We start from the raw sequence: 1,064,099 nt of genomic DNA, 5'->3' as shown, positions 1-1,064,099 counted from the left end.
CACAGATATCCCTTGAGTACACATGGTCCAGCACATGCTTGTGAGCTCCTCAGCACAGTTTTTCTAAAACATCCCTGATGCTCTTCTGTGGCCTCTTCTCCATCTTTGTAGGCTTCAGTCCAAAATTAAAACAGAAATCCTGTTATTACCTTCTGCTTTCTTGCCTTAAGGCTAGAATTTACACACAGTGTGTTGTAGTTTGGGATTATTATGTAAATTCTCTCCCCTGCCACTAACTGCCCATGCCAGCAATTAACAAATGAAGTAGTTAACTACTGATCACTTGGATGGGGGCAGGTTTGTCTCTTTTGTTTTTCTGGGGACATCTTTCTTAGCTCGGTGGAAGGCAGGAGCGGTGGCTGCCGAGGAGAGAAGTGGCTCTGCTGGCACTGCTGGGGCTTCTGGCTGATCTGCTGCTTTTCTCCTCACCGTGGCTGTTTCTCCCGGTTCCTGCATCTGGGATCCCGGCCTCTGTTCCAGCCTGACCACCGTCTGCACTGACCACCGCCTGCACCATCACACCCTGCCCGCCCTGGCTGGGGCAGTGACCCAGGAGAGAGAGAGGTTTGCAGCTGCTTTTGCAGGACACGTGGTGGTTCCCCACTTTCAGCTTTCTTTTTCCTTCATCTGGGACAAGAGACACAGAGTTCATCTGAGAGCTAACCACTCGTCTGTCTCGCTGGAGAGGGACTGGGAATTACTGGGAACTCACTCCGCAGCCAGCCGGAGTGTGACATTTGACACTGCTTAAGTATAACTTTTCTCCTGGAGGAAAACCTGCTGGGTTTTGTTGTTGTTTGTTTTTTTTTCTTTCTCTTGTGGTGTTGGGGAAGCGGTTTGCACTAGTCTGTTTATATATAGCAGTTAAGAACAGTTATCCTTCTTCTATTAAAATTCCTTTTTTTTCTTAAATTTGATAAAGAGTGGCGTGATTATTGTGGAGACGGCCCCGTTCCCCGCTTGTGGGTAAACATTTTGGGTTTTTTTTCCCCTCCAACCAAGACACAGTGAGACAGTATAGATAAAAGCCTTGGTACTTTTGGAATCACATTAGGATACGCCTGCTTGTGCAACAACATGTAAAACACACCTGCATTATACCCTTCAGTGGAAATTTTGCTGATTATCTCCTCTGCAAATACAGCAAATACTGCAAATGTAAGATGCCCAGGCTCTCAGTGATGAGGATGTAGAAACTCTCACTGTGTGTGCAAAGAGGAACATATCAGAATTTCAAGATTCTTTACAATGTCATGGGCACCAGTAGAAACTGTTATTTTCTTAGCATTATCTTGATAATGAATAACATATACTGTCCTGGTTTTGAATTACACTGTTTCTCAAACCCACATTCTGTTATTCCACAGGCAGAGTCAGAAAAAATATTTAGTTAAGTTTATAAAGTTCTGGTGCAGATGTTTTTTTCTGTCCCAAAGAGAAGAGCCTAACATAATTAGGTTTCTTATTCTTTCTCTTGTATGCAGCATAATACGTTATAGTTGATTGTCCTAGTTCAGTAGCCAGGACAGGTTTATCACTGTGTGGGTGTGACCAAAGCTGTGTATTCTACATCCTCTGTATCATTTGTCATGAACTGTTAACAATGGTCCATTTGCAGTAGCTGCCCAGGGCACACCTAACTCCCTCAGGATATCAGCTGGCTGTCAAAGAAGCCTGTGAGACAGGAGCTGGGATAACTTCCCTCCAGGGAATCGTTAGTACCTTCACACCCAGCCTGAGGGGTCATGTCTGCTAATGGGCCATCAACAATTCAAAAAATACCCCATGACTCACAGAGTTAGATTGCCCATTGTGGAACTCACTACCCTGGGGGAGGTAGTGGGCGTTCCCACCGGAACCTGAGGGTATATAATCTTGGGGTTTGGAGACCTCTGGGACCACTCGTTGGATCCAGAGGAGGACTAGAACCTCAACAGGACTGTGTCCACCACTCTCAATCAGACTGTCACCATCATCTGCACCAACAGGTTTATTCCCTTTCTTTTACTTTGGCCTCAGGGGAACTGCAGGGGGCTCAGCACAGGGGCCAGTGAACATCATTCTCTTTGTGCCCCAAGGGAGAGCTGGGTTATTTTTCTGGGGTTTGTGTGTTAAAACCAATTTCTCTTTGTGTCATTGAATTTATTCTAATCTTTTTATTAAATTGTAACTCTGATTTATGATCTCTCTTGAGCTGGGTTCATTTCTCCTGCCAGTTTAAACCACTACAGTGATACTTCCTATAAAGCCACAATGAAAAAAAAAATCAACATTAGTATTTTCCTGATAAATGCAAGCTGAAAAGCAAAAATTTGTTTACTCAAAGTCCTTCAAGGTCAGAGCCAGGCAAGGGGTTAGAGACCCAGATCTCACAACTAGTTAGGCCATTGAATAAGCCACAGTGATAAACAAAAAGTAGTGAATCCTTCCAATATGAAATAATTATAAGGCAAAATTTGTGCCTGGAAGTGATAACATTCCTGAAATAGGGAAGAGATGGTTGCGTGGACTTATGTGGTTCTTCTTTCTGCCACTGTAAAAAGGGCCAGTGTCTGGAACAGAGCAGGAGAAGACCATACTAAACTGAACAAAGACATCCTAGAACAGAACTTTGGAGTGTTAAAACTTACATTACAAAGAGATAGTCTATTAATGTCCTTGAAATCTTTCACCCTCTTGTGGGCTACTGAAAACCCACTGAAATTGTGGTTTTAATTTGTTTCAGTGATATCCTACAAGGCTTCATCTGTTTGAGGAAATAATCTCTGCTTCACTTTGCTTCATCTTGTCATGACCAACACTGGGCACCCCAGTATGTGCAATACTAGCTCCTTGCCAGTTTGGTGGTTCAGCTCCACACTTAGAAGTAAGATATGCTGTTACCACAGTGGCATAAAACATACATATATCAGCTGCTTAGATCAACCTGGTCACCAGCAACTGTGATGCATACACTCAGATATTAAATTTGTACACTAGTACATGTCAGGGCCTCCCATTACACTTTCTTTTGTAACTGCTGTTTTTCTGCCTCCTCTTGTTCGGTAGTGGTTCAACATGATACAGAGCTGCTTTTTGGCTGTGTTCAGCATGATAGGTAAATAAAGCTTTTAAAATCAAACAGAGAAAGTTACTCTTGCTGCTTTCTAATTTATAAGGAAAGGCTTGAATGAACTTAACTTCTTACCTTCTGCTTTGCTTTGATTTCTGCCACAAGGATGCCTGTTTTGCCATGATAATGGATCGGAAAGCATAAACACTCTGGGATTCCTGTGGCTGGATGCTGGATAGGAAATTATAAATACTTCTTGTGAACTGAATCCTTTCATGTTTCTAGTCCTGCTTATGGCATCTTGCAATCCACCTTGAAGTGACCAACACACTGAGGAACAGCACAAGTGAAATTGTAGGAATCAGGAGCATCAGATGGATTTTCTTAGTGGCTCTCATTTGGAGCTTTTGCAGTGGAGTACAAGCGTTTCACCAGATGAGAGTGCACTAGCATTTTTAGCAGATTCCCCCCCACACCCCACCACTGCCTCTGCCACCCTGCTCTGTGATAACTGAATTTGGCTTTGGAGCTAAATTGAGCTTAGATCAACTAAATATGCTATACAATGCTCATCATCAGTTTAAATTTTTATTAAAAGTACTCCTTCTGATTGCTGGATACCACGAGGATAGGCAATGGAAATGCCAGGCTGCTATAGCCATGCTTCATTGGCAGCCAGCAGTTGCAGAGTGTTCCATTTTTTTAGACATGCAGTCTAGGTATAAAGAGTCACATCTGCCATCTTTCCTGAGCAATGGCATCCTCACTGTCACCTGCACATACCGTGAAATTACTGCCACTCTCAGGCCACTATAACAGATTTTGAATGTTTCTAGAACCCTTTTGGAAGTCAGAGAGATGGTGAAAAGTGTTTAAGCTGATTGCTTCTTGTACATAATCAGACATATGCATGCAGACATTGCACAAAATTCTAATATATTGCTGCTCTTTTCCTACTATCAGCAAATACATGTGGACTTTGGCAAAATCAGGAACTGTCTGATTTAGGTTTATCTCCTCACTTTTCGAGATCACTCCATTTTGGAGTCTGCATGCAGAGGTCTTCTGACAGCTTTCATACTTCTTAGCAATTGTTTTTTTATGTTCGTTAAAATAGCAGATGCTGATACAAAGCAAAAATGCCCCAACTAACTCTTTCTCTCCTGCTTTTCTGGCCAAAACTTTATGAAGAACCTGAGCTGAAACAAACACTGAAAATTCATCTAATCTTTCTGTCCTCTTGAAAAATATTCCAAACTGACCACATACCCTTGTAATGGCATGATTCCAGTAGGCACACTGTTCGTACAGGACCTAAAGTCACAGCATACTAAGAACTAGAAACAGCTTTTAAAAATTCTCCAAATTCCAGCTCTGCTCTCTGTTAGAAGAGGACAAAGAAAAGAGATTTTGTCTTATCTTGAAATTATTTTTACTGTTCCTTTGGAGATAGGCACTGAACCAAATGATAATCCTCTACTTGATAACCACCACAAATGTTACTGTTTAGACTCCAGTCCTTGTGAATGAATCAGAAACACAGTGTCCCAAGCATTGTTCCAGCCAGGAGGAGGTATCAGGGATGTATCCTGTGTTCTTACAAAGCCCTTTTTTCCTCCTGTGAACAGGAGGAAGCAATTACAACATTATCTGCTCATCACCATAAACACTCCTGTGCTGTCCAGGTATATTTTATGCACATGTTTCTCAGAGTTATGCTGCAATACTGGTTCAGGCTATGAGCTAAGTTTTTATTACCCTGTGGGGTTTTTTCTGCCCTTTCCTTCTTTGCTTTTCTTTCCCTCTTTCAAAACAACAGCAGTATTTATTCATAAAGAATTCAAATCAATTCAAATCACTGAGTGATCCTATCTGACCTTTTTGAGTGGTACTCTGTGCCTGTTCTTACAGTGGATGCTGACATACAGGAGACAACTTGCTTTTTGTAGAACATAGTGTTTAATCTCTGGATCTGTACACCTCTATTTCTGTGAAAATTCAAGCCACTTGCCACTTTATACCCAGGCTTCTCGGCTCTCCTGCTGTGATCATATGATGGATGGGATGCTATGATGAGGTGATACAATGTCAGTCTCCACAACTGCCCTAAGACTTTGGGGTGGGTTGCAGGGGGCCTTTTCCGTGAGGACCCTTGTGAGCAAAAGGACCCTCCAGAACTGACTGCAAAATCTCATCAACTCCAGCACCACCCAGGCTGAATGCAGCATGACAAAACATTGTTAAGTGTTGTCCTGCACTGCTTGTGTCTGCTATACATGCATGGTGCTGAGAACAGAAAGCAGGTGAATCTCCTACAGTATCAAAGAGACTGCTAACACTTGTTGGTGTGAGGGGGCATCTCTGTGTACACTAGGTGTTTTCAAACTATGAGTATATGTAATTTCTGCTGTAGAAAGCTCATACTCTTAAGTGACAGCTGAAAGGTGGCATCATGGGATACAAAGCCCAGGTTATGTGGGTCATGTCTTGGCCATGGCAGAGTAGCAATCCTGCAGTAAAATGGGTTATATTTCATCTTTCTCTTCCTCTTCTCTCCCTATAAATTTTAGCCTGCATAGCTCAGACAAGCACAGATCTGCCAATGTATTAGCAATTAAAAAAAGAAATGAGAAAATCAGTACAGGCTAACCTGGAAGGAAGGCACTGCTCTTACTGCTAATGCACAGAACTGCTGTGTGTGCTAGGTGTCTCTGGTTCTGCAGTAGGCACCTATCCTAAATCATTTGCTGTAACAGCTTTAGATGTTGTTAGTGATGCATGAGTAATGATTTTGACTTGCCCCTTCCTAGTCATCCTTCATATTCCCCTTCTTTCTGCAATGACAGAGGAGAAAAGTTCAGCTCCTGGAGAGATCTAGCTATGCCTGGGACACTGCTAATGACAAGCAGATCTCATTCAGCTTTTTGGGGCTTGTCTAGACCGCCTTTCTAGCACTAAACTAGATCTTGCCTAAAACAAATATTCTCATATATTTTCCCTCTGAATATTAGAAGCCAAGCAGTTTTCTATTCTCACAAGTTTTAAATCTTTCAGTTAAAGAATGATCATTTAAAAATGTGTTATTAAAAACAGACGTTTCTGGTTTTCACTTGTCCACGTAAAATACTCTACAGTCTCTACTTTCATTGTGGTCTTCAGCTGAACTCAGGATCTTTACAGGCTAGACTTGAAGTAAATTAGCAAAATCACTGGTGATATCACTCAACTGGTAGCAGTGTGCTGGAAAAGTGCTCAGGAACCCTCCACACTGACCATGCACTTGGACTGTTAGCATTATACACTTGGGAAGCACAGGGCACACATACATAGCAAGCAGCTGTACCTGAGTCACTCAGGGTGCTCAAGATGGCTTGGCTAAAGTCACAGATGACATCTCTTCATTTACATAAAATCCCTGGTAACAACCCATAAGGCTCAGTTTCAACAAACTCGCAGATGAGGAAGAGAGGCCTTGCTTCAACCTTCCTTAACAAAGTCCTGTGTCCTGTTCACCACAGTGAGGAAAATGCTTTCAAACCTGTAACAAACAGCATGCTCAATTTCCCCAGTTAGGAACCAACAGCTCCCTTGATTTCCAAGAAGCAGGCGTAGGTCCTTTTGTCCTTCAGCCTGTATTCCCAGAAACAGCCATCAATGGCCAGCACTTCATTACAGAGGGACCACAGAAATTTATCATAATATGGCTGGCTTTAGGGGATGAAATCTTCCCAGCCTGTGAAGGCAAATGTGTGTAGCTTTCTGACTGGAGGCATGTCTCCAAAAGGTGTAAATACACCAAAACGCCCAAGTTCTGAGCAGAGGAGCTATTTTTAGAACACTGGGATTATACAGAGTCCGAATCTGGTACAAAGTGTCCAGTGTCAGAGAACATCACTTCAGTTAACAAAAAATTTCTCTCCAATTAACATCAACATGAAGATGACCATTTAGCCCCTTCCCTGACATAACACTTGTGCTCAATGTCTATGTGGTGCTATGTATTGAATTACCAAACAGCTTCTTTTGCATGTTTAATGAGAATGTGAAAAATTAGCGATATTGCCCAGAGAGGAGGTGACACCTGCTTACCTGCGCACTAGAGGGTTGGGGTTGAGGGTGTGTGTCACACCGTCATCTAGCGGCCGGTGTCCACCTTTCCTGTTGGGCGACAGCAGAGCTGCAGCAGCAGAGTACAGCAACGCTTTTAATTCTCCAAGGCTAAAATCTTAGGTAGGCTTGTATCTCAGAGCTTTTTCAGGGACAGTGATGGGTGATGCATCTCGTGGAGTGGAGTTCTAACCCCAAGGAGTTTTCGTATGACTGCTGAGGTAGGAATCTAGGGACCCCATGGTGGAGTCCATAGCTAAATTTGGTGAATCTCTTACTAGCTCTTCATGGAAAGTACTTACAGAAACCTAAATAAGTGCGTGCACCCTTGGATTTGGTTGACTTGTCACCCATCATTTCCACAGCACTGTATGAATTGGCTGCTGGCACCTGGCAGAAGGGTTTTGCATGGTGAGAGTGATTACAAACCTACCTGCTTCCCTGCTGGAGAATGGCTCTACAGGAGTCCAGCTGAATGGCATGTTCCTAATCTGCACCAGCACAACCAGACAGCAACTGATAGAAGTGCTTTGTGATAGCTGAGGTGGTTTCATACTGAACAGCTTACGAAGGACTTGCACACTGTTTTGTCAAACAAATTGAAAAGGCAGTGAGGTGGAAGTCAATTATAGCTAGACAGATGGAGCTAGACCAAGGCAAAAACATCAGCCTCTGATGAATGCAGGCAATAGGATATGATTTCATGTAGTTTATATTCAATAATATATTTAATATGCTCCATCATCCACCAACTGTTTCAGTTACCAATAGATTTATTTTAGGCATAGCTCTTCAGTAATAAAATGGTACACTGCACACTACGGTAACAAGAGTTTACTTGTACAGAAGAACCCATTAGGACAAATCACTGTGTTGTTTACCCTGATCAAAGGTAGTCAGTATCAATGCCTACAGGTTAAAGTCATCTAAAAGTCCTACACCAAGACCCTACTCTCTACAACTCAAGTATTTGTCAAGCCCCTTCTTCCACAAGAAAGAATTTTTTTCTCAGACACATTAAAATGAAAGGTTTGGTAGCTGCACTTGCAACCTGGCTGGGTAGCCATCGTTTTTCCAGCTCTCACAGCTCAGTATTTCTGTGTATGACTGACACCACAGAATGGAGGTGCCTTTGCAAGAGAATTTGAGAGCTTCCTTGCAATCCAAATGACAATAAACATTTGAAAGAAAAAAAATGGAACATTTCTACTAAAACCTAACTTTATTTTTTGTTTTGTTGCTGGTGTTTGTTTTTAAGCTGAACTCCAGTCTCCAGCATGTTTTTTCTTAGGATTTGCATGACTTGTTTGGTTACACATTTTTATTATGTGACACATGTTTTTTCCTTTAAGAGTATGTTCTACATAAGACACTGTATATTTTTCTGTTATCTGATTATTTCTTCATTGGTAAACCTGGACCAGGCATTATCTTTGCAAGTACCACCATGCTGCCTAACAAGTATGAAAACCTACTAACTTTGTCAGTAGACAGCTCTTTACTAATTACTTCTGGACATCATTTGCCGGAATAAGACCATAAGTTAACCACACTCCACTTGTTAGAGGACTCCCACTGTTCTTGCCATGGACAACTGTAGGGCTAAATCCAAGGGTTTTTCCTCAGACCACAAGTGACTAAGAGTTCCCATCCCAAAATACACTGTCCCAGTGGACACTGTTCATCAGTCTTACCTTGGGAATTCTTGCTGAAATTCATTCTAGTATCTATAAAAAATACTCTGCTTTATTCCCAGAGTCCTCTGAATTTTGATTGTGAATGATACAGGAACACCATACGCAGAGGAATAACTGTTCCCTCTTCATTGAGGATGTTTATTTTAAGGATTGCGTTTGACTGCTGTACCTCTGAGCTTTCTTGACTGGTAGTGGCAAACATGTTACTTTGTCCTGAAGACCTTGAACATTCAGTCATTCAGTACTCTGTGTATTTAGTACAGTTTCAATTAGGAACAACTCCTATGGGTAGAAACATACGCGTTTTTTTCTATGCTGTAGTTTCAGATGTGTTAAATGAACTTCAAACATGCTAATCACAAAAAAAAAAGGCATGCAGAGAATGCACAGAATTAATGTATTTTAAGTGTTAAAAAAATAATCTCCACTACTGTTTAATTACCACAGCAGCTTTTAATGATTAGTATCATAAAGACTGATTATGTTATGGAATAAATACAAGCTTTTGTTTGTTCTCCTTATGATATTTTCCAGTGAAATGTTTCGTATCAGACAAACACTCTATAAAAACACAGTTTACAATAGCCATTGACTGAAAACAGAGGAGATGCAGTTTTCTGGTGCAGGCATACACATTATTTGCAGTTCTGTACTGCAGGTGCCTTCTGTCTTTCATAAAGGGGAGGAAAAGTACTCCTTGGCTAAATAATGCATGGAAAAGATAGGAAAAGGAGAAACAAGGTTAAGACATCTAACAGAAATAGATCCCAAATAAAGCCATTCTTTCCCTTCCTGTTCAGAGAAGATACATTAACATAACCAGTTCACCTCTTGACTCATGACTTCAGTTTGATCTGGTTACAAATGGTGAATAAAAAATTAAAAGATCAGATTTTCAGTGGTCTGAAGAGAATTCCAAGAAAAAAACTAAGCAGATCATCTAGGATCCTCAAAGGATTTTTTCTGACTGTGCAGATAAGAATCCAAGGCTCCACTGAGTAGTTAAGTGTACTGGAAGTTTCTGGGTTAAGATTACTCCAGTGCAAAAGACACCTCAATGCGACAGAATTCAGTATCTGCAAAAGGGGGTCTTTTATCCCTATTAGCATCTGAGAACTATGCAAAAATAAGCCCCAAAAGAAATACACTAAAAAAATTGAGACATACACTTTATCTATTTTTATTATAAAATTACACTTGATGTTAGTTGTATGTAATAGTACACGCTGACAATTGCTGCACAGCTGCTGCCATATAGCGCAACAACTGCAGTACCTGCTTGCACTAACCAGGTTACTTTATATCCACTACAGCTGAGTTAACTGCAGTCAGTACTGCATGTGATGAGACAGTGTTAGGAACCACAAGTGGGTAAGCCAGGACTTCAGATTTAGTGCTTCACAGAACCACAGAATTTACGTTGGAGAAAACCTCTAGTATCAAGTCCAGCCTTTCACTGAGTACTGCCAAAATAGTAGGTATAGTTTTATGTATTTTTGGTTAAGAACTAAAACCTTTACTTGATACATTTCAATAATTAAGTCTTAATACAACCCAGACCAGAAAATTCCCCCCCAAACTTGACAATTTTATGGAATAGGTCCTAAAGGAGCTGACTTGGAAAGACGCCCTCCTTGATCTGCTTCTTGTCAAGAGTCGATCTTGTGGTGGCCTCTTGGTCACAGCAACCACAAAATGATCAGTTTAAAATCTCTGTTGATAGGAAGAAAAGTGCCAGAAAAACCTCAGCTCTGGACATGCAGAGAGCAAAACTCAGGCTGCTCAGGGAATTAGTAAGATTCTGTTGGCAAATGTTTTTGCGGATGCTGGGGTCCATCAGTGCCGGTCACTTTTCAAACATCACCTCCTAAGGGCACAGGAGCAGGGAATTCCCAAATGTTGGAAGTCAAGCAGGGCTCTTCTCTTGGAAATAATGCAAAGAAGGAAGGTGTATGCCCAGTGGAAAAAAGGTCAACTGACATGGGAACCATTCAGAGATGCTGCTTACTGGTGGAGCGAGAAAATTCATGCAGCTCAACTGGAGTTGAAGGTGGCCAGAAATGTGGGGGGACAATAAAAGGAGTTTTTTCAAACACGTTAATGGCAATAGGCAGTATAGAAATATCATTGGCCCATTACTGATTGAGGATGGTCACCTCACAAAGAGGGACAGAGACAAGGCAGAGGTGTTTAATGTTTTCTTTGCCTCTGTCTTCAACATGGATGATGGAGCAAGGGGGTCTCAGTGCCCTGCACTGGAGGACCATCACTGTGAGAATGAATGATCAACTGCCAGTTAACCCTGAAACTGTGCAGGATCTGCTGCTCTAGCTGAATCCCTGCAAGTCTGTGAGGCTTGATGGGATTTGTCCAAAAAACCTTGAAGAGCTGGCTGACGCCATCGCTGGCCAAGGGAGTGAATTTTCCTGCTCTGCTCTTCTCTGGGGCGGCCTCACCTTGAACATTGTGTGCAGTTTGGGCACCATGACAGAAGAAAGATATTAAGCTACTGAAGAGTGCCAAAAGGAGGTCAACAAAGACAGTGAAGGGCCCTGGAGGAGAAGCCATACAAGAAATGGCTGAAGTCATTTGGTCAGTTCAGCCTGGAGGAGACTGAGGGGAGACCTCATTGCACTTACAACTTCGTTGTGAGGGGAAGTGGAGGGGCAGACACTGATCTCTTCCCTATGGTGACCAGTGACAGGACTCAAGGGAATGGCCTGAAGTTGTGTCAGGGGAGGTTTAGGTTGAATACTAGAAAAAGGTTCTTTATCCACAGGGTGGCTGGTCACTGCAACAGGCTCCCCAGGGAAGTGGTCACAGGACGAAGCCTGAAAGCGTCCAGTAAGTGTTTAAATACTTTCAGGGATATGGTGTGACTCCTGGGGATAGTACTGTGCAGGGCTAAGGGCTGGACTTCATAATCCTTGTGGGTCCCTTCCAATTCAGCATATTCTGTGATTGTTGACTGCACCTAGAGCTCTCACCAGAAGCAGCAGCGACCCAGGACTATACAGCACTCTGCTCTCCTCTTTCATTGCAATACCTCCCACCAGAGGAACACTATAGTGGATTTTAAACTAGCTGATGACTCTACTTAATATTGCTTTAGAATGGCTTAAGAGCTTAACACTGTTTTCTTCATATTCAGTTACTGCTGTTTATCCATCAATGTGCTGCTCTGTTCAGTGCCTGAACTGTGCTTGCTCTTAAGGGACTTTCCTATGTATCTCCAGTATTCCTTTCGAATCGTGTCTTTTTCTTTAGCCAGAACTTCACACAACTACAAAAGAAAAATAGAGATATTTGAGTGTCATGCTTATGGAATCCTTAATTATCTTTATAAAACACACTCAATCTATGTTTCAGAGAGTATTAGAAACACCTTTCTCAGCAAGAATATTTGTTTTATTCACTGGTTTTGCAACTATCCAACAACATTAAATAGATTACAACTCCAATTAGTAGTCAACCAGTCACACTGCAGAAAAATCCCTCCAGTTTCATTTCAGTTTAAACAGATTTCTAGTGATTCCTCTTCATGCCTACCACTCATCATCCACCCCAGACTATTCAGCATGCAGTATACCACCGTATACTTCCTGAGAACCTTGACTGTCTTTTAGTGATCCAGCAGGCTGTAAACCACTTCATTCCAAACACTGGAGCATCATCCTGCCCTTGAATCTTCAGTACTCACAGTGGACTGACAGGAGCAATTTTGTTTCTGTTTTTTCTCGGCAGACTGTCCTAAAAGGGTTCTCCACGCAAGTCAGTAACCATCTCTCACGGTAAGTTAAGAGTCGGTGCTATACAGATATTCTGTATGTTGGGGTTTTTTTTTATTTTGGTTTGGTTAAGCAGGGAGGTACAGCAGAATTCAATTCTACTCACAGGACAGGCTGTGTAAACTTTACATGGTATGAATACTGTCTAAAAATATTCTAGTAAATTTCATTTCATTATACAGATGATATTGGCTTACTCAGTGAAATGGACTAGAGAAATTACAGGAGCTTGAATGTCTAAAGAGAGGAAGAAGTCAAATTCAGAGAAATAATATAAAGGGGACATGAATCATAAGGAAGGCACAACTGCACTTATAATCTGGTCCTGGAACACAATGGAAGAAAAATTTTCGGAAAGAATGATGCTGGAACACAAAAACACAAGGCAAAACTGCAGCTCTAATTACATCAAGCTCTAGTCTGTCTCACAGTGAATGGAAAGTGTGGTAAAAACTACATTACAAACTGCACCAAGGAATACCCAAATCTGAAGCACTGGGAGACACACAACACTGCTAGAAGTAATTTATTGTCTTTAGAAAATGGTGCCTGACATTTTTTACTGATGTCCCGAGGGACTGCTGTCTAAAAGCTAATTGTGCCAGCTTTCTTGGAAAAAGCTAAGAAGAACAAAAGGACCTTGAATTGTTTGATACAGATATTCTGAGAAAAAGTCACTAACCTATAGAGAAGAGAGTGAGTTCATGCTACAAAGTTAACTGTGGAAACTCTTCGATTGTTCAAACGTCTTCCGTGTGCAGGCAGTATTAGAAACCTTCCTTTACTACCAGCTGAAGAAAACTTACAGTGGTTTTGTAACTGGTGAGTTATTATTTGTATTTAAATTCATGAGACCCTTGTGATTGTCTGGCTTTTGTGTTCAACTCTTCATAGACCACTTGAGATTAACAAGTAGCCCATTCTATTTATGAAAATCAACCCCATTTTGTCAGGCTATAAAACCAGAGAGCAATTGAAGGCATCCTTGAGAAGCAAAACCAAGATGTCAAAACATACCTCCAATGCCTTGTTCAGTGTTTCTTCCTTGTTATCACACTGGTTTTCAAGCATATCTTCATATATGTCCACAAGAAAGGCAATCAGATAGGGTGAACTGTGACTGGGCTGTAAACTCAACAGTTCCTCTAACAGATTTGGATACTTAGAAAGACCACGATCCTGCAGAATCCTAGAACAGAGGTTAATAGGCTTAACATACAATGGTAGGAAATCTGGTGTAAATAACCGCATTTTTGTTACGACGCCTTTGAGATCAGTTTTGAAATCAGGTTGCAAATACAAGGCAGAAAGTAAGCACCATGAAGCACTAGTACAACTTAATGTTGTAGTAAGCTAGTATAGTTCATGCTCAGTTCAAACATGAGAAATACCTGCAGTCCTCCCACCAGAACTACAGGGTCAGAAGCTTAGTGGAAAGTTACAGAAAAATTAGGTTAATTTAATAGCATCTTGTGACAGTATTTGCCCGCTTGTTTAAGCACACTGCACTAGAATGAACAGCAACAAGTTCTTTTCAATTAAGAAGTAGGTATGAAACACCTATACAGATATTCTCTTTGCCTCACAGAGAAATGTATCTCACCCTTTTAAATAGTTCCAAGCACTCTCATTATGTGGCACTGCTTTGATCATCTCAAGAGTGTACCTGCAAGAAAAGGTAAGCAGTCATGAATGCAACCAATAACAATACAGTTAAGACATTACCTGAATGTGCTCAGAGCCTTCCAAATACATCTATCTAGTCTATACTTCAGTCTTGTTGAAGATCATCTCACCTGGCTCATAGATCAAATTTGGCTCACAATATAATCACCAGAAGTCTTGGAGAAGCAGACACTGTAAAAACTGCTTTAAAATCTGAAGTGTTCAATTTGCTGGACTTTATACAATAATTACCTGGTTCTCAAAATTATTAGCATAATACAAAGAAATATAAACGTAATACTCTCTCTTCTCCTCAACAAATAACTTGTGTCTTGCTCAGAAACAGCAAGGGGCTAAAAATGTCTGGAGTAACTGAAGACCAGGGTGAGCCTTGTTACTATGACTGTGGTATGTTCTGTACCTATTTGCAGAACTTTTTTTATGAGGCTGCACTCAAGCAAACCCATAGAAAGGCACAGCTTGAGCTTCCAGCTCACACAGTCTTCTGCAGCAGTTCTTTGAAAGTATCAGTGAGGCAACTGCTCTTAAAGTAAAACAGAAGACACTTCCCATACAGTTATAAAGCCACATTTCACCTTCTCAAAACAGACTTTATCTTCGGCCCTCTCCCAGCATAACCAGGCTTTCCAATGATTTTCAGAGACTGCATATACTTATAAAAGATTCTGTCAGGAGCACTCAAAAACCCCCACCTACAATCCTCTTTTTTAACATTCCTAAGTCACTATGACAAAGGCTGCATTTATCAAGCAACAAGCAACCCAATTACAGTTCTATAATGACATTTGAGACCTTTGACAGTTTGGTTCTTAAAAGGGTATCCATTTCTCTTGAACAGATCAAGGAAGGATGTCCAATCTAACCTCTGGGGAGAAGTAATATCCAACTCTAAGTCAGGGAAATAGTTCAGATCCATTAATCTGCAGGAAATTTATTGTATTGGGTTTCTGTGGCCAGGTAGTGGGGGACTGACAGGGGTGACTTCTCTTAGTAGATGCTAGAACTTCCTCTATTACCTGGTGGAGCCACTGCCAGCCAGCTACAGGACAGGCTTCCTGTCTCTGGCCAAGGCCAAGACAATTATGAATGATAGTAACACCTTAGTGATAACATGTTTAAGAAGGGAAAGAAAGTTATTGCACAACTGAAAATTGCAGCAAAGGAAGAGCGGAGTGAGAACATGTGAACAACAATGTAGACACCAAGGTCAGCAGAGAAGGAGGCAGAGCGAGGTTTTCCTGGTGCCAGAACTGAGATTCCCCTGCAGTCCGTGGTGAATACCATGGTGGAGCAGCGGTCTCCCTGCACCCATGGAGGACCACTTGCAACCCATGGAGGAGCCCATAACAGAGCAGGTGGATGCCTGAAGGAGGCTGTGATCCCATGGGATGCCAATGATGGAGCAGGGTCCTGCTGGGGACCTGCAGCCCACTAAGAAAGGAGCCCATGCTGGAACGCCAGCTCATTTGTGAAGGACTGCACTCCATGGAGAAGTGACCCATGTGACAGAAGTTTTCTGAAGAACTGTCCCTGGTGGGATGGACTCACTCCAGAATGGTTCATGAAGGACTGTCTCCCATGGAGGGACCCCGCAGGAAGCAGGTGAAGGATTTCTCTCCCTGACAGTGGCAGAAACAACCACAACCCTCATTCCCCATCTCTCTGCACTGCTGGGGGGTAGAACTTGGAAGGAAGGAGGGGTGGGGGGAAGGTGTTTTTAAGATTATGTTACTTCTGAATCTTTTGCTCTGATCCTGTCAGTAATGAATTTAATTAACATCCCCACTTTGAGTCCATTTTGCCCATGATGGTGATCAGTAAGTGATCTCTCCCAGCTCTTATCTCAACTCATGAATCCTTCGTTTTATTTTCTCTCTTCCGTCTGGTTTGAGAGGGGAGGGAGAGAGCAGCTTTAGTGGGTACCTGGCATTTAGCTAGGGTGAACCCACTATAGTTATAAACAGCAAGAGAAGTAGAAAGACAACCATGAAAGGTGGTGAGGGCTGAGATCCTCTACAAACAATGTAGTAATGGATCTATTCAGAAATTCAGTCTTTCTTCTGAAGAATAACACCAAAAAATTACAGTACATTATTTTAATTGCTCCTTCACTATAGACAAGTATCTTCTTGTAACTATCAACCCTGATCAGCAGCCTGAGATATGAAAACTATATAAAGAACCTTCTCTTATCACCATCAGTAGTAAAATACAAGTCTAGAAGCCCCCTTTGTCTTCAGTTAGAAACATAACACTTAGAAACAGTGAGCTCATTTTGCTCAAAACTGGCCAATTCACAGAGTTCACAGAGGTAATTGTCTTTGTGGCAACCACATACCCCTGAAAGCTCCATTCTTTTTTCAGCTGCATCAAATTCCTCACAAAAGGCAACCCCTCTTCCTACAATCTATATTCACTTTACATTTAAATCATTGTGGCCACTGTACTACTGAAACAGTAATTTAATACAGCTCAAAGAGTGCTTCTCTTTCCAAGCTTTCTCGGGATAGGATACTAATGAATGTCACAGCTTCCGTGGTTCCAGTGTCACAGATTTTCTGCAGGTTTTCCCACTATTGGTAGTTGATCGCCAAAAGTTTTGTTTGCACAATAAGGAGTAGGTCAGGAAAACAAGATTTATGAGAATAGCTTGCCCAGGGTAAGTAGCACTTGCTTCAGTCTAACACTTGTTCTGCTGTCCATGACAGTGAGCCCCAAAAGTGTATCAAAACAGGAAACCCAAGCCTATGGGAACCGTCAAAGTATCCCTTTGCTCAATGTAATGGAGAATGCTTAATGTGAGCCTGAATAGCATTACTAACCGGACTTCTCTGTCTAGGACTGCTGGATCATCATAGCCAGTGGTGTTGAAAATGACAAAGTGACGCTGGTTCCAAACAGAGTTGTTTCTCACATCTTCTCTCAAAAGCTGGTCTACATAGTCCAGTTCATTTTCCCATAATTTGAACTCCTATGGAAAGGGAAGGAATAAAGAGCATCACAATCAAAAGGTTTTATTTCTTTTAAATGCATGCTCCTTGCTTCTAAGTTGTTTGAACATCAGACACAGATTTACCTTGAACGAATCAACAAAAAGTTCGAAGGAAAATAAGTAAGGGTGCAGGAGGAACATGCTATACTATTTTGTGGCATTAAACAGTGTTAGCTCATTATTAAATGCACACACTACAGCAAGCTAACAACATTGCAACTTTTTGAACTCACTTCCTAGAAGGTACGTTTATAGCTAACCTTTACCACACATTAAAAACGCAGTTGTTTTTCCCCCTTCAGCCTTAAGAAACAAAGTGCCTAATGCAATTCAGATTGTATTTAAGAACCAAACCTCTACAACCTGAGCACATTATTTAAAGAATCAAGAGTTCTGCGGATATACAATACCTGAATAACCCATTGTCTGTGTTGCCACGCATGGTAATTTTTGGCATCTTGATTAAGAATGTCAGCTATGAACTCAAGCTCTTGGGACGGATCCTGCAGCCACTCCACCAACACCCGTCTGTGATGCCTAACCAACAAGAGGAATGAAGTCTGAAAATTTGTTGTGAATGTGTGGTCTGTGTAAAAAGCAGCATATAGCTATTGTACTACTTAGGAAAAAAAACATTAGTTCAATATTTCAAATTGAACATACCAAAATATTTCACTTGGCTCTGAAAGATGTATGATGCCTACTTATATGACAGTAAGTTCTAACTACATCTACACGTTGGCCAAACACCTCATGTTAGACAAGTAACATATACCTGAAGTAATATATTTCCACTTTTAACAGTCATGGCCAAAGTCTTCAGCAGAATAAAACTTCCTAGTACTACATAACTTCCCTGGTAATAGCAACGCTGCTGTTTTACCTATTTGCGTTCACTTGGAAAAAGCCCAACAACAGGCAGGCAAACTCCAAGACACAATAAAAGAAAAAGTATTAATTTCTACTTGTCCCTTTGTTTGCCTTTTCATAAGTCTTTTTTATCTTTCAGACTTATTTTGACAGTTTAAAAACTGAAATTAACAAGAAAACAAGGCCTGTTTAGCATGTTATGATCATATGTCTAGGACAAATAGCTGAAGAGAACTTTGACATAATGCAACTCTATTTAACTACTATGCTATTGCCACTGCAGCAGCTGCAGAATGCAAGTCTTAACAACCTTTAGCATCAACAGTCACAATTCAGGGACAATTTACAAACCAAAAGAAGTGAAAAGAATGCATGATTTTACCAGACTTGGTAGTTCTTTGGCTGATCTTCAATGATAGCTGTAATATACTTAAGTTCCTCATGGAGATTTTTTCGCAAAGACTGCAGGAGGACTCTCCGGAAATGCCTGTATAAAAGTCAAGCATTTCAACACTGCAACAAGATTTCCCTAAAATTCACAGAGAAGAATATAGAACCACCTTTGTTCACAGTTCTTCTAATAGATATTGAGTTAAAAATAGTGCAAAAACCTAAAAATAGTGCAAAGACCTAAACCACATATCTAGTTCTGTTAAAGGGTATTCAGTTATCAAACAGTGGGGAACTGGAGCATGATTGGTTACAACAATACGTTATCTAAGACTGTAGCAATCCTGTTTCAAATTAACGTGTCTGTCCACACTATGGCCTTTTTGTCACAGAAACTACGACTTCTATGCTTAAAATAATGTAAACTTACTGATTTTGTGGAAGTTAGTGGAACAAAGATGCATGAGAGGCACTCATAAACATTTGTGAGTTAAAAGGCCCTACTCTGAATATCAGAAATCCACTTCAGCATTTTGCCAAGGCCACATTATCAGATAAGTGATATAATTTTAAGCAGCAAAGTCCTTTCTGTGGGTAACCTTGACCTTGACTGATAATATCCTCAAAGCCAAATGAATGAAAACCACTGAATTAAAATGAGACACGGAAAATACTGAACAAAGGCTTTCTTCAGAAGCTCACTGGAAATCTACATACTCCTCTGTGTAAACTCAAGCAGTCGTGCCCTGATTGAACCATATGAAATACTAGAGACATAAGAGGTAGGCAATCTAACGACCTCAGAAATCATCCCAAGATTATTACATACCATACTGTGTAGTTTGCAGCATTTAACTCAATGGCATCTGCTGTCAGCTTGAAGGCTCTTTCGCTTCTCTCATCCCGCTGCAGAACAGCCCGGAAGTAATCATAGACATCTCGAACTAAACAGATAACAGCATCTTATCCAAGGCTATGAAACAATGCCTGATCAGGGGATAAGGTTAATAATCCTTTAAAGTTGCTTCCTATTTTGTGTACTTTAAATACACTTCTTTAAAACAGTAACTACATATTGCTCTGACAGCACTTTTGACTGAAACCTCTGCATGATATTGGCACACTGAAAACTGCAAAAGTAAGTTAGAAATACACCATCTAAATAATATAAAAAAACCTGTAGAAGTTCCATGCTGCCTACTCACACTATTTTCCTGAATGCAAGAGCTTCATGTCTCACTTCCACCTGAGGGCTGGAAATGCCTCATGTTGTGAACCACACTGTCTGCTGAATTACCTCTTAAGCTATAAGATTTTAAAGAAGAATCTTGGCTATTAACCAGTCTGACATGAAGACTCAACTTTACACATGCTGAGTGAAAACATCACACACAACCACCACAACACAAATTTAGAAAATGTTATCCAAAACATTAAGTCTTGCTTTAACAACTCTGAGGGCAGAAGTTTTCAGTGCAAAACATATTTAAGACTTACATTTTTCACTGTAGATGATTTGAACAACAGGATTTGGCCCATCATTTTGTGGGACAGGTTCAATATCTGCCCATTCCTTCCTGTCCCTGTAATTACATGTTTTTGTCTTTTCAATGCTTCGAAAAAGCACAAAATGCTACTTAAACCATGACACACACAGCCCTATGTCCAGCAATACATTACACCCTTGTACCCAACAGTCACTATTATTGTCACTACATTGTTGTCTACAACACAGACCAGCATATGAATAGGTAAAGGTGTCCCCAACATAAGGACATGGAACTGTTGGAGGAAGTCCAGAGGATGGCCACGAAGTTGGTTAAGAGGAGTGGGCTGTTAATCCTGGAGAAGAGAAGGTTGTGTGTAGACCTCATAGTATCTGAAGGGAGCCTACACAGAAGCTAGAGAGGGACTTTTTCAAGAACTGTAGCGATAGGACAAAAAGTAATGGGTACAAACTGACAGAGGGGAAGTTTAGGTTAGATATTAGGAAGAAATTGTTTGAAGGTGGTGAGACAGGAACAGGTTGCCCGGGGAGGTTGTGGCTGCCCCAACCCTGTCAGTGTTCAAGGCCAGGTTAGACAAGGCTGTGAGCAACCTGGTCTACGGGGAGGTGTCTCTGTGCCTGCCTCCAGCTCCCCCTGCTCCGGCCCCAGCTCCGTCACCCCACGTCCCCCACCCCGTGTCCGCAGAGTCCGTCCCGGCCTCGGGGGACCGAGCCGCACCTGTAAAGCACGTAGCCGGAGTCCTGCCCGTCCTCCTCCTCCTCCGGCAGCTGCCCGAAGCCGCCCTCCGGCTCGCCGCCGCCGCCAGCCTCCACGTTGCCCTCCGGCTGCAGCTCCACCGCAGCAGTGCCGTCGGCCGCCATCGCTGCACCGCCTCCTCCGGGCCCGGCAGCGCCACAGAGGCGGCGACAGAGCGGCCCCAGCTCCACAGCGCCCCCGCGCGGCGCGGAGGCCGCGCCGCCACCGGCCGCGCCTCGACAGGGAAGGGAAACGCTGGCGGTGCTTCCACACGAGCGAGGGAAAACAAATGGCGTTCTTTTAGGTTCAAACTTTCTGACAGCGCAAGGCAGTGGAATGTGGTCTCTAGAAACGGTGTAACTTAGACTGAGTTTTGAAACAGCCCGTTCTAACCAGTGGGTGAAATTGTGGAAGGCACCAGATCCAGCAGGAAGCGGTGAAGTTGGGCCCGGAGAGGAGCAGGCTCGGGGGGATCTATCTTAACGCTCTCTACAGCTGCCCCAAAGGAGGCTGTAGCCAGGTGGGGTTTGATCTCTTCTCCCAGGCAACCAGCGACAGGAGAAGAGGACATAGTCTTGAGCTGAACCAGAGGAGGTTTCACTTGGGCATTAGGAAGAATTTCTTCATAAAAAGGGTGATTACACATTGGAATGGGCTGCCCGGGGAGGTGGTGGAGTCACTGTCCATGGAGGCGCTTAAGGAAAGACTGAGTGCCATGGTCTGATTAACACAGTGGTGGTTCAGTCATAGGTTGGAATCGCTGATATTCGAGGTATTTTCCAGCCTCATTGATTCTGTGATCCTCTGAGGTGATGGTGGTCAGGAGGACAAAGCAGCTGAACTGAAGACAGTTGTTAGGAGAAACAGCTGCCTCAGTGTTACGGGTTTGTAATCTGGGGCATGCTGAAGTGCTTTAGCATGGAGAGGATTAAAGGCAGGCAGAGCATGTTCAGTAGGAAGGGCTGGATCTGTACTGTATATTCAGGGAGGTGGGAAATAATTCTATGTGTGGTGGAAATGGTTAAAGCCCTTAATTCTGAGGTGCTCAAGTTGAAAGGGCTGTTGTGTGTCATTATGGAAAGAATGATTCCACAACAACAATGAGAGAGTATAAATGCATGGCTGCAAATTGGAACACGAGATCCAGGATAAGGAAGAATCCGGTCTGCAGGTGGTTCTTCTGTCACTGAGCAGCTTTATTTCATTTGGTTTGTCACTTGTACTCTGTGTATTATAAACAGATCAGAGGAAATATGTACATATGGATGGGAGAAGCCTCAAAGACAGTAAATCCTGTTTTGTAAGAGACAGAGCAGAAAGAAAAGCTGCTGTTCCTGACCTATGGAGAAAAAAGTTGCATTGTGAGTTTTTTACATACCAACAGCTCTCCATGGACAGAAGGCACTTGAGACACAGCTCTTTAAGAAATCTGTTTTATTAGCTCTGCTGTTTGAGCAATAATTGGGTTTTTTTTAGTCAGGTTTCCTCCAGAATGAATACGTAATGACCTGCCCCTGCTAGTGTTTCTGCTGGTATCACCTTTGCTAGCTGTTTAACATGGATTAGACAGGCCAGATCCTGCAATAGGAGTTTATTTCCTCAGAGTGGCATAGCAGGACAAGAAAAAAGTGTGCTTCTCTAATGCCAGCCATGGGATGAGCTGGTCCAAGAATACCTTGCTCATGGTATGGGGCAGACAACAAATAGAATAGTTATGCTACTGCCCTCAGCACTAGCTTCTGTATTTTCAGTCTGAATCGGTGGGTTGTTGGGTCTATGGACTGCTTCTAAAGGCTTGAGGAACAATATCTGAGAAAGACAAGCCTGTTGAGGAAGCTGAAATATGTTACAAACAAGTCGTGTCCTCATGACAGAAGCTTAGCAGTCTGCCAACTAAGGAAATGTGAAAGCCAGGAGTACAACTGTGTTTAAAATTACAGATCAGATCAAACCCCAGTGGGTTCACACCAAATATTTCCATAAACTGTACCGGGCTTCTGATCCATTTCCAGCCACTCAATTAAATTTACTGAACTACACATTCATTGTGCCATCAAGTCTCATCAGTTCCTTGCACCTCTGGGCACTCTGAAAGCCTTAGTCACAGGCCTGCAAAAGGAAGATCCTGCTTTTGCATGGATCTGCTTTACAAAACTGGAGATTCTTGCTGCATGCCTCATGTCTTAGAGTCAGTGGAAACTTTAATGTTACAGGTCAAATGTCTGTAATCATACTTTCAAGATAGTGTTAAAGCCCCACCTGAAAGCTGCTACTTAAAAATATGACTCCAGCAGCTAGAACCTTTGTGAGGAAAACACAAATAGGACAAGAGCTGTGATGAACCATTAAACAGGACAAGTGAATCTGCATGTCCCAGCACTGCAGTGTCTGTTGCTAGTTCTCATCTTAGGAGCAGCCAGGTAGTTCACAGAAAAACCAAAGTTCTGTGGTGCAGTATATGCAGCAAGAGGTGAGTGCTGCTCCAAAGGGGCTGACAAGAATAACTGGTGGAAAGGGGACACAGCCAGCATGGCATGGACCTCTGACACTGCTGCAGAGGGCTGGATTCAGGTTTTCTGCCTATGAGCCTCTCAGGAAAGCTGTAGGCATTATCCTAAGGAAATGAGCTGTGTACATAACATTTGCAAATTTTATCAGCCATGCATTTCGGTTCAGACACATCAGGTGTCCCATCTGCCTCCTCTGGAATTCATCCTCCATCCACTCCCTCAGGTAATCACCCCCTTGCACCCTCCCAGGCCTGCCACATCTGGGTTAAAAACAGCAGACACCTCAATTTCAAGTGTTTATGTGTAAATACAAGTACCTATGAACAAGTGTATAGGTATCAAGTATTTCTGTGTTAATACAAATGTGAAGGTATGAGACAGATGAATTACAAAACAATATGTGTGGTTCCTATGTCTGTATCAGGTGTGTAAATGCGGGCTCTGCCCTGAGTTAGCAGAACCAACCTTTCAGAAGAAACATCTTCAACAGCCAAAGGGGCATAAAGTGGCTGCCAGCCTCAGGAAGGCCCGAGCGGGCAGACAGGACCGTTCCATGGTCGGTACCCATGGCCCCGCGGGGACGCCTTGGCAAGACTGGAAGCAAGGCATGGTCTCAAGCTGCGGGATGGCTGCCGCAGCGGCGCGCCAAAGGGACAGGGATTCGTTCCCTCGGCGAACACGGGCCGGCTCTCCTGGCTCTTCGGGGCTTCCCAGCTGCCATGACGCATTTCTTTTTCTGACAGTCCGCTGGCTTCAGGCAGCCCGCCTGAAGTCTCCGTCAGGATAGCATCGGCATTGTTGTAAAGATAATAAAACCACCAAGAGCGCGATTATGCCAACAGCTATGGGAATGACAGAGGCGGATTTATTTTGGGGATTATATGTGGTCTTACAGTGCGGGGTTTGCAGAAGAGCAGCAGGGCGGAGGGAAGTGCTGGCGCTCTTATGTCGATGAGCTCTGCGCGTTCCCTGCCCAACGCCCCAGGGACCCCGCGGAGCGCTGACCCTTCCCCGCCTCGCGGCGGAGGGAGGGAGGGAGGGAGAGAAGGAGCCGCACCGCCCCGGCGCCGCCCCCACGCCGCGTCCCACAGGGTGCCAAACGGAAAGTTAAATAAAACCAACCAAAAACACCCTAAACGCCCTCAGATCCAAACGGAGGGGGTCAGCGGCGGGAGCGACTTTTTCGGGGTGAGTACAGCGGCGGGCGCCCGGGCGGAGGATGCCCAACCCGCGGGCGGGGAGCGAGGCCGGCGCTGCGGGGTGGGCAGAGCCTCGGGAAGGGAAGCGGCAGCTTTTCGGGGAGCAGGCAAAACCCTGGCTGGGATGCTGAGCCCGGTGAATTGCGGCAAGACAGGGCTGAAAGAAGAGGCTGCAGGGAGAACTACTTGGCAGGAAGTTTGGAAGGAAAAATGCTGCAAGGTCATCCTTGTTCAGTGGAGTTGGGACAGGATGAAGCCTTGCCTGGCCCACTGCAAGTACACACACCGCACCGCTGGGCAGAAGTCGTGCTTGTTGGGCACCGCACTTACAAGAATGAAACCGTGGCTCAGTGCGATAGCCTGCGTCAAAAAGCTCAGCACACCCATGTTGTGGGGCAGTTCCCCCTCTAGAACAGTACCTAAAAATGTGATGATTACTACTGTTTTACCAGGGCAGGGAGTAGGGAGGCATTCAGTGAGTCACAGAATCTTTTGCCATGCACAGGGTAAGATGTGGTGTTAAAGATACTGTTCAGCTCCAGGTGCCCACACAGAAGTGGGCAGAATTCAGCCCCTTTTTGGATGTACTGCAGGAGGCACAGAAGGTGCCTTGTAGAAGATCCTGCCTGATTTGAGAAGGACTTAAGTGGAAGCCGTGCACTTTTCCACCCACACAGACTTTCAAAAGCAAGGCCTTTGCAGAGCATAACTTGCACAGCAGGGTTCCATGTGATGTTTTTCTAAAGAGGCCTTTCTGATGTTTGAGGGGAAGGGATGAACTCATGTGGCAGGCAGTGAAGCAGAAACAGTGTAAGTTTTTTGCTTTATCTGCCAGCACCAGAGTGATACTTCTACAGTAGGCAGTAGGCAGTGAGAGAAATGAACCTGACTTGAGATTACAAGTCAGAGTTACACTTTAATAAAAAGATTACAATAAATACAATGATACAAAGAAAAATTGGTTTTGACCCACAAAACCCAGATGTATAACCCAGCACCCTGGGGCACGAACAGAATGGCGTTCATTAGCCCCTGGGCTGACCACCATATAGTCACAAAGTAAAAGGAAAACCTATTGATGAGGATAATGGTTGCAGTCCTGTTGAGTTTCTGGTCTTCCTCTGGATCCCACGAGTGGCACCCCAAGTCCCCAAACGTGAAGATTATATACATTCACGTTCAGGTGGGAATGCCCAGCACTTCCCCCCGGGGGTGGGGAGTTCCACAATGGGTGTTTTAACTCTATGAGTCGTGGGATATTTTTGGAAGCTTTGGTGGTTTAGGTCGTTTCAACTGCCTGTTGTGCCAGTCCCTAATGGCCCATGAGCAGAGATGACCCTTCAAGCTGTGTGAAGGTGCTGATGCCTCCTTGGAGGGCAGTTATCACAGCTGAGTCACTGGTGTGAAACATTCTCCTGGAGAAACATTCCTCATGGAGTTCTGTAACACCCAGTTTGTAGCCTGAAGTGTCAGGTGTGCTCTGGGCAGCTGCTGCAGATTATCCATTATTAACAGTTCATAAGAAGTGTCATAGAGGCTGTAGAATACAGTTTTGCATACACAGTGATAAACTGGTCCTGGCCCTTGTAACTAGGACAGTGATTAGGATTAGAATGGGGGAAAAGTAGACCGGAAAGCCAGCATAAATTATAAAAGGCATAGCTCTGAAAGAGAGGAATTTAAAAATAAAACATTTTTTTCTGTGTGTTTCTGCTTTCTGAGCTTTCAGAATACTCACATTTTCAAAATTTACTTCTCTGTATTGAGTGACACAGTTCTTTCTTTCTTCTTTCTTTCTTTCTTTCTTTCTTTCTTTCTTTCTTTCTTTCTTTCTTTCTTTCTTTCTTTCTTTCTTTCTTTCTTTCTTTCTTTCTTTCTTTCTTTCTTTCTTTCTTTCTTTCTTTCTTTCTTTTTCTTTTCTTTCTTCTTTCTTTTCTTTCTTTTTCTTTCTTTTTCTTTCTCCCTTCCCTTCCCTTCCCTTTCCTTTCCCTTTTCCTTTCCTTTCCCTTTTCCCTTCCTTTCCCTTTCCCTTTCCCTTTCCCTTTCCCTTTCCCTTTCCCTTTCCCTTTCCCTTTCCCTTCTCCTTCCCCTTCCCCTTCCCCTTCCCCTTCCCCTTCCCCTTCCCCTTCCCCTTCCCCTTCCCCTTCCCCTTCCCTTTTTTTCTCTTTCTTTTGTAAATTGAAGCTAGAGTTTGCAACTTCTGTTGCCAGGAGTCAGGATTTTCACATAATAAAAAACAGCATGCAGCAAAACAGTAGGGCTCTGTGAAAGCTAAAAATAGCATTGGGGAAGGGAAAAGAGTTATTTGAGGAGAGGCAGACCAGCACCAATGTAGATTAGTGGGAAAGGGGAACTTGTAAAATGAAGGTGTTTTTAGGTGTGGTGAGATTTTTTGTGTATACACTGTGTCATTATTTTCTCTCTGCATTGGATGTAAAGCATTTTGCACAAGCATTTTATGTGCACATGAAGGGAAATCCCAGAAGACTGCAATGTAGTAAGTCCCAAGGCCAGGTAGTTGTGTGCCTTCTCCGAGTACCATTTTCAGGGCTTGCCCAGTGAAGGAAAGTCTTCCATTGCTCCCCTGTTCGTGAATCTGCTGAAAAGTGGCAGAGTTTGACATTTGGAAACTCAGGAAAATAGCTGCCTTCCCCACATAGGACTGAGCTGGGGTCATCAGCATTTCTCTACGCTGATTGCAAGGATGAGAAAATGTGTGACCCTGCTAAGAGAAGATCTCTAGGATGACCACAAGGAGAGTAGATGCAGGCTATGTGAGCAAGAGTGTTGTTTTGTGCAGACCGCTTCCTGGGTACCTGGCTAAAATGTGGCTCTGGCACCTACAGAAAGCTATGGGTGGACATCAAACTAACCACTGAGCTTGAGGAGCAGTCTTTGTTGATGCTCTGCTCTTTTCCAGCAACAGTCACCATGAAGAGCAGTAAGGATGAAGTCGGAAAGCCCAGCAGCAAAAGCTAAAGACTTCAGACAAGCTGACCTTCCCAATGCCAAGCTGTAACTGCTCTGGCTGACCTGGTAGTGCAGGATGAGGAGGAAGATACTGTGGGCATCTTGCTTCTGTTTTGCAGCTGCCTTTTTCCTTGTGGTGACGCTTCAGGTACAGGGGCAAAGGGTCGGGCTATGTATGAGATTGCTGTCAAAGCAGGACACAATTCTGTCAGATGAGGGAGAACACTGAAAGGAACAGACTTTTTCTGTCTATGCTTTAACATAAATGTTTACAGAAACTGCCAGTAACATTGGCCTGGTGGAAATAGCTGACTCCAGAAGTGGCATCACAGAGAGAACATCTTTATTGTATAGCTCCTTGGCTCCTGGAAGAGTTTCTCAGGAGTGTTGTGACATACCATGTTGTGTTGCATTGCCTCCATCCAGCACTGCCTCCATGTGTTTGAATTCATTAGGCAAGGAGGCAGTGCTAGCTCCACAGACACATGAAAACTTTGTGGGATTTTTTAGCAACTAATTTCCAGAAGAAACCTAACTACTGAATGGCAGTTCTGTGCATTTTCCAGCGAGAAAGCAGAAGTTGTGTTATTAAATCATATGTGATGTGGCCATATCTCACTATAGAAATTTATTTCCTTCCTCTTCCTTATAAATTCAAATTAAAGCTTTTGCTGTTCTAACATAAGATCACCTGAATGGTGACTGCAGTCAATGAAATGCATCTAATTTGATTGACAGAAACTTCACATACAGACTTAGTACTTGATGCTTAAATTCTGATATGTCAAGCAGATGTCCTGGCTAATGACAGTCACAGGTTGTGATATGTGTTTATTTCTCTGAAGGTTATCACCGAACTGGGCAACTCAGAGAACAAGGTGTCAGTAATCTCCAGTTTACACAGCATCTCATTCAAGCCTGGGAAGAAAAACGCCTTTCAGTTTAAGAACCAGGACCCTCATAGCAGCTTCAAGACAGGATCTGATGTAAGCCACTATCCTGTTCTGCTCTGGTGGTCTCCCCTGACTGGAGAGACAGGAAGACTCCGTCAGTGTGGAGAGCATGTTTGTTTCTTTACTATCAACAAGACCTACCAGCATGATCAGATGACAAGAGCATTTCTGTTCTATGGTAAGAATCTGTTTCTTTTTAAAAGTAGCTTTCTTTCCTGCTTAGTTATTTTCCTTTGGAGATTAAACATCCTAGATGGCAATTGGAGAATAGGAAATTTACACAGCTCATTGGGCTAAACTTTGCCTGGTGCTGAATACCATTCAAAGATGTGTGTTCTCTGTAAAAGTACTCTGAAAAGTGACTGCATGTCTGTGGGATGACTGATGCCTTGTCTCATGCTGCTTTCCAGTCACATGCACTCCCTGTTCATGGGAGAAAAGACAATTTCATGTAGTTGCCAAGGCATTTAAAGACAGTCTGAGATCAAGCCAGCTTTTTCTAGTCTTCTGGCTTGTCACCCCTAGAAGAGGTTCTGCAAGGCCTTTTTTGCACTTCTGCAAGCCTTTTGTCTAAAAATAATGCCCTTGCTCCTAACCGTGCAACTTCCCTGCCCCATATGCCAAGAGATTGCTAGCAGACTGTAAATGAAAAGTAGTGAAAGAAACCTATTGATTCTGCACAGGGAGCAGCAGCTAGTGCAGCCTTCTGAGCTGGTCTGGCTCTGCCAGAAACTTGCCACTACATATACTATAAAGTTAATATATAAAACACAAAAGACACATCTTTTAAAAGTAGATCTTAATTCATTAATTATTTTCCCCCATACAGTTGGTTTTGAAAGAAAAAATGAATTTTATGTGAAAAAATAAATTCAATTTTTTTTTCTCTGACTGGTAGGTTCAAATCTTTTGTCTGGAAACAAAACAAAATAAAGCAGGGTCTTGAATTACATTCACTCAATCAGAATCCAGGTGAACCGGAAATATAGAAGAGAAGGGCCTTTAGCTTGATTGTTAACAGTGAGCCAAAAACTTCTCAGCACTAATCTTTCAGATCTCCAAGTAGGTCAGCTTTGTCAATTGTTAATAATAGTGGTCAAGCATGCAAGCAAAGGAATAATGGCAAAGGAATGAGAAGCTGACCCAATTAAAGACAAGGAAAGCTGGATTGCATCAAAAGAAAACTGTGAAGTCTAGTGATTTTGGTCTCTGGTAGTAATTTTGTTTGTCTATTTCAGTATTAGAAGGACTATTACTCATTTTTAGCAGGCTTGTGGACACAGTTTACTTTCATATTTTTAAAGGACTATTTATACTGGACAAAAGACTCTTCCTGTTGAGTTTTTTTTTCTTTTTCTAGTGTTGCTGGCTGTGAACTGTGTAAAGAAAAGTGTCAAAATATTCAAAATTGTAACTTATTTTTGAACCAGGTAAATGATCTCACAATGCTAAAATCCAGAGAAAAGAAAAGAGACTGTCTTTTTCTCTCTCCTCTCTCTCTCTCCCAGCCTCCCCTCCAGCCCCTTGATGTACTGAGCTGTGACCCTGCAAAAAGGCATGTTTTCCTGTTACAAAATTTCCCTCTAAACAGCCTGCTGAGTGAAAGCTTGAATATCTGAATGTCCACGCTAAGGCTGGGTCAGAGCACAGTTTCCCCTTTCAAAGACAATGCTTTAATTTTGTTCAATAAGCTAGTCAAGAGAAGAATGATCCAAAGATTAGGGAAAGTACTAATAAAAATTATGGAATTTAGATGTTTTCTAGAATAACTGCTTTGCTAGAAACACCAACTTTTTCTACAGCTTGATTTACTGTCCTGGCCCGGGAAGCCCGTAGGTGTTGTCAATGACTTTGCCAAATGCCACCACCTCCTGTTTGTACATGGGATGTGGTGTCCACTTGTTAGACTTTGTCTCTGCTTTTGTCAGGGATTCCTAACTCCACCTTTTCAGTGTCACATAGTTCACAGAGTGTAGTGTTTGGCATGAGCTGCCAATGTGACTGAGTCAGCATGAGCTGCATCTGTCAGAGCCTCAGGGGTGCTGCTCTTAAGGGAGGAGGATGTCCATTTGTCCTGTGCTGGAGACTTGAATTGTTGAACTGTGACTCCTGAATGAAAGATGTCTCCTAAAATGCAAAACTTCTAACAGCATGTATCTTTCTCCTCTGCACTTTGACACTTACCTAAGACTTCCAAATTAATAGTTTGGAAGTTGAAATTGCTCATAGTTCTAGTCTTGTTGTGCTTTTATTTATCCTCTCAAATTTCCTTTATCTTATGGGGAGGGAACATGCTGATGTTATCTTCCCTTTAATAATTTTTGTCTTGCTAGACTGAGATGGATGAAGTGTTGTATTAGACTCAGCCATTCTGGTGTGCTTTGATCTGAACTGTTGTCAGTTCTGGGCCATCACTTCAAGAAAGACATCAAGGTGCTGTAACATGTCCAGAGAAGGGTGACATTGCTGGGGAGGGGTCTAGAGAACTAAGTCCTATGAGAAGTGGCTGAGGGAAGCTGGGGTTGATAAATCTGCAGAAAAAGAATCTCAGGGAGACCTTAATGCTTTCCTACAGCTATCTGAAAGGAGGTTGTAGCCAAATGGGGGCTGACATCTCCCAAGCAGGGAAACGTGACAAGATGAAAGGACACAGCCTGAAGCTGCTGCACCAGGGTAGGTTCAGGAGCAATTTCCTCATGAACAGGGTTGTTAAACACGGGAATGGACTGCCTAGTGAGGTGGTAGAGTCACCGTTCCTGGAGGTGTTCACAAAACAGCTGGACGTGGCACTTAGTGCCGTGGTCTAGTCAGCAAGATGATGATCAGTCAACGGTTGGACTCAATGTTCTTAGAGGTCTTTTCCGACCTAAATGATTCTGTGATTTTATAGTGCATTTGTGTTTAAGTTTCTCCTTTGCCTAACTTAACTATCTCCTAGTTTAGTAAATTTTGCATTTGCCTTTTTGTCTTTCTCTCATTCTTGCCTGTGTTTCTCCCCCACCTTCTCTGCAGTACTACTTTAAAGAGGGAGCACTCTTGCAAGAGACTGAGCTGAAGTGCTATGGTGTCAATCCATAGCATTTCACTATTGTCAGTATGCACTGTTGCTTCTCTTCTTGGCATCAGTTAAAACAAAGTCTTTTCAAAACCAGATAGACTTTATAGACTTTGCTGTAAGAATTTGCTTCACTTTCAGTTTTTGTCACCTTTTTGTATCACTATAACACGTGAAAAAAAGAAGCAAATAGCATCTTTCTTTGAGTGGTACACCCTTCACCCTTTTAGTGCTGAAGGCTTGGGACCAGTCTTGGTGGAAAATGGAAGGTCATAATCTTAGTGGTCTTAAAAAATCCCACTTGATGCTCTTGAAGGATCTTGCTCTATAGGAGATTTTTATGGTACTGGAAGCTAACTTCTATCTTCACTGCAGTAGTGAAGTCTTATACTGGCTTTATAAGGTTCCCCTTGGAGTCATCTTAGCAGGCTCATGCAGCTGCAAAGACCACTGGGCAATTTTCTATCTTCTTTGTGTTCTGTTTTTTACATCAATATGCTGTGTAAGACTTTTGCTAGCACCCTCTTATTTGCCATCGGTGGTTTGAGGTCAAGGGTAGGATGGGAATGAAAAGTTACAAGTGTGACTGAGTCGGTGTTATGACACCTGCCTCTGAGGCAGGGCAACTGATGTTCTGTTTATAAATCCCTTGGGGTGACCCAGCTTCTTACGACTGCACAGATGTGTCTTATGGTAAAGGGGTAAGTTGGTATCAAGAAAGCCACCTCCATAGAATCTGCTTCTTGGTAGCCATTTCCCTTACTTGGTTTGAAAACAGCTTGTTTAAGACATTATGTGCCCAATTGTTCTAGATGCACTCAACCATGGAGTTTGCTAAACAAAGGTTAGTTTGCCACAGGTTGAAGAGCAGCTTATCCAAAGACAGGGATCTGTGGTGTTTTCTAAGACAGCTGCTCAGTGTTTCAGATTTTGGACCTTTCTTGGTTGACAGTGCGAGTTAAAAGTTTTTTATATTCAATGCTTTTACTTAAGTGGATGTTATAGTTTCAAAATCTTTCATGGATTTTTTTTTCTCTCCCTTACAAAACAGAGGTTTGGGAGCTGAAAGCCCAGACTACAGCTAACAAATGGGTGGCTGATAGCTTTGCATTCCAACTTAATGGCTGGAGAGGATTAGGGGAAGGTGGAGGGGGGAGGGGGAGAGAGGTTTTTGTCCCTTTTTTTGCCTCACTTCTCTCCTCTGGCTGCTGTGCCTGCCAGTCACCATTTGCTGGGCTGGTGGAAGCACTTAGAGGGAGCTCCATTGGCTCAGCCCCACTCTGTGCTGTTTCTTCAGGGAGAAATAGAGCAGTCGCTGCTACCTGGATTTGCTACAGACTCCTTAAGGGCTGATGTCCTCTGCAGAGCATCTGCTAACTCCGTACCCCTGCAGGGCTTTCAGACAAAGGATGAGGAGAGGATCTTTATACTGCCCATGGGAAACATTTCAGCTTGTCCCTTGTGACTGCCATTGCCGCATGAATTTTTTTTGGAACCAGCACCTGTCCTTGGTGCCATCTTGGCCTCGCTGGAGTCCGTGAGGGACTGTCGTGGCCACTGCCTCCCATGGCCTGGCGTTGCCTCTGCTGTCTGCAGATATAACTGCACCAAAGGGGCAGAGAGAGGACTTGATGTGTTTGAAAGTTTTTGGTCATGGTGTTGCTGTTTTTTCTGTTCTGGGTTTTTTGGTTATATATAAGTATGTATATATTTGTAGTAAAGAACCGTTACCCTTTTCTATACGTTTTCTGATTAAAGTCTCTTCAGAGGTTGTGGTGGTTGTTGGGAAGAGGCTTGCTTCATAGCACAGATAGACATCTTAGTTTTCTTTTAAACTGAGACAGTGGAAAACATGCAGTTCTAAGACAACGAGGAAGCACCTTGGCAGAGATTAAGCAACTTTGCATTTAATCAGCAGTAAGGCTAGTCATACAAGTGTAGTGCAGTGGCACTGAAGGGAGACCAAGAGCCAGATTCATGAGCTGGTATTTTCAACTCATTTTTGCACAGACCAGCCTTTGAGAAAAATCTTCTAGGTTTGTCCTAAAGCATCTACTACAGTTTTCCTAAGTTGTTCTGTGATTGTCTGTTCTTAGAGTTTAGACATGGTTCTTCTACTTTTGGCATTAGTGTGAGGAGATGTCTTCTGCCAGAAGCTACTGTTTTATGTATCTGGAAGGCAGCTGTGATACATCACCTCTTAATTTTCTCTTTGGTAAGTTAACAGCTTGCCTTGCGAAATCTCCAGTGTAGTAAAATGTCTTTCCAAAACTTTAAGTCATTCCTGCACTTTTTCTCCTTAACCCTGTCCAATATTTTAACATCCTTTTTGTTCTTTTGTTACTAGAACCAGATTGAGCCCTGCAGTAACCAGTTCCCTCACATGACAGAGGAAATACCATCTGTTCTCCTATTTAGAGATCCAGGGGATTATTAAGCACCTTACTAGTTGCATTTCAGTGCATTAAAATAAAAAATTCCTAGTGATCCTCTGAAATGAGAGTCCTTTAAACTGACATGAAAGGAAAACATTTCTGGTATTACCTACTGATCCCCCTCTTCTAGATTCTCCTGTGAAATTCAGTTATATCTGTCATTACACACTTGTGTCTTTGTATGACTTGCACTCTTCAAAATAACTGCCTTTTAGTGTCAGAAATGTGATGGTTGTAGGGCTGGTACTAAATTAAAACTAGATTACTGTGTCATTGTAGTATCACATGACAGTTAAGAAAGAGCAGGATGAACACTGTTTTTTTTTCTAGGTACTGACTTCAGTATAGACAGCTTACCCCTCCCTCGTAAAGAGTATCATGATTGGGCCCTTTTCCATGAAGAGTCACCAAAAAACAACTATAAACTCTTCCATGAAGCAACCATCACCCTATTCAACCACACTGCAACTTTTAGCCGCCATTCTCACTTACCCCTGACAACTCAGTACCTTGAGGATGTAGAGGTCCTGAAGTCATTGAGGTTCATGATCCCACTGCAGATGAAAAACAGCCTGAGGAAAAGACTTGCACCACTTGTATATGTGCAGTCTGACTGCAACCCCCCTTCTGACCGGGACAGCTATGTGCGTGAGCTGATGTGCCACATTGAAGTAGACTCATATGGGGAATGTCTGCATAATAGAGACCTTCCTCAACATCTCAGAAATCCAGCTGCCATGGATGATGGGAGCTTTCTAAAAATACTGGCACAGTACAAGTTCATTCTTGCTTTTGAAAATGCTATTTGTGAGGATTACATCACTGAAAAACTCTGGCGGCCACTGAAGCTGGGAGTAGTACCAGTGTACTTTGGGTCTCCCAGCATTGTGGACTGGCTTCCTAGTAACAAGAGTGCAATCTTGGTGTCCAGTTTTTCACATCCTCAGGAGCTGGCCCAATATATCAAAATACTGGATAGAAATGATGAAGAGTATGAGTCCTACCTACAGTGGAAACTGAAAGGAGACATTTCCAACCCAAGACTGCTTGCGGCAATGAAGGAACGCAAGTGGGGATTGCGAGATATCACCCAGGACAACTACATTGACACCTTTGAGTGCATGGTGTGTAACAGAGTGTGGGAAAACATCAGACGGAAAGAAAAGGTATGTGTGAATTTGTCCTTGTGTTTCAGAGAGGCCTTAAAGTTGCAGTGGGGTCAGATTTGTCCCATGAAGTTTAGCCACCAGATTTCTGTCCAGCCAATAGCCACGGGTATTCCAGTGCCATTGTTTTGTGCATCCTCACATGTTGGCAGAAGGTGTGGGTGCACAACCAGCGTATGTGCTTCCTCATTGTGCTTGAGCTCATGCACCTTGACCATTGAGCTGGTGGTCATTTCAGCCAAAGGCTTGAATTGTTCATGGAAGAGTTTTTTTCAGGCCACAGAAAGTAGTCTAAGTTGCTGTCCTTTAGATGACCTGGAACATCTGGAAACAGATTTCCCAGAAGCATCATGTAGGTCTCTGTCTTTGGAGGTGTTTTAAGGCTTAACTCAGTTCTACCCTAGGCAATTAGATATGATTACACCTGTTTGAAAGACAGGACTGGACTAGAGATTCCTGTCTTAAGATCTGTGTTAAGCACTCTATAGCTGTGGGGTTCTGAATATGTGTGGGTACATTAAAACCTGTAATGACAACATGCCATTGTCTGTGGCCACATTTGGTGACTAAACACTGAAACATCAATGTGTAAGGAAGGTTGTGTGTTCGTGAGAGGAATTGGACCTGTTCCTCTTAGTTTAATCCTTTTGAAATAACACTGATAAGAGACCAGATAGCAATGTCTGTCTTATCAGGTAGCCCAGCATTGAGAGCCCAGTAGTCTTAGAAGGGTGCCAGCCACAACACCAGAAAGCCATTTCAAAGACACCAAGAGCTGTTCAGTTGTGTGAGGCTATTTGCTGTGGGGGATTTGGTTGGTGTAACAGAGCATTACTTGAAATTCAGCTGAAGCTGAAAATTCTCACCATATGTGTTTCTGAGTTGGTGGATACTCATTTTAATTGCCACATTGCTTGAAGGTTTTCAGTTTTATGTACAAAGAGTCAATAGCAATTTTTTAAACTCTCTACAAGCTCAGTTATCAGCATGAATCAAAAAAGCCCCTTTTTTGTTCAGTAATTGAACTGGTCAATGGCTTTGGTATCCTACAGCCATTAAGGCTGTATTTTAGCTGATCACAATCTTAAGCAATACACTATGTGGTCAGCCAGTAGAAGGGAGATGAAGAAAATATTTGAAGTTACTAAGGTGAGCTGAAGTGATGGGCAATCCAAACTGGTAAGCATTACATTTAACCAGACTTGGCTGTTTGAATCTGGTGCAAATCTGGTCAAATGTCCTCTCTCTCAGATAGGACTACAACAATGGAAAAATATAGAATAGGTCAGGCATAGGTATTCATTCCTTCCCTGTGCTTTTGTGATGCCCTAGTCAATAATATTATGAAAAACAGTTTGTTCTCCTGGTCAGATTCATGGCTTGTTTTTGATCCTCAAAAAATAGATGTATCTTTAAATGTGTGCATATATGAGATTAAAACAATATATAATGATGAGAAGATAACTCCTTGCCTTAGAATTTCAGTTTGGATGTGCTGATGCTGTTCATTTGCAGTCAGACCTTATCTGAGATTCAGGCTCTTGGCAGCATGACTGATCTTGTCTCAGACACTTTGAGGAGTGCTTCCCCTCTGACATCCAAAGGGATGTGGGTATAGCCTGTAGATGGAAGGGTAGTGTAACTGATAGGCTTGGGTAGTTTACTGGTGGCATAGCACCTTTCTTCTATGTTTGCATGAGTCTTGAATAACCCCCCTTATTTGTCTCCGTTGCCAGGGATGGCTGCCCCAGAAGTGGGAGGCTCAAGTAAACCATCTGAGCTGCCCCAAACCAGAAGCATTCTGGTTCTCATTCTCAAACCCTGGCTGGACGTCTCTCCAAAAGCTGTGGATACCAAGCTTCGAGCAATCCAAGAAAGAAGCCTGGGCACTGAGGCATCTGTTGGAAAGGAACAGGAATTTTACAGCTCAAGAATTTTGGATGCTTGTATTCAAAGAATAAACATGACGACCTATAAAACAGAGTTTGTTCCTCAGAGGAGTCTGTGGACTTTTAAGTGACCTTATCATTTAGGATTAGTAGCCATAACAAGTAGACCTGTAAAACTGAATTTGGTATGTTCAGTGCTCAAGGGTCACTAAGAAATGCTAAACAATAAAATTACATTGCCAGGTAATATATGTACATATATATGTGTATATATATATATATATAATGTAAATGATATTAATTGCCATTAGTTCACATGTTTGAACACTAAGACCCCAGTTGTCAGGGTTCTCAGAGACCAGTTTTAGGCAGACAGCTGATTACCATGAAGCATGTGGACCTCCCTCCATCTTTTGATACATACAAGCATGGCCTCAGGACCCTTTTTTCCCCGGTCTAGGACCTTCCTTAGCTTCATTGATAGCCACAAGCTGGAGAGCAGTTCACACTGTTGCACTGGTACAGCTTCTGTGCTGCTTTGAAGGTAGAGTGAAAACTTGGGACTGTGTCCCTGGCTAGTTGTTTATTATCAATTTTCCTGGCATCAGCAGGATTAGCAGGGACTTGGCAAGCTTTGTGTCCTAACACAAAGTGCCAATGTAAAGTGCAGTAATGCTTGGCATGAGGAAGCACCATCTGTTAGTAGCCAGGGACAGATTGAATGAGGAATGTGCTGGCTCAGATTTACCCACCATCTTTAGCTAAAAATAAGCAGAGCACATGAATATCCCTACTCCCCAGAAACAGCCCTGGCCTCAGTTTGATTACCTTCTTGCCTTTCTGATGATGTGTTTGTATTCTGATGGTAGGATTTGTATCATGTGTAAACGTGGAATTAAATGACTGAAAGGGCAGGGATAAAACTGTGAGTCCATTAGTGGTGAAAGGTCTGCAGCAGACCCAAGGAAAAGTAGGCAAGCAGCCTTCCTTTTTTAACATAGAAAATCTCAAATTACTTTATCTGACAAAGAATAAAACTTAGTGATCTTGGTCATGATTTTCCAAAGGACACACCTTTGCCTGATATGCAGACTTGCAGTTTTCATCCCAAGTGCTTTCAGCCTCAGTCTGTGGAGGAGTCAACTTCCATGGGAACTGTGAACTGGCACTAACAGGATGGAGGAATTCAGATGAGGGACAGTCAGTCATACACATGGTTACATGTGATGACACAGACAAAAGTAACTACTAATACAGAGTTCTTCACATTACTGTAAAGGCAGATTTTCACCTGTCTGATAATTTCCATGCAATTGTTCCTTGTAGCAGGCTATTTTAAAATTTTTGTCAAACATCTGGCTCTTTAATGAAGGCGTAGCCACATAGTGACAATGGGGAAGGATATGAATAGCATTTATATCAAGAAATTCAGCTGCAAAATTTGCTTACCTTGGAAAAGTTTTCTCACCAGAAATTTCCTCAGTGAATAGCTGGTGGATTTTTTATTGCTTTTAAATCAGCATCAGAGTATTGGTCATTAGTATCAGTCATGGTTTCTGTGAGAATGTACTTAGTTTTGGCTAAGCAAAATAGTCCTACTGAAATTTCTCACCATTAGTGTTTTGCCAATGTGACACACAACATCTGTGTCTTAAACTCCTTCCCAAGTGGTCTGCAGTGCAAATGATATCTAGGCTCCACAGATGGAGCCCTTCAGGAAAGTGACATTAACACCAGACTTAGAGGCTTCCCTTAATAAACCCGAAAACTGGACATAAACCTGAAAACATTTGCATAGGGAACTGTTGAATCCCCACCACTTGCCAGAGTATTCAAAACATGAAGAAGTAACTATTTTTTCTCTGTGTGTGATGTTCTGACATCTCTCTTGCCAAAAATCTCAAGCCATGTTGTTTAAAGACTTCAGGAGCCGCACAACTGAAGATTTTTTCTTTGTTTCCATGTTGGAATCTGTCAGATCTTAAGCTTCATGAGCAGTCTGGTAGATAGATACTATCCAAAGATATGGGGCATATTTATCTCAGTTTTTAGTGCATTATTATCCTTCATTTCAATTTGGTGGAGTGTGAGGGAAAGAAGAACTGAAGCAACTGTTTTGCATCCCACATTCTGAAATTTTAAGTGGTCAGCAGTAGGTATTTCAGAAGGGTAACCTGTTCATCCACTGCTATACACAGTAGAAAAATTAGTCTCCAGAGCAGTTGCTGTGGTTTAATTGTCACTCCTCTCATAGTGCATTCTTTTTACAGGAAAAACTCTTGGTTCCTGCAAGCTAATTCAGAGCAACTTCAGTTTGGCCTCTTTGTCTTAATCACCCTCTTGAATCTGGCTGGAATTTATGCGGCTAATTAAATGTAAGAAAGACTGACCATTGTGACTTCTAAGTTGATCTCTTTTCTCCCTCTACTGCTCTGAGAAGGAATAAACACAAGCAGGTGACCAGTTGTGTTTGTTTGGGTGGGGTTTTTTTTTGTTTTGTTTTGGTTGTTTTTAACTTAGAAATACAATAGCAAAACAGTTGAGAAAAACTGCATAATTCCAACAACAGGAGGTGATTCTGGATGAATGAGTACATGCTTCTCAACCTCTTATGCCGTGGCCACAAGCTGTTGTGATATCCCCTGTGGCATATAAGAAACAAAGACAGTTCCTACTGGCTTTATATTTGTTCCACTGAACCCATACCCATCAGCCACCCCAGGAGTCACAAATGTTAGTGACCTCTGAGCCTACAGTGATATTTGCATTTGAAATATAAAACCTCAAGACCAGACTGCACCTTCCGAAGATGCCTGACTTCAACTTGGAGGTGTCTCTGGGAATCTGCAACATCTCCCTGATGGGATTGGGAAAGCCTGGGGAAAGAGGTGATCCTAGAGATCAGCCCTGGACATGGTGTTCTTCCTTCTCCCTGAGGAAAATTAAGATGGGGGCACAGACAAATGGGAATAGAGATTACTTTTATCCTTCCTGCTACACTCTTCTCTCTGTGTCTGGCCTCTGCCTTCTACCAGCTTCCTCTGATGTACCTTTACCTCCTGACCTCCATGACATCTGGTTGTGTGGGGAAACAAAAGAAAAGGTGATTTTTTTTTTCACTGCAAACATTTGCTCACATTTCTCCACTTCATTTTCACTGCATCAGAGAGCCAAGTCTCCAACTTGTCCTTCCTAGGTTATGGCTACCTGTAGTTGAGGCAAGCTCTGTCTTGGTGTAGTGATAACTGGGATCATGCTGCAGGGAAACAGCTTATGTGAGTGTGAGAAGGAGTTGGGACAAGCCTCACCTTCAGCCTTACACCGCACCCCTGCCCTAAATGTCCTGCCTGCATGGTCTCCACTCCCAGTGGATTTTTTGTGCCACAGCTTGAGGCTGTACCAGAAGCTCTTGCTGGTGGGAAAAGTTCCCTGAGAACACCTGGTCTTGCCATTGCAAGGCTTCCTCCAAGTACCTAAGAGTTGCTTCACCTCTTGGCAATGTTGTCCACAGCAGATGCCCCTATGCCTGGTGTTGGTCCATGCCCTGACAGTTACCCATGAGCCCTGAACAGTATCTGACCAGTGTTCTGTCTCATGACAGAGTGCTGTGCAGTTGGGCCGTCCTTTGCCTCCCATGCTTTGCCTTCTTGCCTTCCTGCAGCACTCCAGTCATGGGGACTCTCCTGCCATATTCCTTTGATCCCAAGTGTTCACAGAATTGAGCTTTAAAATTTCTTTCCTCCTCTGAGCTCTGGCCACTTGACCTGCTTTTCCCAGACTAGTTAATTTTTGCATATGTTTGCTTTATGAGGGCCTGGTGGTGTGGGTGTTAGGACAGCAGATCATATGAGATTGTTGTGCTGAGAATACATTAAAGGAACAATGGAGTATTTGCCCCAGAAAATGAAAAGCAAGCCAATGACTGAAGAAGTGATTAAAGAAACGTAAGAAGGACTTTAACTGTGTTCATTTCAATGCAAGAAAAACCTTGATCCTATGCTGTGGGTGCACAACTGTGCATTGTGAACTTTAGAGGTCAAATCCCAGCTTTCCTCCCTCATCCAGCATTTACTGGGAAACAAAGCCAAACTCTTGCATGTGCCAGTCTTTAAAGAGCAGTGGTAGCAATGCACATTTGCAGAGCACGTGATGCTCTGTTTTGTCAGCAGGGCAGCATTAGACTGACGTGAAACACAAGGAGGGTGTCTGTGTGCAGGTGTAGAAATGCATGTCGCTGCTGCATATGCATGAGGTGGGGAGGTGTCATATAACCGGCATTGTAGAGCAATGTACTGCACAGCTCTGTGGAGACTGTCAAAAAACCTGACTAGGGTTAAAGTCAGGCTTGCTCTGAGTAATTAATGGAAAGAGGGAGATCATCTGAACTACCCTTCAGAATGCACTTTCTGCAGCAGCACGAAGGATGGAGGGCAAGGTAGCATGTGGTGGTATAGATATGTGCTGCTGTGTTCTGCTGTTTTTAAGGCATTGCTACTGAAGCCTCATGTGCAGACCTTGTTTTTAGTTAAGTCGTCTAAGCTTAGCGTTAATGAATTAATTATTAAAAACCTACAGCCATTTGCTGATATCTTAACTCTTTGGCCTTGGAAGAAGATAGACTGTATGGAGATTATTTTGCATCTGATCAATCAAATGTCTTGAAATCAATCTTGTTTAATATATGTACATATATTCTGCAGGGAAAAACTGACTTGAAGGTTGCTAAGGTTATGAAGTAAAGCAGAATGAACGCTTGTGTAACTGGTCTCTTTAAACCCAGGATTTTTCCCCTGAAACATTATGGGAAGTTGGGGTATAATGAAGTTCATGAAGCCCAGTCCATTTTGCTTTCCCAGTCACATCCCAAAACCACACACACACACACACACACAAGTTGATTACCTTCTCCTCCTACTGCTCTCATTTGCTGTGCATCCTGTTCCTGGAGTGAGGTGAGAATCTGGGAAAATCACTACTAAAAGAGATAGCCAGGAGCTGTATCCTTCTGCCCAGATGTAGGGTAAACACCAGGCATCTCTAACTTGTGGAGCCTTTTATTTGCCGGTCTGTTAGTCATATACACAGAAGCCATGTGCAAGAGGCTGCATGTTGCTTTCCAGTGGTTTCCAACAGAGAGCAACTTTCCAGGGCTCTGGGTCTCCTGGGCAGGTCTGTGGACCTGTGGCTCCGTGGCCTGGAAGGAGTGAGTGAGGCAGTAGGTGCACATGGTGCACACAGTGGGTTTAGGGCAGCCTAAGCAAAGCCATTTCTGTTCAATGGACTTCATTGCAAGCTCCACAACTGTTTGGCAGCTTTGTCAGTCTCCTTTTCAATGCTATATGTTGTCAGCAGAGAAGCCAGCTCCTTCTGGCTCACCAGCATGTGTCTTCTGGGTGTCTTCTGTGGTATCCTCAGGCCTCCAGTGGACCCTGGTTGCTACTGTCCTCAGAGCAGGGCTGGATCTGAGGCAGCTTAAGGTGCAGCAGTTGCAACCTGGAGTGATAGTGCATCAGTAATAATCCAAGGTCATGAAGCTTAGAAGGTAATTGTAGGCTTTTTTCCTTTTGTTGGCAACCTTTCTGAATGTTTTGATGTGCACATTTTGCAGTTCTGGATATTTCTTTAGCATGGGTAGGCCTCAGAAGACCTTTTTTCTTTATATGGATGAGGAAATAAATGCTCTTGTGCTATACTCCATTTCCAAACTGTACAGTAAAAACTGATGAAACCAGGAACTTTGGCAGTCATTGGCTCGCTATAGATCTACTATCCCCAGAATCATGTGTGCCTTTTGTAACTGTGCCACAAAACTCTGGTTTTGCGTAAATTAAGCTATCCATGGAATGTCAATTATTAATGCACTAAAATGTGCTGCTAACAGATGTTTGCATTTGAAGCTATTACTCTCTGTTCCTAATGGATGCATTTGGTTATTTACCATTTTCTCAGAGTCAGCAAAAACATATTCTTTCTCTCCATGCCGTGTATTTTGTACAAAGACCACAGAAACCCAAGATGATTCATTCCAGGGATGGGAGCAGTACACAAAAAACCTGGTCATAATGGAAGTAGATTCAAACTCTGATCAAAAAAGGCCCCTTCTTTGCCCAAAAAGACTTAATCTGAGAGCCAATGAAAACCCCTTCTCCTGTCTGAGAGATCGGAATTGAACTGTCTTGGTCTAATGACTAGAGTCAAAGTCCACAGTCAAAATGTGACCAAGAATCCAGGCAGTAGGCAGCATCCACAGGAACATCTTGAGTGTCATTACTGGTTATGGGTCACTCAGAGGGTAGAGTGACAGAGGGATTACAGTTTTACAGAATCACAGAATCAATTAGGTTGGACTCTGAGCTCATCACGTCTAACCTAAGACTGAACACCATCACGTCAACACTAAGTGCCATGTCCAGTTCTTCCTTTAACACTTCCAGGGATGATGACTCTACTACCTCCTTGGGTAGTTCATTCCAATGTTCACCTTTTCCATGACGAAGTACCTCCTAATGTCTGACCTAAACCTCCTCTGCTGTAGCTTGAGACTATATTCTCAAACCTTAGTTTGGTTCAACAGCCTTGCTCCAGCTTCAAATGAATCTCTGCCACAGAGAAGCTGGTTCTAGACCCTTTGGATGTTGAGGCACAGGGAGTACTTGAGGTGTGCAAGGCAGCGTTGCTGGGACCATTGTCCCTGAGGGAGGGCTCCTCCCCATGCTCAGTAGTGCTTCTTGTTTGCTGGACTCTACTCTTTCAAAGTAGGAAGCAAAGGCTTGAAATACCACCTGGGAGAGCAGGGGCAGGGCCAAAGGAAAGGGAGTCTCTGCCTCCTTGCTGGGAAACATTTTAATTGACAGCCCCCTCTCCTGGCCCCTCCTCAGACTTCTGCAGAAAGCCAACCTGTCCAACTGGGTGCTGCTTCTGGTGGATAGGTGTAAGGCCCCAGGTCTGGCTTACAAGCTTGTTGAAGGTGTTTTACTTTAAAAAGATATCCAAAAGTCAGTTTGCCAGATCTGTTAAAAGGCCCTTTGGTTATTTTAATACCTTGAGAGAGTGCACGGGAGAAGATGCTGCATATCACCTCTCAGGAGGTCAAATAACCCACTTTTACTGGCAAATTTTAGAAAATAAGGGAACTTGGCAAAAGTTTAAAGGGCGACATTCAAGCAAAATGAAGCTTTTCACAAAACAGTGACTTAGCACATGCTAACCTGTACAATTTAACAAAATACAAACCACAAATTGACCTTTAAGTTACCCAAATATCAAGGAAGGAGATTAGGAGAAGAAAAAGAAATAAAGAAAGAGAGAGAAAAAGAAAGGATTATAACTATCACCCCAGATCCAGCATGGATCCAGCCATCATGAGTCCAGGAAATGACAGAGGCATGACCATTCAGTGGCTTCATGGTACTGGTTTTATCTGCTCTGGCTTCCTGTGCTTCCCCCACCCCAGGTAGGGCATCCAGTATGTCAGGCACTCTGGGGATGGGTTAGGGGCTCTGGGGTGTGGTGTGAAGCAGTGCTCCCCGTGTGCCAGTGATTGACAGCTGCTCCAGGGCTGTCTGAGAAGTCTCCAAGAGGCTTGAGTATGGGACAGGGCACTACCCCACCTTTGTGAAATTCAAGCTGTTCCTTCCCTACCACATACATACTTGAGTTGGTCTGAGCCAATAATTAATATAGTAAATCCAGTGTTTCACAATAGGATACGTCATTATATACATGGCATAGACCTAATTTTGAAGTGTGAAGGAAACAAACAGATACAAGGACTGTTGAACAAAAACTCTGCTATTTGAGGCCTGCTTAGCTCACAGACAATGGAAGATGATGCCCACAAAATTTGCTGTTATAACTGGGGTTTTAAGAATCCTTTTCTAGGAAAAGGATTGGTGCTTCCCTGCTTCTGTAAGAAGAACTCTCAAAACTCACCAGGCATGGGAAATGGCTGCTACTCCATCCCTTCTCAGAGTCAGAGTCTGTATGCACTGTCTCAACCTCTGTATATAGGGATGTTAATTTGTTCACACAAATACCAAACTCACTTTTAGTACTGTGACCCAGGTTGTGCCAGCTGTGGTAGCATTACTAAACAAAACTTATTAAAGCTTCATCCAGCTGCAAATTTGTCTAATAACCTGAGAACTGAAAACCAAGCATGAAGGAAATGTGAGTCATTAGATCCTCTTCATTCTGCTAAGGCATTGCAAAGGGGCTAATACTAAGTGTAATGTAACGTAGTCCTACTCAGAAGTTGCTGCACATCATCAGAATAGTATCGATGTAAATCCAGGGTAAGTGCTTAATGTTTGAAACACCAAATCACAGTGTGGGAGCTGGTGAGACCACCAGGACACAGAAAACTGTAGATAATGCAAATGCTCTGTATCATCATGGGAGAATGGTGGTGAGTGTAGAGCCAACCAATTTCTTTTGGCAGGGTTACAGGAGAGTATCTATGCCCCCATGCTGCAGCTGTTCCACCATTCCCTTTCCCACCTGTCCAAAAGGCATGCTGCTACCTGACATTAGGGCTCTGTTCTAGAGCAAAAAATTAGTTTGTTGGACTGGAAAGCAGTTCAAGTTCTAAGGGGAGATACCCAAATCTTTTCCTACAGGAGCAGCAGCAATGATTTGGGTGATATGGAAAGCTGCAAGGCTATAGAAATGTTTCTACTTATGAAGATGCAGATACAGCTCCACTGAAGCCATCCTAAAGTGTTTGTGTGACTCCTTGCCTATTAGGTTTTCTTAGCTGTATTTTGCCTTTGGAGTCCAATTCAGTATCAGTCAAGAGCAGCCAGACGTGGTACTGTACCTGTTCTGTACCTTTTTACAAGCTGCTATGTAAATGTACTCATACCTGTACTCAGGGAAAAAGCCATCAGAGAGATATTTCTCATTTCTGTGGAGAGGGTCACCTTCCTGATGGCTTTTTCTCTGTCCATAGCTAAATGTACTGCTAAGATATCTGAGGAAATTATTCCTGTCAGTATTTTTTCCAGGCTCTTTGCAGGCTCAGGCAGTTGTCCTGATGGGGTATCCCATGCTAGGGACATCTTTAGAAAAGAAGCTAATTCAACACCTGAAATGGAAAGATCTGAATACTCTGCCATTTTGAAAGTCCAGTTTTGAAAAAATGGCTTCATTTATAAGGTGTTCGAACATTAGACTTCACCTGCAGATGTGTCTCCTGGCATGTGACAGACCTGCTGTCCCTTGAGGAAGTCCTGAGATTGCCCCTGACATGGCCTGGATGGCAACTGTATGTGGTGCATGAAGGGTGTCTAGGGTGGATGGTTGGAGAGAAATGGACTCTCTCCTTTGATCTGCAGCAAGTACCAGGACCGACTGTGGGTACCCAAAATATCGTTCTGTGCATCAGCATCCAATGCCCCAGACAGCAGTGGAACTGTCTGTGAAGTTGTCCTGGATACCCGTTGGTAGATGGGTCAACATAACCTTGAGAGATGTCGGGACTGACTCAGCCCTGCGGATGCATTTCACGGTCAATACATCCTGTGTCAATTAGCCTGAGTTCACATCCATCCGCCAACCGCATCCTCAGAACCAGTATCAATATTTAACAACACCCTTCCCCCCTCCCCCTCTTCCTCCTCCCTCCCCGGCTACCCGAGCAACAGAAAACATTCCGGCAAAACTCCTCCGGTGAGCCCACGCACTCGTGCTGCTGGCGGAGGGGGGCAGGCAGCGGGAGTGCTTTCGCCCCGGGTGTAGGTGACGCGTGAGGCCACCAGGTGCCACTGCAGGACAGACACTGCTCTCCCTCTGCAGCGCAGACATCGCTGTCCCTCTGCAGGGCACCGCCGTCCCCCCGCAGAGCACCACTGCAGGGCAGCCACCGCTGTCCTATCGTGCTACATGTCCCGCGGTTTTTCCTCTTTGTGCTGTCAGCCACTTCGATAGGTCACACCTTTCTCGAAAAGGGGGAATCTCCCGCAAAGCAGCATATTAGCTCTGCATCTTATTCACCGGTGAAGAGAAAGGAACTAGCCCTCACTTGGGTGGTATCTGAGGTGAGAACTTGCACAGGAAAATAGAGATAGATGGTTCTTCGTATATGAAGCATCTTCTGACATCATCCTGCCCTGTCAGGCCAGGGAATCCTTTATGCTTCCTTGCATTAAACACAAGTGTTCTCTAGTGTGCTTTGAAGGAGGTGCTCAAAGCTCTGTTTATTTACCTGTGACATGTAGTCATGGGAATGAAGTGCCCAAGTACTTGTGAGGATGAAAAGAATTAAGTGGTCAGACTTCCAGAACAAGCAAACCCTGGTGAATGTGAGCACAAGAGGGTGACTTTCAGTATGCTGCATTTATGGACTGCTCTCTCTCCAGGATCCTCTTTGTTCAGCAAAGGCAGAAACTGCTGTTGTATTAGATTCAAGAAAGCATGAATTGTTGGCACATTAACCATTTCATGGTTTATTTACAAATTCACACCAAGCTGTGTGTTATTTAAATATTATTATAGAAAACGAATGTGAAGAATGTTACCATTCTGCAATACTACTCCTCTAGTTGACCACAGTCATGACAGGACTTGTATGGCATGTGCGCTTGGCACAGCATAGCCAGACTTAACACCAATCTTTAGACTGGGTTCAGAAGACAGTTTTCCTTTCAGAATAGATACGTGGCGAGGTGGTGATGCTCTCTCTGCTCTGTACAATGACATGTGATCTGCTTTTGTGATCACCTGATGCTACTGTGTTTCTTGGACCCAGGGCATTGGTCTGTGACTGTACAACTAGTCCACATGACCCTTAGGCTGTGCCTGGAAGCTTTCTGAGGCACATGGAGGTTATGTGGCATAGGCAATTGTGCTGGTTTAAAGGTGAACCAGCAGGGGAAATGCACTCACCACAAGAGAGATTATAAGTCAGACCTAAAATTTAATAATAATATTACAATAACGACACTGACACACAAGGGAAATTGCTTTCAACTCATAAAACCCCAGCAGTATAACCCAGTGTCCTGGGGCACAAACCCAAGGGGGTTTGTTTGCCCTTGTGCTGAGACCCCTGTGGTTCCCCCAAGTCCAGAGGAAAAGGAAAAGAAAAACCTGTTGGTGCAGGCGAGGGCTGTGGTCTGGGCGAGAGCGGTGATCTCCTCCTGTCAAGGTCCTGCTGCTGCTCTGGATCCGACGAGAGGTTCCCGAGGTCTTCTTACCCACCACTTATGTACCCTCAGGGAGCACTCAGTCCCTCCCCCTGGGCGGGGACTCACACAATGGGTGATTAACTCTGGGAGCCAGGGGGTGTTGAGCTGTTGATGGCCCATTAGCAGCTCCGCCCCCCTCAGGCTGGGTGTGAAGTGATAATGGCTCCCTGGGCAGCTGCTGCTAATGGCCCATTGACCTTGGGGAATGAATAGAGGGGGTAGAATACACAGCTTTGATCACCCCCACACAGGGTTAGCTGGTCCCTCCTGCTGAACTAGGACAGCAATCTTACTATCCTGTCTGTGATACACACCTACTCTGCACTGCATAACACAAGAGGGGACTGAGTTCAACAGCACTTGTGGCACCAAAATCCTGTGAATGTGGCTCTCCCTTCACCATTCTAAAAAGCATTATGCTCTAAGAGATAACAACTAATGGAAATACTGACTTTCAGTCCTCTTCAGGTTCTTTGGGATGTCAGTACAGTAAGCTAACTGTAAAATGACAATGTTGGTGACAGCAAGAAAACACAATAAAGAAAATGAAAATGTTATATCCATGCAACACTATTAACGCACCCCATTGTGAGAGGCTGTATTTACAAACATCTAGGCTTACTCCTCAGCAGCAGTTACCTGCAGTTTATTGATCATTTAATAATACTACATCAGTAGTTTTACATTAGTCATACTGTAATACTAAATTAATATATCAGTATATAATATTGCGGTTTATTGGCAAAAAAAGAGGTGAGTAAGTGCTGTTTTGCAAGTATTTAATATTGTGTGCCTTTTCTTCCCTTTTATAGGAAGAACCCACAGGTCATTGTAAATGTTTTTCTTACATTCAGATTGGTATTCCACCTAGGATCAAACAAATGTGGCTGACCCTTGTTCAACACTTCTGAAGTTTAATTTGCAGTTAAAGTAATTCCTACAGCAGCAGATGGGATTGTGCAGTTAAATAAAGATCTGGCCCACCTTCTCTGATCTCCACAGGGCAGGACAGTTCTATTTCTGCATGGTGCCCTGGTTGGTGACAAACCCCCGAGTTTTGTTTTTCCAATTCAGTCACCAAGTGGCAATCACCCTTCTGCTTCACCAATGTGTGTCTGCCTCCACGCATGTGACAAAGAACCCTGCTATGCACCAGCATTTCCTCGTATGTTTTTTCTTACTTGTTACCTGAAAGCAGTAAAACCCCAGAATACTGGACCCTCATGAAATAAAGGAAAATATCAGACCCTGCATGACAAAACACAACTAACAAAGACAATTAGAGGTTGCTAAGGAAACAGCATTTTAGTAAAAAAATGCTCATCCTCATTTGATTGCTGACAGACATATATAAAATAATTCAAAAGAATGACCAAAAATGACTGAAACACACTTTACAGTGTTTATGAGCAGCTTCTCAGAAGGGCAATGTATACAAATAAACCAGGGTTGGGGTGGGGAAGGGCTTTCTGAAATGGCCTTTCAAGGCCCAGGGCAATATTTCACTAAGATAAACATTCCTGTAGGTTTGGCAGCCTGACTAAGGACATTGGCAGCACGTGGGCATGGGAGTGCCTCTGCTGCCACTCCCACTTCCATGAAGACGCAGGTTTTGTTGCTGCCATACAGCTGGACCTGGGTCCCCAGATGGGTGGATTGTGTTGTGTTGTATGCTGACTCTCTGTGCCCAGGCATTGTGGTGCCCAAAATCTGGCAGAGAGACTTGAGATGAGCTTGACTGCTGAAGTGGCTGTTGGAGAAACCAAGTCTGCCTTCTCCCCAATGCACAAGGAACCAACAGAGCACCTGCTCAAGCAAGGAAAGTGTGTGCAAAGCAGTGATGACATGAGCTGAAAGGCAGTTGTTTCCTGCTACACCAAGGACCAGCTGGGTAACACTGGAAAGAAGGAGGCTGCACAGGGAATCTTCTGCCGCAAGTCTTATGGTTGGTTTGCACAGGTGTGTTAGGTATCCTTTGGTCTGTATATCATGAAACAGCAACTTGTGAAGCAAAACTGAGGGGGAGGGAGACTTCACACAGACACAAAACCTAAGAGAAAACTAGATGACCTTCATTTGCATTTTCTTAATACATATCTTTACCACATACTCTGGGCAATCTCTATTCTACATGCCATGATTTTAGCTGCAGATCGCATTTCTTATGACAAAGAAGTTCAGCATTTGTGACAGTAACAGAATGAATAGAAGGAAATGGGAAAAAAGGGGGTTGGGGAAGCAGGATTAAACTTTCCACCCTCCTCCACTTCTTCCAGAGGACCTGTGTTGACTAATAGCTGAGCCTTTCTGACTGGGAATTTAGATATATCATTTTAACAGAGAGAGTCCTGATAAGAAGGGAATTTAATTTATCATGATGATTTCAAAGATGATGTTTAATCATTATTTGAATCAAAAAGCAGGGAGCTTCAATTTAACATACTGCTTACATTTTGCTGTGCGTGGGCCTTCAGGTTTTTTTCCTAAAAGAAAGTCTGATTCTCATTTATGGATATAATCCAGCATATCTTTTGACTGAGCTAGGTATACACTCAGGACCGACAGCTATTCCTTACTTGTTTACAAGATTTAACATGTTTATTCAGATTAATAATTTTTACTTTCTTTATGATTGTGGAGACTGATGAAGACCCATTTGCTTTTCCTAGTTAATGGTTCTCGTGATCTTGATTAAACAGCTTCTGAAAGAGGACTGGGATTTGGTAAGCCCCCTCAACAGCATTTCAGCTGGGGCTTTGTATGTGTGATGAAAAAGTACCTAATTAATTCTTTTTCTTTCATATTTAAATAGAAGTACCACAGGCATAGTGCAAAAGAGAAGGTTTATCAAAACGTCCAAAATTTAAAACTAAGTCATTTATTAAACAGAAGTAATATCCCTAGCCAGTGCCTTGGAATTTAGCTCCTGATCATAATGACCTTCAAGACTTTAACAGTAATAAATCTTATTTTACACCTTGTTTATATTCATACATTAGAAGAGGAAAATTAAACTTTTCTGCCCTTCTTTTTACCTTTCAGTTCTCAGTTCTGAACAGCCAAAAAAATGATACCGAATTAGGAAAATATTCTCTCTGCACTTTTGGAAGTGATTGCTCCCTCTAAACTGACTTCATTTTTTCAAAACACCCTCTGCCTCAGGCCATAGGTAAGGATTTCCACTGGTTTGGGATTCCCTTTTATCTTCAGAAGTCAGCTCTAGTTTTTTAAACTAGACTCACATAATTTGACTTAAAGAGAAATGACTTATGTTTCAGGTACATAAATGGAAAAAAGCTAAGTAGTCAATTTATTTTCTACCTTCTGTAAAAAGAAGGGAAGACTGGTGTTTCCTGTGACTGAGCTCTGCCAGAGAGGCAGATATGTTTTTCTTTTGAGTCCTTGTAAGACCTGAGTGATAAGCAGATGCTTCCCTCGTGGCCTGAGCTAGTGATAGTGGCATGTAGCATGGGAGGTGGCTCAGCCAGGAGAAGCCATTTGTGCCAACACCACCCTTAACATCTCTGGAGAAATTTCAGGTGAAGCAATCCCAATAAATGGCAAAGCTAAAGAATATGTTCCATGTCATCAAAATCCTGTGACCATGTGCACTAGACTTGTAAGAATTGGTATAGGGCAGGTGATTTCCAGGGAAGATGTAGCAGCAGCATGGTGAGGACAGTGTCAGTATTCCTGAGAAACCTTGGCATACATTATGCTGCCCATAGGTAGTATGCTTTCCTATGTTTTTCTGACAAAGATCACACCTTTCTGGCCCAAACCTTAATGCAATAAGAAGTGGTAATGACTGCCTACCATGACCTATTTCTGGGCTGATGGACAGGGAGTTCATAATCCAGCTCAGTACTGTCACAAGATGTGAGGCAATGTCCCCAATTCTGAGTAAAAAGATGATGGGAGAACAGCATCTTTTGTTTAAGTGCAAATTTTGAGGACATCCAGTTGGAGAGGTAGCCTGACCTCCCCTATGGTCTTTTCTTCTCCTAGGTGGAGAGAACACACCCTGCGTTTTGAAAATTGCAATGAGTTATTTTCTTATAAGTTATTTTCATAACTTATTTTTAATGAGTTATGAGGATGAGAAAAAGAATTTCTCCACTTCCTTTAGCAGAAATATGTAGTTTAACTTCAGATGACGGTCATGTGTAGAGCACATAGGAAGTTTTCCGCAGGGCTTCACTGCAGCAGCAATGACTGCTTTTAAATTTTAGTGGTCAAATTAAAATAATGTCTGATTAAAACACAAAAAGTGTTTATCTGATGCTCAGTGACCTAACTTGTCCCCTTTAAAAGTGTGGATTATCAAACATGAGTTTATTGAAGAGAAAAAAGAGAAAGATAGTACAGAGAATCATAGAATCATAGAATGGCCTGGGTTGGAAGGGACCATAAAGGTCATCTAGTGCCAACCCCTTTGCCATGGGCAGGGACACCTTCCCATAGATCAGGTTGTTCAGAGCCCTATCCAACCTGGCCTGGAACTCTTCCAGGGACAGGGCATCAACAATTTCTACGGACAATCTGTTCCAGTGCCTTACCACCCTCATAGTAAAGAATATCATCCTAATATTTAATCTAAATCTACTCTCTTTCAGTTTGAAGCTGTTCCCCATTGTTCTGTCACTACCTGCTCTTGTAAAATGTCTCTTTCCATCTTTTTTGTAGGCTTCCTTCAGGTACTGGATAGCTACAATTAGGTCATTCCAAAGTCTTCTCTTCTCCAGGCTCAATAAACCCAGTTCTCTTAGCCTTTCATCAGAGGAGAGAAGCTAAATCATTCTAATCGTCTATGTGGCCTCCTCTGGACTCACTCCAACAGGTCAATGTCCTTCCTGTGCCAAGGACCCCAGAGCTGGACCCCAGAGTGTTCCAGGTGGGGTCTCACCAGAGCAGAGTAGAGGGGCTGAATCCCCTCCATTGCCCTGCTGGTCACACAGCTTTTGATGCAGGCCAGGATACAATTGGCTTTCTGGGCTGTGAGTGCACATTGCTGGGTCATGTCCAGCCTCTCATCCACCAGCACCCCCAAGTCCTTCTTGGCAGGTCTGCTCTTGATCTCTTCAACCCCCAGCCTGTGCTGATACCGGGGTTTGTCCCAACTGAGGTGCAGCATTTTGCCCTTTGTTTGTTAAACCACATGAGATTTCCATGGGCCCACTTCTTGAACTTGTCCAGGTCCCTCTGAATGACATCTCATCCTTCCTACATGCACTCAGTCCCCATCTGAGGCTGCTCTCAATCCTGTAGTCTATGTCTAATGAAGATGTTAAATAACACTAGTCCCAGCATGGACTCTGAGAGACCCCTGAGGGACACAACTTGTCACCAATGTCTGCCAGGACTCCGATAGCCATTGACCACTACCCTCTGGGTGCAATTGTCCAATCAATTTCTTATTCACCAAACAGTCCACCCATCAAATCCATCTCTCTGCAATTTAGAGAGAAGGATGTTGTGGGGAACTTTGTCAAAAGCTTTACAGAAGTCCAGATAAATGAAATCTGTAACCTTTCCCTTGTCTGCTGATGGACTCACACCATCACAGAAGGTCCCTAGGTTGGTCTTGCCATTGGTGAAGCCATGTTGGATGTCTTAAATCACCTCCCTGTCCTCCATGTGCCTTAGCACAGCTTCTAGAAGGATCTGTTCCATGATATTCCCAGACACAGAGGTGAGGCTGACAGGTGGATAGATCCCAGGATCCTCCTTTCTACCCTTTTTAAAGATGGATACAATGTTTCCCTGTTTTCAGTCACCTGGGACTTCACCTGATTACCATGACTTTCCTAATATCATGGAGAGTGGCTTGGCAAGTACGTAAGCCAATTCTCTCAGGACTCTGGGATGTATCTCACTGGGTCCCACAGACTTATGTACATTCAGGTTCCTCAGGTGGTTATGAACCTGATCTTAGAGTGGGAAGCACTTTAGTTCCCCCGTTCACCTCTTGCAATACACCCACTTGTCTCAGTTTGAGGGGAAAAACCAAAATGTTTTACCCACAAGCAGGGGAGGGGCCTCCTCCTCAATAATCACACCACTCTTTATCAAATTTAAGAAAAGGAATTTTAATACAAGAAGGATAACTGCTATATATATATATATATATATGTAAACAGACTAGTGCAACCCACTTCCCCAACACCATAAGAGGAAAAAAAAAAAAAAACAACAACAACAAAACCCAGCAGGTTTTCCTCCGGGAGAAAAGGTTATACTTAAGTGTCCTTGTCACAGCCCACTGGCTGCAGAGTGAGTTTCAGTCCCTCTCCAGCGAAACAGACGAGCAGTGGGCTTTCAGATGGACTCAGTCTCTTTCCCCTGTGTTCCCCGTCCAAGAAGCAGACAGGTACGAGCAACCAGCAGCAAATCCAAGGCAGGCAGCAGCACGGCAGGAAAAAGTAATCCGAAGTAGGCAGCGGCAAGACAGCCAGGGAAAACCCCAGCAGTAACCAGCAGGGCAGCCTGCCTCCTTGGAGCCCCCACTCCCCCGTTCCGCCGAGCCAAGACTGAGGAGAATATCCAAAAAAAAACCAAAAGAGACAAACCTGCCCCCACCCCAGCGATCACAGTTAACTGCTTCTTTTGTCAACCGCTGGCCTGGGCAGTTAAGTGGCAGGGGAGAGAATTTACATAATAATCCCAAACTACAACATTATCCACCCCTAAATTCTCTTCCATGCCGATACTCTACATTAAACTTAAATTTTCTTTCAAATAATTAAGTGTTTACAAATACAGTAATATGAGTCGTTTACCCAGAGATAAGTTCCCCTTGAGGTACACATCGTGTCTCTCCATCTTCCTGCATCACCCACCAGGTGGAACCAGATCCTTGAGCAAAGACAACCCCATGAATGGGTTTGCCTTTGCCTGAGGCAGGGTTGATCCAGACTGTTTTCCCTAGCATACCTCTCAGGTGTATTACAGGGACTTTGTCTCCATCTACAGTGTGAAGGTGTTCTGATTGGGCAGGGCCGGCTCGATTGACAGAGCCTCTAGTGTTGACTAGCCATGTAGCCTTTGCTAAGTGTTGATCCCAGTGTTTGAAAGTCCCTCCACCCAATGCCTTCAAAGTGGTTTTCAACAGTCCATTACACCGCTCAACTTTCCCGGCAGCTGGTGCATGGTAGGGGATATGATACACCCACTCAATGCCATGTTCTCTCGCCCAGATAGCAACTAAGCTGTTTTTGAAATGAGTTCCATTATCTGACTCAATTCGTTCTGGGGTGCCATGTCGCCACAGCACTTGTTTTTCCAGGCCTAGGATGGTGTTCCGAGCAGTGGCGTGAGGCACTGGGTGTGTCTCCAGCCACCCTGTGGTTGCTTCCACCATGGTGAGCACATAGCGCTTGCCTTGGCGGGTCTGTGGCAGTGTGATGTAGTCAACCTGCCAGGCCTCCCCGTACTTATACTTATCCCAGCGTCCACCATACCACAGGGGCTTCACTCTCTTAGCCTGCTTAATGGCAGCACATGTCTCACAGTCGTGGATAACCTGAGAGATAATGTCCATGGTTAAATCCACCCCTCGGTCTCGTGCCCATTTATAAGTGGCATCTCTGCCCTGATGGCCCGAGGCATCATGGGCCCATCGAGCCAAGAACAGCTCTCCCTTGTGCTGCCAGTCCAGATCTGTCTGTGATACTTTCACTTGCGCAGCTCGGTCTGCCTGTTGGTTGTTGAGATGTTCCTCATTGGCCCGATTTTTGGGCACGTGTGCGTCTACGTGGCGGACTCTCACAATCAGCTTCTCTACTCGGGTGGCAATATCTTGCCATATATCGGCAGCCCAGATGGGTTTCCCTCTGCGTTTCCAATTGGTTTTCTTCCATTGGTCTAACCATCCCCAGAGAGCATTGGCCACCATCCATGAGTCGGTGTAGAGGTAAAGCTTTGGCCATTTCTCTCGTTCAGCAATGTCCAGGGCCAACTGCACGGCTTTAAGCTCTGCAAACTGACTCGACCCACCTTCTCCTTCAGTAGCTTCTGCAACTTGTCGTGTGGGACTCCATACAGCTGCTTTCCATTTGCGATTAGTCCCTACAATGCGACAGGAGCCATCGGTGAAGAGGGCGTAGCGTATTTCCTCTTTTGGCAATTGATTGTATGGTGGAGCTTCTTCCGCACGTGTCACCTGCTCTTCCTCTTCATCTGCTAGACCAAAATTTTCACCTTCAGGCCAGTTTGTGATGATTTCCAGGATCCCAGGGCGATTTGATTTTCCTATACGGGCGCGCTGCGTAATCAGGGCAATCCACTTGCTCCAGGTAGCATCAGTGGCGTGATGTGTAGAGGCAGCCTGTCCTGACAACATCCACTTCAGCACTGGTAGTCGAGGTGCCAGAAACAGCTGTGCTTCTGTGCCAATCACCTCTGAGGCGGCTTGGACTCCTTCATAGGCGGCTAGGATCTCTTTCTCTGTGGGGGTATAGTTGGCTTCAGATCCTCTGTAGCCTCGGCTCCAGAATCCAAGTGGTCGGCCTCGAGTCTCACCAGGCACCTTCTGCCAAAGGCTCCAAGACAGGCCATTATTCCCGGCGGCGGAGTAGAGCATGTTCTGTATGTCTGGTCCTGTCCTGACTGGTCCAAGGGCTACAGCCTGAGCAATCTCATGCTTGATCTGGTCAAAGGCTTGTTGCTGCTCAGGGCCCCAGTGGAAATCATTCTTCTTACGGGTTACCAAGTAGAGAGGGCTTACGATCTGACTGTATGCTGGGATATGCATCCTCCAGAACCCTATGGCACCCAGGAAGGCTTGTGTTTCCTTTTTGCTGGTAGGTGGAGACATTGCTGTGATCTTATTGATGACTTCTGTTGGAATCTGACGGCGTCCATCCTGCCACTTCACTCCCAGGAACTGGATCTCTTGGGCTGGTCCCTTAACCTTACTCCGTTTGATGGCAAAGCCAGCTCCCAAAAGGATCTGGATGATTTTCTCTCCTTTCTGAAAAACCTCTTCTGCTGTGTCCCCCCACACAATGATGTCATCAATGTATTGCAGGTGTTCTGGAGCCTCACCCTTCTCCAGTGCAGTCTGGATCAGTCCATGACAGATGGTGGGACTGTGTTTCCACCCCTGGGGTAGTCGGTTCCAGGTGTACTGCACGCCCCTCCAGGTGAAAGCAAACTGTGGCCTGCACTCTGGTGCCAGAGGAATGGAGAAGAACGCATTAGCAATGTCAATAGTGGCATACCACTTTGCTGCCCTGGACTCCAGTTCATACTGGAGCTCCAGCATGTCCGGCACAGCGGCACTCAGCGGTGGGGTAACTTCATTCAAGCCACAATAGTCCACAGTCAATCTCCATTCTCCATCAGACTTATGCACAGGCCAGATGGGGCTGTTGAAGGGTGAGTGGGTTTTGCTGACCACCCCTTGGCTCTCCAGTTCACGGATCATCTTATGGATGGGGATCACAGCATCACGGTTCGTTCGGTATTGCCGACGGTGCACTGTCGTGGTGGCAATTGGCACTTGCTGTTCCTCAACTTTCAACAGTCCAACAGCAGAAGGACTTTCTGAGAGACCTGGCAATGAGTTCAATTGTTCAATCCCTTCTGTCTGTACAGTGGCTATTCCAAAAGCCCATCTATGCCCCTTTGGGTCCTTAAAATATCCATTCCTGAGGTAGTCAATGCCCAGGATACATGGGGCGGCTGGACCAGTCACAATGGGGTGTTTCTGCCAATCTCTCCCTGTCAAGCTCACTTCAGCTTCTAGCACAGTCAACTCTTGAGATCCCCCTGTCACCCCAGAAATAGAAATAGTTTCTGAGCCCACATGTCCTGATGGCATTAATGTGCATTGAGCGCCAGTATCAACCAAAGCCTTATACTTTTGTGGGTCTGATGTACCAGGCCATCGAATCCACACAGTCCAATAGACACGGTTGTCCCGTGCCTCTACCTGGCTAGAGGCAGGGCCCCTCTAACACTGATCCTGGTCATAGCGGTCAGAACCTTTTCTCGATGAGTACACCTGGGAGGTGCCCTCCTGTGGGTCAGATTCTTGCCCGTGGGAAACTGGGACTGCACTTACTCTCACTGACCTTCTTCCATTCTCCTTCAGTTCTTGTACTCGGGCTGCAAGGGCACGGGTGGGTTTCCCATCCCACCGTCCCATGTCTTCTCCATGTTTGGCCAGGAAGTACCACATCTCAGTTCGTGAGGTCTGTCCACTTCCTCTGACTGGGGGGCGTCTGGCTCTGACTTCAGAGGTTCTCATTCGCACTGGTGCCACTTGGAGACTTTCCCTAATTTCCTCTCTGATCGCTTTTACCTCTGCAGGCAGCGTCTTGAGACTCTCAACCAATGTCTCTACAGCAGAAATACGGGCCTGCATTGGGCTGTGGATCATGCTTTCATATATCCGGAGCTTATTTGCTACTGCGCCCACTGTTTCATGGTTCTCTTCCCTATACATGGATGCCAGGAAATCGGTGTATTCAGCTGGCCCCGAGCGTGAAAGGTCCCACCACATATGTGGTGTGCATCTGACCTTGTCAGGGTCATTATTGGCTTGCCCACCTCTTCCAAAAAGCACGTCCATCATTGCCATCTCCCTCAGACGTAAAATTCCTTCTTCCATCGTCTTCCAAGTCTTCCTAATATGATGTTCCTGCAGGATTTCTCTATAAACAAACTTCTCTCTTACACTCGTTAGAAGTCGTGCCCAGAGTGAAAGGGGCTTTGATTCCCTCACGAACACCTGTTCAATAGCCACGTCCTGGGCCAGAGCCCCCAAAAACCTGGCTTCAGCACCATCCAGTTGTAAGGTTTCACCCATAAGGTCCCAAACTCGGATCAACCAAGTCAGGATGGGCTCACCCGGGTGTCGAGCAATGTCTTTCCGCAAACTACGGAGATTATCAAATGACAATGACTCAGTGATGATCTCAGGCTCTGGGTCTGCTTGCTGTGGAGGTGCAGCAGCCCCCTCATCGTCTGCTGGATGGTCTAATTTGGTCTTATATTTCCTTTTCTGAATAGGGGCAACTTCCATAGGCTTGGCCTGTCCTCCTGGTTTAGCCTCATCCTTTTCTCCCTTCACTGTGGCATCAGGGGTTTTATTCTCTCGCTTTTCCCCCTTCACTGGGCTAGGTTTCTGAATGCATTCTGGAAAAACCCTGGCCCTACCTTCAAACATTCTGTAAGCTGCAGGGATACAACCCTGCAGAAAAACCATAAAGAGCAAGATATCTCTGGCATCCAGGGAGAATTTAAACATCTCAAAAGCTGTTGTAGCAGACTTGAATGGGGAATGGACAAAGGGTTGGGAGAAGAGATTCCCCTTTGTTCCTTCCCAAGGGTCCGTACTATTATCACTGAATCCCCAGAGGTAGCAGCTTAGGTTGCGGCAGGAAAACAGCCTGGAGAGCACCACCCACATGACATCCAAAGGCATCGAATTCATGGCACCATAAATCCAGAGTAAGAACTCAATAATAATTGCGGCTATTTGAGTTTTGCTCATTGATTTGTTGATAAGACTTAAACCTGCCGCTCCTTTTGGCATGAATTTGTACCAACAAAAAGCCAATATATTATACAGGATGGTCCTGATGAACCCTAAGCTCAAGACCCACATGGTGCCACAAAATAGCAGTTATCCTTCTTTGTTTACAAGCCCCACACGTTGGGCGCCAAGAAATGTCTCAGTTTGAGGGGAAAAACCAAAATGTTTTACCCACAAGCAGGGGAGGGGCCTCCTCCTCAATAATCACACCACTCTTTATCAAATTTAAGAAAAGGAATTTTAATACAAGAAGGATAACTGCTATATATATATATATATATGTAAACAGACTAGTGCAACCCACTTCCCCAACACCATAAGAGGAAAAAAAAAAAAAAACAACAACAACAAAACCCAGCAGGTTTTCCTCCGGGAGAAAAGGTTATACTTAAGTGTCCTTGTCACAGCCCGCTGGCTGCAGAGTGAGTTTCAGTCCCTCTCCAGCGAAACAGACGAGCAGTGGGCTTTCAGATGGACTCAGTCTCTTTCCCCTGTGTTCCCCGTCCAAGAAGCAGACAGGTACGAGCAACCAGCAGCAAATCCAAGGCAGGTAGCAGCACGGCAGGAAAAAGTAATCCGAAGTTGGCAGCGGCAAGACAGCCAGGGAAAACCCCAGCAGTAACCAGCAGGGCAGCCTGCCTCCTTGGAGCCCCCACTCCCCCGTTCCGCCGAGCCAAGACTGAGGAGAATATCCAAAAAAAAACCAAAAGAGACAAACCTGCCCCCACCCCAGCGATCACAGTTAACTGCTTCTTTTGTCAACCGCTGGCCTGGGCAGTTAAGTGGCAGGGGAGAGAATTTACATAATAATCCCAAACTACAACACCACTCAAGAGGTGTGGGAAGAGAGGTTGCCACTGATGAGTGAGGCAAAGAATTTGTTGAGTACCTCAGTCTTCTCCTCATCCCTTGTTACCAGTTTTCCACATTGTTTTTCAGGGAGGGTACACCTTCTTTGACCTTCTTTTCCTGGTTAATGTACTGGTAGAGTCCCTTCTTTTTACTCTTTTCATTCCTTGTCAGGTTCAGTTCCAGCTTTACCTTGTGTTTCCTCATCCCACTTGTACACAACCAAACTTAATTTCTATACTCTTCCCACATTAGCTGTCCTTTGTCTCCATTGTCTATGAATTTCCTTCTTTCCCTTTGGTTTAATCAGTTGTTCCCTACTCACGCATAGTGGTCTCGTATCTTCCTTGCATCTCCTTGCACTCTATGGAAAGCGTCCTTAAAGACCTGCCAGGTCTGTTCTGCTCCCTTGTTCATGAGGGCAGTCTCCCAGGGTATCCCATTGGCTATATCCTTGAAGAGCTGAAATTTTGCCTTCCTAAAGTTCAGGGGTCTAACTTACTCCTTACTTGACCCGTATTACTCAGGACTACAAACTCCACCAGTGTATGGTAAGTGCAGCTCAGGATACCTTCAATCTTGACGTCCCTAATTAGCTCTCTTATGTTAGTGACCAACAGATCCAGTAACACATTCTGTCTGGTAGGTCTGTCTATTACTTAGCTCAGAAAGTTATTCTCCATGCATTCCAAGAGTCTTCTGGACTGCCTACAACTTGCCATGGTACTTTTTCAGCGGATGTTGGTGTGATTGAAGTCCCTCAGCAGGAGAAGCCTGTAAGTGTGGTGCCTCCTGTAGCTGGAGCAAGAAAGTTTCCTCTATAGGCTCTCCTTGATCAGGCAGCCTGTAGTGATACCAGCCATGAGGTTCCTCTGTTGCTTACATCTCTGATTCTTATCCACCACCTTTCAACCTGTTTGTGGCTGTTCTTTATAGACAACTCTTCACACTCTAATCTACCTCTTCAAGTAGAGGGCTGTCGGAGGAGACCAGACTGATGAGGAATTCACCAAATGGCAGATATATTACAAACGCTGGGTGGACGAAGATGAGGAGGCCCGGGACCCCGGGGAGCGCATGCAGTGGCTGGATCGGGACCGTGGGGGCTTTCGGAGAGAATTTTCCCCATTTTTAATAAATGAAATAAGGGTGATAGGGAGCAGGGTCTGCTCGGAGGGCTACCTACCCAGGGTAAAGGTAGGCTGAGGGTCAGTCCTTTGGTCCCACGTCGAAACAACAAGGGATTGCCAGCCGATAGCTGAAGAAATGCTGAGGTGCTCTGCCCGATCGCTTCCTCCGAGGTCCACTGATGACTGAGGGACTCACCCGTCCCGCAGCTTATGCTGCTTCGGCGTAGTGGATACCAGCCCCACGTTGGGCGCCAATTATCAGATGATTAAAAATAGCCCACCGATACGGTGGAGAGGTTTCCGCTTCCAGGAGCCAGGCTAGGAAAGCGACAAGCAGGGCTCCCTAGGATCAGGCCCCTTAGAAGCGAGGGTCGGCTCCTCCCGCCCCCGGCCCGGTGACCGTCCCAAACGGAACAAGCCTGCACTTGCCAGGAGTCCACGAGGAAAAGCCAAGTTTATTGCCGCGCGCTAGCTTTTGAGGAGAGCATGAGAATTCCCCGGATGTAGGCAGGGAAGAGGGGCGGAGATGGGGCGGAGTAACACAGTTCATTGGGTACATGCGAACTAAGGGAAGGAGGGAGGGGAGGAGCGGCAAAAGGACCAATGGGAGAATGAGATGGGCGGGGAAATTCTACCGTAGGGCTTCAGGCACTTCGAGGCAGGGACAGCCCCCGCCCGGGCTCCAGCAGCGCCTCGTGGGCGGCCCCGCCGGCAACTGCCCCCATGGCCGGGTCGGGCCAGGACAGGGGGCTGCGACCCGGAGAGTTTTGTGGGAAGAGGAAACCCGGACAAGGAACTACCAAGGGAAAAACAACCAGGGTAGACACATTGGGGTGTATAACATTCAAGCTGGGGAAGCATCAATATAGGGTGTGAACATTAGAGTCCTTATTAATCTCTTGCAGAGTTTCCATATTCGGGGAGCCAGGTTCCTGGACTTCGGCGTCCTCGTCTATCCATCTCTTGTAGTATTTTTGCCACTGTATAAACCCTGGGTCTCCTCCAACAGAGGGCAATGACTTCGACTTTCCTTCCTTCCTTCCATGTTTCTTCTGAACAGCCTGTAGCCATTGATAGTCACACTCCAGTCTTGGGATTCATCCCACAAAATTTCAGTGATGGAAACAAGGTCATAACTTTTTAGTAGCACAGTGCCTTCCAGCTCCTGCTGTTTTTGCCCATGCTGCATACATTGGTGTAAAGGCACCTCAGCAGGACTATCAGAGCAGCACTCCTTAATTCCTTTGAGATATTTCTCTGGTGTTTCCCTGTTGGCTTCTGTTACCTCAGGAATGCCTGGCTCATCTCTGGAAGACTGCAAATGTGCTCCAGCATGACTAGCAAATTTTGGAGTTACTGGCAGAGTGTTCTCACTAGCACCATGTCCTTCTAACCTTTGCATCTCCTGCCACAGCTTGTCAGGGACAAATGACCCCTGAAAGTTGCTAAGCAAAGGCTCTCTTCCTTCACTGAGAAAGATGAGTCCTATCCAATGCCAGCACACCCAGTGCTGCATAGGCACATGATTGTCAAAACCCTCAAGATTTTGTCAGTGACACCAGCTATGAAACCATGTATTAATAGACTCAATGTTGCTGCCTTCAACTGTAAGTGTGGAGAAGAGTTTACTTTTTGTCCCAGATTCCCTTACTAAGTGTCCCAAGACCCTGAAAGTCCTTTCCAATAGCCCTTGGACTGTGTGTTGCTGCTACATTGAAGATCAGCTAAGAAGTTTCCTGCTGATGTCCTTAACTCAGGCCCCAGAGAGGCAGTGGACCTTCCCTATGGGCCCAGTTAGCATATTGGGTCCTCTGTTTCCCTTAGAAGCAAATTGCCTATGGCTATAACCCATCTTTTCTTCCTCTTGGAAGTGGTTGTAATATGGAGGTGTTGACTTTTCTGATTGTGGTGACAGCTCTAGTGTAACCAGACCATCATCCTTTTCATCTTTTGGCTGGTCTTGCACATACAAAGCCTCATACCTTTAGTGCAGAGGCACCTGGGGAAGTGAGGTGGGTGAAGAATGATTTTACTTATCACCCTGAACATGAACTCCATTCTTTTGTTACAACTGCTACCTTCTTGATTCCCTTGATATTGAATTATTTCTGGTGGCTGCTCCTGTCTCATGGAGGCCAGAGCTTGGTTCTCTCAGTCTGTTGCCCTTTCTGGTTCTCTAATACCCCTTAACCCTTCTACTTCATCCCACGGTTCTGCTACCAGACTGAGCAGGTCACATCTGATGCAACTGCTCTCTCTGTTATGATCCAGTGAAAGGTTTAGGCATTCCCTACAGCCTGAAGCCTGGACAGCTGTGGGTTTTTTTGGAAGTGCTGTCTGGGTCACTACAACCTTTTTGGTGAGTGTAGGTGACTTGGCTCCCTGATGAATGGACACCACACCTGAGCTCCTCCCAAAAGAGCAATCACACTAGCTGAGCTCTGGAGACAGTAGAGTAACCACACTCTGCTGCATGCCCTACCTTCACAAACTGCTACAACCTGGATGCTGTAGAGACCAATCATTGCTTTTCTAGTGTGTATGGATATATATTTTGAGCATGACCAATAAACTACCAGATGGCTTCTTTGTCATCAGTAGCATCTTAGAACTTGCTTACTGTCTTCTTGGGCAAGTAAATGATACTTCTTGTTCTAGCTGATTTGCACTTGTCTAGTTGGTCATGTTAGGGCCTCCAACTGTCCTCTACCTCTCTGATGACTTCTAGCTTGTAGCTCTGTAACTCCACAGTCAGTGCTGGAACAGTTTGTGTCTCCTACAAGACTATGTGGAACCACATGCAGCCTTCCTGCATGCAATATACTCTGCAGCTGCTTATCAGGAAAACCTGGTTTCAATTTAGCAAAAGAAAAGAACCAAATAAGCTTTCCATCAACAAACCAGGAAAAACTAAAACAGAGCAGAAATAAAGTAAAAGCAATACAGCTGTATATTATATTAAGCACAAAGTTCTCTACTCCTTTCCTGAGCCAGTACCTTCACAAGGTGCAAAGATAAAGCAGATCAGTGTCATCAGCAGACAAGAACTACTGAGGCAGTTGCCTTGCTCTCCTAGGGGTACACTTTTCCCCTGTTTTTCCAAGATCTCCCCTTCTTCTGTTCATGCAAACTCTCCTGTGTCCCCATGTCACTACCCTGCTGAAGGAGTTTGTTCTCCATAACCCCTGGGGCTCCTTAGCTATACTGTGCAGCATGCACAGCTTAGCCAGCTTTCTGGAGATGCAGTTTCCTTCTGTAGGTTATTGTGAGAGTGTAAGGAAGAACTCACAAAAATAATTACAAGTGACAGGCTTGGTATTTAGGTGTGTTCTTTTTAAAACTACCTCCTTTCAAACCTGGTATGTTGCCACCCACTAATTCCGGTGGGTCTAGAGGAACCACGTGACACCTCCCTCAGAGGGCAAACAACAACAAGCCCAACAATCTCACCTGGAAGAAGCTTTGGACTTTACCTTATAAGTACATGTCTCTTACCTTAGCCAATGGAGTCAGATGTGCTATGCCCAGGGCGGGGTTATCTAAGGTTATAAATGTTGTCTAATTTGAATAAAGTTGGGATTTGCCTGAACACCACTTTGGTGTGTTGCGATCTCCTTTGGACCCTTCCGCAATACTGGTATTTTTCAAGAGCCTTGATGACCCTGCCAGCGTCATGTGTTCTTTAAAACAGAAACTGAGCTAAGTCTTGCTCCACTATCTGAGCCCATTCAGATCACGTCTGTTCTCCTAAGCTTCGCTAGCAATCCCGTTAAAATGGTCCATGATGTTAAAGAGCTGTGGAGCTAAAGAGTCCAGAAGCCATTCTTCTGGGAGCATTCACACAGTGCAAGAGAAGCCTGAAGTAGCTTTCCAGCTACTATCACAAATATTTCAGACACCATGGCTTAGAACATGCTCAAGAAATCCAGGAAAACTGCTTGATGGTGCAGAACACTGAGTAGAAAGAGTATCTGTGAGGCTGGACTTTCGTTATCAGGGACAAATCAAGAATTATCAGGAGGTTTCTGGGTATCTGAGCCATCACTAAGTCCCATTCATTATAAGACAGACCCTTCAGCAGCACTGCAGTGGACCTTGCCTGTGAATTGGTGTTTCCCTAAGCTACTTCTGCCTTGGGAGATGAACTTTATTGTTTCAGTGCTGAAACTAGAGACTGGAAGCTGTGATCTGTCTGGTAGCACTATCTGAAATTCCTCTTGTGTGAGGCTGAGAAGCCAGGGAAGAAATTCAAACCCTGGAATTGTGAATGTTGTAGGGGACGGTGTAACTAATAGGAGGTACGGAATTGGGAAGACCTTCTGCAGAAAAGGAACCCTTGGAGAAAATATTGGATTCCACTCTTCATAGTGGAACTTGTCTGCTGGCACTGGAAAGAGAAAAAGTTCTAGAGGAGTGTGTCAGCTCTGAGCTGGGAAAAAGCACCTTGTTCAGACTGGCATGGCCTACAAGGTATGTAATACTCAATATGTCTACGAAAGGGTCCATAGAAAAATAGAGAGCATAGTGGTACTCAAAAGTTGGTCACCTGCAATTCCAGATACTTGGTATGTGTTAGGAGACAGAGCAAGGGCAAAATTTGCAAGTGCCAGTCTGTAACAGTACCAGGAGTCTGAAAATCTGACAAATGTCTAGCTCCATGGTTAATCAGATATGAACAAGTTCCTGTGACCAGATGGTAGTCACTGGAGGGCTGAGTGGGAGCACAGGTGTGAACCTGCAGATCTGCTGCCTGAGGTGCATAAACTGTCATTGCAAACAGCAAGGGTGTCAGGTGGCTGCTGGAACTACCAAAAAAGGGATGACTTGCATTCCTGAGTGTATGACATAAGCATACAGTCAAAACAAAAATCTCAGAGCACAGGGGTAAACAGAGTATATTGAGAAATACCCAGTATGGTTTTGCAAAGCTGCATACTGCCCCATTTACCTGATAGGACTTAATGGAATATCCTCCAGAGACTAGTGCTGGCACCAGTTTTATTCAGCATGTCCATCAAAATGCTGGAAAATCTTGCCCTTCGGAAAATTTAATTCACCTGCATTTTGAGCAGAGTGTGCCTGTCTTGTCCCTCCTATCTACAAGAAAGACATGCTAGAGACAGAGAATGGAAGGAAAGAGCAATTTAAATGACTGTGGAGGTGAAGTTGCTTTCAAGAACAGTAAAAGCTGGGGGAACTTTTAGCCTGGGACTAAACTGAAGGGTATGAGACAGACACATACAAAAGCAGCCAAGAGGAGCATGAGTTTAAAGTAGAAGCACAGCTCACAGAATCCTGCAATACTGGATCCAAGGAGATGGTTTAAAACAGAAACAGGAGAGAAAGAAACTGCTTCTATACTGAGGGGAAAGGAATTTTTGGAACTTTCTGGAATAGGAGGTTGTGACAGCAGACTGTCACACAAAGAGTTGGAGAAACTCACGTAAGGAAATCGGCTTATATCTTGTACTCAAGCAGCATTTCCTACTCCCACAGCTGTAGACTGTCCAGAGGACTACTATGCAGCATCACAAGAGTATTTCTGATGCTTCTTTATCTATGTCTGTTTGCTCCAGATCCTGTATTTCCTCCAACATGCTCTTCCTTCCTTTAGGAGGCTCCCTTTAGGAGCCACATGATGAACAGTGCGAGATGGGATGGAGAAAGATTATATGGGACATCTGTATTGGAAAAGATCCTGTCTGGTACTTAGAGGAATGAGGTCTCTGCCATCTGCCTCCGTAGCTTTACCATCCCCAGCTCAGCAGTGGATACGGCAGGAACGGATATGTGATGTGAGCATCTCAAAGCACGTGCACCATGCAGAGGTGCAGCACCAAACCAAGGCCTGCAGGGCAGGGTGAGCAATAATCAGCTGGCTGATCCCACTCAGCCCATGAGACAAGGCAGGTCCATTTCACTCTACAACCTTCCCTGACTAAATTGCTTTCATTATAGGACTAAGAGCTGACCCCAGCAGAGGGTTAAGTTATTAAAATTAAAAAAGTAAGGGAGAATGAAACAAAACAGTGGAGGAAAGAAAACACTGATCTCAAATGTTTGAGATGTAAGCCATATAAATTCAGCATCAGCTTGCTTTGGTCCTCAAACCAAGTCATCTCTAATGCTATTTGCAGATATAGATTGCTGTCTTTTTCATTACTGTTATCAAATAATGCATTTGTGGTGCAGCTTCAGAGCCCTCTTTGCCCTGGTAAGTGGATTATACATCCTGGTGCCAGGATTACTTGAGTTATACTTCCAATACTAAAAATAAAAAAGAAATAATAAAATATCTTCATGGCTTTTAGATTTTTTCTTTTCCTTGTTCAAAGATCTAATTAAGATATTTATATCCCAACAGACAGAAGAGACCTAACCCCTGTTTTATTAGCAAAATGTAACAAAATGCAAAGCATTTGCAATTGCTGCCATTGTCAGCTAAACTTCTGGGAAATGGTGTCACTGTTTCTTCTTGCTGCTCAAAGCTGAGCCAAGCTGCACAAGAGGAACAAACCCTCAGCAAGTTAGCTGGCTGCCACATGTCACTGCAGCATTTGGCATCCCCTCATCAGCATCAAGTATGAGGAATCGCTTCCTCTCTCTGAGACTGCTACAGTGAAAATAAAGAGGTCCTTTGTCCCTCTCCCTGTTGCATGTTCAACCACATCTCACCCACGCTTCCAGCCACAGGTGGCACATTTTATGCCTGTGTTTGGCAGGCCCACCTGGCTGGGAATTACGCTGCTCAGATCAGGAAGCAATGTAAACTTTTTTGCTTGGTATGAGATGACTTTAGTAAATATGACCATGGCACTTTAAAGAAATGTTTCTCTCCCTGTGGGGTTCATCTCACCCTTGCCCAGAAGAGAGAAGACATCAGCAGAGGTCTGAGTGCTCTTGAGTCTGTTAGGAACTGTAGCTGTTTCTGAGTCCCTGTTCACAATTCAGTCTGTCACTTTATTTACCTTCTTACTATTTGCCTGCTTAAACCCTCAAGACTGGGAAAGAAGCTGCATAATTCTAAATTTATCTAGTTACACAGAAAGCACATTGTCTATAGCCTCATGTACAATCACAAGCACAAGCCGCTACAGAAACCTCTGAGTCCACTCTGTCAGCATCTGTTCAGCCAACAGAGGTAATATTCAGCTAGTAGGATTATAGGATTTAATTGCTACCCATCTGAAGTTCTGTGAACCTGATGGTCTTATGCTCTAGTTTGCTCTGTTTCTCTTCACCTGTCTATGATTCTGTCCAGCTTTCAGACTGTGCCATTACACATGTGAGATCCACCTCAAATCCTGATTTCTATCATGACCTGTAGCCTCTCTAACCTCATCACACTCTCCTCATTTCACAAGGATGGCATGTGCCTAAGCGTATAGTGGCACATTCACTGAAACCTTGGTTAAAAGGTTACTAAACATCATTGGAACAAGGACAAAAATGTCCCCTGAGTTCAAAAGGGGCATATAAAAATAACACTGAAAGACAAAAACAAGCTCTGCAATGTGCTCATCCAATAAGTGTAGTATTGACCTCAAGATGTAAAATAAAAGGTGGAAACATGAGCTATTTTTTATATATATAAATATATATTTAACATTATAAAAAGTAAAGGAAATAAAATGATTGATAGCTGCTGAGTCAGGTCTTTAGCACCCAGCATGTCAGATTCATACTAAAGAGAGAGTAAGTGAGAAGGCAGGCAGTTCTGTAGGTGCTGCAGAGACCTCAAAAGCAATAAGTGGCCTGATTGACCACCCAAATTTACAGCTACCACAAAGAGTCTTCATGCCAGAAACCACAGAGCACAGAAATGTTCTTCACATCAACAAGCCTGGCTTTCTGCTGGAGTGTGTCACCTCAAGTTTTCTACTTTTTAACACATTGATCAGGTGGCCAGGATGAATGTGGAAACATAAAATCAAATGCAACACATTAAAAGCAAGCAAAAATAGCAACAGGCACAAATATGCAGCCTGGAAAGGCATTGGGGTCTAGCTGAGGGGAAATATGAGACGAGATTGCCTTTGATTTTAAGAGCTTAGAACTCTGGGTTTTTTGAGAGTAAGAATGACATGGTTGTCTGGCTATGTCAGCTAGAAAGGCTTTTTGTGAAGAGAGATCATCATAGAAAAATCACGGATTCAGCGACCTAATCCACATCAGTTAGAAAGACAGTTATCAACTTATCTTCACTTAGGCCAGGAGTTTAGCACATGCAGGAAGAAGACAAGTTCAATCTCCCATGCTTGTGCATCTCAGCTATACGATGACTGGTAGGGCTCAGGGTCTGCGAGACTGCTGACTTCCCAAAAGAAAATGCTGCATGCAGCAAGCAGTTGAAGGTCAAAGCTTAGGTCAGCCCTAAGCTCATGTTTCTCCAGGCACAGGGTGAATATAAAGTGCTGCTTCTGCAAGCAGGCAATGGCTGAGATGAAGAACTGATTGGCTTGGGAAGAACCTGGACACAATTTCAACATTTTTCAGAGGTTTCTGCTTCTCTTTGGCAGAGTTATATAATACAGCAGATGCCTTCTGCTTGAAAAGACTGAATTTTCATGAACTCACATAGCTGACAACAGCCAACCCCCTAGGTTAGCCTGCAGCATTCACACAGCAGAACATGACAGCCTGCTCCTGCAGGTTTCTTCTTGGCCTCAAACCACTGACCATTGTAATGGTAACTGTTGGGGCTTGTTAGCATCACTGCCTGAGCTTGCCCTTTTCCTTTTCATTGACTGCAGCTTCTCTCTTGGATAACCGTCTCCCAGCTTTGCTTTAATTCTTGTTTGTAAAGACCCAAGGAGAGCCCTTAGCTCCCTTTAGGGAGAGAAGATGGGTTTAATCAGTACTGGTGGCCATGGGTTGCTTAATGTGAAAAGCCGGAAAAAGGGAATGTGTGAATATGAATGTGCATGAAAGTGGAAGCTTACAATGTTGGACTCTCAAGTGATGCAGTTAGCTCACTGTGTTTTTGCAAGAAGGCTAATTTTCTCCCTTTTGCTCTTTTTCCCCTGAGTAATTAAAAATCCACTGCTAATTACTGTGTCAGTAGCTGATATGTCTGTTAGTTCTTATTAAAGCGTATTTGCTGGGATGCCAAGGCAAATGAGCACAGCCCTACCAAAGTCATCCGAATGTCTCTGAATTACAACAACTGAGAATCATTTTTACTAGTTGCAATAAATAGCAACCCTGACAACCTGGTTTGGATCCAAAGTGCAGTGCAAAATTTTATGCAACTTGTTGGAAGGAAATTATTCTGCAGGCTCCAGGCACTCCTCCAGAACACAAAAATTAATGAGCAGCACTTAAGTTTATCAGAATTTGAAAGAAAAATGTCCTCCAGCTGCCCCCAGTACTGCCTCTTTGTTGTATTAATCTTCAGAGACTGGTGCAGATTTCAACTATGAAGACAAAATTTAGATGAGAAAAATATATTCAGAGGTTTTCCAGAAAAAACCCCATGAGCTTTCAGGGCAAGGGCAAGAGGACACTGAAAATATATATTTATCTATACAATTCTGTGAAGTGTAATATACATATCCATCTATCTATCTATCCATAGATAGAGGTATTATATATTATATATTATATGTATTAATCTGCAATGTATCTTTTCATTACAAATATGTGGGATGAATGTTCACAATAGAGTCAAGGTAGCCCTTTCTGAAGCACATGTGGTGATAATGGGAAATCCTCAAGCCAGAAGAATTCTTTGGGGCTGATGTTTTCACAAGTCAAAAAATTTGCAATATATACAGAGCAGAAGAATGTCCATTGTAATAGCTACTGCACAGTGGTGGGAGGGAGAGGCATATGGAGAGAACTTGTCTCACGTTCAAGTGTTCTGTAGTCAAGCTCCCTCCTATTAGGGTAGGTGGGTAATTAAGATTACTACTCATTTAATCCAGAAACTTGAGTACAGAGTGTTAAAATCAGTTGTTAAGAGATGCCATGAACTCTTCAAGGAACGTGCAGAGCTCCCAAGGAGTCATAAATGTTTTTCTTATGCTACACCCTGTAATCAGGATGAGTGCTTTTTTTCTTAAGGAAAGTGATGACTGGGGAAAGGAGGACCTTGCATAGTAAGAAGGAGGGACACTGGGTGTGGTATAGCATTTTCTGCTCACTTTCTCACTGGTTAGCACACTCTCTTCTACTTCTTACATCACTCATTATTTAAATCCTATTTAGGCAGATAGAAGGAGTAAGGTTGCTTCAGATGGCTCTGAAGCATTTTAATTCATGATGTTAGTTGTATGAAGAATGGCTGAGGCAGTTGGGGTTGTTTAGCCTACAGAAAAAGAGAGACATCACTCTGTACAACCACTTGAAAGGAGGTAGGGGTCAGCCTCTTCTCCCAGGCAACCAGCAACATGACAAGAGGAAACAGGCTCAAGCAGCACTAGGGTAGGTTCATGCCGGACATCAGAAGCATCACTGTATTTCTTCACTGAAAGGGGGTTTAAGCATTGGAATGGGCTGCCCAGGGAGGTAGTTGAATCTACATCCCTGGAACTGTTCAAGAAACAACTAGATGTGGCACTTAATGCTATGGTTTAGTTGACATTATGGTGTTCAGTCAACGGTTGAACTTGATATTTATGAAGGTCCTTTTCAAAATTAATGGTTCTACTCTGGGAAAATATGCTACTTGAGCAGGGCAAGTCACATGTTCAGACGTCTCCACACAAAGAGGTGATCTGAACACAGCTTCTTGTGTGATGTGCTAATAACTGAGAACTACCTTTACTGGTATGGGATTGTACACATCCAGAGTCAAGAAAATCTGCTGCAAGATGAGACAGCCTTGGACATACCTAGATACATGTAGACATGTATGACTGTACCCCTTGAAGCCCAAATGTTGCAAGGAGGAGACTCAGGCATTTGACTACATCCAGGACTTTAGCTGCCACTGTTCTGTGGTTTTGACTACCTGGTGCTAGAAGCTGGAGTAGCAAGAGAGGAGGAAGGACATTGCTGAAAACACACCCTGAATCTTCAGAGTTAACACCAGCAGGTCAACTTTTCACCAAAGGCAGCTGTGTGAGTATATGTCAGTATGATAAGCTTGATATACAGCAAGATTTTCAAAAGTGTGTTTATGATTTTCCATGAAATCTTAGGTTTGATCTTGGGATAGTCAACACTGATTGAGAACAAAAAATCTATCTGCACTAACAAAATGCTGAAAGAAAGGCAAGCTAGGGAAACTAGGCTTAATGCAACTTGAATTTCAATGGGCTTAATGTAATAGAGTACTGGGCTTGTATTGTTTGTGAGAGGGATCATTCTTTCTTTGGATTTGTTGCTCTTAGAATATATCTAAACCAATTACTCTCCTTGCATCGACCCCCCTGCTTTTAAACTTGGCAGAAACTCACAATAGCTCAAATTTCTAGCTGTTGGTTCAAGAAAAGGGCACCTTTGCATTCTGCTGTTTTTTGTCTCCTGCTCCACAAACTGCAAGAGGCAGCACCTTCTGTGGTAGAAGGAAAACTCTTGCATGAGAACACCAAATTTAAGATAGAAAACAAACAATAGCTAAGATTCTGGAGAAGCAGCAGAGACAAGGAAGGAACAGGGAAGTGGCGGTCTTGAAAACACACATGAATCTAACAGGAAAACTTCATTTGATAGGTGATCTCTGTAATGGATGAGTGGCTTCTCCCAGTGTGCTGCCTCAGATGTTCACAGTTTACTTCACACCATGCAGTTTCACAAGCAGGCAGAGGTAAATTTTCAAAAGATATAAGCAGGTCACAGCTAACCTAAGTTAGGATATTTCACCTCTTTCTAGTGGCTGTAGATATCCAAGTTGACTCTTCTCAAGTACCCAAGAACAACCCCAGATTTAATCCTTTATACTCCTGAAAATCCATGGCTGTCAGGCTGATTCATAACTGGACTGCTCCTAGTGCTGTCCTCTCTTAATTTTCACCCATCCAATTCAGGTACCCCCACTATGTCCCTGTGAATCTACAAGCCAGACACAGTCTCTGGGTACATGCTGAACAGGTTGAAAAGCCATGTAAGACCAAGTTGCTGGAGAAAGATAATGGCGCAAATATGAAAGGCAGAGACATGCCTACAGAACAACCTGAAATAGGGCCGGGTTATGCAAAACTCTGTCTTGTCTGTGTACAAATTGCTTTACACATTCTGGATGCTCTTACAATTGTTGTTTTTTCATTAGAATACTTTTCCCTTTAATTAAGCAAGTCTTGAAACTGCAGTGCAAGCAAAACAGAATGCCATCAATTTATGCAAGTCCTTGCCCTCTTTAGACCTGTGCTTACCAATACAGCTGCTGGTCTGGTTAGTCTCTTTGACAGCCATCAGGAAAATGACCTTTTCTATGCTTGTGGAGGACACTGTAACCTGTTCCATGAGCCACTGTTTTGCATGCATCTATACCAATGCTCCTCCCATTTCCTTTCTGGAAAGAGGAATAAGTGTTACCATTCTCTGCCTTTCATCTTGAGACAAAAAAATGGCAGACATTTTGCTGGATGAGTTTCAAAAGTAGAATTGCAGGTTGATTAATAAGAATTTTATAGGAAGCTCTTAGCCAAATGCCTATGCTACCTTTTATCTTCCAGTTCTACTGCAAGCTGGCAAATTTCCACAAGGTGCTGGATTAAAAACAGTATTTGAGGCAGATAGAAAAGGGGTTTATTTAATTTCTTACCCCTTGTATGACTCAGCTACTCTCTGTAGCTGTGTGCTTTGTGTGTTTCCATGTCTGTGGAACTGCTTTTTTGCAGTGGAATTGTGGTGGGTTGGTCATCACTGGATGCCAAGTACCCACCAAAGTTGCTCTGTCAGGAGCTCTATCCCCCTCCACTGGACAAGGGAGAGAATATAGAGAAACACTCATGGATCAAGATAGGGACAGGGAGAAAACATTGATCAATTACTGTTCAATGGGCAGAACAGACTCATGGAAATTAAGTTAATATAGTACCAATCAAATCAGAGTAGGGTAATGAGAAATAAAACCAAATCTTAAAACAGCTTCTCCCTACCCCTCTCTTCTTCCTGGGCTTAACTTTACTCACAAAATTCTCTACCTCACACCACACCTCTCCAGCCATGCAGGAGGACAGGGAATAGGGGCTGTGGTTCACCACACTTTGTTTCTGCTGCTCCTTCCTCCCCAGAGGGAGGACTCCTCACACTATTCTCATGCTCCAATGTGAGTCTCCGACAAAGTCACAAGGTCTGCCAGCAAACTTGATCCAGTATAAACTTCCCAGGGGGTCACAGTCTCCTTTGGGCACATCCATCTGCTCCAGCATTGGGATCTCCACAGGTTGTAGGTAAATCTCTGTTCCACTGTGGACTCCCATTGGCTGCAGGAGGACAGCCTGCCTCACCCTGGTCTTCACTGCAGGCTGCAGGGGAATCCCAGGTCCAGTGCCTGGAACACCTCCCCCCACTCCTTATCCACTGGCCTTTGTGTCTGCAAAGCGGTTTCTACCACATAATCACTCCTCTCTTCATCTGCAGTTGCTGTTGCCCAGTATATCCCCTCTTCTGCTTAAATACACTACCCCAGAGGTACTACCACTATTGCTGTTGGGCTCAACCTTGGTCGATGGTGGGTTTGTCTTGGAACTGACTGGCTCTGCTCTCTGGGGCACAGAGGAAGCTTTCATCTTCTCACAGAAGCCACCTCTGTAGTTCCCTCACTAGCCAAACCTTACCATGCAAACCCAACAAAATGGTACAGCTTTATCTGCTGAATAAGTGCCTTTCTGGACATCAAAGAAGTCTCAAAAGCAAAGTCTAACAAGGCTGTAGTGCCTCTATGTTGAGTTCATGCTTCCTAGGTATTTTGAGGGATGTAAATGTATCTTGCAAAAAAAGGTATCTTGAGCATTCCTAAGAGAGAGACTTTTAAAATATCCCACAACAATGTCAAGTTAACTGCCCTTTTGTGATACTGTGTGGCCTATTTTCATTCTTTTACAACTGCTACTGATTCTGGGGGTGCTGAGGTTCTCTTACCTGCAGCACAGCTATGACCTGATCTCACAGAGGCTTTCTAAGTCAAGATTCTGCTTCTGCAACCTGCCACATATGGAGGGTGTCTCCAATTTTCAGCTGACATAAACATTCAATGCAGTGTTCTTAGGACTGGTTTGCTGGTAAATGAACTATCATGAACAAGGGTACATCAAGAGGCCACCAAGACCTTCCCTGTGCAAAGTACCCAATTAGCTGTTCAACAGTGCAAAAGGACTGCCTGAGCATGTATCCCAGGCAAAAATAACCCTATTGAATTATTCTGAGTATTCCCATATAAACTCAGAGCGGTTTATACAAACAGAAGCAACAACTGCCTCCATCCCTAAGTGCTCTGTGGTATTAGGCACATTACTGGGAGGAAAGCTGGAGCACTGGATAGCAAGTAACGAGAGTAGGAGCCATAGATCTGAGGTAAAATCCTTATGATCTTTGCAAGTCAAGGGAACTTTGGCCTTCTTGGGGCATCGCAAAGGACTTCTTAGCACAGGACACTGAAGAAAAATGGTCCAATTTAAGCAAAAGGTGTACATTTCCCTTGCAGTAGTTGAACTGCCAAAAGGACAGTGAGGGCATTCTCTTTCAGAGCTGAAAGGGTCATAATTATGCTGAGTTTATTTGACTCAGGACATGAATTGTCTTAAATGAATTAATGGCCAATTAAACTAAATTGAGTTCAGAGGGCTTTAGAGGAATTTAACAAATCCCTTTTCAAAGTTATTTTGAATTAATTTCCTCAAATGTTGCTCTGCCAACAAAGAAGAAATGTTTCCCTGCAAAGGGACATTAATTTGTCTGATATTATGAGATTAACATAAAGAGGAAGAGTGATTTGTGGTTCACTCCCTGTGCATCAACCATTCTCATGATGGCCTAAGTATACTAATTTAATGTAATCTGGTCTGGAGGAAGTGTTGATGTAGAGTGGACCATCAAGGGTAGCTGTTCCAGAACAAATACTGGTATAAGAAAATGCTGAGTACTGCAGAAAATCCAGTCCAAACTGCCAGTCCCAATTTAATTCCTTAATGCATTGAATGGGAGTCCTTTTTTACCTCTGCAACTCAATAGCATGGAAAACTGATAATTTCTTCTTCTGCCCACACTATTACCTACTCTTTTTTTATTCTTTTTAAATTATTTTAAAGTGCTCAGACTTGAAAGAGATAATGGGAAAAAAAAGTAAGGCAGTGATTTAAATTCCAAAGCAGTATTAGGAATGTATTTCAGGCTATGATATAAGTAATTTAAAAAAAAATCTATAAATACATCAGCCTGATACTGGCAAAAGCCAGATTTAGTTCTATTACTAGTAATCTTTGGAGTGATTTTGCTTTTTCTTTCCACTCCTGCACTCCCATCCCTTGTGACAGAAAATTTCACGTTCCTTTTAATGCAATTACAGCTGCAAATACCACCATGTGTGTAATTTTAGTAACACTAATTCTTTAAATTAAGAATAGTAAACCAAACAAACGGAATGAAAAATTGCACAGCCAGATATGCCCGTGAAGGTGAAGAGAGAGAGAGATGGATACATTCTGCTTGCTGAGGAGCAGAGGGACATTTTCAGACCAACTTCTTAAGAAAACAAAGGGTATGGAGTAAGAGTGTGTGTGCCCCAGCAGTCCAAATATATTTTGAATACGTTGATCAATTATAACCCATTTTGACAGAGGAGGAGACATCTTGGTGATAATTGCATTCCCCAGTCCTACGAGGGGGATGGAGAAGTCTCTGCTCACTCTCCTGCTGAAGAGAGTGCATATGTAAGGTGTAACTGAACCCACACAGAAGACACTGGAAAATGTGCTTTGTTCTTTCCATTGCTTAAGGAATGGCTTGGTTTTCCAGGAAAAGGCAACCAGATGCCCCCACTTGTGTCCAGGTTGTGGCAGGACAAGAAGCACAGTCTTTTAGAGGGGATTTCCAGTCAGTCTCCACTTCTCCACCATGGAGGATATCAGCTCTTTTCCTGGCACAAGCTTGTTCCACTTCTTACTTCTTCCACCCTGGCAAAAATGAGGTTGGCCAAGGAACCAAGGTGCTTGGCATCTGCAGAAAATTTGCATTTTACTATCCCCAGGTAAAAAACTATTCCTTGCCCTTAGAACTTCAAAACATAATGTTGTGGTGGCAACAGGTTTGAGTGTGAAGGGATGCTGTGAGGAGCTGACAGGGACGTGGAAGATAGATGAGCATTTAGCAATGAATATCCCATGGCAAGGAGGTCTGCAGCTTCTCCACTAGCAGCTACATCACTCAGTTGGCTGCAGACACCAATTCATCCCTCCAGGCCCCCAACTATGCCCAGAGCAAGCTGCTGAGCATACTGCATGCTCTGTGCAAAACTCCAGAAACTGAAGGGTATGAGCAACACTAATTTGCATAGAAATGTTTCATTTTGGAGCTTTTTTGCCCCTTTTTGGCTTTTGTGCAGCTGATAGATTATTTAGTAAACAACTTGCTCTCTTAAGAAAACTGCTTTCACTGCATGTGTCCACTCAGATGCTCTGGTGACATTCAAGAACAAAGTCAATTTAGAGAGGGAGAAATACCAGAATAGGCTCTTAGTAAGTCTAGGAATATTCACAGTGCAGGCCTTGCATTGAGATCAGGACATTGCACAATGAATAAATTGTGGCTGACATTTGATCAGTGACTCATTTTTCAAGTATTTGGAGAGGAAGTATTGATCCCAGTGTGCTGGAAACCCCAAAAGCTTTGATAAAAAAATGCTGATTTTAATGTAGCCTTTTGGAGAGTGGGGTGGGGGAGGAATTAAAGAAAAAGCCACAGTATCTTTTTGTTATTGATACTAGTTGATTCTTGACATTCATTCTAGACTATCATCCCAAGTTTGCAAATATTTTCCTCTTTTCTTCTCATTTTTTTCCCTATAGCAAAGCAAAATTGTCAGATTGCAGAATTGTTCTCTATTTTTTGTTTGACAGTGACATTGCTTGAAATTTACTTGTATGTAAATAGATTTGGAGCAGATGACTGAGGCTGCCCCTGAAGTTAAGTATCATTTAAGTACAGAAGAATAATAATGGAGTGTGAAACCATAGAGATTATAATAAATCATCTTACTATAAAATAGATAGTATATTATTGAAATAAAAAGGCAGCTTTGGATCCAAAGCTGATGCTTTTATTTAGGTTGTTCTTGGTCAGATGGGTGATGATCTGGATGCACTCTAATGTTGATAAATCAAGCACAGGACTGATTCTTGTAATGATAAGCCATGTTTTGACTCATGGTAAGGTCAAGTTTTTCTCTCTGCCTCCTCCCATGAGAATTAAAAGCAATCAAGTCCTTCAGGGAGATAATGTAGTGCTCCCTACTTTAGATTTTTTGGGAGGCCTTTTTTTTTTCTCCTCTGAGCACCCTGTCACCTCTATTCTGGAGAAGAAAGCTCATCTCCTCACCTTCTCACTACATGGGAACTCAGATGAAGTTCACCCATTTTCTGCCTCTCTTTTGAAAACTGGAGCAGGAGAAGGGATTTGGGCTGGATGTTGCTGACATGGATGTCCAGGTACACATGATGTGTTCCATGGAGCCATGGTATGGCTGATCAGGTATTTAGTCTCCAGTGGCATGTAGTTCTGGTCTGTGAGCTTCTTCCACTGCCCAATCTCTCATCTTCACCTTTCAGTGGAAAGTCCTTGTGTTCTGGGACAGGGTGAGTGAGTTGTCCCTGCAACTCTCTTTTTTTGTCTACAACAGACACATCCTTTGTGTTCATCTCATGCCACAGAGAGGGGCTTTGAACAGATGGCCCTTCATACCCAACCTCTGATGCTATCCTGCTGTATTTCTCAGTTTAGAGAGAAGTCTTGAAGTCAGAAAGGTCATCAGAAAACCTTGTAGCTTTGGGAAGCAAAGTAGCAATGAAGGTAAATCATATGTAGATGAAGCTAGTCCAGAATTCATGGAGGTGAGTAGAACAAGTGACATGTTTTTGCTTCCTTTAGACAGGGACTCCAAAACTTTGTGTACCACAGGAGACCTCTGTTCACTCACTGAATTTGATATGACTGCTGTCTGTATTATGCCACCAGTTAGTTCCCTTGAGAGAGCCTTACAGAACAGATATTCAGCATGCACCATCCAGGACAAATCACCCATCTCTTATTAAAGTATTGTTTCAAAATGCTCTGTTTTGTGAAGCTCTGAGAGCTGAAACTGTGGTGATTTCACTGTTTCACAGGTGAACTTCAGAAGTCACCAGGTGAATCCCTCAAAACAGGCTCTAAACCAACAAGGAGTCTTCTGGGATATATGGTGCTGCACTACTTGCAGGTGGTTTTTCTGACCAACAAGGTTTGCCTACTTGCCATTTTTGTACTTGCAATTATTTTAAAACCATCTCTTAGCTGGCAGATTTTTTTCATCGTTTGGCAAGGAAGGGAAATCTTGGCATTTTAGGAGAGCTGAGGGATGTGAATAGGTTGGAATTACAGAACAGTGTTGTCTGCCAAAGAGCAGTACCGCCTTTAATCATTTGAGAAGTACTGTGTGCTTTATTGGAGAAATTAATATAAGAAATTAAATGTCTCTCTCCTTGTAAAAAAATAGAGAAAGGAGAATGTTTAATTTAAAAAGTGGGGCTTAAGTGCTCACATCTAATCTGGAAATAGCTTTGAGGTGAATAAAATACAGGGTTGAGATCAAAGGTCTGTGATGAGACAGCAGTTTGCTCCTGTTCAGAGTATTAACTTGCATTTCCTTCAGCATGCACTGTAGCAAGTCAGGCTGCCAGGGGCAGGCTGAGAATAGCCAAGCTTACAGGAACTGAGTAACCAGCAGTCTGACAGCTCTGCACACAGAGGCAGCTTTACACTGCTACAGTGAATGACTGCACCATGCCCTCTAAATACAGGCTTGTGGCTATGAAGAATACTGCAGGAAGGGGATAGGGACGTTTGAGTGCTTGGCATCAGCTTTGCTTAGGGACTGGCAGAATTTAAGTCTTCTTACCTCAGGCATTGCTTCCTTTCTACCTTCCTCTTTCAGTACAGTACATCAACTAGACTGCTTTTTTCTTGATTAGCTTTTGCTCAAAAAATGAGCTGAAATAAGCCAACAGAAAATGACTCCACCTAGTTGTCACTGTATGCACAGATGTCACTGGGACACTATAGCAAGTGTGGGTGGCAGAGCAATAACTCAATATGAGATCCAGCCTTGTCCTTTCTCCCCTCTGCCAATCTGAACAGTGGAGAAGTCAGATAACAGCCACTGTGTCAGTTATTTTGCCAGCTGCAGGGTGGTTTCAGTAGACTAGGCTGTGCCAAAGCGAGGGCAGAGAACAAAGACACCACAGTGTGCAGGAGGCATGGGTTGTGTGAGTGCAGGATCCCAAGTCCCCATCTCCAGAATGTGTAGGAAGATCATGCAGGGATATCCTGCTGTGTAGGGAGGTCTGGCTTTTTGCCTGGCAATCATCTCTTCTTTCAGGGAGATGGTCACACACCAGGACAGAAATGCTGAGGTTTGAACTCCTGCAGCCCCATGGAAAGGAAATGCTTTTGCATGTGGGCACTGAATTTTCACAGCTGACATCATTAGTATAAAGACTTTGTCTGACAGTGCGGTACCCAGTCTCCTTCCAGTGGCACAAAAGCTGGCATTTTAATGCACAACCATTTTTCTTTGCATTGTCTTCAGTGCTAATCAGACTGGGGAACACCATACAGCAAGTTTAGAGTATGCTGGGACATGAAAATATCCGTGTCTCTGAAAGTGAGAAACAGGGAGGAAACAAGGAATTAATCTAAAGTAGAGTAATCTGAAAACATCAGGACAAGAATAAATAAAAAAGATGACCTGCCCAAAGAAATCCTCTCTTCAGTTCACAATTCTGAAGGAGAAACCACTCACTTGGTCAAGACTCCACTGAAATCATTCAGTGGAAAACACACTCTCTATCCTCTTGCATGCTCTTGCTAATTTTTTCTCTCTCCTTTTTTTTTGTAACTCAGTCAAAGGTTGTGATGTTCAGAAGAGCATATTCCATGCTAACCAACCAGTCTTCAGAGCTAACGGAATCCATCACAGCTTTGGAAGAATGTGATCCATACACTATTTTTCTCCCAAGAAAGCAGAATTGTGTTTTCCCTCCTATTTAATTTTGCCAAACGTGACTTTATTTTGCTTGGCTGGTATTCCAGTGGAGAGAGCCATAGTGACCTTTCTGATCCAAAGGATGGATAAACACAAGAAGTTTAATGTGAAGCAGTGTGCAATGTGAGAGGGGTGGTATTAACTTGACAGTAAAGGTGCCTTGCTTTTCTCTCTGCTTTTCCACTTACCTGCTGCACTAGCTCAGGGAACCACTTTGCCTCTATGTCCTTTACTGTCTTGTCCACTTAGTTCATTTATCTCTCTAGGAAAGGTTTAGGTCTGTCTGCCACATTGAGACTCCAGTTCCAACAGTGCAATGCATAGGCAGGTGCTGCACGATGAACCTCACCAAGGCAGGGAGCTCTCTCTGTTCACATCAAAAAGCAAAATAGAAATCAGTCTGAGCACTTTCTCCAGAGAGCCTGTACAGTGGAGGAAAGAGAAGCAACTCCAATATGGTCCACTTGCCTTGGCTTCTTTTGGGTGAACTGCAAGCTGGAGATGTCCTACCAGGCAGACAAGCATTAGATGTCTTGTCTGGACTGGACATAAGGATACAGATGTTTCAAGTGAGACACAGGGATTCCAGCCTCACAAAAAACCCTGGTTCTGGGGGCAGAGAAAGGGAGAGAACAAGTAGACATGTAGTGATGAAACTGACAAAATGTACCTCTAACTAGAGAGAAACATTAATTCAGTAAATTAAATGATTGTTTTTAGTGTTGTGTTATTTCCTCCTGATAGTACAAATTTATGATGTAACAGAACTTTGTCCTGGCTGTTAATAAAGTGTAAGCAAATTCTTTAAACCCTTTTAAAGTCTTAGCCTCAGTAAAGGGAGGAAATAGTGAGCATCAGAATGGACTCCTCTGTGTATGGGCTGCATTTCTGGGAAGCCTAATGTGATAAATGAGTTTGTTGAATAAAGTTGAATTGTTACCTGCAGAGTACTAAGATATTATATTGATGAAATTGTAGGTGAGGAAATCTAGAGTAAGCACAGGACACAATAATGTTATATGATATTATTCTGTTCTAGCTTTCTTGTTTGATTTAAATTTAAGAAAAAGAAATTTTAGCTATGTGGAAGAATCAAGAGAATCCTGAATCAGTTCACCAATCTCTAACATTGGATTTGCTTACACAAGTTTATCACAATGGAAAAACTTTGCAGTAATTTCTTGATATCCCTGTATCACTGGAAACAGGCCACCCTATCCCACTAGATGCATGGCTTCACTGTGAATTAGTGCTTGCCCATGTGATTCAGTAGTGATATCTTCCTTGTCTTCCACATTACTCACCGTAATGGGCATTGCAGAGTTATTTCAGAGAATAAAATTTGCTTCTGAAATTTCATTTAGTTTCCACTGAGGCTGTTTCATGTTTACCAATCCTCATCCTGATCTGCCAATGTAAATGTTTAAAAAGCAGTAATGTCAGGTACAGCTAATCATTCTACATCTTCTGTTCAGTCGGAGTATGGAGGGGAGTGAAAGATAGCTTGCTGCAAATGCCGAAGTCACATCCTACCTCAGTGAGGGAGCACTGTGAGACACATTGTTCTGCCAGTGTAGGTAATTTGATAAACTTTGATACATAAATGATTTGAAAGCATTCAAAAAAAGATGATTCTAAGAAGCTTTCCCATTTTTCTCACAGTCAGAAATAACATGTTCTTTTTTTTTTTTTTTGAGACTGCCAACACAGTTCTGTTCAGTAAGCACATATCTATCATGAGACTGTGAAATCTCTGTCTGAATCTGGCTCAAACAAGATGTAAATGCTGGTGGAAAAGTCTAAATGTGCAGAAAAACACCTAGAAAAGAGGTGCAGCTGGTGCACGACTGTCCCAGCACTTGCTCTGAGTAACAGCAATACACAGAATTGCTCTGATATCTGCTCAGAGGGCATAATAAGGATCAGGGCTATTGAGTGTTTCCTATCCTCAGTGCATTTCTGATCCTCTGGTCAACCTCCAAGATCCTCCTCAAAATGTGTCTCAGTACTAGAAAGGCACATTAAATCCTGCTAGCTGAGATGATGAAATTTCTGACATTTCCCTGTCTTGCCATCCGTCAGAGTATGTATTCTTTCCCTTCAGGGGAGTGATGTCCAACACTGTGTCTGCATTTCTGTGCTCCATCCTCCTTTGGGATGCTCCTCCACAGCTCACAAATGTGAGTAGACTCTGTAGCCCTCACTGTGGGCTGATGTAGGCATAGCTGTGCAAAAAGCACACAGCACAGATTGGTAGAAAACTCTCCCACGCAGCAGCTAAGCACAGGCACACCAAGCCAATAGTACAGTATCCTTGCATCAGCAAAAGAACCAGTAAGCACTTGCCAGACTTGATTCATCTGGACCTCTCTGTGGTCCAATTCTGTTTAACAAGGCAATAGAAGCATAGAAATATTCCTGCCTGGTACTTTTTCTGTCTTTGTTAGGAATACCATGGAGCCAACACAGAAATAATTCACTTTGTTGCATGTGAGAAAAGTCCCCATGTGAATTACCAACTATCCAATGTGTATTTTGTTGGTTTCATTTGAGATTCTCTGCAACTTTTGGTTTTTTCCCAGTGTTGGGTGCATGCAGAGCAGCATTTAACTGCTTTTTTATTTCTCCCACCATTACATTGGAAATAAAACCAGTTCTGCATCCTTTCAGATACAGGGTCTTGGATGTAAAATGTGTAAACATAGTTCAGATCAGTAAAAGCCGCCTACAACTCTAGCTAAGAATCACTTAGACTTTCCAAGGTGCTATGTTGAAGCTAAATTAGCACAAGCTTGAGTCCAAGTAGTTTGCTTTATCTAGCATTATGAAATACATCCATTAACTTGAAAAAGTTAAAATACTGTGTCTAAATCCTAGACTATATGTGGTCTTAGCCTCATGATGCTCAGAAAGGGCTTGATCCCAGCTGGTGGACGTGGACAGAACAATAACAATATCCAGCTCTATGATAGCTGGGCAGTATATACATTCCCTTTGTTGTAGACACACTGCCAAGCAGCAGGCCAGCCCTACAGACAAATTAAGTGCAGCTACATTGACAGCATGATACTTGAAGATAGACCTAATAATACTTAAAAATTTATTTAGAGAAGTCTTGCTGTATGTTCAGAGAAATATCCTCTTATGCTATGTTCATAAGCCATTTTGGCCATTTTTCTTTACACATGGTCCTATCCTGTCTGCAAACTGATCCAAAGTGGGGCCAAGGATAATTGGAATGTTATAGACTTGCAGGATCAGGATCCATCAATTCTGCTTGTAACAGAACAGTAGAGGTAAAACATAATGGAGAGTTGGGATAACTAGGTCCAAGGTTGTTTCTAATCTCTGGCTGTCACTTTCCTGTTGTTGGTTTGTATCACCATGTATTAGAAAGTTGTACACGTCCTTCTGCCAGATGCACAATGATGTTCCAAAATCTGGTCCCACCAGTGAAAGAGTTGATCCCAGTATAAAATGGTGTTCCAAGAACACAATTTAAAAATAAAAGAAGAAAGATTTAACTGGTATCACATTCAGTAATAGATTGTTTGGGATATTCTAGAATTTTCTGTCTCCTTCTGACACATTTCTAATCTTACTGTTTTTCACAATTTTGTCTCTCTTTCCTGCCTGTTGGAGATTAGCATGTGTTAATAGCTGCTGATAATCTGAATCTTGGCTTTGAAGACTGCTGATTACAAGACTGAGGAAACATATTTTCCCATATCTTTTGGAAATCACAGATTTATAATTTGAAGTATGATCAGTGCAGACTCTAAAGCAGGAGGCAGTGCTAAGAAAACCTGAAGATTTATTATGTCCAAGTTCCTGTCTCTCTCTTGACTTTATGCTTTGAATCTTCCTGCAAAGGGGGAGGAAAAAAAAGGCTTCTCCCCTTCATTTTAGTTTTGTTAGATAATTTTGGAGGCTTTTTTGGTCACAATGGATATAAAGAACTGAAGAAGGGAAGTGCCTTGTGACTGACATAACTACTGTCTGCAAGGAGAGAAGAAACTGGTTGGGAGGCAGAAAGAAAAGTTTATGGCACTTGCAAAAAATAGTAGAAGTCTTGTTTAAAACAGAAAAATGTTGACCTAAACCTGGTCTTCTTGCATGTGCTTGAGCAAGGGGAAACCAACTAGAGGGATGGCATCTCAACAGCCTAAGTGTGTTGGCACTTATTTCCTTGCCTGCTCCATGTCTGTCTAAGCTAGACAAGTCCTTTATTACCTTAACGATTTTTTCACTTCATGCTTGCGTCAGAGACATTAAAAGTTTTGTGATTTGTATGCAGCAATTTCTGTCAAAGAAGGTCTTGGTTATTACATTGCAGTTCCAGTCCTGCTACACGCTCCCCTAAATAGAGTGTCAACAAGTAGATATCCCATCTAATTCCACCTGAGATTTATGTATCTGGCCATGCAATGGGATGGCAATATGATTTGAAAAGAATACATGCATATGGATATGCCTATCACATATACATGCTTGACCGCAGCCCCAGACAAACTCCAGACAGGAGACCACTTAAGTAAAGGCATCTATGTGCACATTGATCCTTTTTCTTTCCATCATTTCCGGTGTACTCAAGCTGTTAGAAAGTGCTTCCTTTGGCATCTCTGACAATCTCCAGCTTTTAGCAGTAGGTGTGCTCAGTGATCACCAACAGGAGTATGCTGGACAATGACAAAGTGCAATATGAAGACCAGTTTCTCAGAAGGTGTCTGTTATGGTTAAGTGTTGCCTCTGTAAGGAGTAAGAGCTCAGGCATTTTGAAGAACTCTTTCCCTTATTAGAAGATCACATAGGGACCAAATCTCTATGTGTCTTCCTTGCTCAAGCTCCTCAAACAAGTTCTGTCCTTTTACTAAGTTCCAAAATGAAGTGCAAGACAATGGAATTTATTAATGTGAGAGAGTGGTATCCTGGTTTAGCTAATGTGCAGCATACTTTTTGAGAGGTAGAAGTACAAGCCTGTTACTGGCGAGTTTTAAAAACCTGACAGTACAGCTTATGATCCCAGTACATAAAACATGGCTTTGGTGGTGCAGATCATACTATAGAAAAAAAGGAAGAACTTGCCTGACCGATGATGTGAAGCACCACATAGCATTGCACAGCATTGCACAGTACATTTTATGGAGGGTAGAGAGAACACTCTAGTCATCATCATGTGGTTATGGTTACAATATCAGTCCACCTTTTGTACAGGAGGAACTTGCAGTTAGGGCAGTGTAAGGTGTTTCAAAAAGGGTGAATAGTTTCTGGGTTTTTACAGATAAAGAAACTGAGAAAGAGTGAACCAAATTGGCCAAAGCCAATCAGATGTTTAGTGACAGGGTTGCAACCAGATATTGGGCTGACTAGTGGGTCAGCATCAAGTTAATCAGATATTTATAAAGCTGTAATATTTACTAATCCAAATGAGTCCACACTAGAGGGTGCTGCACTGCTTTTCTAAATTAATTTCCTTTATTTTGTTTATTTAAGCTCATGCTGAACTGAAGTAAAACTTCTTTGTGCTTGACAATCAGAGTCTAAAGAGCAGGGACTGTTCTTGGGTAACTCAATGTGGGCATACACTTTTGGTTTGAAGAACTACAATCATAAGGAGGAAAAGAAGATCCTTTTTACATCAATGCATTTGCAAGTGCATGTTTCCAGGAAATACTGTACATATACATAACTATACATATAAATAAGCTTTTTTATTCATAAAAACTATTAAAAAAGAATAAGAAAAAATTTAAACGGATATAGTAGAACAGAACTTGTGTTTGTTAAAACAATTTCAGTCAAAATATTGACAGTAAAATTTTACAGTAGAATATATAGATATGATAGATTGTTTTACTAAACTCAATTTTACCAGAAAATGTCTAACTTTCAAATATCTTTTAAAAATACACATATAGATTAAAAAAACCCACAAACCAAATAACTATTTCTGTAGCAAATTTAAGAAACTTAATTAAATTAACAAAACCCTCTCAATCTGAAAATTATGTGGGATGAGTTTATGTAGCTCAGGGACTGTGAACACAGAGTAGGTATTACATCAGGATGAGAGACATTTCTAATCAGTCCAGTCCTAATTATTTTCTCTAATAAATTCAGAGAAGCATATTGGCAATAATTTAAGATTACAGCATCCATGGAATTCTATGAAAGGTGTGTCCTTAGCAAGAAACAGGCATGCACATGTATGCACACATATACATATGTACACATGCGGAGAAAATAAACATTAGCACATCTCAGCTACATTGTTTGGAATGATTTTTTTTGGCCTGAAGATGGGAAATAAATTTTGCTGTTGGGAACATAAGAGCCCAGAATACCTATTATAAAAGGAGTTTAAGGCTGGTTTTCTCGATGGGCAACTCAACAGATCCTAAATCAAACACCAGTGAGAGAATCCATACCATGTGAAATTGAAATGAACATAAATTATGCTGCTTTTCCCCCAAAGATCATTTCTGTAGTATGATTACTTTATATTAGCTTTAGCCAAATTAATGCTTCTCTCATATTTTTAGATATCAGACTGCAGACACTCATGACAATTAAGAACTTTTCTTCATGCAGACCTGAGAAATGTACAATTTGTAGCTCTTTTCATCAAACTGTGTCTTTTTTTCCTGTTCTTAGGTCCCTAAGGTATGCAGGCATAGTCTCTGAAAACTTATGTTTAGGATTATGATTTGCATAATAACTTTTATGAAGATTGTGGGAATACTGGATTACTCTGATCATAAATCTTTGAGATGAAGAGAAAGGCTGTCAATAATTCAATTAAGCTTCTACTGGTCACTTTTCAATGTATTGCCCTGTAGCCACTGTTGCAATCCCTTTTAAAATGTCTATATAGCAGTGGAACCTGTTATATGTGAACCTGAAAAGGCAACAGGGCTGGAAAAGAATAGTATGTATTGATTAATGCTGAAAACGTATCTCCCAATTTCCCTCAGAAAGGTAACTTCTGGAATTGGAGAGAAGAGACTTGCAAATTAAAAACCTCTCTCTACAGCAGCCAACCAGTGCTACACTTGACTGCACTCTTTGGAACTTTCCAGTGATTATCCCCATTTTCAATGTTGAGTTCCCACTTCTCTGCAACTTCAAACTCACATGGCACCTTTGGTTTCCTTGTTACCTGACTCTGTGAGGAGTCCCACTCTCCCTGGCACATGTTTCATGGCACACTTTGCTACTGCAAAAACTCTGCCCTCACATGTCTGCTGCTTATGCTGCTTTATAGCTGTCATAAAAACAATAGGTTTCGTGTTTGGATGGAAGTAGTAAGCAAACTTATAAAAGTCAGAGGTTACAGTCTTATCAGAAACCCTGGTTCGGTTCTTCTGAAATTCAAGAGAGGCTGTTTTGACAAGGGAGATAATTCCAGGTGCATGAACAAGGTGTTGTCTGCTTTTGTCCCCCGACTTTTCCATGTGTCTGATATGGCTCCAGGTGGCTGCTCAGTGGACCACAGCAACCCCCTACCTTGCTGAATTCTCATTCAGCAGCAGTCACTTCAGAAAACATATTCTGAATATTTTTTCTGCTGGTACTCTGCACATGCCATGGCTCAGAGTGCAGGGCTGATAAGGGCTCCGGCAGAGCTGAGTTAATCAGCCTGAAGAAGGAAGGTGAGGAGGGTGCTCTCCCTGTAAGGAGGAGCTGGACAAAGCAGATCACAGTGATCTGTTTCTGAGCCCTGCCCTGTAAGCACCATCAGGTTTGGGACAACAGAGCATATGAGGTCAGGGCTCTGAGGCTCACCTACCCTTTTAGTGTCTTTGCACAGAGGAGATACGTCATCCTGCAGAGTAAAGATAAAACCAAACAGGGACAAAACCTAGTGTATCCTTCACTTCCAGCATCATAAAATGCATTGGATGCCCATTTATCATTGTGCCCCCTGCATCCCTGCTCATGGGATGTAAATTTCACTGAAATCAGAAGATATTGCCAAGCCATTGTTCAAAATCCAGGCACACAAACTGTCAGTTATTACTTACATTTAATAGATTGCCATTGACCAAAGAAGATAATACTGGAATTTCGTTTCATTGTAGGACAGCAGAGCAACTCTGTGCATCATCATCTGAATGATGCTCACATCCTGGGAGAATTGCTTCATGTCAGGAGAGTGAGGGGCAATGCATTTGTTGCTGTTTTTCTCACTAATGGCACTTGCACAGGGAAGCCTGAGGGCTAGGCTGGCCTGAGATCCAGCCTGCTAGCAGTGCAATCAACTGGTATCTGTCAGTGAATCAGTGAGAAAATGGCTGTGTATTTCCACTCTTGTGAAGTGGAGTGCGGAATTAAGAGCCACAGATTTGGTTGCTTTCAATAAGCATATAAACCCTTATTGAAAAAGTATTTTGGGACATGAGAAGGCCAAGCAGAGAGTGTAAAGCCCCAGGGATAAACTTTCTCTTTCACTCTGAAGATCCTTTAATCGTCTTTAAATCAGCTGCAGTTATTTTGAAGGTATCTAGTAACTTTTGTCTTCAGATCAGCAGGAAATGCATCCTGAAGTTGAGGAAACATTCATGTTCTTCTTCGGCTCTTAACTCAGCAGTTTTTCATGCTACTCTGATCTTGCACTATGCTGGACACAGAAGTAGGGGTCTTCTCATTTTTGGCCTCAAGTAACTTCTGTTTTCAGACAAGATGCTTTAAATGGATATTCAGGTCATCCCACCTTTACTCTGCCCATGAGAGATGCTTTTCCTGTATTTCTTACCACGTTATTTGTAGGTAGTGAAGAATCAGCATGTAATCTGCAAGAAGAGAGTCCACTTATGTTTTCTTCCTGTCCTAGTTCAGCAGGAGGGACCAGCTAACCCTGTGTGGGGGTGATCAAAGCTGTGTATTCTACCCCCTCTATTCATTCCCCAAGGTCAATGGGCCATTAGCAGCAGCTGCCCAGGGAGCCATTATCACTTCACACCCAGCCTGAGGGGGGCGGAGCTGCTAATGGGCCATCAACAGCTCAACACCCCCTGGCTCCCAGAGTTAATCACCCATTGTGTGAGTCCCCGCCCAGGGGGAGGGACTGAGAGCTCCCTGAGGGTACATAAGGGGTGGGTAAGAAGACCTCGGGAACCTCTCGTTGGATCCAGAGCAGCAGCAGGACCTTGACAGGAGGAGATCACCGCTCTCGCCCAGACCACAGCCCTCGCCTGCACCAACAGGTTTTTCTTTTCCTTTTGCTCTGGACTTGGGGGAACCACAGGGGTCTCAGCACAAGGGCAAACAAACCCCCTTGGGTTTGTGCCCCAGGACACTGGGTTATACTGCTGGGGTTTTGTGAGTTGAAAGCAATCTCCCTTGTGTGTCAGTGTTGTTATTGTAATATTATTATTAAATTTTAGCTCTGACTTATAATCTCTCTCTCGTGGTGAGTTCATTCCCCTGCTGGTTCACCTTTAAACCAGCACACTTCCACAGAGGAGTAATAGTATCACTTGTGGTCCAGGGGGTGCATGATGCTGGGAGAGGTATCATTTGTTATTATCACTTCCAAGAAAGATCTCCTAAACCTGCATGTTTAAGCAGGCATAAAATACACACTTCCTCTCCCACATTGACTTATGATTCAGTGTGATACCCCTCTTCTCTAAGGCTTGTTTGTAGAGCCAAACCATCCAACAGAGCAGCTAGCTGGTGACATAAGGCCTTTAACCCAATCACCAGCAATGTCTAGTGATTCTCATATTTCAAAACCTGGTGGATCATCTGGGTGGGTTGTTTTTTTTGCACATGGCACTATTTGTATTTTCTTGTGCAAAAACCTAGTAAACTGTATATATATATATGTATATATATACACATATATATGTATAGTCTAAATTGCACATGTTGCCAAGAGAACATAAGAGGTAAAAGTTGAATACTTGGGAGTTAGGTAATGCCAAAACCACTTGAACTCCCTTGTGTATGCACATTATGAGACAGTCTCAACTTACAGGATCATATTACTCCTGTTTCCACAGGTCAACCAATACTAGGTGCTATAAGCTAGAGGAAAGCTTGATTCTATGTCTTCCCTACTACCATGACAGAACTTAGTGCGTAAAATGCAAAAAAAGCAAACTAAGGAACAGGGTAGTTTGTAATATGTGTAAACAGGAAAGTTTTCTGTTCAAGATACAACACCTTCAAGGTGTGCAGCAGTGATTGGCTTAAGTGTCCTGATAGCAGGTTGCTTCTGCCTTTATTCTATTCCTATGTGATCTGGCCTACCCTTGGGATTTTATGTGGAAAATTATAATTACGACATCCGAAAAGATTCACCAGCATGGGAGAAATAGAAGGGAAATGGAAAGAGTTGTTGGAAAAAACCCCTCTGTTTTGCTTTTTGCTGCACACTGGTGTCCAGAGGTGTGGGAAATAGAAAGAATTGTATAAGACTAAATTGTAGAGTTATGTGACAGGTCAGCAGTTCTACTACAGTTATCCTCCACACTGGTGTGGAGTATCAAACTCTATGCGTTCAGGCACTTTGCAAGTTTTTTATTGTTTATTCCAGAGAGCTCAGTAAACCTAATATCCCCAGGCATAGTGGTCTGCTTCATAGTAACACTTTTTTTGTTGTAGAAAGAAAAAAAAAATAAGAAAAAGGGAATTTAAACATGAAGAAAATTAAAGGGAGAAAAAAGACTGTAAACACAATCTGAAAGTATCTTCACTTTGCCAAAACTTCATTCATAACACTAAGAACATGTTTATTTGTATTGAATTAACTTCAAAGCAACACTGAGGACTGAGTAAAAATGGGTGTCAACTAGAAAAAATGGCATGGGAATAGACTAGATGAAAAATGCCCTTAAGGTCAGCTTTAGGACATCTGTTGTTTGTAACATGTGTCTACATATAAATATAACATTACTTGGAAGAGGGTGTTGAAAACCTAGGCAATATCCAGCTCTAGTTTCCGTTTGCTCACTCTGGAGTAATTCCACAGACTTTACTGGAAAAGGTCCAGATTTACCTTAGTTAAAAAATGGAAAGTACATTCGGACAGGAGAAATCTGAGTTTACAGATGATGCAGAGGATGAACAAATAGCAAGGAAAAGTATAACCAGATTCCAAGGGATTTGGATTATTTTGAGAATTGAAGCTGGCAGATGGCAAATGCAGTTCATTGTCAAAATGATAAAATAATGAGGCCAAATTCAGGAAGACTATCTAGGGAATAACTACTACTCTCACAGAACATCATAACTAGAAAAGAAATTTGGGAAAAAAGATTGAAGCTCTCAGCCTGTTACTCAGTTACAGTAAATAGAAAGACTTGTGAGGTATGTAGTTAACTGCTGTAGTAGAGGATGAGAATATTAAAGAAGGTGCATAATAGTCATAGTATCTAAAGCACTTTCTGGGAAATGGTTTCTGCTTCTGATTATCAGTGTAATGCAAAGCTAACCTGTTGTTTTCTTTGCCTCTGAGAAGGCTTAGCACTGGTCTGGGCAATGCAAATTAGGAGAAGGAACTTCTTGGTGTGGCTTTGTCTCCATAGTTTCTTTCGGTATGGCTGCTGGCTCCCACTTACCAGTTGGAGATGTAGAAAAACTCAGTGGCACGCAGACATTATACACCCCTCCGGGAGAAATTTCAAACCCTGAATTCTCCTCACATAAGAGTGTGTTAGGCTACTAGAGATGTCAGCATTTCAGGAAATCTATTTGTTTTGTCTAGGACCTGTATGCTGGTCCAGTCTTGTGATTAATTTTGAATAATCAGTGTGAACACGGAAATTTTCAAGAGGAGACATTTTATCTCTATCCCCATATTCATGCTTTGTGCTGCAACCTTTCTCAGTCCCAGACTGAGAGGAATCAGGAGAAACCTTGTCTGGTGTCTAGGAGGGTGCACCCCTCTGATATGCAAGAACTAGTAATGACTGACACAGCAAAGGCTGAGGTACTCAAATGAGTTCTTTCCCTCAGTCTTCATTGGCAGCCAAGTTCTCCATTTTCTCTCAAGTCCCTGATCCTCTCCATAGGTGTGGGGGAAGTGAAGTTCCTTCCACTATAAGAAAGATCACTTGATGAAGATGAATAGCCTCAAGTCTGTGAGACCTGATGATGTGCATACCAGTCTCCTGAGGGAACTGGCTGATGTTGTTGCCAAGCCAGTCTCCATCATGTTTGAAAAGTCATGGTGGCCAGACAAAGTCCCTGGTGACTGGAAAAAGGGAAATGTTGCTCCCAGTTTTAAAAAGAGGAAAAAGGAAGACCTGGGGAACCACAGACTGGTGAGTCTCATCTCTGTCCCTGGGAAGATCCCAGAGCAGACCCTTCTTGAAAATGTGCTAAGGCACAGGAAAGGCAAGGAGGTGATCCAAGACAGCCATCATGGCTTTACTAAGGGCAAATTGTGTCTGATGAATGCAGTAGCCTTCTATGATGGAGTGATGGGAATGGTCAACAAGAGAAGACTGACAGATGCCATTGATCTAGACTTTTGTAAGGCCTTTGATATGGTCCCACGTCACATCCTTACGTCCAGACTGGAGACACACAGATTTGATGCATGGCCTGTTCAGTGGATAAGAAACTGGAAGAAAGAATGCAGTCAGGGAGTTGTGGTCAATGGCTTTATATCCAGATGGAAGCTGGTGATAAGTGGTGTCCCTCAGGGCTCTGTCTCAGGACTGGTGCTATTCAATGTCTTCATCAATGACAGAGACAGTGGGATTGAGTGCACCCTCAGCAAGTTTGCAGACAACATAAAACTGAGCAATGTACTTGACACAACTGATGGAAAGGGATGCTATCCAGAGGGAACCAGTTATACTTGAGAAGTGGGCCCAAAAGAACTTCATGAGGTTCAACAAGTCCAAGAGCCAGGTGCTGCATCTGGGTCAGGGCAATCCCAGACATGAGCACAGACTGAGAGAAATCACTGAGAGCAGCCTTGAGGAGAAGGGCTTGAGAGTTCTTGTGGATGAAAGGCTAGAAATGAGTAAACAGTGCATACTAGCAGGCCAGAAAGCCAGCCATATTCTGGCTGCATCAAAAGAGGAGTGGCCAGCAGGTCGAGAAAGTTGATTTTCCCCCTCTACTTTGCCCTCATGAGACCCCACCTGAAGTGTTACATCCAGCACAAGGAAGATGTGGACCTGCTACAGCAAGTCCAGAGGAGGCCACAAATATGACCATAGAGCTGGAGTACCTCTCCTATGGAGACAGTCTGAGAGAACCAGATTGTTCAGCCAGAAGAAAAGAAGGCTTCAAGGAAACCTCATTGCAACTTTCCAGTACCTTAAGGGGGTTTATAAAAAGGAAGAAGAAAGACTGTAAGAGCATGTAGTGATAGGACAAGGCACAACGGTTTTAAACTGAAAAAGTGGACGTTTAGATTAGATGTTAGGAAGAAATTCTTTGCTGATATGTTATTGAGGCCCTGGAACAGGTTCTACAGAGCATCACTGGAATTGTTCAAGCTGAGGTTGGTTAGGGCCCTGAGCAACCTGATCTAGTGAAATGTGTCACTGCCCATGGCAAAGGAGCTGAAATCAGATAATCTAGATGGCCCTTCCAATGCAGGACATTCTAATTCTCTGGTGAGGAAGAGTGTTTTTCAGGATTCAGATTCCTTACAAAGGGCACATATTGCACCTTCCCTGTCCATAAAAAGTACATTCACATTCATTAACTTACTTTACAGAAGCCTATAAAATTTAGAGATGAAAGTGACATAACAGCAAAAAGAGTAGGTGGGGAAAAGTGCATTAGATAGCAGTGCACACAGCAAAACTTGCTGTGGATCAGCTGGTGTGTGCCAGCCCTAACATTTTACAGAGAGGCCTCTTTGCTCTCACAGCACTGACACCTTCCTCCTCTGGCAAAAATAATTCCCACCAAACCTTTACAAAAAATCACAACAGACATTCAACATTCAGAAACTGAAAAAGGATTTGCAAATTACTTTGTAAGAAAAAAACAACAACTAAGAACAACACCAAAATAAGTTTTTAACCATAAAAAAGTAGGAATTTTGGAGACCAGAGACATTCAGCAATTTTATTGAAGGATGCTCCTGTTGCAACTATTTCTGTGTGAAAATACCTGGATCCTATGTTGTGTACCAGTCTAAACCCAAAAGGTTTTCTGTAATTTTCATCACAGAAGTCCATGATCAAGCAGTTTAACAGTCAGCATTTCACAGATTTAAAGGTCAGCAGGGACCATTAGCTCATTTAGGATGACAACCGGTAAAGGACACAGGCTGTAGGGCTTCATCCTTTTACCCCTGCATCAGTCTAAAGTGTTTATATGCCTGTGGCACATCTCACTTTGAAGAAATGGTTTCCCCTAATCAGTCACTTTCACCATTGAAAGCGTGTGGTTTCCTAGCCGTTTGGATGCAGAAATGCAGCAGTTCACAGCTGGTCATGCCATCTCTGAAAGTGCAGCATAATTTGCCAGTCACACAACTCTGAGATCTACAGAGTAGCAAGTGCTGAGTGAACAGGGAACAGTGATGAAAGGAAGGTGACTGTGTTTTTCATGATGACACTGGGATGAGGCTGGCTTGCGCACATAGCTGTATCTCTAGGAAGAAAAACAACACCTGAGTAGTGAAATACAAGTGGTAGTTTAGTATTCTCAGATTTCAAAAAGTCCAGTTTCTTTGTCTATGACAGATAAAAATTACCTATCAGACAGCAAACAGGTTTCTGAATGAAGGATGCAGTAGTCTGTCAAATATTTCTTTTATCTACAAAGATTTCTTCCAATATTTCCACATTTAAGGTGTTGATCAAGCTGCTCCATCACTGTCCTTCACAGCCAGACAGGGGAGAGAGAATAAGATGGAAAATCACTTGTAGGTTAAGATAAGACAGTACACTAAAGAAAAATTGAATTTTTATGCATTCACAAGTGAAGAGTAAAATGACAGGGTTTATCCTCTACTTCCCATTAGTTAGTGATGTCCATCCACTTCCTTGGAGCAGGGCTTCAGCATGTGTAGTGGTTGCTCAGAAGTCAAATGTAAATTATTAATGCCTCCCCTTCCTCCTCCTTTCTTTAGCTTTTATGTTTGAGCTGACATCATATGGTATGGAATATCCTTTTGGTTACTTTGGGTCTGCTGGCCTACTTGTGTCCCCTTCCAGGATCTTGCCCTTGATTTGGGGTGGGTGAAGGATGCTGCTCCACCCCTTATTCCATACCATTTGCACCATATTTACTCAGATTCCACAAAATTTATATATCTCCTGACTATCCCACACCCTTTCACAGATATGTATTACTTTCCTATTATCATGGGTTTCTTCCAGCCCTCCAGCTTGTGGGCTCTGCTCCATCAGCATGAGCACTCAGAACAGCAGAAGCAGCACAATCGGTTGTTGGGCACTGATACCAGCCTGACTCAGGTCATCATCACAGTTTCCTTGCTCCTCAAAAAATTCATTCTTTGTTAGCCTGCTACTTTACTTCCTGCATTGTACAACTTACACTGCAGATGATTTATCCTCAAGGTTAGATCTCTTTGAGGCATGTACTGGGTCTCCCCATCCTTCTGCATTATCCATGAAGTATACTCTGGTTCCTGAGCAAAGCCAATCCTGTGAATGGGTTTGCATTTTCCCATGGGAGAAAAAACCCCACTCTGACTTCTCCAGCCACTTCCCCATGTGTAGTATGGGGACCTTATCTACTCCCACAGTATGCAGGAGTTTTGTTTGAGCAGGACCAGGGCAGGTGGTGGATCCACTAGTGTTGACCAGCCAAGAGGCTTTGGCTAAATTTGCATTCCAATGCTGCCATGTCTCATGACCGAATGCTTTTAACACAGTCTTCAACAGTCTATCACACCTCTCAATCTTTCCAGAAGCTTATGGGTGATCAGGGATGTGATGCATCCACTCAATACCATGTTTCTTTGCCCAAGACCTTAGAAGGTTATTTTGAAAGTGAGTTCCCTTACCTGATTCAATTTTCTCTGGGGTCCCATGTCACCACAGAATGTGTCTCTCAAGGCCTAAGATGGTGTTTTGAGCAGTGGCCTGGTTTACAGGCTGTGTTTCCTTGCCTCCACCATGGTGGGTTACATAGCTCTTGCCTTGGTGTGCTTGTGACAGTGGTCCAATGTAGTCAATTGACCAGGCCTTACCATACTGGAAACCTGGCTACTGCCCTCTACTCCAAGGAGATTTTACTCACATGGCTCACTTGATTGTCATACACATTTCACATTTGTGAATAAACTGTGTGACGTTTTATATGCTCAGGTACACGCCTTGATCATGAGCCCATTTATATGCCACATTTCTTCCTAGATGTTCTGATGTTTCACAGGCCCATCGGGCTATAAATAGTTCACCCTTCCACTCCCAGTCTAAGTCTACCTGAGGTGTCCCAATCTTGGCAGCCTTATCCACCTGCTCATTGTTCTGATGTTCTACAGTGATGTGACTTTTGAGCATGTGAGCACTGTATGACAGACCTTGAGAGTCACGTTTCCTTTCTGTGCAGTGATGTCCTACTTGAATGCAGAAGCCCAGATGGATTTACCTCTGCATGGCCAATTGGTCTTCTTCCATTGCTGTAGCCACCCTCACAGGGCATTAGCCATTATCCAGGAGTCAGTATAGAGACACAGTACCAGCCACTTTTCTCATTCAGCAATTTCTAGGTCTAGTTGGATGTCTTTTATTTCTGCAAATTGGCTTCACTCATTTTCTACATTAAAAAAGACGAAATTGTCTGCTAAGAGGGACAGGACCTTTCCTGGAGTTACAAAGAAAGAAAATTCCTCGCTCCAAGTAGTAGTAGTTGTTGTTGTTGTTGTTGCTGTTGTTGCTGTTGTTGTTGTTGTGGTGATGACGATGATGATGATTGATGATGATGATGATGATGATGAAATTAAGAGGCTTCAGGCACAAAATGTAGAAAAAGGAAATAACAATTCCTTATATACAGACGGAAAAAACGACAACACTGTAACCAAAACTTTCAAACAAATCCAGTCCCTCTTTGCCCCTTGGTGCAGTTCTGGTTGCAACCAGCAGCGGCTGCAGGGACTCACTCCAGCCAGCAGGGGGTGCTGTTGGCCTCCGGCAATGCAAAGGCACAGCTGAGGCAACGGCGCCGCTTCTGGAGCTTGGGTGGGAATGGGGGACATAAGGACGGGCTGCGACCCTTTCCATAGGCAGCACAAGGACCCTCTCACCGTCTTTTGTCCAAAGGCTTTGGGGGGTTAGAAACTCCTCTGCAGATGGCGCTGGTCCCAACGAGTCTGGAGCAAATCCAGGTGGAGTTGGCTGCCTTCAGAGGAAAACAGCACAAGATATGCGTGTGGAGTTTCGGGGTGAGCCAGGATCCCTCCCAGTCCTACTATGAGCCCAGCAAAGTGATGGGTGGGCACCCAAGCAGATGAAATACAAGGGCATGGGGCACTGGCAAAAAGTGAGCATGGAGAAACCTCTCTCTGACCACTTCTTAAGCCAGGGAAAAAAGTGAAATCCAAAAGAAAGAAACAACCTTCCCCCACTAAATTCTTCTTCCCACTACTTCCTCCCGCCTTCCACCGCCCCAGTCCTCTCCCCAGCTATTACTTTGGAATGGAAAGCTATTAGCTACTCCTCTGTTTAGGCTTTAGACATCTGGCTTCAGCAGGTAGTGAGAGAGCTGAGCTCCAACACGCCACCTTGTTGTGGTTACCAGTCCCCAAACCACTGTGTTGGTAAGGCACAAAAAATTCCATGAAAGATTTTGAAACTATAACACTCACTCTCTCCTTCAGCAGCCTCAATGACCCATCACGTGGAACTCCACATAGCAGCTTTCCACTTCCAGTGGTTTCCTACCACATGGCAAGACCCATCAGTAAATAGAGTATAGCCTCTTTCATCTTCTGATAACTTGTTATATGGTAGTGATTCTTGGGCATCACCTTCTCAGGCAATGCTCCAAAATCTCTGCCTTCTGGCCATCTGGAATATTCCATCATTCCTGGGCAATTGCGTATTCCCAGCCATGCTCTTTTTGTAATCAAATTACCCACTTACTCTATGTAGCACTGGTTGTGTGATGTGTCGAGAGGATGTTCCCTTTGATCATCCAGTGCAGTACAGGCAATCACAGTGCCAAAGGGGTCATGCTTCTGTCCCAGTGTGTTCTGAGGTGGCTTGAACACCCTTATAGGCTGATATCTCCTTTTCAGTTGGAGTGTAGTGGGCTTTGGATCCTTGATAACCTCATCTCCAAAATCCTAATGGTTGACCTTGGGTTTTTCCTGATGTTTTGCCAGAGGCTCCAGTTAAGACCATGCTCTTCTTCTGCAGAGTAGAGGACATTTTGCATGGTTGGTCCTGTCCTCACAGGCTGCAGGAGCTATTTCCTGTTTGATCTGCTTAAAAGCCTCTTGTTGCTCAAGGCCCCACTCAATTTTTTTTTTCTGGGTCACTTGATAGAGGGGGCTCACAAGCTGACTATAACCTGGAATGTGCATTCTCCAGAATCTCGCAAGGCCTAGAAAAGCCTGTGTTTCCTTCTTGTTAGCAGGTGGAGATATAATAGCTCTTTTGTTCACTACATCTGTGGGCACATCATGGTGCCCATGAACTGGATCTCCCATACAAGTCTTGTTACCTTGTTTTGTTTTATTGCAAAACTAGCTTTCAGAAGAATTTTGTTATTTTATTCCTTTTCTCAAAAACTTATTCTGTTATCTTGCCCTACACAATGATATCATCAATATATTGCAGGTGTTCTGGAGCTTCCTCCCATTTTGGTGCAGTCTGGATCACTGCATGGCAGATGGTCAGGCTGTGTTTCCATCCCGGGGGTAGTTGATTCCAAGTGTACTGGACACTCCTACAAGCGAAGGTAAACTGTAGACTGCACTGTGTTGCCAGAGGGATTGAGAAAATGCATTAGCAAAATCAATTGTGACACCACTTGTCTGCTTTTGATTCAAGTTCCAACATGTCTGGCACAGCAGTACTCAGAGGCACCATGACTTCAAACCATGTGCTGGTTTAAAGGTAAACTGTCAGGAGACATGAACTCAACACAATAGAGATTGCAAGTAAGAGTTACAATTTAATAAAAAGATTACAATAAATGCAATGATAAAAAGAGAAATTTGTTTTAACCCACAAAACCCAGAAGTATAGCCCAGCACCCCAGGGCACACACAGAATGGTGTTTTTTGACCGCTGTACTGTGACACCCTCGCTGTGGTTCCCCTGAGTCCGAAGTAAAAGGAAGGGAAAAACCTGTTGGTGCAGATGATGGTTGCAGTCTGGTCAAGAGTGGTGGTTGCAGTTGTGTCAAGGTTCCGGTCCTCCTCTGGATCTGAGAAGTAGTCTCAGAAGTCCCCATACTCCAAGATTATATATCTCAGGTTCATGTGGGAATGCCCAGTACCTCCCCCAGGGTAGGGAGTTCCACAATGGGTGATCTAACTCTGTGAGTTGTGGGATATTTTTGGAACCATTGATGGCCCATTAGCAGACATGACCCTTCAGGCTGGGCGTGGATGTGCTAACCCCTTCCTGGAGGGGAATTATCACAGCTCGTATCTCACAGGCTTCTTTAACACCCAGCTGATATTGTGAGGGGTCAGGTGTGCCCTGGGCAGCTGCTGCAAATGGTCCATTGTTAACAGTTCATAAGAAATTATGTAGAGGGTGTAGAACACACAGCTTTAGTCACACTCACACAGCAGTAAGCTAGTCCCAGCAGCTGACCTAGGGCAGACCATGATAGTCCACTGTCAGCCTCCACTTACCATTAGACTTTTGCACTGGCCATATGGGGCTGTTAAAGTGTAAGCAGGTACTGCTGATCCATTCTTGAATCTCCAGTTGATGAATTAGGCTATCGTGGGAATTATGAAGTCTTGGTTGATGTGATATTGGCCTCTAGTATACAGCAGCAATTGCAATTGGCACTTGTTGGTCTTCAATTTGCAGCAATCCTATGATGAAAGGATCTTCTGAGAGGATAGGCAGGGAAAGTAAATGTTTGATCTTCTCTGTATTTACAGTAGCTACAGCAAAAGCCCATTGATACAATGAATTCCGTGAACTACTCCCCTTCTGAGACAGTTGATGCTAAGGATAAAAGGGGCTCTGGGCCAATCACAGTGGGGTGCTTTTCCCATTTGTCCCATGTTAAACTTACTTCAGCCTCTAATACAGACAACTCCTGGCATCCTGCTGTCACTCTAGAGATCCATATGGGTTCTGCACTCCTGTGTCTTGATGGCATCTATGTGCACTGTGTGCACTAGAGTCTGCCAAAGCTCTACACCTCTCTGGACTTGGTGTGCCAGGCCATCAAATCCACACAGTCCAGTATGTCCGGTCAACCCTTTTCTCCTCTTGGCCAAGGGCCAGGACTTTCTATTTCATGTTCCTGGTCAGAGTATTCACTTTCTGACCTTTGTGATGCCAGATCAGAAGTCCCCTCACAAGGATCAAAGCAGGTAATTTCAGTCTTTCTATGTCTGGGAGATTGCTGATTGCTTTCTTTTGTCTCTGTGGCATCCCACTTCCTCATGTCTTTCCCCTGGTCATACAGAGGGAACCAGAGCTCACCACATGGCCTGCACTTGGGGCTTCCTTTCCCTCTGACTGGGGCAGGAGAGGACAGATCTCTTGGGCTGCCTCTGAGATGTGAGGTTCTGGCCTGTGAGGATGTGGAAGTACCCAGAATTTCTTCTAAGTTTTGACGCCAGTAGGACTCCATCTATACCTTTGAGGGTAATACAATGCTGCCAAGCTGTTGAAATATGATGCTGGGATGCTTTGAACCACCTTTCTCCACAGGGCCATTAAGCAAGAGATACCTTCTGGATCTTTTGGGATGTTATCACTTATTTTACTATAAATGATTTCCAGGACTGCTAATTCTCTCAAGTACTGCATACCTTCATCTGCAGGGATTCATGTTCCTGGGGTGTTCACAAGGTCTTCCCTTAAATGGATATCGTGCCCTCATACTTGAGAGGAGCCATCTCCAGAGACTGTAAATTGCTGTTTCTTTTTTAATTCCTCTTTCAATTTCCTGATCTCTTGCAAGGCACACCAGATGATGGGCTTCATGACCATTCCATTTCTGACTATCAGCCCCATTATCCCAACATCAAAGCAGCCAGATAGGAATCCTCTCACCTGGCTGGTGACTGTAATCTTTTTTGCAAGTGTTGAAGTATTGGTGAGGTCGGGGACTGGATAACTGCAGTTTCCTCTTTGATTTGTCTCAGTTCTTTCAGTTTCTTTGTTGAAGAACCAGCTTCTTGATCTGTTCCCTCCCCTCCTGATTGTACTTATTTTTCTTCTACTCCTTCCTCCCTTAATAATTCATGATATGGACCTGTAGCTCACCTTATCCATTTTTTTTCCTTTTAAACTAATGGGGCAATGACTGTAGTTGCTGTGGTTTAAGTCCCTATCTCAGCTATAGTGTCCTCCAATGCAGTTTGGGTCCTTGCCTCCACTACAGGTCTCCAAGACTAGTGAACTATGGCTTGATAGGCACAGGCCAGGCCCTAGTACAGGGTGAGAAGTTGCTAGTTTTCAGTGGTGTGGGCAAGGCACCCTTTCAGCAGGTAATGTGTCAGTTTGCCTGGGGTTCAGGTGTGAAGTCCCAGGTAGCAGGCGGTGTCAACTGCCCTAAGAACCTGCCCAAATCCTTCCACAAAGCCTGTCACCCAGGAACTGGGCACCTCGGGGCATATTTCGATATATCGTCACCTAAAGTTTGCTTTCTCTTACACCAGGATGACACGAAATTCCACGAATCCCATAATATGCTGTCAGTATGAGTTAGTAACACTAATAGTATTAAACAGTTTACATAAGGATGAGCAAAGACATAGTATACTTCATTATGAAGCCATTCACACCAATCTTGGCCAGGGAGGGGAGGGTTGATTCCTCTACTGTCCCTGTATCAGAGCCATTGTTTATATTAGTATGTTCCCAAACTCAGCAAAATAAAGAGATAAGCAGTGCAGCTGGCAAACTGTGTTCTGCATAGAAGCTTGCTACTCAATAACTACTATTACAATAGCATGAAATATACATATATGTATATATATAACTGCCTTCATCAAGCCTCACACAGGGTGCCAGAAACTGTGGTGTGTTGACCTTGGTGTGATACTAGGTGCCCACCTATCCCCTCTATCACTCCCCTCCTGAGCTGGACAAAGGAGAGAGAATAAGATGGAAAACATCTCATAGGTTGAGACATGGCAGTTAAGCAAAAGTGAAAGTTTGTGTGTGCACAAGTCAAGAGAAAAACAAGGTTTATTCTCTACTTCCCATTAGCAAGTGATGTCCATCCACACCCTAGGAAGCAGGGCTTCAGCACGTGTAGTAGTTACCCTGAATGCCCAACCTTTCACCTCCTCTTGTTAGCTTTTGTGTCTGCGTTGATATCATATGGTATGGAATATCAGTCTGGTTACTTTAGGTCAGCTGGCTGACTTGTGTCCCCTCCCAGGATGTTGCCCTCGATTTGGCAGGGGTTGGGGAGAATGCTGCGCCAGCACTGCTTAGTAGTAGTCAAAACACTGGTGTGTTGTCAACACCTTTTTAGCTACTAATGCAAAGCCCAGCACTATGAGGACTGCTATGAGGAAATTAACTCCATCTCAGCCAGGCTGAATACAGGTATAGTTGTACTATTCAATTTAAACAACTGTTGACAATCTGAAAACTAAGGAATAGACATATGTTTAGAAAATTTTTTGAGACAGAGATGGTTAAAATTTGTTTCAAATTTTGTTCTGTTTCTGTTTACAATGTAGTTAAGAATAAAATTTTAAGAAAACTACTCTATAATGATAAGTTTTTATGAGTGGTTAATCCTTTCTAAAAGTGGTGCTTTTATTTCCTGTAGCCAAATAATAGAAGAATTTAGGAATAGTTCTATATATATATAAGTTCTGTTTTACTTTTATTTAAATACAAACTTTTGTACAAAGACGTTGTGATTCCTCAGGTAATGTTTACAGCAAAAAAATCCTGCACCTAAAAGAAGCAATTTGCAGAAATCAGGAATATGTCAGAAGTTCTATCTGGACTGCAGGAATAGGACTGAGTGGATTAGACATTCATAGACAGCTCTAGAAAAACTGTGATTGGTCCAGGGATCACCTTAAGGAAGAATCATGCAAAGTATATACACAGATTACAGGTTTGTGTGCATGTCTCCATCCCTACCTACAAAGTGTCTGTGGCATATCTGAGCATAACTAATCATCCTCAGTAAAACTATCTTGTCTTCAACATACCACTCTGCTGCCAAGGACTTTCTATTACAAGAATTTTGCCCTTCCTGGTCTGGCAGACTTTAGTTCTAAAGCACTCTGTGGATAAGACAGCTCTGGCAATTGCATTCTAGTGCTACTCAGGAAATGTGCTGGACTCTATACCAGCTCTATTGGCAGGTTTAGAAAAAAAAATGCAGAAAAAAAGGTGAAATGGATGAGTACTCAGCAAAGAGTTTCAAGGAAGGCTGTCACCCAGAGGAAAGGTTCAGGATGTTTCAGTGGACTTGATTAGGAGTTGAGAAATAAGTGGTGGTGTAAAGGTGTGACAAAACAACATTAAAAAGCTGGAGACACAGTTGTGTCCAAACTGGAAATCCCAACTCCTCTCTGCCCCACGCACCTAGAGAGCAACAGTCCTGAAGCAGCAGCCTCACCATTCAGCAGAGCTGTGCATTCATAAGGGTCATGAGGATGTAAGGAAAACCTTGCACATGCTATTCCATGAGCACCAAAATAGACTTTTACTTGCTGAAAAACCTGCATTGCCCAGAAAACACTGGCACCTTCCTCCAGCAATGTTCTGGAACAGCCCGTTTCCAAGACTTCCAATGTTTTCCCTCAGTCATTATCCAGAGGCTGGAGGTCTTCTGTGAGCTGGATGAGCACACATCATTCATACCTTCTAGACTTCAGTACTATGTGTAGCTCTTGATGTCATTCAACACATACATCCTCTCTGCATTTTCCTCTTGGAAGGCAAGTCTGACCCTGTTAAGCTCTGCTGTCCCAAGCCAGCCTTGTTGCTTATATCAGAGCAGCAAATCTACCAAGGAGTCCAATTAATTGAATTGCATCTGTGGCCAGTTTCAATTGAGTTAAATTCTTATAAGAATAATAGGAGATGCTGCTGGCCACAGAGATTAATTGGTTTCCAGGAAACAGCCTGCAACTGGGAAACCAATATGTTCAGTGCTGAGTGCCAAATTGCCAACACAATCCTCCTGCTTCATCCTGCAGGCAGCTAGTGATCGGCCTCTGGTGAGTGCAGCCGGCCTGAAAAGCTCTGGGAGGAGCTGCTGTGAGCTCCCCTACGTTGCCAGATTTCCAGTAATATGTCAGAGCAGTTGACCCCTGGATGACTCAGCCACATCTCATAAGGGAAATGCCTGGCAAGAAGATCATGCTGGAGGGAAGGTTTTAACAGCTGGAAGAAGCAGCACTGCCATTGTGGCAGAAGAGGAAAGTAAGACAATATAGTCTAGCCTACTTGGAGACCAGCATGCAAAGGTCAGGAGATGATGGATATCCCTGTTGATGGCAGACTGAGATTTTTGTAAGTCAAGGCCATCACAAGAGCCACAGGGATCATGCTCTGGATATGCTACTCCATGAGATGAGAATAGTTGTATCTTTACACACGTTTTCTTACAAAACCTGGTTAGACTGTGATTTCAGAAATAATTGATCAGGTAAGAGATCAAATAAGATCTGCTTTGTTGCTGTTCCAGGGTCTGAAACAAGACATCAAAATACCTTGTCTAATGAGAGTGTGTGTGTGCTGCTTTACACAGGTGGAACAGCAACAAAAGGGATGAAACATGTCAGGGACTCCAACTCCTTAACGTCTTCTCCAGGGTGAGACGTGTTCTATCAGAGATAAACAGCCAGATTACTGCTGTTACAGACTGGCTGTTCATGGACCACTCCCTGCCGCTATGGAGCCCATTTACCCATGGCTTCATGTTCCACAGCTAAAACATAACCCTCCTGTTGAAGTTTTCTGCACCACTCATTTGACACAGTATCTCCAACACTTTACTGTCTCTTAAAGAGATATCCCCTATCATCAGCTGTCTCTGTGGCCCTTTCGTTTCCTTGAACATTTGGTTTGCAAAACCAGCTTGAGACCCAAGCAAAGACCAGAACAATGGTTATGCCAGTTGTGAGCCATGGAATACACTCAGCAAACGCATCAGCTTTTCATTACATGTGCATATCTCTTTCCAAATCATATTTCAGTCCTCTGGGCCTTGTTTTATGCCCTCTGGACACATCTTGGCTTGCTGACGTACTCATGCAGCGAACACAGATCCTAGCCCAAAAGTCACTAGTTCTATATTCACAAAGAAAGAAACTGAAAGTCCCAAACTCTTTGAAAGGGTGAGTATCATGTCAATGTCAGTAGTAGTATTTTCAAAAAATAAGCCATGGTGGTTTAGACACCTGTGATATCTCTTACTTACACATGCCTTGCCTTTAATGGCTCTCTTAAATTCCTCTGTCCTAGTTTAGAAGACAACTAAGATATGGACCAGAAAAGAATGTTTCCCCCCCAAAATCACCACAGCTTTGAAATTTGTGAGTTTTAATCAGAAAAATGTATGTGAATGATGGATAACAGTTCTTAACTACAAATGTATATAACCAAAACTGGGACAAAACAAACAACTATCCTGTACCCCCAAAATAAAAAAGAAAAGAACAAAATCCTTTGAATGAAACTGAATTTTTTTTTCTCTGTTCCCTTTTGGTGCAATTATATTTACGGATAACAGAGATCGCTGCCGTGCCTTGGCTGACAGCGAAGTGACCCACAGTTTCTTTGGTAAGACAAAGATGAAAGGTAGGCTGTGTATCGCTCCTCCGAATGACTCACGTGGAGAGATGGAGGCCACAGAAGAGTATGGGGCGGAACCCTCTGGCAGGCAATGGAGAGTCTTCTCTTTTGTCCTCCAGTCAGCGACGAGAGACTAGGGACAGAGGCTGGCGGTGGTGGTGCTCACACCTCTCCAGACAGGAAGCTGGCTCAGGAAAAGGGATCTGTAGCAAGGAGCGGAGCTGAGCTGGGGTCGTGGGTGGCCAAAACCAGGGCAACTCAGCTCCCTCCAAACACCTTCATGAGTCTAGCAAATGGTGGGATTTTCACTCGCTGTAGCTGGCTTAAGAAAAAACTGATGTTCCCCTGCCCTCCAAGAAACCTCCCCCTCTCTGCTCAGGCAATCAAGTTGGAATTCAAAGCAGTTGGCTACTCCTTTTGTTATCTAGTGGCATGGGGGTTGGGCATTAGCTCTCGAATTCTGTGGTGGCAGGGAGAGAGAATTTCTTTAATATCCGAAACTGCAACATCCTCAAATGGGAGGAAATTCTCCTTCCTGAAATGTATGTCACTTAGACAGGGGAACTGATAGAGGATCATGCAAGAGCAGCAAGCATAACAAAACCTCTGCTGAATGTTTGGATTTCAGTGATACAGGAAAATATCTTATGATCTGTCTGGAGCTAGTTAGAGGTTTTCTAATGTCTCTGAGTGAAAAACTGGGAGCCCTTAACAGTGGTGCAGATGTGCTTCACGCCAGGGTCTTCCACCCTCTCATATGGCACAAGACCTGTCCATTCCTCTGGTCAGAGTCATGATTTGGTAGCCACCAGACAGTTCATATCTGAGTTTTGGGAGTGAAGTTTTAGTCTGATTGAAACTCAGACCAAAGAAAAAGTAACTAGGAATACAGAAAATAAAAAGCTAGTTCCTCAATACTGGCCATTTACTTCTTCATAAATTAATGATAAAGAGTTCCAAAAGACTTATACCCTTGTTTAATAATATAATAAAATAATTGCAGTGAGATTAATGGGACTGTTCACAAGATGCTGCTTAAAAATTGCATGTATACCTTTGAAGGATCAGTATCATGAACTGTATGATCACCAGAGATGCAACACACATATGCTGCAAACTTGTGGATTTGTCTTCCTTATCTCAGACAGACAAATCTATCTGTCATTGTTTGTTTAGGCAGGGAAACCTTATATTTCCATGTGCTGAAATCTTACATTTCTGTGTGCAGTATAAAAGGCTGTCTTCCTACTCTTGATGTTATCTAAGATTTCCCCTTTGACTCCATGCATCTGAAAAGTTTGTAGTTTAATTCCAAATGTTATTTCTGTCTATCACTCTTCTGGGATTACACATTTCTATTTACCTTTCCCTTCAGTCATAATTTATAGAGTGGGTGGCCCATAAAGGCTGTTTATCTCTTTAGTGTTTGGAGGCTTTACTTTCTATTTGAGATTGCTATTTGCTTCAATAGTTGAAAGAGAGAAACCATTGTCCCTTTGCAATCATTTCATCCTCCAGTGTCACACCAGAAATGTACACTGCTCAGCACAAGCAGCAATAAACTGGTACTCATGAGCCTTACATTTCCCAAAGATTTATTTATGTGTCTCATGTTTGTTGGCTTTCTTTTTTTGTAATCACAGAACGGCCTGAGTTGGAAGGGACTTTAAATGTCACCTAGTGTCAGCTTCCCCTGACATGGGCAGGGACACCACCCACTAGACCTGGTTGCTCAAAGCCTTGTCCAACGTGGCCTTGAACACCAACAGGGTCGAGGCATCCACAGCTTCTACAGGCAACTTGCTCCAGTATCTCACCAGCCTCACAGTTAAGAACTTCTTCCTAATATCTAACCTCGATTTCCTCTCTTTCAGTTTGTACCCATTATTCCTTGTCCTCTCACTACAGTTCCAGACAAAGGGTTCCTCTCCAGCTTCAGTGTAGGCACCCTTCAGATACTGGATGGTGGCTTTGAGTTCTCCATTCAACCTTCTTCAGGCTGAACAGTCCCAACTTTCTCAACCTGTCCTCATAGGAGAGGTGCTTCAGTCCTCTCATTAACTTCATGACCTTCCTCTGGACTTGCTCCAAAAGTTCCATGTCCTTCTGTCGAGGGCACCAGAACTGTATGCAGCCCAAATGTGTCTAACAAGAGCAGAGTAGAGGGGAGAATTCCCTCCCTCGACCTGCTGGCCATGCCCCTATTGATGCAGCCCAGGATTCCACTGTTGTTCTGAGCTGTGAGTGCATATTGTTGGCTCATGTTGAGTTTTTCATCAACCATCTCCACAGGGCTGCTCTCAATCACTTCTCTGCCCACCCTGTAGGTGTGGCTGGCATTACTGGGACTCAGGTGTTGGATCTTGGACTTCACTTTGTTGAACTTCATGAGGTTTCCATTGGCCCACCTATCAAGTATGTCAAGGTCCCTCTGGATGGCATCCCTTCCCTCCACTGTGTGACTGCACCACACAGCTTGGTGTCATCAGCAATCTTGTTGAGGGTGCCCTCAGTCCCACTGTCCATGTCACCAATGCAGATGTTGAACAGCAGTACAGACCCTTGAGGGGCACGATTCACCACAGTTCTTTAAGTGCAGCCAACCTACCTGTTCTTTATTGACCAAGTGGTCCATTCATCAAATCCGTGTCTCTCCAATTTGGAGACAAGGATATCATGAGAGACAGTGTGAAATACTTTTCTGAGTCCAGGTAGATGATGCCAGTGGCTCTGCCCCTGTCCAGCAGTGCTGCAGCCCCATCATAGAAGGTAATGAAATTTGTCAGGTATGATTTGCCCTTTATAAAGTTGCATTGACTGTTACCAATCACCTCTTTGTTTACCATGTGTCTTAGCACAGTTTCCAGGAGAATCTGCTCCATGGTCTTGCCTAGTGCATAGATAAGACTGACTGGTCTGTTCTTCCCTGAGTCTCCTGCTTTCTCCTTTTTAAGAATAGATGTTATATTTCACCTTTTCAGGTCACTGGGATCTCAACTGACTGCCACGATTTTTCAAAAATGATGAACAGTGGCTTAGCAACTTTGCTCACCATCTCCCACAGGACCTACAGATGAATCTCATCAGGTCCCATGGACTTGTGCACATTCAGATTCCTTAGATGACCTTAAGCCTGATGCTTTCCTACAGTGTGCTTCGGGTCTTTATTCTCCCAGTCCCTGCATTTGCTTTTCCTGACTTCTGTGGTGTGGCTGGAGCACTTGCCATTGAAGACTGAGGCACAGAAGTCATTGAGAACCTCAGCCTTCTCTTTATCCAGGTGTCTCAGTTTAAAAAAAAACTAAGATGTCTATCTGGACGTGGAAGGGGGCCTCTTCCCAAAAATCACAACTTTTGAAATTAAGAGACTTTAATCAGAAAATGTATAGAAAAGGATAACAGTTCTTTACTACAAATATATATGTATGTAACCAAAACCAGAACAGAACAAACAACAACACTGTAACCAAATTTTCAAACAAATCAATTCCTATCTTTGTCCCTTCAGTGCAGAGCTGGAGGCGATGCCATGCTTTGAGAGGCAGAGGCTGCGGTGACTTACTCCTGGGCACCAGCGAGGGAAAGACAGTGAGTAGGGAGAGGTGCTGGCTCTGAAACTCAGGTGGGAATGTTTGGCACATGGACAGGATGAAACCTTGCCCATGGGCCCCTCTCCTACAATCGTTTGTCCAGAAAAACCTTGCAGGGGGAGGGGGGTGAAGGGGCAGCAACTCCTCTGAAGATGGTGTTGGCCCCTTGAGGAGTCTGCAGTGAATCCAGGCAGCAGTGAGTGTTCCCTCCAAAGAATGGCGCAGGGTGCAGGCAGTTGGGGGTAAGCCAGTGTTTCCACCAGGCCAGCAAACGGCGGCTGGCACCCATGAGGACCAAGGAAAGAAGTGTGGCCAGCCCCAGGGACATTCTCTCTACCTCCCCTCATCACCTCTCCCATCCATCAAGTTGGAATGGAAAGCTATCAGCCATCCCTTTCTTAGGTGGCTCTGGGAGAACGTAGTGGGGGGTTGGGCTCCAGCAAGGTATCTTGTCCCTGCTCTTCAACTCTCAAACTGCTGTGTTGGTAATGGAGAGAAAAAATTCCATGAAAGATTTTGAAATTGTAACACCAGGGTAACCACGTCTACTGTTTCTAGAGAGGGTACACATCATCCGTAGTTTTTCTTTTATTTGCAACATACCTATAGACACACTTTCTGTTATCCGTAATATCCCTGGCCAGACTTAGTTCTAAGTGGGCTTTGGCTTCCCTAACCTCATTCCCAGCTTCCCATACAGTTTCCATGTATTCCTTCCAGAACACCTGTCCTTGTTTCCACTTTCTTAAAGCTTCATTTTTTGCTCTGAGTTTGCTCAGCAGCTCCTTATCCATCCATGGAGTGGAGGCCTCCTGGCACTTTTACCCATTTTCATTCTTATGGAGTTGCATCACTCCTGAGGTAGAGAAGGTGATTCTTGAATACCAGCCAGCATTCTTGTGCCTCTCTGCCCTTCAGAGCTCTGCCCCACAGAATTCTACTGAGCAGGTCCTTGAAGAGGCCAAAGTCTGCACTCCTGAAATCTAGGGCAATAAACTTGCTGTGTGCCTTCCTCACTGCCTTGAGGATCTCAGATTCAACCATCTTGTGGTCACTGAAGTCAACACTACCTTGAAGCACTACATTCCCTGTCAGGTCATCTCTGTTGGGGGCACAGGGTCCAGCATGACACCTCTCATTTTTGGCTCACCAGTTGTTTGCTTTGATGCCTAAAATGGAAGAAAACAACTTTCCAGAAGATATTAGTATAGATAAAATAGAGAGCAGGACTTTAATTAAAGTGCTTTCAGGTATACTTTATACATAAGTGCAAGATACAGTATAAGGCTCCTTTAAATTTATAACATGAATTAATTATCATATCTAATGGATCCCTCATGTCTGTTCCTTTTCATGGCTCCCTGGAATTGAGTCAGAGGTCTCCAGACTCCTTCCTTCTTCACCATCATCATCTTCACATGACGTGCCTTCTTTGGACCTTCTCCAAGGTTTCTAGGTTCTTTATTTCTTTGACTACAATGATATGTTATTATGTTCTTCTAGGTGATGCCTGTGAAAGTCTGTGAAAAAAGACTCCAAGCCAATTTTAGTAGGAGAGTGAACAGTGGCTTTAATGAGCACCCGGGCTCACCCAGCAATACATCAACATGTGTGCCCAAACTCTAATTTCCATGGTTTTTAGTATACTGTCCATCCAATCATTACTTTATTCATCTCTCAGTGCAGCCCTGTCCCGCCCCAATCCCAAATCCTCTGATTTAAGGCTGGGAGAGGCTTCTGGACCCCGTGTTCCTCATCTTCCTCTTCCTCGGCACTTGTAAGACTTCTCGAGCTCTTCCAATATTCTGACTCTGCCCCTGCGTATATCTCCTGTGGCAGGCCTTCTGATATTCTTCAGCTTTTTACCTTGAAAGCAAGACTAAATAACTTAAAGAATTTGAGCTATTGATATGTGGTAGAGGTTACATTGAACTTAAGCTGCTAGAAATATTAACTCACTAAATTTGCCTTTGCTACAGCTACAGTATTCCTATAATCTATGAAATGTAAAAAACAAAAAACCAAAAACTCCTTTGGCATCAAGGTACATATCCCAAACAAGATGCACTTGTTATTTTTCCAGGAAAATAACATTAAACAAAGCTTGAAGAATTTCGAGAATTTGATACAAAGCATGAGAAAGGGGTTTAGTCACTGTTAATAACTGTTATTTTAAAGTGTTGGAAACTATACAGCTATATTAAAAATCTATATACTACAAATCTTAAGGATCCTAAGGCGTCAGTATAATGAAGTTGTCATTGACACACTCGAGGGTGATTGCTTGTACCCTGCTGTGTTGTCCTGCCAAAGATATCGGGGTGGTTGAAATTCCCCAGGAGGACCAGGGCTCGTGAGTGTGAGGCTGCTCCTGACTGCCTATAGAGGCCTCATCCACACCTAACTCCTGATCAGATGGCCTGTAGCAGACCCCCATTATAACATCCCCTGTCCCTGCCCTCCCTTTAATCTTGACATATAAAGTCTCAGCTGGTTCCTCATCCTTTCCCAGGCAGAGTTCCTTATACCCCAGATGGTCATTGACATAGAGGGCTATACCCCCTCCTTATCTCTCCTGCCTGTCTTTCCTAAAAACCTTCCATTCCAATGCTCCAGTGCCAGGAGCCATTCCACCATGTGAGGTGACCTCATCACTGTCTATAACTACCTGAAGGGAAGTTCTAGCCAGGTGGGGGTTGGTCTCTTCTCCCAGGCACTCAGCAATAGGACAAGGGGGCACGGGCTTAAGCTCTGCCACAGACATTTAAGTTAGATATCAGAAAAAATTCTTTACAGAGAGAGTAATCAGGCATTGGAATAGCCTGCCCAGAGAAGTGGTGGATTCACCATCCCTGGAGGTTTTTAAATGCAGATTGGACGTGGCACTGAGTGCCATGATCTAGTAAATGGACTGGAGTTGGACCAAGGGTTGGACTTGATGATCTCGGAGGTCTTTTCCAACACTATCAGTTCTATGATTCTATGGTTCTATGATGATTCTATGATTCTATGTCTCCATGATGCCAGTGATATCATGCTCTCACAGGCACAAATGTCTCTAATTTCTCATTTGTTCCCCATACTATGTATGTTTGTGTATAGGTATCTGAGCTGGGCCCTGAATAAAGCTGACTTGCTGGCTGGAGTATCTAGAATGCTTTCACACTGTTCTGGGTATCCGTTAGAGGTAGTGGCATCTGTTTGGGAGGATTGTGATGGATGCCCCCTCCCTCAATTAATTTAAAGTATTCTTCACCAAGTCCCTGATGAAAGATACTTTTTCCCTTTTTTGTCGGATGGACACCATCAGCCCCCAGTAAGCCAAAGCAAGTTCCACGGTCTGAATAACCAAAACCCTGACTATGACATCATCTTTCTACTTAGAATTAGAAGTAGAACTGTTGACCTGCCAGATTTGGCTGGCCATTTTGAGCCCCTCTCCTTTGACCTGGAGGATTGTTGAAAAAACTACATGAGCTCCAGAAGCCTTTACCAACTCTCCAAGGACTATGTATTTCCTCCTAATGCTTCTCAGACTGCTTCTGGCTCTTATCACAGGTGCCCACCTGGCATATACCCACTTTAATAGTGAATAATAATCACTGGGTTTAATTAGGCTTGGGAGATTCTCAGTAACGTCCCTGATCCAAGCTTCCAGTAGGCAACAAATCTCCTTCAAAAGTGGGTCAGGTATAGTATCACAAGATTGGTTATGTTTCCTTGTATTTCTTCCCAACAGCAAATTGGGTAACAGAAAGCTGTGTTAATACCACAGTGCTTCATAATGCTCTGAATTTGCAGAACAGAATTGCCTATGTTATTTCACTAATGTAACATTAAAAGTGCTCCAGAGATACAAAAGCATGGCCAGTCTAATCCAGAGGCTGTCTAGAGCAGTGGCTGGCAACCAAATGTTTTACAGTAAGCAATAAAACTTGTGTAATGTTCCTTTCCTTGCAAGACATTTCAGCACAGGGAACTCCTGTCCCAAGCCCAGCTGCAGATCAATATATTCCCCAAACAACAGGCTAAGTACCCTACAGAAATGTTATCCTAAGCAGTGTAATTACAAATGCAGATTGTCTCCTTTTAAGACATCTAATCAATTTTTGGAAGTCTTACTGACAAATCTGCTTCTCTGCATGGCAGCCCAAATTTAATTAGGCTTTATGTAAGGGGATTTCTCCATCAGCCTATGGTTGCCTGCCTTTTGATTCCACCACCTGCCCTCCTCTCCCAGGGTGCACAGGTAAAATACCCATGGGTGCATGACTTGCTTTTTCTCTTGGACAATGAGCATCCAGGGTTTAATCCTGAAGATGCACACTCAGCGCCTGTTCCCCACAGGACTTGCATCCTGGCAATCTGAAACACCCAATTCAAACTCTTCTTTGTGCCTTTCAATAATTCCAGCAGAAAAGTGATTGTTCAGGGATTTCACACCTTCTTCCCCCAGAGCCAATTGTTCCTGGGCATCTGTTGGTCATTGAGGTTCTTTCCCTGAATTTCCCCCTGAGAAAAGTAGATCTGAAACAGACCCTTGACAGAAACAGAAGAGACACACCACAGGTCTCAAGGAGATGTTTCTTGTTGGAAGGAAGGTCACACAGTGGGACAGGTGGGGAATGTGGCTGAAGTGGGCTGCCGATGTGGGAAAGTTGGGTGACAGGCTGTGTTTGAAGAGCAGGCTGTTCAGAATCTGGAGCTTTTCAAAGACGGGCATCTTGAAAATATGTGAAGTTTTTTGCTAAGCCTTGCTTTTGTCCTTTCCCTGCTAAGTTGTCCCCTGCACATTCCCCTTTAAAATTAATTTTTAAAATATAGTAAAAATAATTTATCAAAATGCAGCATCTCAGCAAAGGATCCAATTCTTTACCTCAGTGTTGCCATTTTCCCCATCATAATGCCATTCCAGTGTACCAAATTCATCATGCAGAAGCTCCTGCTTGGCAGAAATAGAACACTTAAATAATTTTCTTCAAAACTTGCGTGTTCCTGTGGAATGGTTCGGTGTCATCAAAAGGGCATTCTGTGTAAGACACGTGTTCAGTCAGAAGATTTTCAAACACCTCTAATCAGTCATTCAATGAGTAGTTTCCAAATGAACCCAAGAGACTTAAAGACTCAAGGCCCAGTGCAAGGTTGAGGAGGTTCTTTGTCCAAAATCACTTGGCATTGGTTTGTGTTGTCCTGTATCTTCCACTTAACACCAAAATGTTACAACAGATAAGAAAACGTAATCAAGAAATTGAGGGCAAGTGTCTGAAATATCATCAAGGATCAAAGCTTCTCCATCTGAAGCAGAGCTGGCTGCTGTATCAGATTTGGCCACATGCCCACAAGTGCAAAAAGGAAGAAAACTCAGGAAAGAACAGAGAATTAAAGAGAGATCATGTGTATTGGTAGTTATACTGCTTGGGAAAGTCCCACTGAGGGACTCAGTGAGAATTCAGTAACTCCCACACTGAGCTCTTCTAGTGGCCAGGAAACTTTTCATAAAAGGTGTTGGAATGATAAAGCCACACCCAACTCTCAAGACTCTGCCACAGCACTGTAATGTTGAGCAATCCTCTTCTAAACCAACATGCTCAGTGCAAGGAGCCCAGAAGCCACTGAGCTGAATGAACAAAGAACCCACCATGCATGCCTGAGACCATGTTTCTGCGGAAGTTCATAACATTTCTTTTTATAATGCTTTATTCCTGTACTCTTGCTGTATTTCTTTTTCCATTTTCTTATCTTGAAGATTATGCTGTACATAATCGAAAACTAAATGTATTCAAAACCACATAGATAATTACATATAAGAGCTTTGACTGCTTTAATCAACATATGGAATTTAAATATATACTGCTATTCCCCTGTGGATTAGTAGCACTTTTAAACCTGCCTTGAAATCAATATTTTGCATCAGTGACTAAAGAAAATTAGCAGTGGACTGGGACTGAAATTGAAACCTGCAGCTATCTGCATCATATCTGCACAGCTCCATCCCTCTAGGAGACTGTGCCATCTGGTATGTTGTGATCAGTACACTTTTCAGGAGATCAAATCAGATTGAGGAGCTTTAGGGGCTAAGTGTTCTTCAGACTTTTACTAATATTGGGAATAGATCTTACATTTCAGCAATTACTGCAAACTACAAGTACTAAACCTTCATGCAGGCCCTTTCCAACATCAGAACTTCTCAGAAAATCAGAAATGCCTGCGCACCATGTTTCTGAGTTTGCCTTTCAAAAATGAAGTTTTACCACTGAAAGTATTTCATCCGTGGTAGCTGCTAGTGTCAAATGAAAGTAGTACTTGAAATAAATTTCCCTAATGTGACCTTTCTGCAGGACAGAGGCACAGAGCACAGGACCCAGAAGCATTTTAATTCTCAGTCAGTGAGATGCTGTGCACATCCTTGTTGCCCCGCATCTTCATTTGATCGACTGCAAATCATGTGTAGCTCTAAGCTTACTTCACTCTGCAGGAAGATGCATGGTTTTCAATGAAACAACAATCTGCCACTCCAGCAATTACTCTATTTGCTAATAGTTTCCATCCTCTTTTGTCTTCACAGCTCCTGAATCTAGAAGACTTTTTTTCAATTTTCTCCTTCTAGTATCTTAACTTCCACCTCTTGGTTTGTTATTTGCGAATCTCTCTTTTTAAGTCTTTTGAATTTACAAATTCCTGAGCATATTCCTAGGCAAAAGCAGATTCCACACCAGAAAATTTTGAACTTCAGATTGTGATAAGTTCTCCTGGATGGTCCCTTGTCAGTGCATCAGTAACCACAGGATGAAAATCACTGCTTTAGATTTTCTCTCTCTAGATAAAACAAGGTCCTTGAAGCCTGTTACTTCAAGGCAACGTTTTCAGATCTTGAACCACTTACATATCTGTTTTCTGAGTCCCCCACTTTCCCATTTTATCCTTTTACCTCCTCCATCATCTTCTCCATACCAGTGACCTCAGGATGAACACAGTGGGGTAGGGATGGTGTCACCACAGCTAGAACCCCTGTACAGGAGGGGAGGACTGGGTTAACATTTTTAGCTGCAGCCTCTCATTTAAAATGCACAATAAGTAACCCTAACAGAGGCACTGATTTCCATAACTGTCCTTCCCTTCATCACAGATTGCTTCTTATTTTAACTATTAGCTAAAAATGAAGGTATACATATTGGGCTGCACACAACTTAGTAATCTGGAATTCCCTGAGGACCCCTTCCTTAATCATTCATTATTCTATGTATTCCCATTTCTTCAGAAAATTTTATCAGCAATGATTTTCCTATTTTCTTCCGAATATAGATTAAAATATTGAACAGCCCTTGGACTGAAATCCATCCTTCAGGGATACAACTAAAATAATCTGTATTCACACACTGGTCCACTTGAACAATTACCTTTTGAGATCTACTTTTTGGTCCATTTTTAATCCATTTAACAGGCCTTATTGATTTCTAGGCCATGCTTATTTTAAGGAAGAGGTACTTTAGAACACAATGGAAAGCTTATTCATTTGGGAAAGTGCATTCATTCTGGTCCTGGCAACCTGGGGAATTGATGTCGATTTTGGTCTTTACAACATAGCATTTATTTGTGGGTTTTCCCCCTACCACAGTTGTTTTCAGTCCAAAGAAACAGAAGTATGAAAAATACCACCGTTATTTCAGAGATGTTATGCTTTCTGCTCTTCTTCACCGCTCTTCTACACAGCGACTTGCCTTCTTTGTGGTAATAGTTATTGTTTACCACTAGGGAGCAGCGTTTTATGCCTGGAATCCCAGGTTACTGCCGGGAGAGTCCCAGGGCTACTCCCAAAACTTTATTTTAAAAAAGGTGGAAGGAGGAAAACGTGGTTTTCTCCAGCTTAATGCTTTTGAGATCAGGAAGTCCTCCCTCACTGACAGAATCTTTATGAACACCATGTATGAAACAGCAGGCCAGTGGACAATAAATTGTTTGTCTTTAGCTGGACCTAACTCTGGAGATCCTGTTCATGCAGGCAGAATTTGCCTGGTTGTTCTGTGAAAAAGTCCTTTTCAGATACATGGCAACTGAAACTGAACATTTCAAGTGTGAGGATCCAGGAAAGGCTTTCATTCAAAAATGCAGCTGAACAGTCCTGGAAAAATATGATCTGGAGAAACACTACTATTAAGACTCCAGGCATGCAGAATTCATATGTATAGGTTTTTGCAGTATGAGTAAGCAAAACAAGCCCCAGCACTTTGTGTAACAAAGATCCTGTCCTGACTCCCACAGAAAAATCACCCCATATGAAAACCAAGTAACCTGTCTAAAGTGAGGAATAAATTAAGGCAAATGACCCAAACAATAGTAGCAAGGGAATTTCAGTCTTCTCTCCAGGAAAGCCTACAAGCACAGGAGAACAGCAGATGAATCTGCTCGTGGCATCCCTGTCAATGCTTGCTAGGCAGATGGATCACTGCCCAGCAGCTTCTATGCACAGACCACTCATCCCAGAGATTGCTCTGGAAAATCTCAGTGAGAAAGAGGCATTTATCATGATATCTGTTGGTCAGGGCAGGGCAGTCAAACTCAGCTTTAGCAGTGCAGTGCAGCTGAGAAAAGGATAAATCAAACAGCCAGCTAACCAGAAAAGGTGACAAATGAGCCTCATAATGGGCACATATATAGTGGTATATATATTGGTATATTGGATAACGGGTATCTCAACAGAGAGGAAGATGAAGGCTATCACAGTGCCTGCATATAAATAGTGTGTGTGTACAAGTATCTGGTTGGGATTTTGGAGACCACACGGGAGACTTGGTTGGCAGAGGATGCAAAGGTAGTAAATACCTCAATGTGTCTAGACGTGCTTTCAGGCACTGCTAAAGAGGTGATAGTGATGGACAATCAGTAATGGCTGAAAAAGAGCCTTTATGCAGAATTTACGGCTTTAGACAGTATCATCCTTGGAAATCCTTCCTAAAGCATGTTCACGACCAGAGATGAAGAAAAACAAAGTCTTAATGTACAGCTGTGTAGATGAGGTAGGGAATGTGTGAGGGGAAAACATTCAGTTTCATCAAGAGCATGCAGGGGACTGACTTCTGTGGTGGAAGGGCTTCAGCTAATCCCACATGGAAGTGGGCTGCAGCTAAAACTGTGAAATAGCAAATCAGAAAACATAAAAGTACAAAAAGTAATGAAGTACAGCAAAGATACTGTTTGGAAAGTAAGAGTGAAGTGAGAGAAACTGCATCCTGAAAAAAATGAGTGAGTAGAAGCTCATTAAAAGAAAGGAAAGGAGCAGTTTGAAGTGATATCTTTTAAGCAGAACACAGGTAATAGGAAATCAAATCCCAATATATAGGCATACACATACACACACATGTGTAAATATATATATATATATATGCATACATATACACATATATTTCTTGGCAATTATTGGTCATCTTGGAAATAATGTGTGGGAACCAACAGCATAGTTTTAAATAAACTGGTTTTTGAATAAACTGTCTGTAGCAGAAACTTGGTGAAAGAGTGATAATTAATAGAGCACTGAAATGACACAGCAGGTGACTACTTGGCCCCAAGTGATGTGCAAGACATAATTCAAAAGAGAAAGCCTGATAGGATTAAACAGCAGGGTAATAAATGCTGCCAGGATGAGGAAACCTTTTCCAAATGAGACCAAGTGAGGACAACAGGAATTCTGGTTAGCCAGAGATATGAACAGGCAGATCAAAACCTTAGAGAAGTGACTTGCCAAGGGCGTATATTTTTATGCCATTCATCAGAAGAAGGATGTTCTCCACAGGTTGTGTAAAAGGTGTAGATGGTTGCAGAAGTCAAGGTGAAAAGATAAAGCCATAGCAGAAAACTAAACACATTCTTCATGTCTGTATTCACTGGTAAGGAACTCTCTGAGGTTCACAGTTCACTTTCTTTTGGGATATGTTGGCGGATCTGGGTCTGAAAAAGCCTATAGAATAACTTTTTTAAACAAAGAGTGAAAAAGTCCCCATGAACAATGACATTCATCCAAAACTTCAAAAGAAGCCCAAGTATGAAATTCTCACATAATTTACTGTGGTGTGAGAGCTGTCATCTAGAACAACCCCAGCACAGGAACAGTGGGTGGCCAATAAAGTACGTTTTAAAAAAAGCTATGAAGAGGGTGTTCTGGAAGTGCAGGGTAGACATTCTGATGTGCATGCTGAGCAATATAAGATAGAATTTATGGATGCAACAAATGTGATCAAGTCACGATTCACTAATCTATGAGAGTCATCTAGGGGAGCCACTGAATGTGTTTGTGAGGAATATTCAGGTTTTTTAGCAAAAAAGTATAGCATAGATGAAGAATAGGTTAAAATAGATGAATTGGTAAGTGACTAAAAAGTAGGAATTTACAAGAAAAAGGTTGCAAATTAAGAGAATCTATTCAGAATTGCATGTTGCACAGCCTGTTTACAAATGATGGGTAGAAGGAGTAGTTGCCTAATGAGGCAATCAACTTTGGCAAGCATAAAAAGTTGGGGCAGTAAAAAAAGTGGTTCTGAGAAGGGCTGTCAAAAAATCTCAGGGTGCAAAATAATAAGAAAGGTTGTAGATGAAACTCTGCTATTTAATACAAAGCAGTCCCAATGTGGCAACAGCAGCATCAATGCTGCATACAAAGCGGTAAATTATGAATTCTACAGTTGCACTAAAAAAGAGATTGTTGTAGTACTGTGACTTGGTCTGTAGAAACATTCATTCAGTAAACAGTAAAAATACAAAAAGCAACTAATGTTAAAAGTTAGTGGATGGGAAGACAACAGAACAGGATATATTATATTACTATGTTAATCCATCCATGTCTAGGATATTCATGTCTTGAATACCAGCTCCAATTCATTCATCACAGAAGAATCTTGTGCAGGCACAGGAGCACCATGGGAATTATTGTTGTGGAGAGGCTGCAACAGGTACAATGACTACATATATGCAGCACACTTTTCCTGAAAAGAGGTGGCTGAGGAGGAATACTCTAGAGCTCATGCTAACCATGAAGTGTGATGTCCAAACCTTAGGGAAGATGGATTTGTATGGTTGAAGCATTGGAAATGGGTCTCATGAGAAGGAAATGCACTTGGGATTTGAGCTGCCAGAACTCAATTTGAATTTGAACTTTGTTATTGCAGAAGTTTAAGTTATTTGTCTCTATGGAGAATGGAGGTAAGGGCAAAGAGAGATGAGTGAAAGAGGTTCCTAAGGAACATGTCTCCAGCTGCTGAGGATACACTATTCCCTGAAAGCCAATATGCACACACTTGTTTCTTCGGAGACACTCTTGTAAGACTGACATATTCTTCAGCAGTTTTCTTATAAATCTTTCCTTCCTTCTAAATAAGCACTAGACTAACATATAAAGACCCTGAACAGAGTGTGCTTAACTGGCAGATCTCATATTCATTATCATCTGAGCAGCAGCCTTTGGAAATGGCCTCCCACTGTGCCAGGTGCTGTACAAACATCGAAGAGAAGGGCAGTCTTGCATTGCTCTATGGTAACTTTTCCTTGCTGTGGGCACTAAGGAGGCCAAGGTGCTAATAATGAGAGACATTAAGGATGTGTGCTGTATGCAGTGAAGGAAGCCATTTATAATATCAAAATCAAAGGGCCTCATTTCTTGAAGTTAAGGAAATGTTTAACAACAAAAGATGCTAAGGCAGCCCACAAATATTTTTTTTTATATCTCTCTTCTCCCACCTCAATTCTTCATTTTTGAATGATCCAGGACAACTGAATGATCTTTTCACATCAGGGTGGTCCTCATCCACACCACCTTGACTCCTCCACAGAACCTGCCTTCCACATTGTCCATTTAAGTTTCATGATGTTTTGTCTATGCTCTCAGTCTCCTGGATTGCCAGGTATCCTAGCTGAAGTACACTACTGAGCAGTGCCTGAAATTCATGACTTCACATCATTACTTCTCAGTTTTCAGTCTTAACACTCCTCAGTTTCACACTTCTTTAACCAGATTTATTTACCTCTGCACTTCTTTCCCATCATTAAAGCATCATGCCTATTACATGAATCAATTCAATTTTGAAAGTAGAAGCTGCATTTCTATCTGTGATTTACCTTTTGAACAATCCATAATGTGAAACGGGAAAACCCCTCCTTCTCATGGTGTGAGCAAAACCCAAAAGTGCAAAGGTCAGGACAGAAAGAAGTTGCAGAAAAGTAGGGAATTCCCCAAAATTTTTAAGTTCTAGAATGAACCCCTTAAACATAAACCCCATCAACTTGCTTAAAACAGCTTTTTGGTAGCACAGGCTGGAGCTAATGATGTTTGTGGTTTCATTGCTGGACATGGAAAAGTCTATTACGAAGATGTTCCTGAGCTTCATACAAACCTGCAAGATTGTCAATGTTAGGCTTCAGCTGGTCTATATTTATAACTGATGCCAATTTTCAGCAGATGGGTCATGGAATTACAGTATTATTTTAGTATACTATCATTTATACAAACACACACACACACACACACACATACATATATATATTCAGTATAATATAATTTTAGAATAATAATACCACTGTAGTCCTTAATAATGAAAGGAGTTCAGGAAGACTAAACATACTTTAGGAAGGAAATCTTAAAGGAACAGGAGCAGGCTGTCCCTGTGTGCTGAAAGATGAGCATTCAGGGAAGATCATCCTCGCTGAATAGGGAACTTTTACAGGAACTCTGGAAAAAAAGGAGGGTTTATGACATTTGGAAGAAAGAGCAGGCATTATGGGAGGAGTCCAAGAATGTAATTAGGTCACTGTCCTAGTTCAGCAGGAGGGACCAGCTAACCCTGTGTGGGGGTGATCAAAGCTGTGTATTCTACCCCCTCTATTCATTCCCCAAGGTCAATGGGCCATTAGCAGCAGCTGCCCAGGGAGCCATTATCACCTTCACACCCAGCCTGAGGGGGGCGGAGCTGCTAATGGGCCATCAACAGTTCAACACCCCCTGGCTCCCAGAGTCAATCACCCATTGTGTGAGTCCCCGCCCAGGGGAAGGGACTGAATGCTCCCTGAGGGTACATAAGTGGTGGGTAAGAAGACCTCGGGAACTTCTCGTCAGATCCAGAGCAGCAGCAGGACCTTGACAGGAGGAGATCACCGCTCTCGCCCAGACCACAGCCCTCGCCTGTACCAACAGGTTTTTCTTTTCCTTTTACTCTGGACTTGGGGGAACCACAGGGGTCTCAGCACAAGGGCAAACAAACCCCCTTGGGTTTGTGCCCCAGGACACTGGGTTATACTGCTGGGGTTTTGTGAGTTGAAAGCAATTTCCCTTGTGTGTCAGTGTTGTTATTGTAATATTATTATTAAATTTTAGGTCTGACTTATAATCTCTCTAGTGGTGAGTTCATTTCCCCTGCTGGTTCACCTTTAAACCAGCACATCTTTTGGCGCCCAACGTGGGGCCACGAGAGAGAAGTCAGAATTACAATTTCATTTTGTGTATTTGGATACAGAAACTCCCTGACCACCATGTTGCTTGATGTATTCATGTGGATGGTGTATCTGGGCCTGTTCATATTTCGACACATGGGGAACCATGTGCCTATTTTGATGCTCTCTTTAATACCAGGGAGAAGGATCAAAATTGCTTTATTAATATACTATGTTTATGTTGTCATAACATCAGAAGCAATGAATTTCATTGTGAATGTATATTCAGTCTGGTGTGCCTGTCCTGGTTTGGGTTGTTACCTCTGGGGTCTCATTAAAAATAGCACCCAGACTGTGGGGAAAACAGGCAGAGATGGTTACTTCCACCTTTTCACCTCTGCTACAACAATCATTGAAAATATTGAGCTTCCTTTTGATGTTAGGGACAGCATAATCTTACTGTTAGTGCTGTTAGTGTTGCTTTGTCTCCTCTGTACTGTATACACCATGTTTAGGGTCAGAACTGGGCCTTCTAAGGAGACTTGCTGGAGGCCTGCCCTGGGAGCGGATGATATTGAGTGGCATGGGAAGTGGGAAGATATGCGCCCGTATTTGGAGACCTTCTCTCCTCAAATGATCTGGAAATTCACCCCAGAACAACTGCAGGACCCTGCCAAAATGCAAAGCTATGTGAAAGGAAGATGCTGTGGTAGTCTCAGAGATGTGCAGCTCACAGCAACCTGCTGGGCCCTGGCCACTGCCTACCGCACACTGCTTGGTGTAGTACAACATCATCAGGAGGAGGAGAAAAGGAGCAAATCCACAGGCACCATGTCCACCCAAACCACGGCTGAGCCAGAGAGGAACAGAGATACATCAACCAGCACCATGTCCACCCAAACCATGGCTGAGTCAGAGAGGAGAAGAGATACATCAGCCAGCACCATGCCCACACAAACCACAGCTGAGTGTTGTCGCCAGGCCCTAGGGAGGACTGCAGCCACCAATGTGATGTAAAGCAAATCCCAAGTTTATTCAAAAACACAGGTTTATATGACCTCAAGTGACCCCGCCCCAGGTGCGGTGGTCTGACTCCAATTGGTTGAGGCTGGAAACATGTCCTTTTAAGGGGAAAACGAAACTTGTAAGGTGGTCACTCCAGACCCACCTGAATCGGGCTGCAACATCTCCCCCTTTTGTTTCAAAGAACAAAGCAAAAATGCAAACAACAGAATACACATCATGCATATTGCAACTTGAACAGAAAGGCTGAAAATTTTGAAAATTGAGAAATAACATTTTGAAAATCTTAAATTTTGCTAATTCAAGACTTAACAGGGTATTTGCAGGTTACACATCCCTACCTCCCCCTCTCTTTTCAAAATAGACTTTTGGAAGGAGGTACAGTAACCTTTGTAAACTCACACAAACCAATACATGACTAAGACATGTATGTTTGGAATTTGCAAACTTACAACTAGTGCAAAACAAGAAACTTTTCTTTCACGCGTGAAATTGTGGTCCTTCCTGTGCAGTCGTCACCACACAGACCACTGTAAACAAACTACAAATTTTATTAAATTCTGTGCATAGTGTCCAAGAGTGCAGAGTGACTTAGCAAAGAAGCAAGTTCAGTCCAGCTGAACTAAATCTCCTTATGTTCAAGGTCCATTCTCAGAACTTCTGTGTGGCCATCACAGAGGTTTGAGAATGAAGCTTTGATTTTTAGTCACCTTATAGACTCCTGGTAAAGCAGTAAACAAGTGTGAATTCACAGAGGAAATTCACAAAGGCTAAACATAACTAACACTGGAAGAGAGTAAGTACTGATGATCTTACGCTCTCTAGAAAATGTTCAGCAGCTTAGGGGGGCAGGTATCCTTACCCCTGCAGCCTGCTGGGCAACTTGGCAGTGCAATAAGCTCAAAACTGCACTTTAACTGAAAGTTAACAGAATTTTAAAATACAGGCTAAACAACATGCTCTTGAACTAGACTGTTCTTGTTTGATTGGACAGTTAACGACTAGTCTTAGGCTACTGCTGCTTGTGGTTGCCATATGGGGAAGGCAGTGTGGCTCCAGTTTCCATGAGCTATTTGACTGGCTGCGCCCCATGGCTTGCAGCCCCTCTGGTTTTTTGGAGGTCCAGCTCCCCACCCCATGTTTGTTAGAGGAGTACCATCCTTTTTATATTTAGAATGACAATCCTGGGCTTTGTGACCAAGTCTGTGACAACGGTTACATTCTCCAGTGAACCTTTGAGTTCTGCTATATTTTGGTTGTGCTGGACAAGATTTTGTTCTTAAATTCCAGGGTCTTTTCCCCCTTTTTTGGGTGGATTGTTTGCTAAGAACTGTGGCTAGAGCAGAAGCATGTAGCTTTGCTTTTTCCTCCTCTTCTACCCAGGGCAATCTGGCACAGGCTTCAATTAACTGTACCAAAGTAGCTGTAGCTGGTAGAGAGGCTATGAGCTGTTTGCATTGAGGATTGGCATTATTAATTACCAGATCTTTCAATAAGGCTGGTTTAATGTCAGGGGTAATATTTGGAGCAGCTTCCAAAGCTTCTGTTACTTTATCTACAAATTCCATGAATGTCTGTCCAGGTTTCTGCAGTATTTGCATGTAAGGTAGAGAAGGTTTTCCCTTCTTAGGCAGATTAGAGAATGCGGTCAAAGCAGCATTCTTTGACTGTTGCAAAATATGAAAATGTAATGCAGCTTGTGTTCGTGGGTCTTCATAAGCTCCTGATCCCATTAGCTGGTCTAAAGATGCTAATCTTAAGGGATGTCCAGTTTCTAAGTGTATATTTTTTGCTTGTTCCTCCGTTAACTGCTCTTTCCATTTCTGTAGAAATATCATATAAGCAGTAGGAGGTAGAATAAACTCCATTAAAGCCTTAGTGTCTGCTGGGATTAGGTTATTGTATTTTATGAAGGCTGTGATTTGGTTTTTTACCAAGGCATTGTCATAGCCGTATTGAACGACTACACTGTGTATTTTTTGTGCAATTTTCCAATCAAGTGGCTCCCATTTTAAGCCTTGTGTAGTGTTAATCACAGGCGCAGAAACCAGGGGTTGCAGGGAAGGTGAGGGTGTACCTACTTCTGCAGCTATGGATACTAACTCTTTGTACCTTTGCTGGGTATTAAATATGAGGTCGCGAGGTGGCTTTGTGACTCCATCTGCAGAATCTGGTTCCTGGGTATCAGAAAGCTTTGAAATTAAGTTAGCAGCATCCCGATTCCCAGCTCCCCCCAGCATGACCCAAACAGAGGCTTCTTTGTCTGTTGCTCTCCATTCTGGGATACAGCCGGTGGGTGTGGCTGTCGGTGATGGAGGCTGCATGTACCAAGTTGCCGGCGCAGGAGGTTCCAGTGCCGGTGCTGGGAGCTGCGGGCAGCGCGCGGCTATCGGGGAGAGGGTCCCCGCTGGTGCTGCAGCGCTTGGGTCTTGCGCGACCGGCGCTGTGGGAACTCGCTCTCGGGGCACTTGCTCTGTGGATGGCACGCAGTGAAGGGAACGCTCAGGGGGAGCTCCGGTGGCTCCGCTCCACTGGGGAGGAGTCTCTCCCCTCTCCATGACGTAGTCAATCCACGCAGGAGGTGGTGGTGGCGCGGGAACTGATTCGCCTCCGGAGTGGGCGAATTCGGAGCCAACCCCGGCCCCTGCAGGCTGCGGGGGACCCGCGCCTGGCGCATGCGCTGTAATTGGCAGGCAGTAGGGAGGGGGGTTGGGTGGTCCTGGCGCCTCGTGGTAAGGGCGCGCCGTTCCTTTGTTTGATTTCGCGGGCTTTGCCATCACGTGGTCTCTCTGTTTTCCTGGCCACGCGGTTATGCCGGGCGGCTGTAGCCCTGCTGGAATGTCTGCCTGAACAGTCTCCTGCCGCAACGGAGCGACTCCGGCGTACCCGCGGGGCGGCGGGGAGCACGGCGGCGGGGCGACCCCAGCCCCGAGGTACCCGCAGGGCATTGGCGGCGGCGGCGGTGGAGCCGGCGCCGAAGGTGGATGGACAGGGGAAGAGAAACTCCAAGGGGTTTGTCTTCCCCTCCATATGTCTCTCTCGGCTGAGGGCATTCCCCATCGCGCCTTCTCGGAGTTAGGATTTAAATAAAACTCACTCACGGTTTGGTTTTCTGCGGCGTGTCTCGTGGGGTTCCAAGGTTGCTGCTGAGGTCCGGCCGCTTCTACAGCGGCAGCCGGTGGTCTCATTCGCTGTGAGTTGTAAGGCGGTGCAAAGACGACTTCTTGGCTTTTTGCCGTGACGAACGGTGTGGAAAAGCTTTGATTCCATGGTTGCTGTGGTCTTGCCGGGTTTTCCGGAGCGGAAGCGGGCGGTGCCGCGTGTGGGTACCGCGGCGGCGTTTCTGCGGGCGGCGGTGCCCACAGCGGTGCAGAAGGATGTTCAGGGGAAAAACTGCTCTGCAGAAACTGACTTTTTTCCTTTCTCTCCGGTAGATCGAGGTTTTTACGGGCTCATTCTACCTCTAACAGCATTTTCCTTATAGCTGCATATGACGAAATGAGCGGCAAAAATTCTTCGGGTGCAGTTTGCACTAAATTCCACAAATCTGCCCCAATATTGTCCCATAATTTTATGGAAAGCGTGGAATTGGCATCTGTTAGGTGCCCTCGACTGAAGCACCAATCCAAAAATTCCTGTAATGCTTGTCTTTCAATGTTTGTTTTTGTAACACGAGCTAGTTTCTCAAATTTATCAAGCAATAAGTTCGTTTTAGTCGAGTTGGAATTTCCCATGTTTCTTTAACTCACCGGTTCGAAGGTCGTGGTTCCTTCAGTCCACGTTCTTCCAGCAGCTCTCAGGGCTACTACACAAAACTCCCAAGTTTACCGGAGACAGAAGCTCTCAGGGGCTTCTCCACAAAGCACCCAAAAAAACTGGGGCATAGTAGCTCTCAGGGGCCACTTCTTAAGGCTCTAGGCAGGCCTGCAGGTGGGTTTCATGTTCTGAGACATGTTGGGGTCCACCATTTGTTGTCGCCAGGCCCTAGGGAGGACTGCAGCCACCAATGTGATGTAAAGCAAATCCCAAGTTTATTCAAAAACACAGGTTTATATGACCTCAAGTGACCCCGCCCCAGGTGCGGTGGTCTGACTCCAATTGGTTGAGGCTGGAAACATGTCCTTTTAAGGGGAAAACGAAACTTGTAAGGTGGTCACTCCAGACCCACCTGAATCGGGCTGCAACAGCTGAGCCAGAGAGAAAGGGAAACAAATCAACCAGCACCATGTCCACACAAACCATGGAGGAGCCAGAAGGACAACAGAAACCGATAGCAGTTGCCCCTGTCCAGAAAAGAAAATCAAAGACCAAATCAGTTCGTATAGTGAATGACGAGGAAGAGTCAGGACCTTCATCTCAAGCAGAAGAAATGGAGCCAGAAATAATCACCCGGTCCCTATCCCTGGGAGAGCTGCGTGAGCTCCGGAGAGAGTTCACACGACAGGCAAATGAGTCCATCTTGACCTGGCTACTTCGAATCTGGGATGCTGCAGCCAATGACACAATTCTAGATGGGAGTGAGGCAAGGCAGCTGGGATCCCTTTCTCGAGATGTTGTCATTGATCAGGGCATTGGAAAGAGACAGGAAACTCTCAGCCTCTGGCGGCGACTGTTGTCAAGCGTGAGGGAGAGATATCTTTGTAAGGAGGACCTCCATGTACAGCAAGGACAGTGGAACACGATGGAACAAGGTATCTGGTGCTTAAGGGAATTAGCCGTACTGGAGATAATCTTTTCAGAGGATGAGAGATTCCCTAAAAGTCCAGATGGTGTCCAGTGCACATCCCAGATGTGGTTAAAATTTGCACGACTTGGGCCAGAAATGTATTCTCGCTACCTTGCAACATTGCAGTGGAGAGAGGGAGAAGACAAGGGGGGTGCACTGGTCAGCAAACTCAGGATTTATGAAGACACTGCTACTGCTCCATTACGAGCCCGCGTCTCAGCTGTGGAAACAAAACTGGCTGAACTGGAAGAGAAGATTAAGGAAGGACTCTTCCATATCTCTCCAGAACAAACGAGAGTCTCTGCCATCAGAAGCAGGCGTCTTCCAGCTAAGGAGAAAGGGTACACTCCACGCGGCAATCTGTGGTTCGCTTTGATCACACAGCGAACCCGGATAGGGAATCCTAATCGCCCTGGGATTTTGGAAATCATCACCAACTGGCTGGAAGGTGAGAGTTTCGGATTGTCCTCTGAAGAAGAAGAGGAGCAGGTGACACGAGCTGAGGAGGCCCCACCATATAACCAGCTACCAGAAGAGGAGAAGTGATATGCTCTCTTCACAGATGGCTCCTGCCGCATTGTAGGGACAAGCCGGAAATGGAAAGCAGCTGTATGGAGTCCTACACGTCGAGTTGCAGAAGCGACTGAAGGACAAGGTGGATCAAGTCAGGTTGCAGAGCTGAAAGCTGTTCAGCTGGCTTTGGATATCGCTGAACGAGAGAAGTGGCCAAGACTCTACCTTTACACTGACTCGTGGATGGTGGCCAATGCTTTGTGGGGATGGCTGGAGAAAGGCTGGCTGGGCAGCGCAAAGGGAAACCCATCTGGGCGGCTGAGATGTGGCAGGACATCGCTGCCCGGGTAGAGAAGCTGAGTGTGAAGGTCCGTCACGTAGATGCTCATGTACCCAAGAGCCGGGCTAATGAGGAGCATTGTAACAACGAGCAGGTGGATCGAGCTGCCAGGATTGAAGTCTCTCAGGTAGATCTGGATTGGCAGCATAAAGGTGAATTGTTTCTAGCCCGATGGGCCCATGATGCCTCTGGTCATCAGGGCAGAGATGCGACATACAGATGGGCTCGTGACCGAGCCGTGGATCTAACCATGGACAGTGTCTCACAGGTTATCCATGACTGTGACACATGTGCTGCCATCAAGCAGGCCAAGCGGGTGAAGCCTCTATGGTATGGTGGACGGTGGTCGAAATACAGGTATGGGGAAGCCTGGCAAGTTGACTACATCACACTTCCCCAAACACGCCAAGGCAAGCACTATGTGCTGACCATGGTAGAGGCAACCACTGGATGGCTGGAGACATACCTCGTATCTCACGCCACTGCCCGGAATACCATCCTGGGCCTTGAGAAACAAGTCCTGTGGAGACACGGCACCCCAGAGAGAATAGAGTCTGACAACGGCACCCACTTCAAGAACAGCCTCATAGACACCTGGGCCAGAGAGCACGGCATTGAGTGGGTGTATCATATCCCCTACCATGCTCCAGCTGCCGGGAAAGTTGAGCGATGTAATGGACTGCTGAAAACCCACCTTGAAGGCGTTGGGTGGGGGAACTTTCAAACACTGGGAGCTGCATTTGGCAAAGGCCACCTGGTTGGTCAACACCTGGGGCTCCATCAATCGAGCTGGCCCTGCCCAATCAGAACTCTTGAATACTGTAGATGGAGATAAAGTCCCTGTGGTCCATATGAGAGGTATGTTAGGAAAGACTGTTGGGTTAGTCCCACCTCAAACAAAGGCAAACCCATCCGAGGGATTGTTTTTGCTCAAGGACCGGGTTGCACTTGGTGGGTAATGCAGAAAGATGGAGAAACACGTTGTGTACCACAAGGGGACCTAATTTTGAGCGAGAAGAGTTTGTAATGTTTCATTGTATATATGTGTATATGTATGTATGTATAGGTAAAAAGGGGATTAATTTGGGAATGACTAGATGGAGTAGAATAAGGGGTGGATAATGTCCTAGTTCAGCAGGAGGGACCAGCTAACCCTGTGTGGGGGTGATCAAAGCTGTGTATTCTACCCCCTCTATTCATTCCCCAAGGTCAATGGGCCATTAGCAGCAGCTGCCCAGGGAGCCATTATCACTTCACACCCAGCCTGAGGGGGGCGGAGCTGCTAATGGGCCATCAACAGTTCAACACCCCCTGGCTCCCAGAGTTAATCACCCATTGTGTGAGTCCCCGCCCAGGGGGAGGGACTGGGTGCTCCCTGAGGGTACATAAGTGGTGGGTAAGAAGACCTCGGAAACTTCTCGTTGGATCCAGAGCAGCAGGACCTTGACAGGAGGAGATCACCGCTCTCGCCCAGACCACAGCCCTCGCCTGCACCAACAGGTTTTTCTTTTCCTTTTCCTCTGGACTTGGGGGAACCACAGGGGTCTCAGCACAAGGGCAAACAAACCCCCTTGGGTTTGTGCCCCAGGACACTGGGTTATACTGTTGGGGTTTTGTGAGTTGAAAGCAATTTCCCTTGTGTGTCAGTGATGTTATTGTAATATTATTATTAAATTTTAGCTCTGACTTATAATCTCTCTTGTGGTGAGTTCATTTCCCCTGCTGGTTCACCTCTAAACCAGCACAGTCACATAGAGAGAAAATTATAAAGGCAAAGGCTCAGCTAGAATTCAATCTGGTCACAGTTGTGAAAGATAAATCCCCCCCCCCCCTGTTTTTTATAATACATCATCAACAAAAGGAGGGCCAAGGAAGATCTCCATCCTTTATTAGATGTAGGGAGGAGAATATTATCACTAAGGATGAAGAAAAAGCTAAGGCACTTAATGCCTTTTTACCTCAGTCTTTAATAGTAAGACTGGTTATCCTCAGGCAACCGGCCCTCTGAGCTGGTAGACATGGTCTCTGAGGGGCCAGACATACTGATAACAAAAGTTCTTAGAGCATGATCATAACTGCTAGGACTCAGGATAAAAATGGCCAGAAAAATCCTCATTTGGAGCCTTGGTCTGGTGTTTTCTGAGTACTTACAATCAGAAAGTAGAATAGTGACTAAAGCCTAAGTTGGAATCAATACTGTTTCCCAAATGCCTTCTATTCATAAACAGACTCCAGTAAAGAAGGTATCAGAGGAAACTTGGAGAGATAAGAGATATTTTCCCTGTACTCCAGTTGTTTTCATCAGACTACATAAAACTAACCATGCAATGTAGGTGTTTTTCTCTCAGTTTGGTTCCCTTCTGGGCTGTGACCCCTGCAAGTGCAGGACATCATCTTCCCTGCCTTGGAGGCCAAAATCATAGCTCTTCTTTTGGAACTACAACTCTCAATATCTTCAGTCTCCTCACAGACATATTTTTATGGACAGCACCCCATCCAGCCTGTGATCCCCCTTGCCATAGAGTAGCGAGGAGTCTAGGAGACAAAGGCCTCCATGGAAGAAGAGGTAAAGCACAAGTCCATGGACAAGTATGTGACATTTTGAAGAGGAGGAAAGAGAAGGAAGACAGGGGACTGAGGCAGTTTTCTTGCCATGTCTGTCTCAACTAGTAGACATGTAGGATAGGCCAGAGTTCAATCTGCAGTGAAACCTGTGTTCTCATAAATGACTTTCAGACAGTTTATTTAGCATAAACCACTAAATTCATCAAGTCTGGATCTCCACCTTTTCAGACAGACTGGTGGGAAAGGAAAACCAAAGAGAAAAGGTACTGAATGACTGAAAGAAACATAGAAAACAAATTCACCAAGTAAGAAATTTGATATTTATATGAGTTTGTCTGCATCACCTGAATGAGGAGGTTTAATTCTTCCAAGCGTAATCTGGAAGTGCAATCATAGCATAACATTTCAAGAGTTGAAAACTCTGTAGTTTCTTTATAGAAAACTCTTTTCATTTAGAGTATGACCACACACTGTAAATGAGTTGAATGAGAGACAGTTCACAAACCAGTCTCAGAATGGAGTTTGGAAAGAAAAATTAGGATGAGAAATCCTTTGTATTTGAATGAAGTGGAGTTAACTACCAACTAGCAAAAAGTGTTCCTCATAAATAAGAATGTTATTACCTTCTCTGAGAGCTTAGATTTTACATGCACCTCTAGTTTTAGGAGGGATATGCCTGGTAGACAATTATTTCATTAAATACTCAACAACAACAACAACAAAAGCCAGCCACTGGCCATCATGCCTATCAGTTAACATCCTGAGTATAATAAACATAATTGAGAGGTCCAACCAGGAGATGGAGGAAAATCCAATATCCAGTCATTGCAGTGCCTGCTTCGGAGGACATCCAAAGGGCAGACCAAAGTTCTGTGTCCTGAGTGTAGATGACAATTAGTGCTGCAGTGGCCCATTCTTTAGTTTGATCTGAAGGTGTCCATGTCACTAAACATACCCTAGGAAAGGAGTAGGGCAGCCTTTGACTCTTCATATCAGATTGGAGAGCCTTTAAGGTTACCTCGATTTTCCCTCACATTTACATCCAATAGATCATTAAGCAGAGACCTAGCCCAGATATGCCTTGTCCATTTTTGGCCCATGAAACACTGACTGCAGAAATGGATATTTTCTGGAAGGGTGTTATGTACAGGCTAAGATCATGCCTGAGACAGGCCGTCTGATAAAACAAAATGCCAGCAAGCATTCTTTTACTCAAATCTGGATAGTGGATTAATGTTCAAAGACATCCTCAGCAAGCCCTTTGACATACTTAGAAGCAAACTTGAAAACATGAACTTGTTGGAATACCTGTCCAAATGGCACCAAGCCTGCTGACAGTTTCAGTCTGATTCATGTCACTAGGCTGCTAAGTAAGCCATATCAAGCCAATACAGATTTATGTAAGGCCAAAACTGTGGGCCAGTGGATGTTCTGCCAGTACTGTGGCATCCATTTAACTGCTGCAGACAGGGAAAACTGTTAAAATACTTGCATAAGACTTCATACAAATGAAGACAGGATGAAGAACTTGGTTAATCCCATGCTTAACCCTTTCAAAGCTGCTTGCGTATCCTAACCCTTTCAAAATCAGACTTACACATGAAGACTTCATACACACACTGCATGAAGTGCCTCCTGTGCCTCACTGGACCATATATCTCTGACAATTCCAGGAGACTTTTTCTTTTACTCCAGCTGGCAGGACTTGCTGCCATTAAGTGGCAGACATGACACTGGAGATTTTAATTTTCAATCAACTTTTGGAATTCAGCACCAAGAATAATTTCTCTGTTTTTTTGCACACAGCCCAGCACAGCAGATTGCACCTCTGCAGAAAGACCAGTGCTGTTGGCCAAGATATATATACACAAATACAGGTGAACCTTTGAAGGTCCAGTTGTGCCAAGCCATAAAGGCAATTTAGATAGCAAACTTGAAGGCAACGCTCTGGGGAATGCCTGTACCTGGACTTGTCGTTGTGCAAGGTCGTATTCAGCATGGTAACAGCCTGTTAGCAGCAGGGACTGCTGAGGAAAGGGGCTATCTACAGCTCAGCTTATGCTGCTTATAACCCATCTCACCTGCACTTTGAGAGAACCAGGGTGGTTACTACTATTGTGGCAGTAGCAAAGACCAGGATCAAGAAAGATCTTCCAAATGCTTAAACTCTTGTAGCTCATTCACTAATTCACCTGTCAGAGCCCTAAAGTATGTTTTTTTAAAAGCTTCCTCAGAGAAAATGGCTTATCCTGGGCTAATTTTCATTGACTTGTTTAGCTATGCAAACCACAGCATTCAGTTAAATCACTAAAAGTTTTTTACACCAGGGCTTGCACAAAGGGTCCATTTTAGTTAAATTACCACAATGGCTGTACATAGAAATGGTCCAAGAACTAAATAAGAAAAGTGTCCCAAATACCTAATTCAAGGTGACACCTCCACTACTGACCAAGAGAGTTGCAGAAGTTGCAGATGTGTTCCTCATCTTATGACTATAAAGGCAGTGGAAACAGCTGAATTTCTGAATTTGTTTGCTCAGAGTAGTAATGAACTAGAGGAAAAGGCAATTTGTCCACTTGTTTTTCTCATTTTAGAGCAGTGAATTAAGGGGGGGGGGGGGGGGGGCATTTCATTCCTCTCAGAAAATTTACCAAACTAGCAGAAATACTAATGAAGACAATTTTCTTGTAACTACAGCTAACTCTCCGAAGAAGTTTTTACAGAAATTCACTATATACTATTCCCCACTTTGTCCTATACAGTGTTTCACTCCTCCAACTGGTCCTTAACTGATAGCTGGACAAGTGACATAAGTTAATGAGGTAGCCCACAGGTCACTTGGTGAACTTAAACTGCAGTCCCTTTTACAGTGGATCTCCTATCTAAGTTTTAGTCTCCACAAAACGTGGAAATTTAATCCTCTGAGATACTGGTGAATACCTTCAATGACTTTATAGAACAGTGTGATTGATGGCAAGCAAACTGAGTATTTATATATACTGATTTCTGGTGAAAATCAGACTAGAATTTTTTATTGACAAGGCAGTTCTTTCTTGAAAGATTCATTTTCTGATATTTAGGGATTTTGACAAGTGAAAATGTTTAAGAAAAGAGAAGAAATAAGCAACAGTAAATTTCTGTGCCCTCAACGGGCTTATGTCCATCAAATGCTGTAAGTATGGATGGTGAATGCAGAAGTTTCTGACTAAGGGTTTCTATTTTTATTCTCATCCATACTACTTTATGGTTGGAACAAATTGATTTTCCAACCCACTCTGCAAATAACCTCTTTTGCCTGCTGTCATCTTCATTTGCCCTCCAAACTACAGAAATAGCTAGATGTCTGCAGTGTTCCCAACAGCAAGAATGCATTAGTTCTTAGTACTTGTTATTGTAAAGGAGAGCTGATTAGAAAGATCTCTGCTCCAGGTGACATTTGTTATTGTCAGCTTGTTCTAGATGCAAAGCATTGGAAGAAGGACAGTCACCTAGTTCCTGATGAGAATAGGCTCCTGGAAGCTGTTGGAGGCCAGTCAGGATGTCATTCTTCATGCCACATTCTTGCCACATCTGACCTCGTACTTTAGGAAAGCTGATACTGAAGGTCAGACTGATATACTAGAAAACCATGGAAAACAGCAGACAATGGAGTTCCTTTCCAGAGGAAATGATTTTCTTCACTCCTAGCTGAGTTCCTTAGAGGACTCCAAGGCTTTAACAAGCAGGAAGCCCCATAGCAAACCTTTTACTTTGCAAGTAGATACATACCACACAGTCTTGCAATAACTGTGCTGTTAGAGCAGGACAGGGAGGCCTGCCTGCCTAAGGCACCGAGTTATTGCTCTGCTCCTTTCTTCCTGAGAAAGCCTGTGCCTACCCAGGTATACTGTTAATAGTATCTCACCTTGGGACTGAAATCTACTCCTGAAAAAACATGTCATTTCAGATAGCAAATACCAATGTGGTTTTTTTTGGAAGACCCTATACGGCTGAGGTGTTGTTTTCTCTTTAAAGGAAGAGATGGCAAATGTATTTTACACCTTAATTTCAGGATTGTCATTAAGAGAGACAAGCAATAAACAGGATCTGAAAAGAATGCTCCTTTTTCTCACCCCAGTGGGCACTCTGCCCACTAAAGGAGCACTGCCAGCTAGTTTATGCTCCAGACTTTACCTAGCACTGTGGAACAGGTCAGGGCTTTTCTTTGACGTAAGAAAATCAATCATCCCATGGTGCAACACGCGTGAACCTGCACAGCTTCAGACAGGAGGGTCTGGAGAGGAGGATGGGGCATAAAGAAGGCAAAAGTGGGGATTGTATCCTTTAAAGGAAAGGCAGCTGGCAGTATGGCTCTCTCATTACATAATCTCCACCAGATGCTTTAATAAGTTTTCCTGGGACCGTGACTACCCAAGCAGTAACTAATGGGGGCATTTGTCCACCACACAAATTCTTAACATTTCAAGGTTTTAAAACACATTAGGATCCCTTTCAGTTCCTTCCCATCCCCATTACAACTAGCTGAATCAACACAGGAGGGGACAGTGGCTTCTGGATGCAAAGAAGACATGATAAAAAACTTGTGCAGACAGCAGCATGTGTAGAAGATAGTAGTGGTCTGAAAAGGTCAAAGCCTTTTCTGGTTGTCCCTGAGTTTCTACTGGCATGTTCAGTCTCCAGTTTAGAAGAGGAGTGTGCATACCATGAGAAAAGTTCCCCATGACTGTCCTGGCAGACATCAGACACAGAAGCCATCAGGAACAACATATCTGTGGATGCTGCTTTTATTTCAAAGACATCTGAAGTACACATAACATTGATTTCCACTGTTCTGACTAGGGTCCTACCTCTATCACACTTGGCTGTTCAGAGGGCTCCTAGGGCACTGGCTATGAAGCATGGTTTCTTATGGCTACTGAAATGGCAACATAACTCCTCTACAGTTTCTAGGGCCAGTCCTGTATAGCATGCCCAGCAACAAGTGAGTTCATATGACCTGAAAATCAGGATGAAATACCTCATCAATTTGAAATCCATTTTTTTGGGATGCTTGTCTGGATTTATATATATATATAAACCAAACAAAAACCCCTCCTCAACAACACAAAAAGCTCCAGTTGTTTTTTTAAATCATTGACCTCAGGCAAACCAGTGGATAAATTATATTTTTTCCTATGTCAACTGTTTGTTATCAGAGGAAATGTCCTCAGAGTCAGGACTTGCTGTTTTTTGTGTTTTATCTGTGCACAAAAAATTCCATTAGGTGAAAAATAATGCCAAAGCTCTAAGATCTGCATTCCTGGGTAATGACTGTTTGGAGGGCATTGTCTTTGAATCAGGAGCAAACACAAGCTGATAAAACAGTTGTTGGATTATTTAGTCATGCCATCTTTTGCTGGATAGCTAATACACACATACAAATCACTAGAGGCAAAAATATTTCCTAAGTGGAACACTGAGGATTCCTAAAGGATAAAGCAATGGTCTCAGGCAAGTAAGCAACCGTACTGGTGATTAAGCTGTTCCTGACACACATAACAGCCTGAGCAAGATTGCTTTCTGCCCCCTTAGAGTGAAAAACTTTGTTTGTATATGGCAATGTTATGCAGCAATGCACACAGCAAAAGAAAACATCACCCTATTCCGTCTTCCTCATTGCTATGCACCGTGCAATTTAGTAACAGCTAGATGAAACCTGAAAGTCATCTCTCATCTCTGTCTGAAAAAAGAGGGAGCAGAGCAAGTTGAGGCAGAACAGCTTTTTGCTCTGCTCAGGGACTAAGGGTTCAATAGCATTGTCAAGACTCCTAAGAGACTGTAATTTCATTATGGAGGCACTTCACTGCTTTCCCCACTCAGACACCATAGCTTGCCATATTTCTTCAACTGGAAACTCACCTATAGCACACTGGTGACCAGAGATGGACTTACTTATTTCTTCCCACTTCTCCCTCCTGTATCCTGTTATTTTCAGGACATGAGAGAATACACAGACTTAAGTACCAAATCTACTACTATCCTGGTAGCAGGACTCTGTCAAGACCCTCACACAGCACTGCTGTTTATAATAGTCACTAAGGTTTTGTTTTCTTTAACTTCAGGTTCATAGGCTTATAAAAATCAGTTATCTAACCTGACAGGTTGCAGAATATGGCTTATGCACATGACTCGCTTGCCTAAATAGCAAGAACTGCTAGATTTGTTCAAACCTATGTGTTTGGCCACTACGGTTTTTGGAGAAAGCTCACAAGTGCATACAAGGTCCAGGGCTGTCTAATAGTTGTTTAAATGCTACAGCAGCCCAACTGTCGTGATGATCCCAGGCCTAATGGTGTTCAGGTTACATGACTATACCTACATAGTCTAGATCCAATTTTGAGACCACAAGCAGGCTGTTAAATCGTGCTAGCCACTAAAGAGTTAACTAAAGGTTGTGTATAGACAACAGCAGCACTTCACACTTCTCACTCCAAGATTAGACCAAACCCAATCCTCTTCATCAGTCTGCCTTACTAAGGTACATGAAGTAACAGCAACAAAAAACTGCCCTTTGCTCTCCTTTACAAAGAAACTATGCTTTTACAGACTACCTTCTCAGAGATGCCAGTGCTAGACCTGATTTATATAAGGGAAGACAGAAAACCACAGGTTGCAGCAACATTTTAGTTTGCAATATTCATTAACTGACCCCTTTTTCCTGAAGATCCCAGTTTTTTGAACAATGGCTCAAGTGCTATCAGCTGGCTGAGAATAAATCTGCATGATGGAGTGTCTGCCCAGCTCTGAGGAAACAACTGAGGAATATGCCTCTGACTCTCCTCTGTCTTCAGATCAGATGCAGAAACTTTTCAAAGCAATGCATAGAGAGATTTTAGTGCCTGAAGAAAGAGGACAAGCCTACATCTGTCTAAGTCTTACATAAGTGAGCTGCAGAGGACTAGAGCAGACCAGGAAGAGGTAAGATGTATTTGGTACCCCAGCATAAACAGTTGTTCAGCTCCTAAAACAGAGTGCTCCAGCCTTTGTGCAAGAAACCACAGTCCTGTACAGAGCAGTCACAGACACATGACAGTAATGGACCAGCTGGGATGACGGAGAGAGCGGCTCAGATCCTTACACTGATGGGTCCATATAAGGTAAGTGGTAGGAACTGTAGCCTTTCTTTCTCAAAGTGAAAAGTAGTACTTCAGCACTATCTTACTGACTACCCTAATCCTGCACTTTTTCTTGATGGAGCTGGTGGCTGCAGGGTACTGTAGGTGCTACAGCTTTTCTAAGGTGAAAGGCTTTTGCAAACAGACTGGCTGCAAATTGGAACTTGCAACTCTGCAACTTGTCTTCAACTTGCAGCTCAGTACTTTTTCACCCAAGATGCTGGGGTTGTGTTTTGCAGAACCTCTGCTGGAGTGTTCTCCTTTTGTTGTGTTGCTGCTGTTCTCATGGTCTTGCAACTTTGACTCTGCTGGTGTTGCTGTGATGGGCTCCCACAGGAAGCAACTGCCACCAATCTGAGAATTTTGCATGCTTTACCCTTCTCCCTGCCTTGTCTTTTTTTTTTTTTATATTTGGGAGCATGTAATACGTATACACAAAGCTTAACCACCAGACAGTGTGCAGCAGTCATGTCTGAGCAAGGCGTGTATTAGTATGTACAGCTTTTGATAAGCAGGGAGAACCAGGAAGAAGTTTTTTGTTCTTAGAGAAAAACTTTATGATTGCTATGGGGAAGAATTATGAGGGATCATCTGTTGCCCTGGAGATAAAACCAGGAAGAGGACACTTGTCTGGGAAACCTCCATTACTTCTCTCTAAATTTGCTGCTAACTAAGGTTTTTTTCCCTATTCCTTTCTCTTTGTCTTGTTCAAATATTATTTTCCCCCAAAAGTAACATCCGCAGTAACAGATAATGCATGTCAAAAGCTCCAGACCCTTCTAATAAATAGTTGTGCCTCTGTCTCAATATGCTTTGTGCAGAATGTTCCATGCTGTATAAATGACAAAGCCAGAAAAATTATTGTCCTTTGGTAAAGCCTTCTCCAGAAGCCCCCGCACTCATCGTTGAACATGGGTATGAGTTCAGTTTCACCTCTTGAAGTCCTTTGTGCTGCCTGCAGGGGAGCAGGTGTCATCTGTGGGTAGCTGGGGATCCCTGTGAGAGCTTCTGGGGTTCCCACTTTGTGAATAGTCATGCTGGAAACCTCAGTGCCTAGATCAGTGAGATATGTGTGCCTGAATGTCCTTAGGAAATCGTATGTGGTAAGCAACTGCAGCTGAGCATGTTAGGTCCCTGGACCAGCTGAAGGAGTACTGGCCAAGCAGTCTGATGGCCAGGAGTTCTGAGCAGCATTCTCCTGCCCACTATAGGGTGGTAGCTGACATGGGTTGCTATGGTAGAAACGGTAACACAAACCAGTTGTGAATGCTTTTAAACCATGGCCTGGTAAATCTGCTAGAAAATCACTGATCAGCCTGTTGGATAGGAGCACCACTTAAGTCCCCTGTAAGGAAGGCTTGTGTTTGGGAATGTGAGTGTCTAGCTGGAAAGAATGAGAGTTGCTGGGCAGGAGCTACTTTGACTGATTGAATGAATACAACTGTTTTGCTGAGCTCTGTTCCAAGTGTTACTGTGATTGTGATTTGGTTGTTTGTGTTTTGTCATAGGCATTTTTCATGGATTAGGAATTTGATTCCAACAGTCATTAAACCCATGCTCTGTCTCCAGAGCACTCCATCACTCTTCTGACCCATTGGCTTGCTGAGCCTACAGGGTTAAGGTATTTGAAGAGACATGATTTTGGAAAAAGTAGGCAGCTCATTATTCAGTGGGTAGGAACCATGTAGGCTTCATAGCTCTCAGACAAACACAGCAAACCGATGACATCAGACCCAAGATAAAGAGACAAAAAGGACTCACATCTGCTAAGAAATGCTGAGGAGCAGCTTCTGACACTCTCTGAGTCTTCTCACTGCCTTACCTGTGCATGTGTGACCCTGGAGAATACACTGGCAGTATTTTCGTAAGGAGGTACTCTTGAGAGGAGGGAGTAGGGTGATCTCAACTGCTACTACAGTGTTAATGCTTTGGAAATCCCGGGAACCAGCATTGTCTAAAGGATTAGTACATTAATGAACAGACTCTCTAAACACCTCTGAGCTTCCAGAAGTTCAACTTTAGTGGTCTTACCCCAGAGGATGAGGTTGCCTGGCCAGACTACAGCCAGTTAGGGTTATTTGAACTTTATGATGTTCATTTAGGTAGCATAATGATTTCGAAAACAGAAGTTTCCCCCATCAAAGCACTACAGCATAGGATATGTCAGTATGATCCAGTGTGTATCTGCACTTTGTTACTGAGGCCAGGCTGGATTTCCAAGGATCCAGAAAAGCACCGGATTAACTTTGGGAGTCATTATAAATGCACTGCCACTGGAACATGCAGCTGGGCTTCAGGAAGTCCTAAACTTCAATGCAATGTGTACAACTGTAGCTTTCCTAACTGCACAAATCTTGCCTCTTTCTTCCACACCACAGCTCTCCCTGGCATCACTGTGGCCCATTCTGGGAGGGCCTTTTATCACCCAGAAAATTGCCCAAGCAGCAGTGTGACAATGAGGCCATCTCATGGTTACTGCTGGGTGACCACATATCTCCTGGAGTGGGTGGTGGATGAAGCATGGCTCAGGGCCAGGGCATCCTGAAACCTGCCACTGAGCATCCCTTGCCAGCTCCCCAGGACAAGCAGTAGCTGAGCTGTTATCACCCTGTGCTTCCCTGGCTGTCATGAAGCAATGTTGAACTCACTCTCAGGAAGAAAACTATGTAATCATAGGTCAGACACCACCTGGTTTTGGGTCTTAGAGAAGTTGCCCCTGTTCTGAGCATGAAAGGTAGCATTACCAGTGTTTCTGCAGGGCTCAGGATAGGCCCCTGCTTGTTGCCTGCCTGAGGAAGTCTTGCAGCCCTCCCCAGCAACGGTTCCCATCTTCCTCCTACTCTCTTATTCTTTCATTGGTGGCTGTTTGTGCCAGATCATGCCAAGATCATAATAGCCAGGTAGATCATTCTTTGTTTCATTTTTCCTGGCCTCTTTTCTGCCCCCTCCCCAAACTAGATGGTTTGCAGCAAGCAATGTGTAGAGTGACACTCAGAGGTCGGGCAGCAGGCAAAGCCCATCCCAGCTTTCTGGCTGTTAACAGGGGGATCATGGGCAGAAGGGCTGCCTCATGCTGCTGTCTAGTTTCTATGCTGTCGTGTCCTGCCCTTGTTCCAGGTGCCATCTCTGCCCCTATCCATCCACAGGCAACAGTGCCCAGGAAAACTGTGACTGGTCTAGGGGTAAAGCAGCCTTTCATTTCTCCTCAATCAACTCCATAGTCTTTGCCTCTCCGCCTTTTTTCTCTGCCTTCCTCTCTCTCTCTCCTGCTTTCCTCCAGCTCATCCGTCTGGGATGCCCTTCCTGTGCATGTAGCTCTGGAGTAGGCTGGAGGAGCCCACGGGGAGAGGTAAGGAGCCTGCCAGCTCCTCCAGGTGCCACCCCTCTGTCACACTGTTAGGATCTGCCAGAAGAACAGCTGGTACGCTCAGCTGTACAAAGCAGCCTGAAACAGCACAGAGTCTGTCATCTTGTGCCTGAGGGTGAATGCAAGAAGAGTGAAGAGGAGGGAATACCTCTCCCCACTGTGCACCTCCTAAAAAGAAACACATTCTGTTATGCCAGAGCACCAGCCATGTTATTGCTTAATTTGCCTTTCAAGTCTTTTGCAAGGCTTACATCATAGCCTTTCAACTCAGCCCCATATGTTATCAGCTGCTGAAAGGACTAATCTGAAAAATATCTGACAGGGTAACTGTATGAGCTGCTGAACCGTTTAAACAGATACACTGTGCTTCTATTAACACTCTTAGACATCCATAAAAATGCTAGTCACAAAAGTATTTTGATACTTTTCTACCCATGAAACCAAAGATTCTGCCCATTTTTTTGAGAGACCTCATCCTAAAACAAGGAATTAAATATAGGTTTATTGAAGAATAGGAACAGACAAAAATTACCTCTGCAACTCAAATTTGTCTCCTTCGCCTACCTGATCATGTACTCCATCTGATACTCTGGGCTGTAGAAAATTGATTGAAACCTTGCATGCATGTGCAAGTCCTGCATTCACAGCTAATCTCAAAGGTAGGGCAAAACTGTCTCAAGTTTGCGAGCCTGTCAGACTCCATTCCCACCAAGTCTGGCATCATGGTGAATATTGGCATCTTTCATGTTTCTTTGCCCTTCTGGTTTGTCAGCATCACAAGAGACTTTTTGGTCTTTATATCTGGGTTCATGTCTTCTATCTGGTCAGTACACCTGCATTTTAATTAATTTACTTCCATTTTCCATTCCATAGCCCCATTTGGGTGCTGCCACCAGGCACACTTGTTGCATTTCTCTCCCAGGCACCAGCTCAGGTTATTACTGTGGTTAATCCAAAGCTTGAATTTAGCCCTCTGAGGTTAAAAGGAACTCCTCTACTGGAATACCTGCATAAAATATGGCAGCCTGGGAGCTGGATGACGTAGTATATTCACCTGTAAACTGGTGGCCTAGTCCTGGAAGGGAAGATCAGTGCAGCTGCCTATAGTTAGCCTGGTTTGAATAGACCCAGTTCTGTTCAAGGCTGGAAGGGAATATTCTCATCCACTTGAAATGCCTTATGCTGAAGTCCCCCAGTCAGAGACCAAGTATGGGCAGATGCAAGACAGAACAGAGCATGTTGGATAAGGCAAATCCATCTCTCCTTATTGCAGGTACATGAGGGATGTCTAACAAGTAATTGCATATTTGAAGAAGATAATTGAATCCAACCCTTCCCTCACAGAGGACATGCCTTTGCTGAAGCTGAATCAGTGTCCTTAAAACAATTTTTTCTTACCTGCTATAGAACAGCCTAGGAAAGTTGATGTGACTGAACATACTAGCAGCTACTTTCACAGTTTCACTGCCTCCTTTCAGCATGTCCTTTTTTTATGACAATTTGCAACATGCAGACCTTTGGTGACAGTCTCAGCATTAGTGGGTTGGGCACTAAATCAGTTGCCCAGCTCCTATGTGTGCTGTCTGCATTTATGCAGTTGGGACAGCGATGCTTGAAGAATACACACAAGAAAATATTTATTAAAGCTGGTAACAAAGTTAAACACTGGAGATGTCACATATTTTTTTCTACAGATCTCATTAATTTCCTAATTAATCATCTGACACTGTTCAGACTGAATACCTCCCTGCGTATGACAGAATCAAGGGACTACAGGGACTTAGTTGCAACTGAGACTATACCCTGGTTTCCCCTTTATTTTATCCATAACTTCTGAAAACCCTTTCCTATTGCATTCATTTAGCCTTCAGCACTCTTAATTTGAAATTGACTTTGCCTGCCCCCTACCAGAGCATTTTCAATACACAAATAACACTGGATAGGACAGTTCAGCATCAGTGAGATCAGAAATCTGATCAAATTTCTGGCCTAGTCTTGTTGCCTACAGCAATATGGTCTACACATCCAGAAAATGATTTTCCAAGGGGTTGCACTTCAATGCACAGTTTGACTAAAAAAACCATCAACTTCTTGACTTTTACCTTGCCTAGGCTATTTCCCACTTCCACAAATGTCCCTTATTTCTCTTCCAATTGCATGGAAACCAGAATGTAACTCAGCTTCATCAACTACAAAATAAGCCAGACAATACATTTCAATGTTCTTAAGGCCTTTATATTTTCTTTTTCTAAGTACAGCTTCAAGTGAAAACCTCTTAAAATTGCAGGTATATCTTTAAGAGATGTTTTTAATCAAAAAGTTATAGCAGCTAGGGAACAAGGGATGTTCAGCTCCATTTGCAAACAAATGTAGGGAGGCAATGAGAGTGTCAATGCTGAAGGGTAGTCTACCCCAGCATGTGACCATATGTGGGTCAAGTAATCAATGGGGATAGGAGTTTTTAGTAATTATAGCTACAACAACTAGTATCAGGTATAAATGCTGCTGGGCTGCTTCTTGTGAGAAGGAGAACTGGTTCAGTAACTGGGAGGACACAGCTTGTTAACTGTGAAAACAACAGAGATGGCCAAGGGGAAAGGAACAACACTGAAGAACCTGTCTACCTGGGTCTATCTTCATCTTTCACAGTGACTGTCCTTCATTTAACTTTCACAGTACTTGACTCTGAAGCAGAGAGGTCCTGTTCAGGTGGACCATGCCTTTCCTTGTAGCATAAAAGGACTTCTTTGGCAGTATACATCAACTTGTTTCCCACCCATGAACAGCTGCAGACAGATGATGGTCTGTGAGAGCACAGCTGAGCCTCAGGGCTCAAGCATGGCCCATCCTACAGGTTGTGGCAACTTAAGAAATAACAAAACTGTCAATGTCAATGTGCAGCCTGGTATTACTGTTAATCCTTGAAAGAAGTCCACAGCACATCTCAGAGAAACCCAGTTTACCAGCTCCCATGGTCCTGCAGAGTAGCAAGAAAATGTTACCTGATCTGCAACTAATGCCTCTGGCAGAAACAAATTTCTCAGTCCTCCACAAGCAAAAAGCTTCATCTGCTGGATGAAGCATGGCAAGACCAGAACAATATTTTTATGGGAAAGTGACCTGGCTGCAGCCATCCTGGAGTTAAGCTGTAATCTTGGAGTAAAAGAATTAGAAAGGCAAAAGACAAAAAGGCAAAACTTTGTCCCCATCTGAGTGTAAAAAACAGTGTCTTGTTAACTAGCAGCATGTGTTTTTTTTCTCTCCGGTGAGGGTAGACTCAGACACAGGGTAACCAGGACAAACATCAGACGGGATTAGGCTCAGCATTTATGTGATATTTTGGAAGATGGATGTGTTTCTACTCAGAAAGTAGAGAAGTCAGAGTAGAAAGGATGAAAGAATGCTCTATTGAGAATAATTCAGACATCCCACAGAGCTGCTGATTGGCACAATGCCTGGGAATTGCTAGTGGATGGCCATATAAATATGCTCCAGTCAATGAGTTAAGTCACTCTTCCTCCATTCTTAGAGGAAATGAGGGAAGACTTCAGTTTCTGGAAGCATACTACTGTTAATTGCAGAAATCCAGTGTAATTTTGTTTCTGCTGTGGAGGGTCTCAGTGCCAGGACGGAAGCAGACCTCTCCCTGACATGCAGCAGACTCCTTTGCTGACTCAATGGCACTTTTTCTTTCACATTTATATTCCTCCAGTCCTGATTGCACAGGGACAACTTCTGTTGTGCTGTTTCTAGCTACTGTGCATGATTGTTTGCAATGGAGAAGAAAAGTGCTGCTTCTTCAACAACCTGCTCTCTTAAGAAGCACTGGGTTTCTTTCTCATCTTAGGACTTGCCCTTGATGACCAGGCAAATGTTCTTGTTAACATGGGAGACACCAGAGATGACTGCTGTGCACAGCCTCTCTAGACTACAATTATCCTTGTGTGAACTAAACAAAGTGCTGTTTCTGACCCTGTTATTGCATTCTGGCTGCAGCATATAGGTGCTAGGTGAATGGGAACCACATATGGGTTCAAAACAGAGCTGCAAGTCCCAGATAATCAGTTCAAAGGCCTGTGGTGCTGTCCCTTACAGGTGGGACATTCCTAAGTGTTATAGATATCCTGAATTGTCACTCCCTCTCATCAGCAAGAAATTTGTCACTCCTTTCCAGTTATGCTTTCTGAACAATTCCTGTCTTTCTTTCCTAAAGGTCCTAAATACTACTGGTCAGCTTCTTACCCTATTCCATATGGAGACAGCCAAACAGATTTACCAGGCAGTCCATGGAAAATGGGAGTTTCAGAGAGGTGATCTTCTTCTCTGTCTTTGAATCTGGTCATGGCCTATTTCACATGCACCCTAGAAGTCATCTGAGAACCAGCCATCTTGAACAAGACCAAACCGTATTACTGAGCATTCCAAATAGCTTTGTTGTGTTTCAGCTGCCAACAGAGATGTTTTCCTCTCCCTTTCCATTAATGGCACCAGGGACCTATTTTTAATCCCAGGCATCGAATTAGTGACTACTATTAGCAAAGCAGTTATTCATGAGCTGCCAAACCTTTGCAGTTTCATGAATGAAGGCAGGAGCACTCAACTTTCCAGAGGGTTCAGAGTGCTCATATGCGCAACAAAACTGTGATGGTATTGAGGCTAATCAGCGCATGAAAATCAAGACTGCAGTCCTAGGTTTTCTCCTCCAGGGCAAGTCATTACTCTTCAAAGATCAAGAAACGCAGCAAAGTTTTTCCTCTGTGCATTTAACCCAATTCTCTTAATTTCTATGTTAACAGTGAACAACCTGTTTTTCTTTAGGGAGGCACAAGAACATTAATGATTTGTAAGTAGGATTCTTTCCCCCCAGCTGCTTGAGAGCTTTTGCACTTCCCCAAGCCTCTTCTCCTAAACATGTCCTCAGGCATTCCGCCTGTTTAATGCAAGAGTGGGAAAGGCTGCTCCAGGAAGACACGATTCAGCATACACAAATGGGTAGTTTTGTACTCAGATATGTTGGGAAAAGGGATGGTGAGTCATTCACTAGTCTGAGTACAAGAGTGAGAGTTAGGGCCACCATTTTAGCCATGGAGATAGTTAATCAATTCCTGGAAATATAATCTGTTAAACAGAAGCCCGGCTAAGTAGCCATGTGGCCAGTGCATGCTTGACTCTCTGCTGTCACTGCTATTTTGCTACCAGCAGCAAAGGGGATAGCTTGTCCCCCTGGAGGGATTCCAGCCTGCAGAGTCTTGGGGGCTCTCATGGAGAGATTAGACATTTTAGAGTTACTAAACAGTCCTCCAGGAGAGTGTATGTTTGGATGAGTGCAGTTAGTTTAGGTAAAATAAACAACTTGCATGGGCAGCTGATAATATCCAGCAAGTCCTTGCCACATAGTACATTGTTTATCTGCAGGGGGATGGGACAGCTAGTTACAGACCCGTAATAACTGAACACTCATGTCACTGCTTGTATGTACACAGATGGCTGATATTTTGTCCCAATGTCAACCACATAGCAATAGCACCACTTTAACCAGCCACCCTTCTCTTCTGAAGAATTTTTAATGCACTTACTGCCAGTAGCAAACTGAGGTTCCATGTTGGTAGTGGGTGAGAGCATCTGCTGTTGAGTGCTGTCTGTATCCCCAGGCTTTGAAGGATGCTAGCTCAGTTTGCAGGCTGCAAGTTTCCATTGCATTTCATCTCCTCAGCTCTCACCCACTACACCTCCAAGAAATCAGGGAAAACATTTGCTCTTTGGTGCAAGAGATTGTTCAGCTTCTAAGTCACCGGATGCCTCTGTTCTGAAGTAATCGCACAACCATAGCTGTCATAGCAGAGTATTGACAGAGTGTTTGGTTTCAGGCCAACATACAGGAAGTCAAGCTGTGCATTTGCTTCCTGCCCGGGGCCGGAAGGAGCACTGATCATACACTGAGTGTCCTAACTCACTTTGGAAAGAAAGCCCTGGCCAGGTATCTTCAAGTCAAGAGGTTTCCCTGCCAGAGTGGGAGAACTTAACACCCCTAAAAGCAAGTTGCAGCCAAGAATGGCTGACCTTTGGAATCTTCACAGATACCGAGGGCATAATGCACTCAGATAGTTGCTTTTTTACAGCAATTCTCTGAAATACTTTTAGAACTGCCAGTGCAGCCATGTGCTCTGTGACAGTCCTTAACTGCAAGGGGTTTTAGCCTCTGCTCTCAAGTTCAGCATCACCAAATTCCACAGGCAGCATGGCACATTTCCCATCACCTCAGCTGAGATGAAAAAATACTTGGCTCAGTGTTTGTGACAAAGCTAAATACGGGCTCTTTGGCAAAGCTGTTTATCTTTTACTCCTGAAAGAGAATCTCAAAAGTTCTTCTAATATCCTTAAATCTCAAAGATGTGGTGCTTGCATGTGGGAAGGAGGTTGGAAACAGAGAAACTCAGCTCTTTTAGACCTTCAACCAAAAATCTTTGTAAAGAACAGCCTGGAAGACATTTATGATGTGATCCTGGTGAAATACCAAAGAAGGAGCAGCAAACATGGTGTTCTCCTGTGGCTGAGGAGCTAGTGTAGTCACCTCAAACTTAGAGCTATTCTGCTGCTCAGACAGTACAGCTCTAGTCAATCAAATGATATAAGACAGTAACTGAAGTTTACCAAAAATACCATGGTTGCCACATCTGAAGTCCTAGAATTGTAATTTTTACTAATTATGAGAAGCACAGAAACAGTCAGATAAGCTTTGTAATGTATTGGGCAGTCAAACAAAAACTGGGGGTACAATCACTGTGAATGTAATCCTATTACCTGGACTTCATGTTACCTGAACTTCTAATCTGTTACCTGGACTTTGGTAATCAGAGTTTGTGACAGGCCATGTAACTTCTATTTGAAGGAAGGTGGCACTTGGAAAGGAAATAGGGAGAATAGCAAGTAAAGTATATTTGTTCCTTTCTGTTATTTCATTTATATGATCCACAATGTGTAAGTACCATGACAACTGAAAGATTGATTATAAAATAGAAACAAGATAACTGTAGTCTGTCAGTTGTTATCTGGAGTTTTATTACTTTGATCTTTATTTCATAATCATTATCCATCAGATAAATACTGCATGTTTTAGTTGGATATGGTAAGATGGTGTGTGCAGATGCTAAGTTGACAGAACTACAGGGCATTTTTTAATGATTAAAATGGTTAATGTATTACTCCAATGGCATAATTTTGTTTTCTGGGCTTTGACTAGGGGATGATTTTAAGACTGAATGCTTAATTGCATGTTCCTGGATTTATACTGTGGCATTCATCTAAGTGGGTTTTATTTCCTAATTTCTGGATTACTGCTTTCTCTGCCCTGGTAGTTCCCATTGCTTTTTCTAGGAATGGTGCTGTAGGTGCAGGTATCTGAGTCTTCTCAAGTACACTGACCAAATTACTGCCTATTTCTTTGGAGGATCTGACTCACCTCACCCTTAGCTTTGGGGCCTTTAGGGTGAGAAAGGGGAGCACAAGACAGGAACCTCCCAAGAACCAGAACTTGGGACAAGAATTGCTCTTTGGAGATTGTCTCTCTTTGCCACATATAGATGGCCCAGAACTCACAACTTGGGTTTCTTTAGTGACTCTTTTTCTGTTTGGGATTGAATCCATTGTGTCTATGGTTACTTCAATTAAATGAGAGGCAATGGCCACTCTCCACCCTAGTTTGAGTCCCCTCACTCTTCCACCTTGCCAGTTCTTTCTCAGCTGTGGCCCTGTGAAGGCTCCTCTGCAATCTGTGATCCAGCCTGTACAGCTGGGGAAGAAAGAGGCATTTCCTTTCCATCTCTTCACAGCTGTACAGGACAAATACTACCCTGAATTTTTCTTCTATAAACTGCAATAGGTGTTCCCTCTTGGATGCACACAGTTTTGCAGCTGCTGAATGGCCTTGTGGCATTTCTACTTTCCTGTCACTAAGCATGCACTGAACATCAGGAAATCATTACAGAAAATTGATAGACTGTATGAGTGTGTATACACATAGAGAATGCATAACCCAACTGATACAGTAATGTGCAGGGTAAGTTAAAATACCTCCCACACAATATCTGGCTTCTGAAGCCCAGCTCCAAATTGGCCATTACCAGAGTAATGACTTAATCAGTTGTTAGCGATCACCCTACCAACCAACAAGCATACAGTCTTGGAGACTCCCTTGATACTTCCTCTGTTGCTGTCATCAAAAGAGCTGGCCTTATTTCAGGTGTTTTCTATACACTGCTGGCAGAGATCCTCTCTCTTGAGTTCCTGAGGCATCACTTCCAGTGAAGGGAACTCTCTTACTTTCCTTAAGGGAAAGAAACTAAGTGGAAACTTAGAGGCTGCCATTTACGTTAGAAATCCAGCTTCCAACTAAAGTTGGTGCTGGATTTAATATCTTAGAGAGTAAAGGTCTAGCTTTCAAGGAAATTCATTGTGTTCACACTGATGGTTTTGTCTCAAGTTCTGACAGTCCTTGCAATGCTTAGAAAGTGCAGTGCTCTAAATACCCTCTGGTTGAGAGTACCATACTGCCCCAGCCTCAGTGACATGACACCCTTCCTAGATGTGCATGAGCCTGATCTTGTTCCACCTCTTCCTTCCTGGGAGATGTAGAACTTTCCTTTAGTCCTTGTCTTGATGGGTGGAAATGGGGGCATGAGGAACATAAAAATGATTCGTGACATTTGTCCTGGCACACTTAATTGGGAGACAAGGGGAATAGTTTTGCAATCAGTAGAACTTTTCTAATGAGGGCTACTCTGAAATGACTCTAGCAAAAGGACACATCATGTAGAAAAAGCTCTCCAGGATCAGAAATCCCCAAGGCTTTGTGTCTTTTTTTTAAAGGTAAAATTAGATTTAGCCCTGAAGGGTTCCCAGTGGCATTGTTAAGGGTCTGTTGTCAGTAAAGAAGAGTTCTAGGCTCATAACCTGAGCACAGTCCATGTTCCTTTGCTTGGGCTACACAGGTTAATCATCAGGGACTAGCTACAACACCTGAAGACATTTGATATAGTTTTCTTCCCACCAGTTGTAACTGAGACCGAGGAATGCATTATCCAAATGATGTGCTCATAACTGGGTGGAGTTGGCATGCTAAGAGCATACCCAGCTGTGGGCTGAAGGAATCAGAAGGGTTTGCTTGATTTTGCTGGTACTGTCTGCTTCCAAACCTTGTGGAGAAGGGCAGGGCCAGAACCTTGGCGGAGAAAACCCACAGGATAAAGACAGTCTTTATGCAGTTGTAACACACAGAGATGTGTTCTCTAAAGCTCTCTGGTCTGTATCAAATGTGACATCAGGTCCTTAGTCCTGTTGATTCTGAGTGGTTCTTATGGTACTTAATTGCTTCAGAAGTCCTCTACCTCCACTCCAATGCATAAAAGGCCAGTGGAGATGCCTGAGAAGAAGACTGCTTTCTCAGAGCAGTCCATTTCAACAGCCTGCAATGAAAATAAAAAGATCATCCTTCCCTCAAGAGTAGCACTGAGCCATGGAATGCTGCTTTGTGCTTGCTCTGGGTGACAAGGCCCTACCCAGCTATGACATTCAGATGAGGCATATAGCCTAACCATCCAGACTCATGGCTACAAGATGACTCTATATGAAACAGAAAAACATGGAAGTTAGTCGTCTAAGGGAAACTGACGTTGTCCTGAGATGTGACTGGTCCACGAGGTCTTTACTCTCACTGTTGGGAACTAGGGAGGAACAGTGACAGAAATCCTTGTCTATCTGTCCCTCAGTCCCTCCCTCAGTCCTTCCTTCAGTCCCTCCCTCCCCTGGTCCCTCCTTTGCTGTCTCAATCCTCTGTGTCCCTCTCTCCTCCCCCTCCCTCCCTCTGTTCTTCTCTGTGTCCCTCCTTCTCTGCCTCCCTCCCTCCCTCCCTCCCTCCCTCCTTCTGCCTCCCTCTCTTCTTCCCCTGCCTTTCTTCCCTCAGTTCCTCCATTCCATTCCATTCCATTCCATTCCATTCCATTCCATTCCATTCCATTCCATTCCTCCCTTCTTCTATCCTTCTACTTGTCCATCCATTCTTAGTTTGGCTTCTCATTCAGTAACAAAAGTAGGCGAAAGGAATCTGATCTACGCTTTCAGCAGTCCTGGGAACAAATGAATGTGAAACATATCCAAGATGTCTTTAGTGCATTCCTCCCTGCTCTGCTCACTCCTAGCTTTCCTTGTCTTGTTTAATACTTCTTAGCAGAAAATGACTACATACTTGCATCATGTAAGCACAGCCAGATCAGGTATCTGCTCTCCTTTCCAAGTGTGGCGATAATTGGAGAATGGCAAGGGCAAGGCAAGTATACATGATATTTCCACCTTATACAACCTCCACATGTTTCCAGTTCTGTTATTTTCCACATCTCATGTAATTTCCATGGATTTAGTAATTGTCATTGGATTAATGCCTAGAGATCTGGCCCCCATCATGAACCCATGGAAAGTTTCATGATCTATAATCTCTTACAGCAAGTAGTTCTCAAAGTTGCCTACACCTTACATGAAGAGTCACATCTTTCCGAATATGATGGTGCCCAGTAGTTTTGATTGATAACTCCATTCATTTATTTGGAATTAGTACTAAACATCCAGTCCTTTCCTACCTTCTACAAGATAATTATCTTTCCACAGACCTTTGTGGTATCTTTCCCTGCCTGTCCTTTCTTCCAGACTAATCAGATCCAGCCTACCCAGTGCTCCCCAGACCTCACCAGCTCCAGGTTATTTGTTCACCTGGTATGCCCTTCAAACCTTTCCTTATTTTATTTTGTCTATTGTGAGACAAGAAGACCAGGACCGCTCATTGTACTTGAGACTGACACAAATCATGAATTTGTATGGTGGCACGGTGATGCTGTCTAATAATTCCTAGTATCTAATTTGCTTTGTTGACTGTTGCTGAACACTAAGGCATCATTTTTGTAGAGCAGGCTCCCACAGTCCCAAGATTGTTTTTTCTGCTTCCCACACCCCACCACACCCCAACTCCATCCAACTTAAGTAGTAATGGTCAGGGCAGAGATAATAATTCTAACTTCAGAAACTAAAAATATTGTACTAAGGAACAAGAGTGTCTGTCAGAAACTTCCACAGCAATGAGTCAGAAATCTCAAGAAATGCTGTCCCCACAACAACAGAAGAAGACCTTTACAACAACGTTCAGATACAGAAAGATGGTAGCTAGTGACCTGACACAGTCTGCTGAGCAGCTGGGCCAGGACTACACATAACAATTTAATCCAGCACCTCTTTTACTGAAAATGAATAACAAAACCTTAATAAATCAACAATTACTTATTGCTGTATTTGGGGTAATAAATTCTTTAGTTTATCAGTAGCTTGTGGCTTCCATAGCATGTTCTTTGAACAGTTTGCCTTTCAGTTACATCCCCTTTCTCTCCTGAACAATAAATTAGCATTATATTTTTAAAGGAAAAGAGGGGAAAAAGAGGATATATTACAATTTTTTCAAAGCAAAAGGAAAAATGCAACATATTTTTGACAGATATCTTAAAATAATATGAGAATAGCTTTCTCTGTGTGTTAGATGACTATGCATAAATAATAAAGGACGTTATGTTATTTACAGTGTTACACAATAAACTAAAAGTATCTCATTTAACATATAATCCATAAAGACAGTAAATAATGAAAACATCCATGTATGTACAAGATGTATTTACAACAGAAGAGAGAATTACAAATGATGGTAATTGGCCATGTTCTTTGTCTGCCCTTCTCTGCAGCATTTCATAGGTGCTTTTTTTGCTTCTTACTAGAAGTAAGTCCCAGCTGATGGTAAGTAGCCACACTGCAGGGCCAAGAAGTGCTCAACAGGCTGAGAAGTGTGTCTTTTGAGAATACAAGTTTGCTATCCTGGATGCTCAGGAAACCACTTGCAACGTGTGTGGGAGAAGCAGGGAGATGCAGCATTGTTGTTTTGGAGGATTGGAAAGAAGGATCTTTCCTGTTTCCCTGATAAAGGCAGTGACTGATCCCTTAAAACCTGGTGTCTCAAGTGACGAAGAGAATAACTGGGCCAAGAGGAGGAAGTAGGCTTTTCACTGTTACATGAGAACCTCTATGGAGCTATAATGATTTAGACCTCTCTGAACAGGCAGGCCATACCCAGGTTGTGCACAACATATTCCAGCTATACAGCGCTTAAAGAAGCCTTTTATCCTGGAATAATTCCTGCATATAAACACATACACAGGGAAAACTCATGATCCAAATTAAATGACATGGCAATAAACCAAGACAATCTCAACAACTCTGCCACCAACTGGGATATATCTCCCCTCTTCAAAGAATGTTTCCTTTTGCCATGACTTGCAGCCTAAAAGCTAGCAAGGATTACACACTGACAGGTCAAAGGTGTTGGTATTGCCTAGATCAGAGGTCTGGTACTGAAGCAAATATCGCCAATATTGGAGCTGGCCGCTCCTGTAGGCACTTGCTGGCTCTGCTGCATGCTGCTGCAGCCTCCAGCCCCTTTGCCAGCAGAAGATGGCTGCAGCCTGTCAGAAGCACCTGTGGCCAGGCAGACTTGCTAACTTCTGGGTGTGGACTTGACTGATATGAAACACCCGTTACAGTGTATAAACACAGTTGAGAGGTGGGGGGCTGTGCCCTTCTCCCAGTTCTGTGAGTGCCAAGCCAGGGCAATTCTAGTAACCTGCTGCAGCATGAATTGTGCTGTAAAGCTGAGTTCTCCACAAAGACCTAAGGGCTTAGGCAGCCATATCCCCAATTGTATTGTCTTGTTCTTAGGTCCATGTGAAGTCTCCAGCCTAATTTCACGCTTGCCCTGTAACACACTGTGCATGTCCCAGGAAGGGGAGGAAGAGTGGGAACTGCACACCACTTTGACTTTGAGGCATTGCAACAGAAGAGGTTTGACATTTTTCCCTAGACCTGCACCAAATAAATCTCACAGGCACAGCACCCAAACATGGAATTGCTCCTTCATTTTGTATTGGCTCTCTATAGTAATAGTGTTAGTAGTCAAATAATCTACTCCACTTCAAGGCATGTTCCCTTTCCATCCTCATTAATCCTTCTGGGCTATTACAGACACTTCAGTGAGAGCTGGCCTTGTGGGTGATGTAACTGGAGGAGTTTACAAAAGACCCATGTTATAATCTCTATTCTGCCACTAAGCTGGGCAGTTTTGGGGGAAATCTCTTGTTTCTCTGCCATCTTTTTTCTGTCTCATCTGTCCTGTAAGGTCTTTGCAGTAACAGAGGCTTTCCTGAAAGGATAGATCTTCCAGCGCCTCTGGAAACTCAACAGTTCAAATCCTTTGGAAATTCATGGCCTTCATAAGGAAAGCCCACTTGGCCCTCTGAATTACTGAGTTGCAGAGTTATTGGCAAGTGGATGTTCTGCTGCATGGGGTTGCAGATAAACAGACATGACTAAAGGGATGAAAATGAGAGTATGCTGTCTAGAATTTGTAGAGAGAGCTTTTGTTTAAGTCTGCAAAGGCAAAGTGTATTCAAGTACATGCCAGCTAGGGAAAAAAGGCAAAGGGAACCTAAGTCCAGACAATATGTGTTTGCCATCTTCCATAGACTTCTCAAATAAGCAGGGCCATTTCAGCCATCACATAGCCCAAAGCTGTGCTAGTTTCATGGCCTACCAACATCCTACAACTTTGTTATATTCTTCTTCACATACTATGGGGATTTTTTTGTTCTTTTTCTGCTGAATCCAGTATTCACCCATGTTCTTACTAATGTGATATGGTTATGTATATAGTGAGCTACTCACTGATTTTTGTCATCCTAGCAAAGAGCTGCTTTTACTATACTTTCCTTTCAGATCTCCAATCAATAAGACACCTTGTTCATCAAAACTCTTAAGCACATGCTTAACTTTATGCATGTGCTGGATGTGTAAGTGGGAGTCTAGCACATGCTGAAGGTAACTTCTGCTGGGATTAGCATAAGCATATGCTTGAACAATTTACTGATTCGGGACTTTAATTCCTCAGGTTTTCATCTCACAAACTTTCTTTGACATATTTCTCTCATTTAACTGGGACCAGAATGTGACTCCAAGGATGAGAGCAGTTTGGCTGAAATTCTTGCTCTCTTGACATGGCTCTTATTTAGAGCTCAGTAATACCTGTAAAACATATGTTCTCATTTTCAGAATCCCCAGAGTCTAGGAAAAACATTTGTTTTCAACATCAATCCTGAGTCAATGCTGTGCCAAATGAACACACAACAAAAAAATCATGAGAATAGAAGAGGCAGAGTGGCCCTGACTAAACTGATAGGAATTCAGTGCGAAAGAGGTCATTTGCTTCTGTCTGTCTGGATGCAACTGCTGCAGCACTGACAGCATCCTTATTCATTACTAGCCAAAGACTTCAAGACTGTCACTGACTATATAAACACTGATATGAAATAGTCACACATGGGTTACTATAGCTGTGACCCACATAGTGTGCTTGCATTCCTAAGTAGGCTTTGCATCAGCCTTGCCTCTCTCTGCACAAGTAATGGAGTCAATAAAAGTGAGTAGAAATAAACTCCATACATCTGCTATGTCCTTCCTATGTGCCTATACTTTTTAACCATTCAGCAGATCAAGTTCTTCCCTGACAGGCATTTCTGTATCTAAGAGTAAGCCTTACTCCAACAGCAACTCAACCAAGGTATTGCTAGAAGCTTGTCAGGGGTTTTTCTGAGGAGAAGAAAGGGAAGAAAAATTCAGGGAGAACAAAAGAATAATTCATATATTAGAAAGCAACATTAAAAAATAGAGGTGAAAACTGATTGCACTTTTATTAGTGGCATTTGTTTTCCAGCTAGATCTCTTCCTTGCATGGTTACAGATATCTGCTATTATATTTGCCTCATTAACATAAACTAATATAACTTTTTTTTTAATTGAGTATTGGGTTCAAAGCCTCAGGTAACTTAAACCCATTTCCTAAGGGATAACTAGAACAATTAATATCTGGAAAATAACGAAATGGCAGCTCCTAGTGATTACAAGCTGACCTTTGATTAATAATATATTTGGTTTAAAATCACAATATTACTTTCTTTCTATAAGTAACATTATTTAATGCAGGTTGTTGCTTTTTTTAATGTTTTTTGTTATCCTGCTGTAATTTATAGTAGCATGCTGTTGGATCTACTATTATCCCAGTGCTCAAAGAAGCAAACCTTTTGGCTGGCAGAGAGCAGACAAAACTCATCTCATATGCAGAAAGCAAATAAAAGTTATCATAGAAGAAATTTTTTTGTTTTGTTTTGTTTTGTTTTTTTTTAATATTTTTATATTTTAATTTTTTTTTATTTTTTTTTCAGTGTATGTGTGTATGTGTGTTTTTGTGGTGCGGTAGGGTGGGAGTGCCATTACAGGGCTTTCTGATCTGGGGATTCTACAGCAAGCAACCAGAGGGGCTTCTGCAATTCTTGCAAATCATATATCCAGTCCTTATAATGCAGTGCACAAAAAAGCTAGGACAAGTGAGGGCTAAAAGGTTTCGCAAAATACTATGGGACAGCCATCATTGTAACTGTACAAAACTTGCTCTCAACTTAACATAACATAAAGGCACCATTGATATCTTTCCCCATTTTTGAAATACTGTAAAAAATTGCTACATATGGCACATAACACATTTGTACATACCTATATTTAATTTATAAAAGTTTTTTTCCTCTCCTGTTTTCTATCAGCAGAATTGCTAAAATAAAATAAATTGTTTAATTTAAAGGTGGAATACTTCATTATATAAAATAAAGTTTTACATGTGAATCTATGTGTTTTATGCTTTATACAGCAATAGGGTCTTGGTTAGCTATCGCACTGGACAACCTTGCTTGCAAGTCTTCTGGTGGGGAGAAGCGGTTTGCTGAGTTAGTCCTGCTTTCAGCCAGCCGGAAGGCAGTGGCCGGCTCCAGACTGGTCGCCCCGGGGTTCGGTATGCTCAGGAATGGTGTATCCTCGCCTATTCTTTCATCTTCGGTTTCGGTCTCAGAGCTGCTGCTCTCAGAGCTCGTGTCAGAGTCCACTTCCACCCTGCTGGAAATGTGGCCATTGGGCTTTGTTCTTTTGACCCTTCGGCTGTTGGTGAGTTTCTTTGGAGGCTCCTGTGCTGGTTCGTACTCCTGCGTTGTCTCGTACTCCTCGTCCTCCACTATCCGCAGAGGACTTGGTGGCAGGCTGTTGCTCTCATGGGTGGCATTGTGGTGAAAGGAGTTGAATTGATGAAGGTGGTCATACTTCTCATGTAACTGCAGTGGGGTCACTAGGAGCAGTGGTCGCTCCTCTTCTATGAAGGGACTCACTGCCACTGAAGGGATGGAGACGGTCAGGCTGGAAGCCGGTGGTGACATTGTGGAGGGGCAGGACTTGGGAGAAGTCGGAGTGTGAAAATCGACGGGTGACATGCGAGCTGGTGTGGTCATAGCTGAGACATACCTGAAGGAAAGAGATGGAGAAAGGTTGCAAGCACAGGAGCAGTGGTGACCTGTGAACACAGCAGCTCATGTAGACTGGGAAAGAAGCAGCAGGGGTCTCTTAAGATGCTCAGCTCCTCACACAGGGCTACCAGAGAAACTTTCCTATTGCTATTAATCCTATAAACTTCTGGAACTCTGGGCAAAAACATTTGAGAGCAGGAGAAGCGCAGCAAAGATACCAGATCTGCTTGCCTCAGAAGAGCCATGGAGAGGCTCTAAATTATTTGCAAGCATAACTTTCTGCAATGAATCCAGGAATGGGATTCAGAGACAGAAGGGCTGTGAGAAACAAAATGTATTTGCAAGTATTTTCTCAAAAGGAAAAATGCTGCTGCACTTCTGGAAGGATTTGACCAGAACCTGGGGTGCATGTGAACAGACAGGAGGAGGGAAAGGAAGGAAACTGAAGGGCAGTGCTCTTGGGGCTTCATCCTCTTCTGGTAACCAGACTGTCTCAGGCTAAGAAGGAAAGTAATGTTTGGATAAAATGTAGAGACATATTTTGCTAATTTAAATCAATGGGGGCAGTCAGAGAAGTACTTGCAGCACCATCTCAGCAGCTCTGTGCTGCTCCATTCCTTGTGTGTTAATTACCTTGGCTGGTAAGTCTGTCTGCAAAGAAACTTCGAGTATCATTTGTCCTCATATGGAACAAATGTTGAAAGACAGGATTGGCCAGCCTAGTGCTCATGATATCTTTGCAAAATGTGACCCTTTCCTGTGGAAAGGGTAGTGGTCAAAAGTGATTTTTGAAAATGAAGCTCAGGTGCCACTTCAGAGTCTGTCCCAAAGAAAGAGAAAAAAAAATGGGAAACTGTCAACTGGTTTGAGTCAGTAGAGGTGCTGTGGGGTCATGTGTATTATTCATGCCAGGTGAGGATCTGCCTTAAAACCTCTTGATTGAAGGAAAAGTACCCAGCATGACACTTTGCATAGTTTGGTTTTCCTTACATTCTTATACTAAATTCACCTGCTTGAATTCTATCTGTCCAAAGTTAAAATCTTTCTAAACTCCATCTCTAACACAGACCCATTGAGGAAAGTTATGTGTTTATGATTGATGTAGTTAGTTTTTAATCAGTGATTTATTTATTTGAGCTTAAATTTCCAAAATAAATCTGAATCCAGCTTTCTTGTCCAAACTATGACTCAGTTGCACATATGACACTTGATTAAAATACAGTTACTGGAAGAAAGAGAAACTGGGACAGATTCTGAACAGATGTGTATTAGAGTAAATTGATTTCACTAAAGACATATTGATTTTCATCCACTGAGGAACTTAAGAAAGAAAAACAAAACTGGAATTATGCGTGGGAATTAATCAGGTTGGTTGAGTAAAGGGCAATTAATAGGTTTGTGTGTTGGATGAATTGTCATTCTTTCTTCTTCCACGAGTGAGCTTTTAATCCCTTTCACATTTTTAAATAGGCATTGGCTGAAAAACTGAAGCCTTTCTATTTCACCATCGGGTACAGTGTTATATATACACATCTTCATGTCATACTAGATTTCAGCTAAACTGGTTCTATTACTGCATTAAGTTAGTTAAATGTGTTCAGCATACTGTGCAGGCTTCCAGCACTGTCAAGTTACTCATACTGAAGTGTTGTGCATTCAGACATTTCTGGTGTATTCCCCCACTGCATAACAGGGCAGTGCTAATTAGCTGCTGTCTGTGATTTGAGGCACAGGACCTGAAGTCATGCAGGTCTATCCCACCCTAAAAAGAAGGTTAAAAGTTGATTGATATATCCAGCTTCATGGACAGCTATGCTAGCTCAGTGAAAAGGGATCAGAGTATATCCATGGCCACCCAACAACCATTAACCAGTTATATGCTGCCAAATTCATCTTATAGTACAGTCTTTTGTGCTGAGATGTGTTTTTTGATCTTCTCTCCTGTAAGACAGCTAAGGACATCCAAGGTGTAACTGCTTGGCTCCTCTACATGTGTGAACAAGGTGGCAGAACATGGGATCCAACAAGTGGATGGGGTAATGCAAAAGAACTCCTTATATATTCTGTTTAATTTCAAAATTGTGAAGTATCTGGTGGAGGAGCACAGCCTTGATCTACCAATTCACAGCAGATCAACATCTGATGGCTTCAAGAAGTAATTTGTCAGCTCTTACATTCCTTTATGTTTCAGAGTAATTTTCAGTTGCAAATAACTTCCATTCTCTCCATTATATACACACACATACAGATAATCCATCCTAAGAACAATTGGCCATGTATTTCCGAATTTCCTGCTTGCTAAAAATAGATGAGTCCTGCAATTAATGCCCAGGGAATGATCATCTCCTGCATTCCAAATTAGCGATCACTGCAGGTACGCACTAGGCTGTTGTTCCTGGGGAATTATCACAGGAATGATGCTTCTTTTTACCTGTAGCACAACCTTCCAGAGACACAATAACTGATGAAATGCTTTCTTTCTTCTCAGCAGAACAAAAAGGGATATGCTTCTCCCTGCCCTCACCCTCTCCAAAATTCAATCTACACAGTTCCTTTAAGAATGATGCTCTGGGTGTCCCAGGCAATGCAGGCAGACAGTATGAAAGATCTTCACTTCTCACATACAGATGCCCAAATATACTAAGCTGTGCATGTGGCCATGCATCCTGTACTGTTCCCAGGCAGGAGACAATGTGGTATTTACTGCTACATGTCTTGATCCAGCAAAGCACTTAAGCACATGCTGAGCTCTACCCGTGTGAGTAATCTCGCTGATTTCATTGGGGCTACTTGCATGATTAAAAGTTAATCTTGTCAAAGTGCTCTGCTGGACTGGGGCCATGTCTGTTTATGTCATGTGAGCCATGTATCTTGAAATTAAATTCCATGGTAAATAACAGATAACTTATAAGGAGAGACCTAGTTTACTATACTTAGTGGTACTACACTCAGAGTCCTTATTCAGTTGGCCCTTTTCCTACTGCTAAGCAGTTGTTTGTGTGGCAGAGGGAGTACCACTGAAGTGGCTTTTGCTGTATTTGCTTATTCATTTTTCTGGAAACCACAGTTTGTCTCCTGAAAAACTCAATCTCCATGGATAATGCCTGGCTGCATTTTTGACATCATGGACACCCCGTAAGATCAAATCCCTTGTGATTTCAAAGTACTCAGAGAACTGGTCTGGTAACCCTTTGTTTCCCTTTTCTTCTGCCTATTTCTGGGAGCAAAACTCTAAATGTCTGTCTTTTGCTGTGCTGGGGCCATGCCATGCTCTTAAGGTAAAGTGCTATTCCAAAACTTAAAAGAATTTTTTCAGTAAAAGTTTTCTTGCTACTGATGTACTACAGAGCAGACCTTAGGAAGTGATGAACCAACCTTTTCAGAGAAAAAATTACTTTGTTGGAAAACTCGTGGCCAGATTTATTTCTAAGCACTCCTTATTTAATAATGACCTGGTTCCTTCTAGTTTGCACTTTGTGTTCTGTGCTTTTATTTAATAAAAGGTCATGGGGAATTTTTAAAAAAGATAAAGCGTTAGGAGCTTGAATCCTCCAGAAAACAGGTGGTGGGATAATTTCTAATACTGCTTAGATGTCCTTAATGCCTTCCTTCTGTGGATCAATACATTGCCTTCTCCCTACAAAATCCCTCAGTTTTCTCACTTGCATCTTCTAACAAACTGATAATCAGGCAAAGATCTATTCTACCTTTATGGTGAAAATGTCTGACTAATTACTCCAATGGAGCTATTCCAAGTGTGAACTGCTGGCTAATAAGAATAGATCCATCAGAGGCAAGAAGAGAAGAAATGCTTTTAGTAGACTTTATTACCAAGCCCTCATTTTTATGAATTAGAAGATGTATGCCCTACTTGAACGGCTGCACTGTTGCGTTTCCTCCTGTGCTCCCAAGTTTTGAAACCATCTGGGAACACCAGGCCTTGATAGCTGAAAGCAATAAGGTGGTGTGTCCTACCTTTCACTGTGAGGAGAGTCTCGGTAGGAATCAGGAGTCTCTCTTGCATGCCGGAGGAAGCCGTTGCCTTCCCGTGGCCCACCGATGCCGTTGAGACGGCCCCGGGGTCCTGCTGGGCTGGTGTGCCTGCTGTTCTCCATAGAGAAGCTGATTAGCACCGAGTGGCTTTCAGAGAGGATACTTTCAGTGTGGCCATTACTCCAGCTGATGAGCAGCAAGAAGGAAAAGAGAAAAGGGGAGCATAACGGTGGACTTTGGTGGCAAAAAAGCCTTCAGGGATAGGAAGGGCTCTATTGCCACTTGGTATGTACAACCTTAGGGTTGGTAAGTGGGGCTTGTGAATTGTATGGATCCACATGCACCAAGATGATTTTGCATGTATGGATAAAAGGAGAGGGAAGGATGGCTTCCAGTAACCAGAGCTGTCATTGATTTAGCAATTTCACATACTAAAATTCACAGTGACAGTACTGGAATGCCATTCAGACAATAGAGCTCTTAGCAATTCCATGGAAAGATAATTAGTTAGGTGGTATGACATCAAATATTGTTAGTCTTAAAATGAAAACACTATGAAGGCAGGACAGATTTTCCCCAGTTTGTTGTTTAACAAATCTTTTTGGTTTTGTAACAGCAACAGATCAGTTATTACAGGTGCCATTTGCCTTCCCCCTCCTCCAATACCTGTGGCTAGGTGTCTGGGTGACTGTCACGGAGTGGTGTGTTGTTGAGGTGTAGTGGCTTGTAGAAAATGAGGTCTCTGTTTCTCGCTCGATGACATGCTCACTGGAGATTACATTTTTCGAAACGTACTGCTGAAAAAACCCATACAAACCTCAGGTTTATAAACTGTAATTCACACCACATTTGTAGATGTAATTTCCAATCCCTCCTCCCCAGATTGCAGTCTTTTGTATGTGCCAAAGCACAAATTTTGTCACGTAAATACATGCAGAAACCATACTGACACACTTGAGCATATTCATGTACACCTCTGCATACCTACCCCATCTAGACTCAAAGTAGGAGGGGATGCATGAGGAAAGTAGCAAAGATCTGCATTCCAATCAAGCTATAAACAACATATGTATTTAACAAAGGAATCCTCACAGACAGAGACCTGGAAAGGCAACCCCTCCACCATCAAATACACCAAAAATACTATTCTCTGATGGAGAAGATGGCAGTAATTAGCAGTAGCAATTGTTTCTAGGTGAAGAAAGCCAGGAGAAATCAGTCACCGGCCTGCAGCAGGCAGATGTTTAAAAGCTGTGGGGTGAGCTTTCCTGTGGCACTGGCAGCCTAGTTTGAAATGTGGGCAGTGAAACCTACATTCACCAGCTGGACATTATCCGGTGGTGGGTTAGGGTGGTGCGGCCCATTGGCCAAGTTCATCACATTGTTCCTTTCTGAGCGCAGGCTCTGCCGAAGGCGGTCATGCAACTTTTTCCTCTGCTTCCTGTGCAAGAAACATGTAAACAATTTTAATAGACAAAAGAAAAGCAGCTGCACTTTTCAGCATACGTGGATGATAATAATATAACATCACTTTTTTTTTGCCAGAATTTTCCCCAATGCTGCAAGTGCTCAGGGTAACCCTGAAGATCACAGGTCTAACTGCAGCTGGAGCTGTGGGGACCTGCAGAGGGGGAAGGATATTTAGGATCCCTTCCAGGAGTCAGCAGGCCACAGGGGAACAGGAAAAAGTGTGAGGAAAAGGGAAGCCATTTCTAAGCAATGCTCTGTCTCAGGAGAAGCTCTTTTCTGCACTCAGAAGGAAAGGGGGAATGATTTTAACCCAGTCACCTTGACACCCTCAAAACAACCCAGGCAAGGTTTCTGACAGCCCACTGGGTTACACCACTCTTCACAGGGAGCCGAGGTGGCTGTGCCTCAGGCCTTGCTTGCAGACACTGAAATACAATCTTTGTGACATGGCAATTACATGGTTTTTTTGGTAGGATTCATTCCCTACCTCAACAGTGCACTTCAAATACATAAATGTGCTAAGACGTGAAGGGTGCAGAGGAAGCTTCAGAAATCCAAAGTGAGTAATATGAGTTATGCCTGAGCCTGCAGACTGCCTGGCAACTTTGGAAGGTTTCATTTCAGCAACATGTGATTCACTCTGGAACCTAATGATTACCAGCTGGATGTCATGGCTGCTACTGCATTCAGTAGAACCATTCATGTACTAACAACATGGTCTCTGGCTGACATTGATGCTTCTACTGTGTCCTGTCCTCAGCTGCTCTTTCCCCACTTGCTAATAAAACATAAGTCATACAGGGAGTTCCTGAGGGAGCTGGGGTTGTTTAGCCTGAAGAAAAGGAGGCTCAGAGGAGAACCTACCACTCTCGACAAGTACCTGAGAGGAGGTTGTAGCCAGGTGGTGATGTGTCTCTTCTCCCAGGCAACTAGCAACAGGACAAAAGGAAATGGCCTTAAGCTGCACAAGGCGAGGTTCAGGCTGGACATTAGGAGGAATTTCTTCATGGAAAGGGTTGCTGAATATTGGAATGGACTGCCTAGGGAGGTGGTGGAGTCATCATTCTCAGAGGTGTTTAAGAAATAACTGGACATGGCACTCAGTCTTCTTGACAATGTGATTGCCCAAAGGTTGAACTCAATGACCTCAGAGGTCTTTTCCAAGTTAAATGATTCTGTGATTCTGTAATCTGTCCGACTCTCCTCAGAAGAACTTTCAGGAGACCACTCCAAATTTTCAGCAACAAAACTTACAGCATAGTAAAACCTGGCACTGTAAACACTATGCAGAACACACTAAATAAAACACCAAAATAAATAAGCAGAAAAATAGCTACTCAATTTCAGATTGAAATTTAATTTAACAATATTCCCCAGTTTTGTCTGATTATGTTGGAGAACTTTCACCATGCTGCCACAGAATCACAGAAAGGAAGGGAGGATGCAGGCTCCAACACACTGTGGAGTGTGGACTTTGGCTTTGGCAAAGCTAAAATGCATACAATTCCCTAAGCTGTATGCAAAAGTGCAGACAGTGTTGGCAGGGTAGGACAGTGTAAGATATAATAATTTTCAATCCTGTTTTTAACTCAAAGGGACTAGTCTAAGCTTTACAAAAAGGAGGGACAAGGGAAAACAATAAATATGTTGAAGCTTGAAGCCAGGAAAGCTTAAAGGCAATGAAAACATTAATTGACACAAGCATTTTACATATTTTCTTTGTGTGTATGTGCCTGGATAATGGAAAATGCTTAATTTATATTGCGCCATATGAATGGCATAAGCAGAGATGGCTGTTTTGGAAATGATCCTGTCTCAGAAGTATACAGGGGACTTTCTGCTTTGAGGGTAACTAGGCACCATCTTAGGACATGTAAGTGGTTAAGGTGGATGGAGAGTGCGGTGCCATGAACACATCTGAGCAGCTGCCCAAAGACCTGACTGGGCTGAAAAGCAGCTTTATGGCAAGGGTTTAACTTGTTTTCACAACTCCCCTTCAGGAGAACCTGGAGACCTTGGGAGCTGAGGAAAACCTGAATTCCTCATTGTGGTAGAAAAAGTGGGTTTGAGTTTGAGTTCATATGCTATAGGAATGAGATCCTGGCACATATAGCCTGGGAATCTGTCCCTAGGAAACTACATTACTCCCCACCTTCAGTGAACAATGTATTTGCACTTATGTGCTCCCATCTGTGCCATTTGTCCTCTAGGAAAAAGGCACTAACTAAAAAAAAGAAATTATTCCACAAAACTGAGAGGAAAGAATAAGGTGAAAGTTAGTGTGTACTACTGTTTCAGTTTTCCCCACCGACCACTGGCACTAGGTTATGGGTGGGAGCAGTTGTGCGTGTGTGTGGCTGGACTCTCACTGAGGGGTACAAATGATCTCTCTCCTCCCCTCTTTTAGCACATGCATTATTGTTGGGGCTTTCAACAAAAAACAACAACCCAACTGCCAATCAGATCCTGAAACAGCAAATCAGTTTTATACAAATGTGGCATATTTATGGTAAGGGTTTTCTGTAATTTGGTGGGAAGATTTATAAGAGCAGCCAGAAGTTCTGGCAGCAAAAATTCTGCTGATGTTCCATGTAATTTATGATCCAGGCTGCCTCATGCATGCATAAGAGTCACCCCCAATAATTTAGAGACACACATAATGAATTTAAGTGCCTACTTTTGCACTGAGAGCACTTTTGTGTTCAGTTTTTTGCCCTTGGATGTATAGTAACTTTTAGCACCATTAATCTAGTCTCAAGTACAAACAAACTAGGCTGATAGGTAAAATTTACTACTGGGGAGCAACATGACTCCTGTGTTGGAGTTTGTTCCTCTTCAGCTGGGGAAACTGACAGGAATGGGTAGTAGTCAAAAGAAAGAAAGAAAAAAAAGACTGAGAAACCTTTCAGATACCTGCCTTACTTTTGCATTCTTGATGGACATGGAGATCTGTACTCATCTGGCTTGGATGAGAGTACCCTGGCTACAAGTTTGTCTCTTCAGCTCAGCTCTGGAGAAACCCAGATACAACCTTATGCTTACAGGAGTAGAAGCTACAGTCATCTGGGAAGGCCCTGACCAACAAACACAGATATAAAATAGAAAAGTTTACTTGGTTTTGCAGTAGGCCACCACACACATGATGCCAACTACTAGGAGAGCAATGCAAATGCCAGTTATGGTCAGCACCCGTTTCTGGTACAATTCCTCAGCTTCTAGAAAGGGACAAAAACAGAGAAAGTCACAACATGGAGGATGGCTAGGCAAGGAGCACACCATCAACAGCTGGCATGCTACAAACCACTCCACAGATTCACACAGCCACCACACTTCAGGCAGACTCATTATTAACTGCAAGAAAAACAGGACCACACCACAAACTCTTAACACAATAGTGAGGATGAGTACAATTACAGTAAAAAGTCAGTTTTGGTTGTTTTTTTGTTTTGTTTTTGTTTTGGTTGTTGTTTAAGTAAATAAGAATAATATCTAAGAAACAACTTCACAATTGATAAACACTCAGAAATTGCTGGAAATAAAAATTCAATATGCTAAGGTAGTAACATGAATTTGCAAATGTTTTGAAAGTTTTACACTGCAAAGACAGCTGGAATAAAAGCTAATTCTACAGGTCTTAAGAGAAATTTATTTTGTTACTATCTTTTTTGGATTGTTTTCATATCCAATGTCCCTCTGCTCCCATGTCAATTTATATCTCAGCTGTCTTTACAGGAGAAATGTCAAAATAGTCTACATTTGAGACATGAGCTTGGCTTGTAATTATATCATCAATGGAAATGGAGACAGGTTTTGAGCTCTGATCATAAAATTCAAACTTGTTCTCCAGAGCTCTCCTAAAACACAGTAATATCAATATCCAGAAGTGCCTTGTATGAGAGAAATGCCAAGTTTCTTCTTGCATTTCTTTGTGACCAACAAAGAAACTCTCTATCTAGGGTGGCAGCTTGCTCAGTGATGACAGCTTGTTAGTGATCTCATTCTTTGGAGATATTTCACTATTGCAAAGGTGTTAGTAGCACTGATAATATTTGGGTTGGAGCTACTCATGCTTTCCTTGCTCATGCTTGGCAGAAAGCACTGTGGAGTGCTCTGCTGGGGAAACATTATGCAAGGAGTGCTGAAACAGAGGCGCATTCTGTGTTGATGGTCTACAGATGAGGATGTGTGTTTCTGCTTTTAGGACAAAAATGGATGTTTAGCTTTACTCAGGTCTTATTTTTGATTAAGCTGACAGTCTGATATTGATCTGCAACATTGATCTTAGTCGGAATATCAGCAGGTGATTAAAAATAAGTGAATAAGTTACAGCTGCACAGCTTTGCACTACCTTCCTGCTGGAAGGGACTGGCATGAACATGTACCATCTGTGGGGTAATTCATCAGAAGGTACAGAGGTGCTCAGTGTTCCCTCACATATGCTACATGTCTCTGTACGAATGATGTGATGCTACAAATGCCACACCAGTTCAGGGAAAAATACTCCTTACTGAAGAAGGAGCAGTCTTCCCTCCAATGTGTTTCCTGAGCTTGACTATTTTAGTTTTAAGGTAGGAAAGTAGCAAATACTCCATTCAACAAACCAAAAAGCAAAAAGGAGTCTTAATTTCTCTGATACAATGCACGCCACTATGGAACAAATTTGTTCTACAAGCCAAACCCATTGTAAACCAAAACACCACTAAACAGGTAATGAGCACTGTCAGACAAAATTAAAGCACTAATTATTAACAAGGAGAGAAATGGGGGCAGAAAAAGTGAGTTTGGTAAAACTAGGATGCTGCAAAATGTATTAAAGAAAAAAAAGAACTCCAAGAACAGAAAATCAAAAAAGGGAAGGAAGGAAGGAAGAAAGGGCTGAAACTCCAACCAAACCAGGACAGAGTAAAAGAGGAAGGTGAAATAAAGGGAAAGACAAGATTAAAGGGTTGAAAAATCAGCTGCAGGCCTGGCACAACATGCTTGGTATTGGAATAAACAGAGAGAAGAAATGCTTAGGGACAAAAAAAAGTTTGAAGCAGAGTGTGAAGGGATTTTTCATACAGCATAACTCCTCGCCTAGGCTAGTTAGTGGCACTTCATCCCCTTTCCATTTTTGCTCCTTCTAAAAGCGCTTATTAGTTAGCCATGAAAATGGTGTATTACAAGGATGTCACAGAAAACAGGAGAATTGTGCTAAGCACTTTAGGGGATAATTTGAAATGCTTTGAATTATTCTTTTTTTTTAACTATCACGCCATCAGCTGTTAGCTTCTGAAAGCAAAATGAATAATGACATATCAACCTGTTTTTCTTGGAGGGTAAGGGAGAGGAGGAAGAAGATTAATCAACACTGGAAGCTCTGCTTGGTTGTTTATTCTTAGGAAAAAATTGCACTGACTCCAGGAGGTTTGCTCTAGTCTGAGGCTGTTGCAAATGAATTTGGAAGCTTGCTGATGATGGCCTGGCTGAGGTTCCCAGTGGGCTGAGGCTTTTTGCTTGTGTGTTGAACACTTCCGGCCATTCACCCACTGCAGGGGATGGGGGATGCAGTGGGGGAGGAGGGCTATGGATGCAGCCCTGAGCAATGCTCCTTGCACCAGCACATCTGCTGGGACTAAAGAGCTTCAGTGGCATGGAAAATTAAATCCCTGGGTCTACTTTCAATGCCTTAGTTCCCTCCTGTGTCCTTCAAAACGAGGCTCTGTGGACAATCCAGCTTCACACGGTGTGTGAATAGTGGTGCTGCCATTCTATCCCTCATTTCTTGGGGAGAATGTCTGCCTGGGAAGACACATGCTTGGCTTGCCATGCCCAGCAAACCAGCAAGCTCTCATGTAAACCTGGCTGTATTCCTGGCTGGCAGGGCACAGCAGGGGCCATCTTGGGGATGTCCTGGTATCCTGCAGTGGCCCATGTGTGTGACAGGGGATGCTGGCGGCTGGGAGGGGACAGGGATTCTGGTCATGACCCTGTAGAAAGCACGGTGCCTTGAAGACAAGCCTTGGACTCTCTGTTTCAGGCCAGAATAATTTTGTGAAGCAGGGGCTGGACTCCTGTGGGCCACTTGATGCTATACCACATCTTCCCCAAAACTGCCTTCTCTATCTGACCAGTGTTAACCTTTATGGAGCCATTTAATGATGCCTGGCTAAGTAACATGGCTGATCAAACTACCTTGAAATAAATTAATAGCACCCTTGCAGGGAAGTTTGTAAAGAATTGTATGTGCAGTGAGGGTTTAAAAAAGGTTTTAACCTGCTAAGTATTAAAAATAATTTCAATACATTTTTTCCCATTCAGAATGCTAAGGAAAATCGAATCAACTTAAGACTTGACTGTCAAGATATTAAATCTCTCTATGTGCAGCCTTTCAAACATGCACATTATGCAGTTAATTTCACATCACTCTAATTTATACATAATTGGTTATCTATATGGTCTTAGATTTGCTCTGTTGTCAAGTTTGTCTTCTTACAGGTCTCTGGGGATTTTAAAAATAATTTAATTCCAAGAGGTGGTTGTGTTGATGATGTTTCTTAGGTAAAACAAAATTTTCAAGTTAGTTTCTTAAAAGATTTTAATTTAACTACTCATATGTTAATGTAGCCATATATCTTCTACTACAATCTAATACTTATGAGTGAGAATTATTATTGTTACCTTGTGAATAAAAAGAAGCTGGGTTGTGAGTGTTTTTTTTTAATTTGGACTTGCAGTGAGTTTTCCACAGTATACAGCTTAAGCTAATGACATTTTGTGGGGCCATTGTTAATAAGAACACGAACTAAAATCATATGAAAAGCATCATCTGTTTCTGCTCATTTACTGACAACTATAGGACATTTCAAATTTCAAGTTAGTCTCTCCAAGAGATGAATTATTTGTACCCCTAAATATGAATACCTAATCAGATAATCTGTTCATGAAGAGGACTTAAAAGATCTATTTCTATTATATGTAAAGCTGAAGTGTAAAAGTAGTATCAACTGCCAGTGTTCTTACTTGGTGAAATGTGAGCATAGTATTAGAAATACTGAATATATTTGCTGACTTGAGGATCTGGAATCTAGCTGTAAACCTCTACTTAAGTTCCTAAATAACTTTCAGCCCACTTCTAATTTATAGACATGGAAAGGAATGTATATATGCATACCATTTACACATATGTATAGGCAACTGATTTACACACCAAGATGTGAGTTTAGACATAAAACCTTCCTTGGAAACCAGCGCTCAAAATGGCAATTTGCAGAATTTTAAGTGGCCATAACAGCTTATCTTTTTAATATACTAGTTAGTAATTTTGCTTAATGCTTACAATGTTTCCAAAACCTGGCAAGCCTAGAAAAACTCAGCAAAGCAAATGTCAAAACTATACAGCAGAAAAAGGAATGTACACTACACTATGATTATTTCAGTAACTCCCAGAATTCCTTAGGTCTGTAACGTCCTATCATTCTTACCATTTTAGTGAACTGATCTCTACTAACACTTTGACAAGGGTTGTTGTTATAGCTGTATGATCCCTTCTGAAGCATAAAGAAATTGGTTAGGAACTGAAAAGGGAAGGTGGAGAAAAAAAAATAAAAAGGGGTTTATCTCTCAGGGTCTAGAATCTGCAGGCTTAAAGGAATGATTGGTCCATACCCATAAATTCAATCCCAAGATGCTCTGCCAATGCAGAAAGTTGTCAAAAAAAGAAAGAAAAAGGAAAAAAGTTTCAGAAAAGAGCAACACATTGTACTCAAAAATAAATCACATATGAGAATTATGGCTATTCTGTGCCTGCACATGAAACAGGACAAAGGGGTGCCTGGTTACAGGGGCAGTGCTCAAGTGTGCCTTTCTAAGTGACCAGGTCTGCATCATGTCTTATACACAAGAACATGTATGTATGGGGGATCTGAGAAGCCACAGAAACCATTAACCCTTAAAGATGTTGCAGACTTGAATGGGGCTATGGCCTGAGCATGCCATGTGCAATGGCTGATTGGTTTCAGATGGGACCATGATAGCAAAGGGATTACAATACGTGGCATTCCCCTGCAAATGGGTGGTGCATCACTCCCCCTTCTGGCCCTGATTCTGTCATCAGAATGCATATCCTTGCTCTTGTAGGCTGGGACCTGGAAGTGGCTGGCACTGTTTGCTCAGCATTGGGAGTCCTCTGCTTTGCATGTTGACTGCAGCAGAGGCCTGACTTCTAGAAAATGAGAAACTAAACCATTTTCCCCTGTCTTTGGGCTGTGCTGCCTTGACAAAACAACTTGTTGGCCAGCTAGATGGACCCTGGAGTGCAGGGCATGATGTCCTTTACGCAGATCACATGCCTAAATAGGTACTTCAGGCCTCAGCAGCTGGGCGTAAGGAGGAACACAGGTTTTCCTCCCAGCAAGTACCTCTTCCCATGCAGCCAACACCATAGCCATGGTAACTCTTGCCTTTTTTGTTCTTGTGTGCTCTGAAATTTAAATCCAATCCTAATTTTCTCACCAAATTGATTTTTAATGTAGTTTGCACACAATGGAAATGCAAATGCTATGTTGCCAATCAGTAACATTTTAAGGGTTAAGTAAGCTGGAATCCATCAAGGTCTCTTCCTAAAGAACCAGTATTATATGACTACCTGAACTCTGCTAACAATATATAATAGTTACATAGAAAACTGGTTAAATCTTCAATAAAATGAATGACATGCCCATGCATATATATTGCTGTAATTATGCTTGCTTATAGGTACCACACCTAGTTTGAAGGTAATTTAATTTTAGGGGAAGTCATTCATATCATGCAGCTTCTATTTCAAATAATCCAGTAAGAAATTGGTACTTAAAATGGGAATATATTCTGTCTGAAAGACCTAACAAGAAAACATGCTGAGAAACCATGCATTGTTTATTCAAACCTAGATGTTATGCAGCTCTTATCTATCTGTGGTACTCCTAGACCTGATCAAAAGAAGGCAGAATATCCCAATGCTTCTCATTTTAGAAACAGATTATTATTTTTGATATTTTGCTATTTAACCTAAGATTGTCGCACAGTGTTTGCATGCAGTGTGGTTTCTACGGAACATTTGTCGAGGTGCTCTAAGAATAGATTAAATGAATTCCTTTTAACAACTTAGTTTTTATTCTGCATGTGACTGAGGGGGAACACGATCATACTGGAGGAAAAACCAGGAAGCTATTTTTTTCCCCAAAGTGATTTAAAATTAATACTGCTGGGGTACAGGGTCTACAGAACAAGAGGGTGGTGCCTGGAAATGTGAAACAAATCCTCCAGAACTGCATGCTCTGCTCAAGAGTGGTGTGCCCCAGCCACTATGCCCCCAAGACTTTGTGGTGGCTACTCTAGGTTTAGATGGCTGGGTAGCCTGGAGATATGGTGATGCTCAGTGAGGGGTGACGACTGCCTCAGGTTTTTGTAGAAATCTCGCACCTGACAAAGGAAGAACACATCTGGATCAACTGCAACAGCAGAGAGGTCCAGGGAGACCCATTTCAACTCTGAAGCAGCAAAGTGTCTTGTTTCTTAAGTTGTTGTTAAATTTTCTTATTAAATGTGCTCTGTGGGTAATGAGAAATTTAATAAGAAACTCTTTGTCAAGTAATTTGAACTGAAAACAAGCTAAAATCCCCTAAGCTATCAGAGAACAGAACACCTACACGTCAGCAGAGTCTGTTTGAGGGATCAGGATATGGTCTCTTTATGTTGTTTAAGATCCATTTTGGATTAAAAATCTTGGTTCATTTCAATGGTATTCAGGCTGCAAAACAAGTTTCGAACTTTGGATGTTAAGTCCTATGTCTCCTGTAAGTGCTATCCTACAACTGGTTTGAGTCTTAGAAGCATGAAAATTTCGTCCTTTCCTAAATGAAATGTTCTGTAATACCAATTTTAGCATTTAATGAACATTAACTGAATAGTTTATAGTGAAAAACTATCTCTTTTAACCTTCAGCAGAAGATGTACAATGCATTTTTCAAATCTGTATCATTTAGGGGTCTTGATCTCAGAACATAAAGCAGATAATTTAGGGTGTGCAAGGCTTTATAAAATGAAAATTTCAGGTAAGATTGTCTAGTACCCTTATGCAATGTGAAGACTTGAGAAATATATAGAAACTGAGAAATACTGAGGTAGTAGAATAACTAAAAACATACTTTTGAAGATCTGTATTTTATATGAAAAGACTGAAAAATCAAGGCCACCACAGAGTAAGTGCAGTTTTGGTCATTCTAGAATATCACAGTTTTTCTCAACTCTTGCCCCCTTTAATGCCTCAGCCAGGTGCATCTTGACCATATGAGATAGGGGCTGTCATCCAAAGAGAAATTTCCCTCTTCCTCTCTTGGTACCATCCCCCTTGCTTACCAAGGATGGCAGAGCTGAAATGGACACAGTTTAAACGGGTGCCCCATGCTGCAGGAAGGTATGGACCATGTTCAATTCATGCCCAAGAAGGGCCACAGCATACCCCAAAAGTTGCTCTAAATTCACAACACATACATAAATCTTAACTAGTGAAGCTAGCTTGTCCATTGCCTCTTTGGGTGGGGCCCTTGATCTGTCTGGGGCATTTGAGAGCACAAATGGTTTATCTGTGATTATTCTCTACAGATGCTTCTTCAACCTTCTATTAATTCACAGCTCAGTCACTGTTTCTTATCCCGTGGAGCATTTTGCATAGTGTGGCTCTAAGAGTTCTCATGCATAATGACATAAAAATTAACCAAAGTCTTTAGTGTTATATAATTATTTTTCCTCCATTTGCCTTGATTCCATGACTTCAAATGAGTGAATACATGAATATTCAGATACAGGTAATATATCTGTATGGAACAGATGTATTTTTGCAACACTTATTGACTGCCTTCTGCTATCTTTAAGGACCAGTGGTGGACCATAGGTCCCAAAAAGGCAGGGTAGCACACCTGCTAGCAGCTGTGACTGCTGTGCTCAGGGCAAGGACATTACAGGATCTGACAGCCAGGCTGCAGAGACAAGCAAAACACTAGCATAGTTGGTTCTTTAGTTTCCCATGGACTACAAAGGCAGTAAGCACCAGCTGAAGGGGGAAAACGTGTATCTGCAGTGCTAGAGATAACTGTGGCAGTGCAAATCTAACAGTCATCACCTCTCAGCAACCACAGGTTGCCCTACAGTTTGGTATGTTTGCAAATCTGGAATCCAATGGACAGTAAGTATTTTCCAGTAGTCTCCCTCACATCCATTCCCAGTAATGCTCACACTTCCACTGACAGAAAAGAGAGGCATTTTTATGGAAGAATTTTTCTTAAAATGGAGATCTACCTAATTTCCTGTGACCCTTTTCAACATACTTCTAGTGCATTATGATTACTAAATTGTCTGGGGCTAACCAAACCACTGTGAAGGTAAGTCAGCTAGCCTTGCACTCTGTTGGGACAAGGATTTCAAGAATGCTCAGTGGCAGCCTTGTTCTGAACCTTGCAAAAGACCCTCAGCAAAGTTAGTAACTTCAGAATTCTCAAATACCAATGCTAGGACAGATTTCTGAACCTAACTTTTCCTCAACAGTCAAATTCAAATATTTAACAGCTCATCAGTAGGCACACTTGGCTTGGAACCCCACTGACTCTTTCTTTCCAAATGAAGAAAGACCCTTCTGAAAGCAAGTAAAATTAGATAGCATTGTATAGTTCACACATACAATTTTGTTTCCTACTGGCACTAATGCTGTTTAGCATCCCAATTTTCTCTGTACTTTGCAAAAGCTCCATCTACAGAGCTAAGTTAATCATCCAAAACACTTGGTGCAAAATAGGAGCCTGGTCTTACACCCCAGATGCAACATTTGCCTAAAGAGAACTCTTGTTCTGGGTCCACTTTTAAATAGTATGTTCAGATTGGCTCTGGGTGTAATAATAAAAAGTCATATAAATGCTTCCTCATTAATTTTTTTTTGTTACATATAAATGTACCCTCAATGGACCCTTTTCAAAGTGTCATTTCAACATCTTTAGTAGCATAAGAAACCAGATGTTGTGGTGTAGATGCAGGGTGGGCAGAAGTGCCAGAGTTTCACAGCCATTGACTGGGCTCTCAGAGTAGCCTAAGGTAGGTAGTTGTGTGCTTTCCTGACAGTGCATTTCAGGGAGAGGAAAGGCTGCACCAATTTAAGTACTTGTAACTGAGCATAACTCTTGCAGCAATGCAAGGGCACCTATACCTTTTCTATGGAGGCAACCTGACAAAATCTCAACCTGGTGTCTTTAAAAATCCCAACTTAAAAACCAGTGAAGGGAAACTCACGTAACTTTTTCCCCCCACTCCTAGGTAGGAAAATTAATATAATCAACATACAATTGTTCAAAAATTTTCAGGGTATATTCAGCAGCAAACAACGGATCCCATATGTTTTTTACACCACCTCCTTACAAATTATTCTTCTAAGATCAGAAAACATTAACTGCACTTTTCACCACAATACACAGGAAAGACCACTTAAATATAACGTTTGGTAAGCAAATACTGTAACAGCATAAAATTTTCAAATCCATAGTTACCAGACGCGTTTTAAAAATAACTCACAGTAATAAAGCTTTTAAATCAGAGCATAAAATACACACTTGAGTGCTGGGAGATCTGGTCTCCAGTCATCACTCTTGGGATTTACTCGGGCAGTTTTCATGATGGGTAGTATAAATTATGTATGGATGTTTTTCATCCATCACTATACAAGAAAACCTGTGCATCTCTTCAGGCTCCAAAATGTCCAGCACATGCTTATAGCTTTTTGTCCTATATACTAATGGAAATTAAATTAAGCTAGCCTATAGTCTTTTTGTGCTGGCAAGTAATCCATCAAAAAAATAATTCCAATAATACTGCTCTTAGATCACAGTACATTCTTATGACAGTGACAATTAATTGTCAATAGTACACATGCATTAAAATGTAAGATCTAAGTAATTTTCTTATATGTTATCTTCAACTTTGCTATAGCCAGTTGGAGAAAATAAATATTAAGTGTACCTTCTGTTTGCTCCTTGACAAATAATAAAAATTAACCCATTCCTTCATGGGAAAACTGATGGGATGTCACTGCAGTGATGATTTTACCAGAGGTCTGACAAAAAGTCTTCTCTCTGGTTGTGTGTGTTTGGTATTTTTATTTTGTCAATTAATCCAAAATATTTGATCTCTTTCACCTGTTACCCACAATACACCCAAAATATGTCAGATGCCATTATTTTAGCCATGTCTCCCCCTTTTCCTTTCAGTGCTCTTTCAACTGAAACTTGGACAATGAGGAGGAAGAACATTTTGATCCTGTTTGGTATTTGCTTATTGGAAACCATGTAAGTACCCCAACTACCTTTAATCTCTAGTTCCAAATGCAAATCTTGCATACAAGCAGAAGATTGGCTATCTGTCCCTTTGTTGGGGGAGTGTTGCCCTGTATCATGATTGTCTTTGTGGCAAATAAAATGAGGTACTTTCAGATACAATTTTTGTATTTTTTTCTGCTTGATGTCAGTGGGGAGTCCATATCACACATTCAGTGTTAATTTCACAACGTTCATAAGTCTTGCTTTTCCTCATACCCTCAATGCCAAACAATCTAGGAGAGCATTGCAATTGCTTTTTGTTATCATTTTCATGCAACAAGCAGAGACAATCAATTAGGCCTTAGGCAACAAATCTAGTTAGAGATTAAAAAAAAAATGGAGGAAAGATGCAGCGACAAGAAAGCAGCACCGACTGAGCATGCTTGTATTGCGGCACAGACAGAAAAGTAGTGGACGTACTGTAGAAGCTGGCCATTACGTAGTTTTGGCAGCGATCACCAGTAAATTCATTTGGGCACCTGAGAGGAAAAACAAACAAAAAAATGGTAGAGAAAAAAACAGAGAAAAGAGTAGAAGTGAATATATGCTAAGAAAGAAGATCCTTCAGTGTGAACTGATATGACTTGGTGAGTTCACTTTCAGAAACTGAATCTCGGTTTAAGCTTGTCAAAATGACTCAAGACGTGGAGAGCAACTCATTTGCTCTGTGGAAATGTAAAGAAATCCCACCCTGAAAAACCAGCCAAAACCAAACCAATCCAGATCAAAGTGTGTTTCAAGATGTGAGACAGAAATTCACCATTCCAGAGTCCCAAATTGATTTTAGGATGCACTTTCCATAAGGCAGCAAGGACACAAGATCTGTACATCACTCATCTCCATGAGTTTGTTCTTTTAGGGTTGCACTTTGCAGCAATCTCCCAAACAAGAAAACTGCCAGTGTGTGCAAAACAAATGCATCTGTGGATGAATGGAAAGATCAAAGATCACATAAATGAGAAACATTTTGGAGGTCAATAATGCCATGGTGTACAGATTGTACTTTAGAGAATGAGGTCATAAATTAGTGAGTAAAGAGGCCGGTTCCAGCTGAACTGTGAAAACACCAAGTACTATTGTTTTTGTTGCTGTAGTTGGGGAAGAAAGCAAAATTCAGATTATTTTAACATACTTTCTTGGTTTTGGATTTTCATGGGCAGAGTTTCAGTACATCTTGCTCCAGTGAATCCAGGTTGGCACCTAAAGGGCAAAAATGTGATAAGCAATAGTACACCAAAACCACTGCACTAACAGACTTACATCTGCTGGTCTATGGAGTGGGAGTGCATTAAGTGACATCCTGGTTAGGTGTTAGTGAAAAATGACCAGAAAAGAGGCAATAAAGTGTAATTTTCCCAGAAGATAACACTTTTCAGAATTTACAGCAAAAATCCATCAGAGAAAAAAAAATCAAGGAAGTCTCTTTGCTTGTCTGTTTTGAAAAAGAAGGAAGAATCATGGCTAGCAAAAATGTGTACCAGTCCACTGTTTATTCCATCTCATGAAGGGACCATATTGAGTTCTTTTCTCAGACTTGCAATGTACTGTTGCTTTCACCAGTCACATAAAATCTATGAGAATACTATGATTTCCCTATTTCTGTAATGGTATATTGTGTTTTCCAGTAAATTGCTTTGAGGAGTAATTAATACAGCAATCACAGAAAAGCCAAAAATATTGCAAAAAGTGAGAATACAAACTCAAACCCAAAGGGAATTATATTCAACATGGCTGACACATGAAAAAAAAAGTCTGTCCAGTCACTAAGGACAATGAGAGGTCAGAAGTGTTCTCGAAATTTGAAGCCCCATAGCTGTCTGTCCTTTCAGTTCTGTGGAAAACTTCAATGCAGATTTCCCCTTGACCACAGTGAAGGAATTTCTTTTGTGTACTTTGCCTGCCTTTTTTGTTGTTGACTGTCATTTCTTTCTTCACCTTTATTCTTCATTCTGGGGCAGAGTTCAGGATCCCAAAATATCACCATAGTGATGCAGGCTCCTGTGCTACAGAGTTAAGTATGAATGACTGTCCACCACACTAAATATCTATAGATTTCAATTTTCTTTCTTTCTCTCTCCTTCCACTCTCCAATCTTACTCAGCATGTAACCTGATATCTACTTTCTTGAACACATCTCACTTGTGTTGCCTGTCCTTGTGATGTTCTCCATGAGCTTGCCATGGTGCAGGCATGTCTCCCTCTTTTTCTCCTGCTGCCAATATGATGCTAGTGACTTCTTCAAACTTCTTCATCATTTACTGGCCAGGGGCTGAGGAACCTTCTTATTTGCAAATGCACATTGCTCAGAACAATCCTTTGTCTCTTCTACCCACCAGAGAATCATGTGTGTTAAAAGCTGACCCAATTTTTAAATTCTACTCTTCCCCAATTGCCTCTAGCTCTAAGAGACAAGGATGTTGCTCTTGCACAAGTAGGACTTCCAGAAAACCCCTCTGGCAGAGAACCAGTGTCAGGCATTAAACATCAGCATTTTGTTCAAATAAACCGTGCCAGAAGGATTTTTGTATAATAAAAGGTACATTTTGAGGATCTGCAGATGATTCTTTGGAGGTTATTATTTTGCTTATTAAGGAAGGGAGCCAAGGTCACATCTTCTGATAAGTAACCAATGTGGCGAGATCTCAGTTTCCACAGATATACTCAGCTGAGAAAAATGCAACAAAGGTAACTCTGTCATGAAAAGGTGATACTGCTGGGCATGACAGAAGACTTCTTGCATCTTTGATAGTAGGCAAAATGCATTTCACAGAAAGCATTTTCATCTGTGCTGCTGAATGAGAGTAAAAATATTTTGCACTGTTGTGATCTTGTTAAATAACTGTCCTTGGAAAGCTGACATTCGCGCATACATGGCTTCCAATTTGCAGAGGCCTGTACATCTTGCTTGTCAGGCTCAACACTACACAATCCCAAGGCATATGCTGCTGATTAAAAGCCTCAGGCTTTGCTTGTCACTGGTCATTGGTGGTTGCTTCCTCTATCTGAGCTAGATTTCAGATGTTGGTGCAGCTGCAGAGGTGATGAAAACAACTTGAACACTGGTGTAGACAAAGCTGAAATCACTTCCAGATCAACCCGGGTCAGCCCTGTTGAGATGGTGCTGAAAACAGTTCAGGTATGTTTATAATCGCTCTGAAACCACTGTCAGCAAATGGGCTGCAGCACCTGCCCCTAAGAATGGGCCCAGGAAGGGTCAGCTGAGAGGAAAGCTGGGATGAGCCTGTCCTGTTATGATGATGTGTGAATGCTAAAGGCATTTTATTGCTCAGATGTGCAGTGTAGCACTTGTTTCCAGTGCTGTTTCCTGTAGACTGCGCTTTTATAAACAGCTTGCGATGCTGTCCTTTACAAAACACCTTGTCCTACTCAAGGTTTTCAGACATTGTTTCTTGTTGCATCTTTCTTTTCTGGATCATTATCCATGTACCATTTTTTTTAGGACACTAGCAAAAGTTGAAGTCACACCTTGGTGCAAAACATAGATGTTTGTGCTGTGAAAATTTATAATTTTATTAAGTGGGTAAAACCATGAGACCAAACCACATATTATAGAAGAATTGGTTTTTTTGCTCTACACAAAGTAATTGCAGAGAGCAGCATTTGCATGCATTTAGCAGACACTTCTGAGGACACTGAATGCATATCACTATTTTTCAGCACGAGAGGAACAGCTGAGTTGATCAGGAACTCACATTTTCATTTCATTTCCTGCCTATAAACAAATGCATTGTGGGAGAATACTCTCCCTCCCCTCTCCATGGGAACTACTTTCATATTTAGTAGTCATTTTCATTGCTGAAGTCAGAACTAGTATTTCTATCCCACCTCTTAAAAGAATACCTCTGGAACTTCTGCTTGCATCATGGAAACAAATTTTATCTTTTCATTGATTAAATAACCTTCTGCCCATTTCTATTCCACAAAGACCTTTACACGAAGACAGATACAGAAAATGGCTGTATCTTTAAAAAGTATATGATTTACTCTTTTCTGTTAAGAAATGCAGTAGCATACTTCTGTTAGAGAGAAACATTATTTTCATCCAGTGAAATTCAGACATAAATTAATTTCTTAAGTAACAACAAAAGCACTAGAAAAGATGATGTCTGCGAGTAAGAAGTCAATTAGTCAAACTAGCAAGGCCTTCATGGTTTGATACTTGAACACTTAAAAAGTGTAACTTATTATATTAATATAGATATTTCTTGAAATAAGGATGAAATGCTAGGAATTTTGGTCTTAATTTTGTGTTTATTGGAAAAGCTATCCGGTCTTATTGTTTTAAGTGAACTTGGTGACACATTTCCAACTGCATAGAAATGACTTAGGAATCTCAGTCTCACAGGAAGCCAGTAACATTCAGGCTTCCGAGGTCTATGATGTTTTCAGAAAGTGACTCATGTCTATGAAGCTTCTGAAAATTTTATATACTAGTTTATTTAAGCAGTGTCAAAGCTTCCTATTTCATCTGTCATATTTTGAGACTGTTTAATTCAGTCTGGGGTGACAATTAAAATACATTTGGGGAACATACATGCTACTACAAGTGTAGCTGTACTTAGCATTACTAAGACTTCACACTTTTCTTGACTATTTCACAGGGTTAGCTCTTGAAAGCAGGAAATTTTCTCTGAGTTCACACCAGTACCCCTGTGGGCAAAATCTGATCCTGTCTGGATATGTATTTTATAAAACAGTTTTTTTTCTTAATATGAAGCTAGATTTTAACAGAGCATAAATTTAGGATGTCCTTTTCTTTTTTTTTTTTTTAAACTACAATAGGGGATTTACAAAACCAGATATCTCACTTGGAAAATTCAATGGTTGTTTTGAATCTGAGTCATGTTTTTTTGGTTATGGTTTTTTAGTTAGGGATAAAACCAATTTAGAATGATATGGCTCATGCTTTAAAAATTTTGTTTTTGCTCTCAACAGATGGACCATATGGAAAAATGTGAACTTGCTACTGAGGCAGAAGTATGAAAAGCAAGTACCATATTTCAAGCATTCTGTTTCCACAAGCATGTTCTGGGAGTAGATTTATTTTCTCAGAACAATGAAGGCAATGTGTAATGGCTATACACTTATTTTAATTAACACTTGAATATTAGAATTAAAAGTAGACATCTGTATTTTCAATGAAATAAGAAGAAAATGGTATTTTGTCTTTTCAGTTTCCCAATACGTGCACTTTTAAGTACTCACACTTTTATTTCTTATGTAGCTGCATTGCACCCTGTTTTACTACATAACATAGAATTTTGGTTTGGGCTAGTAGAGGGCATAGAAAATGACTCTGCAAAATAGCAGTGGCCCTGACATCTCAGGATAACAATCCTTTTCCACTGTCTTACTGTATATGAGATTCACCCTCTCTAACTTTAAAGCTCTGATGTTTTTTCCAAGTAGGTCTTGGACCACCCAGGGAGAGGAACATCTGCCAAATCTGGTAATCACCTTTTCTTTCAAATCCAGCCCCAGAAATGAAGAGTGTTTCTTGCCTATACAGGGAAAAAGTACCCACCTCATTCAAATGTCCTTGAGACATTTTATTAAAAAAAATTAGCCAGCCTATATCATCGTCAAAGAACACACACAGATCTCTAAATTAAAAAAATATAAAAAAGTTTCCATACCAGTGAAAATGGGATACCTCTGAAACTGCCTAGACATTTTTAATGATTGGCAAGTGTGCCAGATGCTCAGCTCTGCTGCCCTGGAGTTTTCTGAACCATATTTGGATAGGTAGTTGAAATATGCAGGTAGGCTCCTGTACACACTCTACAGAGTCACAGCAAACTGCTCATCCTGTACTGGTGGCTTATAATGATCATGTAAATCTAACACAAATCACTCTCAGAAAATAATCTAACCCACCAGAGCATGGTTTTCCGTATTCACTTTAGCTAAAAATGATTTTAAAATGAATGAAACATACACATTCAGAGCAATCTGAAAAACCAAAGCAAAACAAAGCCCTTGAAGTGTAGGTAACATCTTTCTACTAAAAAACCCAAACCTCCAAAACCCCCAAAAACCTTACAGGTAAAACAGAACATTGTGTGGTTTGGTGGTTTTTTTGATGACTTCTTTTCATTTGTTTGTTTTACCTTTTTTTTAAAACATTAACAACAGAAACAAGCAGTCAACATCTTCCTGTCTCAATGAAAACATTGTAGGCCTTCACCTAACTCACCCACTAGAGTTATCTTTCCAATTAGTGTTCTTTCACTTTTAGTCCTATGAGACCGAATAATTATGCAGGTACAGCTAATGACAGTCTTTATCAACCACCATTTCTTGTCTGTCAGAAAAACAGCAATATCCTCACAAAAGTGCACCCTTTACACTCAGCCCTCTTAGGTACCAAGGATGTTTCCCAGGGTTTAAATGAGGAGTTCCCTCTAAAGCTGGAGCGAAGCAGTCCTCATGACTAGTTCATCTCCAGGGATAAATGCTTCATGATGCATTCCAAGGCAGGAGATAAACTCCAGTGCTGTAGCTCTTCCTGGATGTTCTCCAACACAAGGGACTATTGCAATAGTCCAAAGTAGCATAAGCCAGGACCTGAGAAAGGTGCACAAGCAACCCCTGAAACTAAACTCTTAGGACTTCCTGAATCAAGATCTTCACACAAAATAGTAATGACCACCAATTAACATGACATTCATTGCTTTTTATGCAATTAAACACAAGAACCAGTTGTGAATCTGACCTCTTCAGAAAATGTTCAGTTACTAAATCAGACAATAAAAATAAGTTTCTCCTGTACACAGGGAAATTATCCAATGCAGTTATCCACACACCTATTTTTCTTTGACAAATGCAGTGTATTTACTTTACATTATCTGTGTCATTAATGTAAGGCTAAAATTGTGTTATTTCATGCCACGTAAACATCATTGGAGGTTGTTGTGCCGTTATCATGTGGGAAGATTTCCTGGTTAGCCTCTCCTATGCCTCATATATAGAACACAAAGGTCATCTTGCTACTGCATTTTCACATACATGTGGTTAAAAATGAAGATATGCAAGATCAGAAGAAGAAATTGCTCAGGTGCTCCTTTAAGGAAAAACCATTTGTGAGAACTGATGGCTCCAACAAAAGAGGTAAATAGGATTTCTTACCTGCACAGGTATCTTGGGGGGTTTGGGAGATCTTTAACCATGTAACACTCTCCTCCATTTACACAGAAAGCTTTCTGCTTTACATCACATTTTGTGAGATGACTTGTCCCAGTTGTAGATGTGGAAGTGGCTGGAAAAGACAAGAGCGAAAATATGGATCAAAGGCTGTTTTTCTTCCTGATGGGTAAGTATACTTATATGTGAGGGAAGAAGTAAGGCTAGGGAGGATCTTGCCCAGTCCTCTGAGCTCTCTATCTGCTGCTACCACAAACATTAATTACTTGACCCTGTATTTTGTTGATTGACACAGGGAGTAGAGTTTAAATACATACTTCAGAGACACACAATCTGACACTCAGCCTGAGAGGAAGTGAAGGTTTCTCCAGCCCTGTCCATGAAGTGACTTTAAGTTTCTACAACACTCACGTGTATTTCATTAAAAAGGTGTAATTTATATGCAGTAACTTAAATTGCCTTAGTTGCATTTGAGTGATTTTGGGCTGTGACAGTCATTACAAATTGCTGATGCAGTGTCCAATAAAAGCAGGCCCTGGATGAAACTTCCTGGCACTGCCCTCAAGGAGGTATTTTTCAGGAAGCTTAAACTGAGGCCCTGTGCAGATTCAAGCTCTCAGTCCAACTACCTCCTTCTTCCCAGGGGAGAGAATAAAAGGCTGAGTGCTGAATTTCTCTTCCCTAGCTCATAAATGAGAGCTGTGGCTACGATGAACTGTGAAGGAGGAAGACTACAGGGAGGTTGGAGGTTTTGAGTCTTCCTATGCATATACAATTGTGACCACAGTGTCCACAGGAATCCTTGATCTGAAGGCCAGCCTAGCATCTCCTGCAGGTGGGCTCATGATCTTGAAGTAGTAACAGTTTTGGGCCACCAATGCCTCTAAATAACATCAGGTATCTAAAATGCTATCATTGTTTCTTAGCTTCCTCTCTGCTGCATTTAGGGCATACCTGGAGAAGGCAGTAGCAGGTTTAGTTAGCAATCTTCAGGGAGGCTGCCAGTAGGATGAGAAATCACAGCCTTAGGATTTGCCCGTGCAACCTCTGTCCCTGACCAAAGGGAGCAGTACTGTACAAGGGCTCAAAATGCTCCCGCTGCGTCATAGCTAACTACTACTGTATAGAAAATTTACCTGAGGCTGCCCTAAGTGATGGGGAGTCCATAGGGAGTCCATACTATGTCCCCACTAACTCATACTGCTCTGTGCCTGCAAATCATCTCAGTGAGCTGTGCAGTGACCACTTCCCCAGGGAGCCTGTTCCAGTACCCAACAACTCTCCAGGTAAAGCACCCTTTATCTTCCCTGACACAACTTAAGGCCACTTTTGCTTCTGAAAGACAGGTTTTACCCTCAGGTGAAACAATGTTATTATCTAGTGAGTGATTCCACTGGAGTTACTAGAAAGATACAAGCACCTACACAAAAGTTTTCTGGTATTTGCAGCCTTTTCTAACACAAAAGGCCCCAAGAGGCATGTTTACAGTAGGGTGTGGGACATTCTACCATTTCCTGCACACATTGCATCTGAAGAAAACATGACTTTAACAGATTGGCTATCAACAAATACCCCTTACACATTTTGAGCTGTAGGATGATGGAGCCCCTGTCACATTTGATTTTTATGCATTTCCCATTTTATTTCCAGGTACTTTTTTAGCACTCAGTACCTGGGAAAATGGACCACGTTGGCTGGCACCATTTTCTGAGCAGCTTTACCTATCGTGTTTCAATGAGACATAAGACAGTGACTGGGATGTTTAAGTCCTCTCTTTTCCTCCATCACAATTGCATCTGCCTGTACCGCTAATGTCTCCCATATCTCTTCCTTCCTTTGCAATTAATTACCAGTGTGTCAGCTTCTTTCTCTTTCTGCCACACTGCCTTGCTTTCATGGGGTAGTCTCCTCTAACAGGCCAGGAAAAAAACTCCTGTGACCTCTTCCAAAACTCAAACTCTCACTTGCACCCACCCATTGTGTCACATCTCCCCAGATCCTGATCCTGACTGGGGCCTCTTAGTGCTAATGAAATGCAAACATGGAGTACTTATTCCTCTTAATAACACATTCCTTTCTCCTGCCCTCTCAAAGCATGATTTATAACCTCTCAGACAAGGATAAATTTATGTCTTGTCTAGGGGCAGGAAAAGGGGTCATGTTTTAAGAGTAGTCTGACACTCTTTCAGCTAGCACCAGTTCAAACAGGACTGTGCACCCAGTGTTGACAAAAGGCTGGCCAACAGACTGCCATCTGCTCAGCAGTGAAGGGTCCTCTATGCTTGATGTCAGAAGGTTGACAACCACCCTTGAAATGAATCTTAGGATAGGGAGACTTGTCTTGTAGAAGAGCCTTTCCTTCTCCACTGGCTTGAAAGGAGCCTGGATTATTAGCCCAAAGGAGATGCCTCACATGACAGGCTATGTCATACCAAGACAGAGAGTGTGACAAATGTGCATAAGCAAATTCCATTCATATAGTAATTCATACTTTGAAACTTTTGTGAGTCTCAACAGGTAAACTCAATATTAAGCTTATTCCTGCTCACAGCCTGTCCACTGTTGCATTCTTTTACATTGTTAAAAAGTAAAATGGCACACTTCAACCTGTGAGATAGGCACTCTGAAGATCAGTATTTCAGATGATTTTCAGACTCAGAATGATGGAACCTTAATTTGGAAGGGGGAAAAAGGCAATATTGTTTGCAACATTTCTGGAAAAAAACCTAAAACAAACCACCATTTTGCTATCCTGCTGGCTAATGGAATGTTTTAAATTGAATAATGAAGGCAGATATAATAATAAGTGGGCTTGTAGCTGTTTCCATAATCATGCTTACTGCCTTTTCTGCCCTTTTTTTTTTTTTTAAGCTGCAGCTCAATCAAAAAGCACAACACTGTTGAGTTTCAAAGTAACAGTTATTTCCCAGTTGATGTGAGATTTGGACAGCATCAAGTGCTCTGAAAGGATTACTAGAAATGGGAATAATCTGAAGCTCTCAGAGAAATATACAAGGGCTTTACACATATTTGTGAAGAGTGTCTCTACCCATGTTTTTTGGCATCACTTATTCAAATCTGTTGTATAAATCTTGCAAAAGAATTTTCTCTGCATTACTGATCTGCTGGCACCACGGTCCCAGTCTGCCTGATATTTGTGATGGGGTGAAGGGAGGGAGAAGGTCTCCAGTGAGTTAATTCTGACATTAATTTTTCTTTGCAAAGTATGCATAACTTTTATGGCATACAGCCAGTATTCAGTGTATGCACTGTAAGTCTACTCTGCCAATTAAATACAAGAATCATTAACTATGGTTTTGGATTTCACTTAACACCATATAATGGAAGAAATGTGGTGTTTGGGAGCAGGTGTTCATCAGAGTCCATTTAATACAGTCCATAACTAGCCCCAAAATACTGCCTTTCCATGTATATCTAGCAGATATAGGCTTCGAGGATGCATGTGGGAATAACCAACAGTGGTGAGGTAAAGCACAGCTGTAGACCATGTATCTGTGTGTTGTTACTTCTTTGCCTACTCAAAATTCGTACCTCCTTTCTTTTCTGTAATGTTTTCTTCAGCTATATAAACGCAAATAGAAAAGCTGATGTGTTCTAGAGCCTTATACCAAACACTGAAAGGACTAAATTACATGCATTACATGCAAATTACAATTTTAAAATATCATGCATGAGATAAACATCTGAAAACACTGCACACTCTGCCTTCCTCTCTCTCTTGCCTGAATGCAGAAAAAACACATTTAAAAAAGCAACTGCAGGCCGTGTGAACAAAGTCCCTATTAATACAAATATTGACATGACACTGAAATCAATAAGTTCTGCTCCCATCTACAGGAATTGCCTAGAGACAATAACACGAAAAATAAGAGAAACTATTGCATCTTTCAAAATCTGCTCTCTAAAAAGTGAATTACTGCTTAAGAGTACCTTAGAATTATATGATATCAAGCAGACACAATTTCATGCAATTCATGTCAAGCAGACATAACTTCATGTAATTCTGTCCTTACCTGGAAAATCTCTGACCTTTTTTTGTCTTGAAATAGAAAAATACATTCTTTTTCTCTCTCTTACTTTCCAAAAAACCCTCTGATGTTCAGTGGCTACAGCACCAAGATTCCCAGACCCTGCACAGGTGAAACAGTCCACTGAGAGGTGCCCTAAGGGATCTCTGACTCAAGTCAGACTGAGAGGGAAAGGCTTTGCAACCTAAACAGAATAGTATCTATGCCTCTTTGAACTGAATTTCTGCAAAGCTGGTATAAAATCAAAGGACACCCTCAAAGTCATGCAAGATGGCTAGTGAGATGCTTTTGACTTACTGGAGACAAAGTGGCAGATGCAGTACAAACGTTTGCCATTCTCACTGGAATGCCACTTACTGGAGGTAAATACACCACCTTATGGAACTGCAGGTGGACACCTTTGCAGTCTCCTTTTGCGAATCTGCAGCTCATGGCAATAGAATACTCATAATGGAGTGAAGGAGGGACAGAGGGAGTGATGGAGGTGGGGAGAGAGTGCACACAAGTGAGCTTTGGGGGGGACAAAGTGTATGCCCTCAGATGAAAGCCAGCTGTACTAACTCACATTCCCTCACTAGAAGTTCAGTCATTTATTTGAAAGCACAATCCAACTCCTTCTTGACTTGCTGATGTCCAGTTTAGAGATGTACAGCCCTGATCTGCAGAGTAGATTGATTCCCTGTGTAACCTTGACTGTAACACTTATTTCCCCTGTATCTCCATTAAACGATCTACATTTTTTTCCCACTGAGTACTGATCCTCTTCAACTCACTGTGACTTCCCTGATGAGCCCAATTTGCAATGAATTTGCAATCCAGCAAACCTTGTCATTTCTGTACTGCACTGAACGAGGAAAGCTGCTGGTGCCAGCATAACTGTGGGCACCAAAAGCTATATGGGTACCTTCAAGGAGAACAGAAGCCAAAACCTAAGAGTAATCAAAAACTAAACCCTTTCTGAACAGACACAAATTTCCTTTTTACTAGGTGTGTAGAAAGATGTGTTTCATGTCCTTCATATGTAATTTTTCCAAGCCTGAAACTGTATTTGTTCATGTAGCTCTGAATATACCAAAGGTTTAAGGAGACTACTAACAGCAACAAATAGACACCAGAGGAAAAGGAAAAAAAAAAAAGCAAACCCAGAAGCAAATCAGTCAAATCTCTGTAGAGACCTGTACAGTCTATTTCTTGGGGCGGCTCAGATTTTTTCACATTGCTTTTGTGATGCAATACCCTAAACTGGATGTTCAGTCTAGTTATAGTATTTTTCAGCCTCCAACTTTGCAAATAACATGCAGTGTAACAGATTCCTGGGAACTCCAGAGGAGATAATTTAAGGATGTGTTTAGTCAGCAGCTGGAATTAAGTGCTTACAAGTTAGTGGAATTATTCTCTGGCCCTAAGACAGTGCTTTCTCACTTTGGCACTAATTTATAAGGATCAGAGCCAGCAAGAAGGAAACAGGTCTGCAAGATAGAGACTTCAGAAAAGACAGAAAGCACATAAACTCTTGCTAAACCAAGGCAGCATGTCACTCTTTTCCCTATGACATGGACTAAGCGATGGTTTCCACTCACAAATCCAACCTTAGAAAAGCAAAGAAAAAAAAAAGAAAAACAAAGCACAGACGCTCCAGCTTGCTGCACCACCCCATCGCTTCCTCCCTGATAGGCCAACAGACTGACCCAGTTGGCAGGCACGCGACTGTGAGAACTGCACAGCATCTGGCTCACCACAGAGGGTCAAGAGGTGACACATGCTAAACACGGCTGATCAAGAAGAATTTTTGTTTGCTTCATCTCACTTTGAGATGCAGAAAGGATGGGCATAGACATACACAGTTCACAGGCTGTTAGTGAGGAAATGCTATTACTGCTTGCAAAAGAGTTTTCAGAAAAAGGGTGGAAAACATGGGCTGTGGAAGAATTCAAGTGAATGGAAAGACTTGTTTGGAACTGGGCTTTGAGACAAGGCATACTTTTTCCCTGCCATGAAAGACATCAGCTTTCACTTGAGGTTTGTGTGGTAAGTATCAGTAAAAGGTCTGCAAGAGACTTTAAAGGCAGTCCCCACCTGGTGAAGGGAGATGTGAAAGGCAAAACTCAAGAGAATGACAGACCGAGGGTCCCAAAAGGAAAAAAAAAATGTGTGGTGGGGAGGAACAGAAGAAAAAGAGAAGAAAGAAGGTGGAGAGGAAACATGCATAGATTGAACCAGTGCAGGAAAATCAAATCTAAGCTCAGGAATGCTAAACTGACAGCCAGACAAGGAAGTGCTTTTACTAGTGAGGGACTCTGAAACAACCTTGAAAATACCAGGAATGGGTGTGAAGGTCTGAAAACTGAGACCTTAGATTAAAGCAGACAGCAGATAAGGAGCTGAATGCGACTATCACCATATAGTGAACATCATTCAGCGTGGAGTCCTTTGCTGTACTGGAGAACATCCTAACATGTGGAAAAACCTAGGTGGCCAAATAAATTGTAGGAAAGAACTCCTGCTTCACCTTGCTTTAGAGGCAAAAACCTGCTCTTTTCCATGGCACTGTGCCGGAAGGTGAGAGATATAATCCATTGGACAGGAAATTTGTAATGGGCGGAGCTTATGCAAAACAACCCATAGTACATTTGTTAAGACGACTTCCAGCATGGGCACCCTTACTCCTCCACAGAGCTCTGAAAGGTCCCTTCAGGCTGCTGACCACCAGTGCAGATGAAGAGGAGACTTAAAGAGGAGGGGGAGCTTCACAAATCAAGAGCTGCCCTACACAGTCCAGTTCTTCCACTGCTAGTCCCACTCCTGAGAGACCTATTGCAAACAGAAAATAGCTGTTGAACAGGTGGGAAGCCATCTTCTGCATGCCAAGGCATAGATACCAACCTCAGGAGAACTGACTGAACCAAAACACTGGGCAGATCTGGTTTTTTCACTGGTGTCATGACCCTGCCAAAACAGTGAGGAAGGCCCTATTGCAACCATCTACAATTGCATTACAGCCCAGAGAGGTGACTGATGGGACCTGTATGGAAACCTCAATGCTGGCAGGAGGACTGGACTTGAGACAGTGAAGCAAAGAACATGGGCTCTTTTCTCAAGTTGCAAATGTCCTGATTCTGCAAGGCAGTGTGGAGAGCACACAACCATAGTCGATGGTTTTAACTCAAGAAGACTTTTCACTTAAAAAGCAGAGGAAAAGAAACTTGACAGAACTGAAAGGATGAACACACAAAGACTATGAAGATTATGAAGACAGACTGTTGTCCTTCAAGAAATGGTCCAGAGAGAATCCTTACACTATCCTAAGGCCCTGCCAGCTACTCAAATCCAACTGCAGATATGGCATGGCATTAAGCTCCCTGAGGAGTGAGGCAGCAAATATAGCTGCTTTCCCTGCCACAGGACGCAAAATCTGGGTATTTTTCTCTTCTCCAGTCCTTTCTGTGAGGGTTAACTATTTAGTTCACCATTGCTGTAACCCACATTCAATTACTAAATAATACTAAAAAATTTGGGTCTTACCTGCAGAAAGACTCAGCTCAGGTAGAAGAGCTGTCTTACTGCACCTGAAAGTTACTGTGGGAGAGGATTGCATTACAGATTCCACCTGGTACCATCAAGTTTGCCCTGATGGCTATGTAGTGATACTGACATAACTATTGCCTTATCCCAGTGAGTATTGAAATAGATTAACTCCATAACATAGTCAGTCAAAATCTCTTCTTGTTCCTCTTTCCTCGATGGATTTTAATTATTAATTCCAAATATCCAATTATACTTCTGCAGATAAGTGCAGAATCTCTTTACTTCTTTAGTTCTATCTACTCACAGAGATACAGGGATTAAAGACAGCTTCCTTTCTAATGCACTGAAGCCAGAATTTATTTGTCAGTTTAGCTGGATATTTGTATTCCATCAGAGTTTTCCAAGGGCTTGGATTTCTTACCTTATTTTTTTAATTTTATTTAATTTTTTTAATTTCTTGTACAATTCAAAATGAATTTTGAAATATAACTGATAGAAAAGAAGACATTTATTCTCTTGCTGTCAATACTTATTCCATAACTTGAAATGCACCAGTACCCTTGGAAAAAAGTATGAGAAACTGTTAGACTGACCTATTGAGTCTCTTATGCAGGCTCTGTTAGAGGATGCAGTCTCCAGTCCTGTTTTGAAGTTATTCACTGAGATGATGGGTAAAATCCTCTCTGAGTGGGTGCACAGGGAAATTTCTACTCTGCTATACATGCAGCCATGGGACCCATCGTTTCTGAAAAAACACAGTTACCACTTTCCTGCTCGGAATTTCTCTCTCCAGGAGGGTTGTGTTGAGAAACATTTTTAGGTGCTTTGGACTCTGTAAGCAGGGTCCTTTCATAGGAAACTGTCAAAGCACTTAGAATTCCTATCAAAGGAAGGGCTTTCTGTAGCAGGGGAGCCTTTTCTCTTTTTCCTCCCTAATTTCCTGCCTGAAGGCATGATATTGTCACTGTTCATAGTGCTGCTAAAAATGTGTGGGTATGAAGTGGCACTTAGGGAAAACATACTCGTGACAGTAAAAAGACAAACAGGAATGGCCTAGAAAACATGACTAATGGGGCAAGGCAGAAAGATTTCAGGTTACTTAGCCTGAAAGAATTTTTTTGCCAACCGTGGGCTGTAGTCCTGGTGGGACTGACTCCAACAGGCTTCAAAGGATTGCATGATGCGTCAGGAGCAGTCATACTAGCAGGCATCAGCTCAGTGTGTTCTCAGTGAACCTCTCCTGGACCTCTGTGAACTGCTGCACACAGCAGTTGTGAGTGCAGAGAAACAAGTTCTTACTCTCAAAGCCAGTCCTGTGAGACTGCTCTCCCTCCCCTGCCCTCAATAGTGAACATTCTTCTGCCATTTGCATTGAAAGATGTGCTGTAGTTCACATTGAGCTCACTGAAAAAGCTTTGTGGCCAAACTGTGGGTTACTGCAAAGGTAATGCTGCCCTGCTATCTTCTATCAACTCGGTTTTGAAAGAATTAATGGTAGAACATTTTTTTACAGTAGGAAGGACTACTTTCTGTCTATCAATGACACTGTCTGTTCTGACACCTTATTTTCACCTGCTAGCCTTATTTTATTCAGCTGTTATTTCTCCAGCTATGTTATATTTTAATGTGCTGATACAGTAACTGCCATTTATAAAGTACTTCTCAAGAAACATCAGAGAGGAGTATGCAATAAATATGTCACTGTGTCAGGAAGTTTTTAAATGTTTATAAAATTGTTGAAGGTCTTTTTCACTTTGAAAGAAATAAGTTAAAACAAGCATAAGGCTATTTTTCTTGTTGCTAAAAAAACTCTAATAAAAACTATGTAGAAAAATAAAATATGTTCCTGTAGAGAATAAATGGCACATTTCCTCCAGCAGTTAATTTCTACAACCTGGTTATAAATCTGTCAAAAATCAGATTTATACTGAAATGCTAACAGATTCCAGGCAATTGTTGTGTTAATGGAATCACTTTCGTGCCCATGTATTCATGCAGATTCAGACCTGGAAAAGAGATGGATCCTCAGCAATAAGAAAATGATTCAACAGCCTGATCAGAATGTCTCTTCACAAGATGCAGTCTCAGAGTGAAGAACATACAGTCCACAAGAACATTGTACTTTCTGAAGACAGCAAAGATTTTTGTCCAGTTAAGGGAGGAGATGCGGCAACAGTGCATGCAGCCACATCACAAAAAAAAGGACCCTGTCTACACACGGGTAGCTGCCTTTCCAGCATGAACCAATTCGCAAAGGCATTGTTATCCTTGGTCCTCACTAGTCAGCTTTAAAAGAGACTCTTTGGTAGTATGGAGCTTGTCTTGTACAAGGAAAGGCTGAGAAAACTGGGTTTGCTCAGCCTGGAAAAGAGACGGTTTCGGGGTGAGCTAATTATGGCCAGCCAGTACCTGAAGGGAGCATAAAAGAAAGCTGGAGAGGGACTAGGAGGACAAGGGGGAATGGATTCAAACTAAAAGGGAATAGGTTTGGATTATATATTAGGAGGAAGTTCTTTGCTGTGAGGGTGGTGAGGCACTGGAACATGTTTTGCCGAGAGAAGTTGTGGATGCCCCATCCTCTCTTGGTGTCAAAGGCCAGCTTGGATGGAGCTCTGAGCAACTTTGTCTACTGAAAGTTGTTTCTGCCCACGGCAGGGGGGATAGAAAAAGATGATCTTCAGGGTCCCTTCCAACCCAAAATATTTTATGATTCTATGATTTCTTATTTCTGTTACTGTAAACAGACCTGGCATGTTGGGTACCAAGATGCAGAACACAAGTCAGAAATGCAAAGAGTTCAAAGGCTGTGTAAAAGGGCAAGAAACAGAGGTATGGAAATTTGGGGACACAAGAAAACAGTAAGAAACTCTTGATGGTGGCAGCCAGTATTTTTTGTATCTTTTTCCACAAAAGAAGATATTCCAAGGAAAATTAAGAGGCACGGCTTACACAGAGTGGATGTTTGAGAATGGATTTACTGAAAGCAACACACAATTGCTGTCTGGGAGCGGGAACATACAGAGTGAGAGGGAGGGAAGAGGGATAAGCTGTAAGGGTGCTGGTGTGCAATGAAATGAGGAATCCACTGAAGGAATGCAGAAGAAAAGCACTGGTGACACTGGGAAAGCTACTGGAAAAGCCTGATGGGGTGGAGGTCTTAGGTATGTGGGTAAGAGAAGAAAGTGGTGTCATGCACAAGGAACCCTGAAGACACAGAGGGCCAAGCTGGGCATACTCTGAGCCTACAACTTTTCAACCTCTTCATTTCAAAGCACTAGACAGGTTGAATAGACCACTTTTCTCCTGTAGACTGGACCTAATCTTTCAGGTTCCTTGTAGAAAACTGTTAGTGCATGTCGTACCCTACCAATGACCTTCCAAGCACTCCATTTGCTCCTAACTTTTGGAGTTCTTCTGTATCAAAATTAAAGCACATTTTCATTACTTAACCTTTAAAAGTGTTTGTTTCTCCTCTTCTTTCACTCTGCAAACTGAATTGTTATGGTTTCTCAACTGCCACATCCCTTCTATGGTACCTGTGCTAAGGGGAACCTTGAGTGTCAAATGTGCCGTGTCCTCTTGTAGGTGATTGAGGGAACTGCCATCTGCCACTGCACAGGAGATTTCCCTCATCATATGGCTTGTCTGATAGCATTGCTTCATGGATTTCAGCTAGGAATTTAATAAAGCCCAAAAGATAACCAAAGGCTGGAAGAGAGTAAAACACCCAAGCCCAGCAAAGCTAGGTGTTGTTTACATAAAAAACCAGAATATTCTTCTCATATTACAATTATTGGGCAGATGTATCAATCTTTTCCATGTTTGCTCTAAGGTTAGGAACAGACAGACTCCTGAAAGTCTTCAGGACAAGACAGAAATTTCTCACGAAGTAGTGAAAGGGGAAGCTAGCAAGTGTTCAGGGCCTACGTCTTAGGTGATGGCTTGACAGAAGCAGCAGTGGAGCTCTCCTGAGGATGTAGAAATGTAGGCTTAGCATCTATTTACTTAAAAATACTGTCTTCTAGTATGAGCTAAAACAAGATCAATAGTCTGAGCTGTTTGAAAGCCTTGAGTCAAATCTTCAAAAACATGAGCTTAGTTTAGAACAGCAGGATATAAAAAAATAACTCACTTACTGGTTCTTTTTTGTTTTGTTTTGTTTATAAGCCTTTGAGCTTATCTTGTATTGTTAGACTTTCCTTTTTTTCCTTTCAAATGAAAGCTTAAATGTAGCTTGAAAAAAGGGATTCTGTTTTCCTTGTGTTCTGGTGACACTGCAATAGCAATTTACCATAGCCTGAAAAACAACACAATCTACTGCAAAATGCCTTTAAAAATTGCTTTCTAATGATCCTTGGCTTCTGTACCCAACACTTTTGCAGATTGAACTGTGAGGAGCACATTACCAGCCTGTGATAAAGGCTTTAGTAATGACCAATTTTTTAGACTCTTAGAAATGTTGAGGGGAGGTTGAGACTTTTCACAGGACAAAAGTAGTAACTCATTTGATTTTCTCCAGGGTTGAGAGGTGTGTGGGGGAAAGGACCTGGATGCCAGCCTGGTGTGCGTGGCAGCTTTATGGCTGTGCCCAGACAGCACTGCGTCTCTGTTCTGCCAGAGCCAATGCTGCATCTAAGAGCTGTGAGGGCTGCTTCCAGGGAGTGGTGCATCTTCTCTCTCTATGTCAGCCCTCTCCTACAGCTTTCCTTACCAACTTGCAACTCCAGAAACTCACCAAGCTTCCTGGCACAAAGACTCAGGTAAATATCAAGTACGGACATCAAGCCTAAACCAAGCCTGTCATTCAAAAGATGCATTTCCTTACTGGAAAATACTTCAAGGTCACTGAAGATAAGTCAAAATTTGAGTATCTCAGGGCAAAACAGAATGATTTTTCTTTCTTCAGGGTATTTTGTTACAGCCAAGCAAAGCTGACTTTATGTTTTTTTTTTTTTCAATTTTCCTGTTGTATCAGAGGCCTATGTCAGCTGCCTGCCTTACATAACCTTGGTAAGAAGGACACAGTGCTGTGGCAGACACTGTTGTCTTCCTCCCTTCAATCAACATTGCTTCATTCCACCAAAACCATGCATTTTTTTACAAGATCATGGAAGCAATGACTGTCTTTTGTTGGTTATATGGCAGTGGTGGGCCAAATTCAAGTGCTTGTGCAATCTTTTACTCTCACAGTGCTGTAGATATGACCTCTGTATGCCATTAATTGCCATGGCCTTTATGAAACTCACTGAGTAGGATGAAATTGCCTTTTACTGTGGAAGAAGCGTCTGCTTTGAAACAAAAGGGCAAACAGGCCAGGAGAATTTATCTGCCAGAGTCACTTATGACTTGAATGAACTGAGAAACTGATGCCACTGAGACAGAGACAGGGAAAAAGAGAGTGAGGGGGGGAGAGAGGGAGAGAGAGAGAGAGTGAGAGCAGGAGAGAGAGAGAGAGAGAGAGAGAGAGAGAGCGCTTCTCTCTGACATTTTTGCATGATTTCTCTGCTTTTATTTACATGCACCAATGAAGAGGGGTCTTTAGAGCAGTTTTTTTAATGCTTCTAAAGCTAAGAGCAGCTACTTAAATGAAATAGTTTGAGACAGCGATGACATATAAAGTGCATGAATTTGAGCATCTAGATGAAAATTTTCCTTTTTAGCAAGGGATGAAAACAAAGACTGGATTAAAACATTGACATGTGAGGAAAGTCTAAATCAGTGGATGATAGATCTGATTGAAGAGTTGACTATCGGAAAAATGAATTCCCAGACAATAAAATTAAACTGAGAATAATGTGAAATGAATTTGCTTAACTGTTTTTTTTTTTTTTTTCTGTTTTTGTCCTGTTAGTTTTGTGCGATCTTGCAGGAATTTACTGTGGAATATGATCTTCCCTTCATTACTTATGCTAATAAAAGGAAATGTGGGCATCAAAGAGATACCCAGTAGAGATGAGTATAGAAAAAAATAAATGAAAAAGAACTTTGTTTTTGCAAAGCTAGTAACAAGTTCAAGAAGCCTGATGAACAGAATAAACAATTTTGTGCTTCCAAAAGCATAAGGAACAATTTTTAGTTTCTAAATTTTATTTCTAACCAGTAATCAAAGCAAAAGAAAAACATCAAGAAATCAGGACAGCATTCAAGTACATGGAGACAGCAGGAAGAATGTCCAGTATTTTTAGAGGGATTTGAAAGTAAACAAATTGGAAAAAGAGGTGGATCTAAATTTATTTCTCTAGTTCCTTGGAAATGAATGGGAAGACTAACGGTCATAGTTCTCACGGCAAGGAAACAATTAATTTTATTTATGAATTTATGCTAAATTATGATCAACTAAACTACATGAGAATTAGTAAAAAAATAAAAAAGCTTTGAACTGAATAATTATAAAAAGCTTTTTGGCATATTGTCAACACATGCAGCTTTTGTCTGGTGTGTATCCTGTGCATGTCTATCACAGTATATGCTGTTTATGTCATGGACATCATTACTTACGTCCGAAAAGTAACACCAATCTTTCAAGAAATTCTACCCAAAATGCCTTTTTTAAAACTCATTCTAGTGCTCAGAAGTCAGGATAGCTACAATGTGGTTTTCTAAAATAAAAGATACAAGTGCTATACTATAACATACTGCTGTTTTTGTTTGGTCCAGCATGAGAAACTGGGCTCATCTACCTTGAAGCTGCCTTGAATTAGGAACACCAAAAATGGAAGTACCTAAAAAATTAGCAGTCTCTTCCTAAAATCTGAGTTTAAATGAAACAGTATGAACTCCTCGTGGAGTTAAGAGTCTTCATCTTGTAACTGAGACCAGTGTTTGCCCCAAGGTCAATAGCAGACACATTTTACAAATGAGTGAGAATAGGATGTCATTCATTACCTCCCATTTCCCATACATATTCTGTGTGATCTGGTGGAATGCATACCATTGCAAAAAGAAATGGAAGAGGTTATCACTTCGAGATAAAATGAGAAAAAGCAAGTTTCAGGTTTTTCATCTTTGATCTCACTGTAGTCTGAAATCTGCTAAAAAGACTGTTTTCAGAAGGTGAAAAATAATTACGGCTGCCTAAAATGATACTTCTGACTCCATGCAGAGCTGAAGTCCAAGTCTGGCTTTCACTGTTGCAGCAGTGGACCTATAGAGCACAGAATTTACCCTTTCTGTTTTCAGATTCTTGCACCCTCTACTCAACAGTTTATTCTAGGTTGTGTCAGACAAGCAATCCAGTCTGCCTCTTTGTTTCTTGTCACAATTTTCCCTCCAGTCATCCCCACAGCCCTCCTCTTCACCAGCTGAAGCCATTCCTCTTTCTTCCGCCTACCCTCCTACATGCTCCTAAAGCACTGGCCCTACAAGATATGAGGACAGAAGGAATGTCTGTGAGCTTCAACAGCACCATACCTTGACAAACACTGCCCTGCCCACCCACAGGTCAGTGAGGTGTGCAGCAGCCAGTGAAGAAGTGCTAGTATGGAAAAGGTGCAACATCCCTACTATCAACTTGAACTCTTTCATTACCTGTGGACACAAGTTTGTCAGGTAGGCATGAGAAATGAGTAATTAGCTCGAGGAAGAGAGGCTGGGAACTGGTTCTTGTGAAGTAGCAGGCTCAACACAGTAACCAGACCCATCAGTAATTGCATCCCCTGCCTGTTCTGGTGTGCCTGGCTCCTCTCCTAGACTGACTGCTCTCTGGAGAGAGGTCTGGTTATATCTTGATATAGAACATGTCCTTGGCATTAAATAAAGAGTCACAAAGAAAAGCCTTGGTTCAGCTACTTAGTCTGAAAAAAAAAGGCATTTTAGAGCTTATTGCTTTGGATTTGAAATTGGAGATTCAGATATTTTGTAGGTTTCTTTTCCTTAGCACTTACCTAGGCCTTTCTGGATTTTTTAGTAGCAAGTGACAGGCACATTATGAGAGGAAATTACCAAGCAATAGAGGGCAAGAGAAGTGAGGCAATTATCTGAGCTAATTCCAGCAATGAGGTAAGAAAGCTGAAGAAAGAGCCCCCCCTTTCTTAGTCTGTTAAATAACAGAACTAATTAAACTTCAGACTTCAACTTTGTGTGAAACCTAGCACAGACAGTCTGCTTAAAGCACTACTTTAAAGGCAATATGCACATACACCATTCCCAAAAGGTATGCAAAGAATATTTACTGGAAGACGATGGGCCCGGATCTCAATCTCGCAGGCTCTCAAATGCCTTGAAAAGCCCTGTCTATAATCAGACTTTGGTGAGAAGATCTGGAGAAGCTCACGCCACCCACACCTGCTGTATTCAATGTCAACCTACAGTCAGAAGAGCTGTGGAAGCATCCTCTGACCAGTGTGGTAACATCAGCCCTGCTCATCAAGGACAGAAACTTTCCAGATATGCCAATCCTTCCTGTCCCTCCTGCAAAAACCTATCCAGCTCAATGCCACGTTTTGTGCTCTGCTCCAGCAATGCACCAGCTATCCTGGAGCTGTACTGTCTGATCGAATCATGAGCTAGTTCAGCCTGTGCTTTCACACATTGCAACCTACACATTGCAGCCTAGTAATAGTCCTTCTGTCCCTCCCAGATTATCATAAATATAATCCTTTGAGGAGATCATATTTTGCAAGATTCTATCTAACATACTATAAAAGTAGCATTTAGAGCAAACAAGCATGGACGCCGATCATGTTTTTCAGCCATGATCATTTTAAAATGACCTCAGAGAAGGGGGGATTTCAAAGATTAAGATCAAGAAAATCAAGGGAAATCTTGTAGTTGGTGGCATATGTTCTGTCAATGCTCTGTTGCAAGAGGGAGAGAGTCCAAGGTAAATTGAACACTTCAAGAGATTATTTGCTCATAGAATTATAGAAAAGATACTTATGTAAAAAAAAAAAAAGGAAGGAATAAATATATCCACAATTATGGTTTTTTACTTTCTAAGCAGCGTGTTCATTCACTAATCTTACAGAAATTATGTAAAACAGATTTCAGTATTGCTAAGTATTTCTGTTCTGAAGGGTCAGCAAACCCTGAAAAGGAAAAGAAAGGAGTGCTTATGGATCCCAGGACTCACAAGTCTTCAGATCCTTTGTGTATGAGTGCTATTTTTGTCCCTTGGAGAGCTTAAACAAAAATGTTTGGTTTCCTGCCTACTAAATATAATGTTTGCAAAACTTTTCTTAAATTGAAAGATTGCATTTCCAGGTGGATGTTTAACCACATGAAATCACATATCACATTTAATTCCCAATTCACTGCTCATGAGTCTGGATCAGCTCCCTCATTCCTTAGAATCAGTACACTACCACAAAAAAAAAAAAGTTTTGGCAAGCTTTCATAGAGTGTATTCCAGAATTCACCTTTGCCCTTGATTCTGTCTGTACTTAAATACTTCTTTAATTAACAATTAACTAATGATCTCATACAGTACATTTTTTCATACTGCTGACTATGAACAGCTCTCACTGAAATCAAAGGCACTGGCAGGTGTTTATTACTTCTGTTTAACTTATCTTCTCTGTTTTTTTCAGACATTCATGCACAACAGAGATCTCTCATAGTAGTAGGAGTAGATAGCAGCTTTCATTGAAAGACCAATGACTTATGAGATGGATGGCTTATTTCCAAAGGCTTGCGGGCCCTTGGCATTAAATACTGCTTTTGGATATCCAAGCTGATCAATGAAGTGGGACAACTGAGCATTTGAGTACCCTACTGGACTAACTGAGACTAACTCATCAGTCCTTTATGAAAATCAAGCTGCATTAAAAGTTGCAGTAAGAAGCACCTTAACAGCCCTTTTATTTTTCTCTTGTTCTTCTGATTTATATGTAGTTTCAAGCTCACTGTGTTGACACTGAAGGTTCAGGGAGTTAAAGAGACAAGGGACTATTTGCAGCATCAGTACATTCAGTCTCTCTAAAACTTTGGAAAAATGAACCTTTCCTACAGTTCCTATGAGGATCCAAAGGCTTAGGCTGTGATTGCTATCAAGACTTCTTCTTCCAACACATAACAAGCCCAGCAAAAGTGCTCCTTGTTAACTGCATGCAACTATTTCAGATTACATGAAATCCGGGCTTGATCTCCTTTATCACACGTAACTCTGGGCTGTGTGCTCTCATTGAAGGTGCTGCAGTCTCATGGGAAGGATGAAATTTTCCTGCCATATATGACAAATGTGGTACTGGTAAAACCAGACGAAAAAGTGGCTGGGAAGAGGCAACCTCCTTTCTCTTTGGAAGCAGCAGAAGCAGATGAAACCATCCCTTTCTTCCACTCACCTTCTTATTTTCATATGACTCTGTGGAGGAACTCTCAAAGAGCTGAATAAATGAGTATGTGGATGTGATGGAAAGGAAATTCAAAGAGAGCAAAATCTATTCTTTCACACACAAACAACAGCCATCGATGAATCCAGGCCCTGCTGGGAGGGATCAGACTTAAAAAATAGCTCTGTAGCCTTCCTCCTCCTCCTCCTCCTCCTCCTCCTCCTCCTCGTCCTCCTCCTCCTCCTCCTCCTTCTTCCCCTTACTGACCTGTTCTTCCAGCCCTGCTAGACCTCTCAGCCTGACTGACCAAGGCCACAGAAGAAGAAGACACATGTGACAGGTACACTCACTGCCCATGGGTATCTGCATAATTCACTAAGGTCTCTCATCAGGAGAAAGATTTAAAGGACAGCCAGTTTCTGTATGCACCTTTGTGTGAGGATGGTGCCACAGAAACACCTGTGTGTCTGCACCTTATACTGCTTCTTCAAAAATGGGTCAACAGGCAGAGCAGAAACAGACGGCTCATGCAGACAGGGCCATATACAGGGAAGGACTAGTAGCACTCTGGTGTGCTCTCCATATACCCTTTAAATCAAATGCTGAGAATGTCTCCACCAGCTACAAGGAGTGCTGAAACCAACTGGCTTCGTCACTAGCATGATTCTGTCCTTTCACCTCTAAACCAGGAAAATAACTTTTCAGGCTCCCTCTAAAGGGTTATTAAGAGAAGAAATCATCTTATTTCAGAGTCTTCAGTCTGACCCTGACTGAACATGTACAAAACAGTTTACAGAGAGAGAGACGGTTAACACCAGCTAGGCCAGTAGACCAGTGCCCAGCACTTCAGGCTTCTCTAAGAACCCTAGTCCTGTGGTGGAGAAATATAGGCAAAAATCACCACATTCCAAAACCTTGAAGGTTCAATTGTCTTTTGTTCCTGAGATCACAACAAACCTAGTTCAGTGGCAGGTAACCATCAGCTCATGGACAGTCAGACATCACTTTCATGTTGCCAAGCAAGAGGAAGACCTCAGCATGGTCAGCATCACACCAGCTCACAGGGAACCCAATCACTGCCAGAGAATACACAGAGCAAACTGTTGGCTTGTGGTATCACTCCCAAAACACTGAAGCCAAATAGTTGTGCAAGGTCTTATTTTTTTTATCTTCCAAGGCTCTGAACATCAAAAATCTAGGAAAGTTGAAAGACTGGTGTGAAGGTCAGGGTGGATGAAGAAAGGAATGGCTTTCCTTGCCTTCATGTGGGACCTGTGCTGCGGGCAGTGTGTCACACACTGGCACCATATTTGTATAAGTGTCCTTGTTCTTCTGGTTGCTGAAGGTAGAAACGATCTCCTTTAGCATACATAAGGGTTTGTGCAATGACTGATTTGGTTTTGGCTTTGTTTGTTGCCTCGTTTTTTTCCCCCTAGAGTACAGATGTATCATTAAAGGAAAAAAATCCCTGAAGGGATAATGAATTACAATGAGATAGAGAAAGCAAACCATAAATCACATATGTACATTGGGATTCATCTTGCAGGGTTTGTAAGATCCCAACAAGAAGTAAAATATTACTGATTTCATTGTGAGATTCATTCTATTTTTATTAGTATTGAGGAAAGTAAAAAATGCAACTGATTTTGCTTTGCAGCTGTGGTTTGTAAGTGAAAAGATGTTTCAGCTTCTGTGCTTTTGCCTATGCTTCTGTCTAACTGTTTTTCACTATCATTAGCCTGTTTACTTCAGAAAATTTGATCTGATTAGTGAGAAGATTTTCTGTATCATGTTCAATTTGTCCTTCATTGTCTCTCCACTTTACTTTTGGTGATCATACTTTCTCTGAGTAAGCAAAATATACAGGAACTTTTCTCCACCCTGCTCACAAAATATTTTAAAAACACAAGCAAGAAGAGCATGATATTGAAAGAAAAGCCTCGTTACAGCATCCAAAAATGGGTTGTTTGATATTGGGCTACAGATGGTCTTAGGCTGCTAGTGCAGAGAAACAGTGAGCATTTTTAATTCAAATCCACCTGTAAAGAATTAGGTTTCCAGTTTAAACATGTTGTGTGTTTTTCTTCTTCTTTATTTTTTTGTAAAGGAGAGCAAAAGTCTAGCTACATCTGTTCATAGACTGGATCAGAACCTGTTGCTGGGAATAAATCTGTTTATTTTTACCAGTCTGGGGCCAAGATGTAATATCTTAAAGAGAATTGTGTTTCCTGCAGAGAAGGTCTATGAAAAGAGAGTGGAGTAACCAAAACCAAACTCCTAAGCTGCTCTCTGGAAGCCACGGGATGTTCATCAGCTGTGATACAATTCCCACAGCCTGCAGAGAGTTACCAGATCAGCCCATGCACTAACCACAGTCCCTCTGCTCACCCGTAGTCGTGTTGTCCCTGCTCCTTTACTTGGGGTATGCACTTGCAAGGTGGTGGGCTGGAATCAGAGGAAGGCAAGTCTATGAGGCTCAAGCATCACCTGGCAGAAAAAGATGGACCCAGGAGAAAGGCTTGTAGAGAGGACTGGTGCTATATCTGCTGTTGTTACTCACCTCTGAAGCATCCCTCTCCTGTTCAGTGAGTTGTCCTGCAACTTTCAGAAGACTTCCTTTGTGGCAGTATGACAAACATGGCACCAAGTGAAACTAGAACATCCTCCTGCCTCTGTGCTTTGGGACTGAAGGTGAGGTCTGCACTACAGTGGTGCATTCCTGTCTGCCTGGAAGCAGGTGGCTGACTGCCATTGGAAAGCTGCCATTTTTGTCTTGTGATGCTGTCGAGTGGCCTGAAGGACCCAACAGAGCTTGGTTTCTGATAACCAGATAGATTAGACAGAAACTTCATCCGTTCCTTAGTTAAAGCGTTTCCTTCTGCTGGCCGCTCTCAGCTACACTACTTTCTCAACTCAGCTAGTGCAATCTCTCTCTTTGCCTATCCACCACCTTATCCTGATACTTGGCCAGATACTGCCATTTGTACCATTATCACACAAACACTTTCAAGAAGAAAAATGAGGGTCTCTGACAATTTCCACTTAGCAGTTCCAGGGCTTTTCTGAGAATCCCATGCTCAAAAATCTAATCCAAAAAAACATTGTTCTGGTTTCAGTCTATGATTTTCTGTGTCAAGAAGCTCCACATTTTAACTACATTAATATAAAGTAACATTGACTTTGATCAGCATTTTAGTCCATCAAGCAACACAACTGAGCATGTCCTTCCTTTTGTACCAGAGGACAAAGAGAGCAGAACCTCCTGCCTATCCTCCTAAGGTCAATTTTAAAATCACCCAGCCTTCCCATTATGCCTCCCAAATACCTCAGCTCCAACCTCCTCACACAGGAAAAGTCCTGAAAGTTATTCCAAGCTCTCTGATATTCCTCTAAATCTTTGCTGATTCCCTTTCTACTCTGCTTTTCCTATCTGTGAAACAAAGGGGGAGACAGCACTCCAGAGTACTGGAGTACATCACCATTTTGTACGAAGGCATCACAACATTTTCCCTATAGTTTTCCTATTCCAATTCGTATTTTCCTAACACCTACTTGGGGTTTTGAGAGCAGTAGTACATGCATAAGAGTTCTTCTTATCAGTTTAAACCCCCCAAAATTACTGAACTACAGCTGTGCTGAGGAAGCAGAATAAAACTCAATTTCAGAAGTATCTGTAACACAACCTAAAGTCAGCAGATGGATAAAAGATAAGAGGTGATATGATCAACAGAGGGTCAGTAGCAGAGACTTTGTTATCCTCGGCAAAGACCAAGACTGTGGCTGAGCAACCTAGTTCTGGATTTCCCTTCGGGAATTGGATAGTTGGGCTAATTACACCTATGTCCTTTGTCATCTCAAGCAATCTAACAAAGTGGGAAGTGAACCATCACAAAGGACAGGTCTTTCCTAAAGTCAGAATCACAGAATCATTTAGGTTGAAAAGACCTTGTAGTGGTTTTAGCTAGGCCTCAAATTGGCAGGTTCAGAGAATCTATGTGGATTGAGAGACAGCTATCACCTGACTGGGTAACCAGGAAGTATTTCATACCAGATGACGCAAACTTAAGATATGTGTGCAGCAGTGGGGGGTGTTAGGTCAGTTCCACTATGGTTGGAGTGCAGAGAAGACTGCTACAGTTGTTCTGCTCTGTTGGGCCCTCCTCCTGCTGCAGCTGCTTGCATTTTGTTTGCATTCAGGGAAGTAGAAACATTTTTGTTGTTACTCTTTCTGTTTTTTTGCTAGGAGTCTTTCAGAGTGCTTATGAACCTAGAGTAATGGGCTTTGTATTAACTGGGGAGTGGGAAGTTATTTCTTGTTTTACATAACTTGTGTAAGTGTGTGTTATATTGTAGTTTTGTCTTAATTTTCTCTTTTCTGTATAAATACATGTAGTTAGTTTCAGCATACACCTGGTCTGAGGGTTTTTTTTCCTCTTCCTCTTCTTTTTCCCTTGGCTGGTTGGGGGGAGGAGGAACCCTTTTCACTCTGTCCTGGACAGTTGGCATTTTGCCAGCTCAAACCAGGACAGACCTTCATGATCATTGAGTCCAGCCTTTGACTGATCACCACACTGTCAACTAAACCACAGCACTAAGAGCCACTTGCTGTTGTTCCTTGAACACCTCCAGGAATGGTGACTTCACCACCTCCCTGGGCAGTCCATCCCAATGCTTAACCCTTTCTACAAAGCAATTTCTTCTGATGTCCAGCCTGAGTCTCCCCTGATGCAGCTTGAGCCTCTGACCTCTTGTACTGTCCCTGTTTGTCTGGGAGGAGAGACCAACTCCCACCTGGCTACAATCTCTTTTCAGGTAGTTGTACAGAGTCATGAGCCGCCTTTTCTCCAGGCTGGACAAACCCAGCTCCCTCAGCTGCTCCCCACAAGACTTGTGCTCCAGACCCTTCACCAGCTCCTCTGCTCCTCTCTGGACACCCTCCAGCACCTCAATGTCTTTCTTACAGTGAAGTGCCCAGAACTAGACACAGGAATGAAGGTGTGGCCTCACTAGTGCTGAGTACAGGGGGACAATCCCTGCCCTGGTCCTGCTGACCACACTATTGCTGATACAGACCAGGATACCATTGGCTTTCTTGGCCACCTGAGCACACTGCTGGATCATGTTCAGCTGGTGGTTGACTACCACCCCCAGCATTTTCTGCTGGGCAGCTTTTCAGCTACTCTTCCATCAGCCTGTAGTGCTGCATGGAGTTGTTGTGGCTGATGTGCTGGACCTGATACTTGGCCTTGTTGAACCTCATACCACTGGTGTTGGCCCACTAGTCCATTAGTCCAGCCTCTCCCTATCACTCTGCAGAGTGTTATTACTCTACACAGGAACCGTTCCCTAACTCTCCACTAGGAACAATAGATGACAACTGTGTTGACATGCTGTTCCTTCATGGAGGCTGCAGCTAAATGAGATTTTTCTAGAAGGTTCTGGGAGAAGCCTAGTCTTGGCAAAATCCTTGCTGTATTAGCAGAACTGACATACCTCCTGTCCTGCACAGAAGGTCCCATTGAGAGTACTTCAAAGATCAAAAAGCTGCATCAGAAATAGAAAAGGGTTTTGACTGTCTCCAGTGTTACAGTGGAAGAGGATGGTGCAGCCTCTCAGACTCACACTGATGTTCAGATATGTGTAGTTAGGTCTGGCTGAACTCAACAGATTGCATCAACATATGAGAGTAGGTATAACTTTCCTGCTTTTGACTTGGGATAGGCTAAGTTCTGTTTTTTGCTCCCAGAATCTGAAGTGAAAAAACTTGTTCTGCTTTCCCAAAACTTCAGTTTTGTTTCTATTTTAACTCTGAATCTGTATTTAACTAAATAAAAATGGTTTTGCCAGACAATGTCTGGCTGAGGGCCCAGTCTCCCAGTATCCCTTCTCAGTCAGTGGCCAGCATCAGATGCTTCCAGAGGAAGGTGTGAGATACTCTGTTAATGCTCAGCTATGGAAGAAGCAGACCACAGGGAAAATTTCTTCTCAAACCCTGTTAGCTAGAGCTTGGCTTCTGTCCTGATGCCCAAATACTTATACTGCATCCAAAATCCTGTGTTTAAGTATTAACTGTTATCAATATGGCTAACATTGCTTTTCACGTTATGCCTAATCCTATTTTGAATAGGTCTGCAGCCTTTGGCTTCAGCTGTATTCTTTGGCAATGAATTCCATAAGCTAATTGTGTACTGTGTGAAAAAGTATTTCCTTCTATTAGTTTTCACTGTTTTGTCTGAATAAAAATTAATTTTCTATTTTATCTCTCTCTCCCCTTTTCCTGCTTCCTCACAAATTGATATCCAGCCTAGAGCTGGAGCAGAAGGGAGAGATGTGTACTGTTGATCTAAGTTGTGCCTATGATTCAAAGACAGGCGAAGGGTTGGAACACATCACCCAGCCAGTCCCCCACATCTAGCCAACCCTAAGCAGTCTGCACTGTGAAACACCAGCACCTCAAAAGCAGAGCTTCTGTAAATAGCTCTGAAGACTCATAGATGACTCTAGAATAATTATTTTGGTTTTTACTTGATTTTAACAAGTTCTAATTTTTGGTGGTTTAGTTCAGACATTGATTGATTGATGGATTGATTGATTGATGTCATATGCTCACTGCTTTGCTACAGATCAATGCTTTTTAGGGCCAGGATTGGCAAATGCAAGGGTAAAATTTGCTATCACTTGCCAGCCGGCATTCCTTTTAATTCACTAGACACACTTCCCCAGAAAAAAGACAGAAGGCAGTGCCAGTGACACATGTTGTTGGAGATTTTCCAGCAAGGAAAATTTCCTTAAATTAAAACCTGAATTTTCTGAGAAACAAAGCAGAAAATTCTGCAGGAGTAACTTAGGATGTCTTCTTGCAATGTCCTTCACATCACTTAATATATGGCAAGTAAAAATTACTTTTCAACACTGCCTGTCACCATGAACATTCTCTGCCGGAGGTGCAAAACTGCTGGTTTACCAGTGGCCATCACTCACATCATCTCAGGCTGAAAAGGCTCAGCTGGCCTGCATTGAGCTGTAAAGATCTACGACCCAGAGACATGAGTGCATTTACTCAAGAATGCATCTTTCATGGATGACTCTCCAGCAACACAAGACTACTTATGCTCTTTGTAGCATCTTTTGATTAAAAAAATCCAACCCTGTACTGCATTACACTTAAAATCTACTCTGGTCACTGTTCTGATAATTAGATGTCTGCTACAGCCTGTACTTCACAGGGGTTGTCTTCGTTGTCTTCTAGAAAAAACCAGATTTCAGTCCTGCAGACACATTAATCACTAGCCAAGCAAGCAGTTTAACTAATCAAAATCTGGGTCTTGCAAACGATAAAATTTAATAAATCAATTTTGGTGCCATTGTGGGCATACCAGGCCACTCCATCATTGTCTTCTACGGAACTGAAGGAAGTGAAACTGCTCCATTTTCAGAAACTACTTACTTAAAGGCAGAGTAGAAGAGGTATGACAGTTTTAGTGATGGATAGCCACTAGTCGGGGAATTTGAAGAAGCCAGCTGAACAGAAAGTGGGGGTGATTGCTGGGTCAAGTATTCTACCTCATGAATGTGTTCTCGGGAGATCTGTGCTAACACTTAAGCCAAGGTACAGGTGAGGTATGGTGCTGACCTCAAGTACCTCAGTACCTCAACAAACCACAGTATCTCAACAAACCGGATGTTCACCAGTGACACCATAAACACCTCAGTGAAAGGCTGAATGGAAACAGGAAACACATGGTAACCAGGAGCTTGCCACACTGAACTTCTGCTTTGCAGTTGTTCTGCATACTTGGACATTGCCTTGTATCAAAGAACCATTGCCTCACAACCCTTTGTCTTAACTGGTCTCAAAATAAATTGGTCTCACAATAAAGTGGTTGCTCAGGATGTCTGGAGTCATGGTGCCATGACAACAGGTGTGAGAGCATGAACAGATTATGACCTCACTGCAAGACTGGGAGAAATAAGGGCAGATATTTATCCAGTAGTGAGGTGTCCATCCATGGACACCTCATCCCCAGTTCTCAGCTGATGAGCATTCACAAACTGTGTAAGACTACAAAAGAGCTTTTGAAATCTGTGATTGCCAGATATCAACAGCTCTGTGCTGTTTGTTCCCAAAGACATCCCTTCTGCATGGGCCTATCAGCCCTGGTATGAGCCTGTTAACTGCTGCTTGCACTGAGACTCTAGTGGTAGGCAAATTGGGCAGGCTTTGTAACCTTCTGCACTGCAAAGCCCTGATAATCTTTTCTCCATCACTTGCAGGCTCATAGTGATGCCTCACAGCATTGCAGCCAGCTCCTGATCACACAGGGCTGCTGCTCCCTGACCAGTGCAGGAGGGCAGAGCTGCTCTGCCAGGGCACCTGTACATTTGCAGGTTTATAAGCTCTGTAAGACCAACAGAATTGAGTTTTCCAGGGCAGCGGTGGAAGAGTTAACATCTTACAGCTCCACAGATGTTGTGAGTAACAATAAAGGCCCTTTCCTACTGACAGCTATACACAGGGAGCTTCCAGATCTAGTGCCTGAAGCTTCGCACTGCTGGGGATTGACACAGAAAGGAAGATGCAGGATACAAAGACAGCCTGTGGTGGACCTCACAAGCTGGGTGAGCCCTGCAGAAGGCCCCCAGAAGCTGCCTAAGAGCAGTTACAGAGATGCTAGCAAACGGTGCACTTAGCTTTTCATGACCCTTACATGTCACACTGTTTTTGTAATTTTCAATGCAACTTAACACAACAGCCACAATGCAACTAATGAATCAAACAACCCAAACCAGACGGAATGTAATTAATGCTGTTACGCACAGCCCAATAGGAGTCATTCTTTTATGGCAGGTAAAAAGAGTAACAAAGAAAATTAGCCAACTAATGACCAAAAACCACTTACACACACCCATGCACACACACACACGCTGAGGTGCATGCAGTCACACTCACTCTTGGATGCAAAAGGCTAACCAATAGAATCCAATGCCAGACATACTGTATGCTCATTAAAATACTGGCCAAACTGCTTTATGATTACTATCCCAGGACTTTAAATGATGGCTGAGTTTGAGATGAGCCTTTCAGAACAAAAGCTACTGATGAATAGACGAGGGAAGTGGAGATTAAGAGAGCAAAAGGGATTTAGACATAAAGGAAAGACTTTTTTCCTAGAGCAGCCAGAATTAGTTTGACAAGTAATCACTGTTTCTATAAGCCAATGTTCACTCTTTCTGTCTATTGGGGCATTATCTTAGATGATCAAGAAATTATGGAAATGAATGGGAGAAGCATAGCAGCAAAAGCTACTTAACATGTCACAGCCACTCATAGCAAATCAAAGGGGAAAATAGAAATGCGAGCTGTGCTAAATCCTCTCAATGCAATTGGAAGGATCACTGCTCATGTCAGCTCTTATCCTTGACTGTTTGGGGGTTTTTTGCCATTGTTAATTTTTAATTTGCTCTCCATTTGCAGTTTAAGACTGCAGCAAGTGAATGAGCTAGTCTGTATCTTCCAGCTAAATGTAAAACAGATCATTCATAAAGTGAAAGAAAAAATTGTAAGGAGATGAATAACCTTAAAAAAAATCATGCCTCAGGGTAATGTGCTCTTCAGTCATAATCCCAGATAGTTATTTTTCCAGAAGCTGAGTAACATCCTGCAAACTCCTCAACAGAGCATACGATGCTGACTCATTCTGGGAGGCAGATCACCTTTATTTTCCCTTAACGGTGAATTTGTCAGATGTGCCAAAAGTGAAGTAAAAGCTTCTACTCAGGGATCCTGCAGATAGTAGGTATACACTTTCCCTCTGAAGTCCCCTTCTCCTCTCTTCACCCACCTCTTTTTGGGAGAACAAGGTTACCATGGTAAGCATAATATCTATAACTTTCTAGCAGAAACACAGTAAATCAAACCAATCTGCTGTTGACATCTGTCCTCCCATTAATTTGCTGTTGTCTCCTTTTCATGGGACTTGTGATCCACAGAGGCAGAGGTTTTTTAGATACCTTGATCTCAGCAGCAACAACTTAGCATCCCACATGGATGCAAACTGGGTACCACTAGAAAAAAATGGCTACATGAAAAGGCTGATTGAATCTGACAAGCCTCAAGGGAGCTGGCAGCAATCCAGAGGGCTGATAAATCCCTGCTCAGGGCAGACCTTCAGGCCTACCACAAGTGACCAAGTGATAATGCAGACTGGGTTGGCAGTTTTGTACCCTGTGTAACATCCCACTCAACTCAGACTACTTGCAAAACTAATACTCAGAAAAGCACAAAACAGAGAGAGACATGAGTTAATGCTCACACTGAGGTCTGAGAAGGAGCAGTTTGTACATGACTAAACAAAATGCAACATGCTGATTACTACCAGCTGTCAACATACTTTGCCTCTCCCAGAAGTTAACAAGGCTGTTTTACCTTTCTGATAAATGCACCAACAATGTAAATGAAACATAATGCTGCATAGTACTGTCCCTGCAGCCACATGACCCCCTATCTAAAGAGCCACCTGTATGTGTGACTGCATGAGCTCATCCATTAGGTACTCATATGCTTTTCATTTGTACAGTGAAATCTCCCTTGCAAAATTTTTCCTAATCTGTCTCTCTGAAGAAAATATTTATTTTCAGTAAAATTTTTCAAACAATGTTCTACCTACAGCACAAGGCAGGGAAAATTTCCATTTGAATAGTCTGTCAAAGTTGCAAACGAGCGGTAACATGGACTTATCATGACAAATGCCATAGAAATTTAGCTATAAGACACTGGATATTAAAATTTCAATATTTAAAAGAAAGTAATTTATTTGTTATGCAAGATTTCTAGGCAGCTGTGTTCTATTTCTGCTCAAGACTGGATTGCCTTCTTTACGCTTAACACAGTGTAAGAGTGGCAATGATATCATTCATTGCTGCAGAGGAAATAAAAAGCTCTAAGCTTAGACCTTGGCAGGAAAAAACAGTTTTGCACTTAATTTCTAAACAAGTGTTTATATTAAAAATTTGTTGTACTTGAATACTAGTCAGGGTCTGACAGGAGGCTGGCAAACTTTCCTCAGACACCCACTTTCTGGACAAATGAAAAGTCAAGACAGAGCAGAGGGACTGAAAGGTGCTCTCAGTCCCATAATCAGATTACAACCAAACCTCTCTCCGACACCCTTGCTTCCTCTCCACCACCTGTGCCTGTGCATGCTAAAAGGTAAATTTCTCTGCAGCAGTGGCTCCTCAATTTTTTCACTATGTCCACGTAGCAGTTTCTTAAAAGATGCCAAATTGCTGTGCACTTGACTTCTCCTGATCAGCCTTCTCCTCTGACCCTCAGGACCACTGGTGGTGCTCCCAAATACTCCCTTCTTTGGAAAATTTTGGCCAGAAACCCTATTTGTAACAGGCAAGGCCTGTGATGGAGCAGAAGGTCACAGCTGCAATATGCAGAAGGACCACGTCAAGGTGTCTGTGCCTGGCCACAAGCTGTCTGAGATCTGAAACTAAAGCATCACCTCATGGGTATGTGGCTGTGGCTGTGTTTCTTCCCACCTGAGACAGCGACAGTACTTAGCTTATGTAGAAAATGCTTATGTAATATGTAAAAGATATCTCTGGAGGCAATCTTGGAATCTCAACACGCAGAAATAATTTGTGTGACTGCAGCATAGCTAAAGCAAATAAAAAGCAGCAGGAAACCCTGATTTCTTATTTAGGGTTGTATTTTTTTCCTGGTAAATGACATAATTAAGGAAGACCCACAATATAATTAATCCTGCATCTAAAGAGTGACAGAAGTGAAACAAGGGCACATCTCACTGTGATCACAATTCAGCTTTATTCTATGCTCTAACACCATTAGGTAATGTGATGAAAGCTCATTTGCTCACCAGCAAGGGAGTGCATAGAGACAAGGGCAGACAAGGGGTCCTCAAATCCTGCCCTGCCTAGCCCCTTCCTGGCTTGCCATAGGAGCCATCTGCCACACACTGCAGGATGAAACCTAACATTGTGATCCAACTGGAAATGTTTTCTGGTACAGCTTTCAAACAGAGGGATACTATTGCCTGTGGGCATCTGGGACCCCTCATGGGATGTAAGGGAAGTACATTTTGGCATCTTACAAGTGTTGTGCTGAGATGTTTAGGGAAGGAAGCAAAGGCAGGGAGAGGGATCTGAGAGGTTTGAGGGAGAATAAGAGTGGAGAAACTGGGAGAGATACAAGGACAAGAAGAGGCTGTTCATTTGTAAATAGGCTGCACATATTGTGCTTCTGTGCCTGTGCCTTGCACCTGATCAGTGTAGTCTGTTCAGTCTTCTCACCAAACTCCATTTCTAACTCTTTTAATGGGTGAGTGGTGTGCATGTGTCTGCACGTCACGTGTGTATGTACACGTGTCTGCGTGCACACCTGTGGTGAGTGTGTGACCAGCTTAGCTTCTGCCTGGACTTGGGGCATGAACCTGATGCAGCCTCATCTCACTTGACCTACCCCACTGGTGAAGGGCCCACTTCCTAGCAAATAAAATATATTGTCTTCAGGAGTTTGAGACATAATAAGCATAGGGCAGAACTGTCCTAATTAATTACAGAACACATGCTGCTTTGTATAACACACACACACACACACACAAATTATTCTGCTTCCAGTCCCACACAGCTCATGCATATCATGACTATTTCTCACTGTAGGTGCAGATAAATGCAAAGACATCTCCTTGAGCTAAGGTGCTTAAGGCAAAAAGTTGAACATACTCATCCCTTTTTCAACATACAAAAAGTTTTCCAATAAAAAATGGAAACAATGTCTGTTTGAGAAAGGGAGTCTTTTGAACAATTTGGAGAATCAAAAGACCTTGTCACATAGAGAAATATTTTTAAAACTAGGTGGTTTGGTGGAAAACACACCATCATCATTTTAGAAATAGAATGTTCAGTTTTTCTAATCTATTGTAAGGCTGACTGTGCAGATGTTTTTAGTAATACCAGGTCTCTCAGTGCATACAAGATGCTATCCCTCTTTTTAAACTATTTTTTTGGCTGCAAAATGCTTTTTTTGGAACACATCAAGGACACAAAGCACATGTGTTTCAGACTGCAGTGTTATAACTTGAGGATGCTGACTGCAACTTAAACTTTAGTGAAATAAAGTAAGTTTTCCTTTGGAGAAGATCAGCTGGCAAATAGCCTGTGATCATGATGGCTGACCATGCCTCAGGTTAGGTTGCAGTGAAGAAAAGAACCTTTGCAACACAGGGGGTTAACAGTCATTTTTAGGGGTCCAAAATTTAAGGAAACATTGCATCAAACAGGTCACTCGGCACAGCATCTTATTACAGAAAATCCAGAGTAATGCCCTAGGTGGCTAAACCTCAAGTTACCTCTAGCAAATTCTTCACATTCTGCCCTCTAACCTGTCTTGACTTCCCAGTGTTCCTCTAGAGCTCTGACATATGGCTTTGTTGGAAGCTGAGGGTGTCTTGATGACAGGCTGTCCAGCATAGCTGGGCCCTCGCCCACAGCCTCCATGTGCAAAGACTACTCACTCCTGCTGTGGGCTAACCTCTGGAGAAACAGAACAAGGAAGGACTGATGTGAGTAGCAAGTCCATGGAAGGGAAATCCCACTGCAGCATTGGAGCTGTACCCTTTACCTTCCCACTCCACATTGCAATGCACACAGGTGACTTGACAAATCCCTGCAGGGTTACTGAGACTATCTTACATCCTTAGGTTGGAGATTACCTTGGAGATATCCTACAGCTGAAGAAGGAGAAGTTCTGCCCATCTGTCTACCCTTCAATGTCAGACAAACCAAGATACCTGTCAGACCTCCACTAGCCACTTTCCTGACTAGAGAAGGGTTTCTGTTCTTCTCCTTTCCTCCCATTTTTAATGACTCATAATCATTTGGCCTTTGCTAAGTATGTTCCAGGTATAGACAGGGTCTCTCCTTCAATAGGCTTTGTGATACTTCAGATCCTTTTTGCTTCCTGGCTGCCTACAAACAATCAGTGACTGCTGGAAAGGATGTCCTCCACCTCTGTTTTTTGTCTCACAAGATTTTCTGCTCTAACATTCTTGCCATGAACACAGACTACCATCACACGCAGCAGCATCAATTAGTCTCTCTGTGCCTTCACATGGTGATGGACACCTACACTGTTTCACCAGGCTGTTCAGCAAAGGATAAAATATTGAATCTGCTTTTCCTCTACACCGATCTACTTTCAATTAAACTTGCCTTTGCCTAAACATGAGGTATACAGCGTCTCGCAAAGAGCATTAGTAACTAAAGTGTGTCTGTGGTTCATCACTGTTCCTGGCTCTATGCATTCCTTCTCTGTTCTTTATGGTTTGTCCTGTTATTGAGGTTATCTGTCTCATACAAACAGAGTACTATACACATTAACTTCACAGAGGCTTTCAGACTGGGTCACAAAACAGCAGACATACACCCTGGTCTGTTTTTTTACATTGTGTGGTGGCCACTGCTAAGATCTACATGTAGACCTTGGGGCACACATCTTCCTCATCTGAAGATATGTGCTCATCTTCCCGGTCTATTTGTTATTCTGTACTTTGGACATGTCTGGAAGAGTACTCAGTTGACTGCTTGTAATCGTGTCTTCCAGTTGGTGGAAAGCTTTGACCCTTTCATTAGCATCTTAAAACAGAAGAGGATTTTTTTTTTGGTAACCTATTAGATGGATGTAAAATTTTTTTTGCTGATCCATTTTAACCATGTTCTGCTAAATATAGTGGCTATTTGCAATGCTTTTGCTGAGCACAGGAAATTTCTACTTATGACAACTGAACATTTAGTTATATTTTTTGCAGTAATATAAACTGGTGGATTGAATTGGAAAAAGGTGAGATTCTGAGCCTAGCAGTGGGTCTTCAGGCCTCTACGGGTTAAACAAATTCATCTAATTCCCCAGTGTTCTTATATTGCATAAATACAGCTTTCTGCTGGTGTCCTGGAGGCTTAACTTCACACAGGTCAATGTGGCTCCCTACATGTGTGGTGGATATGGCTTGATATGTGCATATACTGTATATGTTAGTGAGCATCTTTTAGTGAGATTGACTGAGCTGACTAATACGACACGAACTTAGCTGTGGCCCAAAGATATGGCAGCTGGGTTAGTAATTACAGGTGTTGTCCTTGAACACAATAACGTGTAAGTGTCTAAGGTTGTTAAACTTGTGGTATCTCCTGCCTTCAAACATTGTGTAGATTACTTTCCATCTGTCCTAATTTCTTCATGCTGCAAACAAGCCAAGAGTACTTTTGAAGGCCTTACTGTTCCACCACATATATCACTGCTTGTAAGCCCAGCAATTCTGTTGACAGTCCTCAGCAAACTGGGACCACTCAGCCTGAGGTTTGCCACCCTCTCTCATATGCACCTTGTTTCCCACAGCCCTCAGACAACTCAGATCATACTATTTATTTAGAGGCATTTATTGTCAGCATCAGCCTACTGCCTGCAATATGGATGATAATGAACAGCTTCTAAGATGCCTGTAGGTTAAGAAAGGTCTCAGTTCAGTAATGTTAACAGCTTTGCTCCATTCTTTGAGCTCTTTGCATGCAGTCTTTCTTCCTTCTCTCCATTGCTGCCAAGGATCACAGCAGTTGGTAGAAACAAGATACCCTGGGAAACCATGTCATATTTTCACTTTCTGGCCTGTTTCTGTGTGCTGGAATGGGAAGAACTACAACTGCAGTGAATTTAGACACTGCCCTGGGTGACTTTTGTGCTGGTCTCACAGCCTAGAAATCCACCCTGGTGCAGTCAGGATAGAGGAGCAAACAGCTTTCCCAGTGAGTCCAGCATAATGAGTTCTAAAATCCAGCTGAGGGTCCCAGAGCTGGATTCCATCCAGGCTCAGCAATTCAATTGTACATCACTGGCATTTCTCACTGGCTGACATGGGCAATGAGTATCTACTGGGTCATCCCAGCTTTTTCAATATGGTTCCTCACTTTCCTGTGTAGTGCCTGCCATAGTATTCCTCTATGTTTTACACAGCTTGTGTTGGCTTGAAAATACAAACAGGTACAGTGCTTAGGAAAATACCTAAATGTCCTTAGCTATCCAATACCTAAATGTCCAGTGTTTCAATTGTAAAGTAACTGAAGTCATATTCTCCAGTTTTTGTAGTCTGACCTCTTCTCATTTCCTGATGCTTTCCCTAAACAATTCCACACAGAAACAGCTCTCAGTCCCTCTGGAATCCCTGCAGAAAGCTTCATGTATTTGCCTGCTGGGGCCTGCACAGCAAGGCCATGCTCATAAAGGAGGTGTCAGAGAAATTCATTGAATGACAAACAATGCAAGCAAATAAGAACAAAATCAAAGACAGTATGTGGACCTTCACTCCAGCCTGGGCTGCCTCTTACCCATCCTGCAGTGCCTGCAGTCCCCTACCGATGTGATTTTTTTCCTGGGAAGCTGCTCAGAAAGCCCTGAGCAAAAGGTCTGCTAGCTTTGCCTGGTCATGCTATCAAAAGTAGCTGCCCATACTGAGCACACTCTACTTGTAATGCTTCTCTTAGGAAGATGCTCATGATGTCTGCTGACAATAACAGAAGGGTCTTCTTTAAATACCACTTACATTGTCAGAAGAGAGAAGTTCGCATACACTTCAGAAGTGAACTGCTCGCCCTTGCCTGTGTGGGGATAGGCCACAGGACTGGAGACAGAAGAGGGCAGAACTCTCAGGGAGGCACTGCCTCTGGGCATGGGGAAGAAGTACATCCAGGGAGACTACAGGGAACAGGCAGTGCTGGCTCTGCTGAGAGACACACAAGGCCTAGGAACAGCCTGGCTCTTGGCTTCAATTACTGAGCAGCAAAAGTGCACTTCAGAGACCACTTATCACTGCAATAAATCTTGCTTCTCACTGAGCACATGTTGAAGATGAGACATCTGACAGTGACAAGGGCTCCTGTAGGCAGGAGTTTGGTAGCACAAGCAGACAGCAGTTTCTATCGAGCTACACACTACTGCTAGTAATGTGACAGAAGCAATACTCTGTGACTAAAGCTGCTGTTTACAAGTACTTTCTTGGGGACTGGTGTGGGCAGTGAGAAGAAGGAGATTTAGACGAAGAAATCTCTTTTTAAACAAAGAACACCCTTTTAAAACAAAGAACTGAAAAAAAACCCCTTAAATCCACAGCCTCACAACTTCTGTACAACATGTCATATGTTGTCCCCCTGCAGTTCTCCCCTGAATGTCCCTCCCAGCTTCCGCAGAAAGCTGCTGGCAGGGTGAGCCTTTCCTTTACTGTGAGGGGGCAGGTCCTGCCATGCTGCCATTTTTAATGCCGCAGTTGCTGCAGAAAGCATGAGATGTCAGTCCTTCTCACACCATATCCACGTCCGGCTTCTGCAATCAGCAGTGAGTCAGCAGCAGATGCTTGCAGGCTTGCGAGTCTCAGCTTCATCAGCTGTAAATCCCTGCAGCTCCACTGGCTACAATAGCGCTTCAGAGCAACACTGGCTGGAAATCTTCCCGTGTAAATCTCTGGGGATGAGATGCCTGAGCAGCTCTGCCTCAAAAGGGCCCTGCACTAGGGTCTCATCTACCAAGTTACTGAGTTCATTTCCACTCCACATTAAGGGGTTAGGTGGAAGTGGAAGCCAGGGCCATTTATTTAGACTGAGTATACAGAGCTGCTTCATCCCTAGTCTAAAGAAAAGTCCAAATGAATGTAAACGAGAGTGAGGAGATTGTGTGCCTGTGTGTAGGGACGTGGCAGGGCTACAGGGTGCTTCTGTCTTTCTGGGAAGAAAATGGGCATTTGTAAAGCCTCCACATACCTAGTTTGGAGACAGACTGAATATCCATTATGCACACACTAGCAAGAGCCTATTTTTAGCCTCTAGGCAATGATAGGGTATCTGTCAATGCAGTGTTCAAAACTCATCCCATGCCTCTCATTTTTTTTTACCCTCTCTTCATGTCTTCACCATCCCTCCTCCAAACTTCTCCCTTCTGATGCAAACTGGGAGACAATTCATGAAGTTGTAATGAGAGTCCATCTCCACAAAGACCATGAATCATCCAAGGCGTTTTTACCTCCTTTCTTCATGACTTTTCACAACAAACACATCAACAGACAATTCTACGATCACATAACACCAAAGCTTTATGACTCTTTCTTTCCCCTTTCCCTTCCCCTCCCTTTTCCTTTTCCTCTTTCCTCCCCTTGCTTGCATTGCTGGCCTGTAAATTGAGATAGGCAGGGTTTGAAACATAACCTTAAAATAACAGTCCTCTGCAATCATACTTAGCAATCAAAATCTGAAACACTAACATTACTTTATTACAGTAATGATTTTGAAAGTGCATATGCCTCATGGTATCGCTAGTCAAAATGAGATAATGGAACAAGAGGGGTTAACAAGAGCGACAGACCCTGGCTGCATTGCTACAGCCAGGGATGACAGAAGCAGTACACAATCTGCTAAGTGAAGGGGCTCTGCTAAGGGCCTTAGCAGCACAGCCCCCAAAGTGTTGACATACAGCCATAGGCACATTCAATTTTTATTCTGCTGTGTTTTATGGCATGTCATATCCAAAGACATACATCAAATGTCAGAGGCACCAAAAAACAATGATAAGATCAGCAAACGAATTAAAAAAAAAGGATAGTGTGTAATTTGCAAACAAAATCATGTAAACTCAAGCATTCCAAACAACTGCAGAAAACAGGATTCTAACATGGCTACTGCCAGAAATGCTCAGCTAGCAGAGCTACTATTAACAGCCTTATACATAGCCTCTAAATAAGAACTGATTTTTTGTAATAAACTCTCTGAAATTAGTATCTCAAAGAATTCCCCTCACTTCAGAATTCCCTAACTTCCCCTCATAATTAGGGTGGAGTCAGCAGGCCTACTTCTAACACAACTCCATTATAACAAAGGTATTTGGCCACTGATCTTTATAGTTACTCCAAGAGAGTGCTGTACTCTAAAAGCATAACTCAACTGTGACTCCAGAAGACTGGCAGTAAAGAAAAATCAGGCCCAGTGATTTCCTCATCTGCTCCAGCTCTGTCTTCAAAATATACACTGCAGCACCATCGCTGTGACTTAGGAATAGGCAGATACCAGCAGGCAAAAGTTGTTCTTGCTATACTGATGGAGAACTGAAAATATGCAACAGCTGGGAGTCTCTCCAGTCATTTATCTCTGAATTTCAATGAATGTCTGAACACTAAATTATATTCTTCCAAAGCTAATTTACAACCTCTTTTTGTCTCTGCTCTGGCAACTTGTGGGCAGGGTAGTAGTTTTCCAAGGCTAACTCGCACATTGTGTTACCTAAAAAAGCTGGAAATAATCATCCTACTCTTGGCTTGCATGAAACATGCAAGAGCTATGATGATGGAACAGTCTTTCAGGGCGCACATGCAGTAATCCTCTGAACTCACTGATCAGAGGTACTTATTGGCTCAAAGGGAATGGAAAATGAGAGTTTTAAAACAGTTGCTGTAGCTTATCAGCAGAAGAAAGGTTACATCCCAAAACATTCAAATGAGATTGCTGCTTCTCACTGCCTGAGAACACAGCTTCTCTACTTCTGCTGCACAGTGAGGGAGCAGAAACTGGTGTGCTAACTGAGAAATGTCTTATATATCACAGCCTGGAGATGCTAGTGACTAAAAGTATGCTGGCTGTGGTGCTGGTGTACCGCCTGCCTATTTGCCTGCTGTTGTAGGCTGTGCGGAAACAGAGATTTTCTCTCATCTTATTTTACAGATTTCACAATTGGAGTTGTGTGCACCCAGAGGGCACCACCTGCCGCCCCGCACCACTCACCCCCTCCCCCTTCAGACAGCTGTCTTTGGCAATATTCATGTGGCATTCCTCATGTCTGGGGTGGGTATTTCTGCAATGGATCAGTTTTCATCCAAAAACCCAACACCATAAAACCAAAGATAACCCTAATAGCAGTACTGTAGAAGCAGCAGATTTGTACTCAGGACGAGGACATGAGACAGCTGATGGAGTGTTACAAAGGCTATTTCACTCATGACTAAGCTGTTTTTGACTCCGCAAATCTTTTAATATTCATGCAACGTTTCTTACTTCATATTGCACAGTAAATCACTATTTTTCAAAACACAAGAATTACAAGAAAATCTGAGTTTGTCTGTGTAGCATTATATTTGTTTGTTTGCTTATTTAATGAGACTTTTGCTGTTTGCATCTCCTCCTTGATTTCTAGGAAATCTAGCCAGCTGTGATGAAGAATACTAATACCTTCCTAAAACACGTGCTTTTCAGCAAAGGCTTTGAGGCTGTCCATGACAGATCCATTGGGCCACTGGGATCAGAAACAGCCCCTGGCAGAGCAGCCTAAAGCCTTGCATCATATAAAGAGGAAAAAACCAATGTACAATCATTTGTATGCTGGTACCCAGACTGGTTTCAGAACAGAGCTGGGTGATGCTCCTTCTATTGGTGATACTCATCATCAGCTTGACACCTAGGGGTAGCATCTTGAGAAACTCAGAAAAGAGGAAACTAATAGCTCAGTACTAGGTTAAAACAATGAAACAGCACCTGACTCCTTCTAAGTGACTGCAGTTCAATTAGTTCACTCATATACTGTTGCCCTACCCTTGTAACAGAAAGAAGCACACTGCAGAACTGTCCAAAATCAGTTCTTGCCAGACTACATGCTAGAGGCAGAGCTGGCAGCTTATTCCTAAAATGCTCTCTTTTACTGCATTGGTTTTGATCCAGGGTATTGCCCATGTATTCACATCACCTCCTGAGATCACAGAAACACATCCTTGCTTGTGGGTCCTGTTTCCATACACTGCCAGGACACATTACACATAATGCATAATTTGCATAAAACCACAAGCCTTGAGATAAGGCACAAAAGATGAAAAATATGTATCTATATTGCTTTTCTTGAATGAGATGGCCACAAATGAAGCTTAAAAACTAAAGAAATAAAAAACTCATGGAGAACAAGAGAACTGGGCGATCCCATCCGTTCAAGTGTGGGGTCAGGCAGATGCTCTGGGAAGGTCTGAACATGAGGAGAGAGTGTCAGATCTCTGCTGCTGCCACAGCTACAAAGAAAGCTTTCCTTCTTTCTGCTACACTTCCCTTTTTCAGAGTACAAGCTGTCAAGAATTACAGTACTTGTTATTCCTTCTCAAATCCTGTTCCTGCTTTACATACCACTTTTCTTGTATCTGCAGCTATCCTTATTTCTCTCTGTAAATCTCTGGAGCACCTGTGACTTCCACCCTGGCTTGGAAAGTTACGCTGTGTTTCCCATGTGTTTACTGCTCAGATTTTTTCATCCTTCACTCACTTCCTCGAACTGTGTGTAGAGCTTGCCCCACCTGAGCTTCAGTTTTGGCCTGAAGGCCCTTTGTCAGGAAGGAGGACCAGCCTCAGCATCAGGGAAAGCAAGACACCAACAAGGCACAGGCCTCACGGAGAGGGAAATGCAACTGTGCGCATCCTGCTGGTTGTCAATGTCATCTGCTCAGCTGAAAAATTCCAAAGGGTGCAGATTAGTATGCATGAGAGGCTGAGATGGGGTACTTTTTGTAGGGGAAGGTCTTTCAGGGAACACTGACTTGTTGCAAACAGAGCATTTCTATAGAAATATCTAAATCTCTACAAAGCTTTCAGCTGGCCTTTGGACAGCAGCCTTTGGAACAAGGGAAGGCTGATGTACAGAGCCAGCGTGTAAAAGACCTGAAGTGGAATGAATCTGCATCCCATGTACTGAAATGGATTGTGTTCACTTTCGGGCTAGTAGTGCTCAATGCAGGGAAGAACTAAGAAAGACCAGGTTCCCACAGGGTGATCAACTGAAACACCTCAGCCAGAGTCCTAAGCAACTCCACAGCACATCAGCATCTTATGGCTTATATAAAGTAATAGTTTTCCTTGAAGAGCCTAAGTGCTAACACTCTCCTTACTTCTTTTTAACAAAGAGAAAACCAGTACTCCTCCACCTACTTCCACTGCCTTCACCACATCAGATCTTGTTAACCTGGCAGAACCTCAACAGTACGTGTAGGGGATTGGAATGCCTGTGCTGAATGACTGAACCTGTAAAGTGAAACCTGAAACATTGACAACTTCCTGGCACCAAAAGGACACAGCACACTTTCCCACCATGATTTTGCCAGACTGAGGTTCAAGTTACCTTTCTGTGGATACTGCTGTGCACAGTAATTAATGCAGATGTTGGTCCTATTCATGAGAAGCTGGTGTGACCCTCACTTGCAAGTCCAGAAATACACCTCAGATTCTTAGCAGGAGCAGTCACCATGAAGAGCTCAGGCCTTCCTAAAGCCATGCTGACAAGAGAACGTGGAAGCAATCTTGTGTGAAGGCTTGGTTATACATTTGGGAATTTCCAGCTCCTGGGTATCTGAAACTATTTTACTGTTACCTGTAAAATGACAAAGCTGTGATGGAGGTCTTCCTGATGAAACCACACCAGGAGAGCAGCTTCACCAATCACATGTACATGGTCAATGTGAGCTGACGGAAAGGGTCCCTTTGCCTCTTCCAGCCACTGTGGTCCAGCACTGTATAGACTCTGACTGAAAGAGGCAGTCCCCACAGCGAACACAGAAGGTAAGACATGCTGCCTTCCAAAAGGGGCAGCTAATTACAGGAACTGCAAGGTTTTCTGCTTTCTATTTTTTTTTAACATAATATCTAACTTTCAGGTGAGACCACATAATTTCAAGGCATACTTGTGCTACAAAACATTCAAACTCATCAGGAAATCTCCTAGGACTCTCTTTCTTACATTTTCATATAGTAAACAAATACTGTGACGGCAAGAGAAAAAAATCAACGAGTGCAGCTGAATTAGGAAAGATTTATTCCTGACATAATAAATTGTCTTTAATGATATTGCAACAATGAACACTAATGAGAATGTCTTGTTTCTTGTACCCTCACCATGAAATAAGTAACTATGTCCTGAAAATTATCAAGCACTAAAAAGTTCTCAAATATTTGTGTGAATGACAGGCATTTCATGACAGAACATTGTCCAGAGAAGAGTTATTCTGCAATATGTTTACAGAAAACTTTGCCAACAAACTGTAAAAACTTTTTAATTTAGTGCTCATCATTAATTGTCAATGTTTATAAAAAAGTCTTGAGCAGCATGGTCATGGCACTTTATGCTTTCCTACATCTTTAAGCACTTCATTAAAATAACTAGAATAACTAATGAATGCAAAGCAATCTATAGCAGCTGTTGCTGTGCAGATCTAGTGGCAACTGCAGAAGTGAGCAGCTTTTCCAGAACCTGTTTTTTATTATTTTTTATTTTTCTGGTGGGGGGTTGTGGAGTGGGGATGGATTTTCAGCTAGCTATGTGTTTCCATGTTCAGACTGCTCCTGGTGAAGACTAGGGCAGAACCTCATCCTGGACAACCCTTTTATGTCTAACATGACAAATAACAACTCCCATCATAAACCTGAGAAAGAAGGCAGACATCAAGTTTTGCTAAATCAGTCTGAGCTATCTATTTTCCCCCATCCAGGTCCTATTCCCACTATAATATCGGATTCTTGATACAGGTGCAAGAGAGGTTTACAAGAACCAATATGGCAAGGGATTTATTTCCAGGTAACCAAATAGTATCTTTGTGCTTTTTCAAAAGCTTTTTGCATTTCTCTCTCCCATTATCACTGCTAGTTTATTCTCATAATCAATACATTTATGGAATGAGGGCACTGTGGTAGCAGCTTTCTAAAAAATACAGAAAACCCCCATTGGTTTTCTGTGGCATCTCATGAAGGGCAATGTTCACTGAGGCTCCTTCATTTCAATTGCAAATCTGAAATGTGGCAAATTTTTAGAATGGGTGTGAGATTGCACATTTAAATGTGGTCTAGGGTAAGGCTGCTATAAAACTGGTACTGTTATCCTCCCAACACATTCACTGAATTTGTGTTGGCATGGTGGAGGAGGGTGAAAGACTCCTTTTTGTCCCAGATTCCACTATCACATTTATAATTACAGGATTTCCAGGCCGGCAATACCAGTGGTCTCTTGTCCCTTGCATCAGAGATTCCTTGCTGACTCCTTTGTCACAGGATACAAGCACTGTTTTCTGGCACTGTGCTGTTTTCTACCAGTCAACTTCGCAGCCACCCCTGAAGAAGTGGCATGGATGGAGGAAGTGGTTATATCCAATTAAGGTTTTGTGCTATGCCGGAAGGAGACTTGAGGTTTATTCCTGGCTCTATTATATGCTTCCACTACACTGTTAGTGATCACGGACATTCTCAGATATGGCCACTAATCTTGTTTCACTCATTTTTCTAACAGCTGGGGCCTAATCTTTCCAAAACTTTGTGCCTTCTGACATGCTGTAGACAAGGATTGAACTGGTATGAGGAGTCTCAATGTTCCAGCCCTGGAAGAGTAAGGGAGAAGCTCTATAAGATGGTAGCACATTTGCAAGTGGTTACACCTGGTCCAGTTTCTCTGGGGAGGGGCAGGAATACCTGCAGAGTTATAGAAGAAGTTATACATAGGGGTTAAGTCAGTGGGATGATTCTCTTTTGGCAGAAATTCACAACTGAGGTTCTCTGACTCAGCCATCTGAACATTTGGCCATGGCCATCCAGTAGCTCAGCCAAAGAACCGATTTTGCGAATCACATGTAAACAAGTCAGTGACACAAACTGTTTTATGTGACTCACACTCTCTGAAAAGGCATTCTGTAAACAATTTATATGGCTAAAAACTATTATGATTTGCCAATTACAGCATGCTATGCAACAGGGCACAAGTGTTTCACATTTCTGTCATTTGTCACACGTTGCTATGGCCTGTGTCACACACTGACAAAACTCTAAAGGTTGAGAAGTTTGGTTATGGTCTTGAGAGAATGAGTGCATAGCAGGCAGACTATTCATGAGAAAAGATTTTGAAGAACAGGAGAAGGATGCTGGTTAGAGGGAACAAACAAACAGAATGAGTCAACTACAAACACATAGGTAGGAATTAATGATTCTACAAAAGGACACCTTAAGCATTATGGATCACAAACGGTGGGAAACAACAAGCCTGAGAAAAGGTACATCCCATGGCTGCATCAGTAAGCTTCTCTGCAAGACTCCAGTCTGCTCTTTGAAGAAAGAGGACCAAACAGGGAGAGTCCAAAGGACAGCAGTATTCACCTCAAACATGGGCATGTATATATGAAGGCATGAACATAAAGGAGTCAGTAACTTCACTATCAGAAATGCTTAAATAATACTGTAGGCATTTAAACTGTAGGCATAGTGGAGTAGCAATGTAATGCTACTGCTGACACAGAGCACTGCCCGCCAAAATCTGACTTTGCAGGGATATAGAGTTTCCCCACCAATGTCAGACACATGCTGTTTGGATTTACCCTTTCAGAGTTCAAATTCTAATGCAGTTCAGTGTACAGGAGAGGTGAGTTCCACAGCAGGCCATCTCTTGTAATTTTCAAGGAAGGTTTTTCAGACAGAAAATCTGCTTCTTTTGGTAGAAGGATATTAATTAAATGAATCTTGAGTCAATTGCTGTCTGCAACCTTTAAACTCTTAGGTTAAAGACCACTAGCATCAGACAACAGATCAGAAGTTTAGTTTTTAGAGTGGGCTTATAATGAAGGTGTAAGTTTTAAGCAAAAATTACCAATCTGTTTGGGTCAGTTGATAAACCATTTGGTTGGCTCAGATCTACTTTTCATACTCAGCAGAGGGAGAGTTGTTATAGTTTGTGGATATGACTTTCTGTTCAACCCAGGGCACGCAACTCTTGAGATGGTAGAGAAATTAATGAGAAGCAAAAATTATCCTGATGCTGTATTTGGCAAAACATGCTGTGTATGGACCATAGTGTGCTTGTGTGCATGTACTCATGCAAATAAGCATGTGAAATTTTGCATGGGGCTGAGCACCTTAGTGTAATTTGAAGGATGTCGGCTGTTTATTACTAGGGATACAGTAGTCACCTCCTGTGGGAAAAGACTATTAGTGTAGTAATTCCAGAAAGTTTAAAAAATCACCCTATGTGTTTCTGAAACATTCTAGAGGATTTTAGACATTTTTAACATCATGCAGGTCTTTCATCAGTAACATCTATGGGCCTGTTTACATTTTATTCAGACAAACTGGAGACTTTCTAAAACAAGTCAACCAGAAATTTGCCTTGAAGGGCTTGACATGAAACAAAATGAATTAAAGTATATCTAACTGTAACTCAGGAAAAAAACATTCTTGTAAAATCCAGATTCCGGAACAGTCTGACAGTTGAAGCCTATGTTCTCAATAAAAGGTTATACACAGTGCTCAAAGGTCATGAAATTGGCGTGGAAATGAAAATCTCACTTAAAATGACACACTAGATTCTGGTCTCTTGTTTTTTGAACTTTAGCTGCCCAGATTTTCAAACTATTGTTTGCAATCATCACAATTAGAAATCATGTAAAAATAACACTGTAGAAGAAAAAAGTACAGATGCTAATGTATTATCACAACAGAGTAGGCTGATAGTTGTTCAAGAAAATGCTGAGTACTAAGAGCTTTGTCTCTGTATCTGAATGGATTTTATAAGCCACGCTTCACTGCTTATCTTTTAAGTGCTATACTGGTGGAATATGTCACTTGGTTACAAACGACATCTAAGTTAATTTTTCTGTCAACTGTTCTGAGGTGCTTTTTATTACAAAACAGGTATTTCTAAAGAATAGTTATCTTAATTAACGTTTGCAGATCTGCAGCCAAGAGTCATTAGTAATGTTGACAAGAGCTGACCAAATCACAGCTAAAATCCAAGTGACAGCTGACACCATATACACTGGTTGATTTCACAAAAGCAGGAGCTTTTATTGACAGTCTAGGTAAATAATGGCAGAACAGATGCTGTGGGGAAAATGTGCTACTACTGCTACAAGAGCCGTGGTCCTTATCACTTCCCTTTTGCAAGCAGAAAGCTAGTGGAAAGCTATTCTAAATTTCATTTTTGCTTGCTATTTTTTCTGAACAGGGAAAGATTTACTGGGGGAAGCAGTAGACCTAAGGCTACAGCTGCAGAATTTGTTTTTCATGGGGCAGTCCAATCTTTCTGTAATGCATGGGCACACCTTCAGTGGGATTTCAATACCTAAATAATGTGGTTGACACCTAAGGAGATTTGCTAAAAGGGTCTAATTCTACCCCTGGAGTAAACTGCATCCATTCCTCTTTGCCTGCCTCCATCTTGTACAGTTTGTAGGAGGAAAAAGAGAGAAGAGAGTGAGCACACTGGTTATCTGTCAGCCACAATTCCTTCTGCATAGGGTAAATTCTACAACCTCATCCACTACCAGTGGGCCCCACCAATGTGCCAGAGAAGGACCATTCATCAACAATAGCTGAGCATTTTTCTTCCACCACATTGAATGTCAGACTTGCTGCCATTCCGCTGGTGCCTTTCACCACTCTTTGGGAGAAAAGGGGCTGTGGTTTGCCTCGGTGTTGGGTGTGAATTGTCCAAGGGGAGGGGTTTTCACACATAGTATAGAGAGGTTAATTTGCTATAGTCCTCTGCAAGAGTTGCTGGGGGTCTGGTGTGTGAGTAATATGTAAACTTGCATAATCAAAGAAGGAGATAGCAATAGTCCTGACCATTTCCAGGTGTGTGTTATGTGACACACAAAGCCTGTGCCGTGTGAGATTTTGCTCCTGTCCACTCATGCGAAGTCTGCCCTGATGTGTTCCTTATCCAGGGCAGGAGGGGCAGGTTTTGAGCTTGGAGATGTGTCTGGTGGTGGAGAGGGAGGCTGGACGGAGAGATACAGTGGTCTTGGCACGGAACAGTTCTCACATTACAGAGCATCAGCTAAGGGCAGCCACATAAAATTAACAAACAGCTGCAACTTTGTTTTTGCAGAGATTTTGAGTACAATTACAGACCGAACTAGCAGGCACTTCAGACTAAGCCAAGCTGTTGCATCTATGGGACAGCCTTCTGCTCTCCCTTCTCAGATGCCCATAAGGAGTAGTCACAAACTTTGCCCTTAGCTGGGCAGCACAAGAGTCATCCACCTTGCTTGGGAAGTGGTTTATTATTGGCCAGGCATCGGGGTTGACACACACAGCATCTGCTGGGGCTCAAACCTGCAGCCTTCTGCCCTGCTGCTCTGAATTCCTCCAACTTTTGGTCCAAAGCAAAACCAAGCCTTGCCACATCCATTATGCCAAAAGGGTGAACGTGAAGAGGTGCTGTCATGCTAGCCCTGAGAAAACAGACCTTTGTTGCCCATGTTGCACAGGACAGTGTGCCTCTCAAAACACTACAATTGTGCTTGTGGAGAGAGCTAATTAGTTCTGCCCCCATTTGGATCACAGTCAGCCCCTGTGGCAGGATGTATGCCTTTTGTGGTACCTAAGTATCTTAGAGTTTGGATGAGTCCTGCCCCAGGCAACAACTGCACAGTGTAATGATCCAGGCCCTGGCGTGACTTCAGAATCCTTCCCTGTTTCCATATGTTCCTGAACTTGAAGAACTCTGTTAGCACCAGGAAGACCCTGCACTGTAGGAATGACAAAGCAGGAGCTATGCAGACAAATGTATTTTATGAGAAGCAATTACGGAGCTGGGCATATCTGTGTGAGAGGAACTGAGTAAAATATTACTAGGAAAGGTCTGGTATAACTGTCATCCCTAAAACTGGCAACACACTGGGAAAGGGAGTGGGAGGCTATACAAGAATCCTCATTTACTAGAGAGCTCTCTATCTGTTTCTGGAGATTTATGAACCTCATAGCTTGTTCACTATTAATGTCTTATACTCCCGAGAATCCCTTGTAGGTCAGAATAAATTATGGCCTCCCCCGCCATGGCAAGAACAGATTTTTGTATCATTCTCCAAAAGGATCTGACTGCACCACAGAAGATGAAACAGCATGGTGTTTCTTTTGAAGCAAAAGTAAAACTAGTTATGCTCTGTGTCTGAGGTACTTTTTTTCAGCAAAAGAAAGATGAACAATAGATAGTCCCCTGGAAATACTGTTTAGCAGCTCTTAGTTGGAATAAGGCAAAGCTAATATGCTAGGAGCTTTCAAGACTATTGTATTTAATCTCTGTAACAATATAGTAATTTTAGCCTAGTGAGAAACCATTGCAACTCTCCCCCCTATAAAGACCTTGAATCTCTAAGTGAAAGGAGGTCTTAGCCATGTCCCAAGGCAATACATAAAGAGCCTTTAGCTTCTTCCCTGTCCTTCTCTAGAAGTGTCAGATAACCAGGACATGATAGAAGGCATTTCGATTAGGAAACAATATACCACTGAAATGTTTCAGGATGTAAGGGACCTATTTAAAAAAAAAAAGTACCTTGGAAATAGAGATGATGGTAGTTGAGAGGCAGACAGTTAATCACAAATATCAGTGACAGCAATAGGACAATAAGTCTTGTTTCCAGCAGATGTTTTTGGTTTTCAGTTGTCAAATCTCTAAGGAAGGGTGAGAAGACAAGGGCATAGCATATAAGGCCACCACCCACAATATCTTGAATCCATGTTTCTCAATTATCTTCCAGATACTAAGATTTAATACCTGTAAAAGCCCACACCAGCCGTAGAGATCTTCCTAACAAAGTAAATCAAAACAGATGTTTGGATGTTCCAGCATGTTTGATAAAAGCTTAGGAGTCAGGCCTAAAATTACAGCTTCATTAATCAGGCTCCAACTCACGCACTGCACTGTGCTGTAGGAGTAGCTATGAAAAAAATAGGTATGTTTCCTCCTAATCGTTTTGACTCTTGGGAGACACACACAAAGTCATTTGACTTGACACAAACAGCCTACAGTGTGTTTCCTTTCTGCCCAGCCTGAATGCAAAATGGATGTATCATGTGGGCAGAGCATTACTTTGGTTGCTGGTAGTCTGTGAGCCAAATAGTTCTTTACTGTTTGGTGTCTAAGAGGTGTGCAGCATTTTGTCTCATGTCTTGTGGCCTGCAGCACTCCACAAACTATGTGACCATGCCCAGTAACAGAAGACACTGAGAGGTCACAGCACTACTGTTTCTCTGCCTTACAGTTGACTACTACTCTTGTATTTACCAAAAAGGGTGTAGGATGGATATAGGTTGTGACCTGAGAAGGTGCAAAGGCCAGGAAAACATGTAAAGGAAGTAGTAGATCCTGACCCAGAAAATCTTAACTACGTTGGCATAATCAAACTCCAAAGAAGGATTAGGACCTCCTCACAGCCTGAAGTTCTGAAAACAACCAACCAAGTATACAGCCCTGTACTGGTACCCTAGCACCACTCTTCACATAAGGGGCAGCATGCCATTTGCTGTTCAGGCATCTGCAGGTTACTGTTTGAATCCACTGTGTACCCCTAGAAATGCCTGCTTTGGAAGATGAATTAACAGAAAGGGCTGTCACAAATTATGTTGTCTAGCACATGGGGACTGGAGTCATGGAAGCATGTGAGGCTCTGTGCAGCACTCCTTATGGACCAGCAGGACTCTCCCTCCTGGGGCACCCCCTCAAACCACACATTCACTCCGGCTCTGTGCAAATCTCCATTCTGTGCGTAGCCCTGTGCGAGCTACAGCATTTCTAAGTGGGAGCTTATATTGTTCATACAGTAATCTTTGTAAGCTGAACTTGAAACGGCTCTTGGAGATAAGACAGCTGAAAAAGACACTTGTCCATTCACTTGTACATCCATCCCCAGGAAGCCAAGCGCCACAGCCTCACCTAGGGAGTATGCTGGTAAGGTCAGTTTCCTCTCTGCTCAGTGTACCACTGGAGAAGAGCATCACAAAGCAAGGACAAAGCAGCACTTGATCTCCTAGCTCTAAAGGTATGTCAAAATCCCTTAACTTCTCCACGTCTCCACTGCCACTGCTGGAGCAGAGGCCTGCTGCCCTTTGGTTATCATGTGTTGTACCAAAAATATTATGATCCCTCCATTGCACTGTATAGGACCACAGAGAGGGTTTTGCACTCACAGCAGGCTTCACATGCTCTGTTCTGCTTCCAGTTATTTCCCTGCAGTTTCAAACTACATGCTTTCCAGAAGACTTTTTTCATTTTGAAGTGGGATTTAAACTGTAGTCATGATGTCCCTTCCTAATTGTGCCGCAGCAAAATAATTTGGACCGTGGCTGAAAACGTATGTGAGTCTTCCCAACATAGTACCATAGCACCATAGGAGAGCTGAGCTCAGATGTAAAGATGATATAGCATCCTGGGGTATCCCATCAACTGGTCACATGCTGAGTTTGGTATAGGAGATATCACATGCAAACCTTCATTTGACATCTCTCCTCAAATACAAGTCTGGCAGTGACCCAATCCCATGCATTTGTGCTCTGTACCACACTGTCTATCTGTAGCAAACTCTATGTTAACATAGGCATTTTCCACTCTGAAGCAATGGTATTAACCTATTTTGAAGCTGATTTCATGCAGGACAGAGGGAATAAAGCACATTTAATGTAATCAATCTTGCATTTTTAGCTGAGACAGTGCTTAGGTTGCATTTTACTAACAGCAGCATCTACGCAGAACCAGTATGTATCCCTGCTGCAGAGAAAAGCAAACTGGCAGGAGAAGAAAGGATTGTTCCTGGCATCATTTCCCCACCTACACAGCAGAAGGCAGAGCTGTTTCAAGCCAAGCAATTATCCTCAATTTATTATAGTAATGACAATAGTGAAGGGCAAGGCTAAAAAATCTTTCTGGACACGGCTGACAAGCAAGGATGGGGTTTCTGCCAAAGGGATTGTGCTCAAGGCTATGAGTGCCCGATAAGTGTTCGGAGTGCTTACATCCCTTCTTCTCCTGCCCAAAGGGTCTGCCTTTTTGCCAGCGGAGCTGAAGCTATCCTTGTGCTATACCTGTCAGATGCCTGCAATGACCCTAAGCAGCGTAGTGGGGACTGACTGGTCTTGCTTCTGGCCACAGGGCTGGCATTCTGACACCGTCACAGTGATGGAGCAGCAAACCCTTCACAGATTTTCTTCCTCCTCACAGCTGTGTTTCTCTATCTGGCAGACTGTGGGCTCCTTCTCTTCCAAACTAGGGATAGTGACGTGGTGACTGCTATACATTGGACAGTGAAAAAAAAGACATTGGGCAGAGAGTGCTCAATCCGAGATAAACTGATTTTGCATATTTATGTACAAAAATTGAAACTAGCCAAGACTGGAAAGAAGCAATCAGTCTCTGTTAAAAACAAACAAACAAACAAACAAACCGAAACCAGAAACCAGAAACAAACACAAAGAAAGAGGTCCTGCAGCTGGTTGAGGTTCAGTCAAAGGATGAAAAACCAGTCTACAACACTCAGGGCTCTCAGCTCTGGGAAATGGGGTTGCCAGACCTTGGTTAACATATCAATTGTCAAAGTGAAACATAGCACTTTTTCTTGCCTTTTTTTTTTTCTAGGGAAAAGCTAAGGAAGACATTAGCCAACAGTTTATTACATTCAATGAAAATGACAGAAAAAGTCTGATTTGAAGTGTCAGAATCTAATTTTGTTTACATTTCTTTCATCCATTTTTAAAGATAAATGCCAGAAAGGAATGTCCTTTACACAGTGAAGACATATCATCTTCCTATGTATTTAAACAATACTGCATTTCACAAATTGGAAAAAGAAACAGTAAAAACACGTTTCAAAGAGAAGGATTCTGGAATGATTTTTGCTTTGTTGTGTCTTTATGCATATATGTCTGTAAGTATATATCTATACTTAATACCTTTTATTTGTCAATTTTCTACCCTTTCTTCCTGGATTTTCATGAGTACATGCTACCACTTAAAGGGAGGACAGCTGCTTTTGAGGTTGTGTGACTTCAGTCTTGGTGCTGCCAGAGGTTTCCTCTGTGATACAGGCTAAAGCACAGAGGTATCTATCTGTAAGAGGGGCTATTGACACTTAAGAGACTGTGAATTCACTCAAGCAAGGCAAAATATTTGTAAACTGTTGCTTATAATGTTATTATTGACTTATGCTATGTAAAATGGAACTGGTGAGTATGTTTCTTTAGTTATCAACCAGGCTTATAATGGATATGCATGCAGGCTGCTGTCAAAATATGGATGGTGTTAAGTGGACTATCACTCCACTATGGTTCTCCCCATTTCATACCATGCAAACTGGGGTCCTAGATGGTCCTGCACTACACTTTGCTGATGTCAGCAGTGATATTGCAAAGCTCATAGCACCAAGTAATCACAGGCTATGGCAATGCAGGCTAACAGTGAGAACAAAGTCATCGTTACATCTGCAGCAATGCCATTCTCTATCTGCAGGTCTAGATATTCCTACATATGCCGCCCTTACATTTTCAAAAGAGAAGGTGATGTGTTCCCCTCTCCCTACCCCCGCCCCTCCCCGTCCCCCCTTCCACTTTTCTATAGTCCAGATTAGGTGTACCTCTCTACATCTTGAAACCTGAACAGCCTCTGAGCATTTCAGTACTGTTCAGCATGCCGTCCACATTTCAATCACATTTGCCATTTTCACATCAGACTGAAGCCCATTAGCTGCTAAACTGGCTACTTCCTGGTGCTCAGCTGAAGGAAGCACTTTGTTGGAAGTATAATCAATCTTACCACAAAACTCTGGCTTGTACTCTCTCAGGTGATTAAACAGTCACATGGGAGAAAAATGACACAATTCAAGGCTTACTCTCAACCAAGCTAGGACATGAAAAATGGAAAGTGTCACTACATTACTTAGACTCCCTTACATCACCACTCCCAAAAAGGAACCATGAAGTGCAGCCCCTCTGAGATGGACTTATGCATAATTCAAAACATGAGCTGCCTTAAGGAGCACAACTCTATCCAAATCTGCTGAGAATTAGAAGCAGCACAGGCTTGAAGGTTTCTCAAACAATGAAAAGGGCAGATCACTAATAGTGCAAGAAAATGAAGTACAGGAAAGACTGAGGTTGAGGTCACACATGGGAAGTCACAATTTGACAACTTTAAAAGCTCTGTTAACAAGTGAACATCCTCAGAAGCTTCTCATAGTTTTACAAGTATCACTACATTCATTGTCCTGCTACATAGCCTTCTTATGCTTTACGAATATTCAACCTATGAGCTCTCCACAAAACTGTAATATAATGCTTTTTAAATAACAGGAATTTAAAGCAGATTAAATGTTAGATTTCAAGGCAGCATTCCAAGATTTCAAATTATCATCCCAACATTTGTTCTATTTTTACATTCAAACACAGAGAGGTTGAGCTGGAACTGAAAAAGTAGAGACTATTTCAAATCCTGAATTCGCCACAAGGTAAAACAAAGGCCAATGTAACTTAACTGTCCATTAATTTTCAGTGAAGGCTAAAGTCAGTGTGCAGGCAGAGTTGTTTCAAGTAATTGTTAACATGAATTGACGCAAAGTCACTGGAGGGAGGGATTTGTATTTGCTAAATCTTTTCTCTTGATGAGATTGGGATATGAATCACTCACCTTGGGGCAGCAAGTTACTGTGGTACAATTGGTAACATTCCTGGTTGGTACACACATTTTTCTCCTGCGGTTCATGGAGGCTAGTTAACCCCCAAAGGAAAAATTCCAGCAGTTTAACAAGTTTATCCTTAAAAGAACTGTGGTTAATTTCTAGCTTGAACAATCTGTTTTCACTCAGTCTTGCATGACGCAGATACCTTTGAAAAATTTGAAGACTCCAAATTTTATCTTATGTGACCTGTCATTACACAAAAGTACTGATCAAATTTTTTTTCTGATCTTTCTCTATTGATTGACATTTTAAAATCTTCTTTTGAAGGAGCAGTATTTACACAACTTGAACAACACTTGTAAATAGTGCTTTTTTAAAAACTGTGCCTGAGTTTCTGGTAAGTCATCATTTTGGATTAATTATCAGAAAAAACCACTATCATTACGTCATCATGACCTGTAAAACAGAGTAACTTTTGAAAATTAAGATATAAAGTAAATCTAAGTTAACATCAGACAGTACTGCTGGTATACCCTTTTGCTAAAAATCAATGTGTATTAGCATCCTGAAAGCATCAGTAACAGCCCTAATAAGACATTACAGATAACCTGCAAAAGCAAAAGCAAAACATAACCATATATTGTAACTTGTGAAACCTGCTAGACATACTAGAGATAGTAAGTTTAGATACCGAATTCTTCTTTGAATGCTGGCATATTGACAAGCTGTCTGGATCTCAGTCCTGTTCAGGAAATGTCAGAATCTTTTTTCTGTCTTCTTTGTCTTCAGCCCCCTCCCCTGCCAGCTCTGCCCAGCTAAGTGGCTTCAGGGACCCTAATTTACAGTTCATAAATCTGCTTCCTGTGCTTGTAGCAGTTACCTGAATAGACTTACAGAACATATCTTTTTAATCCTTCCTCCAAATTTGGAAAAGGAAAAACTGCACACATTAAACGATCAATTATCAAAAGTTAGGAAAATTACAGGGTTGCTTGAAAAGATACTTATATGAGAGGCCTCCATTAATCTCTACAGCATGGTAAATACAAATTCGCGGAGCCAGCAAACAACAGAAAGGTTGCTAGCCATGTTCTTAAACATCCACATGTTCAAATCCTTTTTTTGATGCCTTTTCGGGCCAGATGCCATTTTATAAAACAAAAGGAGAATTTTAAAGGTATCTTTCTGTTGACTGACTTTGAAGACAAAACTGGGTCCTAATGGATTCATTGGCTTTCTCATCCTTTCTTTGGCTTTTTCAGCCTTTCTTTGATTACAAAGAGAATACATACATAGTTGCATGTCCCCAAAATTATGGAGCTGAAGAAATTCTCAAAAATTGTTACTAATAATGTTCAAAATCTATTACCACTATAACTAAAAATCTCTAAAAAGTAGAGCGGCTGACTAACCTCCATGAGGCAACTGCTGGAGTGCACTAAAGGGTTTTGAACCAAGTGATGGGAAGGAATTCAGTAACAGAGACTTTGCGCAGTCTGCTGCACAGGCAGAGCAGAGTGACTGTAGCCCTTGGGTGGCTAGAGAAGGCCGGGTGTAAGGGACACTTTTTTGGATCTCTGTGAGAAAGAAAGGAGCCCATACTTGGCATGGATGGATGTCGAGAGGATCTGCCCTTCAGAGGATCCATTAGAAATGCAAAATGGATAGAGTGGAAGATTGCATTCCTAATCCAGATCCTTATCGGGGGGAGGAGCTGCTTTGGGATCTGCTGCACGTCCCAGACAGACTGCAAGAATCTGTGGCATTGGGGAACAGATTCTTGCTACTTTCTTCCGGTCAATAATGTATCAGTCCTTCCCTGCTCTCCTGTGTGTGAAAGGTATAATGACTTCTACCCAGCTTCCTGGCCTTTTCCCAGATACTTAATAACGGTAAGCGCTCAAGCCTCTCTAAGCTGCTGTACCAATACAGCATGAAGCCTTTTGTCCTTCTTCCTATCCTGTGCTCTGTAATTCCTGAAATCATACCAATAGGCTCACTAGTTGGTTCCCTGACCAGCTCAGACAAGGTACATAAATGACCGTTCCTCCATTCCCCTGTGGTTCTCCCTCTCACCCTGATGCCCTTCATTTCCCTTGCTAAGGCGGTATTACTGTCACACTGCTAAATGTCCTGCTGAGCACACACAGAGACCAAGAAAAGCTATTTTGAAAATACAACGTCTTGAAAATCCCAGCTATTTTGAAATTAGTAGCGATTGTGACTTTCTTGATATGATCATGGCCCATTATTCTCATGTCCTGCCATGATAAAAGATGCTAAAGCACAATGCAATGGAATTCGTTACATAATTGAAATGTCTTTAAACTGGGTAGACAAGAGTTATGCAGACACTAAAATCCTTCCATCTCACTAATCCTTGCACTGGGGCTGTTTCCACTTTTGGATGGAAAAAACAGATGTAGGAGGAGTTGAGACAATAAACTGAATGAAGAGCAAAGTGATACAGTGGTCCTTGGGCCAACTAATTGGGAAATGCCAGCAGGGCACAGAGGGAGGAATCTTCAAAAGCAACAGCAGAAGTCAAGCAAATAGGGGAACTCTGCACAGTTAAAACCATTGAGTCCACCTTCTGTTTACCCAAGAAGTCTTGCTGAAGGCATACTTCAGAGTCGGACAGAATCAGATGGAGAATGAGGGAGCTAAAACTCCTTTAAAAAAACTCACAGTGTTGCCAAGGCTGGGCATGATTTTTCTTGTCTTTTGGACTGACCCTTACAATTGTTTTTCCACCACAGCAAGAAGCAGTATGCAACTTCAAGAGTCAAAGAAGCAGGTTAGTATGGGTCCTTGCATGTGTAATCATAGGTCTTCTGCTCTGAATGAACATTATAACTGATTTACTGCTTAAAATATTGAACAGTCACTGGTTCACACATGCTACAGTAGCCATATGCTACTTCATGCATCTTAAGTACTTCTGAACAGTGACCAAGACACTGAACAGATTTTTTTGTCATTCGCTAAAATTTTAGACTAATCCATGTATAAGTACTGTATCAAAATTACAGCTCTATTTATCTGAAAAATAATAAAGCATGAAGAGCATGAAATAATTCAAAGACTGAAAACAATTTCCTCCATGGGGAGAATTGTGGAGCTCAGCCTGCCTGTCCTGTCAAAAAGGCTTATCCAAAGCTGAGCTGATTACAGTGTATATGAACGTCTGTGAGTGGAAAACACACGGCATGAAAGAGCTTTTTAACCTAGGAAAGAAAGGTGTAAATGAACAAATGGCCAGAATACAAACATATTTTCAAAGTTAAAGTTGGTGGGGTTTTTTTAAAAGAGATGCTAGAATAAGGGATAAGGAAGACAACATCCTGCTCTCAGGCTTAACACCACAACTAGCTGGGGTCTGGAACAAACCTTAGTCAGGATGATATTGTGTCATGTAGGTCATGGACCAGTGCATTCTAGCTCTCTGCTGGGTCTGACTGGGCTACAGACCTGAGAACCTTTATGACAGTGAAAATTAAGGCCATTTCATGCAAACTGAAAATTAATTATTCAGGTTAATTTAGTGTAGGGAAAATCCGATGTTTCTCTTCTTGAGATGCTGTTCTAGCTGCTTTACACTGGCTTCCATTTACCCTCTTAGCAAATTCAAGTAACTTTTATGAACTCAGAGACTTTTTTTTTTTGCCTAAGAGAAAAGCTTTGAATGAGCTTGACATTCTTTTTTTTTTACTTTGATCTGTCTAGTCACATGAATTAATTAATGGTTAAAAACTGTAAAATTCAAATATCTTTCCACAGAAATACTGAACTATGTCATAAATCATGCTTAAGATCACAGATTCATATACTCATCCCAGTGCTATGTGACTACCAATCCAATATAGATTTCCTTTAATCTCAAAACTGAGGTGATATTCATTGCCAAAATAAAAAGCTGTCTCAGTTCTGAGAATGCACTGCCAGCAAGTTCCAGGATAAAGCAGAGATTTAAAAAAGTGAGGAAGAGGGTAGTGAAAGCATATGTGAAAAAGCTTAATCAATTCTTGTGAGAAGATATACACTGAAATAAGGCTTTTGTAACAAAACGATACAGGAGCAAAGGTAATAGATGAATGCTACAATACCACCAATCTTGTCCAGAGCTGAGTGGACCTTGCCTCTACCTTAGCTTAGAGAAGCCTTAAGTAATGGCCAGCCATGTTTTACTGGATTTGTTCCTGCCCTTTTCCTCAGCTAAAACTTTTTATTTTGTCTCAGTGACTAAGACTCTACTGAGGAAGGGGGTGGGGATGACAGATTGAATGAGACAGGTCAGGGTGTAAATAAGCAGACTTTACCCTGCCCCAAAACAATGCATCTCCCCCTTGCAGGTCTCAGTGGTTATGCTCAGGCTCTTGAGTTTAATATGTACCTCCTACTGAGTATGGTTCTTCACATAATGTTCTAAAGTGAGAGATCAAGATGTCATTCACAGTGCTCACTCTCCAGGAAACTGGGCCCTCTGCAGTAAAAATAGTTAAGATAGCCAGTGTGCCTAATATAAAACAGTCTAAAAAAGGCAGTGCCTGCTACTGCCTGTGGTCTGCCTGGGGAGAAAGAGGGCAAAAGGCTTTAGCAGAAGATGCTCCAAAACCATCTATCCATCTCTGAAGTTACACACCATGACTCAGTCCTTCCTTGATTTCATGTGGCTTGAACATGCTCTAAAGCATAGACTCCTGTCTTTGTTTAACTTAGTATCTTGTAACAAAAAAGACAACTATGAGTCAAAACAGATCTGAATTCCTCAAAGAAAATTATTCTCTTCCCTCAGTGAGAAAAAGTCCTTTCTTCTAACTAGGTAAATCAGACATTTTCCTTTCAGAATTCTTTTATCACCTGCCATGGCATCTTTTAGGGCTGTCTGCCCGTTCCTGAGAGACAGCGCAGTCTCTGCCCAGGTACTGTCTGCAGCAGATTGGCATCACACATGCTCTCTCTGAACCAGCTGCCTCATTGCATTGCTATTGATTCTGAGTTGAATTTCTGCAGCAAATCTATTGCATTTCCATTAGCAAGATTGTAAATGATGAAACTGCTTGTTTGCATCATTCCAGCTCTGCACCACAATTAACCTGCTACTTAGCTTCTAGCAAGCCAGATTCTGCTTTCTCATTTGATGCAGAGAAAGACTTCTCTGTAACCAAAAGTTAGGCACAGAGAATCTGAGTGCATTTATTTGCAGTGCCTTAACAGCAAATAAAACAGTACAATAAATACAAAAATACAGCAGATACAGAACGAGCATAATTTCAGTCCCCTGCAGTTGAAATCCAAACCCTGAGATTTGTAACAATATCAATTATTAATCAGTTTTGCTTAGAAACCTATGGAGCAGTACACTCTCGCACGTAATTTTTAATAAAGAAATAATGGCCATATACTGCATATACCTGTTGTAGTTTCTACACTCACATAGGCATCTATATATAAATGAGGAGGGTGAATGCAGAAGCTCCATGTAGCATAAATACTTGACATTCGCAGCGAAGTTTACAAACGAAAAAGAACTTTTAAAAAATAAATACAAGTGTAAACTACTGTTTTGTACTGACAAATTCAGACTAAGAAAAAATACTTCAGAAATACTGCTTTTTCTCCACCATGTTCTGTGCATGAGGCCTGGTGCATGAAGGGAAATCCACAGCCATTGGGTAAATTTGAAAACCATGAGTTTGGGATGCTTGTCTAAGAGAAAGAAACACAGGACACATCAGTACACTTTTTTGCATGTTAAACAGAAAAACTGTTCCCAATAGTGAATGTTAAAACGAGGGATAGTATAGACATAAAAAGAACTAAAACAAGACATTTGTCTGAACAAACTGTGATTGCTGAAGACATTTTAAAGACAATGTGAACCAAGCGGACTGGGGAGAGGAAGTGTCAGTTATCACTTTAGAAAGCTTAATGGACCTGAACTCCCTAAAAATTGCTGCATCTTATGTATGTCACCAAATCAGTCCCTACAAGTGTTCCTGTCACAAGAACATACATCTGTAAGCCACCATGACCTTTGGAATAACACAGAAATAGAGACTGGTGGGCTCAGTACAGTGGCACATGCTTTATTGCTGCGTGTTAATGGAGGCCCACTCGTGTCTCCTGGGCCTACTGAGATCAGCACCTCTTTACTACACTTCAGAGTTAGGCTCAGAACTTGTTTGGTATCTTAACTGTGATTAATTGTGACTTTCCTGTGACAAACGTTGTTAATCCACAGGACACATCAAAGAAAAGTCACACCTTCAAAATGAGTCCTCATATTGAATAGTAGCTATTTAATGTAGAAACTGAATTGCAAAGGTAGTCTACCTGTAGACTCATCAGAGAAACAGGGTTATTCCTGCTGCAGTCTCTCTGGTAATCTCCCTGGGAAGGTCTCTCCCTTTATGCTGGATACAAAGCTGAAGGCTAACTTGCTTCCCATTGCTGGTGCTTAAGTCAGGTGTCTGAAGCAGATCAACATCAATATTGTATCAGAAATGCAGCAACATCTGCTTTAAGGTTCTCTCCCCCCGAATCTTCAAACTTTGGGGAAAAAAAAACATCTGTCCTGTGGTCCTGCCCTGCACATAACAGTGAGCATACAAAAAGCTGGCATATAGCCTGTGCAATATCGTCTTCTCTTCCCTCCTGTGACTACAGCCCCTGGCAGCTCTCTGAGGCATCCCTGAGGTTTCTAGGCATGAACTCTATGGTGTTGTGATGGGTCAGAATTACTGTTTCAAGAAAAAGAACAAACATTGCATGAAGCTGCCATGAACAAACTCTGTTCATAAACTGAAGCACCTATAAGTGGAGGAGGACGCTCCCTGTAGTCTGCCATCAAGCTATAATACAGACCTTCTCAAATCACTTTGTATAGGAGAAAGGACATCAAATGCAGAGCTGAGAAAGAACAAGGGGAAGTGAAAGACAGAGAAAAATTGCAAAGAATATTTACAGTATGACACAAAAAATATAGGTACAGGATAGTTTTCATTCGATTTTTCTATCTCTAGCTCCAAGAAGATGTAAGAAACTCAGCCACTGTGCCTGGATAACTTTGGAGGGGAGCTGATACCATTTCTTAGGTAAACAACCACTACCAGGCCTCAGAGGCATCCTTTTAGGAGGATGAGGAAGCAGCACTGTTTGTTGATGCTGACTGAGCATATCTGAAGTGGCAGCAGAATCGGAAATGTGAGAAGGGAGCTGTCCCAGTCAGGGGCGGTTGACAGCAATGCAAACCCCTTTCTCCACATGGCCACATTTTTTAGGTGAGGGCCAGCACAACTGAGAGAGGAAGGAGCTTTGTCTGCCTTCCAAGAGGCTTGCACATGTCCAGTGCTGCACTGATGCACCCACCTCTGCATGTTATAACCAGCACAGGACACAGAGGCAGGGAGATGGAGACATGCTTGTTGATCATCTGCCAGCCACCAGCATGGCATAATGTGTGCAGCTGGCCATCAGCACATGGTACCTGAGGTGTCCAGGGAAGGCAAAAATGAAAAGGATCCAGGGGCAGTGTGGATGTGCTGCTAGGGACATGCACTCTCTGGACCCTGCTCTGCTTTTGCTCTGCTCACAGGAAAACCAATTCCAGCAAAGTCATGCTGTGGTGTCTATCTCCTGCTCTGTCTCTTGTGTGCCCCACGCTGCTTCACCAAGTCACAAGAGTTGTGGTCCCAAAGCCAAGGGCTGCTTGGCTACCTCTGTCTTGGGGCAGAGCCAACACGCAGGAGCACTATGCAACTTCAGTAGAACTGTCACCACTGAAAGGTAAGCCCCACATCGAACTTGCAGGTGTTTTGGGAGGAAATATGCTTAAATGGAGTGAAAAAGAACTGGGAAGACCTTGAAAGAAGGGAGTGGTTGGTTCGCAGGAGTATAAAAATAGTTATTGCAGAACTACAGATCTGAGTTTATTACCAGCCTGGATAAAAAGTGGAATTGTATTTAAACCTGATAATGGAGGAAGAAGCAAAATTTAGCTCCTAAACTGAGTTAGCACTATTAAAATCTGCATGTCTTCTCAGAGGAAGGGAGATTGTAGGTTAGTGTGTATTATTATTTTCTGCTTGCAATAAAATCTTCTCTTGTGCAATTATGCTAAGATTGACAAGCTTCCTAAGTATGGGAATGCTTTGGAGCATTCAGTTTTTCTGTTTCAGCAAAGGAAAAACGAAATTAAAATACAAAATGTAAACCAAATGGAAAGGAACATTTCTGTTCTGATAAAGAGCAAAGTATAATAACAGGAGTGAGACCAGTCTTGAACCTAGTATGCCAGACACAATTACAAGGATTGTCTCCCTTCTGCTTTCTCTTACAGGCTCCAGGAGAAAGAAGAACCAATTAGCTCTCTGCAGACTATGACCTTGAAGGATACAGCTTTAAGGGGAATATGCTGAGTAAGACAGAAAAGAGAAGAGAAAAGGATTTGGAAAGTCATGGAAGGGCTAGATTCAGAAACAGTACATCAACAACAAATATGAAATGTGTCAGTTCTTTTTTATTTCTGCACTGGAAAAAATTCCAGAGCATAAGGGACTTTCTGGGAACAAGTTACCTCACTCTGCCTGAAAAGGGAAAAAGGACATTGAGAAGAAAAATAAGGGACGATCCAATTTGCAGATGCTACTTTACAAGCCATGTCACTGAGAATTTTATAGCTGTCAAGGCATTAAAAAAAAGTTAGCACTGATGTAATCTGTCAACCTCTCCAACAAATCTTACTCTACATAAAACACAATGATGTGTTTGAAATGCAGCTGTTTCAAAAACCCCAAGACAGAGCTATTAGAGCTGTCCAAAAAGTTCTTTTTATGCCCTTGGAATTCTTAGGCAGACCTTCTGCAGTGTATTTTTCCAGCTATATTTTCTTATTTTTCTTTGCAGAGAATTACAGCTGCTTACCACAGTCAGAATGATGTGCCGCAGTTAGACCAAATTCTGTCTACAAAACCTTCTCCCTCATAGCAACCGAAACTTGACTTGCTGCCAGGTCTCCCTCTCCTTTCAGTCTGTAGCTATCTGGAAGACTATGATGCCTTAAAACACTTTTCTGTTTAGAAAATTAAGGCACTAATGAATTAAACAAAAAACTTGGAAAAAAACCCTCCAAAAAACCAAAACAAACAAGAAAACCCCCCAAAATCTAAAAAAACACCCCTCAACTCAATCATCTAACTTCTGGACAACTATTTATTTATTGCCCAGATGTGAGAAGATCTGAATGCAGAAAATGGCTTTTTGTCAGTGACTGCTCCAAAGAATCTCTTCACCCCCCACCTCCTCCTTCCTTTACTTCAGAGAATAAGTTAGCATCGCCACTGATAAATATTTCCCTCACATATGGACATTCAAGAGAAATTCTTGAGGCAATTTGCAACCTTATAAAGTAAAAATTGCTGTCATATATTTAATATCACAATATTTTCACTACCAGAAAGAATTATACATCAATAATATTAAACAACACAAAACACTTTGAACGGTTCTATATAATTGCTAAAGTTGTTAATTCAAGTAATATCACAGACAAAGCCCCCTGTCATTTAACAGTACAGGAGCATTTCCCTATTAGAACTGTTTCCATCAGAAAAAATTACTATTAATCCAAAGGATGGTCATCACCATGACCTAAGCAAAAAGGAGCAGGGTTTCTGCAGGAATATTTAGGACCTTCTTTCAGTGATTCTAGAACTGCTGTTCAAGACTGACTCTCAGCTGAAAGGGCCATTTCTGAAATCACTGTAATTAGGCTCTTTTTCACTGGGAACGCGGTTGGCCCAAAATGTTACATCTAATCCAAATGTCAAATGCTAGGGCCAGCGTTAGTGGGGCTAAACTCAGTAGTGACCTTCTGCTGACTTCAGGGCTCCAGGGTGAGGTCCCGTATGTAACATCTCCAAGGTGGTCAACTTGCAGCATTACAGGGAGGGCATGAGGGAAAATAAATGACATGGGCATCTGCAAGGAAATTTGTGACAAATACAATTATTCACTCTGATTGCTGCAGCTTTTCAAAGGAAACCTCAGCTCTGTGCTCTCAGCACAACGTTATGCTGCCTTCTCTTTTACTAGAGTTGCACAATTGTACACAACTCAGGAATTCCTGGCTTTTGGTGGGTTAAAATTATGAATGTCAAACAACACTTCAGCAATGCAGCATTTTGATGCTTTATGATCACTACTGAGAAAGTAATACAAGTACCCTGGATGTTTTTGTTTTTATGATGAGCAAAGACTAATTCAGAAATTGACTCCTCCTGCATCAGCAAGAATGCTTTCCTGAAATGCCCTAGAAAAGGCAATGAACAGTATATGAGAAACATTATCAACAAGAGTCAACTCCTAGAGATGGGGAAAGACACAGATAAATGTGTGCTTTGCTCTTAAGAGAAAGGTAAAGATCATAAGCTAGATGCTGAATTAATAATTCCCAGTTTCTAATTGCTTCAAATACGCTGTCAATTTTTCTCACTATTCTGAGTGTTTCAGGAGGATGACAGGGATATTTTCCAGCAACAGATTTCAGGAAGGATGTACCAGATGTGCTCTGTGGGCAAGGCAAATAAAATGAACATATATGGAAGATCCAGTACAGGACACAAATCAAATTTATAAGAAAAACAGAACATGTGGAATAGCTATCAGATAAACAGTAAATTGCGTATTTCCCTATAAGTGGATGCAGAAAAAAGGGTGGTGCTAGCCCTTTACAAAGGTCCCAGACAAAGCCCTCTTTACTCTGCACACTTCAGAACTAAGTTCTAGATGCTCTCCTCAGTAGGTAACCCATGCTATACCTGTCTTAGCACACTTAAGCTTTGCGTGCCAATCACGTGTCCTCCTTTTGGACAGTCACAGAACAGTGTAGTGCCCCTTTATTTTTTTTTCTTGTTTATTTTTGGTGGAAGGGGGGAAAAAACCAAAGAAACACACTGCTTTTACTTACAAAGTTTTGGAGTGGTTTGGAGATTGGTTTCTGTTGCTTGTGCCTGAGATGCTGTGGTAGGCTCCAGGGCAGGTGGTGACAGCGAAGGTGTGGCAGAGGACAGCAACCCAACATCTACGATGCGGTTATACAGAGAAGGCTGGAGGAATGGCTTGGAGGGCACAAGTGGGCTGTCACTTTGCACTGTCACTTCAGCCTTGTTCTTGGGGCTAGGTACGAGGAATGGTGAGGCATACACCTCCGAAGGCACCCAGGCAGACAGAGCTGTAGGATCCACAGCACTCTTTGGGTCTTGTCCTATCCTCCCAGGGTCAAGGTGAGTAGGAGAGTCATATTCAAAAATCTTGTCCACAAAGACCCACTTGAGGCCAGCAATGCAGAGGCAAAGGCTAAGCAGGCAAGCCAGGATAGGGGCGATGCAGATCTTTTCAGAGTTGAGGCAGCCCTTCAGTCGCTCTGCCTCCAGGCACACACAGCAGGTTGTGGCAAGGCCTGCTATCCCCTGGACTCTCCTGTCCTCTCTTTGGGTCCCTGGCATGTTCTCCTCATGCGGGAGCCCGTTAAGGGATGCATCAGGGCTCAGCTGGGCTGAGGGGCTGGGGAAAGTGTCGGCAGCTACTTCAGACATGTTTAAGCATCAGCTCTCAAACCGCTCACCTCCAAAAGGCCTTAACTCTATCACAGTCCATTACTGTGAGACACAGATAAAAAGAGATAGTAGTAATAGTCACAGTGCTCTGCAAAAATCAGAGTGGGAGTTAATAAAAGGTCCAAGCTCAGCAACGTCATCCAAACTGGGAGAGGAGTAATGCACAGGAAAAATTAATTCCCCCGGTCCCCCTGCCCCCAAGCCCTCTGTCTCTGCTTCTTTGAAGTGAGAATGGCTTTGCAATTACTGACTTCCTGTTTGCTAGCCACTTTTACAATTCCTTAAATGCCTTCGAGCAATTTCAGATCTTCTGAAGGAGGGAAGAAACATTCCCCCAAAAGCAAGCACAACAAAACAAAACGGGGAAGGAGGGTGACAAGAAAAAGAAAACCATGAACACTGAACAAACCAACCAGATTAAGTGAACCAGTAGCCCAGAGCAAAAGGCAAGACTCTCACCTTGAGCATCTGAGGCTGGTATCTGCTTAGACGAAGAAAACAATTGTCATGCGGTAGAAGGAGCAAAAGCAAAATCTGCAACAACAGCGGCAGCGGCAGAAGTGACAGTAGCAGCAGCAGCATCCTGTCGTGTTACAGCGGCGGCTGAAAGAGGCTGAATCATTACAGAGCAGCAGGTGCTCGCTGTCTGAGCATCACTGCAAACAATATCATTACATAGAGGTTTGAAAGGAAGAGCGATGCCAAGACGGTGGTAACTCCCTTTCTCTCCCCTCCCTCTTTGTCCTTCTTAAGCGCTCATTCACTTTCCTCCATTCCCCCACGCCCCGCTCCCCCAGCCCCCTCGCAGCCTGTTTCCCTGCCGTACAGATTCGCTTCTGCCTCCCCTACCCCACCCCCCGCCCTCTGCAGGGCTGCTCTGAGGGAAATCGGTACACCCAGCAGCGCAGAATTGTCAGTGACTTCCTATTTTATCCAATTAGAAGGAATAAAGGCCATCAAATCAAAGGGAGGGAGCGGGCAGGAGTTGCGCACCCACCCTTTCCCTCTCTCCAGGCAAAGCGTGGCTAAAGGCGGCGGCGGCCATCGACGGCAAAGTCCTCCGGCAACGACCGGGTGTCGGTGGGAGCTCTTTGGGCTGAACTGGGCTCGCTCAGTCTGATATTCGATCTCTCCCAGGGGGAAGACCTCTTTCCATAAGCAATTTCTCCCTGCCTGACACCTAGAGACAGCTTTTCTTTCCAAGCTCATGAATAAGTTTTATTCTTTAGGAATAGGGCTGGGATGCATCTTAGGTCAAGCAGAGGGAATAAAATACTCCAAACTATTCCCACTGCCTCTGACAAATTTGCATTTAAGTTACTACAAAGATGTTTGCATAATTATTTTTTAAAATTCCATTTTTCAACCTCCTCTCCAAAGCCCTCTCCAGAAGCAAAAAACCAAAGACTTATCACAATTCAGCTCCTGAATGTACTTTTTGAGAGCCTGCATGTTCCTAGCATATACCATCACTCCACTTTCAATTAAATTAAAACAAAAAAAAAAAGAAAAAAGGAAAAGTCAAGGAATATTATTTAAGGCTTACACTATATTCTTAAATTTGGCTGTCATTTCTCACCTCTACCAATACTTCACATGAGCATTTCCACCAGTACAGTAATATACTGGCACATCTGCAGTCCAGTTAACATAACGAAATTAAGATTAGAATCAGATCTACTCCCAGCCTCTTTTGTCCTCCACAGAAAGTACACCTGTGAAAGACAAGGGGCTTTTAACACAATTTCCAGTTCCTTGGACTTAGTGAAAGCATTTGCATTGAAGATTTGCTGACATGAATCTCCCTTTCTCCTTAATATAAATGGCTGCAGATGAGCTAGGAAACAAAGAATCCAGTGCTACAAATTGCTCTGAACTCATTTTTGCTGGTATCTTAGTCAGGCATCTGAAAGGTAAATTCCATTGTAGTTGCATGGTTTTGGTAGTGTTAAAAGAGGAATCTGGCTCTACCCATGTTCTCTGTCTGCTTCCAGCTCTTACCATTCCAGCCACTCCTTCCATGGGAACATTAGTAACATTCACCAGGAAAAGGTTTATCAAAATCTCAGTGAATCCCACAGTGTTTGCACAGTCTGCCATGTCAAGGACTAACTGATGGATGTCTGATCTCAAAGCTTTCCTGTGAGGCTGTAGTAGACAACTGAAGTAATCACAGTACTACTACCATCAAGTGCCTGGAGCATCTACCTTAAAGCACAGTCGGTGATAATACTCTCTGGAAGAATGTTAAAGATAAATCATCATACAATCTAGCCTACATTACCACTAAAGTGTCTGGTCCTTAGGTTAATGATGTGATCCGTAACCTCAGACAGAACAAACAGCTTGCATTGCATATTTACATACATGTCTTCTCCTATTACAAAGCACATGTTCTCCTTAGCTGGTAATACCTTGCATGAGCGCAGCCTCTATCGAGCATCTCAAAACCTATTTCAAACAGCAGTAACAACCCAGCCACTGTAGAAAGTGTTAACATCACCACAGCATTACTGTGACAGCTGTGGTGGTCTGTGGGTATGAGTAAGCAAGGTTGCTAGAGAAAGGATGCATCTTTTATCAGACTAACTGACAAATCTGGGAAAACCAGACATACATGCACATACACAAGCTGCTCCTCAGGTGTGAAGCTACAGCATCACTCTTCAAAGTGGAGCGCAAGCTGAGAACCAGCCCGCAATATTGTCTTTGTTGCACAGATGAGATACTACAGGATCTGAGTCCTTGGCAGAAATTTTTTGAAATGTCTTTCTTTCTTTATCCATGTCTAATTTTTCAACATTCCTGTTTTCAGTAAGACAGTTTTCCCTGCTGACACACGTCTCAGAGTTTGTCCAATCCACTGCCTTGTTCACATCCTTCCTGCACTGGTCTTCCTGTCAAACTACTTGTGTTAAACCTTCTGTAATCTTTGCTACTCTCAATCCTATTCACATTTAACTGCTCTTCTTTAAACTAGGTTTCTGCTTTGCTTACGTCTTTCTGATTCTGTGCTGAACAGAAACGCACGTGGAGATCTTGCACCTTTCTTACAAGGGTTGTCACGAAGTTAAACTGACCATATACAATACTGCGGAGCTGCAGAGGAATGGGGACACATTCAGGAGTTCCTCTGCATGTGAGTGTATCGCCTCACTTCTCACCGTGCTGCCAGAGGGGCCATCAACTTGCACGGACCGGCAAAGGGCTCTGCCAAAAGGCTCCTGCCCCAGCCTGTCTGGCTAAAACAGCCTGGACAGCATCTCTCCCTGCCTTTTTCACACCCTCTTCCAACAGCAGGGCCCAACCTGCCCGCCCCAGCTCCTCCCGGCAGGCAGGCAGGCAGGCAGGCAAGCACACCAGCAGGCACACCCCCGCCGGCTCCGCGGCCGCAGTGTGTCCGTGGTCTCTGGCTGCCGGCCAGGCTGCAGTGCCCTCCTCCGCTGCGGGTCCCTTCCCCCGCCGCACTTCCAGACCTGGCGCGCAGGCTGCCTGCCTCAGCATCATGCAGCTATCAGCATCTCTGACCAGACCTCCTCCTCCCCTCGTCCCCCTCCCCAGGGAAGCCTGCAGAGCTGATTCAGCCCCCCACGAGCTCCAGGCGCTTGCAGCGAGAAGAGTGGAGCGGCAGCTGGCACCTGCCCCCGCCTTCGGAGATGCCCAGCGGCTGCCGTTATTCCCTGGCCAAGAAGGCAGAAGGGCAGTGCTGAATCATCGGCCAGGCAGCTTTCCTGGCCCCATTCCACAGGTGACCAAAGTCAGGGCCAGGACGCAGGCTGCGTGCAATGCTGCAGTTCGATATCGCACGGGCTGGTTCCTCTCGGGACCTTTGGGCCAAAATGCAGCCCCGTGCTCTTTTTACTGCGTCGGGGTGGGTAAGGTAGCGCCACCTTCCGTCACAGCTCTCGAGACTGCAGTAAAGACTGGTTGATGATGGTCTCTCACTTTTGCTGACTTTGGGGTCCTTTCTGCTCCTCTTATCCCCAAAGCAGAAATACTTTATCCCGGAGCTCCAGTTTTGAGCTTTTTACATTTCTGTGGTGATATGCTAGCACTGGCATGCTGTGCTTAAACACGGGTTCTGGCCCCAGCTGGAGGAGATCAGTGCCCGGGAAAGTCAGCAATTTGTTCTTTGGAAGGGAGACCCCGGAAGAAAATGAGGAAGCATGACCTTGGAGGTAACCGAGGTTTACTGGGGTAGCCCATTGATGGTAAATACAGGAGGATGAGGAAGGAAATTACTTGCCTGTTCATAATTAGGTTAGCTCCTTTAGCAAAGATTTATTTCTGATTACCATGTGGCTTGGGCCTCTTAGGCTTAGAGGAAAAAGCAGTTTGAGTCTGTGCTAATGAAGCTAATCTATGACTAGATTTGGACTCCTGCCATATGTAAATGACAGGTTGAAACTCAGAGCCTTAGAAAACTGTAATTTTATTTAGTGGAGTGTTTTTATAAAGAAACAAGTAATTTTTTGAAGTTTCATTCCCAAAAGACTCAAGGAGATACACAAAACCAAAGGGCAGCATTAACCTTCATGATGTGATAAGGAACATATTCTATCTGTTTACCAATTTTAAGGGTGCTGAAAGGAGGCTGACTTCATATTACCAAACTGCAGAGGAGCATTCTCCCTGCTCAGCCACAAATATGTGAATAGGTATGTGACCATGACTGACATCATCCTGCAAACTAGAGCAGCAAGTACCATTTAACTCCACTGACCCTTCAGTCATACCATAATCAGACCTAAACCTGCTGAAAGTTTTGGAAAGCAGACTCAGTGAATCATTCAAAAGGAAGCCATTGGATTTCAAATATTTATCTGCTTTAAATAAAGTCTCAGTAGTCCACAAGACTATTCCCTAAGAATTAACTACTTTCTTGCAACTACTGGGACATTAGGAAATTAAAATATGTCTTCACAGGCTCCCATGGCTCTGCTGTATCACAGCTTAAGAAAGGATGTTTAGAGGACCATACGTCAGTACAGGACAAGTGATCTCTATACCTGCCCAGACCACTGTTTTCCTTTAAGAACATGCCAGTTCTCCAGAAAGGAGCAAGCAGCAGTATGAAGCATCAACCATTCCATCATGTGTTTGATTGCACCCCCTTTTCTACCACACATTGAGAAATTAAAAGCATTGTAACCAGGAATCTAATAAGAAAAAAGTGCATGTTCTTTAAAAAGAGATTGATGAGGAAGATAAAAGGATCTCGTTTTATTGATTGCACTTTCTTCAAATTAAATAAATGCATTATTTAAAGATGGAAGAGTGACCCAAAGCAAATGATCAGGCCCAATGAGTGATATCACTGCCAGCAGTCATAGTGTGGGAAGAATGGGCTATCACACATGGTTCAAAATGATTCATTTATTCATTCTTCCAGTGTTTCACCAACCTCCCTTCCATAATGCATCTCCCTTGGACTGATGCCAGCACTCACTGAGTCCTTCCAAAAGCCCTTACTAGGAACCTCATATCTCAGCTCAAATGGCACAAGGAGAAAACTTCATTTTGCTTCTATACTAGTCCTGTCACCAGAACTCTAAATGTTAAAATGGGACAGGCTGTCACCCGCACATACACATTGTATTTTTCACCTGATGGAAAGCAAACATGATATTTGTAATAGTGCTGTTTGTATGCCTCTGCCCGTTCCCATCACCTTTTTATTTTTTTAAATCCTCTGATCATTTGCAGTCATATGTGAGTGAGAACATGAAAATGAAGCCCATAAAAACCCATAAGTGCAGCAAAAATATGGACCTTTAAGCACATATTCAGTCATAGACATGAGGGTAAATATGTCACTGTCAACAGAATCATTAGTGTGCTTAATTAATTTGGTATAAAACTGCTGTGGGAAGAGCCCTTACCCTCAGAGAGCACAGGAGACAGATATGAAGAAGCTGTAATTTAACCCTCTGTATCCTCAAGCCAAACCAACTAGATTGGAATGCTGATGTATCAGAAAAAGGTCCTTACGCTACTGTATTTCTTCAAAATGTCTTATACTCAGTATAAAAACTGCAATGCTTGTGAAAACAGCTGGAAGAGTTCATACTGCCTCTGTGGCAGTATTTTCTGTATTGACATCACATGTGCACATTTACACCAAGCATTGACACCAGGAACATGCATTCTATAAGTCCAATAATTATGGTTTGCAGTAATGGTGATACAAAAAAAACACCAACACAACTACAATGGCTGTTTTAAGAGATGTATATACTTAACGTTGCTACAGCCAGTAACTGAAACTGAAAACTGCCATAAAATGGTCTGTTATTTTAGGCAAACTCAAAGGTATTCTGAGTCTTTTCATCTTCATGTGAAACGTGAGACACTGAGTTTCTTTGTGTTCAAAAGCAGAGCTAGTGGCACTACATGAGACACAGAAATAGGACATCAAACCACGAATGTCAGGCTTTTTCTTTAATGGCACTGATTCACTCCCCTGCCTCTGCTCAAGAGATTGGCCTTGCCACTGTTCAGACTAATGATAATTAGCTCTACTATGTAGTAAAGGAACATTTAAGAGATGCAAAGACATGTAATGTGGTCATCTAGGCTCTTCTGCCTATGGGCAGAAGCAGATGGACAAAAGTGCATGTCCAATTTTCAGGGTTTTTTTCAGGGGTTTTGGTTGGTTGGTTTTGGTTTGGTTTTTTTTGTGTGTGTATGTTTTTGGGGTTTGTGTGGGGTTTTTTGGCAGGCTCTGGGGTTTTTTGTTGTTGGTTTTTTTTAGTGCGGTTTTTCGTTTGTCTGGGTTTTTGTTTGTTTGTTGGGTTTTTTTGTGTGGTTTGGGGGTTTTGTTTTTCGTTTGCCTGGGGACTTGGTTTTTTTTCCAGATCTGGCATCCCCTTCACTTTGTCACTGGAGTCTCCAGCAAACCTGCTGGGGTGGTTGCAATTATTTATTTTCATAGTGTGGCACTGAGCTGGGGCAGTACTATAATCCTAGGACTCAGGATTGACCACTAACTCCCACTCACCTTGGTGTGCAAATGTATCTGCATGCCTGCGTTGGAATCACTTTACTGAGAAGGAAGAAATTGCCCATTCATGGGACAGTGGCAATACTGCTGCATTGCACAGGCTCAAGCTGTGTAGGATTTTGTGCTGAGGGAGTCAGTGGATATTGATAATTTGAGTAACTGTCCTGAACACCTTAAATCAAGAGATTATCGCTCCCTCACTGACACCTGGTTAATAAAATACTTTAATGTACCTGGAGTTAAACAAGTGGTGAAATGCCTTCCTGTTTAGAGATGGGTGACATCATGTATCTAAGTACCTTTTTGAAACATAGCCTAATTCAGGAACTGAGAAGGCATTTTGAAGCATAATGCTGTGGTTTCATGATAAACAGTTTGGGCAGCAATATTATCCTTTTCCCTGTCTCTCCTCTGTCATCTGCACTTAATGTAGTAACACTATTCATGTGGCCAGGCTCTCAACTGGATCAGAGAACTGACATTTGATTTTAAAACAATTTATTTTATCTTTTTAACAGATAAGCTTACTAATTCCCAGCATGGCCCCATAAATATCTATAGACTGGAAGAAAGTGGATAGGACTGTGCTCCAGAGGCCCAGAGTTCCTTGACCTTGTTTTCTCACCAAAGACTTTGCATAATAAAACCATGATTCAAAGCCCTTCCTGAATCTGGGCTCAGATCAGGCAGAGCCTCTTAGAAGATCTCAAAAAGATACTTATTACTCTGAAAAATCTTTCCTTACTGCGCCTTTCATTTTTTGTGTAGACAGGAAATATTTTTGTACCTGTACACATTCCCAAGTGCTACTGTTTAAAACTTAAGGCATTATAGTTTATTTCACTTTAAAGGGTCATTTTCAGTATTCTAACAACAAATGGAGTTTTTCACAGAGTAACTCTTTAGTATATGCATATTCAATAGTTTTGCTATGAGAAAACCAGAAAGGAGACAAAGATGTGGAGCCAGCTTACAGCATAGAAGAATTTTTGTATCATTAAATAAATGGGTATTAATGATAGGACACTGATATAATCGTGACTCAGACTTTTTAATTATATCTTACAGCACAGTACATTCAGAATCTGCAAACTTCAAAATTTTGCTTGCACAAAATGTTAAGCTTTCACCTCAAGACCTGGTTTGCTTAGCAGTTTTCTATAAATACCTCCAAAAAATTAAGCTAATGCACCTTATCCTAAATGGAGATATTCGTTCAATTACACTAGTTGGTTTGGCTCTGGTCATGTCTATACGTAGCCTCATTATGCTTAAATTAGCAGAATTGAGATGTTCACTGTTTGAAACAGAGAGGCAACACAATATTTTCAAGTGCAAAAATTCAACATTAACAAAAGCAACAGCTCTCGTCATGCCTCAGAATCCTTCCACCATCGAGGACATTTAATATTTAATGTTTAATATTCTTTCTTAGTGCATTCAGAAAGCCATAGATGGCATGAATCACTCCTTTGGCATTGGCTGGGAAACTTTGTCAATTTCCAGCAAATAATTAAGAAGAATTCAAATAAGTATGGCGAAGGAGATTTTACATTTAGTAATGAGGTTTCAGTAGTCTTTTATTACAGTATACTTTTATTACATAGCCACATTTTTAATTCAAACCTTAGCCTGTCACACCTTTCTTACCCCTGCACCCAGGCTCTTTTTTGTGCTATATGTGGGCTAGCACAAAAACAAAACTCTCACCTTCTAGAAATATAAATTTGAATTAAGGTAGTTAACTCTTCTCATACATACAACTTCAGTGTTTGTGCATCAGGCTGGATCTCATCAAGAGCAAGAGAGGAAAATAGAAAAGAGCAAACTCTGAAACCTTAAAGAAATTAATCTTCTGTATTCTCATTTCATTGGTGCAGTTCAAATCTACAGAGCAGACTCTGTGCTGCTCCCAAGCAGACCCTTAAACCAGGGTAAAATAAGTTCATTACTACTTGTTTGCATTTAACTCATGGGGATAAAACAGCACAGGGTGATATGGGCCACTGCTACTGAATGATGTAAGTCCTGTAATGCAGCTTTGGAAACATCCCCTTCTGCAAGACATTGAAAAACCTTGAAATGCAGTATCAGAAGCAGTGACAGAACTGACACACACATATCAGAATGTGTTTATAATTATAATTTCATTTGAAGGATTCATTATTCCTGAAGCATTGCCTGCATTCAAAGTGCAGGTCATATCCACTGGGGGTATATTATGCCTGTCTGTGTTTCACCACAGAGACTGTGGAGTGGCAGCAGGACTACAAAAAGGGGATGGAAAGGACAGCCTTTTTCCTTCTTTTTGAGGGTGTCTAAGGAATAAATCCACTTACTTTGAAAGACTATTTGAGAAGGTGGGCGAGTCAGACAGAGCTGAGGTCACCATGTAGTGTCTGTTCTCAGCCAAGCTCATTCAAATTATCATCCAAAGAAGCTGAGTGAAATAGAGCTGCCCTCATGTACGCCCCTGTAGATATGCTATGCCTGTGGTGAAAATGATGGCTATGAAGGTGGGGAAGGGGAAAGAGCACATACAGGCTACAAGAAAAAGAAGGCATTTTGTGTTTCTGGCTTGTACATGCATAGATGAGATGAATAGTGTCCCTAAATCCCTTTCTGATCAGGGGTACAGTTTGAATACAGACCCTATAAAATGTTACCATTCCTTCAGACATTTGCTTATCCAAAGATAGGATCAGGTGCGTAAGATTTCAGCCTGCTCAGCCACACCAGTAGTGAAGATCTAATACCTGCTTTCATTTGAGGAATGCCTTGCTCACATCCTGCATATTACTTAACTGCTGCTTAACTCCAATTAAATTCAAAGTTGACAAAGGGCAACAGAACATCTCAGTGTTTCTAATTTTACACTAAACACTGTGTCCTTCCTTCTGGGTTTTCAACAAAGGAACAGTGTTTTAACAACTTAGCACATGGTAGAGGAGAAAACAAGTGACCCAAATAGATTCCATTCTAAAGGCATAAGGTCCACAGGCCAAAGCCCAAGCTCCCAGAGATGGACCAGGCTAACACACACATTCATGAGCCTAATGCTTCTGCTTATTCCAGAAGCCTTCAACTCAGCTAGGAAAAGGCAGGGTGTCTTGAATTTTGAACTCCTTTTGCTCTGAAGAATGGAGACCTTGCTCCAGCCTCACTGATCAATTTGAAATAACTCTGTGGAGGCGTTGTTAATAACACTTGAAAAATATGTGAAATTTGGTATATTGCATTCTTTTCCTTTGTCAGGCATCACTTTGTAGTTTCATCAGGAAAGCAGCCCTGTGCAGCTGCACAGAACGTTCTCTTTGAGACTGCCTTGAAGGACACAATATGACACAAAATTTAACCAAGTGAACTGAAAAAAATTACAGCATTTTGGCCTCTGTTGCTGAGTATGTGCTAGTAACACTACACAGTGCAGGTGTGAGAAGACAATACACTTCTTTTGCTAAACTAGCCTGCTTAAGAAGTGACTATTATCCCAACAGTGACTATTAGGGTTAGACATGGGCTAATTAAAAACCTATGCAGCTGGGATCTAGTTAGCAGTAATAATTAGTTGTATCTGTTTCCACCAACTTCCATCCCTCATCTCCATCTTCTTTCCTCCTCTTAAAAAAAAATCTCTGTGCATGTATGTAATTAGAGGAAACACAATGCTTTATTAATGTATTAATCTGACCGCAGCAGACATAAAGTTCAGGTTTACTGCTTACCAGTATAAAGGAAAGTTGTAGCTACTGGCAACAGCCAGCATGCTGGTGCATTAGGTAATGAGAGAGTTTCCAAGAGTGCCAACTGAAGTAGTTAAATAATACCAATTATCTGGAAAAGGCACAGAAGCTTTAAGGAATGATGGGTTCAAATCTATCACTGAGACAGACAACTATGGACAACCTGTAAGAATTATTCCAGGAACAATCAACTTGTGACAATAAGGTTGTGCATTTTCTTTGATCCACAAATGTGATTATGTTCAAAAGCAATTACACAAGTTGGAAGTCTCCAGAGAACAGGCAGATGGGAAATAGATACAGATACAGTACGATGAGACAAAGCGCCCCATATAAAGATCTTTACCAAGCCCTTTTCCTATCAAAACAACAGTGTTCACAGTGAACAGGAAAAAGGGCACACATGTCCTGTGATTTCGAGGAATATCAGACAGGTCAGGCCAGAAGAGCTCATTTCCTGGCACACCGAACAATTATCTATGATTACTGACATGTATCTGTCAAGCTTGTATACGTACATTACTACTTAAGAAACACCTTTCAGATTTAATTTTTAGTTACTTTGGACAATATATTATACTGCACAGAAATATGGATACAGAGCCAGAACTCCTGAAAAGTTAGAACAGCAGAAAAATATAGTGTGACTTGAATAAGTAAAAAAGTTACAGATTAGATATATGGATTAAAGTCACAGAAATTAATTCAGATGTGCTCCCCCGGCAGGATGCCTTTGCGCAGTCTCAACTCAAGTCACAATTTCTTTTTTCCTCTTCACAAGGGGTTCCTTTGTTTTGTATGAAATTTGTTAGTGCTCAATAAAGTGCCTAAATGTAAAAATTGGAAAAAGCAGCAAGGAGCTGTCCTAAAGCTGAAGAGTCAGAAGCTTCTCCCACAGACTGATGATGTATCTCACAGATTTCAGGGATCTACCAAAGAACCTCTGTAAGTACATTCCCTTCCTAAAATGTCAGAGAAAAGGACTCTAGTCTGCACTCAGAACCAAAGAGCTAGCATAAAATTTGGCACTTGCAATACTAAATCTTTATTACTCCAGATCACTTGCAAGTTACTGAAAAAGTGCAGCAAGAGGGTCATCACAACACCTACCATTTCGGTTGTGGTCCCTTATTTCAACCTGCTGTCCATCAGAGCCTCTATAGTAGCCTCTTGCCAACAAGGAGCTAGTGTTTGTTCTTCCCACAAGTTGGGCACAATTAGGACTAGGGTAAAAACCCCTGCAGTCTTACCTTTGTAGATGACTTTGTATGGTTTGAATGGCAATAGTTAACTACAACCTTTTCAGTTACCCAAAGCCATTGACTATTTCTGTACTGAAGACAGGCTTTTTAATACTGCTGTGGGGAACTGTACTCAGGTGAAATGGAGAAGTCCTATGGTAATTATTTTGGCTAATCCTATTAGGAAAGAAAGGCTTTCAATTGCTAAAGCAACAACAACAACAACAAAACTTTCAGAAAAGGAGCCCATCACGCCCCCTTTCAGTCCAGGATAACCTGATTATTATTGTAGATAAGAAAAGTTGTCTTAACTGAAATAAAAAATGTTTAACATTTTAAGAAGTTTATTTAAAATTTTTAAAATGCATTTGAAAGGCCTAAAAATTCAAAAGACACCACTCCGCTTCCCTGCATGTATTTTATTTGCACTTTACTAGTCCACGGCTCTACTTGTATACTTTCCAAGTAGGAGACTTTTACAGAATGGCCTCACTTTATAAGGATTTTGCCTATGCTCAAAATTTATGCTACAAGAAAGGACAATTTATGTTTCCAAAATTTGCTGTTATTTTAATGCCGTGGTAGCATGACAGTGGTGGAGTTAACTCTTTCGTGTGCTCATCAGAAATTCAACTAGAGTGTTTAAAATGACAGTAACTTGATTTATTGAGCAATAAGAGAAATTATTCCTCTATGGCTACCAGCCAAACAGGCAATCTTTTAATAAGGCATGTGATGTCATGTCATTTCCTTTATGGGGAAGGGAAAAAAAATAGAAGCCAGCTTAAAAAAAAAAAATGTACCCAGGCACTTAAAATGGGCCTAATTTGATATACAGGCACACCCTACCCTGAAGGCCTTGGGCATCTCAGTTCCCTTCTCACACCTGGATCTGTGCATGTCTGAAAATGCTCCTCCATTCCTTACCCTAGAGGGTGCTGGATGAACCAGGATGACTCCTCAGATCCATTGAATGTATGTGTATGGCCAAACTTCGCGAACAAAGATTTGGGAAGGTCTGTCCCCACGTGGGTGTGCCCTTCCAGCCTGCGCAGTGGACTGTTTAGGTGAGGCTCAGCGTGCGCAGAACTGGCCCCACCGTTTAAGTCCTGAGGTTCATCTGCCATGGCCGAGCAAGCTTGGACAGTGCCAGTGAAGTCCTCAGGACTAGAACCTACAGCACCTGGCATTTCCCAGGAGGTCTCCCATCCAAGTACTAATCTGGGGCTGACCCTGCTTAGCTTCCAAGATCTGATGGGATCGGATGTCAGGAAGGCATTTAACTGCCCATTACCATGACAGATTTAACCCAAGGTGTTAATAGCAGCTTTTGGGTATATTTTAAAATAAACTAACATGGCTACTTCTTTTCTACCCACTGGAAGTTTCTTTCTCTCCTGAAAGGACACTTTCGATTTGTAAAAAATCATGATGAATTTTCTACATCAGAGTGATGAATGTCATTGATGCTTTTTTTGAAGACTTTGCAGAGAGAGCATAGATAGGGTGTACACGATAGCTTCACAGAAGAAGAGAAGGTGCATTTAGTTGATGGACGTTTAATGCTTTTTTGTTTGGCTGGGTTTTTTTTTTTAGGGTTTTTTCCCTATAACTTGGAGGAAGTGCTGAGGATCTAGGAAACAGAACTGGAGACAACTTCCCATGCTCCATCTTAGTAATCTACAGCATGCTGTCTATCTGTCTTCCTACTCAGCTAATCATCATGGAACAACCTTTGGTAACTGTTTGGACTAATCCTTGTAGGAAATTATTTTAGTTTTGAGGCATCTAAAATCTTCCTGAGCATTCACTGGGGTGTCTGCACATGCATTTCAGACTTCATGTGTCGCTCCCTTAGGAGCCAAGTGTGGGTCTGAGATTCCCAGCCTGTAATGCACTAATCCTAAGGCACATGCTTAGGGTTGCTCAGGAAATCTTTATTCTGATCAGTGTCTTGCTAACATCCTATTGCTAGACTACCTGTCTTTTTTGAGCACAAGAATATATCTTTGAGACTGTTGTCCTTGTGATAAATTTCTGCATTTGCAGATGTACATCCCTCAAGTAACAGTTAGCAAAATCTAAGCAGGACTGCGTATCTGTTAAAGACTGTGCAAAAGAGAAAGTCGGTGTTTGATGCCTTACCAGGGGCAATGAGTTGTGTTTACCCTGAGCAGATGTTTTGTGGGTCCTCTCTCCATTTATTTATCAAATGTCCAAGTAACTGCAAGACTTCTTTACAGCCTCCCACATAAACAAAACATGGCAAATATTTTCATGAGTGAAGAGAAATATGTTCTTAAGTGATGAGGGAGTGTGAGAATATCTGTTAAAAACTATGGACATCTCAGAAATACATTACTGCTGTAAGTAATTAATGCATGAGTTATAAAAAAATCAAGTGACTAACTTTGAGCCTGTCTTCTTTTGTACAGCTTTCTAGCCGAGATCAAAAACATTGTTTAGTGAACCGATCCCCTTCCCCTTCCCCTCAAGCATTCCGATTTAAACATCTACATTTTCTCATAGTAACATTATGTATCATGTCTGAAATTGACATGATCATGGAAATTCCCAAAGGAAGCTGGAGCGGGGCTCATGTTACTCTTGCTGCACAGGAAATGCAACGGTTCTGACTCATCCTTCCTCTATAATGAAGAGTCAGATTCATTGCCTTGCTGTGCTGAGGAGGAAATTGCTGCATAATCTCCTTTCACAGTTAGACAATCCCCTCTTTCCAAAGCATGCTAAGCATGCAAATTCTCCAGACATATTTGATGAATTTCTAATCATAGTGGGTGAAACGACAGGGCAAGGGTGAATGTCAGTGACAGAAGCCTTGTGCTGACTCCATGATGAAGGCATTGTTTCCCTTGTATGTTCACCCACATATTAACTGTGGGTGATATGTATCAATTGATATGCTCTGGGACAAATAAACCATGATCAGGTCAAATTGTGGCCAGTCTTAAGATCAGTTAAAATCTTGAAAAGATTGACACACTGATCCTTCTCAGAACTTCACATGGACTGCAAAATGAGACCCCCGGTGTCTCCCAATTTACGATCTTTCATCACCAGCATAGTGACAGGAGTGCCTTCAGCCAGTCAAGATTTCCCCCTCCATCTCTTAAGCAAAGAGAAGGACCTCTGTGGATGTGAAGAGCAGGCCAAGTTATGCCTTTACAGCCTGTCAGGTGATTTTATATCCCTCTGTGATTACATTTTCCTGTATGGGGAATAGAAACATTTCCTTTTTCCATGTGGAAACAGAAAAAAAAATCTGCTATCAAGAAGCACCTATTTGCTTAGGTCTCATTCAGGTCAAATTCTTAAGGAAATTTTGAGAAAAAAATTAATAGTTTCTCTTGGGTTGAGCTGGCAAAATGCCAACTGCTCAACACAGAGTGTTCAAGCATCCCTCCCTCCGCCGAGAAAAGGGAGAAAGGAAAAACAACCTTCAAAACAGGTTAAACTTAAACTAACTATATATATTTATACAGAAAAGAGAAAATTAAAAGAAACTACAATATAACACACGCAAGTTAGATATAACAAAAAATAACTCTCTGCTCCCCACTGAACACAAATTTCACCATTCCAACTACAAATCACTCAGAACTCAATTCCCCAGAGCTAGACCCAAGCAGAAAGATTAAGAACAAACATTTTACTTTCTTAAGATAACATGGTGGTAAGCCACTGCCCTGGGCCTGGCCTCCCGTCCCTCCTGGGACAGCATGATGAGGCCTTCTGGGATTACAGCTTGAAGGAATTGACCAAGCCACTGTCACACTGACTCCTACACTTCGAAATGATGTCGGAATATGATATGGAAGACTATTGGCCAGTAGTCAGCTGTCAGCTAGCCCAGCCCAGCTCAAGTCACCTGATAAGTGTCAGGCCTAGTATGAAATCTAAAGCCTAAATTTAGGCCTACCTAGCTAAACTTGTAACATAGTTGCATGGAAAATAGGAACATGCATCCCTATCCTGCACTACCAAAGCCAAATGCTTCTTATGCAAGGGCTAGTAAGCCTCATGCTTTAGCATATATATCAATAATTAATCAGAAGAGAGCATGGATGACATTTCTAGGTATTACAACAAGTACATGGTTTTCCATGAGGACTGGCTTTGCACCTTCCTCTCCCTTTTTTATCTTGCCTACAGTCAGTGGACAGAAATCAGTAAAGCACTGACATATAAACTGGAGACATGGATTTGATAAATGTATCACACAGTGGATAGGGGATTGGCTGGATGGTCACACTCAAAGAGTTGCAGTCAATGGCTCAATGTTCAAGTAGGGACCAATGACAAGTTGTGTCCCTCAGGAGTTGGTACTGCAACCAGTGCTTTTTAACATCTTTGTTTGTGACATGGATACTGGTATCGAGTGCACCTCCAGCAAGTTTGCTGACAACACCAAGCTGTGTGGTGTGGTTGCTACAATGGATGGAAGGACAAGCTTGAGAGGTGGGCCTATGTGAATGAAGTTCAGCAAGGCCAAGTGCAAGTTCCTGCACCTAGGCTGGGGCAGTTCCAAGGACAACTACAGGCTGGGAGAAGAATAGATAGAGACTAGTCCTGAGGAGAAGGAGTTGGGGGTGCTTATGGAGAAAAAGCTCAATATGCATTCTTGCAGCCTAGAAAGCCAGATGCATCCTGGACTCTATCAGAAGAGGTATGACCAGCAGCAAAATGGAGGTGATTCTCTTCCTCTACTCCTCTCTACTAAGACCCCAACTCCACCTCTAGGGCCCCAACACAAGAAAGACATAGACCTGTTGGAGTAAGACCAAAGAACTGACACTAAGTTGATCACAGGACTGGAGCACCAATCCTCAGAAGAGAGGCTGAGAGAGTTGGAGCAATTCAGCCTGGAGAAGACTCCAAGGAGACCTTACAGCAGCTTTCCAGTATATAAAGTGGGTCTACAAGAAGATTGAGGAGGGATTTCTTACAAGGGTATTTTTTAGGGTAGGGTGAGTTATGGAGGTCAGAAGAGGACAAGAGAGGTTCAGGCAGCAGCAGCAGGACAAAGAACTAGGAACTTTAGTTACAGCTTCAGTTTTATCTACCCTTGTATACAGCGTGTCATCACATAATTGGCACTGTTCAAGATCAATTTCCTCATCAATTACCTCAGACATTAGAGGATCCAGAGACCCGCTGTTACCCCTACAGGTATGCTGTGACAATACAAGGGGGTATGGCCTTAAAGTGAAAAAGGAAAGGTTTAGATTAGCTATTAGGAAGAAATTCTTTACTATGAAGTTGGTGAGGCACTGTTACAGGTTGTCCAGAAAGCCCCATCTCTGGAAGTACTCAGATGGATAGGCTGGATGGGGTTCTGAGCAACCTGATCTAGTGGAAAGTGGCCCTGCCCATGGAAGGTGGTTGTAACTAGATGATCTTTAAGGTCCCTTCCAATCCAAACCATTATATTATTCTGTATTCTGGCGATCTCTATTCACACATCAGTCACACTGTGCCTCACCTAAAAAATCCACTGCACAGGCTTGAAGGGCACACCCCCACGTGGGGAGAGCCCTTCCCAAATCTTCGTTTGCAAAGTTTGGCCATACAACACATGAGTGACACTATTCAAGGTGTCTGAAATGGCAAGTGGTTTGTTGCTGTAATTGTTTCTAGTTGATGTAGATAAAGGATGAGGAGAATCTGTAGACCCAGAAAAGTTTACACTCAGTGGCTAGTAGCTTAAGGTTTAATCATCTGTCATCCCAGACTACCCTGGGTCTGTAAGGTAGGAGAAGCCCCCTTCCAAAGTGATGAGGCACTGGTGGCCTCACGCTGAGGAACCTAATCCAAGGCATAACAGGGTGGTTGGTGGTGGTTGCTTATGGAAGAGTGAGAGGGAGGTGTATCCAACAACCAAAGAAGATTACAGAAGAGACAAGATTCCTCATAAATCTAACTAGAGAAAAACAGGCATCAAAAAGGTTGAGTTCTGTCTCATGGTCACACCTTAGGAGGAAACTCATTTAGAAGAAGCATCACCTTTGTGTTGTGTCTTTCTCCCACAGGTCCCTGCAGCACCAATTGCTGACTGCTGCCTGAAACAGGACACAAGGCTTGGTGGGTACTGGGGATTATCAGCCTGCCTGCTGATACATGTCTCTGTGCTGCTTCCCCATCGTCTGTGAGCACGGGCTGGCAGCAGAAATTCTGCCCTGTAACAAACCTGCTTTCCAGAACAGGTCGGCTACCTTTTCTTTCAGTGACCAGGTAGATGAGGTACAGCAGCATGACCGCTTAACATGTGGTCAGCTTGACTGGCTTATAGCTGGGACTTCTGTTCAAGATATTTCAGTTTTGACAGTTGGTACTGTGTTCAGAGGCTGTGCTCAAAGTTATTTGGAATGATTGTTTTCTGCAGAGCTACTGAAGACCAAGACATGATCATGACTAGGATTCAGGAAAAAGTAGTTCTCAGGGATCAGAAAAGTGGAGCTCTTTAAAAACTCACTGGACCCTTACTAGTGTTTCTTATAAATGCTGTAATGTACTTTGTCATGGTGACAATTTCATGTGATAATAAAAGAGGAGATGCTAAGAATATGGCAGTGTTTAAGAAGTGATATGTGAGATCTGATAGAGAGAGAGGCTAAGCAGAAGTGCCAGATCATACACACATGCATTCCTCTCCTTTCTGCTTAGACTAGCCTTTCCTGCACTCCACCATCCCTTCAATACTAAAATATAGCAGATGAACTCTAAAGCAACAGTTCTAAACAAGTAATAACCAATTCTCTGCTTGCCTCCCATGTCAGTTAGCTGATGCCCACTTCTTCTAAAACAGCTTTTTTAAGAATTCTTTTTTTCCCCTTAAGGAATTATCAAAATTTTCAGCAGTCATGTGACAGGTCACCACTATAGCTAATGTGTTTTCCTAGAGCTACCTGTGCCACATCTTGTTCTCAAAATTTTGTAATAGTCAAAATATTTGGCTTTTAAATTTTTTTTTTCCATCCAGAGAAAATTATTCATCCAGTACTTCATATGTGATGCTTTTGGGTTGTTGTGAATGGCAATCTGATATTTTACAGGATAATAAAAGCTATTCCTCAGGATGGAACATCATCCAGAGAAACAGATTCTTAGCAAATTAAAAGGAAAGAGTCCCTCCTCTGTACACAGCCTTCCTTACTGACCATCTGCTAGTAGTGCCCATATGTTTATGAAATTCATTTGCACATTTAAATTGAAAAGCTCCATTTGCTCAGGCTGCCTATAACTGTGCCTTCTTGCTGGGGTGACTATTTGGTCTCTGATGCATGCATATTATCCAGGGAACATAAAATTGCAAATGAAATCCACATCCAATTATCTAGAGTTTTAGTGCATATTTTCTACGCATAACTCAAGCAGTAAGTACAACAATGTATAAGCTCTCCAGCTGTCCATTTGACTGGAAGAATTAGTAAGGTGCTGGCATTTAACTCTTGGCCTCAAAAGTGTAATTCACTCATGTTGTTGCCAACATGAGAGGTCACTTATACATGTGATGCAGGATACCAACGTGGATAAGACACCAAGAATCCTGTGCATCTAACAGCAACATGTAGCTGGACAGGTTAAGGTAAACAGTCCCTAAGCCATGCCTAATTTCCTCTCCCTTAACTCCAGGAAGGCATGTCACCAATGCACAGCCAGTGTGCTGGCTGAACACACATGAAGAGGATTTCAGACTTGATATTACCTCCCGTGAATCTTGGGATTGATCTGCTGGTCTGAGTGATCACAGCCACATTGGTACGACTACTAGTCCACCAAAAAAGATATGAAATCTGTGTTCACAGCATTTCTTCCTTGGACCCATCTTAATCTCCTCCCTCCAAAGTGACAAATATTTAAAGGAGTTACCAGCATCTACTCTGCAGATGCAGCTTGCCTATGAGCCAGGAACAGCATCTGAATTAGAGCTCATTACATCAGAGAACTGAAGCACCCCTCATCAAGACAGATCGACATGCATTTTTGAATGAGTAGTATTACTGCTCAAGGTATTTCTTCATCCTTCCTGCAAAATTAGTGTTTAAGATTCTTCTGGCCTCTCACAGTATGAGGCAACTGTTATCCTACTGTCATCAAGTACTAGTTGCCACTGTGTTGGCTAATGGGTTTTGTGTAGATCATTAAAATATTCAAGAACTATGCATAGCCTGCAGCTTGTTTTAAGACAAATATTTCCCCAATGGGAAATGGAAGGAAAAAGCCATTCCAGGGAAATAATAAAAGTCATACTAATAGTATAGAAAGTGTAGCACATGATTAGACTCCAGACCTATGTCATTGTGTGTTCTGTGGAATCACTCCATGTTAGTATTGCTTTAAATAACACAAAGTATTAAGGAATTAAAAAAAAAATCAAAGCTAGTTTTGGACTTTTTTTAGAATGGAAAAAAGTGGGGGGTGAGAAGAGGAAGGTGGAGAGGGTGGCAGCATTTAATTAGGTGAAAGCACCAGACATTTAAACCTACTGTTGTCTCAGAACAATAACTAAACTATTGAACTAATGCCCCACAGCATTGGAGACAAGTGCTCGAAAGCTTACAACAGAACTTTAGCTACAACTGAAAGATCATTCTCTCTATATATATATAAAACCACAGACATTTAAAACAAATAAATCACATGTGGGTAGCTCACTTGTAATTTGAGAAGACTAGAGAAAACTTTCTGACATTGGCAAAGTGACAGCAGTAGATCTAATGAGTAGCTTTCTACAGTGTGTGTAGCTGTGGCTTTCACAACTAGATATCTGCATGCAAAATAGATGTTATTGAAAAAAATACCCTTGTATTCCTTCCCCAGAGCATGGCTTACCCTTTTCTTTTATAAACCAACCATTGCAGTAATACTTCTCATCACTTGCTAACATTTTTGAAAGCTCATCTAAACACCTCACAGACACATAACTGTGTTATGAAGAATTATGTTTTGGATCATTGTGGATTTCCACAAAGATATCAGTAGTAAAGTTCAGATTCCACTTTACAAACTTCAGAAAAATAATTACTGTATTAAATTCTGAAGGGCTTTTACCACCCATGTATAAATGATAAACTTTTAGATAAGCTCAGTGGTACATGGCATTTGTAAAAGCTTCAGGCTGCAAAGCTGTGTCCAGTCAGATCCTTCCTCACTCAACATCAATTCTGAACATTAATAGCTCTGCAGCAAGGACCTTTTCTGTGCTGAATAAATGAAACAGAAACAAATGGACAAACAAATGAGCCAGATAGTCAAGGCTGGGAAAACAGTTGTCTCCTCTGTTGTCTTGGTCTGAGGTGTAATAGGTGTTATCTCTCTGTTCAAGAGCATTGGCTGTGGTTGCTAAACCTGGGAGGGCTGGGCTGTAGTGTCAGCTGCTCTTTGCCCTGCAAGTACACTGACATGAGGAAGGCTGGGGTGGGATAGGCAGCCTGACTGCTCAGATGTTCCAACATTGCTCAGTAAAGGGAACAGATCATGGTCTCAGTCCAAGGACAACTGTGGCTAGGCTCCATCTACATCACATACCATTTCACTGTGGCTCTGCCGTTCATTAGAAATCATTTACATGTGTCTTTTTCCCGTTCTCAGTGTGTAAATTGTGGAAAGGCTGTGTCTTAGGCCACCCAAGTGGTATTTTTATGGCATTCATATGGTTTAAGATTAAATCCCTCTGGTATAGTTAAAGGCACATGGGAGCGTTTGGAGGTTGCAATGTCTGCAGGTATGATATGGGAGAATTGCTTAGAGTGAAGGAAGCTGGGATTGTAATACCTATATTGCTTCCTGGTAAAGGTAAAGTACACTTAATCCTTCATACTGTACTTAGGTATTTTGAAAATCAGTAGTTGGCATGACCCAAAATTACACAAAAAAGCATATAACGATGAAATGGACAAGCACTGCTCTAGCACTCCACCTCACTCCTCTAGCCTCACTCTACTTAGCACCCAAGGTCCTTTATGACCATCCATCATAAATTAGAAATGCTGCACACTATTTGAGCGTGCAACAGAATTGATGCAGTTTGAAAACTGGGAGACTGTGAAAAGTTTCCTCCCTTGTAAAAAGCAGATTCCTGTGGAAGGGAAAATTTGGAATTACTTTCCCCAAGGATCTCAGACAGCTGGATACTGAGATTAAAATAAACTAATAAAGCCTATTAGCTCTGTATATCCATAACAAAGTTGAAATGACTAGCATGAAAAGTGGACAGGCAGGAAAAGAAAACGTGAAGAAACACAAGAGCCTTTATATACATATATAGTCACTGAAAGAAAATACTGATATCCATCAGACATGATTCATAAATGACAATTGCTCTAGAGCATAGCTATCTTTTAAAAAAACACGGAGTGAGTGTTTTGTGGTACTTGCCATGCAGTTCCATGCTAAGACAGATGCAGCACAAAGTGACTGATTAGCTGGCTACTGCTAAATATTCAGGATGATGCAAACCTGGAGGGAAGATCACATTGTAAAAGTCTGCTCTTTAATTGCTGCAGTGACTACAGTGATTCCTTCTCCTAGCTGTACAGAGGGAGAATGTGAAGAATAGCAGAAACCATTAAGAACTGGCGGGAACATTTTGATAATGAAAGTCACAGGAGATACCACTTTCCCATTTTGCATACAATTAGAAGAGGTTACCAAAAGGCAATTTAGAAGAGATGTAGATATGAAAGATAGGATAATAATTTCTTCCTGAGGGTTTACCTTGGCTCTCACTGCACTATTACAATACCGCTAGAATAGGAGCGTGAAAGAGAAGTATTATTTTTAATTTACCTGATAGGAACTGCTATAGTCTAAATTGAGTCTAAGCTATAGAGTGTCACTGTGTTTGTGGAGAACCTAATAGGGGAACACAGTGATGGCTTTTCAAAGCCACGCATCTGTGAAAATATCACACTTGTGTGTACAGTGGTCTGCCTACAGCTTTTGAAATATTGCTTCTGTGATGCAATTAACATATTTTTAGAAAGTAAATAGTAATTTATCAGGTGTTATTCTCACAAAAAAAAGGGGAAACATTCAAAGCCATACACTTTGCAAGTTACTCTGAAAATAATTGTACTTTTCTGTTCATTTTTATCTACTGCTGTGTTACCTCTGCTTTCATATTCTAGAAACGGATCCAGTTGAATCCTGAGGCACTTTCAGTTATTAAAGTGGTACAGACTACCTGGATTTCTGCTCAAGAATCAAAAGTACCTAGCAGACTAGGTAAATAATTCAGAGGGGTATCTTCCCTTCCTCTATTGCTCTCTAAGGAACTTTGTTCCCTCTTCCTAGACAACAGCAACTGCATTTAGGATTGACCAGAACTGCCCAAATTGGAAGCTCAGTATGAAAACAAAGCACTAAATCCAGACTCTTGACTCCTTCAAATTTCATTAATTTTGTGTTTCTGCTTTGGCAGAGACCTGCACTGCCAGACCACAAACTTGAAACAACCTTTTATGGATCAGGGCCCTGCTATGCCACAGGGTGTCTCAGTTTACAGCCCATGCAGCCTACGATCTCCTCTGGGAGAATGTGAACTAGAAAGCCCAGAACACTCCATCTAAGAAAGCTCACTGTGTGTTCCTCTGTGTCAAAGGGAGTCCAGCAAGCCTTCAGGCATGATGTGGTAATGTTATTCTGTATCCATGTACACATTCGTACATACTCTGAGCTCTTTGGCTCCTTCATGCTTTCGTACGAAGCACTGACATTCTTGATTTCAGCATGCATAATGACATTAAATAGATGCATGCTTCTGTCAAGGTCACATATTCTACTTTGTTCACAGACCTCTGCCCAGCTGGTGTGACTGCCTGTTGTGTACTTTTACTCAATAAGAACTACCTTCATGACTCGGAAGAGAGAGATTTTGAGAAGGCTGATCCATTACCACAAAGTATGGTCATAATTTCTGCCCAAAAAGGGTATAGCCAGGAAGGAACAGGAGTCCTTGAGCACCTGTTTCTGTCACAGTGACAGTACCAGGACCTTGCTCCCCTGGAAGACAGAGTGACCAAACCACCAAGGTCAAAACAAGCTTACATCCTTCAGTATAGCACAGGCTATGGTGGCAAATCAGAAAGATGCTAATTTTGGTCTCACGTGGACAGATAGTACATGTCACTTCAGCATTGTATCAAGAAGAAGTCATAAAGGCACAAACTAATGCTCTTTTAGGAAAAAAATTGCCATGATTTGATCCTCTGGGAAGAACGCCAAATAAAGCAGGCCTTACCAGCAACCCCCTGAAGAGAAATTCCCATATGACTTGCAAGATCTCAGAAACAGAGGTCCGACATACCCAGGGCTCCTGAGGAAAGCTAGGGATGGCTCTGAAACCCAGATGAGTCAGCAATTAACATTGTGGCGTTATTGCAAGAGGATCCCCCACTCCAACAGTGAGGACACTCTCAGTTTTTAAAAACCCTATTTTCCTGAAAGATGGGAAGAATTTCTGTTAGATCTTTGGATAAAAGGAGATAATCAATAACATTTTAAAGGCAACAAGAGGTGAGCTTGTGAAATTCCTTTAGAAATATTAAAAACAACAGAAACATGAAGTAGATTTTGTGACTTGTATTCCATCAGAGCAGACTGCTGTGTTTGATAATCCTTTTATAGTGTAATCCCTGACTTCAGGAAAGCACATCTTGAAATAAACAGATCCAAACCATTACCCTCACACTTACATGCATATACTTTATAAACCTATACATGTATGTATATTAGACACAAAACACTATTGCCTCATCACATACAAATGCTGAGGAAAGTGTTAGCCTTATAGATTTATTCTTATATGCACAAATATACAGATAGCTAAAGCCATTGTCCTTTAAACCCTTCCACTCTGGCAGCTGTATTTAAGCTATATAAATTTTTGTACTTACTCCTTTGTGACTGTTACATCAGCTTCTTCCAATTTTAGTACTGCTTATACCCATCATTGCCTTTCACCTCTCTGACCTCCTTGAAGGAAAAAAAAAAACCGAGAAGAAACTCCAGCACAAAAGAGAATTGACTCTATTCTAGTCATGTTGTCTCAGAAGTTTGATGTACAAATTTCTCAGTGGAATGGCCTAACCCAGCTGAGGTTCTCAGTAACAACCCAAGCTCTCTCCTTCAGAGAAAGACTGGAGGACCAAGAAGGCAACTACATAAAACCCTGTGAGATTAAGTGGATTGGAAGCAAACATTTAATGTCATACCAGCTTTACACTGGGGAATCTAAGATTGAAAGCTGTGTCTCTGGGAAATGTTACCTATCCACATGAATTTGCCCTATCTGTGACATTTAACTATAGGAAATAGGATTTGCCATGCCAGATTAAATCATAAGGGTTCTGAAATTACCACTTCATTGTCCACTGCCATTAGTGTCCACCATGGAGAATGAAACTGGAACCTACTGCAACTCTGGTAGGTTATAACAAGGGATTGCTGCCCTTTCAGTAGCATTTCACTGACTAGGAGATTTAAACTCATTTCACATTAAACAAGAAGTGATTATCTGATCCTGCCCTTACTCACTCACTATGCCCTTAGAACAAAGTGTTTTCTAAAGAGAGGATTATTCAGAAAAATAAACCCACTGAAATAATAAAGAAAAACATATGAGCTAGTAAAGTGTTTTCCTTTGTCCCAGTGTACCACCAAGGCATCTGGTATATGGCTTTCCTGGGGAGGCAGCCCTTCAGTCTGTGGAAGGGATGAGTTCAATGCTGATAGTTGAAGATGTCAGACTAACTTGTTACATGAGCATGTGTTGGTACTCCTGCTGCACTAGTGTAACTGCAACCTGAGTAATTGCCTTCATCATTTGAATTCCTTCAGCTTTATCACCTGGTTACAGTATTCTCCTTCTCCCATCCTGCCCCAGGTGACTCTACCCAGGTAATATAAAAAAATTCTGCTCTTTCACTCCAAAATAGCTGCATTTCAGAAATTGCTGAGCTGCTAACCAGTGCATTTTGATTTTATGACAAAGTAACAAAGCCTGTTTGAAATACAAGAAGTTGAACACATGTTCAATGGTTAGGCAGTATCTCCTAATTTTTTCTGATCCTTACATTCTGTGGCAGAACTGTCTATCATACTATCATCTTTGCCTCTCAAATGCAGAGGGAATATTAGGAATGAATACCTGTCAAATCAGAATAGAGCTAAACAAAACAGAATAAACTGTATTAATGCAGGAAATCCATATATTCCACTATATTGCAAGATCATCAAGTCACATTGCATCTTAAGGGAACTGCAATTCACTTGGATCTTAGAAAACAGGAAAGACTTTCCACCTGTCTTTTCTTGCATCCACAAGTTTTGGCCACACACCAAAGACAAATGCACTCCTGTCGGCAGGTAGGCACCAGTGCATGAGAAGCATAACAAAAAAGGAATAAAGAAATACAACCACAACTCAAAAAATCAGATAGCAGGATAACTCAAGTAGTCTAAGGCCTTGTTACAAGTTAAGATTACCCTTTAAAAACAACTTGAAATACCAACAAAATCAGAAGGTCTTTTGAGGTTTGGATAAGTATCCTGACGGCAGAAGAAAAAGTCACATAAAAAATACATAATTGGGGGTCCAAGCTCTCTGTATTCTAGAAGCACTGCTTCAGGTTTGCATGATTCTGAAAACAGTGGTTTTTAAAGGTACACTTCTGTCAGTTACAAATAAATACAGGGGAGGAGAATTGGGTTCACTTTTGGCGATAGAGGAAGGCAGAATCTAGGAGAAACTTGCTTGTTAAGATTTTAGGACACATATGATTTACTAGCCCCCACAAACATTTTAGGCAGCAGCCCATAGTGGGAAGCATAAACAAGCATGAGGGTAATGCTGCAAAGTGCACCTAAGCAAATGATTCTATTCATGATGAAGAGTTTGACACATACTCCCACAGGCTCTGTCTTTAGGCAACTTCTTCATTTCCTACTGCTAAAAGTGCTCAGCTTTTGATGCAGTTTAGCCCTCAGGTTTCCAAACTGTTGTCCATAGATTCACTAAGCTATGGTGTAGAATCGTTCTCAGCCTCTACATCAGCACTATGCTGTTGATGGTTCCCTCACAACAGGAACTGTGGTTATTGTAGGCAGCCTGTATCCCACCACTTCCTTTCTCCAGTCTTGCTAGGGGCAGCATTAGCAATCAGTGCCACAAAGTCTTACACTATGAAACAGGACACAAAAGCGTGATTGTCCTTCCTTCTCCCCTGGATTGCTAACCCCTCAACTAGGTCACTAGTCCTTTATGTTAACTTGGAATGCATCACAGACTTTCCTTTCTCTTTTATATAAGAATGGATGTCCACACTCTCGAAATGGACTGGACTTTGAGGAGTGTAGGTATATATGCACATAAAAGGGTAGGGACCTTCAGTTTTGGGATGTCAGTTGTGGAGTGTCTTACAAAGATGGGATTTTTAAAAAACTTTTATATCTCTGAAAAGTTGTCTGTCACTTGAACTCCTAAAAAAACAAAGCATGACACATGCCTGTTCTGTTGGGAAAGCCCTTGGAGAGAGAGCCTAGTGAATCACTCTGCTGTTCTCAGGTCCTTCCCAGTGTCTGGCCAACAGTGACAGTGCTGGCATGTTCTTTAAACATCTGCTATTATCTGAGAAGTGGAAGAAAACAGTTTATTTTTTCTCTTGTGGCTGTTACAAGATTGACAGTGACAAGTGTGAAATGGACATGTCCCTCTGAAAATCAGAAAAAAAAAAGGTTTAAGGTACTTTAGAATAAGTACACAGACTCACTGCTCTGTAGTATGGGTAGACATTCATATCTCTTAGCAATAAACAGTGGCTCCCTCCTGGTTTTCCTACTTAGAATAGGCAGTAATATCCAATATTGCCCTCTCACCTATATTACTTATTTTAATGACCTGAATAGTATTAATTCCACTATACATCAGTGCTGCTGAGAACAGAGGGAAATTACTGTTTGAAACTGCTCCAGGAATTCTTCCTGCCTATCCTGCTATTAGGCATCAAAGGGAAAAAATGCCAAAACGTAGCTCTTCTCACCTTGCCGGCAGAAAGTTTTTTAAATAAGATATCAGATTTCTATAATTCAATACACAGTTAAAACTAACCAAACTAATAGCTGAGAGGAAAACCAACAAAAATCCAGGGATACAGCTTTGACCATTCCTCCTGGTGCTGCTGCAGTAGCTATAAGATGTGAGTTAAGAGCAATCATGTATAGTTTGCTATAAAGCACACACCATATTCTATAGCATCACTGGAACTGTCAGAGTATTTTGAACCACTGGTCTGTCTCACCTGCCATCCTATTCCTAGTAGCTGGCAATACTTAATGTGTTACGCAAAGATTAATACCTTACCTCTCACAACCCTGCTGACTTTGTGTGAAGTGACCTTCCCAACTGCTCAAAACCACCTGGGTAGATGGTGTATTTGATTATAGTAAAGAGCTGAAAGGCCCTTCCTGATGGTTCTCAGGAGTGAAAGTGTATAGGATTACGACTGTAATACATGACTCCCTGGGAAGCATCACTACAGAAGAAGAAAGGAGATACTTTCCTCTCTGGTACCCCGTCTCAGCTGAGGGAAGACACACAAAAAGATGTCCTCACCTTCCTTATCTCCTTCCTTAGGGAAGAGGGGCACAGGAGAAAGAGGTCAAGGTACTCCAACACCCACCAGCTGGCATGCAGATGAAGGGAAATGCACTGCAGCTGAGAATGGCTGGGCCTGAGGGTGTTCCAGCTACCCCAGAGCCAGGGGATGAGGAGGCAGATGAGACAGTTTGAAGCCACATATTGTCTGGGGGAGGACAGGTAGGAAACACTGGTGGTTCTCTTTCTTTGCTCTGCCCAAATGTGCACTTTGACCTTTCTGAAGGAAGGTGTTTAGATCTCAGTACACAAGAATATGTCTCTGAGATTTCTAATATAACAAATAACAACTGCCCCTGTAATGCAGGAATCTCAGTCAGTCACTCCTGATCTCTTAATGCAGGCTTAGATAGAAGCACATTTTTTCTTCTGAGTTAGAAAGTGAGAAATGTACTTGAAAGTGTTGCCAGCCATAATTTAAACAACTTGCATATACTTACAGGAGGAAGTGTTTGTTCCTTCTGTTGAAGTTTGTATCCTAAGCATTGGTTCTGCAACACACAGAAGTAACAATGAAGTTGTAAGAATAAAACCACAGCTCCAGTGTTCTCCTAGAGGAGCTCAAACATCTTCCCCAGTGAAACATTTTTTTTCACTCTTTTCCCTCAGTAGTCAGAGACCCAATAAAAGCAGATTAAAAAAATGAGATAGCTTGAGAAAGCAAAGAACTTCAAAGTTGGTTCAGCATGTCCTAGGCACACTGTGAATAATCAATTACAGCAAAAATGCTCCTTAGTCCTTGGAGGGAAGGCCAGGAGAAAACTGGCAAAGAGAGACTAAAATACTCAGCTGTTTGTGACAGCATCAGAGGGAAGTGGAAAGCAGTAGCTCTTGAAGCTCCACATGCTGACCCAGAGAGCATTAGCTTCTTATCTTCTTCCCACATAACTTCAAATGAATAGTCAGGCATTCAGGTCTATCACAACTACTGTTAAAGATTTCCGTGGCTTGAAAGAGAGGAAGGTCCATGAGTGTTACCACCTCTGCAGAGAGCAACAGATGGAATGAGAGCAGCACACATTTCAGACCAAAATAGGAGACAGCATCAGCTCCAAAGTCATTACAAAGAAAAGACACATTCTCAAGATGGTTAATAAAGCTGTAGAACAGTTGAAGGACCCAGACCTCAATACAAATCACACAAAGGAAGCACTCAGAAAAGTTCATAGAAGAAACAGGTAGCCTGAAGCGAGATCTGAATCTCCTGAACTGTAGGAACCTGAACCACACAGCAAATCAGTGTCATTCACCTGGGTGGCTTCATGGGCTTTCTCTGCCCAGCAAATCATTCTTTATTCTTGAATAAAAAATTCAGAAGTAGGCTTGAGAAGTACCATGAGCTGTAAGGAAGAGTTTGAAGAGAGAGCATTTTGCCGAAGGTGACAGTGTAACATGCCAGCATGGAGAGGGCTGAAGGAAGTACAGGTGGCTAACAGATAGCCTGTGGATAGTAGGGAGCAGGTCAGGCATACTGCATGCTTTGTAGTGAAACATTTCATATGTTATGTCATGCAGAGAAGATGAATCTGTTGCCCTAATAAAGTCTGGGTTTAGGCAGAGTAAAATCACTCTTAGAAACTAAGACTGCAGCAATACTTCAGGAGACCTGTATCCTGGCAATTTAAATACCGCATTTCACAACACACTGTTTTCAATTAAAGAAACAACAAACTAATAACTGATTTTCATTTGCAAGTGAAAAAAAACAGCAGTGTCCAAAACCCCAGACAATATTGGTCAGCAGGAAACTCATCTAGTGGTGTAGAGAAAGCTGACATGGTCTGGACCTAGGGCTCGGATAAAAGAGTGGGAAAAACAGGACCTCGCTGGATGTGGGACTAAGCAGGTTTCTGCTCCAGCCACATACTAAAGACCTACTCAGAGGCCCATGAGAAGACCTCAACAGGCAGCCACTGAATATGCTGCTTTCTCCTCTCCCTCAGGACAACAGTGTGATGTGTCACTTGGCATGAAATCTGCCAGTGCAACAATTCATCAGGAATGCAGCCAGACTTTTGAACATCACAGCTTCCTCCTCTCCAGTGGTACAATAGCAGTAAAGAGGGGGACAGTACTGTAACAGCAGGTACTGGAAGGGAAAGAGGCAAAGAGACCACTCAAGAATAAGAACTTTAGTTCATGGGAAAGAAGGCAGCAAAGTGCAGGGACTGCATTCTTGCTGCACAAGGGAGAAGGCAAGGCAAACCCAGTGGAGTCAACGACCAGCATGTCAGCTTTTTTGAACAAAAATGGTTCCCATGGTTACAGGATACTTGCTATTAGCTATGTAGTCTCATACATACCCAGTGAAGCACCAGTGACAGGGCCCACTGAGAACATGAAAGAATATGGGCACATCCAATGTCTCTTCTGTCAGGCAGCAGTGCCAAGTTTTCAGAAGTAGGTCGCCACACACAGATGCATCAAAGGAAAAGCTGCAGGCATGCTAAATGCAAAATCTGGCAATCACACTGTTTTCCTTGATCTAGCCTACAAACACTGTCATTTTACACTCAAATTTGTCTCTGCCAGACATAGCTTTCCCAATAAAGCTAGCGGGACCCCAGCCTCTTTGCCAAGGAGGGTGTGTGCACTTTGTAAATCCTCGTGTTGCTTGGCTTACACACATCTATGTATAGTTCCCCTCAGACAAAGTCACCAGTAGAGACAACTGCTTGTATTGTGGCCATATATAAGCTAACTCTAACAATTAAAATAAAGAAAGTAGTTTCTCACTGGGATCAGTTCTGAGAGTAATTCTGGAGGTATGCAATACATAACTGCAGGCAGGATGCAGAAAATAAATTCCACTAGCCTGAAAGGAAACCATCTGGAGAAGGTTCCTAGTATGCCAAGGCAGCTTCAAAAGTAATTAAACTGCTGTCCTTGTGTTACCTGTCCACATACCCAGACCCTGCAGAGCTGTCAGGAATTGTATGCAGGGCCCTGAGCAGCCTAGGCAACTTGGCTTTCTTGAGGACACATCAATACATCTGCACACTCTGCAAGTTCACATACAGCTGTTATGATTTAGGAGAGTAGGAGCAGCAACTGCTTTTAAAACACAGACCTTAACAGCACAAATACTTTTTCATCACTTGAGTTGCAGCAGCCTGACAATTGTAGGCCAAGTTATCTTCCTCAATACAGCCCCAGGATATTAAAAAGTGTGATTTAGTCTTCATTGCTTTCTCAGTCCCTGAAGTAGCTCAAGTATGCAAGGTGATAAGCAGACACTGAGCTGCTGGATGTAGGTGAATTGTTCTCTACCAAGAAGGAGCAGTTTTAGAGCTGTAGAAGCAGTTTCAAGAAGAAATGAAGAGAAAGAGATAAAAAGACTCTATTAATTCAACTTACGTGAAGAAGTTTTTGTCCCTTCTGTTGATACGGGTATCTTGCTGGTGCTCTCTGGAAAAGACAAGAGGCAACAAGAAGTTATAATGTGGTGTCAGATGATCCTCTAACAGCATTCCGCTTCAAGGGCGAGCAAGGTAAGGAATTGAAAAGGTTTTCAAAGTATCAAGCTTAAATTCTGTTTCAGTGGGCAGAGGCTTCAATCAACTTGCAAGTTTCCTTTGGGGAAAAAAAAAAACAACAAAAAATGATGATGCCTGCCAGTAGAACTGAAGAAAAAAAGCCTGTTTCTTCTGAAGGAATCCAGTTGTTCAATCTCTCATTTTTCCCTGGGAATAACTGATCCGTGACAATAGGAGAAACCATGTAGATAGCTCTGTTTCTGAAAGATGTAAGTGCGAGTATTCAGGCCTTATGCCTCTAGGCAGTTAAATTTTGCAAAGACCTTCCTCTTCATATCACTTGAACTGCTGGTATGTCATCCAATAATGTCACTTGCCACTTCAGCAAAATCTTCTAAGTCATACATGCAAACCCCAACTCCCTAGAGTGCTAGTAGCTCTGCAATGGAAATCAAACTGTTGCTTTGCTGAAGAGGTGAGAAAAGTTGCTCTTTCATACTGGTTCTGTGTATTTCTCCATACACTCTTGCTAGTTACATACTGGCATAGACTTCCTAAACACACTTGTTGAACAGGCTGATGGCTAGGAGGGATGATATTGCCATGCTTAGATCCTTGCTAATGCAAAAAGCAGGTGGGAGAAAGCAGAATGTAGAAAACATTTGTTTAGGCTTCACAGATTTGTACAGAGATCTTGTTCCAATTACACCATTGATTTGCGTGTGCTCCGCTGTCCCCAAAAGCCACAACTGTATGCAATTTCTTAGGTGTGAACAAGACACTCTTCAGTTGTATCCATCAATAATCTTGACTTCTCCAAGTTCTCAAAACAAATTTTAGACTTTTATTGGTGCAGTTCAGTGCAGCTGCACAAGTTTCAACTCTACAGCTGAAAACAATATTCAATCATGATACTTTTGCTGCTGACTTCTACTAAGGTATGGAGATGGCAGCCTGCAGTCCTGTCTTCATCATCATCCCCATGAGAAGCAGCTACCTCAGAGGTTACATCCAGTCTGTCCTCTGGCATTTCTAGAAACATGTAGTCTTGATGAAGTGCTGTTTCCTGAAACTGGGTATGTTCGTGCTGAGGTTTTCTTATGTAAAATTATTGAAGGATGGATGAGAGATCCTTGTTTGAGGATGCTTTAAAGGACAGGTTCCTGCAGTCTCTCAGTCCCATTTCCTTAGTTCTGTGGCCAGCAGTGTTTCCTGCTCTGTCCCCTGACATTACAAGAGCTCCTTCAACTCCCACAGGACTCCCAACAATCCCACCACATTGCTGGCCTTGATATCTTGATCCATTCTTTAAGATAGCTTAGTTTGGGATGCTCAGATAAGACAACTCAGTGCCTGGGCAGCAAGCTCTGCTGTATAGTTCTGGGGGAGGCAGAAGGTCCTTCTTCTCAGAAAAGACCTTTCCTCTAGGGATAACCAAATATTTAACAGCCCTACAGCTCTGTTTTGAACAGTTCTGTGCATGCCCTCACAGTCCTTTTTCCCCCCACCCCAGTTAGTTTATCAAAGGCCTAATACAAAAAGCTTTCTTGAGCAAACTGAAGGGATTTGTTTGATCTTGTAGGTTTTAGTTTTAATTCAGGCCTTGAGGGTGGTGGTTCTGAGAACTCTGCAAGGGACAACAGCTTGGGCTCTAAGGGGGATTCAAACACCAGGAACACCACTGGTAGAGTGCAAATAAGCTTTTTGTCATCCTGTGAGGTACTCTGACAATGACACAAGTTTTAAGCCTTTTGCATTGGTTGTGCTATTTAGGTGACACCATCTGAATTATACAAAGATTGACAGAAGCTGGGACACACTTTGAGGAAAGGGGAGCATTTGAGACCTTTGTTACTTGGTCTACAGATGTATAGTTTGGACTACATATGTAGAAGGTTAGTAAGACACTAGTCTGAGGGCTCAGATGCATGCAGGCACATGTGGTGAAAGACATAGGGTCTTTGAATAAACTAACTTAACTAACTAAACTATCTTTTTTTCTTAAAACTACCGTACTTTTTACCTTTTTTCTCCAAGAAACACTGACCTGAATCAGATTAAAAAAAAACACTATCCTCAATCAAAATATGTCCAATTGCAAGGAAAGGTTCAAGGGTCATCTTAGGGAATTGCTCTACCAAACTGAGTGATGGCCACATTTCTTTCTGTATGAAAGGACCAATTTAGTGACCTTGGTCCAGGAATGCTGATTTGCACCAGTTGAGAATCTGACACCTTATATCCAGTTCTAAACAAACTATGGCCCCAGGTCACCTGTAACTATGCTTTAATCAAGTCTTGGACAGAAGATGGCTCTTTTCTTGCATTTGAAATATTTCATAGTTGATCACAGGCTCTGTGGGTAGTAGATATTGAATGTTGTTTTTATTTACTTATTTCTCAGCCATCTTTTTGAAGCTAAGATACTAACTATCTTCAGAAGAGGAAAAAAAATAAAATTTAATGAATGCTGATGTCAGATTCTTATTAATTACTGTACAATTCAAACTCAGAGCTGTTACTACTACTGCAAGTCCTATGGATGCAACCAGAAGCTTGCACAGGCCACTGATGACTGAAGCCTTCACCAAGGCTGACTTTTGCTGATAGTTGAGATACACAAATAGATCACCTGAGTACTTCTTGTACTCACCAATTCAGGTAAAATCATCTCAGCCACCTCCACTGATGAGTAAAACTACATCAACTCACTTTGCACAGACATGGAAGAATAGCATTCACACAAAACTCTGCACACAACCCAGAAGTTTCTAACTTTTTAAATATTTCTGCATGAACCTTGAGACATGTGCAGAAAACTTCCTCAGAGAGGCAAAAGAATCAGGTCAACAGGTTTTAATGGAAAAGACACTACATTCAGCTAAAGCATGCTCAACACTTTAGAAAAAAAGATCACTTTGGTAGTTGTTTGTCCCAGTTCAGCAGGTGGGACCAGTTTATCACTGTGTGGAGGTGGTCAAAGCTATGTATTCTACTCCCTCTATTCATTTCCCAAGAACAATGGACCATTTGCAGCAGCTACCCAGGGCACCTCTGACCCCTCAGGTTGTGAGCTGGCTGTGAAAGACACCTGTGAGATAAGAGCTGTGATAACTCCCCGTCCAGGGAGTCATTAGCACCTTGACACCCAGCCTGAGGGGTCATGTCTGCTAATGGGTCATCAACGATTCCAAAATACCCCATGACTCACAGAGTTAAATCACCCATTGTGTGACTCCTCGCCCTGGGGGAGGGACTGGGTACTCTCACCTGGACTGGGTGTACATATCTTGGAGGAAGAAGGCCTCAGGGGTCACTTGTCAGATCCAGAGGAGGACCAGAACCTCAACAGGACGAGACCACCACTTTCAACCAGACTGTGACCACCACTCTCCACCAGACTGCAACTGTCAGCTGCACCAACAGGTTTTCCACTTTGGACTTTTACTTTGGACTTGGACGAACCACATAAGGTTCAGCACAGAAGCTAGCAAACCCCTTTGTGCTTGTGCCCCAGGGTGTTGGGTTAAACTTCTGGGATTTTGTGGGTTAAACCCAATTTTCCCTTTCTGCCATTGCATTTATTGTAATATTGTTATTAAATTGTAACACTCTGACTTATAATATCTTTCCTGTTGCGTTCATTTCTCCTGCTGGTTTACCTTTAAACCAGCACATTGCTAAAATAAGGGAGTTTGTGAGCAAGGTTTAAAACATAAAATTGAAAGCTTTGGCTGTGGTGTGAAGTATTCTGTTAGTGTTATTTATTAAGCATAGTAAGGTCTTATGCTCATGAGAAAGTCCATGAAAAATTCACCACAAGAATTTCACCTAAAATAAATTAGAATGCAAAAAAAAAAAGAAAAAAAGAAAAGAAAAAAAGGCAGTTACTATTGCATTAGGAAACCTGTGCACTATGTATACAGTACAAGGAGAACTTCATGCTTCTATTCTGACTTCAATTACAACCTTTCTTAGGGGAGCATATGTTATTATGAGTGAATGAAAATAAGAAGGCAGCTCATATCCTGTGGGCAGTTATACTTATTATAAATTTAAAAGAGAACAGAATAGCTCCCATTGTTTTCTATTAATACTAGTAAAATTTGTGTTTATTGAGCTATTTTTATATTTGTTACATTTTTTAACCCATACATATGGCTCTATAGACAAGGCTTTATGTTTCTTTCAGTAAAACTGTGAAAATTTAGAAATCTATGAAGGTTAATACAGTTTGTGCGTCGGGGGGAGGGGTGTGTTTATGCATAGCAAAAGCTTGGGTAAGAGCAAATTTGGCAGTTTTAAATAACAGCAATCTTTATAATAGCAGTAACAGCAAGGACAGGAATTATTATTGCATTGACTATTACAGTTTTAGACAGAAAAATTTACCATTTCTGGGAATAAGATCAGTGAAAATTAAGGTCTTTGCTCACTTAAAACAACAAAGACATTTTTACAACTGTTTTATTGAGAAATACTATTTTTTCTATGTTTGAGGTAGGCAATTGAAATCAGGAACTTTCAGAGATGTGACCTTAGTTGTAAGCATGTGGCTTTTCCTATTCTTGGGGAAAACCCCCAATACATTTGCCTTGTTCTTATATGTTTTTTGCTAATACCAATTGATATTTGATGTTAGAGACAAGGCACCATGTTAGATACACCTTTGGTCTGGCCCTAGAGTTCTTTTTTGTGGCATACACCAGCAAAGTATACTTCAACTAAAATAAAGTTTGACAAATTCTAGGGAATTTAAACCTGGTTTTTTATACTGAAAAGTGCAAATCTTTTAGTGGAAATAAAAATGACCCCATTTCCAGAAATGTCATCACCTCATCTACCCTCAGTTTTAAAGTACCCAGCATTAAAGGAAAAAAGGATCTAGTTTGCAGATAACAGGGCACACATAATAAACATGACCAGGTCAGGACACTAAATTAAAGATCATAATTTAAGTTATGGTTCACAGAGCAGACCAGTATAGACCCCTCTGATGCATTTTTCTTCACCTCACTGTCACCCTGTCTTCTGGTGGTGGAAGAAAGTAACCTCTTTTCCTATCTTGAGAGATTCAGCCCCCTCAGGCATTCCCATTGTAGTTTTCTAGGGACTCCTGGGCTGCACTGGACCTCAAGAGCTTCTCCAAAAGCCCATTAACAGGTAGTAACAAGTAAGGGTTAAATAGCTAGGGTTTGTTTGTTGTACTGTTTCTTCCTTTAATTTTAATCTCTGTTTCATGAATAGTGTAGGACCTCCCAGATGTACAAGAGCTGAGTAATGACTGCCCTTCAGTGCTCATTACAGGGTTTGGATCTCAAATCGGTCATTATGCTAGCAAGGGGAAGAGGTCAGGGAATGCGGGGGAAGGAGGGGTGAGGAGGTCATCCGTGCAGGGGGTCTATCCCTGTTTGCAAAGCAGATGTTGCCCTTTGAGGTCTTAGGGATCTATTGCTCTTAAATCACCAGATGTTGCCCATGCTGTTCCTCAAATCCAGGTGGAAAATTCCATCATTAGCAGGAAAATTATGAACAATTTCACTGGTAATTTATAAGCAACAGTAAGCACAGGGGGCTCCGAAGTATGTGTAGCAAACAAATATGCACGACTGATTTATTCCACTAGTGAATGTTGCCATGCCTGAGTCTAGATTATCAAATATCACTGAGATGTTCCAGTTCAGATATCATCAAGTTTCCAGTTCAGATCTTTACAGACAAGAGTCAGCTGCCTTGTTTAGAGTGGATTCAAATTTGCCCTGCATTCAGAGGAGTTGCATGCATGTCTGTGTTTTAAACAACTTACATTTTGTAACATGATTAGACAGATTCTAACATATATGTTAAAAATGCACATAACAAGGCTTGTCCACAAACATTTTCAATTAAGACCAAGCTCCTGTCTCCCTGCAGTAGTAGTGTTTTGTGGTCATTCAGCATAGCCCAAAAGGAAGTTGAAATATCCATGCCATGAAGCACAGGAATGAGGTCTCACAGGCGCTTCCCAGCCATTCCTTGTCTGAGATAGTAATAGAGGATGGTCAAGCATTTTTTTGCATTTATCTGTATCACTGTCTAGGCACAGCCCCTACAGCTGAGTTTTGGAAACTCCAGTATCTTGGAAACAGTGTAGGAGCTTTCTATGTAAGCAGCTTATGAACAATAAAATTTTGTATTCATGGAAACCAAGAGCATCTACAAAGCTACAGAGAAACACCTACCCATTTTTCCTCTCAATAACATTCCAGTAAATAACACTTGATCTTTTATATCAGTCTCCTGACATCTGCTCATGATATAATACCATACAGCTAGTATGAAATCTTAGCACTTGAGATTCTTTAGTTGATGAAACAGAGTAGCAAATACACGAAGTGAATACACAGTCAGGCAATTGCTGTGTGATTACAAAACAGCAGATAGACAAAGACAAATTCCACTGGAAAGGATCTACATTTCTTTTTCTGTTTATTTAAATGTCTCTCTCCCATTTCAGAGCAGAACATGAAACAGAAAAGCATACCTGGTAAATTTACATTGCTACAACATCTTCAAACCCATCTAAGATATGCACGGAACTTCAGCTTTGTTTGCTAATGAGGGCATGTTTGTTTGGTACTTCAGAACCAGCTGGACACTGGAGTTTGAATTATTTGAGCTGAATTAGTCAAAGTCACCCTTTAAAAATCAGATTTCAGCTGAACTGCTTCCTCCAATGCCTCTCCAAAGGAGAAACAGTACTGCTATTACATTTGTGTAGAATGGAACACTCACAACATTTTATCAGAATCAATTGGAACTTCCTGTAAATGAAATGCCCCAGCAAAAACAGCAATTTAAAATAGTTGCAAATCTTGTTGGTAAGTCTGAGTGCTGTCTCCCTTGTGAGATGCTATGATCCTCAAGAAATAATTTTGAATTACAATACCTGAATCAAAGTACTTGAATTACGTTCATGCCTTTGAATAATATGACTTCAGTTACATTCATGCCTTTGTATTTATTTAGAAATCAAAAGAAAAACCTATCAGCATATGTGAAAGTAAAAGCAGTGACAATCAGAACCATATGATTATTACCTAAGAGGAGAGTGCTGGTTTAGCAGTTCAGACTAGGACATGTTTTATGTCGCAAATTAAGACATGAACCTCTCTGTCATGGTTAGATGAAAAATTGCTTTAATGGCTGCCATGCAGGGATATTTATACCCTCGCTGGCTCCTGGTCTCATTAGCATATATCTTATGTCCCTTCCCCACCAATCAATCCCAGGTCTGTCCAATGAGCATGCACAGTTAACAGCTTCTTCCAAGGTAGTTCTGTTTCCACCTGTGTGGCATGGTTGCGGTGTGACAAAAAGCTCTGTTCTTGGTTCTCCATCCCGACTCCGTACACACATGACATACAACAATCTAACCTGTTCCCCACAGTTTTAGGTTTAATAAAAGCTTCCCCACATACCTGTAATGCTCTCACTGTATATTATGAGAAATAGAATAATATTTCCTTCCCTTCATCTTCTTCTTATCTTAACTATTTAAACTGTGTTTTATATTTGGTGTTACACAGAAAATGCTGGTCTGTCCTGAGACATCTGTAGGAGACATCCTATTTGTCTGCATAAGGAAAATCAAGCATCTCAACTACATAGCAGACAAATCAGGCCCGATTACTTTTCTTAGGACATCTAATAGATTTCAGTTCTACTTCCACTTCACTTGCAAAGCTTTCCCCTTCTCCAAACCCTTTTGTCCCTGCTGGCAATTTTCATTCATGGCCTTTCTGAATGTGACAGTAAAATAAAGAGCTAAGCCTTACCATTGGTGTCTGTGATGATAACACTGGCTTTAGTACTGTCATTTCCTAGCTTGCTGCTCACTCTGCATACATATTCCCCAGCATCTGCCAGTGTGGCTCTGTAAATGTGAAGCTCAGAGTATTTCCTGTGGAATCAGAAAAAAACATATATAAACATCCTGTACTGGAGTAACAGTCACTGCATCAACAAATGCATTCCCCCCACCCACCCACTCTCAAGAGAGTGTCTTGTCTTCCATTCTTGCTGACACATCCACACTATGCAGGTTCGAAAGCAGGAAGGAGAATAAAAATGCATCTCTCTCAAAAGCTTCTGTAAACCAGGCATATTCATGAACTCAAATAAATGTTTGTTTATGCTTTCCTGTACAAGAGAAGTCTTTGCTCTTAAAGGAACACTGAAAAACAACTGTCCAACAACTATCCTCTCTCAGACAAATTATTGGCTATCCAGATGCCACTGAGATGGGTGTAATACTAAAGCAGATTATCCTTTCCTACATGTTCATATTACTAGCAGCAGAGTTCTGGGTAAGTATGGTAATTCCTATTATCTGACTAAATAATCATGAGATTAGGACACACCACACTCTAACAGTCTCTGAAACTCCAGTAGTAAACTACTCTCCAGTGCTAACAATAATCATGCGCGGGAGCACAATTTGCATGAAGCCACATTTTGTTCCTGGCTCAGAGACATAATTTAATCAGTTTCCAAGGCTTTAAGATTAGATTTTAAAATGCAGAACTCCTGTCTACCCATTAATTTTGTAGGAATATGTTCTGGTGTTATTTAAGGGGTCCCCAATTCATAAGATGGCAATAATCTCATTATCTAAACTGCAGAGAATTAATAGGTTGGGAAAAATGAACACATTATTACTGTTTAAAAGAAGCACTTTGAGGAATTTTCTGCCTGTAGTAAAGCCTCCTCATTTATCTACAGAATAGTCACTCAGAGTGCATAAGCATTGGCTTCCCTAAATTGGCTTATCCTGACTTGAAGGACTGATGCTCAGGAGGCATGGGTTGTTCACTCTAAAACCTTGTAGTCACCATCATGTCTAACGATGACTGCTGAGCTAGACTATGTTTGGGGAGTTGCTTTGCTGAGCACGGCCGTGTCTTCTAACTCTCCATGCAGAAATCACAATGGTTTTAACCCTTCTGGAAATCACTGAGCAGTGCTTGGTTCAGACTACAAACACATCTGTTGTAGCAGTGGGAGTTTTTGGAGAAACCAAAATATTCAATGTCCCTTTTCAACCCAACCTTGTAAGACACCCCTCCCTCCAGCAGAGGAAACTATCCCATCTGCTACCAAACACTTCTTTATTGGCAGCTCAAGCTTCCCTGTGTCAATATGAAGTTTCTACTGCTGAGGAGTCAGCAGAGTGGCCCTTCTTGAATGAAAGCAGTGTGCTAGGTGAACACAAGAGTTTCCCCTCGTGTCATGAAAGGACTGCTTTCATGAAGCCACTGGGCCTGCAAGAAGGAGGAGCAGCCAAGGAAGGATTAGCAATTTACTCGGGTTTATTACAGACAGACAGATCACAGAATGCAGTCCCAACCCACATTATCTGACTGCTTGAATTCATTTTGCTTCCAGTCTCCATCTGTCATCCAGAATTGCCTGTCTGCAGGCAAATATTCAGGCTAAGCTCGGATAAAGTTCAAGGTACAGGACATTTGCATATGAAGTTTTCTGATGCACTACAACAGGTAGATGAAGTGGCAAACACAGTGCCTCTGGCAGAAAAAAAGACCCCAACTCTGATAAAGGAGTCTGTCTTCATGTAATGAATACCACCTGACTCTGTACAGCACATAACCCAAACCAACAATGTACAGGTCTCACCTGTGTTTGAAATCAGAGAAGGAAAATGAAATGCTATCAGTGCAAGGGGACAGGAATGGTAACATTAACTAGCAGGTGAAAAGCCCTCATCTGGTGCCTGATTTTTTCTCTGTCTCCACTGTCACAAAGCAATAGCTGAGAGCTTGGACACACCAATCAATCATGGCATGATTATCATGAACCAGCAGCAGAAACTCACTGACTCCATGCTCTTACTCTGACAAATTTGAGGTGAAAAGTACTTTAAATGCCTCTCATTAAAATTTAAAATCACTCAGTTTCCCTTGACTTTTTAGTATAATGAGAATGAGCACAGCCATTTAGTGTGATTCACCTGCTGTACTGTAGTAGAAGCATAAAATCACAGAATCGTGGTTAGTTAAAGATCATATAGTTCCAACCTTCCTGCCATGCACAGAGATACCTTCTACTTGACTGATTTACTTAGAGAGCTCCATCCAACCTGGTCTTGAACACCTTCAAGCATGGGGCATCCACAACCTTTCCAGGCAACATGTGGCAGTGCCTCACCACACTCACTGTAAAAAACTTCTTCCTAATATCTAATTTAAACATTTCCTGCTACAGTTTAAGGCCATCCCCCCTTGTCCCGTTACTACACACCCTTGTAAAACGTCCCTCTCCAGCCTTGTTGTAAATCCCCTTTACCCACTGGAAGGCTGCTGTAAGGTCTCCCTGGAGTCTTCTTATCTCCAGGCTGAACAGCTCCAACCTTCTCAGTCTGCCTACATAGGATTGGTGCTCCAGCCCTGTGATCAACTTAGTGGCCTCCTCTGGACTCCAGAGCTGGATGCAGCACTTCAGGTAGAGTGATTCCCCAAGTTCATTTGACATGCAAAGCAGCCTTCAGAAGACTAAGCTCTCAGGAAGCCTGCACTGCCACAGGGTCTAGTTCTAAACTCTGAAAACACCAGGAAAACAGTAAGCATCTGCTCCAGTTTGGCAAATCCTTTGATCCAGCAGTATTCACATTGGCCATTGCACCCAATAAACACCAAGCTACCATATTATCTATTCCTTGCCTATTCCAGGTGCCAAGCTAAGGTCTTCACTTTCAGTTTCTGAGATAGACACTTCATCATTCTGCCAGTTATTTGCAGTTTGTTAAAAACCCTAAAGCTATTTATCTTTAGCTCTGGCTGTTTATCCAGATCTTGGAAACATTTATTCTGCTCCCAACGCTAAACAGGTTTTATTCTGCCATCACACAATGCAAAAAGTGATTTCTTGCAAAATACAACATTACTAAAAACTCAGTGGCCATTGGGCACTACTTACAAACTTTGTGACGTTTTTTAAATATGTAGAAAATGTTGTTCTCAAGTGTTTGGATTGAAGGTGTCCATAAGGTTGCGGTACTCTGCATGCTACTGGTTTTCAGAAATGTAGCCATTTGAACTTTAAAACAAACATTAATCCCAGACAGCTCAACAACTACTGTAACCTTTCTAGCTGATGTTTCAAACACTTGGTAATAGTAAAAAAATCATGCTAGAATAGTTGATGTAACAATACAGCAGCATATAAATATGACAAACATTTACCAATGTGATATCGTGAAAAAACCCACAGAATGTTAGTGAGGAAAAAATCCTTCATCACTGATACTCCTTTAATTTGCAATGGGATCTTTTTAACATGGCTTTCTTTACTGAAATATGCATGTTTTCTTAGGCATTCATTTGCACTGCATTTCCCCCCACTTTTCTTTGCCCTTTGCAACACATGTCTGTTCCACTATTTATCAAAATAAAATCTATGTCCTCTTAAACTGTTTATATCTATTTGGTCCTGGATGGTACACATAAAAAGCAAAAGAAGAAATGGCAAAACCCTGATGAGTCCCCAAACGAAAATCTCAAAGTAGGAAGGCAAGAAAAATCCTTCTCCGACACCCCTTGTCTTTCCCCTTCTGTAGTCTACATCTAGTGCCTTTCACATCTCTAACTGAAAGTGCTCCTCCATTCCAGATTGATATTTCTAAAACAGAAAATAGGAGAGAGAAATTCCAGCACTGAGTGATATATATCCTTCTGACTGAGGTAGCACACAGAAGTGTGAAACACAGGTTAAAACCTGTGCTTTGTCCACTTTATGGTGGGTGAATAGGACTTGGGATTTTCATTTTCCATAAAAAGGCACAATTTCAATCCTTTTAAGAACCTTTTGGCACATAAAAGTGAAAAATATTCTCACGCATTCCAGATGCATCAATATCAAATTATTAGCTATTACCTAGTTTCCCTTCTGACAGCTCCTCAAAGGTTCTTGGGGGAAAAAAAAAAGACAAAGAAGTGAGCTGGCAGAAGGTGCTTACTGATTTAATGCTGAACTCACAAAGTCCATCCCATGAAGGTGAAGTTCTGGCCCCAGTGAGTTTGGTCAATCAGCACCATCCAAATTATAAGAGGAGAACATGCTATTTGCCCCTCACAGGCAGCACTATGTTGCTGGGGAAGCTGAGGGCCAGGCTCTGATCTGAACATTTTCTTTACAGAACAGACTGAAAATACAACTCTGACGGAGACATATGGCTCTGCAAATGAGTCCAGACAATTTGCCAGGCTATCTGCCACCTGGAACAGCTCCATCTCACAAATCCTGGAAGGAGATATCACAGGTTCCTTTTGACATCTGTGCGACCATGGCACAGTGACTGTGGCAATGCTGCTCTGCGCCTCTCCATGCGTCACCTTGTGTCTCAGGCTAGGGTACAAGAAACTGTAAGGGAGGACAGAATATTTGGATTTAAACATGAATAACTCTAAAAAGTCAAATATCAGTTTAATTATGGTTTCTGTTTTGCCTAATGAGTTGAGCCCTGACAAAAACCATGGGGTCATAGGACACCCTGGAAGAAAAGACCTCTTATAGAACCCACCCTAAATCCTCTGTATCTTGCCCAGGGCAGCAGATAGCAGCCCTGCCTGCTGAGAGAGAAGTGAGAGTTATTGAGCTGTATTCAAACAGATTTTCATAGCTTCTTTTGATGGACAAGTGGCCACAATTCAAACTTTTTAACCTAAACAACTAGGCAGAGACCAAACAGCAAAAGCCTTCTCCCATCTCAGTGCATAGTTTCTCCCCTGCAGAAACCAGGCACCAGTCCATCAGTTACATGTAGGTTACACCTTCCACCAGACAGGAGGGTGAGATTTACATGCTTTCAAGAAAAAAACATTGTGTCCATTTTCTGAAATTTTCTTTTTTTCTGTAACTCACAGTTTTTAGCTTTTTGTTACTGCAATTAACAACTTCAATGTTTATGTTCTGGTGCATAGCACTCCTTGGACGTCCCAGTCCCACTTGAGATATATTACTTTGTACTTACTTTTGTTTTTTTTGGATCTTGATATTTTCCGGTTTGTTTTTTTTGGTTATTTCTTTTCCATTCTTTAACCATTTGAATCTGAGTGCAGGGTACTCTGAAGTGGTTTCACACCTTAGCACTAGCTTCTGACCCACAGCAGCCTCTTGGTTTTTCATTTCCTTCAATTTGGGAGGCACCACTAAAAAATAAAAAAAAAAACATGCTGGTGATTAGGCCATCCTCAGAAGGGAAAATACTGCTAGCTCAAGCTGAGCTAGGCAAGGCATACAGAGCAAAACCCCAACCACACTAGCAATGCTTCCATACAAACTGCTGAAAAATAAGGATCATTTGTATGTTACATGTATAATCCATGACAGCCTAGTTTGGACATTTGGAGATCTCCTACATCAGTCTTACACATGCAAACCATATGCAGACAGTGAGAACTGAAGAGCTGCTTCTGGACACAGTTCAAGGCACTAACACACTTTCTTGATTGTGTGTACCTAGACACAAGACAGTACACTGTGGCAGGTCCCTCTGGTAGAAATAGAAAGGAAGGATGTCTTGTTCCTTACTAATTTCAACTGCTATGAGTAAAGGACTAATCAAAGGCTCCAGGTGCAACTGATGTGACAGGGTGTTAAAAGCATAAATACATGCTCAACAGCTTCCCTCATTTGAGGGAAAGGCTTTTGCTTCAGGCAGACATTATAACCCACATTATACACCTACCTCAAACCTCAGCTTGGCCATATCCTTTTCCTCAGGCAAGAGACAACGGGTGTGTAAGTCCATCAAGCAAATCAATATCAATTAAGGGCATTTTGGACCCAGAAGGGGACACTGCACTGAAAAGGCTCAGCCAGCACACTGGAGGGCTCCAGCTGAAGCATCTAAATTTCTACTGTGTTGTAGCAATAACATTTCTTGTGTGTGCAAACCTCAAACCATTTCAGGTTTTCCAAGTTAAAGACCTCTAATATTCCATACTAATACTGATCTTTGAGTACAGGCTTCACAAGAAGATACAGTCCCTCTGTGAGATGCTACACTCCATATGACACCATAGGTTGGCTGTAAGTGAGCCACTAGTGTGCTCCAGTACTGAGTTAAAACACCTTGTTTAGCCTTACTTCCCTCCAGGCATAAGATGACACCTTTACCACACAACCAGGGAGGACTAATATGGTCGGCTGATGGCTGATAGCCTGTAAGTCCATCATTGCTCAACTGTGCCTGGTCTCAGCCTCCAGGGAGTCAGTCTGCAGTACCTCCAGCTGCAGAGCATATTGTTTCTTGAACAGCTGCAATATTGCCCAAGGAAATGAATTGCCAGCATGGCCAAATAATTCTCCATAGCATATAGACTAGGAGCACCCACAAGGACATCAACAGGTCTCCAACATGGTCCTCTACAAGCAAATGGTCTAACAAATTGGACCATGCTTGATTAGGTTTTAATAGTTTTTCCTTGTCTGTTTTAATTATTATATGAATGAGACAAAAAACAAGCAGCACAATTTCATGACCATAATTATGAGAAGCTTAAATAAAGAACTGATATGTACATGATTGGTAAGAGGTTGAACATTAAAGGCAGAAGTATGGCCTGTCCCACATATGAGGCAGCCTTCTGGATCCCAGCAAAGTCCAGGGAAACCCTGGAAGCTGAGCCCAGAGCAGAGCAGCGTAAACAGCTGTGCCTGGAAAAATGTGGTCCTCAGCAAGTGACTAAATGAAGTGATCCCCGACATGACACCAGCAGAAGACAGGACAGGGACTGAGCAGCCTTCCATAATTAAAAACCTCCTAATTTAGAGGAAGGGGATAACTTTTTCCATGCACCTCTGGTGGTGTGGATAACAAGTCCCTGGCAGAAAGTCTTAGGCTAGACATCATTAAAATGTCTGAGAGGAAAATGTCTCTGGGAATGGCATCCATGGAAGTTGTACACACTGGGTAGGCACATGTGTCACTGTAGCACTGGAATGAATCAGGTGAAGGCCCAGCATTTCATGAGCAGAAAAAATATCCCCCAGAATGTCTTCTCATATGTTGGTTTCCATTTCCCCCCACTCCACAGGATAATTTTGGAAATTTCAGTGTGTTCCCAAATTCCTGTGAAAACAACTTTTTCTTCTGGAAAAACAAGTGCCCACATATATTCTGAAACCAGTATGTTTAAATAAATATACTTTTATGAGTGTATTTGTATATGTAAACACATTTATATAAGAACATGTGTAAATATTGCATGAATATAAATAACTTTTCTACTTTTTAAAAAATATTAATATTTAAAATTTCCAAGAAAAATAATTAGAATTAATTAACAGACTTACTACTGAGGCTTGTGCTGATAGTTTCATTCTGTCATTAAAGAGTTAAGGGTATAGCCTTTTGTCACAATGTAAGAAAAGGAGCTAAAGAGGTGTGAAAAAAAAGGCAATATTCTCTAATTTAACATATTTCACTTATTATACCCCTAGTCCATATCTTGCATAAATTAAAAGAAGAACCACAGCTGCAAGGAGGAAAATTTTTGTGCTTAAGACTTCAACTAGTTATTGATTTTTCTTTCAGCATAGCAATGTAAAACTGAGAATAAAAGTTCCTTTTGTTCCTGAAAAAAGTGCCTTTTTGTTCCTGAAATTTATTTTAATTCAGTATTATCTGCTCAAAATGACTTGCAGATTTTCTCCTCCATCAGAACTGTCAATGAAAGAGAAAAGTGTTAAATTAATATGCTCAACTCTTGCCATAATTCAGGAGTTACCAGGAAACATGAAAGAGGATTTAATCAATGGCAGTGACCCTCACTAATTCACAGTAACTTGCTGCCCAAGCATGCAGGCTCTCCAGGGAAAGCATTAAAAGCTGTTCACAGACATGACAGAAAAGAGATTGTTTCTTTGTTTTGGTTTTTTTTTTCTTTCTTTCTTCTTTTCATTTACACTATGTTTGTTTCCTTTCAGCTGCAGTTTTGCAAAAATTAATCAGACCTGCCAGGCATATGAGAAAGTTTGTGCTGATGAAACTACAGCATTGTGCACTTGGATCAAGATCAGCTACAGCTTCCACTGTTTCAAGAGGTAGCTGACTTTCATAGAATCATAGAATCATAGAATCGATTGGGTTGGAAAAGACCTCCAAGATCATCGAGTCCAACCCTTGGTCCAACTCTAGTCCATTTACTAGATCATGGCACCCAGCGCCACATCCAATCTGTGTTTAAAAATCTCTAGGGATGGTGAATCCACCGCCTCTCTGGGCAGCCCATTCCAATGCCTGATTACTCTCTCTGGAAAGAATTTTTTTCTGATATCCAACTTAAATTTCCCCTGGCAGAGCTTAAGCCTGTGCCCCCTTGTCCTATTGCTGAGTGCCTGGAAGAAGAGACCAACCCCCACCTGGCTAGAACTTCCCTTCAGGTAGTTCTAGACAGTGATGAGGTCACCTCTAAGCCTCCTCTTCTCCAGGCTAAACAACCCCAGCTCCCTCAGCCTCTCCCCATAGGGCTTGTGCTCCAGTCCCTTCACCAGCCTTGTTGCTCTTCTCTGGACCCGCTCCAGCATCTCAATATCCTTTCTGAACTGAGGGACCCACAACTGAACACAGTACTCAAGGTGTGGCCTCACCAATGCAGAGTACAGGGGAAGGATCACTGCCCTGGTCCTGCTGGCCACGCTATTTTTGATACAGGACAGGATCCCATTGGCCTTCTTGGCCACCTGGGCACACTGTTGACTCATGTTGAGCTTCCTGTCAATTAGTACCCCCAGCTCCCTTTCTGCCTGGCTGCTCTCCAGCCACTCTGTGCCCAGCATGTAGCGCTGCAGGGGGTTGTTGTGGCCAAAGTGCAGGACCCGGCACTTGGCCTTGTTGAACTTCATCCCATTGGAATCAGCCCATCTCTCAAGTCTATCCAGATCCCTCTGCAGAGCTGTCCTGCCTTCCAGCAGGTCGACACTCCCTCCCAACTTGGTGTCATCAGCAAATTTGCTGATGATGGACTCAATCCCCTCATCTAAATCATCAATAAAGATGTTAAACAGGACTGGACCCAATACAGACCCCTGGGGAACACCACTGGTGACTGGCCGCCAGCTGGATGCAGCTCCGTTCACCAGCACTCTCTGGGCCCGACCCTCCAGCCAGCTCTTAATCCAGGAGAGGGTACACTTGTTCATCACAGTCTGTGCCAATACTGCGGTGCTGGTAAGACAGCGGGATGTCTGTGGGGTAAAAATGCTTTTAGAGGAGGCAAAACCACCTATAATGATAACTAGACATTGCTCCTCCTGACAACTCCCTCTCCTTGCCTCTCTATCCCTTTCCTCTTTGTCCTCACAGCATCTCCTGCCAGCTTGGCTCCTTTCCACTTCTTGCTGTGCCCGTCATGCAGGACTGCTCCTGCCACCAGCAAGGCTTCTGCTCATCACAGTGTGTAAGGCTGGCCATGGCAGGTGGGAACAAGGGAGAAAAGCAAGGAAAACACTTTCTGTATCTTCAGCCCATTGATGGAGGTTGAGGTACCATCTGGGACAGGATGACTTGATCAAAATGAAAATGGAAGGGAGCCTCAGAGCACTTCCCATGGGTCACTTTTTGGGCAGTGCCGTTGTGCGCAGCTCTGGTATGGCAGCAGCAGAATCCCTGCACATCCATCCATCACAGAATGACACAGGCCAGTTATAGCAAAGAAAACAGACAAATCCTGAAGAAAAACAGCATTAACCTAAGTGTGGAAGCACCCTGAAAGAGGCGCTGCTTGAATGAAAGGTCTGGCGGGATCCACTTTATCTGTATTCTTAGTGCCAAAACGTGGGAGGGCCACACATTTAAAAGCCAATTAGACACACAGAAGGGCACCCAGGCTTTCCGCATTCCCCACTCAGGATGTCTCTCTGTGACCCACAGACATCCTCTGCTTTGACAGACTTTCTAAGAAAGCAACAAAGGCGATAACAGTAAGAGAACACAAAGCAGCAGTGCACTTGTGTCAGCAAGAGCCCCACACAGTTGGAAAAGTTTAACAGGCAAAAGCAAGCAAGGTGTTAGATCTTTCCTTATTAGGATGGTTTGAATAGCTGTCATTTTGCTAGCAAATTTTAAGAAATGTGTGTCTGCTGGCCTGTGTAATATCATTGCAGATAAGGAACATGCATTTCTATATTTTCTCTAGAAGAGACTTACTGATAATGTGTGACTGTAGATAACTTTACCCTGGATTTGTGAGCTCGGCAAAGCACAGCAATCTCTTCACTCTCAGGGTTTGATTGTATAGTTAATCTGCATGGAAGCTCAACATATTGAACAAATTAAACTGGAAACCTGCAAAATATTATCACACAACTACACTCTCTCAAATGAAGTTCTATGAGTGGTTGTTTTTATCTCCCTGTATTTTCTTTTTCAAAGAAGGCACAAAGCCTTTTGAGAGTCAGCACAGGAATGTATTAGGCATGCTTGGCAGTAGGCACATGTGCAGAGTTTGGTGTGTAAAATTGTGACCAACAGCTTGGTGAGTGGTAATAGAAGCCACAAGAATAACACCCACTGCCTTGGCCTCAGACTTGTTGGGGGTTTTGTTTTGTTTGTTTGTTTGTTGCATAATGCTCAAGGCAGGGCAGTAATGCAAGACAAATTATATTATTTCCAAAAGCCTTCTCCCTTTGCACATGAGATTGTAATTAAAGTTAGGTTTATCATCAGCAGACCAGAGTTTCTAAAGCTGTTGGTATAAAAACTATAAGCTATACTAGAAAATGTATACTACTCCTGCTTAGACAGCAAGACTTACCCCCAAAGTTGCCAAAACCATAACCCAAGAAATAAACAAAACCCACCATGATAAACAACAACAACAAAAACCACCCAAAATGCGATTACTTCTGTTGGTTTTAATCCTCCTAGTATTTTTTAAGGCAGCATTGGAATTCAGAACACTTCAAAATCTGTCTATTTCCTGCAAGCATGGTGAGTCTCTGCAGATTACCCACATGATAAAACACTGCAGGTAATTATAGGAGATAACACCAAACAAGTAGTTTTCCAAAGTACCAGAGTAACTGAACACTAGCTGAAGGATTGGGAAAGCAAACAAATAATTTAGCTATGTAATTTTCTGAACTCTTTTGAAAATGCTGCCAAATACATTTCAGCTTCTGAGTCTTGATGTTTGAATACATGCGTCTGTGTAGGAGAGCAAAATGAAAAATGCAAACCTGACTTTTGTCTTGAGTACTACACATAAACCCAAGATCCACAGAAATTACTCATCCTAGTGATGGTAGAAGGAAATTTTTACAGAAATTTTAGGTGTTGCCAAGGCCAAAAGAAAGGTGAATGCCAAAACATGACTAGCAACATGGTCAGGAGCCAATAAAAAGAGCAGGACAGAGATATATAGCACTACAGCCATGTTCTTCTAACACAGGGGCAACATGGAACAAGCAAATGCTTCTATAAATCAGACTAACTACTTCCAAAACCCCATCACAAAGCCAACTGCTACTCTGATTACCCTTACTGGGAACTGCTTTTCTAAATGCAGTGAGCTTGACAGCTTCAGGTATGATCATGCTGAAGTCTCACCAACAAACCGATAGATATCTACCTAGAATATTTATTTATTTGAAGTGAGATGCTTTCAAGTGCATTGTCATGCCAGAGTTCATGGGTATTTACCTCTAGACATGACACTGCTGTCTGAGCCTGCATTAATCTTTTTTCTGTTCTCACTATCAGAAGCCCAGTAAACCCCTCCAATGAGGAGTATCATGGGCCAACTCATAACATAACCTTGGGAAGGCAGGATTTTCAACAGGACACTGAAAATGGGCATATAGAAGTACTGTGCAAATGGAGTAGACCTCAATACTACCCCCTCCTCCACTCTACAAGCAAAAACCATCTCCAGTGGAGCCAGCAAAAATATGGTAGTGACAAAACAGCATGTCTAGAAGTATCATTTCCACAAGGGAAAGTCTGAGAACACCCATTTATTCAGAGTAACGTGACAATGGCAGGCTTCCTACAGACACTCAAGATACCAGTTTCTGAGCTTAGGTCTCCTCAGAGACAGGGAATTGCATTCAAAGATAGCAAAATTTAGGTTTTGCAAGAGAAGCTGGGTGTGAGCAAGTGTCTAACCTGCAGATAACAATTTAGAGGTCAACACTTATTTACTGATGATTTTGTCTGCAGAAACACACTGCCTGATAGGATTAAATACTGCTTCAGCTGACTCCAACTGGCTGTATCCCTGATAAGCTTTGATAATCACTGTCAGTACAAAAACCCGATCATACAGACTGAAAGTGTGGGGATGGTGTAAAGTAATTATTATTGATATTCAATGAATGATTCAGAGACATCTGCTCACAAAGTCAGTGTAAGAATCTGCAGGTCTGTGTTTTACATATCTAAGTGAATAAAGGTGGAGTCCAGAATCTTTACTGAAGCACTAAAATTAAAGTAATCCAATGAGCAGAAATGGGGCACAGGATAAATCCCACAGACCTCAAGGGGACTTGGAAGCATTCAGTAACGTTTTTTTAAATTATTTTTACATGAAGCCACTCTTGATTTAGGAGCTGAATTTCAGGATTGAAGACTAAAAATGTTTATCTCAAGTTGTGTGCCTTGAAATGAGATCTAAAGAGGAAATGCAGCTTGCTGTATCATGCATATGTCTCTTTCTTTTATTTCCTCTCCAAGGTAGAAATGTTAAGCACTAATCTCTACTTTTGCTTGAAGAAAAGCCATTCAGTAAGTCACCAAACAGATTGTAGCGTAGCTGATAGAACCACCTAAAAGCAAAGACTGCAATTGCACTGTTAACTTAGCTGGATCTCAGACTATGTTTTATGACTGGAGTTGTAAGGCTCACCAGATCCCTGGGCTGAGAAGCATGCAAAACTTAAACTTTGGGTCTCAGCTATGGTACATGTGTAGTCACATTGGTGTGCCCTAAGATCACCTTGAGAAGAAAAAGACCCAAACAAATGGTAGAAATTCAGAGGTTATTTCTCTGTATTACTGATGAAAATCCAGTTCTCAAGCAACTCCCTTTTTTCTCGTTTTGGTAGAATTAATTTTTTTTTAACAGCTTCCTTTGAGCTTTAACCTTTCAATCCATGGGCTCAAAAGTGCTGTGGCCATCTCCTTCTCTCCCTCTCACATTTCATATTCTCTGGCACACTTTTGTATTACCACCATCAGAAAAAAGAGATTTTTTTTTGTTAAATCCTGTAAAATTTTCAAATCCTATGCACTATCTTCTATTTTGTAACTCGTGTTTCCATCTCTGGTCTCAGTTCCTTCTCTACCCTCTCAGTGTTTCTCTGCCATGCTCTTTCCCTTCACACTGTTCCAGCAAAGCTGGGATGCTCACATGCAAAAGACATGAATCATTGTTTTCCACTGATCTCAGTCACAGAGGCCCATTTTTGCTCCTGGCTTATACTGTTTTCTTAGCATTTGCTGATTCTGCAGTAGTTCCACTTCACAGATGAAGTATACCATGTCTCAGACAATAAATTGCCCGATGGAGATCTATCCATGGCAGGCTTTCATACTCCTCAAAACTTCCTCTTCCTCCTGAGGTTGTAGAAGCCCTAAGAGAAACAATAACAATACATCCAGCAACATTGCAGCACACTTCTAGGTGCCTGGTCAGAGATTCTCTCAATTAAGTATAGCACATTGTTCCTACTCCCAGTGAAAGTTCAATCATATATGTATAGAAGCAACAGTCGGTCACATTAATGCATCATGCAGAATTTAAATAACATCAGACAACATTATAGTCACAGGACTCACAGAAACTTCCCCAATATAAAGATAATTCTCTATGTCAAACAGGAAAACCAGAAGGACCTGATGCTCACACGGATTTATTATTAAGAAATTATATATGACAGGTGGCATTCAGTGGAAATGGTGGTCAGAAAGCAATTCCCAGACTGTGGAATGAAGAATACCTTAACAGGTCACCACCAATAACCTCCTCCTGCATGTGTTCACAGAGAGACAGTCACTACTACTGCCAATAAGGATACATGAGTAATCTGAGTTTGAGGACATTACCCCTGGAAAGAATAATAGTACACAGGAAAACCCAAAATGAAATTCATGAAAACAACTGCCTCCTCAAAGACCCAAACAATCTCCCTCTCACACAGTTCACACAGATGCCACCCCTTTTAGCAAATTAAGATGAAAAAATTTCTGGACATTCCAGGGCACTACTGGAAGTTTAGGAGGTTCATTTGTCCACTAATGTTCCTCCCTGCAAAGAGCCACTCACTTGTCTTGAAATATTAAGGTAGGAAGGTAAGAAAACCTAAGCCAAAGCCTGGCTGCTGGCTTGTTTGACATTAACAGAAAGGAAATCAAAACACAGGAATGAATTTGGAAAAATCAAGATTAATTGGAGCATCAGAATGAAGAAGTTGCTGTTGCATTATAGGCTGCATAAAATAGTTCTAGCAATGTGAAGAATTTTGAAACTTTCATGATATTGATTTGCTAATGCACAAGTCAAACTTAACACTGGGTATGGTTCCTCATTCTCCACTTTCCTTCCTCTCTTCTCATTTAAATTCTTTGTGGTCAGCTCTCCTAGCAATACTCCCTTTCTATGAATTGTGTGGGTGTCCAGCACAGGCTGTGGAAAGATGTAGGCCTACAAAAACATCTGTGTACTTGAAGACTGCATGAACAAAACCCATGGAAGGCAAGGACAGTTCTTGCACTGCAACCTCAAAAGTTTTCTTAGAAATTTTCTTCTGGTGCTGATCACAGACAGAGCGGAGCATGTGCCAGACTCATCCCAGCTATATAGCACCTGAAAATGCAATTTTCCCCTCCCCTGCCTGCCCTTATCTCCACCAGGTAGAAAATGTTGCAGGTATTGAAGGTGCCTCCATTTCTAAGTCCATCTGAAAGATAAAGATGATTGTTTTTGTTCCTGCATGCTAAGGGAACAGTCACATGATGTGACAAGGTCAGACACACCCACAGAAAAAGGATGTGCTGTTCCATAGGGACATAGCATAACTAGTCCAGGTCACCTCAGTTGATGGAAGTGGCTGTCACTTGGAATGGTCTATTAGAAATTATTATTTTTTTTTTACCAGAAGGTGAGCAAACATTACAGCCAATAAGAGAAACCTTTTGACTCCTTTCAGAACTGAGGATCTGGATGCACCTAGGCATTGCATAAAAACCATGAGCTCAAATCCAGCTCAGCAAAAACCTAAACATGGCTTTTAACATTATGGACCTGCACAGTACATGGAGAGGATCTCATCGCTTACACTTCAGTATAATTTACTTGAAACATACATGAACTCCACACTTCTACTATGCAGCTTTGGCAATACAGCTTGAAGAAAGATATAATTAGAGTTATTGGCTAAATTATTACAGAAGACTAGGCATCCTTTTAAAGGTCAACCTCCAAAAAATTCATAACCACATGATCAATAAAGCATGCAGAAACAGGCTATGGTCCAGCAATCACTTGAGGACAGACAGGACAATTTATGCAACTCGGAAATGGTTTCTTGACCCTAGGCAAAAGTTAAAAAATTATTTAGGGAAAATTAAGTGGCTTTTAAAAATGTATATTCTAAATCAACAGTAAGTGCTGGAATTGCATACCAGGAAATGTGTGTGAATGGTAAGTCGTGGTTCATAAAGGAGAGGAATCATCACACAAATACAGAAAAAAATGTGAAACAGATCTCCAGGACATCAAGTCCAGTCTGGAGCTTCTGGTCCACAACAATTTAGTCCATGCTGCTGGGTCAAACTTTTGTCAAAATCTCTCAATGGCCTTAAAATCTATGACTATGTGAAAAAGACTAAACACGTATCAAGCAGTTAATAATTACTTAACACTCTAACCCTTGTGATTGTGTCCACCAGTAGCTACTGTCAGAGAGGAATTACAGCTTCTAGTGTAGAACATTCCTTATGTAGAAGCCACAAGTGAACCTTGTAAAGCAGCTCAAAGATATGAAGAGCAGTAAGCGACATACATAATTTACTGAGCCTTATTCCCCATTCTGGACTTTGTATTAGCAGAACAAAGACTATATGGTAAATTTTAGTTAAAAATAAGCTGGAGAATATATTCCACATAAATTCTGAACAGACTGCCAGCAAAAACAATAAAGACATGGTAAAACAACTAAAACTCCCTTCCCCCACTTCTTTTAAACTTTTTTTTTTTTGTGTCACAGTTTTGGATAAAATCACAGTCTGAAAACTCATTATATCAATTTTCTAGTACCTAAGGCTTTATTTGCTATACAATAAAAAACTGAAGGTCCAGCACAGGACTAAGGTAAAATTCAGGCCCTGCAAAAATAAAATCCTTTGTCATTGATTTGTTACAGCTAGACTTTCACCCCAGAAGATGGAGAAATGTGTTACTATTTTTGTGAGGGTAAAAAGCAGAAACCTTATCTATATCCAAATTTGCAGATATCTAATTAAAAAATAAATCAATTTTATGAAACCAATGCATAACTCCAGTGTGAACACATTTAAACTGTTTTAAAGCTGATTTATGTTTAAACTCACATTAAAATCAATTCTTTAACAAATTAAGTTGAATCAATAAACTTCTGGATTAAATTAGCCCTAACAAGTCTTTCTGGAGAAAATGCTCTGTCTGCTTCAATTGCACTGACTTAAGAAACCTGATTTTAATGACAGTGATTTTGTCTGTTAACACTCATACATGTTAATTTGCATTCATCAATCAGGGTAGAAAGACATCAGTGTGATGATAACAAAGTTTGGCACAAAAGGACTAGTCAGACCAATGTTCCATCCTTTTCACTCTAAAGGATAACACCCTTGTGTGCAACAGATTCATTTTGCAACTACTGAGCTGGAGATTATTGCATATCATCTGAGGTTTATCTGTTCCAAATAATTCCTATTAAAAGATTCAGTTTATTGTTATTCCTACAACAGGAAACTTTTCCTTTGCTTTTACTTTCTATCCAAGACACCGACTTCAGTTGTGAATCACCTACCCTGTATACACATAGCATCCAGCACAAAATACACCTTTTTGCTGCTGAGAAGTTACTGAAAAGCACTACCAGAACAACTGTAAGCCAATCTGCAAAAAAATGCTGTTTTCAACACAGAGTCCCACTGGACCTCAAACCAGCTCTGTTCAGGTTTGGACAGCTAAGCTACAAGGAATGCAGCAATCTACACAGTCCTCACTATGCCAACAGAATAAAAAGTCTCACATGAGAGTACTCTGAGACAGGTCCCCAGGAAAAAGTCCAGGTTGGGAAAAGCAAGAAACTTCCCAGTCACTGGTGCAAGTGTCATGCTGCAACAGTCAAGTGTATTTCTTATCTATTTCTTGCAGAATCAGAAATAAAATAAAGTCTCTAGCCTTATCACATGTGGCCACTGTGCCTCTCTGAAGCTATCTGAATTAAGGAACTGCAAAATCTGTACTGCTCCTTGTCAAGAGTGAGATGATTGAAGAATAAAACCAGAATCAAATCTCCTTTAGAGACCATCTAAGTCACTGTGGGACTAACACCATCTAAGCACAGAGTTCAGATGAATGCTTATACAGTGCCACATTTTTCTGCCTTGAACCTTGTCTTAAAAAAAAAAAAAGAAAAAAAGAATAAAAGAACTCCCAATAATTAAAAAAAAAGGGAAAAAAAAAGAAAAAAAAACACAAACCAGTCTTTCATAAACCAAATAAAACCACATTATCCTAAAAAGATGGTATCATGTCAAGCTCCAATCTGGATTTTCATTGAAAATAGCATGTAACAGGCAGAATGCTTAACTTTCTTCCCAACTGTGCTGAACTCTAGGGGGTTGCCAGTCATCTTTTTTGTCCAGATTTTCTAGAAGACATGAGAAAGAAACTCCTATTACACAAATAAATCAGAGATAAAAGCATGATCCTAAAAACGTTTGGGAGAAGAGGGGTTTACAATGGAAACTGTTACACAATCCCAGCAGCAGACCTGGCAGGTGTATTAAGTTCCTCTAAGACTCAGTCCTGCAAGACTACAGAGAACAGGGCTGTCTCACAAGAAGCCCAGTGGCAGGCAGGATTCAATCCCTAGTGATGTGTAAAATCTGAGTCTGCTGTCTACCTAAAATAATGTATCCCTACAATTTGGTTTTCCTACTATTTCTTTTTTTACCTTGGCTATTCTCTACTGGATTGTTCCACTGCTCATGAAGCAACATGTGTATCTCTGATTAGACATGCCAATTTATTATCTTTTTTAATGAGCTGGATGATGGTTTGAAGTCCATTGAGCAAACCAGCACTGTCTCTTGGGTCTCACAACACTTTCTTCTGTTTGGGTGTCACAACCACCAAAATATTGCTGTATTAATTACAGTCTGGGATTCTACCTATACACTGGAGAGAAAATATACCTCCAGGGAGATGCAGCAATACATGGGCTGAAAAGCCCTATGAGAAACAGACAATGAAAATATATACCAAATCTCTTTCTGATGGACTGGAACCTGGTTCGACACAAGTCCAAGCATTTCTTTCTGCAAAATTTTTCCTACATTGCAAAACTACAGAATAATGAAAGCTATGACAATGAAAGCCATAAAAGACTGAGGGAGGAAGCCAAGAAAGAATCACAATAGCATCAGAAAGAAATGTTCAGAACAAAGAACATAAAAGATGATTTCACTGCATATCATGAAATTTAATATCCTGAGTCCCCCTTCTGGCTGCAAAGGGAATTTTGTGTAGGAAGCAACCGAGCAGGACACCATTATTACTTAAGAGAAATGGAAACAATCAATACAGCAAAACACTCTGTAGATGACAAGCATTCTGCTTGTGGACTATTAGCTCCTTCTGAATTGCTCTCTGGATACTGAAAGATGTCATAAAACCCAACATGGCTGAAAAACATAATAAAATATCCCAACAGTATCATTATACTGAATGTCTACTGTATTCTGCCATTTTAATCACTGCTTCTTGAAAGAATTTATGGCATACTTTGGACTTTGCAAGACATGATTTCCAGGTCTGATCTTTTTGCATACCTTCTATCCCATTATCTTCATGAATTTGCAGTAATATATAAACAGATCAAGGATTAAGGCAAAGCATTATCAAAACTGTTTTCTTCAAGCCTCCAGAACAATCAGACTTTTTGTGATGGAGGAAGTGAGCACATAGTGTGTGTTCAGAGATTCTCAACAAGAGCTCCAGCATCAAATTGGGACTGCATAGAGTAGGGTCTAAATCTAGCAAATCACCACCAGAAGAATCATCACTGCTGGCACTGCGTGGCACCTCCATCTGTAACCTTCACAGACCTGTCTAGGGTTGACTGAATACACTCCAGGTTTCCATAAAAAGAAAAGCAAATAGCACCAGGGCCAGGTGCCCTCTTTCTTGCAGTATCTTCATCCCAAAAAAGATGTAAGATTCTCACTGGTTGCTAACTCTTAGTTGTAATTTTTACTTGCTAACTCTTGTTTGTAATTAAGCATAGCCTTTATCCTCAATTATCAGTTTTCCAAGCTCTGAGGATATGCTATCTCTGCCCTCCATTTATTTAGACAGTTGAATAACTGAATACATCAATAAACACTCTATAAATTCTAACATTTTCGATTTTATGCTGGAAAAGAATATATTATCTGATGTATTAGTTACCTTACGGATTATTCTGCATAGGGATAGATTAAGATCAAAATACAGAAAAAGACAAGGATTTGCATAAGCTGAATATGTTAGACATACAGAAGAGGAGAAAAGCAGAAATTCTATTAAAACATGTTTTGAATTCACAATTAATAGACCCACTAAACAAATAAGGACTAAGAGCAACTTTATAAGTCACACTTGACTATAGTAATTATTTCCTCCAAAAGAGCAGACACCTCAGTTTAAGGCACAGATAGGGAGAGAAAAACACATGTTTTTCCTAACTTAACTCTTATTCAGTAGCTTCACCATGAAAAAATTTCATCATCACATTGAAATAAATGAAACATGAAAAATGCTCTTTTCAATCAGCAAAGCACGTAAGTATAGCATTCCAAAAATATCTCAGACAAGTGACATTTCTACGCATTTAACCTTCCATGTAAGGAAGTTAGTTCATATCATGGGATGTGAATTTACAGAACTTTTGTTATTTTACACTCAGTCATCTCAGGCACTGAATTCATACTGACTGATGTGGCTTAGTGCAGGTGAAACTGAAGTATCATGTTAGAAACCACTAATACAAATAGTCCTTCACTCCCGATAATGAGTCCAAGTGAATCAGCAAGAGGTACAGAGCGTTATTCCCATCATGCAGGCAGTCTGCCTAACAGAATGCTTGTAGTGCATCTCTTCTTATGAGGTGTGATGTGAGATACTGTAAAACTGGATGGCTAGGCAGGGAGTTGTCCATCAGGGTTAAAATTCAAGAAAATCACTCTAAGACAGGCACATGGGATGTCAGAGGACAGTAAAGCTCAGGAAGAAAAGTCACAGTAGATGTGTAGAAGTCACAGTAGATGTATGATGGGACAGTTGCACCGGGAGTGCTTGAAGTAGAAACAAAGAATAATGGAGAGAAACTCAACAAAAACTCAAAATCAGCATAGTTTCCTTCCCAAGCCCCAACCTTCATTTCTATCCACACCCAAACCCCATATCAAGACATGACAAGTGCTTTGTAATGTAACTACTCAACTCCCCAAGGGTGGTCCTGTGTTGTAAAGGAGAGCACTCTGGACTCTGAATCCCAAGGTCCTGAGTTCAAGTCTCAGTGGGGACTGCCCCTTGGGCAGTACAATGCCTCCCTGCCATCCCATCCCATCAGATCTTGGGCAGGGTCAGTCCCAGTTAGTACTGGGTGCTGTAGACAGTACCGAGGACTTCACTGTCACTGTCCAAGCTTGCTTGGCCGTGGCAGATGGACCTCAGGACTTAAACGGTGGGGCCAGTTCTGCGCACTCTGTGCCTGACCTAAAAAATCCACTGTGCAGGTTGGAAGGGCACACCCACATGGGGAGAGCCCTTCCCAAACCTTTGTTTGTGAAGTATGGCCATACATACATACTCAACTCTGCAACGTGTGCCAGCCTCCTAGACAAAAAGGGGCTCTCACCAGAGGTGAACTGGTGCATCTGTGTGAGGACTCAATTTTTGGCCACTTTCCTTGTAAACTGTTACTTGACCTTCAGGAATGTTTTTGCACAACCAATCTTAAAGCACTCCTCTTCCACTCCTGACACAAAGAGCTAGTCTGTACACCCCATGGTGAGGGGTCCAGACAATTCCCTTTCCTTTGTACCTTAAGAGCCCACATGATGTGTTAGCATGGCACAGTGCAGACTGACACAAAGGGAAGCAAGTGTAGGCAGGGGACATGTGTGAGGAATTAATCAGGATTCACTGAAGGTGTACATTTTTCTTGGGTTAGTTAAATCCAATAAAACACTAAAACGAATGTGCCCCTTCCAAATTTGGGTGGCTTTGGTGCAATACACTCAGAATACTCCTTCTCTGAACAGGAGTCTTTGCTCCAGGCCTTCCCACAGTGGAACTCGTTCACTTTAAATGTTTATATTTTGAGTGCCTTGCCTGGACTGTCTGTAGGACTGCTCACCTGAAGAGTCTGTGCAAAGCAATCATTTCTCTCTAAATTCACAGTTTCAATGACTAGTTTACTCTTATAGATCAGTCATTGTTTTGACATAAAATCCTGATCAACTAAATCCCACCACTCGCTTAAACACTTTTCAAAGTTCTGCTATGGCTCATGACATACCACAAGCGTTCTGCCTCCCAACTCTAAAATAATTAGTCTGGGGAAATTAGCCAGTGTTTTCTGCACACCTGCAGCTGGCTGTGCTTCCCTGCCTGACAGCAGTGCCTCTCCCACACCAACGCAGATCAACTGTGAGCATGGCTCTCAGGGCTGCTATGCCCAGGATGCAGCCTCCCAAAAACCTGTCAGGGGGCATGGTGCTATTTCTCATGAAGCTGAATGGAACCACTGGTTTGGCAAAGAAGCTGCTCACAAGGGTCTCTGCTTAGAAGATTTATATTTTAAACAGGAACAGCCAGTATCAAGGGGGAAGAGATACATTACCAGCAAATCATTTCCAAGCAGCTAATAACAATTTTCCTACCCACCAGATCCTATGATGCATTTTCAGGTTTAAACATTACATATACATTGTAAATAGTGGAAACATCTGGGGTTTATTATAACACCACTTTGCTAGCCTTGGGCATTGTACTACTCCCACAGGCCACGGTTCACCCTTGACCTGCCAAACACGATTACAGTACTCAGGCAACTTCCCCTGTTCTGCAGCTGCTTGCCTTCCCCTCCCCTCCGTCAGGTCTCACTACTGCTGTCATTACCGCTACCATCCTAGAACAGCTAGGCAAAAACTCGGGTTGCCGTGGTCACTGCCTGGAAACAGTGTGTCTGAACAGGCGAAGAAAAGATGGTAAGAATGGCCAGTGAAGTCACTTTGCATGTTAAACCCAGGGGAAGTGGGGATGCCCAATGCCATCTGTATCAGCAACCTTCTTCCTCCCCCTGCAAGGCCACCTTCCTTCTCTGTTGCACTCATGCCACCTTTGTTGCAAGTCTGTCACATCTGTTTCCCCCCTTTTTCAACCTCTAGCCTCCCACTGAGCCAAAAGTGACCCCGTGTCTCTTCCCTACTCCTCCTGCAACCTTATCTCCCAAACACATCTTGCTTCCCAGGCTCTCTGCTCTCACCTTCCCCCCTCCTTTTTTTTTTGCTCTCCACCAAGGATCTCTCTTCATTCACTCATTTCCCACTGCTTGATGTCCAGCCCCACAAATCCCAGTCCTGTCCCCTACCTGCTTTTACACTGGCTCTCCCCTCCTTTTCAACATCGCCTCAAGCTGACTTCTCCCTGTCTTTACTTAACATCTCATGTGTAACACCACAGCAGCACAGCAGGCTGCATCTTTTGTTTCCCCTGATGGGGGCTAGAGGCTTAGCCTGGGCTCATCAGCGTGGGGAAGGCATTTTAGGGCTGTTGGAACAAAGCAGACTGCAAAACTTCAGCTGAACTAACACAAAGTGTGAATGTAAAGTGCTTCTGTTACACCATGTTAGGGATACACCTTCAGAAATAATGTGATCTTAATTCTGTCTGGTCTACAGATAGGTTAAAAATTTGTAAAAATTTGTAAAAAAAAAAAAAAGAAAAAGAAAAAGGCAAATAGGGTTCCAATGGCTTAATATAGGCACTTTAAAAGCTCACTTGGATTACCTTTCCAGGTGTCCCTGCATAAGCAGACCACTGACCACAGACTGTTTCTTTCCAAGCATGCATAAGCATTGCCTTTTTTGCCTCCAGCTGATTCTTCCTGCAGGGGACTAGTAATAAACAGTGCTGTTTAGAAACACAGCAGGAAGAAAATACAACCCGTGTTTCCAGCAGCTCTTTCTGATGAGGAGCAGACCCAGCAGCCTCCCAGCCAGACATGACCAATTGCCACTCCGCTTACAGGAGTGTAACACCTTTCTTATGAACCTTCTGTTACAAGAAACCTCCCTGAGAGGTAACAATTATTTCAGCAACAGAGCATACATTTGCAGAGTGCTACCAAAGCTTCTCTGCCACCTCTCCTTGATTAAAGCTTACTGACTGATGCTATATCCACCCCAGCCCTGAAAAGTCAAGCACTGATTACAGCACTGAGACATTACCCCTATTCTCTCCCTTTTCAGCAAAGTAAAGGTAAATTTATGAAAACAAATATCTGAAATGTATTGCCTTTTTAAAGTTTCACTACTCAGTAGCCTGGCAAACCCTCTTAGTAAAAAGGATATGTAGCATTGTCTTCTTATTTTTTTATGTCTTAATTTGTTAAATACAATCTACTGATCAATTTAAACATCATCCTAGAATTATGCTATGGTCAAACAAACGCACATTTAGAGAATAAATGGAATTGATTCTCTTCTGGAGTAAAAGGCCTTAGTAAATGAAATATTTAAATACTCCAATCTTTCTCTGAAGAGGCACCTGGTAATTCACTTTTTGGATCAAATTGCAACTCCAAAAAAAATTGATGACCTCATGTGGTCTTTTCACCCTCACATTCCAACATAGAAACGTTATATAGAGCATGCTCCAGGCCAGAGCTGAGTTCGAATGTGGATGGTATTTCTGGAAAAAGAGATGTAGCAGGCACAGGACAGAAGGAGAGCAGTGAAAACATAAGAAATTGGTAGCTGTTTAAGGAAGGATGTCCTGAACTGCTGAAACCTTCATTCCTGGTCAAGTGCATATTCTCCACTCCTGCATGAAAAATCCCTCACACCCAACATTTTCCCTTGTCAAACATGACCACACACCCATTCTTCGCTCCATCCTAGAGCATGTTTCAGCACACACGAAAATTACCATACTGATCAGACAAAGAGCTGGACTAGCCTAGTATTCCATCTCCAGGTGCAGTTGTTTATGGGTGACAGGGAAAAGAAAAGAGAAAAAAACTAACCAGAAATAATTGCATGTGATACCCTTGGCCACAGCAATGCCCTACAGGTCAGCCAGCTGCAGTGGAAGGATGTACGAACGGGTTAGGTGAGATACTCAAGAGCCTTTGTGGTATGAAGCACATTTAGAAGCTGCCTCTTGCTCCTCTGATGGGGCTTGCAGGTGGGCAGGGAGCTCAACAGGCTCTTGGAGGGCCCTGGATCTGGTGAGGTGGGTCTTTCCATTGCAACAGAGAGGACAACCTTCAGGCAGTCTTAGTGGACCCACATGTACCCTGTTGATGGGCAGGAGAAAGACGTACTCTCACTGGGAAAGTAATCGTGTTTTATGCTTTTTATCTTATCTACTCCCTGGTTTAGAGCCAGTAGTCACCATGGTTTTGTAAATGTAAACAGCCTCAAAACTAATTTCAGTTCTAAATACCTCAAGTTGCTCCTTATCCCTTAACTTCAAAGAGATTTATTATTCTTATTTGTGCCTGGGTTTTTTGGCATTGATCTGAAATGGACTGGATTTTGCCGTGAAATTGATAGTAAGAAACATCATGAAATGTGCCATGAAACAAGGGAATCCCAAGGCCACTTGGTAGTTCTCTAATCTGTCGAGGGAGTTGTTAACAGTTTTTTTCTTTCAAGATTTTAAAAAGAAAAAAAATCAAAGTGAACTCACTATTCTGGACATTTCTACAGTTCTCTGCTGAGCCATGGTGCAGAGATCTCCCCTTTTCCATGATGACCTTGTTTCCCTACACTGTCAAGAGAATATGCATTTGTTCCCTCTATAACATTAATGCATAATTAAAAGGTTATTTGTGAAAATGCTCTGCTTTCTCATAGCAGCTTTCACCTCTATCCATTAAGGACAGCAGTGCTTTCCAAATTTGTGCTATCCACCTGTTGGCATATTTCTCAAAAGTGCTCTCCAAGCAGGTCTCTCCAGGAACTCCAGTGTTTTTATGGGACCACAAGTTTAAAATGGCTTAGAAAAGAAGGCTTTTCTTTTCTTTACACTTCCTTAGTGGAGAAATTCTCTGATGTCACATAACTCTAGGAGGTATTAAACATGTAAAATTAACTCCTCTCTGTCTGCAGTTATGGTGGACTGGAATGTACATGTGTGCACAAGTCAACATATATGTTTGCACTAATATTGCTCTAGCGTGACTCCAGGGGAAAAAAAAAGAGTTTGCTCTTTGCAAAAGCTAAGTACTTGAGAACAGAATGAGAAACTTTGCTGATATAAAGAGGATATGATGAAAAAGATGCCAAAATACCTCCAAACATGATTTTACACATCAGCTGTAAGCCATTAACTTCAACTGCAAACATTACATATTTAATTATCTTTCTCTGCCTGTCATCTCTAGATCAGCAGACATGATACAGCACATCATACCACTTTCTTCCACACACAGTTTTTGCAGGACAGAAGTGGATTTGTTAAGTCTCAGTTTAAATAATCTGCAGTGCCATTAACTGCATTTTTACTTTGCCCTTTTGGGACTTGCCAAAGAATACCTGCTTAGAGTTTAAAATACTTGGTTATCCATGTAGGGTGAGAGAAGGGGAAACCTAGCCCTAGGCATAGTATCTTCTCTTTGCACACAGCCCCAGCTGTTCCATTTTCCAGAGTGCTTAGGCAAGCACTCAGGTTTAAGTCTGTAAATACTCCCATGATATTCAAGGAGTTTCGATGCACTCCTTACAGGTCAACTTGATTGAAAGTAGGCTGGAAGATGATTTTCCTTTCAGGGTCTAATTGTAGACATAACAGAGTGATTCCCAGACATGGTGAGCCCAGAACTGCCTGTAATGGATGAGAGGAATTGGATGGAAGTCACTGATAGTGATTTTGTGCCAAATGCCCAGAGGAAGAAAAGTTTTCATCACAGACTTGAGGGGGTAAAAAGGCATGAGCAAGACAGAGACAGGATGCCATCTGTAGCAAAATCACCTCTGCAGTTGAGAGGGGACCTTAGCTCATAGGTAAAACAGTGGACATAATCCCTCCTACCCATTATATGTCTTCCAGCCATTTCATCTCATTGTCATACCATTTCCCTCTTGCTAATGCCATGGAAGATCTCCAGGAAAACTGACTGTGGCAGCAAGTACTCAGCAGAACTTATCACTGGAGACAAGTCTCACCTGTTGCCCATCAAAAGGGAATGAGACATCAAGGACTTAAACTACAGCTGCTGGACTGAAGGGAACTATATAGACCTAGCAGCTCACATTAGATTTGATGGCACTTACATTCAAAGTCAACTAGACAGAAGGTCATGGAAGCCTAGAGAGAACATGAGAAGCATTTAGAAATCCACCCAGGGACTAAGCCATCCTCAGCCATCTTTGGTGCCCTGGAAATCTCTCTTCAGCATCTCCCCGGAAGAGGAAGCAATGTTATTGGCAGCAGCTGTGCAATTTATTCCATACAACAAAATACCTACATAAAGGTGCTGCTCTTTGAACAGCTCTTAGAAATTATATCCCCTCCCTTGCTCTTTTTTTTGGACAGCAGAGAAGATGGCATCCCCTTAACACCAAGCACTACCTTCATCCTGCTGTTAGGTACAACTCACACTACAGCCAAAGAACTGGTTCCCCTCAGTCAACCTGCCTGGAAACTGGGGATGGCCTGATTACTGCCATCAGCTTCTAACAGTCAGGTGTGAGCTGGAGAAGGGATGAAGCAAGAACACTGGCTGCTGAGACATTTATGGAACTGAAGAGAGCCTCACAACACACTTGGTAGCTAGGATGAGTAAGGTAATTTCGAGGTAAGATAGTTCCTGCAAAGAGGCTCTTCACTCATGTTGTCTTCACTGTAAGAGTGAGTTCAGAATGGGAGGAGAGACATCCTCACTCACAGATGGGAGAAATAATCAAGGCATAGAAATGCCAAATAAACTAGGAATGGTCCTGAGTTAAAAGGATGTTACCTATTTTACATCCTTCACTCTGAACCTATTTCAAGATCACCTCTCCTCCTCTTTCAGATTGTTGCTCTGAAATAGTTTCCCAATTTCTGACCTTGCTGGCACTTCATATATCCAGGAAACCCCATGCTCAACACCAATTTCACACTGGTCGACAATTGGTTTCTTTTTTCCATAGCTCATCTTATCATCCCAGATCTACACTTATCCTTTTGTGTATATTCAATACAATTTTAAATGCCATGAACAACATGTTTAAGTAAAAATCTCATTTAAATCAAAATGTAACAACATAAAAAGATGAGACCAGGACTCTCGGAATCTACAACATTAAGTTCGGCAATCATTTGCTCAGAACACTGGTCAGACTAGAAGCCTGTAACACAAAAAAAATCCACACCCAGTAAATTTATGCATTCATCCTATAGCTTTTTGAACTATAGCGTATCTTTAAAAAATTATAGTAATCCTTGTGTCAGATGCTGTGAGTGACAGAAGTGTTCCACACATCCAAGCAAGTTCTTTTTTTGCATAACTACCTTCACTTTTAAAAGCAATGCCACAAGAGCACTGCGTTCATTCTCTAGAGCTTGACACGGAATACACTCTTTACAGTGCACTTTATACCTCTGCATTTCCAGTCCACCCTTTCCAAGAATAGGTCCAATTAGCAGCTTCCATATTTTCGGGTTTGTTTTTCAAAAGCTTAACTAACAACTTCTTCAACAACTTCTCTTGAGATGATCAAAACACTACTGTAAAGCTGGTATGGGTTACTGCAGAAGTGCAGTAGAGGGCACAAACAATAAGGAGGCACTGGCTTCCCTAGGACAACAGTTTTTACAGGTTATATTGTTCCCACTGGATAGGGGAAGCTCTTCATGGGAAGTTCCTCTTCTGTTCTTGTAATGGGACATGCTGCCCTTGAAAGCAGCCTGCTTGAAAATTTTTTTAATACAGCCTTCTCTATTAGAGTCTCTCAGATCCTACCAGTGACTCCCTAAATATGCAGGTCTGGCACAGGGACACAATTGACATCTTCTTTCATGCCCTTCATCCTTATATCCTTCCTGTTGAAACAGTTCATGCCATAGAGCTGGCTGCATAGTACCAATGGGAAAGCAATGCACAACTTAGCTAAAACCATGCCCCATTTCTCTGTTCCCCTGAAGAAGACAGACATATCAAGAAAACACACTGCTCTCCAGGAAATCCATTTTCACGAAGGGAAAGGGATCTTTGTGCACACCGAGAGAAAAAAACAAAGGGGTTAGTAACAGGTTTGTGATACCTACATGTTATTCTTATCTCTAGAATCACCACATGTCAGAAAACAGAGTAGTTTGAAGAAAGAGGTTACACTGAGAGTCAAGAGACTTTGGATTCTGTCCTGGGATCAGACTGTGATCTGTTGCGACCTTGGACACACAAAGACTGTACGCTCCTAGGCAATAAGAGCTTGCTGTCAGACAGCTTGTTCCACAGAGGGCAGTTTGTAGGAAATAGATTTCAGCTAGAACTCAAGGACTGTGATGATACAAACAATATTAGTTTATTTGGCACAATTCAAGACTACATGCAAAAACATATTCACACAATAACATAACCCGTTTCATTTACTGGCATCCCTTCCAAATATAATGCAATAATGTGGAGCAGTTTTCAGTGCTGTTTCAAATACAGGTGTAATAAATTGACAGAATAACCCCTTTTCCTCTTTTTTAAGACCAGTGGATTGTCCCAAAAAAACCCCTGAAGAGTTTGTCACTGTGGAAGCCAACAATCCCACTAAAACATCACATCTGCACGCGCACACACACAAACACGCACACACACACAAACACGCGCACACACACAAACACGCACACACACAAACACGCACACACAAAATCTCCCAATATTGGATTTAAAATTTAACTCTTCTGGCAGTAATGGCAGTGGTAGCAACCTCTATCACCTCTGCAATGGATGTTACTAGGGACTCTGCTTAGTAATCTCAAGTATGTATTCATGTTTCTGTAACTGTCTTCAAAGGGATTAACCAAGCTATTAGTGCAGGAGAAAAGCACTGAGCAAGGCTCAGCCTGCCTGCCAAGCCCAAACTGCCTGACCTGGATTCCCCCTGCTTAAGAGGTGGAAGGACCATCAGCTCATAAAACATAAGAAAGAGATGCACAGAGAGAATGAGGAAAGGCTCCCAAGTGAACTGTCACAAATGGATTAACATGTCCCTCTTCCTCCATGACCCGCAAAGCCTGTGGACTTGGTTGTCAGACCTAGGAGTCAAATGGCCCATAGTGAACAAACCACATAACATGGTCAATTTCTTCCCCAATCTAATGCTCCCACAGAAAATTATACAATCAGAAATACAAAACCAGACACTAACAGTAATCTGTGCACAAATAAAAAAACAGCAGTTACTCCAGGCAGGAGGTTATATTAAAGATCTCTATCAGTCCCTTATGAAATATCTCACTTTACTTTCTATTGTTTTTTTTTCTTTTTCTCCATTAACAGAAACAGAGCAGATGGGATGGACAGGGAGGAGAGGAAAAAAAGAAGGAAAAGGATGGAGGGACAAAAGGAAAGAAAGAAAGATGAAGAAGGGAGGGAGAAAGAAAAGGATGGAGGAAGAAAAGGAGAAAAAGGCATAAAAGGAGGACAGCAGGACATATAGCTGGAAAGAAGGGAGTAAAGAAGGAAGGAACAAAATGAACGAAAGGAGAAATAAAAGGAAGGGGGGGGGGGGGATGTGGGAGGAAAAGAAGAAAATAGAGAATAAAGGAAAAGAGGAGAAAAGCTCACTTACGAACATCCCTGTGACCTCACACTGGATGATTTCACACTCTCATGAGATCAGAGCAGAATGTTTCCCAGGACTTAAGGCTACCAGTTTACCTACACATCTGCTGACCTTCAACACAACAGCTCTAACAACCCCAATTTGACTGTCAGTAGACTGCCTTTCAAGTTGGCATCCTCACATCAACTTCTGATACTGGTGAAGCTCCCACGTGCCCAAAGGACTGAAAAATATCCTCACAGGCCTCACACACGGCTCAACACAAAGCCCCGCAACTCCGGGGTAGGGGGCAGCTGGCACTCCACGGCTCCATTTGGGGCCCGACGAGGGAAAGGGGAGCGGGCTGTCCGTCCACCGCGCTCCCGTACCTGCCGCGGGCAGAGCGCGCTCCCGCCGCACCCCCTCGCGGCCGCCGCCGTCAGTGGCACCCGCAACCCTCCTGAAGCCCTTCTTCCCTTTCCTTCAGGTCACCAACAGGTATTTTCCCCATTCACTATTGGTTCGATTGCTCGCAAATATTTTAAAGCTGAAATCCCACAGACGCCTCCGTGAGAGGCGCACGCAGGCACCGTAAACCGCCTCTTCTCTCCGTTGTGCCGCCCCTGCATCCCCTGCACCGATACGATCACTCTGCCGACGTAAGACTGTTACCGTAGGTTTTCTAAGGCTGGAACAAGATCCCCTCCTCCCCGCCGCACCCAGGACTCCGTGTACTTTAGGGGGCAACCGAGGGTTAACTGAAACACCTCAAGTACATTCAAGCAGCTCTTTGCACAAACGAGCATGACTCATACAAAATACTGACACTTGGTTTGTTTTCTTGTATCATAACGGAACACGATAAACTATCAGTACTGTTAAATGCACCATTCACTCTTGTTACTTTTGGAATGTTAGAAAAACACTGATTTGGAAGGAATTCATAGCATTTCCAGATCCTGACACCCTGTGACACAATTGTTCTTCACTGTTTTGCTTTTGGATATAACTACCTGCCTCAAAGGACTATCGGATTCTTATAGATAGGTTGGGAGCAGGGTATAGGGGACGGCAGATACTTGGAAGAATGTTTTCCATACCTCTGCACTTAGCTTGCCTTACGTTAAGAATAACAAATGGCTACTGAAGTGCCTAAAGTAGAATGTGTTGTCAAAGATGCTCAGTGGCTTCTCTTGCGATTTTTGTGGCTAGACATTCACAAACTGAGCACCCAAAAAGTTTTTGTGAAAACTCAGTGACTTTAATTCAGTAGAGGAGATAAAAAGTGAGCTGTCCCAAATAGTGGGGGCTGAAATATCTGCATACAGTCTTTGTTTTTCTCACTTACGAATGCTCTTTCAAACTGTCTCACTCAACATTTTTTCCCCTTATCAGTTACTCTCTTTTCAGAAATCCAAGTTTTTCTATAGATTAATGTTTCAAAATCCTTGCACAGTTTATCAGATCTTGGCATTTCTATACCAGAGGCAAAAATTTTGTTCAGTCTTCCCCAGTTATCAATATTTGTACAAAGTTCAGTACAGTTTCTGGATTTATTTCACAGGGGGAATGTCCTCCTCTACAATGCAGTATTTACTGGACAATTGTACTGGTACGTCCTCACAATTCTGTTTGCATTCCCATGGCTGCAGTCAAGTAGTACTTGTAGTGTTAAGTCAAAAAAGTTTGAATGGTGACTAATCTCTTTTATTCAATAAAACATTAACATACCTGCATGCTTTTTAAAGGATTCACTCTTAAAACTGCTTTGAAGATTGTGTGGAACATTTGGAGCATTTAGGCATTGCACACCAATAGCGAGGCTTTTCTCCTCAAAGAATGTACAGGTATACCACCAGGACATAAACTGCCTGGAAAAACAGGCAGTTGTCACACCTTCTAAGTGATAGTTTTCCTGTAGAAGTGGACAGATTTTACCAGAAATCACAGCTTTCATTCTATCTTCAAGGCTTTTGTCTTGAAATCATGCTAAAATATTGATTTATCTTCTGGTATCTCTTTATGAATATTGAGTATCAATTTAAACTTAGCAAGCATCAGACTGAGCTCTAATCCTCTCAGCGAAGTCCTGACCTGCAACTTTGTCTATAACATGATCAAAACAATTTCTTCCTTGGACAACCAAGTGTGCTACCAGGACACGGTCAACGGTTCTGCTCAGTCACACTCATCTCATCTGAACTTTGTGCTGTTTATTCTGTCAAGTAGTCTCAAAGCTCTGGCATTTTACCCAATTCTAAATTAAAACTCTCACCTAGGAGATAATAATTTTCTATCTCAATGACCACAGCCTCTCTTCTCTGGGATCTCGAAGAGCAGTTGTGTTCAGAACAGTGCTGCTGAGGTTACCTCACTGAAATGATGTCCAAGATCCACCTTTGACATTCTTCCCTTTTGCCTCACCACCTGTGCCTCTGCACTAGATTCTTGCAGAGCCTTGCCCTTCTTAGCACTGCTACTGAACGAGAGAGGGGCTGATACAACCCAAGGCCAGAGTTCACTGCTCTGACAGCGCTAGTCAGTCTTTGCACACATCAAGGTGTTTATCTCAGGAACACCTGACATCTTCTCACACTTTGTTCTTTAAAGCCCAGCAACCTCTACCTTGTCTTCTTGCGAAGCAGAACCACCTGAAAACTCAGAAAATCCTGAGATGTCTGGAAGCACTTGACAAAGAGGCTGGGCAGCTGATGTGTTGGTACACCATCTTATTTTATTTACAAAAGGTGGTTTTCACAGAGGGTTTATTCATTCTCCCACTTTGGTAGCCCCACCTCAGGCACTGGGCCCAGTCTCAGACTTCCTGCTCCTAACAGCATTCTAAGTCAGGAGCAGTACCTCTTTGAGGGGAAGGTCTGGAGAACTTGACTCCGAACCTCAGCTTTTCTGTTTTAGGTTTCTCTGCCCAGTCTGGATGTATTTTCTATGTGCTGACAATGCCCTAGAAAGCCCTGCTGTCAGATTTGTTGAGCCTGCCTGCATACTCAGTTGGCATATCAGTTTGATGATATAACTTGGAGAAAAACTTTAGGTTTCTGTCCAGTCATAATACCCTCTCTTCAGTTTTTCGTGCCAGAGTGCCCTGCTGAAGCAAGGTACAATCGCTTTAGACTTAACACAAGCCAGACAGACTCAGTTTGTTCAAGACCACTTATAATAAGGGTGGTAAATGTTCTACATAATTTTAACAACAAAGGAACCATAGTAAGAAGGACCTCCCTAAACTTTTGTAATAGAGCCCAGACTTCACCTGCCAGTGGAACACATGAAGATTTCTTTCTGTATTACCACTGTGCAGGTGAGCAGAGAAGGCCAAGCCCACTCCATCTTTTTTTCCAGTAACTAACTTCTTCAATACCAATTCTGGAGTTCCTAGGTAAGTTATGACAGAATATAGTAAAGAAACTTTTTCTAACACACTTTTTTCCCTCAGATAGTAAAGCTGATTCTCAACCTGTTGACAAGTTACCAATAAGACAATGACTTCAGACCCAGGATTGAAATGGTATGATGTACTTTTGCAGCCAGAAGAAAACTAAGTTGAGAGAAGCTATAATCAGGAAAAACAGCAGTAAGCAAAAAACTGAACAATGCTACCAATTTCTGTGTTAGTGCCAGATCTTAAAACGGAAGATTCTCTGCAAGCCACTGCTTTTTGTAAGGAAGACCACAAGTAGATGCAAACTACTCACAGAGAAGAATACAGCATAGAAGACTACAAATCCTGACATAATTCAACTAAAGAAAGCAGGTAACTAAAAAGCAAAACCATTTCATGACGTCTCAGACTGCACATCCTGTACACACCAACTGATCATTAGGTATAACTGCAACACTGTAATAGTGAAAAGGAGAAATTGTGGTCCCATCGAAGTCAGAAGGTCTTCATATTGTCCCTAGTAAGTACTGTTAAAAAACATGAGTAGACTAGTAATTAATTCAACTTCTAATATGATTGAAGAGAGAGAAGAAAAGTCCATGGCATGAAATGCAAAACTGCTCTCATCCTACATTTTACATTAATGATTCTTTCTGCTCTTCTCTTCTAAAAATCAGCTCCTGTTATAAATGACCCTCAAACTAGAAAGTATCCTTAAGTAACAGATAAGATAAAGTCTATGTTACATTGCCAGTGTGAAGTTATCTGATTGTGAATCAAGTGTACAGTGATGTGTTACTCTGCATTTCATTCTTCCATTAGACAGACTACATGGGTTAGCTACACGCATGTGAACTATCCTGCCACATACACTCATCTTGGAAGGAATGGGATTTTAATTACATAAGATAGAAGAATGCTCAGTTCTTGCCCACACAGGAAACTTTTGACTAGCAATGTCAGGTATGGATGAAGGCGGTACTCTTTCAAACCTACGAAAACATACCAGTGCTTTGCAGAACTGAGGTAAGCACTTGCCAGAGAAGTGGATTATTTCTGTTTCAAACACCGATATATTTTGGCTTAGTAAGGATTTAGCCTTCTGGAGCTTCAGCAAAGCATTAGGAGCTGGTGTGATCTGAATCATGCCTTGATGAACCTCAATCTACACTTGCCACCTTTCAGTTTTCAGATAAAACATTCACCATGGTAGACATGATCAGACCACCAGAAGTGGGAATTAATACACTTGGATATCTAAACTTTATGTGATATTTACCCATGTGGTCCTCCTAACTGTTATTCTACCTTCCCTCATCAGAGAAAGAAGACCATCTTTTCCCAAATCCCTGCCTAGTTCAGAGTTGAATTAACTGGATTACTCAAAAAATATGCCTTCTGTTTCACAACTCCTTTCACTTCTCCCTCAGCAGCCTGCTCCACTGGAAAAAGAAAACTGTCTGCAGAGCAGAAAAAAGAAAGCTCTCCTTTGAGAATGGGATGGGTTGGGATGCTGCAGGACTCTGAGTTGCACAATGGGAATATGCATGTCTCCTTGACAGACCTTTCCTGTCACAAACTATCTAACTTCCCACTGTCTTCCTATTTTCTATCAACCACAAAACCAAACAAAAACAACCCTGAACACTTCAAACAGCCCAGCTGTCACACATAAGTTTGACAGAGGTTTTAATGTTCCAAGAGGCGGTTAGTTTTAGCAGGAGATGCTTACAATGCTTGGATGGTGTAACAGCAAGCAACATTACAAAAACCTGGTGAAAGGAAAGGAAGGTCAAGTAGAGTGTTTGTCTATAGTTTGTTGTAACAAGGGAAACCTCTCTGCTCTACCTGAAACTTGTTTACACCCACTGCTGAACAGAAGCTCGGTGAACTGTTTCACCCAACAACAGCAAGAAGAGATGAATTGTGCAGTGCTAGTTTGTAAAGATTATTAGCTCAAAGGGATACCTGCTGCTAGTGGATCACAGATTGTACTCCCTGAGGGCTGATGACTGACGTCTAGAGTAGCATAATCTTGGACATGATGCACTAAGCAAAACTAATGTAAGCATATTTAGGAAGTTGTACCCTACTGGCATTTCTGTTAATTTGGCTGTTTGGACAAGTATAAGATCCAAAGAAAAAAAAAAAACAACCCACAAACCAAAAAGCAAACCAGGCAAATGACTGCTTTTCATACACTTTTTAAAAAACATTTTCCCCCTAACAACAAAGAATTCAAAGCAATTGGTGAACCAAACAGAAACTGCAGCTATGCACTGCTGTTGCAAAAAGCTAAGTGTATCTGTAGACGTCATTAGGCTCTCTCATAAAGTAGGTGGCATAACACAAGCACTCTAGGAAAAGCATCATGAGCTCATATGTCTTTGTACAGCACCAGAAGTCTTGATCTTGACTGAGGCACCTAGCTGATAGAAATAAGTAACTATGATGAGTGGGACAGCATGCTCAGCTGCAACCCTTCCTTTGGGTCAATCCACGGAGTCCTCCCCTGGACATCTACAGAAGACGAGCATATTACCGGCATGAATCCTTGCACTTAATACTGGGGAGGCATAAGAGAACCAACACGTGCTGCTACGTGAGCAAAACGTCCTCTCTGATCATCCCTGAGTAAATAGCTGCAAGTTTAGACAAAATACCCCACGTGAAAGTTTGCCATCTGTTCAACTAAGCTAAGTGATTTCTGGCGAAAGAAAGAGACAGAAAATGTGCTTTGTAATAGGAGAGAGAGACTCACGCCTTCCAAAAAGTGGAGGAGGGGGGAAAGAAGAAAGCAACAGCTGACCGAGAGCCTCTCAGGGTTTCGGGGCCCGTGGGAGAGGAGGGCAACAGACCGAACGGCGGTCGGACAGCCGAGGGTCTCCAGGCAGCGCCGCCGCCTCTTCCACTCCGCGGGGCCGGGAGCTGGGCGAGCAGACACCTCGGGGCGTGGAGGCTCCGCCGGGCCCGGCAGACGGCGGCTGGCGCCGGGAATGTGCCCGTTAAGTGCGATCCCGCGGAGGGTCCGCGCGGGACGGCTAGCGCACCTGCCGATGGGCTTACCTGTGGCGGACCCGGGCGCCTCGCCCTCCTCCGGCGGAGCGGGCTTCTTGCCGGGCCCTTTGCCTTTCCTCCCCTTCCTGCCATTGCTGGCTTTTTTCTTTTCGGCCATCCCTTCTCCGGTCGGCACTGCGCTCCCCGTTGCCTCCGCCATCCTCGCAGTCGCCCACTCCGCCGCCACCGCCGCCGCAGTCGGCTCCCGGAGCGCCCGAGGCTCCAGCATCGCTCTTGCCTGCCGCCTGAGACTTGGGGCCGCGAGTTCCTTGGAAGTTTTTGGAAACTCCTCTCCGGGCCTCTTTTTTTTTTCCTTCACCCCCACCCCTCCCCCCCCTCCCTCCTTCTCCACTCCCCTCTTTTTTTTCCTTTTTTTTCCCCTTTCCTTTCTTTCCTAATAATAATAATAAACTCCAGCCCACATACACACCCCCTTGACACACGCCTTACTAACGCCCGCCCCAGGCACCACTCGCTTGCTCTCGGGAGGAGCCTGCACGGCCCCAAACTGCGGGGCGGCCCCGGCCCCGGCCCCGGGGAGGGAGCAGGCACCGCGGCCCCAGCGGGGGCAGGGCGGGGCGAGGGCCCAGCAGCGCAGGACGGGGCGGTGTTGCAGCCTGGTGCCGCCCCGCCGCTTGGCAGAGTCCGGGGCGCAGGAGAGTGCGCTGGGGGACAGCGTGTGGGAGCGCTGCGGAGCGAGGCTCCTCCCGCGGGCCACGGGTAGCCCGAGGAGGGGTCGGAGAAAACGAGAGGCATGTGCGGTGCTCCTCAGGGTGCTTGCGTGCTGCCACTTCGGCACCTGCTTAAAGTTGCGGCTTCTGCCTAACCTGCGAGGTTACCGGCAGCGCCGCTCCCCTAGGCGGTGGGGGATGCTCAAGGGAAGGGGGATTTGCAAGACTAACGTGCGCTCCCGGACCTGATGCTTTGCAAGTGGGTCCTGCCCACGGGGAGGTTGCACTCAGTGTGAGTCCATTTCTACTTTTGTATCTTCTGATCCCAGAACCACCAGTTCTCACAACCGAGAGTCGGTCAGGTAAAGCTTTGCTGCAGTTCGTACATGAAACTGCATTCAATACAGCCATACCCGAGACAGCTGTAAAGTAATTGGTAGCAGTGTAAGTGCACCAAACTGAACACCACCATCATCTGGGAAACCTCAGGGATCTGTACATAATTGCTCCCCCAGCCTGAGCCATATTCCCTGCTGATGCGGGTGACTATTACCTGAAGGAGTTGTACTTAACACCATTAAGTGGGAAACACAATGGAAATCTCACAATGGAAGGTTTTCCCTAAATACCTGGAAAGGTCAGGCAACATGAAAAAACAGATGGGATGAGAACCCAAAACTAGGATTGCTACTTTGCAATTCTTAGTGATTCCTCCTTCTCTTGAGGAGACTATTATGCATGTCCCATAGACTGAAAAGAAAACCCCAACCATATACACATCACCATGCGCAAAAGGTGCTATACAGTGGTATTTTATTTTTCTTGGATTGAAAACATTCAAAAAATCTTCCCAAATCATGCCCAATAAAGACGAAACACTCCAAACCCAACATATACTCATCTTCTTCGATGAAAGTTTTGTGGCTCAGGTTTTTTTCAAGATACTCTGGGAGCAAGAAGCTTTTGAGGAAGCAGTGGGTAAATAGCATTTTGAGTTCTCAGCAGTTGGACTTTGAAACAAACAGAAAAAACCTCCAAAGTTGACTAAGTCCTATCTCTGTGGTAAAAGAAGAGCAGTGACCTACCTCAGCTGCAAAACATTAAGAAAAAAATTATGCTTTCTAAGTGGCCTGGTGACACAACGTTAGTGAACAAATAAAATCAAGGTGGGGGGAGAGCAAGGAAGGAAGGAAAGGCTTGGGTACAATTCTTAACATGAAAAGTTACAGATGCGTTTGAGTCACATTTTGGATTTCTTGACAGACAGCATTACGACATCCTTTCTCAAATGTGCTGAACCGAAATTGAGGGAATAAGCCCCAGGCAGGGCAGGGAGAAAAACCAAGCTTCAAGGAAGAATAGCTGGAGATGGGGAAGATAATACTGGCAGCAATAACTCGGTTTTTCCTTAAGAGGTCACTACTCAGCAGCAAGGGAACCTGCTCCAGCAAGATGTAAGGGGCTTGGTTGGCTAACGAAGTGAACTTTTAAATGATCTCAGTATGACCTCGTTTTCTGTACTCTGCAAGATCTATATAATCAGAGTAAATATTACCTTCAGGCTGTGTTCATCAGTATTAAGCCATCATTCCAGGGAGTTATAAGCACTGAGGCACCATGAGCAGGACACAGGATGGACTCCCACAAAAGAATCTTTCTTTTTGAGGGTGTGATACTATGAGAAGACCCCAGCAGCCTGAAAACACATTCAAAATGATAGCCAAAGAATGATATTCCAGACTTCTACACCTTGTCTGTTAGAAATGGAAAATTTCTTGAAAAAACTTACCCCAAATCTGCTCTGGAAATAAGACTATTATTCTGAGAAGAAAGGTTATAATTCATTTTAGACAATGTATCATAGATCCATAGCAGAAGATTGTGATTTACTCCTATATGCACCAATGCCAAAGCAGGTATTGCTTGTAGCACCTAACACTGCCTCTCCTCCTTTGCTGTCAACAGCTGCTAGACATGTCAACATAGTGGATAGCACCTGATTTAACATCATATTAAACAGCCATTGTACCTCCTCAGTTGCAGAATTGTAGAGAGCTGGCTTGTCAGAGATCTGTCAGAAAATGCTCAATGTGAAATAATCTTCTGAGCTGATAGTTCCTGCAGTCAAAGGACCCCAGAAAATAGAGTAATGCAATTGTTTTTGTAAATGTAATTTAATGATTTCAGTGGAGTGGGAGCCACAGCTCATACTTGTTGGACAATCTCACAAAAATTACACAGTTACTTGGGGAAAAGCAGTCAAACTGTCACAAACCTCAGTTCACCATAAGACAGGTAAAGGGCTACTGTCTGCTTGTCACCCACACACAGTCAGAGACTGCGTGTGAAGCTTTGACTCCTTCATCTCTTTGCTCTCTCCATCTGTGTCAACTTCTTCAGTAAAAAAATTAAGCTCTGGCTATGCCCACTCTCTCATCTCATTGTTGGTAGTATGGCTATTCTGGACTTCTGCACTTTGTGAAATTATTTACATCGCGTGCAGTGAATGCAGAATGCTGCTAAGTATAATTTTTCACTCATATATACATCTCTGCAAAATGTAATGCAGGGCAAAAAGAGACAGATCAGTAAACAAAAATTTTTAAAAAGTGCTCCAGAGTAACATAGTTGAATAAAATTTTAGCAATCTGATTTTCATTTACTTCTAAGCTAATTTTAAAAAAATATTTGGCCATAGTAAAGGGGCTTAATTACAAATACTTTGAAATTCCAATGCCTTACCAAGAGAACAAGAAAATAGTTTAAGACTCTTCTCTTTTTTGACTTGCAGAAAGTGTACTCATTTAATGAAATTGGTTCCTGAATTAAAAATTAACTTCATTACTTAACCCTATTCTCAGTCTTCTCTTAAACTGAAGACTGCCATTTCCTCTTTTTCTTCATTTTGTGCTCCTTTGAAACCCACGAAGGTGAGTGGGAAGACTGTCTGCATAAACAAGAAAACTGCCTGTTCCCCCTCCATTGGTGGTAAGAATTAGATGGTAAAGATGTATTGTAATCATAACTGTGAATAAAACATGTTATTATCTTAAGTTGGACTTGAAATTTTGTCAGCAGCTAAGCACCAGGTCTTTCACATCACCTCGGCTGAGTCAGGACAACAGTACCTTTAGTTCTACTGACATTTTGAAGATGCAAATCTTGATTACACAGAAGTATCCTAACAGTGGTTTAAAGGTCAAGCCAACATCTTTGGCAACATCAGCAATAGTGACAGGTGATGACGTAACATTAACGTCTCTTTTCAGGAAATGGCACATTTCAGAGTTGTTTGTGCAAGTGTCTGTATATATGTTGCTACAAAACAAGACCTGATAGCCTTCAGTTTACCATCAGTTTTTACAGACTCAATTTTTAAAACTTCAGGAAACTTTGACAACAAGAAAAATGGTTGCTTTAATGTTGAGTGTTTCAGAACTGTTTGGATCATCCAGTCACAACTATAAATATATGTAAATATGCATACAATGATAGCCCCATTAATTAATGTACATGTCATTGATAGTGTTTGCTGTGGGCTGAATGAAAAAATATATTTTTACAGTTAATGAGCATCTTCCTCAGAAACACATCCAGCCAAAAGTTCTGACAGACTACTACACTCCTAAAAACATCAGTAGTTATAACCAAGGACATGGCCTCTGAAAACAAGAAAAAAAAGGCATGAAAGGTGAAAATCTATTAATAGGAATAATTTGGCAGTCCCTGTTTGAATCCAAACTATTCCAGCACTGGCAGTGAGAATTCCTTGAAGACTGACAGCTGTCTCACTTCATCAGTGTGACTCCACTGACAAGTGTCCAGTCCAGATGTTGTGGTCTCATGGAAATAAATCCAAATTAATTTTTAAAGTGCATATTAAAATTTCATTCAATTTCTGGGTGGATATTCTAATTCAGGACTAAAAAATTATCAAATTAAGTTCAGACCCATTTTTTGGTTAGGTAATGAAGTCTAATTACATTAAAAGCACCTTTGATTAAAAATGCTGAAAGAGAGCTTTAATGAAGTTTAACAAATTTGCATTAAACATATAGCTGTTTTGGATCCAGATTGATTTTTCTCTCTGTCAGCAAGAGTTTAATGGCCAAGTGTGATAATCCCCATTGTCCTGAAGCACACACAAGAGATCAACAGGTTTTCCAAGTTAGACCAGCATATTCTGTGCATAAATCCATGGTTTATTTGTACCCCATTACAACAGCTTCCTTTTGCACAAACATTCTGGAGTGTGCTCTGCATACACTGCCATCCAAGGTGCTTACAACCTTCTCTATGAGATTATCACAGTGGTATACAATCTCCAAGATACATCATCTTCAAAACACCCCTGTGGCTATGTGACAAAACTACTAGCCTCTTTTCTTACAGAAAGGTCGAAGGAGTTAGAACTGAGAGGGGATTTAGGCCAAACAGCTCTCAGCTGTGGAGCTCCAAACTCTTCATGATCTGATCATCAAAGCAATGTCCTGAATTAGGCACACAGTCTCCACATTCATCACCTGAGGAGTGTTCAATGCATGATAGGAATCACAACTGCCATGTCTGTTAAGCAGGAAACTAGCAAAGTGTTAACAATAAAACAAGTTTTCTCATTGAAGCTTAGGAGGCTTTCAACTTCATGCTGCAATGAGAAACATTCACAGCCCCAAAGTGAAACTAAAATACCAGAAGAAAAGGAAATACTATTTGAAAAGGGTTGTAAACAAGGGACTGCCTTGCTCCCATCTGTGCTTACAGTCCAGTGGTGGAAAATGTCCTCTCCCCAAGAGGGAGAAACCTGAGCTCAGTTCCTTCATCTGTGTGAAGAGATGCAAGTGCACATCTGTCATCTCTCACGCTCTTAGGCAGGTTTGTCAAAAATTTTGGACTGGTGAAAACCTAGGAGAGCAGGAACCACTTTTTCACGTAAGCACTCTGATGAGCACTATGCTGTTTGCCTCGGTCCCAGTATGTGATTGGACAACTGTGACTAGACCAACTGAGGATATTCTGTGTTGTCTAAACATATCAACAGGTCTAGCCCCATGAACCGTATATGCAGATATACATTTTTTCTGTGGATTTCAACTAAATGTCCTGCTGTTAAATGCAGAAATTATTTTGATCCATTCTGTCATTAATATGCAAAATGAAGGATGAGATTTCCCCTATGTACAGACCTCCTGACACACACATATTCACAGCTAATTTAGAACTGCCCTGATTCAGCTGGAGCTTCTGCTGCCCATGAAAATCAGTTAGGTAAGCACCAGTAAGCAAAAAAATATGCATGTGGGGAGAGTAGACTCTCTATGTCGATTCTGTCTCCTCCATAACTCTTCTTATTTAAATCCCAACCAAAAAATGAATAAACAGTGTTAGGGAAGATGTACAGTTGCTCCAGCTTTGCTTTAAGGTCTTTCATTGAGAAAGAAAATTAAGATGTGTCTAACCAAAGCCTGAACCAGTGGTAAGATTCCCTACTGTGTCTTATCTGTGTAAAAAATATATATTGATAGCTAGCAAGTCTTGACTGCTTAGCTTAGGTTGTAAAACTATGTGTTGTTAATTACAGTGTCCATCTTCAAAGCTGTGGTTTAGCAGGCATCATATTAAGCACACAAGTATTTCTATGACAGCTTCTTTGCTTAAAGTCAGGCACAGACTTAGCTACCTTTCACAAACAGGTTTCAGGAAAGATTGTTCTTTCAGAAAATTTTCATGCCTTTTCCTTTCTAAGTGGAATTTTGAGTATATTGTGTCTGATATGCCATTCCTTCTATTAAAGTTTCTCAGCTGCAAACTTCACTAAGAATTTTCTGTGAGTAATATGTTGTTTTCCCTGAGTTTCAGAAAGTTGCATGCATTTCCCATCACATCCAAGCAAAAGATAATTTTGGTAGGCATGCCTCGAAAAAGAGAAATATGGTGTGCAGGGGTATCATTTCATGCTGTGAAATAAGGATTGAAGTGAAAGGTTAAATAGGAAACTAGTCAAGTGGTAAATTAAAGCCCAGGGAAATCCAGTTATTTCAAGCCTCAAAAAATAATGTTTTGAAATTGTTTTTAACACAGTGCACTGGTGGGTAGGGTGGAGGCAGGGTATTACCTGCAGACAGGCAGGACAAAAACTGTGTATTTGTCTATTTTCAACTCTGCCTTCCATTGCAAGGAGGAAAATGTACCCCAAATACACCTGGGTGCTCTGTAGCTATCCTAAGAACATAGTACCTGGCTGACATACAGGAGCTGGGAGCATACATCCAGAAAATGGTTCTCTATGTGTAGTTCTTGGAATCTCCTTTAGGAGCCTGCTCCTGGCCAGTATTACAAAATGGATATTAAGCTTGACCTGGTATGACCAGTCCAGTATTCTTTAGCTTTGCATTCATTTAAACAAGTATCTAATATTTCATGTCACCATGAGATTTCATTATATTTTTAAAAGCAAATGTTGAGTTTAGTGACATATAAGTGAGTCCTGGTTTAGAGTTTATAGGAACTTTTTCCTTCTTTCAAGAGTAATTCCTTTCCAGTTTTTCCATGAATGTAGAGACAAGGTGTGAATTCCTGATTCCCTACCATTCTATCAGTTAGGGTGACCAGACCCCCATGATCACTGTCTTCCACTTCCTTATTTTGGGGCATCAAAATCAACGAGTTATACACCTAACAAAAGTTTGCCAAGAGAAAGTTAAAACTACATTTTAAAGAGATCTTAATTTGGGGATGTTTTTCCATGGTTTTGCAAAATCATGACTAAATGTATTATGGGTTGAATACTGGTGGTGGGAAAATTCAATTTAACATAAAATGATGAAGGGCTAAATATAACTTTACTTGGCAAAAGGTGGGGTAAGGAAGATGGTGAACATAACGTAAAACTTGAAGAAAAATCCAGAGGTCAGATCCCTGGGGTTGGAAAATTAATATGACTCCTCTGAAGTCTATGGAAATAGTGATTTGACCCTAGCCCATAATGACTACTTCCAGATGGTCCTTAGTTCAAAATATATAGATACACAAAATAGCTTTGCTGTTTGCTGACTAATTCCTCTCTTTCTAAAGAAAGTCTGAAAATGAAGTCAGGCTGTAGAGCCTCAGCAGTGTAAGTCTTCTAAGGCCGTCAGACTGCTGTGATTTCCGCTGTGGATAGAGATTTTGTGGAATATTCTTTAGACAAAACTAATTCTAGATCTTCAGGTCATACACACATATGCACTGTGGGGCCACACAGAGCCCAGCAAACACAATATTTTAACATGCTAGAAGACCTAAATACATGTATATTTAAAGTTCTTTTGGATCACTGAAAAAATCCTATAAGATATACTGCCAAGTTTCGGTGCTTAAAAACACAACTGGGATCTGGGTACTTCCTTTTGAGGCAAAGTTTTTTAAAAACCTGCATTAATCCTACCCCTATGAAAACAATGCAGAACTCAGTTGTTAGGAAATAAAATGTGTGGTGCCTGTGCCACTAAATTCTTTCAAGTGATTTTAATTGACTCATAAAACCTTCAAAACAGAGCCAAGACAGGAATCCTATTACCCTAAATGTACTAGTCCTAATAGCTTGTGGGAGCACCTCAATGAGCAGAGAAAGAAAGTATTTTAATGGCAATTCCTCCTGCAAGTTTACTCATGAGTTACAATTGACAATGAATGTGCTATTCCACAAGCTCAGACCTTGCCTGTTCATGATTAACCCACAGAAAGACTGTGAATATGTTGGTAATAAAGGAGCATATGAAAGTGGTATTTGTTAATTTGATTGCTCTGCATAGATCTATAAGAGCCCATTATGCAAATCCATATAATCCCGTAGTTTGCTCCTGAACTATTCACCACAGCTGCTACAGAGCATTTGGCAGGGTCACCATCTCAACTATATGATTGGTAACCAAAATCACAAAGTTTATTTTTAGAGATGGAAAGGTAACACTTGTAACCAAAACCAGGGTCTGAGCCTAGTAATGGAACAGAGAGCGGCCACTGTTTCATTTCCACTCGATACTGATCTCTATTCTCTATCAAGGGGTATTAAGTATTATGTAAGGTTTCATTTTGCAGGTAGATGATGCTCAGCCTCCTATTAACATTTGTTAAGTCTGCTATTTTAATTGTGTGGTATTGACAGAGAAGAAGACTCTACAGCAAAAGCAAAGAGAATACAATTGACCAAATCCTGGTGATTTGATAAGAATTTGTCAGTGAAAGCTGTTGCCATGAAATATTGTGGGGTGCACCAGTAACTGATGTGTTCAATCTGAGTAGCTGTAGGACGGCGCTAATGGTAACAACACTTTGAACAAAGAAAACTAAGAGAAGACATTTGTGTCAAGTTTCTTCACAAGGGATTAGTTGCCCAGGCACACTGTAAAAAACCCCAAGAAACAACAAACGCAAACCCAAAAACCAACTCTGAAGGTCTTTATGACACTAAGCAAGTGTCCATACACAGAAAAAGTGATGGAAAGTTGAAATTTTACCTGAATTTCCTGAGAAACCTCCAGAACAACTCCTCAAAACCATAACATGTGATGATCAAAGAGAGAGAAAAGTAAACAGCAACACAAAAATTCATGCAAATATCAGGTGATTACAGCACAGCTTTTTTTGTCACATTCTAGAAATATGAGCAAGATATGAAATATGAGACAAAGTTATAGAACAAAAAAATAAAATTGAGAGGAAAGGAACAAAAGCCCCAGCACTTCTGTACTATGGCAGAGTCCTGAAACTCTAAGCTGTATAGTGCACTCCGTTTCTCTGGCTGCAGGATGAGCAACACTCAGCACATCACAGTGCCTTGCAGGTTTCCCCGTGTGCTCCTTTCAACTTCTGGAGGCAGAACTGGAGTGCTTTAGAGTTAATGGCAGGAAAAAAATCAACTTTAGCCCGTACTTCTGGAACACCTTCTGAAAAACCTTACTAGAGCCTCTCTATACAGACAGTTGCCATTTAACAAAGTGCAAAGTAATGGATAAAGAAATCTATTGTGTGCAGGGGTTGAATTGCAGTCTCCAATAGCAGATGGTCCAGCAGGTGCATGACTTGTCTACAGCAACAGGATGCAAAAGATATTACAGGATCTGATGAAGTGTTTGATGGTCAGGGACACCTCAAGAAAATAAGTCACGTTGATATAGATCCAAGTGTTCTGGGAAAAGTAAGTGAGAGACAGTCCTCAGTAAAGCGCTGAGAGGGAGAGGATAAGCTGAACTAGTTTGGAGGGAATAATTAGCTAGCAAGAGTTTCTGTCATAAAAATGTTAAGGATCAGCAAAACAATCAAATGCAGATGCTGTTCCCTGTGAACAACTGGAGAAGGTAAGCTGAGTTTTGAAATACAGTCTTTATGAACTTACTGTAGTATTTCAGTGAAGCTTTGTCAGGCTGACATGATGAAGAGAAAGAAATCCTGTGCTGTTACTTCCCTTGGACCTGAAAAATGAGTGCCCTAGCACCCAGGTTGACCCTACACTCTGCATCCCAAGTTGCCTGAGGATCTGAATGGGGTGGAGGCAATAAGCAAACTGACCAAGGATAGAAGTGTCAACATTCAGCTGCTTTTGGTGACTGAAATGTTTGGGAAGTAGGGTTCAGTCTCCTGTGGCTCCAGTGTAGCTCTATAAAAATGCAAAATTTGCTCAAGAGAGGGAGAGTTTGCCCACTCCCATGTGTTTATGATTTTTCATTCATTTAGGTTATGAGTTTAGCTAGGACCAAATTTAGGCTTTAGTTTTCAGAGTAGGCCTTAGATTATCACCTGACTTGAGCTGGGTCAGGCCAGCTGACAGCTGACTCTACTGGCCAATGGTATTCCATACCATATTCTGACATCACCTCAAGTATAAAAGTGGGTGTAGAAGGTGCCTGGTCAGTTCCTTCATGGCTGTGGTCCTGGTAGGAAACACTGTGGCGTCCCAGGAGGGATGGGAGGACTAAGCCCAGCGCCAGCTTACCACCATGTTATTTTAGGGAAGTAAAATGTTTATTATTAGTTATCTCTCTGCTTGGCTTTGTTTCTGGGGAGGTTAGGCTCTTTTGGGAAGTGTCTTTTTGGGGTGCCTTATGGATCCAGAGTGATGGGATCTGTTTTTGATGGGAGGTAGAGGATTGTTGTTATATCTAACTTGTGCAGGTGTATGTTATACTGTAGTTTACTTTTAATTTTCTCTTTTCTGTATAAATATATAAACCTGGTTTTAAGTTTTCCAGGGTTTTTTTCCCTTTTCTCAGTGGGGCAAAGGGAACTCTTACTCTGTGTTTGGGTAGTTGGCATTTTGCCAGCTCAACCAAACACAATTTTTTTCAAATGATGTTTTCAAAACCTTTAATTATTGGAATTTTTTTCTGAAGACCATGGTGAAACATCTCTTTTGCCCCATTTGCCCTCTTTCTTTAAGAGCCTAAATATTCTTGCACCAAAATTCCCTCTTGCATGTCCATTTCTTCCAGTTTGTCAGTATGCACCCTTGACCTTAAGACACCTGTTTGATCTTCTTCATTCTGCAGAAACCCCCATTTCTCTTTCAGGGAGGAAATATTGCTGATCCAACCTCTCAACCTCAGTCAAAGCTGCACCTACTCACCCAGCAGAATATTTGACCCATACTTCAGACATTGCGTGTAATGTTTGCAGTTTGTGGTTACATTTAAAGCAGTTTATCTTTGTTCTTACTAATCAAAAATGTGAAGAATTTACAGACAAGTTTAAACAAAAAAGTAGGATCTGAGTCAGCGTCTTCAGTCACTGGTGGTTTTACATGGCTGAGGGAGGTTATCCTGCTTCTCTACTTAGCCCTGTTGAGGCCACATCTGGTGTGCTGTATTCTGGGCTCTTCAGGACAAGAGAGATACAAAGCTCCAGGAGGAACTCTAGCAGAGGACTACAAAGATAATGAAGTGCTGGGATCACCTCACTTGTGAGGTAAGGCTGAGAGAGCTTGGCCTGTTCACTTGGGAGAAGAGAATACTGAGAGGTGATCCTATCAATGCATACAATTAGCTGAAGGAAGGGCTTCAAAGGTGACAGAGCAAGGCTCTTCTCAGCAATATGATAAGAGACAACGGGCAGAAACTGATGCACAGGAAGTTTCATCTGAACATGAGGGAGAACTTTATTGTGCGGGTGACCAAGCTCTGGAACGGGTTAGCCAGAGAGTTTGTAGAGTCTTGCTCCCCCCAGATATTTGAGAACCATCTGGATGAAATCCTGTGCAGTGTGCTCTAGGAAGCCCATGCTTGAGCAGGGAGGTTGGACCAGGCAACCCACTGTGGTCCCTTCCAATCCAAACCATTCTGGAATTCTGTGAAAGTGAAATGCAAGTTTCTACACCTGGGTCCTGGCAATCCCAGACATACCTACAGTTTGGCTGGAGAAGTGAGGGAGAGCAGCCCTGTGGAGAAGGACTTGAGGGTGATGGTAATGAAAAACTCAACATGAACCATCAATGTGCACACGCAGACCAGAAAGCAGCAAAAGGAGTGTGAACAGCAGGTTGAAGGAGGTGAGTCTCCCCCTCTACTCTGCTGTTGTGAGACCCCATCTGGACTGCATACAATTCTTGTGTCCCCAACATCAGAAGAACATGAAACTATTGGAGCAAGTCCAGAGGAGGGCCACAAAGTTGGTAAGAGGACTGAACCACCTCTCCAATGAAGACAGGCTGAGAAAGCTGGGTATGTTCAGCCTGGAGAAGAGAAGGTTGTGTGGAGACCTCATAGCAACCTTCCAGTACCTGAAGGGGATCTACAGAAAAGCTTGAGAACTGTAGAAACTGTAGGAATGTAGTGATAGCCAAGGAGTAATGGGTACAAACTGAAATAGGGGAACTTTAGGGTAGGTATTAGAGAGAAATTCTTTACTGTGAGGGTAGTGGGACAGTGGAACAGGTTGTCCAGGGAGGTTGTAGACACCCCAACCCTCGTACAGTTCAAGGCCAGGTTGGATAAGGCCTTGGGCAACCTGATCTAGGGGGAGATGTCCTTGCCTCTGGCAGGGGGATTGGGACTAGAAGATCTTTAAGGTCCATTCCAACCTTCTATGATTCTCTGAAATGTCATCAGTTCTTGAAGACTGTCAGCACGACTATTCCTCTGATTTAACTGGAATAATTCTCAGCTTTTAGGGAATCCTTATAATTACTTCCTATTGAACAGAGGTGGAAATTCAAGCATGACGCAATGGATCAATTTTTTCAGGGAAGCACATGAAAACTATGGCAGAACCAAGGAGATGCAATATCTTCAAAATGTTGTTCCAGCAATCCACAGAGTGCCATTTTACCTGAGATCTTTTTCCAGGGTACAAAATGTTACCTTTTTGCTCCTTTCAGGCTGCACTGCTGGTGAAGTCAGGTTGTCTCCATCTGAGATGGGATGCAGGGCACATGAGACCTACTTTGACCTTTTTGCCAGCCTGTGCAGACAGGCTGCCCCACCAAGTTGCCTTACCCATAACACACCACCAGTTACAGCCTCTTTGAGGAAGGCTGACCACATCAATTTAACCCCAAAAGGTCTTATGTATTGCTCATAGAGGTTAGTGAGAGACTATTATTACAGTCATTGCATCAGACACGGAAAAAAGTCATTGATAGGAAGAAAAAAAAAAAGCTAAAGCAGAGCTCTTATACTTTTCTGGACAAACTATATCCCACTCTCAGAAATGCTGCTCTCATATCACCTGGAACAGGCGAAAGAGTGAAATCAGGTTTTGTTCATTTTCATGGACCATGGCTCAAGACAGAACTGATTCAACCCCACTGATAATAAACTTCCTGTAGTGCCCAGAGGGCCAGATTCTGCCTTGGGATGGTGCCGAGTGATCCCAAGCATAAGAGTAACTCCAATTCACAGCTTATGCTGTAGCCATTTTACTGTCTCTGAAACAGTGTCTATGGAGTTTGGCCCCACCATAATGAAGGATATGGATGACCGTGTGCACAGCAGGGATGTCTCACTCCCGCTTTCCTGTTCTTCATGTGCTCTCTCTCATCCACAGCTCTTCAATACCTTGCAACTTTCTTGGAGATGGGCATATTGAGGTAAGTTACTCCAAAGCTGAAGTTTAGTTGTTTGGAATAAACACAAGGCCTAAAGCAGTCAGTAGGGCTGCAGAAAGAAAGGAATACATAGATGCTATAAAACTCAGTCCAACAAAAAAGCAATATTGGAGCTTACTCCTTGTTGTACTATCACTGTGTCATTGACAAAAAGGGGCAAAATTTGAAGTGTGTTAGGCAAGATTGAAAGACCCTAAGAGCAAAACTCAAATACCTCAATAGAGCATTCCTGGAAGCCAGGTTAGCTTAGCTTAGAGGCAGAACACTGGAGTGGACGTAAAGGAATTGAAATATTATGGATGAAAAAGTTTTCCTGATCTTTACCAGTGCATGGATTCCACGGTTTTTATCAGTGCATGGATTTCAGTGGATTATTCTCATTCAGGATAAGATCCTGAGTTTCAATAGATAGCTCCACACACAGTAGGGTTGATGCTCCACCAAAACAGCAGACTCATGCTAGGAACTTTTCGGAAAGAAAAGTAGAATAAAAATGGAAAGCATCTCTCTGCCAAACATATTTTATAGCCACAGTAAAAAATAACAACCCTGTGCAGTTCTTGTCCCTGCATCTGCTATGAGCAAAGTACAGAGAAGAACAGGACAGATGGCTGAAGGCATACAGTCTGGGGAACATGATGGAGTCCCATGTACTCCATATAATTGGAACAGAGAGGGAATTATTAAGGAATCACTGAAGTCTGGAACACCACTAAAGCCAGAAAATGGTAGTTTTAAACACAAGCCCTGTTATTTTCAAACACGAAAAGGAATACTTTTTCACCAACCATTGTGGAACTACATATCACAGGACATTGTGGATGGTAAAGGTTTGCATGGATTTTAACACCAGTCTGATAAACTTACTGACAAAAGTGGTTCAGGGCCTATTAAATCTAAACTCACTGCCTATGAGAGTCAAGTTCTTAGAAGCTGGGAAATCTTTCCCAAAAATCCCTCTCCGTGTCCCTCTCATTTCTGCACAGTCTTCTCTTGGCTAGTCTCAGGGTTAGGACAGTGAACTACATGGTCTTCTGGTCTCATCTAAGTTAAGACAAGCCATCCTTGTTTTTGCTGTGATTCAGCTTGTCTCCTTCCCTCCCCGTTCCCCCCCGCTCCCCTCCCCCCATTAGTTTATAAGCTCTACAGGGCAGACAGATTCTATAGGAAATAGGGGACTTGGGGTGAGTAAAGGATAAAGCAGAGGGGCTCCAGGATGCCTATGGCTTGGTGAGATTGGAGCACTGTCCTTCAAGGAGGATCTGTTTCACCCTGAATCACATATGGGTTTGGGGCATGTGACAGTATCCTGTCAGTGCCTGGTGGAAAGTGGAGTGACAAGAGGCATGAGCTGAAGCTAGAGAGGTTCAGGCTGGAGATAAAGACAGACTTCTTCCCCCTAGTGACAGCCAGGCAATGCAACAGGAATCCAGTAGAGGCTAAACTTTCTCCATCTTTGGAGGTTTTCAAGATCCAATTTAAAAAGTCCTTATAAAACCCTGAGTAAAGTTCCTTAGACTTTCTGTTTCTGTTGAGACCTCTTGGCCTAAAGATAAAGTAAATGCTAATGAAATGCCATCAGTACAGTGTGTAATTTCCCTTTGCTTCTGAAATGTATGTATGCAGGTCTTGGCATTTATATTCATGTGAAAACAGATATTAGCTTCAACTTCCTCCATAACAATGATTACCATTAGAACACTCAATTCCTGTCCTAAGAAAGTACATTAACTCTGGGAAAAGCAGAGAACAGGTTTTCAGCTGATGTGAGTACAGTGTTGCTGAACCTAACAGGTTGTGCTGAGCTGTAACTGCTCAAAGTGTACCCATACACACTTTGAATGTCTCTCCCTCATCTTTGCCTCCGCCTTATACCACCGTGGATGGGTGGCCGGGAAGGCCACACTGTTGCAGTATATCAGTAGGCTGGTAGCAAGAGATGATGGGGAAGGAAGCAGCTTTGCTGATGCACAAAGTTGTGCTTGTGCTCCCATCATGAGGGAAAGATGCACAGTTTTCACAGTCTCACTCCTGCCAGCAGAGAGACTAGCCCAACATCTCACACCAGCACACGGTGGAGGAGGAGGGGGAGGAAGAGGAGGGTGCTGCTGCTTCCTCTTGCTGAGCTGACAAGGCCTTTCCCTTTGGAGAGTGCTGCTGGGTGGGCAGCAGGGCGCAGGCATGGGTCTATCAGCAGCTGTGCTATGGGATCCTAAATGTCTCATTAAAGATTGACAGTGGGGCATTGATGCAGCTGCACAGCTTCCCTTTCCTAGGGCACCTTCTTCCCACAGAAACACGCTTTTTAAAGAGGAATGGCTCTTGTCTGAGATTTGCTAACTCCAAATATCATCCTGCTTTGTATTGGAAAGACCAAGAGTAATGGGCTGGATTGCTGCTTCTATTTCCTCAGGTGTAGTATAATGCCAAATTTTTCTGTTACATAGTTATAGCAAAAGTCCTAGCAGCAAGTGAGGTGTTAAACTGGCGTTGGTCTCCTCTATGGGCCTAAAAAGTACTTGTACATACTTTAGACCTTATCAGTGTCACTCTACTTTGCTATCCATACAAAAAACAAAGCATCACCAAGCACCTGTTTTGTTTTTCCTCTTTTCCCAAAATGAAGTGAGGACACAGGCAATGCAGTGAAGGAGTGTTTAATTTGTGTTCTCTACTTACAGCAGAAAGGGGTCAACATCCTGGCTGGCTGTGTTAAGAGCAGAAGCTGGAGCCTGCCCTCCAGCAACATAGTTTTAATGGTGAACAAGGTAAATTCCTCTCAGGAAGAAGCTCCCAGCTGTAACACATCACTGCCACCCAGTAAAGCAGTGTCTGCAGCATGATGTCTTAGGGACCTTTTTTCTCTGTCTGACTTTGTGATGTTTTTTCTCCCTTCTTCCTTTCCAAAGTCCCACTTCAAAATGCAGGTATTGACTAGTGGGCACTGTAAGATAGTAGGAGACATTATTCCTCATTGCCAGCAGAGACTGAAACCAAGCAGGATGTGTTTTCACAGAGGGACCTGTGAACACATGCGCTGGCTGCTCATGGCACGCACTCATCAGAGAGGAATTTCCATGCATTTTTTGGTTTTCCACCTGTGTCCAGCCTCTGAGCTGCAACACACGTGGGTTGAGTCATCCCGTTTATGTCAGTGGGACTAGTGACTGTGGCACTACTCATCAGGAGAAGTGGTTCTCCAGGCAGGCCACAAATACTGGATCATGCTTAAATTTGTGTATGCCTGCTCCAAGCATAATTTAAGCACCTTCAAATGATGCCTATAACAACCACAAGCTTTTGAAAAGTCAGAGAAATGCAGGATTGACTTGGTGTTGCAAGGAGAAAGCATAGACCAGACAGATGAAGAATATTTTGCAAAGAAGGACCAAAAAACCAAACAAACACAAACCAGGAAAGTAAAAAATGTGCAATACATGGGTGCTTTTTTGATCTGTTTTGGTCTATTACCACCAGTGACAACATTGCAACTTTTTTTGCACAATGGACTACTTCAAAAAGTATAGAAAATTGTGGTAGGTCGCTTCATGCCCTGTGTACTTCACCTGCCATATGTGTAAAATAGTTACAGAATGGGAAATGCACTACTAATTTGATTCTACTGAAGAACAGGAAACCAGGGAAAAGAAGTGGTTTGAGCTCCCTGATTTAAACAACAAGGCTCTCAGACTGAGGCTGCATACCATCAATTCTGTTCTTTTGAATCATCTGGATTACAGCTTTTATGGAATGACATGTGAAGAAACTTATAATATATTAGACTAAATTTGACTATATTCTTTATCTTTCTAGTATATTGTATGTTCAGCTTGTTCCTGCTTTGTAGTCCTACTAACTATCTTCCCTGTGCATAGTGACAGCAGTATGTGGACACTGTTCACGCATCACAAAAATATGCAAGTCATATAAAGGTGTTTCAAGTTTCAGCAGGGTTGACTTAGCTGTCCTTGCCAAAGAGGAGGGAGTCTCTTCACTTTGGCTCGGTCAAACCTCTTCCAACCCTGGTATTACTCCATAGGCAATACATGTCCTGAATGATTTCTTGGAAGTGCCAACATTTCCTGGTGGAACTCCTTTCACCTCAAACAAGCTCACACCCTTCCTGCACAGCACATTGCGGGACACATGCTGGGGCCAGTTGGTGCCTTGCAGCAATGTCTCAGCAGGCACAGGAGTTACCTGGATCACACGACTTTCCAAGAGACTCCTGGGCCAGATAGTTTTAAAAACCACATTGTGAAGAGCAAAGAGTGTCTCCCTTACGTTGTGAACAGCTTTTTCTATTGCCTCCATCCAAGATGCTTTGTGGTGTATGTGTACCTAAGGAGTACTCTTCTGGACCAGCTGGATGACAATACTGAAAAGCAAGGTCCAGGTCTCTTCTGGGAAACAGAAGAGAGGTGTGACAGCTGTATACATACTGATTTTCAGAACAAAAATGAAATATTTGATGATCAATTCTGCTTTATGATCACCTAGTTAGACACAACTTTGAAGCCTTTGTTTTTAATTTACCCCAGAGAGAGAGCTTTCCTTTAATTTACTTATTTTTGTGGCATCCAGCTGATACTTGTTCAGGGTGGAAAATCACTGTTTAGATCTACTTTGAAGAAACATAAATTCTTGTCCTTAAGAGAATACCCTCTCAGTTACTTTGAGATGCCCTAGGGATCAGACTTTTTTCTTTTGTGTGTTCATTCTGTAACTCAAGTCCAGTAGAAATCAGGCACTGATAGTGAGGGCATTACCCTGTTTGTTTCCACAGCCAGGGAGGAGATAGAAAGGGCAGGCTTCCTGCTCTCTGTCCCAGCAGAGCCATCCCTGCATGCTACCACCACCCCACCACCACCACCACCACCCTACCCCCCAAAAGGCAAAGGAATTTGCAGTGAGTTAAAGGCACAACTGGCACAGCTTACCTGCCCACAAACCCCTGGCTTAGTATTGAAGAAAACAAAAGTTTTTTAAGGTTAGGATCAAAAGCATCTCTGCTTCACCAGTTCTCAATGACTCTGTGGTTTCATATAGCCTCTTGGCAGCTGCAGTCATCTAAAATGGCTCTGGGCTGTTCTGGCTTGTGTGCACAGAATAAGGGACAACAAACATTTTCTGAAACTCAGGGCAAATATTTGGTCCAATATTCTTCACAAGCATGAAAAATAACTGGACTTCTTTTTCTTCTCTCAAATATTTGATGCTATTTTGAAAACTATCTGGTTAAACCAAACTAGTCACTTCCAAATTACCTGACAAACCTCTATGTATGAATTCATACAATTTCATGCACATTTTCTGTGATTATTTACAGGCATAGCTGAAAATCCCCTGACGTGAGTGAAGGATGGCACTTAGAATTTCACTCAAGATGTCATTTTGGAGTCTTGCTTTTGGATCTGACCAATGGAAGTAGTATTTTAATATCTTGAAGTTAATGAATTTATAACTAGTGAAATCACCCCTTCTGCACCATAAGACAAAATACTGCCTCCATAGCTTCAGAAGCCTTTGAGCCTTGAAAAAAACACATCTCTGCTTGAAATGTGACTGACTAAAATCCACATTAAAACCTAGACTAACATTTCGTTGAAAGAAGTAGAGGGGGGAAATAAAAGCAAGGGCGTGCCACATCCAATTTTTTTAAGCTCTGGATGCTATAGAGAACATAATCCATTAATTGTCTTTTACACAATTTCCCTGCCTTGCATTAAATCATCTTCACCTCACTTCTGCTTAACCTTTTATCTCAAAAATCAACATTTCTGTTTATTTCAAGGCATGAAAAACTTGCCTAGTGCTTTAAGCAACATCCACCAAGCTAAGTCAATTTTTGATAGTCTCTTACCAGTGACTTTTGATTTCCTCCCACCAGTAATTAGGATCAGATTTCTAAAGATGTCCTAGGATTCTTACACAAGGATTAAGCTGTGGTATTTTTTGTAAGGAAAACATTAGCAAATTCCTGAGGTGTATATCTCTATAGGTGAATACTGGATCCAAACTAAGAAACGTAAAAGTCAAGAGTTGTACTGGATGAAGAAGTCACCTGGGAAAAAAAGTGTGATTTCTAAATGTACCATGAAGGCTGCAGTCTAGGAAGCTAAATAGACAGGTTATGTGCATGGAGATACTTCCTTTTGACTATAATCTTCAAGTTTCTTCAGTGCAATTTTTAAATGTAAGCTGGAGTAAAAATAATAGTAACAACAACAGCAATAACAATACTAATACTAGTTCACATCACAAACAGAAGCTGTCATGTTAGAAATTAGTCCTGAGCACTAGACAGACAAATTGGTAGGATTGTGTTGTAACTGTGATGACTTAGGGGTAGAAGTGTGTCAATGTTAGAAGCGAGAGTTACTGTCCTTAGTTGGTACAGCTGGAAAAAACTGATCAACTGGAAAAGAAATTATGTGCTAGAAGTTTACTGTATTTTTTCATATATGAGGTACTCTGATTAAAGATTTGATTTTTCCATACCAACCCTATGTCAATTAAATAGTCTTAAAATTGCCTTCTAGCTTGATCTTGAACTTTTTCTTAGATCGCTATGGGACCTGTTATCTAGACTCTATGTCTCATGACTGCACACCCTAAGTTTAAGTCACTGATTCATGAAGGTCACAGAGATGCCTTTAAAGCAGACCAGTTTTGTTATCTGAATAAGACCTGTTGGAAGAGCAAACAGCTACAGCAGTCACATTTTCCCTTGATCTGAATGATTGCTGGATATATTCATACAACAGATGGCCAAGATAAGACTTGAAGAACTGAATTAAAATAGCAAGTGCAGCTTTATCATTAATTGAAAACTCATGGAAGGTAGAAGCCCGTGTCGGTCACAGTGACTTCTCGGTTTGGTGGCTGTTCAGGGGCAGCATCACTTATTTATTTTCCTTTGCAACACAAAAATTCCACACCGAGAGTGTGATGGATCTGCACAGAGGAATGATGACACTGAAATGAGCTTTCCTTTCCCTGTGGACTGAACCTCACTTGGGTAATAACATGTGCAGAGCATAATCTGTCCACAGAATTTTCAATGACAGAGACATATCCTCTGCCCTGTCCCCACCAGACAGTGAGTGAAAATGCAAGAGAGGGGGCTGCCTACCAATAATTGTGTATTTGACTCTTCTCAGCTGTAATGGGCAGAACTGTTGGGTGAAACAATCACAAATGTGTCCTTACTCAGCTGTTCTGTCAGTGCTCATCAAGAAAACTGGATTTTCTCCATATTTCAATCACAGTAATCTTGCCAATATTATTCAGACTGCTGTCCATGACTACAGTTTACAGATCTTTCCTATGAATTCCTGTCTTTCCTTAGACCCATGATGAACTGAATTGCTTCTATGCAACTCTGTTTCTCAATATATTGGAAAATCTGACAGCGTCTAATAACAGCCATTTCTGGATTGAATTGTTGTAAATAATTTCTAGGGATAAAAAAAAAAAATAGAAGATTTCAAGAATAATCACTGTTCAGTGATAGCAAATCTAAGTATTTACGCCAAGACTTAAAATACATAGTAAAAATATTTAATGAACACAAACCCAAATATTTTGTTTCAATAAAGGCATTTAACAACTCATTTTTTTACTGTCTTGCTTAGGCTTTTGTAAATAATATCAGTTTAAAATAATAGAAGTCAAAACTGTGTTTTATTTTATTAAACATTTTAGGAATTTTGCTTTTTTTTTCTCAGTTCAGGATTAAATTAATTTTGCTTGCATCACATTATTTTCTATTTGAATCAAAAGATGTATAGTTTTTGTTACATGATAAGGAAATGCTATGTTCCTCAGTTTTGCTAAGGACCACTGCATGAAGTTTTAGTATCCTCTAATTGAAAAACAGATACACATTTCTTTAGTTACATGATGAGTTAAAAGTGATAAAATGCATAGAAATTTGTGTGGCAACAGTTATATGTTTTTTATGAGTAGTGGTCAAATTTGTGAGAAGCAAGTCTTTTACTGATAGTGCACTTGGCTTTTAAAACCCCTACAACAGTTCAACTAGCTGAGTAATGAAGCGAGTGGAGTTAGACTAAGAGGTTTCCAGCCTGGATTTCAAAGTGTGTCAATAACGTGTACGGGGAGCCTAAAGGAGCCAGTGAGGTGTTGAGAGGCTTGGAATAGAGAGATGGCCTTAGAGAAAGAAAGATGGCTTTAGAGAAAGACCTGAGCTGCAACTGGGCAGGGTGGATGTGACTGGAAGGAGTCTGAAGTAAGGGAGAGGGAAGAAGACAAATGAATGAGGCTTGAAGACAGGTGAGGAGGTTTCAGGCAATTCTGTGTAATGCTGCAGGTGTCTTTGTTTCTTGCCTCCTCAGTACCATGCATCTTATCAGCTGATGGAATGGTTTTGTAGGATGCTCTCTTTCCCGTCACAGCTGGATATCCTGGCCCTTCCTGGATTCCTGGTGTCTGAGGATGCTGGGGACAAGGTGAGGCAGAAGGAGGTCTGAGTGGAGGTCTCCTACTAAGAGAGGGATGGACAAGGGAAGAAGTTATGCTCAATGTCTCTCACACCCCTCCTCAGCTTCCAGTGCCACCTGCAAGGTCATGTATGTGCAGGTCTTTGCATGCAAGATATGGAGATCACCTTCTTGCAGAGTATGTGCTGCTCAAACTGATATGTTTACCTTTCCCCTAAAGAAAGGAAAGGGAAAAGAGATGGCCTCAGTGGGGCCATCTTCTACAACTAGCTGTCAGGGAACCTAGGTTGCTCCCTGCTTTTCTCTGCTTATAGGCAGTCTCACAAAGAAGTTTCTGTGTTTAGGCCTTGATACTTGTGGTGGTGCATAGGTACAAATGATGCTGTTGAGCTAAGTGGATATATTAAAAGACACACATACGCATAACCCCTCCGAACCAACAAATAGTCTGCCAAGTGCATGACAAGCAATGGATATATAAACAAATTTTATCTGACTTACAGATGATGTTCAGAAAAAAAAGTGAAGTGGAGAAGTATCAGTTTCTTCTATCTAGCTTTATGTTAGTATGAGACATCTAGTAACTTTTCTGAGACTACATCCTTACAGTAGTTCCATCAGAAAGAACTGCTTCAGAGAGAGTTGAAGAGCTCTTTTAACTTTGATGACCATGCTGATCTGGTTGAGGTTGGAAGTGATGGAAACACAGTTCAGAAATGTGCTTTTACTTTTACTGATACAGATTTCTTTTTAAGATGGCAGTTGTTGATGGATGGAGGCTGTTAGTTTAACAAATGTGACCTAAGAAGAACAGATTGATAAGCTCCTTAACTGCTGAAAGTGCACTAAGGACAGTTTTCCCATGTTGGTTCTTCCATTTATGAAATCTGTTAGAGCTGTCACAAAGATTAAGTAAGCAGTACACATGGGCCAGGTCATCCTAATGCTTACTTTATTTGTGTTACCTTTTTTCTCTGCTCATGAAACTGTTGATATCCATCTGCTATGTCTTGTCTTCCAGGCTGCAGGTTTCAGTACTGATATGGAGCGTTTTGTTCCTCACAAACTGCAACATTAGGATCATTAGTACATCTTAAAGTCAATGAAACTGATGGTTGCTTTTCTGCAACACTCTCCTGCACACATTCTAGGTTTCGTGTGCAGGAAACAACCTATTACAGGTTTCAATAGGCTTTGAAAATTGCTGTACTACAGTTGTGTAAATAATACAGGTAAAATAATCAAGTTGAGGAAGTTGAATTGGAAAAATTAAGATATTTGAAAGCAATTAGCCAGCCAACTAATCTGTCATTATAGTAGAAGCCTCCAACATTTCTTGTAACTCTTGCATATATTCAATTTGAAAATGCACTCTGCACTACCATGCACAGGTAAAAATAGCAGCTGAAGGAGTGAGACAATCACATACACACCTCACTAGTTTTTCTTACTGTGAAGCTTACTTTTGCTCCTCCTGGATTTCTTGTCCCCTAAAACAAAGATTATGTTGATTGCAAGCAGCAGCGCTGGAGGCTATGGAAACATGTAGCCACACTATCTGCTTTCTCTTCCACATATCTTGCTCTGTTAAGTCTGTCTCTTAGGAAGGTAAGATCTTTGTTGCAGAAACATGTCGAGGGAACTTGAAAGTGAATTCATTCATGCTAAAGCAAGTGGGAGAGGGAGTCATAGATGCTATTGTGCCCAAAACTGAAGAAAGCTCTTCTAGAACTGAAGATCAGCATGTTCAGACAAGCAGCACGGGGGTGATACTTCACTCCAACAAGGGTCTCTCTGTATCAGCAGATGCAAGTGAGGTAGTTTCAGCATGTGGGCGTCAAATGAAACCTAAAGTATACGGTAGACTTAGTGACTCTCCATTTGTTATCTTTACAGACCTGTGTTTGCAAACAGTTTGGATAATTCTGTGACCTAAAAGAGAAGCCAGCTGTTTCCAGGCTTCACTTTCAATCACTTCTTCCTACTACCTAAAAACAGGAAGAGGAAAAGAGTACAGTAAAAAAAAAAACCAAAACCAACAAACAACAAAACCCCAAAACCCTGTTTCCAGTCATCAGAAGCTCCAACTAAAACTGTTTTGCTTGATAAAAGCAGTGTTCTCGTTCCCTGGAGATCAGCAAGCAAATAGCTACTGCCCAGCAGGAGGTCTGTGTGCTACAGAAGAGATTTATGGTGTCATGTTCCAAAGATTTAAAGGGTTTTCCCTTCTCACCTCTTCTCCAGAGCATGCCCCACCAGGAATATGAGGCAAAGCCCCTACTGATCTATCTAAATGGGGGAACTGCCACCAGACATGATGGGCAAAACGGCTGTAGCAGTCCAACATCCATATAGGTACAAATGGTTATAAACTTGAATATGTCATTATAAAACTCTGCAAGTAGTACTGGTTTTCTTTTTCTACTCAAGATCTCAAAAGTCATTACAGTTTGTTCTCCCCATGTGGATCTGAGATGGGTAAAGCCATGTCTACCATACAATGACTCCTGACCTGAAGAACAGGTCAAATAATTAAGAAGTGCTGCACATAAAATGTTGAGCTGTTGGACTCTTGTGGGCCTGATACCACCACAGGGCATTCAAAATAAGAGAAAAGAGCCAACAGGCTGAATTTTGAAACAGTATCTAAAAGGGTTCCTTCAGTTTGAACAGAAAATATTCTGTTTCATATCTATCTCCTGAGGAAAGCTGCACTTCAGTGGATAGACCTCACAGCTTTCGTTTGCCATTGCGATGGGATGGAAGCTTCTTGCTGTATGAATCTGAACTCAAACTAGGAATGTGTTTGAGCTATTCAGTGAGGAAACATGCTTGGAAAAGCACAGGACAGAAACAAGGTCTGTTGTGGGACTTGATCTGTGCTACCTGGATTTCCACTGAACCTGTTTATGAATGCTAAATCTCCTTCAGCCAAAAAGAAATGTAGCTCAGGATGATTTATAATCCTTTGGCTATGCTGCTATTGTGAGGACAATAATGTACTCTCATGGCAACCATTTATCCTGCTAAGACACCCTTTCACATCACCCTGGCAGCATATTATAGCTTTATATTGGTTGCATATTATATTTACACTCACTTAGCACTCATGCAATAATACAGAGAGAATTACAGAAATTAGAACCTGTGTGTTCTGCATACTGAGGAATGTAATATTCGTCATAAATTCCTACTGCAGTTCAATGGTAACCACCCAGAAAGCTGTTTTGCTTTGGGATGCACTTTTTAGAAGCATCCAAGGGTTCCAGTGACTTTAGCCACATTTTTTAAAGTGATTGTGACATAAATGAGAATATGATCACACTGTCCTTAAAAGGTTACTGTGTATCTTTCCACCATTCAGCAGTGTTTCATAGGTGTGTCTTGCTCTTCTGTAGGTGTCAAATGTCATGCTATCACTGTACTCAGCCTCTGACTGTGTTCAGGCATGGAGGACCACCTGAGCTTTGAAAGCCAGTCTCTGTCTGACCCTTGGACCTCCATTTCCAATCTGGATGTCTCTCTGTATGGACAATAAGTCTTGGGATCAGCTAACCAAAAACCATCTAAAACTCATGCAGGAAAATTTGTGAGTACATGTTGATTTATAAATATGGTATTTCAAGACTTTCAGCACTTGGAAAAGATGGTAACTGATTTTCCAAGCTTCACAGAAGGTAGGCAGCAGTCTTGTCCTCTCAAATAGTGCAGGTTGTGGAGTCACCATCCCTGCAGGTGTTACAGGGCTGCCTGGATCTGGTGCTGGGTGATGTGGTTTAGTGGTTTAAGGGTTGCAGTGGTACTGCTGGCTTGATGGTTGAACGGGATGATCTTAAAGGTCTTGTCCAACTTTGATGATTCTATGATTCTAAGCCACAGGAACACGAAGACTTGTGGATGCTATGCCTGCCTGCCAAAATGAGAGCACAACTTGATTCAAGTCATCTATCCTCCAGCTTTTATTCAACTCCCCAGTGTGTGAACTCTTCATCTCTCATTTGCATTGAGGAGGAAGATCTGTCTATAAGGTCTTCTGGTTACCCCCGTCTACCAAACAGATTACAACTACAGATATGAGGAAAAAGAGAAGGGTTGTTGTAATCAGTGACTCCCTTTTGAGGGGAACTGAGGGCCCTCTATGTCAGCCAGACCCATCCCACAGGGAGGCTGGCTGCCTTCCTGGGGCCAGGATGAGGGATATTACTAAGAGACTTCCTAAGCTAATTCAACCCTCAAACTATTACCTGCTGTTGGTTGTCCAGGTTGGAAGTGATGACATCAATGAAAGAAGTACCAAGGTAATTAAAAAAGATTTTAAGGCGCTGGCCTGATCACTTCATGGGACAGGAGCACAGGTAATAATTGCCTCAGTTCCTGTGCTAGCCAGGGTGAATGAGGAGGTAAATGAGGAGAGGTATATGAAAGCCCAGCTTACCAATAGGTGGCTTAGGGACTAGTGCTACCATCAAAATTTTGGGTTTTTTCTGATCATGGGGCAAACTCCGTGTTGCCTAGTCTTCTCAAACCAGATGGGCTTCATCTGTCTAGGAAGGGCAAAAGAACTGTAGCCCATAAGTTGGCAGGGTTGGTTAGGAGGGCTTTAAACCAGGTTTGAAGGGGGAAGGGACTGAAATCAGGCTCTCCAGAGATAAGCATAAGGGCGTAGAGACTGAGTTGAGAATGAAATCAATGGCCCAGCTGAAGTGCATGTACACCAAAGCATGCAGTATGGGAAACAAGCAAGAGGAGCTGGAAGCCATAGTGCAGCAGGAAAACTATGACTTAGTAGCTGTCACAGAAACATGGTGGGATGACTCACGTGACTGGGGTGCTGCTATGGGGGGCTACAAGCTCTTCAGAAAGGACAAGCAGGGTAGGAGAGGCGGAGAGGTAGCTTTATATGTTAGAGAGTCTCTTGACTCTGTTGAAGTTGAGGTCAGCAGTGACAAGGTTGAGTGCCTGTGGGCCAGAATCAGGGGGAAGGCCAACAAGGCTGACATTCTTGTGGGTGTCTGTTACAGACCGCCCAACCAGGATGATGCAGGAGATGAATTGTTCTACAAGCAGCTGGCAGATGTCTCAAAATCTCCAGCCCTTGTTCTTATGGGTGACTTTAACCTGCCAGATATCTGCTGGGAGCTTCATACTGCACAGAAGAGGCAGTCTAGGAGGTTTCTAGAGTGTATAGAGGACAGTTTCCTTCATCAACTGGTAAATGAGCCTACCAGGGGTAAGGCCCCACTAGACCTACTGTTTACAAACAGAGAGGGGCTGGTGGCAGATGTAGTGGTTGGAGGCCGCCTGGGGCATAGTGACCATGAAATAATAGAATTTTCAATCCTCAGGGATGTAAGGAGAGCCATCATTAAAACCTCTACACTGGACTTCCAGATGGCAGATTTTGGCCTATTCAAAAGACTAATTCAGAGCATACCCTGGGAAACAACCCTTAAAAAACAAGGGGGTCCAGGAGGTATGGACATGTTTCAAGCAGGAAATTTTGAGGGCAAAACAACAGGCTATACCAGTGTGCTGAAAGGCCAGCCAGAGGGCAAGATGGCCAGCTTGGTTAAATAGGGAGATTCTGAAGGAAATAAGGGATAAAAAGACTGTGGAAAAAAGGTCTGGCTATTTATGAAGAATTTATGAAGATAGCTAGGTCATGCAGAAAAAAAAATTAGGGAAAGAAAAGTGGAATTTGAAGTCAATTTGGCTAATTCAGTTAGGGATAACAACAATTCCTTCTATAAATACGTTAACAACAAGAGGGACAGGAAAACCTCCATTCTCTGTTGGACTTGGAGGGAAATATAGTTAACAATGAGGAGGAGAAGGCTGAGGTACTTAACACCTTTTTACCAGTAAGACAGGTGGCTCTCAAGACAACTGGCCTCTGGAGCTGGTAGACACAGAGAGGGAGCTGAATAGCCCCCCTGTATTCCAGGAGGAAATAGTTAGTGACTTACTGAGCCATCTGGATCCTCACAAGTCTATGGGACCAGAAAGGATCCATCCCAGGATGATGAGGGAGCTGGAAGAAGAGCTTGCCAAGCTGCTCTCCATCATCTTCCAACAGTCCTGGCTCTCTGGGGAGGTTCCAGATGATTGGAAGTTGGTGAATGTCACCCCAATCCACGAAAAGGGCTGCAAGGCTGACTCTGGCAACTACAGACCTGTCAGCCTGACATCGGTGCCTGGCAGGGTTATGGAGCAGATCATCCTGAGTACAATCACACAGCACCTTCAGGATGGGCAAGGGATTAGACCCAGCCAGCATGGGTTTAGGAGGGGTAGGTCCTGTCTGACCAACTTGATCTCTTTTTACAATCAGGTGACCCACCTGGCGGATGAGGGGAAGGCTGTGGATGTGGTCTGTCTAGACTTCAGCAAGGCCTTTGACACTGTCTCCCACAATATACTCCTGGAAAAGCTGATAGCCCATGGCTTGGACAAGTGTACCCTCTGCTGCGTTAGGGTCGGGCCCAGAGAGTGCTGGTGAATGGAGCTGCATCCAGCGGGTGGCCGGTCACTAGTGGTGTTCCCCAGGGGTCTGTGTTGGGTCCAGTCCTATTTAACATCTTTATTGATGATTTAGATGAGGGGATTGAGTCCATCATCAGCAAATTTGCTGATGACACCAAGCTGGGAGGGAGTGTCGACCTTCTGGAAGGCAGGACAGCTCTGCAGAGGGATCTGGATAGACTTGAGAGATGGGCTGATTCCAGTGGGATGAAGTTCAATAAGGCCAAGTGCCGGGTCCTGCACTTTGGCCACAACAACCCCATGCAGCGCTACAGGCTGGGCACAGAGTGGCTGGAGAGCAGCCAGGCAGAAAGGGAGCTGGGGGTACTAATTGACAGGAAGTTCAATATGAGCCAACAGTGTGCCCAGGTGGGCAATAAGGCCAATGGGATCCCATCCTGTATTAAAAGTAGCATGGCCAGCAGGCCCAGGGCAGTGATCCTTCCCCTGTACTCTGCATTGGTGAGGCCACACCTTGAGTATTGTGTTCAGTTCTGGGCCCCTCAGTTCAGAAAGGATATTGAGGTGCTGGAGTGGGTCCAGAGAAGAGCAACGAGTCTGGTGAAGGGACTGGAGCACAAGTCCTATGGGGAGAGGCTGAGAGAGCTGGGGTTGTTCAGCCTGGAGAAGAGGGGGCTTAGGGGTGACCTCATCACTGTCTATAACCACCTGAAAGGAAGTTCTAGCCAGATGGGGGTTGGTCTCTTCTCCCAGGCAGACAGCAATAGGACAAGGGAGCACAGGCTCAAGCTCTGCCAGGGGAAATTTAGGTTGGATATCAGAAAGTAATTCTTTCCAGAGAGAGTAATCACACATTGGAATGGTCTGCCCAGAGGGGTGGTGGATTCACCATACCTGGAGGTTTTTAAATGCAGATTGGACGTGGCACTGAGTGCCATGATCTGGTAAATGGATTGGAGTTGGACCAAGGGTTGGACTTGATGGTCTTGGAGGTCTTTTCCAATCCAATCAACTCTATGATTCTATGGTTCTGTGATCTGCACCCACTGACTGCAAAAGGCCTGTTTTTCCTGTCTGAAAGATGAAATTGCCTAACTGACTGCTAAGTCAGCTGTCCAAAATATTATTCACTTAAAGTAGTCAACTACTTCTGTAGAATAAGGAACATATGTGACTCCTTCTGGCATCAAGCTTGTAGATAGTTACAGAAGCTTCATGACACTCTGAGGCAAATGATGTAACTTTTTCAAATGTACCTGGAAGGCACAGCAGATCTGTGAAGAATTGATTTTAAGTTTTTGTTCAAAATTGAAGGGAAGAAATGCACTAGAGTTTTGACAAATTTGAAAGAAAATATATCCTATTCTATTTTGCCCTGTAACTTTGAAATACTCAAAACAGTAATTGGTTTTCTTCCAGATACTTCCAGCTACCTCATGTGAGGTGGGCATGACTTCCTTGCACAACTGGAGCAGTTTCAGTCACTGTATAACTGCCTTTCTTTAGGCATCTATAAAGCTGAACACATTTCTAAATGAACTTGGAATCTTCTTTGTACTGAGGCAGGCACATTACCATTGCTTCTGTAATTGCATATGGCCTTGAAGGCGATTTCATATGACATGCATGGTGCAGTTGAGATATGAGGACTTTGAATCATGAGCTCTGATGGTTTCGTCTGCCACAGGCTGAGGTGTAATCACCCTCTGCTTTTTCACCCACCCTTGATTAACACTCTGAGTTAATTCACTGGGCTGTGGCATAGAAATGTATGCACCTCTCACTCCACCATGGGAGTAGCATCTTTTGGCAGAGAAACAGGGTGGACAGTTGGCAGCAGTAACAGTTTGATCTGTTGCAAATAAAGATGTCAGAGCTCATGACTTGGAATGTTGACTGCAATTCAGAATCAGTCCTATTCATGAATCAGTTTCAGGTTTTGTGTCCGATTCTGTTATGCTGTGTTATTTGAGGCCTCAGAGCCCTACAGAGTAAGTGGGTAAAAGAAAAGCCAAAGAGACCTTTACGGAGATGCTAATCAGGTATATTTGTGAATATAAGACAGGTTGAAAAGGGCTATGGAGCCAGTTGTATTTGTGTTTTAGCTCATTCCTGCTCTAAGCTACCACTTTCACACTGCAGGACCATTACAGAAGCAAATATTAGCAGAAGGGCAGAGAAAAAAATCAATATAATATTTTCAAGAAATCAAATCAGTCTTCAAGGTTAGAGAAACTATTTTCTTAAATAAAAGGACATGAAATAGAATTTTTACAGAAGTCAAAGCAGACTACTGATGAGTCACAATGACTGAAAACAATTGTACTGAAGCTGAATAGAAATTCAACTTCCCATAGGATGAGAACAAGGAGTTCACAATCCAAGGTTCAGCAGTCCTCTCCAGTCTGTGGGATGCCAGTTGACTGGCAGGCCAGGCACCTCAGAAATGTTCCCCTGCAAATGCATCATGGGCAGATCATGTGGGACTGTATGTGCACCTGCAGAAGATGGCTGTCAGGAGTGGGTATTTCAGAGGTATATGGATCTGCCCTCTGCCTGGGAATAAAAGGATCTCTCAATCCATATGGAAACTCACTTTGCCATCAGGGCTGGAATACATAGGGGCTTGGAGTAACAGAGCAGGCAATGGAAAGCTAGCTGTTTGGGAAATATCAGTTTTATTTTACACCATGAATGCAGAAAACATTTGTCGTGTTTGGTTCCTGTTGACAATGGAGAGAGACTGTTTTTCATGACTTTTTCAGTCTTGAGTCCATAGGCATGTCTATATATGAGCACTTAGATAAAGGTTATTAAGAGGTTAATTTGAGGCTACAATTTAGTAAATTTTAGGAGGTGGATGATCACTGGTAGCTAAGTTGTTTCTAGGTTTTCTACTCTTTTGTTTTCTTTCATGTTACATTGCTATAAATTACAGGACGGGTAGAATCTTTCCATGCATATTAGGTGAACTACTGACCAATAGTGTACTGACATGTTATATGTAGGAGTAGATAAAAGTGAAGCTGTTACTAAAAATGAAGTTCTTTGTCTTCAGTGAGCCTTCTGAACACACTGCAGTCTGAGTGTCTCTGCCTCCTCGACCGCCACTAAGATAATCTACATTACCCCAGTAAAAACTGACCCCAACAGGTCCTGATGCTCACTAACTCTGTTCCTGTAACTAGTCCTCCTGTAGAAGCAATTGCATACCATATACAGGATTCTGTGCTCTGCCTGTTGGACTGCAAGTTCCAGCCATGCTCTGTTAGTGTCCTGTAGACACAGTCTGTCAAATCTCTTGAGCAAAACTTCCCTTCATGGTATGAACAGCAATTACTATTATAAGGGAGGGAGCTTGCTTTTGTCAGGAATGGGGAAAGCTCTTACTAGAAATCTCCTAGGAAACCTAACTTCCTTGTGAGATGAAAAGCATATTATAGCCCCTAAACCTGTGGTTTCTAAATGTTTATAAAGAAAGACATAAGGTCAGAATAAAGTAAATTAAAATAATGGAAGCCTCTCCCCTGTCTCAGGAGAGTTTCAATTTTATTTTCCCTTTCTTGGCTACCTATTATAGATTACTTCATTTTTTTCTTCCCTTTCAACATTTTTAGGATGCTGGTTTGGCTTGCACATTTTCCAATTTGGATCCTGAAGGCCAGGTGCAGAAGAGTCATTACAGTCAGTGTGATAGTGCTGGTGCTAAGTCTTACAGCTACAGACAGATTCTGGTGCTGCACTGAGGTAAGTTGTATGTTATCATCCTCAGGGTGCTTAACACCACCTCAGGAAAATAATCCAGGTTCATTTACACATGTAAACTACATGGCTTGGGTTTGTTTTGTGCTGGCTATTTTTGCCTACAGCATATTGTGGAACTAACTTGCCAGGAGAATTACACAGGTGGCAGCTTTCATTTGGGCAGATGCTGACACCTTCACCTGCACAGCTGATTCAAAAGAGTGTATGAACAGACAAACAGATTAGGGGCATTTCTGATCCAAAGCGTAAAGTGTAGATCTGCTGTTCAGGCACTAAATTTACAAAGACTAATATCTCTGGGAATATAAGCTAAAGGCTCTTGTAGGGTACTATATAATTCCATTCTTAAACTGACAACCCCCCCTTTTTGTATATGCTTGCACATGAAAAGAAAAAACCTCCTGAAACGAACAAATAGATTTCTTCGAGGATAGCCGTGCCTAGGTTCTGTTTCCAGATCTTCATATTGCATAGATGGAAGCTCCGATATCTTTATGCTCTACGGTACTTTTTATGTCTAAAATCTTGATGTTTAGCTCATCATCATGCTAAGAAAGATGTGATTGAAGTGTTTTCCTTTAGTTTCTTTCACTTTCCAGGTTCATCTTTTGTTTCCTTATGATTCCCTTTAGGTTGCATACATGTTTCAGAAAAACTGCAGAAAGAAGGCAAAGAAAGAAACTGCTTTTGACAAGATTTATCCTACCAAGACACATCACTGACTTATTTCAACTGATTTCTTAAGCTTGGCCCCACTAAAGGACCAGTATCTCCAGAGATGTTGTATCTCCAGAATATCTGCAGAGATTAAAGCCTATTGAGCTGTACTGGGACTTCTATAGGGCAGAGTGTGCCTCACACACACTTGCATTAAGGCCATTCTGTATCATTTATGATGCCTTATGTTTTTTTCTTAGAGGTAATAAATATTTGTCTCTCTTTTTTTTTAGTGTCCTTTTCAGGTTATCATCATTCCTCAGAAACAAAGTAACCTTCTAACAATTGCATGTGTGAACCCAGCCATGATATAAAAATGATCCATTACCACCTAGCTTTTGGAAGCAAATACTTTGATGTTTAGGACTTAAATTAATCAGTATTTTTTTACAGCCTTGTTCACATGATACATTTCTCTCTAACTTGATTTTCTCTGTCCATTCCAGACCTTTGCCTGAACAGCCTTTTGAATATATTCTGCCCTTTAAGATGGGGTTGACACAGCTCCCATTTTTCCTAAGTGAACCTTGGTTTAGAGTCAATCCAGTCCTTTGCTGTAGGTTTTCAACATCTAAATAAAACCTTTTCAAAATGTTCAGTTTCAAATCTGGATGACATAGAAAATAGTGTCTCAATAATTGCCATTTAGCAGAATTCTTCTCATTTGCAGTTTTATTTTAAAGAGCAGTCCAAGATTTCTGGTGAAAAGTAGTGTACTACAAATGAGTGAATAATTTACAATAAGTAGCTTATTAGATGAGTTTTAACCACTCTGAACAGAATGGCTGATGGCATAACTTAATTTCTGCAAGTGTAATTTATACTTTGACTGTATTTGATTATTCATGGCTGTTTGACCAATGAGTAGTTTTATATTTCTGGCAAATTTCATAAACATCATTGACCTGAACAAGGACTGAGGTGCAGTGAGCACATAAGCTGTTATTAATGGATTCATCAAAGTACAAACAAATAAGGAAAAGTTAGGAAGTATTAAATATCTTCCTGAATCAAGACCAGGGGTCCAAGTATGAATTTGTATTTTGAAGTGTGATCTGCTAGGTTTTAGCGCTTGTCTATGATGCATGCTAAAGGCTAAGAAACTGAAGTTGAGGATTCCAACACACAATGTATACTTTGAGAAAAACTATGCTGAGTCATTTCTCATTATTGAGGCAAGACTGAAGAATGATTACATTATAGAAATCCACCAGAATCACCGGATCACAGAATGGCTGGTGTTGGAAAGGATCTATGGAGGTCTTCTAGTCCAACTGCCTTGCTAAACCCGGTTCACACAGTCATGTTGAGGTGGTGTCTGAGCATCTCCAGAGAAGGAGAGGCCTCAGCCTCCCCAGGCAGTCTGTTCCAGTGCTCCATCACTCTCAAAATAAAGGCATTTCTCCTCATATTCATATAGAAATTCGTGTATTTCAATTTGTGCCCAGTGGCCTTTGTTGTGTTGCAGAGCACCACTAGAGAGTCTGTTCCCATCCTCTTGACACCATCCTTTTGGGTATTTGTATATATTGATAGGATGGGCATTCAGTCATCTCTTCTCAAGGCTAAGCAGGCCCAATTTCCTCAGCCTTTCCTCGTAAGAGAGAGGCTCCTATCCCCTCATCATCTTCATTGACCTCTGCTGGATCAACTCCAGGAGCTCTGTGTCTCTTTGAGAAGCCCAAAACTGGACACAGCACTCTGTATTTGCCTCACCAGGGCTGAATAGAGGGGCTGGATCCTCTCAATCTGTTGGCAGTGCTCTTCCTAAGGCACTTCAGGTTCCCACTGGCTTACTTGGCCACAGAGTCACACAGCTGGCTCATTGACAGCTTGTTGTGCACCAGGACCTCCAGGTCCTCCTCTGCAGAGCTGCTTTGCAGCAGGTTGACTCCCAGCCTGTGTTGGCGCCTGGAGTTATTCCTCCCCAGGTGAAATAACAAGGTACACTTTCTTGACTTTCCTTGAGTTCCTCCCCCTCTGCTCTCTTTATAAGCTCAAACTGACCAACTTTATACATGCTGCCTAGTCTTTTGCCTCAGTGCCTAACTCTATTCCAAATTATTTTACATGATCCTTTAGAAATCTTCCAAGTATTCTGCTTTCTTGATTTGACCCATAGTCTAAAACACATTCAGATCCTCTTTCCTCTTCCCCATGCTTGGCATAGGCTTACCTGAAGCTTCAACGAGGTGTTGTTGTTGCAATTTTGTTTTTATAGGCTTTATTGACAAGATGTGGGGAAAATCTCCTCATGAAAGGTTTGAGACCACTGCAATAGCTCATTGTCCAAAAAAAAATCTGGTTGTCCCTCCTTCCACTAACCTACTACTGCACTGTGTTAAAAAGAGCATTGTTGCAAGAGAGTGTCATGAGAGAAACCCATTAAGTAGTTTCTCTTAGAGGGCGGCTACTATGAATATCAGGGTGACAATGTGGATGCATGTGTGTGTGTGTGTGTGTATAAAAACACAAATATATTATAAGTGTACAAGTATATATGTTATATACTCATACACATACAGATATATATACTTGTGTATATAAAAACATACATATTTTATGTATGTATATATAAATCTTGGTACATTTTTATGTCCATCCAAAGATATATTGGTTAATAGATATAAATACATCCATATATTGATACATTTCTGTGTAAAAGTATGAATATATAAACTAGAACATGTTTCTCATCAACACAGCTTCATATATAAATTCCCGGTCAAATAGATTTTTTTTTGCATTCTTATTTTTGAAAGAAAGCAAGTAAAATAATGGCAGGATTAATGATTCCAGGTAATTTCAACAGAGAAAAATAATCCCCAAATTTCTCAGCAGTTTTAGATTTGGAATGAACAAACAATAAACTATTTCTCCCTTCAGGAAGGAGCAAAGGCCATTAGACACATCCAACTATCCTGTATATCAGACATAATTAAATTGGTCGTTTGCTGTATAAAGAGGCATATTGTAATCCTGCTAACTGACCCTGTCGGTCTGTAATTAATTGTCTTTTCCTTGCAAACATATTGCTATGGTCTTGGCTATGATCTCAGTAGTGTCTCCAGGTCATCATGAGCTGTCTGTGTTCTAGGTAGATGTTTATAAGTGGTTGTTTGTAACTGCATTAATAATTATTCCTCATCAGTTCATCACCTAAACCCCCCACATTAACAGCATCTAGAAGACATTACATTACTACTACCTTACATTACATTACTCCAGCCTTTATTGGGCTGGAGACAGAGACCTGAAAAGTAAGTAAATATGACTGCTCAATCTAAATACCAGCCCAAATAGTATGGTCTTGAAGGGTTAATTCTACATCAAAATAATTTAGAAATACTAGAAAAATATCCATATGATAGGACTAAGCTCTGTTTTCCATCCAAGGTACTCCCCAGCAAGCTCTGTGTTATCCAGAAGACCCACAACTGGCAGAGTCTCTAACTCTGAGAGGAATTCCTTCAGTAACTTGGCAGAGATCACATCTACCTTAAATCCTTTGCATTAAAGGCATCTTCATCTTCTAGCTCATCAACATTTTCCTCATTCTGTAGGAGCTGTTCCATGATATGGAGCATTTTTTCCTACATATTGCTTCAGTAACAGAGCACTTTCAATACTGAGGGGGTTTAATGGGTTGGGTGCTGGTCAAAAGTTTGGGAAACAGGCTCTAAGATGTGTTTGAGGCACAGTGACAAAAAAAGGACAAACCTGCTGAAGGTTACAGACTCTTCAGTAGTGCCATCCAGAAAGACCTTTGCTGACAAAGGTCACAAATACAGTGAGAGCACAACAAAACACCAGCAGGTAAGAGATGACTTCAGGGCAGCATGAAAGAGGCTACATCCACCTGCAAATGAAAGTCACACAAATGTATATGGTCTCTTTTGTGGCACATGTAGAAAAAGACAGGTATCAGATCTGACTATGGAGAAGACAAGGTTATAGGGCAAAATCAATGACTTGTAATAAGGATGCTTTTCTTCTCATTCATGCTTCGTCTTTCCTATTTAAATTAAGGATTTCTCAAGGAGACATGTCATTTTCTGGCACCTCAGTGCTTTACACAATTCACCATGGTCAGACAACCTTCTTGGTACCACCCTAACAAAAAAACCCAATCAGATCAGGGTGTTAAGAATTGAAAGAGAGAGCTCTCAGATGAGGAACGCGATGTTGTTTACATTTCTCCTTGTGTGTCCATGTCTAATGAACTCTGATGTCTATCTGAAATGCACTCTTGAAGCACTCGGTTTTACAAAATAGCAAAAAATAAATTATTATTTGTAACTTCAGTCTGTTATGGTCACGCCTATTGCAAGCTAGATATTTGTCCTTTTCCTCTGCGTTGTCTCAAGATCAAAACTCCTCCTCAGGTAATGGCATGATACTATGAACAGCTGCTGAGCAGAATTTGTCCAGAACTGTGAAGCTCCCTTTCCCCAAGGTGAGGGACTTTGTCCTTCTGACATCCTTTCCCACCTGTTTTGGCAGCAATAGCTTGGTTTCTTACTTGCCAGTGCCACATGTTTACAAATCCTAGGTTGGGCAGCCAAATCTCACAGGATGTTTAAAAATACCTTGGAACACTGGAACAAAGGTCTTTGCTGTTCCATACCAGCTCTGTAAGATCTGGCTAGAGAGCTATACTCTCTTCCACTTATTTTCTAATTTCTCCTGCAGAGTAAAACAGGATAGAAAATAACCTCAAACCAGAACACATTGCTAGTCACTTGGAGAACCTCTTGATGGTAGTAAAGGATGGTTTGGCCCCTGTCATATTCAGAAAGAACTTGAGCTACAAACTCTAATCTGCCCAACATGGAGGGCAGCTTCCAGACCAGGTCTCCTGCCAGACATGTGGGGGATGGGATGTCTAATTCACAACCTCCAGGCAAACAGCATCCAGCTCTACTAAGCTTTCAGTCACTGGCTTAGCTTCTGAAAAACCTAGCCAATGTTTTACTGGTCACCATGAAAACTGACACCTTCACCTACTGACGTGCATCCTGGACCTAGGGATTTTTTGAAAGACATTAAATCCACATGAGGGAAAAGAGAATAGGGCAGGGGGAGGGGTGGAGTGAATGAGGGAGGGACGTTGGTTTAATTATACTGTAATTTTACATGAAAAACTCTAAATTAGCTTATTTTGAGAACACAGTGATCAGGAAGAATACAGATGTTGCTTCCCAGCTTCTAATACACCTCATTTCTGGAGTTACCATAAATGTTTTAGGTTAGTTTCACAACGGTATGTCAACAGCAATGTTTTAAATGACAAACCATGCCTGCCAAGTGACCATGTTTCTCCAAATTTTAAGGCAAACATTTTATCTCAGCTAAACCCTTAGTAGCCATGTGGTTTTGCCCATCTCCTCAGGAACATTTAAAGTACTCCTCTTCTTATAAACAGTTTAAGTCATAATGGTAAACATAAAGGCCTAAAGCTAAACTTCCATTCCTTACACTTGTGTTGGTTATTTGCAACAGCACCAGAAATGTTTACCAATCCACCAGCACAGTTTACATTGAAATCCCCCACTCATTTACCTCTTGTGCCATGACTAATTCTTGGCTTAAACCAAGGAAGATGGAGAAAAGGATACAATTTGTGCACAAACTCAGATATTTTGCTGACTCAAATGCAGTTTTCAAAAGAGATGCAAAAAATCAACCCGTGACCCGGTGTTGTGGATTTCTTCTGGATTTTTCAGTACTTTGCAGTTCTTTTAGTAAGTCTTTCAAGAACAACTAATGCCCAGAAAAGGCATAGTAAAAGATCCACATGCTTTATGGGTGATAGCTCCTTCTCGACAGGTAAAGCAGGCGAGATGCTGCATGTCAAATTTCAAAAACAGCACTGTGGTATTTTCTAGAGCCTTCTCCCTGTTGCTGTTTACTGTGCTTTTCTGGGACTAAGCTGAAGGCCATTATGCATCAGAACAGATCACATTGAGATGCATACCAAAAAGCATAACGGCTGTGAGATACTGGAGATCCTGGAAAGATGCTACGTCAAGAAAAGAGAAGTGTCTGTGTAAGATTCTGCTTTCCTCCTTAAATAGGATTTCAGGTTTCTAACTTTACAAATCATGCTTTTCAGCACTAAGTACCAAATACAGATGGAGTATAAAACAAGAGTGAGTTTAGGATATGATGAAGATTTATCAAACAGCAAGGATAACAGATAACTACATCAAGGCTTTAGAAAAAACGGCAATAAAAGTAATTAAAAATCAGTGACCTGCAACAAAGAAAAGATCCAAGTGAAGAGAAGAAGCACACAGATTTCTAATTTTAATTGAAACACTCTATTTTTATTTATTTCTCAACAGCCTTGGAAAAAAGATGTGTCTGTAGACCCTAGTGACCAGCACTCTGGAGATATTTCACAACAAGGTCACAGTCTTGAAGGGTTTTTTTTGATTCTTTGAAACAAAACATGAAAAAAATATTTATTCCTGCAGTTCACTCAGATAAAGGATTGTCTCTGAAAACCCACCATTCAGCACCATTTTCACAGAGTTGTTACTGCCAGATGATGAGTATAACTAGAGTAAGAAGATGGATTTCACAGGGAATTTGGTCAGGGATGTAGTCTGATAGAGATCTGTCCATACTTACAGTAAGACAGATGTTACAATCTCAGTTTGGATGACACCAAGCATTGCATATACGTCATCAGCAAAAAAAGTTGTCTACCATAGGTCCACTGGAGTTGGTAATGAGATTCAGAGCTATTTTTTTACAACATCCTGATCATTTATAAAATTTTGATTACTATAACCAGAAATTGCAACTTAAGTTAGCTAGCTGACATCACTGTCTGTTAGATACACAGATATTTCCTAAACTCCTGTTTAATGGATGGATAAAAATGGAAATAACAATATGGACCCATACACAAAAAAAGGCCACTTCCTAATGACTGACAAGCAGTATGGTGAAATATTTGGACTTTACTTTTTGGTGATTTTCTTTATTTTAGTTTTGTAGATTTTGACTGTTAAGCTTGCACACAACAGACACAGAAATCAAGACATATTTCCTTATGCCTTCAACAGAAGCCAGATTATAAAAGCTCCTATTTAAAAATAAAGAAAAAAAGGAAATGTCTTTCCATTTTCCAAGTGTCTACAATTAGCCTAGCTGCTCGTATTTTCCAGGACCTATTGTTTTTTAGGATTTTTCAAATATATCTTTTTTTTCCAGAACCCACACACAGGAGTTCCACAATCTCATTACTGCTCTTTTAAGGACATTATCACCTCTTTCCAAAATGCCTCTGTATGCTAGAGCACTCCCAAGGCACATCCTGGAGAGTTCATTTCCTCACGTGTCACACATGTATTTTTGTCTTTGAGGGAATGAATTTTGAACTCTAAACTAGTTCTCTGATAGAAAGCAGGTGATGTTCATTCTATTTCTTCCTCTTTTATAGTCTCTTTGCTTACCTACTAGAGCCTAACTCATCCTTACTGCAATTTACTTTATGGCTGCCATATTTTATATATATATATATATATATATATATATATATATATATATATTCTATACTTACTATATGTTTCATAAAGTCTCTTTAGAAGATTATAAAAGAGTGCTGAAAAACCTTTGCCTTGCCCTTAACAGTGTTTCTATCATTGGAAACTGTTGGTGCTGATACTGAGCTGTCTAATGGGGATCTAAATAAAGAATAGGGCTATATGCAGGCATCAGTTGACAGCCCCAAACATAAGAGAAAATATAATTTTTAAGAGACTCAGCAAAGTTCTCAGGGTTAAACTTTCATTATCAAACTATGTAATGTCTAAATGAGTAGGGGAACAAGCATAACCTACACTCCTGACATATGGATAACTTAGTATCAAGATTTAGACTAAGGGATCTTCTTGACATGCAACAAGCAGTTTGGATGAAAGGCATATAAACCTGAGACAGGGAGAGAAAAATAAGCAAGAGAGATTAACTGTGTTTGCAGCATCTTGTTTAAGGTTAAGCCCTATCTGAGTGTAGCACACATTTAGTGGTTTCCCCTGCTGCTATATCAAATATATGACTATTATTTGTGGAGGGTTTATAATTGAGGATGGAATATATTTAACTGTAGCAACATACTTAGAAATCATCTCACCTGCACTCTGGTCCAAGTGAAAAGTGCATGTGAAAACAAAAATAAAACAAAAATATTTAATCTACACTTGGATTTAATTTGCACATTACAGTGGGGTATTTTTAATATATTAAAAGTGGTCCATGCCCAGGCAGACAGTCATGGGTAATTGGGAATTACATAAATTGAAACAAGACAGGATGCTTCTTCTCCAGAACATTAAAACAACTCAGGTAATCTTCACATCAAAAAGTGCTTAAACTCACAGAGACATAACAGTACCTGCAGTAAGACCTCAAAGAAGACAGTTTTCTCAGTAAAATTTCTTTTTGAGCAGGTCTCTGGTCATAAAGTTGCCAATGACTAGGATGGGGCTCTGAAAACATGTACATCAGTGGTGTCATGGAGGGATCCATGTGGAGGAAAGCAGCACCTAGCTTGGACTTTCCCCATGGTAGATGAGGCATCAGAAAGTATAAGCAGAGAGTCACTCCAGACTAATTTGCCTGAGGAATAAGCTTGTACTTTGATGGGGCTGAGTCTCATTGTAATTCTCACTTTTCCACTGCCTTCCCTCAAGCTAGAAGCACACTTTTCCTTTTGCAGAAAGGAGAAGATGGTGCATCCATTTCCCAGGAAACACTTCTCACACTGTAGAGCAATTCCAAAGCACCTGTCCTCTTCATTTCTTCATAAGCAGATTTGGGTAGTTTCTTAGTAAGAGCTGTCTTCTAAATTCCTTCTCATGTTTTCTTTTAATGTACCTTATTGGTTATATTTCTCATGCATGTGATTTGTTTATATAAAACAACAAAGGAAGTTATCCCTACTGCATGAAATATACAAAGCAATATCCTGATATAGGTACATCTGCTATGTATAGGTCTCAGATTTTTCAAGATAAACTTGGGATATTCCCATATATCCATTCAACTGGTCTATTTATATTTTCAAGGTAAATCTCTTTGAGTCTTAGACAGAAATGCAAGCACCATTTCCTGATGCACAGTTTGGTGCTTGATGTGCAAAGTGTTATTCATGTGGTGGAAGTGATGAAGTCTCGGGGTGCAGATTGTGCCTGAATAAGTTGATACAGCAAAGAGGGAACTGGGTACAATAGCATATGAGAAGGTGAGAGGTTGCAGGAAGTTCACACCCTTTTGCTCTTTTACCTAAATTTAGGAGGTGACTAAGGTACATGATAACTCCTTAGTTGTATGTATCTGTATGAAATGACAGGTTCTGTTTCTGCACTACTGTAGCACTTGCAAGAACCAGCAAACTTTGCTATGCACTGCACACATACTTAGCAGAAATACAATACCCACATAGTGGAGCTTCTAACCATGGTGGCTTTCTGTTTACTTTGTGCCTGAACTGGTTTACCTCAACATTTTCTTCACACTCTGACCTGGAAGAGCATGTTTTCAGCAGACCACAAAAGGACCTAGTATTCTGGGATTTGGTAACCTATTTTTCCAGGTGTTGCCATTACTCTGTATTTTATGGTATAAGGGAGTAACACAAGAGATGTCTTGCTGCAGGAAGGAGTACATTGATCTAACATGTATTGATACCCCATGGTTAGGAAGTGAAGAATCTCACCTTTTCCAAGGTTTTCAAGGAAAAGCCAAACTTGATTGAAGAACTGAGAGATGAACTAAAGTCCTTAGTAAAAATTAAACACTACCTTTGGCCCAATTACAAAATCTGAAGCATTTACAGCAAATTGTATCAAGAGTGGATTGTTAGGTGGCAAATGGCATCTGTTTTCTTAGTGCAGCGCTACCCAGCTTTGGGGAAGGCTATCAGGAGGAACAGAAAAGAAACCAAGCCCATATGGCAAAGTTGTTGCAGTGATTTCCTTGAAATAATTAACAGTTAGGAGGAGGCTGCCTGCTGTTCCACATGTGAAACAACAACAGATGGGCAGCGTTATATTTCTCTGATAATAAAATGACCTAATGGTCTATTTAGAAAACTAGAAATACTTTTCCCTGGCTGTTTACAGATTTTAGAAATATCATGATAAGCAAACCCAGAGAATTCAAAGCAATGATATAAAGGACAAGTGGATAAATAATGACCCAAGTTTGTTACGAAACATAGTGGAACTGTTGTATAGTTAATATAAACACAGATGACCTTTATTTTTGCTAATTTTTCTTCCCTGAAACAGGAAACAGAAGATAATCTTTGTCAGGGAGTAGAATCTTCCAGTTTGCTTCTACTTTGGAACTGTGGGACAGATTACCACGCTGTATTTAGGAGTATCACAATGCTACTTTCTTTTCCAAGAACATGCTGAAAAAATTTTATGAGATTGAGAAGACAGACATACAACTTTGAATAACCCAAGGACTGCACTCACTACAGCAAAAAGCACCCATTCCCATTTCTCAAAAGGAGGGATCTAAAATCATAACCACAATTCTCACTTATGGGGTTTGGGTATAAAGTAGTCAAGGAAGCAAATAGATTTTCTAAATCAGGAATTATTTATGTTCCTTAGCATGAAGGAATGTGAAGTTATTCTTGTGAAGATTATGAATGATACCCAGCAATTTTTTTCCTCAAGAGGTTTCATTGCCTTTCTGCTCTTGTACTTAATTTTTAATTTGTGCTGACAACAAGGGACAAGGGAAATTATATGACAGAAAACCAATCCTGAAAAATTATTCCAGTAGATTTTAAATTCTAACTTTCAAGTCACATTGGCTCTCTGATCTGTCTAGTCATATGTGCATAGGCACTGGAGTTAGTATAAAATGCCAACAAACAAATTTCTTCTGATATGCTTGGTTACAGATACCAAAGTAAACTAGCAGAGACCCAGGATTTAATTCAATATTCCACCTCATGTATCCTCTGCTTTAATATTAATTTTTCTCAGCAAGACAAAAGGAAGGAACATGGTTATCTGATAATACTTTTTCTCAGTCTTGTATTGAACCAGCTCCTCCTATAAGTCTGAAACTCTCCAACAAAAGCATGTAATAAGCCATTTTTCTTCCTAAATTGACAGGACTATGCATGAAGGAAATTCCCATTTGGGTGCCCTTCAGAAATCCTAAAGCACAATGAAACAGAGACAATGGACTTGCTGTACTACTCCAATATAGACCTCCCACCACTTCCTCTCTCCCACCAGGCAGGCTAGCAAGGGTAAAACAATCCTGCCCTTTCTAGAGGTGCCAGATATCTTGGAGAGACTCATGATGTCTGAGAAAAAGTGGACAGGAAGACAACATATGGGCAGTGGGTGGAAGGCAGATCTGTGTGTGGGTCTGGGAGTCACAGTCCAAGGAAAGACACTGTTTTCTATACACCAAGACTCAGCAGCTGTTGTCTGTAATGCCTTCCTTGGGTGTCAGTTTAGTGAAGCAGATATCTAAATCATTTGGGGAGATCCAGTGAACTTGACTTTCAGGGTTATATTATGCACATGTTATTCAAAATGGCACATTCTCAGCCCACTGGAGCCAGACACAATGCAAGGAGTCGACCAGGAGTGAAAGCAAAGCTGTCCCAGAGATAGTGGAATCCTTTCACTTAAGTAGGAGGAAATGAATCCAAAAAGTGCAGTTATTGTCTTTTTCCTGGTATGAGCAGCATTGTATTGATCTCTAATACTACAGGTGCTGCACAAAGCCCTCTGCTTTTACCCCTGGTTGAACAGAGCTTGCCTGAGTTGCTTTGGCAAGTTTGTCAAGTTAATTCAACTTTTACAGAAGAAGTGCTGAACAGTGAGAAAGTTAATACTGCCACACTCTTGTCACCATCAAAATAATTTCATCTGTCTATATGGAATACCAATGAATCCCAACTGGACCAGGGCAGAATGTTGATGAGAAGGATAAGTTCAACAGAGTGAGGATCTACTAACACATGAAGTAGATGAACCTTTAAAGTGGGGAAAGCACTTCAAAATGAGAAGTCTTTGAATAACAACATGTACCAGTTTCCTGGGTTATTACATATTAGCCAATTTCTAGAAAAATAAACACAAACAGCTCAGAGATAACTCAGTTCTTGATGGAATGGAAAACAATTCCCCATCATTTGGCTGTATTTGCTATAGTGACTTGTGGCTTTCTGGTCATACCAAAAAACCACAATTTGTGCCAGGACAGCAGAAACTCCTGAATAGGTACTTTTTGCCAGCAAGGATTTGGCTTTCAAGGGGTTGATAATGTGTTTCTCTTAACACTTTCAGTTTCACTAGGTAATGGCTGACGCAGGGATGTTGCAACAAAAGTTCCAGCTGAGCCTATGAGAAAATATGTTTCTTCATACATCCCTCAGTGTTCAGTTCCCATTTAGTGTTAAAACTAAAGTGTTCAGATTCATTCCCTGCCTCTAGCAAAAGAAGTAGAAAACATTATTTTCCTATGCTTTCAAAGAACATGCCTCAGAATTGGGATGGAGTAGTTTCAAAAATGTGGGTGTTCTATTTTGATAGTGGAGTAGGGGTTGAAATCCTTGAAAGCATACTGCTATTAGTAAGAATTCAAAAATCATTAACTGAGTCAGTTCCTTCCTTGCCCATGTCCTTTATCCCCTTCTGTTTTTAAACTAGCTTGAGTAATCACAAACCCACAAAAGACTGTTGAGAATTTTGTAGTGGCTTTCTGTTTTTTTACCAGGTTGTATTTTAAACATTTTCTGCCAAATCATAGGTATGAGCTAGTTCTTGCTTTGCATTGAAGCTAGGATCCTCACTTAGGACCAGGGAAGCAGGAGTTCAAAGAACAGCCATCAGTCGCATTGCCTGTGTTGCTGCTGCTGCTGCTGCTGCTGCTGCTGCTGTGCCTTCATGCAACATTGGGTGATTTTGTAACAGTTCATATCCTGTGAGAGCTACAATGAAAACGCAAGGTACCGGGAGGAGTGCTGTTTTCTCTGGATGGAAATTTCCTAGACGTTTGTGCAACACTCCTCGCACTGTTAACAGAAAGAAATTGCTATACTTTTTATTGAGTATGCTGAACTATGGACTTTGCAAAGTTTCCCTGTATTTGAGCCTTTACTGATTGCAGCTAATGATCTTCCCATTTTCAGAGAGAAATAGAAAACCAGCAATATCTCAGTGACAGACAAGATTGCAGTGTACTGGGTTTGCAAAACTTTGGCATGGAGGTGGCTTTTGCAGTGAATGACTAGCTTTAATGCTATACCAGCCTAATCAAGCCCAGCACAGGCACTTCACAGAGCTCTGGAACAGCTGCTCACTGATGTATGGTCTGCTTCCTTTGAACAAGACAGTAGAGAAAACAACTATCATTTTGTAGAATCTGAGATCAGCAAAGCAACTGCTGATCTTGCCTTCTTCAACAGGCAAATATCAGCTAAGGGCTTAAAGAAGCAGAAATCCAAGCATTTTGCTAGCGCAGGAAAAGCTATTCAAATGACCCTAAGACTTTGGGGAAAGTGCCTTGATGATAGTCTGGCAAATTTAAAGTTATTATTATGAAGATTTAGACTAAGACACAGGTCAACCCTCACAGCCATGCCAGCAAGAGTCCATATATGAGGTTAAACAACTGCGTGCCATGTTTACGCAAGGAGCCTTAGTTTGCTATTTTGTAATTTTTGCAATTGAGTTTAAGTGGTAACAAGAAATTAACTGTGCTTGAATAGTTTATAGCCAAGTCTGAGGCACTACAGGAACCTGTATAGGTGCATTTTATTTTTGTCTTTATTTGAGAAAAATGTTCTCTTAAAAGAAAAATCAAATTCATAAGCACATATTAAAGATAAAATGTAGGAAGAAAATGGTACCTGGCTTGCAAGAAATTGGAAAAAATCCAGGCAAAATACAGTTGAATTTACTTTGGCTGAGTTTATCAAGCTGAAATATAGGATGCCCTGAATGTCCGCATTGCCTCATTTCTTCTTCTTAGTAATGTTAATTACTCATGAAGCACCAATATAAATTCCTTGCACACACTGTTTCAGAGAAGTGAGACTGATAATTTCACAACAGACTGAATTGAAGGATGAATGGACCTAGCATCCCATTATTTCATTGAGTGATAGAGGGAAAGCTGCCCCAAAGAATTAACCCAGTGCTGTGTAGAAAAACTGGGCAATTTTTTCATTTTGATATTAAATTCCTAGAAGGTTATATGTCACTACAACTGAATTCCAGAAAAATGGAGGCAATTTTGTGTGGAGACACTGAAATTCATTGGAAAAATCCTGGTTCAAAGATCTGTTCCTCAGGCCCTGCCATCAGACTCAGAGCAGATAAGTGACCATTCCTGCAAACCAGCAAAGGAGAAAATACTTATCTTTGTGCCACTGTGCAAGATTTCTGATTTATACCTACGATGTACAGCACATGACAGATTTTTGTGTGCTGACTGCTTGTCACAGGAAGGTGTAGGTGGAACAGAGGAAAGACAGCTTTATTTTCCATTGTGTTGCCCATCAGCTAGAAGGCAGTTATAGGACTTATATAGCTTTTGTCTCCTCCCTGCTTTCTTTATGGTACCACATTTCCCTAAAAAAAGCCGGCAATCCCACCTGCTTCAGCTTTGACCTTTGCAGCAGATGTGGAGGGTGCATCAGCACAGGACATCTGAGATCTCAGGCACTACAGGAACAGATGTTTCCTTCAGTAATACTACAACTAAGATCTGTCTGTGTTCGGTATGGAAATTGTCAACTTCTAAAATATAAGCAACCTAAATATAAGCAACATTCCCTAAATCAACAGAGATGTTGAAAGTCCCTCTACTTTCATCAGAAAATCATGTTGAAATTTCTGTAATTTGCTGGTCTAGCAAAAATCAGCCTGGGATGAAAGAAACAGTCCTTGCAAAATACACTTGTGCAGACCAGCAAGAGACCTAAGTAAAGAGCTTTTCTGTTAGTTCCTTTTTGCATTCAACAAAATAAAGAGACAAAGAAAGAAGTCCTTTTCACCTCGTTGAGAAATGAAGAAATTTCCATGTGTGCAGGTCTTGGGTGCTGGCTTTAGGATAAAAGTGCTCTCAATTCTAGAGGTTTGTTGATTTGACTTCTCATTTTCTCTTTCATTGAAGCCTGTTCCGAGCTTTTTAAAAAACTGTCTTAATTGTCAAAGTGTGTGCTCTACATCTCCCTCAGTATATCATTTAACAATGCTCTACTTTTGCTAAACTGAGAGTGCAAAGGTTTCTCCTCTGTTTCAATGCAAACCCAGTGTCTCTAGTGACATGACAGAGCTGCTGTTGCAGTCTGCCTGTGAAGAAGTGCTCGCATTATTTCTATCATCTGCTCACTGACAACCAGGCTGCTGCTAGGAGTGTACAGCTTTGCTGGTGTTAATGGGCAAGGCGTCAAAAAGTCTCTTTTTCAGCTCTGAATCAACAGTTTTCAAACTCATTCACTACACTGAGAGCATATGGGTCAATGCTTACAGCTGTCCAGAGACTGACTGAAAGGAAATGCTCTTGACCCCAGCCACAGCACTGCTGCGAAGATGTTTGGCACAGTTTGCCAGTCTAGTTGGCAGGTGAGTGCAGTGCAAGAGAAGACACAAATAGCTTGGTGAAGCTGTACATTTTCGTAGAAGCACCAAACCTAGAATAAACTGATAAAGGAGCTAACCTGTAAGTCTCACTCCCACATCAAATGGAGTGCACCATAAAGTTCATGACAGTTGAGCACAGTCTGCTGGCAAATCTCCAAAGCAGAAATCAATGGGAAAATGAAAGAAGCAGTGTGGATTTCTGGATAATTTCCCATCATTTTTTATGAAGGAGAGCTTTTGTTGATTCTCAAGTGAGAGTAATTGTCTGATGTGTTGTTTTCATGTGTCAGATGCCATCATGTTTCCTATAAAACCAGACTCAGGCATGGTTAAACAGAGCTGTCTTAATTGTTAAACATCAGGGTTTTTTAATGAGAAGCACAACCAAAAGAGACATTAAAGAGGCAGAAAGATAATATTTCACATTTCTCCCTTTCTTTACTAATAGTTAATAAAAATGCCCCAAAACTGTCCTATGTGATGCTTTTTCCTGGGGGGCCTGGACAGATCATGAGTTAACACAGAAATGCTACAAAAGTTTATTCTTCATACATCACAAGCAGTATCTGCTTTAGCCTAAGGAGATCTCTATGGCGACTCAAAACTTAATCTGCCATATTTTGCAGCCTTTTATGGCAAACTCTGATGATTTTGCAGAGCTAGCTGAAGTCTGCTGTTGATGCATCCTGTGCAGGGTGACATACAGTAGGTGGAACGTAGTTTGGTCCAGGCTTGTGACTTGCCAATATCCCAATGTCTTCTGCTCTGCTGTATTAGGACACATTTTCTTAAAACTCCATTTCGATATCTTTGCATACAGGGGTCTGTAGGCACTTAGGAACCTGTGTCTCACTGATTGGCAAAAAATTTTAGTCTCATAGGCCCATCGTTTTCCAAATGTTGGCAATAACTCTTAAATGACTGAAATAGTTTGAAAGGTATTACTTTAATTTTCTTGCTTTGTGTGATTCATACAGTGTTTTTTTCCTAGTGCTTATTTTTGCAGCACAGACAGTGAATTTTCAAGTTCCTCGAACAGACCTTCAATTAAAACAAATTATACACAAGTTTGGGCTTTTATAACAGACTGGTTTTGGAAAATATCACCTTCTTCTTCTTTATCTTCACTAGTGGTAATGTTTTCTTGTATATAATCATTTCTGTCCCTCACCTAAATACAGCTCAGTAAAATGTCATGTTCATATCACTTTTGAAGAAGCTGCATTACAGTCTAAAAGAGCCAGTCTGTCTTGTCTAACATTAATGACTATGTTTGCCAGATGAAGACTAACAGCACAGGTCATTCTTTATAGTGAGGCTGCATCATCAGAAACAACTCAATGGGCCATACAGTCCCTCATCTGTTAATTTCAAGGTAACCCTGAACATGTGCTGAGAGTTTCACTGCCTCATGCATATATAGCAATGTTGCCTTGTTGGTCAGCCTCAACAAATTACAGCTCACATTGAACTGGAAAAAACCCAAGAAAATAAAAACACTTATCTCAGGGAATGCATTCACTTTCATGTTGGCTTTCTCTTCCCAGACTATATGATGCTGCATGGAGGGAAAGGCTAGGAAGGAAGCTGAGATTCAGAGTGGTGTTGGCTGAAGCTCATGAGATGCCACAAGAAGGATCCATTGGTAGGTTTAGCTAACATTTTGAAACACATTATTGCTTCCTATTGTCTTGAAGTATTTATCATACCACTATTCTGATCTTTATTTTTTTTTTTCCTTTTAGAGTGAATATGACTTTATAAAATGTCACACTTCTGTTACACATCCAATAAACTGAACTGTGCATAAATCAGTGGTGAGTTACAGGAAGAAGGAACATCAACTTTCTTCTTTTCATTTTGTTGCTGTAGCTATCATGTGGAAGGGAGGGGTCAAGGAGGTATAGACATCTGTGTTGAGTTCCATTGAAATACCTGAGCCTAAGATTTCCTGGTTGAAAATCCAGAGGATTGTCTGCTCATTTCTTTACTTAAGGCTAGTGAATAATTTCCTGTTCAGCAGCACTTTACTTTACTCATGGTTTAGGAGATCCAAGTGTAGTGTGATCCGGTTATTTAAAATTACATAGCAAAGTTATCCTCTCTGTATTTATCCAACATGAGTCTTGGGAGCAACAACCAAATATGACAAACTTTCAGCATTCAGTCATTTGGAGAGGGATCAGGGTAGACTATTAGGGTGAATTCAATTAGTAGTAGGTGGCTACCAAATCAGGACCCACTGAATGGTGTGCATTGGTTTTTTTCTGTCAACATTTCATCTTTGTGTTTATCAAGGCCGATAACCTCTAGTTTTTGTGCAGTACTACTTCTCTGGACTTCAGAAGAAATACCCATGCAATCTGAGCAGCTGAAGAAGATTCTATACTTAACCACAAGCATAGAACTGAGTTGCATAAGTTTCTTCCTATATTACGGTTCCATTTGTAAATAGTTTATAAAACATTAATACATTATTAATAGACATTAACTAACAGTGATAAAGTTTGACAAGTTGTTTATAAACATTGGCTTTGAATTAACTACATTACCTTCTCCTGCTTTGTTTATAGCCATTTACAGAATAGACTGATCATGCCTTTAACAGGCTCAAAGCAGTCATTAATCACATACTGATCTCGTAAGAATGTAACCATAAAATAAATCCTGGCCAGCTCTTCCCCTTTCTAGCTCTGCAAAGCAAAGAAGACCTAGGAGTCATTAGGTTGCTCCTGCACAACTCAGTGCTAAACTACAGGTACTGCCTGGATTGAAAGGGTTTCAAATTAATTTTCAAAACTACCAGTACTGATGATGAGACACACATTGCTCTAAACCAGCTTGGTTACCAGAACATGGTAACGTGGCCAGTTTTGCAGATGAAACAGGTGTATAGACAATCACATGAAATGAAGAAACACTTTTTGCAGATCAAAGATTACACAAGAGAGAACAGATGAAAAACCTTTACTTGGAATAATGGAAGCTCAGTAGATTTTATAGTCAAAAGCAAAACCAGAGTAAAGTTAAAGAACTTCTCTGAAGTGAGGCTTTTTTCCAACATCCCTCAGATTGCAGTTATTGCAGCAAGCACATGTACATCCTACAGCAGATGTTCTAAGCCATGAGGGTCTATTAAGTATTGCTAAGGCATGTGCAGAAGTAGTTAACTCAGAATCCAGATCCATGAGTACCCCAGAACAATACAAGCCTGTAACATTTATGGAGGGTCTTCTCAGACATTAGGGCAACATTGAATTTTGCCTAAAGGTGAGCAACAGATACTACACCAAGGCAATGCTGCTGCTGCCATGGGAAGCAAAGTAGCTGCTGAAATTGCAAAACTGGTCTGGAGACTGCTGTTCCCCCCAGTAATGGCAGAGATGGCTGCTTCTAGGAGCTGCTGTATGCCTAAGCCTTGCAGCTGAATCCATCCTTTCTCCAGTGACTCTAGCCAGTGTCACCTGACATCAAAGGTGATGGCACAGGAAGCAGGGTCAGAAATCATAATACATGCACACTTCAGCTGTACATGGAGGTCTATATTTGTCTGGAGAATACGCCCAGCAATTCACACACTGGCAAAAGCTTGTGAGATGTGACTTTAGAAGCATATGTCTTTCTGAAAGCATGACTGAGAACAGTGAGTTGCTGAGTGATGGTCCAGGAGTCAGTTCTGAGCCAGCACTAACTCATCGCCCTGCCCAGCTGGACAGCTAGTTACTCCAAGTTCAAGCCAGGTGTGAAGCTATGGCACTTCACTTGTTCAGCTGCATCTCCTGCTATCCACAGCAGTGTCACTACACAGCATCACACCCTCCTGTGCAGACACAGCCCCTTGCTTATGAGGCTCCATGGACATCACTAAGATGCACCAAAGAACCACAACCCTAGATATCAGCCCCTTGTGAAAGCTATAAAGGCAATAAAATTACTTTTATCTATGCAGAGATGCTATCTAATAATTTATATGTAAATTCAGTGTAGCCATTTGCTAAATTAGTGTCATTGCTACTTGCAGAGCAGCAAGTGCTAGAGTTAGTGAAAGCCTCCATATTTATTTAACCAGGGAAAAAACCCTTGAGATGTCTACATAGCAGATTAGTCAAACTGAACAGAACACTCTGAAAATTACTGCCTCAGGATGTATTCCTCGATTTCTTACTGATGAACTCTATGGAGGAGTTATCAGTGTAAAGGGAAGCAAATCTTTTAAAAGTACCATCTGCTTGTAAAAATTCTGAAATAAGCTCCACTAACTTAAAAATGTTTAAGAGAAGAATATAATTCTAGTTTCTAGGCACCATGGCAAGGCATATTTGTAGTGACTCATAAAGTATTGATTTGATTATATATTGCTGTGTTGTTTTCAGCACCCCTATCCCAGAAGAGTCTGCTGTCTTCATTAAAGCCTACTGCAAGTTTTCAAATGCTTTTGGACTTGATGGCTTATTTGTTTTGGTTTGGTTTTGTTTTTGTTTTTTTTTTTTTATTGAGCTGTTTCATTCTTGTAGTAACACAGCAGTTCACTACTAGTAGATGGAAGTTAAGAGCCAATTACTACTTCCATTCCAAAATGTTTTTCTGGAGTTAAAAGCTCATCAGGGTGGAATTTGATATATAAGCCCAAACATATTTTTAACTCCATTAATTTATTCTTACAGATGCTATACATGAAAGTACCAAAAGACATTTTTCAGACTTCCTGCAGAATAAGACTCATATTATTCTGAGGAATAATAGTCACTTAATCCTTTGTGTGGATGGCTGCTCTCAGCAATTAGCAGGCAAATGCAAACAGCTGAATTCTTTAATTTTGCAAAGTGGTTATGTTAAGCTTAATGGTTGAACTGCGCAAGTGTATGTCTGCTGAAATCAGAGCAGCAAAAAATGTCAAGTAAACAACAATTATCCCACAAATATTTGGCATTTGAGGTATTTCTTATGTGAACGTGACAGTAATTTTAGGAGGGCTGCAGATTTCAAATAGGATGAGCTTTTAAAAAAATGCACAGTAATAAGGACTTTAGTTTAGACACAGACTTGAGTTTCTAATTTTGAACCATGCTTACTTTTTTAAAGAATTCTTCATTGGAGTTCAGAGGAAATGAAGTTTTAAAATGTGTTTTTTTCTACACAGAATTAAAAAAAATTGTAATTGTTCTTCCCTTTTCTTCCACTGACAACTTCTGACTCAAACTGTATACATTTGGATGCTGGTGCAGCAAATGTATGTGGCTGGAAAAACTCGCTCTTTAGAATACAGTAGTGGTACTTGTTTGCAAAGTCATCTGTATGTCCCTGTGAACTTTCTGCAGGATCTCTATCCTTGCTCCTTGAAGCGTTCTAAGCAGAGCTCTTTTATGCAGAGCAGGTAGTTACAGAGGAGGGAGTTTTCATATCTTCATGTGCCTGCTGCTTTGCATAAGAGAACCACCTCTGTGACTGTTTCCCTAGAAACACTCCAGGAATTCAGAAGTAAAGGATTTGCACTTTTGGATCTAATGTCTTCATTCAAGATATGGAGACAGCTCTTCCACCAGTGCAACAAACTCCAGAGACAGCAAAAGAGGGATCACCCTGTTCTGAAAAATTAATATCCTCTCTTCATGGTAGTCCTGAGTCAGTAGTCAGTAGTCCTGAGTAAGTGCCTTTACTCCTGTTCACAGGAAGTAGCTACAGGTTTCTTCTTATTTTTCTGTCCTCTGTTTCCTACTTAGGAAACAGATGGAGAAGACTTGCATTCAACTGTCATAGTGTATGGGAGGATCTGCTTCTGGGAATGTTATGATTAATAAATATGACAAGGAACTCTTATGGTAAGAGTTTTCTGAACATCTCTGAGACATGTGAATCACAATGTTATTCATGATGTGCAACGTAAATCCTCATAACTAAATATGGGGTTAAAGTCAACTTTTTGCAAAGCTTTGATGGATGCTGTCCCATAAGCCTGGAAGATTGTTTAGTTGTCAGCTACCAATGAATAACCATTCTTAGTCACTATCCAATGACTCATCCTGTAAAATCCCAAGAGGCTGTCACGTCTTCCATGTATACCAGTGAATAAACCTCCACATCTGGCAACCAGGACATCTTTTAGGCAAAGATGCTGTTTATAAAGCAGTCTTTGGACACAGTGAAACAGTCCCTAATAGGTATAGTGAGGTCATCACAATCTGGGGTATTTCTTATCTTACAGGCATCAGCTGTGCTAAACACAGTTTTGGAACAAGGACAAGAAAAGATCAGAAAAGTCAGAAGCCCACTTTGAACCAGACCTTTCCCTGCCTTCCTCCCATCCTGTTGCTAAACTAAGACTGGAAAATCTCAGTCAAAAAAGACTGCCCACTTTCTTGACCTTGTTCATGAATCTGTAACATATAAGAAAAACAAGGTCTCTAAACAGCTATGTCAGCGATGCTTAGAAATGCTGGGTCTCCATGTAGCCCTTGACACAGATGAGAAAAGTGCATTGTCCTCAGTGAGGACCAGATGTGCTCTTCAGGTCTCACTTGCCACAGTTTCAGCCAGGAATGTGAAGAGAGGCAGTCTCTACTGACAGAATGCTGTAGGTCACCTTGGTTCAGATTGGAAAAACTAGAATATAGACATACAAATGTAGCAATGGAAAAAGGCAGTATACTCATACTTTGATGCCAGTAAAATATTTCTGGTGTAGTTATAATGTGTGTCTTAAGCACTTTGGAACAGGAAGAGTGTTTCTTCCTATGTTTTTGCAGTGCCTATACAGTCTGGAGATCTATTTAAGACAATAACCAAAAGTGTCATTTTCTAAAACTCTGCAGAAATATTTCTTCTGACAAAGCCAGAAATACCACAAAGATTACAATTCACTGGATAATTTCCTTCTTTTTGCCAGAGGACATAAAATAACTAACTTGGTTCCTGGAGTGTGTGGAAGATAACTTCCTGATACAGCTAGTAATTAAGCCTTCAAGTCACGGTGCCCTGCTAGACCAGCTTTTCATGAACAGAGAAGAGCTGCTGGGAGTTGTGATGGGTGGAGGCTGTTGGCACTGTGACTATGCAATGATACAGTTTTCAATCATTGGGAAAGTAAGGAAAGTAAGTAAAATGTCTACCTTGGACTTCCGAAGGGTGGACTTTGGCCTATTCAGGACACTGGTTCAGAGAGTCCCTTTAGAAACAGTTCTTAATAAGAAAAGGGTCCAAGAAACCTAGATGCACTGTAAGAAGTAAATCTTTAAGGCACAGGAGCAGGCCATCCCCATGTGCAAACAGACAAGCTGTGGGGGAAGAAACCAGCCTGGCTGAACATGGAGTTTTAGTAGTGACTTAGGTTGAAAAAAAAGCATTTAGAACCTTTGGAAGAAGGGGCAGGTGACTCAGGAAGAGAACAAGGATGTGGTTAGGTCATGTAGAGAGAAAACTAGAAAGACAAAAGCTCAGATAGAACTCAGTCTGAGCATGAAACATAGCCATCAAGGATGAAGAAAAAGCTGAGGCACTTAATGCCTTCTTTGCCTCAGTCTTTAACAGTAAGGCCAGTTATCCCCAGGCAATCAGCCCCCTGAGCTTGTGGTAGACACAGGCAGGGATCAGAACAGACAGCCTATGGTCCAGGAGGAAATCACTGGTGACCTGCTGTGTCTTTTACATCCTCACAAGTCTATGGGACCGGGTGGATTCATCCAAGCATACTGAGGGAGTTGGCAGAAGACGTCACCAAGCCACACTAGACCATTTATCCTCAATCTTGGATAACTGGAAAGTTCCAGAATATTGGAGGTTAGCCAGTGTGATACCCATCCACAAGAGGTTGAAAGTAGGATCCAGGGAACTACAGGCCTGTCAGCCTGACCTTCGTGCCAGAAAAGGTTATGGAACAGACTGCTTGACAGTGGTCACATGGCACTTACAGAGCAACCGGGGAATCAGGTCCAGCCAGCATGGGTTTAGGAAAGGCAGGTCCTACCTGATCATCTTTTATGACCATGTGATGCACATAGCAGATGAGGGAAAGGTTATGGACATTGTCTATCTGGACTTCATCAAAGCTTTTGATACTATCTCCCACAACATTCTCCTGAAAATGCTGACAGCCCGTGGCTTGGACAGGTGCAGTATTTGCTGCGTTAAAGACTGTCTAGATGGCCAAGCCCAGAGGATGCTGATGAATTGAGCTACATCCACTTGGTAGTGTTCCTGAGGGTTCAGTAGTGGGCCCAGTCCTGTTTAATATCTTTGTTGGCGTAGTGAGTCTGGCTAAGCCAGAATTTATTTTCCCATAGTAGCCCTTGAAATGCTGTGCTCTGCATTGTTAGCCAGAAAATTGTTGATAACAAGCCTGTGTTTTGTTTACTGTTGAGTGCAGTGCTGTAAAATTTTTCTTCTTCAGTCAGGGGCAAGATACTGGGAGGGAACATAGGTAGGCCAGCTGACCCACACTGACCAAGGGGATATTCCATGCCATATGACATCAACCCAGATATAAAACTGAGGCAAGGAGCCGGAAGGGAGGCATCCATTGTCTCGTAATGGTTTCCTGCTGACAACAGGTACATATGCTGGAGCTCTGCTTTTCAGAGAAGTGGTCGACCATCACTGCTTATGGGCAGCTGAGATTAGCTGCTAGCTTCTGCTTTGTGTGTTTGCACATTTCATTTCTTTTTCTTTTTGCATAAACTGCCTTATTGCAACACATAGTTTGTGTTATTTCTTTTTCCTCCCACCTTGCTCTCTCACCTGTCTGCCTGGGAAGGGGAGTGATAGAGCAGCTGGGTGGACACCTGGCATTCAGCCACAGTGAACCCACCACAGTACTTTTTGGCACCCAACATGAGGCTCATATCCACAACCCTGAGATTAAGAGGCTCATGCTCTACCAACTGAGCTAGATGAGGTGAACCCACCACAGTTGGTGATGTGAATGAGGGGATTGAGTGTACTCTCAGTAAGTTAACAGATGACACTGAGTTGAGTGGGAGGATTGGAAGGGTATGAAGGGTCTGCAGAGGGATTTAGACAGGCTGGATTGATGGGCTGAGGCCAATGGTATGAGGTGCAATAAGGTCAAGTGCTGGGTCCTTACACTTCAGCCAAAATAACCCCACCATGCAGGCTTGGGAGACAATGGCTGGAAAGTAGCTCAGTACAAAAGGATGTTGGAGTGCTGTTTGACAGCTGGTTGAACATGAGCCAGCAGTGTGCCCAGGTGGCCAAGAAGGCCAATGGTATCCCTGCTTGTATTGAAAATATTGTAGCCAGCAGGACCAGGGCAGTGATTGTCTCTCTGTACTCGGCACTGGTGAGGCCACAGCTCTAGTTCTGTATGCAGTTCTGGGCTCTTCACTGTAAAAAAGACAGTGAGGTATTGGAGAATGTCCAGAGAAGAGCAACAAAGTTGGTGCAAGTTCTAGAGTGTAAATCCTATGAGGAATAGCTGAGGATGCTGGAGAAAAGAAGGTCTCAGGGGAGACCTTATCACTCTCTACAACTACTGCAAAGGATGTTGTAGCCAGGTGGGGGCCAGTCTCTTCTCCCAGACAACTAGTGACAGTTGCCTGGGAGGTCAACTGATCAAGAGATCATAGCCTCAAGCTGCACCAGGAGACATTGAGGCTGGACATCAGGACGAATTTCTTCACAGAAAGTGTTAAAAATTGGAATGGACTGTTCAGGGAGGTGGTGAAGACACCATCCCTGGAAGTGTTCAAGAAATGACTGCACATGGCATGTACAGCCATGGTCTAGTTAACAAGGTGGTGTTTAGGCAGAGGCTGGACTCTATGATCTCAGAGATCTTTTCCAACCTAAATGATTCTGTGATTCTGTAGTAAACCCCCAAAATATTCTGAACTTGTATAGGTCTGTGGGAAGATTTTGAGTCTGGTCCACTGAAAAAGACACCAAGAACAGAACACTTTCATTTTCATTTCATTTATTCAATTGTCACAGGTTTAAAAGAAGCAGCTGAGGAATCTCCTTTGCTACAACTGTGTGCAGCAGTCAAGTACCTACAAATCATGATTTCTTAGGCAGTTTCAGGAACTTCAGTGAAACAGCAGCTGTTCACATTCCCCTGAAGTCTCCTTTCCAAGGGCAACATTCACATGGGTGAGACAAGACCTAGGAAGCTCTTGCCAGGTAAAAGCATCAGGGGAACACTTACACAGATGTGACCAATTTCAGGGAGCATTGGGACAGTTCTGCAGGAAACATCTGGCATGACATGTTGTAGTAGAAAAGTATTTCCTTTTTCTGGCTCTGAATGATGTTAGTCACAGTGAAGATCGTGTGCTGGTACACTGTGGTGATCGGGGCCAGTGCCTGGCAGGGGGTAAGAAACATTTAGTTTCCCTACAAATTCCCTACGGCATGTTGCAGGTCAGGTGGAATTTCCCTCTCCACTGCCTGTGAGACATTTCCTTGCTTTTAGCACAGAGGATGATTCAGATCACAGGCAGAAGGGAAATGTGAATGTTAGCACAAGAAGGTAGAACTCTTTGTTGTATATGCCTCAAAAATAAATACATGCAAGAAACAAACTCACCCCATCTTAGAAACAGGAAGACAGTCTACTGGCACACAGATGGGATGGCACTGCTACATCCCTTAATTCACTGCTACCTTCCCCACATGGTTTGCTGCTGGCCTTGCTGAGCAAAGGGCAGGATCCAGTTCCATATTGCAGACTGGTGAAGGCTGGCTTCTGTCATCCTGATGGAGTTCAAAACAGCACACACAGGAAGACATGAACTCTTATCATGGCCCAGTGCACCACATAGCTTCAAGGATATAACCCAGCTTCTGCAGATGAAGTCTGTAGAAAGGACTGCAGCAGTAAAACTACCATTAAATTAGCACTCATATTCACTTCAACAAACTTTTCACTTTCAGTTCTCACGAGGTCCTTCTAACTATATTCAGCTTGGAGATAAGGTATCTGGAGTTTTCATCTTGGGGTTTCTGTTACCACTAAAACTTCCTGACAGAATTATAGCTGTATTAGTTACAAATAAGAGATTATCAAGATCTATATCTCAAAAGTAAAAAGGAAAAAGATTAAGCTCTTACTCTCAGTATATATTTGCATGGACAATTAAACAAGAAGAGCTTTAAGCTTGCATTATTAAGCACTGAAATTTTAGATAATGCCTTAGTTTAGTTGTTTTTTTTGTGGGTGTATCATGATCCAGGTTTCAACAACCTGACCTCAAATTTATGTGGTGCTCAGGGGAGAAGTAATGTGGTTTATGTGGTAAGAATGTATCATTATTAGTCTCATATTCCAAAGAGTGGAATTGTCCCCATTCTAATGTTTATATATTTCCTATCTCCAGTTTTTCTTCATTCTCCAGTAGTTACACAATATTTAAAATTGGATGAAAAAGAACCGATACTTATTTCCTCAATTATTATGGCTTTCATTATTCCATTATCTGAAAGCTCATAAACATGCAATTAACACCATGATGACACTAGAGGCTATTAGCTTATTTTCACAGTGGAGAATGAGAAGCACAGAATAAATAATGTATTTAATATGTGCTGTTTGAGATAGGTTGGACCTATCTGGTTTATCACAGGAGTTAATGTTACACACAGTTATGCAATCCAGGCCCAGTTCAGTGCTACTTCCCAAGAACTTAGCACACTTTAAAAACCCAGACTGCTAGCACTCAAAGTTAATGTTTTCTTCTCTGGAGAAGTGAAGGGAAGAAGAAAGGAAGGTGAAAGGAGGAGAGGTGCCACCCCCTGCCCCAACTTTTCTTCTAAACCTGGCCAGCACATTCACTTTCTGAGTTCATTTTTTCATCCATCAGTGAGAGTACGTGTGAATTCTTGCACCTATAGCTGATTCAGCCTTAGTCAATACTTCTGAAAGTGTTCTTCCTTCACTCAGAGTTACTTGGCACACTCACGATGCTCCTTGGGTTAGATGAGGGACTTCTTGTGTCTGAAGGCGATCTGGGAAGAAGGGGAATCTCAGCATGCAAAACAGCAGTGCCACTGCCTCCAAATTCATTAGCTCAGTAGGTGAGGCCACGGGTGTTAGAAATAATTCATGGACAAAAAACTTCAAGACATGTAAGGGAGATGAACCCGTTTCAAGCCCTGCTGATTTCCTCGAATGACAGATGCAAAAGCAATAGGCAAAAAAGGAGCAGGCCCTCAAAACAATTAAAGGAAGCAGTTTAATCTATTCCTCTATCTCTTGATGATATGCCCAAAATGAGTAGGCATAGCTGTGTTGTGAAGATCTTGCCCCATGTGCTTTGGGATACTACTTTGGCTTTAATTCTGGAAGTGGCATTGTGTTACTGTTTTCTTCATTAAACGTAGTCACCCAAAGTAAAGCTACTTGGTTTAATGGACCTTGGATCTGACCCTGTGTATTAGTAGTGAAGTTCAATTATAAGCAAAGGGATTTCCAAAGAAGGGATCATAAGATTGGAATTACTTGCATACCAAATACTTATGGAGAGCAGAAACAAACTAGGAAATTACATGTCCTCATTGTGTTCCCAATACTGGGCAATTTTATATTTGCTTTTGAAAGTTTCTCATGCTTTTCCCACTGGCTCAGACTCATGGTAAGCATACTATAGACTGCATCAATGCAGTAGTTGACACTGGTCCAGCACAAAAATCTCACTTCAGTGTGACCAAGAGGAACCTAGGGAGTTCTACTCCTAGGAACTCCAACAAAATTTATTAAATAGGAACATTATTGTTCTTCCTTCAAAACATGGCATCTTGACAGAAAAGCACAAAAATATTCTGAACACTGCACAGTAGTATGAAGGTATTTAATCTGGCCGCAGCATTGTGAGCTGCAGGCAGCGGTATCTATCTTGTTTCCAGGTCTGTCTGTGCTATATTTTGTTTCCATGACTGGAGAACTGTAAGTTTGTGGTTAGCTAAGTTTGAGTTGTTTTGGTGCTCTAACACCTGTAATCTAGAGAAGTGTAGACGTGGGTTTTGGGATGCATAGAGAATAAAAATGGCTAAACCCTTAAACATTTGTAAAATACTGTTTTATCTAAATGCTATCAGAAACTCCAACATTTTGCAACCCTTTTATAATCAGCTCAAAGAAGAATGCTTTTATGTCACATTCAGAGCTAGCAAACTATTGCACTTTGCAAGACACAGAATGGTAGTTTATTATTTTTTCTAATAATAATGGAAAATCTGTGATTTAATGAAAATGATTTATTCTCAACAGAGAAGCCTAGATAAAAAGAAGATGATAACTGGGGATGCTGTGTGGTATGATCCCAATTTCTCCTGAAAATGCAGCCTTGGAGGATAGATGATGTTTATATTAGAATGGAGCCAAATTTTATAACTGAACATTCTGTTTACTTATGCATTGTGAGTGTAGCTTAACAATCTGGTGGTTAACCAAAATAAGCAATTCTTCCTTCATCCGCACATTGTTTTAAAAGCCTACAAATAAATCTCTTTATAGGTGAGGCTGCAGCTTGTCCAAAGAAGTCAATGATTCATAGTGACTAAGAATGTAGAAATAAGAACAAATTTGTGCCAACAGGTTTCCAAGCAGTCTCAAAGGATGCTGTTCAATCTCCATCATATAAATAGGGCAAGGAGTATCCTTGAAGTCTATCAAGGCAAACGCTCATCTTCATGTTGTCATTTGCATCAGACCACATTGGACCAGCTGTATGTAAACTGTGAAGAATCCAATCTTAGGGGGTTTTTTGGGTTTTTGAGGTTTGTTTGGGTTTTTTTTTGTTTGTTTGGTGGGATGCTATGGGTTTTTTGGTTGTTTTTTTTGGGGGGGGGGGCTGGGTTTTTTTTGCTTTTTGTTTGTTTGTTTTGTGAGATTTTTTGTGATATTGTGGTAAGTATGCAAATATTTGATCTCAAAACTTATTCGTATTTGTACCCTAGTGTTCTTACTCCCTCAAGAAGGACCCAAAATCTTTGCTCAGCATAACTACATTCTGTCCTAGCAAAGGCCACCTTAGAGGAGATATGCATTCCAGAAGAAACTGCTGGTTCAACTTCTGCCATTTCACATACCAGTATTTCCAATGCTGGCAATGTCGTCAAAAGCTCAAGAAAATGTATGGCTTCTGCTGAAGCACCTTCTTCTACTTTCAGTTACCATATGAAAACTGCAACTTTCTTTTTACTTAAAGAGCTTTTTAGATTTTAGAGCTTTTGACAACATCTGTAGAATACAGAGGACTTCAAGCTCCAATGTTTGCCATGCCCCAGAATGGAAAATAAGATCTCCATGACCATAAACACTGTTTTCTGTACAAAAAAAAACCCCAACAGGGTACTAATCAAAACGGGTTTTGCTGACATTTTTTTCTCACTGGAGGAAAGAAGACTTCCTTCTCATCTCCATTGTCTAGATAAGGATAGTTAAGGAATTTAGCCACTTCTCAAAAACCCCATAAGCCTTTATTGCTCATAATTAACAAATTATATTTATATAGCTGATACAACTATGCTTTTTTGGTTATGTTTTTTTGGTTATATTTTTTTTCTTGTGTGTGTGTGTGTAATGGAAATACACTGTTGACATTTGCTGTTCATTTTATCTCTTGTTTATTGACTGGATGGTAAAGAGTTTGAGGGGCACTCAATCTCAGCTATAGTGACTTGTGTCAGTGTTTCAGACTTTTTTCACAGTGGCAACAGCTTGGAACAAGAAAAGTGCACATTTCAAATGAGCTGCCCTATTCAATCTTTCTGTTTTATAAACAATTTATATTTTCTCCAAAAACAGAAAATACACAGACAAAACCTTTTGTTACAATGCAGCATATCAACTGTAAGTTTCACAGGCAATTGCTTCATTAAAATGAAATGGGGTGATTTGTAAAGGAGTGCTTGGGCCTTCATTAAGAACTGTGGCATTTGGTTCTCACAGCCTGAGAAGCTTTCCACTGATGATTTATGTATTTGAGAGATGACTTTGGGGACATGATTCACACTGTTGGTAACCTGTATGGAGCAGCAGACTTTCTCATTTTCAAGAGTTTTCACATTTAGCTAATGAAAACATGAATTCACAGAGAGAAAGTGATGGTGAAGGAAAACAGAAATGCAAGCATGAATTTATCAAACTAATAAAGTACCTGATTCTTTAACTGTCTTACTGTGAGGTCCATTACAATACTGGAAGAGCATCCATATTTGCTAGGTTTCAGATGAGTTCCCATATCACGTATGAGGCAGACTTTTGATCCTTTCATTTCAGTACCTGTATGAGTAATGGTCAAGAGTAATATTGGAGAAGAAAGGGGCTTCAACACTTCACAGCTCCAGATCCTTCCAGCTGCTGAAACCCATCCTCTTCAGGGTGATCAAAACACTCACATAGTTTTGGTTACATGGGTCCCCATGTGCTCACTGCCGCTCTTCATGACTGCAGTGCTATGATTCCCCATCTCATCCCTGGAGTTTGAGAGAAGTCAGGGAAATGCTTCAGAAAACATCTTGAGAACCTTTCTCTACTGTCTATCTCTCTGTTATTCCCTGAGATTCCTCTGTTTTTTACTGAGTATAAAGAACAAATAATTTAATACTAATGTCCTCTGACTGAACAAAACCAATGTGGCTGTGATTACACAAAGTCAGAAGTCTGTTTTTCTGGTGTCTCCTCTATACCTTTGTAAGAAGTACTTGAAATTCAACTGGTCAAATAATTTCCATATACATAAGCCTGCCTTGTACATTTTATTAGACATACACATTTTCATGATAAATGCTTTCTCAACAATCAGCATATTAAATCTTGATCTGTTAACTGACACACTGAATACTGCAGTACTTAACTGCTGAATACATGTGTAATGATGACTAAAACCTAATTTATTTTATCTGATTCTCACTTTTGAAAACAAGCAAACAGTAAAAGCTCTACAGATGTCTAACAGACTCCTGGATAAATGGATTGAAGTAGTCTCCCACCAAAGCAGACACAAGAAAAAAAATTGGACTGAGTGAAGAAAAGACCTGCTACTAAACATACTGCTGACCTAAAGAGCCAGACACCAGGCACTAGAAGATAGAAATATCCATGACAGTGGAGCTCCAAAGCCTGCGTGTTTCTGCTGCTTCAGGTCAGATCCTGCACTGCCTCAAATCAATGGGAAACAGAGACAAGAGAAAGTCCAGGGTCTTCTGAGACTGGAATGTAAGGTAGTGCTGACAGCACTTGTGGTTCTGTGAGAAGTCCCAAGGTGATTTACATTTTCCCTGTTCACCCATACTTTTGCCACTGCAACATTAAAGGATAAACTCATTTCTTTTCCTTACACCTTGTCTCCCCCCCATATTAGCTTTTTGACTGCAATGAAAAGTTGCAAGAATGAACAGGCTACAGGCTCAGATGGATGCATATAGATGAATACACTCCCCTTCTCCAACTTAATAATTTAAAAACTTGGTTATTTGGGAGCTGCCTCACGATTCCTGAAGAGCTAGGAATGGAGACTAAAGTTTATAGTTTCCACAGATCTATGTTTTCTTTAGTTTTTGCTCTGCCTTGGACAATTTTCCTTTACTGAACTAAGAATGAAAGACTCTGTCGTGACCTCTGAGACCCTGTTGGTGTTTGCATTTACATATTTCCCCAGGTGCTTCCCCCTCAAAATGAAGGGTGGGGGGTGGGGATTTGGGCGGGCTGTAAGAAGTAAGATAAGAAGGGGAATATGTATATTTTTACACAGCTACATGTGAATCTTTTTATGCCTTTACAAATCCATATACACAGAAACATGTACACACATATAAAGTCATCCAACATAGGTGAAGTGTGTATGTGGCTATGCGTAAAACTTAAAAGATATTTAGTTCCCAAAGGACTTACTGCTTTGCATTAAAAGGCTTACAAAACAGTCTCTTCAAGGAGAATGATAAAAGGCTGGGACATATGCTTAAGTATAAACAATTAGGCACTCACTTTATTCAACCATGTGTTTAGGTATGTGTCTTACTGCCAATGCATGCTTATACCTCAGAGCATATATTTTGAGGACATGGCAGAAAGCTTTGTGAGTTGATGTCATTGTCAAATGAATATGTAGGAAGATGTAGGTGATGGTAAAAAGGCCAGTCTGGGCTCCCAAAGTAATGACTGGAATTCCCCGCATTTTTGAAATAAAAATGTGATTTTCAAAAATGTCAAAGTGCCAGAAAAGTATGCACCCCACCAAACTGCAAGGTCTTTTAGGCTTTTTAGTGCTGAAGAGGATTTGAACGTTGTATCCTGTTTTGGTTTTTCATCTTTTTGGTTACCCCTCAGACACCTGTTCTACCCCTTCCATGAGGCTGGTATCACAGTTCAGTGTGATTCCAACATAATAATCTCTACAAATGTCAGGAACAGGCAGCATACAGAAGTGTCTATTCAGAGTTGCAGAAGCCTGGGAATACAGCAAATTGTGTCAGCTTAGCTCCCTCTGCTGTTACAGAATAAAAATACTTTTTTCAGCCAGAAGCTTCAGTATCAGTGTATTGCATCAGAAATTCATATGAAATGGTTTGCAAAAGAAACTATCATGGGCAAATTTTTATTTATAGCTATTTGTATTTATGAAATCCAGCTAAGAATGTCCTGCTTCTCCTGTCTGTTTGCATATGCAAAGTTTATGCAGCGAAACTGAGTTTAGAACAAATGTTTCAATCATACTCTTGTTGAAAGCAAATATAAAATCAAACCAGGCATCTGATCCCATCAGGTGTGCATTTGAACCTCAAAAATAGCCTGTTATAAAACAAATTCCATGGATGGATACAAATTTTAAAAATGTTTCTGTTTCAAGCTACTAAAAATTATTCCATAAGCAAGAGAGTTCTCTTACATTTCACAGCATCACAGAATAATGAAATCACTGTGGGGACTTCTGGAGATATCTAGTCCAACTCCTCTGCTAAAGCTGGTTCATTTAAAGTAGAATGCACAGGATCGTGTCCAGGTGGGTTTGGAATACCTCCAGAGAAGGAGAGGCCTCAACCTCCCCAAGCAGTCTGTTCCAGTGCTCTCTGTCACTGTCAAGAAGTTTCTCCTCATTTGTATAAGAACTTCCTGTGTTTCATTTTGCACCCATTGACCCTTGTCCTGTTGCTGGGCACCACTGAAATGAGCCTAGTCCCATTCTCTTGACACCCTCCCCTCAGATATTTGCATGCTCTCAGTTATCTCTTCTCCAGATTGAATAGGCCCAGTTCCCTCAGCTTTTCCCCATAAGAGAGATGCTCCAGTTCCCTCATCATCTTCAAAGCCTTCTGCTGCATCCTCTCCAGTGGTTCCTTGTCTCTTTTGTACTGAGGAACCCTTGTTGGTGAGAACAAGATCCAGAATAGCACCTCTTCTTGTTGGCTCCTCCATAACTTGGAGAAAAAACCACCACCAATCTATTCAGGAACATCCCAGACTTCTTGCGCCCAGTTGTGTTACTTCTCCAACAGATATTGAGGTGCTTGAATTTCCCAGGAGGACTAGGGCTCGTGAAAGTAACGCTACTCATATCTGTCTATAGAGGGACTCAAGTGCTTGGTCTTCCTGGTCAGGCAGCCTGTAGCAGGCTTCTGTTGTAATGTCATTATTCCTGCCCTCCCTTTAATCCAGACCCATAAGCTCTCAGTTGACTCCTCATCCATTCCTGGGCACAGCTCCATCCACTCTAGCAGGTCCTTGACGCAAAGGGCAATACTTCTTCCTCCACTCCCCTCTCTATTTTTCCTAAAGATCCTGTACTGTTCCATTCCAGCACTCCAGTCATAGAAGCCATCCAACCACATCTCTGCGATGCCTATAAGGTCATAGCCTTTCTCTAATTCCTTGTTTCTTCCCCATGCTGTGTGTGTTTGCACAGAGGCTTTGAAATTCAGCCTTCAGTGAAGCCAACTTAATGACTAGAGTGCTGCTCTTCAGATGTTCCCCTGCTGACCTGTGATTCCTTTTCAAGCTCTGGGCATCTCCCACTGACACTGACATTGAACTGGTAGAATTGGGATGGACTCAAGTTCCCCTCCCTCATCACCTTGAGTTTCAAGCCCTCTTCACCAGCTTGACCAGCCTATGGCCAAAGATGCTCTTTCCTTTCTTTAACAACTGGACCCCATCAGCCTCCTGCAGGCCTGGTTTCTCAAAGGGCGTCCCACTGTTCAAATAGCCAAAATCCTGACAGTGGTACCCTCTAACAATTTGTTAATTTTCCAGATTCAACTGGCCCTTTCAAACACCTTCCCTTTGACTGGGAGAATCAAAGAAAAAACTACTTGTGCTCCAGCATCCCTTACTGCTGCTCCAAGGGCTCTGTAATCCTTGATGCTCCTCAGGCTGGTACTGGCTGTTATCACTGGTGCACACATGAAAAAACAGCAGCAATTAGTAATCGGTGGACTGTACAAGGATTGATAGTCTCTCAACGACAATTTTTTAAAGAGGAACACCTAAACATTAGTGAAATAAATATTTTAGTTGACCTAGCTATTCACATGGGAATACTTAAGGAAATATGTGCAAAAAGGAGTTCAGAACTGTCTACTGGCATATCTCAACTTTTTTGCTTTCTTCTTAGTAGTTCTATTCATACATAAGAAATATTTCAAGAATTGTTCTAAGGAAAACAGCAAAAATCTTGCTTTGTATTTGCCTTATTAAAAAGTGGTTTTCTTCCGTATTATTTTGCAAACATTACGACCACCCTGGACACTGTGGGGTGTCCACAAGAACATCTCATTTTTTATCCTTTTATTTATATATTAATTTATATATTACCCTTTTTCTTTCATTCCTTTCTCAATTCAAGCCTCTAGCCAGAGCTTCTTGGGACACAATTCCATGTTTGTCAATGCTGGCGTGAATAATTTTTGGAGTTTCTTTAAGTTATTTTTATTATATTTTTCCTTCTGTATTTTAGTGATGGGGCCTTAGCAAAACAAACTGTATAATATTGTTCATAGATATTTAACTCCCTCTCTGTGTTTAATAGCACTTTTAATTTAACACATCCTTGCTAATGTAATTCAGGTTTCTTCTATTTTTATCAAAGCTTTTTAAAAATGCTTTCCCATTTTTGTGATAGAAGGAAAATAGTTTTTATTACAGTGTTAGATATTTTGTATTAACAAAAACATGGCTATAATAATGAAATAGTTTTCCTTAATTTAGTGAATGTTGATGTCAAATTCAAGCAAACCTTAAAAATATTTGTGTGTCATTTCTGAAGTTTCAACTCTATTTCCTGCAGCCATGTGTGCACAAAGGGCTTGTGATAGTCTGGATGTACCAACACTGGTGAAGAACAGTTTGGTACCACAACCACATACTATTTTCAGGAGATTCTGGCTCTCATCTGATAGTCTGGAGTGAATCAATTAATTTTCTTATCCCTCATCCCCTCTCTGCTGTGCTTACAATGAAGTCATAGTTGCAGCAGAGAGCCTGTGGTGCAAGACAGACTGTGCAAGTATCCAAAATGGCAACTTCAGCTTCCAGACATGTTATTTATGTTCCTCCCTTACTCCAACAGATAATGAGTTGAAGGCTTTGAGTTGAAATGTCATTTACAAGACCAATTCTCTGCTCCTCCAAAATTTATTCTGCTACTTACACCAGGTCAAAGCACAGATAAAACACAGACTTTTCAGTTCAGTATTGCTCTTGATGCCAAAGGGGTTTTTGTTCTGATTTTCACATTTTGTAGATTTTAGGAACATAGTAGTTGTAGATTTTTAGAGGGTTAATATTTCTAACAGTTTAAGTTTAATGCCTTTCTATCACTACCCCTGTCCCAGAACAGGGAGCTCAAATTCCTTTAGTTAATCTTGTTTAGACTCCTTTCCAAGGTAAAGAGCTGAAGGATATCAGAAGGCCTACAGAACGAAACATAAACATAGGTCAGAGTGACACAAAAGCCAGAACTGGATGAACTCCAAGAGACCTTTGTGTGCCCAAGGAAGAAAAGCTGATGAAGACAGAGGGTCTTGACGACCCCAGACCCAATTCCAGGGGTTGGACCAGGGGTGGGACTGGGGCTGGACTGAGAAATGTGCAAAGCAATGATTGGAGGGATCTTATTATAAAAGCCATGGAAACAAGAACTGGGATACATGCATGTCATCCTGTATTCCTGTGGGCTGTAGGCCCTGTGTTATTAAAGGACCTTTACTTTTTATCTTACCCTACACTAATGTGCTCAGAGTCCTATTTTTGGGGGAAGGGTCATTTCATGGCACCAGGGAGCAGGGAACTGTAGATGTCACATGGTAAGGAGCAAAACAGGGTCAGAGCAAAGATCCATTAAGCACTGTGCTCTGCTCCTGCACTTCTGTTGTTTCAGGATAATGGCCATTAGAAGTGTAAGCAGGAAACAACCCTTTTGAAGCATCTCCTTACTGAGCAACTGAAGGACAAATGTTGTGCATGGAGCATAGTGATTTCATCATGAGATTCTTCTCCTAAGTCCTCAATGTGTAGCATGCCTTCATGTCAGTGGCATGAAAAATGAACAGTGTGAATGGAATAGCACATAAAACTACTGTGATGAAAGAGAATCCCCTTTCCTGCGGTGACTGAGTAGTCAAAGTCACAAACATAATGCTTTCATTATGAGAGTCAAGGAACACTTTGTCTTTCCTCTGCCTCCCCACCATCTGAGCTGGGAATGGGTACTTTTGCTTGTGAGATAGGTGATTCACAAGGAAATCACTCCTGTTTTGTAGAAGCACCACTGCCAGTCCCCTACTCTGGCACTGTTTCTGCTTCTCCCTCTGTGACAATATTTTCAAGTTAAAGCAAACATGTTCAAGAGCAGAATGCTGGGAAAAAGAACACTAGAAAAGTCAATACGCCTCTGCTTTAACTTGTCTGGACAAATCTACAGCATAGTTGTAATTTTTTTCTTTTTGGTCATAAACAGTTTGCATGAAACTCCAGATTTAGTTTTTTTTTCCTAATGAGATATTGAAAATATAGGGGATTTTCAAGCTAGAAGTCATTGTCAGTACTCTTCGATCACAGTAAAACTTGATTATGCACCAGCCTAACAACATGGGCTTAGTCCTTATTAATGTCATAAATAGAGAACAATCATTAACATTAGGTACAAATTACTGATGGAAATGCCCTCCTGATGAGATCTGACCTGCTTGAAATGACTCTTTAGTAACATGGCGGCACACAAAAGTACGCAAAATAAACGCGGTGAAATCGAAACCTTGTCAAGTACTTCACAAAAGAATTAAGAATGCCCAAGTATGCAACATATTTTGACAGGAGTATCCTTGTAAAATTTTGTGGGAGGTTGTTTGGAATTGCATTATACTGCAGCTCTTCGGACGTTACTGTAGTTGTGATATGAACATATTGGCAAAATTCAAAGACCATGTTAATTATTTATTACTTTTGAATTAGAGCCAACAGATATGTGTCCAATTTGTGTAATGAATATTGCAGTGTATTTTATTCCAGTTTAACTTTCTTTCCATGCAAACCTCTTTTTCAGTAAATAGCTAAGAAAAGAATTTACATGACTAGCAATCTTATGATTCCCCATGACTCTAAAAGTGCCTGAGTCAGGAGGACTAACATTTTCTCTAAGTCTAAATTGTTAATTTATCTTGTATTATACATTAAAAAATTGAGGCATGCCTTTGCAACTGCTCATTTGCAAAAGCATCCCTTGCTCAGTTTATGCAAACAGAAGAAATGGGTGGTTATTTAACTTTCTGAGCTCAGGCCTCCATGCTTCCCAGGAATGTTATGAAATTGTGCAATCAGCTTAATTGAGAATATTGTAATGATAAGGTAATTCCTCCTTATCACAGCACACAGGCAATCCACTGGACCACAACAAGGAAATACCAGAAGTCATTATTTTCAGAGTATTGAAATGCTTGTGTCTGCAGAAACATGCAAAAAAAAAAGTTCGCCAGCTCTCATCTGTTCCACTAGGAGTTGTTTCAGTGCATTTAAATTAATTATGTGAAATGCATGTAATTAAATAACTATTTAAATAATAAACTTCCTCTTGAGCATTGTGTGGTACATGATCCCATATTTTATGGGTGTGGAAAGCCTTTTTTTACCATCAATACACATATTAAGACCCTGATTTGCTAAAGAGTCTAGTAATTTGCCTGGAGCAGCTCTCTTTCTCTGTGACTGAGGGGAAGAATTTGATCAGAAAATAAGTAGAGCATCAGGCTAAAAAAATAAAAAGTAAGAAGACAGGGAAGTAATGCTGCAGGCTTCAGAGGGGGAGGGCATCCTGAGGTACAGGAAGCCATGAGTTTTATTTCCCACAACGACATTCTGCATTCTAATGTGGGCACACTGAAGACATGAATTCACCTTTCTAGGCAGACCTAATTGATCTCTTTCTTTCTTAACACTCTTAAATGAACAGAGGCCATGATACATGCTGTGCACCATGGTAGTATGGCTTATGGCATCGCTGAGAGTTGGCCTTGGTGTAAGGCAGTACCTAGTTGTCAACTTACTGAGATGACTCAGAGGACTGAGCAGTCCTTGCAGAAAAGCACAGTGTGCGGAGCAGGGCAGAAAGACTGTGGGGGATGGTGTCGCTCCCTCTATTGATAATGTGTGACAAGATGTAGGAGAATACATGTTCTCCAGCTATCATAGAATCATAGAATAGTTTGGGTTGGAAGAGACCTTAAGGATCATCCATTTCCAACTGCCCAGTTCCACTAGACCAGTGTCCTAGTTCAGCAAGCTGGAGCAAGTTTATCACTGTGTGTGTGTGTGACCAAAGCTGTGTATTCTAAACCCTCTATATAATTTCTCATGAACTGTTAATAATGGGCCATTTGCAGCAGCTGCCCAGGGCACACCTGACCCGCTCAGGATATCAGCTGGATGTTAAAGAAGCCTGTGAGATAAGAGCTGTGAAAACTGCCCTCCATTAGCACCTTCACACGCAGCCTGAGGGGTCATGTCTTATAATGGGCCATCAACTACTCCAAAAATACCCCATGACTCACAGAGTTAGATCACTCATTGTGGAATTCCACCCTGAAGGAGGTATTGGGCATTCCCACCTCAACTAGGGGGTATATAATCTTGGGGTTTGGGGACTTCTGGTACTATTCATTGGATCCAGAAGAGGACCAGAACCATGACAGGACTGTGACCACCACTCTCAACCAGACTGTGACCGTCATCTGCACCAACAGGTTTTTCTTTCCCTTCTTTTTACTTTGGACTCGGAGGAACCATGTGGGGCTCACCACAGAGGCTAACAAACCCTATTGTGTTTGTGGCTCAGGGTGCTGCATTATACTTCTGGGTTTTGAGGGTTAAAACCAATTTCTCTTTGTATCATTGCCTTTATTGTAATATTTTTATTAAACTGTAACTGTGACTTAAAATCTCTTTTGTGTTGGGTTCATTTCTTCTGCTGGTTTACCTTTAAACCAGCAGAACTAACTTGCTCAAAGTCCCATCCAACCTGGTCTACTGCCTCTGGCAAGTTCCTGATGCACGGATACCATAATGTCATAGAATCATAGAATCATAGAATCGATTGGGTTGGAAAAGACCTCCAGGATCATCGAGTCCAACCCTTGGTCCAACTCTAGTTCACTTACTAGATCATGGCACCCAGCGCCACGTCCAATCTGCATTTAAAGATCTCTAGGGATGGTGAATCCACCACCTTTCCGGGCAGCCCATTCCAATGCCTGATTACTCTCTCTGTAAAAAATTTTTTTCTGATATCCAACTTAAATTTCCCCTGGCAGAGCTTAAGCCTGTGCCCCCTTGTTCTATTGCTGAGTGCCTGGGAGAAGAGACCAGCCCCCACCTGGCTATAACTTCCCTTCAGGTAGTTGTAGACAGTGATGAGGTCACCTCTGAGCCTCCTCTTCTCCAGGCTAAACAACCCCAGCTCCCTCAGCCTCTCCCCATAGGACTTGTGCTCCAGTCCCTTCACAAGCCTTGTTGCTCTTCTCTGGACCCGCTCCAGCATCTCAATGTCCTTTCTGAACTGAGGGGCCCAGAACTGAACACAGTACTCAAGGTGTGGCCTCACCAATGCAGAGTACAGGGGAAGGATCACTGCCCTGGTCCTGCTAGCCACGCTATTTTTGATACAGGACAGGATCCCATTGGCCTTCTTGGCCACCTGGGCACACTGTTGACTCATGTTGAGCTTCCTGTCAATTAGTACTCCAAGGTCCTTTTCTGCCTGGCTGCTCTCTAGCCACTCTGTGCCCAGCCTGTAGCGCTGCAGGGGGTTGTTGTGGCCAAAGTGCAGGACCCGGCACTTGGCCTTGTTGAACTTCATCCCATTGGAATCAGCCCATCTCTCAAGTCTATCCAGATCCCTCTGCAGAGCCCTCCTGCCTTCCAGCAGGTCGACACTCCCTCCCAACTTGGTGTCATCAGCAAATTTGCTGATGATGGACTCAATCCCCACATCTAAATCATCAATAAAGATGTTAAACAGGACTGGACCCAATACAGACCCCTGGGGAACACCACTGGTGACTGGCCGCCAGCTGGATGCAGCTCCGTTCACCAGCACTCTCTGGGCCCGACCCTCCAGCCAGCTCTTAATCCAGGAGAGGCTACACTTGTCCAAGCCATGGGCTACCAGCTTTTTCAGGAGTATATTATGGGAGACAGTATCAAAGGCCTTGCTGAAGTCCAAATAGACCACATCCACAGCCTTCCCCTCATCCGCCAGGTGGGTCACCTGATCGTAGAAAGAGATCAGGTTGGTCAGACAGGACCTGCCCCTCCTAAACCCATGCTGGCTGGGTCTAATCCCTTGTCCACCCTGAAGGTGCTGTGTGATTGCACTCAGGATGAACTGCTCCATAACCCTGCCAGGCACAGAGGTCAGGCTGACAGGCCTGTAGTTGCCAGGGTCCTGCTTGCAGCCCTTTTTGTGGATTGGGGTGACATTTGCCAACCTCCAATCATCTGGGACCTCCCCAGAGAGCCAGGACTGTTGGAAGATGATGGAGAGCGGCTTGGCAAGCTCTTCTGCCAGCTCCTTCATCACCCTGGGATGGATCCCATCTGGTCCCATAGACTTGTTAGGATCCAGCTGGCTCAGTAAGTCGGTCACTATTTCCTCCTGGAATACAGGAGGGGTATTCAGCTCCCTCTCCCTGTCCACCAGCTCCAGAGGCCAGTTGTCTTGAGGGCCACCTGTCTTACTGCTAGAAACTGAGGCAAAGTAGGTGTTAAGGACCTCAGCCCTCTCTTCATCTTTGTTAACTATATTTCCCTCCAAGTCCAACAGAGAATGGAGGTTTTCCTTGCCCCTCTTTTTGTTATTAATGTATTTATAAAAGGACTTTTTGTTATCCCTAACTGAAATAGCCAAATTTACTTCAAATTCCACTTTTCTTTCCCTAATTTTTTTCCTGCATGACCTAGCTCTACCTGTAAATTCTTCATAAGTAGCCAGCCCTTTTTTCCATAGTCTGTAAACTTTCTTTTTATCCCTGATTTCTTGCAGAATCTCCCTATTTAACCAAGAGGGAGATCATTATAACCAAATTCTTCTGGTCAATAACATGGAGCAGCAGCGGCTCTGCTAGTAAAAGTAATTTTCACCAAACAGAAAAGCAAAAGGTTCCTAAGTATTTGAGGACAGAGGATATGTCAAAGGCTTGGGCTAAAAGGTAACTTACCAATGGATGCCCTGGTTTAGACCAGATGACAATGACACACAAGAAAGCCTAGCAAACTTTTCTCTGCTGTTTTATGATGAAGGTACGGTAATGGGAGTCAACCAGAGTAATAAAACCTGGGTCAAGGCTCTCCTTACTCCCCTGCAGATAAATACTAATGGCGTAACACACTTTCAAGCTCCCCAGAAGGGTCAGTCCCCTGTCTTTTGCAATTTCTGTGTATCACATCAGCTGTATGAAAACCACACACTCCAAAAATAGGGAAAAATTTGCCTTTCACCTTGAGTTGTTGTGCACCTGCAGCACTGTCACACTTGCAATTGTCATAGCTTGGATGTGTCGATATTTTCTTGCAGAGATGGATCTCTTTTACATAGCATCTTAGCCAAAGACCTTTTTACTTAACCAGTCTCTTCCCACTATTGATCATGGGCTTTGGCTTACTGTAATGTAAAAGCTGGAAGATATGTTACAAGTTGCAGCTGAGGTGAAGATCAGACAGAAAGTGGTTCATTAAAACATCACACTTTTGCTGGGCTCTTTGTCCTTCTGCTTTGCCTTTCTATCTTTGCTGTCTCTGACTTAGCCTCTCTTTTTCAAAAATTTTGAATTGTCTTGCAAGAAGAACTTAGGAAATCCCCACTCAATATGTGGGGAAAATGGTTTATTAGGGTCTGAAATTATGAACACAATGTAGTTGGGTGAAGAAGGCAATGATGCTGTAGCAAGAGAGTCAGTACTCATACAAGTCCCAGCTTGCGAGTTATTCCCTGCAGCCAGCTACAGAAATAAGCTTTTAAAACTTTCGCTGTTTCTTCCAGCCTGATCTTCTGACCTTAACTTGTTCCTGACCTCCTGTTTTCCCTCTGCTAGCTGAAAATGAGTTCTGCCTACTCTGGAGGGTAGTTACTGAATTTAGGGGACTGACAGGCTGCTCACAGACCTTTCCCTTTGCTCTGCTAATGATGACAGATGCTGCTTACTGGAAAAGGAAACTGTGGGGAGGAAAAGGAAAAAAAGCATGCTGAAAGAGGATTCAAAGGAATTTCTGACTCTCTGACTCTCTCTGCTGCCATGCTGGGAAGAATAAACCAGAGTCTGTCAACAAAGAGCCAGATTAGGGAGAGAAGTCTGACATTCTCCACTGGGACACAGTTACAGAAGACCCTCTCTGCTTTCTCCCGTTTCTATAAGCTGTGATGCTGGTTTGTTTGAGGTTACACAGCCAACACTGGTCATCCAAAATAGACAAGTTCTGACTGATCCTTGAAGAAGGACAAAAAGTGGCTTTCTTTATACTCAGTAAAGCAAAATGAGGTTTTATTTGAGAGAGATCAGAAACTTTGTTAACATGATCCATTTCTTGCAGTGTATGAGAACTCTCAGAACAAACCTCCAAGCTGCTCTTTCCCAGAACAGGTCTGCAGACTCATGTACACCCTGATGGAGTGACAGAATTCTGCTTTCAGATGTTACTGTCAGATGTAAAAAAGGAAACTTGTTGGCCTCCTGCCACCTAGCTCTCTGCATAGTGATTTTTCCCTCACATTATTACTGCTGGAACCTTTTGTACATATGTTCAATACTATAATTTAACACTGTCAAGTACTGCATTGGGAATAAAAAGAGAAAACATTTTGCTTTCCAACACATATTCTAGATTTCTTATCAGTACTACTTTGGTCATTTTACATGAAATTAGATTTATTTTTCTGTACAGATACACTCATAAATGCATCTGATGGTCTGGGAACAATTTCTCCTTCATGCTTTTCTTCATCATGTCATTGCAGCTCTGCAACTTACCTTCCTTTACTATTCATTTCTTCTAGAAGAGAGGCTTTTAATACAATAACTTAGCAGAACATAACATACTGCACCTCTCCTTAAAGACTTGAGATGAAACCATGAAACTTTCCACACAAATGGGGTAGAAACCACTTTCTACACAAGTGGTTAATTAGAACAGTTAAAAATGTGTAATGCTTGCCCTAGTATCCAAATACAAGCTATTTCCAAGGACCTAGGCACATCACAGAGAGCACCTACTTTGATCTCATGTTAGCCGCTGTTTTTCAGCAAATTTGAACTGAATAATAGTATTTCTTATATTTTCTTTTACGTCTGCAAATACAGGAAGATCTACCTATAGAGTGTGAATTGTGATTCACTCTCTATAAACATGTCAACTTTTATTTCCAGTCTGAATTATTGTATCTTTGGCTCCTAGCCCTTGCCTTCTTCCTTAAGCTTTGGTTTGCAACACAAAAGAAAGGTTTGTGATCCCTTCTGCAGGTAATGCTCTAGAGAATGACATCAAATTGATTCCCTTGAAGATATGAAATAGACCACACTTCTCTAATGAACTCACAGTAAAAGGAATTTTATTGACTTCAGGTGATTTCTGTGGTTCTTTTCTGCCTCCCTTCCCAAATTTCTAACATAATTTTTTTTAATGTGTAATGCTGCATACAGTCGCAACAGTGTCCCTGCTCCTAGTTCATTACCCAATACTGTCTAACCGTAATTGACTTAGGGCACTTCTGTGGAGGTCCCAGCTCAATCAGAACTTTGCCATGATCCATTAGCTCTCTAGCAGTGTATTAGAGGATACAAATCTCCCTTTTGCAACTACAAGTTATTTACATCTCTTCTGGGATATTTGACCTGTCATTTTTGCTGAATAAAGCCCCACAGTGCTCAAATGAGGCAAACTAGCAAGAAATCCAGATCTCTCATTTTAAAATCAATGAGGCAGAGGTCAAGAAGCTTTATTCCAACATATATCCAGACAAAACTGGTTCTTCAAACATTAACTGCAGCTGGTTCTTCATGATCTCTGCTTTTATGGAGGCTTACCAGTGTGATCCAGGAAAGTACTTGATTGTGTGAGGGTAGTGTGGAAGAGTTCTTCAAAGAGCATCCATTTTCCTGCATGTTCATCTCCTTGGGTATCACTTCCTGGGGTTGTAAAAGCTTTCAACCTCTAAAGCCTTGTGTTGGGATCTGTCAAAGGCCCTTCAGGTGCACATTTTAGCCTGTGGACTCAGCAAATTTGTCTCTGAGAGACAGATGCTCAATTACACCAACACATCCTATGCTCCGTGTTCACACACCTGTTTTCCCTCACTCTAATTTTACCACCCAGACTTTTCTCCTGCTTCAGCAGAAGTTTGTTTCCCTTTCTTTCTCTTCTAGTGTAGTGAAAAAGTTAGGAGGCATTTTACCACAGAGCAGACGTCTGCTTGGCTCTGAATCACTGCTACAGTTCTCTAGCAACGTTAAGGCTGCAGGGTTACACACAGACAGAGAGGCAGCAGGGGTCCTCTGGGACAGAAGCAGAGTTTGGTGCTGTCCACCAAATTGGTAAAGACAGCAATTTGTGTCTTCAGTGAGAAGGTTCAAAAGTGTTGTCTCACTAATCTGATAGCTAGTGGGGAGCGGGGCTGGAATAGCAACAGTGTGCCCAGGTGGCCAAAAGGCCAATGGGATCCTGTTGTGTATCAAAAACAGTGTGGGCAGCAGGACCAGGGAAGTGATCCTTCCCCTGCACTCTGCGTTGGTGAGGCCACACCTTAAGTATTGTGTTCAGTTCTGGGCCCCTCAGTTCAGGAAAGATGTTGAGGTGCTGGAGGGGGTCCAGAGAGAAGCAATAAGGCTGATGAAGGGACTGGAGCATAAGTCCTATGGGGAGAGGCTGAGGGAGCTGGGGTTGTTTAGCCTGGAGAAGAGGAGGCTTAGAGGTGACCTCATCACTGTCTATAACTACCTGAAGGGAAGTTCTAGGCAGGTGGGGGTTTGTCTCTTCTCCCAGGCACTCAGCAATAGGACAAGGGGGCATGGGCCCAAGCTCTGCCAGGGGAAGTTGAAGTTGGATATCAGAAAAAATTCTTCACAGGGAGCGTAATCAGGCATTGGAATGGCCTGCCCAGAGAGGTGGTGGATTCCCCATCACTGGAGGTTTTTAAACTGAGATTGGACGTGGCACTGAGTGCCGTGATCTAGTAAACAGACTGGAGTTAGACTGAGGGTTGGACTTGATGATCTCGGAGGTCTTTTCTAACCCAATTTATTCTATGATCCTATGTTCTCCAGTATTACTCATCTCTTAGCCTGTACATTCTTTCTTTAACCTCTCCAGGGACACTTGGAGTGCTCAATCTAGTCTCAAAGTAGTTTTCCACAGCATTTTCCATATAAAAATATTATTCTCCAAGGCCCATTTACCATTCTCAAGACTGACAAGACATCAGCTGTTTTAAGACAACAAACATGTATTTCTTATATACAATGTAAAACACAATGAAGGAAGCTTAACTGTTAGACCTTTGAGTCATCACATGTACAGACTGATTTGAAAAATCAAGAAAAATCACACCATCTGAACTTAGCTTTTGCATTTGTGTTGGCACTTGCTAGTACTAAGATTAATGTGCAGGCCCCAGTTCAGAGTCAGGATGGACTATCAGCAAAGAAAGATCTGTGGCACACAGCTCCTACAGTATATAAGATTCTGTAAATTTATCACATGAAGCAACTCAAGCAATACTCCAAAGGGGTTAGAAATGTTTTATGACTCAGTCTTTGCACAGTACTTTGGTTCTACTGTGAGATTCAACTCAAACTGATGACTGACAGGGGAGTTCAAGGAGCAGAAGGGTGATGTGGCAGATAGCTTCTAGAAACATAGCTATTTTCATCTGGTTGTTTTAGCTTTATCCTCGTTATCTAAAGGGAGCAGCTGAATGGAAAAAGATGCTATTGGTAGACAAGCCAGTTCTCTGCATATGCCTCAGACAAAGCATCTACTCCTACCAACGAGGTGCATGCAGAGATGTGTGAATCTGCTCATCTGGTGGTGGATACAACTCTGAGATTTATGTCAGTTTCAATAGGTTCCTTTCTCTTTCCTGACTTGCATATCTCTCACTATGTGCTTTCACACAACGGGACCACTAAAATACAATTGTAAGTAATAAGAAGTAGGCTAAACTAATTTCTGTTGAGAGGCAGTGCATCAGCACTCATGTTGAATTCTGCTTGATGCAAGGACCTTAGGTAGTTAATACTTCACAGTAATTCTCTGTGGAGGCAGGCAATATCTGCTTTGCCATTTGTACATCATTAAAGGTTTTTTACAGATACTGTCTTGAACTCAGGAGCAGAGAACATGAGCAATTCCCTAACAGTATGCCACATTTTTTATTTGCAATTTTTCCCAAAAAAAGGTTGTACTGACAAGAATACAAATACTTTGCAACCAATAAGTGGCAAGACATAGCCTCCACTTAAACACATTTAATATTAACTTGTGAAATATATTTCAACAGCATCATTAAATGTATTGCATTGTTGCTCACATCATTGTCTCCCCAACAGGAGTATTGCCAAAAATTACAGCTGTAATGGGGTGACAGCAGTGGAGTTCACTCTGTTGTATAGAGAAAACCAAAATCAAAATGAGTATAAACTCATTTTCCAGGGCAGAAGCTGAGTAACAACCTAGACAGGCAGGAAATGTATTGTCTCTGATGTAATAGTAGACAAGTAGATACAGTCTGAAAAAGTCATTACTTCCTCAGAAACATATGGGATGGCTGGATGGGCTTTCTTGCATAAAGCTCTTGAAAACTCTACTCTACTAGAATTCCTTCCATTCTCCGTACTTGTATCTTGCCTGGTTTTCCAGGGACTTTTTGGAACTGTCATGATTTTGCTACCATTATTCTTACCTGTCCTCTCTGTATCCTGACCAAGAACAAAGTCTTTAACTTGTGGTGGTAGTGAAGTGTAAACAGCATCTTGTATTGATACAAGAGGAACCCCTCATCTCTTTTCACCCAATATTCATATAAGGTACTGCAACCATATAGTATACTGGAATTAATGTATGCTGGAATTAATAATCATTTGAAAACCACTGTGTAGAGTGTGGAATGTCTTTCTGTATGAAGTAGTTTACTCAATGTTTCTTGGAGGAGAGACTGAATCCCTAAAGTTGCAGCCCAATCTGGTTGTATACTGCAGTGTACTTCTCTGTGCCTGCAGTGTCTCAGTACTGGAAACCTACCTCAGAGAGGAAGAAGATGAATCTCATGGCACGTGAAAATATCCATAATTCACTCATCACACTGTTGTCACTATGCAAGTCTTGCAATGACCTTCCTCTTTGCCAGTGGTAGCTATGTGATAACGATTGGCAAAGGCTGGCATTTTAACAGCTTCCTTGGTACTGTATCCTTGTCTGCCTCTCATTTTTCTAAGAAACAGATGCATGCACAGAACTGATGTACAGAACAAAATTAAGTCTTGCTGAGTGGCAAACAGCATTTGAAAAGTATTTACTTTTCCATGTTTCACCTGCACATATGTCCACTCCTACTCTGACATCCCCTTTGAAAGAAAACATCAGGCTGTGTGTACACTGCATTGCAGTGCAACCTTCACTTTTCAAGTTCAGGCAGAGGAGAGAGACACACCTTGTTAGAAGGCTCAACGTATGACAAAGGGGTCCCAGTCTCCCTCGTTCCTGCAAGCCTGGGCAAAGAGCTGTGAGTGGCTCTGAACTGACTGTTATGACATGCTTGGCTGCTGCTAGATGTTTTAATTCCAAAGTTCATGAGCTTATCCATGGCTCAGAGTCAAATTGGAGAAAAAAAACACGGAAGTAAAACACTGAACTTTCCGCTTCAGGCCTAGTGATCAACAGAGGCTTCAGGAAGACTGAGAGTGGGAGGAGGTAGAAGAAACTATTCCCAAAACAAAATGGAAAACCAAATCAATGTTGGCATAATGAAAACTAGACCTGTAGGAAATTTTCAGAGATGAGCTTAGTGTTTTGTGTACAGGGTTAAAGCAAGATTATGTACAGCATGTCTGTATGAAATACAGCAAAGTCCAAGACAATGAATATAACTTCATTCTGCCACTGTTACAAGGCAGTGTCTGTTTCCAGTGGCATTTTCAAAAGGGAGGATACACGGAAAAGAATCTAAAATAATGTCTGAGATACAGAAAAACTGAGTCTCAGGAAGGACTGATACCGAGTTTCTTTAACTTAGCAAAGAGATGAGTTAATGTTATGCATTTTCTCAGAAGGAAAATACTGATAACTGTTTTTAGGAGTCAAGGATATGGTAGTACCCAGCTTCTTCTTGACAACATATGGATTCTTTCCCTTTCTTCTGTCTGAAGTCAATGTTCTTTCCTGCACATCACACTTTCAGTTGTGTGATCAACTGTATATGGGCCTAAAAGGTAGATCAATGAACAGAGATAGGCTGAGTCCTGAAAACGGAAATCTGAAATGGTATAGTGTCTAGCACTAAACAACTGTTAGCCAATTGAAAGAGAATTGAGATGCAGAAAACATGCTGAGAGCAGAATAAGCATGGAAAAATTTCTTAAGCTAGTAAGAAAAGGATACACAGGCCACATAGTAAGGTCTGAACCCAGGTAGTGCTTGGATACTGAATGCAGATTCAGAATGAAAAGAAGTTTTGTTTTCTAAACTGTATTTACTTCAATTTTAATACTAATGACAAGTAAGTCAAAAGATCTTGTGGATTCTCTGGGCTTTAAATCATTACTGAATAAGACCTCCCTTAAGCTCAGTCAGAACAGGATTTCAGATTGTGAAGAGGAATATGATGATATTCGCTATGCATCAGTCTAGAGGATTCAGTGCTCTTTTCTGGTGGAAATCTGAAACAGTGGAGTTTGTAGTTAGTAATACCACTGAGCTGACAGTTGCCAGTGGAACCATGACAATTTTCTCTAGACAGAGACCCACTCCGTAATACATAGCTTGTACACTTGCATTATTTAGCTGATTGGCTCTACCTGGCAAGTTTACTGCACTAAATAACAATCCAAGTGCATAAATATATCATCTATTTACCTACCTATTGATAAATTTCTTTATATCCATACATCATGATTCATGTACAGTCTTGCTTTGGCTGAAGTTAAAGGCACACCTCATTCACTTCAGGAACAGGATTAAAGAATTTTTGTGATCTGACCAAATCCATATCACAGCTATCTTACTGGTTCTAATGTTGAAACTTATTTTTCCAGCATAGGAGTTTGTCTCCCCTTGGAAAGTCTATCTCCCCTCTCTCCTCACTTCTACCATGTGTGTCTGAAAGATTTCTGATGAAAAGTGTAAGATATCTCCACCAACCTATGATATTTTTCATGATATTCACCTTCCCTCTTCTTCTATAGGCAATAGAATAGCTCTGGAACCACATTCCTGTGATGAATATGTGAGTAAGCCCTGAATTGCTATCCAAAAGTGATGCCATTACATTACAAAGCAATTTGCTAAATCCTCTGATGAAAAGACATTCCCCTCAGGATGCTGTGGGTTTGCAGTACAGCTCTGCAACAGAACAACACTGTCGGGAAACTTCATGGGGAAGAGGAACCTGGCATACAGGCAAGCCTTACACTCAGTGTGAGTCACCTCCAGGGATGTGAAACATTAATGTTACAGGAAGATATTTGCTGGTCAAAAGAGATATTTACATAGAAGTTAAGAAAGGAATAACCTCAAGATAAAAAGAGAAGGGCAAGCAAACCCTGAGGTCAGCAGATCCAGACTCTCTTTGCCCAGGTGAGGATTGACGTTTCGCATTAAACTTGGTGATCAAACCTTAACTCTGAGGAGCTGCTCTCCAGAAAACAAAATATGTTAGTTCATTTTTTCCAATTCAAGTTTGATAACCACAAAATTATTTGTGGGAGGCTATGAGAAAAGTTCTTCACCACTAACCCTCCCTTCTGCCACATGATACAGCATGTGCTCACCTTGGCTGCTTGCTGCCAGATGATGCTGTGGTTCTGCTAAGAGTGAATATGTCAGCAGATGAGTCACTTCACCTTCCTGCCTGACCCTCTTTGTCCTGGGGGGTATATGGAAACTGTCCACTGAACAGATGAGACGAGTGATCTGGGGAGCAGAATGCCAAAATTATGTCTTCTTTATCCCAGCTGGCCATGCCAGACATGGAAATGAAATGAGCCAGTCTTTAGGCTTTTTACACATCTGGGTATGGCACTAAGGCTTTTGTAGAGCAATCTTAGCATTCCCAGTCAATGCTTTATGCTAAAGTATAATGAATTTTAATTCTTCTAACCTGTTAGAAGACAGGTATTCAGTACCTTGAAGGTCCTGGCCCTATCTTCATCTGTGTAACTGACACACACACTGAAAAAAGTCTCCTTGAAGTGTCTCTCCAAAGCAGTTATTTGTGTGGCACTGGGGCACCACTTACAATTTGTGGTCACTTTTTCAAAAAGGCTTTCAGATGGCAAGAATGGATATTTTTCAGAAGTGTTTCTGAAATTCCAGTGCCGAGGAGTCTTTAGAAACATGATGTAGTTCATGCTACAGTCATTGACCAGAAGAAAATATTTTCCTGCATCACCTCTGCAACACTCATGTGCTCCAAATCTCAGTGCTGCAGAAGGCAGGTTATAAAGAATAGCACTTCAACTACTATCACGAACACATATAGCTTGAATTTCTGTTTCACTCCACCAAGTGCTGGATCTCTCCTAGTCAACCAGGAAGGCAGTGCATTATTGTGAGTTTTGAGCACTGTGGTAGATTTAGCTAGGCCTCAATTCAGCAGGCCCAAAGGATGTGACACCAATTAGAAGGGACAAGCATCACCTGACTTAAGCGACCAAAGAGGTATTTCATGTCATCTGACATCATCAAGAAGTATCAAGAAGTATAAAAAGAGAGAGAGGAGGAGATTCTGTTTTTTTGGTCTTTGCCTCAGACTCGTGAGGACACACTGCCCTGTTTCTTCCAAGATTAGACCTTGCCGCCATCCCCACTGTGTTATCTAGGGAGGTGAACATTTTCTTGTTAAATTTCTCCTCTCTTGCTGGGAGTTTTCACTGGAAGGGTTTTGGGAAGTGTTGAGGGGTTTGGGTGTTTGGAATCTGTATTATTTTGTTGGATAACTCAGTAGCTGTTGTTAATTTGTTGGGGTTTTTCTCACATTTGTATATATATGCATTATATCATGTTCTGTTTTTTATTGTCTTTCTTTTGTATAATATAATAAGCTTGCTACTTCGGGTCTTGCGGGTTTTTTCTCTCCCTCTTTTTCCCTTGTTTGGGGCGGGGGGGGGAGAAGGGGGAGCCTTTCTCTCTGTGATGGGCAGTTGGCATTTTGCCAGCTCAGCCCAACACAAGCACAGAGGGAGAATTTTTTTACAGGGTGAGAAGGTTAGGTGATTCTACTAGATTATGTCTGCTTATACCCCTGTAACAAAAGAATTTCACTGGCCCTTGTACCTTAATGTTACCAAGGGTTAGGTCACTGATATCATAGTGGGATTTTTTAATACAAGAGATTGTTCTGCATATGTTTACATTTCCATTACTCTCTGCTAAATTATTCTGACCTTCAAACTTGTGCACAGATAATTACACTGCAAACAGTATGCTCATCTGGTCAGCAAGTGATAGAAAAGTTACTGGCCTTGCAAAACCCTCACAGTAATCTTAACTATGAAAGACCAGACAAAGAAGATTTCAAATCTGTGCCTCTGAATCTTCAAAGAAATATGTCAGAGAGATGAATCTGTCTTATAGATGCTTAGGCACTAAGGCCTGTTATTTTGGTGTAAAAGCTAAACAAATGCTTATCATCTAAACTCAACTTGCCTTTTGCTTCACAGACACAGAGATAAAAACAATTTCCTTGCAGGAACAGATAAATCAGTGAACAATATTTAAATTGTGCCTACACGGTTCCTGTGTAATGTGTTTTTATGTAACCACTTAAATCCAAATCTTCTACTGCTTAGCATCACAAGTTGCCATGATAACAACATGGGAAAATCACACTGACACTACTTTCAGAGTCTGGATGATGAAGCAAAAAGGAGGTAAGCATGCTACATTCAAAGACAAAGTAAAAATACCATACTGCAACTGAATATAGAAATACGACTCTTTTGCAACGTGAAGGCTACTTACAATAACAGAACTATTTGTGTGATGTAAAATGTGTATTGCAATTTTTGTGAATGGTGCAGACAATGAGTTCAGCATTCAGGGAAATCGTAGCATACTCTACATGTCGTATTATCTAACTCAACCAGAAGGTGCACCTAAGTCCAGCATACCATAAATGGAAATATTTTCTAATGTACAGTCACGTAACTCATTAGAAACAGCTTATTCGCATTGCATCAAGAATGTTGGTTTTGGGATGGTCTAAGGAGGAAACAGAAATTTTTGTAGTTATGGGGGAGACTTTGGAGCTGCAGGCACTCTTCTGCCTGTCCTGTTGTATTGCAGGAAGCTCTTGTTTAGACCTATAGCTTTTCCAAATGCACAGCCTGTGTTTTCAGGTCCCACCTTGAACCTGACACTACAGCAGAAAAGCACCTGCTGCATCTTGAGAATTTGTGGTCTCATACAGAATGTTGCAAGTGCAGTTGCAGCTGCTGAGGCTGTGAACTGAGTGAATCACCTGTGGTTAGCCAGTCAAACCCACATCATGTTGAGCTTTAAGCACATGTTATGGTGGCAGTAAAGAATGAATGTATTTTACTAAGAATGCCAGGTTAATGAATAGGTACAAAGTCTAGGAGAAGACAAAAAGAAATAAAGGAAACACCACCCCCTACAGTAACTTCTGTTGTATCTCAACAAATGCTTTTCCTCTCATTCCAACAGAATCCTGATAAAACACTTCTAGTACTTTCAAGACTGTCTTGTTCACTATCACCTCTTGCAGGTTTGCTTGTCATTGTGTCCATATTTGTCTTGAGGGTTTCTTCACTCAGATTCAAATCCTCAGAGGGTCTTTACATCATTTATAAACTTGAGGCTATCTGGTATAGCCCTTTTGCTCAATTTTACTGTAGACTACCAGCTGCAGCCTCAGATTCTGACACTAGTATTTAGAGGCATAGGTAGATGGAGCCTTCACACAGCTAAACAGAACACTGGATGACTCTCCAGAGAATGAAAAAGCAAGGACAAGCTTGGCTGCAAAAGGCTGTGAGTTCACCATCAACGGTGAATGGCAGGACCCTGATCTGTGTGCAGAATATTTGAGCATTGATGATGAAAACAATATAATTTCACAGAAGCATTCCAAAAGAAAATAGATTCTCATTATTACTGCCTGAAAGATGAACATGACAATAGCTAAACAGCTGTGAACTGACTGTAGGTTTGGGTTAATATAATCACTGAAGCCAGTTTGATGAGATAGGGTTATATTGCATTCTTTCCCATGCACAGTAGAAAGCTGAAATTAAATCACCTAACCATTCCAGAAATTATCTTCTCTGAGAGCAATCTTACCATCTTTTTTTCATTTTGCATGATGAAATTACCAGGACATCACTGCTGAGGTAAGGAGTTTACTTTTGCAAAGTCATGTGATGAATTTTATGTCTTCTCATGACTGCACAATGCTACTCCTGCAGGAGCTTACCACTTAAGCTAGTTTTCTGCTTTCTGGCTGGCAAGAACAGCAGCTGATGCAAACTCTCCCAACAAGTCTTCAACCAAACTGCTCTGCCACTGAAGTCCAGCCTGAATGAACACAGCAGTGCCACAAAGGAGAGACACAGTCTCTAATGACAATGAAAATGTTTCACAAAAAACACATGACCTTGTCTAAGTCCAGCCCCAAAGGAGATATACAAATTGTGTGGAATATATATGATCCTCCTGGATACTGATCAGTTCTTTCCATTAATAAAAATCTAGGCATGAAATTAGCTGCAATTTATTTAATCACTCTGCACCAAACATTGCTAATCTCAAACACTCCCAAATGAAGAGATTAACAAAGTTAAGTTACATTAAGAGCAATTACCACTAGTTAGTTTGAATCTTGCCTTCCTAAACTGAAGGAAGATGTCCTGCAGGGCAGAAGTTTGTTCTTTTGTTTTTTATTTTCTTTAAATGGGAACAATAGTCAAAGAAGTGACATTTCCTGTAGTACCTGCCTTGCTAACTTATTTAGCAAATTGTCTGATATTTCCTTTCAAAGATAAATGGAATGTGTTTTTTCAAATCACCCAGAAGTCGGTTCAATGTATGAGTACAACTCTGTAGTTTTCCAGTGAGCATTATATTGCCAATATTTCTTTTGTAAGGCTCTTACATGTAGGCTTACTGTTCCTGGAGGATCCATGGTACAATACCACAATTTATGCAACCTACTAAATATTCTGAATTTTGCTAGCAGTTAACGTTCAAGTGCTAATGTTTCAGTTGAACTTTCTATAAGCAGTGGTACATTGTACTTTGTACAGTACTTCCACCATGATTATAGTTTTCACCATGATTAAAATATAACATTACTCAGGAATACATAAAAATACATTAAAAAATCAGAAACAGATGTGATATACATCATCATCATATCTACACTTCGCAAATAAAGACTTTTGTGAAGGGCTCTACCCACGTGGGTGTGTCCTTCAAGCCTGCGCAGTGGATTTTTTAGGTGAGGCACAGCGTGCGCAGAACTGGCCCCACCCTTTAACTTCTGAGGTTCATCTGCCACAGCCAAGCGAGCTTGGACAGTGCCAGTGAAGTCCTCAGGACTAGAACCTACAGCCCTGGGTATTCCCGGGAGGTCTCCCATCAAAGTACTCATCAGGCCTGACCCTGCTTGGCTTCCAAGATCTGACAGGATAGGGAGTCAGGGTAGCATTTAACTGCCTTGTGATATACAAAGGCATAGCTAAATTACTACTTCTATGAAAAAAAAAATCATAAAGAGGACCTACAGCCGTGTTTAAAGAAGAACATGACTTATGATCACAAATGTAGGCAAGTTCAGTTCTAAACCTGAATGTTTACTTCTAGGACATACTGCTGTTGTGTGTCCAGTTGTGAAATTTTCTTAATGAAAAAAGAAACATGTCAATAACAAAACTGAAAAACTAAACCACAAAAATGTGCTGACATTCTTTGGAAAACATGAATTACACAAAACATGAGAAATGCATAGTCAGTTTTGATCTTCCTGCATCTGCATAATGTAATAGTAAAACTGGACCAATGACACAGCAGCGTAATGACCAGCTAAAAAAAACCCAAACAAACTAGAAAGAGAAACAAAATTGAAAGCTAGTTTATTTAGGTTGTATTTTTTAATTCAGCAAGAATGTTTTCTGATTTAGCCCTTTCATCATCCAGCATCTTGTTTATACCAAGGATAAAATACCATTTTTAGACTTTTCTAAAAGAATAAAAGCAAAGAATTTGGTTATCTGGATTTTCACGTTAATTCCCTAAAAATAACACTAAATAAATAAAATACACTGTATACTGGTTTTGATGAGATAAAATAGAAAAGCAAATACGATAAAAATTCCAGACTAATATAAGAGAAAGAAATATATTTCTGGATTGTATTTTGTGTAAGAAAAAAATCTGTTAAGATCTGCTTTGAATAATATCTCTGCAGGTGCTATGTTTTGGTTTTATGGAATAGGAACGATAGCTTAAGGTGTTTGTTGAAAAAATTCAAAAACAGAAGCAGTAGCTAGAACCAAAGTCTTTAATGGATAAAACAAATTTCTCCCAATATTTCAAAGAAAAACAAAGTTTAGACCAAATTAAGGCATTAATTTAAAAACAAATTATATCGATAGGTTAGAGTAACATTCAGTTCAGTTCACCTTTAAAATCTTGAATTAAATGCAATCCAGCCTTCAAATTTTCTTATGGTAAATATTAATACACACTTTCAGTTTGGCTCTTCTGTTTCTAGTGTTTATTATCAAAGGGAGGGAGATAAACTGAAACTTTCTGCATCAGTCTGAAAAAATAATCTGTAATTATCTTGAAAGGGAGGAAAGAGCCCATATACAAGTTAACACCTAACTTGTTCCTTATTCTTTATTCAGTGAGTGAGGTGGAGTTTCAGCAGAGCCAACTAGTGGTTGGCAATATCATGGGATTTTGCCACATACTTGTATTAGATTCAGAGTAATGAAAGGCCATTCTGGAAATATTTGTTGCCTTTAAGATTCTTTTCCTTAAGGGAAAAACAATAAATTCAAAATTAATGTCTCATAGCTCCAACTAAGATATTGAAGGGAATAAGAATTCTTTATGCATTTTACCTTTTTCATACAACAACATGGGACCTCAGCTTGTAAGTACTTTTGCATTACAAAATAAAAATATATAAGACAAATAAAGACATGAAAATGTACCTCTGACAATCCTTATGGTTGGGAACAGAACATAATCTTGTACCAAACCTCGACATTAAAATGACTGGGGTCATTTTAATGATGATGGGGTATAATACGATGTGGATTTGGCCTTGGCAGCTTATCTGGAGTGTGGAGGGCTTAAAAAAATTCCTGCACTTTTTTCTTTATTTGTTGCACATTTCTGAAGTAACTCATGAAAAACCAAAGCAATCAGCTAAAGAGCAGGCACTGCTGCTCAGCAAGATTTTATGTACATGAGTTCCATTTATTTTTGATTTTTTTCCCCCTAGAGAAATCTACCAAAGGCAATGGTGTTTGTAAACAAAATAATGGTGAAGAACATGCTTTGCATACAGTGGCAGTTCCGTTTCTTCTTGTAGTTTTTTTAATTGATTTAGATTTCCTACTCGCCTGGTGCTCAAGAGGATTTCTTTCTGCTTAGGGATTCCTCAGATGAGAAAGTACCAATTGACGTCAGTGGGAGCCACCTCCACTTCACTTCCATGGTTTGTGTATGGGAGGGCACTCGCCCACTCTGAATAGCGAAGGGCAGAGAAGGAGGCACAGGAGGGAGGGGGTAAGGCGGGAGAGGTGGGAAGAAGACCCTCTTCCCCTTTTAAAAGACCCTTTGGCTGGGAATGGAGATGTTACAGCTGAGATTCAAAGTATGACATCCCTAGCGAACCATGCTCAGAATTAATCACATGGTGCACTATCCTTTACGCAAACCCACTACCACCTCCCTCCTCTAATTATGCTCTCTAGGCTCCGGGACTGGTGCTGAATACGCAAGTGAGCGTTGCCATGGGAACAAGGAGCAAAAAGCAGTCCTTTCCTTTCATACCTACTTTGTAAGCCAAGAGATCAGCTCTGCACCCTTCAAAAGTGATATATTTGATAAGATTCAGCTATGCCTTTCTTGTGACGAGATGTGAATTCCCAGCATACCTACACTTCATCAAAACCTTTCTAAACTAATTTCACAATCAGTTTTGCATACAACGATTTAGGGAGTGGGAGCACACTGATAGCACAAGGTTACACAGAGGACTGGGAAGTGCCTCCACTCACTCCATGGACTGTCTGGCTGCTAGACAACAAAATTACCAGACACCCATCTCAGCAGCAGAGCTGGGAATGAAGAAGGGCAAGAATCTGAACTTCCTTTCCTTGACACTTCTATGTTTTTTATCATTAGCCCTAAGGAATTAGAAAGCCACTTTCACAAAGAGGTATCTGAAACACAGAGAAGGATCATGCTGTAAAGTCCCTTCAGAGTGGGAGTAACACAGCTGCATGCCACCTCTGCCAGAACTCTTGTGGTAAAGCAGGGTACAGGCCCAATCAAACCCTGAGCCTGTGCAGGCACCCTGACCACTTCAAACTCCTTTATGAAAAACTGAAAATCTTGTATGCCTACCAGTCTATATAGTGAAAGTGATGTTCTTGTTAAAAAGTATCCATAAGAATGTATTTCCAAATCTATCTCAGATGCAGATACCACCCGAAGTGCATATAATTTAAGTACAAAATGTATAACAGGTGTTGGTTTGATACCATGCTCTTACAAGCAAACAAGTCAGAGGAACTGATTGGTTTTTCAAGATAATTAGCTCTATAGTGGCCACTGGTCCCTAGCCCTCAGTTTTTGATGGCCTCAGATATATTATTCAATGATATTTCAAGAAAAAAAGGCACAAGAAGCAGTAATGTGGATGGTGAAGTGACCTACCCATGTCCCTTCAATCCAGCAACACAGTCAGAAGCAAACCCAGGAAACCTAGCACCATGGCATATTTTGAGTTCGCAAGAAGGCCCACAGTAGAGCCAAGATCTTGCACTTATCATTACCCAATGAATTGCAACATATTTAACTGTTGGGGCTGAAGCTCAGCTTTCTGCAGTGAAGAGCTTGATAGGTGTAGGCAGAAAACCTTGGTCAATAGAGGCTGAGACAAATCCCATCACCAAAGACCAAGCCTTTGTCACAAGACCTGTTGATGTTCTGCCTTGTTGATTAGCCTGTCTCCTGCTGCAGGGTAAGGAAAGGCTTTTGAGATGATGTTGTCAAACCATGCTGAAACCCTTTGCTCTCTTCCCCCTATGTTAAACCTTGTTATAGAAAATATTAACCACTTGCGTAACTATAGCAGAAACTTGTGTAATCCCCTAGTAAACATAAGTTACCATAACCGGAACCTCCTTATTAACATGTCCTGCCCCCGAGACCCTTAAATTTTGTGTCATGTGTTCAAAAAAGTATTCTAATTTTTACCCCCAATTTGGGTCAGCTGGTTATTAGACCTTTATATTTAACTCAATGATATTTTCTGCATGTTTCAGCTAAGAAAATATATTTTCTTAGAAAAACCTAGGGTGGACTTGTGTTGTTTTAAAGCCTATTTATATTATAAAGATTTTGGCTGCAAAAATTTATCTACTGGAACTCTTTCACCTTGGTCACTAGATATTTTCTTCTTTCTGGAGAGAACTGGAAAAAAAAATTCTACTCTATTGAACCCATTTCAAGCCTAGTGTCAGTCAGACACTAATGCAGACTTCATACGCCAAAAGATAGAAAGTAGACATAAAATGCACCTTGCATTTTTGAATGTTTGGGTGCCTCCACTGGATGGTGGGGCTACCGAACGTTGCAGATCTGCACTGTCACTGCAATATGGGATGTCATCTTCCAAAACTCTGAATCGAAATATTTACAACTTTGCTCATAAAAACATTTCTATAGACGTGCATTCAAATTTCTAAACTGAAAAGAAGGCCTGTTTTCATGGAAGAGTTTCTTAATCCAGAACATGGAGGAATAGTGTATGTTACTCATAATACTTTCAATGACTAATTCATGATCATCAATCACTCCTTTTTTCTTTTCTTTCTGAAGTGCAGACTGTGCATATTCTCTTGAAAACATATTGAAAATAGTGCTAAATCCTGCATCACACTTAAAGTGAAACCAAGTTTGTGAATTCTCTAATAGTCACCGCTGTTCTAATAAATAACAGTACCTGTAAAGCTTTCATTCACGACATACAGATGGAGGCACACAAATGTACACACTTATCTGTGTAGGGAGAGAAGGAATCACAGCATATTCTCTGTCTCATCTTGCTCTGGCTTCCTCTAAAACTGTGTCAGATTAAATGTCTAGAGAAACAATCACATACACTGCAATTGTATTTTTCACTGAAGCCTGATGAAATGCAAGTAGGTGACTGTGATAAGAAGCATATTGAGTTTTCTCAGGCCTTTCAGCAAGTGACTTACATGCAGGCTCTGTTCTTACTAAAAAGAAAAAGAGTCCTAAATTGAAGTGTGAGGCTAAGACACTCAAAGGTTCATTGCATGCTGTATTGCAACTCTGAAGTGTTTTGGAAGCCTGACCCCAGAAACAGAAGTTACAGATATGAGTTGAGGGAGCTTATATCCAGAGAACAGGCTACAGCCCATGTAGGCATTCACCTGAGCTGGAGAAAATGCATCTGCTGCATATAGTTACTTCTTCAGCCACTACATCTTGAATGAAAGCATTATCAAACTCAGGTGGTCCGCTTGGGTTTAGATGTATGAAGGTGGAGTGGAAATAGCACTGTAGCAGTAGAAGTAATTTACTGAGATGCTCCACATCCATTCGAATACACTATCCATTAACTTTTCATAAGCATAACCAATTTTCAATGTTGTCTCCTCAAATCGGTGACATACATTCAGTCTGACAAATGCAGTTCACTTTGACAAAAGTATTGATGGAAATTGTTCCACTAATTTTCCTCAGATCCCCAGAGACTTGTGATTGATTCTTGTGGGTGGGTTCTTTCAATGGGGGACTGGTCAATCAGGCATATTGTGGAAAATTTTTGGAGGTGAGTTATGTTCCTCACTTCGTACTGCTTCATTTATTTATTTTTGAAAACCTATCCATGAAGAGGTATCCAGATACTTTTATCTGTAAGATAATCAAACTCTGGCAACCAAAGACCTTGAACCAGTCTTTCAGGAATCCTTTGCTTCTCATTACTATTGGTTGGCCAAATCTTCCTGTGTAAAAGAGTTGCTGTGGCCATTCTTTTGGCATTTACTACACACAAAACACCTTTCCTGAAGCAGCAACAAGTCCTTAAGGTATTCTGCCTACAGCAACATAAAGGATATAAGGCTAACAGCCTCATTTTCCCTGTGAAATATCTTGCTGAAAATACAGTGTTGCTATTTCAAGTATTTCTAACTCACTATTTTTGAATCAACATTGCCTCTCCACACCCCATGCTTGAAATAGTTTGAGTAGCTGTTGGTCTTTGTTTTTCTCCACACATCTTGGTACAAAAACCCTTTTAATGTAGCAGTCTTAGTTATACAGCACCTGAAAATCCACAAAAATCCTCCCTAAGCACCATTGCAGAGAATATTATCACAATAATTTTTACCAAAAAAAAGTTCACTGTCTTCAGTTATGACCAAGCAGTACATTGAAATATTAAACAGTGTGTTAGCTCAGTAGTGAAGGATTGCTCTCACAGCTGTGCATACAGCACTATGAATAGCAATGGATTTAGCCATGCAAGAAACTTTGTGGGAGGCTGTTGTTCTTAGGTAGAGCAAGAGACATCAGCCAGACCATCCTCATGGCTGGCACTGCAGTAGCATCAAAATATCTGTCTTCTGACAGTTACCTAGCTGATCTGCCTGTGGACATTAATTTTCCTTCAGAAGAGCATTTCTTAGTTCTTACCACCCAAATCCCCTCCACTAGCCACATACATTTGAAGCAAACCTCACCCAACCTAAGGGCGACATATAGCTAAAACATTTTGTAGTTAGAAGTACAAGAACATATTTAAGTATTGAAGTTAGCTTGGAGACAGCCTTCTGCTGTCACTTGAGCCATCAGCTACATTCATCTCTGCTCTTTGTGCTATGCATCTGAACAGTCCTGCCTGTACACCTACATGCACGCAAGACACATGAGTGCATACACACACACACACACACACACACACACACACTCACAGAGTATTCTGTCTATTGTCTCAGTAAGCAGTACAAGTGGCATAAAAGTGAGAGTCAGACTCAGACAGAAAGTGTATAATGAGACATGTTTTCCAAGTGCATATGATCAATACCTTACAATCTTTTGTGCTTTTTTAAAATGGTGCTTAAATACATTGACAAAGATGGTAGTGTTCTACTTTTCTACCCACAGGAAGAAATACTTGCTTTTTATTTTGCATTTGTATGTGTCCTAGTTGAGCAGGAGGGACCAGTTGACACTGTGTGGGGGTGATCAAAGCTGTGTATTCTACCCCCTCTATTCATTCCCAAGGACAATGGGCCATTAGCAGCAGCTGCCCAGGGAGCCATTATCACCTTCACACTCAGCCTGAGGGGGCGGAGCTGCTAGTGGGCCATCAACAGTTCAATACCCCCTGGCTCCCAGAGTTAATCACCCACTGTGTGAGTCCCCGCCCAGGGGGAGGGACTGGGTGCTCCCTGAGGGTACATAAGTGGTGGGTAAGAGGACTTTGGGAACTTCTTGTCGGATCCAGAGAAGCAGCAGGACCTTGACAGGAGGAGATCACCGCTCTCGCCCAGACCACAGCCCTCACCTGCACCAACATGTCATTTCCTTTTGCTCTGGACACGGGGGAGCCACAGGGGTCTCAGCACAAGGGCAAACAAACCCCCTTGGGTTTGTGCCCCAGGACACTGGGTTATACTGCTGGGTTTTTGTGAGTTGAAAGCAATTTCCCTTTTGTGTCAGTGTTTTTATTGTAATATTATTATTAAATTTTAGGTCTGACTTATAATCTCTCTCTCGTGGTGAGTTCATTTCCCCTGCTGGTTCGCCTTTAAACCAGCACATCTTTTGGCGCCCAACGTGGGGCCACGAGAGAGAAGTCAGAATTACAATTTCATTTTGTGTATTTGGATACAGAAACTCCCTGACTACCATGTTGCTTGATGTATTCATGTGGATGGTGTATCTGGGCCTGTTCATATTTTGACACATGGGGAACCATGTGCCTATTTTGATGCTCTCTTTAATACCAGGGAGAAGGATCAAAATTGCTTTATTAATATACTATGTTTATGTTGTCATAACATCAGAAGCAGTGAATTTCATTGTGAATATATATTCAGTCTGGTTTGCCTGTCCTGGTTTGCGTTGTTACCTCTGGGGTCTCATTAAAATTAGCACCCAGCCTGTGGGGAAGACAGGCGGAGATGGTTACTTCTACCTTTTCACCTCTGCTACAACAATCATTGAAAACACTGAGCTTCCTTTTGATGTTAGGGACAGCATAATCTTACTGTTAGTGCTGTTAGTGTTGCTTTGTCTCCTCTGTACTGTATACACCATGTTTAGGGTCAGAACTGGGCTTTCTAAGGAGGCTTGCTGGAGGCCCGCTCTGGGAGTGGATGATGTTGAGTGGCATGGGAAGTGGGAAGATATGGGCCAGTATTTGGAGACCTTCTCTCCTTGAATGATCTGGAAATTCACCCCGGAACAACTGCAGGACCCTGCCAAAATGGTAAGCTATGTGAAAGGAAGGTGCTCTGGCAGTCCCAGAGATGTGCAGCTCACAGCAATCTGCTGGGCCCTGGCCACCGCCAACCACACACTGCTTGGTGTGGTACAGCATCATCAGGAGGAGGAGAAAAGGAGCAAATCCACAGGCACCATGTCCACCCAAACTGCGGCTAAGCCAGAGAGGAAAAGGATACATCAACCAGGACCATGTCCATCCAAACCATGGCTGAACCAGAGAGGAAAAGAGATACATCAACCAGCAGCATGTCCACACAAACCATGGAGGAGCCGAAAGGAAAACAGAAACCGATAGCAGTTGCCCCTGTCCAGAAAAGAAAATCAAAGACCAAATCAGTTCGTATAGTGAATGACGAGGAAGAGTCAGGAGCTTCACCTCAAGCAGAAGAAATGGAGCCAGAAATAATCACCCAGTCCCTATCCCTGGGAGAGTTGTGTGAGCTCCGGAGAGAGTTCACACGACAGGCAAATGAATCCATCTTGACCTGGCTGCTCCGAATCTGGGATGCTGCAGCCAATGATACAATTCTAGATGGGAGTGAGGCAAGGCAGCTGGGATCCCTTTCTCGAGATGTTGTCATTGATCAGGGCATTGGAAAGAGACAGGAAACTCTCAGCCTCTGGTGGCGACTGTTGTCAAGCGTGAGGGAGAGATATCTTTGTAAGGAGGACCTCCAAGTACAGCAAGGACAGTGGAACGTGATGGAACAAGGTATCCGGTGCTTAAGGGAATTATCCGTACTGGAGATAATCTTTTCAGAGGATGAGAGATTCCCTAAAAGTCCAGATGGTGTCCAGTGCATGTCCCAGATGTGGTTAAAATTTGCATGACTTGGGCCAGAAATGTATTCTCGCTACCTTGCAACATTGCAGTGGAGAAAGGGAGAAGACAAGGTGGGCGCACTGGTCAGCAAACTCAGGATTTATGAAGACACTGTCACTGCCCCATTACGAGCCCACGTCTCAGCTGTGGAAACAAAACTGGCTGAACTGGAAGAGAAGATTAAGGAAGGACTCTTCCATATCTCTCCAGAACAAACAAGAGTCTCTGCCATCAGAAGCAGGCGTCTTCCAGCTAAGGAGAAAGAGTACACTCCACGTGGCAATCTGTGGTTTTACCTCCATGAGCATGGAGAAGATATGAGGAAGTGGGATGAAAAGCCCACCTCTTCCTTAGCAGCTCGGGTACGTGAATTGCAAAGAGGCACAACTAACACAGGGAATTTTTCAAGGTTGAAGGCTGCTCCGGTCTCTCGTGGGCAAGGGTCCAGACAGTATAGGAATGATGATGTTATGCCCGACCCTCTTGAAGGAACCTCCCGGTCATATTCACAGGGAGAGCGCAGTGAGTACCATGACCAGGACTAGGGGGGCCCTGCCTCTAGCCAGGTAGAGGAGAGGGACAATCGGGTTTATTGGACTGTGTGGATTCGGTGGCCTGGCACATCAGATCCACAGAAATACAAAGCTTTAGTGGACACTGGTGCACAATGCACGTTGATGCCATCAGGATACGTCAGGGCAGAATCCATCTCTATTTCTGGGGTGACAGGGGGATCCCAACAGTTGACTGTACTGGAAGCTGAAGTCAGCTTGACTGGGAAGGAATGGCATAGACACCCCATTGTGACTGGTCCAGAAGCTCCATGTATCCTTGGCATAGACTACCTGAGGAATGGGTATTTCAAAGACCCAAAGGGACTGCGTTGGGCCTTTGGCATAGCTGCTGTGGAGACGGAGGAAATCAGACAGCTGAGCCCCTTGCCTGGCCTCTCAGAGGACCCTTCTGCTGTGGGACTGCTGAAAGTTGAAGAACAATTGGTACCGCTGGCCACAGCCACAGTGCACCGTCGGCAATACCGCACTGACTGAGACCCCCATACACAAGATGATTCATGAGCTGGAGAGCCAAGGGGTGGTCAGCAAGACTCAGTCACCCTTTAATAGCCCCATATGGCCAGTACGAAAGTCCAGCGGAGAGTGGAGGCTGACAGTGGATTACCGTGGCCTCAATGAGGTCACACCCCCCCCAAGTGCCGCTGTGCCGGACATGCTGGAGCTTCAGTATGAGCTGGAGTCCAAGGCAGCCAAGTGGTATGCCACCATCGACATTGCCAATGCCTTTTTCTCCATTCCGTTGGCAGCAGAGTGCAGGCCGCAGTTCGCTTTCACCTGGAAGGGGGTGCAGTACACCTGGAATCGACTGCCCCAGGGGTGGAAACACAGTCCCACCATTTGCCATGGACTGATCCAGACTGCATTGGAAAAGGGTGAGGCTCCAGAACATCTACAGTACATCGATGACATCATTGTATGGGGGAACACAGCAGGGGAGGTTTTTGAGAAAGGAAAGAAGATAATCCAGATTCTCCTAAGAGCTGGTTTTGCCATTAAACCAAGTAAGGTCAAGGGACCTGCTCAGGAAATTCAGTTCCTAGGAGTGAAGTGGCAAGACGGGCGTCGCCAGATTCCAACAGAGGTGATCAACAAAATAGCAGCTATGTCCCCACCGACCAGCAAGAAGGAAACTCAGGCTTTCCTAGGCACCGTGGGCTTTTGGAGGATGCATATCCCTGAGTATAGTCAGATTGTAAGCCCTCTCTACTTTGTGACACGGAAGAAAAATGATTTCCAGTGGGGCCCTGAACAACAACAAGCCTTTGAGCAGATTAAACAGGAGATTACCCATGCAGTAGCCCTTGGGCCAGTTAGGACAGGACAGGATGTGAAGAATGTGCTCTACACTGCAGCCGGGGAGAACGGCCCATCCTGGAGCCTCTGGCAGAAAGTACCTGGGAAGACTCGAGGACGACCGCTGGGATTCTGGAGTCGGGGATACAAAGCTTCTGAAGCCAGCTACACCCCAACTGAGAAAGAGATCCTGGCAGCTTATGAAGGAGTTCGAGCCGCCTCAGAAGTGATTGGCACTGAGGCACAGCTCATCCTGGCACCCCGACTACCAGTGTTGGGCTGGATGTTCAAAGGAAAAGCTCCTTCTACCCATCACGCCACTGATGCCACTTGGAGTAAGTGGATCGCTGTGATCATGCAGCGAACCCGGATAGGGAATCCTAATCGCCCTGGGATTTTGGAAATCATCACTAACTGGCCGGAAGGTGAGAGTTTCGGATTGTCCTCTGAAGAAGAAGAGGAGCAGGTGACACGAGCTGAGGAGACCCCACCATATAACCAGCTGCCAGAAGAGGAGAAGCGATATGCTCTCTTCACAGATGGCTCCTGCCGCATTGTAGGGACAGGCCGGAAATGGAAAGCAGCTGTATGGAGTCCTACACGTCGAGTTGCAGAAGCAACTGAAGGACAAGGTGGATCAAGTCAGGTTGCAGAGCTGAAAGCTGTTCAGCTGGCCTTGGATGTTGCTGAACGAGAGAAGTGGCCAAGACTCTACCTTTACACTGACTCATGGATGGTGGCCAATGCTCTGTGGGGATGGCTGGAGCGTTGGAGAAAGGCCGGCTGGCAGCGCAAAGGGAAACCCATCTGAGCGGCTGAGATGTGGCAGGACATCGCTGCCCGGGTAGAGAAGCTGAGTGTGAAGGTCCGTCACGTAGATGCTCATGTACCCAAGAGCCGGGTTAATGAGGAGCATCGTAACAACGAGCAGGTGGATCGAGCTGCCAGGATTAGTCTCTCAGGTTGATCTGGATTGACAGCACAAGGGAGAATTGTTTCTAGCTCGATGGGCCCATGATGCCTCTGGTCATCAGGGCAGAGATGCGACATACAGATGGGCTCGTGACCGAGGGGTGGATCTAACCACGGACAGTGTCTCACAGGTTATCCATGACTGTGACACATGTGCTGCCATCAAGCAGGCCAAGCGGGTGAAGCCTCTATGGTATGGTGGACGGTGGTCGAAATACAGGTATGGGGAGGCCTGGCAAGTTGACTACATCACACTTCCCCAAACACGCCAAGGCAAGCGCTACGTGCTGACCATGGTAGAGGCAACCACTGGATGGCTGGAGACATACCCCGTATCTCACGCCACTGCCCGGAATACCATCCTGGGCCTTGAGAAACAAGTTCTGTGGAGACATGGCACCCCAGAGAGAATAGAGTCTGACAATGGCACCCACTTCAAGAACAGCCTCATAGACACCTGGGCCAGAGAGCACGGCAATGAGTGGGTGTATCATATCCCCTACCATGCTCCAGCTGCCGGGAAAGTTGAGCGATGTAATGGACTGCTGAAAACAACCTTGAAGGCGTTGGGTGGGGGAACTTTCAAACACTGGGAGCTGCATTTGGCAAAGGCCACCTGGTTGGTCAACACCTGGGGCTCCATCAATCGAGCTGGCCCTGCCCAATCAGAACTCTTGAATATTGTAGATGGAGATAAAGTCCCTGTGGTCCTTATGAGAGGTATGTTAGGAAAGACTGTTTGGGTTAGTCCCACCTCAAACAAAGACAAACCCATCCGAGGGATTGTTTTCGCTCAAGGACCTGGTTGCACTTGGTGGGTAATGCAAAAAGATGGAGAAACACGTTGTGTACCACAAGGGGACCTAATTTTGAGTGAGAAGAGTTTGTAATGTTTCATTGTATATATGTATATATAGGTAAAAGGGGAATTAAATTTGGGAATGACTAGATGGTGTAGAATACGGGGTGGATAATGTCCTAGTTGAGCAGGAGGGACCAGTTGACACTGTGTGGGGGTGATCAAAGCTGTGTATTCTACCCCCTCTATTCATTCCCCAAGGTCAATGGGCCATTAGCAGAAGCTGCCCAGGGAGCCATTATCACCTTCACACTCAGCCTGAGGGGGCGGAGCTGCTAGTGGGCCATCAACAGTTCAATACCCCCTGGCTCCCAGAGTTAATCACCCACTGTGTGTGTCCCCGCCCAGGGGGAGGGACTGGGTGCTCCCTGAGGGTACATAAGTGGTGGGTAGGAGGACTTTGGTAACTTCTCGTCGGATCCAGAGGAGCAGCAGGACCTTGACAGGAGGAGATCACCGCTCTCGCCCAGACCACAGCCCTCACCTGTACCAACAGGTTTTTCATTTCCTTTTGCTCTGGACACGGGGGAGCCACAGGGGTCTCAGCACAAGGGCAAACAAACCCCCTTGGGTTTGTGCCCCAGGACACTGGGTTATACTGCTGGGTTTTTGTGAGTTGAAAGCAATTTCCCTTTTGTGTCAGTGTTTTTATTGTAATATTATTATTAAATTTTAGGTCTGACTTATAATCTCTCTCTCGTGGTGAGTTCATTTCCCCTGCTGGTTCGCCTTTAAACCAGCACAGTATGGAAGATAAAAGTACTCACACAATATCGGCAATTTAAAAATAGTGAAACTAATATTTCACTTTCTACCATGTAGATTCTTATGCCAAACCAAAATTTAAATGTCTGTGACATTTTTCTAACAGGAATCATGTTACCCACATTCACACACTTAAATTAAAAAAAAAAAAATTAAAAAACGCTGTACAAACCTGTAATTTAGAAAAACAGCCTTGAACAGAGTGAAAAGAAATTTTAAAAAAATTTCCTACAAAGAACTGAATTTTGATTAAAACATGTTATCTTGCGTAATAATTTTGAGATGGAAAAAATGCAAGGAGTTCTGAGGTTTTCTACGTTCCTAGCAAAACACATGCCAAAATTTAGGTGGCCTCACAAATTTATCAACATTCACATTGTGGCTCAATTATTTTGTTTTGGTTTTTGTTTCTGATTACAAGTTATAATAATTTTCTAAATAATCATATCCCCATATATCACCACAACATATCCTCACAACAACTAAGAGCCAAAGGCTGGAAAGAAATCCAAACATTTGCAAGATATTCTTCATTGTAGCTGGAAAATGCATCTTGAACTACTGTAGGGGAAAACCTATTCTTTCTTACATGAAGGACCCAATTTGCTACACATGTCCAGCTGCGCTTTCCAAAAGATAAAATGGTATCCATTGTAGTTGCAGGAAAACTTATCTTGCATCTCAAAAATGCTTTAAAAACATAAATGAGAATCAGAGAAATTGCACATGAAGTGTCTCACTAGAGGTGTGAAAATACTTTTTTTTAGGAGCAACACACCAACAAAATTCAATAATATGAGAAGAAAGAGGACATTGCTAAACTCCCTTCCAAAACTCCCAAACAAAATAAACAAACCTTTAAAAACAAACCAACCAAAAAACCCCTCCCAAAAGCCCCAAACCACCAAAAATCGCCTCAGAGAAAATGTCAGTTATGACCTTGTTAATTTTATTGCTCCCAAAATAATATTTACTGTAAATGCAGTCATAACAAGTTAGTTCTTATAATACACCTAGCATCACATTGCACTTTTGTTCAGAATACTGTGTTGCAATGAGCTGACAGAAAAAAGAATTTGGCTCAACATATAAATCCTTTTACTTATTCCACCAAAAGTTTATTGTGTATCTTTTAATTTGTAATGATAATCTTTGATGATTATTATTGATAAAAGTGACTACCTGTTCCTTGGAAAGAGCTTTTGAGGCCAGATTAGTTCTTAGAACCTCTGAAAATTGCTGTTAGAGCACAAAACTCTCTCTCAGTCCCAGCTGGCACTTGGAGAAAGGAGTTATCAGAAGACAGGGAAAAAAAAGGAACAAAAAGGCAATTAGCTAATTTATGATCTTTCTCTAAGACTAACAGAAAAGACTCCACAGCACATATCTTCTTGAAACAAAAAAACAAGCTCTGTGCTGTTGTAAATGAGCATATCAAATGCATGCAATGCAGAAGCAGATCCGAAACATTGGTATGTTAATAAGGATGAAGACAAGTATGCACACTGCAAAGAAACAAATTTTTCACTTTTTAGTCAAATATTATAAACTTTGCTCTGTGGTTCTTCAGAAAGCTGAATATGAATAGAAAACACTACTTTTAGCAGTCAAATGTAGAACTCTGAAAGATAAGAATAAGTTATCATGAATAATAGGAAGATAAGGAAATATTTGTGCAGTATGTATCTTGCAAATAGACATGTTACCTACATAATACCAAATTTAAAAAAGGATTATGGTGCCAAACAGTATTAATGGAACATTCATTTGGGCACCTGCTCTGGCCAGACTTGAGAGTCTACATATTTATTTTCCGAATACGTATTTATTTATGTTGATTTATTTTTGCACTAAAAGAAATTATGTGGCAAATGCATGTTTACACAGGGACTTGTGCTCTCCATTTTCAGCTGTCAAACCTTAAAATCCCATAGATTTCATGTGTCCTGTTTATAAGGGTGAATCATAGAACTGGCTTTATTTTTCTAAAATTAACTGAAATATAATTAAATTGTAACTTGAAAAAAAAACTTATCAGAGGGATAGATATTTGACAGCATGCAATATAAGCTGCCCTCACTCAAGATTCATCAAGCCTAGTATACTAGCACTAATCCTAATTTGAGATAAAGTATTAATTAAAAAAGGAAGTATAAGGTCATTATTTTCTGTAATGTCCTCCAGTTTCCATTTTAAACAGTCAGTGATAGTCCTGACCTCTACATACCCATCCTTTTCTGAAAAACTTGTGGTAATGAAGTCTATGATGTAATTATAGCGAGGTTTCTGGGAAAAGATTAAGTCTTCTATCAGGCCAAACAGGTTTTTCCAAACAATATGTGAAAAAAAACCCCAACAACAACACCCCTCCCCAACCACCAAAAAAAAAACCCAAAAACCCACCAAATAAAAAAAAAAAACAGCCATGATTTTTAGCACATGAGCCTTTTCCCCCCAAGTATAAAATAGAGATGACATTCTTCAAAAGTTAAAAACAGTGCTTTGGGTTTTTACTAGACATATTACTTAGTCAGATCATAAAAAGTAAGTATGTGGTTCTTATGAGGCAGAAGAAGGGTTTTAGCAACAGGAGAGGTGATAAGATGATTCTGCCTAATGGTAAAGAAAAATATTAATGTGCAATACACCAAATACCTGTTTAGAGTCTATAACTTTCACTGTTTGACAGTTACAATTGTTAATTTCTTGGCTTGTCCTTTGAAAGTGTTTAGTGAACATTCATCTGAGGATTCAAACCAAAAGTTTACAAACACAATGACTGCTTCATGAAAAATATTATCATATAGGAAAGAGAATATTTTTATATTGTGCTAATTGTCTTCAAGCTCTGTTTAGCAAGTGGTGATTAATAAGTTCAAAGTCTGCATGAGGTGACTTTGGAGCACTGGATACTAATACCTGATAATGCAAACACATGATAAAAGCACATTGAAAGTCTTTTCACAGAACCACAGAAGATACTGAGTTGGAAGGGACCCACAAGAATCATCGAGTCCAACTTTAAGCCCTGCACAAGACCATCCCCAAAAATTACACCATGTGCCTGTGAGTATCATCCAAACACTTCTTGAACTCTGCCAGGCTTGATGCTGGGACCTCTTCCAGCACCCAGCCACTCTCTGGGTGAAGAACATTTTTCTAATATCCAACTTAAACCTTCCCTGACACAACTTCAGTCCATTCCGTTGGGTTCTGTCACTGGTCACCACAGAGGAGAGATCAGTGTCTGTCCCTCCTCTTCCCCTTACGAGGAAGTTGTAGATTGCAATGAGGTCTCCCCTCAGTATACTTTTCTCCAGACTGAACAGAGCAAGTGATCTCAGCTGCTCCTCATATACCTTCTCCTCAAGGCCCTTCACCATCTTTGTCGCCCTCCTTTGGATGCTCTCTAATGGCTTAATAACTTTCTTATATGGCAGTGCCCAAAACTGCACCCAATATTCCAGGTGAGGCTGCCCCAGTGCAGAGCAGAGCGGGACAATCCCCTCCCTTGACCAGCTGGCGATGCTGTGCCTGGTGCACCCGAGGACAGGGTTGGGCCTCCTGGCTGCCAGGGCACTGCTGACTTGTACTGAACTTGCCATCAACCGGGACCACCATAACCTTTTCTGCAGCACTGCTTTCCACCATTTCATTCCCCAGTCTGTACGAACATTGAGGGTTGCCCCATCCCAAGTGCAAAATCTGGCATCTGCCCTTGTTGAACTTCATATGATTGGTGATTGCTCAGTCCTTTAATTTTCCAGGTCTCACTGTAGGGCCTCTCTGCCTTCATGGTAGTCAGCAGCTCCTCCCAGTTTTATATCATCTGTAAAGTTGCTCAGCATCCCTTCCAGTCCTGTTTCCAAGTCATTTATGAAGATGTTGGAGTACAGTGCCTAAGATGGAGTCCTGTGGAACCCCACTAGTGACAGTCACCACTCTGATGTTCCACCATTCACTATTACCCTCTGTGCTCAGCCTGTGAGCCAATTGCTCACCCACCACAGGTTGTGTTTATCCAGCTGTGGGCTGGACATTTAGTCTAGAAGGATCACATGAGAGACAGTATTTAAGGTTTTACTGAAATAAAATAAATTCGTTAACTGGATTCCCTTGAATCCATGTGTGTTACCTTGTCATAGAAGAAAATCAGATTGACTAAGCAGGACTTTCCTCTCATGAAGCTGTGCTGGCTGTGACCTATGACTGCACTGTCTTTCAAGTGTTTGTCAATACCTTCCAGAATAATCTTCTCCATAACTTTACCATGCACTGAAATGAAACTGACAATCCTATAGTTTCCTTCTTGTCTGTCTTGAAAATCAGGATAATGTTAGGCAGCTTACAGTCACCTGGCACCTCTTTAGACTCTCAGGACTGTTCAAAAATCATTGAGAGAAGTTTTGTGATGACGTGAGCCAGGTCTTTGGAGCTTCTGGAATGAATCCCACCAGGCCTTATAGATGCTGTCACGATCTGCTCTGGAGAAGGGGACAGGGGTAATCTAGTTTGTTTTCAATCATTCCCTTTGGAATGCATTAAAGTGAAATGATCAGTGTTTATTTAAAAATTCCGTATAGTGTGACAGAGAAAATAACCTTAGTTGGGGGGGAAAGGTGCATAGGGGGAAGAAAAACAGGACAAGAGTCCAGAACAGCAAGGAAAAGGAAGAGATGAGAGAAGGTGAGAATGGAAATGTTACATAGTCACCCCCTCAGTGATCCAGCGTTGAATCTTAGCAGTCCTGCAGGTGGCGGGGGCGAAGAACAGAACCCAAATTCCCAAAGTTACCAGTTCATTTTTACATCCTCAGCATGCCTTTTGCACCTCCCCCGAGGCAGGGGGTTGTTTTCCATGAAGCAGTGTCGCCACTGGCTGTGAACTCCCATATTCTCCAGAGGGCAGGTCAACGGCTCTTCTTGCCTCTTCAGGCTCGACAACTTTAATGCTGGAGGAAGGGATGGGCCCAACTGCCCATCAGGGGTATGATGCAAAAGTCAAAAGCCTGCAGAGTCTCTTCGAATGCATAAATCATTAACCATTTCAGTCTCTGACAGATGTGTAGGAATCCAGATGGAGCAGCAGATCCGACACAATTTCAGGGTCAACTGGGAGTTGATCATTATCACAGTGATGGTTCTCCAGTTCAGGGCACTGAGACCGCCTTGGTGCATCATCCATGTTGGAGACAGAGGCAAAAAAAAGCATTAAACACCTCTGCCTTGTCTTTGCCCCTGTTTGTGAAGTGACCATCCCAATCCCATAATAAGCTGATGGCATTTCTATATTGCCTATTGCCAACAATATATTTGAAAAAACTCTTTTTATTGTCCCCCACATTTCTGGCCACATTCATCTTCAGCTGAGCTTTGGCCTCATAAATTTTCTCCCTCCACCAGAAAGCAGCATCTCTGAATTGTTCCCATGTTGCCTGACTTTTTTTCCACTGGGCACACACTTCATTTTTTTGCCTTACCTCAAAGAGAGTACCCTATTCAGCCAAGCTGGCCTACTTCACCTGCTTGACTTCTGATATTTGAGAATTGTTGCTCCTGTGCCTTTAGCAGGTGATGTTTGAAAAGTGACCAGTAGTGATGGACCCCAGCACCTGCTAAAACATTTTCTCAGGGGACCTTACTTACTAATTCCCTGAGCAGCCTGAACTCTGCACTCCTCATGTCCAGAATTGAGGCTTTGCTGGTACTTTTCCTCCTGTCAACAGGGATTTTAAACTTGATCACTTTGTGGTCACTGTGGCCAAGGGGCTACCATTCTCTACTTCACTCATGAGATCGACTCTGTTGACAAGAAGCAGATCAAGGAGGGCATCTTTTCACGTCAGCTCCCTTAGGACCTGTTCCATAAAGTTATCATCCAGTCTTTTTAGGAATTTTCTGGTCTGGGTTGAACCAGCTGTGTGATGCTCCCAGTTAACTTCCTAACTGGGCTAGAAAATTCCTTAAAAACCTGTATGACAACTTGTATGGTGTCATGCTGTAATGGCTCTGAGGATGTGTTTTCTGAAGAGTGCTTGTCCATTTGTTTATTTCACATCACACATCAAAGCTGTTCCACAACTCCCAATATTCCTTGTAATCCCTCAGTTTGCATATTATTGCAGTCGTCTAGACTTTCTGAGGGGCATGACAGCAACATCTCACAGAATTTGAAATTCAGATATTGCATGTTCCAAAACAGTGACTGCATTCTTCAGGAATTTAGACAACCAGTGGTGACCATCTCCAGCTGCCCTTCCAGGGGAAGCTGTGAATCTCCAACACTGCCAAGAGCCTGGAGTCTAAGCCTAACAATAAATTACCTTGAAATAAGGTCCAAGATATTTTACTGATTGTAGTGGTTGGTGAGTCAATGGAATGATTGAAATAAAGATGTGTCTGATCCTACTTGACTCAAGGTGTTTCAGCTGCGTATGGATAACTTTGCAAGTTGGCAGTTCACTCAAAGAGTATGAAAATTATACAGGACATACTGGATGAACTCAACACCTTGCTTGTAATATAGAATCATAGAATCATTATGGTTGGAAAAGACTTTCAAATCACCCAACCTCTGATCAAACACCACCTTGCCAACTAGACCACAGCACTAAGTGCAATGCCCAGTTGTTTCTTGAACACTTCCAGAGATGGTGACTTCACCACTACCCTGGGAAGCTCCTTCCAATGCTTAAACACTCTTGCAATGAAGAAATTCTTTCCGATGTCCAGCCTGAACCACTCATGGCATAGATTAAGGCCAGCCCTTTCAGAACAGCACTCACCTATCACTTAGGACTGACTGACCCAGGTTCATTTGCTATGCACAAGGGAACCCACATTTACTTTGGCCTTCAAAGCTCTTGCTTGAATATTTGCTACCATCAAGACTGGCACATGTGGAGGTTCCTCCCAGGCCCAAATCCCAGTCCTTTGACGGCATCACAGAGGCTCTGCTACTCTTCATGGCTAAGTTCCTGCAGGCCTGGTGGGAATTAAGTCATCATTATGGTCCGTTCTGATATGCTGGGACTCTACCTGCAGACAGCTGACTGTGGCAAGGGATTTTCTTTATAAAAAGATCTATCTTAGACAAGAAATTTTCTTATTCCTTGGTAATGAGTAATGCAAAAAGCCACTTATATGAATAAGCTATGATATGCTATGGATAGTTTATTCATGTTGATCACAATAGCTGTCATTTACAAGATACTTTTGTTTGTTTTTCCCTAAGAACAGCCTGATAATTACAGCCTTAATAAATGTGCATTCAAGTAAGCTGAACTTTAAAACTTCAGAATTTATAATTAAAAATTACTTTTATCACCTGGGAGAAACCTGGATCCATTTTATGTTGTTATAAACTTAAAACAAAGGGTACTAATGTAAAATGTAATACCTCTGAACATTTTTGCTAGAAGGAATATGAATTATTTACTTTCTTTTCAGATCATATGTATCTCACATTTGCTTTTAAAAACTCATTTTAATTTCAAATGACTAAAATTAAATATCTATGGCTGCAAAAACCACCAAACCAAACCTTTGCCGGCAAAAAAGCCTCCTTCAAAGTTTCAATATATGCCATTAGCACAAAATATAATACTGATCTGCAGGATCAACTTTAGAAAAGGTTTTACTCAGTAAAGCTAGCCCAGCTAAGTTCCAACAATATACAAATCTTATTTCACTTGCCCTCTGTATTCATCTTGGATTTTATTAAAAGATGTCTGTCACATACAAAAATGTATTAGCAACCTTGATATCAATAGACTACATTTTTTTGTTGCAGTAGATGTATATGTGTATTTCAAGGAGGTGCTTTTTCTTTTAAATACAGTAATCACTTTCTACATTTCCCCAGCAAAGGCATGATAACCTCTGGCTCACCTGCCTCTAGTACCCTTTCTGCAAGCTTCATAGACAATTTCCTCTCTCCTCAAATGCTATGCGCAGTCAAAATCTTCTTTACTCTTGCAGATTTGGTACAAGGCAGATACATTTTTCCTATTAACTTTCAAAATATCTCACGCTATCATAAGCCAAACTCATTTGACACTGGGTAACTCTTATGTTAATTAGATGAGCAGTGAGTTTTATAAATTCTAAATTACAGATATAAATTAATTAATTGTGAAAACTGTCAGGAGCTGGCTCAGCAAAATCCCAAACCCTTCTATCCTAGACACACAAGTCCAAGCTTTTGCTGACTGCACTATCACACGCACAGACCTGATCTGTTTGATCAGCACATGAATGCTGACATTTTTTGGGAATTACAGCATTTATAGGTACTGCCCATGATAATTGAATAACTCCCTCTTTTTCTGTACCTCTCATCTTCTGTTAAACCAATTTCTATTTTCTTAGCTTTTCTTTCGCATGTGTGGGTAGTATGGAGTCCCCATCCATGTGACCAGGTCCCCAGAAAAGTGACTAAGGAGAATGATTGTGCTCTTTGCTGGGACTTATTTCTTCAGCCTTAGTTTGCAGAACTCTTACATACCACACTAATTTTCCTTTGAGTTCATTATGGCCCTCAACTGAATATTCACTGCAGAAGCCAGCCCTGACATTCATGTTATACAGCTGGTCCTTGGGTTACTTCGGCTTGCAACGGAATTACATACTGGTTACCAGTGGGCTTTGCACACCGGGAACAAAGTTGTCTAACAGGATGTCTTCAGTGAATATCCACTCCCCTCTCTGTCCAAAGGCAAATGTCTCCTTTTATTCTCTGTTTCAATACAGAATAGAATCAGCTGAGCTCTCTGTAAGTGGAAAACACTGGCTTTCAGTGGCATTTGATTTGGATTTATTGCAGTTGGCCACTCATACATCCCCAGAGCTTGATATTTTGGGGTTTTTGTGAGGGTCTGTAAGGTTAATTGTTCACATCCCTCCTGATCTGGAAGGTAAACCATAGTAAAAAACAGCAAAGTCTATGCTTTAAAATACATGCCTATGCTAATATTTCTTAATTATTTTTTTCATTTTAAAATAATGAGCCAGCAAATATATCCTTCTTTATATCAGGCTGCAGCATTTTGTTCCATATAATGCATGCCTGAACTAGCAATGCTTTTATCAGGACCAGTAGAGCCAGAAGTAGATCTTGAAAGATCCATTTTGGAGAATGGTATGGCACTCATGATGTTTATGGGGAAGAGAGATGACAAAAAGAAGACATATTTTTGTATGATGTAAAGACAGGCTTGTGAGAAAAATCTTGGCTTAAGAATATGGGATTCACACCCTGGCTTCACAGCAGAATGCAGCATGACTGGGCAAGACAATGAATATCTCTACATACTTGTATATATATGTGCTCTCTCTCTCTCTCACACAGGCACAAAACCTCTGTGTGTGTGTGTGTGTGTGTGTGTGTGTGTGTAATGTGCATCAGGACTTTAGAACATTTCTGCCAGGGTTATAGTAAGACTGGGCAATAGAATCTCAGGAGGTTGGAAAATTTTACTTTACTTTTAGAGACCTGGTTCTGCTTTGTACAGTAAAATCCACTGCACTTATGCAATGCTGAAAGATGTGCAACTATTCACGACAAAGCGGGTTCCTATCCAAATTCGCTGATATGCAAGACTGCTGCAATAGGCTTTTTCTGACAGCACTTTTGTGAAATTTGTGTTCCAAAGAATGAAGCACAAGTGCTTCAATATAAACATGCACATAATTGCTAACATTTAGATATGGCATCCTATATACATTATATATATATGTATTTTACATACACACACACACACACACACACAAATATATAGGTACTAGAAATATACACATGGTTCCTATTAAGACTAAGAAGTTCACAGTGGGCTTTGTATACCACTTCAAAGTCCTTTGGAAGTACTGAGTTTCTTCTTGAATCCCTTGAATCTGTTGCAGCTCTGGACAGCTTGTGTGTTGCCTGCCACAGAGGACCAACAACGGAACCACTTGGTCTGTGACAGAAAGGACACTGGAATCAGTAGGAGTTATGGTGTCTAGTGAGGCACATATTGGCACTCATGCTAATTAGAATCAACACATTAACAGAGAGAATTTCTTCCACCTGAGACCATGAGCTAAAACATCTACTTCCTGTGGCAATTTCAGCAACAAGGCACTGCAAATGTCTTAAAATTGTTGTGACTGTTGCAAGTTTTCCCCAGCCATATGGTGGTTAGCTGTAGTGGAGCTTTGGTCTCCTCTTGTGGCAATCTTTATTTTTGTTATAGTCATGCCTCAGCCTTTCTTTTATCAGAATGCCCTGCTCTCTGTGTATGTTTTCTCCATGAAATACATTTGGGTCGTCACAGGAAGGGAACTGCTAAATATTTCCATTGCTCTTGTGGCAGGAACTTGTTCTGGCTCCACATAGTCTACAGCATGGAATTTGTGACATACTTCCCTAAAGGTGAACAGATTCTAAATTTATGAACAAACACAAGCAGAGGGGTGCATCTGATCATGACCAGGCTAGCACCAGTAATCTGATCAATGCACTGTGGGTGGCTGCTTGCCATTACACTGGCAGTTCATAGTGAACTAGCAGCTAATGAATGATCAGCAACCACATTTTAGTGACAGTGGCCACAGTGTATTTAACACCCATCAGTGATCACCTTGTCATACTCTCAGAAACTGTTCTTAACAGCCAGTTTTGCAATACTTCTGCAGCACCTGTTAACAAAAAGATAAGAACTGTGAAAATGCATACACATCTTAACACTTAGATGAAAACATGGTATAGATCAGAATTAATTGCATTGATAATTACAAGATTTTACATAAAAATTCTCCTCTTGTCAGAATCCAACACTGAGTAACAGTCTGTAATGGGTGAGCCAAATAATACAACCATACTTACTCTCTTTAAGTAGTGCAAGGTTCAGAGCAAAAAAATGTCACATTCGTAAGCATATTTTTACAATCAATACTAAAATTCAGAAGAGTTATTCATCATCAGTGCTATTAAACAACCTTTTTCTATTAAGGTGAATTATACACAATTCTTAACCTATAAAACTAGGGCTTTTTAGCATGGAGTCGTAACATGCCCTTATTGCAAGACAACACCATCATTGCTGTTTTCTCAACTCTATGTGTCTGAGAACAGACTCTAGGAAACACTCCAGCTTCCCTTTGTATGAGGATGAGATGATACTTTGACATCAGGATAATGATAAGCAATGTCTTTTTAGTGCTAGCTAGTTTGTTCTTGAACAGATGCTCATTTTCACAGAAATAACTGCATGGTATCACTACAAGAGGGTTCCAATTGTGTATTTGTATCTTATGCTAAGAGTTCTCCATTGCAGATCTTACTTTGAAGCTCAGGGGACTTTTTATCTTGACATCAAAATACCTGAGTGGGACATTTGACAGTGAAATTTACAACCGTGCATGAACAACTGATTGCTGCATAGGTAAGGCTCTGCAGCATTTAATAACTGATATCCTGAAATGAGAAAAGGAGCTTTATGCTTAACTGTGTATGTTGTCAGGAGAGTATGAGAGCAAAACTAAAGGAGTGAGCACTCAAATAATTATGCAAAATGTAATATTCCGCAACTATCCCAAACTACCATATACTGGACAGTCTAGCTAGTTAGATGTGGGAATGATGTTAACAGAGAGGCCAGAAATAAGCAGGAACTTGCCCTTGGTAACTGCTCAGAGAAGGGCATTACTTATAGTTTTTCCATCAAAATTGGTGTCTTCCAACGTTTATTTTATTTTGGGGGTTGGGAGCATGTTTATTTTCTTCATTAAGTAATTAAGGGATTTTTGAAGTCTCATTTAAAACTTCCAAGAACTTTCTTGTCTCCACAGGTTGATTTTACCTAAGGACAGTCCTGGATACTGTGACAATCCCTTTAATTAGAAAGAGAATTTTTAAAAGAGTCTTTCTTTTTTTTATGACCATGCTATAATATACAATGTCCAATAATTGGAATGCAATGCTCTGTAGGCCAGACAAAATGATTCTCTGAAATGAGAAAAAGCCTTTTCAATTTCTTGTCTTTTTAATTTTCCTTGTTTCCTGCATGGTTTACTAGGTAAATTATCAGCATTTGTTCCCAACAGTTGCAGTAAAAACATTCAGGATGCCCTAAGAGAAAAGAACTACCAAAAATTCACATTATAGAAGTCTTTGGTTACAGATAATAGACTAAAATTATAAATTATGATGTACCTAATAAAGATTTTATAGGTTGTGGTTTATTACATCACTTAACCCTTTTAACCCACTGGGAGCAGGATTTCATACTAAAAGCAGGAATGATGACACAGCATCATTACAGTGGTAATAGCTCACTTTCCCATAAAAACTACAAATTCATAATGGATGTTAATTACAGGATAAATAAATGGACAAATGGCTGTCAGCTAAACTCTGGTTAATGAATCAAAAGGTCATGAGATCTTTGACAGTGTGAAAAGAAAATGCTGTAACGAAGGTTCCACAACATCTCTGAAATTCACTTTAGCCAGCAGATACTAACAGAAGCACGTGGAGGGAGTAAAGAAGTGAGGCTGGTTAGAACAGCAAGCTGTGGAAACAACTACATATTAATGAATTCAAATGGAAACAACACTGAGGAGCAGCTCCTTTTACTGAATCATACTCAAACCATTTCCCTTCCCCAGAAAGAGGAGAGGAGAGAGAAGGGTTGAGGAAAGGTACTCATTGTCCAAAGTTTAGCAAGTAACTTCCATTATTCCTGGCAAAATCCGAAAAAAAATGTTCAAACCTGGATATCTAAAATTAGACTCCCAAACTTATCTTTAGAGAATTAAGTGCAATGTCCCATTTCTGTAACCTCTCTGTAGGTGCATCGTTCTACTCAGCCATGCGGTATGTGATATGCACAGAAATTTGCAAAGGTGAGGGCTTTAGCAAATAGAGATGACTTCTTCAGAAACTCAGTGAAACATCTTCCAATACGATTAATGCACAAAATAAAACACTGTGTAGGGTTATGAAAAATCTCTTCCCTTACAGGCGGAGAGTACCTGACAGCCACGTCTCCTACTCAAGTCACATAGTTCAACATCTAATTTGATGCACAATTATGCCCTAAGTAAGATAAGAATCCTGGACACCATTATAGTAGTTTATTTTAGTTGTTTACACATTTCAGTTATTTTCCTGTGGTTTGACCTGGCCAGTCCTAAATTGCCAGTTTGAATGCAAAACTGTATGACACCAAAAGATCATTCCAGGGGTATTTCTAAGTAGGCACTGATTAGTGTGTAACCAGGACTGTATTTCAATTTTCTGCTTCATTTAGAGAAGTGGGAAACGAAGACAAAGTTTCACTAATACCTACACTAGGCAGCTGGAGACCAGCATAACTCAAGGTAAATCAGTGGAAATACTCCAAAATAGAGAGGGCCCATAGAGGGAAAGCAGTCCCTACCAATGGTTGCACTGCCTTGTCTTGCTCCATTAATACCTTGTTCCCATCAGAAAGGGATCCTGTGAAGATGCTGATATATGTTATCCAGAAAAACTGTCAGTGGGACCTGTATTAAAGGGTTCTTGCCTCTCCTCAGGGCTCACTTTGAAAAATCTCGTTTCTCTTTCCTCCATGATGCTATCAGTTTACAACCCTGTTGTAGTTTGGGATTATTATGTAAATTCTCTCCCCTGCCACTAACTGCCCATGCCAGCAATTAACAAATGAAGTAGTTAACTACTGATCACGTGGATGGGGGCAGGTTTGTCTCTTTTGTTTTTTGGGGACATTTTTTTTTTCTTAGCTCCGTGGAAGGCAGGAGCGGTGGCTGCCGAGGAGAGAAGTGGCTCTGGTGGCACTTCTGGGGCTTCTGGCTGAGCTGCTGCTTTGTTTTCCTCGCCGTGGCTGTTTCTCCCGGTTCCTGCATCTGGGATCCCGGCCTCTGTTGCAGTCTGACCACCGCCTGCACTGACCACCGCCTGCACCGTCACAGCCTGCCCGCCCTGGCTGGGGCAGTCACCCAGGAGAGAGAGAGGTTTGCAGCTGCTTTTGCAGGACACGTGGTGGTTCCCCACTTTCAGCTTTCTTTTTCCTTCATCTGGGACAAGAGACACAGAGTTCATCTGGGAGCTCACCACTCGTCTGTCTCGCTGGAGAGGGACTGGGAAGTATTGGGAACTCACTCCGCAGCCAGCCGGACTGTGACATTTGACACTGCTTACATATAAGTTTTCCTCCTGGAGGAAAACCTGATGGGTTTTGGTTTTGTTTTTTTCTTTCTCTTGTGGTGTTGGGGAAGCGGTTTGCACTAGTCTGTTTATATATAGCAGTTAAGAACAGTTATCCTTCTTCTATTAAAATTCCTTTTTTCTTAAATTTGATAAAGAGTGGCGTAATTATTGTGGAGAAGGCCCCCTCCCCCACTTGTGGGTAAACATTTTGGTTTTTTTCCCCTCAAACCAAGACAAACCCTCACTGTTAGTGCAGGAGCTTATTACCACCATAAATAATAAAATTAGGGGCTCAGTTAAAAATCACACAAAGTTATGAATATAAGGCATTTATAGGCATGACCTTTTAATCCAGAGAATTGAATGGCTTCTTTTCAATAAATGTAAATTACCTCAAAGTGGTATAACATTTATACCAAAGCACTGCCAGTGAAGGCAGCTAGGGTGCAGTTTCTGAGATGCTGGTCTGGGATGTTTCCTGTGTGACAAAGGGGAATGGTGTTAGCATCCAGTGAAAGGCTTAGGAGATACCCCACCCACCCCACCCACCTGCCCCTGCCTAAGCAGAGAATGGGAATCTGTGGTGACTTGAGAAAGAAAAAGGGAGGAGATCAGCCAATTTTAAAAGGTAAAACAGACCTAAGGAAGTTGTGATGCAAACTCCCTGCTTAAGTGGAAGAGACTGGAAGCTGAAAAACTTCTTCCACTGTTTCACTGGTTTTTTGAGGTTTTTTTGACAAAGCAGATTCTACAAGACTTAGTGGTTCAATTCAGCAGTTGCCAGATGAAGCCATAGCTGAGGCTGCTGTATCCTGCCAAATCAGAGGCAAATACCCCTTTGGCCCAACAAAACTGTTTGCACTGTGAGCTCCTGTGTTTCTGGGGTTTCCTGTAACTGTCAGTAGACCTTTAAATATCACAAGAGTCACAGGCCAGAATTTTCACAGGTATTCTTAATTCTGCAGCTGTGAAGCTGGACAGCAAATCTTTATAGTTTGGAATATTCCACAGTACAAACACAAACTCAAGTTTCATTCTTATTTCAAAGTTACATTACAATGGATTCATGTGACTGCAAACTTGTGTGTGGGATCAAGAACTCTGAGAGGAACTGTTTATGAGAATAAAGAGATTCCTTGTGACCTTTTGAACTCTGACCCTTGAGCAGAGAAAACTAAAACGCTGGAGGAGAAATGTTCGGGTGTTGTTTGTTTGTTTGTTTGTTTGTTTGTTTTTACTATTATCCTTAAATTCAAATGTCTGTTTTCTCTGGTTTGTTGTGAAGGGTTGTGAGACTCTGAGAAAATATTCTGTCCAAGGCAAAACAAAGAAACGACATGGACTTTTTCTGTAAGAAACACTTTATTTCCCCTGAAAATTCTCCCTCTAGAGGCCTAGATGGCCTTCTGTGATGTGGAAGAAGTGACAGAATCTGAGAACATAGCATGACTTGGTGCTCAGCATCATTACTTTCTGAAGCTGATTGTGCTCTCTAGCTGCATACAACCCAGTCCAGAGCTAGCCATGTTACAGCCATTTTCGGTCCCAGCTATATTCCTCTCTTTGCTTGCTACAGAGCATGGTTTTAGTTTTCAGTCTTGTTGAGTCTGTTAAGTCTTGATCACTATCAATTTAATTCCCTGATGGGCCAATCTGTAATGAACTTTGTTTCCTATTGCTGGATGGCATTTTCTTCATCAAGGAATGGCTCTCCTTGATAGTCAGTTTCAAGTAATGATACTTTCTTGGCATGGGTCATTCCAGTCCAATTTCAGCTTAGCTTCCAGGGTTGTGTTGAGGAGGTTTACTCACTGGAAGGCTCAAGTAGAAACTGGAGGAGGACAAGAAAAAATCTTATGCATTTAAACCACTTTCTGTGCAAATTGTTGTGTAAAGATTTCTGAAAACAACCATGGAAAATACAACTTCAGGGCAAGAGTTTGCTGATCTGAAAGCGATTGCCATATGTTAACAGGCCTACTGTCCTTTAGAGAGTCCATTTGACTATGAAACTCAACCTCTAATATTCTTCTGTTCAAAAAGACTGTGTTAATTTATAGGGCCTGTGAAGATGCCAAGAAATAATAACCTTAAAATAAAAAAGGAACAATGATTGAAAAAAAAAAGCTTTTTACCTCCTGTATGATAATTTGTAGCACATTGTTCTCAAGTTTTACAAAACACTTCAAAAACAACAGATTGTTCCCATTTCAATTTAGACTTTCAGGATTTGGGTTACACTGTTAAATTCAAAGGTAGCACATTCACAGACTAGATGGGAGCAGGCTAGACAAGATTAGAACAGAATATTTCAGTGGAAAAGGACCTACAATGATCATCTAGGCCAATTGCCGATACTGTGGTACTGACTGTAATAAACCAAATTCAGCTAAGTTATTCAGCTAAATAAATAATATTGAATCATTAAAGGTCTTAAAGGAACTCGAGGTCTCTCAAATGACCCTTCTGCAAAGTCAAAAATACTTTCCAAAAAGGTCACAGCTTTGCCTTGTACAAGAAAACAATTGGATGCTTTTTAATTTCCATCTATGAAGCATAGACAAGCTATACTTCACCTGGCATGATTTACAGCCAGCCAGAGTAAATTGCTAAGATGGTTTTTGTGATGCAGGCATATTTATCACAAGCTCACTCTATGAAGAAAGAGAGGACTGTCAGAACAGAATGAAAATGCTCTCATCAGGCACAGAATGCCTGCTACCATAAAAACTGTTTAAAGATAGCCCTACATAACCTGAAATTGCTCACTTCTGATCCAAACATACAAAGCTCAACACACCTAAAACCCACAATCATCATACCACATGCCCTTGCTCCATGCAGCTTCCCTGCCTCCCACCCTTTACAACATCAGTAACATGCAAATCCCTGAAAGAAAGTACCAGGGTACTTTACTACTCTGCTTAGCTTTCTTCAATGCTTTCCTCTACCATGTTGCCATTTCTGTTTATTTTCACAGAAACATCGGTTTTACAAAAACATAATCAAAGAGTGATAATAAACCTGGGCTCAGAGAAATCACAGAAAAAAACCCAGATGTGTTTGTTATAAACACTTGCCTGACCAGCTTCACCTTTTCCTGCAGCTAACTTTTAATACAGGATTTAGGGATTTAACAAAGAAGTCAGGAAAACACACATTTATGTGAGTGTCTCTGGTGCACCAACAGTAGGAGCAAGGGGAGGTGTGGTGTGTGCTGCAGTTCTACCTCATTTGCTGAGTCAGGGTGTTGGCAGGGCACCTTCAGACATGCACATGCATCTTGAAATTTGGGACGGCATTTTGCACCAGCCTCAGACTACTGTGGAGGGAGTCACTTCTGCTGTACAACAGTGTAAGAGTGAGTAGACAACCGGGTTGCTTTGGTTTGTGCCCAAAACTGCACAGCGACTGCAAGAAGAGAGGCAGTATTCCCTTTATTCTCTTGAGTCAGGGTCTTGGAGGCATGTGAACTGTTGATACTATGAACAAAGTCATCAAAAAACTTCTTTGGGCACATGCTTCCAGATTCAGTCTGGGTCTTCTCTGCCTTTTCGCTTTATATCCTGTGACTTGCTCTTGCCTTCTTTCAGAAGAGATTTTAAGCCACCTATTTGTAAAGATCATTTTCTTTTCCTATACCAACCTTTACTGGTCTCTGCTTACAGAATTTCAATTGGTACAAAAGAAAATTGAAGAACGCTTTCTAAATCTATAGAAGGTTTTCCAGATCCAGAAGCCAGAGGACAAATATTCCAGTGCATAAGCAGTGCAGGGTGAACACAACAGACTCTACTGGTCTTTTCATGCCTTCTAGTCAAATTTGCAGCAGGAGGGTGTGACAGGGCATGTATTTTGCTGTTAGTTTTGTAGCAAATGCACCTGGAAAGGAATAACTCTAGGCATAACCACAGGCTGGGGCCTGACCTGCTGGAGAGTAGCTCTGTGGAGAAGGACTTGGGTGTCCTGATAGGTGACAATAAGCTGTCCAGGAGCCAGCTGTGTGCTCTTGTGGCTGAGAAGGCCAGTGGTATCCTGGAGTGCCTTAGGAAGAGCACTGCCGGGAGGTTCAGGGAGGTGATCCTGCCCCTCTACTCAGCCCTGGTGAGGCACATCCAGAGTACTGTGCTCAGTTCTAGGCTCCTCAGTATAAAGGAGACAGGGAGATTCAAAGGAGGGCTGTGGAAGTGATTATAGGACTGGAGCCTCTCTCTTATAAAGAAAGACTGAAAGAGTTTGCCCTATTTAACCTGGAGAAGAGACAACTGAGAGCACACCTTATCAATGTAAACAGGTACCACTTTTCTTGGTGGTGCCAAGCAGTGGGACAAGAGATAATGGGAAATTATGCACAGGAAGTTCCACCTGAACATGAAGAAGAATTTCTTTATTGTGCAGGTGATTGTGCACTGCAACAGATTGCCCAGAGAGGTTGTGGAGTCTCCCTCACTGGAGATATTCAAGAACTACCTCTATGTAATCCTGTGCAATGTGCTCTAGGACAACCCTACTTGAGCAGGGAGGTTGGACCAGATGATCCTTCCAACCTGACCTGCTCTGCAGTTCTGGGATTCTGTGAATCTGTAGCTAGGTAGTTCTGGGCTCCTCAGTGATCTTTGAAAGCAAAAAATCCACCAATACAACCCACAGGCTATTATGGTTATGCCAGAAGCCCAAGCCTGGGAGATTCATTGAACCTCTGCAAAGATTAGCCATTAGACAGTGACAAAATCCTCACAGCACAAATTGCAATTAGTGCAAGCAAACGGGACCTCTTTATCATCAAGCATCTGTTTGCAGTCTATTTTAATCATGGTACATTCTGGCTTCCAAAGAATGGAACCTGAGGGCACAGCTGTGTGCTATGAATTTAAGAACAGATGCAAACTGATACCTGATGGGCATGAACATGTCGGTAACCTTCAGTTCAGAGAGGGAAATGAAACCCAGTACAAAGGGATTAGCAAGAAGACAAGTGATTTATTCCTCTGCAAGCAAAACAGAAACCATTGTGCATTCACTGGAAAAAGTACAGAAAAGATTGTGGGGCTTGACTCCTTGCCTCATGCCAACAGCCTTAAAACATTATAGAAACCTGGCAGACGACTTCTCCACTTACGCTGAGCAAGACACATTTCCATAGGGAGGCAGCTACATTGTGCTGGTGACAGGATGACAAAATATACTGCACTGATTTGAAATGGAGTTCTTGGCATTCTATAAAGCTGTATCCTGGATTATCATGGCAGCTTGTTCCTGTAGCTATAGCCTGGATTGTATTCTGCCTCCTCTCACCAGAATGTGTCCAGAGAAGGGGAAAAAAAATGATGAAGGGACAGAACACCATCATCTGAACAGTGCTTGAGGGATCTGTGGGCATTTGGCCTGGAGAAAAGGAGACTCAGGGGAGACCTTTTCACTCTCTAGTACTGTGTGAAAGAAAGTTGTACTGTGGTACAGGCCAACTTCTTCTCCTAGGAAACAAGTGAAAGTATAAGAAGAAAAGGCCTCAAGTTGTACCAGGGGAGTCTTACAATAGATACTAATTTTTAATTTTTTTTAATGGAAATGGTTGTAAAGCATTGGAACAAACTTTCCAAGAAAGTGGTGGAGTCACCATCCCTGGAAGTGTTCAAAAATGTGTGGGTATGGCACTTGGACACATGGTTTAATGGTGGACATGGTGGTGATGCTAGGTTGACAGTTAGACTTGATCTTTCTTGTGCTTTACAGGAGCAGGCATTACATTTTGAAGAGACTGATGGGAAGGTAGAACTTCTTTATGCAACCATGGTGAGAAATCTACTTGCGCTCCTGAGAACAGCCATTTTGCAAAAGACACATTAGTAGTTACTTTTTTTGGCAACAGGCACAAGCAATGGGAAGAGAATTAAAGTCATTCTGTTGTGAAGGCAGTCCTATGAAACGTCACCAAGCATGAGGGTTGAGTGATTTGACATGTTCTGGTAATCTCAGAATCATAGAATAGTTAAGGTTGACAGAGACTTTTAAGGTCATGGAATCACAGAATGGTTTCGGTTGAAAGGAACCTTAGAGATCATCTCATTCCAACTCTGTTACCATGGGCAGGGGCACCTTCTATACACTAGGTTGCTCAAAGCTCCATCCAACCCTGCCTTGAAGATTTCCAGGGATGGGACATCCACTCTGTCTCTGAGTAACATCTTCCAGTGACTCACCAACCTCACACTAATGTCCACAGTGAACTGAATTGTTTTTGCTCTCCCACCAGTATTGTATGCAAAACAATGAACAGTGGGGTTTTTTGTGGCATTATATATCACAGCTAAACTATCCATGTGTAGAAGCTTTTCCTCTCATTTCAGCCATCCTTTATGGTTTAAACTTTAATGTCTAGTAAGGGTTGAGCTGAAATATCAGCTTTTTCCTGAAAAGGACAGTAATAATACTCTCCTTCTGTTGCCATGGATCCATTGATCCACCCGAAAAAGACTGCAAAGTGAGGGTTTTAACTAGTTTTTCAGTCAGTTCTTGAAGTTACAGGAAAAGGAGAGATGACAGAAGAGAGGCAGTAAGGAAACATGGCTAGGAGTTGGGCCTAGCACTGACCTCCCAGATTTTGAATGGCTTTAGAAGAACATAAAGATATGGAGGCATATATATCCAGAGCTGCTGAGCTAAGATAGAATTTGAAGTCTTTGGGCAAGTGTAATTGGATAACACTAGATGTTGGAGATAACAGCCTAAATGTCATCTGAACATCTTGGTTGTCTATATGCAAATGCTGCTTGTGAAAGACCCAGGCTACTTCAGCAATGAATTGAGACCTTCATCTGAAAGGCTTTCCCACCTCTTTCCAACTTCTCTGTTTGCTAGACCACCTGGAGACCTACTGATATGGTTAGAAGGGGAGGCCACCCACAGAGACAGACAGAACCAATATACCATCCCTGCAAACATTATTTTATAACTGGGGTTAGCCATGCAGCACAGCCATTCCAAAGAGGACTTAAAGATGGGTAGGTTGACTGGGCATGCAGAGATCATAGCTGACTTAATTTGGAGATAATGCAGCCTAAACCTTGTTGTTCATTGTAATGACTGTCCCAACATGCCTCTCCTATCATTGCCTTTGGAAAACAGTGGCAGAAAGATCTTCATAAAAGTGCCAGCAATGAAAAAAAAAGTTTTAACACATTTAAAATAACAAGAGAAGAAAGAAAAAAATAATTCTGCATAGTGGAAATTCAAATGTAGTCAAAGTCATTGGAGCAGCTTCAAAAGAGGCTGTAAGTGGCATTCTTTTGTTTGTTTCTCCCTCCTGAACTTATGATGGCCCCTACTTGAAATCATTTTGACACTTGCATGCCATTTTAGCCCTTATGGGCCCTATGGGTTTATTCCTGATTTACAATGGTGAGAGATCAGTTTCCACAATTTGCTTTCGTAAGTTGCACAAATATTGCAAGTTGCTTTCAAACTTGCCAGTAAACTTGGACACTGCTGTCATGACATTACTGAACAGTAAAATCACTACATACGTCTTCATCACTGACCTCATGCCAGGCTGGGAGTTAAACCTATTCACCTATTTCCTCAGCACTGCTATGACAATATTCATACTCCAAGCTCAATACAATTCTCCTGCAAATGGCATTAAAATTTCAATTTTTCTGACTCACTGTGAATGAGTATGAGCAGGATACATTACTCATTGGTAGCTGCACACCTGGAAGGCTTAACTCAGACAAAATAAGAATGGAGAAGTTCAAAAAAGGAAGACAGATCAAGTTATAGATTGGATGTGACTGAAATTCTTATTCTTATGTCTCATAGAGATCAATCTCAGATATTTGTCAGTTAATTTTCTACTGCAAGTTGTCTCCTATATTATCTCATCCTGATAGAGACTAGAATAACACCCAAAGTATAGCATCTATTAGCCTTTCGAGAATTCCCATCATAATTAATTATTACCTTTCTAGCTATTCCTGTAATTCATGTAAACTAATAATGCTTCTTTGAATTTAACTAAACCCTTGGCTTCAAAATCTTCCCTTTGCAGTGGATTCCACAGTTTCACATGTTGGGAAACTGTCATCTTTAATTTCTACTACTTCCTCTGAATTCTTATATTCCAAAGTAGCAGTGTCTATTTTTTCCATGTTTAGATTGCTCAGTTTTATATTTTTTATCATCTCCTGTCTATCCTATCACAAAACAGAGTCAGATGCAAGAGCAGTCATTCAAAGAATACAGTAATTTAATTTCTGCATAAAACAGGAAAAGTTAAAGTCTGCTTTAACTTGATTTAAAAAAGCAGGTGCTTCTGTAAACCTTCTGCACTTTCTGCCCTTTTTCTGTATTCCAGGAAATTCCTGAACATTCACTCTCTGCATGGCTAATAGCTGATAATCTCTCCCCTACTGAATACCTGAACGACATCACTGGATAATGCTCACTTTTACTGGCTGAGGGTCTGGTTTATAGGAATTTATTTCCACAAGGTTTTCGTAAAATTTGGATTAAAGAAAATTTTCCTTCTGTCTTCATTGCATTTATACCCTGCTCATTATTTCAGTTTAGCTTCATTCTGAGTAAAAGTGCGCACACCAGTATTGAATTCTGTATAGTAAATGTATTTCAAAACTTAATTCAGATCCTATTGTCTGAATGTCCCCATGAAGCAGATTCCAGAATAAGTACATGATACATTTATTAAAAAATTAAAAATTACTGGATGCTTTTATCTTTTATATCCATCACCCAGAGGCAGTCATTAAAAAAAAATCTCACAACCCTGAACATTTCATAGCTTTAATACCTTGAATTATTTAAAGATCAACTCTGCTCTTTCTGAACTCTAAGAGTGCTGCTCCCCCAACCTGAGCAACAGACTTCTTGCTGGGGATCACCCTGCAGTGGTACAGACACTGCTGAGACTCTTCTGACTTGCCAGTCTCCTACCAAGTGCTGGCATGTGCTTTTGTCTGATTTCTGCCATCACCCCTGCCTGTCCTACTCACCTGGAAAAGCAGGCTCCTTTCCAAGTTGTTTTAGTGTTATAGATAAGGAATCTGAGGGCCCTAATCCAGCACTGGCACACATCATCACCTCAGAAGACCAGTGATGTTATGCCCCTATCTTTTCCCAGATTCGTACCAAAGCTGCTGAGGTTCGTAAAACCCTGTGTTCTTTAGGAGCCTGTAACTACAAACAGATGGTGTCCAGCCATCCCACTGTCCTTAAAAGCTGCTATCATGATGAGACCCACAGACTGGCTCTCTCAGTAGCAGCTGTTTCTCTGCTGCTTGCAGATTTCAGCACCTTGATTTGTGACAGAATGACTTTTATGTAGCAGCATCTTTTAACTGGAACAAAAACAATCATTTGAAGATGGCAACAGTAATAAAACACAATGTTTCCATAGATGGCACTATGCATTATTTCTTGCCTGTGCTAAAATCATGGGCGCCATGCTCCTATAGAAGATTTTCCATCCAATTTGTATTGTGACAGACATGATTAGGAGGTGGATAAAATCAAGGCATCACAGTGTATAAGTCAGAGCACAGAAAGAAGGGTTTAACTCTTGTAATAACAAAATCAGCAGCAATGTTGTTGGTAATACAGATTCACTTTCAAAATTTTCCCTTCAAACTCTGCCAGCAAAACCAGTGGCCATTAAAAGACTGCAGAAACAGTTTGGCATGTCTTAGGGAGGTAGCTAATTTAGTTTTAATGAACAGCCAATAAAAGAAGCTACTAATGTCATAGATAACAAGGCGGCAGGAGGGAGAAAACACTACAAATCGAATTATAATCGTTAATCTTTCTGATATAATACTTATTCCCATAGCCACTAAAATAAACAGTAGACACTCAAGTGGCCTCAGTGAGTGGAAATTTTAAGAAGCAAAATACAAAGAAACCCAGGATGCAAAATGGTAGCTTGAAATTTCTTGCTTCTGTTTCAGATATGAACAGTGTGTCAGAAAGCCCCTGTTTTTCACATCTTTGTCAGTTGGTAAAGGAGCACACTTGCCATTACCTCTTCCTACAGATCCTGCCTTGGGTAATACTAATGTGTCAGTATGTGCAGCAGGAATGTACAATGAGATCTCCGTTTAATTAACATCAATTTAAAAAAAAGGTCAAAAAATAATTCAGCAAAAAATTTGGTGTCCATCAAAACCAAATGGGAGCTCAGGATTTGAAAAGACACAAAACAGTGTAAAGGATGTGATATTGTAACTCATTACAGTAATGCAACAATACTTTCCTCTGAAAGAGCCCCTGACTTTATCACAAAGTCACATCAGAATCACTAGCATTTAACCCTTGGAGAATATCGATTTCCTTTCTTAACAGTGGTGCAAACTTATCTGGATTGACAGCTCCAGGACCTGGCCCATACAATTCAGCTACGCAACAGGAACGGTGCTGTCAGAATGAGACAACTTTAGCTCTGTTCCCCAGAACATCTGTGAAAGGACAGTTTTGTCTTTCTGTCCTTTAATGAGTCAGTCAGGCTCAGTCTTACGGGAAAGAAAATGTTATCTCTTTAAGACTGTCAACTCACCTTCCAGCCCTGGTTTCCTAAAATCCTAGCTGCTCCGTGTATATAGTAGAATTCATTCTTCTTTCATCCACGGCGTACTACCAGAAGACAATATTCATCCTGTGGTTTTGGAGGAGGCAGCTTAATTCCAAGGCAGGAGGACATTTTCTACAGCTTAGGTGCTAGTCCAAGTATCAGATATATGTAGTTCAAATGCACAGGACTTTACTAATAAATTTACCACAGACAGTCTAATTAGAAGATTACATTGTTTGGAAGGCTATTCTGGAGGACAAGGAGTCCAAGCCCTACTCAAAGCATGGATTCCAGGTTCAATCAGCTTGCTTCAAGGCTTGGTCGGTGAAGTTTTGTATATTTGCAAGAACCTCCTCCAAGAATATTTCTTCTCCCAGTCCCTTTTTCAGTACTGCCCATCTCTCACAGAGAGATTTCTACATTGTTACTGGGCTTAGACCCCTTCCTTTTTCTTGCCCTTTAGTCTGTCCACCAAGATAGATAATCTCTTCATTTTTGTACATAGCTTCTCATTCAAATGAGTATCTCAATAATAATAGCAATAGAACCCTAGCAAGATTTTAGATGCTTTTGTGAATCTTTGAGGATTGCATGGTTATGATAATTTAGCACTCAGCTGTGTAGGTCCAGTGTCTGACCAAGAGAGTGGGAGAGGCTACATGCAAACAAATGTGGTGGAAAAAAAGAAGACATGCATTGGCCAAGCATTTTGAACAGCCTTGATCAGTATCTCTCCTGCTTGGTACTACAGTGCTGTTGCTTTTCTATTCTGAGTTCCCTGCATAAGGTCAAAGAGTTCTTACTAGAGAGGAACTACAACAAACATTAACATAATCAATCTTTGTTCAATGAGATCTAATCACAATCCATCCAGAAGTTTGATTAAATGCTCTAACAACTTAAGTAAGAAAACAAACATAAAGAAAAAGCCAAAAATAGAGTGCTGCTCTAGACCAGTACAGGACTGACTACCAGGTAAGCTAAGAGAAAGACAGGATAATGTGTTGTATTTCACAAAGCCTCTAAGTCCCCATAACATGCTTTGCACTTGTTCTCTCCCAAACTATGGAGCTGTACATGTCTGAGGCTGATGCTTTTTCTTGCACCTAAGACCTGATAAAAATACTATCCCAGTGGTATAGTTAATATCCACTCATTGACTGCTAAAGGCATCCTGTGATCAGCCTGAATTCACTCAGTGCTCAGCTTTCTGTCTTTGCGAGATTTCAAAATCTTTTTCAAATCACTTCCTCCTGGTAATAATTCAAGCACAGGTACCTCAACTGCATGCTGTAATTCAACAATGAGTCTTCCTGTTGATCTCAAGGCCCATGTTCACATGTTTACTGACAGACAGAACTGCTCATAGGATTGATACAGCTAACTAATCATCTGGACTGATGCACTGCCTGGGATATCAACATTTCTAAACAATAGCTTACAGAAGTGGCCATTGGACTGCAGGAACTGTGGGACTTAAACAAATCATCAGACAATTAAAAGGTGGAACAAATACAGTATGAGTCACTCAAGTACTTGAGGCCAAGAAATGTCGTTAGAAGAGACAACCAATTCCTTGCTTAAGAGTCACAGATCTGTGAGACATTGTTCTGTGCTGTGAATTTTCCAATTTTCACTGTGCAGCATAAAATCAGATTACAGCATTGTTTATGATAACATTATTACAGTTACACTGAGAGTTTCTGAGAAAGATTTTTATAAATATATTCATGTACATTCATAAAAAGCTGTAGCTACACATATATATATATATATCTCAAAGATACAGTTTTTAGTTGAATTATGGAAAATGTTAGAAGTATACTGAGGACAGAGCATCTAGAAAAACCAGGGTTAATCCCAGCACCATGCAGTAATTTGTAACTGCTTCATAATACTATCTTTCCATGAATGAAATGCTACAAATTATATAGCTCTGGTGGTCAGTCTTTCAGTAGTGACAGACAGGGTCTGCTCTCTCAGTCCCTACCAGAGGGTGTAACTTATCTTACTGTCTTTGATGTGCCAGGGTGAAGGGAGGCTTTTTCTTTTTTTTGCCTTCTGCTGTTCTCAGCATTTGCCATTGCCTTCTTCAATTCATCAGCACATCCATCTGCCTGCTTCTCCTTTAACCCACTATCTCCTTTTCCAGCTACCTTCTTTGTGATGCTGAGTGAAAGCTTGTCAGTCCCAGGAGAGTCACCAAGAGGAATATATAGGCCAGGAGTATCTTTTAAAAACAATGAGGAGTGGATGTCTTTTTTCATTTGCTCTACATAACATTTTTTTCCCTCCTACAGCACCCAAAAAAGTCTTTTCATCCAACACACATATGAGTAGAAGGGGCCACTGAAGACTGGGATAGCAAGGACTGGGTAACATTGTGTGCATGGATAAAGAGAGACAATCAGCATGTTATACCATGCAAAGGCTTGTCTTCCCTCTCTAAGTGCTCCAGGGAGCACCAGAGAATCTAAGTGATAGCAGGTAAATTACCTCAAAACTGACAGCAACGTCTCTTCACCCATCCTAACTCAAATCAGTGTTCCTACACAAATCCGAGACTGCCAGATCTTGTCTCCAGCTGTGAAAATAACAATTCAATGAAGATCCTTCTCTGTGCATGGCTTCCAGCCTCTTCTCTAGTCAGATGAAATGTCTTATGTTTCCTTGAAGGCCAAATGTCTTTTCTGTTGGTAAAATGCCCTGGCACTGGCCCTCACACATTACAGTCCTTCTATGTATGTATGTATGGCCACACTTTGCAAACTAAGATTTGGGAAGGGCTCTCCCCACGTGGGTGTGCCCTTCCAGCCTGCACAGTGGATTTTTTAGGTCAGGCACAGCATGCGCAGAACTGGCCCCACTGTTTAAGTCCTCAGGTCCATTTGCCACGGCCGAGCGAGCTTGGACAGTGACAGTGAAGTCCTCGGGACTGTCACAGCACCCGGTACTAACCGGGGCTGACCCTGCTGAGCATCTGAGATCTGACGGGATGGGATGGCAGGGAGGCATTGAACTGCCAGGGGATGGTCCCCACTGAAACTCAAACTCAGGTCCTTGTGATCCAGAGTCTGGAGTGCTGTCCTTTATGCTATGGGACTTCCCTCCAGAATCCTTGTATATTTCAAGAAAAACTACATTTATCTAATGCTTTTAATGGGAAATCAAAAACATGCAGGCTGCTCCAACCAGAGGGAGCTGGGGTAACAAATTTGCCATCTGCCTGCTCTGAAATCCATGTGCAGGATTGTTGCAATTTCTATATGCACATAAACCAACACCATTTTAAGGAGTCCCCCAATTGCAAATGACTCACAGTTGAAACTGTTGATGATGTCCGTCTGCGTTGGCGGCAGGCCGTACTGGTCTGGCCCTTCAAAGGTGGCCCTTCCTGACAGTAAATGAGAGAAAAGAAAGACGAAAGGGAGGGGGGAAGAAAAGGGAGAAAAGAGAATATTTAGATAAACTCACTGAACAGATCTGCAGATACCATCCACTTGTCTTATTGTAAATTCCTCCCCTCTCCAACACACACTCTCTCTCATGCATGCAAACACATGTCCCAGCAGAAATCTGGAGAAGATGGTTGTCTAGAGTCCTTCCAAGGCATCTCATTTGCTTTGTCTGAGTGTCAGTCCACTGAAAATTCCTTTAATTTGAGTTATTAAAGAGGATAGAGGGCATGCAAACTGCAGAACTCGTGATGCTATTGCACCAGGTGTATGCAGGGCTTCACTGGCAGGTAAGATCCATGCAGATCAGGCTGAGTGTATCTTTTAGCATTTCTTTAAGGACAGGTGCACATGATAAGGCCTGAAAGTCAAACATGAGCATATGAGACCTGCTGTCCTGTTAATTAACAGAATTTGGATGCAGTAGAAAAAATAGCTTGGCAGCATTTCTCATTACAAATGACTTTTCCCTTGAAAAAGTGCAATCCAAATACTCTCTGGCATTATGGTCATCAAGAGTAGTGTTATTAATCTAACCTGTCTCCTTTGCAGACTGCACTTACGAATTTACTATGGCGGAAATAAATAGCCCCTGCCACAGAAGGTACAGAGGTACAGGCAACAGACTGCTCTGATGTTCTTCAGGACAGTCAGATGTGCTGCTCTGTAAATGAGGCACCAGAAGTGGACTGAGCCTCTCAGACTGAGAACACCTGAGTCCATATATTTTGACATTTGAGGTCAGGTTCACTATATTTCCAATTTAGTTCCCTTTGGTTCTACATCTTTCTCCAAAGTGTTGATGGAGGACCCTCAGGTATGTATGTGCTACACTGTGACCAACCCATGGAATGTGAAAGGGTCATGGAGTTTTTAATAAATAAAATTTCTGTGCTGCTGCTACAGTACACCACAGGACATACCATGTAAACAGGAGGAGATTTTACAAGGGAGGAAGAAAGGAGCTTGGCATCTGTCCTTCAGTCCAAAGTCTCAATCTGAATAAGGCAACAGTGAGTGAGTAAAAATACTGTCCTATAAATAAGCATTGCCTTTATTGAGTTCTTAGCTCTTTTTAAATGATTTCACTGCCTGATCTGCTCTCACAGAACCTGAATGGGACATACATACTACTTCATACTGAAGATGGATGATAAAGTGAAAGAGAGGTAGGTTTATATGAGGTATTAGGAAGTAATTCTTTACAATGAGAGTGGTGAAAGACTGGAATAGATTGCTCAGAGAAGCTGTGGATGTGCCATCCCTGAAAGTGTTCAAGGACAGGTTGGATGTGGCTCTGACCAAGTGTAGTGGAAGGTTACCTGCCCGTGGTCAGGGATTCAGAGTCTGATGATCTTTTAGGTCCCTTCCACCCCAAACCATTCCATGGTTCTATGATTTTAGGAAACAGCATTTACACTAGTTTTAGGATTTTTCAGGAAGAACACACAGAATTAAATTTGCATTTGAGAAAGCATTGGAATATACACATAAGCATTGCATAATCTAGAAATGCTAATTATATTAATTAAAGAAAAATTAATCCTAAATTATTACTGACGGATATTTTCATCCATTTATACAAATGACAAAGAATACTATTGAAGTAATTTGTATCTTAAAAGTGAAAAGACCAAGGAGAATTTTCACTTTTATAATATCTACCTTGTATCAGAATCAGTTAAAGCAAAATATAAGCTCCACATTCTGATGTATTATGAAGTTTTAAGTTACTACTTTTGAGTTACTTTGACTGAAGACTCCAGTTGCTTTGTGACTTTTGTATATTTATTGGTACCTATGTCTGCTTGCAATAACTTTTTATGAAAAATCATCAACAACACAAAGACTTTCACACTCATCAGAATTACTATGAAAATCAGGTGGAAAAAAGCAATTTGGCCATGAGATCTTGTTGTCTTCTTGTTTTCCTTGTAACAGGGGCACACATTCTTCCATTGAAAGACAAATGAGGTGAGGCCTGTTGCTTTTTAAAAAGTCACATTAGATACAGAACTACTCTTTACTCAGTGCTATTATCCTTGCTTTTCCAAAACAGCCTTCTCAAATGTATTAAAAACTGTCATACTACTTACCTAGACTTTCGCTTTTCCCTTGCTTTTCTAAGAAACCACTTCTAAGGTCTTATTGTTTACAAAGATCTTCCCAGCACTTGTCTACCTCTATTCCAAGTCCTTATGATCTCATCATCTATTTGGACTGTTCCTTTTTCTTTGCCCAATAGCTTTGCTTTCTCTAATTACCTATTATTTTATCACTTATGCTTCACAGACTGTTTAGTCTCTTCTTTCCCTGCCTTGCCTTTGCTTTCTTACTAAGGCATTTATCTGTCCAACATTTTCAGTAAGTCACTACTTCTTTTACTTAGTCTTTATTTCTTGAAACATTTACATGTTAAAACTGAAACTTCTCAAATACACGGCTTATAAAAGCCTCTCTTCCCAAATGCTGGGTTAACACATTTTATCACCCTATGTTTCTGTGAGTCTCTTCAAGGTTTGCATCTTCAAAACAAGAAATAAGAAACAAAAAGTGTGGGGGTTTTTTAGGTATAAACATATGTCTTTTAATTGCTGCTGAAAAATGCTTATTTACACTCACTTGTCAACACTGCTCTTTTGAGTTCATAAATCTCTTTTTCCTTTCTTGAGGGAAGCTGCAAGCTATTTCACAAGTCCTGAAGCAATACTACATACTAAAGGATTTTTTATGTGTCCACAAAAGCACTTCAAGTCCTGAAGCAATACTACATACTAAAGGATTTTTTATGTGTCCACAAAAGCACTTTCAATTAAAACTGCACTTATAATTTTGACAATTGTCATTATTTTCTTCCTTTTTTTAAAAAGAACCCTCATCTTATTTACAGCTTCAGCTTCTTTAAATAAATGAAAAGCAGAGAACCATGGCTCAATAGAAAGAATGAAAAGTTCTAAAAAAAAGAACAGTAGCCTTTGTGCTTGTGTATAAAATCCTGAAAACTTGATCCCTTCCTGATCCAAACCCAAAATATTAAAGCCATTAACATATTTCATTATGCTAGGCAATGATTTTCAAGATGGAGTTAATAAGTGAACGTTAAAAGGGGTCTAATGAAAGGATGAGAGCCACCAGGTACAAGATGCTACACAGGACCTTGAGAACTTAAGACAACTACCATGAGAACTTAAGACAATTTTTTTTTCCCAAAAAGGAAGACTGCCACTACAGCAAGGTCTCAGGGATGTTGTAGGTTCTCTGTTCTTGGAGCTACTAGGAAAATAGCTAGTCACCTTGAAGAGCATTCTGATCTAACTGGATTAGTATTGGGAGGGGAAAACAGATGAAACTGCCGCAGATCCTTCCAAATTGCATAATTCTATGATTTATGACACAGGCATTAAGTAATCCTAAATGTCAGTATATGCATGCCATATATTTGAGAGAGTTATCCCTGGCAGGATTGTATGGGACAGGGCCAAATATTTTGCACATTTAGGTAGATGACATGAGTTACTCTTTTTTCATCCACTGTTTCTGTAAACCCACTATAGAAGGCCACCAAATTTGTCAGATGTGATTTGCCCTTAGCAAAGGCATGTTGCCTGTCACCAATCATCTCTTTATTTTTCATGTGTCTTAGCATAGTTTTCAGGAGGATCTGTTCCATAATCTTGGCACCAAGCTCAAACTGACTAACCTTTAGTTCCCCACATCTTCCTTTTTATTCTTTTGAAATATGTGAATTATATTTCCCCTTTTCCAGCCACTGGGAACTTCACCAAATTGCCATGACTTCTCAAATATGTGGCTTAGCCACTTCCTCCAACAGTTCCCTTAGGACTCATGGATGCATCTCATTAGAACACATGGATTTATACACCTTCAGATTGAGAGCACCCTTTCCAAGCTCTATTCTCTATTCTCATGCTCTTTGCTCTATTCTTGTATTTTGTTGTACAGAATACTTGGCTTAGTGGACACTGGTCTGATTTATTAGGACTGTTTCTATGTGACATACACTCGGTAAAGCTTCTGGATATGATGGCTTTTAGGATCAGGGCAACTACACCTAGTAATTTCAAAGAAGAAAAAAGTGTATGAAATGGAAATTAATATACAGTCACATGTTTTGGCATGAGTATTCATCTGCAGAGCCTGAGGCTTCAAGGTATCTTGATGACAATCATATCTTATCATTTTTCTTACTTGAGGAATGGACACACACTCCAGAAAAGACAATGTGTAATCACTAGGGCCTGTGAGAACGGAAAACGACATCTCCCAACTGCCTCGAAAGATGGGACCCAAGAAGCAGGAAGGAGCTTGCAGGAAGTTAAAAGTAATCCCAGTTTATTGACATAACCTTATTTGCTTCGTGGTTGTGTGGCAGAAAGATGAGACTGATCTATTGTGTCATGAAAAAGAAGTCAGGCCACAGTCACTGTGTGGCTCTGTTTAACAACAAAACCCTGGGAAAATTAATTAAAGAGTGTTAAAGAACATTTTCACAGTCACTAATGTCTGTAAGAAAATTAGTTCATTTGAATGTATTTGCCAAAACATTTATCATAATTCTAGGACAGATGGACACAGTTTTTCAAAGTAACCAAGGACTGCACTGACTTTGATAGTGGGAGAAAGACTACCTGCATTATTTAGAGCTTGGTTTGCACAGAGTGCTATGTCCACATACTCTGAAGAGTCACCCACGCTCTTTCAAAATCTTTCTAAAAGCATGCTTGAAAACAGAGAAACCTGAACTCATAGCCCTCTTGGACAAGTGGCTTAGGTATCTTTCAAGTCTTGCTTTTCTACAGATTCCTACATCCCAACCACCATTTGTGCTTTCAAAACTGTCACTGTCTGTGTCCTCAAAAATACCCACCATTTGTGCCCTCAAAATACCCCCGCCCTTCTCTCCATACCTACTCTTCCATTGCACTGAAATGATCACGGTTATTGCTTCTGTTCATTTGCCTTATCTTATTGCTGTACAACGAATCAATCCAGGTACATCCCCACTACAAGGGAACCTTCCTCTAGTGAATATATTGGGTTGAAGCATAAAATTAATTTGTCATCAAGTGCTTCACTCTGAAAACAGACAATAATCTTTGTGAAGGTGAGTAGTATTTAAGTTATATCTAGATGGTCCAAGCAAGAGAAGACTGTGGGTCATTCTCTCCCAAGGCATAGTGTTATCATTACATAAGATTATCTATGTTCTTATCTGTTTAGCCTGCAAACATGCTTCCTACAGCGGAAGTTTCTTACACATATCTGTAAAGCAAACAAATCCAATTTTCCTCTAATAAGGAAGTTCATGAAGTTGCACTTGTTATAGTAATACATCAGACAGAAATAAAAAAGTTGAAGTTATAAGACAATTTGGAAATCAAGACTTGAACTGGATGATTTCTAGTGAAGCATTTTTACACTACTATTTTTTCCATCTGTCCATATCATAAAATCATACTACATACAGCTGCCAAATTCTGTAGGACCAAGTTCATTCTTTTGCACATTCTTTTTCAGTCCTTCCTCACTTTTACATACCTTGCATAATTTGCCTTCTGTGTTTACTTGTTCATATAATGAGTAAAGTTTGTATTGGTCAGTACTAATAACAGAAAATTAAACTAATTTCAGCCTCTAAATTATTTAAAGGTCAGATAACACAGAAGAGCATATTCTAGCTTCATTGCTTCTTTAATGTTTAAATTAGATTTCACTAGAAAATTGAGAAAAAATACCTGCTTTTACAGACAGCATATTGAAAAACAACATCAAGTTACATATATTTTGAAATGTGCTTTTTGGGGAATTTTTCCCCATTTTAATTGCAAAACAGCTGATAAGACATCATGCTTTATGGTTGAAAACTCTCTCAGAACAGCTGTGGACCTTGAGAAGGTTAGCTGAGCTTTTTAAGTATCAAATTGTAGAGATCAATACAATTCTATCTGCAATACCAACAGGATAAAATATAATATAAAGTGGGGAAAAACTGTCTAAGAACACCAGGTATCTCCAGAGCTATGTCTTTTTCTCTATTGCCATTTTGAGTTACACACTGCTGAGAAGTTTTGTGAAACTTTTTTTTGCCTGGCTGTGTTCTGGACAGGGCTCAAAGCAGCTCCATCCTGCACAGGGAGCAGAATAGAGAAGCAGCCTCTCAACCTTACCCATTTTGGTGCAGGCATTTCTAGTCCATTTTCATGCAACTTCTTAGCTTATAAAGAGTGGAGCTGAGCAGCTACTATAATATGAAAAAAAGGAAACCACAAGAACTGGAAATGGACAAACCATTTTTTTGTCAGTGTGTGTGATCACAGCTGAGCTCCACTTACTTCAGAACAACAGAGAAATAAAAGCTAAATCAGCTGCCATCAGATTGAAACATAATCACAGTCAATACACTAAATACAACAACCATCCTGATGTCTTGTGCAGCTCCATAAACTCTTCCCGCTGCAGAAGCAGGGAAATGCATACAGCTTATATGAGTTCCTCAGAAGTTTCTGTGGCATGGAAATATTTTAAAGGTCTTTTGACTAGTCAGAGTGTTTAACACAGCTAACTATGGAAGGATGAAGTTGCTTTAGAGCAGACAGTCAGACTTTGCATTTTTAATCAGAATTTGTATTATAAAAATAGGCCAGAAATCCATAAGAGGAAGATTATGGCATTTAAAATAACCCAACATATTCCCTATGATGTCGTGTCACTCATTCTCTTTTCACCTATACCAAAGTTTGCTAATTCAAGTGTGCCAAGATTATTTTCGCTGTCTATAAGAGGAAGTGTTTACAGTTCATAAGTGTTAATTAATTAAGTTCTAGAACTCTCTGAGAGATAAGAAGGCACCTACATACCACTTATTTCAAAGACCAAAAGCTTTAAGCTAACTGATGTTTGGAATGAGAACATATCCCAGGAGTTCAACTTCTCCATCCCTTATACTGACAACTTGTTGCATGTTCAAAATTTTCCAACAGATGGATGGAAAAGGTCTGTTTCCTGGGAGAAATCCAAGTACCCATAAAGACTCCCTTCACCAGAGCCAAGTTCCTCTACCAGACAACATTAAAAGGTTTTGAGCTGGTGGAAAGTGTAGGTTCAGAAGTGAATTGAGAGCTGCATAAACATCCCCTTACAGGCACAGGTTGGGAGTTCAGCCTTACCAAGCAGCTGCAGAGGCAGAACAGAAGCCCAGCAGGCAGATGTAGAAGCGTTCCACAGTAGTGAGAGTAATTTGCTGTGATTAGGGGGAATGAGGTATGTAGCAAACTCATTGTCACTTGGAGTCAAAGCAAAGCCTGGATATCTTCCCAGCAGGCTTGTTCTATGTGCACCATCAGCTCCTGGCCTGAATAAGGACAGAACAATAATTCCTGTAGTGCTGGATTTGCTGAATGAAGCATGGAGGGTGTGTCACTGCAGGAACTGAATGGGATAATCACAAGTCAGTCGCCTTTTCTGGTTGTAGGATGGGTAGCATTTTAAACACTTGGTTCTAAGGGGCAGGCAGGTGAATTAAACTATTAACATCCTTATTATATCTGGTTGCTGTTTGATAAGTACAAAAAGAAATACTTTAAAGTTTGAAGTATGTAGCTGATTGGATTAAGTGTCTCAGTGGTTCAGTGATGCAATCACAGACTGGTCTGAAATAATTCCTCCTGATCCTGTGCTCAAATCTTTTCATGCATGGAAAGCAAGGCACTTCTGTAGCTCCTCTGCTTGCTTTTTTTTTTTTTTTGCCTTAGCCTAATACAGAGTTCACTTCACTGTCTCAGCTGTGAAGTCTTTCAGGAGAAAGTGAGATCCAGATTGAATAGACTCCTTTGTCTCTGCTTAGTTCCCTTTCTCCTTTTGCCCAATGATCTGGCATTATTGCAAGCAGCAAGTAACCAGTCTCATGTAGGCAAATGCATTGTCTGAATAGCCTTTGACTTTCAGAGTTAGGAAAAATAGACATTTCAGTAACTTGTCTAACTCTGATGTCAGTATAGGTAACCTTTAGATCATCTCTGTTCTTCTTGCCTTAAAAAAAGCAAGGGAAACTAGATCCATGTCCAAGATTTAAGTAGTTTTTAAAATACACTTAACAATCTGATTTCTAAGTGATCACCTTAGCTAACAAAGACCAAATATAAAACTCTGAACAATGATCTTTACATTCACTGACTTTAATTTTAGCATCTTTGCCCCATATAGAAAAAGATTAAAAGGGTTTTAGGAACAGGATATGTGATGCATGTAACTACATTCATTTCCAGTGTCTGATGAAACAAACATTCATCCACATTTAACCTTCTGGGGAGCATCTAAAGCTGAAGTTATGGCCCCATTTGTGTGTATTTTCCTGAGGTTATGAACTAACCTCTCCATGCCAGGACTTGTAAAATAGGCAGAAAGAGTGCCTGAAGAAGACAACAAGGGCAAGGGCAACCAATTTATTCCCCAAGTTTTAAGTGTGTTTCTAGGGTCTAATAGGATGATTTATTGTGGTGGGTTGACCCTGGTTGGATTCCAAGTGCCCACCAAAGCTGCTCTATCACTCTCCTCAGTAGCTGGACAGGAAAGAGAAAATATAAAAAAAGTGCATGAGCTGGAATCAGGACAGGGAGAGATCACTTAGCAATTCCCATCATGGGCAAAACAGACTCAATTTCAGGATATTAATTGAATTTAATCAAAAGTGAATTTTAATCAAAATCAGAGCAAGATAATGGGAAGTAAAACAAATATTAAAAACACCTTCCCCCCACACCTCCCTCCTTCCTGGGGTCTGCCTTCTCCCTCCCCAGTGGTGCAGAAAGATGGGGAAAGAGGGCTACGGTCACAGGTTGTTTCTGATGCTGCTCAGGGAGACGAGTCCTTCCCACAGCAGAAAAATCTCCAGGAACATCTCCAGTGTGATTTCTTCCCATGGGCTACAGCTTTCCATAAACTGCTGCAGTGTAGGTCCCTTTCCACAGGGTGCAGTCCTTCAGGAACAGCCTGCTCCAGCGTAGATGCCCCACAGGGTCACAAGTCCTACCAGGAAACCTCCAGAGTGGGTTCCTTAATCCATGGGTCTGCAAGTCCCTTCCAGGACCCTACTTCTGTATGGGCTTCCCATGGTCATAGCCTTCTTTTGGGTATCCACCTGCTCCAGATGGGTCTTCTTCACAGGCTGCAGGTGGATCTCTGCTCTCCTGTGGACCTCCATGGGCTGGAGAGAGACAGTTGCTTGACCACGGTCTTTACCACAGGCTTGTGAGGGAACCTGTCCCTGAGTGCCTGGAGCACCTCCTCTCCCGCCTTCTCCACTGACTTGGGCATCTGAATGTCTGTTCCTCTCACATATTTGTACTCTTCACTTCTCTGAGCACAAATCCACCTGCACAATAACTTTTTTCCTTCTTAAATATGTTAACATAGATGCATTACTACTATCTTTGATTAGCTCAGCCTCAGTCAGTGGTGGGTCCATCCTGGAGCAGACTGGCATTGGCCCTGCTGGACTGGGGGAAGCTTGTAGCAGCTTCAAACAGAAGCCCCTCTTGTAAACCCCCCCACTACCAAAACCTGGCCATACAAAGCCAATACATTTAAAAAGGAATATAGTCATCCATGGTGTGGAAGATAAAACAGAGCTGGTGACCACACAAGGGTTCCCTAGCTAGATAAACAACCATAAAAATTCCTTGCAACATTTCTCACACAACCTATTGGTGGCTTTTTAATCTGTTGCTCCTACAACTCTTCCAGCATCTTGGGTAAAGCAACCTTCAGGCAGTACTTGAAGTTGAACAGGTCCTCTGGCCAGGTCCATAACCTCTGTAGTGTTACACAACTCCTTATTTCAAGCCCTCCAGTTGCATCAATTGACATATGGAAAGACCTCTGTAGAGCAAGGAAGATTTCTTTGTATGGTAGGTAGGAGGCTTTTGAGTCACTGTCAGCTGGCAGCTGGGGTACCCTGCAAGATTTATGCCCTGGGGTGTTTTGTTTGCTGAAAGTACCTGTCCTACACTGGAGAGACTGTTTGGTTTTGTAACAGTTCAGTAACCCACTCCTGCTTTGCATGGTGTTTAAAAAGATAAAGCTGTACTGGATTTGCATCTCAGAACTCCAGATTTCTATAGAAACTATACCCATAGAAAGCAAGCCAGGAAGCTTCCAGAAATCGCCCATCCATGTACAGCAATACTCTTTAGAAGATGTCATCTATTTCTCTTATTCCCTTTGCCAATGTGTCCACTTTCCTTTTTTTTTTTCCTTTGCAGACTTATTTCTAGCATGTCTTTGCAAATAGTACTAGAAACTCAATCTGATCAGCTATGTATTTCATCCTTAAAATAAAGTAGTTCTTCAGGTTTGGCGAACAGTGACAGTGACTAGATAAAATAAGCAAGCTTATAGTTTAGACTTTAATTCAACTAAATACTCAAGGTTTTAATTAATAAAGTCAACAAAATCATCAAAATAACTACAGGCACCAGTTAACATGCAAAGACTTCCTGATCTCACAGATCAAAGGGTCACTGCACACTAGAGGGCCAAAACATACAACTTTCCAGCTGTAATGGGAGCTACACTTCAAGAATTTGGTGCTCTTACCATCAGTACATGTCAATGGTTTTACTGCAAAGCTGTTTGCACTGCAGTCATTGCAATCAATGGCGTATGCTACATAGCCAGTTAGACATCAGGAGAAACTTTATCTATTCATACACAAAGCACAAACACAACTAATATTACTTTTAAAATGTAGAAGGGTCCCTGGGTGAAAATAAATATTTTAGTTGCAATAAAAATCTATTACCTGCATTTCTCAAGAGGTTATTCAAGCACCAAATACATATCTCTGAGCTGCAATGATAAATAATGGGTTTCATGTTCTTGCTTTACAAACGATGGGATCAAACTGAAGGATACAGTGTACAAAGAATCTATGCTAATTCACATCAGCTCTGCAGACAATTTAGACTATGAGAAAGCACTTCTAGCTGGATCATAGCTCTAAACCCTTTGTAATACCAATGTTATAGGAACTGCTGCATTCTGCACAAGGCAAGCAGCTATCAAATACCCAATACAAAAGAAAAATCCATCCTCTTGGTGTATACAGTCCATTTGGTATCTGCAAGTCCCAAGTCTATAGTTTCCACAATGAAAAAGATATTTTATTGAAGTGTAGAAATTGGAGTCTTCATTCTGTATGGATTTCAGCACTATCATTGTATTACTTCATGTGCCAAGTGTGCAGTCTTGGAAGTTAGTGTTCATAGTGTGTCCTGGTTGAATTCTACAAAAGTTGATAAGAGCTGAGGTATATACTTTAATCTTTCCATACTTAGGAACCCTGTCTCCTCTACACAGCTGCCCATTTTCATAAACTCTGGAGAAACTCAAAAGCTTGAGATCACAACCCTGCTGCCCATTTTATCTGAACTCCATGTAGTGGTTTTAGCTAGGCCTCAAATTAGCAGGCTCAGAAAATCTATGTGGATTGGGAGACAGCTATCACCTGTCTGGGTAACCAAGAAAATATTTCATACCAGATGATGCAAACCTAAGATATGATACAGGAGTAGGAAGTGTTTTTACTCAGTTCCATCAAGGCCAAAGTACAAGCTGGACGTGGTGCAGTTCCTGTCTTGTTGGAGTAGGTCCTGCTGCTCTTGCTGCCACTACTTGCATTTTGTTTGAGTTCAGGAAAGTAGAAACATTTTGTTGCTACTCTTTCTGTTCTTTCCTGGGTGTCTTTTGGGGTGCTTATACAACTACAGTGATAGAATCTGCTTTCACTGGGGAGTGGGGAAGTTATTTTTTTGTTATTCCTAGCTTGTGTAAGTGTATGTTATATTGTAGTTTTACTCTTCTCTTTTCTGTATAAATTTATGTAGCTAGTTTAAGCATAAACATCATTTGAGAGGTTTTTTTCCCTTTCTCCCTTTTCTTGGTGAGAGGACTTGTTATTGAGCAGTTGGCATTTTGCCAGCTTAAACAAAGACACTCCATCAACAGTTTTAAATGTTACTTGGGAGACAAAGGCATGGTAGCAAAACTTACTGACTGAGGTAACCTTCTAATTTTCATTTCCTTAGGAAACCAATGTACAAAAGCATGCTTATAATATTCATGATTACCAAAGGGAGATCTTCAAAATGTACATAACCTTTTACCAATTTAGTGTAACCTCTGCAAATCTGCAGACAATCTTAGCTGAGGATGTGCCCTTTCCTGAACTCTCTTACCTCCAGAGTAACACTGGCTGTAAATGCTAAAACATTCAGAAGATCTAGGTGGTAAACATTGTGCTCAGTCTGGAAATTTTATATATATAAATATATATATAAAATAATATAACATTATAAATATAGTAATGCATTTAATATTCTCTCCCTTTGCTAGTGTTTTGTGCACTACAGCCTCTTTCGTGGACTAAAGGCAATTAACTATAGTTCAGGTCGTCTGCCATTAATTCACTTCACTTCACTGTGATAATAATACCGCATCCCTCCTGCGTTGCAGGCTGCCAGATACAGGGTCTGTGAATGTGCAGGCATTTTCTAACACACCCGTATCAACACAACAACAGTGAAAATGTAAAGCTGTGAGTAAAAAACAGCAAAATCAGCAGCAAAAACATCTTCATCTGTGAAGTTCTCCTGTTTAGAGGAGATCTGGTAGATTCTTCTAACCAGGGTACCCTGCTGCATTGTGAGGAGTCTTCCTGGGCTTTGCCATAGCAAAAATAAGGGCAGACCTGTGTTAGAGGAAGAAACCCTTGGAGAACTGCAACACCAATATGGATACATTCTGTTGACTGATCCAGCCCATGCAAAATCAAAAAACTGACTGTGTGACTTTTGATGGCAGCAAGCTGCTGGTCAGACCCACCTTGAATACTCACAAGAGCTGAGCTTTGGCCTACCTCTGCTTATTCTGAAGTCCCCTCAGCTGCTTTAGCATGGGGCCAAGTGATAACAGAGCAATACTGAAATTCAGAAGTGTTACCTTTGGTTTTGATGACAGCAGGGAGAGAGAGGCTTTGAGTGTATTTAAATACACACACTCTCTTAATCCTTGCCTCTGATTTGTTTTAGTCTTTGAGGGTCTGAAATTACACTAAACTGGTCTGCATGAGACAGGTAAGCAATAAAAAGTTTGTGAAGCTAACTTCTGATTAAAGTTCCTGAGTAATCCAGTTGTTGAGATAGGGTGGAAAAAGGGTGAGGTATGTATAAGGAAGTTGAAAGAATTAGAAAGATGGAATTTCAATGTGTTTGTTTTGTTGTTTTATTTGGGTTTGTTTGTTTGTTTGGTTGGTTTTTTTACTGGGAAGCTTAAAATTATAAAACCTAGAGACCTCTAGCATGAGGTAATTTTCCCCAGCAATCTACTTTCTAAAAATACTTGCTACCTCTCTCCTTTCTTCACCAAATTAAAAGGACTGTCAGAGCCTTCAGTTATATCAACAACTGCAGTGCCTCCATTTTGCTTCTCTTTCCTACCTTTGACAGCAGATGCCATGGCTCTGCAAAAAAAACAGTCACAGGGCTGTGCCAAGACCTTCCCCTGAGCTTTGTAAGGGGGGTGTAAGGAAGGAACTCCAAAATAGTGCAGTCAGGCAGAGGGAAAAAAACTAGAGGGAAACCCTGACCAAATCCAAACTTTCTCCTTCCAAACATTCAAATCTTCTATGCTACAAAGGACAGTTTGTGAGACATTCTGAAAGACTACAAACGGAACAGTATAGATAACATAAAGGAAAATTTGATCTTTTAAGGGGATTGGGGAATGGGTTCGAGGTCTTCAGGGACCCCATTTTTCAATATGCATCTGTTCTCTGGTTTGGGTATTTACATTTCAAGTACAAGTAGCAGCCACTTCATTTCATGAATTACTGTGCATTCACCAGCACCTCTCCCAAGATGAGTTGTACCAAGCGTAAGTCTGCCCTAATCAAAATGCAGTGCTGAAGAACTAGCTTACAAACAAGGTGTAACTACTATACACCTCATATATTTCATCTCCATGTAAGACATGGAGATGAAATCTTAAACTGAATTTTAGAAGTTAATAATGAAATGCTGTAACCTGGAACATGTAATCTCCTAATTTCACTTACAACTTTTGGAATCTCCATTTAAATATATTTGAGGCATGGCTAATTTGGATAAGTATCTTTCCTTTTATTCAGTGAACACAAATTTTCTATGCATTGCTTTCTAAAAGAGGAAACTCTGATGGTTCTTTGCCTGAAAAAATATAAAGAGAAGAGCCTCTCTTGAAGATATTGGAAAGGGGATATGATAGGAAAGATTGGTAAAATTAATGAATATTTCGTCAGAAAATTACGAACAGGATTTCCTCCTCATCTTGCAAATCATTGCTTATATATGGCTTTTCACCATCTAGTAACCACAAGTCAAAGACAAAACCCATGTCATTACCATTATTTCATATGGGTTATGGCCAGCAAGGGATCTGTTTGGTTTTTAAATAAATAACAATTGAATAAGTAAACAGTTACCGTACTGACCTCAGCACTGTTTGGTTTTTAAACAAATACAAATTGAAAAAGTAAACAGTTATTGTACTGACCTCAGCACTGAGACAAATTTCCAAAGACTATAAGCTTATCAAAGTTTAAATATTCTCAAACATGAGCTGCTGCACAGCTGCAAAGCTAGGAGGGATCCACCTGATCTCACACACAGCCTAAAGGTATAAGTAGTAATCAGTTGAAATCTAGAAGATGGCTGCAACCCATAGATTTCATATCCTATTGTCTTTCTCCCATGGACCACATGTGAATTTTTCTACACACCACCAATGTTTGAATTTCTCCTGAGAAATAATATTTAGCTCATAGAAAATAGGATTGAACACACACATGGAAAGTATTTCTGTCTTTCCCAAATTGTGCCTCTGGGCTCTGTTATGAAGCCTGGAGGAGGAATGCCACATTAAAAATGCAGACTATGCTCTCACTCAAAGGGGTGAGCCCATGGAACTGGACTATGACTGTCCAGGTGTCCTCACAAGGGCAGAAGAGAGCTCTCCTGTTCACTTGTGAAGGAATCAAAACCAGCATCATTACCAGAAGATGAAGAAAAAGAAGACATGGCACCAAGCAGTGTTTAACTACAAGCTGCATTAGTGAATTTCATACTTTTTAACTGTGTCCACACTGACTACCAGGAGCACTTGATTGCCAGAGATTTCCAGGGTCTGAGAAAAACAAGCCTCAGAAAGAGACATTTCAAATAAATTATTACTAAATATATGACAAAATAACTGTAAGTGCTTCTCCTCTCAACACTCTATTATCCAATGCCTATTTACAATGACTTGTAATGTCCTAACTTTCCCTAAGTTAGGGTCTGGCTGCAAGGACAAAACCATCCTGGAAAAATACCTTGGTGAATACAAGGCTCATGACATCCTTTTAAAATACTGGGACCATCTGATCAAGTGGGAAGGAGAAATTCTTAAGTGAATTTTCCATCAATTCAGAGAAAAGTATAAGAGAAATGAAAGGAAATTTAAGAAATAATATGAGAGTAAATCTATCAATGACTGAGTTTCAACACTGAGCAAATGCCAAGATGCATCCCTAGCACTGAAAGCTTTTTCTTTAAGTGCTGCTCCTACTGTCCCAGCCCCTGACTGCACAAAAGTTACATGCTGTACTATTGTGTGACCAAAGTAACAACTGCTGGTGAACTGATTGAATGAATCAGTTGTGCAGAATATTTCTTTCAAAAAATTTTGTGATGTAAATGAAAAATGTTATATCTTTGGTCAGACTACTCCAAAATTTATGCACGTTGCTAATATTGATAATTCTTAATTTGATACTTAATTGATCTAAGTAAATTATACCTCATCCTAATGCCGTAGACGAAATTCTCAGAGGAATGCACAATAGCTAGGGTTTAATCTGTATGAACACTTCCATTATTTCATCAAGAAAGGACTAGATTTTTTTTGGCCAGTCTTGATGAAATGATCATCTTAAAATTTCAGCTGACAAAGTGAAGTACCACAGGAAAAAAAAGAAATACATAAGGTTTTTCCTTATTTGCTTTTAAATGGACCTGTTTTAAGCCATACTTTTCCAAGGCATGAGAATCAGTGGCTAAAATGTTATTGGCTCTAGCAACCTTGAGGGCACAGTTCTTTGCAAATAAAAAGAATTGCTCTGCAGCAAAAATGGAACAGTAAAAATACACACATTGCAAAGTTTAATTCTGTGAAAGCAAGAAATGGCAGGCAGAAGTACTGTTATTTTAGCTGGAATATCTGCTGGTAACTACTACACAAAAATGTAAATCACCAAATAGACTATAAAGACCTTATTTTATCTCATTCAGTGACATGGACTGAAAACCATCTTGCTGTAGAGACTGTTTATAGGCTCAGCAGAGGACACCTCTTTGATCTAAAAGTTCGTTTCGTCAATAAGAATTTTGTTGTAAAGAAATGTGCTTCATTTCTAAGGACATCATATATTTTGGTTCGAAAGGGAAAACTCTGTTTCATCTCAGTAACTACAGAATATTGCTCTTGGCAAAATTCAATACAGTCCCACAGAGGGCAAAGGGACAATTACTGAAGAAAAAGGAAAAAAAAAAAAAGGAAGAAGGCCAATGTTGTTTTAATTGCCCATGCCAATGTGTGCATGTCCTTGTCTTACACATTCCCTAATTTGGGCCAAACAAGCCAAATGGTATCTCACTCATCTCCTACTAGGCATTTCAACAGCACTTGAGAAATGCTGCTATTTTTACCAAAGTTTTCCTCTGTTCTTTAATTGCAGTGAGCATCCAGAGCTTCCCAGTCCCAACCACAAGTATCTAAACATGGGGCCATCGCTCCTACAGTCTTAAGCCCTGGGGAATAAGGTGTCTAATGCTGCATATATGTAACATTATTTCAGTTTCACAGTTGTGTCAGGCCCCTAGTCACTAGAGAATCATTGTAAATGTAAAGGCTGTAAAAACCTACCACTTTTTGGAGTTCATCTCTCTTTGTTCTATCTAAAATGCAGAGTATCTTCAGGGAAAGGCAGAAAACAGCCTGAACTCATGCTCTGGGCTTCTACTGTACTTTCACTTTGACATCACCATTCAACCTCAGCCCTCATGGAATTTGGATAAGGATGATCTGAAATCTTAGGAGGGCTCAAAGTTTATGCTTTATTAACTGGTTTACTCCATAAAGAAAAGAAGATCCTGGTCATATTATGTGCTTTTGTTGTAGTGTAAAATACCTATTTAGAGGCTAAGCAAACAGAAGCATCATACAGCTCTAAAAGGTGTAATATTTATTCATGTAAACCTATTTCCAATTGGTTTTACATACATTTATATACAACTAACTGACCTATAACCATTTAAACAAGAGTTATTTCTTTCCGAAAAGAACTTAAACATATAAACTGATCTGTAGTCCCGCTAGGTCTGAAGTACATCTAATTCAGCTAAAAATATTAATGCTTCTTCCTACCTAGCTGCCCAGAGTCCCAATGACAAGTCCCAAATCTATGTTTTTATGTCATTTTCAATAAAATGAAGCAGCCTCAAGTCTCCTATACATTTTGTCCTGTATATTCAAGAATTTAATTGAATAAACATATTTATAATAGAGGAAAACTAGATTTGTGAATAGTTATTAAGGATTTTATAGAATCATAGAATCATAGAATTGACTGTGTTGGAAAAGACCTCCGAGATCATCAAGTCCAACCCTTGGTCAAACTCCAGTCCATTTACTTGATCATGGCACTCACTGCCATGTCAAATCTGTGTTTGAAAATCTCCAGGGATGGTGAATCCACCACCACTCTGGGCAGCTCATTCCAATGTGTGATTGCTCTCTCTGGAAAGAATTTTTTTCTGATCTCCAACTTCAATTTCCCCTGGCAGAGCTTAAGCCTGTGCCCCCTTGTCCTATTCCTGACTGCCTGGGAGAAGAGACCAACCCTCACCAGCCTAGAACTTCCCTTCAGGTAGTTATAGACAGTGATGAGGTCACCTCTGAGCCTCCTCTTCTCCAGGCTAAACAACCCCAGCTCCCTCAGCCTCTCCCCATAGGGCTTGTGCTCCAGTCCCTTCACCAGCCTTGTTGCTCTTCTCTGGACCTGCTCCAGCACCTCAATATCTTTCCTGAACTGAGGGGCCCAGAACTGAACACAATACTCAAGCTGTGACCTCACCAACACAGAGTACAGGGGAAGGATCACTACCCTGGTCCTGCTGGCCACGCTATTTTTGATACAGGACAGGATCCCATTGGCCTTCTTGGCCACCTGGGCACAATACTGGCTCATGTTGAGCTTCCTGTCAATTAGTACCCCCAGGTCCCTTTCTGCCTGACTGTTCTCCAGCCACTCTGTGCCCAGCCTGTAGCGCTGCATGGGGTTGTTGTGGCCAAAGTGCAGGACCTGGCAATTGGCCTTATTGAACTTCATCCTATTGGAATCAGCCCATCTCTCAAGTCTATCCAGATCCTTCTGCAGAGCCCTCCTACCTTCCAGCAGGTCGACACTCCCTCCCAACCTGGTGTCATCAGCAAACTTGCTAATGATGGACCAAATCCCCTCATCTAAATCATCAGTGAAGACATTAAACAGAACTGGGTTCAACACTGACCCCTGGGGAACACCACTGGAGACCGACCGCTAGCTGGATGCAGCTCCATTCACCAGCACTCTCTGGGCCCGACCCTCCAGCCAGCTCCTAACCCAGCAGAGGGTACACTTGTCCAAGCCATGGGCTATCAGCTTTTCCAGGAGTATATTATGGGAGAAAGTGTCAAAGGCCTTGCTGAAGTCCAGATAGACCACAGCCTTACCCTCATCTACCAAGTGGGTCACCTGATCATAAAAGAAGATCATGTTGGTCAGACAGGACCTGCCCCTCCTAAACCCATGCTGGCTGGGTCTAATCCCTTGTCCACCCTGAAGGTGCTGTGTGATTGCACTCTGGATGATCTGCTCCATAACCCTGCCAGGCTCCGAGGTCAGGCTGACAGGCCTGTAGTTGCCAGGGTCCTGCTTGCAGCCCTTTTTGTGGATTGGGGTGACATTGGCCAACCTCCAATCATCTGGGACCTCCCCAGAGAGCCAGGACTGTTGGAAGATGATGGAGAGCGGTTTGGCAAGCTCTTCTTCCAGCTCCCTCATCACCCTGGGATGGATCCCGTCTGGTCCCATAAACTTGTGAGGATCCAGCTGGCTCAGTAAGCCACTAACTATATCCTCCTGGAATACAGGAGGTCTTATTCAGCTCCCTCTTTCTTCTTCCTTCCCCTTCTCTGCATGAAAGCAAGAAGGAACCCCACTGTTTTATAGTGGAAATCTAACAATAAATTCCGGCTTTAGAATTAAAATAAACCAGATTTTGTTCAAATCTTCCATGCTTATTTCTATTTAAGTAAATGGCAAACTATAAATTGTTTCTAGAAAAATCATATTGAGCCTCATATTCAAAGTTTTCAAGTAAAATTTTTTGTGGCCTACATAGACAGAAATTTAACAGGCTTTGGAAGGCATTGATCAGGCATCGTCATGAAAAATAACTTCAGCCCAATTAAAGAGGGTAATCTACGAAAGCAAGGTGGTCTATAAACATAGTACAGCATTAAAGGTTTCAAAGAGCTGAAGACAAGAACAATCCAGTTTTCAAGCTAATTTGCAAGACTTGATTTGACATGTTACTGAGAGCAAAAGTATGCAGACTGCTGCATTATGGGAAGGACCATATATGTCCTGACAAGCTGATGGTTCCAGTAATGGAGAAGGCAGATGTCTCAGAAACAAGGGGAGCTTTTCTACTGTGACATGACATGTCAGAGGCAGGAAGTTGCCCTCAGGAAAAAAGAGTCAATGGGTGAGATGGTCCACTAATGCAATGTGGTATATATTCAGCAGATACTTGCCCTAATTCATAGCAGATGAGATTCTGTCACATTAAAGGAAAAGCTGGATTGCCATCATTTTATTTCCCTGCCTGTGGAACTAAGCAGACATATGCCATGCATATTTTTAAAACAACACCAAAAAAAACCCCTTACCAAGGATATGTGATCAACTTGGGTGGAGTACATTCATCCCCTCTGATCTATAGTATCTACTCCACATGACCATGTGACAGGATTTACCCACATAATGAAAACCAGGAAATTTTATCATTCCCAGTGTGTATATTCCATAAGTCAATGCTGCAGTAGATACTTAACAGACAAGAGAAGGTAACAAAGTTAGACACAGACAAGACACACACAGAGCTACAAGGATACTTTTCCCTAGATCTCAGAGAAATATTGTGGCAAGGTCCAGATTTCTTCGTTCTGTGTGCCGTCTATCTATGTTTTCCCAAAACATGGAATGCATGTCAATAAGGACCCATAGCAATGAAAATATATATGAAAACACCAAGATTGCAAATTATACAGAATTGGGAGGAGCTGTTGACTCCCTTGAAGGCAGAGAGATCCTGCAAAAACACCTCAATATATTAGAAAGATGGACAATCACAATCATATGAAGCTCAACAAGGACAATACCAGATCTTGCACCTGGGTGGGATAATCATTGATGTTTATACAGACTGGAGAATGGGATGCTGGAAAGCAGTGCTACGGAAAGGGACCTCGGAGTCATGATTGATGGCAAGTTGAATATGAGTCAGCAGTGCCCTGGCAGCCAGGAGGGCCAAGCATGTTCTGGGGGGCATCAGGCACAGCATCACCAGCAGGTCAAGAGAGGGGATTGTCTTGCTCTGCTCTGCACTAGGGCAGCCTCACCTTGAATATTGTGTGCAGTTTTGGGCACCACAATATCAGAAAGATATTAAGCCATTAGAGAGTGTCCAAAGGAGGGCAATGTAGATGCTGAAGGGGCTTGAGGGGAAGTGGCTGAGGTCATTTGGTCTGTTCAGCCTGGAGAAGAGAAGACTGAGGGGAGATCTCATTTCAGTCTCCAAGTTCCTCATGAGGGGAAGAAGAGGGGCAGGGACTGGAAACAACCTAAGAGGCTGAAATGGGATGCTAATTTGTAGGAGATAATTTGTCTGATAGGAAGTTCTTCAAAACTGGACATGTACTGTTTCTGGTATCTATGCTAAATTTTATGTATCAACAATGAGTGTATTTTGCATGTTAATGAGCTTCATGCTTACATATGTCACATGCAGACACTACCTGCACCACTGAAGTACAATTGTTCTCTGATGCATTCCTGAAAATTCCTGATAGACCCAGAAGAAATATACAGTTCCCATGAATTCAGCAATAATACTGTAATTCACTACTCACAGTCATGGGAGATGTCTCAGGAATCTTGTAGTGGACTTGAGCAAAGGCAGTCAAGACATGATAACTCTCAGGTAGATTACACTCATCCACACACTTAACGTTGCAGTGAAGCCACACAGAATCATGGGATTATGTGCACTGGAAGACATTTCAGGAGGTCATTATGAGTTCTGTGTGTTTTGTCCTCATTTCAGGTGCAAGTCAGCTTAACCATTGAAAACTCTTCAGCACAAGATGTAAGACTGTGTAGGGTAGGTTTAGGAACTGAAAGGCTGAGCAGCACCAATTACAGTCTAAACACCACTCCTGTCTTTACTGCCCGAGGCTTGAATGCTGTTACGCTCTCTTACAGGGCTTGGATGTGTTGGGTCAACATCAATAAATGCCAGTAATGACAAGCAACAGAATAGTCTTTCTGCAAGAGTCTTCTCAAATTGCAATTTATTAAAATTGTATGCTCCCAGAACAGCATCAGGGAAGACAACACTGTGAAAAAAAGGAGCATCTGTACTGTGGTATTTCTATTACAATTTACAATACAATACTTTTTGTCCTTTCTACAAAGACACACACAGGATCTGGTGAGATCATCACATTGAGACAGCATCTACAAATAGAAATGCCTTGAAGGTGGTGCAAATAAAGAGCAACAACACCAATCCTAATAACAAACTTGGAATTTTCCAGATATTTCTGTGTGTGTGTGTGTGTGTGTGTGTGTGTGTGTGTGTGTGTGTGTGTGTGAAACAAATACACATAAAATAAAAAATTTTAAAGCAGAACATTTCAGGAACCTCTAAAACTTTTTGGAGAAAAGACTTTTTAACTACAGTAGGACAATTTTCCCAGGCTAGTCACTATCAGGACCTCACTACTTTGTAAGTAGTTGTTGTTCTCTTTTAAGAGCATCTTCATTCACATGCAGTCTTAACACATAAGTGTTTACAGATTGTAGGTTAGAAGTCCCTGTGCATCAGCAAAAGTGGACATTTGCACAAGTATACAACTGAAACTCTACAAAGAAGGCCTAAACAGATGAAGTTTCTTTGTGGGAGACAGGACAAGAAGTGTGTTATGGATTTGGATGGTCTTTGTGTGCTGCCCTCACTGGGATTTCTCTGAGGCGTTGTAGAAAGGAGCAAATCACAGCTAAATAACAGAGGTGGAGGACCTCACAATCAAAACAAAAAGACTATGAACAGAATGCTGCTCTTTATTTCCTGCTTTCTAGTGAATACACTGTTCAGCTGTATGCACTTCAGCACTTCAGTGGGTCTAGAAACATATATGTGGTCTCCAGAAGCTAAAGACAGGACAAGACATTAACCAAAAGAGCACAGGTTAGACTTCTCTATGTGGCCAGAGAAAAAATTTTCAGAGCAATAAGGTCCATGCAGTCACACACAGGGAAATTGACTATTTAGCATTATTCAGTGTGAACAAAAGAATCAGTCTGCCTTCCATTACACTCTATACATGGAGTCAGTGCTGCCTATTTAAAATGTTAATTGAAAATAGCTACTCTGCTTTTAATTCACAATCTGTTGCAGTCCAAATTAGCTTTCCAATACAGATGTGGATTCAGGCATCTCTAATAAAAGCCAGCATAATGCCCTGAAGTAGTATTTTCCAAACATTCAGAAGCATTTATGCAATGAAGCCAGCTGAGAGCTTAATGAATTTTCAAAATACACACAAACAGTACAGTCAATTTAGGGATGATCCAAAACTGCTGAGTTGCCTGTGGCAGTCTGAAAACCTCTGGCTGACAAAGAAATCAGCCTAAAATTGCAACACTATGACTTTATGATTATATCTCAAATACTGGCAAAACTTTGGGCCTTGGGCAGAGCTACTTGGTGAAAACCAAGTTTAATCTTTAGCCAACAGCATTTTAGCCATAGAAAAAACCTCCTAAAATATGGCTTGCAAAATGACTTAAAGCTGGCCCAGTAATTACTGTTTCAGACTATATTTATAAATAATAAGTAGTTGGCCTTTTGGAAATACTGCTGGAATAGGTACTGCAGGAGAAGTGGCATTTTTTGAGGCTGATGAGAATTGATGTCCTTGAAGGTAAGTGTCATCTGAAAATAACTGCTATTACAACAACTGTATGATAAACAGCAGATGGTTCTCCATACTTGTAAATGCTACACAGCTATGGGTCTGCAAAGCATGGATAACTGACAAGCATTAACCATTTTTAACACAGAGGATATGCAATACAACATAATGGCTGACATCAGTTATCTGAATTCGCAGAAGCTGTTCAAGAGGCTCCAAATCTCATGTCTTTGTATGAAAGATAGATTTATGTCAAAAAATTGCATTTGATTCTGCTGTTTACTGCTATAGATGGTGGCCTACTCTTGAAAGAAAATCGATTTTTTTCAAATTTACTATCTTGATGGGGAACTTGAAAGACCATGATCTTATACAACTAAAAGACTGAAGTCAGCACAGCTACTCATGTGATTTTAGTGGGATTAATATATTTGGGGGTTGATAGATATATATTTATATATATATGGTGGTTGGTTTTTTTCTGTGTTTGTTTGTTTGTTTGTTTTTGTTGTCTTTTGCATCTCCTGCAGTCATATGACTACATGGGGGTGCCAAAAAATGTCTAGCTCTTGCTGCTGTGAAGGTATTCTTGAAAACAAGAACCTGTAAAAGCTCACAACTCAATAAGCAAAGACAAAAGGACCCAGCCTACCATCTGGGGGCTATCTACTTCTTTAAGGATGTCGTTGATGTTTTTAAAACGCCAAAACTCAATCACAAATCAGACAAAGAGTTCCATGATTTCATGTCACAAATGGTAAATGCGGGAAGGTTGGAAAGTGGAGAAACTCAGAGGGAATTGCTCATCTCATATCAGAACATGCAAACTTTTAAACGGGCCTGAAAAAAATGCCTGCTACACTTGACTGAGGACCTGGTGCTATGTCCTTTTTCAGAGGGCGGTGGGATTTTGCAGAGTAGGATTGTCAGTGACAGTAGTGTGCCAAGGACAGTGATGCCTAAGGATTTTAATGTGCATTTTGTAGATTTTTATAGGGTTATATAAGATGAATGAGTTTTCCTGAGTTTCTCACATTTTAAGTGGTATTAAGAAGTCACTGAGCACTTTCACACACATTTACCAAGGACTTGTTGTTTTGAAGAACACCTGCAAGAACTCAAACTGAGACAATAAGATATCTGGTAGATAAAATAAGACAGTAAGCTCAGAGCCCTTGGATGGGCTCCAAGGGGCAGTTATGAGGAGTTCTAAGGGTGCATACCAAGGGAAATGGGTACCATGACTTGGCTATAAATATAATTTATGTTCATTACTGAAATTTATAAAAGCTGTAACGTCTAGCTCATGTGTGTGCAGATACTTTTGGTGCCCATGTGGAAGCTTCCAATAAAGGGCTATTTATCTCTCTCCCCCCCCCCCCCCCGGTGTGGTTTTGAGAGCCTTTTGCAAGAATTTAGGCATCAATAGGATGGATCATACACTCCAGGACTTGTCTGTTCGAGAACTATTTTTAGCATAGCTATTCTGCATTAGCTCTTCTAATCACTGATGTATTAGAACTAAAGATGAATTAATCAGACTAAGAACAGTTTGAACAAAGAATCATTTATTTGTTAATTGCAAAGAACTACAATGTTTTAAATTTACACACTATGTTAATTCTAATTCCTCCATCTTCTGTCCCTCCACTAAGCAAACTGGGTCTAAAAATCAAAAGCGTTGCTGCAGGCTCATGCTTCCTGAGCTTTCCTGTGGGAAAATGTAAAAAAGCACTACAGCACTGACACCTGCAGCAAATTTTCTCTGCTAAAAAACCAAAAGCAAACAAACAAGAAAAAAAAACAACAAAAAAACCCAAACCCCAAAACTAAACACGAAAGAAAAACAAAATAAAGGTCTAGGGACTAATTCTACAGAAAGACATGCTAAATTTTACCACAAAATCGATATGATGTCACTGGAGTTCTTGAAGGTGATGCTCAGTTAAGTGCATAATGCAGTGTGATATAGGGTGTAGTAGTACTTTGTTGTAGTTTGGGATTATTATGTAAATTCTCTCCCCTGCCACTTAACTGCCCAGGCCAGTGGTTAACAAAAGAAGCAGTTAACTGTTGATCGCTGGGGTGGGGGCAGGTTTGTCTCTTTTGGGGTTTTTTTTGGATATTCTCCCCAGTCTTGGCTCAGCGGAACGCGGGAGTGGGGGCTCCAAGGAGGCAGGCTGCCCTGCTGGTTACTGCTGGGGTTTTCCTGGCTGTCTTGGTGCTGCCTACCTCGGACTACTTTTCGTGCCGCGCTGCTGCTGCTGCCTGCCTTGGATTTGCCGCTGGTTGCTCGTACCTTTCTGCTTCTTGGACGGGGAACACAGGGGGAAGAGACTGAGTCCATCTGAAAGCTCACTGCTCGTCTGTCTCACTGGAGAGGGACTGAAACTCACTCTGCAGCCAGCCGGGCTGTGACATGAACACTTAAGTATAACCTTTTCTCCCGGAGGAAAACCTGCTGGGTTTTGTTGTTGTTTTGGGTTGTTTTTTTTCTTTCTCTTGTGGTGTTGGGGGAGTGGGTTGCACTAGTCTGTTTACATATATATATATATATATATATATATATATATATATCAGTTATCCTTCTTGTATTAAAATTCCTTTTCTTAAATTTGATAAAGAGTGGTGTGATTATCGTGGAGGAGGCCCCTCCCCTGCTTGTGGGCAAAACATTTTGGTTTTTTCCCCTCAAACCGAGACATACTTCAAGCTCAGTATGATTCTGGATTGTATAGAGTATTCTGAAAAAAATAGCCAGGGAAAAGTCTCAGACTTTGGCAGTTACTGAATGAAGAAGTTGCCTCTGTTATACATACAGCAGAGTAGAAGACATGGTTACAATTGGTTTCAAAATTTGTTAAAATCTGTTTTTCAGATAAAGACATTAGCTGATTTTATGGCCTTTTAAAACAATTTGCTATTAAGTGCTGTATCAATTGTTTAATAACATTGTACTGTTAGGAGTGCAGTGTCAATTGCTATTCAGTATGTTTGCAGATTTGAGCAGGTATCTTGGACCCCACAGTTGGAAGAACTGGTGGACCAATTAGAAAAAATCCAGACTGAAGTAACAAAAATTACTTGAGGTCAGAAATACCAATAAGATTGATTTGTAGGAAGAGCAGATGAAACTACATTATTTAAAAGGAAAAAGACATGGAAATATACTGCAGTTTCCAGAACCTTGTGAGGAGTGATGGAGCACTCTGTCTCCCTATCTGTAGCAGGTGGAAAAAGCACTTGCAGCCCTAAACAGCAGCAAGCTTAGACAATAGGAAAATCTTTTTGTAGTGACACAAGGGTTTCCTGGGGGCATTGTGAAGAGGTTGTCCTGCCATTGTAGGTCTTTCAAATGACTTAGAAGTGACCTTTGGATAAAAAGATGAATAACCTTTCAATCTTTCAACACCCTATCTGTGTATAGTTGATGTGTACCACAATCAAGTAGCAGTAGAACTCCTGCTCTCTAAGTAGCTACACTAAACCACTCAATTTTACTGTAGATTCTCTATATTATCTCCAATGCCAAAAAAGGAGTAGGAGCTGCTGCCAAAATACAGGAAACTGGTGAGATTTGATGGTGTGGGGTTATGAGGATTCATTCTACCTTTACATTAATCTTGCAGAGGCAGGATTTGATACAGAGCTAGGGTGTGCAAGAAACACAAATTGCCCTGTGGCAGAGCCTCAAAGAACCAATATCCAGCCTTCTGCCATGAGGGCACAACAATTCTAGCAGTTCTCATTGCCCTGCCTGTTTTTCTGGGTAAGATCCTCCACCCTCATTTGGTGACTATGTGTACTTTTCCCATAAGCTTTCTTTCCTGCATTACACAGTGAGTGAGCTAGAAAACACAATCGGAGACCAGCTGCTGTTCTTTTATTGCACGGGAGTGTCACTCACTTCCACAAGTGAAGAAAGAAAATTATGTGGTCTTTGTCTCCTGACAAATACTCACTATTCAGCTCTGCAGTGTGCAGGTGAATGCTCCCTCTCTCTTGAAATCCTGTTTCCAGCAGCATTATCCTTCCATGTTCGTGTTGGTAACATTAGCACCTCCAGATTTCCTCCACCCACTTGACACATCTAAGAGCTGCCTATAAAAGGTCAATACAAATCTAACTGTACACCCTCTATTTTCAAGAGAATGATAAGATCTAATATTTCATAATCCAGGCGTGAATTATTTTATAAATAATTACACCTACTTCTGGTAATTCAGTGGGGTCAGTACACTGAATTACACTTTCTGCACTGTTAACAACTGCATTACTCTAAAGAACTCATTATAGAACCCATTAAAGGTGCTGCCAAAAAGCAGGAAAAAGACATTTTCTCAAGATGGAACACACATGGATTTCATTCTTGTCATGCACTACTGTGAAGTCCTGGGCAGCAGAAGGGGCTTGCAGGCCACTTATTGCAGACAGTAGATTTTACATCATTAAGTATGGTTATTTCCTAATCTATTGTCCCTCTATACCTTCAGCATTTGGTTAATCTCGACAAGGAGGAAGGATAGAGATGTAGTCTGTAATTTTTCTCCATGTGACCAACATACTTAAATCACCCCTAAGCTTTTCAAAACTAGCTTCAATTTGTCTTTCTAGGTGAGTACTTTGCCAATGACATAAAAGTTTGAAATAGCTATGTTTGGCACCAAAGTCCACAGGTGTAAATGGGACTAAATAAGTCAGTCACCATGAGTGAGGTAAGGAGTCACTGCCTTCAGTTTCTGTACAGATACAGTGTAGTGGAATGGACATGCAAAATGGCTTTTACATAGTGCAAAGAAACAGCAACTAATTTGAATAAAACAGCATAAAGTAAGATGCATGCATGTACATCTACATGCAGACACACAGATCCTTTATAAGAAGGATTCCTAGAAACTGTTCCCACCACTTCTATGATATACTTACCAAAGTGTAAAAACAAGCAACAGCAATGGCTTACAAGAAAGGGCGACAGGAACTGCTGCTGTACAATACTCAGGTATTAACAACCTAACAGAATACCCATGAGGTCCTGTTAAAGTTTTATGTGTGTATCTGTATGTACATCAGCACAAACACATTATAAATGTGCTCATTTCTACCATGTTTGAACACATTCCTGGCTGCCCAGGCCCATATGCCTACTCCAGACAACATAATTAATTCAAGGACTTCTAAATGCAAGTGCACTTTGTCAAGTATGACATGAGATGCTCCTGGGAACTGTTTTGGGTTTTTGACTGGTTTAGGTGCTACATGCTTGGAAAGGATAGATAATGTCTGAGACAAGGCTAAATTCCAAAGATAACTTCCTCTACTCTTTTAACTTTCCCAATGCATGTTATTTGAAAAATACACATGAAGAAACTGAAGTAAAAATGAAGAACAATTCAAGAGAAGACAGATGTCTTCAGACCCCTGAAGCTTACTCTAAGACTTTAATTCTTTCACACCAGACCACGGGATCACTGCATTTTGCCTCAAGACACTAAATGACTCAGCTGTTGAAAGACAATCAACTGACAAAAGGCAGGAAAAGTGAGAGGGAAACATCAAGCTGAGATTCTCTGAGAGCCTTGACCTCATAGCAACACACTTCAACACTCTTTTCCATCTTTACCACTGGATTCTGGGTGATTCCAGAAACACAGAGAAATGAGGAAGCTTTGGTCCCTCCTCAGCCTTTTACTAAGGAAGATGCAACAAAAGTTTCACTCATCTTTATGTTCTCTATCTTTTCACACACAAGAATTACTGCTCTAAGGACTCCTAATGCTGCATCTCATGCTAGAGGAATTACACAGAAGTAACAGAGATCAAGAAAAAAAGGTAACATCCTGAAAACTTGGCAGAAAAAAGGGTTTCTAGGGCTCAGTTATCTGCAACAGCTTGTTAGCTATTGCTTTCATCCACTCTAATGCCACTTAGTGTAAGTGACAGATGCCCCTTCTTCACTATTTATTCATACCTCTAGAAATTATATTAATGATGTTTTGACAACTGGCAGCCACAAGCTACCTACAAAAAATCTAGCATTATTGAGAGCAACACAAGACTCCTTGCCTTCCCTCAGACATTAGAAGCACAAGGAGCTTGCAGTAGATGCTGCTGCAGAGTTTGCCACAGCTCACCAACAACAGATTCCTGTGCTGTCACCTGTCCAATGTACCAGAACAAGAGTAGGATAGAGGGAGCATGGACTACCTACCACAAAACCAATGTACCATGCTTCCCCATTTTCTCCATTTCTGTGCCAAAACAATTGCTTTTTGAAAGCTAACCCACTTTAACATAGGAATAAGATAGCCTCATGGGAATTTCTATACCTGGCCTTTCATCCTAGGTCAGTTGTGTCTGATCCTGTATACCACTTCAGCTGATAGGAGCATTCTGTCACAGCTTCAGGGGATTTTCTGCTTGCCTTTTTGCTGGATACCATAAGTAACAATAGCAATGACAAATATCAGGTGGCTGCAGTCCCCAGCCAGGCATTGCTGATGCCATGCTGGCAAGCAGTCAGCCATCAGAAGCAAAATTGAGCTCACATGCACAGAAGGGCAGGGCTTTGTGTTCCCTCCTGAAGAGAATGTGCTACTGACACTGTGCCTTATGCTTCCCCAATTCTTGCACTAACAGTACATGAGTTGGATATACTTTATTTGCCTGTGCCCTTCACAACAGCACTGGAGAACTTCTGACAAGGCCAGAGTTTTGGCATCTGACTCAGGTCAAATGGGATTGTCTCTCTACCCAGCTAAAAAATTTTTTTTTCCAGTTGCATTTGCCTTCAGATGCCCCTTAATGAGCAGTAGCCCACGTCACACTCCTGGTTCTCTCCTTGCCTAAATCAGCAAGTGTGACACCACATGCTGGAATAGCCCATAATGGCAGGAGGTGACCAACAGGCACATAGGCACTGGTTTTGTTTTTTCTGGTTCCACCAATCTCTTTCCAAGGAAGAAGTATCAGGACACATGCTTTGCGCAACACAACACCCTGAGCAGTACTTTTGCTGACAGTGAAAAAGGATCACCAGGCAGCATTAGCTACAGTTTATGCTTCTCCTTCTTTTCAGAAAGCATTTTTAATGCCTTTGTCTTGTTAAAATGGCCAGGGAAGAGAAGACATAAAGATTTCTTGGTGCTGCTGCAGAGATTAAGAAGTTCACATTGCATCCTCTGCACATCTGGTTTTTTGAAAGGTATGAAAAAAGACAAAACTGCACAGAAAAACTTATATCAATGACTGTCCTCTATATCAAGTGTTTTCTACATGTATAGGGAGGAAAGTAGGCCTTAAGAAAAATATTGTCCTGCAGTGTTTTGCTGATCTGGGAAAGGCAGAACCAACATACATGGACTACTGAAAATGAGTTTGATGCTTTCAGTTGTTCCTTTATGTCTGGTGAGAAGTCCTCCCCAATGACGTATCTCAGAAGAGCTGAGGACTTCTCCAAAGATAATAGGAAGCTGTGACAGTTGTGGCAAGACCTGCAGTGAGTTCATTCATGATAAGATGAATTCTTCAAGGACACTGCACAGCACTCTGGCTATATTGTTGTCAGACTAGGTATTGATAGCCATCAGCTTTGTATCAGTGCAATGTAGAATGTTGTTTCTTCTTCTGTCTATAATGAAATGTTTGCTGTGCTACTTACTGTTGTTAAACATTTGCCTTTCTCTGAAAATCTCAGCACAGTCACCAATCCATTATTTGATGTAGCAGTACTCAATATACTAACAGAAAAAGAAAAAAAAACATTTTAAACTATGCAACAAAAACACCTATAATGCCAAACTTCACTGCAACATACATAATAATAATGAAATATGATTTTTTTTCACACAAATTATAGTAAACATTAAAGAACAAATTCAGGAAACTCCTGTGCTTTTGTCAACAGTTAGTCATGACTACATTTTACATAGGAAGACTAGTAAATATTCTCATAGCCACAGAAAAAGAGATGTTAAAAAGCAAATGTAAGAGCTTGGAGCAATCAGAAGATGACTTAGAAACTCCTACTTTTTCTATTTTCTTGTATTTTTGAAGAGCAAGTGTGTTGGAATGCTGCTCCTTTAACAAGCACTTCTAGCAAAGGGGAAACAGAAACAGTTTCTTTATGAATTTTAAGACAGTTCTCATTCTGTCAGCACCTCTTTCTCAATGAAACTGTGGAGGTGATGAGTTCTTTGAAAACCTCTTCCCCAAAGCAGAAGGGTGAAAGTAGGATCGCTAAAGTATTCATGTTTAAAATGGAGGCAATTTAACCATACTGCAGTGATGTTGGAAAAGGAATACATTTTCTCCATATTGTCAAATCTATTATGTTATTTCTACTTGGGTTTGTTTACATATATTGTATCTAACTCTTTCCATGCACAAGTATTTGCAAGCATATTCAGATGCAACACCCTTTAAAAACACAAGACTATGTACCTCCCTAACTAAGATAGGGCTGCTTGATTTGGAAACCAGAGGTATTTTTTTGTATGCTCCTCTTTTCATAGGAACAAGTATTTGAACAAGGAAGATTGGAAGGGAAGATTTCCCCCATCAGCTCTAAGCACAGCTTCTGTCCAGCCTGCTGGGACAGCTTGTCAGAAGATAGCACGTTCAGTATTTTAATTCTCTTGAAATGCACATGACAAAAACACTTCTTTGGATTTCCTTCCTCTGTGTGCATTAAAGAGCTGTGTCACAAAGTATTGCAGTAAAAAAGCCTGAATGAACTACATCCTCTGAGAGATTTCCAAATGCTTGAGTTCTTCCTTGTTGGTTAATTGTACATACTTTGTTTCCACTGAGCCATTAGGTGGCTTCTCTTTCCCTCTCTGTAATCACTCTCTCTATTGATTGATCACGGTGATTATCAAATTACTATATTTATCTCTTCCTTTTGGAGACTGTGGAACAGGACTATAAGTAACCTGACAAATTTCTCTTGCTCCTTCTCAGTGTCGTAAGGCCTCTGATGGTTTCCAACAGTCCTTCTGGATACCAAGCTCAATTCCATGGGTCAGCAATAGAGGGAAACAGTCAGAGCACACATTTGGAAAAAAAACCCCTCCATTCCATTTCTGCCCATCACATGCAACCATGTCTCTCTCTTTCCTCCTTATAATTCTTGCAGAAGCAATGGTTCTTCACTTCCCACAGTGTTTGGCACAATACATACCAGATCTCACATGAACCCTGTACATACAACCCCATTTTTCTTCCTGAATTTTGTATCAATATGAGTCTAATGCAGCTGAATGGAGTGAGCTAGTCTCCAAGAGGACAAAACTAGAAGTATCCCTTTTTGTTGCTCAGGTGATATACAACAGTGCTAACCTGGAAAAAGTGATGATAAAAGTATGCATTATAAAATAAAATAAAAACATAACTAATATATATTCCATCTGCCAGGTCTCAGAAAATATACAGAGGGCCAGATATGTTGTAGTGATAAAAAGATATGAATTTTTCAGCATTTGAAAATGTCTGGGCAGATGACATTCCTGTTTGATGACTCATGAATTTAGAACAATACTGGCCTCAGAGAGATTATAACCCTGAAGTTTCCAGTAACAGTAAACTATCTCCCACACTATGAACACCTCATAGTAATATTCAGAGCATACAGTAATCAGTTTAAAAAAACCCAAAGCGAACACACAAAACCAAACACCTGAAATACATGGAGTTAAGAGCAGGAGTTAATCTAAAGGTCGAAAACAAGGTGATGTGCCACTTCTAATTTTTCTCCTTGACTCTCTTACATCTAAACCCATCTGCTTCCAGCAGACAAAACTCAAATAGTTGTACTGTGACCAGGGTGAAGTAAAAACACAGTGGCTTCAGAAGCACAGAACTATTAGCCTTCAGAGTAAAAAGCCAGCTCCCTGTTTTACTCTGGGGCAATGATTCAGGCTCTCTGAATCATTATTTTACTCTGAGACCATGTGCAGTGAACAGTGCGAATGAGAGTAAAACACACTGGCACCGGTTTGCAGTTCTTTCAGTCACTATTCAACTTTTCTTGTTGTGGGGGCTTGTAAGTTAGTACTGACTGACTGTAAGCGCAATCCATACAAATGAGGGAATGTGCTGTGAAAGCAAGGCACAACCTTGTTTTTGCCATGCATCCAAGCCACTGTCTGTTCTTGGCTGGAACTTAGATATCCTCTAGCCCGCAATGACCTCTAAGCATGGACATGACTGTGTGACAATTACAGAGATGTCTATCCTCCAATGCCTGCTTCTTCAGAGGCAACAATGATGGAAGGTTGTGCAGACACCTTCAAGCAAACTCTGTAAGTCACTTTTAGCTGGGAAGCAGCATGCCTTATGCTCTTGCAGTTTGAACTTAGCAGCTGCACATTGTAATTCCCTAGACTCTAGTACTCACTTCACAGATGAACAAGGCCCAGGAGTGCCGTAGACCAGCCCTCTTCAAACTCTTCACCCATTTTGACCTGTTCCCTTTCACCCGCTCCCTCACTGGGAAAGCAGCAGGGTCTTTATCTCCTTATCATCCCTTCTGTCCTAACATGCCCTCCTTACTAAGGTCTTTGCTCCAATGCAGGAGGCTTCTGCTGACTGGCTGTATGGGAGCTGATCAGGGTCCAGCACACTTGCAGACTTTTTTACCTTAGTACTGTCCTTTCCCTTTCCATTTACCCAGTCTTCTCCAAGGTGTTTCTCAGGCATGGGGTTAGCCTGCTTTTGGGTCTCACTTACCCAAACATCCATTATAGTGAAACTCACCCCAGTGGCAGACATTTCTGTTTAGGTTTTCTGTGCAAGAAGATATTTGTGCAAGCTTCTTAACTCGGAATGTAGCACTGTATACTCACTGATTCAATGCTTTAGCCAATAAAACTGTCCAACCCATGCTGCCTTGCAAAATACATTATGCACTGCCCTAATAAGAATGTATTGTGCCCTCATGTAGGATGATCCTTCACAATGCTGCATGTGAGACTAACCTTCCCAGAGTACTAACCACCTGGAAGCTTTATCTGGCACTCCCACAAGGTCCTTCCAAATTGCACTAGGAAATTTGAAAACTCGTATCTCTTTCCATGCCTAAAGAGAAAAAGGGCTATAACTCACATCTGAGGCCTTCTAGCTGCAGGAGCAGCTTCCTCTGAGGCCACATGAAGAGTTGCATGCCAGTATTGCAGCATTCCCATAACCTGGGACTTTACCACAACACGGTGCTGCATACAGAAGGTGTCCTTGCTGAAACTCAGCTTGGGAACTCTGTATGTCTCAGAGACAAAAAACAGTAGAGAAAGAGAAACTGAATGCAAACTGTCTGCTCATCAAGCTTATTCTGCATTCAAACAATAGTGATTCTCCAATAGCTGTAGCATGACAGAAACTCTCATGGTTTTTGCATTGTCTGATGAAGATGGGAAAAACAGTATTTTCTCTCTGGAATGCCTGAAAGACCAAACAAAGCCATGAAAATTCTCTTGGGACCTGGGTGATGATGGACACTAAACACAAAGATACTGAAGACCCTTGGAGTGCCTTATTCTTGGAACATTGTGTGTGGGGGGAAAGTGTATAGATTGTAACTTAGACGACTGTAAAGTTTTCTGAAGACAACTCCTTCTTCATAAAGACTCTTGTGGTTACCTAATATCCAACTGGTATTCATGAAATTGGGTTTATACCTGCAGGTAAACTCATAGAATTTTCCAATCTCGTTGATTTTTATTAAATTGTTAATGATGACATCACTTTTCCTTTCAGAACAATATGCACAGAAATATTCAAGGGACTGAAACAGAGAATGGGAGGCACTCCACCCCATTTGTGTCATGTATTTCAGAAATTTTGAACAATGCTTTCACGCAGACACTTTGACAACCAGCAGGTTTAAATATATAAGGCCTAGTTGATCAAGCTGAAGCAAATATTCTAAACCATGCTGCATTTCTAACTAAGAATCACAGTGCCCTGGAGCTGCGTTTAAAGATTTTATCCCCTTTCATCACGTAGTCTGCTTTGAAATTCTTTACCAACTAAGTTCAGCTCTGATGGAAGTAACTTATTACATTTAAAGCTGGTGACTGCACAGACAGTGAAATCATGGAAGGTAGAAGGGCCAGGGAGTGCAGAGTATGTGTTTTTAGTTACTGGTTCATTTGCACCACACAGATAACTTTGTTCACTAACATTTTCCTAGTGTCAGGTACACAGTATAACATGCTCTTCTCAGCAATTTTGAGTCCTTTTGAGAGGAACAAGAGATATTTTTACTACCGTGAACATATATTTGCACTGTCATTTTTCTAGATAATCACTTTGTTAGCAGTTTCCATTCCTCACACTTAAGAAAGTTGCTTTTATCTAAAAACTAGGCTTTGATCCTCCTGGGATGAAGAATGCAGGCCTTCAAGGTATTGTGCATGATAAGGAAGTTTTGCTGAACCTAAATCCCTCCACAAGCCTTCAAGTTTCAAAACCTAAGGTATGGCAGGACCTGCACAATTAACTGGCTGGTTTGCTCTGTACAAAGGTCATCAGCATCACTGACTTCATTCTCAGATACAGTCAAATTCAGGTACTTCTCTCCCCAAGACACTCAGATGCAATATAAGGATCTCAAGGGATAGTAGGGTTATGCTGCATCTGGCTGTTCCTGTTTACTCACAGTGCTCCATTTGTCTGCAAAAGCAAAAAGTCAAGGTCACTTGTAGAGATGAGGGGCAGGGGCAGGGTTGTACCTGAGCCATTTTCTGTGAGAGCAAAAGTGAAACAGGGAACAGGACCAGCCCAGCTATAGATTACACCTGACATGAAATGGTGGATGGAATGGGATAGCATCTGAGATACCTGACTAAACACTGCAGCTGGAAAGCCTATGCACCTCAAATAGTGCACCAAAGAGACAGTAAATTTCCTGGGTTTTATTTAGTTCAATGAAGATCTGAGTGTTTAATTTTTCAAGCGACTCTGGGGAGAGAAGGGGGAAGAAGGTTCAACATGAACACACATTCAGCTCAAAAGCCAGTATTTGTGCTGCTAGCAAAGGAATCTGTCAATGTCCAGAGTGCCATGTTTGGATGACAGCTGTCATTAACCAGCATATTGGAAATATCACTCAGTTCTAATTACTGACTGCTTTGGAAAGTATGCATATCAGTCTATCTCATAAAAATTATTTCACATACATTGTGACTAAGTACAGCAGAGACGTAAGTGTTTCAAATATTTTCCTTTCACAAATAGCCATAATTTGACAATTTAGATGCAGTCCATACTTATCTGGGCTGTGGTTCCACATAAAATCTTTTACTGTCCTTCAACTGTCCAAAATATCAGTTAACAGTGGGAATTTACTGGGTAGTGTTGGAGGAAATGAAATCAGAATGTCTTCTCATGCTGAAATGACTCTGAATGCTCAGTGCCGTTACTGAATTTGGTCTGATCCATGTCAGTAGTATAAACTGGCAATTACACCAGCTATTTGGGATGACAGGCTTTTCAACTGAGAAATTCAAGAATAGGAGACTTAAATGTTGATATAAAACATTTCTCTCCAGCAAATTTAGTTTTGGTATTTTTTAGCATATAGCAACTTCTGAAAGCAGATATCCCCTGCAGCTGAAATTTACCATTTGTGAAGAACAGGACCAAAACAGTTTAGAGCCCCAAACCCCTTTCACACAAGAGATTTTCCTCTAGTGATTGCCACAAAAAGAGGCACCTTCACTGTCCTGCTCTAATTCACCTGAAGACGTGGGTAAGAGTAGTTTATACTGATCTTGACAGCTTCAGTATTGCCTAGGAAAGTTAGTCAGTGAATTAGTAAGGTTACTGTGGAAGATTCCAAGGACTGGGAGTGGAGTGCCTGAAAAATAGCAAGATCTCTGATGAAGGGAAAGATGAAGAAATGGGAGGGGATGGGGGAAAAAAAGGCAGGAAGAAGAACCTTGCCCTAAGAACAACCCAGCAGCACAGCAATGCAAGAACAATGCCACCTATCAGCATCAGCAAGTGGTCTTCGTGGAGCAGTTCTGCTTTGCAAAACAAAACATCCCATAAGCAAGGCAACCTGCTGGCTTCCCTTTTCTGTTTACACTCCACTTGTTTCGCTTAAAAAGCAAATCCAGAAAATAGGCACTTAACATGTCATGTAGCTAAAACACTAGGCCAACTCTTCCAAGCATTCCATTTGCTTCTGCAGAAAATGCTTTTCTACTACTCAAAACAGTGCTCTAAAGACAATCAGGGCAGTATTTGTGTTGTAAAACAGCACAGACTTATGAGAACTCACTATAATAAACTGCCTTTAGGTGCTGGCTGAGCAGCAGGGTAAGCAGCCCATGTAGAGCTCCCTGCTCCTATATTAGGAAGGCTACAGCTCCAAGGTGCAAACAGAAGCAGACCCAGGTCTCTATAGGTGAGGTCACCTTCCCAGCACGTGGCCTGCCTCCATGCACAGCAACCCATATAGCCCTCTCCAAACTGTCAGCCTTCTGTGTTTTGCCAGGTTCACAGGATTACTTCACAAGCTGAACAGTGGGAATCTCTTGTGTACATGTTTTCCAGAACGTCTGGACTGCCTGTGTAACCAGAATGATGTGGGGTGCTCAGGCAGGGTTATCTTATTATATGTGTGGATGTGGTAAGGGTGAGCGCTCAGTACTGAAATACCATTCCTTTCAAAGTATCAAGGGGACATCCAGCAGCAAAGACACTGCTTTCAGCAGCCACACCTGAAAATCTTACTTTGAGTAGTTCTTATAAAAGAGCTGAGCAGGATTAGAAGGGGTTTCCTCCTATTTCTGAATGCAAAAGAGAGTAAAACTCTAAAGATACAAATCTTCAGCACAATACTACAAAATGTCTTTGAGCTTTCCAACTATAATGCTTGGACAGGGGTCAGTCTATACTTCTTTTTCCTGAGCTCTGTTTTGTCTCTTTGTACAGAATGTTGCTAATCTGTTAAAGGTAAGATGCTTACACCGTAAAAGAACAACTGCAATCTTGTCATAAGTTCCATTTTGAGGAGGTGAAGGGGGTACAGTGAAGACAGATTTGGATATCATGCAGTTTTTCCATAGCCTATATCAGTAGCAAACTCTCTACAACCGGCATGGCTCCCTGTGCAACCTAGCAGGCTGAAGCAAGCCCTTCACAGAGCCTCCTCCCACCCTTGCATTTGCTCTACATCCTGAGGTATCACTGTCTTCTGGAAGCCTGATTCAGTACCTCTGCCAACCTATTAAAATCATAGAATCAGAAAATGTTAAGGGGTCGGAATGGACCTTAAGGGTCATCTAGTCCAAATCCCTTCTGACGTGGGCAGTTAGGAAGTATCACAGGTCATGAATATGTTAATTCTTCACTGTTTGTCTTTATCATTTCTGAGGCCAATCACCTGCTTCCTCTTGCAGCTTTTACCTTCCATAATAGCAACAAAGGATTTTCAGCAGTAGGGCTAAGTCAAACATTTCTCCTAAATACTTGCTCTGTTAACACTGTTTCCACAGGCAGCCCCTACTCTGCATGCTTTCATGTTAGAGAGATCCAAAAGCTAGGTCTGTCACTTCTCTGCTGTGGGCAACAAATTCTCAGAGTACCCCAGGACTGTAGCCTTCCTTTTTGCATGGCAGAGGATTCCTTTGCTTTTCTGAAGCTGGCCCTCATCCACACCATGTTTGACATCTCATCTGGAGCTGACTTCCTCTGCCACCTTTTCCTCTTCTCACAGCCACCACTTTTTTTCTATTCACAACTACTGCCTGGCATAGGATACAACCACAGCAGCTCAATGCTGTGACCTCCTCTGACCTCCTCCAGACCACACTGACCACAAGCACTGTTTTCTGACATTTTCATTGCAACACAAGGCTTCTCACATGGATGAGCATTCTCCACTCAGGCAGAAGTTGTAGCTATCATTCATGAAGGCTGAGGTTGCTACTAACAGGTAGCAGGTGGACCAGCACATGCTTTTTTGAGTAACTATTCCAGAGTTACACATTAGAAAGATCCATATGGATCAAGCTGCATCTGCCAGATCTCCAAAGTTTGCCCTTGGACTGGCTCCTTGTACCCAACCTGCAAGTCCTCTGTCCAAGTAGATTTCTGATATCAGAATGATCCAAGCAGGCTTTATATCAAAATGAGGATGTGGCAACACAAAGAGTTGCAAAGGGCAATTTACCTTTCTGTGTGGCAGACTGCAGATTTACAGCCTTCCTTTCCTTCTTGCAAATGCCTGCACTCACACCTACCTCCAGTGAAAAATTCTGGTGGTTTAGGCACATTTAATAAGCCCAGAAACACATCAAGTCACACACCATCTTGAACAGGTTGCTGAACCCATGCTACTGAAATACTTAACACCTACTAAGTAAATGTGGATAAAAGACCCAGTGCTTAGATGCATCATTCAATTTTATTGCACCTTTCTAGCTCTACTGCCAAAGGGGTGGATAAAAGAAAAACTGAACACAGAAGTGACCATGCAAGTGCTGCTGGAGATGGGAACAAACAGGAAGACGCTGTAATCTTTGATACACTGGAAGATAGTATTCAGCTTTCTACTGGTTTACACTGTTCACCAGAGTGTAGTTAAAGGTAATATATTGCTTTGATACAGACAGCACTGGAAGAATCCAAGGCATTTTGCAGGCAGTAAACTATTGATTTGCATGAATTTGGTTTTTTGCCAATTGCCCATTTCTCCAGGCAAAACTTTCTGCTAATGTAATCCTGTCAAACTCTGTGTGGTTATGTAAACACTAAATATGACCCAAATCTATATAAAGGAACTTAAGCAAGAAGAAAGTATGGAAAAGAACTGAGAATATCATCCCTATAGGTTAGCTTTACTGTAAACAAGCTATATACCTGCAGATCCATCCTTGCACTTCTCCTGGTTATTTGCTGTTATAAACTTTATTCTACACTACAGTATGTCTGGAGTTCAAGCTCAGACTGCGTGATCTCAGCAGAGGCATCAGGATGCCACAGCTTGATCAGCTGAGGCACATAGGCTGGTTGTTTGGAGTAGGAGAGCATGGGGATGATGACCTTCTGTTTGTCCTTTGATACCCAAGCAAGAATGTCAGTGATATTCTGGACATGACAAGGATTCTGCTACTTATTGTTATCATCTAATCTGTTTGCAAGAGTATAGAGAAAGATCTCTATGGGAATTTTTTTTATTTTCTTTCCTTCCTGCAGCTTCAGTGTGTAAGGAAGTGAGACTCAGATCCAAGCACATCGGCAGGGACTATTAAAGGCAGCAAAGACAGTATTCCCGTACACCACAGCTGCTGCTAACAAACCCTTAAAATTTCTTCAGCATTTCTGAACCAAAATACAGTCACACTGGGAAACACTGGCAGACAGTGATAAGTTTCAATCAAAACCAACATTTCCACCTAACAACTATTAGCACAACATACACAGAGACTTTTCACTAAGGAGCATAGCTCTTCATCACCTCTGTTCATACAATCACCTTTTGTCCTTGTTTAGCAGAAACATCCATTTTCCATATCCACATCTTAGATTTAGTACCTCCTTTTCTATCTTCCACTTGGAAAAATAAAACTAAACAACACACACAAAACACCTACCAACTGTGGGTGAAGATCCAGACTTTCTTAAGTGGCAGAGATACTACATGCAGTAGATTGATGAGGACGTTGAGGTTATGGAACCTAAGGCACTTAATACCTATGCTGGGCACCAAATTTGATGTGAACCGCAACATGCCTTATATGAACATTTCCCCAGTTTGATAAATTATGTTATTAATATGTCCTCCCTATGGTTTTTTCCCTTAGTCATTCCTGTCCCAGGTTCTTCTTCCCATGATCCCTTAGAGCTCCTTTCCTACCACTCTTTCCCATTGGTTCTCATTTGTTGCAGTGCAGCAATTTGCCTTATAAGGTTAGAGTTCCACCCCTGTTTCCCATTGGTCTGTTTTTCAATCCCTCATTTGCATACCCCTGGACCAATGGGAAGCTTTGTACCACCCCTTTCTCTAGAACTTTTCCCTCGTACCCTATATAAATTCTGCTGTCCCAATAAAATCACTTCTTTTGTGGCCACCAAGTCTCAAGTGTGGATCTTCTTTCGGGGACCCACGTCGGACAGGTGCGGAAGGAGCCGTCCTGAGCTTGGAGGGTAGTGACTAAAAGAGCTGTTATCATTTGAGCTGGCTATCACTACATCTCTCTGAGCTGAAGACCTGCCACCAGCATTTGGTGTCTTCCTCATCTACCAATAACCAGCAGCGGGTTTGAGGATAGAAATCTCAAAACTACTAGGTCTTTCAGTTTTGTTTCAGAGATCTCAGTCCTGAAGTATTTAATGTCATCAAGGTGGTCAGTGGCCTCTACAACCCAGTAAAGAGGATCTAGGTTTGTTTTGTCAGAAAGAGTAGGCTGTGGTGCTTTAGTAGCAACTTAGAAGTATTTATAGGGCATTACAAAGGACCTCTGCCATCAGTAGCAAGCGGGATAACAAGGGATAATGGCCAGGAATTGCACCTTGGAAGACCTGGGCTAAGCAAAAAGAAAACCTTCTAGAAGATGCAGATGATGGTACTGCCCTGGATGGGCTCACAAGGAAACAGAAGGTTTTTTTGCTGTTTGGCTGGATCTCAGGTGGATGTCTCATATTCACAGAACCAGTAAAATTGTCTAGGGTGAAGTGCAGAGCAAGGAAGACATGGAAGAAGAAGGACACAGCTGGTAGACTGCAAAGAAAGGAAGTTCAATCATTAGTTTCTTGATTATTTGGATAAACTTTAATCTGTTGGACTATCTCACAGAGGTATATCACTTGTCAGGATGACAAATCAATAACATTTTCCTCCCTTGAGGCCATTTGACTTCATCGCATATTTTGACAGCTACATGATTCTGAAGACAGCACTTGCCAAGAGATGTCATCATAATTCACAGATACTTTCTCTAGAGAGGGAAAAGAAGTAGTTTAGTGAAAGTTCAAAAAGAATTTAGGAGACAGAAACTACCACATGGCCCTGCTTTTTTTTTTTCTTTTGTGCTTTATTATCACAGATAATATCAAAAGTTAGCAAATAAACTGACCTTCTAAAAACTATTTAAAATTAAATTAAATAAGATTTACTCTTTTTAACTTTGATAGCAAGTTAAAAAAAAGGAAAACTTCAAGTTTTTTTAATTGTTCGTGATTTTTTTTATTTTTTCTTATTTTCTGGAATTGCAAATTTTCACTGTTCCTGCCAGAAATTTATCTCATTTTTGGGTTAAATTCAGGTGATATGTACTATGTTAAAATGGTATTATCAGTCTGAAAGACAGGAAAAAAACCCATGTGGTTTCAGATCACCATATTTCAAGACAATTATTTTGGAGTTTAGTACAATCTACTATTTCTTGTGCAAGGTATGTCTTCAGTTAGTTATTCTTTTTTAGCCTGTGATCTCTTCAGGGTTTTGCATTCTCATTTTGTCCCTGCAAGTATGGTGACACTGGTTTATATTCCTAGCTTTCATAATAATAAAAAATATCTCTTCAGAGCTATATTTCTACTTGGAACAATGCATTAATCAAACTCAATTCATTACCACAGTGTTAATGTACAGACATTTAATTTACATACCAAGGAAACATACTGAAATTACTGCTGTGAAATGGATCACAGGATGCCAGATATATTGCTTAATTTTTTTTTAATATTATACCCTATGTCTACCTACAACTTGCAGTGTTTTGCACAATTCATGTTTGAAGTCAGAAGTATCAGTCCATATGCTGGTCTAGTCAGAAAACTCCACCTGAAAGCATGATCACTCTCAATGGTTCATTGTCCAAAGCAACGAATTTAGCAGAAAGAATCCCTTTGCTGCTCTTGAAGTGCAAAATGTTAATTGTGCAGCAGATGTAGTTTACTGAGGATATTCACTTTTTTATGGCAATTTGTATGTGGGAAGTATAAAATAGCAGTCAGAAAATTATAATCCATATTCCAGCTAAGCAGCAAAATAGTGTAAAATCCAGTTATGCAAAAGCCCCATCATAAGACAAAATACTTACTATTTTTGATAAAACAATTCTTAAAATCCTTTCTAATTTATCCATTCTGGAATTTCATATCAATAAGTTGGGAAGAAAGTCTGCAGTGTAGACGTTGTTATTGCAGTATACAATATTTTGAATTTTAAGAAATGTCTTTGCAGCCTTACTTGAAATTCATTCACTCTTCTATAATTCAGTGGTTTGGGCATATCTAATGTATTCATTTTGCATATCTAAATTAATTCCAGGGTATATTCCATCCTGACTATACCCAACTTGCTTCCTATTTTACAGACACAAAAATGAGTGTCTTGTAAATTTTTCATTGTTTTCCAGGATTGTTTGATCAGTAGTTTAGTTGATGCAGTAAGACACATATTTTTGAGGCCCCTTTTCCTTAGACCTTCAAAAGTTTGGCGGTAGGATATATAGCTTTTTGGCATTTGGTAGTTTTGATGGTTGGGGAGGGGCAAGAGTGCTGTATCAAGCAATAAAAAATTGCATAACCACTAGAAATCTTTGCAAGATAGAGAAAATTCCTGGGGAAGAGATGCTTGCTTGAAAACGCACACAGATATTTATGCTGAGATTATGGAAGTAGAGTTTGTAATGTTGCTGTTTCTGTCCAGAGACCAGTGCATGCAGCATAAAGGAACAAGCTGTACATACAAAAATGCCCACAAAATGCCTTCTCTTAGAATTCTTTTCCCAGAAGGCCAACTTACAACCCCACTCCCCTGCCCCAGTATCCCCCGCTGCACAACAGCTTCTTGCAGGAGGCATTTATGCTTCGGTCTAATGATTCTGCCTTTCCATTACGAAAGAGATTGTAACATGCACATGTCAAAATTGCAATGTAGACAGAACAATCATTACATATTTTAGATCACCATATTGAAGACAAGTGAGGATTTACTCTGTCAGCCTAAAAGAAAATCGCTTCTACTCACACATTGCAGACAATTTTCTGAAAGTAACCTTGCCTTCATCATTGAGGATCCCAAGCAGAAGGAGAGGGGAGTTGTTTCACCAGGAAAAGAAGTTTACACAAAGTCAAATTCATAGTAAAACTGCTACCAAGTTTATTAGCCAAAAAAAATACCTGCCACTTAGTCTTTTACATATCCACTGTTTAAAAGCAACACAAATATACTACTGCTTAAGGGGAAGTGTTTCTTAAAAAATGCATAGAAGCTAGAGATGAGCTTTTATGATAGTGTCAAGCTGGCTATTAAATGCTGCAGATTAACAACAGTAAGATGAAAGGCACTCTTGGGGCAAGCTCAAGTGCTGTATTTCTCATTGTTGTGTCTCCCCAAGTGTTTAATGTTTCCCTGGATATAAAAGATTATTTATCACTTCACATATTGTTAAAATTAAAGGGCTGGAAATATTTGTTTCTGTGATTATCTCCAAGGCCTCATTCATTGGATGATTATTACTCTTCTTGTCCATCCTTGTAAAGGTATAATAATAACACAGATGATAATTATATTTCTCCAGCATTGCAGTAGTCTCGGTCATATGCCAACCAAGAGGCTGCCCTTAATTTCAGTGCATTTTTATGGGTTACACAGAAATACAATATTACATATTATCACTCCTTCTGTGCTTTTCTTGAATAGCAATAGAATGAACCTGACATCATGTTCCACAGATTCCATACATGGAGGAAGTTTCTATCACACATAAAGACCTCTTATGACTTCTGACCTGCTGTGCAAGGACCCTACAGACATACTACCTCAAAGAATCTTAGTTATTACATGGTTTAGGAGAATTAATAAGAAATGGTAATTCTCTATTGTAAAACCGACATGGAGGTGGTACATTGTCCTAGTTCAGTAGATGGGACCAGTTTATCATTGTGTGGGTGTGACCAAAGCTTTTATTCTAAACCCTCTAAGCCATTTGTCACAAACAGTTAACAATGGACCATTTGCAGCAGCTGCCCAAGGCATACCAGACCCCTCAGATTGTAAGCTGGATGTTAAACCTATCAGATAAGAATTTTGGTAACTCCACTCCATTAGTACCTTCATACCCAGCCTGAGGTGTCATGTCTGCTAATGGGCCATCAACTACTTCAAAAATACCCCATGACTCACAGAGTTAGATCACCCATTGTGGAACTTCCCTCCCTGGGGGAGGTACTAGGTGTTCCCACCTGAACCAGAGGGTTTAGGGACTTCTGGAACCACTCATCGGATCCAGAGGAGGACCACAACCTTGACAGCACTCCGACCACCACTCTTGACCAGACTGAGACTGTCATCTGTATCAACAGCTTTTTTCCCTTCCTTTTACTTTGGACTCAGAGAAACCACAGGAAGGGGGGAGGGGATGTAGCTTAGCACAGGGGCTAACAAAGCACCATTCTGTTTGTGCCCCAGGGCATTGGGTTATACTTCTGGGTTTTGTGGGTTAATACCAATTTCTCTTTGTATCATTGCATTTATTGTAATATTTGTATTAAATTGTAACTCTGATTTATAATCTCTTTTGTGTTGGGTTCACTTGTCCTACTGGATTCCCTTTGAACTAGCACGTACATGGAACTTAAGCAAATCTAGAAACTGCGAGTGGCAAAACCAGAGTTTGTCTTAGAAACAAGGGAATCGTCACTTGAATAACAGTCTGAAATTCATTTCCATGGTAAAATATTACTTCTGATGCCCTTTGCACTACATAACATTTGAACAGTGTTAGTGAGTATGAAAAAAACCATGAATATGAGCTTCATATTCCTTGCAGAAGTCTTTTTCAATTAGGTCATTCCTACAAGTCGCATTTGACAGTCACGCTAAGGGACTTCAGGCAACAGCGAAAATATAAACTTGTGACTTTCAAAGCAGCAAGCAAGCAATAGTATCAATGCCTGTGATTTTACTGAGCGTTTCACTGTGTCCTCTACAAATTCTGTAGGTACAGAAGTAGATAAGAAGTTCCATTTTCATGAATATGAAATAAAGCTAGTTTCTAGACTTCCTAGCTGCGTGGGAAGGGTGAAAGACACAAGAGCTGAAATCCAAAAGCTTTGAAGGTAGAGAGAAAACTGACAAACTGTGCTATATGTTTAAGGCATCTGGTGATTTGGGGGGCTCTAAGATGTTCTGGGAAGACTGACAGTAGAAGAAGACTTTGAAAGTGACAGTGTGGGAGTTAAGATGCAACAAAGAAGAAATTCACAAGCTGGTTAAGATGTTCAGACCTCTGAAAGTCCCTTGGAGACAAAATAACTATAGTGAAAATTGGCTGGCATACTTCTTTAGGGAAAAAAATGTACAGTAAAATCTATAATAAACTGCTCTTGCTGAAACCTAAACCCACTAGGTTTGTCATCCCAAATGTTGCTGATTTCATCCTGGGTGTTAGCTTGTTTATTTTGCAACTAAAAGTCATACAAAAAACCCAATCTATTTCAGGAAGCAGCAACACCATAATTCCAAGAAAAACTCAACTGAGGTCTGTTCAGCTTGCCTTATAAAATATCCACTGAGAAATATGCATCTTAGAAAACCAGAGTTGTCTAAGCTGAGCACAATGCAAATGCTGCTAGGGGTTGTGTACATGCAAATCTTGGTTACTCACAACATCCCAGACTGACTTCTCCTTGAGCCTGTCTCTAGGCTACTGTGCCTTGGCTTATTACCAATTTCATTCTGTCATTCAGCCAGCTGCTTGAAACAAAACTTTTCAGCCATATCTATCCTGTCATTTCTTATACCTTCCTCAGTCCCTATTTTTGGCCAATGAACACCTGGTTTTAGGGCAGTATTCAGAACTGTGAGAAGAGACCATGAACTCCCTCGTAGGGAAAGAAAGCCAAATGACAAAGAAATTACATGGATGAAGTACTCACTCTGGACTGAAGAACATGATGCACTTATTTACTCTAGCATGCATATACCAATACCATCTCGCCAGGAAAATTTACTGTTCTGTTACAATATGGGACTTGTGTCACTCAATTTTATTCTGTAGATTGACAGCACGTAAGAATTTCAGGTTTCACTAAAAGCACTTTCTTGATCTTGTAAATATGCAGCTTTAAACACAGAGTGCAGCCAAAAGATTCACGCCAGAAATCAAATACAAAAGGACGTGAAATTTATACATATGTGCATCAATTTGTTGCCAGATGAAGAACTGTGTGCTGAGCTGGTAGGCAAAAGATAATGATTACTTTGCAAAATCACTGGCCTGTGGAACTGTATAATGGGTCACATACTAAATATTAACCAAGAAAAGGAGGGGAAGAATAACTAGAATTAGTTGTGCCAACTCAGCTCTATATTTGAAAAGTAACAACTTCAGGGTCAACAACGACCAAGACCACTGGAGGGATCCCTGGGACAGAAGAATGCATTTGCAAATGGGGAGGGAACACAGATTATGACTTCAGGGAAATAATTATCATATGTATGTTTATTATGGTAAAATCAATGAATATGTATGTAAAATACAGAATATAAACAGGAACCTATCTATACTCAGTATGCGTGATAGGCTTAGAAATATTCCCCATGCATCTGGTGTCAAATAAAGAATGTCTGCTTTCTAATACTAAACTATAGTGTTAGAGAGTTTACTTTTTTGACCATTTTTTTGGTAACAAGCGGAGTTACTGCTATGGCAAAGTTCTCTAGTCTAGAAAATCTCCATACATTCAGCAAATTCTAATTTATTGATTTAATTAATACAGATCAGAGTCAAGACTTTTGTCAAAGCACAACCAGCTAAATGAAGAATTTGGGTTAGTATTTTTCTAGGGTACGTTAAAGTATCCTTGTTTTTCCCTCCAGCCACTTTACAAGTCATGGATCAAATTTGCTTCCAGTGCAATTTTACTAATGTGGGCCAAAATCCATTGTGGAGGAACATGCAGTAAGATTATCTATCTGTATTTTTCTTCTAATAGTCTCTAAGCTTGTATTCTGGCCTAATACAATTCTGTCACACATAATCAATATCTGATTTCATACCTGACATGGCTGGCTTGTGCCTCTAACCCTCTAGAAAATACTAAGGTAGCCTCCCGTAGAAGACAACTCAAACATCAGCCTCTGTCCTTGCTGATAGCCATGAGTGCTTGGGAAGCCATGTGATTTTGTACTCAAATTATTTAGGTGGAAAAACATGCATTCTTTTGAAAATAACTGCCATGGTCAGTCCATGAGTTCATGAAGCCCTATGTTTCCAGCAGGTGCAGGCAGCAAAAGCAGCGTTGCTGCTTTCCCATGCTCTTCTTTCTACATCCTACTTAAGTAAATGATGCAAATCCACTTGTGCAGGAACAGTTTTATCCTTTATGAATTCATGTGAGCAGTATATAATGCAGTAAAGAGCCAGAGTGTGGTACAAGCTTCAAGATGCACAATATAATGCTAGAAGGTTATCCACAAAGGTGATCAGGAGATAAGCACTATGTACTAGAAAAAAAAATTAAAAACTGAATGAGAAGGGTTCATATATTAGCACATCCACTGTCATGTTTGAGTAGATGTTAAACCACTAAAAGTTAAAGGTGAGCAAACAAATATTAGCTTTGCTGTTAATGCCAGTTCTGACAAGGGGAGCATCAGTGGCACTGATGTCCAGCATGGCATAAGGAGGCTGCTTGTGGAGAATAAAGCTGTGCAGCCAGATAGGTTTTCTGACGGCAGGAGTCACAAAAACAGAAATAGTATGAATTAATGGTACCAGACCTTGTTCTAAGATGAGACCTGCCTCAGAAATGCTGCCTTGACCAAGGAAGACTATTATCAGATATATGTTGTGGAGGACAGCTCATTAACCTTGTTCTTCTTCCTTTAGTCTTTTCTCAAGCCCACAGCATGCATGCCCACAGCCCTGTCAAATTTACACGTTGAGGTTTCCAGATGTCACAACACTTTCAAAACTACTGGAGCAATATAGATGTGCCACTAGGGGTCAGGTTGAACACAGCACAACCAAGCTTTTCTTGGAAGACCCCTCTGTGCAATGTGCATGCAGAGTAGCTGGTGTGGAGGGTTTGGAGATGTCCCAACCTAAGCAGAGTCTGGAGAAAACCCAGTGAGCCCCCAAGGGGTTTTGAGTTCCCAGTAGAACGGAGCCCAAATAGGCTGTTCCAGGCTACCTGGAGAGTTTGTGCTGCTCATGACATCCACTGGCTACACCATTACCTGGCTGTGGCTGGTGGGAGAACCTGCAGCCAAGGAGATGCGCACTTTATCTTCTTCCTGCTGTGGAAAGCTGACACTCTTGGAAACCACCAGAGAGCTAACTGTGGGGAACACTAAGCAAAAGACCAAAGTGTGCATGTGCAGTGAATCTCTAGCCCTCCTCCATCTGCCCTAATAGAAGTCTTTAAAAATGAAGATTAAGAGGGATATTTTTTTTTCCCCTAGCTCAAAGGGGCATTGAATATTCCTTCCTTATATATTCAGCATAGACCCACTCATGGGATGCAACTCACCAGAAGTGAAGCTATCCCATGCTGGGAAACAGTGCTACTTCTGTGAAGTAAATATGTTCCAGCACCTGCTACTGCTGCATGGGGTGGCTTGCAGCTCTGGCATTGCCCTCCTGGTGAGGTGCTTAGTCCTGTAGTGATCCCACAATGGGCTGGTTGTGGAACAGCAGGGCAGGGAACCACTCATTACTCTCACTGATGTCCAACACTCAGTCACTTCAAGGAGCTCTGAACAAGAATGTTTTCTGCTGACAAGAGAAATCTATAGGACATGCAAAGCAACACTGACTTGGAGTCAGATGTCAGCACAGCAGACATCCCAGAAGAGTAGGGAGCCAGAGGAAGAACAATCTTCAAGTTACAGGGTAGTCTGTAACACTAACGTGCAGCTACTCAGCCAAGGTAAAACTCAAATTACTGGGCAATTAAACATTCCAACAGTGTGTCAGAAGAAAATTCAAATCATCTTAACCTGATTTTGAGATTGCATGATCATGAATGAATTAAATTTGCCAGTCAGTTGTACCAAATAAAATTTTAGAATGTTGTCTACTTTGTGTCCTGAAAAAGAACAAAAGAGTTCCAGAAGAATGGTATTACTGTGACATATTTAAAAATAGAACTCAATTGCATTTGTGTATGTCTACCCTAAATTCCATTTTGTGACAGTAACAGTGCTGATGTAGTGATCTAAGCATTTACAGAATGTTGTATTATATTCTATTAGGTGCATCAACCTCAACAAATTATACCATGTTGCTTGGTTTCCCACCCTACCTCCCCTTCCCTTTTCATGCTGTGTGATCTCTTGCAGACAGATAATCTGGTATTTCTGACAAATAAACTTTCCACAGTGTTGCAGAAAGGCTGCCACAGATGTGAAGGTCTCAGCTGGTACAGTTAGTTGTTCCAAAGACAGCATTACTTCTCCCTACAACTCTAACCTTACTTTTATCCACAGATACGTTTTTAGGAACCCACCCTGATCTCTCCAGTACTGATGGTGGAGCCTTGTCTGGACACAAAAAGTTCCCACATGAAAATCAAGGTTTAGCCATGAATATTAACTCCAAATGTCTTCAGATCTGGTTGCTCGAGACAATGACCAATCTCTTACTGTGAACTACAAGACAGACCATCTGCTAGACTTAAACTAAAAATGCCTTGATTAAAGAAATTCTAGAAAGTCCTATTATTAGTTCTGTATTATGAATAATATCATAATCCAGACTTTTATTGCCGGTAGTTCACCAATGGTGCCCTTTTGACTTCCTCTGTTTTAATTGTGAGCTATATTCTACAAGTCCTTTTATGCTTGCATAGTAGCTCCTTACTTACCACTGTAGTGTATTATAATAAACCTTGAGACACCAAGTTGTTTTGTGTTATTTTTCCTTAGCCATTTTCCATTTCACAATCTCCCTTCTTGCTGTAGTCCATCAATTTAGGCTGATGGATTTGGAAGATGCTTTGGCAGTGAAAAGGAGTGCAGGGAGGAGAGAGCAGAGCTGGTTCTGTGACAGATTTCTAAAATGACCTCAGGAGTACTCCTACATCCCTTCACATTGTCATACCTAAAAAAACCCCCCACATTTGAATTGAATCTTCTCTTAGCACCTACATTTTTAGATTGTCTGGTCAAGAGAAATTATGATTGACAGGAGCCTCAGTACATCATTTTCTGTATCAGGCAAACTGTAGAATTTTTTGCTATTCAATTCCTTCTGATGTGATGGTGCATTAAACCTTTCTTCACATCAATTTTATCCTGTTTCATACTAAGTAATAAGGACTCCAAACATTGCCAACAGATGGTTGTAAATAAACCAAAGTTTTGTGCAACTTCCAACAAATTCAGCATTATTGGGCATGAGACGTGGTGCTCAATTAATATGAATCAAAAGCAATTGTGATAAGCCATTTTACCACAGAAATATCCCAACATTCTTTCAGTTTTATTGTATTTGACCATGTCTAATGACTCAACATCATTCCAACAAAAGTTAAGTTTTACAAATGGCTAAAGAGAACATTATTTTCTGACACAAAGTGACCTGCCCTGTAAGTGTACTTTAAGAGCTAATTTCATGGAATAGTCAATGGAGCAGAAAGGATCTACATCTTTCAAAATTAATGTGTTGGTTGCTTACATTGCAAGGTTCCAAGAATCACCTTCATGCATTGTGATCTGATGTACGCAAAGGCAGAATGTCTGATGGCTGCTAGACCACTGAATGGAACTTCTCAGGACAGAACTATCCATCATAGATCACCCTTGTTTAAATTTTGCTTACAGTCTCAGATGAAATTAACTGCAAAGCAAAGGTCTCAAGTGCTTTAAAGGCACTGCTTCTGCTGTAGAATGAGGTGCTGTTAGAGATCATACAACAATTTGGTTTTATTTGCTGATCAATAGGCCACTTAATGAAGATGCTCCTCTCCTTTTTCTGGAAAATAAGGCATTGCTGTGTTCATTTGAGCAATATTTATGGGGTGACACTTTATTCTGGCTAATAACACATATGTTAAAAGGAGAATAAATTCCAAGGGTGAATACCAGTTTCAGGAAATAAGCCATTTTTTTTCCTAAACAGGATCGTAGAAAATAGAAAGAGCCAATCTGATGTTGGCTTAGATGTACAAAGGTCTGCAAAACATATCTGTGATGGACAATGAAGAATAACCATACAAATTTTCTTTCATACAACAGCACAGGACCATAGATATACCTTAGTTTTTATCTGGGTTCCTAATGAAAATGAAGTGCGTTCCATCCCTGCCTTGGCCTTTAAAACCACATAGGCCAAATCCATCTAAATTTGATTGCAAGACAAATTCTCAATCATGTCTTTAAAGCTCAGTTCTAAAAGATTTGTGAAAAGGAGGCAAAATAATGCTGGCAAACACTAATCTGTTCCTTTAAAAAAGGCAGGGCAAGCATATTATGCAGTGCCAGAGAACTTCCACAGGAAAAAGGTTCTAAGAATGCCACAAGAACAGGAAAAGTTTCAGGTTCTTCACATTTTTAGACATTAATAATGCAGCCACAAGCCCAAAGACCTGTTGAAGTGTGTCAAAAGGAGACCAATGAGGTGTCTATAGAATGTCTGGAGCACACGTCTTATGAGTGGTTGAGGAAACTGGGTACATTTAGCCTGGACAAGAGAAGGCTCAGGATGTCCCTAGAGCTCTCTGTAACTACTTCTTGGCCTCTTCTGCCATGAAATTAGTGATAGGACAAGGGGAAATGGCCTCAAGATGCATGAGGGGAGGTTCAGTTTGGGTACTAGGAACAATTTCTTCACTGAAAGAATGGTTAAGCACTGGAGCAGGCTGCCCAGACAGGTGGTGGAGTCACCACACTGAAGTTATCATTTAAAAGACAGGTAGATGTGACCCTTAGTAACATGATTTAATGGTGGAATTGCCAGTGTTGGATTAATGTTTGGACTCAATGATCTTCAAGGTCTCTTCCAGTCTAAACAATTTTAAGCTTCTATGATACCATGAAACTGTAGTGCTGGTTTTGAAGAAGTTGTGAAAAGATCCATGAGTCCCTGCTCTATAATTCACTGACAGTAATAAGTACACAGACCTATTGATTTCACAGGATAATGGTAAAGAAAGAATCTAAAATACACAGTGGAGGAAAAGCACCAACTATAGACAAATGATTAATAACCACCAGTGGTGAGTAAAATGGAGACAAGAGTTGTCCTCAGTCTTGGCTAAGGAAGAAAATGCAGTTTTTCATAACAGAAGAGGCCTTAAGACTTAAAAGGCTGCAGGTCATTATTGTTGTGTTCTACTGTCCATGACCTTTGCCATGCTGTGAACCAAATTCTATCAACATAGACTACCTTTCTACCATAAAGAGCATTTAAAGTCAAGATAACTTTCTAGTCTACCATCTGAGGATGAACTAAATCTATATAAGCACGGGCCAATTTATGGTGATATTTATTCCTGAACACAATGTTATAAAGACACATAGAATAAGTCTAAATCCATAATAGAGCACAAAAGGAAAAAAACCTTTCTTGGTTCTCTACTCTGTGTGTTATTGAGGTAAATTGATGACTCCCACACAGTAATCCAAGTCACCAGTTGTGGTAGTTTAGGCCTTAATTTTAGTAGGCCTCAGTTTGGCAGGCCCAGATTGTTGACATGGATTGATGGGGACAAGTGTTACCTGACTTGAGCAACCAAAGAGATTTCCTATCATCTGACATCAAAACAAGTCTAAAAAGAGAGGGAGGTGGAGCTTCTGTCTCTTTTTGCTCTTCGTCCATCGCCAGGAGGATGTGCTGCTGCCGCTTGTGCTTAGGCCTCATTGCCACCCCCATGGCTCTGTTATCTAGGGAAGTAGCATCTTATTGGTTTCTCTTGCTGGGAGTTTTCTCAGGAAGTCTTTTGGCGTTTTTTTCTCAGTCTGGGTGGTTGGAATCTGTGTTATTTGGCTGGGCAACTTGGTAGAGTTGTTGCTGTTTCTTTTCACCTTTGTATATGTGTGTGTTATATTGTATTCTGTTTTGAATTTTCTTTCTTCTATGAAAATATAAAAAACTTGCCATTTTAAGTTTCGCTTCTAGTCGGTTTTTCTCTCTCCTCCCTCCCTTTCCCGGGGTGGGGAGGGGGGGGAGGTTCTGACAGGCTAGTGGGCAGTTGGGATTTTGCAAAGCTAAACCAAAACAGCAGCGTAGTCATCTTATCAGTAATTAGTCTTGCACAGACATAAAATAAAAAGAAAGTGAATTCATGAATTTTAAAGTTTCTATGGTGCTCTCTTAGAGACAAATTGTCCCAGCATGTGGGGATGTCTGTGACTGACAGATCAATCTTAGTGCTCAAGGGAGTCAAGACTTTTAGTCCTAGCTCATCAGGTGGGACCAGCTATCACTGTGTGGGGAGGATTAAAGCTGTGTATTCTACCCCCTCTATTCATTCCTCAAGAACAATGGACCATTAGCAGCAGCTGCCCAAGGAGTCATTATCACCTTCACACCCAGCTTGAGGGGCCGTGGCTGCTAATGGGCTATCAACGGTTCAACAATGCCCCATGGTTCCCAGAGTCAATCATCCATTGTGTGAGTCCCCACCCTGGGGGAGGGACTGGGTGCTCCCTGAGGGTACATAAGTGGTGGGTAAGACCTCAGGAAGCACTTGTCAGATCCAGAGGAGCAGCAGGACCTTGACAGGAGGAGATCACCACTCTCAACCAGACTACAGCCATCACCTGCACCAACAGGTTTCTCACTTCTTTTTGCTTTGGATTTGGGGGGAACCGCAGGGGTCTCAGCACAAGGGCTAACAAACCCCTTTGGGTTTGTGCCCCAGGACACTGGGTTATACTGCTGGGTTTTATGAGTTGAAAGCAATTTCTCTCTGTGTCAGTGTATTTATTGTAGTATTATTATTAAATTTTAGCCTCTGACTTATAATCTCTCTCATGGTGAGTTCATTTCCCCTGTTGGTTCACCTTTAAACCAGCACACTTTTCTTATCCTTCACTGAAAGGACATGGTTACAGCTAATTAACTGTCTGGGACAGAGGGTACCCCAGATTTAAATTTCTAGATGACCTGTGAACCTTCCTTTATGTTCTCTGGGGATAACAACTCAGTATTTGTTAACATATTTCCTTGCTCTTTTTCTGACTTGCAGGGGGAATCTCATGTAAACTACTTTCATAGTGCTATTAGCTCACTTTTCCCACCTTGTAAAATGCAGATATTTATGCATTTTGGATACATTTTCCTTTTTTGAAAAATTCTTTCAAGTATGTTAGGTTTCTGCAGTCAGTGTTTTCCCCATTACTTATACAAACACACACATATATTCCAGTATTTCACTTTGAAAATCAAATTACATGTTCATGTCAACAGAGAGGATGTAAACCCAGTGAAACAAAATACATAATGAGTATCTTAAAGCTGAGGAATATGTTTGTGTAAAACAAGTTTCAGAGGCAATTCTGGCTCTATCAAAATATGCATTAAATTCAAAAGGCAGTCAACTGCCATATTATGGGTGGTCCTGTGGTAATGGTGAGCACTCCGGACTCTGGATCACAAGGTCATGAGTTCGAGTCTCAGTGGAGACCGTACCGGGTAGTTAAATGTCTCCTGCCACCCCATCCCGTCAGATCACGGATGCTCAACAGGCTCAGCCCCGGTTAACACCAGGTGCTGGAGACAGTCCCAAGGACTTCACTGTCCAAGCTGCCTCGGCCGTGGCAGATGAACCTTAGGACTTAAATGGTGGGGCCAGTTCTGCACACGCTGTGCCTCACCTAAAAAATCCACTGTGCAGGCTGGAAGGGCACACCCACGTGGGGAGGGCCCTACCCAAATCTTCGTTCACGAAGTTTGTCCACACATGTAAGTCTGATCTTCCAGCACTGCAAGAAAGCTCTCTGCTTAAACCAAAGATCACTTCAGAAATGAGTAAATAAGACAACGGACAAAACACAGGGCTAAAAGTGAGAGATAGGATAGGGAGGGCAGTTCATTAATTGTCAGTGCAAAGAATCCAGTCTGAAAACAGAGGTACCCAAATTTTAGCTCTTCTCTGTGGCTCCTGGGAACCCAGTGCCAACGGTGGAAGAGTCACTATGTACAATACTGTCAGAAAACACAACTTTGTCTCCCCTGCTGCTCATGCAAAAGGAAAAATATTTTAGATAGGGGCATTCTGGTTTAACACTCCTGAGAAAGGAGCTGTCTTTGGAACAACTGTTTCAGTCTCCGATACTTTACATAGATTTGTAGCTGACAGATCCTACCATTACAAACAACATTACTGAGAAAAAATGAAGAGCTGGCACATCCATCTTATCTCTTTCAGACATAAATTTTTCAGATTGTGGGACATTACCTGAGAAAACATCTCACTGGCATCCACAGACTGATGAAACTATCACTGCTGGCAACTGGAAGTGAAAATGGCTCTCACAGCAAATGAACAGACACTGAGCAATATGAACAGTGAGAAATTGTTTCAAGAAGTAAAAGGGCTGTTGGTATTTCAGATTAGAAATTATGTCCTTGCCCATTTAGCACAGCTGTTAATAGTAATAGGAGAGAACCAGACATGTTTGACATCTGTTACTTGTTTTGAAGCATTCAGGAAAGAAAAGCTCCCAAGACATTCTACTTGTCTGTGCTACCACATATCCACAACAAAAGCAGCACCTGGACTACAATATTTTACCTACCTCTACAAATGCATATATGGTCATCTCACAGTTGCTTACCTTATAACTGGCAAAAAAAGCAATGTTGTTCTGGTCAGGCAAGCCTACTATGTTCTAAAATATATTTGTTTCCTATACCAACTTAACTGTTGCTTAATATGAACACTCAACACATGAATAGAATACAAAAGCAGATTAATACAGATTGTGTTAAAAATCAAAGAGAATGGAAAAGACATCTAACTTGCTGATGCACAGGCCATTTCCAGTTAGAGCTACTGTACTTCAGTACAACAAATCAATACTTCTTTAAAAGGATGTATTGGTACTTCTTTTATCTCTATAATCAAGGCTTTCTGGCATATTTCCTCCTTCCATCTGTATCCACTTTTTATAAAAATATACCAAGAGTAGAGAAAAGATTAATTCTTCAAATTTTAAGAAATCACTCATGTTCAGTTATGGATTCCACATGTAAGGACTGACAACTGCATGGGCAGGTAACCATCTTCAGTATTGTGACTTGGCCACTAGTGAAATGCTGTTCACCTGTTTTGCAATGGTTTTAAATCACTAGATGGCGATGTAGCAAGCAATTTTACAAGTACTGCTGATGCTCTTGGGCCAGAAAACTGTTTTTATACAAAGAAAGATAACTCACTTCAAGTGGAAGAAGTGAGAACAGGCAAAATGTAAGGAAAGAATGTTATATTTTACTTTAAGTGAACTGGAATAAAGGTTCCATTTAGATTAAAAATGAAGTAGAATATTTTGAGCCATTAGACTTCCACAAAGCCTGCATAAAAATAATATTTCAATGAAAGCTCTAATTTTTAATGGTCCTATAAGGAGTCATTAAGTAACAGAATTAAGTAACAGAAGAAACACTACCACTGTGACACAAAGTTTTCCTAAAGCAAGCTATGACACAATGACCCTATTCACTTGTCTGGCTCCTCTTTGAAATAAATATGCTTTAAAACTATTTTACCTTCAAAAATTCCCTCAGAAATAAGTGACAAAAACAAGATGAAAATGCAAGACACTTTAAGTCCAAAAATAACGTCTTTTTTTTATCTATTCTGCTAAAATTGGTATCGTTTAAGTGATGCCTAATTAAGGTTAATGGGATGACTCGTAGGCACTAACCACTGTCAATAAAGAAGGGTTATATGCTGACTTAAACAGCAAGTATTTGGCACCTATAATTTAACTGTGGGAAATTACTTGCAAGTATGGGACAGCAGATGCTGGCAGTTAAATGCCTCCCTGACATCCGATCCTGCCAGATCTCGGAAGCTAAGCAGGGTCAGCCCCGGATTAGTACTTGGATGGGAGACCTCCTGGAAAATGCCGGGTGCTGTAGGTTCTAGTCCTGAGGACTTCACTGGCACTGTCCAAGCTCACTCGGCCGTGGCAGATGGACCTCAGGACTTAAATGGTGGGGCCAGTTCTGCGCACGCTGAGCCTCACCTAAAAAATCCACTGCGCAGGCTGGAAGGGCACACCCACGTGGGGACAGCCCTTCCCAAATCTTCGTTCGCGAAGATGAGCCACACACATAAAACTGCAGAAACCTAAGACTCAGGAAAAAAGGAAGAGGAATGTGAAGCCCATTTCACAGCGGGAGATGCATACCTGAAGTTTAAGACAGAGAAAATGCTGATGGAGACTGAAGTCAAAAGGTAAATAATTCCACATAACTGTGTGTATCAGAGAAAGCTCCAACCAATTCAGTGTCTGCAGCTTCTGGGAGTTAATACTGTGACTTTTCCCCAAATGTACTGTGGCATTCCTATCTGGGCCATTTCAGGAATATGCATCAGCTAGGTTAGACATAGATCTCTGTCTGAAGACCAATGGCTTTGGGACACCATCTCTGAAGCAGCAGCTCCACATGTTATAGTACTTCTGGAGCACAGAGAAGCAGAAAAATTTTCTACAGCGGAAGTGGCCTGGGAAGTTCCCAGGACTGGATAATGAGGCGGGGGCATACTGTCCTGGCAGCATTCACTAACATCACTAAGAGAAGTCAAATGAGAAGGGCTGCTGCAGAATGGTTGAAGTAAAATAAGTTACACATGAAGCAGATGGCTTTAAGGAAGGACTTCCTGAGATGCAGCTTCTCTCCTTTTTGAAAGCCTGACAAAACACTTATTCCAAATTTTTTTTAAATAAATCCAAATGTGCTGTGTATGACCTGATTATTAATGTTCTTAGAGTCATATCCCACTCTATTGGCACCATTCAAATAGATTTTTGCCTTGAAGGCCATCTAGAAAACATGCATCAAGATAAAAATTTTTCACTGTCTTTTTGACAGTGAATGTTTACAGTTTTACCCAGGAAAAGAAGTTTTCAGCTCTGTCTTTCTCAGAGGTTTGTCAGTAGTTGTGAAGAAGAGTTCAAGAATCACTGTTCAACTCTATGTTGCATTATGCCTAGCCAGTTGTTAATGGCTGGTGCAGCTGAGTTGGCAAGCATTTTTTAAAAAGCCTTCTGCCAGGATTCAGCTGACTACTATGTTCACTTGATTAGGGGGAACAAACAGAGAAATGCAGAATCTCCTAAATGTACATATTTCGCACTTCACAGTCAAACCTCCTACAACATAAGTTCAGTTAGTGGAGCAACTCACGGTCACTAATATTTTTCAGTAGCTGAGGCTTCTGAAAAAGAAATTAAGGGCAACATCCTGCATGTCTTCCAGTTTAAGTGGGTTTGATCTGATAAGAGAGAATAACACTGAATTTATTCACCAATTAGTCCCACAAATGACTGAGGACTTCAGCATGCTCCTGGAACTTCTGGTAGAAATTTGAGAATCACTCCCCAATGCAGTATGATCAATCAGATATACAAGATACAAACACAAGTCTACTGTTTTAGAGCTACAAAAAAAAAAAAAAAAAAAAAAAGAGAAAATGTCAGGAAGGAAGGAAGGAAATGTCAGGAAGGAAGGAAGGTGCAGAGAGGTAGGACACAGACTGTCTGTGGTCCCTGTGTTTTCATACACAGAAACTTCACACCTCCTAAAATATTAGTACTCCAGAGCATCTGACTACCTTCCTTCCCACCAACAGTTTGCACACAATTAGACACAGAAGCCAGGCAGCTCTAGGCAAAAGGAGTCATCTAAGATGAGGTCAGAAACATGGTGGTTACTCTCTAGAGAAATAGTTAGGAATAGTTTGTGTGGGTGTAAAACCCAAATTGTCACCAAATCCCGCATCCTTGTGTTTTAGAAAGATGGGCAGTTGCTTGAATGTATAACAACACTGACAAAAAGTGATCCAGCTGAGCAAGAAATTTTGGGAGTCCCGGTTCCTCTAACACCCCTCTAGTCATCTCCAGGCAGTCATATCTTCTACATTACTATAGAATATAAGTGCTTCATAATTTTCTCTCATGAGTCTATGATAGCAAAAGAATTGCTAACTTTGTTCCCACATTTCTCAGTGATAGAAAAGCTTGAAGGTATTTAAATGCTGTTTCTCACATACAGATTAGACTAGAGGGTATCACCAATGTTAATTCAAAATTTGAATAATCTTGAGGATCTGAAACAGAATGCACAAAACCCGTTCAGTTTATATAAAAACTCTGGAGCTGGACAGAAAAACAAAACAAAATGAACAAACAAAACCCTTCAAATCACAATCACTAACAAACCCTAGAGTATTTTGATTCTTCAGGTGCTCTTTGACCACCATACTCTGAAAATGCATGAAGTCCAGTTGCCAGGACTGATTTCCACTACCTCATCTTGCTTCTAGACCAGGTTCACAATTTTTTGTGGCATGGTATGTCTCATCAGATGAAATGGGAGTCCAGTGTCTCAATACATCCATGGATCCAATTTTGTAAATTACCACCCCGACACTTTCTGTAGACGTCTGAGTATAAAATAGTTGCTGTTTTTATTTTTTCAGAATACAACTCATGCCTCTCAGTCCATTGTTTTCACTTTTAGTACAGTTGAATCTGCCTGACTTTCTTCTGTGTCAGAAACTAGAATGGAAGACATGGCAGTTTTCCAGAAATCTGTCAAAACAATAGAAATAGCAGGCATCTCCCAGACCTCTGCAAAAGTGATTTGGAGAGCTCTCAAATTACTTCAGTAAATTAAGTATTAATCATTTTTTATGATTTTTTTTTTAGTCTGGATAGGTGGGTAAGATATATAATTAGGATTGCACTTTTTCTCCCGACTTAACAAGATTCTGTAAATAACAATTTACCAGAGACAGAAAACCCAAGTCTTCATACAACCTTGTAACTTCTGGAAAGGAAGGGAAATGTAAAGGGGAGTGAAATGGGAAATCAGCTCCATTGATCCAACATGCAGAGATGAAATGTCTGTGGAAAAAAGCAAATACTGTCAAATATCCAACAAGGAAATTTTCTTTCCTTACCAGAGATGGGTGTTGACACACAGATCTCATAATACATGCAGTGATACATCTTTCAGCTGCAGGTGTACTGAAACATATCAAAAGGTTGAGATTTAACTCCAACAGGAAAAATTCTGTTGTCAATTATTTCCTTCTTAAGTCATTATTCCAGAAACATGGCGCTAGACAAGAAAAAAAGCCATAATCTACATGGCAACCACTGTGGTTTTCTGCACACATTTCTGTTTCAGCTCCTGGATGAGACTCACAGATAGCAAATGTATGTAGAACACCACTGACCCATAGATGATCTGGCATAATGGTAGGAAAATGTAGAGGCTGGATAAGGTATAGGACTTTGTGAGACCTTGAAACATTATGGGTATTCAATGCCAGACTAATCAACCCCCCAAAACTGTTAACAATTACAGGACACATGCTACTCACCACAGCTTTTATGGCTGGATCATTTCTTCCTTGTACATTTTCTGGAGTAGGATTCAGCCATAACAGTTCCTGATAATGGCTGACAACTTACAGGAACCATTAATTTCACAGCAACATAAGCATGCTAAAAAAGAAGACTATGTTCAGATGCTCAGCTTCTCACTGAAGTACTGAACAGCTTGAACTGATGTAGCACAAGTATGTCATTGTTAGGATTATATGGTCTAGTTACATTACTGGCAATACAAGTAGGAAAAAAAATGCACAGAAAAAGAGAAGGTGACTAAAAACTTTCTTCTCTGTATAGGTCCTCAGGGTTCATAAGCTTTGGAAAACACCATGACACTGTATACTGTCTAATTTTTCATGAGAACCTTCATCTATGTGCTCCTGGACTGGTATTTCTAGTAGTCCTAATCATCTTTCTTTGTCCTAGCTGATTATAAAAAAAAGACCTAAAACATACTGAGGGATCATATATCAAAATGAACACACTTTTCACTTTGGTACCTTGTTAACAAACTCCTGTTATTTCTATAGTCCAGCAGACGGATGCAAAGCCCTTCAAGACACACATTGTCACTATGGACTGACAGTCATGTACCAAAGCTGGCCAAAACTGACTTGTGGGAAAGGTGATTGTTTCTCTTCCAGCTTGTACAGCAAGTATGAGTCATCCAGAGGGCTGAGAGTTAGTTGACAGAGCTAATTAAAATGTGCTGCATGCACACCAGGCAGTATGATTCCCTACCGCTTATTCAAAGCCATTCTTCCAGCAAATGACAGAAAGTATGCACAACTGCAGTGCATACACCTGTCAGCACTGTCCAATTGGTTCTTTAAAGTATTTGTAGTGCCAAACAGACAATATTGATACTAGATCACTGATGATAATCGATCTGATAGGATGGAAACTAGACAATTAGAGTTTTTTCCTGAGTCTAACCTTCAGTGATTTTCCAGATCCTTTCATGATTCTGGGTTTAGCTACCTTTTTCTGCTTATCTCCTACCTCCGGAGTGGGACTAATCAGTGCTTTAATAAAAGAGAGTTCATTAAATCTGACTAAAGTCAAGAACTTTTGTTCATTAATTGCTTTGAAATTGTCCACACTGATTTTCAAGATGCTTGCATGCACACAGTTTATTATTCCACATTACGTACCTTGTCCTCTTTAGACAGTGATTTAGGCTCTTTCCACATATTATAAACACAAATATACCATTTGAAAAATAGGACGTTGTATGAATTCCCTGGCTTTTTTGTCTAATCATGATGGAATGATTTATGTCACCAAGAAACTGAAGAAATTAAAATTTTATAATCAATGGAGGTACTTTAAAACCAGCTTTTCATGAATCTTCAAGCTTATAATCCTTTCTTTTTCCCAGTTACCCTATCTCAGTATGGGTAGAATATACAGAAATTGGAAAAAAAAACCAACAAAAAATAGGGGAGATTATCTGCATAGCTGAATCCAATGGGGGTTTTTTCAACATTTCAATTTCCTACATTTTCTATTATAACTTTGGCTATAAAAGCCTAGTGTGTAAACATTAAAGGTGGATGCCTAAGACTAAGCACATCAACATGTCAAAAATATCTTCCATTGTTTTGGTTTTGTCTCTTCCTTATACTCAGTTCTACTTGCAAGAAACATTCCATGTATTTTTATTAGGAAAGAAAGACTTTTCTTTCTTTGATAAGCAATTTCTCCAAGATCCCTTTAATGGTAAATTCAAAGTTTCAGCAGGCTGCATTCTGGGAGCAATGCCAGCAACAGACTGGAGAATCTAGGGTAACTTTCAGTATCTCTTCACTCCCATATGGAGATAATTCTAAACAGAAGCAGAGATGTGCAATTTATAGTCACAGTATAGGCTTGGTCCCCCTCTGATACACAGAACCTGATCACCAAAGATAGCACATGCACCACCCATTTTTCTGCTGTGTTGCTGTTTCCTTGTTTTATTCAGACATCTGCCAGTGACTATTGGCCACAACTATAATAAGCTAGATATAATTTCTCTTTAAAAAGTGGTAAGTACAAGTCCATTTTTGGTTCAGATTACATACACAGGCTTAATGGGTGAAAAGTAGCTGCCATCAGCCAGGTTTACGAGAAGAGGTGTTGAATGCCTTCTCCTGGCAGTGGCACAGACTGGATTAGTAATGTGGACAACATTTCTCCTGAACAGGACACAAACAGGATGTGACGACCTCCAGAATTGTTCATTCCCTATCTCCCACTATACCACAGCTTGCTTGTGAAGAACATGAACAGGAAACCTGCAGAACTCCGCCATTGTCTACCACATGCCAAAACTCTTCCAGTGAAGTTCTGGTGATATTTTCACCTCCTGTGAGAAGCTTTAGTCAATTTCACTCTGGTCCCAGAGGGATGAAAAAGGGTCTAGCTTTCTCTCTCATTTGAACATGAAGTGCTTCAAAACTGCCTCTAGGCCAGGCCCCCAGCCAGACCCTAATATTTGCATCTGGCAGACACTCCTAGGTGTGCCTGTTGCTTTGCCTTTGTTGGTTTGTAGGCTAGCTGTACAGAGTTTGGTTACATGGCTCCTTCTCACTGTTAGTGATGGACTACATAACCCATATGGCTCCTGCACACCCCACCCCTGCCTCAGCACTGAGCAGCTGGGCAGTGCCTAAGGGGTCAGCATACTGCATCAACTGAAGCCACTCAAGAGACAAAGTACTCCACACCCTCCTTTTCCTGCAGGCTGCACAGCATAGGAGGGAGCAGGGCATAGATTTAATCCTCCTGGATTTATAATTTTCCTCAGTTACTGCTCTTTGAAGCCAGCCTATTTATTGTGCTAAACCATGTAGCTGTGCCTACCGATAGCAGATTTATCAGATACTGCTATAACATAATGCATTTTAATTTCTTTCATTGAAGTTATAGGGAGTACAGCAGTCTTGGGTTGAGGTATCCAAGCTGTGGATAGCTGTGAATATCCGAGCTGTGACATGAGTCACTCCCAGCAGAGCAAGAGAATACTGGAAGGTGCAATATATTTTTCTTCAGGAAAAAAAGAAATCAGCTTTGCTGGTCCATGGGAAAAACTTTCTGGTGCCTGTCTTAAATGTGCAATGAGTTGCACAGCTGCTGTGTCATGCTGATTTTAATGTGATTGATATTGGCTTAGCTTTAGAGGAAACCCTTCTGAGAAAAGATGAGGAGGGCTCAAAAGCCATACGAAGAAGAATACAGCCTGAGAATATAAACACATGATCTGGAATTCAAAAACTCTTAATAAATGGATAACTGTTAGCTAGCAGAACAATCCCTTCTTAATGTTTCTTCTGCTTTGTCTGAGAGAAACAAGCCTAACTATAAATTCCCTCTATGATTCTTAAAGATTGGCAAAGGCATTGTTCTCAGCAGAAGATTTAAGGGCTGCTGGAGAGCTCTGTATAAAAAACATCTCTCATCACACACTTTTCAAAATTAAGAAAGCCTGACCTCTTCCCTGTTGAAGTCATAGCAAACATCTTTCTTATGGTATTTCCTATTCAGCTTCCCTGTCATCAGACCCTGCAGTCCATTTGGGTCTCTCAGTCCAGGACTGAGAGCAGGTGTACCTCCAGGGACCACATGATTACCATATCTACCAGCAACTGAGGTCAGAATGCCTTTCACTGTCTGTTCTCATTGCCAGGAAAGTGAGAATTTGGTTTAAAGTCCGCAGAGAGTAATAGGAACTGTTTCACTGAAACATGGATTAAAGACTGAAATAGTGTCATTTTCATTCCAAATTCTCGAAAATAAAGAAAAAGCAAGTCTACCAGAAAAATGGGGGGACAATCAGAAAAATGCTGTTCTAGGCATGAAGAGAGGATAACTAAGCAAGGGTTATCTAATTATATAGGGATTTTGCTTATATGCCTTTCCTGGGACGCTTGGATTTGATTATCATCTCACCAATCTAGCATTCCTGTGCACAAGAAGTTTTCTGAAGCATCAGGCATAAATCTACCTTGCATACCACCACCACTATGATTAGGAAATGGACTCAAACCAGCCTCATTCCTGTAGTAAATATTACTCCAACATGTTCCTTTGTAGCAGGATTTATTCAGCAAATTAGGAAGATCGGTCCTTTGCAAGTAGATTCAACCACTTACAAGTACAAGAAGGCAGACAAGATACAAGCTGTGGCCATAGGCCAGAAAGTACATCCTGTTTCCACCCTTCCTAACCAGAAATATGCATCCATAACACCATGTTAGCTCAGCTCATTTTGGTTCTGGGACAACCAAAAGAAAATGCCATCTCTGAACTAGGAAACTCACTGACAAAGCATCCAGCAAAGATACCTCATGTCCCACATGGGCTTGAAAGTTATTTCCAGTTATTCTTCCAGCCTATTACCCTTAAGACATTTATCAAAACAAAGTCTGCATCACTTTATAACTCAGTCTGTCCAGTCAGTGCTGTTGGCATCCGGTTTTGCCCAGCAAATGCAATACTTGGCAGTGGTATGTGTGGCCTGCCAAGGCACTTAAACAGCTGCAGCAGCTGCTGCAAGTTGAAGCAGGAGAGCTGTAGTCCAGTGAGGGCTAATGCCTTGCAAACTGAGTATCTGTACAGATTTCTCAGTAGTAAGAACACAAGAACACATACTGCTTGTACACATTTTGTCTTCATTTAAAGAAAGTGAAGGCTGAGCAGCCAAGGCAGCATGTCACTCAGCATGCATGCAAGAAAACTGTCACAGGACAGGACACAATACAAAGCATTCCAAGTAGAATCACAGAATCACAGACTATTCTGGGTTGGAAGGGACCCACAAGGATCATTGAGTCCAACTCTTAAGTCAATGGCCCACACAGCGGATTGAGCCCATGATCTTGGCATTGTTACAACCAAGTTTTAACCAACTGAGCTGATCTCAGGGTCAACTCCTTGGCAAAAGGCAGAAGGTTTAACACATCTCTAAGTACAAAAAAGATCTTTCTTCTTATATAGTAGAGAGGAGAAGAATATCCCATTTATTTGTCACTGCAAAATGTTTACAGCAAGCCCCTTCAAACTGATCATGTGAAACCTGGAAAAATGCTGATAGATGCTTATTGGCTTCCATTAGTTAACATAGAGCAGTGCCATTTTGGACCAGCAAGGACTTCCATTGACTTCAGTGCTCAGCAGCTACACAAATGAAACTTTCAAGGCAGATTCTGAACTTATCCTAACAGATATTATTGACAAAGACTTTTGAAAATACTCAGATTGTTCCATCAGGTGGGATTTACACACACTGACACGTATGTATAGAAATAACTTGTTTGAGTTCAGACTTTCAATTAAATTAGCACTGCTTGTTTCCACAAGTGTATTTCCTGAGTGGTATCCTTTCCATTTTGTATCTTTTACATTAGCCTGAAAAGCTTATGTGGGGAGCTGTGAGAGTCTTGGTGGTCAACTTCAAGAAATATTTATAGGCTGTAGTTCTGGTATGGGTGATGCAGCCCCCCTAGGACTGATGACTGGATGACCTAAAGGTTCTGGTCAGTGCTCCTGTGTGAGCTGGACTACTTTGATGCAGATGATGTGTGTTTTACTTCCAGCTTTGTCAAAGAGTCCTCACAACACTTATCAGAGATCACTTTCACCTCGTTGTTTCTCTCTTTTTGTGTGTGTTTTTGTTTAGTAGGTTAGAGTTTTGGTTTGTTTGGATTTGGAGGGGTTGTGTGTGTGTGTGTGTGTGTGTGTGTTTAGTTTTCAGGGAGGCAGGGAGGGTAGTTTGTTGGGGGTTTATGTGTAAGTGTTTGGTTGGCTGGTTTTTGTTGTTGTCATTTTGGTTTTTTGATAACTTTTTGGGGGGTTGGTTTGTTCTGGAGTTAAGAAAATGTACGGTTGCTTTCCTTACACACAGACTCCCCAACAGCTGGGACAGTTACAGCTGCACTCACAGGAAAGATGCAATAGCAAGTGTTCAGGTATACACCAGAGCAAATATCCAGTAGAAATAACAGTGAAGACAAATATCTTCAAGTTGGTAAGGCTCATCTTACAGCTACCTTGTGATAAGTCCTAAAAAGTTGTGACTCGTATTAATTCATCTCAGCAACACCATCTAACATCCTGCCTTTTAAATTAGACTTTACTCCACCAGGAGTAGCAAGTCATTCTGGCCAGCACAGGAAGATAAAAGTATCTATGACTGTCAGCATAGGTATGTTTTCATGTCTGTGTGCTAAACAGGAGTGGCTCTTTTCTTGGAGCTGTGTGCTCCTGGGACTACTCCATCATGAATTGCATTCAACAATCTTTTCTTTACAGCACAGAAAATCACAGAGGGCAGAGAAGATCTGGAAAGCCATATGTCTATGTGTAAATAAAGTCAATTTATAAGAATAATGAGAAGAGATTATCAAAAATTCAAGGGAAACTTTAGCAGGAAACAGATTTCTCTCTTTAATCCCAAATAAAAAATATATTAAACACAAAAACACTGAGCCCTCCACACACATGTATATAAATTCGGGGTTGCTGCATGCATGCACATTTGTTGGATATGTGTGCACACATAAAGTTTTTAGAACTGCATGAGAAATATAAGGAGGCTGTAAACCAAGAAAGATCCATCTGAAGGCTGACAAACTGAAATCTACCCTCTTATCTGTGCACAAGACTGTTTCTATAAATGTACAGGATTAGAACATATGGATGGCCACTTTGAAGTAATGCAACACAATTCCAGCAGCCTCTAAATAAAGTAAGCATTGTAGCCATACTAAAGGTGACAGAGTACACACCTTGTTTCCCTTAAGCATTTATCTCCAAATAGCATGCAAGCAACACTACTGTGCTTGTGGTGCTTGGGGGGAAGGGCTATACTGCCTGTTTCTGATAGGGTTTGAATCACTTGTGCTTTTTCAGCATAGATAAATTTGCATAGGAAAAAAAAAGTTGTAGAACCTTCTTAGAGGAAGTGTATATGGTAATGCAATTTAAAGTGTTGCACCACCAGTGTTACGTAACCAGTGCAAAGACCTATTCAAAATATATATCTCTTAACCCGATCTTTGCATGTAAAGTTTGCTGAATGACTAGTTAAAAGAATCGTGTTTCACTAACTGGACCGTCCTTAGATTGGGAAGCTTTCAACCTGCCTTTTGCACAGGTGAGACCAATGTCATCTTGTGGCAATGAGTGCCAAAAGTTCATTATGTGCTGGGTAAGAAAGACCTCCTTTTAGTGTCACTGATTGTTCTCTCCTGGTTTTAAAATCTGAGCCAGATTGAGCAGAAACCTTGAAATATTTTATGATGTCCTGTTTTATTGACGGTTATCCTGTAACTGCTCTCTACCTCTTGCCTAACTCAGAATAGGGTATATGCAACCTCTTCTTGCAGCCTTGTCCTCACCTCTTGATTGTTTATATTGCCTGTTTGCAAACTCCCTCCATTTCAAATAGTGTAATTATGTTACAGGCAAAATTTTCCCTTTGTTTGGCACAGTTGCACTACTATAATTTCAGCCTAGTTTTACATACACTCTGTTCCTTTCCTTTTTTAATACTCTAGTTCTCTTCATCTGGAGTTATACTTACTACTGCACTGTGAGCTGTTGCACTGATAGCTATTCAGTAGCAAGGAACTCAGAGGGAAGACATCTCCCTCCCTTTTCTGTATGTTTCTATGATCTAGTCATCTATGGTTTCATTTCTGTCCCCAGTAAGTACTCATTTGTCTTGCACCTTAAAGGAGGAGAGAGAAAAGTGGAGGAAAACTCCAGACAAGATTAAAAAAAGTTACATTTGTATGGTAGAATAATGTCCTCAGAAATCCTGAATTTGTGAAGTAGTGTGTTTAAGACATTTAAGCCAAAAATTTAGGAATACTTTATAATTTTGGGAAAAGATAATTCAACCAGAGATGAAAAAATTGATATCATAATGTGTCGAGTTGTTAACCATTGTGGAACTCTGAGAAGCCACAAGCAAGCCAGGGAAAATAATCTTCATTCCGGGTGATTAAAAACTTTGCTGTCCTGGAGAAAGAGAATCTGTTTTAAATAAAACCAGTTCAGTTCCATGTGGCATGTCTACATTCCATACATGCACTCTGAGCTGGTGCAAAATAGGAAAGCTGGAAAAGCCTCTTTAAGTGTTTTAAAACACACAGCCTTTCCAGGAACAGATCCACCTGCAGGGATGGTGTGAGGGAGGGCTTTGACCAGGAAAGTCTCTTAAGTTCCCACATCAGCACTCCTGACTAGGAACACCTTCACAGCCCAGCATGAACTACAGTCATTTTTTGGTCTACTCAGATTTGGATTATCTTCATAGCTTCCTATGTGCACTTAGGCAAGAGTCTGGCACTACTCTTAAAGAAACTGGTGACTTCAGATATTCAAATTTATGTAGCAAGGGTATGAGCATTTGACTTGAACTTCAGCTCTAGCCAAAGCAGATTAAACCATTTTTCAACAGCTGGGACCTGAAGTGAAAGAACCTCTAATGTATCATAATGAGAAAAATCTCCCTGAGCTGGCTTCAGCTATGTACCAGACTTCTGCAGTCCTAATTGGTTTCACTGTGCTTTCAGGTCAGACCAGTCAGACCATAAGAGCAGGTCACCAGAAGAGATGTTCAGAAGCAGCTAACAGGGAACATGATGCCCAGGGGAACTCTTAGTGACATTACTGAATGTAAGATTCAGGTATTTTTGTGATTAAACCTTCATACAGACTTAATTATTTTAATACTTTGAAATCAAGAACTGAAACCCAGCTAATTAATGGCAAGTGTGAGTTGACTTATTCAAATCCCTCATGGGACAATTGTCTCATTTCATCACAATGATTTCATTAGAAAATGAAAATATATTACAGGAGAGCAGACCTGAGAATCTGAGAAACTCCTGCCAGAAGATGAGGTTGGTGTGTCATGGAACATTTTCTGCCTAGAGCAATTGCTGCAGCATCTTGTGTGGCAGTGCAGTCTCAGGAATAGGGGCAGACTTTGCAGACATCTCTCTGTGCTAGCACAGCCTAGAAGCTTCCTGTATGGGTGATGCCCCTGGTGTTCATGGACTTCTCTGCCCCTTAAGCCAGGTACTGGGATTTTAAAAGACAGAGGATTACAACAACAGTTTCATAGCCCAGTCTGTGGGTTTCTGTTCTGAACTCACCCAGATTATTTAGCATGGCAGCTCTGCTGAACACCTTCCTGTTCCTCCACCGCTCATGGCAAAGCAGTGCCTTTCCAGATAAAATATTGACAGTACAAGGCCATTAAGACTGAAAAAGTATACGAGAAGCATTGCCAAGAATTGTGGGGGAGTAACTGAGCAAATGGAGAAGGCAAAGCATCTGCTCTTCTGAGCAAGGATGCCTGTGTACCACAATGTAGGCAGTGCACAGCAGTTTTTCCTAAGTGTGAGTGAGAACATTGCTTTGAGGGCATGTTTTTCTGAGAGTGCTTTCATCAGTCCACCTCCCATTTACCCACCTAAACATCAACTACTTTCTGAACTCAGCAAAGCCCTCTGGACCCATTATAATAAGCAATGTCAAAATACTGACAAAGAAATTAATTTATAGACCATATATATTTCTTCCACAGTGGGATGCTCTTGTTTCTCCCCACACAGGTAAGTGATTACTGCAAATCTCTAAGTGTATGAGTTCTGTCCTTCCAGATGATGGGAGGGTTAGCACATTTACTCACTTCCCACATCATCTCTTCCTGGTCAGTCTTGTGGTTGACTTTCAGGGCATGACAGACCTGGGCCTATGAAACACATAACTGAAGCATAGTGGTCTGGACCAGCAAACAAAATCTCCACTGGGAAATCATCCAAAGCAGTGCAACACTAGTGATTGTCTTCGTAATAAGCACTGTTGCTTTTAAGACACCACCTGAGACTGAATGATTGAAATGGTTTTAAGTAAAGCCAAAGAGAGTACAAGTAAAGACACAAATTAAGACAAACAGATTATGAAAAATCCAAGCTAGGATGCCCATAAGAGCTAACCTGAATTCACAGACTACCACCTAAGTGTTACTGAGAGAACATGGCTAAAGCTCAGGAGTCAGAAAGATGTTGAAGAGAACTCTGTTCTGCAGCCATGCTTTGCAAGACACCTCACACAGTTTGTCAAGGCCACCCTGTTCACATGTACACACAACCCAGGCCAGTTGCAATGCTTGCTTTCCATGAAGAAATTCTTCTGGATGTGCAACCTGAACCATTGCAGTTTGAGGTATTTTCCTCTTGTCCTGTTGCTAGTTGCCTGAGAGGAGAGGCCAACACTCACCTCACCACAACATTCTTTGACATAGTTGTAGAGAGCTGTAAGGTCTCCCCTAAGACCCCTTTTCTCCAGGCTAAGCAACCCCTGCTCCTTCAGCTGCTCCTCTGTCCTAGTTCAGCAGGTGGGACCAGTTTATCACTGTGTGGGCATCACCAAAGCTATGTATTCTACACCCTCTATTCTTTTCTCATGAACTGTTAACAATGGACCACTTGCAGTAGCTGCCCAGGGCACACCTGACACATCAGGATAACTCCCTTCCAGCAAGTCATTAGCACCTCCACATCCAGCCTGAGGGGTCATGTCTTCTAATGGGCCATCAATGATTCCAAATACCCTATGACTCACAGAGCGAGATCACTCACTGTGTAACTTGCCACCCTGAGGGAGGTACTAGGCAGTCCCACCTGGACCTGAGGGGATATAATCTTGGGGGTTTAGGGACTTGTAGAACCACTCATCAGATTCAGAGGAGGACCAGAACCTCAACAAGAGGAGACCACCACTTTCAACCAGACTGCAACCACCACTCTTCACCAGACTGCAACTGTCAGCTGCACCAACAGGTTTTTTACTTCCTTTTACTTTGGACTTGGGGGAACCATGTGGGGTTCAGCACAGGGGCTAACAAACCCCTTTGTGTTTGTGTTCCAGGGTGCTGGGTCATAATTCTGGGGTTTTGTGGCTTAAAACCCGTTTCTTTTTGTGCCATTGCATTTACTCTATTACTGTTATTAAATTGTAACTCTGATTTATAATCTCTTTTGTGTTGGGTTAATTTCTCCTACTGGTTTACCTTTAAACCAGCACATCCTCATAGGGTTTATGCTCCAGACCCTTCCCCAGTTCCATTGCCTTTCTCTGGACATGCTTCAGGCACCTCAATGTCTTTCTTGCTGTGAATGACCCAGAACTGAACACAACACTTAAGGTGTGCCCTCAGCAGTACAGAGTACAGTGGACAATCCCTGCCCTGATTCTGGCTGGCAACACTGTTTCTGATGCAGGCCAGGATGCTATTGGCCTTCTTGTCCACCTGGGCACACTGCTGGGTCATGTTCAGTTAGCTGCTGACCAGCACTCCTGGGGTCTTTTATGCTGAGCAGCTTTCCAGCCATTCTTCCCCCAGTCTTTAGTACTGAATGGGGTTGTTATGCCAAAAGTGCAGGACCTGGCACTTCATTTTATTGAATCTGTTATTATTATGGAACGGAACTCTTGCACTACATTATTACCGTTCTTGTTAAATGTGCGCCAATCATCTGTTAGTATAGAACACTTCAGGAGAACAGCTGTTAATGACTCTGCTTTTACTTCTCACAGCATGATAAAATGAACAAATGACTAATTCAATATACCAGGTTTCAAAACCTGCACTTCTTTTCTGTGATGCAATCTGCAATATGGGAAGACCAAAGTCAGCTGAAAAGTGTTGCTTCTAACAAGAAGCATTGTAACCAGAAAGAATACATACATTTTCCTATCCTACTAACCTTCATGAAATATATGGGGCAAATGTTTAAAAAGACAGTTTTGTGAACATTTGCTGTAAGGTGCAGTACCTACAGGTAGGACTGATTCATTGCCACTGGAAAATCTGTGCATTGCAATATTGACCATTACAGCTTTATCTGAGACTCAATATGGGAGAGAAGCTTGACAAACAATCCCACCATAGGGAAAGCAGCACTCAGTTCCTCACTTATGAAACCCTTGAAAAAACAACAGGAGATATAAACAAAACCTCCAGGTGACATTATGTCCTTCTTTGGAAATACAGTATTTATGATGACCTGAGTTATGAATAGATGTAAAGCAAACAAAGCAATAATAATTACTCACATGATGCACTATATTTGGACCAGAGTTACCAGAACTGCAGGCACCAGTGCAGGAAATTTTTTCAGTCTTTACCTAGAGTTCTGAGTAATCTTGAAATATTTGAAATCAAGTAGATATCTTTGGGAAATAGGTCTGTATAATGTCTGTCATTATCTATCACTGAGAGGTACAGAGGATATGTAACCATGCAATATTGAAAACACAGGATAAGCCCAGGGAGCTACATCTCTTAACTGTCAGTTCAAGTGCCAGTTCATAATAGTTTGCAAATTTTCGTCACCCAGATCCCATATTCTACAAAAATATTTCTTCTCTTATAGCACCTTTACTGCTGCAGGGAAACAAAAGTATTGAAAAATCACATGGACAATGACAGGTGCAACAGAGCTCTTTTTACAACATGTGCTCAACTATTTCAAGCCATCTGACATTCATGCATCCAGCTGTCTTGCTGTTTTCTGGTTATTTTTGAAAACAGCACCATCAGAAAACATCAACACTCTTTCAACAGATGCTGACTTATTCTTCTACGTTGTGCCATCATTTAGGAGAGAAAGAACACTGACTATTTCTTCCTGGCTTTTGCATCTGCAGCTGAGATACAACTCAGATTACCTGCATCTGTCTTCAGAGAGCTATTGCAAAAGGTTGGACCGACAGTGTTCAGTAAAATGCTTTTCTTCTCTAACAACTGTAATTCACAGGAGGAGGAACCTCTTGAGGTTTAAGATTATGATGGATGAAGAACAGGTAGCATTACAGAGGAAGTAGAATTTTACACCATTTTTTCAGCAAACACTGCGAATGTCCTCATCTATATTTTTAGCCATTTATCCATTAACCTTGTAAAACAGCTTGGACAGGTCAGAGGGAATGTGTTCTGATTGAATACATTTGTTTTAGCTACAGAATGACAGTGAGATGAGAGAATTGAATAATGTCCCAAAACTAGGCTGCTTCAGAAGGTGTAGCTGCAGGTCAGTCTTGCTTCTTACACAGAGATTTTGCTTGTGTCACAGCTTTTCGTTTGTGACTCAAACAGTTGCAAAGTGGTGGTGCCATCAGCTCCTCTTTCCCTTTCCTTTTTCAGCTACAGAGCAAGCTGAAGCTCACAGGTGTGAAATCAGTCACTAAAGGTTACCGGGTGGAAAATCCATCTCTTGTGTTCCAGCCCACTGGGCCCACACCAGCCTCTTTAAAGCAGAGCAGTAATGTGGAAGAAATGTAATTCTTCTGCTTCCAACATCGACCAGGCAATGCCATAGGGAAGGCAAAGGTTGAACAAATTCACTTAAAAATTCAATAATTTCTTAGAAATAGGTGTGCTGGAGTAAATTCTTCAGATCTGTTACATGTGTAAATCATGATGGAAGTCTAGAAGTGCTAAACTCAGTAGCTTAGAAATCTGTATGCTCTTAACAGTATGAATTTTTTTTCTACTGATCTTTACAATTGGCTTTACAAAGTAGAGCAGCTACAGAGGAAATCTTGAAGAAATGGATTTTGTACTTTTTTTTTTTAGGTACTTCATATGGTCTAGTATTTTGTACAACACGAGCTTCTTTCCCTGGTTATAGCGACTTTCTCCATGGGCCAGCTGCTGTGGCAGCATTGTGAGAGTCATCAAATAGCACATCACCATGCTATGAGACCTTCTTTATCTCCTCCCAGGAAGACAATCTGTTTGTCCTTGCTGTGATTTACTACTCCAGTTGATGGTCCTTGGTGTACGTACACTGACTAGTGACAAAGTATTAGTATGTCAAACTGAACAACTTCAGAAAACTTCTTTTTTAAACTCCAGAGCACTTCTATGTGTAGCTCTCAGCATTTCCACAAACTTTTTGGTCCCAGGTGCTGCCCCTCTTTGGAGAGGGAGCATTCTATGGCATTTTCTCAAAGAGAGAGTCAATTCTCTCCTACAAGACCTGATGCCCAAATGAGATTTCAATCCCAAATAATTTTCAAGATTTCAATATTTTCCAGGGCTACCCATCCTGTTCCCAGTGGAACAATGGCCATGGCAAATTCCATATGACTGCCAAAGGGAGCAATTCAAGTCCTACATTACATTTTAAGCATCAGTTTATGGCTGTGTTTTGTTTGGTCCACAGGCCCATGTTCAAAAGAGCCTATCCTTTGCATCATGACCTCGCACTTCCAAGATGCAAAGAAGGTCCTGGTGAGTCCATCGTAGCTCTTCTGCACCATGCAAGAAAGATGCAAACCTAGAATGATGCCATGCTACAAGGAAGACAGTAGTGTATCCAGACAGGGGAGATATGGAATGGAAGTGAGCGATTGTTGCCTTCTTGTCCTAAGGTTCATCTATCTCCATACATCATATGAAGTCACGCATGCTGTTCTTCCCCAACTCCTTTTTCTGATGAGGGAAAATGTTAAGCCCCTACTAGGATTGGCTAGCAATAAGGAATTTATGCTTAGCTTTCCCCACAAGGGAATGCCAAATGTTTTTGGTCTACACCTCAGTAATTCACAGAGACACCATCTCCAAAAAGAAGACACTGCACATATGCTCCATCCAGCTGCTAAATGCATTTGTCACAAGGCACAAGGTCACAAAGCACACTAAACTTTTCTGATAAGCTGAGATAGAACAGAAAAAAAAGGGTCATTAAAACTTACAAGCCTTGTGAAAGAGCAACTGAATGCTGATGATAAAGGGAAAATGACAGAGGGTTTCACTGAAAACAGGAATCCTCTTGCAATGAGATACTAGAATCTTTCTGTTTATAGAAGGAAAACTGCACAGATTCCAGTTTGTTACAGCCAATGAGTATAAACGATGGACTATAAAGGTGAGTGACTTATCACAAACACAGAAATTGAAACTCCTAGTTTGATTCCCTGGGACAATTAATTTGAACTTATATGGAGACCTTTTATAGTCTTGGCTCTTTGAAACAACATGGATCAGTTTTCCTTTTTTAGCACCTGGCCCAGTACTGCACAACTTTCTGTGCACAAGTAGTCCTCTAACTCCAGACGTCTTACTTAATAGGCCTTTTCATGCAATTATCTATGTGGATTTAGGATTGAACTTCAGGAGCGATGTACTGTAACAGTATGAAAAATAGTTTGCTGCATTAAGCAGAAATTATGCAAAGCTGCAGTAAACTGATGTCAGTGCAAGAGTGTAAATATATCTGCATCACTACTTGTCTCTGCTTCTTTGAGTTGGCTGAGAGCCAACAACCCCCTAGTAAAGTAGAAGTCTATTTATTACTTTCTAGGAGAAATACATATATTTGTACCTTCACAACTGATCTGAGCTTAGATTCAAAGATACCAGGTACCTACTTGAAATAGTAGCTGTCCAGCAACTTTCCAGTTGTGCTTAGACACTTTTCCCCGGTGAGTAAAGTCACACTGTCATCACTCAAGCTCAGTAATTCTCGTCTTATTGCAGGCCTATCAGCACTGTCTGTAAAGTTGCAAGGATATATTGCAGTACAAATATGACCTGTTCTTCGGCAGCATTTTATCATGGAGGACTCAAAAACACATAGGAAGGAGGCAACAGAAGACAAGAGGGAGAGGTGGAATGAATGCTCTCATGTATGGAGAATCCATAAAAAATGAATGGTTGCAAAAATATGATAATGCAACCCAGTGTCCCCAAAAGCATTATGCTGGTTTAAAGGTAAACCAGCAGGAGAAATGAACCCAAATCAACCCAACTCAAAAGAGATGACAAGTCAGAGTTGCAATTTAATAAAAAGCTGCAAGAAATACGATGATGCAGAGAATAATTGGTGCAGATGACGGTCGCAGTCTGGTTGAGAGTGGCAGTTGCAGTCCTGTTGAGGTTCTGGTATCAGAACTCCCAAAACCCCAAGATTACAAACACTTAGGTTCAGGTGGGAACACCCAGTACTTTCCCCAGGGCCCGGAGTTCCACAATGGGTGATTTAACTCTGTGAGTCATGAGATATATTTAGAATCTTTGATGGTCTAGGTCATTGCAGCTGTCTGTTGTGTCAGTCCCTAATAGACAATTAGTAGACATGACCTGTGTTCAGTTCTGGGCTCTCAGTTCAGAAAGGATATTGAGGTGCTGGAGCGAGTCCAGAGAAGAGCAACAAGGCTGGTGAAGGGACTGGAGCACAAGCCCTATGGGGAGAGGTGGAGGGAGCTGGGGTTGTTTAGCCTGGAGAAGAGGAGGCTCAGAGGTGACCTCATCACTGTCTAGAACTACCTGAAGGGAAGTTATAGCCAGGTGGGGGCTGGTCTCTTCTCCCAGGCAGTCAGGAATAGGACAAGGGGGCATGGGCTTAAGCTCTGCCAGGGGAAATTTAAGTTGGAGATCAGAAAAAAATTCTTTCCAGAGAGAGTAATCAGGCATTGGAATGGGCTGCCCAGAGAGGTGGTGGATTCACCATCCCTAGAGATTTTTAAACGCAGATTGGACGTGGCGCTGAGTGCCATGATCTAGTAAATGGACTAGAGTTGGACCAAGGGTTGGACTCGATGATCTTGGAGGTCTTTTCCAACCGAATCGATTCTATGATTCTATGACCCCTCAGGCTTGGCATGAAGGTGTTGATGTCTCCCCAGAGGGGTGTTATCACATATTGGTGTGAGAACAAAGGAACACTTCCCCGCCTCTCAGAGTTCTCTAACACCCAGCTGGTAGCCTGAGGGGTCAGGGTGCTCTGGGCAGCTGCTGTAAATGGTTCATTAATAGCAAGTCATCAGAAATTACATACAGGGTGTAGAATACACAGTTGTGGTTACACCCACCTAATGATAAACTGGTCCCAGATCCTGTTAACTAGGACAAGCATTTAATTCTTTTTCCCATGTTGTGCAGAATGCTGTTACATGTGTATATGCATGTACACAATTTCCTTAACTTCACCAGAATGCTTTCATACTTGTATTTTTATAGTGCACTTAGCTCTGTAAGCTATGTTTTAAATTGTAAATTTAGTGATGCTTTTGTAACTTGTGATTTCTAAGACATTAGCCTGTTATGAGACTTCACCCTATTGTTATCGCGGATTGTCCATACCTGTATTGCATTTTCACTTAGGTAGGAACATACTTGGTAGGAAAAGTGATTACTAAATTAATTCCATGCTTACTATCTGAAGCATCTTATTAATACTATGTTAATTAGTAAAATGAAAGTGGAGCTTGCATGTTTGTAGGATGCATGTTACTGACACAGTATATGAAGTAATGCTTTTTTTGAAGTAAGAAAATGATGCTATGAAGAAATATCTAAAACAAAGAGAGGATAGCAGATAGGGGAGAACTTAAGTATTAAATTAGGTCATACACATTTGAAATTATATTTGAGAAATCTACATTCTAGCTAGAAAACAAAAGTCATCTAAGGAAAAAGGTTCGCAGATTTTCTGATATACGTCCTAATTTTCTAGATAAAAAAATGTGAAAATTTGACCTCAAGTTACTGTTGCAGCTGCTTAGATAGTGACAAAATAATAAAATCCTGCAAAAATTAGTTTCTGTAAAGTTCCTGACATGCCTCTCCTCCCACTTGACTTCTGTAACTGTACATACAATTGAGTAAAAATATGAATAATTCCTGGATCCTAACTGGATGTGTTAGGATGCATTTTCTCAAGCCATGCGAGATACAGGATCTAGCCTTGATTCAATTTGCTGAATTATTGTGTTTATCTTGGGTTGTTTATCCATTTTAGGCACTGACAACATTAGAAAAAAATCTGTGAAATGTAACTTGCTTAGGAAGCGAGTGTGTACATTAAGGGAGTTGTTAGTGAGATGCCTGATGGCTACTTGTAAGAATAAAAGGTGAGGTGGAGGGTGTTCTGATGCAAGCAAATATACTTAAAAGCAGATGTCCTACAGACAGAAGACTGCCCACAGCATTGCATTTTTCAGTAACACCCTGTTCAATGACTCTAGCTCTTATCCTGAATCCCAAATCCCAAATCTCAAATCCTGAATCCATGGGAGAATATAAGAGAATGTATCTGGCCTCTGGCATCTTCAGGAGTCTTTAGATGTTAATATGAGATAATCACAGAACCCAAATCTGCCACTGATCCATAGAATAGGCATCTGTAGCCATGTTAAGACAAACTCATCTGCTGAGATGAAGATTCATGTATCTAAGAAGATGCCTATGTAAAACAACTTGAAGAAGTTATTGCAAGACTCCAAGTGTGAGACTAGCTTTCCCACTTAAGGGAAAATGGGCTTAAAGATTTATTGAATCAATCTTTCCCTATAAATGTTGAGCTGTTCAGGGTAGAGTACTGAGAACTACAAACATGTGAGATAAGCTGAAGAGTGACCAGAAACTCTGGATGCCTTCCTTTAGGCACTTTCAACACACCTCCACCAGAGTACCCAGATGGCATGGTCACTTTTGAAAGTCCTCAGAAGGACTTGCATGAGCATGTCCTCTTCTAGTGCAGTACTTGGTTGCAATAACTATAGCCAAAGGAATTCTGTTGTCTTTACCAAAATACCCCAGAAGGCACTACTACCTTCCTCTTTCAGCTCATAAACCAATATTTGCTGATTTCCTCTTCTTTAAAGGGATTAATGATTTCTAATGTATTGTTTCTTCTAAATTTTGACAAAATGCTGATTTAAAAAAAAATTGCATTAGTAAATTATTAAATGATGGACTAAAAGCAGGCAAGAAGTGGGTAACAAACAAAATACACCTACCCAAAGGAAGGGAGAAGACTCCAGTGAGAGAAACATGAGCTAGCCCTACTATTGCTGGAAGGCTATCATAGCAATTGTGATAAAACTCATAGACATCACAGAACTGGAGAAAGCTGGAAAAGACCGAAAGAACACTGAGTCCAACTGTTAATCCAGCACTGCCAAGCCGACTACTGAACCATTCTCTGACAGGATGAACAACCTACAGGGATGGCTATTCCCCTAGTCCCTGTTCCGATGCCTTACCACCTTTTCAGTGAAAAAATTTTTCCTGATATCCAAATTAAACCTCCCCTGGCACAACTTGAGGTCATTTCCTCTCTGTCCTGTAACTAGTTGTCTGGGAGAAAAGAGCAATTGCCACCTGATTGCAACCTCCTCTCAGGCAGCTGTAGAGTCAGAAGGTTCCCCTTGAGCCTCCTTTTCTTGAGACTGAACTCTATCAGCTGCTCCTCAGCAGACTTATACTTGTTAAAAGTAGCATTTGCCCCAGAGGAAACAAACCCTGTTCTTGTAGCAGCATCAGCCAGTGAATCCCATGAGGTACTGGTCACACTGAACTCTCTGTCTGTTGGTTTCAGTGGTCAACTAGCCAACTGGCCACTTGAGAAGAGATGGGTTGCCACCCCAGGGTTTTTTTGCTCCTCTTCTGTGAGGTGAAATCATGTCTGTCATGAGACAGTCCCCACTGCGGTACCTGCTCTGCCTTGGCAGTCAGTTGTGTGTTTCTCTTCAGAGTTTAATGGCCTTAGCCATTGGAGTCTCTGGTGATGATCGCTAAGGGCCACTGACTGGGGCTGGTTTTCCATTCTGGCTGCTGGTTTTCTTGGCAGTGCTGCTGGAGGAAAGTCAGGCAGTGCTGGTCCACTGCTGATGCATGCTGGAACAGCCGCAGAGGGAAGAGGCTTTAGGAAATCCCTTTCCAAGTCCAGCTGAAGCTCAAGAGGTTTGCTGCCAGTAGAGTTGCTACAGCACCGACATCACCTGGCAAGGTCTCTAATTGTTCGTGGGTTCACCTTAGTTTCTGCTCTGCAGGAGACTTGCCAAGAATTGAATTGATGCTGCCTGTGCTCTTGCTACTTTTTGTCACAAAGCGCTTTGTCGGACACCTGTCTGGTGACCACATCTGCTAGTTACAGATCACTGTTGCTAAGTATCAAGAGAGGCAATCAAAGCTATTTCTAAAAATGAGACACTGCAAAGCCACCAATTTCTGATAACATTAAGACAAGTGCTTCCTTTTGGAAATGATATTGGTAGGCTGGTCTGACCTGAACTTGGCCTACTGACAATCTGTTGGTCTGACACCATCTATGACAAAGTGACCTAATTTTCCCCAGCTCTTCTAATAGCTTGCTGCTGATGTGGAACACAAGTCAAATGCTTTATGCCAATCACACCAATCTTTTTAAGAGTAATGGTAAAATAATTGACTCGGTTTAAAAGTTAGGGGGGTTTTAATGTATTTTATTCTTACAGATAACAGAGCTACTTGGCATTCAGCGTGTCAAGGTGTTGGAGCACGACTTTTCAGGAAGAATGGTTGATGAATAGTTTCAGTTATCTTCAGTTAGCTGGATACTTACAAGTTTTGACAAAAGAGAGAAAAGGCTAACTTTGATTTCTGAAACAACAATCTAAATTCTTTGCTGACTAAGCCCTGGTTGGATTGCTAGAGCTCTACAATTTATCGTCCTCCTATTCATCTAGAATCATTACTGGAGAAGGCTCTGTAAGAAATTGACAGCTTTATGCAAGGCCGGCAGTTTTGATAAAATCTCAAGCAAATTCTGTTTCTTGATTTTATTTTAAAACCTTGGTGTCGACTTGTTCTTTTCTTAACACATTTCCCACTTCTCACTTTCATGGAACAAAGGCAGGGTAAAAAGAAATCAATGTTCTGAATATTTTCCCTGTCATGAGAAGGTAATCAGCCTGTTAGATATGGTGTTCACAGTGATATGAATAAAAGGAAATGCTGAGCATACGACAGACCACAATGGAGATATCCCCCACACTGTCCTGCAGTATTAGCCAGCAAGCCATGTCAGCTAATGGCAGATCTTCTTCATTGACAAATCCATCTCTCACATGTATTTAATCAAGAAAAGTACTAATAAATATCAAGGAGAGTACCAGTAAGTACTACAGTGTACAGTGTACTTAATGATAAATTAACACTACTTTGTTTCTAATGTCAGACACTTCTGTCTTCAGCAGCAGTGTGGGAGAGCTGTAACAGTTGTGAGACTGACAACTAAACACAGTAAATATTTAATTCACCATAAGGGTAACTTGCATGGTTTGAGTAATTGCAGTGGAGATGTTTGACCTGTGTTACTATGGAGGTCTTCACAGGGTTTGCAACAATCTCAGTTCCAAAAGGACAGAAAAAAAATCTGGTAATGATAAGAAACACCAGAATTGTTAACTTGCAGTGTTCTTGGAAATAAAAAAAAAACATGTGAAAGCATAGATCTAATCAATTTGAAGCTCTAGAGACTATATCACAGAACAATTGTCACATTATCGTAAGAAAAATGGCAGTAAGAATGTATACATTTCCCATTACTATAGTTTCAGTCTTTCAGTGCAAACATCCTTTATTATGTGATTATTCATCTTCAGATACAGTAAGAACAATAACACTGTTAAAATGGCTGTCTATTTGGCCTTTCATCCTATTTTTCTAAAGGGTCTCCTCAAAAATTGGTACACATCTAGAACACTACAGTGCAGGGACAAAGGGCAGAATACTCCACCCACCTATTGGAAGAGTTGTGCACAGGAATTAGGTCATCCAAAAGGTGTTCAGGCATGTGACTGTCAATGGGATAAACTCATGTTTATTTCAGTGAAAGACAGATGGTCAGGTAGTACTGAGGATCTGCACCTATACAACCTATCCAAGAGCAGGGGACTAAAGTCATAGGTCAGCTTTAGTCCCTGCATAATCCTTCCTCCCCAGACAACTGTATCGACAACCCATGTCACACCAAGACCATCAGTTATACCTGAAAGAAACAACCTGTGTATATGCCAGATTAGAGCCTGTCCTACTTTCTTGGTGTTAGTGAAGAGAGAAGACACAGAAGAAAAATGAAGACCTTTCTCGACAACTCTAAAGTTAAGAGATTCATCATTGTTTATACCTGTACTGTCAAACACCACTGAGAGGTGGGAGAACTGCTGCAGAACTACACCAGAAGGCAGAAGAATCATCTTCAAATCCTTTGGGCTTTTTTATCCCTTTAAAATACTTATTTCACAAGTATTGGCCAACCTATGTTAAAGGTTGCCTGTTTCAGTTAGATGCATTATTAAACCTATTTTACTCTAGAAGAAAATAATTAACCATTAGCAACAAATCCATACATCTCTGTTAAACATTGGAATAAGAAAAAAGTTGAAACAATTCTCAGCACTTGTAAGAAGCAAATCAAGGTAATGGATCCTAATTTTTAAATGTGTAATGAAGCCAAAATTTCCTTTCTGACTTTATAAATTAACACCACTTCCTGAACAGGAAATGCTTTAAAGTTGATTTTTCATGATCTATGACAGGTGGAAGATAACAGCAGTTCTGGAAACTTAATAAATTATGTGGAGATGAGCCCATTTAGGAATCTACATGGAGAAGGAGAAAATAGTTAATTATTTAAGTTCAAAAAAGACAAATATAAGGCCTTGCACTGGGAGAAACAAGATCCAGGAGTGCAGCACAGACTGGGATTTACCCGGCTGGGGAGCAGCTCTGTGGAAAGGGAACCTGGCAGTCCTGGTGAACAATAAGCTCAACAGGAGTAGAGTGTGCTGCTGTGGCAAAGAAAGCTCAGAGGATATTGGCTTCCATCAAAAATGCATCACCAGCAGAGATTAAAGAAGTCATTATCCCATTCTACTCAGTTTTGGTCACGCCTGGAGTATTGTGTCACATTTTGGTCCCTACTGGATGAAAAAAAAAAAACAAAAACAAAACAACCAAGAAAGATGGATGTGGACAGGCCAGAAAGGGTTCGGAGAAGGACCACAAAGATGATCTCTGCCTGCCATGTGAGGAAAGGCATCCAAACTGGCTGAATTTGCAACTATACAACTGTACTCTATGTAGTGAAGGTGTTTCTTGAACTGCATTAGCACCAGCAGTTCCAAGCTTCTACCATCAAACACAACAGCACAATCAATGCAATACAAAGGCAATACAAAAATACACAAAAAGATGCCAAGACAGGATTGATAGGCCCACCAGAAAGAGTTTACCTGAGCTCTAACACCTTAGACTTTTCAGAAATAAGGACACATTTAAAAAGCTTGGAGTGAAAAAGAAATCTACTCTGCAAGAAAAATACTTAGGGGACTCTGTTCTCTGCCCTGCTTTCCTACACAATTGATGCTGATGCATAAATTCTGACATTTTAAGGTAATAGATTTGTTCTAGACTGATGCTGGCAGGCTTCAATTTTAGTGGGACTGCACTGCATTTTATTTATATATATGTTGAGTACATTTTCTCAAGCACCAGCCCCAGTCTTGAGGGGTTTCTGTGGTGCTGGTACCAGCTACTTACTTCAGAACATCAATACAATACAGAAAAAAAAAAAAGGCAAAAAATTTACAATCCTCAAAAGGATTCTATTTGAAATAACTTACAGTTATTAATTTCTACTACTTCAAAAGGCAAGTTGAAGTAAAAGAAAATACTTTGCATGAAGACATGCAAGCAGTTGTGAGCCTCATTCAGACTTTCAGGGTCTTCCATTTTTGACAGTTCCTAGTGCTCCCAGTGTCCCCGTATCAGCACAACATATTAGCCTGGGGATTTGAGTTCTTTCCATCTGGAAAATGAGAGACGAAGAACAGTTACACTTCCTTATGTGTCTTTGAGGCACAGACAAACACCAAGTAACTGGCTTTCTGAGAATTCAGGCATGCAAAAGATATGCTTATATTTAGCTTGTTTTCCAGCCTGACAGACAGCTCCCACTATTAGGAATACCAGTGTGAGAGAAAATCTGCAATTCAAGTATTTAAGGACATTTGTGACCAACTTCCCCAATACAGAACTATGAAGCACCAGCATATGACAGCCTCAGGTGCTCTAACTCAAAGATTTCTCTTCTCTTCTATAAATCCAAGATTTGGCCTTATTTCTTCATAAAATTTACTGCCTATACCGTAAACAAAAATCAGGCAAGAGCAAGAGCACTCAAATTTCTCAACATTTTGGTTTTTCACATCAAAGGCCTTATCTAAGTACATGAAAATTTTAAGTATTCCTTGTAATAGGGATTTGATCATCATTGTAAGAGCAAGTGACAGCTTTTTCTGTGTTGGGAATTCCAAGTCCAGATGGATTGATTTAGATTTGTTTCATCTTGATGACAAAGATCTGTATATAGACATTTAGACTGCAAGTATATTACTGCTTTCTTAATGTGGCAGTGGGCATTGAGGGTAGTGATCAGAGGTGGAAATCACAGGGACTGCAATGACAGAAGGTTGTGTTGTGCCTGAACTAGTATGTCCTCATCAAGCCACCACAACAAATGGTAAACATGATTGATTTTTTCACAGTGACAGGCTTCTGTAAGAGTTACCTACTGCTTTATTGTGTATTTTTAATAAAAATGTCTAGAGTCATGAATTATTTTCTCTAATTTTCCTCTCCTCCAATCTCCTTTGTATTTTTTTAAACATATAACAATATGTGTATTTCTTTGACACTACTTCACAGAAAGTACTGAGTAAGAATTAGATGCCAAACTATACAGCTTGGAAGCTAGATAATCCACACACCAAAAGCATTAAAGAGCTTTTTATCCTTAGGGAACAATAAACCCTGCAAGATGGATGAGTGTAAAGGAAGCATTTATGGACAGGATTGAGAACTAAGTAAAAAAACATCATGGACTTTGCCACATGCAGGAAGAATGTGCGAAAATTCATGCTAACTATGCAGTACACAAGACCAGAGGACTCAGCACTGTAGTGCTGTCTCTGGAAAACTGTGTGTGGCCTCTGGAGAAAGCCTATATATATGTGTAACCAGAGCTCTGCCTCAGCAGGACAACCAGACATGACAAGTACTTGTAGACCTTACAAGGCATGAAGAAAAATTACTTATAAGGACCAAATAATGTATCAGACTTGGTTTTAACACACAATTAAGGATAGCACTCCCCTCGGTATTGAATGTATAGATACACTAAAGCTTAAGGAAAATGAAGAATGCTAGTTAGCAACTTTTACAGAACTCATAACATACCTCTTTAAAAAGAAAGCAAGGAAAGCACTGAGGCTTTCATTTTCCTGAGTGACTTGTTGATATTTAGATAAAATCAAGAAGACTATCAAAATTGTACAAAATTGGATTTCATTCTCTGGTTGCAGTCAATGAAACAGAAGTGCAAATGTTGTGAATTTATTTTCAAAATATTTACTGATAAATACCCAGTATTTCAAGAAAAAGAATTCTTCTTCTGGTAAATTTTTATGCTCATACAATAATCTGAAAAGCTGGGTGCACTAAGCAGGTTACCACAAGCTGAGTTTCATGCACTGCAATCTAAAAGATGCAGAAGAAAAGTAAGTCAAACATCTGGCTGTTGACCTGGATGAAAATAAAAGGACTACTCTGGTTACAGTTCCTCACATATATTTCTACCTTTACTGATAATCTGATCTGTTCTCTTATAGATTTCAAAGGAATTTTGCTTTGCATTTCAGCCAGCAAGTAGAAGAGCTGGTCCTTTCAAGTTTGACTCACTTCTTTTCAAATCTCACCTGTATTTCTGTTTTCTTTATCATACGTTTACTCCCAAATACCAGAAAAAAAAGTTTACTTTCTTCCACTTACTTTTATGCAAGTTTCACTGAATACAATAATTGAATAAAGTTGGAAAAGACCTCAAAGATCATCAACTCCAACTTTTAACACAACACTGCCAGGTCTAGCACTACACCATGTCCCCATCTACACAAACTTTTTACATACTTACAGTGATGGTGATTTCACCACTTCCCTTGGCAGCCTGTTCCAGTGCTTGATCACCCTTTCAGTGAAGAAGTTTTTTCTAATATCCAATATAAATATGCCAAAATAGTAAAAAAGCTTCACTAAAATATCTTCTGCATACTTACAGGATTTCTCTGTCTTGGTTATCTGATTTAGAAGCCTGTAAAAGAAGAATCTCTATCAGGCCACACATTAGATTCTGGGATCTGCATGTAATTGAGGCCTTTTTCCTGTGACCCTTGAGGCTGGAATGACAGTCAGTCCAAAAGGGCCTTGGTTTAGTTGATGAAACTAGAGGATACAAGCGAAAGGAGAATTAATGTCAGCCTTGGGGATGTGAGCTGTGTTTTGAAAAGGTGGTGGGAAATCCTGTGTGCTCTTAGCAAATCTTTGGAGAGCTAAAGCCTGCAGTGAATTATATGGTCTTATGACATAAACAGTGTTAGGAATCCCACATTAATGGAGCACTGCTTGGCATGGTACTGTGCTGTCTCCTGGCATTCAGCAGAAACAGGTAGATTCATCTAAGGACTGCAAACCTATGCTCACCCACCAGCAAATTAAGGCACGGGCTGAGCTAGAATTAGAGCCATGTAAATAATGCTCTTAACCTTTTAAAGGAAGTGGTTTTGCCTATATCAAAGAGGATAAGTAACAACTCTGACTTCTACACAAGTATATTATACCCATGTAAAAGAAGCATTGTGATGAGAAGGAGGTATATGTGTGACCTGCTGCATCCGCATTTGTTTTCACTGAAAAACTATTCTGCAGATGATGGTACTGTAAAAATACTGACAGAAACATTTGGAAAATTATTTCTGTACACTTCTTGTTTGGATGTGACATAATGACTTGCACAGCCATATCTTTGCTTACTTATTTGGGAAAGTCACATTGCATCTTTCAACAGCCCTGGAAGATTAACTTTTGTGACCAGTGTTGTCTTAAAAGTCTGTAAAAAGACTCCGAGCCAGCTTTTAGTAGGAGATAAGATAAGGGGTACTTTTATGAGCCCTCTGGCTCATCCAGGAATACATAGACGTGCGCGTGTGCAAGCTTTGTTTTCATAGCTTTTATAATATAATCTATCCAATCACTACTTTACACATGTCCAGTTCCACCTGTGTCCCCTCCCAGTCCCCAACCCCTGTGGAATTGGGCTGGGATCGTCGAGACCTCTGTCTTCATCATCTTGTCTTCTTCAGCACACAAAGGTCTCCTGGACGCTTTCCAGTATTCCAGGTCACTCTGCTTCGTGCTTATGTTTCCCTCTGATATTCTCCAATCTTGTACCTTGAGAAAGAGACTAAAGAGCTAGCAGATCTTAGCTGCCTGTTCTGGAGCAGGGGTAGAGATAGAAAGACCTTATACTTAAGTTGCTAAATATTAACCCACTAGAAATCTACAGCTACTGCTACTGTGTTTCTAAAATCTACAAAATATGAAAATCAAAAAATCAAGAACCCCTTCGGCATTACCAGTATAATTTTGTTGTTGGTTTCTGGGAGGGATCAACACACAGACAGCAGTTCACATGCTCAAAAAAACTTGCAAATGAAGTATGATGCAATTCACCATAGAAAATCCATAAAAGCCCTATTGTTTACTATTCACTACAGAGACTAAATTCTTTGAATGCAGAGATATAAGTCAAGGTCAAAGTACCTTTCTCAGAATTACCTATTTCCAAATTTTCAACAAATTGCTTTTTTTTTCCCTTGGAATATTGCTTTTACAAGTTTGACTTTTAAGCAGTTGTGAGTATATTTTTAGCTGGTGTAAATTGTCATAGCAACACTTCTCCCATGAGACCCAAGGCAGATTTTACCACATGTTAGAATTTTATACCATACTCTTATACAACCACAGGGCATCACATTCACATTATTAGTTTAAATGGAATGGATTTTCTGCAAACCAGTATTTGGGGTTTTTTATTAATGTGGCATGTTTCAGTCTCTATGCCCCTTTCTAGGAGATAGTGGACAGAGCCTGTGCCAGCTCTTTTACACCGTCCAACCATCTGCTCTTGTTAATTTTTTGCTCTAGGTTGTGTAGGAATATTTCTAAATTACATAAAGGTGTTATCACAAATCCTGGTCAAGATTTGAATTGGCTCCAGCAAGGAAAAATGTATAACTCCTCTAAAACCTTCTCAGGGTATGGAAAACCCCATCCACATTGAACCCTACTCTGATGTGATCCCCAGACAACTGGCAAATAAACTAATTGGAATCACACCTTTCACTTGATGTGCACATAACATTTGGCAGAGTCATGAATGCAATTTTTGATACTATCTCCAATATTGACTGCTTTCCTCCTGAAAGTGTAGGTAGGAGTTTAATAGGTATCTTAGTTTTTCTTTTGATATTTTTAAAATCTTCATGATCTCCTCTGCAGTCAGCTATTTTTGTTGAAATTATTTTAAGAATGACAAGCTTGCATTTTATTGGCAGTGCCTAAATCTACCATGTTAGTCTTACACTAAAATCCAAAGTAACATTTCCTTTTGGGGGCAATAAAGAACACAGTGACTTTATAAATTTGAATTGTGAATGAAACTGTGGGGATTTAAAAAAACTTTCCTAAAATACAGAGGTGGGTAAAAATCTCAGATGAAGTCTTGTTATTTTATGTTAATTTTGAGAAATCTGGAAGGACACTTTATGGCTATAAAGCAGCTCGTTATAAGCCAGCAAGTGTCAAGTGACTGAAAGTCCTTATACATGTGTACAGCACACCAGGAAACATGAGCAGGAATTCATATTTTCCTACTATGGACTATTTTGAATACATCTACATAAGCATCATCACAGCAGAAAGACAGACATAGGAGCTGGTGTTGACATCAGGCAGACTGGGTGTAAAAATTGTACTATAACCAGACTTGAGACAGAGACAGAAGATTAGGAGTCCTTGAAACTGATGTTATGGTCATTCTCCAAAGACACACTTACTACAGAAGAGAAAGCACATCTACTTGAGATTAGCTCAGTTGGTTAAAACTTAGTTGTTATAATGCCAAGGTCATGAGTTCAATCCCCTATGTGGGCCATGGACTTCAGGGTTGGACTCGATGATCCTTATGGGTCCCTTCCAATTCAGAATAGTTTGTGATTCTGTGTGATTCTGTGCAGTAGGTTTTCTGCAAGGAGTGCAGGTGAGGATCACAAAATACAATCTGAAAATAAACTAAAAGTACATGGGAACCCCCCCTCAACTTTCTATTGCTGCCCTATTAGCAGATTTCATAGTTCTGCCTACTCTACAGGAGAGCAAGTCAGAAACATGGAGAACAGATGTTTTATGAAAAGATGTATTTATCTGTGGTATACATCCCAGTTGTAGAACAGAGTCTGTACAGGTAAGTATATCTACAATGAACCTGTACCAGTTACTAATGCTTCTTAACCAATAACTTAACATTTTAAAAATTCCATTGCTTCTTTCTGTGATTTACACTTGAACAAAGCAAAAGAATCCTGCTAAGCACAAAAAAAGTCTTGGAAAGACTGTGAAATACTTACATACCAAATAAGACTTTAACACTACCATCTGGTGGTGACAGTTGCAGTAAGAGTAACAATCATTTCATCTGAGAACTTCTAAGTGCTCCTGCAAATTTAGTCCTAGCCATGTTAACAAAGTAAATATTTAATACAGAAAATGCATTCTGAATCACAGCAACTGTGTAGCCCTCTATCTCGAGTGATGGCAAGTGTAAAAATCTGTTCAGAGAGAACTTATCAGAATGCATTTTCTGCTGTACATTCCTCATCCTCCCCAGCAATCACTGGTCAGGATAGATCTGAGGGTACATCTTTGCCTGTTGCTTTAACAGCTGAGTGAAGTAGTCTTCAGATATAAAAGGATATCATATATATTTGGTACAATTTTTTTACCAATGATGAAGTAAAAATCCAGGTATGCTGGCCAGAAAATTAATAAAATAATATTTTTATATACAATTTCTGCTAGTCTGAATTATCTGGAATTACCCTAAACACCCATCATGTCAGAAGCCTAAGAATGACAGAGAGAAGCTTTATCAAGCTGTTTGTAACATGATTATGGCAATGATACTGAACCTTTGCCATTTTAAGTTTTAGTTTTACATTGTTTCCTTCCCTTTTCTTGGTGGGGGGAGGGAGCTTTTGTTGTGTACTTGAACACTTGGCATTTTGCCAAGCTTTCAAACCAAAACATCTCCCATCTGTGCTGAGGACTATTGTAACAAGAGGACATACAAAAAATTTTGGGACAGGCTGTGTAAGACTGACAGCCTCCTGTTGTCTTGCATTCAGATGTTCCACTACTTTAATTTGCACATGGCAAAGTCCAAACAGGGATTAACACAGTTGTTCTCGCCAAATCCTGGTCTTTTGCAGAGAGAAGCCTTGCAGAGTCACACTGTATTTCCTGAGCTAAGCAAAGACAACGACTCAGGAAGTTTCTCAAGGTTTAGTATCAGTTAATAAATAATGAGAAGTTAGTTGTGGCATGTAAAGTGTCACTGCTGGCAACAGGTAACCTGGGCTTTTAAAGCCCATTGTTGAACAGATACATGACAGTGCTTAAAAAGTGATTTATAAGCAAGAGAGCTTGAGAAGACATCTATATGCATGGGAAGACGTGACTGCCAGCAAGCACCTCACTGAGAGGATTTGAGAAAGCAAAGAAGAGCATGGATAGCAGATGAACAGTGAAAAAATGTTAGAAAAAGCACAGAGATGGAAACACAAGGCGAAAAATAGCAGCAGGATCTTTTTAAATCCCAGGGAAGCAGAGCATAGGAAGATTCTCTTTTGCTTCAAGTCCTTCCCTTAAAACATCCAAACTGTCCACTAAACTAAAATATAACTCTGGCATAGTTTTTAACTATAAAAAAATGTTATTTCTGTGTCTTTTAACCTCCTCATATTCGGAGAAGTTGCTGTGCCACCGTATTGCATACTGCAGTCAGACTTGCAACACTACATACTGCAGCACAGACTCTTGGCTGTGTAACAGGGACAGTTTCAGCTTCTCTGGCTCATGGTTATCAGGGCAGTCTGACATGAACAGTAATCAGAGCATCTGAAGGCACTGAAGTATTTAGTGGGGTGTATTTTTTTTGCTTTCTTAAGCAGGAAGAGTTTAAAATATATGTTTTACATGCTTGAGATGTACGTTGTCAAGATTTTCTCCCAAAACTATAGACAGATTATTTTGAAAAAGGAGAAAATAAAAGCAGTAGTAACGGACTCAAGGACCCAGATTTGTTAAAGAGAAGTGCAGATGATAAAAAGGAAAAGAAGTAGCCAGTCTTGTTCCTTGATTCAGACAGGAAATCAATTTTCATCTATCATGGTCCCGATAGAGTCATCAAATAAAAGCATTTCAATATACTTTCTTTCAGTAAGACTTCAAACAGGCTTAGAAGTTGACTTCACAGATAGGAAATATTAAGTAAACAAGTTCCCAACAACAAACATCTAAAACATTGTCAGTTTCATTTCTACCCAAAGAAGATTAAGTCAATCTATGGGTGAATGCAGTCTCAAGCTTTCATTCTGACTTAAACAAAGATCACATCAGTCCACAAAATAAAATTTTAATATTTACACTTTAGATTACTGAATACAGATGTCTACTGTTGATCTTGTTGACATTTATTTGGATGCCCTGGTTTTAATACAGCTTGGATATCAAGATACAGCATTGAGGATTGTCCCTGCTCTGCACTAGCTTCACATACAGTGAAGGTGTAATTACTACCTCCCAAAGCTCTTCAGTGCAAAGGACTTCTAGAACCTCACTGTGATAAAGAAACTTTCTAGAAATAACCTCTCCCTCTACTAGGGTGAGTCATGGGACTTTCAGCCTGGGGCACAGCTGCTCAGAGATCTACCTGCACAAGAGACCAAGTGCATTAGAATTAATGATGAAATGTTCCTGGTTCTAGATCTTGTGAAAGGTTGTAACACAGATGTTACATATTGGACCACTGGATATAGAAAAATGCACTTCTTGACTTGGCTTTAAATGTACTGATTATTCTCATGACTCCTGTCAAATCGTGAATCCTCTCTCTCTTGTGGAGTTTCTATCATCATCTGAGAATTCAATTTCCTGTTCCACTGCTATATCCATAAAAGCATCTACAAAAATAAAGCTCATTATTCAAATGCTAAAAAGCCTGCTAGCCTACTTACTACACGGTGCAAGTAATTGGTTTCACAGGAATATGAGTAGTGTAAATGGTTTACTTAAACACCAAGCAGGGGTGTTGGACTGGTCAATCCCAAGAGGTAACTTCCAATATCAGTGACTCTATAGATTTGCCCAGCCTTGTGCAACAGGTTGCTGTTCCTCACAACTCAAATCCAGGTTACTTTTACTCACCCCACAAACATCAATTAGCTTTTAAAATAAAAGACTACACATTTGCATACAAATGTATCATTTGCATTTTTTACAAATGCATTTTTTTCAAAACCAAGTTATTACCCAAAGATCTCTCTTATTTGATTATATTAAAAAAAAAAAAAAAGGAAAGAAAAAAAGGGAGCCTTCTGGGTTTAAACCAACCATAACCCTGAGGTATGGTAGTTCCTGCTCCAGTGTGATTAACAGCTGAGATTTAAAACACTGGCAACTTATATGGGAAGGCTTGTATGATGCAACTGTGACTGCTGTTGCTGAATCTCTCTTTGTTCATACCTTCTCACTTCTCTGAGGCATATGCCAAACATGGGTTTCTCCCTCTATCTCTTTTGCAAATAAACAGTGCAGCTGATGAGAAAACATACAGGACTTTTGCCTGGACCTCATCTGGTAACACCTGCACATTCGTACACCACAGCCAAATGACGTGATCAACCGATGCTCCTACCAATGGCCTGATGCTCCTACCAAAGGCAAATAATTAGATTTCTGCTGCTCCAATGTCCTTTCTCTTTTCTATGTCATGTATGTATTTTTTCTTTTTTTTTAATTTATTTTTTCTCAAAATATTACCCAAGCTGTGCTATAACCAGGTTAAAAATAAAAAAAAGGAACAAAACCACCTTTCAAGGTTTAAAGCAGAGTGAACCTCTACCTCAAGTCTGAGTAGTTCTTTCTGAAAAACATGAGTGCTGTGATTCAGGAAGAGACCACCTCAAGGGAACTGGTGATGATCTAAGTTGCAGCAGCTGAGCTTTGTCCAGATCCACTCTGCATAAAACCAGAGATAAAAATGGCAGGTCTCAAGGCAGCGTGCATGTCTCGGTTTGAGGGGAAAAACCCAAAATGTTTTACCCACAAGCGGGGGAGGGGCCTCCTCCACGATAATCACACCACTCTTTATCAAATGTAAGAAAAGGAATTTTAATACAAGAAGGATAACTGATATATATATATATAGATATATAGATATACACATATGTATTTATATATGTAAACAGACTAGTGCAACCCACTCCCCCAACACCACAAGAGAAAGAAAGAAAACAAACAACAACAAAACCCAGCAGGTTTTCCTCCAGGAGAAAAGGTTATACTTAAGTGTCAATGTCACAGCCCAGCTGGCTGCAGTGAGTTTCAATCCCTTTTCAGCGAGACAGACGAGCAGTGAGCTTTCAGATGGACTCCTTCTCTTCCCCCTGTGTTCCCCATCCAAGAAGCAGAAAAGCACGAGCAACCAGAAGCAATTCCAGGGCAGGCAGCAACAGCAACATGGCCAGAACCAGTCAGGGGCAGGCAGCAGCAGCAAGGCGGCCAGAACCAGTCAGCAGCAGGCAGCAGCAGCCGCATGGCCAGAAAGCAGTCTGGGCACAGCAGCAGTGAGACAGCCAGGAAAGCCCCAGCAGTAACCAGCAGGGCAGCCTGCCTCCTCAGAGCCCCCACTTCCGTGTTCCGCCGAGCCAAGACTGGAAAAGAATATCCAAAAAAATCCCAAAAAAAGACAAACCTGCCCCCACCCACGTGATCAACAGTTAACTACTTCTTTTGTTAACTGCTGGCCTGGGCAGTTAAGTGGCAGGGGAGAGAATTTACATAATAATCCCAAACTACAACAGTGCAGAAAATGCTTCAGCTCTTTTCCTACCATGGAGCTTAGATTGCACCACTTAGTGTGAGCTTAGACCTCCAAAAATGGATATGGAATGAGCCCCTCCTCAGAGAGGGCAGATAAGACATATACCAAGCACCACCTTCAAATGGCATGAAAAAGTAAAAGAACTAGACAAATAAATAGCATGGGATATTCTTCTCATTCTGAAACACTCCTGACCCTCAAATATGCAGTGCTAGTGGGGTTGAAAAGACAAAACAGGCTAACAATAAAAAAAAGCAGAGAGTCAAAGCATGTCTAAAATATTGCTCCGTGTAAAAGTTGCTGCATTAATTAGTCATGCCCTTTAATTTCACCTATTCTGCCTTGGAACTGAACAGCATCACTGAACTGAAGACTGCGGTGAACTACCCTGAGGAAGGGGTGTGCTTTGGAACACTCTAATTTTAGAAGACTAGATAATTTTTTGGATTATGTTAATAACACTGTACAAATGCTTACTTTGCAGCTCAAAAATGCATGGAAATGATTTGCCATTTTGGTAGAAAATCAGTTCACGCATTTTTTTCTTCAGAAATTTAAAATTCCAAGCTTTAGCAACTATTAGCAGAAACTACTCATTTGATTTGTACAAATGGCCTTATGGGCAAAACATGATCTCCACCAGAGATACTATTTTCTAGAAATCACTCTGTTAAATTACAGTAACTGCCTCTCTTGAAATACACCTCAACTACAATTAAATAGAGTCAGGTCACATCAAGTAGTATCTGTCTGGGAAAAGTATGAGGTCAGACAGGAATAGGCTTGGTCTTTGACAGAGGGTAAGGTGTTGATGGCCATAAATTTACAACATCTGAGGATCTACCCTCACAGCTTCTGCTACTTTCATTAAAGAATATCAGACATATCATCATGGGGAGAAAATAAATTAGGAAGTAACAATAAGAAAATAAAATAATTAGGTCTAGGCTCCAAACTATGACACTACAAATAGAGGATGAGCTGAATATGTTCTGATTTAGAAATTCCAGAGGGTAGCTGTAAATCCAAGCATAATCACAGGGTTGCCTCTACTCTGTCTCTGACATGCCTTCCTCTTTTGGCCCTTTTTATCAGTCTAACTTATTAGCACCTACATTTGGCACTTTTTTCAAGATAGTTACTATCTCTCCATAATGCTCCTTTCCATATTTAAATGTGTGAGCTCTACTATCTATAAATTGAGCTTAATATGAATTTTAATGCCTGGAAATGAAATACAATTTTCTTAACAGTTGGCAAATCCTATCGTGCTGTTTCATGTGAAGTTGGCAGGCAATCAGCAGCCTACAAGCTCAAAATATTTTTTCCTTTATGTTCAATGAAAAATATCCACTTGATTTGATCTTTCTCCCCCAGCTCCTCTTTTTGATTGGTTCTTACAGTAACTGAAATGACTATGAAAGAGAAATGTATACTGGAAAGACATTTCTTAGCTTAACACATTTGGAGGAACTGTGCTGTAAGCTATAGCCTTAATTCTTTTAGAGGTACACAGGGAGAGCTGATCCACGGTTTCTAAGGGGACTGTATAAGCAGATTCTTGTTTGGAAAACAGGTAGAAAATTCAGAAGCTCTCAAGGTAGTTTCTCACTATGTTTCCAAGAAGGAAAAGAAGTAATACAGTGCTAAACACACAAGAAATATCTAATGATGTTGATCAAATCACATATTTTTATGTTTAACCCTAACAATTTAAAGATGAATTGATCAAAAAATCAGTGTCAGGCACTCCAGCCACTGTGACAGTGAGTAAAAGACTGTTTAGCTGCCTTAGGATATTCAGATCTTTAGAGATTAAGGAGGTTAATCACCCTTGAAAGTTTATGACAGTCTATGAAGTAAAGGGATTTGAAATTGCCAAAGAATAGGTAAGTGTGGATACCATTTCTATAGTAACAAATGTTAAAAGCTAAAGATAATCATATGGAAAGTGTGTGTTTTGATTTTGATAGGACAAGTCAGTCGTGTGGGTAGGTACCTCAGGTTTTATGCATTATCAAAATAATAAGCACATATCTTCTTAATTATTACTGTAATTCAAAAGTATCTGATACTACAGTGTTTTTGTAAAGAACCTCTTGCAGTAATACTACTACTACTACTACTACTACTACTACTACTACTACTAATAATAATAATAATAATAATAATAATGATGCATATTTTATAGACATGTTAATGGAGACAAACAGCGTGATAAACTTGAACTTCCTGTGGAAAGCACTAACTCAATGCTTCTCAAATTAAGAAAATTAATTTATGAGGAACAGGCTAGAGCTACATAAGAACACAGAAAACAGATAGAAAACATAATGTAACTTAGGGCTATGTGAATCCTCCAGAGAGGTCAAAACACAGCTTTGTTTCTGAACTGATTTCCTATTCATTCCCCTATGACTTCCCTATTCCCTCAGAAAAAATTTTTTTCTTTAAAAAGAGTTAATTAATGTGCACTGGAGTCTTCGACATATTTAGACAGCATAGGATTATTTTCCAGTCACTCTCCTAGAACCTGAGAAGCAACATATTCAGGTAGATCCAAACTCTTGTTAAAGAGAAGTTGATTGAAAGGCATCAAAGATTCTGAAGACATAGTGGTGGTTTCTAAAGATTCAGATTGTAAAGATTTTGTGCATTTCCAAAAGCAGAAGCATTTGTCAGGCACATAGAAACTAGCTTCTGTATTTTCAGTATTCAGTCTTGATATACTTGATTATCTTATTTTTTGAAGGTTTTGAAAGATGGGATGGACACTAGGGTCTTGGAATGGTTCTCTTGAGGCAGGAATCATCTCCAAAGCCTGCTACTGTATCTTGAGCCACAAGTTGGTGTGGTGTCAAATGGCAGCTGTATCCAAACTGTTTTTGACACTCTTCAGCTTTCAAACTCCAGTAAAGTAAGTGAAACATGTATGGTATTAAAAGAACCAGAAGACAAGAGGCTCTGTTAAGGCACCAGAACTGATTTAAACATAAACATCTGAGGCAAGAAACTTAGCTGATTTAGGGATAACATAACAATAGAGCAATGGAGAAGAGGCTGTTTGAAAAGACCTTCTAATAAACTCTATTTTTGAAGTGAAAAATCTTGAGCAGTCAAGTCTTCCTGAAAATCATACCTAAGAAGTCAATTTAAAAATGCTGTGCAGCTGTTTACAATAAAGTCTGATCTGTATTATATGCTTTTATTTCTTAAAAAACACAGTCACAAGTATTTTCATAAATCAATAATAATCTATTTACCACATGTTCCTTTCTTCCTGTTATTTCAGTCCATTGTGTTTATTTTGTAAATAAACAAGTAAGAAGTTGAAAGAGGACATAATTTTGAGGACCCTAAAATTTCATGTTGCAAACAAAAAGCTAAGCACCATATCCATCTGTTTTCTGCAGACATGTATCCTCCATGAGTCCCTGCAGTTCTTGGGACAATCAGTTCACTCCCTCTCATCATCCTGTATTTCACGGAATCACAGACTCAAAGAATAGGTAAAGTTGAAAGGACCCAGTGATCACCAGATACAACCTTCCTGCTCACGCGGGGTCACCCCAGAGCACATGGCACAGAGTTGCATATCTGCAGTTCTTGAATGTCTCCAGTGAGGAAGACTCCAGAACCTCTCTGTGTAAATCTGTTCCAGTGCTTGGTCACCTGCACAGTAAAGAAGTTCTTCCTCATAATCAGGTGGAACTTCCTGTGCATCAGTTTCTGCATGTTGCCCCTTGTTCTAGTGCTTGGCACCACCAAGGAGAGCCTGGGTCCATCCTCTTTGCACACTCTTTAGATATTTATACACATTGATGAGGTCCCCTCTCAGTTGTCTCCTCACAAGTCTGAAAGAGGCACAGTTCCCTCAACCTTTCCTAAGGCAAGAGATAGAGATATGATATCCCAGAAAATGGAATAAGTAACTGAAAACCTCCTCATCTGTTTCTTCTGTTTCAAGAGAACCTTTAAGGTTTTCATGTAAGATAAGTGACAACTACAGGAAATAAAACTGGCTGTCTTACATGATGTTATTGCTCTGAGCTCATCTGATATTCACTTGCCACCACACAACTGACTCATTTGCAAGAGGCTTTAAGATGCAGTGGTGAATAACGTGCTGTAAAGATGGAAAATGTTAACGTAATGCTGTGCAAAGATCTGCTAGGAGTAGTTATAGCTGCTAAGGTACAGGTGGAATGGTAAAATAATAATTAGAAAAACAGCCAGTTACTAACCTGTGTGAAGATTTTACCTTAGTAAAAGTTAAATGGGGGTTGGGGGGAGGGGTGTTCTACTATGTTAACCTCTCCCTTGGGCCAGCTCTGGCCTTCAGAGTGTTTTTGACTTAATTTTCTGAAAAACTAAGAGACTTAGAAACATACTGTTGTAGTTTGGGATTATTATGTAAATTCTCTCCCCTGCCACTTAACTGCCCAGGCCAGCGGTTAACAAAAGAAGTAGTTAACTGTGATCGCTGGGGTGGGGGCAGGTTTGTCTCTTTTTTTGGTTTTTTTTTTGGATATTCTCCTCAGTCTTGGCTCGGCGGAACGGGGGAGTGGGGGCTCCAAGGAGGCAGGCTGCCCTGCTGGTTACTGCTGGGGTTTTCCCTGGCTGTCTTGCCGCTGCCTACTTCGGATTACTTTTTCCTGCCGTGCTGCTACCTGCCTTGGATTTGCTGCTGGTTGCTCGTACCTGTCTGCTTCTTGGACGGGGAACACAGAGGAAAGAGACTGAGTCCATCTGAAAGCCCACTGCTCGTCTGTTTCGCTGGAGAGGGACTGAAACTCACTCTGCAGCCAGCGGGCTGTGACAAGGACACTTAAGTATAACCTTTTCTCCCGGAGGAAAACCTGCTGGGTTTTATTGTTGTTGTTTTTTTTTTCCTCTTATGGTGTTGGGGAAGTGGGTTGCACTAGTCTGTTTACATATATATATATATATATATATATATATATCAGTTATCCTTCTTGTATTAAAATTCCTTTTCTTAAATTTGATAAAGAGTGGTGTGATTATTGAGGAGGAGGCCCCTCCCCTGCTTGTGGGTAAAACATTTTGGTTTTTCCCCTCAAACCGAGACATTTCTTGGCGCCCAACGTGTGGGGCTTGTAAACAAAGAAGGATAACTGCTATTTTGTGGCACCATGTGGGTCTTGAGCTTAGAGTTCATCAGGACCATCCTGTATAATATATTGGCTTTTTGTTGGTACAAATTCATGCCAAAAGGAGCGGCAGGTTTAAGTCTTATCAACAAATCAATGAGCAAAACTCAAATAGCCGCAATTATTATTGAGTTCTTACTCTGGATTTATGGTGCCATGAATTCGATGCCTTTGGATGTCATGTGGGTGGTGCTCTCCAGGCTGTTTTCCTGCCGCAACCTAAGCTGCTACCTCTGGGGATTCAGTGATAATAGTACGGACCCTTGGGAAGGAACAAAGGGGAATCTCTTCTCCCAACCCTTTGTCCATTCCCCATTCAAGTCTGCTACAACAGCTTTTGAGATGTTTAAATTCTCCCTGGATGCCAGAGATATCTTGCTCTTTATGGTTTTTCTGCAGGGTTGTATCCCTGCAGCTTACAGAATGTTTGAAGGTAGGGCCAGGGTTTTTCCAGAATGCATTCAGAAACCTAGCCCAGTGAAGGGGGAAAAGCGAGAGAATAAAACCCCTGATGCCACAGTGAAGGGAGAAAAGGATGAGGCTAAACCAGGAGGACAGGCCAAGCCTATGGAAGTTGCCCCTATTCAGAAAAGGAAATATAAGACCAAATTAGACCATCCAGCAGACGATGAGGGGGCTGCTGCACCTCCACAGCAAGCAGACCCAGAGCCTGAGATCATCACTGAGTCATTGTCATTTGATAATCTCCGTAGTTTGCGGAAAGACATTGCTCGACACCCGGGTGAGCCCATCCTGACTTGGTTGATCCGAGTTTGGGACCTTATGGGTGAAACCTTACAACTGGATGGTGCTGAAGCCAGGTTTTTGGGGGCTCTGGCCCAGGACGTGGCTATTGAACAGGTGTTCGTGAGGGAATCAAAGCCCCTTTCACTCTGGGCACGACTTCTAACGAGTGTAAGAGAGAAGTTTGTTTATAGAGAAATCCTGCAGGAACATCATATTAGGAAGACTTGGAAGACGATGGAAGAAGGAATTTTACGTCTGAGGGAGATGGCAATGATGGACGTGCTTTTTGGAAGAGGTGGGCAAGCCAATAATGACCCTGACAAGGTCAGATGCACACCACATATGTGGTGGGACCTTTCACGCTCGGGGCCAGCTGAATACACCGATTTCCTGGCATCCATGTATAGGGAAGAGAACCATGAAACAGTGGGCGCAGTAGCAAATAAGCTCCGGATATATGAAAGCATGACCCACAGCCCAATGCAGGCCCGTATTTCTGCTGTAGAGACATTGGTTGAGAGTCTCAAGACGCTGCCTGCAGAGGTAAAAGCGATCAGAGAGGAAATTAGGGAAAGTCTCCAAGTGGCACCAGTGCGAATGAGAACCTCTGAAGTCAGAGCCAGACGCCCCCCAGCCAGAGGAAGTGGACAGACCTCACGAACTGAGATGTGGTACTTCCTGGCCAAACATGGAGAAGACATGGGACGGTGGGATGGGAAACCCACCCGTGCCCTTGCAGCCCGAGTACAAGAACTGAAGGAGAATGGAAGAAGGTCAGTGAGAGTAAGTGCAGTCCCAGTTTCCCACGGGCAAGAATCTGACCCACAGGAGGGCACCTCCCAGGTGTACTCATCGAGAAAAGGTTCTGACCGCTATGACCAGGATCAGTGTTAGAGGGGCCCTGCCTCTAGCCAGGTAGAGGCACGGGACAACCGTGTCTATTGGACTGTGTGGATTCGATGGCCTGGTACATCAGACCCACAAAAGTATAAGGCTTTGGTTGATACTGGCGCTCAATGCACATTAATGCCATCAGGACATGTGGGCTCAGAAACTATTTCTATTTCTGGGGTGACAGGGGGATCTCAAGAGTTGACTGTGCTAGAAGCTGAAGTGAGCTTGACAGGGAGAGATTGGCAGAAACACCCCATTGTGACTGGTCCAGCCGCCCCATGTATCCTGGGCATTGACTACCTCAGGAATGGATATTTTAAGGACCCAAAGGGGCATAGATGGGCTTTTGGAATAGCCACTGTAGAGACAGAAGGGATTGAACAATTGAACTCATTGCCAGGTCTCTCAGAAAGTCCTTCTGCTGTTGGACTGTTGAAAGTTGAGGAACAGCAAGTGCCAATTGCCACCACGACAGTGCACCGTCGGCAATACCGAACGAACCGTGATGCTGTGATCCCCATCCATAAGATGATCCGTGAACTGGAGAGCCAAGGGGTGGTCAGCAAAACCCACTCACCCTTCAACAGCCCCATCTGGCCTGTGCATAAGTCTGATGGAGAATGGAGATTGACTGTGGACTATCGTGGCTTGAATGAAGTTACCCCACCGCTGAGTGCCGCTGTGCCGGACATGCTGGAGCTCCAGTATGAACTGGAGTCCAGGGCAGCAAAGTGGTATGCCACTATTGACATTGCTAATGCGTTCTTCTCCATTCCTCTGGCACCAGAGTGCAGGCCACAGTTTGCTTTCACCTGGAGGGGCGTGCAGTACACCTGGAACCGACTACCCCAGGGGTGGAAACACAGTCCCACCATCTGTCATGGACTGATCCAGACTGCACTGGAGAAGGGTGAGGCTCCAGAACACCTGCAATACATTGATGACATCATTGTGTGGGGGGACACAGCAGAAGAGGTTTTTCAGAAAGGAGAGAAAATCATCCAGATCCTTTTGGGAGCTGGCTTTGCCATCAAACGGAGTAAGGTTAAGGGACCAGCCCAAGAGATCCAGTTCCTGGGAGTGAAGTGGCAGGATGGACGCCGTCAGATTCCAACAGAAGTCATCAATAAGATCACAGCAATGTCTCCACCTACCAGCAAAAAGGAAACACAAGCCTTCCTGGGTGCCATAGGGTTCTGGAGGATGCATATCCCAGCATACTGTCAGATCGTAAGCCCTCTCTACTTGGTAACCCGTAAGAAGAATGATTTCCACTGGGGCCCTGAGCAGCAACAAGCCTTTGACCAGATCAAGCATGAGATTGCTCAGGCTGTAGCCCTTGGACCAGTCAGGACAGGACCAGACGTACAGAACATGCTCTACTCCGCCGCCGGGAATAATGGCCTGTCTTGGAGCCTTTGGCAGAAGGTGCCTGGTGAGACTCGAGGCCGACCACTTGGATTCTGGAGCCGAGGCTACAGAGGATCTGAAGCCAACTATACCCCCACAGAGAAAGAGATCCTAGCCGCCTATGAAGGAGTCCAAGCCGCCTCAGAGGTGATTGGCACAGAAGCACAGCTGTTTCTGGCACCTCGACTACCAGTGCTGAAGTGGATGTTGTCAGGACAGGCTGCCTCTACACATCACGCCACTGATGCTACCTGGAGCAAGTGGATTGCCCTGATTACGCAGCGCGCCCGTATAGGAAAATCAAATCGCCCTGGGATCCTGGAAATCATCACGAACTGGCCTGAAGGTGAAAATTTTGGTCTAGCAGATGAAGAGGAAGAGCAGGTGACACGTGCGGAAGAAGCTCCACCATACAATCAATTGCCAAAAGAGGAAATACGCTACGCCCTCTTCACCGATGGCTCCTGTCGCATTGTAGGGACTAATCGCAAATGGAAAGCAGCTGTATGGAGTCCCACACGACAAGTTGCAGAAGCTACTGAAGGAGAAGGTGGGTCGAGTCAGTTTGCAGAGCTTAAAGCCGTGCAGTTGGCCCTGGACATTGCTGAACGAGAGAAATGGCCAAAGCTTTACCTCTACACCGACTCATGGATGGTGGCCAATGCTCTCTGGGGATGGTTAGACCGATGGAAGAAAACCAATTGGAAACGCAGAGGGAAACCCATCTGGGCTGCCGATATGTGGCAAGATATTGCCACCCGAGTAGAGAAGCTGATTGTGAGAGTCCGCCACGTAGACGCACACGTGCCCAAAAATCGGGCCAATGAGGAACATCTCAACAACCAACAGGCAGACCGAGCTGCGCAAGTGAAAGTATCACAGACAGATCTGGACTGGCAGCACAAGGGAGAGCTGTTCTTGGCTCGATGGGCCCATGATGCCTCGGGCCATCAGGGCAGAGATGCCACTTATAAATGGGCACGAGACCGAGGGGTGGATTTAACCATGGACATTATCTCTCAGGTTATCCACGACTGTGAGACATGTGCTGCCATTAAGCAGGCTAAGAGAGTGAAGCCCCTGTGGTATGGTGGACGCTGGGATAAGTATAAGTACGGGGAGGCCTGGCAGGTTGACTACATCACACTGCCACAGACCCGCCAAGGCAAGCGCTATGTGCTCACCATGGTGGAAGCAACCACAGGGTGGCTGGAGACACACCCAGTGCCTCACGCCACTGCTCGGAACACCATCCTAGGCCTGGAAAAACAAGTGCTGTGGCGACATGGCACCCCAGAACGAATTGAGTCAGATAATGGAACTCATTTCAAAAACAGCTTAGTTGCTATCTGGGCGAGAGAACATGGCATTGAGTGGGTGTATCATATCCCCTACCATGCACCAGCTGCCGGGAAAGTTGAGCGGTGTAATGGACTGTTGAAAACCACTTTGAAGGCGTTGGGTGGAGGGACTTTCAAACACTGGGATCAACACTTAGCAAAGGCTACATGGCTAGTCAACACTAGAGGCTCTGTCAATCGAGCCGGCCCTGCCCAATCAGAACCCCTTCACACTGTAGATGGAGACAAAGTCCCTGTAATACACCTGAGAGGTATGCTAGGGAAAACAGTCTGGATCAACCCTGCCTCAGGCAAAGGCAAACCCATTCGTGGGGTTGTCTTTGCTCAAGGATCTGGTTCCACCTGGTGGGTGATGCAGGAAGATGGAGAGACACGATGTGTACCTCAAGGGGAACTTATCTCTGGGTAAACGACTCATATTACTGTATTTGTAAACACTTAATTATTTGAAAGAAAATTTAAGTTTAATGTAGAGTATCGGCATGGAAGAGAATTTAGGGGTGGATAATGTTGTAGTTTGGGATTATTATGTAAATTCTCTCCCCTGCCACTTAACTGCCCAGGCCAGCGGTTAACAAAAGAAGTAGTTAACTGTGATCGCTGGGGTGGGGGCAGGTTTGTCTCTTTTTTGGTTTTTTTTTTGGATATTCTCCTCAGTCTTGGCTCGGCGGAACGGGGGAGTGGGGGCTCCAAGGAGGCAGGCTGCCCTGCTGGTTACTGCTGGGGTTTTCCCTGGCTGTCTTGCCGCTGCCTACTTCGGATTACTTTTTCCTGCCGTGCTGCTACCTGCCTTGGATTTGCTGCTGGTTGCTCGTACCTGTCTGCTTCTTGGACGGGGAACACAGGGGAAAGAGACTGAGTCCATCTGAAAGCCCACTGCTCGTCTGTTTCGCTGGAGAGGGACTGAAACTCACTCTGCAGCCAGCGGGCTGTGACAAGGACACTTAAGTATAACCTTTTCTCCCGGAGGAAAACCTGCTGGGTTTTATTGTTGTTGTTTTTTTTTTCCTCTTATGGTGTTGGGGAAGTGGGTTGCACTAGTCTGTTTACATATATATATATATATATATATATATATATATATATCAGTTATCCTTCTTGTATTAAAATTCCTTTTCTTAAATTTGATAAAGAGTGGTGTGATTATTGAGGAGGAGGCCCCTCCCCTGCTTGTGGGTAAAACATTTTGGTTTTTCCCCTCAAACCGAGACACATACTCAAGCAATTTGCTTAATTGCCAGCTCAGCCAAACTACTGTCAACCAAATGCTAATGAATAAAAGTTTAATCTTCTACTTAAGTACTTATTCTCTAATAAATCACTTAAAGTTAGCTGCCTTTTGGGAATTCTTGAAGAAAGAAATGGTGACGCAACACAAAGCATGTATCTGAAACGAAGTGGTAAGGAGACAGGTATGTATAAGTAAACTGAACACCATTCAGCCTGATTCTGAGGGAAGCATGAATATGTCTTTTAAATTCCCTTTGAGAACAACTCTGAAGTGGGTTCTGAAGAGAGAAGAAACCTTTGAAGCAGGTTGTCCTGAGAAGAGTACTAAGCTTGCTCTGAAAGGTATACTTCCAATTTAATTTGTTCTTAATGGCAAAGAACAGTACAGGGTGGTGCTGAAAGCCATCATACTCCAGCTCCAGCTGAAGTGTTCAGCTTCAACTATCAATCCTTTATGACAGTAAATAGAAGGGATACCTTTCCCTGACACAATGGTGGCACAAAGTGATGTCCTGCTGCAGATGGGAGGGAAAAAAGTGTCTTTTTCATGAGAACTGCTTAACAGTAGGTTTTTGGGGTTGTTTTTGTTGTATGTTTGTTCAGAGTTTTTTCCCCAAATTTATAAAAATCTAATTTACACTGATATTTGGCACAGCTCTAAGACACTTGAGTACCTTTACTTCCAATCTCTTTTTTTTTCCAGGGGTTTGTTTGTTTTTGGCAAGGGGTGAGACTTGGTTGCTCTAGAATCCAAAGCGTCAAGTAATAGTTTTTAAAAATCAGCTTATGTTCAAAGTTACTCTGTGAAAAAATAAAAGTTAATAATCCAGGGCTTACTAAACCTGGCAGAGCATGAAAGGAAGGTTTTGTGCCCCCAGCTATTTGGTTCTACCATGACCTTAGCTGTATGCAGCAATAATTTCAATTCTCTAGTGTAACTAAATCAAGTAGAGTTACTTTTTCAGGCACCAAATCAGCCTGCTGTTTTCAAAGAACAGACTTCAAACAGTAGCAGGCATTGAGGCAATATAAACTCTTGATTATTCTTTGGACATTGAGAGTTGTCAAAATACCTCACTTAACATTAATTACAAATAAATTCTGAAATGTTTCTAATCTGAATTATTAAATATTGAACAAGCTGATTTAGTTTTGGCTGGGCTATGAGAGTAAAAAGGCAAAAACTCCCTATACTGGTGACCCCAGTTCTATGCTGGAAATGAATCTTCCTCTTAAACCAGACACTATGTGCTGTTTTAAAATAGACAAACAGATGAGTGACTTAGCCCATTTCATCGAGGTGCAGGAATGAACCCAGTACAAAAAGCCAGTGCTTAAACCTTGGAGAGATCATAATTCTGATAAAGTATGAAAGTATAATTTATAAATAAATGGATTAGATCAGGTTAATAGTTCTACTCATAAAAAAAAAACCAAACAAAAAACCAAACAAACAAACAAACAAACAAACAAAAAAAACAACAAAAAAATAGCCAAGCTAGATTTACAGATGTGTTTCCAAAGCCAAGGATCTCGTTCTGCAAAGTTTTCAAAGTTAAGCATTGCACAAATCTTTGCAAGCATGGAGTAAAGCAAATTCATCATAGGTTGTAGCTACTTTTGCAATAACCTTCAAAACTTCTTGATAATTTAAACATCATCTGAGAAGGGATAAAGAAGGGAAAAAAACTCCATTGTCAAATAGTGGAAATCATGAAAGACTCTAATTAAAGCAATTATTGCTAAGACACAAGGAAGCAGAAGTGTTTTCATTTTGACAGGGTTGTCGTATTTGCACTATTTGAGTTACTACCATTAAATCACTGCAATGTGTTCAGGGAGAAGGAATGTTTTTTAAATTCACCTTATCATTTTACCTGCTGGTGAAAGAACTGAAGAACTGTTCTTAAATACTTGAATGAAATCAATACTCACAATCCAAGCTTATATTTTCAAGGCCTATAAAAAATTACCCAAATTACTCCCCCCCAAAAAAATTTAAAAACAAGCCTGTAATTGTCATTTTATCTTTGCAAATTGTCCCAACAGAACATTCTTGAGTATGTATTAAGAATTATCAGATTGAAACCAAACTAACAAAAGAAGAAATGGAAGAGGAATCCACTATACTTGTTATTCTTACATAGCATTCAGATATCACACTAACAATGGTAGTTTGATTAAAACATATTTCTTACTTTTTTTTTTACTGATTTCTTCTTTTACATAATTTTCTTCTCAGTTTCTCTTGCTGTCATACAAAGTTAACTATATATCCTTTAAATCAGTGAAATATATCCTATATCCTGTGTATCCTTTCAATCAGCCCTTTAAATCAATGAAACTTTAGTGCAAAAAGTCTCCCCAAATGATGTCTCAGTAGAATACCAGCAGTGACCTACATTGGAAGTGAATGAATGTCAACTTGCTTTTGTTCTGCTGAGACATCCATCCATCTATCCTGGAGCCTGTGTAGCTGTGAGGAACTGAAAATCTTGGTAAAGATAGGTCAGTTCACTTTCTCTGCCATTTGTAGTATGCAGTTTATCCTGTTTCAGCAAATACATGAGGTTTTCAATCACCGTGAGATTTCATGAAGAGGAAACATCCTTTCTGACTTAGCACCTGTATTTCTGAACTCAGGCTTTCAAGTTATAGAATCATATAATAAGCTGACTTGTAAGGGACCCATCAGGATCATCAACTTCAACTCCTGGCACTGCATAGGACACCCCAAGAATCATACCATGTGCCTGAGAGCATTGTCCAAATGTTTCTTGAACTCCGTCAGGCTTCACACCATTATCACTTGCCTGGGGAGCCTGTTCCAATGTTCAACTCTCTTTGGGTGAAAACCTCTTCCTGGTATCTAACATAAACCTTCCCTGACTCAGCTTCATGCCATTTTTTGGGTTCAATCTGGTCATGAGAGTGAAGATATTGGTACTTGCCCCTCTGCTTCCCCTCCCAAGGAAGTTGTGGACTGCAATGAGATCTTCCCTCTGTCTCCTTTTCTCCAGGCTGAACAGGCCAAGTGACCTCAGGTGCTCCTCATATGCCTTCCCTTCAAGAGTCTTTACCATGTTTGCAGTCCTCCTTTGGACCTTCTCTAATAACTTGATGTCTTTCTCATATTGCATTGCCCAAAACTGCACACAATATTCCAGGTGAGGCTGCCCCAGTGCTGAGCAGAGCGGGACAATCCCCTCCCTCAGCCAGCTTGCAATGTTGTGCCTGAAGTCCCCCAGGACAGGGTTGGCCCTCCTGGCTGACAGGGCACTGCTGACTCATATTCAGCTTGTTGTTGACCAGAACCCCCAGGTGCCTTTCTGCAGTGCAGCTCTTCAGCCTCTTGTCCCTTAGTCTATACACACAACCAGGGTTGTCCTGTCCCAAGTGCAGAATCTGGCACTTGCCCTTGTTAAACAACATACAGCTGGTGATTGCCCATCTCTAATTTATTGGGGTCTCTCTGCAGGGCCTCTCTGTCTTTAAGGGAGTCTACATATCCTCCCAAATAAGTGTTGTCAGCAAATTTACTTAGTGTTCTTCCAGTCCAAGTCATTAGTGAAGATGCTGAAGAGCACTGGACCAAGGATGGAGCCCTGTGGAATCCCACTAGTGACAGATCACCAGCCTGTCATCATTATTACTTTTTGTGCCCAATCGGTGAGCCAGCTGCTCATCCAATGCATAACATGGTAATTTAACTGTAAGCTGCACATTTTGTCCAGAAGAATCCTGTAAAAGACAGTATCAAAAGCTTTGCTGAAACCCAAAAAATTACAATTACTGGCTTTCCTACATCAGTTAGATGGGGTATCCTGTTGTAGAAGGAAAACAGATTGGACAAACAGGACATTCCTCTCATGAAGATGTGCTGGTTGTGACCAATGACTGCATTGCCCTCCAGGTGTTTTTCAATGCCTCCCAGAATAATCTTCTCCATCATGTTACCAGGTACTGAATTGAGACTGACAGTCTTGTAGTTTATGGGGACCCCCTTCTTTCCCTTCTTGAAAACGGGGACATTTGCCAGCTTCCAGTTAGCTGGGACTTCTTCGTATTCCCAAGACTTCTCAAAGATCACTGAGAGGTTTGGCGACGGCATCAGCCAGTTCTTTGGGGATTCTGGAATGAATGTCATCAGGCCCCACAGACTTGTAGGGATCCAGCTGGAGCAGTAGATCCCACAGAATTTCAGGGTTGATTGAAAGTTGATCGTTCTCACAGTCTTGGTCCTCCAGCTCAGGGCACTAAGACCCTGTTGGTCTGTCATCCATGTTGAAGACAGAGGCAAAGAAAACATTCAACAACTCCCCCTTGTCTCTGTTCCTGTTTGTGAGGTAACCATCTTCATCCTGTAGTGGGCTTACATTATTTCTACATTGCTTTTTGCCATTAATAGAAAAAATTATTTTATTGTCCCCCATAATTCTGTCCAGATTCTAGTCCAATCAAGTTTTAGCTGCACAAGTTTTCTCCCAATAATGGAAAGCAGCATCTCTGTATTCTTTCCATGTCACCTGACCTTGCTTCCACTGGCCAAACACCTTCCTTTTTTGCCTTATACCCAAGAAGGTATTCCTGTTCAGCCAAGCTAGCCTTCTGCCTCACCTGCTTGACTTCCAATACTTAGGGCTCACCTGCTCCTGTGCCCAGTAAATCATCAGTTTTAACACACTGTAAAAACTCTATGTTCCTCTAAAGCCTTCTGTGTCTGATGGCAAAATTATTCTACAAGATCATTGCCATCTACGTGAAGAGAGGTGCTGCCATTCTCAGCAATGTCTGAGGAATGAGAGGGTACAAGATCAGCACCCATGCAGAGAGGATCCTGCCCTGAAGCTGGGCCCTAAACATAAGAAGGACATGGACCTATTGGAGTGAGTTCAGAAAAGTGTCAGAAAGATTGTAAGAGTGCTAAAGCTCCTCTGCTATTGAAATAGGATGAGAGAGCAGGGGTTATTAAAGAGGAGGTTTAGGGAAGACATTATAGCAGCCATCCACTACTTACAGAGGGTTACAAGAGAGCTGGAGAGGGACTGTGTATCTGTAGGGGTGACTGTGAGTATATATCCCTGAAGGAAAGCTGTCTGGAGTGCACCCTTAAGAGAAGAGAGCTACCTGTAGTGTGTGTGATTCTGTGACCAATGAGATACTTCTGTGAATGTGATGTGAATGGGCTAGCCAATAATGTCATGACATGTTTGATGTGAGAGGATATAAAAGGTGTGGATGTTACTAAGAATAGAGCTATGAGGAAACTGTCTTGAATAAACTCTTGTAAGCCCTCTTATCAAGCCTTCTGATGCCTACTGTGCCTGAGCTCTTCTGACCGTCATTTGCGCTGCCCCTTTACTCAGGATAAGGGGACTCCAATAGGTATCTAGTGATATGACATTGGGCAATGGCTTTAAACTGACAGAGGATAGGTTTAGATTGGTATGAGGAAGAAACTCTTTACTGTGAGGGTTGTGAGGCACAGATTGCCCAGAGAAGTTGTGGATGCCCATCCCTGGAATTGTTCAAGGCCAGTCTGGATGGGATCTGAGTAATCTGGTCTAGTGGAAGGTATTTCCGACCAGCAGAGTTGGAATTAGATCAGATTTCATGTCCTTTCCAACCCAAACTCTTCTATGGTTCTACGATTCTGCAATATGGTTTATACCCACCACTACCTCTGTTTCTACAGGCCTGACTACCTTTGATTCCCTGCTGCTGTTTACTGTTTCTCAGGGACTGTGATCAATGTCCTAAGAATTTCACATTTCAAGCCTTCTGATAGATAAAGACCTGTTAGGAGCTATCAGATAACTTGCTAGAAACTGAGATGAAATTCAAGAACTTTTCTGTTTCCTGGCCAGCTAGCTAACACCTCAATTGGATTTCACAGAGTCAGTGTAAAAAGTTTGTCTGTATTTCCCTGATCTTCAGCTGCTTTTTCTATTCTGCCCCACACATAGTGTAACTATGTAAAGCACATTTGTATATTTAAGCATTGAAAACTGGCTACTCAGTAGACAGCCAGGGTCTTTTGAGGTCAGTCTTGACAATATCAGATATGTAGCCATAGCTTATCAGAGGATAAGGTTTCTTTTTGAATATCTTTCCATAATGCCATGTGTTACTTGGCTATCATTGATTTCACAAAAAAAAAAAAGAAAGTATTTCTTGGCACAATACCCAGACTGAATGGATTCTGTCATAGGTTGTAGAGTCCACATATTTAACATTTCATTAAAACTTTGCACATGGTCTACATGTCCTCAGTAGACTGCTGGTCTTTACAGTCAAGTTCATCTTTCTTCTTGTTTAACATGTGAGATATGATTTTATATCAGGTCATTTATATCAGGTTGGTTCTATAAATGAGTTGTGAAGTTAAATGAAACACAGCCCAGGCAACAAATGAAAAATATATCCACTTGCTCTGTCTGTTTACATGCATTGTCAGGTTCTGCTTTGACATTCAGCTTTTAGTCCTTCCTAATATCACAAACCAACAATTGACTGACTTTCACCTTGCAAATTTTGCATAGAACTATACACCGCATATATAACTGTTATACACTAGCTGCACAGTTATTTGCTCCTATTAGAACTGGACAGAGCCATTTTGTTTTGCACCAAGTTGCAACCACTCCCAAAATGATTGCAGACAGGTACAATATCTGCCATTTGCTTATGCTGTCTTTTTGCTTTGCCCATTTGCTTCTCTTCTTAGAAGCAAACTGCTTGGATACAACCATTTTAATAAAAAGTGTCAAATTAACAGATGTCTTCATTAGGTAATGCATTATTCACTGTATTACTCTTTCTATTGAAGTACCAAAAATAAATCATATCAAAATGCTGCTTTTTGTGGAATGAAGAGGGAACAAAAATGGCAGTGTATATCCCTGGGAATCGAGAGCCTAAACATAAGCCTGAGGACACTCCATGGACACAAACAGCTTGAGGTGATGAGGAAAACATATGCATAAAGGAGTGCCAATTGTCTCTGGTGTCAGCTAGCTTATAGCATTCTCTCTCTCTCCCTACACTTTTTTTTCCTTTTTTTTTTTTTTTGAGGACAGGCTTTGTGCAGATAAAGGTATTGGTTAAGATTCTCAATGGATTTGGATAATAACTCCAAGTCTTCTCTGTGCAGGACCATGAACTGTTCTTCCACCTCAAAGAATCTGGGAACCCTTTTGATTACAGCCTCTGGGCAATTCACTCAGGTGTTGGCAAAGCATATCAGATTTATGTCTAGTCTAAGCTGGAGGGACTGCAAGGACCAGTTGACATGTAAAAGCATTTGGAAACTGTGTTCTGTACAGCAGTCATGAAAAAAAACATATTAAACAAAACTGATATCTTTTATTCACCAACCTGAATAGTCATAAAAATAAGAACACTGTAAGTATACAGTATTAATTTAATTTTAGAAGTCCTAAGCAGAAGGTTCTTTTGCATACAAAAAATGTTCCCTCTTTATTGTTACAGAAGTGAATTTCTGATGACTGCTATGGAAAAACAATTGGATTATACAACGCTTTAGAGAATAAGTAAAAAAAAAGAATTACTATTTTCTTGCTGGGTTCTTTTCTGTGGGGTTTATTTATCAAGAGAAAAATAATATATTTTAACTCTTCTATCTTTCTCTACTCTCCCAAGAAACTTATGTCAGAGATTGCTGTGATATACAAAAAATAGAAATATATTCGATCAGATAAAAGTAGCTAAGGTTCAATCTGCAGAAATGCAACTGATTGAAATTCAGTAATTTTGATAACTCTAATTTTAAAGGGCTGAGTTCAAGCCAAGAGCTGAACAAACTGCTGCTTTTCTACAGGAGTGCTCCACACCACGTCGCCAAAATATTATACAATTAAGCTGAAAGCTTCTTCCTATCTTATAAAAAGCTTGCTGAGCAGAAAATAGCCACATGAAGAGGGAAGTTCAATAGACACTATTCCGATCTATGGCACGAAATTGCAAATGACCCCATATCTTTGGTGGAATTACTCTTTTTTTTTTTTGAGGGTAAGAAAGAAGAGAATTATGTTTTAACTGTTCTATAAAATATAGCAAAATGGAATATCAAAAGTTAAAATGAGTAGGCTTTCTGGCACAGGTAAATAACCTAAGCATTATGCCTATTATCTTTATGCATAAAAGAATCATTTTCAAGCACTGCATTGAATTTTGATTCACAACTTAACTTTCTCAAACTACAGTTTGCAATAATCAGTCTTAGAGGCACAATTATTGGATTGTATATTATTCAGTGTGCCAATAATATATTTAACATCACAGCAATTTTTCTTTATAACCCATTTTTTTATTATTGATTTCAGGTATTACATATGTGATGCAAGAATTCTAGTGATAATAAAAAAATGTAGTGACTTAAGACAGTTAGCCATTTAGTACTTGTCAGAATATTACTCCCTTCTATTTTCCTGTTAGACTACAAATTTTTTCTTTAGTTTATTAATAATTGCTACATGAAGTTTTTGCTGCTTAATCCAGGCCACTCCTGAGTCACCTCATGGAAGTTTACCCTCACTGTTCCCCAAGAGATAGAGTGAACCAAATAACTGAGGACCTTAATCGTTCAGGGCAGTATTCAGAAATCCTATTGCATATGAGTTCTAAAACCTGACAAACAATTCCAGGTAGCTTGTTTAAAACTTTAAAACTTGTAGTGGGTTTGTTTAACCAAGGACTTGAAGTGGCTTGAATGGTTTTCACCAGGTGACTGCTGATGGTGTGTTCACAGCCTTGCAAACAAGCCTTAGAGCTAATGGAGAAAAGGTTTCTCTCCACTTCATAGCACAGCCACATGCTGGTGCTGAAGGCTCTGGCTTAGAAATTGCTTTGTGCCTGAAGACTGGTGACATACAGGATGTTTACTCACATCAAGCAAACATCAACCAGCTGTCAATGCAGTGGAAATGCCAGAGCTGTTTTTGTTGGTGCATTTTCATAGTACATCACTCAGCTCCAAAGACTTGCAGGACTAGAGATTTAATCCTCCTAGGAAGTCATAGAAAAGTCATGACACAGGAAGGAGCTTCTGGTCTGAGTTCAGAGATTGTAGCATTGCCTACTTGACAGAAGTCCCATGGCAAAGCAGAGACAAGAGAGAGTTTCATTGCTTATGCTGCAGTAGCCTTAGGTTGTGTGGAAACAGCTTTTGGTCTGTGTTGATCTGTGGCCACTCCACAGTGGTGCAGCTGTGCAGGGCACCACTGTGCATGTTGTCTGACAGGCCTGAGGACTGAGCTGGGACTGACAGTGAAAAAGCAAGAGTCTCTACAAGTACCAGGTCAGGGAAACACCAAGGGGACGCTGCTCACGGCTCTGTTGTGCAGCTTGAAAAAAGTTGTTAAAGGCTGACAAAGATTCAGAGAGGAAGCATGTAAATCTCTCATCAGCCAGAGAGCACATTTTTTCTGAGGGAAAGAAGAACAAGGCTGATTTTTCAGCTTACTGAACACAAAGCGGAGAAGTAAGTCCCAGCATGTGTGAAGAAAAAGTCCTGTGCTACAAGACAGGACTTTAAGTTTCATCAGGCCAGTGGCCAGATAGGGAGCTCAAATTAGTGCAGTTCAAACTAGGACTCACAGAAGACGGAAAAACATGAAGAAGAATTAGCCGATGGATGAATACATTGGGGGAAGCAGACTGTTCTCTCTTTTTCTGACTCTCAGGCCTTCAAGTTATGTGGAGGAGAAGCAGATGCCTTTGCAAAAGAGCTGCTGTAGTTTGGGAACCTCTTCGGGAATCTGCAGGAATCATGGGTGACAAGAACCAACCTGTGTCATTTAGGAGGTCAAATAGATCATCATGTTGCCCTTTAACCTTAAAGAGGCACATAACAACACTATCAGCCTGTTTGTGCCAGATTCATTAAAACAGGTTTTGCTGTTCTTCAGCAGTTATTCCCAAGTCTGCAGGCAAAGATCCCATAGAAGAGTAAGGCTCCCATAATGGACAGTGCTCACCATGCAGATCTTTATCCCTGTCTTATACAGACCTATACGATATATGGGTCAATGCAGCTATGGGCACTCCCAGATGCTCCAGCTCATAGTCACCGCAGTATTGCCCAATTATCTGCTCCCATCCACTTATTTATTTGGCTCTCAAGATGCTCAGTTGCACAGAATTGGTAAAAACAGAAGTTGAGGAGGATCAGAAACTACTTCCATTCTGGTCTCAAATAATACTTTTATGCAATGCAATCTCTTTCGCTACACAGCCCTGACTGTTCACATATCTATCTACAGATACCAGCAAAGGCACCTCTATCATAGAATCGATTGGGTTGGAAAAGACCTCTGAGATCATCAAGTCCAACCCTTGGTCCAACTCTAGTCCATTTACTAGATCATGGCACTCAGTGCCACATCCAATCTCAGTTTAAAAACCTCCAGGGATGGTGAATCCACCACCTCTCTGGGCAGCCCATTCCAATGCCTGATTACTCTCTCTGTAAAGAAGTTTTTTCCGATATCCAACTTAAATTTCCCCTGGCAGAGCTTAAGCCCATGCCCCCTTGTCCTATTCCTGACTGTCTGAGAGAAGAGACCAACCCTCACCAGGCTAGAATTTCCCTTCAGGTAGTTCTACAGAGTGATGAGGTCACCTCTAAGTCCTCTCTTCTCCAGGCTAAACAACCCCAGCTCCCTCAGCCTCTCCTCACAGGACTTGTGCTCCAGTCCCTTCACCAGCCTTGTTGCTCTTCTCTGGACCTGCTCCAGCACCTCAACATCTTTCCTGAACTGAGGGGCCCAGAACTGAACACAATACTCAAGCTGTGGCCTCACCAATGCAGAGTACAGGGGAAGGATCACTTCCCTAGTCCTGCTGGCCACACTATTTTTGATATAGGACAAGATCTCATTGGCCTTCTTGGCCACCTGGGCACACTGTTGGCTCATGTTGAGCTTCCTGTCAATTAGTACCCCCAGGTCCCTTTCTGTCTGGCTGCTCTCCAGCCACTCTGTGCCCAGCCTGTAGCACTGCATGGGGTTGTTGTGGCCAAAGTGCAGGACCCGGCACTTGGCCTTATTGAACTTCATCCCTTTGGAATCAGCCCATCTCTCAAGTCTATCCAGATCCTTCTGCAGAGCCCTCCTGCCCTCCAGCAGATCGAAACTTCCTCCCAACTTGGTGTCATCAGCAAATTTGCTAATGATGGACTCAATCCCCTCATCTAAATCATCAATAAAGATGTTAAACAGGACTGGACCCAACACTGACCCTTGGGGAACATCACTAGTGACCGGCCACCAGCTGGATGCTGCTCCATTCACCAGTACTCTCTGGGCCCAGCCCTCCAGCCAGCTCCTAACCCAGCAGAGGGTACACTTGTCCAGGCCATGGGCTACCAGCTTTTCCAGGAGTATATTACGGGAGACAGTGTCAAAGGCCTTGCTGAAGTCCAGATAGACCACATCCACAGCCTTCCCCTCATCCACCAGGTGGGTCACCTGATTGTAAAAAGAGATCAGGTTGGTCAGACAGGACCTGCCCCTCCTAAACCCATGCTGGCTGGGTCTAATCCCTTGTCCATCCTGAAGGTGCTCTGTGATTGCACTCTGGATGATCTGCTCCATAACCCTGCCAGGCACTGAGGTCAAGCTGACAGGCCTGCAGTTGCCAGAGTCAGCCTTGCAGCCCTTTTTGTGGATTGGGGTGACATTCACCAACTTCCAATCATCTGGGACCTCCCCAGAGAGCCAGGACTGTTGGAAGATGATGGAGAGCGGCTTGGCAAGCTCTTCTGCCAGCTCCTTCATCACCCTGGGATGGATCCCATCTGGTCCCATAGACTTGTGAGGATCCAGCTGGCTCAGTAAGTCAGTAACTAGATCCTCCTGGAATACAGGGGGGCTATTCAGCTCCCTCTCTGTGTCTACCAGCTCCAGAGGCCAGTTGTCTTGAGAGCCACCTGTCTTACTGCTAGAAACTGAGGCAAAGTAGGTGTTAAGGACCTCAGCCCTCTCTTCATCTTTGTTAACTATATTTCCCTCCAAGTCCAACAGAGAATGGAGGTTTTCCTTGCCCCTCCTTTTCTTATTAATGTATTTATAGAAGGACTTTTTGTTATCCCTAACAGAACTGGCCAAATTTACTTCAAATTACACTTTTCTTTCCCTGATTTTTTTCTGCATGACCTAACTATCTTCATAAATTCTTCAGAAGTAGTCAGACTTTTTTCCACAGTCTGCAAACTTTCTTTTTATCCCTGGTTTCCTTCAGAATCTCCCTATTTAACCAAGCCGGCCGTCTTCCCTCTGGCTGGCCTTTCAGCACACTGGGATAGCCTGTTCCTGTGCACTCAAAATTTCCTAGTTGAAACATGTCCCTTGTTTTTAAGGGTTGTTTCCCAGGCTATGCTCTGAATTAGTCTTTTGAATACGCCAAAATCTGCCCTCCAGAAGTCCAGTGCAGAGGTTTTAATGATGGCTCTCCTTGCATCTCTGAGTATTGAAAATTCTATTATTTCATGGTCGCTATGCCCCAGGTGACCTCCAACCACTACAAACACATCCCTCAGTATATGTTCATAGCTGCTTCCCAGTAGAGTTTTCTTCCTGTCCACAGGCAGGTCTACCTGTGTCTTTCTTTCCCATTTTTCTGTCTTTTTTTCCTTTATTTTTCCTCTTTTTTTTTTTTTTTTTTTACCCTATACAAAAGGAACACTTGTTCAGTTCCTGCTCAAACTCCATTCTCTCCCCTGGAGATGACCCTTTTCTCATTCCAATCCTTGGCAGTCTCTGGGAACACACACAGTTCAGAAAAAGAGATGGGTTGCAGCCTGCTGGGTCATTCAGTCAGTGGGAATTTGAATGTTTACACCACCATTTTTCTTCCTTGCTATTTAAAACAGCTCAGTAATTCAGTGGTAATCATCCTGATGCAAGTGTCAAGGCTAAATTGTAGTCTTGTCATTGTATAGTTACACTGGGAATGTAAATATAGCCACAAAATCCATCAAAACCCTCCTCTTAATTGCTCTTCAGCTCAGTTAAGAAATTGCTCCATGTTATCAGTAGTAAATGAGTCTGGCATAGACTGGCAGTGTTGGCCAACTGTGGGATCATACTATTCCTCAGGGAGGACCAAAGTACCTGCATTTTATTCCTAGATATGCCTGTGTATTTGCATATGACAATGGCTCTCCATGACTAGGTTTCTGTTCTCACTTTTTCTCTCACTCAGACTAGCAAGGGCTTTAAGAGCTAAGATTTCACTCCTAGCATCTTTCTTCAATAGAGCTGTGGTCTTTGCTGAGACTGGCTTTTAAACTCATGGTCAATAAGTATAAGCAATCACTCTTTGAATAAGGATTTCCTATCTTTCTATTTTTTATTTATAAATATTTTCTGCATGTAGCTGAGGTAACTGCTTTGGGCACCCTTCTTTAACCCTAATTGAAAGCAGCATACAACAACTTGCACAAACAGAATACTTTGTTTGCACACAGAAAACATTGACTGACTTTCTAAAATGTCTGAGTATTGCTTCACTCATCAGCATAACCCAGAGTTGATGCTGAGCATCTCAACATATTAAGGGGGGGGGGGGGGGGGGGAGGAAGGTAACATTGGTTTAAAGGGCTTACACCAACTTGTTCTCTTTCTGTCCAATGAGCACACAAGTATCAATATTTTCAGTAAAACTGAATTATTCAGTCATTTTTCTTTGCAAAACTGGGGCAATTCTAACTTTCAGAGAGACTAAACAGGGAGTACCCAGTGTGCTGGTTTAAAGGTAAACTGGCAGGAGAAATGGCCTCAACTAAAAAAAAAATACAAGTCCAAGTTACAATTTAATAAAAGATTACAATAAATGCAATAATACAGAGAAAAAATTGTTTTAACCCACAAAACCCAGAGGTAACCCAGCAGCCTCGGGCATGAACAGAATGGTCTTCATTAGCCCCTGTGCTGAGCACCACATGGTTTCCCTGAGTACAAAGTAGAAGAGAAGGAAAATCTGTTTGTGAGGATGATGGCCACAGTCATGTTGAGAATGGCAGTCAAAGGCCTGTTGAACTTCTGGTCCTCTGTATCCAAGCAGTGGTGCCAGAAGTCCCCAGACCTCAAGATTATATATGCTAAGGTTCAGGTGGGAACCTCACTCAGAGCAAGGAGTTCCATAACTAGTGATTTAACTCTATGAGTCATGGGATATTTTTGGAATCATTGATAGCCCAATAGCAGATATGACCCCTCAGGCAGGGTGTGGAGGTGCTAATGACTCCCTGGAGGGGAGTTATCATGGCTGAGTCATTGGTGTGAAGACCAGAAAACTTCCATATCTCACAAAGTTCTTAAACACCCAGCTTGTAGCCTGAGGTGTCAGGTGTGCCCTGGGCAGCTGCTGTCAACAATTTATTATTAACAGTTCATGAGAAATGACACAGAGGATGTAAAATACACAGTTTTGGTTACACCTACAAAGTGATAAACTGGTCCTGGTCCTTGTACAGCCACTTTGGAAAACATACAATTCACACTTTAGTCCCCACTTGATTGATAGCAAAGAGACAGTTGTCACAGGGGCATGTTGAGAGTTTTCCTAATATTTAACCTAAACCATTCTTGGCACAGCATCCTGACTTTCCCTTGGTCATCAGAGAAGAGATCTGTGTCTCCCCCTCCTCTTCCCCTCATGAAGAAACAGTATACTGCAACGAGGTCTCTCATCAGTCTTCTCCACCCAAAGTCCTTGACTCACTTTCCCTACAGTGAAAACACTTCTCCATCACCTGCTAAAAGGCAATAGGGTGCACTGAATCAAATTACCAAAGACAACACCCTTTTCCCTCTCCTTTGAATCAAAGCAAAGCATTTCCATGGATATGAATATTTTCCTGCTATTTTCCCTTGCAGCTGGTAGTTTGTTATATTACTGCCCAATTCAATAGTAGGTTAGTGAAAAGTGCCAGCAACAGCTCTCAAGAAATAGCTCCAGAGAAAGCACTAGTTACCATCATCTCTAGATCCTACAACCCACTCTTATTTTGCAGCAATCAAGGTGCCATCAAGAGAAACCGGATCTGTGTTAGCGGAAGTACAAAGATGTCCCTGGCTCTGAAATGATGAGATGCTTAAACAAACTTTTCTCTACTGTTCCTACAGCCTGAAAACACATGCCTGGCTACCCACTCAAGATGTTGGAAGAAATGTAAGGCGGGGGAGCAGGTTGTTCACTGGGTGTAAGATTATCCATGTTCTCCTGGCCTGAATTGCCCCACTCTGTGACATATTGGAAAACTTTGCTCCCAGGATTTATCAGCCTTTGCAGTGGAACAAATCTCAGTTCCCTGCAGCTCTCCTTACCCAGCCTATTGATGCCCTTAGACATCACCTAGCCTTTAGGACAAGGAGACATGACATGGTCTGCCCATACCCCCTTGCTTCACATCTGGAAGAACACAGACCTTTCTGCCTTGCCTCATGTAGAATCATAGAATCGACTGGGTTGGAAAAGATCTCCAAGATCATCGAGTCCAACCCTTGGTCCAACTCTAGTCCATTTACTAGATCATGGCACTCAGCGCCACGTCCAATCCGGGTTTAAAAATCTCTAGGGATGGTGAATCCACCACCTCTCTGGGCAGCCCATTCCAGTGCCTGTACATGAGTTTCTTATCTATGCTTCATTCTTACAATGTAAAAGGTGGCACAATAGCAAAAAGATCATAGATGTTACCAAGTTGAACTTGTTATTTAAAAGTTTTAAAGTTCCCACATTGCATCCCCTTAATTTTTATATTTTATGTTGTCACAGAAGATCTGAAATCTCTGGAGGTTCAGAGATTCCAGATACTCTAACCCAAATTCCTCATATCATAGCATGGTGACTGTTGAATGCAACACTTATTCAAAAGTATTAAGTCTTTTCTTACTAGCCCTCTGTCTCCAAGTTAACTCCTCTCAGGCAAAAATTAGTAAACTAATTGCAATGAAAGAAATACACATTGCATTTCTCAAACGCCTTCTCAGCCAAATAAATGCTGTTCCCTCAAGGTTATGAGTAAAATCCTCTTAGCTGATTTCAAACAGATGACTCAGAGGCTGAATGCAAGGCTGTCTTTCCTACTGTTTTAAATTATTGTCAATCCTCACTGTTTTCAAGAGCTTTGCAGTCTAGCAGTACAACAGATGTTGATATACTACCACAGTCTTTGTGATTGCTTCCTAATGTTTTTTTTTCTGGTAGCAGGCATTTTCAATACAAATATCTACAATTATTGTGATCAGATTATGTCTACAAAACATCAGTTACTGGCTGGCTAAAGATGTATCAACACAATGCTATTTCTATATGCAAAGGTTAAAGTTTTGTGTGTTTAGACTACAAACAGGAAACTCAAATCTTTCCCCACTGATCATTTCATCATTATTTTCTAGCCTTTTGTAACTGAAGAAACATGTTTCCTTCTGCAGGGTGTTGGAGGACAGGAAGCAAGGCAGGGGAGGAAATAAACCATACTGTATAATATTGCTACAATGCCTTTAATCTGCAACTCACTAGAAAGCAGACTACACCCTATATAAAGGCCTTTAGCCTTGGTTTGCTTACATACATGCACCGAAAGACATATGCCTCCATTCTTGTTTCATCCAGATTCACAAGGACTTCATAGAGTTTCTTTCCCAATGTCTTACAAATACCCAGTGGTAGATGGAGCCTGACTTTACAGGTTATAACACTTCAGAGGTGTTGTCATTACAACAACTTGGGGTAAAACAGACCAACATTGCTAAATATTTTTGTGACAAACAGCAAAGCACATGGTGGTAATACAAGCAGGAGCCCCAAAGAGGAAAGGTATCAAGGAGTGTTATAGCATGGGGCAGCATCTTCCTACATAGGAGATCCAGTCAGGTCTTTGAAAATGTCTAAATTACCATATCTTTGCCCAGAGGACAATGTCAAATGAGAAGATGTAGTTCAGGGCAGATCAAAGTGTGGTTCTATTTCTACTTTCTATGAGTGAAGTCTCCATTTGTGCTATTGTTGGCAACTGTTTTGCTCAAGTTCCCTTTCAGATTTCAAAACTCTTTTTCTTCCTCCTTTTGTTTTCTTAAGCAGTGTCTTGCTGGCGCACTGAGTCCCTTTTCTGTATTTGTTGGTCTGGTAATTGGCACAATCCCATCTGTTTCTGACCCAAGTTGGTATAAACAGAAAACAGACATATCTGGATGCTATGGGTTTAGCAGAGTAAGCCTAAATTCAGGCTTTAAAGTTGAGACCAGGCCTGGGATTGTCAGCTGACTTGAGCTGGGCTCAACCAAAGACACTGGACAAAGAGAATTTGGACATACAGTGCCTAGCACATGTTTTCCTCTGATGGAGTGATAGGAGAAAATCCCAGCATCCAGATGGAAAGCACAAGATCATTGTCCACATGTGTCCAAAGTGTGGGAATAAAAGCATATTCCTAGAGAGAGCAGACTAGGAAGGGTCCCAACTACATTTACTTGTTGCTTTAACTTAACAAGTTTTCTGGTGATGCGTAACTCAGCTGAATTCCGTGTGGCAGAAAAATCTAAATACAATTCTACACTACAGATGTCAACTTTGAAATAAACACTTTCATGAGCTTCAGGGACATTGAAACTGTTGATTTTCACACAGTTTGTAGGAGCAAGTTTCAGAACAAGACTAGCTGGGGTTTTTCCTGTGCTATTTTCTCAGGATGTGAAGTCACAGAGTCACAGAATGGTTTGGTTGGAAGGCACCTTTAAAGTCATTGTAGTTCCAATCTCCCTACCGTGGAAAAAAATCATTATAACTTTGAGAAACAGTGCTGTTCATACTAAAAATCAGTGCTGTCTGTAAATTGATAAAATTTGCAAATCCTTTGACCACAAGATAATTTAACCTCTGCTGATCTTATTTTATTTTCATTGTAATGGCACTGAAATAACTAATCTCTCTCCAAAAAAACCCAAACAAACAAAAAACCCAAAAAACCTCCAAACAAACAAACAAAAAAGGGGCAAAAAACCCCAAACCAAAACCAACTAAAACCCACACAGCAAAAACAAAACCTCAATACACCATGCCACCTAGAAAATATTTTCACTTACCATTCAATTTGGGAGCTAACTAAACTTATCTTCTGCAAGTGGGAAGCTTCCACTAAGGTATTCCACATGATCATTAAGGTCATTCCCATTTGTCCTATTACTTCATGCCTTTGTAAAAAGTGCCTTTCCAGCTCTCTTGTGGAACCCCTTAGGTGTTGGAAGGTTGCTCTGAGGTCTCCCTGGAGTCTTCTCTTCTCCAGGCAGCACAGTACAAATTCTCTCAGCTTGTCTTCATAGAAAAGGTAAGTACAAGGATAAATATTCCTATGTAGAAGATCCATAGCTATGGTGAACTGACAACTGCTATGGTAAACCACAACCCTTTACCTAGTCACATAATTGACATCTAACACAATCTGAAGAACGTCCCTGGTCCTACAAAGACCAGTCAAGAAGCACTCCTGTCTGCGTCTAGGTGGGTCCAGCCCTCACACTCTCCCAAGAATTGCCATCCAGTGTTTTGTTTTCACTGTACTGGCTGGCAGTAGTGACATGAAATCTTTCAGCGACAGATTTCACAAGCAAATGGGAATGAAAAGCAGATGCAAATGGTACAAAATGTGCTGGACGTCACTCACTTGTCTTTCCTAAAACTGACCATTTAAAATCCCTGCTAATAATGTATCATCACCGTCATATTAAATGTGTGGGTTTTCAGATGGTCAATTTATACACAGTAAATATGTGAGTTTTAAAGCCAAGGCAGACTTCACAGAAAGGGTTAAAGAGCATTAGAATGGACTGCCTAGGGAAATGGTTGAGTCACCATATGTGGAGGTATTTAGAAGATATATAGGTGTGGCAATTAGGGATGTGGTTTAGCAGTGGACCTGGCAGTACTCGGCTTACAGTTGGACTCAGTGATCTTAAAGGTCTTTTCTAATCTAACTTATTCAATCATTCCATGATTCAGGCATGCCTCTTGCATAGAGTTATCCCCAAAATATCACCTAATAAGGGATGGTTTTATTATATCCATCTAATAATATAGCTTTCTGTAAAGAAAATTTGTGTTATGTGTACCTTGAAAACTGAGATGCGAGCTGTAAACTCCAGCGGGGTTAAGTTTTTCCTAGTAATTCAGGGCAAATAAGAAAATCTAGTTTAAGGCAATTACCCTTCTTTTATTATACTTAATAAGCAAGGAAAATTGGCATAAATCTCTGGTATACATACTTCAGGAAGGTTCTGGGAATTTGACTACATCATGAATATAGCACAATTTTATTTGTTATACATTTTGGAATCAAATTCATATTCAAATCTACTACAGATGAAGAAATTAAAGGGAGGAGGCAGCACCTTTCTGTGTCATCACATTTTCTTCATGAAAAAAATTGAAACCAGTTCCAGAATATCATTTACTTATTCTGGACTAATAAATGCTGTGATACACACTCAAGTCCTTCCTTCCTTCCTTCCTTCCTTCCTTCCTTCCTTCCTTCCTTCCTTCCTTCCTTCCTTCCTTCCTTCCTTCCTTCCTTCCTTCCTTCCTTCCTTCCTTCCTTCCTTCCTTCCTTCCTTCCTTCCTTCCTTCCTTCCTTCCTTCCTTCCTTCCTTCCTTCCTTCCTTCCTTCCTTCCTTCCTTCCTTCCTTCCTTCCTTCCTTCCTTCCTTCCTTCCTTCCTTCCTTCTCTTCCTTCCCTTTCTTTCCTTCTCCCTTTTCCTTCTTTTCCCTCCTTTTTTCCTTTTTTTTAAATGTACTATGGAAGAAACAAGAACTTGCACTTGATTTGCAAGAACTTTAAAGAAGAAAGACATACTATATAGCTGAACTTTTTCAGACAAAACATAACCAATTACAATATGCTACTGGGTGTAAAGTGACTAAAGTAGTGAAAGATTGTTTCTTAGACATAATAATTTACTAACATTTGCTTCAGCATTTCTGTTATTTGTGGGTCAGCAGCAATGGTGCTCAGAGATATCAGATTTTAATCTCATCAGTCAAATGCACCAATAAACTCAGGACGTTTGTTACTGATCATTACTGTTTTAAGAAGAACCTCTCCCCAAAACTACATACAAGTATTGAGTTAAAGAAAAAAGCAATTTATCAAGCATTATGAAATAATATTTATGAAGTAATAACACATTTGCACTCTGTCTACTAATTCAGTTCTGACTAACAGCTTGCTCTAGGACTTACACCATTATTTCTCACCTCGTAGCAGTATCAAACCAGTGTCTTTCTTACCTGTGTCAACCTCCTTATTCCTACTTTTGTTCTTCCTATTTTAAGGAGCAATATGTATATTTATGCCTCAGGGGTTTTTGATTTTTTTTCATTTTTATAGACTTTAGGAGTACATGTAACTGTAGTAAAACATAGATTTAGTGTGTTAATATTTCTGGCAGCTTAAGTTCAATGTTTATGTATTGTAACCCCTCTCCCATATCAATGTCTAAAGTTCCACCAGTTATTTAGACTCTTTTCAAGGTAGAAAGCTGAAGAATATCAGAAGGCCTGCAAAGAGAGACATAAATATAAGCCAACAACCTTATGGTCTAAAGAACACTGGGAAAGCTCCAAGGGCCCTATGTGTGCTAACAAAATGATGAAGAAAGGGTCCCAAATCTCCTCCAGACTCAAATCCTGAGGGGGTGTGCCAGGGGAAAGATGGGGCTGGACCAAAGGATGTGTAAAATAGGGATTGGATTGACAGTGTTATAAAAACCATGGAAATCAGTGTTTGAACATGTGCATCAGTATGTAGACCTGTGGGTCCTAGGCCTGATATTAGAGGACTCTCACTTTTTATCTTATTCCACACTAACTTGGCTCCGAGTCCTGCTTTGCTGGGGTCTCTCAAGGCATCAGTTTGTCACCCAAGAGGTGGAATCAGTGAATCCAGCACCCCGGAACCACCAGGGACTCCAGAGCAAGAAGTTTCATCCTGTAGGAATTCCCTACTGCTGGCATATTTTGGAGGATTCCTTCAGTGACCTTTGAAAAGCCCAACAATCACAGGTTAGATAAAATGAGAGGCTCCTTTGGGTATTTTTGCTAGTAAACTAAAGGGAGGTTTTTCCCTGGAACTGGGAATACCTTGGGCTGGGAGGTAGAGCTGATCTGGCCAGTCAGTTTTCTCAACCTGGTGGGCAAAGGAGTGTTTTGCCTGGTAGAGGGACAGATTGGTCCTTTGGAGCTTCAGGAAGGGCACGGCAGAGTGATTGAGGGGTTTCATGTTAGCTGAATGTAGGTGGAAAGGAGAGGTTTTCCTCTCTGGTATTAAATTACTCTGTCTTAGCCTGAAGCAGTAACACTTGGAGGAGTGAGGTCACCTGGTATTCCTGAGGCCAGGAGTTCAAATCTGAGTGCTGAGAAGTTCTTTTCCCTTGCCTGTAACTTGTTAGCATGGGTTGCTTGCAATCCAGGGAAGAGGAGATCCCAGTGGGGTCTCCTTTAGCTTTGGTTTTGCAGAACTGGAGGCATCTAACTGGCCCTGAAACATCTTTGAAAAGGCAAGTGTTGTGTGCATTCTCCATAAATATTTGGCCTTGGTATGGGCTACTCTGAGAGGGGGCTTGGGCAAGGTTTGATTCCTTTGAAACAAATAAGGTGATACAGCTCCTATTGCTCTTATGAAAGGAGAAAGAGTGGGAAGTGGTCTCTCAAGGCATCATTATCAACAGATCTTATAGGGGTACATTGGGGGTCACCATTTATTGGGGTCCCCTTATCCTGAGTAAGTGATCAGCGTGAATGGCAGTCAGAAGAGCTCAGGTACAGCAGGCATCAGAAGACTGATCAGAAGGCTTACAAGAGTTTATTCAAGATAGTTTCACAGACAGTTTCTTCATAGCTCATAGATCATAGTAGTAGTAGTAGCAGTTCCTAGTAGTAGTTGAAGTAGTAGCTCCTAGTTAGTTCTAGTCTCAGTAACATCCACACCTTTTACATCCTCTCACATCCAACATGTCAAGACATTATTGGCTAGCCCATTCACCTCACATTCACCAAAGCATCTGATTGGTTACAAGACACCACACACACTCCAGGTAGCTCTCTTCTCTTTAAGGGAGAACTCTAAACTGTTTCCTTAAGGGATGCACTTACTGTCACCCCTACTAGATCTTACAAGAGGTAGGTGGAAGTGAAATTCCAAATATCCTCAAGAAGCCTGAAGCATCTTGCATACAGCACGGCATAATCAAACCGTGACCTGTCTTGTGATTGTTTACAAAGTGTACAGAAAAGTAACAAAAACAAAAAAGATATCTGGGAAGTTAGAATGATCACTGCATAGGATTTCACATATGTACAAGTTTGCTTTTACATTCCTTTTCATACAGAGGTTGGTTTGCACTTATGTCACTGTGAACATTAGCTGTTCCTCAATTCGATGTGAAGAAAACCTTCAGGTAAGTACCTGAAAGATTACTGAATAGACCTTTCCCAATGGCCTTCTTTCTGCAGCAAGCAGCAGTGAGAAAGCATTTTTTCTCTCCCATCTGCAGGGGGGCAGAGGGTGGAAAGGATGCATAGCACAGTGCACAAGTCCCCTGCGCTAGGAACAGAGGTAGGGCTAAAGTGGTCACCAGTTTTCAGAAATAAGCCTTAAATGCTGGGCACCACATCAGATTTTACCAAACCAGACATACACAAAACAGTGAAGATACTAGAGGAAATCTTAATGTATTGTTGACAGCTATCCTAAGACTTCCTTGTAGGAATAGCCCCACCCCCAAAAGGAGCAAATATTCTATGAGTGTTCTGTAGCTGTTAAAAAAGTTTTTCAGGGATGTACATCTTTCCAGTTCTTATTACTGTTTGCAAAACCTCTGACAGAGCAGAGCTGTTCAAAGGCAGGTGCTTCACAACAGTTTTTCCTTCATTTTATTGCCAGAACTGAGTGCTTGAACCCAGCTGCATCATAATCTGAAAGCTCATTAATGCACGTTTTTGTTTCTTGGCAGACTCTGGCATGCATTCACTTTTATCTGGGAATGCCCATGTTTTGTGCATTATCTAACACCCTTAGGTAATTTTAGGTAATTTCTTACTTAGATTAAGATCTCAAATAGGTAACAGGGCCCACACAGCATCCTACATGACTAGCAGCAGGACCAGACCCTATTTCTGTAGAATTTCTGGAAGCAAGGATGATTTGCATTCACTGAACAAGCTGAAGAATGAATTAGCCAACAAAAACGGAAAGTTTATTTATTCATTTTAAGTTAAAGGGAACAAAATACTTTGATTCTGTGATGCAAACAGAAGGAATAGACTAAAATCATTGTTACATCTCAGGCAGTACATGCGCCATACAGTTTACACTGTGCCTGCCTTATTGCAAAACAGCTGGTAAAAGCCCATTCTCTGAGGGGATGCTCTTGTCAGTGTTGGTGGTTGCAAAATATTCCAGAACAATTTCCTTTTCAAAAGCATGGTGTCAGATGACCTTCACTTTTGTGCATGAAATTATCAAAATCTGATAAAATGGTGTTCTCCCCAGTAGTGATCCAGAAGTCTTTTTCACCTTTTTATCTCATTAATGCTTTTACAATGGTTTAGATTTTTTCTTTGTACTAAAAGTTCAAAGTTCTTGCTTTCTGGGAAGACAAAAATTAGAGCTCTAGTAAACTGAAAATCAGATAAAAACTCCTGAATTATAAAAGAACCTTAACTCAAGTGTATGGATGTAAAACACTTTTAGTGAAGAATATTGTTCCGAAATTTCCATGTCCCTTGGGCTTTCACATCCACATGCAGCTACTAAAAATGCTACCCATCCCCAAAAGGAAAATACATTCATAATTACTGTTTTCATGGGTAAAAACCACCCACATTTGTTGTTGAGACAGGGAGGACAGCCACAGGAGCCTACAGGTTTTCATGTGTGGCCATGAGTGTTCACAAAACAGAGAATGAAAATGAGCCTGATTTGTAAAGATGTATTGACACATGTTTAAGATGCTTCAAGCCCAAAGTAATGCTACTTGGAAGAATGTAACTGTAAGGACACATTTTGTGGAAAGAATATAAGCAATATATTAAAGAAATAGCATTTTTTTTGCCATCACTTCTAAACTCTTTTTTTGGCAGACAAGCTTTTGCTCAAAATGTTTATAAAAATAGTAAATTGTCAGAACTCCTTGACCATTGAATAAAATCAGTCTCCTCCTTTGCTCAGATGGAGTCAACATTCATCAGTCCTACCACATGCTGGAACCATGCCAAAAAGAAGGTGAATAAAGTAGGCAAACAGGACATGATGCACCAGCCGGGGCATGGTATGGTTGTTTGCACAGGCAGTGTGAGCAGGAAGGGTGCTAAGGCACTGCCAACTCAAACAACTAGCTCAGCTGGTAGTCGTCAACCTCACAGAGAGCTCAGGTAGGGTGTCTACCTGAACAAAAGTTGCTTCCTCTGTGTGCCCCACAAAGGATGCAGTGGTCCTGTCAGAGCATCCACGAAAGCATGCAGTGGTCCAGGTTTCAGGGTACAGGAAGTGTCAGTCTGGGACTGCTGTCAGAGGGCAGCACAGAGAACAGCTGTGTGAAGTGTGGTGATCTGCTCAATCTAGTGACAGAGCTGAGAGACAAAATAGAAATACTAAGAAGTAGGGACTCCGAGGAAGAGATTGACTAATGGAGCTGCACTCTATCATGCCTTAGGCAAAGACCTGACATCCACTTCACAAGAAGCAATGGATTCCCCCACCTCTCACCACCAGCCAGAAGGAGGGGGCCTTAGGGACAGAGGGGAATGAAAATGGCTATCTGCTTGGGGCAGCAGGTGAATCCCCTTCTCACCTATCTCACCTCTCCAGGTGACTGCATGTAGAATCATAGGATCATAGAATTGTAGAATCGATTGGGTTAGAAAAGACCTCTGAGATCATCAAGTCCAACCCTTGGTCCAACTCCAGTCCATTTACTAGATCATGGCACTCAGTGCCATGTCCAATCTCAGTTTAAAAACCTCCAGGGATGGTGAATCCACCACCTCTCTGGGCAGGCCATTCCAATGCCTGATTACTCTCTCTGGAAAGAATTTTTTTTTATATCTAACTTATATTTCCCCTGGCAGAGCTTAAGCCCGTGCCTCCTTGTCCTATTGCTGACTGCCTGGGAGTATGTAGTAGGTATGAGGCCCTGCAATCCAAGGACCAGGGAAATGAAAATGTGCATCAAGGTCCATCCAGGTTAAAGAGGTTGCCTAGGGCAGGGCAGCTTACCCTCTGAATCACCACCTCCCCAGTTAAGAATATAAGAATGTTAGTACTCATTGCTGACTCTCTTCTGAGAGGAATGAAGGACCTGATATGCCAACTGCATGAAATCCATAGGAGGTGTGTTGCCTCCCTGGGGCCTGGGTAAGGGACATCACCAAGAAACTTCCCAGCCTAGTACAGCCCACTGACAGCCACCCACTACTGGTTTGCCATGTGGGTAATGACAAACTTCTAACCAGGAGTCTTTGAACAATCAAGAGGGATCTCAGGGCCTTGGGACAAACTGGTCAAGGGATCTGAAGCACAAGTTATCTTCTCTCCTGCTAGTTTCAGGGGCTGATGGGGCAAGAAGCAGGAAAATAATGCTGATGAACATCTGGCTTTGAAACTGCAGTTACCAGCAGAATTTTGAGTGTTTTGATCGTGCGTTAGTTTATATGACACCATCTGCTGGCAACAAATGAAGTTCCCCTGTCTCAAATTGGAGATCATAGCTCAGGGGTTCACAGGGCTAGTTGAGAGAGCTTTAAACTAGACTTGAAGGTGGCTGGGGACTTAGCCTGGCTTGACAGAGATAAGATGTGGGAAGGGGAGGAGTATAGGACCCTTACAAGTAGCAAAAGGAGTCTTAAGAGGGGATACCTCAAGCAAACACAAGCAAACAAAGACATCACAAGACAGGACTGTGACTTGTCCCTTTGTACCTCCCACTGAGATATTGACACAAATCAAATACTTCTATATAGAAAATACCTCTATATAGAACTTGTATCCAAATGAAGTATGGGGAACAAGAAGGAGGAACTAGCGATCTGTGAGCAGTCACAGGGCTTTGATCTCACTGTGATTATGGAGACATGGTGAGATAGCTCACATGACTGGAATGTTGTCATGAATGACCACATGCTGCTTAGGAAAGACAGACCAGGAAGGCACAGTGACCGAGTTGCCATCTGTGTGAGGCAACACTTGGAATGTATCGAGCTCTACCTTGGGGTGGATGAGCAAGTGAAGAGTTTATGGGTTAGGATAAAAGAGCAGATTAGTAAGTAATTGTTGTGAGTGTTTGCTATACGGCTGCCTGATCAGGAGGAGGAAGTGGATAAGGCAGCTTGAAGCAGCCTCAAAGTCGCAGGCTTTGGTTTTTGTGGGGGACATTAACCCTGACACCTGCTGGAGAAGCAACACAGCAAAGCAGACAGTCCAGGTGGTTCCTGGAAAGCATTGATGACACCTGACACAGATAGTAGAGAATCCCACAAGGAATGGTGTGCTGCTTGACCTCATATTAATGTTGCAGCCCGATTCAGGTGGGCCTGAGTGACCACCTTACAAGTTTCGTTTTCACCTTAAAAGGACATGTTTCCAGCCTCAACCAATTGGAGTCAGACCACCGAACCTGGGGTGGGGTCACTTGAGGTCATATATACCTGTGTTTTTGAATAAACTTGGGATTTGCTTTACATCACATTGGTGTGTGCAGTCCTCACTAGGCATTGGCGGCGACAAATTAACAAATAGGGAAGGCTTTGCTGGAGATGTGAAGGTTGAAGGCAGTCTTGGCTGTAGTGACCATGCGCTTGTGGAGTTCAGTGTTGGGCAAAGAGGAAGCAGGGCAACAAGCAACCATGGACTTCAGGAGTTCTAACTTCAGCCTCTCTAAGAATCTTCTTGGAAGTATCCCTTTGGAACAGGTCTTGCAGCATCTAAGATCACTGGTTGATATTCAAGGATTGCTTCCTCCAGGCTCAAAACTGATATATTCTGATGAGCAAGAAATTAGGTAAAGAGGGCAAGAGGCCTGTGTGGATGAATAAGGAACTTCTATATATATTCAAGCATAAGCATGAGATACAGAGGAGATGGAAGCAGGGTCAGTTAACTTAAAATGAATATAAAGAAGTTGTCAGAGTAGGTAGAAATGAGCCAAGAAAAGGCCAAGGCCTATCTGGAATAAAATCTGTCCAAAGATGTCAAGGAGAAGGAGAAGGGCTTCTTCACATATATCAGTAACAAAAGGAAAACAAATGGAGGGGGAACCCACGTAACGGGATGCAGAGAAGGCAGAGCTACTGAATGCCTTCTTCACATCTTCATTGACAAGACCAGCTCTCAGAAATCTCTGATGCAGGAGACCAGGGTAAGGAAGGAGGAAAGGAGGACTTTCCCTTGGTCCACGAGGATCAGATTAGGGAACACCTAGGTCAATTTGACGTCCACAAATCTATCAGGCTTGATAGGATGCATTCCTGAGTGCTGATATAGCTGGTGGACACCATAGTGAGACTGCTCATTGTCAATCTTTGAAAGGTTATGTTGATCAGGAGAAGTGTCTGTGGACATGAAGAAAACAAATGTCAGCCTGGTCTTCAAAAAGGCCAAGAAGGAGGACCTGGGGAACTCAGCCAGTCAGCCTCACCTCAGGCCCTGTAAAGGTGATAGAGCACCTTATTCTGGAGGTCATCAATAGTCCACTTGGATGACAAGAAGGGGTTTGGGAGTAGTCAGTATGTATACAATAAAAGTAAATCATGATTGATCAAGCTGATTGCCTTCTGTGACGAAACAGCTACCTGAATGAACAAGTAGTTCAGTAAGACTTTTGACACTGTCTCACCCAACAACCTCATGGCAGACTCAGGAAGTTTGGACTGGATGAGTGGACAGTGAGATGGATTGAGAACTGCCTGGATGGCAGATCTGACTGTCATAATCAGTGGCAGAGGGTCTAGTTAGAAACCTGTCAGTAGTGGTGTTACCCTGAGGTTCAATACTGGGTTCATTATTGTTTAACTTATTCATCAATGACTTGGATGAAGGGGAAGATGCCTCTTCAGCAAGGTCGGTGATAAGCACAAAGCTGGGAGGAGTGGCTGATATGCCAGAGGGCTGTGAGGGCCTTCTCCCTCACTGGAGATATTAAAGAACAGTCTGGTCACAATCCTATGCCATGGGCACTAGGATGACCCTGCCTTAGCAGGGAGGTTGGGCCAGATGACCTACTGCAGTCCCTTCCAACTTTACACATTTCATGATTCTGTTAAGAAATGATTATGAAGTAGCTGATATTAAAATACAGTGGCTTAAAACTGGCTTCATGATATTTTGGCAATTTGAACCATGTCTGAAGGTATGAAATTTGACAAAATTCAGAAAAATAGTAGGGCTGATTTCCCATCAGTTCACTTATGCAGAAAATAAGATTTTTTACTGTTCATGTTCACTAATGTGCAGGTGGGTACATTAGCTTTTCATCATCAGCCTAATCTTCACGCCTATTTTCTATTGCAGGCCTCTTTCCAGCTTTTGCTAACAGGGCTGCAGTTTCTTTAGAGATGAAAATTGCAACTCTTTGGTCACCACCCTCATTCTCTCTCATAAGTCCTGTCTGCAGCCCTCTCTCAGCAGCTAAATTTCCTACTGCCTTCTAGCTGGTGAGCAATTGTAATCTAGTATTTCCTCCATGTATAACCCATTGCTGTGAGAGAGATTCTTTTCATGCTTTAGATCCTCCCTCTCCCAGGCAGTGCTACATACACAAGGACTGTGAGATTACTAGTTTCTGTGTAGGAGTGAAAATTAGACTGCAACTGTTACAGGCATGTCTTGTACAGCCAGGCTGTGTGGCTGTGATTTATTGATTTGGTGAAACGTGTCAATGCAAACACAAAAGGTCATCCCTACTTCATCTCTCTACACAGCAATTATCCCTCCCTGTAATGCACATTATCAACTACAGGCATTGAGCCCTGGGAAAAACACCTGTTCCTTGATCCCAGGAAAAGAAGAGGAAATCTGAAGCCCAAATTCTGCTTTTGGCTTGAACAAGAGCAAAGTCTTGGAAATTCTGTGTGATCTATTAGTGTGAGGGTAAAAACTTCTCCAAGAACAGCAGCACTTTTATTTCCAACAGCCTCAAGACTTTAGAAGCTTCTTTTTCAGCTTGAAGGTTTTCTAAGATGACAGCAAAAGAAAGGAAGCAGACCCTATTAACTGAAGGCCCTAAAGTTCTAGGTGTTGCTACATTACCTTCATGGATCCTTTTGAGTGTGGTCAGACAACAGAACAGGAAATGGAGCCTCCACACTCCTGCAGGTCAGGGTACAGGACACAGACCTCACATGTTCACTGTGAAATGTGCACTGATCTGGAGACAACCCAAAGAGAGCAACAAGCAGTAAACTTCCAGCCATATTCCACCCTATTAGTCAATTTTTCAATAAGTCTTACCAGGAACTTGGCTTTACAGAAACTTAACTACCAGTAGCTTCTTTTTTTAAAAAAAACCTCTCCCTAAGTTCTGTATTTGTTCTATACTTACAATACTTACTTGCTTTTTTAAACATTATAATGTAGTTTTAAAGACAGTTTTCAGACCATCCTGTACCATGCTTTGTAATTTTCTATAGGCCCTTTAATGTCTGTTAAGCTTTCTAGATAGTGGAGATAAACAGGTGAAGAAAATATAAGAAAGTGTATTTTGCTAAAAATCAGTTATGTTCTGAATACTTAGGCCTAATTATTTGTTTTAACACAGGTCACCTGTGAAACATTTTTGAAAAGTTTTTTTCAATCTAAGGAAGGTTTGGATCTGTCTTGGGTTGAGCTGGCAAAATGCCAACTGCCCAACACAGAGAGAAAGAGCTTCTCTTCCCCTACTGAGAAAAGGGAGAAAAGGAAAAAAACCTTCAAACTAGGTTTATGTTTAAACTAACTATATAGAAACTAACTATAGAAAAGAGAAAATTAAGAGTAAACTACAATATAACACACACTTACACAAGTTAGAAATAATAAGAAATAACTTTTCACTCCCCAGTGAACACAAATTTCATCATTCTAACTACAAATCACTCTAGAGAAGTCAAGTCCCCAGAGACAGACGTAAGCAGAGAGAAAAACTAAGGACAAACATTTTACTTCCTTAAGATAACATGATGATAAGCTGGTGCTCTGGGCCTTGGCCTCTCTGTCCCTCCTGGGACAGCATGGTGCATCCTTCTGAGACAACAGCTACGAAGGAACTGACCAAACCACTCTCACACTGGCTCCTACACTTCAAGATGATGTCGGAAAATGGTATAGAATACCATTGGTAGAAGAAGTCAGCTGTTAGCTCAGCCCAGCTCAAGTCAGCTGACAGTCCCAGGCCTACCCTGAAATTTAAAGCCTAAATTTAGGCCTACTTAGCTAAACCTATAACAGGATCATATAATTTTATTTCTCCACTCCCAGGTGAAAAGTCACTTTCTAATAAATACATTAATCAAGAAAAAAAATCATCTAGTTCTATGATCAATATGATTTTTACTGAGCAGTATCAGCACAGCTGCAGAGTAGTGTCAGGCCAGTGTTTTAAAAAGACAGGTCTTCAAAACCATCTTTCTCTAGGGAAGAATATAGTCTAAATAGCAATTTGAATTTATCAGCTGAAGAGTAAAGCAATGTAGATGTCCAACCTCATTGCTTGTAGATGGAGGAGAAGAAAAAAATTAATTTTTTGATCAGAGTTCAGGATTTAGAGAGAACAGGTTTTGAAAGATCCAATCAAAAGAAAGATCCTGATATCCCTTACCACATGAAAATATAAAGCAAATTTAATGAAGGTCAGAATAAACATTTACTTGGACTGACAGTACTTTCACACTCAGTTTGAAGTTTAGAGGAGCTCACAGCACTTAGTCAAAGCCAAGACATCACTGTTCAGCATTTAGTGCCCTACAGACTGCATCCTATACCTATGACTTTTTGGTCCAAGGGACTGCATTCTCATTACAGTAAGTCTGAGAATTTCTACTTGAGCCTTTCTGGCCTTACAACATGGGAGAGTCTCTGACTATTTTCACTGCTGCAAATGAAAAACATTCACCATAGTGATGACTTTTCAACAGAAAAGGCTACAGAACTAATATAGCACTGGTGTATCATAGTGTTAAAGGAATCTATCAGGGTCCATTTCTCTGGCAGGTGGCACCGATTTGGAACAACTGTGTGGAAATAAATAGGCTTTCCCTGCCTTCAGCTTAATCAGTGTTGTTGGGTGAGAAAACAAATACATCTTTATCACTAGACTTTCTTCTGCTTCTTCATTTCTTCTCATGGTAGAAAAATAGAAGGAAAAAACCCCACAGTTTTAAATCTTCTGAAAAGAAATATCTTCACCTCTTAGCTTTCCTTCTCTACTCCCTAAACAGTTGCAGTAATCACTGAATTACATTCACTACAGCTCAGAAAACTACAGTAGGGAAACACATCTCTGATGTGGTTAAGACACAAAACCATAAAGCCATATCCCAGTGGGCTAAGAGCAGTTTAAAGGAAAGGCAGTGGCTCAGGGCTTCCCTTGGTAAGTGCCCTTCACACACAGCCCCATCTGCAAAAAGGAAATGGGACCTGGGTGGGCGAGTACCAGGGACAACATGGTACCCAGAGAGTTGACATCAGTGCAGAGGAAGCCCCCGCTGGGCTGCAGCCCTGACCGCTTTATGCAGCCACTCAGGTCTGCAGGCAAGGATGTCTTCAAAGCCTACTCAGGCTGCAAAGTCTCCAAACAAAAACATGAGCCAATTTGCCTTCTCACTAGCACTGTTGACTAGTCCCACCATGCTAGTCAAATTTTCAGATACTTCTACTCCTTTAAAAGCCAAGGGAACATTTATTGTCTTTTTTTTTCCCACAGTGAATTTGAGGCAGACAAGCAACTATGTTTCAGAGGTCTTTTTCATTGGCTGTGTTTTTCAGATGATGCTTATGGACTGTCAAAAAACAGATCAATCCAGTCTGCCAGCTCTGCACAGGACTGGTCCATTCTGTTTGACTCTGGATGATGCCACTACCACAAGAACTGCCCTAGCTCTGTATTTTCTGAAGACTACCGTCCTACTTAGCTGCCAGCTTTGAGACAACTGGTTTGCCCTGGCTGGGAATTTCAGGTACAAGCCACCATCTGTGGTAACAAGATCCACATAATCTTGAGTAGTTGCATCCTAGCAGGGTTTTTCATAAATAAACAGCACAAAGGTTGGCTTTCTTAGTTTCATACACAGCAACAGAAATATTTGCACTTGAAAATGTAAGCCTTTTCTCAAAAAGTTACTTTAGCACTGCTAACACTTCAAAGACATCTTTTATAAAGGCACTTTTGATTTAAAAAAATAGAATTATTTGTGAAATATCATCTTCCTTCACTCCTTATGCAATCAAACATAATTGATAGTTGTAGAGGAAAACTTGAGGATCCAAAGTGATTCTAACTATGGCATTTCAGAGTTGCTGGGGAAAAGAACTTGAAAATCTGGTCTCTTAATTGCTAATATTATTTGCAGCAGAAACATCTAATGACACATCAAACTGCTTGTACTTCTTGCACTGCTTGCACTGCTTACATATGTAAGCAGGGTAAGCCCCGGTGAGTACTTGGATGGGAAACCTCCTGGGAATACTGGGGAGTGTAAGTTCTAGTCCTAAGCACTTCACTGTCACTGTCCAAGCTTGCTCAGCCGTGGCAGATGAACCTTAGCAGTTAAAGGATGGAGCTAGTTTTGCGCACACTGTGCATCACCTAAAAAATGCACTGCACAGGCTGGAAGGGCACACCCACATGAGTAGAGTCCTTCCCAAAATCTTCATTTGCAAAGCCTAGCCACAATGATGTACCCACCCCTTGAAACTGCCACCAAACTCTTCTAAAGCTTGGCTTAAAACCCCAGTGATTGCTGTATCCCTTATTCCAACCACATTTCATTCCAGTTGTTGTGAGAAGACTTTCAGGAAGAGGCAGATTCAAAGATCAGCACTCATCATATAAGCTTGGTCCCAACAACAGTGACCCAACTCTGCCAACAGAGGAGGTCTAGGGATGGAGAAGTTCAGGCAGCAGGTCTCTTCCATGTATGCACAGAGCCCACTAGAGACACTCCACTCCTCAGGAGTATCCGCAAGCCACTGTCAGAGCACAATATACTGCGGCTCTTACCAAAGACAAAGCAAAACACTGGAAGACTAACCCTGAAACAAAACACTATGATCTGCCTTTCCTTTTGACTGAGTACAAATGGAGATACAGGAGTACAGAAAGAAAATGCAGTGCTCTGGCACTCCTACTTTTGGCCAAGCTTCTGAGCAGCAAGAGAGAAATAAGCAAAAAGTTAATGGTTGCAACTGAAGGAACTAACCCAACGTTGCAACTCTCAAGATCCTTTAGGCCTTTTGTTTCCATGCCCATGCAAGAATGTAATAATGGCCACAGCAGTCTGGACTCAGGGCTGACTTATGTCCTCCTCTGCCTCCAAAAGCATATGCTGTGAACATTCAGCATCTCCAGAGGACAGAGCAGAGCATCAGAGGCCCAGCCCATCTGTGCCTCTGGCTCTGAGGATTCCTGGGTGCTATCTCAGATACACAGAGATGAACATATGTCCCTTTTCCCTGTCTGTCTGAGGAGTGACTAAGTTTAGCATGAAATGAGGAAATATCACACTTCTTACAGAGATGAGTGACAAAAGGATCCAACCCTTTAATTGCACTAGATGAGCTTTAAGACAACGTCTTGGTAATAAATGTTAAAAGTATTGTCAAGGCATGGTGCCTGTGGACCAGGACTCAGAGAAAACAGGGCACAGGAAAAGTGGTGACTTATAAAAGGCTGTCAGAATGCCTCTGGTCTGACATGCTTCTCCATCAGCTTAAAGTAGAGTTTGAACTTGCTCTGAAATCAGGTGAGATACCTCCCTTGAAACCGATGGCATGGGATAACACCCACACTCCATGTGCACAGGAATTTCCAAAGCAAGGAAAACCTAGAGACAATGGGGCTGATCTCTTTTGTTCAGTCTGCAGGAGCAATACAATATAAATTAAATTAGCACACATAATTGGACTTACCTGGCCTTGAATGAGTTTAGATGTCAAGGCATCAGCTTTACAGGAATTTACTTCTGAACTTAAATGCTGCCTTGACCTTTTATGAGTTCATCACAGTTAACTGATTTTACTATTGCATACTGAAGCACCCTTTTCTTCTCTCCTCTTCCACTCCTCTCCTGACCATCTCTTCTGCTAAACAGCGTCTCTGGTGAAGAAGATGGTACTTAACTTTAAATTCACATGCCAACAATACAGCAGTATCTGACAGCAAGAGAACAATAAGCAACTGACATGCAAAGAATTATTGATTTAATAAATACAGCTTCAAATGAGATAAATATACAAATATTAAATTAATTTTATAGAGAGAAAGCATACAGACAGAAGTCCAATTTATACTCAAAGGTTAAAGTAAAGACAACGGCTGAACGGATCTAAGTACTTACACTTGAACTCAGAGCTGTTCAACCCCTACGTTAATTATAGCCATGACAAAATAAGGTTAGGCACAGCTGGAGAAAGTATGTTCTAGTCACTGAGAGATTACCTACCAATAAAAAACAGTAAAAGAAACCCTGCCAAGATACAATGCTTATTTCAATTTTTCATGGGCATGTTGTATTTTCCTTCTGTGCAGCTACTCCCTCTATACTTTCTGTTTATGAGACAAGGGCATTGTACCCTGAGATTAAATGGTAAACATATTTACTTCAAACACTGTTGTTACTCTGCCATCACATTTTTCATTTGTTCCCATGATCTGAAGCATGTTATTTCATTCTCAATAAACAGTGTAAAAGAATGGAAAGTAAAGTTGGGACAACATTTCTTTTTTCAAAATACACTTGTATTTGTCACTTGAAACTCAGGAAGTGTATACTGTTCTCTTTGAAAGAAAAAAAAAGAGAAGGTGAGTAGTATGAAGATCATATTCCAGAGAAAATACTGATTGGAGAAATCTTCTAAATATGTATAAACTAAGAACATCTCTATAAATGTTTGAAGGTACTCTGCATGTCTCCATATTAAAAATTATCTTCATTCCCATTAAAAAAAATTTAAAAAATTGCTCTCGGTTGGAATAAAAGAACCTTAAAAACATTCTACAGGTTTAAAAAAAAAATCATTGACTTCTAAAATTTCCAGCTTATGGGACTTACTTCAAGACCTTTCTGGATGTATTTTTCTGTCCATCTGTCATAAGAGAGAGAGGAGAGGCTTAACAGTTGCAGAAGGTAATGTGCCAGTAAAACATGTCAAATAAAACTCCAGGATTTGGGACATAAATACTTGTATAAACCTTTCCTGCTACTGTAGCTCTGGTGGTGGATCTTTTTCTGAAACAGTATTTATTCATGATGATCTCCATCTGCTCAGGGCAACAGCATATTCAAAGATGAGTCATTAATCAAATTACTGTTTCATATATGTATACTGAACACCTACAGGCCAAATTCCACAGAGGTAGCAAACTCATCACTTGTTTTAATTCAGTATAACACAACTGCATAAAGAACTGCCGTGTAGGAATATCTTATTGTGAAAAACAAGTTTTAAAGAATTGGTGACAAGTGGGTATGCATGAAATTGAAATTAATTGTTTGGGGGTTTTTTAGTATTTAGAACTAGATACTGGATTATCTGCAACACAGCACTTCCACCTTTCCAAAAAAAGTGTATTCAGTACTTCACCAAAGCTACACAGAGTCCTCTCAACACTGAACTGAAGGAAATATGCTCTCTATTCATAGAATCATAAAATCATAGCATCATCAGTTAGTTTGAATTGGAAGAGACCCTTAAAGTTCTTCTAGTCCAACCCTTCCTGCAATAAGTAGGGTCATCTTCAACTAGATCAAGTTCCTCAAAGCCCTTTCCAACCGGACCTTGAATTATTCCAGTCACCGGACATCTAAAAACTCTCTAGGCAACCTGCTCCAATATTTCACTACCCTAAGAGTAAAAAATATCTTCCTTAGATCCAATCTGAATCTACACTCTTTTAGGTTAAAACCATTAACCCTTGTCCTATTGCTACAGGCCCTATATCTTTCCTAGAAACCCCCTTTAGCATACTGGAACACCAAAACAAGGTCTCCCTGGAGCTTTCTCTTGTTATCTTGTCTCTATTCCTCCTCTTGATTCTCAGAGATAGCTATTTTTCAGAAAGAAAATGCCTGATTGGTTAATGTTGCCTCCAAGCATCTTGGGACCTTTGAGATGTCTTTTAACTCACCTAATAAGTCATATGCTAAGAATGACAATGAGTTCTCTGCCATGGACCTGCAAATGGGACTTTGGCCCAGCCTGTGCACACGCAGGAGGGCAAAGGAAGGAAGAACAGAAACAGAGGGTCATGCACAGAAGCAGCTGTCAAGGACAGGAAGGGGAAGAGCTGTTACTGTGCAAAGCATGATCCTTCTTCAGAGCTCCTTCTGCAGCACAGCTCACTAGAAGGTGCCTATTAGGAGACGGTCAAAGAAGGCTGAACCAGATGACATGGCAGCAGGCTCCAGTGCTGCACCCAGGAAGACCCTGATCCCAGAGGTCATGCAGAAGACACACACTCCATAGAGGGAGCACATCTCCAGACCCTTTCCAGCTCAAAAGACTGCACACCAGCTAGAACTTATGTCAAGGGCTATGTCTGCACTCCCAAACCAGGAGAGGGCCAACAAAATTAATACATGAGCAGTATAGTGCAGATGCCCTGAAGTGCCCATGAATGTGCAGCACACAAAATGAATGCAAGAGCATGTTGCTAACTCCAACATTTAGAGTCCTTGTTCATCTGCAGAAATGTTCCATAGCAGGAAAAGATGGGTTGAAGGAGTTAATACTTTTTTTTTTGTTAGTAAAGAAGGCTGATGCTGTCAGCCTTCTCCAGACAAAAAAAAAAAAAACAAAAAACAAACCATCTTAGATGTGTTCTATGCAAAGCAGCCTTGACTGAAATGCTGTGACCAACAGCAAGAAAATGGCACTGCACAAGGACGCTGATGAACTCATGCTCAGTTCTGGACAAAAATCACAAGTTAGACTGAAATTAAATTGAAAACATATACAGTGAAGAAATACAGCAATGCCTGACTGATCAGAAAAGACTGAAGGATCAGAGTTTAGCTTAGCAAAGCAAATGCCAGAGAGGATATGTTCTCTGTCTGTAGGGACAAATTATCAGGGGAGGAACACAATTATTTGGGCAAAAGGAGAGTGTTGGCGCAAGAAGTGGTTCAAGTTGATTTTGAATATATTTAAGATGGCATTTAGAAGTTTTTCCAACCACATGTCTGAAGCTTATTTAATAGATGAAAGGAGGACAAAATCCAAAGGAACTTTTATGCTTAGATTCAAGAAAGATCTTGAAGTATCAAAGTTGCTTGATACTCTTGACCAAGAGACCAAGACAAGAAGGGTGAATAGCATTTCTGTCAGGTTTCTTGTCTGTGTAAACCATTATTCATCAGTGAGACTATACAGTTTTTCAAGGTTCGTGCTTATTTATGGTTACTTAATGCATGAAAATGTTCAAAAGCAATAAGCAGAAGCCAGTGTGATAGATGCAGTTGTTTGGGTACAGACTTGAGCACCTGAATGATCAGACACACACATTTTTTATCCTCTCTGTAAATAACAGAAATACAAAGAAAATAACTTTCTCACCTAGATAGTCTACATTCATTCTTTATACATATATATTTGAGTCAGAAAGGGAACAGTGAAAAAGGACATTCTACAAATGTTCTGTATTTCATTTTTAACAGTTATCCATCCACAAGGCTGGTTGTGATTTTTAGTTTTTAGGTAGTACACTTCAGTAACTCCGTTTAGCAGTACACCATCCAAATTATTGATGACAACCAACATGGGTTCACTAAAGGTAAATCATGTCTGATGAATTTGGTGGCCTTCTATGAGGAGGTTACTGCAGTAGTGGATGAGGAAAGAGCAACAGATGCCATCATTCTGAACTTGTGCAATGAATTTGATGTTGTCCCACCTAACATTCTTGTCTCTAAACTGGAGAGATGTGGATTTAATAGATGGACAGCTTGGTGGGTAAGGCCACAACACCAGTCATGTCCTGAGCTGCATCAAAAGCAGCATGGCCATCCAGTCAAGGGAGGCTATTCTTGTAGTTTACTCTCATAAGAGCCCACCTGGAGTGCTGCACCCACCTCTAGGGCCCCCAGCACAAGAAAGATGCTGTTCTGTTGGAATGAGTCCAGAAGAGAGACCTGAAGCTGAGAAGAGGGCTGGAGCACCTTCCCTATAAGACAAACTGAGAGAGTTGGGGCTGTTCAGCTTTGAGAAGAGAAGGCTGAAGGGAGACCTTGCAGCAGCCTTTCAGTACACAAAGGGGGCAACAAGAGATCTGAAGAAGGACTTTGTATAAGGTCATGTAGTGATAGATCAAGAGGGAATGGCCTTAAGGTGAAGGAGGGTAGATTTAGTTTAGATACTAGAACAAAATTCTTTACTATGAGGGTGGTAAGGCACTGGCACAAGTTGCCCAGAGAAGCTGTGGATGCCCTGTCCTAGTTCAGCAGGTGGGACCAGTTAACACTGTGTGGGGGATGATCAAAGCTGTGTATTCTACCCCCTCTGTTCATTCCCCAAGGACAATGGACCATTAGCAGCAGCTGCCCAGGGAGCCATTACCACCTTCACACCCAGCGGGGGGAGGGGGGGCGTGGCTGCTAATGGGCCATCAATGGTTCAACAATACCCCCTGTCTCCCAGAGTTAATCACCCATTGTGTGAATCCCCAGCCTGGGGGAGGGACTGGGTGCTCCCTGAGGGTACATGAGTGGTGGGTAAGAAGACCTCGAGAACCTCTCATCAGATCCAGAGGAGCAGCAGGACCTCGACAGGAGGAGACCACCACTCTTGACCAGACTACGACTGCCACTCTCGTCCAGACTATGACCGCCACTCTTGACCAGACTACAGCCATCACCCGCAACAACAGGTTTTTTACTTCCTTTTGCTTTGGACTTGGAGGAACCACGCGGGTCTCAGCACAAGGGCAAACAAACCCGTTTGGGTTTGTGCCCCAGGACACTGGGTTATACTGCTGGGTTTTGTGAGTTGAAAGCAATTTCCCTTTGTGTCAGTGTATTTATTGTAATATTATTATTACATTTTCTTCTCCGGGGACACCCCCTTGTTGCGGGGGAGAAGCTTGCATGCCCTCATGAGGTTGAGAGCTATGCTGGAGGTGGTTTGTGCTGCCGGTAGGGTCTCCCATGCCAGACAGGTCTCAGCTGAAGGGTCAGACAAAGTGTGTCCACGGGCAGGATCGGCTCGCTAGCCGTCTGGCAACCATCCTAGGAGAAGGACAACTCCAACCCCAAACCCGGGCAGATGGAGCTCACTTAGCCCTGTAAGGCCATCCATCTAAGAGAAGGATACTCTAACCAAACCTACATCCTGAGGTATTTGCTGTCACTGTCCAAGCTCACTAGGCCATGGCAGATGAACCTTAGGAGTAAAGGGTGGGGCCAGTTCTGCGCACGCTGTGCCTCACCTAAAAAATCCATTGCGCAGGCTTGAAGGGTTCACCCACATTGCAAAGCCCTGTAGCAACAGGTGAGGGTAGAAAACGGCAGGTGATGGAAGCAGCTGGAAGCCGCAGACCCAACCCTGCATGCAGGCGGTTCAGGATATGGGTCATTAGAGACTTGACCCCGGAGAAGACAGTCTCTTGCGGCAGCATCCTGAATGACCAAGCAGCCTTTCCTAGGGACAGCACTGCTTGCTCCACACGGAAAGGGGCCTAGCAAAGGTGGCCTAAACAAAGCTCATCTCCACACCTGGTTGGATAACCGTGGCCAATCGGCATCTTCCATGCGGTCAAACAAAAACAAAGATTTCAAAGGCATACGCCTGCCTGCAGAGGTGTGCTCAAACTAACACTTGCATGTTGGAACATCAGAACCATGCTTGATACTGGGGATAGTGGATGTCCTGAGCGTCATTCTGCTCTAATTGCCCACGAACTGTCACGGCTCAACATTGACATTGCTGCTGTCAGTGAAGTTCGTCTTCATGAGGAAGGCAGCCTTAAAGAACATGGTGCTGGCTAATCCCGTATCGGCCTTTTTAGCCACCAGCACACTTGCAGCAAGCGTGGGTAGTGCCCTTCTCAAATCTTCATTCGCGAAGCCCAGCCATGATGATTATTAAATTTTAGCCTCTGACTTATAATCTCTCTCGTGGTGACTTCATTTCCCCTGCTGGTTCACCTTTAAACAAGCACATGCCCCATGCCTGGAAGTGTTACATGGAGCTCTGAGTAATCTGGTCTAATGAAAGTTGTCCCTGCCCATGGCAGGTGCCTTGGAACTAGATGATCTTTAAGGTCCCTTCCAACCCATGCTATTCTACAGTTCTGTGATTCTATGATCTACTTGGTTACAATTGTGGGTATGCTCTAGAACTCAGTAAAAATAACAATTTCAATAGGCAGGTAAGTATGCTGAAGTCCTAATGAAATTAGTGTAGAAATACTTAAGCTTGTGATCATATGAAAAAAACCCCCACAATGCTTGGAACTCTTGCAAGTGGTAGTGGAATCTAGAACTCAGTAAAAATAACAATTTCAATAGGCAGGTAAGTATGCTGAAGTCCTAATGAAATTAGTGTAGAAATACTTAAGCTTGTGATCATATGAAAAAAAAACCACAATGCTTGGAACTCTTGCAAATGGTAGTGGAAGACAAGATCACATAATCAGCTGTGAGCTGGAGAAATGTGTCTTAAAATTTGCACTTTAAGGACAGCAAGTACTGAAAAGAACCTCCAGTCACTACTATTTACACAGCACTAGACAGAAATGTCTGGCAGTTTTCTTACTCTCAAGTAAGTTTGCAGTGAGATAGGTGAGTTGCAAGTATCAAACAGTGTATTGCAACAAAACCTTTTCTGACTGGCAGAAGATCTCAGTATTTGCTCAGAAATAGCTCTCCCATACATTCTTACAAGTTTCAGTCCTCCACTATACACTGAATAAGTGATCTAACTACAAAGCATGTCAGAACCAGTACCACTCTCAAAAACAGTAAATGTTATCATAGAATCATAGAATCAGTTGGGTTGGAAGAGACCTCTGAGATCATCAAGCCCAACCCTTGATCCAACCCCACTTTGACTACTAATCATGGCACTGAGTGCCACATCTAGTCTCATCTTAAAAACCTCCAGGGATGGTGACTTCACCACCTCCCTGGGCAGGCCATTCCAATGCCTGACCACTCTCTCTGTAAAGAATTTCTTTCTGATATCCAACCTAAACCTCCCCTGGCAGAGCTTAAGCCCATTCCTTCTTGTTCTACTATTGATTGCCTAAGAGACTGGCCCCCACCTGGCTACAACATCCTTTCAGGTAGTTCTAGGCAGTGATGAGGTCTTGCCTGAGCTTCCTTGTCTCCAGGCTAGATAGCCCCAGCTCCCTCAGCCTTTTCTCACAGCACTTGTGCTCAAGTCCTCTCACCAGCCTCATTGCTTTTCTCTAGACCTGTTCCAGCACCTCAACATCTTTCCTGAACTGAGGGGCCCAGAACTGAACACAATACTCAAGGTGTGGCCTCACCAGCGCTGAGTACAGGGGAAGGATCACTTCCCTTGTCCTGCTGGCCATACTATTCTTGATGCAGACAAGGATGCCATTGGCCTTCTTGGCCACTTGGGCACACTGTTGGCTCATATTCAGCCTCCAATCAATCAAAATCCCCAGGTCTCTTTCCACTTAGCTGCTCTCCAGCCACTCTGTTCCCAGCCTTCAGTGCTGCATGGGCTTGTTGTGGCCGAAGTACAGGATGCAGCACTTGGCCTTGTTAAATCTCATCCTGTTGGAATCAGCCCATTTCTCCAGCCTATCAAGGTCCCTCTGCAGAGCCGTCTTTCCTTCCAACAGGTTGACATTCCATCCCACTTGTCTCCAATGTTTCATCTGTTATGTTCCACTCTGGATGATTCATGTATGACTGCACTTCAAGACCACAATTCCTTGGAAATTTCCTTGCAAAAGGGAAGAGGCAGTCTGCAGTATGTACCTGACAACTGCTGTTCCCCACAAAATGAACAGCAAGGACAGAGGAACATGAGGAAGGACACCTATTTTCAAATCTGACTGATGCAGAGGAGAGTATCAGGTGAACTAGGTGCAGGGAACACATCCTGCAAGACTGAAACTCTTTCCTCTCTGTGTGCCAAAACCCATTCATACTAGCACAGCAATGGAACAGCTCAGATCTACTGCATGCACTGAAAACTCTCCTAGGGAAACATGAGCTCCCTCTCATCTCACATGAATCATGGTTGCAGAAGACACCATGCACCAAAAGCTTGAAGACATCTGTCACCTACATAGCAGGCTGGTCAGAAGTGATTGACACAAGTATTGTTTATTGTCCTTACATAAGCCAGAAACATACTAAGTCCCAAAATCCAGAACAAGCACAGATAAAAGCATTGCACATGTAGGTCTCATTGGACGTTTACTTTGGGTTGAGTTTTTGAATGGCCTTACTGAGACATTGATCTAAAATATTGTGTTCCTGATTATGCTTGTCAATTAATCCTAAATTTGGGGGTTTGTTGATTTTTCTTTCACTGGTGACTGAGCTCTTGGAGAGACTGTAGAAGTTTCCTTGGAAAGATTAGACTCAGACAGGTGGGAGTGGATATGGAAAACATGGATCGAAAACAAAACTAGGATTTTCACTCTGTCTTCTTTCCTATGAACAAAAAAAACTAAACCAAGAGAAGAACCTCCAAACTGGAAAAAAGTAAATAAGCCAAAGGAAACCCACCCCTACTAAACAAACAAAGCCCAAATAAAAACACTACAAACTGTAATGTGTACGTTTTGAACAGGGTTTTTTTTATTATTTTCAGAAAACAAAACCTGAAACAACATTAAAAAGTATAAATGAAAAATAGAAAGGAAATTCTGGAGACTAAAGCATAGCACATTTCTAAAATGTCAGCCCTAACCCATTTGTACTACAAAACTACACTCAGGAACTGGTTTAGAGCTTTATTTTTCTGACAATGAAGATGTCTGCCATAAACAGTCTCATATATATGGTTTTGGGAGGTTTAGGTTTGATATCAGAAAGAAATTCTTTAGAGAGAGAGTGGCTGTGTTTTCTCTGGGTGTGAGATATTTGCAAAATGTCCAGAGTTCCCTGTTAGCTCAATGCACTTAGCCTAAGGACTGCAAATTATTCCAGTATGTTAATAAACTGTCCTCTCAACAGCATTCAAGTGAAAATTTTTAAAAGTTTTCAGTGAAGATTATTAAGAAGACCTGATAGCCCTTTCATGTGACCCACCATTTATCTGAAAATTAAAAACTGACTCTTAAAGTAAAAAAAAAAAGACAAAAGCCTGAAATGAAGTTAAGTACATTTGAAAGGCTACAGAAATCCCTGACATAGCCCTCATGGCTGTCCTCCTGCCTCACTGTTGACACTCATCCCTCTTCTGTGTTTTGCCTCTGCTTGGACTTGTTCCAGCAGGCTTTCCCATTTTCTCAGCATAACCTCAGTCTTCGCCGTTCCCCAAGGCCAAGTAGCTGGCATTTTATCCTTCTTTAATCTGCAGATTTGTATTACCTAATCCTCACCTCCTCATGCTTGAGAAAAAATCATGCCAAAATCAAAGGCACTAGCTTTGGCACCGAGTCCTAATTCTGCCTCTGCCTGCACCTGGGAAACGCTGCACCAGCATGCCCAGCACTGGATCCAGTCTGGGGACCAAGTGCAGGAACAAGTGACAATTTTCACTAAAAATCTGTAAGATGGGCTCAGACCTGTGCTGAACATATTTGACAATGCTTCAAAAGAAAATTCCACTACTTAGACCAGGGAGTCCAGATCAAACGTAGGACATGCACATCACAACATTCCCTTCTATGCTTTTGTCTGCCAATGACGGCATGCACAGATCAGGGCAGCCTGAAGATCTCTGTGCTGTTTTTAACAGACCTTCAGCTGGAATCAGTGTGCCCTTTTCTGAATAAATGAAGGCATGGAAAAGAACATGTTTTGCTTTAGTATCACCCAGATTATGCTTGTATGCAGGCAAGAATTTGATCTTCTTCAAAGCTATAGCAGCAAAGCTGCCTAGAAATTGAAATGCACCTACTGTGTTCTCTAACACACATCCAGAGAGGACTGTTCTGGTTATGTCAGTCAGACTGAAAACTAGTTTTGCACCCACAAGGCAATCTTCTGTGATGGGATGAGATCAGTATACAATCAGGACGCAAGAGCAGTTCTAGCATATAGTCCAATTGTGTAATTCATACCCACTCTCTAAATTTCTTATCTCATGGACAGAGTTCAGTAAAGGGCACCTTCACTCTAAAAAGAGCTGGAAGAAGAAAAGGAAGTGAAAGAGTCCCTTTTCACAGCTGATGACACAAAAATTAGTGTTTCTCAGCCAGTCACCATAGAAATAGATATTATGAAGTGTACCTTCAGCAACTTTGCAATTACCAAGCTGAGTGTTACATTTACATGCCTGAGGGAATGGATGGCATACAGAGGAAGGGACCTGGACAAGTTCCAGAGATGGTGACTGAGAACCTCATGATGTTCAACAAGACGAACTTCAAGGTCCTGCACCTGGATTGGGGTATCAATACAAGCTGGAGGATATAAAAATGGAGAGCAGCCCTGCTGAGAAGGACTTGGGGGTGCTGGTGGATGAGAGCCTGAACATGTGCACTTGCAGCCTGGAAAGCCAACTTTATCACAGGCTGCATCAAAAGAAGCACAGCCAGCTTCTGCTGCTTTGATCTGGTGAGACCCCACCTGGAGTGCTGTGTCCACGGCTGGGATTTCCAGCACAGGAAATTTGTGGACCTATTGCAGCAGGTCCAGAAGAGGACCACAAAACTGACCAGTGGAATGGAGTATCTCTCCTATGAAGAAAGGCTGAGAGAGCTGGCATCCTTTTTGTGGATAGAAGGCTCCATGGAGACCTTAGCGTATCCTTCTGGTACCTAATAGGTGCTTATAAGACGGGTTCAGACTTTTTAGTAAGGCCTATAGTGATAGGACAAAGGGGTATTTTTTTCATCCAAAAAGAGGGTAAATTCAGATTAGATATAAGGAAGATTTTATTTACAATAAGAGTAGCTAGAAAGTGGCCCAGAAGAAAAGGACTTTGGGGTGTGGGTCGACAGCACCTAAACATGACCCAGCAGTGTGCCGAGGTGGCCAAGAAAGGCATCCTGGTCTGTATCAGCAATAGTGTGGCTAACAGGACATGGGTAGGGATTGTTCCCCTGTACTTGGTACTGGTGAGGTCACACCTTGAGTCCTATGTTCACTTCTGTTGCCTTCACTGCAAGAAGGACATTGAGGTGCTGGAGCATGTCCAGAGACAGGTAATGGAGCTGGTGAAAGGTCTACCAGCAAGGTGGGGATTGGCCTCTTCTCCCAGGCAACTAGTAACAGAATGAGGTGCCAACCTCAGGGATCAGGACCACGGATCAGCAGATGGATGGATCAGGGGAGATACAGGTTCAAGAAAGCATTTCTTCATGGAAAAGGTTGTCAATCTTTGGAACAGACTGTCCAGGAAGGTGGTGAAGTCAACATCCCTGAAGGTGTTCCAGAAATAACTGGACATGGCACTTACTGCTGTGGTCAAGTTGACAAGCTGGTGATAAGCAGAAGTTGACTTTAGACACCTTTTCTAACCTAAATAATTCTGTGATTCTGTAAACACTGAAACAGGTTGCCCAGAGAGGTGGTGGATGTCCCATTCTGGGAAACATTCAAGGTCAGGTTGGTCTGGGCTTTGAGGAACCTGATCTAGTTGAAGATGTTGCTGTTCAATGCAGGGTAGGATTGGACTAAATGACCTTTAAAAGTCCCTTTTTATCCAAACCATTCTATGATTCTATGGTCACAAACAAGTATAAATTTGGAAAAGGAAAATACTAACTGCCATCTTGAAACAGGTAGGTTGTTGGTGTTATTTATGGATGAGGCAACACAGGTGGTATTGACACATGACTGGCTCTAGTATAAGAAGGATCCCTGTAACAGGAGTGCTATGTAAAGAAGCTTAGAAGTCTACATTTCTACATTCCCATTACACTAGTATTCACCTTACAGTAAACTTTCTGCTTACTCAGAGGGATCAGAAACACAGCTAAATAGGTAGGTGGGACAGAAGCCATCTGCAGTATACCCAAAATAGCTTCCAGCATTACTTCTCAGAACAAATTCTGTCCAAGTATCATCATTCTCCTCCTTTCATGGGCAGTTCCACCTGAGGTCTATGACAGTAAAGGTGGCACAGACCAATGTCTTGCTTACAGTACACACCCCGCACAAATACGTTCCTGACAAGCATGCCACACAGAGTTATAGAGGCTGTAAGTACCATCTTTATAAAACACAGAAGTGGAAGAATTAATCAATAAAAAGACTTTGTCAATAAACATCAGCAATAAAGGTCAGCAAAGAGAGGACAAATCCCATAGCACAGAGGTCTGCTCTTTACCACCATGCATGAGAACTACATTTCTGCCCTTAGCCATCAAATCAAACAGGAGATTATATCACATAATTAAAATATTATTAGTACTCATAAAACAAATTATTTTTTATTCGAGACAGTGTTTGACCTGAGTATCACTAAGTAATAAATTTTCCATTTTCATCATGAAGCTCTATTTCCTTTTATTTGATCTATATTTACAGCATTAACATTTTCTCCACTTCAGTGTTCTGTATTTTGATGTTGGGTACAGAGGGTTTGCACAGTTTTCAAAATTCCTAGTTTATACTATTAGTATCCTCAGAAGGGTATCACTTAGCCAGGCAGGCACCTGAAGTGACTTTGATATTTGTGCATCCAATCAGATACTGCTCATTATCAGAATTAAATGATCATACTTTTAAGCACCTTCTCTTGTAGGTGGTATCTTGTTTACCATTTTTGCTCTTAATCTAAGGCTAAATAACTGTGTATCAGCTTGATTTTTGTGACAGGTGTCAAATGGCATGGCACTTTAGAAAGGGGTGGATCTGTACTCTGTATATGATTAAGTTACATTTTCTTTCATGTCCGTCTTGAAACTATAAGGCATTAATGAGTTTTATTTTAAATTTCAACAGCATGACGAGAAACTACCTTCAACCAGATACCCAAGCCACTTTCTCCAGAAGGCTGGTCAAGGCCAGCCTCATCAATATATTTAAGGAATGAGGCAATTCATAGGATGTGTTATACTTTCTAAGGTAAGCTGCTGTCATGCCTTTAAGGCCACCCAGATTTTCTCAGATGCCTTTGGATTAAAAGCGGTCAAAGGTGGTGGGACTTCTCTAATTCATTAAATGTGACACACAACATGATCTCCAAAACACACTATTTGCTTGAGAGGCAACTGGCCTTTTTTATTAGCTTTGTCACTAACCAGGCTTTTATTTTTAAGCAGACTACCCCAATCTTGATTTCTCGAGGGTCTTCCTCAACCAGAAGCTGTTTAATATTAGCAGTTGTGACTGTAGCAGTATTGCAGGCCAGATAGAAGAAACAGACAGAGCTGAGAAAATAGGAAGCTATTCCTGGCACTAATCAGGTTACCCAGAAAAAACTCGTGAGGAACACTAAACTATTTCCTTTAATTCTTCTCAATTATACAACTACTACCAAGTCTGAGACACACATACAGATCAGATGCTTTCAAAAATGCACTGGAATTATTTTCTCCATTTTGTTTTATAAAACCTATATTTCTGGTTGGGAGAGCCAGCCGGAGGATTCAGGTCAGCATTTTCTACCTGAAGTATAAATTATTTCTGCAGGCTTCACTTGATTTGCAACTGTTCCACACTACAACACAGCACCAACTAGTTTTTGTTTTTCAAAATGCTTGTTTTGGGCTCAAGTATCCCCTTTTGCTGTTTCATCAATGGGAATACAGAGGAAGTGCTGGAACTGAACTGGAATACTACTTTTCTAAAAATTATGCAGGAAAAAAATATCATCTGAATTATGCAGAATACCTCTGGATCAAGGGAACAGGACACGGGTGTAAGGATCATAGATTGCTTATTTTGCATGTATATGCATGTATGCCACTGAGGTTGCCCATCATCCTCTTACGTTGAAAGAACATGAAGCCTGAGTCAAGCACTCAGAGGCAGAGTAACAAAAGAATAAAATATGCCTATTAGCTTTAGTTCACATGTGTGAGCAGCCCTCAGTCCCAGTGAAGTAGCTTTGTTTTCAAGAAAGCAAAAAATTCAGAATATTTCAAAAGGAAACCAGGAGACCTTTTCAATCTATATATCATTACGGAAAAACTAGTTTGCATTCTTTGTTTTCTATTTATGATAGAACTGCTTTCCATAATCCTTAAATAGATACTCAAATGTTTCACAGGTTCTGGAAAGGCTGTAATTCATATTCAGCCATGCAAAGGTATAACAGGCTGAGATTCAGAATGCTCGAGCAGGTACTGAAATACTGAGAAATCAGTCCCTCTATAAATGCTGCATGGCAACCATATCAGTAAAGCAGTCACGGCAAGAAGTATAAGGCTTGTGGAAAAGTTTGACAGTTCCAATAAATGATGATAAGCTGTTGCTTTCAAAGGTAAGTATTCCCTGTGCTTTCTTCTTTAAGAAGTTTGGCTGGAATGCTGCTTTTGAGAGGTAGTATAGAAAATAAAACATTGATATTCCTTAAAGAGAGATTGATAATTAATTCAGCTAGCTTTTTGCCAGCTTTATCATTAATCAGGTTCTGATTTGTAAGAAGCAATATGTACCTCCCAGGCAGAATTTATGTAAGTGACTTCCTGAGCTCCAAAACATGGGAGGATATTATAATTAATATGTAGCTCTTTAGGAATGAATGCAGTCAGAAGTTAAGGACCTTGCACAAAATTCAGAAGACATGATAGTATCTAGTCCTCTCTTTATGAATAGTTAAATAAGTTTAACCTAATTTCCAGCCGCTTTCCCTCACTACTTGAACCACAAATTCTGCACTGGTAAACACTGTGTATCTTTAAAGATGGAATCTAAAGAGAACGAAATCTTGTTTAAGGGATGCAGAGGCAGTATGGTGAACATGGATGAAAACTGAATAAAAATAGTGTGATCAGTGGGATGTTCTATGTCACCTACTTTTGAAATTCTAGATTTTGCCCAGGAACTGTTTCATCATCTTGTAACAGAAAACAAACATAACTGAGGCATCAAAATCATAGATTCATGGAATGGTTTGGGTTGGAAGGGACCCTGAAGATTATCTAGTTCCAATTGTTCTACCATGGTAGGGACATCTTCCACCAGACCAGGTGGTACAAAGACCTGTCCAGCTGGCCTTGAACACTTCAAGGAATGGAATATCCACAGCTTTTCTGGGCAACCTGTGCCAGTGCCTCACCACTCTCACAGTAAAGAATTTCTATGGAATATCTAATCTAAATCTACCCTACTTCAACTGAAGGTTGGTCCCCCTTGATCTATTACTACATGACCTTATAAAAAGTCCCTCTCCAGATCTGTTATTGGCCCATGGAGGTACTGAAAGGCTCCTATAAAATCTCACTGGAACCTTCTCCAGGAAGAGCACCCCCAACTCTCTCAGCCTTCCAACATAGCAGGGGTACACCAGCTCTCTTCTCAGTTTTGTGGCCTCCTCTGGACTTGCTCCAACAGGTCCATGTCTTTCTTATGCTGATAACCCCAGAGCTGGATGCACCACTCCAAGTGGCGTCTCATGAGAGCAGAGTAGACAAGAATCATCTCCCTTGACCTGACGGCCATACTGCTTTAGATGCAGCCCAGGACATGACTGGCCTTGTGGGTTCCAAGCACACATTGCCATGTCTTGTCCAACCTCTCATCCACAAGGGCTCCCAAGTCCTTCTCCTCACAACTAGTCTTGATCCAGTATCTGCCCAGCTTGTGCTTGGGATCACACTGACCCAGCCACAGGACTCTTGGCCTTGTTGAACTTCATGAGCTTTGCACAAGCCCAGGTCTCCAGCCTGTTGAGGTCCCATTGGAAGGCATCCGTTCCTTCCAGCATGCTGACTGCACCACTGCACTTCATATTGTTGGCAACCTTGCCAAGAGTGCACTCGATACCATCATCCATGCCACTAAAAAAGATGTTAAATAGCACTGGTCCCAATATGAACTTGCATTATTTAGGACAAGTAAACACACCACTGCATTATTTTCTAATGGCATTTCAGGAGGACATCACACTAAGAGAGAAATTATAGAAAACAGCTCAATTTTAGAAGGTTAAGTAGGAATTGAATGAAAAAAAAATACACTTATCCTTACCTTTTTTTACTTTGCCATAGCATCACAGAGTTATGACTGAGAGCTGTGGAGATGGAAAAATTGGTGTTATCTTGTATAGCTCACAACACAGGGCCTAGCATTACCACATTCTTCTGAAGGATTTTTTTTCTTCAGTGTGTGTTCAGGTCCCTCTACATAGGAAATGGCCCCTGAGCATGAAACGTCAGCTATCACTTCTAAGTCAGTTCATTCCTTACATTTCTGCAAGGCATTGCCAGTAGATCAGGAACAGCTGCAAGACAATTTCAGGAGCATCGCTGTCTCTCCTAGATGACAGAGAGGACAATTCTGAGGCTACACAAACTTACTTCCTAATACTCTCTGAGAGGGAGAGATACTTCTTTTCATGTTAACCTTCAACAAACACAGAAGACATTCCAGCAAGGCTGCCAAGTAGTATGACTGGGAAAGCACACAGCATTTGTGAGGAAGCAGTATGTACTCACGGAGCTTTGGTCAGTGCCCAGGTAGGATGTATAAAAACAGGGATTGTCCTTGCAGGGTGCTAGCTGCCTCACTCATCTAATCACTTGCTGCCAATGGCATATGTAAGCCCTCATTGTCTGTGTCTTTATACAAAATATGTGGCATAAATAAATGTGGAGCTGTACCTCTCTCACTCCCTTTCCTTTTAACAAATTTCTGCCTTTGCCTAGCTAAGCCAACCAATTTTGGACAACAAGTTTTTTGGTGTAATAGGCTGTTGCTATAACAAATCTTGTCTTTCAGCAAGGCAATAATCTCTGCTGCTGCTGCCACCAGTACTGAAAAGAGGAGATTTTATGGCCACTTTGTAATTATAACATGCTCCCCTCTTGATTTCCTCTATGTTCTTCAGCAGCATAATAATAGAGAAAAATAGACGTTTTTACTGACACACCGAAGGCATCCTTTTCCAGAGTTCTGATTCACAAAGAAGAGATTTTTGTGTTTGTAGCAATATCAGAAATATGCTCTTGTAGGCATCTTTACATTCCCACAGTAGAGTCAAAAATATCCTGGCATGCAATCAATCCTCTAAAAAACAGCCAGTCCAGCTGAACTTTGAAGATTTATGCATAAGAGAATGTTTCTCAGGACAGTGAAGTAGTGTTTTGTTTTTTTCCCAAGGAAAAAAAAAGTCTCTGGTTGATTAAAAAATAAAGAATTTAGATCATTTACTTATGCAATTACATTGTATTCTATTTTCCCAGGCAGATCTAAAAAAAAAAAAAAAAAATCATCTTATTACTATTCTCTAAGAAACCTGTTTAATTTTTTTTTCTAGTGCCTTCTGAAAGGAACTACTGCAGTCAGAGCTAGCCTTCGACCTGATCTGAGCCTCTTCATTTTCTAAAATGCTTAGAATGTAGAGGCAAATTATGGACTGGGCTCACTATTTGAAAAAATAACTGGTTCTTCTGCTATTAGTATTTGACAAAAATTAAAGCCAGCTGGTATTGCATCGAAATGTTCATGTTCAGTGGTGTTTTGAGTCCTCATATAAACCTGATATTAACTTGACTTTCATGTTAGTAGAAAAATCAGTTTAGTTTCAAATACTCTTGCAGTCCAGGTCAAGTGTAACTGGCCATGCCATGCATAAGAAATTTCACCTTTTTTTTTGTGATAGAAAGTGGCCAGGTGGGAAGCAGAGACAGAATAGACACATACTAATGGGTCATTATGTTCTTATTATTCACTAATTCAAGGACTGTATCTTTAAATTAATAATCATGAGGAAATTGCTTTTGGCAACCTCTATGAACAGCAGGTCTGTGTCAGTCTGCAAAGGAGGCGTACATATGCCCTTGTCACTTTTACAGTCCCCTGACATGATAACCCTGAATCCTGGAAAACAACTCACAGGTTGTCTGGACATGGTCCTGGGCAATCAGTTCTAGGTGGTCTTCGTTAAGCAGAGGTATTGGACCACATGACTTTCAGACGTGCCTTCCAACTTCAGCCATTCTGTGATTCTGTGTGTCTGGCTGTGCTAGTACAGTGTCTTGGGTTGAGCTGGCAAAAAAGCCAACTGCTCAACACAGAGGGTTAGGGCCTCTTTTCCCCCCGCTGAGAAAAGGGAGAAAGGAAAAAAACTGGCAACAGCTTTAAACTAACTCTATATATTTATACAGAAATGAGAAAATTAAAGGAAACTACAATATAACACGCAGACAAGTTAGATATAACGACAATTTTTTACTGCTTACCGAAAACAGATTCTATTACTCTAGGTTCATAAGCACCCCAAAAGACACCTAGCAAGAAACAGAAAGTATAACAACAAAATGTTTCTACTTCCCTGAACTCAAAATGTAAATAGCAGCAGCAGCAGCAAGGCCCAAGACAGCAGGTGCATGTCTTCCCTCTACTTCATCCATGATAGAACTGAGTGAACACTTCGTACTCCTGAATTCATATCTCAGGTTTGCATCTTCTGGTATGAAATATTTCTTTGGTTGCTTGAGTCAGGTGATACATATCTCTTAATCTACATAGATTCTCTGAGCTTGCTAATTTGAGGCCTGGCTAAAACTACTACACACAGTGATACAGTTCACAAACTGAGAATGTCTTCTGTTTGACTAGCATGACCTTGGGCTGCTCTGCACATCTCAGTGGAGAAAGTCCTTTTATTTGCCATCGTAAGCCACTTCCAGCTGCAAATAGAGCATCCCCATAAATAGATTTCTTTAAAGCATTTGCTTGACACAGAACAACCAATCAACTATTATGAAAGAAGGTGAAGAAAAATCAAGATTAAGCAAAGCTAAGGATATAATTACTCTTTTTCAGGGTGTCTTCTTATCTTGTTTCCCAACTGCTGTCAAGAAAAGAACAAGTGAGGGATGACTAGAGGGAATAAGTGTTCTTGCCAGTGAATGCTAAAGTAGCAATGCCTAGGCTGCGCAACAGCAGGAATTTCCTATACATATGGCTGTTTCCTATCACTCATCTTATTGGAAGACAAGATACCTTACTTTTTTCCCCTTTCTAAAGAACTTGACCCTGATGCAAGCAAAGATAAAATATTTTTTTAAAAAATCTGCTTCCCACAATCTCATAGGGTGAGACCCACTCTCCTTAGAGAAGGTTCATTATGTATAACCTAGAGCAAGAGGGTTCTTGGGTATCTATGCCTGTGTGCTTCACACTCTGTAGGAAACCAAATATAACCCTGTCTTTGGAGTTACTTGTTGGAGTTTCTAGGAAGAACCTTCACCAGTCCTCAGAGACACAGTTATACCAGCCCCAGTTGCTTGCATCCAGGTGGAACCATGACTATGAATCTGTTAGTTTTCCCTTCTTCTTCAAAACTCACAAAGCACAGAGAGGGATTGCTAGGAATAAGAGATAAACTAGTCTAGAAAGAGTCAGATCAAAGTCCCATCCTGTCTCAGTCATCTGTGACTCTGTCTAGGTGCTGTTTCAGGTACAATTTGATTTGTATCCCTGATAAAAACTTGAGGCACTTCTTGGCCTTCTATGAGGAGGCAAAAGGGAATGCCAAACTATTCCCAGGCATACCCACTGAGCTTTTCATTTAGTCACCTCTTTCCCTAGCTGAAGCTGCAGAAGCAAGTTGAGCACTTCTTTTACATATCCTTTGTATATATTACTCAGTTCCCCAGTGTTTTTCTAGCAGAAACCACCAAATAGCAATAATACCCTTTGTTTTCTTTGCTTGAGACTTCACTTCAACAGCCTTGATGCTCAGCATCCAGTCCATCAGTGTCACCTCCACTCAGTCATCTGAAGCCTTGAGAAGCAGCAGGCTACAATTAAAGATGGGAACCAGTTAGGACAGCAATCAGTCAGGAGTGAACTTTGGTGCATCCAGAAAAACACCTGGAAAATGACACTTCATCAATTGTAGAAAAGTTTTTGATCCAGCTTTGATCTTATGGCAGGAACAGTGGGTAGATGTGTAGCACTTCCATTAGTATTCAAAGAGGTCTGGGAGGGAAAATATAATTCAAGACAGCAGTCATCTACCTCTCATGTGATTATTTGGAGTAAAACAAGGCTCCTTTCCCTTTATGCTCCTACCAAACATGGGAAACAACAGTCTTTGTTAGCACAGGCCTGCTTGTATGTTCTTTTGGAGTTTGGAAGCAGCAGGCAGGCATTATCTCCATGCTTTGCTTATTGTCGGTTTAAAATCTCTGTCAGCTGAAGAATTCTGTAACAGAAAGATGCTGAGACTACAGGACGTAGTCACAAAAACAGCCCTAGCAGGTGAGGAACCTGTGAATTTATCTGATGTGTATTCCAGTTTGGTCACAACCTCTCAAATTCAGTGTAGGAAGCACTCTGAAAGACTTACAGACTGAAGGGGTTCACATTAATCAAAGCCCTTTTTGTCTTTAGCAATTAACTGAAATAGAGCTACCCCAAAAACTGCTTGCTCCCCTTTTGGGGTAACCTTCCCTGAATACTGAAATTATTTGTTTTATTGCTGCTAATACTTACAGACAGGGAATTTGAGAGTCTTGTGAATATTTCATAGAAACAGATGCAGAGTACAAATAAGTTCACATAGATATAGATAACTTTGCAGATTGATCAAAAGTTATTTTCAGCAAGAGTTTAATATCTGATATTCATAAGGGGCTGGGAGGTGAGGCCTTCACTATGCTGTGAGTGTGACACATCAGACCCAGATTTTCACACTGAAAATGCTAATATGTATAGCCATTGTGGGATGGAAGCTATCCTTATGAGCCAGGCTAATGAGAAAGAATATTTGTCTACTATGTGAAATAGTAGAAAGTAGATGAAGGCAAAGCAGTGAAATCAGTGTCTTGCACGAAATATTTACAGCTATAATGTCAGTGCTACTTAGTGAACACATAATACTTGAAATTCAGAGGGTCTCAATTTCTTTCAGTTAGCAGCTAAAGTCATTACTGCAAGTCAGAGGAATATGAACAAAAGAAAATAAAAGGATAAACTCAGTTAATGACTTAGTGTCTGTGAATTATCTATTTGGCTCAAAAATAGAGAGTTTTTGCTGCACAAGATGAAATTTCAAAGGCATTCCACAAAAGCTGCTTACTAATTCCCCAGTGAAGATGGAGCTTGTAGTGAGAGGGTAAAAAGCAAAGCTGGAGTAGACTGCTTAAGACACTTCAGGTGAAATGCTGAGTTAAGCAAATTTTGCCATTGACTTCACAGATACTGCTTCCCTTCCACCTCAACAGTGATCATAGCTGTCTAATAAATAACTGCTGTTCAGATATTATAGGCAAACATGTCAAATTTTATACATGCTTTTACAAGGCCAAACTTGACATCTTCACACAGTTGCCTGTGCATATGTACCCTCTGTGTGGTGCTAATGCTATCTGCAAAACATACTTGTGTGTTCAAGTCCGATTCTGCAGAGCACTGTGATATGACTCAAAAGAGAATTTAAATCTGTGCTACATTTGTGCATCCAAGTTGCCAACACAAATCAGGTATTTAAGTGCTTAGTTAGATCACAGCAAAGAGACTATTGCCTTATAAAATAAGCTCAGACTGACCATACATTTTAACTGGAAGAACAACACATTTGTGGTAGCTTTGAAACAAGTGGAGTAAAGCTTTGAAATATCTTAGGACAGGTAAACATAATGGAGTTTGGCTTGGAATTTTTTTAAAGAAAACAGGAATCCTTCCAACAGACACTTCAGAGGATGTGCCAGAAATGGCACAGTAATGATAAGATACATGGTAAGGTTAAAAAAAATAAAATTTAACCATGCTATTCAGCCTTCTCTTTTCAAAGATTAGTCTCACATCCTAGTCTTTCAGATTATAGTAGATATCATCCAATCAGTATAAAAAGGATTAAGGTCGACATTGTTGTTACTATTCTAATTATTGCAATTATTATTCTAAATAATAAAGCATTCCTCACAACCACAGACCATAAGAAAGATGAGGCATTGTGTTGCTGAATCACCTTAGTAGGAACCCAAATTTTTCTGCGTGCTTTAAACATAAAATATCCAGAAGCTAAAACAGCCTATTGAAAGCTATCATATGGAGTTTTATTGCTTAGGGATGGATGGATGGATGGATGGATGGATGGATGGATGGATGGATGGATGGATGGATGGATAGATGGATGGATGGAACCCATGGTTGGGCTCTGCTTCCATAGCATTGTTTATGTGAGGAAGACTTTAGCCAACTTACCAAAGTACCTTAAGTCTTTATGCTTAATATTTTCTTTAAATCCTTTAGACCTAAGATGATTGACCAGAGTATTTAGAGTGAGATAGGATTGTGTTTTGCAGATGTTTATTCCTTTTAACTGTACACCAGCACAGCCTTTGTCAGCAGAAAGAGTGCCCCAGTCTTAAAAGTATCATCCTTCCCTTCTACTTCTCTTTTCATAGTCTCTTAAACAAGGAATCAGTTTTGATGTTACCCTGTCTTACTGTAAGTGCTACACTTTTTAGTCTGATTGCTTTAATGCATCAGGTCTTATGTTTATGGGATTACACTAGAAGTCCGGTTTCTTTTTTAATTAGAATATCTTTCAAACACAGCCTGAGGAAGTTCAAAAGTAGAAGACAGTAACAAACAAATATTTTTATAGTGAGTCAGAAAGTTCATTTATTTTCTTGAGAACTACAACAAAATCCCTGAACATCTGGAATTGAGATGTATGCCAAACAGAAAATTTGCATTTGCCCAAGGAAGTTTATGACTAGTGTCTTTAACATGAAACCTAGCACAAAGTGTGTCAGTGTGGTGGGTTTACTGGCCATCATCACATGTGTCAGCCACAGCAGGAAACATGTCTTCAAGCAAGATAGCAAAAGTCCTCACTTTTTCATGTAGTTCTTCCTGAAAATAGAGCTAAATTGGGCTCTCTTTTATGATTCTTGTGTGTGCTCAGAATTTAGGCAGATGCGCAGATTTTGATGCAGTGATTTAGAATTTTACCATCATTATACATTCATCTTCTTTTCTGCAAGAATTAGCAAAAATTATCTCCCAGTCCTAGCATGCTACTGTTCAAGACTAGTGACACAGAGCTATTTGTTCAGGTGTCCGCGAAATTCTTTCCCTGTACAGCATCTTAACTATATAACATAGTTGTCCAAAGGTTAGTCAAGTATTTTACAGTAATGAAACTCTGATGTGATAAACTCTTCCATACTCTGAAGATCAGCATTATTCACAGTTTGCTTTACTGCTGTTAAGAGCAGTAGTGAAAGAGCAGTTAATTACTCCTGAGTTCACAATTAAACTTCTTTGATCCTATATCAATCAACAGTATCATGCTATCAAAAGTGCTGTTAACTGTAACTGTAATCACTTGTCTTCTATATGAAGACATTTCTCATTTTTAGGAACACCTTATAACATGCAACTGGTTAAAAACAAAATCATTTCCTACTTATTGTGTCCTTCACAGCTTTTCTGCAAAACAGGGAGATTTCCTGTGGGAGAATACCCTGGACAATTTCTATTGTCCCTAATGTTGAATTAAAAGTGCATCACAAATATGTCTTCCCTATTGTATTTTCCCTTAGTCATTCCCTCTCCAGGTTCCTTCTTCCCATCATCCCCTAGGGTTCCTTTCCTGCTACTCTCTCCCATTGGTTTAAGTTCTGTATCCCCATTGGTCTTTATCCCTGTTCCCTGATTGGTTGCTATCCCCATTCTATAATTGGTTGTTATGATGTTCCACCCCTACCCCCCAATGGTCCAATTTTCAATCCTTCCCCCGACCAAAGGGAAGCTTGGCTCCGCCCATTGGTCCAGAACCTTCCCTGCCTGAGCCCATAAAAGCGGGCCTCTCCAATCAAGTTTGCTTCTTCTGTTGCCACCAAGCTGAGCCTGGTGTCTGGACTGCTCTTCGGGGTGCGGCGAGGGATTGGTGCGAAGGGAGACTTCCTGGGCTTTGCGGGGCTAGAGATGAATCACTTGAGGCTGATGCTCTAGAGCTGCTTAATCACTCAGAACTGAGCCCCTCAGAGCTGCATCCTTCACCAATATTTATCCACTGTTAATTTGCTTGACAGAAATGTGTCTTTCATTAACTAAGTGTCTCTGATCTATACCTTCAACACCAAGCTATGGATTATAATCTGAATGCAACTGCTCCAAATTGAACAAAAAAATGTTAACAAATGCCTACATGGATGTAGCAAATGTTGAGGACAAGATTTAGCTATTGCTGTTCATTATATTCTGCTGCATTGTAACACAATTTCAAATTAGAGGAAATGTAAAAAATTAAACAAGATAGAACACTAGATCATATTAATAGACCATATTAAGACAGTTACAGAAGGGAAATTACATAAACTAACAATGCATTAATCATCCATAGTCATTTGCAACAGAAAAATCAAGTTGCCATGGAAGATGCTGATGATGTTTAAAGGGAAGTGAGAGTCTCATAGTGTGGGTGTATCTCTGTTAGAGGTCTTGGTGGTCAAAAGACATATCATGGATGAGGCAGGCCTGCTCTAGCAGCTGTTATTTACAAACCAGCCTTTTGCTATCAGTGCTATTAAGGCCTATATAGCACAAAATGTTTCTTGGGCAGACAAGATTAAAGAATGCAGTTTTACAGCACTGAAACAATATCAGGAGGATAACATTCACAGGAAAAGAAAAATGCAAATGACTTCTCAGTATTGATGCTAAAGGCTTTTTTTCAAGACTGCAACAGTGGTGCTGACCATTAACAAACCAATGCAAAGCAATAGAAATTGCAGAAAATCTCTTTTCCATGTCTGTTTCCTTCATTATTCTTCCATTCAGTAGGATGTTTTTGACTCATTACTGGATAGCCTTTGTTCCTTTAATTGTGGGATTCCAACATGACAGGTTTTTTCATCTAAATATCAGGAGTGTTCCTTGTTTTTTCTTTTTACCACAGACCCTTACACTTCTATTTTTTGGTGGAAACATAAGCCATTTTGATTTAAAAGTCCTTGCCAAAAGTAGTTAGACCCTTTTATCTACTCTAAGGATTAGCCACATGGAGTTAGCACCAATCTGATACTGCCAAAGGTGGTCATCCTTGGATATTGCAGCAAGTTCCACTAAGAAAATCAAGTCACTCAGCAAAGAGAACTGTCAGTATTAGTAGTTCAGTTTCTTCTCCTCAATGACAAGCAACACTGTTCCCCAGGTGTCCCCAGCACAACAGAACAGAGGAACTGGCTAAGGTGTAGCAAGAAAGAGAGCTGCGGAGGTGAGAGAGGAGCTGCAGGGAACAGCTAGCCAACACTGTTGTAAATCAAGAATCCATTTCTCTATCACAAGGACACATTGATTGCTAGACCCTCTGTTTCTTGCAATTACAGATGGGTGTTCCTTCTTGTGACTTCAGCTACCTGGCAGCACCATGACATTTTGTTCAACATGATGTTAGATGTCATCCTTGAAGCTGAGAGCCAGCAGTGCAGCCAGAGGCTAGTTCAGAATTTTTTTCTGCCACAAAGATTTATGTCAATATATGTTATTTACCATTATAGCCAAGCACTTCAGAAATAGAAATGAAAGCAATACTGTTATTTTTCTTATTCTAAATGATAGTCACTGACTTGTTGAGGATAATAGGGGGCATCTTCAGTACAGTGAACTGCAATGGCAGCCAATTTTTTGACTCTTTGAGCTGGGATACACTGCTGCTCAGTGGATTTTCTTTTTTTCCCAAACACTTCATGTTTTGAAAATTAACATTCTATTTCAAGTATTTGATAGGCAGCTTTTATCATAACTTAATTGCTTAAGTTCTCCGAAGTGTTTGAGCACTTGAATTTCCTGATATGCATTTAGGAAAAAAAATCTGACTCTTAAAGTACTTTTTCCTTATGAGTCAAGCCAAAGTACCACTCTCCTTGAAAGTTCAAGAGAAAAGACCAAATAAATTTCAAGGTCGAACTTGCAGCTGGTGAAATGTTTTTGCAGAAGCAAGAACAAAAAACCATAGTAACAACTTCTCTTATTTCTACTCTGGTATCCACACCAACATCATCACCTCCCAAATCCTCCATAATTCTTTGCATTTCAGAATGAATGGCAAAAAAGAATGACAGCAACACCAGAAGGATGGCAGAAGACAAATACCGCTAGCCTCTTCAGCTGTGGACAAGGCAAGAGAAGACAATCTGGTCTTTATAGAGACATTCATAAAGGGTCTATAGAGTGTCTTTATGTCACTCAAGTGTCATGGCAAAAAAATGTAAACAAAAAATAAACCCCTTGACAAATTGGAAATGCTAAAAGAAAATCAGGTGCCTCTTCTCAGTAAATAACTGCTCTGAACACTTCAGAGTGTCTATCTCTTTTCTTGAGACCATAGCTGGATGAATCATAGAGTATCTCAAGTTTAAAGGGGCCCACAAGGATCATTGAGTTCAGGTTCCTCATTCTTGCGGGACTACCTAAAACTAAATCATATGACTAATGGCATCATCCAGACACTTCTTGAACTCTGTCAGGCTTGGTGCTGTGATCACTTCCCTGGGGAGCCCATTTCAGTGGCCAACTACCTTTCAGTTAAGTAACTTTTCCTAATGTTCAATCTGCACTTGCCTGACACAACTTCATTCCTTTACCTCATGTCCTGTCACTGGTCACCAGACAGAGATCAGCAACTCCCTCGTTATTGCTTCCTTTCAGGAACTTCTAGACTGCAATGGGGTCACCTCTCAGCCTTCTCTTCAAGCTGAACAAACCAAGTGACTTGAGCTGCTCCACATATGTTTTGCTCTTGAAACCTTTCACCATCGTGATCGCTTTCCTCTGGACACACTCTAAAACAGTTTGATGTCCTTATATGGAGGTGCCCAAAACTGCACACAGGACACAAAGTGAGGCCTTCACAGTGCAGAGCAGAGAGGGACAATCTCCTCCTTGGGCAACTGGCGATGCTTTACCTGATGCCCCCCAGGACACGGTTGGCCCTCCTGGCTGCCAGGGCACTGTTGATTCAACTTGTCAGCAAGTCAAACAGACCTTTCTGTGGGGCTGCTCTGCAACCTCTCACTCCAGTTTGTACATACAACCAAGATTACTTCATTCCAGGGAGAGAATTCAGCACTTGCTCTTGTTAAATTTCATATAGTTGCTGATTGCCCAGCTCTCTAGTCTATCCAGACCTCTTGTGCACAACCACTCTACCCTTGAGGGAGTCAACAGCTTCTCTTAGTTTAATGCAGTTACAAACTTCATAAATGCACATTTGATTCCTGTATTCAGGTCTTTATAAAAACATTAAAGAACACTGGTCCTAAAATGACTCTTGAGGAATACCACTAGTGACTGGTCACCAACTCGAAGAAACCTAATAAAACTGGCCCAGTTCTATCATAAATTGTTCACTCAATGTATTATGAACATCCAGAAGGAGATTGTGGAGATAGTATCAAAAGTTTTGCTAAAATCCACAAGTCCCAGATCCAATGTCAAGTAAACATGCATATCTCTTGTCACCAAAGCAATGTCAAAAAACCAAAGCCTTTGCTAGGGTGGATGAAGACAAACAGACTGTGTATTTTCAGGGACAATGAAGACTTTAGCCTACTAAAACAAAAGTCTCCTCTGACCTATACTTGAGGAAAGAAACGCAACACTAAAGCGGGAACTATTCTCAAAGCAAAAAGAACAAAGATATTTTATTCTTCTTGAGAAAAATACCAGAACTACAGATTCATAGGAGTAAAACAGCTTGGCACAAAATATAGGAAATAAAACTAGAATATACATCAAGAAAATAGATCTAAAATCCACTAGAAAATTGCAACCTCAAAGAAACAAGCAAACACAAAATTTCCAATAGTGAGCCTGAGCTACAGATAAACTGTCCTATATAAAGTGAGACTAAGGTAATCAAACATCTGTTTGCACAGTAGTGATTTCAAGATTTGGACCTGATGATCTCAGAGGTCTTTTCCAACCCAGCTGATTCTATGATTCTATGATTTTTAGTTACCAGTAAATATTTTCTTCTCCATAAATAAAAGCTCTGCATCTGTTTTTCCTGCTTCTATACCTATATGTCAATGTATCACTAAACCTATTTAATAAAACACTTGCATATGTTTTCCCTGTGCTAAATAACACAGGGAAGCTAAAGCATTTTCTATGCAATCATCTGCATAGTTCTCCCTATGTCACATGAACTGGTGTCACTATCTTCTAGGCAGGTTACTAAACATTATATAGTATTCTGAAAAATAAATTGCCACTTTGCAATAAATATTAGAAATAAAAAGTTGTTTTAAGTTACAAGGTTTTGCTAGTGAAAAGAGAAAAAAAGAAATTAAAAAAACTGAAAAAAATGTGCCTTTAAATATGGGAACATGATGCTTTCAGTTAAAGCCATGCTGAGAAAAACAAAAGTGAAAAATAGCAAAGACACACCACATTTTAAAATTCATCTGCCAATAAGCCACCATGGCAGATTAATTTGTTGAGAGAAACTGTAAATGAAAAAAACTTCAATTAAGAGTGACAAAAAGTAGCAAAAACTGGAACATGGTTACAAGAGCCTTCTTATCCAAAATAATGCCTACAAGTTAGATACATTAATTTCAAAGGGATTTATTAAATCAATACCACAATACAGCAGTCAACAGTTATTCTGTGTTATTAATGCAGATATTTACTTTCTTGAGAGATGCAGAAATAACAAATGCCTCTGAACAATAGAAGTTTTAAAGAAAATTATTGTCTTCTACCAATTTCTTTTTTTATTTATAAATGTCTACTATAAGTAACTATCTTACAATTTCAGTTTAAGAAACACTGGCAACTCTGAGGTATGAAATAAACTTCTTCTGAACTCCTAATTACAGTAAGATTAAAAGACAACACCAGATTTTTTTTTAGCTGAGAGGTCTCCTGGGACCCAGAGTTGGGAAAGGATGTACAATTAAGATAACATTAGACCACAAATATACTTTCCATATGTATTTAAATCTCAAAGTCAGTGGATCTAATCAGAAGCATTAGTGTTCAAAATAACTACAGCAAATCACCAGCAGGAGAAAAACTACCAATTCTGACTGCACCTGCAAAGAGATTATTCATCATTCCATGTCTGGAGAACATTTTCAGAAGCAAGAAGAAAATTAGCCTTCTAGAAGAGAAATTATACATAAAAAGAGACTGGAATTGAAAATTAAAAACATGGACAGTTACAGTTAAAAACCTGAAGAAGGTTTAAATTTGATTTGTATTTGTAAAAGGACTACTTCTATTCCCTTGGCTCCCTTGCTATTCATCTTCTGATGATGTCTCTGAATACATACCTAACTGTGTGTTTCTCTTGACCTTCGTAACTTGTCAATAAAGTAAGACATTTTCACCAACCAAGCAGAACATCCTGTCCTGCCAAAAGAAAATCCCAAGTCAATTAAAGAATTGAGAATGTGGCTCCAAGTCAGACAAAACCCTTATTTAGCACAATTGCACAAAAACCTCACTCCAGCTGAACTGAAGTCACTGCACAGCATCTATCAAGCCACTGCATCCTTTTTCTATGCACCAGGAAGAAAGAAGTGTTAGGATAATCTTTTCAGTGTTATGTTGTTTCTGGTGTTATTGAAGGTAAATCCACAGTTTACTGAAGGGTAGGAAAAAAGTTGGTTGTGTGTCCTACAGAGTTCTCCATGACACAGCAGGTCTTGCTGAAGAAGAGAGAACATCACAAATCCAATACTAACTACTCACCAGAAATCTATGTGAATCACACAACCTGTTGTAAGAATAAATTGCTTGAGAGTCAAGATGCTTATAATAACTTTAAGGTGCCCAGAGAGTGGAGTTGCAGACCATTATGGATTTTTGTTCTTTAAGCAAAAAATAGGTAGATTTTCAAGACATCTATGAATCTACTCACCCTACTTCTCCTACAACTTCTGAACAAGAAACTAAATAGATTCAAATGTCCATACTCACTCAGCAGTTTTGAGGTTCCCAGAAAAAATGTTTGCAATAGATAATTGGAAAAGCTACTATTTTCTTCTATTTGGGTTTTTAGGATGTATCTTTGTTCTCAGATGTTGGTGCTTTTGCTAAGATTTATCCTTACTGAAGTTCACCCCCAGGATCCTTTGAAATCTGTAATTATGAGATTGATACCAGTGCCTTAATCTTCAGCAAAAGATCTAATCGCCTCTTGGAAGGGTATTGCTTTTCTTAGATAATGGTGGTTTTGAAAAAAATATTTATCACCTCAGGGTTCACACCTTCAGCCTTGTCAAAAATCTTCTTTACATCTGGAAAACACCTCCTAGATAAACATAATTCTGTTTTATTTTGTTTTTAATTCAAACTGGGTAATAAAATAAATCCCCAAGAGGCTCAATCATCAACTACAGTAATTTCTACTGAAATCTTCAGTTCGCTAATAATGAGAAGGTATTACATCCCTAGTACAAAAAAAATGCATTTCATTAATATTCCATCTTATCTTGATTACACTGTTAAAGCATTACAACTCTTTAGAAGGATGCATATCGCAATGTGCATGAAATGGAACAAAACATCTGATGTACAATTGACCACATATATATCTCGAAACTTTTAGCTATGCAATTTACCAGATGTCAAGGGAGAAATATTATTTTGAAATGTTCACTGAAATATCCCAAGCCGCTTTCCAATGAAGTTTAGGCTGGACTACACTATAGCTTCAAGGCAGTTAAATGGATCCCTGACATCTGATCCAGTCAGATCTTGGAAGATCAGCAGGGTCTGCCCCGGTTAGTACTTGGATAGGAGACCTCCTGGGAATACTGGGTTGGGGGGGGGGGCTGCAGGTTTTAGTCCTGAGGACTTCACTGTCACTGTCCAAGCTCACTCGGCCATGGCAGATGAACCTTAGGAGTTAAAGGGTGGGGCCAGTTCTGCACACGCTGTGCCTCACCTAAAAAATCCACTGTGCAGGCTGGAAGGGCACACCCACGTGGGGAGAGCCCTGCCCAAATCTTTGTTCATTCACGAAGCCTGGCCATACATGCATACACATACACACTATAGCTTCAGGTGCCATTCTTGTGTTAGCAAAAGCCGATGCAAGTTTTGCTGCTGACTTCAGTGCAGAAACACACTCTACTGTAAATCGGCATTTTGGATAATTCCAAAAACATGTCAGAGAACCAATTTAGCCTGAAATGTTTAGGATCCACTTGCTTATGGTGCTTGAGGTTTCTAACACCACACAAGTGATGTCCCTAATAGAAAACATGAGTTAAAACCTCCCCTACCATATGTCAGGTTCAGCAAAACATTTAGGTAAGAAAGAAAAGAGAATTCTCTCTGATTAAGTTTAAACATGTTTGACCTGCAGGGGACCACTGACAAAAACCAGCTGCCCTAAATAAACAAATGAACAGTGCTCGTAAACTTCTGCTCTTGGCCAGTGAAGCATGGAGACCAGATCCTGCCAAAAGTCTCCAAGGACCCTGCCTCACTGGCAGCTGAAGCAGCTGTGGCAAAGCTTTGTTATCAGCACTGCAGCTCAAACAACGGGCACTGCATCTTTTATCTCCACCATCTGTAAGAAAACTTGTTGAATGCTAGCAACAATATGACACCACTATTATTCTGCCATCAACAGCAGAAATAAAACTCATCAGCACATTGTAAAACAATTCCTGTTTAACAGCACAACCTTCTATGACACAACCTGCTCTCCTCCAACTCAAAAACACTGACAAAAGGTGGCAGTAATTTAGAAAGAGGCCCATAGAGGCCAGCAGGAACTGCAGATGCTTCACTTTCATACACAGAATGGAAGAAGCCACCTACCTTTAGGCTGAAAGAGGCAACACATGCCAGTAAGATACCTTGTAGGAACCACAAGGTTTATTTTGCACCGTTTGTTCCTAGAATATGCAGTAATAGATTATTAAACACAAGTACTTCAGAGGAGCTGATCATACAACTCTGCACTTAAAAATAATTCACAAAAAAAAATCACTATAAACATAAATTTTGTTTTTAAAAAGCAATCCTGCACAATTCTAAACTGCCAGCTGATTCTGTGAAACTGTTCTTGATGGTAGATAATGTTCACTGATGGAAGAAATAAAAATACATTTGCTCTCTGGGGTTGATATGTTTCTCATGGTTATACAAATTTCAGTATAAAAGGAGTAGAGTAGAATTAACTGTTCTCCATCAGGCTTACACAGCAAACGTGATAACTGAGAAGAGAGAAGAATGAAGTCACCATGTATATAGCCTGTGCTCACAAGAAAGAATGAATGTTTCAGACAGCTGTACCAGAACTTGAGTTCCTAATCACCTGTTATGAATCAGATTCCCTTCCTCTGCTCAGCTCCCAAATACTCTTTCACACAAGGACATTATGAACATATCCATAGAGATATCAGCTCAAAAAATGACAACTGTTCTTGTCAAAGCAGGAGGGCTATAAATTAATTTTGACTGTTGCTGTAAAAGACTTGATAGCATGATGAAAAGAAGATGCAGTACTATGCAGAGATTAGGGCTTTTTAAATACCCTTTTTTAAATTCCTGTTTAAAAAAAATCAGTATTATGAAAATATTTTCAGAACGCTATAGAAAATATATTAACTAATTACACTGAAGGTTTCAGGGTTTTATTTCCTCAGAAATTTATGTCTTTGTCAAAAGTTGACATTTTTTAATGTTCCTTACACATCCCTGAAGTGACTGCTTCTTCCCAGCTAGTGAGAAAATCCATTTGAAATACAGAAGTACCACAGCATTCCCCAAATGCAAAACTTTCCAAATTCCCTCTGATCACCTGCTGATCTCCTGCATGGACACACAATGTGGGCCTGACAGCTGGTGCAGTTTTAACTTTCCCTTTTATGTCCCCAGAGCATGCATATATTTCTCAAAATAAAACATGAAACTTTTTCTGAGTCATAAATTGCTACTGAAAAGCCTTAGGTTGAATGCTGGTTTCAGGGTAATTTGTTGCTACCTTTAGTCAATAACTACAGGACCATCACATACAGAGTTAGCTATAAAGCAGTTAGATTTTCGGTCTGTCCTTCAGAAGAAATTGATGTGTTTAGTTGTCATTTCAAATCTAGGACTTTGTTAAGTCAGAACAGACTTTACAATAGTTGAACTTCTATAGCTTTAGTTAAAACTTGGTAATGACATACATCTGGCAAGTGTGCTTAAAATGTTCATTAGTGTGCTCACATAAAAAGGCCTAAATTAAGCACAGAGTTTCAGGGAAGATGCTGGAAACTCTTTGTCCATACAGCAACAGGTTTCTCTTCCACAGTGTGCTGTATATATTGGCAAACAGATATACCAGTTTACTGAAGTATTTTAAGAATGAAAGTGCTGGTGCACATGACTCACATTTTATTAAGGTAATGACCATAATGCATTCTATTTAGATACGCATTGTGTTGCTGAAGACGATCTTGGAATGACAGCAGCAATATACCTATGATATTCCAGAGCATTATACAATCTTTTGTCCTATTTGTGGACAAAGAAATGCTTGCAATCTAATAAATGATAACAATTGCTATCACTATGCCAACACAGTACTAACAGGCATGAGAGCACAATCCTTATGTAATTTATAGATATACACATACCTACATATATAAATCAGGGAAATGGTTTACAAGTTGCCTGAGTCTTCATTTTATTTCCCCTACAAAGTTTTATATAATCACATTTCTTATTTAGATGTATTTTGATTGCATCTTGAAAAGAAGATATTCTGATGCAATTAATCACCAATGTTATTTGGAAGAAAACTGTCCATACTCACAATTTTTTTGCTGCTGACAATGCACATGGAAGCATCTGAGCAGCGTGACCTGGCACATGAGAAAAACAGAGGCAAGTCCTGCTCACCTTTCTGGCACAAGCCATTCGAATGGAAACACTGACGATAGAACAGTGTGTGTGCATGAGGAAGGGATGGTCATGAAACCTTATTATTTCTAATGTGCAAATTGAAAGGATAGTGAGTTAAGGTAAACCTTATTATTTCTAATGTGCAAATTGAAAGGATAGTGAGTTAAGATGTGTGTGGGATGTGAGGAAAGCTCCAGTCTCCTGCCAATATTGCACAGTCCCTGTCCCAGTATAGGCTCTACAAATACCAGAGGAAATATCAAAAACCCTACTTGCTTCAAGGGCACAGGACTGGACCCCAGACAAGCAGGAAAGCTGAGTGCTCACTTTAAAGGAAACCTTTAGCACCTCAAAAGTTTGGCTGTTAGGATAAGTCTCTGTCTTAGAATAAGTATGATTGACAGGCAGACTGGAAAGACTGCAAAACTCAGCCTTCAGAAGGCAAGTAGAAACACTACTTTCCAACCTAACAGAGCTAGTGACAGGCACCTAAAACCCTGCAAAGAAATTACTAAAAAGTTGGAGAAACATCCAAAAATTCTAGCAGCTGTTGACACAGCAACACAGATGAAATCCCAAAAGGATCACTCAGGCAGGATGTTTCATCAGGATCAGTTGTCCAGACCTTCAGCAATGTACTTATCCCAACAAGAAGTCCTATCCAAGAAATACAAAGAAACAATTTCAGACATTCCAAAGTGGGGTTGATTGCTTTCAGATTACAAAACTAGAACTCTCTTCCAAACTACAAAATAACAGAGTATTTTGAAGAGATACTGGTCATGTCTCCACACTGCATATACCTGCTTTACATGACAGTTTTAATATAAATATATATATTGAACACATAGAAATACATAAAATCTGTTTCTGCTTATATCATGCTCTAAACATAGAATTTATACAGCTTTAAATATCTGTATACGAGAATGAAAGAGAAATTCCTTCAACAAAGCATGCATATGAATTCCAAATAGGTATTTCCAGATACTGTCACGTCTTTAATTTTAAAGAGATACATTAATTAACCTTAGCTAGCTTCAAAATCATGTTTATAGATAAAACCTTTTAAAATGAACTATTGGGGGAGTTTATTTTCAGTGGCACTGGGAAAATCTATAAACCATAAGTACAATGGAGAGTCAAGAACTTAAAGATTTCAGGGTTGGTCATTTCCTTGAATTTCAGTGCAGTTGTGAAAGTGACAGTGAAGTCCTGTCACTGTTCCAAAAGTGAGCTGAAAATATGTTCAGAGGTTGGAATAAACTAACATACTTCTTTCCTATCTATTTGATGAGAAACATCTGTAAGTCATGGAGAAATATGACTGCTAACCAAACAAAAATTATTTAACACAGAAATCCAAGGGCTGAGTTGCTACAGAGGAGGCCTGAAACATCCCCCAGCAATGCCTGTGTGCCAACTACTGAATAAAGACAAAAAATAGACTCCTTGGTACAGGCAAACAGCAAGCAATCTATTTTTAACTTGGGTCTTCAAATGCATTTTTAAGTTGCTTACATTTAAAAGCAAACTTAACCATCTACAGGCAGTTTGACTTGATGAGTAGGTACAAAAAATACTTTCAAAATCTTCTACATTTCACTTACTTATTACATAAAAATAAAATTTAACTGGTCAATAGATTAAATGGATTTTAGGCACCCTGGTCAGTAATTTAAACAAACTTTGATTAGTATAAACATATTTTGCAGAGCAAATTTCTGCCTACATAAATACAAATAAATACAAGACTTGTGATATTACTTGTTACAGCCTTAAGAAATGACAGAAAAATAAAATGTCTGCCTATGGTCAACGCACACACATTGGCTTACCAACTGGTCACATCTTTAATTGTGTAAGGAAATAGCCATCTCTATTATCCATAAATGCAAAGCTGGCTCATTCAAATACAGGGATACTTAACTGCTGCCTGTTATAACTGCCACTTGAAAACAGGAAAATAAATTGCAAGAGGTGATGAGTACTTGTAACAAGAACATCTGGGTTGCACAGCAAGCATGACCAAACAAATGTACAGCTATTCCTTATCAGAGCCCACTTCTGCCAGCTGTGGGCAAGTGCTCTGCTGCCCCTCCTGCAGCTCCAGCATGGGAATCATTTGACAGCCCTGAAGAACTTATGAGAGAACATTGGTATGGCACAAGCAACAAGTAGATTTAGGGTAAGTGCCCTACTTTGTCTTCTGTGCAAAGGTGAGGAAAGCTAGCTGAATGCCTGTGCTGAGGTTTTATCTCCCAAATAATCTGCTTCTATGGGATTCTACTTAGATGTCATATATTTCTTGTCATTAGTCCAACAGGTAGTCCAATATAGAAGCCCCTAGAATTATTTGCATGATCAGTCATGCCAGCAGAACATCTACACACCTAAGCCTTCCAAAATTATGTCTCTGCCTTCAAAACACTGGAGAAAATTTGTGCCCATAGTGAGGTCTGCTTAAAGCCAGCAGAAGCACTGACATGAGGAAACACAGAAGGAAAAGTTATGAATGTGAGGCAGGACATGATTTTCTCAAGTTGCCCTTTTTTTCTCTTCCACAGTCTAAAGAAGAGCAATCAACACCTCAGAGGGCATAGAAGCAATATTTTCTTCAAAGTAAACTCAGGGGAAATAACCTATTCTCATCTCAGAAACAAAGTTAGAAATTGGTCTAGTATTATTGATCAGACAAGAAGAGGCCAAAGTCAGCAAGTGTGAGATAGGACTTACAAGCTTGGACACATCAGTAAGTGAAGTACAGATCCCATTGAACCACAAAGGAGTCTGGGTAGGTACTGAAGGGAGTTTAGATTTTGCTGGCTGTGACTCCCTCAAACTCAGGATTTTCATGGACTCCCATTTAGCCTGTGTCAGCTTTCAGCCTGTAAAGAGAACCCCACCTTCAGAAAGGCACTTTGCCAGCTTCTGTGCAGCTGAGGAACAGTCCTTACCCATGGCTAACCTACCTGATTGGACAATAGTCTTGTGATCATACAGTTTAATTCCTCTTGAGTCTTTGCCTTGTGACACCTGTGGTAAACTGTACCTTTCAAACAGACAAAGTCCTTTCAACTTCAGCAAACAAACAACAAACAAACATTCTTCCAAGTGCCATAAATTTACAGCAAAAGGCTTGCAGAGTTCAGTTCCCACTAAGACGTATGGATGACTGAATGCAAAGCATGGCTTCCTAACACCTACACACACACACACACACAGAGCACATTTGAGAAATAATGTTTTAAAGAGTCAGAAATTATCACAATACCAAAAAAGCAACTGTGCAGTTCACTATTTATACAAATGAAGAACATTTGTTACAAAAAGTACTGCAGGATAACAGTGGAGAAGAATGTTGAGCTGCCACAGGAAAAAGAAGCTGAACATTGGCTGTAAGAATGAAAGACTTGAAAAGAAGTGTATAGTTACTACTTTTTACATTCAGAGAAGTTTCCACTATAAGAAACATATTTACTCAGAGGAGTAAGGACATATTGTTCCATAACTATCAGCGCTAGTCACAGTGTGACTCAAGAGTAAGAAAACATGAGAATAATGCAGCTAAGCATCAGCTGATTTAAAATTCATTTAAGTTAATTCAAAGCAAAAACTGAGTCTATGTTTTCATTTGCAAAACGGCAGGGTGCCACAGAGCTACTCTATCTTTTCTGCTGCAAACAGATGTTGAGAAGATACTGTCTAGAAATGCAAACTGAAAACCTCACCAGTTCTGGACGGCTGCCCCGAGATGTGTTGTGTCACCCTATGGTCTACCCAATTACTCGTCGTCTCATCTCCCGGCTGCTTTCTGCCATGACCGGACCACAAACCCTGCGGGCGACCGAGCAAGGCTCGGCCAGGTAGTTTCACACCAAGCTTAGCGACCATCCCTCTCTGCCGAGGCAGCATCGGTAGTACACCCCAAGGGTGGAAGCCAGGGAAGGAACCCCTCCTTCTCTACGCGCCTCTCCGCGCCCACCGGCAGCGGATCGGCCGCGCCCGCCGCCGGCGCCGCGCTCAGCACCGCGGACAGCGCCTCGCGGGGACCGGGCGGCAGGCGGACCGGACCCGCCGCCTCGGGGTCCGGGGAAGCGGCCTGCGGGCGGGCCGGGAGCGCGCACACACAGACACACACACGCACACACAGACACACGCACGCACGCACGACACACACACACACGCACGCACAGAGACACACCACGCACACAGACACACACACACGCGCGCGCACACACACATACGCAAAGACACATAACGCACACACACACGCACACGCACATACAGAGACACGCACACACCGCGACGCCTCCGTCACTCACCACATCCTCCGCAGGGCGCCCCGACGACGACGCCGCTGCCGCCGCCGCCCGTCACCCCCGGCGCCGCGGACGCCCCTCGCAGCGCGGCGGCGGTGGCGCCGGGCGGCCGCGGCTCCATGCGGAGGGCAGCGGCGGCGTCTCGCCTCCCCCCGGCCGCCCCGCGGAAGCCGCCGCCGCCGCCGCCGCGCAGATCCAGAGCGGGAGGGCGGGGAGCCGCGGCCGCATGGTGCTGCCCGCCGCCCCGCCCGCCGCCCGCCCCTGCGCGCCGCGCCGCCCTCCGCAACCGCCTGCACCGGGTCTGCGGGTCCCCGCAGACCGGCGGGAGCACCCTCCTTGGCCCCAGCTTGCCGGGGCGATAAGCAGGAATCTCTCCCTTTATCAGCCCTTCTACGTCTTTCCTCCGGCTGCTCTGTCGTCTGTTGTCTGTCGTGCACGTCTCACGCTCCTTTCCTAAATCAAACTGGATACTGTTGCTCATGGGTGATCTGCAATAATCGGGGGTAGTTCACAGGATTCCCGACAAGTTCCTCACAGATTAAACGTCCCACACTGTGTTTAATTGGGGCTCAGACTTGAGGAAGGGTCTCATTCTCCCAATTAATTCAACATGAAGCATGCACACAGGGCAAGAACTCCAGTCTCTGCATAGCTGTGTAATGGGACACAGTAGGCAAGCAGTAAAAAACACAGACAGCAAGATTCAGTATTGAAAGAACTCACTCAAGAACCCACATTTCTGGTTTTTAAATGAAACCCCACATCTACTTGTTCATAGATTCCTCCTCAGTTCTCAGATAAGCCAGCCTGACACTTCACCTGTTTTCTCTGGGCCACAAAGTGGGGAAGATGACTGAGAGCAGAGAACCTTCAGTCTTACTCGGCCTCCCTGCCTATGCACTGAGCCCCAATCCAGGAAAGAAAGATATCTTCCAATCTCCTGTGAGACCCCTTTGTTTTCATGAGTGTCTTCTGGCTTTGATGCATCTCTGAGAGGAGTCTATTATTTCAGTGCCCTGCCACAAAGGAGCTGATGACAGCCAGAAAAGCTCTCTTTCACTGTCTCATTCGCAAGCTCAACAAAAGCACTTCTTGCTGCCTTTTCTCCAGTCCCCTCTGCATCTCCGTGGCTTCCACTGAACTTGCCTTAGTGTCTTCCTTCAGGTGAACAGGGGAGCCCAAACTAAACCTGACATTTGCTGATACTGAAGCCTTGGAGGTATCCATTAGCCCATATCTCTAGCTTGTCTATGTTCCTCTAAAGAGCATTCCTCTTCTTCAGTGTATCTCACATTCCCTTCAGTCTGGGAGCATAGCAAACTTGCTGAGACTACACTCTGTCCCATCATACAGTTTTGGCATCTCTATCAGTATTTCAGAGAGACCTGACTAGCAACCAGTCACATGCTAGATCCTGCATTTTTTGTTTAAAACACTTTAACCCCCAAACTCCTGCCAGTTTTCCAATTATCTTCCAGGCCAGTTATTCAATGTGTACCTTTCCCATATTCCTACCCACCTGCCAGTTTTAACTGTGTGTGAAGTCAAGTCTAAAATCTACAGTGCTTGGGGCAGCTTTGACCAATGGCACATTATAATCAAATGTATGGGTATCTGAACTCACAGTAAAAAAAATAAGCTCCTGCCTCTTCCCCAGTATGTTCACTTCAGTATCAGGCGTCCTTAGAAATGAATATGGAGGGAAAAAACAAAGAACAATTTTCAGAAAAATTTTTGAAGAGAATACTGATTACTTCAATGCATCCCTAATTTAAGCAGTGCCTAACAAAGAGGTCTGATTTGCACTGAAATCTGTGATTGGAGCTTCAATATTTCTAGACAGTACAGCTTGTGGGTAATTTTTGGCTTTCTGAAAAGTGATGCCTTGAAAACTTCTCTTTTTTATCATTTAGTTTCTCCACAGCAAGCAGGCCACTCTAACTGACCACAGGTCAGCGACTTAAATTCACCTTTATTATGTGATCAGACTCCTTGATTTTAATATGCAGCTTGTTTGACATTCCCACCTCACTCTCTCATTTTAGCAGAATAAATCTTTATACTTTAAAATACTGAATAACATAGCAGGAAGTGACCTGGTGCCTTTGTATAAGAAAATGCTCTTCTTTTTTTTTTTTTAATTTTCACATATTTCTGCATTTTAAATATAAAATGAAAAATAATTTCTCTCCTTAATGCTACCAGGGGTTAACTAATTTAATTCAGAGGATCACTAAGCTTGTGTTACAGTTATCATCTAAAAAATTACTATTCTGAGGGTAAGTCTCAATTTAGGAAAGCTCTTCAGTATGCGTTTGTGATTACACGTGTTCTTATACCTACAGCTTTTCAACAAAGCTCTGCAGCCTGTACTTTAACACATGCTTAAGCATTTTCCTCACTCAAGGTTTTAGCCTGGAGCAAAAAAACCCAAGTCTACATTTGATCTTGACAAGTGCATCCAGAAAGAATGTAAAAAAAATTCCATGATTGTAAAGCTATTTGCAGTGAATTCAATGTCCCCAGCACATCTGTGAACAAGAAGTATGGATCAAATAAGTGGATATTCCTGTGACTTTTAAAAAATCCCCATGTATCTTCATGCAGATGGCAAAATAGAAGCAAAAGCTCAGTACAGCATCCAAAGCTTCAGTACCTATATATTTCATTCTCTGGTTGACAAGGAAGCCACGGCTTTTGTGTCAGCTCTAGTAGTACAACTCAGCAAGCCATTTGCTTGATTAGCAACACTAAGCAGGTAACAAGAAACAGGTCCTGACAAAGCCTCTCACATCTTAAGGGTTTTATGAACAGCGGTCAAGACTTCTGCATCATTAAACAGATCTACACTTAGAACAAATCTGAAGCTTCAAAACCCCATTTAACTCATGTAAGTGTGTGCTGACAGCATGGATCAGACAAATTCCAGACAAACACATGCATCGAACTACTGTCATACTTCCATTTCTAAATATCAGGCCTGCTGCAGAAAGCAATGTCTGTGTTTTACTAGTAGCCCTTTAATTCCTGCCAGCCATTAGCAAAATATATCTGGTCCCCCTCATAATAAGCTGTGTCAACACTGGCAGATTGCAGGACACATTCCTTCCGCCCTTTGGTAGGATCTCTGGATAACTCACATAGGAGCAACATGGAAAAAGCAGAAGTTGAGCAAGTGCTGTTTGTGTCTCCCTGCATACTGGTGCTTGGTGACAGTAGCTGTGAATGCTCTGGCAGCAGTGGTGAGAATTTTCACCAAACTCTATCCTGACTCAGAAAAGCTGCCTAGTCCTTATGGACAGCTGTTTTCAGTGAAAGGGGGAAATATGCTTATTCTTACAGCTGCTCAGGTGAGACGGTCAAAACCGGACTTTATTCGGAGGGAGGAATAAAGACATCTTATTGTACAGCTTCTTGCTTAATGTAAGGTTCTACAACCCAGGGGCAGGCAACATGCAAAATAGTTCTTAACTAAGGAATTTACAGTTTGTATATCTGTCTACAGCAGAGGCCTAAAGTTAATCCATTATTCATGAAACAAGGGGAAGAAGAACAAAGAGTAATTCAACATAGGTTTTACAATCTCGTACAGAGCAAGGTTTACATATGCAATCTACATTTCTTTTAAATGCAAGGGACAGCAATATCTGGAGACGTTTATTCCAACTCTGTTACTGGCGTAGTTTTCAAGTTCTGCTGGTTTTCCAAGGGGCTGCAGACTTCCCAACCAATCTTCCCACATTCGGGGTGGTTTGTGATCCCACACTCAGTGTCTGGGAGAACTGAACCACCACTCCATTCAGCACCCTTCAGGCTGAAATTTTTCTATTCCTTTATTAGCAGTCCTAGAGAAGACTTAAGTTTTGAAGATTTCAATTATTTGCCTCTTTTCTTGACTACTGTATACACACCACCATCTTCATGAGTTTCTTTGGCTCTTTGTGTTGTTTTTATTTGATGACAATCAGGAGCAGGAATGCTTCAAATACATGTCATATTTTCATTATTTTAGGTGAGAACACAAAAGTAAACATAGTTTACATATGTGGGAAAAAGTGTGCGCAAAAAAAAAACAAGTGAAAAGGGGAGAAGAATCCACTTTTCCCTAAAGAAAATTGAGTATTCACACAATGTCACATCAAGCCCTAGTGCTACAGTGCTGAAGCAAGAAGCACATAAATTCTGGGTTTTGAACTCTTCTCCTGCAGCAGAATGACAGTAGCAGAGATAGCCATACTACAGAAGAATTATCTGGAGGAAGGCTGAAGACCAGCCCTGCATAGAGAGTCTTTGAATTTCTTTTGTTATTTTTTCAGCACATTTTCTAATAGAAGATGCTGAACCAAGTGTTCTGTAGGAACACAGAAGTGATAAACAGTAGTCCCATGTGAGCTCAGATAGCTATGACTAAATAAGCTTTTTTTAATAATCATTCTGAGATGTCTTTTAACAGAAGTTTTGTGGCCAAAGTATTTCCTTTCATAAACTATCCCACACATCTTAATCCTCTACTAGTAAGGGATTCTTCTAGCTCCCAGCCTAAACACATAATTGGCACAAGAACAAAAATTAAAATCCAGTTGATACTATTCTATAACTGAAATAAGTCTGTTCTCCTTTCTTCCTGGTCCTCACGGCTTATGACTATTTCAGCATTGCCTCTAGTCTTCATCTTTATGGGGAAAAAAGAAAGGCAAGTTATTTCAACCTCGTCTTCTAACATGGACCATTCCTCCTTTCTGATAATTGCTCTACGAGCTTTCTCCGCCTTGATCCAGTATTAGTCTAATGGCTTTTTGAACGCACACCATTCCAACCCCAGTGACTGGTCCCCAAGATACCTCCCTGCCCCAGCTGCTGCCACTGAGACCCCACTCACTTTGGTAGCTGCTACCACAGGCCTGGGGCACCAAAACCCATGGCCTAACTCCAATTGTTGACACCAAATACATCTCATCAATTTCCCCAGTATCTGGTACTTACAACCATGCCCATGGGATACAGAGCAAGATTATGTAGTTAGATAAGAAAGAATTTAATAAGAAGGTAGATTAGTTTGCAGTCATCTGGTGTCAGGCTCAGTCAGACCAACATATTGACTAGTCAACTTACAGGCAACTGAGTCCTTTTATACTCCTTTCTTTCTGATGCTCACTCTTCCCTGAATCCTGTTCCCACATTCTCTCAGCAGCTAGCACAGTTCCACCAACCACTCCAGCATCCTGACCCCTTGAGTTTGCATCCTTATCAGCTGGCAAAGCCCCAATGTGATCCCACTTTACTGCTAGCCCATCAATTACTGTAATTAACCAGGCTTGTTTCTCATTTTATTACATTTGCATTTCTCTGTCATGTTTGTGCCTCTGCCTATCTTGTTTATGGGTTTCCTTTTCTCCTTAGTATGCAATATGACAAGGCTTTTGACCAACTAATCACAGGAACTAACTTCAGGCTTCTTGCACCCTTGTGCCTTTTCTTTCTTCATCTATAAGACAGAGAAGATAATTTAAAATCAGGGAGAAACTGAAGTATTATGGAAGGGGTGGCCCAGTTGGACCCCAAGATAAGAAAGGAGGCAAGAAAGGGAAAAGACTTAGGTAGACCACTCACTCCTGATTCAGTCTGAAATTACTTACATTTTTACTGAAATGTTCATTTACTTACATTTTTACTTACATAATTACTGAAATGTTCTCTTTCCATAAAAATTCCCAAAAGAGTTCAACATTTATTCACATACACTTTGTCATAATTTTGTTATTTTTTTCATCCTGATCCAGAACAGAAATTCTAATTTTTTACTGACAACTGTAGCTTGAGTTTTTCAAACAGCTGAAGGAGTAACATTATATCTCTCCATGGCTTGGACAGGGGCACTCTGTGCTGCGTTAGGAGCTGGCTGGAGGGCTGGGCCCAGAGAGTGCTGGTGAACGGAGCTGCATCCAGCTGGTGGCCGGTCATTAGTGGTGTTCCCCAGGAGTCTGTGTTGGGTCCAGTCCTGTTTAACATCTTTATTGATGATTTAGATGAGGGGACTGAGTCCATCATCAGCAAATTTACTGATGACACCAAACTGGGAGGGAGTGTTGACCTACTGGAAGGAAGGAGGTCTCTGCAGAGGGACCTTGATAGGCTGGAGAGATGGTCTGACTCCAGTGGGATGAGGTTTTACAAGGCCAAATGCCAGGTCCTGCACTTTGGTCACAACAACCCCATGCAGCGCTACAAGCTGGGGACAGAGTGGCTGGAGAGCAGCCAGGCAGAAAGGGACCTGGGGGTACTAATTGACAGGAAGCTCAACATGAGCCAACAGTGTACCCAGGTGGCCAAGAAGGCCAATGGCATTCTGGTCTGTATCAAGAACAGTGTGACCAGCAGGATGAGGAAAGTGATCCTTCCCCTGTACTCTGCATTGGTGAGGCCACACCTGGAGTACTGTGTTCAGTTCTGGGCCCCTCAGTTCAGGAAAGATGTTGAGGTGCTGGAGCAGGTCCAGGGAAGAGCAACAAGGCTGGTGAAAGGACTTGAGATTAAGTCCTATGAGGAAAGGCTGAGGGACCTGGGATCGTTTGGCCTGGAGAAAAGGAGGCTCAGAGGAGACCTTATCACTCTCTAAAACTACCTGAAATGATATGGTAGCCACGTGGGGATTGGTCTCTTCTCTCAGGCAATCAACAGTAGGACAACAGGGCAAGCTCTTCCAGGGGAGGTTTAGGTTGGATATCAGGAAGAAGCTTTTTACAGAGAAAGTGGTCAGGCATTGGAATGGCCTGCCCAGAGAGGTGGTGTATTCTCCAACCCTGGAGGTTTTTAAGGTGACACTGGATGTAGCACTTAGTACCATGATCTAGTAATCAAAGTGAGGTTGGACTAAGGGTTGGACTTTATGATCTCAGAGATCTCTTCCAACCGAAGTGATTCTATGATTCTATGATTGATTCTATGATCTTTGGGACTAGGAATGACATAAAAAAGGAAGAGACGAAGAGTAAGAAGAGAAAGAATATTCCTAGAGAATAAAAACCTAACCATGGGTTTGTCTGAATCATCTTCTTTAGTGCAGTTCACTAAGTGTTTTCATTGTAGACTGTATTCTTGCTTTTAAACGACTATTTGCACGGAGAATTGAGTTTGAATTTTGCACTGGAGTTTTTTCTAAACATGAATTCCCTGTAATACATCCTAAGAAAAACACCCAGCAGGCTGAGCTTCAGTAGAACAATTCCAAAAGGACCATGCAACAAAAGTATTTGTATAAATTTGTAGGTTTCTTGAACTTCAGTTTGAAACACAGCAGAGCAGTAATAGTTATAAAATGAATTATATATGCACATGTAAATTTCTTCAACAGGCTACATACATCTGTTACGAAAACAACCACATGAATTTTGATTGAGGGTTGTTTTATTGGGGTTTTCTTTGATTGGGTGATTGGATTTTTTGGTTTGGTTTGGTTTGGTTTTTTCCTGTTTACTAGTTTGTGAGGTTTCTGGGGCTTTTGTTGGGGTCTTTTTGTGTGTTTTTTGAGGGGTTTTATGTTTGTTTTTTTCTTTGGGTTTTTTTTAATTTGTTTTTGCTAGCTTTGTTGGTTGGTTGATTTGATTCAGATTGGGTTTTTTTGTCCCCAGGATTACACACTTTGGCTTTGCCAAAGGCAAAGTTAAAATGGAAGTGTTCATTTTTGGCAAGTGGCCGAACACTGTTTCGGCCATGTTTGGTGGCTGAACAGTGCTACTCTTTACCACAACAGTTAGTCTGACTTAATTTTAGCCTATGAAAGCAGCATAGATGGTTACAAAAGCGTCATCAGAAGACAGCAGGTGGCATAGACGAAGGGCATGTGGCCTTTTGTCTCCCTCTAGTGGCTCGATCGCAAACCCTTAGTCATCTGCTGCAGCTCCTGCAGCTCCTGAGTGGGCAGACAGCCGGTTTATTCAGCCAACACCACTGCATGAACCACAGTGGCAACTTAGTCCACGTAACCTTGGAAAGTGTTACCACTTGAGAGTTTTGACTGCTTGAGCTGTGTATCTCTAGAAAGGTCCCTCACATAGCAACCAGCAGTCTCACACGTATATTTCCATATTGCCTCTAGAAGCCATCCACTGGGCAAAAAATCACACTAGTGCCAGATCCAAAACATTTGTGGAGCTTCAGTGCAATGATTATTCCTCTACCTTGGCAAAGACACCTTCTTTGCTTGGTCTGTGACACAAGTGCTCTTAGTCTAACAGATTACAGAAAAAAATGCAGCTCCAAGAGAGCCATTTCTCATCAATATATTGTGTTCCCTTTCCCATAGCAGAATGAGAAAGAAACAACATGCAAGTTTGGGGTTTTTTCAACAGGGAAAGAGATGCATGCTCTGTTTTGCTAGCTGCTGCAAAACAAAGGCCCATTTTTGAGGATATAAACTTATCTCCACCTTTCCTGTACACTAATATCTCTGTAAGAATACTGTGTTGCAGATGTGCAGTTTCCAAAATATCTGTTACGTTTTTGAAGTCTCACATCACTTTGGACCTGCTTATCACTTTTCAAAGGGATTGATGTGGAACAAGCAAACATGGAAACTCCTATTCATCTGAAGCCTGAGTGTGAATATGATACCATGATAAAGCACAATCTTACAAGAGTGTTCTTCAGGATGTAATATATATTGTAATGGCATTAAATTAAAAAAAATCCTCATTAATTTTACTAGAGATGGAAATCCATAAGCCTCACCGAAAAATGAACACAAAAGACATCAAAAAGACTCCTCTCAGATTAGGATAACATTAGATGTTCTCTTTTCCCCATGCAACTCATTTCAGCTACAGTTTATCCCCCCATTTATTTTTCCATGGGAGAAGGATAAGTGTGGTTTCCTGCCTTTAACCCATACCCAGGAGGTACTCATATATTTTATACTGTGGAGCTGCTCCTATATTATATATTGTTAATGCTGAAGTCAACTTGTATAAGGTGGATGTCTCCATAAAAATAAAAAAAAAAAAGAGCCCTAACAACAGAAAAAACACCAAACCAACAAACTGAACAAAAACCAACAAAAATATCCCATAACAACCACCTTTGGAAGCTGCCAAGCTTATTTCTCTGATTTCTCGTTGAGCTGCTTCAACTAGAGGAGAAGCAGAAAGACAAGAAAAGGCATTTTATACTGGTTTCAGCAATGGCAATTTTCCAATGACTAGGCAAGAGAAAAAAAGAGGAAAGAAACAGGCTGAATTTGTTGTGTGCAGCTCAGGGAGCAACTGGAAAGGGCAACCTTGTCATATTTGTTCCTTATGTTGGCTACAAATACAATTACAGGAACCAAAGCCAGCATCTTTTTCCTTGAATATGGTACTTAACATGTTTACATTTGGAGAAAATCTGTCCTATTTAGTTGTATTTGGGTGAGTTTACCCAAGGTAATTTTTTAAAGTTTATTAGTAGTATGGGGTTTTTTTCCCTATAAACTTCTTGACAAGTAAACTCTACACAGTTTTCTGTACATCAGGATTTGGATTTGCTGCCTGTCAGTCTGTATGTTTGACTACTTAGTGGTTTCTCTCTGACTGCTTTCAAGCAGAGAAATGCAGTTAGCGTTTATGTTGTAATATCACTGGGGTTTTTTCCATGCAGAAATAAAATAAAATAAAATAAAATAAAATAAAATAAAATAAAATAAAATAAAATAAAATAAAATTAAATTAAATTAAATTAAATTAAATTAAATTAAATTAAATTTAAAAAGAAAATAAAATAAAAAATAAAAAAATAAAATAAAATAATAAAATAAAATCTGAGAAAAAACAAGAACTGATTTTAAGTTACACTAAAATTTGTTATAGAGAAGATGTAGAAGCATTTTTTTGTGAGAATCTGTCACATTCTTTGAAACCAGTTTATAACAGGACTGAGACTGATTTATACAAGAGGAGTCAAATTCACAGCTGGGCAAGGTTCTTCCATGCATTGGCAAAGACTTGCATCAGGCCCCTAAGGACTTCAGTGAAACTGAATTAGAGTGTCACATGGTTCTATGTAGACGTCTTCTCATACAATTCTGGAGAAAATTATATTATATTCTTGGAAAAAAAATATTATGCTGTAGTCAAAGATCTGTGTCATCTGCGATTGTCATGCATGCCAGGTCCTGTTTCTGTATCATTTGCCTATGTTGACAGAGCGTGTGGCTCTGTCATTCTGTCTCTGCCTCCTTAGAGATTTAACTGAAAAATTATTATTTTCAGCTAGGTGTGTTGCTTGACTGACATAAGCAGAGTTGTAAAGGAAACAGTGCAATGCTTTTTGTACTTCCAGACATAAAAAAGCACAAAGGATTCATATTCTTATGTATTCCTCTTATTGTTTAATGACAAAACCCAGTAATGTAGGCAGATCAACTTACCAGTATATAAAAGTGGCATATAATCAAAAATTAATGGATTTTGTATTATATCATAAAATTATACATACATTTATATAACCCTGTTTGGGTTTTTTCTAATAGGCTAACTAAATAAAGGGCTAGGTGCTACCAAAACTAGTGTCCACTTACAAAAGTGCACATGAATAGGAAATAAGTCAAAATGTTGGGCTTCTCTAGCAGAACCCAGTCTAGCATGGTATCTGATGGTGTGGATAAGGACAAACATAGTCTTACCTAAGTCAAAAAGGTACAGAGTTGAATGTATTACATGCTTCGTTGAGCCTAGAAGGGACAAAGTGGGAAGCTGCCACAGAGAACCTCACAGTATGTATAACTGTACTTGAGACATCCCAGGTTGGCTAACGCATCTCAGCCCAGAACTGAGGTGAAGCCCTGCCTTCTTTATATCCTTCTCTATGTTCCCACAGTGATCACAGGGATTTCAGTGGAGGACAGTGGGGAAGAGTATTTCACCATGGGTTCAAAGCAAATCTCTCTTGCAACAAGATAGATAATACCACTGAAGAAGCAAAAACAGAGACAAGAACAGGACATGGCAGGGCAGGTAAATATTGCTGCTGTTTATTGTCCCTTTTTTTGGTGTGGTGTGCTTTTTCTTTTTTTTTTTCCTCAAATGAGGAAGGCCTGTGAAGCAGTGGCAACTTTTACAGAAGGTGAGATGAATGGTTAGAGAAACATGTATTACTATTTTGTACCTCTTAAGGAACTGTTCTTTTACAGTAGGTAGTGGAAGGAAAACTGCAGGGCTTTAAAGCTTCCTTGGCAGCATGCCTGAAAACCAATTTTTTGTTGTCTGAACAAAGGTCAGTTTGCACCATACACTGGACTTAGAGATCCCCCACACTTGATGTAGAGCTCTGCTCCATTGCAGATCTACCACACACCTATGCTGCACTGACCAGCCATCTTTACCAGCTTAAAAGTACCCATGCTGCATGCTCTGAACTAGCAGCAAGGGGTAGTTTGCCTCCTGTGTGCTGGGTCTAGTTGTGGTGTAGTTAATTTTCTCCATATCAGCCCAAATGGTATTTTGTTTCACATTTGTGACAGAAATAGTTAATAAAAAAAAACAACGATGCTGGACACTGCTTGCTCATCATCTCAGTTTCTCACTCTGCTCTTCACCAAGGCATAGTCTAGGGATGAGCAAGTGGCTGGAATGGGACAGTTTGAACAGCTGACCTGAGCTGACTGGAGAGATACTCCCTAACACAGTACATAACATCATGCTCAACAATAAAACCTGGGAGACAAGTTTTGTCATAAGTAGCCACTCTTGGACATCAGTGGGATATCACTCTGCTGCTGGGTGATAGTGAGCAATTTCCTTTGCATCACTTGATTTTCCCCCCTTTTTTCTCTTATACTTAATAATCTGTCTTTACTTTGATCTGTAATTACTTTTTATGCTTGTTTGTTTCCACTTTTTCTCTCCCAGTCCTCTTCCCCACCCCACTGAGAGGTCACAGTGTGGAGCAACTCTGAGGAAGCTTATCTGCTGTCTGAGATCAACCCAGCAAACCCCTAAAGTGGGTGGTGTGGACCATTTGGTGAATAAGTCAGCAGCAGAGTGCCTCTTGCAGAGGGAGAAATTCACAGCTGTGCCCAAGCAGTCCCTGTAGAATAAGCAGGAGAACAGATCTGTGCACCACAAAATATTGAGTTGCTCACATACTGGACACAGGAGGACACCTGAAGAGGGAGAGAGAACAGCAATTCTTCACCTCCCAGTAATTCACAAAGTGGTTATCATGTCAGTGTACATTTGTTATGGTATGTGAGTTGCCACATATATTCTGAAAAACTGGACTGTGAACCAGCTACTTAAAGCTCTGCTGACATCTGGTGCTGAACTTAAAATGAGTATGAGTTTTCCAGTGCATTTAAGTTCCTAAGTTTGAAGCACTATCTTATAGGACAAAGTTGCACTTCCTCAGTCTGCCTCCTAAGACAGCAGTCTACCACACAACCTGCCTTGCATACACACATATATAGAGAGTCTCAGTTAAGAAAGAGCCCTTTAGGAATATTTGTAGAAAACAATGAAGTAGCAGCTGAAAATTCCACATTAATTAGTAGAAACATTGTATTTTTGTCAAGGTTTGAATCCCTCATAAGCACAGAGTTTATTTTTCAGTTGAAGATCCCCTGAACTGAAATACATCTTGTGTCTTACAATATAATTCTTAAGAGAAATTACTAAAATAAAAAAAATATGGGTTTCTTCAAACCTGCTGAGCTTTAACCTTCCGTTTTCTTTAAAAAGGAATCTAAATTTGAGTATGGAAGTTTCTGTGGATCCTGAAGTCCCAGATTTCAATCAAGGGGCATTAGTTTATTTTTCATGAAATTTATCTTCTTTACAGTGAAATATGATTTTGGCAGTATGAAAAGATTTGTCTTAACATTATCTATGCTTAGCAAACCTTCACTTGTAATATGGTGCTCTGTAAAGAAAATGTAAAAAAGAAAAAAGAACACTCATTTCAGTAATGCAAGGACTTATTGTAGGAAACAGCACAGCAGCACCTATCAAGAATGGCTCATTAAAGAATTTTTGCAGGCTTGGGCCTATTCTTCAAGTGTTTAAAAGCAGTAAAGGAGATTTTTTTTTCCTTTTGCACTTTCTGTCTTGCAAGTAATTAATTTTCAGTTATATTGAATAACATAATTCATGACGTTCTGGACTGTCCTAGTTCAGCAAGCCAGGACCAGTTTATCACTGTGTGAGTGTAACCAAAGCTGTGTATTCTAAACCCTCTATGGGATTTCTCAGGAACTGTTAATAGACCATTTGCAGCAGCTGCCCAGGGCACACCTGACACCCTCAGGCTGTAAGCTTTGTGTTAAAGAAACCTATCAGATAAGAACTTTGATAATTCCCCTCCAGGCAGTCATTAGCACCTTCACACCCTAGGGGAGGTACTGGGCATTCCCACCTGAACCTGATGCGGGGGGGCGGGGGGGAGAGGGGGGGGGAAAGGAGGGGGGGGGGACTGGGGAAGCACTCATCGGATCCAGAGGAGGACCAGAACCTCAAACAGAAGAGGCAACCACTCTTGACCAAACTGCAACTGTCATCTGCACCAACATGTTTTTTTCACTTGCTTTTACTTTGGACTTGGGGGAACCACGTGGGTCTCAGTACAGGGTCTAATAAACCCCATTGTGTTTGTGCCCCAGGATTCTGGGTTATATTTCTGGGTTTTGTGGGTTAAAACCAATTTCTCTTTGTGCCATTGAATTTATTGTAATATTGTCTTAAAATTGTAACTCTGACTTATAATCTCTTTTGTGTTGGATTCCTTTCTCCTGCCAGCTTACCTTTAAACCAGCACATGGACAAAGAGTGATCCATCTACTATCTTCTCACCAGCATCCACTAGTAGATGCTTTCAATAAAATGAAGAAGTGGTATTCATCTCAGTATTCACTCTCAAATGCCAACTAGCAATGTCTTAGGAACTAAGACTAACTCTAAACTTAAAACTTTGCTTAGTAAGTCTAGCAGCTCCACTGATTCAGCCTGTTCATTTTTAACTCTTTTACTCATTTGGTCAACCTGATGACCAATGACAACGAGTTTTGTAGTTTGTCATTACATATATATCTTCCAGAAAAGCAAGAAAGACTCTAAGGGAAATGCTATCCATTTTCAGAGTCATAGAACCATCATCTCCAGTAGGGAGAGCTGGTTAAGGGTTTCTAGGTAACACTTCCACACAAAAGGCATCAAGTGTTTTAACTTCGCTAGTGACTTACACTTACTTTTCAACTTTGTCTCTCCACCTGCTTCTGCAGGTCTCAACACAGACACTGCCACGAACAAAATTCAAAATTAATTGTAAAAAAATATTAATTTTTTAACATTCCACAATCTCAGACAAAATTATTCCTAAGGATGTTTTCATTTCTATTGCTCCTGTAAACATTTTTGTGGGGCATGAAATTGATTAAATATATCAGTTAAACAAAAAAACATTTCTGGAATGTTTCTATGCTCCCAGAAAACTGCAATTTTTTCCTTTCTAAAAAAAGGTTGAACTATCTTCTTTCAAGTTGTTGAAGCCTATGTGTTACAAAACTGCTCAGGATGGCATCGTAAGAATTAAAGTGAAACAACCTGAAACAAAAGCCATTTCCATGTAGGAAAATACTGACACATAATACAAAGACATTAAGCAGACTGTATGGATATAATCTATCTAGATTTTAAAGTGCTTGTCAGAGCCTTCCATGGAAAATCTTTTAGCTATATATAGGCATCAAAATGAAAAGGGAAGAGCTGTGGAAGATAAAACTATTTAGGAGAAGCCATGACACTGAGCAGCCAGGCCTCAACATGGCAAAGCATATGGTGTATTCAGACATTGTTTGACACGTTAAGAAGTCAGTTAGGACACCACAGTTATGGCTGAACTAAGTCTGAATCACTGCTTTGAAATGCAAATGAGCCATTGGGATGTAGGGAAGAGAATATGCTCCCCTAAATAATATTGCTGTTGCTTTAGCCAGAAAATGAGCTTAAAGCCAGTTTACAGATAACCTCAAAATTTTAATTATGAAACTTAATCTTAAAAATGGGTCTTTTTAACTTATGCCAAGTTTTTATCACCACTTACCTCAAGTAATGGAATAACTCAGACTCTTCTCATATACTTGAACCCATTGAAATGTACTATTGAAGATTTCTCCTCATTTCTGTTTGTTCCTAACTGAAAGATTTCTACATTGCAGAAACAGATGCAAAATCTCCTGGTAGCTTCATCATTAACCATGCTCTCAAAATGCTTGTCTGTCTGCAGTGTCCCTGTCTGTCTGCAATAGGGGCTCTAGTCGTCCCTGGGCACAGCTGAGTTTCCCCCAGTGAGATATCTGTGTCAGCCCACAGAGGGGGATCTGCAGCACTGCCCCAATCTGTACCCACAGGGTCTGAAAGCTGCCATTGAAAGCATAAATGTCTTTAAACAACTTTCTAAGTGGAAAAATTTTATGGACATTCTCACCCACAATGGAGTATTATTGCCAAAGCGGTCGTTTCTCCCAGATATTTCAAGATATACATAAGGAGTGTGTCTGTTCACAGAGGAGGTCAAAAACTGTGGGTTAGACAGTTAAATGGAAGAGTTAGAAAAGGAAGGTGGGTCACTGCCATCAGACCTGGACTGCTGGCCTGATGTACAGACAGCATGTGTTCTGTATGCATTCATATAGCAGAAAATTGCCATTCTTTGGAAATATTGATAGTATGAAAATTTGGTGTAATATATCAGAGGAGATGTGATCAAAATTACCTGCTCTAAAAAAAAAAAATTTCACTGAATGTAAAAACCAGAGATGTGAAGGTAGCAGAACAAGCCCTTGACTATAACTGCTTGATGCTACTATAAAATGTAAGATATAATTGAAAATATTAGGAAAAGCTAATACAATGGCAGTTATTTTAAAATGAGAAGAATAGATAAAACAATTTGTCCATATACATTTTGTTAATTCAAAAGTGGAGGGAGAAGGCAACCTTTTCAATAACAGAAGGGTCTATTTCCACTATAACACTCATCTTCACAATGGCAAATGAGTTGTTTGTGTGGAAATAGTAGTTTGGAAAAAACAATTTAGTTGTGTAATAATCCCCATGATTGTGATGAGTCAGTGAAAGCTCCCATTTTCACATTTTCCTTCTGTCACTGAAAAAACAACTCTGCTTTTTATTGCTAGAATGCTTGAGCAAACTGCAGAATTTGCTTGTATTTTTGGCGGGTATAAATAGAGCAATTTTTTTGTGCCACAGGGAATCTGCAGCTGCTTGCTGAATACATACAGAAGGCAAATGTTTTGCCCTTATTACAGATCTGTATGCTTGTATCTTCTCCTCCAAGCTTCTCTGGTCTGAAAAAATTTCACTGGAGCCAAGCCATCGTAGGTGCATTATGTTTACCTAACAGGAAGGATGTCTATATGGGGTACTTCATGAAGTAGCTTCGTGTTAATGACTGCTGTGGGCCGAGGCTGAATGGGGAATACAGGCACCTTCCACCTTGTGCACAGTGGCTCAGTTTGCAAATAGGTCTCCAAAAAACACAGCTTTGGCTTACCTAAGGTATGGTTTCAGAATGTATTCTCTTCCTGTGAACCATATAAAAATTTTGCAAATTATCTCTTTACTGACATATCAAATGGAGAAAAAATACTTCATTTTACTCTCCCAGTTTTGTCTGGAAAATATCTAGCTTTCTTTCCCATTGTGATTCTTACCCTCCACAATACCCTCTCCTTGAGTGGTAAAAGAAGACTTTAGAATTACACCCTGAATGTCTTGCTTCAGACATGAGTCATTGTTTCATTGTTGCATGAATATATCTATTTTTAGACTTAAAAAAGCAAAGAGGACATATTGCTTGAGTCACCATGCATTCAATTGTCTTAAACTGCAGATTAACAAGAATAATGTATCATATTGCCATTTCAGCAATACAAAGAGGGAATTATGTTTAGATGTCAACGGTAGATATCAGGAAGTATTTTATCAGCAATACTTCTACTAATCAACAATTGATGGGAAATGTACCCCAGTTTTACATTTTGTCTAAAGATTATGCTGTAAAACAAAAATGTGTGTATATATCCTTTACAGAATAAGTTAATTCAGAGGATTCTGCACCATCAGTAAAATGCAAGCAAAGTACATTACTCAAAAGCCTTTCAAAGCATCAATAATCTACTCCCATAAACTTTTTTTTAAATGAAAACTAAAAACAAGACTGTATTTAAAGAAACACAGAATGGCTGAGGTTGAAAGGGACCACTGGTTGTCATCTGTTCCAATCACCCTTCTTAGGCAGGACCACCTACAAGAGGTGATCCAGGACCATGTCCAGATGGCTTTTGAATATCTCCAGGGAAGAAAACTCCACTACCAACTCATTAGCCTCCTTTGCTGCAAGGACACATTGCTAGTTCATGGTGAACTTGGTGTTCACCAGAACCCCTAAGTCCTTTTCTTCCAAGCTTCTTTTTAGATGGGTGGAACCCAGCATGTGCTGGTTCCTGGATTTGTTCCATCCCAGGTGCAGGACTTTGCAGTTTGAATTTCATGAGGTTCCTATCAGCATATTTCTTCAGCCTCTCTGGGATCCTCTGGATGGCAGAACAACTCTCTAGTGTATCAGCCACTCCTCACAGTTTTGTACCATCATACGACTTGTTGAGGGCTCCCTCTACCCCAACATCCAGATCATACAAAAATAGATAGGACTGGGCTGAGAGTTGACCCCTGGAATGAAATGTTGGTTACTGGCCTCCAACACTTGTGACACTGAGCACTGACCTCTGACCCTGGCTATTGAGCCAGTTTCCAGACTCAGACTGTGGGGTGTCTGCTTTTCCAGCCCATAATTTATCATATTCTCTGTGAAGATATTAGGGGAGACAGTGTCAAAAACCTTACTGAAGTCAAGGTGGAAAATACCAATTGTTCTTCTGCTGTCTACCAAGTCACTCATCTCATTGTGGGAAGTTACCAGATTGGCCAAGGATGACTTGGTGAATCCATGCTGATCACTTATCATCAACTTTATATTCAACCTAGTAATTTGGCCTCTAGAATATTATTTTTCTGCTTTTCAGTAGTGTTATGGGAAGAACAATGAAAAAGATTATTTTTCTGTTTCAAATTTTGTGCTGTGCTGAAGTTGCTAAAATCTTTAGATCTTAGAAACCTGACCTAGGAAGGGCTCTGATCAAAGTATAAGTTGTTACTAGCACTGCCCACTCCCCCGTATCCCATGAGGCATGGTCTTAGCAGTTACCATCACATTATTTGAACTGAAACTTTTGCATTCACTTTTAAATGCATAAAGATCCTCTTCATCTGGCAGGACTTCTCACATGCTCACGCTGAACTGTTCTTGGAGTACAGGATTTTTTAGTCATGTTTCTCATGTTCCTTTCAAACGAGCCTGGAAAATGAGCAGCAGAACTCCAGTGGCTTTAAAAAGGCAGGAGATGTTTCAACTTTTTGCCTCTGTCTTTGAAAGGTGAGGCTGAGTGGGGACCATGAACTGCATGAATTCTCACAACAGAAAATCTATTCCAAGCAGAGAGGGACTGTGGAGTATAACACGGTAAAAGCATTATTCAGTCCTGATGGTCCCCTGCAGCATATCACCTTCAGGAAAACAAGCAAGCAAGCAACCAAACACCCCCCTGACAAAACCACGAGGAATACTGGGGAGGATTTCTCTTTGGTGACTAGTGATAAGACCCAAGGGAATGTATGAAGTTGTGTTAAGGGAGATTTAGGTTAGATGTTACAGAAAAGTTTTTCACCCAAAGGATGTCTGAGCACTGAAACAGGCTCCCCAGGGAAGTGGTCACAGCACCAAGCCTGACAGAGTACAAGAAGTGGGGCATTCCTATGCAGGTCCAGGAGTCAGACTTCAATCATCCTTGTCCCTTCCTGGTTAGGATATTCTATAATTCTATGCATCAGGATAGCTTTTAGAGGAGAGGAGAGTGACTTATACGCAACATTTAACATATATGAATTGTTTTGCTGCCAAGAGCAAACATGAATTATAGGCTATCTTGGGCACAGATCAATCCTTTGTGTCCTTTAAACTGAATTTTAAAGCTATGTTTCAATAACTTTCTCTTTTCCCAAAAAATGACACGTTGCCTTAAAATGGGAAGCATAAAAGCATGATGACTTGCTTATGCTTTAGATGCTGCTGAGAAAAATTTCAACTATTTTCTGCAAAAGCTTCTGGACTACTAAAAAGAACAATATGAACTATATTTGCTCTGCTTTTATTCACAGAGCACAAATTACAGTCTTTGTGTTTGTTTTTTTTCTTTCTTTAGACAGCCATGTGAGCCCAATATTAAATCTATGCAGAACCTTACATCAGAGTGGTCTTTTTACTCAATAAAGATTCAGCATTTTTCTGTGTGAGGTTTTCAAATTAACTGGTCACAAGACAGCATGCTGGGAACTCAACATTTTGTTTCTATATCAGCCACCATTAGATGTCTGGCCTTGAGATTACAGCTTTACTGTGTCTAAGGTTCTTGGCACCAGAATGGCTTATCAATGGGGCTGAAGCTCAGAAGGGAACGCCATGCACCGTTTCCTACACATTATTTTGCTGGGATTTCCCGTCTTACAGAAATAATCATAGAACTATAAAACAAAAATCCATGTTATTGCAGAGACATGAGGTGCAAGGGCAGCAGACATATTGTTCTCAATACTTTTCTGATCAATAACAAACAAGGTCACAGTCTCAAGGTTCTAGAGTAAGTTCTTCCAAAAGACACCCACACACTTCACTAGGACTGCTTTTTTTTTTATAAAAAGAGTGAGAAATGGTCCAAGAGTACTGTAACAAGGCTGAAAGTTCCCATTTTCACTGCAGTAATTTTTACCTGATTTGTATTTTGACATAGATGGCTAACTGTTGATAGATGTCTTGTTAGTCCTTTCCATTTGCCTCTCACATTCATTAATACAAATATAGATACATTTTAAAGGCCACAACACAAACTCAAAGCAAGGCTATAGCAATGCAGATCTCCAAGCATTAATATCTGGATAAGGGGAGTAACTCCTGACAACTGCTTTCTTCCTACACTGAACAGAGGACTTAAAGCTCAGCATTACCTACAAGTGTTTACTTAGATCCCTTCTAATACCTACCTCTGGATTCTGAAAAAAATGCACCAATCCACGAGATCTCAGCTTCATGAGGTAAAAATGAGAGGAACACAGTATACATTTTGGACCTCAAGATAAGGCAAGGCTTCTGCCTGAGCATGTCATGGTGGTATGCGAAGATGCAAGGCTGTTAACTCTTACAGTTTGATCCTAAGTTTTCAGAGCAGAGTTAAGAGAGGTGAAGACAGTATGATCAGTCAGTGGTAAATAAGTCTGAGACATCTGGCTAATGTCATGCAGCTCACCTTTTTACCATAGTCATGATATTAAGACTGAGGCATGGTATTCAGTTCTACTGCTTGATTTTTTTTCAGCTAGCTGCTGTTCTACTTTATCAAATTAATTTCTGCTTGTGTAGAATAGATTACTGTAACTGTAAGCCACATGATTGAAGGTGAGTTTCACTTAAAGCATGAGCTCTTCTGGTGACTGTATGACCAGACCAGCTACTGAGCTGTGTAGACACAAGAGCTCTGGAAGAAGGTACTAGCATCTATATAGTCAGCACTAGTTTATCATCCCAAATATTTAACCCAAGTAAATCTCACATTTGTATACATATAGGATGCAAGAATACTTCCCTACCCTTGAGGCACTCCCCCTTAATTTAGGCTTTTGCAGTGATCAGCAACATAAAGCTATCCTTATGAGGCATAGCCCTGAGACTGTGCTCTAGTATTGGGCACCTGGACTTACTATGCACTGGACTCCTATGTGATTCATTTATGAAAAAGATTATTCCCAGGAAGTCAGGTGTTAACTCCTGCTTTCTAGTTTTGCCCTAAGGTTGGCACTTTATGACTCTGCCCCACATTGAATGACACAATTGAATAAACATGCCTTGAAAACACTATATGACCTGGGCTGAGAATAGAGTTTAACTGGCTGATAAAACATGCACAACAGTCACTGCAATCCATTCACCATGACATGAATCACTGACAGAAGTACCATAGATGTGAGGGAGGCAGTTTTCAGAGAAACTCAGTAAAGTAATTTTCTGGATTGATGAGAAACAGAGAAAAAAGTATTATCTACCAGCGTTTTACTGTAATTTTAAATAGGGTTTGAAGTAACAGGTTTTGTGCTTATTTATGGAAGGTTAACCAAGTACCACATGCATATGGGAATAAACCCAGAACCTCTGGCCTTGAAATTATGTGTTTTAAAGGACACATCAATTCCTCCATCTACTTGAGCATATATCATTGATGTTAACACAAGTTTGTTTCAAAAGTAACAGATGAGGCCCACTAAAGTCAGCAGGTAAGGCAAGATATTCCGACATATGATGGTCCCCCTGTAGAACAGAGACACATGGTTCTTTCCAGCTATCTTACTTCCATTGTTTTTATTTCTAGGAAAGTCAAGTGTTACACCACTCTAATTTCCTGTGAAGCAACAAATCCAAGGAGAAAATATGTTGTCTTCAGAAAAGGAAGAAAGTCCTGTGATTAATGCGGGTGTATAGTGTCTCTGCCCTAGAAGTCTACAACTCTAGCAGGCCATGTAGAAGGTGCTTTCCTCTAACTCTCCATAAAGTGCAAAAACATCAAAAGGAACCAAAAACCCCACTGTTTATAGCAGATCTGAACGAACTGTCACTTTCATACTTCTAGCTAAAAATTGGGAGATGAAGGGGAGGCTGGGATTTGCTGCTCATATGAAAAAGTGGCTTGAGACAGGAATAAAAATAGTTCCTCTCTCTGGTGGGGGAAGCTGTCCTACTTAGAGGAGTTGGGACCAGTTTGTCACTATGTGGGTGTAACCAAAACTATGTATTATACATCCTCTGTGTCATTTCTGATGGATGTTAATAATGGATTGTTTTCAGCAGCTGTCCACAGCACACCTGACACCACAAGCTACAAGCTGGGTGTTAAAGAAACCTGTGAGACAGAGGAGTGCTTCTTTTGTCCTCACACCAGTGACTTAGCCATGATAACGCCCTTCCAAGGAGGTATCAGCACCTTCACACTCAACCTGAGGGGTCACATCCACTAGTAGGCCATTACAGACTGGCATAATAGGCAGCTACAGTAACCTAGACCATCAAAAATTCAAAAAATATCCCATGACTCACAGAGGTAAATCACCTATTGTGAAACTCTCCACCCAGAGGAAGCTCAGGCCATTCTCACCTGAAGCTAAGCATATATAATCTTGGGGGTTTTGGACTTCTGGTACCACTTGTTAAATCCAGAGGAGGACCAGAACCTCAACAGAACTGTGACTGCCACTCAACAAGATTACAGTCATTACTTTGACAGAACTGTGACCATCATCCTCACCAACAGGTTGCCTTTCCTTTTACTCAGGGGGACCACATGGCACTCAGCACAGGGGCTGGGAAACACTGCTCTGATTATGTCCCAGGATGCTGGGTTATACATCTGTTGTTGTGGGTTAAAACCATTTTTTCTCTGTATCATGGTATTTATTGTAATTTTTAGTGTATTCCAGCAGCAGATGCGTGATATGGAATGTGATATACCCATTCAATACCACGGTCCCGTGCCCAAGTGGCCACTAGATTGTTCTTGAAATGAGTCCCATTATCTGACTCAATGTGATCTGGAGTGCCATGCCTCCACAAGACCTGTTTCTCAAGGCCCAAGATAGTGTTCCGGGCCATTGCATGTGGTACTGAATATGTCTCTAACCATCCGGTGGTCGCTTCAACCATGGTAAGCACATAGCGCTTACCTTGGCTAGTCTGTGGCAATGTGATGTAGTCCACCTGCCAGGCCTCTCCGTATTTATACTTGTTTCAGCGTCCACCATACCAAAGGGGCTTCAATCTTTTTGCCTGCTTAATGGCAGCACAGGTTTCACAATCACGGATAACCTGGGAAATAGTGTCCATGGTTAAATCCACCCCTCGGTCTCGTGCCCATTTATAGGTTGCATCCTGGCCTTGATGGCCTGAAGCATCATGGGCCCATTGAGCTAGGAACAATTCTCCCTTTTGCTGTCAATCGAGGTCTACTTGTGACACCTCAATCTGCGCAGCTCGGTCCGCCTGTCTGTTATTATATTGTTCCTCGTTAGCTCGACCTTTGGGCACATGAGCATCTACATGGCGGACTCTCACGTTCAATTTCTTTACTCTGGCAGCAATGTCTTGCCACAGATCTGCAGCCCGGATGGGCTTCCCTCTGCGCCTCCAATTCATCTTCTTCCACCGGTCTAGCCATCCCCAGAGGGCATTTGTTATCATCCATGAGTCGGTGTACAAGTAGAGCCTTGGCCATCCTTCTCTTTCTGCAATGTCTAGGACCAATTGGACAGCTTTAAGTTCTGCAATCTGACTCGATTCGCCTTTCCCTTCAGTGGCTTCTGCCACCCGCTGGGTGGGATTCCACACAGCTGCTTTCCACTTCCGGCTCCTCCCTATGATACGGCAAGAACCATCAGTGAAAAGGGCATAACGTGTCTCTTCATCTGGCAGCTGATTATATGGTGGAGCTTCTTCAGCTCGACTCACTGACTCTTCCTCTCCTTCATCTGCCAGGCTGAAGTTCCCACCTTCAGGCCAATAGGTTATAATTTCTAGAATTCCAGGGCGATTCGAGCTCCCAATTCGAACACGTTGTGTAATCAAACCAATCCACTTGCTCCACGTGGCATCGGTGGCATGGTGTGTAGGGGGCACTTTTCCCTTAAACATCCAGCTTAACACTGGTAGTCGAGGTGCCAGGAAAAGCTGGGCTTCAGTACCAATTACCTCTGAGGCTGCTCGTATGCCTTCATATGCCGCTAGGATTTCCTTCTCCATAGGGGTGTAATTGGCCTCAGAGCCTTTGTAACTTCGGCTCCAGAAACCAAGTGGTCACCCTCGTGTCTCACCAGGCACCTTTTGCCAGAGGCTCCAGGAGGGACCTTTATCTCCAGCTGTGGAATAAAGTACATTCTTCACATCTGGTCCCGTCCTGACTGGTCCAAGAACCACGGCATGTGCGATTTCTTGCTTGATCTGCTTGAAAGCCTGTTGTTGTTCAGGACCCCATTGGAAAATGTTCTTTTTACGCGTTACAAAATAGAGAGGGCTCATGATCTGGCTGTACTCTGGGATGTGCATTCGCCAAAAGCCTATGGCTCCCAGAAACGCTTGGGTCTCTTTCTTGTTAGTCGGTGGAGCCATTGCTACAATCTTATTGATGACATCGGTTGGAATCTGGCAACGCCCATCTTGCCATTTCACCCCAAGGAACTGAATCTCTCTGGCAGGTCCCTTGACCTTGCTCTTTTTGATGGCAAAACCAGTTTTGAGGAGAATCTGAATAATCTTTTGTCCTTTTTCGAAGACTTCTTCTGCTGTGTCTCCCCATACAATGACATCATCAATATACTGGATGTGTTCTGGGGCCTCACCCTTCTTCAATGTGGCCTGGATCAGCCCATGACAAATGGTTGGACTGTGTTTCCACCCCTGGGGCAATTGGTTCCAGGTGTACTGCACGCCCCTCCAGATGAAAGCAAACTGTGGTGCCAGAGGAATGGAGAAGAATGCATTAGCAATGTCAATAGTGGCATACCACTTTGCTGCTTTGGACTCCAACTCATACTGGAGCTCCAACATATCTGGCACAGCAGCACTCAGCGGTGGCGTAACTTCATTCAGGCCATGATAGTCCACAGTCAGTCTCCATTCTCCATCTGATTTACGTACAGGCCAGATAGGGCTGTTGAAGGGTGAGTGTGTTCTGCTGACCACCCCTTGGCTCTCCAGCTTCCTGATCATTTTATGGATGGGAATCACAGCATCTCGGTGGAACCTCCAATAACGTCGCAGGTTCGGCCTAGCTGTTGCCAACCCTGGACTGGCCCATACGAAGCCCCTTCCAAAGTTCCAGCGAGTCCCCCAGAGGCAGAGCCTTTCTTAGGTCTGAAACAAGGGAAGCACCGAAGTGCCAGCATTCTTCCAATCTTATACAACAGTTTCATTACCTTCATAAACACTAGTGCTGTCACAACACAATTTAGGTAATAACTGGGACCAATTGTAACAGTAGGGATCTCTCTTAATAGGCCGTTAATGTCATATTTTAACAGGCCTTTAATGTCATGTTTCAACAGGTCTTTAATGCCAAGATTCAAGAGGGCCTTACATGGATGACAATTATCAGGCAGACCTAGGTATGTCCCTAGGAGACCTCTCAGAGTGGGAGTAAGCATTAGCACCATCAGTATGTAAAAGAATAGAAAGACACTTAACAGGAGGCCTCTCACTACAAGAGACTGCCAGGCCATGCCAGCATGGTTGGACTGACCTCCTCTGGTACCTCTCAGGTATTTGCTAAAAAGGGTGAAAACCATTCTTTCTATTGTTTACCTTATGCCTGAGTCCTCTGTTCCCAAACAAAAACCTTGTTTATATCAACAAGATACTCTTGGCTGCCTTCACAGTGATTGTTTTGATAATGCCACTTCAGTTGGCAGGTCTCCCGGACACTGTTCTCTAAACAGAGAACTATTTACAAAACAATCCAAGGTCAGGATCTCGGTGGAACCTCCAATAATGTCGCAGGTTTGGCCTAGCTGTTGCCAACCCTGGACTGGCCCCCCTTCCCCCTCCCAGAACCTTCCCAGCAAAGGAGAGGAAAAAAAAGCTGAAAAGAAACACACTCTAAAGAAACTGAACTGAATAAAAAGAATAAATTATATTTACTAACATTTACAAACCACTCTGTATACACAATACATAGGATCCCACCCCCCAGGGGAGAGGGGAAGGGAGAAAAGGGGATTGATTAGCCAGAAAATAGGGAAGACACCAACCCAACCCAAAGAAACCGAATGAATCAAAACAAACACAATTAAAAACCTCAAGGAAGGGGAACAAGAATGAAACAATCTCACCTAGGACAGGAGAAACACCAGGGACCGGAGGGACCAGACTTCAACCACCTCCCTCCAGCTCCTCAGCCAAGGAAGGGAAGTCAGAAAACAACAAAAACCACCCCCCACCCCGCTACGTGGAAGACACGTGTGGAATACTTGTAACTTCCTTAGATACAATGGTTACTGAGGAAGCCATGGGTCAAACCATTACAGTAACTCTTTTATCTTTCTTGAGTTGGATTCATTTCTATCACTGGTTTACCTTTAAACTAGCACAGAAGCATCCAGTAAGAACATTGTTAGCATACTTCTCACTTCCAGTTGAAGCATTTTTTAACAATGGTGAGATTGCTACCATATTCTCCCATGATCCATACCTCCTAGGTGCCTGGCCAGAGCTGGGAAAAAAATTTTTCCTTGCAGGTCGGCTTGTTTTATGATAGAAGGCTCCCTTCTGGCATGTAAGTCTGGCCTCCTACAAGGGCAAATTTAGCCAGATATCCCTTCCATGTTTCTTTACCTGTGAAATATGATAGAAAATTCACTTACATTGTAGATATTTTCCCTGTATTAGGCACATGAACGCTTCTGTTGCACACACTTCTTATAGTGCACTTTCACCTGTGTTAAGCTCTTATGAGCTTCTCTCTGTGAAGAAAATAACCTCTGCTGCGATGATTTTCCTAGCAGCCTTAAGAGGTGCTGTGTAGGCACTTTAGTCAGACCAAATTACTTTTCCCTCTTTGCATCTTAGAATTATCACTAATATTGTCATAGTGAAATAATACTATTAATTATTATTTGTTTAAATTAGCTTCTTAGCAGATGTCTTAGCAAAGCCAGTTAATCACATTTGGATAAGGCTACATACCTGCAACAAGTTATTAGATACTCTGTTCACTCCAGGAGCATGAATTATCAGGAATAGCAGACAACTCAGATCCTGTGTCTTGAGTACAGAAATGCACTGGTCTAGATTACTTGGAATTTAAAATCCTAGTTACACCAAATGTACGTGGCTCTCAAAAGTTAATTCATGAGTGCAGTGGATTTGATTCCAATGCCATAACTACACCTCCTTGCAAAGCAGTGACTGTAAGTGTTGAATTTCCCTGTTAAAAGGCAAGAAGATAAGACAGCCTGATTTGATTTGTAAGCTTGTTTCATTCAGACTTTTAATGATTAAGCAAGCAAGCACCCACCTGATGTAAGTGGTGGCTCACTAATTCCAACAGGGTATGCAATGGAAAGAATTGAAATTCAGACAATGTTTGAAAGACCAGAGGTTGCTTGCAGTCTAGCCTTAATGAATTCTTCCACTCATCCAACACCTCCAGCTTTAAAGAAATTATTTTCTCCCTGAAATTCAATTTATGGAAAGAATGGGCTGAACTCAGTCTACAGGTCACTAGTCTTTCCAATTACAGACAGGCTTTGTTCTTTGCAAACTTACATTTATCACAGAAAGAGTAGGAGCTATACAGAACCCCAAACCAGGCTTTGCACCAGGCAATTAACAGTTTCAGTTTCACGCAGACATTGAATTTCATAATGGCAGCAAAGGAGTTTGGACACTGAACTCAAATAACTCCATGAAAGGAAGAGTTGAAACTGTTAACAGCTTTTTTCTTCTCATGTAACTCACTGAGGTAAGTATTTTAGACTCACTCAATACTGGACATTTTTAAAACATAGTCTTTCTTTAAGGGACCTGAGTGTGAAGACAGGTGAGGTTTTTTGTGGGATGCAGGTAACTTGTCCATGAGCTCACCTGAAATTTTGTCCCTTTTCTACCTCACAGCCTATTGGTTTCTTCCACACTGCTGTCCTCAGGAACTTTCTGTGATTAATTTCTGGACACAAGAGTTATTGTGCAGTGGCTTCTTGAATACAAAGCAGTAGAGCAAGTCTCCATTCTACTAGAGAATTTTGATGCCTTTCTGTTTCTTTGCAGCCTCCCACACAGTCATCATGTTGTTAAGTTTTCCTCATCTCTGAGTGAAATCACCTAACTTGTCTGCCAGCGGGCATTGTCTTACACCAGAAATAGCCTGGTACACCAGATTTGGGGATGCTCAATACTTCCTTCTAAGAGCCCTTCAACAGTGGATTTCATGGTCCATTTTTTCATTGCTGTGTTTAGAGACAGACCTAGAGTCCCCAATGCTTGTCCAAGTCTTTGCTTGTCTTTGAGCTGGAATGTGCCACAGTGATATGGAGAAGAGGAAGAAAATCAGAAAGTGATAGACCCTGAAAAACAGATGAAGGTTGCAATTCAGAGTGATTATAACAGATTAGCAAGGTCTGACAGTAATGTAGGTAAACAGTATGGCATTTATAGCTCTTAATCACTTCAATTCACATGACTGATAGGCTTAGCTCACCTGTGAGTGTGTCAGACAGTGATCAGGCTTGGGTCTATAGAATTCCTCTCTTTTGTGATATGCTCTTGTTTGAAAACTTTTGCCCCATTATGTTTGAGAATCATACAGCCAGGAGTGTCTATAGATGTGATGTAATCACCACATAATCTGATTTTTCACTTGAAGTTGCAAATCAAATATTTGTCTTCCCAAATTTTGCAAGAAGCTGCTGTGGCTGTAAAGGCAGCTTAAAATTACAGAGTCATTCTTGCTCTTTGTACAATGTCAGTCTTGTTGGTTCATTTCCAGCTTCAGACAGTAAATGTAGTCTCTTTCTGTGACTTTCCAGGCCACTCAAGTGACCACATTTCACCCAGCAAACCCTGCTCCATTACCTCCCACAGTTTTCATTCTTTTTATCTGGCACTTCTACAGTATTGTGGGATACTCTGAAATAGACTGTAACATGCTGATAATCTGTTCCACAAGTCTTGCGCCCACACCTGCAGTATTGTGAGCATCTAGGAGTTAGGGATGGTGAATAGGGTGCAATGGTGACTCTTCAGATCATTTGTAGCAAGGTGCTTTGACTATTGAGCTGGCATTGACACCATTCATTTGAACTGGTGGAGGTCACAGATCTGTGCCACTTGAAGGACCAGAGTATCAGAAACTGGAATAACTTGATATTTTCAATGAATTACCTCATAAATACCAGAAGCTGAGGGAAATAAGGTGAAAGTCAAGCTCTGATAAACCATTTAGGTTCAAATGGTCTTCCTGGAGGATCTGGATAATTTGCTAGTGTGTAAATGCAACAGAAAATGTCATAGGTCCAGACAGGGACTCTGCTGACTCTGTAGTGTCTTAAAGGTGCAGACACATTAAGCCACTCACAGAGCTCTCTGCTCATGTTGCCCTTGGTCTATCTATGTTTATCTGTATTCCAGCATAGATACAGCTGAAGTCAAATGACCAGACAAATAAAAGTTTTGGGGAATGAGATAGGAAAGTAAGGGATGGTATAAACACAGAGACACACAATTTCCTAATACCTACTAGACAAAAGCTGAAGTAGAAAGGTGTGTTGAGTACAGGTTGCCTTATACATCAGATGCTTTCTTGGCACCAATGAAGTGCCACTTTCCGATGCTTAATACTTTGGAAAGCATATCCCACTACATAACAACAGGAACAGACCCAAGGCAGTCTCTTGGGATGCAGCTCCACATGTTGCAAGAGTTAAGGATGCAACATCCAGAACATCATCATGAACAGTTTAAATCCTAAATTTGAGAGGTATTTCCAACTCTTAGTTGCACAGTAATAATGATAAAGATCACATAGACAAGGAATTTGAATACTGGGATAAGTTTCTATAAGACTGGCTAGAAAGGAAAACCTCTCACAGGGCTGAGCACTCAAAAGGTGGGAGAGCTTTCCATCCAGGCTCAGATTGAAACTATACAGTTATTCTTGTTATATTAAGTGATACTTGAAGTTAAATATGATACCCATCCTAGGGAGCGTCTTCCTTGCATATGTGAGTGCATACAGCTTAATACTAAGTCACCCTGGTGTCATATCACATCCTATGAAAATCCGCCATACACTGAGTAAAATTTTCAGAAACTGCCATGTTAACCATTATCAGTGTTAACAAATATCTATCTTCACATATAAAATAAAATTCAGCTGCTGCCACAATTTGACTTATAGATTTTAATATGGGTGAAATGAACAGAGTTAGGCACATGGTCCTTCTTTACTGACTCCTGTAGATTCCTGCTCAGATAAAATACCAGGTCAAGACAAGCTGTAGATGAGCTACTTTCCTTTTTTTTTGCTTTATTTTTCCAAAACTTGTGTTCTGATTGCATCAATCTGACCTTCCCTCTCCTCTTACAAAATAGAAAGCAGACCTAATATTGGGCTATCAGGAGCAGACTACAGAGATTTTAGACAAAGGCCAGTGGTGGCATAAGACACATCTTAATAGGCTATAGGGTACCTCACTGGCTTTGGACCCTAACTTTCCAGGACCAAAATGCAGAACTGTCACCATTCACTCTCCTGCATGTACTTGGCAAGAAGGTGCCTTTACTAATAGAGCATCACTACCTTACCACCTCACAAAGGCATTTTGAAGAGTCATTCCTGATCCATTGATCATCATGACTAGGCTTCACAAATGAAGATTTGTGAAGGGCTCTACCCACGTGGGTATGTCCTTTGAGCCTGCACAGTAGATTTTTCAGATAAGGCACAGCATGCATTCCCAGGAGGTCTCCCATCTAGTTCACACAAAATGATACTAAACACCCCACCTGAACTCACATGCAGAACAAGATTACTGAACTTTAACTAGGTGTGAAAAATTGAAGAAAGCAGCACTTCCAGGAGTTCTGGGGAGCAAGCAGTGCATTTGTGTCATCCTCAAATCCTGCCCTTGGTCTCTGACTATAAAAAGTCAAATGGAACTTGTCTGGTTCAATGACATATATGCATAAACCAAGATAATGCAAAACCTTTTCTGTATACCAGTATCCCTAGCCAGGTTCTTTGTGCGTGTGGAGGAGAAGCAGCAATGTTTTCAGCCCAATGAACAGTTCAAAATAAGGCTATCTTCTTCAAGAATAATCAAGAAATTATTTAACTAACAACCGTCAGATGCCAGAGTGCAAGCAGCCAACAAGATAATTTTCCATATTCGTCTTTTAGTGCTTCATTCTGTTTGTTGGATAAAACAGGAACAACTGAATTTAGTACAGGGCTCATAAAATATTTTAATTGAAATAAAAATATTGTGTCTCCTTTAGAAAACCAGTGTTATACCTTTGCAGGATATCGTCTACTCAGTCCTGCAGCTTTTCAGTAGGACTGTGCTTAATTTAGACAAGTGTGTTTGTTTAATGTTAACTGTGTGATATGATAAATGGCATTACTGCTGTTTTGAGAGTGATTCCCAAGGCAGAAATCCTACTTTGTCAGCACATCACACAAGTAGTTAAATTTAAACATTCTAAAAACTACACTTAAGACATTGTCTGATAAAAGAAACCTGTTTTCCTAACACAAAATGGAGGCACTCTGAAATTCAGTGCAACACATTGCTAAAATTGGGTTTCTTGAAAAGATGCCCCTGTACAGGATCAATCCATTAGCAATTAATTTCCCAAGCAGCCACTTCTTGCAGCTCTCTATATACGTTATGCTAAGAGCAGATTTGCAGGAAATGTTCTGTATTTCCCTATACAGAACATGTCTCTGAAGTCAATTGTGTTCACTGCACTAGTCCTGGCTCCACTTCCCTCTCTGTCCACACAGCTGGACCCTAACAGGTACATTTCTTCAGCATACCTCCTTGTTTCTGTGAAGGGTTTATAAAGGTGCCTTGGAAAATAGGGGACCCTCAGCTCTTCTTGCTTATAAGGACTACTATCACATCATCTTTTCCAAAATCCTTAAGAAGGACCAGTAAGGAAGATGTTCTCTGAAAAAGGAAAAGTTCCCGTTCCATGCAGCTCTTACAGGAACCCACAACTAGATCAGTGTAATTCACAAATCTTACTAACTACTTTCGGAAATAAGGTGCTTTCCAGCATCATGTGTTAAGTGCTGTTGTCTCCTTTGCCCCATCCCCCTTTTTGGAAGAAAATTCCCTTTTTTCTTCATTGAATAAGATAAATATGCTCCACCAAGATACCTGATCATGTAGCAAGGAATATTTCTGTATAACATTCAGTTGTATTATCTACTCATGACTGCTTTGTACCACATATTCCTGCTATAAGTCTAACTGAAGTCCCACAGAACAGGCAACCTCCACCACAAAAAAAATAGTTTGATCTGTCAGTGTTATGATTCCACAGAGAAGTACCAGGCCCTTTGCACATATGGCACACAAGCCTTCTTTAGTGTGTTTTTCACAGAATCAAATAAGTTTGAAAAGATCTCTAAGACTAAGTCCAATCTTTTACTTACTACCACCTTGCCTACTAGACCATGGCACTGACTGCCACATCCAGTCTCTTCATGTATTTCACCATCTGTGATAGCTTCAGCCTTTCCTCACCTGCATCAGTAGAACACCAAGTACAGAAGTACTATCAAGCAATTCAGGAGTTAACTGTGAGACAGAAAAAATCTTAGATAGTCTGTTTAATTGAATTTGAGAAAATAATTGTAACTATTCTCTGTACACGATCTAAGCCTTAGGCTATCAGCTACACTAGCATGAACAACAGGCCTTTTTAACACTGATTGTAAGAGAACAGAGCTTAGATAAAGACACAGAACAGCACTACATTGCCACTATCATCCCTCCGGTAGCTGAAGCCTTAGAGTCATTGGAATAGTAATGTTTCTACTGAGTACTTGGTATCTACTTCATTTAATTAATGTAATTCAACATATCAAAGTTTTATCACAATAAGTCCCTGTACTAAGTATTCCAAAACCAAGACATATACTTACAAAGACAAGATTTAAAATAGATGTATAGATGCTTTTGTTTCACCAGTTTACAGGTAGTCACAGTGCTGAAATAGTCCCTTATTTTTCTACAAAATTTCAAAATAGTTTTTATTGTAACAATGATACTATTGTTGATACAACAAATGGTCCAGCTAATATTCACCAAATGCATTCCCTATTGTAGTCACTAAAAATGGCGCTGCGTACTTGAAATTATGCTTTCCAAGGAAATTATTCAAACTCATATGACTGATAGATTTCTCAATAGCATATAACACTTTGACATCACAGAGGGGAGTTAATCAAATCCAGCCCACAATAAAGGAAACACTGCTTGGAGTTAAGCCTTTTAAGTCCTTGCCTAAGTTTTGGTGGAACTAGAACCAGAAACCATTTTCCTTTTGGATGAAGAGGATGATGATGGATGAAGGACAGACAAATCTTCTGCCTCCTTTCAAGTTGCAGCGCTTCCTGACAACCCCATGGAGACTGCACTGTGCCACAGCACTGAATGACATGGATGTTCAGGGGAATGACTGGTTCTGATTTCGTGATAATGACACCATCAGAGGTTCCTCCTCACCAGCACTTTATGAGGGACAGCTTCATCATGGGAAGACAAGCATGCATCCCCACCAGGGAAAGCTTCTTCCCCTCCTGGTGCACATGCACACTCAGATATATGCATGCATACATACATACATGGTTGCACACATGGAAATCACATGTTCACTGATGCTAAACTTCTGTCACAGACCTGAGCGTCTAGGAGGATTTTAACTTAACTGTCTCTTAAACAGCTGTTCTTTTTCTTGTTTGCACTTAGCCTTCGGGTCATGGGAACAAGATCCCATACCAAGCAACCAGAAGCCTTTTAATTTCAGATTCGCTGGTCTTTTACTTCCAGTGCAAACAATCCTCTTGTGTAAATAATTCACAGCTTCATAGCAAAACTGGCATAGGTGGATACAAAGAGGCATGATTAGACCGATGATCTGAAAATCTGAACAATTTCAAAAGTTCAAAGAAGCAAGTATTGAGAATATATTACATTCCTGAGCAGGACCATATGCTCAAAGAATCAGTCATGTTAATAATTACAGCAATTTTGTGGGTCCATACACAATAAACCAGCCTCCACTAGTAAGCATTCACCCAAGCTGTGGGACTAACAGTATCTCTAGTTACAAGCTTCCCATTTTCAAATTGAGTTTTATAAAATTGAAGTTAAGCACCTAAAAAACCAAATTCTCTGAGCATGTGTTGTTTCCCCTATATCTTTTGATTGATGTTGCTTCTCCACGGTCCCTAGTAGAATATCAGTATGTCCAGCACCCTATTTCATGAAAAGCAGAAAACTTTGAGTTTGTTAAAGATGATCTACAAAGAGGACTTATTAAGAAAAAAATTAAAAGCTAACTTAGACGGAATTCTGCCATTCTTCCCCATAAAGCAGCCTCCAGGTGAAATTTAGAGAATTTTTCAAAATACCAGCCCAATACAAGTAACTTCATATTTACCCTGTACCTGACTGGTTTTCTTTGTTATTAACTTATCATCTTTCTCATTAATAATATCAAGTCATTTATTTCCTACTTTAGAATATCTTAAGATGTCCACCAGCCACTAAAAAGTACATTTTCAACTCAATTCACATAAAAATGCAAACAGCAAGAGATAATGTGTAGGTTGCATGTCAAGAAGCAATGTTTTACTCCTAAATCTGCAATTGGCTTTCTGTGATGCTCCAGACAAGTCATACCTGTACCTGCATGCCTATTTCCCTTTAACTGCACATCACCTTAAGTGGTTCTCAAGGTGCGAAATGTTTCTTCCAATGCTGGGGCATTTGAGCAAGATTTTGATAGGGCAGTTAGACTAGAAAGTCCTGCATTGGGCATGTGGTCAGGAATACATTAATATGGTCAATCCACAACTTCATGACCAGTGCTCATTACTCTTGTCATAGCTCACATCAATTTATAGCAGATCCCAGACCTTGGGAGCAGAACACTGGTGATATCATGTAATCTTCACAGCTCTTAACATTTGAGATGGTGAATTTTCAGTCATAGTATTCTATCTTCCCTTGCTCAGGAACATGGCAAATAAATCCATGGGATATGTAATTTGCAGTGCTCCTGGTAACAAGAAATACAAACTACTTCTCGAAGAGCTCATTTCATTCACCTCTATTTCAGACATATTCCACTATCCCCAGCACTAAATACAAAATGAAGTTGATTACTGTATAGATATTTGGTTTAATGGTTGCCTTCCTGGAGATGCTAAAATCCATCAGATGCTGTAAACTATTGTAAGCTGGTCTTGCATGATCAAGAGTCAAGTTATCTCCTGTCTGGTGCTGAAGGAAGCAGGGTAGTGAGGAAGCAAAATGTGAGTAACAGCTTGTTTTCCTTTGTTCCCACTTAGCCAATCAGCATGTAATTGTCTTGGCAGAAAAGTTGCCGGCAGAGGAACAGGGAGAAACATTAGCTGTTAACTACCCAGGCACCTCCTGGCTTTGTACACAGCACACCAGACACTGGATTGACCTGACACACAGCAAGTGTCATGTATCTGTGGACGTGAAGCCCCAGAAGACAGCAGGATTATACTTCAGCTTCACCAACATGCTATCATTACCTGAATGACCAGGGCAAAACAATATCTAGAGATGGATCTGTTTGATGAATGGGCAACTTTGGCTCTCCAACAAGTACTGTTTGGACATTATTATGCTCGTGGTAACCTGTACGGTCTTTAGCTCCCACAGCATCCTGTTTTTGAGGAAAAGCAAGAGCAACGGTGCCTGTAGGTAGCTCTGACAAACTGGTCCTCACAGTTCCATAAACAAGAGATAAAAGCAGTAACTGAACAACTTAAACCCTAAAACAAAGTCTAGCTTTCAAATAAGAATATGGTAAAGAATTAAAAGGTAAGGACACTAGCTGAAGAAACTGAACAAGACTGGGTTTCCCCCAGCCCTGACAGACCTGCAAACAGATGACTCACCAAACTGCTGGTCTCTTGTCTTCTCCTGGTAGGGCTGTTTGTTTGCATTTGGGAGCCAGAAAGTCCTTTTTCCCATGCAAAGTAAATAGAAACACAGTTTCTATTACTGGGCTAGTACTGCAGAAGTCTGCCCCTAGGACATCTTGAATTCCTCTGAGTCTAGTTCTTGCTCCTGTTTATGAGTTTTAACAGGAAGTTTAGCATCCTAAAGCTTCCAGGGAGGAGATGGGAGACTCAAGGCCTGTAATTACCTCAAACTAACATGTAAGCAAACCTGTCCTCCAAATCGTGTTCAGAAAAGGTTTACAGTTTTCACAGCAGACAGCACAGCACTCATACTTCTCTTTGCCCTCGCTCAGGCATAAAAAAACTGCAGCCTTCCTATGTACCTGCTTAATGGAAGGCCGGTTGTGCACACATACCAGGCTGAGCCTGAGATATAGGAAGACTTCGCTCTGTTTCTGGCAGATTACTGATAATGCAGGCTTAGAAAATAAGAACTTCAGTAATCCTCATCCATTTTTCAAGAAAAAGAAAATTTATGGTTGTGTGGGTCTTTCAGTGGAACAAAAATCCTTTTCTTGGAGTTATTTGGTGCATCTTGTCCTTAAATAATTACTTACCATCTGCCTTGCAGCTCTTCAGATTGCCCTGCAAGTGAAAGGACTAGCAGAGAACCGCTCCATACACAATCCTACTTCCTTCTGGTGATGTGACACAAATGTCCGCAAATGGATAAATGAATATTTCTGTTAGTGTTCTGATGATTTTTGCCACCCTCTTCAATAAGACCAGTTCATCTGACACTAGATGCACTGCCTTAAGGTTATGAGAGTTCCCAAAATAAGTGTGAAGGATTTGCGTCCATCTTCTCAAGTATTAGTTAATTGAACAGTCTATTCTTCTGCACATAAAATCAGAGCTCCAGAATACTGCAGTGGTCTCCATGGAAATAGACAGTATCAGAGCTGGTGTTAATATTTTTAGTAATGAAGGAATTAACATTTCATTCTTGTTCAGACACTTCAGAATAAAACCATTTCATCTTTCATTCTTCCCAAACTCTTGTGCATGGAAATAGGCAGGGCAGCAGTCCACAATCTCTGTTCTGTTCTCCCTACCTTCTTTACCCCAAAAGAATTTTTTTTAATGTAAATGCTGGCAGTTACAACAAGGTTTTACTGCTAAGCATTTTAAAATGAAGTAATTTTATATTTTCTGCCTCTTGGGATTCATTATGCTATGGAAAGTTTGCAGTCTACATACTTACCGAAGGACAACCCAGCACCCCAATCACAACTTAATACAAAATAAGACAAATCTTTGCATTTATTGTTTTCAACCTAACCTTTTTTGTGATTGACTTATTTGAAGAAAATTAAGGAAAATTGGTGCAGCTCATTCAGGAACAGTCTGAAACACTCCTTCCCAATCTATCCTTGCCTGAAAGAGCAGATATGGACAAGAGTGATCTTCCATTTAGCCTCTGAATTAAGACAGTAGTTTTATGTCTGAATATTAAAAATGTATCCCTCAAGAGCAATAGGAATCAGGGTGCAGGTCCAATGACACGAAACTGGTACTTCCAGGGAAGCCTGCAGGACTGTAGTGACCTCACAAACACATTCATGAACATTTCCATCTAATATATCTTAATGATCAGTGTAAATTTAGAGTTCCTGAGAATACCACAACCAATTTGATTCTACCATCTTTGTTCTAAAGTGCCAAACTAGTTGAAAATGCAATTGTCCATCATATGATTGCAGTCACTGTTCCCTGCTTCCTATGGTTTAATGTCTCTATATACATTGACTAGAAAGACTGCTTTGGGTATTGATTGTATTAGCATTCCTGATCCAACATTTCAAACAGGAAGAAAGCAGTAAAACTTACAAGTGAACTCTTGAAAGGACATAAAATTGATCTTTTAAGTCTATTTGATCTAGTTTTCCACTAGACATTCCTCTCTATTTTTGACTTACTTGTACCAGAATCCTGTCAAGCAAATAACAGGTAAAGTTTTGATGACTTAAAACCTCTCCTTTAAAGTCAAAGAATCACAGAATCTTTTACGTTGGAAAAGACCTCTGAAATTATTGAGACCAACCTGTGACTGATCACCACCTCATCAACTAGACCATGGCACTAAGTGCCACATCCAGTCATTTCTTGAACACCTCCAGCAATGGTGACCTCACCACACCCTGGTGAGTCCTTTCCAGTGTTTAACAGTTCTTTCTATGAAGAAATTCCTCCTGATGTCCAGCCTGAACCTCCACTGGTGCTGCTTGAGGCTATGGCTTCTTGTCCTATTGCTGGTTGCCTGGGAGAAGAGACTGACCTCCACCTGGCTACAACCTCCTTTCAGGTAGTTGTAGTAAGCGATAAGGTCACCCCTGAGCTTCCTTTGCTCCAGGCTGAAAAATCCCAGCTTCCTCAGCTTCTTCTCATAGGATTTACACTCTAGACCCACAGCTTTCTTGCCCTTCTCTGGACATGCTCCAGCACCTCACTGTCTTTCTTACAGTGAAAGGCCCAGAACTGGACACAGAACTTGAGGTGTAGCCTCACCAGTGCCAAGTACAGGGATGATCATTGCCATCATTCTTCTGACCACACTATTCTCAGTACAGACAAGGATGACACTGGCCTTCTTGACCACCTGGGCACACTACTGGCTCATGTTCAGCTGGCTGTAGACCAGCACCCCCAGGCCCTTTTCCATCAAGGATCTTTCCAACAACTTTGCCCCAAACCTATAGCACTGCACGGGCTTGTTGTGAACAAAGAGTAGGACCTGGCACTTGGTCTTGTTGAACCTCATGCCATTGACCATGGCCTAATGGGAACGAATGGGGGAAAATGGCTTCCCAGGAACCACACGCACATGAGGTGGAGGGTAACCCAAAAAGCATTTATTTCCTTGTTCAAGGAAGTTTTAAAGGCTCCAATATGGGAGTGGCTTGGAAGGGTTGTAACCTTGGGAAAGATTGGGTAATACATTGATCAGTAACCATTAACATCCAATGAGAAAACATCTGAGGGCACGGTTCAAGAGCTAGGCAATGATAGGCTCAAGGGGCAGGGACAGGCAGCCCGGAGGACCAATAGAGGTTTAGGGGTCAAGGCTGGACAGGTAGAAGGGAGAGGTTTAGGGATAGAGAGGAACCACAGGGGGACAGGAGGGGATCCTCAGGGGGCTGCATACTGCCGGTCCTGCCAGGGAATGGCTGCCGCCTTGTGCCACCAGGAGTGGTGGGGTCTGCCACAGCAGGGCAGGAGTAGGGGTGGGGTTCCCCTAGACCCAGGGGAACCATTGTGGTACCTCCACGTCATGGACCATTAGGAAAAACCTTGGGCAAAACACACGGATATGGTGAGGGAACATAGGGGATTGAGAGACTTCAGCTCCTTTTGGAGTTGAATCTCAGCATACCCCGACAACGGCCCATCTATCCAACCTGTCCAGATCCCTTAGGAGATTCTTCCTACCCTTCAGCAGATCAACACTCCCACCCAACTTGGTGTTGTCTGCAAATTTACAGAGGGAAGTCAAGTCTAAACAAATCATTTATCTATTGCAGCCATTTACAAGTTTTTCCTGTCATTGACAGTGAATGAAGTGGTAGGAGTGTTGGGGCTGTTTAATTTCCTTTTAAATTTTCTTTTTTGTTTTTTTTCTTTTTTTCCCAAACATCTCAGATTGCTGAAAGAAAAAGAAAAAAGAAAAAGAAAAAGAAAAAGAAAAAGAAAAAGAAAAGGAAAAAGAAAAAGAAAAAGAAAAAAAGAAAAAAGAAAAAGAAAAAGTAAAAGAAAAAGAAAAGGAAAAAGAAAAAGAAGAAGCTATGTTTCAGAAATAAGGAAATGGGAGATCCGAGTCTGAGTGCTCTAGAACCAAGTGGCAAGAAAAGGTATTCTATTAAGTATTGATTTCTGTTTTCTTCTGAGAAACCAAGACACAATCTGTGGTAAGGAGCAAAATTAGTCTGCTCAATTTGCATTACAGAAATGCTAGGTTCTGCTTTTCTCAGTCCATTATAAGGCATTCTATTTCTCTCCAAGGTCTTTCTTGCTGTTTTCAATGCCATCACTTCTGCTTTAAGGAAGCATCCAAGAAAATGGAGGTGGGAAGAGAGGTTGTGAAATAGATAAAGCTGCTGAAGTGTTTTGTTGTTGAGTATGAAATGCCTTTGTTCTTTGCATTTTGGAATGTGCCTGTCTCAAAACTGCAGAGATGCTGCAGTTTCCTCAGAAGAAAACTGTACTCCAGACTCAGCTTCTCTGAATAACATTGTGTTTCCCAACAACTTGAAGATGAAAAGTCAACCAGTTGTCCTCTCTTTTGGTGTAAAGGTTCATGAACTAAGGTAAGCATGTCTTAAACCTTGGCCTTAGTGGCCTAAGGACTGCTCAGGAGCACCTGCACAGGCAGTAATAAAAACTGACAGCTGTAGTACTAAGACCAAAGCCACATATAAGTCTGTCGTAGTTTTCAGTGTAGGCGGTCCTGTGGTATAAAGGAGAGCACTCTGGACTCTGAATCCCAAGGACCTGAGTTCGAGTCTCAGTGGGGACCGTCCCCTGGCAGTTCAGTGTCTCCCTGCCATGCCATCCCGTCAGATCTCAGATGCTCAGCGGGGTCAGCCCCAGTTAGTACCGGGTGCTGGAGACAGTTCCAAGGACTTCACTGGCACTGTCCAAGCTCGCTCGGCCGTGGCAAATGGACCTTGGACTTAAATGGTGGGGTCAGTTCTGCACATGCCTGTGCCTCACCTAAAAAATCCACTGTGCAGGCTGGAAGGGAGAGCCCTTCCCAAATCTTTGTTCGTGAAGTCTGGCCATACATACATAAGTTTTGGATGTTAAAGAAAAAGAAATTCTCTCCCTTCCACTACAGAATTCAGAAGCTGACGTCCAAACCCCATGCCACTAGTTAACAAAGAACCAGCCAAGTACTTTGAATTCCAATTTGATTGCTGGAGTGAGGGCTGTGGGGGACAGGAAAAGAAAAAAACCTCACTTTTTTGCCGGACTGGTGAAGGTGTTTGTAGGGAAGCTGAGTTGCCCTGGTCTTGGCTATCCACGACCCTTGCTCAGCTCTGTTGCTCTGTGCTGCTTGTTGGAAAGAGAGAGAGAGAGAAGAGCTGTGCCTCCGGTACTAGGCCCTTTGCTACAGATCTTTTCTTTTTTTTCCTGGGCCAGTCCATTTGCAAGGGAGTGAGCATCACCATCATCGACTCCTGTCTCTAGTCTCTTATTTCCTGACCAGCGAACAAGGGAGAGGACTCTGCATTGTTGTCAGATGGTTTTACCCCACCCTCTTCTTTGGCCTCCATTCCTCCACGTGAATGATTCAAAGGAGTTAGCATCTCGCCGACTGACTTTGGTTTTTGCCTTACTGGAGGAACTGAAACTGTGAGTCACTTTGCTGCCAGCTGAGGCGCAGCAGTGATCTCTGCTCTCTATAAATATAGTTGCACCAGAAAAGGAGCAGAGACACAAATTTCAGTTTCATTGAAGGGTTTTGGGGTTTTTTTTCCCCCTGTGGATACAGGGTAGTTGTTTGTTTTGTTTTAGATAGATAGATAGATAGATAGATAGATAGATAGATAGATAGATAGATAGATAGATAGATAGATAAAGAACCATTATCCTTCATTCACATACATCTTTCCTGACTAAAACTCTTAAATTTGGGGGTTTTTTTTGCGGGGGGGGAGGGGGGGAGGAAGTGGGTTTTTTCCTAGTCGGTAATAATATCTTAGTTTCTTCTAAACTAAGTCAGACTCCTTTCTGATAACAGCATATAAGAAAATAACAACTGAAAACAGTAAGTAGGTGGCAGTCTTTCTCACACTGAGTCTCAGCTTCTATATGTCATGGGGTCAGACAGCTCAGCCAGAGAAAGTGTCTTCTTACCTGATGGTCAATGAAGTTTTTATCCCTGATTTTACCTACCAGTTCTTAAAGTTAGGTTTTAAACCTGTTCAAAGTGCCCTATGACAGTGATTATATCAAACAGTATCTCCTAGAAACCAGGCCCTGATTGCCTTGAACATCATGCACAATGCTGAGCAGGGGCAGAGATCTTTTACTTCCTTTATATAAGTACCTTCCTTTAAATTCAGCATTGAAATTGTATTATGTCCTCTTTTAGCCCAGATGTGCACTGAGATCTACAAGTATCACAGTAGTTTCAACACCCACAATTGCTATGAATCTGCTTTTGGCAATCAGTGATGCATCAGCTGCAGTTATAGAGTGACATATTGCTGATACCCACAGAGACAGCTGTTTTCTAGCTTGGTGAAGGCTGGATTCATGTCTATACCCCCACAGAACTCAGACAACTGATGATTTAGCTCAATTATTCTGAACTTACCAGAATTCCACTGTAATCACCATCAAGACACATGGAGTCAAGGTGATGCTGAAGGCTTTGGCAGAGCAAGTTAAGGCAGAGCCAAGGCAGAGCCTATTTCTGAATTGCTACAGCTCACAGCATCATCTTTTTTTGGCAGTTTCCAGTAGTGAATGCTCATAAGACAAAAAGTACTACCAGGTCTGCTTCTCAAGTAAAATTGAAAAAAGAGTAGCAAGAAGTAATTTTCCATATTTGGCTGTCTGATAGGGAGAGAGATGGCATATATTTGGGAACATCAAGTCCTAAGTGTCTCACAGAAAGCAAGTGAACTGGACACAAGGCAGAGTAGAAACAGAAAGTTTGCCAGCTGTTTTATTAGATCACTACTCCTAATGGTATGCTTATCTCACCAGACCCTGTAGTCTAGACACCTCACAAGGAGAAATGCACTAATTGCAATCTCAATTTTGTTGTGGGGCACGCTTTTACCCTGTAAGACAGAAAGGCTTGTCTTGGGACACACTTTCCTTACTTTTGTGCCACAAATAAGGAGACAAACTTTATACTTATGACAATAAATTCAAATCCTTATCCCCTAGTATGGCCTTAGTAGTGTTTTGGAAACAGATTAAGTTTTTAATTGGAGTCTCAGGAATTTCAAATTGCATTGCTGTCAGTGGAGCCAAGTAGCTGTCTCTCTCAGAAAGAAAAAGAATCCAAGAAGATCATTCTAGATTTGTCACAGATACAAGCAGCCACAGTTCTGCAGATGCCTTCTCTGAGAAGCAGTAATATGAAGTGGGGAGGTAGCTGTTCTTGAATTGTTCTCAAATAGTTGAGGGCTTTGAAGCAGGGTGAAATGTCTTGTGAGAAATCAAAGACAGAATGGCATTTGGCATAACTTCAAACAATGTGGCTTAGGCTCAAACAACCCTTCTGGGACCAGGAAAATTAGGACCCCATAGTTGCCACATAACCAAAAACTCTCTCCTTCCCTGCCTCAGGTTCTGCATCTGTTGATGTTTGCCCTAATAGGTGTTTATACTTTCAGATGAATAATCATAGGGTTTTCCTACAGGAATCTCTTGGACTGGTATTTTTAGGGGAGTCTGAACTGCTCCAATTCTGTTCTTACTGCAGTCAATCAGGGTTAGTAGAAGTGTTAGCAGTTAGATAGACTGGAATTTGATTGCTGCTGTCAGAGAGCACAGTTAGGCTGGTGCTAGGAGGGTTTAGAAATGCCACCCAGGCTATCATTAAGATAAGATGAAAGAGAAGGGGGCAGTAAGTAGTAGCAAACAAGAAATCCAGCCATGTATGTGTTCTCTTACATGGAGTCCATAACATTGGCAGCAGCAAAATAATTAACTTAATTGAGTATGAATAAATCAGCAAGAATAGGATTAAGTTGATAAATTTAACAGTAGACCTTCACCACTTCCTCTCTTTTCTTTCCTTTCCTTCCATAGCTAAGCACTCTTGCTATGAGAACTGTTTTCAACTAGTTTCTGACTGTTGAATGTCCCTAGAAAGACAGTAGGAATCACAGTAGGGAAAAGCAAGAAGCTCTGCTAATTAAATCAGACCACCTCTTTTTCCTCTCCTCAGTGTTACAATCTGGTTATTGAGGTCTGTAATCACCTTTTCCTTGTCTCCACTCAGATTAGAGGAATCTATTCTGGTTTAGGAGAAGCTCTGATTCTATGAGCAGTACTTATCCTGTGGCAGCAGTGGATCTCCTCTGAGACATCTTCACTGCAATTCCATGTACAAGTCTGATGAAGCAGAAATAGGTCCATGGATGCTCTAGTGAAGACAGAGCCCTGCCTCTAGCCCTGAGCAACACAGAGTGTCCATATCGAGAATTTAGGATTTAAACTGGACAAAAGCAAAGGTGGAAGGAAGAGCAATAATCTTTTGAAACCTGTACAGGAATCCACCATTGAGTCTAGTGGTGAAGGGTTAGGGTTAGGGTTGTTAAGTCTAGGTCCTGTTGACATTTAAACTGTGCCTGCCTCTTTCACAGTTCCAGTTTTGAAAATCTTCACATCCATGGGAGCTGGAAATCAGCTTTTTCAAGGTGCTACACCTTGGTCAGTCATAAAAGACCAGAGAGGCCCTAGAAAGGGGCAAAGAAAAGAAATATGGTCTAGCAGAACTAGACATCTACTTCTTTTATGCTTAGCTAAGTCCTTTGACTCAGAGAGGTCTGACACGTCAGTGTGGCTAAAGTGCATGCACAATAATGCATGTGGAAGTATGTTTTCCTTCATTCATTTCTCCCTCTAAGAAACACAGATGTACTCCAGGCAGATATTGGAAACAAATGTGTTTTTAAACAAAGCTCATGTGAAACTGCAGTTTCTCTGTACTAGACTAAGAACTCTAGATCTTTTAGTGTGTTGAACTGCTAGCAGTTTGCTCTTCAGTCTAGTTCAACCCTTTAGGTGCCTGTGTGTAAATCTCAAACAAGAATTAAAGGCTTCCTGGTAAATTGCCATATTGCCCACTGAAGCAGAGAATAAAGTTTTTAGACCAAGGAACAATATGACTCAGTGTTTTGTTTCTTTTAATGGAATACTTTCTGTATATGCATGTTGAATTATTTTATTTGAAGTAAAGCTTGACTCAAACAGTGCAAGATCCACCTATTAGAGGAACTCTTCCATGTAATCATGGCTTGTGCTATTCCATTTCCAAGACCTTTCCTCATCTTTTAGCTCTTCCCCTTCTCCAACACACAGAACTACAGCACATAAAAAAGGTATGAAAAAAGCTTATTTTATTCAAGTGCCCCATCCTGTGGATGTTGAGCTCCATGCAGCGAAGTAATACTTTTAGAGGCAATGAGATTTAGTTGAAATTAATTGAACAGGGAAGAAGAATCAGAAATACTTTAATGAAGAAAGTTGAACTTGGTCCTTTGAATGGCTAAGATTAGGCGGGATCACACAGCAGGTTTAGCTTTGACAATACATTTAATTTGAAGGATTTTAATAGTGTTGGCTCTTGGATATACTCCATACAGCTAGATCGCCTTTGAAAACCATGGTTTACAGAAATAGTTATGTAAATCAATCCAACTCTTCATAGTATTGTCAATGATAAGAGGACTGTTGACCACGACAGTGATTATGTCTGGACCTGATCAAATGAGCAAAGGGGGAAAAGAAAATCATTCCCTGGAGGAAGAATAACCAGAGGTAAGCTACTATTTCTATTGCAGAGTTACCTAGAAACAGAAGTCCTGTCATGATACCATATAGTTGAATCAGGGGAGACTTAATAGAGGCATATTCAGTGTTCTTCCAGCTCATCTGTAGTCACTAGGCAGTTAGTGATGGTGTCTTCTAAGTGTAACTTTGGTTTCAAAAACCATTAGCTTACAAACTTCCCTAGAGCTAGGAAGGATTTGCTCTTCACAAGCTACAAATTAGTTAATAGGCTGCTCCTGTAAACAGTACAGAGATGACAGAGCCAGGCCTGCTTTCCCTTGCTCTCCCACGAAAAGGCCTCCATCACAGATCGGCTTTGGGCAGGGGAGGGATATGGGTACCTCTGTGACTGTAAAAGTTCTTATTGAACTCAACCAGACTTACTGCTTTGAATTTGTGAACCACACTGTTCATGAATCTGCAATCACCAATGTGACCAGATTTACAGTGTAACCCACCCTATTTGTGCACCTGGGATCTGACCAGACCTATTCTGCCTAACTACTTGTGATCAGAAATAAAACCCAGCTGCACCCAGCCCCTCTGGTCTCCCAGCAGCAGCTGGAATGCAACAGGGTTTATCTTCTTCAAATTTCCAAATAAAAATCACCTTCCTTTATTTGTCACACTTCTTTTACAATATGAGAGGCTGGGATGTTAATGATGGTGATTTCTATTTGCTTGCTTTAGGGTCTCCTTGGCATCTTTGTACTATTTGCTAGCATATATTTAGTTCTTGCCCTTTTCTGTTCATCATCTTTTTTCTTCAGGATGGAGATTCAATTTGACTATCATTCATGCTACTTAAGTTCTGTGACATTTTTACACATGCCTCAGGAGCTTGGGCTCTCTTTGCTGCCCAGTATTGTCTCTAATTGTGTGACAGTGGCCAGTGACTCTTGAACACAGTAGTGTGGCTCTGCCCCTTTTATTGCAACTTTGCAGTGCAGCCTTTCTGTTCTGGCACCCTGGTTGCTGTGTAACGAAGGCTACGGTTTAGACAGCATCACGGAAGCTCATCTCTCCCTTGCCAGTTCAGCTAATTTGGATGGAATGGCTTATTGGCTCAGGAGTGTTTGGGAAAGTTTGGCTCCAACAGGTCATGTTAAATGTGTATCATGCAATAATCAAAAAGGAAGAACAATCAAAGGAAGTTTGACTCCAACTTTGTGCCACAGCACTTGCTTAACTAAATGAGTAAATAAATAAGCACTGGAAATTGGTACCTTAAACTGCCAATCTCAGCAGTCATATAACTGATAGTCAAATAAACTGATCAAGCACAGATCAAAAGAATATCCCTGTTTATCTGCAGACTGGTTTGAATTACACTGGTGTCCAACAGCTGAGGAAAAGCATTTTGTTAGATGGCTTCAAACTCTTCTGAACTCAAGCAGATCACATATCCCAGTAACACCGTTTGAAAATATGTTTTCTTGATGTGAGAAGATTTGAAAAATCTTACAGAACTAAAAATACACATAAGTAGCCAAGAAGGAGGTAAAAAGGTTCTATTTTTTTTTCTTTTTTTCAATTAGAAACATAAACATCAGGTATGGTTTTTAGCTCTAGAGGAAGACATAGAAACAGACAAAGTGTGATAATGTTGCACAGTAAACACTGAAGTACCAGAGAGCAGAAATTTCTCCCTGCACATGACAGGCACAAAAACTGTTGCATTCCTGTTAGTTATTGGTCACTTGGTAATAGTCATGTATACGATCAAAAGTATTTTCAGCAAGGAAGAAATGCATATTGTTTTCTACATTACTAATGAAAACCAAGAGTATTTTCCCCTGAATTTGCTGTCTAATGACTCTTCTCCCAAGACACTCCTTACTCATCCTACTCTGATACTAAAATAATGCAAAAGCCCGATCTTCTGTAGTCTCACAAGATCACAAAATAGCAGTCTACGTGCAAAATGCAGGTATTCATCTGAGGCAATCCCCTTCCAGACTAAAGGCTGCTGCACACTTCCCTCATGTCTCCTACTTTACCTTTGGTGACAGCTAATGCTCAGGAGCCGACACAAACCTGCAGAGAAAAAGTTAAATGAGTTTTAGGCTGAGACATGGAAATTCTTGCATGTTACCTCCTGCCTTCCAGTACTTCAGTGACTCAAGTCCTAGTGTCAGTCTCCCAGACAGTGCTAAGCCCAAGTTATTCTGTAGTCTGCTCACTTTTTTATCTGCCTATGTCTTTGTGACCTCTTGAGGTCCTTGTGTGCAAACCCTACTCGGCCTGTACCTCAGACTTGTGTCTCCCATGTCTTTTCTTCCAGCAAGTATTTCCACCTTTGCCCAGTATCAAAAGATCAAATCCTGCAGTTTTTGTAACTCCAAAAGGTAACGAACTGTTCCAAACTCTTTATATGTTTGGACAACGGTTTTCCCATGAGGTCATGCAAGCTGTGTAGAGTGTTTGTTTTCCCTGTTAAAGAACCACTGCAGGTCAATGAACAGTTGTTCTTTCTTTTGTACTCTGTTTTCCTAGAGAGTTGTTGAGTCTAGGGACAGCTTAAGGATAAATGCTGAACAGTTTTCTCACAGGGCAGTAGCCCTGCTGGCAAAGGAGAGAGGCTGGAAGAACCAGGTAAAAGAAAATACTGATTTAGACTCCTCTGCTATCAGCTCTTTCTAGTTGTGTTCTGACAGTTCTTTTTCTCCAGTGCCTGTGACATACTCAATATGAGAATAAACATATCCTAGACAAGGATTCTTCTGCCAACATTCTTTAGTATTGCTGTAAATATCATCCCCTTTTCTTTTGTCAAGCTCTTCCCCATCACATTTTGTGGGAGAGTATGCTCTGCATAAAGCCATGCTGCACCTTCATTCTCCTTCCCATTTCCTCCACCAGAAAACTATCACCTGAAGAAAGGATATCTTTAAACAACTTAGTCTTGCTACAACTTAAAGAGGTTTTAAGTGTCTAGCAGATAGAGGCAAAAGGAAGTCCCATAACTGGAAGTGAAGCTGAGTAAATTCAAACATTAAATGATGTACATTTACACCTGTGATGACAATTAATCATTGAAACGTCCAACTAAATTTTATGACAAACACTTAACCACTGCCATTATTTGATTTTAGGCACTTTAAAATGCACCAACTCAAGAAGAAAGAGTGAGGAAAACATATAGCCTGCCTCCCTTGGGAAGGATGATTGGTTAAACACAAAGATCTATCTTAAGGTTAAAAGAACAGATGGGCCAAGAGGGGAGACTGAAGGAAAACTGTTCTTCTGTTATAAGAACACGTTGCACTGAACCATGCGTTACAAATATTGTGGCCTCCACCATTTACTTTACAGTAAGTCCTGTTTTGAATCTGAATTTGTGTTACAGGAATATTCAGTGTTTTCTGATGAGTTCATCAGAAACACATGGGAAATGAATGGGCAGTTAGTTGTGATTAAAAAGGCTTTCACCTTTCTGTGGAAGAACATGGTGCTACAAATTTGGCATTTCCTTCTTCATACAGATATTAATCGTGCAATGGATCTGGAAAAGTAAGTGTTGGAAGTTGTCCCTTCCTCTTTTGATATGCAGATATTTCCAACAAAGTGTTTAATCTGAATTTCTGAGATCCAGACATGCTATCATGAAGCATATCTTGCTTCCTCTTGGTCTTTGGAAAGGCAAAAATGGTAAAAAGTTTCACAAAATATGTGTTTGGATTGAGGGGAAGGCAGGGGAGAGTTGACTGTGGCTTTTTAAACTTCAGATGACTTGTAAGTGTCTATTAGGCATTTACAAAATTGAATTACATTCTCCCAACCATTGAAGTTAGAAAACAAAACAGTGCATTTGTTCTTTAGAAGAGGTGTGATTCCTCAACTGGAATTGCCTCCTGCCCAAAGAAAGGGAGACCCAGAGATCTCTGAACCCTACCCACTGCAATGTGTGTTTCCTCTGATTTTGGAGAGAGAGAGAGAGAGGATGAGTATCTGATAAACTTGTTTGTAGTTCTGAGGCCAGAAATAGTGGTTATAAAAGCCGAGTCCTTTTTTTTTTTCCTTACACTGTAATAGGTTATACAGCTTCTCTCAAAAGATTTTACTTTCAAAGTGCATGAATAGTTTTCCCTGCTGTGGTCTGAAACATAGGGACTTCCAGACCTGGAAAGACATTCACCACAACATTTCTATCTTCCACAGATGAGTATTTTGTATCTTATTGTGTGGAATCCCTGGCTAAGTCTAGGTTGAAGGACAAGCAATTTCTGGGAAATTGAGAGAGGGCAAAGGGAAAGATGTGTTTGGTTTCCCAAAAGGCCCAACTGGCTTTTCTTGCTCTATTCTGGCCCAAGATTCTCCCTCAATGTCAATTAATCTATACATTTCCCCAAATCTCAGATTAGATCCTGTGCTGGAGCACTTTCAGAGAACTGGCAGTGTCTGTATCTGTCCTTCCTTTACTAACTGGTTCCCTTAGAGCTCACTGTCGTTTTAACCAGAACAAAGTACAATTCAGCGGGAAACAGGTCTTAAAAGTACAAGGTATCTGTTCCTAATTCTTGCATTCTTACAGAGTCTGGCAAGTCTGTGCATCCTATAGATTTCTCAGATTAGGGTTGTACCTCTGTTTCATGCACTTCCAAACACAGTTGACTCTTGCTGTTTGGTGAATGGTCTTTGAATCCAGATCAAACTTTCTATCTTTCTTCATGTTACCTAAGATGCTTTGTAACTACTCACACTAATTTGACCAGTTAACTCCCAGCATCAAAAACATAACAAATGAAATGTGTGAGTAAAAGAAGGGGCATAGGAACTTCAGTTTTGTCTGGTCCATAATGAAAACCTCCACAGTATTAATACTTTTTGATGTGAAACCACGTGGTATGCTATTTAACAGTACAGTTTCAGTGCCCTATAAAGAATTTGCTGGAATCCTCTCTGCATTTTTGACCATTTTTCCAACTTACCAAGTGATATGACTGAGAGAAACAGAGCTATAACAGCATGCAATCATCAACAGGAATGTAAGAAATGAATTTGGATTTGTTTCCTTTCTTGTTCTTTTCCAGTCAGTTTTGGAATATGAGTGTCATTTAATCTCTAGGTAGAAACCCAGTTGGGTTTATCTGCTGTATTAATTTATTGTGCTATCTGGTTCCCAGGTGAGTGGGTGAATGGCAGAAGGGAAATTAAGCACTTTCTATATCGCACACCTTCAGTAACATGGTGTGGAAGATCATATGTGGAAGATCTGTTGCTCTGAGTTATAAAAGGATCAAGCTACATTCAGAGTGATTCACAGTCCAATCTGTTCCTTTCTGCAGAGAAATAGCTTACAGAGCTCTGGCTCACCACAGTATAAAACACTGTTTCCTCTTACTGACGTAGAATACTCTTAGTTCAAGGCTCTTCTTCCTTTCCACTCAATTAACCGGTGAATGTTTCTGTTCCCATCTCTCCATTTGGTTCCTGAATGCCACACCAAGTCCATCAGTGAGGTTCAGCTGAAGGACTAAGCAGAATCTAAGCAAGGCATAAACATGAGAAATTTCCAACACGACTTGCAAGGCAGTGCACTTTGGTTGTCAATCTCTGGAAAAAACTGCTGATCAGAGTCCTAAAGCCTCCAGTGTGGTGTTAAATTGCATGTGACACGTGGGGGTGTAGTGTTCAACAGTGACAGCTCTGCTTATCAGTTCTGTTGGACTTGGAGCATGCTCCCCCTGCTGCTTACACTGAAGCTTATGCTTATATCACGTGATACAGAAAATTAGGAGTCCAGCACCTGCTGACTTATATATCACCTACATATCCCTTCTGTGGGATGTACTCTCCATCCTGTATCATACCACCTTCTACCACTAAATCCACAGGGACATGTGGCAAGAAACATCACCTTTGGCTGTAACAAGAAAGCTCCCTCAAATATGGGATGAGACCCATCAGCCCATGTTTGGCTGTGCTTCCATGGGATCATCTAATGTGGCTCTCAGCCTTCTGTCAGGAAGAAACTGAATCACTGCATCACATCACAAAATCAAAGGTATAAAATAGTGTTGTGGGTTTAGCTAGGTGCAGGCCTAAATTTAGGCTTTGATTTCAAAGTAGGCCTGAGACTCAGCTGACTGGAGCTGGGCTGGGCTGGCTAACAGCTGACTTCTACTGGCCAATGGCATTCCATACCATATTCTGACATAATCTCAAAATATAAAAGCCAGAGTAAGAGGAGTTTTGCAGTTATATCATGGCCGATGTAGAGACAAGACAGGCAGTTGCTGTCTTCCTTGCATTTTGTTTTAGTTCAAGGAAGTTAGAAATATTTTATTGTTATTCTTTCTTTCTGTTCTTTGCTGGGTGTCTTTTAGGGTGCTTTTTAGATGCATTGTGATGAGATCTGTCTTCAGTGAGAAGTAGAAAATTGTTATACCTAACGTGTGTGTGTTATATTGTAGTTTTCTTTTAATGTTCTCTTTTCTGTATAAATATATAAAGTTGGTTTAAGTTTAAACCTGTTTTGAGTTTCCAGGGTTTTTTCTCTCTTCCTTTTTCCCAGTGGGAGGGGGAGGCAGGCTGACACTTTGTATTGGGCAGGTGGCATTTTACCAGCTCAACCCACAACAACTAGTTAATAGAAAAGATGTTGGTATTTTGCAGAAATCATTTCTGACTGCAACACTGATTTAAGAAACTCAAAAGAAGTTTTGCACCAAGAAAATATTGACAGAACTGGCAGCAGGGGGAAATGTCAGAGAAATTTAAACTGCCTGTGTTTTGGATTGTTCGTGCTGGTAGTTATGGTACAAACCAGCCAAATCATTAGTACATGCATGCACAATGAACTGCATTTTTTTGCCACTAGGCCGAGTACACAGGTGTTAATATGCCAAGCCATGAAACTGAATAAACAAAAAGCACTTATTTAGAGGGGAAAGCTTAGACTCCTCATGCATCAGTTGTTTAGAGGTTTTGTTTTGATATTTCACCCAAGAAATCTAAACTGGTATCAAAGGTTAGACAAGAGCTGTCTTGCCATGCAAATAGAATCAACCTGACATCTAACAAAAGACCTTTCTAAAAAACATACAGATGCTTTTCTCCAATGCTGCATGTCATTGTGTTGCTCAGTGTTTGGAAGTATGGGGTATCATATGAGTTCTGCTCTCTAAGTAGCTGCTTTGCACCCTAACAGACCACTTGAACAGCCAATTTCCCAGCCGTGTATGGATCCAGCTTGAAAATTTGGTCACAAACACAAGCCAGGATCTCTTACATATAGCATCTTTGCAGGGATGAGCTCTTTATTTGGCAGTGTGAGATCAAGGAGTTATGCCTTCAAAGTTTTAGCCACTGACAAAGGTCATGTGGTATCCTGATTGAAAGAGACCTTAGAGACAAGGGACAGTGATTAGTAATGATTTTTTTTAGGGACTGGGGACAGTGTGACACCTGGAAGAAGAGGTGTTTTACCTACTGTTACAGCTACAACAAATGGTCTGGACCTTAATCAAGGGAAGAGAGACAATTTCTAGCTACTAGCCTCCTTCTCACCACATTTCCATGAATATGACCTGAGAAAACCACCTCCAGGCTGACAGACAGTGACCTGCCATGGAGTCTGGTCTGACCAGCTCATGTACACAGAAATGCTGTGTTCAGAAGGCCTCTTCAGGGATTGAAGTTCACAAGTTAAGAATGAGCAGAAGCCCTTTGTATAGCTTAATGAATCAGTTTGTCATCCACCTGAATGTTATTCTTCCCTTTTAGATTTTGGTTTCGGTTGTTTTGGTGAAACTAGAAAAAGAAAGGCCTGAGCGCATCCTAGCAGGAAAGACCAGACTACAGCACTGCTCCATTCCCTATAACTCCAGATAAGTGGGCCCTCTAAAGAAAGCTTGTATCAATGCTTTACAATCCTAGCACTGCCAATGCATTTAGACGTGGAAGGAAATGTTGTACAAAGGAGAATTTACTCATGTCAAAAACCACCAGAGTAGTACAGCTGTGTGACCTACATACCATTTGGGCAGATTCTCTTTCTTGTGCACACTGTTCTTGTCCATTAGTAATGATATTTAGACTAGCAAAATAACTTACATGTATGCTAATTTGCTTCTTTGGACTGTTTTCTCTTTGACAGCTGTTTAAAGACATGTTATTTAGTTTGGCAGCAGTTCAGAGTGTGGGCATCTTTCCTTCAGATTTTTTGTCACATCTTCTGCTAGAGATCCAGAGATGGATGGATCTGTTCTGATCCACTGATCTCTGTTGGAGAGATCCAACATCTGAGCAGCATCTGCCACAGAGAAAACTTTTTTTTTTTGCAAACACAGGACCTGCAGAAAACTTTTCTGGCTTTTTGTCACCAGATGGTGCTCCAGTGCTGGACTAGTGCTGTCTCAGTGACCACCGAAGAACTGGATTTTCCTGAAGCTTTGTGCTGCCTGTTCTCCTACCAGATCGATTTTGTTAATCTAGTTAGCAATTCTAATTGCCTCTGGCTCAGGTTTTCTTCAGCAAGGGTGCATGAGCCCTCAGCCTGCTTCTCAGTAGCAGTTTTCTCTTTGAATTGGTTAACTCACTAGTGTGTACAGCTGTGACCTCTGGTATTGCTTTCACAACAGGAATTTGTAGTTGGTTCTGCCCATGCTTCAGGTCTCTTTTGCTTATCAGATCTCTTTTTGGACCATAGCGTGGTCCTGTCATGATCATTTGCCTCTTCATCAGAGACATAAAAGCGTTCTCCTGGCCAGACACGTTTATTCAAGCACTGTCTAGACTGAGGACCAGTCAGGTAGAAAACATATTTGATGTACTTGGAGTGACTTCCTACAGAATGCTTTTGTTCCCCTATGGAGAGTTTGAACTTGGGAGGCAATCAGGCATCATTTTCATTTCCCACACAGTATATAAGTCTGGGAGAGAGGTGAAAGATCAACTCAGACCTAAGAATGGGACAACTCTGCACAGGGAGTTCAAATGCTTCTGGTACCCTGGATTCCTTCTGAATCTCATTGGATATGGGGTACATTGTTTGTCATGGCAGAAAATCTGCTGCCCTGCTCGGGGGACATTCCCACAGAATATTGTAATGTATTTTGCTGGGAAGGGATTGATGATTTGAAAGGACTTCTGCCTGCTGAAATCCCCTTTCTGGCCCTGGAAGCCTGCAACTTCTACCTGGGGACAGGGGAATGCTTTTTCCATTCTGGAGACTTATGATCTGAATGGAAAGAAGCAACTTTTTCTATACTTTCCAGTTTTATGATGTGTTGAGCTTTGTGGGTGTCTTAACAAGTTATTGAGAGGTGCCTTCTCTTGTGCCTTCTTGATGGATGTAAGTTCTGGAGCCCCAGGACTGCTCTCTGTGACCAGACACATATTGTCTTAAGGGTTCTCTGCCTACAAGAAAGCCATGGGCACTTTCAAGAATGTGACTGCTGCTCCAGAGAACAGCATGGCTGGGAGGTGCTGCAGGCATTGACAGACTTCCCTTGGGTGGAAACATTTGCTTTAGGATATGGATCCACCATGCTCTTAACAGGCAGTTTACTTGTGCTTTGGGCATAATCTTCAGGATGGGTAGTGATTCCCTCTAGGTGTGTCCCAGAAATGGAAACATTGACTGTTCTTAGAGGTAGTGGTATGTTTGTGGGCACTTGTAGAAGGATATAACACAGAGAGTTCTGCTTCTGGAGCCTCTATCTTAAGCTTGAGTGGATTGTATTAATTTTCAGACATTTCCTCAGAATAATATGCACTCTTTGAAAAACATCCAAAATAAAAGTTCTGGGGCAGGAGGAAGAAAAGGACAAGGCATGTGCAATCAGTCACCAGAGAGCTGAAACATCTTTCCCACTACTTCTTTGGTATTCATGTGTCAGACAATATTTCAACAGTGGCTTTGCCCGTCAGAGGTTCTGCATAGCCATAAGCCCTGGAAAAGAGTTTGGAGGAGACTCTCAACCCAGTACCATATCATTGGACAAATCAGAAAGCTGCTGAGAGACCACAGAAGTGGGCAGGTGCTGCAGGGAAAGGCAGGTATGCTGATGCCAGGAAGAGTAGTCCTGGGAAGCAAAATGTTAGGTTGCCCATCTACAAAGTGATGTGTGCCAAGTAAGTCAGCTCCTGAGCTGGAGGTATGAAGTAATGTCAAAGCTACAGCCTGCAAGGGCAGAACATCTACTGTTTCCAAGGCCCCAGAGGAAATACTGGTAACCTACTAGGTCCTGCGCATAGATTCAACCTATCACTGACAGACCTCTGACAGAAGCCAGCCATATTTATACCAGACAGCAGCTGAAGTTTCTCACCTCATACTGGATTTAGCTTTGTCCATGTCTGATGATATAACCAGCAAAGTATGAAGGGACTTCTCTACCTGACTACGCTTGCATTTCAAAAGTTGGGGCTTTGAATAGGTCCTGCATTGGGATGACATTATGTTTGAAGTTCTTTAGGGACAAAGAAAAGAGCAACGTCCTTTCCCTTCAGGGTGGCCAGTGCTCTGTCATGTGTGACATTCTGCTGTTGTTTGTGCTATCTCCTTGGACTGCATTAAAATAAGCAGAGATCTGAAATCCACCCTCCGAAACTAAGTGTCGAACATCTCAGATGCTTACTTTACCATTCTACCTCACAACTAAGACATATTTCAAACACGAGTTTTTTGAGAACAACAGGAAACTTGCCAGGAAACATTTCCAGTAAAAATATGGTGGTGTTGAAATTTGAGATTCTTGACATGCGCTGTTCATGTATCATACTACTTGAAATCTAGTGGGTCAACTAACAAGAGGCACTCTCTTTTACAACTAAAATCCCAGATTATATCCCTCCAAACAGATGTCAGAGAGAATTCATTAAAAGCAGCCTACTTTAGGATTTGCACTGCAGGTCAGAAAAAACATGCAGCCTGTTAACTTTTTTCCTGGAGGTTTTCCAGCTCATATTTCAGTTACATTCTTATAAAAGTTTATACTCCAACAGCTGCTGAAATATTTTATTTCTAAACTCTATAATTAACCATGTTGCATCTACACACATGTCCACAGTTGTCTCAGTCTTGCCAGAGATTAAGGCTGCAGCCTGCCTCTAATTCAAGAAGAGGGGTTTCCTTTACCCAAGACCCTCACAAACAACATATCCTCTCGGAAAAAACAGAGCCCTGATGTTAATGGCATAGCAATGCATTTGCACAGCTTCCTTATACATTGTACATAATAGCTTCTATATTTCCTGCATAATCACTTGTGGGATGTGTGACAGGGAAAAAAAGTGGTATGGGACTGTGCTAGGACAAGAGTCATTTCCTCAACATTTCTGTTTCCAGCACAGAAGAACAGAATACAGATGCTGTAGGAAGACAGAGTCCTTTTGCAACTTTTCCAGTAGTAAACTGGTGTCTATCTTGCAAACATAGCAGAAATGCTAGCATTTGAGAGATCACTGTTCCATTGTATGCAATAGCCTACTGTTTAAATTTACAGCAACCCAGAACAGTTTACCTCCTCAGTCTTTCAAAGCAACTAAGATGCAGCACGTTGTTATACAGCTAAAAGAACAACCAGAAGCAAACAGGGGAAGACTAAGGCAGACTCTTGTTTTTATGACAACACATTATTACAGAACACCAAAACCAGCGCTTCAAAAAAAATCTGAAAAAAAAGCAGAGAAGTAAAACTGCTTTTCTGCGATATTCTTCTTCCTTCAAGTTGCTAATCTGGAAGCTAAATGTCTGTCTAATAGAACATAAGTCAGAATGCTCCTGAAGAGCCACAGAAGGTGAAAGGTTAAATGTGGAGAGGTCAGCAGATTGGGACAAAACTACCTTGTTTTGTCACCACTTTTCCCTTTGAATGGTGAGGCTTTGTTTCAAGTGTTCCAAGATTGACTTTGGCTTTTTCTGTCTTTTTTGTTGGTTTTGTTTTGTTTGTTTGTTTGTTTGTTTTTTAACTGCTTCCACAGTCTTGGTTTATAGGTAAGGAAATGTGCCTGCCCTCCTATTCTGTCTCCTCTCCTGTTTGTCTGCATGGAACTGCAAACCTCTCTGCTCAAAACGCAAGAATCACATGTGGTCTGAGGAGGCAAAGGTCTACATGATCAACAATATCTAGCAGACAGCCTTATAACAATGTTTTGTGGTCTGTGTTAAAACCTGTGCATTTATATTTTGCAAAGGCCTTTCTCACAGAGTAAATAATGGGATTCCTGCTTCTACCATCAAAGTATTAGGTGTGCAAGACTTGGGTCATAATTTCTGTGAAGTTAGCTTCAAGCAGTAATAGATTGTGTCTCGGAATTATGCGGGCAGTCAAAGTCCCAGTCCAGAATGCTGAACATCTTCCACATGCATCTGCTTCTTGCAGCAGTCACCTATTAAATCATTGGATACCTGCAATGGGGTGTGGGATGAATTATAGGATTAAATCTATAAGAGGGTAAGAATTCTAGGATGGAAGCAGCTGCAAATCCCTGGATGGACTAAGGTCAACATGCTCCCAATACAAGATAATTACCTGCTCTGAGGAACAGGTGGAGCATGGAACAAAGTGGAAACTATGTGGCCCCCTGCACTCAAATCCCGGCAGAATGAGGAAACATTGTAGTAGTGAGACCACACAGTACCTGTCTGCCAAGGGAGAACCAAGGTGTTCTGCTGCTAAAGCAAAAATCCATGGTGAAACACCCTCCTCAGGTGCCAAGCCACAACCACCCCCCTCTCATTAGGTATGGCAAGATAACTTTGCACCAATTAGAAACAAAAAGTATTTGTGACTAGAGCTATTCAAACTCCACCCAAACATAAAGAAATAGCATAAAAGTACCTTGGGGATAGGGAAAGTTGAAGAAGACCTCCACCAAAACTGTTGGGGTCAATCAACAGGCTGAGTCCAACTTCTCCCCGCAGTGTGAGGGGTACCTCGGGTGAGAAATATACTCTAGGCACGTTAAATTCTGCTTTTAGGGCTAGAGCTTTTGCTTGTGCTTACCTCATAGCGTATTAGTACATTGCTTTGTGTCAGAGCTTGCACTTGCTTTATATATATATACGTGTAAATTCCTTTAAAACATATTTTTGCAGTAGACTCTATCACTAACAACTTTTGAGCCTTATTAATCTGTCACAATTGGTATTAATAAAGACTTTTATTCCATAAACTGTAAAGTGAGTCTTTTCAGTTGCCAGCAGCAGACAACACCTTGACAGCACCTGTTGAGGGGTCTTCACTCTGTTGAGTTGTCTCTAACAAGAGTGGTCAAAGTATCCTCTGACCTTGTGAATCTGTTGTTGAAGGGTCTCATTGCAAGATGCCAACAGACTGTCGGACACCAGGGTCTTGGCTTTCCTGGGAGTATGAACCAACAGATAAAAAACTAAACACCCACCTTTCATGTGACAGAGCGTATTATCTTATTTAATTCTTTGCTCTGAGTGGAAAGTTCCATCATGAAGTCTGTATTGCACTTAGAAGTGCTTACCACCATGTGAACATCTATATATTGCATCGGCATAAAGCCAACTGCTTTGACTTTTTTAACATATTTAAACTAAAGCTGACACTCTGTGAAAGAGCTGCAGTTATGTTTCTACTAGTACAGCTCCCTCAATCACATATCCATCCCTGAAGAACAGCAGTCCACAGGGTCCCACTGAGACCAGTTAAATGACAGCTTAAAACAGCCACCAGTGCCATCCACACTGCTTAAATTCCAGTGCACACAGAATGATCTAGATCACCTGTTCTTGATGGCTGTCAAATCCCAGCTTCCCGTGTTATAGGAGAAAATTAAATGTGACAGGTAAATGGGACATTGGTTGTGGGTGTTTTGAATACAGCTCAAGCTTTACTCCGGTGACTGCTTCAAGCATCACAATCCCTGGGAATCTCCTGCAACATAGATAGCAAACTGTTATTGAGAATAGCCTTCAGATATTCATCTATGCCCTTCCCTATCCCCTGGGAATACTGTAGGGCAATGACAGTTATTAGCTGCTCAGGTGCCATGGAAGTCAATCAATGGAGTGCCACAGATAGGAAGTCCAATTGAAATGAGGGCTCTAATTATTAAAGAAAAGCTACATTATCACTCTTTATTCTGTCTTTGGGGGTGAAGATGCAGTGAAGTACAATCAATTGGTAAAGAATGAAAGCTTTTCTTGGGCTCAGCTTTCCAAAATATTTTTACAAATTATGCTTTTTAAATACTCCCCAAAAGAGGGCATAATGGGGGAGGACAGGTGAAGCCAAAAAATTTCTATCAGAGATCATGGTCAACAGAAAAATGTAAGCAATGTTAGCCACAAATACAAAAGGGATCTGCCACTCTACAACCACTCAAGATTACCTTTAACAGAGGAAATTCACTGAACTCGTGATATCCAGGTGGTCCTAGATGATCTTTGCTGAAAGGGAAAAAAAGGGCACACAAGTATCTGGCGTGATGTTTTGGAAGAAATCTCTTTTCTGCCCCACTAAAAGAAGCTGGATCAACCTTAACATATTTAGATGAAGGACACAGCAGGAGGATTCATTACTCTGCTTTCACACCAATCTCCATGATGCCAGCTGTGGGACTTTTGTTTTGGTTTTTTGTTGATTTTATAAAAGATATAGTATTATTTTGGGGTTAGAGATCCTCACTGCCCATGTGTACAGTGCTTGTCTTGCACAACAGAGAGGACAGAATGACAGCCCTGAAAACCTAGGCTGTGACTTAATTCAGGAGTTCTGAGCTGTCTGGGGGATTTCTGCAGGAGCATTTCTTCTCTGTGTACTGCCACAGAGACATAATAGGAACACAAGTGCTTTCTGCAAAGCAGGCCAGCACCACCAGGGACTAGATGAGTCACTGTGCTTTGTCTTGGGTACTGTACCTTTCCTTGGGTGATGACTCTTTGAGAAGGCCAATGTGGCTCTTCATCAGTCAGGCACACATACCCTAAAAGGCAAGCCAGAAAGGGTCACTGTGGATATGTTTATTCAGTCAAGGAGCAATGCTGAAGTGGAACACAGACTATATCTGATAGAAGACAGAAAGGAGCATATTAGATCACTGACTTGTGCAAAAGCAGTACTTGTCTGTGTCTTTAGAGCTGTTGTAATACTTAGTCTTGTTTTATACCATACCTTGACAGGAGCCCTAACTGCATGATGCATTCATTTTTACATGCCCTCTTTAATACTTTTTAAGCTTTGTGTGTCTCCTCTGCTGTGGTGTTCCATCTGAAAAGCCTTACTGTTGGCTGTTCTCCTCTTCTGTCAAATTTGATCCTTTCTGCTCTTTCCATAAGGACTTCTTTGTAGGACCTTGCTATCATTTGGGTCTCTGACAGAAGTCTTCAGTGCAATAAAAGATTTAAAGGACATTCCTGACTCTTAATTTCTTTCCCAAAATTTATTTGACAATCCTAATCATGGAAGAGTTCCAACAAAGCAAGATTTTAATAAATCTTAACTTGCAAAAGTGGTGTAAGCTGATGACACTACAGGACTGAACTCTTGGAAAACAGGAGCATGAAAAATCTCCATATTTCCTCCACAATTTCCCCGAGTGGCTCTTCCTCTCTCTGGAAATGGGTAGAGAAAGATAATTACATATTGGAAATATATCCTTTCCTTCCAGAACTTGTCCCAATGTCATTAAAACATCAGCTGTAGCCTAAGACCTGGAGTATCCACCTTTGCTTCTTTTCACCTTCCTTATTTCTTATCACTTACATGAAGGCACTAGAGCAAGTTGCTTTAAATTTTGATTTGTACACCCATAACATGAGCATGAAAAGACTCCCATATGATTAATGGGCATGATAACCAGACAGACTGCTATAAGACTGCCCAAATGCTCTGAAAAGTGTTAGATGAGAAGAAATACCCAGGAGAATCTCATATTATGCAACTGTTCCATATTTTTGATTGCTCCAATTCACTTGGTTTAGAAACGCTTGAATGAAGTTCAAGTGGACTATGAAAACCTGTGGAAGTAAAAATCCCTATGTAATCATGGAATCTGTTATGACCATTGTTTACTACAACCTAGACCTATGAAAAAACTTTAGACCTATGAAACAACCAGTAACTCCCAATAACAGATACAGAGCTGCCAGTGTGGTTTACACTCAACATATATATAGCTATGTTTTTTCACATTATTTGGGGGCAGATGCAATGAAGCCTTGTGTTGAGACTTTCAACCACACTGAGAACTTCTCTAACTTTGCCTGCTGGTGAGAAAGAATTGATTGGGGTGGTAAAACTGAGCCTGTGTTATTTTCTCATTTCCTCTCTCCATCCCTGATCCCTTTATCCTCCTTTGCTGTACATACTGATGAATTCCTCATCTTGGAGTTTCCCTTTGCTGGTGGGGTTACATTTCCGTTCACCCTTTCACTTTTACCTCAACAACAGCTATCAGTCATAGAAGTAATGTGTGTTTCTGAGTCTTGAAGCTATTGTTCCCAGATGTAAATGCATCTTTTACTGCTTCATCATGATCTGGCATTTCCGTATCAGAAATGCTTGTGATCTCCATTCTATTTCAATTTTGGTGCATACTGCCCTGAAGAGATTTGATGGATGTAATAGAGTAAAGTTGACACTATCAATACTAATCAAGGCCCTGTCTCTCTCATTGCTTGCACACAATTATGGAAGAAGCCTTTTCCTGTGATGCTGACATGAAGTATCTACACACAGGAAACTGTCCCAGGCACAGTGTCTGTGCAACTCCCCTTTTAGGCTGAACAAACCTCTGACAAACTGGAGATCAAATAGACCTATACCTTCTATAGTATAGATCTATTTCACCAAAGACTATGTTGAAGATCTGGCTGTCTGTCTTTGAAAGCAAAGACAGCATTTACTGGTTATCTGGAGCAGCACCTCACACAGCTACCATTTTCACATCCAGGATTTTAAGTGGTTTGGTTATTGAATTTTATGATTTTGAGAAAATCACAGAAAAATGTATGGTCAAATAAATCTTTATTAATCACCATTTTCTCAGATAATACTATCAGGGAGATTCAGTGTCCTACTACAGAAAGATGTCACACAAGTATGTGACCCTTTAGAGACAAATTTCTGTTTGCAATCCCAGACATATTTAAAAGGAAAAGTGGAGTAAATACCACCCTACACATGAACATACAGCAGCATGAGGAAGAAATTTATAGTACTTCACTGCATTAACAAAAATTGCTGCTAAACATTTTTTTCTGCTCTTCCAAGTAAAGAAAATACTTCATGCTGAAGTTTCCATAGCTGTATACATTGGATAGTATAATTAATACTTTACTACAAGCCCCAGAAAAACAGGGTACTACATCTCCTTAGCCAATCAGATGAAACACATGTATGGTACAGAAGCAGGGCCCTTCATGGTTCTTGGAAGAGCATGATCAGTTACTCCTAGGCTACATTTCCTGCATAGCATCAGAGTACAAGGTAGTACAATTGTTTATTTTTGGATGTCCAGAGGAACTGGACTATAAAATGAAAGGTACAAGGCTGCTAGGAGGAAACTGAGTTCCTTCTGCTTTGGCAGCAGTGTATGTTTCCTAAAGAATCTCTCTTCTTCGACTTGCTGGATGCATAATGTGCTGGTTTAAAGGTAAACTGGCAGGAGAACAAACCCAACACGAAAAAGACAGTAAGTCAGAGTTACAATTTAATAAAAATATTAAATAAATGCAATGATACAAAAAGAAATTGGTATTAACCCACAAAACCCAGAAGTATAACCCAGCCGCCTGGGGCACAAACACAATGGTGTTTGTTAGCCCCTGTGCTGAGCCCCACATGGTCCCCCGAGTCCAGAGTGAAACCTGTTGTTGCAGGTGACAGTCACAGTCTGGTCGAGAGTGGTGGTCGCAGTCTTGCTGAGGTTCTGGTCCTCCTCTAGATTCATCAAATGGTTCCCCAGTCCCAAAACCCCCAAAATTATACACCCTCAGGTTCAGGTGAGACCTCTCAGTACCTCCCCCAGGGCAGGGAATTACACAATGGGTGATCTCACTCTGTGAGTCATAGGGTATTTGGAATCATTGATGGTCCATTAGCAGACATGACCCCTCAGGCTGGGTGCAGAGGTGCTAATGACTTCCTGGAAGGGTTAGGGTTATCTCACAGGCTTCTTTAACATGCAGCTTACAGCCTGAGGGGTCAGGTGTTCCCTGAGCAGCAGGTGCAAATTGTCCATTGTTAACAGTTCATGAGAAATGGCATAGAGGATTTAGAATACGCTGCTTTGGTCACAACCACGCAGTGATAAACTGGTCCCAGCTTGCTGAACTAGGACAACAGAAAAATTGTAACTTGGAAAATTGTTTCCAACATGTGCCACAGAGTCCAGCACTTTCTGTACGTGTGGCCATACTTCGTGAATGAAGATTTGGGAAGGGCTCTCCCCCCATGTGGGTGTGCCCTTCCAGCCTGCGCGGTAGATTTTTTAGGTGAGGCAAAGTGTGCACGGAACTGGCCCCACCCTTTAAGTCCTAAGGTCCATCTGCCATGGTCGAGCGTCTTTGGACAGTGACAGTGAAGTCCTTGGGACTGTCACAGCACCTGGTACTAACTGGGGCTGCCCTCCTTAGCATCCAAGATCTGACAGGATTGGATGGCAGGGAGGAAATGCAGGGAGGATGGTCCCCACTGAGACTCAAACTCAGGTCCTTGGGATTCAGAGTCCAGAGTGCTCTCCTTTACACCACGGGACCGTCCGCAGTCCAGCACTGTAAACCACCAGCATCCCTTCTCGAAATTGGGCATCACTCCCCACAGTCAGACAGGAAAGCCCCAGGAGGTGAGGAACCTCCTTGCATCTGATTGATATTTCCATGCAATGGCAGCTTTCATCCTGAGGTTGGTGAGTAATTTTTAGTTTTGACATCCCTTTGGAGAGCTGGATTTTGGAGAGCCATTCCTCATCCATTGTATATGCCAATAGAAACAGGAAGCATAGCACCAGCAGATGTTGCACCCACGATGTCTCCCCAGAGAAAACGCAAGTTGAAAGGATTATATTATTTCCTCAGCTTCTATTCAATGTGAGCAGTCAGCTGCTATTGATAAGTCTAGGCAGAAGGCTAGTTATACTCCACAATAATTTGTGATATGGAAGCTGATACTGAAATGACAGCCCTTCAAACACAAGGACTGCACAGAGCAGACCTGTGATCAGTGAATACCTGGTCCTTGAAATGGAAAATGGCCCTTAACTAGAGATGTTAGGCTTGAGGGAGAAAACTACCATCTGAGTGTGGATTTTAAAGTTAATCATTTTTAATTCTTTCTGGTCCTTTTACAAGATATTAAGCATCTGCTTGGAAACATATGAAGTTTTTCAGTTCTCACATTTGCTTTTTTCAAGATCAGACTGCAAGACTTTAGCTTTTATTTACATTTGTTCTCTGCCTTCTGCTTACATAATATACAGAAGTCTTGTGAGAACAACATTTATATTCTAACATAATGTACATTAAGCTTACAGTAACCTTTACACAAATAATGTCTTGCAAAGATCTTCATGCCCTTTGGTTGTGAATGAAAGAACACTGTGATACCCAGAACAGTTTCACTGAAATTTACATTCAAAAAGTCCAGGCTGTCTTGTCTTATGATTTCTTAAAACCAAATGTCCTTTCTAGTATGTCTCATCTGCATTTCTCCAGAGCTCCCTGTGTCAAGTGTTGCAGGGACATACTGACAAAAAAACAGTAGAGCCTGAGCCAGGAAAGGCAAATGTGATACCTCTGAAAAAGGGGAATACTGAATGAAAAATACATTCTGGCAGGAATTTTGAAGAAAATTTTAAAACAAATTTTGCTAGATAGAGAAGGCCAGTAGATTTTATTGAACAAGAGGGTAACATAAACATTCATGCCATGGCTTTTAATACATCAGACTTTCAATTCAAGCTCAATTTTATCTGCAGCAATATCCACTGAAAGGATAGTTGTTGGATGGCAAGCAAACCTGAAATAAACTTACCATTTGGCATGCTGCATAGCACAGAAAAAAGATGTGAAGTTAAAGCTATATAAACCAAAAAAGAATAATCAGTGAATTAGGCTTATGCAGCCAAGTAAAAGCAGAAAGAATTGGAGAGTAAGACATGGGAAATAAATGACTGGTTTCTGCAGGGGCTCTTGTGCTTTCCCTTGCTAGACTAATTGATATGGAGCTGGGTACATCAAGAGCAAAAAGAAGAGAACAATTTATTGGTTTTAGCAAGTGTTCAATACCAGGAACGCTGGAAACAATGGCCAGGACTCAACTTCTGGAGGCACAGACAAGTACGGGTAGTAACCTCCGCTTCACTTGTGTGCCCAGGGCTGGCCACAGGCCAGAGCTATTTAAATGCACTAGCTCAGAGCTGCATATATGCTGAGTGAGACTGTTCAGCTCCTGGAAGATGGTTGGTTGTGTCTTGCCATCAACAAGGGCATACTTAACAAAGATGTGTCTCCTACACTGTTTGTGTAGGTGCCACTGAAAACAGCATTGAGCCCCTTGAAGAGGATTTATGGCTTGCTTTTACAAATAGACTTTTTTACAAAGACGGATATTTTTCTGGCTACCTATCAAAGCTGTACAATAAATCTATACTCACCTTGGCACGCTAATATCCTGAGTATTTTGGTGATGATACCTACATTAGTTTGGAAAAAAAGCAGTCAGTGTACATACTTGAACAAGACCAAGACTTGCTGAGCAGACTAAGAATCAGTTAACAAACAGTGTAAGAGAAGTAATGCTAAATGACCTACTGCATCAGTGGAATGTATTTGGGCAAGCTAAAAAATGTTTGTATACAAAGAGAGTACTTTACCTACCTAATCTTCCTTCAAACTACCTCCTGCTCTTTTGATATTTTTAATAGCAATGACAATAAGGAAAAAGGTAAGACAATGTTTGTGGGGGAATAAAAAAGTAAAACCTATTTCTGAACTGAAGTGTTTGGGGGGTTGTTTTGGTTTTTGTTCTGAACACCTAAAGACATTATCTATGTGACTCTACCAAAACATAAGATGTTACTTTGCATGGTAGTCTATTTTCAATAGTGTTTACCAACAGCTACAGCAGATACTAAGTGTTGCTACATATTCTGCTAAGTATTATTAGAATGAAAATCTAGCACAGCCACAGAGGAAGGTTGTTTATTCCTTTTATACCTTACGCTTATTACGTTACTGTAGCACCATCACTCTTCAGCTAAGTGTTAATGTTCTTGCCTGGTTTTAGCTCATTGCAAGCCTCCTCTTGAAAAACAAAATCTACTCTCCAGAATTTTTCAAATACTGCTGCCTGAAATGTCATCTTATGCTGCACAAAATCTTGCAAACAGTATTGAAGATCTCATACAGTGGATTATGCAGACTTGTCCTATTACAAGAGTGTGAGTAAGAGTGAAAGTTTGCCTTAAGAACAAGGAGAAAATATTTATCTTGATGGATGAAGATGAGTGGAGGTTTTGTTTATGAAAAGCTTTGAAAGTTTCTAAATTAAGCTAGAGATTTGTACACATGTAAGCTTGTTCAGGAAAAATTAAAGCAAAACACTTTGGCATGTCCATGTTTTGCACCATCCTTTATCAGTATTATCACTGCTTTCATTTGGGCAATTCATGGATTGTGGCCTAAACAAATATCCTTGTCTGTTATTCATCTCATTTGCCTTCTGAATAAATCAGCTTAAAATATCCTAGGACTTTTTCAACAGCATGATCCATTTGCTTAAGTATGTGACATGGGAGTCAGCCAAAACGTGTATTTTTTTGTTTCTTTTGCTTTTTGTGGCAATCAGGAATTTCCTTCTTGTATGTTTGTTGTTTTGAGCTGCCCAGCAGACCCTGCTGAGCTCCCATTGAAGTGAATGGGAATGCTACTAGAATGGTTGTCTACTAGAAACTTGCTCTCATGACAGTTCTATAGAACATATGCTTCCATTAATGGAAGGTGGAGCTGATATTGATTCAGAAACTGGAGCCAAAAGAAGTATTGCAACGAAATAAAGGGTAAATCTAACACCCCACTTTACACAAGTACCATCTGTTAAGACTGGAACATCTTCAAAGCAGTTTTATTGGCAACCTCTCTGTGTATCGCTGTGGCTAACATTAGATACTTGCAATTTAACTGAGCAAGTTGAGACATTAAGATGGCAAGACTGAGTTAGCTCTTGAGAACAGTTTTATTCTGGTTTGCCATATTAAAAAGTTTTAATACCAAGTTGATTCTTCTGACTTTTTTTCCTTCTTATACTCTTGTACGTCATAGCTTGACTTAATGAATTGGGTGAAGGTTTATGTCCCTATGTTGTGTTGTTAAAATTACCTTGCTGAAATATACAGACCACAGCAAGGCTTGGCAGGCAAGGAATAATTCTATTCTCTCAATCTACAAGCATTATTTAAAGGATTGTCAGGTAATTCAGCCAGAAGAAAGTGAGTTGTTCTGACATGAGAGGATAATGCAAGTAGATGCAATGCAAAAATGGCAAAAGACAGAACAAAACTTTCAACAGGGAAAATGCAAATTTGAGCTTCAAATTTCCAAGGTGCAATTTAATGCACTAATTCTTTTTGTCCCAAATGAATTGCATTCCAGATTATTATACAGTTTCTTGAGAGGGAACGGTTGTCCTGCTATTTTCACTGATTTTTCTGACAGTCAAAGAACTTGTAAAATACTTGAATAATTGTCATGATTCTGACCAGCCCCACTTCTAAGACTTTGTTCTGCATTTTAATGACTACATCATTGACACATGGCAAGTCACAGTGAGGAAGATATCTGCTACAAAACTTAACATTTTTTTCATTTGCAGCTGTCTCATTGTTCAAGAGGTGATCATGCATAGCTGGAAGGGGAGAATATGGACCTCAAAGCTCATAGTTGCCATTCACTGTGGTCTAGGACACTTAGGGTATATCTGCAAGCTGGCAGAACCAACATGAGAGCCCTTCCAAGCAGGAAATCATATCCACAAACATGCAAACAAAACAAGCTATGGGAAACACGCTGCCTAAGGTTACCCTATGTATTGATATAATACCAACTTCAATAAAATATCAAGGTTAATGCTTTAGTCTCCTGTGCTTTACCTTTCCCTTATAAGACCCTGAGGTTGTGAAAGGAATTCTGCTGCTGTCATGGCAGAAACTGTCCCTGGTGTACAGATTTCTTAGAGTTTGTCAATCTGTCTTGATGGCATCAGCTTTGAATGGGCAGCAAACTACAGTTAGGTCTATACAATAGTAGGAAAGTCATTTCTGGTAGCCAACTTGTGTTTTAAAAGAAATTAAGATTTCTGCTTTCTTCACTAGCTCCATAGGCACACAGTCAGTTGGTTTGAAAGAAGAGAGAGAAAGGATCAAAGAGCTGAGGTGCAGTGATTATTAGAATTTTTTCCAGCAGTAGCTCATTATTAGGTAAGCTTGGCTGAAGTACAATGGCATGCTTTTCGGCTTGGGTACAACCAGTTTCCCCAAAGAAGCTGAAATAGAACTAACTGGTCTTGCCTTGCTGATCAGGACTTTGATGCTTACCATTGCAGTCACACATTCTGTTTTCACTTCTGTGGTGAAAAGTCAGTATCTACTGATAGGCATACCTGATTAACACTCTTGCTCAAGACAGCAGTATGTTTTCTTACATTCTAGGAACTGATAGCTGTTCTGAAGATGTCTGTTTATTTTTGCACCAGCATTCTTCAGCTGTCTTTTTCATTTTAATATAGGAAGAGTGGGTACTTTTAACTGGAAATAATCCTGAAATTTGGATTTTTTTTTCTCAGACCTTTAACTGAGCTCAGAGTGGCTAACCTGATGGATACAAAGATACTTTCTTCAGCGTCAGTATTATGGAAGGGCAAAAAGGTCAGAGAAGATTATCCTGGCAGTTCAGTACAGGCTGCAGAAACATGTACGCAAAACCCAAGCAGATGGGTCACATACCTTAAACAAGCAGGCAAATTAGACTGTGATATACAGGTGTACAATTTACAGACAAAGAAACACTTGTGCCAAAGTGACATAAAATCATCATACAGTTGCTCATACTTCCAAGAGCTTCCTAAAATAAAACTTGTGTTGTGAGAAGTTTGAGATTAGTGTCAACTTGAGCAAATCTATGGTAAATATACTAGTACTAACAGCAGTTCTTGAGATAATCCTGGATATTTTTTGTCATGATAAGCAGAGTACCAACTTCCCAGAATTTATATTTTCTCATACACACAGAGCATGAGTAAAAAACAGGGTGAACTGGAAGCACTAGTCAGTTCCTAGAGCCATGATGTCATCAGTATTAGTGAGACTTGGATGCATGAGTCCCATAGTTGGAGTGCTGGAAGGGAGGGTACAGGCTGTTGAGAAGGGATAGGCAGAGCAGACGAGGTGGAGGTGTCACACTATGTGTGACACTATGTTACACTATGTTCTGTGTTACACTATGTGTAATGCAGAGGTTGGAATGTTCAACCCTTACAGTTGGTCATGATATAGTTGAGAGCCTCTGAGTGAGGATTAGGGTGACGGGGAAAAAAACCAGTTGTTCTAGTGATTGTCTACTACTCACTGTTCAACCAGGATGTAGGCACAGCTAAGTTATGCTATCGGTAATTAGAACAACTTTCCTGGTCAGTAGCCCTTGTCCTTATGGGAGATAGCAACTTCCTAGACATTAACTGGGAATATCATGCTGCTGTGACAAGCAGTTCTTGAAAATTCTTGAAGTTTGTACAAGATAACTTCTTGTCACAAGTGCTCAGTGAGACAAAAAGAAAAAAAAATGCCCTTCCAGACTTGCTGTTTGTGAATAGAGAAGGACTCATGGAAGAAGTGATGGCAGGTGGGTGTCTTAGCCACAGTGATCATGAAATATTGGAGTTTAAAATTTTTGATCTAATGAGAAAAGCAGGACAGCAGAGATGCTGCCATGGACTTCAGTAGAGCAAACTCTAAGCTCTTTGGGAGGTATTTAGCAGAATTCCATGGATATCTGCTTTTGAGGGCTTAGGAATTAATGAGTGTTGGTCAGATTTTAAGAACCACCTTTTAGAAACATATGAGTGGGCAATTCCTCTGTGCTGTAAGGCAAGCAAGAGGGGAAGAAGAGAGTTAGGCTGAACATGGAAACTAATGAAGCACAAAAGGAAGCATAAACTGTATGATCTCTAGAAAAGAGGTCAGACTTCACAGGAATACTACAGAGCTGTTATTTGTATATACAGGTGGAAGACACAAAAGACCAAAGAGCCTCAACTAGTGTTGAAGATGTCCAGTGTCATATCAGATAATAAAGGCTTTTTAAATTACGTTGAAAGAAAGGCAATGTCTAAAAAGAAAACCATTGGATTGACAGTTATTGAAGATGGTCGTCTGAATAGTAGGGATTAAGAAAAAAGCAGAGGCATTCAATGCTTTTTTTTACCTCAGTTGTTAATAATACAGACAGACCTTAGGCTGCCTGGTCCCCTGAGTGGGACTGTGAGTGTGGGAATAGTGACTTTCCATTTGTGGACACTGAAATTAGAAGGCACTAGTTGTATCAACTGAATGTACACATGTCTATGGGGCCTGGTGGAATTCATCTCAGAGTATTGATGGAGCCAGTGGATGTAATGGTAGGACCCCTCTCAACTAGCTAACAAAGGTCCTGGGAGTCTGGGGAGGTTCCCCTTGACTGGAAGCTAATCAGTGTTATTCCTATTTAGAAAAATGTTGTGCTGAAAGACCCAGGAAACTACAGACCTCTGAATCTAATTTCAGCACTAGAAAAATTAGAGAGATCATACTGGACGTTACTAAAAGGCATTTAAAAATGCAATCACCAGGCACAGTCAACATGGTTCACAAAGAGAAAGTCCCGTTTCAATAATTTGATTCTTTCTATGATAAGATTCCCTCATCTGGAGGTAAAGAGAAGGCAGAGGATGTAATTTTTCTGGATTTTAGTGAGGCTTTTGATACTGTCCCTTATAGTCTCCTTCTGGGCCAGCTATTCAGTTGTGGGATGAGTTGGGTCATGGTGCACTGGGTGAAGAACTGGCTGAAGGGCAGTGCTCAAGGGGTTGTAGTGAATGGGACTTTATCTGGCTGGTGAGTAACCACACTCATAGTTCCTTGACAATTTTAGGGCCCACTCTGCAATATATTTATCAAAAATTTGGATGAAGGAATTGAATACACCATGAGCACATTTTCTGATGATACCAAACTGACAAGTGTTCCTGACTTTCTTGAGGGTTAAGAGATTTTGCAGGGAGATTTGCATACACTGGAGCATTGGACAATGATTAATGCAATGAAATTAGGCAAGGACAAATGCTGGCTTCTGCATCTGGGATAGAGGAATGCCAGACGTAAATATAAACTGGGAGAGGAGTAGCTGTGGAAGGACCATGATCGGGGAATGCTGGTTGATAGCAGTTCAGTGTGAGCGAGCAGTGTGCCCTGGCAGCCAACAGGGCAAACAACACGCCGGGCAGTGTCAAGCACAGCTTATCCAGCCAGTTAAAAGAGGTGACCATCTGTCTGTATTCAGCACTGGTGCTGTCTCATTTTGAGTATTGTGTATAAATGTGGACCCCAAAGTTTAAGAAGGATGTGAAGGTCCTTGAATGCATCCAGAGTGCACCGGCCATTGCCATGTTCTCTGTCACCAAGAGCTCTTCCCCAGTTAGCAGTTGACCCGTAATTTTCTTGGTCTTCCTTTCACTGCTGGTGTACACATGGAGTTTTTTCTAACTAACCTTCACTTCCTTTGCCACATTCAATCTTGGATTGCCTTTGGCCTTTCTAACCCCATCCCTGGACAATTGGATAATATTTTATATTCTTCCTTGGCTGGTCACTCACATCTGTTTTGACCATTTGAACACATCCTCATGTATGAGTAGCCCAGAGATCCTCATTGAAGCAAATCTAGGAAGGAAATTGAGACATTTTGTTTGCTTTCAGAGGAATGCCTCTTTGAACCTCTGACTGCACCCATGTCTATTTCACTGGCAAGTCAGAAGCCTGCAGTTGTGCACAAAAGGCCCTGCTATAATTTTCATGAACTAGCAAATTTTTGTGGTATGTTTGCTGTCCAAATACAGATGCCTCCTTCATTGCTCCTGCACAAAAATAAGTTTCAGGAGCAGGAAAACAAGCTCTGTGGTAGCTGTTCTTCATGCTACATAGAAGCTGCTAGGATTAGTTGAACTGCAATTGTATGAATTGGAGTTGGATGACTTGTACCGCTTGTGTACAAGTCATGTCCCTCACCTCTTCCTAGACTCCTTCTGTACAAACAAGTGTCTGTGTTAGTATTGGTTTGTTCATTAGTACGGTCTGTGTAATCCCAGTGTAGACAAAATATCTGTGATACAGGCAATTGTCCTCTGACAACAGAGCGTATAAACTTAACCCAAAGCGGGATGTGCATGACAGCCTGTCTCCAAAATAAACATAGATATGGAAGCTTATTTCCTGTGACTCCTTTCAATAACAAAACAATTCAGATTTAAACTGCTCCTCTACATTTGTTGAGATAAATTGTACTCTAATCTTCATTGACTGTATTCCAACTCCAGAAACTACTAAGCCAGAAAAGGGGAAACTCATTTTCCACAGTTAGGAATTGAAAGAGAGCTGTTCAGGTAGCAGAAATGTAGTTCTGTGACCATAGCAGATGTTGCCACGTGCATAAGGTTTTTAAAGTCAAATAGTAGGACTCTGGGGGAAGACCTGAAGCTACTAAGAGGTGCATAGTACTCAGTAGTCTTATCTTGCTGCTATGCTTTAGAAACATGTATCACTTAACAAAATGTTCACTTTTTACTGCTAGACTGGTGTAGGGCTTCAAGAAATAGAACAAACTAAAGACTTCTAAAGCTTGGAAATGTAGATTCAGATTTAGGAAAAGAGGGAAGAAATTTCCTGAATCTTCTCTTGATGAAGAAATGTGGCTTCTTTTATTACTCTGTGACCTTAAACAATGAGATCTTTAATCTCAATCTCTGGTGGCCAGCTGCAGTACTAAGCTGAAGATTTTAATTGAGCCCACCAAATAGGCATTTAGGCACAACTTGAAAAAAATATTTTTAATTCCCTGTGCCCATGGTCCACTTGAGGATTTTTATCCAAACATGCCTTAACATAAGTCAGGGCTTCTGTGCTGCTGCAGCCTGAGTGAATCCTTGCTGAAGATGCCATAGCTCAGCAGAAAAGTTCTACCATCTCCTTGAGGTTTCTGTACCGGAGCTACAATTTCAGGTGGTGAGGACAGAGGAGACAACAGGAAGATAGAAACAGAATGAACCTGAATGAACCTAGACAAACCCCAAAATATTTTATGTATAAGACTCTCCTTGTCTTTTGAAATATTCTACCTTTCCGACAAGTAAATTTAAGTCATTGAACCACTTCTTATCATGTAGAAAGTAATTTAGAGCCCAGTTCTGAATCTTAGTTCCTGGTCAGCTTCTCCCAGGCACTCAGCAATAGGACAAGGGGGCACGGGCTTAAGCTCTGCCAGGGGAAATTTAAGTTGGATATCAGAAAAAAATTCTTTACAGAGAGAGTAATCAGGCATTGGGATGGGCTGCCCAGAGAGGTGGTGGATTCACCATCCCTAGAGATTTTTAAATGCAGATTGGACGTGGTGCTGAGTACCATGATCTAGTAAATGGACTAGAGTTGGACCAAGGGTTGGACTCGATGATCTTGGAGGTCTTTTCCAACGCAATCAATTCTATGATTCTATGATTTGCATTTTACACAAGTTTCTTCACTATGTGTTGAAAATCAAAAGTTAAAAAATGGGGTTTTGTTTTAATTAGAGATGCACTTAATTCTATTTTCAGCTTTTGACACTGACTTGAACTCCTTCAAGGCAACAATGGGCTACTTGCTGACCAAAAGAGGGGCCTTTATCCAAACAACATAATGGAATGCAAGAAATATTTCTTCAATTAATAAAAAAGCATGTCCAAACTTTCATTCTGATATCATTAAAAAGGAACTTACAAATGTTATAGCTACCATTCAAAGACTCTTAAGTGGAGACTGGTGTTATTTTTCTCTCTGCTATTCTTGTGTTTGTCTCCTTAGGGCTGTGTGCATGTATGATGACATTTGTCTTTCCAATAAAAAGAATTCAAAAACATAAACAAGAGGGCCTAATGATATTTATGTTTGAAATAAAAGAGCTTGTGGCACAGTTTGTACTTACTTAATTCAGCAGCTGACAGGATTTAGCAATAAGATCAATTCCCAGTTCTCTTGAAAGCACTTGCTTTTTCAGGTATGTTATCTTCTTGGAATCAGACCTAAATCAAATAACCACAGTATATAGTTATGTCATCAAGATCTGATAATGTTTGATAATAAAACACATAAGAACTACACTGCTTGACCCAGGAGCTCGATAATCTGAATAGGAACTATGTATTTAAATGCCTTTGAATATCTGGACCCTGAATTCATATCAGTGGATGGTTAAATGTCCGCTGATACAGTGGAAGGATTCCCTCTTCCAGGATCCAGGCTAGGAAAGCCATTCCAAGGGCTCCCTAGGATCAGGTTCCTTGGAAGCTTAGGGAGGCTCCTCCCGCTCCCAGCCTGGCAACAACTCCACGAAGGAAGAGGTCCACACAAACCGAGAGTCCACAAGGAGAAGTCAGTAAATCAAAGAACATTTATATGAAGCATAGGGCTGGTTAGACATCATTTCAGACTCCCTGAAAGCAGCAATTTGACTTCCCTATAGTGAATTAGAGTAAGATCTAACTACAGGACTTTTCTGGCAGAAGCTTAGCACCATCAGCCCATCTCTTAAACATCTCAGCCAGACCCAGGAAATGCATAGCCATCAACCCTTTGGATAAGTGAAATATGGTAGTAGGGACTTTCCTTATTCTCTCCAGGAGACTGGACAGTGGGGAAGTACTGACCTTCTCAAAAAGAGCACAATGTAAGTTTGAGCTCCATTCTGGGGTGATCTGCATTCATCATTCCTTTCCACCTGGAAGAGAAGCTTATTGTGTCTGATAATCATTTGAACACATGCCTGAAAGGAGGAAGTGAAGCAAAACCATGGTGAACAGATGAAGCTGGGACTGCTCCTCTGACAGTTTCCATGACACCATCTTCATTTTGGCAGCTTTTCTGGAAGCTGGCAGAAAGGGCTGGACTAAGTTAACCAGTAGTGCCATCGGTCTTTTGTTGCTGGCCTGCCAGTAGTATGTCCTCCCTGTGACCAGGAGGGACCCAACTTGGCCATACAAGAATGGCAGAACTTGCACTCCATGTATAACAGGTCCAGCAAGGATGTCTGAAGCTTGTTGATGGAAACAGAGGCACAATTGCTAAGTGGAGGCCTGGGACTCAGACAAGGCTGTACTGCTGCAGATCAACAAGTTAAATGCTATGTGAGCAGTGGAAAAGGCGACTTGTGCACTTACAGTTTGCATGAATAGCAGTTAAAATAAACCAAATGACATCAAACTTACAGCAGGCTATGAAGTAACCCTTCATTAACTGTGGTCTAGTGCCTGCTGCACTGTTGCTATCTGCAATTACACCACTGTAGACCTGAGCCTTTAGGAAAACAGTTGCCTTCAGAAGGATTTTCCAGTGAGCAAACTTGGGAAGTGCTCCTTCAGGCTGCACAGTACTTTCCCTGGTACCGCATAGCAGTGGAAATCCTGGGAGAATCATGGATGCTTCTGGAATCTGTGCCACTGACAATATGAAATAAATAAATAAATAAATAAATATATGTGTGCGTATATATATATATATGGGCTTAGAAGCAATGTGCAAAACAAAAGCAAGCCACACGAGGGAAAGCTTTTGCACAGGTAAAGGAAAGATATCCACTGGACTGAAGACCAAAATTAATATTGCAGATTTCAGTAGCTGTAATTCCTTAATTGAGCAAAACAACAAAACTGCCAGGACATACAGTTATATTTTGGAACTGAGCCAGTCTCTCACATACTATTGCACATGCTATCAGTACAGAAGGAACTACACTGAGTCAAAGGGCTAATTGCAAGCAAAAATTACAGATGATGGGACAGGGTAGCAGTAGGCAGTAAATTTCTGGCTGCAAGAAGGAAAGGTATGGCATTCTACTGTTCGTCCTCTTTCAACACATAAAGAAAAAACTGAAATGTTTTCAACAGGAAAGAAAGGCAATTGATCTAAAAGTGATGGGAAAGAAATATCATCCTGTATTGAACTTCATAAAACTGTGAAATTGGCTGCTGAAACATCTCCCTGCGGCTTATCAGAAAGACAGATTAAAGATTATAAAAATCTGAAACAGTTATGCATCTAAAAAACCTCTGAAAACATCATAATTATGTGAGAGAGGACAAATATTATTTATTGAAAGGGAAAGAAAGACTTCTGCCTTGTCATACAAACTGACATTTTAAGTTAAACTTAGTTTATTGAATAAAGAAGAAAAATTAATATGATTACAACCCCACCAGTAAATGCCTTTGGGTTATCTACTGATATTAGCAACTCAAAGTTGTATCTTTTCGGCTGAACTGAGTCAGCCAACAATACACGTCTTCTTTGCCTCTTGCTGATTAAGTAACACGCCAGTTTATACTACAGTCTTGAGCCATTTCAACCATAATGTAAAAAGCACATGGTTCAGCCAAAATATGACTTCAGCAGTTCAGAGCTCTTCTTTCCAATTATTCACAGCTGTGTCTTAACAGGGGAATTCACTTTTCCTGTGATACATTCAGAAGCATTTGAAGCTTAAGGTATCTATGAATGTGAGAAGGAGCAAGGCCTGATTCCCAAACCCTCTACCCCAAGTTTTAGGCCTGTTTGCACAATCTTTATCACTAAGCATATTCTGTTCGCTTTACCAGGACTTGGTTATCACTGAGTTTGTTGCACTGTAAACCAAAAGTGATAAATCAGGTAGTGGTAGATATATGAATAGAGTTAAATGGTAAAGATCTAAGATTTTGTAGCATTAGAGCCAAGGTTTTACAAGTGTTACAGGTCATGTCACTGAACAAAGAAAAGGCAGAAGTCCAACAGTGATGAAGACGTTTCAAGACCACCCGGAGGGATGAAGTCAAGACACCACTACCCAAATTCGAAGCCACAAGGAAAGCTCCGCCCAAGATTTCACCCAGTCATTAATATGGAAATTAGAGAGTGTTAACTATGGACTTAAGACTATAACTAACTTGTTTTCCACAAACAAGTTAGGCAAGTTTTTGCGTATTATGAACTGGCTTGCCTCCAACGTTGTCAATAAATATCTTGCTCCTATTAGAATACGAAACTTTCTCTTAGCAGTTTTTTTTGTTTGGTTTTTTTTGTTGTTGTTGTTGTTTTTGGTTTGGTTTTCTTTTTTTTCAGTGCTTTTCGCTTATCAAATGTTTTCTTCCTTAGAATTGCAGGATTGTGGAAAAGTTGCATGCCTTAATCTTCTGCTATTCTCTTGGTGAAGCAGCTCAGGGCACACTTTGTTCTTCTTGCTGCAAGAGCACACAGCAGGCTCATGTCCAGGTGTTAAAGGTTCAAATGAAAGGGTGGGGGGAGGAATTTTTCTCTCCCTCCCAACACAAAGGTTTGGGCAGTTGAAGTGTCAGGACCAAGAACAAAGGTGTGGTTCATGGCTCTGGATTCCAGCTTCTTGGTGGGATGGAGGTGAGGAACAGATCCCTAGCACCCAGGAGCAGGAGAAGCTTTTCCTATGTGCTGGTTTCCATTCGTTTTCAAGTGCTGCTGTGCCTAGGAGCCATTTGCTGGACACGTGAGATGTTTGGAGGGGGATGATTTGCCCTGGTTTCAGCCACCCATGACCCAAGCTCAGCTCATGTTGCTCATTAGAGGGAGAGAGAAGGGAGAGCCCTGGCCATTGCCCTGGATTCTTGCTACAGATCCCTTTCCTGAGCCAACTTTCCATCTGCAGAGGAGTCAGCACCAGCACCATCAGCTCGTGTCCCTAGCCTCTTGCCCCTGGCCATACATTGCCTGCCAGAGGGTTCCACCCCATCCTCTTCTGTGGCCTCCATCTCCCATGTGAGTCATTTGGAGGAGTCAGAGCCCCAACAGACTATCTTTTGTCTTTGTCTTACCAGAGAAACTGTGAGCAGCAGTGATCCGGCTGTCTGTAAATATAATTGCACCAAAAGGGAACAGAGACAAAAAATTCAGTTTCATTTAAAGGGTTTTGTTCTTTATTTCTTTTCTTGAGGAGTGCAGGATAGTTGTTTGTTTTGTCCTAGTTTTGGTTATATATATATATATATATATATATATATATATATATATATATATACACATATACACACACTGTACTGGTCCCTGGGGTCACTCTTCAACAGGTAAAGAACTGAAGAACCCTGCATTTCTCTTTATTGAACTTGAGATGGTACTGCACTGCCCAACTTTCCAGCCTGTCCACGTCTCACCAAATAGCAGCACAGCCCTCTGGGGTATCAGTCACTCCTCACAGCTTTTTATGGTCAGGGAACTTGCTGAGGGTACACTCTGTTCCTTCCTTCAGGTCATTGATGAAGAAGTTGAACAGGATGGGACCCAGAACTGACCCCTGGGGAAGCCCACTAGCTACAGGTCTCCAGTTAGACTTTGTGCCACTGATCACAACCCTCTGAGCTTTGTTTTCAGCCAGTTTTCAATCCACCTCACTGTCCTTTCAACTAATTCAGACTTCCTGAGCTTACCTATAAGGATGTAGGGGAAACGGTGTCAAAAGCCTTGCTGAAGTCAAGACATCCATTCTGTTCATTTCTCCCCAGACCATGCATGCATACATTGTTTTGATAAAGCCTTCGGAGACTTTTTTCCTTGGTTTGAAACCAAATTAGAAAAACTCTTAGAAACATAAGGAAGTGTTTGATAGCTGGTTTTGTATTACACATTTCTATTCCTGGCCAGCTCTATTCTGCTCCTAAGGGTTTCTCATGCCTTGGTCTGCACAGATATTTAGGTCAGGAGCTATGTCATGCTTTTACCATTTGCTGTTGTGAAACAGTTCTCTTTCCTGGAGAAAACAAAATTTAGATGGTGCCACAGTACCTACATTTACTGAAGCTAAAATATTAAAAAATTTCTATTATATTATTGTAATCATGACTGACAATTTATAGTTCTTACAATTATAATTAATAACTAAACTCTACTAACTGCTGCTTACCAAGTTGGTTCATTTTGAGTGTGGATGGAAGGGAGGTCTGAACTCACACCTAATCCTGTATTACCCATCTCAACTCTAGATAGTAGCACCATTTGTAAGACAGAAACTTCTTGGCTGGCAAGTGAGAAGCTGGAGTTACCAGTTAAAAGGATGTGCTACACTTTTGAGAGGACCACACAGCCTGACCATGCAAGAGTAACCAAGATCCCATGAGTGCAGAAGGAATCAGTGAACTTCAGGAGGCAATTATCATCCCATGTGCAAGGGAAGTTGTTGGTTCCTGCTCCCAGACTACAGTTGAGTAAGGGCTCACACAAACCCAAATTACATCCCAGAGTTAAAAAAACTGCACATGGTACCTATATCTGAGCAATGTTATGCAAAGAACTCTACATATGCAGCAGCTACACAATCTAGAATGTGGAAGCAGGTACTTCAAACCCCATTGCTTTATATGTTCCTCATATATAGAAAATAAAAAACACAAACCCATTCTCAACAGCTTAATATTTTTGGACAATCAAGCTTTTTATTTCAAGGTTCAGTTGGAATTCTACCCTGGGTACCATTGCAACAGCTTTTTAATGACATTTCTGTTAAAACTCAAGGATGGCTCCTGTCCAAGAGTTTTCTCAGCTTCTGAGTTATAGACATTTTCTCCACACAGTAAAGCAATGAATCAAAGAATTGAAATGCAGACAGCTGTAATATTTTACAGTCCTACTGGAGACAGAAACAGCAGTCAGACTGTAAACAGCCCTGTTTCCTCACAGTCCTGTCAAATGCCATGCAAGTATTTACTTTTCTCTTTAGCCCTGAAGCCCATAAAACATACCATAAATGTAAATCTAAGTTGTGAATAAGTACTTTCAGGATTGAAATATGGATATTTAACTTCAGTCAGTGCATGTATTTTAGAAGAATTCTTGAGCATCATGGTGCAGCAAATAAAATTTTGTGAACTTTTTGATTCTCACTGAGAAAGGATTTTCGTGTTTGTGGTGAGGGTTTTTGTTTTGTTTAAGGTTGTGGTTTTTTGTTTTGGGGGGTTTGTTGGTTGGTTTGGTTTTTTGTTTTGTTTTTGCGTTTGTTTTTTTTAATTTACCCAAAGAAGATGCAGCAACACCAGACTATTTGGAAATCTAGGACAGGGAAACCTACTGGACAGCTTAGCTACTTTCTAAATTGCACTGCTTCAGGTTCTTTCCCCTCTCTTTTTATTTTCTTTCATTAAATAAGCTGCTCTAGGCAAATAGCCAAACTGGAAACTTCACAAGTTAATCAAAAGATTTTCTCACTTTTGTTCTGAATTCTTCTTAAGTTTTTGAATGCCTTTTACTAGCAACAGCACAGGCTCCCCTTTTTTAAGCTATAGTCTTGTCTCTATCATTCCCTAAATAGGCCTTCTTAGGGAATTTTGCAGTTCTATAATGAGAATGACATGAGAACTTCACAGGTCAGTATAATCAGTTTACATGGATCAGTTTAGATTGGATTTCCCCACTGCCATTGTTGGTCCAGTAATATTCCTGTGAGAAGATTCTCTATACTAGACTCAGTTCAGGCTGGCCAACATCCTGAGCACTGTGGCTGTAATCAAACATCTAAAAACAGGCATCTAGATTAAACCAAGAGTCGATGTTCTCTCTTGAACTATCACTTCATCGAACAGGGCAGAATGTCAGTGCAGGGGAGGTATTCATCTAAATTCTCTGAGAACAGAGTGATTTACCAGTTGTAGACAACTAGAGCCATAACTTTCAGTGGTCTGGCCTTTGAGCAGATCTCCTTCCCAATTTGACTTTAAAATCAAAATATAAAACTATTTACCTTTGTACTAAATAACATCCATCTTCTAAGCCAACATGAAGCAGTGCCAAAAACCTTGGGATCTCCATATTTTCTTTTGATGTCAATCAGTGGTAGGTTTGTAAAAAAAAATAAATTGATTTTAAAAAATGAAAGAGTGCATCTTATTCTAAAGTGAGGTTATTGGGTGCAAAGGTGTCTGCAGCACAATATCCAGGGATTTGAAGAGAAATACACACCATCAGCAAAACAGATTTCATTTCATTAATTTGTACTAACTCACAAAATTAAAGGTCTCACATATGACTGCTTCCTACATACGTTACTACTACTTTGTGCCACAAACTTTAATGGCAAGTGTGGCATGTCAGCATTTTGAAAGACAGGTCTAAATAGCCTAAAAATATTACCAGGCTTTGGACAGTCAAAGGAGCATCCAGATGGTGTGATTACCCCAGTCTTTATAAATATCCTCTGTAAACAGACTCAGTGTAGTGTTCAAGAATAAAAATACAAGATCACTGCCTGTGAACTCAACTTCCTTGCTAAGTGACTGCACTTTCACCTTCAAATACTTTTTATAGGAGAGAGAATATAGAATCACAGAATGCTTTGGGTTGGAAGGAACCTTAATAATCATCTAGTTTCAACACTGCCTGCCATGGGCAAGAACACTTCCACTAGACCAATTTGCTCAGTTTTTACTTATCCTGTCCCAGAACAGCTTGACCAAAGCACAGACTAACCTCTAGCAAACTGTGTCATAAAGAGCAGAATCACAAACATCAGGTCTATGTAGAAACAGGTGGAAAGAAGTGCTTTGTTTGGAGAATGTAAGGAGAAACGATTAATCAACACAGATATTCAATATAAAAGGAGATGCAGAAAGAACATGCTGATTGTCATAATGAAGGAGAACACTTCTCCCATAAGGAACTCTACATCCTGGGCTCTGATTCCTGCCCCTAGATTCAATGTGACCAGGACTGTAGACATGACAGTTCTTTTGCTTAATGCCTTTAAAAACTCAGGTTAAACTCATTTTCTCAAGATTTCCTCCTCATAATCCTACTTAGGTACACCTCTGATCCAATAAAATATTATTATTGTGAAGACATTTAAGAAACATGTCATTCTTTCTATTCAGCTTCAGACTGCTAAAATTGCCTCTAAACAAAATGTAAATTTACCCTGCAGTCTTGGCCAGGATATTTAGGCTGCTTAGGAAAATGCAATCTAATCGTTTTTGTGTTGTTCGGGTTTAGATGAGCCACCTTTTCTCTGCAAAAATCCCAGTTCATGTTAGGAGATAGGATTTGTTCACCTCCCTGTGGACAAAAATGGACATTGCACATACTATTTTTGCAGGGCAGAAATATGTCTTGCTGAACAACCCTGAAAAGAATCCTATATGAATAGCAGGTTGCTGCCTCTTGGCCTCCTCTTCCTCTCCTCCCTGTGTGCCAAGAGTTGACTAGACCCAAAGAACAGAATTCAAGAATACAAGCTCATCCTTTGGTGCCACATGAACTCTGAAAATATAAAAGAAGGCCCCGATGAGAGTGTTTTAGTCTGTGTATCATATGTATTGCCAAGGAAACAGTCGAGTCACATGGGAAAAACTATGAACAAGAACAGAGTCTGGCCCAGTTTCAGTGTCAGTCTCTGCACAAATGCTTTGCTCCAAGAATAACAAGAGCCAGGCAACAAATTTCTTGAGCAGATATGCCGATTTCCTGCAATAATCTGAAGGTCTGAATGCAGTGGTTACACCATAAAAGCACAACAGCAAACTGCTAGACCAACCCCCCATTAATGATACCTAGAGATCTCTCTGGGAAAAGATAAAGAGAGACAGCACTTTTAATTCACCAGCTCAACTGTTCCCTTGGAAAAGCTAGGACACGATACTATCACAGGCAGAAGACTCACCTTGTCAATACATGATGAAGACAAAGGTGTTCTCTGGTGTGACAGAGATGCAGAGCAAGAGCTCAACCCCATGGAAATCCTTATTAGCACTAAGAGAGGTAGTCTCACCTCATACTGCAGTCCACTACAATTCAACAGGCTTTTCTTGTGTTAGGTGAGGAATACATGCAGTTTTACAACAGCTCAAGTCTGACAGTTTTTAAGTATTTTTAAGCATGTATTTCAGCTGATCTGTTCTTAGACCTGGTTGACTGTTCTCTTGCAGAGGTGTTTATGCCAATAGAAGAATAAAAGTGGGATCTGGAATACTAGGGTGGGAGGAGGGTAGGACCTTCCCTCTGAGCACCACTGTAGGCATACAAAATTTTAAAGTGAAGAGAAAATACCACGTTTGTGGGGGTTTTTTGTTTTTTGTTTTTTTTTTTGTTGTTGTTGTTGTTTGTTTTTTTTTAATAGAAAGCAATACCTAGGAAAAAACCCATCTTATAAATTTATATATCCTTGAAAATCAGGCCATGTCTCTGAGGTTCTTAAATAGAAGCTAAATTCTTCAGAAAACCACTTCTCCATCCTTCAGAAAACCACTTCCCCTTTCTTTCCCTTTCTCTTCCTTCTACTAAGCTTAAAAACAGAACAAAGCAAGATCAAAGTTGAGTCCTTGACAGTTTGATAATGTTACAACAGAACACAAAGTTGAATAACACAAATTAGAGGTTTGTAGTCTCCATGACTGTGATCCCTGATTGTGGCTTAAGAATCTGGATGCCAGATTTTGGAGGGCTTTAGAGATAAACAATGAACAACAGCAAAGAAGCAAACATGCAACAAGGGAGAGCTGTTATGAGATAAAACTTAATAGAGGAGTTAGCATAATTAGAAAAATTTACTTCTACCCCTCCTGAAAAGGTGTTTATATAAGTAGACAATCATTTTGTATTGCTTCCTGTCAAAGAGTGTCAGGTTAAGGCAACTGGGATGTGACTCCCAAAGGGAAAGAAATTTTACTGCAAATCCTTCTTTTTCCTTTGTCTGGTTGCAGAGTCTGGATCTTACTTGTAACATCTGCACATGACTTTGCAAGATGATTCTTCCAAATTCTTAAGCATAAATTTGATCACATGATTTCAAGTTTCCTTCTCCAACTGTGTGTGAGCAGTTGTTTCTGGCAATGGGGACTGTCTATGCTCTCAGTGAAGAGCCCATAGAAGTGCTGCATGGATATGAATGGATTGATGAATTGAGACTCTGAAGATAAGTACAGATAAAAGGATTCTTGCACTTAACAAAATCATTCTTTGAAATATATTCTCTCCCACAATTTTCCATTTCAGCCACATCCAGACTTTAAATGTAGGAAAATGGACCATATGTACTTGTTGTACTTCTCATTCATCAAATCTCCCTAAACCTCAGCTTTACTCTTTGCTGGAGTACCTATCTAGTTTAGCTTTTTCAGAAAAGTTTATCTATCAATGAATCCCAGAGCAGACCTCTGCAGTTTCCTGACTCATCAGAATCAAACAACTCCCAATCCACTTACCAATATAGCGTTACCCTCAGTTTCTTAATAGAAGTAATATTTCATACAGTCAGAAACACTTCTAATGTCAAAAAGCATTAGCTTCTGTAATATAGAGAAGAAAGAGATTATCTATAAATACATACCTGGACTATTCTTCCCTTTTCATTGCTGGCACACATTCTGTATAAAACCTACAGGCCTATGCCTTGTCACAGGGATATGAGCATGTTGGAGTTTGCAGTTTTGCATGGATTATTTTCTGCCCTTCTCAGTGTAACTATTGTTTATTGTTTAATGCACAGGCTCTGGCCTTTTCAGAGCTAGTCAAAAATATTGGATTTTCATCCACCTTAAAATATTTCCAGCCCTGTCAGCAGACAGCTTAAGGTCATCAGACTCAGTAAGATCCATGGCTGCAGATCAGAGATGACACTATTCACTACTTAACCAAAACCTCTGGTCATTTTCTCAAGAAATCATCTGTGTGCAGCTAAGCATCAGTAGAACAGCTGATGCTGCTCTAGGCTGAACACATCAGCCTTAACTGTCTCACCTTTCCCTCTGGTAAACTATGTCTATAGGATCTGAAGTACCTTGGAAACGGCAAAAAGTGAATCTCGTTAATCGTAAAATCCTCTTATGACTGGACTGAGATCTACTATAAGAAATGTCACCTTCAAGTGACACAGACACAGAGAAGAAGCTTGTAATGGAAAACTGCCTCATCTGTAACTAGAACATCATGAATTAGATGCAATAATTGCCTTTACAAGAAGAGAATAATGTCATCATTATTCTTACGTATCACTTTAAATCTTGGTATTAGATAATGGCTCTAAGATGTTCACAGATAAAAATTTCTGGCTTCTGCCCATGTGAACATATTATCCTCTGTTTCTTTGAAGTGGAAACTGTAAATAGCCTCCTCTGTCTGGAGGACAGGACTAATACCTGGAGTATAATTTCACTGTGAGAAACTGGCATCCTCTGGCTACAACTAGGCTTACTATGAAGTCAACAAGGATTTCTGTGCACTAGGAGTTTTTGATCTTTAAAAGGATGATGACCTTAATTTTCCAGTTAGATTTTTATCTACTGAAAATAGGTTCTCTTGCCTGGAAGGGCAATCATACAAAATTTTCTTTATCTAAAACAAGAAAAAGTGAAGAAGGGTTTCAATTCAAGTTTATTAGCATCTCCAGGATTTCTGCTATATAAAGACTTCTAAATCTGTTGCACCTGATCTGCTCCAAACTCTGTAAGTTGGAAAAGTTAATGTTATACATGAATTCTGAAAGGGAAGCAGTTAGCCACTTGAACATGGATGACATGACAGCATATTATGCTTCAAATAGTAATTTTTTTTTCATTAGAAGATACAGGTGTGATACAGGAACTTCTGAGTGAACTCACACGGCCTTTTTATGCTAGCATTCATATTACGTGAGCATACATTTCCTCTTGCCTAGAGCTCTACACTCTGATTTGGTGCAACAAAGACTTCAACATACACAGGAAAACACTTACCTTTGGCAGATGTACAGAGCAAATGGCAAGACCTCTAGAGTCAGCATCACTCACTTCTTCAGAAAATGCCACAAATTTCTGAAAAGAAACAAGAATTGGCTACAGAAATCCCTCAGATATTGACCTCTTATACAATACTAGACTTCAGGCTCACATCATCCTCAGTTTGAAAAAAACTTTTCTAAACTCTCTGGGCATGCATCTCCAATTAGTGCAATTTTTCTCTTGTGCAGCCCTCATTAAACTGGGTCCATACAAACTATTCAAATACAGTTGTTCTTCCTGAGAAGAATCCAGACCATGTGCATGCAAAAAGCATAATGGCAGTAATCTGGCCAGGTCAACTGACAGTTAATTTAGAATAAACTGTAGGTGTTCAGGACTACAGAATCACTTATTGAGCATTTGCTGTGATACTTGGATGAAACACTTACTTGTCCATGGGTGCAAACATTTTATCTCTGCCACTTGCACTACCTCTTGTTTGGCCTGGCCCAAATTACTTCAATTCTGAGATGTTGCCTTTTTCTTTAACCATTTCCTTCCCTGTGGCAGAATACCCCGGAGTAAGCGCTGGGCCCAGGAGAACGTAGATTTTCTGATTTCTATTAATATTGTTAAGTTAACATCAGAGAATTAAAAGTGCATCATAAATATGTCTTCCCTATTGCATTTTCTCTTAGTCATTCCCTGTCCCAGTTTCTTCTTCTCATAATCCCCTAGGGTTCCTTTCCTGACACTCATTCCTATTGGTTAAGGTTTATTGGCTGTTACAAAGTTCCACTCCTGCTCCCCATTGGTCTGTTTCTTAATCCTTCTCTCGACCAATGGGAAGCTCGACTCCGCCACCTTTTCCAGAACCTTCCCTGCCTAACCCTACATAAACAAGGCATTTCCAGTAAAGTTGCTTCTTCTGTTGCCCCCAAGCCTCCTGTGTCTGGACTTCTCTTCTGGGTGTGGCACTTGGTGCAGAGGGAGCCTTCCTGGGCTTTGAGGGTCTGAGACTGATGCGCAAGAGCTGATATCACTTGAGCTGATTATCACTAAGAGCTGAGCCCCTCAGAGCTGAAGACCCTCATGAATACTTGGTGGTTTTACCATCCACAATTACTTCCCTGCTAGTTTTCAAGTACATTGAAAATTGATATTGTCTCTTCCTAAGAGGAGTATATCTAACATCTTCCTTAGGCATCTATTATCAGTGAACTGAATCATAGTGATTTTCTTGGAAGTGCCAGGTACAGAGGAGATAGATCATTCCTTGAACCACCACAGGAAACCTGCAGTGTGACTTTTCAAACCAACATGATGAAGAGCATATTAACACTCTCTAGACTACTGATAATAAATTAAGATAATGATAATATAGAAAGTTATATTCCACACTCATTTGGTAGTGTCATTCTTTTTTTTTTTCTGGGTAATAATACCCATTTTTACCAAATGGACTATTATTTGAAAGTCTACACTCATAATATAACCAAAAGTTTTCTATGTCCTGAACTAGGCCAAACAGTACCTATTTTGAAACTGAGTGGTCTTCTTTCAGCAATGAAGCATCTGAAATCTAAGCAAGTCTGTACATAAAGAACTAAGAATGTTATGTAAAAGTAGATTAGGGACTTTAAAAGCAGCCAGTATCACAGTTACCAAAGAATGACTTCCTCTAACATGCGTTTGCATCCCATGAAAGATGGTGAATCACAAGTCTTTTTGCCTAAATTCCTTGCTTTTTTATTTTAATGATCTTCCTCATAGAAAACAAAGAGGAGTCCCAATCAGATGAAATGTAATTAATCACAAGGAAGATGTGTTTTTTCCAGATCCAAACAGTTATCACCCAAGAAAAAAAGCAGAGACTTCTAACTAGCATTAAGATGCATTTCATTAAGACCAAAGTAAGATAAAGCTGCACAGCACTCTGCTAGAAACCTCATCTGCAAGAAGGGCTCTGGGCTAGTCAACAACCAATGCAGTTTAAAAGATTTTTGCTGGGAGAAAGAGAAAATGTCATCATCCAAGCAGGCTTTTTAAAGCAATTTATCAGGAGACAGTGATAGGACAAGCAGCAGCATCATATTTAGTCTGCTCCACCTCATGACTTCTCTCAGGCACTTTACAAAACTGTAACTTAAATCCACAGTACTTCTTCCTGTTCATATGATTAGTGTGTAGTTCTAGAAGACAGACAAAATTATATTAAGAAGGCAAATTTTTGACTGTGTTTTATTATCTCTGTATAGTGCCTATAGTGGGTCAGACACTATCTAAACTACATCTGCATCTATATAATATTTCTTTCACTCTGGGACAATGTGTGGTATAATAACAAGGTGGGAGTAGGAGCATTCAACTTCCTTAGGCTCCTTTGGAAGCCAAGACTACCAAAACTCAACTCCCAAGATAAAATTACTATCTATATAGTTAAAAGAAGAATAATTTCTCCCATTTCTGAAAGTCTTGCCATTTAAGATTGCACAGATATGAATGGGCAAAATAAATCCATTTCTCAGAGGAAAAGGCCTTCTCCAAATTCCTTACTGAATACACTTTCCTTACTGAAAATGTGTTTTACAGCCAAAGTATAAACATCACTTGAAACAGAGGAGACAGAACTGGGAGGTTCAGTCCCTGAAACTACAGTCTATAAAGTAAGGAACCTGGAGAAAAATCACACCTGGAGAGTGTGATGTGAGGAAACTGAAATGTAGTCTACCCACATGAGTTAAATGTAGCCATGGACAGATGGATACTCTCAGTTCAGCATCCAAGGATTTCCCCTCTATAATCTTTTGCCTGTTTTTCTCACCTGAAAATGTCCCTCCTAGGATAGCAGGTAACATAAGTAAAAGAGGTCCCTATTATAATGACTGTCTTCATAACATGCTGCTTTGCTGCAGATACTGTAAAAGACAGAGTGTATTCTGCTGTAGTGCTCTTGTCAGTAAAAGCTATGGGAAACCCAATCATGGATAGCACAGAGGTTTGTGGAAAACAAGGCTTTTTCACTAGCATTCTTGAAAAGTGATACACATTTCTATGTACTCAAAATAGTATACCCTTCTTTTCACCTTCCTCTGTGGGCTTCCATCTCTTTATAAAGCTAAATATTAGCTGTCTGGCTTCCCTTTTGAACACCTCTCAGAGGCTGCTTGGGCCCTTCACCTCATGGAGTACCCTTGCAATTGTAGCAGTCTCTCAGGACCCCTGAAAACTTCACTGTAGCAGGATTTCTACAGAATATTAAGACCGAGACTAGTCAGATAAGAATTATCCCATCTGCAATCATCAAATATCCACATAACTACCACATTGTTCTTTTCACCACTTCCTTGGGCTTCCCAGGCTAATCTGTGGTGATAACACAACAGTATTTGCCACACTAATCAATGTTGTCTCCTTGTTGCATGTGGTCTTCTGAGCTGTCTGTCTGTCCTTTGTGCTTAACACTCAAACTGGATGTCTTCTGGAGCAGGATGCTTTATTTTGGACTGTCCATAGAAAACCACATAGCAGCAACACAGGCAACATCAGGCATTTGATAATAACACAACAGGCAACTTTACGGTGACAGCTCTTAATTTGAAATATTATTGGTAGCAGATCTGATTCTCTTCAATGCTGAGAACCTTCATATCAAACAGGATCTGGAAATGTCAATAAAAAAAATCTCAAAAATGCACACACAGCCATGTATGTACTGATGACATGCTAAAGACAGACACCTAATAACCCTAAATGTTCAGTCAATTTGCTTTTCATTTCAGTCTCTCTTAAACCAGCACAGATACCCCTGTGCTATCCTTGGTACATATTTCTAATCCAGCTCTCTCCCTCCCTTATTCTCTACCCTGAGCTTGGCTAGCGCTCTCAACCACTATGCCCAGATGCTGTCAGAGCACATACCTGCTTGCAGTTGAAGAGTGGTCAGCAGGCAGAGTTAGCCAGCAGCGGCACATTCTGCTTTCTCCTCCCTCACCCTACAGCAGAGCATGTGCCCAGATGTTTGCAAGAAGAGACACGGCACAAAGCAGAGAAGTGTCTTGTGGTCCACTCCTGTGCATCAAAACAAGGTAGAGACAATATTCTGCAAGCTATGTTTTTCCATTGTTTTTGAATTTAGATTGTGAACACCATGGACAAAGCTCTGGGGAGAGATTCATGGTAATACAGAAGGACCATTTTGCTGCAGGTTCACTAGTTGGTTGCCTAAAATTGAGGAAAAAGACTTTTGAGAAATATTAATAAAGATAAAATAGAGAACAGTTCTTTAATGAAAGCTGTCATACGCATGGAGTACATAGGCAAACACCCAGTATAGGGTCCTTACAAATTTAGTACACTACTTAATTATCATATCTAATGGGTACATCCAATCCGAAAATGTTTTGCTCCTGCTACCACAATGGTACCACCCTCAGAACAGCCCTGCTGGAGCACCTCCAGGAGCTTGGGGTCTTCTATCTTGTTTTGACTACAACATGTCTTGCTATTCCAGTCCAGGTGCGTGTGTCCCAAACATTATGTCCTTGCTGCTATCTTGTCCATTGAAAAGACTGTTAAACAGAAGTTCAGGAATGTGGCACAAACAGTGCCATTAGAGCAGAAGCCATTACAAACTGTTAGCTGCTACCTCAAGTTTGAGAAATTGTACAGCTATGTAAAAATCTATAAATATATATAAAATATCAAAATCTACAAATATATAAAAATCCTAAGGTATCAGTTCAGAGAACCAAAGTAATGGACATAAATGGAGAAACCAACCCTTAAGGCTGCCTACAACCTCAGAAATAGCCAGAGCATGGCCAGCAAGTCAGGCAGTGCTGTAGGCAAGTATTACCTCTCTTCAAGATATGTGGAAAGTTTATATGACCAGGGACAAGGATGCAAAATCTATGAGATGGAATTGTTTTGGGGTGGGTTTTTTTTATTTTTTCTTTTTTTTTTTTTTTTAACATGGGTCTTTGAAGAGAAGACTCTCGTGGTGGCCCAGGCTCCCTGTTGTTTGGGAGTCAGGCAGCGCAGACGTCATCCAGGCTTGCAACGCAGAACCCACTGCACTTTCAACTCTCCTTTCTACTTTTAGAGACAAAAGGATAAGGAAGAATCAGATGTATGTGACACATTCGGATAATTAAAAGTCACTTGAGAAGAACTGAAACACACAAATTAAATTTTTCTAATTTGGACAAAACATCTAATAACCTAACTTGTTTTCTGTCAGTCTGAGGAGAGGAATCAATGTCTTCAAAGTTCTCAGAGAAGCTGGAGCCACATAATATGTGCTCAGAATTGTTTTGTTTTGTGGGTTCACTTACAGTTTGTTTGGGTTTTTGTTTTTTTTTTTTTTTCTGGTACTGTTTTATGTGCTGAATGCATTCAGAGCATGGTGTGCCCTGACTGCTCTGCTGAATCAAACACAATCTTCTGTCTATGGTAAAGATTGTGTCAGAAACAGAAAGCTTTCTAGTGAACTTTCTCATATGATGAGGCTACAACATGCAGACTGTTGTCTTCCTGAAAGCTCTTTCAAACTATGGTGGTTATTTTCCTGTTTCTGACTTTTCTCCAGAAGCATGATGAGTTTTGATTATTAAGACTTCAGAAGTCCTCAAAAATGCATTCTGTGATATCAAAAAGTATAAAAACTGTAATGAGTACCAGGAATTAATGGAAGTGCTTGAAGTAGTAAAGCAAGTAAAAATGTCTCCTTTAACATAAGAGCAAATCTGCAGCCAAAGGGAGATCTCCTGCTTTGTCTTTGTTAATTTTGATATAGAAGGCTATAGCTGAGGGTGTAATTAATAGAATTCCACAAGTAAAATCAGAGTTCCTGCTGCAGAAAAAGAACATTAAAGATTTTATTAGTAAGGATACAAAAGATGAAAAAAAACAGACATATGTTCCATTACCGAAGATACTGATGACTATGCAAAGTCTGCAGTTAAAAGATCAAATATGGAAATGTATGCATAATTTTTGGAATTTATTTACAAACAACTAAGCCGTTGCATGAAAGAAACTAAACTACTCATTGCAATAGAGATAAATCATAAATATTCTGCATTTTTTCCATGATTACCTTACTAATCAAGCAACAGTTGTTTTCTGGCCTCATTGGTATTGTTTATTTTGCATAGTTAAACAGATTTTCCTTAACACTGTCAAGACAGTGCTGAAGTAGTACAAAGTTTGTTAGTAATATTCTAATGTTATGAATACAGAATATATTTTCATTGCGAGAGTAGAGTGGTTTCTTTAAGGTGTACAGTAGCAGTATGATACATTCAGCATTAGAAATGTATGAGAAAGAATTTGGAGGGGGATTTTTTGCAAAATATCCTCTTACTAGACTGGGTCTGATTTTACATTATCTTTGCCTAGTGTCTTAGCTTACAGAGCTACAGAGCCTACTGAGTACTTAGATCAATATCAAAGGCCTGTTGTTTGACCATCAGCATGTTGCTATGTAGTTGTTAGGGATGTAACACCACTTAGGAAAAGCAAAATTAGACAGGTATTACAAAAAAACCCTGCAGCCATTTGAAAAAAAGATCAAACTCCACGGCTAAACAGATTCAAGATTATTTACTCCTTGACTGACTGCACCCATCATTGAGTAATGCCTCAGAGAGTCCATGGGCCAAGAAAGAGCCAGCAGCCTGAAAGATGCTCTCATTTATCCCATTCCACCTCCACCCAGGAGGGAAAAGGACATGACTCTGTCCTGGGAGATGCCTGGCTATGAAGAACCTATAGGGACACCTGGGACCAAGCTCTCATGAACACAGAGCCACCATGTTCAGCACCCTGCTCCTCCCAAATGTTGGGAGCTCTGCTCTTATCTGTAGGAAAGACAAAGTACAGATAATTGCTTTCATCCAACTTTGTAGTGTTCTTTACATTAGTAACTCCTGTTTCACAGAGAGAAGATATACCCAAACTCATTTTCCAGTTATGGAGTACTAATGACCATGTACACTTAGCCTGTCCTGACGCAACCATAAGAGTAGGTTCCAAACATTTATACAGGAGTAACAGTATTGTATGAAGCAGCAGACAAAAACAGTCACTATCTTGTTTCTTAGGTAATATAAACAAAGTTGTGTCACTGCATAGAACTACATCAACCATCGGAGACTGCTCAATGTTATAATTTATAATGCATTTTTCATAACATTTATAATTTCTGGATTTTTTCCTGTACTTTGAATTTACACGGCCTCAAATTTGTATCTGAGAGGTGGGAAAAGCAGTCAGGTGGGCTGAGTATTTAAAACTTCATCTTATATCTGAAGGTATGAAGGTAAAGACTACTCAAATTATTTATCCAGGGTCACAGAGACAGTCTAGGAAATTGATGCTGAGTCTGCTGAAACATTGGTCTAGTCCCTCTGTGGCTTTCTGAAACTTACTTCAGGTTCCACTTTTTGTGATGAATTGTTTTGTGAAACTAGTTGGGGCAGGATCTGGCATTGCTCCAATGTCTTGTCTCAACTTGTACATTAGTCCTCTGAAGTTAATTCTCAAAGCCAAAAGAGAGACGCTAAATCTACACTGACCTTTTGGGACCTTTGTGTTTAACAAAGAAGCTAGCATGCAGACAGGCTCTTGCAGCTTTCACATTTATTATTGTTTCAGTTTCCTTGAAATAGTACCTATATATTCTTCCACAAACATTTAGAAAGGTCATTTAGATAATGGGAACTTCTGAATCTTCTGTTCACTAGCTGTCTTTAACTTCCTCGGACTACTTTCCTGCCTGAATCCTTGCATATAGAAAAAATATGGGTGGAAGAACATATATCTCTATGTGTGAATATTTGCATATCTGACAGATATACCATGATTCAGAATTACAAATTATATCCCAAAAACTTTACCAGGTTCCTTTGTAACACCCCTTGTTTTCACTTATTTACCACTTTCTGGGCAGGCATTACAAATAAGCAGAATATGAACTGTATCCTGCTGCAGTAAAATTCTTTGACTTTAGACCTTTACCCTGGGTAGGTTTATGTACTTAGTTTACATCTGAGCCAGAGTTTACCCACAGCCTCTACCTATGGGTGTCTCACTGCTACTCTTGCAGGGGATTTAGCCTGGACACAGAGACATGTTTGCCCATATTATTTAAGGAATTTGCTTTGTTTATCTCTCTGTCCTCATGTGTACTATTACATCTACTTTTTTTTCACATATGTTTTTGAAGGAATTTCATTCTCTTGGGATGAAAAATTTCAGATGAATACAAAGTGGCATTATGCTTAAACCCAGCTGTGGAAAAGGCCAGAGCATATTATGATTTAATTGCAGGTGAAAGTTTCACATGACTGTAAGTAGGAGGTGTATGCGTCCCTCTTCAGGTCTCTTTTGAAGCACCCAGACTAACGACTTCTATGTAAATCAGTTTGCTGTAGTACAAAACCCTTCCAAGAATAATTCTTCTCTTCCCAGCTAGGCATTTGCTATATTCCCTCCCAGCGGAAGTGAGCTGGTCACTTCTGCCTTCACATGTGTTTGGTTTTGAAATCAGACAATTTAATGCCATGTCTTTTTCCATTGAGATCTCTGAACAGATACTGCTAAGACAAGAAACTTCAATACTTCACAATTGGTCTTCACAGCACCCCTACTGTGATCAGAGTTACAAGTAAAAGTATCAAACAAAGTTGTATCTAATTTATACAGTTGTGCAGCCTTTCTATAATGCTACACACTTCTTAAGGAAGAAAAGATCTTGCAACACTCAGAGAATATAGAACAAAATGGTTTCTAAAAATAAGTTCCTCTAAACCCATATTAGTGAAAAAATAGTGAGTAACAAGACTTGGGAACACAATGCCTCTATTAAAATACATTCTTTTCATGAGAGTGCCCTTCTGTGTGACCTTGACCGCAGCCTAATCCCTTTGCTGTGCCTTGATTTCCCTTTCTCTCTTCAGTTTAGCTGGAGGGATGTACAATATTTAAGCACAATGGGGTCATGATTGCTCTGAAGGATTCTTACAGATTTTTACAATAATGATGGTTTCTTCCTTTCTAGTGGCAGAGTTGTGTAAACTGTGTCTCGATTTAATGTGAAGGTTTTTGGGTTTTTTTAATTCTCTTGCCATTATAATCCTCTAAAGGCCCTGCTGGTTTTTCTTCTGTGTAGCTGACACTGTTTTGGTTTTACTGCATATATATGGGCAGTGGAATTCATAAGTGGATTTATCCCACTGCCAGCCTATATCTGTAACAAAAATGGAGCCCAGGCTCTAGGGGAGCATAGAAAGATGTGTATGCTATTGCTTCACTCCTCTAGAGGGAACTCTTACTTTAAATCTCTTCATGCATTTCTCTGTAAATGCAATGAGCTGTGTTGCAGCCCCTGATTCAGGTGGGTCTGAAGGACCACCTCACAAGTTTCATTTTCACCTTAAAAGGACATGTTTCCAGCCTCAACCAATTGGAGTCAGACCACCGCACCTGGGTCATATATACCTGTATTTTTGAATAAACTTGGGATTTGCTTGAACATCACATTGGTGTGTGCAGTCTCACTAGCGCCTGGTTTGCAACAGAGCTGGCCAACAAGAGGGAAGATCTACAACCTCTTTTGCCAAAAAGAAATTTGGTGGAAACCAGAAGTTGTTGTCTTCAGGTGACAATGATTTCCAGTTTTGTGAGAGCATCTTTCTTAGTGTGACTTGGATCTTCCAGCCCTAAGAAACATGCAAGATATAGTGTTAAGGATAGCCCAGAGAACTGGATTTAGATCTTCTCCAGTCCTTGTGACTGTGTGTGCTGCATTAGCTCTTCAGGCTGGTAGGTGAAATTTGAAATCTCTTCTTTGTATATTGGCCCCAGACAATAGAAAACTGTCCTGGGGCTTTAATGCAAGAAATTGCCTGGGGAAGTGGGGGAAGACTGAGGAGAAGTATAGAGAACAGCAACTATACAACAGACACTGTTGCCGACCACTTAACTCTGGTGGGTCCAGAGGAGCCACGTGACACCTCCCTCAGACGTAAACAACAACAAGCCCTCACCTCACCCAGAAGAAGGCTCGGACTTTACCTTAAAATACATGTTCCTAACCTTAGCCTATTGGAGTCAGATGTGCTATGGTCAGGGCGTGCATATCTCAGGTTATAAATGTTGTTTAATTTGAATAAAGTTGGGATTTGCCTGAACATCACATTGGTGTGTTGCGATCTCCATTGGACCTGTCCACAATATTTGGTGACCCCTGACGCGATGTTTGGGGACATAGAAGCCAGCTGTGGACAGATCCAGAAACTTAGAGGCAATCCCTGAGAGTTGGCAGTGTGCCAAATTTCGGGCACTTGTGAGTAGCAACCCTTGAGAGAGTTGCTGGGCCTTGAGCCCCCCCTTTTTTTTTTTTGTCCTCTTTGTTTTTTTGTAAACAGCCGAGAGCTGCTGGAAGCGTGGCCATGAAACACGGACCATGGAAGACATGAGCATCATGGTGAACTGACCAAGAGTCAGTGGCAGCCTAAAAAGACTGCAGCGTTGTTACAGTGTCCGTTGGATAGCTATGGGACCCTGACCGGTGAGTTGGGGGAAAAGAAAAAAAACATGGGAAATTCAGAGTCAGTAAAGAAACCCAAGCTGCTCGACAGCTTCGAGAAAATAGCCCAAATTACGGGACATAAGATTGATAAAACAGCATTAAAGAAGCTTTTATTTTGGTGTCAGAATAATGGACACTTAACTGATGCAAGCTATGCGTATCGTATGGCCACATGGGAAAATATAGGAGCAAATCTGTGGGAAGCAATCCAAAATGCTTCAATAGATGCCTTAGAATTAGCCCCGGCATATAAAGCCGTCAGAATGATGCTGTATCAGCTTCACAGTAGTATAGAAGCCACCAGGGCTTACGAAAGTCTCCAGCCAAGACAAACATGGGGAGAAAATTTTTCTCCATGGAGCGGATACCCTCCTCAGTATCCACCGCTGCCCTTCGCTCCGCTGATGAGCACACCACCGCCCTATAACTACCAAGAAGTCGTCTTTGCACCGCCACTGAGCCCAGAGCCCACTTTCTACCTGCCTGTGCCACCAGCCACTGTAGGACCACAGCAACCACCCTGGAACCAGAGCATCCCCATGAGACACATTGCAGAAAATATCCAGCCATACCAGAGCATGTGTGACTTTTTATTATATCCTGATGCCCTCAGCCGAGAGAGAGATGAGGGAAGGCGGCTTTCCACTCTCGGCGCTGCCGCCGCCGCTGCCACCAGTGCCCTGCGTGTACCTCGGGGCTGGGGCCATTCCACTGCCCATGCCCGTGGGACCGGAACCATTCCGTTGCAGCAGGAAACTGCCACGGGAGACATCCTGGCGGGGCTACAGCCGCGCACCGTATCCGCGTGGCCGAAAGAACAAAGAGACCACATGATCGCAAAGCCCGCAAAATCCTGGCTTCCAGACAAAGAGGCTGTGTGCGCATTCAGTGGTGTGGACACAGGACTCCCCACCCCCTCTCCCTACCGCATACCAATCAAGGCGCATGCGTCGGACGTGGGACCCCCACAGCTGACCGAAACAGGGACTGGCCCTGCGCCAGCCCGGCAGGAAGAAATCGCCGGGGGCAGATCCAGCTGTCAATCAAATGCAGTTCCCATGCCACACCCACCAGCTCTGATGCTGGTGGCAACGCTCACTGCCTGTGCCGAATCCGAAAAACTCCAACCACAGGCAACAGCAGAAGACATGCTGGCTGTGAGAGTCAGCGTGGGGGGAGAAGGAGTTCAAAGTGTAATTAAAGGGGAATCAAAAGTTTTGGGGAGTGAGGTAACCCCTCGGTCTGAAAATAATTCCTTTTTTGAGTTGTATCCCCTACAGGTGCCAGCAGATCCTGTCAATGGAGAAGTGCCGTTTCTTAAAGAGACAGGCAGTTTAATATCAGAGGTGCATTCCATCACAGCACAATCAGCCAGGCAAGATGCAGTGCCTGAAGCTACTCCTTTCACCGCAGTGAAGCAAGAAAAGACAGAACCAAATCAACACTTTGTAAACAAGCTGCATCAAGCTATAACTTCACATGCAGGACTGAAAAACCATGAGAAGTTCATGTTCCACCTGATGGCACTTGAGAATGCCAAGCAAAAGACCATTTCAGAAATGCTTGAGATGGCTGGCAAAATCAACCAGCGCAGCAAAACTCAGGCTGTGGCAGAAGCTTTCACAGCTATTGTCAAGCCAGATGGAAAGCATCTAGCCACCATGGTACAAAAGTAGTTAAATCCAGAGAGTGTCTAAGTGTATCTCTTGCCTTTGTGTCTTATCTTGTTGCTGTTACTAATCAAAATGTATGGATAATGTTTTCTCAACAGGAAGATTTGGAAAATTTCTGCTCGAGTAACATGGTTAAAGCAGGAGAACCAAACAAAGTGTGCCTTATAGGAGTGCCTTATTATAACATCAAAGATTTCATTCCTTTTGGTATTGAGGAAGCAAAAGTGTCCTGCTGAGGTATTGGAGAAACCATAGCAGACATCATATGGCTATTGAATACTTCCTTAGAGAGGGAACCCCAAGAGCTAAGGTTAGTGGGATCTCTTCCTGGAAATGAATCTTGTGTTGAGTTTCAACCTGTGTATTCTAGTGTATCAGAATGGTCAAAAAAACACTGGTCACAGCAATATTTTCCTGTGGAAAGTACAGATGTCACTCCTCATAATAAGAGTTATACCAATAGCAGTTGGTGTTGGAATGTTGTTGGTTCACAAAATACAAGCTTCCCAAAAACAAAATTGGTTCACACAAAAGGTAACCAGAGAAGAGCATTACCTCCTGGATATTTCTTGATCTGTGGTAATAGAGCATGGCCTGGGATACCTACTCAAGTGAGAGGTGGCCCGTGCTATTTAGGTAAGCTGACCAAATTTACACAGTCAATGCAAAAGCATGTCTGGTGGTCTAAAGATTTTAGTTCTCAGGCTAACAAAAACACCATAGAACATTGGAGTGATGCAGGTAATTTGCTAGCATCAGTGTTTTCCCCAGTTGGTATAAACAGACCATTACGTTTGGTATGAATGCTAAACTACTGGATGCAGGAACAACTCAACATCATTACCAAAATGCTTGATGATTTTTCAACAGATGCTGATAAGATACAACAAGCAGTATTACAAAATAGAGAAGCCCTAAAATTCTTGCTAATGATTCACGGTTACCAATGTGATGAGTTTGAAGGGATATGTTCCACAAAATTAAGCAAACACTCCAAAGAATTCCATGATAAAATACAAGAGGTGAAAAATAATTTTGACAAGCTAACGGTTAACATTTCTCCTTTAAAAAATGAGTTCATTCCCTCAGCCTAATCAGTTGGCAAGAAGCAGTGCTGATACAAGGAGTATTAATTCTGGTTGTTATTATGATTTGTTTGATTGCTCTTATTTACAGGACTAGTCGTTAACTGTCCAATCAAACAAGAACAGTCCAGTTCAAGTTGGCATGTTGTTTAGCCTGTATCTCCAAGTTATAAACAGATCCTAAAAGCTGAAAGTTTGAAATTCTGTTAATTTTCAGTTAAAGTGCAGTTTTAAGCTTATTGCACTGTTAGGTTGCACAGCAGAGCTACAGGGGTAAGGACACCTGCCCCCCTCAGCTGCAGAACATTTTCTGGAGAGTGTAAGATCACCAGTACTTACTCTCTTTCAATGTTGGTTATGTTTTTTCTCTGTGAATTCACACTTGTTTCCACACAGCATTACTGCAGTTCCAAGAGTGTTTAAAGTGACTGAGAATCAAAGCATCTCTCTCAGACTCTGTAGTGGCCATACAGAAGTTTTGAGAATTGACCTTGAAATATTGCATAAGGAGACTTAGCTCAGCTGGACTGAACTTGCTTCTTTGCTAAGTGAAGTCACTGTACTCAGACATTGTTAAAGAGTTTGTAGTTTTGTTTACAGTGGTTTATGTGGTGACGACTGCACAGAAAGACTGCAACCTCACATGTGAGAAAAAAGTTTCTTGTTTTGTACTGGTTGTAAGTTTGTAAATCCCAAGCCTACATGTCTTAGTCATGTATTGGTTTGTGTCAGTTTACAAAGGTTACTGTACCCTCTTCCAAAGGTTTGTTTTGAAAAGAGAGGGGGAGACAGGCATGTGTATGAAAGCCTGTTGTCCTGTTAAGTCTTGAATTAGCAAAATCTAAGATATTTCAAAATGTTTTCTCATTTTTCAGAAAATCTGAGCAATTTTTCAGCCTTTGAGTTTCCTAATGGTAACAATTTCCCCATTGGATAAGTAGCTAAGGAGCTGAGACTTAAAATTAGTGTGTTATTAGGTGCATTGTGTTGTTTGCATTTTTGTTTTGTTTTTTGAAAAAAAAGGTGGCGATGTTGCCAACCACTTAACTCCAGTGGGTCCAGAGGAACCATGTGACACCTCCCTCAGAGGTAAACAACAACAAGCCCTCACCTCACCTGGAACAAGACTTGGACTTTACCTTAAAAGTACATGTTCCTAACCTTAGCCTATTGGAGTCAGATGTGCTATGCCCGGGGCGCGGTTATCTCAGGTTATAAATGTTGTTTAATTTGAATAAAATTGGGTTTTGCCTGAACACCACATTGGTGTGTTGAGATCTCCATTGGACCCGTCCGCAATAAGACACTTCTAACCCACACAATCCGTTAAGCTGCCTTATCAGCTGAAAAGGCTAAGGCTCATTTTCCCTGTGGATCCTCCACTAAGGAGGTTCCCATAAGCCCACTTGAGGAAGAAGCCATTGTTTAACTCAGTACTGTCACTCTCAGGCCTGAATAGTTTCAAGGTCCATGGGTGACAAATAAAGCAAAGAGGACTTCTCTGTTGGTGGGACAACTTCTGCATTCAGAGGAATGTGGGGAGTAGTATTTATGAATATCATGAGGTTTCTGTTTTGGGCTGAGCTGGTCACAGTGGATGAGTGCAGTTCTGTCACAGGACCTCAGAAGAATTACTGGATAATAGGTCAGGATCCCTCCCACTCCCCTCTCCAGTTCTGTGCCTTTCCTGAAGGCCAGTGTCAATCTGCCAATTTCACTGATTACTCTTACATGGAAAAGTAATAATCGCTTCTCTTCACATTACACTGGTGCGGTGCCAGCCTTCCTACACTGCCCAAGTCTTTATAGGGAACAAGCCAAGACAGAGTCCAGATGCAAATTCATTGGTGCAACTTTTGACTAGCTTACCTCTAGAAAAAGAGACACCCATGGATATAGAAGAATTTTGGTCTCTGTCAGCATCCTCAACAGCTGGAAATTGTAATAAAGAAGATGGAGAAAAGGGGATAGTTAAGTCTATTGGCACTGCATACCTTGTCTGTATTTTATAGAATTCTCCAGTCCACTAACTGCTCTCTGCTGTGAACTTCTTCCAAAATTCTCCAAGAAACTAAGCATGTTCCTGCTTATAACTGAAGTTACAAGCAGTTCAAAGTCCCCTCGTTGGCTAGATAGTTCAGGTGGTGTGTTGGAACCAAAAAGAAGCACAATAATAAAACCACAGCTTTTTGCTCTTTTCAGGTTTTCTTCAATGAACAAGGGCCTGCTACAGGCAGGGGTTTCTGATTTACCAGCTATGCTTCACTAGGGAATGGCATCAAAACAAGTTAGCTAGACAAGAAAAAGATGAGAGATAAAAGAAAAATTACCTGTGTTCCTTGTTTGTAGGCAGCTATAACTGAGGATTGACTCATGCTAGTCCTGCCAAGGAGTCAAGGTATGTGATAGACTCATGGTAACCACAAAAACAATCACAGAAACTAATTTGATTCTGTGAAGCCCTCACTGAATAAAGTGAATGATCAAGGTGCAGATAAGAGCTATACTAAGTGGCACTTATACCATGCCTAAAACCTCAGATTTTCTACCTCCTGATTCCTAGATTCTCTCTCACTTGTTTCTGCTATTTGGATTCCCTGAAGATTTTGTGCATGTACCACAGGGCACTTAGTTCCCTCCTAGTGCTGAATGCAACACTTCTCTGCTCTGCTTCATTCCACTGAGAGAAGTCATGACAGATAAATGCCAGAGGAGTACACTCTTCTAAAGGATCAAAAATGGATTAACAGAACAGAGGTGTATTAGAAAACTGATTCTCTAGGGGGAAAGCTGCTTTGACTACTTCCCGTTTTTCTGCTTCAAACTGTTTAAACCATTCATACTGCCTTTACAAGAGAGGATAGGACATGAACCCAAGACCAATCCCCAGCTGGTGTAAACTCAGTAGTTTTTTGTGTGGAATAGTTTCATTTGCACTGTATACTGAGACTGTAACTCCAGAACTTTACAATTAACTGCTTTGTTATTTCAACTGTATTTGTTCTAGGACAGTCATTCCTTTTCTGTAGCAAGAAGAGCATTTTTGCAGATCAGCATGATAATGTCATGCTGTTAGGTATGTACTCTTGAGGAGGACAAAGAGAGATTTTGAGCACACAAGTCCTATTGAGGCAAAGCTGAAGGACTCTTGAGTATGCCCAGTACTGTACATCATCAGCCAATTTAGACCAAGCTGTGCTCACAACAGCTACCTTTTCAGAGGGAAGGCCAGAAGCTACATCAAGTGTGTGCAATATGATCAATGAGGGGTTGAGCTCAGGAAGGAAATGGGGACTAAGCCAGCAGGGCAGTTGAATACACATATAGCCAAACAGGCAGTAACATACATTCAATTTTCTGTGTCAAAGGGCAGCTGGCTCTGCTTTTTGCAATTGCAATTTCTCTGGAAAACCTTGCAGAAGTAGGTGGCACAGTGGCTGCACATGTTTTGCAGAAGTGAACACAGCAGTCATACGTGCAATTTCTAGTTTGGTGCAATTTAACCAGTACTCCCTGTGCTTCCTCAAGTTTACAGCCCACCTCTCTTCATAGTCCTTTAATGAGGAGCATGGCTGGCTGTGCTCCTTGCCTAGTCAGGGGAGATACAAAGGGTGGAAAGTCATCCTGTGTGGGCAACCCCAGTGCATAACGTGCAGAGGGAGGAAAATTCATGTTCTTAGAACTTATGTTCTTCTGACATGACTCCACGTCCATCATCAGAGCACCTTCCTTCTCTAGCACAGGAGAGGAAGAAATCTGAAACACAGAATAATATATGGAAACAAAGGAAAATGAAAAATATTGAATTAAGAATCCCAGGTTATCATGTGGCCTTGCTGCTGGGCTCCTAAATGTATTATCCCTACACCTTCACAGGGCTCAGCATCTCTGCCTGCTGAGACTAGAGGGGAAGAAGACATCTTCCCATGACAACACCTGATACTTGACACTAGGGAGACATCTGTATGAAGTGCTTTTGGAACATAAAGATCAAACTTCCAGAAATACACTATCTTTGCCTCAGGAGCGATAGTCCCTCAGCATGGAACAAATGGGAAATGGGTTTTTGTGACCTGAGAAACCATTAAACCAAAACCCGTTAAATATGAAGACATTTCTAAACTGTTAATTAGCCATCTTGTCACATCACTGTCCTGATACCTGAGGTACTTTTAATACTTGTTTACCCAGGGAGACTCTTGGGCCATGTCTATACTGTAAGACAGCACAGGTCTCAAAGGGAATCTGGGTACACTGTGTTGTATTGTAGGACCAAGACAGCAAAACTCAGCTAAGATCCACTGAAAAGCCTTAGCTTAAAATCCAACTCACTTAACACATTAACGAATGAACATTCAAGAACTGCGTACCTTGGCCTCCAGTATAAACAATTTAGCGATAGTCACTATCATTTAACACACTTTGCACTCACATAGGGTTGGTATATACAGTTAGATACAAAAATTTTACTTCCCAACTTATCCAGAAGCCTTCACTTTTTAAACTGAAATCTTCACTGTCACTACTCAGTATTTTGCATATCTGTTGAGGCAAAAATTATTAAACCTATTAGAACAGAAAATCAAAAGTATTATTTGTCTACCTACCGTCCGGTAAGTTTCACAATTTAGGGTTATTCACAGATAAAACAAAAAAAAATTATAAAAGGGTCCACCTACAGTCCCATTAGCAGAGAAAAACTCATACATTTACAATTGTTTTTAACAAATTATTTGGGGTAACTCTGACACTAAAATACATCTTGTTTAAGTGTACTGGAATTGCTCCAATTTGGAAGGTTAATAATATGTAAATAGGAATATCAGCTAGAATATATGATAACGTCTACACTAGGCAATAGTTTTGCCAGCTAGTAATCCTTCTCTGACAAAATATCCACAGAACACAGCTAATGTAGCCAAGTTTCTACAAGATGACTTCCTAGTCTCCAGTCATATCATGCCCAGATATATCCCATACTACAACAGTATTTCTGTGCATGACAGCTCACATCTGAACAATGTAGCCCTTTTGGCATCTATAATTCTTTTGTCAAGATATCGCACCTTTAAACTATGTGTTCTATGAAATAATCCCTTACTTCATCTTGAAATTGTGTGTGTATCACAGATAATCTGAACTGTAGTTGTGAGGAGGGAAAGTTCCCATAAGCATCTTCAGAACACCACAGTACATTCAGGGCTACTGCTTCAGTGAACCTGCTATGTTTGTTGGCCACATTGCATGGATGTTGTGCACTGTTCATAAGTAGTATCAGAATAATAATTCCCCCTTTCCTGAGAATGTCCTGAAAGGTTTTCCAAACAAGAGCACCTCACATAGCAGCAGCATGGCTGGAATGCCAGTCTGTGAAAAGGCACATATGAAGAACTCGTGAAGCCTTTTATCCCCCACCTGGGACTGCTGTGACAGTCTGGAGGTTCAAGGTCTCACACCCAAGTTTTTGGCCTGCAACAGTAGGGCAAGGAGTGGAAAGAAAGAGGAACCCACAGACTAACAGTGAGATAGCCAAAGCACCTTCTCCATAGTTAAGCCTAAATTTCATTTGCAGATGGCCTTAAGACACTACAGATATATTCTTTTGCACTTCTCAGTACAGCGAGGTTCAGAGTTTCAGACCCAAGAAATGCCATGTTAATGACTTTGTGAAGTGATGGAGTCATCAGGGATCAGAAATAACAAAGAAGAGTTTGTCAAACAAGAGTGCTGGTTGTCTTGGTTTGAGGGAAAAAACCAAAATGTTTACCAAAAGCAGAGAAGAGGATTTGTCCACAATAATCACATCCCTCTTTATTAAATTTAAGGAAAGGAACTTTAATTAGAAAATGGATATGAGAAGGATAACTGTTCTTAACTACTATATATATACATGTAGATATAGATATAACTGTAAACAGACCAGACCAAACTACTCCACCAACACCACAAGTAAAAAAAAAAAAAAAAAAAAAACAAAAAAAACAAACAAAAAAACCCAAAAAACCCAAAAGAGAACAACCCCCCAAATGGCAGATTCTTCCTGAAGCAGTTATATTTATGGACAGTGTCAGCATCCCACCTCGACTGGCTGCGAGATGAATTTTCAGTCTTTTCCCAGCAAGGCAGAGATGAGCAGTGAGCACTCAGATTAACTCTCTCTATCTCCCTCTGTCCTTTGTCCCAAACAAAGAAGGAAAGCTGGAAGTAGAGAGATGATGATTGTTCCCAGGAAAACAGCTGTGACTCCTCTCTCTGGTCACTGCCATGGCGGGGGCAGGCAGGTCACAACACTGCAGATGACAGTGAAACTGGAGTGGCAACTGGGGCCCCACTGCCTAACCAGGAGAACAGCCATGGCAAGGAAAAAAAAAACAACCAGCTTGCTAAAAAGCAGCAGCAGTGAGGAGCAGGAGAAATGGCTTCTCTTCCACAGCAGCACACACACAGCTGCCATGTTCAGCCCGAGCTAATTGGAATGTCCCCAAAACCAAAAGAGAGCAAACCCGTTCTTTGCCACACCTTCCCCCAGTCTGCCCCCCACCCAAACGATCAAGAAGAAATTGTAGCAGTTAACTACTTCTTTTGTTAACTAATGGCATGGGGAGTTAGTAGCTGGGAGAGAATTTTTCCTTTAACATCCCCCAAACTACAACACTGCTCTATTCACTTTTCTTTCCTTAGACTCTTGGAAGTGAATCTTGAACTGTTTTTTACTACTGTCCTTTTTACAGTGATCCCAGTTTTTAACACACTTGGATCTGAGGTGACTGTAAAATTCTTTACAATTCTTAATTACGCTTTTTATAGTTTCAAAATCTTTCATGGAACTTTTTCTCTCCCTTACCAACACAGAGGTTTGGGAGCTGAAGCCCAGCCCCCCACTACCTGCTCCCAGAACCAGCTAACAAAGCAAAGGCTGGTAGCTTTGCATTCCAACTTAATGGCTGGGGATAGGACTGGGAGAGGTGGGGTAGAGGTAGAGAGGTTTTTCTGCGATTTGCCACAGTTCTCTCCTCTGGCTGCTGTGAGTGCCAGCCACTGTTTTGCTGGGCTGGTAGAAGCACTTGGAGGGAGCTTTCCTAGCTTGGCCCCCCGACTCCGCACACCCTGTGCCATTCTCCAGAGAGAGAAGTCACCACTTCCTGGATTCACTGCAGAGTCTTCGAGGGGCCAACACCATCTGCAGAGTCATTGCTGCCCAATTTTCCCCACTCCTGCAACACTTTTTTTGGACAAAGGACAGTAAGAGAGGGTCTTTGCACTGCCAATGGGAAAGGCTTCATCCCATCACTGCAGCAAACATTCTCATGTGAGATTTGGAGCCAGTGCCTCTCCTTACCCTCCATCTTTGCCTTGTTGGAGCCCATGAGTGACTTTTGCTGCCACTGACTCCCAAGGTGTGACACTGCCTCCCAGTGTCAGTAGATATAACTGCACCAAAGGATCAGAGAGAGGACTTAATTTGATTTGTTTGAAAGTTTTAGGTTATGGTGTTGTTGTTTATTCTATTCTGTTTTTCATTATATGTATACACAAATATGTATATGTATTTGTAGTAAGGCAGTTTATCATTTTCTATACACTTTCGGATTAAAGCCTCTTAATTTCAAAGGTTGGGGTGGGTTTTGGGAAGAGGTCCCCTTCCTAGTCCAAACAGACATTTTAGTTTTCTTTTAAACTCAGACAACATTCAAAGAGCCAGGCAAGAAAGATACTAATGAAAGAATTTTTATGAGCACTGAGGGACTTGTTTACTATTGCTGAACCATCCATAATCCTATAAGTGAGTTATTTAGTCTACTTTTCTATCTCTCTTCTGCATTTCTTAAATATACTCTAGAGAAAAACTCAAAAAAGATTGTTGGATATGCAAGCTTCAGGAGGGTGGGGGCCCATATAAGTCTATATAACCTAGATAACAAAGTGGGGGGGTTGGAGGGGAGGACGGGGGAATAGAGAAGGAAATAATATATCAGTTCAAACCCATGCAAACCAGCAGTATCATAGGAAAGAAAAACCCCACTATTTAAGCTCTATCTAATATTGTTCTTCAATCTGCCTGTGTCCACAAACAAGGCAATTCTTTCAGACATGTTACTTCTAAAGCCAAGTGCTCAAAACAGTCTAGCATCTCCCCTCAGTACCAACCCTTTTGTTCACTCCTGCACAAGGAGCAGTCACATGCAAATAGCCATCCTAACAGTTCAGCAGGAATTTGTCCGAAAGTAACCTTTCTCTTCTGAAGGAGTGTCATTGTTTAATTCCATTCGCATGTTATTCTCATGGTGGGCTGATTTACTGTCGTTGTCAGGCAGGAGTTACACAAGAGAAATCTAAGCAGAGAAAGGAGTTTAGAGGACTCAGTATGCAAATATGTATTTAATATATGTATAAATACGTATATGTGTATTCTTAGGTATTATACGTTTACACAGTGATTTTACATGGGGTTATACTGGAGGCTGTTGATCTCAGGAACTTGCTTTCCCTTAGAAGTGAAGGAAGGAAGGTTTCATTTCCATGTGGAAATGGAAAAATGTGGGCACTTTGACATATATGTGTATATCTCCCTCTTTACTATGGTTTTCCCCATGTGCTTCATTCTGGGAAAGCTTCTGCAGAAAAGGAACAGTCAGCCTGAAGGTGTAAGAAAGTGACATCAAGGTCACAAAGGGGAGAGAGAGGTCAGGAAGGCACTGGAAAAAGTTAAGGATTCATTTGTACACTAGGGGCAGTGGACAAAATATATTTGGGAAGGTGAGTAACATGACAAGGATATAGTGAGTTACTTCTCCTTAGCCACTCATGCTATTTGCATATCATTTTTTCCTAGCCTATATTGTTTTCAAGTTATTGACTCTTTCAAAGCAAGAGGTTCCCCAGTCTGTGTTCTGGTGCTACCTGCTCCATGTCTACCCACACTAGAAGGAGAAGGACACATGTGCAGAGGCCCTATGGTTTTTCTAGGCAGTTAAATGCCACCCTGATCTCCAATCCCTTAGAAGCTCAGCAAGGTCAGCCCTGGTTAGTACTTGGATGGGAGACCTCCTGGGAATAGCGGGGGCTTTAGGATCTAGTCCTGAGGACTTCACTGTCACTGTCCAAGCTCACTCGTCTGTGGCAGATGAACCTTAGGAGTTAAATGGTGGGGCCAGTTCTGTGCACGTTGTGCCTCACCTAAAAAATCCACTGCACAGGCTGGAAGGGCACACCCACATGGGTAGAGCCCTTCCCAAATCTTTGTTCATGAAGCCGAGCCATACATACAGTTTTCCTAGACAGCATTGGAGGCTAGCTTGCCACTACCAGTGTTAAAAAGAACAAGTGGTACTTTAGCTACTCTTACAGCTTTCAGGCAGCTCTAAGTCTTCCTTTGAGATTTGTCCCCACTTCTAGCTCTTGGCAACTTATCTCCACACCATAGAGCCTCTGAGAGAGACAAACAAGTCTTCTAGGAGCTGATAATAGGTAAGGTCCATTTTTAACACATGTTCAAAGGAAGACATGAAGCCTACCCACAGCTCTGTGAAAATACCCTGGCTCAGGGCCTTTTTTCTTCCTCTGTGAAGTGTGCAAATGAGGTGTCTTTTCAGGAGCAGTAGCCAAGAATTGGTCTCTCCAGGAGAAGCAAAGCCTTCTAAACCTGTCCACCTGATTTTGCCATTTGCCAAGAGACCAGAGATCTCCCAAAACAGCTGAAGTTACGCACTAGCTGCTCTGTACAACATGGAGAGTTCATGCAGAGCTGCTGGAAGGGTTTTTTGGCCACAGCTAGCAGGAAATTAAAAAATGTGTGTATGTGTATGTATATACATGTGCATGTGTGTACATGCATTGTATAGCAATTGAGCAGAGATGTGATGGACAAGATTAGCAAAGGAGATCAGCAATCCCTTCTTCTTATATCCAAAGGATCTTAAGCATCTACAGGAAGGTTACAATGACAGACTATTGGCTCACCTGCAAGGCAGTCCTTGCATACATATCCCTGGGAGCATGGTTGGTAATGCTGTCAAAGGGCATTTTCACAACCAGCTTTATTCTGAGGTATTTTTAAGCCACAGATAGAAACCCTCTGATCCTAGAAACACTACCTGTCAAATGCAATTTGTGAACACAAAAGAGAGAACAGGATGAGATTCCTGAGTTCACTGATATATCATGTATGCTTTTAACTAAAATGAGTTTTTCTTCATGCTGTGTAGGAGAGAAGAGGAAGATGGGGTCAGTAACAATCACTAACAATCCAATACAACATTTCTGGTAAGGAATGTGGTAAGAAGTTGGGGAACTCAGACCCAGCTGTGCTGTGACTGAGTAAGAAGGACACTTCCAGTACCTCACTGGGCTGGGAGGGTGAGCATGCACGGTATCCCACTACTGCACAGCACTGACTAGCTTATCTTCAGCATTCAGCCTTCAGAGTACTGAGTTACTAGGAAAGCTTTCTTCCTCCCTCTCTCTCTCTCTCTCCCCCTCTGTCTCTCCCTCACTGTTTTTTAACAAATGTGAAAGGTGCTGATAAATACTGCAAGTGAATGATAGGGTATTTACTTGCTCATGCTCCCCTTCATTTATGAATTTCTCTCAACATTGTCAAAGAACAAAAATCTTTCTGTCATTGCTCTTCCACGCAACGGCTGAAGCACAAATATTGATCAGGGTCTTCTCCTCTGCATCAACTCTTATGCTTCCAGCTGCTCACAGTGTTACAATGGACTACGTTTTCTTTCTGGAAAAGTTATTGTCAGGTGTGTACTCTGTTGCTAATTAAGCAGAGGTAGGAGGAATACAGACATGTTTCTTGTCAGCCTGCTTGTACTGCTAAAGAGCTATGTACCTATGCCCACTCTTCTTTACAATACTTCACTGCACAGTGACAACAATATTGACAGGTTTTCTCTTACAAGAGAAGGTGGCATGGAATAAAAGTTACAAAATCAATGGAAATGCTTAGGTAAATACAACAGAAATATTGTTTACAGAAGTTAACTTGTGATGTGTTCTCCTGTGTCAGTCCTTAACAAAAGGATGTGACCTACTCTTGGTCCTGAATTCAAGCTGTTCTTCTCCAAGCTTTCATTCACTATGTGTTTTCTAACATAGCTATTTTCACATTGCAGATGTCTTTCCTTAAGGCAGACAGCTGTACAATGTTTTCCCCAAAGTAACAGCACTTGAAATCTCCATGCTAGAACAGTGATTTTGGTGTTCCCACATCAAAATGTTTCATTTGCTCATGACTGGTTGAAGATGTGAAGGTTTCAGGCAGACTTGGCTGCAGTGACCTTGCCATGGTAGAACTCAGGATCCTGTATGGAGAAAGCAAAGCAGCAACCAGGACTAGAACCCTAAACTTCCAGAGAGCTCCCTAAACTTCAACCTCCTCAAAGACCGATTTGGAGGACTTCCCTTCCATTGTTTAGGGCTCTAGAAGAGAAAGGGGTCCAATACAGCAGGTCAATATTCAAGCATCACTTCCTCCAAGCTCAAGACCAGTGTATGCCTATGAGTAAGAAGTCAAGCAAAAGGGGTAGGAGACATGCATAGATGAGCTGGGCACTTCCAGCAAATCTGAAATAGAAGAAAGAAATTTATAGGATATGGAAAAAGGGGCAAGCCATTTGGAACAACTATAAGAACATCATCAGAGTATGCAGGGATGTGATGAGGAGGGCCAAGATCCACTTGGAGTTGAGTCTGGCAAAGGCTATCAAGGACAACAAGATCTTGTACAAGTACATCAGCATCAAAAGGAAGATTAGGGAAAATGTAAGGCCTTAGCTAGGATTGCCACTGAATCAGGTGTCTGTCCTGGTGAGAGAAGACACAGAGAAGGCAGAGTTACTGACTGTTGTCTTTGCCTCAGTCTTTACTGCTGAGAACAGCTCTCAGGAAGCTCAAACCTTGGAGGCAAGAGAGGAAAACTGGAGAAAGGAAGAATTCCTCTCGGTCATAGAGGGTTGGGTTAGAGATTGGCTAGATAGACTTAATATCCCTAAATCCATGATCCCTGATGGGATGTACCCATGGGCACTGAGGTAACTGGCAGATGTTGTTGAAAAGCTACTTTCCATCATCTTTGAAAACTCGCGTAGAGTAGAAGAGGTGCCAGATAACTGGTGAAAAGTCAAAAGTCAGTGTCAAAAATGGGAAGAAGGAGGACCAAGGAAACTACCAGCCAGTCAGCCTCACCTCTATCTATGGAAAGTGACATAACAGATCTTTTCAGAGGTCATAATCAAGCATGTAAAAGAAATTAGGGTCATCCTTATTCAATTTATCAACAATTTGGATGAAGGGATAGAATATACCTTCAGAAAGTTTGCTGGTAATACGGAACTGGGTAGAGTGACTGATACACCTGAAGGCTGTACTGCCATTCACTGGGACCTTGATAGGCTGGAGATCTGGGTGAAGAAAAACCTAATGAGGGTCAACAGGGGCAAGTTAAGGTCCTGCACCTAGGGAGTAATTATCCCAAGTACAAGTAGAGGTTGGAAGCTGAACTAAGGGAAAACAGCTCTGCAGAGAAGGACCTGGAGGTTTTGGTGGAAGACAAGTTGACTACGATCTGGCAGCATGTCCCTAAAGTCAGGAGGGCCAATGGGATCACGGGATGCAACTGGAAGAGTGTAGAGAGCAGGATGAGGGAGATGATCTTCCCTCTCTACTGTCCTAGTGAGACCACATCTGGAGTGCTGTGTCCAGTTCTGGGCTCTTCCAGAGAAGAAAGACAAGGAGCTTCTGGAGAGGGTCCAGCAGAAGGCCACAAAGATAATTAGGGAAGCATCTCTCTTATGAGAAGAGACTAAGGGAGATATGCCTGTTTAGTCTGGAGAAGAGAAGATTGAGAGGGGTTTCTTCAACATATATAAATTTCTCAAAGGCAAGTACCAAAAGAATGGTGCCAGACTCTTTTCAGTGATGCCCAGCAATAGGACAAGAAGTAATGGCCATCAACTAAAACATAGGAAGTTTCAACTCAACACGAGGAAGAAATTCTTTACACTGAGGGTGGCAGAGCAGTGGAACAGGCTGTCCAGGAAGCCTGTGAAGTCTCTCTCTCTGGAGATACCCTAAACCTACCTGGACGAGTTCCTGTGTATCCTGTTGTAGGTGACCCGGCCTTGGCAGGGGGTTTGGGCTGGGTGGTCTCTGGAGACCCCTTCCAATCCTAACAATTCTGTGATTCTGTGACATACAGATGGGACTAAGGGGTCTTCACTGTCTCTGTTTAATGTGATGGTTCTTCAGGACTTGGTTGTATTGATTATTTCAGAGTTAAAATGTATCAGTGTAGAAAGGATTTGCATTATAGGAAAAAGGGGTTCAGGAAAAATATTAATAAAATTGTGCTAGGCTCAAATGCCCCACTGTCCAATCTTGGCTTATAGGGAGCAGACAAATAATTCTCTTCTCCTGCAGTCAAACTGGTTTTAATATAGTTTTGGGGATTCATCAAAACCCTGTTCCAAATCTTCAAGTATTTCTTCCACAAACAGCTGAATTTATTTCCATTCATCATTAGTTTATTCAATTTAAGGAAGTCTAGCCCAGTACAGGGCAGGAGGCCTGAACTTAATGCAGTGTTTATTCTGAGGACAACCTTTCCTTCAGTTCAATATAGAGTGTATTACTTAATTCAATGATGAAAATGTTTCTCTTCAAGGATTTAATATTTTTTGTCTCATTTCTAGAAACACTAAATATAGAACTCAAACATAACTATATAAGATATATATTGGAGGGAAAGGGTTGAGTAATGCTAGGCAAGCATGTAGAAGTGAATCCTACCAGCAACATACAAAACCTTGTAGAGAGAAATGTCTTTCTGCTTAACAGCATTATGCATGCAGCAGCATGAATACTGTAGAAAACAGGACATTAAATGAAGAAGATATTTTCCATAGGATATGAATCCCTAGTATTCAAGATGTCAGGTGACACAGTGGAAAGTTCAAATAGGAGATTTCTACTATTTCTTTGAACTTATCCTGAATCAGCAGAAGATGGTTTCACAGGTAGGTCCTTTTATTCTGATCAACTTATGAAGGACTTTCAAACACCTATTTTATTATCTCAGTATGGTGCTTTTTCCTCCCCATCTGTGAAGGATTTTAGACCACATGCTGCGGTTAAACAGAACCTAACAAGAAAGGCAAAAAATATTGCAGAATCCTTAGAGAAGCAGCTGATGCAGGCTGATCTCTTATCTGGTTGGAGGAACAATAGTATCATGAAGAGTAACACAAAAATTCACCAGGCTCTTGTGAGGTCATGGAACAGGCAGTACACGGGCACTGGTAGGAGGAAGGATGTTGGATTCTGTGAACTTTGTCAAAAGAGAAATGAAAGGAGAAATGGAAAACAGGATTCAGCAGCAAGCTAAGATAAGTTTGGAGAGAAGGTCATAGAGACTTAGTCATACTTCCACAAAGATGTCCAAGCATCTGCTCTAAGCTTGGAAAGAAAACACAAGTTCTCCTCTCTGGTAATTTAAAAGTTACTTGTCATAGCTCTTTGCCAATTTAGTTACACTTGGTCTGGAAGAAAATGCTCCTATGTAACTGCACTTACCCCTACCCCTAAGATGCCCAAGGAATTCTTGAAAGCAGTGGGACTACTACCTTGTCAGCTAACCAGGTACCATCATAGGGATCCTGTGAGAGAATGTCAGGAACCAGTGATGGTCAGGGACTAGGCACTCTGAAGAGTAACTGAAACGTCTCAGAGAGGGTTGCTAGAGCACTGACAAAAAGACGCAAATGAGGCTTGTACAGAAGATTAGCCCTCTTTCCCTTTCCTGATGCCTCTCATGCAAATTCAAAATTATGTTTTCAAATGTAGGAGGGGTGGAAAATGACATCCAATTTTGAATGTGATTTGGTGTTTTAGACTTCCATTAAAAATATCTACACACAAAAATGCAATTATTTTTAGTTTTACATTAAGTAAGGAAGTAAAATTACTGTCAAAGGAATGTTCCCCAGAATTTCCCTGATTTCTCCCCAGGTCTTTAAATGATGTTAAAGGAAAAATAAAGAAGTACAGAGTAGCATATGAACACAGCTCTATAAATAAAAAAGGAGAGAAAAGAAATGCAAGCATTTTTCATATTTTGAATCAGCCCCCTTATAAGCATATGCTTACTACATCAATGATCTGTGCTCAGAACTTTAAGAAAAGACTGATACTAGAAGTAGTCTTAATGTTGCATTGAGTCTGATCTGAATTTGCCTGGGAAATAAAATCAAAGAGATTAAGATCTACTTTTTACCCTTGTACTGGAAAACCTTGTTAGCAAAGGGCAAAATTTTGCCAAGTTAAACAACAAAATTTGGCTTAATTTTGTGTCTGGGTTATAAATACTTTAAACATAGGGAAAATTAGTCATATATAAATAACAGCTCAATTACATTCAAGCATATGTGGGTGGGTGTTCTGAGTGGAATAATTTGTTAAGGCAGAGCTCTTCTTCCTTCCTTTTTCTCTTCCTCTGAATTTATTCCTCTTTCTGAATATGTGCTTCTACATTTTAATCTTTATTTATATCTTCCTCTTCGTTCTGTATTCTGGGTGATCTTTTTCTAATGGGTCTTCACACACTTTTCTTTAGGGTTGTTTTTTTATGGCTAAATATTTTTAATAGATACCAACACAGGGTAAGGCACTGAAGTGTATACCTAGCCTCTGGTTGACACTTCCACTTTCTTGATGTCAGGAGAATGTGTATTTAAAATCAAGGGAATGCTTAACAGCTTTGCTGTGCAAGTGCTGGTATAGCTTTTCACTATAATACAGTACAGTGAAGTACAATCTGTTGCAACATGAAAGACCTCCCCACTTCCCTTTTCTCTTTTCTTAGACATAGATAATCTTTCTTCTTTTGCATTTTGTTTTGAGTTTTAACTCAAAATTGTTGCTGGCAAGTAACATAATGCTCTGAGATTTAGATTTCTGTCAAGCCTCTTGGCTGTTGGACCTCCATTCTACAGATCAAGGAACCAATTACTCTAGCTGTGCTCTTTCTTGTTTTGCAGTGTGGCAGCAGTGAGGAATTTAAGAATAAGTGTGACCACACTTGACTTCAGAACAAGACTCAGCAAGGATCTGGTAGGGGCAAACTACCTGAGGCATGCGGTTAGTGTGCCACACAGGGCAGTGATCTTGAGGCTCCCATTGCCCATGGGAACATCAGATCTGCCTGCAAAGAAGAGCCAAGGAAACAGTGGAGTTTGCTTGGGAATGTCTTGTTCTCATACCATCCTACAAAATCCCCTAGATATTAAATGAGGTAGTTAGTACTGTGTATGTATATGTTTTTCTCTCAGGTTGTTTTTTTCTGCTATTTAGTTTGCTTTAATTTTAGTTGGGTACATTTTACATCACTGCAACTATGCTGCTTGTTCTGGTGTCCCACAGATAAGCATGTTTGTGTTGTCCAAGAGATACTGGGAATATTTGTGAGAAGTCATTCAGAGCTGATATTTAACCTAGTGCCGGAGCAGATCATGACCTGACATTGAATCCACTCAGGTTGGTAGCAATGCACTAGAGCAGCAAAGAAGAGAAAGTCTGAGCTGTACTTTAACTTTTGAACTGGGATATCATGCCAGGTGTTAGGAAAGCACTCAAAATCCCATGTTGTCTACAAAAACACTTTTCCCAGTCTCAGTGGAGTTTTAGTTAGACCTCACACTGAGGGCAGATTTGGCTCTTTCACCAGGAGCACAAGACTCATAGTCCTCGCCTTACACCTAGTCACCCATGGGAGAGGTTTCTAATCCCAAGGTTTAAGGGAGTCTTGTGCAGTAGCAAATGTTCAGGCAGTAGAAAAAAATCCCAAAAGCTCCTGAATGCAGCACGTTACAGGAAGAAAGTAAGTCTGAGGACCTAGCAAGGAAAACTTTAGAAATTTTATTCTTTTAATGCTTCCTTAGGAAAAAGTGTAGATATTCTTAGCATTTTTTCAACTTGTTCTAGCATGGGAATCTGTTCCTAGTTTCCATAATTTGCCGTGTCCTTGTTTCACTACTTAGAAGATTCCAGGTGTACAAGTAATCATGGGTAAAAAAGCCTTTGGTAGGTGGAACAACATGGAACATGTCCTCATTTTCAGGCTCTCTTGAGGACAGACACTTGGTCAGCCAGGCTGTCTTACTGTTCACCGATTTGTTTGACATGGTGGGGTGAGGAGTAGTAACAGACACTCTCCAGAGCCATTGGCAAGAAGTGAGACTAATGATACTGGGTTACTTCCCACAGGAAGACCCTACAATGAAGAACATAGTGTTTATCTCAAATAAATGGCTAGGAGATTGCATCATTGAACATACACTGCACCCACACACTAACACCTGCTATATCCAAAATGGTCCCCATTTAGCATCTGCATTTCTGATGTGGATGCATTGTTCTGGCTGAATTAACTTGAACTGATTTAGGAAAGCATTCTGAGGGTTGTTAAGCAGAGATAGCACTAGACACAGATATAAAAGCATTGTTGATACAAGCTCTATAGGGGATGTTCTGCCAAATAGCTCCCTTCCCTTCCTCTTCTCATTTCCTTGTTCTCCTTCAGTCATTGGAGAATACTAATCCTTTTTATTTTTTTAATAGGTAAAACTGGTGACTTTCCAGTCTTGCTACAAAAGACATGTGTCTGGTAGATTTTTTGGAAACATGCAGCAAGAGCAGACGGAAATTATTTTTCTCAGTGATGGCAACTTGATGACAGTTGGATTGGTTCCTTTGGACCTGAGGATTTTAATATTGCTGTTTTTACTGACAGTCCAAATACAGAGACCTCTGCACTGACGGCTGTAAGCAAAAAGGAAAATATTATAGCTACTTTAATACTTCCCTCTTACTGATTTTTTTCAGTTATCTGTTCTTTAACAACTTTAGAAACACTTTTTCAATGTCTCACTCATCCAAAGCAGCAAATTTCTGACATTTTTTTCAGAACACACAAAAGAGCAGGCATACAAATATATCTGTGTGGAGACACCTATAGAGAGCAAAGTCATTGCTGGTTCAAAAAATTTCTCAGAACTAAATATGTAGGATTAAAATCTAAGTACTAGGAACTTCAGTCAGGATTTCCTTGCCCTGCAGATACACTGCCTAAAATTCTTTTACTCCACCTTTTCCTTCCAGCCAAGCCTGTCTCCTTCTGCCTTTCTGTCCAAATCACCTGTTAGCCATTGGACAGTTTATCCTGCCCAAACCTTTCCAGAGACAGGTGGCAGGGAGAGCAGAGATCATCACCTTTTCTGATGTGGCTGGGCATTGCACAGCAAGGTGGAAGAGTAATGAGGACAGGCATGGCTCTAAAGGCTCACAGGAAAGACCTGGATTGTTGTACATGCAATAAAAACTATTTATCTGCTTTATCTAATAACACGTTTATTGTATTAAGGCTGCTGTGACATTAAAAGTAGTACTACCATGGTGTTTTTAACAGATGTGATCACCTCATCTTGTACAACTGAGAGAGTTCTCCTAGTCCCCCAGTCCAGACACTGACACAGGGAAAAAAACAGTGTTGTTAGAACACCTACTGCCAGCATTTCCATGCATTGCACTTTGCAAAGGGGGTTCTATTGCCTACATGCCTCTTCCCTTCATCTCTCTATCCAATCTCTACACCCATCCATTTTCCATGGCAGTTTTTCTCTGCTTTCATAGGCAATGAAGTTCTGCTCTTGTCAAAGAGCAGTCATCTTGACCAAGTGTTAGAAGCAGAGCTTCCCAAGTCAACTCAAGTGCTCTAAGTACTCCTAATATGGTTCCACATGTGCATGTCACTACAATTCTTAATTCCAGCAAACCCCTTCCATTGCCTTGGTAGAGCCTTACTGTGCATGACAAAGGAAACTGTTCTGGTGACAACCATTCTTGAGCTCAGCTGCACACACAACATGTGGGTGAAGGTGTTTTTTATGCTGTTACTTCCTTAAGTAGTAGCAGTGGTTAAGGACTAGTGCTCACCTCCTGTTCCCACAGGATCAGAACATCTCTATTTTGGCAAAACTTGAAGCGGAAGTATAAATTGCAACACTTGTAACAAAAACTCAACAACAAAACAAAAAAAAATTAACCACACAAAAAAACACCAAGGAAATGAGCATTTCAAAATAAGGACAGTTCTTAAAGAGTCTTGAAACTTGAAACCCACAACCTGAAAGTGACAAACTACTTCCCTTGTTATGTGGGATTTTTGCTTTTACATAGTGATTCTTTGATGTCTTAACAGATGTTTTTTGCATTTCCCCAAATAAATGGGTCAGGAGCACATGCAGAAATCCCATATTGTCCTTTTTTTTTTTTTTTAAACAGTCTCATCCCATCTTTTCAGCCCAGAATTCAAGGCTAGCCTCTGGTCTTCACATAAAAGCAGACAGTAGATAGCAGATTGTTTAATCAAAAAGAAAGTAGTGACTTCAGCATCAGTTTGAGAATTTTATTAAAACCATAGGTTTCCATTCTATACAAAACTGAGGAGCTTGATTAAAAAAAATTATTAACCACAGAAAATAATGCAGTAATGCAGTGTAAGTGGCTGGTTGACAAAAACCTCTGAAAGCTATATACAGGATTAATACTACACAACTGTATTAATGTAGAGACTGTCAGCAACTTTAACAAAATATACAAACTGCCTTTACACTCATAAATACCTTATTTACAGCTAATAAATAACATCTAGAGCTAAATCATGTTTCCTCATGAAAAGAGCCTTCACTGTTTTTTATCCTAGTTCTACATGTGTTTGTATTTGGTCCTGTATGAAGAGCACAGTTGTTCAGATACTTTTCTTCCAAAGAATTTAACTCTTAAGAAACAATTGCAACAAAAAGTGGAATCTATAGGGAACAAATGGTTATATTTATTTTAGAGGTCTCAAATGCAGTGGCTCAATACTCAACCCCACCCTCAGTGACTCATCACATCTCTGCCATAGTTTAAGGGTTAGGAAATCAAATGTGAGAGATTTCAGAGCTATTTATATTGCAATATATTGCACTGTTTAAGACTTTTATCCCCAAATATACTAGCAGCTACAGTTGGAAAAAACCCACATACATCTTTGTTTGATGATGTTGGAGAAATCACCATCTCCATGCTGTCTTATATATGCAGGAAAGGACTACAACACCCAGCATTAATAGCTCACATTACACTTCTCCAAGTGTCCATCTTCAAGCTCTTCTACCTCCTCAGTATTTTGTTTATCTTCTAGAATGTTAAAAGAGGGATTGTACCTTTTAGCACACTAGAAAAACTACATGTTACTTAAAAATGGGGAAGCAGAATGCCTTCAATATACCTATTTTTGTGACCTCGCACCGTCTTTAATTCCTGTATTTTTCAGAGCACTTGTTTTTGTGCAGCACACAATCAGGCTCCTTTTAACTGCCACAGCTCCTGCTCCTTGCTGAATTCCATTTCATGTCAGGAAACTAAGCAGCTACTTGCACTATATCACAGCCAAGAAACAAACTGAGGTGGGCCACTGGCAGTCACAATTCCAATACAGGGAGTGTGAGCATGTTTCCCACCTGTCAGGTGGATTCACTTGCATTGAAAACTGTGTACAGCAGCCACTAGAGCTGCATAAGTGACATTTGGTGTCAAAGAGCACCGAAACTGTCACAGTTTTGGCATACAGGATGCAAGCAAATGGGGTAGGTGAAATACATCTCTTTCCTGCATTTGCTGGTAGCTCAGTTCTGCAGTTCCTTATTCACATTGTTGGAGGCTAGATGGCTTCCTTTTCAACAACTGAAAGCATAGATAGAATGTTAAATGTCTGCACTGGACACTGGTATTGCTGCCTTCTCCTACAACTGGTGTTTATTCCAGAGTAAGCTGCATAGAAGTATATAGCTTAACAGATCATACCTATTGCTAAGCAGCACTGGCATCTACCCCCAGTAAAAATACATTCATAACCACAAACTAAAAATTCATCCCCCTACTGTTTCAGTCCCTGACACCTTCTAGCAACACACAGAGCAAAGGTGTTTTTTTCACATGAGCAACCTACTTATTTGCTAAACACACACTTAAAAACAATGAACTCTTACCACTGAACTGCCTGAAAATTCAGTTAGGCAAGGCAGAACAAATTCTGTCCAGTTTTAAAAGAATCCTGAAAAGAACAAAAACTTGCGCCTGCCCTACCCCCTAAAAAATAAAACCCTCACAAAAAAAACCAAACCACCACCCACAAGAAAAGCAACCAAAAAACCAACCACCACAGGTAGAGGACTTTGGGGTTTTTTTTTCAATAAATACCAGAAAATTGCTATAGGGGATCTGATGTCAAGAAACCTTGTCACAAGGCACCATGATTAAGCAAAATTACTTATTTCTTTTCAGCACTCAAGATTTTGACAAGTTGTTTTGCGGGTTTCCTTTTGTTTTTAACTATTTGGATAATGTATCTTTATGGTTAGTAATTTTTTATACTGAGACTTTCTTACAAGAAGTCTCTTAAGATAGCTAGGAATAGCAGGCAAAAGTCCAGCAGCAGATAAATATTTCTATATATTTGGTGCTGAACATCCAGTCAACAGGGATGAACAGACTCTTCTCCTTCCCAGTGTGGAAAAATCTTTATTCTTGTCACTTAAGCAGATTCATGAGCAGAATTTTCTTTTGAGGCTTTCTTGGCACTGTGGGGAAAAAAAATGTAAAGATGATGAGGAAGATATATTTTTTCCTTTTCATCTTATTTTTTGAAAATAAAGACTACAAAAATAATATTTAACAGGAAAATAATTTATGTACTTGAGTTTCTGATGGCTTCTGCTTCATTTCACACATCAGATACACACACAGACTTGTCAGGTCATTGCCCTGGAGCGAGGGTCAGCACATGTGCATTTTTATGCAGAGCTGGATCTCAGTCTGAAAGTGTCCCCATGAGACCTTTCACATACAGCAATTGACCTAAAATAAATATAACCACTACTCTATCTCAAACTTTAGTGGTTAAAGTCCAAAGAAAACTGGCCCCACACTGAAAGTTTACTCTAGGTTAGAAAAATTATTGATAAGAATATTAAAGTGCACCAAGGGCTAATGAACACAGACTGAATCTCTGATCCAAATCAGAGATGCAAATCTCAGGAAGTCACTCACCTGATGGTTGCCAGCAGAAAGCAGTGCGCCAAGAAGAGCACCTGCATATGCCTGCTCCAATCCTGTACCAGCCACCAAATCTGTTATTGGCCAGTGAGGAGGAAGAGCTCTGAACTGACTCAATATGGGTGTTTCAATGTTCTTCAGTGAAGGGTAAGTGTAGGGCATCTATAGATAAGAGGCATGTTTTTCTCTTTGTGCCAGTGCCTTGTCTGTAAACACTCTCTAACAGTCACTCATACTTGACCACTACGTGAATCTGAAAAGCAGCATCTTGTACTTTCTTTTCAGACACCCTGACGACCACACAAGGAGATGGTTAGTAGAGAGGCAAATTAAGATGCAAATTGTGATGCTTCTGAAGGCTTGAGAAGACTAGTACACAAGTCAACTAATGGGGAAGTTTGATTACCACTCACGTTCCAAACAGTCCAAAAAATAATCACTCATACCCTCCTCTCTTCCTGTTGAAGGGCTGCTCCAAGCACTTCACAAATATTGCTGCCTCTTCTCCCTTACTGAGACGTGAGGTGCCATCTCGAGAACAGAACACCACTCTGGAATAAATATTGGAAAATCACATGGCTGAGCCAGACATACACTTTTAACCTTAGAAACAGGACTAGTGCTTGAAACAGTCTTTATACTTTGTCATGAGAGGCACTACTACTTCACAAGTGTGTGAGAAAATTATTTTTAAAAGAAAACTCTGATAAAACACTGTGTAAGAAAAACTAGTAAATGGTTTATGCAGACATCAAACTGTAGCCATAACTTTCACTGTGAACTTTTGCAAAAAATCTTCTTGTGGTTAAGACAGCAGAAGCTCTATCCCAAAAATCTCTTGGATCTTTATTTACACCAGTCCTTATGTGAGTTTGTCAGGTGAATGAACTTAGAAGAAAGACTTACTCCCTCAAATGTTTGCTAATGAAGCAAGTTGCCAATTCCAGCAAACCTGAGTAGTTGCTTTTGGATTTATCAGTACTTTCTCCACCCCTATATTTGTTCAGCTCTGATAACTGTTCTTTGATCAAGTGATTGTCTTGTTTATTCAAAGAAAGAATTTATTATTTACTACACTGCACATAGGACACACCTACTCTATTCTGGGTTCATGTTCTGCAAACATATCTCATGTCTAGTGAATGAGTATTTCAAAAGATTCATGTCAAAGCAGTTCCGTTCAGACTTTGATGTTTTAACATTCATGCATTGGCAATGTCCTGGAACAGTCACATTTTTCAGTTTTCTTCCACCATCCAGGTATTCAACTTCTAAGAAAATTCAGCTTAACAAAGCAATAATTTCTTGTGCAAACACACTTTTGGAAGGATTTCTAAAAATCTCATTCTTTGCATATTATAACTAACCCAACACAGATGAGACATTGGCAGGCAAGTTAATTATGCAGGAGTAAGACTACAAATCACAGATCCCCATGGAAGCAAACTGAACCTGGCTGACATAAATGGTGGTCTGATGCAACTAGAGCTTTGATTATCAGTGCTGCACCCATTTGTAACTGTTTAATATATTTGTTCTGCCCTGTGAGATACCAAAAATCAAGAAACACTGTCCATTAAAATTAATATAGCTTATAACAATCAAAAGAAGTTACTTTTTCTGAGTTTCCCCTGATTTCACTCTGACTCTCTGGATGTCAAATGTAAAAGGACTCCACCAGTCAGTCAGGCTGAAGAAACTGTCTTTCTCCCACTGCAGCTTCAGCATAAGCAGGTCACCAACGTCCACTTCTGTGTAAATCAGAAAGGAGAAAGTCTTGTTTGAGGAGACTTCAGGCCTGTGGGGAGGAGAAAAAAGAAAAAAGTCACCTCTGAAACTGTTGGACAGATTAAGAAAATTGAAGAGCAAGAGGTAACAACTTTTTGTACTCTAGAGAACAAGGAAGCAACCTTCTCTATAGTTCTGATGGATGGAATAAGGAAAAACACCTAAGCTTTTGTAGAGGTAAAAGGAAAAGCTTTCTGCAGCAAGGTCAGTAAGATTCTATGACAGTCTGCCAGGCAAGGGGTGTCTTCTCCTATACTGGTGACTCTCAGAGAAGCCAGACAAGCACTACCCAAAAACAGTTTATGTTCCTCAGAGCTGAAAACAGACTTTCCAGCTCCATTCCCTGAGATAGCCCATGTGCAGGGATGTACACACAAATTTCTGCTGTGAAAGCAAATCCCATGTCTCACTCGGCTTCTGCACTGAGGCCTTCAGACCCATTAGACAATTAACTCCAGTCTGCACATGACTTTTAAGAAGCTTTACAGCTGGCACAGTACATAAAGATACTGAATCAAACAGGAAAGCAACAGAAAAACTCTTATCAGGCTGTGTCACAGGTCAGACTTCACATTTCTGTATTTCAGATGTCTTATCATGAAGAGCTCCTGCAGAGATTAGTTCACTAGTTTCAGAAATGCATCCCCTTTGTTGAGGACAAAAGCAGATTCTGGGACCCTGTAAGACTTCTGTAGCTGGAGCTAGGAAAGTTTTTCAGCTGGGGCTTTAACAAATTTAGGTAAACTCAACAATGCATTGTAATTGTTTCTGTAGCTACTCACAGTGTGAAAGCAATGTTCTCACTCTCGTCTTGAGTGCCATAGAGAGAGATCAGGAATGGCTGGTTTGTCTTAGTCATATTAGTCTTTCCAAAGAAATGGATCTTGACTTGGTAATGAAAGACTGTAAGAATGCAAAAGAAAATGCCATTAGGAAAACAACCTCTGAAGAGGCTGCTGGTGACAAAACCACCCAGCCCCCCCGCCCCCTCGAAAATTCTAGACTGGCGTATGCCAACTTCACTAAAATGAGTAGCTTAGTTCCCTGCAAGTATCCAGGAAACTATTTTTCAGATGAGTTAAATATTAGTATGCAAGGCAATCACCCTAAGAAAAAAAAAAACAAAAAAACAAAACCAAACCAAAAAAACACCACAATTTTGCAGTTCTTGCAACGAAACTCTATATTCAAGCTGCCACTATAATAATATCACACTCTGCAGTATTGCCTTCAAAACTGTTATTGAAAGCTAAACAATTGCTACCCTTGACTCAAAACAAGTGAGCTGTGCCCTCCTCATACCTTAGTAAACAAAAAAAAATCCCCAAACCAACCAAACAACAACAAAAATCAATCCACTGATATTGCAGATAAAGCACAAAATGCCAACAGAACACCAGTCCTGCAGCTGTTCTAACGCTGCAGGAATGTGCCCTCTGATTGCTGGCCCATCACACAGAGCACACAATGTGCATACCATAAGGTACCAGCAAAGCTAGTGAATAAAAATAATAAGGTAGTAAAATCCAACTCAAAAGATACTTCCCTGGTTGAAAGCCTTCCAGTTCTCTGGCTGTGTCCTTCTCAGACCTATCACTCTGGAAACAAGAAGTGCTGTGATGTTTTAATGAGAGCTAGTGCTCCTCTAGCCAGGGTGCTACAAAATGTACAAATCTGATGGTTGCATATTTTTAAATAAGCTCCTTATACGACTGAGCTCTGCTGATTTATTTCCCCAGCAGTAATAAAAATTCATTTGGATGAAAAACACCAAAAAATTTGGAAGATTCAGTTGTTCCAAGTGATTAGGCCCCAGAATAAGTTTTCTTAATTTTGCTACTTAGAAACGTATTACAAAATACCTTTCTTTTTGACTCTATCCTCACCTTCACACATTAAGTGAGATGCCACTCTTTTCTCTGAGACTGTAGTTTAGCTTGCGGTCAATGGAAAACAACAGGCAAGCTTCACTTCTGCTCACCACAGGCACCAAAGCAGCAATGTTGTCATCTGCAGCACACAGCCACCATGACACACAGCTGAGCACAAGTACCAGTCTTGCTCACCAGTAAGCAAGCAGGACCTACCTTTATAGGGCATCTGAGCACGAGTCTTCAAGTACATTTTGGTGTTTCTCTTTGTTCTCACTCTGTTGACCTTGTAACCCAAATTGTTGCAGCGGTTCTTGCGGCAGCTCAGGCAAAGACCCTTCTCAAAGGCCTCCTTTGTGTTGCAGCGGTAGGCCATGCTGGGCTTTTCTTCATAGAGGAGGGAGTCAATGAAGAGGTGAATGGATCGTTCATGGGAGCATTTCACCAGCTGGTCCACATCTTGAAAGAATGAAAATGTGTAAAATATATTCACACGTGCATATAAAGGCATGAATACCTAAGCAGTGCTGTCAACAGGCATGATCCACTACACCAGAGCTGGGCTTTATAGGATGATTTTTAAAAGCTCTCAAAAGAACACATTCCTGTGCCTCTCAGAAAACAGCTATTGAAGATTGCCTTTGAATGTTATACCATTTGTTTCAGAGCAAACTCACCTGCAAAACCTTTTTCAGCAATCAGACGGAGTGCTTCACCCAAATTGCAACCTGGCTGGAAACCTCCACCATTGGGATAAATATCAATGTGTCCAACAGGCTTCTGGATCCCAATGCTGCGGTCTGGAGAGCCTCGAGTGTAGGTGTGTAGGACATCCACAAAATCAGCATCATCCGGGGAAAGGCGGGTAGGGGCATCAGCATACTCAAAGGTAGGACCAGCTGGATCCAGACCTTTATGGGGCAAACCACAAAGAAAAACTGTCTGCCAAAGATACTGACATTGATAGTGAATGCCATACTCAGCTACTGCACCAGGCTAAAGTAACATATATGATGCCAGTTTTCCTGCAGACATTACAGTCAGACTAGTGAACAACTTCCAGTACTATCTTTTGAATTCAGACAACTACTTGAGAGATGGCTGAAAGCAGAGCTGAAGTGGCATGCCTTTTCTGTAGCCCCCATCTGCGGACAGGCACCTTGATTGCTCAGCCAGGATCAGCTTCACCTAATCTGAGCTGCTATGAGGACTTCAGGGACATAACATTACTCCCTTTGCTCAAAGGTGACACTCCTTCCCCAAGGGAAGAACTCATCCTGGGCACCAAGAGCAACCGCATAAGCATAAAAGAGGGCTACTGGTATTCCAGTGATTTGGTAGTCTCAGTAAATTCAACAAGCTGCAGCTGAGAGAAAGGAAGAATAGAGGAACTAGTGCTTTGGCCTTCTTATTTTAATCTGACAGCTCTCAGGACTCAACTTTTCCAGGACTCAACTGCTGCCTAGCCCACCCCTCAGCATGCCTGTGGATCTGGGATCACAGACAGGCTCAGGTGAAAGAGCAAAGGGTGCCACAAGCTAGGCTCCCTTTCAAATGCTGCTCCCAAGCTCTCTCAGCAACAAAATGTAACATAGATGAGCAAACCTCTCAGCCTCATTTGCTCATGCTGGCATTTCCTTTATCAATGAAATCAGTGCTAGGGCTCAGCTCTCCAGGTGCTGGGCTGTAAAGCAGACCCAGGGTGGCCATGCACTCTGCCTTCTCAGCCTCCAAAAATCACCTTAAACAGACATGTAAGCACACACAGCAACAAGGCAAGCATATGTGCACTTTGTTCCCCTTTCCAGAATTTTCACAGTATTATTTTCAGACTTGACCATTTTTGAGCCTGTTATGAATCATTTTAATAACTTACAGTGAACCTCTTCTGATTATCTGTCCAGTGTGCCTTTGAGCCCATATAAACCTCTGCATCTGCAGTATTTCATGACAAAAGGTTCTACGGAACCTATACCCACTGCAGGAGGATTTAAACCCTGTTCTTTTTTGATGGCTCCCATCACCTGCAAGGAATGACTGCTTGCATGAAGACAGCCAGTTGAAGTTCTTATGCTGAAAGCCCCAATCACATTCCCCCCAAATCTGTTATCATGGCCTACTTGCCCATTTCCTGTCAACAAGCAAATCAGGACTTCTCACTCACTAACTTGGTTATTTTTTTCTGACACACCTTCAGTTCTGCTACAGAAATATCAGCCCTACAGTTTCAATAAAGCACAAACACAGCATGAAAGCACTGTCAACAAGCGACAATTATTCTGGTGATTTGCCAGAGAAACATGTTTCAGCATGGAAGAGATGGGACTCTCCAGTCACAGGTTTTCTTACCAGTGATTCTGTTCACCTTCTTCTTGGTCAGGCTCCCAGCAATTCCAGCAGCATGAGCACCCAGACTGTACCCCAGCAAGTGGACATTGTTGAGAGGATAATTGAATTGCTCCTGTTCAAAAGAACAATTTGTTTAAAGTTTGAAGCCAAATGTGAAAATGTCAGAAGGCACAAAAGAAAATACTTTGTTAATACTGGGATTTCTCTTTGAGGCATAAATAATGGAAGAAATACTATACAGTAATCATAATTTTGTGCCATACTAGATCACTTGAACTAATTAACTTATGGCAAAAAGCTAAGCAGAGAGGAATGCAAAATGAAGTACAGAACACAGGACTGAGTACCATATCAAAGGTTTCCAGCCACCCCTTGCCACCAGCATCTGGATCTCTTAAGTACTTCCCAAAGGCAGGGCAGACTTCTGTTTCCCAAGGACTGGCTACTCTAAAATATACAGGAGTCTGTCTTCCATAGATACTTCTCACAGAGCCTTTGAAAATACTGTGGACTCACAGAGCTCCAGAGATCACAAGGTGAAGTTTCTGGAATGCACTATAAAAGGCCTCTAAGTAAGAGATAACAAATAAATTAAAGCTGGAATTTTACCAGTCCAGTAAAATACTGTTGGCAACAGTCCGACCCCACCTACCCAACACGAGATGATTAACACATCTGTATGACTGCTCTTTTGTCTCCTAGGACATTATGTACAACGTGAGATGTGTCTACTTGTCTTACCTCCATCCAGTCAATAAACATAGCAACATCCTTTCCCACCAGCCTAGTGTATTCAGCAGAAACTGGATAGTGCTGCTGAGCTCGAACTAGCCAGTCCACCACAATGACGTTTGAATCAGGTTCCCGCTTGTACAGAGCATCCACCAGCTTCGGGACCCAACTTTCATACATCCCTGTCACCTGTTGGTTTGGGGTTTTTTTTAATTAAAAAAAGGAGATACATTAATATTATATGTGAAGTATAGATACCTCAGGACAGTTTATCAAAAGTGTGTTTAAAGGGGAGATTCTTCCCACTTTGTCTTACCGTCCATCCATGGATCACCACAAAGGTTTTACTGGTATGATTGAAATTGCACTGTGCTAGGCTGTTCACTTGCCCAGGAACCAGGTAGCAGACATCCTCATCAGGCTCTGCAGGTGTCCGTAAGGAAAACTTGCTCTCAATGCCCTCAAAATTGTTTTCACCTTCTGCTACGCAAAAGTACAAAAAAACATAGAACAGTGTTTTAGTACTAGGACAAACAATTCAGAAGTCACAGGTACAATGTTGGAAAGGTATCTGGAGCAGTCAGTGGGACATGTGGTTTTCAGTTCCTAGAGCACTGGATGGCCACAAAACAGCCATGCAAAGAGGCAATCAAAAAGTGAAAATTGCTTCACTTCCAAGGTCCTGCTAAAACACTGAGAATCTGGCCAGCTGTCAGAGAGGTATGAATCCTTTTTAGGAGGCACTATTTTCCCCATTTCATTAAGCAGGAAATGTGTTAATTACCACGATCAGAAAACCACACAGGACAATCACAGACAGCCATACAGGAAAGGAGCAAGTGCCTCCCATACTATTATATCTTTTGGTGGTGCACCTTCCACATCACCTCATCAATAATCACTGCCTAACAAGGCCCTTTACAGCACCCAGTAGTTGCAACGTATTAAAAATAAGACCTGTGAAGTCACCACTGTTTTACAAAATGCTAGTTTTAACTTTTGACAAACAAACAGCAGGTGAGAAGCTCAGATACCCAACAGGGAAATTGAACTAGCAAACCACAAGACTGTACTTTGAAGACAGTACATTTTCAGATCATCTGATAAGACACAGAAAAATAAGCTGCAGGAAAACATTTTCCTTGGCCTGAAGCTATTTTGAATCCCAGAGTGGGGAGGGAGGTGAAGATCATCACAAAGTATGTGATGGCCTGCAAAAATCACTCCCTCCAGCTCTCAGCTTCAAAATGTATTTCTTTCATTCCTACCAAGGCATAGAAGTGACTTTAGGCTTCATGCTAGGCACATGCTTCCTTTATCTAGGTAGAAAAATGTCTCCTCTTTCCACATCTGATTCAACACTTAAGCACCTCTATGTCCAACAGACACTCTAATTAACCATGGACTTTTCAAGATCCAAGGCTCAGTTTGGCAACCTGAGTCTAGAAGATATTGATTGCCTGTTTTTCAAGTGCAGCTGATCTCACACCAACTTTGGCCAGCTCAGTTGTGCTCCCTGGCATCATGACCACAAAGCTTTCAAAAACTCCTGAAGACACATTAATAAGTGTCTCTAAGTCGCCATAAGAAACGTGAAGGGAAATGGTAAGGACCTCAAGACAGGCGTGCAAAAGGTTTCAACTCCTTTTTCACACTACAGAAGATGTTGTCTATAATAACTGGTAGATTTGCATTTATCCATAAAGTTGTGCTGCATCACTCAGGTGATGAATAACTAACAATTCAATTTTTTCTGAAAGTTTCTCATCTTCTCATTTGAGCTATCCATCATCAGGGCACAACTTCTGCCTGAACCCACCGAATCCTCAGGTAGCTCATTAAGTCTGTGAGGTTCTTGCTGTGCTTGGAGGGTCACGGAAATCAGGGTTGAACCTCTTGCATAAGGTCTAAAACCAGCACACAGCCTTGCAACAAATGCTTATGTACAAGCCACAGAGAAACTTATCATCCATAACCAATGGCCTAACATGGCCTGAGTTCATCAGGACTTCTCACCCCTCAAAAGCAAAGCACACACATGGAAGTAAGAACTGTTCAAGGCACAGAGGCAGTGCTCAGTTTTTGGATTTGATCTTGACTGCACTACGCTGGCTAGCTAACCAGAATAATTACACTGAGGACCTCCTTCCTGCCTCCTTTCCCCTAAAGAAAGGATAAAGTCTATGGAGAACACCTTTCTCCAAATCAGTAGAAGTAATCATGTAATGTTAAACATAACACTTCACCTACCTACTGAAAGCTAAATTTACCAAATTAATGAAATGTTTGCCCTTTTTCTATATCCTTGCATTTTCAAATTTCTTTTCCCACCGAGATGACAAAACACCTTTCTGAAACAAATCTTTAGACTTAAATTATTTATGTTTTAGCCAGAAAATTTCCCAAAGGCTGATTGGTTAAATATCAATCACAACTTTTCGCTCAACAGTGAAGCCATAAAACCTTGAAAGGAACAAGAACAGATTTCAACTCTAAGGCATACAATGCAAGGACATTCAATTATGTATACTCCCACCCAGCACAGGAAGGCAAACAAGAATAGTCCACCTGTTCACTGATTAATAGTGCTTCATATCATACTTAGATATCATTTCCCTTCTGAACTAAACTTACCTGATAATCATCCAAAATGTAAATTACACTGATATCCTGTCTGGTAGTGTGTTTTCAATTACAAACACATGCCAGAATTTGTGTGTAAGTTCATACAACTCTTTGGAAAACAAGCCTATAGGAAATTTATAATCTACAGTGCACCATACTTACAGGTGCACTTAGAAAAGTGCATCAAACTTAGATTGCTGTACAGTGGTACCTGCCACTGAAGATGTGCTAAGTGCTTCACAAACGTGTGTGTTTCAGACTAAAAATCTTTAGCAGGAACTTAAGGACATAAAATCACTGAGATGTAGTCACCACCAGGAAAGCAGCAGCTGCACAGCAGCAGCCCATGAGTTAGGGAAATGGCAGGTGGCCACTCTGCTCATTTAACTATGTTGTATGAGGAATTAGAAAGTCAGAAGAAATTACTGTTATCATCTTATGCACACAAAGAGTGTCATGTTATCTAATGTCCACATACGAGCAGTTCCCAGCAGGCAAGATACTCTTTGGATAAGGGAAGAGTGTGTGGTGGGGTTTGTTACAGACTTCCTAATCGTGTGCTTATTAAGGAGATATCCTCAGAATTTGCCTGAGTTTGGCTTTGCAAATTCTACATGGCTCAAAGCATCAGATAACTTTTCTACATCTCTTGTTGTGGTGTACATATGCTGCACTACCACCTCGCCTCCCATCTTCTGCAGATTAAATTTTAGAAATAAGGTATAAAGACACATGTAGCATGTACATGTTCACCATATGGACCAACATCTATACGTACCATGTTTTAAAACTGAAACAGAGAAGTTACAAAGCATATCACTTCAGAAAACCAGCATTTCCCAGTACTACTTTTTACCTCATAATGTATCTTGGGTCTATTTGAAAAAATATTCAGAAATTACCTTGGTCACACATAGACCTTTGCCACAAATGTTTTCCTCATAGATTTAAAGTGAGTAGTTTCCTTGGATCTTGTCCTAACTGAACCAGTCAAATAGTTTTACACAAAGAAACACAAAGACGGTCAACATACACACTCACTACTCTTTAGATAATAGCATGTTTTACCTCAATTTAATTAAAGAAAAAAAACAGAAATAGGGAGTTTTCAGCATGTTTCTGAAAGGCAAATAGAAATTTATCCAAATTCACATCACACTTTACATAATGTAGATACAGAAAGTAGGGATCAAGAAATTAACATGCATCCACCCTGAGACATTGAGGTAGCTTTTCATGACAAGAACACAAGTCCATTTCTAAAGGAGACCTCAGGGAAAAACCGACCTGGAAGTAAAAACATGACAAATCCATCTTTTGCTGAAAAACACTTTCCTAGACTTAGTTCAGAAGAGTTAAAATGGCACGTGTTCTGTACTGCAAAAGCTTCCAGGTACAAAGTTACGAATATAAGCCTCTGTTGCAAAAGGAAGTTTTCTATCTACTGCTATGTGCTTACAGTGAACAAGGTGACCTACAAAGGGATTATTCAGGGAACTGGAAAAGGGTGAAGAATTAAGCGACCAGTTCTAGATGCAAGTTGGCTTTTCTAACAGCCTATAGCCTGCATTGCCAAACTTCACCATTTTGTCATGCTCCACAAACTTTCCTGATATTTTTCTTACACCAACACTTACACAGTCTCAGTTTTCACACTTAAAAAAAAACTGTCCTGTGCAGCAAGATATTGAGAATCTCATAGAATTCAAATAAGTGGTGCTTTCTGACACTTTTGACTTTGAACTTGTGAAACTCCATTCAGTTAGGGACTCCCATCAATTACCAATTCTGAAAGCACCCCAATGACTTTTAAGCATTCTGACATGCTAATCAAGATAATTTTGTTTCAAGTTTACTTCACAGGAAATCCAAGGTAACCTACCAAATTATTTTGATTGTGAAAACTGTTTATCACTGGTGAGCTGGGTGGAGAATGTGAGTTTTAAGGAAGTAACAACATCTGAAATATTAATCAGAAGTTAAACTACCCACATCAGACACAAGTCGCCAAAATATGATAAGAATGCTTTTGCCAAAAAGAGTGCACCGAAGCTATGGTTTTATAAAGGCAATCTTTGATAAAGAACGATTTCCTAGCATTACATTCCCAGAAATGGAAATACTATTAACTAGTTGCAAAGATCCTTTGAAATTATACTGCTAGACTGTGTAAACTCTAAACTCCAGCCCAGAGAGATGTGCACATACACATAAACACACAGCAGCAAACACCTGTACACATCTAACATTTACCAACTGTAGTTAACTAGAAAAACTCTACCTTCAGCTTACAGCCAGCATTAGATCATCCATCAATCAGTCATACTGAATTCCTAAGAGTTCTGAAGCAAATTCACAGTGGGCTGTAATAAAGAGGAGCATAATAGAAATTGTTATCCTTTAATTTGATCTAGAATATAAACTGAAAGCAGATTACTGTGTGTTGCGATCCGAGGAAACGAGTCACGTTATTGTTTAACCTAGCTGCAAAAAAGTTGCAACTTCAAGTTTATTTATTTATCCCTTAGTGACAGAGCCCTGAGAGTACGTTTTGCTTCACTTCACAGGTGGAGACAATGGAAAGACCAATAACTCCGAAAAGATACTAGGCACAAGTTCAGATGCTGAGCAAGGATCTCCCAGTTCAAGTTTTGCAGCTGGCAAACTGCTGTTCTCACACTGTGCACCTGGATATCCCTCTCCAAGGCACTCCCTGTCAAATCCTTACTCAGCTGCAGCTGGGAGTCTAGTAACTCAATCCAGCAGAGTTCCTGCCATCCACCTGTCCCTCTGGGATATCTGGAATTAGTCCAATACAATTAAAATGCCACCACTGTGAGGCTTTGCAGTAACATGGAGGACCAGATGCATGAAAAAGTCCTGTCATGCAAGTACTTCTGCACAGAGGAGTACCAGTGGTCACGCTAATCTCCAGCACGCTTTTGATAACTGACAGCCTCACTTCTATGCTTTCTCAGAAACACATTGTTTCTGAAAAGGACTTACCACAGCTACCCCAAATGAAGCCAAGCAAAAGCCAGTCATTCACATCACAGAACAGTGTAAATATGCCAACTCAGGATTTACCATGGTAAAAATAGGGATCAGAATGTATTCCTAGTAATGTTTTTCTCTTTTCCTGGAACACCAACACTGTTTTCACCTAGAATATCTTCTTCTTTGTTGTTTATTAAATACTCTGGATTCCTGAAGGGCTGCACCATGCGTTTTTCACCATTTCAAAGCACTTTTTACTGTGGTGTGCAAGAAATAGTGTGGGACTGAAGGCTTGCATAGCTTTAGGATGAACATACAATCTGCATTCATATAACCTGTCCCTAAGGAGAAATAATGAAATTATTAGTAAGTCTGTAGCAAATCAGTTCCTGCAAGGGTATAAGCTTGTTCTGAGAAGGTAGTTATTTCACTGTATAGAACTTGGATACTGTGATGAAAACTAGTTTTGATTGTCTCTGACGGCACAAAATTGGTTTGAAAGCAAGAACACATTTCTTTGGCTGTGCCCTAGCATCAAATCCTCTTATTTTGAATATTCCCCTTCAGAATTCTTGTCACAAAGCAATAACAAAAGCATCCACACTAGAAGAAACAGCAGTTTATACATTCCATGTTAGTATCAAACAGCAGGTCTAAGAGCTACAGCCACATTTTCTTCTAAGTCCGTGGACATTTAAAGATAGATCGTCCGTGTGGGAGATCAATGTAAGAAAGCAGTCTGTGACAGGGCACTGCTAACATAAGTTTGAGGAGTAGTGATTTCCTAAAAGTAGTCTCTTCGCTCATAAAAGCTGCGCTCATGTTGTGATTAACCAAGAGAGCATCTAGTGAACACCCAGCAGTCAACATTCACACGTTCCACTCCCTCTAGCCTGGAGGGCGTCTACGCACAAGTGCTGGTACAACAGGCAGAGTGCAAGCATAGCCGTAAGGGAACCTACAGACACCGTGTGAGAGTACACATTTCTGTTCACTTTTTTCCTAATAGGTTCTGCTGCATTACAGACATTAACTACGACTCAAAACAGATTATCAGGATACCGATGAAACTCAGTCTTTGCTTGTCTAGGACCAAGAACTGTAGGAAATCGGGAGGCTGGGGTCCCACAGGATGGATTAGTCCCATGCAGAACAGAGGAGAGAGGCAAGGAACCTTACCGTGATGCTACTGCTTTGCCAATTCCTTGCTGAAGCAAAGGACTCTTGGAAGCCACTTTGCTTCCAGGGAAAAGACATATCTCAAACCTCGACAGCTCTTGTCATCAGCCCGGCAGGTTGTGCCTGAGCTTTGGTCAGGGAACAGGCTCCAGATCTCTCCTAACAGGATGTAGGAACTCCCAGTATTGCTCCCCAGCGCCTTCTGAGGCCGCCTCACAACACCCGGGTCCCGCAGCATCGCAAGCACGCCGAGAGAGCTTTACTAAAGGAAAGGCTGCGAGCTGCCCTTTCCCGCCACGCCGGCAGCATTTCCTCCACAAATTCCCCTTCCCCAAAAGCAACAGGCAGGCCTGGCAGTCCCCGTGCGCACTCCGGACTCCTTCCAGACCCCCCGTCCGGGACTCACCGCCGAGAGCAAGCACCCAGCGCAGGCAGAGTACGGCCAGCAACGCCTTCCTCCCCATCCCTCCTCCTTCCACGGCACAAAAGTTTCGGCGGAAAAAAAACTTTTTAAGGAAAAGAAAGTAACTTTTTCGTTTTAAAAACCAGTGAAAATTAAATACAGGCGTAATGCAAAAGCAACGCGATGCTCAAGTCCGGCTACGACCGCGTCCTCAGCACGCCCGGCCCGGCCTTAAGTACTCCCCAATATGCAAATATGCAAATGAGGCCCCTTGGTCATTGGCGCGCGCCGCGGGCGGGGCCGGCACTGCCCGGCGGGTGGGGGGGGGGGGGGGAGAGAAGGGGAAGGCGAGGGGAGGGGGAGGGGGGGGGGGGGAGAGGGGGAAGGCGGGGGTGGGGCTGGGGCTGGGGCTGGGAGAGGGGGAAGGCGAGGGGGGGGGGGCAGCCCCGCACGACCCTGAGCCCTCCTGGGGCCGGGCTCCGCAGCCCTCCCACATCCGCCTGGCCAGCCCTGCCCCTACAGGCAGGATGCGACCCCTTGGTCCTTCCCGCTCTTCTGGGTCTTCCTTCTCATCCGTGCCTTTGCACCAGTAGCCAACTGCCTGCAAGGGGCCTTGCCGAAACCTTGTTCTGCCAGCACTCAAGGGGATACAAGTTTGGAGAATTAATTAATTCACTGGAGATTGCATCTGTACAAAATTGATTCTTTGAGCTCTTCGAATCTCCCTGCACTCCTCTTGGAAATACGGTTTGCAGTGGGACTTGCATCGGTGGCAACTGGGTGGAAGATCAGCTATGTAAGGACATTATTTAGTAACAATACTAGTTTTCATTTCATTGTCCAGTTTGTTGCTAAAGGCCCAGCTTCATAAAGAAGCTGATGAGACATGGAATGAGGACTCCCTGGGTTTTGCAATGTGAAGCAAATGGGATTCACTTTGAGGGTAACTGATCTTTCTCATACCAGGCACCTTAGGAGACTAAAACATATCTGGTTTATATTAGTGATGCTATTTAATAAGAGATTGCTCAAGTGTAGCACATCTGGGTCACTTTCCAACTTTAGATTCCATTAAAAGATCAGTAAGATCTGTGAGAATACATGTCCCCCAAGACACAACTAGAAGTTCTTCCACCACCAATTTATATCTATTTATATCCAAAAGGCACTAGAAGAACTTTGTGAGGGTACAAACTGTTCATACTGAGACTTTCTTTTCCACGGAGACAAGCGGGAGGCAGGGAGTAGGGGGTAACACCGTGGGCGAGCAGTCCAAGAGTGTGGAAGTCAGAGGCAGAGAATTGCAGGTGAAAAGAGTTGGAGTAAGGAGAGATGAGGCTTCCTCATGTGGATGCTAGTGGTTGAGACAGGAAAAATGTGGTCTGTGTTGCAGCTTGCTAAGTACTGATCACATCCTCTGTCACCCGATGTTTGAAACCCTCTTGCCAAAACAATAGCAAGAATTTTCTCATGTCTTTCTTTTTCCCTAAAGTGGACTAAACAATGCATTTCTCTTTATCTAACTTGGTTGAAACTCTACAGTGTAATTTCCCCTTTAGAAATCACCCTGACACTCTATCCAGGGTCAGACATCCTTCCTCAAAAATTCCATTCCCTGATGGCAATGTTTGGCAAACTGAACCAACAAACACTTTAAGGCAAGCTGCTGTAAGGGAGACTGTCAGGCCACCTTAATCACAAGTGATGCTACCAACTCCATCAGAGTGAAACAGAGCATGAATTCTCCTGATTTGCACAACTACATCCATAGCTACTGCAGAAAAAATAAAAAGCTTACATTGCAATATGACTGTGGGAAAAGAAGTACTGTAGTTTAATTTTAACTGCTCATGGAATCAGATTAAGCAGATAGAAGGCACTGCTTGGCACACCAGCTCTGGATGGACTGCTGGCCACCACTAACATCTGCATATCCACAGGCTATAATCAGACTTTCAGTTAATTCTGCATACAGATTTTGAAACCCATGAATAGCAAGGGCAGGCAGCAGATTTACAAACCACTCAGAAGGAAATCTAATTTTTTACACTGAAAATGCTTGTTTGCGTAATTTTTGTTCATGCTCATGCCTCATTTTAAGACATAGATTTATGTATTTAAGAAAGAGTTATGCAAAATCTCCAACTAAAAAAAAAAAAGAAAGCTTAAACAAACACTGGAAGAAAACTGGTTTCTCAGATCTTGAAGAAATTGCCTAAGTCTGTTGTTAATTCAGATGAAAAATAATCTGAACTAGATGGGACAGAGTACATTTTCCAAGATTTAAAAGCATTTTGTTCCTTGCGCATAATTATGATCGAATGGAGAAGAAGCTTCATGGCATCAGCTCAAGGTGCTTCAGTGCAATCATTAACTGGAGTTGAGTTCCTCTTCCTCTACAAAATACATAGTCCTACAGGGGAAAGCAAAGCTCCATCTGTAAAACAGTCTGATTTATAGTACTCATGGATTCCAAAGTGGGTGGAAGGTAATATAATGACAGCTAAAATTCATTGCTTCTAATAAGGCCGAGGAGAAGGCCTGGAGGAATGGAGACAGGAGTTGCATAACTAGGCTAGTATTTGTACCCACAGACAACATAGAAGGTTAAAGTCAAAAAAAGCCCACAAGTGTCTCCAACACAATGTGGGCAGCATTGTTTTTTGTGGTTCAGCTGTGCTAAACTCCAGGCAAATTCACTGGCCTCAGACAACAGCAAGCAATGGGAGAACCAACCCCAAAATTTCATTTCCAACAGCAATTCTCTGAAGATCTTGAAACACAGGGAGAAGATGAGGGGCAGGGCATGACACAGCATGACACCAAACATTTTTGTACTGCTTTAATCCTATTAATATAAAAGATCTGATAGCTGAGGGTGAGAGATCTTCCAACAAAAGCATCTGCTTAGAAACAAGCAAAAAACATGTTCTGGTCTCCTTCTGACCAGGAAATAGAAGTAAATAAGAAGTCTTTTTTTTTTTACACCCCTCCCCCCACTGTAAATACTGTAATTTTCTCTTTCCCTCCCAGAAGAAAAATAGTAAGAGTAAAGTCAAAAATTTGGAGTGAGCTTCCAGGTGATTTCTATGCTAATATATTCAAAGAAATGAACAAAAAAAGGAATCCTTTTGTCCTGCTTTAAGTTTGTTCAAAGATGAAAAGTTTCTTAAATCTCTTTTTCTGAAAAACAGACATTTTTCATGAAACCCCAGTTTGGGGATAAAAAATAACTCTTCCCTTCCTGTTTCGATAATTGTTAATTGGGCTACAGCAATAACTTTACATGCAGTGGAGGTCCTTTCATCCTCGGATGAGCCTCTTTTCTGTGCTCTGAAGAAGGAGCATCATGACATCAAACCATCCAGAGGCTTTGAAGATGACTCTAGCAAGCTTGTCCCACCAACACTCATCAACAGGCCCTTTCTGTGACACAATCTTTGCCTGCTTTTCTACAGCTACAGTGAATGTGGAGTACAAGTACCTTTCCCTAGGAGCAGGGACAGCACAGTGACAGGCAGTCATGCAGGCAGGTGAGAGTTACAGTTGCAGGAAAGTGTGTTGTGGTTATCCTGAATCTCCCTAAATGGGCATCAGTGAGAAAGGCGACAGGAGGAAACAGCTGCATGTCTGTTTAGGAACACAGTATGAGCAGTTTCGCTTTGATACGTGGAAGACCTCAGCTGATGGCATAGAAATATGGGGAGAGACGCAGCAGCTGCAGCTCTGACTGCAGTAGACAGGGCACCTGTTCCTTGTGCTCACTTTTCTGTTTGCAGAGACGTTCTTTCAGTCTTTGGTGCCACACTGGAAGCAGGAGGAGGCTTGTATAAATACCTTTAAGCTATTATGTCTTGCCATGCTTATCCTTCCTATTGCTGTGATATGACATGTTGTTCTGTTCCCAAGTTGCCTTATCTCACAGACAAGGTCCTCTCTCACTGATTAACACAAGGATTCATTCCTCTTCATTCCACTCTCTTATTTTCAGTACACAGTGTAAGCTACCAACTCCTTCAGAAAAAAAGAGATATGGAATAGAGCACGATGCCCTGCTCTGCAAGTGAGCTGCATATCTGATTGCAGAGTAAGCTTGCACTATGCTTTTCTCAACTGTGCTTTAATTAATGATCACAATGATAGTAGTGCCTGGCAGAGTCAGCTAGCTGTCTCGCCAGACACATCTTTCAAAATTCAATGCCGGGGAGAGACATTCCAGCATCCCTTTTGGGGTGGCATGTAGGGGAGTGTAGTCCAACTCCCTGCTCATTGGCCATGGGGCTGGTATACTGATCAAGTACGGGCCCTCTCACTATCCTCACGTGGCTCCCAAGTCCTGTCTGCAGTAGGTTAAAGATGACGTTGTCTGAAACTTTTGCAACATTACGAAAATGTGCAAGGGCAGGGGGGAGAAGAAGACAGAACAGCTTTTGCCTGACTGAAAGTGCTCAGTACCAGCAGTGCTCAGGTACTCATAGGAAGGAGAGAAAAATTGCAGGCTCTCTGCTTTTCATTTATTTTACTCTGGAAGACTGACAGATGGTGTGTGGAGCAGCCAAGGCTGGATTCCAACTTGTATCTTCTTTGGTTGCTCTTGACTTACTGAGAACAGATTCCTCCTTGGGCTGACATTTCCATCTCATCCCAAAGGGGATTTGTTTTAATTTTCATTTAATGTTTTGTCTGAGTTAACATTGCTGCTCTGGCATTTTGCAACTGGTAAGTAAAAACGCCCTCGTGGCCCAACACTCCTGCTGTGGACATCCAACCCAAGTCCCCATGGAGTGAGAGGCATGCTCTCAAAGGACAGTTCAGCCTGCCTGCAGTCAAGGCACACTCGTGCAGTGCCTCCAGGAAGTACAGAGTAATCTTGCCATGATTTTGTGCTCCTAACTTCTCTATGTATCAGTTTTATGTCTCATGGAGATTTAAATGAATTTCAAGCAAAGCCTGGCCCCAGCTAGTGATTTGTCTTCAAACTATGAACAAAAACAGGCTGAGTTTGCATACGCACAGTAAAACTTCTCTGTCTGATCTATTCTATTTGTCACATGTAAATAACCACAAAATAGTATTTATTTCCACACACTTCTCTCATTGCTTTACTTAACTATTTTGACAAGTTTTTTAGGAACATGTTCAGCTGTTGTCACTGCCAAAATTAAGATACATGAACAAAGAGGAGACATATACAAGAGGAGAAGGGGAGAGGAAGGGCAAAGGTGCAACAATAAGGTCTCACTATTCATCAATCAACTCAAAACACAATGCCAGCTATGGGAAAAGCCTGAAAAATGGCAGACCTGATTCCCTGGTCATGAAGGGCTTCAGATCCTACAGACATGATTCTCCAAGTTGAAAAGTCAAATTTTCTGTGGGGGCCCTTCTTTCAGAGGCAGCCTGTGAAGGAAGTACTTCAACTTGGCCTTCTGGACACCAAATAATGCCATCATTGTCATCTGCTTACAGTATCCACAAACCTGTGGAAGCTTTTTTCTGGTTTTAAAGTCATGAAGTGCTCAGTTTGTCACATTTAATGTGCAAAACATATGCCTGTCATTGGTGACATTGCCACATAGCATGCCTCTGAAGAGGCATGTTTCAGCTCCTGGAGTCCAGAGGTACCACCTCTGTGCATCAAGGGCAGCCCTGGAAGCAGATAGCACAGCCAGTCCACTTGAGAGTTCTCTCTAGCAGCCAGAGCACACACGGAGCAGGTGAAAATTTGGTTGATTTGATGGTCTGTGACACCATCTTTCTCCTGACTCACTGCTGCAGTGCCTCAGTGCTACTCTGGGGCCCTAGCAGATAGCAGTTAGACCCAGTTGCTGCTGGAGAAGAAACTTTCCTCTGCAGCCCCTAGGTCATGTGTAAGCACTTTATAGGGAGAGTAGGAAGCTGAGGCTGCAAGGACTGAAATGGCTTGCCCCAAGACTGTGTACAAGGTCAGGAGCAGAAAGAGACTCAGAGCACAGACTGCCTTTGGGAGGGCAGGTCCCCCACCTGCTAGCCTTCCAAAGGGACATAAAACAAGAAAAAATAATGACAAAGTGGGAAAGTTATTTTCTGCCTCCATCTGCTCTAGAAGCCACTGATACCAAGCTCCACCAGCACCTTCATGCCCTTCACATTTCCATCTCCCAGAGTGTTCTTGAAGTTCATTGGGTAGTTCTTTATTATGTATAGCAGTGAAAAAGTAGTCCTGCACTGTGTCTGCAGTTGTGCAGATGGCTGAACATCAAACAAAAATGGTTATTCTTGAAAACATTCCTGTTTTCGTACTATAGTAGCTACCTCAGTAAATGTCTCTGTGTTTAAAGTTATAAAGAGGCCATTCAAGGGATCACTAAAAGGCTTAGAAATCTCCCAAGATCAGACTCCAGGCATGAATTAGGTAATGGTCATATTAGCATAGCCTGTTTTTCCAAGGCAGCTGATAACACTGTAATGACCAAACTATGACATAAATTTACCCAAATAAACAAGAAAAATAGCTCTGTGGGTTGTTTCAAATTACTTATCCTGTGGGAATTTTAAGAATTCCTGTTAAATAATTAGGGACATGTGAACTTGATTTTTCAATCTGTCTGATACCTTGAGAACTCTGGGAATGAAGCTTTTTTAAGGAATATTGGTTCCTTTGTTTTTGAGTGAACTTCTTCCTGAAATTTTCCAGTGCTAGGATGTTTAAAGTCATTGACATCCTTAGGTATTTTTTATATTGGAGTAAAAACTAAGACTTTCAGTTCTTTACATATAGAAAAGTTTTTTTGACAGCAATGCAAACATAAGAAGATTTTTTTTACTTAAAACTCATGGGAAAATAAAATCAGCCAAAATTCCTAGTGCATACAGGATTGTGGACTCACACAACTGAGGTGGGGGTGAATAAGCAGTGAAAACTCCCTTTGACCAATGGCAGGTCCCAGGAACACATTTGTTTTGGTGTTGTCAGTGGACCCTCACATTGGCCACCCACCAGCTCCTCAGACCACAGGATGGGCTGAGCTTTTGCTGGGCACAGGAGCACACCACAGGAGCTGGCTGCTTCAGCCAGCACACCCATGCTGCACCTAGCCTGTGTGCTGGAGCTAGGTTCTTCCTCTTCAGTGAAAAGAAATTACCTCTGCTGCTGATTTATGTTTTCCTCCAAGCACTGAAGCTTTCCTGAGGCCATTTTGATAAAAACCTTACAAAATTTTGTTTGCACAAAATTTCTCTAGGACTACCAAATGGTCTCAGTCTTCTTGGTGCTCAGCCTTGCCACTTGGATGCCTCTACTTGCCTCCAGTCCAGGACCAAACAAGCACATTCGCATCTAGGAGCTCTGGCACAGATAATAATGCAAAAGGTAGTTTCTATCTCTTCTGCATGCTCAGATTGCTCTTAACAGAGGTGGCTTTCTCCAAAGATATCTGCATTCACCAGTTATTCTGGAGATGCTTGGCTGATTGATGCTTATGCACCCTGGAGGACTAAATGAGGACTCTCTTTGGCAGCAGTCCTGACCTAGATGTGTTCTTGAGTTCAGGTTTTAGAAATATTACCTAAACCTTCTGTAAATGTTGCTGCAGAAAATGTGAGGAGATGCTGGGAAAGGAATGGCACTGCCCTTTCCCACAGGTAGGTGCGCCTGTGCATGAACCCAGCCCATGCACACCAATTCCACCACATGGAGAAGCAGAGGTGCACACAGTTGTATGCATACCCTGTTGTTTTCTAAAAGTGTTGTGGTTGAAATACAAGGTTGAACTGACAGGCCTGAGAAGAAACTATAGAAAATATTAAAAGCAGAAAGAATGAACACTTCTGAGTCTAGTTTAAAAACTGTTAGGGTTTCCTTGTTTTGTTTCAAAGGACAAATGCTGAGGTAATTTTTATTTGTCTTCTGGTCTTTGAGATTTAACATTCTCAACATCAAACTCTTCTCTGTGGCCATGAAGGCTAAACATTTACTCTTCTGTAATGCAACCTATGAGTCATATGTAATTGCAGGTCTGGAAAAGGAGGCTTACATGAACTACCTGCTTCCATAAGGTATGCCCTCATTCCTGAAAGATTCAGCTCCTTTTAGGACTACTGAACAATTCACAAGCTGCCACTGGTGTTTTTTCCTGCTTGCTAATCTCCAACCAGATTCGCTGAATAATTCTTCTTTTATTTATTTATTTTGGCCAGCAAAGTAGTGGAAAGCCACTCTCTGATTCCCTCAGTGGTTCATATCTGTGGTTTGTCATCTCATCTAAGCAGGGATTTTTTTAAATTGTTGTTTTGACCTCCATATTTCTTTTCATTTACAGTCTGGAATGAAAAAAGAAAGAAGAGAGAGAAAGAGAGAGAGAAAGAGAGAGAGAAAGAGAGAGAGAAAGAGAGAGAGAAAGAGAGAGAGAGAAAGAGAAAGAGAGAAAGAAAGAGAGAGAGAAAGAGAGAGAGAAAGAGAGAGAGAAAGAGAGAAAGAGAGGAAGAGAGGAAGAGAGGAAGAGAGGAAGAGAGGAAGAGAGGAAGAGAGGAAGGAAGGAAGGAAGGAAGGAAGGAAGGAAGGAAGGAAGGAAGGAAGGAAGGAAGGAAGGAAGGAAGGAAGGAAGGAAGGAAGGAAGGAAGGAAGGAAGGAAGGAAGGAAGGAAGGAAGGAAGGAAGGAAGGAAGGAAGGAAGGAAGGAAGGAAGGAAGGAAGGAAGGAAGGAAGGAAGGAAGGAAGGAAGGAAGGAAGGAAGGAAGGAAGGAAGGAAGGAAGGAAGGAAGGAAGGAAGGAAGGAAGGAAGGAAGGAAGGAAGGAAGGAAGGAAGGAAGGAAGGGAGAAAGGGAGAAAGGGAGAAAGAGAGAAAGGGAGAAAGAGAGAAAGAGAGAGAGAAAGAGAGAAAGAAAGAGAGAAAGAGAGAAAGAAAGAAAGAAAGAAAGAAAGAAAGAAAGAAAGAAAGAAAGAAAGAAAGAAGAAAGAAAGAAAGAAAGAAAGAAAAGAAAAGAAAAAAGAAAGAAAAGAAAGAAAGAAAAAGAAAATTTGTTAAAAAATATGAAAAACTTTGTAGAAGTAAAAATACCATTAAAGGAGCTTCCATTTGTGAACATGGTAAAACCAATTCAAATATAAAGTGTTCCTTTCAGAAGGAAAATTCTAAAAAAATTCAATTCTTGTGTTTTAGGGACATTACAGGACTGATTAGAGGGGAGAATGACCCTCTCAGTTGCTTTGCAAGCAATTGAAGACGACAGTCGATGCCCTATTTGGTTCTGGGCTGTCACCTTTATTCCTTCCCAAGATAAAGAAGAGACAGACAACAGAGCAAACAAAGCTAATGGATGAAGGCAAATTTGGGGCTGATTAGGCATGGTGAAGGAAGGAGTCAGCGCTCCATGGATAATTCACGATGAAACAGCTGCAGGCTTCTCTTTTGTGGCAGAAGTAGAGCTTAGCAAAGTATTTTCAACCTAAATAGTTCTTGACTGTGAAAAGTTAGGTTATGACTCAAACACCGTATTTTGAAGTGTGAGGCTGAATTAAACTAAATTGCTCAAGCTTGAAAAGTAATTCCATCCAAACTTTTGTTTTGACACTTTTTAAAGCAAAACACTGATCTTTAAAACTTTCTAGTTTAGAACCGCCTTTCAAATTTGTGTTTTAAAGAGTAGAAAAGGAAATTACCATCTAGCTCTTGAAATCAAATTTGAATAATGAACATTATTTTGTTTAATGAGTAGGTTTGCTCACTGATGGTTTTATGAAGTAATTTTGTTTACTCTTAGATAGGTATTTCAGCTGCAAGGTTTTTTGTCTCAGTGAATCTCTTCCTGCATCCAGCTACTTTCCAATCAAATATCCATAAATCCACAAAGACCAATTCAGCTGCTCTGTGTCCTGTGTCAGTCTCAGAGGTACTAAGAGCTGTACACTCAGCCCTGTTGCTAGGGGTAGACACAAATCTCTTTCTGTTTGCTGAAACAGTACTAGCCAGGGAAGTATAGTACAAACTCGGCAGCCTCCCTGATCCTGTCAGTGAAGTATCCCTCTTAATGGTAGCCCACTGCTGTACTCCTTGGTCTGTGTTCTTGGGACCTCTGCAGAAGTTCCACTTGTATGGACAAACTCAGTATCACAAATGTAATTAATAAGACATGCTTGCAGATATCTGGAGCTTTCTACAGACAGGATGCATTTGAGCTTGCCCACAGTGGCAGGTCTCTGCATACAGATGTATGCATGCTGAGATGCATGAAGTATGCTCCAAATTAATATTGCGAGACCAGCCCTTCCAATTTGCCTTGCAGTGCATTAGAACAAAAACTAGTCAGCTGTCCACTTTCCTGTTACATGACGCAACAGCAGGTCTGTATGCATATGCTATATTTAGGCTTAAATTTACATGGACATTTTAAATTTCTGGCTCTGGCCAATTTTCTTCCCCTTTCTAATTTTTTTTTCCTAAAGAAAAAACAAAACAAAATAAAACAACCATGGAACCATAGCAATTTTTAATTAACCCTTTTTTTGTCAGAAATGAAATGTATATCCCCAAAGTGTAATTTTCAGAGTTTTATGCTATCCACATAAATTTAAAAATCTGGAAACTGAATCTGAAAATGCAAACACATGAAAAACATACATGATTTTTTTCATTTTTTTTTAGCAGCAGTATAATTGTTGCATTCTCTCTCTTTTGAAAGGTATTTTCTTACAGAATAACAAACTAGATATAGTCATCAGCTCTAATTAGCTACTAGTAACTTTGCAATAGCTGGCAGTGAAACAAGATCTTTTACTAGATAGGTTTTTTTTCTGGTCAGATGACTCCCTCCTTCTGCAATGAAGAGTTTACACTTATAGAAACAAAGTCTGGTACCTCCTCAAAGAGGAATTGTTGATTATCCCATTAGGATTTACAAGGGAACAGGCTTATTCCACCCACACCAACTTGTTGGTAGATTTTGGTGTTGAAATAAGGGGCTGGGAGCACTGATTGACTCGAGCAGGGAACAATATTAGTTTCCTTGAGGCCTGCTGAATTATGTCAGTGTCAGTGTATGTATCTGTGCCCAGTTACTCCTTCTCCTGTGCTCACTGATGCTCAATGAGAAATCTGCTTCCCTGATTTTTTCACTGCGATTGGATACTGGCAAAGAGAGCAAGAGACCTACAGCAATGATATTTTACCTCACCACCTGTCATCCAAAGATCATAGCATGCATTGCAAAAGCTAAGTTTCCAAAACCTCTGTAGGCTGGGTTGCTCCAGCAACAGCAGAAAGGAAACAGTTTGCAGGAAAAGGACTCTTGCATCCTGCAACTGCATGTGAAATTTACACAGACAACTCTGTAGGAGACCATGGCCTCCAGGAACATATGAACTGTGTGAACTGGCTGATGAATCCAATGTGTCTAGAGGCACATACTCTCTTGTGTCAGCTGGCTAACTAGCATTGGTTATGTGGAATGCTGTATATCTGCCACCCTTCCCTTCAACACCTCTTCTGAAGGCAAAATTCTGGCCTGGCCAGAGAGTGGTATAGCCTGGCTCATGCTCTAATCCATGTTGCTTATAGCACTCCTGTAATATCCAAGCCAAAATTCCAAGTACCAAGATATATAACAAACTCCTGTGAAAAGTGTCATTAAGCAGAGATTCTGAAGCTCCGATAACTCCAACCACACAAAAAATCCAACTACAGCAGGTTCATGCAGAAGTTTGCTTCTTTCTATGCCAAATAATTCTTGCAACATCTGCATAGTACAAAGGTGACCTCCCATTTACCTGACAGGAATTCAAGTAGGTGCAGTTCACTAGCTTTGTGTGGTATGACTGCACAAGCTGGAAAGACTTCTTTTAAAAAATTCAATATATGTGGTCAAACCAGGGGAGTTTTACTGTAAAAATTTTATTTCATTTTAAACTAAAAATCTTACTGAGAATAAAAATACATACATTGTAAAATCACTTTTCAGTTTCTTTCTCATGGCAACCTCTTTCTTTCACCTGTCATACAGGTCTATATGGCAGGAATACACCCCTTTTCTTCAACTTTTTCTTGTGCTGATCACTTTTTTCTACATTGTTCTCAGTTATGGACATGTCTTTTGTTTTCAACCCAGTAAACCCAAACTTGTGCTTAAGGGTCCTTGCACTTGAGTAAACCATCTCAAAAAATTACTGCCTAATAACCCAAGAAGAAAAGAAAGCCTATTCCCCTCTAGCCTCAAACTTGCTTAAACCCCAGCCTGATGTTTTGTTCCAAGACCTTACACCATCCTTTCTCTCTCTCTATGCCCACACTCACTGGAAAATTAACCTCTTCCCCAAGGGTAGAGAAGGGCTATCTCAGTCCCATGTGAGTCCAGCCATGACCTTTTTAAAAGTTAGAGACCTTTCCTGTATGACACAATGCCCTGGAGAGAGTACACAGCTGAAACTACATGAACTGTGCTTGCATTGCAGCCTGCCCTGCCAAGTGATTGCTAAATGGAACTCAACATCCACAGCAGCTGCTTATCTACATCCTGCAAACATCATCTTGCTGTGGTGAATCTGGGGATTGGTGGAGCTTTGGGGACAGCTATTTGAGGCAAGGTCAATGTGCACACCACAGACTGAAAACACTCCACTGCAGAAGTACTTCAATACAGCTCCAGCATGTCCTGACCACCTTCTGACACTTCTCATTCATTTCTTGGGTCTGGCCCTTTTGGTTGTATCAAGAGTTTGCATCCATCTCCACAAAGGAAAATGCAAAAGAAAGAGGGCCTTACACTGGAAACTCACTTGATTAGCCAATACCTTTCCTGTGAAACCTTGTCATGGGTTTAAAGCAGGGCCTTCAAAGTGCATTAAGCCCTTACATAGAAATGTCCTGATCCAGCACAGACTTAGCACACTGAAGCATTTTTGTGCATCCTAACTGGAAACACATCACCTTTGTAAGACTTTAGTGGACTGAAGGCCCAACACACAGGGAGGTCTGCTCAGAACTAAGGAGAAGAAGTGTTTAAATATCATGTCTTGAATGTTTTGCCCCCTATCACCCCAGTAAGGGGCAGTACTCACCACTTTAAGCCCTTCCAAACCGCAGAGTACCACAGCACACAGTCAGCATCACAGGTCTTCCCACTCATGTTTCAGCCCTGCAAGGCCTGAGAGAGAGTCCACGGGACAATTTTCTGGGACAAAGATGATGCTGTTGCTGCCCCTACACCGACCCAAGACCAACTTTTGGCAGTCACTTTCTACATTTTTCCCTTGGTCCTTTTCCCTCAAGAATATAATTCAGTCCCAAGAAAGTCAAACACAAGATCCAAGACCTGTTCAGCTAATTCGGCCAGACAAAAGTTGTAGTTGTTTTTTCAGATTACATATGGGATTTGATGAACACTAAACCAAAATCATTTTAGGGCCTAATCCAAGTCAGAGAGTGCTTCCAATGTATGGTGTGTAAAACTGGATGTCAAGACGCAGATCTCATACTGTGGGCAAGAGATTTCAAAGTTTCTTAGAGAAACTCTTGACAACTACTTAGTTCTAAACTGGGTGTCTAAATCCATTAACTCTTCTGGAAAAACTCAGCATTGGTAGGCAGTATCAAAAGCAGACAACAAGCCATTATGGAAGGAACTGTCTGAAGGAAAAGTATGGGAATTCCTATATGCTCCAGCCTATGTGTTTAGATATGAGAGTTAAGAAGACATTTCTGGTATATCAGATGAGGGCAGGGGAAATACTGAAAAAGTGAAAAGTAATTTGCAGCCCCAATACATACACCATTAGATACAAAGATAAAGGAAGAACCCTTTTGGGAGACTACTGGCAAGACAGGGCAAGTTAAAGGCAAAGGGGGTGATATATTCCCCTAAATCTGTGTTATAAACAGTGAAATGTGAAAGAAGAAACAGAAATCTCCAGACAGAAGTCCATCACTGTGCTACAGAGGTATCCAGACTGTTGTGAAAATTCAGGAAAGAACAGCATGAATTGGTTCATTTTGCAATAGGTCATAACCTCCTACAATTCATCCCTAGTGTACAGTTAGGAAAAAGACAGTATTACACAAATTACAAAACACATTGCTAGTCCTATCTATTTTAAATTTTCTTCATTATTTACTTAAATAAAATGCAAGCTAAGAAGTTCAGAAATATTTCTTAATATGTTTTTGCCTCAGGAAAGGTCACTTGCTGCAGGAGAATTTATTTCAATGGAGTTGATCAGTACCTTTAACCTGTAGCTCTCTTTCACCCATCAGGTTCTCACCATAAACAAATTGACCAAAGACAACTTATTACACTGAGGATAAAACACAGTTTAAGTCTTAAAGATATCTGAAGTATGCAAATCCTGTTCAAGTAATCCCCACTCCTACCTTCAGTTCATATATCATGTTCAATATTGAGATTGTAAAATTATCTGTCTCATATCTTTTCTTAGATGGCCTTGCAGGTCTTGAGTATGGGCATTTCAGGTCTGCAGGCAGGAACAGATGCAGCCTCTTGGCAGTTGAACTTGTGTCCCCCAGGAACTGGAACTCATTTGTGCAGTCCTAAAGAGGTGCTAAAAAGCCAAATTACATGATCGCTGGAAGAAGAAAGGGTAGTACAAGCACATGGTAAATCTTAATTTCAAACTTGATCTAAAAGACCTCGATCACTCAAACCCCTGGCACAGCAGCATCAACTAATGCTTGTCATGGGCAAAAGATCTTGTAACAGTTTCTCCCAGTCTAATGCAATGAACACCATCAAAAGAGGCTAAACACTTGCTATGTCTCAGTTTCCTCCCTTGGGTCTTTAATCTGCCAAACTCTTCTGGAGACACATTGATGTTCACAGAGCCATACAGCTGCGGTTCTTGGCTAACTGGTATTTCCAGAAGAGCAATCACAGTCATATTCAATGTGCACTCATGCACTGCTCCAGAAGCACACAGCTCTTTGCCAAACACAGCCATGGCAAGCCCTTACCAATTACTGATACACCTTGGAAGGGCTTACTCCTGAACTGGAGGAGAAAAACTGAACCCCGGTTCAAACCTGCTCATGGACTTATCAGCTTTGATAAGAAACTATGTGTCTGGCAGCTGGTTTTGTGCTGAAGACTAGATCTCATGGACATGGGAAAACTCTTTCCTATGTCTCTTGACTCTGTTGAACGTGAGGTCAGCAGTGACAAGGTTGAGTGCCTGTGGACCAGAATCAGGGGGAAGGCCAACCAGGCTGACATCCTTGTTGACATCTGTTACAGACCGCCCAACCAGGATGATGCAGGAGATGAATTGTTCTACAAGCAGCTGGCAGATGTCTCAAAATCTCCAGCCCTTGTTCTTATGGGTGACTTTAACCTGCCAGATATCTGCTGGGAGCTTCATACTGCAGAGAAGAGGCAGTCAAGGAGGTTCCTGGAGTGTATAGAGGACAATTTCCTTCATCAACTGGTAAATGAGCCTACCAGGGGTAAGGCCCCACTAGACCTACTGTTTACAGAGAGGGGCTGGTGGGAGATGTAGTGGTTGGAGGCTGCCTGGGGCATAGCAACCATGAAATAATAGAATTTTCAATCCTCAGGGATGTAAGGAGAGCCATCATTAAAACCTCTACACTGGACTTCCAGAGGGCAGATTTTGGCCTATTCAAAAGACTAATTCAGAGCATACCCTGGGAAACAACCCTTAAAAAACAAAGGGGTCCAGGAGGTATGGACATGTTTCAAGCAGGAAATTTTGAGGGCAAAACAACAGGCTATACCAGTGTGCTGAAAGGCCAGCCAGAGGGCAAGATGGCCAGCTTGGTTAAATAGGGAGATTCTGAAAGAAATCAGGGATAAAAAGAAAGTTTATCACCGGTGGAAAAAAGGGCTGGCTACTTCTGAAGAATTTATGAAGAAAAAAAATCAGGGAAAGAAAAGTGCAATTTGAAGTTAATTTGGCTAATTCTGTTAGGGATAACAAAAAGTCTTTCTATAAATACATTAATAACAAAAGGAGGGGCAAGGAAAACCTCCATTCTCTGTTGGACTTGGAGAGAAATATAGTTAACAAAGATGAGGAGAAGGCTGAGGTCCTTAACACCTACTTTGCCTCAGTTTCTAGCAGTAAGACAGGTGGCTCTCAAGACAACTGGCCTCTGGAGCTGGTAGACACAGAGAGGGAGCTGAATAGCCCCCCTGTATTCCAGGAGGAATTAGTGATGACTTACTGAGCCATCTGGATCCTCACAAGTCTGTGGGACTGGACGGGATCCATCCCAGGGTGATGAGGGAGCTGGCAGAAGAGCTTGCCAAGCCGCTCTCCATCATCTTCCAACAATCCTGGCTCTCTGGGGAGGTCCCAGATGATTGGAAGTTGGCGAATGTCACCCCAATCCACAAAAAGGGCTGTAAGGCTAACCCTGGCAACTACAGGCCTGTCAGCCTGACCTCAGAGCCTGGCAGGGTTATGGAGCAGATCATCCAGAGTGCAATCACACAGCACCTTCAGGATGGGCAAGGGATTAGACCCAGCCAGCATGGGTTTAGGAGGGGCAGGTCCTGTCTGACCAACATGATCTCTTTTTACAATCAGGTGACCCACCTGGTAGATGAGGGTAAGGCTGTGGATGTGATCTATCTAGATTTCAGCAAGGCCTTTGACACTGTCTCCCACAATATAATCCTGGAAAAGCTGGTAGCCCATGGCTTGGATAAGTGTACCCTCTGCTGCGTTAGGGTCGGGCCCAGAGAGTGCTGGTGAATGGAGCTGCATCCAGCTGGCGGCCGGTCACTAGTGGTGTTCCCCAGGGGTCTGTGTTGGGTCCAGTCCGGTTTAACATCTTTATGGATGATTTAGATGAAGGGATTGAGTCCATCATTAGCAAGTTTGCTGATGACACCAGGTTGGGAGGAAATGTCAACCTGCTGGAAGGGTCAACAGGAGGACTCTGCAGAGGGATCTGGATAGACTTGAGAGATGGGCTGATTTCAATGGGATGAAGTTCAATAAGGCCAAGTGCCGGGTCCTGCACTTTGGCCACAACAACCCCATGCAGTGCTACAGGCTGGGCACAGAGTGACTGGAGAGCAGCCAGGCAGAAAGGGACCTTGGAGTACTAATTGACAGGAAGCTCAGCATGAAACAACAGTGTGCCCAGGTGGCCAAGAAGGCCAATGGGATCCTGGCCTGTCTCAAAAATAGCATGGCCAGCAGGACCAGGGAAGTGATCCTTCCCCTGTACTCTGCGTTGGTGAGGCCACACCTTGAGTACTGTGTTCAGTTCTGGGCCCTGCAGTTCAGAAAGGATATTGAGGTGCTGTAGCAGGTCCAGAGAAGAGCAACAAGGCTGGTGAAGGGACTGGAGCATAAGTCCTATGGGGAGAGGCTTAGGGAGCTGGGTTTGTTTAGCCTGGAGAAGTGGAGGATTAGAGGTGACCTCATCACTGTCTACAACTACCTGAAGGGAAGTTCTAGCCAGGTGGGGGTTGGTCTCTTCTCCCAGGCACTCAGCAATAGGACAAGGGGGCACGGGCTCAAGCTCTGCCAGGGGAAATTTAAGTTGGAGAGCAGAAAAAAATTCTTTACAGAGAGAGTAATCAGGCATTGGGATGGTCTGCCCAGAGAGGTGGTGGATTCACCATCACTGGAGGTTTTTAAACAGATTTGACATGGCACTGAGTGCCATGATCTAGTAAACTGACTGGAGCTGGACCAAGGGTTGGACTTGATGATCTCGGAGGTCTTTTTCAACCCAATCGATTGTATGATTCTACGATACCATGACAGTGATGATATGCTCTGCAAGAGAAAAAAAATAAAAGTTGAGGAAGGGCTGCCAACAGCAGAACAGGGTCCCAGTCAAGACTGAGGACGAGATAGCATGTGTTTTGTGCCACTCCTGCCTCTGAAGGAGTTTCTCAATAGAAGGAACAGGCTTGTTCATGTCAGCCTGACCAATGTGATTTGCAGCCAAGACCATCATGGCCCCAGTGCAGGAGTGGTATTTCCTAACTGCAGATTAATTAAAATTAAAAAAAAAAAAAGGAAAAAAAAGAAAAAAAAAAAGAAAGCAGAGGCATCTCTTAGGAAAAAAACACTTTGCTGAAGCATGGGCTGCCTTCTATTATCTGTCAGCTCCTTGAATACATTAGTCAAAGAGGGGGCATATGTAATTTCTTATGGTCACAGTGGACAAGCTCTACATTCACTCATTTATTTTAACACATAGTTTCTTACTATAGAAGCCTTCCTTTTCTATTTACCCTTTCTGATACAAGTTCATTATGAGATAGACTGGCATTACACAGAATATGGGAATTATAAGTCTAAGAGGCTAATTTCCCCATAATTCCTCCAGTGTCAGAGCACAATGATATGCAAGAACCAATTTATGCTTCGTAACAATGAGACTAGCTACCAAAGGTGTACCTTGCAGTCCATAGTCTCTGAACCCTGTGGGCCCACAGGTGCCACACCAGATCTGTTTTGAGTGGAGGGTTTGGACACCTTAGGAATGTCTGTAATGTTGCTGGGTACATGTGTTTAGGAACCTGAATCACTCTCAAATTTTCTTTTAGAGTCTGCAACCAAAAATGGTAAAGTCACTAGGTAAGAAGACAATCTGAGTCCACCCAGAATAATATCCAACAGCTTGTCATACATCACTCTCCATGAAGAACAGACTGCAGTGCTTTGTCACAATTTAAAAATAAATCATCAAAGTATAGTGTAAGTAGGCTCCATAGAAATTATGTACAATGAAATTGAACGTCTTTTAATTCACAGTGAACATCATCTGATGCTAATTATATTCTTCATTCAGGAGTCTTCATTCTGGAACAAAGGAATATTATCAAACAAACTGAAAGTTATTTAACAATGGTCATCTGATAAGGAAATGTATTCCTCAGGCCTTGCTTCTGCTTCACAGCTGATGTTCAGGGGCCAAAATCATCACGAGTTTGAGGTGAAAGGGAGAACACTCATCCTTTTAGGTATGGATTTAGAAAGGTCTTACAATCACTGTCTGTGTCCTAAGGTCTTCCTGATGGGGTGTGTTCCACATGGCTTAGGTTCCCCCGCCAGATAAGCCACACTCCTACTTCATCAAGATCTACAGCAGCATCTCAGTGATGTAGATCAAGGATCCCGGCTGCATAGGAGAGACCATGTAAGGTCCATTAGGGCTATTCCATCTCCTGAAAGAGTAGACATGCATTCCAAGCCTTTCCTAATCAGAAGATAGGGACAGTATGTAGTAAAAGATCACTGTAAAAGCAGGAGTGACCTGTTTACCTTTGTAATGGGCAGCTTTCATGATGCCTCACATGTATCCCATATTTGTGTCAGATGTCATGTATAGCTCAGAAAATAGTGGTCTGGCTGCTGTGCAAACGCAGAGTCGTCCTGGGTACTGGAACTAGAGCACTGGCATGTGCCAGTATATTGTCTTGACATAAAGAAGCAACCAACCTGATGGTGGACAAAAAAAATGGGCTTTGAACAGCTTATAAAACTTTCTTCACATTCCAGAAGTATTCCATACTTTGACCTAGTACTCCTTCAGAGAGCTGCTCAGCATTTTTGTACAGACTGTCCTTTGCCAATTGTGAATCACGCAGTCTCCCATCCCCATGGTCAAAGCATCACATATTAGCAGTGTGACTTGTGCTGTTATTCCAACCTGCAATGTGATAATGCAAAAAATGTTTGAATAAAAATTGCGCTTGGACCTTCACTTCCCTGAGGCAAGATGAGCAGCAAAATGGTTAGCCTCTTGCTTCAGAGAGAGGTGTCCAACGTGATCTTGGGCATGTCAGTGTATCGTGCTCACTTCAGCAGTCCTCTTATAAGTGGACCATGGATATGTCTTCTGCTCATAAGTCTAATCCAGTGGTTCTGAGTACTGGGAGTGTCCTCCAGGACACTCCTTGACCACAAAGAGATAAGAGACCCTGAGGTTTACCCTTGTGTCATGTATGCATCTGTGTATTTTTTTCCTGGATGCAAGACAACATTGAGAGGGGTTCACCACTTTGATTTTCAATTGCCTTTGTGCTGCTTGCCTTTCTCCTCATATGCTCCTCCTCTTCTAACAGCATGTAGAAAGTCATGTCCTCTGATGGCACCATAGCCATCCCTAGCCTGCCAAGCGCTCTTTCCTGGAGTTCTGATTCTCAGCAAAGTGGCATTTGCAGTGCCAGGAATTTTCAACATCCACTTTGAAAAATCTCTGCAGTCATTTTATGACAGAGAGATGGTGTCTCAAGGGCTGTATTTCCAGGACAGGAAATGGCTGTCCATTGGGAAGAAAGATGGAATGGCTACATCTTTGTCAGCCTATGCCAATGAGTGACATAAGATGATTGCAAGAATGGTTGCAACCCAGCAGAAGACAGAGTTGTAATTGCCACTGGCATGGCTTCATTGGGAGCACACTGCATTAGCATACCACTGTAGGAATAACAAGATCATGGACTGCTGTTCTATAATGTTACAGGTAACCTCACCACGACATCTCATTCACAGACATATAATTTTACAGCATAAAACTACCTAGTTATTCGGTCCCTGTAATTCCAGTAGGGAAGTGCTCAAACTTCATTCCTCTGGGAGTGAGAAACCACACTTTTTTCCTGCCAAAATTTAGACACTTCATTTGGATGCTTTTAGAGTGTTGGGAAAGGTCGTGAGACTTCCCAACTGGAGACCTCTAAAGGCAAGGCTGATTGTTTTGCTTAGCTTTCAGGCACTTAAGAGAGTAAGCAATGCCACCTACTGGCACCAAAATGGAAGATTTAACTACTCCAGTGGGTTGGTCCGATGGAAAGATCGTAAAGAAGGCTGTCAGTGCTATTCAGATGGTCTTTTGCAGCTGAAAGTGAGGCAGAGGCAAACAGGAGCTTTTCTCCTCACAAGTGTTGCTCAATTAAGCTCAGTAGGAAACATTTAGCAGTTAAGTCACTTGCTTAAGTCACCATTTGAGAATGAATAATAAGTAAAGTAGCAACTAGACCTGGTGTTGATGTGAAGCCTGCATGCCAAGGCAGGCCCTGAACTTCCTCAAAAGGTGGACATGGAGTGAGTAGGTGAAATTACATCCTCGTCTAGCAATATTTGTGTGTAAGTGCAAACTGGATGTAGGAAAAGCCTCTAGGATGACATGAGTCTCATGCAGCTTCAGGGACAAAAGGATCAGGACTTCATTTCAGAAGAAGTCATAAATGGAAATGTAAGGCTATGTCTCAAACACTGAATGTCTTAGTGGATGGACAGCTGAGTAATTCCACTCTCATAATAAATATGGATGCAGAAACATTTGCAAATAATAGGCTTAAAACACATGAAAAGAAAAGAAACAAACCCTGTAACTAAACTACAGGGTATTCTTGGGGTGACTGCCATTGTTTCTGTGGGTTCCCCCAAACCGCTCTCCAGAGGTCAAGTGTACTGAGGTAAGCACTTACGTAAGAGTTAATACATCAGTGAAGAACATTCCCAAGGTGTTAATTATTTCCCAGTCCTCCTCCTTCTGAAGTCATGAGAGGCATGTAAGGTGCCAGAGCAGGCATCTGCCAAGTCTCTTCATGCTCTGAAGCAGAGAATGCTAAGCCTCCAAGGAGCAGGGGAGGCAAAACCCTGAGATGCCAAAGCCAGAGAAGGTCAGCTGCGTCCATTGGCAGGGCAAAGGGGAATGCCTGTACTAGCATTACACAATAAGCCCTGGGAGGGCCGACCTCCTACTTTTCCTCCAGCAGCAGTCATTCTGCCTTTCCCTCATCCTGTAAAGGGTAGCTCTAACCATTTTGTCAGCCCCTGTTCTTGTAATCCCAGGTGCCACAGGCACCCATCCCAGAGCCAGCCCTATGGCCCTGTCTGCACCCAAGAAGGGTTTTTCCCTTGGTTTGCCAAAGTTTTCTTTCCCCATCCTCCTTGATGCTCAAGGCAGGAATAGTCAAGTTGTAGCTGGGACATACACAAAGTTAGGATGTGAGCATTCAACCAGAATGGGTCCTGCATTCCTACCTCTCATTCACTGACTGTGTGAAAGTACACAGGTATCTGGTCAGTTTCTGATGAAAAAAAAAAGAGTGTCAGATCTAGAAAGGGACCTTCTTCTTTGCCTATTTACCATCTCCCAGGAGATGATGCTTTCTGTCGCCTTAGTTCACTATCATCACAAAGCAGGGCTTTCAACAGGTGGATTAAAACAAGGTATATTCATGCTGCAACAGCCATACCCTCTGTCCATGACCCATGCTCAGAGACAGGCAGCACCATGCTGTTTGCAAATACATGAGACAGCTGCAGACAGACAGGGAAAGCGGCTACTGTGACACCAGGGCTGTGACCAGACCGCTGCAGAGGCAATCAGAGAGCACAGCAGTGCCTGGACTCAATGATCTTAGAGGTTTTTTCCAGCCTCAATGATTCCATGATTCTATGCCAGCTTCCAAGAGGACATGCATATGCACCTCTCTGACAGAGGTTCATCAGCATTGGCCACAGCATGCCAGAGTTCCTTATTCCCAAAAAGCCCTTTGGGTGGCCACCATTCTTTCAGTGCCTACAGGTCCCATTGCCATCTGTTGCAGTCACCAAAGGAAAAATATTACCAGGGCTGTCTAGAAGGGCTAAGCTAAGGCAGCAATTATGATGTACTACCACCACCAGGAATAGGGTCTTTCTTCCGTAAGATTTCCATACAGTGAGCACTGAATTGTACTGCTGGTGAAACCTACAATCATCAGTCTTTAAGGACTTCTCCATCTCTTGTGGTTCCCCTGCCCCATACCCTCCTGGGACTTCTTTTGTGGGCTGGCCAATTGTGCAGCTAGAAAAATCAGTAGAAGTGCTGCTAGGTCCTTGGAAAATCCTTCCTGTTGCATTTTAGAGAGCTTATAGAAGAACCAGCTCTGTGGTATCTTGCTATTGGTTGCTGGCATCCACATGTGGCAGGAAAAAAATTGAGGCATTACAAGAGCAAGCTCAGAAACATATATAGCAAAGGAAAACACTGAGCAGTGACAATGAAATGATACCATGGAGGCAAAGCAGAGCAGCATGTGGTGCATGAGACCCTACCAGCTGCTATCAGTTCTTGCAGCCAGTGTACATTCTGAAAAATTAATAATGGAATTAAAACACCAGTAGTTCATAGTTACAGGTTTTCTTCTTCCAGTACCCTGTTTGGATCCTGCTCTGTGCTTTTTTCATAAATTTTATGCCTGTCCTTAATAGAAGAAATCAATATACACACCGTGAAGTCAAAATGGTCCTAAAGAACAGGAGAGAAGTACTGAGAGACTCCAGCAACTAAAATAAACCAGAGTAAAATACCTGAGGTCACAACAGTTTGCACAGTAGAGTGGGTTCATATTGTACCTATAGCTACAATGTAACAAACTGAACACTCAGTTAAGTGTGTCCAGATAGTTTCTTGTGGCTGGTGAATTCCCTGTCCAGCTCTTATTAATATTTTGTGATATCAGACCATGCACAAGTTAATAAGTTAAAAGAGAGTACAATCAGTTGTTGTTTAAATGCCTGAGATTGAAAATGCCTCTATGGAAGTATTCACCTTCTCCCCTGCCACCTGGTCCTGAAATAATTTGTTCCAAAGGAAAAAAGAAAACAGGCAAACATCAAAACATCAAATCTGAAAGAGTACAAGTCACAGTTTTGCTAAGATTGTTTTATTTCACACCAGCTTTGATACAAATGCATTTAGGTGCAGGCTTGGTACAGTTTTATTCTTCGGATGAACTAAAATTGCACTGAAGCCAAAGGAGCTGAAATCACCTAGAATCAGTGCACCTAAAACATTGGAATAAAATATTTCATCTATGGTAGAAAGTGGATTTAGGCAGGGGTTTAGAAGAGACAGGTTCATGTTCCTTCTCTGACACATCATTTCCTGCATGGTCTCACTCTCCTGGACATAACAGGATGTGTATCTCATAGCCTAGTTTCAATGCTACTTCAGGTGCATTGGTAGTGCAAGCTGAACCATGCTCAGATGTACTGCTTCATTTCAGGTCCAGTAACACCTTCCCAAGAGATGGACAGGGCATCTGACTTCAATAATGACTGAAGTGACCTAAACCTAAACAAAACACATATGATGAAGTAATCACAGGTTAGCAAGGTGTTTGCATACTACCAGAATGAGAAATAAGGTAGCACTGTACAGGAAGAACCTCAGACTAAGACATTAATGAGCAATAGAGACAGCATTACATCTGAGGAAGCACCAAAAGCGCTCTCTGGATGCAAGGGCAAGAGAAGCAGAAAGATCCTGCTTTTTCTTGCCTGCATGGCAACCTAGTAGAGCTGTCACTCACCTGAGCTACAGCAGAGTCTACCACTCAGTTTTATCATCCAGGCCTTGATTTACCTGATACGCAGCCATCTCCATTGCAGGCAGTGACTCTTAACAGCATTTAGGCCCAAGTTCCAGGCATTTAAACAACTGTCTCTTTCCTTATACCATTATGCAGACAAAAATCAAGGACAATCCCCAGATACTACCTCTGCCCAGCTGATGTACTCAATAGCCTACTAACCCTTGTTCACCTGCAAGGCTTGCCAATATTCTGCCTTCTGGGGTTGATGTTTATGGATGTGTTGAGCTGCTGACAGACTGAGCACAGCACCTACTGCAGTTCAGGACTCACTAATGATTTGGCAACACCTAATTAATTCCAGGAGGGAGATGGCACTAGGTGCAAGCTATCAAGGATATACATCATCCATGATGGGACTAAAAATCATGCACGTAGATATCTCTTCAGAAACAACTGGGAAGGTGCTTCTCACCCAGTCTTTACAAACTGGCAAGCATGGGCTCATGCTGATTGCTTCATCACCATGTGTTTTTATTGAATCTGGGGGAAGGTTTCAGTTACGTGCAAGAATAAGATCTGTATACCTCAGGAAAAAGAAGGGAATAATTAGTTCAATGTGGTGCCAGCAGAAATAATATTACCCAGATATTTTAATGGGTGAGGGCAAGAAGAAGCTCAGGGTCATGCATCAAGTCCAAATTAATCCAGAGACCACTGTGGAACCCAGAAAAATTGCAATGTTCTGTTCTGATTATAAGCACCAACTATTAGTAGCAGTGAAGTCTCTGCAGAGACGCAAGGAGTAGGACAAGAAGTGTGATTGTGTCTCTGCACCCCATGTGAAGAAAACCAAAGGCATAATACTCTGTCTGGAAACACTGTCCTTTAATGCCCATGAGTAAGGACACTGAGAAAACTAAAAGGGGCTAGAATCAGAGCAGATGCCAAGTACTGAGAAAAGGTGAGAGCTCAATCTGTTTAGCTCTTCAAGAAGTAACTAAATAGGCCATGATTGTAGTGCAAAAGCACCTCTACAGGTACAATGGGAAACAATGGCTGGAAGCTGAAGTCAGATGTTTACAAAGGGTTTAGAAACATTTGTAAAATTAAAGAGGAATTAACCATTTGTGGGAGGTAGCAAGGGCAGTATATTTAGATGCCTTCTGGCTTTGCTTTACCCACTGTACTGACATGCACACTATTGGGACAATGCAGACAGTGTAGAGCAAAGCTAGATGGTATCATAGCACCTTAGCTGTACCCTTCTGACCTTTGATTTCCTTCAAATTATGCACCACAGGGGATGAGTGGGGCTGAGCTGTTCAGTAGCACCATTACTAGCAAGCCACTGTTTGGCCTTTACAGCCCACTGGAGACTTTCCTGTTATACCATGCCATCTTTCTTAGTGGAATATTCTATTTTCTCTTCTGTCCCCCTTTTTTGGAGGGAAAGAACACCTTCTGTAGCCCTGGAATCTTACCCATGTTTTTCTCCTCATGGCTCTTGCTATGCTTTTCACAATTCTACTCTTAGGAGTGATGCCTAAGGATTTTAGTCTATTTTGTAGATTTTTGGGATTATATAATTTATATGGATTTTCCTAGGTTGTTCACATTCTTAGGTGTGTTACTAAACTCTTTCTCACAGGTTCATGAGCTTTCTCATGCCCTGCCCAAGGCCAAGGTGCTTGTGAGAAACCACCTGTAGATAGTGTGAAAACAAAACACAAGAAGGCGGCCTGGAGGTTCTGGAACTTCTCCAAGGGGCAGTTCTGAAGGTCCCTGTGGGTGGGGAACAGAGGCAAATGAGAACCATGGTTGGTTATAGATATCTCATATGTCAATTGCTGGAGAAGTTATATCCCCAGTCACGGGTGTGCATGTCTGTGTGCATGTGTGGGCCTGTGCATGTGCGTGTGCAGACCTTGAGTGTGCACCTTGAAAGCTTTCAATAAAGGTATACCACCTAACTCTCTCCGTTAATATCGTTTCTCAGTGTCTATCTTCACAGGAACTTAGGCAACAGGCAACAGTTTGGGTGCATCAGCCAGGAAATCGGAGTTGACAAGCTGACTTCTCTTGATCAAGACACTTCCATCTAAATCCATCTAAAAGGGATTCTTCGGCCAGCACTTCTAAGAGAATTCCTTCATATCAACTGAGAGGGTACACAGGCACAACTTCAAGGACTCATGACTTGTGCAGGAGGTAAGACAGAAAAGTTTTAAACCTATTAAGGTTATAGCTAGCTATTGGAAATCTGGGCAGACAGAGCAGGCCCCCGAGGGGCAGACTCGAGTTGAGTTGGGTGAAAATTGTTTATTTTTATCCCTCATCTAAAGCTGATGGCATAGAGACTCCAGTCACTTTGTGAATTCTGTTCTTTTACTTGTTTCTGTATCTGCATACTGTTATCATGTGCTTTGCTCTGCAATTGGCAAAAGTGGCACCCGTCCAATTTGCATCTGGCCCAGTTGGTTTTGGTGGGAGTCCAAACCTGAAGCTCACCCAAGCTGCTCCATTTGCAAAGAGAGGTGTGTATGTACCTCTCAAAGTAACTATAAAGTGTTTACATGGAGTTTCTAAAGGAGCAGGAGGGAGGGAAGCCTCGCCTCCTCTCCAGTGCAGTAGCTGCTTTGCTGTTTTTCACTTGAAATATGGAATCATGGCAGTCCCTAAAGATTCATCTCTAGGGTTCATATTAAAACACTGTTACTATCTTGCTGGCCCAGGAACAGAACTCAACAAGCAAGAGCTAATTAGACTAAGCAGTCTTCACTGGCCAGCCTACACTAAGATAGGAGGAGGAATTTGGCCAGAGCATGGAGCTTTGCAAATTGAAATAGTTAGACAGCTCCTGTCACTCCTACGAAAAGAAGAAAGGTGAAAGGAGCTCAGGTATGCAGAATTATTTCTCCTTTTATTAGACTGTCCAGATTTGGTAAGGGACAGTGAGTCCAAAAAAACACCCATAGAACTGAAAGTTCTGGTATTGCATAAACATGAGGAAAGATTCTCTGTTGCTCGGACAGTACAGTCGGCAGGGGAGGAGTCCCTCCTCCAGGCCAGGGAGCAGGGTGTAGACGGGGCTGGTGCAAAGGCTGCAGGAGGAGCCATGGGAGATAGAGCGGAGGCAGGAGGGGCTGCCAGGGGTGTGGGTGGAGCTGAGGGTGCAGGAGCCACCTCCTTCACCAATGGCAGCAACCCCTGAGGCAGCCGAGACAGCCCCTGGAGCTAGTTCCGCCTCTAGCACAGCCCCAGAGACTGCCCTTGGCTTGGACACTGCCGTGGAGGCTGCTACGGCCACTGCCCCCGCCCCAGCCATCAGCCCCAGTGCAGTCACAGGCCCTCCCACAGCAAAGGAGGGTGGAGTGGCCAGCACCACCCCTGCCCGGCACCAGCTCCACCTGGAGGAGGGGGCAGAGGCTCCGACTTAACAGCGGGACCGTGGCGGACAGTGTGGGGGCAGAAAAAGCGGCAACCAACGCTGGGATTGCAGAGGGCTGGGGGGCAGGGTATTACGATATCCTTCCTGCTTTCCACTCCCCCGTTCATGGCTGGGCGGGGGAGGGACTGGCCTCTGATGTTCCCGGTGATTGGGGCAGAGGCTTTATGTCAGCAACCCTCAACTGCAGGACTGGTTCTAGTCCAGAATGTGGAGAGAGCAGTGTCAGCAATTCTTGGAATGGGGGATGATTTGGGTCTGGGCTCCCAGCCACCGGCGAGTGCAAGTAGAGCACATAAGCCTGTCTTGCCCACACCTTCCAGGAAAAGCTCGAAGGTAAAAAAACCCAAAGATGTTGGAGTTTTGCCAGAAAGAAAAAAAAAAGAAAACGGCGAGGGGTGGCCAGACACCAGGCAAAGGTGTTCCCCAGCTTAGTTGCTATGGTTCCCTCCCCCCTCATTGCTGCTGCCACTTGGCCAGGTGGAAAAAGGTCGGGGGCAAAAGGGTGAAATGGTTTTTGTTACCACGTTGCTATATCACAGGCTACATGGCGGAAAAGTTTGACTCCAACTTTGATAAATTCTAAGGCATTAACTTAAGTTTAGGATTTAATTACAGAGTGTCTCGGTTTGAGGGGAAAAAACCAAAATGTTTTACCGACAAGCAGGGGAGGGGCCTCCTCCACGATAATCACACCACTCTTTATCAAATTTAAGAAAAGGAATTTTAATACAAGAAGGATAACTGCTATATATATATATGTATATGTAAACAGACTAGTGCAACCCACTTCCCCAACACCACAAGAGAAAGAAAAAAAACAAAACAACAACAAAACCCAGCAGGTTTTCCTCCGGGAGAAAAGGTTATACTTAAGTGTCCATGTCACAGCCCGGCTGGCTGCAGAGTGAGTTTCAGTCCCTCTCCAGCGAGACAGACGAGCAGTGAGCTTTCAGATGGACTCAGTCTCTTCCCCCTGTGTTCCCCGTCCAAGAAGCAGAAAGGTACGAGCAACCAGAAGCAAATCCAAGGCAGGCAGCAGCAGCAGCGCAGCACGAAAAGTAGTCCGGGGTAGGCAGCAGCGAGACAGCCAGGAAAAACCCAGCAGTAACCAGCAGGGCAGCCTGCCTCCTTGGAGCCCCCACTCCCGCGTTCCGCTGAGCCAAGACTGGGAAGAATATCCAGAAAAAAAAACCAAAAGAGACAAACCTGCCCCCACCCGAGCGATCACCAGTTAACTGCTTCTTTTGTTAACCACTGGCCTGGGCAGTTAAGTGGCAGGGGAGAGAATTTACATAATAATCCCAAACTACAACACAGAGAAATTTAGGAGAGTTTGGATTTCAGAGAAAGGAACTTTTAGGAGCTTTTATCCTGTTTAATTTGCTGTGGTGACAAATAGCATCTGTCTTTTAATAACTGGCATACAGTGAACTGAATCTTATATTGAAGTATAAAGATTTTGTCTGTGTTTCCTTATTTCCACCTTTGGAGAGAATAATAAGACTCTTTGAAACACCCAGGCAGAGACAAAAAATAAGTATGCCAATTGTGAGAAGGACTAATCTGCGTGTTGTACTGAAGTGATGCTTGCGGAGGTTTGAGGTTTGCTTATTAATGCTGCATCAGAAGCCTTACTTGCCTGAATGTTGGGACTGAGAAGCAAAAGACTTTCTGTGTTGGTCCCTGTGTTATATTGGTGCAGGGAAGAGACTAATGGTTGTCAACAGTCCCCTAGCATCCCCAGCACCGTATTCATTAAACACCTTCCGGCAAAGTTTGATAACTACACATAGCTTTGAGCAGCACTGAGGTGTATGGTTCTTGAGTCTTTGTCCTTCATGTGAACGAACAATCTGCTACTAGAACAGGGCTGTTTGCAGCAAACACACTGGACCTGACAGATGTGTTACTGGAAAACTGAAACAACTTAATTAATGGAAACAATTTCATTCAAGATGGTAAAAGAATGACAGAACAAGCATTTACAGCTACAAATATGGTGATCAAGACAAGAGGCCTTAACATCTGATAAACCAAGATGGGAAATTTTGGACTGTGATAAGAATTCCTGAGTAAACAGGACTTGAAGAACTAAAACAAAGCAGTAAGATCAGACAAATAAGATTGAATGGAATAAAAAATTGAATAATATTAAATGATCTATTCTTTTTGTTTGCAGGATTGTACCTGGATCAGTCAATCGTCCTGCAGGGCCTTGGTTATCATAGCAAATGTGGCTGCAAACAGAGAAAAATAAAGAAAGCTCCTGTCATGGTAAGAATTATTGTGAAACAAAATTACCAGCCCTCCAAAGCACTCTGACAAAATTGAATAGCTCTAGTTCGGCCTGTAACTTCCAAAGATGGTTTATAAAGATCATGTTTTGAATTCGAATCCAAATTGGGGTAAGACATTCAAACAACATGATCAGATCTGATAAAGATCATTGTATCTGAACTGATAAGACTCCAAAAGAATGGATGGTTAATTTAATTTGAATAATACTGATTATTGTATTTCAGTTGTCTTTCATTATCTTCTAGATTTTATTGTTAGCTAATTGTTGTGTTTGATTAGTCTCTTACAGACAAGTCTGAATGGAATTAAGGTTTTCTTTTACAGGTAGTTCATAAGGAAGATGATATGGCAATAGAATTGAAAACTCATATTGTTTTTGTTGCATTCGTTGTTTTGCAATGTTTATATTAATGTATATGTTTTGTTCTAGTAGTTTTGTAGCCATTGTGCAACCATTGTGAAGGATGTCCATGTCTTCTCTCTGATTGCTGCAGCTTGGGAAAGAGATTTATCTGGGTCAGGTTTGGAAGTCTACACAAAATTTCATGTGATTGTGAGATCAAGTTTGTCTATTTTGAATTTGTCTTTAAAATGTTTTATCATCTAGTATCTTTGCACAGTGTCTGAAGTACTTAGCCTCACAGAAGAAGCGTCCTATGTTGGAAAGCAAGAAGATAACCATTTTGTAACACTGCAGCTTAAGAACTGATTTTGTGGACTCTCACATGGACATTGACTCACCTCTAGCCTGCGATCTTTGAGATGAACTGGTAACATCAATAGCTTGATGGTTTGTTTAAGTTGTTTCAAATGCCTAGCTTGTACCTTGTTTTAATAAAAAGGCAGTTCTGAAAACCTCTATGGGTAAGGCACAGAGGGAAATGAGAACCATGGTTATAGATATCTCATATGTTAATTGCTGGAGAAGTTATAAAAACAGTGACATCCCTGGTCACCGGTGTGCATGTCTGTGTGCATGTGTGGGCCTGTCCATGTGTGTGTGCAGACCTTGAGTGTGCACCTTGAAAGCTTTCAGTAAACATATATCTCTTTCTCCATCAATATTGTTTCTGAGTGTCTATTTTCCCAGCAACTTAGGCGACAGGCAACAAACCTTCATTCCCTGTTCAGCCCTAACAAGCGAAATGACACCTTCAGCTAATTTACATCTAAGTGAGTATTTTTCAGAGTAAAAAATAAAGGCTTTACAGTGCAAAATGGCTCCTGTGGCAGCACTAATCAATAGTTGCTTGATGGATTGCCTGCCAGGAGTCTTTCAGGCACATCGTTTCAGCCGCTAGACTTTCTGCTTGCTCACTGCTTAACAAAATAAATAGAGATGAATCATGGTGTTTAACATAAAGTTCCAGCTCAGAATCAAAGCTATTTGAAATGCACCGTGGTTTGCCCCACTCCATCCTTCCTTTCCCTTTGCTCAAGAAGAATGTTAAGTCCCAGCTCTTCTGGAACAGGCACAAAGATTGAATGACAACCTCTTTGCCAAGGACTGCCTTTTCTTCTGCAATCAGTGCTTGCATTCCCAATACAGTGTTCCGTTCCTCATTGCTCCCTAAAGTGGGAGCCATTTGGAGAGCAAAGAATGGAGATGTATGCCTGTGTGGCTGACGGGAAGCTGATATTTCACATATGGCTTTCTTAGCTGCTGTGATGCAATGCACAAACTGTTCCCTCCGCTTCTGCACCCATTGTGCTACTAATCTGTGTGAAAGCTCCCACCACTGAAATGTCCCCATATGCAACTGCATCAGATTTGAAGCTACAAGAAGCAACAAGGAGCCAGATTTTTCAGAAGCAACTGACTTCTCAGCAATAATAAATGTTTGGCTCTCCAGAAATTCATATTTCTATTCAGAAACAGTTTGTGGCTGATTATTTTTAATCTAACTTTTATATGGATAAAGCTTTTCTTGAAACCCTATACGCCTACATCCCACTAATAGCCTCAGAAAGGGTGAATAATCATAGCAGCAACTTTTTTTGCCCAAAGAGGAACATTAAGCTCCATCTAGCAAGTTCTGCCCCCTCTCTTATCTTGCCAACCCCATCAACACCCTGTGGTACAACTCAGTCAGGTGGGAAGTTTGAAGTGATACAGGATGCATATGTGGGCTCCAAGTAATGACTCATGACACCATCAAAACATCTTGAGGCCAAAGTTTGGGGCAAGGGGTGGAGATGCCAGTGTTTCTCCCATGCTTGAGCTTCCCTTGCACTCTTTGTTAGCCTCCCCTCCTGTCCACTCTTCTTCTGAAAGCCAGAGGATCTCTGTCAGGCTACTCTGATACAGACTTCTTCACAGCACTGTGTTTTGGTTTTCTCCACTTCTCAGCCTTTCACCCCATTCTCCCATTTAACCTCTCTGGTGGCAGATTTCCCTTACCACTCTCCCAGATCACCACAGTTCCTTGGACTGTGACAGGGTCTTTTGCATGCTGGCAGGACATTTTGAGCTCTGCTCTGGTACGTTTAGGGGGCTCCCACCTTATTCTCTCCCTCCCCAGGGGCGTCCATCGCTGCAGCCACCAGTCCCTCATCCCTTCCATGCCAGACAGGCCCATGCAGCCACCCAGAAAGCAGGTGAGCTGTTCTACCTCTGGCAAGCATTTCTGGGTGCTGCTGTGACCCCTCTGGCTCCTCCAGCAGCACTGGCACAGCAGTGCAAGCAGGTGCCTAGCAGGAGACCTGCTCTGCACACGGTGAAGGTCACACACTCCCCTTCCTGCCTGCCAGCTGAGTATAGGGGAAATTTCCCAGTCCTATGCAGGTCAGGGCAGCTGGGAGTTACCACTAGTGGGAGAGCTAACAGGTTGCATCAAGGATGTACCGCAATAATCCGGGCTTACATGAGAGCAGACATCTGAGCAAGAGAGCACTGCAGCTGTGTCCAGGTAGCCAGGAAATCCAGAGGCAAACAGTGAGGAGTGAGTTTGGCAGCAAACAGATGCTGCATCCTGTTGCAGCTCACAGCTTTGGAGAAGAGTACTACATGCTGACATGCTGTGGAGCATCCAAAAGCACGCAAGACCTGGACGTTCTTGGGGGCATGCATGCTTAGAGCTGGAGGCAATGGCATTTTGGAAAGTCAGAGGGGAAATCTGACTTGAAAAAGTTGGTGGGTTTCAGACACAGCTCAGGTCCAGGAAGGAACAAGAGTGACTTTCAGCTTAAAAGCTCTCCATCTGTACCCCCACATCACCATCCTCCACTTTCAAGGGAGGAAGTCAGGGGATGCAGAGAGAAAAGCCAGTAAGTGCATAGCACTGAGAGGTACCAGAACAATGCATTTTCATCCTTTTGGATGGAGTTCTTGTGTTGTTTTTGACAATGCTACAAATATATTGTGGCTACATGGTGCATGCACAGCACAGCAGGAATAGCACCTTTTTTTTTCAAGTGAAAAGCAGTTTACCTAGGCACAAATGGGTCCCTTGAAGTCTTTCCATCAGGGCTTTCCAAACATAAATGTGTGGGAACTACAGGGTGATATTTTTTTGGAGAACCCTTTGTAAAAGTTGGGACACCACACTAAAGCACACAGCAAAGTCAGTCAACTAATCTGTTATCATGTGATAACAGCTTAGTGCCAGTAATAATAACCTCATCCAGTGCTTTGCAGACTGAGCAGTTCTGGCTCTAGCATCTTATCAAGAAGGTAATTTTCTAGCCCTAAATCAGGGGTTATTTCTTATTTGCATAACAGGAAGAAAAAATCTTACACTCAAAATAGTTACAGTTTTGGTAAAACTTTCAGTTTCCAGTATCCTTGTCTCTCTTCTTTAGCTTGATTGCAATCTGACATATCTAAATTTAATATTTTCTGTGTTAGCAAATTCTTTGAATTATAATAAAGAATCTAAAAACAAAGAAGAACTTGAATATTTCATATTAAAACTCAGTGTTTTATGATTTCTAACAGAGTGAGCTTGCTGAGGAGACTTGGCCAATGCTGTGTAATTTCTGCTGTGCAATTTATGCTGTGCTTAAGCAAGACAACAGGGGCTTAACTTCGTTTGAAGTGGTGCTTTCCTTTTCTCATCTGGCAGGATGGAAGCCACTGCTAGGCCAGAGTTAACACCCACCCTCAATCAAAGCAGCTCCTATTTTTGTTTATAGCAAGTAAAAATAGCTTTCAGAACAATTAACATTAACAATCATCTGATCATGGCCAAATGACCATAGTGTGCCTGTTTCTTTGTATTTGTTTATCTGCCTTTCCTAATTATTTGGTCTGCTAATCTTCATGCTTTTTAGCAAGCCAGTATGTCCTGATCCTATTAACATTTAATGGCAAAAAGTCCAATAAACTTCTCACCCCTGAATTTCAGCTTGGGTATAAATCCTTGGAGGAAATCCACAGTCTGGAAATCCACAGCTTAGCATAGCAGAACACTGAACTCAGGTGATCACTGTAGCATAAGTGACTACAAATACATCTGTCCAGTTCCACTGCTTGATCTGAAAGGGGGGTTCTGCACTGAGCTTAGAGGGCAACACATATGCTAGAGGTGTTCGTAAGAATTGCAGAGATTCAGCCAGTTACAAAGTCTTCCCTGGTGAAAATTCAAAACTAAACAAAGAACAATAATGAAGGATACGAACAATAAGAGAAGATCTTCATAAAGTAGGTGAAGCTTCAAAGTACTGGAGCAGCTAAAAAAAGGACTGTGACACAAAGCATTTTCAGGGAAAGGGGAACTAACCCTTCCATATGTGCTCAAAAATTCCTAGGTGACGGAGTTACTTAGGCTTTATGTGCTTCATTTTCCACCTAGAGGACATTAGACCAGAGAGATGATACAACCTGATGTGATCAGTTAGAACAATGATAGAAGCACAAAGGGGCACAGATAAGCAAAGGATGACATACTCCAATGACACAATGCTACAAGTAATACCAGCAGGCAGGAAAGAAACAGCAACAACCATATTAGCATTACACCATTCAAGGTGAAACAGCACAAGGAGTGCAGAAACTCACCATGCCTGAAGGCATACCTACTGAAGAAATACAGAATAACAGTTGTACTTCAACAAGTGGAACCTGGATGGACAAGGAGGGCACAGTGGTTTTTTTCTCCCTTCTCATTTTAATGTCCTTTGGCAAAATCAGGTTTCCCCATAGTGGAATGACAAACCTGAAAATCTCATTATATGGGGTGGATTTGGTTTTCATCTTTTTAGAGCCATTTAGATGAGAGAGATCAAGCAAGTTTACAGGGGAAGTTTTCTAGGTTAGCATCCCAGTGTATCCAGTTTGTTGCCCCAAAAGCTCAATTCTCAGCTGACAAAAGCCAGTAAGTATCCTCTGCCTTTAGCACCTGAGTGATATTTCCTTGAACTTGCACGAGCTAGGGTCAGTTGTCTCTACTGTGATTTCAGCAGCCAGAATTTTTCAAGTCAAACTCCTTAATGCTTGAATCAAGTGGATATTTAAAACACTCAAATTCAAGAGATCAGCCTTGGTGAGTCAGAGGGAAAAGACTCCTCCTTTGATTGATCACATCAGTGACTCAAAGCCAATTATACATCTGAACAAGTAAACTATCCCCAGGGCTCAGGTGTTTTGCATTAAAGTCATACCAGTGTTTGAAAGCCAAGCAGTCTGCAAACCATAAGGATATTTACTGCAATTGAATGTACATGGCCAAAGCCTCTGCTCTGGAGAGTTTGCAGTTGAAACAGTCTGCGCAGAGCTGGAGGGTACACACACAGCTATGGCCTTAGTCTGCTATGGGGGAAGCTAAGGGTGAAACCTCCCTGGCTTCTGGGCACAGAGGCAGACCACAGTGCAGGTGTGCTGGTGCAAACACCTCAGCCTCCAGGTAGCTCCTGCCAGGAGAACAAGACCCTTGTCTATAATCATGAGAAGCTGAGCCCCAGGCTATGGTCAACACAAGTGAGCCCCCGCAGGACTTGCGCAGCTCCTGACATTTGGCAAGGAGGCCCTGTCAATCCAGCTGCACACTGAACTAAATATCAAGACATATTTGATGAATCACAAGTTCAGCAAGAGGCCAGAGGGCTGCAAAATACCTCCAGAGAATTACTTGTGCCAGATCTCTTTGAAAGTTCAAGAGGAATTAGCTAAAGATGTGAATCAAATTGCTGTGGGATTTCAAAAAGACATTCTGCTTGTATGTCCATCTTTTAAAAGGGAATCATCTTGCCTTGCTCTGGAAGTTAGGCTTCATGGAGTCCACCCTGCTTCTGAATTGGAGTGTCCACAACAGTGTTCAGTGCAGTGTAGCTCACCCATTTTAAAAGCAGAACTACCTCACTTCAGGTGTAGCTATCCAGTCAAACCCTTTGTGGTGGCATCAGCTCCCACACAGAAGTGGGGTGACCTTGAGTCACAGTAGAGTTCAGCCATTATGGTCCTGAAAATTGTCTCCACTCAATGCATGCTGTGGCTCCAAATATCAGTCAATTCATCTTACCTTGGCTGTGTGTTGTCAAGCCCCAGAAGAAACATAAGTGAACAAGCAAGTCAGTGCAAACCAAGGGTGCCCACCATGACAGGCAGACACATATCCTGGAAATGATGCAGTGTTTCCCAGTCTTCACACACAAGGCAGTGGAAATGCTATAGCTACAAGACACAAGCAACAGAGTGAGTAGAAAGCTGATGTCTCAAACTCCCCAGCCCCAGTGCTTGTCAGGGGGAGAGAGCTCAGTGCCTGAGGCTGGAGAAAGGCAGCACAGCTCACTTAAGTAAAGCCATACTCCTCAGAGGAGCTGTCACAGGAGATCCTGGAAGGCTGAAGTTGGACCAGACACATGTATTTTGCTGGCTGACTGCGTCCTTTTCAGAAGAGGTTTCCCATTCACCTGCAAAAATTTCCTTTATATTGCTGCAGCCCAGCAGTCTGGTGTCTTGACTACCTTCACTGCACTCAGAGGGTTATGTGTTCAGCTGCAGGGGGGGAACATGCAGCTAGGGGTTATGTACCAAGAGCAGCTCCTTCTGAGGCTTCACACTTCTTTCTTCCCAAAGTTGGATTTTCAGACCCCAAAACAGGTCCAGAGAGGGATGGCCAGAAAACCAGCCTGAAAGGAGTTTGGAGAGAAAAAAGAAAGCAGCAGCAAAGGAAAACACAGCTCTCCAAGATTTCCATGTACCAGATCCCCATCATCTGCCTACATTTTGCCCACACACCACTTAATCAGCATGCCAGGGAGCCTGGCTCCCTGCCAGTGGGAATGTGGATTCTGACAATTTGCCTGAAGTGCAGTCAGAAATTGCAGCTAAACAGAAAGAGCACTTCATTTTTTAAATTTTTGTGTGTGTGTATGGGCTTTTTTTCTCCACGAAACAATTACAACCTGTAACTGCCACCTACACCTCAGTTGCCTGAGAAACGCAGTGTGGGTATGGCTATGGTAATAGGACTTGGGTTTTACACCATGCTTGCTATCATTGGCTGGCTGCAAGGCCCCCACAAAACTGTCCCAGCAGCCAGACATGGAAAGTATTCCTGCTCCAGGAACAGACCACTTCAAATTCCTTCTGCTGCAGAGCATCTCTCTGGGAGAAGTCAAGAGTGTGGCAAGTGGCATCTTTATTACTCAGGTAATTATGCTGCCAATGGCATTGACTCCATTCATCTCAGTCTCAGTACTTGTACTTACGGGGTGCCCAGCAGAGTTCAGGCTGGGATGGGATGAGAGAAGATGGGAGAAAAAGGGGCAAGAGGCAGTGTGCACCAAGAGCAGGGTATTATTTACACACTTCTGATGGGAGAGCAGCATTTTTCACATCCTGACCCCAACAGCATCCCCATCATCACCTTGATCATTTGTTTTCAAAGGACAGGGCATATATCTGTCCTGAACACTGTATGCCCAACTACTGCTCAGTGACACACATCTTGGTTAACAAGTCCTGATTATAACTACCCTGAAAAGAGAAAGTGTGCTTTTTTTACAGTGGACATTTGGGCTGAGAGGAGAAGGTCACTCAAGTTGATTAAAAATATTCACCTTCCAAAGAGTTGACAGAGCATATCTACACTGCACTTCCGAGTGAGGCAGATCAGAAGGATGATTTCTGGCTGAACAAAAACATTTTCTTGGGGGAGAAGAAAGCAAACAATACCCATTCACTCAAACCCCGTATTTTGAAAAAATCTCAGTAGAGTGATGATGGAAAATGGGACTCAGCTTGGGTTTTGGTTTTCTTTCTGTCTTTTTTGCAAAGACACTCCCCACCCACCAGGCAGTGCACAGACCCAGGGATGGTGCTGTCTTCCAAGCTACAAAAAGCAGGAGGAATATTTGGCTTTGCTAGCTCTGAGCCGTTCTCCCTGAAGGCCAGCATACAGGAAACTGTCTTGACCTCTTGGCAGCCCCAAGTGTTCAAAGTGCCTCTGCAAACAATGGGGGAATGAGAAATTTTCACCAAAAGAGCACTCTGATAAAGGGAAGGGTTAGGCAACCTTCATGAGAGGTTGGTCCTTTCCTATTAGTGGATTGCCATTTGGAAATGATAACTGGATCTGTATACAGTTTGGTTGGTTCCCATGTTTTTTCTTTACAATCTTGTTCAGTTTTTGTCTTGCCTCTGGCTTTCAAACAATTCCTGTCTGCTCTCCCCTTGGGCAAATCCTCCTTGTTATCTTCTTTTCCACAGAGCTTTCAGTCTTTGATGCTATAGTCTGCTTTCTTCTGCAGAATTCTAGCTGTCTGTACAATACATTTCATTTACCTTTCAAGATTGCACATCAGTAAAGGCCCTCCAGTACCTTTACACATGTAGACAAGCAGTGTTAGTTAACACAGTGCCTTTGCACTATAAATGTCTGTCCATGAAATTTTAGTTCACAGACTTGGCTTTTGCAACATGTCCTTTTTACTGTGTTTGTATTCTCAAGACTCACCCTATTTAGCTTGTGGCTTGTAGTCACTGGCATAATTCAAATATTTACAAATATTCCTACAAACATCCTTGCAGTGGTCAGTCATGAAATGTGTTGTGACTGAAGCAAGTTAATACTAGGTAGGAACCATTCTTTCCCCCAGTGTAACTTATTTCAGGAACCAACTCCCTCCATGTAGACTGCAAGATCAAGATGTAACTGATATAAGCAAATTAACAGGTGCTAGTAATTAAGCAACACATTATTAAGGAACTGGTCAATCTATTAAGTAATCAATATACTGCTTATCAAATAAACACACCACTATTGTTAATCTGCAATTATACTATTTTCCACCCCATTACACACAATTATAAAGCGATTAGTTTCACACTCTCAAATCTTATGAATCACATACATGAACTATTCACTTACAAATTCATTACTTTCCTGGCCCTACCTATCACCATGGTGAAAATCTATTCCTTTGAAGCCCACTCTCTCACAGTGAGTCTTTTAGACACAGTGCTGATGGAAAGCCGGATGACAAGTGTTGGTGGCTCACGTTGCAAATAAGTCATGCATCTGTAAGCACCTGCATCCCTCCTTTCAGAATGTTCCCCAGTCCTTTGTTCCTTACATGATTTTATGCCTTATTCCTATTTCCTGAAACATTATTTTTGCCACTGTTGTGTCTCCCTTTCTCTGCCCAAGTTCCTCTCTAAGACACAGTATGTCCCTTGTTAGTTTATCTCACTGGCCAGATTCAGCAAAATCTGTATCAAAGTCTGAGGATCCCAAAGTTGTTATTTGGGCAATCTCAGCTTTATAAAATATTACTGCTACACTCTTCCTGGGTATAGGGGACCAAAACCTCCCAAATTTCCAGTTCATAATAGCAATACATTACCGTAAACATTCTCCAAGGCAAGTAAGCCTGCTGAGCCTTGATTCCTCCACCCAGTTAAGCTCATTCTCTTTGCATCTTACTGTGAAGAACAGAACAACAAAACAAACACTCACATAATTTATGTACTGATCCACCCAAAAACTAGCTGTGGAATGGGACCAGAAGTGATGACCAAAAATGAACAAGACCATGACACAGCAAACCTGGAGAGGTGGCTAGATGTTGTGCAGTAGTTCATTCTAGATGGCCCTCTTTCTGGGACAAATAGTTAGGCTGACATTTCTTTTGAAAAACAACAATTTAGCAGCAAACATGAAAAGAAACAGCTACTGGATATTTTTGCCTTTACCTTGCCAAGGAGACCACTGCAGTATATCAGTGCTCTGAAGGGTAAGAACTTTCTTCTCATTCCTAATCTAGAGATAACCCATGATAACTTCAGACCAGGTTGTGCCTTACTTTTGGGCTAAATCCCTTTCTCATGCTACGTTATTTATAAATAGTTCAAAAAGATATGTAGCTTCTGCATACACAAACTAGTCCTTTCAGACTTCTTTGATAATTATATTCTGTACTTGGAAACATAAACTGAAAATGGACAAGGAGGAGAATATAAATTTATCTGTCTTTCACTTTGCACCTGTTCTGTCATTTCGTTCTGGTTTAATGCATTGTGAGCAACGTGATGCGACTAATAATCCCAGGCAGAAAAATCATTGGAAAATGGTCAGTGTTGACTTTGCCAGCTAGGAAGACAAAATAAGAAAAGATGTGGTGAGCAGCACTGACATTAACATTCAGACATGGTTCAAACATTCACTGGGGCTTAGAGGGGGCATTTAATACATCTTTGTAAAATACTCCCACTCATCCTTACCACTACTTACTTTAGTCTTTTTATAAAAGACATACTAATCCAGGAGCAGACATGGAAATCAAAAATCCTGAGTGCTTTGAAGCAACGGGGATAGAACAGCAAAAAATTTGACATCCCACAGCATGGTGTGAAAGCAACCCCATGCATGTAACTATCTCAAGTGCTGAAGGTCTTGCCATTCATCTGAAGGCAACAGGCTGAGTGTCTTCGGAGGAAAAACACAAACAATCACCTCAAGATAGTCAAACGTTCATAGAAATCTTGTTAAGATACAACATGTCTTCCTTACTATTGTCTTCAAGTACAAGCTCCTAAACCTGTTGTAAAGCTTGGGCATGCTTCACCTGTATTGGACACATCCTCTTTGTTTGCCATTACTCACTCTCCATAGTGTCTTATCTTCCCATATTGAGCTATGTTCAACCCAAGACTCCAAGCACAAGGCTGTATGCTGTGTGTTGTATAGACTGTTTCTTACTTTGCCTAGCCATGATTTCTCAAGCACTTCTCTGCTTTTTTGAAGTCCATCTTTTTCTATAATGTCTGACTTTTCTGCCTTTCATGGGTCCTTGCTTCCCATTCACAAAGTCAACAGCAATTCCCAACCTAAACAGTGCCCTCAAACAAATTACCTCATACAAATTTTGAGATCAATTCCCACTCATTTCTGAACAGCTGTTTGCTGCAGCCTCCCTCTTTCAACCCCTGTGATGGGAAACCCATTTTTAACTGGTTAATTCTCTTCTTGCTGTCTCTTTAGAGCAAGCAATGCTAACTCTGCAGGCTACACATCCTGTAAGAGCCAGACGGAATGCCACTTCTTTTACAGGTACAAAAGGAAGAGAGACATTCTCCAGCTGCCCTCACACAGGACTATTGTGCATGCAGTACCATGAGTTCTGCTGGCTATCCCAATCACAGACCAGCTCGTGCTCCATTTAGGAAGGACCATTTGCTATATATTTCTGTGGCGATGCTGTGGCCTCTGCCCTGGCAGCAGTGTTGAGATCCAGACTGTTTCTGTAAGGCAGGCAGTACATGCACACTCCAGTTCAGGAAACCTCGAAAATTCTGATATAAGTTAGAGGGACGCACTGGGGGAAGTGCTGCACCACCTAATTGGTCTGTAACTTCCCTGAGCAGGACAGACAGCCACTGTAAAACTACTTTCATATTCTTGGCTGTGGGAAGCAACTGTCAGGGCTCAAATAAAAAAACATTCAACTGCAGAACATGAAATACATTTGGTTTATTTCTTTCTAAAGTTTGTACATATACATATATCATTATACATATGTGAGATCCTTCAATAGGGTTGCTTGATTTCAATGACATAAAAATCATTGGGAAGCTTGCAGGCTCTTTGTTGCCTGTAAGCAACATTTATTCCAACTTATAAAAACACAAAGGAACAGAGTTATAGTCAGGAACATGGACACGAGAGAAGTCTACTTTATATCTCACAGTTTCAATACATCAAAGGCAAATTATTTGTCTGTATACTGTAGGCTTACTTTATCAGCAATGATAAAATAGAGGAAAATATTTATATACAGTCACCTCAAGTGAAAAATAAAGCAATGTAAACTTAAATTCCAAAATATTATTTTAAATGATATAACAATATCCCCAAAAGTCCTTCTTCCAAGGGGAAGAGGACTGATTAAGTGCCTTCATTTACCAGGAAATGATCATTCTAGTACCAGATACATGAAGCAGAATATGGGAGGGCATCCTGTGATACCTGTAGAAAAGGGTGACAACTCTGCTTCAACTCTGCTTCAGGAAAGCATCTCTGTATAAGCAAGTATATGTTTGAGTCCTTAAGGACATCAGCAGCACATGGAAACATCTCCCATGAACCAGGGCTTGATTTAAGTCTGCACAGCTCTGACTCTGACCTCCAAGTATGCTTTTCTGGCCATGCATGTTCCCAGGGACAAAATGTTCTGGTGGTAGGACAACACCAAACCTGAGATGATGACCTCCCCAGGAGTCAGAGCAGCAAGTTCCAGGCTGCTGTAAATATTTAGCAGTTACCTCAATGCTGCTTCACAGCAGACCAAGAAGTTACCACAAAGCAGTGAGACTGGGACTGTGTCTCTAGTGTTGAATTAAAAACACTCCAGCAATTCAGTGGTGAGAGTAAACCGAGTTCAGGGTTATCAGAAAGAAGGTTCCTACACTTCATTAAAATGTTAGGAGGCCACCCAGAGGAAAGGTCTTGCAAGGACTGCTGTCAGACCCTGTAACATTAGTTCTGCACACAAGAGATGTAGGGTGTATGTACACACATGTGCAAAACGTTTTTCTGCACTACCACTGCCAAGAATTAACACTTCCCATATGGTTACCATGCCAACACTGCCTGAAAATTCAGCCCTCTCTCTCAGCCCAGGGGAAGGCAACACTGCAACAACTCACGTGGAAGGCAAATAACGCTTCTTAACTGCAAATCTGAGCACAACAGTGCTCACCCACATCTTCTCACTACATCACCATGGGAGGCAGGAAACCAAAGGGAGAAGCTCAGTGCCTGAAAAAGGATTACAGGAGTACAGCTTGCCCAGAGCAAGGTGATAGGGATGTCCCCTTTTGTATCATTCTGAGCTGCAGTTCACTTGTGTCTCAGTTCTGCAAGACACAATCACTCTGGCCATGGTCCAGTGGAGTGCAAAGCCATAGTTTCACTGAAGCTGCTCAAGTGCTTCAAGCTAACTACATGTGAAAGAGTTTTATGACTCCAGGTAAGAATCAAACCCTCAGGCTTTGCTCTGTAATGCAGACCATGATAGCATTGCCCTGACTGGAGCACAACAGGAAAACCCAGTAGGTTTCCTTTTGCCTTTTTTTTCAGTCCAGCAACTTGTTACAAAGGTTGTTTAAAGACCCCAAGAGAAACCTCTGGGAGGCATACAAGACACCCAAGGGAGGTATTTCAGCTCTGCTGCTCTTCTCTTCCCTGCTGATGAGCCACTGTTCTGGAAATCTGTACAGCTGCAGAAAAAAAGCCCCTCACTACTGCTGTACAGCTGTATCTGCAGGAGACATCACAGGCACTTGTCCTTCTTGGACAATTTTGGACATGATGTCCCCTTGCTGAACGTTAACAGAGCAAGGTCAACATCTTCAGATCCCCAGAGCATAATTTTCAGAAGTCAGCATGGATGCTCCCAGTACAGGCATCAGCTGATACAAATAGGGAGAAAGTTAGCCCAGTATTAAGCTAGCAGAAAATCTTACCCACTAACCCATGCTTAGACTCTCAAATACATGCCTGTGCTTTCAACATGCAGAACAACAGACAGCCCCTGTTGGGCAAAACACAGAGATTAAGGCATCAAGGGATACCCTAAATCTGTGAAAGCTCTGATGACTGCTTAACCTCATTTGAGAACAATTAGAACAACAAGCAGCCTAACAATGTTTGCAGCTGCTGAAGTGCTTTGACCAAAATTAGTCTGAGAAAAAACCAGCAGGCTTTGAAGTGCTGTGCCACAGAAGCCATATTATAATACCTATGAAATACATACACACGTCTATAGGCATCACTTAAACATACCAAGTAATGTAAGCCTAAGAGTGTACCTCATGCAGAGACTTAATGATTTCTGTTTTCAAACTCCGAAAAAACTCTGTTCTTTTAGCCAATTTACAATCCTAGCCTTGAGTAAGAGGACATAGTTGTCATGGATATCTAGAAATTTTAAAAATCCAACCACTACCCACCCCTGTTCTCATCCTACAATCTTTCAGAATTTGACAGCACTGAGCATGAAGATTTCATGGGAATGTAAATAAGACTTAGATTACCAATAGAGTTTGTCCTATGCAATGACGCAGACTCAGTATCATTGATCTCCCTTCTCCCCACTAGAGTCTCAGAGGAGTCAAAACAAGTCTCCATGGCAGCTTGGTTAGTTGCTCTGTAGTTACAGTTTGCACGACCTGAAACCTTGCCTGCTTAGAAAAAAGTGTCTTGCTGTGTTGGTCTCATTTAGATGAGTTATAACAGGACCATTGCTGTAAAGTGGCTACTAATTGCAATGGTTTGTGCCAGAGAAAAATCCTTCCCTTGTAGTTTGTAGCACTTTCAATCCTTTAATTGCTAAGTAATGTGTGGCTTATTGGTCCAAATAAACCTCTCACCTGTACTGCAGCTGGTTCCTGGTCCAGATTTAACAGCAGATGACATGGGATGTCCCTCGTTGTTTAAAAATTTATAATTTATATGGAATAATGAAGTGTTCAAAGTGGAGGGGACAGGGAAAGCTTTGGGCTGGCCTGAATTTCCTCCTCCTGACCACAGGAGCAAAGTCAGATCAATCATGCAGCCTTTGGGAAAGCTGTTGCTTGCATTTAGTAAGGGAAGGGCTCTAGTAAGTAACTAAAATACAATCTCAACGCATCTAAAAAATGTATGAACAAGGGACATTCTCTGAGGCAGGGCTGAGCCTACCTCCTTTCCCTGTTCAACTCGATGTTGCCATCAGCACAGCATATACGCCCAGATGGCATTTGGAGCTTTTTTTAAGGACCTATCCTCCTTGCTCTCGTGTAAACCAGTCTCTTCACAAAATGACTGTGGAATCCCTGGATATGACCACTGCTGTCACAAGGGAGAAAAGCAGCAGCTGGTAGGGACAGTCCATCAAGTAGCACAATCTAGGCAGCCAGTGTTTCTAATTACTCCCAGCACTGAGGGCAATGCTTGATCACAGTCTCCAGCAGGTGACCAGCCATGGAGAGTGGCACTGGCTTTCTGATTTCCTTCCTACAGAATCATTGCCCTGTGCACTGGTGCTCAGCTCAGGTGGTACTATTTCTCTGATGGCTGGCAATTCCTGGAGCTCAGGTCCCCACAGTGAGCCTCCAGGTAAGGCAACTCATATTACCCCTTTGCTGCTGGGAGAAAGGAGAGGCCAGGCATACTGCTTCTATATGCACTAAAAATATCCTCGAAAAAGCACAAGCTGCAGACTAGCTCTTTTTGAGAAAGCTTCTATGGTTCATCCCTCTATACAGCCAAGATATCAGATGCTGGGAAGACATGCTGGGGAGCAATGGTTGTGCTCTGGTGAGAAATGTGGACTTAACTGCCCTCTTAGAGGATATGTGAGACAACCCAGAGCCTGGGGAGAGTAGTACTGCAGGAAGTTTAAACCAGCAGCAAGCTGAAAGACTGCTTGACATAAAGTGTGTATACTGCCTTTGCCTCTGCAAAAGCAGACAGTGTTTCCAACAACCTGGATAGTAAAAGACTAGGAATGTTGCAAGTGTTTAGTCTGAGTGTGGGAGGGGGGACTTTGCATCCGTGCAGCATATCTAGAGAATCATGGCAGCCTAAAACTGTCTCAGCACCTCCCAGCTCTATCTGTGGCTGGAAACATAGGCTACCAATGAACAGAGTGAAAAAGCTGTTCACAGGGTTATCCATTCAACACAGCACTGCTTCAGAGCAGGTTTTCTCAATGCAAGATGGGACAGTCAAATTTTCTGGATTTCTGCAAGCATGGAAGGAAACAGACCTGTTATACAGAAGCGGCTGAGGTGCTAAGATGACAGACAGGAGCAGCTTCACAGAAAAGGAGGAGGAGCTGTCAGACTAACTGCAATAAGAGCAAAATTCATTTAGGAATGGAGAATGCAGACACAGTAAGCAGTATGCCATCTGCAGAGAAAAGCCTTCCCAACTTTCAAGGAGAATATTGCCATGCAATGCCTCCAAGAAGCCCAGTGATAACACCGTCACCCTTAACTTTCTCTACTGCCACCATCACCTCCTCACTGAATGGCCTGCTCTAATCAGCCTCATCTCCCTTCTGAAGAAAAGCAAAAATTTTGGCAGTTTCAAGCCAGAAGAGCAACCAGCCTTGCTACTCAAAGGCACCAGAGCTGTGAAAAGTCACTGAACAATTCCAGTCTCTAGTGGTCTGCTAGGCCAAACTCTGACTCAAAGCAGGACTGTGACAAGCACTGTGCTCCAAGAGAGCTCCTTAATATGGACAGACTGCAACCTGGGAGATGCAGGATCAGAGGGCAAGTATTAAATTGCTAAGCTGTTACTAACCCTAAGAAAGCTTCTGGTAACCATTTAAAAGTGACTGGCTACAGATAAAAACCTGCCTGAGTTGGCGTTGCAGCTGAACAGTGTTCCCCCACAGCTCTGCTGCATTAATCACTCTGCTGGCTGACTTATCTCTCTACATCAATTAAAGACACAACATAAATACTGGATTTAGAAGCTGTAGTCATGTTCACTGGTCCATGCGTGATTTATCTACAAGATGCATACAAACACACAGGCAGTCCAAGGAGTTTCTTTTGCAGCTGCTGACAAATTAAAACCACCTCAGTCAGACCCCTGCTGACTCATGGAGGAGAGCGTGATTTTGGTTTCAGGAGAGTATCTCACCTGCTTTGGTTGCTGAGTGTGGAGAGAGGAAGGCAATTTTCTCCTTCTCCCTCACCTCTCCGCTGTCAGGTGCAGTCAGTCACCTTCTCTTCTTCTTTAGGTGTGGATAGGAGATGGTTCAGCCCCTCCAAGGGTGAGCAACCAGCAATGACTGTCCAGAATCACTGTCTGCACCATGACAGGGGGGAAAGGAGGAGCTGTTGGCCCCATTCTGCTCCTTTCTTTGCATCCCTCCACTTAACAGGCAGGCAAAGGCTTTGCCTGAGCAACTGTTGCACACTGCAGCAGGGAGGGTGACAAGGAAGGATGACACTTCCCTGCAACACCGCAAAGGCTTGCTGGTATGCACACATGCTCATGGCAGCTGTCAGTAACTCCTGCTTGCCCTGAGCACCCCCAGAAAGCTGCAGGCTCCTCCACTGATATGCCGTTCTGGTGCGTACTGGATCCCAGAGGACGGCTGGGAAACAGCAGACTATCCTTACCTACTTCAACGAGAGCTCTTGAATTGCTGAGATCAAGCACTGATTTCTCCCAAAGGCAAACATTTCAGCAAAGAAGGGCAGGGTGCAGAGTACCACGCAAAGCTATCTGGCCAGAAACTCACTGGCGCCATCCCAGGAGCTGCACCACTGAAACCTCCTGAGAAGCTGCTTCCCTCTCATCAGGTAAAAACTCCCACAAATTACAGTACCACTTGGTAGATGATCCTGTTCCTGAGGGAGGATGGGAGGCTTTCACAACAGGATCACATTTTTCTGTCAGCCTCCAAAATGCACTTTATATGGGTGCCAGGGATGCTTGTAAGTTGTAGACTAATGAAGGAAAATGGCATTAATTAAAACTTGAGCAGCACCTACAAATTTTGGGTGACCTAATCTGCATGCCTCAGCAGTCTCATCAGGAGTGCTCCAAGCTCAACAAAGGTTAAATGACTAAAAAAATTCAGTGAAAAACTGCACTTGATAAGCCCAGATGAGACTTAAAAAATATACCCTAATCCATTTACAAGTATACACGGAAATAGAAAATAAATAATGAAAAAATTTATCACTTTTGCAGTTCCCTTTTTGATTTTTCCTACTGCTTCAAAGCATCTTCTCCGCAATGATTCTGAAGAGGAATTATCCAGTTTCCATGTCAAAGCTGAAAAATGCATTTAACAGGAATAATTCCTTTTTGAGCTCAGCAAATTAACTGGAGTCTACCAGAACAAGAATATGTTAAAAGACACAGAAAAAAAAGTCAAATGTCACTTCTTTGCCTTTTAAACCACTGTACTCCATAATCTCAAGAGATCTACTAAGAATGTTCTAGCATGTCTTCAAAAAGATCCTCTAGTCATCCCACCCTGACAGCCAAGCACAGCCCATTTACAAACCTACACTTTTTTTTGTTTTGTTTCTACTGCATGTGTCCTATGCTTTTATATAAGACTGTGTCCTGGTTCTGGCAGGACAGACACTTACTTTCTGCAGTAGTCAGGAGAAGGCATGGCTAGTACCCGGAGGTTATTCTATACCACCTTACATCATCTTCCAGGGAAGGTAACATAGCAGGGAGTGAGCAGTCAGGTATTGTCAGGCTCTGCTGGTGAATGTTTGCATGTCAATCATTTGCCTCTCTTGTATACTCTGTTATTAGTATTGTTGCTGTTACTGTTTATTTACTTATCACATTGTTTTTTCCAGTAATTTGGTCTTACCTCAACCTGTGATCTTTACCTTTTTATGCCTCCAATTCTCCTCTCCAGCCCGCCACAAGAGGAGGGGAAGGGGCAAGTGAACAAATGGCATGTGGTTTGGAGACTGTCAGTGAGAACACTAAATTGAGGAATGTCATTCCTGAACCAAAACAGACAGGTCAAGTTTTCTTCTCCAATATGCATTCAGCATTCCCTAATTCAATTTCTTCTTCTTTCTGTTCTGCTTGTTCATTTCAAACCTCCAGAGCACAGTGAAGAGCTGCAGGCATCTAGCTTTTTCCCCCCTCCATGAGCTGTTGATCTACCACTCTTATTTAATGCAAATGATCCCTCCCAATAAGCCCTATCATCTATCTGTCTACAGTGAGTCTCCCTACACAACAAACTGCTCCACGTCACTTTGGTTCCAGCAGCAGCAGGCATCTCTCTTCTTCAAGAGGACTGAATGTTAACTCCACCTTAGTGAGAATGTGTAACTTCTGCAGTTTTTAGCAATGTTGCTAAGGTTAGGGGTCAACCTCCTGACTTTCAGCATGGAGCAGTCACTCTCAGTGGCAGATGCCAGATGTATGCGCATCCCAACATCACTCATAAAAACAGTCCCATCTGGTTTTGCTGCTAGGATGCAGCTGCAAGAATCAAATTGCTCCACAACCACTCAACACCTGCAAGTGCAACATCTTCATTACAGCAAACAGTCAGCACAACACTGGGAATGCTGTTGCACGGTGGTGCTCATTGGAGGAGGCAAGTCATGCAGGCGCCCGTTAAGGGCCTTTTCTCTTTGATCACTCCCAGTTCTGCCCACTGAACTAGCAGTTCAATAAGATAGATTAATTGACTTGGACCCTTGGGAAGTCTCGCAGAGCACAAATCCACTCCAGTGGCAATTTTTTTTTATGTGTGGCCCTTCAACTACTTGGGCTGGAAACACCAGTGCATTTCTAAACAGTCCTTGCATTGATCTTGACATGTCTATATGTATTAACAATTGCATCCATCAAGAAAGCTGTCCTGTGCCAGGCACAACAAAAATAACACCAAGAAACAATTTTCAACCGGTTATCAACATTACCTCCCAAGGTGCTCTGCAGGAAAGGCCAGTTTGGTTGTACTCCCCCACACAGGGAAAGGGCGAGTCAAAATGAGAGAGAGACCTGCCCAAGCTCACCTTGGTGCCCAGTATCACACCTGATATTAAAACTCAGGATGTTAGGTAACAGCAGAGCCAGCACTCTTTGCAGAGCCATGATGCTGCCCAGGCAAGAGGGGCTGGGAAGCAGAAAAGTAATTTCTACATCATCTGTCTGCTCACTGGGCCTGAAAACTGCTGGCCACCCCAAAGGTCTAGGGGCTTTCAGGTATGGAAAGCTCTTACCCATGGTGGTCTCTCCCTGTCTTGCGCTCTCTTCTGAAAGCCTGGTGCAGAGTATGCAGGAGCTGTGAGCTGGGCTTGTTCTCTGTAGGTGGAGGGTACGATCTCACAAAGCTGAGGGTGCCTTGTGCTGGCCTCCAGGCACAGAGTAGCCAGGACAGCATCAAACCCTGGTTCGCAGCAAGGACATGCCTGTCCCCTTCTCTGGTCTGCACCAGTCTTTTCCACCTATATGCGAGCTAAAGCAGGAAAATGGAGAACTGAGGAGAATTCCTTCCTGAAGAGAAAAGGCAAAGTGCTTTGTCACTATCAGAGGAATTGAAAGCGGCTCTCTGTGCACACCAACAAGGAAACTTCTGGAAGGGGAAGCAACAGGACACAATATATTATAAGGCTCTATATAGCAGCTAAGTGAGAGCGTATAGTTAAAAACTACACAGAGGCCCTTTGTCTTTAATATATAATGCTAATGGCTGACATCTACAGCAGCCTTCTCTGCAAATAAATGTAAAATACCAGAGTCATTTCAGCTGGGTAAACCCTAATCTCTCTAACTGCAGACAGCACGAGTTTAGATGCCTTCCAGCCTGCAAACTCAGAAGATTTTGCTTGGAAGAAAGGAAACAAATTATTCCAATGCTGTCATCCCAGCATTGCCAGAGGTTTCCAGGTTTCATTCCTTCACACTTGTGGGGGTTCAGGGTCAATGAAGTAACAAATAAGCAACAGCGACTATTTACTGTAGCACTCGCTGCTAAGTAACAGTACCAACATGCCCCACATGAACAGGAAACCAGTGTTCCCAGCACCCTAGCTCTAACCAGCCTTCTGCAGCTGCACAGCTTTTCTCACAGCTACAGCTTACATTCATAGCACTGCAGCACTTGTGGAGTTATTTTTCCCACCCACCAAGTAAATAAAGTGACAAGTGACTTGAGAGATGAAAGCCACATGCCGATGGGAGGAGGTAAATGGGGAAGAGACAGAATATACGTCACAGCACTCGATCCCTCCCCCAGCTCCTTTAGAAACAGAACAACATAAAAAAATCCCAATGCTTCAATTGCTAAATGATAAATTAACAAAGCAAAGCAAAGCAGGAGCAAAGACATCTCCCACAGTCTGCACAGAAACAGCAAAATATACAATAGAAAATGTCACTAACACCCCATTCAGGCAGATGCACTTATTTCTTGTGAATGACAGGTTATTAAATGAAAAAATTTTGACCACCAGTACTTTGCTGCATGGCTGTTCCCTTCATTGTCATTTCCATCCTAAGTGACCTTCTGCTTAATGCTGGGTGTTTCTGGCCTGTAGTCCTTCCTCTCCGAGACATTGCGTTTCACCTTGGCACTAACTGGAGACTCCTGATTCAAAGAAGGACTTGAGTGGGATTTCTTCAGTCCTGGCACATCGTTCTCTCCTCCAGTCAGCAGCTCTTTCACCCCTTCTTTCAGGAGATTGACATAAATCTCATAGCGATTTTTCTGGGAAATGAGAAGAAAGGCCCAAATCAGTCAGGCAGAATTCTGCAAGAGCAATTGAGAGACCATCCGGCTAACTTAATGGTTTCTGCTGGCTCTAAAAACCAAAGGCGTACTATAGATGTGAACAATGGTGCCTGCCTGATGTGGACATGAACAATAGTGGCTAATGTTAATTAAATGTACAAAAAGGATTTCAGGCAGACTGAGCCCTAGGGTGCTGTGCAATTAGAGGAACTCATTTCTGCAGCACACAAATTCCAATGCTCTGCTAAAATGGCTCGCAGCTAGCTGGAGTGCATGGTCATTTCCAAGTAACACTACCAAGTGAAAGCTTGTTGACATTAGTCACACTGAGGCCTAGCCTATGCTCACATATACGGAGATACATGTGTGGAGGCATGGAAATAAAGTGCAGTAAGGTAAGGGACAGCAAAAATCGTGCTCTGGCTGACTACAGCTCAACCCTTCACTCCCACTAGCACTCCCACTCCCACCGCTTTTCTTGTAACTGCTTTTCCTGCTTTTCTTACTCATGGAATAATAAACAAAGCAGGGTCCAGGGTCCCACAAAGTTCAGATTGTACCAGCTTGGCCAGCACTAGGCCTCTGAGAGGATTTTCTGCAAGGTCAGACCTTGACAAAAAGGATCAGAGAAGCCTATGACAGCAGCATGGCATGTTCCCCTGCCAGGGTCACTCATATGGAATGATGAAGGTTGCTCTCTGCCCAGACACTCGTATTTTTCAACTAGAAAAAGTTCCCTTTACCATGCACCATGCCCACTTGTTCTATTCCTTGTATGGACTAGACCTTTCCAACTCCAACAGGAAGATTTTGCTCTGTTTCCCACAAGTACATCTTTCTGAAAGAAACAGCTTAGCAAGGAATAAAATCAGGGTACTGTAACAGAAGATCCCTGCAGGGCCTCAAAAAGAAGATGATAGGGCAGGACATCCAGAGAACAGAGCAATCCACCTCACAGAATTTGTTCAATAACCTGCCCCTGATGTACATTAAGGAGAATCCTATGTACTGGGGGTCAGGGAAGGAGGATTTAAGCATCTGTCCTGATTGTTAATTTATATTGCAAAGTCGCAAAACAATGGCCAAACTATTATGTTCCTGGCAGAGGAAAAGGTATTGAAGAAAAATTTTTCCAATTTCTTAATAAGATAATAAAAAAAGAAAAGAACATGAATGGGTTTTGAGACTCCTTTGAATAAACAAAAACTCACAGAGGAGGATCATAACAGAATCTACCTAACAATTTAATAAAAAAGCATTCCTATCAATTCCATATCTGGAGCTCCAGCTCCACAATGTGAGAGACAAAAACATGAAGCAGGTAAGACGTGTCATTTAATAAAAATGGAAATGGAGAAACAGCAAGCAGAACCCTGATGATGATGCACAGGGCTGATGGATGATTCATCACAGAACGAACCAGACACCTCTGCAAAAAGCAAGTCAGTGCTCTAAGACTGGGAGCAGTATAATATTCATCAAATGAGAGAGGGATTTTACTGCCATATGGACTTTTGCTTTCTATTGGTCCAATAAACACTACAAGAGTCATAAGACTCGGAAATCAGAATGGAAATCCAGGACCTGTATGTGGTGCAAATGGCCATTTTCCCCTGTATTTTGCAGGTCCCTGATTTCTACTGCAATTAATTGATGCATTTCTATTTTGACTTCACCCACAACAAACTTGGTCTTTTAGTGACCTGACATTTGAAGTTAGGTAAAAGCTGGTGGGAATTTTGCCTTAAAAGAAATTAATAGGGAAAATTCTGTCAAGAAAATAAAACCATAGACATTGAAACCATTCCAAACTTTCTGCAACGCTATCTCTGAAGATTGAATACACATAATAAGGAGGAGATGAGGTAGCCAACCATCAGTATTTTGGCTTCCCCTCTCACCAGACAGCAGTAAAAAGATCTTTCTCAAATATAAATTTTCTGCAATAAGTTTTATGCAATTTGGTGCAGTACTTTCTCAGAGAGAAGGCAAATTCTTCCTTCCTTGGAGTCTATAAGCAAAGACACCATCAAAAAGAAACCCTACTAGCTGCATGCCTGAGCAAGGACCGGTCACCTCTTGGTTCACATCCCCTCAGAAGAAAACACCATCTCACTAGATTTTCATCAGGAACAATAATGAAGGCATTGCCAGTGTGTGAACAAAAAGGAACTATCAGGACTCAGAAATAAGGAAAATAGCTTCTTCCTCCCTAATGGGGCTATACTGCTTCCTTAGGGACTCCCAGGCCCTTCTGGTGTGCTTCTGAAGATGCACCAGCATCTTTGTACACAGATGAAAGGTCTGGCCTGCAGTCTCAACCTCAAGATGAAAATTACAAAATACTGCCTCACCTGCCTGTTGCCCTTTTGGTTTAATCCCATGTAGCAAGCTCTGTCATCACTTCCTGCGTGACCCATGCTGTTTTAAAGCCCTCCCTTTAAACAAAACCAGCAAAAACGTTTCTATTCATGCTTTTTATACAATTTGCCATTTTGGATTGGTTTGGTTTGCTTTTTCGCTGCCTCACAAAATCATAGAATATCATGTGTTGGGACCCACAAGGATCTTCCTAACTCCTGGTCCTGCATAGGACAGCCCATAAGAATCACAGTATATGCTTGAGAGCATTGTCCAAACACTTCTTGAACTCTGTCAGGCTTGGTGCTGTGACCACTTCTCTGGGGACCCTGTTCCAGTGCCCACTCATCCTCTGGGTGAAAAACTTTTTCCTAGTATCTAACCTAAACCTTCCCTGACACAGCTTCATGCTGTACCCTCAGGTCCTGGGACTGGTCACGACAGAGACCAATGCCTGCCCCGCTGCTTCCTCTTGCAATGAAGTTGTAGACTGCAATGAGATCTCCCTTCAGTCTCCTCTTCTACAGGCTAAACAGACTAAGTGACCTCAGCCAGTCCTAATAAAACTTCCTCTTTAGACCCTTCATCATCTTCATTGCCCTCCTCTAGATGCTCTCTATTATCTTTGTATCTTATACTGTGGAATCCAAACCTGCACACAATATTGAAGGTGAGGCCACTTCAGTGCGAAGCAGAGCGGGACAATCCCCTCCCGTGACTGGCTGGCGATGTTGTGCCTGATGCTTCCCAGGACATGGTTGGCCCTCCTGGCTGCCAGGGCACTGATGGTTCATATTCAACTTGCCATCGACCAGAAACCCCAGTGGCTCTTTTTGTGAAACTGCTTGCCAGCATCTCATTCCCTAGTCTGTCTGTACATTCAGGGTTGCTCCTGTTCCAGGTCCAAAATCCATCACTTTCCCTCATTGAACCTGATATGGTTGGTGATTGCCCAGTCCTCTAACTTGTCAACGTCTCCCTGCAGGGTCTCTCTGTCTTCAGGGAAGTCAGTGGCTCCTCCCAATTTAGAATAATCAACAAACTTGCTTAGTATCCCTTCCAGTCCTGCATCCAAGTCATCTATGAAGATATTGAAGAGAACTGGGCCTAAGATGGAGCCCTGTGGAACCCCACAGCCTTGCAGGTCACCCATCTGATGTTACCTATTTACTACTGCCCTCTGTGCTTGACCTGTGAGCCAACAGCTCGCTCACTGCATGATGGGTTTATCCAGCTATGGGCTGGACATTTTGTCCAGAAGGATCCTGTGAGAGATAGTATCAAAAGCTTTACTGAAAAAAAAAAATTTGCATCAACTCGCTTCCGTTGATCAGCTGGATGGGTTACCTTGTCATGGAAGAAAATCGGGTTGGATAAGCATGAAGCCATGCTGGCTGTGACCAATGACTGCACTGTCCTCTAGGTATTTTTCAGTAATTCCCAGAATAATCTTCTCCATGATTTTACCAGTCCTTGAAGTGAGTCAGACAAGCCTGTAGTTTCCAGGGTCATCCTTCTTGCCCTTCTTGAACACTGCGCATTGTTAGCCAGCTTCCAGTCACCTGGGACCTCCCCAGATTGCCAAGACCACTCAAAAATCATTGAGAGGGGCCTCGTATTGACATTGGCCAGCTCTTTGAGGATTTAGGGGTAAATCCCATCAGGCACCATAGATTTGTGGGGATCCAGCTGGAGCAGCAGATCCTGCACAATTTCAGGTTTGAGTGGGAGTTGATCATTTTTACAGTTGTGGTTCCCCCCAGTTGAGGGCACTGAGACTCCCTTGATCCATCATCCATGTGGAAGACAGAGGCAAAGAATGCATTAAATACCCCTGCCTTGTTTATGTCCCTGTTTGTGAGGTGACTGCCCAGAATGATGCTATTTCTGCAACACCTTTTACCATTAATGTATTTTAAAAAACTCTTTTCAATGTCCCCCATATTTCTGTTTGCCTCCAATAGGCAAACATCTTCCTATTTTGCCTTAGCTCTGAAAGTAGATCCCCCCTCAGCCAAGCCAGCCTTCTACCTCATCTGCTTGACTTCTGACATTTTGGAATGGTCTCTTGATAGTTCAACATGGCCTATGAAATCTGTGCCAATTGTGAAGGTAACACAGCATTGCACAGAAGGAGCTTGAATCACCATTTCTCTCACGTAACTGAAGTTGTTGCCACCACTTTCCTGCTTAGACAGGCATCCCTGCAGTGCTGATCGCATATCTGAACCGCATAGTTCAATTGCGGCTCAAAATTCACACTAGAGAATAAGACATCTTTGTTTCCTGGGCTGTACTGGTTCTGAGGCACCTGAGGATTATTTGTCTAAAGATCACTATGATAGAATTGACAGAAAACAAAAAAAACCTCACAACCATCTACTCCTCCATCAATCTTCCTAAAAACTTCTAACACTCCAGCCTACATTTCCTCCTAACTCATCATGCTTCTAGAAGGAATAGAAAATAAACTTTGTGTCAAGGACCCAAAGCCAAGAAATTCCTTGCTGTTCCAAGTTACACAAAACCCCCTCCAGAGACAAAGTGTGTGGTTTCCTCTGTACATCTGAGTGCTGTGTTCAAAACTGACACTAGAACATTGATCACAACCCTCTGATCTTGATTGTCCAGTCATACCACCTCACTCTCAATTTCCTAATCCACTTTATCAGCTTGTCTACAAGAATCTTAGAGGAGACAATGTCAAAGTCCTTGTTAAAGTGAAGAACAAACAATATCCACTGCTCTGCCTTTCATCCATCACACCAAATATCTCACTGTAAAAGGCTATCATCTTCATCAGGTTATGATTCCCCATTCATAATGCCATGCTAATTACTTTGCTACTGCAAGGTGAAACTCAACACAGCAGTTACAACCTTCTGCAAAATCAAAAGTACACAACCAATCAAGTGCAGGATCAAAAATAATTCCTCTAATAGAAACTGGTAACACGGGGCAGGAGGCTTACTTCAGTTCTGGAGGCTTGTGTTGTGTTACCTCCAGCATCAGCTCTGTTAGTCTTTGTGACTTTTGTCTTATCTGTCCTTCCTTTTCTTCAGACTATGGAGTTTACGGTCCAGGCAGTGCCTATTTAGAGTAGGATCCTTTCAGACCCAAGGCAACACTGACCGTCAGTTCTGGGGGAAAATGCTCAAAGGTGTAGTCATGACAAATACTAGACATCTGGTGGATTGCCAACTCACTCCCACATAGCCCTACAATGTGGCAGACACCATGATGGAAAAAAGCTGCTGACAGATACTCAGAACAGTGCAATGCAGCTGCCTAAGTTGCATCATTGTCTTTAATTCTACCCTCTTCCTTCTTGTCCTGACATCCGACTCACTGGTATGCAACACAAACAGCTCTGATGAGGCATGCCTATGACAATAATTTTAGAATGTCAGTTCCTTCAGAACATACCAGTGGAAGACAACTACCATGATCTGTATTACTGCAGAATGCCATCGTTCTGTAAAGACTGGGGTTCCAACACACTAGGAAACACAGTCTTACAATACAAGACATTTCTTGCCTGAAGACCCTATCATCTCTTCAAACAGATACATCAGGAAAGGACAGAGGGTCTCATTTTTATCCTCCAAGTTACAGATAGGGAGCTAAATTCATGGGTAAGGCCCCAGTAAGTTCTCGTCAGAAAAAGAAGCTGCATCCCAGCTTCTGGTATTGCTGTGACTTTCCTCTCTATTTGAACATACTTCTTGGGGAAGTAAAGTGAAAAATGCAGAATTTCAGGACTGTACCCCAAGTATAAAACAAGCTGCCCTACCCAAATCCATGAAGTAAAAATAACAATGTTTCCCATACATACCTCAAACTCCAGATAGTGGTCCTTCAGTTTGTAATCATCTACTTCCTTGCCTTTGAGCTTCTTGTCAGGAGGATAGGAGCGATGTTCAGCAAGCTCGGTGGAGATCTGCTTCAGCTTAGCTTCATGGGACTTCAGTTGTTCATCCTTCAGAAACACGTTAGGCATTTAAGTGACAGAATCTAAAATATTCAGTAAGCAAAGGAAAATAGATTCCTGTACAATAATACCAAGTAGTTTCTTTTTCTTAGGTTGATAAGGTCTGTTATCCCAGAGCTTTGACCTCAACAACTCTCTCCAAGTAGCCAAGTTTGCGGAAAAACTCAACAGCTAGCAGATGCCACTGGGAAGGAGAGCAAACCTGTCATCCCTCACCTTGCTGTGAGCAATGAAAGCAGCTTGCTGCAAAGCATTACTGATAACATGACATTTCTGCTCTAATACATTTTTTGTAAATTAATTAAGACTGCTGTGCATGCAGTCAAACCAAGGACAGAATAAGACAGGCGAAGACTCTGCCTCAGGTCTTTGTAATGTAAAAGTTGTTCCTTTCAGGATAGGAAAGACATGGATTCAGTACCCTTCCTTCCATTTCTGCACAACCAAAAGCTGTCTGATGTCTGGTTGCTATTTATTTGGTCCAATAGAATGCATTCAGAAGAGGAAGGGCTGTCCAGTCCTCAAAAGGTATCTCATTCTGCTAAGCTGCTACCAGCTTTTATCCCATTGTGCCGGTGGAGAAGTGAGGAATTGCTACTCCCACCTTCTAGGCAATTTCCTTTATCATAATCCCAGGCCCACTCACTTCCTCCAGTCCATCTGTCAGCTAACCTTCCCTCACCTCAGAAGGTTTCCAGTTCTGGGGGATGCCCTTCTGTCCATTTCTACACTTGGATATGAAATTATGTTTGAATTAGGTAAGTTCAAAATATAGATATGATCATGCAGATATTGGTGACTTAGCCAGAGTCATAACAATAGGTAGTACCCAGCTCATCTCCCACGTAGGCACCTAGCCTCAGAGGAGGGGACAGCTGCCAGCATTGTCCCTCTGCAGCCCACAGTTTCAAGCCTAGGTCAGACATGCCTGCACTGCACTGAGTCATACCAGCGACTGATCCTCTCAGCTCACTGAGCTGTAGCTGCAGAAAACAGCAGAAGGGAGGAAAATATCTACAGAAGAAGATAGCTAAGTCCCAGCTAATCTTGTGTTTCAACTCTTCTGCAAGAGAAGTGAAGAAATCTGCAAGAGAACTTAAGAAAGAAACATGTAGAATAATTTGCCTCCACCTAAACATGGTAGGGCTTAAACCACTCGCTACTGGCTGCCAAAAATTCTTGTTGTTGTTAGTAACTACCCTGGATCTGCAGGCTCTCCCATTAGTGCCCAATCACTCTTTATATTGAACTCAATTCCTGAGTGACATCCTGTGGCAGCAAATTCTGCCTGATGACAGGAGGTCTTCAAGCAGCTATTAATACAGCACTTGTAATTTCCAAAGCAGCAGCTTTGGAGCTTTTGTGTGTGCTGTACATTCTCAGAAAAAACTAGAAAAACAACACCCTAGTAGATGATCTTTTCTGAACTGCCTGTTTCTTTATAAATAGCTTTGTCATATCCCTCTTTGGTTGGACTAACCAAGATCAGACAGTGCTCGGCTTTTAAAAAAAACTTGGTACAATAATCTTGCCTAACCTGTCATGTCCAACTTCTTTTCCTCGCCCATGTTAGGTCCTCACTGCATTCCAACTTCTGCCTGACCTTGAACAGGCCCTTTCAAGAAGTACTGTTCATCATGATTCATCCCACAAAATCCTAAACAGCAACCACAGGGATTTGACAATTTCTATTTTTTTTGTCTGCCAAATGAGAAACGGCCTTCTGGCAACTTTTCCACATTGACAGATGAACGCATACATGTTTCTGCTTGCCTTTGAATTTATCTACTTTGAACACTTAATATTCTTCTGCTCTTAACTGAAAGAGCTTATCTTTTTATTCCACTTCTTGTGTCTCTCCTTCTTCAAGACACAAACCACAGGGCTGTGATCTACATTTTCCTTTCCAGATTAAATGGAAACAGTGAGACTAGGAAACAAGCAACATGTGAAATGGTACAATCACATAGAACAATGGTGAGTATAAAAGCTTTCTTTGGTGACGGGGTTAATTATGGAAGTATTTTCAAAAAGGTATGCATGTGCAAAAGGTGGATACTCATGAAGTATAACCTCTGTCACACTGTCAACCTGACCAATGCAACCAGTGTCATGTTCCTGCCAGGAAAGGAGGAATTGCAGGTATGCATCACATCTCCCAGAATATACAGATATATGGGCACAAGCACTTGAAACACCCAGTGTGAAATAAGCAAAAATATATGGGGTTTTGTGGAAAAAGTAGAGCTGTGAAACTCCCTGCCACAGGATGTGTGATCACAAGGGGAGACCAAAGACATTCATGTAATAAACAGCTTATAAATATATATTACACGGGAAATCCCTCGTCTGATAAGGGTTGGAGTCTGGAAATGTTGTGGGGAAAAATATAATGGATGCTTATCTGATGCATCAGCTTTCACCTTTTATCATTTCAAGAAACCAAAGATCAGGAGTATATCTACTTCTTCTGAAATGAGTGGCTTTAATACACATTCAAATTAAAAAAAAAAACACTAGTCAGTATGTGAAATGTCCTCTGCAGAGCCATAAGCACAAGATGAAAATTCTATATTTGGTACTAGGAACACTGGTGATTGCTTTTCTTCGAAAATATAAAACAATTATATTCAAGTCTGTTCCCTCTCTTCCCGCACTTCAAATCTTGCATCATGCAATGAGCAGAGATTCACCATGCAAGTCACCTTCACTTAGGACTGCTAGTGACATCAACCATAAAACAATGAGAAGGACCATTATTCAGTCCCCAGCCACCAAGAGAAATCATCATCACCTAACCTCTATGTAAGAATGTCTCACCTGAGATAACTTTGTTGTGGTGGCTGGCAGGAGTGGGCGACTGAACTTCTTCTGAGAGCCAATTGCCGCTGGAAATGGCGGGGCAGAGAAGACAGCGGCCACACAATTAATCTTGTTGATCCAGGTTTGCATTTCCTCTTGGCTCCTGAGGAAGAAGCAAATATTAAGCACCTGTTGACTCAGCCTCCTCTACCCCTTTCCACCCCTTCTATAGCATTTTAAAAACAAGAACGACCACTGGAGAAGTCTTGGAGTCTGCTTAGTCTTCCAGTCTATGTTTGCAAGCATTTGGTAACAGGTAACTCAGTCACAGGTTGGCTTGTAGTTAGGTCCTAGCATGCATCCTTTCCTAATCCAATGCAAATGATACAGCTGACAGAACCAACCAGTGTCCTGATTCAGACGTATATCCTAAGGCCTCAGTTGTGCTGGACATCACAGATCTCCAAGAAGTTTCATATTATTTCAGTAGAAAAGGGTTCATGTCAGAAGCAAAAGGCAGGTCATCTGTTCTGTCTGGATATCACAGCATAAAGAACTTAATCAAATAATTCTTGTATTAGCTTTGTTTCTGACCACAGCATATCTTCTAGAAAGACATCTGGCTAGGACCTGATGACATCAGGAGACAGACAATTCAAGACTGCCTTTGGTCATTTGCTTCAATAATTAATCACCCTGACTGCTATAAGTTTGTGCCTTGTTTCCAAATTGAATTTCCTGCAGCTTCAGATTCTAGCTGCTCCATCTTGTTATGCCTTTCTCAGCTAGATTAAAAAGCCTCTTAAAAACTGATGTTTCTTTCTCATGCACTACATGTGCACTCTAATCACATCAGTACTCAATCTTATTTCTGATCAAATAAACAGATTGAACCTCTTAAGCCTCTGCTTTAACCTGTCGAGGCAGGAATTTACCCCTCCTTCAGTACTGTTTTCTTTCCTCAATAGCTGGCATGAAGAGAGCACTTACTGGGCTTGGAAAAGCAGGACCCTCCAATCTGCTGTTTTAAGCTTGAGGACATTGGGCTTCTTCTCATAGTCTGTTGCCTTGGATGCCAGCGCATGATGCACGCTAACAGCGTTCTTCAGATCTTCCTCAGACAAAGCCTTTTCTGGCTTATATTCATCCTGCAGTAGTTAAGAGGGAGAAAACGGCATCTTATTTCTGCCTGTGCTACTCTTTTTTTCCTTAACCTAGGGAAAAAACCCTTGTTCCACAGTTCACAAATAGCAATAAAGTATATGAACTGAATGCAATCTGACTTGAGCATTTGTGGTTTCTATGACCTTTAACATATCTTCTTTTCTCTTTCTTTCTCTTTTGTTTATCTCTTTCCAAGGGAGAGAAGTAGTTTTGCTACCCTGCTTGATGGGAAGAGAGTTAAACATGAAGTAACCAACTATCACAACAGCTGTGGACTATTTGTCTTCCTTTCAGGAATTCTTCATAACCAGTTCCCTACCTTTACTGCTCAGCTACCTGGGTTCTCAGCCTCCTCTTGTTGACTTCAATTTTTCTCAATTACCTTTGTATGTCCTCCTAGGCAGGCCCTCACACACTGGAGAAGACTCCTTATCAGTCTCCACAAAGCAAATATAGCAAACTCCTTTAAATCTCTCTGCTCAGAGTCTACAAATGGCCAGCAGGTTTTTGACACAGTAACAGTACCACTCCTTGCACCAAATTATAAAAATGGGAGTCAAACTCCTCTTGTGTTGCAAGCATCAGCCTGGAAGCAGTATTTGATCTCCTGAGTGAAACAAACTGTAAAAGGGCATAACCACGATGTAGACACAAGTTCCATGTAAAGCCCACAGGACTATAAATGGCTTGGGAAATCCAGGAGTTTCTTCAAGGAAAAGTCATTTGCCAGCAATGCTACATCACTTTGTTTCTGAAGGACAGGCCAAACCAGCATGTAATTGACTCCATTTCTCCCTCTTAGTACATCACAGAACTCAGTCTCACCTGAAACACACACCAATGTGACAGCAACACAACAGAGGAATAACCCACTGCAGGCGGAGTAACTACTGATCCTCCACTTGAACACAAGTCATGAGATGAGATTTAGCAAGAAACAGAGTGCAGGACACAGAATGTGTGTTAGGATAGTACCAGCTTTAACAGGCAGGGTGGCACCCACCTTGAAGAAGAGCTGGTTAACGCGCATGAATTCATTTACAGGGCTCGGGCAGCACATGGAACAGGATTGCAGCCAGAGACATCTACATGACTCCCAAAGATATCTGTGCTTTTGGCCAGGTTGGCCCGGGGCTTTTCAGGGTGAGTTTCAGTGAATGAGGAGTCACCAACTGTGGTGACCACCTCTCAGAAGGCAGGACAAAGCATCCTGCTCCCCTGCTATGTCTCATCCTTCCTGATGCAGCTTCAGCTCTGCAGGCCTAAAACTTGTCACTGTTTGTCAGACACTTCACCCAAGGAGATTCAGCTATCCAGGAGTCCTGACACACCTCCACCTCAGGCCAGGCAACAGCACGACACACTGCAGGTTTGGCAGGCCCAACAGAAAAGCAGAGCACTACTTCTCACATGATCAAAGGGCAGTCTTCAACCTAAACATCTGCAACATAAGAGATTTTCAAGAGCTAGTAGTGAATTAAGTCAAGTGTCCGTCTTCTCCCTATCTTAAGACTCAGCAAGATGAGACTCAGCAAGATTTAGAGGAATCTTTCTATCATGACAGACTTCATCTATGCTCACTTAGGGCATTTCCTAAACCTTCTTCAAGGAAGATTTGAGGCCAGAGACTCTAGAAGAATAGTCACTGGAGGAGATTATACAAAATCTGACACATTCTCACCTTGAAGATGGAGGAGGCAAGGTTCCACATCGAGCCCCTTTCTTTATTGGTTCAAAAGCTCATTTATTTGGTGGTAGTTTGCGAGGAAATGACTGGCTTCACTGCCCAGGGAGACTGGGAAAACTTTAGAGCCAGGAACTGAACTTAGACAGGCCTCAGAAACATGATATTCTGTCTTTCCTCGAGTTACTGCCTAGAGACAGTGTCAGCTATCACCTAGCCTGTTGCCTTCTAGCTTCCTCTGTGAGTTGCATCCAGTGTTCACAACCTGCTCTGGTGTTCAAACCAGAAAACCTCCACATTTGGGCAGCGCCAGAAGGAATCCTGGCTGAGAAGCCCTTCTTTCCAACAGAAAGTGTTCATGCTAATCCTTGCTAATCCTACCAGATCAGTTAGCTGCAATCTACCGTAACAGCTGGGGCTCTGTCAGCTTCTCCAAAGGCACTGATCAGCATACCAGAAATGTCTTCACATAGTAGGCCAGCCTCAGAGAGCTGTTAAGAATATGAATGTGCTGCCAAAATTCCTTTTCTAAGGCCTTCAACTCTATTTGACTGGTAGGAAATGCTACGGCAGCAGGAACATCCATTTTCTCCTATGCCATCAAGCATGTGCTCTGATGTGCTGACACCAGCATGGAGGTTGAGCTGAAATGGCAGGCAGCTCTCTAAAGTTAGACCAAGACAGTGGCAAGAAATATATACAGAGCCAGAAAGGAACTGTGACTTCTCTGCCAACTGAAGGCTGATTTGAGTGCTGCACACAATGCAATGGTATGCTGAATTCATCTTTCTCACACTCCTGGAGAAGACTTTTCCCACATCCTGCTGACCCACAGTCGGCATGTTTCTAAATCCGTTTTTGATAGACCAGAGAATGACATCTGTCTTTCTATCGGTCAGTGTACCGTGGGTGTGTATCTCCACTCACCTGCATGTGACAGCTGCAAAATTCTCTTTCAGGAAGTCTCATCACTTAACATGTTACATCATTCCAGCCTTCCTCTGTTTTTAAAAAATTTTTAATAGAGGAAATTTGAGAAAAGTTATATAAAAATACCCAGAAGCCTTCAAGACTATAAAGTCACACATCAAAAAAGCAAAGATGTTGCAAACCTCACAACAGAAGAGTCCGAACAAAACAGGAAGGTCCATGTCCTGCACTGCTTGCGCAGACGCACTTTCTAGCAAGGAAGCGAGGTCAGTTTTACATCCTGTCCTTATAAACTTCTCTTTTGTATGCACATCACATCTCATGTCACTCTAGTGAACAGACATTCTGTCAAGCTCCCATTTGCGATTTCCTCTTGCAATGAACAGAGGGCAGGAAATTAACCTTGGCCTGAGGATGCCCAGACACAGGGCCAACATCCCAAACACGTCAGACTTCTCATTTTATATACTACTGTGCAGGCATGTTTAGTTGCCTAATTGTGAATGCTTCCACTGAGCCTCTGGGCTCACTAATTGAGAAACCATCTCTTAAATTGCTCACTTGAAAATAAAACAATATGCAGCACAGGAATTAACACTGGAATAACTCCAATGGAAAAAAAAAAGTAAAATGTGGGCATGGAGCTAAAATTGCCCAGAAAAACTCCCCAGTGACTCTGAAGTGACCATTTACAAAACACTCTCATATACAGACTCTGACAGCCAAACAAGGAGAGCTGGAATGCAAACTGACAGCAGAATTGGGATCACACTGTCCACTGGGGGAATCACAGCTGCTACAAACAATTAACATTTATATTACAGTAGTGTCTTGAGGGAACAGTTGAGTTACAGATAAATAGAGAAAGCAATACTGCAGACGTTTGTACATGTGTTTATGTTCAGTACCTGAATGGTGAGATTTCTCTCTATTCTGCTTGAATATCACTCAGTGCAATGAAACCATCAGCACAGATGTTATCTCCACAAATATACTGACAGTGACAGAAGATGAAAAATGTGTGTGTGCACATGAATGCACCCTGCCCTACAGCACTCTGTAATCAGGAGAGAAGGTGAACAAATACAAGGAAATCCTTTGACCAAGACTACTGCCAGAGCTATGCACTTCTACAAAGAAATCAAGCTGTTTGAAAGTGCCACAGAACTTCCTGAAATTAGGATAATTTATATTGCAAAATGTATATTACAAAACGAAACAACAGATCTGCAACTTTCACTCTAGCAACTTGGTCTAGCTCTGTATTTTAAAATCTTTGCACCCTCACCTTCTGTGATACTACATCCTTAGCAGAGCAAAGTTTATTTAAGTGCTGAAGCAAAGCCCTGGTACCTTCTGGAGCTGAAGAGAAATCAGAGGCTTTTTCATAGCTGCAGCATATGGCTGAGCAGGGTCCAGAGGCACCCTGGGGAGGCTCACAGCTCCCCCATCATTCTTGGAAGGAGTTACTTCCCATCACACCCTTCTGTCAACCTTTTACAGCACCCAAGTAAAAGTCTTGCTTGACAGTTTGCTACAGTAAGACAGTTTCAGCGCAAACATCTTCTGGACCAAGTGGGAGAACGCAGCTTTGCAGAGGACTACCCTTTGCCAGTAAGCACTGAATTCAAATGCTCTGATTAGTGCAAAATACACAAATAACAAACAAATAGGAACAAGAACTCCAACAGTGCATTTCATGCTGCAAAGATGTAGTCATATGTGAAATTACTCTCTTGCTTTTCAAAGCATGGAGGGTGAGATTGGTGAAGGCAGTATTCTGTAGAAAATGTGCATGGTACACCAGCATCTCTACATTTGGTTAAACAGAAAGCATTTTAAACTAATATGCCAGCAATACTCATAAAAATATTTGATTAAGACTCTGAAATAGACAGTATCCTCAGTTCTTTCCCTTATTAATACCCACTTAAATATCAAATAAGAAATTAATTTATGTGTTACAAACAAGGAGCCCTCTTTCTTCTTAGGAATCATGCAGTCTTTCCAGGTGAACACTAATGATGACTTACTAGAGAAATTGAAGGAGATGACTTCATTTCATCTAAGAAAGGGCAAGTACACACCTGCTACAAAGGCCACTTCAGTAAAACCTGGACCTTCTGCCAGTAAGAGAACTTGGGATTCAGCAGACTTGGCTCTAGATTCATGCACTGGCTTTGAGCATATTGCATCCAACTTTCACTCCAAATCTTCCATCCTGACTGCTGATTGTTTTGTCTGTTTCAGGATTTCAGCCCTCTCAAAAAGGTACTGCACCCAGAGCATCTACCTTGTAAATCTCATGCTGTAATAATTTGATCCAAACTACCCTCTTTCTTCTCAGAAAATATCCAGTTGACTCCAATGAAACCAGCAACTTTAAAAAGCCACAGCAGGGGAGGAGGAAACAGCAGTATGTACTTGCTCTCCTGATAGTTGCAAGACACAGTGGAAATGTAAAACAGCTTTCTAAGAAGCGTGCTTCTGCAATACAGTGCAGTCTGGATAAACAGCACCTATCCAAGAATATTTCAACTATATTGGGGAGTAAAAAGCCTTAACAACCTACTTAGCTGGTACCAGTTATTTGATTTTGACAGTTCTCACTCATATGTTGCATTTTATATTCCAACAGCATAGTTAAAAATGTACCATAATAAATTTAAGCTTGTGACAAAAGGCTTGAAGCATTTCCTTTGACTTTTTTTTAGACTTCTTGCTGTCAGGAAGCACATTTTGTTAGAAACCAGTCTGTTCTTGCTTTAGGCAAAAAAGCGCATCCTTTTATCCTTCAATTTTGCAATGAAACAGAAGCTGCACATTCCTACCAAGGCCAAGCTGTTATTCAATTGTTTTGCAGCTGGTCTTGCACACACTGTAGTAAAGCGAAAAGCTGGGAAAGGAGAACAACCTTACAGAAGGGGAAGTCACATGTATGAAATGCAAAGTTAAAAGTAGCCTAGAGGAATGTGTGCAAGACACAGAGAGATGAGGCTGTCTTTGCTGGTGAAGCTGGCTATTATTTACAGCCATGAGAGAAAGCAACGGTATACACTGGAACAGCCAAGGGTGCACATGTGGATGGGACAGTGGACTGAACTTGAAATTACGAAAAGAGAGAGGGTGTCAATAAAAGGATTCGTGCCTGAATGTGTGTGTCAACAGAGTGTCAGGGCAGAGACATCAGCTACGCTGTGCATCGGAGGGAAAGAAGTCTGGAGGTGGGCTGAGGGAGTAGAGAGGATGCCTGCTGACTTACCCTCTTTAGTTAGTTTTCAAAAGACAGTGATTTCCCCTACCTTCTGCAAGTACAGGACGGTTCCCTTCAGCACAGCATAAAAGGTTTTCCAGCCTCGCTTTCCCCGGGGAGCTGCAAAGAAAACAAATGAAAACCCATTTAACTCAGATCCATTTTTACACTTTGTCTAGGCAACAGAAGAGCTACATTAGTCCTGCATTAAACCTCCTTTGTACTATCCTTTTCAAAGGACAATAAAGCTTAGCACAGCATCTGTACATACCTGCTGTGAGAGAGAGTAATACAATAACCCTGACAACAGCCCTGGACTGGATCAGAAAGGGAACAGCAGCAATGCAGAAAGCAGGCCACAGAGACACAGTCTTTGTGCTCTTGTAGGCAGGCAGACACTGCCCATACACAGCCAGGTCTGAGCTCTTCACCATGGTAGTTTTCAGAAAGAAACACTCTTTCTCCAGGCCACAGCAGGCTGGCAGGCACTGCTCAGGATCTAGGGGACACTGCTGAGAAAGCAGCGTCTCTCAAGAGCACCCTTCTCCTTACTGCTGCTGCACACCCTTATTGGCATTTAGAAAGCAGAAGGGTGCCAAATAAAATACTAACTACAAAAACCCACCCCCGAAGCAACCTAAGGTCAGTTAGAGGTTGAAGAACATAACAGAGACAACATATCCAGCCCATGAATTCCTAGAAACAAGCATGGGGAAAAGAAAAAATTCACCTTTAAGGCTGAAGGATCCAGTTTGAAATTCTGGAGCAAGGGAAGAAGGCTATATGGTCACAGTGCCAGAGACCAGAAGACTGCATCGAAGCTCTCTCTCCCCCAAGCACACACCACTGACCTGCATCATTGCCTCTATATTGAAACTAATAACTCAGGCACAACTAAAGCATGACAATCAGAAAAGCATCCCATTCTGATCTGAAGAAAGCAAGTGATGATGAAGAGGTTGCAAGTCCCTTGCTCCAGAGGTTAATCATCCTCATCTTGTATAACAGGCCTCATTTCTTTCTGGCGTTTGCTCAGTTCAGCTTCCAGGCATAGCCCCTCTTACATCCCTCTGCTCTAAGTGCCTAAGTGCTTTAGCCCTCTGTATTTCTGAGAAAACACATCTAAGCATTCTAGTACATCACTTTATAAGAAATCCTGCACAAGCTGATCTCTGCCCTGCAACAACTCTGTTAGGAAATGAAATATGAAAAGGTCTAACTAACTTAACAGAAACCCTGTTTTGTTTTCTTTGCCACTGGAAAGACAGAATGCAACTTTTTTGAGACCTGCATGACAAGGGGACAGATGTCTAAGTTGTACAGGGCCTTCTGAAAACATGGCCCTAATTACATTACTTATAAAAGGGTTATCCCCAAAATGCCAGCATCCAGTGTGCTGAAAAATGAACAATTTTGATATCTATCAGTAAAGAAATATATTTTAGTAAAGGCCACTAGATACGATTCCTTATTAAGGTTAAATAAGCAGATGTTTAATAAAGAGGAATCTATTCAGAGCATCCAGTCATCACAGAGAACCCGGTCAGTTTGATTTTAACATGCCTGTCTGGATTTAGCTGTCCAGCTGTCAGCTTCCATCTTGAAAACACTGAGCTTCAACTGTACCTTCTAAAACACACTAGTAAAATCCATGAACACCGAAGAGCTCAGCCCAACTAGACAGACTGGCAGTTACCAGAAACCCATCATAAAGTCACATTTTGTCTTCAGGATTTAGCCCAACTATGTGAACCATGAGTAGGCAATCATCAACAATGATTGGGGAAAATACAGATGCTCTGAGTAACCTCTGCTGTTTTCAATGCCAATAGAAAACAAATGAAGATACTCAAACAACAAAACACACACAGGTGAATCAGAGGCCCTTGATAATTAGTGCAGGACAAACAGAAGTAGGATAAGAAGAAAAGAGGATAATTAAAGTAAGTAAGAGACCTGGCAGGATTATTACAAAAAAGGGGCAGAGAGGAACTGCATAGTAAAAAGCTGGCTGTTGCCAAAAGCTGCTGTGCTTCACTGGGTATGGGATCCAAGGCTGGGAAAGTAGGGAAGGGAATGGTTACAGCACCTTCCAAGCAGAGGTAAACAGCCTTTCTTCAAAGACAGACCCAGAGGGGAGGGGAGATTTGGAAGAATCTGGTATCACATAAGGAAATAGAGAATTATGGAATTACTGCAGAACAGTAACTGTAATTCACTTGAATTTGTTCTCACTTCTGTAAACCATGGTATTAATTTTCTTTTAGCACAAAAAATTCACACTGCTTTGCCATATCACATAACTTATTATGCTCATGCATTAGAGCTGCTGCAAATGGGACTGAGCATTGTAAATCCTGACCTAACGGTGAGAGTGAGATAATCTGATTGCTGCGTTGTTTGTTATTGCTGCAATTTTCCCTAATGAAGCAGCACTATTTGTCTTGAAAAGCACATGGGTTCACTGGTAAGTAGCATTGTGCAGACATAACAAGGAAATAACATGTAAAGAGTGAAAAAATACTCACTTTTTTTTCCGTCCATATCTGCATGGATTTTCCGAGCCAAAAATCCAGTTTTATACACAGCAGCATTGGGGTCGTGAGGGATGTCCAGGAATGGGTTATTTGAATTGCCAATTCGACTGATGGCCTTTGTCTGGTTCCCATTATCCTTTTCATCTGTACCATCTGAATGAGACTTTTTTTTCTCTTCCTCATCCCTTAAAAAGTAGTGAGAATAAAGCATAAACGATGGACTGACCAGCAAAGTTTCTTCAAAATTCCTGAATGCTCCTTGTGAAAACATACCTCTCTCTTTACAGGGGCCTTTTTTAAGAGAGAAACCTAGATGTATGCCAAAACACAGCTGTATCATAGCAAACTTCAGTTCACTTACTTCACCAGCACAGAAGTCAGATTTTCAGTAAAGTTTCCGTAACAGTCTCAAAAGACAAAACTTCAAGAGCGTTCTGTGACCTCCAACATCACCTATTTTTAATTCCACTTATTTGAGTGCTAAATTGGGAAATATTTCCCTGCTGGAGTCACCTGAAAAATCTCCATTAGCTTCATGAGATGAAAAGAATCAGATTACTACAGATCACTACAGCTTATCCCTTAACATAGCATATGAAACACTGACTGTACCTCCTTTTCTCATTTTCCTCTAAAGAATAGCATAAAAGGAGTAATATAAAAATATAGACTACCCTAGGTGAATTATGTTATCTGTATTTTGGAAACAAAATGCTGTTCAAGAATGTTACTTATTACTTATTAGGGCAATGTATTCAACATAGCTCTTGAGGACAACAATGCAACCCATTTCAGCAAGTCACCATCATCACCTGACTAAATGCCTTTTTGCCCATCACAGGCAAAGAGTAAAAAGGACTAGGCAATGTGGAAAACAAAGGGTGTCCATAACAACTGAAGGACAATGATTTTCAGAGAACTGGCCACTGAATCTAGGTGGATGGTGCATCTGGAGGAACGACAGCTAGTGTCAAGATTACAGAGCAGCCCTTTGTCCTCCAAAGTCCACATACATTCCTCTCCAGGTTACTAGGAAAGGTGTGTCAGGGAGGACAAAGGCAGTCATTGGAAAACAATGGTTCTCCTAAGACAAGTATCTGATTAAAAAAAAAATTATCATTTGAGCATAATGGTAGGTAATATTGCCAGCCCATAGGGGGTGGGTTTTAAGCTGCTGTGTCTCACTGGACCCAGATGATTAGCAGAGAGCAAGCTCAGGCAGACCTTCCAATCATATGTACATGCTCAAAGGCATGTATTAAATGAAGATCAGCATGGCATATGTCCATCCAGAAGCTCCTTTACGGGCACACTGCTATCATGCCTGTTTATGGGAATGCCCATTTTGAAAGAAATGTCCTCCAGCAACTGCAGGCTAGAGCAACAACCTGTGTTACCCTGAGCTCTACTAAATGGAGGCTCATCAGGGACCTTATCACTCTCTACAACTACCTGAAAGCAGGTTGTAGCAAGGCGGGGATCAGTCTCTTCTCCTAGGCAACTAGTGGCAGGACAACAGGACACTGGCTCAAGCTGCACCAGGGGAGTTTCAGGTTGAACATCAGGAGGAATTTCATCACTGAAGGGGTGGTTAAGCAGTGGTAGGGGCTGCCCAGGAAAGTGGTGGAGCCACCATCCCTGGAGGTGGTAAAGAAATGACTGCACATGGCACGTAGTGCTATGGCCTAGTTGACAAGGTGGTGTTCAGTCAAAAGTTTGACTGGATAATCTTGTAGGTCTTTTCTGAACTAGATGATTCCAAATTAAATTAACTGGTCTTCTGGGGAATAACTTAGTCTGAGGAGAGAAAAGGATAACAGACTGGTTTGACCATAAGGAAACCAAATCCAGAAACATGGAGGCTGTATTAGTGAACTCTGCAGTACCACGGAATGTTCACAAACATTTGATTTTCATCACCTGACACTAGATTATGATTGCCATGGTCTCAGCCCAGCACACTCCCAGATGATTTCCAGACACCATTGCAGAATCAGCAAAGTCAAGGACCACCCTAACAGGCAGTGTGGAAATAAAGGTCTCCTTTTGGAGGATACAACTTTTAAACAGTGTGGATACAGATGCTACACACTGGCATTTGTTCTGAGAGTCACACAAAGGTGCCAGACAATTGGTTTAATTGCAGAGATATAGTCAAGGAGGTATACCATACCTTCACATGGTTGTCAGGCAAGGTCTCCTGATTAAGGGGAACAAAACTTTCACTTGAAGACCTGATTCCTATAAGGGAGAGCAGTCCTTACATCTTTCAGCCTATTGATATGTGCTCTCTCACTCTAGAACAGAAAGTTCTGCAAAACTTTTAACTGGTTAAAGCAGTAAAGGACTTCTTCATGTATGCTTTGGTTGAAGTCCTCTTCCAATGAAAAAAGTGTAGTCATTTAAGAATTTTGTTTGTCCCTGCCCATGCTATGTCTACTACACTCACAAGCTGCTGATAAATCTGAATCATTGTGTGACATGTGTTTCTTAAATATATGTCCATTTCAAGATCAAATTCTCTCAACACAAGTCTACGGCACTTAGTCCAGACTACAATCTCTCGAAGAGCGTAAGCACTCAGGTTGATTGTCATACAGAAGTGCCTTGTGATTTCTGGGATCTCAGCCAAGGACACTGGATTTCTCCTTGAAAGCAGAGACCTACTGCAGTAAACGGCTTAGCAATTTTTTGGAATAAGCTGTCTCCTTTGGAGCTATGGGAGTGAATTATTGCATACTGATCAACTGTCCTGTGGAAATATACCAACAACCTTAACCAAGCAGCCACAGGTGGTGTGATGAGCAATCCTGAAGGATCCTGAACACTATTAAGTGCTGGGAGCAGTGCTCCTAAAGTCAGCAACTCTGGCACAGCTATTAAAACAGGAATTATTTATAAGACAAGGTGAATAAGGACAAAATGGCATCTGTTGTCATGGCTGCTGGTAGCATTCAACAAACCTTTAAATGGTCCTTTCATCTATCATGAAAATATGACATTATTGAGACTCAAAGATTTTGGCATTTCTGAGAGCTGAGCGTGCTCTGACAACACGCATGAGGTCCAGATGCACGAGTCAATCCGCAAGTGGCAATAAAGAGAGCTAGACAGGCAGGTAGGACTCATTACAAACAAGAAATAGATGAAAACTGGAGGATCTGAGACTCACTTCTTCAAATACTCCATGTTGCTTCAGTGGTCAAGCATAAGAAGAAACAGGACAATTGGGAGGAGTGTCTAAGTAGCAGAAAATTTCAACTGACTAGCATTGAGTAGGCATCCTCCAAAGCTGGCTGAATAGATAGGTCCTGGATACTCCATCATGGATGTAACAATTCAAGCTTACTCCTCACAAGCCTTTAACATACATTTGCAAGGAAGAACTGTAGAAAATTCAGCAGGCCTCTGGGTACATAAACCTGCACATGGATCTTTGTCTGAAACCCTAGCCTGTAGAGAATGTGACTACTTCTGTAGCCTCAGATGGCTCTCACAGATCATTCAAGTCCTGTAACATCCCCAGTGTGAAGGTCTTCAGTGATGGGACGGCAGGAATTAGTGGGTGTGGTCTCTGTGCAGGTATGTCCAGAGTCATGGATGTGGTGTCACACAGACATAGCTCAGGTTCTTTTTAAGGGCAGAATGGGTGCCTCTCCTTTCCATTTCATACAAAAAGTAGCACAATCCTTCTGCCTTTGGTAGGAAAAACCACACAATAGGTCCAACACACCTTTCGATTGCAAAACATCATGAGGGTTCACTTAGGTTTGCAGAATTCTTAAGAGATTTTCTGTCTTTGATTAGCAGAGGAACATTATTCCTGGCTCTGGGCCTAGAACTGTTTTCTCTGGTAAGCCCCCTCTGATGATTGCAAGGGGTTGACAGCTAGGAAACCTCTTGTATGTCCCACTTTCCATCCACAGGAAACGGGACCTACAGTGTTTCTACTCCGCAGGGTACTGGTAACAGAAAAGGGCTACCATCTGTAGAGTTTCTCCAAGACTCTGCCTATGGCACATGATATTTGCAAGGTTTCCCAAAAGAAAGACCTTCAGTTCCACCTCCCTAAATATGTCTCACTGGAAAAGGACCTGCAGACAAAGCAGCAACCAGCACTCTGGCTGCCCATGAGAACCAGCACATCAAAGCCAGGATCTGCTTTCTGTATCACTTGAAGTCACAGTGTTGAAGCAGTAATGTTTTCCTTTCCACAATCACTGACAAGTAGAAAGGGTTTGCCTCTTATTCTTAAACACACATATGGAAAAAACATAAAAATGCAGATGTTGCCATTTTTGTGAAGAAATATATTTTTTGCCTGTTCCCTAAAAGGGAGTTCCATTTTTGTCTTCTGGGAGAAAAGCACCAGTTTTCTCAGTAACAAAAACATTTCTGTACTCTCTATAGTCTGATTTGATGTTCTGCCTTGGAAAACTTTGAAGTCACTAAGCTGGAAAGATGGGGTCAAGCCCTTAATTTTTAAGTCTGCTCAGTCTCTGCATTTGTTCAAATTGCAAACTTGCATGGCATGGCATTGAAAAAAATTCAGATTTGTAACATATGCATCTGTGGAACTGACAGCATCTGTATTGGGAAATTGCCTTGAAAGAACTTTTGGCATCTTTCCCAATGGGAGTGGGAAGAAAGGAGATCCAGGTGAATACCACCTGACCCCCCTTTAAAACCAATCAAGAGGGTGATAAACAGGAAGCATCCTAAAACTTTGGAGACAAAGAGTTAATTATAAAGGGGAGAGAGATTTCTCAGTTTGACCTAGAAAAAGGTGAGCTTCAGCACAGACGTCTTTGTAACTACTCTGATCTCAGCATCACAGTTTGATTTGGTAGCGTCCCTTTCCCACCATCACTGTCTCAATGACCTGTTTTGTTTTGTCTGAAAGGAGGTAATTTTTCACTGTGGTCCAGAAACACAAAAAAGAATATACCATGTCTATCTCTAAACTTCTCTGGAAAAACCCTCTATCATCAACTAGTTGAAATCAAGTGACTCCCCTGAAAACTAACTGTTCTGCTGTGAGAAAGCTTTCAGCATACAGCTGGCTCAAATGCAGCCATTTGGCTTTAGCAATTTTGTAAGCATTGCTTTGAGTTTCCGTATGTTAATTCTAGATCACCTATTTTAAGATGATGATTTATTATTCCTATCACCTTTAACAGAAAACAGACATAGTATTACAAACAATGGAGAACAATAATGTTTACCACCACATTTCCATGTAGACATCATGCATATATAAATATATAAAATTTATTTAGCTCTGGCATCTTTGTAATCAAATTGATTTTTCTTTTCTAGCTCAAAGATGATGATGATCAGAGTGAAAGCTAAATGATGGAAAACATCTACAAAACTTAGGATATTGTATTATAGACAATGGGATTAAAGGGATGTTGGGAGGCCAGCCAATCCATCTCTAAGGTTAGATCCACTCTTCCTAACCTATTCCAGACAGAATAACCAGTTCACAAAAACCTTCAATGAAAGCACTTCTGTCGTTCATCCAGGCAAATCTGTGCTCTCGTTTAAAAGGCTCATTACTAGAATGCTTTTCCAAAGGTTAATCCCAAACTTCCCTTGTTTCAAATTTAAGCCCATCCACTAGGGATATGAGAATAATTCACCTTTGGGGTATGCAGTGTGGGGCAGAAGTGTGCTTTCAGGATTGCACACTCACCAGTTCAGAGCAAGTTCCAGGTCAGATTGCTTTATTTTACAGATCATGGTATGTGATTCACTTTAACTTTGTGGAGAACTTGAGCTTGGCACTACTACAGAAGACGAACTGTAATGCAATTCTCTGTTCAGAGCTGTACTTGTGCTTTCCTGTTCATAAAGGATGAACGAATACTCCTACTGAAAGTCTCTGGAGCCCATCTGCTGATTAAGGTGTCACTTCTCTTGACTACAAAATTGGAGTCAATAGTAGCCTTTTCTTTGTGTGGGCTTTGGATCAAACTGTAATTCTACTGGAAATGTACAGCAAACCATTTAAGATGATGACACACCTAACTCACAAGTAATAAGATAAGGATTGAGGTAATAGTCTTTCCCCCTCTTCTGTATCATCATTACCCTTTCCTGTCTACAGACTTATTGATAGCCATTAATCCACATAATGCACTTCCAGAGTAGCTCCTAAACCCTCACTTAGCCCATGAGAGTCTTGGAATCAAAAAGGGATTCTGGTTAGAGAAGAGGCAGTCCTTCAACATGCTAGCATTGCAAGGAAGCTTATACTGAGTTTTGCAGTCCTGTCTTCACCTTTGACTTACTTCACACTTCTTCGCCTGCCAACAGCATCAGGAAAGCAAAGGAATAATCTTTGGAAGAGAGAGTGGATCTCCCTCAGTCTCATCACAGCAAAACTGACTATGTCTCCTTTCTGTTCAGCTTTCTCTGCAGATCACAACAGCAGAGCAAGAGAGTTATGTGCCTCCTCCCTCTAGTTCAGGCAGCCCCAGGGCTCCTTGGGTTATTACTTTACACCAACCACACCTCTGTGTAAAAGTGAGGAGAAACATCTTCACACACCCCCTTCCAGCTAGTACTTTCAGCTTTAAAGGTAAAGGCACACTGGCTATGCCCAAAATAAGTTTTGTTTCTCATTATGGAAAGTAATTGTCACATCAGTCCCAGTTATCTGTCAATTTCAGACAGGAAAAGACAACTGGCATCTTCAAGCATTCTCCTGTGAGAAGGTGGCAAATTCTTATTTGAGGAAGAGTCTGAATTCTCCCATTTCCAGCCTGCTTGCAATTTTCTTCCAAATAAAGGACATGGAATAGACTACATAAATGCCAAAGCAGTTGCCATCTATACAGGAGCAAGCTATCTCATAAATCACCTTGACTGAAGTTCATAGGAGCAGAGCCAGCCATGAGTCAGTTCCCACCTGGAGGCTGCTCAAGTGTATTAGACACGGTATGGTTTCTTTGCAAAAGCTGTAGGAAAATTCTGACATAGAAAAAGTCACATAATGGATTCCGCTGGGTCTAAAGTACCTGTCAAGGGTCTGGCAAACAGCTCTGGTGTGACATGTAAGATTCACACAGCACATTCCAGGTCCAACACACAGTCTGGCAAAATGCCTCCCATCATGATTTTTATGACATTCATTAGAGATGGCACTTTTTGCTGATTCCCCTCAGCTGATTCCCCTTTTTTATTACACTGACATTACCTAACAAACATCTGAACTGGGACTGCAATCCCAGTTAAAACCAGCAGCCCATCGTAAGTAAGGTTACACACCCTGAGAAGAAACTCATTTGCAGATTATGAACTTAAAACAAGGACGATCGGAAGCCAATTGGCCTGCAAGGCCTAGAGCAGTTGCTAGGACTTTCAGCATAAATGGTGCTGGAGCATGCACTCCAGACATGTAAATGCATGCAGGGAAATATCTTGTATAGCCAAAATAGACAAAAGACATCACTTTTCTATTTTAAGCCAAAATCCATTGTTTTACAAGTGGGAAGATCTTAAGGGGACCCTTCTACTCTTTGCTGGCACAACTAGACGACATGAAAACTAAGCACAGAGAAAGCCAATTTAACATAATCAGAAATAGAAGCTTTTCTTGTCTGAAGTATTTCCATAGCTAACAAGTGTTAGCTTGTTGAAACCAGGTAGGGATTGGGGGGATAATCAGACTTTGTCCAATTTATCATCTTTCATATTAGGCTTGTCAGGTTATCCATAGTTAATCAGGAGACAAACCAAGACAATAAACCAACAGCAGGAAACTCAATCCAAGATGTGTGTTTCTATTCAGTGGTTCTGACACAATGTACAGAAAGATAAAGGAGAAGTCAACTTCTGTTTTATTTATGCAGTCATAGAACAACAGAGGATTTAATTTCTCTCTTTTCAGGTTGAAGTTTCCTACTAAATGAAATGTTCTCTTTCCTTACAAATGTAGTTGGCTCCTATCATTAACAACTCCCCTTGCTGAAGAAACAGATGAGGCTGTGTTGCCAGGTCATTCATTACCAGAAAAGCAAACTCATTACGTACACTGGCTATCTTCTACAGGCTTTGGAGCCCACACAGATGGTGACATAGGAGATATAAACAGATTATTACAAAGGTACTATTTTTAAGCTCCTAATTTCTACACAATATACTTACACTGCCCATTCCAGCTTCTCATTCTTGATTGAATTGTAGAGGGCCTGCAAAGGGAGAGAAATGAGATGGAATTATTGCTTGACTCCTGTTACATGTGCATATGTTGAGGACATAATACACATATGTAGAGGAAAGGTAACCTAATATCAGCAAGCAAGCTGCCTCTGATCTAGAAAGTATGATATCTGCCCATAGCAATGCAAAAATCTGAAGCAGAAATCTCACCTGAAGAAAAAATACTAAATGCAGGTGTTGAGATTACAGTCATTTCCTCAAGCAGGTTTTTGAGGTTTGTGGTTTTTGCCATTTTAAAATCACAGAATCATATAAAGGCCTGGGTTGGCAGGCACCTTAAAGATATCTAGTTCCAACACCCCCGCCCCATGGACAGGGACACCTTCCCCTAGACCAGGTGGCCCAGAGCTCCATCCAGCCTGGCTTTGAACACTCCCAGGGATGAAGCATCCACAACTTCTCTGGGCAATCTGTTCGAGTGCATCACCATGCTTACAGTAAAGAACTTTTTCCTAGTATCTAGTCTAAATGTACTTTCTTTCAGTTTGAAGGCACTCCCCCTTGTCCTGTCACGACTTGTAGCTCCCTTCAGGTACTGGAAGGCTGCAATTAGGTCACCCCTAAACCTTCTCTTTTCCAGGCTGAACAATGTCAATTCTCTCAGCCTTTCTTCATAGAGAGGTGCTACATTCATCTAACCATTCTGATGGCCCTCCTCTGGACTTGCTCCAACAGGTCTATGTCCTTCCTGTGCTGGAGACCCCAGAGCTGGATGCTGTGTTCCAGAAGGAATCTCACCAGAGCAGGGGGGCAGAATCTTCTCCCTTGCCCTGCTACCCCCACAGCTTCAGATGTGGCCCAGGATACAAGTGGCTTTATGGGCTGTTAAGTTCACATTGTTGGGTTATGTCCAGCCTCTCACCCACCAACACCTGCAAGCTGCTCTCAAACAGTTCATCCCCCAGCCTGTACTGACACTGGGCATTGCCCCGACCCAGGTGCGGCACCTTGCGCTTACTCTTGTTAAAACACATGATATTCCCATAGGCCCACTTCTTCAACTTGTCCAGGTCCCTCTGGATGGCATTCTGTCCTTCAAGTGTGTCAGCAGCACCACTCAGCTTGGTGTCATCTGTAAATTTGCTGAGGTTGCACTCAATCCCTTCATCTATGTCGTTAATGAAGATATAATAACACTGGTCACAATATGAACCCCTGAGGGACAGCACTTGTCCATTGGGACTCAGAGACATTGTCCACTACCCTCTGGATGTGACCATCCAATCACTTCCATACCCATCTAACAGTCCAGCTATCAAACCCATCTCTCTCCATTAAGGGAGAAGGATTTTGTAGGGGACTGTGTCAAAGGCTTTACAGAAGTCCAGATAAATGACATATGTAGCCCTTGCCTTGCCTACTGATGGAGTCACTCCATCATAGAAAGCCACTAGGTTGGTCAGGCAGGACTTGCGCTTGGTGAAGCCATGATGGCTGTTTCAGATGACCTTCCTGTCCTACATGTGCCTTACCACAGCTTCTAAGAGGATCTGTTCTGTGACCTTCCCAGGCACAGAGGTGAGGCTGACAGGCTGGTAATTCCCAAGATCCTTCCTTGCACCCTTTTTAAAGATGGCTACAATGCTTCCTCTTTTTAAATCACCTGGGACTTCCCCTGACTACCATGACTTTACAAATATTGTGGAGAAAGCCTTGGTAACTGCATTATCCAGTTCTCCCAGGACTCTGGGATGGATCTCACTGGGTCCCATTGACTTGTGTATGGTCAGGTTCCTCAGGTGGTCATGAAACTTTACTTACAGTTTGCAAAAGCCACAAGACTACGGCCTTGAAATTCAAGGTTCAGTTTAAATCCTGATACTCAGTGAGACCTTTTTGTCAATGACTTTAATGGGGTCAATATTTCACCATTAAGTTACCTATGCCATGATATCTACCCAAAGTCCCTGAGCCTCACAGATGCCTGAATGCTTTTCCAGACACACACCTAAAAATTAATATGTTCAGTTTCCACTTGCAAACCAGAAAATTAATGATAAGCAGCTTTTGTGCTTGAAGATCAATATTTTGGAGTGCTGTCTGCTAACATCCTTCATATTTCAATTCATAGGAAAGGTGCCAGTAGGTCTGACACCAAAAGTAACAGTTCTTTTGTTGATACAGGCCTGTAAAAACAAGGGTCTGAAGGCAAACTTAAGCCTGGGTGAGTATCAGACAGCTGGGATGGATTTTGAGAGGAAGTACGTACATCAGTTGGATGAGTATGTCTTATTTCAGCCCTCCAGCAGCTGATGTATAGAATAGTTTAATGCTTGGTATTACTAGAAGCTAATGGAGTCCTTCAAATAGGTCACTTGACTCAAGTGATGTATTTTGGTATGGAATGTCCCCGATTCTCACACTTATGATCCACATTTGTAATTCACCTTATATACATAGCTAGATTTACTCCCTCTGACACATAACTCCTACACAGCCTCAAAATATGTTAACATGTAGAAGAACTGTTGATGCACATGATTACCAAAAAGTAGCACATTAAGTATGAACAAGCCTGAAAATCACATACTATAATAGCTATGACATGCTCAACAGAAACAGTGATATTCAGATAGCCTTAACAACGACCCCTCCCCCCCAAAAAATTCAGAAAACCGCAAAGTTGAAATTAGTTTTGTGCATATGCCACTGTTGAATTGGGATGAGCAGTCTCATGAGCATATCCCACTATTCATCCTGTGATCCACTGGCTCCTTTCCAAATCTTAAAGTCTTATTTGAAGATCCTTAATATTCCATTTTGTGGAAATATGGCTTAACTGAACCGTACACTAGCAGGTCAAACGTACGGGTACAATTCCCTCAACTTTTAGTCACACTGTACCAAAAATGTAGGTTTCTCAGAGCAATGCAACAGATACGAATATGAACACCAGGAATAATCATGCCCCATCTTACTTATACTGAGCTAGCAAAGAGAGGTCCTCACCACTAACTGGGCTTCCCTGTGCCACTCACAACAATATGATGAAATATTTCCAACTCTAGAGTTTCTACTATTTGTATATATCCTATCTTCTCCAAACTTTCTTAAAGAGCTCAGTACCAAAGGCAAACAGCCAAAGGTGAAGGGAAGGCCATTTCAGGCAATTGGCAGGCATTCTGCTTAATTTTCAGGTGAGAGCTATCAGGAGATTTTAAGATCACTCTGCAGGAAGAAAACAAAAGAGAGAGCCAGTATTTCTCCTAACATGCTGCCAGCAGTCATCAGAATTAGACATACCGCCATTTTTCTGCAAAAGTTTATCTTATACTACTCCCCTGGGGTTACCCAGTATTTTCTACTAGAAGCCAGTATGTTTCTAAACATTCAGCCAAAGCTCCTCTCTTTTTCTTTGACTTGTTCTTATCTTCCTGCTATGATTAAAATATCTCTTACATTGTAAGTCAGAAAACTACTTCCAAACAAAAGGCATAGTGGCTGCATACTTTCCCCAGATGCTGCCACATTTTTTCAGAAGCAGCACTTTTTTTTCCTCAGCTGGCTGAATGAGTTTTTGAAACAGCAAAAACCCAGCTTGGGGAAACACATTTGTTGTTCTCTGGCCAAAATGCCTACAAGATTGGGTCACAACCTCTGAAAATGAACACCAGCTCTGTGCAGTACTGCTTTTTATGAGATTTCACTGCTTAAGAAATCTCTAGAGATCACTACAATCAAAGACCAGGACACACAAAAGCAGCAGTACAGATTGATGCAGGAACAACAAATGCCCCAGGCTTTTGCCTTGTGAAAATTGACATGTGTTTGTCCCAATCTTTACTAATGAGCCAGAATCCCTCTTCCTTCTTTAGGGAGCTACAGACCCCAACCCAGTCATACGCCATAGATTTGATGAAGGACACTGAGCCCCACAGAACATCAAATTTAGCCTGTTGGAAAGTCTCTGCTACTTACAAAACAGAAAAAACCCTAGAGAGTGTATCCACAGCCTAGGCAGCGGTATACAGGGCATGTTCAGTGTGTCTACCAAGCATGTTCACTGAGACCTCAGCAAGCAGATCTCTCAATGGATGCAGACACATGAGTTCTCATGCCTCGTACCCAACCCACCTCTCTGGCAGAGACTGCTGACAGGCTGCATACTTGCTGCTGGACACACTAGCCTTTTAGAGCTGCTTTATGTGCCTTCTCCAAAACAATTTATGCTTTAACATTTTTCTAATGTCTACTAGGCTCTCACATGTTCCAGAGAAGTAAAATTACCTCCTGCCACGTTTTGCAGCCAGTAGCAGACATGTACAGCACAGCACCTGGTCTACCATTTATTTCATGGCTGTTCCCCAAGGCCCTGATTCAGACAGCAGCTCTTTTCACCAGTCATTTCTCCAGAGTATGACTAAATCAAACAAACTTGGAGACAAGCACCTAAATGCTTTACTAAATTGCAACAAGGCTGATCAAAGATTATGGCGTGGTCATGACTTTGAATGTACTTAACTGGCCACAAGGACAGATTTTATTAACTCATGTTTTCTCCCAGGGATACTAAAAAAAGGGGGAAAAGTTCTAATTTAAAACACTCTTACAGTCTGACAACAGTCACCACTTCTTACCTGCTAGCCTGGGAACTGTTTGGCAAATTCGCTATGTAAGCCAGAAAACAGGAGGCTCAATCACAGCAGGGAATGCTAGAATGAATACTGTATAATCGGTCTCAACTTCCAAGCTGGGCTGATACCACCTGAAAAGGGCAAAGATTTTCTATTTCTTTTGGCAGACAAGGCTACCATAGACAGGATCCAAACCCCTACATATTCAGCGATGTCTGACTTCCATGCTTTCATTTTTTACTTTTATTATCCAGAACACAAAGACCTACACCTTAACAGATCATAGCTTTCCCCTTTCTGATAATTCTTCATCTCTTGGTCCACCACATCTGAGGCCCAGTACTGCTGCAACCTTCTTGGAGAAACAAATGCAGTTTTGAAGAGAGAATCAAAGAAACTAAGTGCTGCATAAAACAGAATATCAGGCAAAATCCTAGACATCTTTCTTATTTTAACTCCAATGTTGTTTCTTACAGCTTCAATTTGCACCTTAGAAGACTGCAGCATAAAAAAAAATAAGAGATTTGTCATGTGTTTGTGAGATTTGTTTGTATTTGTTCATAAATTAGGCAAGAAACGCTTTCCTTTTTAAGTGGAAGGCTGTAACTCTTTAAGAAACTGCTGAATCCCATCCCCATTTTCCCTTTGGTAAGCAAATAGGACAAGTAAAAAGCCAGATTTTCACAAGCTCTCAGCAGTTGGTACTTTTATTCCAATGGGAATGAGAAGCAAAACTATGCAGAGAATGCTTCTGAAAACTGTTTATTTTACAAAGCTGACAAGAAAAAAAGGTCATTCACCATCCTCACCTTCCTCAAAACCTTGTCACGTGCACAAAACACTGGACCCATTTAAACAGGCTGCTCTTGTCACCTGCCAACTGCCAGCTACACTGAGTCAGCCTCTGCATGCAGAAGGAGTGCATGCAAAAAAAAGAAAGGCACAATCAGATGTGCACGAAAGGACAAATACGTAGCAAATTACCCAGGTACTGATATTGGTAACTCTTCTAAGTAACAAGTAGGCACAGGGTCCCCAAAGCCTGGTCAGCAGGGTGCAAGATGTTGAAGAGGTCCCAGAACACTGTATAAGCCCTTCCCTCAAAAGGCAGCATAGGGTTAGCTCTTGAAACAAACAAGTGACTTTCTGTATGCACCAGCCCACGCAGAAAAGCCTGCCAAGAGGGAAAGAAATGCACTGCAGCTGTTTTTGTACCTGTTCTGTACACAGAGGAGGAGCCAGAAACACATGCCACAAGCGGTTAAATAGGCAAATGCAAATCCAAGTTCAGAGTGACAGCAGGGAAGACCCAGACTGTCTTCTCCAGTTCTTGTCTCCCATGCTCTTTGCTCACATCCAGATCCTTCCTGATTTCTGGAGTCACTATAGGAGGAAGGACCATCTGATTGTTATAGGCGATAAGCCTGTGTGTCTTTTAATGGCAGGACAGGGATGCACTTGTGCTCTCTGAGCCAGGTCCTTACCACCCTTCCCTGCTGCCATTGCCAGAAGAAGCCCTGCCCAAATATGTTTCCTCTGCACCTCCAGCTGATAACAGCATGGTTGATCACAGGCAGACAAGGAAGCCCCAGACACACCTCTAGGCAAAGATGTGCTCAGCCTTTGCAGTCAGAAGTTCAGCATGTTCCCCAGTTACTCAGCACCCATCTGTCGCCTGTCCCCTTTGGGCCAGAGCAGTCAGTCAGGCATCAGCCCCAGCTTCTGCCTTATGTGCTTTATCGGAGGGAGGAAAAACAACTAAAGTAGCAGAACTCTACAAAAATAAAACAGGTTACAGAGGCAACAGATACCAGACATCTCAGGTGTTTGAATGGAGTCCTAATAGGTGTCAACGTCCTCATTCTTTGGACCAGGGCATAGCTCTGTGTCACTGCCTTCTGCTAGGTCTGGATGGGGTGCAACACATTGCTATATACTACTCTGCGTTTGCTGTTTAGGTAATTACCTGAAGGTTGGCCCTCCCCCAGAACTATTGCTTGCATACAGATCTATACTACTTCACCACCTGCTATTTGCCACCCTCTCTCAAGATCCAAATCTTGACATTTTCTTCTGTCCTTCTGCACAGATCTGCAACACCTGGCAAGGCGAGGATAAGGGCTCCGATCACTGAGTGCCTGTAGCTCCTTGCCAGACTCAAAGCCCACATGCCCCCTATTTCTCATGCATTTTCTCCTTCTGACAAGGATGCAGCAAGGATGCTAGAGTAGTATCCCAAGAAGTCTGTGCGTTAGTGTACAGCATGGCATGTCTGCTGATACTGCTCTCAATTTTAAATTCCACTGGTTTGTACGACAAACGTTCTTCTAACAAGCCAGCATACATTATTCATAAAACAGCACAGAGTTGTTCAGCAGCATATGGAACCAATGAATGTTGTTTTGGTGTGGGTGGAGATAGGGTTGATAGGAATGTTTTAAGGGGAAGGAAAGGAGATAATTTCACCTAGGGAATTTCAAGTGCGTCACCAACTGGAGGAGAACATTTCTAAGAGAAACTCCTCTGTTAAAATCTGGTTTGTATGGAGAAGGAGGGAGAGGGGAAGAAAGAAAAAGAAAGGAAAGATTGTGCCAGATACATCACTTTAAAACAGAAAAGGATGGTTAGCTGGGGCTACTGAGAGCAAAGAAATAAAAGCATACAAGAAATGCATCCTCTGTAAAACTGAGACACAGGGATTGCTTGAAAAGATTTGTTCTGTACTTGCTGGTGTGTTTCATCAATGTTATTGTAAGGATAGCATATGAATTATTATGGATAAATAGAGAGAAGGCTAGAGAAGTGTTTCTTGATAGTGAAGCATCTACACAGCCTATTTTAAATTCTTTTATTGGCCCTTTGCATTTGTAGTCACGACAGACACAGACATTCAGTTCAGTTCAGTCGCAGAACTTCAGTCCATGGCTACAGGAAAAGAGACTGCTAAACACACTGGGTCACACGCCATCCTGAGGTCTCGCCTTAGTTTTTGAGCCTACTCACCTGGCTTTGAGCCTGCTTTCCAAAGAACAGTGGTACATCACTTCACAATATCCTTTTCACAGGATGGCCTGAGGCTGTGGTACTTGCTTAGATTACACACTCAGGATGCATCACTCAGTGGAGCCTGTATACATACAGGTGCATGTGTGTATACACATGTGCACAGAAGCACCACCTGATGTGTTTCAAGGAGATGATAGGTACTTGGGCTACCTAGCTTCTCTGACACTGGCAGCAGGCAGACCTCATGTGCAGGCACCATGTTGCTGCTTTGCTCATAGTAGCTAAAGCATGAGGGTAATAATCTCTAGTTCAGCAAAATAAGCTGAGTCACATCAGTGAAAAGTAACAGAGGGGTATGTTTCTGAGGCACAAATCGTTTAGATCTCTCTATTTTCCAAAGTCAGCTGACGCAGTCACAGAAACAGGTCTCAAGCATTGTAATCACTTTCAGTGGGAAGCAGATAAAATGCAAGGCAGTCCAGACACAAAGAGGGAAACACATCCACAGAAATATGAAGAGGACAAGTCTAGAAACTAAACCCTGCTTGAGACTAAGGGCATTTACATTGAATCAGTGTCCAGAAAAGCCCAGTCTAGAACTGAAGAGAGTTCCTGAAAAATGATGCACGAGCACACATAAAGAGTTACACTGATAAAAAGACCTCCTTTGCCATACTACACATTAACAACTTCCAGCTTTCTTCCACCAATACCACAGTACTGAAGAGCCAAAGCTCAGTTACAAATCTGTTCTCTAAATCACTGACGTCTTAGCAAAAGAGAGGGACAGACAAAGATCAGATGGGGGAACAGACAGATGGAAAGAACTGGGCTGTCCAAAATCACAAGACCAATCAGTGGCACAGTTGCTTCTCATCTTATCAACCAGGCAGGCATCACTGACAGGAATGCGGGGATCTTCTCATTACTCTGTAACACGGCTTTTACAGGTCTTAGATGCTCCACAGACACAAAAACCTTTCTATGAAATAAGGAAACAGCACAACAAACTGAAAAAAACCTGCAGTGTGCTTCTCAGATTAGTGAGATAGGCAGGAGAAGCATCATCTCTCACATAACAACCTACAGCACTCAGGAGCCTGTGAATCCCATAGAGGAATGAACACAAAGCTTTCATTACTGCAGTAGTTAACTGTCTCAGACACTATCCCTGGGAGAAAGTCCCTGCCCTGACGACATTACACCATACATACACAAAACCTGGAGAGGGAACAGAAGTACAGAAATTAAACAATTCAGCCAATGTCAAAAGACTCGAGTTTTCACCATATGCAGGAGACTTATCATGCACAAATCCTCTCGTTGAATATCATGCAATTATTCCATGCTTATGGTGAAAAAGCAGGGTCCCAGAGCACCTGCAAGATGCAGTCTACTTTGATATTCGCTGGACAAGCATATACTGCATCAGCAACAGCATGAGAATGATAGTCATGCTATTTCTGTCTCACAACTCAGCAGTATGCTATTTCTTAGATATGGTTAATAAGGTCCTTAAAACAGAGGATCATTAAATTGAACTGTATAAAATGCTTCATTTATTTCTGTTTGCAGTACCCTGTTATGCAGCTGAGGCTTTGAAATGCCATACAACCTATAAGCTGGCAGTGAGAGATCTGCTAACAAATACTGTGCAGCACTGGGATCTTTTCACCATAGCAGAGGTTTCTCTCAGAACAGGGAGGACATATAGGGAAAGGACAGTACAAGAATATCCATGCATATGCCTGCGTGTTTGCATGCACAGACACATGGTTAAATACTTGGCTGATGCTTTGAGATATTTTACCCTGATTCAACACACCCTTGCAAGTGCTTGTATCTTTTAATCCCAAGGCAGAATCAACTGGCAGTACAAATGAAATTAGAGGCACATTTGGTCACTGCATATAAAGTTCATCCAACCCTTGGAGACATGGAACCCCTTTGAGAGGGAGACAGCTACTAAAGCTCTTAGGAGTTCCCGTGTGCCTCTCAGTTATTGTGTCGGAGCAAGAAATGAGGAAAAAGAGATGCTGCATACAGTGGGGGCTTTTGCTTAGGAACTGAACAACTGGACTGGGCTGGGTAAGGAGATGCTGCACACAGTCACTGTAGCAGTTGGACATAGCCTGTGCTCCCAATCAGTACAATACTGATGTATTCCTACATATGCACAAGTGACACCTTCCTAATAAATACTTCACAGCAATATTTAATTATGCATGCAAGTGAGACACTATTTTCACCTAGCACACATACCTACTAAACCTCTATTAAATCACAGAGCTGTAGATAAGCAGCAAAACCCGTTTTTCTAGAGAAAAAAATCCCATTAAACAGATAATCCCAAAGACATCTCTTGCCAACTCAGGCACCTTACCCAAGAGCAGAGCTCTGATTAGCACTGTCACTAGCAAGTTTTCACTGTTTACTATTGCACCAAGCTCAGTGACAGGGCATTCATCTAAAATCCAATCACTATCACAACTAGACCTTTTTCACCTTCAGGCCTTTCCTCAAACACAGGGATTTTTTTTCTGACCTGACAGCAATTCTGTGATCACTGCAGACCACCCAGACCTCTTAACTCCTGCAAAGCATAACCTTTTCATAACACTAGCCCCACACCTACCCAAGCAAACACTATTTAGTTATTTACCTTGCTTTCTTTAGTAGAAAACTCAGAGGAGTTGGAGATTTTCATAGATTTTGACCGATGGGACTGCCGCCAGAGAGATTCTTCTCGGGAGTATTTCACCGAACCTGTGGCTCTCACCCGGACTTTGCTGGTGCTCTGAACACTGTTAACTCCAATCATTTCCAAAAGTGAGTGTATGGGAAGGGAAAGAAGAAAGCTAATGTAATTTCCCAATCCCCTGCAGAGGAACTGGAAAGGGTCACGCCTGGAGAGCCCAGGCTCAAGCAATCAGTGTTTGCTTAAAGCACACTAGGCTGTTTTCTCCAGCATCTTCAGGCACACGGTTTGGAGCCAGCCTGATTGTTCCAGGCATTGCTCACGTCACTGGACAGGGAGGGGGGGGAAGAACAAGAAAAAGAAGAGGCTGATAGAAACTCCTCCCCTGCTCTGCTCCCCTCTCCAGCATCAACTCCTCCTTCATACACACACTTACAGGGAGAGAGGTGGAGAGAAAGATGCTGGAACAAATGACAGCAGATCAAGCAAGAGATTCATTTTCAGTTCACGCAGCCATATTTCCCTGCCTTGCAACAGCCTTCCATGCTCATTACTGCCTGCAATAACAAAGAACATTCTAAAAGGAGTCTTCAATCACCTGCCAGCTACAGGCTTCTGGATGTGAGAAATATTGATGGATTACCAAAGCACTGGAAAAAGGAGTGAGCATGCACAACACCATAAGAAAGTACTGGCAAGCCTCAGAGAGCTGCATCAGCAAATTTCCACAACTCTAAACGTTTGCACTCATTAGCCAGAGTCCTTGGTGTGCCTTCCCAGGGTACAAGAGAGGGCAAGACCACCTTCATAATCTAAAAAGGACTCAGGAAAAGAGACGACTTTCCCAAGGTTATCAGTGCAGACCACTGTCAGAGTTGTGAGCAAGCAGCTAGGGGCTCATCTTCCCACTTGGTATCTAGGAGAGCTGTAGCTGTATCCCTCCACAAGCAAACTGCATGCTCAGTGGCTAACCCCACAAGTAATGAAGCTCCAGAGTGGCACCTTCCTTCTCCCTTGTGAGAAACCCATACAACCTAATGATGGGAGGGTCACTGCCATGGCCCATGAATGCTGGATGCACCACTCCAACTCACAGGAGCCTGGCTCCGGAGATCAGGCACACTCTAGGTGCCTGGAGCCACTCTTGCCAATGCACAGAGTGAGGGGAAGCCCACACCACTGCGAGCCAGTACTCTTACTCAGGGGTGGATGTGCTGTATAAGGGAAAAGAGATGTTTACCTCAGTGTTGCAAAAGCACCATCATTTCTGGCTCCTGGAGACCCAGAGTGTAGCAGACTGTGTATTGCCATGGCAACATGCTCAGATGAGACAGAGAGATTTCTCTGCTGTGCTTTGCTTAGCACAGGATCCTGGCAGTTGCTGACATGCACTGGAGCAGGTGGAGCAGCTTGTGCAACCAGTAAGGCAAAAGTGGACAATAAGGACATTGTCCCAAATCCATAAAGGGCAAACAGCTCATGCAGAAGGAACACTCTGGAAGACTCTGCAGCATGGGGACCTCACTGCAGGCTAACACTAGGCTCAGCAATCCGCCCCATGCCACCAGATGACCAGGCAAGGCAAGGACAGCAGCAGTAGCATCAGGGAGGACACCAGTCTCTCATGCCACTCACATCATGACACAGAAAGCTGCAAGTCTGTGCACACGGACAGGGACAAGGCATTGCTGCCCTGGCATGTTGGAATGTCCTGTGCTGAGATAGATCAGGCAGCTGAAAGCTGGCTGAAGAGTGTCCAAGTCCTCATGTAGACCTGAGTCCCATTCAATGTCTGCTGAGCCATGCTGAGGCACAGTGAGAGTTTGCACACCCTATATACATCACATGCACAACAGCACCTAGGGGTAGGTAAGATACAAGTGACCTGAGTGGGCTTTTCCCCACGTTACATCTTCCCGATCTCTTGCAGTCAGGGATTTACATTCTTACTGGGCAATGGCTCGATAGCCTCATTGTGATCCTAGGTGCACTTTTGCTCACAGAAGATGCTGCCTTTCTGACAGCACTCACCCCTTGCTCATGTTACCCCTAAGAATGCTACAGATGCAAATACTTTCCACAAACTGCAATAGGCATGGACCATGCTAAAGGACAGCAGTCACTGGAACTGGGAACAGGTAACCTAGAGATCCATGCAAAAACTGTCCCTGGGGTGAGAAATTTCTGATTCCTCACAGGTCCTGCCTCTGCCCTGCTTGGGGTACAGATTTCTTCCCTCCTAGCCAACAAGTAAAATGCATCTTCATTTCCACAACAGCCACGTCTAGCAAGCCCAATCCTACCTCACACATCAAGATCAAGTCCCAAAAGTGCTCCAGCATGTCATTGCCAGAGGGTAACTGAAAGAAACCTCTGGCAACAAGTACCTTCATACTCTTAAGTTACTTGTACCACTTCCCCATAAAAAGTGTTGTGTTACTTAACCCATCTGAAATTATCCAATGCTCATGGAAAAGCTTTTCAAAGAAATTCTCTTCTTTGGGGAAATTTTCACTGCAGTCAAACCACTCCAGATGATCTAAGCAGCAGGTCCCAACAAGTGCTACATAAATGGCCACAAATCACGCTCTATCCTAGCAGTCCCCTGCCTAGCAGATTATTCTCACTCTCAGACTTGTAAGGCCAACTCCCCAAGCTCCCTCAACACATATGAAATAATTATAGTCCCTAAATATCACATACTGACCTAAGCCAATGTCAATTATGCTGAGCAATTTTATTATTAAACATAAGCCAGACTGAGTCACAGCAATATTTCTCTTCTGTTGCCCACAGCACAGCACCATCACTGCTGCCTAATTGCAGCAGTTCATCTGTCATTCTCTGAGCTGGTTAGCAGATCCTCAGGTAGGACAGGAACCTTACTTCAGAGGGAACAAGTCTGTTTCTTTTGTAACCAAGCAGAAGTCCAAACCACCAAGGGTGACAGGCTGTTCTTTTTTCTATTTCTTTTTTAATAAATATGGAAATCACATCTTACCTCACCCTCTCCTAAAAAGAGAGCCTCCAGAGACCATGCTTTTGAAGACTTAAATATCTTCAGATTAGAGATTCAGTTTATATTTCATCAGTATCCCTGATTTTCATCTGCAAGTGATAACACAATCTTGTGTTCCTGACTGAGCCAGTATCCTGTGTACACACAGAGTGCATTCTGGGGAAAGACCATTCTTCAACACTAGAGAAGACTCACCATTTTAGAAATTAGGATGCACACAGGATTGATTTATATCTGTAACTGAGCAACAGGGATTTCTGAGGGAGAAGTGGGTTGTTAACTGAAGAGAGGGATAGAAGGGTTGGTTTTGAAAGAGGGGCTGAAATAGCTGTGCAATATCAAAAAATTAAGTTGACCACGATCAGGGGACCCTCCAGGTTTGTCAAGAATCTTCCTCTTGTTCAGAAGCCAGCAAAGCAATGATAGGAATGCAGACATTCACTTAGTTAGTGACACCACTGCCATGTATGGTCAGACTTTGCGAACAAAGATTTGGGAAGGGCTCTCCCCATGTGGGTGTGCCCTTCCAGTCTGCACAATGGATGTTTTAGGTGAGGCACAGTGTGCGCAGAACTGGCCCCACCGTTTAAGTCCTCAGGTCCATCTGCCACGGCCAAGTGAGCTTGCAGTGACATTGAAGTCCTTGGGACTGTCACAGTACCCGGTACTAACCAGGGCTGACCCTGCTGAGCATCCGAGATCTGATGGGATCGGATGGCAGGGAGGCATTGAACTGCCAGGGGATGGTCCCCACTGAGACTCAAACTCAGGTCCTTGGGATTCAGAGTCCAGAGTGCTCTCCATTACACCACAGGACCACCCAACCACTGCCATGACCAAAAGGATTATGACCAAAAGGATTATGACCCTATCTACAATCTTCCCTATCTGTTCCTCTAAGAAACAAACAATAAGCCAGTCAGGAGAATTTTTAACTTCAAGTCAAAACAGATGCAAGGGAGGAAAACCAGAGGCTGTATTATTCCTTCCATCTCATCCTTTTAAAGCCGCACAAAAGCTCTTCATGTGTCACAGGCACAGTGTCAGACTACATCACCCATAGAGGAAACAGGCAGCTGTTCCAATTTACTATGCAATAAGCTCCTTCCCATCTGTTCCTTTCACAGTCAAGTTTCCCTGGGAGGTGAAATGTACCCAGTCCTTACTTGGTCCTCCCAATGTTATTTAGCAAATCAACAACACAGGAAGAAAAGCTGCAGAATTCAAAGTAAAATTCATTGTTGTCTTTTGGTGTCCAAACGTAAGGACCACATTACTATATTTGAGGAACTCCAACGTCCTCAAACAAAGTCACGAGAATCCATTAGCATCATTTAAGCCTGATGCTAGTGACGAAAGTACAAACAACAACAGCTGACAAAATACATAAACACACATATATCAATACTTAAAATATACCCTTAAAAGCCAGTAGCCTATTTGTATGGAGCAGAAAGGTGGAACCATTTAATGCTGCCATTAAATACTCTTCGCTAAACAAACAACATTAAATCTTTCATAAGCTTGCTTCCTTTCTCCCTTAATCCTTTTTTTATTTCTCCTCAAAACAGAAAGCGAGAGGCAAGTTAATTCTTTTGGACAAGCTACTCACAATGGCTACAGAACTAGAGCTTAACCACTGGTCAACAATAACATTCCTGTACTATTATGATAATGATTTCTGAGATCTGCTGACTAGGGGGAGCTGACAGTCAACATTCAAAGTATCTCCAATGGCTATCCCTGTGAAGAGCAGAAATACTAGAGCAACCACTTAATTTCTACATGCATAAGCAACCAGGAGAACAGGAATCCTATCAGGGTAACAGCAGGAATGGTGGGAGAATGATGGATGACTGTACGAAGGCAACCAAAGTCTTTATGTTTTACGTTACATGACAAGCAGGTTAAAGCACATCCACAACCAGCTGGCTCATGGTCACAGTACACGTCTTTACAGCTGACATTTTTGATCAATAAACACCTAAAAGTGAGCAAACTGATAAAACCATAATGGCTGGCGGAAGATCAAATAATTCCTGATATTATTGTACCTCTCTGGGATCTATGCTGCATGTTAAGCCAAAATAAACCACTCCTAAGGTAAGTGCTCTGCTGAGAATGATGGAAGACCACAGGTTTAATGAAAACAAGGTGCTTGAGAGTAACAGGGATGCAAAGAAACTATGCTCCCTGTTACCCTGTACAGCACTGCAAGTGAAGAGATACCTTTAGCAATCTTCATGTTCCCTGCAGCAGATCTGAAAACAGCTGTTTCACAGACTAGCTGTTGCACTTCCTAGTAAACCACTATAGTATGCAAGGGAGAAAGGTTCTCACTTTGAAATCCTTTTAGGAATTATCATCTGCTGTCAATAGAGTTGATAGAAATTAAGTGAGCCATATAGTAGGCAGCAACTACCACAGACCACCAAGTTCCTTAAGTTAAAGCTGACAAATGTAGCTACAGAAAACAGCAACACCTCGGGGAAATCCATAAAAGCCCCAAAACCCTAAAATTCTCTATCGCTGTGACAGAAATCCACAAGATGATACAAGAACTGATGCAAAGCTTACAAAAGTATCATGGATCAGTTGCAAACAACCTGTGCCTCTGTCCCTGCAGTGAGCATGCTTAGCTTTGAGTCAACAGCACTGAAATAAAGCCCTCATCACCCAGCATTCCCACAAAGATCTACATTTTTAAAAAATGAAAACCAGTCACTCTCCAAGGATTTTCCCTAATTCAGACAGCAAACACAGTTACAACAAAAAGGAAAAGGGAAAAAAGGAAGGAGACGAAGAGGTGGGGAAACGAAGAGGGCAGAAAGGAGGAGTGCGGTAAACAAACAGGAGAGACAGGAAGAGTGGGAGAAAGAAAGACTGTGAGAAAGGAAGGGGCCAAAAGAGGAAGGCCGGAAGAGGGCAAAGTGAGAGAAGAGAGAGGAAGGGAATAGAGGCCTCTCTGACATCCACACAGGTTTCAAGTGGGTGTCACCTGTGTTTGTAAGCCTTGCACTATGAAAGGAGCAGCTCCAAGAGGAAAAATAGGTATAACCTTTGAAAACCCTTTCCTGCACGTACCTAGACACGTCCACCTACCTTGCACCAAAAGCAGGTGAAATTCTTTCTAACCTGCACAATGCCTTCCAGAATCCACTTGTCAACAGGGCAGAAAACCAGTCCCCTGGGTTTGCCCCATATTGGTACCAGGATCTTGTGAACACTTAATCATCCAAGGACACATGACCTCAGAAAGAAACTAAATGTTCAATTCAACATTACAGGAAAGGAGGAAAAACATTTTCAAAATTTAAGGAGCAACCTAGCACTCTTATTTGAAAGAAAACAATGTAACTGGGTCAGAGGGAGAATAGTCCAACATCATTTGAAAACAGTGATGATAAACGGAAGGAATACCAAAGATTTATAGAGCAATAATCCTAAAACTGTTGAAAGTAATGTTCTCTCCCCCTCCTTTTTTTTTCTTTTAAATATCGTATAAATTATATTCCTACTCCTCTTTCCCTTGAGATGCAGCACAGAACTTAAATTTCAAGCAGATCAGTGGGTGGAAGATCAAAGAATGTTTTTCAGGATTTGTTTTCTACCTACATGGAAGTGGGAGTAATATGTCATAGGGACCAAAATGTATGTGTGACATTGTATTAGAGATTTCCCAGCCTGAAAAGAGCCCAAAATGCCTCCTTTTAAGTGGCAGAGGGCATCATTCCCAGTGACTACCAGTCTGTATCCTCCTCACTGACAGCAAAAGAAATGCTAAGCTCTGAAGGGTGACGTTCATCCTCAGAAGCTGCTATGTATTTCAGCGAAGTGGGAGACAACTGACAGCCTTGGCTATCTAACAGGCTGCAGAAGCTGAACATCAAATATTCCCTTGTCTGATCAACCTGGACAAGACACTACAGAGACCTTGCCTCCACAGATGAAAATTAACCCCCCCAAACATTCATTATGAGTCTCATATTGAGCCATGTAATTGCAGCTAGCAGTAATGGAAATTCTTAGCTGACTCTGCTTGAGTTTCACTCCTTGCTGACACAAAAGCCTGGTAGGCTAGGTGAGATCTTTTGAATAACAATTGGAAAGTAAAGAGATGAAAGGTTGGAGGAGCAAAAGTAATTCAGAGAAATGCAAATTGTGAAGTGGAAACCATCATGAAATGTTGCATCCATCTCCAGTACCATGCCTAGACCATGCAGGGCAAACCTTCTTCCTGAATCACCATTACAAAATTTTATGTTTTAAGCCTTGTACAAAATACTGCTTTCTCTGCTCAGAGACACTGTTGATGGGCAGTATTAGGCTTTTGCTATGATGAGGCTTTCCTCAACACACTATCTGAGGTTATTTGACTTGAGAATATGAGAATAAACAGATTTCATATTTTCTTTTTATATGCACTGACGTAAGTTCCTGGAATGCAAAAAGAAAATACACATGCATTTGAACAGGGTAGAAAGGTATTAGGACCTCTGTTATTCAAGGGACACAAAACAATGCACACATGATCACAAACTACTCCAATTCACAGCTCTGCACAGGCATGCTTTAATTGGTTATTACTCTTAAAAGGACAAATGACAACTGCCCAAAAATTGCAAGCCAAAGGAAACATAGCACGAAGGTTCTCACTAAGGCTGAAGAAGACTGAAAATGAGCCAGGTGTTCTCTTCAGTCAGTATGGCTCTGTGGCTCCTCAGAGAGTGAAAGTATGATTTCACAACTGTTTAAAACCAGGATTAATGATTTCATCCTGCATCCCCCGGCTTTTATACTGCGGGATGAGATTCTCTTGTCTCCTAGCAGCTGAAAGGGGCCTTCAGCAACAGACCTTCCATTTCATTCAAGTAAGAAATGGCCCAGATATATATTACCAACAGAAATATTTATAAGAGGAAAAACTTTATTTTGAAGGAGAAACAAGGAGGCAGAGCTCTGTCTTCCTCAGTGGAGCAAAGACACTCGGTCCCCTCCAACCTCTCCTCTGCCCACAGCTGCAGCATGCTCCAACAGTCAACGCCGTCCTCCTGGGGCCCTTCTGACACACTGTCACATGTTTCTGTATCCACAAATTCATCAGGCTTTCCTGATGTACACAGCAGTCTGATTAGTGTGAAGGAAGGGCTGGGGGCGTGCAGGGTGGAATTAGCCACCTGATAGTCATTCCCTTCTCTCTGCTAAATACTTGAAATGATGGGAATGGATGAAGCAAAATTCCAGTAATTCTCTTTAAATTGCGCGTTAATTTTGGAGGGCTTTTAAAGAGGATTAAAAAAAGAGAAAGAGAAGGCAGAAAGACAGTGGCAAAAAAAACCCCAAAACTCCTTAATTAAAGCACAGGGAACTGACAGCAAAATTAGATAAACCCTACCTTGCAGCTTCTACAGGAAATTGTGTATCTCAGGAATTCTGATTAAGAATTCAGATAATTCAGGAAATTAAGGAGGACTGTAGAGTTCAGCACTAGCAACTCCAAGCCAATTCAGTCACTTCATTACAGTGCTTCTGCAGGAGTAAGGCCTATTCAAAAAACAGCCACTGAGAAAGAGCAGATCTTTTAACAGTATTGGCATCTTATCCCCATCGGCAGGCCCTGCCAGCATTACTCTAGCCAAGTTCCTGTAGAGCATCCCAGGTCCCTCAGCATGATGGAGGTTCCCACATAGTACAATAGGTCATAGAAGAGCTACCACCTCCTACCAGAAGACACACAGGCGGGTATGACCCCCTCATATCCAGTGTTTGTGTCACAGGGCAGCAGCACAGTCAGCAGAGTCAGCTCCCAGTCAGAGACTGGGTGATGCCTCTGATTCCATGAATGAGGTACTTTGGATACTGTAAATGCAGAGGACATTTTTTTATGTAGGACAGGCAATACTTTGCACACAGCCTGACAACAGAGTACCCCTCCCAGGACACTGCCTAACAGAAGCAGGGATCCATTTCCTCAGAGGTGACTCCTTGCAGGCTCTCTGTGGACCACACCAGACATTTTCTTTTCTTGCATATAAAAGGCCTTGCTGTTGCCACCTTGCTAGAGTGTACTCCCACACACCTTGCCATAAGGTGACAGGTCAAAGACACAGCAGCCAGCACAATATTGGCACTTTATTTGTGAAGACCACACTGCTTGTAGTAATTGAAGCAATCACGCACGGCCAAAATTAGGCTCCTTCCAAACCAATTGCCTTCTCACTCCAGAAAAATCTCGTGATGACCAGCTTTAAAGAAGGCTATGGTCACATAATACAAACCCAGAGTATCATTGTGAAGATGGTGTTGCTATACCAGAATAAAGCTGGTATAGGCATGCAAGAAAGGAAAAACCCCTATGCTGTAATAATGAGGTTCTTCAGATTGCCAAAATGTCAGACTGATTTTGTCATCTTTACAAGTAGGGAGACCCCAGCCATGGCTTCCCTTTCTACAGGAGTAAGAGAACAACAGTCTAGTCATGACTCTCTTAGGCTAACAACCCACAGGCTGAACTTAGTTGTTTTAAGTGTTTCTAATGCTAAACTGTTCAGCCCTCTCATTAATGGTGGTGCAGCTTCTCTCCTCCAGCTTCCCTCACCATCTGCAGCAGCTAATCTGGGATGTCAGCTAACTCCACTCTGAGGACAGAGAACTGCAGCAGGGTCCGTTTGTCTCTCAGTCCCTGTGAACCTATCACTCATCCCCTCCTGTAATGCTGGTATCTATGTGATTCACTATCAGCCTTAGGAGCAAGCCCTGAGCCACTCCGGAGCACAGTACTGCAGCACTAACTGGAACATTCCTGCATTTAGCACTCGTTCCAACACATCAACTCACCAGGACGAAAGGAACTTTGCTACAGTATAAGATCAAGGCTGAAATGTAGGATTACCTTGCTTGATCACAATTTAGTACCATATAAAATTATTTATGTGCTTCGACTGTGACAGCTCAAAGGATAGTAGTTTCAAGAAGTCTTCCAGCTTTTGAAAAAATTAACTTTCAATAGCATTAGTCTGCCTGTTTTAGCAGATGAAGCACCTACATAAGCAAGACCCACAGGAATAGACGCTCCTGATTCACACTAGAGAGAAAAATCTCAGCTTGGGAAGCTGGTTCTCATTTACACAGAATTTGCTCCAGTTTGAAGGCATACAGGAACCTTGCAGTTAAGTTTAAACTACTACTCTACAGTGAGAATGCAGTGACAGTACAGAACTGGGAATCAGGCTACTATCTCCATGTCTAGTCTTTACTAGCAGCTGATGGCAGATAAATGGGATGTGTGATGGACAGGCAAACTGGAGCTACGTTGGAATAAAAGGTGAAGTACATCTATCTGCTTGCCTGGCAAAGTACTGAATACGTGAGTACTAAAAGCAGATCCCATGGGAAGTAGTGTGCTTTTAATCATGGTTTGCACATTTGTCTTTATGGGTTCCAACTTTAAAAGCAACCTCAGATCTGACTGAAGGAGCAAGGGAAAAGAAAAGGCAATGAATCTTTGTACAGATAGGTGTATGAAAGCAAAACTTTTCTCAGTGTTAATGATCAGACAGTAAGACAAAAGGTGAGCAAAATTGTATTAGCATATCTCATTTCTATCTCTAGCCAGAGTAATATATCTGTTCTCAAAGTACTACCAGTGACACACTGAGAATCAAGCTGTGAAGGCCTTGCACTGGTTACAAAAATGGTCTCAATGTTGTGAAAAAACTTTAAAAAATGAAAAGGATGGCTCCCTCACAGAAGTGTAAAGAAAGAAGCAATTGGATCTGACGTCCCGAGTTTTCCAAGGCTGATCTCTCCTCCCAGGTGGATGCTCGCCCCTTGTTAGGTTATTTTCCTATCCAGATGAAACACTCAGGGCCACACTGCACTCAGGAGCACTAAGGGTGAAGGGATTGACTGAAGGCAACATTTCATTGATGCCTGTCAGATGACTGTCCTGGATAGCCTAAGCAGTATCCACACACCTGACTGTGAACTGGATCTGCAGTAAATGCTGCACAGAGCTTAACAAGCCCTGGATGAACACTCAGCTATCCCCCATCTTTTTTGCCCTCCAACATTGTTCAGCTCTGTCCCAGGACTCAGCAGAGTTGAAGAGCTTCATACAGAGGTGCAGCAGAACTATGAGGAGAACACAGAGAGAACAGAGAGGCAGAAATGTCCTCTTGCTTCCCCACAGGTCTGCATTACTCACCCGTGGGTGCTCTGGATCTCACTCCCACAGGGGCACACTGCCACCCTGTGGAAACAGTTCTTCCTCTCCCAGGTGGCTGGGGAAGGATGCGAGGAGATGGCTTGCAGCCTCACCAATGCTCATTAGCTACAATGCTAATGCTGTAGCAAGCCATATGTACTTTGGTGCTTGTGCTGCAGCAGGGCTCTGTGAATTTAATTTATTGAGACTAATTCAAAATTAATTTTTGCTAAGTCTCTGCAAACACTTATTTAGTGGCAGGATGGCTGCTGTGGTCACTGTAGCTACTGTAATGCACAATTACTGCCACTCACTCCACTCCCCTCCGCTGAGAAATTAAAAACCAAGGGCCAGGTCAGTTCATCTGCCAACCTTCAGACAAGCTAGATGAGAGACCAAGGCTGGGAGTCACCTCTGTCCCCAGGATATCAAAGCAGCACACAAAAAAGGGCAGAAAGCCTCAGGTAAAGTGGAACATTGACACTGAACTTCTATCTGTCTACAACCAAAAAATCCTGAGCCCTGGTCCTTGCTTTGGGTAGGCTGTGAAGAGCTGGACAGCCCTAGCATTAGAAGGTTAACTCTAAACACCAAGGTACACAGGAAAATAAACAGCAGGAAAACAAACAGCAGGTGAGCACCAGTGGAAGTCTCTCACCAGTACACTCAGAGGGTTATTTAAACGCAGGTTTGAGATCTACTTATTCAATAAGAGCTGTAATTAGCCCACAAATTAATCTCAACACAACCCTCTATGGCAAACTGAGAAATGAGATTCCTTGGAAGAAAAAATAATTTAAGTGTTGCTGCTGACAGATGAAGGCCCTGTATCCAGATTTAAATATTAAAGACATTAAATCTAAAATAAAGGGGTGTTGAGTTTATATTCCTAACTACTTAGTAAGAACCAAGGTAGGAGGGTGCAACAAAAGCTCCCTGTGGAGAATGAAGAAATTGAAGAAATTACCAATACTACAAAAGAAAGTCTGCCACTTGTAACCACACAGGTGTACATCTGTATTTCCCAACGGGCCTGACACAAAACCCACAGAAGAGATAGCAACTCTTTTAATTTACCTCAGTAGGCTTTGGGTCATGTCTCAGATGCAGCGGCCTCTTATTTTTATTTCCATTACAAAAATATAAAATAAAATAAAATTATGAACTCAGTGTATGCGCACCTGCCTTCATTCAAACAGACTGCTGTTTCATCCCAGCAATCAGACAAAAAATAAGTTAAACATTCTCATTATTATGGAAAATGAAACAAGATTTGTCCTGCTTAGCCTTCTTTGCTGTTCTTCAGATTTAACTCCTGGCACAAACTTAATGAACAAAACCTGAAGCAAATCACCCTGTGCCAGACAGCACATTATAATCTGAAATTACATCTTCAGTTCTAATGTGAAAACCCCAAAGCACCTTTGATGAAAAAACACACATGCCTTCGAGATACACAGAGATCAAGATGAGCTCTTATGTATTCAAAGTCAGAACCAACTGGCTGCTTCTGTCCACTGTTATCAGGAGACAGCATCCTGGGTTGGCATGAGCACAGGAGTTTACAAGGCACACAGCTCTGGAGCTAGCCCTACTGGAGCTCAGTCTCGCCTCTCTGCGCTGCAGAGAATCTAAATCACTATCCAGTGAAGACAACAGGCAAAACAACAGAATAAACACCGTATATATTATGTATGTTCTGGGAGGAGAAACGAGCCCATCAGTTGTCACATTTGATAACAAGATTCAGGAAAGACAAGACAGGTATTCTGTTTCGAACCATCTCTCAGTAAAAATGAAACCCACATTCTGTAGTTCATTCCTTACCTTCAACAGCCCTTTCGGGAAGTCTTTGCCATCATTCATCCCCTGAAGGTTAGCAACAAACTCTTGACAGGTCATCTTTTTCCCAATATTCTGGAAGGGATATCAGAGAAACACAGCATTATATTCCTGCTGCTTTCCAAAATGATATCAATGAACAACGTCAAATTAAATTCACCTCCCTGCTCTCATTTAAGCCCAAGGCAGGCAGCACTAAAAAAGCATCCAAGAGACTATTCAGAGAAAAGCATCTTTGTATGTATAATAGCTAGAAAAGGGAAGGTGCATTTGCACCGAAGGGCCCACATACCCATCCAAACTCAAAAACAACCTAATGTTGGAAGGTTATGAATAGGGCAGTGATGAAGCTCTGTAGTATCTGCATGGTGCTTTAAATCCATGTCTCAAAAGGCTCTATGAGTCTCTGATGGAAAAGCTCTACTTGAATTTGCTGTGAGGCACAAGGAAACAGCTGATGGAGGCTCTTTTCAGACCTGCCTCTTACAATTTCCAAAGCTCCCTTCCAGGTAGCAACTGCCCTGAGTTGGATTTTGACGCCCCAGAGTGGCCATTACCTTTTCAATTCACAAGCTGAAGTTGCCTTGACATTTCCATTGGATTGTTCTTTTTCCTGTTCTCTGTTCTCTCTTCTCTCATTCTTAGGCTGAAAGTTGCCCAACTAAACCCCAAATGGGAAAGGAACGGCTATGTTCATGTAGGATCCAAACTGTTGCATACAGAGGCTTGAGACTGCCCTAACTGCTCTTGAAACCCAGTAACCACCACCCATCAGAGAAAGTGTTTGTACTCAGTCCCTGAGGTGCTATAAGTCCCACATTTAGCATGCAGGGGGCCTTGTGAGTGGGCAGCAACAACAACACTGCATTGATGAAAAATGAAAACAGTCTCAAGTGAGCTGTGAAAAGTGGTACAGGCAGAGGGAAAACAGGGCCCTGTGACAATGATGGTATGTGTACGGATGGCACCACTGCCAGTCAAGAGAAAGGGGTCAAGATGATTTCTCAATGGTCAGGGTATGCTTTGTCTGCCGAATACACCAGAAGAGCTTTGTGCAAAGACAGTTTCTTGGGCTAAAAGCAGGAGCTGAAATTAATATAGAAGTGAAGCCTGAAGGAGAGCACCAGTTGCTAGTGCAAGTCATTCAGTGTTAGCTACCTGAGAGCTTGGACTGCGCATCCTCTACCTCCCTTTCATAATGTATGATCAGGGAGAGACGGAAAACCAACAAATCTTGACCATCAACCTCACCTACAGAGAAAAGAAGATCCCACAACCTGTTGCCAGCACTGATCCGCAGAAAGAAGGCAAGCAGTAATATTGGAACAAAGCACAGCTTGCCACAACAGGAAGGCTCCTGACAAGACAGTCTGGCTGTAACTCTGGTTTTCTGGTTGCTAAGCTTGTAGAACACAGCTCAAAACTGCAGTCTTTAAGTGCAGGCTGGAGCTGGTCTAGTAGACTTGCAAATACTTTCCCTTCTCCCCGAGACTTCAGTCTCCTTCTGTTTGTTTCCTCCATGCAACAGTTTTCAGCTTCCCCATGATGGCCAAAACCAACGGTAATGTGGCATCGCACAAAAATGACTGTTTTGGTCCAGGACCAAAGGTAACATCTCTGCACAATGCCACAAAGGTTTCATAAGGTGTGCCTGGTGGTCTAGAGACACCTTAAGAGTCTCTAGCTCCTCTGGGTCATGACCTCTGTGCAGACCAGCAAGCATGCATCTTCAACACACAGCCAGCCAAAGTCATTTAGTTACAAAGAGAAATGAAATGTGGCAAGACAGGGAAAATAAAGGGATAAGCAAGAGTTTGCCTACAAGAGTTAAAAGGAAGTGTGAACTGAAGGCAGATCAGCTGCACTAGAGCCCCACATGCAGCTGAGCCTATTGTGAAGTAAGTGACTGCATGGTAAGTGCATCAGTAACAAACAGAGCTCAGAGTAGACAAGCCTGGTGACTCATTTGCTTCCTGTTCCATCAGAATCCTTGTAAAGATGGGGCAGACCACTATCTTTGTTAGAAAACAGGCAATTAGGCATATCTTCAAGGACTGTATTCCCAGTCAAAAATGCCACACCTACCACCTATGTGGAAAAATGCAAAGCCTAAGAGGAAGATCAAAATTACAGGAAATCAGAAGGTGACACACACGTGACAAGCACAAGTCTGGCAAATACTACAGCTGCATATCCCTAAAAGTACTCTATCAACTGCCAGTGGGGTAAACCTCCTAAGTTACGCACTGGAAAAACAAGAGTCATCCAGGCTTCAGCTGCAAATCAGCAGCAATGATGGGTCAGAGACAGATTATTTACTCTAGTACCTAATGAGGACAGTTGGGCCCACTAAAGAATCACAGGGAGCAATGAGAATTGCTGTCAGGCTGATGCATGACCATTTGTTCTCTCTCACTGGACTGTGAGGCCAAGCAGGCTGGAGAGCAGGAATGCCAGAGAGTGGCATACCTGTGCACAACATCTCAGGTGTACTCAAAAGCAGTTGCATGTGCTAAAAGGCACACTGGGACACGTTTCCTACCCCTGCTCACCCTCGTGTCACTGATGCACTCTCCAGTCAGGGAAGGCTCTCTTCCCTCTTCTCCTTCTACAATTTTCAGACAAAGGCATTCGATTAATGGGAGGTGGGCCTCAAAACTCCTAGCAAAGAATACATAGGCCTTAGTTTCGTAATTGCACCCACCACAGAGCTGCACCCACAGGGGCTGAGCAGCCCTTGGTGACAGACCCAGGGTGCCTCCATCTCCTGCTGCCTGACCCACCATCTTTGCTGTGTAAGAGTTTCCAATAGATCTCCTCCTGGAAGAGCCCTGGGAAGTGTAGTGGAGGGTCTCAGCCAGAGAGAAGCCTCAGAGTGACGAACGGGACTCAGACCAGAATATTATTTCCCCACAGGCAGGCAGTGGGGCAAAGTGTGTAGTGGGGGAACACAGGGCTCCCAGTCAGCATGCCCACATACACCCTCCACTGTCTTGGCTCTGAGCACACCCATCATTAGTCTGTCTGTGCAAAACTCTGTTTTTTCCAGATCTGCCCCCTGCAACTGGACGCATGCAAACATCACCTTCCCCTTGTGATCTTCACAAAATTTCTTCACCTTCCTTCTTTTTTCTTCCTACTCACATGTGTTTACATACTATAAAGAGGAAGTCAATCCCAACCACAGCTTCCTGGTCAGGGCCAGCTGCTGGAACTACAGAAGGATGGTAAGCACACCAGTAAGACAGGGGCCTGAGGACAAGGAGTATTCTCACACATTATGGTAAAGCCAGCACAGTGCCAGCTTTACACAACTGGTAAGGCATGCTGGAAAGGCGTGACCAAGACAAGAGCCTGGAGTGCAGCCTTTTCACTGTTTGCAGGGGCTTTAGGAGCAGGCCACCAGCACAGGGACTTCCAGAAGACCACCTCCTCCCAGCACAGTGCTGATATGAGCAGTCTACACAAAGCTGTGCATACTCACATGGCCATGTAGGTCTGTGTTCAGCAGCATCATGGCACAGGTCAGACAGTGAACTCCATCTGCAGATAGAGACAAAACAACAGTCACATGCAAACCCAAAAGTGGACCTTTAAGAACAGCCAAAAACAAGCCTCATAGCCTAACTGCATCTGTTCTCTTTATGCAAATCTGTTTTATCAAGAAATATATATAATTCAATAAATGAACAATGAGGTCATCACACAGCTGCCCAACTTGAACAGTCCCTCTTTCATCTTTTATTAACTGTCAAAACTATCTTGTAGCAGCCATGGATGAGCCAAAATAGACAGGAAACTAGAAAGGTGACCATGCTGTTACCCTTTGCATGCTAATACCAACATCACAGTCTGAATCAACATCTTCTTCTTCATTTATTTCAGTGCAGAAAGGAAAGAGTAAAATAAACCCATTCTTGTGTGCAGAGTGGATGTAGCACAGTAGCCTGTTCTCCACCTCTGCTGGCTCCCTCCTCAGTCAAGGCTCAATTAGACTGAATTTTGGAGACTTTCAGTCACCTATTTTATGCTGCCTTTGATCCATGTTGGGTAGAGAGCACTCCAAGGGTTTCTAGGGTGGTCCTCAGCACTCAACCAACAGAGACAGATTCACACAAACATGGAAGAGAGTTGGAAGGGACCCACAGCGATCACAGAGTCCAACTCCTGGCCCTGCACAGGATCATTCACAAGAGTCACACCATGTGCATGAAAGTATTGTCCAAACACTTTTTGAACTGAAACAAGATTTGGTGCGGTGACCATTTCTCTAGTGAGCCTGTTCCAGAGCCCAACCATCCTCTGGATGAAAAACTTTTTCCTGATATCTAACCTAAGCCTCCCTTGACACAGCTTCATGCCATTCTCTCAGGTTCTCCCACTGGTGACCAGAGAGATCTGGGCCTGGTCCTCTGCTTCCCCTCATGACAAAGTTGTAGACTGCAATGAGGTCTCTCCTTAGGCTTCTCTTCTCCCAGCTGAGCAAACTAAGTGACCTCACTGCTTCCCCCTGTGGCTTTCCCTCTAGACCCTTCACCATCCTTGTATCTCTTTCCTGGATACTTTCTGATAGCTTTCTATCTTTCTTATATTGTGGTGCCCAAAACTGCACACAGTGCTAAGATCCTGGACAAAGTGTGCAGGACTCCCTTTGATCTAAATGTTTACTCAGGCTCAGAAGTAGCAATTTCCCTCTCACACCCTCCTCCTAAGGCTGTCACATCCAAAAGCAAGGCATTATTTCAGTCTGGACATGACACACTCATGCTACCTGACTGCCTATAGTGTCTTTAAAATAAAAAGGCAATATGCAAACGACAGAGATAGCATAGGAGCAGATTCTGTCTTACTGCTAACTCCTCCCCTCCCCAGCATGACAGCCAGTAAAGCTGTACAGGTGCAAAGTGGACAAACATCACCTCATTGCAACAGGGGCAGGTCACAAAGGAAGGAATAAGGAAGCATGGCAGTACTTCCAAGTTTTTCTCACTTATTCTTGAGACTAAAGGTACTGCTTAAACCACGCTTGCTTTCCTTTTTCTCCTCCTCCCTCGGTGTGTGGAGTCCGTGCTGAAATCACATGGGTCTGCCAGAAGGGCTGGCTGAATACAGCAGCTACACTAGTGGACAGGTTGTCCTGTTCTCCAATGCCAATTTTCTCAGGTTTGATCTGTGCACTTGTTTGTTTCCCTTGTCCATTTCCAAAATGACTGAAAACATGGGCAAGGAGGAATTACTCTGACTGATGTTAGCTAGTCAAAATGAAACCATGTCAGGGTCTGGATACAGCACCCAGAATTCACCCCCACAACTGGCAAGAACTGGCATGCCTGCTGCCAGTGCATGCAGACACAAGCAGAGAATGGAGTACACAAAGCCAACAGTTTCTCTTCCACCTGTGATGGGACCTATTCTTATCCACATGTCTGCAGTTAAGAGTACAGGTACCCACACACACTGAAGTCTGTGAGACCAGAAACTAAAATGAAGGACATTCAAATCTGAAGATGCTACAACTGAGGATTTATACTGAGGAGGCCTAAATAGCCTTTCCGCGGGAGATAAATACAGATTTTCCACAATTATGTGTAGAGAATGTGGAGGATTTCAGCGCTCATCACAAGAAGTCTCCAAAGTGTGGCACGGCTATTACAGAGATTCAGTTTCCCAGACTTGCACCCCACATGCTGTTGAAGGAGAGAACGAAGGAAGAGCGAGACAACCAAAAACCTTAGTATCAGAAACAAAGTTACCTTGAGAAGAAATGGTGTTTGGGTTGCACTGGTAGTATCGACTGGAGAAGTGGATTAAAACTCTCTCTCGTTCCTGAGTTTCTCCAATAAGTGAAAAGGCTTTAAAGAAACTCCTAAAAAAGCAGGGAAAGAAAAAAAAAGGGGGGGGAGAAATTAAAGTAATAAATCTCTTTTTGCTTCACACAGTGCACAAAGCAAAGCACACTTCCCAGCAAGAAGTACATAAGTGCACACTAGACATTTGGTTCTAAGAAGCCTTTTGAGGAAAATGGGCTATCATCCCGTACGCAGTTAATTCCAGCATTACAGTAAATGACCACTTATGTTACCATTGGTCTCAGTCACGGAATATACAAAATAATAAGTACTTTCACCATTTGAAAGAGCTCTTGTTATTTCTAATATTTTTCTTTTCTTTGGGAAAGGAACTGGAGCAGGTGTTACTTATGCAAGACAGATATCCAGGATGTTCTCTGTCCTCTTCTAACTGCGTGTCACCCCTGCATCTTTTAACTTTACATCCATTAGTATTCCCCTCAAAATCAGACGAGTTTCTCTAGGTGGTGAAGTTAAGCAGGTGCATGGCAGACTTGGAGATCACACCAAATGAGTTATCCTCCTTCAAGAGGTCACCTATCAGAGCAGCCAGGACTACATCAGTCACCTTGCAGGAGGCTGTGTAACTACCTGACCTGCAGAAAGTATCTGGCAAAGAAGGTAAAGCTCAGAAGAGTTGCAGCCTTCCACTGAGTTTCAACAGCAGGAGGAGTAACCTGGCCCTCCTGTGTCCTTGCTCATGACAGTCCAATGTATAGGGCTGGTGCACACTTGGGCATACTCATTAAATACAGCCAGTGAACCTGTGCACAGAGGTGAGGGACACATACACCTTTCATTTTTATTGTGACACTTGAACACCCCTCCTTTTAACTATTTTTCTTACTAGAAAAACATGCCTCACAGCCTAAGATGACCTTCTGCATTCTTTTGTCAGGATGCTTCCAGGAAAAGCCTGAAAACACAAACCTTCTTGGTCCAAAGTAAGACAGCGTACAGAATGAGTGTCTATTACACAACTTTGAAATATCCCATGAGACTGAAACTGACACCAGATCTGAGAAGAATGTTGCTGGAACATTCACTTCTATCCAGTCTCAATGCATAAACTTTTTCTTTGATTTAAGGTCAGAGACAGGCTGTACTTGCAACAATCTCACCCCCATACAGAGTGTGATCTGCCTGGTAATAACTTAATTTCACATGTAATGTATTGCAAATAACCCAGCCCACAAGGAGATACAAGTGAGTATTCACAGGGTTTCTCCGTCTTTCCTACCTTGTGCTCCTGTCCCTGTTTCAGCCAGAACAGGGTTAATTTTTAATTCAAGGGCTTATATCAATTCTGATTCTCATAAAGAGACATCCAGTTCATATTACAAGTGGAAAAGACTATTATGACCAGAAGCAGAGGGCCCATGCCTCCAGTTGGTGGAGGAAAGGAACAATCTGATCTATTGGGCAGTATGGATCCAATGGTCTCGCACATCAGACCCAGAGGAACATAAATTTTTGGTTGACACTGGCACACAATGTACCCTCAATTGACATATGTAGGGACAGAGTTTATCTCTTCTACTGGGGTGACAGAGGGATCCTAACATCTGACTGTACTGGAAGCCAAAGTGTGCCTGACTGGGAACAAATGGCAAAAACACCCCACCATGACTGGTCCAGAGGCCTGTGCATCCTCGTCCAAGATTACCTCAGGAGAGGGTATTTCAAAGATCCAAAAGTGCATCATTGGGTTTTTAGGATATCTGCTGCAGAGACAGAGGAAATTAGACAGTTCAATACCCTGCCTCGTCTCTCAGAGGACCATTCTGCTGTGGGACTGCTGAGAGTCAAAGAACAATGGGTACTGATCACTACAACAGTGCACCGTCACAATACTGAACCAAATGGGATTCCATGACTCTCACACATGAGATGATTCCTGAACCGGAGAGCCAGAGGGTGGTCAGCAAGAGTTATTGACTCTTTAGTAGTCCTATATGGCCAATGCATCAGTCCAATGGAGAGTGGAGGTTGATGGTAGGCTTTTCTGGCCTGAACGAAGTCACACCAGCACTGAGTGCTGCTGGGCTGGACATGCTGGAACTTCAGTATGAGCTGGAGGCCAAGGCAGCAAAGTGGTGCCACCACTGACACTGTTGATGTAGTCTTCTCCATTCCCTTAACAGAAGAGTGCAGGCCATAGTTTATGTTCACCTGGAGGGCTGTGCAGTACACCTGGAATCAACTGCCACAGGGGTGGAAACACAGCCCTCAATTTACCATTTACTGATCTAGACAGCACTGGAAAAGGGTGAGGCTCCAGAACACTTGCAATACATTGATGGCATCATCGTGTGGGGCAACACAGCAGAGGAAGTTTTTGGGAAAAGGGAAAAGATAATCCAAACTCTCCTGAATGCCAGTTTTGCCATAAAGCAAAGTCAAATGAAGGGACCTGCCTGGAAAATTCAGTTTTTAGGGATAAAATTGCAAGACAGATGTTGTCAGATTCCAATGGACAAGGTCAACAAAATAGCAGCTGTGCCTTCACCAACCAGCAAGAAGGAAACACAGGCTTTCCTAGACACTGTGGGTTTTTGGAAGATGCATATTCTGGATTACAGTCAAATTCTAAGCCCTCTCTATCAAGTGATCTGGAAGAAAAACAATTTTAAGTGGGATACTGAACAACTAGCTTCTGAACAAATTAAACAGGAGATGGTTCATGCAGTAGCCCTTCAGTCTGCCAGGACAGGACAAGATGTGACAAATGGGCTCAACACTGCACATAGGAAGAATGATCCTTCTGGAGTCTGTGGCAAAAAGTACCTGAGGAGACTTGGGAATAACCCCTGGCATGCTGGAGCTGGGGATACAGAGGATCTGAGGCCTACTACACCCCAACCAAAAAGAGATACTGGCAGCTTATGAAGGGGTTCGAGCTGCTCCAGATGTGACTAGCACCAAAGCACAGTGCCTCCTGGCCAGTGCTGGGATGGATGTTCAGAGGGAAAGTCCATCATGCCACTGATACTATGAGGACTAAGTGGGTTGCGCTGATCATCCAGAGAATTCAAATAGGAAACTCCAGTCCTATAGGGATGTTGGAGATCATAAGAAACTGGCCCAAAGGTGAAAATTTCAGACTATCATCATCATCAGAGGAGGAGAAGGTGACACTTGCTCCCTGAAAACAAGAAGCGATATGCTGTCTTCACTGACAGTTCCCGTTGTATTGTAGGGATACATCGAAAATGTAAAGCTGCTGTATGGAGTACTACACAACAAGTTGCAGAAGCTATAGAGGGACAGGTGAATCAAGTCAGATTGCAGACCTGAAAGCCATTAAGTTGGCTTTGGATATCATTCAGTGACAGGAAGGACCAGAGCTCTACCTCTGCACTGACTTATGGATGATAATACATGCTCTGTGTGGGTGGCTGGACCAATGGACAAAAATCAAATGGTAGTGAAAAGGTAAATCCATGCAGGCTGCTGGATTGTGGCAAGACATCAGTGCCCAGGTGGAGAAGCTGACTGTGAAAGATGTCATGCACATGCATATGCATATGCACACGCACCCAAGAGCAGGCCTACTGAAGAACATCACAACAACGGACAGGTCGATTGAGCTCCCAAGATTTAACTGTCTCACTGGCAACATAAGGGTGAACAATTTCTGGCATGGTGGGCACATGACACCTCAGGTCATCAGGGAAGAGATGCAACATACAGATAGGCTCAAGATCAAGGGGTGGACTTAAACATGATACTATCTATGTAATCTGTAAGTGTGAAACATGTGCTGTGATCAAGCAGGCCAAGTGGGTAAAGCCTGTGGTATGGTGGACAATGGTCAAAATATAAATATAGTGAGGCCTGGCAGATTGATCACATCACACTTCTGTAAACCCACCAAAGCAAGTGCTACATCCTTATAATGGTAGAAGCAACCACTGGATGGCTGGAGGCGCACCCTGTGCCTCAGACCACTGCCTGGAACACCATCTTGGGCCTTGAAAAGCAAGTCTTGTGGTGACAAGGCAGCCCAGAGAGAACCGAGTCGGACAGTGGCACTCAGTTTAAAAATAGACATGTAGATACCTGGGCTAGAGAGCACAGGATTGAGTAGGTGTATCATATTCCCTATCCTGCACCAGCCTCTGGGAAAATTGAATGGTTCAATGGACTGTTAAAAATCACAGTTAAAACAATGGGTGGTGGAACCTTCAAACATTGGGATCTACATTTAGCAGAGGTGACCTGGTTAGTTAACACAAGAGATTCTATCAATCAAGCTGGTCCCGCCCAGTCAAAACCTCCATGTACTGCAGAAGGGGATAAAGTCCCTGTGATGTGTATGAGGAATATGTTAGGGAAGACAGTCTGGATTAGTCCTGCCTCAAGTAAAGGCAAACACATCCATGAAATTGTTTTTGTTCAAGGACCTGGATGCACTTAGTGGGTAATGCAGAGAGACAGGGAAACAAGATGTGTACTTCAAGGGGATTTGATTTTTGGGTATCAGTGGTCTGTAACGTTGAATTGTATGATATTGGTTGCTGAATGATACAGACACTGTATGCCATAACCACCATCGACAATGAGACTGGACTGCTCCAGATATACCAGTTGTGAGGTCCTAATGCAACTTGCAACCACCCAATAGCACACTAGCCCTCCTGCCCTGGAAGCCACCTAGGACAGACAGAACCCACAGTCAAGGTCTCAATAAACTCAACAGACATTTTCAAGGGACACCCATTGACTACAGAAATGATACCCCTGCTTACGTGTGTATATATATTTGGAAGGTGTAAGATCTGGGCATGACATAGGTAGTATAGAACAAGGGGTGGATAATATCCTGTCTCTGTTCAGGATACGGTAATTTTTGCAGTAGCCTGGAGGGACATGCCTAGGACCCTGCAGTTATTCTATACTACCTCATGTCATGTGCAGTTGGTGTGTAGGAATGGGTCCGTTCCAGTCAGGTAGTATCATGGCAGAGTGGTCAAGGTGTTGCCCGTTTTTGCGGGGTGAGCACTCACATGTGAATTGTTCACCTCTCTTACGCACTCTGTTATTAATATTGCTGCTGTTAGCATTCATACTCTTATTGTTCTTGCTGGCTCTTATTTCAACCCATGGCCTTTGTTTTTTGTGCCTCCAATTCTGCCCTCCATCTCATCACACAGGGAGGAAGAAGATGGAGTGAGCAAGTGGTCCATTGTTTGGAGTGTTTCAGTGGGAACAAAAAATTGGGGAATACCACTCCTAAAGTGACAGCCCTAAAGGAACAGTTAGAGAACTAGCCATCTTTCTGTTTCCTATACCAGCTTGGGCTCTTGCCAGCAACACTCCCTGCCCAAGCCAGGCACCATCAACCTACACCTTCCCCTCCTTTTCATCACCTTTACCCACAGTGGAAGCTGACTCAGAGAGACAACTGATGAAAGAATATTTGGTAAATAAAAAACACAGATTTGTCATTCTCAGAACACAGTGCTGCAGCCAAGGGCCACAGGGACCATCTTCTGCCCACCAGGAAGACCACAGAACCATAGAAAAACCTGAGTTGGAAGAGACCCAACAAGGATCATGGAGTCCAACTCTTGGCTCTGCACAGAACAGCCCCTAAGAATCACAACATGTGCATGAGAGCATTGCCCAAACACTTCTTGAACTCTGGTAGACTTGGTGCTGTGACCTCTGGAGATCCTGTTATAGTGAACAGCCATTCCCAGGTGAAAAACCTTTCCCTAATATCTAACCTAAACCTCCCCTGACATAGCTTTGTGTGTTCTGTTACATCCTATGACCAACCACCAGAGAGACCAGTGCCTGCCTCTCTCTAGGCTTTCTCTTTCAAGGAAGTTGTAGACTGCAATAAAGTGTTCCCCAGTCTTCTCCAGGCTGAAAAGACCAAGTGACCTCAGCCGTTCCTCATACGGCTTTCCCTCAAGGCCCTCTTTGTTTCCCTCCTCTGGACACTCTCTAATAGTTTAATATCTTTCTGATATGGCAATGCCCAAAACTCCACACTTTTCAAGGTGAGGCTGCCCCAGTGCAGAGCAGAGGACAACTCCCTCCCTTGACTGGCTGGTGATGCTGTGCCTGATGCTCCCCAGGACAAGGTTGGCCCTCGTGGCTGCCAGGACACTGCTGACTCATATTCAACTTGCCATCGACCAGGACCCCCAGGTCCCTTTCCATGGCACTGCCTTCCAGCATCCCCAGATTGCATAAACAGTTGCTCTTGTCCCAGGTGCAGAATTTGGCATTTTCCCTTTCTGAACTTCATATGGTTAGTGATTGCCCAGTCCTCTAACTTGTCGAGCTCTCTCTGCAGTGCCTCCCTGCCTTCAAGGGAGTCAATAGCTTCTTCCAGTTCAGTATCATCAACAAACTTCTCTTAGTATCCTTTGAGTTCTGCAATCAAGTCATCTATGAAGATGTTGAAGAGAACTGGGTCTAAGATGGAGCCCTGTGGAACTCCACTAGTGACAGATCACCCGTCTGATGTTACCCCACTCACTATTACCCTCTATGCTTGACCTGTGAACCAACTGTTCACCCACCACATGATTATCCAGCTGTGGGTTGGGCATTTTGTCCAGAAGGATCTTGTGAGAAACAGTATAAAAATCTTTACTAAAATCCAGAAAAATTACATCAACCGGCTTCCCTTGATCAGTTCGGTGGGTTAGGTTAGCTTGTCATGAAAGGAAATCAAGTTGGATAAGCAGGACTCTTCTCTCACGAAGCTAGGCTGGCTGTTAACAATGACTGTGTTCTCTTTTCAGGTGTTTTTCACTAATTCCCAGAATAATCTCCCCCATAATTTTACCAGTCACTGAAGTGGAATTGACAGATAGTTTCCCTGTAGCTTCCACGGTCATCCTTCTTGCCCTTCTTGAATGCTGTCCGGCAGTCTGTTGGGACCTCTCCATATTCCCAAGACAGTTCAAAAATTACTGAGAGGCCTCATAATGACATCAGCTAAGTCTTTGGAGTATTTTTGGATGAATCCCATCAGGCCCCATAGACTTATACAGGGATCCAGCTGGAGCAGTAGATCCCATATAACTCCAGGGCCAGCTGGGAGTTTAGCATTCTCACAGTGATGGTCCTCCAGCTCAGGTCACTGGGACCCACTTAGCCCAAAACTAGTGATAAAGACAAATGCAAAGAAAGCACTAAACATCTCTGCCTTCTCTATATCCCTGTTTCTGAGATGACCATCTTCATCCTGTAATGGGCTGATGTTATTTCCGCACTATCTTTTTCTATTGACTTATTTAAAAAAACTCTTTTTATTGCCCCCCACAGTACTGGCCACCTTCAACACCATTTGAGGTTTGCCCACACACATTTTCTCCCTATAGTGGCAATAACATCTCGATATTCCTCCCATGTCACCTGACCTTCCTTTCAATGGGCGTACATCTTTTTTTGCCATAGCTCTAGAATAAGATTCCTGGCCATACAAGCCAGACTTCTGCCTCACCTGCTTGATTTCAGACATTCTGGAATTTCCTGCACCTATGCCCATAGGAGGTGGTGCTTAAAAAGTGACCAGCACTGTTGGACCCCAATGCCTTCAAAAGCAGTTTCACGGGACACCTTAGTAACTAGTTCTCTGAGTAGCCTGAAGTCTGCTGTTACCATGTCCAGCGCTGGACTCCTGGAATGAATCCTGCAAGGGACTGAAGCACTGCTAGGAAGCAGTCACTCCACCTCCTCTCCTCCTGCAGAGGATGCGAGAGATGTGCTCTGGAGATGCGTGGCCAACGTGGGTCTAAGATAAGGCAGCAGAGCAGGCCAATGAAGGAACAACTCCTTCCAAGTCTCAGACTTGTCACTGAGGCTGCACAACGGTCTCCCATAGCCTCGGTATGGGTGCCTGCCATGGGCTCCAAAATGCTCAGCAAACCACAGTTCTGTCAGTGAGCCAACAGGAACAGGGCTGTTACTTTTCATTCTCAGTAAAGTGCAAGGGACCACACCTCCACTTCTCTAGGCTTCAGGACCATGCCCTTTCCCTGGCTGCTGCTGCACACTCAGGGCATGTACCTGGCAATCAGTGCAGCTACACCTGAATGCTCACAAAACCCCTGGCTTGTCTGAGTCCCATATGAGCCAGGGCATATTTTAGAGAAGGTCATGACTTATATTAACAGGAGATATACTGGGAGCAAAGGCTTCCTAAATATGGGCCACAAAGCAATTAGGTGTTGGATTTCACAATTTAAAAGAAGGGTATATTTAGCATCATGCTTCAGGGCTACTAAAACCTGGAATGAGCAGCAGACCTCCCACCGCAGCTTGCACCCGGTGCTGAGCAGGTGCTTCAGCTTGGCTCTGCTACCCCTGCCTCGGAAGAAGGCAGTTCACACTTACACAGGGATGTTTCATTTCCACTGACTTCAGAAAGCAGAACTCTGGGGTTGCCTTGGGGACTGCCATGCAGCCATGGCATCTGACCCCTGGAAATGCACTTGCAAGGGGACTGAGAAGTGCATGCACACCTTCTCAATTTGTATCATTAGAAAAAATAATATCCAACTTAGGTAACCCCAGCCAGATGATTTAAACTTACTTTAAATCCCTTAAACACCAGAACACAGCAACTGAGCTAACAGGCCACTGCTACACAAATTTGTTGTTTTGCCTTCTGAGAAAAAAAGTACTGAAAACAAATATGGTTGAGGCTTGGTTCCAGTGTGAAAAAGAAGGGGAAAATGGAAGGGCTGGGTTTTCAAACACCCATGCTGGAAGCTACCAAACTCTCGACATCATTTTCCATGTGGAAACTTTTGCTGTTCTGCACATTCCTGGATGCTTCAGGGAGATGCAGATGGGGGGTACTGACAAGCCAAATCAAAGCCTGCCCTTAGTACACTGCAGACAGGCAGAATAAGATGCAAAATGCATAAGCCAGAAAGTCTGTTCCTATTAGTTGTGAACAACATCTTAATTCACCAGCAGCACCTCACGGACTAGAAGTCCCCTGCTTACTGAGTGACTGGTCACTTTTCTCTCTCATCTGCATCAAGGGCAATCTCTCAGCAGGTCCACCCAAAGATTTCCCTCTCCAGGAAATGACACCACTCCAGTAGCACTCGAACATGGCAGCATACTAAGTAAAACTGAAGAGGAAAGGTCCATCCCAAAAAATGCATCATATCCCTCTCTTCACCCTCTTAAGTCTCCCCACAGGACAACCACTTCCATCAGGACAACACTGCAAAGAGCACTGTTACTAAAACCAGAACATAAAGTCTCCAAACAGGCTTGTACCTGAGTGAGCAGTCCAGCGTCATGCCTGTAAAGTCAAAAAACTTAAGGTATTCTTCGGCCACAAGCTTGCTGAAATCATTGCTATAGGAAAGCAAAGAAATAAATACAGGTTATATTTCAAAAGTGAACTCCTCCAGAACCAGAAAAAGAATAACGTGGCCAAAGGCCTCATAACAGCACGTACTTTTTACCCAAATGCTTTGCCACATCAGAACGTTTGAATCTGTCCAGATGGTAGAGGCGCTTAGCCAGACGTCTAGCTGCTTCCAAATTGCTGCTGCTACCATTGCTGAGATCACAGCCAAGGGCTCCAGTGGCTTCTTTCTCCTGAAGTTCATTGCTCCCCATGGCAGCACTGGAGTCTAATATGACATTCTGCAGTTCAACATTGCTTTGAGATAAAAAGAATATGGAAAACAGAAAAATAAGATAACATAGTAGTAGTTTCCTCTTAGGATAGAAGGCAATTAACAGTTCAGAGGCAAAATTACAGAATATAGAAAATTCCACTCAATTGAAGGAGCAGTAGAACAAGGACATTTACTTAGCAGCCACCAGAAATTAAGTGTTAAACACAAAAAGCCAAATATGGGCTTTCCCTCTGACTGTGGTGTCTACAACTTGTACTCACTTCACAGAGAGTTGTCTGCTATTATCAGCCTATAACTGCACCTGAGAACACTTGCTTCTTGCACTAGTATTTTTTAAACCAATTGCTTGTTTGTTTGAAGAGATCCCGGTAAATCAGCCATTAGCCATTTTTCAGGAGAAATTTCAGGAGTGGTTAAGTCAGGGTGTTCAGTTACTGCAAGCTGAGTCAGCACGAGTTGCTTCCTCATTCTTCCCCAGTTGTCCTGGAAACAATACAATTCCACAAATCTAAAATAACATCACCAGAACTCTCACTGGCTTCAGTGTCACCCATGCGCAGCAGACATCCCATGGGGAGGCCCTGCTAGAAAAAGAAGGACTCAAAGGAAGTAACCCAGTTTTGGGAATGAGAGACACAAACCACCCATGGCAGCCTGAAGAACTCCTTACTTTCCTCCTGCTCCCTTGTGGTAGCAATTATTTCCCTCATCAGCTGCTCCAAGTCAGGATGTTCAGCATGGCAATCCCAAGGCACTTTAGATAAATCATGCATTTATAGATTCCTCCCACCTCTACTACAGTAGGAAACCTCTGGCTGACCTGTGAGCCAACTTTGCTACTCTCATCAAAGAGGTAAGAGCCCTCCACACCAAAAAGCATACCCCCACATACATACCCTGCTTTTCTCTGGCACTAGCATAAAAATTCTTGCAAAATATCAACTCTGTGTGTGTGCACTTGACAGTGTTTCTATTTCTAAAAAATTCTATACAGAAATTATTTCTACTAAAACCCCATTTATGAAGGGCTACTGAATGATCAGCAGGGGTCATGCACAGGGCAGATATGAGTGGAATGAGTTAAAGAAGACTTCAAACACATAGCACTTTACACAACATACCATAGCTTCATACACCACTGTAATCTTCAGAGTTGACAAGCCATGGTTAAAACAACTATCGCTGTGCTCCACTAAAGATTATCTAGCTTTTTACTTAAATGTCTGCTAGCCACTCATTAACCCTTCAAAGATCAGATTTGCATATTAAGTGAGCTTAAAATAAAAATTTTTGGCATTCTCCATGCCTCCTTCCACACAAGTCATTATTTGTATCCCACCTCTCTACTCATCCACGGTTTAAGAGGTGTGCAGTGCTCCTACAGAAAGGAGCATTTTACCTGTTTCCACCCTTTCAGTGCCACTCTAACATTAGAAATAACACACATCCACACTGTGGACACAATTTTGTTATCAAGTACCTGGGGAAAACAGAAATCTAGCCCATTCTGCAAGTACTAGGGATTTTGCATTTATTTCAGCATAAATAAAAAGGTGCTATAATAAAACAGGATCAGTATCAATGCTCTAGTAGGATATTAATACCATAAATACAATTCCAACAGCATTAATATCACTGACCATTAGCTATCCTAGGAAAAAATGAACCTCCTGACATCATGGTTGTGAAAAATGCCTCCTCACCCCCTTCCAAAATCACTAGCTAATATCTGAAATTCTCTAAATGTGGCCTATACCAAGCTTGTGAAGAAAGCAAATTCCAGAGTACTCTGACTCATGCCCTGATCAAGGCCTTGGCCATTCAAATCACGCATGACTGGTTCCAAATACCCAGCTCTAACAACTGACAAGAGCAAGGTGAGCTAACACATCTAGAGAATCTTTCACATACAAATGCTGCTTCAAAAGCCATGCCAACTCACGGAGCCTCACTCATAAATCACAATCCTCTTTCACAACTACTCTTTATTAAAGGCAGTATTTATAGTTCTGAAAGATGGCCAAGGCTGACAAGAAACATCTGCACCCTGCTATGAACTAGTGCACTACAACAGTCAATGTTACCACAAACCACGGTAAGTTTAGAAAGAAAGTGCCAGCATCTGCCACTTGGTGAAATAAACAGTACAGCAGCTTCCACTTGTGTTTTGCCTCTAGGAGCAGTGGCTAGGACAGAGGAGGAACATCCAGCAAGGAGGAGAGTGTGCTTTTTACCCTGCTCACCTAAACTAGCCAACAGGGATGCATAAGAAACCTTATCTTACAACCTCCCCTATTTAAAACTTCATCCTGATTGGGGGTCCCCATACATGTATCAAAGAGTAAGGGATGCATCCTTCAGTTATTCCAGCAGTTAATTCTGACAGTTGATAAGCTTATTACTTAGTAAGGACAGGAAGGCTGTAAAATCAACAATGGATGTTGCCTCTAACATAGGCCTGTTTTTCAGGGGAAATGACAGATTCTTAACATTAAAGTGAGACTTGAGTTCTCAGATGTTTCAGGTGGTGAGAAGACTCAGTGTTCACAGTACTGAAGGCTGAAATGCAGATGCCCTTTGCATGACTACAGCAAACTGTCTTCAGGACATTTTAGCAGGATCCAGTGAGTGTTAATCAGGGGAAAGGCTGACTTCTCATTTTCCAGACTCTCCAGGTGCACTATTTTCCCTCTGTGCCTCAGTTTACTCACTGCTGAACTCAGTTAATACCTGCCTCCCTCTGCAAAGTGCTTATAATGGAGTTTAATCAAGAGCTAGGTGCAACCAAAGCTGCAAAGAGGTCTTTCTTCTGTACTCCACAGTTTCTACACACAAAGAATCCACAGTACCACCACCATCAAAACAGAGCCAAGAAAGGGCTTTGTGATGCAGAGCAAGACTGGACATGGATTTTTTCATGCAGCTTTATTCTTTATCACATAATAGTGAGAAACCTCCACTGACAAAAGCAGGTTGAAAAATATAGTAGATTATATTCCATCTAATCCTAGTTGAAGGCAAAAAAGAACTATAATAATGTTACCTGTAATTTGCCTGTACAGCAATGGCTCTTGATTTTTATCCAGAGATACTTATACCAATCTCTGCTATCAGAAAACAGAAAACAGAAACTACAAGAAAACCCCATACCTCTCGGGTCTCATAATGCATCAGCTGTGACCAGAAACCAGGTCCTCAGACCTTCGTATTTCTGCCCCCCGAAGTGCACTCTTGACACATCCTTTCTCCTTCTGTCAAAGCAGGGGGTTCACAGGGAATACACAGAGGCTATGACCACCATACCCAGCAGAAATTACAACAATTTGATAAACAGCTGCTGTGGTAAATTCAACATTTTCCAACAACAGTAGTCACCCCTCTAACACTCCCAAATGAGATATGGGCACACTGTAAGCTCTGCAAAGCTTTCCTCTTAACACACCGTAACAGCCTGAAACATTTTATAGTGTTTTCTTCATTTATTTAATTATCGACCAGTTCTACGGCGATTTAGCTCCTAATGTCTATGTATCCCAGTCTTGCCATCCTCAGCACTTTGCACACCTGATCCATTTTAGAATATTTCAGATTCACTCATTCCCTAATGCCTCCCATTCTAGGTTTCACCAAAACTGAAACTCTACACAGCAATGTATGTTTGAGCAATGGCTGCAACTTCCAGATGAAAACAGAGCAAGGCCAATAACATAATGGTAAGGATACATGCTCTTACATCTCAGGGGTTCACTCTCACAGTCTAACAGGCTGCAAGTGGAAACCTTGGCCTGAGTATGTGCTGTTTCAGATGCCTTAAACCTTTTTTAGCAAATCCATGGAGAAAAAACTCTCCTTTGTCCCAGGGAAGAAAAGCGTATTAGCATTTTGCTTTACGGGAATAAGAGCATGGAGCAAGAGGCCCAGCTGCTAACAAGGTGATAGTCAGAGCTGACACTGAGTGGCAAGGTATAACAACTCAGCCCAAGTACTGTCCTGTCTTCATCCCAGCCACATGAGTGATCCTAGTTTGACACTCCGTGCTGCTTTACCAGACTGATGCAGCATAGCATATGCTCTATGGTAACATAGACTCCCCTGGATGCACATGTTCCTTCTCCAAGGAACACTAATTCAACCAGTATCCATGTCTGGAGGGAGTACTGCACCAGGACCATCAATAAGACACGTTTGAGACTTTGAGTCTTTCTGGAAAGAGAGGAGGGGGAAACGGGAGGAAAACCAACTTTCTTTCTCAAGTAAAAGTGCACACCTTTAACATCAGCTTTACTTCAAGGCAGGCTGTTTCAGGCATCTGCCAGCAAAATCCATCAGAGCAAAACACAGCAATGATTCAAAGGAAGGGTGGAGTGGCATTCTGGCACGCTAAAGGTAGGACCTGAACTAATGCTGTTTTCGGAGGGGGTACAGCATCCACTGGGGAGCCACACTGGAGCTGATAATCACCCTCTGCAGCATAGTGCTGGTCCTGTTGTTTTAAATGCCTTCACCCTGAGCATTCTCCTGATTCTGAAATACAACTGCATTCCTTTGATCATAACCATCAACTCTGGCTATGAAAAGCATGCTCTATTTCTAATTCAATGGCCCCTACAGAAGTGGCTCTTTCCTCAAAGTGTGGCAGGAACATCAGAAAAACAGAAGCAGTCAGGTGCCCTCTGACACCAGTCTGGACTGCAGGGAAAGCAGGCTTCCCTCTGAAAAATCCTGCCCTGATGAAACAAGTCCCTGCCCTGCAAATCTGCAGAGTTGTGGATGTTCAGTGATACCCTTCCACATTTCAGAGCCAAACAGAAATAAGAAGTAGCACAGGCTAAATTTTGTTTCAAGGGAGCTGAAAAGCTGTGCTTGAACAGCGTGGCTCTGAAAGGAGTAGCTCCACATGAGAAAGCGAAGAAATCCCAGCAGCAGTGGGATGTGATGAGTCAGTTCCTGCTACAAATGACCTGACCACACAAACAGACTGCGAAGAGCTCTGCTGCAGCTTTGCTGCAGCTCCAAACCAGCCTCTTTAGGGCCAGGAGAGAGTGAGCACAAAAACACTTCAACCAACTATTTACTTTGCCAGTTACCTTCAGCTCCAGGGCTATTCCAAGATACAACTGTGAAAGGGGAGAAAAATAATAAAAATACAAATAATGCCCTTTCCTAGCAGATGACTCAGTGTGCTATTTTACTGCAAATGGTTTAATCAGCTTTGAAGTCCTACATATGGATTCCCTTCAAAGACATACTTTGAAGTAGATCCCTCTTTGAGGACTGACACAGCTGCACTTTGCTGCAACTCAATTCAGTGGGTGTCTCACAAGCACAGCATCAGTCAGGACACATAAAGAAAGGATGGCTTCCACAAGCCAGCGTAACCACAAAGCATCCATTAAAAAGTACCTCAGCCTTGTTACACCACACAGAGAGGAGTAAAGTTAAAAGCAACAAGCCCTGTAATCCCCTAATGGTTATCAAAAAAATACATATGCAAAGTCAATTTCAGGGGCTGAAATGCATGCTGCTGCTTAAAAAAAACCTCTTTCTTCCTGTAAACATCTGCCTTATTCTTCGATTAAAAGAATTCCTGCTGATCATAAAAAAGGGAGCTAACAGCTAAAGCATTCAGAAAATGCCATTTCTGGTAGGCTTGCATACAGCAAACGCAATTGCTATCGTTACAGTACAGCAGCATTAGGACAAGAAATCCCGCCACATGCAGGGACAGGACTGCAGCCCTTCCGAGAGACAGCGTGTCCTTTATCACACAGACAAACTGGCCCGTTGCCTGAAGTACAAATGTCTTGCTAAAAATACTTCAGGTTTGATTCCCTTTTGACCTCAGGCTTCTTGCATTGCTATGGCAAGTTAGTGGTCATAAAAGGACTCTCACCCCACTAATGCCACCATGCCTAGAAAGTGAAAACCTGGCCCTCATCACAGAGAGCATCCAAGGGCTTCCCCTGCAACGAGTATTTGACAGATGCATAGACATGTAGACTGGTCTTCTGAATGCATCAGGATAGTCCCGCGATCAGGATCTGGACCACCTCTCCCCAAACATAAACAAAAAGCAGACCCAAAGAATGCACAGCACACCCATGACCTTGCTCAGCTAACACCCAGCCCCTAAGTCTTTCAGTAAGCCTCAGGCTCTCCTGTCTTAGTCCACCTGCTCCAACTGTAAAGAGCTATCCCTGTGCTCATACCACCATGATCTTTCCCCATGAGGCTCCTGCAGGGTCCTACAGGACAGCAGAACTGGGAAATCAGCAGAGGTCTTCCACCCTCACTTGGGCTTAGTTTAACTGTTGGGTGACGGGCCCACAGAGTGCATATTAACAGTGCAGCTGGTCCTCCCTTGGCAGGGATTGAAACAGATGCATAAAAATACAGGTGTTTCCACCTTTTGGTTCAGGCTTCCCTGTAGATGTGCAGATGGACCACTTCAGCACTGGCACTTGTATCACACAGGAGCTTTACACTGAAATCATGCAGCAAAATGAACCACCTGTCCTCCAAAAGAGTGAATAATAATAGAAGACAGAATTCCACAGAAAAAACAACCCCAAAAACCCCACAGCTCACCCAGCTGTGCTAGCAAGGAATCTGCATGCTGTGTGCCCTGTTCTTCACTGCTGCTCCAGCATCACATCCAAAGCTATACATGCCTCTACGCTGTCCTGCCAGCTGCCAGGCTCTGGCTCTCTCTATCCCAACAGACAGAGGAAAAAGAGACTTAACCAGCAATAACACGGAGGGGGGCTTGACCCAGTCGTGGCTAATGCATGAGACACTGATGCACTTTGGGATCAGCTTGGAGCTGGCAGAGATGCCTCGGTTTTGGTGAATCAAGGCATCCTGACCTAAATGGCTTTGACTTTAATGGAGATGTGCCAACATATGCCAGCTTAGAAGCTGAGCTGCTGACAGCTCTATACTGAGGCACTTTGTGTAGCAAACTGATCAGCTGCTTCACTTTTTTTTCTTTCTCTTTTCTGTCTGCGCCTGGGTTTTTGTTTTATTTTCAGAGGAGGCTGGGAACTGAATAGGCAGAAAGTCAGTAGCCTTTTTTTCCCTAAAACAACAGTTTATTTAGGAAATAGAAGCAGCTTTACAAACTCTCCTAAACTGGTGTTGTAAGCACTTCATTAGTCAGGGCAAAGACAAACTCTCTAGATTGTCTCTCCAGAGCCTAGATAAAATGATTCCACTTTTCTGCAGGGAATACGAAGGCTTAACATTGTGGCTAAACTGTGTGATTTAACATTTTTCAAGTTCCTATGCTTTCCAATAACAGGGCAACTCCTCAGTTGACAAAATGCCAGCAATGCCTGAAATTTACCCTTGTGAACTGTGCTGCTTCATCCATACCTGGATTCAACATACCCATACCAGCACACAGTGCTTAGTAGTGTAGGCTCAGGAACTGACAGATACAGTAGCCCATATGCCAACAAATGGGCTCCAGCACTTGTTTGCTTGCTCACCAACTGCAGATGCATTTGATATACTCACTTTTCTAGGACAACAACTAATGGTATTCCTCTGAATAAGTTTCCTTATTTTGGGCATATGGTTGGCAGCAAATGTGAAATCCCACTTTCTGAAAGTCCTATCTCTCCACGGTCCCTGAGGCATGTCTGATGGTGAAAATCATCTGCTTAGGAACATAAAGACCTCAGCAGATGTCACACTACCTGCAAAAATTCAACCAGCTCACAAGGTGACTCTTCGGACAAAAAAGTTCTGCCAGACTGCTGTTGAACAGACTAATAAAATGAATGTAAACCAATTACATGTTAGATATATAAGTATTAAGTGTCATATCTACATTAAGTGTCATATCAAATACAAGCTACCTTGAACAAAAATACCAGTGTGCAAACTAAAAATCAATTATAACTAGTATTCAAGATATTGATAAACTGGGAGGAGACTTAGACAAGTCTAACTTGGAGAAATGAATCAAAACTGGATTTATTTGTCAACAAAGTTTATTGTCTTAAAGAAAGAACAAGCAAAGGGCCAACTAAGAAACTGCTAAAAATGACCCATACGAAGAAGAAAGAAAACCATCACAGGAATTCCTATAAGATGCCCCAACAATTAAAAGTAACCTGGCACTCAGGAACTGCAGTCTGTGTGCTTGTGCTTTTATCCTGAGAACTATCAGATTGCTATAGGGTGTTTGTTTTCTTCCCCGCTTGAATACATACATGGCTAAATTTGTGTTTGCAACTCTAGCAATAAAAAAACCCCAGAATTTGCTGAGCACCACTAGTTCTTTGAAGATGATGGCAGGTGGGAAATATTTAGCATTTTTGAAGATTAAGAGCTGCAATACAGATTTTTTTATTTTCTCTCTGGACTGAGAAAAGTCTTGGGTAATGTCCTACCAAAAGAGACCACACCTTCCCAACTCAGGAAAAGAAATGCCACAAGTTTTTGTTTTGGGATTGGTGTTTTTATTCGTTTCTTATTCTGTCTCTATCATACAAGGGGAGAAAAACAGAATGCCTACTCTAAAGAGTGCAGTAAAAGGAAATTCTGTCTTTGAAGTCTGAAAGTAGAAAGACGGAAATCATCAGACAGAATTTCATACTTCACTTTTAGTCACACTGATACTCTGCTGCTTACAGTATACATGGAAAACATAACTCACTTTTCCCTCAGGTATATCTTACTGCTTTGGAAATAAATCCCCTTCATCCCACTCTGAGTTGGTGTAAATTGTTACACCTAGTCCAGGCAATGCAAACTCAGGCTCAATGTCTGGGTAGCACCTTATAGTTTTCCTTATTGCTGCAGATAGTAAGAACAAACTCCCATACATGAAGACTGAGCCTTGCTCCATCTTAACACAGACCACTGGGAGCAGTACCTGGGGAGTAGGTGTGACAGCGGTGACTGCATGCCTCTGCAATAACACAGAGACATGGGCAACAAACACGTCCCAAATGCAATGCCTTTATTGCCACTACAAAATTTCATTACATTTCATCCTTCACAAGGATCCAATGTTGCCCTGACACACAGGGCAAAGCTTTAGTTCTGAAACCTCAAAACACTACCCTTCCTTCCCCAGTTTAGGACCACTTCAGCTGCAGAAATTTCAGGTTTTTCCCACTGAGGAATGACCAGCACCTACCTAGGAAAGCGATTAAGCCCTCCCAAAGGCATGAAGAGCTGGAACCATTCCCAAAGGAAGGCACGCTGCACACCCTTCTCTGCCAACCATCTCTCCCCTCCTTGCCTTTGCAAGCTTTTGTAAGCCAGCCTGCCCTTCAGGCAGACCCAGAGGCCAGCTGACATCCCCGTGCCCTAAGAAATCCCGGCGGGGGGCTGTCAGAGCAGGCAGGTCCATCATTCTGCCCTCATCAGGACTTACTGCGTTTAACCACGGCCAGCAGCTGACACGGAGGACAGCAGGGATGAAATCTCCAGACACCAAGGAGTCCATAGGAACTTGCAGCCTGCAAGCCTCCAATAATTTTTTTTCCTTTTATTTCTTCCAGTTCTGAAGGCATGTGACCGGCCTTCACATACCAGAGCTGACCCCTCCCAAATCCAGTGATTTCCTCAGAGCGGAGAACGATGTTACCCTCCCGCTTATTCATTACAAGACCAGGTTTCCTCGCCTTTATGCATCAACACCTCACTCCGCCCAGGATTCGCATGTCAGTCACGCACTGGATCCCTCCGGACAGGTGCAAAGGGGACGGTGGTGCTAAGCTACCTGCCATCAGGGCGGCATGGCCACGGGGAGCCACGGCTACTCCTTTCCTAACTAGCACACGGCTATGAATTTCCAGGTGTAAAAACACTAGCTCGTTGCTTAACATCCCCCGTCCCCTTCTGTACTGGGCCAGGAACAGCTGCACATGTTTAACCCTGCTCCCCCATAAACCAACGCTGGTATTTGGGAGAGTGCTCCCTCCGCACACTTTTCATGTCACCGAAATACCACGGCACAGGACACTCATGAGTTTCGGTTTCGGGTGGTCAGCGCCGCTTCTGGAAAGGAGGGGGGCTCCATGCTCCTTGGCTGTCCCGCACTGCGACACTGCCCTGCTTTGCTCTCAACCAACCTCCTTCCCCTCCCCGAATCCCAAATTCTCCCGCTTCGCTTTCCACTTGACAGTATCCACACCCTGAGACCCCCATAGCTGCCCCCACCTCTATGGGAAGGGCTACTCCCGCCGCTCTCCTGCCGGCACCGCCCTCAGCGCCATAGCCGGAGCCGGAGCCAGGGGCGGGGCAGCCGCGGCCGGGCGGCGCGGACAGAGCACTCCGGCGGCCCCGGCGGGGCGCTGAGCTTGCCTTCCTCTCCCTCTCGTCCTCCGCCGGGAGGCATGGACCACTGCAGTGGGTGCCCCCGGCGCTCTGCAGCGCCAGGCAGGTGGTACGCCTGAGGCACTGCGGCCCTAAACCGAACCGCAAGCTCACGGCACCGCAGGAAAGGAGAACTTCAGCAGAGGGCACAGAGGTGCGGCAGAGCCTGCCATAATCGTATCACATACGTGGACTTAAAAGAGTCTCGAATTGCTTCAGGCAACACAAACGCGCGTGCGAACTCCCTGGGCAGCCACGGCTCAGGGGCTATTTCTGGTTCACCTGACCATCACCATGACACACAGTCTTGACCCTTCTGTGAATAAATCCCACGCCACCCCCAGCTTGCAAACAGTGCTGCTCACTCACAAACTGTAACTGGCTCCAACAAATTAGGACACACGACTTGTCAGAGACCTGTACAACACAACATCCACATATGGTGCAATACAACATGGTATCATAATACCAGGAGGAAGAGGGGTAGTGTTGACAATAAGGTTATCGCTGGGAGGCTTACTCTGTTGGGCATATTCATCACTGGCCATATTGCTGCAGTGACACTTTCTATTGGCACCTATGCCTATCTTAAGGCTTGTCCCTAACAGAGCCTGCAGACCACAACAGCAGAGCTTCCTAACAAACCCAGTGCTGGGGATACTTCTTTCTTTTTTTATTAAGGAGAAGAAAAAACTAATTAAAAACCCCTCTGTTGGTATGGCTGAAGATTTAAACTAAAATTAATTCCTACTGAAATCCACATTAGGCAGGCACCTAAAGTGACTCACCTAAGTACACCTTGTAGTTATGATAACTTTTGGCTTGATGAGCCAATGTAGGTCTTACTTGACAGTACCTTAGTCTAGATATTGGATGCTGCAGCTATGGGGTAACAGAATCATGGTATGCATGTGCTACTTGTCTTCCATCATCCAGTTTTATGTCAGTCTCTGGTTTTGGTATAAGTAAGGAGCTCCACGGATCAGGACTGACCTCAGTTTCTTGCTCCATACATGTTATTGCACATTAGCAGTCACTTCTTGCCTGTTGGCACTATGCATACACATGATACTACAGGATTGATCGAAAAAGATTTTAAACTGCTAAGTCCTTCTGCCTGTTGTTTTAAGAGGAAACTGCACCTTAATCCACAAAGTTAGCAAAATCACTTCTCACAGGATTTCTTTCATGCTAGCACAAAAGTAATAAAACAGATAAAAGATCTCCCACTGCTGACTCCCAGGAAAGTTGAAACTGTATTAGTCTCAAGTAAGGGAATAGTCTAAGGACTCTTAAATAACATCCTGTCCCTGAAGGACAGAGACCAGATGTATCTTTGTCATTTACAAGGTCACTCACCCCTTTGCGCATGAGTAGCACCCTCACCACTCTGCAGATTATTGCTTTTGACTCAATCTCTCACTTTGTCTGTGGTCACCTTTCAATCTCCCCACCCTCTCTGACAGCACAAGGCAAGTTTGCTCAGAGAGTGAGTTTGTAAAATTGCACAGTATTTTCTTACCACTCAACTTAGGTTTTGCTTCTCACATGACTCTTTCAATAGGTTTTCTTATCTCTGCCTTTACCTAAGCAGAAATTATTAACATTTTTGCAACAGTCCCTCCTCTCTCAAGAAGTAACTAAGTGCACAAATGAAAGAAGCAGCTAACAGTCTCCTGTCCCATGAATGTGGTGGGAGCAAAACCTCATGCCAGCTGAAGTAATGCTCAAAACTCCTGCTGAACTCAAGACAGGAAAAGCTATGCCCAGAGTCACACCTTTAACATCCAAATCACAAACTGCATTTAGGCAACTCATCTGTGTTGCACAGAGTGTTACTGCTCCTAAAATTGCTGCTAACAAGTTCAGGTAGGAATTGGAGCTGAACAAGGTTTATCTGTAACCAGGAACTAACTCCTTCAGGGACAGGTTCCAGACATGTGACAATATCAGACAGACTTTTATCAACACAAGTATCACCTAATAAACCTTCATGAAGCAAATTTGCACTTTTCTAATGTTTGGATGCCTCACTTCTCTCCTGCAGCTCACTCTGTCACACTGGAAAATACTCTCTGTAGAAAATTTGCAGTGTTGAAAGAGGCAAAACTACACTCCATGACACTACACTGAAGAAAATAGAGACTGGGGGAAAATCAGTAGGCACACACAAAGCTCACCCAGAACTTTTACCTTTCCAGACGAAGGACTTTTGTGACACCTCCTCTGAAGAATGTTTCACTTGTATCCCTTAAGCCATTAGCGATGCCTTCACCACATCCCTTTGCCTCCTTGTCAGGACCATCTGGCTGCCCCATGGCTGATGTCCGATCTAAAAACTGTCCGCCCTCCTTCATGCGCTGCTGTATCATGGGAGTGAGTGGCATCTCAAAGCTGAAGTAGCTATCAGGTTCTGAGTACAATGTCTCCAGTGACTCTGCACTGTAGTATAACGATGCATTGTCTAAGATATTTTCGAACTGTGAGCTGTACAGATCAGTGGAGACATCAGAGTGTCTCTGCCCAGGGAAATCTTCATATCCTCCTGTGGCTGCTTCGCCCTTCTTCATCATCCTGAAAACAAACCAGAAACAGCTCCTTTCAGCTTGGGGGCAAGGTTTAGACTATTGGTTGAACCTTCTCACCTTCCACCTTTGTGAACAGAAAGGTCAACACAGCTTGTGCAGGAGAGGGCACTGCAGGTAAAATGGTAGTTTCTTCTTGCACCACCTCTGTTTATGATTGGCACCATCTCCCTCTCTGGGGATATAAAAAGAAACAATCATCTGGGTAAAAAAGAAGGTTGGGGGACAGCCTAATATTGTCTAACAGATAACATCAGCTGTTTATGTGTAAAGGAGAAATGCACTCACATATGCATTAGGTCTGTCCTAACACCAGTGCTATGCCAGAGCCTCCACATGTTGGAGATGTGTACCCAGACAGACCCTCTGCCCCTGAAGGATAGTTTGCTAGCTCTGCAGTCCTAGGACTGGAGTCTTCAGAAAGAACCTGAAGGAAATTACTCCAAAATGCAAAGGGAAACAAGTGCATTTAAACATGGAGCTAGAGGAACCAGATTTAAAGGGAGAAGACTCAGCTTGCCGACTAATGTACAAGGGAAGGTGTAGCATTTCCCTGCAGAAAATTTTCTTCTCCGCCGCACCAAATACTACAGGGGTCCTCACAGCACATGCCAGAGATTAGGGCTGCCAGCCTGAGTAATCCCATGTGCTAGCCAAAGCAAACCTCCCAAGCTACAGAGTCAGGAGAGCCTTCCTTGCTGACATCCTATTGTCTTGTCAGCAAATAGCTCACCAGGTCAGAGTGGGCATGGTTTGCCGAGAGTATACCAGTGGAACCCTCTGCTTTGTCACAGGTGTTCATCAGGAAAGGAAAGCAGCAAATCAGGATGTTCTCATAAAAAGCAGAGCACAATTTTTGCAATATATACAGCTAAAATTAGAGAGAGAGAGAGAGAGATAATATAGAAAGCATATCACATCATTTAACCTCTTATAATCTACAAAGCCCTCAATAAAATGTCTTTATTATCTGACCTCTCAGAGGTCTTCACACTGTTCTTGCAGAAACTCTGCCTGAAATCAGAAAATCTGACCAGGTGCATATGGCCAGGCCTGCATACTGCCTGTATTTAACTGTATGACATGTGTGGATCCCAACTACACCTGCTATAGATGCCTTGTCACACAGACATCATTGTGCAAACAGCAAGACATGTTTATGTTTCAAAACCTGAGATGGACTTCAAACTTCAGCAAGGTGGTGTGGAGGCAGCTCAGTCTGAACTTCATGCACTAGCCATGACCTGACATGAATTATCACAACAGACATCACACTGAAGGCAGGAGACAAACATTTGTTGTTTCTCATTAGCTCCTAAAGAGGTAGGCACAAGCCATGTGCTTAATGCCAAGAGAAATCCCACCTGACCCCTACACTGTTCCAAGCACTGTCTCACCCTTTTGCTAGCACAGCTGTCTCCTCCTTGCCATGGTTCTTAGTGTCTTTCACAGAAACTTCATCTTTCCTGGTTTCATCAAGCAGTGCTAGAGGAGCAGCTCCAGATACAGGGGGTTCCAGTCTTGGGTCCTCACACACTTCACTCCACATGCTGTCTGGCAAGGATAGCAAGCCTGGGGAGACCATTGGTGACGCAGGGTGGCTGGATGTTTTAGAGAATGCCTTCCTTTCCACAGACACAGAGTCCACCAGTGCATGCTTCTTTCTTCTCTGTTCCTCAGCTTTCTGCAGCCATAAAACCTCCACCCCTTGAAATTCGACATGTTTACGCACAGCTGCCTCTTTAGCAAGCTTCCTCTCAGGACCCATTTGCATTTTGCTTTGACAGTACCCTGAAAACTCTGCAGAATGTGCTCCCCCCTCCATTCTGCTGGCTGCTTCCCAGTTTGCTACAGACCGTCTCTGAAAGCTTGGTTCCTGCACTGCATGGACCTCCTCAGCTTTATTACTAATGGCTTGCAAGGACTCCAACTGCTCTTCTCCAGTCCATATTGCAACCAGATCTTCCTCTACAATCAAATGCTTTTTTTCCTCAGCTGTTCCTTCAGAAGGAAAAGGCATGTCTGAGAGTTTTTCTTGGCCTGCTGGAACTGGTTCTCTGGCTGCCTGCACATTTTGGCTGCCAGTAACGCTCTTTTTTTCCATTTGTGTCTCTGAATTGAGAGAAGTATTTGCTCTCTCTTGCACCTTTGTTGCTTCTAACCATTGAGAGATTTTCATAATCTCTGGCATGTTACTCGCAGGTTGCAAACCTTCTGAGGTGTGCAGCTGCACTGCTCCAGCATCAGGTCTCAAATTATCTGCAGTAGCTGCATACTGAGGAATGGGCCTGATGTGATGACTGTCCCATCTTTCTGGACTATGTGTTACAGGCTCTGCATGGTGTGTCGGTGAAGCTGTTGTTGCGGGTCTGCTTGGCTCTACAGTGCCGTACTCTGGAAATTCATTGATGATGGTATGAGGAAGCAAAGTGCTGCTTCCATGGCCACTACCTGCAAAGAAAAATAGAGATTTATCTACCACATGCACAAAGCAAAAAGCTTGACCTCTCTTTCCAGTCCTCTCCTGAAAGTGCAACTACACTCTAGCCTGCAGGGAAAATAGTGTTCAATTTAATTCACTTCTGCACACTCTCACACTGCAGTTATCCAGAGCTGGTCCTTTTACATAGGAGTTTTTGGGCAGCCCTACTTTGGGAGTGTGAACTACAGAAAATGCAATGCTAGAAATGTCTGCTACACTTCAGAAAGGGTCCCTGTGGCCCATGAACACTCTGAGGCCACAGGCCAGGCACACAGGCTGAAGAAAGCAGATATTCAGAGATCTGACATCCATCCAAAGTATGCACCACACATGATGGTTTTATTTAAAAAAGAAGCTTTCAGGCAATTGTCACTTGTAAAGGTGAAACACTGTAAAAATAATCAGCCACACCCCGGAGGTTCCACGGCCTTGACAAAACCAATTAGCTAAATTACAAAACAATTAATGAGCAATTCAACTTTCTGCCAGCGCTTTCTTTAACAACTCAGATAGCTGAAGGTCATGTTGCAGGGATGGATGCATACCGAGCAGTTCATAGTTTCTGTTGCACAAATACACCACTGCACATAAATCTTACTACCCCTCCCTTTCTCATGCTGCTTTTCCAACTGACATAAACAAAGCAGGAGCAAAAATGGATGGTCCCTTTTTCAAAGCACCAAGTACCCAGTGTCTCCCATTGTTGTGGGATAACAGTGAACTATCTGTCCTCAGAAGGACCTTAGGGATCACACAGTGACAGATACTTGGCCACCTTCTATCATGGCCCAAGGGGAAACTGAGCGTTTTGGGAGGAGAGGTGGAAAGCATCCAACGAGCAATGGCTGCATTTGTTGCACCCATATGAGAGAAAAACTGGCCTGGAGTATAAAAGTGATTTAAATGAAACTGCAGAGGGGCCAGATCCAAACACCTACTTTGAAAAATGTCAGGGTAACAGCTCTGAAAGCAGACACCAACTTGCATTTAGATGCTTTGCTTTCACTCAAGGTGCATCCAGGTACTGTACTGCCAACAGATCACCATCTCTGCTCCAGGCAGGCTGGCCACGGGCTGAGGCAGAAGCCACATAGCTGTGGTTAATGATAGGCTGAGTTCAAGGTGAAAGAGAGGATAATTTAATGCAAGCTCAGCACTGCATTCATGCCGCTACCTATGTACCAGTGGTGCCAGCTCACTATCCAGTATATCTAGCTACAGGGGAATTACCACACATGGTGCATGGTGCAGGATCAAAGGGACAAACTTGGACTGTGTCAAGCCAGTCTCTTCCCCAGTAAGTTTTGCAGATCTCATCTCCATGTCTTTTATTTAATCACTATATAATAAATATTCAGTGGGTAGCTTTCACTCAGATCACTTGGTTGCTGTTGAGGACAGGGATCAAAACAGGGACCTTTTCTCTGCTGCAAGGTCCCAGGGAGCTGTAAGGATCAAGGATGCCCTGTCCACAGTTGCATCACCAGCCTGCCTTCATGGCAGGGTTTCCAACACACAGGTGTGGGTGCACCCATGGAACTTTTTCCAACGGCCCAAAGCACCAGACAAACAGCCCCTTTTACACACAGCTCAGCCACAAAGTGCTTGGTGCATCTCAACCCCACTCTTTTCACAGTGCAGGCACTAGGACGCCACTGGGGACCCTTCCACCAGGACAGACTCACATATGAGAATGATGCTGTGTGGTTGCATCATTCCTATGCCTGCACCAGGACAACCCCAAGCCAGCAGAAGGCCCTGCTTCTCTGTCTCACAGCCCGCCCTGGTCTGCTCTAATGCAGCAGCTTAGTGCTTGCTGCTCTCTCAGCACTGTCGAGAGATGGGAAATTTTACGAGAGAACTGCTGATAGGGAGCCTGTCACTATATGTACTAATGTAAACCCTTCTTGATGGACACATCCATCTACAGCAACTCTCACTGTGCCACCCTACAAGCGGGAGGCACCCTAGTTGGGCTCACCTCGTGCCCATAGCACTGTGGGACAAGGCTAGGCCAGGCCAATCTGGCTACACTGCCCAAAGAATAATAATGCATAGAGCCCCAGAAGCTGGGATCCCCTGTGCCTCACTCCAACCCACAAATCCTGCCTTGTTGGACAGCAGCCTGGAGCATCGGTCCCTGGCCTCCTGTGGGGCTGGGAGGCAGCCAACGTGCTTCACAGGCCAAGTCCTAACAAGGCACCACACACAGACCCTGCCAAAGGCCCAGGCTCATCTCTGCTAATTGCTATCTTAGCTTCTGAACTGACACACGAGAAACAGAAGCAGCCTTATTTCTGGAGGTGAATGCTAAGTGCACTGCTGTGCATCCCTATTTGCCACTGACAGCCACTGCTGACGGCCGTGAGCAACCTTGAGCAAGTTTCTGAATTACTTCTCCTGAACATCATCCCAAGCAAGCAAACTTTACCCTGTGGCAAGCCCAGCGGACTCCAGAAGAGGTACACCTACAGAGCACATACACACACATGTGGGCACGGAGAGATAGTAGGATTAGGGAGAGTGCACACAGGTACTCCTGTGTGCCACACCTGCAATCTGTGCTCCATCTGGGCAAGAAAGCAGCACTTTCACAGTAGAAATATAAGGCCTTTTCTATAGTGAGATGTCAGCAGTCCTCCTCTGGAAGGACTACTGCATCTGCAATATGCAATCACAAGTCAGTGGGATTCTTACTTTCACAGCATACTCCAGGAATATTGTCTAATTTTCTGTCTGACTAAAAAAAGTTCACATATGGCACCAAAGCAGCATTCTGTCCCCTTTATGTTAGGCACCACTATGCACATGACTGCCAAGGTCTCCACTCTTTGAGGTAAATCACAACTAATGACTCCCCACTCCTAAAACTGCAAAGCCTTTCCCTTTGCTTCAGAGAGCTATTTCAGGTACCAGAGTTCAGAGGAGCTTGAGCTCTTTAAGGGAAACTCCTCCCTTATTCCCATCCACCACCACAGCATCATGTCTTGCTGCAGCTAGTGGCATATCCTGTCCAACCCATCCCCCAATATGACTGCATTAGAAACAAGGCTAGAAAGACAACAACAAAATTTAAGGACTACACTGAAGATGCGCAGGGAAAAAATACCCATCATCAAACAAACAAAGAAAGGACACACACTTTCAGGTAACACCAATTTCTACTTTGCATTGAAGGTGGCTTCTTTCAATAAAGAAAAGAAAAGAAAAGAAAGAAATGGAGAGAGAAAAAGCTACAATAGAAAGGGGGTGAGTGACTAGAAAACTGACACCGGGTAAATATAATGTAACAGCATTTGGCAGCCTTTCTGATGACTAGACGCTGAAAGAACTAATGACTTAAATCAGGCATAGATATGATAGTTCATAGGTAAATAATCATTCCATGTCAAGAAAGCTTGTCTACAGCATAACAAAAGGAAATTCTAGGAAGCAAAACACAAGTTAAAAGCATAGACAGACATTTTGTTTACAGGTACATTTTACAAAAGAATGGTGTGAGTGTCTCTTTCTAAGCAGTAGATATAGATAGATATATATATATTAGCTAGCTCGAGAAATTAGATATATTTGCTTGAACAGTCTCCTTACTCACAGAGGTTACTGTAGCTCCAGCAGTTACCCATTGGTCAAAGAAATAAAATGCACAGATCATCAATTTATCTATAGCGATACCAGCTAATTCAATTGCTGCTGTTCTAGTCAACTGGAATCAAAATAGTTTCAAATTTCCTGGCAGCTGCTGCCTTGCACTGCACACAATGATGTAAATGGATGCTTTCTGAGTATTATGAAACTGATGGGGGAACTGCAGTCTCATTCAGTCTATCACAGGAGCTAAGGAGTCCACCTTGGCAGCTTGCAGGGGGAAAAAAAAAATTCCTCCAGCAAGGCTGCCTGACGGCATGCCAGGGAGATGTCTGTGCTTAGGTGCCGTTCATTATAACTGCATCCATAAGGGAAGAATCGGGCACAATGGCGATGCTGAGAGTCATGTGGTGATTTCAGAGCGCAGGATGCTTTATGGCATTTCAGCATGAGTGAGCTGGAAATGTTCACTAAGCAGCCCAGTCATTTTGCATTTTATTTCTCTGCAGCTCCTTGTGCCGACCACAAGCAGCATGTGGGTGAGCTTGCATGCAGCGTCACTACAGTTGTGGTTTCTTCATATTTCTTGCCACTATTTGTAAAAGGGCAAGTGAAAAACAATGCATGCATTAAGATGAAACAAATCTCTAGGTGACAGAGGTTAATGGATAAACGCAGGATTTATGGTATTATATCATTGTTGCAGACTGCCAGAAAGGAGGGTTACAAATATCTCCTTGTCCTGCGCTTCCTCAAGTTACAACTTCTATGGTGACTAAAACTATTCCAATTGATAAAGCAACGTGCTCAGGCTGAGATGGAGCAGCCATTCCCTATGAGAGGGGAGGGATGCTGCACAGCCTCTCGCAGCCTTGTGCAGCAGCCCTTTTTCCAAATGATCTCATTCTCCATGCCGTGATAGGTCCTGCCTGGCCAGTGTAGCCAAAGCCAGGGGATTAACATAGCGTAAGCATGGTGCTTTTGTAACTGGACAGCAAACATCCACACAGGACTGAGTGCAGGGGTTTCTGCAGCTTGTAGCCACTCCAGGTTTTTGAGCAGTTGGCCTGCCCCAAAAAGTGGAAGTGGAGCCAAGTCTTCATCCCTTCTAAAGCTACAGTGGCACCACAAGTTGGTGGAAATGGAGAAGCTGAGTGAAAGTGAGAGGGAAGAAGAGGGAAGACATAGGGGAAAGTTGCCTAGAAATAAGCCCTGGTTAAATGCCTCTGTGCCTTAGCAAACACACAGAGAAGGGAAACAGGACCAGAGGTATAGCAGAGCCTGCACCGAAAAGTGACTATGTTTGCTGAGAACCCTCACCTCAAAAAGAGACAGCCAGTGTTGAGTCCCTGCTATTGTTACTGGGAGGTTTGACAGAGAGCCAAACATCAGCATGCTGCTTGAACTCACCATGCTTGAATAGCCAAGCAGTGGTGTGGCAGCTGGCAGCTCAGAGTTACCCAGAAATTAAACTGAGTGGTTCAGGGAAGAAAATAATCCCCCTGGAAGCATCCTGGAGCATTGTGTTGTTCAGGAAACCCCACATGCACAGCTTGCTACACACTGGAGAAGGTTATCAAAGAAGTACTGTTCACCACTGCTCTTGCATAGTTCCCTAAATTCTGAAGGTTTTGGGCTACCAGAGGCTGTGCAAGGTGAACCTTCAGTCTACCACAGGACAGTCATGACCATGCTAGGTAAATATATCATGATTGTCTCTGCTAGCCAAGTCCCCAAGCTGGAGTCTGATACTTTTATGATGCCCAAGCTGTCATGGCTTAAAAAACAGACTAAGAAAAGCTGCTAGGTTATGAATGTAAATGCTCTCCATTATGAAAATGCTGACCAAAACACATTGTAAAACATATGGGACACTGTGTCTGTTTGAGTGTTTGAGTGGGGTTTTTTGCAATTGCACAAGTTCTGACCCTATTCCTGATGGAAGGGTTTATGTAGGCAATGCTGTGACTTGGTTGTGTATTTTTTCCCCTACAGATGTTAACTAATTCCCAGTCGTAAGAAGGGTTTGGGACCACTTGCATAACCCCAGCTGCACTGAATTAAGAGTCCTCCAGAGAGCCCCATACCTTTTGCCCTGCTGCAGGAAGGATGGCACCTTGCCACAGAAGCTCTCAGGCCTACAATGAGCTCAAAAGAGGACAAAGTCCAAAACTAACATGCAGCACGTGCTGAGAGGATTTAGTGTGAGGGATTATCCACTACAAATTGCTGTATGGGCCACAGATGGTCAGTGAGATAGCTCAGCCCCAAGAGTCATTCCCTGGAAAGTAACATGGTGGAGTGAAACAGCCACTAGCATGAGCAGGAACAGGAAAGAATACAAAGGGAGTATCTGGGCTCCTTATCCTGATGTCAAAGTGCATGTGAGTCTTACTATATTTAATGCACTTTTCTTCTTTAAAGCCCTATACCCTGGAGTGACATGGCTATGAGAATCTCAAGTTTTGGTTTAAGACTTATGTTGGAAAAATTCATAAACCCAGAGTGTAACAGACAGATTAAAAAAAAATCTGAAACTATCTGTTTTTCTACTGCTGTGATTTAGAAATTAAACAGTTAACAGGTGATTTTTTTAAGTATAGATACACACAGTGACAGCAAGAATCCCTTTAAAAGCTCCCTAAGAGCCTTTAGATGAAAAACAAATTTCTGGAGCAGTGACAACTCACAGCTGCTTTGACACCTGTACCATCTAAAAAGATTTTACAGTCTCTTGAAATCCACTTGTAATTAATGTTATGTATTTTATATACCATATTTTTAAAGAATCTTCTCAAAACACTCCAAAATTTGCTTTGAGCAAGAAAAAATGGCTTAAAAAATCCCACACTACTACCACGCACAGATTTCAGAAACTGGATTTTTGCAGATCCAGAAACAATGCACATGTGCAGAAAAGGATGTCCTTTACTGCATTCAGAGTTTGGGAACAATTAACTGGGCTGAGAGCAAGCTTGCTAAGCAGTCCTCAAAGAACTCCAAGAGCTGGATATCAAGTTACACACCCAGCTAAAACAAAAATAGGACACAGAGGGACATGTGCATCTCCCGGGTTCCAAGTATTTGTTGCTAAAGGACATGCTATGCAGCTGGACATTGCAGAGTAACTTTTCAGCAAGCTCACACAGTAAATGAGATTCCTCAGGAAGCTGGACAGAGTTAAATAAAGAACTTGGGGGTCTGGAGCAGAAGGCACTTGTTAAAGCGGTGAACTATGAACAGGAAAAATATTTACACATTGTGTTACATTTTTTCAGGGTGATACCAGACCAGACCTGCATATGCCCAAAACTTTTAATTACATGACTTCTCCATGTTCTTATCAAGCCATCTCCAGCAGCAGGTTAACATGACTCATTTCCTTCGGAAAGCTTCAGAAATGAAGCAAGGCTACAGCACAACTGAGGGTTTGTGTTGATATGCTGCATGTCTCACCAGATGATGGGGCTGAAACTAAGGAGAGGAGGCCATGGTGACAAGCAAAAATGCAGCTGTTCCGCTGTACCTGCTCAGCTGTTCACGCCTCCCCTACTGAGCCCACTGACCTAGATGCATCATTTTCCATCTGCCTAATGGAAGGGAATAGCCTGACTGCCTCCATGAAAGCATTGCCGAGCTCTGCCAGCTTCAGCCAAATTCAGCCTGTGCCACATGTGCATCAGATGTAGCCAGACATTGATGGGCTGCCAGCCTCACTAGGTCCCCAAACATTTGTGTGCTCACATCAGCATGGCTTTCAGCTTTGGTGGACAGCCCACAGCCTGGAAGGCAATGACTGCCTTAACTCTGGCGTTTCCTAACTTCTGAGTGCTTAATTCTGCACATCTAAAAACCAATATACCAACAGCCCATGTTTTAATGATTATTTGTATTTGGCCTTCAAACAACTCTGTTGTTTACCAAGTCAAGGATGTAGTAATCTCCGCACAGCTGTAGGTTATGATAACTTGAACTATCCAGTTTCAAATGTGGGTCTCAAGACATAAAATTTCGTCCTGTGGAGAAAGAGACTTAGCATAATGCCTTGTGCCCCTTTAGTTTTTCTCTCCCTGGGACTGGAAACCCAGACATCCATCACACCACATCTGATAGCTCCAAAGCATGCCTCAGCCTCTCCCACCCCAGAAACTAATACTCAGAAATTCAAAGGGAGACAGCAAGAGAGCTCCATCTCACACAGCCAAGATGCAGAGTACAGTACAACCTGTCCTCCTGCACCAGCATTAGTTTTTCCATGTGCACAGTCCAGTGCGTTCTTCTGACACCACTGTAAGAGCTTGCTGTTCTCCAGAGCATCTAAAATTACCTGTTTTACTCCATGTTGAAGTAAAAGAGGAGCACTCAGCACAGCCAATAAACATGCTGCTGTCAGAGAGGTAATCACCTCTTACAGTGCACAAATTCAACTGGAAAGTTTTAATACAGTACCTCTGGAGACTTAAATTTAAAAAGTTAACCTTCTTTTTGCATCATTGCCAATCGTAAGTGCCAAACATCATGGATATCTATGAGAAAACTATTGATTACACACACTATGATTTAAAAAATCCTGCAGGTCTTCAATGTGCCATAAAATGTCCCATATAGTGGGACACTGGAATCAACAAAAAAAGGCCCATAGAGTCAAATACACACAACAGGATGATGGACTTTTAATTAAGAGGAGGGGACATCACAGGTCCGAGCTATCTCGGTTTCAGCCTTGTATGTGTTCTTGTTAAGTATTGCAAGACATCTGATGTACCTATCCTCCATTAAGCAGCATGAACATAAAAATCAGACAGTTCTCCAACCCTCAAAAAATGCAGTTGCGCACTTTTTCAAGAAAGCAGAGCTGCAGAGGAAGACACCAAACCAGGGAGCCCAGACTTTCAGGACTGCTTGGAGATGGAAAGAGCAAGAGATGAAAGTATGACAAAGGTTGTGCCTTGAAGTGGAAAGCAGTGGGGTTAAAGCACTGGGCAAGACTGCAGTCAAGCAATCTGGACTATCATGACAACACTGTGACATGAGTGCCTGTGGTCTAAGGGCAGTTTTTAGAGTGACCATCAGGAAGGTGCCATTTCTGTGTGATGCAAGGAGGATGCAGCAGAGCTGGACATGCATGTCTTGAAGTCACACAGAGAAAAGCAAGCAAGGCAGAAGACAAAGGACAACATAGTACATCAGTAGTGCTCATTTCACACAAAGATGCTGGGGTAATTTTCTTAAGGCTGGTTAAATCAGTATCACAGGACCATGAAAAGGCTTTGCTTATACAAGAAAGCAGCCATTGTGTTCTTCCTTTGCTCTTGAAACACATTATAGAAGTTCTACATCAAAACCAGTAATTTCCATGATTGAGGTTCAGGAATAGGTATGTTGCATGGGTCAAGGTATGTATTTGATTTTCTTTCACATGTCACCTCTGGCATTGTTTGACCCCTAGCAAAGGTGATTCAGCACACACTGAGAGAAAAAAGTAAGACTTTTTTTTAGAATTGTTCTTTTGACATTGTTTGGGGGCTTTTTGTTACTCCGTTTTTGCTGGCTTGAGCTTGCTAAGCAAACAGATGACCACAAGAACTAGCATGAGATAATCCGTGGCAGTGTGTGTCTGGGACCATCTCTTTTGGCAGAAGCAAGCTGTTAAATGAGCTCAGCTGCCTCATGACACCTCATTGAACACAAAACAGCAAGTGACAGGCTTTCTAAAAAGCTATTTGTTTCACCAGGAATTCAAAACCAAGCTTTTTCCAGCAGCTGTTGGGAAATACTGGATTTGCATAGCAACATGGGCACTATTTGTACAGGGTTTTTTTGTGAAGGATGAGATTAAACCCTCTGTTACATAGGAGGGATGAAAGCTTTCTCCTCCTCAAAGCATCAAAGACTGTTTATTAATCTTAAGAAGCTATTTTCTTCCTAAGAACAATCTTGGATTTATATTCTCATATATCAGGAATTATGGGGTATTTGGCCTTCATGTTTACTTAAGGAATTATTTTTTAGCATCTCCCACTGTTTTCCCCAAGAAAGCACTTTTTAGGACTAATTCATGTTGCCAGGATATCTTTTTCTTTTGGATATTTAAATATATTAACTGCAAAGTCAAAAAAATTAGGACTGTAGCATGTGCAAGTCTAAAGGTAAGTCTGCTCAATAGAGATCACTGTTTCTGTGGCTGTTTCCAGAGCAGGGTATGTTTCCATATACAACAAGCGCCCTTTATGTCAACAAGTCTGAGAAGACATCTTGTCCAACACAGCCAAATTCAGTTTCTAAAAAACATTTTCTTTTGCTGGAAGGCAAAAGGCTGGGGTTTTGCCAAAGAAGATGTCCAGGCTGTGCAGGGACATATGCCCATGCATGGTGCATTCTCCCTGCTCCCTCAGTGGAAGCAACAACCCCATGAGCAGGGTCTGAGGGGGATGTGTGACCCCAAGCCTTCCCACAATGCATTGAGGCAGAGGGAGAGGGGAGGAGGGGAGAGGGGAGTAAAGGAGGAGAGGGAGAGGGAGAGGGAAAGGGAGAGGGAGAGAGGGAGAGGGAGAGAGGGAGAGGGAGAGAGGGAGAGGGAGAGAGGGAGAGGGAGAGAGGGAGAGGGAGAGGGAGAGAGGGAGAGGGAGAGAGGGAGAGGGAGAGGGAGAGGGAGAGGGAGAGGGAGAGGGAGAGGGAGAGGGAGAGGGAGAGGGAGAGGGAGAGGGAGAGGGAGAGGGAGAGGGAGAGGGAGAGGGCATCTGTGATCACAAATATCCCAGAAAAAAGTAGACTGACAGCAAAGGAGAGAAATGATAAGAAAAAGTTTTTTATGTGACAGCTTTATTAGCATTTGAATATTATCGATGAAACACCTCTTCTAAAGGCATCTAGCTGTTTATTTTTTCTCCTCTCATCTACGCAAATGACCATAAACTAGAAGGTATAAATCAACCCGGAAGCTTTTTAACAAGTATGCCATCTCCCATCTAGGTAAACTGAAGTGTTCTTCTTTCTTTGTGAATTGGCTTGTCTGATGCAAGTGTTTTAGTACTCAGTTAAAAAATTAATACCCTTAACAGCATCCAGCAGGGCTTCAGTAATATGGCTATGGCTGAAAGGAAAAGGATAAACTAGGAGGCAGTAATAATTAAGCTGTTCAGCAGCTTACATGTTACATTCTGTTTCTGAAGACAGACATGGCATGGGTGAATTGCTTTGCGTTAGATAAATTAAAGTTCAGGATGATTGCCCATACTGACAAGTTTTTTCTTGATCAAGTTTAAACACCAGTACTTCTCCTGGCCCTGCCTCTGTCACTCATTTGCTTAAAATACTTTGTATTTTGACCCCTAAAAAGTATGTCTTCTTTCTTTTAAATGAAACTTTAGAAAGTAACAGGTTTGTCTGGATTTTCAGTGATGTCTTTTCCCTTCCTATCTAACACAGAGGAGAACAGAGAGCCTTTCAGGCATAGCTACTTCCTCCAGAAATATATGTCAAGACATATTTGACATATATCAAATAAAAAAAAAGTCAGTATTAGGTGCACAGAGCCCTGGGTTGTACTACTGTGCCCCCAGTCACCACCTCCTCATTCATCTCCAGCTAGTAAGCAGTGAAAACCTGCTTGCTTGAAGAAAAAAGTAGGAGGGGCAGTACCACTCTCATTTATCCATTGCAGTTAAGCATGTTAGAGGAGGAAGAGGATGATGCATCTGTCTGTGATAGCATGAAGCCACTCTTGGTAGGCACAGTGTCACTCAATTTCAGGGTACAATTCAAAAATGTTATATGCTAACCACTGTTAAATATTTGGAAACCCTCACTTGGAGTCACTTCCACTTTGCTAATTGTTAGCCCCTTATAGTAGTTTCTCACTAACAAAGGAACGGGAGGAGATTCAGAAACATCAATATATCTGACTTACTCTTTGCCACCCTTTATTTTAGGGCTCAGCTCAGAATACCCATCATATTTGATAATTGTTTTGGCTAGTGATAACAATGGATTCACTTGGATTTATTAGACACAGCATACTTTATTTAATACCAATCTCCGGACATGTACCAATGCCTGCTGACAGTGCTCTCACACTGTGTCTCTCCAAGCAAGAAATGAGGTCATCACAATTCATGTATTAATCCACTACACATTTCATGCCAATTTGGAAAAGCTTTTAAAATTTCTAAATGAGGACCTTTTGGTTTTTTCGGGGGTTTTTCCCTTTGCAGTTTGGCATTTTTTCCCTTTGCAATTAGGATTTCCCAAGTGGATGACCAAACTTTATAAAATCCAGGAAGAAACTGTTTACTCACTTTCTAGACTTCAGTTCTGTTCGGGTTTTTTTATTTATTTTTTTCCCCCTTCTCTTTCTGAAGTGAAGGTGCCTACAGTTTGTTTCTGAACAAAGTGCTGCCCTTCTCTGGCAAGAAGGGAGTCTTCTTTAATTAAAAGCGACATTCCAGAAAGTTTGCAATTAGAAAGGATCAAGGTACAAAGAGAATAGCCTGAGGAAATGCTTTTGCAGAGGGCAGGGATTGTTGGTAATTATGATGAGGCAAGAGAAATAGTTACAATAACTACATTTATTCTCTTCTAAGCTTGGGCTCTGAAAAGATAGAAAATGCCTTGCATTTACATGAAAAGAACAGGAACAAGACCAATCCTTAGGTGTAACACTAGATATTGCACCTGGATTTCTTGAATTACTAACTACAAAGGACAGAGCAGTTCAGACACCACCTCGAGTATCTAAATTAAAATCTAACCTACCTCTACCTGTAGGAAAAGCAGTATGCAGACCACGAAGGGCATTCCTGCAAGGACCTCCAGGCAGAAACAGCCATGTTTCAGCATGTGCAATTGTAGAACTCATGGCTAAAACAACCCCACTGCAAAGAAATGCATGGATTCCCTCCACCAGTGTGTCTCCAGCACACAAGTCTCTGCTGTCACATCAAGATAGCCCAGGTGAGCCAAAAAGAAAGGTGGGGGTATAAGACAGGAAACCACTGTCATTTTCTGAGGCCAAACCAGCAGGATCCTTTGGTCTGGTATTCGCACAGTGGTCTGGCAAGGGGCAGTTTAACACAGGGAGCAAGTTCTCGTGGGGCCATAAAGAGAGAAGCTTCTGCAAAACTCTTCTGAGTGGCTTAAGAATTTTGGAGGTTTTTTGCATACAATAGTAATAAATAGCACTTACCCATTTCTGAAGGCTTCTCTTCTTCCAAGCCAAATAAAAAATCATATTTGGCCTTATCAACATTCTGGGCATGAGCTGACACATCATTATCCCACACAAGTGCTTCAGTCTGTAGAGTCAAAATAAACAAAACTTATCTACCTTTTAGTGAAAAAACAGCAGCAGGAACATGAAATCCCTTCAGGTGAGCTGTCAAGAAGAATTTTCAAAGTGTTTATTTAATTGTCTCATCACGAAGATCATCCAGAGCAGACATGCGCCAACTCAAGAGTGGTTTTGAAGAGCTCTCCTCTCTGTCTTTGAACTCAAGCATTTCAGTATTAAACAGTGATGTCAGAGCAACTAACCACTCACATCTTTAGCCATCTTACCTATTGCAAGGCCAGCAGCACTGGCCAAATATCTCAGTAATGACAGTTAGGGTTAAAAATGTCAAGGGAATAGTATCAGAAATAGCAAATTTGAGTATGTATGTCAAAAAACTGGGACCCATGGGAAAACCAAAAATGGGGCAGGCTGTTTCTTTGGAAAGAGACTAGGGCAGAGAAAGAGAGGAACAAGGGCTACAACAAGGATGATCAAAAATGGAAAAAAAGATAAGGTATGCAAGTATGTGGCCAGTACTATCTGGGGTCCCCATTGGGCAGGCCATGCCTGACCACCTCTGTCTAGATCAGGACAATAGCCCAACCTGGGTTTCTAACCATATCACACAAGTCAAACCTGCTTATCTGGCCAGGAGGCAGGGAGGAGGTACAGGGTAGTGAAGCCAGCTAGCAGGGGAAACACCAGTGGGGGAAGGGGAACAAATGGACAGATGAATTAACACATGCCACCCAGGCATAGTGCCACCAGCATCTTCCCACTGCACCCTTCCTGTAAGAAGCAATTTGACAGAGTAAAGGTCCAGTTTCTTAGAGGAGATAAAGGTTGCAGGACTAAGATCAAAATACTTTTTGAACGGCTGGGGACAAATCAAATCCCCAAGACAAAGCACACACCAGCAATAAACTGTAGTGCAAAAACTCTACAATCAGCTTTAAGTGTCTTCCCAGATGGGCAAGATGGAGCCCATAATTCTTTTCTTTGAAGTGACAGATGAAATAAATCACTAACTCCATAAATTCTTCAGTAAACTTTATATTCACACTCTGAGGCAGTCAATTGTTACAGCACAGCAAGTCATTGCATGATTCATATTGATGAAGGCCTTAGCTTAGCTTACGAAAATATTCTTTAAAAAAAAGGCAAGTGGAACATTCTGCCACCCAGAACAACAATACTTTTCATGCATTCCTGTCAAATACCTTAGGGTAATTGTCAGCTACAAACAGAAATTCAAAATACAGGGACAGATAATTCACAGGAACACATAGTCAAGGCTCTTTAATCAGAGATGGATGGAATCCATATATTACTCCAAGGCCAGCTCCCCAGCAATCACATTATCTGCCAGAAGCATATTGACAAGTAGCTATCTTGCCCCATGCCCTAGAACAGTTTTGCTCCAAGTTCTTCTGGCCTTTTCTGGCCCATTTCTTCTCCTACCTTTCTGCACTGCACCAGTTCTGCATGATTTAGTACAGCACTCTTCTGTCCCAAGAAGGCAGTAGATCTTACACAGGGGTCTCAGACAGATTTACTTACCATTCACTGGTCCAGTTACTCATCAGTAGAGCTCTGAGTGGTTCATGGACATGCTAACACTAGGCTGAAACAAATGAAGGGCTTTCTAGCACAAAGATGACTACCACAGGCATGACAAAAGAAGCTTGGAAGAAGCCTCCATGTCTCTCCTGCTTTTACAGGGTTTCACTGGAAGGACTGCAGGAAGGGCTAGAATAGGAATAGCTGGACCCAGAGCTCACACAGGGGAAGGCTGTCTGCAACAGCTTGGACAGGACTAGCTTACAGAACTAGACAAAAATTCAACCTACCCCGATGGATGTGAAGGGTTGGAATGGCTAACAGCTAGCTGATGCCAAATCCCAGTCATGGATGAATGAAATGGAAAACAAAATGAACAGAGCAATACGGTTCCTGAGCAGTCAGGAATTTCTGATCTATACATCTCTGGGACACAGTGTTTCCAACCCTCAGCCTTGCTCTTTGAGACTTCAATTCATCTGCTGCATTGAGCATCCCTGCCAGCAAACACATGTTCCAAGGGTTGATATTTGCTGATACCTCATTGTAAAGCAATGGAGAAGAGTCTGGCTCGCAGCACCCTCTGCATCACCCAATAACAGGCAGAAATAAATTGTTAAATTAATGAGGTTTCTATGTACAGGGAAGCATTTATCAGAGTTAGATGGCTAAATAGAGACTGCAAGGCCTTTGTCTTGGCATCTGAAGGGGATAACTTGATTTTCAGAAGTGCTCAGCACCACTGATGAGAATTACAGATACTGGCCTGTGCATCGGAGCAGCTGAATTTAACATCTATTTAGGCTGTCAGAGTACTAAAAGGATGTGCAAAGAAACTCCAGATCCAGGCTTAGGGATAAGTTTATCATATTTCATCCAAACAAGAAATATTAAAAAAAGAATGCAAGAGAGGGACAAAATGGAGATGCTATGAATTCAGAGCTGGGTTTTAAGACCATTGCTTTACCAATGTTCAAATGAAAAGAGAACATGTGCTCTTCTTTTCTTCTTTAAACTTACCACTCACCCAAGACTTGCACAGGTCAACATGCCCTGAAACTGGTATCCCAGAAAATGCCTGGACAAACATTCATGGTGCTTTCCAAGCTGCATTAGCAAAGATTAAATACAAGCAAGATTGAAAGGGATATAAAACTCCTGCTTAAGCCTTCTCTCTCAGCTCAAGGGTAAAGGAATCTGCATCCAGGTCAGCTCATTTCATAATTGCTTCCCTCAGAGGGCTTTAACCACCACGTTTGATGCATCTGGTCTTTGTCACTGCTGGAGAGAGTGACACTGAGAGGGCCAATCCCCTTAAATCAGCCCAGCTGTACATATATTTCTCACAAGCCACATATCCACTATTTTTCAGTCTGATTATGCTCTGGGCAGAGAGGCAGAAAGCTCCTGCCCATTTGTGCATCACTCTTGCAGCACTTCCTACCTGTTTGAACGTGTTTGATCAAGTCTACTTCTCACGGTCACAGTTCTTGATTGGGAATTGGGGCAGCTGCATTTGCCTCTCAGTGAATTTTAGATAACATTTATGAGGCTGCATTAGTTTGGACTTGGCAGCATACACCTTTCAGCCAGCACACCGGACCAGTTTCTGTTGACCTTGCACAAGGCATTGGCATGGATCATTCATTACAAGTGTCCCACCTTCCCGGCTTTTTGTTCCTTGTTTAGGGAACAGAGTTTATTTAGGGTATGGCACTCATGATTGTTTCAGGATAGCACAAGAAGTGAAGTTGCTGAATTCATATCTCAGCACTGAACTAAACAGCAGCAGGATGCTAAGACCCTAGGGTTCCTGCTCCTCCAGCAGGAACTGCTAAGGACAGATATCTCAGCTCAGCGTGAAGCACACATGCTGCCTCTGCTCTGCTCTGCTCTCTGGATGTGCAAGCTGGAGCAGTGGGGCAGTATCTGCAAGGAGAAACTGTTCCCATAATTCACCCGAGAGGTGTCTTTAGGCAGGCCTCTGATGGGAGCTGGGTGCTGCCTTTCCTGAAGCACAGTTTCTCTCTCTGGATGAACCTGATTTCAACTCTAGTCCTGAGCACTTCTCAAAGTGCCCTCCAAAAATCCCAGTGGTTTTTAGATAGGCATGGTGAGTCATAAAAGCCTGAAAAAATACTTCTTCTTTCTCCAAGAAAGCAAAGCACCAAAGCATCCTCTTTCAAATTTCACTGAGGTTCTGGTTGGGGCCTTTTTTGGGACAGACTGTTTTCTTCTTGGGGCCTTTTTTTAATTTTTTTCAAACCTACATGTCAGACAGCATTAATCAAATAACATAAAAGTCTTGTTCTCTCACCACGATTTGCAGTTTGAGCTTGACAGGAGACCCAGGCTCCATCTCAATGGAAGGGGATGAGATGACATTGTCCATGGCTGCTGTGACAAGGAATGGGTCAGTCTGAGCACAAACAGCCAGTGTGAACCCATGCCTCCCAATGCATTCACACTTCAGGTCCTCTGTTTTCTTTGAAAAAGTCTAACAAGGGCGAATGTTCAAAGGAGCAGATAATTAAATGGCAAATGTCAGTTTGAAGTTTCTCAGACTCCCTTGGAGGACAGATGCTCCTAAGACACATTGACTCCTTGCAGAAGACCTGCAAAAATACTGCTTGAGAAAAAGCAGAATGGAATGCATGCTTAAGCACAAGTCTTCAGGGAGAAAGAGTCAGCCAAAATTCTGGACAGCAGGAGACCACTCATGCTAAAGAAAAACATCATCAGAAAGGGGTCTAAAAACCTTTCACAAAGGGCTGTTAGCTGGGACAGAGGTCAAAACATCCTCAGCTGGACCTCTTCAAGCTTGCTTAATAAAACCTAGCCACTCTGTCCCCAGAAAGAAATGTTACTCTAATTTTTCTAGGCTTACTAGAAAACCTGGAGGGACTGGCCAGTTGGATTGCAGGTCTCCATAGCTGAGCCCTACCATGAGGAAGCCTCAGGGTGGCCCCGGTTTCACACACTTTTGCACGTGCATAGCTCCTTTTTCCAGAGCTAACTGCCTTCGCCCTTGGCCATACCATTACTTGGATGTCAGCTCACTGCCAGAAGATGACAGCCCCTCACACTGGCAGCACAGTGCTTTCTGGGGGTTTCATTGAGGCTAGTGGGGAAGTGCTGTGGTGGCCACAGCAGAGCTGTCAGCACTACTCAAGGAAGCAGAAAAAAAGCCTTGCAGGATGCCTGTAAAGCTCAGTCTGCTATGGAGAACTTCACAGCCACACCTGGACAATTTCTAATCCCAAGCTCTGCTTATTCAATTCACATTGCTTCACCAAAATCTCTAGCAGCAAAAACACCCAAATGCCTCTCAGCAGCCTATCATATACCTTGATACAGTGAGTTTATACTCTCAAGAGGAGTGTAAGCGTGTACCTTCACCTTGTCTTCTACATCCTCAAGCTTCCCCAGAGACTGACAGACATACAATAAATGGTAATGGAGCTAACTGGAAAAAAAAAAAAAGGAATAGTGGATAGAAGGATGATGGATAGAAGTTTTTCATAGATTTAAAACCACCTCCAGCAAGTTCCCAGCAGAGCAAAAGTACCTTAGAAGTCAAGCTGCAGTGCCACGGTCAAATGTTTATGGAATTGTATATCAAGAGCTCTGCCTCTGTTGTCACAGATGGACAACTCCGCAGCAGTGTCCAGCCATTTTTTAAGCACCATTATCATTCCTGTGTATCATTCCTTAGCAAGCCTTACTGCTTTTGACAGGTCACAGTAATTCTTCTGAAAAGGTTATTTCTGTTGAGCTTGTCTTAAATCACTTTCCTAAGTAACAGGATGAAATACAGAAAGCTGGTGTTAAAATAAATTTGCTCACTGGTGAAACCTAGTGCACTGACAGCACAGAGAAACTGCGGATGCTCACAAAAAAATCGCCAGCTAAGGTTTGTAGTTTTTAGTTCCATGTGACCTCACACACCACATTTGTGTTTCCCTCACCCCTTCCAACATTACTATACATGCTTGCAATTCTTGAACTGAAGCATTAGTGAAATAGATTAAGACTCAAAAGAACAGGATTTTTGCATGGCTAAATCTCAGCTGGAGCTGTGAAGACTTAATGCTGGCCAAAGTTTTGGAAGAGAAATCCCAGCCAGGGTTTTAAACTAATACCTAACTATCAAGAGTTGCAGGGAGATGTGTAGAGCAACAGAAGGTAAGGGAGGTAAAAAAGGGCTTGTGTGAGAGCACTGCCTATAGCCATTGTGCAGCAGAGAAGTTTGTATTTTAGAGAGGAATAACAAAGTCATCCAAGACTGTTCAGCTACAGGAAGGAAGGAAACTAAGAGGCACGTGGGCACAGGTGCTTGCAATCATCAGGGGTCTCAAAAAGGCAAAGAGCAACCAGTGATTCACCACCTTTTTTAATGCAACAGTCAGAGTACAACAAAAGAAGGTATGAGAAGTCAGTATTACACCAAACAGGAGATGGTTCCTCATACAGTTTGTAGTCAAAACCACTGACCTCCTTGCAAAGCAATGCCACAGAAACTGAAATACTAAGGGGCCAGATGAGTAGGGTGAACAAGCTCAAGTGATAAAAATCTACAACAATATGTAGAAAACACAGCATTCTCATGAATCTCTAAAGTGAACTCTTCCGAGGCATCTGCAACCACGTACATTCTCTTGTGCTAAAGTGACCTTGAGTCCAAACCACTGCAGTGAGCCTCTTTCAGCAACTCATCAGGCATTGGCAGAGCCCTGGACCAGGCAGTCCTCAGGTTCAGTACCATCCAGCCAACTCCACTCTTGAGTCCTCACTGCAACTCAACCCACAGCTTCACCCCAGGAATTCACCAAAAGGCACCAGGGCACCACAGGCTTCCTATGCCACTCCCAGCACCATGAGATGTGTTTACCAGGAGCAGCCTCACAGTGAGCAGTCTGGCTGGAGAGAACAAAACTGAAAGGGTTCAGATACTATCAGAGCTGCTCTCCCTGCTCAAAGCCAGATTTCACAAAAGTTCAGTATCTAACGAGAGGCTCAATTCAAGAATAAAGCAAAAGAGTTGCTGCTTAGAAAAAAGCATGGGAACAGTGACCAAAAAAACCCCAAAACAAAACACCAATGCCTTAGCAGCAGGATCAAGCAGTTGCAGGTAAAATTTGTTTCCAGTCTAGTTGCCTTGTTGTACACCTGCACTTGAGTATTTCTCCCATCAAGAAATGTTTGCTTTGTTGTTTGGTTGAAGTTGTTAGGAAGCAGTCTGCTGTTATACAGAATTAAATACTTTTTAATATGCAAAGGCTCATGCTGTCTGTGCTGTAACTGCATGAATGTGAACAGCATATTAATTCAAAGTCTGTATGATTACACTTTAAGAGTAAAGGTCACTCAGCATTTTGTATTTGCCAAGTCAGTGATTTTTGATTCATGATGTATGGACTTCTGGATGTCTATGCATTATTTCTAAGGTATGTGCAAGAATCAAAACAAGCCCATTGAGAGGCAGGCTTCAGCTCACTGCATGAACCACTATGTTCTTAGATATAAAACAAAAATAAAAAACAGCTCGAAATTTTAATAGAGCCACAGTGCAAGTACTTTTCCTGAGTTATACCAAAGGGCATGGAGCAGGAGTGTGATGTAACAAAAACTGCGTAAAGACAGCACCTTTGATTCAGAGAATTAAGTGATGCATATAGTAGACATCTTGCATTTACAGTTTTTGTTCAATCTGTTCAAAGTATATTTAACAAACTGACAGACTGTTTCTCTTCAGCAGGTAGTGCGCTTCCATAGTCTTTAGGGATCTCAGATGGCACAATAACATTTAGACAGGCTACAGGTCTGCTCCACATGGATTTCTACTCCATAGAAGCTAAAACTTGGATACACATAAATGCCCCATGAGCCTACCAGAAGTTACCTCTCTATCTTTAAGCAACTAAATTCTTTCAAAATGCAAGCTAACATCTGCTGTCCCCTGAAAATTGGCAGAGAGGTGGTAGATTCACCATCCCTGAAGGTTTTTAAACTGAGACTGGACATGATCTAGTAAACTGACTGGAGCTGGACCAAGGGTTGGACTTGATGATCTCGGAGGTCTTATCCAACACAATCAATTCTATGATTCTATGATTTGCAAAGGTGTAAAAACCTGCACTTCTTCTGCAGCAAGTGTGAGCTGTAGAGCTGCAACCCAGCAACAAAGCGTGCAAACGGGTATGTATCTCCCTCTAACTTGAGACATACCTCATTGATCCTGCATGATTATTTCATATGATGTATTTAAATTAATTTTACAGCTTTCACCTAAATTATTCTTTCTCGGCCTTAACTAGTTTCAACAGTTTTTCAGAGCAGAAATTTGACTAAAGTTTGATCTGAGAGATCTTCTCTCTGGCACAATTGAGGCAGAAGCTAGAAGTCACATCAACGAATTTCTCCTGAAGTGCAAGCACTGGAGGCCTGAAAGGACAAAGTTGCAAGACTGTTTGCTTGCTATGAAAGTGCATGTTAAGGACCACAGCATCAGAGGGCTGCTATGGCCCTGTGAAAAGCCAGGAGCCAACAGGCAGCTTCAGCAGGCAGGAAGGGAAGTGGTCCTTGCCCTGTACTCTGCACTGGTGAGGCCAAACCTTGAGTATTGTGTTCAGTTCTGGGCCCCTCAGTTCAGGAAAGATATTGAGGGGCTGGAGCAGGTCTAGAGAAGAGCAACAAGGCTGGTGAAGGGACTGGAGCATTAAGTCCTATGGGGAGAGGCTGAGAGAGCTGCGGGTGTTTAGTCTGGGGAAGAGGAGGCTCAGGGGTGACCTCATCCCTCTCTCCAACTAGGTGGTAGCCAAATGGGGATTGGTCTCTTCTCCCAGGCATCCAGCAGTAGAACAAGAAGGCACAGGTTTAAGCTTTGCCAGGGGTGGTTTAGGTTGGATATTAGAAAGAAGTTCTTTACACAGAGTAATCAGACATTGGAATGACCTGCCCAGAGAGGTGGTGGATTCATCAACCCTGGAGGTTTTCAAGATGAGACTGGATGTGGCACTCAGTGCCATGATCTAGTAATCACAATGGTGTTGGATCAAGGGTTGGACTCGATGATCTCAGAGGTCTCTTCCAACCCAGCTGATTCTATGATTCTATGAAGGCAGAAGACATCAAAGATGATACACACCCCACAAGCAGTGCAACATAGGCCAGATGGCACTCAGTGTCCCACTAGTGAAGAAGTTAATACTTCTTCTTTCTTCCTCATTAAGTCATAGCAAGTCCACAGACAAGACAACTGATGACAACTAGAACTCACTGGTACTACAATTTGTTTTATTTTGAGAAAAGGACTTTCCTGGTAAGCATTCTTCTGTTAGCGCTGACATGCAGCCATATCCCAGGCTTAAGTGCATTTGCCATCACACTTGGCATTTGTTCAGTCTGAGAGATGCAGTTATGACTCAAATGACACTTCCTATTTGGAAACTGTTGTAAAAAAATAGTGAGTACATTTTGGAGATAAGCCACCTCTTCCACTGTGCCATTTCATGCCAAGCAGAGAAAGCAAGCTTTTCTTCTGCAAAAAGGGAGGCTTGCACTATGTAATCTGTGCCATTTAGGTGATTTTCTTACTGCTCTCAAACTACTGCATCATAGCCTCAAGACAATGTCCTCTTTTAGTCACAGAATCAGAATAGGCTGAGTTGGAAGGGACTCACCATGATCATCAAGTCCAACTCCTGGCCCTGTGCAAGACAATCCTTTCACCAGGCAGCAAAAATTTGCAGTGGTTGTTACATGACATCCTCAGCAAGTGTGACAGTGATCAGTATGCTTCCATCCTGGCAGGCCATCCTAAAAAGCCAGTTCCAGCCTGGTTTCCATTGGCTTAGCCCAGTAGTCATGGCACTGAGAATCTTTTCAGTTAGCAAAGGGAGTCACAGCAAATGCCATGCCCTTCTCCAGAGCTAGTGCTGGTTGAGTCATTTGGTGGAGGGAAAACGCAGTGCTAATGCTCTGATGGACAGCTTGATCCCTGATGGATGGCCTGATCCAGTGCCCAAACAGGTTTTTTAGCTTACAGCATTCAGGAAGTACAGTCAAATCAGGAGCAATTCAAGCTTCAAGGGCTAGATAATACTCAAGCTCCTCTGACTCCTGATTCAACCCTGTAGCAACCAAGCTGGCACCCAGAGGGCTACCTCTAACTCCACCCCACTCAAGCACCATCCACAACCTGCCTTGCTCATCTCTGTAAATGCAGAGAATAAATGTTTGGATGCACTAGTGTCCCAGGAGTCTGTGGTCTCTGACAGGAGCTGGCACAACAGCAAGAAACATCTTAGAGCAGGGAGGAGCTGCACTCAGAAAAATCATCTGGAAACATACTGCAGAAGGAGTGCCATCCCTGAAAGGCACAGGAGACTTACATCCAGAATGAAAGTGTCAGGCACACATTTGGAGCTGGTCTCAAACATCTTTTTCATCTGAAAGAAGCAAACAATTTCTACCTACCCCCCAACCTCATGTCATTGCGAACAGGAAAAAAGGGCTGAAGCAGTCTCTGTTCCCATGGGCCTTGGAGGGCAGGAATATATTCAGAAAGATACTCAGAACTTTAAGACAGAATTGCACAAGACCTAAGTTTGTTCATCTGCAGACCCATTTCTCTTTACTGAAACTATCCAGAGAAGCTCCCTATTAGACATAGCCCCTATCAGCCAAACTTCAAAAGGGAATGACCCACATATAGTTTTACAACCCATCGGGATGCAAGGAACCCCCCAAGTCACAGAGCAGGTCTGGGTGGGACATCCAGATCATGAAATCCCTGCTTCCCCATAGGCCAGCTTTCCATCAGGAACGATTTGCAGGCAAATGTCCCTTCAAGGACAATGGGTGCCACATATCCCTGCTGAGTCCAGGAATATCATTCCCACCTTTTCTGTCTGAGCCCACAATACTTGCACCAAACAACTCTATCAGCTGCTGTACCCTGGAGATACTGAGTACCTGGAATGCAGAGCTGATACAGAGCAGGATACACTGCCTGGTGGCTGACTACCCCAATCTTCAAGTATTGGCAGTAGTCCACAGGTTTGTGCAGCCTCAGCTGGAGCACCGCAGCCTGACAGATGGTTCTCCAGTACCCTGCAGACCCACCTAATCTTACTCTGCAGATGCTACCCCTCCCTCCCTTCCTGGGGCTCCTCTCACTAAGCCACTACATTGTCCTACCTCTAAATCATCTTTACATAAGCATCCAGCAGTACCCCAGCCTCTTGATTTCTCTGAAGACCCTTGCAAGCAAACAGAGCCTCTCCAAAAAGAAACATATGCAACACCTCAGAAAAATCACCCCAGCCCCCAAGGTCCGCCAGCCTGTCTCTCCATGGAGCAGGGATTGTTTCAAGCAATCAGCTCTTCTGCATGCACAAGGATAGTTTACTAGACATGATCAAAGCACCCTTCCTTTGTACTGATGGCCTTGTGTGGCCCTGGTGCTCCCTCAAATACAGGAGCTCCCAGCATGTGGCTCAGAACACAATCATGGAGATAACTGCCTGCAGAGATTCTCCATAGCAGTAGTCCCTGGTAGTCCCACAGACAGCCCACCTCTTCAGCCCACAAGAATCAAACCCCAAACCATCTCTTACAGTAAAGCTGCAAAACTAATTGCCAAACCTTCCTGGTGCAATGGGCAAGAACATTTTGGGGCAGAGGCAGGGAAGGGAAACACTCTGAACAACATCCAGGTCTTTAAGGTATGCAACTTGACAACAGCAAAGAAAGTCTGGCCGGAAAAAAGAAAAGCCACTAGCGTGTTCATTGGGATCCTCACTGCTCTCTTCCTTCTCAGTTTGATGGCACAGAAATGGAAATAGTAAATCAAATAATCTGCTTGAGCACCAATAGCACTAGAGGAACATTTTCACACAGGTCTGTTGTGTAATAATTTTCAGTATGGATCAAGAAGTTCTAATTTTTTTGTTGATTCAAGTTTTGAAGACAGCAACATGTAAGTTTATTGGAATTGTTTTTAGCACCACCACTACCGTAAAGGATGTTCTTACACTTCACAATGAACTAAGGCTGTAACTGAATGGAAGCATTTGCACAGGGTCTCCTACATAGTTAACCTCACCATGCCCCAAAACCAGCTCTCAGTGTGTAAATCAACAGAGCTAGGATAGAGTCACAGAGTGCATTAAAATGGTAACATCCATGGAAACATCAGCTAAGGATATGACTGATGAAAAAGCGTTTGCACCTGAAAGAGGGTTCTTTCTACTAGCTAAACCAGAAAGGCTTGGGTGACTCTCAGCAGTCTATTATAATTGCTTCAAACGTTGGGTGTGCAACCACCAGTTTCATTACAAATACAGCATTTGACTTTCTCCCTGTTTTAATGCCCCTATGCACAGGTAGAATTAAAGTGTGACTGAGGCTGCAAAAGCAGTAGTACTTGCAGTTACCTATTACACACGCAAATCGCTTCAATAACATATAAACCTGGCTCCGCCTGACAACTGGACCCTGTGGGAGCCAGGTAATTGCTGTTTATGGCACGGACATACTCATCTATTTGGGGAGTTTACAACTTCAGTGGGTTTGTGTTAAGTTCAAGCTCATTACAATTCAATGTTTATGCTCCCATTGAGTAGCTCCAGTTCCCAGTAGCGAGGATGAAGATAACACCTCAATTGCACAGGAGAATCCTCGTGTGTGCTTAATATTCTAAAATTTTACACTTTTGGTAAATTCATCTCAACCTCACTCTTGCCCTTAAGCGCCATGCTGCTGCTGCTCAGCCAAAGACTGGCTTTTTTCACAACATCTCCTGTAATTCAAGAATTTGGTGAGATTAAGAGAGCTTGTCAGTGCAACAACGGTGCTGATGTGTTACACAGACAAGTTACTTGGAGACACAAGCAAAAACAACCGCACGGGATGAGGCTGGAGGTCCCAGAGCAGCAGCTGTCTGTCGGGATTGAGCAGCAATGAGCACAGACGCAGGGTCTGAGCTTTCTCCCCTAGGGAACTGTGAAAAGGATAAGGAAAGAAAATAAAAAAGGAGAAAAAATGAAAGGAAAAGAAAATAAACGTAAAGGGAAAAAGGAAAACAATATAAGGAAAGAGAAAATGAGAAGGGAAAGGGAGAAGAAAAGGGTAACAAAAAGGGAAGGGAAAAAGGAAAAAAGCACATGAAAAAGATAAAAGGGGAGGGAGGATGGGGGGAGGGAAAAAGAAAAAAGGTAAAAGTAAATGGAAAGAAGTGCCCCCAGCTAAGCCAACCCCCGCACGCTCACGGGCACACGCCGCCCCTTACCGCACCGCCGGCTCCCTCCATCTCCCATCGCCGGCCGCGCAGGATCGCAGCCGCGCTGTCGCCGGGCCGAGTCGAGCCGTGCCGAGCCGTGCCGTGCCGTGCCGTGCCAGGCCAGGCCGGGCCGGGCCGGGCCGGGCCGGGGCGCCCTGCCGGCCCGCAGCGCCGGCGGCAGAGCCGGGCAGGGGCGCTGAGCGGCGGGGCCGGGCCCGGCGGGGCGGGGCGGGGCCGGCAGGGGAGGGAAGGGGAGTCGGGGCGGGCGCGGGGGTGGGAGCGACGAAGGCGAGGGGAGTGCTGCACGTGCTCCTCGGAAAGATTAAAAAATAGAAAAAAATGGAATTATTTTAGGATTAGCGAAGCAATACAGTGAAAAGTACAACGCAGAACGCGTGCCCGCAACCACGGCGCTGGGCAGGAACAAGTCCAAAGCCTGTGGGGGCCGGGACATGCCGTACTCTGTTCCTAAATCCCCTCATCCCCGCCCGCAGTTGCTGGGGGAGAAAAAAAAAGGCAGGAAAAAAAAGCAGAAGCCTTTTCCAGTCCTGGGATTTTCCGTCGCAACCCGACTTCAAAAGCAGAACAGCGCAGATGTCTTCGGAGTAACCTCATGTTGTAGTTTGGGTTTATTATGTAAATTCTCTCCCCTGCCACTTAACTGCCCAGGCCAGCGGTTAACAAAAGAAGCAGTTAACTGTTGATGGCTCGGGTGGGGGCAGGTTTGTCTCTTTTGGTTTTTTTTTTTGATATTCTTCTCAGTCTTGGCTCAGCGGAACGCGGGAGTGGGGGCTCCAAGGAGGCAGGCTGCCCTGCTGGTTACTGCTGGGTTTTTTCCTGGCTGTCTCGCTGCTGCCTACTCCGGGAGGACTACTTTTCGTGCCGCGCTGCTGCTGCTGCCTGCCTTGGATTTGCTTCTGGTTGCTCGTACCTTTCTGCTTCTTGGACGGGGAACACAGGGGGAAGAGACTGAGTCCATCTGAAAGCCCACTGCTCGTCTGTCTCACTGGAGAGGGACTGAAACTCACTCTGCAGCCAGCCGGGCTGTGACATGGACACTTAAGTATAACCTTTTCTCCCGGAGGAAAACCTGCTGGGTTTTGTTGTTGTTTTGGTTTTTTTCTTTCTCTTGTGGTGTTGGGGAAGTGGGTTGCACTAGTCTGTTTACATATATATATCAGTTATCCTTCTTGTATTAAAATTCCTTTTCTTAAATTTGATAAAGAGTGGTGTGATTATCGTGGAGGAGGCCCCTCCCCTGCTTGTGGGTAAAACATTTTGGTTTTTTCCCCTCAAACCGAGACACCCCATCTAGACACTCAAAACTGATTTTTCACCTTTTTTCACAGTTCGCTGGGAGTTCTCTTGCATTGTCAGGTTTCTGAGCACACAGTCACATTTTTAGGATTTCTCTAAGCAAGAGCTCTACAAGTTGTCCTTTTAAATAAAAGTGGGGTTTCTGCAACAGAAGCTGAGCATTAGAAGACACCCCTAAATCTCATAGGGCCACTTAGAGGATGTAGCTGCACACATGGCTGCAGAGTGGATGAAGAAGGATGTTAGTTACTGGAGGTTCAGCATGTTTGTGTTTTGTTCAGTCGCAACTGAACACTTTTTGGTTTTAACCTATCAAAATTAAGGATAAGCTTTCTGGAGCAATCTCTAAGGACTAGGACTCACTGAATGCTGTATGTTTGCTTCATCCCCAGCACTGGAAAACAAAGCTGCTTGTTAGGTGGTAGGCAAGGTTGTTTTCTCTGTTCTGAAAGGCTTTGAACAGTGCTAGTGGTAGGAGTGCATCACCATGAAATCACTGACATAAGTGTACCACACCCAGACAGAGCAGCATCTCTGTGACCAAGGAGAGAGCATAGCTTGGCCTTGTTCCCTGTCAGCCTCAAGCACCCTTTCTGACAGCACTGAGTGTCTTCACCCCTCTCACCCAGCCACAGCTGTGATGCTAAGCATGATTTGGCCCGACCAGAGTTTTGTCCCATCTGTCAAGTGCCTCTGAGGCCCCAGGAGCCAGTGCAGGGGGCACGGGCTGCAGACTCCCCATCTGTGCCACATCTGAGCGGGCTAATGCAGTGGAAAAAGAAACCACCCAGCGCCTGGGGCGTTGATGAGTTAATGCACTCTGCCTCCCTACTGCCGGACAGGGCTGAGGTCATGCAGGCCAGGAGGCAGCTGGAGCAAAAGTAGGATATGGGGGAGCAGGGCAGACTGATGCTGCCCATTGCAAGGCAGCTGCACATCCAGTTGCCCTGGGCACCTAGGTGGCATATTTAGTGACTGCACTCCAATTTGGGGGTTTTGCCCCTATTTGTATTGAGAATTTGACCTTTTCCTTCAGATCCAGGCATCTGGCCTGAGTCACCCAGACATTTAGGCTGCCAGGAATACAGTCTGTGCCGATGGACTGGGAGAGGAGAGCATTTGCCAGCCTGGGGTAGGATGATCCTGCAAGCCTCTGTTATGCAGGCATCTCACTGTTGGTTTACTTCACTGCCAAGGAGAGTGATGGGGTCCTGATATGTGCACATGGGAAGGTGAATTTCTTACACCGTGATCATTATTTCCTGCACAAGGGCCATATTAAATCCTAAAACGTTTCTATGAATGGGTAATCAGCAAAGAAATGGTATGGGTTTAGTACATTTATGAAGGAAATCTGATTTTTTTTCAGTAGTGGTCCAAAGGCTTGATAAACGTTTCCAGGTAGTTATATAAAAATAAATGTCAAAAAACCTGGCACAAAGCTGGCAGCTTGCTAAGTAGTTACATTTCACAGCTACACAGAGAACTCTTAATTGCTTAAGAATTTAGGGTCAAGCATACAAGCATGTATTTTGACACAACTCAATCAGGATTTTAAAAAACCTCCACCAAGGCAGTCAGCCTCTCTGAAGATGGCAAACAGTCAACTCCACAGGAATGTCCAGCTTGTGCAGTGGTGAAGCCACTGCAAATCCCTCAGCCACTGGCAGTGAGGGAAGCAGGGAGCTCAAAACCAGGCAGCCGACCTGGCTGTGGTCTGGCTGCTTGGCTGCGGTTCATCTAGATGAGCAGGTCATGACAAACCAGAAACAGTATCAGCAGCCACTGACTGCCCCAGGTAGGCAGCATCACAAGGATCTCACCACTTGGTTAAGGAGGATTTGCATGAGCAATGCCTGAACTGCACAGGCAGTTGCTGGGGTTATTTTGGGGAACAGAGCCTTGTAATGCCAGTGGTGCCCTGGTAATCCTACCAGCAGAAATTGTCTAAGTAACAGTATTGAAAATAGCAACTTTGGGTATGCTAGGTACCAAAATTGGGACCCAGGGCAAAAAATAATTATGGTGAACTGCTTGTTTGCAAGTCTTGGGTGGAAAACAGGAGAACAATAAACGCAAAAGTGGATAAGCTAGGCAGTGTCAAGGGGCTGCCAAGATGTGCTTGTCAAGCAGCCCCACACTTGAGTGGGAGCAGGGCAGCAAACCAAACACATTTTTCTGACACTAACACATGGATCAGACCTGCTTCTGGTCACAACATGTGGTCATAGGGGTCTTTCTCTCATCAACAGAGCTGCATCTAGGTGGATGCACAGATTGAGCATTGCTGTGTCAATGCCTGTTCCAAGCAGATGACACCAACCTCTTCCCACCACTTCCTAAGACAAACGTTAATTTTCTCAGTCAAAAATTCACAGCTGAAAATACCTTATCTCCCCTCACCCCCCAATGAAACAAAAAATCCAAACAACAAAAACAAAAAAAAAAAAGAAGAAAGGAGTGTATCAAAATCAGTGCTCTGTAAAGAGTAACCAATGCATAAACCCTATTTTTTTCCCTATGAAGGTGTTGTCTTGCTCATTATTCTCCTTAGAAAGAGTACAGACAACTTTCTTCCAAATCATTTTTCCTCATCCAAAAAGCAAAACATCACAGGCACTCATCAGAGAATTTTTTAGGACATTGTATTTCAAATCAAAGAGACTCTCTTTAGCCATGAGGGAGAAGAAGGCTAACAATTAAAAACAAACAAACAAACAAACGACAACAACAACAACAACAACAAAAAACCTTAACCACAATACACCATTATCCACAGATGGAAAGTCTGAGTTAATCATTTAGAGGATTTTCCACTGTGTGTCTGGATTTTCTAGACACAGCTGGGAAAACTTTTTTTTTCTTGTTTTAGTCAGAGAAACACAGTCACTATCACAAGCATTTATTTCTGAATTAAGAGTGGAAATGTAGCTGCAACAGCACAAGGGGAACAGCAAATTTGGAGACTAAGAAAACTGAGCATGTGTAAAGATGGTAACCTTCCTATTATTTCTTAAGAGTCAAGTACAAATCATTATAGTAATGCCTAAGGTGACAGCCACATGGATTGGGTTAGTGAACACACGGGCTAGTTAGCTAGCTTTGCTGTGAGGAGGCATATGCTGCAAGCCATGCCGGTATCATCATGCTTCATTTGGTTTTTTTCTGTCAGTTTGGTTTGGCCTCATACCCAAAGCTCTGGAAGACTTCCCTTTTATAGGTTAACTGACTCTTATCCTGCTCCTTCCCCCACTGACACTTCTCTAGAGTCTTGTTATGCCCAGGACTTCTAGGAAACAATTTTTCCAGATGCTCCATTTCTTGTGTCCCAAGATTTCCCTTCACTCCCTCCTCCATCTGACATGTTCCTTAGGAGGAAAGGAAACAACCAATATTCCCTGCCCGTAGAGCCCTGTAACTGGGCAAAATTAGAATACTTGACGGGGAATCTCAAACATTTGTTATTCCACCCATCAGACTTTGGGGATCTCCAATCTGGTATTTATCTCCAAAATCAAGGACTTCACAGCACAGGTACATCCTCTGATGGGTGAGTCTTTAGAAGTCTCCTTATTAACCCAAGTCAGACTGAAGGACACAGAAAATCCTTCTGAATATTGCTGCTTTGGCAGGTTCCTGGTTACCTTCTGGGTCTCTGCTGTCACCTCCTCACTTAATCTTAACCCTTGCCTATGTCTATCAAATCTCCATCTTTGACCTTTTCTTTGGCAAAGGGCTGCAGGATCCTGAAATCAGGCCATCTGTAGTGGGTACAGCCTTTTGAGCAGTCCACCATCCCCTTCCCAGCAAAAAAGCACAGATCCTGGGAGTTTGTGCAGAACTGATGAGCCTACAACAGGGACAGGTCATTAAATGCTTTTTTTGCCAACTCCCTCGAAAAATGGCAGCCCCATGTAACATGGTGTCACCTAGAGGCCCTACTAAAAGCTTGCGGAGTGAAGACCATGAGAAAGGGTCCAAGCTATGTTGATGTTGGCACCTCCAAAAGTGACAGAACAATAGTTGGATGCTTCTGGGCTAGCACGTCCCACAGAGTTCTGCTCCTGCTGTTCCCCTGCACTAAAAGTACAACCTAGCCAACTCTCTGGATAGGGGAAAGCACTCCATCCTGGTTCTGACAGGGAAGCAAAAGGCCATGTCTGTGAGTCCAGAATACTCCAGTAATAGGAACACCAACCCTGGAGGCAGGAAAGAGCAAATTTCAGACAGTTCCCAGGACTCTTTTGTTTCTGTCTCTGGATCTGTGCCACATTAGATCGAGGTTTCTAGGGATCAAATCACCAAGGCTTCTTCCCTTCCCCTAACTTGTCACACAGTGTAAAGGAGAGAATCACAGTTTTGTTTATTTGCAATGTCATCCATGTGGCAAGGGTAGATTTGGCCTTTGGGGCAATATGAAGGAAGAGTTCTTTCACTGCATCACACCAGCATTATTAGCGCCACAAGTCAATCTGGCATGCACAGCTGCTCAGCTCTTTCCCAGAGGATACAGTGCCTGGCAGAAGGAAAGGAAGAATGTAAGGAAAGAGAAACCTTCCTCTCAGAGTGAAGCACCCAGCCATATGCTCATCAAGCAAACAGTGCTCTGTTGAATCTGATTTATCAAAGTTTGAAAAACCTCTGCCTAAGCATGGTTTCTCCTAGGAGTCTTCCTCGCAGAGCCCCATCTGCCCTAGACTCACTGATTCCTTATGCCATCCCTGCCTTGTGCCTATATATGGTAACCAGATGGATTCATTAGCAAAGTAGCTCATCTAGACTGTCAGCCACAAGAAAAGGGAGTATTTTGCATAAACATCAACATAGATGTTTAAAAGTGTAGTCAAACACACAGGTGAGGAGAGCACACTGTATTTGAGTTGAACAAAAATGCTCCCGGTGGTCTTCTGCCCTCCTGAACAACATACGTGATTCTACAGAATGTTATCCTTTCTAAAGAAACCTTAGCCACTCTCACAGAATCTTTCTGGTCTTGACCTCCAAAAGGAGATGCCAAATACTGTAACTGTATGGTATGCTTTCATCAAGGGAAGCATAAATTTCAAGCCAAGATACGTGGCTAGGTGGTTTTGGCTTCCTTAGATCCTGGCACACTCCTGTGAAGTCTCCTGCTCAGTTTCCCCCTTTTCATGATTGTCTTCTTTACCTTGTTACAGATGGCTCAGACAGAACTGAGACTGCACATCAGATACCAAGCCAGTGAGACATGATGGGAAGGGAACATTTATTCAGTGGCCTTTCTTTTTGGTAGGGTAGATAGCAGCTTTGTACAGCACTATCAACACCTGGAAAACCTAAGTCAGAGGAGGACTGCTGCAGCTACAACTGTGATTGCACTGACATGCAATAAGCAGTCTTCAGAGTCAGCAAACATAAGGCATATTACCCCACTCTCCTCACCAAAATGGGATAATTGTGGCCTGTAACTTTGGCATGTTCATACAGCAGCCACTGGCTGAAATGCTGTAGCCAAAAATGGAATCAACACTACTGCAAAAGAAAAGTGCTAACAAGATCACTTCCTCGGTTTCAACAAAGCTGTAACAGGTGTCAGCAACAAACAGCTGGAAATGGATGGACACATTCACATCCCTTCCCAGTTCTCAGGCGTTAGGCACACATCCATCACAATTGACAGGTGGAAGGTTAAATGGTGACAAGCACATTTCACTGGGACTGAGCCAGCCTAGCCAATGTGAACAGATCAATACTGACTTTGGTCAGAACTGGAAGGTCTCTGCTGGCAGGTCTCTCAGCAGATTTTCTAAACAAAGGAAGACACCATTTGTTACTACAGCAGAGAACAGGTGCCAAAGCTGAACAAGACTCAAGACAGAAGTATCATGTGTCCAGCCAGAGTGTGACACCAGAGACAGCCACTATTCCAGTGCAGCACCATAGTAACAGCCATGATCTGCAGCAGAGTGGGCACCAGGCATTGGGGAATATGGTGTTTTCTCTTCTGTAGTGGTTTCCTGGGTCAGCCTGCCACACAAGGCTGCTGCACAGCCTACTGGGCTAATATTAGTCTAGAAGGGTCATCTGAAGTGTTGGAAAGCCTTAGGGGAGCAAGAGCTCCAAAGTGCCTGGGAGGACAGAGCAAGAACAGAGGCATAGATTTGCCTTAAGTGTCAGGAATTATATGCCTGGCATCCCACAATGAAGATGTGAGTAGAAAACAGACTACCGGGGGAAGACTCCTGTCTTCTCCTCTCATGTAAATCTACAATTTCTTACTCCTCTCCAAAGCAGAAGAGAGTACTCTTTATATGTCTCTCTTTTCTCCTCAGACATCAACATCAGCATACATCCTCTAAATTTCCACCATCTCTTTCCTCCTCACTTCCTCACAACTGAGTGCCCTCTTTCTCCTCACAGTCCTGACTTCCTACAGCACTCAAACCCAAACCTCAGCACAGAAACTCTCAGTCCCCCCACTACCCTGCTCTACAACACTGGTGCCCCCTTGTTGAGGAGTCCCAGCCCCACTGCCATACATCCTCAGACTCATGCTCCCCATCTCCCCAGCAATCACTTATCTTCTTATTATTGCTCTTTCCCAGGCTAATTCTAACTTATCACCCTGCCTGTGCCCAGAAGCCAACCCTCCATCAACGAAATGGGCCAACAGACTTGACCTTCAATATAACTTGAAGCAGCAGGAAAGATGCAGAAAGTTCCCTCCCCACCTACCCCACTCTCGTTCCTTCTCACCATATGGAAGTTTTGCCAAATGCCACATTTAGCCAGATCCACTCCGTGCAGACAAAATGCTCTAGCCAAGAAATACCATTTTGCATTTGAGACTTTTTTCTACAACTTCACCCCAGATTAATTACCTTTGCACCCCCCACTTTTTACCTCAGCCCTAGTTTTTCATCAGCAATTAGACAAAACAGCTGCCACTTGCTCCTGTGCTACAGGCCTCAGCATTAGTTTTCACCATTTCCATGCATCTTCCTCTGCACCCTAGATAACTGTACTAAAAGCCAGATCTGGTAACAGGCTGTACAACATCTATCTCTCTTCTTCTTCCAGAAAATCCTCACCAGGAATACAGAAGGCATGAAAAGGACAATGCAATACTCTAGCATGGTGATTCTATCTCCTCCAAATCAGGTTTTATCTGAATAACTGAGGCCACTGGTGGGCATTGCCTGTCATTTCTTACTCTCCATCACTCACCATCCCCATGTGGATCTAGTGCCTACAGGTGGAACAAATGTGCTGCTACCAACTCCCTCAATTCCAAACATCCTTCTTTATTTTTTTTCAAAAGCTTGATTTTTTTTGTTCAGTGTCATACTGACTTCTTACAATTCTATTAAGCCAGCTTTACAACTTCCACATAGCTATCTCAAGATCTAATCCAAGCCCAAATCCAGCCCAAGGGAGAAAGCTGTTCAGTTCCACAATTATGTGTTCCAATTCTTCACAATTCTTTTTCATTTATATTTTTTCTTTAGAATGCTAGATTTTTAATAGCTGATGCAGAAGCAACATGCTGTTTTCTTCCCTTTCCTTGGTGTCAGAAATACTCTCTTCTGGCTTGAAAACTTGCTGGATTCCTCTTTTCTGAGAGAAGCAGAAGATGAATGATGATAAAGTGATAACTATTTGAGACAGTTCTGGGAGATATAAGCTTTTTTCAAAGCCTGTTGGAATTGGTAGAAGCCTGCTTTTGCCTTTGGAGTCTCTCTTGGTTCTTCCTAAACTTTGGATTTGCAATGGCTGCCTTAAAAGTAAATATTTAGTTTGATTGCAATTGTGCTGAGCACATTTAACCTTCACCGCTTTGAGTAGTAGAGGGAAACCATGAGCTGTGCTTAGGATAAGGCTGTTGTGCAACTTTTTTCAAGTGCAGGACAAGCAATTCTTATTATATTTTTCATACTGGTAGACTCTCTGAAGGCCAGGGCACACACTCATGAATTAATCCTCTTACACTTGTCAAAAATGCAAGCCCTAGCAATCTGACTTCTCAGATGAAACAAGTGAGGTAAAGAAGCTGAATGATGTGATCAAACCACAGATGCAAGTGAGTGTTACACTTAATAGAAAAAGGCTGCTCTCTGCTTGGCATGAGATACCTCTCAGCCAAGCACATCTCAGTCCCTACTAAATACATGGTTCAGTCCCACAGCAGGTAGTCACATACATGAAATTAGAGAAACACACAACTACTTTACAAAACCAAGACCCAAATATCACAGACTCACATTCACAGTTTTAGACAGTCAAGAACTGCACATGAGCATAGTTCATTTACAATGTCTGAAGTGGCCACAAAATAGCCAGCCAGCCCAGGTGCCTCAGGAGTGAGTTTTGCAAAACTGAGATGTCAAGGAGGGCCTGAATTTCCCCAGGTTGCCTGAGCTTGAGCTGTTGGAGCTGAGTGGAAAAAGAAGAGAATTATATCCTTGAGGCAATCAGGTTTGCCCCTCCATTCTCCTCCTACTTGAATGGGGAAAACCTTTCAATTAATGACCTCAGATAATAAATCTGATCACGTCTTGGATTTCAGTTTCAGGGATGTCCTAGTACAGCAGGTGGGACCATTTTATCACTGTGTGGGTGTGACCAAAGCTATGTATACTAAACCCTCTATTCATTTTCCATGAATTGTTAACAATGGGCCATTTTCAATAGCTGCCCAGGTCACATCTGACCCCTCAGTGTGTGAGCTGGGTGTGAAAGACACCTGTGAGATAAGAGTTGTGATAACTCCCCTCCAGGAAGTCTCTAGCACCTCCACACCCAGCCCGAGGGGTCATGTCTGCTTATGGGCCATCAATGATTCCAAATACCCTATGACTCCCAGAGTGAGATCACTCATTGTGTAATTCCCTGCCCTGGGGAGGTACTAGGCGGTCCCTCCTGGAGCTGAGAGGATATAATCTTGGGGGTTTGGGAACTTGGGGACCCATCCATCAGGTCCAGAGGAGGACCAGAACCTCAACAGGACTGCGACTGTCATCTGCACCAATGGGTTTCTCACTTCTTTTTACTTTGGACTCAGGGAGGACCATGTGGGGCTCAGCCCAGGGGCTAACAAACACCATTGTGTTTGTGCCCCAGGTGGCTGGGTTATAATTCTGGGGTTTGTGGATTAAAACCAATTTCTCTCTGTATGATTGCATTTATTGTAATTTTTTTTATTAAATTGTTACTCTGACTTATAATCTCACTTGTGTTGGTTAGTTTCTCCTGCCAGTTTACTTTCAAACCAGCGTAAGGGGATTTTCTGAGTTTGGATGGAACATTTTTGCCTCTCTTTGCAAGTCAGTATTTGTCAGTGTGTTAGCAGGTCTCTTGATACCAATAGAAGATCACTGTTTTCTGTAGGTAAAATAAAAAGGTTCAGCTTTTCCCAAGGATTCATTCAGCAGTTCTTTAGATACACCTATGAAACGCAGGCAGATTTGCAACAGCCAAAACTACAATGAAAACCTCTTGTACTTACATAATGGGAATGTGATTATTGCTAAAATAACTTGCCTAAATAACGGACTTTCTTAAATAATGGCTTTGATTTCTGAAGAAAACAAATACCACAGTCTTATGATGACACAAAAGTACCATATCATCTGGTGGCATGACAGGAACACTTTTCTCATTTCCTGCATTCTTCCTGCATTTCCTGCAGGGAATGCATTTTTTGAATGGCACATATACATTGCTAAGGTAATCTTTATACTGAGGCCATAGGCCTCAAGCCACACAGCTGCATTTGATGCAGCTTGAGGATTTGCAAGTACCTCAGCAAGGGTCTCTTCTGGATATGAAACATTGAAACATGTGGAAAGACTCACTGTACTGTGTGCACTAAGGTAGCCTGGGGAAAAAGAGATTGTCAAAGGTCTTTTCTTTTTCTCTTTAGGAAGCCATGTTTTAATTTCATAAAGCCAGAAGATCTCTGGGATCCAAGGAATACTTTACAAGAATTGGTAGGGATTGGGCATAAACTCCATCATTTCAATTTGGCCAAAGTGCGTGGCTGTGGATCTAGTGGAGGAAGATAGCGGAATTGAACAGAGGGACACAATCTGTCTTAACAACCACGAGCATGGCTTTTCCTATAGATCACAGCCAATAAAAGGTCTGGGAGATCGCAGTATGCACACCACACAACTGTGTCTACAGCTAATGGATCTCAAACCACCAAGATCTTCTCTAAAGATGGCACAACAAGTCACCAGTCAAAAACACCCTGCATGGATTGGAATCATCCTTATGGGATGGCACCATATAATTCAAATAATATTGCAGTGGTAGACTGGACAACTATGGCGAAAACTCATGTCCTTGGAGTGGACTGGAGAATGAAAACCGTCCTGAAGATGAACATAGGCTAGAGCATATGGCAGAAAATAAGGTACAGTATGGATCACCCAAAACTGTTAATATTAGTACTGCTTACCCCATGGGAGAGACCAATATGTGGAGGATGTTTTATTAGCATTGCTTCTTCCACAAAAAGTTCACAGTTCAATCTAAATATTTTTTAGAAGTTGATATTTGACTTTTAAAATGTTGAGTCACATGACAAGGAGGCTAACAAAGGTGCCCTGAAAGGACATACATTGTACTGAGATCCTTTGGTTCCCCCCTTGCCACATCCTGTCATGCATCACCATAGTTTCTCCCTCTAGTACCAAAAAGAAGGCATCATCATAGATGGGGACCAACCCCAGTCCTGTATTCAACACTGTCTTTCTGCCACAAGGAAGTCTTCATCTTCTGTGCCCACAGTCTGCTGAAGCAGCACTGAGAAAAGTGCTGAACACTGAAACACAATCCGACCAACCTGGGCAAGGCATTTATATTCATTAAAGAGATAATTAAAAATAATATAATTATTTGAAGTCTAAATATATATTCATAGAGTGTGTGTTCCCCCAAGCAGTCTGCTAAATTTGACCCCTGTGGTGGCAGGCTTTCTCTTGAATGTCTAACTTGACTAACTCATAGGTGGCAAAATTTTGATTAAAGAGTTCTAGTTTTACCTGGGTTTTCCAAGAAACCAAGAACTTACTGGGTTATGTGTTACTTACTTGCTTTGTGTTATCTGTTTATACATCTGTCTGCTTCCCATTAAATTTTTTGAATGCGTTAGCCAATTTCAAACAAAAGTAGGAGAGAGGTCTCAGGGAAAATAAAGTTAATGTAAATCAATACTTTATTAACGTTTGTTCCAAGGGAAAGACAGGGAGAAGCACATCCCTTTGAGCAGCAGTCAGCATTGGCAAGTGGTCCACTCATCTAGGTATTTTGTAGCTGCCAGAAGTATCCATGAGGACATAAAATGCGAGATGGGAAATACTGATAGACGTGCCAGAGGTGTACCCAAAAGAGCGAATCTCTAGGAAAGAGACTTCACAAAATACTGTGGTTTTTGTTACCATTGGCAGAAGTTACTTGTGATTCATGTGCCCTTTTAGCAGGCAAACGAGGCCATAGTTTTCTTGGTTATTCAAAACTAACACAATTGGTCTCTTCTAAATTTTTCCAGCTCAAACTAGAGGAGACCGTCTTTTTATTTGCTAGCAGAGGGAAGAGCTCCTGGTTAAAAAAGGGCAGCTCTTTGATGCACACCCAGGATGCAGCCTTAGCATTGCAGACAGAGAAGGAGTTAGGAAAAGAACAGCAGAGTTAAGTTATGGAATGGCATTCACTCTTGTCCATCCTTTCCTGAGTCTGCATTATGGCAACAAGAACTTCTTGGCATATAGGAGACAGAGCTACATTGCACTGTTTAATCCTGATGCATCCCCAGTTGTTTTGGTAGTCACTCAAAATGTAGAAGGCTCAGTGAAAAAGGACTGTATCAACCCACTTAAAAATCTTGAAGTATAAATACAAGTTACTTTCTCCCAGAAACTGACATTATTTTAAACAAGATATCTGATGGGAACCTGCAGAGTCAAGCAGTCAAAAATGTCCCAAACTGCTTTAATCAGAAAAGAAAAGGCTATAAACCATCAAGCATTGCAGAATCTGAGGGTGATTAGCAGAGAGTACATTACTTAGTAATTTGTCAGTGTTGGCCAAGGTTTTACAGACTGGTATTTTTGCCCCCAACATGTCAAATAATCCCTTGGAGCAGGGGGCAGAGGTCTGCAACATCCCTACTGGGTGTGAACTGAGGTGTATCTTTAGATTGCTTGCCCATTGCCCTTATATGCTGCATGGGCTTCGTACATCTCATGGACTGTTACTCTGTGGTCCACACGTCACAGGTTAAAAATGCTAATCTAGCCCATACCAGCCATGTGAATGCATGAATGCCATTTTAACCATCACTATTATTTTCGAGTGTGAGTATTCTACTTTCTTCCATGTAATTTTTTCAAATGTTTTACTATCTTAAGAAGTGGAAAACATCCAATCTAAATTTCCCTTCCTGTAATTTCAGCCAGCTGCGTTTATCTTATCCCCCACACTCAGAGAGAACAGATTATACCTTTTTCTCCTGAAGCACTCCTGTAATTATATGGAAAAGGATCATAAGCCCTCGGAGTTCGCTTTTGTTCAATATTCCTTGTAAGTCCTGCTGCATATGTAACTTTGTTTGTATTGAGACAGGCCTGCTAGCCAGCTAAAGCAAAAATGCAACAGTCCACTTTCTCATTAGAACTAAGCCATGATTACTACAGCTAGCTGTCACCAAGGGTGAAGAGAATGTTCTGGGATTGTAGACCATAAATATTTGGGACATGGAGCTAGAAACACACAGATTCAAACTCAAGCTCTGCTGCTGCAAGTCTGTCTGATATTGGGCAAACTGAGTCCCAGTTCACAGGTCCTTCACTTGACAGACAGGTCTAGAAATAACAATTTGGTTTGCTTCACACAGGGTGGCCAAGGTAATATAATGCTGAATATCGTGCAGATGTTGTAAAGTCTGGTGGAAGAACTCACTGTTATGACAGTCTTCCATGGGAACAGGTGTCCTCTCTTAGAATTTATTTTAAAAAATTTGTTCTGAAATATTCCAGGTGTTTTTAAAAATTGAAGATTTTCAAGAGTGAGTACATCAAACTCCTGGGATATCAGTAGCTTCCAAGTAAACATGTGGAAGTGCAGGACTTCAGAGTACCAGGAACTCCATAGGTAAGTACTGATATTTGAAACTCTCCAAGTAAATGATTAAACTGATTTGTCTAATGTTGCTGTGACCCATGAGTTTCCTAATATCAAGCCATCTGACCCTGCTGACAGCATACTCTCTAGGGTAGGTGTATTCTTCCTTCCAAGTTGATTATGAGTAACAGGATGCTTTCCACTTCTGGCTGTTGTTATTTTTGTATCACTGTAGGAAAGATCTACATGGAATCACTTAAACACTCACTTTTTCTCCAGACCGGAACTTTCTATAAAATCATCTTCCCTTAGTTGTGCTAGCCAAGAGACTCTATCAAAGCTTCATACACAGCTTTATGGGCTTCCTAACTTAAAAAGAGAAGGATTTGGTTTTTTCTGAGTTTAATACATTAAATTCTAAGACAGTTCTCCCTGCACAAGTGCTATAGAGAGAGCACTATTTCAGAGCATTTTCTGAAAGAGAGTGGGCATATTAAAAGACTCCAGTACATCAACCAACACCACGCCCACACAAACCACAGCTGAGCCAGAGAGAAAGGGAAACAAACCAACCAGCGCCATGTCCACACAAACCATGGAGGAGCCAGAAGGACAACAGAAACCGATTGCAGTTGCCCCTGTCCAGAAAAGAAAATCAAAGACCAAATCAGTTTGTATAGTGAATGATGAGGAAGAGTCAGGACTTTCACCTCAAGCAGAAGAAATGGAGCCAGAAATAATCACCCGGTCCCTATCCCTGGGAGAGCTGCGTGAGCTCCGGAGAGAGTTCACACGACAGGCAAATGAGTCCATCTTGACCTGGCTACTTCGAATCTGGGATGCCGCAGCCAATGATACAATTCTAGACGGGAGTGAGGCAAGGCAGCTGGGATCCCTTTCTCGAGATGTGGTCATTGATCAGGGCATTGGAAAGAGACAGGAAACTCTCAGCCTCTGGCGGCGACTGTTGTCAAGCATGAGAGAGAGATATCTTTGTAAGGAGGACCTCCACGTACAGCAAGGACAGTGGAACACGATGGAACAAGGTATCCGGTGCTTAAGGGAATTAGCCGTACTGGAGATAATCTTTTCAGAGGATGAGAGATTCCCTAAAAGTCCAGATGGTGTCCAGTGCACGTCCCAGATGTGGTTAAAATTTGCACGACTTGGGCCAGAAATGTATTCTCGCTACCTTGCAACATTGCAGTGGAGAGAGGGAGAAGACAAGGTGGGCGCACTGGTCAGTAAACTCAGGATTTATGAAGACACTGTCACTGCTCCATTACGAGCCCACGTCTCAGCTATGGAAACAAAACTGGCTGAACTGGAAGAGAAGATTAAGGAAGGACTCTTCCATATCTCCCCAGAACAAACGAGAGTCTCTGCCATCAGAAGCAGGCGTCTTCCAGCTAAGGAGAAAGGGTACACTCCACATGGCAATCTGTGGTTTTACCTCCATGAGCATGGAGAAGATATGAGGAAGTGGGATGGGAAACCCACCTCTTCCTTAGCAGCTCGGGTACGTGAATTGCAAAGAGGCACAACTAACACAGGGAATTCTTCAAGGTTGAAGGCTGCTCCGGTCTCTCGTGGGCAAGCCTCCAGGCAGTATAGGAATGATGTTGTTATGCCCGATCCTCTTGAAGGAACCTCCCGGTCGTATTCACAGGGAGAGCGCAGTGAGTACCATGACCAGGACTACGGGGGCCCTGCCTCTAGCCAGGTAGAGGAGAGGGACAATCGGGTTTATTGGACTGTGGATTCGGTGGCCTGGCACATCAGACCCACAGAAATACAAAACTTTAGTGGACACTGGTGCACAATGCATGTTGATGCCATCAGGATACGTCGGGGCAGAATCCATCTCTATTTCTGGGATGACAGGGGGATCCCAACAGCTGACTGTACTGGAAGCTGAAGTCAGCTTGACAGGGAAGGAATGGCATAGACACCCCATTGTGACTGGTCCAGAAGCCCCATGTATCCTTGGCATAGACTACCTCAGAAATGGATATTTCAAAGACCCAAAGGGACTGCGTTGGGCCTTTGGCATAGCTGCTGTGGAGACAGAGGAAATCAGACAGCTGAGCCCCTTGCCTGGCCTCTCAGAGGACCCTTCTGCTGTGGGACTGCTGAAAGTTGAAGAACAATTGGTACCGCTGGCCACAGCCACAGTGCACCGTCGGCAATACCGCACTGACCGAGACTCTGTGACCCCCATACACAAGATGATTCGTGAGCTGGAGAGCCAAGGGGTGGTCAGCAAGACTCACTCACCCTTTAATAGCCCCATATGGCCAGTACGAAAGTCCAGTGGAGAGTGGAGGCTGACGGTGGATTACCGTGGCCTCAATGAGGTCACACCCCCGCTGAGTGCCGCTGTGCCGGACATGCTGGAGCTTCAGTATGAGCTGGAGTCCAAGGCAGCCAAGTGGTACGCCACCATCGACATTGCCAATGCCTTTTTCTCCATTCCGTTGGCAGCAGAGTGCAGGCCGCAGTTCGCTTTCACCTGGAAGGGGGTGCAGTACACCTGGAATCGACTGCCCCAGGGGTGGAAACACAGTCCCACCATTTGCCATGGACTGATCCAGACTGCACTGGAAAAGGGTGAGGCTCCAGAACACCTGCAGTATATCGATGACATCATTGTATGGGGGAACACAGCAGGGGAGGTTTTTGAGAAAGGAAAGAAGATAATCCAGATTCTCCTAAGAGCTGGTTTTGCCATTAAACGAAGTAAGGTCAAGGGACCTGCTCAGGAAATTCAGTTCCTAGGAGTGAATTGGCAAGACGGGCGTCGCCAGATTCCAACAGAGGTGATCAACAAAATAGCAGCTATGTCCCCACCGACTAGCCAGAAGGAAACTCAGGCTTTCCTAGGTGCCGTGGGCTTTTGGAGGATGCATATCCCTGAGTACAGTCAGATTGTAAGCCCTCTCTACCTTGTGACATGGAAGAAAAATGATTTCCAGTGGGGCCCTGAACAACAACAAGCCTTTGAGCAGATTAAACAGGAGATTACCCATGCAGTAGCCCTTGGGCCAGTCAGGACAGGACAGGATGTGAAGAATGTGCTCTACACTGCAGCCGGGGAGAACGGCCCATCCTGGAGCCTCTGGCAGAAAGTACCTGGGGAGACTCGAGGACGACCGCTGGGATTCTGGAGTCAGGGATACAAAGGATCTGAAGCCAGCTACACCCCAACTGAGAAAGAGATCCTGGCAGCTTATGAAGGAGTTCGAGCTGCCTCAGAAGTGATTGGCACTGAGGCACAGCTCATCCTGGCACCCCAACTACCAGTGTTGGGCTGGATGTTCAAAGGAAAAGCTCCTACCCATCACGCCACTGATGCCACATGGAGTAAGTGGATCGCTCTGATCACGCAGCGAACCCGAATAGGGAATCCTAATCGCCCTGGGATTTTGGAAATCATCACCAACTGGCCAGAAGGTGAGAGTTTCGGATTGTCCTCTGAAGAAGAAGAGGAGCAGGTGACACGAGCTGAGGAGACCCCACCATATAACCAGCTACCAGAAGAGGAGAAGTGATATGCTCTCTTCACAGATGGCTCCTGCCGCATTGTAGGGACAGGCCAGAAATGGAAAGCAGCTGTATGGAGCCCTACACGTCGAGTTGCAGAAGCGACTGAAGGACAAGGTGGATCAAGTCAGGTTGCAGAGCTGAAAGCTGTTCAGCTGGCTTTGGATATCGCTGAACGAGAGAAATGGCCAAGACTCTACCTTTACACTGACTCGTGGATGGTGGCAAATGCTCTGTGGGGATGGCTAGAGTGTTGGAGAAAGGCTGGCTGGGCAGCGCAAAAGGAAACCCATCTGGGCGGCTGAGATGTGGCAGGACATCACTGCCCGGGTAGAGAAGCTGAGTGTGAAGGTCCGTCATGTAGATGCTCATGTACTCAAGAGCCAGGCTAGTGAGGAGCATCGTAACAACGAGCAGGTGGATCGAGCTGCCAGGATTAAAGTCTCTCAGATAGATCTGGATTGGCAGCACAAGGGAGAGTTATTTCTAGCCCGATGGGCCCATGATGCCTCTGGTCATCAGGGCAGAGATGCGACATACAGATGGGCTTGTGACCGAGGGGTGGATCTAACCACGGACAGTGTCTCACAGGTTATCCATGACTGTGATACATGTGCTGCCATCAAGCAGGCCAAGCGGGTGAAGCCTCTATGGTATGGTGGACGGTGGTCGAAATACAGGTATGGGGAGGCCTGGCAAGTTGACTACATCACACTTCCCCAAACACGCCAAGGCAAGCGCTACGTGCTGACCATGGTAGGGGCAACCACTGGATGGCTGGAGACATACCCCGTATCTCACGCCGCTGCCCGGAATACCATCCTGGGCCTTGAAAAACAAGTCCTGTGGAGACACGGCACCCCAGAGAGAATAGAGTCTGACAATGACACCCACTTCAAGAACAGCCTCATAGACACCTGGGCCAGAGAGCACGGCATTGAGTGGGTGTATCATATCCCCTACCATGCTCCAGCTGCTGGGAAAGTTGAGCGATGTAATGGACTGCTGAAAACAACCTTGAAGGCGTTGGGTGGGGGAACTTTCAAACACTGGGAGCTGCATTTGGCAAAGGCCACCTGGTTGGTCAACACCCGGGGCTCCATCAATCAAGCTGGCCCTGCCCAATCAGAACTCTTGAATACTGTAGATGGAGATAAAGTCCCTGTGGTCCATACGAGAGGTTTGTTAGGAAAGACTGTTTGGGTTAGTCCCACCTCAAACAAAGGCAAACCCATCCGAGGGTTTGTTTTTGCTCAAGGACCTGGTTGCGCTTTGGTGGGTAATGTAAAAAGATGGAGAAACACGTTGTGTACCACAAGGGGACCTAATTTTGAGTGAGAAGAGTTTGTAATGTTTCATTGTATATATGTATATATAGGTAAAAGGGGAATTCAATTTGGGAATGACTAGATGGTGTAGAATAAGGGGTGGATAATGTCCTAGTTCAGCAGGAGGGACCAGTTAACACTGTGTGTGGGGTGATCAAAGCTGTGTATTCTACCCCCTCTATTCATTCCCCAAGGACAATGGACCATTAGCAGCAGCTGCCCAGGGAGCCATTATCAGCTTCACACCCAGCCTGAGGGGGCGGAGCTGCTAATGGGCCATCAACAGTTCAATACCCTTTGGCTCCCAGAGTTAATCACCCATTGTGTGAGTCCCCGCCCAGGGGGAGGGACTGGGTGCTCCCTGAGGGTACATAAGTGGTTGGTAAGAAGACCTCGGGAACTTCTCGTCGGATCCAGAGGAGCAGCAGGACCTCGACAGGAGGAGATCACTGCTCTTGCCCAGACCACAGCCCTCGCCTGCACCAACAGGTTTTTCATTTCCTTTTACTCTGGACTTGGGGGAGCCACAGGGGCCTCAGCACAAGGGCTAACAAACCCCCTTGGGTTTGTGCCCCAGGACACTGGGCTATACTGCTGGGTTTTTGTGAGTTGAAAGCAATTTCCCTTTTGTGTCAGTGTATTTATTGTAATATTATTAATAAATTTTAGCTCTGACTTATAATCTCTCTCGTAGTGGGTTCATTTCCCCTGCTGGTTTGCCTTTAAACCAGCACAATCTCAAAAGGGGTAAGAGCTGGTGTGTGGGTGTGGCTTGGGCAGTTGCTTCACAGCTGTGGTCCCAGCAAGACACTCTGCTGTCCCAGGAGGGTTGAGGAGGCCCAAGCCCGGAGCACCAGCTTACCTTCATGATATCTTAGGGAAGTAAAATGTTTGTTCTTAGCTTTTCTCTCTGCTTAAGTCTGTCTCTGAAGAATTGACTTCTCTAGAGTGATTTGTAGTTAAAATGGTAGAATTTGTGTTTACTGGGAAGTGGGAAATTATTTCTTGTTATGCATAACTTGTGTAAGTGTGTGTTATATTGTAGTTTCCTCTTAATTTTCTCTTTTCTGTATAAATACACATTGTTAGTTTCAGCATAAACCTGCTTTGAGGGTTTTTTTCCCTCCCCCTCTTCTTTTTCCCTTAGCTGGTTGGGGGGAGGAGGAACCCTTTTCACTCTGTCCTGGACAGTTGGCGTTTTGCCAGCTCAACCCAGGACACAGAAGAACCTCTCATCTTGCAGTACCAAGAAAAGCAAGTTTTGTAGATCTCGAGGCAAGAGCAACCAAGGCAGAAACAGATGCCTATTATCAGTACTCATTTCAATGCAACTCCAGGCAAAGGAAGCCTTGAAAGAGGGTATTTACAGAGAGTGGAAGAGAGAACAACTTTTTCAGGCACGGGACAAGACTGTTTTTCTACAGGAAAGAGATGATTATCTAAGCAATGTGTCAATAATTAGGAGAGGTAAGTTACTGGAGTTATTAAGCCTTGGTTAGAAATCTCACTCATTATTTCTGACTTTTCATTTTTGAAAAATCTTCCAAGACTGTAGCCCAAACTCAGAAGCTGAATTATGGCACAGCTTGGTCTCAACAGAAAAGCAACACAGCTTGCTGCCTCTAACCACAAGGAGGCCAAGGGCAGCCATCAAGTAGTTCCTTTTATTAACACAGTTATTGGGACCTTCGCTGCAGTCTGTATGAGTCAATGTGATAAGTAGTATTACTGGTGTTACAATGGGTCTCAGATGAAGATATAAAGAACAAAACACCCAGAAATCAGATGCTTACTATGTGCCAGCATTGATGTTTCTCCACCCAGGTTAATAAGTCCCATAGCAAACCAGCAGTGCTCTCCTCTGACTTGGGGCACTGCAAGGTCACCTCTCCCACCCTTCACTCTCCTCTCTTCTGCCTGCACAGGACCATGTCTTTTCTCCACCTATGGGCTGGGTCCAGCACAGTACTGCAAGGTGAGAAGGTGCTTTCCACAATCAGCTGCCTTATGTTGGACTCCATTTTCCTCCATAAAAATCAGATGCAATGTATACTTTTGTTTGTCTCCTCTATCACATAAAGCCTCAGATTAGGAGGTTAGAAGGCACAGTATTGTTCCTCTGCTGAAATCATCCAGAATTTCTGCAAGTTAAACATGTCTAGTCTTTTTGTAGAAGACCAAGTGGAAAACGGAAAATACCTGCCCAAGGAATGGTGACCTGAAATAATGATCTCTACCACCTGGCTTTAACTGCTTTCATACTACATAAGTTAGAGCCTGCCTGAAAGCAATATTTAGCTCCCATTTTACACTCAGTGCTCTGCAAAAAAAAAAAAAATGGGTTCAGAATTATGTCCAAATATTGGAAAGATGAATTATTTGTTCGTAGAATTGCCTTGTTAAAGTTTAGGACTTGACATGCTCCAATGATCTGAGACCTAGAGGGAAGTTAACAAAGCTGAAGGAGAAGAATTACTGCTGATAGTGGACACAAAGAATGCAGTATTTACAGGCCACAACGACTTTTGGCAAAACTCTCAAGATAAGAACGAAACTGAAAAAGCCAACTCAGCATCTGTGCTGAAATCAGCTCCAATTGGATAAAAGTAGAAGGACATTGTGATCACTGACTCACAGGCCACCAACTCAAGAAACCCACTGACTCAAGAGAAGAGAAAGATTGAGTATGTGTCTAATTAGCAAGAGAAGTGAGAGAATAATCTAATCAGTAGTGGCTATAACACCAATTAAAAAGAGAACTATGTAACTTGTAATCAATGAACAGTGATTTCTTTGTTTCCTAAAACGTATCAATGGTGTAAAGTTTTGAAGACTGGGGAGACAGCCTACTGTGGGCTACCACCCAGCTCCTCACTTTGTGCAAAATAGAACAAAGAAATAGAAATAACTTGTCTTGGTGTGTAAATTGGCACTGCACGCTGGTCAGCTAGTCCACATTTGAGATAAGAAGAACATAAGTGCAACTTTGGTTAAATCTTAGAAAAAATCTCACTCTCCACCTTCAGAGGAGAGCTTATCCTGTACCTAAAAGAGAAGCAAATAAGAGAAGCCTGTAGAGAATTTTAACTAAGGAAAGAGAGTCTTGGCAGTTTATCACCATCCTTTCAAGTCTTACTTTTCTAAGGGAAAATGTTAATTGAGCTAGTTAGTGCCTGTGAAGTAAAAAGTCAACCCATCTAAGTCTTTCTTGTGTAAACCTCCATCTCATGCTGTCTTCCTTCCATGCACTTTGTAGCACAGTTCTCAGAGGCATCATTCTTTAAATATCCACAGTGTCAGAAGCTACCTTATGTCACCCCATCTGTGAAAACATGCAGACAGAGCATTTGTTTTTTGCCCAATTAACTAAAAATGAATTTATTAAAAGGAATATTTCACTCTCAACTTTTAAAAATATAATTTGCAAAGCCCAAGCAGATATTTAAGAGGAACAACTACAATTACAGTGGCAAGGGAGTAGGCATAAGCAATTTATACAGTTTTAAAATACTGTAATATTTCTGGCCTGATGACAGGAAAGACTTTTTTTTTTAATTCAGAGATTTTGAATAAAACCACTTTACTGTACTAAAACTATTGGAGGATTTCACACTCTGTGTGTGTGTGTGTTATCTTTAATACATCTGTTCTTCAGGAATCATTAAACTATTACACATTTTGTGGGAGGGGGAGGGGGAGAGGAGTGAAGCAAGGAAAAAAAAAGTAAAAAGAAAAATCCACTGGTAAACACAGAAAATTACCCTGTTTCTTGTAGGCATTCCAATCAGTTCTACACAATGAATATTTATATACAATGCAATTTTTAAAAAATGAGGTGAAGAATCCAAACTGGCTAGGAAAAACAGGGAAGAAAATACTAAGTTTACTAAGTTGTTATCCAGATTTTCATATGCAACTGCTGAAAGAATGGAAACAAGAGGATATTTACATGTTCTGGCCTACTGGGAACATACCAAGAGACTGCATTACATTCAGGAATGTTGCCTTGTGTGCAAAGCAGGAAACCACTTGCTGCTTGCTCACCCAGCAGAGGAAGAGAAGCACTCAGTATGAGAGGTTTATGAAAATCTAACAGAGGAAAGTACAGATGGTTACCTTTCTTTCATTATCATCATCTCACTTGGAGTCTAAAGCAAATTTAAAAAAAACTATCCAGTCCTTGCCCACATTCACAAGACACATGCAGATGAGATTAATACTGTTTCCTTTTCCATGGGAAAATGAGAATGGATGAAAATGTTTCATGCAGGAAGTACAACACATAAAATGGACCAATGCACACAAATTACCTCCTTATATTTTTCCTCTATAGAACTTTGGCTTCCAAAAGTAAGAATAGTTTTTAATAGAACACTTGTACTTGGGCTGCTCTGCCAGTCTCAGCTACATAAATTGAAAATTTTGTATGATTCATCCCTTCAGTACCAAAATAAAAACTTACCATCAAAAAGCATTTGTAACAGATACTATCCTTTATGAATTCTTCTACAAGAGCAACACTGTCATTCCTAGATGTTTGGTACCATCTGTGAGTTGTCTATGAAGCAGAGCTCCTATTCACCATTATGTGTATTGGTAGACAGACCTTCAAGTGGCAGGCAAGCATTGGAGGCAGAGTTCTCTCACTTCACCTCTCTCTGACACATCCACATGAAAAGAGAGAGATACCTCTTGACTTCTAGAAGAACATGAATGAGAAAATACAACGAGGTACAGCGAACCCAAATTCCAGGCAAAATTGCAAAGCTGAAAGAACATTGTGCCCAACAAATTTAACCTTGGTCACTTCCAGAACTACGGTTTTGTCAAATTTACTTGCTCTACAAAATCATTTGCTGAATTGTTTCAGGGAGTCTTTTCAGACCTTCACTGAAATTTAGTGCAGTTTTGGACATTTTAGCTCTGTGCTGTCTTGAACTGTTTTGATCAATTATGTAAGTCTTGTTCACCTTTCTCTTCCCTGACTATACAAAAGTAAAGATAAAATCAAAGCTTCTTCTTGGCTGTTCAGGTTAGCAACAACAAAGCCTGTTTTTTATGACAACTAAATTCAAATCCTGGCTTGTGGTGTATTATGATGAGAAAGCAAGTGCAGGAAATGTTAAAAAAATAATATTTTTAAAATGTGGAAGAACATTCCAATACAACATCATTATGAAGAGCATTACTTCATCCATAAAATAGGATAAAGAACAGAGAAACTTAAATATTTTGGAATTTGCCCTCTCATTCCCTGCCTTCAGCTGAAACACGGTTTGTTCATAAGTGAAAAATACCTCCATGTTAAACCAGTTTTAAACTGGTAGCAACTGCATCCACAATCACACTATGTTTGATTCTGTGATTCTGCTTTAGCAACTATGTGAATTATTTGTGCCATATTGCAAAACCAGTATAACAAATGTAACAATTTGCTGAAAAAAAAAAGGTAACATATATGCAGTGTAGATGCTTCATTCTTTCCACACCACTCTTAATTTGTTTGTTAGAACAACTTTTTCTATCTCGTTTGAATTCAGGCAATCTTTTTTCCTGAATTTGTCTCTACAAGAATTGTCTATTGTGAGAAAAAGCATGAAAGCTTCACAGGCATGAATTCTTTAATTACTTTCTTCACATTTAATTCCATGCAGAGACCCTCAAAATCAATCCGTTGGTGTGGTGGAAGACATGTGCTGCCCCTATTAAGAAGAATCATAAAAGAAGGTGCATTGTAAATTTAGGTGATCTTCCATAAACCACCCTTGGCTAGGAGCTGATTTGTCTCCCACTGATAAAATATCAGAAGAAATTTTACCTTTACTTTCATCCTAGCCAATAATTACCTCTGCAAAGCAATACAATCTCAGCCATCACAAAATCTGGTAACTGTGTGGCAGGAAGAGGCGTGCGAGTTGGGCACAGAGCTGTAAAGGGGTGACAGTTCTTGGTGCTTTGTACCCCCAGATTTACCCAAAAGAATGCCACAAAGGAACGGTCGCGGGGCTTCTTCCCAGAGGACTGAGGGTGGAGGATTATCGTCTTTACAATTTGAAGCTTGAGCTTGCAAAGGAGGATCAGTTTGATCAAGCTAAGTTTGATCCGGGGGGTGAGTGAATTACTGAGTGGTCTGTCTCCCAGTGCAGCCTTAGAGGGAACAGAGTCCCACGTCTCGTGAAGCAGTGAGGATACTTTTTATTGCATTCAGGCGCAAGGGGGGAGGCACAGATACCAAATTTCGGGCACTGATGCCTGGTAATTTGGACGAGCAACTCTCCTGAGCTGTGCCCTCTCCGTTCCGCGTCCGTCCCGCCCCGGCTCAGTGCGCGGCTGTTGCCGAGGACGAGGCTGAGGCGCCGCCGGCAGCGGCCGCCCTCCCCGCGGGAGGCCCCGTCCCGCCCCGTCCCGCCCCGGAGCCGCCCCGTCCCTTCCCCTCCCTCCCCGTCCCGCTCCGGGGCCGCCCCGTCCCTCCCCGTCCCGCTCCGGGGCCGCCCCGTTTCCCCCGTCCCTCCCCGTCCCGCCCGTCCCTTCCGCCCGCCCGACGCTCGCCATGCTGCCCCCGGGAATGCTCTGCCGGCCCCTCGCCGCCGCCGCCCGCCTGGCCCGGGCCCGAGCCGGCCCGCAGGTAGCGCCGAGTGCGCCGGGGAGGAGCGGAGCTGGCGGAGCGGGGAGTGGGGAGAAAGTGGACGTGGGGTCCGCGCAGTCCCCGGGGCAGGGGGAGGGGGCTTGTTATGGTCCGTCGCGGGCGGGTCTCGGGCTGTCGTTGTGTGCACGGGCGACCACGCATCGCAGCCGCGGGCCATCCGCAGAACGAGTAGCACTTACTTTGGGCAGGAGAATTACAGCCATTTAAGTTGGAAAAACCCTCTGAAGTCGTCGAGTCCAGCCTATGATCAAACACCAACGTGTCAACCAGACCATGGCACTGAGTGCCACGGTCAGTCTTTCCTTAAACGCCTCCATGGACGGTGATTCCACCACCTCCCTGGGCAGTCCATTCCAATATCTAATCACCCTTTCTGTGCAGAATTTCTTTCTAATGTCGTACCTAAACGTCCCCTGGTACAGCTCAAGACTATGTCCTCTTGTCCTGTTGCTGTTTGCCTGGGAGGAGAGGCCAACCCCCACCTGGCTACAACGTCCTTTCAGGCAGTTGTAGATAGCAAAATGGTCTCCCGTGAGCCTTGTCTCCTCCAGGCTGAACAACCCCAGCTCCTTCAGCTGCTCCTCATAAGACTTGTGCTTCAGAACCTTCACCAGCTTCATCACCTTTCTCTGGACAGAACTGGTCCTGCAGCATTCCCAGTATCTGCTCGAGCAGGAGAAGGCATCAGGGCTTCTCTTTTCCTGCAGAAGTCTGGTATGGGATGGGTTACTGCTGCAGGCTGACCACTTGGTTGGCATCCTGCATGGGTTTGTAACTGCTCCAAGGAGCTGTGACACATGGCAACCAATATTAGATGTGTCATGCTGCTTCGGGTGATTGAGGAGAAAGAGGTTTGGTCTTGGCCATCTGTATTCAACTACCTGAAAGAAGGTTGTAGCCAGGTGGGGGTTGGGCTCTTTTCCCTGGTAACAAGTGACAAGATGAGAGGAAGTGGCCTCAGGTTGTGCCAGGAAAGGTTTAGGTTGGGTATTAGGAAAAATTTCTTCACTGAAGGGATTGTAAAGCATTGGAACAGGCTACCCATGTAAGTGGTTGGAGTCACCATCCCTGGAAGTGTTCAAAAACCAGATGGATATGGCAGCTGAGGATATGGTTTAGTGGTGGACATAGTGCATTTGGAACAGTGGATACAATGATCTTAGAGGTAATTTCCAACCTAGACAATTCTGTTCTGTGGCTTGGGCTGTATGGTGTGCATACCTGCAGATGCTCATGAAATAAGACATGTCCAAAGTCCATCCTACAGCCATCTCTGTGCAAATATGAGTAAGGCCAGAGCTATGTTTTGGCCTTCAATTTTCAAGCTTATCTCAGAGATGAGTAGCATGCTCTAGGTTATGTGGACAGTTGCAAAAGTATATGTAGTTTGGGACCTCCAAAGTGTTTTAAGTTATATGAATAGAAAACCTGTCCTTCATCAGCGTTTGGGAAACAGACAGTAAGGGGCTAGGATGCAGACTTAAGAAATCTTGTGTTGGAAGAAATCACTCTTTTCCCAAGTGTTGGTATCTTTTTCTTTCTTTTGCCAACAATATGTAATTTGCTAATAGAATCATAGAATCATAGAATCGATTGGGTTGGAAAAGACCTCCAAGATCATCGAGTCCAACCCTCGAGTCCAATACTGATATAAGATCGTAATTAGAAAAGACAGTGCAGTGAGTTGGTTGGGTGAGGGCAGCAAAGGCAGATGCTGATGTTGCTTCTGCTTTGGTGCCGTCTTGGCAGCCTAGCTTTTGAATAATGTGTTTAGCCAAATAGCTTTTTATTGCTTTGATTCGTTGCTGCTGACTTTCTGAGGAAGGGGCTGAGAAAAGGAAAATGCCGCTTTGTTATGAGCTAATAATTAAACAATTGAGTGCAACAAATAAAAGACACATAACAGTCTGTTGCACTGCTGAAAGAAGTGGCAGCAAATTATGCACATGGGGAACTATTTCTGTGAAAAGTGTCACAAGATACTTTTTTGTAGTGGACATCATGAAGCAAGTACCCCTCTCCCAGCCTGCAGTAAAAAATCCTTCTCTAGCATGTCACTAATTAAAAGAAATTAGGCAGAAGTCAGCTTTGTGGCTTGACAATTAGTTTTACTTATTTTTCTGACTATTTTCTTTCAGGTACTCCTGGCTACAGGGCCCAGACAAGATAATAGCATTTTCTACGAAATTCGCACATATGATATTAAACCATCAAAGATGAAGGAATTTTTGGAGATGGTCAACAAGCACATTCAGTTTCGCACAGCTCACTCAGAGCTGGTGGGATTCTGGTACACGGAGCTGGGAGCGATGAATAAGGTGTTTCACATTTGGAAGTACGGTATGGCCACCAACCCTTTCCATTGCTCTGCTCTCTGTGTGTTCCCTGTCTCCTAGGCAAGAAGGTGAAGGGGTTGCTTGCTTGGCTATTATTTGTTGCTCTTACTGTATGGAGGTGCCTCCAATAAATGACGCCTGTACTGATTAGTGAAAAGAACACTTCAGAGCTTGCCAGGACAACTTTGACAAGTTGGAAGGAGAGAGTTAGAATTGTTCTTAAACAGCACTCTGCTCAAAACAAGTATAATAGAGGAGCTGTGGTAGAGTGTTTTGTTCATGGTAAATATTTTTAACTTATGGCCAGTTCTTCAAATGTCTTCAGAGTTTCAAAATGAATGGAAAAAAGGAAATATGCACACATATGCATCTGTATGTGTTTGTATGCATGTATAATTGTCCGAAAATTTTAGCTCATTTTAACTGTTCTCAAATTTTAACTCCCTTAAAACTGGGCATGTAATTTACATGCTTAAACTCCTTCTTCAGTGGGCCTATGCTGAGGCAGGAAGACGATCCACCAGTTCTGACTTCTCAAGCACACAAAGTGTTTCCTTGCAGATTTAGCCTTGATAGCAAAAAACGTTTGCAGTATAATCAACTTTTTATGTTGTTGGAGTTGGTGCTGACACGGAAGAGACAGGTGAGCCAAGAAAAGCTACAGTTGCACCATAAACTAGATCTACTGTCTGTGCTTTTTGTGAAGACAAAAGGATGTTGATACTTGGGTTATGGAGAGGTGAGAAGACACAATGGTATCATTTCCTTAGATACCTTCTGCAATCCAGGGTACAGGTGCATATTGAGACAGTGTGGTCATTGAAGTCCAGCATATTCACAGTACCTGTTTAGAATAAAGTATATCCCTTTTGTTTTGGAGGGGTGAATCATAGACTTTTAAAATGGCTTGGGTTAGAGGATATCAAAGATCATATAGTTCCAACCCCCTTGCGTCTCAACCATGTTGCTCAGGGCCCCATCCGACCTGGCCTTGAATACTTCAGGTATGGGGCATCCACAGCTTCTCTGTGCAATCAGTTTCAGTGCCTCACTGCTCTCTGAAGAATTTCTTCATTATATCTAATCTAAATCTTGCCCCATCCTTGGAGGTGTTCAAGACCAGGCTGGATGGGACTCTGAGCAACCTGGCTTAGTGAAAGGTGTCCCTGTCTATGTCTGGGAAGTTGGAACTAGATGATTTTTAAGGTCCCTTCCAACCCAAACTATTCTATGGTTCTAAATCTACCTTCTTGCAGTTTAAAGCCATTGCCTGTCCTCTTGTCACTCCATGCCCTTGTAAAAAGTCCATCTTCATCTCTCTTGTAGGCATCCCTCAGGTACTGGAAGGCTGCTCTAAGGTTTCCCTGGAGCCTTCTCTTCTCCATGTTGAACAGCCCCAGCTGTCTCAGTTTGTCCTCTGGACTTGCTCCAATAGGTCTATATCCCTCTTATGTTAGGAGCAGAATTACATCCCTCATCCTGCTGACCATGCTGCTTTTGCTGCAGCCCAGGATGCAGTTGGCTTTCTGTGCTGCATGTGCACATTGCCAGCTCATGTCGAACTTCTCTTCCACCAGCACCCCCAAGTCCTAGTGCCGGACCTTGCAATTGGCCTTACTGAACTTCATGAGGTTTGCACAGGCCTAGCTCTCAAGCCTGTCCAGACCCCTGTGTGGCATCCTTTCCCTCCATCATGTAGACTGCACAACAGAGGTTGGTATTGTCAGCAAACTCAATCCCACTGTCTGTGTCACCAACAAAGATGTTAAACAGTGCCGGTCCCAGTACTGACCCCAGAGGGACACACCGCTTGCCACTTGGACATTGAACTATTGATTGCAGCTCTTTGCGGCTGTCCAGACATTTTCTTACCCACTGAGCGGTCTGCCCATCAGATTTGTGCCTCTCCAGTTTACAGAGTAGTATGGGACAGTGTAAAATGCTTTGCACATGTCCAGGTTGATGATGTCAGTCACTCTTCCCTCATCCACCAACATTGTAACCCTATCACAGCAGGCCACCAAATTTGTCAAGTATGATTTGCCCTTAGTGAAACCATGTTGGCTGTCACCAATCACCTTATTTTCTGTGTGCCTTAGCATAGTCTCCAGCAAAATCTGCTCCATGATCTTGCCAGGCACAGAGGCAAGACTGACCAGGCTGTAGTTCGGCAGATCTTCTTTATGTCCCTTTTTAAAAATGGGCTGCCATAACTTCTCAAATGTGCTAGGTAGTGGCTTAGCTACTTTTTCTGCCAGTGCCCTCACAATCCAGGGATGTATCTTATTAAGTTCAATGGACTTCTGCATCTTCAGGCTCCTTGGTCTCAAACCTGATCTTTTCCTATGGCAAATGGGTTCTTTGTTCTCCCAGTCCCTGCCTTTGCCTACTGTGACTTGGGTGGTCTGGCTGAAGCACTTGCAAGTGCAGACCGAGGCAAAAAAAAGGTCATTGAGTATGTCAGCTCTTTTTTATGACCTAGGCGACCTTGTCTCCTATTCCCTTCCAGAGAGGGCCATGCATCTGCTTGCAGAAATATTTTAAGCTCACCTGCATCTATGATTAATAATTTGTCCTACTGCTCAGAACTTTTTAGCCTTGGCTATTGTTATTATAGCTCAATTAAAAAAAAATCTGTGAGAAACTTTCAGAATGCAAAACAAAGGAAAAACCTACACTTCTTATTTGTTTCCTAACAGTATTTTACATGTCTAAGTTACAATATCCTTTCACCTTGATTCATGAGACCCCTGCTTATATCTTCTTAGTAGTTAAAAATAATTGGTATATTTATCTCTCAGTGCTAAGATACTGATATTTCTTAAGGTTTTTGCTTCCTCTTCTCAGATGCTGGATTTTTTCTTGCATAATATTGGAAACTGTCTGCGTGAATTTATTGCTTAAGATGCCAGTGCAGCCTAATCAGTTGAAATTCAAACAATCTTAATTAAGTGGGTTTGTTTTTAATTAAGAATAAAAGGTTTAGCTTTTGGACATTTAACAACTTTTTATGTAGCTGAACATACAAGCATTACTACTACACTTTTAACATCACTTTATATAAGCCAAAATACATACTTCTATTAATTTTTTTCTTGTCCTGAATTTTTTTTCACTTCACTTCCTTATCCACTGTGCTTTCTCCAAATCCACTTATCCTTGAAAACTGTTGCCACATCCAGTAGTCTTTGCAGATGCCATATGTAAATATTTTTAACAGTAAAATTGCTTAACATATTTAAACATTTTGTAAACTTTCTTGAAAAAATTCTTTTGGCTTGAAACCATTTTAATCTGAGAACTAAAGCAGAATTTTAAAGGTTTTTTTTTTCAGAATTTAAAGGAAGCTTACCACATCTGCTTCAAGCTAATGCACTGTTTAAAATTACCAGTTTCAAAATCAGATAAGGGCAGCTTACTTTCTTGTAATTACACATTTTGATTGAGTCTGATGTGACATTAATGCATTTTTTCATAGAATTCTTTTCCTTTCTTACAGATAATTTTGCCCACAGAACATCAGTCCGGCATGCACTAGCCAATGACAAAGACTGGCAGGGAAAATTCATCTCTGTGGTTCTTCCCTTGATAGAGAAGCAACACAATGAGGTTGCTTATCTAGTACCCTGGTGTCAACTTGGAAAGCCTCCTAAAGAAGGGGGTGAGCTCATCTTCTTTGCTGATTCAAGTTACCAATACTAACAAAAAATGGCTTAAAGTTTAAACCAGGTATTGCATAGTTTTATAACCCCTTATGTAACAAATGCATGTGCATGCACCCACGTGAAAAAGGTGGCATAATACAGATGAGGGACAGAGTTTTTAAGAAGGATTTTACACTAACTTACATCAATAACTGACTAGAACCCTGCCCATTAAGGTTGTTAATGATCAGGGTTGTGAATTGCTAAATGAACATGCAAAATGGCAGTGCCATAGTAGTTAGTGGTCAGAGCAGTCATCCCAAACTTCCTTTGCCTATCCATCAGTGAGAGGGCATTTCCTGGAGACACTTAGGGTATAATTGTTGCTCTTTTTCACAGAGGTTTTTCTCTTTTATCAATTTGCTTTGATAATACTGCATCTTTTGCATAATAGTTTAAAAAAGATTACCTACTTTTTGTAACAATCATAGGTTGAATGTTAAAGTCCTGCCCTTAGGTATTTTAGTTCTCTCTGTAGTAAAACTGATGCTAATAATATTGACTGTTCCCCCATTTATGAACATTTGCAGAATTTGTTGCATGAAGTGACTTGGAAGAAGCTTTGCTTCAGCCCTCAGCATGTGCATGTATACAGTAATCTTTGTTCTTTATTTCCCCAGAATTCTGAATTTTATGCTGTTGTAGTTGAATTTGAAAGCAGTCCACTTTTCTCCTAAATCTGGAGAGACGACTTTTTAAACATTTTGTTGCTGTTGTAGTTTATCTCCAATCCATTGCTGGAGAATGACACCAGACATACATTGTCATAGAGCAAGTGTCTGGCTTTCTGTTACAGTGTCAGCCATTGTGATCTGAAGTAACTACTAAGACAGGTAACTTTTAGCAGGACTGGAGTTTTTTTCACAAATTGTGCCATTTTTCTAGAAATAAGGGAGAGTGTTTGGAGTCAAAGGGGTTTGTAATGTGATAAACCACTTCCACTACCAGAAAACAGCATGAGGCTTAGAAAAGACCACCTGGCATTGCTCCAGCAGCCACCCAGATCCCTCAAACATGTATAAGCACTTGTGATTTCTGCAAAGAAGTATGAATCTCCCAAAATTTCCAGGCAACACTGAAAATTTGCACCAGGTGCTGGGATGTATAGGCAGTTTCCTGCTGACTCCTAATGGGAGGGAAATGTAGTACTGATTTCACAGTAAATACATCATGGCCATGACACACTGTTTGAAAACAGACATTGATTTGTATTTCCTTCCCTATGGTGGTGTTTGCCTTTTATTCTAGGGGTATATGAATGGGTTACCTTCCAGATGAAGCCTGGTGGGCCAGCACTGTGGGGTGAAGCATTTCGAACTGCAATCAATGCTCACGTCAACACAGGCTATACCAGGCTGATTGGTGCTTTCCACACAGAGTATGGATTACTTAACACAGGTACTACTCAATTTCTTGATACAGACTTTGGCATGGGAAGGGATAGAGGGAGAGGGGCAAGCTCTCATCCTGGATCAGGATTGGTCAGCTTGCTGAAAACAGTGTGGATCACCAAAGTCCTGTAAACAGTCCTTGAACTCAGCTTTGTCTGTTGAGTTACAGACTCAAGCCAGTTGCCACAATCTTAAAAGACTTTCAGATCTGTTGTTAAAGTCAAATCACGTAAAGGCTCAGTAAAGGATCATCCCACAACTGACTTGTTTGGAGAATTGCTCCTGCTAACTTCAAGACATCTAACAGATGAAGACACATTGCTAGGACTTACGGTATGGGTTGTATTGCAACACAACAGTATTCAGCTGACTTTATTTGTATTTTCTCAGTCCATGTGTTATGGTGGAACGAGAGCCCAGATCACCGGGCAGCGGGAAGACACAGTGCCCATGAAGATGCCAGAGTTGTAGCAGCTGGTAAGAGATGATGGATCCAGAGAACTCAATGTTACCTGCATGCCTGCTGAGAAAAATATTACTTTCATTGGATTAATGACTTCATTAAACATGTGTTTAATTTCAGTGCGCAACAGTGTCAGGTTCTTGGAGTCCCAGCAAAATGTACTCCTGATTCCTCTGCAGTGCTCACCGCTGAAATAACCTTCCTTGAAAGGATGTAACTAACGGCAGAAGAGACAAGATAGAAGTGCTGTCAGCAGGTGACATGGATCCCCATATCCTCATGAACTGAGCTCTTCTTCAGCTGACAAAAAATGGATGCAAAATCCTGATCACTAGTAATGTAAATCAGCACCTTGGTATCAACTGCTAAACAGAAGTTCATAGTATTGTTTCTACCTCTCCAGGAAAATGAATTTGAGCTGTTATCATTTATGACATGAACCACACTTCACCAACCTTTTATTTTAATGTTAAGTACTTACCACTTTTTTGCATAGCTAGATCACTTATCAAACATTGTAAGTTAAGTGCTCTTTTCTAATATTGCAATCAGGGATGGTATAATTTTCATAACGTACTTTGGTACCTCTTTATAATTACCAAATCATAGTTATTCCATACTGTTTAAATGTTGCCACATCTATCTTACTTAGTTATGTTTTAATCAGGTATCTCATTGGGATACTTTGTGTTAATTCTGAGCAAAGTAAAACATCAGTGTAGCTGGAATTGCACTTAGGTGCTACAGTGCTGCTGGTCAGGTGGTATGGAGCACCTTCTTCTGCAATTTATAGGTACTAACTATAAATTGCAGAGCACCTGGGAGGTGTTTTCACACATTAATCACGAGCCTGCAATGAGCAATTAGTTTGATTTCTCTGTTGAAGTATCTTTGTGTAGTTTACCTAATGATTATTGCTTCTTCAAAGCGCATCATAGATCTCATAGAAAGCACTAAAAAACAGCTATAGGCAATTATGCTTATGTCCAAGGTGCAATGAAAATTCAGTGACTTACTTGAGTTGGGATTTAAACATCCAGAGAAGTTTGTTATGCTCTGCAGCTGGATTTGACAATTAAACCATTCACTGTTTTCATGACTTACGAGACACCTCTTTATTTACTAACTTTAGAGGCTTAAAGTAACACCTTTCAAATCTCGTACCACCTTACTTGCTGGGAAATAGTACATACTCTGTGCTAAGCAATGGAGATACTGGAATGTTATGCATCAAAGTTCACAACAAAACCAAGCATGACAAAAAGTTCTAGCAGCATTCCTCAGAAAACAAATGCAAAAATGACATTTGTGAAGACCAATGGTGCTAAACAGCTTTATTTTTTACTTCATACAAGGCAATTAGAGTGCCTTTTAATACTTCACATAACAGATATTAGCAAATACAAATATATATAACTTTTTTTTTTTGCTTTTAATGAAAATGTCCATTTAAGGATTTAACTTAGAAATTTCAGTTGTGAAATCTCTCTAGATTTTTGCAAAGTTAACAGATATTCCAGTGCAAAAATAGATCCCATTACAGATAGCATAAAGTGCTTAGAACGAAGGACCAACTATAATTCAGGAGGGAAAGATAAGCACAAAGTGGTTGTTTAACCAAGGGGAAAATCCAACAACTCCTTACTGATAAACAAATGTACTACAAAGAGGGATGCAACATGTCAATAGTACTGAAGTTTAAAATAAGTTAACACCTCAGTGCAGTTCATTATCAAGAGTGGTTCATATACTGTGTGTGACTCTAGAGTGATTTTTCCCCAATGCATACTTCAACAAGTAAATTAGCGTCTGTCTGAACTTACTCCATGACAAATCTTCATGCCAGTGTTGCATTATGCTGTCTGTTCATTACAAACAAGGCAGATCAGAGCTGTGAAAGAGTTTGGTTAATATCCACATTTAATGTAACTTTTTGCCACATATAGCAGACCCTTTAAGCATGACAGTCAGGGGGCAATAGGAATCAAGAATCTTTTTAGAGGGCTCAGGAAAGAGGATTATGATGTAACTGTTGTTTCCTGATAAATAATTTAAATGAGCAGTTACAAAGAGCAAACCACATCCCTTTCAGGACCAAATCTGAATCCTCCAAGAACTCGTTCTGTGTGCACTAGTTTGGTGCAGGGCAAAACTTAAGACCTTCACTTCAGAGACTTAATGCTGATTTGTAATAGTGATTTTTAGCAGTGGTAAGCATTCTGTACATGCTACTTGTTTCAATGATACTGCAACATACTTGCAGCCTATTATGGAGAAATGGCTGTAGCTCAGCTGTTTCTGCACCTGGAAGTCTGATGTATTCATCACCCTGTAACTCATCCCCATAGAGTGACGATGCCATAAAGGTAATAAGAAAGCGTGTTTTAAGTGAGGTATACCGATCCCCTTTACACTCCTTTCTCAATCCCCTTAGCAAAGTATTATATAGATTAAAAAAAAAGTATTAAAAAGGCACTTCTGCAGAGCCTGTAGTACGCTCTTACTTTACCTCAAGACAGAACATGGAGCGACCGTGAACTTGTTTTAACTGTGTTTTAAAAATGCTGAGTTTGTCAGCATTACCAAGTATACTTGGAAATATGTCATCAGCCTTCTTCAGGCTCATACCAGCCTCTTCACTGTTTGCTGGGCTGCTATGGGCATTCCCAGAAGAAAATAGTCCATGATTGATTCATGGAGTAGTATCAAGAACTAATGCAGAAACTGTGGGTGTTTAAGGCAAAGGCATGACATACAGGAATAGCCCATTTCCAAATCCTTTTCCAAATGTAAAAGCAAGACAGAGGGCCCTGAAAGCATACTCTCCCATGACTGTTGTACAATGTGAACAAGAATTGGTTGTTCTTACTATGTAATTTCCCCTCTAATATTATTCTGGCTTTGTAAAACTTGAAAAATTGACTGATGAACTACAGTTCTACTATTCTGAGCTATCTTGTTCTTCAAGGGGATTTTTACTGAAGCAGTTGTCACATGTATAAAAAGGATGTATTCTCCAGTTAGGGATCACCTAATGGCTGAAACTACACTGCACAACAGAAGCAGAACTTACACATTAATGTTATACCAGTTTCCAAACAGGAAAATTTTAGGTGAACAACTTGCAGTAATTGCAGATAGCAGCTGATTGCTAGAACTGGAACATGGTCAGATCATGAATGCAGCTATCTACCAAACAGATAGAAAGAGAGCATGGCATTGCAGGCATAATGTAAAGAAATACTGTTGCTACAAAGATCAACTGAAAGCATTTTCAATCCCTAATTATGCCATCTACTTATTTAAAGTCATAAATAATACTGTTAAAAAAATCTACATCTCATTTCTAGTTTTTATCTGGCAAAGCCAGAAATGGCAACATGCTTGTGCTAAGCAGTAATTTCAGATAATGGGTACCTTTCTGGTGCAAAGCAGGGGTTAAAGAGCAGATATTACAAATGAAAGTGACATCTCATGACTTTGAATTTGCTCTTGGCATTAGCAGCTTGTACAACCACTGAGTCTGCTGCTGTGACCCAAACCCTAGGTCTGCTTTTCACCCACTTCCTCCCCCTAGATGTTCCTGCAGCTGCTGCAGTACCTCAAAGGAGCAGTAAAGTACTTAGCTGCACAAATACCTGGTGAGAGTATGTTATTGATTGTGATGCTGGTGGGACAATCATTGCATTTGGAGGGTACACAGTTCTGCATATCACAACTTGCTGACGAAGATACATGGTTACAATGGCCTTTGTCTTGCCATTCCACCTCCACAGTACAGCTTTGTGGCCTCAGATTTGTCACTACTGAGCTACGCCAGTCTAGAAAAAGTAGCTGGTCAGGTAAGTTCTCACAACTTAAGGCTACAACACTGGTAGTGACTTCTTGCCACTGACTGTTCTGGTGCTTTCATTGCCAGCAATGGATGTAGCACCAGCAAATTGCCACTCCTGACATGAATGTTCTGAAGACTAAAACATGCATGTCTAAAATACCTGTAAATAACCACTGGCCATGATTCCTCAATGAATTATTTTAGCAACCCTAAGTAAAACATACTGTACAGAACAAAATACAGTATGGTTTAAAGCCCACAGCATCTAGTGGGTGCTTTACCACAGCTTCAGAGTTATACTGTAAGGAGCTAAGTTCAAGTCTTTCACTTGAGAACAGTACAAGACGACTCCATGAGGCACTGCCCCTGTAAAGGAATTGTTTTCATTGCATTGAATTGCATTGCATTTAATGGTTATCAGTAGAGTGTCCAGTTTCTTTTCCTCTGGCTTCTTCTTTGGGAGTATTCTATCTCAGGAAAAGGAAGTTTGTGTTCTGCTCATCATTTCTTTGATGAAATTGGCTCACACACAACTTTCTTTTACCTTCTCATCTTGCAGGAAGGAATTAAGGATTGCAATATCTACCACAGTCTGGTTTTTGTGCAATGACAGGTCCTTAGTATGGTCGTCGTCACTTTGGTCCTTAGCAAAATTTACAAATACCTACAAGAAAAAAGACCATGTCACACATCACCCTGGATTTTCGTTAATTTGGGGCATTTTAAACACTGGGCATCCTGAAATAGTCCTGGGATTCAGGATTCTGCTTTGTTGACTTGGCCTTAAAAGAAAGATCCTGTAAACTGGTGGATTTATTCCTACTTCTGCACAAAGAAGCTTTTGGCATCCAGGCTACTAAAAACTTACTTGGTCAAGTGTTGTCTGAGAAACGGAGTAGTCTTCTATGTGGAGTCTCTTTTTGTTCTGGGAGAGAATACTGAATATTTTGGCCAGGGAGGAGGGTGAAGATGGAAGCTGGTACTGCAGCATATTTCGATGCTTTTCCTTCAGAACACTTCCAGGGAAGGCATGCCCAAAGAACTCCTCAACAGGTTTCAGGTCTGGGTTTGCCCCTGCAATTCTCACCACTATTGTGTAACCATCTCCAAACCTGCGAACAAGAACACCAGCACAAGAGTTAAGTGCCTCTGAAATACAAGTTCAGGTTAAAATCCAGCAGCACTTTCCACAGTCAGAATAGCAATGGGAATGCCGCATGAGTAATTAAGCCTGACTGTATCTCCATAAAAATGCAGACAACTCTGCAGTGTAAATGAAAGGGAAGCAGCTACCTGTTCTTTAGATGCTGGACACTGCCGAGACACCTGAATCGTCCATTGACCATTATCGCCATTCGAGTGCACAGGGCTTCACATTCTTCCATGCTGTAGGCAAAAGTAAATTCATTAGCACTGCAAACAGCAGTGAAGGACAGAGTTGCCAAGCTGAGCTTAGCATCCAGCACTGGCAGATGCAAAAGGTAAGGTATGACAAGTGGGCTGCTACTTACCTGTGAGATGTGAGTACCACTGATCTCCCCTCCTTGATTACACTCAGAGCGCAGTTCCACAAGAAACGACGTGCTTTGGGATCCATCCCTGTTGTTGGCTCATCCTGCAAAATGTATACAAAAAACAGATTATGCTGCTTCATTCTACTGACAAATACTTCAACTTTGGAATGACCTGTCCATTCTGATTATGCATCCTGGAAACACTGAAAATAAGTAAATTTGACTCATTTTCAAAAATGAGAAAATAATTTATGTTCCAAATTTCAAAGTAGCAAACATATCCTTTTCAGAATTGAGAAGTACTGCTTATTCTGCAATTATAGTATTTTGAAATACCCAGTTCTAAAACAGGTTGAAGCCAATCAGCTTGCCTAAATAGAACACAAGTCTACTTTTTAATGCAATACGAACTTCAGTAATCCTAATGTCTGTTGTCAATTTTAATCTAAAGAATGCTAAAATATTTATTTCCAATTTTCATTGATTATTAAAAACACAGGTTTGCTTGTGTTCAGCAGGAAAGCTGTAATTTTTTTGTAGGCATAGAAATCTTGAAGATGCTGACAGTCTGGCATCATGTTCAAGATCCCTACTTCACAGTGATTTTGCAGAAATAAAAGCCTGGAGGCACTTTATGGCTTGCACCTAAATAGGGAATATTTATTTCCATGTGCTATTTGCTCATTTTTAAGTAACTAATGATGTATCTAAACATTAATTAGACATGAAATAACTAGTCTTCACTTAAATATGATTTTTCTGTTTCGCAAGAAAACTGTTAAGGAGCAAATGTGACAGACTTACCAGGAACACCACAGGTGGCCCTCCAATGAGGGCAATGGCTGTGGAGAGCTTTCGTCTGTTCCCTCCACTGTAATTCCCAGCATATTTTTCTCCATATTTCACAAGGCCCAGTTTCCGAATTGCCCACTCGCCAACCTATGACAGACAGCACAGCACCATCTTGAATCAAGCACAACAACATCTATATAAGGAGATTTTCCTCATGAGCTTTGGCTTTGAAAACAGTTTGCAGAAGGGCATTTCATCTGAGGATCTAATGTGCACGGATATGGGTTTTGAAACATCCAGATCAGGATATATGCAACCCTGTCCCTGGGAAGCCTGAATAGTCAAAGGGCTGCAGCTTAGCCAGTGAATCTGAGTTTAACATCAGCTCAGAATGTTAACCACTGGTCCAGTGCTCTTAGCAGCCACCAGCTTCAGTGAGCTTTCCTGTTACAGTGGACTTACAGCAGGGATGTGGCCACTACTGACACACAGCAATCCCACTGCGCATCTCAGCCCTACAGACAGATGGGATCTGCTTTGTTATTCAGGAGTATTGCTAATGGTGGCAAGAAGCAGGCATGGTTGCCCTGCAGACTAAAATGGGGAAGAGATCCAACTACTTCTTGAATCATATCCAGAATTGGGTCCCTTTTTATATGGAGCTACTGGGAACATCAAACAGGACAACTCAGCAACAATCTTAAAAGGAGCTTGCAGTTTTCACCCATCATGCCTCCTCTTAGAGAGGGATTCAACCTACTTGGAAATATCCTATGCATCATCTACCGACAGCAGTTCCTGTTTTGTAGCACAGTGAAAATTGCTATTAATTCAAGGAAACAGTACTGAGAAGGGTGCTCTGTGGTACTGGTAGCTGTGATTACTTGCCTAAAGACTGATAGTGTGGCCCCATGTCTGAGTGCTGAAATAGCAGCCATTTAATGATGCTGCATGATCAACTGAAAAGCTGTAACAGCCATCAGGAAGCTTCTATTAAGCTGTAGAGTGTTTGCTTCCTGGGACTTTGAAGAGTTAACCCTTGAGAACAGGTGAGGTTCTGCATAAGCTGCAGCTCCACAGCCCTTAAAATCTTAGAGAAAAAAAAAGTTGTTCAGTAGAGAAGAGCATCCACTGTGAGCACACAGGACCCAAATTATCTGCCCTTCTATTTAGTACAGTTTTCTAGGCAACAACAAAAAACCACAGCAAATTTTGGGTTTCCCTGAAGGAAAGGGGGGCAGGTTTTACCATATATTATCTTCAGCAACTTCACATCATGGCATTATCTGTGTTGCAGTGAGGGTGCAGGCAAGCAGGAACTTGCAAGTTGGTCACTGGGGTGGGTCCTATGGTGTTCATCATTTATAATTTACCTTGCAGACTTCTTTCTCTGGAACGCCTCTCAGGAGTGCAAAGAATTCCAAGTGCTCTCGGCCTGTCAGCAGTTCATTAACAGCATCAAACTGTGGGCAGTAGCCCATGTTCTGATGGACTTCTTGAATGTTGGACAAGATACTGTAGAAGAAAAAACCTTTTGTTAGGATTTAATGAGTATATGGTGCTATTTTGGATGTTATAAGGAGGAAAGTGAAACAGTGGTTTCAGAATCCCTGAAATAACAGAAATAGAGGATCTTTGAAGTCCATCTGGCCAAGTTACTTTTTCTCTCTCCCATTCTTCCTATTCTTTTTTTTAAAAAAGGACATTTGAATGTAAAAAAGCAGGTATTCAGAAGTGGCTGCCAGACTAAATCAATTTTCTTAAGGCCACTGAAGTACTTTACCAGACTCAAACAATGGCTGAAACACATGCCAGGAGTTGTAAAAGGGAAAAGTGGAAGTGAGTTTAGATGTGGAACAAAGGCTGTGAAAGCTGGAGGAGAAAGCTATCAAATTAGCAAAGGACCTACTTCCACACAAAGCAGAGGAAATATGCATTGCTTTTCACCTGTTTCCTTTGAGGAAAGCTTCTCCTCCTGTCACATCTGTATCACCAGTCAGCATCTTAAAAGTAGATGACTTGCCAGCACCATTTACTCCCAAGAGTCCAAAGCACTGGGGATATAAAAGAGCACAGTGTGTTTAAGAACAGGATTCAGCTGTATCATTTTCAGTACTGACAAGAGGGGACAAAGCAAACTCAATCCTCAGGGCAGCTGGAGAGACTCTTTACCGCCATTTTCAGAAAAAGCCTTCTAGGCTTTTAAGTATAAACCTTCAGACTAGGAAAATGAACAAACTGTGGTGCCACCTTGGTACACTGTCACCACAGTGTATCTGTGCCAAACCTTGGATACTGGAGTTTGGCCTCTGGTTCCAGGCAGAGTTTAGTATCTTCTTCAAAGGCAGAAAGACACAGAATCAGAAACTGCTTCAGCTTCCAATTTCCTTTGATCTGGTTTTGATCTTGCACTCTTTATGCTGTCTTGTGGCTCTTAAAATGCTGCAGTAATAGCAAAACAATTTGACAGATAAGCTTACCTCTCCAGGGGGGATTCCAACACAGATCCTATCAACTGCTGGCTTGCGCTTCATTCTGTAAATCTGAAACCAGAAAAAGAAAGAATGATAAGGACAATGTCAAAGAACCCTCATTACAGCCATTCATATCACACACTCCAAACTTGATCCAATTTTGACCCACTATATTCCTCTGATAAGGCATGAACTGCATAGTTTTGTGTCAAACGCAGGAATGCAGAAGTTTTCTGTCACCTTGGTTAGCTCCTTGATTTCCAAGATGTCACTCTGTCCTCCTCCACTAATTATCCTCTGCCTCTCTCTCGTTACATCCTCATCTTCATCATTCACCGGAGGCAGCTTAGCATAGACAGGCCTGGAGAGAGCAACATGATGAAGGTTTAACAGAAGATGACAGGAGCTTCGTAGGTACTATTCTCCCCATTTCATGGGGGACACCAATGAAAACTTCACCTGCCTATAGAGCTGCAGTGGAGAGGACAGCCTACCTGGGTTTTATGAAGAACCTGTACTGGATGAGCACTGTGATGAGGAAAAAAACAACACCCTCTACTGCCATGGCAAAGAGGTTCCTTCCCACCAGATCCCATGACAGAGGGGACACAAAACGATTCTCTCCTGCCAAAATGAGATGAAAAACACAATCACTTTTCCAGATCAAGGGGAGTGGGCCAGCGTTTCTTCCCCACAGAGCTCACCAAGTTGGGCAATGGGACAATTGATGATCAGCCAGTTGCAAGACAGAAAGGACAGACCACACAAGGGGCCTGCTGTGATTGCATACATATTTCTTACTGTAATAAAGTCTGGACTCTGGCTCAGAGAATTAAGTCTGCAAAGAAGGGCTGGCTCACCTTTTCAAAAGGTTAGTGAAGCACATAAAGACTATGACTGAGGCCTGGCATCTACATGCCAGAAAAAAAATATCCAGCTTTCCAGAACCTCAACCACTCATCTTATTTGGCCTAATGGTCCTCTTTATACAATTGTCTTCATGCACTTTTATTTCATGCCCTTAACAACCCAGAACTCTGGGGTTCTGTCTGCCAGGCTCTCTTCAGTCCTTGCAAAAACCTAGAGGACGGTTGTGGAGTTGCCACCTTTGATCAGGTCTATGCTGCTAACTCTGCACTTTCAGTTCCTGAAAAGTTAAGAGGAGCTCATCCAGAGCAGACTCAAGTTTTCTCTGTTCCTTTGAGGCCACTGGCCCTGTGACACAATTTCACTTACCAAACCTCTCCAGAGCATCAGCCATAGCCTGGTTTTTCACCATGTCAATGAGTCCCCGCCCTAAGCAGAAGTGGGGGAAGATGAGGAAGACAGACTTCAGGATGTCATTGATGTCCTTCAGCTTCTGTTAACAAAAAATCAAGTGCCCGTAAGCCATCTAAGCAGAGAGCAGCCACCACCTGCTAAGGGTGACCCAGGTTATGACTGACCCCTCTTTCCCTTCCCCAGTACTACAATTGCACTAAAATTCAGGGGTTACATGTTCTATCAAGAGCCAGTGCCCTGGCTCCTCTGAACAACCAGTTTTGTTGAGTTGCTCAAGATGCTTTTAACACAAGCAAACTGCAACAGAAGTAGAGACTTCTCGAAACAGAGTCTAAAAGGTACTTTCTTCAAAAAGGCTACAGAGTGAGGAGACAGAATTTGTGCTTGTACAAACTGGTTATGTCAGTGGCTGTGGACAGCTCCTCCCTATCCCATACTGAAGACTCTAATACTTTTCTTTTGTTGTCTTCCAGTTGGTTTAGCCCATGGACTGAACTGAGAACAGCCTGAGGAGAGGTTCCTGTTCTGCCAGGCACTTCTAGCATGTACTTTTGTTTTCACTCAGGTAAACAGCTTTGTAACAAAAGGGACCACCATCAAGGACTGCCTCCTTATGCCAGCAGGAAGAGGTACAATCAACAACTAACTCCCACGGGGTCTCCTGAGCCTTTTCCCAGAAGGAACACTTCACACCAGTGTGTGTTAAACAGGGCTGGCTAAGACATGTGGGGTTGTATACAAGCACAAGAGGAACTTCCTCAGTAGACATCTGGCTTTGAAAAACTGAAAGGAGGTGTTAAGTTCCCAACATAGAGAAGTATCTACCATGGAGGCAAAATTAAGGACAACTAAATGCTTGAGTGATTAAGTGGCCTTAGTAGATGGAAATTGCCCTTCATTAGGAACATACAAAAAATCCATTTGAATGTAAGAAAATTGTTGTTTGTTTTGGTTTGGTTTTGTTTTTATTTTTGGTTTTGTTTTTTTTTTACCGTAAGAGTGATTGAGAAGTAGAAGAGATTGGCCAGAGGGACTAGAGAGTCTCCATCCCCAAAAATGTTTAAATCTGATGCCTCTGAGCATCCTGCTCTAGCTGATCCTGCTCAGAGGCTGGACTAGACACTCGCAGGAAGTCCTTTCCCACCTTAACTATTCTGTAAATATAGCTGAAGTGGGCTTTAACCCATTTCCACCAGAACTTGTGTTTAAACTCCTGCTGGTGTTAATGGGTACAGGCCAGGGCCTAGCTTTTCTGGAGAACTGGCTGCTAAAGGCAACATGGCACCAACATGCAATTACACTGCAGCAGCAGAAGACAGCAAGGAACTTCTCAGGAAACATACGTTGTTGGTGAAGAGCTCCAGGACGAAGGTAGCCACACTGCCGTTGATGCCAATGAAGAGATTCACACTGGTCAGCACAACATATGCTGTGCTGGGGATTTTGAACACGAAGGAAGCTGGATACATGAGAGGGGTGATGGACCACCTGAAATGAAGAAAGGCAGCAATATCACATAAGCACCTTCCAAGTCAAAGAGCCTTCCCAGTCATCCTCTGATGAGAAATCCCTTACCCATAGAGAAACAGAAGGAGAGCCAGCACAGGCAGGTTGGAAGAGGATACATAGGACTTCTGCTGGAAGCAGATGAAGATGATGACAACTAATGTGGCTGGAACAATGTAGTTGCACTGGAAAGGAAAAATGTGACTTTAGATTTCTTTCCAGATGACAAAAAAAGAAAGATGTTTTCCTGGTCTAATCCAATAGTTTTCTAAACATTTCATGGTTCCCAAAGTTGTTTTCAATGCAAGACTCTTAAAAGTGTCATATGTGAACTACAATGCAGTACACATGAACTTGCACTTTTTGGTCCCTCTGGAAGTAGCCAGTAGACTCTCAGAGGTTCAGGACACCACATGTTGGAAAAAAACCACTTTGGACAGAGTAGAACACGAGGCTACACAAATATTTTGGGGCAAGCGTGACATAGCAAATGCTGATGATTGAGCCTATGGTTGTCTTCTCATTCTCTGTTGTGCTCCTTTGTCCCACTGAGGTGAACCACTGCCCCAAAAAATTAAATACAAAAGTCACAGTCACAGTTGGTTATTCACTGAAATAACATGGTGCCCAACTGGCCCAAACTTCACTTGGGACCTCAGTGCAAGACACCCTGAAAAAAACAGAATGAAGGACAGTCTAGCACAGTCAAAGAAAGCCCTTACCATATCCCATACAAAGTTGGCCAGCCAGTAGATGACAGGCTTCACACCACTGATGAACTGCAAATGTTTAGCCTTGCTCACACGTTCCTGAATAAGGAAAACTACAAAGCTGGCAGGAACAAAGGACATGGCAAAGATCACACAGATGGAGACGAGGACATCAACAGATGTGGTCATCCTGGACAAAAAAAGGGAAGAAAACAAAGTGCTTGTATGCTGGTGCTAGCTCCTTTGAGATGAGATGAAGCATTTCATGCTGGGCAAAGCAAAAACTGTTTCTTCTGCTGTTCTTATTCTACAGGGTGAAGGATAACCACACCATTCTGTCTTAAACTGCACAGTTCTTCTCCAGCTATATAACAAAGGGAACATGCACACCCAGCTGGCATTTCAAGGATAGTAACACAACCTGAAGACTGGTTAACAACATAATTGTAATAGATTGCTTTCTCCTTTCCTTGTCATCATCATTTTGTTTCCCACCTAGTGCATTTCTTGGTGCTGCTAGGGTTTGGGGTTTTTTGTGCTATTTTAAAGTTCAGAGATACCTGCCACTGCTTTACACATGTGAAGATGCAACTGCAGACATGTTATGGGTCTTGACTTGGGTAGTGGTAGGAGTGCAGTAGTCAATGACTTAGTGAAGTAAACCCCGTGCATTACTGGGTGCCCCTCCAGGTTGAGACAGTGGGCAAAATGAACAGGATCTTATCAATGACTCCTAGTTAGATGGTGGCACCCTGGGACAAAAGAATGACCATATTCATGGTGACATGCTTTTTTGAAGGTGGCTGAGAGGAATTTTTTAAATGGCAGATCTGAAGATTACACTGGTTCTTAGAAACTGCAGCTATCAGGGACTCAGAGACAGAGAAAGTTTGTACCAAATTCTCAGGAGAACATGTTGCCACCTGCCCAGACCTAAAAAAATAAGGTTTGCATTGTCAGAGCCTTAATGCCACAGGCCACTGAGTGTCCACCAGCAAGGCTAAAAGCCCTCCATGTTGCCTCTTTCCAGTAATCAGCCCAAACCCACGCACATTCACATCAGGACTTACAGGGCCACTTCAGAGAGCTGCTGCTTGGTGAGGTTCAGTGGGTGATTGAAGGCAGTGATCCCATAAGCACTGGGGTTTTCACCCTGCTGCAGACTGGCCCGAAGGATGGCATTGTTGATCACATTCAGGAAGGATGCAATGGCATGCCAGCCCTTGTTGTTAAACCACACCTGTGAGAGACCACATCAGCATCAGAAAGGCACGAGGTACATCATCTATCTAACAGGCTCTTAAGCCCTGCAGAATATCCCTTCCTCTATTCAGGGCATATAATTTCTTTCCTCATCCTTCCAGATAGCTTGTTCAGGGATAGAAGAGAGTTTAATCAATAAATACAAGAGGCTGCTGGAAGACAGCACTGATCCAGCAGTGAACTCGTTTTGGGACTTGGGCCTAGACTCAATGGAAGAAACAGATTTTGAGAAAACCCACACAAAAATGTAAACTACTTATGCTCCCACAGGGAACTCTGGTCTGCCCAGTTGTACAAACTGCTGTGATTCCAGGTTACCAGAGCTTCAAGTAGCAGGCACAGCAGTGACGATAGGTTCATTTACCTTCACATTGTTCTTTGTATCCAGGCCTTTCATGAAACTTGACAAGCTATTGAGAAATCGATCTCCAGAACTTCCCTGCAAACAAAAAAGACAGTTACTTTCCCTCTAAGAGTATGTTTGTTTATGTCCTGGGGTCTAGCAGGGGTTACATAATGTTTTTTACAGTTCTGAGAGTTTTCTTCCCATTCAACATCCTCTATCCATCAAGATGGAGGTGATAAGGCTGAGAAACTGCAGCTTTCCTCCACTCTCTCTTTTTTGTGGTATCATCAACAAGAGAGGTCAGACTTATGCCCGTTTTTTCCCCTAACAAAGTGTGATGAACAAGGTGGCAGGCAGCCTTCAAAGACATTGCAGCCCACAGGCAAGCAGTCTCAGAGAAAAATAGGGGTCCAAAGTCTCTTCTGAGCCAAGACAGACTCAGTACAGGCAGGCTCAACTGAGGTTTTGAAAGATGGCAGCAATCACTTGTTAATTCCCTGAGACAGCCCACCCTGTCTTGCCACAAAACACTCAGGTATCTGCAATCCCCACCGGCTTCAAACTGGAGTTGGGCAGAATCCACACCAGCAATGTGGGCTGCATAAACTTCAGCTGAGTGTGTCTCCAAGCCTTCTTTTACTCCCAGACAACTGCCTGGGAGATCCCAGCTCAGAGGCAGTGGGGAAAAGACACTGGTCACAGTTAACATATATATGTTCTTGTTTCCATGGCTTCTGAGTCATATCCCAAGTAACAAGACTCTGATACTAGTGCATCTTGGCTTTATGGGGGCAGTTGCTCACCTGTGCCAGCTCCAAGATCTTCTTCACCTGTTTAATGGCTTCACTGACTTCGTGGCTTGGAGGAAGCACAAGGGAACTGCTGGCTCCCAAGGAAAAGCCACCATACCTGAAAGTTCAGAAAGTGATGCTAAGACCTGATTTACTGATGTCCAGAAAATGCCACTCCTCCTTCCACTCCAGATGTCTCCTCTCCCTGCACTACATCCAACATATGTGACTCCACTCTTACATGAAAGAATGGCTTTGATTTTCCTGCATGGCTGTTTAGCCATGATGTCTTCTGCTCTTTGTTTCTGGGGTTAAATGCCCATATTATGACTGCTCAGCATGCTGTCCATTCATTAAATGCAACTATCCTCTGCTACCATTACAAAGCACATCTCTCTACTGCCCTTGGCTAGAAGGATAAGCACCTCCCAGGAATGTATACCAGTAGGCTGATCATGAAAATCTTTTCAAGCCAATACTGCTCTCTGTATAAGGCAGACAAGCTTTCCAGTAGTCTGAGGTTGTCCCAGTTTATCCTTATATATCTTCCCTGAACACCTGGCAGTTAAGACCCATATAAAACAAACTGGTGGATATGTTAAATTTAATACACTGCTCAGGGGTTAGGGGACACATACAAGCTAAAGAAAAGGCAGTAACTTACCTGAACTCATTCACCCAGATCTTATTCTTTAAGCTGCAGAGACAGAAAGTAGAGTTGATGTATAGTATTTAGAACAAGAGGAGACAGACCTATCAATGTTGCAGGCATATGACCAGAGGAAAGGTGCAATAGTCTCTCTCATCTGACACATGTCCCACCACTCCTCTTTGGTGTAATCCCTAGGGTTGGTACCCAGACTTTCCTCATACTCTGCCTACAAGTCATGACACAGCATCATTAATAAAACAGAAACACCACTTAAGCTGAGGATCAGGGTAATCTGAGAAGCTAAGTGAATCTGGCTCACTGCTGAAGACTTTGGGCTGCCAGGCTTATTTGCCTGATCTATGTATCCCCCATAGAGCAAGCAATATTTGGTGAGGAGGGAAGAGAGAGAGTGTTTAACAGCTACCTTTTCCCAATGATCTGCGCATAGGTCTTCACTAGGTAGTCTGATACATTGCGACCTGTCAGATTCTGGAGGATGTCAGCAGTGTCTTGCTCACGCTGGTGCCACCAGTGAAAACACAGATAAATGCTCATCAGAAAACACATATGTTGAGGCAAATAAATCTTGTGCAATGCTTCACATAAGAATCACACCCAGCCACTCTGCTCTGCCCACTGCAGTACCACTGAGCTCCCTCCTACCTGTGGGGGTGGCAGCCCACCTGCACCAGGAGGGCATACAGGTAGCATCTTCTTAATCTTCTCATTGCTGCACTCACAAGATGGGGAAGGATTCTCCATGCTCCAGTTGCCTTTTGAGAAGATATCCAGGACTGACTCTGGGACTACAGCAGTGGACCATTCCTTCTGCCCCACAGTGCAAGGAGTGTCTCTGTATTAGGGAAGAGGCAAGACAAACTCAGTTTAAAAACAACTATGACGGCCTTTGCTTATCAGTCATTTAAAGACTCAACTTTCTCAAGGTTGTTTCTCAAAGGAGCTTGACCTCACTGAGACAAACAGCTCAGAATGACGACCCAGCTCTGCAGCTTTTAGCAGATCCCAGTCCCAAAAACACTGAGGCTGGCCAACAATGAGTAGTGTCAGACACTCCTCTCTTTGCATTATAAGCAAGTACTTTATTTCAGTCAGTCCCAGCATGCACAGTCTCCAGTGCTCAAGGAGCATCTGGACAATGCTCTTAGTCATATGGTTTAGTTCTAAGTTGTCCTGCAAGGAGTAGGTACTTGGACTCGATTCTCATAGATGTCGTCCAACTCAAGATATTCTATAATTCTAAGACCACAGCAGACAGTCACTTCTTGGATGATCTTTCTGTCTTTGGGGCTCCAAACTACTGTTCTTCCTTCACCTTGCCTCCCTCCCCACATCATCCTGTGAACATGAACTGCAGTTCTTCCAGGTTAAAGACACACCCTCTCAGACTGTGAATACCCTCCAGGAAATAGCTACAGTCAACAACATACAGCAACACAACTTAGGTCCTTTACCATGTTCAGGACCAAACAGTAACCAGAGGAAGAGACTACTCTCTCCCTTTCATCTCTGTCAGCAAGGACTTGCACTTAAACCTCACTTCCTCACCATGCTGAGGTCTGATAACTATTTAAAAGGTTCTGAGCAGAAAAACTGAATGTAATTGCAACTCTTTTGGCTCCAATCCTGCTCTGACCATGCGTTACTATCATTCCCTAAAGCCAGCTGATGACCAGAATCTGGGGCTGGACTTCCTCCTTCCAGACTTCCTCATTCCATCCCTCCTTCTACTTACGGGATGGAATGCCCCTCCATACAGCGTGTCCCAAAACCAGGCTTATCAAGAAGGGCATCCAAAAGCTTTTGAGTGCCTGCATCTTCAGGAGCATCATTGCTATGGGTACAGCAGAAAAACATTGTCAGGTCAGAGTGGTAACAGGCATACAGCAAAAGCAGCAGCAGAGCAACATCAAGAACACAGTGAAGGATATGGGTGGGGATTTGCCTTGGAAGAATGCTTGGCCTAGAAGCACACATACATTCCTAGTCTTTGTACAAAGTGTCAGTAGAGTCACAACACCACTCAAACTACTATGGCCCTGCCAGTAGTTAAGAGTTAGTATTTAAAGGTCCAAAAAGAAAATACAGGGACTCTCTTTAAAATTTGCTTCTGAGGGAAGCACAAAAAGTAAATTTAAATGACCTCTTAGGGACGTTAGTAATTCCAGTCTGCAAAGAACAGAATTTCGAGGCCACAAGAAACATACCTAATAAAAGTATACTGCTCATCATACATCCAGGGTTGCAATTCCAGGCTGGGATACTTTCCAAAAGGAGGAACAATCAGGCTGAACATGAGAGCAATACACACAAAGACAGCTGGCAGCACAATCTGAAATTGCAAGGAAAGAGCATCAGGAGTTACATGTGAATCACTTACTTGCTTAAAACTTTTTCAAAGTTTCCCAGGAATGTCTTTTCTATTTCCACCAAAGCAGTGTTATACACCAATGTAAGACCAATTTTGGCATTCAATCAGGGCACTCATTTGGGATGTAGAGATTCAGCTTGCAAGTGCTTCTCTCAAGGCTAAATTTGGGTTTGAACCTCAGCTGCATTATTGCTCTGCAAGAACACTGTAACCACCTGGTTATCATGTAACTCCTTTCACCTGCACAGGCCTCCTTTTGCTCTCAGGTGCAGTGAAGACTGATTTTGGTGATCCACATTCCCTTGAGGTTTTTGGTCTCCCATCAATCCAGACTATAACTCAGAGTGCACAGCTGTCACTGCTGAAGGACTCTGCTCATGTTGGGTGCTCTCACCTGGGCAAAGAAGCCCTTCCGGCTTCTCTTGGCAATAAGCATCCTCTTCCACAACAGAGCCATAAACTGCTGCTGGGTGAGCTTCCAGCCCTTCATCTGGTAGGAGCCTTTCCCATCCATGCCACTGAGGAGGTCTGTCTCTCTGGATTCTGCTAGGAAGAAGAAACGACCCTTATTCAAAAGTTCAGAGATGCTCTCTGGAAACTTCTGTGCTGGAGGCCTAAGGCTGAAGCAGCTACTGTGACCCACCAGAAAAAAAAGAGCACAAGGAGCAGAGGTAACAGAAATTTACATGACTGTATTCTCACCCTTATCTTTCTGAGTCTTGATAGGAGTATTGAACAGGCTGTGGATCCTGCACTGTTCATTATTCCTAAAGGCAAATATACCACCACTTCTTTGGCAGTCTCAGCCTTTGGATCTGCAGTATTTATAATATGAAAGTGTATCCACAAGAAAAAAACAAGCTTAAGACCTAGCAATACCTGGATCTATGTCTGAATCGTTAGGATCAAATGCATCATCTTCTGTAAAGGGACGAAGGCAGCTCTGTCTATCTCCAAACACACGCCTGTTCCTTCTGGCTGGCAACGTCCCATCTGAAAATAACAAAGCTATAGTTAGTTAAACTGCTTCAGTTAATCTCCAATTAATCCCACAAAAAATGAAAGCAATATACTTTTCATTTTACATGTCTTCCATTTGCAAACTGAGGAGCTGATCTGGAGTGACTCCAGTGCAGGTAAAACTAAAACCAAGGTCCTCACTCTGCAAATGTTTTATGCACCGTATTTTATGTGATCTCCCAGAAACTTCTTCTAGTGCACTGGACACTTTTTTTTCCATTTAGGCAGGAAAACAGCATTGAAAGAAAATTCTCACTTGATTGCATATGACCACAAGTGCAATTTGCTAACATTAGTTTATCAGGAAATGATGTTATGTGCACTTCAGAAAGTCTTTTGGTCCCTATTGTGGTTTGATCCAGCCAAAAATTCCTCAGAGAAGACAGTACTGTCAGTCAAGTAATTTTCAATACACTCAAACACTAAAACTTCTTCACTATTACAAAATAAACATGCTACCACAGAGTCAGTTCAAGTTTACAGTATATAAAAGCATGCATTATATATACTAAGAACTGCTATTTTAGGTCATTAGAAATATTAGCACAGCAGAGCTCCGGTTCATCTCAAACAGAGTCTGTCACACCTGTTAGGGTTGTGCCACTTCTGTAGGGGATAACCACACCCACCTGAGGTTTCTGCATCCACACCGCTATCATCAGCCACCTTTAGGAAGATCTGAAAAGCAGTAAGTGTCAGCAAAAATCAAAAAAGGAGCAAGAATGTGGGGATTTCTTCATGAGATGCCAGGAGAGAGTACAAGACTAACAGATGCAACGAGAAAACACAGGAGACTTGTCAGTTGGAACAAACCATAAAACCATAAAAACAACCCTGACATGGGCTTATGTCTAAATAATTTCTGTAATATATAGTGTCCAGTACTGCAATGTAGGCTTTCAGTTAAGCGCAACACACAGCATCCTTAAAAATAACACAGACATTAGAACCCAAAGAAGTGGCCAACCTTCACATGACATCTCAGTGAAGTCTAACAGAGTACATGGGATCTGTCTGTGCTTGCCTGTACTATTCAGTTTTAAATGCACACCTGTATGAACACACATGTAAACAAGGCAGAAGACAAACCACTTCAGAAGGGAATGTAAAGCTGCCTGTTCCATAACAAATTTTTACAGGAAGAGGTAAGACTCTCTCATTCTTCATCTGACATGATTCACTTTGCCTAGTTTAAAACAAAAGAGAATTGTCAGTTCACTAACCTCCTCCAGGGTAGTTTCAGAGATGCCATAGCTGGAAATGCCAAGATCAGAAAGACGGTCATCAATTTCATGGAACAGCTCCACAAAAGCTCCCTCTTTAGCAGCCTTGTATGGCAAGACATAGGTTAATTCATGGCCTATGTCCTCCACTAGTCTGGCCTCAGGAACGTGTTTCATAATGAGATTTGAAATTGCAGAGACATCTAGAAAAAACAAACACAAAAGACAGTTTTCTTCTTGTAACTACTCTTTATGTGGAAAGAAGAGTTCAGTATAAAACAATCTTGCCAGTTGGAAAGGAAGGAAAATGGGACATCTCTGAAAAACAACTTATTTCCATGGAAAGTCTCATTTTTTTTTACATTTAACACAAGCCTGGGTGAAAGGCTGTCCCCAAGCCTGGATATTCCTTTTATGTGCAGAATTTGTGAGAGGTCTTACATGCTGCCGGAAGACCTCCAAGTCACTGATGTACAGTTCACAAGGTTATAAATTACTAACAGGCTTAGGAACTTTGCTTATTAACTCTCAGGAGAACTTGAATGCAAAATGGCTCACTCAAGAAAAACATTCCACTATTTACAGAAGATTTAAAAATACCATCTCTGTAAATTTAATAATTGTCACAAGACTGTAGCTACATGGGGGCACAAGCTTAAGGCTGCAGCCTAAGGTGAACCATAGAGCAATGTCAGCACTGGGATTCAATCTTAAATTCTTTTCCAAGCCTTACCTATTGTCAATGTATCACTTTCATGGTCACTGCCAAGGCCAGCATCAGAGCTGCTCTGGGAGACGCTGTCATCCTGGTCACAAAAGAGAAGACAAATGTTATTTTTTGCTGTTTAATCAAAATAGGACCCAGTAGATGCTACACTCTAAGTCCAGATGCTGCAGGGCTACCACTGCAAAGGGCTAAAATACAAGGAAGAGGTCACAAGTATAGAAGTGAGTGTTCCAAAAACTTGGACCTATGTATTTGGTATCTCTCCAGTCAGCTTTGGACCACCAGCATTGAAATAAACTACGATGTATACAGACATGCCATGCAACAGTTTAACCAGACATGGTCTGGCATAGAATCTATCAAAAATGTAACACTTTTGCTCCTTCTAGTAAGCCTAAGATTTCATGAAATAGAAATAAGTATAGGCAGAAAGGGTCAGTTGTACCTTTTTCAAATAGGACACAGTGCTGCTGCTGTTTCGGCAGGAGCTAAGAGAGGAATCCACATCCTTCTTGACCAGGGTCAAATAATAGCCTGTTCCCAGGTGGTTCTTCAGGAAGAGAGAAGAGCCAACACAGCAGAGCTTGCCATGAGAAATTATGGCAATCCGGTCCCCCAGAATGTCTGCCTCATCCATGTGGTGTGTGGAGAGAATGATAGTGCGACCTGGAAGAAAGCAAGGAAGATGTTGCTGGTAAGTCAAACCAACCTATGTTCCCACACCAAAGCCACAATCATCTGGATCTTGCCATAAAGTTGGACTGGATGTTGATGCCACGTTTGGCTCCTCTGAATGAGGCTATCAGAATGGAAAAGGTTCTCAACTGCTGTCATGTGTTTATTATCGCCACTCTCTGCTGGCCCTTTTTTGTGCTCAGCAAAGGTAGGTTTAATTTCATGTCAGCAGGGTTTGCTGCACAGAGCTGAACAGGACATTGCTGAACACCAAGGATGACTTTCAGACTAAGTGCCCTCATGACCCAGTAAAGAACTTTGTTCATGAGCTCTGACATGAATAGGATGAGAAAGGAGGACAGATGAGAGACTGGAACAACCTTGTCCTTCATGGTCTTTGTTTATTCCTCAGTGCAGGCAACAATAGATTTGCAGAGACACATCACTATTTTGAGAACAATCATGAAACAGATTGATTTTCTTTTGCCTTCAACACATTCATTAAGAGCAGAGGAAAAGACTACATACCTTGCCGATACTTCAGAAGTAGTTCCCATATCCCTCTGCGAGAATAAGGATCCACTCCAGCTGTAGGCTCATCAAGAATGACAACCTTGGAACCACCAACAAATGCTAAGGCAACAGAGAGCTTCCTCTGCATGCCACCTGACAGGAACAAGAAGAAAGAGCTGTTCAGGCTGATGCAGAGATGAGTCAAACAGCAGTACTTGCAGCACAATGGATTATGAGCTCTGAAAGAAAGCAGACTAAGAACAAGAAGTAGTGCTACTGTTTCAGGCTTCAGGGTCCCACTACCTTCTGGACAGTGGGCAATTCATCTGGATGGTCTTCCCTCAACAGAGTCTAACTCCATGGCCTACTGCAGCAAATCACACCTTGCATGCCCTTCTATGAGTGAATCATACTATCTCAGCACCAGGGGTAGCAAGTCAGCAGCTTGGAGGCCTAACCCTATTTAGCAATCTAGAGCACAGGACTCCAAAGCATGAGCTGTAGAAGTAAATCCCCATGAGACACCCCTTGCATGGATGCATTCCAGAGGCAGAAGCAAGGGATTATACTGCACTCTTCAATACTAAAGCCAACCATGGTCATCTGCTTTCCCTTCCCAAAGTCAAATGTGTAGTCTGTACTGATCCTTGAGAAACACAAAGATGCCTCAGTCCCTCAACTATCTGGTACAGAATGATACAGGAATCCTGCCCCTCCTGAACCAAGGAGAAGGACGCTCCAGGTCACCAACTAAAGAAGCAGAAGTAAGCATAAGGAATGCACATATGGGTCACAAACAGTAAAGGACCTGGAGATTATGATCTAAGCCACTCTCACCACAGAGGCATTTGAAGAACAGGTATCACTTGCAGGTGGACTATGTCGTTGATGGAAACAACAACAAAATACTAATGAAAGTAAGTGACTTGTTAAGACAAGATTAAGACAGTGCAAGATTTTAAAGTTTACTGCAACTGGTGAGGTACTTAATAAACAACTGATTTCCTTAAGCACTTAATTGTATAGTAGTCTATATCTAATTACAGGATGCAATCAAGGTCCATAATGCAGCCAATCTACAAGTGCAAATAGAGCATTTCTGGGGCAGAGAAACATAAAAGACTGAACCTACCAGAAAGTTTGCTTGTCCTAGCTTTCAGTTTGTGAGGCAAACCAACATCCATTGCCATCTGCTCCATCTCTTCTTTCACCTTCTTTTCCGGCAGCCCTTTGAGCCGAGCATAAAACCAGATGTGCTCCTCCACGGTCAGCCTAGAGAACAGGAGCAGCCTCAGGGCACACTTGAAAGCACCATGCCAGGACTCATCCCTTACATTAGCATTACAGCAGACATATCTGTTTGCTCAGAATAATATCTTTTAAGGCTGAGGTTTCAGGAAGGAACTACAGACTGGGTGCTCAGCTTGGGCCTGACTTCAGGGTGTGGCTCTATTCAACAGGTAAATAATCCTCCTTTAAGAGTGCTTGACAGAGTAGCCCAAACATCCCAAATCACTAAGCACCAGGGAAACATTCAGCCTAGTTGATTTCAGTGGAGTACATTATTAAGAGACATGGAAGTGTAGGCTCTTGCTAATCATTCACAGGCACATAGGAGCATGCTAGTACACACAATGTTCCTATACCAATCTCACACCACCCCACTGTCTCGCACCATGCACACATAAAAAAATGACCATCAAAGCTGAAGGCCTACTACTGTATGCTAAAGAATCCAAATGTCTGTTGGGTAATACCAGTCCTGTGTCTCACAGATGCTACTCACAAGTCAAAGAGCACATTGTGTTGTGGACATACACCCAGGTTCTGCCTGATCGTGCTGAGCTCAGAGCGGATATCTTTGCCCAGGATGAAGGCTGTACCCGAAGTTGGGGGGAACAAGCCAGTCAAGATGGACCTGCAGGACAAATAGAACAGACAAACAGGTTCCTAAGTTCCGCTAGGAAATAGCTGCTGTGCATGCCAGGATGACTGAATGAAGAGTGGGTGGAAGCCCTGGGGGACTTCCACAAGAAAGTAGTCTGACAAACATCTAACTAATGGATTGAAAAAAAAAAAGTCAGCTACAATGGCCTTAACAGTGCTCGATCACCCACATGGCTGCTTGAAGAAAAGCTTTTCTCCTCTAAAAGTTTCTTGTTCTTTCAATCACAACTTTCTTCCTTACATAAATGGCATGACTACAAAAGTCAATCACAAATGGCATGACTACAAAATGCTGCCTGCAGATTCATGCAAGCCAGTCTCAACCTGAACTGCCTCTAGTTTCAGTCTCCTGTGAGTCTTTTGAGGCAGCTGAACAACTAGAGTATCAGAAGAAGCACCCTAGCCCACACCAGCTTGCACTCTACAGCTGTATGACTACCTCTACCATATGGATAGTAACTGCAGTATGCAGTCACTTCCCCCACTGTCTTAACATATTATTTTGTTCTTACATGGTAGTGGTTTTCCCTGCTCCATTATGTCCGAGAAAGGAGGTGATTTGTCCTTCATAGAAGTTCAGTGTGAGACCATCTACAGCAACTTTCTTGCCATCACGATAAACCTTGACCAAGTTCTGGATGGAAACACCAAGACTCAGATGCACTGGCTCTTCCTCCTTGCAGACTGGAAGAAAGCACAGCAATAGAAAGACATGATAGGTTTTAACAGAAACTGCATGAGAGCTCTAACAGACATTCCCCCAAGTCTGTGGAGTTCCAAGATAAAAAGGCCTATATGAACAACTGACCACATTTCTTCCCAAGGAACATGAATCTTCCACAGAAATGGTCTTTTAGCTCTTTTCACTTTCCTGGGATCTTCTGAGAGCTGGAGATCTGCAGTGTCATCAGGGTCAGCAAAAATGGGAGGACTTCTCAACTCCAGGAGGCTGGAGAACCCACCTGCACTCAAGTGGGCAAAGTACCCCCGGTTTATCTGGATACACTCACCCGATCAGCGTAACTAAGCTGTGGTAACAAAAGGATGATCACTTTCACCTTAGTCATGCCAGTTCTGCTGTCCTTGGACTGTCATTTGAAAAAAGCAGACCATACCACTTCACTGCAGAAAGGCTCTCTGTCTAGCACTTACCCTCTGAAGGCCCCTTCTGATCAGGATGAGGGTGCTGCCTGTCATGTGGTTCCTCACCAAACCAATATGATTTAGAGAAAGGAAAGTACCAGGGTCTTGGGATCCCATACTGGCCTAAAAAAGAAAACCATTACATAGCCTGACTGCATCTGCCCCCTTTCTTTTATTAGCATTCAGGACAAGAAGGGAAATATTCCACCCTGAGTAAGCCTCTAGATGAGGCAGCATTACAAAGAGATCTTTCTTGATGAAGACACTGAAGGACTTTGGTAAGAGATCTCTCACTTCACTTTAGGGCTAAAAAACCTGTGCTGGAAGGTGCTAAGTGGGACATGTAGTTCTGATACTCTTAAATCCTCCCTTGCAGCAGGGTCTCTGGCCTCAGCAGTTCAGAGAAGGGAACAGCTGAAATACAGCGAAGCTTCTGGGGCTAGCTCAGCCACGGCCACAATAGGCCCATGCTTCTGTGCTGGGCAACACTCACTGCTAACAGCAAGTAACAACCTTGCTGTGATGCTGGTATATGGTTTTCCTCGATGACCCTTCTGCAGCACTGCTTGAAAGTGAGCCAAATTTGCACCCTGACACGTGAGTAGGGTGAAAGGATTTATTTAAAAGCCTGAAGACATGATCCTCCCTCAGAAGCAGACCTCACCTGGGAAGACAGATTCAATGTACCAGGTCATGACTCCATACAGGAATGTATCGAACAGCATCATGACAGCAGACGTGGTGATGCTAAAGCCATCCTCTTCCAGTGGGCTCTCAAAGAAGTTGTCCCACTGAACACCAACGCCCTGCTCTTCAAACAGTGCAAAGTACTCACAACCAAAACCAAAGGCTACTGGAGACAGCAGACTCTGAAAAGGGGAGGCATGAACAGACATTTAGTTTTTCACATCTACTTTCCAACTAGGCAGCTTAGTTCTAGTATAAGCCTAAGGGACATGGTCCCTACAAAAAGTTAAAGTTCCCTTCTGCATCATTGTATTTGCAGAGGGAACACCAGATTTAGGAACACCAGGTCCAAGTCCTGAAACCTCTGCTAGACCTCCTTCCAGAATTGTTTCCTTATTTTTTTTCCCTTACTGTTCAGATTTTCATGTAAGGGAACATGTCACTAAGAGCCACCTTCTCCAGCCAGGTAAGAAATGCTGTGCAGAGGAAAGGCAGCTGGTTTCTTCAGCCTGCATATCCAGTGATAAAGCATCATAGCACACAGAGATCAGTGAAGCTTAGTCCAGCTACATTATTTCTACTACCAAAGACAACAACCCCCCCCCACCCCAGCACCTTCTAGCAGGTTCAGTCAACCACTTCACCAAGCCCAGCCCTGACAGTCTCTTACACTAAAAACTATTCTCCCATTGCCACTTCCCCCACCTTGTAACAGTGTCCAGCTAGAGAGCTGCTGAGTGCCATACTGGTGGAGGCCCAGTATGCACGATTGCTTCATCAAGACTTACCGCAAAAATCTTGAGTGAGAAGCTGATATGGTCCTGCCAGGCAACACACAGCACATACGGCAGGTACAGCGTGAAATAGACAATGCCCCCACAAGCAGCTGCCAGGTTGGCCCTGGAGAACACGGTGCTGATGAGGAAGCACTGGAGGATGGTCACAACGCCAAAGATCGAGAGGAAAACAAACACCACACTAGGGTTGCTGTAAGGCAGCAGATTCCCCATCTAGCAGGAGAACAAGAAGTGCATTAGGCTTTAAAAGGCCTCTCTGAGGTAGCTTTATCATAAGCAAGTCTGCAGAGCTGCTGCTCAGGGTGAGCTGCAATTTGTACAACAACCTTCCCGAGGCATCTTTTCAAGAGTACTGAAACTACTACATCCCCTCCTGCTGTTTTCAGCCACTCAGTCCGGTTTTGTTCAAGAACCTTGTTCCCAAAAAGTGACTTGTCAACACACACTCATTAACTCCTCCCCAGTGTATCAGTGCAGACCACAGCTAAGCAGGCTCTCAAGGCTCTAGAGTTTGCTGCCACAGGGCAAACCAGACAACTCACCTTCAGGATCAGCACCAGCAGTCCTGCACTCATCAGGAGAGGGACAAGGCTGCTAATGAACCAGCTTAACCAAAGAATGCCATTGTCAAGTCCCATAATCCTCATTGTCTCTTTCAGCCGGGCTTCCTTCTCATACACAATGCCCTTAATTATCACAGCCACTGAATAGATCCAGGCTAGTGTCATGAAGAGAGGCATGGAGCGGCTCATGACACGCAGAAATCTGAGAAAGACAAGAAAAAGGACCAGAAGAACAGACTGAGAAAACAGCAACTGCAGGTACCACCCAAAGGCTATTAAAGCATGGTGACAGCTAAGGCACACAGCCGCCAATGTGCGCAGCCTGTCACAGGATTAGTGTCTAACTATGAGGTGAGGCTGATGGATTTAGAGTGCATGGCCAGTTAGGAGTGGAAGCTGGAGCTACAACTGTCACTTAGTGGAAGAGTGAGTGCAAAGACCTTGCTCTGCCTGGGGACTGATCTCAACCGTCCTCTTTCCACTCTCCTGTGCCTATGTGTCTGCTTCTTACCCCAGTGCTATTTTATCCTTGCATCAAGTGTGGCGATATGGTCACACGTCAGGAATGTACGTTGTATGTCAAGTCCAGAATTGACAGTAGCTCTCCTGGGCAAGACCCTACAAGTCATCACATATTCTAAATTCTCCATGTAGGTGTCCTAATTCCAGGGATTCAGAACACTGTGGAGATTGTCTCCTTACTGAGAATAGGGACATAAACCATGACTGAGGAGTGACAAAAGCCCATGCTTCCTAAGCTCCTGCCCCTGGGAGGTTTTGAAACAGCCTGCATACATACATGTCATCCACATAACATGGGTAGGGCATCTGCTGTACATAAACTCCTGTCTTCTTCTCCGTGCCTGTCTGCACCCTGATGATGGCCTGTTCCACCACATCCTGCAGGTAGGCAAAACCTCCCCAGACATAGCGCATGTCCTCAAAGGGGTCAGCACGTGGACCAGGATCCCAGTATCTGCACCAAGGTAAAAAGACGTTTCCATTAGAAATCCTCATCACCACATCCAGCAGAAGAAATTATTCATAAGGCAGGATGTCAGGGCTCACCCATCCTTGATCTTGTTGGTCCTTTCCACATTATCAATGTCCATGCGTATCTTGTATTTCACATGTTGAGGGAGGTCTATGCTGTCAGGAGCTATTTCATTGAAGACTATGCCAGCCCAGAACCTCCTTTCATCTAGAAGTTCCAAGGACTTGTTTATAAGCCGGACTTCTGTGGCCACAGGCTCCAGTTTGTCCAAGTTGACACACTAGACAGCAGCAGAATTGTAAGCATTTACCAGATACATTACTAAACCAGAATGTACTTTGTTTACATGTGGGATGGAGGAAAAAAAGGACAACTCTGTAATGGTAATGCCACACTCAAGAAAGAGATGACAGAATTGGACTATTTTGCCATGGCTTACAGTAGTCCAGCAAGTTGCAAGAGATGTTATTTCTGCCTGCTTGATGGTCACCTATTAGTCAAATATATAGCACCGAGAAATACCCCAGCAAATGTACTGTCTGTACAAGATGTTAGGCAGCACTGCAGTATTGCCTAGAGGATCTCATCTAATTATCAATTTCCATAAGTAGTCTTATTTCCTCTTCTACCAATAAACTAGGTCTGATTCAAAGCTTCTAAACATCATGAAGAGACCTAAAGGCTTTGGAACAGGTCCCTGACAGGCCATGGCCTGTTTCTGTTTGCACTTATCTTCCAAGATGATCAGGAAACAAGCAGAACTAATTGTGTTACTCAATGTCTTCCCCCAGTTTAAAGCAGTTGCTAGTTTCACCATGGTCCCCCAGCGATACTCCAGACTGAAATATAAGCTGTTACACTGCCTGAGACAGCAGCACTTCTCAGTGACCCAGTAACAGGAGGGCAGGAAACCACATGCAGGGGCCAAAACAAAAGCTTCAAGAAAAAGGCCTACAGCTAGGTTCCTACATCTATATTTAGGCATCTGAATAAATGACTATTTTCTCACATGCTGTGTGCTTAGCCCCACTAACACCTGGTTGCTTCCAGAAAATGTATTGAGGAACATCTACACCTTCCAGAAAACTTCACTGTGTGGGTGGAAACCAAGCTGCTGCCCTCCCCCAGGGCCTTTCCCACACTAGCAGGGATCTCACCTCCATGAAGCGAGAGATGGTCTGGATAGCCCGGTCTGTCTCATTGAAGGCATCCACCCAGGTATACACAGAGCCATTTTCTGTCTCAAAGTCCTCTGGATGGTTTGACACGAAATGGGCAATGTCCTCCATTGTCCAGTTGGAAGCTGGCAAGTGCAGATCCCTGAGAGCTTTGCCTTTCAGCAGTGTCTGCAGATATTTTGTTTTCAAAGGAGAAGTAATTATGAGAATTAATGTTATACCTCCTCTCTCATAATGAAAACAAGTACTACCAGAGAAAACACCTGTTAAAATTGTGCAGGGAGAGGCCCTCTGTCATACTGAGAGAATCAGCACAGTGGGGTCTTTCTTCTCACTCTCACTTTGTAAAGAATATGCCTCCCTCAGTATAGCTACGCAATCAGGTGTCCTTTATAGGCTGCTTGGCTGCCTCCATGTCCCGCCACCCCTCTCCCAAGGAGAGGGCAGCAGAGAACCATGTACAGCTACAAATGCAAACCAGGGAAGAGGAAGATGTGTGCTCAGCAGAAACCCATTCAGCTTATGCTACTTGCCAAGCTCTGCTCCTAGCTGGGATGGAGAGGGATTCTGGCATGGCTGAAGGCTCAACTGTCAGTCACTGTGCTAGGCAGCAATATCAGCACCAGAGGCCAGGTGATTTTCTTATATATTTTGCTATTGTGTCACTGGGGCTGGCTGAAGTAGCCCTGTACAGCTGTGATGTTCTTTGTTCTCTTGGCTGGGACAGTGCTTTTTTCACCTCGTTTAACTACTAGCTTTCTGATGGCAGATTACTGTATGCACAACACCTTGCACAAGTGCAGTTCCAGGCAGAAGCAGCCACCATTGAAGCAGAAACCAGTCCACTGGGCAGACAATATAAGGCAGGAAGGGACCATTAATTACAAAGGATATAGTGGAACTGAAGTTAGTGAGAAAAAAAAAACCAAAAACCCTGCACAAAACTCAAAAAATCCTATGAATAAAACCAGAAAATTGATTTTCTGCCCCAACAAAAAATGAAGCAGGGAGAGCTTCCCCATGCTCTACTGTTACCAGCAAACCAGAAAGTAGTGGGTCACACAGTTACAAAAACAGCACTGCTAACTGGAAAATGAGAACAGACCAAGCTAGCAAAGGAAAATATACAAAAGGAAATCCAAGCAAACTGGGATTTGATGTGCTATGCTCTCTTCTCATTTGGTTTCCCAAGGTTAGCTTGTGCCACTGTCTCCTGCAGGAAGGACGTCTTGCCTGCAGGGAAGTGGCTCAGACTCATCTTGTTCAGTGCAAACATAAAAGCTCCTTAACTCCAGGGGCACCTACAGTTCTTCCAGAAATTCGCAGCTGCATTAGTATCAAGCTAGAACTGGCAGAGATGGGCAAGCAAAGCACATTCCTCTACTTCAGCAGGAAGAAATACGCCAAATAGATTGTACAACACAACTTCAAAGGTGGTGACCAGTCAACCCAGCAGCATAGCAGACTCAGTGGCTAACAACCAGCAAAGAACCTCCCTCCCTCTTAAAAGGACTCATAAACAGGCAGCTCTATGTTTCAGCCTATCCATATACTTGTTAAAGCTGGGAAAAAACTCTAATACCACTGAGTCCAAACTTTAACTCAGCACTGCCAAGCCCACCACTAAATGCTGTCCTCAAGTGCCACAGTCAAGCATCTTTTGAACACTTCCAGGGATGACGATTCCACCACCTGCACAGCCCGTTCTGATACCTCACCATCCTTTCATAGAAGAAATTTTTCACCATATTTAATCTAAACCTCCCCTGGCACAACTTGAAGCCATTCTCTCTCCTTCTTACTACCTGGGAGAAGAGACCAGCTTCCACGTGGCTACAACCTTCTTTCAGGTAGTGGCAGAGAGTGATAAGGTCTCCCCTGAGCCTCCTTTTCTCCAGGACAAATAACGCCAGTTCCCTCAACTGGTCTTCACAAGAACTTGTGCTCTGCATCTTTCACCACCTCCCTTCTTAAGAGACACTCAAGCACCTCCATGTCTTTCTTGTACTACGGGGCCCAAAACTGTACACAGTATTCAAGGTGCAAGTGATTCATGCTGCATCTCTAAACTGAATAGGATGCTGTCTGGGAGCTGCCAGGGCATTGACAGTGAAGTACTCTTGCTTATCTGACCATCAACAGGTGACAACAAAGCAATCCCTGTTACTACACCAATACAGAACAGACCATGTTACTGGGAAGATCAAGAATTAACTACTGGAGAAAACAGGGTTACCAAGAACACAAAATATGAAACCAGAAAAGTTCAGGGTCTATTAAAAAAACCCAAAACGAACAAAAAAGTCCACAACATTCACTTTTCAGAGGACATGATTGCAAATCCAAGTTTTGGGCCTTGACTTTCTGCCTGAACTCTGCAACAAACTGTTCAGCTTACACTTAGTGGCCATAGTTCTCCTCTCTGTTCTCATCTACAGTATTAACTTTCATAAAGCAAACAGAGGTACAGGAGTCTGACACTAGTATGTCATGTTGATGGGGAGGTACAACAGGTTAGGTCTTGGATTATTCAGTCCAACATTACATTGGAATTAAAAAGAAAGCATTTCAAGGCTTGTAAGTCCAGGGGAAGTATCTGCATACAAACAGCTGCACTAGGATACCCAACCAATTGCTTTGCACTGAGAGCTGGAAAAGCGACTCTACAGTTGTTCTTCAGTTTCTTGATCCCAGTTTTACATCACCGTGCTTCCAAAAATATTGGCATAGGGGGCAAAGATCCACCCCTCACCATTGCACCTGAGGAACTATATTCATAAGATGTTAGGACAATACTGTGAATGAAACAATCCACTTCCCAACAGAGGCAGATTAACAACAGGTGTTAAACATCCACTGCTCCTGTTTGCAGATTTTTACATGAAGGAAGGAATGCCAAGCATAACGCAGGATTAGTACAATCACAATCTGTTTTAAGAAGAGGTCTCATCCATACTGTTTATCTGCCCAATTCAGCACTGAAGCAGCAGGAAACACCACCCAAAATAAATATTTCATCACTTATTGCAAAGAACAACAGTGGTTGTTCTGCCAATGACAGCATACTGACCCGAATGAGATCCATTTCCTGACTACTTTCCATAAATGTCCAAATTTTTGGGCTTATCTCCTCCCACATTCCCCCAAGGTCACGAAACACACCCAGCTCCTGGAATGTTCTGTTCACCTGTCACAAAGAGGAGAGGATGGTTATTTCCAAAAGCTGGCAGATCCATCGTAGGCTGAGAGGGTACACCAAGCCTTCAACAGTAAGCACATGGGAGATAACAGACTAGGGAGGCTGTGATTTTTCAGGCAATCCTTTGTAGGCTTGTGTTTGGGCCTAATTTAACTAGAGCAGATCAGTTGCACAGCCAGAGGACATAGCTCATGCTACATTATCAAAGGACAGGGCTAGAGTTACCTCAGACATGACCTTCCTTACAGCTGGTGTGTCTGGAGTGTACAAGATCTTCCCAATCAGCAAGGGTTTCAAAGCCCTCCAGATAATCCTGGAAAGCGGGCTGGATTCCAGGTTCTTCATTAGCTCGTTGCAGTAGGGTGCTGAGGAAGAGAGTACGTGGGTGAGTGGCTGAAAAGCACAGTGATGACTACAGAAGGCATATGCCCCACTTATGTGGGCTTCAAGGACAGTCACAACAGAAAGCACAGCATTTTTCAGACACAAAACCCCTTCTCTACTGCAAAGCTCTGCAAAAGGCCCCTTTCAGCCCAAGTCTGCATGGTCTGCCTGGCAAACATGGTAGCGGCCAGGTAGCCTCCATCATTAAAGAGCCAAAGGACTAGTTCTGCAATGCTCCCAACAACGCCACTGGCATGGCAGAAGCAAAATTGTCCAGAAAAGGACAAATTTCCAAAGGCTGCACACAACTGTGCTCCCTCTCCCCATGAAGGTAGTCGACTGCACAGCTTTCTGTGGACTCTCCAGAAGGTCCTTGGGAATCTCTGCATGTTGGTATCTTCACTGGCCTTAAGGGCATATGCAGGATGATATGCACATTCCTTTCTGAAATAGAGATTGCTGTCCCTCAGGACCACCTGCTTTTTTTTAATCTGTGGAAGTTTGGGAAACACTAGTGATGACAACTATGAAGCAGATGGGACCTTAGGCCATGCCAGGGTTACACTTACTTGTGGAATTATCATAGAAGTTCAGTACATCATCTTCAGTGCTGTTGCCTCCAAACAGTGCTTTATAATTGTTGTCCTCATACCAGTTAAGGGATTTAATTTTGAGCCCTCCACCTTCAGGATGGCCACACACGATGCGTGACACAGCCTGGTAGATCTGCGTAGAGGAGTTTGAGGCATTCACATTGGTCAGGAACATTACCTCTTGCCTCATGTCGCTCCAGCTCTTCATGCTCAGCAACTGGAGGGGAAGGTGGTAGAAAAGAATGGAAGCAAGTATAGAATAGGATCAGCAAAAGGAGAACTTCAAATCACAAACCTGTTTATGAACAGATGAGAATGCCCTTGAGCACAACATCAAGGGTTGGGACAAGGATAATGTTTCCCCCCCATTTGAGTGGGAGAATGTATAGAGAAGTCTCTTCTGTGCAAGAATGCGGTATGTATCCTTGCCAAGTTCTTTACTCTTGAGCTTTCTCCTCCAGTGCTTTGGGTGGTTCCTGCCCTTCCTGTCCTCTCACATGGAAGCTGCTTCTCCTCCTGGTTGCAAAATCACCTACATTCCAGTAGAGTCCCCTCACAAGGAGAGGTGGGATGGGGTACATTGAGTCAGAAAAGGAACAACACAAAGGGAGTACAGCTCATGGGACACAGGTTGAATGAGCTGCAGGCCACAGCACTGTCATCTGGCACAATTCCAGCAAGGTCAGCGAGCCTCCAATGACTTACACCAGGCAGCCAGTTTATCACCTAGATTGGTATCGCTTATCCCTGCCCCAGAAACTCCCTGTCTTGTCAACAACATTCCCAGAAAATCCTTGAAAACAAGTCCTGCTGCAGCCTGAAGCTTGATTACAGCATAAGTTGTGCATGCAGTCAGTCACAGCAAGGAGCCTTCTCCTGCTTAGCTGCCCTGGCACTAGGCTTGAGGTGACAACACACAACCAGACAGAAAAATTGGTACCTCCAGACTCATTTGTCTGGCATAAGCCAGACAATACATCTGCAGTGTTTCATGAACAAAAGCACCAGGCCCTCAGCCTGAGACACTCACTGCATTTATGTTGCCATACTCAGGCATGGCCAAGCGCATAACAGGAAAAGCAATCCACTTCCATGAGAGCTGGTTTCATGCTACACTGGATCATTGCTCTCAGACTCCTTGTCTCAAGATGTAATTATATCACCTCTGTGATGCTGAAAATAAGCAAAGGTGGATTTTATGAAAAAATAAGACAAAGGCAAAAATGTAGGATACTTCCCCTAAGCAACCTTCCAGTTTCCATTTATTTTCAGCTCAAGGAACTTCTATTTCCTAACCCTCAATTAATTTCTTCCATGGTAAACTCCTAGAGTTTTGAACATCCACAATTATTTAACATCCAGCGCATCACTGGAAAGAACTTCCTCTCCTCTCCTTAATTTGGCTGTGGTTAGCTCCATTTGGTGTCATGTTTTTGGATTTTTTTTTTGTTTGTATTTTTTTTTAACTGGAAAAGACAGTGATCTTGTCTTCATGTGCCACACAACTTTATAGACCTTTGTCATATCTTCAACTCACTTCTTTTCCAAGCTGCCCAGTCTCAGCCTAGTCCCTTGTTCTTTGTGTGAAAGTCATGGTAAAATGCTACAGCTGGTTCTCTGTCCCTTTTTAAATGTTTTTGAGCATTTTATCTCATTTCTTGACTGATATGAAATATCAGGCAACATTAACTTAGATGTTCTTACTGTGCTGCCCAGAACAGCCACATGCACTAAAAAGGGCAAGTAACATTGCCCAGACACCTATTGGTAACTGCTCATCAGCTGCACTTTGGAAACAGCTTTAGATGTTGTGGTCCAATTGCCCTATTTTCAGAAACAGTAACAGAGTCAATCACAGACCATCTGCCAGTTTTCCTCACTGTGTATTGGTTCTGCCACCTTTGTTTAAATAAAACGCAGATAACCCAAGACTAAGCTAGCAAAGCCAGACAGCAACAATGCTGAAAGCGGCAGTGTGCTGGAACAATTCAATCCAAGATCACCCTAAAAAAGCACACACAAGGGTGTCTGGCCTTACAGTGACAAGCAAACCTGACCCCTTGTGTTCATCTATAGCACTGTGCAGGCTTTAGATGTGCCAACATCTGGACAAAAATTCTTCATGCTAAACAACAGATATTATGTGCCATCTGCACAGGGAGCCTCTCTTTTTAGCTGCTTAAAAACATACGACACACTGATATGACAGAAGATAGCTGTGAGAACATCTAAAGCCTGAAGATTCAATACATATGTCCAGAGCGACTGGTTTAAGTGTACTTTAATTTCCTCACTGCTGCCTTTATCTGCACTCTGGTGCCACTCATTCTGGCTCTTCAGGTTCAGGGTGACTGACATGACATCTGCATCATGGGACATGAATGAAAAAAGTGTCACACAGCCTTTGTTTGTTACACATGTTCATGCAGATTTTTGAATTTGATGTTTCTTCACCCAAAGTGCCAGGCTTTATTTCAGGTGTGTTACACTTTCAGTGTGCAATTCAAAGGGACCCATTGGGAAGTTTTTACCTCATTTTTACCTCAGCAAAAAGTCAAGTCCTTTAGCTGAGTACCGTAATTCCCAAACATAAGGAGCAAGGGTACATAAATAGGAAGTGCAGAAGTGTTAATCATCTTACAGAGGGAGTGCATTGGCAAATACATTTTTACACATAATTTTAAAACAGTTTGAGCAAGGAGCTTTATTTCATCTTTGTCACCAGCAACTTCACAATTTACATGTAGAGTTGCTCTTTTTACACCATTAGAAGACAGCATCTAATTCATGAAGGGTTACTCAACTATTTCTCCCAGACACCAGACCTGGCTCCGTAACCGTTTCTTAATAGTTGCCTTTGCTCTTGGTGTTTAATCTGTTCCCACAGAGCTTGATTGGAAGAGTCCAGGGACACAGAACCAATCCATCCCCAACTCCAAGACAAATATTTTGTTCAGACCATTATCTAATTAAAATTCCCTGCTAGAAAGCCTCCTAGACATGGCACAAACAATAGTTCTCTCCACCCCCTCAAGCTGCTGCCCTTTGAAAGAAGGGAGCAAGTCCCTACTTTTCACACAGAAATCTGCCTGACAGACAATACAAAGTAACTTTCAGTCAAGCCATCTGGAGCAGCTCATGTTGTACACAGAGCAGAAAGCCGCCTTTGTTTGCAAAGCAAAAGGGCAAAATAAAAGGTAGTCCTACCCTACGCAGCTGCCAAGCAAAAGGCACTTTACTGTAGGACATTTTCGTCCACATCAGCAAACTGAGTATCACATGGTTTCAATTATTTTTATCCCAGACAAGGAAAAAGGCAAGCTGAAGTGACGTAACAGGAAACAGCTGTAATCCAACTTTGAAGGGCAGCCTCCCTGCTAGCAGAAGAAGCTGTGCCATGGTTTTAGCGAGGCTGATCCTGGAATCTCTTTAATTTCAATGTAAATGGGACTCAGCGGCAGGTTGTAGGACTGGGGAGGGATGCGTGCCAGGAATTGTTGGCTGGCATGGCGCAGGCTCCCGGCAGCTGCCCCTCCGTGGGAGTGAGGCGCATGCTAACCTGAAGTGACCCGCTCTTGTGCTCGCTCTGAGAGGTTACTGCCGTTCACGGGCGCTGAGCTCTCTTGCTCTGATGCAAAGACGAAAGACTAGCAAAGGGGAGGAGAAGGCGGCGGCATTGTTTAGCTTAGATGGGGAGGCGGCATTGTTTAGCTTAGATGGTTGCGATTTCTGCTCCAGGGAGAGAATGTTTTTGACTAATAGCAGCATTTCAAAGTCAGAGCCAGCCAAAAAAAAAACAGGATAAGATTCTGGCTCAACACCCACTCCTCAGATTCGGACTTCTGACTCACTCTAAAGTACGCAGGGCTTTTTTCCTAATCCGTCGTTTCACCTGCAAAAACAAATACTTGCAAGACTTGAGAACGTCAATTTGACTTTGCAAATCGCTGTTTATGTTTACTGTTGTGATGTCACTGTTTTCTAGTCTTGTGGGACACTCAGCACAATCTCTGCCTCCAAAAGCTAGTTAGACAAAGAAGAAACAGGAGACTATAGCCGCAACACCTCTTCCACGTGCCATACCCTCATCGCACCCAAAAACTCTTAGATACAACCAAATAATAATCCTGGCATGGGATCCCCTGACTGAAGGGGGCGGGGAGGAAAGACAGAGACGAGACAGAGGGAGAGAGAGGAGAGACAGACAGAGGGAGAGAGAGGAGAGACAGACAGAGGGAGAGAGAGGAGAGACAGACAGAGGGAGAGAGAGGAGAGACAGACAGAGGGAGAGAGAGGAGAGACAGACAGAGGGAGAGAGAGGAGAGACAGACAGAGGGAGAGAGAGGAGAGACAGACAGAGGGAGAGAGAGGAGAGACAGACAGAGGGAGAGAGAGGAGAGACAGACAGAGGGAGAGAGAGGAGAGACAGACAGAGGGAGAGAGAGGAGAGACAGACAGAGGGAGAGAGAGGAGAGACAGACAGAGGGAGAGAGAGGAGAGACAGACAGAGGGAGAGAGAGAGAAAAGCCTCCACATGCAGCTTGCAAGGCGCTGCTAGGTAGCAGTTGTACTGCAAGTCCAACAATTGCGCCACTGCTGAGAAGGCAAAACACTACAGAAAATGTCTTAATTCCTGCTATGGCGTTTGTAACTTGGAATACCAAGGGGTTGCAAAGTGTGTGCTGCCCATACCGACAGAGGCACAACAGCTGCAGGATGGGCAAAGTTTTCAAAGATGCCAAGGATTTGACTTAAGAGTTGCACTAAGGAAACCCGTGCCTCCTGTGCTCTATTGCAGGCTGACAGCAACCATGGTGATGTGTTCTCCTGACACAAAGGCGCTCCTTACCTCTTTAACAAGCTTCCCAATGCTCTCTCTCAAAGTTTCCACAGTTTCTGATAGATCCCGCAAGGAAGAACTGAAAGAAAGTCGTCTCTGCAGGAAGACAGAAAAGGAAACTAGAAGTTACTGCAAAGCACAAAAATAAACTTTTGTAAACATTCTTGTATAGAGTAGTAAGAATTGTTTATACAGTAATGTGCTTGATGGGGGAAGGCAGAGCTGGCCTTCTGTGCAACCTTGAACTTGAAATATGCTGGGCATCTGCACCCTGCAATGTAATAGGATCACTCTTTTTCCTCCTCACAGGTTTAGGTACACAGATGCCATAACCCAAACCATACTAATAAAATGTTAAATGCATGCACATACACTTACAGTGCAAAGAATGACTTGCATTCCAGGTCACAAAACAAGCACAGCCTAGAGGATAGCAAATGGACAGACCCGAAATACTTCAAGCCAGTGCTACGAAGGGGATGCAAAGTCACTACAATGGAGTAATTGTCAGCATGATCTGGTAGGCACAGGTCTTCCGTGAGACTATGCAGATACCAGTTCAGATACAAAGAACTCCTTACTGCAGTGCACATCATCATCATCATCACCATCAGCAGCATCATCATCACTCAAGTCCTCCCATCAGACCTTCATGTGCTTTATCTAAACCAAAGGCATATTTTAAAACAACTAGCTTCCAGAAAATAGCTGACATGCACCATCATCAAAAGAGCAAGACTGATAGGTTTCTAGAAGTGGAACACACAGCTTTCAGGAAACTACATGCTCTAGTAGGGAGTTACTCTGAAGACAACTCTTTGTTTCCAGTTGCTCTACATGTAACTAGTGGGTCTGTATTTTGGTTTGTGGGGTTCTTTTGCCCTTCTGTTCACATATCCAGATTATCTTGAATGGAAACATTTGGACATAATCTTTGTTTCAAGGGAAGGAAGATTAAAATAGTTTCCTATGATTTTACATTAGTAGCTACATGTTGTGGCATTTGAAAGCATCCTAAAGTTACAGCATTGTGACATACAGATGAACAGCCAAGGCCCTAGATTCTAGTACACAGCTTTTCAGCTGAATCTTCCCATTTTCATATCTTTCCTGGTGTAATTCCTAGAAACAAAGCCTGGAGGCTTTCACTTGTTCTGGTTTATCTGCTGGAGGCAGATAAAGATTTGGTCAGTGTCTGCTGGTGGAAATGGGCACTATTCTGCTGGGACATTTAAGACTTAGATAACTTTTCTGAGTGCACAGTTACTGTTTGCTCCAAAGCCAGTTGCAATTTCAGGGAGGGTCTTTCTAACCTTTGTGGATCTCTACTAAACATAGTCCTTATAGTTTGGGTAAATAAAAACATCATTGGGGTAGAAGAAAAGCAATTCAAAATCTCCACAGGCTTAAACCTTAAAGACATATTAAAGAAATTCATTCAGCAAATATCAAAGCTACATATCTGCTCTACCACTTTAGCAATGAGGTAGAAGGTCCTATGTTCATGCATAACAATAGATGTTCTTGTTCAGCTCTATAAACCTCATCAATCTATACAGATTCATGGTGTTCAATGCATTCAGAGGTGATTCAGGGACAGTGTGGATGAAGAAAAATTTTCTGATGAAACTAATTGGTTCAGAACAGTGAAAAGTCAAAATCCAGTTGCAAAGGATTAGTGAACAACCTCATGCTGACACACTGTTACAAAATGCCAGACAACATTCAGTACTGCAAAGTAAAGTACATAGGGAGAAGACATTAAGATATGCTTGTATGACCCCAAATGCACTAGTGCCACTTGGAGAGGCAGATCTTAGAATTACAGTGATAAAACAGATCATCATCAATATAAATCCACAATCCAATCCTGGTTTTAAAGTGCTATGTGCAACTTCAAATTCTCCATCTCTGAAGGAAGTCAAGTGCCACAAGAATGATTCAAGGTAAGAATGTTTTCATAGAAAGAACAATAGCCCACTGTTCTTCCAGTGGGACCTGTAAGGACAAACAGAGGCTATGAGAGAGGTCTGTAAAATTACAAGTAGGACCGAGAATGGAAACTGGGGAGGATTGTTCACTGTGCCTCATGATCCAGGACTGGAGGACTTCCAGTGAAATGATCTGTTTGAAGTAAAACTAAAAGAGCTTCTGCATAAGCAACTTGGTCAAAATGGAAAAAAATCAGTAGCTATTATACCATGCTGAGGGTATTGTGAGTTAGAGAAAGGCATAGAAGAACTCATTAGACATAAAAAACTTAGCAAATGCTATTAAGCACTGAGATCCCAGCAGCAGCTGAGAAAGTGTGAGTTGCAAGCTACTGAATAACACGACATTACATAGAAGAAACATTATTACATACCTGGCCTATGGCTGAATTCTTTCACATGCTTTCATTAAGGTCCACTGCTGGGCTATCACTCAGTGACACTGAGCTTAGCAAGCTTTGGTCCTGACTCAGTATCTAAGTCTTACGTGATTCAAGGAACTTGCAAACCTTACCCTGAAACATAAGCAATACCCACCTATCCTTTCATACCACAGTACCTTTCTTCCCTAACAAATTCACATCATTTCTCACCATAACTTGCAAGGGAAGTTCATTGATATGGAAGAAATTTTGCTTTCTTTACCACCTCTTCCCTCTCAGGAAGCCTCTCACAAGTCATCTCCAGAGATAATAACAAAAATCAGTCACAAAGACCAGTCTTCTTTGAACAAATGAGCATGTCATTAATTTCCCTGTAATATAAAACTTTGTAGTGGCTCATTAAGTAAATCATTACATTAATAAGAAACATCTGGATTCTGGGTAGCTTCAATAAGATTGGTCCTACTGTGAGATTGTCTTTAGCAGGTGTTAGCACTAAATCTTGGTGCTGAGTAAGGCAATGACTTGTTTTCTGGTGAGGTGCTGAAAAAACACCGCCTGTCTATTCTAGGCATACTGAAAAGAAAAAAACTCTAGCAGGTTTTGAACACAACTGCCCTGTGTGATTACTGTGTTAGTGGCTTGTAAGTCACTAGACTTGTCTTTTAGGGCAGCAAACATTGTAATACTCTTGAGACGCAGAGTGCACTGAGGGGACTCCGTGTGCTTATATGTGAATGCTACAAGATTTAAAATAATGACAAATACTTGAGATGACTGGAGTTGATGGCACAATCAAGATAAGCCTTGCATAAATCCACTAGGGATTACTAGGGACAGACAAAACCAATTATTTAATGTACGTGACAATGCATTTGTTTTAAGTGTTGAAAAGTCATAACAAAATTCAGGTAAAATTCAGTCTGTATCACAGAGCTAATTGTTTCTGCTTAACAAAGACCACTCTACCACATTTGCTTTGAAATAGTTACTCCAACTTTATACTGTTCTTAGTAGAAACTTTTTACTGGCCTGTGCAGAGAAATCATGTGCTTTTGCTTTCTGGAAGGGGAAGTCCCAAACTACTACTGCTTAAAAAGGATGGTATTATCATGCTTGCCTGAAACCACTCTCCAAAGAACACGGAAAACAGTTGCACCATGTATTTACATTGAGAGACCTTTCCTAAAAGCCATTTTTCAACTGTAATGTATTTATTATCTAACACTTATTTCATGCTAACCATTTGACAAAATACCACCCATATTACGAAGGGAAAAAAAAACAATTAGATTTTCATGTGCTTACTCACACTTATTCAAGGACTACGGCAGTACACAAGCCACAACATATTTATGGTTGATTACAGATCCATACCACTGGAAGTGATTGTGGCAAAGCCCATCTTAGGCGGTGCTGCAGAGATGAAGTCCCACGGGATGAATTTGAATTGCCATTTAACCTCCCCTGCCCCTGCCACCAAATGATATTCTCAACTAGGGAGAAACAAACAGGTATTCCTATGGTAGAAGACAGTCCGAGGTGTCTTAGTGGACTGTATTGTGATGGGTAGGGACTTACTGCTATTGCTCTTGCTAACCTTTCCCAAACTGTGTAGTTCTTTCATGGGACAATTGCTGGCCTAGCCGTGGGAAAAAGCTGGAAAGGAAATTTTGAGTGCTTGCAATCAGATGTACTGCTTCACTGTTGTTCTCATTGCGGCTTCTCCTATCTCAGTTTCACTCACTACACCCAGTGCAAGGTAAACCTAAAGAAGAGAAGATGTGTCCGCATCTTGTATATCTTGTACAACATGTCCTATGTCCGACAGTACTCATGGTTGGTCAAAAGGCCAATGAATGTAGATTAAGATGTGGGTCCTGGAAAACGGAATTTTATGTTTTGAAGCATTTGTTGCTTCTAGTGGGGAGAACACTCTGAGAAGGAGGAAAGCTGATCCTCTGCCTTGGTACCCTGTGATCACTCCCAGATATTCTGCTGAGTTTTGATCTCAAGAGCCTGCCTCAAATAAGTTCTTACATAAAAAAGAATAAGGAGACACCCTTTAACCTCCCTACCATGCCTCCATGAGCTTGGCTCTGTTTTCTCATCCTACAGAGAGGGCTAAATTGAAGTAATACAAAAGATCAGTGACAGAGCTAGAAATCCTAGTGGGAAATTTAAATTTAAAGTTCCTTTGTCTTAATTGTACCACTGCACTTCAGGCAACACTCAAGCTGTTCTGGATAGAACTGATGAGCAGGTACATAAAGTGTTTAATTTTTTGCCTTGCTTTTTTTTTAAAAACCTCCTTAATATTGCTGTGACATTTAGAGCGCATGCATTTCACTATGCAAGCACTTTAATTTCTGTTTTAAAACAATGATTTGTCCATAATTTGCTAATAATGACTGAAGATTTGAGAGTTACCTAGAATACTTGTACCTTCTCTGAGGCTTCAAATACACATACACTTTAAGCGAGCAGAATTAACTGTCATCATGAGGGTCGCAGCCCATGCACTCACTTCCTTACCACTGGGCTCTTAATATTGCACCCTCCTCTTCATGTATCAGCACAAATGTTTGTGTAAGCACACAATCAGGTCAGTCACTTTTAATCCGGATCAATTCTGTGATGTAATTTACTGCATTATCTTTCAGAGGGAATAACAAACAGGAATGCACAGGGACAGAAACAAGGAGGTGAATGCCAGTCATAGTCTTCTGGATTAAGACAGTTCAAGAAAACACGGCCACTTTACTGCCCAGATATCTGAGTGGCACAAACTCCTGGTTTACTATTCAAGCCCCTGACATTGAATTTCCACAGCTCTTAAACATAGTTGCAAGTCCTTGTATTAACATACTTGTACTAAGATGATGCCTCTCCACAAATCACACAATGTTGCAACCAGTAAAGCCCACCTCTCATTACACAAGTTAAAAACCTGCCTCCAAATTGTTGTACCTGCATCTGACTTGGCCCTTACTTTACTTACTTAAATGCCTTGCTGTGAAGATCTGACACACAGTGCCTTCAATAAGCTGTGTCAAAAGCCTCCTTTGTTCATGAACGGAAAGTTCCCTCTTTGTTCAAAAATGTTACTGCAGGTCAGGGCACTTCTTAGACTTTAAAGACAGAAGTTTCAAACGTGTTGGTCACGATCCTAGAGTTAATTTATTCACTTTCCCTGGCCACACTGAAGCCAGTTAGTTTTTATTTCACTCACTGATGCATTACAGCAGTTTAGCTAAATGGTACACTGTGACATTTTTCTGAGGAAAATTGTGGACCTTTACCAGACAGTAAAGCACAGCAGGTTTCGAACTGCTGGCTTCTGTACTTCAGCTTTTTTCCTTTTGAAGACAAGATAATGAGCCAGCTTCTAGAAGTTTCCCACAATTGCACATTAATGTCTTAAATCTATACTGCTGTTGCCAAGGGACACAGAGTGGTTTATGACTGCTTCTTTTCACCAACAAACAATACAGTCCTAACGACACAGACACTCAGAAACCGCTTCTGTCAGTTAACCTGCAGAAAATTCCATAAATGAGAAAGCAAGACCAAGTCTCTATAGGGCCCAGAAAACCAATTCTGAGTGGTACAAGAACTGGCTACTTCTCTAGCACCTTTGAATGGCTAAAACCAAAATATGTATGGATAGGCACATATACATATAACCAAAGACAAGAAACTGCTTATAGCCATTCCTCTTCAAACAGCCCATCTTTGTTATGAGGACAGTTTTCATCCTCTTACCTCATCTTTTAACAATTATGATTATCTTGTTCTTCCAGCAGGAAAGAAAAAATGCAGTTGAGGACACATGGAAAATAGAACACGAGTTGTGGAGAGAAGCCACTGACCACTACATATTGCACAGAAGCGTAACATGATTCCAGTACTTGATAGTGACCCTCTTTGACTGCGGACAAACCCAGCCAAATGGTACATGACTTTCAGTCTGAAAAGGCTCATCAAATCTGAAAACTCACACAGTGAAAAGTGTTTATTTCTCCCACAGCAGACAACAATGTTTTAGTGGGTAATACAGTGGGCTTTGGGGTCCCTTCTTCACTCTACTGTTATTTCCAGCACTGAATTCCTCAAACTTCTGTATTTTCACAGATATTGTGGACCTGTAGCAGAGCAAGACTAGATTTTCCCAGATCAAATCTCCCCCAGCTTCCAATCATCCTGTAAATAACATATTTTCTTGAAGTTCAATGAATTCTTGCTCCAAAACCATTCAGTTCGTCAATTTTTGAAACACAACTTTAAAACCTGACTATACTTTGAATGAATTAAACCTGTTAAACAGCTGTAGCTTGTCAGTGGCTGGAAACTTCTGCACTTGGTTAGCCTCATGCTAAGGGTAGAGTGTAGCACTTAGCACATGCTGGCCTAACATCTGGGCTTATTCCAGCCAAGATACATCAGACTAAAACACAGGGACAATCAAGAGCCTGTTTGTTACTATGCAGCATAAACACTTTCCTCCTGACAAACTGAACTGCAGACCACACACATTTATGCTCCACAAGTAGCAGACTGCAACAGCAAGGGTAAGAAGGACAGGCAGAAGCAATGCTCTTCACACTCCAGTAATAAAGACCATCTTTCTTCTTTCTTACTGCCAGTGAACAGTTCACTCTGAAAATATAGGGATGTGTTCCTAGACTGAAAGCCCTGGAAAATGTTACTGTGTCAGCAACAGACTCTCATGGGTAGCATCAGTGAACTCACCTGAAGGGGCTTCAAAGGATTCAGGTTAGCACGAAAGGCTTGCTCAGCTGCCTGGAGTTTTTCCTTTGACAAGGTGCAAATGAAGGCCTCAGAGTCCATGGCCACTGTCTGATTTTGGATTTTAAGAAATTCAGACAGTGTTGAGTTATTGCAGAGATCTTGTAGTCGCATTCGATAACCAGACACAATGACCTAGAGAAGTGGACAAAGCACGTAAGTCTCCCTTCATCTAAGACTCCAAGCAAAAAATAGGTTGTTGCCTAGACGAAAGCAATCATTCATAACATTTCCAGATGGAGGTAAGAGGGCATTCTTCTCTACAGGTTGAGCAGCCCTTACTCATACATAACTCAGTTCCAAGAAAAATGTTTCCCCACTGAGCATATGGGAGAGAAGTCTGGGAGAGGTGGGTCCCTCTTCACTTCTCCACAAACATGCACCCAGCAGCAGTGATTCTGTCCTCCACGGCAGCCATTTCCCTCAGCCAACGGTACATGCATTGCCTAATCATCAGTCTTCTGGGAACTGAGCCACATAGACAAAAAAAAAAGGCTTATGACCAGAAATAAGTCTGTCAAATGTATGTGAAGGGCAAAAGACCTATGTCCCAAACTCCTTAGACATATCTGCCAGCCACATTTTCTGTGCAGTTCTGGATCAGAACCATCTTCTTCCTTAGCTCTGAAATATCTCTTCACTAACTGCTGAGACAAACATTTTGCAGTGTTTTTGAGCAGATAACGTATCAGTGAAAAAGTTATCTTACTGGCTGCAACAAGCAAGATAAAATCTTAGAGTCTTCCTTTACAGGTGTATTTTACTTAGGGTAATGGTTTGCTTGCCAATAATGTTTCTTAATCCACAACTAACTACCTTATTAATGAAAGAAAGAGATAAATTCACTCTGAGTTATCACCAGACCCTTTCAGACCTGATAGCCTAGATTCTTTTAATCAGGTTAGTTAGAGAATATAGATTTGCTGAATAACAAACAGGTACATGTCAAAAAGCTGCACACTTCATAAAGGAGAGAAGGAAAATCTAGTCTACCACTGGCAACAATTTTTGATTGCCTTGGGGCTAGACAGAAGGAACAATTTTACTGCAAAATCCACAGGTAACAGTAACTTTAATTTCTTCTTTTTGTTCTTTTATAGTACTGAGTGTGCATTACTGAAGTTCCAGTAACAACTCAAGATGATTGATTACATTCCAGAAGAGTTAATAGCTCCTGAACAGTGCTGGTAAATCTGAAAATTTTCTTGTCTTTTAAAACCAAAGGGGTATCAACAATCTGGGGGGAAAAGCATATTATGTTCAGAAAAAAAGCAAATGGAATTGACAGGAGAGAGAAAAGATTTTTTTTAATTAAATACTGGTGCAAACTGGTTTGTATCCATATGCCAAAAATAGGATATAATCAATGCTGCACACTTAGCTGAATATATCAGATATCTCTCTCATCAAAAAGGCTGGATTTTTGAAAAATTTTGGGTGTTGGGGTTTTTTTTGTTGTTGGTTTTTTTTTTTTTTTTCCAGCAGAGATACTACTATCAGTGTTATAGCCATGCTGAAAAGGAGAGATTCTTGGGGCACTGAAGTAGCACTCCAGAGACCTTGGGTGAGTCTAAACCAGCTTCCCTGGGTGCACATAGAGAAAACCAGCATCTCTTAGTTCCTCAGTGTACACCCATGAAAAGTGAAGGTGACCAGCCCTTCCACCATCCTGAGTATGTCCACTGTTTTCACTCAGATTTTAACTCTTCGGGAGATAAGCTGCCCCTTCCAAACACTGAGGTCCACAGCATGATACCTTAAAACAAAGGCTCTGCCTATCCACCCTAAACTAAAACACTGAGTCCCATCAAGCCAGCCAGTTCTCTAAGCACTTGCACTCATCTGAACTCATGGCATCTTCAATAGGCTAAAATATATCCTAAGTGACAGATTAAGTCCCCTAAGGACTCTCAGAAGGCTAGGCTCATGTCTGAAAGTAGTCACAAGTAATTGGTTTTTGTTCACAGGTCACATCATTACCTTTGGAGACTGTTCATTAAACTCCTTCCTCCAAGCCACATAAGAACTGTCCGGCCACATCTGGACAACAGCAGCATACTAGACTTGACTAGATAGCTGCCTCTCACTGCTCATTCAGGTGCCTTCCAAATCCCACACCCTTCTGAGCACACCTGCCACTACTGGAGAAACACAATGTTGAGCCACTCTGCCCCATGAAGCAACATGCCCATCAAGACAAGGTTATGGTTGATTTTATCTATTTGCACTTTTTTCAGTATGCTGGATACACAACACTGCTTGGCATGTTGGAGCACTGTCTTACAGTAATACCAGTGAATAGTTCCGTCTCCTCAGTGACTTCAGTTCCTTACCTGCTTGCATATCATAACTTTGGCCTTGTTGAGCAACCCCAGGATACCAAGAGACTGCAAAACACAGCCATATTTGCTGTGAGAGGTTTGCATACTCTGGATAGGCCCTTCTGTATGACCTTCTGAATGAAGCTATGACTCACCCATACACAGACCTAATAACTAATGCCTATTAATGCTGAAGTCAGCCTAGCAGTGAGGTCAGTTCTCCAACCCAGATCTCCAGCAAAATCAAAGGGGTCCATTTTGTGAGTCAGATAAAGTAATTCTGCAGGAAGAGAGAGCTCTGCATCTCTAGTTACCATCTGTGTTAGAAAAGTGCTTGAAGAAAATCTGGTGGGGCACTGCTCTGCAGCTTACCGCCTTGTTGCTTAGATTAACTCTTCCTGCCGTCCCTGAGCATGAAAGACTTTTACGACTTAACAGTCTCATTCCCACTGCCTAGAAGAAAACAGCTCAAGAATTACATAAAAAAGAACACAGCTTAAAGCACTCAAGGACGAACTACCTGACTGACCACCCCTTCACTGCCCTTCAGACATGTTATGTAGGTAAAAGCTAAGCTTTTTTTTCTCCTTCCACTGGCTTAGCCCTCTCCAACTGATACAATCTGGCAGTCACACAAATGTAAGGTCAGATCTAGCTTTTTTAAATGTTTTAAAATCTTTCTGCCTTTCCACCAGCTGAGGAAAAATTACTAGCTTGCTGTTGCTGAAGCCATCCAATATCCTTCCAGAACCATTCATAGCATGATTCTGTCTTTATCTAATTTGAATTTCAGGCAAGTTAGTTTCAAATAAAACAAAATTTTTTGTTTGACTTTACATTTTTTAGTACAACATATCCTTAACTTGTAGGATTAACTATCAAACCACTAAAACTGATGGTTTGGTAGAATTTACTGAAGAACAAGACAATGTCTGCAAAGCAGGACAACATCTGTAACTACATGGAAATGAAGACTAAAAGGACTACTAATCCACCCCACCTCAATGAAAAGATGTGATACGGATCTGGGAAGCAGAATGGATTTCCTCCTTCTTTTGCATACCATCTCTTGCACTGCCTCAAGAGAATCATGGGTCTTCCTTTGAAGTCTGTTCTGACTTCTGCATTAGAAAGGATGCTGGTGAACTAATTCACCAAGCCTAGCAAAAAACATGTTATGAACCTGACAAGAGCAGACAGCTGTCGCAAGACAGGGGCCCGAGCCCACAGTCAACACTGGCTGTGTTTATCACTTTAATCATGGGAGCATTCAGGAGTTTCATTTTATATCAGGATTCTTTTGATTCATAATATATAATGTGTCTGTCTTGAAGAACTGGCCACAAACCTAGAAGCACACCTCATTCTGCTTCCTCTTCTGAATATAAGGCAAAACAACACATAGAAACCCTGCTCCAGTCCAAGTTGAGTGACCAAAAGCAATTAGAACAGCACAAACTACTCAATTAACATTTTACTTATATTAAAAAAAAAAGGAAAGAAGTTCAGTTTAGCCTGAGATCTTAGGCAGATCAAAACATTTGCACATGTGTTCCAGCGTCCTTTTACAACTTACAATCAAATAAGACAATATATTGAGGGCAAGAGAGAAGAGAGAAGCAGGGAACACATTTTCCTCTGTTTTTGTACATCTAGCACAGAGGGGTTCTGCAACATAGATCTTGGCACTATGGTTAAACAAACAATAGACAGGCATCATGTTAGTGGCTGAAAGTGCTCCTTACCTGCTGGAGGTTGACCTCTGCATTCAGTAACTCCTCTACTGCAGATGATGGCATGGACACATTATGATACAGGAAGTCTGAGAAAGTCTCATTGTCAACCAGGAAATCCCGAAATTTCAAGTCTGGAAAGTGAGAAAACAAGCAATGTTCTGGTCACAGCAAAGCCAAAAGGAAACTCGTATGAGAGCTCTGAACAGGAAAGCAGAGCTGATAAATGGAGGATAGGGAATTACATACACCATGGCACAAAGGGAAAAGAGGACGTGCTGGCAAAGTGCTCTGAAGCTTGACAAACTTTAGAAATGTCAATCCATGATGTCTTGACCTCAAAAAAAAAAAAATTCCCTGCCCTCAAAAACCCACCAAAACAAAAACAAAACGAAACAACAACAAGAAACAAAACAAAAAACAAACAACAAATCCCAACAAAACCCCACAACTCACCTTTAAAAACAGCTTCCTTTAACATCATTATTTCAGCTAAATTTGAGCATACATACACAGAAGCAAGATACATCAAGCTTCTACCCTGATTTGGGCTGAAACCCAGCATTAGATTTAATCCCTGTGTTGTTACTGAACATGAGACTGAGCTGGTGCATGGACCACCAAGGGATTTACTACCCTGCAGTCAATTATGTTAACAGGAGATGTATTTAATCATAAATTTTTAAGTTCGACATATGCAGATACACAGGTATGATACAGAATTGCATAAAAATCTAGAAAACAATCTTAACTACTTGGAACTAAAAAACATTTGCAGAATTTTTTCCATTTTCTCTCCCAAAAGCTTTACCTTCTCAAGCCATTGGTATTTCAGCTCCTGGCTTTAAAACAAATTTCTATCTTCATCACAGCAGCGGGGAACCATCTGGAAATTATAATCCAAGCACACTATTGAAGTCACAAACTTGGATCTTAAGAAACTGACCCTCACACTGGTTTAGGTTGTTTTCTTGGGTTTTAGTTTGGTCATTTTTTGTTGCTTGGGCAAGGGGTAGTTTTGTTTGTTTGTTTTGGGTGGAGGGTTTTGTGTTTCAGGGGATTTTTCCCCTTATTTGTTTTTTTTGTTATTTTCTTCATGAGACATAGAGAACAATTCTACCTTCATGATGGTGCTAATAACACCAAGATTGTGGGTTTGATCCTCCATATGGGCCTCACTTAAAAGCTGGACTGATGATCCCTGTGGGTCCCTTTCAACTCAGAATATTCTGTGATTCTGTAAATAAGCAGCAATAAGCTATGCCAGGAGGAGGTGAGAGAGCAAGTGCTGTAAGGGTGAAGACTTGCAGACTGAGCTAAGACTACCAGCAAGGTGTCATACTGTTCTTTCTGTTCCAGGAACAGAGGGCACCACAGCCCAGAGCAAATGGTGGAAAATAACGAGCTCTAAAGAGAAAGAAGGACACGGGAGAACCAAGAACTTGTACCTTCCCGCCATCGCTCCCAGAAGGAACAGCTGTACCAGGGAGACCTTCCCCCCACTGCTTCCAGAAGGAACAGCTGTACCAGGGAGCCCGATGCTTTTCCGGGGCCGGCAGAGCGGCCGCCGGGGGGGAGGAAACCACGCTCTTGCGGCACGAAGCACACGGGGTTACTGACGGTCATTGCTCCCTTATCTACATATCCAGTTACAAATTCCCCCTTGCCTTTTTGTTCCACACGAAAAAGTAAATCACACGCCTCTGCTGAGGCAGCGCGGAGGTTACTCTGGGGCAAAAGTTTCTCTCTCTTTCTCCCTCCTGTGCCATGAATATGCTGGGTTTAAGCAGGACGCGCAAACGCCCCACTGAATGAAAAAATTAACCATCACCCCAACTCCCAGCCCAGGGAAAGGCTGGGAAAAAAGCCGGCTCCTGTAACAACATAAAAAAGTCCTTTTTTTTCTAGCAGAGGCTAAAGCACACTTCTTCACAGCAACTTGGGGAACAGCTTCCCCCACACCGATTCCATAGCTAATTCCTCAGTGTGTGAAACTCCCTAAACACTTCTGCAGCTTGTTTATTTTTTGGTGAGATCATCAACTGTGCAGAAACTCGGACAACGGGGTGGCTGGCTGAAGGCACAGTGGCATGCAGAAATCAGATGTTTGTAAGCTTTTTCATTTAATGTGTTTCGGTTAAGACATTTTTTAAGCTTCTGTTAAAGGGCCACACACCTACTTTTCAAATAAAATGGGAGCCAAGAAATAATTCTCCCACTTTTCTGTTTCCTCAGTGTTGTTCTGTTTTTGGGTTTTTCTAGGCTGTTTTGTTTGCAGATCTGGTTTTGAGGCTTTTTTGCCACATATTCTATGCAGGGACATATTCTACAGGCAATTGGTCAGGGACATATTCTATAGGCAATTGCAGGAAAGCAACCTGAACTAGTGAGATTCCTGCTGGCCTGTCTATAATCGTTATGAGAAGTAATAACAAAGAGCCTGCCATCTTCCACAGCTGTAAATAACCCACCCAGCATTAACAGAGCATTTATCCCCTGCCTTTTTTGTCATGCCTAGCCTTTTCAGACTTGCTCAGCATTAGAATTTGCTTTAAACCAAAGCTGTCATCCAAGATATGCCTACAAACATCTGAAGGAATTTTCATCATCATTTGGAGGAAAACACTAGGGAAATAGAACAAAGTTACCAAAACTGTGGGTTTTGGCTTCCAGCCTGCTGATCACAAACCCATGCTCACTACCCAGGACCACACGTGAAAGCTCTGCAAGACCAAGGAACTAAATCCCAACACCAGGGTCCCAGCTGCAATGCCCTAAGCAAGCAGCCAGTCTTTCTTACTATGCATTTTCTTCCCTACTCCACGTGGTCCTACTTCCAGGACTTGTGGGTCAGTGCCTTATGCAATCCTTCTCAATCATGGAGGCTTGCATAACGACTTGCACATGAAACCACAGAAAACCACTGAACACTGCAATGTCTAAATTCCGCCCCAGGATACCTCAAAAAGTCGAGTTAATAAAGGTTTCCTCTTGAAAACAGCCATTCCCCTCTTAAGATGACTGCTCCCCCACTACAACCTAAGGAAATAAAAGAGCACGACTTAAAAGAACTCCTCCAAAACCAGAAAACGAAAGAAACGGGCATGTCTTTTGAAGGCTAATACCAAGCATACACAATAATGCAAACACTTTGAGTGGAGGAGCACATTTTACCACCACAAGCTTGCTACTGCAGTATTTTCCTGCCATAAAAGTTCAGGCATCAAGTTACTCAAAAAATGTGAGGCACATCGTGTCAGCTCAAACAATTTTTTAACTCATGTGTCTCCTCTGATGCTTGAGAATGGCCAAGAGCATCATTACAGTCAGCCATGGCAAGCCGGTAAGCACAGAACAACGCAGCATCCAGGCAGCACATCAGAGAGCAGACTCTCCACCTGCTTTCTAACATGGACATGCAGCCTTTGCTTCCCACTTGCCTTCATCTCCAACAGAACATCAAAGGAGCTGCAGCCCCGCAGGCTTTCCTCACCACTATCACAGGATGTGGCCTCCTGGCTGAAACTGAGGGTCCCAGCAAGCAAGCCAAACCCCAGGCACAAATGTGGAGATGAACTTCAGGTCAGACTGAGCAAACACACCAGATCTGATATGAACCATCTTTCTTATTCAGTGGTAAGATTCATGGCAGACTACTTTTACAGTTTCAGTTCTGACACAAAGAGAGCAACAGCAGAACAACAGAGAATATACAGATTTTGCTTAAAAATCATGCAAATAACCCCCAATGCCAGTAAGTCTGGCAGGGATGAAATGCTTTTGTTCTAGTTTGGGCACACTATGGCAACACAACAGGAGACCGTCCCCATTCATATGAAACAAGCAGAAGAGAAGTCCATATCCTATGCTGGACGGGGAGAAAGATGCTTCATACAGCCACATAAGGAAGCTTCCAGCAGAACTGAGAGCTCTCTGACCTGAAGGTCTTCTGCCTTGACCACAAACCCTTCCTTCCTTCCTGAAGTCACCAGTCAGGATTATATAACCATGTGTGGCAGCATTTCACAGCTACTGTCTTCATGAAACACAAAGCTGTCCTTCATTTCCACACAGCTCAAATAAACCTTGGGAGCTGCATTCTGGGCATCAAACTACAATTCTTGGATTTTCAGACTGTAGGGCATGTCCTACAGGACTGTAACACTGTTATAAATATTTTTAAGATTTACATTTTTCTGACAGCCTGATTTTTTTCAGCACCTTCATTCCTGAGCACGATGTTAGGCCAGTCAGTCCTTGCTTGAGAAATCAAAACTTTGTGACAACAGAAAAAACCCCCAATAAACAAAACCTACTCATGGAGTTCAAGATATTCACATGAATTCATGGAGAAAAACAACCTCCATGCTTGCTATATTATTGATTAAATTGAACATCAAACCAAATATGTGCATTTAAAAAAATAGCAAGTCAGTGCTGTGTGGGGTCTGTTTCATGCAGACCAGAACCGAAGCACATACTGTGCAGTGAAGAAAGCATCTGTGGTTCAAAAGCCACAGGTTTTTAGAGCTCTCATTCCAGAAACACATCCCCAGTTACTTTCACAAGCTTGAAAGATGGCTCAAAGAGCAAGACAAACCATAGCTGGGAAACAGTTTTAATTTGCTGATCTTACTACAAGTATGACCATACAGGTCACATAGTAAGCAGTGATAATTTCCAGCAATACAGGGGAGATCCACAAACAAGCAGAACAAAAAATCCTCTAGGGGCAGGTTACAGAACAAGACTTTTCTCCTCAAACTTCTCTCTATTCTGTCCTGCTTCACTTGAAAGTACAGCAGGCCCATACCTTCCTCCAGAAACTTAATGTTGCAGTGTCTTTTAAAATTAAACAGTAGGCTTGAAAAACAAAACCCCATGGAAATTGTGGCTACGTTTTTCATATCCTGAACACTGCCTTCCAAAAATAAAAGGCATGCAAATGGTATTTCAACATATCTCTATCCACAGGAGAGCACTAAGCTCATCAGGTCTAACTTTAATTTGTAGGGTTTCTGTCCAAAGCGTTTGCACCCATAATCCTCAATATACCAGCTTTTCAGACAGTTTAAAGGTAACAAGTTCACTGAAAACACTAACAGCCAAATCTCCTTCCCAGCTTCATATATCATGACTCCCTACAAAGAACTGGTGTGAAGGAAAAGGGACAAGAGACTTCATGCTCAAAGTTAATTCACCAGCTACAAGGAAAGCAGGACAGTGTATCTGATCTACAGACAACCATTTATCATCAGGATATTTCACTCACTACCAATGGAACAATGCAAGGCTGAAAACAATTATGCTATTTTCTTTATATTCACTGCAGTTGTATAACTTGCTAGCCTTTGGCTAAGCCTGTATTTGTCACAGTCAAGTATTATGGCAACAGAGAAGCTGGAGTTAAAATCTCACCCTTATTTTTCACCACAGAAACTGATCATAGGGCAACCCAATGTGCAAAAAATGAAACAGGCTTAAGGAAACAACTTAAGTATATTCATTCTAAAGCTTCAAGAAGAAAATCCTGAGCAGAGCTCTGAATCACATAGTATTACAAGTGGCTGAAAATTCCCCTGCATATTTTCACAAAATAAAGACCAACTGCAAATTTCTCAGCCTCTGAACTGGCTTGTCAGTCACAGAGATGACAGATCACAGATGTGACCAGATGCAATACTTCATTATTGCAACAAGATTATTTTCAGGAGTGGTAAACAGAACACATTTAGGGATAGTACAGGCTGCAGAGAAGGTCCTCTAAAGATCAAGTTAAGCTCAGGGCGAGACGAGTTCTTGTAAAGAGGCAGAAAGTAAAGCTTTGCTGTTAGGATTGGATTTTCATTGCACTAGAAATATTATGCCCTAAATAATAAGCAGCTTTTAGATGTTTTAAAACATCAACTCAAACAGCAAAACACATTTAAAACAAATAAACAAAAACCACACACACAGACTAAAATCCAAATACCATAGTCACATCCAGTCCCATACCACTGCTCTAATAATGAGCGCTGGTGTGAGCATACAAAGAATGGCATTATGTTATTAAAAAAGCATGGAACTAAGCAGAAGTTTAAAGAATAAGCTGTGACCGAAGAGGACTCTGTCCAAAATTCCTTGCACTTGAGCAAGAGACCTGAAATTGAGTGGAAATTCAAGTAACAAGAAAAAGTATGGCTGGACATTTAAATCAAATGATTATAGTAGCAGAAGAGTTCTTGAAAGCTGGCTATATGAGCATGCATCTGGGAGACTGCTGGTTCAAATGTAAACAGGAGACACTTACATCAGACCCATCCTGAATCCCCAAAACAAGCAGGCAGAACCAAGCCAGCAGTAACCTCCTACCTTATCACAGCACCAGCTATCCAGCTGGAAGAAACTGGCATGGGTATAATGAACCTTAAGCAAAATGGCAGTCAGAACTTCCCTGGACGAGGGCACCCTGATTGTCCTGTACTTGTATTTGCTGCTCCTTACACAGAATGGCTAACAAGAAAAGCAAAAGTCACTCTTCTGGGTGTGAAGACACATCCTGCCAGATATCCCTTCCTCTCATGTGTCACAAATTCAGGGAACTTGACTCATATCTAACATTTCTAAAGTTTAACAAGATATTAAGTCTGCAGTGAGCAGACCATAGTGGCTCTTGCTTTTCCTGCATTCCAGAAGATCTGTCACTTCCAGATTTAGCAACAAGTCCTAATGCTCCTCATCTAGCACATTGAAACAGAAGCCACCTCCAGAACAAAGAGTCAAACCAATCCAAAAAATGCTAAAGATTAACAACAATAAGCAAATTATTATAGTGCAATTAGTTTAACCAGAAACGCTGTTTACTTCCACTGAAAATATACCTAAATTATTTCAACCTCCCATGATTGCTTCCTATATTTCCATTTAGATGGTCACTGCAACATTACCCTTACAGATAGTAATTTGGGTTTTCTTTGGAGTTTCAAGCCCAGTGGAAATGGAAAGGAAAAAATCCTAAAGCTTCAGTACTAAAAGAAAATATCGTTTTTCTCTGCCTAGTTTAGTGCAACCTTTGCAACCATTCAAACTCTTCACTACTATAAAACAGGCTGTTGAGCAACAGCACTTCAAATAGTTTAAGAACTTTTTCAATCTACAGGAAAGACTGAAAAACAGATGCTTAATAGATAAGGATTGCCCAAATTCACATAATGGCTTGGCTGGAGATCATGTCTCTTACATCCTAAGTATGACACTACACTGCTGTTCACATCAGGATGTTCCCACCAGACCCTGCTTTAGTAATCTCAATTCATCCTTCAGGTTGGCTTTCTTCTGTACTGTCAATATACTAATAATTTCTTCCATTTGGTAGTGGCATAACTTGCTAAATGAAAATACACGTTGGAATATTTGCACCACTGTGTTTTATACAAAGGATTGGAACGTTACTACTAGACACAGAGACACAGTGCCTTCTGATACTTTAGAAAACTGGTTCTGTGTACCAGAGTCACAAGTCAGTGCAACTACCTGAAGAAAACAGTGTGAACTGCTGAAGAGGTCTTCTGCAGTATTTCTATGGATACACTGGTAAAATTCTTCACACTTTAAGGTAGCAGCAGAAGTAACATGAAAAAGAAAGAAAGATCAAGACAGTTATGGTCTTAAAGGACTATTTCATTTTCTTGATTTGTGTTCTCTGGCTTTACAGCACACTTTTCTCCACCCTGCTAGGCAGTGGACATGTGAACAGAGTCAGGTAATAACACAGGGGATGGCTGCTGACTGTGTTGTCACATAACTGGGCCTTTGCAGTAACAAAAGTTGTTGGAACTAAGCACTCATGTCCACATTTTGTCTCAAGTAGCAGCACCCTTTTTTTCCCTACTGCTTTGAAGTAGCATTTTGGTGAGTAGGCAGCAGCTACTACTTTTCCTAAGGAGCTGGTTGGCACAAGTCAGAACAAGCACTCAGACTTCAGATATTGCTGTCTTTGCAGTGATCTGTCTTTGTCCCATCAGCAAATCTCCTCCTGGCACATGTGTATGCTCAGTTAGCCTCAGAAACAGTCCAGTTATGTCTCAGTTGCAGTTATTAAAATAGATTGGAACTACAAGAACCTTCTGAAATACAATAGTTTATGCTTAATAAATTCTGACTGTCTGTGGTCACACAAATCTTCTGACAGTGTCTAGCAAAAATACATCTAAACACTAACTGAGGTAGTATGTCCCTCAAAAAGATATGTTTAGAAGAACAGAAAGGTTCAGAGAGGGGAAGAATTCCTATACAAAACACCAGAACTCACATGCAAGGATCTTGTTTTAAAAGGGTCTTTTATTGCACCAACCTTAAAACTAAAGCTAAATTAGAAAGAGAAGGAAACTCTGGCTGTTTACAGAGGATGTGTGTCACAGAACAACCTGAATCTCTTTCACATATACCACAAAAGGGTGCTGCCAGATCAGCATACAAAAAAAGCTAGAGCAAGATCTTCAGCTGATACACAAGCTGCATTCCATATATTTTCAGACCTACACCAATTTTTCATCAGCTGAGGATTTGATGCCACACAGAGCTAAGCAATATGTTGGTTTTATAAACTCAGTTAATTGTTCACTCTTAGTAAAAATACATGAGGATGTACATTTACTTTTAATTCTGCAGCTGTTCCAATTATTTCCAAAGGATTTTTCCATAGTTTTGGAAACAAAACATACGGACAGTATAAACATAAAAACTGTAAAGTGAACTAAAAGTGTATCTCAAACAAAACACAATCACTACTCAATAAAACACAGTAACACCAAAAACCCCCTAGGACTGGAAGTGACAACTTATTGCAGTTTGTTGAAGCTGCAAAAAAAACCCCAAACCAGCAACAGGTGGTAGAATATTTTGTTTTATTTTACCATGATCCTGGTATTAACACTCTTATTTAATGACTAAAAATATTTAAACAGAATAGTGCCTGTTTCCCATGAGAAAGGCTGCCCACAAAAATTGAAATGACATGAATTTTCAAAAAATTCTGTTAGGTAGCAATCCATCCTCTTGCCTGTGTGAAAATGAACTTGATTCACCATCAACGTTGTTTCAAAGCCATCACCTTTTACTGCATCCTGACTCCACTGGAAACTGCCACAGCCTACTGTGCTTCAGAATGAGCGCTTCAGTTCCTTAGCAGGTGTTTATTTATTTAGCTCACAGGAATGCTGTAAAAATTAGGTAATCAGTGTTTGTAAAACATGCTGTAGAAAAAAAAGTATTATTACTAGAGATGGCTCCAAAGCTGAATATTAACTTGAGAAAGATGTGAGGTCAGATCCAGATTATGCACTCTGGCCTCAGTACCAATCAGACACAGAAATGGGCAGGACTTCTTCCAAATAGGGTAATTTCATGATCATCACTCTCATGAGAGCTCAGGCCCATGGAAATCCCCCAAGAAAGCTAAACTTTTCACCAGACAAGGGTTATAAATTGCCAAGGGGACTGCTATCACCAAGCTCAATGTGAAAAGTCTACCCTGCTGTCTCCACCAATTTCAGACTGTAGCTTAGAAAAACCAAAAGCAATCTTCCACAAAACAGGCAATTTATTGAGATTTTGAGATCAAAAGTTAATGAGAACAAATCCAGAAATTTTGTCAGAGTGGAAAACAGAAATAAATGCAAATTGAAGTTAACACAGAGTAAGTTTTTGGCAACATAACCCTAGTATTAGCAAGCTGTACTGACTAAACGGCATACAAAAAGAGATAATAGCCAAGTGTGAAAGGTGTAATTGTTCACTTAGCACTCTCCATTTTATGTGCTGACTTAAAATAAAAGTCAGCGTTGACAGATCAGGCTAAATACTAAAGAAAGCACCCAGAACTTTTTAACACTGTCCTGCTTCTGCAGCATTTACTAATTACTGACAAGCACAGTAGGGAATTCTTGTTTTCTTTATCATTATGTCTTTATCTAAACAAGTTACCAGCAAGATAAATGCAGTGCCTTAAGGTATGGCAATTTGGTTTCGGTTGGAATATCTTTGTTGCCATAGTTACGGGCGCAGTTGACTTCCTTATATGCGGTCAAACCTTAGCTGGAACCATCGGGACAGCTGGTCCTACAGTAACCATATTGTCAGTGCAGCCTTCCTCTGACAAGTTTGCTATTCTTCTTGTGTGTTTTTAACAGGGTTCATGCCATCTTCTACAATAGGACTCTCAGAAATATTTTTCTCAAGCTTCTGTAAACTAGCATAGCGCAGACACCACAGCAAGGCCTGACGTAACACTTCATGGGTTTTTTCAATTGCCCTCTCACATCCATACACACCTACCTAGAATCCAAGCTAGTATAATTCTAAATTCACTTCAAAAGCATCTCAGCAGCAGGTAGGCTTAGACTAAAAGCAGGTACTAAAGCCCAGATCTACAGAACACAGCAATGTACATTATGCTGCATATGTTTACCCATCTCAATCTCTAGGCAAAGTCATGTAGCAACACCTGTTCATGAACAGTCCCATGGGAAACAAGTATGATTCTCCTGGGAATAGATTTAAGGCTACAGCAGACCTTTGTACCTTAACTTCTATCAAAATAATTTTTTTAGTTTAATCTTGTCTTTGGCTTCAAAATATTAAGGAAAGCAGAAGTAGGCTCTGTAACAGCATATGCAGTTATATTAGTTATAGCATGATATTTTCTGAATTATGCAAATATGATACTGCCTCGCTAATTAAAAGCTACATATATAACTGGCCAACAAAATAAAAATGGGATCAACACTGCCCTAAGAAGTCTTTTCTGCCTTTGCATATCTCTTGACTGTCAGCCTCCCAGTTTCAGTTTAGAACCAAAAAAAAAGAAGTACCCACTGGAGTTACACAGAGACTTTGTCCACTACCTAGAGTAAGGAACTAAAAATGTCCTTCCAATAATGTTTTTAAAAGGTTTCTTCCACATCTGCAGTTGCCTACACAACTTCCATTTACTTAAAATCCCAAAATCTAAGGGCATATTGCCTGTTTAGTAAAGCAGAGGTTTGAAGAAAAAGTGAATTAGGCAAATGTGGGAACACCACCATGGGTACCTGAATCTCTTACCCAACCAACATAGTACACTACAAAACCCTTTGCGCAATCCAAGTACACAGTATTGGCTGCTTGCTCCACTTGCTTATCACAACAGCCTACATTGGACCAAAGCAGAAATCACAGCGATTCCCACACTGTCCTGGGCTCCCCTTTCTGGCTGGATGCTTAGGGATGGGAGGAGGCAACCAGCAGGAATACCCTGGGGAGTTCTGCTGAGGACTAATGAAAACTAACTGGTACTGCAAACACAAAGGGGGGTAAAGTAGCCTTCCTACCTGCTCCTGTGAGTCAAGGTCTCTCTACTGATACTACAGGGCAGCATTTTTGGCAACATTGTTCCCCCAGGCCCAAAGGAAAGGATGTGTACGTTACTATGGAGCACAGTATCAGAGAACCTAGTTTGTGTATTTATGTGCCAACAACAGGAATGCCCCCCTGCCACAGTTGGTGGTGGCATGTTTCTGGGGGTGAAAGCCACCTGGACATGTGGTTTGCTAGTCCTCATTCTAGCCTTGGTGGTTTTTGCTGGGGTTCTTCCCAAAGGAAGTCAGGGAGGAAACCAGTTTAATTAGGGAGGCGTAGGCAGGCATAAGAATCAATCTCAATGTTTAGCTTCAGGGCGTGGGGTCAATTTTGTTAGGGAGAAGACACCAAAGATGGAGTTAGCCATCACCTTAATGTCACCCAGCAGATAATGTACAACATCCTGTTTCCTGGAGCACCCTGTAGTCATACAGGAGCGACACAGCCACCAGAAAGCCTCTCCCAAGGCTGCTCTTTAGCCCAAGCCCTCTATTATCCTTTATCTGTTAAATGAAAGAAGCACTAATAGCACTGACCAGACAGGCTGCAAACTCCTTCAGTCTCAACACCTGTCTGTACAGCAAGGTGCAACAACAGCAGACAGTGCCACTCAATTGATGTTTCTCCTGCACCATGAGCAATACTAATCCAGCAACCAACTGAGACAGGCAGGCTATGTGTGGAACAATAACCTGATACCAGATGCAATTTCTTAGACGATGTTTGTTTCTCCCTGACTATGTCATTACTTCATTTTTGTTTGGATGGATTAGTTTCAAAGAACACAGAAGCATTCTCTTTGGGATCACTGAAAATTGAGGGCAATGAAGTAAATACCAGCCAGACTACCTTAAATGTGCTACTGGTAGCAACAACCAGAGAAGGTGATTTAATTATACCTCTTGATTTATTACCCTGTGGCACTGCAGAACAAAGTATTTGGGAGTCCTGTAGACAGAATGAAGAAATAAAGAAAATGTGTCTCAGACTCAACAGCAAGGGGTATCTCCACCTTTCAAAACAGAAGGAAAGCTTATTTCTTCCTAACACTTTATCTGCTAAAATGGCACTGAGGTCAGTTGCAAATTCAGTGCCTGCAAGCAGTGATCCAAACCTGCCCCGGCTGGCAATCCCAGCAGCCATGGTCATGCTCTTGGAAGTGCTGTCACTAAGGTCTTTGACTCTATGTTCTGATCTGCACTCTGCCTTATCACGAGTGTTGAAGACCTTGGTGACATTGCTGCACAGAGATGTAACTAGTGCTGGGACGGAGAGGGCACCTGGCACCTCCCTGCAAAATTGATTATGTTAAGGTATGTGTGTGCCTGCACGTAGATTTCACTGCTCAGGGCTTGCAGTAACAGCAGTGCCTATAGAGCGTGACAGCTGCCTGTGCTGAACTCCCTCACACCACCAGGTAGTACTTTATCCTGGCCAAAAAAGTGCTGCATGAAGCAACTGTGGACTGTTCCCTACTGATAACACCTTCCCCTCCCTCCACCAGAGAGCTCTTCTCTGCTGCTCCTCAAACTCCTGCACAAACAGCCCTGTTATGAGGCTCTGACCTCATCAAGAACAGCTTGAGATACAAAACCTATTGGCATGAGTGCATAGCATGGCCTGAACGAAATATTAGTGTCCTACCTTGTTTTTATCAAAGACACTGACTTGCACATACTTGTTAAATAATCTTCCTTCCCATGGGTTCAGCACACATCTAATTTCAGATCAGATGACTCTAAGAGTCACACCCTTAAAATTAGTTTTTGAGTGTTGTTTGAAAGAAACGTCAAGTGAAAGGACTTTAGCATATGCTTTCTGAACTAATTCAGACTTCAGAAGTCAAATACAGACATGCATGTTCTGCATGACTAGCGTTAGAAAAAAAACTATACCACAGCTCCAGTTTATATACCAGCAATGGAAGATCACCTCCTGGAAACACATTTCAAAATCATAAGGCACTAGTGAGAAGTGTGAGGCAATGAGAGAGCTACAGCGACTCCAGCAGAGCCCACATCACACAGCAAGGAGCACTGAGTCCATCCCACAGGAGAAGCTACAAAGCTGCACCTGTCAGCACCACCAATTCATATAGCTTTATGTCCAGGCCAGAGCTAGAACACAGAGGGTATTACAGCATTTTCAGTTTGGTTCATCAGGTAACCAGCCCTCCTGTTAAGTGGGAAACAACTGTATGAAGATGGTGATTTGGTGGTTCAGGGTATGCTTACATCAGACATCCACTCCAGCTGTCTTCTAAGGTTTCCAGACTCACTGGAGTGGAGAGGATTTGCATCACTCACAGCACATTGTCAACAGGAACTGAAGGGTTGACCTTCCTTGCACATGAACCTAAGCACTGCTAAGTACAAATACACAAGTACTTCTAAGGTTAGAGGATGCAGTTTCATGCATTCTATCAGAGAACACAGCAGGAGTGGGCAGTAGGGACCCCAAGACTGAAGGCTTTGCAAATGAGCATAAGGAGGACAAACAGGCTTTGTTCTCCAAAAGCCTTACCAACAATGGACATTCTGTCATTCCAATGACATAGAGGTTTGGTTTTTTTGATTACACATTTGACTATGATCTGTGATGACTCAGTCTGAGGCTTGTTTTTGCAGTCAGTACTCTAGCCTTTACAGTATAGAGAAACATGAGCCTTCTGACTTTCAATGTGTACAATACTCTGTATGTAACATGTTTCTCAGAATCACTCCTTCCCCCTAACCCTTGCCAGCAGCAAGAGCTTAAGCTTATGACTTTTATAGTTTTCCTGTAAATGTCTATGTCTGATGTTTACTGTAGGTTTCAATACAAAACACCAGTATCTACTGCCTTTGGATTAGGTAACTTCCAGACATTACTACAAGCACAAAGTGTAAAATCCACTAACAACAGTTATCTGTCATTCTGAGGAAGTGAGCTTGTTCCCACAAAATGACCAAATCAAACCAAGTGTTTGAAGACATTAATGAAAACAGTATTAAACTTCTCCTTAGCAAATAGTCACCTTAGCTCATTTTGGTTGTGTTCATTGTGTGTCCATCTCTGTGCAAAGGGTTCACTCTGCATCCTCTACCCCCTAAAGCTGCTGCAGATTTAGATAAAAGCATAAGGATGCCACTTGACAGTTCTCTGGTGACACAGATATTGAGGTCAGTGAGAAAGTGAGTCCCTTACAAAGTATTGACTAGTGCTCAGTCAGTAGACTACAGTATTATCTGCAGCTCTGATCCCATCAGGATAGAGGAGGGTTAAATATCCCAGACAAATACCTTGCACAGTTCATGTCTGTACTTATATCCAATGCCTATCTCCCAGCCACTAGCAATACAGATTATTTTAAAGTGATCTGCAATGTACTGAGCAACACAGGAAAGGATGTTAAAACACCAGTTCTGCTTTAAGTGTGCTCAGCATCACATCAATCAAATTTTTCTTCCTACAGCCTGCCTGACACGTGCTCAAATGAAGAGAGCTAGGGAGCACTACAGCTGGAAAACCAAGGACAATTCTTACAAAGCACTCAAAATACCACCTACATTCAAATTGCTCCACATGCCTGGAAAGAGGCTGTAGGTGAAGACAGTCAATGGCTTTACTCCTGCTCTATTTTCCTGTTGCATTTCCTTCTAAACCATTACTTTACATCACTTCCAAGACATGCGTGGAGCACTAACGCAGCAGCCAAGATAAATCATCTTTCAGAGAAAAACATCCCAAAAAACTTTTAAAAATTGCCATGTCACGAAGTCCTGACAATAATGAACAACAAGCAACCTGCTACATTTTCAGAGACTGGGCAGAGTTCTTTCATGTGCCATCTCTGCTGTAAGCTTCCCATGCACTCTCACACTGGTCACTCATTTGTCTGCACAGGAGAGGAACAAACACCAGACCTTCTCACACAAACTAAAAAGTGGAGGATTCTATTTTTTCATGTTAAACAGGACTGTGTAAACTCCCAAGACAAGTATAATTCTTCTGTACCCTGCCATTCAAAATCCTGCCAGACAATAGCAGAGAATGAACTATACTACACCAAACAGTCATACAGAAAAAAACCCCTTCAAAACAAAACACGAGAAGGGAAGTGGATACTTCATTGTCAGACAATAACCAGCTTCGAATTTGTAAACTGGAGGCCAACATCAGCTTTTCTTCATTGTGTTCTTCCAGCACACTTCCACCTGGAGTTCAGCAGTTGGAGCACTAAACTGCAGCCACACTGTGTTCACTGCTTGACAAAATATCAAAATAACTAGTGCTTTCCAAAAAGACACACTACTTGGACTTCTTTGAGAAAGCCAGCATTTTGACTAACTTTAGTGGGTTGAGGATTTTATTTCACATCCAGAACACAGCTGCTGTTCTTGGCATTGCACACCATCCCTTTTCTCTTCCACTAAGTAAGTTAAAGAGTATACAAAGCTCTGACACAGAAGAAGCTTAAGGTACTTCTACAAGATTGGAAGGGGTTTGATGAGCTGTGAGTTATAACCACGCACATTCCCATTAAGGTACATTTCTGAAATTTACACACATGCAGACTTAACTAGACCAGAAATGCCAGATGTAGGTGGTTCTTTCTACCATGCTCTTACCTAAGCCAGAGGAGTTTCCCAACTTGTGTAGTTTTCCCAGGACCTTCTGGACATCCCTTATACTTGTGTCCTGTTGGCTGTATAACAGTAACCTCTTGGCATCTGAGAACAGGCGGGAAACACTGGGGATGGGAAAACAGAAAAAACATCCAGCAGTCATCAGCTCTGCGGGCCAGCATCCACACATATTTTAAGATACCCATTCCAAACCTTAGTCTTTTTCAGTTATCCACTCCAGCACAAAAACCCCTTGCTTCAGTAGGACAATCCAAGGAGCCTAATAAAAGAATGTCTGAAACTAAGTTACACTGGGAACATCCATGCATTTGAAAGCATTTTTAAGACTGAGGCAGAGAGGTACTCCTACTGCTTTAAGTACGTCCTTGCTTCTTTCAAATGCTGTTCCAGGTTGCAGACACATTATACTCTGCATCAAGCCTAACTCATCTAACATTATGAATGTAGCAACCAAGACAAGGTATAGAGAATCTGGTCATAAACTGTGCTTCACATTAGTCAGTAATAAATGACAAATGCCAGGGAGTGTCCCCCACTCTACATTGTTCAGAGGTTCATTAACCAGGAAAAGAGATGCTCTGAAAAAAAAGAGCATTTTGAAAAGCCATACTTTTTCATGGGCCAAATTCTAAGCTCAGATAAGAAAAACAGAGTGAAGTCCTCCCCCAAGCAAAGATTTTCATTCACCAAGAGCTTCAACTGTTTGGACTTGAGGATACTTCACAACTACCAGCTGTCTGCTAGCCCCTCTGAGCTTGGAAGCTGAAGAATTTGGTACTTCAGTGGTGGTAGAACTGCAAAATCCCTGATAGTGTAAGATTTCGCAACTTCTAACTATCCCTTTTCCCCATGTTCCCCCAAGAACAGAGATGAAGCAAAAGCAGAGAGACTCACATGGAGGCATTGAAGTTTCCAACAATGCCAGGGGATTCCCCAGGAGTTGGGTAGCGGAAACAAGGGTTGTTGGCATTGCAGATGATACCCTGTATCCATGGTAAGGTTCCTGCTGAAGGCATAGCTTTATTTGGAAAATGACCTAGAACAGAAACACAGAACTTAGGAAAGAGAAACACATAATACAAGCTTCTACTACACATCATTGTATTTGAAGGGCAATCCAAACCCTGTGCTGGTTATTGTCCCAAAGTGCTTATGAGAGAACAGACAAGCCAACATTAAGAAGGGCTGAGCTCATGTTAGGTTCTGCACACTGCTCTAGCCTCCTCAACTGAAAAATAAAACCTTGTTAAACCTGCAGAAGCTCTTTGCTGGTCTCAGCTGTGCAGCACTGTTTTTAGCCATGCTGATAGGAATACAGTACTTCTTGCTGATGAAAGCCCAACAACAGGCAACTCCAAAGCCTGGCAGTGGTGAGCACACACGCATACATATGCTTTCACACCAGCCACCCTGCTCTGGATTTGTAGCCTTAACTAACACACAGATTTGGCTTGAGGTCACAGGAACAGTGCTGGTCAGGGTCTGGGTTCTGAAGATCCATAATATTTCTAATCAGTCCTTTCAGTTTTCAGAATCTGCTCACCCGAATTACACACACTGTAAAGCCCAAACAAAGGGTCAGCAATTGTGGGTGGATGCCTACATTGTTTCCCTAAGATAAGTATGTCCTATATTGGCTTGACTTTCAAACAGTCTTAAAACTTGACAGTTTCTGCATCATTTAGCCACCTGCCTGCCTTCTTTCAAGTCTTTCTGCTGAAGTCTGAATTTTTCTAATAAATGACTACTAAAGTCGTAGGCCAGAGTTTACAATCGAAACAGTAACATACTACTCAGGGCAGATCTTCACCAGTACACCTCTCAGGTCCCTGTGAATCCCTTACCCTCCAATGAAGGGGAAAAAAGGTTTCCCTTCTATGATCTGACACCTTAGATGAGCTGTCCAGACACTTTCTGCAATGACCACACTTCCTCTCTGCACACTAGGGAGGGGAGCCCGGAGGAAGGTTATGCCCCTTCCTCAGTATCTCAAAGCTCCAGGCTTTGATGATGACATGCACATTCTCCTCTCTGATGCACAGCTTGTCCTCCCAGAGTGCCTCAATCACTCAGGGTGCTGGCTCCCTGCCTCCACAGCCTCAGTGGAGGTACCAAAGACCCAGGAGGAAGAAATATTAAAGCTGCTGAATTACAGCAAGGCTGGTTACTGTACATGACTGACAGAAGATGGGAATACTATCAGCCCTCCCTGGAGAAATACAAGGACTGTCCAGGAGAAAGATGAACCAAAGGTTTGGGTTTTTTCCAATACCCAGAGAGCTCTTGTTCATAGCTCCCTGTTTAAAAGAGAAGAGCTATTTACCTGAGCTCTCTGGCTTTCATTTTATTTTGCTTTTTTATTCTTCTTAGCTGAGGGGCTTGGGGGTGGGATTTAGTAGAAAAATGCTAAGACTTTCAGATTCTTTTTGTAAAATTTCACAGAGAATCACTTTCTCTCTCCTCCATGTCTTTCATTTTACATGGTTAGGAACTCCAAGAAACCATTAAGAACAATATGAAAAGAGAAACGGAGCACAAGAGTTTATGGGAACCTTTTACACACAGTGATGCATGTGACAGCAGTTTCTCCATGAGTAAAGCAGGAATCTGCTAGTTTTAAGTCTCATGAGTTACACAGAAACCACTGTGCAACAGCACACCGTTTTCAATTACATTGCCACAAACACCTAGCTTTTCAGCAGAGATGAAACTCCCTTGCTGTCAGCTTCCCTCCCCTTTGCCCTCAATAAAGTGCATTTTGCATACCTTAAGGGGTCACAGCAACAGGAAAGAAAAGCTCTTCAAGACCCAAGTCAGCAATTTGGCTGAATAGCAATCTAAGAGGTCTTCTCTGACTGGTCTGGTGAAAGCCACATAACGATCAGTTCAAAGTTAGCAAAATTTCCCTCTGTGTTTTCAGGGAAAAGTTCCTCACAGTAAGCCAAGCTTGTAGAAATAAGAAATCATGGCAACAGAAACAGTCCAATCTATGGTTCTTCTCCAACAGGAAAAGAAAAATTTTAATTGTCTGTTGAAAAAGACTACCATTAAAATACTGAGGCTATCTGGAGGCTTCAAAGTACTTGCATGCAGGTCTGTTACTGCTATCACCAGGAATTACTTCCAAGTGATTTCATAACAGCACACAGCACTGCCACTACAGATAACAGTCCTACTTCCCTTAAGCCACCCACAGAGTTGCCAAAGAGTTTGCCATAAACCCAAGGCTTCTTCCTTTCTATCTCTACTCACAGTTCAGCGAAAAGTGTTTCACTTTGTAAGATATCCACATTTGTCAGCATGAGTGGAGGAATGTTCAGTGAAACCAATCAAGACTCCAAAAACATAATTTAGAAACCTATTCAGAGAAGCTTTTCTAAAAATGAAGAGGAGTTAATAATAAAAGTTAATTAAAATTTTCCAGATATCTTATACTCTACAATTACTGAGGACACTGTAAGAAGGCAGACAAAGCAGTAACATTCAGTATAAATGGGATGGAAAAAGGGGTGCAGGTGGAAGACTCAAAACTTTGCTTGTGACATGAGGATGCTAGAGCATATGACTTTCAAATAGGCTACTGACTAACAAGATCAATCTAAATAGCTCTATAAACTGCAGCTCTTGTTAAGTTTGAGTTTATATACAGCACTGCCACAGTTGAAATGAACTACCATTGAAGCTGCTAGTTGTTTATACCAGCTGAGTAGACTGCTTAGTGCTTCTCTTCAGCTTCATGTCCATAATTACAGGTATCTCTCCTAAAGTCACTAGCATTCAGTCAGAAGAGGCAATTCCGATGCCATGTAAAGTATGAGATTTAATTTAAGGAAGGTTCAATTATCCTGCTGAACACCGAAGCAGTACATAGAACCAGCAGAGACCAAAGTGTAATGGGAAACCGCAAACATTAACACCTGAGCTTTAAAAGGACTCCTACTAGCTTGAACACCAAACAAACAGCACATAATGCCCCATTTTAAAAATGAAATGCTTCAGAGTGCCCTTCAGAAACATGTTTTCCTGCCCCTTAAACCTTACCTTTCAGCAATCGGGCAAAGGAAAGATAAACAAAATGCTCTTCCACAGTTACCTAATTCCAGTATGAAGCTGTCATCAAACACGGTACAACAAAGCATGTTGCTAACAAACAAGTCATGCTTCCTAAATCAAATGGCAACCAAAGAAGCATACAGACAGTCATTTATAAAGAAAAGCAGAAATGTGCCCATTTAGGGTCTAAAGAGAAAAGTAGCATATATTTCCTCAGCAATGCATGGCTGCTGAATCTGCTAAATGCAAAGCTGACAAGCTAATGATTAGAAGGAATGGAATTGCTCTTGTGCTCTTTATAATACATTAATACACATTACTGCCTGGAAATGAGATTGCTTTCTTAGAGATCAGAACACTGCATTCTTTTATGCTAAGTCATATACAGATCAACAGTGAAAAATAAGATTGGGTTCTGTGTGGGTTTTACAGATTTGTCACAGCTCTACAGCAAATTCTCAGGTAATCCATTATAAATGCAAAAAAAAATGAGAACCCACAAGAAAAAGAGCAGCAATGTACAGTCCTGCAGCACCATTAACATGTCAGAAGACACTGCAGTCCCTGAGGAAGCAAAGGAGTCATTAAGAGCTCCCTACAGATTTCTAACTGAAGTACAGAAACACTGCTCTTTGCATCTTGCCAGCTTTATTACCTGCTAGCCATGAAACAATACCCATCCTGGGTGCAGCTGCTGTGTTTGGTACTTACATTCATGCTGCTCATAGGGTGGATATGAAAGTCTTACAGAGATCAGGATGAAGAAGATAAACAGAGGCCAGGCAACTTCGATCAGCAGCTGGAACTGGAAACAACAAAGACAAAATATTAAGACATCATATTAAAAAACACAGGTCAGAACAGAGGTTCCAGGACAATCCACTTGAAAGCCAGAAGAGTTTTGTAAGTGCTGTCTCACTGTGCTTTGCCTATGCATTCCAGGATCAAGAAGTTTGTTGCTCTAGCTTCAGAGAATAACCTGCAAAGAATTACTGGCTTTTCTCTTTGATATGTGGCAGTTATTGGACTAAACCGGACATGCTTCAGGGCTAATTTTGGCTTCTTTTTATAGTTCTTTTTGTCCCTTGACTGAAAGAAACCTTCCAATGAATCTTCCTAACAAAGAGCTGAATTTTTTACCTCCTATTTTTGAGGTAGTGAGAAGTACTTACATTCCCTCCTCACAGTAAACCATCAAGCTTCTACCCTAACACATCAGGCATGGAAATTGTGCTGGTGCACAGTTATGCCAAATCTTTTGGTGCTGCAGAAGTATATTGGTATCAGGAAAACAGAGCTATTAAGTTCATACCTAGTTATTGTTTTGTTCTGCTGTTCGTTTGTCCCCAAAAGTAAGCATCCACTGGTCTAGGTTGTGTTCAGATAGGCAGTGAGTGTCAGGGAAATAAAGAAAGAACTCAGTAATTTAGATGGCCGAGACAAGAAAAACAAAGGCCTGCTATTAAGTGCATTGCATTTTTTAGACAGAGAATTGAAGTGCAGAAAAATACACTGGATGTGTCATATCCCACAGAAGCATGGAGACAAAGCAACTCTTCAGCCTAGAGCTTCTGAGACACAAGCTGAGGTTTCCAGACTTGAGCTTCACCAGCCACACCTCTCCTTTCCCACTCCAGAAAGATTGCCCAAACATGGATTTTCCATAAGCCATGAGACAGGGAAAAATTGAAAGCTTTTTATGCTGCTACTTATTCTTTTCATCCATTGGAAGTAGGAAAACTGAGTATTTTCTTGGTCAAGTAAAGAAAAATATTTTCCTTTTTCTTCCTAGAAAACAGTCTTTTCTAGTAACATGTCTACATCACTCTCCTTAAAAGCCAGACCTGCATCACAGTAGGAGACAAAACTCACACACACAAACATGTTTTCCCAGCTAAAACACACAGCACCAGGCACTCCATGCAACCTTTGAGGTCAGACTTCTGGGTCAGTACTGTACCTCAAAATAAGCTCACATTGTAAAAACAGGGCATAAGAACAAAGGCCACTTCATCCAGCAGAGGAAACTATGTAGAATGGTTTTTCACAGATACCATTAATGGCTGAGATCAAACACAAGAGCAACACTACCTGAAAGGCAAAAATTGAGCATCAGTCTTCCAGGCACTCCTGGTAACAGTGCCAGTCTCTGCAAGATAATTTTAGGATATTATTACCCACTGGACCCGGAGATTAGCTCAGCTGGTTAGAGCAATGTGCTAGGAACACCAGTGCTGCAGATTCAATCCCCATATGGGCCATCCATTTAGAGTCGGACTCAATCCTTGTGGGTCCCTTCCAACACAGAATGTTCTATGATCTGCTATTTTCATGCATACACTGTATGACTACTGGATAAGAAAGAGACCACATGAACAAATTTGCCAGGAAGATGCCTCAGTATCTTTGGTCTCTTTTATTAAAATAAACAATGTAGTAGCAGCACACAGTCATTGACAGCCTGCTTCCTCCTGCATTAAACAGGGCTCTGGCTCCCAAAGGTCAAAGATGCTCAGAGCTATGACACTAACAACCTGTCTATTCCTTCTCTTTTCAGGATGCCCTTACAGCTGCCACCAGGATGGTATAGCAAAACTTATTCTTCCTTTTGACAAAAAGGTGGCTGTGAAACCAGGACAAGTCTATTTCCTCCACCAGCATCAAAAGTCATGCTCTGGCATACAACATAGCCCTCTGCCATCCTGGCTGTAGGTGACCAGCATGCACCCCGAGCAACTGCCACTACACTGTTTGGAGAAGGGCAGTGTCAGCTGGGTTTATGGAGATTTTGTGCAGTGACTAGAGTAGCCAGAGAGCCTCTCACAGCCCTGCAACTCCTACAGAGGCAGTGAAAAAATGCTGCCCTTGAGTTCAAGCCCTGGCTTGCTCAGAGAAATACCAGCCCCAGACACACCACACTGGGGTGGACAGCAGTACTCAAATGGCCCCATTGCTGAGAGGGGAACTGGCTACCTGCACACACAGCTCCTCTTCTGCATGCCTGGTTATGTGTAACTACAGAGCTACAAAGGTAACCACATATGGGCTGCATGCACAGGAATGTATGCCTAACCTGGCAGAATGACAGGCTTGGAGAGCAGAGAGACAGGATATAGCTTGGACTGACCAAGCTACATCTCTATGGCTGAAGGCTGCTGCATCATGACAGTCATGAAATGCTACTTAATGAGAGACAGCTGGCAACTGCTGCACCAGAGGCTTGCACAGAGCCAGGCTTAGTGTCAGTGGCATCTCAATAGAGACTCCTTGCCCAGACTTTTGTGATGTCAAACAAAAACTGAATTACCTTACTTTGCTCCTTAAGGTCAGCAGGTTCCCTCCCCTACTGGTTCCTGATATTGCTGTGACAGCACTTTTCATCCACTGTGACCTTTGCAGATGAGAACACAAAGATACTAACAGCGACATATCTCACTGAGGTTCACACTAAGTAGATAGTGAAAGACCAAGTCTCCTCACCCACTTTTGTGCTGCAACTACTCGACCAGCCTGGTTAATACTGAAATGAACCTTCAAGCACCCAACTCTTCTGCTATCCCTGCTCCATTTGGAGGTGAAGGAGGAACATCCCAGTTGCACACAGCAGGTGAATTCGGCAGCAACACCTCGGCACGAAAAACTTCACCTTATTTTACTAAGGCTAATCCCTGAAGTATGCTCAATTTATACGAGTTGCCTGATGATGCTGTTAAAAATACCAAGCTCTACACTGTGTCAACAGGAAATCTGTTGATCAAGAACTAACCAAGCTATCACCCCATCTCACTGTCAAACCCTCTCACCACTTTTATAGTTCAGTTTCATTCCAGGCATCTACCAGCAGCTGACCAGTCTTTCCATGCAATTTCAAGGGGTATCCTTATTTGCAAAAAATCAGGGAAAGAAATGTTTTTACACAATGACCCCTGAGCTTGATTTTTCTTTCCTCTCTCCCTGTAAACTCCTTCCCCCCACTCCGGTGGTGTTGGAAGTTATCCAGTACAAAGTAATACTTGAACTGCACACGTCAGGCTGAGCTTTGAACCCAGCTTTCGCAATGCAACAAGGGGGTCCAGTGGGAAGCCAAGACTAGCTTGTGGGAAGCAGGGCAAGGATCAAACTACTTCTGGGCCACATCTTCACTAAATACAAACGGGAGAGAGCCTTCATCAGCACACCCAGCTCAAGGACAACGGTCTCCTAACAGGAAAACAAATAGATGAACAACTGTGCTGACATGATAATAGCATGGTGAGAAGAGGTGTTCTGCTACTTTTCTGCAATTTCCTGTTAAGTGGTCTTCCCCTCCCAACATCTTCAGGTAAAAACTCAAATGGAAACTGTTAATGAGAAAAGCCCCACAAATATGAGGAAACCCAAAAACTCAGCCATGTCCTAGGCCTTCATCATGAATTGACTGATAATATCGGTGTGGAATAGAGATTATGAGCAGTTTCAGGGCCTCTGGGGTACTTCATGGGAAACTGGTACTGAAGCTACCAGAAGGTATCAAGAAACAGCTGAACAGAACAAAAGTCATTAGGCTACTGTGATTTTGTGGCATCACCAAAGGATACAAATGTATGTGGGCTGCCCAGTAAGCTAGCCTAAACCAGCTTGACCCAACAACCATGCTAAACTGAGACCTCTTCAAGTAACCTTCAAACCTGATGCAGTATTGGGATTGTTTAGCCTGGAGAAAAAGAGGGTCAGAGGAGACCTTATCCGCTTGCTACAACTACAGGAAAGGAAGCTGTAGCAAGGTTGGGATTGTTCTCTTCTCCCAGGAAACTAGCAACACTCAAGATGACACAGTCTCAAGCTGAGGCAGAAATCAAGCTGGAATTCAGGAACACTGTTTTCACAAAAAGGTTGGTCAGGCATTATAATAGGCTTCTCAGGTCGGTGGTGAAGTCACTGTCCCTACAAGTGTTCAAGAAATGACTGGACATGGCACTTCATGCTGTAGTTTAGTTGGCATGGTGGTCCCCAGTCAAAGGCTGGACTTACTGATCTTGGAGGTGTTTTCCAGTTGTAACAATTCTACAGTTCTCTTATATCGAGAAAATTCTGACAAATAAAAAATGTATCACCCTCAGCATAAAACTCAGCTTTTCTGAAAAATCCTCCTGGTTTAACCAGTTTAAGCAATGCCCCAGAAAATCTCACAGCACACTAGAGTTCATGTAACACTAAAGGCAGCTTTAGAACAGTCAAGGGTAAGATCCCTAAGTAGCAAGGGAGGAAGGGTGTTTTTAGCTCTGAGAGCCTAGGTTACTTGGGCAATAGCTGAGAAGATCTAATCTTAAGGGGCTGTAGCCAGTTTTGAGGCTACTTTCCCCTGTTCATTTGTAACATTTTATAAACAGGCTATTCACAAGGTCAGGACCCTGGCCCATGCATACAGAGAGCACACAACCTCAGTCCTTGTAGATGACAGAGTCCATAACCAATCTGGTGGGCAATTTTGTCCTGGGAGATCAAGACTGTGAAAGTAAGGGCAAAAACATACAAAACAAAAACTTGGTCATCACCAGTAGCTCTGTAACCACAGAGGTATATCGGAAAAGTCAAAGATGCCATGAGGCCGCTTTGTTTGTTTTATTTAAGAATGGACTAATTCCAACTCTGAAATAACACAAGTCCTACAAAAACAAGCCTCAGAGAGCTGAGTGAAGACTTCAGGGACTGTTGCCATCTTCAGTGGTGAACATGATAGCCTCCCTTCCCTTGTGACACTCAGTTTCTAAAACAACCCAATCCAACCAGCTGGCAAGCACCCTGACATTTGCAGCGTTCAGAAAGCTTATCAGAGAGACAACTTTCCACTCACCACCTCAGTAACTTATGTTCCTTTCACATTCCCTACTCATACCTCCTCAAGGTCAGATCTAACAGGCTGGATCCTCTAACAAGCCTGTTACACAGGACATGCCCTTGTCCAAGACAGCTACTGCCTAAATTCCTAGAGGTCCAATAGCATGTTTTTTCTGGCTTTTAGCTATCTGGAAGAGTTATAGCATCCTGTGAGGTCACATTAATCTAAAGACAAAAGAACTGTAAGAACACCATATTGTATTCACACTCCTGTGCCCTTGTTATCCCAACGGGAAACTCTTCTTATGTACTGTCTGTCTGAACAGGGACATTTCCACACTATCAACAGAACACATCTCAATAGAAAAATATCGGTTGTCTGGGTTTATCCCTATGGGAATACAAGAACATGCTTCATGCCACTCAATCTATATCTCCTGTCATAAAGTTACACAACAGGTTAGGGATTCTCTCCCTGATTAAAGTGACTGGAGATGTCTGCTATTGTCTCTACCACTCCTGCCATTAAGAAATGGCAGAATTTTATTCCTGTTGTTGCAGCTTGCAGTATTCAAAAGCTTTTAGACTCATGGGCACATCCCCACAGCCTGGGAATGCCTCACCCAGGTCACAGGATAGGTCTTCTTTTCAAATCTTCCTTGCTGCACACAGCAGTCATGCACCCTCTTTGCCTGATCTGACATGAGTTCATTCAGTACCACAACACTCACACTGGAATTCAGGACAGAAGTCCTTAGCTCCTTCAAGCCCTCTGGTTTTGTACACCCATCACTCTTTCCTGTTTGAACTGAGTCTTTCCAAAGCCAGACCAGTTGCTCAGTCAGGGGCCACCAGAGGAAAAACAGCAAATAAAATATAGGATGTTTCCCTGTTTTGCTTGAAAAGTAAGCTAAAAGACTACAACTTAAGACCTCAAAACATCCTTTGGATAATACTTACAGTCTGTCGTTTTCTGTAGGTGAAGTTCTTCCATAGTAGCAATCCCAGCTGCGTCCAGAAAGCCATCTTCTTTCAGCAAAGACTAGAAGCTCCCTTTGTGCAGCAGCAGCAGTACACAGCACAGATGTTGTGGCTGGGCATTAACTAAGGAAAAAAACAACCAGGAAAAAGCTGAAAGGGAGTCAGAACAGAAAAGGCGACAAGATAGGGAAAGACAAGAGGCTGCTCTCTGTGACCTTCCATAATCTTGCAGACCCCACACAGCAGTCTCCATTGCCTTCTTACTCCATGGCATTCCAGCCAAGTTTAGATCTCAGTAGGCTCAGACCTAGACACACACACTGCCTCCTATCTCAGAGCTCCACAGACCAAAGAAGTTCCACAGGACAATTTTCTTCTTTTTGTGCCCCAGAAACTCCAAAAGCAAGAATAGCCAGAATGAGAAAAAAATACTAGGCCTTGAAAGCTGATGAGTCTCTGAATGAGACTGAATCATACATTTCAAGCATGTTTCTTAATGCTTCTTTCCGTATTAACTAGTATAACAGTGAAAAGCCTGCTGCAAAATTAGCAAAGCCTTTGTTTTGAGGTCCATCAACACCACCATTGGTAGGAAAAATTGCTTTACATTAAATAAGCAAGGAAGAAATATTCATTTCCTTGAAGGTAAGCAAATAAGAATGACTCGAGAGTTGTTAATATTTTGATGAAATGAATGGAAAATTGCTGTTGAGGCAGTGTTCAGGTTTTGCCAACATCTGGCCTCCAACACTTGTGAATGAAGTGCATTAAGTATGCATCTTACTACAGTATGAGAGTATAAAGGGTTAAAAATACATTAATCTCTTTGGTGACTATTAATAATAGTATGATAAAGTCTTTCCTTCCAGGAAGACTCAATCATATAGAAAGGTGAGCTTATAGTATATTAGTTAACATCATTAAACCTTTTTTCCAGAATTACTTTGGCATGGTTTAATTTACTTCTGGGTTTAAGGCCACTTCAAATTAAGTTTAGTTTAATTCTTATTAAGTGTCCACACAGGAATTCAGTTAATCCACATTAAATTAATTCTGATTTATGTATCTGAATATACTTAAGTCTGTTGACAGACTTAAGTTTTAACAGGACAACTCGTGGCCGATCCAAACACACAGCAAGAAAACCATTCCTTCAAGTACAAAAAGGATCCCTCGGAGAGTCAAAGAGGCTTTTGGTGTTCTCCTCAATGGAACTAGGCCCTACTCCTGCACCTTAATACCCTGCACAGAGGCAAAACAAAAGTTGACAGTCTGTGGGATGTTTGAGCAAATCACAGGGTAGCTGGTTTAGTGCCCATCACTGAAAATCCAAACACTGGTCCCTCACAACTGCAGTCAGCCCACAGGATTCAGAACATGGAAATACTGCTTTATAGAGGTTGTAGTATTTATATCCCACTCCCAAGCTGTAGTGAGAGAGGGCACACATTTGACCATTTAACTTATCTGAGTTGATCAGCAGAAGCCTGCAGAGTCAGGAAGACAGCTGTGCTGTCTGCTTAAACTTCAGCTCTCTGGAGTTTAGCTACAAAACAAATGTTCTGGCCTTCAAGTAAGACCAATTTGCCTGGATCTGGGTTTCAAATGATGTAAAGATACTGACTTTTAAGGACTGCACAGATGTAGGTATACTAGCTAAGTCCCCGCATTCAACTAAGGCATGGCGTCTAACATTGGACTAATCATCAAGAACAGAACATCTGAACCTGAAGATTATCTAGTGCTTCTTCCAGTCATTCTGGGTGAAGATTCAATGACACTGTATGCCCCAGTATCTGTTATAAACTGGGTAATACAGGTTTGTTAATGCCTAAAGCTGCCTCTGATGTTCATCCACAAAGGCTGACATATTTGGTTCACTGCTGACACAACTTAACTAGGTCCACTTGACTTACTAATCCATCAGAAAGTGCTCTGCAAACAAAGAATATCAAAGGAAAATGGGTTAGCACCCTTTCAGATGTTCTTCCAGCTCACAATAGACAGGAATTGTAAGCCAGAGATGCAGAAACTGGTAGACACAACACTTCCACCTCCATTAGAGCTGAAGTCCATCTGTATCTCCACTTCAGACCAGTCTGGGAAGTTCAACATAGCCAGGAAATCACACTTGTCATTTAACACTGCAGCGTCAAAACGCCACTAGTTTCCAATGCAGGATTTTGTGTCTCACCTATGGAAAATTCTGAGTCAATAGTTGCTAACAGTGATCACTCCTGATATTTGCCCAGACTGAAGTCTGCAGACTGAAAACTGCTCTAAAGCAGAAATACTGTTTCGGTCTAGAGTAAGAAAAGCTGCAAGAAACCATTACCATAGCATTATTTTCTGTGGTGTAAAGTACCACAGTGCAGCACTGACTAGCACAATTAAAGCACAGAGTCCACACACTTGTCCCATGCTCTGCCTTTGCAGAAGACTCCCTGCATATGACGTTTTGCCCTGCTGCAAAAATCCTGAACAGCCTCCAGACCTACAGTGCTACAATTTCATCTCAGTGTGCAACTCAGAAAATTCATCTCAAGAGAAAAGTTAGGCTACAGGGCAACCTGTAAAAACAATGACAGAAACACACACTTTGGCCAGTGCTTTCTTTCTAGAGTACTGCTACCCACCATTTAGAAACAGAAAGGCTGTGGAAAAGTCCATTAGCTGGTATACCAATAGTCTCCAGACCTAATCCACCTTAAATACAAAGAAATGTATTTTTACAGCTGTAGATTTAAAGAGGAAGAAGCTCAATTGGAAGAGAATCAGTTCCCCACCCCCATGCCTGGTATTTGTACAAAGTAAACATAAAATGGCCTTCAAAAGCAAGTTTCTGCAAACAATGCAGCTGTTTGCTTTCTTGGGGGGTTCAAAAAAAACCCCTTCGCCTAGAGAAAAAAAAAAATTAAAAAATCACTGTTTCAAGAGGGAACAAAGTGAACTTATCAAACTTTGACACTGGAACATTTAATGATTCTGGGAAAAGACTATAGACAATTTAAACTAAGTCCTTGTCAGCAGAGCTAAAAAACATTTATTAGTTGATGAAGGTTCAACGGCCTCCATGAAATCAGTTTGCAGCCTCTGGCCTCTCAGATTTTTCACATCACAGAAGCTACCACCACTCTCTACAGATCTAGCAGCCATGGAGAGTATCAATCTGGTAGCTACAAACGATGCCTTTAGGAAGGCAAAATATGCACTATTTGCTGGATACAGCACAGGTTTGAGCTATTAGTGCCAGCGCTTTCCCCTTCCACAAGCAATCACAATCTAGCACTTCAGGCTTTCTGTCCCAGAAAAAAAAGTTGTAGATCTGCTTAACTCCAATAGATCTTGTCAACACAAGTATCACGTCAAATGAGATGCAGCACTTTGAAAGAAAAGAAGCAACTAAAGCACAGACACCAGATTTCTGCAAAAATATAGTCCTCTTTGTCAATGCCGATGGGTGTCTTAACATTTAATTTCTTTTAGGTAATGTCAGGCTGCATATTGTGATGAAAGCAACATCATGAGCCATGTGAATTCTGCAAAGCCCAGATCCAAAGTCCCCCTAGTGATCCATATGCCATCAGTAGAGAGTGGGTCCTCACAAAGACTATGCACGTGAAGGCAGGATGGAAGTGCCTCCCTTATGAACTGACATTCTGACTCTCACAAGACAAACCACCAGAGAACTATCAACCTGGATGGGGCTTAGTGTAACAGAGGTACAGATTAAGCCAAGAGTCCAGAATTAAATCCTCATCTCCCACATCAAGGTCCAATGTCTTGTCTACTTCTCTCCTAAACACCTATATTTCCCTTCTTCCAACACAGTACCTGTAACCAAGAGATTTACCCTTATACAACTGCATCCACTTTGTACAATTTATAACTGTGCAAGGCCATAAAAAGCTCTCAAGGCACAAGTATTGGGAAGACATTTTTATCATAACTTGCACAATGCCCAGAAAGCAAAAAGCAGTTTGCATTTATGCAACTTCAAATGAGACTAAAGGAGGAGGAAAAAACAGTATAAATCCAGATTCTGTTAAGTTTAGAGTAAATAAAAAGCACCTGTGGGCAAGTGCAATGATTTTTTATCCTGCCACTAATCATCTAGTTGGAGTTAATATCCACAGCTGAAACAGGAGGTGCATAAAGGACCAAAACTCCTATCAAGCCTGCAAAACCCAAAAGAACTAATCTGATGTTCCCATCTCTAAAATTTTCAAGCAGTCAGAAAACTGACAACATCTACTTGGGTTCTAGCAAAGAGGGGAAACTGCCACCTAAACAATGATAATTTTATATAAATAAGAGTATTGGTCTTTTAAGGTGATGTTTTAAGTCAAAGAGCCTGAAATAGGTTACAAAAAGGTGACATAAAAAGCATTAGCAGCACATAATTCAAGCCACTCACCTGGGATCACAAGCACTCGAAATCAGAGATTAGGATAAACCACCAGATCTTACACGTCTGTCTCCTGGGTTAAGCACTGCTGGACTCTGTAGCAATCACAACCAATGCAGGATCAGCAGTGGAGGTGTGAGCTTTGAACCTACAGCCTTCTGCCTGGGACACAGGATCGTTATCAGTGAAGCCACACAGACACTAAAAGCAGGTCTTTCATAACCTCCCCACAGAGGACATTTCTCTCCCATTTGCCAAATAAAAACAGGACACAAAGTTTCCTATTCCATTTAAAGAGTCATTCAGAGAGAAGTGCTTTCCTCTTCAATATCACCCAGGTCACATCACAGAGTTTAACATCAATTCCTTGTTCCTAGCAGTATGATTGAAGAGCTTCTGGGTCAGCAGGCAAGAATTGAATTAGGACAACAAACAACAGCATTTCAGTGGCAATTCTTGGCAAGATCATCTACTAGTTTACATCAGTTCACACACTGACTACTCGCTCTTAGGTTAGGTAGTAAACTGGTTCTGGCCTTGTTCTCCAGGTTTTTATTCATACTGAAGGTAACTAGTATATTGCTTTCAACATGGCCATCCACGTCTGCCCTATCAGTAACAATGATTTGTGACAGGCATACTTAACATCCATCTTCGTGATAATCTACAACCAGTTTAATTAATTTTCCCTCCCTAAGGAGCATGTCAAATTTTGTAATGCCAACATTTAAAGAATAATGCCAGAATATCAGGAAGCTGATGAAAGAGTCTCATGGAATACTTCTAGTGAAGTACTTCTTTTAGTATAGGCCAACCATAAAATACTTACAGCTGCTTGAACTGCTATTAAAACAACTAGTGACAGAACCCAAGCCCAGTGTTAGGTTCTGTTTGCTGCACTGGGTACTACACATTGAAGAGAGCCTGGATATTGCTCTGACAAAACTTAAGCTTAACATAATGTCATGTTAGGAGCAGAAATCTGCCTTCTCAATTCTTTCAGCAAAATTGCAAGGGGTTTCCAAAGGTATTTAGCCTTGGCATGAGAACTGAGAAAATGGATTTTTCACAAGTCAGTATTTTAGGTACTGAGCCCTTCTGAATGCTCCACTAGGAACAAATGAGCAGACGATCATTTTGGAAGACTTCACCCAGACTGAACATGACGAGAACTGACACTCTGGGCCCTAAACTCTTCAGAGTACCTAACTTGCCTCTCCTATCAAAGCCAAACTCCCAAGAAGTATTTCTGGGACACTGGTGGACCTATCCTTACCAATCAGAAATAAGTCACGTGCAACAGTTCCCCACAGTCTGCACTAGCTCACAAAGTACTCCATAATATAAGCCTCGCTACATTTTCCAGAGTTCTCAGGGCCTCCTTACACATTTCCACAGATTCACATTTTCAAAAATGGCTGCTGTTTTATAACCTTTCCTTTTTACACAACATGTCAAGTCATTTTGAAGAACCTGACACAGGTCAGCAACATTCTGGTTCTTCCTACCAGAATGACCAAAACAACTGGTTCTCATTACTTTTAGCATGCTTAAAAGGCTCATTGATGAAAACAAACACAGCTCAAATGCAATGAAAGATGTACAGTTTGCACGCACCACAAGTGGATCGACCTTAAGGAATGCACATGCAAGGGAACGCGCCATGCACTTAGGCAAGAAGAATTGCTTAAGTGTCAAGTATAAAACGCAAGATGAAATGCGGTCATCTATTTTATAAAAAATTGCTTCACAAATAGCTACAAAAAAATGGAAGGTTGTGAAATACGTGAAGCATTTCAACTTTAAACATTACACTAAATGTCCCCTACTTTCCCCATGGGGAAAAAAAAATCTGGGCAAAAATCTAGTCCATTCTTTGGCAAAAACAAACACAAAATGTGATTTGCTTTATCACGGCCAATGTCCAAAAATCCATAGTCCATATTAGCAGATTTATTTTTTTTTTGGCTCTCAAAGAATGGCTCTTTTCTAGTGGATTGTAGAAATATGTCTCGGTTTGAGGGGAAAAAACCAAAATGTTTTACCCACAAGCAGGGGAGGGGCCTCCTCCACGATAATCACACCACTCTTTATCAAATTTAAGAAAAGGAATTTTAATACAAGAAGGATAACTGATATATATATATATACAGACTAGTGCAACCCACTTCCCCAACACCACAAGAGAAAGAAAAAAAAAAAACCAAACAACAACAAAAAACCCAGCAGGTTTTCCTCCGGGAGGAAAGGTTATACTTAAGTGTCCATGTCACAACCCGGCTGGCTGCAGAGTGAGTTTCAGTCCCTTTCCAGCGAGACAGACGAGCAATGAGCTTTCAGTTGGACTCCGTCTCTTCCCCCTGTGTTCCCCGTCCAAGAAGCAGAAAGGTACGAGCAACCAGAAGCAAATCCAAGGCAGGCAGCAGCAGCAACGCGGTCAGAAAAGGCAGTCCGGGTCAGCAAGACAGCCAGGAAAGCCCCAGCAGTAGCCAGCAAGGCAGACTGCCTCCTCGGAGCCCCCACTCCCGCGTTCCGCCGAGCCAAGACTGCCAAAACATATCCAAAAAAAACCCCAAAAGAGACAAACCTGCCCCCACCCAAGCGATCAACAGTTAACTGCTCTTTTGTTAACCGCTGGCCTGGGCAGTTAAGTGGCAGGGGAGAGAATTTACATAATAATCCCAAACTACAACAAAATAATAGAACATCCTGCTAAAATAATAATTGTGACATTTGAGCTCAATTTTTCCCATTAAGCTTTGATCTCTGAGGAAGTATAGTATCATCAGTACACATTCTACAAAGAGCTGTGTTACACAGTCTCAGTTCCTTTTTCCAGCTGTTGGTACATCCTGTTTTAAGGACATTATAGCTGCAGCTAGAAAAAAAGGGTTAAGAATTTCAGATTGCTAAAGGTGCTTTACTGCTTGGCAACAACCTTAAAGGAGAAGGAAGACATGACTTCCTCAAGAATGCAGCTTTTCTCAAAAGAAACTCACAAGCTCAGACAGTGTTGGGACAGAAACACTTTTCACCACTATCCCTTCCACAGCACATCCTGGTCACTAAGTCATTTACACTGATCAGCCAAAGATCCCGTTTAACAATATGCAATGCTAACAGGGGCTCCATGATCCTACTGCAGAGTTGCTAGAGCATCACTGGCATACTTCAGTCTTCTACTGAGCAGCTTATCAAGCCTTGCAGCTTTACCATCGCATTCATAAGGAGTTTTTTGGAAGGGCATGTCTTCATCTAAATTTTCCTTTTGTAACTTGCCCTTCATCTCAGGAGAAGGCAGGGACACAAACTGTCCAGTACTGTGTGCTGTTTGAGATGTTTGCCTGCCCTGTAACATCAAAAGAAATGGTATTGTTATTTTCCTTTCCATCTTTGCCATTTGGGAACATGCCATAAACCCGTGCATGTGTTCAGTAACAGAGCAGAACACAACATGGCTTATACTGTAGAAAATATCCCAGTGACGCCTTTGAGATTCAGAAGCAGAAAGAATAAGCTGTCTGTTAAGCTTGATATCTACACAACTGGATTGGTATCTGTGGCACAGCTATAAGTAACAGCAAATGAAATAAAAATAACCCTGCACTATGCAGAAAAACATCAGCCAAGAAAAAGCCTCCAGCAACAATGAAAGGAAATTACATTGACAGAAGAAAGCAATAAACTGGCAAAAGTCACTATTTAGCAACCATTGTCAGCTTGAGCAGAGCTTGACTCTGCAAAGCCTACACCACACAGGGCCACAACAGGACCTTGGCTTCCACATGGCTACCATCCAACAATGTCCATATGAAAGCTAGTAATTTGTTAAAGTGATTGAGATGTCCAAGTACTTTTGAAAGCAGTGAGTGTCAGCTACGACAAGGAATGAATTTCTGATCGATCTGGGCAACCCATACGGACTCCAATAACCATGTATCTCTAAAGTTATTCATAGAAGAATATGAAAATCACCGTCACACATGATAAGGCAGCCTGCATACCTGATGTGTCTTTCAGGTGTGGCACAGCGCAGCTAGCCAAGCACGCTGCCAAAACGTTTGTGCCAATCCTCCCATTTTGCCTGATCCTCGGAGCAAATAGCTGTTCCACACACCTTCTATTCTTCAGTTCCAGTCATACAACCCATACCCTGTTGCTGAAGCTTCAGTCCTTAGGGTCGGCACAGCACTTAACAGGCAGGCTAATATATGGCTAATTTAACATCATGCACAGACATATCCAAGACAGATGAATGACAGAATTTGTGTCCTAAGCTACATCTCAAGATGCAGATTCAGGACAGAGTTCCATTAGTTTGCTCCAAAAGGTTCAAAGGACCAAGCACAGAGGAGAAGAGCTCTGTTCGACTAAATTTCAACCAAATTACTTGGAACAGAAAACACTTCAGGCAAGTGCAGAAATAGCATGAAATTCTAAAGGGCAAAGCAATAACCTTGCAAGAGAGTAAGGTGAGCAAAATGAATTTCCTCAAATTTTTAATGGATATAGGATTCAAAACTTTTTTTACGTTGAGATTAGGATATGCTTTATGGTTCTGGGAAAGTTCCACTGGAACCAAAGCACACTCCAACAGACAACCTAGTTTTGCAATTGTGTCTGGGTTTATACATAAACACAATTTAGGAGGATAGATATAATGATGTGGCACATTGGGAGTATGTCACAAGAACAGGGAGACTTAGCAATGAACAGAATAAAAAAAATTTCTGGAAAAAACAACAACTGAGAAAGTCTGAAAACAGATGGTGTACAGGTGATGGTAACAAGATTTTAGAAGAAGGAACTGAATTCAAATCTCTCCAAAGACAGTAGAAAAACTCCTTTTTTTTTCACTTTGCAATGAGTATTTAAATACAGGTTTGAGAGAGCTGGAAACAAAATAGTAAGAATCATTACTCCAGATTAATAATAATGAAAATATCTAAAATACTTTAAAATATAAAATTAGATTAAAATCATCTTTGATAGAACAAAAATACAAATGTAGGATCAATTTAGTTTGTTAAATAGGAAAACTGCATTCAGAGGAGGAGTAGATTTTGAACCTTACTCCTGTACTGCTAACAGAATGAAATGTCCATGCATCTGCAGTCAGAAGAGGTTGGTGCTGCTTTACTGTTTGAATGAGGAGAGTTTAAGGTTTTTTTAATCCCTTCAAGTTTGGTCTTTCTTCTAATTTTACTAGCAGTCATAGCCAAACTCTTGTTATGCAAGCATAAATAAAGTAAGTGGAAAAGAAAAAAGCCACCAATAGACACCCAGAATGTCAATATGTTCCTCAATGGTACAGCTCTCAGAGAAAAAGAATATTTATGATAACTTGCTTGTTTCTTTTCCAGGCACAAAAATCCACATGTAAAAGCAGACATACATCTGAAAACCTTGGACTTAAACCCAGGTAGCTGACATGAGCAACATGGCCTATAGTCTTTAATAATAAGTGTTACCTGCTGCAGGTGAAAAACACTTTCACTTCTACCATGAAGAGTATAAACTTTGGTCATGTTGTTATTATAACAATGGTGAAAGCAGGTAAGAGGAAATGGCCACAGGTGCTGGGAACCATGTTCTTCTGGTTCCTAGCCCTTGGCTGGTCACCTACACCACTAAAAGGGCTGCTCTGAGACCTTCCACATGGTTTAATTTTGACTTGAACTAAGCTAACAACACAGTATTGCACTAATAAATATTCATTGCGGTTTGCTTTCTTGCTTCCAGTAACAACCATTCACTTGGAAACAGGGTAGGAAAACTGTAAATTGTTTCAGAGTCATGCAAGTAGAGTGGTAACAGGTTCTGGCTGCCTCTATCTTCCACACAGCCCTGGCTGCTAAGTTTGCTAAAAAGGAAACCAGATCCCCAGAATGATCTCTGAACTGTGTGGTCAAAGGCTCTGACTTTGCCCTTTCACAAAGAATGACCTTGCTATCTAGTCCAAACCAGAACCGTCTCGTAAAGGCTCTTTTGCTCTCCTTTTTCTGTCTAACTCCAATTGTTCTCTAACAAAGTCAGCATAATGCAAACCAATCTCACTGCATTAGACAGATCTCTGCTAAGCAACACTCCTCCAGAAAATAACAGAGGAAGAAAAAGGTCAGCTTGTATGTGGATATTTATGCTATTCAAACTGACATGCACTTTTATTATCTATGATTAAGCTTTTGCACTACTAACCCAACAAATAAAGACCTGAATGCTCCCATTTTTCCTCCAGTGTCAGGAAAGCTGTGTCAACAGTTTCCCATCCTACTTGGTCTTGCACTCAGCCTTTGAGGTGAGCTCACAAGCTTTTTCTCCCAATTATAAATGCTAAAAAAGACAGGACTGGCTTTGCTGCCACCGATTTTAAAGAAAGAAAATAGGTACTTCATTCAGTATTTTAGTCATCATAGCTCTTCTGAGTTCTTCAGTATGACTTCTGTACAATCAATAGAAACTAGACATGTAGCTTCAGAGTATGAAGCATTTTAACTTTTCTTCTGGTGATCAACTCTTGAACGCTACAAGTGGAGTCTTACCACAGAATTTTTTATCTATACTCTTAATATCAGTAACTGCAGATGTGCATGCTTGTCAACTACATAAAAACTTCCAAGGATTTATGGATTAAAATCCCTAGATGGCATAAATTTAAGATAATCTCGAAGAGACTGAATTTCTACCAAATCATAGATGGAGAAAGTGGGCAGGCTCCCTAGCAGCCTCAGATGATAAAGGCAAATAGATTTTATGTATAAAATATGTTTTACTAAACCGTAGGTCCCAAGTCTAGCTCCTCTCACAGGAGTCATCAAGAATAACTAGACTAATCAAAATATGACGGTGTTTGGTCAGCCATGGCCTCTGGACTCCTTTCAGGATTTGGTATGTTGCCCAGCCTGGAAGATCTATATAAACACCAAGAGTGCTTGCTTCAAGGTTACTTAAACAAACTGGTAATCTGGTTCCCTTTCTGCTCCACTTCTGTCATCATCTTTGTGCTGGCACCAGTGCTCACAAAGCCATGAGAAGACGCTGAACACAGGATGCTGGGGTAAAAAAAAAATCACCAAACGAAAAGAAGAGAGTTTGTTCTCAATTACTCACCCTGGGTTGGTTAACTTCAGTGCCAGTACAAAGGATGAAATAGATGGGGTGAGAAAAGAGAACAGGCAGACCACAGAAAATGAAGCATGTCCATTACTAGTTCACTAGCAACCTTCCATTACTCTGGATTAAAGTTCTGAAGAAACCACACCCTAAGAAATATTGTGGCTGCATGGTGCAATGCACATAATAAACACTAACAGAGCTGATCATACTTGGTCACAGATGGATGAGTTCAGTACCAATCCTTCCACTGCTCTGTCTTTGTGGGTCTAACTCTGCCAGGTGAACTCACCAATGAGGCAGCAGGCTTGCAGAAATGAAGGCAAGGGAAGACTTGCTTTCTGAAAGGTGTGTATTACACTTGATGGAAGGTGAGATGCTCCAACCCAGAATCTGCACAGAAAGACTACTGCTGCTTTCCTGAAGTCACTAAGGCTTACTTCGAAATTACAGAAGACTGATTTACCTGCATATAGGCATGAAGAAGTTTAGCTTAAGGAATGCTAGAGAAAAGGCCACTCCAGGAACAAAGGCCAAAATAAGTTCACTGACCTTGTTTTAAGCTCGTGGTGTTCCATCTTCTGTAGTGCAACATTCGATCAGGAGCTACTCTTTATATATACATCATGATAACATATGTCAAATTAGGTGCCAGATCAAGTCTCTGATCATGCCAATCCAGCATTGAATGAGATGTGGGTTTGAAAAAAATTTAGCAGTACAAGAAAGGTTTTGCTAGCTGTTGCCCATTGCAAACTCATTTACAAATGCACCTTAATCTCACTGTGTGAAGAGACCACTAAGAGACTTTCAACATGCTTGCACAAATATGCAGCTCTATTTAGAGGAAATTTGCAACTAAGATCCAAAAGACTAAGCTTACTCCTGGAAATGCCAGGACCTTATGTAAAGCTGCACCCAAGGTGTTTATTTCATGTACCTATGATACAGCTAGGTGTCCTTCAGCTGCAACTTATCAAGGAAAAGTTATTGTGAACAGTTGTGGATTTTTACACTCTAAACCCAAAATACAGCAAATTGTCATTCTTGCATTTCAGAGGCTAGCTAGTAACCACTCAGAGCATCTACAGAGAGGAAAAAATGAAAAATCCAACTTTATTATTTAATGCTAAGTATTCTCAACTTCACAGATTCAACTTGAATTCTACCACCCAATACTTGTGTTTCATAAGACGCACACGTTTTTTGTTAAGAGCTGACTTCTAACTTTTACCATAATCAGCCGTAGCAAATTATTAGATGGGAAACAATGTGCTCCATGTCAAGAATCTTAAAAGCATCAAACTCCTGCCCATACTGCAGAGACTGTATCATGCAACTCTTACATAAATTAAAATTCCAATTTGCACAGTGAACTGTGAAGACACATCAACACTACTTTTATTTACTGTATCAGTAAGACACTGCAGAGTCCCAGGCACTACCCATTTAGCTTAACAGCCTACTGCGGAACCACAGAATCACGCACTGATCTGAGTTACAGGAAAGTCTCAGCATACATTGCCATTCCCACTTACAGAGACAAGTTGTGTTATAAGGGCCAAGCACAAAATCATGTGCACTGAATATTTACTACCATGACCTCCTTTGAAAACTGAGCAAGGCTGCTCCATTACAATAGCATTTTGACAGCAGGCTTGACCATCTGTTGTTGACAGAACATCCCCAAGACACGGCTGTTCTCTTCAAGTACAAGCACTAACTCATTTTCCAAAGAACCTCCAAAATTAATTTTAACACGTTAATTCATACCAGTAATTTCAACAAAGTTCAACTTATTTTTAGGCTTCAATTTAGAAGGTGTATACATCCCTCTAACTTCAGTGAAGTCTATTCCAACCCAGTGAAGATCAGCTTTAATCCCTAAAGTATATTTGTACAGCCTTTTAAATACCCAAGGTGAACAGCAGGGGACGAGAGGGGCACTTCTGGTTAAAACCAGGTAAAAATATGGTGTAATATGAACTTTTAATTTTAAATCAGAGTATATTTCCAGGTATGTTTTAAGCATCATGGCAATCGTGCAGTGCCAGTCTTTTGTAACAACAGCCTGATGATAGGTTAGTGTAGCATCCCCACTTCACAACAGCCCGGAAACGCAGCAGCATGATTTGTTGCATGCAACTAAGCCTCCGGCCCATCGCGAAAGCGGCTAGATAATTGTTTTTATTTGTACAGTCCCCCTCATCCCAAGGCCGTCCCCTTATCCAACCCCCGCGACTTTATAGGATTCATGTAGGTAGAAGCGAAGAGGATGAAACCCCTCCTGTTATCTTCTCGCGCCCACCGGGGCTGGGAGACGCGGCGGTAAGGTGAGCCACCCTACGCCAGCGCTGCCAAGTCAGTCACCTCGCTCAGAATAAGCTAAAATAAAATATTTTTAAAACACACAAAAACAAACAAACAAAAAGCCCAACACCAACCAAACGAAAAACCACACACACTATGAGCCCCTTTCCGATCCGCCGCTAAAGCCGCAAACCATCCTCCGAGCCGCGCTCCCGGCACGCTGGGCACAGCGAGTGGCACCACGTCGGAAGACAAAAAAACCCCAAAACAATAAAAAAAAAGGCCAAACAGTAAAAAATCCTCTGCTCCTTTGCTTTTTTCCTCTCGCCTTGTGCCGCTTGCTCCAAGCGGAGAGGGGACAAGTGGAAAGCCTCCCCGCCGCCGCCTACCTCCCCTGCCGGCAGCCGCCGTCGGTCCCGGGGGAGCCGCCACCGCCACCTCCACCTCCTCCTCCGCGGCACGAACCCCTCTCGTCCCGGCCCCGACGTCGGCCCCGCTGCCGCTGCCAGCGCCCCCGCCCCGCAGCCGGTCTTATAGGGCCGCGACGAGGGCCCTCGGAGGGCTGCCCGCCCCTTCCACGGTCGGGGCCGCCCAGGAGCCTGCTTTTCCCCACCCTCTGAGGTCTTTTTTCCTTTTTGCCTTTTCTTTCTGCTCTTGCCCTTCTTCCTCTGCCTTCTTTTTCCCCTCTCCTGCCCCCACTCACCCCCTTTTTTTTTTAATTTTCCCTCGTCTGCTGCTGCTGCTGGGGGAGGTGAGGGGCGGGAGGGGGGCGGGAGGGGGGCGGGGACGCCGCGATTTGCATGTGGGCGTGCACAGTGCAGCCAAAAACAAACTTCGGGGCTGGGCATGTCCGCCGCGGCCTCGCACGGCGGGCTGAGGTGCATGGTACAGCTGCGCTCACTGCTTTTTGTAAAACTCCCCTCTCCCAGGTGCGTGAGAAGCATCCCAGCCCTTCGCGTCTGGCTTCTACCCCTACCCCTTCGGACGACTGTCCTGAGAACCATGGCAAGAGAGAGCAGAAACGCGGGCACGGAGTACCCAGCGAGGTCACTGTGCTCCAGCCGCCCACGTCTCCAGACCCGCGCTCTCCGCATCTTCAGAGTTAAGTCGGTACAAGCTGAGCACAGATACATCATCGGCTGTACATCTACAGGACATACTGAGTGCACCAAGAGCCTTGGCCTGAAGCAATCAATCAATAATAAACAGCTTCAACAGAACCAGCTGTCCCATCTTCCATGGCACTAATGGCAATGAAAAGGCAAGATAACACTTGGATACATACCCATAAATAAGGATGAATTCAGTTGTGTCAGCTCCCAGAGAAACTGACAACTAATCACAAACTTCATAAAAATAAATATCAATTTATTTTTAACAGGTCACAGACCAACATGACTTGCTCTAAATACCAAATCCATATATGATAGTATGTTTTATCTACTGGAAAGATCAACTGTGTTATTGATCTTAGCAATATTAAATTGTCTGATGGCTGAAAGTGTCCTCCCAAATGGAGTCCTCCCCTAGAAACATTACCCATCATGCAACCCCTTCTGAATTTTTTGCTTGTTACATGGCAAGAGCACTGTAAAATCTAGTGCAATATGTGAAAATGTAGCAATGTAAAATCCAGTGCATAAAATGCTTTGTGAATAAAAACAAGTAATGAAAGGCAGGCAACTAAATTATGTTTCATTCTACAGACATAATGCACTCCCTTTGCTCTTCTGCAGTGAAGTGGTTGATGTTACTATTCATATTAATTCTTTGTCGTATTATGAGCTACTAAGGGGAACCATATCTTTGAGCTTCCTAGCTTTTACTTCCATGCTCTGAGTACTACCATGGTATTTTTTTTTTGAGTGGCACAGAAATACAAACAGCTGAAAGCAAACTCCAGAGAGTTCAGACTGACTGTAATCTGAAATAATGCACTGGAGCATCACAGACAGCAATAAATATTCAAATTAATAATGCAAACCCTTCTAACACTGAAAAAAAAAAGCTGACGTTCATTTTGTTGTTGACCCTAGCTTCTTCCCTTAGTGCCTTTGTGTCAACATCTCACAGAGGGGCTCAGGGCTGCACAAATGAAAAAGCTCCTAATTCTAATCATTGTTTCCCCAGCGTAGCTGCTATGTAACATCACTGACTTCAGTGGATTCCCCCTGTTTGTACCTTCATTTGGTTGTAACACTGAAATAAAAATTAGGTCTTTCATGTATAAATGCAGCTGTGTTTTTTCCCCATATAATAGAACTTTCCATCTTTACACATATCCAAACATTTACTGGATTGTAATTTTAAATGCTAAAATAAAGAGGTTTAACATGGTTACTTAGAACACAGGGAGAAAGAGCATGTTTAGTTTATAATCAACAGAGCATTATAGTTCATCCCACATAAAAGGGAGTTAGAAAGAGAGCAATTTATACTGGATAGAATTATTACAAGAATTAGTGATTTAACTTCAGTGGAAACAGAGCTATGTCAACACCAAAGAGCTGAAAATTGCCCTGCCACTGGTGTGTATTTAAACCTATGTTCGCCTAAGAAAAAGTATGAGTTTTTGCAATATCATAAAAAGGCTGTTTTGTTTTTTTTTTTAAATTCTGGAAATTGGTGCCAACTGTTCAAGCATTTGAACAACATTTTCCAATAAGACAACTAATATACAGCTGTTCATGAGAAGCAAATGGAGCATTTGATTTTCTTTGTTCTGTTAATATACCTGTAGGATGGTGGGAAATCTTTGTGCATCACTGGATAGCATTTCTCCACTTTTGCATTTTCCTTGTTGCATGATAGCGGTGTCCAGTCACTGAGAAAAAAGCAGTGGCAAAGGTTACGAGAAGGATTACAGAGGAAGGGGACACAGTTGGATCCAATGAGTAGACTGTACACACACAAAGTCAACAGCCACACTGTGAATAGTTTCTAAGAATAACTATACTTACATCTGGGTGGCTTGAGTTTTCAGGGTAGATGAGCACATATGACTCCTATAGATTTCTCAGAGACATTCGTACTTCTCATGTCTTACATTCACAGCAAACATGTTGGCTTTTGTGTCCTGTGGAGGTAACACAGGCCTTTGCAGATAAAGCAGTCTCACATGGGAATTTCTGCTTAATTTAATTTATTGATGGCTGACACAAAATTTCAACTACTAATTCAGATACTGAATGGAAAAAAGGCAGACATGAACAAACATCTAGGGAAAGGCCTTCATCCTTCCTTCTCAAGCCCAACTCCAGTTAAGCATCTCCCCAATCCCTTCCTAGTCTCAACACCCCTTGTTTTCCATAGGTGTTACAATCAGTCCCTCTCAAGTCCCTCCGTGAGGCACTGGGTAATGTGGACTGTTAGGGACAGTGTGTAATGGTGTCTGTCTGCTGTACCTGATTTCTTACTCATTTTTTTCACTGCTTCTTTTCCTATTGTTCCTCTGCTTCACAGTGAGTCCTCCATGGACCATGGTTCCCTAGAGCATGCCCCTGCTTTGGCATGGAGTGGCTCCTTCCAAGATTATGTCTCTTCCTCCATGTCTCCTCCACTTCCTCCATCTTCTTACAGATGTCATGTCTCCTCCAGTGTCTCCTGTCATAGAGGCTACTCTTTTTTAAATATGTTTGAGCAGAGGTGCCATGTGAGGTTTTGGCATGCAGTAAGTTGTTTTCATCCCATCCAAACAGGCAAACAGCAGCTGTGACTGGCACAAAGGAGTCCATGGCCTCCTCCCTTGCAGTCCCAGAGCTAAAAGCCTCCTAGTTATGCCCAATATACAGTTCCGATGACAGGCATTTTCAGATAAAACCTGATCTCTTCTTCTTTTCCAAAGGTTAGTCTTCTTCAACTCATTCTCTCACTACTATGGCCTTTGCAAGTGTGAAAAAGCAGCCCACACTAGGGTCCAAGGCTGGATGGAAAGGATAAGTTACAGAGCTGCAAAAAGACTGTTGGCTGCACAGTTAGTGAGAGGTCAGAGGACATATAAAATTGCTGTTCATGGAAAAGACATTATGTAGTGGAATGAAGGGCGGAACTGAAAATAGGAAAACACACTATGTTCTCACAGGAGGAAGTGAGGAGGAAGTTGTTTCTTTGTATTTGTAACTTCTACAAGGCAAAACACAGCATTGTTAACCCTACAAGATTGATGGTTCTTAACATCAGGATACTAGAGAAGACTGGGGGCTTAGACAAGTACATCAAGAAATGCCTTGGTATAAACCAAAGATACCTATGACAGGTTTCAGTAATAAAGAAAGCCACAGTTTCATACATCTTTTGTGGTCAGCTGTTGAGATACCTCATCTGAAAATCCACTCATTTTAGCTCTAGATGACCTAGTTCACACTAAGTTCAGGAAACAAAGACAGCAGATAGCAAACCTTCCATTCAGAAAATTGCTTTTCAAAGAATTTTCTCACCTCTTTTCTATTACTTGGCATTTTTGTAGCAGAACCATAGACTTCAAGATTCCCCACTGTTTTATCTTGGGACACACATTGAAGATTAATCTGTATTTCAAGCATCTGTTCTGTCTTGGTAAACTTTCTGTTGATTTGAAATACTCAAATCAGAGCATGGTGACTTTCGTAAGATCTTCCTGGAAAGAGCTTCCTAGCTTTTAGTAAGAAATAATTGCATTGTTATTATTTTTTAGAAATCTAAGCTTTCATTGAACATCCTAGCTTCAATTTATATTACCTAACATGGGAGTGTTAGTCACTCTAGCCTGGTTCACAGCCCAGTCAGTACAAGTGACTACATCACGTTGTTTACTGCAACCTGCCACCCTTTTCTTCCTGTCCTTCTATTTACAGACAAAAGTAGGTAACAGAGTTGCTGTTTAGTTATTGCACCTGGAAAGAAACAGAGGGTTTGAATACATCTTCCACTGTGCCCTGCGGTGGGGAAGCTTTGAAGTGTTTATCTGTGCCATGTGAAGAGCTGAATGTAAGAAGTTACTGCCCTCCAATCAAAGAGCGTTGCAGGCTTATCCCAGTGCCTCCTGGGGGCAAAAGGGCTTGTGCTCATCTTCTCCATCTTTCAAGACAAATATAGGCTTCAACTGGCTGCAGTCATTAATAAGATGTTTCCAAGTCCTTATAACATAATATATTGTCACTGAGATGGGAACAAACCACAATTTAAGCAGTTATGAGTAACACTTCTTAATGGTATCTTGTACTTAAGAAAGGTGATTTAAAAGCCATCTCTCATGAGGGTTAGCTGCCAAATGGCTGATGTTGTTTTAAGAGAGACCATGGTTACAAGCATAGCATTTTAATTTCTCATAACCCTGTATCATTAAATATAAGTAGAATTACATGTGAAGTTATCCATATAAACCAGGATGCTGTGAAGCTCACTGTTAACAAAATTACTACTTTTTGGATGTAAAATATACATACATCCAAATACTTAGGAAGTAGAAATTCCTTGACTTTGCCAGAAAGAAGCTGATTTTCCCAACCATAGGCCTAACCTATAGTTTGAAGAGCAAAGAAAATATATAGAGTCACCAATTAAAATACTGGAAGTTTATATAATGTAGCAATTTTAATTTTATATAAAGTTTCTTCCTTTCTCGTGTTCCCCAGGGGTATGCTTCACAATGGCATGTAGATGAATGTATTTTTAACATTTCAACGTTCCTCTGTGCAACTGTTGATCTTCTAAAAATTAGCCCAAAATAGGACTCCGGCTGAAATATTTTGGTGTGCATTACACACACAGTGCCAGACACCTTTTACAGGGATAGACTGGCCTGCATGAGCCAGGGTTTCTGTGCAAGCCATGGGACAAGGAAACAAAAATTCATCACAAGACAGAAATGAAACCTAGGAGACAAGAACCTCATCAAATGCAAATAAACCCAAGTAAAAGGATGCAATGTGTTTTTATCTAACCTCACTTTAGGTACTGATGGAAAAATCTTTATGGACCTACCAGGATGTAAGCTTCACCAAACTAAGCCCTTCAGATCCGAGTTAAAATCACAGGCTTATAGAATACGCTGAATTGGAAGGGACCCATCAGTATCATTGAATCCAACTCCTGGCTCTGTGCAGGACACCCCAAGAATCACACCATGTGTCTGAGAGTGTTGTCAAGATTCACTAGCTAGAATACATTTTGAATCCTCCCTTTAAGATGCATTCATAAAAATTTCACAAAGTAGAAAATTTAAGAGTCTAAGTTGCCTAATTTGAAAAGAAACAGCACTATATTTGGAGTAATTTTTGTTCTTTGGATGGATTTACAAATATGGTTTTTAAATAATGAGCTACTATTTTTCAAAATATACTTAAGGTTTCTGGTGGAACTAGACAACAGTTCTAATTAAGAGCACACATTTTCAGTGTGCAACTTCAATCATTCCCTAGGCATTATGACTTGATGCAACATTCACTATTATTAATCTATTCTACTTCAATTAGACTGATATTACAACTGATATTACACCAATTTGAATTATATATGTTACTGACAGCTAAAAATCACAATGATTGGGATGTAAGCTCATTTCTTTCCCTGTTTTTATTGATGGTAATAACTGATTAAATTGCAACATGCATGCTCCTATTCAGTTGTTATTTCTGAATAGTCCATTTCCCTTTTACTATTAATTAAGCATATTTTCACAAAGGCTTCTATCAACAACTTGTATCACAAAATGGTCAATTACAATAATTTCCTTGTGGTCAGCTGAATACCATCTCACATCAGTAGCAGTGCTCTAATTCCTTAAACTCTTTTTTACTATTTTTTTAATAAAAAATTGCCTGTTTAAGGTCCTTACTCAAGCAATTGTCATAAAATTCAATGCGACTTTTGCCTGAATTAGGACTCGTACAATGAGATTGTTAGTACAAATGCTTCAGCCTTTTACACAGACAGTATATATTTGAGTGGCCCCATTAAGTCAGTGGAGATGTGCGCCTGAGACTTTGGTTGCATATGTGGGCTGTAGATTTAAATGTAGATAAAATACATCTTTGATTAACAAAACTTTAACCCACAGTTTTAGAGATGCAGACAACATTCAGGGCAAATCTTAGTGACAAGGGGATAAGTTTTAGGAAGTCATGATTTTCTTTCAGTAGATAATGACACTCGAGAAGGGAAGGAAATGCATCATCAAGTGTTCAAAGCCAGCCCATGAACCAGCAGGAAAGATAGGACAGAACTACTCCATAAGTGTACTGCCTGCTTCAGTGCCAGAATGACCAGAGCCCATGGAGGAAAGTATGGTGTCCCTCACCTCGTATGTTAAAAGTTAGACTCACTCAGAGCAAGCCATTGTCAGGCCCTGAAAGGTTTTATTTAGTTAGTTTCTCTGCAGTACACAGGTCAGTGAGTCCCATAGCCTCCACACAAGCTAAGTTGTGTTCTTAAACTCTCCAGTATCTTCCGCCAGCTCAGACTGTATCCATCAAATGTCCAGAATGGGGATGGAAGGCTTAGAAGAGTACCTCAGTCCTTCTCCTCAAAAAATTTCAGAATGGGTCAGGTTGAAAGGGACTACTGAAGGTCACCTAGTCCAACCTTCCTTGCTCTAGCAAGGTGTCCTAGAGCCTGTCATTCAGGATTGTGTTCAGATGACTTCTGAATACCTCCAGAGAAGGACTCTGTGCAACCTGTGCCCATGTTTATGAGAAGGGAGGATAAAGGCTTCTTGTCTAGCATAAGCTACAGTGCCCTCAAGGAAAGACACACTTTTTTGTTGCTGTTGTCAGAACCATTTCCTCCTCTTTGCCCATCCTGGCCTCTACTGAGCTCATGAGTACTCTGCATTACTGAGCTTTTCTACATCCATGTTGTCTTACAAGGCCTGGCTTTCCAGGAGGCAACAAACACCTCTTTTACACTCCCTTTTCCAGGAGTGACTTCTTCCAGAAATAGGACTGATACCAGGTTTTGGTTTTGTTCTCTTTATATAGCTGGAGAAGCACCTTCAGAAAGTGAGCTTTAGAGATGTCTTTTCAAATCTTGAGTTTCCCCAAACATCAAGATAAATTCATACTGCAGAAT

The 1,064,099-nt window shown here is 42.0% G+C and overlaps 8 protein-coding genes across 37 annotated transcripts; 2 read left to right on the top strand and 6 right to left on the bottom strand.

Annotated features, from left to right (window-relative positions):
• Positions 1–10,020: 10,020 nt before the first annotated feature.
• LOC139684761 (protein farnesyltransferase/geranylgeranyltransferase type-1 subunit alpha-like) lies at positions 10,021–20,976 on the bottom strand. Its single transcript, XM_071581013.1, has 9 exons — positions 20,808–20,976; positions 20,080–20,165; positions 19,412–19,526; positions 18,575–18,679; positions 17,733–17,859; positions 17,153–17,301; positions 14,248–14,310; positions 13,662–13,833; positions 10,021–12,139 (listed from the first exon to the last, which is right to left on the bottom strand). The coding sequence occupies exons 1-9, from the start codon at positions 20,948–20,950 to the stop codon at positions 12,008–12,010; spliced, it is 1,092 nt and encodes a 363-aa protein (XP_071437114.1). The 5' UTR covers positions 20,951–20,976; the 3' UTR covers positions 10,021–12,007.
• Positions 20,977–24,267: 3,291 nt separating this feature from the next.
• Positions 24,268–39,462, top strand: FUT10 (fucosyltransferase 10). Its single transcript, XM_071581331.1, has 5 exons — positions 24,268–24,523; positions 27,455–27,652; positions 28,350–28,635; positions 34,278–35,113; positions 36,850–39,462. Exons 2-5 carry the CDS (start codon positions 27,581–27,583, stop codon positions 37,072–37,074), a joined length of 1,419 nt encoding a protein of 472 aa, XP_071437432.1. The 5' UTR covers positions 24,268–24,523; positions 27,455–27,580; the 3' UTR covers positions 37,075–39,462.
• Positions 39,463–154,387: 114,925 nt separating this feature from the next.
• Positions 154,388–638,035, bottom strand: NRG1 (neuregulin 1). Of its 21 annotated transcripts, XM_071580242.1 has the most exons (15): positions 637,852–637,913; positions 520,034–520,100; positions 458,407–458,481; positions 296,053–296,230; positions 290,843–290,967; positions 282,907–282,957; positions 279,990–280,040; positions 186,920–187,049; positions 180,191–180,249; positions 174,042–174,065; positions 169,507–169,609; positions 166,239–166,365; positions 165,591–165,721; positions 164,907–165,110; positions 154,388–160,929 (listed from the first exon to the last, which is right to left on the bottom strand). In XM_071580242.1, exons 2-15 carry the CDS (start codon positions 520,080–520,082, stop codon positions 160,281–160,283), a joined length of 1,956 nt encoding a protein of 651 aa, XP_071436343.1. In that variant the 5' UTR covers positions 520,083–520,100; positions 637,852–637,913; the 3' UTR covers positions 154,388–160,280. The 21 variants fall into 21 exon arrangements, with proteins under 21 accessions (XP_071436343.1, XP_071436340.1, XP_071436342.1 ...); XM_071580239.1 differs by lacking the exon at positions 520,034–520,100 and having other exon boundaries at positions 637,852–638,035; XM_071580241.1 differs by lacking the exons at positions 520,034–520,100; positions 637,852–637,913 and adding an exon at positions 619,343–619,406.
• LOC139684371 (uncharacterized) lies at positions 251,303–251,617 on the bottom strand. Its single transcript, XM_071580257.1, has one exon. The coding sequence runs from the start codon at positions 251,467–251,469 to the stop codon at positions 251,305–251,307; it is 165 nt and encodes a 54-aa protein (XP_071436358.1). The 5' UTR covers positions 251,470–251,617; the 3' UTR covers positions 251,303–251,304.
• Positions 638,036–756,999: 118,964 nt separating the features above from the next.
• On the bottom strand, positions 757,000–773,905 carry LPL (lipoprotein lipase). Of its 2 annotated transcripts, none has more exons than XM_071580557.1 (10): positions 773,679–773,905; positions 766,788–766,954; positions 766,481–766,660; positions 765,740–765,851; positions 764,068–764,301; positions 763,607–763,849; positions 762,302–762,422; positions 761,347–761,529; positions 760,178–760,282; positions 757,000–759,256 (listed from the first exon to the last, which is right to left on the bottom strand). In XM_071580557.1, the coding sequence occupies exons 1-10, from the start codon at positions 773,734–773,736 to the stop codon at positions 759,211–759,213; spliced, it is 1,449 nt and encodes a 482-aa protein (XP_071436658.1). In that variant the 5' UTR covers positions 773,737–773,905; the 3' UTR covers positions 757,000–759,210. The 2 variants fall into 2 exon arrangements, with proteins under 2 accessions (XP_071436658.1, XP_071436659.1); XM_071580558.1 differs by having other exon boundaries at positions 766,788–766,951.
• Positions 773,906–815,602: 41,697 nt separating this feature from the next.
• On the bottom strand, positions 815,603–932,467 carry PSD3 (pleckstrin and Sec7 domain containing 3). Of its 4 annotated transcripts, XM_071580865.1 has the most exons (17): positions 932,269–932,467; positions 919,329–919,437; positions 905,472–906,525; positions 903,683–904,063; positions 890,968–891,174; positions 890,784–890,864; positions 881,427–881,539; positions 879,158–879,216; positions 875,659–875,748; positions 852,254–852,297; positions 844,091–844,284; positions 841,612–841,682; positions 835,522–835,679; positions 834,550–834,694; positions 831,574–831,717; positions 825,103–825,353; positions 815,603–824,140 (listed from the first exon to the last, which is right to left on the bottom strand). In XM_071580865.1, the coding sequence occupies exons 1-16, from the start codon at positions 932,287–932,289 to the stop codon at positions 825,141–825,143; spliced, it is 3,084 nt and encodes a 1,027-aa protein (XP_071436966.1). In that variant the 5' UTR covers positions 932,290–932,467; the 3' UTR covers positions 815,603–824,140; positions 825,103–825,140. The 4 variants fall into 4 exon arrangements, with proteins under 4 accessions (XP_071436966.1, XP_071436965.1, XP_071436967.1 ...); XM_071580864.1 differs by having other exon boundaries at positions 815,603–825,353; XM_071580866.1 differs by lacking the exon at positions 919,329–919,437 and having other exon boundaries at positions 815,603–825,353.
• Positions 932,468–958,066: 25,599 nt separating this feature from the next.
• Positions 958,067–967,190, top strand: NIPSNAP3A (nipsnap homolog 3A). Its single transcript, XM_071579941.1, has 6 exons — positions 958,067–958,176; positions 960,336–960,537; positions 964,033–964,194; positions 965,486–965,635; positions 966,019–966,105; positions 966,212–967,190. The coding sequence occupies exons 1-6, from the start codon at positions 958,102–958,104 to the stop codon at positions 966,286–966,288; spliced, it is 753 nt and encodes a 250-aa protein (XP_071436042.1). The 5' UTR covers positions 958,067–958,101; the 3' UTR covers positions 966,289–967,190.
• Positions 967,191–967,410: 220 nt separating this feature from the next.
• Positions 967,411–1,056,772, bottom strand: ABCA1 (ATP binding cassette subfamily A member 1). 6 transcript variants are annotated; one of them, XM_071579937.1, is made up of 50 exons: positions 1,056,757–1,056,772; positions 1,042,202–1,042,345; positions 1,036,136–1,036,229; positions 1,032,266–1,032,407; positions 1,031,354–1,031,475; positions 1,015,377–1,015,498; positions 1,011,254–1,011,445; positions 1,004,137–1,004,223; positions 999,264–999,504; positions 998,536–998,675; positions 998,182–998,298; positions 995,091–995,279; positions 994,008–994,213; positions 993,739–993,915; positions 992,919–993,141; positions 992,368–992,589; positions 991,557–991,761; positions 990,902–991,015; positions 990,262–990,433; positions 989,589–989,720; positions 988,935–989,074; positions 987,818–987,955; positions 987,060–987,280; positions 986,621–986,693; positions 985,888–986,090; positions 985,294–985,342; positions 984,524–984,637; positions 984,039–984,190; positions 983,481–983,605; positions 983,009–983,107; positions 981,919–982,108; positions 981,680–981,774; positions 981,268–981,300; positions 980,616–980,721; positions 979,831–979,905; positions 979,274–979,443; positions 978,216–978,393; positions 977,563–977,678; positions 977,331–977,475; positions 975,943–976,066; positions 975,201–975,330; positions 974,947–975,067; positions 974,713–974,775; positions 974,180–974,286; positions 973,606–973,747; positions 972,245–972,379; positions 971,438–971,541; positions 971,220–971,312; positions 970,795–971,038; positions 967,411–970,590 (listed from the first exon to the last, which is right to left on the bottom strand). In XM_071579937.1, the coding sequence occupies exons 2-50, from the start codon at positions 1,042,265–1,042,267 to the stop codon at positions 970,450–970,452; spliced, it is 6,789 nt and encodes a 2,262-aa protein (XP_071436038.1). In that variant the 5' UTR covers positions 1,042,268–1,042,345; positions 1,056,757–1,056,772; the 3' UTR covers positions 967,411–970,449. The 6 variants fall into 6 exon arrangements, with proteins under 6 accessions (XP_071436038.1, XP_071436036.1, XP_071436039.1 ...); XM_071579935.1 differs by lacking the exon at positions 1,056,757–1,056,772 and adding an exon at positions 1,056,443–1,056,720; XM_071579938.1 differs by lacking the exon at positions 1,056,757–1,056,772 and adding an exon at positions 1,056,443–1,056,720 and having other exon boundaries at positions 984,039–984,187.
• Between the last annotated feature and the right edge of the window lie 7,327 nt (positions 1,056,773–1,064,099).

The sequence above is a fragment of the Pithys albifrons genome, chromosome Z, assembly GCF_047495875.1.
Source record: "Pithys albifrons albifrons isolate INPA30051 chromosome Z, PitAlb_v1, whole genome shotgun sequence".
Classification (NCBI taxonomy): Eukaryota; Metazoa; Chordata; class Aves; order Passeriformes; family Thamnophilidae; genus Pithys; species Pithys albifrons.
This window is presented reverse-complemented; position numbering and strand designations above follow the sequence as displayed.

Bases quoted from the DNA above. Each gene is read 5' to 3' on its own strand.
- LPL (XM_071580557.1), bottom strand. From the start codon at position 773,736: ATGGGGAGGAAGGCGTTGCTGGCCGTACTCTGCCTGCGCTGGGTGCTT. The intron at 766,661-766,787 runs GTAAGACAAAGT...CCAAACCAACAG, and splicing joins TGGTGATCCATGGATGGACG to GTGACAGGGATGTATGAAAG. The intron at 764,302-765,739 runs GTAAGAAAACCT...TGCCCCATAAAG, and splicing joins GAAGGTGAACAGAATCACTG to GTCTGGATCCAGCTGGTCCT.
- LOC139684371 (XM_071580257.1), bottom strand. From the start codon at position 251,469: ATGCTGCTGCTGCTACTGTCACTTCTGCCGCTGCCGCTGTTGTTGCAG.
- ABCA1 (XM_071579937.1), bottom strand. From the start codon at position 1,042,267: ATGGCTTTCTGGACGCAGCTGGGATTGCTACTATGGAAGAACTTCACC. The intron at 986,694-987,059 runs GTACAACTGACC...TTTTGTGACCAG, and splicing joins CTGTGTCCTATTTGAAAAAG to GATGACAGCGTCTCCCAGAG. The intron at 973,748-974,179 runs GTGAAAAGCAAT...TTTCTTCTACAG, and splicing joins GCTTTCCTCAAAGGAAACAG to TATCTTGTCCAACATTCAAG.
- NIPSNAP3A (XM_071579941.1), top strand. From the start codon at position 958,102: ATGCTGCCCCCGGGAATGCTCTGCCGGCCCCTCGCCGCCGCCGCCCGC. The intron at 958,177-960,335 runs GTAGCGCCGAGT...ATTTTCTTTCAG, and splicing joins GGGCCCGAGCCGGCCCGCAG to GTACTCCTGGCTACAGGGCC. The intron at 965,636-966,018 runs GTACTACTCAAT...GTATTTTCTCAG, and splicing joins GTATGGATTACTTAACACAG to TCCATGTGTTATGGTGGAAC.
- LOC139684761 (XM_071581013.1), bottom strand. From the start codon at position 20,950: ATGGCGGCCGACGGCACTGCTGCGGTGGAGCTGCAGCCGGAGGGCAAC. The intron at 20,166-20,807 runs GTGCGGCTCGGT...ATGTAATTACAG, and splicing joins TCCGGCTACGTGCTTTACAG to GGACAGGAAGGAATGGGCAG. The intron at 14,311-17,152 runs GTTAGTAATGCT...CTTTTCTTGCAG, and splicing joins GTCCTAGACAGAGAAGTCCG to GTACACTCTTGAGATGATCA.
- FUT10 (XM_071581331.1), top strand. From the start codon at position 27,581: ATGAGGAGGAAGATACTGTGGGCATCTTGCTTCTGTTTTGCAGCTGCC. The intron at 28,636-34,277 runs GTAAGAATCTGT...TTTTTTTTCTAG, and splicing joins AAGAGCATTTCTGTTCTATG to GTACTGACTTCAGTATAGAC. The intron at 35,114-36,849 runs GTATGTGTGAAT...CTCCGTTGCCAG, and splicing joins ACATCAGACGGAAAGAAAAG to GGATGGCTGCCCCAGAAGTG.
- PSD3 (XM_071580864.1), bottom strand. From the start codon at position 932,289: ATGGAGGGAGCCGGCGGTGCG. The intron at 844,285-852,253 runs GTAAGTATATTG...CTACTTTTTAAG, and splicing joins GAGAAGCTGGAATGGGCAGT to GGATGAGGAAGAGAAAAAAA. The intron at 831,718-834,549 runs GTGAGACATTCT...GTGTTTCTGAAG, and splicing joins CCACAACAAAGTTATCTCAG to GATGAACAACTGAAGTCCCA.
- NRG1 (XM_071580234.1), bottom strand. From the start codon at position 250,866: ATGTCTGAAGTAGCTGCCGACACTTTCCCCAGCCCCTCAGCCCAGCTG. The intron at 165,722-166,238 runs GTAGGTTTCACT...GGGTTTTTTCAG, and splicing joins ATAATGTCCAGCTGGTGAAT to CAGTACGTTTCGAAAAATGT. The intron at 165,111-165,590 runs GTATTGGAGGAG...GCTGCTCATCAG, and splicing joins ACCCAGACACCTAGCCACAG to CTGGAGTAATGGCCACACTG.